Consider the following 1,153,433-nt stretch of genomic DNA (forward strand, 5'->3'; position numbering starts at 1 on the left):
CAGAAATTACCCAGGGAAAGGGCTCCGGTGCTCAGGCAGACCGGCCACATGCGTGGGGTCAGGCGAGGGGGAGGCTGGATGCTGGGCGGTGACAGGGCGGATGATCCATTTCCCAGGAGAATGGCAATGTGGCGATCTGGTTCAGCCCCTGCCAGGAAGCCCTTGTACCTTCCAACCTCGGCTTAAATACTTTCAGTGATGTGATGGGGAGCTGGGGTGGGGGAGTGGGCAGGGGTCTCACCATTTCAGTTCAGTTCAGTTCAGTCGCTCAGTCGTGTATGACTCTTTGCAACCCTGTGAACCGCAGCACACCAGGCCTCCCTGTCCATCACGAACTCCCAGAACTTACCCAAACTCAGATCAATTGAGTCAGTGATGCCATCCAGCCATCTCATCCTACGTCATCCCCTTCTCCTCCTGCCCTCAATCTTTCCCAGCATCAGGGTCTTTTCAAATGAGTCACCTCTTCACATCAGGTGGTCAAAGTTTTGGAGTTTCAGCGTCAACATCAGTCCTTTCAAAGAACACCCAGGACTGATCTCCTTTAGGATGGACTGGTTGGATCTCCTTGCAGTCCAAGGGACTCTCAAGAGTCTCCAGCAGACCCAAAATAAAAAAAAATTGTTGTCGTTTTTATTTTTTTTCTAATCAAATCAAGTCTCCTTCCTTGAAACTTCTACCCATTACCCCAGTGGTTCTCACCTTGGCTGACATTTAGGCTTACATATGGAGCTTCGAAAAAGTCCTGACACCCTGGGGTAATGTGTGTGTGTGTGCGCATGCATGCTAAGTCGCTCTGTCGCGACCGATTCTTTGCAACCCCATGGACTGTAGCTCGCCAGGCTTCCTCTGTCCATGGATTCTCCAGGCAAGAATACTGGAGTGGGTTGTCATGCCCTCCTCCAGGGGATCTTCCTGACCCAGGGATTGAACCCTCCTCTCTTACGTCTCCTGCATTGGCAGGTGGGTTTTTTACCACTAGCGCCACCTGGGAAGTGCCAACCCAAGCGTTAGTATTGTCTAAAGCTCCTGGGATTGTCCCAACTGGGGAGCCAGGTTTGAAAAAAACCTCTGCTTTTGGTTTAGTTCTTGCATTAGTCGGCTAGGGCTTTAATAAAATACCACAGATTCGGTGGCTTGAACGACAGAAGTTAATTTTCTCACAAGTCTAGAGACTGGAAGTCCAAGATCAAGATGTCAGCAGGTCTGATTTCTCCTGAGGCCTCTCTCCGTGCCTTGTAGATGGCTGCCTTCTCCCTGTGTTCTCACATGGGCTCTCCTCACGCTGTGTGCACCCCAAGGTCTGTCTGCCTCTTCTTACCAGTCAGGTCGGATGAGGGCCCCACCCTTATGATCTCATTTAACCTTAATGACCTCCATAAAGGCCAAAGGCAATCGCATTAGGGATTGGGCCTTCATATATGCAGGGGCATGGTGGGGGAAGACACAATTCTGTCTGTTAACAGTTCTGCTCACTGACTAGAACTGGCTGATTGAGAGCTCCTTAGAAGGAAATGGCAACCCACTCCAGTGTTCTTGCCTGGAGAATCCCAGGGATGGCGGAGCCTAGTGGGCTGCCGTCTATGGGGTCGCACAGATTCGGACACGACTGAAGCGACTTGGCGGCGGCAGCCGCAATGCCAGAGCACCCACATATGCCATGGGGTGTCAGGTTGTGAAGGTGGCCAGTTGGATTCTGGGGCCATTGGAGGCCCTGCCTCTAGCCCTGTGCAGCTATCCAAGCATCCTTTGAAAATAGCAGGGCCAGATGCCACGCCCAGCAGTCTCAGGAAGCCCCAAATCAGCAAACAAAATGAGTCATGTCTGGCCCTCGATTATTTGGGCAGGAACACCTGCTAGGCAGATAGTTGCAGAGTACCCCACGGCTACCGGGGCAGCCCAGGTGCTTAAGGAGACAAAGCACCGGATAGAGAGACAGGCGTCAGGGGCCACACGGGTGGGCTCCAGGGGGTGGCTTCCACCCGCTCCCTTCACATAAATCAGGTGACATATTATGACAAATGAAGTCCTGGCAAAGAAGTGGATTCTACAAATTAGGGCTCAATCATTCTTTTGAAAGACTGACGTGTAGGTGTCTAGAACAGTACCTGGCACTTAGTAAGCCTCAATAAATGTTGAATGAACCAATTAATACCTGAAAATATTTGACTGAATTTGAAATCCATTAGAAATATTACAAGAGACTTCAATGTTAAAAGTTAATTACACTTAATTACAACTCTTGAAACTGCTGAACAATTGGAGGAGTATTTCTTCCTCCTTTCGTCTCATGTTATGAAAAATGGTTTTCATTGTTGTGATTTTCATGAATCGGAATAGCTTATCATTAAACAGTCTTGATCAGAATTGTGTGTAGCTGGGCTTCCCTGGTGGCTCAGTGGTAAACAAACCACCTGCCAATGCAAGTGATTCCTGCCCACTGTAGGATCTTCTCGATCCTTGGGTAGAGAAGATTCCCTTCTCCAGGGAATGGCAACCTATTCCAGCATTCTTGCCTGAGAAATCCCAAAGACAGAGGAGCCTGGAGGGCTACCATCCAAGGGGTTGCAAAGAGTCAGACACAAGTTAACAACTGAGTGCTCACTCACACTCACACACACACACACACACACACACACACACACACTTCAAGTTTAAAATCTGACATTAAAAAGCAAAGCCTTGTTCATTGAAGCAATGTTGCTCATTGTTTCCAAGCAATGTTCCAAAACAAGTTCCTCATTAACTTTAAGAAATTTCATTTAAGGGACTTCCCTGGGGGTGCAGTGGATAAGAATCCACCTGCCAATACAGGGGACATGGGTTCAATCCCTGGCCCAGGAAGATTTCATGTGCTGGGGAGCAACTAAGCCCATGTAGCACAACTATTGAGTCCACGCACCTAGAGCCTATGCTCTGAACAGGAGCAGCCACCACGATGAGAAGCCCTAGTACCACAACAAAGATGAGCCCCTGTCTGCGGCAACTAGACAAAGCCCAGGCAAAGCAACAAAGGCCCAGCACAGTCAAAAATAAATAATTTTTTTCAAAAAACGAAATTTTATTTGAGGTATTTCTTAAATGCATTTGACATATCATCCCTAATACTTTGTATTTTATTTTTTCTTGTCAAAGTAGTATCTAAAGAAAATACAGTGAAAAATATATAATGAAAATTATATGAATGAAAATATAATGAAAAATTTCACCAAGCCTCATATGTTGTTGTTTAGTTGCTGTCATGTCTGACTCTTTTGCAACCTTATGGACTGTAGCCTGCCAGGCTCCTCTGTCCATGGGATTCTCCAGGCAAGAATACTGGAGTGGGTTGCCATTCCCTTCTCCACGGTATAGTCCCAACCAGAGATCGAACCCAGGTCTCTTGCGTTGCAGGCAGATTCTTGACCGCCTGAGCCACACAGACATATATAAATCCTCTTTAGTTTATATCTTACAAATATTGTCACTTTTTATACGTGTTATAATATGAAAAAAGTTAGGAAGCACTGCCTTCTACTTCTCTCAGTAAATGGCACAGTATTGAAATTATTAAGTCTAAATTAGGGTGCTACTCTGTTCTTTTTTCATGTTCTCAATCAGATCCTTCAGTCAGTGCAGTTGTGACCACTTTCAAAATCATCTTCTCTGTCCACTTCTTTCCTTCTCCAATGCTTCTACTTGGATTAAGCCACCACCATCTCTTACCTGACTACTGCAAAAAATTCCTATCTGGGATTCCATTTCCTATGTTCCTTGCCCTTCTTCAATTCCTTCCTCACATGGCAGCCAGTGTATCCTGTTGAAAGTTCAATTAGATCCTGTTATGTCTCCCCAACTCTTTACACACTTCAAGTCTTCCAGTGGCCCTTTAAGTAAAATCTAGACTCCCTCCTACGGCCTACAGGGCCCTAATAATATGGTTTCACCTTCCTCTCCAGCCTCACCTCTCCTGCCTTCCCACCCTCACATGCTCTGGCCTATTTCCTTAAAAAAGAATTCTAGGGCAAAGGTCAAGGTCAAGTGGAGATACCAGGCAAACAATTAGAGAATCTAGAGTTTAGGGAACATGTGAACTGGAACTATAACCTGGGATTCCAGTAGAAAGTCAAGACTAGGGGAGATGACCAAGGAAGAGTGCTTAGAAAGAGGAGGACCAAAGACTGGGCAGTAGAGAATTCTCAACATTTCAAGGTCAGGGAGATGGAAAGAAACCTGTGAAGGATTCCGGGAAGCAGCAGCCAGCAGTTGTAGGAGAAAAAAACAGGAGGTTTGGGACCCTTGGAACCACTCTGAGAAGTCTGGTAAAAATACACACTTTCAGAACTATCCACTGGACTTTTCAGTACAAAGATGAAGACCCAGCACTCCTAGTCTTGCTGTTATCAGAGAAACCTGGGAAACACTGGCCTGGAGCTTCACACAATCAGAAGAATCGCCTGCCTGGGGCCCTTTGTAAACACATACTCTGCAGGGACCTCACCCCCAAATACTCTGAAACTGAACCCCCAAGGGACTTAGAATTTGGTCGTTCATCTTCCAAACTAATTATTTCTTTCTGGGACTTGTTCTTAAAGAGTTTTGCTTTTGAACCAATGAGTCAGCAGTTCTCTCTTCACTGACTAAGGCTGAAATACCATTTCCATCATCTCTTCAAAAGGCATTTACTAAAACCATATGGAGTTGATTTGAGCACATGCTGGGGCCTCAGCAAAGAGTCTTGGCTTTGAACTAGAATTAAAACTACCTAACAAAAAAAAAGAAAGAAAGAAAAGAAAAGGGGGAATTCCCAAGTCTGGACACAATAGTCAAACTACAAGTTACAGCACTCCACCTAAACTTCTTAGCTAACTTAGCTCCCAAAACTCCGGGAGTCATCTTCTCTGAGTCTCAGGAACCACATTTTCCTTTCCCACGTGTTCTAATGGCGGCCATGTCAAGACGGCCCTTAGAGGGCCTCTGTTTCTGGGGTCCTCACAGCTGCCTCCCCCAACCCAACCTGCTCCATCAGGCCTTTTCTAGTTCTGTATTTAGAGCTCTTCCTAAATTTCCTTACTTTGAATGTTAAAACCTCTCCTGTCCATCGGATCAAAATGGGAAACTTTTTGCCCTCTTTGACAGAAATCATTCCTTGTCGGCCACCTGATGGGTACTTGGGGTTAATTAGAAAATCCCCATCAAGAGTTCAGAGGCCAATATCAGCTGTCAAAATCCCACATTCCCCTCTCGCCCCTCTTTCAAGTGCAAAACAACCTGTGTCTGAAGATGTGCGGGAGATAAAAGGGCACACACAGCAGCGCTGGGGGCTTTGACTCGGCCCCATTCATGGCCCCACCACCATGAATACTGCAAAATCTCAAATGAAAGTTTTAATCTCCCCACTGCATTCAGCCTAAAGAGAAAAGGGCTTCCTTTTAACAATTTCCCCCCTTAAACCTTTTGTGTTGCCATGCTCCTGAAAAAAAAGCGGAGATTTCACTCTGACCCGGCGAGGGCTTTACGCCAAAGAAAGCAACGCACCTCGAACCCTTTGTGCTGAAAGAAGGGCTGGCCTGCCCGAAGCCACCGGCGCGAAAGCGGCAACCCACGGTGGGGTGCGCGGGGGCAGAGGGTGCCCGCGTCTCTGCAGACTCCGGGCTCTGGCCTCAGGCCCCTGGGCCTAAAGGAATGAATGCGATGCGCCGCGGGCCCCACTGCTCCCATCAGTGCGGAGTCTGGTGTGGGGGTGCGACATGGGGCGGCTGACAGCCGCCAGGACAGTCACAGCCAGGACACCGTCTGAAACGCACCCGCTCCCGCAGACAAGGGGGCCCAATGTGGCCCTTCTCTTTTTCACACTGCACTCAAAAAGAGAAGGAGCTCCAAGTTCAACCCTCTCCAAGCGACCCTTCGGGGGAGAATCTCGGTCGGTGGTGTTCACAAGACCCCGGCTGACCGCTAGGAAGCTGATCTTTGGGCGCAGATCCGGGTCCTCTCCCAGAGCTGCGGCGCCCGCACTCTGCAAAACGCCTTTGCGCCCAGGGCGCTTCCCGCGCGCAGACCCGCGGCGTCCGAAGAGGACCTGGAGAAACGCAGAGGAGTGTTTCGATCTTTGCCTGCCTTCACCGTTACTCCCTTCGCACGTAATTAATGCTACCGAGGTGCTCGTGACAAGAAACCCAACTCTCAGCTCTTCTAGCATTGGAAAAAATGTCAATGAATATGACGTCCAATTCTTTTATCTCCTCCAAAGCGCTGCTCTAAATGTTTGAAATTAACACCTGATATTAATCTAAAATGTCGGGATTAAAAGCAAGAGGCTCTGTTTCTGAGCCCAGAGCGGTCTTACGAGCGCCTTAATTTGGTGTTGCTTGATTCTGACAGCCCAGTGAATGCCACTTCTTTCAAAAGAGTGTTTTCTGTCGAGCGGCCGGAATTCAAAAGGCCCAGCTCCCAGCTTCAGCGCAAACTGTGTGCAGGGCCGGCACGGAGCGGTTCTAAAGCAGCCCCTGCCGGTCGGTCCCTCCTTACATCTGTAAAATGATGAACGTGCCCCTTCCCTCAAGGGTTCTGCCTCCTCCTGTTTGACAGTTTGTTTCGCTAGCCTTTTCACCACTTTTGAACGTGATTTTTATTGAGGGTTATAGCCTGGTAGGTATGTTGTCACTGCCCAAGGCAAAATTGCTTTGATAGTTTTCTAAAAATCTGTTTGGAAAGGGTCTCCCCTTTCTCTCTCTGGCCAGTTCTTTTTGGCGTGTGTGACTTGGAATGGGTGTTGTCTTCTGGACAGCGGGGGCGATTTTCAAAAGATGTCTCAAATTCAGACGTTTAAAGAAACAGCGGTGAGAGGGCGGTAGCGTGGAGGTGAACAAAAGGCCAAATAGCATTTAAACTTATTACATTTATCTGTGCTGAATGACATGTATTTTCAAAATAAAAAGCACATATAAAGACTTTAAAATCCCTTCCTTTACATTTGCCACTTGCTGAATAAAAGCTTGTTGAAAACGTGCCTTTGATCATTTTTTAAGCTGTGAAATTCTGGCCAACCTCTTAAACCAAACACGCGCACACACATAACACACTTCCAAAATGAGAGCAGGAATAAATTGATAACGTTGATCAACTTTTCTGCATCTCCGCTCTAACTGCGAGCTCAACAATGAGCCCCAAATGGACACACAGGTTCTAATTAGAGTGTTTCTAAGTTCCTTTCCAGTTGTAATGATCCATAAATAATATTTCACAGTTTGTGGGTAGTTCAAGGGAAAGTACATCTTTTTTTAAAATCATAATTATCTAGATAATTAGACTAATGCAATAAAATTTAAGTATTGATTTTAACAGTAATAAATACATTTATGGAAAATTTTCATTTTATATAAAATCATACTTCAAATGCACAAATACTGCTACATTTAAAGGAATTCGAGTGCAAATTATTCTGTCAAATGAAAAAGACTTTTCTAATGAGAATAAACACCATCTTATTAATCTATTTATTATATTAATATATCTGATTTTTCTTAAACCGGATGTCTTAAAAAAAACAGAGTTTTCTTAATACAGAAGTATGGCCATATTCATGATATACTTAAATTAACAATTCTCCAGAAACAAATAGAGATGAAAGGTTTGTAAGGGCACTTAACATCTTTCTCATTAGGAAAATGACAGGAGATAAAAAACTTAGAGATCTGTTTGAGCAATGAAAAAAAAAAGCTATTCAGAGCAGATGAAACTGTTTTTAACTCTTCTACTAAATACACGTGTTCCAAATTTACATCTTTATGAAAAGAATATAAGATAATCCAACATAAATATTCTACATTTTAACTGAATTATAAGTAATGCATCTTTTACATAAGTTGATTTAATACGGCTCTTTAAGGAAAAGTCTTCATTTGATAAAATGTTGTTACTTTCTTCAGAAGTTTCAGGGAAGGTGAAATTGAAAAAAAGTTAATGCAATTACTAATGAATTTCAGTTAAGCCGAGGTAGAAGAGGAACAAAGTCATTGGATATGAGGATATCTGAGTTTTTAATCTTCTGAGGATATCTGAGTTTTTAATCTTCTAATGCTAAAATCTCCTTCAGAACTCAGTATTTGGAAAATTAGGGAGTTTTGCTACCAACTGGAATAACATTTTTCGCTTAAACATTTTCTTTGCTTCTCTTAAGGTTAAGGGACAACCTAGTTTAAACCACCTGTTGTGCTACGCACCTAGTCCAATTAGACAAGTCTTTTGCCTTTATGGCAATAACGACCCACATGAATCACTACTTTCAGACTAACCGAATCTGAAAACCCCGGTCAGAGTCGTCTTTTCATGCTCACAAAGTCAGCAGGCATCTTGCCTCTCATAAAGCTTAAAATCTATCAAGCACATGCAGAATAATTCACATCACTGCCCCTGGAAACCCTTTGAAGCAAATAAACAGAAAAGAAAAAGATTAAGATTTGATCTCAATTTAAACATGTTAACAGTAACGCTATATTATTCCAGATTTTACCCAGCTGTTTTGGATCTTTAGAGAATGTGAACAAGAGAGCAAACCTGTTTCAAGGATTAGAGAATATAAAGGTTCAAAAGGAGTCGAACCCTTTGCGGGACTATACATCTCCTGCCTTGGTTTCTTGCTTGGCAGAGTTTTAGAATTCAGTGCCATTGGGTTCTTTCTCACTTTTTTTCTCTGCAATCTGGCTTTCTTATGATTACTTCCCCAAACAGATCTCTTACTCTCTTTAAAACTATAAGCATTATAGATCACATAGGGTGAGCTCAAATCATTTGCCTCATAGGGCATTGGGTTTATATCTAAAGTCATTCGTAATCATCTATGTCAAATTCAGTGAGAGAGGACTTATTTAGTTTTACTCTTTTTTTTTTTTAAGGAAGACATGAGCAAGCCAGAAAGAGACTAAATATGACCACATTTAGAGTAAAGTTGCAACCATTTATCAAACAATCACTTCCTTTAAAAGAATGAATCTGCTAAGTTTTCCCAGAACTGTAGAAGAAAAAGACATTTTCACTGACAAGAAAGACAAATGTTTACTAGAAGCTGATTCTGCCAATTAAGTTCAAATGGAGAGCTAGAGAGAAATATTTAAGTGTAACAGCAGAAAAAGAAGTCTGAAAAAGAATGAATCAAAGGGAACTATTTGTATGTAGAATCAGTCATTGTAATTTTGCTGATCCAAAGGCAGTTTGTCATTACAATTGGGTTAACCAAGTTCCACCGAAGATGCTGCAGGAGCTATAGGGATGAAGTGTCTGGAAAGATACATTTCATTTGTCTTGGGGAGAGAGACAGAAGGGTTTGAGGGCAGACATATAGGAAAATATTCATCGAACAGTGCTATTACACAGGTAATCATCACGAGAACTCTTACTAGTCCCCATTTTTACAGATGAGTAAAGTGAGTTTAGAAAGTTTAAGTTTCTTGCATAGGGAAGACAGTAACTACCTGGTGGTCTGAATTCTGCTTCAAGCTTATTCTTTCTAAAATAGGTTGGTTCTCTACTCAAGGGCAGGAAGGCCCATTTTAAATGTTCATGGAAAGCAGTCAATATAGGATAGTAGGTATTAAGGCTTCTCTTTTTCCTATTATCTGTTCTTGCATCATTCATTTCAACAAGTTAATAAATATTCACTAAGCATCTTCTACTATCCACCACTCCCCAAAGATACTTGGTATAGGTTAAATGCCTCGCCTAAGGTTTCACAGAAACCTCATTAGGTGTCATTCCCTGATGCCTCTGCTATACACTTGCAAAGTAGGTGATCTGGCCAAAAGGAAAAAAGAATGCAGCATAAAGGTGATCTGACAAGCGGATATGTAACTCTGAACTCAGTGGGAAATATGGCATCTGGGGAAGATTCTAGAGTGGCAAAAATAGATCGTTGACCCAATAGGATGATAACAAGGAGATATCCAAGAAAATAGAACTATTTCCTACAAAGCAAAACAATAACATCAGTACTTCTCTATTAGATTGAGTGCAAAACCACAATAAATACAAAGGAATAAATAGCATTTATTATTCATGTAGGAACTTTAGAAAAATTATAAAATAGAAAATAAAAATCATCCATAGTTTTGCCACTCAGAAACAGTCACTACGTTCTCCTTTTCTTTTTTTTTTTTGTAATACACATTTATGTCTACATGTGTAGGCATATTTTTAATAGAATACATATCTTATACATAATTTTCATGCTGGCTTTTTGATTGCTTATTATATTAGATACATTTTCCCATGACTTTAAAAAGTCTTTGAAAACATTCTTTTTAACTTTACACGTCAAAATTTATTAAACCAATTCCCTATAGTAGGTACCTAATAATTCTACTCTTTGCTACTAGAGATAGCTCCACATTGTACAAGTATTTTGTATGTTTGTGAACATCTCTGATGATTTCATCAAGATTAAACAACACTTTTTGTGTTCTTTTTTACTGCCATTTTGTCTTCCAAAATGATTGTATTCATTTATCCTTCAAGATATTTTCACTGCTGGGAAAGAATATTTTTTAAAAAAATTTATACCAACTAAATGGAAAGAGGAAAGCATGATATTATTTGAAGTTCCTTCATTATTAACTTGAATATTTTAACATGCTTCTTGATATTTTTGTTGTTTATGGAGTATCTTTATGCCCTTTCCCTTTTTTGCTATTGGTATGCTTGACTTGTTGATTTTAAAGAGCTCTTTACATATTAAAAATATTGAGTAACTACATAATACTACATTTGGACCTGTTTTTCAAGGTCCCAGACCAATTTCTGCATCTTTCATTAAGCCCTTTCTGATTCCTTCAACCCTAACTCATAAAGTCTCCTGCTTCCAAAATCCTAATACAATATTCAGTACTGAATTAGACACTGTTTGCAGTCCTTTAGAGTTTCTCCTTTCATCCTCCATAATACCTTTCCAGAGAAGACTTCATGTCTTTTAACTACAAAGAACCAACTTGACATCTCTGAATTCTCAATGTCATTAATCATGACATAGTTGTAATTATCCTCATTTAGCAGGTGATGGAGCTGGGATTCAACCCAGATTTACCAACTGCTACATGGTTATCCTAAGTCCTCAATCAGGCTTTCTCACTCTATAGTGCTTCTTCCAGTTCTCATGTTAGCATGTTTACATTGAGATACTCTTATGTTAACATTTTTTCTTCATTTCTTTTAAATGTATAGGGCTTCCCTGGTGGCTCAGTGGTGAAGAATCTGCCTGCCAATCAGGAAGCATGGGTTCAATCCCTGGTCCAGGAAGATCCTACACACCTCGGAGCAGCTAATCCCTTGTGCTGCCATTATTGAGCCTGTACTCTAGAACCTGGGAACTGCAACAACTGAACCCATGTGCTTCAACTACTGAAGCCCATGCGTCCTTGCTCCGCAACAGGAGAAGCCACCGCAATGAGAAGCCTGCGGACTGCAACCACAGAGAAGTAACCACTTGCCACAACTAGAGAAAAACCTGTGTAGCAACGAAGGCCCAATACAGCCTAAAATATGTAAATAAGTAAAATTATAAAAAATAAAAATAAATGTATAAAACACAATTCAAAGAGCTCACAGAGAAGACTTAGTTGGTAAGAAACAGAACCAAGTCTGATATTTTAGATTTTTGGTATAGAAAAATGAATTCTTTTATTTCTTCTGGTCATAATTTCTTTAATAATTCTTTGCCTTTAGAGCGAAGAACATCAAATTTCCTCGAAACTTGAGTTTATGGGTTGTTTATGTATAAAGGATTCACATGAGTCACCCTCAAATCGCAGCAATGGTAACAAAAATGAAATCAAACAGCCTATGGCTTTCAATATTGCCTCCCTCCCAAATCTTGCTCCAGAAGTCAAATCCTTGCAAATCATTTGGATGCTCCAAATGAATAGCTTTATCTTTCTTTTTATTAGAGTGGGAATTTACCCAGTACTCACCCATAAAAAGCTTTTGTTTAAAAATCACTCTCTTTGAAATGGAGAGGACCCCCAGGGATGGTGAATCCAGTGGAGAAGAATCTGAAAAATAATTTCTTATTCAGGGTGGGTGTGTATGGATGTATCCACACACACACACACTTATGGACAGAGATAGAGAGATGCATACTTGTTTATCCACAACCTGTTACTTTTTGTACAACCCAATATGACTTAGCTAGAGGCTGGGGAGAGGATAAATAAGAAGTAAGAAAAGGTCATATGAGAAGGGGAAACTCACAGCTTCTCTCTGGAATTGGGCAGGTATGTGTTTTAGAAAGACCTTCAGGATTCTTCTGGAGAAAGGCCTGGTTTGAATAGATTAACATGGCTGGACTTCCAGCCTTCTAAAATGGTCTTTCATTTCCATGTGAATATTGGAAAATGCCCTTCTTGGAAGGGGGGCAGGGGGATCAGACCTCTTTGCCTCCATCTCTGCTAATTTACATGCTCCCCAATGGAGGTCATATCGATATGAGACCCAACCGCTGTCAGCTTTGCGGGTCTCTTAACCTGAGAACCTTGAAGCCCATTGAGAGCTATTCATACTTGGCAGATTGATTTCTTCAGTCATTTTGTCATAGTAACTGACAATTCACTGCCATCCAAGTGTATCTGGGAGCACAATGCCCACATAAATATTGTTGGCAATTCTCAGCATATCCCTTTGTGGAAATGGTGGGTTAATTTACTTCTGCCGCTCGACTTTCTATAGCTATGTGGCAGAAGATCATTTCCTCTGCAACCATACAGCCAACAGAACCAGTAGGGCCTGTTTCAGAGCAATGGAGAGCTCAGAACTCCTCATTAATGCAGAATGAAATGAATCAAAACTTCAAACACAGGTTAATCTGAGGGGGAGACAAGGGGTCCACAGGAACATAAAAACTTTGATGAGAATCAGGTGCAGCCCAACTCTTAAGCTATTCTAGAGAGGTTAGGGTGTGGAAATAATAGCTTATATGATCAGGAAAATGCCTCTACTTTAAAAAAAATAATCTTGTGAGGGACAAAGGACATTGAACCTAACTCACACCATCTAATCTGAAAGGTGTGTTCTGAGCTGTGCTGATTCTTGGAGCAGGTGGGGGACTTCCTGGGAGCAGTTCAGAAAGCTCTGGGTGACCTTAGTCTATAGAGGACTTTCTTATTGCTTCCCTAGTTGTTTATCCAATCATCCCCAAATGGTGAGGCAGCCACAGCTGTGGCATGATAGGAAGAAAAGGTAGTAGACATTCCTGGATTTGATACCTAGCTGCACTGTTTAGCCATGGTACCCTAAGTCCCTTCATCTTCCTGAAATCAGTTTCACTATCTGTGAAATGGGTTTGTAAAGGCACTGACTTTATGGAGTGGTCATAATGGTTAAATAAGATCATTCATTCATCAAGTAAGTCTTTTCTAAGTGCCTTCTCTGCAATAGGCACAGGATTTAGGACTGGGAAATGAAAATATTTGGAGGTGGAAGTCTCTTTGATTTTAGTGCATACAGTTAGAAAGGAAAATAAAATTGCTTCAACATAAGACTTGACGCTGAGTTGGCTTGAAAGCTTCAGGGAAGGCTTCTCAGAGAAGACAGCACTTGAGATTTGAAGAAGGAGAAGTTTGTCAGCAGAAGACAATGTGGGATGGGGAAGGCCAGAGGGGTAAGTGATAGCACTCTTGTTGCTGCTGGAGTGTGATGGGCAAGGAGCCTGCAGCAGAAGACAAGGCTGAGTGGGGAAAGGACTGAATCAGAAGGAGCTCTCTGTGTGCCCACTACAAAGGAGTTTAGATTTCAACCTGTCATCACCAGGAGCCTTTGAAACATGCCCGTTCCACCGAGCATTTGCTAGGTGCCCTGTGCTCAACCACTGTGCTGCTTCTTGTCTGGTTGGACTAATCAAAGCTGATGTTACTGTGGAGTTGACTTTCCACCGAGTTCCTAGTGATGCAGGATAGTGAGCCAAAGTTCGTGTACGGGTATGTGGGAGGGAGGAAGTAAACCTTTGGAAGAATTCTATTCACGCCTAGAAGTCAAGAGGCATGGATACACCTCCAATTGGTTTCTTTCTCTCTCTGAACCTTTCTGTCTCTTCGGTGTGCATGTGTAAGTAGCATCTGCCAAGCCTCAATGCAGAAGTTTTATGGCATGAGGAATGTCTAGCACCTTGCAAAATTAAGTACTATCTAAGGCTATATCTAAGACTGTAATTTTCACTGAAAGGACTGATGCTGAAGCTGAAGCTTCAATACCTTGGCCACCTGATGCAAAGAGCTGACTCATTGGGAAAGACCCTGATCCTGGGAAAGACTGAAGGCAGGAGGAGACAGGGATGACAGAGGATGAGATGGTTGGATGGCGTCACCAATTCACTGGACATGAGTTTGAGCAAACTCTGAGAGTTAGTGAAGCCTGGTGTGCTGCAGTCCATGGGGTCGCAAAGAGTCAGACACAACTGAGTGACTGAATAACAAGGCTATGATTTGCTGCAATTTTCTCCTTCCTCTAGCTGAAATGTGTGACTAGGACACTTGAGTATCTGAAGGAGCCTAAGCCCCAAGAGAAGGGAGCCCCAAGCCTCCCATGCCCACTTAAATAGGAGATGGGATTTCCCAGAAAGTTGGTACCACCCCCTACTTCTGAGGCCCATGTAAGGAGAGTCAGGACATTAAGAGCACTAGGAAGACGAATCCTAGAAATGCATATCCTAGGGCCTTACCAGTTACCAGCTGTGTGACCCTGGGGAAGTCACTGAACCCCTGTGAGCTTCCGCTCCCTCATCTCGAAAATGGGAACAAGTGATCATACCCACCCTGCTCACTGAATAGTGCAGCAGGGTCTGTGATGACACGTGCTCTGGTCATCTATGGCTGCATAACCATTACTCCAAAGCAGAGTGGCTTCAATCCATCACATTCACCTAGTTCACAAATCTGCTATCTCTGCTCCATTTGCTATCAGCTGGGGCGGCTCAGCAGCTGGGGCTGGAATCTCAGAGGGTTCATGCATGCACACATCTGAAGGTCGGTACTGACTCTTGATGACCTCAGGGCTTCCTCACAACATGGTGGCTGTAAGTGCCTGATTAGGCAGAACACCAAGCCAGAAGTCAGACACACACACACACACACACACACACACACACACACACACACCTGTCATTTTCCCTCAGTCACAGTAGTCCCAGTGGGACTATTCCCACTGGGATTCAAGAAGAGGGAACACAGACCCCTCACCTCTCCATAGGAATGACAGTGACCTTGTGAGACGATGATGTGGGATGGGACAGACATACTGGTAGGGCCATCTTTGGAAAATATAGTCTGCCACTTGATGTGGAAAAAAGAGCTTTATGAAGTATAATGCATCATATGAATGGTGTTGCTGAATGAATGGAGTTGGCTGAGCAAACTCTGAGAGACAGTGAAGGACAGGGAAGCCTGGTGTGCTGCAGTCCATGGGGTTGCAAAGAGCTGGACATGACTTAGCAAGTGAACAAGAACAACAACAAAAAACAAGGCTTTCCGCTTAAGTGCTATTTCTCACAGTTAAGTACTATTATTTTTAAAGTTTTTGTTCAGTATCTATTGATGTCTATTACATGTAGGCACCATGCAAGATGTTTTCAAGCCTAAGACCTCGTTTCACCCATATAACAAGTGTCAGAGATAGAATTATGATTCCTTTATAGAGTAAACTGAGGTTCAGGGCATTAAGTGATAGCTTCTATTCATTCACTCCATAAATATGTATTAAACATCTACCTTCTGTCAGACAATATGCTCAAAGGGGAGCAATAGTAAACTAACCAGCCCTGATCTCTGCCTCATCTGGTGGAGACAAAAAATAAAAGCCAGATAATCTTGAAAGAAATTGATTACTATTGTGACCAACACTGTAGTAGGAAGATCCCCTGTGGACGTCGGGGAAGCTTTCCTAGGGAAGAGACATTTTAAATGACACTTGAAGAAAGAGTAGGAATGAGATGGCGGTAGGGGTTACAGGAGAGCATTCCCAGCAGAGGGTGAAGCCCGTGCAAAGGCCCTGTGGCTGGAGCACAGACAGTGAGGAGCAGCTTGCTTTGAGATGCAGCTAGAGGGACTGACAAGCCAAAAAAAAAAAACAAGCAAAAAGCTTGCAGAGCTTTGCCCAATCGTAAGCCAGAAGCTGCAGAGTCAGGATTTAATTTAGGGCTTCTAAGCAACCCCTGAGGGTTATCTCAATCCAGGACAGTTGGCCTGGATTGTACTGCGCAGAGCGCTACCTTACTGCTGTATCCCACAGATCCTTATACAGGTGAGGGTAAGCCACACAGGTCTCCACTCAGGTGCCAGGCTCGTGGAGGGCTGCACGCTCTCCCTCTCTGATTAATCTCTGCATAGCACTGAAGCGTGGAGACTCCGCAGACACTGAGTGAGTACTTGTTACTCAGCTAATTATTCCCAGCCTGACTGTGAGTAGTACAAACACCCTCCTATCAGACCTCCACAAAGGCAGATACCCTGCCATGGACCTAAAAACAAAGAGGCTCCCTGGAATCTAGATGGCATTGTCGTGCATGAAAACAAGAAAGCAAGACCTTATCAAAGCCTCAATTTGCCCTTCTGTGAAATGGGGGACATTCAACCCAATTACTTCCTAGCCAATTTATTAAAAATCAATTCATTCAAAAATGAATCTAAAATAATCAGCTCAGTTATGCACCCTTTGCGGAAACAGTTTTGCTTGCTAGTTTTATAGAGGAACCAGTAAGGTGAGGTGGTTAGGACGGCAGGACCCTAGGAGAGAGAATCTGTGTGGGGATGTACAGTCAGAAAAGAATGTTTGCAGATAGAAAAATGTTTCTTACAGAATGCGCTTCTCAGCAGCTCTCTGGCCCTCTCATCCAGAGCCTAGAACCATTTCCAAGAGAGTTCTATTTAGGCTTATTGAAAGAAAACAGCCTGCTTTCTCTGTTGGCAGCTATTTAGGCTACCAGCAGCTTCCCTAGTATTCTTGCCTAGGAAATCCCATGGACAGAGGAGCCTGGTGGGCTAGAGTCTGCAGGGTCACCCAGAGTCAGACACAACTAAGCATGCATCCATGCCAGCTTGGAAGGAAAATACTTTTCTCTCTTTGGCAAAAGACACATTATGGGTCCTTCAACACTAGAAAAATAAATGTTTTTCTGGAGCTGGGCACTATGTAAAAAGTATTCTTGATTTGCATTGTCATTCACAACTACTGGGTCATTTTCTTACGGTGCCAACTAATAGAACAATTAAACCATGATCCCCTACATAAATCTCTTCTGACATGTTTATTCATAATAATAATTTTTTAAAAACTCAAATGACATGGTGAGAATTACTCACCAAAGCCCAGAAAAGCAAACCCACCTCCCAGAGCCACTCCAGCAAAAGGCTGAGAGTTTCACAGTAACTTACTCATTCTGCTGGCCGCAAAACCATCACTGTTTTCATCCCAAATAGCTATTACTGGGGAGCAATGCCTGGAATTCACTCATCAGAACTATAATATCCCTTCAACTTTCTCATCTGAGATAAAACTTTGAAAAATTCTTCCTAACTCAGAAATCATTAAAACAGCCACTGAGATAAGAGTAGGGTGGAAATAAGAAGGCAGCCAGGAAAAGAGATACTCTTTGGGGAAAATATCCTCACTGGTTTTCACTTTGGTGGTGATAGTTTGGTTGCTAAGTCGTGGCCCACTCTCGGGACCCCATGGACTGTAGCCTGCCAGGTTCTTCTGTCCATGGAATTCTCCAGGCAAAAATGCTGGAGTGGGATGTCCATTTCATCCTCCAGGGGATCTTTCCAAGCCAGGGATCAAACCCGCATCTCCTGCATTTCAGGCAGATTCTTTACTGCTAAGGCACCAGGGAAGCCCTGGTTTTCACTTTAGTGATTGTTTTATCGTGAAATGAACTCTAATAGCACACAGAGATGGTACTTTGGTCTCAGAAGCAATACAGTTCACACTATAGTCACCTCTCTTTTCTGGACATAAGTCTGAATTTCCTACCATTTTAAGTACCAAAGTAGGTTGTACTCAGTTGTCATAGGGAGCCAGGAAAGGTTTTTTTAAAAGGGGACTTGCCGAGTTCCACGCCCACAACGCAGGGGCCTCGGGTTCAATCCCTGGTCTTTTTTTAAAAAAGGTAACTTCATAAAAAAATCTGATGCACTGGTGAAGCTGCTGTTTAGAACTGAAAATACCCTGAGAATAGTATAATTATAGTCCCACTGTTGCCAGTCTAAAAATTTTCTTAATATTTTCAGACTAACCTGTGTAGCAGCTGTCTAACCAATCAGTCAACATACTGTTGACCAATCTTCTAACTGTGAATCATAAATCACATAGTTGGCAGCCCGGACAGGGTAAGAACATTGTGGAAAAGGTGGGGTGGGGTGCGGGGGCTCAATGAGGGCAAGAGTGAGGCAAGATGACCCTGGAGAGCCCTCCATTGTTGGTCCTGTGCAAAGGATCTAAGCATCGGTACCCTCCTGCCCCTGCTCTTTTGGAAACAACCTGTGATAGAGCCATTCCTTTGATCCTGTGCCTGCTCAGTCGCTCAGTCGTGTCCGACTCTGCGACCCCATGGACTGCAGCCCACCAGGTTCCTCTGTCCATGGGATTGCCCAGGCAAGAATACTGGACTGGGTGTCCATTTCCTCCTCCAGGGGATATTCCTGATCCGGAGATCGAACCCACATCTCCTGCATTGGCAGCCAGCTTCTTAACCACTGAGCCACTCAAGTCCATTCCTTTGATTGCATTCAAACAAACCTTCATCTGTTATAAATGAATGACTAGCTATTTAAAATGGAGGAAAAAACTTTTAGATGTCATAAATTTCTCTCTCATTATGCAGCATAATTAAACTATGGTAGATAAGTAAGGCCAAATACTTTCATATAATTCAGTCCAATTCTATTAAATGATTATAATCCAAGTACTAAAATCTCTAGATTTTCAGAGACTTCTATGGGAATAGGAAAAATTTTAGACTACTTGAGGTGTATTATTTTGGTTCAATTATATATTCATTAATCTGAAACTTGATATATTCTAAATAATAGTGAATGTTTACCTTTCATATGCTCTCCTTTTCTTCCTTTTTCTTTTCTTAACCCTGTTACTGTCTTAGTAATGCTTGTTACTCTCACTTGACATCCTAAGCTTGGGTGGAGCCAAAGTCTTTAACTTCAAAGAAAGTGTTTGGGGTTTTCTGGATCTGATTCAGAAGCTGAAGATAATAGCAAAGAAAACAGGAGTCTGGATTATAGAAGAAGGGCTTCCCAAACCTACTATTGGGCAAGTAATTCACAAGTGTTTCAAATAGCAGCTAAAAGAATTGGTGTTGGATTGAAGCGAGGGCACTAAGAGTATCTTATTTCCCTTCAAATTGTGTTTAAATTCTACATATGTTCAAACTGACTAACTCTCACCTACTATGACCCCAAATAAGAACAGTCCATTAATTCTAAATTTGTTCAATCAGCTATTTATTATCTACCATGTGCAAGGCAAATATTCGCAGGAGTGACTCTGTGAAATGGTTCCACCATTTTACATAAACTCAATAGCAGGTTAAAAAGTAAAAGGAAAAATTTTAAAGAGATTTTAGAGAAATAACCCTTTACATATCACAGCTATGATGAAGCTCAGCAGTTCAAGACACTGGAGATGGACAAATAAAAGCTGAAAATTTAAAAATGGTATGTTAATACTTCTATCCTAAATGAAATTTAGGAGGATTTGTAACCAAAACAACTCAGGAAATACTGAAAAAAAAATATGCTTTTACAGAAAGGTCTAGAAAATGCAAGCAATATTATTAATGAAAGAAAAATATAGGCCAATGTTAATGTTATTTCAGAGTGTTAACTCTTTAAAAATATAAAATGGATTGCCCTGGCAAATCTGATAGAATATGGAAAGATATAAATGTTATGCCCTGTGGCCTAATTTAAAATATTTTAAATATCCCTTGTATAATAGATCAAGGGCAAAGTTGAGGTATTATTTCTTTTTATCCCTGGACTCTGGAAGTTCTTGAAAATAAGAAGCATTTGGAAAAAATCTTGGATGAATTACTCAGTTTTTAAAAAGGTGAAGTACACAAACTGGGAGTTCAATTTTACTTGGTTATACTTATTATTCAATAAAGTCGTTATAAGAGTTAGGAATGAGGAAAATGCCTGTACCTTTTCAAGATGAAAATGTCTTCAGAACCATTTGATCTTAAGAGCTCATGTGATAAGAAGTATTTTGGATTTTTGATCAAATCTAGAGAATGTGGCTTTAACATTAAAGAGTATTGATCCCTCGTTTTCTGTTGGATACACAGTGTTCTTTCTAGAACATCTAATTTAAATAATTTAAGGTCTGATTATCCAGTTTGTGAATGATCAGAGTCCCTTTCCTGCCCTTACCTTCCCCTGAGGCTGTTTTTCCTGAATCTTTGTTCTAACCAGCCACCGCTTTTCTTCCAGATGGGCAGCGCATAGGGAATTCAACACTGTCAGCCTCTGGCCCTCCCTCTGACTACCCTTGCTTTCTCTCTCTCTCCCTCCCTCTCTTCCTTCCCTTCTACCAACTTCTGTACATTTTTATTAAACTTTGTATCAAAGTAGTACATGCACATCATTTAATTATTAAATAATACCATAAAGCTTAAAATAATAATCCTTAGCCTCTTCTTCCTACTTTCGAGATAGAACTATTTTCATATACTTTTAACCATATATTTGGAGGTATTTACTTCCAAATTTCTTTTTTTTTTTAATTGAAGGATAGTTGCTTTACAAGGCTGTGTTAGTTTCTGCCATACACCAACATGAACATATTTCTGAACGGTTCGCTTCTAGTTCCATTTGCTGACTTGTACGTTTTAAACATCAGCTATTGACTTTGCATAATGGACAGTGAAGGTTTACCCCTTATGCTGAATGCCTCCCACCACTCTGCCACAATAATTTTATCACTATTTTTGGTACAATCACCATTACGATATCCTTTACAAGTGTGCAGATATTGTGCATTGTTAAGCTAGTATTAGCCTATGGTTACATTGCCTTGTCTTTTTCCTGAAGCTAATAGCTTATTTTCCTTTACATAGCTCTCTGGGTAGTTATCATTAAGTTCTCCTACGACTCTTTTTCAGAATTTTAAAACACCCCTAAGTACTCCTCTCTTTACCATGTGCTCAAACGCATCAGCTGATCTTCAGTTCTGTGTCTTTCCTTGCACCCTTCCATCCTCCTGCTTCTCTCTGCACCCTCTAGTCTTGCTGCCCAAGATTTCCCTTTGCTTTCCTTCTGGGTTGGGTCTCTTATTTCCAGTATCCTATGTCTTCTTCTTTCTTAGTTCATCCTCTCTTTTGGCAAAGCATCACCTGCTAAAGCTTCTTGAGAAGGAATGGAAGTTTCCTCACTGCTAAGAATCTCACTTCTCATTTCTAAGGATCCTGCTCCCTTACAATCTCTTTTAAGGGAGGGGCCATGAGCTGCTTTTCTTTTAATCTCCTAGTCTGTACACCTCTACTCCCCTACCAGTTCTTGTTCATCACAGACCCTGAAATTATCTTAGTTATTTATCTGTTTACCAATATATATCTTTTCAACTTGCATGCCTTATCCACCAATGTATCCTCAGCATATTATAGTTGCCAGTCCCACCAAGATCACTGAATAAATAGACAAATGAATAAAAATGTGCAGAAAGAGCATGAGGTTTGAGCATCAGACAGCCTAGTACTCAAACACTGACTTTGTACTTCAGTTCTGAGACTTTGAAAAATTTACCTAACATTGCTGAGATTCCACTTTTTCATTTGTCAGATAAAAGTAACTATTCCTTATGTGTCAAATCACACATAAATGATAATGATATATTTAGGATTGAAATATCATGAGACCTATAACTTATTTTCAAATGGTTCTGCTTTCTTTCCCCAGAGGTATATGTGAATACACAGAACAGACGAGGCAATAGAGCAACAGTTAGTGAACCCAGGTGAAGGACACATAGGTGCTTACTGGATTTTTCTTTCAACTTTTCTCCAAGTGTGACTTTTTCCAAAATACACAGTTGAAGAGGGGAAAATGGCACAGCTACCGCCAAGGGTGTTTTTCAGAATTAAAGGAAATCTGATAATGAAGTACTTACCACTGTGCCTGGCAGTACTCTATGTGCAACAAATGTTAGCGTCCTTCATTCCCTGGAACTAATTCCAGTCTTAGACTGGAGAAAGATAAAGGAACTGAGCTCTGTGGACTATCAGCTTAACCTTCAGCCTGCCCTGCAGTGGGCTCCCTCTGACTTCATAGACCAGTTCTAGAAACTTCTCTTCTCAACTTTGCTCCTGGTGGTAAACTGAAAAATCCTTCCTCTCCAAGAGAGGAAAGAAAAAAAAAATGTATATATACACACACACACACATACACACACACACATACACACACACACACATCAAATCCTTGGAACTGATGAATGTTTTATTAATTTTTGGTAAAATGGTCTTTACAGAGTAATTAAGAACCTTGAGATTAGACATCCTAGATTACCCAGGTAGACCCAAATCCAAGGACAAGTATACTCATAAGAGACCCTCAGGGCTTCCCTGGTGGTCCAGTGGTTAAGAATCTGCCTTGTAATGTAGGAGACACTGGTTCAATCCCTGGTCCAGAAAGATCCCACATGCTGCAAGGCAGCTAAACCCATGCATCCCAACTAGTGAGCCTACGCCCTAGACTTTGAGAGTCAAAACTGTTGAGTCCACATGCCACTGCTACTGAAGCCAGCACATTAGCACCTGTTCTCTACAACAAAAGAAGCCACGGTAATGAGAAGCCCTCACGTAGCAGCTAGAGAGCAACCCCGGCTCACTGCAACGAGAGGAAGCCTATGTACACGAACAAAGACCCAGCACAGCCAAAAAGAGACAGAGACACAGAGGAGAACAGTCAGAAGAAGAGGAGGCAACATAAAGTCCAGGGCAGAGACTTGAGGGATGTGGCCACAAGCCAAGGAAGCAAGGAAAGCTGACGGCCACTGTGAGCTGAAAGAGGTAAAGAATGGACTATCCCTTTAAGAGTTTCTAGAGGAAGCTTAGTGCTCCAACACTGAGTTTGGATTTTCAGGCCCTGTAGCTGTGAGGGAATAAAGTTCTATGTTTTAAGCCACCAAGATTGTGGTAATTGGCTAGGGCAGCCCCAGGAAACAAATACACCTCCACCACACCAGGTTCTCAACATGCGTTTCTATTCAAGCAGCCTGGCTCTGTCTGAGTCAGCCAACAGCCATCACCCCACTTCTTCCCTGAATCCCCATGACCAGGGCCCTGCTCCCTGTCCTGATTCTTCTTTACATCTCTCCTACTTACCTGACCTTCTCTGCCAGCTGTTGGCTGCAAGATCTCTCTGATGCCAGCTACCTGCTTGTCCATTCTTTGTATGAGACTTGTCCTTCATACCTCTCAAGTCTCACTCTTGTGGTCTAGCTCCCTCGTCCCTGGGGTCTAATCATCTCTGCTCTAACTAGCCCAACTAAATACCATGTTCCAGACAGGACATCCTTAACATTCCAAAATAATGGGCATAATAATCTACAGTGGAAAAACAAAATCAGACCATGGTTGTTTTTGGGGGTGGGGAGGGAACCAACCGGGAATGGGTACAAGAGAACTTCTTAAGTATTACGGATATGGTTTATGTACTGATAGGAATCTGGTGTGCAAGGATATTTGCATTTGCCAGAAGTGATCAAACTGTAACTAAACATAAGATCTCCACATATCACCATATATAAATTATTTCTCAACCAAAAATAGTAAAAAATTAAAAAGCAAACCTGCTTATAATAAATTTAGAAGAAAAATGAAAGTCCTTCAGTCAGATCAGAGCTTCTCACCTCTGACACTATTGACATTTTGGGCCAGAAAGTGCTTTGAGGTGGGCCGTCCTGCACGTTGAATAGTAGCATCCTTGGCTACTATTCTTGCTACCAAACGCCAGCAGCATTCTCCTGGCACCTCCTACTCCCCAAATGTGTGACAACTAAGAACATCTCCAGACATTGCCAAATGTCCCCTGGAGGGAAAAATCAGCTCCTGGTCACAGGAGTGACCATACCTGTGTTATTTATATCATAAATACCTGAGTTATTTAATACATAGTGCTTATCCATGGCCAACCCGTGCACTGACTTGTATACACTATGACAAGCTTTGGAGAACCAACTGAGAGGGACTTGCCGAGGAATCTTTCTCTTAAAGGGAAAAAAATTAGGGACTTCCCTGGTGGTGCAGTGGATAAGAATCTGGGAAGATTTCACATGTCGAGGAGCAACTAAGTCCCTGCGCCACACACAACCACTGAGCCCAAGAGTTGCAAGTACTGAAGCCTGCATGCCCTCGAGCCTGTGCTTGGCAGCAAGAGAAGCCACTGCAATGAGAAGCCCACCCACCTCCATTAGAAGCCTGCAAGAGTAGCCCTCACTCATGGTAGCTAGAGAAAAACCTGTGCAAAGCAACGAAGACCCAGCACAGCCTTACATAAATAAATAAGTAAAAGGGAAAAAATAACTTGTTGCTAGGGATGTGGGCATGATCAGATGGTTCTCTGCTTTTCAGTTCTAGTTGTAAAAAGAAAAAGAAGCATAGAATTAGAATAGGCAGTAGTAATAGCACTAAATATTTTAGCAGTGGTTGTTGGGATAGAGATAATAATATCACCACCAATGACAAAATAAATACCAATGACAACTAATATTTATGTGTTATATGTTATATATTTTAAGTCCTTTAAAAATCCACTAATTTCTCTGTAACAATATTCCTTTGAGAAAGTTAGATATGATATCAGGGGACAAAGGTGAAGTGACTGCCCAAGGTCACGGTGAATTAAAAGAACAGCTGGAGCCACAACTTTGGTCTCACGGAGGCAGGATCCACATCAGAGAAAACTGTGTGCCTGGGAGGAAATAAGTAACCAATTAGTCCCTGAAGGGCTGGCTCTGCAGACCCAAATTAATCTATGTGAATAATGAATAATAAGTTTTCTTTGGAAACTACAGCCACTGAAGATTTTCCTCTTCGGTATGACGTCAGGGGGTGCTTCCCAAGTGGCACTAGTGATAAAGAACCCGTCTGCCAATGCAGGAGACATAAGAGATGCAAGTTCGATCCCTGAGTTGGGAAGACCGTCTGGAGGAGGGCATGTCAACTAGATAACACTCTGGGAAAAGCAAAACTATGGAGACAATAATAAGATCACTGGTTACCAGGGCTGGGTAGGGGAAAAAGATAACTTGGCAGAGCACAGGGGACTTTTAGGGCAGCGAAAATACTGTGTAAAACATTGCAACTATGGATATGTGTTATTGTATATTAGTCCAAACCCACAGAATGCACAATACCAGGGAGTGAACACTAAGTTAAACTATGGATTTGGATGATTATGATGTATCAATGTAGAGTTATTGTTGGCAAAAGGGTAACATTTTGGCAAGTGTTTTTGATAATGGGAGAGGTTATTGATATATACATACTTTTTTCTCACTTTTGTTGTAAAACTAAAACTGCTCTGGGAAAAAAAAGTCTTAAAAAAAAAGAAGAACTTTTGGAGGCTCACCCTTCTTAAGAGGAGATGAGGAAGTACAGATCCCAAAGAAGGGGCTCCTAAGCTGGCTGGCACCCACAAAGCAGCTGACTTGTCTCAGGACATCATTTCTCCTCTCTGCTGTACTAAGCTCTTGTTCCTAGATGTTTCTAAGTAACAAGAGAATTTTCTCATTGTTGCTCTGGACACAGTCAAGGGAAGGGGCAGTGAAAGTAACCTTCACTGAGCACCTACCACAGGCATTTCTTTTATAGCAAGAAGCTTTCATTATAAAATTTGGAATTAACCATGAAGTCAATTAGAAAATAGGATTTTGCCTGCTATTGTTTTAAAAGTATCTCCATCTGGAACTTATAGAAATAGAAGTATTTTGAGCCAACAGGGCAGCTTCATTTGAATGGCTTGGGGCTTTATTCAGCACAACAATGGAAGATGAGGGACTAAAGGTGGTAAGAATGGGTAAGAAGCACTAAAGATAATGTCTATGGGTCTACAAGAAGAAGGTTCTTTATTCTTGAGCAGAGGATGGAAGTAATCAAAGCTGGCTTTGCTAAGTAATGTCCATAGCAATGTTTAAAATTTCCATTATTGAAATGTCTGCAGGAAAAATAACTTTTGACATTGAAAATCTGAAACTCTGGAATCCTTAGCCCCCTTTGGTCCATTCTGTTTTTATAACACAGTTTCTTAAAAAGATAACACTGATCCCACTGATCATATGTATAGTGATCCCACTATACATAACAAACCAGGCAGTGCAAAGCAGGTCCTTCCTGAATCGACGGACTTAGTCAAAATAGGTTGCAAGCGGCTGAGTTCTGGCAATGAAACTGCTTTGTTTCTCTGTGGAATGGCAAATAGACCTGAGATTATCTTCCCAAACACCCATGAACAGAACCTATCTACATATTTTCTGAAGCAATGATCTTCTTACACCAGAATGTGAACCAAGGTGGACAATCCTCTTGGGGCAGATGGCCTGTTCCTCCTTTGAGCCTCATCCCATCACCTGAGCCAAGAGCTAAGTCCCCTAAAGCAAGTACCAGGACAGGGCCTTGGAAGTAGGTGATTTTTGGCTGGGAACAGCTAAACGTCTCGAGTGAACAGGCCCTGCCTCAGCTACCAACCCCTTCCATCCAGAAAGCAGCCCTGGGAGCCCCAGAGGGGGCTTTCTCTGCTGACTTCTCACACACCCTTCTTTCAAATGAATTTAAAGCTTTTCTTGTCCAAATCCCTACAGAAGAAGAAGGAAAAAAAAAAAAAGAGTAACCACTCTGTAGTTTTTCTACTATTATGCAAATAGATTAATCAGGCAATGTTCCTGTGAGAATTAATTTATGTTTGAATCCAATGAGGCCTGGATGCTTGCTAACTGAACACCCCCCTCCCCAACCATGGCCAAAGCCTCAGCTAGGTAGCACCTCATATTATTCCTTTGACGAGATGTGAACTGACACAAACACTATGGCTCCCTTTCAATCCGATTACCCCGTTACCCCACATCAATGCTACCCCAGCCATCAGATTCTGGCGTCTTTCCTTTCACCGGCCCCAGGAACAACAGACAACTCCTCCTGGATAAACAAGCATCCACGCTACCACCTCGTACCCCCGCTCTTAACCCATCATCCTCATTCAATGGACTCTATTCGACAAGGTATTCTATTTTGTTTGTAGGAATCAAGAACTGAAAAACAGTTCAAAATCAGGCCTGGCTGGGGCTGTTCATTCAAAGCTGCCCTTTCACACAATCAGTCGCTGAGAGCCCCTGCGAGCAACACCCCTGAGGTAGCCACCCTTTAAAGGACGCCCTTCCCTTGGGACGCTACCCGCCCCCCACCTCCGCTTCATCTCCCTCCCTGGCGTCTTCTGAACTCTTTTTAAAACACACAAGAAACAAATAGCAGCACAGGTTTCCCTAGGCTTGCGTGACCTGAAGCTCAGTCAAAATGAACCTAACACTTTAAAGCATACCTTTGTACTAAACTCATGTTGACAACCACTAAATTCTTTCCATTGCTTTGCATGGAAACTTGCAAAAAAAAAACCATTCATTTCTCTCCCTGCCCCCCAACCCCAAACTCTGTCCATTTAAAAAGCTTGGCTAAATAATCCACCAGGTGGGGGGAAAGCTTTTCTATGTGGGCAGCTAAGTTTCTGGAGCTCATACCTTGGAAATTAGATTAACAGGCAAAATGTGAATAGCAAGGACCACAACGCCTCCCCTCCATGCTTTCTACCATTTAGGGCACATAACCCAGAGCAAACTATCTTGAATGGTGACAGTAAAAAAAATATGGATTTGTGAACTGTTCTATGCTGAAAATGGAAATGAGAGAGAATGAAAACAAAGCCAGCTTTATTTTTTAGAAAGCAACACCAAGTGATTGTCACGCTTGGTTTTTTGAGAGAGGGGCAGAAGTTATACATGATTATAATTTTGCGCTGTCAGTATGTTCGTCAGCTTTGCAGTTAATCAGCTTCAATATTCCCTAATTCCTTTTAAACTTTCTAAATTAGAGGACAGTGACCCCACAGTAATTCTTGTCTTCCTGAATTGATGAAGGTAGGGCTAACTTCTGTAACCACCATCCCTCTATAAGCTCTGATTTTGAGAAATCCTTTAAGACATATTCTAACTAAACACATGTATCAAGAAGCTACTCACTTTGAGAAATAAGAGGAAGCAAAATAAGCAATAAGAACTGAAGCACGTGAGCATTCCCGTTTGCCTAATACCATTTATACTTTTTTCCAAAGCAACTTTCTTTCTATTTATGCCAAAGGAGAATATCTCTGTTTTCATATAAAATAGACTTCCATTTATTTTTTCCAGTTTTTTAAAAAAATATTTATGTATTTATTTGGCTGCTCCAGGTCTTAGTTGTAATATGTGGGATCTAGTTCTCTGACCAGGGATTGAACCCTGGCCCCCTGCATTGGGAGTACAGAGTCCTAGCCACTGGACTACCATGGAAGTCCCTCAAATAGATTTCCATTTAAAAGTTAAAAAGGCACTGAGGAAATGCATTAGATTTTGGTCATTGATTTTCACGAGAAGAGACACTGTCTTTCTTTTTCATCTGAACACTGGTGACTTTTCCAAATGTCTAAAATGCGCTGCTTAGGGTCTGCCAAGTACAGATCCAGCGGCTAATTCAGAAATGTTGCCTCATACCATGTTTTGACTCAAAAATAAATGCAACTGCTTTCTTCCCTTCTCTTGGTCTTACTGTTCACCATTCATTCAACAAAGAGTCCTTCCATATCTATTGGTTAGGAGAGGTAGTGCTTGGTTTTTTGAAAGAGGGGCAGAAGTAGGCTCTCAATAGCGTTCAGGGTGACAAGTGTGATTAAAATCCTCACCTGACATCCTTCCTATAACTACAATTTGGGGCCACAGGAATCTTCTCCTGCAAGCTCAGCTCTATTCAATCCTGCCTCTTAACAGGAAATATCTAGGAGACTTCATGCATGAGCTTCAGGAACTCAGTCTCCCCATCGCTGTTGCCTTCTGCATGTGATGAAGGTTTCCAGGCTACCTTAAGGGATCACTTGCCCCCTAAGTTCCCATATGGTTCCTCAGCCCCTTCCCAGATCACCTGCCTGCCCAGAATATAGAATATGCCTTCCTCTAACCTAGTGATCCTCAGCCATGGGGCCAATTTAACAGTGTCTGAGACATTTTTCTCTGTCTGGAAGGGAGGACTACACTACAGGTATCTAATGGGTAGAAGGTGAAAGCATGAGTCACTCAGTTATGTCCGACTCTTTGCGACCCCGTGAACTGTAGCCCACCAGGCTCCTCTGTCCATGGAATTCTCCAGGAAAGAATATTGGGTTAGGTTGCCATTCCTTTCTCCAGGGCATCTTCCCGACCCAGGGATTGAACTTGCATCTCCTGCATTGCAGGCAGCTTCTTTACCGTCTGAGCCACTCAGTTCAGTTTAGTTGCTCAGTTGTGTCCGACTCTTTGTGACCCCATGGACTGCAGCACACCAGGCTTCCCTGTCTATCAACTCCTGGAGCTTGCTCAAACTCATGTCCGTTGAGTCAGTGATGCCATCCAACCATCTCATCCTCTGTCATCCCCTTCTCCTCCTGCCTTCAGTAGTTCCCAGCATTAAGGTCTGAGCCACTAGAGGCTAGCAATTCTGCTAACCGTCTTACAATGTACCACACAGCCCACAATAAAAACTGAAGTTCAGAAATCTGGCTATAAGCAGCTCCCTCCCCAATCCCATAGACAGCATAGACAGACATACTTTGGATCAGACCACCCTGGTCCAAATCTGCCTCTGCCAGTAAATTAAATGGATGATATCCTGCAAGCTACTTTATATTTCTCAGCCTCAATGTCTTTGTCTGTAAAATGGACTTGTTATGAGGAGATAAGGAAATAATATGTATATAAATCATTAGCACAGTATTCACTAAATGGAAGGCATAATTTTTGTTGCAACTGTCTTATCATTCCTAGAAATGCACCCCAATATCCAATCCCCTGATTCCTGTTATTTAATGACAAACTTTTTTTCTGGGAGCGTTCTCCTGGTAGTTCTCAAACCACAGATGCTATATGGAACATGGGCCTACAACTTCTGCTGCTAGGCCCTGGAAAGCAATATTAATTAAGAGCAGAAAACTTTCCCAGGCTACTCAGAGATTATCTCATTTTATTATTATTATTGTTATTTTTTGGGCCGTACCCTGCAGCATGTGGGAACTTGGCTTGCTGACGAGGGACCAAACCTGTGCCCCTGCAGTGGAAGTGTGGAAGTGCAGAGTGTTAATCACTGGACCACCAGGGAAGTCCCCAGACATGATCTTAAAACCCTTCTCTACATAGTAGTTTAAATGCAACTATCAATCGGTGAGATTTGGCACATGTACTGTTTTGCCATCTTTCATTAATATGTTACCTCACCAACCAGAGGTTATCTCTTGCTAGAAATAGTAAGCTCCTTATCACTGGAAGTGTTTAAGTAAAGCTACCATGAAAGGGATTGTATTTTTAACATGTATGGCATTTTATGCATGTTTGAATTACCGTCTTAGCAGCCTGGGACCTGCACACCAGATCTGCAGCCCCTATGCCCTAAAAGCAAGGTACAAGGAAGATATTTTATTGGGTACAGTAGTCACAATAGGATAAATTTTCTGATAAACCCCAAGTCTTATAATAAATGCTTATTTCTTACTTACGGTACCGTCCAATATAAGATGGGTGGCACTCCTCCAAGCCATGACTCAGGGGTCTAGGTTCATTACATACTGTATCCCTGCCACTCCAACATATGGCCATCATGTCCCGATAGAAGGAAAAGTGAAAACGACTGTACAGGAGAGACTTCATATGCCAAGACTGGAAGTGATCAACATCGCTTCTGCCAACATTCCACTGCTAGATCAGAGTCCATGGCTCCATCTAACTGTGAGGAAAGCTAGGAAATGTGGTCTGTGTGCTTACAATGAGAAGAATGGGTATTGATGTCCACTGGCAGTATTGGTGGTGGTCAGTAAAAAATTTTAAAAGCAGGAGAAAGACTAGTAACTGGCAGCTAGGAGTACTCGTTCATGGGTCTAGCTTTCAGTAAGGCACATTTTAAACACTTTGCTTTATTTGACACATAGTAATAGACCCTATTGCCTACATAAAGCCACACCCCTTTTCCTTTGTCAATTAGTATTTTCTTTGTTCAGAAATCTAACACCCATGTATTTTCAAGAATCTAGGAAGGTGACCCTTGATCCATTTGATTTAAAAAAAAAAAAAAGGTATTTCCATTTTTCTTGCTATTGACTGGCTTAGATTTGAGCACCTGGCACTATTCTGACCAATGAGACCATGGTAGACATCCTCCAAGGTGGGTTCGGTGGAAAATTTTCTTTTTCCTGCTGATAAAAGGAGAGAGAAGATAATAAATGGACTCTCCTTCTGCAGGGTGTTGTCATCTGTATGTGACGTCTGGAACTGGGGCAGCCATTCGACATTGTGAGAGAGCCAGTGAAAGAGATCAGTCAACACACTGAAGATGGCAGAGCAGAGAAAAAGAACCTGGATTTTGGTGACATAAATGAGAAAATAAATTAACAGACTCTAGATCTGTTATACTTCTGAAATTCTTCTTTTATGAAATAATAACTTTTCTTTGTAGTTTACTCTACTTTGAGATGAGTCTTTTTGCTAACGCAGCCAAAATCATCCCAACTGATAGTGATATGTGCTAAGTACTTTATATTTACACTCTCCAAAGTGGAGCCAGTGGAGAACTAAAGTTCATCTATATCTATCTCCTTTTGTCAGAGCAGAGAGGAACTAAGAGCTCCCCTCAGTCTGGGTCCCTTGCCCTCACAAAGTTCACTTTTTTGAAATCTAACATCTACTTCTATGAATAAAGTAAGTGTTGGAGCTACTGCTTCTGTTTCTTGAGATGACAGTGAAGATGAGTTGATACATAAGCACTGCAAGAAATACCTGAGATTCTGTAGATGCTAAATAGGTGCTCATATCATCATTATTATTATCAAACATAAATACAAAGGATCATAAGAGACTACCACATGCCAATGTAGTGGTACACTACTACCACTACATGCCAATAAAATGGACAAGCTAAAGAAATTAACAAATTCTTAGGAAGGTGAAACCTTCAAAGACTGAATCAGAAAGAAACAGAAAATATGAACAGACCAATCACAAGCATGGAAATTGAAACCGTGATTAAAAATCTTTCCAGAAATCAAAGTCCAGGACCAGATGGCTTCACAGACGAATACTATCAAACATCTAGCAAAGAGTTATCACATACCCTTCTAAAACTGTTTCAGAAAATTGCAGAGAAAGAAACACTCCCAAGCTCACTTTATGAGGCCACAATTACCCTGATATCAAAACCAGATAAAGATATCACACAAAAAAGAAAATTACAGGCCAATATCTCTGATGAACATAGACACAAAAATCCTCAACAAAAATGCTAGCAAACCAAATCCAATAACACATTAAAAGGATCATACACCACTATCAAGTGGGATTTATCCCAGAGGTGCAAGAATTCTTCATTACACAAATATCAATCAATGCGATACACCATATTAACAAATTGATGAATAAAAAGCATATGACAATCTCAGTGGATACAGAAAAAGCTTTTGACATAATTCAATATCCATTTATGATAAAAAATACTCTCCAGAAAGTGGGCATAGAGGGAATGTGTACCTCAACATAATAAAGGCCATACATGACAAACCCAAAGCAAACATCATTCTCAAGGGTGAAAAATTGAAAGCATTTCCTCCAAGATCAGGAACAAGACAAGGATGTCCACTCCACTATTATTCAACATATAATGTTTTTGGAAGTCCTAACCATGGCAATCAGGGAATAAAAAGAAAGAAAAGGAATTCAAATTGGCAAAGAAGAAGTAAAACTGTCACTGTTTGCAGATGACATGATACTATACATAGAAAATCCTAAAGAATGCTACTAGAAAACTACTAGAGCTTATCAGTGAATTTGGTAAAGTTGCAGGATACAAAATTAATACACAGAAATCTCTTGCATTCCTATACACTAACAATAAAAGATCAGAAAGACATATAATGGAATTTAAAAAGATGGTAACGATAACCCTCTATGCAAAACAGAAAAAGAGACACAGATGTACAGAATAGACTTTTGGACTCTGTGGGAGAAGGCGAGGGTGGGATGTTATGAGAGAATAGCATTGAAACAAGTATACTATCAAGGGTGAAACAGATCACCAGCCCAGGTTGGATGCATGAGACAAGTGCTCAGGGCTGGTGCACTGGGAAGACCCAGAGGGATGGGATGGGGAGGGAGGCGGGAGGGGGGATTGGGATGGGGAACACATGTAAATCCATGGCTGATTCATGTCAATGTATGGCAAAAACCACTACAATATTGTAAAGTAATTAGCCTCCAACTAATAAAAATAAATGAAAAATAAATAAATAAAATTAAGGATAAAAAATAATTAAGGCTAGTTAAATACTGTGGAAGGACTTGATTATTTAAAAAAAAGATCAGAAAGAGAAATTAAGGGAACAATCTGATTTATCACCTCATCAAAAAGAATAAAATTCATAGTAATAAACCTACCTAAGAAGGCGAAAGGTCTGCACTCAGAAAACTATAAGATACTGAAAGAAATAAAAGGTGACACAAACAGATGGAGAGATATACCAAGTCCTTGGATCGGAATAATCAGTGTTATGAAAAACGACTGTATTACCCAAAGCAATCTACAGATTTAATGCAATCCCCAATTGCCAATGGCATTTTTCATAGAATTAGAACAAAATAATTTACAATTTGTATGAAAACTCAAAGGACCACGAATAGCCAGTGCAATCTTGAGAAAGGAAAATGGAGCTGGAGGAATCAGGCTCCCTGACTTCAGACTACATTACAAACTACAGTAATCAAAACAGTAAGGTACTGGCACAAAAAAAGAAATACAGGTCAGTGGAACAGGATAGATAGAAAGTCCAGAGATAAACTCACGCACCTATGGTCACCTAATCTATGCTGAAGGAGGCAAGAATATATAATGGAGAAAAGACAGTCTTTTCAATAACTGTTGCTGGAAAAACTGAACAGCTACATGTAAATGAATGAAATGAGAATACTCTCTAACATAATACACAAAAATAAACTTGAAATGGATTAAATACCTAAGTGTAAGACTGGATACTATAAAACTCTGAGAGGAAAATAGGCAGAACACTCTTTGACATAAGCTGCAGCAAGACCTTCTTCAACCAATCTCCTAGAATAATGAAAAAAAAAAAAAGCAAATGGGACCTAACTAAACTTAAAATTTTTGCACAACAAAGGAAACTATAAAGAAAACAAAAAGGTAAACTTTCAAATGGGAGAAAATATTTGCAAATGAAGCAACATATGTAAACAGCTCATGTAGCTCAATATTTAAAAAAAAAAAAACAATCAAAAAATGGGAGGAAAATCTAAATAGACATTTCTCCAAAGAAGACATACAGATGGCCAAGAGAAGCAAATGAAAAGATCTTCAGCATCACTAATTATTTGAGAAATGCAAGTCAAAAACACAATGAGGTGTCACCTTATCCTCGTCAGAATGGCCACCATCAAACAATCTATAAACAATAAATCCTGAAGAGTGTGTGGAGAAAAGGGAACCCTTCTACACTGTTGGTGGGATGTAAATTGGTGCAGCCCCTATGGAGAATAGTATGGAGGTTCCTTAAAAAACTAAAACTAGGGCTACCACATGATCCAGCAAGTGCACCTTTGGGCATATATCTGGAGGAAATCATAATTTAACAAGGTACATGCACTCCAAGGTTTATTGCAGCACTTATTTACAATAGCCAGGACATGGAAGCAATCTAAATGTCCATCAACAGAGAAATTGATAAAGAAGATGTCACAATATATGCCCTGGAATATTAGCCATAAAAAGGAATGAAATAATGCCATTTTCAGTAACACACGATGGACCTAGAGATTATCATACTGAGTGAAGTAAGTCAGAGAAAAACAAATATATGATATCATTTATATGTGAACTCTAATAAAACAAAAAGGGTACAGATGAACATATACAAAACAGAAATAGTTACAGATGTAGAAAACAAACATACGGTTACCAGGAGTAAGAGGCAGGGAGGGACAGATTGGAAGATTGGGACTAACATACACACACTACTGTATATAAAATAGATAACTAAAAAGGACCTACTGTACAGCACAGAGAACTCTACTCAATCCTCTGTAGTGGCCTGTATGTGAAAAGAATCTAAAAATGAGCGGACACATGTACATGCAGGGGCTTCCCCCGGTGGCTCAGCGGTAGAGAATCTGCCTGCAATGCAGGAGATGTGGTTTCGATCCCTGAGTCGGGAAGATCCCTTGGAAGAGGGCACAGCAACCCACTCCAGAATTCCTGCCTGGAGAATCCCAAGGACAGAGGAGCCTGGCGGGCTACAGTGCATAGGGTTGCAAAGAGTTGGACACGACTGAAGTGACTGAGCATGCACGCGTATGTAATCTGATTCACTTCGCTGTACAGCTGAAACTAACACAACACTGTACATCAACTATACTCTACTAAAATTGTTTAATTTTTATTCAAATTTTAACTTCACTTTTATTTTTATTTAAATTATTTGTGTATTTAGCTAATTTGAATTTAAATAGTCCCATGTGGCTAGTGGCTACTGAACTGGACAGTGCACTCTAGTTCTACACTCTGACTTTCTTTTCTGATAAGTTGGACATCTTTGCATTTTCTCTGAGCTTCCTGCTTTCTTTTAACTTCCTTTCCACCATAATTAACCAATTCGGATACCCATACCTGTGTCGACTTTCTGTCTCATGTCAGCAGATTTCATACCTAAGACATAAAGATTAGCTGACAGGCACCAGTTTTCAAAGCAATTTTTTGCTTTCTGAACAACAGAATTCCTCTTAGTGATGAGTTCATTAACATATATTTATATTAATACATACATATTTATGTATATATTAATAAATATATATATTTATATAACATAAATATTTATACTTCCCTAAGGTCTGGGTGGGGATGTGCCAGAGCATTCATTACTTACACTGCAAAAATTAAACATTTACTTTAATGCTGTGACATCAAGAGTTAGTGTATTTGTGTTCATCTGAGCTTGGTTCCTGTGCTGTGGACGTTGACTCTCTGTAAACATATTTAGTCAATTAAGCATATTAGCTAGTAATATCTAATAACGACCAACAATGCCAATAGAACTCATCAGCTAATCATTCAAATAAGCAAAGAGGACTGTCCTAGGAGTTATAGATGAAAATCAGACAGTCTTTGAGAAAACCTAGGAGCTTTCCCATCTGGTTACCATCCAGAGAACCAAACAACACAAAATGAAGAGCAAATAATAAGACTTTAGAAGAGGTTAGAAGAGAGATCAGTGAACTAACTACACTGAATTTCAAAGCAGGAAAGGTCCTTTGAAATGAGGCAGGAGAGTGCTCACAGAACTTGAAGATTTTATCACTCTACCTATATTCTCTGAATGCCTGCCACGTGCCAGGCATTAGAACATAGAGTCAAAGAACATGGTGCCTACCCTCAAGGAGTTCATGGTCTATAGGGGAAACAAACATGCAAATTATTCCAATTGGTACAGTTGCGAGCAAATAAAAATTCATATCCAGTTAAATTTGAATTTCTGATAAACAATTTTTAATGTAAGTGTATCCCACACAATATTTGGGGCATACTTGTACTAAAATAATATTTGTTTGAGATTCAAATGTAACTGTGCATCCAATTTTTCTGGCAACTCTAAATGGGGGTAATAAATGTAGTAATAAAGGTGTTAGGTGCTACAAGAAAATATCCAAGGGGCATGGACCTCAGAGTACATCAGAGGAGGATCACAAAGGACGTAAAGTTCAAGCCAAATCTTTCCCGACCAATAGAAGTCAGCCAGGTGATGAGAGTCTAGAAGGATGCTCAAGCCCAAAGGCACTGTGGTTTGAGAGAGTGGGACATACTTAGGTAAGTGCAAGTAGCTCAATGGTGGTGGTGACGGTTTAGTCACTAAGTTGTGTCCGACTCTTGTGACCCTATGGACAGTAGCCCACCAGGCTCCTCTGTCCATGGGATTCTCCAGGCAAGAGTACTGGACTGGGTTGCCATTTCCTTCTCCAGGGAATCTTCCCAACCCAGGAATCGAACCCAGGTCTCCTGCATTGCAGGCAGATTCTTTACCAACTGAGCTATGAGAGGGACAGAATAAGTAACGAGTAAAATTTCAATAACTGTCTGGGGAAGAGCCAAAGACAGAACCCAGAGTAATGCTACCATCTAAGGGCTTAGAGGAAGAAAAACGGAGCTCGTGAACAGAGTAAGAAGGAACAGTCTGAGGAGGAAAAGAGAAAATCAGGAAGTCAGAAGGGAGAGGCCCTCAGTGACAAATACTGAGGCCACACTGAATAGGAAAAGATCATTGACTGCCAACTGGGAGGGCATCAGTGACAGCAACAAATCCATCTCAGTGGAATGGAGTGGCAGCAGGTGAAGAAAGCTTGTAGGTGTGGCAAGAACAGGAGAAAGCAAGACTAGACATTGCTTTCAAAAAGTCTGGTTGTAAAAGAAGTACCATGCTTCAACCTGGACAAACAGCTCAAACTGGACCCTGAAATTTAGAGAGGGTCCCAATCTGGCTTCCCTCCAGCCCCATCCATGTCCACATGACCCAGGGGACAAGCTCACCCACAGCCTGCATGCTCCCTTTTAGGCTCTGGAATTCATTGTCCAAATGGAACCAAGCCTCTTTTCAATGCTGACACAAGTCTTTTCCTAGGTCTATCTTCCATGGATGATGTCACTAGTGTGCCTCTCTCTGAACCTGAGACCTGGACCACATGTCTTTGGAGAGGGGTGCGGGGGCTGTGGATATGTGGACCAGGGGTCCAGACTCTGGGATGAAGGGCCTTCATGATGTAGGATGGAGTCAGAGTGGGAAATGAAGTAGGGTGGGCCACAGGCTTCCATCTGTGGTTTTGTCTCAGGCCTCACAAAAGTTAGAGGAGGTTTGTAAGGAGATGTAATTAGAAATGGATATAAGGTGAAGGGAGGGTCCTTTTGAAAAAGCACAGTTTGAAAGAACCTGTGGTGAAGGGGATATTGAAACCACAGACAGAAAGGACAATGAAAAACAAGGTTCAGTCAGGAGTTCAGCAGCAAGTATTTTCAATGAAGGAACCACTTACAGAAGTGCAGATAGGGTTAAGGGAATAAGCAAGAGGTATTACTGCACCCAAAGCCTAGCAACAGTGTGAAGCCATTATATCCCTAGGTCTGAAAGGCCAGGAGGTTGACAAGACAATATTGCCAGGACTTGGTGAACTTGGGAGCTGCAGCTACAGTTACTCACAGAAATGCAACAAAAAGCCAGGAGAGTGGGAGGAAGAAATATCCCAACCTTTCCCTCTGTTCTTGAGTTGGTGCCATTGGCTCCCACTAACTGAAACCGTTGTGTTTCTGTCCTTTATTGTGTCCATCGCTGCATGAAATGTTCCCTTAGTATCTCTAATTTTCTTGAAGAAATCTCTAATCTTTCCCATTCTATGGTTTTCCTCTATCTCTTTGCACTGATCACTGAGGAAGGCTTTCTTATCTCTCCTTGCTATACTTTGGAATTCTGCATTCAGATGGGGATATCTTTCCTTTTCTCTTTTGCCTTTCATTTCTCTTCTTTTCTCAGCTATTTATAAGGCCTCCCCAGACAGCCATTTTGCCTTTTTGCATTTCTTTTTCTCGGGGATGGTTTTGATCACTGCCTCCTATACAATGTCATGAACCTCCGTCCATAGATCTTTAAGCACTCTATCAGATCTAATCCCTTGAAATGGTGTGGACCTAACAGAAGCAGACGACATTAAAAAGAGGTGGCAAGAATACACAGACGAACTATACAAAAAAGATCTTAATGACCCAGATAACCATGATGGTGTGATCACTCACCTAGAGCCAGACATCTTGGGTCTTAGGAAGGATCACCACGAACAAAGCTAGTGGAGGTGATGGAATTCCAGTTGAGCTATTTCAAATCCTAAAAGATGGTGCTGTTAAAGTGCTGCATTCAATATGCCAGCAAAAATGGAAAACTCAGTACTGGCCACAGGACTGGAAAAGGTCAGATTTCACTCCAATCCCAAAGAAGTGCAATGTCAAAGAATGTTCAAGCTACCACACAATGTACTCATTTCACAGGCTAGCAAAGTAATGCTCAAAATTCTCCAAAGATAGGCTTCAACAGTACATGAACTGACAACTTCCATATGTTCAAGCTGGATTTAGAAAAGGCAGAGGAAACAGAGATCAAATTGCCAACAACCATTGGATCATAGGAAAAGCAAGGGAATTCCAGAAAAACATCTACCTCTGCTTTATTGATTACGCTAAAGCCTTTGATTGTGTGGATCACAACAAACTGTGGAAAATTCTTACAGAGATGGGAATATCAGACCACCCTACCTGTCTCCTGAGAAACCTGTATGCAGGTCAAGAAGCAAAAGAACCAGACATGGAACAGTGGACTGATTCCAAATTGGGAAAGGAGTATGTCAAGGCTGTATATTGACACCCTGCTTATTTAACTAGTATACAGAGTACATGCTAAATGCCAGGTTGGATGAAGCACAAGCTGGAATCAAGATTGCCAAGAGGAATATCAATAATCTCAGATATGCAGATGATACCACCCTTACGGCAGAAAGCAAAGAGGAACTAAAGAGCCTCTTGATGAAGGTGAAAGAGGAGAGTGAAAAAGCTGACTTGAAACTCAACATTCAAAAAAAGAAAATCATGATATCCAGTCCCATCACTTCATGGCAAATAGATGGGGAAAACATGGAAACAGTGACAGATTTTATTTTGGGGGACTCCACAATCACTGGGGATGGTGACTGCAGCCATGAAATTAAAAGATGCTAGCTCCTTGGAAGAAAAGCAATGACAAACTTAGTGTATTAAAAAGCAGCGACATTACTTTGCCAACAAAGGTCCATCTGGTCAAAGCTATGGTTTTCCAGTAGTCATGTACGGATGTGAGAGTTGGCCCATAAAAAAAGACTGAGTGCGGAAGAATTGACTCTTTTGAGCTGTGGTGTTGGAGAAGACTCTTGAGAGTCCCTTAGACTGCAAGGAGATCAAACAAGTCAATCCTAAAGGAAATCCATCCTGAATATTCACTGGAAGGACTGATGCTGAAGCTGAAGCTCCAATACTGCAATACTTTGGCTACCTGATGCAAAGAGATGACTCATTAGAAAAGACCCTGAATCTGGGAAAGATGGAAGGCAAGAGGAGAAGGGGACAACAGAGGATGATATGGTTGGATGGCATCACTAACTCAATAGACATGAGTTTGAACAAGCTCTGGGAGTTGGTGATGCACAGGGAAGGCTGGTGTGCTGCAGTCCATGGGGTCCAAAGAGTCGGACACGACTGAGCGACTGAACGATAACAACTAAAACCAACCAGAAGAAACCAACCAGCAAGATACCTAGATGCATTTTGCTAGTCTCTTAGGGCAAAAGCAGAGGGAGAAGAAGTAGGAGGTAGATTTGGAAGGGCAAACAGATTAAATAACTAATATTTATTTGTTAAATAACTAATTCCAAGGAGGCAGGAGATGCGAACAGAATTAAGAGTAAACTACGGGGAAGGAAAAGGAAGGCATTTCTGTCTGATGACCATCTTCTTCTCTCTGCAATTGGAGGGGAAAGTTGATCATGGAGGAGGGTGAGCGGGCTAGAGAATGTTCTGATTTTCCTCCTGCAGGTGGCAGCTGCCAGTTAGGCCCTTGTGCAGTATATGTAATACGTAAAGTAAGACTATTTTCCTCCATCCCTTCCCCATGTAAGAGGAATGTCACATTCTTTCACGCCTCCCTCCAACTTCCCTACACTGATCAAGCAGAACTGCAGAGCAAGCAAAAATCTTGGGGGGGCTTTTCCTTCTCCCTTTCCTGCAGTAACCTTGAAACCCACCTCAGCCTCAGGCAAGTAAACCTCCAGCAATGTAAGAGCCCCACACACTACAAAATACTTCCCTCTCAAGTATTGACTCATGGCTCCAAACAGCTTCTGTATCTGATAGTTCCCTCCTCTGACCAAATCAAGACTCCCTATTCGTCAGAAGAAAAATAATTTTTAAAATTAACTTTCACATTATAAAGAACTAGTAGTCTTACCTCTAATCCTGCCATGGACATCTAGATTTAAAAAAAAAAAAAGAACTCTTTTCCCAAAAGGGAAATCTCTAAATTTCAAAGATGAGTTGAAGAGTTTGCAATGTTTAGCCAAGGATGTTCCCTCCCCTCTCCCTGCCCCCACCTTCTGTAACCAGCTGACCTTAGATCTATACTTGAGAACACAGCTTCTGATTTTTTAAGATGAAGAGAGAAAAAAGAAAGGAGAAGGTGAAGCAAGATTCTGGTTTAGGAAAGAGAATCTCAATCCATAGGCAAAAATCTTTGTCCCTTGTGGGTTCTTAAATGTTGGACAAGACTAAGGTTTAATATTAAGACAACAAGCTCCCCAGAGGGAGAGAGAGCTTAAAAGATTGGTGTAAACCAAGCAGCGTCTATTTCTCACAGCCATTCCACACAAACAAGAACAGTCTTCTCAGAGTCCTCTGTTCTCCAAATGCGTGTGCTGGTGGAGGGCAATCCCGTTCACTTCTCTGGGATCTGCCACCCACCCAACTAAACCGCCAGCTCCTTCGGGGCCACTTCCAAGACCCCCCACCACCACAACCCCCCCCCCCCCGCCAACCCCCAGCACAAACCCAGCCTCCCCAAGAGGCACCTGCTCCCCATCCGTGAGTCCTTGGGCCTGGAAGGCAAAATAGAATATTTTTCATGTTCTCTCTCTTCTCTGCCCCACCATTGACAAAAGTGGCCCTTTCAGATCCAGAGAAGGAGCCTGTATGGTTTTCCACCTGGTGCGCCTTTCAGCCAACTTCACCTTCGTCCCAGCCTCTTTATCCGGAAAGATTCTGGGACAGGAAATCAATAGTTCAGTTTGAGATAAGGAGAAGGGGAGGGGGAGCTAGGGTGGAGCCTGTGAGGAAATGGTTCATGGAGAGAGGGGCGCAAGGAGTAATTAGAGAGGCTGAAATATGCGGTGCCCAAGACCCGGGGAGCCGAGCCAGCGAGGGTCACCTCCTGGTTTACACCTGGCGTCAGGGGCGCATCTCTGCGAAATCAGGACAGGAGAGAAGTGTGTGCTGGGAGCGATTCAGAGTGGGGTCCTGGGTGGGGTGCGAGGGTCCATTAGCCTGAGGGCTCTTAGCGGATCTCCAGACCAGAGACCCAAGGAGCAGAAGCTGCTGCCCTGAAGAGTCGATCTGCCTGAAGCCTCTAGCTCTCTCCCTCCCCTCCGCCTCACCCCCAGTGCGCGGAAATGCAGTCTATGCAGTCTCCCGGGTCCTCCTGAGGAGCTGAGGCCCGCAGTGGGGTGACAAAGAGCAGAGAGTTTTTAAACCTTAGAAGATCAGACATGAAAGGGACCTTGGAAAGCTTTCTAAGGCAATCACTGGTTTCCCACACAGGGACATCTAGGCCCGAGAGACAAGGACTTTCACCCAAGACACGCAGTAAAGTGAAACGGATCCAAATGGAAGTTAAAAGGATATTTAACCCCGCAGTCTGCCGAGAGCCAGTTAATCAAGGAAAGGCAAAAGCAATTTACTTTTAATGGGGGTGCAGGGAGGGGACATCAGCTTTGAAAAGAAGCATTATAAAATTAATTTCCGAGACAAGGAGGCTGCAGTAATGGAGAGAAAAAGCACTCAAGGCTCAGCTCACCAAAATTTCATTTTCATTATCCTGAATGGGCCCAGATCGCCTCTGTCAACATTTCATGGTGCTAATATCGCTTGGCTGCAGGGCCCAAGTAGAGAGTCAAACTCCCGCCAAGCCGGGCCTGAGCAAAGCTCTGTTCTAAAGAGATCCCCTTTCTTCGGGTTTGAAAAAAAAAAAAAAAAGAAAACACACACACACAAAAAAAACCCACAAAAAAACACAACACACAGTTAACCACCTGTCAGGGCTGAGGATACAATGAGGCTCTTGGAAAAAGAGCTTTTCATGCATGCGTAATATATTTGTTCAGCTATTCACTTAATGAAGCTGATAAATGTGATGCAAGACAATAGTCAAGTTAATCTATTTAGTAAAATGTTTTTGAGACTTTCAGGCTACGTTAAGGAGGGGAGCATTCGGCGACATTTTCATTTAAATGCGCTCATCTCCCCTCTTAGGCTGCACAAGGGGGTTCAGGCAATCTAAGTGAATATAATTTCTTATAAATGTGTCTTTAATGGGTTTAATTCACCCTTGCCAGCTGTTTTGGGGGCTATTTTGTAAGAGCAAAACAAACGTTTCGGGCTTGGAAAGCTAGTTAAAATTAGTTTCGGTCAGCGAGGCCAAGCTATATTTCCTGCAAACCATCTGCTTGATTGGCACAATAGAAGGATTTTCAAGGAAAACGGGGGAGAGTGAGTGTGAAAGGAATGAAGAGTGGGGGGAGACGCTAGAAAGGGCTGGGGCGGCCGGTAGCTCCTTGTGGCCTATTCTGAAGGTGAACCCCTTAGAGGTGTCTTAATAGAGCGACTCGCCTAAAGAGCTGGGGCGGCAGGAAAGCTCTTTCAGGCCGAGCCTCGCTGCCCTTCTCGTTTGCCTCGCCCGTCAGCTCCTTCTTTTGCACCGGGGGCCTAGAAGCCAGGGGCGGGTGCTGATTCCGATTCCGCCGCCGCCCACCAGCCTGCCAACTTGCAAGGCGCTCTTGGTTGGTAGCTCAGGTCGGGAGCTCCACAGCCTAGGGCTTTGAACTCTGGCAAAAAGTGTGAACTTGGGGTCCCAGTCTTCGCGAAGCCACGTTCGTTATCTTTTCGGAGGGCAAGGAATCTCAAGCCACTCTTTACTTTGCAGACCCTTCACCTCCCCACGGGTGGCCTGTGCTTACCCGGGCTGGCGCGCGGTGGGACCCACTTTGGTGAGGGCGCGCAGTGGCCAGAGCTCGGAGCATGGGGTAGGGACCCGCCCTCTCTCCATGGCCCCTGGGGGTAGGGGTGGGGTGGAAACCTCAGACGGGTTCCAGGAGTCCTTCCTGCCTTCCCAGGGAGGCCCCGACACCTTTGACCCGGAGGCCCCGGGAGCCCCGGCTACCTCTACCGAGGCCTCCCCCGGCGAGCAGTGCGCCCGCGGCACAGACGAGGGCCTTCACCCCAATCCGAGCCTCCGATTCTCTCTTTGCCCCAGAAAGAGAAACAGAGAGAAAGCCCGGTTCTGGGAGAGAGGATGCAAATGACTTCTCTGAAATAAACTCGAAGATAACGACATTACAATGAATGGCAGGACGCACAAAACCCATGGGCTTAGGTCAAACGGCATTAGTCACAGGTCTTAGCCGCAGCCGCCACGCCGCACCGCGCAGCCCCTTAGGCTATGGTGGAGTTTGAAAAGACGCGTTCAAGGAGATCACTTCAAGTAAGATCCTTTCGTCTGATTTCTTGCTTCCTTGGGATTTACTTTGCCTTTTCACGGCCGACAGTCCTCACCCCCGCCCTCACTTTTCCTCTTTGGTGCCTTAGGAATGCTTTAGGAAGCTATGGAGATGGAGGCTGAGAACACGTGGATCGCAGCAAGGGGTTGACCCACCTTCCAAAAAGTGTCAGGCCCCCCTTTTTAGAAGAAGAGACGTTAGCAGTAGTCAGTCTAGTGTGAGGCAGAATGGTCAGTGAGAGTGTGCGTGCGTGTGTGTGTAAGGGTGGGGATCAAGGAGCAGGTCCATGGGCAAGATAATTGTAAAAACTACACCAGGGAAATATTAATACTCCAGATGGAGAAGAAGTTTAGAGAAGGGGGGAGGTTAGGAAGGCCCTAGACTGGCTTAGAGTCCTTACTGTCCCTCAGAACAAAATCCTACAAAAGTAGACTGTCTTCCAGTAGGCTGCAGTCAGAAGCTCTAGCCATGAGTCCTCTTGCTTGACTAGAAACCCAACACAGGGGTATGGAAGGAAGAAGGGAAGGAATGCAGGAGAAGAGGAGGAAAGGACTAGAATGAAGAAGAGAAGAAAAAGAAGAGAGGTGGGAGGGAATGCACAAACCAGAGCTGGTCTTCCTGCTTCCAAAAAGCAGTTGGTGGGAGGGGTGACATGGAATGAAAACTTTGTGACAATGTTAGAGCATAGGTGTTCAAATACTTTAAAACTTTTTCTCCCCTATTTTATGGCAAAATTTCTAAAAGAAGAACATTTAAAGTTTTTCAAATATCTCTCTCTTTCAATTCCAGGGGATTCCAGTTAACTTCGGAAGTGCATTTTCCATGTTTAAGTAGCCATTTATTTAAAAGATGCTCTTTCCTGAGTGGTTTTCTACCTCCTGCTCCCCGGAATGTCTGCATAAACAGCCTTGGGCTCAGAAACTCCATACTTATGTCCTCTTGGAGCATTAATTCAGCTCCAGAGCCCAACCCTAAATAACTTTTTAATTTGAATCAAGGGAGAGCTTTAGCAGGCTCTATTTCTGGTTTAATGTGATATAAATCACAGATGCACTTTTATTGAATGGTTAAAGCAGCGACATGGAGATCATCAACACAAAACGCCCTGAACAAAACCATCGAGAGAAATAAAGCTGGTTAATAAGATTTTTGAGAAAGCTTTGTGTTAAAAAGCAAAAAGGAAAACCAGCTGAAGGTGACAGTTAGTTCATGGTTAATAGGATCAGGGCGGCCTGGCAGGGCTGCACACTTCTCTTCGGGGAGGTTCAGCGCACTAAAGAAATGAATGGGACATTTAACACATCTGTTATCTAGCCGAGGAACGGAATTGAGGCTCAGCACCACCCCAGCCCCAACCCCGAGGAAAGCCAAGTACGGTCTACAGGAAGATTCTGAGTTGAGGTACCAAATGAAGTAAGAATCCTCTTTCCTGGTGTGGACCAACATTTTTGGGGACCTCGCCCTTCGCGCTGTTTTCACGCATTTGTACACTGCAGTTGTTAAGAAGCAGCAAAACTATGCCCGGGGAAGTGCTGGCAATGGTTAGGACCCTCTCAGGACATATTCCAACCTTCTGCTGCTGTGGTTTTAAAAGTCCAGGCTGTGAGTTTCAAGGGAAACTGCCAAGGGCTCCTAGAGGTTGGAAAAGAGCCAGCGGAGCACCCAGAGTCTTCAGGTCTCCTGGCACAAGGCAGCTTCCAGCAGAGGTAAGCCCTGGGAAATGGAACCCTGCCACCTTGCTCCTTTTCGAGGCTCCCCTCTGATCCCCCCCTGGGTTAGCTGAGGTTCATTCCTCTGCGCCACTTCTAAAGACAGGTCACTGAAAATTCTTTTCTAAGTTTGCAGGGGTTTGCAGAAGAATCATATTACTGTTCAGGTATCACCAACTCTCTCAAACTCAATTAGTTTCCCAACATGAAATAAATCAAGACCTCCTAGGGATGCCCATTCAATAGCTCCAAAGCATCGATTTCAAGTTTCCCTGGGATTTTAGAACAGCACTCCCCTACCCCACATTTATTTAACCCACCCCTCACAGCTGCTTTATGCCTCAGCTAGGGTAATGTTATAGGGAGGGCAGAGACCGAAGAAGGAGTATATTTTTATGTTCATTAACTTGGAATTTTCCATTGCCCTCCCCACAAGGGGGGAGGATTATTTTACTGATTGCCTGGAGATGAGTTTCTATGAATATTTATTGATTTATTTTCCAGGCTCAGCAGGGGAGCTGCAAATAAATTTAGTGTGTTCTCTAAATAATTCCTTTTCTATAAGGCAAGATGTCATCTGAAACTTCTAAATAGGCATTTAATTAGCCCGGGTGTTGCTCCAGAACAAAAACTCCTGGCGAGAGCTTTGGGGGCGCACTGTATTGCAAAGAGGCGGTCGATACGCAGAATTGATGCGCGCCAGCCTTTGTTGCCGGCCCATTGTGCGGGCCATGCTTATGAAGACTAATCCAATCATAAATTGCACCCCTGCGCCAATCAGATCGCCCAGAGCCTCCGGCGAATGAAGCTCGAGTGGAGAACTTTGTTGAACTTCATTGTCAGAGCTGTCACTTTTCAAAGCGCTTTAACGGGCGGGCCACTATAAAACCATCACCTCGACGGGAGGACTACGGAGGACTCGAAGACGCCCAAGTAGGATCGTTCCTTAAAGACGTTTGCTAAGCCCAAGAGAGAGGACACCACGGGGGTGGGAGGGGCGGGAAGTCAGGCATTTACCTCCTGGCCACTGGAAGAAGTTTTTCGGCCCGCCCTGCGCCTAAAATGATGTTCCCTGGCCTCCTCGCGCCCCCCGCCGGGTACCCCAGCCTCTTGCGCCCCACGCCCACCTTAACGCTGCCCCAGTCCCTGCAGTCGGCATTTTCCGGTCACTCGAGCTTCCTGGTGGAGGATCTGATCCGCATCAGCCGACCCCCCGCCTACCTGCCCCGAGGCAGCGTGCCTACCCCCAGCATGTCGCCCCCTAGGCCGGGGGCCCCTGCGGCTCTCACAGACACCGGGGCCTCGGACCTGGGCTCCCCGGGCCCGGGCAGCCGGCGGGGCGGCTCACCGCAGACCGCCGTCTCCCCTGCCAGCGAGCCCACGTTTCTGAAGTTTGGAGTGAACGCCATCCTTTCCTCGGCGCCCAGAACGGGTAAGTGAAAGCAAAACGCTGAGGGCTGTTCTGGGTGCGGAGTCTTGTCCTCAGTTTCCCTTATGCGGCGGGTACCCACGCACACAGCAGCGCACACACTTAACTCAACATCCCCGAGGACCCAGGTCAAGCAATGTGACACGGAGGTCCAGACTGTTCTCAGAAAGAAAAGCCTCCAGGTTTGCCCCACCCTCAGCATGAATGTGAACACCTGCAGTTTGAGCGCGCACAGTACCCTGGAGCAGGGAAATCGAGCGCACACCCCTGGGCGTCTGCGTTTCTGCCATCCAGCTTCTGGGAGCCCATTTCTTAAACCCAAGACAACATATTTACTAGCTTAACAAGTATTATGGGTCTGCAATTGTTTTCTCCCCCGCTCCAGTTCTATCCATCTTGTTCGCGCCTAGGATGACATTGGACCGGGGGTGGGGTGGGGGGTTGGGAAGCGACTGTGAGGACGATGGGGAGAGTTCCACAGATGAGACAGTGTTTTACTCTGTCATTGAGGACGATGCCTTTGAAACCAGCCTAAGGTGTAATCATGCCATGTATTCACTGTCCTGTACAATAATCAGGTGACCTAATCAAATTCCCTTGCTGTCTCCCTCCTTCTGTTCCTCCTTCCCTCACTCCCAGAAACGTCTCCCACCTTGCTCCAGAGTGTCCCTCCCAAGACCTTTGCTTTTCCCTACTTTGAGGGCTCTTTCCAGCCTTTCATCAGATCGTCTTATTTCCCAGGTAAGTCTCGTCCCCCTTCCTTTCAGGAGGCTGGATGTCCCCCCAGCCCCAGCCCGTCGCTCCCTGCCCCGAAGCCGTATTTCTCCGTCCACCCCACGGGGTTACGCTCTGGTTCAGAGGTTGCGGGACGTACAACATTCACGAATCCGTCGCGCCAATTTGATGCCCTATTTAGCACAAGCAGTGACTGCTTGACACTTTGCACCAATTCCCTGCTCTACAAATTAGCAGGAATTGTCATGGTCCCAATTTGAGGCGGTTCCCTTCCCGGCGCGGAGCTGTTGGCATCCCTTCACGCCGCCGTTTTCCCACAGAGTCAGTGCACTTGGCCACGATTCCCCACAAAGGTTTCAGCACCATGACCAATTGGTCAGCTCCTCCGGGCAGCCACACACAGACCAGCCCTCGCCCCTCCGAGCCGCCGAGAGACACCTACCAGCCGGGGCTAATTTCTCTTTAAAACTCATTCAGGGCTTCGGGCTTTTCACAAGACCACATGGGGTGCCCTCTTGTGTGGGATGCCTGGGGTCGCCCAGGGGGAGGGGGACTAGATCCTCCCACACCCCCAACCCTCTATTTCCAGTCCGACTTCCCAAATTACACCCTTCCCCCACCGCCAAACCGTTTTAAAGACCGTAGAACTTGTAAAATTAGAAGTCGGAGGGAGGTCCATAATTGGGTCCCGGTTTAAAGGAGAAACACCTTAAGCAGGTTCCACGAAGTTTTCATCCTGCAATCCCAGTGGTGACTCAAAACTCTACAGCTGGTCAAGAGTGAGGAGACGGGAACTCTTCTAAAGGGAAGGGAGACTGGGTATGGTCGGTGGGGGGGTGAGTAAAACCTCCACAGCTCTTCCCAATATCAGCGAAAGAAACATGCAATTGATTTTTGAAAGGGGGAGAGAGAATTCACCAACCGCCCCCCCACACACCATTCATGCTGTTGCTGCTAATGGAATTTGCTCCCTTTCTCCCCCAGCTCAATGCTCTAACAAAAACAACCCGAGCCTTATAAATAGCTTTTCATGTCCATTTAATGAAAATAATTCGGGGAAGAGAAGCCTCTGCCATCAGTATTCTCCCAATGGCCTTGGCCTGCAGTTGTGTTTAGTTTGAAAGTGTAAATCTCTTTTGTCCCAGTAATATATGGCTTTCGCTGCTTGTCCTCAGTCTTTTTCTGTTAGTTCATTACTACACAATTACCATTCACGCTTCATTAGAGTCTCTGTTTCTTTTGGGGTTTTTTTTTTTTTTCCCTCCCTTAAAGCGAAACTCTCCCCCACCCCACCCCCGCCTTTTATCATGCCAATACCCATTGGGAAGCGGTCAATGTGCTAATTAGCTGCCACTTTTCATGTATGCGGGCCGAATTCTTTACGTTTTGCGGGTGAGGGGAGGAAAGATTAATATAAAAAAGATGAATACTGATTGGATTTTTCCAAAAATAAAAAAATCCAAAGAGGATTTTCTCCTCTCTAACAAATCAGTAAAGCACCTCATTTTCATCTAAAGAATGCAAAAGCCAGCAATGAGCTAAAAGCTTAGGGGGGAAACCCAAGGGGCCTCGGCTGGCTATTTTATTTTTACTTTTGTAATTTATTTTTTTCTCCTGCTATATTAGTTGATGCACGCAGGTTTGTTTCCCTGAGACCGCTGAATGGAAAAACGAAACAGGCTATTGTGGGGGCTGTTTTCTGTGTTTCCGTGGTTTTACCTAATCCGGGTTTGCACGGTTGAAAGGGAAAGTTATTTGGGCGGAAAGCGCCTTTCATTCTCGCAGGTTTGTAGGTTCCGTAGTCTATTCTCCAGCGGGAGAAAAAGGAGAGCTTTAAAGAGACGAAGGATCAGAGAGGAAAACCAAAGGAAGCCGCATGGAGGGGCGGACAGGGCGCTCACTCACTCACCTCGCACTCCTGGCCTCCGCAGCGTCCTCCAGCGTCGTGCCCATCCCGGGAACCTTCTCCTGGCCACTGGCCGCCCGCGGCAAGCCTCGCAGGGGCATGCTGCGTCGAGCCGTGTTCTCCGACGTGCAGCGCAAGGCGCTGGAGAAGATGTTCCAGAAGCAGAAGTATATCAGCAAGCCGGACCGCAAGAAGCTGGCGGCCAAGTTGGGCTTGAAAGACTCACAGGTGAGGGCGGTCTCCCCGTAGCCCCTCCCGCCAGGCATGGTCCAAATGGGAGGGTTCTCGGAAACCGTTTAGGCCCCAGTGTACAGATGCGGTCAGAACTAGAGAGGATGGAAGGGGCAAGAGCCGGCTTTGCGAAGGCTCCTCGCGATAGGTAGCCACTCTCCCTGCCCCGTCTCTGCCGGGCTCAGCGTCGACCCCACCCCCGCCCACCTCGGCCAGGTACCCTAAGACCCGGCGAGAGATGCGTGAAGTGGGTGGCGGGGATGGGGGTGGGGGAGGGGGTGAAGGGCAAGTGCCACGTGGCGTCCCAACTCACTTCAAGGGGTGGGGAGCGGGCAGACGGTGGCGAGGGCTCCGCGCTAACCTCCGCTCTCCCCTGGGCTCACCCCTTTCGCCCCAGGTGAAAATCTGGTTCCAGAACCGACGCATGAAGTGGCGGAACTCTAAGGAACGCGAGCTCCTGTCCAGCGGGGGCTGCCGCGAGCAGACCCTTCCCACCAAACTCAACCCGCACCCGGACCTCAGCGACGTGGGCCAGAAGGGTCCCGGGGACGATGACGACGAGGAGGACGAGGGCCCGGGCAGCCCCCGCCCCCGCCTGGGCTATCACGCGTCCCCCGCCGACCCTCGGCACCTGCGGGACCCGCGGCTGGAAGCACCGCTGCCCCCCTCTCCCGCGCGCTCGGGCAGCCCCGACAAAGCTTCGGACTTCTCCGACTCCGAGGACGAGGAGGAGGGCGAGGAGGAGATCACGGTGTCTTAGAAGGCCCCGCGCCCCCCGGGGTACTGATTACGAGTGCTTTGAAATTGAAGAGGTGGGATCCGGTGCGTGTTCACTCGGCCCGCTCCCTGCTGCAGAAGTCACCTTGTCCGAGGGCACCCTGGCCCCTTCCGTTGCCCCAAACGACATTTCTTTCCCCTACACCCCTCCCCCAGCAGCCCTCTCCGCACAAGTTAAATTTAGGTCTTGGTCCCAGCCTTGACTCTTCCACGAGGGGTTCTGTCTATCGTGTTTTATTGCAAGCTATTTTAAACACCGTAGGGGTGCTGCGGTTCATGAGGTCGCAAAGAGTCGGACCCGACTGAGCGACTGAACTGAACTGAGGGGTGTTCACCGCTACAGCCCGCCGTTAAGCTGTGTGCCAGGCGCTACTGGCTTCAGCAGCAACAACCTTGTAAGAGAGCCTGTATTGAAGTAGGAAACCGAGACAGGTTATCTCACAATATCAGGCCTGTAACTTCAAGACCCCTGAATTCCCAGACCCCTCTACACTCCATCTTAGGTAGCAAACACGCCCTAGCCAACTCCAAACTCTGGTGGCCCCGTCTTCTATAGCAATGCCCTTAGAAAGCTCAAGAATTAAAAAAAAAAAAAAAAAAATCCACAAACCTGTGCCTTCTGGTCTAAGGTACCGTATAAACACTGAATCTTTTCTACCAGTCCTATTCCCATTGCTCTCTGGGCAAAGAAGTGAGATCTCTAAACGGGAGGAAGAGTAAGGCTCTATTTCTGTCTGTGTGTTTTAAAGTCTTTCCTTTACTATTTCAGCATCTATGGTATATGCACCAAGCATTCTCCCTTATGCCCTTTTATTATGACTGGGGATGTTTCACTGAGCATTGGGCATGAGGTGAACAGATAGAGACCCACAAGCCTCTTTGATTTTTTTTTCCATGGAACTTTGCTGTCTTTGCACAGCCTTTATGAACTGTACACTATTTTGTACACATGTATGGATATTTTATACCAAGGTTATTATGAATGATATAAAGAACTGACTAGATTTCCTCTTTTTTTTTTACAATGGTTTTTAAACTTTAAAAAGGTAGCTGTTTAATTGCATAACTTATGAAGAAATTACTTATTTTGTATTTTTACTGTGTACAAATTTTTATATATGTATATATGTATTAAAAATGCCAAATAAAAAGTAGAATGGACACAATGATCAAGCAATATCCCTAACTCACAGACTGTTAAAGCTATTCCGGTCTGAGGAATGGAGCTATTCTGGTCCAAGGGCCGCTGGAATTTACAGAAGATATGCTCATATTCCAGAGGGAGAGGCACATGTCTAAAGCACCCAACTAGTTAGAGGTCAAGCTAGGACTAGAATCCATTTTTGACTCTCAGGCCAGTGCCTTTTCTGCTTCCCTGTACCATTGTTGTTGTGTTAGTTGGTCAGTTACCAACTCTTTGCTTCCCCATGGATTGTAACCCACCAGGCTCCTCTATCCATGGGATTTTCCAGGCCAGAATACTGGAATAGGTAGCCATTTCCTTCTCCAGGGGATCGTCCTGAAGGATCGAACCTGGCCCTCCTGCAGTGCAGGCAGATTCTTTACCATCTGAGCCACCAGGGAAACCCTACTACAAAATAGCCAAATTCACTATGGTTACAGGTAAAACAGCTCCAGTGGAGTGACACCAACAAGTTGAGTCTGGAGTGATCCTTATTCCCTACTCTGAGGACTGAACTGATAGACTAACATAAATCAATGAAAGTCAATCTAAGTGGTTCAAGTTTGCAATGGTTTTTCTTTCCCTCCTTGAAGGCATATTTTCCTAGTCCCCAGGAAAGCTAGAAGCTGGTTTTGATTTTTGTGTAGGAACTGATTTTATTAGCAATATCATCTACAGGCAGCACTGGGGAACCTGATACAGGTTCTGGGGCTCCCCAGTGAAACTAAGTTCTTTAAAGATGGACTGTCAGCAACAATGATTTATTTAACCAGCAACCAATGAAGAGCATCAGGGTAGAACTCTGGTAAAGACTCTGTGCCCTTGGAGAGCCTGATCTCTGCCACATGGGTCACACAGACACACAGTTAGTTATTATGCTAACACATAATCAGACAAAAGTGAAGTGTTGAAGCTGAAACTCCAATACTTTGGCCACTTGATGTGAAGAACTGACTCATTTGGAAAGACCCTGATGCTGGGAAAGATTGAAGGTGGGAGGAGAAAGAGATGACAGAGGATGAGGTGGTTGGATGGCATCACTGACTCAATGGACATGAGTTTGAGTAAACTCCAGGAGTTGGTGATGGACAGGGAGGTCTGCTGTGCTGTAGTCCATGGGGTCACAAAGAGTCAGACACGACTGAGTAACTGAAATGAACTGAGCTGATACTCCGACAGCCTGGAAAGAAGTTGTCAAGCTTAAATTTCAGTAGTTTGTGTTATATTTGAATATATTTTATTCTCAACTCTCTTTAAAAAAAAAAAAAAGCCCTCCATGCTAAGGTTCGGATATCCTCCCCTGCTGGGCCCGTGCCTGACACTGGGGATCCCTTCAGTGCCATGGGAATTTGGAGCAAAACCAGTCTTAACTATCATAATTATCTTACTTCAAGAAATATCCCACATTTCCCCCTCAACACATATGAAAATGTTAGCATGGTGTCCTGCATACAGTAGGCATGCAATTTTTCAGACCAGAAACCCTTTCTGCTCTGAATAATTCAGGCTATTTTCTCCTTTTCTCTGCTGTTGCCCAGAGGGATATCCAGAGATGGAATCTTGACCAGAAATGGCCCACCTTATCCCTCTCTGCCAGTTCAAGTCTACAGTTATTACTTACAGTCAAGAACTATTTTCCAGCATGGGGATGGATTCATGTCTACATCAAAGTATTCTAGTGGCACACCCATGTGCATACCAGCATTATGTTTAATATCCAAGAGGTATTCACGTTCACATCACTCCCCTTATTCACAACAGCTGCTGCAACCCAAATAACTATCAATGGATAAATAGAGAAAAAGTGGTATACACACACAATGGAATATTATTCCACTTAAAAAAGAAAAGGAATCCTGTCACATGCTATCATGTCAACATGAATAAATTTTAAGAACATTATGCCAAGTGAAATAAGCTAGTAGTAAAAAGGCAAATATCATATGATCATACTTATATGAGATATCGAATATAGCCACATGCATAAAAACAAAAAGTAAAATTACAGTTGAAGAGCCGGGGTCATAGGGAAATAGGGAGTTGTTCAATGGGTACAGAATTTCAGTATTATTTCAGTCTTGGAAAAATAACTCACATGTTCGAAGATTTAACATTCCATTAATGGTCAAAATTATGGCAGGCAAGTGAAAAAACTTGAGGTAAGAAATATGTGTGTGTGCATGTGTGTGAGGTGGCTTGCAGGATCTCAGTTTCCTCTCCAGCAACCGAACTGGTGCCAGGACAATGAAAGCCCAGAGTCTTAACCACTAGGCTACCAGGGAAGTCCCTGAGGTAAGCAATATTATCATAAGGCCACGTAAAATTCAAACTAAAAAGTATTCTGTGATGTAAATAAAGTTTTTTTCTATGTTAATAAAAGTTAACTTTTGGGGTAAGCAAGCAGCCCGAGATGACCTCTAAAAATGATGTGCTATTCACTTGACCCAGAAAGCCCCACAAAATCAAGCAAATCAAGAGGTTCAAATCCTTGTGTTCACTTTAATGGCACTCATGAAACCACCCAGGTCTTAAGGGTATGCGTGTCTGAAAAGTCATCAAGTATCTGAAGGATGTCACCCTACAGAAGTGACGTGTACCATTCCACTCTTGGTAGCTTGGAGTTGCTAGGTGTGCACAAGTCAAACAGTGGGGCTGGACACAGGGTCTGTGGCCCAGACAGAGTGCTGAATAGTATTTTACTGCACCTGCTCAAAAATGCAGAGTAAAGCTGAACTGAAGGGCTTAGATGTAGATTCTCTGCTCACTGAGCCCATCCAAGTGAACAGAGCCCCCCAAATGCCGGCTCACGGTGGGATTAACCTGTCCCTGAGCTCTCCCTGCCACATCGAAACGATCCTAATGGAAAAAGAACAGACCGTTCCTAAACCAGAAAAGGAGGCTGCACAGAAGACAAAGATGTTCCAGAAGAAACAGAAGAAAAAAAAACTTACAGTCCAGGAATAATGTCGCAAAAAATAAATGCAAATGAAATTTTAAAATAAAATAAAAGTTAAGAAAATCCAGAAAAGGAAAAGAAAAACTACTCTGGAGATTTTTTTTTTTTTTTAATGTATGCTATTCCTCTCCATGCACAAAGTTTTACTTCCTGAGGATTTACAAATGGCACATTTCGGTTCTAAGTTAACTCCTTTAGCAGAACTTCACAAGGGTGAATAGCAGGCTCACCTTGCATGCTATTTCCTAGAGTTATGCATAGTCCCTAACACATATTAGGTGTTTGATATGTGTTGAGTAAATAAATAAATTAAAAGGAGGGACGGAGGCCCTCTAGAGTCTAAACCATATGTCTGAAAGCTCTAATCTTTCAAATGAGTTGAGGGGCTACTTAGGCCAATAATAAAGTAAAAGAAAAACACTAAATTAACTGGTCAGATGTGTTTTTAAAAACCAAACCATTACTTCAGTCAAAAAGACTAAAATAGTTATAAACTGAAGAATAGTAAATACTGAAAGGAAAATTTTTGTTTTGTTTTGTTTTGAGCACCTGCAACCGGCATGCATTCTGCTAGGGGCCTTACACATTAGTGCTTCTCAAACTCTAAGGAGCATAAGATCACCTTGGGATCTCATTAAAATACAGATCATGATTCAGAGTATTTAGCATTGCTAACCCTTGTTAGGGGCTTACCTGACAGCTCAGTTGGTAAAGAATCTGCCTGCCTTGAAGAAAAGCCCAGTTTGATTCCTGGGTTGGGAATCCCTTCCTGCAGAAGGGACAGGCTACCCACTCCAGCATTCCTGGGCTTCCTTGGTGGCTCAGCTGGTAAAGAATCTGCCCATAATACGGGAGACTTGGGTTCGATCCCTGGGTTGGGAAGAGCCCCTGAAGAAGGCTACCCACTCCAGTATTCTGGCCTGGAAAATTCCAAGGACTGTATAGCCCATGGGGTCGCAAAGAGTCAGATACGACTGAGCAACTTTCACTCACCCTTGTTAGTCCCCAGATCACACTTCAGCCAAGATTTACAAGAAGTTTCATCCTCACAGTAACCCGTCTAAGGTAGAAATTGTTACCCCACATTACAGATGGACAAACTGAGGCCAGGAGTTTTGGTAATTTCCCCCTGCTTATCTCAGACAGAATCCAAATTCAGGTGCCTCTACCCTAATACACCATCCTGCTTCCTTGACTAAACTGGAAAAACCCATTTAACCAAACTCCAACCAACAGGTAGACGTAATAGAGTTTTAGGCTTTTTAATATTCTGAAGTTATAAGAAAAAAATTAACAGCTATTTAAAAACTTTTCTTATCCACCTGAATCTCTCTCATCACTAGCCCTGCTCCCTGGGGCCTGAACCAGTAATCCTCAAACTGCAGTGCCTCATGCATCCCTCTACACTGTTAAAAATTGTTGAGCATCTAACAGATTTTTGTTTGTTTCTGTGTGTTTTATCTATTAATACTTCTGGTGTAAGAAATTTTAAGACTGAGAAAAAATTTAAATGCTTATTGTGCATACTGTGTTAAGTCACTTAAGTTGTGATCAACTCTGCGACCCCATGGACTGTAGCCCACCAGGCTCCTCTGCCCATGGGATTCTCCAGGTAAGAATACTGGCGTGTGTTGCTGGGCCTTTCTCCAGGGGATCTTAGAGTAACAAATGGAAGTAATAAATGCTTATTACTTAGTTTTAAAACAATGTTGTTACATATTCATATAAACACCATATTTTACAAAAGGTCAATATTGATATATACAAAACAAAAAAGTTGGAAGAGTGGCACTTTACATTTCTGCAAAACTCTTTAATGATTGGCTTAATAGGAGACAGCTCAATTCTCTTATCTATTTCTACAATCTGTTGCAATAGGAAGAAAACTTGACTTCATACAAATACCCAGTTGGAAAAGGAGAAGTATTGGATCAACCTTATGTGATTGTGGCTCTTTAATACAATAACAGCAAAACTGGACAAGTGGTATTTTTTAAAGGTTAGTAGCAATTTGAAACCCAAATTCCTTTTGGGATTTCCCTGGTGGTACAGTGGATACAAATCTGCCTGCAGGGGACATGGGTTTGATCCCTGGTCCACGAAGATCCCACGTGCTGTGGGGCAACTTAAGCCCTTCTGCCACAACTACTGAGCCTGCGCTCCACAACAAGAAAAGCCGAGATGAGAGGCCCGCGCACTGCAACTAGAGAGTAGCCCCTCTCCCAGCAGCTGGAGAAAGCCTGTGCACAGCAATGAAGACCCAGCACAGCCAAAAATAAAAAATCTTTTAAAAAATGGAGTCCTGGGGACTTCCCTGGTGGTCCAGTGGCTAGGACTCCATGCTCTCAAAGCAGGGGGCCCAAGTTCGATCCCTGGTCAGAGAACTAGATCCCACATGCCACAACTAAGACCCAGTACAGCCAAATAAATAAAAATAAATATTTTTTTAAAGATGGAGTCTGATGAAACGTGGCTAGTTCAATTGCACAAGTGCTCTTCCTTGAATAACCATCACATTTTGGGATGCAGCAGAAATGCTTCATGCACACTTCCCCTGTCATCATACAAGGCACTAAAAGGATTATAAGCATTGGAATTTGATAACATTAATAATTTTTCCTGTCCCACCAAGCACATTCTTAAGTGAAACTAGCTGTGTTTGGGCAAAAGTCAGCAGAAAAAGCAATGACCACTGGTGTAGTTTAGCACCCCTGCCTCAATTTGTGCCAAGGTGCCAGCAGTTGTACCAACAACCAACTTTGCACTATCACTAAAAACGTCAAGGTGGTAGTTGAATAAAACCTAAGATTCAAAAAGGTATTCAACACTTTAAATATTTCAGCAACATTTATGTCTGTTGTCAAGCATTTCCAAATATTATTTGATGATTATCTGCTTTGACTACCAAGTAAATACAGAATAGGATGTCTGGGCTTCTGTGCAGATCTGTCCATTTTCAAAACGAAAGTACAGTTTTGCAGACGATTCATTAACTCCGTCTTTGATGAGTTACTCTATCATTGGAAAGTGGCACCATCATGATTTCTTTCACTGACTGTTCATCCAGCAGGTGTTCCGCATTGTTAGCTTACAGGGTTTTCATCTCTCAGCTGCAGAGTGTGATTCCTTAGCTAATGCAAGACCCTGACTTACTCAGTGAGTTACTTCAGTGGCCTTTCCACTTCTAGTCTGAAAATCTGTAACAAACTTTTTAACTTTTTAAACAGTGTCTTTTGTTTTTGTTTTAAAAATGCAATTCAGTTCTTTTCTTTACATTCTGAATGATTGATCTCAGAATGATGTACAATTTAACTGGAACCATAATACTATTCCCAAATGATCTGTTGTATAAGAAAGGTAAAATATTACAAAATTAACTTTTACCATATTTTCTTTCTTTTTTTAACTGTTTCATCCAATTTTCATTTTTGTTTTTGTGGGGGATGGGAGTAGTATATTCCTGCCTTCCTGGAACTCTGATATGTCATTTTTATCTGTTTTAGCATCTTTAGAAGTAGACAGTGCAGCTATGGATTGAGAAAGTGACTCTTTTAGTCTCCATTTCAAAAGTCAACAATTCACCCTTAAACATAAGAAAAATATATTGCGCATTTTCTTTTCTTTTAAAATAAAATATAAAATTATAAAACAGTAGTAGTTTTTGGCAAAATCTTACAGTGTGGAACATTTTCCAAAAATTTAAAAATATTATTGCTAAACAAGACAACCACCTGTATTTCTTATGTTTCTGTACAGATGCAAGGAAAATATGGGAATTTCAAGATAGCAATTTACTGGATGATAATAAGGTTACAGATGTCATAGCAGGTATAACTGAAGACAGCTGTAAAAACACAACAGCTGAGAAAGTACTGAGAAAAAACTAAGTTAATCACTATAAATGTACATAAATCTAGATTCATCACCTTAGAAAATTCTAAGAAACATAAGACTTCACGGGAAGAAGACACTATGGCACATGCAGCCTCTATTGTACAGGAAATCCCACTGTATAGCTATGGGAGGATCTTGGGGACTTCCAAGGGACCCCCATCACACTTTGAGAGTCCATCCTTTAAACATACAAAGTGTTTTACTAGAGGAGAGATGGAAGGAAGCTACTCGGTGGGGTCAAAAAGTTAGTTTGGGCTTTTCCATATGATCTTACAGAAAAACCCGAATGAAATTTTTGGCCAACCTAATATTTGGCCAAGCTCAAACCACCCCGACTTAAAAACTTAGCTGCAACCCCACCCTGTGCCTTCCACAGGTCCTCGGTTTGCTCACTCCTCTGTCAATTTTTCCCTTCCCTCCAGGAATCCTTCTCTATCCAACTTCAGCCCATCTTTCTCACTAGTACCTTCCTATCAGCATAGATGCGTGACCTTCCCCGAAATATGCCCTGAAAAATCTCGTTCCTCTTCCATTCCCTTCTAGCTACTGCTGGATGTCTCTCAGCCCCTCAAGCTGGAGAAGCCTCATCCTTGGGCTTGTCACCCTCTGTATTTCTCTTAATGTAGATGTTTCTCAAGGTTTTCTCCTTAGTCCTTGACGAGTTACTCCAGTGATCTACCCCCTCTCTCTGGTTTGATGGTGCTCCTGAGAGTCAATTCCTAGGCAGGCTGATAAGAAGTCCGGGGTTCCCCAGGAGGAGATAGGGGTCTGGAGTTCTCAAGGAGGAGAAAAGCACCTTTTTTTCTTCATTACTTTGTCTTAGTCAATATAAGAATGTATCTCACTTGAGGACATGTTTCTCCTTAATAAGAAACTTCTGACTACTCCTGTCATCTTAAAATGTAAATTGTGAAAGTGGGTCTAGCAAGATCTTTACAACCTTGAGACCTTCTTTTGATTTATGTAAAACCAGTTAAAACGTAAACAGCTCCCTTGCTAAGACTAGCGAATGGGGGCACTCTCCATCCCCCTTCTGAAGTCTATGTCAGAAGCTTCCTCTGTCCCTTTTTCACTTTAATAAAACTCTGCTACATAAAAGCTCCTGTGTGATCAAGCCTGGTCCCTGGTCCCGAAGCTAAATCTTCTTCTTTGGAGATCACGAATCTGACATCTTTCACCGTAAGCTATCACACCCCAACCTGGCACTCAGATATCTCTCTCCTCAGCTCAGAGTCAGCAGTCTTTGGATACCTACCCTCAGGTATCCTAAGAACCTGTTAAATGCCACCATGCCCAGGGCCACGGGCATATCTTCTAGTTGTAATACTCCATTCAAACAAAGCAAAAACAAAACAACCCCCTGCAAAAGAACAATTAAAAAAACTTCACCAAAGTCTTACCCCTAACTCCAAGAATGCCTTCATTTGTCTTGCTCAAAAATTAGAGACACGTGCCATTCCTGATCTCTTCCTCTCATCCATTCCATACAAAGGATCAACCTCTAAGGTCTGTCCTGGTATGTAAGTCCTTAAGAGATTTTCTACTGTTCCTTCCATTCTCACTGCCTCTGTCTTAAAGAAAAGCTATTATTATTGTTGCTGTTACTGTTGATTATTTCAGAAGATCATCCTCTGTGCTAGATGTGGTGATCAGCATTTTATGTACATTATTTCCTTCAATCCACCATGACTATTTTAAATCCTATTTTACAGATGAGGGAACAGACTCATAGATCTTCCTGGTTTTTTCCCAGCATTGAGAGCATGTGAGAATGTTCTGTGGAGAAATTTGCCCCAAGTCTTGAAGGATGGTATGATTTTTATGGCGTAGGAAGAGGAAACCATATGGGGGAAGAATGTGGCTGAGTGTGTTTGTGGTCAGTGACGTTAAGGTGTTTTTATTCAGTGGCAATGAACTGAAACAAGCCGTCCCTAAGTAAAACATTTCCAAAATGCCTTGCTCCCTTCCTTTAAATATAAAAGAATAACTGTAATAGCTACTGAGTCCTAGTATGCAGGGCACATTGCTAAAACTTTCATTTACTTTGCAACTAACATTTACTAAAACCCTCCATGGAAGCATCAATACCTGCATGCAATAGAACAAGAAACTGAGTGTGCATAACTGTCACCTGATTACTGAGATGGCAGAGATTCCAGCACAATCTCTTTCCACTAAGGGCAGAGGCACCATAGAACGCAAGTCTCCGCTCCTTCTCCTCACTCCACTACCAATCGCAGCCTCTACATAGGGTCCTTCGGGTAGATATTCATGCTTTCTTTTAAAAAGTGTCTTTAGCTGGAGACCCACAGTCTGAATTTGGAAAGATGATATTGAATAACTATAAAAAGGTTTTTCTATTATCTTCCAATTAAAAAAAAATAAATTTTTAAAAAAAGATTTTTATGGGACTTACCTGGCTGTCCAGTGGTTAAGACTCCACACTCCCAATGCAGGGGGCACAGGTTCGATCCCTGGTTGGGGAACTAAGATCCCTGCATGCTGTATGGTGTGGCTTAAAAAACAAAAAAGAAATGGTTTTCCTGGCAAAGACCTGTAAGCCTGCAAACTTATGCTCTCAAAAAAAAAAAAAATGGTTTCCCTGTTGTTACATTTGTGTTTGTCTTTTTTTAAATGACTTTAATGTTGATGCAAAAACAATCCCAACCAGGGGAAAGATGGGGAGGAGGGATAAACTGGGAGTTTGGAATTGACATAAACTCATGCTTAGTCACTCAGTTGTGTCCCGCTCTCTGCTCTCTGTGACCCCATGGGCTGCAGCCCACCAGGCTCCTCTGTCCATGGGACTCTCCAGGCAAGAATACTGGAGTGGGTTGCCATGCCCTCCTCCAGGGGATCTTCCCAATACAGGGATCAAACCCAGGTCTCCTGAATTGCAGGCAGACTCTTTACCATCTGACTTACCTGGGAAGCCCGTACTACTATATTTATATATACACATACTACTATATTTAAAATATATAATCAACAAGGACCTACTGTATAGCACAGGAAACTCAATATTCTCTAATAACCTAAATGGGAAAACAATTTGAAAAAGAATAGACATATGTATAAATATAACTAAATCACTTTGCTAAACACCTGAAACTAACACATTGTAAATTAACTATACTTTCATATAAAATAAAAATTTTAGAAAACATTTAAACAACAAACAAGCAAAACAATTCCAATCAAACGTGATCCCAGGACAGAAAAAGGACAGCAGGTAAAAACTAAGACAATCTGAATAGAGTATTGATTTTAGTTGATAATAGTAATAATATACCAATATTGATTTTTAACTGTGACAAATGTACCACAGTAAGATGTTAACATTAGGGAAGATAAGTAATGATACAAGAACTCTTTGTACTATTCTTGCAACTTTGTAGAAATCTAAAATTATCCACCAATAAAGTATTTCTTGAAAAAAATCCAAATGTGTTTGTATAGATGTTTTGTGAGGGAGACAACAGGACCACATTCTTTACAGTTTAAACAGCAGAAGTACCATTAGAGTAAGGTGATTATTAAAAGGAAAAGCGAAGTTTCAATTCTTTCTTTGGTAATCCACACAACAAAAGTGTGTACCCCACCCCCCTGCCCAAACCCAGTGAGGCTGATGATTCTATTATTTAACCCACTCATCCCTACTCCCCCTTTCAAGCCCCCCACCATCAGAGTAATGCCTCCTGGAATTCTTTTTGGCACAAACATCTTGTTTTAGGACCATGTTTAGACTGTGATTAAAAGAGGATTATTTACACCACCGAGGCATCCAGTGCAAAGGAGCAGGCCACCTCCTGCACTTTTCTTAACTTTTCTGTAAATACCACACCCCAGCAATCACCAGCAAACTAAGCAAAGCAGATCAAGGGGCAAGGGAGGGAAGGTTTTATTGTTCTTAGCAAAAAACTTTCATTTCAGCTAGCAGCTGCCACTAAACTCCCCATTCTTAATTCAAAAGGACTCATTTACTGGAACTGGTGGTGTAAGTAGCGCTAAAGTTTGTATGCCAAGAAAACCCTCCATTTACAGCTGTATAATGGGAGGAAATGACCAGGAATCAACAGTTATTATTAACAAGGCCTTGGACAGACCAGTTTACAGAGGCCTAGTTTACATACAGGTATTTGAGAAAGTAGGTTCTCGCATGTTTCCTTCACCTCCACAGCAAATTAACCCTTCACATCTGTTCACAGTTTAAAAATTTGACCTTACCTCATCCCATTTGATTTTCACTTCAATCCTATGAGATAATCAGGGCAGGTTTCATTTTCCACATGTTCCCCATAGGCTCAGAAAGTTGATTGATTTCCCCAAGGTGGCACAGCCTGTAAGCAGTAAGGATGGTACTTGAACCAAAGTCTCTTAACTCTAAATCGGGGTTCTTTCATTTCACAGGTTCTTTCATTTGACAGGTATTTACTGAGTTCCTTCTGTGTGTCTGGATCTCTGGTAGCTCCTGAGGATGGAGTGATACTTGAAACAAGCATGGTCCTTGGTTCTGGAACCAGCAGGAGAGGAAGAGACTGACCAAGTCACTGAACAGAGGTAGATATAATTACAAATTGTAATGAGGGTTATAAGGGAAATAGAGTGCAAAGCCAGCTAAGGGAAAGCCTCTTTAAGGAGGTGACATTTTAGCAAGCACCAGTGGGGCACATATTGTGGGAAGGATGCTCCAGATGACCTATGACAGAGACAGCAAAGGGCTTGACGATGGAGAAAGGAATCAAGAGACATGCAGTAGTGAAAAAGAAATGGAGTCAGAGGATGGGCAGAGTGACTCCCTCTCAGCTTTGTAGGCTTGTTAAACGGCTTCAATTTCATGCTACATAAGGCAGGAAAGTACTGAAGCGTTTTTAACACAGACTGACATGGCTTGACTTATGTTTTTTAAAAAATCATACTGAGCACTAGGTGAAAAATGGATCGAAGAATAAGTTGGTTCTACCTCTAGGCAAGAGTGGAAGCAGAATGATAAGTTGGCAAAACTTAGAAATTATGGTGGGGGAATTCCCTGGAGGTCTAGTGGTGAAACCTTGAAGCTTTCACTGCCGAGGTTGTGGGTTCAATCCCTGGTCAGGGAACTAAGATCTAGCAAGCCTCAGGGCCCAAAGCAATGACAACAGCCAAACAATGACAACAACAAAAAAATTTAGCCCTGCCTACTCATTAAAAATAGGAAAGAAGGAAACTGTGGTGCTGGAGAAGACTCTTGAGAGGCCCTTGGACTGCAAAGAGATCAAACCAGTCAATCCTAAAGGAAATCAACCCTGAATATTCATTGGAAGGACTGATACTGAAGCTGAAGCTCCAATACTCTGATACTTTGGCCACCTGACGGGAAAAGACAACTCGCTGGAAAAGACCCTGATGTTGGAAAAGATTAAAGGCAGGAGGAGAAGGGGATGACAGAGGATGAGATGGGTGGATGGTATCACTGACTTAATAGACATGCGTTTGAGCCAACTCTGAGAGACAGTGAAGGCCAGGGAAGCCTAGCGTGCTGCAGCCCATGGGGTCACAAAGAGTTGGACAGGACTTAGTGACTGAACAACAACAATGGTGACTTGGACTAGGGGGGTGACAGAGAGGATGAGGGCCACAAGGATCCACAAATTGTAGGAATGAATGAAGCATGGAAGGTGATGAGGACGAAGGAGTGAACTGTATTGTTTAGTGAAAAAAAACAGCCACAGACTCATACATACATATATGGGAAAGAAATATACAGGTGTTAATAAAGAATCCAAAAGGATATCTAACTTGAGTTAGATCAATTTTGGATGTGAGAAAAATCCCAAATAACAAAGATTTCACTGCCTCTTGTACAATGTTGTGAACCTCCGACTATAGTTTTTCAGGCACTCTGCCTACCAGATCTAATCCCTTAAAACTATTCGTCAACAATATTCATATTCCTCTCCTGTATACAAGTTCTATGGAGTTGGAACAGCATCTCAGGCCTTCTTGGTCTTCCCATCTCCCTTAGTGGGCAGCTCCCACTTTAGGGTCTGTGATATAATGACTTATAATAAGAAATATATATTTGTTCTTTGTCCCCCTTTCTGACACAGAGTACCTAAAACCCCCACAATTTCCTAAGTGGTAGGACAGTGTCTTGTTATCTATAACAAACACCTTTCAACCACATCCGAGTTTATGTTAATAAGGTGACTTCTGGAAAATACATAAGAATGGGACCACAGGAACCAACCATGGCAATTGAAAGGTAGGAGCTTTCAGTCCCACTCCCACCTTTGGGGGGAGAGGGGCTGGAGATTGAGTTCAACTACCAATAGCCAATGATTTAATCAATCAACTTACATAACAAAGCCTGCATAAAAGCCCAAAAGGAAGGGGTTCGGAAAGTTTCTAGGTTGGCAAACACATGGTGGTGCTGGAAGAGTGACTCAGAGAAAGCCTAGGAGATCCACATCCCTTTTTACATACCTTCGTCTGTGTATCTCTTCCATTTGGCTGTTCTTGAATTGTATTCTTTTATAGCTAGTCAATAATCTAGTAAGTGGGGCTTCCCAAGTGGTGCAGTAGTAAAGAATCGGCCTGCCTATGCATGAGACTCAGGTTTGATCCCTGGGTCAGGAAGATCTCCTGGAGTAGGAAATGGCAATCTGTTTCAGTCTTCTTGCCTGGAAAATTCCATGGACAGAGGAGCCTGAAGGGCTATAGTCCATGGGGTCACAGAGAGTCAGACACAAAAGAGCACACACACACTCTAATAAGCAAACTGGTTTCCTAAATTCTGTGAGCCACTCTAGCAAATCAATGGAAATCAAAGAGGGCAAGATGGGGACCTCTGATTTACAGCTGCTTGGTCAGAAACACAGCTGAAGACCTGCACTTGCAACTGGCACCTGAAAGCTTGTGGGCCTGAGACTTGCTCCTGGCCGCTGACATATCTCCATGTGAATAGCATCAGCACTGAATTGAATTGGAGGACTCTCAGCTGGCATCACAGAGTTACTTGGTGTGGGAAAACACGCCCCCATATTGGAGGGTCCCAGGCAAAGAACTGATGGTTTTGAACTGTAGTGCTGGAGAAGACTCTTGAGAGTTCCTTGGACTTCAAGGAGATCAAACCAGTCCATCCTAAAGGAAACCAGTCCTGAATACTCATTGGAAGTACTGATGCTGCAGCTGAAGTTCCAATACTTCGACCACCTGATGAGAAAAGTCAGCTCATTAGAAAAGGCCCTGATGCTAGGTAAGATTGAAGGCAGGCGGAGAAGGGGAACAACAGAGGAGGAGATGGCTGGATGGCATCACCAACTCCATGGACATGAGTTTGAGCAAGCTCCAGGAGATGGTGAAGGACAGGGAAGCCTGGTGTGCTGCAGTCCATGGGGTCGCAAAGAGTAGGCCATGACGGACAGAACAAGGCGGCTGTTCTGGCAACCAAACTGCAGAAAGGAGCGAACAGGAGAATGGTAGGTCTTTTTCTTTGAGGGAGTATCTCTGCAGTTGCACACACCAATTCCGCTTCTCCATCTCAAGCCAGAACTCAGCCACACAGCTGCAGACAGCTGAGGGAGGGAAACGTTACCTAGCAAGGGCTTGCTGCCTAACACGCACAGAAGCCAAAACCATGACATTCGCTTCTGAGAAGAGAAAAAGCTTGATTAGGAGGTCGACTGACAAGGAGACAGGAGGTTGGATCAAAGCTGTCTGCCCTATCCAGGGTTAGGTGAATTTCAAACTTGGAAGCTGATTGGCTAGTCTGGAATCAGTCCACCTATGGTAACAGAACTACTTGTGCTGCTTCGAAGCGGGACTTTTTTTTATATTGGAAGGACTTCTTGCTTCCTAAAGAACTCGGGTGGCAACATTTCTATTCTTTGAGTTCCCTAGACAGAAGATTCTTGGTTCTGGAATCATCCTGGAGACGTGGGGGGGGGGGGGTGGGGCCGGGTTCCCATCTTGCACATGCGCAGTGCTAGCGCCAAAGTGACTCCAGGTCTGATTAATCAACAACCTATTTTTAAGGAAGCAAAACCAGTTTAAGCTGGTCAATGCTTTATGTTTCCTAATCTAACTTCTGAGCAGTTCGATTACAGAAGATAAAGGGGAGAATGGATGGGGGAGGGAGCAACTCACATGCTCTGCACCCCTCCCCCCCAATAATCCACGTGCCTCTGTAGGGAAGAAAAAAGTGAAAGTGCAGCCGTGTCTGACTCTGCGACCCCATGGATTGTACAACCCATGGATTTCTCCAGGCCAGGATACTGGAGTGGGTAGCTTTTCCCTTCTCCAGGGAACCTTCTCAACCCAGGGATCGAACCCAGGTCTCCCACATTGCAGGTGGATTCTTTACCAGCTGCGCCACAAGGAAAGCCTGTAGGGAAGCAGGTGATGGGTAATAAAAAGGGATGTGTTATGTTCCTCTTTTGGTTATGCCTGGCTTCATTTCTCTACTTTGGAAACATATTTGTGTTTTTTTTTTTTTTTAACCAAAGAGGGGTTGCAGAAGGAAGAGTGCTGGGACTGGGTAGAACAGAAGGCACCTGCAAAGGAGATGGGAAGGCGGCAGCCCTCTTGGCAGGAGGAGAACCAGGAGAAGTAGGTTGTCCTAGAGGCAAAGATGTATGGGGATGCCAGTTCTCCCAAAACTTCTCAAAGAGCAGTAAAGATGAAAATAGAAACTACTTGACTAGACAGACATCATCAGAGACCCTGAGAAGACTGGGTCAAGTCAAGCGATGGTGATATAAGCCAGATGGAGGTGAATTAAAGAAGAAATGCCCCTGAAACAGAGACAATACACAAAACCTCGCTGTGTGATACGGAAGGCATTTCATTCAATGGAGAGACAGTATGTACTTTGATGAAGGGTGTTGGGACAACTGTGTCCAAAATTCTGTGTACCCTTTTGATCCTGAGCTCACATCTTATGCAAAAAGTGACATGAATTGAAAACCCAAAACTTAAATGTGAAGTACAAAAATTTTAGATACTTAGAAAAATATCTTTTTGTAGATGCACATAGATTTAGTAGAAGTTTAAGAACACAGCCAGAATACAAGCTCAATTCCTGCCTCCAAAGAAGGTGAAAGGGAAATGGGAGCTGGGTTGAGGAAGTGTAGGGAACATGTTTTTAAATCGGAAGGACACATAACAGTGTTCAGTTCAGTTCAGTCACTCAGTCGTGCCTGACTCTTTGCGACCCCATGAATCGCAGCACGCCAGGCCTCCCTGTCCATCACCAACTCCCGGAGGTTACTCAAACTCATGTCCATTGAGTTGGTGATGCCATCCAACCGTCTCATCCTCTGTCATCCCCTTCTCCTCCTGCCTTCAGTCTTTCCCAGCATCAGGGTCTTCTCCAATGAGTTGGCTCTTTGCATCAGGTTGCCAAAGTATTGGAGTCTCTACGTCATGATATTATGTATGTAGAACTGTTCCTAACCTTTGTTTCCCCAGATTCCTCCCGATGGTCTCTTCATGCCTGCTTGGCAACAGAAGGAGGCCTGAGGCTGAACACTACACCTCTGAGTGGCAGCACTCTTAACCTTTGGCTATCTCCATGGATCTAGGGATGTTTGTTTTATTAAATTATGTTATGATGCATCACCATCATTGTTTTTTTTTTGACACTCAATGATCTCAAACTCAGCCAACAGGAATCCCTTTAAGCCTCTGTGACCCTCAGATATGTCTCCAGTAGCTCTTGAACGCCTCCATGCTTTCTGGGACAACCAGCTTCCAAGCTCACCTTGTAATTTTTCTTCCCCATACCTGGAATTAGCCACTGCTCCAAGAAGCTCAGGATTATTTTTTAAAATGGGAAATGGTATTTAGATAGCAAGACCTGGTGGCTTAATGTGTTGATTTGTACTGTAATATCATTGCTTCTAATTCCTCCTTACCTTCTAAATCAACATTGCCCTTTCAGGAGAGAGAGACAGAGACAGAGAGACAGAGAAATCATATTGATAATCTACAGCAGCACAGCATATTTTTAATCTCTCTTCTCTCACAATATGTGAGAATGATTGTTACCCCACACAATATATTTGCTTTAACCTACATGCATTACTCACAAAACAGTATTGGAATGACAATATCAGTATCACAACCATCAGCACGCCTACAAGTCAATTCAAGATTATATTATATTCCACTAAATTATACAAATTTCTATTATCAGTCTGATGCACTGTTAGGACTTCTTGCTTCTGCTGGTCATCATTTGTAAGCTGTTTTTCCATCCTTGCTGATGTAACTTTATCTCCCGAGCACACCTATTGAGTTTACCTTCTGACTTTCTTGCACCTGGCTTCCTTCTATCTCACTTCCTCCCCGTTTCCTTCTCATTTTTCTGCCTGACATGGAGTCCTTTAAACATCTTCATTTCCTATCTTTCTTTATTCTCTGTTCCTATCACCTTTACTGATAGGAGCCAAGTTCTGTGCCTGGTCCTACAACTCCATGGTGTCCAGCAAATCTTCAGCTCACCGTCTGTGGAGGAGATGCAGGTAACCGGCCACTGCAGTGGAGTGAGAGGACCACGTGGGGCGGGAGCAGAGGATGCCAGGAACACAGGGAGCTTCTCACCCCGCTGTGCCCATCACGGGCTTGTGGGTGGCACTCCTTAGCTGATTGTCCTGTTGGGATGAAGAGACAATGTCTCTTAACATTAAGTGAATAATATTTACTATTAACTTATTAAGTATTAACTTGATAATACTTATCATTAGCACTGGGTTAATAAACTCATGGCATGGGGTCATGGTGAGGATGAAATGGGATAGTGCCTATTATATGCATAGCACAGTGCCTGGCATGGGAAAGGGTTGAGTATCACGGTTGTGTGATGCTCTCCACAAAAACTCACACTATGGAGGTTCAAGGTAAGGAGGAATTAGACTGGCACAGAGTTTCCACCCTCCCTGGAACTTTCCCACATCCATACTGATGTGGGCATCTGTCTGACTTTGCCCATGAGGCATCATCCCCTTCTCTTGGTTAGAGCACTTCTATTTGCCTTTGCCAAGCCACTTTTCCCCCTGTCTTGGTCGGCATGGCTGGTTAACCCCCACACCCAGCTCAGTGAGTGGACACAGGACTCAGGCTCATGAACCGAAACCAGGGCCCACTACATCATCAGCAAGGCCCAGTGCAACATGAAAGGGCAGGGCCCTTTGTTCAAAATTTAGGAAGAATTTCAAGATGACAGCTGCGTTCAAACAGCCTGCACCTCACTGTGGACCCAGGACTTGCTCAGTCAGCTCCCAACAGGAGCAGGAGGAAGGATTCTAACCCACAGACACCTGCCAAGCTCTTCCACCTTCCTGGTACCTGAGGGGGTCTAGGGCCCACTCACATCTGGACACAGAGCAAAGACATGCCGAGGGAGCAATGAAAGAGGTCAGCAGTTGAAGAGCTCTCAAGGGCGTGGTCCCTTTCTTACGTATCTGACCATACTGAGCCCAAAGATGGAAATGTTTCTATAAAGGTCACACAGCAAGTACCTGGCAGTGTCTGAACTGGAACTCAGGTTTCCTAGAGTTAGGGAACTGTTAGCTGAAATTGCCCACCCTGGCCAGGCATGATAATAACACCTCGCATGAGTTGTCTCACAACAGGAGGTCCAGATAAAGAACACACTAGCTGGAGAATTCTGGAGGGGCCAAAAGGAGGGAGGAGACTCCAGCCCATAATATGTCCTCCCAACCTCCTAGAAACCCTCATGCTGGAATCCAGGGCGACTGAGAGATGCGTACGCCACCAAAAAGGACCTGAGTCAGACCAAATATGGCACAGACAAGATGAATGGCCAGAGACAACCCAGAAAGCCAACCCCATCACTGTGAATCATAAGACAGCGAGCTGCATGGCAGAGCAGTTCTTCTCGGCTCCTTCATCCCTGCTCTCCACCCTAGCGTCCCTTCCCAGTAAAGTCTTTTGCTTTGTCAGTATGAGTATCTCCTGGGACAATTCATTTCTAAGTGTTAGACAAGCGCACTCTTATACGTGTATGGCTGAGTCCCTTCGCTGTTCATCTGAAATTATCACAACACTGTTAATCAGCTATGGTGGTGGTTTAGTTGCTCAGTTGTGTCCGACTCTTGTGACCCCATGGACTGTAGCCGCCAGGCTCCTCTGTCCATAGGATTTTCCAGGCAAGAATACTGGGTTGCCATTTCCTTCTCCAGGGATCTTCCTGACCCGGGGATTGAACCCTGGTCTCCTGCACTGCAGGCAGACTCTTTACCAACTGACCTACTAGGGGAGAACTAATCGGCTGTAATCTGATACAAAATAAAAAGTTTAAATTAAAAAAAAAAAAAAGAGCTTTCTCGGGCCTTGGAAGGGGTCCCCTCTCTGGTGACACTAGGAGCACTGCCATAACAGGTGAAAGTGAAAGTCGCTCAGTCATGTCTGCCTCTTTGTGACCCCATGGACTAGACAGTCCATGAAATTCTCCAGGCCAGAATACTGGAGTGGGTAGCCTATCCCTTCTCCAGAGGATCTTCCCAACCCAGGGATTGAACCCAGATCTCCCGCATTGCAGGCAGATTCTTTAGCAGCTGAGCCACAAGGGAAGCCCAAGAATACTGGAGTGGGTGGCCTATCCCTTCTCCAGCCGATCTTCCTGAACCAGGAATCGAACCGGGGTCTCCTGCATTGCAAGCAGATTCTTTACCAATTGAGCTATCATAAACTACATTCATCATCACTAGGCAGAAGGTCAAAATAAATTCCAGCCTGCCAAGATCTTGGTAACCTTTTCAGAACAGCTATGACGATAGCAGCTAACATTTGAGTGCTTACAACAGTGCCACACACTTCCGGGAGCCTCACAGATCTCAGCTCATTCAACCCTTGCAGTAACCCTAAGAAGCAGGTTCCATTACTGTCATTCCCATGTCACAGGTGGGGAAACTGAGGCACTGAACTATTAAATGACTGGCCCAAGGTCACACACCTCTGATGTAAGTGTCAGAACTGGAGTTTAGACCCAGGTAGGCCAATGCGGGGCAGAGGGTCTTGGCCAGCACTCCACACCAGAGTATTTGGCGGTGTTGCCCCGCTGTGGGCAAGCAACCCCCAGCAGAGAAGCAGCTCCCGTGGGTTTAGTGTTCGCGGCCACCGGGCGCTGCGCTCGGCGGCTTACAGGACTCGTCACGGCGGGGGGACCTCCCTCAGGCCTCTGCCAGGCCTCCTCCCAGTGTCTACTTACAGAAACCTGGATTCCTCGGGCTCCGTGGATTATCTCATTTAGCTGGGCGTCCAGAGAGACAGGGGCCTCCTGCCACGGAGGAGTCAGCGGCTGGACCACAGGACCCGGTTCCATCTCGGCTCTGCTCCCTCCACACCACTTCTTCCACGGGGGTCCACAAGATGAGGGCAGCAGGTTGGGGGGTCACCTTTCAGACATGACGACAGTCAGAGGAAGAGGAAGCTCTTCTTCCCCGAGGATCTCAAGCTCTCTCATAAGTGACCCCTTCCCCAAAGACTTTCCCACAAACTGCGTCGTAGGTTCATTTCTGCCCCACGCCCTAGGAAATGGACCGGCGTCTTTACATTGGACCATGACGCCACCGTGGGATGGGAGTCAGGTTCCTTGGATCACATGACCTTGTGGGGGGCAGGGTAGATGCTTGCACAGTATCAGGGTGTAGTTAGGAAGGGGAGGAAGATGGATGCTGAGACAGGACACAGCATCTACAGGTGGGTATTTCATAGCCATTTTACAGATGAGCAGACTGAGGCTTGGGGAGTGACGACTTCCTCAGCGTTACAGCTTACAAACGGGACAGCTGGGATTTAAACCTCTTCTGTCCAACTCCAGAGCTCGTGTGCCTGCCTTCTTCCCTAGTTGCCCAGGAAAGGAAGCCAGGACACCTGGGTCTTGTTCCGGTGGCACCATGAGCTCAGGATTTGTCCTAGGGCAGTTTCCCTCCCCTCTCTGAGCTGCAGTTCCTCCTCCGAGTGCAACAGCGCCTTCCGGGCCTAACATGCGGGACCAGGGTGGACAGGGCCTAACATGCGGGACCGGAGTGGACAGCAAGGAGGTTCTGGATGTGAGCGTTTCAGCAGCTGCGGGGGGAGGGTGCCTTGTGGGTAGGAGAGGTGCTAAGCTCTGGAATCCGACTGGCCGTGAGTTCAGATCCTTATTAGTGAGACTTTGCACAAGTCCCTTAAAACATTCTATAGAGTGGGGATGATGATACCAAGTCACACAATTGTTAGGCCACAGGAATCCATGAAGGCAAATTACTTGGCTTAATAAGGTGTCTAACACAATAATTTCTTTTCTCATTCTCTTTATAGGGAATGCAGCTTCATCCTCCAAGCATAGGGTACAGGGAAAATACTACACTCAGTTTTCTGAGGATAATATCCAGTGGGTTTTGTTTTGTTTTGTTTTTTTAATGACAGAGGGAGAGGGAGGGAAGGAGGAGGAAGAGAAAATTTTGCTGCCGTGCAACTAAGGCCACACGCTGTAACTACTAAGCCTGGATGCCACAACTAGAGTTCGTGAGCCACGCAAAAGATCCACCCAACACAAACAAAGATCCTATGTGCTGGAGCGAAGGCCTAACACAGCCAAATAAATAAATGAATAATTTTTTAAGAATAAGAAAATTTTGCCGAGAAGGCAACGCCATTCCAATGGCAAATTGGCATTGCTTGGGCTTTGCTGCCCCCTCGTGATCATTATGAGTAGAAAGTGAAAGTGATAGTCACTTTTTGTCAGACTTTTTGTGACCCCACAGACTGTAGCCTGCCAGGTTCCTCTGTCCATGGGATTCTCCAGGCAGGAATATGAGAGTGGGTTGCCATTCCCTTCTCCAGGAGATCTTCCCAACCCAGGGATCGAACCCAGGTCTCCTGCACTGCAGGCAGATGCTTTACCTTCTGAGCCACCGGGGAAGCCCTCTGAGTAGAAAAGCCTGCCCCTAACTGCCTCCTGGAATGGCAGGAACTGGGAGAGGCCTTGCCGTCCACACACTGTGATTCCCCACGCAGTAAAGGGAGGCCACGTGGTTCCTGGGCTAGGGGTACTCAGGAAACACTGAGCTAGTCCATTAAATAGATGGGAAAACTATGGCCTTGAGAATAGGTGGTCCTTATCCGAGGGAGGCACCAGGATAGGAGCCAGGAATTCAGGGCTCTGGACAGCAATGCTCTTTCCACTGTGCCCTGTCTGAAGCAATCTTGCCAAGTAAGCTCCAAAGACCTCCCAGAACTCATCTGCCAACCAGGGCTGGGATCCCTCCACTGCTGTGTCAGGGGGTGCCCTCCAGCCTGTGCTTGCTCCCACGGTGATGGGGCACTTACTGTCTTAAAAAGCAGCCTGGTCCCTACTCCTGGCCTTCAGGACATTTCCCCTTGTCTGGGCTCCAGACAGGCCTCTCTGCCTCCTCCCTTACTGGATCTGGTTCTGCCATCTGACGGCAGATGAGATGAGGCATGAGGCGCTCCATTCCCTGGCACACTGCAGAGATGTCAGGGCCAGGGGAGCTGGAGCTAGGAGGATGAGGAAGACGGCATAAGTTCTTTGCAGCATCCGGCAACCCCGGATGCATCTCCTCCCTGAATCCCACAGGACAAGTGTGGTTAGTCTCACATTACCTCCAAGGGTGTTGAGGTGGAGGGAACTGGCGTTACCTTGTGCAAACTCACACATGGGTTAGTGTCAAGGTGGACACAGCAGATGTGCTTGAGTTCTGGATTTGGGAACTTCAGTCTGCTCATGACCAGGAGCACCATTCTCCGCTGCCCCGCGGCACTCATTGGGTGCCGTGGCCAGGTGGGCACCTGGGGTAGCGTCTACTTTGTACAAACTTACTGTGAAGTATAACTCTCACAGGAAAAAGTGCCCAAAGATGCATAATTCCATGATCTAGTTCAAAAGCAGCTGCTTATAAAATCACCACCCAAGTCACCAGAAAAGGATGCCGCCAGCAACCCAGAGCCTCTTACCTTTCCTGACTGCTGTCCCCATCCTTCTTGCTTTTCTTTGTATTGGGTTGGCCAAAAAGACGTTATGAAAAACCGGGACAAACTTTTTGGCTGACCCAGTAGTGTTACGAACCTACACGTGTGCCCACGCCTGACGGCAGTGTGAGCTTATGTAACTGGAATCACACTGAGCATCATTTTGTTCTGACTGCTCTCACTCACCATTCACTCAGCACCCACCCACAAATATTTTCACAGCTGGAGGACACCGACATCACAATTTTGTCAGCTGATGTGGGAGCTGTTTTCAGGCCTTCTTGTACTGACCACGATAACTGCTCTGAACATTTCTGTATATATTTCTTGGTTCATATATGTATCCACCCCTTCATGGATCTCTGCCTTGTCGTGGCGAAGGGGCTTGAATAACTCAATGAAGCCATGAGCCATACTGTTCAGGGTCACCCAAGACAGACAGGTCATAACGGCGAGTTCTGACAAAACGTGATCCACTGGAGGCGGAAATGGCAAACCACTCCAGTATACTTGCCGTGAGAACCTCATGAACTGTATAAAAAAAGGTCAAAAAGATATGACACCAGAAGATGAGTCCCCCAGGTCTGAAGGTGTCCAGTATGCTACCTAGTTAATATTAAGGGAAATCAATCCTAAATATTCATTGGAAGGACTGATGCTAATGCTTGAAGCTCCAGTATTTTGGTCACCTGATGAGAACAGCCGACTCATTGGAAAAGTCTCTGATGCTGGGAATGGTTGAAGGCGGAAGGAGAAGAGGGCGTCAGAGGATGAGATGGCTGGATGGCATCACCATGTCCATGATGCAATGGATGTGAACTTGGGGCAGACTCTGGGAGATGGTGAGGGACAGTGAGGCCTGGTGTGCAAAGAGTCGGACACGACTGGGTGACTGAACAATAACAACATCTGTATTCATGTATTTCTGTTGGGTATCTAAGTGTGCTTCTTTCTGAGAGTTTCCGTAACTCAGTCTCTCAAACTGGGTGGCTGTAAACCACAGAAAGCTATTCTTTCTCAGTTCTGGAGGCTGTACGTCTGAAACTGGGTGTTGGCAGGGCTGTGCTCCCTCTAAGATTCTGAGTGGAATCCTCTCCTGCCTCTTCCCAGCTTCTGGTGGAAGCAGGCAGCAGCCATCCCAGTGTTCCTTGGTTTGCAGCTGCACAACTCCTGTCTCTGTCTCCATCTTCACGTGGCCCTCTTCCCTCATGTCCTTCTGTTATCTTCGTATAAGGACAGTAGGCACAGTGCACTAAGGGTCACCCTACTGCAGCAGAACTTCTTCTTCATTAATTACACTCGCAAAGACCCTGTTTCTAAATCAGGTCACATTCTGAGGTACTTGGTGTTAGGATTTCAACATTTTTTTGTTGTTTATAGCACAACATATATTTCAAGTGGACAAAAAATTAGTATCAGTTACGACCGAACAACAACAACAGTATCTTAAGCTGCCTTTGATTGGGAGGTCCCTTTCCTTTACTTTGAGGTCTATATGCCGTATCTAGAAAATTTACTACTGTGGATAATGGAGACTGCTTAAATTGAATGGAGGTAGGGGAGGCCTATGGTTTTTCTTTTTGATTAACTGCTGTAATACTGTCCTTCAGGGCGGCTGAAGAGGTTTCATATTTTTAGACATCATTAGGGGCCGGAGCTCTTGAAGGACAACTCTGATGCTATATGAATTCTGCCACTTTCCTAGCACTGATATGGCTCTTGGGTCCACCACTCCATTGGAATTATTAACTCCATTCAGATTAAATTTTGTTACAGATCTTACAAGGGGCTTCTTCTGGAAATCTAGGTCCACGTTCTATCTTAAGGCTGTATATTTGGTTCTCATAAATTGTCCGAGCCCATGGTGGCTGCCATCTTGTGTCGCTGTTGCTCAAGATCAACATGCGATTTTAGGGAACATAATTCAATCCTTAATTACAACTCAGAGCGCAGTTGCTGGTTGTCTTATCAGATCCCAAGAAAGGACTTCAGTGTAGATTGTTAATCTGTAAGAGAAGCACTTTTGAGGCAGGGGAAGCGTCTGGGGCACAGAATTTAGGCTGGATTCATTCTAGTGGTCTCACCAGCACACCAGCAAGGTGATAAGAGAGAAATCCAATAAATCATTCCTTGACTGCAGCTGTGGGCAACCGGGATCAATCAACCCCATTTGGGGAGCCTCTAAAGAGCTCTATGGTGCTTCCCCGGTGGCTCAGAAGGTAGAGAATCTGCCTGCAGTGAGGGAGATCTGGGTTCGATCCCTGGGTTGGGAAGATCCCCTGGAGAAGGGAAAAGCTACCCACTCCAGTATTCTTGCCTGAGAATTCCATGGATGAGGAACCTGATGGGCTACAGTCCATGGGGTCGCAAAGAATCAGACATGACTGAGTGGCTGACACTTTCACTTTTCCCAGAGCTCTGTAGAACGTGCCTCCCACTCGTCCCACAGAGGGATGGGAAACTGTATCTTAGTGGTTGCAGATTGTCTCCAAGAGCATAAATCCCCTGTGGGCTGCTCTGTTCTTGAGTGGACACGCTTCTGTGGCACCAGAGAAAGGTCTCAGATGCAGAGCCTTGCAGTGGGATGCTGTTGGTATCAGTTGTCCACTGCAGACTCAGGTCAGCCCAGGGCTGTGGATCAAGGCATCGACAGTGTCTGCTCCAGCGCATGCCTTGTGATGCTTCTCCAGAGAAGACATGCAGATGGCCCACAGGCACATGAAAAGATGCATAACATCTCTAATTATCAGAGAAATGCAAATCAAAACTACAGCGAGGTCTCCATAAATTAGGTCCTTTGGTCTGAGATGTTATTCACTATTCCATGCAGTAAAGCAAGGATGTGCTGGGTTTATTTGGGGAAGGTCTATTCTGTTTCCTTGAATGATCAGTGAGTTCTTGCACCAATACCACACTGACTTCATGATCTTTGAAAGTCTTGTTCTCTGGTAGAGAACTCTCTTTCTTCTTGGTCTTCTTCCTCATTGGCTATGCTTCATCTTTTGCATTTCAGTAAACATTATAAAACTATCTTGTCAATTCCATAAAAATTATGTTGAGTTTTTGAGCAGCTTGCATCAGCTCTATGGACCATTTTGGTCTATAGACATCTCCATACCATTGAGCCATCTAATCCATACATATCACATTGTTGTTGTTCAGTCACTCAGTTGTGTCCGACTCTTTGCGACCCAGTGGACTGCAGCACGCCAGGCTTGCCTGTCCTTCACCATCTCCTGGAGCTTGCTCAAACTCATATCCATCAAGTGAGTGATGCCATCCAACCATCTCATCCTCTGTCGTCCCCTTCTCCCGCCCTCAATCTTTCCCAGCATCAGGGTCTTTTCCAATGAGTTGGCTCTTCTTTTCTCAGCTATTTGTAAGGCCTCCTCCAACAACCATTTTGCCTTTCTGCATTTCTTTTCTTGGGAATGGTTTTGACCACTGCCTCCTGAACAATGTCATGAACCTCTGTCCATAGTTCTTCAGACACTCTATCAGATCTAAGCCCTTGAATCTGTTTGTCACTTCCACTGTATAATCATAAGGGATTTGATTTAGGTCATTCCTGAATGGCCTAGTGGTTTTCCTTACTTTCTTCAATTTAAGTTCATAATCTGAGCCACAGTCAGTTCCTGGTCTTGTTTTTGCTAATTGTTTAGCGCTTGTCCATCGTTGACTGCAAAGAGTATAATCAATCTGATTTCAGTATTGACCATCCAGTGATGTCTATGTGTAGAGTCGTCTCTTTTAGCTTCTTCAGCATTAGTAGTTGGGGCACAGACTTGGATTACTGTGTTATTGAATGGTTTGCCTTGGAAACAAACTGAGATCTTTCTGTTGTTTTTGAGATTGCACCTAAGTACTGCATTTCAGACTCTTTTGTCCTAGGTAATTGATATTTTTGATGCTCTTAAATTGGTATTTTAAAGATTTTTATTTTTAAATTTTAGGTGCATATAGATATTAAATAAATTTACACTGACTTTGTATCCAGCAATTTTTTTCAGCTTATTACTTCCAATCGTTTATCTGTGAATTCTTTTGGGTGACCTAAGTACCAAATGCTCTCTCTGAGTAAAATCAGCCCAGGTTCTTGCTTTCCAATCTTCAGGATTTACTTCTTTTGCTTCTCTGCACTCACTGGGGTTTCTATGATGTTACGTGGTGAAAGGAGTCATCTTTATCTGTCTCCTAATCTGAAAGGGAACACAGTCAACATTTTACCATTAAATATAATGCCTTCTAAAGTTTTTGCTTTAAATATTTCTTATAAATATTTGAGATATGTCAATTGCAGCCTTGTGAGAAACTCTGAGCCAGAGGACCCAGCCCCACCAACCTGATCCATGCAAACTGAGAGATGTGCATTGTTTTAAGCTGCTAAATATGGGGGTAATTTGTTACATACTAGCAATAGATAACTCACACAGAAGGATGTATAATTTTCCCCGCAAAGTCCAACCTAAGGTGATTGTAGCATTGTGTGGCAGAAAAAGCATGGGTTTTAGAATCAGATAAACAGGGTTCCAGTTCTTCTACAGAGTAAGTTACTTATCATCACTCAGCCTGTTTTCTCCCTGGAAATGAGATAACCATCCACCTTCCACCTCTTAGAGATGCTGTGATTACACGGGAGGAAGTGACATCTCAGTGCAAGGTCTGGCACACAGGATAAGTACTTCAATGCCTAGCTCCCGTCCCACCCATTTGACAAAGTCATCTAGCCCACTGTGGCTTTTAAATATGCTCATTATATTTCCTGGATAACATCAGAGTATATTGTGTAGCCAGGGGGTGCATTTGTGTGTTTATTTTACATTTTTAATTGGAGTGCAGTTGCTTTACAATGTCGTGTTAGTTTCTGCTGCAGAGTAAAGTGAGTTATATGTATGCCTGTATCCCTTCTTTTTGAGTCTGCCTTCTCATTGAGGTCAACGAAGCACGGGGTAGAGTTCCCTGTGCTATGCGGCAGGTTCTCATCAGTCATCTGTATACTCTATAAACGGTAGTGTGTGTACATGTCAGTCCCAACCTCCCAGTTCATCCCATCCTCCCTTCACCTCTTGGTATCCATAAGCTTGTTCTCGACATTTGTGTCTTTACCTTTGCTTTTCAGGTAAGTTCGTCCTTACCATTTTTTCTAGATTCCACATGTAAGTGATATTATATGATATTTGTTTTTCTCTTTCTGACTTACCTCACTCTGTATGACAGGTTTATCCACCTCTCTGCAAATGGTGCGATTTCATTCCTTTTTTTATGGCTGAATATATATCCCATTTTATATATGCAGGGGTAGAATATCTGACATAGAAAACCTTGGAAATTTAGGCTATCTGGTTGCCACACCATCGTACCAGCTCCCCTTCATTTTGACAGCTATTACAAACTGCCTACTCTCAACATGTAAACTGTTTATTCCTCCCACCCCCGGTTGGGCCACTGCTGCGGGTTACAGTGAGTTGGACATTTCACATCACCAGCAGTTGAACCCACTGGGTAGATTCCATTTCCCAATGACCCCACATGCCTCACTTCAAGTCAAGCCTTTACAATTCTTGTTGCTGGTAGAAGTGAAGGCTAAGATGTGATAACATCTCCCACTGCCTGTGCTCTGCGATGGGTATCACCTGCAGTGTGGAATGGCCCCTAAGATGAGAAGCAGGATTTGGGGTTGGAATAGGGGGCTGAAACTCCAACTCTCTCACTTCTTAGCTTACAGGACCCTCGGCAAGTTGTTTTCTCGGAGCCATTTATCTTTTTTTTTTTCTTCACTTATAAAATGGGAGTAAGACTATTTTACCTCTTCTAGGTCATTTTGCAGATTATATTGGAGCATTTGGGAAAAGCATCTGGCAATGCTTAAAAAAAAAAAAATCTTTCCTGGGGTTTCCCTGGTAGCTCAGTGGTAAAGAATCTGCCTGCCAGTGTGAGAGACACAGGTTCGATCCCTGGTCGGGGAAGATCCCACATGCCGCAGAGCAAATAAGCCCATGCGCCACAACTCCTGAGCCTGTATTCGACAGCCTGTGCTCCACCACGAGAGAGGCCACCAGTGAGAAGCCTGCACGGTGCAACAAAAAGCAGCCCCCGCTCACCACAACCAGAGAGAAGCCCACGCAGCAACAAAGGCCCAGCCACGAATAATACATGAATAAAGTTATTAAAAAGAAATCTCTCCCGTGCCCAGGGGTCAACTGGGGGGAGGGTGGGGCAGCTGGATACTGATAGAGCTCGCCTCAAAGTGTAGTGTAGGACCTGAGCATGAGCATCACCCAGGAGCTTGTTAGAAACGGAGAATCACAGGCCCCACCCTGGACCTGCTGAATCGGGATCTGCATCTCCACAAGGTCCTCAGTGACTCAGGGCTTGCAAGGAACCTGAAGTCCTGCATTGTTAATAAGCTCCAGGCAAGCAATAACCGAGGTGAGGAATTGAGAAGAGGCAGGACGCTGATGACACAGCAGCAAAGACGGGTTTGCAGATTTGGGGAGCTCCTCCTGTGTTTGCTGCATCCAAAGAAGGATGACTTCTCCCTGGCATGAAAGTGAACTCTGATGAGAATGTTATCGAGCACAGAAAAGTCAAACCACTCATCTGAATAAATAAGCATCAATTTTATTGGATCATGAATAATTTAAGACTGGTACAATCATCAGCTTTATTCTCTATGACGTGGGGCATGATCTCCAGCAGATCATCGGCAAATCCAAAAACCTCATGATAAATGAAAATTAAATAGGGAGGGAGGGAGGGCGGGAGGAAGGAAACATACCGTACACAAAATACTCAATTCCTAGTTTTCTCTTTAAAAATGGCTAGAAAAAATTCATCAAAATGCAGCACTTTAATCAATTATTTACAATTTCTATGTTACAATGAAAAAATGTACATCTTATAGAACATATTTCATAAACTGCTCCACTGGAAACAACTAGATCAAAACAGCAAACCTTTCATGTCATATCCACAAAGTTGGATTATTTTTTTTCTTTTGAAGGAGATTCGCCACGATCAAATCTGAATACACAGAATTTTGAAGTTTAAGCATTAACAATAAAATAAAAACTGTCCCCAAGATTACAACAAAGATCTAGGTAAGTCTCGTTCCGTGTCCCACCCCTGTCCCACCCACCTCCTTAAATTAAAAGGAATTCCCATCTCATTTATGGCCTGTAAAATTCTTGGCAGGTTGGGAAGAAAACTTTTGGCTTCCATCGGTAACTCAACACAAATGTTGCATAGAATTTCATACATTTTTTCAAAATTAGCCTAACTGTAGAAAAAGGCAAAAATGGAAGCATTTCGGACAGAGCCCTAAATGAGCACAAAGTCACTTTGTCAAAGGTGAGTGACACAAAAGGAAAACGGGACCAAAGTAGGAAATGTGCATATCAGACAACCCTGCTTCCCGAAATGTTGGGAAAGACGCCAAGTTATGAATCATGCAAGGCTCCGCTCCTGGCCACCACCATTCGCTTGCCAGGCAGCACCAGGGACGGAGGTCTCGGCGCTGGGCCTGGACCCGGTGGGAGGGAAGTCTGTGGGGTCAGGGAAGAAAGAAAGAGTGAAGAGGGAGTCGTCAAAAGAAATGTGTCAGAGGATATTGGCAGGTGTCTACTCACAAGGTGACTGGGAAAACTGCCCACGAGGAGGAGTAGTCCATTGCGCCTCCTCCCAAATTCACAGTATGAGCGTATAAGGTCATCGCCGGGAGACAAGACTGAGGAGGACTGCTCTTCAGGTTTACACAGAAGGCTCAGGGTGGCGGCCCCGAGGTCACAGGCTAAAATACAGGCTTTGAACGTCTGATGAAAAACAAAACAGAGGAAGACACACTCACGCACCCAGATGACTCAGGAAGGCTCAGCAGAACACAGTCTGCTAAGGTTTTTTTTAAATTAGGATGAAAGGAAACAGCACGTCGAGAGGTTTGCCATTCACCTGTTAGTGGGATACAGTCCACTTTTCATTTTAAAGAGGAAGTAAATGGTGTCATCCAATGTCACGTGAGTGGTTTCAGGTCAAGCTCTTGTGGGAAGAAGAGAACAGATATTGAGAGAGGGATGTTTGGAAACAGAAATGTTAAAAAAAAATGGAGTAAAAACCCTGATCATTAACAGAGATACCCCCTTCCCCAGGGGTCTGATAAAAATAAAACAGAAACAAATGACTCAGAAAGATTGACCGCACTCTGTAGAGAAAATACCAGTACGTTGAAGACACGTACCAGCAGAGCATGACTCGGCAACATCACGTAACATTGCAGAACTTTTGCCTTTTCCTGCACGAGACGAGATTGCCGTCTAGTCAGGGTGTTAGCTGATAAGAACCTAAAAACACAAGGATTTTTTTTTTCCTCCTTTTTCATTTTCCATAGTCACGCATCCACATGCAAGAGTCTTTCAGATGAGAGAAGTCACATTAACTGAGTTCTCCGAGTGAGTCGATGACTTGTTAGCCCTGTTTGCTTGGACGTGGAAAACACAAAAACAGACCCCAGACAGGCACGACACTCAACAATGATCACGGTGAATACAAAACCAGTAAGGCATCGCTTTGGGAAGGTCAGCACCGAAGAGGTCAGGCAAGACTCATCACCGGAGGCTGCGGCTTCTGGAAGGGGGCGGCCACCCCCGCCTGTGGACTTGTGTGATGTCCCGTTGGTACTGGGGAAAGGGCAAGTGTTTTGTGAGGTGACCTCCCACCCCGGCCCTGAGGCTGGGGGCTGGCACGCTGGAGGTGTCGACATGCGTCCTGTAGCCTCGGGGACGAGGAGGAAAGGCAAGGTCCCGCTCACCCACGCGCTGAGGATGGGGTGCTGGCCCCACCTTCAAGGGCGCAGCGACCGCAGCCCCGGCAGGAGGCGGCGAGTGTGCAGAACTGTGAAGATGGACAACTGAAAACCAAAACTCAGCAGGACCAAACCAAAAGCTAACTCCTGCGGTTCTCACATTCACCAAAGGATGGATTCTGACCACAAGGGGGAGGAGAGGGAAAAAAAAAAAAAACCTTCAAAATCAAGAGTCAGAAAGGAAGAAGTTGACCTCATTTTCAAAGGAGGTGATGGGTTCGCCAAGGTAGACCAGTTCTCACTGTACACAGTGTTAGCAGGAACAAGACCGACGCGTTTCCGTAGGAGAAGGACTCGGACACATGCAGCTGGGCCTTTACAGCCGCGTCCACTCGGCCGCGCACTCTCGCTGGAGGATGAACCAGAGGCTGATGGGTCTGAGAGGTGGGGGTGAACTGGGACAGGCAGGATACCTCTCGGGTAAGGAGAGCACCATTTTGAAAACAAACAGAAGAGAAAGCACGATTTGTTGTTCCTAAGGTCTCCCTATGACGTGGCTCTGCAGTTTGCTGAGGGCGTCCAGAGCAAGGATCCCGGCGGGCACCAGGTCTCTCTGGGGCCGGCGGGGTGGAAGGGCGTCGGCAGGGTGGAACGGCAGGCATTGGTGGGGTAGGGTGGGCAGGGTGGACCGGGCTGCAGGGTCTGCTCAGGAAAAGCCCTGCTGTCTGCATTTCCAACTCTGCCCCGGTCTCTTCCGTCTCCGGGCAGCTCAGGGCAAGGAGGCTGCTTGGTCTCAGAGCTTCAAGTGGGTATGTTGTTGCTGTTTTTTTACCCTCTCGTTTCAACGGTGATGGTCCTTTCCCGAGAAGTACCTTTCCGTGTCTTAGGGAGGTCACGGCAACAAGGCAGAACCGTAATGAAAACGGTAGATAGTGCAGTTTTCGCTGTGAAGGACGCGGGCCCCAGGCAGCCGGCCCGGGGCGCCCGCACCCAGGTCAAGGCTGGAGGGTGAGGAGGGGCGTGGGGCTCCCCGCAGCGCTCACACAGCGGCCGGGGGCTGGCTCAGGAGGGCGTCTTCGGGGGGCGCGGGGGAGGCCGGTGCAGGACAAGGAGGATGGGGGCGTTTGGACAGGGAGGAGGGCGGGCTCCGGGTCCCGGCCCCCGTCACAGAGTGGACTCCAGGGATGAGTCCAGGATGTCATCCTGGTGGCTGGTGCTATTGGAGTCGCTGTCATAGCTCTGGGGGCTGGAGTAGTTGGCGGCCTCCTGCAGCCTCATGAGCATGTTCATCTGGGGAAAGAGCGAGGGGCGTGAGCGGGCTCCCGGTCTGCGCAGAGCCGCCCACCTCCGGACTCTCTGAAGCTCAGGCCCCCCTCTCTAGACTCACCTTGGGGCTGTGGCCCACCGTGGAGATGGTGGACGCGAGCATGGACTCTGGGGCCAGACTTCCAGGGTTCAAATCTCAGCTCCACCACCCCCAGCTGAATGACTGGGGCACGTGACTTAACCCCTACACCTCAATTTCTTCACTGGTCACATGTGAATAATTATACCTACTCTATCACCTTAGGCTGTGGATGAAGAGACACATAGGACAGAAAATACAAAGTCTTCTATATTTATTTTCACACTTGGGAAGAGCACCTCACCCCAGTGTATCCCTCAGCCTGGGTGAGATGCCAGCCAAGTGCCCTAGCTTCTGGAATGTGAACAGCGGCACCTCTGACCTCTAGGCCCATGGCTCCCCTCCAGTGAGCATCCAGCCCATCTGCACCCCTGGCTCTGGCCAGAGGGCTCCCTAGAGTAACCTGCGCTTCCAGCTCCCATCAAGGCTCCCATGGGGAGGGGGGACAGCACTAGCTACAAGCGGAGCCTCAGAGCACACAGGTAACCTTTGGGAAATTATTTAATAGGTCTCATCCATCAGTTCCTTATTTATAGACTGGAGAGAATAGCAGTGCCCATCCCATAGAGCTGAAGGAAGGAACAAATGATAGGATGTATGCTAAACCCTTAGAATAGGGTCCAGCACACAGTAACTGTGCAATAAATGTGATACATCTGCTATCACCATCATTATCACCTGTCTTAAGAGTTCAAAGGCAGTGTTCTTGTATCTCCCCTGGTCCACAGTCTGTTAGTCATCTGTGTTGAAGTGGAAATGGGGAACTGAAAGTGACTCTTATTTACAACTATAAATTGTGTGTGTATATCTTTTGATCTAGCAAAATTAGGAAGATAGCATCTCTCTGAGCTATCATCAGATTTTCATGCAGCCAGGCATGAAACCTGGCTGCCCACTGGCCAGCCGCCCCTCAGGACGCCTAGTAGAGTACGCCTGGGTGAGCCAACCACAGAAGCACCACGGGCTGGTGTCCATCTGCATGGTCACAACCACAAAGGGGTGGGGCAGAAACATGAAGGAAACTCCTTCACAGCCAGGATTATTCATTCACTCATCAAACATCCCCTGTGTACCAACAGTTTATGGTCTGGAGTGAACACAACACAGTCCTGTCCTCCTGGAGTCCTTGGTCTCAGGAGGGCAAGAGGTCAGTAAACAAGAGGGCTATTTATAGCTGAGATCTGTGGCCCTGGGCAGAGAGAACAGGACTTGGGCGAAGCACCAAGTAGCTAACTTAATGTGTAGGGGTGGCTGGGCTGGCACAGATGACCTCTGGGGGCCAGAGGTTGCCAGGAGAATTCTATGTAACTATTCCAAGAACCCTGGGTCTTACCAAAATGCTTTCTGTGTTTAGTGACACAAATATTTCTGGTTAAGAAAAGACAGTCCAGGAATGAGCTGACCATTCTGTCCTCTAGATACCCCAAATTCCATTTTTATGAAACTCAGAGTCTATCAGCTTGAACCCACAGAAATAGTTCTATGACTTTCGCTTTTAATAATGGTTCCCCGGTGGCTCAGCAGTAAAGAATCTGCCTGAAGTGCAGGATACTTGCAGCAGATGCGGGTTTGATCCCTGGGTTGGAAAGATCTCTTGGAGAAGGAAATAGCAACCCACTCCAGTATTCTTGCCTGGAAAATCCCAAGGATAGAGGAGCCTGGTGGGCGACATCCATGGGGTCTCTTTGAGTGACTAATACAACAACAACATTAGCAATGGTTTTTTTATAGGCTGACCCTTTCCTCTGGAAAATTACTGCTGTAAACACTGCAAATCAAGCTGGTAGTAACACAAGCCCTAAATACATTTAAAATAAAGTTCCTCTTTAAAAATTCTCAATAGGACCGCAGCTGCATTCCGCCAGTCAGGAGTGGCAAACAACCAACCCTAGGGCACTTATTATGATGATTATTTTTTTATCTAGCAAATCAGTTAGTCACTAGAGAGAGCACAGCAAGTCAGCTGTCTTTTAATTCTGCTGCCATCTCTTATGAACGTGTTTGTTCGTTAGGTAGCGCAAGCCATGGTCTTTGCCGTGTTTTTCCTCTTGCCTAAGCTGCTAAGAGAGCTCAGGGCTAAATTTATAGCATGACTATGGTCACTTAACCATGCAAGGTTCTGGTATCTGTGCTTCCACCTTCTTTTATAGGCCTTCTGATGCATTCGGTCTAATTTCACAGTATGCCTACGCATGGGTCTTACATTGGCAGAGAGTACTAGAATTGTAGGGTTACAGCCTCTGGCCCAGGTTCTTCTTAAAGGGCCTTTATTGCTTTAGCATCTGTGGAATAAAGATGCTCAGGCAGCGTTAAGGACTTAACTCATCTCACTGGCCTGGGGACCCACACTCAGGCCCCCCGGCCTTGCTTCCACGAGCTCCTCCTGTCCTCAGACCTCCCTCTGCCTGAGCCCTGGACACTGGCTTGAACTTCTGCCCTTAGCATGCTCTGCTTCAGCTCAGTCACTAGTGGGAGGGGGTAATGGGACAGGACCAGACATGGTAACGGTGAGCTCAGAGCAGAGGGCAGAGAGTGGTATAGACGTTTAGGGGGTATAGACATTTAGGAGGAAAAACCAAATTCTTAACCTTTTACCTGAAAACTGTCACAGGGGTTAAAGGCACTAGTGAAAAACCAAAAACAAGGAAGAAAATATTGGCCGAAATGTCCCAAACCTTGGGATGGGTCTAAACTTGCTAAGCAAGACCAGGGCTTGGTCACCTCCAAATTTCCAGCATCCTATATCACACTCAATACACAGTAAGTGCTCAGTGAATGGCAAGCTGCTCTGGAAGCAGAGAACTCACCAGCGGGTCTCCTTCAGCATCACTGGGGGGCATCTGCTTGCTGGTTGAGCCCTCCCGAGGCATGGAGTAGCCGTCGAAACCAACATCCTCGGGCCGGAGCTGCAGGAGAGGGGGCCACTCGTGCTGCTGTGGGCTGGCTGCCCAAGGATAGGTGTCCATCACCCACTTGGCGGGATCCTCCCAGGGGGCCCGCCTTCCATATAGCTGGAAACAGACAAAGGAAGAACAGTCAGGAGGTGGGCTGAGACCCCTCTGCAGTCCTGGTTTTGCAGCTTTCTGAAAAACTCTCCAAACCCGGCATTAGGCTTCCCTTGATGGAGTAATTCCACTTGCAGAATTCTATCCTAAGGAAATTATCCAAGGCGCTAAGACTAAAGGCGGTGTGACCCAGAGAGTAAGAACACTGGAGGCACCTCTCCCCTCTGCCACCGACTCACTGTGTCACCCTAAACTCTGAGCCTTGTGGATCCTACGTGAAAAATAGGCATCTGATTTGAAGCGTTTGCCAATTTCCATGGTATAAATACTCTCACTGTGGCCAGTCATTTATCAATGTGATGTCACTGAACGTGGAGCTGGAAAGAGGTGCTATCATCCCATTGAGGAGCCACCCCCCCTTGCCATGGCACACAGCTGGGGGTGCTGGGCATCAGGACCAGAAGTGGAGGCCACAATGGCCCTGGCTCAATAAAACCCCATTTCCTGAAGGGAGTCTAACTCTCAGGGGTCCTCTGAAGAGGTACTGGTCACTTTCAGGACAGGACATTGTTAAAGGGGTTCCATGTGAGTCCTGGGACTGCAACCGTTTCTCCGCCCTCATGTATTTCTCAGAACTGTCCACAACTGATTTCCTCTTAAAAAAGAATTAACACAACATTGTGTAAGACTAGTGCCATGCCTCCAAGCTCCTTTTCTTAAGTCAGAAATACCTAATAATACAATGCCTTCAGTGACTTCTCTGGCAATTACAAGCAATGTAGACACTGTTTAAAAAAACGAAAACCTAGGCTGCACCACTTTCCAAGGCTCGGCTCGGCACATCACACACACAGGCCCTCTCTGTAGCCTTCCTCTTCAAGGCCACCCCCTCCATCACGCCTTACAGCTCACTGCGCACCAGGGATTGCGAGAAACACTTGACAAATATCTTGTTTTACCACCACGTGACTCCGAGAGAACGCATCACTACCCGAGCAGGCTCCAGAAGGAGAGGAGGCAGAACTGGAACCCGAGTCTGCCCAAGCGTGTGAACCACTGGAACCTAAGCAGACATGGCAAAGTTGTGCTCAGAGCCAGGACAAGATGTGCCCGCCCAGGACAGTGCCCCCTCTGTGGCTCTGGAAGGGCACCCCCTCTGTAGCGGACCATGGGGTACAAAGACCAAAGCCCTCTGGACCACAATGGCTGCAGGGGGCTCGGGAGCGGAATTACACGTGGACCGCAGCCTGTCTGTCTGTCCTTCCGAGACTCTTACAGTTGAGGCAGGGGGGAGTATGGGCAGAGAGGGCTGACAGTACAGTAGAGCTGAGCTTTGACCGCTAAAACCCTGTCTTTCCCAGGTCACAGGCTAACTCAGCTGGAAGGAACTGGGGTGACCCATCCCAGCTCCTTCATCTACCGGGTGGAAAACTTCTTGGGACTTAAAGAGAAGACCCAGTTGTAAAAGGTTTAAGAGCAGAGCTGGATTTGAAGCTAGGACCCCAGCATCCTTGTCTGAGCCTTTCCTTTCTCCACTCCTCCTGATGAACTCCACTATGAACCACTTGGCGGTATCAACAAAACTCATGTGGCTCAGCCAAAACCAGCGCTGGGGGATGCAGGCCGGGTGTCCGCCCGACGAGGACACGTCACCTGGGCTGGATCCGCTGTCCCTCTGGCCGTGTCACCACTGCTAAGCCACCTCTGATCTCTCCGGGAAGCGCCCACCCTGCCCACGCTGCAGACAGGCCCCCCCACCTCTCTTCATCCACAGCCGCCTCCTCCTCCACTCCAGACACACAGCCTCCTATGAGCTCGTGGCTCTCAGACACCAGGGCCCCTCCCGTCTAGCGCACTCCAGCCCTGTCTACTGTGAAATCGTTCTTAACCTGGGGCGGTGGTGACTCCGAGGCCGGAGAATTCAGTCTGGCATTCGAAAGGCGATTCACAGTCTGTGCGGGAAGGGCTCACATGAAGGAGCATGTGCGCACACATATGGGTCAGGGAGGAGGGAAACGCAAGCCGTGGGGATTTCCAGAACTGAAGAAGTCTTGGCAGATTAGAAATATTCCTGCAACTTTCGGCTTCTCCCTTCAAGGACTTTCCCTACAGAACTCAGCTGACTTTCCCATGCCAGATTTCACATGTGGGAGGTTGAAGCAAACGTCTTTTCTGACAGCTCCTGCTTCTGTCTCCATCCTCCAGCCTGAAGAGGAGACGCTGAGAACTGCAGAATAACAGAGGCTAGAACCCACGCTCAGCAAGTTCATAGAGTCTGGCCCTGTGGCTTTTAAATTTTTGCTCTGCTCCTCTGACCCTACAACTCGGTAGTTTGAGGAACTTCGTGGTTCTGGACAGCCAGGCTGAAAAAACTCTCCTGGTCCACACTTTTCAGGTTACAGTTGAGAAATTTGAGGTATAGAGGAGGGAGGTCTACCCAGGGTCTCAGAGCAGGTTGGGTCATCTAATCAACAACCACAACCCTCCCCTCTTCCAACAGGGGGACAGAGGTCTTTTGAATGACTTTGCAGGCTTTAGACACTTCGGCAAGTGTTTACATCGACAGCTCTAAAAGGGAATAGGGCTGGGGGCTAAGTCATAAGACAAAAATATTCTAGGAGCATCTCACGTCATTTGCAAGAATAAGGAATATTTTTACAAGTCTCCCTACTTGCTGCTAGACATGTTCAAGTCCAAGTGGTGAATGGCTGGGTAAGTACCGTGGCAAGCAAAGGATGTATCGCAAAGCTCCTTGGTCCCACTGCAGAGCCCTGAGGCAGCTCTGGGAAATAGCAGACAGCTGTACAGACAGACAGACAGACAGACAGGACAGTCACTTTCCCCAAGGCAGCGAGGAGCTTGGCATGACTACTGGGTTAGGAATAGAGATCCAAAACACTGGAAACTGAAACCTCAGCCACTGACTCTGATTTATGACTCTGTGGCTGCACATGTTTATCACACATGAGGGCCTCAAGGTACAGATGCTGCAGGAACCTCCAAGCAACTGCACGCATGCATGCATGTGCACACACACACACGTGCACACAAACAATTTGACTGGGAAAAAGAATTAGGAGTCAAAACCTGCAATGATATCTAGTATCCACCAGGGGGCAATGCTATATCTCCCCTGGGCGAGGTTGTGCCCAGTGAGGGGCTGACTGGAAGCCCACGGTGAGACCTGATTGCAGCGGGGGCTCCGTGCGATCTACCACCAGGGGCAGTCCTGCCTAAACCCAATCTGGGGACTCCACCCCTTCTCAGCATATGACCCCGGCCAAGGGCTAGCCTGCTTTGAACCAAGGTGCCCTCACCTCGTGGCTACTCACTCACCTCGCAGGGTCACGGAGGAGTAAATGGCCCACCGGTGCCCAGCACACAATAAGCATGGGACTCAAGGTAACAAGCAGAGTGAGGAGTTCTGAATTTTTTTAAAACAGGAGAATCTTTTTGTCAACTGAAATCTTACGTAGAACTTTCATGCTATGAAATATAATACTTGGTTCCCTGAGCCACCTGAAGCATCTAAGGTATAGGGCAGGGGTCTTAGAACAGCCTGGAAAATCTTGGAAGTAACTGAGAAATTAGCTATGGGTTATGATGCTTGCTCATCCACACCCCAGCAAGTGAACTGGGGAAGGGTCAAAAACTCCCGTGAGCCTTGGTTTCCTGTCTATGAGGTGCACACTGGGTGTGAAAACTAAATGGGATCATGTCTGTCGGGTCCCTGGCACAGTGACTGGCAGGCAGCGGCCACTCAATAAATGTCGGCAAACTTTCCTTCAAAACTAGAGACACAAAGAATGTCCCAAGGTTCCTCATGAATCTGCAGGTTCTGTGGGGTCTCCTGGACTAAAGAACGGCATGTGGTCACAGGTTTGGGGCAGGAGGGCTCACTTTTGAGCAACGTGGTATAACGCTCACTCTGGCTGCCTGCCCTGGTTGTGCTCATGTTCCTGCAAGACTGTCCTTCAAACGACCTCAACAGCACAAGGAGCGGATGACTTCCCTCGCCTCACAGAGAATCAGTGGGTCTCCTGAGGTGGCGGCATGTTTCTGCTCCTTGTCCTAAATGGGCCCTTTCATAGCCATCCCGCAGCCCTTTCACCTGCAGACTCTTTGATCATTGTAGGAAGGAAAACTACTGCCCCTATAACCAACTCATCAGCAACCTCTCCAGGATAGGCAGGGAAGATCTCACTGTGCTTTTATAGCTGTGCCCACAAGGCCTTCTTTGAAGCTGAGGTCCAAAGGCGTTAGCACCATCCAGCCTTGGTGAGGACCAACGAGGGGCCTCTAACTTAGAGCTCAGGCCGGAGCACAGACCGAGCTTCTGCCTCCTCATTAGCGCCTCTTGCGGCAGGAAACCTTTATTCAACAGCTCCCATGAGTTTTTCCAAGCACACTCTAGGTCCTGCACCAGAGAATATATTTGGGCAAAGAAGCAAAGGGGAGAAGTGGTGAGTCACAATAGAAGGAAACTGCTTCTTCCTCTGGGGCAGCTCCTTCCGCTTCTTTCCAGCAGTGTGAGTTTCCCAGAGGTGCCTGCCTACTACAGTCCCTGGAAGCCCCTGATGGGAACTTAGAGAGGCTTCTGGAATGACAAAGACTCCAAGATTCCAGCAGGGGCAGGGAATACTTCCACTGGCCCCCAAAAACAGGAGTGATGGGGTGGCTGTTTGGGTTTGTGGTCCTAACAAATCCATTTGAGTAAAGAATACATGATAGTTATTTAACACAGGCCAGTGAATTTATCTACCTAGAGAGATTCCACTGCACAGATCTGAAATCTTACTTTTTTTTCCCCATAAAATCCACTTTCAACAAAATAGAAATGCTGCCATCAATGGGAAAAATAGCTGAAGGGAAAAGAAACTTCTAGTGGTGAAGTAAATAAGTCTAGTCAATAATATGGTAATAACTCTGTCTGGTGACAGATGGTAGTGAAATTTACCATGGTGTAATTTCATAATGCATAAAAACATCAAATCACTATATTGTATACTTGAAATGAATATGACAATTACAATTAAAAAAAAAATAAAAAATGCTGCCACTGATTAATGATCTTCAAACACTGGAAACTGATTTGGGACTGGTTAAGGGACTGCCCAATTTCTTGCTACCCTCTGCCTTAACAATCACTTGTGGCTTGAATTTGAAGCATACATGCTCCAGGCCAATGAAATACCAGTGACCAGAGGCACACCATCTTCTTTTTCGAGCTCTGGTTGTCCTGAGTGTCTCTGAAGAGACCATCAGTGCTGTTACATGTTACAGGGATACAAAGCAAATGACATTTTGCCAGGCTCAGCTACATATACACAAATGACAAACCCCACTAAAGTGTGCGGTCACCCACACGGATGCAGGTGTGCAAGCCTTATGTGCCCCATCACACGCGTACACATGGGTGTGCACACAGCACCATCCCCTGAAATGGGCCCTTTAACTGCAGCACGTGTCTCCCACTGCCCAGTACCAAGCAAACACAGCCCTGAGGAACCTGGCAAAGCTGGTTTCTGGATTATTCAGCCATGTACGACGCCTGCTAACTTCTCAGAGTGGTCCTAAAAACTGACAACCTCCTCAGGCTACCTCCAGACTCAACAATACAACTACTGCAAGCTCCGATTTACCACTAAGCCCCCTAGCATTAACCCCTGGGCTGACTGAGAAGTGCAGGGTCTGGGTTTCCCAGCTCCAACCGGGCAGGAGGGATGGACAGTCAGGTGGGCACCAGGGTCATCTATCTATGAGGGGTCCTGGTGTCGGGCAGAGAACACCAAATCCTAGATTCTTAAAGTTTCACTTCCTGACCTTGGGGCAAGTCACTTATTCACTATGAGTCAAAATTCTCTCTTAAGAAATGGAGATTTAAAAAAAAAAAACTTTGCCCAAGCCCCAGGATAAATGCTGAGCCTGAACCAAATAGCAGATATGAGACTACTTAAGCAAATTGTGAAGTGCGCCATATTTCATTTCTTGTGCACTCATGACGCTGAGCACTCGCTGGCCATGATGTCGCTGAACCCTGGCAACACTCTTTGTGGCGGGGTCTGATCGCTGTGTCTTCCGTGGATGAGGGCACTGTGGCACAGAGAGTTTTGCTTAGGGTCACACAGAGCAAACAGTGGCAGAGGCAGGATTTGCAGCCCAGTGCATCCTATACTGTGCTAGAGGATGGCCTCGCAGGTGAGGAGCCGCCACCTCACATCGGTCAGTTTCTGGGGCGGGGGGAGATAAAGACAAGAGTGCTGGTCACGAGAACAGTCCCTGGAACTGAGGAGGTCAGCGGGCAGTGTGGTCTCACCTGGAGTCCTTCTCTGACGGCTTCCAGGAGGTAGGGGATGATTGAGTAGTTCCACAGGTCGGTGAACCACACCCTGGAACCATCCACGTCAATGGGACACGACAGGAAGAGCCGGGGGCCTGGGGACCATAGGGAACATCAGCAAATTAAAATGCAGAGGGAGCAGGAGAAGCCAGCCCATGATCCCCTCACAGGAGGGACCCTGCATTTTCTGAGTGACAGCAGAAATGCCAGCTGCCATGTGGTGGGCACCTGGGCTCTCTAACCCTACCCTGGGATCTTGTTCCTGGTGGGAATCACCCCAAGGGAAGGGGAGACTTTCTGGAGAAATACAGTCATTGTGGTATTGTCTAACCTTTGAAGATGGAAGCACGGTAGATGTCCATGAGAATAGGAGTGATTAAGGAAGTGATGGCATACTCACATCTGATTATTTCACCGAGTAATTATTTTGCAGAGCAACAAAGAATACTCATGAGACAATGTGAAATGGAAAACAAAAAGAACACATTGTATGTACACTATGATTGCAACTACATAAAACATGTATGGACAAGGACAGAAAAAATAAGCTCAAATTACAAGGATTATGTCAGGATGGTGGGATGACCGGTGATTTTTTTTTTCTTTTCTCTGAAGCCTAAGCTTCAGGAATGTTAATAACATTATTCATAAAGCAAAGCCAATCCTACGGGGTGGTTTCCATCTGGGGGAGCCCCAGGGTGGGGGCCCCTCACCTAGCCTAGAAGTTTACACCAGCCTGGAGCTGGACACTTCTCTCTGCCGCTCATCAGTGCAGAGAGTTGGGCGAGAGGGAAGGGTGGAGACAGTCCCAGGATGTGGGTGACTGACAGTCTGGGGTCTGTCTAGGCTGCGGCTATCCTATGGCCCCTTCTCTATCTGTGTGGCTGGGGTGCAGTGGCCAGCGGCCAGGGCCCAGGGCCAGCCATCTGAGGAGGCCAGGGCTCCAAGAGCAGCAGTTCCAGCCCCAGCCTGCCCGCCTGCCCTCCCCCTACCTATGGTGACGTCCGAGGAGCTGTGCGCCTCCAGGAAGCGGTTGAGGTGATGCCAGACCTTGGGAATCCAGTCGATGATTTTCACCAGCTCCATGTTCCGCATCCGCCCACTGATCTCCGTCTCCATGAGCTTCCGCCGCAGGAAGCGGCCTAGGAAACCCTTCACGGGCTCCGTGTGGTTGGCGCAAAGCACCCACCTGGAAGGAGTCACAGATTTTCCACGACAAAGCCCGTGGTCAACTTCATGAATCAAAGCTCATTAGAGCTGGAAGGTGAGTATGCTAATACTGAAAGCGGACACTTCTGAACACTGCACATATACATTTTTATTTATTTTTAGTTTACTTTTTAATTGAAGGATAATTGCCTTACAGAATTCTCTTGTTTTCTGCCAACAAAACATGGGTCAGCCATAGGTATATACCCATGTCCCCTCCCTCCTATCTCCCACCCCATCCCACCCCTTGAGGTTGTCACAGAGCCCTAGTTTGAGTTCCCTTAATCATACAGAAAATTCCCACTGGCTCTCTAGTTTACATATGGTAATGTTAAGTTTCCATGTTACTCTCTTCATACCTCTCACCCTCTCTGCAGCATGTGGGATCTTAGTTCCCCAACCAGGGACTGAACCCATGTCCCTTGCATTGAAAGTACAAAATCTTAAGCCCTGGACCATCAGAGAAGTCCCCGCTGTATGTATAGTAACTCATGATTCCTCACAGCAACCCCGCGCTATGGATATGATGACTACCCATTTTACAGATAGAAATTCCGAGGCACAGATGGAAAAATCTCACTTGTCCAAGATCAAACAGCTAGTCAACAATCTTAGAAGAGCTAAGATTAGAACCAAGACAGTCCAACTCCAGAGGCGAAGCTCTGACCACTTAGCTGACTGCCTTGGGTGCTGTGCCAGGCCCAGGGCTGGGCTGTGGGGCTGTGATGAACAACAGAGACACAGTCCCTGTTCCCCAGGAGCTCACAGTCTAGCGGAGGAGGGAGATAAAAGGAAGGAGACCTGACGAAACCTGAGGAATCAGGGAAGGCTCCTCAGAGGAGGGGACGTCTGAGCTGAGACCAGAGGGGCCGAATGGAGCTGCTCCACGAAGCAAGGGGGAAGCGGAAGGAGGAGCAGGCGTGGGGTGGTGGTGGGGTGGGTGGAGTGCACGCTGCAGCATTGGCAGGGGTGTGAACAACAGCGTGGGGTGTCTGGGAAAACTGCCAGAGGTTCATGGTAACCAGAGTTTAGACTTGACCTGCCAACCCAAAGGGGCTTGGCTTTCATTCTGGGGAACCATTCAAGGACTTCTTGCATTAGGGTTTAGGGTCAGGTTTGAATTCTAGAATGTTCACTCTGGCTGTCACTGATACAGGGGATGGCCTGCAGGCGGCCCAAGGTCCAGGCAGGCATCCTGGTTAGAAAATGACTAAAACAGTGTGCTGGGAGACGGTGTAGCAGTGACGGGGGAAGGAGAAGGGTGGGGCGGGAGGAGGTAGAGAATGACCTTGAGGGACATTCAAGAGAAAGTATGGACGAGACCAGGGAGTCCTGGATGCAGAGATGAGCCATGATCTTAGTGACCTGAAGGAGTTTGTATTTCTTGGAAAATTACAATTCAGATCTACTTTCAACAGAGATGCCAGCAGAGTGGCCATGAAAATGATCTGGGGGAAGGAATCTCATCCTGAGGGATAGCTCTTCAACCTTACCTAAGGGTCCAGGCAGGAGAGGAGCATACGGAGCCAGCTAGGTGTCAGAGCATAACAGACCTCCCACCCTATAGCAGTGGGGGAGCTCAGGACGGGGCTGGGGCAAAGGGTTCCCAGCGACTGAAGCTTGAAGGCCAGAGACCCCGCCCAGTGGAGACACTCTAAGGAGCTCTCACTGCTCTGCGTCACTTGGGACAGAGAGATGAGCCACTGGTGATGTGCAGTCCGCCTGCCTACAGCCCCTGATCAGAGCTGCCTCCCAGGTACCACTGGGTACCGCTATCCCAGGCCATAGCATCCAAGAGACCCGGGCTCTGCCACTGACTGGCTGTGTGACGTCAACAAGTCACCTAATCTCCCCATTTGTAAACTGAGAAGGATAAATTTAATGACTTGAGGCTTTTGTGAGAGTCCAGTGAACTAAGCTGGGAAAAATGAGCATCCTTCCAGGCATGTAACAGGTACTCAAAAAGGGGCACCTTACCTGAAGTTGTGATGAAGCTGCAGGTTGGGAGTAGAAGAGGTAGCCTGGTTCATCGTGCCAATTATGTAAGGGCTATGGGGGAAATGAAGGATGACAAAGCTGGAGAAGAGGGTCCCAGTGCACCTAAGCACATGGCTACTGGCTGCTGTCTGCCCCTCCCACAAGCCCCGCCCCACGCCACGCGCATGCGCTGCTCTCCTGGGGCCGAGAGGTCCAGAGCCGCCCTTACCATCTGTGGTCCTTGCAGTTGAGCAGCCCGTTGAAGACCTCGCCCAGGGAGCTGACGTGATGCAGATTGTCCAGGATGATGACGAGAGGCATGTCCACGGCATTGTTCTCGCTGGCGCACTGGTCAGCGAGGTTGGACAGGTACTGGCGCAATTCCTGTGGAGGCCAGGGGAGTGAGGGGGAAGGAGCTTGTGAACGCCCCCCGGAAGATGCTCGTGCTCCGGGCGTCACCTGGGCCGGTGCCGGCAGAGGGGCCCTTCCTGAGGCCACTCGGGGATCACGTGCTGATCGCTGAAGTGCTACAAGGCTTCAGTCTGGGTGCAGAGGAATGCAGGCTGGGGAAGTCTCAGCTCTGCCTTCTGGAATTCTCCAGGCAACAGGAAACCCAGCCAAGGGCAGGCACTGTGAGGGTGTCCAGGCAAGGTTCTGTACATGATCTATCACTCTCTGGAAGTGCTGCCCCTTTCTTGATATTTCCTACTATTCCAGCCTCCCACGAAGCTCCTGAGGGCAGGTGCCTCATACTTTTTTGTACATTCACAGCATTGCCTGAGAGGTGCTTACAGGGAAGCCCTTGATGAATCAACATGGCAAAGGATGCCTCCCTGCCATGACCTGCTGATTAGTGTTGGGGCAGACAGACAATGAACAGGTGCAGGGGAGGCCATCTCTGTGCACAGGCGGTCTTGAAAGGTCTGGGTAAAAGGGTATGCTTTGGTCTTCACTGTGAAGAATGTGCAGGGCAGTGTCTGGAGCTGGGAGTAGAACACCCCAGCTCAGCTGGGGCAAGGGGCACATCAGAAAAGGAAGAAAAAGAAGAACGTGCGATGGGGAAAGGCCGAAACAGTGAGCTAAGGACCAGCCACTGAAACCAGAACCACTATCTGGTGGTATTAGTGTCATGGTGACGGTGGGCGTGACCTAGCGCCAGGCATGGTTCGGGGGTCTCACACATACAAACTCCTGTGGGTGGGTGCTGTGACCATCTCCGTGTTACAGATGGGAAGCTGAGGCATGCCTCAGTCAAGTGACCCGCCTGAGACCGCACAGACGGTGGGGAGCAGGGCTGGGCCTCCCTTTTAAGTCAAAATGTGGCTTTTAGCAATAGAAGAAGCCCAGCTTTTAAAGTTACTAGCTATTTTCCCTTCTTTTAGCTCCTGAGGCTCGGAGCCCTCCCTCTCTTATTCAGGCTTACCAGGTACAGCTGGGGGCCGGCCGAGGGGAGGGAGAGTGGGCGCTGAAATCAAGCCTGGCTTTGACAGCCCCCGCCATGTGCCTGGGATCCTCTCTCGCTGGTCCCAGGAGAGAGTGCCTTCCCTGAGCTTATTCTCAGAGGGTCTAGGTTCAGGGGCCTCTGACCACTTCCCTTAGCCCTGCCCTTGTAGCCACGTTACTTTGGGAACTTGAGAATGGCATAGAGTCCCAGCCCCACACAACCTACTGAAACAGATCATCTGGGAATGAGGTCTGGGCCTTGCATCTTCAAGGATGCGAAGTGATTCTTAAGGTGGAAGAGTCACTTCGAATTCACCTTTGATCCCCCAGCCCCTTTGCACAGAGGCAGTCAGTGAAATACCCAGCAACAACCACTGCACAGATAATAAACAGGGTTGAGAAGACACCTCATAACCCAGGCTGGGACTAAGACAGACTGTCCAAGCATTTCCACTGCTCCCCAAGAGGCAGAATCAAGCCTGTCTGCTGACTCAGGTTTAAGACATTGACTTGAGCTGCTCAGTACCAAATGAGTAGCCTTACATACGTGGCCATCGGCCTCAAGCCTCAGTTTCCTCCTCTATAAAATGGGATCATGACAACTACTTCCTTGAAGGTCTGGCTGTGGGGAGACCCCTTACAGGGGCCTGTAAATGACAGCTGTTGTTCATATTGTTATTGTTGCTCCACAAAAAGAGGTTTCATTTTGGAAAAACAAGAGAATCTAGTAGGCATATGATGAATTCTTGGTAAACTGAAATGGAAGCATCTGGGTTAAAGAACTTAAAGAACTACCAGCATTGAGCATCATGCCCAACTCATAGCAGGGAAGTAAGAAACAAACCATTGGATTGGGCAAAAAATTCATTCAGGTTTTTCCGTAAAACCTGAAATGTATGGAAAACCATAAATTCATACAGAAAACCCAAATGAATTTTTTGGCCAACCCAATATATCGACTTACACATGGAACTCCTTGCTGGTGAGTCTGGGGTCAGAGCCTTCCTTTCTGCTAGATCCATTCTGACCTCGTTCCCCAGGCTTTTACCACCAGCAAAGGTGAGCACTGTAGGAAACGCTGCTTTGCCATCAGGGTGGTGGTGGCCTCAGCAGTTCTGAAAGGGCTGAGCATCAGCCTCGGAACGACCTCCTCACCTTGCTGGACTTGTGGTCCACGTTGAAGGTGGCGATGACCCCGTCGGTCAGCTCCCGCCCCTCCCGGAGCACCAAGTACTCTGACAGCCGGTTGGCCAGGTAGGTTTTCCCGGTGCCGCTGGGCCCCGAGAGGATGATCCGCCGGTGCTCCACCAGCAGGGACACGTAGCGCTGCAGGATGGGCTTGGGGATCAGGGACTCGAACACCAGCGAGTCCAGGCTGTTTTCCGCGAGCCCTGTGTTTGAGAGAGGCAGGAAGTGTTCACAGCCGCAGAGAGGGTGGCTCTCTGTGCCTGCCAAAACCCCAGGCTATCCCTTCCCTGGGCAGCCCCCTCATCGGGGACCCCAGGCCACCCAGGGACACGGCAGGCTTCTTGCTCACCAGCAGCCTATGCTCTGGTCCCTGGCTGGGCTGCTGGTTCCAGACTCAAGTTTGCCTTTCATATCTGGACCTTTGGTCCTCATCTGTCCTCTGCAGAATTCCTAAGACTCTGGGCTTGGACTGTTTGTCGGGATTTACCATTAGCGGCGGTGCTCGCTCGGATCTATTGTGAATCTCCCGTGTCTAGCTGGACCCTTGGGCTGCCTCTTCACCCTGTTTCCCCTGCATGCCAGATGCCTCAGCTGCCTACACTGAGGTACACCATGAAGGTATCAACACTTTTATTATTAAAATGAGGAAAAAGGCAAGCTGGGACCACTTGATTTGGGGATGTAAATACTGGCAGACCTGCTCTGAGCCTCTCCCACAAGAGGAAATACATCTGTCCCCCTCCTCTCTTGGAACAACCACCACCCAGGGTTGTTGGCTTTCTAAGAGCTGTTTTCTTGATATTATTCTCAAGAGAGGATCCAGACAAGGTTACTTGTCCAGAACCTCAGGTAATTCTATTAAAAAAGCACCTCAACTTTCAATGGCTGACTCAAAGATCTCTCTTGGTAAATGTCGCATTGAACTTGAAAATATGTGGGTTATTTTCAAATATCTTTTGATACTGATCTCTAACATAATTCTATAGGGATAAGAGAACAGACTCTGTGTGATTTCAATTCCTTTAGACCATGAAATTTTTGCACCTTGTTTTATTATGTCCCTAGATATGTTCCATTGTTTCCTGGTTTATAGTCTATAGGAAATATCAGAATTTATATCCTGCTGTTGTGTGAAAACTGTATAAATCTTAATTATGTTGAATTGGTTCATGGTGCTTTTCAAGTCTACTATAGCCTTCTACTTTTCTGCCTATCCATTCTATTAATTTTTGAGAGTTTGATATTGAAACTCCAACTAAAAATCTCAATTTATCTGATTAAAAAATAATCGCAATATATAATAGAACTATATGTAACTTTGTTCTGTATTTTCCAAGTCTCCTGTAAATGTGTTATCATACTTTCATAATTAAGTTTTTTCAAAGTACCTCAAGAAACCAGTATATATAGGCAAAAAATAAGTTGAAAAGAACTTATTCTGTTTTATAATAGCATTTTCCATCTACATAATTAATTCACTACAAACAGACCCCCATAATGCAATTATATGCTTGTTTCCAATCCTCCTCAACCAAGGACAGCAGCTAAATGCAGTGACTATTCTAGAAATGGCTTCCCTGGTGGCCCAGTGGTAAAGAATCCATCTGCAATGCAGGAAACACAAGAGATGTGGGTTTGATCCCTGGACTGGGAAGATCCCCTGGAGAAGGAAATGGCAACCCACTCCAGTATTCCTTTTTAACTCTAGTATTCTTGCCTGGGGACATCCCATGGATAGAGGAGCCCTACAGTCCATGGGGTCTCAAAAAGAGTTGGACACAACTTAGCGATAAAACAAAAAACAAATCACCCTGATGAAGGATCCCAAATGACATTTGGGTACAGGTCTAAAACCTTCCTAAAACTGGTTTCAGTAAAGCCTACATTGGCTCAAAGCTTGATGCAAAGTATAGGGGAAGGGGTGGGGTCTCCTGTCTAAACTTAACAACAAACACAGGGCAGGGATTAAAACATACTGAAACCCCTCTCTCTGCTCTTCAGTGCTGTTTCAGCCTCTTGCCATAAACTCCACAGGAGTGAGTCCTTTGCAGACGAACTCACTTCAGAGCACATATAGCCACAGCCCCTGCCCCAGTACCACCGAAGTGAATCATCTGCAGCTCACGGGTCTCTCTCCGCTCAAATCCTTCGGTGGTTTTTACTGCCATGAAGGCCTAAGTGTCAAGCACTACAGGGAAACTGATGAGTCAGGTATCACTTATAAACAAACCCGAGCTGACCCCTGGAGATGCTGAAACAAGCTCATGTGCTGACAGCAGCGCTAGCTGCAACTCTATGGTGGGGTGGCCGGTTTGGGAGGCAGATAATCCTGCCACTGTTTCTACAGAGGTTTGGTCTGATCTACGTAACAGGTCACTCCTTTTACCGGTCAGCGTTTGCAGTGTTCACCTGCTCGCCGGCGTGGACGAAAGGCAATTTAAGGTCATGGCGTATCAGGCCTTCCTTAAAGGGTTCTCGGGGTGGACAGCTGTTGTTAGGGTGTGCCTGGCAGCCCTGCCTCCTCTCCTTGCAGTGGGGCTCTTCCTTCTTGAGGGGAGTTCATTCCAGCTGTCCAAGCAGGGCTGACCAGCACCTGCATCTACTGAAGGTGGCGGTGTGTGGCCAGGCTGAGCCAAGGCCTCTCCCTGTTGCCTGTGACTGATCTGGTGATGTGATAAGTATTTGATTCACAGTGGGCCAGAATCCCAGGTAGTGCTAGGAGTAAGGAATCTGCCTGCCAATGCAGGAGACGTTAAGAGACGCAGTTTCAATTACCGGGTTGGGAAGATCCCCTGGAGGAGGGCATGCCTATCCAACTACAGTATTCTTGCCTGGAGAATCCCGTGGATAGAGGAGCCTGGTGGGTTACAGTTCATGGGATTGCAAAGAGTTGGACATGACTAAGTGACTTAGCATGCACACACGGGCCAGAATCACCCCTAAGAATTTCCTGTTATACTTGTCCTCTTTTAAAAGCTTCCTAAGCTTAGAAGGATGAGTCGGGCCATTGATCAGCCATGTGCAGAAAGCTCAATAAATAAGCAAAGCTGAGGTAAGGCTGGTCCTGACGGCATTGCTAGAGCTCCTGGTTCCAGGTGTGCTTGAAGTCCATGCCTGGATTTTCCAAGTACCTGAGCCTGTGTGTTTCCTTTTGGCTAAAGCTAGTTTTGAGTAGGTTTTTGTCACCTACAGTCCAAGGCCACAATTGCGGAATGAATGCTAACAAATAAGGCTATGTATGTGGCTCAAACAGGAACATGCTCCTTGTCACCAGAGAAGCAAGACCTTCCTTCCTGCTGATGAAGAACGCTGGGTGCTTTCGGAAAACCTCTCAACCAGGAAACAAAGTTTGCATCAAACAGCCCCCAAACTATTGTCAAGATCAATGCCTTATGGGGAAGATAGAAGATGCTGTGAAAGTTGAGCTTAGAACAGTGTTTAGCAATCTCTTCTTTAGGTGGTTCATAAAATATAGGAAAAAGGGGTTTTGCAGTCATATCCATTTGTTTAAGATTGGATCACTCAGCCTTTTAACAGTTTAAGAGTCAGGACATTAAAGTGTTACGTGGTAGTCGCTCAGTCGTGTCCAGCTCTTTATGATCCCATGGACTGTAGCATACCAGGCTCTTCTGTCCATGGAATTTTCCAGGCAAGAATACTGGAGTGGGTATCCATTTCCTTCTCCGGGGATCTTCCCAAGCCAGGGATAGAACCTGGGTCTCCTCCATTGCAGGCAGATTCTGTACTGTCTGAGGCACCAGGGAAGCCCCAGGACATTGAAGGACAGAGGTTTTAGAGAACCTATATGCTCCTGTTCCCCACCCCCAAACTCAGATGGGAATAATTATTTGGCCGTGACATTCCCCCGCCCCCCCTCCCCCCACCAACCAAATACTCTGTGAGTCTAAAGTTCCAGAGAATACACTTTGGCCTGAGGTGTAGCCAGCCTCTCTGGGTGATGACGCAATCGGAGGCTTGAGCAGCATCTTGCGTGGGCAGGAGCTTCAGAGTTTCTTCAGGCTATTCTGAGTGACTCCTCCCTGGCCCACAGTGCACCGTGGTCTCCCATCTGTAGAATGGGACCGCGTTCAAGGCTCGCCAGCAAGAGTAACTCATAGGTATCAGCGGAGCCCCATTTCAACATTAAGATTCCATTATGTCAGAGTCATAAGGCTAATGGGACCTCTTGTTATGTAATTTCAGCAATAAACTAAAATTGTTTGTTTCCAATGGTGGTTGAAAATGCTGAAGACTGTTGCTTAGGTAAGTGTAACTGTGGTGGCAGGGGGAAAAAAATACAACCCACATTCACACACACAAATGAAATCCTGGCCACGGGTTCCTATGCCAAGTCACAGAACACAAAGTGCAATTCTGGAAGCTCCCCCCTGCAAGGGGCCGGATTACCTTTGACCGCCACGGAGATGGTCGTGTTCTCCCCCACCAGGTAGCCGCAGGGAAGCAGCTCGGGGGTCTCAGAGGTGTTGCTGCGCGTGACGTCCCCGATGCTGTAGCCAAGGACACTGTCTGAATTCAGCCCCAGCTGACTCACCGGATCGATGTGAATGATGTATTCCTGGGAAAAATCAAATAAAGACCCCGTCAAAGATGTGGGGAAAAAATCTGTGCAAGACTCACGTTTTCATTGGGTGATTTATGATCATCTTCCCCTCTTCCCCAGCTGATGCCTGAGTTGAAACTGACTTGTGGGATGGGGGGCAGAAGAGCTGACTTTCAATGGAGGGGGCAGTGTCCTCCCATCACAGGCCCCTTAAAGCACAGATTTATGTGGTTAGGGATGGGAGGGTGCGAAGCCCTAACAAGACGGTGAACGTGTAGTCTGGATAAAGCAAGCAGGGAAGTTATGGTGCTTATCCTCTAAGTTCAGCTGAAGTTTTAAAGACACGAGGGCCTGTGAATGGTGCTGGAAAATGCATGAACATGTACATGAAATTCATGAAAATTCTGATAAGAAGTCTCTCCACCAGCCCCTTCTTTTGGCTCAGGTTAAGGGCCATACTAAATGACAAAGGGAACAAAACTCCGGGCTGCTAAAAAAAAAAAAAAAAAACCAGCTCTAGTTTTACATAAACAAACGTGTGTTTAATTTGAAAGTGTTCCAAATTAGATGAGTGACTGAGAGGTTTTAGGTCAATGACCTTGGAACAAAGTCCACGGGCTCTGTGGAAGCCAAACAACTGAGATGGAATCCTGATAACAAGCTGCTGCCTTTAATGGTCTCACTTCTCTTGTGTGACACCTTCCTGGCTCTTTTCAGCCTGATCTGTGGTCATTCTAATTCAAGGATGTCCCAAGTGCCCACAAACAAAGACAAGGTTCCAGCCGGGGCAGCAGGTTTGGTCTGCCCTAAGCCATTTCCACCTTTTACCCCGTCTCACTTCTGCAGACTGGTAGGCCAAGATGGAAAGCAAGCTTGGGTCCAAGGACAGAATTTTCTCTGTGTGAAGCCACTTCAGTCTAGATGCTGGGAAACTAGAGTGTACTAGGTTAAAAGTCAGATTTTGAAATCAGACCAACAACTAGACCAATATGGTCTCTGACACACGAAAAATGTGGGCTATTATTAGTACTTGAGGATGTGATGAATGAACACTTCTGGTCACTGACCTAGTTTAGGGCAATAGACCAAAAAATGTACCAAAAGCGTCTTTCAAATCACCAACACATCAAGGTTCACTTAGATGCTCATTAGTTATTTCTGCTGTGGCAAACACCCACTCCAATGATGTGATTAGAATGAACGGAAAAGTAACTGTGCCAACATCCTTGACATGAGCCATGGGTCAGAAGTCAATGTCACACATAGCACAAACCACAGACTCTGAAATGTTGGCAGAGGATACTGGGCAAGGTGGATTAGATCCCCTCACCAAAATGAAGGGTGGAAATGTGGTGTCTTGGCCCGGCCCCAGAACACACGGTGTAAGACAAACCCAACAGAACATTCTAAGGTGAAGACAGAATGTGAACATTAGCAGTTCACTTTGAGAGGCTCGTGTAATGGGTCAAGGCTGGGGAAACGCCCCTCTCTGGCTGGCCAACCACTGCAAAGGGCAGACGAGAAGAGTTGGTCTTGTCACCAGCCTGTACTTACCATCCTCCTTCTGTTCCCTTGACAACCAGGTGATAAGTCCCAGCAATGGAAAGATGTGGGAGAGGGGACACAGCCCAAGAAATGACCAGGCTCAGGAAACAAACCACCCTTTCCCTTCCCGAGGCCCAGGCCCCCGCTTGGATGGCTGTCTCCACGAACCACTTACTTTGAAGAGCCGTCTAACCACCCCATCAAGCACGTCCCACTTCGTCTTGCCACTAACTCCAATGCAGCCGATGAGGAAGAGGTGTGGTCTGGAATCCTAAGGGTGAGATGTCCACAGGTGAAAAAACAGGTGGATCCTTGCTGACTCAGGTTAGCAGAGGACTCGGATTGTCTTAGAACGCCACCAGTGGCTTGAGAGGGGCTCACAAGTCCTATTTACTTTAACACCAGATATAACTTGGACTAAATGCAACTGTCTTAAACACTTTCCTCCTCTATCGCAACCCATGGGTCAGGAAGAGAGGGTCTCCCCTCTAGAATCTAGACCCTTTTACTGAAGGTGTACCTCATATGGGTGCAGATCACATATCCCCTGTGGGGAATGCTCTCCTCTCCCCTTTCTGCCATCTCTCCCTTTCCCTTTGCTTGTGAACTCACCTCTTCCAGGAAGCCTTCAACGATTAACCCACCAGGTTCAGCACTCACACTGCTTCAAGAGTTCTGTACAGAACTTATATGATGATATATTTTTTATTTATTCTGAGGTATTTGTCTTCTTTGTCTATCAAGTTTGTCTCCTTGTTAGATCTTAAATTCCTTTGGGATTTTTTTTTTCTTCTATTTTTTAATGATATTGATGTCTTTTCTTCTAATTAAAATTATAAACATGCTCAATTCTGAAAACCAGTAAGACTCAGAGGTTCACACAAAAAAATTATGTTTTTCTACTTCTTTTGCCTCTCTGCCCACAGAGCTCTGTATAGTAGTGGCTAACTGATCACACTACTAAAGGAAACATTCCATTCTGTTTGGTTTTAAAATATCTGACATGCTGATAAGAAAATATAGTTAGGAGGGTAGAGAGCAGTGGGAAGAGCTGGGGGTATATTTGCCAGCTGAGTAACATCAGCAGAGAAGAAAGCACCTGTCTTGCAGTGAGATGATTTGGCCCCACCACTTGCCTTACAGCTTTAGGTAAGTGATGCTGGGGTCCTGGGTTTCTCAACTGTAAAATGGAGATGATAAAATCTGGGCAGCCAACCTCATCTGGATGTTGTGGTGATCCAGAACAACACCATTTTGGAAAGGGACAAAGTTTTATAAAGTGCTATATCTGTTTATGTTGATGATCATTAGAATAAAAGGCATTCACAGGTATTGTAAGTTATAAGAATGACTTCCCCCTTGGTAATCTATCACTCTACCAGCCGAGCTCTGAAAATGGAGCTATTTATTGGATCTTTCTAAACTAGATGATGCTCAGACCCCTATAGCAGCTCCCCTCTTCAGTAAGACTAGATGGCTAGCCACACATGGAATCCTCTGGCAGAGAAGTCTGGCTAGACATGCTGTGTTCTGATGGCCACTTTGGGCTCCCAAGATCTCAGAGCCTTTAATAGCATGTTGGCTAAAATACTCAGAAATAAGAAGCAAGCAAAAACTTCAAGGCATTTACATTAGAGGCTCATGAGGCCTCTTACTTGTGTGAGAGGTGGTCATTCTCAGCATCATTTGGATTTAATCAATAACTAAAAATCAACTTTGATTGTCAACCCCTGCCCCCCACCCTAAAACAGTCTGATGAGGATATGACCTCTGGACCCTGGAAGAGAACATAAAACTCAGATGGCCGAGCTTCAGCAAATCAGGATGCCCTGCCATCTTCACTGCTAGCACCTGTGTGCTCCTGGGCTTGGCCACCTCTCTCCCAGTGTCTACGTGGTCAGCAACCTCTGATGATTGGATAAAACTGGTGCTCTTGGTCAGCTGAATTTGGTCAGCTTATTTCTGTACCTTCCGTGATAAATGTGCTTAGCTGCCTTTGAAGAGTTTTGGGAACATATTAAATTCGGAAAAGCCATTTCTGACTGATGTTAATGTTTAGGTAGATACTTGAGAGTGGGGCAACCTGGACCAATTTTAAGGACTCTTTATAGATTTTTCCAAACACAAGAGACAGGGAAGGGCCGTTTGCTCACGTTTGTGGTATCAAAATGCTGCTGGGGATTTAGGGTTAGTTAGGGGAAGTGTCAGTACTATTTCTGAGTCACCCCAGGCTCCGAGATGATGGGCGTGATGATGGAATCACTACGCTAGGCAGTTCTACCTGGGGAAGGGGCAGGCTGCGCAGGGTGAGGGATCCAACTAACCTCCTTCCACTTCATTTCCTCCTGAAAGCTGACAACTATCTTAACATGCCTGCCTCCTTCCTTCCGAGCCGAGCATTCACCAGCGTCATCCAGCAACATGTCTGCGAATGGAAAACATCGACAGCCTTAGGCACATGGGACAGCAAAGCCGGCCTCCCGACACCCCCGCTGCTGGTCGGCACAGCAGCAGGACAGACCAGGTGTCGCGTGCAGGGGCAGGGGGATGGGGTGGGGACAGGGGAGGGGCAGAATGGAGAATGCAACCACAGAAACCAACAGCAGGCCAACCAAGGAGCCAGCGGGCTGACGATGTACCCTGCCAAATGGAAGTGCGAGGGAGACTCAACCAGAACGATAGCAAGAGCAGCCTCATGGATAAGAAATCAAAAGCGTCAGCCTCAGTAGGCTTACAAAGAAAACCTAGATGGTGCTCGCTAATTATCCAGCCAGCCTGGAATCCAGCCCCAAGGTAGGAAGGTCATAAACCAAGCCATCATCCCAAGTGGGACCGGTTGCCATGAGGGGGTGGTAGGCAGCATACAGCTTGCAGGTCAGCCTCTTAAAATGGATCAAACAGAACTCAGCATGGTGGGCGAGGGGATCCAAGCTCATGGCTTGGAGATCTCAGGGCGTTGGAGCAAAGCATGACAGCAGTCTAACGGCTGGGCTCATGTTGGTAGCAGACGCACACCCACATACACACCCACACACAGACACACACCCTAGGCGCACACACGCCTCTGCTTCTCCATGTGATCTGCTGATCTGCTCATCTCGGGGCTCCTGCTTAGAGACCAGAGGGCCAACTGCTGGCCCTGTGACACCACTCACCCAGGCTGCTGGACTCGGCGAGGTTCAGGCTGTGCTGGGAGAGCCCCAGGGACTGCCTGGGGGAGGCAGACAGGGACACCTGGGAGGGTGCCCGGCTGCAGCCACTGCCTTGAGACTCTGACTTCAGCCGGTCATTCTCAGCCTTCAGCTTCTCTATTTCACTCTGTGAAGGGGAAGGCAGAAACTCACTTACTGGGCGGATATGCTGTGACCAAGCCTTTTCTGGAGGAGGAATTTGAAAGTTCTCTGCAGGGATCAACTGTGCATCCCGGCCGAGGCAGAGGAAGTTACACCCTCAGCGACACTGTTCAACGTGGTTCCTCTGCTGTACACAGAAGGCCTCTGTGGCAGGGAAAGGTTTGAGAGCTGGCCTTCTTTGACAAAGACCTCAGAATTATTTCCCAGAGTATGGGTGGTAGGTGGAAGAATTCGTATCTAAGAAGTCTGAAAACCTCTGGCTTTCTCAACCCAGGCCTTTACTGCAGGACTTGACTTCTCGGAGCCTTTGATGAGCTGGTACACATTATCAATCTGAGAGGTGCAGACAGTGTGCAGCATCTCTCAAACAAATCTGATCAAAGAGCTTTCTTTTCACAGAGCCTCTCGTGGAATGAGTGTTCCATGGAACCTCCCTTTGGGAAACACTGCTCTTCAGTTGAGGTCCGATTTGGTAGAACCCGCAGTGGGTCTTTTACCCTGTATTTGTGAAGGACCTACTGTGTGTTAAGCACTGGTGCTCACACATCCAGAGGAGGGGATGCAAAAGAGACGGCTCAGAAGACCCAGATGCCTTCAGTCTGCATCAGAAGGTGAGAGGAGCCGGGGACAGAACGACTCTACAGGGACTCAGAAGGGGGCACCGCACTAATACTCCCAGCTGCAGGACTCGAAAGGGCTTGGCGGAGGAAGAGGTGTCAGGCTGAGCCTTGGGCGAAGGGGCCAACCCTGAAGTGCAGAAGGCTGTCTGGCGGGGGCAGGAGCGTGGCGGGAACAGCTCCTCCCCTGCAGCCTGGGGCTCCGTGGCGTCCCCCGCTCTCACCTGCATCCTGTTCATGGCCTCCCGCAGCTGGTCCAGCTGGTGGGCAGAGCTGAGGGCTTCCAGGCGGATGTCGGTCAGCTTCATCTCCTTGTCTCTCAGCTCGTTTCGGAGCTGCATGACCGTCTCGGCTTCGCTGTCCATGCACTCCGAAATGCTAGGGAAAGAGGAGTGTTGCTGACCAAGGCAGCTCTGAGTGCAGCTCCTCTGAGTTGCCCCCGACCACTACTCCATCATCAGGTTTGTTCAGGAGTAATCGTGTATAAAAGGGGCGTCCCTGGTGGCTCAGACGGCAAAGGACCCCGTATATCCAACTCCCTGGTGCTTCCCGGAAGTGGAAGTGCAAGTTGCTCAGTTGTGTCCGACTCTCTGCAACCCCATGGTCTACACAGTCCATGCAATTCTCCAGGCCAGAATACTGGAGTGGGTACCCTTTTCCTCCTCCAGGGGATCTTCCCAACCCAGGGATTGAACCCAGGTCTCCAGCATTGCAGGTGGATTCTTTACCAGCTAAGCCACAAGGGAAGCCCAAGAATACTGGAGTGGGTGGGCTATCCTTTCTCCAGCAGATCTCCAGAGGATACCCTTTGTGACGTATACACAGCTGGGTCCCTAAAATGACACTATATAGCCCTTGATATCAAAACCTACTCAGAGAAACAAGGTCAACTGTCTGTTTTAAAGATTAGATACTCCAGGTGCAGACAGCTGAGGGTGATTTTTATTTGCCAAAAAGGGGAAAAAAACCAACAGATACAGGTGGGCGATATTAGTCTGTCTCTGGTCATGTTCTAAAGCCCATGCCTTTAAAGGTGTTCAGAGAGAGAAACATTCACTCATTCCCCCACCCCACACTGCTTAATAAGCCCATGGCAAGGAAGAAAAACATCTCAGGTCGTTAGCAGAGAGGACAGTATGACATGAAAACCAAAATTTTATCTGAAAATTTGATATGAAACACCGTGGTGAGTCATCCTACCCCGGCTAGACACCAGATCAGGAGACCGTGGGACCCTGTGAGTCCCTCTGTTTTAAGAGAGGTCCTTCCAGGCTGGGTTCTTTATTGGATTACTGAGGTCTGTCCTTCTGCTACCTGGCAAATCAGCACAAACTGGAAGATCATAAGAGTAGTGATGAACTGCAATGTTAGAAAAGACAGTTCAATTCAGAAAAGGTTCTGTTGATTTCAATGATAGGAGCTGAGGTGCGGGGTGATCCAGAAGAGAAAGTTTGGACATTTCTTGGACCGAAAACAAAAAGAAAGAAAGAAAAAAAGAAGCCCAAGTTCAAAAGTCATAAAGCTGAAGCTGATTATCTCTGAATGACATGGTGAGCATGTGGTCTGCAGAAATAATCATGTAAGCCCTCTCTCTAGGACCCAAGCACTGGATGTGGGGTCAAACCAAACCTGACCTGTGAAATTGGGAGAGGGAGTGGACATGTTAATTGCCAAAGGAGACCCATGATCACTGTTAAAAGAGATGCAATTGTATCTGGGGGACAGAAAGGACTAGAAGAAAAATTTAACACCTGAACGGGCAAATCTTTTTGTGGTTGTTTTCTTGACCTGCACCCTGAACTGTTTTGAGAGATATGAAACCACCTCCTATTTTAAAAAGTTGTCAGCAGCCAATAAAACTTCACTTCAAAATCTTCTGAGACCTCCAACAGACCCTTGAAAATCTCCTAAAAATTCCCGTTTCATATCTGTGAGAAACAGATTTGGGGCCAACAGATTTAGCACTAAGACAGATTTGGGTTAGAAATACAGTAATGTCTTTAGAAACCATAACCTCCCTCCGCCCACTGCCACCCTCTCCCAACTCTCTGTGACTGTGGTTTGTAGGGTTTAACTATATACGCACATATATATAATATACATATATTTTTTTCTGGTTTGGGAAGTTTTCAAGGGGAACTTGGAAAAACTGCTTCATTCTTGAGAGAGGACTATGGTTTCCTGGTTTAAATGGAGTGTAAAGTCTGAACAAAATTCCACTGTGACACTCTGGTCTTAGCCAAACCCTGTCTCATCCAAACTCGAAGATTCCAGGTCACTGCAAAGAACAATCGGCTTTGGTTCACACTGTCTATCTGTTACATGGCAAGGCATTTTGCTCCAGTCTCCTTCATATGATCTGTGCTTTTCCCCAGAAAGCTTTCTCAGCAAAGAGAGACAACATTTCCTTGGCACCCGCTTTGTGGAATTTATCACATGCATTACTCTGTGAAACTTGACCAAACAATGACTTTACAAAGGGAAGCAAACTAAAAGGAAGAAAGTCTGTTCCGAGTAACCCTACCAAGAGTTCAAGGACCACCCCCCCATGAGCCCCCACTACACCGCCCCCAAATCGGTCACTTCTCAGAAACACAGCATGGCAAGACTGCCCAGGAGGGGTGTCCTACAACTCAGAGATGATGCTGAAAACGAGCCCCAACTAAGAGTCAGTCCCTGTGCCTACTGCCCACGCCAGACTTTTCCCTGGGTTCCTGCCTGCCCTGGACTTCTGCTGTGTCATCGATAATCACTCCCTACATGACTGCTGACTCCTCTAGGACCAGGGTTCTCATCTGTTGCATCTGATCACACTGACCCCCACATATCAGCTACTGAATGCATGAACCACTGCACTGGGCATCTGCAGTGTACTATTTAATGTACTACGTATACTTCAACTTCAGAAAGAGGTGCTACAGGTATCTCTGTTTTAAGAAGAGGGAGGCTGAGGCATAAAGAAACTGACATGCCTATTAATGATGTCAGAAGCACAAAGAAACCTGGTGGGTCTGCTTAACCCCAGGTCCACGCTCCAGAACTATATCCTGCAGGCACTCAACATATACTCATCCCCTCCGTGAACTGCTTACTAAAGCAACCTGATATTAATTTTTCTTACTCTGCCCCTAACATTTAATGCCAGCATATTCCTGCTGTCTTGCCCAGGAAGCAGGGCTGGGGGTGTACCTAATTTTACACACCCCAAGTGTGGGAAACGCTGCCTTCCCACATGGCCATTCCTTCCACCCACGTCGTAGGAACTTCTCCAAGCTCCGAACCTCTGCCTTTGGTATCTTCTTTGAACGCCCTCTCATGTCTAGATCCGCACATTCTTACAAACCCTTCACGGCTGGAAAGAACCATTTGCTCTCTGCCCATCCTTTGGAAAACCAGACCCAAAGCAAACATCTCCAGTGTGTGCGGATGCTGAGGAATGTCAGGAAAGGGCTACCGAGCCAAGAGTGGGCCCCGCCCGGTCCCTCTGGGAAAAGTGGTTTGGGTTTGGAGGGAGCGCTCTGGCTCTGGGCTCCGGGAGCCCTACAGGCTGAACGCATCGCCACCACCCTCGTCCCGACGTGCCCGGCCGCATGGCAGCTCTGGCCCAGTTACTCCTCCCACCTCCAAAGGGACTCTTCTCTCTGCCCCTGGGTTTCCACTCACCTCCCTGACTGCTCTACTTTCCCTTCCGAGCATCAAATATCAGAGAGTCCCAGAACTCAGTCCTTGTGCCTCTGCCTCTCCCCCATGTCTATCCAGTCCCTTAGAGGATCCCTCCAGTTTCCCAGCTTTTGAACCACCTTTGAGCTCATGGTACCCAAATCTCGACCTCCAGGAACTCCAGGCTGGCTGGCCTCTCCACAGGGATGTCTCCTGGGCATCTCAATCCTCACATGGTCAAACCACAGCTCCTGGTCCCCTCCTGGCCCAGTGTGTGTCTCCACCCATCCCAGAAACAACACCTCCACACCCCCAAGTCCTCAAGTTGCCAATCTAGGAATATTCAATATTTCTTCTTCTCTTCCCTCCACACGCCCCATCACCAGGTGCTATGAGCTTTCCTTTTGTAATATATCCTAAATCCACCCAGGATTCACCATTAGCATCAATTACTCATTCCACCTAATAACCGAATGCTCCCCAAACCAAAAGGGCCCCTAACTACACGGAGCTTGACCTGAAGCCTGGAGAATTGGGGCAAAGAAGAAATAACCAAGGAGATGCTCCATAACAGGTGGTGATATCTGCAATGGTGAAAAAATAAAACATGGAAGGGGACTGTTGGGAGTGCTGGCTGGTGGTGGATGTGGTTTCATGCAAGGTGCCTAGGCCAGGCCTTGCTGATAGGGTACGAATGAGGAGCTTATGCCAGGCAGAGGGCACAGACAGGGCAAAGGCCCCGGGACAGTGACTGTGAGTGGCGAGTCCAAAGAACAGGAAACAGGCCAGAGCTCCTGGGGGTGGCGGGGGCTGGGGCGTGAGGGGACCATTTGTCAGCCTCTGCTGCGGTCGCCCTCCTCAGACTCCACTTGTGAGGCACTAATTCAGACGATCTCACGTTCCTGCTGAGAACTCTCCAAGGCCTACCCATCACACGGCAAATCAGATGCAAACTCACTTCAGCTTGAAAGTCTCACGTGTTCTAGACTGGTGCTGCCTCTTCCCACCACTTTCCACATGCCCATGATGCGGCAGCCACGCTGGCCACACCCAGCTTTCTCAGACACACCAGGCCTGGTTCCAGGTCCCCCCAGGAAAGCTGCCCTGCTCGCTGGGATGTGGAGTCAGCCTCGTGTTCACTGAGGTCCCCCATCCCCACCCTACGGGGCACACTTATTTCCCTTCTCCCCTCCCAGGTCATAAGCCCTGCTCAGTGGTCAGTGGGAAGAGGGAGGCCCAGTCCATCACGGCCGCCCGCAGGATTCCCACTCTGTCCCCTCCCTGCCTGCTGGCTGGACACACAGAGGACATAGGACAGGCGGAGCCTGGGTGTTGGCATCACCGTGGCAGGCCGCCTGCTCACGAGGGATGTCTGTAGGTCTGGGGGGAAGCAGCGATCAACAGCCACGGGTGAAGCCTCTGAGCTTTGGGACTGAGTCTGTCAAAGCGTTACCAACGAGAACTAACCAGGGATCGCTCCTGGCACACAGATCTTGGCTGAAACATCACCTCCTCAGAGGGGCCTTTCTGGGCAACCCAGTCTGCAGCTGCTGTCAAGGTACTCTGCATCCCAACACACTGTTTCAGTTCCCACCATGAACCCTTAGCACTTCTAATTTATCCAACTTTATGTGTTTAACAACCATCTCTCCCCGACATATGGGGTCTACAACGGAGTGGGGACTTGACTCTTATACACTGTTGTCGCTGGAGCCAAGAATGGCGCCTGGCACAGAGTAGACCCCAGGAGTGAAATCAGCTCCATTGTGTCATGTCCCCACGGGCTCTAGTCCCCAGGGGTGGGAATCGGGTTAACATCCTCTTTGATGTCTCCAGAACCATCTCGAACAGTGTCCTGCTCACACAGGCTGACAAATGAGAAGCCTGTATCAATCCATAAAGAACAGATGAGGGGTCTCCTATTCTTCTGGTCAGGAAACAACTGGACTGGGATGCTCTGGGATGACGGCAGGTGAGCCACGGGCAGCTGTCCCTTTATTTACCTCCCAAGCACCCTGCAGGTCAGACGGGACTCGTGCTCCAGAGAACTGGTTTAACCCCCACGCCAGCCCCCAGGGTGCTGAGCAGAAGCCTCAGTCAGCCATTAGCGCTCCTCTCCCTCCCGCTATCCGGGCTTACACCTTCGCCCAGAACGGATGTGCCCATTCTTGCCGTTCTTTCCAGGGCACCCCCCACAAGAGAAGAGGAGCCGCTGATTTATGTAAAATGGAGACCGTGCTTCACTGGAGGGTGGGTTCATAAATAAAAGTCAGGGCCCTAAACTCTGCCTCCTCACTCCCACTGCCTGTCTTCTGTGTGGTCTGAGCAGGCAATGGGCTAATCCTGGCTCACCCTCTCACCTGCATTCCCTGCACCCGTCTGGTGAGCTGGACTTGGGATGCTGGTGCAGGCTGCTGTGTTCTGTGGGCGGGCGGGCTGGCCGAGTGGGCTTGGGGGTGGCCCCACAGCCCTGGCCTCCTGAGACAGGAAGGAGGAGGCCCTGCATGCACGGGATCTGACCGGCCCCCCAACGAGAATCCAGTGATGTAGATGGAACTCATCCCACTTTCACCAGTGAGGGAACTGAGGTGTCCACCACCCCACTCCCCTGTCCAACCCTAACTGCTGGCTGATCTGACCCCAGACGCAGTGGTCCTCTTCTCCCAGGCGCTGTCTCATCTCATGGGAACTGCCCTTGCAGCCCACTGAAGCTCTGGTTCTTCTTCCACTTCTTGTCTGGTGATACTAAAGGCTCTGATGGAACTTAGTCCTTTGGGGCAGGGGCAATCTCTCTCACTCACTGCTGCAGGGAGTCAGCTGAACTGCCTTCTGAGCAGATACCCGGGTTTCCACCTGTCTGTCCCAAGCCATTCCTGACCAAGTTTCTTGCCTCCAGAGTCTGGGTCTCGTGTTTTGAGATGGGGCACAGGACTGTCTCCCTGCGCGCTGATGGAACAATGGCCAGTGGGTGCTTGGTGGAAACCATGGGCGCTTAGCTGGGCAAGAGCAGATGACTCTTCCTTTCTGTATAACTCGGTGTCAAGGGGAACGGCACCTAAGCCAAGGCCAAGTGAGCAATTGCCTGTCTCACTCAACCACCTATGTTCCCAAAGAGCTCTGTTCAAACTGACTCACTCACAATCAACAGCGAGAGTTCAGGGTGTTGAATCATGCTATGAAATATAGAACACTTTGGTAAAGAGAATGGTCACTGAATCACTCTATTTTTTAAACTTCTAGCTTTTGAGTGCTGATCTTAGAGAAAGAGTCAACACTAAATTTTGACTCAAGAAGAAAACGTTAATCTCTCTCAGCCCTGCCGCCCAAATGAACCAGAATTTCACCCCAAACTGTCAACACTTATACCATCATCTCCCCGACAGAGCATACTGGCTGCAGTTTTTCACATCTACCTATTTGTTCAATGCTTAGGACAGGATAAGGAGATAACCACTGTCTCAATTTGAGAAAGAAAGGGAAACAGAGGTTAAGCCACTTGCCCAAGACCAGCCAGCTAATTATCCACACCGATGCCAGCAGAACAAAAAACTTTACAGTCCTGAAACATGGACAGAACACGCAGAGTCCCAGGAACGCAAGACACAAAGGACCCCAAGGAGCAGACAGCGTAACAGGACTCCTAGCCATTCCTGTTAGAGAGAGCTCTCAGGGGCCAAAGATGACCAAAGCGACCCCAGCAGACAGACTTACAGAGAATTGGAGTGAGAGTTTCGCAGCAGGGGAGTGGAGCCCGTGGATCCGTTGTGCGGTAGCTTCGGTGAGGAAGGCAGAGAAGAATCCGTCATCTCCTCAATGTCTGAATGGGAGGATGCCGACTTGGGGGACTTCTTCTTCCCGAAGGCTTGCTTGAAGGAGCTGCGTAACTGAATACACAAGACTGTCAGGCTGGCAGAGGCCGGGCCCACCCCTCAGGCCTCAGCAAACAGACATGCAGAAGAGCGTATTACTTCTCCCGAGCTCTCCTCCCGGCCATGGAAAAGGTCCCCCACAGCTCTCTTGCATCAGTGCATTAAGGGAAGAAGAGTTATCTGGTGTTGACAGCTCAGGGGACTGGTCCTGTGGGTGACATTCCATGCCTACTCTTGGGTCAAGACTCGATGCCAACAGCAAGACAGAGCCTGGCTCAGCAGATGATGTGGGGAGGAGGGGGTGACACAGCAACAAAGCGGGGTGCTCAGACACGGTGACGGATGCGGGTGAGGTTAGTCATATCAATGGATGGGTTAGCTTGGTATCTGATATTCACGTGGGTCTTGCTTACCTCATTGACCTGCCAGAGAAAACGCAAGCAAAAATGGGGAAGGGGGAGGAAAAAAGACACATTTTTAACAGAGAAAGCCAGAGACAGGGAAAGCTTCGGACTTTTCAGACATGGCATGGCTCATAATAAACACCATACAGAGAGGAAGTGTCTGGTAGGACCAGGGATCTTTCAAAGCTTAAGAGCTATCTTCTCCAATTATGGAAGGAGAGGAAGAGTGTGTCTGGAGGTACCTACAATCTAAGCTCTACAGGCTGCTTTGTTTGGCTGAAATGACTGCCCCATCTTCCTACACTCCTCATTCTTTCCTGCCTCTAATCAGTCATCTGTAAGTCTTTTTAAGCGTGATTTCTTTTCTCAGCAAGGGTTGCTTCATTGCTGCACCAGTCCTAACAGGGCTGCATAGCTCTCTGACATATGTACTTAGGAGCTCCTACTGTCCTTCTGAACACATAATAAAAGCAGAAAATTAGCCATGTTGCTCCTTGCTCCAAAAAAAAATGATATTTTAAAGAAATGTATTAACCATATTGGGAAAAAGGAACTGGTTTATCACAAATTCCCCAAACCATGAAATGGATCTGAAAATTCTGAGAACATAAAAAAATTAAAAGTATGATGTTTTCTCTGAAAGCCATGATAAGCACATACTTTTGTATGACCAAAAAATACAGCTTCATCTTTAAAACATTCTTTTAGAAAGTAAATTTCTTCTTCTAAAGTTTTTTTTTTTTTTCCTTCTGAAAACACATTCTGGGAGTTTCCGCAAGCACTGTGAAATTCAGAAAACAGGCCATTCAGAAATAATGAGAATTTTCTCCTATCAAAGTTTCACCCATAACAAACTGCACATCCAGCTTGTGGTCAAGTCTGGATCCCATTTCTCTCCCATTTCCTACTTCCAGTCATATTTCCAGAGAGTAGTCAGAGAAACAGAAGGATCTGTACACATCAACCTAAATCCTTGCTCAACCTCTGCTAAGATGCCAGGTAAAGGAGGAGCTTACACAGATCAGACGACACTGACCTTTGGGATTAACTGAGGATGCTAATTGTCCATCCTCCCCAGTGGCGCTGATAACCAAAAGCTGTCTTAAAAATGTTTTATTTCCTTAATTAAGGAAAAAGGACAGTCACATTTTTTCATAGAAAATAATTCTCTCATCATTTTGATAATCAAATCAGACCATATTTAGCAACAGCATATTAGAAACAAAATATGAGTTCATTTTACTTAAGACATAGCAAATGAGTCGACTAAAAGTCATCAGTAACGTAAGGAAAGATTTAATCAGAAAGATGAGAGAATTACCCGGAACTGGCCTTTCCGCTTGCCTCCAATGCAAGTCATCGATAATCAAAATGACTAATCCTCAACTCCTCCATCACTGGACCTCGCCACCCATCCAAGATAACACAAAATGAATGAGAAGTGTATGGAATGAATGCGGACACTGAAGCTACTATGAACACATGATGTTGCAAGCATTGACAAATGGGGCTGTGTGAGTCCTGGCCAAGTTCAGATCAACCCGGGGTGTCCCTGTACTAAAGCTCGGAGCAGTGAATGTCATTCAGAACTCCACAGCCGGTCAGCAGGACTGAAAATTGAGTGGGGAGAGGACAGTGGCATTTTCCATGAAGAATGGGAAAAATTGTTCAAGAGGCCATTGTACAGAAAGTCGAGTAGCTGGAGGGAATTAGGAAACATGGAGAAACACTATGGGAGACTGCCTCTATTAAATTTGCTGTTTTGAGTTATGACCTCTACCCCACTCCCAATTCAGAACCACTCACTAATCGCTGACAACCACTTCATGAAACTTTTACTTTCAGCAAAGGGTCAAAGATATTTTAAAGACAAGGGTGGGTGATTTAATGCTCTCAAGGGAATCATGTAAATAAGTAGATAAGGACTATGGTTAACGATGGGATGGCCAGTGCTACACACTCCAAAAAATACTTTGGAACTAAGGGAAAAAAACCACTTAATAGTAACCCTGGTCTAGTATCTGGAACTTTGTGGCCAGCCTATGATGAGGAAGAAATGACGCACATGGAAGACGCGTGCTTTACATAAAGTCTCGTGAGACAGTAAAACTACAAGGAGGTGGTTATTTCATAAATCCTAGTGCTTGGCTGAGCACAATACTGACTTTAGCAGAAACCTGTCCACAAGCCCCTTCACTGGATTGACCCCCAAGGGTCTACGTTGTGAAGTTAAGAGCTTCATATCCGGGGCACATTGTTTCCGAGATCAACCCTGTTATTCAGCACAAGAGTCTTTGGAGGCACACTCACCCAGTTCTTCCGCTTCTTCTTCTTTGAGTCGGTCTCTATGTTGCTGCCCACGCTGGAATGGCTGGTGGCACTGTTGATGCTCGAGACGCTGTCGGACGAGTGCTGCCTGCGGATGCGGAGGTCTGCGGCCTGGGAGGTTCCGTTCCCTGGAGACCCAAGATCCAAGACGTCAGCAGCTGCTGACTTTGCCCCTTCCTCTGCCCCAGGATTTACACCCACATTCGCACAGCCAAGGACTAGTAGCTATCTCCCATTAGACCTCACCTGCTGGTCCCGGATGCTGCCTTTAAGGTCCTTGAGTAGGTGGGGGCCATGCCCTCTTTGATTAATTAAAGGAGAACTCTTCTCATTGTGCCCAACAGAAGTCAGGGGAGGCTCAGGGAGAACTCCCCCACACCTGCTCTCTTGAGCTTTAGACACGACAATGTGTCCCCGAGTTGCGGCAATAGTCAATTGTGTTGTGAGCGCCCCTCCTTGCCTCTCTCTGCTCCTGGGGCACCAGCTTTTTCATGCCCTTGGATGGACATGCTGTGCCCACATCCTTTCACCGCCTGACAGCTACTATTCTTTCTTCCTGGGATGCTCTTCTCCCTCTGTTCTGCCTGGCCAGCTCTTATCAATCCTTCTCACGTCACCCCTAGCCTCACTTTTCCAGGAGGCTTGCCATCTGAGCTGACAGTGGTACCAGAAATAACACCGCCCCCAAAAGCAGTGAGACCAAAATAAACCTTGCAGACCATGTTCCCTATAAGCACAAGACACCAACAGCCCTGTCTTTAGAGCACTGGTTTCAGGGGCAGACGTGGGTTCTCGTCCCATTTCTGTTATATTCAGTGACCTAAGGATGCGAACATCGGCTGTAAAACTCAATATTCCCCTCAGTGCAATGTGGAGGGAGGAAGAGCATTGCCCCCATAAGCATGTTGTCTACAGAAAACGGGTTAATGAAATCATTCAAACACTGAGCATAGTGCTTAGAACACAGTGAATGTTCTGTAAGTGTCAGTTCTATCACCTATCAGTACTCTTCATTTCATTTTTGATGTAACTCCTCATGCCCACAGTTTTCCCCACTATCCCAAGCAACATACGTAAGGACAAAGCAATTCCTTCCAAAATGTTTCCCGGGACAAACGAGGGATGAACCCATTTCAGGCGGCCCCACATCAGTAGGCACAGTACCAAAGAATAGCAAGGAGAAATAAGAAAGCTTTCTTAAGTGAACAATGCAAAGAAATAGAGGAAAACAGTAGGATGGGAAAGACTAGAGATCTCTTCAAGAAAATTAGAGATACCAAGGGAACATTTATGCAAAGATGGGCACAATAAAGGACAGCAATGACATGGACCTAACAGAAGCAGGAGATATTAAGAACAGGTAGCAAGACTATACAGAACTACACAAAAAAGATCTTCATGACCCAGATAACCATGATGGTGTGATCACTCACATAGAGCCAGACATTCTGGAATGCAAAGTCAAGTGGGCCATAGGAAGCATCACTACAAGCAAAGCAAGCGGACGTGATGAAATTCCAGCTGAGTTATTGCAAATTCTAAAAGATGATGATGTGAAAGTGCAGCACTCAATATGCCAGAAAATTTGGAAAACTCAGCAGTGGCCACAGGACTAGAAAAGGTCAGTTTTCATTCCAATCCCAAAGAAAGGCGATGCCAAAGAATACTCAAACTATCGCACAATTGAGCTCATTTCACATGCTAGCAAAGTAATGCTCAAAATCCTTCAAGCTAGGCTTCAACAGTATGTGAACCAAGAACTTCCAGATGTACAAGCTGGATTTAGGAAAGGCAGAGGAATCAGAGATCAAATTGCCAACATCCGCTGGATCATAGAAAAAGCAAGAGAATTCCAGAAAAACATCTACTTTTGCTTCATTGACTATGCTAAAGTCTTTGACTGTGTAGATCACAACAAACTGCAGAAAACTGTTAAACAGATGAGAATACCAGACCACCTTACCTGCCTCCTGAGAAATCTGTATGCAGATCAAGAAGCAACAGTTAGAATAGGACATGGAACAACAGACCGATTCAAAATTGGGAAAGCAGTATGTGAAGGCTGTATATTGTCACCCTGCTTATTTAACTTATGTGCAGAATACATCATGCAAAATGCCGGGCTAGATGAAGCACAAGCTGGAATTAAGATTGCTAGGAGAAATATCAATAATCTCAGATATGCAGATGACACCACTCTTATGGCAGAAAGTGAAGAGGAACTGAAGAGCCTCTTGATGAAAGTGAAAGAAGAGAGTGAAAAAGCTGACTTAAAACTCAACATAAAAAAACGAAGACCATGGCATCTGGTCCCATCATGTCATGGCAAATAGATGGGAAAACAATGGAAACAGTGACAGACTTTATTTTCTTGATCTCCAAAATCACTGCAGACGGTGACTGCAGTCAAGAAATTAAAAGACACTTGCTCATTGGAAGAAAAGCAATGACAAACCTAGACAGTGTATTAAAAAGCAGAGCCATTACTTTGCTGACAAAGGTCCATATAATCAAAGTTATGGTTTTTCCAGTAGTCATGTATAGATGTGAGAGCTGGACAATAAAAAAAGGTTGAGTGCCAAAGAACTAATGACTGTGGTGCTAGAGAAGACTCTTGAGATTCCCTTGGACAGCAAGGAGATCAAACCAGTCAATCCTAAAGAGAATTAGTCCTGAATATTCATTGGAAGGACTGATGCTGAAGCTCTAATCCTTTGGCCACCTGATGCAAAGAGCCAAGTCATTAGAAAAGACCCTGATGCTGGGGAAGACTGAAGGCAGGAGGAGAAGGGGACAACAGAGGATGAGATGGTTGGATGGCATCACTGACTCAATGGACTGGAGTTTGAGTAAACTCCGGGAGATGGTAAATAAAGGACAGGGAAACCTGGCGTGCTGCAGTCCATGGGGTCGCAAAGAGTCGGACAGGACTGAGCAACTGAACAACAACATGTCAGTCTGTAAATATCAAAGCATTAGTGAAACTGAGGCTGTGAAATACTCTGATACTTGGTCAATAGAGACACATCCTCTTCCACTTTGAGATACATCAGAGAAGAGGACAAGCCAGAACAGCTCTCTTCCTAGAAGCCGTAATTAACTGGATGAAGTGTCTTCTAAGACCTGTCCAACTGACACAGACTCCTGCCCTCTGGAAGGGCGGTTGCATCATACACTGTCAGGGGAGGGCTCCTAAGGGCAGGCGGGTCGCCAGACTGAAAGCTGCGTCTCTTGCTTACCTTTGCAGTTGAGCTCCGGGGTGTTAATTACTCCATTAATGGCAGCCTGGGCAGCTGCGTTCTGTTTCTTCAGCAACTCAATGGTTTTTCTTAACTCATTCAGTTCTGAATCCTGAGAAGCAGAAAAAAAGACCGGTCATCCCCAAGTCGTTCTGTACTGAGTTCCACTGAAGTCAACTTAGCATCGGCTTAGAGGAGAGGAGAGAATGAAGGAGCCACAGGAAACCTTTGTCACAAACATTAGCCTGGATCAGCTTTCAACAGGCGTTTGTGAGCACAGGAAAGCCAAGAGGACTAAGATCTGTCGCCAGTGCAGTTACCACCACTCACTCCAAGTCATATTTTCACTCAATAAATTCTGTTCCTTCAGATTCAATTCCAATAGTCCAATAAGCACACTACAATCTATACAATTTCCTGGAATAAAACTGGATCATGTATTTAGGTTTCTTAATTCTAAGCAGGGAGGGAAGAAGTTCCTGTTTTACCTTCTGCTCAGCCGTCATGGTTAAGCTCTGGAGCCTGATGGTCATGTTTCCAAGACTCTGCTCAAAGGCTGCCACGAGGTGAGCCTAGAGGGGAAAGACACATTTCCCTGCAGTTACATTATCTTGCAAGGTTTGCTGTTGCTGTTTAGTTGCTAGGTCGTGTCCAGCTCTTTGCGACCCCATGGACTATAGCCTGTCAGGCTACTCTGTCTTTGGGCTTTTTCCAGGCAAGAATACTGGAGCAAGTTGCCATTTCCTCCTCCAAGTGGTCTTCCTGACCCAGGGATCAAACCCATGTCTCCTGTTTGGCAGGCTGATTCTTTACCACTGAGCCAGCTGGGAAACCCACCTTGCAAGGCAGGTGTGCCTAAAGGGTGCTGGGTCTTAAAGAGAGAAATCTTAATGGTGGCCACGTGGGTGAGCCCCTGTCGACTTCTTTAGCCTCTTGAGCCCCCACTCCCCATCACTCTCTGGGATCTGGTTACTCTAGTCTTTCATGTTCTCCAATGTCCCGTGCTTCTTCCCACCTCGGGGCCTTTCTCGTATTTTCCCCTCTGCCCGGAATGCCCTTTCCCTTGCTGCCTTCCCAGCTGATTTTTACACATACTTCTCGAGAGAGAGCTCAGCACATGTCTTCATGAGACCCGCAGACTGGGCTACTTCCCTCTGATTCACTCACACAAGCAACTGGTCTGCTGTGTACTTTGTGGGATCACAGTCAACGCGCGCGCGCGCTCACACACACACACTTGTGATCACTAATTTACGCCAGTCTCTGCTACACTGCAGGATACCTTTCGTTCCCCAGGCACCAGGCTCGCAGTAGAGGCTCATGTTGGGCATGTTTACAGAATGGACGAACAAAGTGGTTGGCAGATGTTGCCTGTTATAATCCTGGTTAATAAAAAGCCACCAAAAGGCCCATCTGCTACCACCTCAGAGAACGTTCCCCCTGGAGTGAGAACCTTCCCTGGGGCTCCCCTGCACTTTTATATATCTCTGTAGAAGACAGCATCAGACACGCCATTATCCTATATTACAAAGACAGCTTTAAAAATGCTGCCAATTATAGTTGAAATATGCATCCAATTTTCAGAGATGTTAGAAACACGAAAAAAAATGTGTATCTTAGAATTAAGAGATGTGATGTTTCCTTGTCTGCCCCTTTCTCTGCAACCCTCTTTAAGGGTAAGATGCAACTCTGTGTCCCAACACTAAACCTTCTTCCACAGAGCAGTAGGTGAGAGGGCAGTGAGTTGACTGAGGATCCTGATAATATTGTTAAAACCAAGGATAAAGAATGGCTAAGTCATCTAACCCTGCAGGCCTCAGTTTCTTCATCTATAAAATGGGAGCCGTATCTATGTTCCTCCCAGGGTGATTCTGAGCACGGAGTGAAACCATGTGGTTGAAAATGATCTGTAAGCTGTTAAGGAATTGCAAAACGCAGGCATGACTAGAGACTGCAGGGAACAAAGGGGTTTGGGAACAGATATTCTGAGAACACAGGTGTAGAGAGATGAAGAAAAAGTTCAAAGAGTGGGGTGGGTAGATATACAGAAGGTCACAGGAGGAACCAGAAGGACTGGAAGGTACCTGAGTCTTGGGAGAAGTGAGACCTGATGGTTCTGGAAAATTCTCGAGACAAACATGATAGATGCATAGAGTGAAGAAGAAAAGGGTGGGAGAGGAGTCATTACCCTGGGCAATAAGGAGGGTCAGGTCAGCAGACATTTCTGATTAGGGAGGAGAAATTTGAGGGGTGAGTGGGAGGCCTCTGTTACTGGACTTCATGAAACAGGGAAACTCTAGGATCAACTGTTGAGCCTCTTTCCCACTGGCCGTAGGAGCTGGCAGGGGACAGGGGCACTTGTGATACAAATGTTAAATGGGCTGGCCAGCTTCTTTCTGATTGCATGCCCTCTCTTATGAAAAACTGAGAAAATGCCTTTGCATTTTAAAATAAAGTGATATGCTTTAGTCTGCCCTGGAGAATGTGGCAGGACAAAAGCCAACCAAATTGGAGACAGTCACATAGTAAATGAAACCAGGGCATGGAGGTGAACAAGCTGACTGCTACCCTGGCACTTCAAAGGAATGACAAGATCAAATTTAAATGACTGAATTTCCATTTATTTCTATTCCTCATTTGATTGCTACCCAAGATTCTATTTGTGGGCATGAAAACTTTCTATTCATTTAAAAACAAAAGCAAAACCCTGACCCCACAAAGACTCCTTATCAAGAGAATGTTTTTGCAAACTCAAGAAGAAACCACATGTGCTCCAAAGAACCAGAGGATCGCATTTTGCTGGTGACCAAAAGGACTGAGTCATGATCTCAGTTATGAAAATACGGGCCAAGAGGCTGGTTCAGAGTCGCACAACAGCCTTCTCAGCAAGCAGCATTCTCACATTCCCAGGGAAAACAAACACAAGTGGTATAAAAACACCCAGAGAAGGTGGCTTTGAGTAGTTTGTCTAGAAAAAACAAACATGGCTTGGCCTGCAAGAAAGATGGCAGACAGTAAAACACGTTAGCACTGCCGGTGGTGCGTGGCAAGACTAAATATTTACTTTAAAACAATATGGGATTCAGTGGCTTTTATGAAGAGCAAAACAGATTCGTGAAATAACAGTAATGTGAGGGATCTCACTCTTACTCTTCTGGACCAGAGAGGAGAGTTCCAAATGGCCCAATGCAAGGTCCCTTGGGGGTAGCATGAGGTCATTGGAGGAATTAATCAAGTTCACTGATAAATAAATGACTATTTTTCAATTAGTAAGGGGCAGTCATTGGTAGCTATAGTTCTTAATAAGGGCAGTGGTTCCAAATCACCTGCTGTCAAACCTCATGTGTTTCAAGGAGACCCCTGGCTCACTGGTTCTGGACAAAGGCATGCATCTAATTAATGAGATGAAGACTCTAAACCTCAAATTTCAGCTCTAACATCAATTTCTGATTTTCTTTTTTTTTTTTTTTTTAATTTATTTATTTATTTGGCTTCACCAGGTCTTAGTTGCAGCATGCAAGATCTAGTTTGGTTTCCTGACCGGGGGTTGAACCTGGGCCACCTGCATTGGGAACATGAAGGCTTAGCCACTGGACCACCAGGGAAGTTCCAAATTTCTGATCTTTTAGGATACCGTAATAGAGAAAAAAGTTAAGAAAATAAAGAAGGATTAAAAACACACACAGTAGCCTAGTATACTAGGGTTTTGGGGGAAAAAAAAAAGCAGATTTCCAGAAACGTAAGAGAGCGCAGGAGAATGAATAGTTCAGAGCAGTTAGCAATTACTGAACCTATAATTAAGGTCAAGCACTCTGCTAGGTACTTCATGTGCAGACTTTGAAATGAAATGGAAAGTTTCCTCGAGTAGACTCAGGCTCAAACTGGGAATTACATGGGCAAAAGCTCCAGATATTTACTAATTATGGTCCTGGTCCAAGGAAGACAAGCTTTTTGCTTTTCATTTTAACAGCATTCTGGGGTCACGCAGGTGGCTTTCTGACGGGCTCACACTCACGATCTATGGTCCCAGGCTGGCTGTGCACTCCCAAGCAGGAAGCGCTGCCTCTGAGGCATCTCAGCACCTTCCAAAACCTCAGGCTCTGCCTCTGAGCCGCAGCCCTCAGACTCACGGCCCTGCGGCAGGGTACCTTTACCGACTGGTCTGATGTGGTAGGAGATCTCTGCCTCCACTCTGACCCCGCAAATCCTGTAACCACACCACAGTTAGGAAGTTAACTTAACCACCTAACAGATGCATGTGCTCATGATGTGGCCTGACCCTTGCTTTTCTTCGGTGCTGCCCTCATTCCCACTTCCTTCTCCCTTCCACCCCAGCCCTCCTCCCCCACATCCACGCCATAGATTCTAATCACACTGAGCTTCTTACAGGTTCCAAATGTGGCAACATCTTCACCTTGGGCTTTTGCACAAATTACTCTCTTCGGTTAGAATGCTGTCGTTCCCACATCCTCCCCTACCTAGCAATCACAAGATGTAACCTCCTCCAGGAAGCCTTTCCTGACTTCTCCCAGCCCCATCAAAACTGATCTAGGCGTTCCTCTTAGGTATTCCCACAACCATCCCCCTTTATTGCTATCATAACAGCTATCATGTCATAGCAGAACTGTTTTGTCTCTCTGCTGTACCGCAGAAAGAACACTAAGATGACAGTGATTATGTTTGCTTTGCTGTTGAACCCACAGTGCCCAGGGCATAGTTGGCACTTAAACAGTTGCTGAATTGAATGCCGGTTGGCAGTGCCTCCTGAACACGTAATTGTGTATATTATATAATAATTACAGAGCAGTCAGCCATTTATTGTGGAGTCTTAGATTTTCTTCTTCTTCTTTTTTTTTTCTTTTAAGATGAAAATTTCCAGAAAGAGAAAGGAAAATAAATTGTTCTGAGCACTTAATCTATTCCAGGTACTGATCACATGACGCCCCTGAGAGCTAAGTGTTATCATCTCCCAGCGCACTGAGGAGCACGCTCAGAAGCGAAAGACTCTCTCCAAAGCACAGAGCCAGTAAGTGTCAGAGCTGACGCTCACACCCTCGATACCAAAGCCCGTGTCTCTTTGGTTACACCACTCTGCCTCTGTAATGCTCAGAGGCAGTGACGGCTACTGCTCTGGGTCTATACTCACATTCGCTGTCAGCTGGGTGGTCAAAGCAGAAACTTTTTCTTGGGAGGCATCCAGTTCCCGCCGCAGTTTGCGAATCTAAAGATGACAAGGGACAGACTTACTTGCTTTGGCAGTCCACTCCCAGGATGAGCTGGGAGAAAGAACTGACCATGGTGAAAGACAAAAATCCAACAAGCAAAGTGTTCCTTACCTCTGACTGGCATTTTTCCTCTGGCTGTAAAGAAAAACACAGAAGAAATTAGACCACTTGAGGAACAACTGGAGGGCCATGTTTGGACACTTGCTGCAGTCTTAAAGATTTATTAGTTTCTTTTCTGATGGACTTCTCTATTAAATAAACCGGTTCAATTCATGTGACCAATCAGAAAGGCCAAATATAAATAATGTATTCTTTTGAGAAATTAGGAAGAATCAGGAAATACTCTAGCTATGTTGGCTGTGAGGAGCCCCCTGCTCCCACGTGGAGATGACGACAGGGAGAAGGGGTTATGAGAAAAGGAGAAGCCAGGGGAAGAGTTGTCAGATTTAGCAAATTAAAAAAGAAAGAGAAAAAGAACAGGGCACCCAGTTAGATTTTATTTTTCTTTTAGTTTAAGTATGTTCCATGCAACAGTGAGAACACACTTATACTAAAAAATTATTTGTTGTCTATCTGAATTTCAAATTTAATTGGGCATCCTATATTTATGGCAACCCACTCCAGTATTCTTGCCTGGAGAATCCCATGGCTGGAGGAGCCTGGTAGGCTACAGTCCATGGGGTTGCAAAGAGTCGGACACGACTGAGCGACTTCACTCACTCACTTATATTTAATCTGGCAATCCTACCTGGGAGGCAGGGAGGACAGCTCATAGGTTAATTCTGCCCCATTTTATCCCTCCCTCTCATCTCCCTAGGGCACTGAAGCAGAAACAGCAGCAGAGCAGGAAGGTTACAGAAGTGAAGGGGACTGGGAGGCCCCATCAGCCAGCCTGGTGACTCCCCAGCTTATAAGAAGGAAGATGGCCTGCTGTTCCATCTGGAGGCCCTTGTTACCTGTGACCCTGGGGAGTAAGGATGAAGCCTGTAGACTCTCTTACTGGAAAAACCTTCCATCTGGGGCCCTGGGTCTGTGGTGACACAGCAATCGACCAGCCAGAGACTACAAACTACTTATCTCTTCCCATAGGGGGAGCCCACATGGGCTGGGGGGAACCTATTGCAGGGGGAACCATCCTTTCTCTCTTCTGGAGTTCCTGTAGGGGCCCATATAAGAAGAAACCCACAACCTCCAACATACACTTTCTTGGAAATGTTGGAAGTGTTCAATGGCCTTCTCTCCACACCAAACCATTTCTATCTCCTTGGGGTGGAGCAGCCAGGTAGGTGAGTGAAGATCAGTAAAGATTCTATTTTGTCCTGACTCCTCTATGTGTGTCCTAATCCAGTTTCACTAGTGGCAAACCCATTACTTTGAAAGATCAGCATCTGACTCTGGTGTCTCCTCCTCTCAGTTAGAACGCAGAGGGGTCCTGCAGTTCCCAATACCCGTCAGCTTGGACAAGAGGGTAACCGGTCTGACGGCCCCTCACACCTTGCTTTCCACTTGTGACCTTGCCCCAGAAGGCCCTCTCTCCAGGCTGATTCCTAACAGCAGAAACTAATTTTTAGGTACACTGTGACCAAGTTAGTTAATCCTTGCAGTAATTCCACAAAGTAGGGTGGTATTCCTTTTGAGTTTCAGAGAGGTTAGGTATCTTGCCTAAAGTCACACAGCTGAACAATTTCCTTATCTAAGACATGCTTTCAGAAGGTTGGGAGATGTCCTCACTGCTTACTCTTCCCTCTCTGATACTACTCAGCCATTCCTCTTTATCTGTCCATCTGCCTGTCCATCAATTCATCCCCACCACCACTACCTATCAAATATTTCTTGATTTCCAACTACGTGTCAAGCACCGTTTTAGTAATCTGGGATACAGCTATGAACATGACCAAGACCCTCACATCTCTTGTTGTTTACATTCTGGTAATAATAAGGAGCATTTTATTAAACACTTACTATATGGCAAAGGCAGTTCCAAGCACTTGACATTTATTATTCACTGAATCCTCATAACAACCCTTTGAGAAGGTACTAATATAATTTGCCCATGGTGACAGCTGATAAGTGGTAGAACTGGGATTGGATCCAAGGTAGTCTGGCTCCAGAGCCTATGATCTTAACCAGCACATACTCCTGGCTCTTTGACTGCAGTGACATTCTCCTGGAGGCCTTCCAGAAATAAGTCCCTGGCTTCTGAGTCTGATCCAAAGGAGAAAAGTGAATGGTGATAACGTCACAGCTATCTAACATTTGGGAGGCGAGTGGGAGGTCTGTTAGCAGGCTGAACCATCCACAGAGGACTAGCCCTACTTCTAAGCACTTCTATCAGCAGGACTAATGCTCTTTACTCAGGCTGCTACCACTGTCTGTCCCTGGGCCCACCTGTCTCCGGGGCTTCTCAACAGCAGCCTGGAGAAATCGTGCGTTTTGTATCTTGCCCCCAGCTGCTGCCGCACTTCTGCACATCTGGGAACTCTGAGTGAAGCTCTGGGTCTCGGAGCTTCCACTGGGCCGTTCCCCTGGGAACTCAGCTGCTGCTCCCTACTGACCAAGAAAGCAAGTCTGATGCCAGATGTGCCCTCCGCAATTTTTTTCTATTCCGAGAGCTGGCCATGACCTCTCCACGGCATTTGTTTAGCGTCAGGCTGTCTTTTCTTTCCTTTATAATTAAAATTACAGGCAAATTTCAGCCAAAATGAACATTCTTGAGTATCTAAGAATTACAGAGATTTCGAGGGGAGGGGGGAGAAAGCATATTATCACCCAATAAGAGCCTTTAAAACACTGGGGTATTAAACAGACCCTTTGGTCTGAGTTAGTGGCAACATAAGAGACTCCAAAGACTTCTTTCTAGACAACAAATACGAACTTGTTTATCTTAACATTTGCAAAGGCGCCTAAGCATCTGTTTCAGAATTTCATCATCACCAAGGAGTTAATAATAGATAAAGGACCACACACCACTGTTTGGTGGTAGCAGTCTGGTCAGACTTGACGTTTTCCTTGGAATGAGCATCCCACTCCATTAATGAAAACATTCAAAGGTTAGACTATTTTTTTTTAAAGTCTGCAAAAGCAACTTATATTCTCAGAGAAGGCTAATGTAAAGGACAGTACATGGGAACCCTTGACTCACTGACCTCAGACCACCTGGCCTCGCTCCCTGAGGCCAAGGGTAATATGTAGAATAAGGAGGTAATTTGTCCAAAGTCATACAATAAGGGAAAAAACTAGGAGTAGGTTTCAGGTCTCTTGCTATCCAGATAAACATGGAATTTAAAAGTATTAGTATTATTAGGTCTTTGGTAATTTGTGAATTTACATCAACTCAGAAAGGACAATTTCAAATTTCATGAAAACACCAGCTTCAAGTCCACACACCAGAACAAGAGCTACCGAAGGAGAGCCTGTGGCTGCAAGAACTCCCAGGGGTTGGCATGAATGGCACAAAGGGGAAGCAGCCGGGAACTGCACGTGATAGCTTCCTGCCATTGAAGTATTACAGGTGAAGAGCTCCTGTCCTTTCCCTCTGAGGCTGGCTGATGCAGGCCAGCCCCCCAATTGCTGCTTTTCTGAGTGAAAAACGTGTGGACAGGAAACCCTGGGAACTGCCTGAGAAAATTTGAGGCTTGGGCACTGAAATGTCTGCTGCGGCAACACCATACCAACCCTACGGAACTTGAGTCCCACGTCCCCACCCCGTGCCTTCCATGACTCTGGATTCTGCTTTCCGCAGCAGGATCCTCTCCCCACCTAAACCATGTCCTCAAGGCTCAGCCCAGAGCCCGGCATGTACTGGGTACCAGTAAATACCATGGAGGAAGTGACTCTAGGTCTGCAAGTATCCCCTCTGGGACCCACGTCACAGAGCTTCATTCTACAGGGGGGGACTCGGAGGCCTCAACTGCTGACAGCTAGAAGGCCATTCTTGTGCTTTCCTGGGTAAACGCTTGAATGACTCCTTCCCAAAGTCACTATATATAAAGCCTTTAGGATGACAGCCCAGACTCTGATAACACTTCAGACAAGTTGACATAGCAGAGGCAAGAGGTTATTTTGGAGCTGGAGGGACAAGGTGGTAGGAACAGAAGAGAATGTTTCTAGGTCCTTCAGCTCAGACCACGTCAAGAACCACTGAAGTCTGCTCGGTATACGCCCAAGAAGGAACAGTCAGGCCCTAGGCTCTTTAACTTGATTCTGGGATGGCCTTTAACTTACAAGGGGCTATCTACAGTTTGTCCCACGACATGGCCCAGATACCTGGCATTACCAAAAACTGAGTTATTAAAACATCTGTCCTTCATGGAATGAAGGGCTAAAGAACCCCCAGTTTCCAATTAATCAAGTGTTTTTTTCCTTATATGCATTCCCGAATGAAAGTTTTTAAGATAAATAATTATTCACATAGCTATAGAAAGCATCCCAAACAAATCCAGTACTATACTTGGTTACATGTGGCTTTTTTTCAGTAGCCCTCTCACAGCTGACAGCTTTCATTTACGAGAGCTTCCTCTGTGCTGTGTGCATTCTATTCACTGCTTTACCCGCAGCTTCTTATTTCGCTCAAACCTGTTATTTGAACACTATGTGCCAGGCCCAGTTCTAGGCACTAGGAATAAAACCAGAAAAAAGTCCTTGTTCTCCAGGAATTTATGTTGCAATGAATAGAAATCTTCATAAATTTAATTCTCAGTACAACTCCACAAAGTAGGGACTTCTATTCTTTCTACTTTACAGACAAAGAAACAGGGAGATACAAAGTTGAAAAAGCCATCTTGGCACTTCCTTGGTAGTCCAATAGTTAAAGAATCTGCTTTCCAACGCAGGAGAAGTGGGTTCGATCCCTGGCTGGGGAACTGGGATCTCACGTGCCACGGAGCAACTATGACTGTGTGCCACAACTAGAGAGTCCATGTGCCAAACGAAAGATCCTCAATGATGCATGCCATAACTGAGACCCCACACAGTCAAATAAGTGAGTTAATATTTTTATTAATTAAAGAAAGAAAAAAACAGTAAAAGGCATCTCATACATTCTAACCAGTTACTACCCAAAGCACAATGCCACTTTCACAAAAGTCAGCTCCTGATTTATTGGTTGGTACATTATAATCAATAGCTGTTTGTAAATTTCAAATTGTGTTCCCTAACTAATTGATCCCCTTATGATGGAAATACTTTCTCTAGGAGACATGCTTATATTTTATTTTTGACACACATAGCCATACAACATTGATTTATACTCACCGTAGAATAAATTGATGACGTGCTGGAAACCAAGGAGAGTGAGGATCCATGAACTATGAAAAAAAGAAAAAGAAAAGGTCACTTGTATAGCTGGCTACTAGGCAGCCCAAAAGGGGAAGGGAAGGAGAAACTCGGCATCAGAGGACACTACCAGGCTTGGAGCTACCACCTCACCGTGACCCAACCTCGCCTGGTTCGGTGATAGGTCAAAGTCAAGTAAGGAATCATTTTCTATGGGAGTCATTTTTCTGTTGCCACATTTTATTTCCTACAAACTTCTAAACACTTCCCCCCTCCGACTACCAAAATAATACATAATTAATAAGTCAAATGTTTCAAGTACAGAGAAGTGTTAAGAAGCACATTCACGGCCATCAATTGTGTGACTCATAGTTCTATTACCCAGAGGCAAGTGCTACCTGCTTCGTTCCAGCAGATTTTATTCCTTTCTTTTTTCTTATGTGTCCCTTAAAGTTAAATTCGTGTTGCAAATGTATTTTATATTTTGCTAGCATCTGTCCTTTGTAGATGCAAAAAATGATGAGCTGATTATTCTGAACACAAGAGGCTGGCTGTTGGCTACAGTACATTCATTCAAGATGACCATGTAGCAGAACATTGGTTAGAAAATATATCCACTGAAACTGAGGTTCTTCGTCTGATTTTTGTCATGTTTACACAGTGTCCTCTCCCCTGGCTGTGACTGGACTTTGGGACTTAGAACCATCCTGTACTTTCCTCCCTCACCTCCCCAAGCCATGGAGATGTTTTATTATCTGTCTTCGTGTCATTTTAAGCCACGGTCTTTGTCAGGACTAGGTACTCTGGCTGACTTCTCTTCTTGGAAACCAGATTCTTTAACGACCTTTTCCTAGTAATCTCTCAAAAACACTGCTTGAAAGATAGAAATATGCCTGTGGAGACCTCACAGATCTTTTGATAGGTCACAGCCTCCCTGACCAGGAGTAAGATGGCCCTACCCTTTCCACCACACCGCATGCTCACCTGTGATCTGAGAGTGGGAAGCTGGGGAGGAATACATGTGCACCAAACGGCTTTCACTTACCACCCAAGGAGTGAACTCGACTCAGATCAGTGGTCAGCAGAAGCTACCTGCCCACAGATGTCCCACCCACGACTGCGCCAACCTCCCCGGTGCCTCCACACCGTATTCCCAATAAACGTCCCGAACCCCAGCCTTCCCTCAGGCGCTCCTTTCACACTCTGAATCCCGCTCTCACGCATGACCTGTGAAGTTCTTTGCCATCTGAGAGTCTCTCCTGGTGCAGCTCCCTTGGTTTAGGATGTTTCCCATCCCTGCCCGTTCAGATCTCCAGTGGGATCAGCTCAAATGTCATCTTCTCCAGGAACCTGACCTCATTTCCCACATGGCCACCAGAGCAGCTTCCTCTCTCCTCTGTCCACACAGATCCTGGGCTTGCACTCCTGGTCCTCTCCTCTCAGAAGCTGCCAGCTGCCCTGAGGCTGTCGCTGCACTGTCACTTATATCCACCCTCCTCAGCAATGCCTGGGGTTCTAGATCTTTCCCTCTATTCTTCCTCCACCCATCACTCACCTGGCCTGTGCCCATAAAAAATCAACTGAAGGTGTTAATGGCCAATAATGGCTTTCAGTGTTAATATGTCCACACATAAAAATAAGTGTCTCATGCCCTAACCTAGTTGTCTAACAATCTCAAGGGTTAGTAAGTTACTTTGGCCCCACGACACAGACACTAGGGGGGAAATTACACTGGGGGCCAAGTTGGAGGAAGAGATGTAAGTAGCATGGAGCCGCCGCTCTATCACGCTGCCCTGCCAGACGCCGGCTCTGGAGGCCTGCACAGGGCTTCTGTGTGGACTTTGGCTGGTGAAAATGGGAAGCCTGTCTCTTATTTCTCTACCTCATACACATGGATTCACTGACACTGCCTTCAGCAACATCTCAGGGCAAGCCTGGGGCCGCACGCAGAGAGAGGCACATCTGGCAGGCTTCGGGTGGAGGTAATTATTTTTCTCTGTAATTAACTCCTCTTACTCATAACTAGCAACAGCAAGGCTGTGGTCCAAAGGAAGAGTCCTTGCTTTCCAGATCAACCCCGAGCTGAATGTGGCTGCCTGAACCACTGCAGCTGGCCCTCCTTCAAGTACGCTGAGCCAAGGCAGAGCCTGGGTCATGCGGCTGGGATGCTTCTGGACAACAAAACGCACACAAGACTTGCACAGCCCAGAGCAGCAGGAGCATGCCCTTCAGCTTCTTCCCTATCCTTCCCCAAATTTGAAGGTACAAGGAACCAGAGAATACCTAGGCCACCTCTGACTCTCTGACACCCAGAGAGGTTAAGTGACCTGCATAAGGTCCTATAGCATTCAGGAACAGGATCTGCAGACCAGAAATCTGGAGATGGCTTTGCCCTTGAGTGATCTCACTTACTGAGATTTACTTACTGGTTTCTGAGGTTTACTTTTGTTTGTTTTTGGTAAAGCCTTCTGGTATATTTAGAATGGTTTCCTAAAGCCTTCATTCAATCTACACAGGCACAAGCTGGGACCAAGCAAGCATACAGTGTGTGTTTGAGAAGAATGTGACTTCACCCCAACCTAAAGCACAGATAGGGGTGAAATCACATGATGGAATGACAACTGGGCATAGTCTAGCCAACAAAGCAAACAAGTGCCTCTGCTGGAACACTGGGGCATCATATATATATATATATATATGTATATATATGTGTGTGTGTGTGTGTGTATATATATATTATATATTATATATAATGTACATATTCAGCTTCATACTAATCAAAGCACTTTCTCACTTATACTACTGTTTGCAGTGATCCTCAACATCACAGAGAATGTGTAGGCAACATTCCCAGTAGGGCAGCAATTTCCACCCCTAACAAACACAGGAGTAAATGAAGGCCCAGAGGGGTTAACGGATGTGGTCAGGCACACACAGGTGGCTGGGAGTGGAGAGAGAAGGTGAATCTGGGCGTCGCACTCTAGATCCCCCTCTGCTACTGGGGGCTGTGGAAGGAGTCAGGGAGGTGAGATGTGGTTCTCGTGGCTACTGGGCCACCCTCTCAACCAGCTAAGAAAACGTAACTGAAGATGGAGACCACACTGATGAAGGTTCATGTAAGAGAGCCCAGCTATGGCCAAGGAAACGTGTAAAGTAGGACTGAGCAGAGAAAACAGAGGGCTGAGAGTTCAGGAGTTCAGGACCTAGCAGTCCTGGCTGCAAAAAGTCCCCAAGTCACTTCTTCTGTTCAATTTTGCCATAAACAAAATGGGGTTGAAATGGCCCACGGGGAGAAGGATAAAACAAAACATACAACTGTTACAACAGCTACTGCTGATTGAGTACTTACTATAAACCCCTTTCAAAGTCATTCTACTAAATGCCTTCCAGGATTTATCTCACCTAATCTTCATGCCAGTCCTTTGAAGTAGGTACAATTATTTTCCACATTTTAGTGAACAGGAAATAGGCTGACCAAGGCAAGGCCCTTACCCAAAGTCACCATGCTAACAGTGGAGGTACCAGGACTTGAATCCAAGTGTAACTCGGGGGGGGGGGGGGGAAGCACCCGGGAGCTGCAACACAGGATTTATTTACTAATAAGCAGCTTTGTTTCTGCGGGCTCCAGATAAACTGGTTTAGACTGCACCATTTCTTAGGGACGATTGGTAAAGTCCTGGATTTTTTACTCCAAAGACATTCATTTGAAAAATGCCTCAAGCATCTCTCTAAAGTACCCTATTAAAGCCGACTTGAAGATCACATAATGTGCCTGATGGAAATTAATTTACCTGAAATAACTTTGAAAGGTTGCACCTGGGCCATGCTTGTACTCATCTACATATTTATAACTTTTATTTCCTTCAAAAGGCAAAGTGCTAATTAAATCCCACAAAAACCTCACACAAGGACTTGGGCTAATTCTTCCTAAATTTCTATTAGTATTTGCTTTCTGGCATATGATAGACCTAACTGCCTCTTATGAGGAGGTTCTATTTGGCCCAAACATGAGATATGAATTTTTTTCCCAGCTGTTTCTGCAACACCAGGAGTTTATATATTCAAGAGCAGGGGGGTGGGGGGGGGGAAGTCTTCAGCCAGTGGAATTAAAAACACCTAAGTGCACAAGCCCTATTTCGCTTTTGTAATGTAACAGCTTTGGAAGAAATAAAACAATCTAATACCAAATTTCCCAAAAGATGAAGACGTAACATGTTTCTTAGTACTGATACATCGACAACAGCCCCTACTCCTTCTCCCTGAATTTGATTTTACCTCTGCAGTGAGTTCCACATCACCATGAATCATCAGGGTTTACAAAAGTCTAGACACTGCTTGTGGGCAAGTCCTTTTTATCAATGTCACTTTAACATCCCAGATAGCCCACAGTTGTGCTGCCTGACAGCTTGATTCCAGATGGAATAAATAAAAGCCATCTGATGATGATACTGTAATGGTCCTGGACCTTTATGAGGCGAAGTGTGCTTGTTTGGACAAGCTGCAGGATGGAACACCGTTCACTCAGGTACACCCAGGACAGAGCAGATGAACGGGGTGCACTACAGACTCAAGTCATCATCAGGAGGGCGGGGAAATGCTTGGTGGCCACGCTCCGCTTGCCCACTGAGCAGAAAAAAGTTCAAGACAAACGACCTACTCCTTCACCTTAGGATCAACATGCCCTCCTCTATTACTGCTCTGAGTGGTTAAAACACTGATTTCTAGCCCTTAAATCCAGCAAAACATTCTCAGTAACTCAGGCTCCACCCCTCTTTAATCCACCATCCCAGTGGGTTCCCATATATGGATTTACAGACTAGTGTCTGCTCCCTGGATGCCACTGGATGCAAATGATACAATCAGAGTGGAGAGAATGAAGGAAGATTAACCACAGGGCAACTGCTCTGTAACTAAACTAAAACTTTTGTTAAAAAGAACACTGGGCAGAGCAGAAACCAACAGCCTGCATTTCTCCCCCTGTGGACTTACTTAGGGATTTCCTCAACCATCACAACTTCATTTGTTCTACCAGGAGGACACTGGGCACATTTTCCCTGTCTCACAGGGACTAGGAACAGAGGGACGTGCCTATGACTCCCCTCTGCACACCTATTCTATTCTGTCACTAGCAAAGAAGGTACAGCTAGGGCTAGGGCTCTCAGCCTCGTTTGCCCCAAGAGTCTTCCCTCCTCTGGCTGGGGATTTCCAGCTGCCAGGACATCAATGCTGAAGCTGAGTGTTCAGGCTACGACAGGTACTAGCATTATTGGATTAACATTTATATATATTATCTCATATATATTTAATTCTCATAATTTTAATTCTGATTTAATTTCAGGACTCAGGTACTCCTATTCTTATCAGTGAAAATACAAAGGCAATAGAGAGGTGAAGTTAACTTGTCCAAGATCATATACCTAAGAAGTAGTGGAGCTGGAATTCAAACCCCAGCAGTATGACCCCATATCCTTAACCATGTTCATCACTGGTAAGACACCAATGATAAAACACCAGTATATTATCAACTTCATCTTTGCTTTGGGGGAAGGGGGTGGAGGGATGTGCCTGACATTTTGACTGCTGGCTCCCCTAACTCACACTTTGCCTAAAGGAAGAAGAAATGAATCGAGGCAGGAAGATGGCCGATGAAGGTGCCCACAGTAGTTTTCTCCCCCAAATTCTGATTAAAACAAACAAAACATAAAAATCCTACCCCAAATATTCCCAATTAGCAAGCAAAGAAGGAAAAGGGCAAAACTGAATGCAAAAAACTTAAAAAAAAAAAAACAAAAAAACTGGTGCTTGAGAAAAAAGATAGAAGATTCTGGAGCAACATGGAGAAGCATGGCGGCCTACAGACCCCCAAAATGATCCCAGTGCAGCGGCACAGAAAAGTGAACTTTCTCATAACTGGTGTTGCCAAGATGGTGCACCAGCAGCTGAGCCTTACAGTGGAACTCAGCCAACTCCAGGGCTCACCAGTGTTTTGTCAGCAGCCTCTTCCCTCAAGACCTGCAAGGTTAACTGAGAGTCAGACCCTACTGTTGAGAGCTCCCCAGCGCAAGCCGGTGACTTGGAATCTCAGGCAGGTGGGCTCTTGCCTTGATGATGCGATCTCAGTCTAGAGGAACGCTAACCACTCTGCATGCTGGGAGAGAGGGTGAATCTCCTGGCTCGCTTACCTTCCTCAAACCCATCCCGGAATGAGCCTGAGCGGCTCATGGTTCTGCTCTTCTCGTCCAGGGACATGGAACTGTTGCGGAAGCGGGTGTCGGTGTACGGGTCATACTGCCCGTCGGCATTGGAGAGGCTGTGGGTTCTCAGCATGGTCGGGTTGGACAAGCTCATCTGGGTGACGGTGGTGGGACTCGCTGCAAGGAAAGAAGTCAGTCAAAAGGTTGGAGGCTCACGGCCCTGAAGGGGACAGAGAGGAGGCTGCGGACGATCGGCCATCTCCAGGCCTGTCAACTCCTCTCCCTTTGTTTTCTCAAAGGTAGTCACATCTGCATTTGAGAAACACACTTAGAGCTAAAAATAAGGGAGGAAAGGTGGGTCAGTGCCAAAGCGAGGCTCCGGGCCCCAGCTTTCCCACTTGGCACGTTCAGACAAGCTAGTATCACCTTCCAGGCATGAGCTAATTACTCTCTGGGCTCATCTGGGACAATTCTCTCTAAAGCCAAAAGCCCAAAATAGTTCAGCCGGGCTTTTGATCAGATGGGAAGCATTTGTGCATGACAAAAAACTCTTGCCTCAAAGAGTTACAGCTGAGGAAGCACAACAGGAACACAGGTCTCACTGTCTCTGATGGGGAGATTTCAGTGGTGCCTGCAAAGCTTCAGCACAAAGGGGGCGCGTGTACTTCAGCCGAAACTGGCTTTCTTATTAAACTCCTGTCCACTTCAGTAATGTAAAATAGTTCAGAAGTGCAGCCGGTTCATTAAAAATGAAGAGTTAAGCCTTCCTTGATTAGAAGTCCTTTAAGACCAAGTTTCTTATTCACAATAATCAGAAAAGGCTGCCTCCCTGAAGAATGCGATGAGGCTGGAAAAAATGCTTCCCTCTGTATCCATCTTGGAAGGCTCAGCTCTCATCCCGCCACCTCCATGTAACCTTCCCCAGTCATTCAAGCTAGGACTAGTCTTGCCTTTCTCTGTGTATAATACTTGCTATTGGATCACATTCAGTTTTTACACGATTTCACATAAAGCTTTGAACTATTCTCGTTTACCTGTTGATTAGTCTGTGTGGGGGTCTGTCTCTCTAAAAAAGCACCCATTGACATGCCAGCAGGGACTATGTTACAAATTCTTTTCCTTTCCTCATTGTGCCAGTCAAAGCCTTATGTCACTGGTAGGCACTTCCAAGAATACTCATTCAATCAAAACTTGATCTTTATTTCTGGTTTAATAAAGCAAAGAGGATGACCAAATGTGGGATATGTTGTAGAACGTACTTCTTCAGAGATCTTAGAATACATGCTTCTCATTCTACGGATAGTTTGCCCTACCTACATCAACCATGTAGAGAAAATTACCGGTAGAGAACCGAGAAACCTTTCTCTTTCCTTTCGCTATCAATAGCCTGTAATCAAACTTCACTGCTGAGGGCAGATCAGATACTGAGAACTACATGACCACATGTCTCTTTCAAAATGCAAGATAACTTCCGCCCCAAGGTGCCGATCAACATCGTTAAATGCCAAGTGGCTACTCACCCAGCTGAGAAAAGTTAAATCTTGTTCCAGAAGGAGAAGTTACACTGGACCCAGAGGAGAAAGGAGAGTTGGCGGCGGTGTCCTGCAGGCCTCCTGCAGAGTGGGACCGTAACCATTCTTTTGCGTCTTCTTGCGTGCGGAGCTGGGAGGTGGGGGTATACCTGGACAGACAGAAATCGGGCTGGGATTAACTAGGAACAACGCTTATGAGAATGAGCGCCCCGGAGCGGATAATAAACATATAAAAAGAAAATATATATCCAAACATAAAGGAAGAAAGTCTGATGTTTGAAAAATCAGGTTGCTACACATTCTGCAACTCACAAATGTTCTCAAAACCTTTTTGGCTACTTGGCTGTCTTTGGGGAAAACTGCAATTCCTTTCAGTTTAAAGGGAACTACATGAAGGGAACGAGATTGGTAAATGCTCAAAGAGCCGGCTCTGGGCGTATCTGTAACATGTTGATTCATGACGGTGTCATTTCAAAGCCCCCACCTTGACAGGACTGAGGCAATGAAACAAGCTGTTGTCAGAACTCTGAGGAAGTTTTAATTAGATAGCTCCTGGCATCTGCATTCTGAAGTGCAAATAAGCAGCCGTGAATCACAGAGTATCAGAAACCAGACACGTAACAGAAGGTGTGAGGAGACCAAGGCTGACAGCAGTGGCTGTAGCCTGGCAGAAACCAGTCTTCAGAGGGGACCCCAAATCACTGGGTCTCACACGAGGCCCACCTCCTCGTCAATTCTGAAACGTATCTGGTAATGATTTACTGAATGTCTCCAACACACCAGGTGCCTTCACAGACTTTATCTCGCTGAAGCCTCAGACTCTCCCAGCAATGCAGGTGCTGTCACTCCCATTTTACCGAAGTTTCAATCCATACGCATCTGATCCCCAAATCCATGCTCTCCTCATCATGCCCACAGGCAGCATCTCAAATTTCTAAAGTGCCCAAGTGACCAGAGTACTTTGGACTTATAAACAGATTCTGGTGGGGTGACTACCAGATATGTGTGTGTACAGAGCAGGTGAGCCAGAAAGAGAACCACAGTGAGAATTCGGAATATAGACATGGTTCTTCCTTAATGTTTTTACTAGAATTGGACTTTCCAGGTCCCATTAATTGGCTGAGGATACCATGTCACATATCTCCATTCTGAATTAAAAAAACAAACAAACAAAAAAACACAATTTTTAAAAGCTAGAGTTACATAGTTTTCATAGGATAGATCTGCTCCAGAAATATACACAGGATTATGAAATGCTAATATTCAGAAGTGAGCTTCTACATGAAGCAACAGTGGGGCATCAAGGTCAAACTCACTGAAGAGCGGGTATGATTTAAACACTGGCCTGAGTGCCAACAAGCAGCTCTCACAGGCATGATGAAAACTGTTAAACACAACAGGCCTTGCCAACTCCCCTCTCGAAGGCCACAAGGCTGAACTTCCTCCCTCGGGAGGTCTGCTGGGGGTTTTTCAATACTTCTTAGATTCTTAGATTTGGCTGCACTCGGAGCTCCTGTTGAAAGGAAGCATTGATACCTACCTTCCATTACCGGTCAAAATGCTCTCAGCCTTAAGAGCTGCTGGCTATTAACTACCGACATACACGACAGCAACGAAACATTTCATTCCAACTTCCATGTTTTGCGAAAGCTCTTAATGCTTAGTGCAGGGTGAAGCGGATGCTACAAAGGACGAGGTGTTTAGAGAGCGAGAGAAATGATAGCTGCAACCACATGACATTAAGATCACAGGACAGGCGGTAGGACTGAAGTTCTTCTGGGTGGCAAAGTGAGGTGAATGGTGTGAGCAATGGTGACTTATAGCATCTTGTTACACCAGGACCAGAGTCAAAAATGAGCCATCACTTATAGTGAATGAGACGACACTCCCTCTAGGAAAGAAAGTTTTTTCTTTCTTTACGTTAAAAAAAAAAAAAAATGATCGCCTCGTATCTTGTGGGGCATTGAAAACCGACCTGATTTTAGATTAGAATATTCAGACAAGTGCAAAGCACCTGTCCTTAGCAACTTTATATGGGCCAAAAAGTAAAAAATCCTCAGACTGGGGGTGGGGAGGAGGGGAATATTTCTCTTCTTTGCTCATGTCCTGGCTGACAAATCAACATGCTACAAGTCATATCCTTTCTCTCGGAAGACAGCCGTGGATGGAATGGTCATGGCGAAGTGATCAGCAATTAAACCCACTGGCCCCAGAAGTAGCCATAACTGCTCTCCGGGTTTGCTCAGGGATCGCTGTCATGAGATGGTTTGACCACAGTAAGCCTTAAAGAGCACAGCCCCTGCTCAAGCAAAAGAAGCCGACAAATGGAGCGATGAGAACAAGAGGGTTGCGAGGAGAGCCGTCGTCCACAGGGTCCTGCCACGTGGGCCCAAGCAGGGACCCCCAGCCCACCCGCACCCTGATCAGCCATGAGCAAGTCACACAGCCAAGCCCCAGAGCCACAGCAGATGGCACGGATGCAAGGAGGAAACACAGATACCTGAGTCCTTTTTTAGGCAAAGTGTTCCTATCAAGGTGCGGGTCACTGTAGGAAAGTTAAAACAAACATGAGAACCTCAGGGAAGCACAAGGAGAGCAGGCAACGTGAGGTGGGAAAGGCTTGGGGGGCCTAGAGATCCGCAGGAAGAGACTCACTTCACCGGGGAGAAGTCCATTGCATGCAACACAGCCACAGCGACGGGGACAAAGGAAACCGAGGCCTGTGCTCACTCCTGGGCGCCTCCAACCCCAGCATCGGGGGGCCCGAGCCACTCGGCCCCAACTGCTCCTTCCTCTTCCCCGGGTTCAGAGCTGTACCCAGGGGCTGCCCCCACCTTGAAGCAGCGCCCAGGCCTGCCCCGGCCCGTCGCCCATCGGTACCGCCTGTGCTCAGGGCTCCCTGCACCCGTAAGCACTCTGGCCCACCCCCAGATGCCTCCGGTGATGACTTCAAGTGAAAGAAGGGACTTGTTGGACGGTTTCAAGAGGCCAGCAGTCTGCATATTTGGAATTCATCTGTAACAAGTGGATTCCGGATCCCTCTCAGCTTTCGAGGCCCTCATTGCGTGGAGCTAGAAGCTGAGCCTTGGGCAGAGCTGGGGCATGTTACAACTTGCTGGCTGACAAAGTCACAGCATTCAGATTTCCAAAGACGGAGGTTTAAAGGCTTGGTCTGTAAGTCCGACCAAAGCAAAGTTTTTGCTGTTGACACGGTGAAGAGGGTTTTCGCTAATTTTTATCCCCCCTAGCATGAAACAACATCTGCTTATTATGTTTGGCCAAGCCACAGCTCCCCCCCACAAATTCAAGGTCAATAATCCATCTCTGAGGCCCACCCACAGGGCAGCTGGGGGCCAATAACACTCCCCATGTTCTTCTTATCTTTACAGAAAATGGGGATCCAGAACACAATGGCCTGCGAGACACAAACTGCGGCAGAAGCCTTGGAGAGGGCAAAGAGCCAGCTGCGTGGGGAGTGGGGGTGGCGGGGAGACAGAGGTGAGGGCCAAGCTGCGTGGTGGGTGGTAGGTCACGTCTGGGCCTGGAGCGGGAAGGGAGGGAGGCGAAAGGGCGGGAAGCTAGGGAGCAAGGAGCATGCCACGGGGGAAGCTGACATGCCAGTGAGAGCTTCTGCCGCCCCTTTTCAGGTGGCAGGTTTGAGCTTCCTCCCCAAGCTGGGAGGGGAGGGCGGGCCCAGCGCACCTCTCCCGGAGCTGTGTGGACAGCGGAACCGACCCTCACGGGCATGTCTCGGGTTGGGGTGGGGGTCACAGAGTACAACGGGGCCACGAACACAAGCGGAAGCCGCAGGCCAACAGCCTCACACAGAACATCCGGCTCGACACAGGGTGGGGCAGAGGACGCTAGAGGCTCGGTGGGGCCCCCGGCCTAGGGTGTCATTACCTGTCCTGTTTCCGGGGCAGAGTACTTCTGCAGAACTTAGGGCTAGCGGCGGGGGAAGAGAGAGGGCTAGAAGGCCAGGCAGGTGGAAAACAAGAGAAGGAGCATTAGATGGGAAGGAAGGGCGCAGGGCGTCACACACAATGACTAGAACATTTTGCTCATTCCCAGGGCTGATACTGGCTTTCTTCCCCACGTGGAGAAGGCAGACATGTTATCACGGCTACAGTGAGATTCGAAGCTCCGAGGAAGACTCCGGGTGCGTGATCTCCTATCACTCCGCCCCGCAGCCCCTTCGGTAGGAGGGTGTTTGCCACGTCGACTCAGCTACTTAAGGAGTACCCCACCACGCACTCCGGGGATGCAGCCGCCACCAACTCGGCCCGCACCATTACAAGGGCAGGGAAAGAAGCAGGTGATGAACAAACAGGATAAAAAGGAAGGACCTCGCAGGTGGAATGCTGTTTTAAAACGGAAGCATGAAATCTGCCCCCAGGAGACTTGCAGCAACTCCACGCGCTGAGAGTAACCACAGTGAGAAAGATAACAGGAAGCAGAGCCGGCTTACTCCAACCCAACCTGGCTTTCCCCCGGAGAGACAGCAGTGATCCGACAGACAGAGATCACCCAGCAGAGGTAAACACCACCTGGGCTTCCCAACATAATGTCTGGACTCTCGGAGGGGCGTCTTTCGGGGAGATAAAGGCAGCCAAACGCACAGCACCAACCTTTCCGACAGTGTGGTCTTCACACTGTTGGTTCTGACAAAGGGGGTGAGGGCGTCGTCCTTGGAGGCAGCGATGAGGCCCGTGGAGGAGTTGTGACTCAGCGCCCCTCCGCTGCCCAGGGAGATGTCAATGGACTCGCAGCTGGTGTGGAGGCTGCTGACCGACTGGAAGCCCAGGCCGTCCTTGCTCACAGCCGAGGAGCTGCTGGCATTCGTGCCCCAGGTGAGGCTGTTGGAGGGGCCCGAGTGGGCAGAGCTGGGGCTGGAGGCCAGCGGGGACTGGGTGCTGTCCACGTTCTTACTGTAGAGAGGGCTGCTGCTCCCGCTGCTCAGGACGCCGCTGCCCGAAGGGGACTCTAAGTTACCCTGCTGGCTCAGGGTGGCATGAGGATTGGAGATGACCACCGAGTTTTTCATGTTTTCAGCTGTGGCGATGGGCACTTGCTTGGTAGGCTTCCCACCAAAGAGTCTGCGAAGAGACAAAGGGTTGTGTGGGTTGAACACCCAAGGCCAGGGGGCGCTGGGCTGTCAGAGGAGGCTGGGGCACGGAGCCAGTGAGAGTCCCTGCGGAAGGAGGCGGGGTCCTTCCCAGGGCTTGAGGCAGTCCCCCTGGGAAAGGTACAACGGGCCAGGTGCTGGCGGAGCAAAGGCTCCACCTTCAAGTTCTAGGCTGCCGCTGAGATCCTGGATCTGAGCAAAAGGGAGACAGGCAGTAATCTTCTACCGGCCTATCCTTCGCTACTTCAAGATCTTGCTTCTCTTTCTTTACATAGAGTAACTAGAAACTGCCCCTGTCCAGGAAACATCTAGAGGGGAAAAGAGTTGTCTTAATCACCTTTGTATCTGTGACCCCAGGCACAGAGCAGGCCCTCGTTTATGACAGTTCAGCTCCGAAGGATTTGGTTTCTCTGATCTCTGAGCAAACATGCAGCATCAGGAACAGGAGTCTAGATGTGGAGGCGACCTGGTCAACGTATCCTCCAGATTAATTCTCGCATGAAAGCCTGGCCTGAAGGAGGTGTCTTTTAGGGCCAGAGAGCGAGTGTTGCCCAGTGATATGTACAAACCCTTCAGGGTTCACAAGATGTGAAGACACGCCAGGTATGAATGGTGTCTCTGTGACAGACACACAGAAACGCCCTTGCACGTCATCTCCCCCACTGCTCACGACCAAAAGAGTACCGCCAAGGACAGAGGGAATGGCACAAATACTCCCCTCTTCCGTTGGCAGAGAGTTCTCTGGTAGGATGGAGAAACTACCTTAAAAGTCAAAGGACAGTCTGTGCTCTTATAACAATGGCTTTATTCCATCCACTAAAACTCTTATGAAACAGGTATCTCAGAAAAGAAATGATACCCACTACATATTACGATGATAGGTTGCCTTTCACCCAGCTAGTCAAAAGTCATGTAAATTTGACCTTCTATCTTCTCTAATGGAGAAGAAAATGGCAACCCACTCCATTGTTCTTGCCTGGAGAATCCCCTGGACAGAGGAGGCTGGCAGGCTACAGTCCATGGGGTTGCAAGAGTTAGACACAATTTAGTGACTAAACCACCACTACCATCCTCTCTAAACGGTCCTTGTTATTGTTTAGTTGCAAAGTCGTGTCCAACTCTTTTGCGACCCCATGGACTGTAGCCCACCACACTTCTTTGCCCCTGTATCTCCCAGGTTAGAATACTGGAGTGGGTTGCCATTTCCTTCTTCAGGGAATCTTCCCACCTCAGGGATTGAACCTGCGTCTCCTGCTTGGCAGGCAGATTTTTACCACTAAGCCACATGGGAAGCCTAAACAGCCCTTACAAATCTCAATTACTATAGAAATAAATAAACATAATCAACCCTCACTACGATGTCTGGTGACAGAAGAACGCTTTCTGCCTGGTGACAGAGAAAGAGCTATTCTGTTGCAGAACCTTGGCTTTGGAGTGCTTATATACCTGCAGTGACAGGGGCCTCACTACTCTACTCTAAAGGCTAACTGGCTTCACTGCCAAGCACGTCCAGTTGTTACAAAACCAAACTCGAATCCACCTTTTCCTGATTTGTACGCATTGCTCCTAATCCTACTATATGTAACTACACAGAAAAAGTTCAGTTTTTTTTCTGCTAGTCCTTCACACCATTTGAAGAGAGCTATCACACTTCACCTAAGACTCCTCTCCTTCACATTAGTGCACAATGAGAGAATTCAGAACACCTTAATAATTTAGGAAAAATGTAATTGCTAGGAATGGGCTGAAAGGTGCTCAGTTCAGAGCCTAAGAAGCTGCATGCATTTTCAAGTATTCTATTACACTAGCCTCAGGGTCTAGTAAAATGCCTTTGTAGCTACTAAAGGAAATCTATAATACCAAAGAGCGAATATTACATATTATACTTGAGGCAAGAAGCAGAGAAAATTTCCATTTACAAGGCAACCTGTTAAAACAACAAAGAACAGCCCAAAAGGACCTTCCCCTGAAAAAATAATCATTACTGAAATTCTAATAATCAAGTCTAGACAAAGAACAGTGAACTGCTTCATTATACCTTTCATGTGGAATGCTTCTTCTGAAAGGCTTTGCAAACATTCCTATCCATTCCCAAATATGTACATGTGCACATAAGTTTTGTTTTTCCACTGCTAAATTTTCTATCCTCGGGACTTACTCTTTCCTGAAAAGGTAGGATGAACTGTGCCCTATGAGGCAGCAGTTTTAAAGATGGTCCACTGTATATTATAATGAGGCAAAAAGTTGTATACACTGAAAGGAAATTCTATTTTTCAGAAATGCTTCTGCTTTAAGAATTGTTTTTTTCTTTTCTATAAAGGAAGCTAACATTTCAGAGACTAATTTGGAATCACGCACGCAGTATAAAAAAACGTGTGGGGGGGGGATACTGGATTATTTGGGGAAAAGATCAGGCCAAGATCACTATCTGGCATAATGATGAGGAATCTGAGTTACAGCTTTAAAAAAAAAACAAAACCTATTTCCCTTGAGCCCCTCATCTAGATCTAAGGGTATATTAGGAACTCATCGTCAATGGTGACTAATTTTTACTGGGTACTTACTATGGGCTATATATGGCTACATAGATTAATGGTCACATAGATTAATGGTCGCAGGTGGGTATCATCATCCCCATTTTACAGATGAAGAAATGGAGGCAGAAGTATTAAGAGAGGTTACATGGTGGCTACATAAGATGGACCTAGGATTCAAACGCAGGATGATTGATTTCAGAGGCTTGTGTTTTTCACACCAACATGGGAAAATACTCAGCTGACTGCAGAACTGCTGGCAGCATTCGACCAGCTTTACTCGAGGACTGAAGCGGAGAAAACCAGAGATGCTTTCAGCTAAGAAACAGGAAATTTATGAATCCAGGATGCCATTCCACATCACATATTCCAGTTCCACTCAATGCAGTTTACCCACTTACCTGCGGAGCGTGGGAGAGGCCACATCAGGGTACTTGGCCCCTGGCTGGAGAGTGGCCTGAGCTGCGCCAGACACAGGCTGGGGTGCCGGGTTCACCTTCACCGAGTTACAGGAAGCCACGCTCTCGTTGTCGGAAGAGATGCCTTTCTCCTTATCAGTCTGGTTCACCAGACCTGGCAGGGAGCTGCCCAGGGCTGTTTTGGAAGGCTCCCTCAGCTTGGGCACCGGCAGACCTGCTGACTTGCTGCTGATGTTGGAATCTATGCTGCTGGTACTAGACCTGTTCCCGGCCCCGTTTCGGCTGGTGGACTTACTGGGCCTTGGCAGACTCCGGTACTGTAAGTTCGTCCGGGAGCTGAGAGACAGATACCCATCGTCCTGATTCTGAGCCCCATCCATGCTTGTCTTCCGACCGGTGGACCGACCGACAAGCGCGGATGACTTTGGGATTTTGCCCAGTGTGGCCGACCTGCTGGTGACAGTGGCCCCGCTGGCTGTGATCATGGCCAGACCAGCGGCAGAGCCACTCTGTTTCTTGAACCCAAAGCTGTTGGTGTTGGCGGTGGGTGTTCTGGAGCTGCTGGGGAGGGGCTTCTTGGATTCATCACCACTGCTGCGGCCAGCATCTGATGGGGAGCGCTTCACCTGGGCAGCTTTGGGTGACAGCCTTCCTTTCTCGGACACTTTTGCATCGTCTGTTTTTCCTATGACAGAAATCAGCAAAGTTAGCCTGCAAATTAAGAAGCCAACTCAGTCAACTCAGGCTATTTAAAATTCTCCCCTACTCCAAAGAACTACTTTACTTTCTCCTGGGGGGAAGCAGTCCCCATGGGAGACAGAGGAGAGAGCTTTTTATAAAGATAATCTCATCTATGACTGTCACCATGGGTCTTCAGGAGATGTCAGTGATTTTCCTCATTTGCAAAGCAGTCTACATTTACCCAGAATAGAGCAAAGCCAGCCAATCACTGACACGTCTGGGAAGGAGACCTTGTCTTTTACTGACCATTCTCCCTCTATCCATTAAAAACGTGTCCCTAACATTTTCAGTGGGTATCCTACCTTCCTGCAAAAACTCTGCCCTTGTTTATACATATCCTTAAATCACGGGCAATACTGACTCAGCATATCAACAGCTCATAACCATGTGCCCTTGAATAGTCTTCACTGGGTATGTTAACTCAGAGCCTGCCCATGCTTCAATCAATTGAACACATCTCAGCAGCTCAACCATCTTCAACTTTAAGAGGCTCTCATGTTCACAAATTTCCACTTGGAAAAAGGCAAAGATATGAATCTTTCTGAAAGCTGGCTAAGAGCAGAGTCCAAACCCCAAGAAGTAATACCTGAGCATTTACAGGGACTTGAAAACATCAAGCCCTGCTAGCGTGACTGCTTTTCCGTGATAAGTGTGCACGCGAGACAGTGCGCGCCTCTGACTCACCAGTTCCGGGGGTCTTGAGTGTGCCTGCCGGGGCAGTCGGCTTCGTCCTTGGCATGGTGATGCCGACCTGAGCCGTCATACCTCGCCGCCAGGAGCCTGTCTGTGAAATGACGGGGTTCTTCTTGCCTGACGTGCTTTTGTCGGACTCATCAGACACGTCAGACGGATTCCGCCTCCACTTCGACCCTGGCTCCATCTTTATGCCGCTGTCTGAGCCCCCGTCTGACTTCTTGACATCCTCGCTGGACCACAGGGAACTCCTCTCCACCTGTGAGTGTTTCTCGGCGTCAGTCTGTGAAGGAGACCCTCTGAATCAGTCTTTATCAAACCCCAGGCTAGGGAGCCCCTCACTCTGGAGCAAAAAGGCCCATGCCCTGGACAAGTTAGGGGAAAAAATAACATGCCCACTTTAAAATATTTAAGCCTTTGTACCTGTTTATCTTGTTAGGAAGCCTGATTTGTTGGGTCCAAGGAAAGTGAAGAATATGAAAATGTCCAAGAAGGGAGTGAGGGAGGAGAGGAAAAGGAGGCAGAGGAAAAAGAGGGAAAGATCGCCATGCAGGAGAACCAGGTGACAGGGCTGTGGCAAGAATTCAGCCCCTCAGCTCTGCTCCTTGGCGACATGCCTCCTCTCACTCCGGCAGCCCGAGCTCTCTGCAGCTCCCAGCCCCGCAGCCCAGGTCTCCTTTGTTCTGCCGGCTCCTGAGCACCACAGTCTATCACATGGCGAGTCTAACACACAGAGAGTCTAACACAGACAGCGAGGAGAGACTGAGGCCGCTAGCTCCCCTCAAATCAGGGACTGAGAGGCTGAGAAGTCACGTCCCCGGGTGCTAAAAGGCAGAGGGTGCCTGCTCCCAGCCCAGCTCCGTCCATCTGCCACGGCTTGCTCCTCTTGTGGGATTCTGTGCGGACAGGGGATATAATTAGCCAGCTTTCTTTGGAAGAGGCCTGACCTCCTGGCCATGGAGCCCAGGAGGGGACAGAAGTGTGATGTTAATGATTTGCTGCAGTTAAAAGGCATAACTTGCTAACCAGAAAGAAAGCTCTGGGGGCCTGCCTCGGGGTTGGGACCAGCCCGAGCAGATTTCAGCAGGGAGAAAAGCAGGGCACCGACCAGGGTAGGGAGCGGAGGTCAGCAACACTGGGGGTGGCTCCCCTGAGAAACAAGTCCCGTACGTGCCATACTTCACGACCAAGAGTGGGCAACGTCTGCAAGGCAGGAAATCTAAATGACCCCCTGGCCAGAATCTGGCCTGATGCCTGTCACTCGAGATGGGTACTGATCCTTCAGGGAATACACTGGCTGAACGGGAACAAAGCTCCATACAGACAAGCAGCCCAAGTTCAATCACCTCTCTGCCATCACTACAGCCTCCCACCTCTCTCCCATCACTACAGCCTCCCTCCTCTCTCCCTCTGCCATCTCCCGGGTACCTCCGGTTACTCGACCATTCTTCAAACGTGCTGAAGTTCTCGCTAGGCACGAGGCACAGAGAGAGGAGGATAGACACATTCCTGGGCTGTGAGAAGCTCATCATTCAGCTGTGGCAAGGGACACAGACAGAGGTGTGCCCACAGCCGATGAGCTCGATCAAGGCTCGATGATTAAATGAGCGAAATCAGTGAACACACGCTTCTCAAGCTATCGCACGCTTTAACAAAATGACCTCATCTAATCCCGACCTCCACCTGGTCAAGGAGGGTAAGCAGGTAAGTATTATAGGACTGTCTTCATCTTCATCAGTTTTACAGAGGAGCAGAAACTCATGGGACTTGCTCCATGTCCCAAGCACCCCAGCCTGTGGTCCTTCCTCTCAAGCTTCCAGGGTATTCATTCGACCAGAATTTCCTCCATACCCATGGTTTGCCAGGCACTGTGGTGGGTCTGAGGGTCTGTGAGTAAGATTGGATCTCATCCCTTCTGAAGCTTATGATCCAGTGAAAGAGGCAGGGCTTGGAAATATACGATAAATAAATGGAAAAGGACAAAGAGTCTGAGAGAGAATTACAAGGACTGATGTAATTTAGATGATGATGATGGGGATAGGGAATGGTAGTTTGGTAGGGCCTTTTTGAAGATGTATCCTAAAGAATGAACAGAAACTTACTGAGAAAAGAGTTTAAGGGAAGGGCTTGCCAGGTAGGGGGAAGAGTACATGCAAAGGTCCTGAGGCAGAAAATATCTTGGCTTTGGAAACATTCACTCAACAAATATTTACTTGATACCACTATGTATCAAGCAAGTTTTTAGGTACCAGAAATACTATACTTAATGAGAACAAAGTACAAATCATTAACCTCCTGGAGCTTATGTTCAAATACATTCTAACACATTCTTTTATACACTAAGAGGTACTAAAAACTTAGCACAAACTACATCCTGGGGGTACTGTATTAATTATTCTTTTAATTCCTATACCTTATTTTCCCTGATCAAATTATAGTGATGCTAATAGCAGTAGCAATAACAATTAAAATTTATCACACATTTACTGTGTGCTAGCACTGGGCTAAAGTGCTTTACATGTATCATTTAATCTTCACCAAAAAAAACCTGTGAGGAAGTTTCAGTTCATGAGAAAGCTGAGGCACAGAGTGGAAAAGAAGACTGCCCAAGACCACACAGTGCAAGGATTCTGGGGAGCCTGCGTGCAGAGCCCATATTTTAGCCACCAAGCTATGCTGCCTTCACAAAGGATAAGCCCAAGGACAAGAGGATGCTGCATGGTCAGGGCACCTAACACAATACCTACTCTCAGAAACTTTTCTTTCCATCCTGGTTGGTCAGTGGTTCCCCAAGTCCAATTTTCGAGCAGCTCCCGCCTCTGGGTGGGACCCCCAGAATTCTGATTCCCTATCAATGGCAGAGAGAGTGCACACATGCCCAGTCTGACTACAGCTTGAATACCCCACTGGAAGGAACAATCATCCAACCATCACAGCCCCAAGAACACGGTCCAGGGTGGAAGCTATCCCAGCTGCTCTTCTGCACTGCAGCATGTGCCCCGGGACACTATGCTGGCTTTGAGTTCACATCCCCTCCTGAGCTCTGGGCCAGATCACATGGTGGCACCAGGAGGGATAAAAAGATGAAGAAGGGCCAGCCTCTCTGTTCCAGAGCTTAACACAGGAGGGCCAGCAAGACGGCCACGTGGAGATGCACTCTCCCTTTGCCAACTGTTCTCTTCTCCAATGGTACCTCCTTTCTGTAGATTTCCCTACTGCCCCTACCTGCAAGTCCATTTACTCATTCAATAGTCAAGAGGGAAGCGGAGAGACAGCCACATTCAAGGAGGAAGAGGGCCTGGAAGATGGGAGAGTTCTTCCCTCGAGAGCCTGGGCTCCTCAGGGACTGTGGAGAGGGGGCCAGTCTTCCGAGTGAGAGAGTGGAACCCAGGCACTGGGGAGTGAGCTACGGCCGTGGGGTGGGATGTGGGGGGGAAACAGGGCCTTGGGCTCTGACAGACTTGTTCAAGGACTAGGTACTGCCCATCCTGTGCCGTGTGTGACCCTGGAGGAAGTGGCCAAACTTCTCTGAGATTGCAACCTTGTGCATGAAACAGGGATGGTAGTCAGACAGGCGCCTCAGAGAGCTGACAGTGGCTGGCACAAGGTCAACGTGGAGGACCAAGCGTAGCTTTCCATCACCAAGTGTCCCGCCTCTGAAAATCTCCAGCACTTTAACATTTAACCTATTTTTGTCTTGCATGAAGGTAAATAGGGAATTTGTCTTTCTATTATTAAGTCTGTCTCTAAAAAAGCATGTTCAGATAAAGTATGTCTGTATCTCTCTCACACTCAACCTTCAAGATAAGTCTTAATTACTGTGATTTTTATGGACGAGGAGGCAGAGGCTTGGAGAGGTTGAGCTCATCCAAGGATGTCACAGAGCTGGGAGCTCAACCCTGACTTCAAGCCCATGTTTTTTTCCCTGTCACGACAAGCAGCCTCCCCAACTTTCCTGGAGAAAGTCGAGCAAGAGGCGGTCAGAGCTCAGGCCAGGGGATTCTCTGCCTGGCATGCTGAGGAGCAGGGAGCAGAGGTCAGGGCTGGGTGTCCCCATCGTGTGGGGACGTGTGGGTCCCCGTCAAGGACCGCCCCAGTGCTCCTGAGCACCCTGGAGGAAACACAGACAAAGGGGACTTCCATCCCCAAGGATCGCCCCTCCGGTACCCGGCTCCTCTCTCACACAGCTAAACGAGGCTGCTGCTCAGGCTTCCAGGCGATAGCTTCCCTGTTCCTGAGATGCTGGCTGGTCCTCAGAGGCTTTTCATACATGAAAACCTAGGCAGGCCAACCTGTCCTCAACCTGCTTTCCCGACACATCGGACCACTTCTCCCTGCCTCTGTGTGTCTTGCCAGGGACGGTCTGTGCTGCCGTCTGTCCAGGGAAACCAGTGTGTGACGGGAACCTGAATGAGCCCTGGGAGGATGGTAGCGCACACCTTCCCACTGCCTGACGCTGCCTGGAGAGGAGCAGTGGTCCTCAGCTGTCCTGAGAGTGGTGCAGGGGAGGAGGAGAGAAGGAGGCAATCTATGGGGATCACATCCTCAGGGATGCGCCCTGGACAGGAACAAAGGACTACCAAATAAACCAGCTCAATAGGAATTGTAGTAACTGTGGGTGCAAGTCTACATTTTATTCTGGTATCTACTTAGTTTTATTCAAACATTTTAAACTCAGGTTGTTTTACAGCAAAAATAAATAAATAAATAAACCAGTCCAATGAATAGTAAACACCTTACAAGCCCTTGACGTTAACTTTCTGCTCTTGATCAAAAGATATGCTTGTGTCGTATTCTTGAAGCTTTTCTGACATAACCTTTGCTAGATGAAAGCAAAGAGCTGGTCAGAGAGGAGGGGGCCTTGGCATTAACCAAATTCAAATGCATCGTTTGTAAACCCCAGATGTTTGCTCTGTGTTAGTGTGGAAAATAGATTCTAATTCCAGCTCTGTGGGAAGGGAACAAAGACAAGGAGACTGTTCTGACAGTGTTTTGTTGGCTCAGTGAACATCTCAGGAGCAAGCTTCTTCCTGCTTTGCAAGTGAGCAAATCTACTTTACAAATCTTTTTCTCTCTCCTCTCTGTCTCTGTCTGTCTTTCCTTCTCTCTCAGTTCCACAGCTCAGTATCTAAGGACAGTCTAGAAGCTTGATTGTGATTACCTTGAAACTAGAAGGAGTCTCAAAAAAATCATTTAGTGTCCACAAAGGAAGGAAAAGGGTAGGTATTATAACATTTGGCAAGTGGTAGGAACACAGTCTAGCTTGGTGTCTCTAATCTGTATCTAGCAACTAATTAAACACTCATCACTTGGGTGGTATGGCTAGGTTTTATTAATCAACTTTTAAAAATTGAGGTATACCATTCATACACTAAATGTACAATCTTAAGTATGTAACTTGAAGAAATTTTATGAAACTAACATATTTACATAAGGACCACTCAGATTTAGACATGGAACATTTCAGCACTGCCTCCCCAAACCTTTATGCTTCCTTTTATTTAGGCACCTTTTTTTTCCCCCCCTTAACAACCACTATAAGCCTCCCTCATTCACCAACAATAATTAGAAACTCAGGCTAAAAATGAAAACTCAAGAAGCCATAGGCAATCCCAGAAGCAACACCTCACAGATTTCATCAGGCGGTCTATGTTTACATTTCTGTGGGACAGAATTACTCCCACACTCTGACACATCCTTTATTTAGCCCTGTCCTCAAAGAAAAAGATACCTTTGAAAGCAGAGAGACTCTGAAAGAGGCTCCTATCTGTCCAGAGGGAGAAACAGCAGAGAAAGGAAGTGGATATGAAAGGAAGGGAGCGAAAGAAGGGGGACGTGCCAGCCCTGCCCTCACAAGGCCCCTCGGGGAGACTCTGTCCCCGCCGGACCTTCACAGGGGTTTGCCTGAGGCCGCAGCCCCCACGGGTGGGAGGGACTCGTCATGAAAAGGATTCCAGCCCCTGCATTCCCGTGTCACCACGGCCGGTCAGTCCCAACGCGAGCGAGCAGGCGTGAGGATGGTAACTTCGCTTGTCCACTGGTAAAATGGGCTTATTAGAACCAACCCCTCTGACCGCGAAGGGATGCTGTGAACGCAAACAAACACACCCACGCAAAACTGCTCTGGAAGCACTGCCTCTGCAGGGATGAAGCCTCAGTGACGTGGCACAGTTAGGTAGGGTGCAGCTGGCCGACACACTGGGGCATGGGCGCCCTGTCCAAAGTGCGTGAGTGTGGGGCAGGGGAGATACTTGCTGGTTGTGGAGAATGCAGATTCTTCAAGAGAAACCAGAAGCTCACTTCTTATGTGACATAATGAACTTATAAGAACTTGAGAGATACTGTGGGCCAAATAAAACACACTGGCAGGATAGGACCCACAGATCAACAGTTCCCAACCTCTGGTTGGTTGGGTCTTCTGGGGCCAGGGCTGTAACCCTGCTCCCACCCCCGTGGTTCTTGAGGCCCATGCCTGTGCTGTGGACATACATTCCATGCTAAGAATGGCCAATGTAGCCCAATATTCCTGTTGTTGCTGTTGTTTTCTAAACAGATGATAGAACTGAGGTCCAGGAAGGAAAGGTGATTTTTGCCAAGGCCACGACCATGAGAGCAGCGAGTGCCCCCCTCTCCTATTCCGAGTACCCCGTTGCCCAACCCCATCTCCCTGCAGGGAGAAGACACAGTCAGGAGACAAGAGAACAGGCAGTGAGCAGGAGGCTGGGCCTCATCTCACAGAGCTGGGGACTCTGCCCACCCTAAATGGCTCCCTTGGCCCAGAAGCCCAAGGCTCTCCACTGGCGGGGGCCTTGGGAGGTGCCTGGGAGGATGCCCGTTCCTTACCTGCACATCCAGGTTCTTGCGCGAGGAGGCAGGCGTGTTAGCATAGGAGCTGATGGAGGAGCTGGTGTTGATGTCATCCGTGCTGAGGTTGTCTATGGTGTCACTGATCCCGCTGCTGACGGAGCTGCTGTCATCCCAGCTGCCAAGACAAACACACCCTGAGCACGTCACGCTGCACCAGCTCAGCCTGACGACACAGACAGACGAGTACCATCCCCGAAGGCTCCTGGTGCACAAAGCCCCAGACAAAGCACCTTTGCCTCTAACGTGACTCATCTTCAAGGGGGAAATCCAACTGTTTCCGTCTGGCAGCTGGGGAAGTGGTTGATAGGTGTCTTCCCCTAGAAGGCGGTGCTTTCCTGAGCAGAGCTGACTAAACACATACACACTACCTACCCCATCCTCGACATCACCTGGGGAGCTTTCAAAAGCCAAGGGCTACCTCCAGAGACAGAGGAGGAGCAGGGGGCTTGGGACTGGAGCAGAAAGTGGGCAGAGAATAAATCATCCGGAATGTCCTCCCTGCGACTCGGAGAGGGAAGAGCTGCTGTAGGAATTCTCTGGACCCCACTCCTGGCACAGAAAGCCAAGAGAAGGGAAGTGCAAAAATCAGCAGAACCCACCAACTCTACTGGCAGTTCTAATAACTGGAGAAGGGAATGGCAATCCACTCCAGTATTCTTGCCTGAAGAATCCCATGGGCAGAGAAGCCTGGCGGGCTATAGTCCGTGGGGTTGCAAAGAGTCGGACATGACTGAGCAGCTAACACAACACACACAACTCTAATAATATCTCAAGATGCATCAAAAATTTCTTCCTTCATTTCTCAATCCTCAAATCCATCAAGACCCTCATCCCCCACCACTCAAGTCAAATCTCCAAGCAATGGTTCTTCTTTTTTCCTTCTACCATCTCCTGCTTCCCAACGCCAAGACATTCGGGCTGCCCCGGCCCCCCTGCCTCTCTTGCAGAGTCTCTCCCAGTGTTCACGGCTCTCCCCGCCCCTGCGCCCTGAGGTTCTGGCTGCTTCTGCCCTGCCTGGGGACTGCCAACAGGCCAGCTGGGCTCCGGGCTCCTCTTCTGGTCCCCAACCATCTAGTCTCCCCACAGCAGCCAGAACGGTCTCTGGGAAACCCAAGTCAGATCTATTGCGCTGCTGCTTCAAATCTCTCGGGGCTTCTCAGGCAGGACTCCTTACTCTGGGCCTCAAGACCCTGTGATCCAGCCCCTCCTCCAGTCAATCCTGCATGTCTGCCCGGCTTTATCGCTCACCAGCTCTGGGTTTCCGCCTTCAAGGCTTTGCATTTACCGTACCTCTTCCTGGACACCCGTCCCCCCTCCTCATCTGAAAAGTCGCCTCCCCAGAAAGGCCTTCCCTGGTCCGCAGCGCCCCCTCCTCCCACCCTCTCCCGATCCCCGGCATCAAGCCTGGCTGCAGGGTGGTGGATACACAGCAGGTGCTCAATAAATACCTGCTGATTTAGACACACAGAGTGGGAAGCTGAGGAACCTATAAAGTAAGCTTCCAGCATAAACTGTGACGATCCTCTACTTGACAGAGAGGGAGTAAGTATTAACCATGTTTCCAGGGTACACGTAGAGAAATCAAGGCTGAGAAAGCTACAACACCTCACCCAAGGTCAGACAGCAAGACGGGCAGGACCTGAATCCAGCTGACCCGACTCCAGATGCACCCTCTTTCCGGTGATGACACACAGCTCTCTATTACGTCCATTTTCAGTGCACACGGGCATACGACACAGCCCGCTTCCCCAGGAGGAAGCCCAGGCTCGGCAGGCTGGTGGGTCACGGAGCAGGAGGGGCAGGGCCAATACCTACGTCTGGGGCTGTGTGATGACAGAGTGCTGACTTCACCACATTTCTCCACCACTCAGCCCTCCACAGGGAGCCATCCCTCACCAAAAGGCCCGCACAGTGGCACTCTGACGCCCCAGAATGCCAGTGTCAGAACAACTCCACTCCTGCGTATACATCCAGAAAAACAAACATAGTACTTTGAAAAGATACATGCATCGCAATAAGGCTGCATTATTTATAACTGTCAAGATATGGAAGCAACCTAAGTGTCCACCAACAGATCAATGGATAAAGAAGATGTGGTGTATATATATGTATATATATATACATACACACACACACACACAAGGGAATATTACTCAGCAATAAAAAAGAATGAAAATTTGCAATTTGCAACAACATGGATGGGCTTGGAGGGCATTATGTTTAGTGAAATAAGTCAGACAGAGAAAGACAAATATATAATATCTCTTACATGTGGAATCTAACAAAATACAGTAAAGTGTTGAATGTAACAAAACAGGAACAGACTCACAGATCAAATCAGTGGTCAACAGTGAGGAGAGTGAGTAGGAGAAGGCACACGATGGGGGTGGGGGATTAAGAGGTACAAACTATGGATAAAATACATAAACTACAAGGATATATTGTACAGCATAGGGAATACAGCCAACATTGTATAATAACTATAAATGGAGTATAATCTTTAAAAACTGTGGCATACATTATATATATATACGCATATATACACACATATACAAACAAAGAGAAATGCCCCTGTCTGAGATTTAGAAAGTCAGGAGCACCCCAAACCACCACTGCCAAGTAATGAAAAGGAAGTTCTAGTTTGTTCCACCAGCTCATAGGATGCCTGTCTGAGCTCTGCTGATCAGGCAGGAAGACGAAGCTTAGTGGAAACCTGTTTTCATCACCTTTCCCTTCAGCCCACCAATTTGGCTTCCAAAGCCCACCTGGAGGGTCCCACACAAGCGCAGGGGAAGCATGTGAAGGTGGTTCTCAAGCGGGGAGGATAAAGGGAGGCAGTGTGAGGGCTCAGGAGGAGGCTTACTAAGGATGAATTCACACGGAACTGCAGTTCCAGGTCTTAACCAACTTCCTGCCTGTGATTCCACTGGCTTGGCCCAGCCTCCATCCGGTTCCAAATCCTCCTTTAAGGCCTTCTCCAAATATTCTGGCCCACCCTGACAATCCCCTCCTCTGAATTCACAGTCTTCTGCATTTGGGTTCGTTCTGTACACCCTTGCAGTTTTCCAGTCGTTCTCTCTGTGATGGCCTGTCCTACTTTCCAAGCACCTGCAGGGACCTGCCTGGTGATAGTAAGCAGTGCATCTCGTGTGCCAGGCATCATGCCAGGTGCTTCCGATATGTCGTTTCTACCTCCGCTCTGCACATCACACCTGCAAGGGACCCGTTCTCCTCCCCAGTTGACAGGTGAAGGGATCAAGGCTGAAAGAAGGAGTATCCTGCCCAGTGCCCCGCTTCAGTCCACGTTGGAATTGGGTTTAAGGCAGAACTGCCTAATTTCAGAACATGTGCTCCCTCTGGCCTGCATCACCTGGCCATTCCTTGAGCACTGGCCACATGCCCACTCTTCTGTACCTGCACGTACTCTCAGCCACGCTCCTATTCCCTCACAGGTGGCTCTGCTTGCTAATGAGGACACAGGCTTTGAGAGTGCCGTCCAGGGCTCTCAGCAAATGCAGGGCAGGGCTGGCCGGGAAACTCTCCCTGACCCCGCTGCCCACCCTCCCCACCACCACCTCCAGGGTGGTGGTACAACAGCAATGCCAGCCTCCCCAGCCCCCATCTCCAGGCACACAGAGTGTGTTTACTGAGCAAGTTCTGATGCAAAGGCAGCCCCAGCCGTGGAGTCTGAGCCCAGTTCCCTCCCGCCCTGTCCTCTGACATGTCACACAACCTCTGTGCCTCAGTTGCTTTACGGGTGACACGTGGATGTGGATGACACGACCTAGGCTGCCAATCGTGTAAGGCTCTGCTGGGAAAAGGGTGACATCACAGATGGAAAAAGACTCCGACCACTCTCATGATGAGAAGAAAATCCCGAGTCTTTAATTGCATCTGCTCTCCGGGGTTAGCCATTTAATGTATCTGAAAGCTCCTATAATCCAAGGATGAAGAAAGAAGACGTGCAGAAGAGGAGCGTGGCTGGAGAGGAGGAAGGAGGGAAGTTAGTAACAGACGCCCACGAATCCAAGCTCCAGATTCTCTTGCTTTGAAATTGTACCCGCTCTTCCTCTGCGCCCTCCGAACACTGAGATACTGCTGCAGAGGGACACGCGGTACTTCTCACACACATGATTCTTCCCACATCTGTGCACAGAGCATCATGGGGCCACCCTGAGTTGACAGGGGTCCTAGCAACTGAGTCAGCCCAGAAGGGGCAAATCAAGGATCTACCCCACAGAAAAGTGGGAGTGGGGAGACCGAGGAGGAGGATGAAGGAACAATGACACAAGAGAAGTCTATGCTGAGCATGAGCTGCCTTGGGGTCCCCAGCGCTGTCTGTGCACCGGAAACAACAGCTGTCCCCGAGCTCAGAAAACTAGCCATGTCTTCCTCACTTCTGGCTCTTTGGGGACACAGGTGAATCTCTCTAGATATAAAATCATTTAGCTCTAACTTGTCCCTTCCCTAAAATTCAGGATATTCTAAATGGTCCTGGGCCACCAAGATCACTCCTTGGTTAGGGAGTTCCAAGAAGCATCCTAAGGAAAACTAGTCCCATAAGATGCTCTGTGATAACAACGTGGTCCCAGCAAGAGAATGTATGGTATGCTAGCCCCCTCTCAGAGATTCAAGTTGCCCATGAACTTCTTCTAAAGTGCTGGCATGATCTCTTTAACATTGCCTAAAAGAGCACTCCCCACATGGGAGATGTTGAGAATAACACACACTCTGGAAGAAAAGCAAAAGAAGCCTAAAGCTGCCACTGGGCCCTTCATCCTTGGCTGCCTAAGAAGGCAGCTAGCAGGGAGGGAGGGAAGCAGAAGCAAGAGCAATGACATCACATGAGCTCCTGCATCCAGCCAGATCAGAAGTCAGAAGCCACCTCTGGGAGACCGAACAGTGAGATCTAATAAATTTCTTTCTTTTACTCAAAACTAGCTTGCTTATGCTTTTGTCACTTGGTACACTGGTGCTAACTAATGGGGGATTGCAATTTGTTTGTAAAATGACTCCAGACATGTGGCTGAGAGTCAGATGGGAAAAATGTGGAAAGCATGCAGAATTCATTCAGGCAGTAAGAACATTAGTTGAATCCAATCAAGTGGCAAAGGAAATTAGGTACAACGTGGGACGGGGTATAAGCCTGTTGACCCAAGTCAGGTGATAAATGTTGAAAGAGGTTACAAAACCTGATTATGACTGAAATTTGAAAGAAACTCAGAGGATTTGGGTTTGCAGTGTGGTGACACAAAATTTCAGTGAACAGGCTCAAGAGACAGAAAGAACTACAGTGCACTCAGCCATGACCCCAGAACAATCATTTTGGAATATGGTTTGGCCATTCCTGCACCCTGCTCTTGAATCTGATTGTGAAAAACCACATGATGGTTTTGAGCCCACTAACAGGATGAACTTCCTCCCCTCAGTGGGGAGTAAAGTGATTTTAAATCCTTGGAATGGTTTTAAAAGATGAAGGGAAATAATGAAATAAATCCTGATATTAATGCTTAATTTTATAGAGTAAAAGCTTGGTCATCATTGGGATAATCTACATAATTTATACTATTTTTAAAAATATATGGCATGTTACACAATCTAAAAATGTCTTGTGCTTCAAATCTAAATGAGTACTGACTTTTCATTTGAAATTTTTAAGATGAAAGATTTAAGAATTGGATTCAGACTGTAAAAAGAATTGAAGTGTTTTGGATAAACTGAAGTTACAAATGTCATAAGTTATTTGATTTGCAAAGGCTGTTTAAGTGCTTAGAAAGATTTTGCTTGTTAGGCTACTAAAGTCTATCTAATCCAACATTTGAAGAACTTGAGGAAGCCAGGTATGTTAAGTTTACAAATGTGATCTAAAATATTTCAGGAAATTTATCCAGATTCGCAAATAGTACTAATTAGTCAAATACAATTTGTTAAGTTTGAATTAATAAAGCACTAATCAAAATAATAGGTAGAAACATTCTTACTTTATGCAAAATATTTGACTTACAGATAAGATTTGTAAGAAAACAGGTTTAAAGTTAAAGCTTCAATAAATTGAATAGTAAAACCTAATTAATTCTAAGACACTCTTTTTGGGTACAAAAGTGTTCCTCAGACACTGAGAAAAATATTAAAGCAGATTTCAGTTTGTGAGTGAATGAATGATTTTTATATGAATGACCAGAAGAATAAATGAACACAAGACAGATCTATTCTCTTTACCAGTTTTTCCTATTCCACTTCACCTTCACTCTACATTGTAAGGCTGACAAGACTATTCCAAAACTGCTCCAAAAGTGTTGGTGGAAACAGCACTGTGTTCAGCAGTCTTGGGAAACAGGCAGAAGAACCCGAGGGCCTCCTCCCCTCCAGGTTCTATAACAGGAAACTAAAAGGGGCATAGGGCCCACAGCTTGGCTGGTTTCCCTGTCTTTTTTTTTTCTTTTTGAAACAGCATATGATGTTTAAGCCCTATAAATTCTTTTGCTGGGATATTTAGAGAAATGGCAAGAAGATGCTTCTGCTGACTTCTCAGAACCATCAACAAAAAGCATAATTTCCTACCCAGACCACAGCCACATCCTTTTTTCTCTAGTCAATGAAAAGTCCTCCACTGGTGGTCATATCATGGCACAACTGCAGGTATAAGTGATCAGACTGGAAAATGACCTTCACCTATTTTTGCCAACGGGTGGGTGGAAAGAATTCCATCAAACATTTGCTATTTTCCTTCGAGACTCCTAAACTCCAGTGCTTTTGAATCCTGAGCCAGGGACCTTGAATTCATTTTGTTCATCTCACCCTGTCAGCCAGCACCCTCTACGTGCCAGGCACCATGCAAGGTATCAGGGATACAATGATGACTAAGTGGCCCCTACCCTTGATCACAAAGCCGGGAGACATGGCAGACAAGAAGGCAGAGCTCAGACACAGAGGAAAACGTAAAACAGGAAGGTAGGCAAAGGACACCAAGTGGAAACTGCACTGGTTTCTGACATTTCTGCAGATTTCAACAGCCCCTCAAACCACCAGCCAAGTGCCAGCATAAGGCACCAGTCGGCAGCGTCCCACAGCCCAGGCCCACCAATGCTCTTTGCTGAGCTGCTCTCTCCTTAAGGCTTGCAAACGGCAAAGGCAAGGAGGCAGCAGGGCCAGGCCCTGGCCCCAGCCCTCCCCAGAACTGCCTCCTAGAAGGCTTCTCTAATTCTCTGTCTCCAGTGAGGGAGCTGGACACAGCCATCCCAGAGGCTGCTTTCTAACCAGCATCCTGGGGGGTTAAGCTCAGAGAAAAGCTAGCAGAAGCTAAGGGCACTGAAGGTCCGCACTGATGAGAGCATCTCCTTCCGTTCAGTAAAAGATGCCAAAGAGGTCACTACGCTTTCTAGATTCTGGGTTTCCTCACTGCTGATTTCATCCCTTAGTGATTCTTTCTGAAGCCCACACTGAGTCTTTTCAATATAGGTGTCAATATCTTACACACAGGAGATTACTTAGCGCTGAGTTGAAACTGCCCTCTTCAGACAGAGCTGAGCTTTCCTATTTGACACCACCCCCACCTGGGCCTTTGTACAGAGATAGGCTACCTGAGTTTGAGCAAGCTCCGGGAGATGGTGAAGCACAGGGAAGTCTGGTGTACTGCAGTCCATGGGGTCGCAAAGAGTGGACACGACTGAGCGACTGAACAACAAGGCTACCTGACTGACCCCATAATACAGAGGGCATTACAACCCAATCCACAAGAGAGGCTCTGCATGACCACACTATTTATCCACAAAGGAACAAGATGCAATCTTACCTAATGGATAAAGCCACCAGTGGCAGTGTTTACCAAATGCCAGGCACTGTACTAGGCATGGTATGTATGCGTCACCTACTGACTCATCAGAGGGAGGATACACACAGGTCAGCTTCGAAATCTCTGCCTGCTAACCAGCCTCATCTTAAAAGAACCTCCACTGACTGACTGCAAGCAAGCATAATATCAAAGAGACCCTGTGTCGGCCAAGACACAGCATTTTAACCAGAGTCAAGGCTCTCGAAAGGGACCAGAAAATCTATTCAAAAATGGAAAGGTCCATAAAACAAGGAGATCCAGTTTCAGAATCTTACAAGAGATGCTGACATCACTGTGTCAGGAATTCAAATGCCACTCAGAGGGCTTAAAGCACAATTTTAACAGCCCAAACACAAGCTATCAGCTATGAAAAACGCAGGTGAAAGAATCGTAAATTATTCCAGCCTCTCACACTCCCTGTTTTCCTCACTGTTGTGGGGAGTTAGCATTCCATAGTACCTGCTTTCACCAGACTCCCCTGAGAAATCATCTCTAATCTGGACAAATTTTCAATATTGAGCTCTTCTGGGGAGTCTCTAGATACATCAGGAATCTGTAATGGTTCTGAATTAATGTGGTATTGTATTTACAACTTCATCTCAACAGCAGGAATCTGCAATGTTTCTGAATTCATGTGATACTGTATTTACAACTTCATCTTCCATGAAGTAAAAAGGCAAAACCGAACTCCAAGGTTAGAAGGATGATTAAACAGATTTTTCCACTAGGATTTACACGCCCAGGCATGAGGAATCCTGGCTTTCAGCAAAAGACTCTGACTCTGAGAAGAGGAGTTACTGAAGGATCTGGAGAGTCATTAGACTTTCCAAATGGACTCCCTGTGAGATAATGTTGTTTATGCAAGGGAAAGACATGCTTAAATGATGTTGTTTAAAAAAAAAATCAGCTTGTAGAGAAATATTCATTCCCTGCTCACCAATAAACCACAACAGGTTAGAAGAGATGAAGTACTGTAATTCTGGTCCTCAAAAGCAGCCTTCACTAAGCAAGGGATCTTAATCACCCTCCACCCAGACCCCCCACCCAAAGACTGGGTCTAGTCCAGAAGGCCCTAACCATTCTCAGGAACTGTCTTGGCCAGCCCCCACCCTCCTGTCTGCCCCTCTCCTGGTGACTAAACTCGCACTGTAGAGCCACCCAGGGCTGGGTCGCGGCCTTACCTGCTCACTTTTCCAGTTCTGCTCCAGAATCACGGCATAGCCCATTTCCAGGGCCCTGTGCTCCCTGCCAGACAGCTGCATTCACTTGCAAAAGCCCAGACTGGTGGAACTAGTTTTCTGGCTATTGTTCAAGGCAATTGTTCCTGTGAAACCCCAGGGCCCAGCGGAATGAGATCCTTTGGTGTGGATGAGTGAGCAAGTCCAACCAGGGCTTAGCAGTAACCCCCGGGGAAGGGAAAGGGTTTGGCTACCTTCATTTCCCACCAGACAGGTATGTTAACTATTTCCTCCCCAGGAGCTTTTCTCAGGAGCATCACCTCCTCTAAACGCTGCTGGAGCCCATTAAGAAAATCCACCTTCAAAGAATGCAACAGGACTCCTGCAAACTCCTTTTGTTGCCTATCTGAGAATGATAAGAGCCAACTTTAATTGAAGTTTAAAGCTGTGCCAGACCCCATGCTAATTATATGACCTGCATTCTTTCATTTAATCTGCCCAACTCTGTGATAAAAATAATAACTAGTATTGAGGGCTTACCTATATTTTCTCCTGGGTACCGTGAGATCGAGACTAATTCTATACCCATTCGAGAGATGAGACAACTGACCCTTGGAAAGAAAGGCCCAAAGGTCATACAACTTGGAACTGTTGAAGCTAGGATTCACATACAGATCCAAGAATGTGCAACCATCTTGTTTATCTATTCAACTGACACATTTTCATGAACACTTGTCATGTGTATTAGAAGGGCGTTCAAGTTTCCTACATGAAAAATAAATAAATAAATAAGAGAGGTACTTGAAAAAAGCTATGAGCAAGCAAGTCATCCTTCTAGGTTTTCCCCCTGCGATCAGCCTACACAGTTTGCTGTTGCGGTACAAAATAACTCAGAACCTGAGTTCGAATGAAAACCCAGGACAGAGTTAGATACTAATCCAAATAAATTAAGTTTCATCCAGCAGTGGGCCAGGGTATCATAAACCTCTGAAGCTCTAGATGGAAGCAGCACATGCTCTGAAGGAAAAAAAAAAAAAAAGCAAAATATTGGGCTGGCCAAGAAGTTTGGGTTGTTCTGTAAGATGCTTTGGAAAAATCCAAATGAACTTTTTGGTCCATCTAACAGATCTCAGTTTGAACCCTGGCCCTGCCATTTACTTTGTCAGTATCTTCATCTCCAGAAGACCCAGACTTCCTCCTCTATGACCTGGTGCTGATCAACACCCATGCCCCTGAAGCCTTTCGTGGGGACCAAACCAGAACTCCAGGCACAGAGGAGATAACCAGCTCCCGTCAGCTGCAGGGCGGGATCCAGGGACTTTGCAAAGACTGCAGGAAGGAGAGGCAGGCCCACAGAATGAAAAAGATGATGAAGTTCTAGTGCAAGAGCTCGCTGCCATAAATGGGCAGGGTCCCGGGGGAGAAGCAGCTTCTACAGACGGTGCCAGGTGCAAGGCCAGTCATTTGAGGTGCAGAGAGGGAAATAGGAGCCCCATAAAGAAGGCTCCGAGGGGATTTAGCAGCACTCAGAATGTCAGGGGTTGAGTTTCACCCCACGGCACCTTTGTCCCATTTTGGTAACTCATTCCTTCAACAAGTAGGTGGTCCCCTGAGTAAGCGTGAAATTCCTCCTTTGGCTCCAGGGGCTGATTGAGCTACCAAGCCCAGAGCTCTGGTCCGGATGCCCTCTACCCTCATTGTTAGCATAGGCACCAGCATGTCTGCTGGCCTCAGCTGCACAAAGGCCTCTCTCCTACAAGGCTCCACCAGAGAAAGCTGCTGAAACTCGGTCCACAGCCGCCTGGCTTTTGCCAAAGATTGCAGCAAAGTCATTCTGCTGTTCTGTTTACCAGGAGCTAAGAGTACCCTAAACATCAACAGAATTCAGTGTATCATATACAGCTCAGCCTATCATATAGCTCATGAAAATACTGGCGAACCCAAGCTGAAAGGCTTTAACAGTGGGCTCCAGGGATTTTGCTAAAGCACTTTACATTCATTATCCCACACATTACTATTAGACTATAAGGCACAAACTATTAATGTTCCCTTTTACAGATGTGGAAACTGAGGCTTACAGAGGCTATGGTGACCTGCCCACGGTGCCAGAGATAATAAATTGAGCTGCATTTGAAGCTAGATCTGCACAGTTATAAAACCCAAGCTCTCATTCAACATAAGAGCAGAGGCAAAGAGATGCCAAGAAATTACAGTCAAATAAGAACTCAGAACTCCCAACAGCTATGCAAAAAGCCCAGGACACCTTTTTAAAAAGAAAAATTTATTTTGTCTTGGAGTATAGCTGATGAATAAAGTTGTTTCAAGTGAACTCAGCCATACATATGTATGTATTCATTCTCCCTCCAAACTGCCCTCCCCAAACCGAGGACACCTTTTAATGGAATCAAGGTATTCTCCATGTAATTGCAGAAAAGCTGGGGTGGGGAGGAAATCCCACACAGGGCGCTGACTGGTTGCCCTAGGTCTACAGTGGAGGAAGATGTGGGGGTCTCAACACTTCCATTAACACCATCCACCCACCCACACATACTCCCAGTCACCTCCCAATACGTCTTAAGAGTCTGGAAACCTGAATGCCCAGAACAGAACAACACTTGCCTCACTCAGGGCAGCTTGTCAGGGGCCTGCCCTTCAGCTACCCCTTCTAGGCCAATGGGATGGGAAGGGAAGGAAGCCCAGGTCAGGAAACAAACATTCTGAATCAGCTCTGGGACCCGAAAACAGTTCCACCCCAGGCACACGTGTGAGCTACTACCTCCAAGCCTGGGTCAGCCTTAACACGCCGGGGTGAGGACTCTGGGACTCCAGCAGCCCCAGGCGAACTTCAAGGCTACTGACCTTCCCGCGTTTGACTTTCACTTGGGCTTCCACCTCCTCCCTCAACCACATACAAATCCAATGGGCAACAAATCCAGTCACAGATTCATCTAGAGTCCAAAAGCCTCAAAGAGATTAGCGAACTCTCAGGTAGGTCTTGCTGCCGAAGTGCAGTTCTTTTTAATGCCACCTCTCTCCCGAAATGAGCCGAATCTGAGAGGCCCAGGCAGGCCATGCCTGCAAGGATCATGTGTACTTTGGCGACTCCTCCACAATAAAAAGTGCCCTTCATCCAGCTGAACCCACATTTAAACTTACAGATAAAACCATCCTGAGCCATCTGCCAAGCCCAACAAGGAAGGCGGAGTGGTGGCCAGTCCCAGCTTTGCCTAGTGTCTGTGTGACCTTGAGTGCATTCCTTAGCCTCTCCTGGCTCCCACTGCCTCACCTCAAATTAAAAATAATATTGTCAGCTTTGCAAGAAAAATTAAACGAGACAATGTCTGTTAGATGCCTGGCCAGTAGTAGGTGGCAATGAACATTGTTTCCTCTCCCCCTTGTCCGGCTTAAAAATAGAAATGTTCCTCTTTGGGCAGCTTTAGAGCAGTCCTAACAAGCAAGAAAAGGGCTCCTACTTAAATCTATGTCATCTCTCCTGGAGCCTAGTTTCCAGAAAAAAAAAAAACCAGTAATTTGCAGTATTAGTAAACACAACCACAAGTTCACCCAGCTTCTTAGATTCCAAACAAAACCAACTGCAAGTCGTTTTAATCAGAGCCCTCTGCACCACTAGCAGTCCTTGCCCAGGGACCAACGCTGCCTCTCCCTAGTTCTCACCCCCTCCCCACCCCACCCCAGGCCCAAAGGTCTCCCCCTAAAAGCTGAAATAAGGACCTAAGAGAGCCAGTGTTTTGGTCTCAGCAGCCTCATTTGATAAAATGGTCTGGAATATACTCACATGACCCAAACGTCCAGGTGAACCAAGGACATTTGCTCCAGCTGCCTTTGGGACTATTAAGGTTAAAATAAAAAGGGATGGGGGTGAGAAGGAAAAGGATGATGAGTTTCCAGACCTGTGACCACCCCCGCCAACGACGTAGCCCGCGGCAATTTTGGCAGCTGTACCGCTGGCTGCTCTGCGGGGCTCTTCGGTTCCACCTAGGGCTGCTCGAGCGCCACACCCTGCCCCAGGCCCTAGAAGGTTCAGAATATCCTCCTACCTTGTCAGGTTCCTAGGCCAGAGCATTCTACATTGTGATCCTTGGAGAAGGCAGACAAAGAAGCTGAATGAATCTCACGATGGCAATTCCGTCAGCCAGCCAACCAGCCAGCCAGCCAGCCAGCCAGGCAGCCGAGCCAGCCCACACCGGGCCAGGGAATCCCAGGCACCAGCAATCGGCTACTTAAAGTACCAGCTACAAGGGGATCTCCATTCCCCTGCCCAGGAAAGAAACCGGATCCACCGACAAACTTAACCCCTAAAGTGCCGAAGGAGCGAGAGGTCAGGCCAGAGTGCTGGTATCAAGTCAGCTGTGAAAAGTTTCAGCAAAGCAAAAGCTAACACCAAACTTGGAAACTGTTACCGTAAAGCACCTAGTGGAAGAGCCCTCATAAGGTCCCAAGGGAGCCAGGAACAGTTGGTCAAGCTGAATGAAATCTAGATGTGAAAGGATAATCTAAACACCCGTGGACTGTGCTAAAATGTTGGGGACAGTCTCTCCGCCAATGCTGCGGCTGTTAACGATGACACAGAAATCGCTGACAGTAACATTTCTTAACTAATTCCACCCACAACTGAAGGCGGAGCATCTGATAGAAATGATTAGCCTACAGAGATAACTGCTGAACCTGGGAAGGAAGAGACCTATTTGTACAGTTAATAATGACGCAGATTATTTCTGGTGATGTCAATTTTGAGGCAGTGCCAACAAAAATATGCATTAGTTTCTTGGTTTTTGTTTTTTTAAAGGAAGCTTGGTGTATGCATGGCTACTTTAAACATTATGGTATACAAGCTGGGAGGGGAGGTGGGATGGGAGAGTGTCCCAGTTCTGGGATAGGAAGGGGTTGCACCGACTAATCCCTATTAAAACCTGTAATCAAGGAATTCAGGAGAAACTATGTAAACAGATGCTGAGAACAGTGAACAACTGTTTTACTAGTGAAAATTCAAAAGCAAAATAATGTCAGAGCCACAAGCCTTTATTTTAAAATGAAGGAGGACTAAGATACTCTCCGAAAGCCCTATTCCTTCTCCAAATGTCCTACCAGTTGGCTCCCGGCAGCTTTCAAAGGCTTTCCCAGAGAAAGACTCTCCCCCTGGCCTAGGCTGCCTCTCCAATCAGAGTTTAGGGTTGGGGGGTGTGGGGTGTGTGTGTGTGTGTGTGTGTGTGTGTGTGTCTGGGTAGTGGGGGGAGGGTAGGCGAGGAAGCAGTAACTGGCCCAGAGCAAGGTCTCAGGGTGGTCAACGTTTGCTCAGCAAATAAAAGCCTTTCAAAGGGGGAATGAAGAGCCACCCCAGCCTCCAAAGGGGGACAATAAAAGGTCAGCTCAGATAGGAAGTGAGGGTCTAGTGGGACTTCCCAGGTGAAAGAAAAAGCAAGTGTGTCCAGGATCCGAGATTGTAATCTTGAAGGAGTCTCAACCAAAGTTAATCATCCACCTCTCGTCCCTTAGGGCCCTCCCCCAGCTGAAAACCTGTGGCCAGAGCCAGCCTCTGCAGTGGTGAGTGGAAGGCTGAGGCTGTGATGGGGAGGGGTGAGTTCAGGGGAGGGCGGTGTAGCCCAGATTTACTGAGACAAAGTCAGGATGGACCCAAACTCTGGCTGACAAAGATGCTTTAAACCATCCCTCTTACCTTCGACACTGTCTCTGAAACTGAATTTATCTTTACAACATGACTTATTTGAGAATCTGGCTGACCTCTGGGTTACTTTAGGTGGAATGAAACATACATATATGGAGACATACATACAGAAAGACACATAAACATACACACACACAAATTTCCACTGTTTGCTGCAGTTGTTCTTTGTTATAAGCTAATATAATATGTAAACATCCACATTAATTGCCAAGGTAACTAAGGGATTTTTTTTTTTTCATTTAACTGATACTACCAAGCCCCTGCTATGCAAATCAACAAAATAGACAAAATATTCCTTACTCTAATGGAACTTACTGTTCAGTGATAGAACTATAGAATAAATGAGACAAAATGTAAATTATGGAGTATGTTATAGTGATCAGTGCTAAGGAGAAAAAGTAATGTAGGAAAGAGGCTGTGATTTGTCAAGGAGGGTGTCTGAAATTTTACACAGGGTAGCTAGGGAATGTCTCCTGAACGGATGAGTCCTGCAGATCTGAAAGAAGTGGGGCAGCTGGTTAGGTGACTATCTGGAGGTAAGAGCCTTCCAAGAGAGGGAAAGGTCAGTGCAAAGGTCCTGAGACAGGATACAACTTACACATTCAAGAACCACGTGTGGCTGGAGCAGAGTGAGCAGTGAAGCAAAGGAAACCAAGGCGGTCAGGTCAGAGGGCTAAAGGGAGGGGGAGAAGGGTCCCGAGGAGAGCCTGGCAAGTCGCTGCAAGCATCGTGGCTTTTCCTCTGAGAAAGGATGCACGGGCAGGGAAATAAAGGAACTTCCTCTCATGTACAAGTTTCTGTAAATCTCCAGCACTAAATATATAATCTCAATTATGCACAGCTTTCTCAAGGGCAACTTTATTACTCGAGACAAGGCAGTTTAAAAGGGTCTCGGTCCCCTCCCTGCTATTAAAAGATCCCATCTTTAATACGAAATGCTCTAAATTCTCTGCATCTGTAGGGTAAGGTTTAGGTAGGGCTTTCCCATGCTCTGAAAGGCAACACACACTATAGCTAAGAGTTCCAGCAACAGGAGGAGATAAGAAAGGAAGGCAGGTCAGCCAACCCTGTGGGAGCAGATGCCCTTTGGCTCTTTTCAAAGAGCCAGTCTTCCCCTGTCATTTCTGACCCTGGTTGCCAAACAGGCCAGATTCCAAAGACCTTCTAGGACACATAACATTTTTCTCCACAGAAACAATGTTATCAATGATGTCAAGGTTCTCAGGTTAACTTACAGAGCTGTTTTTTAAACCAAAATGCAGCTGATCAACTCTACCCAGGTATCAAAGAGCAGAATAAAACTGCATTCTTAAAAGACAGCAGGTAATTACAGAAAACATAAAACCACTGAAACAAATCTAAAAAAGATGTCCACTTATTTCATGAATACTTTTATTAAAATAATACTAACGAGTCTATTTTGTTCCTTCTTCAACATCATCAGTTTTTGCCCTTTTTACTGGCTCTTCCCCACTAACTGGCCAAGGAAATATATCACCTATTTCATCAAATAAAACAGAATTTTCTTTAACCCCATGTCCATATTCTCCTCCATGACTATGTCACAGCAGAACATGTCAAAGAAGTTGTCCACATTCCAGCTTCTACGGTCCACGGTCTCCTCAACCTGCCAGGCAGACTGGTGTTCCCATCACCCCACCGAAACCGCTTTTGTTTCTCCCAAGAACACCCATGGTTTAATTTTTGCCAGTGATCCTTCTGCTACCTAAGTGTTCAGCAGCATGTAGGCAGGTTGGCAGCTTCCTCCTGCTGGAATGGGTCTCTTCCCACGTTTCCAGGCCGTCATCAGCACCTGCTTTCTTCCTCCCTCACTGGTTGTGCCTCCCTGTCCTTCTGCTCAGGTTCTCCCTCTCCAGAACCCTCGGGCTCTGTCTCTTGTCCCCTGCTCTTTCCTGTCCAGTCTTTCCCTAAGTGATCTCATCCACAGCTTCAAAGACAAGGCACAGGAAACGCTGAAGTTTGCTTCTCTATCCTGACCCCCTTGGGTGCACGCAACACATCTCAAATCTAATGCATCTCAGACAAAACGATTGTTTCCAACTTCTCATTTGTGTGCATTCCACTCCCGAATTCCATTCCATTCCATTTGGAGTCCTCCCCTTCCCAGTCATCTATTAATCAGTATTTCCTTCATGCCTCCTATAAAGTCCCCAGCAAGTTCTTTTGCCTATACCTCTCCAGTACACCTTGAACCTGATCACTCTTCAGCATCTACAGTAAGATAAGCTTGGTCCAAGCACCACTGCCTCTCTCCTTCAACAACCACCTCCCTGATGGCGTGGCCTTCCCTCTTGCTCTGCTAGGATCCCTCACCCACACGGCAGTGACAAGGATCTCACTCAAGGAGACATCGGGTCAGGTTGCCTTTCTGCCTAAAACCCTCCAGCAGCTTCCCGGGGAACTTAGAATAAAATCCAAATTCATTAGGATAAAATCCGAATTCGTTCCCTCGGCCGAAAGGGATCTGACTCCTCCCTACTCCCCCTGCCACTCTGGGCGTCTCCTTCATTAAATTCAAGTACAGGGGCCACAGGGGCCTCGGCACACACTAGGTCTCTTTCTATTTCATAGGCCCTGCGCTGAGCTCCACTTGCCTGTGATGCTCTCCGTCCACGTCTCCTCATGTTCGCCTCTGCCTCCTGGTTCAGGTCATGGATGGAATGTCACCTCCTCAGGGGTTCCCTCTAGACTCTGGCCCAGTTACTTTCCACCCCATAACACTTCATGGTACTTAACCAGTCAGCGCACTGTTTGTTTATTTTCAAAGGAAAAAAAAAAACCCAGTAAGCTCCTTGAGTGTAAAAGTCTCCTGCTTTTGTTCTAAGAGATCTCCTCCCAGGGCCATGGGCACTGATCTTTAAGCTAGGACAAGATGTTACCCATTAGTAACAGGTGATCCTGGGGCCGTATTGGTGAAGATGTTGTCATTGTGTCTTGACTCCTCCATTCCCCCGTTCTTTGCTGGGGCTCAGAACCTATCGGATAAGTGAAAAATCTCCGTTTCCTGCTGAGGGTTTCATGCAGAATCTCTGGCTTATCCTCTGCATTTACAGACAGTGGGTCCTGCCCTTCTTTTCCAGGGAGGAGGTAATACTGTTCTTCAATCTTACTATAAAGACAGAATGAGCCACATTTCCGCGTGGCTGGATGTTTTATCTTGAGGGGCTGCAATTTCTGTTACCTTCAATTGGCTGATTCTTGGGGTTTGTCTGGAGCTCACACTTGTGGGTCCTCACACGTGAGAGCACACACACACTCCTCTGTCTTTAAACAAAAGGCTTCATTCACCAGGAAGAGTACCTACTCTGTTATCTGTGTTTACCTCCCTCCCATTCTGAATCTGAAACTACAGGCTTGTTAACAAAACCTTGGACAGGGGAGGCTAGAGAACATGACCCCAGGTGCCAGATCTTTGGCCTAAAATCATAAACCTAGACTTTTCATCCTACATCCAACATCAGAGATGCCTTTTCTAACAGGGTGCCAATAGACAACAAACCAACTCCCAAATGGGAGCATTTCCAACAAAACACACATGAGGTCAAAGCTATTTTCAATGATAAACAACAATTCAGACTTATACACTTTACTGTCTATACATCTCAATTCTCACAACTGGGTGGACACATTCATTATTATCTTTATGTCATAGAAAAACAAACTGGAACTCAGATAACCTAGTTGTCTTGCTCACAGTCAAAAAACTATAAGGGACCCACAGCCTCAGAGGACAAATCCTGCCCATTTTCCATGACCCCACGTGCTCAGAGCAGCAAACATTTCCAGGTCACTGTGCCAACAGATGCCACTACGACATTCAGTGGGTCAGGGACACTGTTAACAGGTTACCTAGAGTCCTTTAGCTGCTTCTAATATTGTTGGACTTGGCCCAATTTAGACTTTTACCAAATGCTATGACATCATGGTTTCTACAAGGAAGGTCATTCTGGATGCTATGGGAAAAGTGATATGGTAAAATAAACAGGGTATAGGAAAAGAGAGTCACTGGAGGCACTTCCTTTAAATAGAGTGGTCAGAAAAGGCATCTCTGGAAGTGATATTTAAGCTATTCTCCTTAAAATATTGGCTGGGTGCTGACCTTTATGTATCAGGCATTGTGCTGGGGAAACAGCAGTATGCAAAAGAGAAATGGTCTCACTCTCTCCTTCACGGAGGTAATAGTGCGGTGTTTGTGGGGATTTCAGACACTCAAATAAAAAAAACAAATGCATTTAATTGCAAGCTATGATCCATGACATGAAAGAAAAGTATAGCAAGCTGTGGAGCACATCAGAGGTGAAAAGCGATTACTGCTTATAAAGTCAGAATAAATGTGTGCCTAGGCTGCCTGTACAGGAATGCTGTGCAATGCTGAAAGTTGACAATTTGGTGCAACATTTTAAATTTGTGCCTATTTATAGCTTTCCACATAATAAAATCTAGATCATCCCATAAAACCCCATGCCAAACACCCTAGGCTAATAATAACAGCCAGAAAGATTCCTGCCATTGTCCCCACAGCCAATAAGGAGTAACAGCAGACTGGAAGGTTAGTGGGTCTGGTGTTTGGGGAATAATTCAGAGTTAGGCCTTCCTGCATCTGTGGTCATGGTAATAAATCTGGTTACTTAAAAGAAAAAAAAAAAAAAAGCCAAGAAGCAAATCCACTTGGCAATTTGGTCTTTTAAAAAACAAACATTAAAGGATATTGAAGACAATACCATTGGCCATAAGGGGTTGGATGCATAGGGGAAACCCCAAGAGCTCAAATATTTATTTTTCAGCTGGAGTACTACCTATCTCTATGAAGATGGATGGGTAACAAACAAAATATTTCAAAGCCACTCTGGCCTTTTTTTAACACGTGGCTCCAGCTGCAAGGACATCCTTGAGTGTTTCCGGTATAGGGTGAGATAATGAATCGGGGACGGGGAAAGAAGCTGGAAAGGGAACATGTAGGGGCTAATCACGGGCAGCCTTGAGCGGCTGGGATTTAAGCCAGCGATCGGTTGGGAGACTCTATAGCCTTATGTTACTCCACACACCCAAGGCGCTCCCTCTGGCCCCAGGTCACTCAGCTCTCAGGCTGGAGGGGTCCCTCAGAGCAGCAGCGCAAACACTCACCAAGGCGGAGTGCAGCTCATTCGCTGCCTGATGGTGGCCTTCAGACTGCTGGCCCGTTCAGTGAGCTGATCGCCACCCCAGACGTTCTCTAAGACCCCTCTAAGCATGCAAGTCTACACCCCTCGACCTCCTGCTGAAATCGCTTTGCAAGAGAAAATTCATTCGCCTTGTGGCTTTGCGCTCCCTCTGTGTCCTGCTGGGGACAGCCCCTGAATGGACCGCAGACTCTCTAGGTGTCAGGTGTTGTCCTCAATGCTGTAAATATCTCAGCCCAGAGAACCTCACAACCTTGAGTTTCTTGTAAGGAAAGCTGCCCTGGCCCTTAGTTTGGTGTTTCATTGTTTCCCTTCTGAGTTTATAGGGAGTATAAAATAGGTTCACAATCTCTGAACCACAATCTTGTCTAAGTCAGAGGGAAAAAAAAGTTTGGCCAAGAGCCCAACCTCATTCTAGGTATTTGCCTAGTAGAGAGGGTAGCTAAAAAGTTAGAGTGGTTAAGAATTACATTCTTTCCACTTGACCATCAGTCTCTCAGAGGAAAACTGTTTTGAGTGAAGGAAGAGAAATAAAACAGTTACTGGCACATAGTAAGTGTTTACAAATTTTGCTACAGGTACTGAAAACCAACTATGTGCCACAGATGTGCACTCTTGATATCAATACTCAAAATAGTCTAGTAAGATAGATTTTTTATTTATTATTATCCCCAATTCACAGATGGTCTACAACTCTGCAACGTGAGATAAGCTATGGAAGGTCACAAAGCTAATCAGTGCTAAAGAACGGCTTGGCCAGATTCCTAAGTCAGTATGTTCTTGGGATTTCTTTTTAAACTCTCATTTCTATTGAATTCTTATAATGGCAGTTAGGTGCTAAATTCTCCACTCTTATCTTATTTTTCTGACATTCCCTATTCAGTAGGTATCATCCCCTATGTACCAGGAATTATTATCCCTAATATACATAAGGATGTTGAGAAGCAGTGGGGTAGTAACTTGCCCAAGGGCATACTGCTGCTAAGACCCTATTAAGCAGAGGCCGTGATTGAAACCACCCTGGTCACCTCTGAATTTTGGCCTTGAGCCTGGTACTTGGCACACTGGGGACAATTTTCTTCATCACCAATAGCCACTTCGCCCGTTGAATATTAAGTACACTGAAAACAACCTATACCGATGGGCCCTGTATTTTCTCCCCTTCCTCTTTTCCTTCCTATAGGAGTAGTTGGCTCCAAGGGTAGGTAGCATCATCATAAGAGATCCCAGTTCTGTACTTTTCTTGAAGTTTAGAGAGAAAAACAAAAACTCTCATTCAATTCAGAGCACAGTGCAGACTGACACTAAATCTGTAGGTTCAGCTGCACGCAGCTAGCTGCACCCAGACAGAAACTCCATTCTTCAGCCAACCTTTTCCCAAATACGGTACCAGGAACAATGGGATGTGGGGACAAAAAGTGTGTGAATGGTTCAGGGCAGCCCCATCACCAGTAGCCAGAACATACTTAAGATTATGTTCTTCTAACAATGCCCAAGAGTGTCATCTGCATGCACAAATGTCAGAATTATAAGGAAAATATAGAATACAGTCTTTATTTGCAGCTTACAGTAGCATGCAAACATTTAGCTCCAAGAATGGCCTCTGCATTGTTCTTTGTGATGACAAAAGGAGTGGGACACCCTGAAAAACCCTCAGTGGGGAACGAGTTCATCTAATTATGGCTCCACAATAGAATGGAAAGCTGTCAAAAATGATGCCAATGGATCCTGATATAAAAAGATATTTACACGGTAGTGTCAAGCTACAAAAGTGAAGTCGCTCAGTTGTGTCCGACTCTTTGCGACCCCATGGACTGTAGCCCACCAGGCTCCCCTGTCCATGGGATTCTCCAGGCAAGAATACTGGAGTGGGTTGCCATTTCCTTCTCCAGGGAATCTTCCCGACCCAGGGATCGAACCCAGGTCTCCCGCATTGCAGGCGGGCGCTTTAACCTCTGACCCACCAGGGAAGCCCCAAGCTACATAAGTAGATGATAAAACTCTCTTCATTTTTTAGTTGTTATATAGTACAGCAGTTAAAATTAAGAACTAGAGTTATAACCCCCAGCCACTTCTAGCTCCCTGACTTTGGACATATTGCTTAAGCAACATAGAGTGGACATTTAGCTTAAGCAACATAACTCCTACTCCTAGAGTTACTGTAAAAATTAAGTGAATCAATATAAGTAAAGAGTATAGAATGGTGCCTGGCTCACAGCAAGTGCTCAAGAAAATTCAGTCTTTTTTCCCCCCAAAATAAGGTGAATAAGGGCTTCCCTGATGGCTGAGATGGTAAAGAATCCACCTGCAATAAGGGAGACGTGGGTTCCATTCCTAGGTTGGGAAGATCCCCTGGAGGCCGGCATGGCGACCCACTCCAGTATTCTTGCCTGAAGAATTCCATGGATAGAGGGGCCTGGTGGGCTACAGTCCATGGGATCATAACGAGTCAGACATACAGTGACTAAGCACAGCACAGCACAAGATGAGTAAGCTGCTTACAAGTGCAGAAAAAAAGTCTCGAAGTCATCAAGGTGCTGGGGCTGCCTCTCACTGGGTCATATGTTATGATGACATTTCGCCTCCCCCCCTACTGTTTGCTTGTCTGTATTTTCTATTTTTCCATAATAAAACATGTTTATTTTTTCTTTAGTAAGGAAGAAAGTCACATTTAATTAAAAAAAAAATCCTGATCTTTAATGAGAAACAGAAACCTCACCCAAATGTGTTTTTTAAAAAAGCTGTAGGTCAGGCCAGGTAATTACAAAACCTGGAGTCTGGAGAAACCGCATGGTGTTTCCTGGTCTTTTCTAGTTCAGTGCTTTAATAACAAGAAAGAATTTGCACCCCAGCACCTTGGTCCTGAATTCGCACAGGCAGAGCTGGGGAGAGGAAGAGACCAGAGAGACAGGAAAGCCTGGTTTCATTCTTAGCAATCCACTTAGTTTAAAACATCAGGAAGTTGAGAGGATTAAAGGTATTACAGTCACTATTCATAAAGGTGTTTTGTTAGAACCTCCAAATAGCAATCTGGTGAAATAAGCCTTGCACAGCCTTAAATGAAAGCCTGTTACAGGACTTAAAGATTCCTAGAAAAGGCAAAAGAGCCCCAGGTATTAATTTACCTAAAGAGCAGCTACCTGGAAGATACTGTAATGTATCGTATGCAGCCAATGTTATAACATAGGTTACTAGTCACAGACCAGGAAGTTTGAGTCCAGATCACTCCGTGGAGAACTGCAATTAGCAGTAATGAGAGGTATGTCTGTGTTCTGATAAGAGCCACGGCTGCACACATATTACAGACTTGGGTCCCTTCCTACAAAGTCCAAGGGCATTCAAGGCCGCTGCAGGGCCTTCCCTGGTGGTCCAGTGGTTAAGAATCTGCCTGCCAATGATAAGCCTGTGAGCCACAATTACTGAAGTCCTGACGTCCTACAGCCTGTGCTCCCCAACAAGAGAAGCCACGGCAATGAGAAGCCCGCGTACCACGAGAGAGGAGTCCCTGCTCGCCGCAACTAGAGAAAAGCCCTCGAGGCAGCCAAGACCCAGCACAGCCCAAAATAGATAAATAAAGCTGCTGGAATCCAAAATGTGCATACACACACACACACCAACCAACCAACCAACCAACCAAAAATGGTTCTGGAATCCAAAATGTGTGTACACACACACACACTCCCCCCTCAACCAACCAAAATTGGTGCTGGAATCCAAAATGTGTGTACACACACACACACCCACCCCAACCAACCAACCAACCAAAAATGGTGTTGGAATCCAAAGTGCGCATGTACACACACCCCAACCAAAAAAGTACCTAGTACACGTATCCCACAAACACATCTAGGATGGGAAGGTCATGGCAAACTCTGGGGGATAAGAGCCTATTACTGAGCCCTGTTAGCACGGCGGGCCCTGTGCTGTTCAAGTCAATCAACGTTAAGTTTCCTTGGGTCCAGTCTTACACATGGGGCAGAGTCTCGTGAGGCTCTAAATCAAACATCTGGGACACAAATTCCATTTTTTCTCCACAATTTGTTTCTTATGAGATCACAGAAGATGTCTCAAGAGAGGCAGACTTTATAAGAAGGGGAAGAAGGGGTCTAGGTGAGAAGTCTTAGAGCAGAAAAGAGGTGGGGTTTGGAGACGGGCAGCCCTGGGAGTGATTCCTGGCTCCATGAACAAGCTGAGCTGGGTGAGTTACACTTGTCTACCTGTGTGGGCAGTCTCTCATTTGGGCAATGAGGGTATGATGGTAAGTCAGGCCTGGCCCTCAAGATGCTTGGAGTGCACGTGAGGTGACAAGGTAGCAGACACTTATAATATGCTATGTTTAGTGCTCTGATATGGCAGAGTTCCAGGATACTATGGAAGCAAATAGGAGAGTCAGCTAATCTGGCCTTGGGAGTTGGGGTGGTTAAGGAAGGCTTCCTGCAGGAGGTGACACTTAATGCGAGCCTTGAAGGATAAGAACCAAGCTGTGGGTGTGGGACAGAGACGGAAGGAACAGCCTTTGCAAAGCAAGAAAGGATCGTTTTCAGAGAATGGCAACCAGTTCAATGTGGGTGCAGAAGGGAGCGGTGAAGGGGCAGTAAATAACAGGAGCTGAGGCTCACAGTAAGCCCAGTAACAGAGTTTGAACTTTACCCTGACAGGGACTGGGAAGCTCAGACACCTTCACTGCTTCTGGAAAAGCTCTGGGAAGCAGGGATTCAGATATACCAATGGAAAGTTACCCAGCTCTGATTCCCAGTTCAGAAATCTCCTTCAGTGACTGGCATTTTATATAATTTTTTTTAAAAGCTCAGCATTTAAAGATTATTATGTCCAGCCCATGAGAACTCCAAGTCACACCAGGATCTCACAGCTCATCTGTTTTAAGTTCTGGAGAATTTTGTTCAGACTGCGCTGAGTTCAACAAGCACTCACCTCCATGCAATTCATCTGCAATCACCAATCTTACACAGGGTTGGCTATCTGATTAAATGAGGTCACCCTAGAAGTTCAGATCTGAAATGAAACTTAGGTGCCATGTGGCTCAGTTCTCTCACTTTAGGGGTGAGTACAGGCAGAGAGGAAGTAACTTGCCCGGGCTCACAAAGTTTAGTGACAGATCCAAGGTGAGGCCTCAGATCTCCAGCCCCCAACCCACATTCTGCTTTACTCCTCCCCAGCCTATAGCTCTCTTCTTACCAGGGATTCCCAATTCCCATCCCACAGTTAGGGAGGTCTCACAGACACCTGTGCAGCCAAGCAGGGCCATGAAATCTCATTTGCCAGCAAATGTTGCAGGAAGGAGCAGGAAAGATGGCTGAACAGGATGGAAGCGATAAGAAGGGAAGCTAGTTAGAGTGATCTTATCCATTAAAAAAAAAACAGCAACACCACAGCAGTCGAGGAAAAGTATCAATTCTATTTACTCAAAGCACTTTAAGGTAATGAAAAGAGCTTCCAGCATTACTGTATTTCAAAACATTTATCAGATGCCAGGGAAATTAAGCAAGTGCAGACACACACAGCTCTGTGCAAATGGTTTATCTAGAAAATAACCAGGGGAAAAAAAGATCTGAGGAACTTCAATTTTCAACTGCCAAGGAGATCAAAGACACAAGCAGCAGAAAAAGAAATACACAAATCTAAATTTAGTCATCTCCACAGCGCTGAACCTCTTTTCCAGAGTGTGCTGGCCGCCCCGTGGACATGGTGTAGTGTGAATGATTTTCATCTGAGCCTCTGTCTTTGCCTGAGCAGAGTCCAATGGGCAGTACCGAAGGTGCTGATCTGCAAGCATGCTTTGCTTGTGTCCCTGAAATCTCTGCTGGCTGTCAAGGGGTCAGGGAAAGCTCTGGAAGGTTTTATACCTCAAGAAATAGCTGAAGAAAGGACAATAAAGGTGAGAGACAAATGGAGACAGACACACAAACTTTAGTAAAATGAAAATTCACTATGAGAGAAACCGGACATTTTAATACACATTTAAATAAGGAGGCCTACCTAGTAATGCAAAAGCAGATTAAATGAGTGAAGCTTAAAGTACACAAAGATTTCTGAAACACCTGGGTTCTGTTCTCCTGCCTCTGGGCTTCACTCGTAGCTCAGGTGGCAAAGAATCTGCCTGCAATGCAGGAGACCTGGGTTTGATCCCTGGGTCTGGAAGGTTCCCTGGAGAAGGAAATGGCAACCCACTCCAGCATTCTTGCCTGGAGAATCCCATGGACAGAGGAGCCTGGCGGGCTACAGTCCATGGGGTCGCAAGAGTTGGACACGACTTAGCACCACCACCTTCTGCCTCCACGAAACAGGGCTCCAGCACTGACACATTCTCATAAGACCAGAGCAAGGAGTAAAGCAGAATGATGCTCTTCTCCCATTCTGTGGACAGAAAACATTTTGACAAATTCTCAGTAGCACCACAAAGCCAAGCTCCAAAGTGCAGGGCTGGGTGGAGTAGGCAGTTACCCTAATGCTGGCTCATCGGGCAGACGACCCCGGCAGAGGCCCCACAGAGGAGGCGGCTCTGCCTCCTGGTACAGCGCTCCTGCTGCAGCCTATGATCCACAGGCTCACATGGATCAATGGAGATAAATACTGAACCTGACTTAGGAGAACTGATTTCTTCAAGGACTGGCTTTTGTCCTCCAGCCAACCTGTCAAACCTATCTTTTCCTGGTGACCATGAATACCATGAATACACTCTGCTGCCTAAATTTAGACTTTGAGAGCCTTTTCTAACCTGTCATTCACTCCAGAGACGGGCAGATCTGCTTCTTCAGTGATAATAACACTGCCAGCCCCATCGGCGTTCGAGAGATGTGGCTAGGTCCCAGGGGAGCTCAAGGGTTCCTGCACTCTTGCCCTGTGAGTGAGCGAAGGCACTTCACTCGCGTCTGACTTTTTGTGACCCCATGAATTATAGCCTGCCGGCCAGGCTCCTCTGTCCATGGGATTCTCCAGGCAAGAATCCTGGAGCCGGTTGCCACTTCTTCCTCCAGGGGCTCTTCCTGACCTGAACCCTTCTCTCCGGCATCTACCTGCATTGGCAGGGGGGTTCTTTACCACTAGTGCCACCTGAGCTCACGGGCCCCTGCACCCTTGCCCTACACCTCCAGGAAAATTCCCTTCACAAACGCTGTGCATGTGGACAACAAGCCTCATTCTAAAGATCTCTAGGAAAGGCAGGGCCACCATTTTCCTTAATAATCTCATTCTTCTGTATCCTACAAAGTCCTTGCTAGTGCTTTCTCAAAAAAAAAGAAGAAAAATGGTCAGTGGAGACCAGGGTTCCAGTCTCAGCTCCATCTCCAACTACATGCAGATTATTTAGCATCTTTGTACCTTAGTTTCCTCCTCTGCAAAATAAGCATACCTCAAGCATACCTCATTGAGGATTAAGTGAGATTTCAGTAAAGCACCTGGCTCATAGTAAGTACTACATAAATGTTAGCTGCTGCTATTACCGCTACTAATATTACTACTGCTATTATTTCTGCTGCTGCTACTATAACATGATTAACCCAGCTCCTCCAGCTGTCTGACCTCACCTAAGTTCACCTCTCTCCACCTCATTTAAGTTTCCTGACGTGAAAGTAAAGATCACACTGACTTTGTGGGAAGGAGTTTGGCAGGATGAAATAAGCTGAGACCTGGAGCCTTTAGCCTGCTACCAGGCACATAGGAAATGCTCAGAAATGTCAGTTCCCTTTGCTGTGTTCCTCTCTGAACTGAACAGCTCTCAATCCAGACAGGACTCACTTCCCCCTGCTCTGCTTTTGTAACACAAAAGCATCTATGGTGGGATATTTTACATCACAGAAATTGGCAAACTCTACAATTCAGGATTTGGTTTCTTGTTTTGTTTATTGGTTTGTCTTCAGAAGTGATGGAGAAAATGTTAATAAAGTAAATTAAATTAAAAAAAATAAGCAGAGCCACTTGGCATTGAAATTATTCACAGACATGGATGGGGCTTCTAGAGTGTGACATTTACCTACCAGGACCTGGTTGTTAAAGTGTTAAGACAGACACAGAAGGTCTTTACAGTCAGAGGCTCACAGTCTAGCGAACATACAACAGAAGGTACGTTCTTTTCTGCCCTGCCTTGGAGCTGATCCTTCTGAATAAATGCTCTCCATTATTGGGGTTCTCACCAGTGGATCTCACACCAATTCCATTAAGAAGGGCCTCTAATTATCTGTAGTAAGTTACTCTAAGTCATTTGGTTAGTCAGTAAGTGGCTGAGCAGGGGTTGGGCTATGCTGACCAAATTATTTGGGTAACAGGCTATTCCTCTGCTCTTAACCACTGCATTTTGCCTCAGGTTTGAGGTCTTGAATCCAAAGAAGCATGAGAGAAAAAGAGAGGCGAGTGAGGAACTCTGACTCCCCAAAGCCCATAAGATGGCACCTGGAATAAGAGTGGGGCCAATGCAAGTTTGGGGAGGCGGGAGCTAGAGCTTATAGCCTGTAAAGCAGTGCAGTGGATTTAGATGCCATCTTCTTTCAGCACCACTTCAAGTTACACTCAGGCCCTGGGTCAGGGAAAGGGAATTTATGAGACTAGTAATAGTAAGACTGTGCCTCCCATGGAAGGAGGTTCTGAGAGAATTAACTGTAACCTGATCAGAGCATCAACACTGCCAGCCCTCAAGCACATCACTTCATGTTCCATTAGTTCATTGGCAGCAGGGAGGGTCCCGGCTGCTCTGGCCGGAGCCCTGCTTAGTGAGCCGCATGGGAGAGGAGACCCCAGGACGTTACGTGCCCATTTCACAGAAGGGAAAGCAGAGCACAAAGGGGAAGTGGTTTACCCTGGAAACACGGGCCCTCTGAAGGACACAGAAGCCTGGTGGGCTCACCCTCTGACACCGCAGGAACAGATTAAGCTTTTCGAGGTGCTGTCGGGGAGAAAGTAGGGTCGGCATAGTAACCACTGCTTCTGGGAACCCAGTTGAGATCCTGGAGCGCCAGCAGGCGGCTCGCCCCTGGGGTGCAGAGCCCACACCCTTTGAGAACACACTTTCAGGGCTTCTGGGATTTGCCGGCAGGTGAGGCTGGAGGCTCACCCAGACTGGATGCAATTCTAGATGTCTTCTTTTCAAATATCTTTTAACTCCACACAAGTTCTCTATGGGCTCAGTACCCACTAGATACTATTAGCATTATTGTTATTAACAATATAACAAAACCAGAAGCTAAAAACGCCAAATCCCAGGAATGGAATGGTAGTTTTACTCATTGAAGAATGGGAACAGTGGATCCTAAAAGCCAAGATGACTGGTGACAAGGGGACTTGTCGAGAGGGCTTCATTCTCACCCCCAGCTCTCAAGAGGTTTCATGCCTACAGCCCTGGTCTGGCCCTTCTAAACCACTAGGATGCGTGTACACAGGTGGTTGGGCATGAACCCCCAACTTTTCCCACCAGGAAGGCCCAGTAGCCTCCTTCCTGGAGAGGCAAAAGGCAGAGACAGGTACAGGTGTGATTCTTTTACCTGCTGGACTCAAGTGGTAACCTAGAGATGGTAAGCAGTGGTTACAGATAGGAGAGGCAATTTCCCACACCTGGCCCTTTGAGTCCCTTGACCCCCTCCGAAGAGTGGCTGGGGGCAGTGTGTGTGGTCATTTGAGATAATGGAGAGGGCTTGTGCATGCAGGTCAGATGACCTGGGACTAGTCCTGCTTGCTGTGTGAATCCAGACAAATGATCTAGTCTCTCTGAGTCAGCTGTATCATCGAACTCGAAGGTGGTAGTGATAGTTTCCCCCTCAAGATGGGTATGCAGATGAATATAACCTAAGACCTCATTTGAATCCAGCCCCACAGGTTATCAGCTCTATTTCCCCACCTGCAATACGCACTTACCACCAGGCTGCGATGCACACTAATGCATCTACCACACAGAGGGGAGGGAGGCACTTGTTATTCTCCATTCTCCGTGACCTCTGAACCCCACCACTCCCTTGCCCCACCTCCCTCTTGGTGGCAAGTGAAGTTCTGGGTCTGTTCTCTGGGTACCTGCCCCAGGGCTCGTTGCTTAGGGCAGAAAGCATTTCTGCAGCCTCCTTTCCTCCAGTTGGTGGGACAACAGCTGTTGTTCCCCCCTGCCCCCACTCCGGTCCTGGGTTTACAGCCCATTTATGGCTGGACAGCCTGGTCACTGGGTGTTTGTGTAGTGTTTAATCATTAGGAGGTGGTCAGTTCTAACACGGTGAGCCCCAGGGCATCTGCAGATAAGTCAGCTATTGCCTCAGTCTATCAGCGTCTGTTTTCAGAAGGCTCCTCTCAAAGGGCACAGAGATGACCTCTGGTGCAGCCTGGAGCTGGGGGAGGTGACTTCTTAAGGGCCCAGGGGGACATGGCTACTAGAGGCGAGGTTTTCTGTACCGAAGTAAAGCACTGGCCAGCCTGGAAAACACACAGTCAGCCTGCAGAGACGAGACGTGACTTCCTTTCCCTGCATCCCATTTCCCTCCCTGCCAAATCTAGACAGCTCTTTATCCTCCTCACCACTCAGATATCCCACTTGTTTTCCAAGATCCACCTAAATGTCCCCTTCTCCAGGAATCCTGCTCTAGCGCTCTCCTTCTGACATCTGAATCAGAAAGGGTCAACAATTCCCTGCTTGCATCGTCCTTTCATGAGCTGGTCTTTGAGATAATGGAGAAGGCTTTGGTATTTTTAAAGAAGGCACCACTCCAGACCCCTGGGTACCCACAGGGTCAGCCCAGCACCCCAGAAGCTCCCTGGTGAGTGCTCCACTGGATGGAAGGGGCCATGCCTGAGTCATCTCAATCAGACTGGCACCTGATCTTCGGTGAAGACCTACTCTGCGCCACCCATGCTGCTAAGGGCTGAACCAGCACCGGGGAACAAGAGAAACGACCATGTCCACGGTGAAAAGCCGAGGTCTTCTGCTGGGAAGACGGAACTCATCTGATTAAAAGTCCAATGAATGTTGACTGAGCACCTACTGCATGCCAGACACTGTATTATCAGGTCCAAGAAACTCAGCAATAACCAAGATAATCCCTGCTTTTCAAGTTCAGTACATTAAAAAAAAAAAAAAAGCCAAGATTTTGTCAGAAGTTAAAGAATTGTACAGGGCCCTTTGGGAGCTCTTTGGAAGGAAACTTACTAAGTCTGAGGTGCCAAGTAAGGAAACATTGGAACTGAATGCTGGAAGACATGTACGTGTTAGCATGGCAAAGCGGGGTCAGAGAGGGCATTCTCAGCAGAGGGCATTCTCAGCAGAGGGCATCCCATGGCCAAAGGCACACAGACCTGGAACATCGTGGAGTGCACGGGCGGCTCTGAAGGGCTTGGGGCTGTGGGTTACAAGGCTGGCGTGGCAGCTGGGGCGGAGGCTGGATGAACCACTCCAGGTGCTTCACAGCAGGTAAGTGGGGCAAATGATCAGATCTGCCTTTGGGCAGATCACTGAGGCCGTGCTGGGGCTGATGTGTGCAGTAACAGCACAGTGGCAATGAGAGTTGAGGGACAGTGCCAGGAAATAGAGCACGGGAGACCATGCCATGAAGCGGATGGGTGGGGGCTGTGAAGAAAGGGGCCCAGCTCTCTGGCTCCAGTGGAGCTCAGATCTGAAGTCTAGGATTGACATGGGGGAGGGAGGTGCTAGGGACTGAGTGGCTGGTCATTAGCATGATAAGCATAGCTTGTGGACAGAGGCCCTGGGCTCCAGCTCCAGACTTCCTGCAGGGACATTCAAGGCCAGCGCCTGCATTAGCTCCACCAGCTTGCTGGCTTTGCCCTCTAGCCTTTTATTCCAGATCATTAAGAGCACAGCCCTCTGGGAGGCTATCTCAGGGCCTTTGTTTAAAGTGAGAAGCAAGGGCATTTAATTGCCACAGCTCGACACCCTGCCTTACTCCCTGGTCCCCTCCGCTCCATGCGCCCTGCCTGCTCTGGACCCCAGGCCCTCCCACCCACGGCACCGAGGGCCCACAGCTTGTCTTGAAACATAATCAGTGTGTGTTCTAAGGCCCTCCTCAAATTATGGCTCTGATCTTTACTTCTAAAAGCAGAGCCGGAATTATAGCTTGGCTTAGAGAGACATTTAAATCCCCAGGGTCATAAACCCTTTCAAGTTCTGTTTCAAGACCTTTGCTGAGGATTTGAACAGGTTTGCACCTCTGATGTTGTTCTACCATGGTGAGTCTGCCAGTTTCAAGAGTGATACCTCTTGTCAGGACGTGCTGACTACTTCAGCTTGTGCCAATTTCCCATGGTAGGGCTCAGGCCTTAAATGATATCTTCTGCTTTTCCTCCTGCCAGAGTAGGAGGAAAAGGATAGGAGAAGCAGGGAGACAGGAGCGGAGTGAGACTGCCCCAAAGCAGAATCACAAAGAGAAGGATATTCTGTAGCAGGGAGGTGATGGGGGCAGGTGGTCACGGTGCTGGGAGTGGGCCGGCAGGACCCACACTTACATCCTGGATTCGCAGTTTTGGCACTTCAACATCCTGTGTCTCTCCTTCCTCGTGTGTGCGTTTGGCACTCTAATCCTTTACAAACCGGCTGCTGTTCATGGAGGGGGTTTAACTGAGCTCAGGCACTGTGCTAACATTACCTCTGCACAACAACTCGATGAAGTGGGCTCATATTTTTATTCTACGGACGAGAGCACAGGGGCTCAGGATGGTTAACTGATCTCTGTCATGTGGCTGGGAGGTGGCAAAGCTGAGTCTAAACATGTCAGGGGGTCATAGGTTTTAAATCTTTTTCCAAGAAACATAGTAGGCTGGGTCAAACCATTCAGTCTCCCACCAGAGAAGCTCCTGGACACTAACAAACCCAAATTTGAGTCCAGTTTAGGGCCGTGGTTAACTGAAGACTGGACAAGGCTGTGTGGGATGGATCACTATAAGCCACAGTACCAGAACTGATTTGTGTCAGCAGTTAAGAGCTGTTTACTGCTACCGATGCCTCAGTCTGATTGATCAGTGCCTGCTCTGGTCAGTTGGTGCCTGCATCTCACTGGTTTTAAGTATTTTGCATATTGGCCCTGCATCACAGAGCCAGTCAGTCAGTCATTCACAAACATATATAATGAGCACCCTTCTGAGTTAGGCACTGTGCTAGGTAGGAGATTCACTTGCCGACAGAACTAACCTAGTTTCTGTTTTCCTGATACATACAGCCTAGTAGGAAGACACAGCAGACAAATAAAGAAAAATTAACACAAATGCCATAAAGGGATGTGAAATAAACTGGATGCTGCAAAAGACACTAACAGCTGAGACCTTCTTAAGAGAGTGGTGAGGAATCATCTCTGAGAGGAGGGTGAACTATTTGAGTTTAGACCTGAAGGATAAGAATGAGCCAGTATAAAAGGCGGGGGAAGGTGAGAAGCATATTCCATGCAGAAGGAATTGCATATGCAAAGGTTCTGAAAGGAGATACTTGGCAAGTTCCAGGGCTTGAGTAGGGAAGAGAAAAATGGAATGAGGCCAGAGAGAGGGCAGGGGCTGGGCTTCCCTGTGGTTCAACAGGTGAAGAATCTGCCTGCCATGCAGAAGACTCAGGAGATGCGGGTTTGATCTCTGGGCAGGAAGATCCGCTGCAGGAGAAAATGGCAACCCACTACAGTATTCTTGCCTGAAAAGTCCCATGGATAGGAGCCTGGCAGGCTACAGTCCAAAGGGTTGCAAAGAGTTGGACACAACTGAGCATGCATGCAATGAAACAACAACAGAACATGCCTTACTCTGGAGGCCATGGTAAGAAGTCTGGATTCCATTCTATGTGCAGGGGAAATCCACTGAGGTAGTTATAGGCAAGGGGTAGTGGGATCCGTGTTATGAAGATCACAATGGCTGCTGGGTGGAGAAAGCACTACCTGAAGGTCATGGAGGAGACAGCGAATCCAGTCAGGAGGCCAGAGTGGGCATTCAAAGAGAAACCATGGCAGCCTGGACCCATGTGATAGCAGAGGAGACGGCAAGAAGCAGAGCAATTTGAGAGACCACTTGAAGGGACCATGCCCAAGACTCACCCATAAACTAGATGAGAAAGAGTGGAACCTAAAGATTCAGTAAGTCTTAATAATCATTCTTAGGATAGTATTAATTAATTAATTAATTAATTACACAGCAAACATCTACTACTGTATATGCCAGGCCTCTGCAGAGTCTGGGAATGCTAAGTAGAGCCAGACAGCATTCCGGTTCCTCCCTTTAGTTTAGCGGGGGATATCATACCCGTGTGCACTCAGTCACTCAGCTGTGATTGACTTTATGGGACCCTGTGGACTGTGGCCCACCAGGCTCCTCTGTCCATGGAATTTTTTCCAGCAAGAATACTGGAGTGGGTTGTCATTTCCTCCTCCAGGGGATCTTTCCAATCCAGGGATCAAACATCTTTCCAATACAATGTCTCCTGTGTCTCCTATATTGCACCGAGACACCGGGAAAACACAGACAATTCCCAAAGCATGTTAAATGCTACCAGAGAGCAAAACACAGGTTACCAGCAGATGCTGGATGGAGGAGAGGTCCCCGGAGGACCCTGTCTGGGGTTAGAGAAGGAGAGGAGGGGGCAAGGAGGCTTCCTGGGAAAGGCAGGTATGGGGCCAATCCTGGAGCATGAGTGGCGATTATGCAGGTAAGGGAAGCCAGGAGGTCATTCCCGAAAATTCCAAGACCCAGCTGAATCCATGACTCCTCAGCACCGGCACACCCTCCTCCTTTAGGGACGGGCAGCACAGTACCCCAGGGAGAAGATGGGGTTGGAGTCTCAGCTCTTCTGCCACTCACTGCCCATGTGCCCCTGGGCAAGTCACTTAGATCCACTGACCCAGGACTCATCTGTGAAACGGGGCACACTCCCCACTGGGTCCTCTGGGAGGTGAAAGCATTTAAGGGGAGAATCCCTAGAGGTGTAGCTGTTGTTGACAATGAGGCTCAGAGGCCAGAGCCACAGACGGCAAACTACCCAGAGCCCTAGGGAGGAGCTGTGACAGCCTCCCAGGGGACGTCCATCCCTGGTGTCCCCAGAGCCCTCGTGAGCTGCACCCACACCAAAAATCGAGAAACAATCATCTCTTCCTGCAGGAGCTCCTACAGAACAAAGAGGAGGGTACCTGGAGATCCACTCACGTTCGCCCGCATGGTACTTGGGCTGACAGGACACCCAGTAGGATTCACCCTCTGGAGCCACCTGTGTACATGTACAGGACGACACCCCAGAGTCCCGCCCAAGACCAGATGCCCTGCGGGTCTCCTGCTCATTTCCTCTAGGGCTTAAGCCACTGCACCCTCGTTGAGGGACCCATGGCTCGGGTCCTGGAAGCCCACAGAGGCAGCCAGGGAGGATTTTTTTTTTTTAAGCCTCATTTTGCCACCCAAGTGTTTGTGAGTCCCTCTCCCCAAATCTCAGGGTGAAAGCTTAAACGGAGAGGCGGCGACAGAAATCCTCGAGTCAGGGGCCCTGAACCCACCGAGCCATGCAACCACCTCATTTCCCTCAGTCCCCATTTAATCTCCGCCACACAATCTTGCAACGTCCCTCAAAACTTCAGAGTCCCTCTTCAGATCTCATTTCAGGCAATTTTACAGGACTGAGCACCACGGATTAATGAGGGAGATAAATCAAAGTGTGCAGAGGATGAGGGAAAGTAACAGGGCTGAAGCTGGAGCAGACAAAGCCGGCCTCCTCTTCCTGGCGTCCTGGGACAAAAGCCACGGGGGCTGGGGCAGAGGCCACTCCCGGAGGAGACAGACCCTGCGGGCCACCAGGTGTGACCAGCAGGACTAAGGCAGCTCTGAAACCTCTGCTGGAAGCTCTGGAACCAAAGAAGTCAGATGTCCTTAGGAGGAAAATATTACTCCCATAGCTTCAGGCATCCCTAAACTCTGCTGAGGGAAGGGCTAGAGTTTCCTGGGCAGCAGGAGAGTTTGGCTAGGGCCACACCCTCAGGCTTTCTTATGCCTGAGCCTCCAGGTGGAGAAAACCAGACTGAAAAGAGGACTGTCTCAAAGGTCCCCAGGCTGTCACCTAGACAAGCACCCTCGTCCAGTGTAAGGTCCTAAGGAGACGATCACCCCTCACTCATGGAGCTTCCAGTGAGGGTCACCTTCTGGAAGGATGGCATCGAGCCTTTGAATAAGCAGGGAGGCAAGATCGATGATGGAAAGCAAAGGCTTCCGAATTCAAACTCTACCCTTGCCCCTTGCAATGTGGCTTTGGGAAGGAATGTCACCTTTAAGAGCCCATCTCCTTATCTGTCTTGGTCCAAATCCATTCCGAGTTTTGCTCTCCAGGACGCTGGTAGACCATACAAAACTGCCAACTGCATGAAAAATCACAGTGCAGGAAGTCCCCCCGCCCCTCCAGTGGCTCATCCCCAAGGCAGCCCTCTCCCCTCTAGACAGGCAGAGCCCCCTGCTAGTGCTGATTTAGGGAACAATGTCCTTCCAAGTCTAATTAAGTCCCGAGTCAAAACATCCACCAAGATAAATACAATTCATGGCTTATCAGTCACTTGGAATTTTATCTCGATGAAAACAAGAGGACGGTCCCATGAACTTCAGCTCCTAATATAGTTTTGGTGAAGCTCCAAGATAGAGCAAAACCCATTATCACATATAATGAATGGATTTTCTCTGAAGTGTCAGGAAGGTACAGGCTCCCACCACTTCTGGTCACAGCTCTGTCTGCCCTGCCTTCCCCTTTTGCAAGATGTCATTTGGCCCTTCCCCCTGTGCCTGCCATCAGTAACACTGCTACCCGGCTCCCTTGCGAAGTGCCTCTCGGCTTAGCCTTGAAGCACAGTGAGGATGGACCCTGAGGCTTTCTCTCCTCTGGAGGAGGTCTGCTACACGCAGAAAGAGGGGTCTACACACACCAGGGGCCAGGGGCGAGCACTGCACTCTTAACTCGAAATGCCATCACACAACAACAGCTGTCAGCGAGACCATCAGAGCCCAAAGGTTGGTGGGGTCCCGGCCCTGCGTGGATGATCACAGTCCTGAGCCATTCTGTACTCTGCCCTTCAAGTGACAAACAAGAACACCAAGCCTGGGAGCTCAAGGACTTTAAACATCAGTAGGTCAGACCACATGGATGAAGGAACAGGGGTGCAGGGAGGGGAAGCATCTTACTCAAGATGCTCAGTGATGGCAGAGGAGATCCAGGACAAGTACTCGTGATTCCCAGTGCACTCCGTCCCTTCCTGCATGGACTGCAGTCATTTTCACCTAAGAGCTAATGTGCGCTTTCATTGCTGACTCGTTCATGCTCTCCAAACTCTCGCCGAGGCAGCTTTGTTCCCCAGATCCTGGAGGACAGAATGGTCACTGGACCTCTAACAATCTCCCCAGGCCTCGATTTTCTCACTGGCAAAGTGAGAGGGCTGCAGTGGGGACCTTTTCACGCCACCTTGCACGGTAAGCTTCTCTTCCAAGAGGAAGTGCTGGGAAAATACATTAGAATGCAAAGTAACCTAGAACAGAAACTCTGGGCTGGCACCGTGTCCAGCATGACCAGCCTAAAGGCTACACTTAACCAGGACTCCTTCTACACCAGGCTTATTTCATCAGCTCTTATATTTCAGTAACAGAAATCACAGCTAGGCTGCTCTTCAAACATGACAAAGATATTAAAGGAAACAAAAGGAAAATCCCAAATAGATAAAGAAATAAGCAGACCTATTTTGACACTTGGGTAGTATTTCTAAAGGATCTCTCAAATCATCACTGACAGAAAAAGAAACCTCTTGTAGTTTATTACAGTAAAAACAGTTCCCATCATAGGATGACATTTAGCCCCCAGGGCTACCCCAGTCCTTCCAGGTCCCATAAATCTCTTTGGCACTTAGCATGTGGCTTATTGAGGCTCTGCTCTCCTCAATTTGACTGCAAGCTTCTTGAGGGCAGGGAGCAGAGATGATGGTCTGACTTCCCTTTGGATCCCCAGGGCCTAGTGCATGGGAGATGCTCCACCAATATTAAACAACCATCAGCATTTTCTATAAACTGTCATATATCAAGACACAGTCCAAATACTTTGCTGAAATACAACTGACCCATAGCATTGCTTAACATTCATCAGTCAATTCAGTCAATGTGTTCCTCATCTATGTGCTCACGCTCTCCTATCTGGTTGATAGTCAAGGCCATCAACCAGACTAGGCAGCATGGTGCCTAGCATCTGATAGGTATGTGGTAAATATGTGATAAACTGCAAGATTCAGAGCTGGTTACATAATGGTGGGGTGGGGGTGGCATTAGGCTCAGACTGCCACTTACATGTAATAAAACAGTGATGGTCACTAAGCCGTTCTCCATGTATTTGCTATTCTCTCAGGTCCCCAGCAAAAATGTATTTCTCTTGATCTCTGAATTTAACTGTAGCCCTGTGACTTCCTTTGACCAAAGACAAATGAGTGGAAGTTACAGAGGCCATTCCCAGGTAGGAGCTTTTAAGAGACAGCATGTCTTCTCTTTGCCATGGGGACTGTCAGTCCTCTAAACAGTCGTCTCTCTGGCACTCTGGGTCCTAGGGTAAGAATGATGTACATTACAGTCTCCCACTGACATGCAATGGCCAGATACTGAGGGTAGGTTGGGGAGTTGCTTGTTACACGGCACAATCTAGCTTATACTGACTGATGTAAAGACTTGTCTAGGTACTCGGATGGAAACATATTATTTCCTGTTTCAGAGCACAGGTGTAGTCAGATTCTGACCTGGGGTGGGGGACCTACGCCTCGGGTTGCTGGGGGAGGAAGCACAGAAAAAGGTGCTCTGTTTGGACTTTTTTCTTTGACCTTTCTGGCTTTCATATTGCTAGATATCATCTCATCCATATTTAGAGGAACTATCAAGTCTCCAAATTACCTTTAAGCAACTATTGGAAAGGAACCACTTTTGGAAATAGTACTTTGGGGAAGCAACTGTCCTTTCCATCCCCCAACACATACACACTCCACTGTGCTTCTCCTATGGTGTAACCTGGAACAAAGCTATGAAGTTGAGCAAGATTAGGGAGTGAAAGTTTCTTGCGGGGCCACTATACAGCTTTTTTTTTTTTTTTTTGTTAAGTGAAAACACGGCATACCTGAGAAATGACACTCCACAGACACCGATGAATTCTTTCTCTTCTCTTTACAACCCCCTGGGAGAATTCCTTTGTAGCTTAAGGTGCAGATGGCTTGCTTCCTGTCAGCACTAGCCCCCTGTTCAGCACACGTGGCCTCTACCCACCCATTCCACAAGCAGACACTCTCACTTAAAAAGGAAGTCAGTGGTACCAGCAGAAAGAGGCACTGGGGAAAGGCCAGTGCAGTAATTATTACCCTGTGACCACGGAAATACAGGTTTGCCTCTAAGCCTCCTTTAAGAGATTTCAATCACTCTCTCCTAGTTTCTGTTCTCTAGCTACTCACAGGCAGGAGAAAGGCGAAAGGGAGAGAAGGCAAACACAATGGAGATCACTGATGCTGGGCCCTGTGCTAGAGGCATCTTCTTTTACAAGGAAACTGAGTATAACCCTGGAATGCAAGACGAGGAAAATGCTGGGGGCACTAGTGGATACAATAGGCAGTTATAAGGCAGTGAGAAGGAGCAGGCCAGCAGAATGAGAGAGGAGAGAGGGGAAGGGCTGGGGTGACAGAACCATGGAGAAGGACACAGAGAGATCAACTGACTGTGCCGAGCAAGACAAGATGAAGCCTCAATAGTACAGGAACAGTCGGAAAGGTGGTGGTGGAACAAGGCAAAGTTCATTTCACTTAGGCTGGTAGGAAACTCCGTGGTGAATTACCACGAAAATATGCAACCATGTAGGACCTTATGTACATCTGTATTCTCAATTTTCTCCCTTTTCTACATGTCATACTCTCACCTATACTCCCCTGCCCCATCCTAATGCTTCATTATTTTAATTTACGATTGTTCTTTCACTATACATCATTACTCTAAGCTGTTATAGAAAAAAGAGGGCTTAACTACTAATTAATTAAATATACAGGAAAGAGAACGGCAGAGGGGTAGAGCCCAGATTGCCCTGAATGGCTTGCAGGACTGGGGAATAATCAGTATATTTATCTTTGTCTGGTACTTTATAAAGGTCTCTTCCCACCTTCACCTCAGGCCCTCCTTACAACAGTCTTGTGACGCACATACCACAGGGGTCCCCAACTCACTTGGCACCAGGGACCAATTTCGTGGAAGACAACTTTTCCATGGATTGGGGGTGAGGGGGGATGGTTTAAGCGCATTACATTTATTGTGACTTTATTTCTAATATAATGCTGCCATTGATCTGACAGGAGGTACCAGTCCGTGGTCTGGAGGTTGGGGACCCCTGCATATGAACACTGTTCTCATTTTAGAGACAAAACCATGAAACTCAGAGGTACTGTCTGGCCCCTTGGTCCCTCCACAGCAAACTCCACAGCTGCCTTTAGAAACAGCAATGAGCTGGTTTATAGCTGCTGCTGCTGCTAAGTCGCTTCAGTCGTGTCCAACTCTGTGCGACCCCATAGACGGCAGCCCACCAGGCTCCTCCGTCCCTGGGATTCTCCAGGCAAGAACATTGGAGTGGGTTGCCATTTCCTTCTCCAATCTGGTTTATAGCAGCACGACCCAAAAGAATTCTCTGCAGTGATGAAACTGCTGCCTATCTACTGAAGAGTGTCTGCGTTCTCCAACAGGGTAGCCCTGAACCATGTGGGACCTGGGAGCACTTGAAATGTGGCTCTTGTGACCAAGCAATTGACTTCTAATTTGGATTATTTTATGCTGCGTGGCCACACCCTCCTCAGGGCTTGAGAGCCCAGCTGGGCAGTGGGGCTGAGCAGGTCTTGAGTCTCTCACTCCCACCACTTGGATGTGGGGAAATAGCCAGAGATGGCATGAAATGTGATTAGATAAAATAAGGCGAAACTCTGCCCCTTTGCCTGACTTGGTGACAATGGGAAGATTAGGAAATGACAGCTCACAAAAGACACAGACAGTAGAGAGTGAGGGGAAGGGAGGGAACATTTCAGGGGAGCCCTCCTTAAACCACGGCTCCAGCCACACACCCCTGCAGACCCCCAAACTCTGGGTAGACAAACTCCAGCCATGCCTCAGGGACTACAGTGGTAAGTCAGGAGCAGGGAGAATTTTTCGAGTGACTGCAGATTCTCTGTAGATTCCGGGGGCCCTGATTCCTCGGATCGCTCAGGGGAAGGGTGAGCCTGGCCTGGAATCATGAAATCGTGGACTCTGACAAACGGCACAAGTCGGCAGCAGGTCAGAATCCATAAACAGGCATCCTTCCTCCAAACCTGCAAGGAGCCCAAGGGGTAAACTGGTCCAGCACTGTATAAGAGCAAGCCTTCTCAAATGGAGAGGCAGACGTAGAGGACGGACTTGTGGACACAGTGGGGGAAGGAGAGGGTGGGATGAACTGACAGAGTAGCATTGACAAATACACAGTACCGTGCGTAAAATAGCTAGCTAGTAGGAAGCTGTTTAATGCAGGGAGCTAGCCTGGTGTTCTGTGACCACATACAGTGGTGGGATGGAAAGATGCATGGGAGGTTCAAGAAGGATGGGATACACACACACACACACACACACACACACACACACAGTTAGAACTGATTTGAGTTGTTTCATGGCAGAAACCCAAGAGAACACACTGGTCATAGCAAGCACCCTCTTCCAACAACACAGGAGAAGACTCTACACATGGACATCATCAGACGGTCAATACAGAAATCAGATTGATTATATTCTTTGCAGCCAAAGATGGAGACGCTCTATATAGTCAGCAAAAACAAGACTGGGAACTGACTGTGGCTCAGATCATAAACTCCTTATTGCCAAATTCAGACTTAAATTGAAGAAAGTAGGGAAAACCACTAGACCATTCATGCATGACCTAAATCAAATCCCTTATGATTATACAGTGGAAGTGACAAATAGATTCAAGGGATTAGATCTGATAGACAAAGTGCCTGAAGAACTATGGACAGAGGTTTGTGACATTGTACAGGAGGCAAGGGGTCAAGACCATCCCCAAGAAAAAGAAATGCAAAAAGGCTAAATGGTTGTCTGAGGAGGCCTTACAAATAACTGAGAAAAGAAGAGAAGCTAAAGGCAAAGGAGAAAAGGAAAGATATGCCCATTTGAATGTAGAGTTCCAAAGAATAGAAAAGAGAGATAAGAAAACCTTCTCAGGGATCAATGCAAAGAAATAGAGGAAAACAAAAGAATGAGAAAGACTAGAGATTCAAGAAAATTAGAGATACCAAGGGAACATTTCATGCAAAGATGAGCACAATAAAGGACAGAAATGGTATGGACCTAACAGGAGCAGAAGATATTAAGAAGAGGTGGCAAGAATACAAAGAAAATCTATATAAAAAAGGTTTTCATGACCCAGATAACCACGATGGTGTGACCACTCACCTAGAGCCAGACATCCTGGAATACGAATTCAAGTGGGCCATAGGAAGCATCACTACAATCAAAGCTAGTGGAGGTGATGGAACGAATTCCAGTTGAGCTATTTCAAATCCTAAAAGATGATGCTGTGAAAGTGCTACACTCAATATCCCAGCAAATTTGGAAACCTCAGCAGTGGCCACAGGACTGGAAAAGGTCAGTTTTCATTCCAATCCCAAAGAAAGGCAATGCCAAAGCGTATTCAAACTACCGCACAACTGCACTCATCTCACACGCTAGTTAAAATAACGCTCAAAATCCTCCAAGCCAGGTTTCAACAGTACATGAACCATGAACTTGCAGACATTCAAGTTGAATTTAGAAAAGGCAGAGGAACCAGAGATCAAATTGCCAACATCCGCTGGATCATCGAAAGAGCAACAGAGTTCCAGAAAAACATCTACTTCTGCTTTATTGACTATGTCAGAGGCTTTGACTGTGTGGATCACAACAAACTGTGGAAAATTCTGAGAGATGGAAACACTAGAACATCTTACCTGCCTCCTGATAAGTCTGTATGCAGGTCAAGAAGCAACAGTTAGAACTGGACATGGAACAACAGACTGGTTGCAAATAAGAAAAGGAGTACATCAAGGCTGTATATTGTCACCCTGCTTATTTAACTTATATGCAGAGTACATCATGAGAAACGCTGGGCTGGAAGAAGCACAAGCTGGAATTAAGATTGCTGGGAGAAATATCAATAACCTCAGATATGCAGATGACACACCACCCTTATGGCAGAATGTGAAGAAGAATTAAAAAGCTTTTTGATGAAAGTGAAAGAGGAGAGTGAAAAAGTTGGCTTAAAGCTCAACATTCAGAAAACTCAGATTGTGACATCCGGTCCCATCACTTCATGGCAAACAGATGGGGAAACAGTGGAAACAGTGGCAGACTATTTTTCTGGGCTCCAAAATCACTGCAGATGGTGACTGCAGCCATGAAATTAAAAGATGCTTGCTCCTTGGAAGAAAAGCTATGAGCAACCTAGATAGCATATTAAAAAGCAGAGACATTACTTTGCCAACAAAGATCCATCTAGTCAACGCTATGGTTTTTCCAGTAGTCATGTATGGATGTGAGAGTTGGACTATAAAGAAAGCTGAGCACCAAAGAACTGATGCTTTTGAATTGTTCTGTTGGAAAAGACTCTTGAGAGTCCCTTGGGTTTTAAGGAGATTAAACCAGTCCATTCTCAAGAAATCAGTCCTGAATATTCACTGGAAGGACTGATGCTAAAGATAAAGCTCCAATACTTTGGCCACCTGATGTGAAGAACTGACTCATTTGAAAAGACCCTGATGCTGGGAAAGATTGAAGACGAGAGGAGGGGACAACATCACCAACTTGATGGACATGAGCTTGAGTAAGCTCCGGGAGTTGGTGATGGACAGGGAAGTCTGGTGTGCTGCAGTCCTTGGGGTCACAAAGAGTCAGACACGACTGAGTGACTGAACTGATGGCAGAAACCAGCAAGACATTTTAAAGCAACTATCCTCCAATCAATAACGAAAGGGCCTTCTCCTTGAGGCCTGAGATCATGACAGGATAAAGGATGAGGGTCAGCCCATCTGCAGCGTCCCTGGGATGCTGGGATGCAGGGAGAGGAGGCAAGAAACATCCCCTCTTCCCTCTAATGCAAACTGTTGTCCATTGTCCCTGAAGGCTGGGGTTCGCCTTTCCAGCCATCTGGGCACTGCTTAGATTTTTAGTAAGCAGGGGGACTCATTCAATAAGATGACACCAAGAACAGCTGGAATCCATGCACAGAGGGCTCCCTGAGCAAGCAGATGACTGGGCCAGTCGGCAGGCGGCTAGAGCCTCTGGCAGTGGATGGGTCTGCTGGGCCTGGAACTCAGTCCCAGCTCGGACACCAGCCAGTTAGGTGTGCATAGAACCTGCAGTGAGTTTACGGACACTCTCACAGACTCAAGTCTATGAAACTAGGATAACTCCTTTCAAAGGGTCAAGGTTAAAAATTAATGACCAAATGTTTGTAAGGTGCTGGACACAGTTCCTGGCATACAGCACTCCGTCAGGAAATGGCGACTATACCTGTTTTTATTACTTTCTAATAAAAGTTTGTATTTATTTTCCATTGTTGCTGTAACAAATTATAATAAACTCGGGGGGTTAAAATAATACTATCTGTACTATCTTACAGTTTTTCATCTGAATTGAGTGCCAAGGAATGACTCACAGTGTCAGCAGAGTTAAGGTCATTTCTGGAGGCTTCAGGGAACATCTGCTCCTTTGCCTTCTCTGTATAGAGGCCACCCGACCTGAGTTCTTTGATTGTGGTCCCTTCCCTAATCTTCAAAGCTAATCAGGGCGGATGGTGTCCCTCTCACATCTCATCAGTCTGCCTTTCGCTCCTGCCTCTTCCACTTTTAACGATCTGTGATTACAGTGGCCGACCTGGATAACCCAAGGCAGTCCATCTAAACGTCAGCTGATAAGCAACCTTACTGGGCTTCCCAGATGGCTCAGGGGTAAAGAATCCACCTGCAACATAAGACACAAGAGTTCGATCTCTGGGTCGGGAAGATCCCCTGGAGGAGGAATTGGCAACTCACTGTCGTATTCTTGCCTGGAGAATCCTATGGACAGAGGAGCCTGGCGGGCTACAGTCCATGGGCTCACACAGAGTCGGACATGACTGAGCATGCACGAAGCAAACTTATTCCCTTGGCCACAAGTCATAAAATATTCACAAGTGCTGGGATTAGGTCATAGATGTCTCTGAGTGGGCTGTTTTTCTCCCTATCCCAGACTTGAAAGGGAAGACAATGGGAGAAGTTCCTCCCTGTGTTCCCTCCAGTCTGCCCATCCCAGCAGGGGCGATGCCTAAGAAAGAGCTCATCTCACATGATGAGGGTGCCTACCAATTCCAGCTGCTGGTTGGGGAGCTCTGTCCCGGATTCAGCTCCTCTAAGTCGGGCCTGAATCTGCGAATGCATTGCTGGGTGCCAGAAGGCCAAACTGTCCCACACAAATCACAAAGCGAAGCAGTGTCCTGAGCTGGAAGATCTTGCGACACTCCCGGTGAGGGAGGAATGCCTGGCTTGGCAGGCTGGTCAGGTACCAGGTTGCATAGTTACATCCTCACACTGCAGGACTCCCTGTTCAAGCTGAAGCTGGGATAGCTCTGAGCACTGAGGCCTGGGTCCCAAATGCAGACAGTCAAGTTGTACAATGACTGAAGCCCAACTGAAAAGCCATCTCCGTAAGTAAACTGTACAGAATTTGGAGGGCAAAGAAAATCTTGTAATTTAACAAGGGGAAAAAAAAAAAAAAACAGTTTCTCCTTTATGTTTGGTGATGTTAGAGGGCAATTTTCATTTTTGTTCAAGTCTCAGGCTGATGTTTTACCATGTGGCATTAGTTTGTTTTTTTTCTATTTTTCTTATTACCTAAATCGTAGCTCAGTCAGTCAAGAATCCACCTGCAATGCAGGAGACCTGGGTTCAACTCCTGGGTCAGGAAGATTCACAGGAGAAGAAAATGACAACCCACTCTAATATTCTAGCCTGGAAAATCCCATGGACAGACAAACCTGGCAGGCTACAGTCCGTGGGGTCACAAGAGTCGGACATGACTTAGCGACAAAACCAAATTAACAAAAGCAATTGGTGTTTTAAGGGCTGAGAACAAAGTTATCAAGTAACTGAGAAGTCTTGCTTGGGATCCATATGCACATGCCTGGCTTCTGTCCTCCACGTGCTCTCAGGACAGGTACGTGACCTTGGGAGGAGCATCTAACTGCCTCAACCCACTGCACACTACAGCACCACGCGTGCGGGAAAGGGTCACGGCATGCTTTCAAGGGACAGAGAAAGGGACCCGAGAGTGGAAACCTTCCCAGAGCTGAGCTTTAATCTTTGAAAGCACTCAGTCTTCCGACGGGGTCCCAGGAGACAGCAGTGCCTGCAAGCGGCCGGAGCTCCACAAACCCTGTGGCTGTGAGCTCAGCCCCTGGGCCTTGCTTGCTGTATCCCTTCCTCCTCCCAGCCTGCTAGACCTCCATGTCACAGGTCTCTTTACGTGTCTGTCATCTGGGGCCAAGAGCTTGTAATAAGCCACCTCCGCTTGCCCCTTTTGATCCTTCCTTCAGAGCCGGCGGGCCCTAGTTTGCTGAAAGTCGCCCCGATGACTATCAGGTAAAAACAAGAGCCCATGGGTGGCAATCCTAAAGAGTGACAGGAGATCAAGGGCAGGCCTGGCATCCTGAATTCACGATCGTCATTTATTATTTCTCAGGAGCCAGCTGGTGACACACGAGACTCACCAGCAGACATGGGCTGTCTCCCAGGCTCCGAAGGTGCACATTCCTATCAGTTACTTTCAATAGCCCTGAAGATAGCCCAGCCACATCCTGCCACCAACAGCCTCAGCCTGCCGGTGGAGTGGGTGGGTGCTCCCCTGGGAGCGCTGTCCTCTAGGGATGAAGGGCCAAGGTCAGCGATGTTTTCCCGCTTGCACAGTGAGCTGATCTGCCCTTGGGCTGGCCATCCCTTTGCTGAGGTCTCATCAGAAATCATCTCTCAGTTTGTTTCCTATTTCTTTTGTAGAACTCATGTAATTTACTGCTTGTGTGTGAATCCGTAAGGACTGAGCTTTTTATTAAAAAAAAAAAAAACGTTCATGGAAGTATTTTAGCTCTTTTTTCAGGTTAGAAGGGAAGACTTCTGGAAAGGTTCTTTGCATTTTTTTTTCACTTGTCTAAATTACTTAAACAACTTATTTCTAGTTACAGGGATAGGAAAAGGATTACCTAGCCTGCAGCCATGTACATAGTACTTTTTATTTTTTAATATATCTGCACACCATCTGTGATATTATTCCTCGATATTTCGCATTAAATTGTTCCAAGTCTACACTATCCTGACCCTAAGAAATGTGTGTAAAATTATGAGTTTGAGAGATGCTAGATGCAAGAGTATTTTTTTTTAATTAAAATATAACTGTTAAAAAGAAGTATTTCCCTGTCTACCATCTAAAATTATTTCTGTACCAATAATGTTAGCCTTGCACTTTGTGGAACACTCATTTTGAACATAGTTTTGGGAAGATTTACAAGAACAGGGCCTCCCAGGTGACGCTAATGGTAAAGAACCCATCTGACAAGAGACCTAAGAGACTTGGGTTAGATCCCTGGGTTGGAAGATCTCCTGGAGGAGGGCATGGCAACCCACTCCACTATCTTGCCTGGAGAATCCCATGGATAGAGGAGCCTGGCAGGCTATAGTTCATAGAGTCACAAGGAGTTGGACATTACTGAAGCAACTTAGTATGCACGCTTACATGAAGAACTTGAAAGAAACCAATCTACTACTCTTTCAACTGAGCCAAAGATAAAGCATTATTATGGCCTGTTCACACTAACTTTGAAAAAAGTAATTTAACATATCCAAATATGGGAGCTTCCCTGGTGGTCCAGGGGTTAAGAATCTGCCTGCCAAGGCAGGGGACACAGACTCGATCTCTGGTCCAGGAAGATCCCACATGCTGCAGACCAACTAAGCCCGTGCGCCACCGCCACTGAAGCCCACAAGCTCTAGAGCCTCGTGCTCTGCAAGAAGGGAAGCCGCCGCAATGAGAAGCCCACGCATCTCAACTACAGAATAGTCCCCACTCATTGCAATTAGAGAAAACCCGGGTGCGGCAATGAAGACCCAGCACAGCCAAAAATAAATAAATAAAAATAATAAATAAATGACAGCATAGTATTAAAAAAAAAAAGAGTAATACAGAATATCTCACTGCCTACAGGTCCAAACTTACATAAAATAGAAAATGTATGAGCATTATCAAATCTTTTTTTTTAAGCCACCTGAATTCTTTCTTTAAAAGTTGGCTCATTATCCATTTAGTCTTAAATGATCACACCTGAGCAATTCCAGTTTGGGGAAAACCAGAAGACACTGTTGTCTGTTTTGTTAAATGTGGAGACTGAGCTGGAACAACAAAACAAATGCCACCCATCTTTCCAGCCCAAACCCAAATCTCCCACCTCCAAAAGCAAAAGCAAGCTCAGCTGTGATCTATAATCATTCCATTAACCCTGCATTGAAGCATTAAATTAAACTGCCTAGTGCAGACACTGCTTTTGCTACAAGGGGAAATGTACCTTGTAAGGCCATCACTTTATGCTAATAGATTTACTGAGCAATTCCATGTTTACAAGAGAATACCAATAAATAACATAATTTAATAAGCTGTGAACACGCCAATGGGGGTGTTACAACAACTGATTTTTCTTTTGCTGATATTTACTCTAAAGATTTTGGTCATAGAGAGTTTTAGCCTTAGAGTTGTTCTCAAACGGTTTATCTTACTAAAGAATTTTTAAACCAATACTTTAAATAAAATCACAGGAAAAAAGCTGACTTGAATTGGCACCTCAGTGGTAAGTCTTTAGTCATCTCTGGTATAAATCACTACCTTGGATGCTGAGAGGACTCTGAGAAGGACACAGTTGAGTTGGTGGCTGAGTCTAGGCCTTGGGCAGGTGCCAAGTTCCTGACAGTTAATTCAGCACTCTTCACACCAGCCCAAGCCTCCAAGCCTTTCCCAAGAGAAGGTGAAGATTCCTTTTCAGCAAATTCCATTTCCGGGGGAAACTTCAGGGTCTGTCTCTTTAATAATGCTGCCCTATTTCTCTGAAGCCAGGGAACTACAGAAGTCATCTCACTCTCTGTTAGAAACTATGTCCTGTTAAGAGAAATGCAAGAAGCTGGTTTGGTGCAACAAATATTTGGCCTTCTGACACATGAGACCTCGCCTCCAAAAAGAACAGAGAGATTTCAAACTGCTCACATTGAAATTCCATGTTTTGTCTCATCAACCCAGATGTGGCAAGAGGTCAAGTATGCCAGAAAAAATTCTTCAACAATCAGATCATTAAAGGGTACTGAAATCCAGAAATACAGCACATCAGAGCTGGAAGGGATATTGGAAACCATACAGCCCAAACCCCTTCCTTAACAGATAGTTCATGGTCACAGAATCGGCTTGTGTCAAAGACTAGAAACTTGTAGGCCAAATATTCTTCTTTATTATAGAGTTTTCTGGAGCTCTTCTTTGTCTCCGAAGCAATGAAGACTGGTCAAGCCCAATCATGACAACTACTCAGCATGCAGTGTAAAAACTACATGGTTAAGCCCTGTCTCTTGTCACCAGCAACAGAGACTTATGGGGAAGCCTGCTCAGCCACGGCCAGGGGAGCTCTCTTCTGCACAGAACTTCTGTGCATCACCAGGGACTCTGCTCCTTCCAAGATGCAATACCTAGAAAGCTGGCTAATGGAGGAAGCAGAGCAGATCCCCAGGGCTTGCTGAACTGATGAAGATGCAGTAGCAACAGTAAAACAACAACAAAAACCTTCCCAGCCCGAACTCCCTGGGTTCTTGCTATGAGAACCACCAACCGCCACCCAGAAGCAGAATGCAAGAGCTGGTCAGGCCCCTCTTCCACCTGCTGAACCAGCTCCTAACCTCAGGCCTGGCTTCAAGGCCTCCCAGCCTCTGGTGGGTTAAAGCAGCATACACTGGCTCTCACTGGGACTGCCCTCATTTCTCAGGCCCCACTGGAGTCACCTCCACATCTGGGCCACCCCAAGTGGAGCAGGCTTACCTGTCAGCGTCTCCGAGGCCCAGGGAGGTGTTTCTTTGCAGGGTCTCCCGCACCACAGCCATCCCATCAGGAAGCCGGTTCAGGCGGCGGGTGTAGAGGCCAAGTCCACCATCGGTCATGTACCTTTGAAAGGAGAAAGGGATGATGCAAATATCTGGTTAAGGACAAGTCATGGACCATCTTGCCGTTCATATCGAGAAGCCCTGTGCATGGCCATCCTGTGCCCTAAGATGGAAGGAACCAAGGCTTTCCGGAGGTTCTGTCACTGATCACAGCCTAGAGGTAACTCAGCTGATTCAACCCAAAGGATCACCAGCTTGCTAGCAAAAATAAAACTCAGATTAATTAACCCAAACTCACAGGGATCTATGGAGCAGAAGGGAACTAGTGAAAAAATTAACTGTCAGATGCATTCATGACATTTTTTTTAATGTCAGCAATTATACAAGCAGGTGTTTCACCTAAGTACTGTGAAGGGAACTGACAAGTCACTGGCAAATCGTAGGGGAAAATATTACAGAACAGCGCAGGGGAAAAAGTAGGCAAGATTTTAAGAAGGATGGTAAGAAAAAATGGAGGATACAAGAGCCAGCTTTGTCATCATGGGCAAGTCCTGGATTTTTTCATCTAAACTCTGTGAATATCACATTCTTCCTGCATCATCAGATGGGCATGGGAATTAGAGAGATAAGGAGTATCAAAGTGCTCTATAATTTGTATAAGATCACATAAACAAAAAGATAGTGATTATCTTAAAGTATGTGCAATGGTAAATTTCACCTTTGATACTGATGTCTTAGGGGGTGTCCCAAGCTCTCTGAATAACAGTAATGTTACTTCTCTAAACTTCAAGTTGATGCCACAGAGTTATCTTCCTATGAAATCAGTGTTGTCATAGGAAGGGAAGACCCCTGAGACTTTCTGTATAGATAGCTGACTATCCACCAATCAGATCAGCTCCTGAAAGACTGGCTACCAGTAGCAAGTAGTTTGGCTTCCCAGGTGGTTCAGTGGTAAAGAATCTGCGTGCAGGAGATGAAAGTGACATGGGTTCGATCCCTGGGTCAGGAAGATCCACTGGAGGAGGAAATGGCAACCCGTTCCTCCCAGGAGGAAATGAGAAATCCCATGGACAGAGGAGCCTGGCGGGCTACCGCACATGACTGAGAGGTTAAGCATGCATGCATGATGAAGTACTTCAGGTCCAAAGCAGCTTTACTTCACCCACTCTGGTTACTCCAAGACACCCCTTAGAGGAGACTGCTTGTGCCATCATCCCCGTCTCCAGAGGAGAATGCAAAGCAGAACTTTAGCAGAGCCAGAAATCAAGCTCAGAGCCCTTTAATTCCCCCATGGGCCCCATCAGACTTGCAACGCATCTGCAAATGCAAGCGATTTACTTTTCAAGTCCAGTAACAGGGCATGAGAAGACCAATGAATGAGTAATTATTTTGCTGCAACAGTCAGCTGAGCTGTTAGTACATCATGGAATGTTTCACTGCCTTTGGTATCTTGGCTTTAGAATATATGGGGTAGATCCTGAGGGTTCTCAATACTTGAGATTCTTCTATGTCTAGCTTAGGAACTTCTTGGAATCTATTCTTAGAAAAATGGACTTAAAGGATGCTGTGGAAGTTTTCCGGAACCAGTAGGGTCACAGAAGAAAGTTCTCACGGGAGCTGTCTTGGGTGAGGAGCTTCTGCTTTGGGTCGGAAGAACTCTCCCTCAGGGCAGCTTCCAGGATACCACATCTGAGCTGACTTCTCTGGTGGCCCCTTTCACCCCCTATTTGTGACATTAATGATCACAAAGCCAACATAATGGAATATCTGTTGAAGTCAGCCAAACCAATTGTTTGTGGTTTAATTGTACACTTTAAAATGATGAATTTTAGGGACTTGTGGTGGTCTAGTGGATAAGAATCCACTTGCCAATGCAAGGGACCCGGGTTTGACCCCTGCTCTGGGAAGATCTCCTTGCGGAGGCACAACTACTGAGCCTGCACTCTACAGCCCAAGCTCTGTGACAAAAGAAGCCACCACAATAAATAGCAGCCTGCACACCACAAATAGAGAGCCATTCTCCCTCTCCGCAACTAGAGAAAACCCATGCGCAGCAACAAAGACCCAGTGCAGCCAAGAATAAATAAATAAAAATTTTAAAAATTAAAGAAAATAAAAAGAATTTTATGGTATTTGACTTAGGCCTCAATAAAGAAGAAAGAAGAAAAACCAAAAAATTCCAGCCATCATTCAGTTCAGTTCAGTTCAGTCGCTCAGTCGTGTCCGACTCTTTTCAACCTTATGAATCGCAGCACACCAGGCCTCCCTGTCCATCACCAACTCCCGGAGTTTACTCAAACTCATGACCATCGAGTCAGTGATGCCATCCAGCCATCTCATCCTCTGTCGTCCTCTTCTCCTCCTGCCTCCAATCCCTCCCAGCATCAGGGTCTTTTCCAATGAGTCAACTCTTCACATGAGGTGACCAAAATATTGGAGTTCAGCCATCATAGCTATAGTTAAAGAATTATTTGTGTAATGGAGAGAGCAATGGCATTCCACTCCAGTACTCTTGCCTGGAAAATCCCATGGATGGAGGAGCCTGGTGGCTGCAGTCCATGGGGTCGCTAAGAGTCGGACACGACTAAGCGACTTTACTTTCACTTTTCACTTTCATGCAATGGACAAGGAAATGGCAACCCACTCCAGTGTTCTTGCCTGGAGAATCCCGGGGACCAGGGAGCCTGGTGGGCTGCCGTCTGTGGGTATGCACAGAGTCAGACACGACTGAAGTGACTTAGCAGCAGCAGTAATGACTTTAAAATTTTTTATTCATTTATTGTTGACTGTGCTGGGTCTTTGCTACTGCAAGGGTTTTTCTCTAGCTGTGGCGTGAAGGCTTCTTATTGCGGTGGCTTCTCTCGTTGCAGAGCACAGGCTCTGGGACTCAGGCTTCAGTAGTTGTGGTATAAGGGCTTAGTTGCTCCACAGAATGTGAGATCTCCCACGGTCAGAGATTGAACATGTATCTCCTGCATTGGCAGGTGGATTCTTTCCCATTGAGCCACCAGGAAAACCCCGTGTATGACTTTTTGATTCTTGGTTCCCCATACTAGATAGCAAGCTCTTTGAGAAGGGACTATTTTATTTTGTTCAAATCTATATTCCACATCTTAACACATCCTAAGCGCTTAACAAGTATTGTTTTTGTTGAATGAAATCCAAAGACACGGTCATAGGGTGAAGTTTAGCAAGAACATTTTGGGAGGAAACCAGTTACAGGTTTTTCTTCCTCTGAAACGTAAGAAAATTTGACATCTAAGTCATATGGCAATTAAACTGTCTACCTGCTAGTCAGGGGCTTCCCATGTAGCACTAGTGGTAAAGAATCTGCCTGCCAGTGTAGGAGGTGTGGGTTCGATCCCTGGGTCGGGAAGATCCCTGGGTCAGGAAGATCCCCTGGAGGAGAAAGTGGCAACCACTCCAGTTTTCTTGCCTGGAAAATCCCGTGGATAAAAGAGTCTGATGGGCTCAAGTCCATGGTGCCACAAAGGTTCAGACATGACTGAGCACCTGCCAGTCAACCCATCTGTCCGTCTGTCCATCCATCAACCCACTCACCCAATAGATACAGCCACCCAGGATCCAGTGGCGAGCTCCATGTGTGCATCCTACAATTAGCATAAGGAGGAAAAAAAGGACCTACACCAAAACGCAGTAACTCTGCCAGAGGCTAGACTTTCTAGATCAAATGTCCTTTCAAGGAGATTTCCATGGAAGCTGTTCAAAACACAATCTGCTGTACCATTAAGCAAGGCGGTTAATTTCGATTTTAGCAAAGCCCACTCAGCCATAGAGATAAACAAAAATTTTTCAACTGGGAAGATCTTGTCAAAGGACAAACAAACTAATTAAAGCATTCATTTCCCTGCTGGATTTTTTTTTTTACTGCTGGTGAAACAACACACGCGGTTGGGCAATTACACGTACCTGGGCATGTAGATGGAGTCCCACACATATACAGCCCTGGCTTTCTGTGAAGGCCAAGAGCAGAGGTTGGTCAGCTTCCAGAGCTGGAATGCTGAGATGTGCTGCAGCCTGGTATTGCCAGGTGCAAGGTGTCAAAAACTGACCATTGATGAAGGTGGGGGGCCTTGGAGAGATGTGACTGTGTGACTGGATAGTCTGACTTAGCTTGTCAGTTGCTACTGGGAATTCTGATTTTGTTTAGGCAGAGAGATGGGGTGGTGGTGGAGGAGTGAAGGATACATCAGGATCCTCTGCCTTCTCAAATGGACCAAAGACTGAAAGCCAGAGCTGAATGCTACCAGCGTGATACGATCCAGTTTCCTTACAAATCTATTCCATTCATTTTATGCATGTATGTATGTGTGTGTGTGTGTGAGAGAGAGAGGCGGGGGGAGGGAGGAATCAGGAGGAAGTGGTTAAGGAAAAGAGAGCGTTTACCTCTTCCTCCATAGGTTTGTAAAAATGTATGAAATCATAATTTTTAAAATAATATTCAAAATAAATTCTGTGTCCTCTCACTGCAAGATAGTACAGCACTGAATATGGCTGTCAGTTGAACTAGTCTCACACTCAAGAACTTAAATTTCTTATTTCTATAATTATTATTCCACCAAATATAGTATAAAAAGCCCTGACTATATCTTTAAATAACTCTTCTGGTCACAATGAAAAATACACATACTTTGGTTCAACCCAAATTTCGTAGGAATTGGCTACTGAATACATTAATATAAACGTCCATCAGTTCAGTTTAAGGAAGCATAATTTAGAGACGAAGCAGTCACTGGTGTGTTGCACTAGCCCGTGAGCAGAAGGGTGAAAACGTTTGTGGTCCTGAAGGCTCAGGAGGCTGGGTGGGATGGCTGGGTCCCATCTTGCGAGCTTTATCAGAAACTTGCTTTGGGTGGAGATGCAACGAGTTGCCTGAGGTCACAAGGAAAGTAACCAGCTGATCTAGGGACCAAATCCCTGAGCACCAGGGCCGCACTTTCCTTCTCCTTGGAGAAATAAATCATTAGTGCTGGAGCCTAATGAGGTGCTGGTAACATCCTAATGTTTGCTTGCTGGGGTCCTGGCTAAGCCACCAAGCACCTGCACAATTTCAACACTATCCTCCACCTTCTGTTGCTTCCCCAGAGGCCCCTGGATGGACAGCAGGAGCCTCTGTTAAAGAGCCAGGGTGTCTGTGGGTGTTTTTCTTGCTTTTCAAGGCTGGGGAGGCTCATGAGCATCTGAATTAGGAGCATGGCTGTGTCATCAGTGAGTCCTGGGTTCAGTCTTCCCAGCCTCACCCTAGCTGACGGCCCTTGTGTGCATCGTTGTTAGCAAGTACTAAGGGTTACTGATGCTGGCCAGATGCTGTGCTAAGTGCCTCACAGAAATCCTGACATCTTCAAAAGAGCCTTATCAAGTGTTACTTTTATCTCTATTTTTTAGAGGAAGACAATGAAACAGGTCAAGATCACTGCGCAGGTAGATGGGTTCAAATTCTAGCTTTGTCACTTTTGGGGGCGGGTAATTTCTCCAGGTTTCCGCTTCCTTATCTGCAGGATAGTTGAAACTACTGATTAATCTCATAGGGCCATGGTGGGTTGACTGAGACATTATAATGCCGAGGGTCTGCCACCTCAGGAGCCCTTTAGGAGATCAACCCTGAATATTCATTGGAAGGACTGATGCTGAAGCTAAAGCTCGGATACTTTGACCACCTGATGCAAAGAACCAACTCACTGGAAAAGACCCTGATGCTGGGAAAGAGGGAAGGCGGGGGAGAAGGGGGCGACAATGGATGAGATGGTTGGATGGCATCACCGACTCAACGGACATGAGTTTGAGCAAACTGCAGGAGATGGTGGACAGGGAAGCCTGGTGTGCTGCAGTTCACGGGGTTGCAAAGAGTCGGACACGACTTAGTGATTGAACAACAACTGTTACTATAAGAAGCAGTGATGGCCTGTGTCACTCAGTACTGACACTGCAGTCCCTCCTCCCCTTCCAGTTCCACAAATATTGTGTACCAGGCTCTATGCCAGGCTGGGATTAGAGAGACCTCATTCCTGCCCTGCCCTGGTGAAGCTCAACATTGACAAGGCTCTCAGACATGTAAGTAGGCAGCTCTCCTACCACATGATAACTGGTAGGAGACAGATGTACGGTACAGATAGATGCATGACAGGCTCTGCACACACAGGAGACGGAGGTCACAGAGGGATGCGATTTAAGTTGGCCTTTGAAGGGTGCACAGGAGTTTGCCAGTCAAAGGAGGAGGATCCACCTAGGCACATAGATGACATGTACAAAAGCTAAGAGGAAAGTAAGAGGATGGGAAGTAGTTCACTGCTGCCAGAACAGCAGGAACAAAGACAGGAGATGGGCTGCAAGGGGACGGGGGCCCAGTCAGGAAGGGCTTGGGGGCTAGGAGGGGCTGAGACCTTTGTCTGGAAGCTGGGTCAGCTATGAAGGTGGTAAGCCCAGGAATAACAGGCTCTGGCTTTCGTTTGAAAGAGAACACTGACTTTTCGATACCCCCACCATTCAACACTCTCTTTTTGGTGAGCAATGTCTCACTGATATTTCCTCCTGTAGATTTTCCATAACATACTACTGGTCTGGATCCCATCCGAGGCACCCCAGACCTTCGGGGAATGATCAGACTTGCAGAGTAGACCTCACCATCCCTCCAACTAAAGGAGACCTGTGAAGGCAACAGGCCTAGGACAAGGAGCTTTCTCAACAGGATAGGTGCATCCTGAGTAACTGACGGGAGCTATGGAAAAGCTCTGGAATCTCATAGGACCTGTCAGAACAAACACGCTAGATTCTGAGTCCAGCGCTGTCGACAGATCTCGTCTCCTTGAAATGTGTGTGGTGAGGCACCAATGTCGAACAAGTGAAATTGGCATGAGTCACCTTCAGAAGGGGGACAGAGGACCTCTTGTTCCCAAATTTCCCAACATAGACCATAAGGAACATAAAAAGGCTCTCGATAATCGCAAAGCAAATCACCTTTTGTCAAGAATTGGGGGAGGTAAGAGAAGGGAAGGGAAAGCAATTTGTACTTGACAGAGTCCAGTGTATTCCTATTAGAGCACAACATAAAAAAATGAAAAACTCTCAGATGCAAAAAATGAAAGCAATACAAACAGAAAAAAAAAATCAAGCCTAAGTGATTACTTTTCTTCAAAGACATGGCAGCATGTCTGTGTTTTTTGGACACACTTTTGGTTTAAATGTGAACATAGCAAAGAAAAATGGAATAAAATAATTGCATACATAGAAGCTATTCCCTGCCAACATCAATATAAATATATGAACATACATATCAACACATACTTTGTCGTATAAGGTTAAAGAAAATGATGTGGGCTGCTGAAAAGTCCTTGCATTTGAGTTTCAGCAGCAGCCAAGTCCTCAAACAACAAATGCTTTCACAGTGCTCTTCACTCCATGACAATAGGCCTGACATTTATATTTGAAGTTTATTAGGATGTAAATTGAGTTTCTAGACAAACCTGTAAAAGGATCCCTTTAGTTCAGAGCCTCTTAGAAGTGCGATGAATAAACTCCACTCTGGGTCATAGAAGGACACAAGTGAGTCTAACAAAGCTGCCCGAATCCTTTTGAAGAAAGTCGATCTTAGTGACAGAAAACAATCTGCTACGTTTAGCTTAAGTGGAGAAGACACATTTGAAATGCAAAAATATGGTTGGGGGAAAAAACCAGATTTTTAAAATTTTTCAGTATTCTTTTTGGGAGACTTACAAGAGTTGAGTTTTCCTCTCTAGCAAAATAAGAAGAAGAAGAAGACTGAAGCACTAAAATTTAAGCACTTAAGATTTTACTATGGGAACCACTTTGCCCTCAGTTTTTAGGCATAAAAGCTGAGACAAATACCACACATTTCATTTACCAAGCCACCCCCTGCTGCCTCCACCTTCAATGACAAGAAACATATATCACAGAGCAATTCTCAGATCTTACCCACTACACAGCTTTAACACAAAAACCAAATAAAGGTGAATCCTAATCAAAGAACATGGTGCTGCTCCTTCTCTATCCTGTGTGTGTCTGTGTGTGTGAGTGAGTGTTAGTTGCTCAGCTGTATCTGACTCTTTGCGACCCCATAGACTGTAGCCCTCTAGGCTTCTCTGTTCATGGAATTCTCCAGGCAAGAATACTGGAGTGGGTTGCCATTCCCTTCTCCAGGGGATCTTCCTGACCCAGGTGTCGAAACCAGGTCTCTGGCATTGCAGGCAGATCCTTTACCATCTGAACCACCAGGGAAGCCCTCTCATGGATCATCCCAAACTGACATGCAATGAAACAAAACCCACGGCAGCCTCTGGAGAAAAAGTCTAAGGTTCGAGTGTCTTTCTTGGTTAGGTCTCCCTGCAATAACATGACTTGACGCATAAATAATCCAGATTGGCAACACGAATAATCAAGAAATATTTCTATGGTGTTCATGTGTTTTGGGAGAGTCCTCCAACAATCCCGCCGGCAGAGGGAGAGGAGGAGGTGCGGACCCACAGGACCAGTTTCCTACCCGTCTGCCCAGTGCAGGGATGGGGCACCGCCTCCCGCTGTGCTCTAGGAAGGCCCCTTCTCCAGGAAATCCCCAAGCTGGTATCTTGCACTTTTAAGGAGGATATGAGACTTAAGTTTTCCTCTCTAGCAGAATCTGCCATTATTTCGCTCACTCCTAGAACACCCACCTTGGCTCAGAGCACAGAACAGGGCCATGGCAGATAGATGTCACTTTCACTGCAGGCAAGTTCCTTCAACGGCCAGGAGCCGCCGACCTGGAGCATCCACAGCTCCAGGGGCACCCGCACCTTCCACGGCTCATCTGCATCTCACTCCATTTTACCGAGTCAGTCCTGGCTGTGAAGGGAGCCAGAAGTCTGGGCTCAATTCTCTGACCCTGGTGCAGCAGGAAAGCGAGTCTGTGACAGAAGTGAGGAGGTCTGAAGCCTACGCTGGCTACTTCGTCACCAGAGCATACCTCTCTGGGGAGCGCTGCAAAGATGTTGCTAAGCTAGTCAGGCAAGAGCTCAACCCTGGCAGGTAATGGGGACAGAGGTAAGAGCTGGGAAAAGGCAGGCCTGAGAGGAGGAGGAGTCAGAAGGCCCCAGGGGGCCCTGTTAAATGTCAGTGGGGAAAGTGATGTCACAGACTTTATTTCCAAAAGCTAGCTGCTGCTGCAAAGCTGCTTGGAGAGAGAAAAAGGCATGCTGTCGGGGTCATGCCACAAACATCAACACCTGCCTCACCCTCTACCTACCACTGAACCAGTAGCTTCAGCATCACTTGGCAACTTACTAGAAGTATGGTACCCTAGTCCTACTGAATCAGATTCTGCAGTTCAACAAGGACTCTAGGAGGTTCTAATGTGCATGAAAGAATGGAAAGCCACGACCTCAGGCAGTGGTCTCCCTAGTGGGGGGCATAACGTGACCCACAGTGATGAAAACTAAAATGCTCCTGTTTTATTTCTTATCATGTCACTTGTAAATCCTGGGTGTAGGCAGGTATTACAGTATACACAGTATTTCAGTGAGAAAGCACATATATGTTTAAAAAACAAATACAATGTCTAACAGAGGAACAAGCTCTTTTTTGACACAACCAAAAATAGCCTAGAAATCATTATCTAAAGCAGAAATTTCTAAATCTTCTTGAGTTGTGGATTCCTTAGAGAAACCGGTGAAAGCCATGGAGGTCGACCTCGCATATGGACAAAATGAGTATCCAGTTCTAGTTAGTTCACAGTCCACCACCCTCACCTAACCCAACCTGGCCCCGTGTTAGTGGCCCCTCTATGGAGTTAGGGCAGAAGTGGATCCTAGCTGGGTCTGTCCCTTCAACATATATAGTTTACAAATAGCAAAATATTTGCTGTAAATGGACGCAGCAGTGGCACATGGCATTGCTATAACTCACAAGTCACCTTGAATTTTAGCATACGGACTCGAGTTTATCACTGCTGTGGGTTTGGGCTTGCCCCCACCAAACTTCCAGCAGAGGAGAGACTGAGCAAGTGGTAAAGTTCCTGCGTGGTGATGAAACACGCTCTTATGGTTCTCGCATCTTCTGCAAAATGCAACATGGATTTTCACAAGCTTAATGAAATTCCATCTAGCGTTGACTGCCAGAGAATTTTGGTTTAACTTGACTAAGGATCTATACACATATTTTTAAGAACCTGTAATTGTACTAATAAAATATACAATCACACAGAAAGCCCAGGATTGCAACAATTAACCCTTATTTATCATTCCTATTGAAATAAATTTTTGTTGTTTAGTCGTTAAGTCGTGTCTGACTCTTTGAAACCCCATGAACTGTAGCCCACCAGGCTCCTCTGTCCATGGGATTTCCCAGGCAAGAATACTGGAGTGGGTTGCCATTTCCTTCTCCAGGGGATCTTTCTGACCCAGGGATCAAACCCGAGTCTCTTGCACTGGCAGACGGATTCTTTACAACTGAGCCACTAGGGAAGCCCACTGAAATAAACACACACACATAAATTTTTCATTACAACCTGTAACTATGCTTGTTTAAAATGGGCGTTGGCAGGGCACCCTTCTGAAGAAAGGCTGCACGCTTTGGAAATTTGACAGTCCCCATGTCTGGAATTTGGTCTGGCCAGAATTCTCTTTATTGTGGTTCAACTGTCAGTGTGGGATTGCAGCAAGTATTTCTAGCACGAGCAGGAAGCTTTTTGTCCACCTATTGAAAGATGAAACACATTCTAGCACACAGGAGACAGCTCTCTAGACAAAGCCCCTTTAAGCTCTTTCTTGGAATGAAACAGATGGTGAAAGGAGATTGACTGATATCCAGGAATTCTCAAACCTGAGAATATACCCAAATCATCTGGGGAACCTGAGAAAAATGCAGACTTCAAGGCCCCAGCTTCACAGATGCAGAATGCCATTAGTGGGGCCCAAACCCTGCATTTTTAAATAGACCTTTTATTTTAAGAGCATTTTGAGGTTTACAGAGAAATTTCAGAGGAAAATACAGAGTTATTAAACTCCTTCCCCCCTACTACCAGTTTCCCCTAACATCTTTTTTTCCCCTAACATCTTGTATCAATGTGGTACATTTATTAAAACTGATAAACTAATACTGACACATTACTATTTGATACTAATAATTATTTTGATACTAACAACTAACATTACCATCCATCATATCGATGTATTATTAACCAAAGTCCATAGTTTACATTACATTGTGCTCTAAGGGTTCTGACAAACGCATAATGATATGTATCCACTGTCACAGTCTCATACACATAATGTTTTATTGCTTTAAAGATGTCCTGTCTCCCCCATTCATCCCTTCCCTCAAACCTGTATTTTTAACAGACGTGTAAGTCAATTTCTCTCCCTCTCCCCATCCCTCCTTCTCTCCCTTCCTTCCTTCCTTCCACACTTCCTTTCTTTATCTGTTAAATAATTTTCTTGTAGTCAGGATCAAGCTTTCAGAAATGCGGCCTTAAATCTGGAACCCTGGTGAGCTAGACTGACCTCAGCTTCCCTAAGAGTTCAAGAGTCACCAAAATGTGGCTATAGTGTAACAGTGACTTAAATCTCTAATCCTCACAGTAACTAGTCTTGGCCTTGTATATTATGGGAGCAATGTGCGTAGCAAGAGTACCTGATTCCTGATTCCTAATGGCCTCTCCACCTCAGATTGATGCCTGATAAGTTTTTAGAACTTTACGGCCCTTCTAAAGTATCACTTGGTTGTGGACTTTCAGGCCTAAGTCCAACTGTGGAAGCCCAGACTGGGAAGGGACAGGAGAGAACATAGCGTACCAGGGCCATCTGTGGAAGGCTTAGCAGGGGCATCATAACTAGATGCCCTTACCCTGAAACAGCCTTCTGCTTGGTCAAGAGAACCTGTCTGTCCTCCTAGGCACTTCTCATGCACTGGGACATGCTTGCCAATCTTCTGGATGCTGCTACACTTTATCACACCCGTGATTTCTGACATGACTCCCGACCCTACGACGCAATTTCACTTGTCGCTTTAAGTTGGTAGAATCTGTGCCAGCATTCAGGATTGTGTGTTTCCTTTCCAAGATGACGAGAGCTCCCGACAGTGGGAATCAGACATCCAGAGTCTCTTTCCCTTTTGGTTCCTGCTAGACACCCCTTGGTAATAATCAGAGTCACGAGCAAACTGGGGAGAAGCCAGTTGGCACCTGTCTTACCTAGACTCCACCTGAAAGAAATGCCCAGCAGTACTGAGGACAGGCAGGGGTTTGCCTGGTGGCTCAGACAGTAAAGAATCTGCCTGCAATGCGGGGGACCTGGGTTTGATCCCTGGATTGGGAAGATCCCCTGGAGAAGGGAACAGTTACCCACTCTAGTATTCTGGCCTGGGGAATTCCAAGGACTCTATAGTCCATGGAGTCACAAAGAGTCGGACACAACTGAGCGACTTTCACTTTCACTGATACTAGAAGGACCAAGGTGACTAATGTAATTGGGAGGCAAGCTCTTCTGCAGTCTGAGGCATAAAGCAGGCCTTGGGATATCACCCAGCCTCAGCAAAGATTTCTGCAAACAGCTGGGGGGATGCAGGAAGCACCATACTAGAGCCATATGCAGGCTGCTATCCTAGAGATGGTCCCGCTTTTGAGCTGGTGTCATTTGTTTAATAAATATTTATGCAGCCCCTGCTGAGAGGCTGGTGCTGGCCTGGGTGCTGGGGATACAAGAATCAGACCCACTCCTTGGCCCTGAGGGGCTCAGTGTTTGGGTGGGGGAAACAGACCTGTGAATGTATGCATGGGCTTCAGCAAGAACCAGACCAGGGGGCGGGGCCAGAAAAGGCTTCTCAGAGGAAGGAACCCTCAAGTGGCAACTTGAGAGATGAGAAGGTATCTGCCAGGAAGCCTTGGGTTGGGGCAAGTAAATCAGTTCACACAGACCTACATGTGCCAACACAAAGGATCTAAAATGTCTAGGGGGTTCTTCCTTGACGGTCCAGTGGTTAAGGATCTGCCTTCCAATGCAGGGGACACAGGTTCCATCCCTGGTTGGGGAATTAAGAGGCCACATGTGGTGGGGCAACTGAACCCCATGTGCCACAACTAGAGAGAAGTCCATGCACCACAACGGAAGAGGACCGATGCATGTCGCAAGTAAGATGCGACACTGCCAAAAATAAACAAATATTTTTAAAAAGTAAGTAAAATGTACAGTGATTCACTGTGCGGTCTTAGATGATAAATTTCTACCAGGTAACATTTTCACTAAGAAACTCATTATTCTGGGCACTCACTCTAAATGGAATTCAATAAATATATTTCCAACCACAAAGAAATATGCACATAGGCCTCTGGCCTTCAAACACAGGGATTAAGCCAAAAGTGAGTGTCCACAAGGATACTCGAATTACCTGCCACTAAATCCGGCAAACTCAGTAGACACAACAGCTGACAACACAGGGTGTCTGACCCTGCGCACTTTTCCATTTGCCCACGAACACCGGTCACCTTCAGAAACAAGACACAGGCAGCCTGGAACGGCGGTTCTCCACGGGAGTGGGCCCACAGCGGGGGAGGGCCAGGACTTTGAAAACGCATATCTGATGTTATAAATCTACCATTTTAAACAAACAACTAAAAAGGCCCAAGGTTTTTATAAGGTGTTCTATAAAGTTTGACAGAATTTTGGTTCATGTGGAACTACTAAAGAGACATTAATTCTCTAAAGACACACCTATTCTTATTCTCACACCCTCTCCTCCCAATTCAGAGTGTGATGCCTTTACATTAATGGATATTCGATTTTTTTTTTTTTTTTATTAAACATCCGAAAAACACCGAGTTAAAGTTTTGTGAGGAGGGGAACTAGTCATTTTCCTTCTGGAGAGTTCAGACTGAACTATGTAGGCACCAGCCCTCCATGTTAAGTGAGGTTATCTTAAGATGCGTTGCACAGTTCCAGCAGTAGCCCCGGACACATTTCACGTGGAGGGAACCAGCCCGTGCCCTGGGCCATGGCAGGCAGACCTCATGGCTACCTCTTGGGGCGTCACCCCGTCCCCCCAAAAAGCTGCACTGCATAATCCTTTCCTTGGGTAGATCACTTAAACAGGCCATGCTGAAATTCTCAAAAACCTTAAAAACACAAGAAAACCCTAAAGTGAAAAGGCTTCATGTACAAACCAAGGGCCACTGGACATACGCAGATAATACCCGAGTCCCTGAGCCGGAGAAAAATGTCCTTGGCTACCAAAGTTCGTAAAAGTCCCTCCTGCTCCAAAATGTGCCCATGGGGTCCAACATGGTACAAACTCCAAAAACCAAATGATGTGCTCCTCAATGACGAAAACACCATGCTTGAGTTGCCATATGATTCAGCAATCCTACTCCTGGGCATTTATCTGGAGAAAACCATAATTCAAAAAGATACGTGCACCCCTATGTTCATTACAGCACTATTTACAACAGCCAAGACGTGGAAGCAACCTAAACGTCCGTCAATAGAGGAATGGATAAAGAGGCCATGGCACATACACGCGATGGGATACTGCTCAGCCGTAAAAGAGAATGAAATAAAGCCATTCACAGCAACACAGGTGAAACTAGAGATGATCATACCAAGCGAAGTAAGGCAGAAAGAGAAAGACAAATACCATGTGATAACATCTGTATGTGTCATTTAAAATATGACATGTTAAACTTATCTACAGAAACAGACTCATGGGCACAGAGAACAGACTTCTGGTTGCCAAGGACCAGGGACACGGGGGAAGGATGGCTAGGTAGTTTGGGGACAGTAGGTGCAAACTATTACATGCAGAATGGATAAACAACAGGGCCCTACTCTACAGCACAGGGAACTGGATTCAATATCGTGATAGACCATAATGGAGAAGAATTTAAAAAAACCCCTGTGTTCATCTCTACACTGACATGCAGTGGTCTCATTTCACCATACTCTGCCTTCTCTATCATCTTAGAGTTGAAATATCAGATGTTTTTTAAAAAATCATCTTCCCCACCTCCCACTTAGGATACCAACCTGAAAAGGTTGTACCTCTAAAACTTTAAATGCAACCAGGCATTAAGAAGAAAACCAGTGATAACCCTATATGCAAAACAGAAAAAGAGACTCAGATGTATAGAACAGACTTGTGGACTCTGGGAGAAGGCGAGGGTGGGATGTTTCAAGAGAACAGCATTGAAACATGTATATTATCTAGGGTGAAACAGATCACCAGCCCAGGTTGGGTGCATGAGACAAGTGCTCGGGCCTGGTGCATTGGGAAGACCCAGAGGGATCGGGTGGAGAGGGAGGTGGGAGGGGGGACCGGGATGGGGAATACATGTAAATCCATGGCTAATTCATTTCAATGTATGACAAAAACTACTGTAATGGTGTAAAGTAATTAGCCTCCAACTAATAAAAATAAATGGAAAAAAAAAAAAGAAGAAGAAAACCAGTAATACACAGTCTTACAAAAGGACGGAATATTAGATCAGGAGTTGAGGGGAGGTCCCCAAGATTACTTGGTTTGAGCATTTCTCAGATGAGGAACTGACACTCAAAGCTTATGTGATTTACTCAAGGAAACACACCTAGGAAGTAGCCACTGCTGTGTCTTCGTTTTAATACATTTTTGTGCTCAATAAATCATGTTCAGCAAATCTTTTATGATAAAACTGATGTCGGGTTCCCTTATTTTCCATTTTGTTATAACTGTTTCATCTATTTATCTCCTTGTGTTCCAGTCTCTCAACAAGTTCAATAAATGCAGGACCAGTACTATTATAATTATGATTATCATATTTATTGTTTTTGAACTTGTATTTTTGCTTCACTGCCCGCAGTCCCTAGATTGTGATTAGAACTCTTGAGATAGGTACCTAACAAATGTTCTTGGTGGACTAAATGAAAGAATAAGTAATAACCCAGATTTAAGTTGTTTTAATATAAATATGTGTCTTAAGGATTTAGAGAATACAAAAGAAGTGAGACATCCCTGCACCTACTTAGAATATAGAAAAGTTAAATATATTCACAGACTATGTTAGCTAAGGGCTTCAAGGAAGACTTCTAGGACGCTGGGGGCTCCCCATGCAGGGAAAGCTAGTAAGAAAAGGCTTGGAAGGAGGGGTCACAGGTCCCATTCAAGGGACAGCATGGCATGAACGGAGTCCCCCATGTAGGGAACAAAGTCAGCGCCACTCTCAGTGACTCCTGAACCTGAGCTGAAGGCAGTCGTGTTGTCCCGAGGCTGAATTCCCATTGTCTGGGGTTTTCCTAAAAAGGAGTAAAACGTGAAACCAGCAGAGCAGGGACTTCAGCTGGAAAGGCAAAAACTACCCCTCGAATTCAACACGTATGGATCTGGACGGTGCCACAGGCGCGTCTGCACGGAGGACAGGCGCGCCTCTTCCCCCAGCGAGGCCGCCGCTGGAGCGCAGGCGCTCACTTGGGCAGGAGATGCCCAGGAGCCCAGCATCCAGGCAAATGGGCCAGCCTGGGGCCAGACAGAGCGGAGGGTGGTGTGAGGAGCGAGGGGCGGGGCAGCCCTGGGCAGCTGGATGCCCCGGTGGGAAGGGCGGGCTGAGAGGGAGCCGGAACCGGGCAGGGACCTCCGGAGCAGAAATCAAGCAAAAGCTGGTTGTCTACAGGATACTCGAATTACCTTCTATCACGGCTGCAGGAGCTGCAGTCACAACAGCTGCACAGACAAAGGAACGGGATCCCTGACTTTCTCCAGCTTCCACTTGTTCAAAGGTTTCTACTTTCATAAGAATGAGAGATGGATTGGCTGAAATAGTCATTCAAACAGAGCAGGGGCAAAGCAAAGACCCCCAACCTTGCATCATTAGAGCGAGCTTACTCCAGACTGTAACCTTTTCACACTTTAAAAACCTACTGATTTCATTACACAACTGATAGTGTGACTCTCAGGAACATCTGGGCAGGTGTGCAGTCACTGAGCTGACAGTGATTCTCTAGAGCCCCTCCGAAAGCCGCCAGTCCAGAACCTGCAGCTAGGGAAGGAGGCGGTCTGATTTTTGCGCTTATCTGAAGGGGGCTTGGGTGAGACCATTTTCAGAAGGAATAGCTTTGGTGCCCGGCTACCACCCGCAGGCTGGTGCGATCTGCAGAAACCTGGCTTGTCAAAGAGACCTTCTTCTGAGCCCAACACCCAGCTCTGCTCCATCCTTATTAGAACCTCAGTGATTTCCATGGGAACCGAACACCCTGAATCTTACACTGGGAAGAATTTTTACAGGTCCCTTCTCTCAGCTTCTCATCTCATGCAAGAATTCCTTCTGCAATGTGTGGAAACAGGTTTCCAGATTCTGCTTGATTACTCTCCCGAATAGGAGGCTTACATTCTTACAATGAGCCCAGCCCACTTTGGACAGCTTTGATTTTCAGCATGTTTTTTAATGGTCACCTTCGTGTTTAGGAAATAAAAAAATGGAAGTCTAACCTACAGTTTCAGTTTGGTCCTTTTAAACCTACTGCTCTTCTAAGCATTTTCCCTATCAAGCAGATCTAGCTTCTATGAACATTTCTATGACATTCAAACCCTTTTCCTTGCTCGTCACCCTTCGCTAAACCAACCCTTGCCTGATTCTGAACCTCTCCAAACCTGGCACCAGGAACAAAACAGACATTGTCTAGCCAGCAGATACTCTGTCACCTCCCACATTATTAACCTACTAATCCACTTGAAGGTAGGATTTATATCTTTATAAAGATAAATCTTTATAACCTAAAACCCAGCAGGTGGCAACACCAAGTCCTCAAGCTTCCTGAAACTGGCTGCATCCCTTAGTAGCTGGATGACTTCGGACAAGTGGCCTCTTTTATCCACAGTTTCCATGTGTATAAAATGGGGATAACAGTGTTATCGGCCTCCTAGGATTTCTCTAAGAATTCAATGATATAATACCTGAAAAGCACCTGCCACATTAAAAGTACTCCACAAACACTGGGTGCCGTTATTATCAGCACCAGCGGTACCACTATTATAGTTACCCTCTTTCTCTCTCCCTTCATTCCAAGCACATCATCAAGCATATACAGCAGGTCTGGCAGAAGATGTTCAAAACGTAGGTATAAAAAGACACAATCCCTCAGCTCACAGATATCCTAATCCAGGGGACAGTCAGTCACACAAAGAGACAAAGCAAAAGGAACTGAGATGAGCCATCTGGAGGCATTACCAGCTGCCTGGGACCCACCGGAGGGAAGCCGACGTCTGCTGGTGCTGTCAGGGAAGGCTTCCCAGCTTCAGCAGATTCTTAAAGGACTGCAGCAGGTGGGTGGGAATGGAGCAGGGAGGGATTTATGCAGAGAGAGAGAGCAACCACCTGCAAAAGGCAGAGAGGTCTGAGAGCGCGGTACGTCCATCAAGGAAAACGTCAGTGGCCCAGAGTGGCGGGACCAGAAAGCCAGTGGGAGAGGAATGGGCATTCGGGGATGGTGGAGAGGACAAGATACGGGGCTGGGCAAGCAGATCCCTCATGAGTTCCCCAGTGAAAAGAAGGGCTTCCTTTGTGCCAAGCACTGTGCTGGGCACAGGAGATACGTGGTCAGTGAGACAGACAAGCTCTGTCTCCACAAAACTTACCCTCCAGTTGAGGACCAAGGAGGGCCTTGTGTCTCAGCGTGCTGGACAAGGCGCAGGGTAGGACAGGGCAGATGTACTTTCCAAAGATGACTCCACAACATCGCCATCCGGAATGGTCTTCTCCAAGGTGCCCTGTCCCCTGAGAGGTGGGATCGATGCTCCCTCTAGTGAATCTGGAGACCTGTGACTGCTTTGACCAACACGGTTGGGTGAAAGTGACACTCTGTGACTTCCAAGGTAGAGGAGAAAAAAGGCCACCTTTGCTTTGCTCATGGTAGCACTTGTCCTTGGACTTGGAGGCTTCCAGATTCTAAGGAAGCCAAGCCACAGAGAGAGGGACAGGCGTCCTCACCTTTAAGTCGTCCCAGCCTAAGTGTCAGACGTGTGAGTGAACAAGCTTTGGAAAGGCATGGACCCCCACTATTAAGCCAGCTCCAGCCCTGGAGGCCTCCCCAATGAGACTCCAAATGTGGGGAGCACAGACAGGCCATCTCGGCTGCAACCTTGTCCCAATCCTGAGACAGAGAGCTGTGAGCATCATCAAACACTGCTTTCAAGCTGCCAGATTTTGGAGTCATTTATTTTACAGCCACAGAAACTCAAGAGTTTACCTGCCAGGCAAGGTAGAGCCACTGAGAAAAGATAAGCAGGTGATCATGTAGTCAGATTAATACACTAGAGTTTTCTCACCAAACAGTAGGATGGACTTGTTGGATGAGCACTGGGACCAGAGGTGAAGCAAGCAAGAAAGGGGCAAATGCAATCATCTGGGGGAGAAACATGAGCAGAAAGACGGGAAGAAACCATGGTAAGAGACAGTGAAGAGAGAGAATCCATTGACTCTGGTGACCAGCCTTCCAGGAACAATGGAGCTGAAGTCTGAGATTCTTTCTGATTTTCTGGCTGTGGAAGAGAAATGGATATAGAAACACAGGAGGAGAAGGTTTAGGGGGAGAAGAGAGGTTAGATTTTTAATATGTTTACACAGATTACAGGGTTCTCGGTAAACACCCTGAGACACGGTGGGTGCCCTTCTGCTTTGCAGTCAGGTGTCTGCGTTGGAGTCCCGGCTCCCTAACTCACCAACTCTGTGACCTTGGGCAAGATACTGATGCCCTGTGAGTCCTGCATCCCCGCTGGGAGGAGCAGACGACCACATAGACGACAGTGAGGCTCACAAGAGACAAGGTGTATAAGGCACTGCGCACCATGCCAGGCATTTAGAAATGCTCTCTAAACAGTAATACGGGGTAGCTGCTATTTTTATCACCATGGTCCTTATTGTTAGCGGTTCTGCATACTTGGTCAGAAGCTTTGTGCGCAGGAGGCCTGGCTGCAGGGAATTAAATGAAAGCCGTTCCCAGGAAACCTCACACACACCTCTGGAAAAGGGTTTATTCAACCATAAAGCCTGTGTCCACCTCTAAAATAGCTCCGCCAGCCTGCCAAGGCGGGAGGGAAGCCCGGCTGTTAGCCGTCTTCAATCTCTCTGTCTCCCTCCCTCTCTTCCAACTCAACGGTTGAGTGGTTTTAATTAACAACTCCCACAGCGTAAGGCAAAAGTCACTCGATTAATAAAGCTCTAACGCGCTGTGCACGATTCTGGGGTCTCCGGGTGGCGCTGGGCTTGTAATTGTGTGTTTTGTTTGGGTTTGCAGTGGGTGGGAGGTACACGACTACAATTTCCTCAGAGAAGTTCACGTATCACATGGACAAAGGCTGGAAATTGCTGCAGACTAAAATGCCCACTTTGATGAGACTTCATGGCCTGAAGCCACATTGCAGTGAGGTGCTTCAAGAAATCACCACGCATGAGGGGCTCAAACTCTGAACCTTCCTGACTCTGACCACCTCATTGGTTTTTGTTTCCAAAACACACACATCAGTTTTGCCCCCACTCACTGTCTGCCGGCCAGCACCTGGAGAATGTTGATACAAGTGTTTCTAATGCTATAGCAAAACCTGAGCCATTTAATTGAAATGAAATGCAAAATAATGCTTTTGAGGCAAACAAAAGTATCCGTTTTGCCCCCACCTCAGCCAGTCTCTTTGGTCCTCCCACAAGCATTGGCCAAGTGAAAGTCTGTATGCAACTCAATCCCCCAAGCCTTACCCTTGGAACATATCACCCTCCATCTGTTTATATGGTTTTAATGCTCCCTAATATGGCACAGGGGAAACCAAGGGTTTGCAATGTTCACAGATGCCCACTCCTTTTTGGTCTTGCCTTCCATATAATTAGAGCTATAGCAGGAAGCCATACTATAGAGTTCTGGAGCATAGGCTCCGAATTCAGCCTGGTTAAACACTTGATCCCATCACTTACGTACCTGGGAAGAACACATCTGACTTCATATTGGATCTGTTTCTTTTGCTTCCTGTTCTATTACTTTTGCTACAAGTGGAGAATGTTGTCTATAGCCTGAAGTAGACAGGATAGTTCTCAAGGCTCTGACCTTTAAAGGTCACTTTTCCATTCATATAGAGAAAAACAGCTGTAGAATAACATGTGTCTTCTTGAGGATTAAAGGAACATAGTATCTGACTGACAGTGGGCTGCTGCAACAGCTAGGGATTCGGACCTTAAGAAGTCTGCAACAACCAATCACAGGCCCTCTCTTTCTGTGTAAACAAAGCCTGAATTCTGATTTGGATAAGAGGGTTCTTTGGGACACTAGTCCACTGTCTTCTCCATCTGCTGGCTTTCTAAAGAAAGCTGCCATTCCTTTACCCAACAACTCATCCCTCAATTTATCCGGCTGCTGTGCAGAGTGGTACGAGTGTGGACTGAATAACATTACCAGCTGTGTGACCTAGTCAAGTAACTTAACTTCTCTGAGCTTGGCGTCCTCAATCATCAATCTCAAAAAACTGATGGAAAGGACAAGTGAGATAACGCGGGTAACGAGCTCCACTGGGTGGCCAGCCCATGAGCGAGACCCCAAAGCAGCTTAGCTGTTGTGAATTCCAGGACTACTGCTGCAGGACAGGCAAAGAGACACACGCTAGCAGGCACTGTTAGTTGACTTCTATGTGGCCTTTTCGCATCTCAGCAGAGCCAACACCACATTTATTCTGTCCCACGTTTCTAACAACTTGAACTGACTTTACCCTTTAAACTTCATTGTTCAAGTATGTGAGATTTCTCATTTCAAAGCAGATGCCTGGTCAATGACCAAGTACAAAGTTCTGGGAACTGGGACACAGACTCCAATGATGCAGCAGAGAGAAACACAGACCCCCGTCTCCAGTTTGTTACAAGATCACAAGGTGAATATGGGCTTGATTTATAGCTGGAAGATCCTGGAGACAGACGTGGGCCTCTCCTTAGATGCTGAATCTTATTTTACTCTGGAGTCTCAAAAAAACATCAGCCCTCCAGAGGTGCCCATGTCAGGATTAAGAGGAAAGATCAAAACCTCTACTTCTCGGGGAGATTTCTTATCAGGACCTGGGAATTCTGGAGGGGGCGGGATGATTTTCCAAGACATGCACAGACTCGTGATTTGTGGTCATATCCCAGGTAGGATGTATTAGCCTCGAGCCCTCACAGATGTTTCTACAAGCTGTGTTTCTCTTTGTCTCTAGACCACAGGTAAGCTGCCTCCTGACCCAGATGACTCATTCCTACTGATCACACCACACAGCCCGCTGGCAGACTGTAATGGTTATTTTATGGGTCAACTTGGTTAGGCTGTGATACGTAGACACCTGGGGAAATATTAGCCTAGATACTGCTGTGAAGCTGCTTTTTAGAGGGGATCAACATTTAAACTAGTAAATTTTGAACAGAGCAGATTATGCTCCAAAATATGGGTGGGCTTCATCTAATCCGTTGAAAGTCAAGAGAGAATAAAAGACAGATGTTCCCAGGGAAGAGGAAATTCCACCTCTAGGCTGTCTTTGGGCTTGAGATACAACACCATTTTTTCCTCTGACGAACCCTAATACACAGACAGACTCTCACCCACTTAGCAGATATCTGGTTATTGTGCTCAAGAATAAGAAATGGTATTACCTCATCTTAATTAATGTTCTAAGTAGGATAAAAGAGCAGGAAAGCAAATAGAGGCAATGATTCCAAAACCCCAAAAGGAACAACCATTCCACATGTGCCAAACACTTTCGAAACACTATCTCCTTTCTGTCTTTTTGTACACTGAAGAAGCAGGCTATCACTGAATAAGTGGGAAACAGGCTTAGAAAAGGAAGCCAATTTGCCAAGTTCATACAGCTGGCAAGCACGGAATATGAAAGTCAGATTTTCTGACCACGAATCTAAAGTTTCTTACATTCAACCATGTCTCCAGAGCAGCATGGTGAGAGGATCATGCGTTCCCAACAAAACTTTAATTTCTTATCTTGATCTCAGTTCAGGCACATATGGTCTATTTTAGGGCCAAAATACTCCCAACCTCATCCAAATGGTTCTTTTCATCTTTACCTCAACTCGAACTTGGTGTCCTCCAACCTTGCCATCATAAATCTCGTAGAGCCACTCTGTAGCTGCTGGCCCTTGAAAAATAGCTGGAAAGGGTGCTTTCAGTGCTCTATAAGCTGAAGACAAAGATAAATAAGACTGGGTTTTCTAGATGAGAGCCATGCAAAGACCTAACAGGAAAAACAAAGGACCTTCAGGTCTACCTGTGACATAGATCTCTCCACTCAAGGTACACTTGCAGATCTCCCTGGTGGTCCATTGTTCAAGAATCTGCCTGCCAATGCAGGGGACACGGGTTCGATCCCTAGTCTGGAAAGATTCCACATACACAGGGCAACTCAGCCCATGCGCCACAACTCCCGAGCCCGCCCTCTGGAGCCCATAAGCCGCAACTCCCGAGCCCACGTGCTGCAACTACTGAAGCCGGCTCACTGTAGAGCCTATGCTCCCCAACAAGGAAAGCCCCCACAATGAGAAGCCCGTGCATCACAACTGGAGAGGAGGCCCTGCTCGCCGCACCTGGAGAAAGTCCGCACACAGCAGCGACGACCCAGCACGGCCAAAAATAAGCAAACGAGTGAACAGTTTTTTTTTTTAAAAAAGGAACCTTTGCAAAATACTGAGTAGAGAAAGGGGAGCCTGCAGACTCTACCCGAGAGGGCAGTGCTGAAGAAAGCAGAAAATACTCCACCAGAACAAACAGGGGAACCCAGGTCACAGTGAAATGCCGGCACTCAAAGGGAAAGAAGAGAAGGGCAGCCATCGTTTGCAAATCTCGTTCATGGGCTTAGAATCAAGGAAGTTAACGATAAGCCTCTTGGCTCTTCATTTTCCTTATTATGAAAACATCCTATAAAGTTCAAGGGTTATATATAACACTGGGCACACAGAAGATGTGTGATATACATTAGCCCCTACTCCATCATCCGTCGAGAGCTGCAGAGCTGGCATATGTTTTTCCTGCATGTGTAAGCATCCTTTGGTAACTGTGAGCTCATAGTCCCCACTTTATCCTGACAAGGACCTATATTGGTCAAAAGTGAGATCACCAAAGAAGGAGTACCAAATGGTTAGCCTGAGAACTGATCCTGTCAGTCAGACACCCCAGAGCAAAGCCTGGGATGGAGGAGACCCTTGTTAAAAATTTGTTGACTTGAAATAATTAAAATGCAATCTCCTTGCCACCCAGATTAATGGAGACTTTCTCTTGCTTGGATACATGGGGCTGATGTGAATAAGGCCAAAGTGGCTGCGATGATGATGCTCACCGATGAAGAGCCCTGTGAAGGGCAGGAAGTCTGTTCCAACAGAAGGATAGAAGGGAATGGGATATAGTGTGTACTGTTACCCCGCATCAGGCTCTGAACTGGGTATTATACGTGCATCCTATCCCATTTAATTTGGGCAACACCATCACTATTATGAGAAGGATGTGGAAGGGTCTAGCAGCACTGCACATGTCACCTCATTCAATCGGTCACTGCAACTCCAGGTGTTAATATTCTCATCTGTAGATGAGGGAAACCCGCTCCCCAGAGAAGAAAGTGAAACAGAAGAGGTCCCTTCGGGGCCTGCCCTATTGTCAGACCCCCCACATCTTGCCTCCCAATGTGAACATTTACCACCATCTGTCTTGGGTTAGATTTAACTATTGAGCACAGGTCAGCCTCCCCTCCTCCTTCCCCAGGGCAGGAATTGGAAGGCTGTGGGAGTGGGGTTTTCCTAAAGCCCAGGGAACTACATTCCACAGGCTGCCACATACTCTGTTGAAACATTCAGCCGGCCCTGTTCCGGGGGTGGCCTGGAGGCCTGAGACAGTCTAAGGGCAGTGAGCGGTGCCAAGAGGGCAACTGGCAAAGGATGGACAGACATCAGCTATTTCAGACGGTGCAGCGCAGGCCACAGCCTGGGAGCTGGCCTTGACTTGCTGGCGCCTCCATGTCCCTAGGTCAGGCGGAGTTTTAGGAGAGAGTCTCTCTGACCCCATGTACCCATTCCCGGGACCTCGGCCTTCCCAGAGCTGCATCACCCCTCCCTGGACTCTGAGAGCTCCTGGCCTGAGCCCACTCCCACCCGTGCTGAATCTCCAGCCAACCCATCCGCAAACAAGGCACCATTCTTACAGAACTACGCTCCGCACCCATATGTCTTCATGCCTTTTTTCTTGACCTCAGTCTGCCTGGCCGCTTGCTTATCCTTCAAGGCTCAGCTCACAGGTCCTGAAGGGGCTGAGCTGATGCTGGTGTGAACACAGGCAGTGCTGAGCGCTCTGTCCATGCAGCCGGCAGACTCTGGGCCAAGTTCACGGGCATGAACTCACTGAAGCCACACAAGAGCTCCGAGACGGGCCCGGGAGCGTGCTCCGGGGCACCGAGCCCGGAGCAGAGCAGCCAGGCTAATCCTCGTGCCATGGCCCCCAGCTCACAGCACACCTTCGTCTGCACTCACTGTCCTCTTGGAAGGCACTGCGGCTTCCCTTCTCTGGATCTCCCCACCCTGACACTGACCTGTCACCTGCCTGTTCTATGAGCATCCTCAGGGATGCTCTGCGTCTCATTCATTTCCCTTGGCCTTCCTATCTTTGGCATGGTCTCCGGTACACAACAAACTCCATAAAGACTTTTTAAATGGAATTTTACTGCCTTTTGCCTGGAGCCTCCCCAGAAGGCAGGCCCCAGGAAGGGTTTCCAGGTCTGGGGGAGCCCGTGTGTGGGAGGATGTGGGATGGGTGGTGGGCGGCCCCTTCAGAAGGTTTTTCCTCTCCCCAAAGCACCCACTTTCGTTCACTTCTCCCCTTCCTTCCCTGCAGGATTCTGTGGTTGGGGGTGGGAGTGGGAAGGGATCATATCTCAAAGCAAGCTAGGAATTTCCCAAGCAGTCAGGGTCCAGTTTCCTGAGAAGACAAGGCACCCCTCTCACCCCCTTTCCCCCCCTCCTTCTCCATAAATTACTAAGCCAACATTTGCTCTTGAGTAACGGTCTGAGCTGCCCATGTCAAAGTTGGACCACACTTCATTTCTCCGCAGGGCTGTTCTCCGGGAAATCTTTTTTGCATTCTGTTCTCTGCCTGCTAAATCTATCGTCACTGACACCAACAGTGGCGCAAGCAGGCTTGGGAAGCTGGAGAATTTCTCTACTTTCACCATGTCCTGAGCTCAATTGTTCTTTCTCCTCTGATTAAACTGCCTGCTCAGCTGCCTACAAGGGCTGAGTGATTGCCCACACTCAGTAAATCAAGCAAGTCTGCAGTGTGGGGAAGAAGACGTGCTCAAAAGCGATGCTGCCCCAGCCACTGGGGACAGACAACTCATCTTGGTAGCCAGAGCTATCAATCCGCAGCACCACCGTGTCAGATGACATCACAGCCAGGTGAGGAAAGCTGGCATTTGCTCAGCGACACTTTGGGAAATGAATCTTGCCCGCTGCATGACCCCCTGTGCTCGCTCACTCTGCCCAGGGAAACAGGGGTCACGGGGTTTGCCTATGATGTTTAACACCAAGGAAAGAATCAGAAGGGGCCAAGTATTTCTGGTTTCTGTGAATTCATACACTACTAAGACTTGTACAAATCACCAAGGGAAGTGAGGAAACACAAGGGAAGCAGGGAGGAATAGACAGGCTGAAAGACTGGGGACCGGGCCCAGTTCCACCAACACACTGGGCTACCCCGGGCCCATGGCTTCACACCAAAAAGCACCATTGCTTTTTTTTTTTTTTCTTTTTGACATCACATGACTTGCAAAATCTCAGTTCCTTAACCAGGGAGTGAACCTGTGCCCTCCCCACTGAAAGTAAAGAGTCCTAACCACTGGCCCACCAGGGAACTCCCTGGATTTTCGGCGTGGGAGGATGTGTAAAAGGAATGCAGGGCATTAGGGACAAGTGGTTTGCCCAAGGCCCTACAGATCTGTCTAGAGAACAGTCTCCACCTTTCCATGGCAGTTCAGCCTCCCGAATATCACTGAGACCTGCCCAGTAGCCGACGGGAGACCTGGAATTCCCAAGCCTTCCAGGAACCCCAAAACCAAGATCACTTCAGAGGGATCAACTTGGAGAAACAAGAGCCCACCTTTTTCAAGTCTCAGAGGTACCTGCCACATCCGGAGAGACCCTATCGTGACTCGGTGCCTTTCAGGACAGCCTCACCTAAAACTGTTTATCTTGGCTGCAGCATGCATTTTGGCCAAAAGGAGTATTTTGGCTTCTTTTCCTATCAGTTTGCCAGGAACAACAGCCTGTCAAGGTGACTTCAGGTCTGGCCTGGAAAGACCAAGAGAAACATTTTGAAGAGAAGAAAAAGCCCAGCTGTATCCTATGCTAACTTGATGAGAAATGCTTCCCTCATTTGTCCCATGATGGTCTCGGAAGGAAGGAAGAGAGGTACAGGGCACCTTCGCTCCCACCCCCACGGCGTATGGCCTTGGCACTTTCTTTCCCTTGCACGGTCGATGTCCAGCTCGCTGGGATTGAGGGTGGCACAGGTTTGGAATAAACAGAGCCATGGAAAGGAAGACCACGTGGCCAGGGTGTCACTTCAAGGGGCTTCAACCTGAGGCACATCTTCTTTCAGAGGCCTGTGACTGCTCTTGTTATACTGAAGGTCTGCTGTAGCCTTTAGTCAGTGAGTATCGATTGGTCACTTACTATGGAACAGGCACTGTGCTAGCCAGTGAAGACAGGGGAGCCCCTAAGACAGACTGGACTTCGACCTTAAGAGCTGGTAACAGGCATGGGCTCTGTCTGTTCCTCATAATCAATGTACCGAAACATCTGAAAAGATGTTCCGTATGGATGACTGGTTTAATTTTATACACACATTATATATTTGTAATAATTCTGGTGCAATGCTGTCAGTGCTATTACAGGTATGTAAAAGACTATCAGAACCCAGAACAAAGAACCACTGGCTCTGCTTGGATAGAATCAGGGAAGGCTTCCTGGAGGAGGTGACCTGGCAAGCAATGATGGGAAAGGCAATACAGGGTATTGTACATGAGAAGGATGCATGGAAGTATAAAACACCCTGCTGTGGTTAAATGTCTGCGTTTCCCCCCACACCTGAAATGATATGATGAAGCCCTAGTCACCAATGTGATGGTATTAGGAGGTGAGGCCTCTGGAAGTTAAATGGGTTTGAAGAGGTCATGAGGATGGGGCCCCAAAAATGGGATTAATGCCCTCAGAAGAAGAGGAAGACACTCCAGACCTGCTTCTCTCTGCTTTGGGAGGACCACAGCAAGTCAGCAAGGGGTGCTCACCAGAACATGACCATGTGGTACCTTGATCATGAACTTCCAGCCTCCAGAACTATGAGAAGTAGATGTCTGTTATTGAAGTCACTCAACCTGTGGTATTTTGTCCTTGCAGCTGGAGGGAAGACATGCCATGACACTTCTATGGAGGTATGGAATTCAGTGAGGATGGGTTCCTCAGCTTCAGAGGGGTGAAGTCTCCCAGCAAGCATGTGCGGCATCTGTTGATGGAGTAACTCCTGACACCTCACAGGGAAGACTGCCATCATCGAAAAGCCGATGCTGAAGACCTGCTTGTCACAGCCCTGTGTTCTCTCCTGCACTAGACTTCTGGCCAGGCCACATTCAAAGATGAGCCAACCACCACAATCCCCACTTTCTCAGTCTTGAATAACACCAACTCTGAGTCCTACACCAATAAAATGATTCTCTGAGTTAGAAGCAATCAAATCCACAGCATCACACCCTGTATGCACCACTAGATGGAGCTATGCATGGCACCAAAAAGAAATACCAGAGGCTAAACTGATTTTCTCTTAAATATTCTGTAAATAGAATGACTGCCTTTCACAGCTGGTGGTGGCAAGTTATATAAGCCCAGGGTCCTGTGATGGTAGGCATGAAGGACAGACCATTCACAAAATATTTGTTACATTCCTACTTGTGCTAGAATCTGAGACAAATAATGGGTACCATCTGCCTTCTGGGAGCTCTGTGTTTGCTGGAGGACATTGTACGTGATGTTTCTTGAGTATCCCGGACTCTCCCAGGTGATCCTCAAGGTCTATGTCTAATTCTCAAATGAAAACTTGTTCTGAGTTCATTTGGCAGAAGTGAAAGCCACTCAGTCATGTCCGACTCTTTGTGACCCCATGGACTATACAGTCCATGGACTTCTCCAGACCAGATTACTGGAGTGGGTAGCCCTTCTCTTCTCCAGGGGATATTCCCAAACCAGTGTTTTAACCCAGGTCTCCTGTATTCTCCAGGCCAGAATACTGGATTCTGTATTCCAGATTCTAGAATACAGGACTTCCAAATCTTCTAGGCCAGAATACTGGAGTGGGTAGCCTTTCCCTTCTCCAGGGGATCGTCTCAACCCAGGTCTCCCACGTTGCAGGTGGATTCTTTACCAGCTGAGCCACAAGAGAAGGCCAAGAATATTGGAGTGGGTAGCCTATCCCTTCTCTGGGGCAACTTTCTGACCCAGGAATCGAACCAGGGTCTCCTGACTTGCAGGCAGATTCTTTACCAGTTGAGCTATGAGGGAAGCCGTCATTTGGCAGAGGCAAGATTAAATCTCAAATCTGCCTGCCTCTTAAGACCACACTCTTTGCTCAACAGAGTCTCCTTCAAACACTTCCTGTGCCAAGCAAAAGGTTCACACACCAGCTCGGGTGTGGATTGAGGGCACCAGAAATGAGACAGAGCTAACTCTGACTGAGGGAATCTAGGAGGGCATCACAGAGGTTTTTTTTTTAATGTTAGATAAGCCTCAGGGGAAAGAAGTAACAGGGAGACAGAGGCAGGTCTTATGGCACAACGCGTTGCGAATGCAGGAAATGACCCTGGGTAACAGATGGCACAAATCAAGGGCGCCGAGGAGGGACATGGCCAGGGCGGAGGCTGGGAGGGTGGCTGAGGGAGAGGCCATAAGCAGCCTCCCTGTGAAGAAGCTGACATTTGTTCCCACAGGCAATGGGAAGCCATCAAAGGCTCTCAGAGAAATTTCTGATGCTAAATTTAAATGGTCTCCCCCACCTTCCCCCCGCCTAGGAAGGGAAGTATATTCGTAATATGGAACATTATTGCAACAACTCAGTGCCTCCTTTGAAAAGAAAAAAAAAAAATCTTTCCAAACATATGGACTCTAAGTCTGTCCCTTTTAATGTCACTCTATACCATATGGTGCTCTGAAGTTTTGGAAGATGAGCACACGGATCGACTTCACAGATCAAATCTTAGTAAGCGACATCTACGTCTGCTACTTTAACTCCTTTTCCACTAGCTACAGCTGAAATCCAATTTATCAGTCTAATAAAATGAAGTGGTGAGGTCAGGCGATTTCTTGTAAAGTACTCAGACATGCTTGGCACATGCTAAGTGCGATAGAAGGGTTTAATAAGTACACACACAGAGACCAAAGGCGTGTGCCATTAGCTCCTAAGCTAAACTCCATGGAAATCAAGTAACGCCAGTCCCACCTTCAGGAGAACCTAATGGTACATGAGGCGCACATGCGTTCATATCCAGGAGCAACAGGAGCTGGAGACATCACGAAACAGCTATTCGACCAAGCTGAGGTCCAGCATCATTTTAAAAATAAAGGCCATGGGTTTTCCGAAACTAGAATTTACTTCCACATCAGTCTTACTAAACAAGCTTGCTGTAAACTTTTACAAGAACTTTTCTCAAAGAGGCTCCACACTGATTTAAACAATCCTCATACATCAAGGGGAGAAGGCAATGGCAACCCACTCCAGTCCTCTTGCCTGGAAAATCCCATTTTCGGAGCAGCCTGCTAGACTGCAGTCCATGGGGTCGCTAAGGGTCGGACACGACTGAGCGACTTCACTTTAATTTTTCACTTTCATGCATTGGAGAAGGGAATGGCAACCCACCCCAGTGTTCTTGCCTGGAGAATCCCAGGGACGGGGAGCCTGGTGGGCTGCCGTCCATGGGGTCGCACAGGGTTGGACACGACTGAAGCGACTTAGCAGCAGCAGCAGCAGCATGCATCAAGGCTGCTTCCACCAAGTCAAACAAACATCTCGATGAAAACTGTAATCATTTCATTGTTCCCAAGTGCTGGGATCTTTGAGGTTGATAAGACATCTGAACATTGCCTGAAACTGCGTGTCTTCATCAGATGTCTGCCATTAATTAGATAAAACCTCAAAGAGAAATCTAACTGTAGAAGGTTAAAAACCAAATTAATTGTAGTGCTTCAAGGCTTCGGGAAGTTAAATAACATGCTTAAATGTCACAGAGCACAGTAGTGGCGGGGCGGGATTCAACCTTATCTGATATTTGTCTGTTTTCTTCCACTACTCCAATGCCGCAGCAATATGACTTACGGGGCAGATTCTGAAGCACAGACTAAAGGACCAGTCCTTCAATATCTACAACCTTGTCGTGTTTATAAAAGGAAAAAGAACTGAGCGCAAAGGACGTTAAATGGTGTGCCCTGAACTCTGCATATAAAGGCAAGCCGGTGACTGAACCTCAAAGCAGAAACTGACATGCACTTCCAGAGAGTGGAGTTGTGCTTAACCAGTGCTCCAGAATGTCACAACCAGGAGGAGTGTTAGATGCCATCTGGGCTGCCTGTCTTCACTGTGCAGGTAAGTTTCTACATTGAAAGTAACTGGGGGGGCGGGGGGGAGGGAGTTGGAAACAGACCAGAGTGTTCCAATTTCAATAATTGGGTGGTTTGCTTACATTTTCCACGCTTTTATCTACACGTGCTCTAAGTGCTATCTCACTTGCTAAAAATGTAAGCTTCCCAAAGCAGGAAGTGAAATGTAAACATTTGTGCTTTTTAGCAGGGGTAAGGGCTCTGGTTTGAATAGCTAAAGAGACTAGAAATGTCTCACTGTAACATCACTAAGGTTCAGTTTAGGGTGTTTCAATGTCGCCACCTTGTGGAAACTGTTGGTAGTACATGAAAATAAACACCTTCATTTATTAAAAGACTGACCTGGCAAGAGAATAAATGTTTCTTACAAAATAAGAAAATCTCAAAATAATCCGAAAATGTTTGGTTGTATATCACAGTGGGAAGTGATAAAGATAACCTTGACACCATGCTGAATACCAATGGTCTTCTAAATAATAACATTTAAAATAAGTATTAAATAAATTTAATTATTAAATTTAATTATTAAATTTAATTATAAATCATTTTAATAAAAATTTAATTATAAATTATTAAAATAATTTAAAAGATTACATTATATGCAATTTTAGTAATACGCATATGTTACTGTTTTCACTGGCTTCCTAGGTGGCGTTAGTGGTAAAGAACTCACCTGCCAACACACGAGACAAAACAGACATGGGTCAATCCCTGGGTTGGGAAGATCCCCCTGGAGGAGGGCCTGGCAACACACTCTAGTATTCTTGTCTGAAAAATCCCATGGACAGAGGAGCCTGGAGGGCTACAGTCCATAGCATTGAGGTTGGACACAACTGAAGTGACGTAGCATGCATACACGCACTGTTTTCATGTTCATGGAAAACTAGAGACACAAAGTGATGCTCTAAGTTAATGGAATCACTTGATTTACCAGACCACTAACTTTCCCAGCCATGAGGGCAGCAGAAAGTTGTTACACTATGAGGGTTTGGTGGCTCCCGTCTTCCAAGATTTCACCATGGGATGGTTCTAAAAGTAACAGGCAGAAGGCCAAAGTACCTCTATCTCTAAGATTTAAATAAAAGAACACCTCTGGACAGACAGGTAGAGCTAAGGAAATCAATTTTGAAATAAACTCAAGAAGCTGTGCTATTTTAACGCAGCAATGAAATCCTGGAGATGATGGGTGGGGACACTGGTTAAGGCGCTGCGTTCAGGCACTAGCCCTGAGCCCTGCCTCTTAACTACTCAACTTGGGCAAGTGATTTAACCTTCCTGAGCTTCAGTTTACTCCTCCATAAGATTGGGATTTATGATATTACCTACTTCAAAGGATTGCTGTGAGGGAAGAAGATAACATATATAAAGCACCTAGCACAACGCTTGGCACATAGTGGGAGAGTGAGCTATTATTAAGAAAATACTGTCTCACCCATGGGGCTCTTGATCACTATGTTCAGGAAAATGAATGGCATGATCATCATGCCTGATTTTTATTATCTGTAATGTTACCTATTAGAATGTTAGAGGAGGAAAAGATCTTGAAGGACTTCTGGGCAAGCCAGGTTAACAGATGAAGGGATCACAGGCAAGTGGGGTAAACGGATGCTTCTTAAGCTTCCACGGGGATCTGTAAGCGGGTCAAATGCAGGAAGCCAAGCCTCGGGCCACACAGGGTCACGGCCCGGCTCAGACATCATCGCATCGCTCCCCTTATCTTCACATGTTACAGAGAGGTTGGGCTTGCTTCTTCATCCATGCAGCCGCATGTTCACCAGTTCAGCAAAGTTTATACACTCCTACATGTACAAGGCACTGGGGATTCAGTGGTGGGCAAGCCGGATTGTCCTGCTGCATCACGGCACTTACCTCTGTAAGCAGGAGCAGGTGGACAGACAATAAAATACAAACCTATCCTCAGAATAATCACATGAACGAAGGAGCCTGGTGGGCTACACCCCATGGGTCGCAAAGAATCAGAAACGAATGAGTGAGTAACACATACCCAGGATAATTTTTAACACTGATAAGCTTCCAAATGAGTATAAACACAGTGATGGAGAATAGGCCTGGGACAGGTCACATACAGGACTTCAAGTTGAAGGGTCAAGGAAGACCCAGAGAAACAGTGCAAAGACCCTGAGGCAGGGAAGACTTGATGAGCCAGAACACAAAAACCAGCTGCAGCAGCAGCAGGAGAATGGAGAACAAGCAGCTCTAGGGGGCAGGTCAGGGCCAGATACGCCAGGCTCAGGGGTCCGGATTCTACCCATAAGGTTTGGTAAAGGGCTGACACAGTACGGTTCGCTGTCAAGTGTCACTCTGGCTGCCGGTGGAGCCTGGCTGGGACTGCCCAGCGAGTTACCGCCAGGCCTGGACTGCAGCCCAGGTCTGTGTCTCTCGGCCCAGAAGGCTCACCTCCACAGCACATGGCCTTCGACACAGGACATTGCTCTCCCCCAGAGAACATTGGGCTTTCCTGGGGGCTCAGACGGTAAGGAATCTGCCTGCAGTGCAGGAGACCTGGGTTCGATCCCTGCATCAGAAAGATCCCCTGGAGAAGGAAATGGCAACCCACTCCAGTACTCTTGCCTGGAGAATTCCACAGACAGAGGAGCCTGGCGGGTTACAGTCCATGGGGTCACAAAGAGTCAGACACGACAGAGTGATGAACACCTCACTCCAGAGAACGTCAGGACGTCCCCCAGAAGAGAAGGCAGGGGCCGTGCCCCTGCTCCCGGAGAAGAGCAGCGGCCCAGGTACTCACCCGCTGGTGATGTCGTCCGCCCGCATGTTCTTGCTCAGCACGTCCCCGTCGCTCATGTAGCCAGGCGCGTCCATGCTGATGGCCTCCAGGTCCATCTCGTCCCCCGCCTTGTCTGAGACATCCACGTGGCAGACGCTGCTGCCCCTGGAGGCCAGCTGCCTCCGCAGGGGGGCAGAGTACACGTAGCGGCCTGACTCGGTGTTGATGAAGCGGCTGGCGTTGGCTCGGGGAGGGTACCCGTTGCCCATCGAGGGGGCGTCTCCCGCCTGCAGCCGGGGGCTGGACTGGCCGAGCCTCCAGGCCAGGGGAGTGGGCCTGCCCGTCAAGCTGAGGATACTGCGCCCGCTGATCTCCGTGGTGACGTTGGTGTCAAACGTGGTTTCCAACGTGCTAGAGACAGAAAACCGGCCTTGCGTTAGACCCCGACGGGCCCAGTGGTCTTTGCAGTTTACATCCTCTTTAATTTCTTTTTTAGAACTATGAAATACTTCCCATATACAAAACAGGATCACAAAATAAGGTACCAACATACCACCTAGTGCAGTTCTGCTGTTACAAATGAAAAGATGAAGCTGCATGTCCAAGTGACATTGTGAAAAGCCCAGTGGAGACTTTTCCCCTAAGACATGGTACAAGATACCCATGACCAGTTAGTTCAGTTTTTAATATTCACTTTCGTTTACTTATTTGCCGGTGCCGAGTCTCAGCCGCAGCACGTGGGATCTTTAGTTGCACCATGAGGAATCTAGTTTCCTGACCAGGGATCGAACCTGAGCCCCCTGCATTGGCAGCATGGAGTCTTAGCCACTGAACCACCAGGGCAGACCCCCAGTTACTTTAAAGAAATGATCTTAACTCGTCTTCTTTGTAAGCCAGGAAGGGAAGTAGACAACGCTGGACTGGTAACGATGGGACATAGCGCCTGCCTGCCTGTCCTTGGATGCTGCCTTTCATCTCTTCCTTCCTAAAGGCAGGTGGCACCCATCCTCCCTCGGGCTCCTAAGACATTTCACATCCTCAGCTCTCTCCAGACCAAGCAGGTGAGGAGAGTCCTGACTTTCTCACTCCGTAACATGCATTTCCTCCACACATTTGCTTCTCCCCCATTTTGTACAAAATGACAATTAAACTTTGGGAGCAAAAGACCAGAAATGAAAGATGAATGCCTGGGCTGGTGACACATGAAACTAGCTGGGTCTGAATCTGCCAGGGGACTGAACTCATCCCAGGTCTTGCCACACCATCAAGATGAGAAACACGGGGGTCTCTTAACAACTTATTGACCAGAGAGGTATTAATACATCTTTTGTTACCCAAATGTTATTGACGGGAGTATTTCGATATTCACTGATAGAGCAAATCGCTGGCTACAGGTGCTAGTTTCTGGAAAAATCCCCCAGTCAATAATGTGTTAACTAAGCAGAGAGAGTGAGAGTCTTTCAGGCAGAAGAAAGCATGGAGGCTTTCCCTCCTCTCATGATCACCATCTTAGCCTGAGCCAAGAAATCCACCAAACTGCTGGAACCGACATTAAGTCTGCTTCAGTGATGATGGTGGAAAGAGGGAGGTGACTTATCTCATCACTGAGAGGCAGTCCAGCACCTGGCTCCGCACCAGCACCATCCCACCCCAGGGTACTAACCTTTGGAAGGAAACAATTAGGTGCCTCAACTGCTTTTGTTTCCCTCTGATCTGGGAAGCAACCTGCCTGACTTTTCTCATATTGGGAACCCCCAAGGTTTAGGTGGGCTTCCCAGGTGGCGCTAGTGGTAAAGAACATGCCTGCCAATGCAGGAGACATAGAGACATGGATTTGATCCCTGGTCAGGAAGATCTCCTGGAGGAAGGAAGGGCAACCCACTCCAGTATTCTTTCCATGGACAGCGGAGCCTGGTGGGCTACAGTCCGTGGGGTAGCAAAGAGTCGGACAAGACAGAAACAACTTCACATGCACGCAAGGTTTAGGCCCTGGTCTCCTTTAAGAACCCATGGTGCTCAACCCTGTTCTGCCAAAGTTGCAGGCAGAGGGGGAGCCCGGCAATCTCCTGTTGTGTTCATTTATCAAAAAAACTGAAACCGGAGAAGTAAAGGAGAGCTCCCTGACCTGGGAGCTCACAGGGGTAACCACGCCTTTACCTTGATCATCAAGTCCAAACACAAAGTGTAAAACCTGGTTCTGCCCAAATCATGAAGGATGCCCAGGGCTGCATCCTCTTCACCTTCTCGCTCAACAATGAAAAGAAGCTGATAAATGTTTCCAATGTAATCCTAGAGTTCATCCAACAAAACCGTGGTTTAAACATGATCCTCCGTTTTTATAAATATTTCTGTACGTGTTTTATACACGTGCATGACTAACAACGTTACAGAGTGCTGGGGATCAGAAGAGAGGGCAGGAATGTGAGTTATTCATTTTATCACACAGGTCAAGTACAGTTCACCTGCTCATTTTAACAGCCCAATATCATTTTGGAAAATGCAAGCAAAGGGAAATTTCAATGCAGCAGGTCTGCCACATCCTCTGTGGAATGGATTGAGCAACGTTCTGCTTTGGGAAGGAATCTGTCTCTATGGATTTTTGCTCCTGACACTTCTGCATGCCGTCTGGTATGCTCGGTGAATTTCAGCACATTGGCAATCAGGTTATTTATTCCATTATTAACTAAATCATGAACATGGCTAGGGTGGGGACACATCATGGCAGGAGCAGCCATGTGATAATCAAGTTACCAGCTGGTTCAGCAAAGTGATTCATGCCCAGGTACCTGTGTGTAACCTGAGTTCCCCGTAAACTGGACATGGTCTCCTCCAAATTCTGCCGCAGATCAGCAATGTTCTTCACCGTCCGCAGTCGCCGAGCCTCGGGATCCTCCCCTGGAGAGACAAAGGCGAAGACTGTTTAAGTTCTCAGGTAGATGGGGAGATTCAAGGGAACAGCAATCATGTCCATGACCATAACCATGTTGCCTGCTTGGGAGCTGGCTCATCACACATCCTCAAGAAGGATTTGAGAATGAATGAATGGATGGATGGAGGAATACCCAAAGAAAGGTGTTACACCTAAATAGAGAAGTCTGTCTTCTCCCTGCAGGTCCCTCCAGCAATAGGTGAGGTCTAGCTTGTGAGACAGAGAGTCTGAGACAGTAAACACATTTCCACACTGTCCCTCATAAAGACACGCACATGTTAGGTCTGAGTCCTGCCCAGGAATCATTTCCCAACCATCCAGAAGTGGGAAAGGCCTTTTGCTTTCTCCTCCATAGATAGGTGCTGCTGCCTACTGACCCCACATTATTTTACTTATTTATGTATTTTTGGCTGTGCTGGGTCTTCACTGTGGCTCGGGCTTTCTCTAGGTGTGGTGAGCGGGGGTTATTCTTCGTTGTGCTGGGCAGGCTTCTCACTGCTGTGACTCCTCTTATTGTGGAGCACAGGCTTCAGGAGCTGTGGATCCTGGGCTTCGTTGCTCCGAGGCAGGTGGGATCTGCCTCTGGGAAGGGATCAAACCCGTGTCTCCTGAACTCCAGGCAGATTCTTTAGCACTGAGCCCCTGGGAAGCCCTGATGGCTCAATGGTAGTGGCTAAAAGATCTGCACCTGCTGACCATCAGCATTTCTACAGAGAGAGGTTTGCCTTCCTGGTACGAAAGCTGCTCCTCTCCTCCCTGGCTGAGTGGTCACGAGGAAGGTGCTGACCCTCTCTGCCCTTCAGATGCCACGGTCCTGATCGAAGACAGCGACATGCCCGTCTCAATGGACTGTCGTAGGACTCAATGACGATCCCTAAGTGCAGCACCCGCCAAAAGCACCCAATCATGCCAGCTGGTGCTGCAGAGTGGGGAACGTTCGAGAAGAGTCAGGCCTCTCTGGGGGACAAGGCACTTCCATTCCTGGGCGACATTTCCCACTAAATACCTGGTCTGGAGAGGTGAAGCTGGCACAAACACCCCTGGAGAAAGAGGCCATATACAAGCTGGGAAGCCACACCCCCTCTCAGAGAAGCCTCGCTCGGGGGGTGTCTGACCATTCTGTCTTGTTTGGGCTTATTGGGGGAGAGGAAAAGCTGAATAACTACAATAGTGATGAGAGGAGCCACACATCCTTCCCTCATAGTAGTTTCAGGAGCGCTGCGAAGACCACCATCATGGGTCTTTTAAAGCTGATGACTATTTCAAGTACTGAGCAATATTTCTAAATTAAGCTCCATACAGAACACAGTACACATGGGCAACAGCAAGTGGGATTTACAGCAGACACCAAGTCGAACTTCCAGCAAGTGTCACTAACAGGGCAACAGGCAGCTAAGAAAAGGCGTAGAATTAACTTTCCTCCTGACACAGATGACCACTTCTTAGGTTATTCTCAGCACGGTGGTGCTGGAGGCTGGATTCAATGATTGATTCTACGGAAGAAATTTGCTATAGCAAACTCTCTGGCCTTGAAAACGTCAGTGTTTTCAATTTTCTCCCCACTCCTAACCAAGAGAAATTTGAAAGGCATTTTTCCCTTATCTGAAAAGTAGTCAGACCTGCATTTCCCACCCAGTTCTTTAAAGTACATACGAACGTCCATGTTTTTAAACGAAAGCAGTGATGAATGTCTGCTTTACCTTCCCCTAATGGCTTTGGAGGAACGTAATTGCATCTATCCACAGGGCCATCAATTAAATATCTTTTACTGCCAGTTTGGCCACATTTTATCTGTGTAAAGGCTGCCAAAAAAAGGTACTGATCCTTTGGATGGCTCCAGGCCCTGCAGGGAACATTTATTATGAAGCTAAGTCTAGGCACCAGTTTTCAAATTACCTTCATTAATTAACTTAATCATGCAAAACGGTGTAATAACTATATTTACAGCATACCTTGTTCTATTGTGCTCTGATATTGTGATCTCTACAGACTGAAGGTTTGTGGCAAGCCTGCTTCGACCAAGTGCGTCGGCTCTATTTTTCCAATGGCACTCACTCATTTCTGTCTCTGTGTCACACTTCGGTAATTCTGCCAATATTTCCACCCCTCCACCAGCAAAAAGACTATGACTCACCGAAGGTTCAGACAATGGTTGGCATTTTTTAGCAATGAAGTATTTTTCAATTAGGTACGTTGTTCAAAAAAGTACGTTGTTTTTTTTTAGACATAATGTTACTGCATACTTAATAGACTACCATATAGTGTAAACATAGTTTTTCATGTTCTGTTGTTTAGTTGCTCAGTCGTGTCTGACTCTTTTGTGACCCTGTGGACTGTGACCAGCCAGGCAGTTCTGTCCATGGGATTTCCCAGGCAAGAATACTAGAGTGGGTAGCCATTTCCTTCTCCAGGTCATCATGCCTGGGATTGAACCTCCATCTCCTGCATTGGCAGGTGGGTTCTTAACCCTCTGAGCTACCAGAGAAGTACACTGGGAAACCAAAAAAAATCTGAGTGACTTGCCTTCTTGCAGTCTTTATTTCACTGCAGTGGTCTAGAACCAAACTGGCAATGTCTCTGAGGCAGGTCTGTATATGTCCACGTCTCTAATGACATCTTAATGACACATTTGCCTGTGTTAAGTCTCCTAAGACAAAGGTCTTTGACACAGAGTGAACTCACCTTTATTCTTGGTAACCCCCACACAAATCTAGATATGCTCCAGAAATATTTATTGCCCCCAAAATGTTTGGTCAGCGTAGGGTGAAAGAGAAAGGATAGATTTTTCACTCCAACAGATAAAAGTTTGCACGGTGGCATTGCCACTTATTAGCCACTTGATCTTGGACAAATCACTTATCCTCTCTGAATGTCATCTGTAAAATGGGGATAAAAGCCATTCCCTTAGGTTAGAAGGATCAGATGAGATGACACATGATATCCCTAAGCAATTGATCAAATAGTCCCATAAACGTCCATCCCTAAATACACCCATTTGTTGTCATTTCAAGGAATCAGCTGTAGATAAGCTGGATTCAACCTTATACATACAAGCTACTATGTAGTGTCCCCATAATTATTATTCACCGTACAGTCACACACATGATGCAACCACACACCTGAGTTGCACTGATTAAATGTAGGGCTCATTGAATCTGAATGCCCTGTTTCCCCTGAGGAGTCCCACTGGGAAGTGTTTGCTCCCCTCGAAGATTCAAGGGCAATGTAGAAGCACAGACCAGTAATCCACCTGCCTTGCTCAGATGATGATATTCTAAACTGCCCATTCTCCATGCTGGAAGATGGGCTTAGGAGTATAAGATCTCCGTCCCAACTCACTGTCTGAACAAAATAAACACACAGCGTGCCCCAGGGGAAACGACTGGGCCCCTGAAGCCCATATACTATGAACTATTCCATGTTTACCTGTGACTCTCCTCACCTGCCCAGGGCAGCCCTCCCGCAAGCCAGGCGCTGATGGACAGAACCCCACGTTCTGATCACACCGCTATGATGGACAGAACACCACGTTCTGATCACACCGCTATGATGGACAGAACACCACGTTCTGATCACACCGCTATGATGGACAGATCATCACGTTCTGATCACACCGCTATGATGGACAGAACACCACGTTCTGATCACACCGCTATGATGGACAGAACACCACGTTCTGATCACACCGCTATGATGGACAGAACACCACGTTCTGATCACACCGCTATGATGGACAGAACACCACGTTCTGATCACACCGCTATGATGGACAGAACTCCACGTTCTGATCACACCGCTATGATGGACAGAACACCACGTTCTGATCACACAGAGCAGACTCGAGGATGGCAGGGTGTTAATATGAGGAGCACGGATGGAACTGGGAGTTTTTACTTGGAAGAGGGAAGCTAGGGGACAGCCTGCTGCAGGAAAGGAATGCAAACTGTCCATGAGCTTCAGAGGCTGGATTATGTCCAGTGATTTAGAAATGGAAGGATAAAAGACTCCATTAGCAGTTAAAACCAAATAGGTATACAAGGGCTGCCTCATGAAGGAATAGCTTTTCCATCACAAGAAGTATTCCAGCAGAGACTGAAAGACAACTCATCAGTGAGTGACAGAAGGGATTCACGGACTGGATAATAAGTGGATGTGGTTCCTTCCGACGCTACAATCTGAGGTGCACGTCTCACCTGTAACTGTGTGTGAATGACAGAGCACCATGGGACAATCCACCTACTTGCATAAGTAAGGAGAAAGAACTAAGCAATTGATCGAAGAGTCTCGTAAGTGGCAACTCCCAGACACACACATTTGTTGTCATTTCAAGGGATCAGCTGTAGATAAGCTGGATTCAACCTCATACACACACGGTACTGTGCAATGTCTGCATAAGACTTCACACACAACACAGCCACACGTGTGGGTTTCACTGCTTAAATGTAAAGAAAAGTCATCTTGATTCAGAAAGTTTCCTTAGCGACTAAAACCCTTCAACTTCACACTGAAGAGTGCTTGATTAGCCAAGACTGACTGCACAGTTCTGGTCCCCAAACCCACTGACAGCATCTCAGGGTTTCTGAGCTCTCACTTGGTTACTGTCCTGATGCTCAGGAGACATGGGGAGAAAAAGAAAAAGGACTGAAAAGATCACAGGCTGCCATCCGTCCCTCTGAAATTTAAGTGTTATATGGAATGGTCTCCGGTTGCCGCTTTCACTTCTCAGATGTAAATTTCACCGAGCCCCTGGGTCTGACATGAATCCATACTCCTCCACAAGACATACATCTGACCCATGCCAGCTGCTGAATCACTGGCCTGGCTCTTTTGATGTGTGCACATATGAACATGATCTGGAATGTGTGTGGAGACCCTGAGGAGTGATTAACCTCCATACCCTTCTCCTGAGAGCTGACCCTTTTCCCGCACCATCCAGGTTCTCACATGCAAGGGAGCTAAAACCTGAGAGAGAAGGAAACGTAAAATCAATCCCAAATGTGGGGCCCCAAACCACTGCAAGATGGATCACTTACAAATGGCTGGAAACTTCTCTGTCTCCTCAACGTGCCCAGCCAGCAGAGCCAGAGGGAAAGAGCTAAACCTCTCAGATCCTCTGAAATGAACACTCAGAGTTAATGATCAAATGAGTGGACGAGTCGATCATATGGGCTGCATACCAACTCCACTGCTGTGCTGTGGCTATTAAAATGGTGGGGTCACGGATACTTAGTCTAATAAATGGATTTCAAACACGGAGTCAGTTTTTAACCCAACCCGGAAGTGGTATGATATGCAAAGAATAACACAGCCACTGCTAAATATGTGGCTTACCACTCACTTCCCTGATTAGAAGTTGCTGGAACCCAGGGCACAGAGCTGGGAACAGGGATAAGGCACGGAGAAAGTGGTGGCCCAGAACGCACTGTGGCAGGAATTCAATTCTGATGCTACTTCTATTTCTTTAAGTGAACACTGTGATGGTATAACACCAATAAACATTTGTGGAATTAACTGTATGACAATTGCAGATTTTATGTTTTTATATGATATTTCATCCTTTAATCATTATTCCTGTCTAGTGAAAGTGTTAGTCGCTCACTTGTGTCTGACACTTTGCGACCCTATGGACTGTAGCCCGCCAGGCTCCTCTGTTCATGGGATTCTCCAAGCAAGAATACTGGAGTGGGTTGCCATTCCCTTCTCCAGGGGATCTTCCCGAACTGGGGATCAAACCCCGGTCTCGCACACTGCAGGCAGATTCCTTAAAACTGTCCGAGTGATCAGGGAAGCCGCTCCTTGTCTAGGTTACATTTAAATAAAATTTAGACTTTTGTTTTTGGTAAAATAAATATGCTGAAATCTTCTTTCCAGCTGTCTGAGGATGCTCAGAACAATTTTCAATCAGTGATTCTAGAAAGGAAATTTGAAAAAAGCCAATACGTTTTAGAGTTCTAACTCTTTTTGGAAAGCAACTCTATCTGAAGAGTGAACAAGGAGATTCTAAGTGAAGTGTCCCGAGCCCAGAGCCCCTGCATGAGTGGGGTGGAGTATGGCTTAAAGCAGAACTCACCAACAGGTAAAAGACTTTTTATAGTCCTGGAAAGAGGGAACAGACCGTGAGAGAGAAGAGGGAAAAAAGAGAAGGAAGCAGGAAGACGGAAATCAGTTTGGCTCATCAATCAAAGCAACAGCGAAGCAACTTCACGTCCAGCTGGGTTCGGCCCTTCCAGCGGTGGTTGCTTGGGAGGCCTCACCTCCCAGAGACAGGGGAGTTCCAGGGCTCCGTACTCACCAGTGAGTTCCTCCAGGGCGGGCTGTCCACTCTTGGTGTAGTGGCTGGGCTCCACGGTCACACCCCCTGAGCTGGATTCGGCAGTAACATTCCCTTCGGTGTCTGTCTGGGACCTTCACACACAAAGCAGAGCAGACGCACTTGTCACGAGTGGTAACTACCCCATCTGGAGCACCGCGCTCCAATCACAGCCCCCACGAGCCCCTCCTTAGGTGAGAAGCTTTAGAACAGAGCAGACCAGCAGACAGACACTAAATAATTCACCAGGGCATGTGGAGCAATGTCCCAGAAACAGAGAGAGCCACCGAAGTGTAAAAGATGAAATATTCATCACCCAAATGGAGGGTCTGCAATCCTTCACTGGGGAACGCGTCTCTGTGTCCCCTTTGGGAGCTAGATCTAGCCAGCAAGTACCCGGTGGTTTGGATCATTTAACCTGTGCCAAAGAGCCACTTCTAAGTAACCGGTGATGCCAGCAAGTCAAGCATGAAGATGATTCCATTGGCAGCCCCCGTGTGCCAACCCCTCCCCAGATCCTCCTTACGCGGCTGTCTCTGGAGAGGTGACTGTACAGCCGGCCAGGAGTGGGTGCCAAGCAGGTGTGTTTGCCCTCCAGGTCTGATTCAGAGCTCAGATCTCCTGAGATGAAAGGTCTCACTGATCATTATTTCAACACTTGACTGAAATCTGTATTTCCCCAAACCTTCTCCATGCCCTTATTTGTCAAGCAAATCGAGACAATCAAGCAATGTGCTCTAGCCACAATTACCTCTGCTTATTCAGGCGTGCCAGGCAAATATAATTACATTCGCAGACATAACCCTGGGTGTAATGTTATTAATTCATCGGCATCCTTAGCTAATTCAACCAGATTTCACTCTCTATGAAGAAAGTGTTTGCCAAGAATGTGAACTGCCTAAAGACTGTGGGGGATGTACCGATAACCCCCACAACCATCCATCTCTACTCCCCCCACCTTTGCCTTCCTATTGATGCCATCAGTTCCCCATTCCCATCATCTCTGAATTTAAAGGATTTCCATGCTATCTGTGTTCCTCTCTTTCCTTTGACCAGAATCCAAGCTTGCGCCATCTCTGCCCAGGCTGGTGAACAGGTATATGGCCTCCAGCCATAGAGCTTACAAATGACAGCCAGGTACAGAAACCAGCCCACGGATTGATTCTTACTGGTCTGCCTAGTATCTTTTAAAGCTTTTGAATTCATGTCCACATTTAAAACTAGAGAGAAGTCACCAAAAAAAATCTGGATTTCTGTCTGTTTCTCAGTAAAAACAAGTCTGGAAGGACGGAGCTCACGTTCTTGCAGGGCGCCACCTGCTGGTGAAATGTGGTGGCGGTCCCCTCTGGGGAGGCGTGAGGTTCCCTTTCCCGGAGTCCCAGTCACCCCGAATACTTCGGTGGTATCACCTTTGCGGGCCCAAGCAGGCACCTGAACTGTGATCTCTGTTTCAGACTGTTTCCAGGTCTTGTCCACTCCCCATCCTATTCTCCACTGACCTCAGTGACTCTGATGTGACCTTTCATGTTTTGATTAAAGGCCTCTAATGGTTTTCCGTTGTGTGCAGAATAAGATCTAAAGTCCTTATTGTGACAGAAGATGCCTGCATCACAGGATTCTTCCTCCCTCATTTCCAGCCTGGCCCTCCTGCCTTTACACACGGCCCAGCCCTGTGCTCCACCCACACGTGGCTTCTCTCCAGTCCTAGTTCGTACCCAGCCCTTCACAATTTTGTCTTTGTAGTCACTGTGCCCTTTGACTGAAGGCTCTTTTTCTCTTTCTTCCTTAGTCTCCTCCTGATCTGCCTTGGAGGCACCGTCCCAGTGTCATCTTGGTTTGGAGGCTTTCTCCAATTCTTGGCCAGCGGAGGTGAATGGCTCCACCTCTTGTGCGTTTCTGTTCTCCTGATGTCTACTTATTACAATAAGATCTAATTAACAAACCTTTCCTCCACTAGATTAAGAGCTCTCTGAAGGCTAAGACTGGCTCTTTTGATGTGTGCAGTTAAGAACACTTCCAATTCACATGCTAAGCAGGCACTCAGGTAGGGTGTGCTGAATGGATAAATGAGTTTTTAAGTCTAGAAGGATTCTGGGTGGGAGAAGGAGCATTGGGCTTGGAGGTCTGAACATTGAGCTGGCTGGAGTCTGCAGCCACGCACATCTCAGTAAATCAATGCACCTTGTAAGCAGCGGGGGCCCTTATGTGGACACAGGGTTACAACAGCGACCTCCCCTGGCTGCTACGAAAACCACAGGCGAGACCACACAAACGCACTCAGCGAAGTATAAAGCAACAGGGGTGTCCAGCGTGCCTTCTGAATTGGTAACGATCGTTCATTCCCAGTGATTTTTAAAAAAAGATTTATTTTCCTTTTTCTCTTGGTAACATCACTAACATGAGAGGTTCCAGGGGGAGCACTATTAAGTAACAGTGAGCCATAAACTTGAGAGAACCTAGAGCGTAAATGGAGTCTAAACCACTTTCTAAAATCCTCTGGTCTAGCCCTGTCTCCTCAACTTACAGGTGAGGCTCAGCACAAGGCAGTGATTTACAGTCAAGACTATTTCATGGCTAAGCACTTGGTCCCTCGAGGTAGAGAGACTTGGCTATAAACAGGAGCTCTTCTGACCACCAGCTCTTTGATGTAGAGCAAGTTATTTAATTATTCTAGGCCTCAGTTTGCTCATCGGAAGAATGGGGATAAAAGAGGTAGCTTATGGAGTTGTGAGAACCCAATGATCTGAGTTTCTGCACACACGTGGTGGACACTCAGCAGTGGTGTCTGCAGCCAGGTCCCAAGGCCACACAGGGACGCATGAGCGAAGAAAAGACCGAGTCAGCCAACCTGACTCCTATCCCAGGGCTCTTCTCTCTGGCCTCCTCCCGGGTTCACCCAGAGGAAAGGCACCTCAGAGGAGGAACAAGGACATCACACGGGGTGAACACAAACACTAGAGCGCAGTTCAACACACGGGATGCTTTCTCCCTCCCATCTGTTGGACTTTAGCTCTTTACCATTAAGAGTTTTTCCTGTCATAGAAAAATCTCATAGAAATATTTAAAAAAAAAAAAAAACAGAGGTTAAAAGTTTTAGAATCTTTCAAGTGATTACAGCCCGGAAAAAAAAAAGGAGAGAGTGGAATTGACCATGATCAGATTGTCACATACGTAATAAAAATGCAAATCAAGAATCTGGAAACAGCCTGACCTCAAGACTATCCATGTGAGCACAATGATAAAAATTTCACAGCAAGCAATTCAGTTGTCTCCACGGTTCAGAAAACAGTTGTATTAAAAGTTGAACATGGAGATCAGTGCTGAATCATTATCTAAGCCTTGGCACCCTTCTCAGGACTGTTAGCTGAGCTGATGACTTAATTTAATACAAAGATGACCACCTCCCATTTAAAAAGGTCTGGTGTGACCCTCCCTGAAGGAGAGAGTGAACAAGGAATAGGAAAGAGCTTCTCCTCAGAAGCCTGACTTTCTTTCCCTCACCGGCTGGATGCTGTGGGCTTGACTCTGAAATCAATCGCTTGAACCAGTCTTCCTATCAACTCTTGGCAGGAATGGTAACAGAACTAGGACTCACTTCCGGCAGACAGAGAGGAAACATCTAATTTCCTGGGGAACCACGTAGACTGAGGAAGCGGAAAGTATGGGCAGGAGCCTGTGCATACGACCAGGTATGTAAACACACGTGTGAATACATGCATATGTATGTACGCATATGGCATACAATGCATATGGCATACATACAATGTATGTATGAACACACACATTTCATGTATGAATGTGGTCCTGTGTCCTTACTTACGTGTGACTGTCCGTGTGCACTCACACCCGTGGATGCATGCTTATGTCTGAACATGTATATACTTAGGGTAGAGGCTGCAGGGTAAGTGCCTGGGCTGTGATACTGAACCATCGGTCCCCCTGGTGCTATGGACGGGTCTTAGTTATCACTCAGCTGTGCAGAGTGGCCCGTTGCCCGGCAGGTCTCGAGCACAGGATCAAGCCGAGCACTGTGAACAGGGCTCTGGGACCCCCCCAAGAGCAGGGCTGAGTGGCTTCCATCTGCCCAGACAGGACTCATCGCAAGAACCAAGCATCATACAAAGCCAATGACTCCCATCCTGTACAGGTGTGGGGTGTAACCAGAGGCTCTCACAGGCCACAACCACCCAGAGCAACAGCAGCTGGCTCCCTGTGGTCCCCGGGATGTGCCATCAGCGACAGGCAGAGGGACTGATGGTGGAAACACTCAGGCTTGTCACTCCAAATACAACCCAGGTTCTTTGGTTTTTCTAGAACTAGTCCTTCCTTATGGCTACCCTTCTCCCTCATCCTGTTCTCCCCTCTGAAAAATCCCAGCACATAGCAGAGACTGAAAAAATATTTGAGTTCCCTGGTTGCCTAGTGGTTAGAATTCCGGGCTTTCACTGCTGTGGCCTGGATTTAATCCCCAGTGGGGGAACCTGCAAATCCTCACAGTGTGGCCAAAAAATAAAAATAAAAGAAAATGTTTTAGAAGAAAAGAAAAAATACGTGCAATGGGGTAACAAACCGTGAGGATCTGGAAGTTCAAGATAAACTTCTCTGTGAGAAGTCTCAGTTGCTCAGCAAGGTGGTTTTGTGTTTCATTGTTTAAAGTACATTCAGGATGCTTTAGGACTGACCTCGGAGCCTGTCGAGGGAAACCAAACCACCTTCCTAGCTACTGTTGAGGCTGCTTCTGCCAAGCCCCTGGGTCCCCGTGTGCCAGGGCCATGCCTCTGCATCTTAAGATCACTCACATTGTCCTTCCACTCTTTAGCTTCCTAACCTACCCCTACGATCCGGCAGCGCTGAATTAACTGTCCCTCAAGCACACCGCCAGCATCTCCATTAGGAGCTGAGCACATGGCCCCTGAGCTGTCTGCCTCGGTGCTCCCGGGGGCAGTCCCAACCCCTGCCCCCGAAGACCCCTTGCCAGCGCTGGGCAGGACCGGGAGGCGGGCAGCCGCTCCTACCTGAACAGGAAAGGCGCCACGGTGGCCGTGTTGGGGTGGCTGTATTGCTGCTGGGGCTGAGGTAGCTGAACACTGACAGTATTGCTTCCTGTGGTCTGCGTGCTCCCCACGGACGCACTGACCGTCTGGCTGCTGATGCTGTGGTTCAGGCCGGCCCCTCCGGGGCCTTTTCCTTCCGAGGACGCCAGGCTGGAGGAGGAGCTGGAGTGCCTGCCGTCCAGCGGGGGCTTCTGCTGGGGGAGCCCCGAGCTCGGCTTCCCACCCCGGGCCCGCTCCCCGTCCTTGGAAGGCGTGGGGGCACTTGGGGATTTCCCGGGCACGCTCTTCATCCCTGGTTTTGGTATCCCGCTGTGGGAAGGGGCCGGGGCCTCCTTCTTGGCACTGTTGAGCTTCCCCCCTTTGGGGATGAAGCTGGCGATCTTGGAGGACTTTTTGGGCATCTCGGTCACGGTGGCCCCATTGGGGTCTTCTCTCGGGCCCTCTTTGAGGTCCGGCCTCTCCGTCACCGAGGTTCTCTTGGTGAGGTCCTTGCTTTTTTCCTTCTCCTTCTCGCGCTGTTGTTTCTCCTTTTCCTTCTCGCTGCCTTTCGGGGAGCTCTTCTTGTTGGTCAGCGCCCGGCTGAAAGTCCTCTGGGCGATGCCCTTGAGGGCGATCTTGGGGCTGTTGGACGGGGGGCCGGCCACGGACAGCGGGCGGCCGCCCGCCTCCATCTCTTCGCTCTCCTCGAAGCTGGGCAGGATCTCCAGCCGCTCGCAGCTTGTGTCCCGCGACCCCGGGCCCTCGCCCGCCTTGGAAGCCCCCTTGCTGTTGAAAAGTTTTAGTTTCTCCAGCATGGACCTCTGATTGTTGGGGGCCGGCTTCAGGGCTTCAGGGGCGGGCCGGGGGGGCTCGGGCGTGGGCGGCTTGGCGGAGAGCGCTGCGGCCGCGGCGCTGTGCTTCACGCTGACCGACTTGCTGCGCCAGGGCTTGGAGGCCGAGCCAGGCTGGGGGATGGCCGAGGAAGCGCCGCAGCTAGCAGGGCCACAGCCGCCGCCTCCCTCCAAAGCAGCGGGTGCATCTTCGCTCATTGCAGGGTGGGAGGATGCCGGGCTCGCCAAAGGCTCTGCGGAGATGGGAAAGAGAGGGAGACCTGAGTTTCATGCATGGACCTGCACTCGTCACGAGGGGGCATCGACCACGGCTCCACGGCCAATCGCTCCAACGCGGATGCCACGCAGCTCCACTACCTGTGTCTCAATTTAAATTCCACCTTGACTTTCTCCTACTCTCCATCAGGCGCTGTTCACATCCTCCCCCACACCGCCACCCCACCCCCGCACATTTTGGCATATGCTATGTGAATGCACACCGACCTTAACATCCACACGCACGTGGCACAATTAGGCACACACTTCACCGGAAAACAAACAAAAATCCACACCACCAGCTGTGATTATGCGGGAATGATACAAGAAATATCTCCTGTCTTGAATGATTCAACCCATAACCTGGTTTTCCAACTAAAGGGAAACAATGGAGGATTATCCAACTTTAAGGAAACAATGTACTAGAGACATGAACACAGAACAGATTCAAAAAAAAAAATCCAGAAAAAAGAGAAACTAAGGATAACCTTGACAGACGTAATTACCCACAGAAATTGCTAAATCCCATCAAAGCATATACGTTTTCCCTATGTTGGTACTCTTACGAACGTGATGCAGGCTGGAGTTTTAAAAAAGGCTTTGGAGCTTAAGAGTATGAGCTGAGCACGAGGCTTCACCGTCAGCAGGAAAACACGCAGGTTATCTGAAAGTCAAGGCTTCCCCCTTGGCACGCAGGGTGTAGTTCCCCAGCCAGCCCCTCTTCTCAGAAAAGCCTCAAAATATTTCCAAATTAGAACTGGAATTATTCTGAGACGGACGGGTTCCAAACTGGCCCTCTGCTAGGCACTGAGGCAGCCCAGATTGATGACCCAAACGCCAGAGCTCTCTTGCTCAGGCGGCAGGCAGAGCCACACAGTGCCATCCTCCACGTAGGGGCAGCTGTCAGAGGGAAGGGGGCCGGGACACGGCTGTGAGCCCATCCCCGCGCCCACCCACGACCACGCCCGCCCAGCGCAGACGGGGTGCAGCACCTCGGCCCCAAAGAGCCTGTGCCCCCCCCCCAACAAAGTCACAGGGACATGACTTACCCGGCTGCAGTCACTTTCTCCCGCAACGATTCCCTAGGAAAACTTCTCCAACCCGAGAGGCTGTCCTTCCGATTGTCACAAGTGTTTTCGGTTAAACTGCTCATGTTTCTAATTAACTTTTGTCATCCGCAACTGCTCCAGTGGCCAGAAGCCTGGCGGGATTAACGGCTGCTTCTTCTGCCTTTTTTTTTTTTTTCCCTTTTTAAATACCTACGTTCCACTGCCTCTGAGCAGCAGAGTAAACTGTATATAAGAGCGGCTTTTTATGATTTAAAAGTCAACGGCCGCCAAACCCGAGCGAAGGCAGCCCCTTGTGGGACACGAGCCGGGAGCACTCCCGGCAGATGAACTGGCCTCTCTTCCCTCTCAGCTGCTCCGGGGGGGTGTGGGGTGGGGGGGTGCGGGGGGAAGCCGCGGCTCCGGGGTGATCCAACGCAGACCTCCCAATGTTTTAAAACACATACATCTTCCTGACTTCCCGGGGATTTGGGTTTAGGAGCGGGGGCTGCTGTATGATCCTCCCTTACAAAACGCACGGCGCATTGCTGGATCTTTTCCTGGGGAGAGCTGGGGACTGGCTGGGAAATGGGCTCACGGAACCCACCCACACTGCCCGCCCCTTGGAGGGTCTCCTCGGGCGGGACATGCTGCTCATGGAGGGCCTCCCGGGCGTCAGAAGGTATCCTGCTAGGCACGCTAAGAAGAGAGGCTCACTGCCCCCGTCTGACGAGTGGGGAGACTGAGGCTTGGAGAGAGCTAATGACTAACCCTCCAACACACCACTGGAGACGGTTCAGTGTGGGATTTGGACTCAGGTCTCCTGACACAGTGGTCTTCGGGACTGCATCCCAGCTAACTGCTGGGATAAAGAACACATTTAAACGACAGCCACTTAGATGACCAGAGGACTTCAGGGCATCTACCTCTTCTACCGCTTGAGTATACTCGCGATGTCCATGGTGGGGGACAAACCAGCCCAGCCACTGGAAGGAGGCAGCCTATGCCATGGAGGCCAGCTCCCTGGGGGGCAGCAGTGACCCTCCAATCGCGAGTTCCACTCTCTCAGGACCGCTGTCCTTCCCTTTACTTGGGCTCAGATCTGGGGCAGAAGTATTCATTCATTCGTACATTCAGTATATGTATTCATACATTCAGTATATTCATTCATATCAACATTCAAAGATGGGTCATCCCTGGTGGCCCAGTAGTTAAGAATCCCTCTGCCAATGCAGGGGACCCGGGCTCCCTCCGTGATCTGGGAACTAAGATTCCACATGCAGTGGGGGAACTGAACTCGAGCCACAGCTAGAGAGCCCTCCTGCTGCACTTCTGAAGCTCCCAGGCCCCAGGCCTCTGCTCCGCAAAATGAGAAGACACTGCAATGAGAAGCCCGCACACCGCAATTAGAGAGTATTCCCCATTTGCCACAACCAGAGACAGCCTGAGGACAGCAATGAAGAGCCCATGTGTCACAAAGAAGACCCAGGGCAGCCAAAAATAATTATTTTTTTAAATATATGCCACTCATTGTTCTAGGCACTGGGATACATCAGTGACACCACTGAGATCCCTGCCTTCATGGAGGTTACACTCTAGCAGGGAGGAACAGATAATAATATAATTAATGCATACATTTTATCTCTTGGTAGAAAAGAAGTCCTAAAGAAAAGGGGCTTTGAGTAGGGCGGGGCAGATTGCAACAATGTCCTTACAGGAGCTATAGCAAATCGGATCAGAGGTTTGCTCTTCTTTTCTAAAGAAGTTTCATAACTACTCCCTACTGAGCAGAAGCACATGCATCAGTGTGACTTCTCTACTCCCACACATTCCCTGGAACTCTTATAAAGCTCGCCTGAAATATTTGGACAAGAAATGCCCCTGCCTAGCATTTCTGTGTAATTTTAAATCTTAACATGCACAGCTAGCAATCAGTTGTTACTAACCAGTTAGGGACTGATCCAGAGTTAGCCAGACACCTGACTTGTCTAAGAGAAATATGTAGGCCAATCAAAGATGTGTGTTTCCTTCAGGAAAGTTGTCAGGTGCAAGAAGGGGCTCACATGCTGTACGCGTGACGGATACATAATCACTTCCCAGGCTGTCCCCAGATGGCTCCCAGAAACTCCTGTCTTTCAAACCCCAGCTCAAATGCCTTCATCCTTTGTCAAGCTCCCTGAGACCCTCGGGCTGAATGAACTACCCAGTTTGCATCTCATCACCTGGTATTTTTACCTATTCTGCTTCCCCAGGACACTGTCCAAACTTCCCTTTTTATAAAAGCATTTGGAGGGCCACCTCCTTACACCAGGCATTGGGAATATAGCCCCCGCCCTTTAGGAACTCACTGTTCAAAGAGCCAGCAGACCTCAAAACACAGCACAGAAGCAATGTCAAGGTTGTAGAGGGCAGTGCATGCTCCCAGGAGACCCAAGGATTGGGATCTCCTGATTCTCCCCAGAGAGTCTGGGAGAGTTTCATGGAGGAGGTGCTATGGGTTGGCTTGATCCACTGGTGTGTGAATCCCTCCAGAGCAGAGACCACCCCCTGCCCCCATTTATCCTTGTTTCCCTAAGCCTGCCAGAACATAAAGAAAACACTAAATGGTTTCTGAATTGTTGGTTGGTAGTTGTGACATTTGCAAGTCACATTTAAGGCAAGAGAGACTCAAAATTTGTGATCAGTCATTAGGGTTTTATTAAAACCTTTCAGTCCAAACTCAAGATTAGGACTCAGAGCTTCAGAATTTGCACCTGGCGTTTTGCCTGGGTTCCCCTTGTTGTAGGATCATGGGGACATTTCAAGGCTACTCATTAGAGCTGTAAGAGGTAGTCCGTGGGGATGATTCTGAATTTGGTTTCTAGAACAGAAGTTCCCTGAGCAGGGCTACCGGCTATCAGAGCACCATCAGACCATCAGTACTTTAGAATTATGTCATAGCCAGCTGCTGCTGCCGTTTAGCCGCTGAGTCGTGTCCGACTCTCTGTGACGCCACGGACAGCGGTATGCCAGACGGCCCTGTCCATCACCGTCTCTTCCCCTAAGCAGTGAAGGGGCTCCAGGTCATGAGTGGTCTTATGTACGTGAACTGGACACATTTCTGTCATTCCTGGGGTGTCACACCAGTGATCTCAGACCTTGGCTGAGGTCAAAAGCAGCCATTTCTAACAGCAGGCTTCTGTGATTCCTAGCAGGAGACCTGCCTTACCAGGCTTCTGACGGTGTGCGATAAATGCAGCAGAAGTCTGGGGAGGCAGGCAATGTGGCCAGTGTGATACCAGCTGAAAGTACCATCTGAGGTATACCACTCTGCCCCTCCGTCTCCCCATTTGTAAGAGGGTAAGCTTTTCTCTAGAGTCCTTTCAGCTCTGCTTCCATTCGAACCTCAGTGAGTCTCCCAGAGGCCTGAAGAGGCTGGACCCCAAGAACGCAGCTAAGTTCACTTGCTGAGATCCATGGTTACCGCGTGCTATGACACACAGCTGTTTCTTTAACTTCAGTCATTCCCCTTACCAGTAAATGCAGAAAATGGGCTGGGTCAAGGTACACTCAAACTTTTATTTACTTATTTTGGCCATGTGGCATGCAGGATCTTAGTTTCCTGACCAGGTATCAAACCCATGCCCCTGTGCGCTGGACCACTGGACCGCCAGGAAAGGCGCAAGGAATACTCAACCTTGGATGAGCTGCAAGTGAATTAAAGTCTGGTATTCCATGAAGACAAACGAAGGAGGGGGGGTAAGTCCTTTAAAATTAAGAACACTTCTCTCTGTAATAACTCTAGAGAGAGAAAGGAGGAAAGCACAAAAGAAATGCTCTGACTGCCAGTATTCTCCCAACAATGATATGTGGTCCACCGAAGGAGGCAAGATGAACACTTTTGATGTCACATGGATAAACATTTTTATATTTTAAAAGTTACCTATTTATCTGCTGCATATCATAAAAGACAAGCAGTTCACAAGTAAATCAACAGTTTCATGGGATGGTTCAGATGTAGATTTAATTTGAGTTGATTTAAGGAAAATATGAAACAAAAACACAAGTGGTTTACTGATTTGGCAAAACTCACACAGAAAGTTTGTGAAAGACTAAAGTTGGGGAAACACTGTTCCATTAAATCAGCAATACTTATTTTATGTGTAAAATATATAATAAGTATTTTTAAAATATTTATTTTCTTTTTTTTTCATTTATTTTTATTAGTTGGAGGCTAATTACTTTACATCATTACAGTAGTTTTTGTCATACATTGAAATGAATTAGCCATGGATTTACATGTATTCCCCATCCCAGTCCCCCCTCCCACCTCCCTCTCTACCCGATCCCTCTGGGTCTTCCCAGTGCACCAGGCCCGAGCACTTGTCTCATGCACCCAACCTGGGCTGGTGATCTGTTTCACCCTAGATAATATACATGTTTCAATGCTGTTAAAATATTTATTTTCTATTCAATCTATTCTTTTGATAAATGCAATCAATCAAAGAGAAATTAAATCAGAAGGCTCCCAAAAGGACTAGGTTCAAAATTAATCTGAAATGGCTACTTTTAGAGATTTATTTATTTATATGTATTTGTTTAGCATGACATTTCGCTGGGAATTGGTCAGATCTGGGAACATAATCAGGTCTTTGTTTAGCTAAAAGTAATTCTAAGGATAATGGTCTTAAGTTTCAGACTACTAAACATAATAAGAATAATACATTACATCATGCCCAATAAACATCTCAAATGTCTGTATGCAAAACTTTAAAAATTTCATGACTTATTATATGTAGTAGATGTTGGTAAATTCTGCCCTAGTTTGTGTTTTATTTTATTTTTTGCTATATCAGGTCTTAGTTGCAGCAGAACTCTTAGTTGTGGCATGTGGGATACAGTTCCCTGACCAGGGATCGAACCCAGGCCCCCTACATTAGGAGCATGAAGTCTTAGCCACTGGACCACCAGGGAAGTCCCCTAGTTTGTACTTGAGAATGCTGATCACAGGGCCCCCGAACAGAGTTTATGAACCACTGGAGAACCACGCCCCGTGGACTGATCTCAGCTTTAAAAGGCCAGCTCACCAGGCTCACCCACCACCAACTGACAAACCGCCGCAAAAAGAAAAAGTCTCATTTGAAATGCTGCAGAAACAGGAGGCCTTTGAAGAAGAGAAAAGGCTTTAAAAAAAAAAAAAAAGAGTTTAAGGAGAGCATTAATCCTCCTGTGGGGAAGGAAAAAGTTTGGTTTTTCTGGCAACCAGCCTTTAACCTTCCCTGACAGTAACCAAAATACTTTCTAAATGAAAATACTGTCCAAGGCAGATAAACAAGCATTTCTTCCTCTCTTCCTCCACGAGGACCAGCAGTGGTTCCTGGTCCCTTCCGTCCCCAGCTTCCTAGTTAGGGAGACGTTGGTGGTCTGGTTGGGGAACAGGCATCCAGGGAGCATGATCTAGACCAGCTGATTTTAGTTCCTGTCACCCTACTGTGATTTTTAAACCTGCCCAGAGGATGGGTCTAGCCTAAATCTTCAGGAAAAGGTCTGATCATTGGGCCTTTAATTTTGGGCCTATACATTGGGCCTATACAATTTCCTATAGTTTGTTAAGGGGGTCAATCTTGAGTATACAAATTTGTTGGGATAACTGAAACCAGTTTTGTTTTGTTTTGTTTTGTTTGTTTGTTTGCTAGTTTGTTGTAAGTGCATGGACTCTAGCCACATAGGCTGGAGATTATTTCCAGAGTTGCTATGGTTAGTTTCTCTACAACCACGTTAGCCACCAGACCACAGAGGGGCACATAAGTGGATCTCGCTCAATCCACTTAGTGGTTCTGCAGGATTTCTGCAGCCTGGCCTGAGAAGCCTTCTCAATACTGCTGTGATCAATGTCTAATATTAAAGGCATGGGCTCAAATATAGTTGCTCTCCAACTCCTCCCTGAAGAGGAGCCTTGGAGGTACAGAAAGATGGAGAAAGGGGTCAAGAGAATTGCCAACAAAAGTGGTCAGAAAGGGGAAAGGCATGGAGTAGAAGGATCTGGGCTCTGAATCCATATTTTCTAAGGATCATGTTGTGTCTATAATTCCATAGGCTCCCAACATCCAAGTTAGAATAAGAATGATGATTTATATAAACAAATATTTTCTTTAAAGTTGCTCTGTTAAGTTAGTCCCTAATAAAAGTCCCAATGATGTTTTTGTTAAAATAGAAAAATCCATACAAAAATTCATGTGGAATCTCAAGGGACTCTGAATAGACAAAGTAATTCTGAAAAAGAACAAAGTTGGAGGTCTCATACTTTCTGATTTCAAGCCTTTTTACAAAGCCATCAGTGTAATACTGACAAAGGCAGTCATACAGACCAAGGCACAAGAGACACCAAATATAAACCTTTGCATATATGGTCAAATAATTTTCAAGAATAGTCAATGGGGTAAAGATCATCTTTTCAACATATTTTCTGGGAAAACTAGATGTTCACATGCAAAAAAATGAAGCTAGATTCATACCTTATACCATATAAAAAATTAACCTAAGATGGATCAATGCCCTAAATGTATGAGTTAAAACAATAAAACTCTTACGGGAAAAACACAGGGCAAAAACTTCATGACATTAATTTTGGCAGTGATTTCTTGGATATGACACAAAAAGCATGAGCAAAGAAACAAGTAAGCTGAACTTCATCAAAGTTAAAAAAAACCTTTCTGCATTAAAGGACATAATCAACAGAATGCAAAAACAACCTTTGAGGGGTAATAACTGCAAAGCATACACCTGATATCCAGAATATATAGAGAACTCACATAACTCAACAACAGCATGATATAAAAATGGGTAAAGGACTTAAATAGACATTTCTCCAAAGAATATGTACAATTGCCCAATACACATACAGAAAGATGTTCAACATCACTAGTCATCAGGGAATACAAACCAAAACCACAATAGGATACCACTCCATACCAATTAAGATGGCTATTATTTTTTTAAAAAAGAAAACAAGTGTTTCTGAGGATGTTGAGAAATTGGAACTCTTGTGCATTACTGTGAGAATGGAAGATGGTGCAGCCATTGTGGAAAGCACAACAGCACTTCCTCAAAAAATTAAACATAGATCGTGTCCTACCAGTTCCACTCCTGAGAACATACCTGAACGAGGTGAAAGTAAGAACTTAAACAGATATGTGTACACCCAGGTTCAGAGCAACATTATTCACAATAGTCAAAAGGTAGAAGCAACCCAAATGTCTATCAATGTATAAACAATGAATACTGTTTGGATGAATGAATGAATAACCTACGTGTGAGATATATCTATGTCTGTTTCTCTATACACCCACACATATACACAATGGAGTATTAATTCAGCCTTCAAAAGGAAGGAAATTCTGACACCTGCAATAATAGGGATGTCCCCTCCATTAGGAAGCTTCCACAAGCCCCTTATCCTTATCCATCAGAGGGCAGACAGAATGGAAACCACAATTATAGAAAACTAACCAAACTGATCACATGGACCACAGCCTTATCTAACTCAATGAAACTATGAGCATGCTGTGTAGGGCCATCCAAGATGGACGGGTCATGGTGAAGAGTTCTGACAAAATGTGGTCCACTGGAGAAGGGAATGGCAAACCACTTCTGTATTCTTGCCTTGAGAACCTCATGAACAGTAATAAAAGGCAAAAAGATATGACACTGAAAGAGGAATTCCCCAGGTCAGTAGGTGCTCAATATGCTACTGGACTTTTCCAGTAGCTATAGAGAAATAGCTCCAGAAAGAAGGAAGAGATGGAGCCAAAGCAAAAACACCACCCAGCTGTGGATGTGACTGGTGATGGAAGTAAAGTCTGATGCTGTAAAGAGCAATACTGCATAGGAACCTGAAATGTTAGGCCCGTGAATCAAGGTAAATTGGAAGTGGTCAAACAGGAGATGACAAGAGTGAACATCGACATTTTAGGAATCAGTAAACGAAAATGGATTGGAATGAGTGGATTTAATTCAGATGACCATTATATCTGCTACTGTGGGCAAGAATCCCTTAGACGAAATGGAGTAGCCCTCATAGTCAACAGAAGAGTCCAAAATGCAGTACTTGGGTGCAATCTCATAAATGACAGAATGATCTTGGTTCGTTTCTAAGGCAAACCATTCAATATCAAAATAATCCAAGTCTATGCCCCGACCACTAGTGCTGAAGAAGTTGAAGCTGAATGGTTCTTTGAAGACCAACAAGAACTTCTAGAAGTAACACCAAAAAAAAAAAAAAAAAAAAAGATGTCCTTTTCATCATAGGGAAGTAGAATGCAAAAGCAGGAACTCAAGAGCTACCTGGAGCAAAGGTTAACAGACTTTTGTCAAGGAAACACACTGGTTATAGCAAACATCCTCTTCCAACAACACAAGAGAAGACTCTACACATAGACATCACCAGATGGTCAATACTGAAATCAGATTGATTATGTTCTTTGCAGCCGAAGATGGAGAAGCTCTACACAGTCAGCAAAAACAAGACCGGGAGCTGCCTGTGGCTCAGATCATGAACTCCTTATTGCCAAATTCAGACTTCAATTGAAGAAAGTAGGGAAAACCACTAGACCATTCAGGTATAACCTAAATCAAATCCCTTACGATTATACACTGGAAGTGACAAATAGATTCAAGGGATTAGATCTGATAGACAAGAGTGCCTGAAGAACCATGGATGGAGATTCGGGACGTTGTACAGGAGGCAGTGATCAAGACCATCCCCAAGAAAAAGAGATGCAAAAAGGCCAAATGGTTGTCTGAGAAAAGAAGAGAAGTGAAAGGCAAAGAAGAAAACGAAAGATGTATCCATCTGCAATGCAGAGTTCCAAAGAATAACAAGGAGAGACAAGAGAGCCTTCCTTAATGATCAGTGCAAAGAAATAGAGGAAAACAATAGAATGGGAAAGACTAAAGATCTCTTCAAGAAAATTAGAAATACCAAGGGAGTATTTCATGCAAAGATAGGCACAATAGAGGACAGAAATGGTATGGACCTAACAGAAGCAGAAGATATTAAGAAGAGGTGGTAAGAATACACAGAAAAACTATACAATAAATATATTAATGACCCAAATAAGCACGATGGTGTGACCACTCATGTAGAACCAGAACATCCTGGAGTGCAAATTCAAGTGGGCCTTAGGAAGCATCACTACAAACAAAGCTAGTGGAGGCGATGGAATTTCAGCTGAGCTATTTCGAATCCTAAAAGATGATGCTGTGAAAGTGCTGCACTCAATATGCCAGCAAATTTGGAAAACTGTGGTGTTGGAGAAGACTCTTGAGAATCCCTTGGATAGCAAGAAGATCAAACCAGGCAATCTTCCACCTGGGCTTCCCTTCCTCCACTCCAATCCCTTTAACTCCCTTCCGAATTCAGAAACATTCAGCCTCAGGGCGGAAGTAGAGAAAAGCAGAGACATTGTTTTGCCAACAAAGGTCTGTCTAGTCAAAGCTATGAATTTTCCAGTAGTCATGTATGGATGTGAGACAAAGACCATAAAGAAAGCTGAGCGCCGAAGAACTGATGCTTTTGAACTCTGTGTGGTGTTAGTGAAGACTCGAAAGTGCAAAGAGATCCAACCAGTCAATCCTAAAGGAATCCGTCCTGAATGTTCATTGGAAAGACTGATGCTGAAGCTGAAGCTCCGTAACTCTGGCCACCTCACTTGAATAACTGACTCAATGGAAAAGACCCTGATGTTGGGAAAGATTGAAGGCAGGAGAAGGGGACAACAGAAGATCGGATGGATGTTATCACCAACTCAATGGACGTGATTTTGAGCAAGCTTTGGGAGTTGGTGATGGACAGGGAAGCCTGGAGTGCGGCAGTCCATGGGTCATGCAAGGAGTCGGACACGACTGAGTGACTGAGCTGAACTAACCCAAACCTTGAAGACATTACACTAAGTGAAATAAGCAAGTCACAGAAGGCAAATATCATTTGATTCTACTTATAAGAGGCCCTTGAAAAGCTGAATTCATAGAGACAGTAAGTAGAAAGGTGTTTAGGGGCTAGGGAGAATGCAGAATTTTCACAATGAAAAAAAAAAAAAGAAGATGGTAATTGGGTGTAAGTAACAGAATTATGATCACCACAGACTAAACAGATGAGGGGTTGGCTCCGTTTACTTCCAGTGGTTTAGCACAAGGTCTGCACCCAATTTGTTGCTCAGTGGCTCAGACATGTCCAACTCTCTGTGATCCTGTGGACTGCAGCATGCCAGGCTTCCCAGTCCTAGCACACAATAAGAGCTCAATAAACATTTGTTAACGTTTCTTTGCCAGTTTGATGGTTAATGCATCACACGAAATTACATAATTTTGATTGCCTTACAAGTATTACTTTGTTCTACCTTGAAAAAATAACATCTACTTCAAAGGAAGAGTGATCCTTCTGAAGAAACAGTAGCAGGGAAGCAAATTACACCACCAGGCTTTTTCCTCCTTACACTGGCCATCACTGACTACTTGGTCAAGCTTCTGATTGCAGTACTTCCTTGCCCCCCCTTCACTGCCTCATATCCCTACCTAGACATATGCCCCCCAGTCTATTTCTTCTAGGAAACCTCCAGAAACCAGAAGCCATCTCTTTTCATCTAAAGATGCAGAAGGCTCTGCCAGGCCTTCTCTGGGGTCCTAAGCCTTGCTGCCCCATGTTGCAGTAAGTAGTCACAGTTGGCTTACAAGAAAAACTCATGTGCCAGGTCCCAGGAATGCGTGTTGGAAATTCATGCCTTGGCCCCTTTTATGACTGACCTGTTTCACTTAGCATAAGTGATACAGTGATGGGTGCCCAGACATTAATAAACAAACAATAATGATTACCCACACTGAATCCCTCCATATGGCTCCAAGTTAAAAATCAGGTATGCCTAGGTTGTCCCTCTTGGCTAATCCTGCCAGTTGTTCTCTTTACAGCTAAGGGGACTCAGAAGACTAGAATCCCTGGTGATGCTTTTCCTCCTATGAATGGTGAAAATTTTGCTATATGAGGTCACCAAAAAGATCATGTTCAAATACACCAGTACCTTATGAGGGTGTAGCCAAAAATAAATGTGTGCAAGGTAAAAATGCATTATCCTAGTGACCTGAAGCCAACTCTGTTCCCAGTTCACCTCTGGGACTCTCCCCCCAGAAGAAATAGAAGAGGCCCTTGACAGTTGGCACCATTACAGTTATGTTTTGTTTTAATGTATAACAAGGTAATTCTTCCTCTTCAGTGGCTTATTTTGGATAAAACCAAGTGAAACTATGTGTGTGCATGTGCACGTGTGTGCATGCCAAATCACTTCAGTTGTGTCTGACTCTTTGCAACCCTATGGACTGTAGCCCACCAGGCTTCTCTGTCCATGGGATGCTCCAGGCAAGAATACTGGAGTGGGTTGCCATTTCCTCTTCCAGGGGATCTTCCCAACCCAGGGATCGAAGTCGTGTCTCTCAAGTCTCCTGCCAGTGCAGGTTTTTTTTTTTTTTTTTTTTTTACCACTAGTGCCAAATGGGTAAAGAGGTCATTTGTTTCCCTAAATGGAGCTAAAAGGAGTCTTATTTTCTTATAAGAGAGTACCATTTTCCTACATAGTTATCACATTTTCTCCAGTTTCACAAGGCACATTTTCAAATCCTACTTACTGCCATAAAGAACTGGAAAACTAAACAAAAGTTAACTTGCTGGAAATACTAACATATAGCTGGGCTTATGGTTGACCTGGTAATAACACCTTAGAAAGAGAATAAACTCTTAAAATCTTTCTCTCCCTCCCATATACGCTTTACATCAAAAGATGTCTCAGGCATATTTGTAAATCCTCCCACTCCACTGGGTAAGGAGACAAATCATTTGACTGCTGACACTCAAAGGAAGAAATCTTTAAAAATAAAAAGCGGTCCTATTTTTTTATCTTTCATGTCTTAAAGCCATATCACCATCAAAACAACTCTTTTCCTTCTCTTGAACTTATTTGTTCAAAATCCCAAGCAATATGTTTCAGGAGAAAGCTTTTGTTTTAATTTGTCAAGCCATTTCTCTATCTTGTACCATATATGGCTATAAGAACGTACAAAACTGGCTGTAGAAAACCTTCTCCCTCGCTTTAAGGGTGTATGAAATTTCACAGAGACGATAAACACTTTATGGGGGCAAACCTCATTCTCGCAGGTCACTGGCCACAGCTAACAGCTCTTTGGCAGAACGCAGTGGTTGTATGCTATTATAAATACACCCCCCGCCCCTGCCCCCAAGATGGAGCTGGTTAAGGAATGTTACAGGCTCTCCTCGCCTAAGATGCTAGTCCAGTCTTCTTGGTTTTCCTTGGAGCAAGGGATGGGCTCTTTAAAAAAGGGGCCTCTAAACCAGTTTTAAACCAGAATGCTTTCTACTGGACAGTACAAACAGGCAGCAACAGAGACAGGGGCTCTTGGCTTGGGTTAAGTTTAGAAAACAGATGGCTAAAGAGTAATCAATGTTCTTGTCTCAGGGCTTCTCGGAGCCTTTAATATGCCCACTTGCCCTGGGGATATCCAAAATGATACGGGATAGTATGAATCCTATATGTATTTTTGTCATAGAACTGATCTTACGGGATAGCTTAAAGGAATAATAGCCTATCACAGGATGTAATCTGGTAAACTGCCCTAATGGAGGGGGGCAGAAAATAGGCACATAACCCAAATCAGACAAGACAGTAGTCCAACAGGTAACAGTAACTAACCAGGAGAGCTATGCAAAGAAGGGAGAAGAGGCACCTTCATACCCCCTGGGAAGCTATAATCTAGTAGATTGCCAAGTGTTCTCATGCGATCATGAGATTTGTGCAGTGACATGCATTTTTGAACACTAAATATCCTTAACAATGTACCTGTTCCTTTCACTTCAAAAGGATTAGGATAAGGCTCTGCACTAAAGTCAAAAGGCTACATGAAAACAGGAAGCAGCATCATGGCTGTGAAGGGGGACGTCAGAAAAGATTTCTATCCATAGGCTCACTATGGCTCAGTCCTGACACAGGGCAGCCACAAAAACTGATGTGATCTCGGCTTGTATTAACACAGAGACAGCATTCAGAGCAAAGGCGGTAAGGGTCTCACCCATCTGGGCACAGCTCAGACCAGAGCTAGAATAGGGAAAACTTTAGATTTGGGACCTGGGCAGGCTCCTTAGAGATCACTACCTTCAGTCACTCATTTCAACAAAAAGGAAGACATCCTTGGTCAGGTAATGACTTATCTGAGGTCTCCCAATCAGTAAACAGTACAGCTGGTATTGAACTCAGGACTCTGGGGCTTGTTAAATTAAGTAGCTTTGCTGTCCCTACCCCAAACCTCCCAGATCAGAATCTCTGAGGAGAGACCCTTCCAAACTGCTGAAGGCCTAATTAGTAGCTCCCCAAGGTGACGGTCATCCAGCTATTAAAGAATTCGTTTTACTACAACATGCTGGAATTTTTAACTTGCCCAGGATAAGGACTAGAATCTGAGGATGACCATGAACGATTTTCAGCAAGGAGTGGCCAAAATGATGGAGACGTTCAGCCTGGAGAACAGAGGATCCGGGAAAAGGCAGAAATGGGGAACACCTTACTAAAGGAGCTTCTTTTCTCTTTGATTTTCTGGCCCACTGACAGCAAACCATCAGAAAGGGTTACAGCAGCCCCAATCAGGGCAGGTCTGGGACTCAGGTCTGCTCTGTGGACAATGGAAGGTCAAGGACCCAGACAGCCTGGAAAGTGGGGGCCCTCGGGGCTCCATAGCCAAGGAGGGGGGCCGACGGGGGAGGGAGTGTTCCCCGAAACTGCGGAAAGGGGGAGTTGAGCCAACCTGCTTTTATACGTTCTCTGCTCCACTTCTACCAGACCAGCTCTCTTTACGTGTAAGATTTTATTTGACGAAAGGTTTCCATGGGGGAAAAAAACCTTTAACAACGTTAATAATCCTATATTAATAATAACAGCCAGCACCGACAGGGTCTGCACTTTACGCAGACACCATGCTAGAAAGCATTTTTATTGTATTGACTTTTTTCATTTACCTTGAAAATCCAATGAGATATAGGTAATAACAATCCCACTTTGCCAATGGAGAAATTGAGGCACAAGCTGTTCAGTGCCTCAAGATCAAACAGATTAGCGCCAGGCAATTTTATTTCAAAGTTCACACATTTTGGCTACACTCCCAGTCCACCTGCCTGAACATGAGATCCTAAACTGGACTCTCAAAGTACATGCTCCTTTTTGGGTATAAGACAGTGGTATTTTCATCAACTCTTCTGTCAACAGCTCTCAGAAATGCTACATGGAAATTCTCTGACCTTTAACTCCTTCCCAGAGGAAAGAGAGAATTTTTCTCTCTAGGAGGTTTTTTTTTTTTTTTTAAATTGGAATGTCAAACAGCTGGGCAATAACTTAAGTATGGCTTTTGTTCTTCAGAATTTAGGATGTTGGCAAAATATAATCTTTTTGCTGTTATTTTTTCTGCCAATCAAAATCAGCTGCCAACCAAAGGGCTAACTTATTGTATTTCTCCAGGGGAATCAATGCAGAAACTGAGAGCTGAATTGGACTATTATTCACTATCTATGATTGTATATGCCCCACGTGTAGGAACAGGAGGGGGGAAAAGGCAGTCATTTATCCTGATTCTGCCAAGTATGCAGACACGTGGTATCAGATAGATCAAATAATTCCGGGGCTCCATGGCTGTCACTGATCTACGCCCAGCTCTACCAGACTTCTGAGCCTTTGCACCTGACAGTTGCCTTCTTAATGGAAAAACAGATATTTTTTTCTTCTGGAAAAAAAAAAAGAAAAGAAAAAAGACATCCGTGGAGGCAGAAAATGTCCCTAAAGACTGCTCATCAGCTTTATTCACCCAAATCGGGAAGTGATTTCCTCCAGGTGTCTATTTAGTTCTATAAGCAGGTCTAACTGTGACAAGCTAGAGGTAGAGGCTTCAGTTTTTATAAGTGGAGCACTCATTTAGATAAATCTAGTAACGCTGCTGTCAAGTTGAGACATTTTTTCAGAACAAGAGAATCATGATGCGATGTGATGGAAAGAATGGCAAGGTAGTTGTTTTATTCTGCTCTGTGCTACTCAACAGCACCCTGAGAATCAAAACTTTGAGAGCCCACCCAATAATTTCATTTACCTAATTCATTTAACTAATGATTTCTTTGATTCACACACAAGCATCTTATGAAGCAGGTTTATTGCAGCTCAGAGATGTGAGCAACTTGCTAACATGGCTAGGAAGTGACCGAGCAAGAATCTGAACACTAAAGTTCATGCTCTTAACCCGTGCACTTCACTAAACAGAGATGGTGACCGAAGCTCTCATCCTTCACTATGAGGAGCAAAGGAGTAGTGATGGGAAAACATTTTGCAAAAATACCTATATACATATTCACTTTTATCCGCCTACTAATATTGGGCTTTCTTGAAGTTGGGGACAGATGTACCCAGTACTGGTGGAGTTACTGTCTTCCACAAGCAGAGCGGGACCAGGGGGCACCCTAAAAGCTCTCCCTGACCCAATTTCATAGGGGGAGGAAAAACTTCACTTCCTGGGCCCTGTGCATTCCAAAGCACCCAGGGATGGCAAGAATCTTCCCATGGCCCCATCCAGGCTGACTGCAGACTGCTGGCAACTCCTTCTGATCGCTCCGAACCAGGGCCCCGTGCAAGGCAGGCCTTGGCCTGTGTACGTCGTCCATCTCCCCAGGCTCGCTGGAGACAACCCAGTTAATACACAGCTCTCACTGTCTTCCGCGATGACTCAGACACTCCTGGCAACATGTTCTCTGTTTCTGTAAGACTCAAAAGGCTCTTCACGTGAATGACGGTGAAAGGATTCAAGAAGCTTCTTACCCGCGTGCAGAGCTATGATATATAATGTGGAAACCAGGCTTGCTCACGAACTGGCTTGGAGGTTTCAGCACACACTTACACATGCCAAAGCTTATTAAATGTTGTTCCAGGGGATCTTTGTCATCTTGAATAACGAATTCTGGAAGTACAGTAACCAGGGATGTGATTGAGGCTCAAAGTTATTTGGTGATGTTTCTACTTGGAATCCTAAAACAACCACAACATGTAGTATCTGTTCCTCCATCCATTCGATCCCATCCCATCCCATCCCTCTAACGTTTCTGACTCTTCTAGTCCAGGTCATTTCCCAGGTGCTAGAGATAAAACAAGGGACATAAAACCCATGCCTTTAAGGGGCTCTAAGTCTTCTGGGTGAACCAGACCATAAAGCAGAAGTAACAACAGGGTGTGAAGTCACTGTGACAGGGGAATGTTCGTAGAACGCTGGATGGCAGAGTGGGTTACTTCACTCAGTCTGGGAGCAAGAGGGAGTCCCGGAAGTCATTCAAACCATGTTTTGTCACCCTTGCACAGAACTTTAATTTCCCCCCGACATCCTTTAATTTTTTAAACTTATTTTTGGTTGTGCTGGGTCTTCAGTCCTTTACACGGGCTTTCTCTAGTTGCGGCTAGCAGGGGCTACTCTTTGCTGCAGTGCGTGGGCTTCTTATTGTGGTGGCTTCTCTTGTGGACCACAGGCTCAAGGCACATGGGCTTCGGTAGTTGTGGTGCATAGGCTTGGTTGTTTTGAGGCATGTGGAATCTTCCCAGACCAGGGATCAAACCCATATCCCCTGCACGGGCGGGCGGATTCTCATCCACTGTATCACCAGGGAAGGCCCTGCATGGAACTTGTAGAACTTAATTCTTTTACAAAGTATTAAAAGGAAATAAAGTGTCCAGGCACCCAAACCAAATGATTTAAATTAAAATATATAGATTCTTCACGTGATCAAGGTAAAATCTGGTCAGCCAAATGCACTCATGATACTAATTACAACCAGGAGTTCCGAGGGCATAGCCATTGCCTCCAGGCATAATGAAAAATGGGACATATAACTCAATCAGAATGTTATTCCTCTCTGCTCACCCATCATGCACGTACTGCCTTCATTCGGCGCACATACTGAATTTATTTCCACAGTGAAGGTTCCTTACAAGTCATTTCCCCATCCGAGCTGGAAAAAAAAGCAGACATGCAGACACCGTGCCCATTCTTCCCGAGATTTGGCTGAGAAGCCAAAACAAAGCTGATGGTCTCAAATAATCTCAAACCGATGACTGATCAAGTCCCTCCCAACTGTCAGTCCAGAAGCCACAAGTTCAAGGCAGATGGCTAAATTTCCTCTATCAAGAGACATGTAGCACAATAACAAAGATGTAAACAAGTGACAGAGACCCAAGTGCAAATTTACACACCCCATTAGGACTTAAGGGAGGAAATGAAGGCAGGAACAAACAACTAGCATTAGCTCCATCCAACTAGGACCAAGCTTGGCAATGAGTTTTTTCCCCTAAATTTTCTTTTTTTTTCCCCTAAATTTTCATAATGAGGAGAGTAATGTCAAGTCTATTTCACAGAACAACAAATGAGGCTCAGGGAGGTTAAGTCACTGGCCTGAAAACAGGCAAATGCGACGCTATAGCTGGCGGCCCCGCCCTCACTCTCTCTCTCTCTTTTTAAATAGTGTAATTAATTTATTTCATTTGCTTCGTTGGACTTTAGTTGCATCAGGTGAGATCTTTGATTGCAGTGCATGGACTCTCAAGTTGTGGTGCATGGGCTCAGTAGTTCTGGGGCAAGGACTTAGTCGCTCTGCTCCTTGTGGTATCTTAGTTCCCTGACCAGGAATCGAACCTACATCCCCTGCATTGCAAGGCAGATTCTTAACCACCAGACCACCAGGCAAGTCCCCCATCACTCACCTTTGAAAAATTAATAGACCTGGGTCCAAAGCTATGGAGTCAAGGGTGGGTGTGGGATAAACAGTGGGTAGCAGCATATTTCTGGAAGCTGCTGTCTGTTAGGGTAATGAGAACACCAGAATTTTTGTTAGAAGAGGAGACTGTATCTGTAGGGAGATTCCTTAACAAGCTACCTGGGCCAGAGGCTGAAGTCCTAAGGGAACCTGTATATGTTGCAGAAGATAAATAATTGCTTGGTTCCATCAAAAAGAGAAAAAGAGGGAAATGAAGTGGGTAGGACAAGCAAACTAAGGGACACATGATGTCAGCATGTCATTCCTCGTGACATTACCATAAACTGCCAGAAAAGCCTAAAAACTGGAAATGTTCACTGTGAGTAGGTATTTCTTGGAAACCAGCAAGGGAACAGGCTTCAGTGTTGAAGGTGGAGGTAAAACAGAGATAGCCTCCCCAGGAAGCAGCTGGTACAGTCCCCAGGAACTCACAGAAGTCCTCAGGTGGGTTTCAGGAGGTTCCATCAGCTCTCTTGAGAGCGGAAGGCCTCTACCTGTATCTGCGCTGGTCAGCTGGGACAGCTGACCCCTAGTTACCCCAGCATCGCCCACTTCGGCATCAAGCCACGCAGCTCTTCCTCCTGGTCTTGGTTTGCTCTGCTTTACTCACCCAGACTCCCACTTCGCTAACCCATGGCTCCCTGGGAGGGTCAGAGCTCAGATCATGCTCTTCTCAGCTCCCCATCCTTCACAGGTCGTAGCGCTTGGTACTGACCTGGCCTCATTGAGACTCACCTCAATCTAAGTACCTATCTCCCCTAGGACAGAGGGCAGCAAACCAGGGCCTGATGGCCAAATCTTTTATTTTTTTAATTAAAGTACAGTTGATTTACAATGCTATATTAGTTTCAGGTACAGCAAAGTGATTCCATTATATATATATATTCTTTGGCAAATTCTTTTCCATTATAGATTATTACAAGATACTGAAGAGCTTACCATGCTATACAATAGGTCCTCGTTGTTGATGCCTACAACTTTGTAAATAAAGCTTTACTGAAACACAGCCACGCTCAATCTTTTACATATTGTCTATGGCTGCTTCCTCACTACGACGACAGGACTAAGTATTTGCAACAGAAATCCCATGTCCTGTAAAGTCCCACATATTTACTATCTGGCCATTTAAGATATGGTTTGCTGACCTTGCCCTAGAATGTTAATTCCTCAAGGCCAGGGGCTCTGTTTCACTCATCTTTTTATCCCTAGTACCAGATACAGGATAAATGTTGCTTGATCAAGTGGTTGAAGGCATGCATAAGGATTAGATAAACATCATTAGGTTGTTACTGCAAAGATGCTAATTAGAAATGCTTTAAATAACTGAAGAGAGATATTCTAGCTAACTGTATTTACTAGTTAAGCCAGTTGACAGCAGAAACAGAGACGTTTATGTTTCAGTGCTTATTGATTTGGTTTTTTCTCAAAAGCATGTTATCCCATTTCTCTTCCTTAGGACTTGGGTCTAACTGAAAGCTCCACGTGACGCTTCAAGCTGTGCTTCTAAACATCAGTATCTATTACTGAAGAATCACAGATATAGCTTTAAATGTTATCTGGGAAGAGGATAACTTGCTTTCCAGTTAAATGCTGAAAGTTATTGCATTTTGGTACATATACCAAAAAATATCACTTTACTTCCTTATCATTTAATGCTTCATGATTTAGTCATTAAAACAGCTCAACAGGGACTTCCCTGGTGGTCCAGTGGCTAAGACTATGTGCCCCCAATGCAGGGGGCCCAGGTTCAATCCCTGATCAAGGAACTAGATCCCATATGCCACAACTAAAAAGATTTCATATATTGCAACTAAGACCTGGTGCAACAAATAAATATTTTAAAAAATCCAGCTCAATAATTTATTTAACATATATTGTATAAAAGGCACTATTCTAAGTAATTGATTTTTATTGTCTAATTTACCCCTCACAAAAACCTGAGGCAATAGATCCTGCTACATGCCTATTTTATAGATGAGAGAACTGAGGCTTGGAAAGATTACATAGCTGGTCCAACATCAAAGGAGAGGTACACATCTACTGGTTCCAGTGTCTGAGTTGTAAATAATTATTCTATAGTTGAGTCATGAATTCATTCATTTACTCTATGAACAAATATTTATCTAAAGTCTCTGGACACCAAGTTATATGATGGCAATGGACAGAAAAGAGAATGAGGCTGAGTCCCCACGTGCAAATGAAGGATGGACAAGATAACCATAAAGCATGATGACCACTGAACAATACAGTAGGAAGCTATAGTCTTAAAAACAAAACCAAACGTGGTCACTGATGGAAGACGATGGAGAATGCTGCGGGAACACAGAGGAGGGGAAGGCTTGTTTTCTTGTCTTAGGAAAGGCTTTCCAGAGGAAACAAAGTCTGAGCTGAAACCTAAAAGGTGAAATAGGTGGGGGTGGGGGGAAGAGTGAGAATGAGGAGGGCAGAAAGCAGCGCTGACAAAGGCTGCCTACTTGAGCAATAGAAGCCCCCGCATGAAACCGCTAACTATTCCACATGCAGAAGCTTCAAGTGAGGTGGCAGCCTAGCTCCCTCTAAACAATAAAACATAGGGGAGAAACGGTAATGTAGTATTCCAGATTTCACTTACAGGTCCCTCCCTTCTCAACACAAGTCATTTTCTTCTTTATGAAAATCAGATAACTTGTGATCTTGGACTCCCTCCCACTGCAAACTAAGTCCTCGATGGATTTCATGAAACCATAATGGCTGGTAGAAAGGCAATACTCAACACATGCACCAAATGAATGCCCTAAATTGGCACAGCAAAGCTGTGCACCCGCTTAGAGTTAAAATGAATTATTTTTATTTTTTAATAAAAGAAATGGCTTATTTAGAGATATACATTCCATAGACAGAATGCAGTCTGTCTTGAAAGGCAAGAAAAGCCCGGGGAGACACACACTTCACAGAATGTGGGCCATCTCAGAAGGCAAGAGGCCAAAATGAATTATTAACTGGAAGTGGTTAGCTCCCAGGCTTTGGAGATGGAGGAATGTGAAAAAAAACAGTAGGATTTTAACAGCTGGTACCAGAGGTCCTCTTAGAAGCTTTGTTTAGGAAATATGTTGGCTATGGGCCACCCTGAGTGGGGACAATGAGGCTCTGGGGTACGGTGTGGAAGGAGACAAGAAAACAGAGATGCACTCTCAGCACAGGAGAGGAGGAGGACAGCTGAATGAGATAGTAGGAAGTTAGAGCCTTAAAAATAAAACAAAACATGCTCACTGAAAATTCCCAGTGGCAGGGAAGCCAAAGGACTTTTTAAGAACAGGAACATCCAGTTTTCAATTTGAAGGTGTTTGTTTGTATTGCAACACCATAACCCCTCCATCCAACCAGTCCATCCTAAAGATCAGTCCTGGGTGTTCATTGGAGGGATTGATGTTGAAGCTGAAACTCCAATACTTTGGCCACCTGATGCAAAGAGCTGACTCACTGGAAAAGACCCTGATGCTGGGAAGGATTGGGGGCAGGAGGAGAAGGGGACAACAGAAGATGAGATGGCTGGATGGCATCACCAACTCGATGGACATGGGTTTGGGTAGACTCTGGGAGTTGGTGATGGTCAGGGAGGCCTGATGTGCTGCAGTTCATGGGGTCGCAGAGAGTCAGACACGACTGAGCGACTGAACTGAGTGACTGAACTGACTGAACCCCTCCATGGCCCTAAACTTTCGGAAAGAAAATCTAGACCCAAAGCCTTATGTCACTCTTGAAGACAAAATGAGTTGGGGGTGGTTCCAGTGCTGAGAGAGGGATACTGAACATAGGATGGGAAGATTCGTGATCTACAAGCTCTAGTATGTCAGCAAAACAGGAACTCAGGAGAAACACTACTGACTGACAGTAATGTAACGCCACCTTCATCCCAACAAAACGCAGTCAGCAAAACCTAACACTTCCAGAAAGATGTCGAAGGACTCTGGGTCTTCTCCCACCTGTGAGTTGGCAAATTAATTTCATCTGAATCTCTGTGGTAGGCTAGTGAATATCTAACAACTCTGGAAGACCAAAAAATTCTGATTTGCAGTGTGTGCTGGTCTCTGCGGTGTTAAATACTCCCATCGTGGCAGCTACCAAGCTACTGACATGACAGTCAACAGTCCTGCAAGAGTCCTAACAAAGTTGGCCCTCCTGCATGGGTACAAGGTGGCTCATCATCCAGGTTAAATGGCAGTTCCCATGGGTGAAGTCCTTGCTTTGGCTCTGATAAGAAAAAGTCTTATCCAGAGCATTATTAGCTTTGGGAGACTAGGCAATACCTACAGGAGGGTAAGGAAGGCCAAGGGTCAGAAAGGCACAGACGGAGCCATCATGTGATCAATGTCTATTCGAGCTGAAAGGCAGCGCTGAATCAACTGGGGTGATGCCCTTTTTGAAAGAGGAAGAACCTAAGGTCTAGTGTGCATGACTGATTACTGCTCAAGGTTACTCGTCAAGTTAGCTAGCTGACCTTGAACTGGAGCTAGGGTTGCCTGCCTCCCTCTCCTCTGTGCTTCAAAGTCCTCTTCTCAGGGAAAGGCAGGCATGAGTTGGGTTTGCAATGGGGCAGGGGCAAACACGGGCAGGTCTGGCTAAATTTTTACGTTTCATTAGCTTATTATCCTTTGGAGAACTTCTGACTCTCTAGATGAAGAGGAAGAGCTCTCCCAGGGACCTGGGTGAGTTTAAGAGATCCAGGAAGCAAAGACTCAACTAGGGTGGCCAGCAGCAAAGCTTGGAGCAGACAGAGTTCTCCAAGAATTTCCAAGGAGGTGGGTGGAAGCAGAGGGTGGACAGGAATTCCCAAATTCTATTCCCAATTGTGAAAGGATCCCTCCTCATTCCCATGATGGTCAGCAGGAAACAGGAAGGGTAGAAAAGGAGGTCCTTTTGTCTTCTTAATACATCGCCAATCACAAAAACATACAATGTACCAGACAATGTCACCCTCTTATTGAAAAGAAGATCAAATTAGGCATTGGCAATGTTTTTCAAATGATTTCTGACCTGGTTATGTTACAGAAAACAGGGCTGAGTGATTCAAACCTGCTGTCAATACAGAATGAAGGAGAGAAAAATGCCAGCTATTCCACAGCTGTCTGGGAGAATCCTGGAGGAGCTGCTTTCATGACAACTCTGATGCTCAGAAACAAGCCAATTTCCAGAGCAGGAGTTAAACCAAATAAACCTGAAGGATATCAGTTTAGGAGGAGGGTCTTAAAATAGCAGCCAGGAATGCATGGTTTCCCTTGGACAACTCAAATTACATGCCTTGTCCCTGTCTTAAATAAAACTATGCACTCAAAAGTGTCTGCTTCATCTAAGTTTCCCTCTGAGATGCCAATAAATTTTCAGCTCATGGAAGCCAGTCTGGAGGCAAACACGCTGGGTGAGCAAATGAACAAAATGATGGTCCTTGCAAAGGCAAGCAGGGTACAGAGAGAAGGAAGACACAACCTGGGTCCCCAGAAAACCATCCTAGGGTTAGGAAGAGACACAGCCACAGGGTCATGTTCCCAAGGGGGAGGATTTCCAGCTAAACTAATGGGATGGTGTTCATGAGGATGGGCATTTAAAGTGGACTCTCCAGAAAAGAAAACCTCCTACACTGTTGGTGGGAATGTCAACTGATGCAGTCACTATAGAAAATAGTATAGAGGTTCCTTAGAAAACTAAAAATACAAAAAAAAAAAACAAAAAACAAAAACAAAAACTAAAATACAGCTACCATATGATCCAGCAATTCCACTTCTGGCCAAATATCTGGGAAAGTTTTATCTGGAAAACTTATCTGGAAAAGTGTATCTGGAAAACTCTAACTTGAAAAGATACATACAACCCCCAACGTTCACTCACTATAACCAAGACATGGATGCAACCTAAGTATCAACAGATGAAGGGATAAAGAAGATGTGGTATATACACATAATGGAATATTACTGAGTCATAAAAAAGAATGAAATATTGTCACTGGCAGCACATACATGAACCTTGAGAATATCACACTAAGTAAAGTAAGTCATACAGAGAAAGACGAATATTATATGGTATCACTTATATGTAGAATCTAAAAAGTAATACAAATAAATTAATTTATAAGACAGAAACAGACTCACAGAAAACAAACTTATGGTTACCAAAGAGGAAATGTTGGGGGAGGGCTAAATCCAGAGTATGGGATTAACAGATACACGTTACCGTACATAAAATAAACAACAAGGTTCTACTGTAGAGCATAGAGAACTATATTAAATATCTTAGAGCAGGAAATGCAGGTTCGACCCCTGGGTTGAGAAGATCCCCTGGAGAAGGAAATGGCAATCCAGTCCAGTATGCTTGACTGGGAAATCCCATGGACAGGAGAGCCTGGTGAACTACAGCCCATGGGGTGCAGAGTTGGACACAACTTAGCGACTCAACAACAACACACACACATATGCATACATATAACTGAATCACTTTGTCATACACCTGAAACGAACACAATACTCTAAATCAACTATACTTCAATTAAAAATAAAATAAAATGAACTCTGCAAGACACAGTAATTTATTTAATGAGTATCTTCTGTGCCAGGTTATAGGAACACAAACATCAACAGTGACCAATTTGGGGTGGATAAAGATGCATTTTAAAATACTACATTTAAACACACTTTTTCTGTTTTACTTAACACTTTAGTAGCAGTATAGACACTGAAGTCCATATATGTTTAAGGGGAATATAAAGATCTGCTCCATGCTGTGGCATTTGAAAGCAGAATAGCCTTTTCCAAGAGATACAGAAATGCACGAGCATCACATTTTCGCAATCAAAGAGGCCAAAATGTCCTAGAATCCAGATATAAATTTTGCTCCTACTTTTTTTATCTCAAAAACACTGGCCCTAGCTCATCTTGCTTTTGACAGTTAACTCATCTTTGTTTCTCCTCAAACTTGGACATTTTTCTCAGAAATTAGAATGCAGGCACTAAAGAAGCTCTTTGGTTGAGATATCACTGAGTAGAAATTCACTGATGAAAACCTGCAACCCATCATCTCACCCATCAGGACCGCCACGATGGCTGCAGAAGCCATCACGCGTGTCCGCAGACCCTGAAACTCACTGGGATTTAGCTGGCTTGGGACTTCATCACCACCCAGCTCGGTCACATTCCTCATGTCCACACTTACTATCACTGGACCACAACATGCCTTCTCTTTCACTGAAAGCTCATCAGGTCAGCAAAACTCCTTGGGCGGCTCTGCGCCCACGCTGGGATTTCTTAGGCAACAATGTTATAAAAATTGATTTCTGTCCTGACTGGCCCAAGTAAGTATACTAGGTCACTAAAAGGATTTGAATACTAATTTCAGTGTGAGTGAGTGAGTGTGTGTTTGAGGAGGGGGGGATTCACCTCACCTCCCAGCAATTCTCTGACACCAGCTTGGTGTCCTACAATTTAACTCAATTCTAACACTATCCACCTGGAGTTAGTGATGGATTCCACAGGTTAAAGGTTCAACCCCACCAGACTTCTTCCCACTCCAAGCCGTCTACCAACCTCAAACTTCGGTCACAAGCCTGCATTTCTGACTGGCCGGCTAGACTGAAGGCTCCCACGACGTCCTCCTTGGATTTGACTAATTGGCTAGAGCAGCTCACAGAACTCAAGAGAAACATTTTACTTACAAGATCACCAGCTTATTATTTTTAAAGGATATAACAGCCAGGTGGAAGAGACACCTAGAGCAAGGAAGACACCAGGAAAAGACCAGGAGCTTCCATGACCTCCTTTCTCCTCATATCTCTATTGGGTCACCAGCCTGGAAGCTATCCAAACCCTGTTCTGTTGGGTTTTTATGGTGGCTTCATTACAGAGACATGATTGATTAAATCCTTGGCCACTGGTGCTTAAAATCAGTCTCCAGTCCCCTCCTCTCCCCTCCCCGGAGGCCAAGGAGTAGGACTGAAAGTTCCAACCCTTTAATCCAGTGATTGGCTCCACTGGTCACCAGCCTCCCAGCCTTAGTTATCTCATTAACATAACAAAAGTCACCTTCAACAGTCTCAGAACTTAGGAAATTCCAAGGGTTTTAGGAGCTCTGTGCCAGAAATAGGAATGAAGACCAAATAAATATTTCTTATTATAAATCACAGTATCATAGTCATTCACTGTCCACAGCCAGTTTGGAATTGTCCAAGAGTTCTCCAAGAGTAAGAAGACTGCCCAGAACACTAAACAGATTCAGAAACCTGGGTTCTGATCCCATTTCCACCACTACTGTTCTTTCAGCAAGGATTTCTTGAACACGAGGTAAGTTCCTTGCCTCCATAGAACATAAGAGTCTAGCACTGATCTGCTGGGTAGAATTAAGGTCACTGTGCCTGCTTCAGATAGAAACATACAGAAAGCTCTCAACTTCTGTTCCCTTGATTCTGTCATTCTCTCTCACCCACTCCACCCTCCCCACCTCTACAAGCTGTTCCCTCTGCCTAGGTGGAGAAGATTCTTGAGAGTCCCTTGGACAGCAAGATCAAACCAGTCAATCCTAAAGGAGATCGGTGCTGAATATTCATTGGAAGGACTGATGCTGAAGCTGAAGCTCCAATACTTTGGCCCCCTGATAAGAAGAGCCAACTCACTGGAAAAGACCCTGATGCTGGGAAGACTGAGGGCAGGAGGAGAAGAGGGCCGGCAGAAGATGAGATGGCTGGATGGCGTCACCAACTCAATGGACGTGAGTTTGAGCAGGCTCTGGGAGATGGTGAAGGACAGGGAAGCCTGGTGTGCTGCAGTCCATGGGTCTCAAAGAGTTGGACACAGCTTAGTGGCTAAACAACAACTGTCTAGAATGCTTTCTCCTATGTGGTTAATTTGCCACTCACCTGACATGTGCTATTTTTGGTCATAGCAGCAGCTATGTGTGTGCTAAGTGCTAAGTCGCTCAGTTGTGTCTGACTCTTTGCAACCCCATGGACTGTAGCCCGCCAGGCTCCTCTGTCCATGGGGATTCTCCAGGCAAGAATACTGGAGTGGGTTGCCATGTCCCCCTCCAGGGGATCTTCTCAACCCAAGGATCGAACCCAGGTCTTCTGCATTGCAGGCAGATTCTTTTACCATCTGAGTCAGTTTGCACAGTACCTGACACAAAAAGGGTCTCATTGACTGGTGAATTTAGTCAAAGCTAGATTATATGAGAGCATGGTGGTTAAAGGAAAAATACCAGCTTTGAAATCAAGCCGATCCTAGTTCAAATCTTCACTCTGGCCCTTACTAGCTGCATGACATAGGCAATTTATCCCACCACTCTGAGCCTCTGTGTCTGTATCTGTGAAATGGATCAGATACTGACACTCCCTGGTAGTGTTGTGAGAGACTGAAGGAAGCTATGCATGCAAAGTACCTAAAACACTTGCAGGCACGTAAGGAAACCTGAAAACCCAGCAGCTGCCCTGACTGTTATCTTCATGACAATCGTTAAGAGGTCCTTTTCTGTTCAGAGTCCACCGTCTCACCTACACTAAAAGCAGGCCCCGGAGTTATTTATAAGGCAGGCCTTTGTAACAGCTGCTTGCTGACACACAGGTAAGGCTTTCTGACAGCAATGAGGAGGAGGGGGAGGAGGATAACAATTACTTCCTCTCCTGTCTCTGATTTTCGACATTTTGACAGGCCTGTTTTACAAAAGCCCACACGAGAGGTGGGAGAAGAAAAAGACCAGTACAAGCCTACTCCTGAAGAAACGGACTTCCCAGAGACGCCCCAGGCTCCCCTAACCACAGACCACGGAAAGCTGCAGGGCATTTCACAACCAGGAATCTCTCCTTGCCCCCGGGGAATCTGTGCACTCGCCAAGGATACAGATACTAGTTCCTGTGTATTAGATCAAATGACAACTCAAAGTTACCATTGGCTTTTATCTGGATCAAAGGCAAAAAGATAAATATCTCAGCCATGACTTAAAATTCCTACTCTGGCACCAAAAGCTTTCTACATTGTGGTTCCAGAGAGAGGAGACAGAGCAGGGTGTTCTGTGACCCACCTCAAAGCTCGGCTCACTGTCTGGGGCTCTCCTGGAACTGGGGGAGCTTCTGGAATTGGGTTCCTAGAAGATGGGGGCTCATTCTCTGTCCCAGGCATCAGCCCCTCTGACCTGGATTAAAGTTAAACAGATATAGGGAAAAGAGGACTGGGAAATCCCTTCTGCTTTACCCTGGTAGCAAAGGCAATACCCTCATTTTATTGAGGCAAGCTGAGGCCCAGGAAGGGGAAGGTACTTAACCACAACCAGCGAACAGGAGCGGAGCTGTGGTCAGAAAATCTACTCCAATGTGGACGAGAAAGGATGCCATTTTTAAAAAAAGCCACTTTGGGAGCTTAGTCGCTCAGTTGTGTTCAACTCTGCGACCCCAGGGACTGTAGCCCACCAGGCTCCTCTGTCCATGGGATTCTCCAGGCAAGAATACTGGAGTGGGTTGCCATGCCCTTGTCCAGGGGATCGTCCCAATCCAGGGATCGGACCCAAGTCTCCCACATTGCAGGTGGATTCTTTACCATCTGAGCCACCAGGGAAGCCCATGAAAACTGGAGTGGGTAGCCTACCCCTTAGAGAGATATAATTCATGATCTTTATATTCACCCACTAAAAGCGTGTGAGTCACTAGTTTTTGGTATACTTATGAAGTCGTGCAACTAATCTTGAAACATTTTATTAAGCAAAAAGGAGCTCTGAATCTATGAATGGTCCCTCCCCACGCCCCCCTGTTGGCCTCCACCCTGACCCCTAAGCCCTGGCAGCCTCAAAGCACTTTCTGTCACTATAGATCTGCCTACCCTGGACATTTCACATAGCTGGACTCATACGATGGTCTTCTGAGGCTAGGAAGCCATTCTCTCACGACGCACTTTAGCAGCAGACCCTCTGGTGGCTCCGTGAGCTAGTACCCAGAGAGGTGCTGTCCAGTAGTGTAGCTGCTAACCACATGTGGCCATCCAAATGATTAACAGTGGATATACCAAAACTTCAGTTCCTCAATTCTCACTAGCCACAGTTCAAGTGCTTAATAGCCCCCTGTAGCTAGTGGCTATCACATTAGACAGCACAGATGTGAAATGCCACCATCACTGCAGAGAGTTCTGTTGGACAGTGCTAACTCCAAGGACAGCCAGGTATTTGCTCCTTAACCCACTGTCTCCGAAATGCTTGTTTCTTCAAGCGTTGAAAAGTTATCTTTGCAGATGGACAGTGAAGGTGAGAAAGAGGTAAGGGAGGCGGGGTGGCGGTGGTGGGGTGCCGGGCAGGGGGAGGAACATGAGGAGGAGCTGGGAAGGGAGGGGGGGAGAGAGTGGGGTGCCAGGAAGAGCCAACCTCCTCCCCACACCTTCCCCCACCACCTCCGTGTTATGCTGGGTGCCCAGGGAGCTCCCCCCGGCCAGGACCCAGACCTGAAAAGCTTTCTGTTTAGTGAAGTTCATCCAAAAGGCAGACATGCCAAAGCCTTTGGAAGCGCTTCAAGGAATCCAGCTTCTACCTCAGCCGTTTGATGATTTCTGAAGCGTTTCATGCCAGGGGCTGAACTGACGGAGTCCTTAATGAGACTGAACAGTCCTCATCAATTTCCGGCCAGCAGCGGCTACTTCGGTTGCCAAGACGCGACCACTAAGGCTGATGGACACCCCAAGGCGAGAGCCATGGAGCCTTGGTATGCCCGGACAGAAGGCAGCCCAGGCTCTGAGCTCCACGCCTCTCCTCGGGTTGACACTAGTTCAGCTATAATGTCTTTCTTCTTCTCCAAAGATGTCTCAGTCACTGGCTCCCAGGAGCAGGGCAGCAGGTTATTTCAAACTGCGGTTTTAGATGCATTAAGATGATCAGATGGCCCAGAATAAAGAATGATGGACAAACAAAAGGAAAAACAGAATCACCTTCAGAAAGAAATCCTTTAACTGATCCAAGGGTCCTTGTTCCAAAACACTGTGCAAAAATCATCCATCATGACCTTTAAAGTTGTTTTAGAGGAGTATTATTAAGTTGGCTAATGTCCTTTTGCTTAAAACTCTGCTGAAAGATGTATCTTCTTTCTCCTTCTTTAGTAGTCAGTTTATTAAAAAAAAAAGAAACAGGCAACCTAACGAATGGTTCTTCCAATATGCCTGCTTGTCTAAATCAATAATTTTGTCTTGAATTGCCCCTCCTTCAATGAGTGGCAGTGGGGGGATTTAAAGAATCAGTAGGCTACATTTCTAAGATACCAGGAGCAAAAGAGAACCAGGTGAATATTCACCAAGCTATGACAAGAGTTCATTTGCTAACAAGCTGTTCTTTCAGGGAAGGGCACTGTGTGTTTCTTGGTCCCTTGGTTTTTAAAAACATCCTTCACCATGGAGATGTGGCTAAGCAGGAAGAGGTGGTTCTACGGAGGGGGCTTTAGATTTCTGATCCTAAGCAACAGACCAGGTGTGAAGAACCGGCTCTCTGGAGTTCTCAGTTCAGACGCTGCCATCACGCTGCCGCTTGTAGTCATTTGTGACTTTCACAATTTCACACGTTCAGTAAACATTACATCCATAATTCAGGGTGTTTTTCCCACCTATGTTTCAGCTCTAGTAATCCTCTCAATAATTTTGCAGCTGGTGCCATTCTCCCTTCCATCTTAGAGCTGAGGAATTTGAAGTTCAGAGACGTTGAAGAAGACATCAAAGTGACACAGCCGTCAGGAGGATTTGCTAGGGCCAGACTCCCAGTGTCTCGCATCCCAGGCTGACATTTAGACCATCTTCCTTACATGGCAACTCGTGCCGGTTGGTATGGAAAGGGAAAGCAGAGGAGCAAGAGGATCTGAAAATCAGGGGTCCCAGAGGCCTGAGAACAGGCGTAGGCTGTTACTCCACAGGGAGCTCCTGCTTCGGGCAAAGGGGTCTCATAAAGTAAGGCAACTTTCATCCTTGCAGTGAATGGCTTGTGTCTGCTGGTCAGAGAGAATTTCCATGGGACTGAATAACCAAGGGTGCTTCAGCCACTCTCCCCACTGAGTTCGCAGAACTGCGTGCTCCCAGCTTACATTTAATGAACTCACCATATCCTCATTGTCATGTGCTTGCAGTATAAATATACTATCAAATCAATCCAATCAATATCAATACAGATAAATATATACATATACTGGGTTCAACTTCAATAGTGCGGGAGACTGACTGCAAAGACAGCCTTAGGTCTCCACTCCTTTCTGGATCTTGTATGTTTTGCAATATGATTTCAGAGCATTTCCCTCCTTCGTGCACCTGGGTAGACTGGGTGACCTGCTTTGGCCAACAGTGTGAAGCAGAAGAGAACTGAGGTTGTTTTTCAGAGCTTAGGCATCAAAGGGCCTTGCACACGTCAACCCTATCTCAGAACTTGCCCACCATCATGGAACAACCAGGACAGCCTGCTGAAGGAGGATGAGAGACCAGCAGAAAAAGTTGGTTTGGCTCAGTTGAGACCAGTTCAGACCAGCCAGCACCCCACACACCACCCAGGTGACCTAAGATGCAGGAGCAAGCCCCACCAGGATTACCAGAGCCTAATACACCTCAGCAGAGCTGACCCATCTACCTATAGGCTTGCAAGCAATAATAGCTATTATTTGAAACCAGAACTTTTAGGGCCAGAGGAGATAGGAGTCCAACCAGTCAGAACCTGCTTCACCAACCTGATCAAGGCTAAAGTCCAGAAAAAGGTTCACTCTCACAAGGTTTAGATCCCACAAGTATTTGAAGATGCTTGGGGAAATGACCACTATTTCTAATGGGAGGGTTTTGAGACCAAAATTGCTCAGAACTTGGCTAAAAGAGCAAAAGCTTGGAGTCAGGCAATCCGAGTTAGAATCCTTACCCAAGCACCTCAGTCCTACGTGGAAAAGTCACTCTGCCCCCAAGGGTAGTCACTTGAGACCAGATGAATTTCGTATGAAGCAAAGTAATCCTGGCTGGCTAAGGAGGTTTATTACCAAAGGGCCAGAGCCTCATTTGTGCATGAACAGGAAGACAAGATGAGTCTCAGGGGCACAGAACTCAGGGCTCAGGTTCTTCCCAGAAGGTAGACTCTCCCCCTGGCTTTCCCTAATGAACGCTGCCCCCTATAGCACGTACGTGAAATAGGTTTTAAAAACCAATTCTGCAGGGACACCTTCTATCTGGCTCTTCTCAGCAGAGGGCAAGGAAATGGAAATGAGTTCAGTGTTAAGTGGCTAAAACCAGGCACCCGTAACTTCTCCCTTGGTGGTCACAGCTATTTCCGTCTGGCAGGGATCCTTGTCTGTGGCCTCTCTGATGGCCTCAGAACATGAGTTTGGCCAACTTATCTGAAGTTAAGGGAGAAATCTTCCCCAAGTATGTGAATAGAGTAAAGGAAGTCATCGCAAATCACATACAGGCTGTTATCCGCATGAAATGCAACTTTTGCTCAGTAATGTACCCTAAAGGGTAAGCAGCATGAAGAATAAAGCACATGGTTGGAATGAATGGAGACCTTCAACAGAACCAATCCAAAGGTGGGGCTTTGATAAACCCCAACAAACTGTGGGGGAGCATGTGTCACTACCAGGCCCCTCCAGGACCTACTAAAATCACACCAACTTTACCCTTTGCCTGAGATCATCAAATCCTCTCTTTGCAAGGGATCTTAGGGAGGATCTGTTCCAATCTACCTGCTAATGTAAGGAACCCTCCTTAGGAACCTTAGCAAGTGATGACTTAGCCTCCAGGTCTGTTCCCCTGAAGTCAGGGAACTCCCTACACCCCAGACAGCCTTTTCAACTGTGAGAAGACAAGAGCGAAAAACTCTTTTCTTTTTTAAAATGAAGCCAAAGTTTGCCTCCTTGTCATTTTTTAGTTCTGCCCTCTGTGGTTGCGTGTGTGTCTATGTGTTACTTTCTCAGTCGTGTCTGACTCTGTGACCCCGTGGACTGTAATTTGCCAGGCTCCTCTGTCCATGGGATTTCCCAGGCAAGCATACTGCAGTGGGTTCCATTTCCTTCTCCAGGGGATCCTCCTGACCCAGGGATCGAACACCGGTCTCCTACATTGTAGGCAGATTCTTCAGCGGCTAAGCCACCAGGGAAGCCTGGGCCTCTGTGACTAGAGGGAGAAAAAAAGCGGGCCAGGATATAGACCTTCATTTCTAAAAGGAAACCGGTCTCTCTCCATAAACCGGTCCATCTCCACGAGACTGTTCCCTAAAACATCTTTGTTCCTAACCACTGAGTGGGCGAATGGATGTTCTGAGCAAAGCCGACCTCTGCAAACGTCTCTCTGGGTCTCACACTCCGATGAGGTTCTACCTAATCCAGAGACTTGGGTTTATTCTTCCTACACTCTTCCTCATAGCTCTTCTCTTCTTCTCAAGAGCCAGTATCACACGGTGTGATGAGGTCACCTGTGCTGTGTGTAACAGCTGTCTCTTCCACCAGCGTGTCGGTTCCATGAGGGCAAGCATCATTGTCTACTTTTTTTCACTTTCAAATTTTGTTACTAGTGTGATGCCCAAGACAGAGGAGGCACCTGAACACATGCTGAATAGATGGAAGAGTTTCAAGTACACAAACACGCAGCCAAATAAGAAGGGGGAGACTATTACTCCATACTGTACAGTCTGGTTGGAATTCCCTACCTCTTAAAACTGGAGCCAAATCTAGCGTAACTTTTCTTGCAGCAAAAAGCAGCAAGTACCTTCAAAGACCCTTACCCTTAGGGCGAATCCTGATTCTTGAGTCCACTAGATGCTGGCCCGAGGAAGGGAGAGCGCGCACATCCTTGTGCAGACCAACTTCAGTGCTGTTCTGCTGTCAGTTCCGACCCTTGGAGAGGAAGCTTTCCCCCCTTACCACATGAACCTGATCACGCCCATCATGTGCGTTTTCTTCAGCCCACACGCATTCTACAAAACTGTGAGAACAACTTGTCTGGAAGAAAATGTTGAGACAGTCTAGAGTCACCCTCCTCCTAGACTGCCCTGAGAATGCCAGGCTGCAAACCAACCCTCCACTCGAACACGATGCAAAACCTGGGCAGTAGGGGGCAGCAGAGACTCACTGTCCTGGCCTACTCTGAGCCAAAGGACTTTTTTTTGGTATCCTTGCTTTATTCAAGGTGAGTTAAGGGTCCCTGATTCCCTACTCCTTTTCATCTTTCATAAAAATGCTCTGATTCTTCCATTTTGCAAAAGGCGGAGGGAGCCTCAGGTGCAGAGAGGCCTTCTTGACCTTTGCTCTTATGAAGGAAGTAGGCCAGGCCGCTGATGGAAATCTTGAATAAGAGATTTTGCTGGTAAGATCTCTCGAATTTCCACCAAGTCTGGGGAGCCTTGCCAATCCCATGAATCAACACAGCTACCATCGTTGATGGCAGGAGCTCCTGGGACACTAAGAATGTAAATTGTGCCCACAATGCCTTGGCATAAGCCACTGTGCAGCATAACCATTTATCTCCATGGGTGCACCCGCTGACGGCCCATGCATCTCTTCACCACAGCAGAGATGGACTGTGACCATTATGCTGGAGACAAATGTTCTCAATTATCCTCAGTTGACACCCTCATCGGAAGACGGTTCTCTGACATGTGATGGAATCCTAACGAAATGCACAGACTCGGAAGAAGACGGCAAGCTGCTGCTAAGAAACAGGCATTTTATTTGTCAGGTTCATTTAGGCCTGAGGATGCCACGTCCTCAGCACAGAGGCAGTCACATGTGTTTACAAGGAACTCCTCACGCAGTTGGTGCCGCTACACGAGCTGTCAAGCCTTTTGTTTTTAATATGTATTTATTTGGCTGTGCCAGCGTTAGTTATGGCACACGGGATCTTTTTAGTTGCGGCATGTGGGATCTAGTTCTCTGACTAGGGATGGAACCTGGGCCCTCTGCATTGGAAGCACGGAGTCTTAGCCATCGGACCACCAAGGGAGACCCAAGCTGTCAAAGTTTTACTGGTCAGGAACAGTCCCTGTTCTAACCAGCATTCTCTTCTTATACTTCACATTGTGAATACGGTCCCCATATGCTCTTAGAAAAGTTAATCTCATTTATCCCTACTCATATTTATCTTATCATGTTAATAAACACTGTCAAATACCTAACTTTGTGAAGGAAAATATTAAAAAAAAAAAAAGAACGTTAAATGAACAACTAAACTAAGTCCTGGCTGCAGATGACACCTGGATAAAAATGACTAGGGGAGCCCCCAGAAACATAAATACTTTCCCTTACCAATGATCCTTGAAATTAAATTGAATTCGTGTATGTGTGACACTTTCCATACAGCAGATGGAAGCAAAAGAAATACTGAAATTCATCACCCAAAGATCAGATGAACATCCACTAGTCATTTTCGGTTCCTGACACAAGACTAATCAAATAGATCTTTCATATTCCTAAATGTTCTTTTCTTTTTCTCAACTCATTCATTCTGTTACAAAAATCCAGGTTTACTGTATTTGCGAGGAAGGATATATAGCAGAACCATGAGCTCACGCATGGCTTTGAAACACATCCATATTTAGAGGAAAACAAACATGGTTACATCCCTCTTATTCTTCTCCCTGCAAAAACGATGGCTCTAGTATGAAAGGTTATTAGTCTGACCCTTCAGAGGGACTGATGTGTCTCCTCCTCTGAAGGCTCTTCTGAATTACACTGTAGATCAAGAAAATGGCTCCTGAAGGTGGCCAGACAGAGTGCTTTCACGTTCAGGTCTGACTTTAGTTTCATGCTAGAGGTTAAGGACAGAAGCAAGGATGGAGCGTGCGAAGGAAGGAGCACCCCAAAGGCATCTCTCCAGGGGGCCCTGCTGGCACTCACCCTTCCTCTCGAAAGGAAAGTGCTCTTATACTCATCAAGTAACACCAAACTCTCCAAGTGCAGGCAGAGAAAGAGCCAGCAGATGATTCTCCACTCAGAGCGCGGGTGAGCCAGCGGCTCCCTGTGACCGTCTCCTTGCACTGTTCCCTCTACGACTGTATCTAGACTCCACAGGTGCAATTCTCCTTTTTATATTTCCAACCGAAGTATGGGATCCAGATCCATCTCCTTATTTTCCATGAGCTCAACTGAAACAAGGTAGCATTGAGTGATTTCTTTTTTCCTTAAATGAAGAACTTCGTGAGAGATTAGTGAGGCAATAGCAAGAAATCAAAAGATCCCAAGATCCTGTGCAAGTGGGTAAGTCTACTGAGCACAAGTTGCTGACTCTTGAGACTAAGTGTAAATATGTGTGTACAATAAAAAGCATGTATGTGTCAATATAAATGGTTCCCTACGAACTGGGCTCCTGCTATATGCCAGGTGCTAGTTTGGGCATCTTCCCGTGTTCATCTCTATTACCTATTAACAACACACGACAAAGTAGTTGCTGAGAATTGCAGGGCAGTTAGAAGGTAGCTTGCTCTTTAATTGCCCTAAGAAAGGGGACCATGAATTCCTTCTAGGGGAGAGGTTCTCAAACTTCAGTGATGTAAGAAGGAAAAGGGTGTAAAATCCAGACTTTCAGACTCTAACTCAGAAATCTGAACTAGAAGGACTAGGTTTGTAAAGCTTCAGGATTTCTCTCATAAGCAATGACCTCAAGGGATGCTGATGTTGGAGGCCCACTCACTCATCAGACCTTGAGAAATGATGGAGTCTTGAATTCATGGTCCCACCAGACCGTGGGACATGAGCTGTTCACCTCAGACTTAACAGAGAAACCACGTGGGACTTGGTCCCTCTTCCATCTCACGGGGGCAATCTGCATACATATGTTGGAGTGTAAAAAATGTCACAGCGGAGGCACTATTTTGGAGAGAGGTACCATGTGCTTTAGGACTTTTCATCTCTTCAATTAGACAAGGTCAATAATTTGTTTAGAACAAGAGGGAACCAGGGTGTGAAATGCAAACTAGAAAAATGAAGCCCGCCTTTACCGTAGGAGCCATAACCTCCACCTTCTGACCTGTGAAAGGGTACCATTAACAGCAAACCAATGGACCACACAACACTGAGAAAGATCAGAAGGCATTAGCTGTTTCAAAGCCACGTAAACGACAGCCACGATGTCAATAAACTCCAGCTATTAGGAAACAAGTCATACCCTGCACAGAAATGTCTTCAACCAACAGAGGAGACAAGGACAGAAAACTTGAACCGAACTCTACAAAAAGGCAGGAAACAAATGCTTTATACCTGACATTCTCCCATCACCAGGGCTGGGGCAGCCTGTTGCTGCTTGCACGGATGAACACATCGATTCTCTGCCAAGTGAGGTGACCTGATGTTGGGAAAGGATTAACAAAACCTTTCCCTTTCTGCATGAGAATCTGACCTTGGCTTGACCTTCTATCTCTGGTCCCCTGGAAACTTGATAAAGATAGAATGTCAGCTATGTTACTAAGCAACACTGCTCATGATAAAAATGAGCCTGGATAGTTACACCACAACTGGACCGACAACAGCTGTAAATGAAGAATAAATACCTGTTGGACACCACCGTCATTTTGGACTTCTCTGAGTGCTATGACTACCGATCGGGCCCAAGTCTTGCCGGAACCCTAGAAGTCAGGCACGTGGAGCTGTCACGGGAAAGACTGGCTTCTGTGAGTAATGAGCTCCATGCAGCTTTTAAGCTAGAGGGATTCCTACACCTGCCCCATCTGGGTCTTATTGCTTCACACCTGAGCTGTCACCCGAGGTGGGACGGGGCAGTGATGGGCCCTGGATGCTGTGTGGACCACTCCCATGGAACAGAAATGCCCACACTGCCCTGCTAACAACCTTCCTGACAGTCCCTGGTGGAGTGGAAGGGTGCCAGGTGTGGCCTGTGACAGTCCCAGCAAGACCCTGAGCACATGCCCCGGTGAGCATTAGCCTTGCCCAAAGCCACACTCCTGGGAGGTGACAGAGCCAGAACTCAAAGTCAGTTGGCTGCCTTCAAGGGAAACACTTTCTGTTTAATTGCAGGGCCCAAAACTCTTCTCCTGAGATAACTGTACTCTGGCCCAAGAGTCTGGTGCAGCTAGTGCAAGGCCCTGCCGGACGTGATTTTCTCTTCCAGTGCCACGTGAGGGCCCTAGATTTGGAAGCATCTATTTCATCCTGCCTGCCCACTTTAACAGCTGAGTCACTGAACTCCACAGCTAGATGGTCTCCCAGCTCTTTTCAGGAAACTGCCCTCAGCAGGAAGCCCCTTTTCTTGTCACTTTAGCAAAGCGACATTGTAACTAATTTTTCAACCAAGCACCCCCATGACCTACTCATCTCTGGCCCAAACACATTTTTCAGATCTATTGATGATAGATAATACCCTGCCTAACTTGTCCGCGGTTTCTCTTGATCAAAGTAGAAATGAAGAATAAGTAATTAACAGAGGCGCAGATCTCTGCCCCAGCTTCCCCTTCAGTAACCTTCAGAAATAACTGTGTGACCAAGATAACATCTAGAGGAAGATCACAAGGAGTGGACAAGGCTGCATACAAGTCTGCACGTGGGGGGATGGTGAGGACTCTGACCCCCATCTCAATGATTCACCCAGGTTACTTCCTGTTTCCCTCTAAAAGCTTTCAAGGCTGAGCAGAATCTTGAGAGGTGGGTTTTGGGGGACCGGTGAGTCCACCATCTCCCCAGATTGCTGGCATTCTGGTTAAAGGTACCTTTCTTTTCTATCAACATCTGTGAGAACTGATTTTTGTAAAGCAGCGAGCAGTGGGACCTGACTCATTAGGTAACATGAGAGACTTCTTTAAACACAATGATACCCTGGTTCAAACCTTTGAGATGGCTCAGACAATGATGGCTTCAGGCTGAAGGGTCATGGTGATGTCACATGTGATTCCCAAACTGAGGTGACTATCACCCATGAGTACAGACAGGTACCCAAGCTCTCCCCTTGCCTGGGGTGACAGCTCTGGAATGGCAGGGGTCCCCTGATGATCCCTACCCCAACACTGAAATGATCTTGCAGAAGTTTCCCTCTGCAGGACCTTCACAAAACGTGAGGCTGCTAATACCTAAGCCCACACAGGTCCTCCCGACCAGAAGGGTGGATGCGTCCTTCCTTTCCAAACTCCCCTTCCTTTGCTCTCAGCAAAAATCTTCAGATGGAAATCAGGACAAATGATATTGCCTCTCTGACGTCTTCCTCAGCCTTCATCTTTACGACTCTGAGCACATCCCTATTATACCACAAGGAACTGTAGTGTTGGAGAAGGCTCTTGAGAGTCCCTTGGACTGCAAGGAGATCAAACCAGTCAATTCTAAAGGAAATCAACACTAAATATTCACTGGAAGGACTGATGCTGAAGCTGAAGCTCCAATACTTTGACCACCTGATGCGAAGAGTTGACTCACTGGAAAAGACCCTGATGCTAGGAAAGATTGAGGGCAGGGGGAGAAGGGGACGACAGAGGATGAGATGGTTGGATGGCATCACTGACTCTATGGACGTGACTTTGAGCAAGCTCCAGGAGATAGTGATGCACAGACAAGCCTGGTGTGCTGCAATTCATGCAGTTCAAGAGTCAGACATGACTTAGTGACTGAACAACAGTAAGCACTACCCCTCCCCCAAGCTGTCCAGCAGCCAGTCCTCACTGTCACAACCTCCAGCCCAAAGTTGAGCACAAATAGTGATGAACAAAGGCGACATGAAACATGGGCACCCCAGCCATACGCTCTTTTGCATGACCTGGACCACTGAATCAGCTTCATCTAAACTGTAATTTTAGGTCAGTATCTTGATTAACAGCAGAACATGGGCAACTTTTTCGTGCTTCCCTCTCCCATTCACTAAGCCTGATAAAGAGCTTGCCTTGCAAACCACAAAGTTGACAAGTTTATCAGTTCAGTTCAGTCACTCAGTTGTGTTTCTTTGCGACTCCATGGACTGCAGCACACCAAGCCTCCCTGTCCATCACCAACTCCCGGAGCTTGCTCAAACTAATGTCCATGGAGTCAGTGATGCCATCCGAAGACCCTAATGCTGGGAGAGATTGAAGGTGGGAGGAGATGGGGACGACAGAGAATGAGATGGTTGGATGGCATCACTGGACATGAGTTTGAGTAAACTCTGGGAGTTCGTGATGGACAGGGAGGCCTGGCATGCCACAGTCCATGGGGTTGCAATGAGTCAGACATGACTGAGCGACTGAACTGAACTGATTCTGGGCCATTTTAGTTCACTGATTCCTAAAATGTCAGTGTTCACTCTTGGCATCTCCTGTTTGACCACTTCCAATTTACTTTGAATCATGGACCTAACATGCCAGGTTCCTACTCAATATTATTCTTTATAGCATCGGACTTCAATTCCATCACCAGTCACATCCACAACTAGACGTTGTTTTCACTTTGGCTCCATCCTTTCATTCTTTCTGGAGTTATTTCTCCACTCTTCTCCAGTAGCATATTGGGTACCTACCGAACTGGGGAGTTCCTCGTTCAGTGTCCTATCTTTTTGCCTTTTCATACTGTTCATGGAGTTCTCAAGGCAAGAATACTGAAGTGGTTTGTCATTCCCTTCTCCAGTGGACTGCGTTTTGTCAGAACACTCCACCACGACCCCTCCGTCTTAGGTGGCCGTAAACGGCATTGCTCATAGTTTCACTGAGTTAGACAAGGCTGTGGTCCATGTGATCAGTTTGATTAGTCTTCTGTGATTGTGGTTTTCATTCTGTCTGCCCTCTGATGGATAAGGATAAGAGGCTTATGGAAGCTTCCTGCTGGGAGAGACTGACTGTGGGGGAATCTGGGTCTTGTTCTGAAGGGCGGGGCCATGCTCGGTAAATCTTTAATACAATTTTCTATTGATGGGCAGGGCTGTGTTCCCTCCCTGTTGTTTGACCTGAGGCCAAACTATTGCGGAGGTAATGAAGAAAATGGCGACCTCCTTCAAAAGGTCCCATGCACGCACTGCCTCACTCAATGCCCCCGACCCTGCAACAGGCCACTGCCGACCCACGCCTCCGCCAGACACTTTAGACACTCACAAGCAAGTCTGGATCAGTCTCTTGTGGGGCCACTGCTCCTTTCTCCTTGATTCTGGTGGACACAAGGATTTGTTTGTGCCCTCCAAGAGTCTTTCCCCCGTCCTGTGTTCTGGGGCTCTATGGTGGGGTTAATGGTGACCTCCTCCGAGAGGGCTGATGCCACACCCAGGTCTGCTGCACCCAGAGCCCCTGGCCCTGAGACAGGCCACTGCTGACCCCTACCTCCGCAGGAGACACTCAAACACTCAAAGGCAGGTCTGGCTCAGTCTCTGTGGGGTCTCCTGATGCACACAAGGTTTTGTTTGAGTCCTCTGAGGATCTCTGGTGGGTATGGGGTTTGATTCTAAATGTGATTTCTCCCCTCCTACCATCTTGCTGGGGCTTCTCCTTTGCCCTCGGACACGGGGTATCTTTTTTTGGTGGGAACTAACATTATCCTGCCAATGGTTGTTCAGCAGCAAATTTTGGAATTCTTGCAGGAGATGAGCGCATGTCCTTGTACTCCACCACGCAGATTCTAAATCAATGGCTCCAATGTTATTCAGACATGACATTGTGCTAAACGCTGTTGAAATCCAATCTCCAGCCCTGTCTGGCTCTCCTTGTCTGCCCAGGACAGGCAGAAGTGAACAAGGAAGAAGAAAGTGACACAGATAATGAAGACCTGTGAAAGGAACCCACTGGAAAGCGCTGATGGAGCCAAACAGCCAGTTAAAATCAAAGAATTCATTCATGCTTCACAGTGACTCAGTGACAGAGAACTTTAGGCCCACTTTACAGAAGGGAAAGCTGAGGCCTGGAGAAGTGTCTGAGTGCCAGGCAGGAGTGAGCTTGATCTCAAACCCAGGTGCTTTGGCACTATGCCACAATCACCAGTTGTGACTCTCAGCAAAGTACCAAAATTAGTTTTTAGCAAACGATCTTGTTATATATTTCAGCATCTTAAAATAATTTGCTTCATTTCTAAGACAAAATATTTTTTTTCCCAAGAGAATGAAAATAAAAGTGTCAAATGTGGAGAGAAACTAATCCTCTCACACTCTGTTGCTGGGAATTATAAATAGGGATAACCTTTTAGGAGCAAAATTTGGCACTGTTAAAACAAATGTAAAACATGCACATACCCTTCAATAAGCAATTTCACTGAAACAGTTGTATACATGCAAAAAAGACACATGAGGACATTAACCTCAAAACTATTTATAACATCAAAAAATTAGAAGCAATCTAAATGAAAGTGACTGAAAATATTAAAGTAAGTTCATACAATGGAATACCATGCAACAAATTTATGAAGAAAGAAAACGAATGATCCATTTAAAAATGTCTGTCCATGATTTGTTGATTTATAAGACTTGACATGTCCTATATAAAGCATTTCAAATAGTTCCTGGCAAAGAGTAAACATTAGGAAAAATTTATCAAAATGTTACAGTATATACATTTAACTATGATTTAAAATAAGGAAATACAGAAAACTTAAAAAAAAAATGTAATAGTATATGCATGAAAAAAATTTTTAGTCATTCAGTTCTGTCCAACATTTTTGTGACCCCCATGGACTGTAGCCCACCAGGCTCCTCTGTCTGTGGGATTTTCCAGGCAAGGGTACTGGAGCGGGCTGCCATCTCCTTGACCCAGGGATTGAATCCATGTCTCTTGCATCGCCTACACTGTCGGGGGGATCCTTTATCACTGAGCCACTGGGGAAGCCAAATAGAGGAATATGAATTAAATGGTAAACAGTAGCTTTGTTTGGGAAGTGGGATTACATAGGGATTTTTTTTTCTTTTAATAAATTTGTGTTGCCTGAATATTTTAACATAATTATTTTTGTATTGAAAATAAATATATGCTTTCCATAAAATGAAGAAAACATTATTCAGAAAAGACATTCTCCATATGCATAGAATTTAGTCTAAGCATTCCAAATTTATATGATGGACTAAATATTTTAGAAATGTATTAAATTTCTGGCAGTGTTACCCATTCAGAGGATGTAAGTGAGGGAATGGAAGGAAAAGAAAACAGATCATGCCACAAATGTTGGGGGTGGGGGAGGGAAAAATAACAGCTATTTCATCTCCCCTCAAAATCTGAAATTCTGACCTGGAGCCCTAGAGTCGCTCAGAGCCAAAAGAGGAAGTAAAGGACCACCCTAAGTCCCAGCCATCCCTTGACAGATGTTTCACAGACAATGCTGCAGACACATTCTGCAGGGTCCTCCTGACACATTCAGGCCAGGCAAGGCTCGGCCTGGTTGTTGCCTGCAGGAGTGTAAATCCAAAGGTAGACCTAAACCGTGAGAGTGATAATGATGCGACAGACAACTAGCAGGTTTTCTAAAGCCTAAGGCTCTGCAAACTTTCTTCCAAAGCTGCAAAATCTGAAACCTAAATCTCTAGGAAAACGAATAGGATATGTTGCTGTACAGAAAATTTCTGGGTTTTGTGTATCAACTATGTTCGTGGCCACTCTAAGGGACAAAGTAACGAACTGTGTGAGTCCTGAGTTTTTTTCCCTAACTCAGAAGTACTACCTGCTAGTTTTCCTCTATTTTACATCTCAGTTGATTGCTCAATATAATCAGAACTAAATTCAGTGATGATGACAAAAGGGGAGTTTGTATTTTTGGACAAGATTTTAAGAGGAATGCTTTAGCACAAAGTATAGAGTGCTCTGGGGTTTTTGAAAAGTTGCTCATTACAATTTCCTTTTATTCCTCTTAATCCTTTTTTAAAACTGGGACTAAATGTTGAAATATTTTTGTCATTTATTGACAGAATAATGAACTTACTGATATGATTAGAGCAAACTCTAGGAGTGGAATTCCTAGGTGAGTGGGTCACATAGAAAAGCAGACTTGCTTCATCTGAGCGTGAGAAGTCAGAGCACAGTGCTGTCCAGGTCTGACTGACCCACAAGAAAACTTCATGGAAGGAGAGGTAATGAGATTCCATCCCGGACTTGACCTCACTGGAAAGCAGTCCACACCTCAGCTACAGCTCCAACCACACTGAACGGCAATTTATCTGCTCATGAGAGTTTCTCTCTCCAAGCTTTCTCCAGGTGAAGAATGATATCTTATGCACCTAAGTACCTGCTGTGTCTTACACATGGCCAGGTGGCTGAGTTATTTCTGTTCCCTGACCACAAACTATATTTTGCATGTAAGTTGCCAACTTCAGTCTGCTAGGTCAGATTCAAGGGAGAATACAGGGACCACGAAGAAAGGAGGAGGAAATAATGACAGTCTCTGAAGGTAAAATTCCATAATCCTTTGCCTCAGGACAGTGGAAAAGTAATAAAAAGTACCCAGGCCTGTGCCAACCTTGCTCTCCCTTAGCTCCTCGGGGCAGGAGAAGGCTAATAAATGTACCTGGTGTGCACCTGACCCTCCAGCAGTAATTTTTTATCACTGCAAATCCTTACAGGATTGTGAGTATGTTATAGCTTCCAGAACATTCTCAGGCGTATTCCCTCACTTGACGCTCCTCACAGACATTCCAGGGGACAGGACCAAGCCAGAGTTCAATTCTAGTGGCTAGACACAGACATGAACTCCAGCACTCAACTACCTGCCAGGGAAAGTTACTAATCTCATTTAGCTTCATTTTTTTTATCAGTAAAACCGAGTTAATATTTACCTCATGGAATGTTTGTGAAGATCAAGTAACATCGCGAAAATCAAAGTCCCTGGCAAATATTAGGTGCTGCACAAGTAAGTATGACTTTCCTTCCTTTGACGCTGAAGTCTTTCCCTGGACGACGCTTCTGTCAGAATCCACAGCCACTGTCCTGCAGAAGGCCTCCCGCTGTCTGCTCGCTTGGGGCACACACGGCAACCCCCGCCCAGGACAGAAGCAGACTGGCGGCTGCCCCAGGGTCAGAGGGGACCCCCGGCTGGGCTGCCGGAGTGACCCTGCATCGTGTGGGCCCTGGGATACAGGTCTGGCCACCAACCCTGCACCCTCCCGCGTGTGTTCCCTCCACGGCGAACCTTGGCCTTATTTTCTCCATCTTTTGGACACTGGCCTCATATCCATCCTTTAAACTTTTTTTATGTCTCTGCTCCCCAAAGAATTATGGAACAAGGGCAGGCCTGTCTAGCAGGATGATCTTCTCCTTTCTCCCCACCTCCTTCAACTTGCATGCCTTTAACCAACTCTCAACGAGCAAGGCTTAGAGCATTTCCTTTCTACTTTCAGGAAAAGCACAGTATTAACTGTGATTCTGGAACCAAAGTACCTGAGTTCAGTTCCAACTCCACCTCTCACTGTCTGCTGTGGCCCCAGCAAGTATGTAACCTCTCTTTCCCTTGGTTCCATCCTTTGTAAGTGGGCATAAAAATACAACTTGGGGGAATTCAATGAGGCAAACAGTAGGAGCTCAACAAAATCAGTTCTCTTCTATCTTATGTATGTGTATAAATGTATCTGGAAGGTTATGCACAGAATAGTTTATACTGGTATCCTTCAGGGAACATATAGACGAGAACTTTTATTTGCTATAAACTTGTACCATTTTACAAGCATATATTGTTTTTGTAATTTATTTTTTTTTGTTTGTTTGTTTATTGTTTTTGTAATTTAAACAGACTTTTAACAAGAATATACTTGGGTATGGTAAAGAAAAGGAAAGGAAGAGGGGGAAGGGAGGTGGAAAAAGAAAAGAGAAATGGTTTGCCTGAGGCAAAAGTGGAGGACTGGATCAGAGTCTAGCTGGTTGAGACCTTCTGACGATAGCTTTAGGGCCCTGTGCAGAGTTCCCCTTGCCTTGTTGGCGAGACTTCAGCCATGTATATACCTCAGCCCTATGTAGATTTCCTTCATGTTTCCTCCAGTATTCCAGGTGGGGGTGAGTGTAGGAGGAAGCCCAGGGTCTACTGGACCAAGTTATGGTGGGCTGGAGGGGTGAGTGCAGGGTTTCTGATCTCATTCATGGTGGAAGGGCTGCCAGTCTCCAGAAATACTTTAGGGAGCAGGAGGTAGCTCTCCTGGTTCCCAGGGGAAGAGGGGGCACTCAGGACAAGGCCTGGAATGATCCCACCCTACTAGGCAGAAGTGCTTCCTTCCCAGGCCCCTTTGTCTGGGAGGAATAAAGGAGGGCTCTGGCTGTTACTGGAGAAGGCAATGGCACCCCACTCCAGTACTCTTGCCTGGAAAATCCCATGGACGGAGGAGCCTGGTGGGCTGCAGTCCATGGGGTCGCTAAGAGTTGGGCACGACTGAGTAACTTCACTTTCACTTTTCACTTTCATGCAATGGACAAGGAAATGGCAACCCACTCCAGTGTTCTTGCCTAGAGAATCCCAGGGACGGGGGAGCCTGGTGGGCTGCCGTCTATGGGGTCACATAAATCGGACACGACTGAATGACTTAGCAGCAGCAGCAGCTGCTGCCTATTACTAAAGAATCTTCAAAGCTGTCTCAATTTCCCCATTTCTCCAATGTCTCATGAGACAGAGACTGTAGCAAGCAAAGGTCTGTCTTATTAACTTCTATGCAAGAGTCCCCATGGGGCTATTTATCTTTTTCCCATTACCTAAAACTTCAGTAGTATGCATGGTCAAAATAAAAAAAAAAACCATATCCTTTTTTGGTAAGAGTTATATTATCAGAATGCCAAGAGGAATGCTGCCTACTCCTTATGTGTAGCCAAGACATTCATTTACCCAACCTACATTTCTGACTTTTTTAAAGGGTGAGAATCCTCTTGTTTCTAATTGCCCTCACATCACTTCTTATGGGTAAAAATCTATCAGCTCACAAAGCTTCATTTCTAGAAAATCATCTACTCTATAGAGCATATTCTATGAAAATTTATTTTCAAATTGCACACTCTTATATTGCTTCTATGTGTCTTCTGGGCCCTACCCAGACAAACATAGCTATTCCTGCTGGAAACTGTGAAAACGTAGTATTTTCCCCACCTTATTAATACCTCTGCTAACAAAGTTCCTGCCAACCGAGCATGTTCATCTGAGCAATTCCCCTCACTCTATTTGCAATCCCACACTTACCCCAAGGAACTGGATCTGCTATAAAGATGTCAGAAAGGACCCCCAAGAAAGTGGCTTACCTTTCTCGTGGCTGCTTGGTGGCAGGGGTGGGGAAGTGACCGGTTTAGACTTGTCATAGTTGTTAAAGCTCTGGCTCCGTCGGTTGTTAGCAGTGGCTGACCCTCCGCGTGTCTTGGCCTCGCTGCCTGCAGCGGATACCCTTGCGGTAGGACCTGGAAGTCTAAAATGCAAAAGCAGCGAGTAATGGCTTCAGTCTCGGGAAAACCGCGGAATCTCAGAAGAAGGAACTGCGGCCATGCAAGGGGTAAAAGAAACCATTCAAGACATCGGATCTGTGGTGGCTTGCTAGTCCAAGGACTCGGTGCAGCCATCACAAACATCTAGGCTATAACAACCCCAGTCCAAAGGCAAAGTATGAGCTGTTTTCCTTTGAGCACAGAAAGAGAAATATATGACTGTGTTTGCTGACTAGAAATACGAAGCTGAGGAGTTCGCTGGTGGCCCAGTGGTCAGGATTCTGGGCTTTCAATGCCGTGCCCCAAGTTCAATCCCTAGTCAGGGAACTAAGATCCCACAAGCCACCCAGGGTGATCATTAATAATAACAAAACAAAGCTCATCTTCCTTTTTCTCCTGGATGAGTAATTTTCATTTTCAAGAGGACCAAACCATGTCCTCTCAAATTCTATTAAGAGTGGAACATAAAGCCCCTGTTAAGACACTAAATTGTTGCACCTTATGTGTGCATCTCTTCTGATAGGTATTGAAAATGGTGTGTTTTTTTTTGCCATAATCTAGGGATGTAAGTATCAAGAAAGACGTAACATGATGGACATAAAGGGAACTGCTACTTCAGAACCTAACACACCCGCAATGAAAACTTATGGCCTGGATGGAAACATCTGTTCAGACATACATTTTCCTTCAACACCTGATAGCCGCATAGACATTACCCTGAGATTGAAGCCCAGCTTCTCTTAAGTAGATAGATAAAATCATATATTCCTTCTGTAAAATGAGCGGGAATCTGTTAGCCTAAAGACAAACACACACTTTCCCTTTAAATAAAACACTTCATTTTTGGGGTGGTTTGGGAAATAAAATCAGCAGACTAATCTTTAGTAATGTGTCTAAAGATATTATGGCCCATTCCCCAAAGAGTTAAGGCTAAGACTCCCCAAACCAGAATTTTTGTTCAGGGACTACTAGGCAGACTGTTTCCAATCATTAGAGTTGAAAGATGAATTAATGATGAAATATTTAGTAATATCTTTCAGCTAAAACCCACTTAGCAGTGTTTAAAAGCCACTGGAACCACAGCCGACCAGCATTAGATCTAGTGATAAGTCTGAGTTTTCAACTCATAAAGCTTTCATACTTTTCTTTCCACACAAATCTGTAAGCACCAAAGAAGTCTGCAGTCTGGAAGCATTTTAGATAGAAGCAGGCAAACACTTTAAACTTATTCTTGTTGGCTAAGCAAGAAAGATGGTTGTAGAGTAAACAGGGAGCACGAGCTGGTGTGAGAGGACTGTAAAATTCATACAGTCGAGAAAAAGCTGGCCCAGCTCCTCAACAGGGAGCTAGGAGAGAAGGAAGGGGGTGAGCTTTTCCCCCCAAAAAGTGGCAGAGGGAAGGCCTCACTTCTCACTACACTAGGAGGATTTACCCCTCTGTTAAGTTACCCATCTTGTTTGGAGAAGACAGTCACCCCATGAAGACAGGCACAGAGTGGGGTGCAAAACCAGCAATATCAGTGCCTGTGTTTGGGGAGCAGAAGTGGCCACTTTAACCGATCAGAAGAGGTCCAGCAAAGGGATCTTGGTACCTCCAGGTTCTGATTCCAGTGCAAACAGCATCCTGTAAAGCCTCTAAGATGGACAGTGTTATCTGAGGACTCACAGCCAGCGGTGGAGCTGCTGCAGGTGCTGATGTGGGGCTCCTCCAGGCTGGACTCGGCAGGAGTTTTTATGCCCACAGATAGGCCTGGAAAAGGATGATGGACTTGTTCCAAGATGATGTCATAGCAACAGTTTTAAGTGGTTCAGGGTAACACAGGCCACAGCATTCTACTCCAGTGTGGAATTGGCAAAGAACAGCGAAGCAAAAAGCATCGAGGAGGGAAAAGATGTGTTCCTTTCAGAGTTGCCAGAGAGGCCTCCCTGCTCTAACCTGGGATTGGACCACAGATTTTTCAGGGAAGCACAGGGCCTTTATGGAGGCAAGAAATCAGTAATGGATGGGATGGCCACATCTCGGAATGAAGTGGGCAACCTGGTCCTCTGTGAAGCAGTGTATATAGTGGATAAAATGAGCTTTTCCCTTTCAAATATAGATATGATATTGGGCCAGTGTTATAATCTGAGATTCATGTTCTTTATTTGTCACTTTTGAATAAGAGTAAAGTACCCCCATAGGATAACTGTAAACTTGAAATGGGACATAATGTCCAGCAAGTACTCAATGCAGGTTGGTTCCCCTTCTCCTCCTCTCTGCTGAGCATAGATTCCTAAAGGAATTGGACACAGTCATAAAGAAAACATGCTATGGTATAAAAAAAGACTCGAACAAATAAAGAAGGAAATAGATCTAAGTTAAAGAAGCAGAAGAGAGCTGGACAAAAATCAACACACAAAGAGTTGGAGATCAACATTTCCAAAGAGGCATGACAGGCTTTGGCAAATAGGATTCATCATTTCCCCAAGGAACAATGAAGAAGAACAACTCCTTCATTCAAGTATTTGTGACAAAGACCTTACACCTGGGGTACCTCTGAGCCATCTGTGAGCTCCACTTTCCAGACTGAGACATCCTCAGTCTTGGATTAACTGAGACAGCTCTGGTTTCCCAAGGTGCGGTTACCATCATCTCTTCCTTGAGTCAGAACCTAGAGGTGCTACACAGACACATCCTTTAAAGGCTGCAGGTTGTGCCAAGTTTTCTGAGACCTGGAAGAGGAGGTCTAGAAGGCCTTGAGGGCAGCTGACATGGCAAATAAAGATGGGTAGCACATACCAAGCCATCAAAAGCCATCATCAAGCTCAAGCCAGCTCACATCACTCTCTACCTCACCACCATCACACCCTAGTAAGAACAGCACCATGGGAAAACTGGATGGATACCAAGTAACTTCTTCCGAGTGTCAGAAGGAATCCCTGTGAATACAGTGCTTTAAAACTTGGGTTCTGTTGTGAATGGGGTGGGACAGCTGCTTGCTCCAAAGCAAGCACCTTCATGCCTCTGAAACTTTCAGCAGAGTCTGCCCCACAAAAAAAGGCCATGAGTGAATGTGTGTTGGAAGGAAAAGAGCTTCATTTGGGTCCACCCAGGAGGGAACCGAAACATCCCTTGGGGTGAGTCAATCCACAAACTGAATTCATTCAGACTGAATTGAAAGCGCAGGATTTCAAAGCCAAAGGTGCCCATGAGATCCTAAGATACCTGAGCCATCTGCATGAGGGCACTGGACTTCACAAACTGAAGAAGGGCTACGCTATGTCTATGTTCCTGAGTCCTTCCTTACCCCAATTCATATGTTGAAATCATAATGCCCAATGTGATGGTATTAGGGAGTTGATGAGGTCGTTAGGCAGAGCCTCATGAATGAGATTAATGCCCTTATAAATGAGGACTCAGAGAGCTAGTACACCTCTTCCACCATGCGAGGACGTAGCAAGAAGTCAGCGGCCCACAACCTGAAGAGGGCCTGTACCAGCATCCAACCAGGCTGGCACCTTGGGCTGGCACCTTGGGCTTCCAGTCTCTAGAACTGTGAGCAATAAGTTTATGCTGCTTATAAGTCACCCAATCTGTGGTGCTTTATTATGGCAGCCCCAAAAGACCATCACAGGGTTCTAGCTCAGTCTTATTTAGATCTTAAGTGGCTGAAAGACTCTAGCTGACATCTAAATTACATATGTATTGATAAAAGAATATGAAAGGTCAGAAGTAATTCTGAGAAGGAAAATAATGGCCTTGGAAGTTGATGGATGGTCAGGGAAGATTCCAAATAAAAGCGACCCCAGAGAAAGAATCAGTGTCTGAAATGTGAGTAGGGGGCAAGAAGATAAGGGGCAGAGGGCTCATGCAGAGGGGGGCTTATACAAAAGCACCGAGGAAAGAAAAGGCTGGTGTGTGCTGGGGATTGGGGGGAAGCGTGGGAGGAAACGAAGCTGGAAAAGCAGGTGGGGCCAGCCTCAGTGTCACACCATGAACCTTGGACTTGGTCCGGTCCTCCAGCAAGGCAACAGTCACCCTAGAGGCTGAGCGCAAAGCTAGAGCTGGAAAGCAGAGTAGCTTCCAGTGTCCAATGATACAGGCCGCCGGCCAACCTTTTGAAGCTGATCCTTGTTAACATCCTTGCGCATCAGGAGCACTTCTCTCCTGGCCTGGGAGCAGCTGCTGTCTGTCCACTCAGCATCCTTCCAAAGCAGAGCTGGGTCTTACTCATGGAGAACAGCGGCAGGCACCAGAACAGATGCTGCCCCGCAGTGCCCGACTCAGAACAAGCAGAGAGACTGCGGCAAGTGAAGCTCAGATCATCCACACCCTGCCTCATCCAGAGTGCCGGAAGGTCCCAATAGCTCCTTTGCAAGAGGGACTCTGCATCCTGTGACCATTCCGGGTCCAGACAATAGTTACAAAATGAGAGGACACAAATAGGTTCTTTGAAACACTCATGTTGTTTTTCGAAAAAATGATATTTGAGGGAAGAGGTGTAACAAAGAAGCAGAAGGAAAACCCTGCTGCTCTGGGAGCCCGTGGTCAATTTCTCCAACACGTATGTGCACAGCTGAGCGGGCAGGGTGGTAAGACTGTCATTCCTGGCACGTAACCTGCGTGTGAGCTCTGGCTCCACTTGCTGCACGTGCTAATGAGAAGAAAGTGGTTCTCCCAAAAACCACTTCAATGGCCAGGAGCAGAAGATGCCCCACCTGCCCCCAGCTCCCCCGGGAAAGATGGCAGCTTGTGTGCCCATGCTAAAGACCTCGGAGGGCAGAGGTCATAATCGGAGATGCTTTTTGCCAGACAAGATGATTAAATGCTAAGTCTCTCAACTCCACAGCATCTGCTTTTCAGCAGCTGGGTGGAGAGGACTGAACTACTAGCCATGCTGATTCCTCCCCACCAGATGGTCGTGTAGAGATCAACTCTGTGGGATACCCCAGAGCTGGACCAGATCAGCTGAAACCACCAACAGTACCCTAATCAGCTAGTTATGGTGCACTGATTACATGCCAGGTAGCAAAGGACTGGAAATGACTTTATTTATTCCATACAGCACTGTGAGTGAACAGCACTAGGGTTTACCAACAAGGAAATACCAACTCATGGAGATTAACTAATTGGCCCAGGTAACATAGTAAGTGATGAACACAGGGTTTGCTAGGTTTGACTGCAAAGCTGCACTCTTAGTCACCAGGCTTCAGTGCCTCCCACAGATAGAAGAAGCCTAAATACCTGAGGCTCACCAGGGATCCCAAGATCTCTTACCAACACAACACAGTGGTCAGAGGTGGAAATTCATGGAAATTCTTCATCCCTGTACCAGTTCCCTCCATCAGTTCCTTCCCTGTATACTCAAGGTGAGGCTCCCCTCTCTGCTCAACACCCCTGGTGCCTGTCTAGGTGTCTGGCTCTGGCAGGTATTTGCACCTGAAAAGAGACTTATTTCCAGAGCTCTGGAAGAGGTGTCCAACTCACCCAGAGTGGTAGGCAGGGCTGTTTTCTTTTGGCAACCAAGCTTTACTGCAACCCCTGGTGGTGCCTGATCAACTAAAATCTTTATTAAGATTGGGCTCAAGGCTAGTGGTGGGAAAGTGGGGGTGAGGGGAAGGCAAGGAGTGTCAGGCAAATAATAAAAGAAGATCCCTTTGGTCAAGCAGGAGATGACAAGAGTGAACATCGACATTTGAGGAATCAGTGAACTAAAATGGACTGGAATGGGTGAATTTAATTCAGATGATCATCATTTATCACCCACTCAATGGACATGAGTTTGAGCAAACTCCAGGAGCTAGTGAAAGACAGGGAAGCCTGGTGTGCTGCAGTCCATGGGGTTGCAAAGTGTCAGACACAATTGAGTGCCTGAACAACAACAATCCCTTTATCAGGCTCATCAGAAACAAAATGCATCCAAAAGGAAATCTAGGTGAGGGACTGGGCTTGCCTGGTGGCTCAGAGGTAAAGAATGGCCTGCCATGCAGGAGATGCAGGAGACGAGGGTTTGATTCCTGGGTTAGGAAGATCCCCTGGAGGAGGAAATGTCAATCCATTCCAGTGTTCTTGCTGGGAAAATCCCACGCTTAGAGGAGCCTGGCAGGCTATAGTCCATAGGGTCACAAAGAGTCAGACAGGACTGAGCGACTGACCATGAGCACCAGGACTCTGATAGAAAGCCAGACCTTGGCTTTGGGTCAATCTGGAAGTCCTGTGCCCAGCACGCCTTAAGGGCAGGGCAGACAAGCCCATTATTCAGCTCTTCCTCTCTTCCCACCCCTCCCTGCAACTCCACCTCCTTCCATCACGTCATCCGGGACTGATAAGACATCGTTCAGGGGATGCGCATGTGCTTTCAATTAGATTCTTTCCCAGCTAGCTCCCGTCTTCTCTCTCTCAGAGCTAAGCACACCGTGGGAACAAGCACTAGATTTCAGGTTTCCTCCACGCCTCCCACCCGCTTCCTTTCCTGTGAATGGACTTTGCACGATACACACACACACTGGGATCCCAGTTCACTGCGTGTGGGGGGTAGCGGTGGGCATCTACCTGACTTGGGCCTCATGCTTTTGGGGAAAGCAGTCACTCTGTAGCACACGGCTAAGACTGCATGTTTGTGTTCCCTTCTCCCCAGATGCATACATTGTCATGCCAGTGTGACGGATCTGGGTAGGGGTCTTTGGGAGGTAATGAGGTCATGAAGGTCACAGGGGAATAACAGTTAGCCAAGATGGCGATGGTCAGGCTTTCTCGCCCCACATCCTGTAAACAATGACTTGGCATGGTTATGTAACAGCTAAGACCATTTATAGCAATGCGCACAAGTATCGTGACATACTCACTTGGCCACGTGCCACCTTTGCTCGTATACCTATATAAACACCACCTGACACAGCCCGTGCATCTGCTGTGACAGTCACAGCAGAATGGAGCGTGCCTGCAGTTCCTACGGCTCCTCTCATTTTCTTTCAGCTTCCCCACTCACGCCTTGCCTACCCTAGGTTCAGCAATCAGCAAGACAAAGGTGGAGCGGCCTCAGAAGAGACAGGAGAGCTTGCTTATTCTCTGCTCTCTGCCATGTGAGGACAGAGAAAAAACACAACCCTCTGGAAAGCAGGAGGTGGGCTCTCACCAACCCGATGGTGTTGGCACCCTGGTCCTGGATTTGCCAGCCTCCAGAGCTATGAGCAATGAACCTGTGTTGAATCACCCAGTCTACAGTGATGTGTCTTAATAGCATGCGCAGACTAAGACACACGGCTCTGAGAGGCAGTGATGACGGCAGGTCCCCCAGTACCAAGTCTGGCTAACAGGTTGACTTGTTCTACAGAAAAGCAGCTGCCCTGTGGCTTCTCCCCACAGCCAGGTGGATCCGAGTTGGGCCTCCCCATGTGTAAGCTTTTTAGAAAAGTTAACTACTAGAAAAGGCACTCAGCCAGAGCCTAAGAGAGTAGGGGGCAGCAAGCAGACCTTCTGCAGCCATGGGCGACCTGAATACGGAGAGATACACAGTCTGGGCATCCCTTTAGCTTGAAGTCAGATTCAATGAAAAAAAACACTAGCTGAACATAATGAGGACGAGATTCCATCCCTGTCAGGATGCTACAAGGATATCATGAGGCAAAAGGCCAGGAGGAATGGTTGAAACCTAAGATTTTAAAAACCAGCATCAACAACCACATGCCTGTGTGCTGTGCTAAGTCGCGTACCAGAATTCACGGAGGAGGAGGTGGAGAGGAGAGGTATAACGTGGTGGTTACAGTGAGGGTTCTGGGGTTAGATCACCTGGGCTCAAGTCCTGGTTTTTCTGCTTTCTGTGTGACTTTGATAACTTACCGAACTTCCTAAATTTTAGTTTCCTCATCTGTAAAATGGGGATAACAACATGACCTACCACAAGAAGACTGACTTGAAGATTAAGATAATGTATTCACACTGGCGCCTAATACACATTCAATAAATGTTTGCTGTTGATACCTTTAACACACAGTAGGTACAAGGATATAACTGGCTTTTCCCGTATCTTGGCATGGGTCCTCACAGGATGTGGTAGATGCCAAGCTGAGTCAAGAGAATTAACTAGTGAGCAGGCCTAGTTTTTATTTTCAGGGACCTGAGGTGATCCATCCATGTACACGAGAGCATCCAGAAATAAAAATGAGACATAGCTGCCTTGTTGCTTTGTCTCCTCCGAACAATTAGATTCATGCTTCAGGTCTTTAACACTCAGGAGAAAACCAATCCCACGTTAGTCATTTTAGGATAGCACCAATAACAAAAAGCATAACACACATAAACAAGATGCAGGTGAGGTGGGATCAGGGCCAGGATAGAGCAGGGCGTCAAACTCATCATAAAATTACTATAGAAAACCATCTAAAAACTCACCTCTCTAAATCAGAATGGACTTTGATGTTCAAGCAATCAAAGGCAAAAAACTCAATGAGATGCAGAAACATTAAGTACAACTAAACCTCACAATCATCACACACACACACACACACACACACACACACCCCACACACACCCCTTCCATCCCAGGGCCACTCTCGTCTCTAACACTCAACACTTGGTCATCAGCCAAAGCATGTTTGGTTTTCCCAAACTGCAAACATGTCAGGGGGCGGAGGACCAAAAGGAAGTGCAGCCAGGACAGAGGGGACGAGGGGCTGGGTTGAAACCATGCTTTGCGGGACGTGGACGAGGTCTAACCTAGAGATCTTTTTCTGACCCAGAGTGAAGCGGATGATTTTGCTTTGTGATGAGTCCTTGGAAGATGCACTGCATGACAGGAAAGAAAAAAGTGGAAGAGATGAGTGAGAGGAGAGAAGACACGTTAGGAGTCCTGAGACACAGCAAAAGCCCCCGGGTTTCCCTCTGCCCGATTTTTCTACAACATGCAGCCTTTTTCTTAGGTCTAATTTGATAAAATTCCAACATAAGGAAACTGCTGTGCAAGATTATCTAAGAACTTTTGTGATTTCCTTTTTCATAACTCCAAATCTCTTTTTTGCCACCAGTCACTACACTGTCTTCCTCCACAATGAGTCCCTGAAGCCAGGGGTCTCTGAAAAGTAAACTTTGTACCTTTCTCAAGTATTCAGATCTTTATCTATTCCACATGCTTATTCTGCTGGAATGCTCTTTGGAGGAATGTCCTGAATATCCCATTAAGTTGACCCTAAATAAGGGTGGCATGCGTGCTCAGTCATGCCTGACTCTCTGCGACCATGTGGACTGCAGCCCATCAATCCCCTCTGTCCATGGAATTTTCCAGGCAAGAATAGTGGAGTGGTTGCCATTTCCTTTCTCCAGGGAAGCTTCCTGACCCAGGGATCCAACCCACATCTCTTGTGTCTCCTGCATTGGCAGGCAGATTCTTTACCAGCTGAGCCACCCAGGAAGCCCAAATAAGGGTGGAGATGTTTTCAAGTTTTGCTGGTCTTGGGAATGTTTGCTCTCCCTAGTATCAGCAATAACCATTTCAAATCTTCTGAACTTGCTATGTTCTGGGCTTTGAACCATAAACCTATGAATATGAAGAATCATGAATGGATTTAATAAATGGTTCAACTTATTTACTGCCTTATGAAAGAGAGAAATATTTATCTTTCTTGCATCCATACCACTGATAACATGTTCATAAAAGGATCTGAGGTGAGAAATACAATGTTGGTGTCACAAAACCCAGGATGTGAAGGAAGACAGAAGAGAATGAATTTTTTTAAAAGCAATTCTTTGTATTTTTTTTCTAAAAAGCTAAATATTGATATGATGTAAAGGAGACACAGATAGAGAGGAACTTCACGAGGTGAAAGGTGGATTGACTTCTCAGCCATCATGTAAATTAATGAGAAAAGCTGATGAGAAGAAAAAAGTGAGTCTCCATTTAGTCACCATGGAGGAATTGCTTTCTCCTTCATGCCAGTATCTCAATTTTCCTTGCTCAGCTTCCACATCTCTTTTTTTTTTTTAATTAACAAACATTATGGAAAAGTTGTCAAGTTTTAGCATTTGCTATCTTGAGAGGCATGGTGTTTAGGCATGTTTGTGCCCAGTGGAGCTCTAAGGAAGGATCAATATAAACCTGGTATTTGGGGGTTATATCAACATTTGACGTTAATGATCAAGGGTCTGAACCATTACCCTTGGGATCTGGGAGATCAGAATTTGGGGAGAGAAATACAATGGAACTAAGCCAGAGAAGTGACTTTACTGTTTTTAAATTTACAGCCAGTGCATGAGTATGGAGTATCACATCTCTAGACTTTGAGAACAAGATTATCCTCCAGAAGGAAAACTAGAAAGCATCAGTAAGTATGTCATGGATAAAACCAATCATCGGCTAAAGTAACCCAATACAGGCCAAATAAAGGGTGAAGGAGGCCAAACAAAGGGTGAAGGAGGACACAGAACAATTCCAGAGCCCGACTTGTATCATCACCACATTGTAGGGTCGGGGGGCATGATGTCAGGAACCACTCCGGAAAAAATGGACATCAAAAACCTGGCTTAAGTGAGTGTGGCTGGTCTTTAGGTAAAGCATCTACTTTTCACTCTTGTGGTTTTTTGACCACACCACACGGCATGCGGGATGCTTCTTCCCTAACTAGGAGTGGAACCCGTGTGCCCTGCAGTGGAAGTGCGAAGTCTCAACTACTGCGCCGCCAGGGAAGTCCCCCTAGGTAAAGCATTTACTAACAGTAGGATGCTTTTTCTTATTGGGAGATGGGTTTCCTGACTTGGACATCTGATTCTTTTGAGAAGACAAAAGCTTACTGTGGCGATGGATGCCTCAGGCTATCAAAGCTCAATGACACAAGCCCAGAGATTTTCAACACATGTTCCTTGGAACCCTACACAATGAGACATTCTTATAAGAAGAGTTTCGTGGCTCAGTTTGAGAAGGCTTTCTACACCTTCTTCTAAAGATTCCCAGGGTACACATGTCCTTCCCCACTACTCCCCCCAGGTTCCTTATCTCAATAAATGCCACCATGTGCCTAACCACTCAAGTCAGAAATCAAAGACTTATCTGTGATTCCTCCCTCCCTCACCCCAGACAGTCAATCTACCTATAGTTCTGCTGGCTCATCCTCCAAAATACCCTGAACTGGTCCATGTCCATACTTGCTCTACCACCTTGATCGAAGCCACTGTCACCTAGAGCAGGGATTCCCCAGCCTCTGAGATCTAATGCCTGATGGTCCGAGGTGGAGCTGATATAATAGTAATAGAAATAAAGTGTGCAACAAATGTAGTGTGCTTGAGTCATCCTGAAACCACCACCACCCTACCCTGGTCCATGGAAAAATTGTCTTCCACGAAACTGGTCCCTGGTACCAAGAAGGTTGCAGACCCCTGACCTAGAGAATGACAAAGCCTCTTAGCTGGGGTCTTTCCTTCTATTCTTGACCCTTCCACAGTCTTATTTTCTAGAGAGAAACAAAAGTGATTTTAAAATAACAACTGTAAATTAACTCTCCTTCCTGCTCAAGACTGTCCAATGGCTTGTTACCTTTAGAATGAAATACCAACTCCTCAGCCTATATAGCTGTCACTGTGACCTTGCTTCAGGGCTATGGGACTACACAGCTCCAGGGGTGACCGTTACACTGCCTTTCATGTCAATGGTGGCGGCTCTCTTTGCTTATAAGGCTGCTTTTCACTTCACACTCCCCTTTGCCCACAGAGCTCCAGCCACATTAGCCTTCTCTCGGCTCCTCCAACCTGCCAAGCTTAGTCCTACCACAGGGCCTTTGTACCAGCTGCTCCCCCTCCCTGATCTATTCCACACCTGCATGGCTAGCCCCCTGTCATTCCTATTTCTACTTCAGTGTCAAGTCCTCAGAGAAACCTATTAACCCAACTTAAATTATGAACCCAATCCCTCTGAATCCCATTATTTGATTGTACTACCACTTCTGATATTTCTCTTCCCATTTTTGCCTGCCTCCTTCAGTAGGATGTAGGGAGCAGGCACCAAATTTTCCCCCATAGAACCCTTCCCCTGCAAGTTGCTATCCAGGGAATAAGCACTCTGCAGCACGCAGTGTGGGAAATGATGCCCAGGTCATGTTATCATCCTGACCCCACTAAGGATCACAGAATGACTTCCACCCAGGGGGCCCTTCAGGGCAGAGGTGCTGAGGCTGGCTGCCTGGCTGTCCAGTCCTCATTGCTAGTCCAGGCATCCCTACTAGCCCATAGATTTTCACAATGAAAATTGGATATAATTAGATAATTAATTAGGGGTTCTGATTTACATCACATCTGTCACTGCTGGTTTTAACACGATCACAACTGGGAAACAGCACTTCTCCTGGGGAAAAGCAGCTGTGACCATTAACCATCTCGAGGGCAGCTGCTTTGCTTCAACCACTTTGTACTTCGCCCAACTACAAATGACTCCCAAGGGTATGACGGTGTGTGAGAAAACCTATGATTATTAGTGCTGGTGCTTTGGGGGACTGGAAAGCAAAAGCCATCACTCTGTAGCACATATTCAATGAAATCAAGCAATCAACTTGAGTGGTGGCGTTTAGGTTTGATAGCTCAAGTTTTATGTCTTAAAAAAAAAATGTTTTCTCCAAAACTTTACTATGAGTCAAAAACTTTCTAGTTCCTAATCCCCTCCTCTATTTTTTTCCCCTCATTAAGTGTTTTATGAGGTGATTTTTTGCGGTGTTGTTTAGGAATGCAGCTATCAGCATGTGAACACAGTAGACGGTAACTGTTCTGGCATTCTGCTGGTATACCATTGGTTGCAAGTTTCTCTGGAAACACCAACAAAAACTCAGTCCTGATCCAAACAGCGGAGGGTCATAGCTGACACTGCTCCTTGGTCTCCAAGGTCAACAAAACCCAGGCACATTGACTGGGAACGGCTCCCCATCAGGAGATGCTGGCCCACTCAGAGAAGGGGGCTGCCTCTCGTCCTGCTAAAAATCACATGCTATCTTTCTTCTGGGTTCTTGGGATTTCTCTTCTGGCAAAGCAGAGGTATCTGTTGGAGAGCTTCTGCCTCCACTAAGCGAAACTGCTTTGTACGTATAACACTGAACACCCAGCCTGTAGGCTGACACGCAGAAGAAGTTTGAAGTCTATTTTAGGGGCTGTTTATTGCCTATGAGCATGTGTGTGTTAACAGGCCAGAGTTTAAGGAGGGAGCAGCTGGCGACTCTGATCTCTAATAGCCCTCATCTCCGCCAGGCACATCCATTTCAAGGTCATGCTGATTCCCCACGAACTACTGGTAGTTCTCAGCCCTGCAGAAGCGCAAACCCGAACCACGTGGGGTGCAGGCTAGAACGGGGTCAGTGTGACAGAAGACCTTGAGAAAAGCCGAATTATCAGTTGATGAGGAGCACCCACCTGGACTGCATCTCGGCTTGTGCTTTTGACGGCTGATGTGGCGCCGGCTGGTGAGGCTGGCACGGGGCTTGGGGGGTGGCTGGCACCTGTTGCTGAGGAGGGCCAGCCTGGCACTGGGAGGGGGCCCCTGCCGCCTGAGACCCGGCAGGCGGCAGTGGCGAGGGGAGGTGTGGCTTCTGGGGCGGCGGCGGCTGCTGCTGCTGCTGCTGCTTGTACCGGGAGAGGCTGAAGAAGAGGCCTAGGATGGCCTTGAGGTTTCCATTCCTGATCTCTGCAAGACAACGGGGAGATTCTGGTTAGAGGAGGAAGCCCTTCTGGGGAGCCCTGTCTCACACCCTTTTAGGAGGCGGTTTCAGCCCTCGCATGAGTTTTAATTCCTCTAGGATAGGACAGATTTCCTGAACACTTAATTGGTATCACACTCAATTAAAATCCGGCCTAAACCACAGAGAAATTAGCCAGTTTCTCCCCACTGGGATTAGAGTGGGTACTCGAGGCAAGTTGCAACTGGGATGTCTGGCGAGCGCCAGGAGGAAGTTCTCAGTAAGGACACAACCGAAAAAGACAGAATCCCGAGCAAGACTGTGCTTGTCCAGGATGCAGAGGAAGGGATCTAGGGATGGAGGCACCAGGGGAGACTCACTGGTGTCTACACAGCACCCCCAAATCCCTGTTCCATGCTTCAAGCCACCCAGAGCGTGCCAAGTAGCTGCCAGCCCACTCCAAAATCCTCACCTAGCTTTGCCCAATCATTCTGCCCTCAGATACATGGCTGTCTCCTGTTCATCAAATAAATAACTTGAGTTTGGTGGGTGTGGGGATAAGCTATGGGGCTTGCTTCCACAAATAACTCACATTAAAAACATTTTTCCCCCTACATTAAAAAAAAAAATGTGTGCAGAGTAGGGCTAATAAAATATTTATTCCCAGGCAGGAGCTATGGATGCAATGGTGTATCTCCTTGGGCAATCCTTCCTTTTCTACAGTTCTTTTAACACCAGATGCTGACGGCCAGGGTCTAAACTGACCCTGAGGGTAAAACACTATGGGACCCAGCATGTGGGACAGAGAAGGGGGAACCTGGGGGCTCCCTCTGCTTCACTTCCACCCTTCAGTTCAGTTGTGTCTGACTTTTTGCAACCCCATGGACTGCAGCATGCCAGGCTTCCCTGTCCATCACCAACTCCCAGAGCTTGCTCAAACTCATGTTCATGGAGTCAGTGAAGCCACCCAACCATCTCTTCCTCTGTTGTCCCCTTCTCCTCTTGCCTTCAATCTTTGCAGCATCAGAGTCTTTTCAAATGAGTCAGTTCTTTGCATGAGGTGGCCAAAGTATTGGCCACCTCAGCTTCAGCATCAGTCCTTCCACATTCAGTCCTTTCTGAATATTCAGGACTGATTTCCTTTAGGATGGACTGGTTGGATCTCCTTGCTGTCCAAGGGACTCTCAAGAGTCTTCTCCAACACCACAGTCCAAAAGCATCAATTCTTCAGTGCTCAGCTTTCTTTATGGTCCAACTCTCACATCCATACATGCATGACTACTGGAAAAACCATACAGACCTTTGTCGGCAAAGTAATGTGTCTGCTTTTCTCTATTTCCACCCTTAGGCTGAAGGTTTCTGAAGTGGGAAGGGAGTTAAAGAGAGTGGGCTGGAGGAAGGGAAGCCCCCACCCCGGTGCGGGTAAGACACATCTTCAGGTTACCCCAAGCTTGGCAAGAGGACGCTGATAAAGGAACTGTTTCCTCCAATGACCAGATGAAGGGCAGAGGCATGAATGGGGTTCTCTTGAGAAGCAAGCCCTATCCCCTGTTAGCCTGCCAGTGCCCTGGGGTGTGATTGCTGACTAGGTCAGGCTGAGTTACTTCCTGTTGGAGAGCTCCTCTCTCCAGGCTCTTGAAGAAACTGACAATACAGACTACTAGAATCCAACTTTCACTCTGCTTTGGGAGCTAGCCTGTGCTGATTGTGGGAGAAAACCATCAGGAGCGTGGCTTTTGGAAAAGCCAGGCTTGAATTCCAGTCTGTCTTCTACCACTTGTTGGCTTGTGCAAGTCACTGAGTCTCCCTGGGCCCCACCGGACTTGTGGACACAGTGGGGTATGGAGAGGGTGGGATGAACTGAGAAAGTAGCATTGACATGTATACATACTACCATGTGTAAAACAGAGAGCCAGTGGGAAGCTTCTGTATAACGCTGGGAGCTCAGCTCCAGCTCTGTGATGACCCAGCGGGGTGGGATAGGGGTGCGGTGGGAGGGAGGCCCAACAGGGAGGGGATATATGTATACTTTTAGCTGATTCATGTTGTTGTACACCAGAAACTAACACAGCATTGCAAAGCAGTTATCCTCCAATTGAAATTTTTAAAAATAATAAAATGGTTGCTTATAATCAGCATATAACAATATAACACATCCCTTTTGTTTTTAAAAAATTATGGTTTTTGACTATGTGACATCTTACCATATGGCATTTTTGAGAGGGAGAGGGAGACATTCTTAATTACATTAGGACAACAGGTGTAAGCCAGGCTCACCTGGACAAGTCAAGATGCTTATAAACCACTGTGTGCAATGCAGGGAGCATAGAGAATCCCCCAAACGTGGGAAAATCCCCCCGCCCCTGTTTCTTGGGTAAGCTCAGCTTTAACCCTTCACCCCTGCTTCCTTCTTCATCCTAAGGAAACCAAAGCAGGACACATCCATGGTCTGTTCTGCTGCTGCTTCTAAATATTTTGACAAGGACACCAATGTCATAGGATATGAGTCCTGGATGGGACGATTCAGTCTATAGACTGAATTTTTCTAAGATGCAACCTCTGAGTCTCCGTGTTCTTCTTGAAAATGGGCATTTTCCTCGTGGGAAGGTGGAGGGTAAAGTGATGTTCCCCCTGGTTAACTCAGCTGAACAATGACAGGGGGCAAAGCCAGAATCAAGGGCTGGCAGGCAGGGCAGGACCTGTTATGGAACTCGGGAAAACAACTTCCTCTCAAAATAGAATTCCCTGGATGATGAAAATAGAGCTATAATCATGCTAGATGAAATCTATGTAAGATTTCAGTGTCTTTTATAGAGCTACTACTAATTAGCATATACCAAGTGAAGCTTTTCACATACATGATCTCAATCAGTCACCCAACATGGTATAACTTGGCTTACTTACATCCCCATCACATGTCATGAATTTAAAAGCACGCAAGATAGTGTTTTCCACATTAAGTTAGCTCATGGACACAGAAATATTCTTTATTCTCCTTCTATAATAGAGTGTTCTTTTATTATGGAATGTGTCAAACATCCCATAATACATTTTTAAAAAAACCACGCAAGAAAAACAGGAGAAACTAAGAATTCCAGAGCAAAGCCAGAGGATCGGGGGTTGCTCCTGCAAACAGTAGGTACGTCCACGTTGGCTCCCTCACATCTACCTGCCCAGCCCAGGGCAGAGGAGCGGAGCCGCTTTGTCATCATCTCTCCCTGTGACGTTCAGTCATTTATTGCTCAGAACTGTTCTATTCTTCCTCAAAACCTCTTTTTATTTGTGAAAGGGCCCAGCGCTCCCATGAATACACTGTTTCTTAGGAAGAAGCACATTTACTTGATGGATCACTGATTGTTAGAGTCGCAAAGACCGGGGTTTGCATTTCTCAAGTCCATCCTTTGAAGACTTCAAAGTTTTTCCAAGAGTTAACCTCTCTGAGCCTCAGTTTTCTTCTTTAAAATGGGCATATGTGTGCCACACCTTCCCCATAGGGATGCTATGGAGATTAACAGGATTAAAAGAGAAAAGAAAAGCCATGCAGCCTGTCTCTGTACTTCCTTGTTTGGTTCAGAAAATAAAGTTGTACTTGCCGCCTTTGGAGAACTCAGCACAGGCTCTTCACCTACAAGAAGCCTAAGGAGCTGTCCCTCTTTCCTGCCCATCCCCTCCAGACAGCCACAGGCCCAAGAAGAAAACCAACCATGATCATCTCATTTTAGAGAAAACTCAGTAGGCATCTCTTTTTAAAAAAAGAAATCAGCTCTATTGAGGCATAATTTACAACCGCAAAATCAAGTGTATAATGATCTTTAGTAAATTTAGTAAATTCTAGTTTTAGACTATTTCCATCCCCCTGAAAAGCGCTCATCTGTAATCAAGTCCCAAACCCATCCCCTCAGGCAAATTCTAATCTTATTTTCATTGATTGGCCTATTCTGGGCCAATTTCCTGTAAGTGGAATCATGTGACCTGTAGTCTTTTGCATCTGGCTTCTTCCATGGAAGAATGCAGGAGACCTGGGTTCAATCCCTGGGTCGGGAAGATCCCCTGGAGAAGGGAATGGCAATGCACTCCAGTATTCTTGCCTGGAGAATTCCATGGACAGAGGAGACTGGTGGGCTACAGTCCATAGGGTCGAAAAGAGTTGGACATGACTAAGCAACTACACTTTCATTCTTCCATGGAGCATGTTTTTAAGGTTCATCTGGGTGAGATTATCATTAGTTCGTTTCTTTATATTGGGAGGAATTCTCCCATTATATGGATAGACCACATGTTATCCCTTTCAGAACACAGGACTCAACCATAGTGAATGCTTTGTTTGGAGTTAAGAGGCACACAGTTCATGCCATGGGTGGTCTTTAACAGACAGCATCCAAAATAGCTAGAACTGTGTTCTTATTTCCAAATGGCATTTGTCTGTGTGCCACAAGGCCTGGTAAGCTGGCTACCCAGGCTCTCTAAAAACAAAATCCACCAGCCCACAAAAATGTCCCCCCATGACATTTCCTGAGGCTTTGCAAAAAGAGCATCCTTTTATTTCTGATCAACTCTCCTCACACTCTTGATCTTTAGAAAGGAAAAAAAAAAAAAGTAGAACTAGAGAGAGATGGGCTTCCCTGGTGGCTTAGATGGTAAAGAATCTGCCTGCAATGTGGGAGACCTGGGTTCAATCCCTCGGTAAAGAAGATCTCCTGGAGAAGGGAAAGGCGACCCACTCCAGGATTCTTGCCTACAGAGAGAGAGAGAGAGAGAGAGAGAGAGAGAGAGAGAAATGGCTTGTCTAAGGAGACATGAGCTAGCAGGGCGTCGAAACCAGCACAAAAGCCCTGTTCTGTTTTCTCTCCTATGGCCACCTGCACATAAACTGAAGGATAAACTATACAGACCATAGTCTAATTCCCACTAGAATTCAGTATTGCCTTGACTCACTCTCCTTGGGTTCTGACTGATCTCTACTGCCACTCACTGCTCCTAATCTGCATAGATGCTGCAGGGCATGTTGGGCAAGATGGGAGAATAATACAGTTATTTTCTTTCAACATTATTTAAAAGAAACCTCAAGTCTGATTTACTAAGGCACAAGCATTGGAATAATCTAATAATCTAATACAAAGAAAGCTGCTTCGTAGGGAAGGGATTGGGAGCCAGAGGGAAGGCTGCCTAGACTGCAGACTCAGGATTCCTATTCAGTCCCCCTAAGCCACGGTGTAAGGTACACTTACAAATGAGCTGTGGATCCTAGCTGCGCCATCTACGTAATCCCACTGCGGCAGCTCTTCTGCTCATCAAGCCCATCAGTGCCCACAGGGGAAGTGGATGAGGAGGTGGGAGTAGAGCCCACCGCGCCCCCTGCTGGCAAGGGACAGAAACGGTCCCGCTCACCGCAGGACTCCAGAGACGCCGAGCAGGACAATGGAGACAGTCCGCCTGCTGCTTTTACCCTAACGGTGCAGAAAGACCTCCTGTTTCCCGGCTCAGGATCAGAGGAGGAGAGCTCAGCAGCAGGTCTCTGGCTATCAGGGCCACAAACCCAGGTTTGAACTAATCAAGTCAGCAACCTGGGATTTGCACTGCCTGGAGAAGATTCCTTTCAGGGGGGATCTTCTTGACCCAGGGATTGATTTCATGCCAAACGCCTATACTCCTTGTCAGAGGCACCTAGAAGCATCACCCTGCCTGCAACCTGTAAGACTGATAAAAAGCAAGTCTTCTGTGCCCATCACATTACTATGCCCTAACTTCTATCTAAAATTCCCTCCACCTTCCCTTTCCAATTGGTGAAAGCCTAGTCATCTTGTAAAAGCCCAGGGAAGCATCACTGTCTCTGTGAAGCCCCCTGACGGCCCCAGGTAGAGCTGACTGTTACCTTTCTTTGGGTACCACTGACTGGATCCTGTGCATCCCACCGGCACAGCTCTCTTATTAATTGGAGCTGAAGCTAGTTTTGTATGACTGACATGACTCTCCGCGTACCCTGGTGCCTAGAACTGCACCTGGTATACAGCACATGCCCAGCAAATGTGTGCTGAATAAGAAAAGCCTTCCCCTCCCAACCTCTGCTTCCCCATCACGGGAGAACGGGCTTAGGGCCAGGCAGCGCAAATGCCAGGTGTTCTCAAAACTCCCAGGTATAATCTCAAAGAGAGATATGGAAACGTGAAATACATGCGTAACAAATAGTTCAGATTTTTAATGGAATCTGATTGCCCAGATGAATAGTTTAAATTGTATTCCCACAAGGAAAGTGGTACCTTTCCTTCCCACAAGGAAAGAGTACCTACCTCTCAATCACTTGCTATTATCAGATCTTTAAATTTTTAATCATCCAATACATGAAAGTAGGTGTACCAGGTTACTCTAGTAGTTTTCAGAATGTTAGTGAGGTGAAGCACTTCTTCCTATGTTTAATGGCCATTTGCATTTCCTCTTCAGAGAATAACTTGTTGTATTGATATAACTACTTTTCTATTGAGTTTTTAGGATCTCTTATGAACTCTGAAGATAAACTTTGTTTTTAATCAGTGAACAATTGTTTTTCTTAAAAAAAAAAAAAAAGAGAGATTAGATTTGTGGTTACCAAAGGTGGGGGTGGGGGAATTGGATGAAGGCAGTCAATAAAGTACCAACTTCCAGTTTTAAGATAAATACGAACTAGGCATGTAATGTATAACATGATAAGATAAGTGCTCACTTCGGCAGCACATATACTAAAATTGGAACGATACAGAGAAGATTAGCATGGCCCCTGCGTAAGAATGACACGCAAATTCGTGAAGCGTTCCATATTTTTTTTGTAAGGGTTTCTAGATGAAGAGAGTGAGAAAAAAGGACTTTCTTTTGGAGGAGCTACTTGATGTAAATAAACCAATGCAATAAAAAAAACATGATAAGATAATTAACAGTGCTGTATGTTATATATGAAAGTTGATAAGAGAATAAATCCAAAGAGTTCTCATTGCAACAGGAAAAAAAAAAAAAAAAAAACACTCCCAGGAATAGAGGCCTCCCTCCCAGGGACAGGTTTACAGATGGTGGTGACAGAAGTGTGGTAGGAAAGAGGCTGAAGGGATCTAGACAGTCACCCAGGGCAGGGTGAGACTCAAGCTCACAGGCCTCTGGCCAGTCTCCAGGAGCAAGTGGATGGGTCCAACCTCTGGGAACACCGAGGAGGTGGGAGAAGCCGCAAACGAGCAGCGTCTCTGCAGGGCTCACCTTGGCCTGCAGCCCTGGCTCACAGGCATTGGCAGTCTTGCTCTGGAACAAAGGTTCCCTGTGGCTCTCTCACAGGCAGGTCAGGGCAGGGCCTGAGCTGCTGAAATGCTTCAAGGACAGGTGCATACACCCTCCTGGGTTCCAAACCTGCTTAAGTCACTGGGAAAGGGTGGCGATGTGCCTGTGGGGCTTTCCAACCACTGATTTTTTTTTTTTTCATCAGAGGAGGAACCTTGGGGTGCACAATCATCTTCAAAAGCAAAACAGAAAGCATTAATATGACATTATTCTTTAAACACTATAATGATTTTCTAGTAGTTATGCAAGTGGTTGGAAGTGTGCATAGTGGTAAGGAGTAGAAAACACAACGTCTTTAAATCTACAGCTGTGAGTAGCTCGATCAAAGCTTAACTGCGGGCCTCCCTTTTGTTACATGTAACAATCACTTTGGGCCTCAGTTTCCTCATCTGTAAGATGGGGTAATATAAATACTGACCTCAGAAGGTTCCTGGGGGATCAAATAAGGTAAAAATTGTGTACAGCTCTCAGCCCAGTGATGGCCCATGGTGAGTTCTCAATATGATTTCCTTTCCTATAACTGAACAGTATGTCCAACGAAGATATTCCCTATAACCCTGAAATTGTGACTAAGACTCATTTGAGGATAAAATGCTCTCGGTACTCTTGATTTGTAAGTTCAAGGAACTGACAAAACTTGGGGCCAGCCACCCACTCCCCCCACCCCCACAAGCCTGTACTAGTCCAGAATCAGTCTTACCATCAAAGACCAGTATCACCCACTTCGACCCACCCAACCCCAAGTCAGGAGAAGATCCAGATGAGAGAATGGCACTGGGGTGAGCAAGGGTGGTCATGACTGATGATCTGAGAGACAGGATATCCCCTCCCCTTACCCAAGGAGCAAGGAGGTGGGGTCCATGTGCTTCTTCAAGTCAAGGGAGTGGAGGCCCCAAGAGAATTACTCCAAGTGGTGGGGCTGGTACCCTAGGGCCCCGTGGGGACCCCTGCTTAGAAGAGACTTGGCAGAGCTGCCTGTGGGCCTCCTATGCTGGAACAGCTCAACAGAGACCGTATGCTGGGGACATCCAGGTGCCAGCAGGTCTGTTCCACTACTACAGGCAGAGGACAGAGCCCACACATTTCTGCTGCTCTATGGTGGGTAATGCAGGGATCATGAGGCTGAGGTCTACGGCCTTACTGGGGCCACCTTAGTGTAGGGACAGAGAGAAGGAGTCCTAATCAGGGGGATGGGAGGTGAATGCTACCAGCGGAAAAACTGGTCAAATCTCCCAGCAGACCATCAAGACCACCAGACCCTGGAAGCAGCGTGGGAGTGAGTGCCCAGTCAGCAGGGCACACAGAGACCCCCACCCAGGGGCAGTGGCAATGACAGTCATCTGAGAGAAGGACAGCAACTTCATCCCTGGCAGAACTCTGCTTCTCTGCTCTGGCCCTGATCCTGGCCGCTCAGGCACGGGGACGAGGGATGGGGAAGGAAGGTATCGTGCCCCACCCCACTTCAGTCTTCCAAAGCCACCTGCTCTGGGGAGGACACCAGGAAAAGGCTTTGAGTTTGAGATTGAAGTTTAAAAATGAACAAGACTGAGTCTTAAATACTGACACAAATCTATCCTTAAATTTATGACATAAAGCCTTAAAAGCATGTGCATGCACGCGTGCCTGCTCAGCTGTGTCTGAATCTTTCAAGACTCCATGAACTGAGGCTCACCAGGCTCCTCTGTCCATGGAGTTTTCCATGCAGGAAATGGAGGGGGTTGCCATTTCCTCCTCCAGGGGATCTTCCCGACCCAGGGATGGAACCCATGTCTCTTGCATCTCCCAATAACTGTGCAAGACTGAAGAGAAATAGGTTCTGGCCCAGATATTAAATGAGCCTCGACCCAGCAGGAAAGATGGGGGTTAGCAAAGCACAGCTGGGGGCAGTTCCTGAAAAACTCACTTCATGGTTTTACCCCAGTGACTGATTCTCAACCCACTGGTTCTAGTTCTTCTCTGCTCAGAGACTCACAGAGGCCGCATCCCACCACTGGCTGGGGGCCGGGGCTGGTCCCTCTGCAGGATGTGCCTTTGGGAGCTGCCCAGCATCTTCTGAGACAGTGTCCACTAGAACAAAGGTTCTACATCTGTTTTGGCTTCTTTCACCTGTACATGGCATGCTTGCATTTTATCCACCTGCTGTTCCCAAAGACACCATGAATGTGAGGTCTGAAATCACCTGGGTTCAACACCTTGCCCTGCCACTCACTCACTAGAGGCTTCACAACTTCATTAAGGCAAAGTTTCCTCGTCTGTAAACTTGGTCTACTGTAAATTCCAACACCTGTTGTGAGCGCTGGGGCTGATGTGGATAAAAGCTTTCAAAGCACGTGCGTGCTGCTCAGTCGTATCTGACTCTTTTGCGATCCCATGGACTGTAGCTCACCAGGTTCCTCTGTCTGTGGAATCTTCCAAGCAAGAATACTGGAGTGGATTGCCATTTCCCCTCTAGGGGATCTTTCTGACTCAGGGATCGGACCCAGGTCTCTTGCATCTCCTGCGTTGGCAGGTGGATTCCACTAAGCCACCTGGGTGCAGTTGGTACTTATTCATTCAACAAACACTTGTTGAGTAGACTGTCTATGCCTTAAGGTATAGAGAAGATGGGGCAGGTGGGGGCGGGGGAGAGACAGGGCAGGCAGAAGGCAGGACAATGTGTAGATGGATGGCAGGTGGCTAGGGTCCCCTTCAGACCATATGAGATGAAGCTGGCCTGTGGTCTACATCCCCTGGAGCTCCTTCTGCTGCACATAACTTGATGCTCCGCTGTGAGGGCACACGCCCAGGATCTAATCACACCCAGGAACTAGAACGAAAGTGTGCCCACCACCTACACCAGCACTCTCTTCCAGGAAGAAATGATGTGCTCCTTGGAACAGAAATTTGCATCTGCCTACGTCTCCATGGAAATACCACCAACAACCCCCCACACCCCAGCAAGGTGCATGCCACATGCCATTCAGCCCAGGTCTCATCCCTGGTGGAGAAGGGCCCACCAAGGGCCCACAGCCCAGACCAAGCAATCCTCTGTGGACCCTTCTCTCTGAGCTGAGATGAAGGCTGATCACCAGGAGCTCGCTCAGAGACTTCTGGAAGCAGTGTGACCATACCTGACCCAGGACAGCCCCAGCCTATTAGAGGTCCCACTTGGGGAATTGCGATCAGAGACACAAGGCACCAATAGTGGTCGCCCACCTCCAAAACCGAGAGAGACTACAGTCCAGAAACCCAGCCAGGACAACCAAGCTTTCGCCACGCAGCAGGGCAAAGGTAAGGAACAGGGCCCAAAAGGTTCATATTTGCAAACTTACCTGCTCCACGGGCTGCGTTGTTCCTCAGCGCTCCCCGCCTCCCCACCCTAACCCCTAGAGTGGACGCTAACAGGCAACTTTGCAAAACACAAGCATGCTAGGGTGGTGTCATCTGAAGCCCACACGGCTCTACCTGTTCTGGGAAAACTGGAGGCAGGTGCAGCCTAATGAGTTTGGGAGGATGCCGGGGCCTGTGGCAGCCTTGGAGCTGGCAGCTGCTTATATTTACAAACAGGAGAGAGAGAGACGGCGAGTTTCCACAGTGAGACGTTGCCTGAGGAGGCTAAGAATTCAGACCAGCCATCTCCAGACCAACACTTAATTGAACAGCAAACCACCAGCAAACACTAATGTGTTAATTAGCCACCAAATTGGAGTTAATTAAAAACTAATCAGGATGTCAGAATGGAGAGTCTCATTAATAAATCACGTGCTTTTTTTTTTTTGGAGCTAGGAAAAGTGCTGCTTCTTCTAACAAAAGTAAGAGATAAGGATTAGGCATTTTTCCCTGGGAACTTGTACGATTTAAATATGTTCTGTGGTTAAGTGTTCTCTCTCCCACAGATAAGGCCTGGCTTGATAATTGACTGACTCGCCGGTCATGTGAATCAAATCGGCATTGTGTGATGAAACCCTTCTCAGAGAGAACCAGCTCCGTCTTTACTGCTCCCTCTGTGCCAGGCAGACAAGGCTGGCATGGTTGGATCGGCACTCTTGGAGTGATTCTTCAGGTTGTCAAGAAAACTGGCATCCTCAAGTGTAGACAACCATTGAGCAGTCTCAAAACCAGAAAGAAACAAGACTGGAAGGGTCTACCAGGACCCACTGGCTTTACTCTATAAATGTCATCAGTAAGTAACAGCTGGGCATTTCAAACAGTGAAAGCTCAACTTGAAGACAAGCGCTCACTCACCTTCTGCAGAGAGTCCCTGGATGTTTATTCCCTTAGCTGCCAGGAAATTCAAGCAGGCATCTATGTTTTCAATCTAGGAGGAAAAAAACACAATATACTCTCAATAAATGTTTAGCCTTCTCCAGAGCCATCTCTTATTGGGAACAAGAGGCTATGTCAGAGAGAGGGTTCATTGTGCATTTGCTAAGTTTCTCGAAGAGGAAAAAAATGACTCGAAAATGCCAAATGGACGGATGGATGGATGCAGGTCAGGACTCTCCTTTGTCTGTACTTGCACAGGAAAACGTTACCTAATATCCTAACCACACACAGTGCCAAGAGTCGAGGCCTTGGATTGCTCACGGCTGCCACAAATAACCAGGGTGAAATGGGAACTCTCGTGTTGATCACTGTCAGCAGTGCTATCCTGAACACTTGAGCAGCTGCCAGAAACATGGAGGTGGGGATGAGGTCAGGAGACCCACACCCCCCCCCCCACCAGCAGCAGCTGGGAGAGGTTTCCAGCCCCCGAGGAGGCAAGCGGTCAAATATAAAAAGAGTGAATGGGAATTTCAGCAGGAATCTGGGTAGTGTTGACTCACGAAATTCTCAGGATGGCAGGCATCGCAGAGGACCGAGGAGAGCTGCCAACTCACCCAACCTCTCTGTCGTTTGTGTCTTCTGTAGCAAGAAGGGACCCGACCCCACCAGAGCCTGAGAGGCCTTCCAGCCTTTCCAGGGTGGATGCTACGGCCAAGGGAAGCTCACGTTCCCCACCCCCCACGGCAGGAAAGAGCAATTAGGTCATTCCCAAAGGTCTAATTTGACTTCAGTTGTCAGGGTTAATTACTTTTAGGTCTACAGGAAAATGTTCAGGCTTGATTCATGTCAATGGTAACCATAAATAAAACAAATTGCTTTGGACTTGACAGAGGGAACTTTGGACTTCACAGAGTTTGCATTTCACGTCTTCCTTACCTCTACAACCCACCAGCCCCCGCCCGACTTCCCAGGCTCCAGCCACATGCTTATGAGTTCAAACCAGTATTTGACCCCAGGGGTTTGTTCTGAACCCATAAATGACTGTCTATCACACTGTGCTTGTGACCATTCTCCTCTCCTCCCCCAAGCAACATCCTGATGGCTCCGTCATAGCCACAGAGTAAAGTGTCTCCATTTTACGAGCCCTCATTTGAGTACAGTCTGGCTCCAATGCAGTCGTCTTCAAGTTCATGTCCACCCTCCCCTGATGTCTGGCATTCTCTGTTCTCAGTCTTCGCAGTTTCTAAACATGTTAAGTTAAGCTTGGGGACACCTGAATAAAACTGCATCCACTGAAAAAGAATCTGCTCCATCCTCACATTTTTCTTTTTTTAAGCTCAGGTTCCCATCTCTTTCCCAGCTTCCAGGGTCTTCATCTGGGAGGCACTCTTTCATCTCTAGGAAAAGGGGTAGAATGCAATTTCCCACAAATAAAATAAATGCTGATGCTATGGGTTTTGCCTGCCACCATGGCAGAAAGTGGTATCTTACAAAGCAGGAGGAAAAATGAGATGGCTTTAAGCACTCCTTTCTTCTCCCCAGTGCAGAGTGACCGACAGTGACAACCAGGTGCTACCATCTAGGAGGGAAGTGGGGGGAGGAAAGGGGTGACCAGAGAAGGAAGAGAATGGCTGGGAGGATCCTGTGCAAAGTGTTTTAGAGCAGCCAGCTTCTGTGTAGAAGTGAAATAAAAATCCTGTCTCTAAATGTGACTGCACTCTATTACAAAAGCGTGCTTTTGAGAATTCATGCTATTGTACACAGTGATAACAGGCCAAAACCACTCAAATCACGGTAAAATTACAAAATTCTCCTGCTACTACTTGTCTCTTCCTATAATCCTATCCACTTTTTTTTTGGGGGGGGTATGTGTTTATTTTTTAATTTTTAAATTAATTTTATTGAGGGATAGTCGATTTACAAAGTTGTGTTAATCTGTAAAGTGATTCAGTTATATATACATTCTTTTCCATATCCTTTTCCTTATAGTTTATCAGAGGACACTGAATACAGTTCCCTGTGCTATACAGGACCCAAACCTACTTCTTTTAATATCTCGTGGTGCACAGCTCCAAAGGGAGGCTTTGGCAATTATGTCCCTGTGGAAAATGAGAAGCAGAAAAAAGCTGACAGCCCCTGAACCTGATAATGAAAAATCAAAAATAGTATGCTTGTTATTTACCCTGGGAGGTGTCACGTGGGTGGGCTGAGATTGGGTAGGTTTAAGTGTTTTTCACCAATACTGTGGCAGTGTGACAGTGAACACATAAAAAAGGACGCCTACCAACATAGTCAGGAAAAGCTCTGCTCTCCTACAACGTGGCAATTCTACAGAACTTCCCTTCCAAGGAGCACATTTATGGAGCATTTGATGTATGTGCCATCATTTAAAGTCCATGGTAATTTCTTCTTGCAAGGCTAGCCTTGGTACATTTCAATTGATCCACGGGTTTTCTTTTTAAATGTTAAGTTCTGTTAGTGTGTGAAGTCGCTCAGTCGTGTCCAACTCTCTGCGACCCCCAGCCTCCTCTGTCCATGGGATTCTCCAGGCAAGAATACTGGAGTGGGTTGCCATTTCCTTCTCCAGGGGATCATCCCAACCCAGGGATCGAACCTGGGTCTCCCGCATTGCAGGCAGACGCGTTATCCTCTGAGCCTCCAGGGAAGTCCTAAATTCTGTTAAGGGGAGGAATAATATACATGGGTTACCTAGAATACTTCATCTCTCATTGATTTTTTTTTACAGAGTCCTAGCACTCTGTCAATGAATTTCATAATTTTGATCAGTAGTTCTTTGCTGAGTGAAGGAGATGAAGAAAGGAGGGTTTTGTGCACCCCCCCTCCGGGGTGGGGGGGGGCATCTGGCCACATCTGCTCACATTCGGGGTTGTCACAACCCTGAAGGGAACTGACATCTAGTTTTCAGAGGCTACATTTGCTACTAACACAGATCCCTCCGAATAAGGAATTATCCAACGCCACATGTCAGCAGTGCCAAGGATGAGAAATCTGAGATGATTCTTTTAATCACTCATTCAATCAAGGTAATTATGTGATGTCTGCTCTGTGCCAGGTACTATGCTCCATCCTTTTGCGAGAGTTGGTCCAGAGCTCTCCTCCCAGTCCAGGAGTCCACACTTACACAATCCTCCTCTTTAGGGTCCACACACACCCCGACTCCCCTCCGTTTCCAGGAGAATCAGAGCATCTAATAAACAAGGGAAACATTAGGATCTTCCTCCATTAGGTGAAGAGAGGAGGCCCCAGGGCACCAGGAATGCTTTCTCCTAAAGAGGAGATGAAACAGGAACACTATCCAGATGGCTGAGCTGCACTCCCAGAAAACGTAAAACCTAAAAATAAGAACTTGGTTCATCATTTAAAAGACGATTCATAAGCCCGTCAAGCGCCCTGAATTTTTTTCTCCCTCTACCATGAATTCTCTGCTCACAGGAGGAGTTCAAAACACATTCCTCAAGTTTCAAATCCATTCTTTAATGATGTTCCATTAAGGTTAAAACTCATGCCTGACAAGGCGGCAGAGACCCATACTCTTTTCATCTCTACCCCAGGAAGGGCATGGGGCTGGGGAGCAAGGTCAGATGTGGATTCCAACCTCCCGCTTCACTTGGAATGAGATCAGAAGGGGAGACTGTTTCTTTGATCCAGGCTCTCTAGTGATTCAAAATCACCTTACAGTTTTCTTATAAACACTGTTCAGGTAAATAATCCAGCCTCCTATATGACTGAGGCTGCACACTCCCCCACAGCATCCCCGGAGGGGACTGGCCAGTGGCAGCCCCTGGGGTTCCCATCACAGCACAATGAGGTGCCTGCCCATCTTTAAAGAGCCTCGTGGCTCATATGGGATCCAGACATCTAGTGTGGGATGCGGGTCCTGCTAAAGTTGAGAGGCAGAGCGAAGGAAAAGACTCTTCACCAGCAAAATATGTAAATAGAACCGAAGTTGTTCATTAACACATAGCGGCCAATATAAACTGCTTTCCAAAATTAGCTGAAAAAAATATCTGTGCAAAGTCTGACATTCCAGTGTTGCTGAAGGGGTGGGGAGGGGCCCTGGGTGAGAAGGCTGCTATGGCTGTAGACATGGAAATGGGTCCAAGAGCTCTGGGATCAAGCTCCTGGAATTTGCAATGCTAGCTGGGGTGGAGACGGGAAGCTGAGAAATGGGACCACAACACCAGAGGCCTTGGGAGGAGAAAGGAGCTGGATGAGAGGGCAGAGTAAGGGGACACAGTGAGACCAGGATGCATTTCCCAGGGTTTCCTTTTGCTTTGGGGCCATATGTGGCCTCCACCCTGTGTGGTCCATGAACATCCAAGAGAGAAAGGCTGGCAATTTTAAGCCTTTCCCCCCCACTCTCCGCCAGGATCTCCATCCCATAGTTGAATAGCTTCTCAACAGTCTCTAAACATTAGACCTGCAGGGCAACTTCCATGGACCAAGTACGATGTAGCCTAGCTCTCCCACATGCAGAAATACATCTACATCCAGGCCAGGCAGAGAGCAAGGAAAATCAAAACAAATGGCAAACAACTGGAAAGAGAAGGGAGGGGGCTTGGAGGCAAATGGAAAACTTTACATTTCAGTCATGGTTAAGGCCGGACTGGGTCTCATGATAACTTAAAATATGCAAACCTCAGAAGCACTGCTGTATATCTCCTCTGTAGCTTAGAGACTGATCAAATACCATCTGTTGTGGCAGTTGTCATGGTAGCATTTTACTCTGAATACCAGCATAGCTGACTGCAAAGTGTATGAAACTGATTAATCCAGATGAAGAGCCCAGGGGAAGGTAGGGTTCCAAGCAGACCAAGTGAATGCGGTGCTAGTTTTGATGAGTTTAGTTCCTCACTAAGCCCCTTGGAGGTCTCCATCTCAAGAAGATGAAATTGACAAGGAAGGCAAACAGATGCTGCTTTAGAGTCAGGCTTGGTCATAGTCATGAAAGAAAAACCAAACATGAAAAGCCTAGAGCTTAGGTAGTGGGACACCTGGACCTCAGGCAAGGCTGAGCAAGAACCTGTAAGTTCCACGGACTTAAAAAGCACAGTGTAGCTGCTTCTTGAGTCTCTTAGCACAAACAACTTCCTTCCAGAAGTATGTGTGATCCTCCACCTGATACTGCTACTTGTCAACAAAAACAATTATCATTCACCCATCTATTTATCCATTTCTTCGCCCATATCTAAGCCCCTTCAGGGTGTTAGGCAGTGTGCTGGTACTGGGTATACAGTGGTGAATTAAAGAGACATAATTCCTGACCTTGTAGAACCTAGAGTCTAATGCAGGGGAACTGGCATTAAACAAACAGATCACCGATAGCATTTGTCATGTGCTAAAGGACTTGATCAAGCCTGGAAGGATGGGGGGGTCAGGTGAGAATTCAAGGAAGAGACAAAAAGTTGATCCACAGAAATTAGGCCTTTGTCTGATCTCTTCACTGATGTAACCCCAAGCACCCAGAAGAGCATAGGGTGCATTGTACGTACTCAAGAATGTTGAAGGGAAATCTGAGCTGAGACGTAAGAGTGAGCCAGGCACCGAGATGGGGACGAGAAGAACACGCCGATCACAGGGGACCTAAAGGCGGACAGTCTTGATGCAGGACGCAGCCTCGCACACTCTGGGACCCAAAAGAGAGTCAAAATGGCTAGAGGCCAGGACGCAATGGAGAAGAGCAGAGAGAGCAGACCCAGAGCAAAAGCAGAGCACTGGGCCACACTCAGGAGCAGAAGCGGAAACGGAGAGGAGGCAAGGGTCCTTCTTGTTCGTAGGAAGGCCTGGCACTCCATTACCATGGCAACAGCAGCCAGGCCAAGCCCTTTGGGGCTGGTCTGAAAGCCTCAGGATGGATGAGCTGTGCTATGTCAGGGATGGATCGAGCAATGCCTTCAAGGTGGGGTTCCAGTGACATCTGGGCTGGGCACGGAGATGGGGAGGGGTGGAAGGGCAGGGCCGCGCCTGTGGTCACACTTACTGGGAAGGTCTGTTTCCTATCTACCAGGCCTCCATGCTCTCCTGACACTCCTTCCCCTTGCCAGTTTCCAAAAACAAAAATAGAAGGAAAAAAATAAAAGAAATCCAACCAGGAAACCAGACCCAAAAGTACTCTGGGGGACTGCCCTCCTGAATGCCTGTCTCACCAGTGTCGCCTTTTGGATCTGCATTCCTGGGGACCACGACCTGATGCGTGATTGCCCAGTTTCACAGTTTTCTCCACTATGTCAGTGTTCAACAGCCTCAAATGGTCACGTGGTCATGGGCCACAGTGCGGTCCTGGGGGTGCACACCACCATAGGATGCAGTAGCAGGGCCTGGACAAAGCAGTCCTGATTTTAGAAGGGAACCCCAGAAAGAAGGAAGGTATGTTCGGGGTTCATATTCTCCCAGGTGGAGAAACATTCAGGAGTATCTCCCTTGTAAGCCCCACAAACTGCTACGTGTTTGGCAGACACGTAAGGCCATCTTTGGCTACAGTGCTCCATACCATCTGTCTCAACTCTGGCCATTCAAGCGTCAAAGCTTTCAGAAATTCATCTTCAGCTCTCTTGGTGGCTTTGAAAGAGAAAGCTTCAGAATGAGGGACTCAGGGGCTGGATGGGGCTTGAGTGTTTCTGTCAGACTGTTTCTGTGCTTCTTTAATGCCTTGCCCAGTTCCTTCCTTAAATTTGGCAATGGTATCCTCCTTATCTTTTAAGATATTTATAACTTGGGCTTTCTAAGATGTTGTCAAGAATTCATTTTTAACAAAATTTTATAGGAGCCTCTCTGCTGTTATAGCAAATGGGTAAGTCCATATGGATACGAAAAAAAAAAACTCTCTCGAGAAGAGAAGAAAATTGAAAACAAGAATCTCGAATCCCTCCAGTAGCTATCTTTTTCCACTTTGCTTCCAACTGCGAAGAATTGTTTCATTGCCCAATTATTTTCTGACTTCTCGATTTTTCCCTTGAAACAGAGAGACCTGGGAGGGGCACCATGGCTAAGTTCTCCAAGTCAGTCCTCATTCTGGGGGCCCCAGATCAGACGGTTAGAGTTGAGCTCTTCTGTGTATCTGCTTCCAGACTCAGTGGTCCTCCTGAAGGCGAAAGTGCCCCAGGGGGTCAGTATCCTGGGAGAGGCCCAGAGGATGCCTCTGTGTGTGTTCCTTCAGGACGGCATTCTGCACATTTCTTCTGCTACAATGTCAGAGTAACGATCCCTAACCTCCTAGCACTCCCAAAAGGGATTATTCCAAGTGGAGGTCTCTGTCAAGAGCTGACATAGATGCTAAAAGGAGACGGATGAGGGCTTAAGGAGTGATATTTACAGGATAAAACACAGGCTTTGTTGCTGTTGTTCAGTCGCCAAGTCACGTCCGACTCTTTGTGACCCCATGGACTACAGCACACCAGGCTTCCCTGTCCATCACCAACTCCCAGAATTAGCTCAAACTCATGTCCACTGAGTCAGTGATGCCACCCAACCTTCTCATCCTCTGTCGTCCCCTTCTCCTCCTGCCCTCAATCTTTCTCAGCATCAGGGTTTTTCCCAATGAGTCAGCTCTGCACATCAGGTAGCCAAAGTATTGGAACTTCAGCTTTATCATCAGTCCTTCCAATGAATATTCAGGGTTGATTTCCTTTAGGATTGACTGGTTTGATCTCCATGCTGTCCAAGGGACTCTCAAGTCTTCTCCAGCTCCACAATTCAAAAGTATCAATTCAGCGCTCAGCCTTCTTTATGGACCAACTCTTATATCCATACATGATCACTGGAAAAACCATAGCTTTGACAATAGGGATTTTGTCAGCAAAGTGATGTCTCTGCTTTTAATATGTTATCTAGGTTTATCATAGCTTTTCTTCCAAGGAGCAAGCATCTTTTAATTACATGGCTCCAGTCACCATTCGCAATGATTTTCAAGCCCAAGAAAATAAAATATGCACTGTTTACACTTTTTCCCCATCTATTTGCCAGGAAGAGATGGGACTGGATGTCATGATCTAAGTTTATTACATGTTGAGTTTTAAGCCAGCTTTTTCACTCTCCTCTTTCACCTTCATCAAGAGGCTCTTTAATTCCTCTTCAGTTTCTGCCACAGAGTGGTATCACAAGCTTTGGGGTCAGACAAATCTGGGTTCAAATCCTGATTCTGCCATTTACTGAATTACGATCGCCAGCAATTTAACCTCAATGACCCGATCTGTAAAATGGGCGTTACACCAATCACACAGGGCGGCGGTGGTGATTATAAGCGAGGATGTGTGTATGTGGTACCCAGCAGGTGCCCAGTAACTGGCAGTTTCTGTCAGTGTGTTGTCACTTCTGATACCAATGTCCCTTGGCAATAGCACTCAGGCCATACACGCCCAGTGCTGTGTCTGGAGTCTCTGGGAAACAGAGAGAATCAGACAAGCTTAACTGGTCTGCCTTCCATTCCTCCTCCTGGGTTTTCCTCTCTATCACCTGATGCGTAACTGTCTTTTAACAAAGATGCTGATAAACTACCTCACGCCAAGACAGAAGGGCCTGCTACTGTCCCCCACCTATCCCCTCTCCTGGAGGGACTTGCATTCCATCACAATTATTAGGAGACAGGATCTATTGATACAGATTTTGAACTCTACACTAGATTCGAGTTCCCTGAGAAAGTATTCATAAAAACCGAAGAAAACTGTTAACTGCGTCAGGTCTCAAAGTCATTATCTGTAGCACAGGAATGCTGATATTGATAACTATCTCGTAGCAGTACTGTTGAGTCCATGGACTGACATAAGTCAAGGGTCTGGTACCTTCCACAGTGTTCATGGGGTTCTCAAGGCAAGAATACTGAAGTGGTTTGCCATTCCCTTCTCCAGTGGACTACATTTGTCAGAACCCTCCACTATGACCTGTTCGTCTTGGGTGGCCCTACACGGCATGGCTCATAGTTTCATTGAGTTAGACAAGGCTGTGGTCCATGTGATCAGTTTGATTAGTTTTCTGTGATTGTGGTTTTCATTCTGTCTGATGTTGAAGCTGAAACTCCAATACTTTGGCCACCTGATGGGAAGAACTGACTCTCTGGAAAAGACCCTGATGCTGGAAAATTGAAGGCAGGAGAAGGGGACGACAGAGGATGAGATAGTTGGATGGCATCATTGACTCAGTGGACATGAGCTTGAGCAAGCTCGAAGCCTGACGGGCTGCAGTCCATGGGGTCGCAAAGAGTCAGACATGACTGAGCGATTGAACTGAAATGACCTTACACAGACTTTTAAAAATGCTGTTTATACAATCCTATAATGGCAGAGTACTAGACACTCAAGTCATCTTCCGAAAGTGAAAGATCATTTGGGGTTGTGAGACGTTCTGAGATCTGCTAAATTATATGACAGTGTGGCCTCTCTATGAATGGGCTCCTTGAAGCAAAAATTCACTTTGATCCTGTTGGAATCAGTGCTTTCTATCCAAAAAGTTCTCAGGTCAAAGTCTCCTCTGTTAAGTTACGTGGAAAGTCCTAAGCCTTACACAAGTAGTTTGTGAAGAAGAATCACATTTTTTTTTTTTTTGCATAAAAATTTGAATTTACCTACAGAGAAGGATACAGACTTAGATTCCAACTTCTAGACCCCATGGCTTCCTCTCAAATGAATGGGGAAGAGCAGTACTTGTTGGCAAATTTCACCCAGGGACAAACTGGAAACTGGCAGCCTCATTCATTCCTGGAAAAGTGATGATTGAGTATTTACTCTCTCCCAGGCCCTGCTCCAGGAAAAGGGCAAAACAGAGGTGATGAGACAGTGTGGTCCTTCCTTTCTGGAAAAGACAGCTTCCCGAGCAAGAGCAGACTTTAAGCAAATATCACACCCATTAAACAAAGGTGATACAGGCTAATTTAGACCTATTAGCTCACCTGCTCAAAAGTCTGTCACTGAACCCCTGGGCTTTTTCTAGACAGTCTGGGATTGTTTTGTATTTTTGTCATGCATGTGTGTGTATGTGTGTGTGTGCACCCAGTCGTGTCTGACTCTTTGTGACCCCATGGATATAGCCCACCAGGCTCCTCTGTCCATGGAATTTTCCAGGCAAGAATACTGGAGAGGGTTGCCACTGCCTTCTCCGATTTTTGTCATACTCCCATGTTTAAATTCATAAGACACCACAAAGTCTTCAAGAGGCAGCAGACCGTAAATGCAAAACAAAGCAAAACAGTAGAACCTTGATATACCCCAAGAGTGCAGTAAATCCTCAGGTATGGAGATACCGCTAGAATCTATCATATCACCCACAAAGCCAACACATACAAAAGAACAGAGTCATGGGATAATTAATTTGTAGATGAAGGCCAGCGTGGTGACCAGTTGCCTCACACTAACCTGAAAAACTCAGTTTTGTGGCTCAGCCAACTTGCCAGCGTCCATTGTTTATGGTCCTTGTGGGTTGTTCATGAGTATCTGACCCATGGACTGGGCCTCCTCAGTGGCTCAGTGGTAAAGAGGACGGTGCAGGAGATGCAGAGACACAGGTTCAATCCTTGGGTCAGGAAGATCCCTGGGAGGAGGAAATAGCAACCCACTCCGGTAACCTTGCCCAGAAAAATCCCATGGATAGAGGAGGCTGGTGGGCTACAGTCCATGGGGTTGCAAAAGAGCCAGACACAGCTAAACAACAAAGCTGAACCATGGATTCCTGCCCCACAAGTCCAAGGCTAGCATGACATATTAATAACTGAGTGCAAGATGTATCCTGGTAGCACAGATAACCAGGGAAGCAAAGCCAAGCAGATACATTTAAATGCTTTAATACCCAATTCAGAATCCTGCAAGACTTTGCACTCTCAATGTGCTGAAGACTGGAAGGAAGGGAAGCCAACTGCTCTGTCATCCTCTCCTTGTTTCAATACATATCACCTGTAGTGTTAATTTCTGCAGAAGATGTAATTTAAAAATCGCCATTAAGAAAAACAAGAAATGGCATATTTGGGGATTTCCTTGCAATTCAGTGGTTAGGACTCTGTGCTTTCACTGTGAGGGTCTGGGTTCAATCCCTGGTTGGGGAATAAGATTCTACCAGCCGTGAGGTGTGGCCAAAAAAAAAATCACCATTGTGCCCACTCCAATTTCAGATGCTGCTAGGCATAATACTATTATCACATGCCAGGCATAATACTAGGACCTTTCACATACATTACACTCAAATCCATTTTTTTATTCACAGGCTGTTATGGCTTCCTAGTGAACATTAATAAAGAATTTGGGAGATTTTGCAAGTAGTACACCAAGAAACTAGATCTGGTCAATAGTTTCAAGTTTCAAAATCTGTGATCAAGGCAAAGAGCTACTTGTCAACCAATCAAAAAGTATATGAGATTAAAAGTCATTAAGAATATAATCAAGAATTAAAGTAACTCAACTCTGTTTACTGTCACTGCCAGAATGTCTGAGGTGTGGGCAAAGTCACTGAAAGAGGAGAACAAATGAGAGGAGGGAGGTTTCTATTACAGGATATCCTCAAGTTTCTCATGGCCACAAGACTGCTAGTGCATCTAGAGATAGTGACCATCCTTAACTTGTCATATATGTTAATCTGTTACTATTTCCATCCTTGTCAAGTATTTAACTCAACCAGATAAAACTGCCATCTTTGTAGGTAGAAAATGGTTAAATACTGGCTATTTCATATGGTTCTCTCTGTTATCAACATGTTAGCAAGATGATTCCCCCTAAAAGCTAAAATTATATTGCCAGGTGATCATGAAAATTCAGTGCTTTATCAGTGCTTTGTCAGTGGCTACTGACAAAGAATCTATAAATTCTGAGACTCAGAATCAAATCTCTGCAAGTGTCTCTCCAAGGAGTTTCACAAGACTGATGATGATACATCTTGATTTATATATACACAAAGTCAGAAAAAATACAGCATCCATAAGCTAACCCCTTAAAGGCCCTTTGCTCTGGTTCTAAGAATTTTTTCTGCACTCTCCCCTTAGAGAAGCAGATTGGGGCCAGGGTAAGACTTTCATTTCAAGTTGATTCATCTCAGAACTTCCCATAGAAGGTGAGCACTAGTCACCCTTCACAATAGTGAAGGGAAGCCCAGATCACAGGTCCTCTCCTCTCGCCTTCCTGTTCCTTCAGGGGGAAGTGTGAGAAAGAAGAAGTTCTGGTCAGGTTCTGCCCTCCTGTTCAACTCTACATGACTGTTCCCACGTTCACACCAATGTGGGAATCTACTAGGCAGGAAAAGCCAACTCATGCCATGGGGTCATCACTGGCATCGTGACGGCATTGGTACTAAGAGATGGGAGTCAAGGAGTTCTCAGGTCCAGAGGTAAAATCTGAGGAACCACAGGTTTCGCAGAGGTTTGTGGCTCCCTTTGAGCAAAGTACTTAATTTCCCCAAGCCTCAGTCTTCCTTTTAGTAACATGGAGATAATTATCCCTTTCTTGAAAGCCTTATAGACTCCTCCCAAGAAACTAATATTTATACTCTTAGAAAACATGAAACACTGGACTAGATTCTTCTCCATACATTATTATTTCAACTAATTTTCACCACTAGATAAGGTAGGTATTATCATCACTTTTCATATGGGGAAATGTAGGCATTGTGTGTTTAAATGCCTTCCTAAAATCACAGTTATTAAATGGCAGGGTTGGAATGTGAACACTTACTCGATGTTCTGTAAGCTATGAAGCCTATTCACATGGGCATTAACAACCAAACAGCAGGAGTTCAGTATCACTGCGGAAGAAGAATAATCACCCAGTTTTGTCACTCATTTGCTTGGAGAAAGATAGGCAAATAATTAATCCATCCAAACTAAGCCCAATTTTTACATCAGAAGACTTCACAGAGGAGGGAGTGACTTCTCCAACATCCTTTTGGACAGGTTTTGTGGACGATATTGATGTTCTTTTATAGTGTTTTGAAATCTTCTAGGGCAGGAATTATTTAAATCAATATAAAGTTAACAGGCATTATTTTGATGTCAAAATGCTCCCCAATCAGGGATTTTTTAAACCACCATATGCCAGAGTTTAGATCTCCTAAGAAAGTTCAGGAATTATAACTTATGAGAACATAACAGTTGGAGGGAAAAAAAAAAACCAAAAACCTCAAATGTGTGCAAGAAGCAGGTAGGCAAAAACTAAGGTAAAAAGCCTGGGTCTAAGACAATAGGGAATAGTGGGGAGTAAGGCTAATGCAGCTTGTTGCTGTTGTTCGTCACTAAGTTGTGTCCAGCTCTTTGTGACCCCACATATCGTAGCATGCCAGGCTTCCCTGTCCTTCACTATCTCCCAGAGTTTGCTCAAACTCACGTTCACTGAGTTGGTGATGCTATCTAACCATCTCATCCTTTGCCTCCCTCTTCTCCTTCTGCCTTCACTCTTTTCCAGCATCAGGGTCTTTTTCAATGCTTTGGCTCTTCAAATCAAGTGGCCAAAGTATTAGAGCTCCAGCTTCAGCATCAATCCTTCCAATGAATACTCAGGACTGATTTCCTTTCAGATTGACTGGTTTGATCTCCTCGCAGTCTACATATACCTAAAGGAGGCAGCTGCTATCCAGTTTTAGTCAAGTTTTACCTGTGGAGTATCAGTCCAGGACTGCCAATTTTTTTCCCCTAAGAAAAGTTGGAAGATCACTGCTTGTGAAGTATATTGATTTTTATCTAACTGTTGGCAGCCATTTCATTTTTCTTATAAAAGGGCTTCTGGAACCTGAACTCAGCTTGCTGGCCACTGTTCTCTACTCTTTGCTCAAGTGAGCACATTGGCAATCTTCTACTGACCAGTTCCCAACGCAGGCACCACAGGCTAACTATGCCTTACCAAAGGGCCAACAGGAATTTCTCACTAAGTTCTGGTTCATAGAAAAATAAACAAACAAAATACAAAGATGAATACAGGAAAAACACCCCTTTGGGGCTAGGCTTAAATATAAGAATAGCCCATGAAGACATGCACAGGGAGATGGATCTAAGCATGAAGCCAGATGGCTTTTATATAAAGCATAGTCCACACGGTTATAAATCACCATCCAATTTCTCTTTCAGCTCAGGATGATCTGAAGCTCGCCTCTCCCCACCTTCTCCTTCTCACATTTGCTAAGCTCTTTAACCGTATTGAGCACCACATGTTGACACTTAAAATGCCTCAGTTTCAAAGTAGGTGTAATGGGAATTTCTTCAGTTAATATTCTCTGAGCATCCAGCAGATGCCAGGTTATGGTATGGGCAGATGACAGGGACCTCGCCCTCAAAGAAGTTAATGCCAGGCAGTTAAGGACAACGTGCTACAGGATTATCACCTGGGTTTGCAACGAAGGAAACCGAGGGTCACAGAGCTTAGGTGAGCTGGAAAGTAGAGAAGACAACTTGCAAACTCCAAGACCACAGCCGCGAGTACAGTTCAGACCCTACCGACTTAGAATTTACCATTGTTCTCAGACAGGAGGATGTCTAATGCATCCTCATCGTTCCAAAAGTAAACTGATTGGTTCATTCAAAATATTTAGTTAGACCTTGCTGTGGTGATCATTTCACAATATACACAAATGCTGAATCATTATGTTTGTACACCTGATATGAATGTGACGTTACATGTCATTTATATCTCAATCAAAAATACACAGTGTTTGCTATACTTAAAATGGATAACCAACAAAGACCTATTGTACAGCCCATGGAACTCTGCTCAATGTTATGTGGCAGCGTGGATGGGAGGGGAGTTTGTGGGAGAATGAATACATGTATACCTATGGCTGAGTTCCTTTGCTGTTCACTTGAAACCATCAAAACACTGTTAATTGGTTATACCCCAGTACAAAATGTTTTTGGTGTTAAAAAATAATATAAAAAAATTTAAGACAGAAAAAAAATACATAGTGTTCCTAAAAAAATTAGTTAAAATTAACCTTTAAATAGATTAACTTTTAAATTTTTAAAGAACTTTGCAAACCGATAGATGTTGAAATGCATGTTTGCAGTCATATCCCCAAAGAGAACTTTTTTACATCACCCAGGAGCTTGGCTTGTTACAAATGCAAATTATCCAGCTCCTTCCCAGACCTACTGCATCGGAAACTCTAGGGATGGGGCCCAGCACTGTTTCAACAAGTCCTCCAGATGATCCCCCTGTTCACTAAAGTTGGAGCAGCAGGGTACAAGAGGCTTTGCCAAACCTCCAATCGTGATGTCGTTTCCACACACCTTTATAACAAAGTTAAAATTAAAAACTGAGAAAGAAAAGACTGGATTTGAAAATTTGGGGGCTTAGGATGACTCAAGTTTCTTGATAGCATTTAAAAGCTCATAGTATATTTCACATATTAAAACTTGACAGATACCATCATCCCACTCTCTGGAAAGCTCCCAGAGATCTGGACCACTTATTGTTTAGCTCACTCATCTGACAAACATTATCTGAGCACTTTCAATATACCTAGCTGCAAATATGGAACTTTTCACTGAACTAAAAGATTAAAAAAAAAAAAAAAAACACAAAACACCACGCCATATGTACTACAAAGCTTTGATGGGATTACCTAGCTTATAAAATATGTCTCTCATAAACTGTGCTTAAATGTCATATTGACTACAAGACAAAGGCACATTAGCTGAGGAGCATAGTACCTACTCAGCATCAGGAATACCGTGTATCCACTTCTAAATATTAGATTAAATGGCACTTGCCATTCTCGTGACAGCTCAGTATCTGAGGTGGCCTACAACATGGTCACAGTGCTGGAGACTAAATGTGGGCCTTCACCTTCCCACACTTTCCTGCAATGACCTGTAGTAAGAGTTCAGTTCAGTTCAGTCGCTCAGTCATGTCCGACTCTTTGCAACCCCATGAATTGCAGCACGCCAGGCCTCCCTGTCCATCACCAACTCCCAGAGTTTACCCAATCCCATGTCCATTGTGTTGGTGATGCCATCCAGACATCTCATCCTCTGTCATCCCCTTCTCCTCCTGCTCCCAATCCCTCCCAGCATCAGGGTCTTTTCCAATGAGTCAACTCTTCGCATGAGGTGGCCAAAGGATTGGAGTTTCAGCTTCAGCATCAGTCCTTCCAATGAACACCCAGGACTGATCTCCTTTAGGATGGACTTGTTGGATCTCCTTGCAGTCTAAGGGACTCTCAAGAGTCTTCTCCAACACCACACTTCAAAAGCACCAATTCTTTGGCGCTCAGCTTTCTTCACAATCCAACTTTCATATCCACACATGACCACTGGAAAAACCATAGCCTTGACTATACGGATCTTTGTTGGCAAAGTAATGTCTCTGCTTTTTAATATGCTGTCTAGGTTGGTCATAACTTTCCTTCCAAGGAGTAAGCGTCTTTTAATTTCATGGCTGCAATCACCATCTTCAATGATTTTGGAGCCCCCAAAAATAAAGTCTGACACTGTTTCCCCATCTATTTCCCATGAAGTGATGGGACCAGATGCCATGATCTTAGTTTTCTGAATGTTGAGCTTTAAACCAACTTTTTCACTCTCCTCTTTCACTTTCATCAAGAGGCTTTTTAGTTCATCTTCACTTTCTGCTGTAAGGGTGGTGTCATCTGCATACCTCAGGTTATTGATATTTCTCCCGGCAATCTTGATTCCAGCTTGTGCTTCTTCCAGCCCAGCATTTCTCATGATGCACTCTGCATATAAGTTAAATAAGCAGGGTGACAATATACAGCCTTGAAACTCTTTTTCCTATTTGGAACAAGTCTGTTGCTCCATGTCCAGTTCTCACTGTTGCTTCCTGACATACATGCAGGTTTCTCAAGAGGCAGGTCAGGAAGTCTGCTATCCCCATCACTTTCAGAATTTTCCAGTGTGTTGTGATCCACACAGTCAAAGGCTTTGGCATAGTCAATAAAGCAGAAATAGATGTTTTTCTGGAACTCTCTTACTTTTGCAATGAACCAGAGGATGTTGGCAATTTGATCTCTGGTTCCTCTGCATTTTCTAAAACCAGCTTGAACATCTGTGGTAAGTGCACAGATGTGCAAATCTCCATTCTGAAGTGATCCATGAAGGGAAGCAACTTCCAGTCAACTCAGAAAACAAGGGGCTCACCGTGGTAAAATGAGCCTCTGCTATAAACCTAAATAGCTTCCTGATACAGTCAGTGACTGTGTTTCAATCCCATAGTGTACTGTTTCTTCTGCTTTAACAAACGGCCACATACTTCATAACTTAAAACAACATACATTTATTACCTTACAATTCTGGAAGGTCAGAAGTCCAGAATCAGTTTTGGTGGCTAAAATCAAGGAGTCAGCAGGGCTGTGTTTATGCTGGAGGTTCTAGGGGAGAATCCATCTTTGTCTTTTTTAGCTTTTGGAGGCCACCTGCATTCCTTGGCTCATGGCCCATTCTTCCATCTTCAAAGTCCACACAACAGGATCTTCCAACATCATTCTCTCTCATTCATTCTCTCCCTCTGCCCTTCCCCCTGCCTCTCATTTTTCCTTCCTCTCCTCCTCTCTCTCCTCTGACCCTGCTTCTATGTTTCATGGTCACATCTTCTCCCTCTCACCTTCCTGCCTCCTGTCTTAGAAGGACCCCTGTGATCACATTGGGCCTGCTCATTTAATCCAGGATAATCCTCCTATTTCCAAATCCCTAATTTAATCACCTCTGCAAAGTCCCCTTTATCATTTAAAAGAACATATTCACAGGTTCCAAGGATTAGAATGTAGACATCTTTGGGGGTCCATTGTTCAGCCTACCACACCAGTCCCTACTTTTTGAATTGGAAAAACCTTTTTAAAGCACAAGTCAATAGTTGGGAAAGATGGAACTTGTAAACAGGGAAAGGAATGACAGTCTCATGTGCTCTCTTCATGAACCAGGATGATGCCAGGTGCTTTTATTAGCACCTCTCACTCATCTCTGACCACCCTAGAGGCAGCATCCATAATTATCTACCTTTTACAGATGAGGAAAAAGATTCAGGTTTTCAGCAACTTGCCCAGCACACCTGCCCAGTATGTGAGACCCAGGTCTTTCTGATTCTGGGGTCCAGGCTTATTCTTCAGCATCCCAAATCTTCTTCTCTGATGGAATGCCTCATCCCAAAACTCTGCCCTTCCTTACACAAGGAGATAGCATCACAAATCTAACTTTTGAACCTCCACATCAGGTTTTTTTTTTCGTCTTCAATCTATTTCCTTATATGCAGACTAGTATAAGACTTAAGGGAATAAAGTCAGGCTTCCAGGGTTCAAGCCTTAGCTTGTCACTTATTAGCTATGTGATCTAAGGTAAGTTACTAAACCCCTTTCTGCCTTAGTTTCCTCATCTGTGAAATGGAAATAATAAAGGTATCTGCTCTCAGAGAGTTTTATGAAGATAAAAAAAAATCATTTATAATGAAAATAAAATGTCTAGAACATTGTTCCCCTTTTGTGTATAAGGATTTGCTATTAATATAATAGCTTCCCTGGTGGCTCAGATGGTAAAGAATCTGAAGATTCTTTACAGAATGCAGAAGACCAGGTTCTATCCCTGGGTCAGGAAGATCTCTTGGAGGAGGAAACCTGGAGTGGCAGATTTCCACTTGGAGTGGCAACCCACTCCAGTATTCTTGCCTGGAGAATCCCATGGACAGAGGAGCCTGGTAGGCTACAGTCCATTGTGTTGCAAAGAGTAGGACAGGACTGAGCGAGTAACAATACAATAATATAAAACCCTGAGAGAATCAGGGACAAAGGCTGAAATCCTAGGCTCTACAGAATGAGGGGGAATGGACAAAAGTTTCTTTAACATGACTCACATTTGGCCCCTGGCACAGCACAGTAAATGGCATCATAGTCTAAGTTCTCCATACCCTTTAGTGGAAGGAACAAGATATGTTCTTCACTCCATAGGGTTGTTATGAGAATAAAGTGAACTAACATATGTAAAGCACTTAGAACAGTGATTACCTTCATTTTTATTATCAACGTTAATCATCTCTGGTAGTTTTAAGGATGCCTAAAAACTCTTACCTCAAGCAACATAAAATAACTCAGTAAATGAAAAATTAGCTACAAGGTCCTATTTGGATCTTCTGAATAAACTAAGGGAGAAAAGATTAAGAGAAGGAAAGACACTTCTAGAATAGTGCTAAATATCCATTTCTTAAACCACATGAAGAACTTCCAAGAGAACACTCAAATCACTAGTCAACAGCAGATAATGATAGGAGAATAACAGTGTATTATAATCCTCTAACCCCAAGGACACATCCAGGCCAGCTCCTTCTTTGGTCTTTCCATCTGTCCATCCATCCATCCATTTATTAAATACCTAATATATGCTAGTATTTTAAGTGATAGATGCTTAGATCCTCAGGTGAAAGACATAGCATCTCCTTTAAGAAGACAATTCAACGATAACCACAAAGAGCAAGTTATGACACATGCAGGCACAGGACATCCGGGGACACAAGAGGCAGAAGACACCTAATGATCTCAATTACTTAACAGCTGACCTGAATATTAAAGGTCACATTACCCAGGTGGGACAGTCATCAGGTCTCCCGGGCAGACTGGGCATCTTGCATCAAAGTGGAAGGCATGAGAGTACAGGGCCTCTGTGGGGCACTCCAAGTTCCAGTGTGGCTAAGGATACAGTCTGAGTGGCCAAGTGGCAGGAGACAGCAGTAACTAGATCGTGAAGGCCCTTCTTTGTGTAGTCAAGAGGATGCAAAGGTCAGTGGGGAGCTAATGATGGTTTTGAACAGAGAAGTGACCAAAGAGGTAAGAGACAGACGTGGAGATGGCCGTCATCTTTGAAAGAGAATGCTGGCCATGACACAGATACTGGCTGTGCCATTTGAAAAGGAAGCAGTGGGTGCTTCCTGCCCATCTTTGCCCTGGATTCTCCAACCCTCCACTTTAAGTTCTAGAGGACCTGTGGACTTTTCTTTATTCCTTCTTGGTTCTGTAATGTGTGTGGCCTTAGGGTCATGTAAAAATAGGTCCAAGGGCCCAGGAACGAGGCAACTCAGCTGCCCAAGCATCTCAGACACTCCCCAGGCATGTGGCTGGCTTTCTGACAGCTGTTGGGAAGGCTCAAGGTCACTGGGGCTGGAAACCTGATCTCGCTGCAGACAGTCTTGCCTTGGCCCAGGAAGCTCCATGGAGAACGCAGCTGGAGCTACCTGGCGCCAGGGCTCTCCCTGGGCGGCTCAAGAGACGGCCTTTCGCTGGGGGCCACATGCCCCCTTTTCCAGCTCTTGAGTTCCATCAACAGGTCAACTCAGGACTTCTCCAGAAATACTCTCCTGCCTTCTCGCTAACTCCCGGCTAAATCCAGCTGGTTCTAAAGTGTCCACCAATGAGAACAAGGAGAACAGGGACTGGGAGTTGGAGACTATTACATCCCTTCTCTGTCCTCTGTTGCAGAAATGACCATCATAGGCTCTAAAAACAGACAGCCTTGGGTTTGAACTCCTACTCTGCCTCCTAGGTGAGTGATCTGAGGCAAAAAATTAACCTTTTAAAGTTTGATCTCGATGTACAAAACATAAACAATAATTGCCTCTAATCATAAAGCTGTTATTATTGCCCACATTTCCTGGGGGAGGACGAGCAGTGCTGAGAGGCCAAGTGGATGGCCCAGGGCCACACTGTTTAACCAACCCTTCACCCAAAGCAGGCCATTCTTAAAACATCTATTTCTTTAAAAATAATGATGCTCAGATGCTTCCTCGTGTCTGACTCTTTGCAACCCCATGGACCATAGACCGCCAGGTTCCTCTGTCCATGGAATTTTACAGGCAAAAATACTGAGGTGTCTTGAAAAAACATCACCTTATTAAGAGCTAACATTGGCTGCATGCTTCCTCTGTGCCCAACAGCACATGGGCACATCATACAGATCGTCTCATGCACATCTTAAAACCACCCTGTTAGAGAGATGGGTCCCCGAAAAACCACCCTGTTAGAGAGACTTGTCCGCTGGGAGCCTGAGGACCATGTCCTAGGCCAGGAGCAGCTGGCCTCTGGGATCCATGCTTTTGGCCCAGATGGATGCCTTGTAACCTCCACAAGTCAGAGGTGAACATGGTCTAGTTAATGATTTCTTTTCCTGGAGGAGATTTAGGAGGCCCAGAGGATGGGCTAGACCTAACCAGAGCTGGAACCTGGTAGGGGGCCCTAGGCTTCATCACACTGGGTATTTTCAGGAGCTGGTCTTCTGAAAGAGGGCTTCAGGGACAAACGTGACAGTGGGGAAGGGGAGGGAAAAGGCAGGTCAAAGGGAGATCTATGATGGTCCTGCCCTGAGCTGCCTAATTCCATGTAAAGCAGTCATTCAGTTTTTTATTACTTTTACACATGGGGTACCACATGTCATTTTATTTTGGGGGGAATGGGAGGGGTTCTGCTCAAGGAACAGAAGTTTGAAAGCCAATATGCTATCCTTCTGTAAATAAATTCGTTGCTCAATCGTGTCCGACTCTGTGTGACTCCATGGACTGCAGTCCCCCAAGCTCCTCTGTCCATGGAATTCTCCAGTCAAGAAAACTGGAGTGAGTTAGGGGCAAATTCCTCTTGTTTGGGGAACTTAGGTGCTGACTTTTGTCCATAGGGGCCTGAAAGGACAGGGTGAGGAGCAGACCTGTGCCCTAAGCAGCAGGGTCATCAAATGTGGGGTCTGTGGAGCCCCAGAGGCCTTCATGATCCTCGAGTGGCTCACGCTGTATGCAAAATCCCAGGGTGTGAGTGATCCAGGAAGGGCAGGGCCAGTTGATCTCCGATTTCCTAAAGGGTTTCTGTCCCCCTGTTCATGAATGACTAACAGCATCATCATGACTGAAGAAACACCCTTGACTGAGTGCTGACCAGGCGCGCAGGTGAGGTCGCCCACCACAGAGAGCTGCTGGGAGGGTATCTGTGAAGCGCTTAGGAGCCTGGCGCACTGCAAACACTCTCATGGGCCTTAGAGTTTATTTCCACTGTTATTACTGTCATCTGTTATTATCACTTTCACGGCCTCATTAGTCCTCACAAAAACTTTATGAGGTCTGTATTATTATCAAGCCCACTTTAAAGAGCAGGAAATAGAGGCTTCAAATAACTAGCTCAAGGCCACAGACAGCAGAGAAGGAATCGGAAGGTGGCCTATCTGGTTCCCAAGCCCAGGCAGGCCCTAGGTCTAGAAGGGCTGAGGGAAGAGGGCAGGACTCCCCGAGGGCCCAGGAGGAGGTGAGCGCGCAAGGCAGGACTGGGAGGCCCCAGATGACCCCAGGCCAGAGACAAAGGGGAAAATAGGCTGGGGCTTTCCGCAGCTTTGCTAACTTTGCACCTCTCTGAATCAACAACACAAAGCCAAACTACTTAAAATAATAATGATGAAAACAGAAAGTCACCCCCTGTGGCGTCCTCTCCTGGGCTCCAAAGTGAGGCAGAGTCTTGGAGTAGACTGGGTTCAAGGCGCGAGGCTCTGGCAGACCCAGCGCCAGCTGGCTGCGCTCCAAGCAATGTTTCTCCTTCCAAACACACACAGAACTCCGCTCAGCACACCACTTGAAAGCCAAAAAGATGCCCCAAGGGTTGCCATGGCAATGCTAAACAGACAAAACATTTCAACCAGCTCTGACGCACAGACACAAACCTATTTAAGGGCCAAATGGATGGATTGAGGGGTGGGGTGGTGGGGGGGAGTGTTGTTTCTACAGCTCTATCTCCGAGGATTTGGCCCCCAAAGCATCTAGGTCAGACTGAAAGAGAGCAAAGGACTCCTTCAACACAAGCTGAGGCTGGGCTCGCTCAGGAAAGGGAAGCCACCATCATGCTCCCTGCATCTCGCTTGCAGACGCAGCCCTATTTTAAGAGGGCTATGACAGTGACAGGAGATACCGACGGCCCTGGCTCTGCCTGTCTCTGAGGACAGCCCTCTGCTCCCAGGACCAGGGTCTCTACAAAGAAGTGGGAAGTGAAATGCTTTCCTGTGAGTGTGAAAGTTCTTAAAGCGCTACACGGATGCATGTGAGTGCTGATATTAACCACCATTCCCCACACCCCACGGTTGAACTTCCATCCACAGGGGTTGATTACCATGGGTATTTTCCTTTAGAAAACTTCACTCCAGGTCAGATGGAGCTATTCCCTGAAACACTGCCACCTGGGGAGTGACGATGACTACAGAAGATTTGGTCCAGGCCTGAAAAGACCTCCATGTCTATGGGTTTGTCTTAGTTTGGGCTCTTCCTGGCCCCATCCGTCACCTCAGACACAACAGGACAAAGGGCTGACCTTGATAAAAGCCCAGAAGAGTCTCACCAGACAGAGCTGATGGCACGTGGTAGCATCCCTGAGCAAATGCTGCAAAACCTGCCTCTGCAGGGCCCATGACACCCTCGGGTGAACAGCCAGAAAAAGGAACCCTCTTCCACTCCCTATTCCCCATGGTGAACCCTCTCACCTTTCAAGACTCACCCCTGGGCAGTCATTCCTAAAGCTCCCCTTGTCCTGGGGTGGAACGGTCCCCCCATGTGCCATGCATAGATGTTTACGGGAACAGCTGCACTATTCTAGTGTTCAAATTGTTCTCTGGTCTCCTGCCCACTCATCACTGAGCTCCCTGAGGGCAGGGATCCCATCTCCTTCACCTGGGTACTCAGGAGGCCTAGCCCAGTGCCTGGCATTGGTGGGCACTTTGTGAGCCTCGGCTGACTGATGGGCTAAAAGCACGCAGTGTCACACCCACAATGTTTATGCACCAAGGGCCCCTGGCATTCTCTAGACCATAGGCCACAGCTGTGCGCTTTCACTTCCACATTCTCTGGGGAGACAGCAGAACTTGAAGCCGAGCCTGGAGGGCAGGAGTTCAAGAGTGGAGCGCCGGGTAGCCTGGTGGGGTCAGAAGGAAGGGAATATGGAGAAGAGGAGGAGGCGGCCCACCTGCAAAATCGAAGCTCTCGTGCCGGCCCATCGATTAGTTAATAATTAGCCCCTTGAAAACTGAAGGAGATGGCAACCCACTCCAGTATTCTTGCCTGGAAAATCCCATGGACAGAGGAGCCTGGTAGGCTACAGTCCATGTGGTTGCAAAGAGTCAGACATGACTGATCGACTTCACTTTCACTTTGAAAACTGAAATAGCACCCATTCCCCCTGCTCTGAAGCAAACCTGTTTCTGTCTCCGTTATTTAAGGCCCCTGAAGGCGCTCTGCTCTCTTAGAGTGGGAGAACATTAGCTCCACGAAGTCACAGCTACCTTCCCGGCAGGTACGCTCCCCAAACCTCCCCTCACCGTGTCATCTTCCTTTTGTCAACACGAGGCTCTCCATATGCAGTGCTTTCTAGTCTCCTCCAAATAGGCAACACCTAGCCAACAACAAATCTTTATCACCGACTGCCCTAACTGGGAGCTTGGCCTTCTAGGAATCTAGAAATGGTGGCGCATCCACTCTGCTATATCCCCCAGTGATGCTTCCCACGAGCAGGATGCACGCGCCCACACGGGTGTACACACAGTGTCCTACCGGCAGGAACAATACCCATGCTTGTGTGTAAGCAGCGCGGGCCGTGTGCCCGAGGCAAGTGCTGCCTGCACGATCCGTCACTGTCTGTGATGTAGGTGAAAGGACAGGGTCCCCGTAGCCCTTATCCTCATCTTCCTCACTTCCCACAAGACGGAGGGACTGTGGCAGCGGTACTGACGGTTCCCTGGACTCGCATCCTGTCTGCTGAACTATCCTCTGCCATTCACCACCAGACTTGGTCTACTGCCCCGCCTCTAAGTGGGAACTAATTATCATAGACAATTTTAGAATTTCATATTCCAGTGTTCTAAAAAACAAAAAACAAAACCGACAGTCCATGAAAAAAAAAAATCCCAAGACTTCCATAGCTGAAAGAGTTATGGAGAAACCACAAAACTGTTGGTGCCATGTGGCATTGATACATATTTACTAAGTTGGCACAGAAGAATCCGAGGTGGCGGGCATTACCTCTTAAGTTTCAAAGTAGACTTTAACAACAAACATCTCAAATAGAAGGGACAGAATATACAGATGTACCAAACACAAGAAAAGGTTCACTACTGTTCACCTGTCAGGTCTACATCTGCATTTTAATGGACTGGAACAAAGGCATCCATTTCTATCCCAGAAGGAAATACTACATCTCTTTCATGTAATGCAATGACTGCATATGTAAAATGCCTGCACTAAAATTAAGTCTTCTATCTTCCAAATTTTCTCAATTATTAATACACCAGACAGCTGCAGTAGCTCTAGCAAAAATAGCAGCCAAGCTTTCCCACAAGACAAAACAGCCATGAGATGTCTGCACGGGGACTTTCCTACGTGAGGACTGGCTGCTCTCTGGGCCAAACAAGAAGAAAACAGTCTCCAGTGGAACAACAGAAAAAGAGAAACTTGTTTTAGAATTTAACATGAAAAATGACAGCCCTTCCCTCCACCCCCGCCAGGGACAATCACTCCTCTTTATAACAAGAAACTCTGTGTGTGTGAGGAAAAAAAAAAAGGGTGACTGGAAAGGCTATCGGTCCACTCATTGGGATAACAATTCAGAAAATTAAACAGTAAACCCAAGGAATGCCAATCACTTCAGTGTATTCTGGAATGAAACTATCCAATCGTGCCCACTCAACGGGAGCAGGGTGAGGTTAGAAAAACAAATTATGTCTTTTTTTGTTTGTTTTTAAGATTCCTGGAAGCAAATTAAGATCCAGGAAAAAAAAAAAGCTGTCCTTCAGTTGCCACCTTCATATTTTAAACAAGTATCACAGTGTCATCTTCAAAGGCTTTTGTGAATACAGTTTTTTTTTTTTTTTTTTTTGTGGAAATATATTTGAAAAGCACTGCAAAGGGAAAAACTTGAGTACTCAGAGTATCACCATTCAACAGTCTCTGAACTCAACAGTGATCATGAATTTTAAGTCAAAGATTTATGTGTAGAACATGAAACAAGAATAAAATAGATTTCAAAAGATTTTTTAAAGCTATACTATCAGAGCGTAAGCATATCACACCAGAGGGAATGTCACTTGTCATGGTCACGTTGTTCTTGGTCTGGATGCGATCAAACATTTCACATTGCCTGTCACAGTTCTGATTTCACATCATTCTAACCTTTAAAGGCAATCAGAACACACGCCCCAGTTTCTGGGTCGTATGATACCATCACTCCGTCTGTGCCCCAGCACCACACACTAACAGAAATGGTTGTAGGTCCTTGAGGAAAAAGCAAAGAGTCCTAGTGGCCCAAGTTCTAAACAAGGATATGTTTGCACCAGTTCTGCATAACTTGTTTCTAAGAGCAAGGACCATATTTCATTTTCCTTGTCTCACGACCTACGTAAAAATCACAGTTATTTTTCAGTAAACGCCAACAAATGTCAAAGAGGCAAACCATGGCTATTTGGAAATGGCTGTTAGTTTATTAATATAATCCCCCAGAGTAAAGCTCATGGTGTGAAAGTCTTCAAGACAGGCACTATCATTTAGAGGCGGGGCTTACTAAGCTAACACAGACACTCACTGCTCACGTATCACTTACCATTTGCGATCTGTTCTTTGGACAGCCATTGATGTCTTCGATCTTCTCATTTGCTGAAAAAAAAAAAACCACGGGTCAGAAAAACAAATAATCATCACAGACACCGCAAGCAGTGATGTTCAGGACCCTTGAGGCCAAGCAAATCCTAAGGCCCATTCTGGGGTTTGTCCAACCAGCATAGGCATGTGGAATACTGAGACGCTGCGAGCAATCTTCAGGACTTAACTCATCGAGCTGCTGCCCCCCAGGGACAGCTGGGGCGAGGTCGCCGTCATCTAAGGCAGAGACAACTGCACTGGCGACAGTCGTGGAGCGATGGGGCAGGGTGGAAATGTCTGCACCCTGGGAAATGGGCTGAGCTGTGACTGTGCTCTAGGCTCTGAAAAGGCGACCACAACTTCCCCACAAAAGATGGGGTGCTGCACAGTGAGATCCATGTAGCCACAGTGCAGTTCCTGGGGACAAAATCCACAGATGGTAGCATCTCACTCCATTTTTAGCCAGAAATATTAAGGTTGCTTTTGCCTGTCCTGATACTATTCCCAAAGTGGATCTTATTCCCATTGGGATCCTATTCCCAATGGAAAAACAAGAGAGTGAGACTTTAAAAATGACACACCCGTGCCATTTAGTGAGTCCAGATTAAATCTGGAACATACTCTATTGAAGTCAAAAGAGCGCCGACCTACTTAGAGAAGTGATAGAAAGAGACTGAACCGCATAAGCTGGAAATCAAATAAAAACAAGGAAGAAAGGCCCAGCTGCCCATGGTGAATGTATTTCATCCTCAGTCTAAAGGAACCCTTGTAAGATATAGCCTAGGGCAGCTGAGTTTGCAACTTCCGTGCTACAAGAAAAGCAGTAGGTATAGTGGCTTGGAGGCAAAGATACCCCAGTTTGAAGCCCAGCTCTACACTTCTGAGCTGTGTGATCTTAGCCATGTAACACAACCTCTCTGTTGCATTGTCTCACCTATAAAATTGAGTTGGCTCATCTGCAAAATTGAGCTAATACTACGTACTTTACAGGAGGAGCTGTGAAAAGATTATATGATGCCAGTAAAAGGCTTAGTGCAGTACCTAGCACACAGTGAGAGTTCTATGCATGGTTGTTGTCTAGTTGCTCAGTTGTGTCTGACTCTTTGCGACCCCATGGACTGTTGCCCACCAGGCTCCTCTTTGTCCATGGCATTTCTCAGGCAAGAATACTGGAGTGGGTTGCCATTTCCTTCTCCAGGGCATCTTTCCAACCCAGGGATCGAACCCAGGTCTCCTGCATTGAGAGTTGAATTCTTTACCTCTGAGCCACCTGGGAAGCCCTCTTTGTGTGGTAGCAATCATTAATCCAATTATACATATTCTTTATCATCTATGTAAAAATATATAAAATAAAATTTTCCTTTTTGATCTCTCCGAGTTTAACCCAGAAACCTAGCTAGGACTTCACAGTAAAGGACTACAGATTCGCCTTCTCTGAAGACTTTTTAAGATTTCTTCCCAATCCCACATCCCCTTACATGTCACCACTCTCGAAAGATAAGGCCGACTAGGTCTCTCTGGTCTCCCAGCACCTTGGAAACTGCCTCTGTATTGCTTTTAGCCACCTAATGTGTAACTCCTTTTCTAGCCTCCCCCAGCTAGGCAGACAGGTAGATTTTGTTTTTCACACTTGTATCCTTACAGCTCAGTAAGTGCTTACAAAATTATATATATATCACATCTGATTTTAATGACTGTAACATCTAAAACTTCCATGAAAAGACATAAAAAAAAGACTCTGAAAAGGATAACAGAAACAGTTTCCCATGACACTAAGGTTTTAGAACACCTGTACTTAAATATAGTTCACTGTTACCTCCATTGGGTTTATTTTTTCCTCCAGCATTTCTACCTTGAGAGAGAAGTGAAAAATAAGAAAGCAAGCTAGTGGCAGGACATTATTTAAAAATCTAACTACCAGAGACAGGCTGGTTAGTATACACTCAGCCTCATCTACCCCTTCTTTAGAATTTGCTCAGAGTAATAGACATTCAGGCCTATGACCCATCTGGGAAGACTTCGATCTTCCAAGAGCCACCTGAGTTTTCTCAACTCTCAAGAACACTGGGATAGGCATTTTAGGAAGCTTTTTCTACCTGCTTTTCCCTACTCCCCAAAGAGGTGCCATAAAGCCTTTAAAAAGCACATAAAAGATGCCCAATGAATGGAATGACTCACAGGTATTTGTTATTCAGTTCACCAGAAAATACAATTAGCCAGAAGGTATCACCAGCATGTAAGTCCCACAAAACCAAGAACTTTCATCTGCTTTGTTTTCTACTATAACCCCAGAGCCTAATGCAATGCCTGACACATAGTAGCCACTCAACATGTATTTGTTGAGGGGAACTAAGGACTGTTCTTAATATTTCAATGAATCAAAGTTTTACTGCCTATTCTGAGGCAGCTGCCCTTTCACTTGTGTATATATAAATGTATGTCCTGAAGGTGGAAAAAAAAAGAAAGATCCTTGACACCTGGCACTCCTTCATACATTGGAAATTATGGCAGGCTAGCACTCTGACCTTAGATTTTGATATACAATACTGGAAGAATAAATATGGCTTTTGAGAAACAAGGCCACTCCCGGTATCTTCCAATTGGATACTTGTGATGGTCAAGGTCCTAAGTCATTGGGTTCCAATCAATACCCAGCTCACTGATGCTCATTAAAGTGAAGTATGGATAGCTGTAATCCTGAGAAGTCATTTTAAAGATCATTTATATACCTTCTGGATAAATGAAACCAAGGGATTGAGTCTAATTATCCCTGTAGTTCCTTTTCATGGTCTGTCACTTAAACCACAGTCAGGTATTCATCAAGTTCACTGGGCTCCTATCAGGCTAAAGCTGCCCTTTTATAATATTCAAAATAAATCAGTGGGGTGGAGCCTATTTATAACCCCCTAAAGAAGACATGGGAAGAGATCAAATGACTCAACCCAAACTCAAAACAAATGTTTAATAAAAATGCAAAAAAGTTTGGACCTCCTAGTTACCAATTTCATGTAATATAAATACTTCTCCTTTAACTTAAATTCTCAAGAATTTCTGTGAAAGTGAAAGTGTGGAAGTTGCTCAGTCAAGTCCGAATCTTTTCGACCCCGTGGACTATACAGTCCGTGGAAGTCTCCAGGACAGAATACTAGAGTGGGTAGCTCTTCCCCTCCCCAAGGGATCGTCCCAACCCAGGGATGGAACCCAGCTCTCTGCAGGTAGATTCTTTATCAGCTGAGCAACCAGAGATGCCCATCAAGAATTTCTGTGGTTGTCATAAATACTTAAAGCAATAACAGAAGCTCTCATTCTGCTGGTAAGAAGAGCTTGGTCTTCAGAGCTGAACTTACTAACTTGGGGTACGAGGTCTTTGGCTACAGCCCCAAAATAGAAAACCAAAGAAGCAAAGGCATGTCCCATAAAGTCCTCATTAAAATCATTAAAACTGGCATCCTGAAGTGCCAGTGGTATTCATTCCAGCAAACTCTAACGTGCGGACCTATCTGCACGCAAGGTGACAAGTTAGTCATTGGAAAGCATCAATGCACTTTAAGAAGTATTGAATCAAGCTTGTCACTTCTCAACAGGCCTCCTGGGAAGAGTTCAGAGCATTTCAAAAGCCCAAGCATCTATGCTTGGCACCTATGTATGTGCGGTACAGTTGGCCATCCTGCCAATGTCCAGAAAGAGAAACTGCCTGCCCTCACTGAAAGGCATACGACTTACCCAAGGTCATGCCATGGTAGCAGGTCGTCAAAGGAAAATAGAGTCCCACGGGTTGTGTGAATTTCCTGGTTGTGCTCAGAGGCAGCCCAAACAGTGGGAGAGAATGAGCTGCTATCAGCCCTCGTCACCCCCAGTGGGAATCTCTTCCTCTCGGTCTTGGCTTCCTCCTCCTCTCCAAGCCTCTCGTTTGCCCTGTTTCCCGCCCCTCTCTCTCCTCTGTCCTCTCTGCCTCCCGCCCCCTCTCTTCTTTGCTCACTCCAAGCCCTTCTGGCATCCTCCCTGAGTGACAGCAACGTAAGCAGAGGGAGGGAGGCCTGTCTCTCCCTCTTGATTCACGCTGTTGATCCTGGCCTCGTAAACCTTTCTAATAACTCACGGACATGGCACCGTTGATGGGCTGGCAGGCAACTGCTGGCTTTGGGCAGCTCAGGACTCAAGAAGATAATCATACTAATAAGAGGCTGAACACAGACTCTCAAGCCTCAGTTACCAGAGCAAGGGCACCAAGAGGCGGCAGAACAAGGTTCATGTTCTGCCCACTGGGCAGACGGCAGTGATGCAAGAGCGTGGGCCCCAAGTTATCCCACTATCTGGGAAGACTGTGGATGGATAAACAGAAGGCTAGAGCCTAGGACCTATCTGGGCTCGAAGAAGACTTAGTGAGGAGTAGCATCTATGAAGAGCATTTAGGGTTTTCCTTCACATAAAACATCTTAGCTTTCAAAGGATTCCAACTCTCCATCATTAGAACTAGCCGCGAAGATGGTTAGATTCCCCAACCTGAAAATCAAGTCTTCAACCACTGGCTTTGTTCCTGGGTTAGCCCTGTACCTTGCCTTATTTGCCTTGTTGTCTCTGGCTCTCTACCCTTCAGCATCTCTGCACACTATTCCCTCTACCAGGAAAGCCCTCCCTGACCACTTCACCTAGCTAACTCCCAGTCTGAGGTCTCGGTTTACAGATAAATTCCTTGAGGAAATGTTCCTTGATTCCCTCCTTGCTAACCCAGCGTCTCCTTTCCCAGTCATGGGTCAGGCCTCACAGCACATGAGCCCTTTATCATTATGCACAATCTTCCTCCCTCCCAGATCTAGGAAGTGGTTGTGACTTAAAAGGACAATCTCTCTACCTGCAAGTTTTGATGGACCTTCATTTAGATGAGTTTTTTCCAACTGTTTTAAAATAACTTCGAACTTTCAGAAAAGTTACAGGAACAGTACAGAGAATTTCCACACATCATCCATTCTCATCTTCTCCCTTCCTTTCTCACACCCTCTTTCTATCGGTAGACATTATTTTTCCTGAATTATTTTAGTGTAGGCTCAGTTGTGTCTGACTCCTTTGCAACCCTGTGGGCTGGAGCTCACCAGGCTCCTCTGTCCATGGAATTTTCCAGGCAAGAAATCTGGAGTGGGTTGCCATTTCCTATTCTAGGAGATCTTCCCAGGGACCAAACCCGCATCCATTGTGTCTCCTGCATCAGCAGGCATTCTTTAACATCTAAGTCATCTGGGAAGCCCTGGCAGCTCAGATAGTAAAGAATCTGCCTGCAGTGCAAAAGACCCCGGTTTGATCCCTGGGTTGATCCCCTGGAGAAGGGATCTTCTCCAAGATCCCCTGGAGAAGGGAATGACTACCCAGTCCAGTTTTCTTGCCTGGAGAATTCCATCGACAGAGGAGCTTGGCGGGCTACATTGGAGGTCATTTTTCAGTGGCAATTTCCCCTGGAGCCTGGGGCCATAGGGAGGGCCCCACACTCACGGGGAAAGGCAGAACAACATCCACACATCTGTCCCATCCCCTTTGCTCCGTAGGAGAGCTCTCGTCCAAGGGGTTGCAGAGAGTCGCACACAACCAAAGTGACTGACACACACACCTGGGAAGCCCTAGTGTAGGCTCCATGGGTCATATCACTTCTTTTTGGTGTGTACTTCCAAAGGACAAGGATATTATTTCGTGGTACAATGTTAAATTTCAGAAAATCCAACATTGCTTTAATTCCAATATTCCAACTTAGTCATTTGACTCAAAAATGTCCTTTATAGTGTTTTATTCCCCTGAATGGGATCCAGTCCAGCATCATGAAGCGCATTGAGCTGTCAGGTCTCTTTAGTGTCCTTTCTTCTTAAACAATTTCCCAGCCATATTTTTTTGTCTTTCACAGCACTGACATTTTGGAACAATTCAGGTGTTTGGTTTTTTTTTTCAATAGAATGTCCCATAATTTGCGTTTATCTGAGAGTCCTCGTGATGAGTTTCAGGCTTTCCAACCCCTGAGTGCAATACAACATGAAGTGATGTTGCATTCTTTTCAAGGTACCCTATCAGGAAGCACATGACATCCAGCTGCTTCTCATAGTTTGATCACCTGGTCATGACACCTGATTCTCCCATGTGGTAACTATGTTTCCCTTTGCAATGAACACACCATCAGTGAAGAGCCACTTTGAGACTATGTACATAGCTGCTCTCCATCCAACCTTCTCCCCTAGATTTCAGCATCCATTGATGATTCTTGCCTTAACTAATGTTCACCATCACAGCTGCAACTCCTTCTGCATTCATCAGTCAGCAGTCTCCTGTTCAGCTGAGTCCTCTCTTCTCTTCCATTGATATATCATCTATTTATTTATCTATCAGCATATAGATTTGTATACTCCTATTTTATTCCATGGGTATAATTCACAATGGTCCTCAGTTATATTGATGTTCCAGTTGTCTCAGATCAGATTGCTCCTTATAGCCCTGAAGTGTAGAACTAGTACTTGCAGGGAGATACTACCATCAAGGGGCAGATTTTGACTTCATGAAAGAAGAGCTTTTAAAAGATTCTAACTCTCCATCATGAGAACTAGCTGTGGAGGTAGTTAGTTGCCCATCCTAAGAAGCATTTAATAGAGTCTGCTGACTACTTTTCCTAGAAGCAATTCATACATCAGGTTGAGGCTTTTATTTTTTTTCCATTTATTTTTATTAGTTGGAGGCTAATTACTTTACATCATTGCAGTGGTTTTTGTCATACATTGAAATGAATTAGCCATGGATTTACATGTATTCCCCATCCCGGTCCCCGCTCCCACCTCCCTCTCCACCCGATCCCTTTGGGTCTTCCCAGTGCGTCAGGCCTGAGCACTTATCTCATGCATCCAACCTGGGCTGGTGATCTGTTTCACCCTAAATAATATACATGTTTTGATGCTGTTCTCTCGAAACATCCCACCCTTGCCTTCTCCCACAGAGTCCAAAAGTCTGTTCTGTACATCTGTGTCTCTTTTTCTGTTTTGCATATAGGGTTATCATTACCATCTTTCTAAATTCCATATATATGTGTTAGTATACTGTAATGGTCTTTATCTTAGGTTGAGGCTTTTAAAAGGTCCTTTCCAAACCTTAGAGTTGCAGCGCCATCCTGGAAAGGAGGAGGGTGACATACAGTTGAGAGGAATACTCAGGAGAATACTACACGCTGAGAAGGGGAGACATTCAGGCCACCTGTAGGAAACAATCCAACGCAGGCTTAGGGAAGCGACGGCTGCAGTGAGCAACACTCTCATTCCTAAACTAATCAACTCAACTTGTGAATATCGCCGCACACCAGACACCACGTTCAGTGCTGTGAACCCAGAAAGGAAGATGACTCAGAGCCAGACCTATGGAGGGCCAGGCCCAAGACAGCAGTCAGTGGGATGACAGAGGAGGGTCCCCTCCAGCTCTATCTGGCAGGGAGCTAGGAAGGGGATCAGAGGGAAACTGACTTTTCAAGAATGAGTAGGAGGTCTCCAGCCAAAGAGCAATGTAACCACTGGACTTCTGTTTGGCACAAGATGGAGTCTCGAGGAATCCAATTCTGGGAATTGGTGGTACTAACCTGAGCCTTTGAAATCACAGACTAGTAGCTCAGGCTCAGAGAGGTCACTGTCTTGGGAGTTCATCTCATCAGAATAGATTAAGGGAAGCATCCTCCTGAGCAATGATAAAAACTGTGCTAGCTTATATTTCCATAGCACTATGCTTAGTAAGTTTACATATTCACCAACTCTGGGACCCAACAGACATAACTAATCTATCATGACACACTCTGACATTGATTCTAAGGCCTCTTCATCTTTCTACACATATCCTTCGAGGCAGTATTACCAAGTACTACCAAGCATTATCCAGAAACACTCCAGAGTATCCAAGCTCATTTCACATCTGATGCCTACTGTACACTTCACAAGATTGCCACAAGATCAGACAAAGCAGGCATGAAAGTGAAAGTCGCTCAGTCATGTCTGACTCTTTGCAACCTCATGGACTATACAGTCCATGGAATTCTCCATGCCAGAATACTGGAGTGGGTAGCCTTTCCCTTCTCCAGGGGGATCTTTCCAACCCAGGGATCGAACCCAGGTCTCCCACAATGCAGGCAGATTCTTTACCAGCTGAGCCACAAAGGAAGCCCAAGAATACTGGAGCAGGTAGCCTATCCCTTCTCCAGTGGATCTTCCTGACCCAGGAATCGAACTGGGGTCTCCTGCATTGCAGGAAGATTCTTTACCAACTGAGCTACCAGGGAAGCCCCAAAGCAAGTATGGCGTGCCTATTTTATTTCACTTGTTTTAATTGCTTTTTTTAAATCATTTTCCCCCTTTGGCTGCACCATGATCTTAGTTCCCCCACCAAGGATTGCACCCATGCTCCCTGCAGTGGAATCACAGAGCCCTAAGCACTGGACCACAAGGGAATTCCGTGTGCCCATTTTAAAGACAGGGAAACAGATAGCAGAGTCCATGTTCAGAGACGCATGTCTCAAAGAACTGAGAGCATCTTCTAGGAGATGGGGGTGGCCTCAACAGTCTGAGCAAGCTTGACCCCCCCTACCCAGTCAACTCCAGATGAGAACTCCACCCTGGCCAGCACCTTGACTCTGGCCTTGCAGTCACCCAGCTAAGCTGTGTGTGCACCCCGATGCACAGAAATTGTGAGGTAGTGAAGAGACTTTCTTTTACGTCATTACATTTGTGACAGTCTGTTATACAGCAACAGCAAACTAACACAGGAAAGAGAGAAAAAGAAGGACCAATGGAAGCTGGTCTTCAGCCAATCTTAGGACAGCAAGGAAGCATCTTTCTCTCTAAATGGCACTCTGAAAGTTACACCTTAGGCCAACTTGTCTGTATTTTTAGGTACGATCTCCACAGACGTGAGCAGAGCTACAACTAGACACAGCTGCCTCTCATACTTGAAGGATAAGCAACTTTTCCATAACAACACGCCTGAGGGGCTGGGGCTTCTGTCCTTTTTCCTTCTTTCTTCTCCCTTGGCATGAGTTGGCTGCTGAGGCTGCCAGCGACAACAATCAGCCTAATGCCATCTAATTGACCTCCCGCCTCCACGGTTGGCTCCAAGTTCTCAGGCAGGACCACTGGGGTGCTTCCCCGAAGACCCAAGGCAAAGCTGTGCACAGCCTCTGCCCACGTGCCTGCCCAGAATAACTCCTCTTCTCCTCCAGCACACGGCCAAGGCATTAAAAATCCCGCTGCCCCAGTACCCTGCCCCAGTATTAAAACCAGAACCAGCCCTCTGCAGAGACTGAGCCTTTGATTTCTCAGACCCAATTCAAGTTCGCAAGGAAGAACCAGCCTCATATTGCCTTTTCTTTTTTTGGACATCTTTCCAGAATAATCCACAAAAAAGCACATCATCGGGGTGGGGGCAATGAGAGAGCCAGAAAGATGACAGGAGGGAAGAAGGGGGACAGAGAGCCCCTCCATAAACCACAAGCATTTCCCCCCAGCCATGGCCAGTCTTTCTTCCTGGAGAAATCAAGAGATTGCCCTGTAGGTGATCTTATCAGGTAAAACGAGCTGGTACCCAGCCTCCTCCGGCACAAAAGAGTCAAATAAACTGTCAGCACACAGGACACAAACACTGCCTTTTTAGATGATGTCAGGGTTCCATCCCCACTCGCCAGACTCGACCCCTGGTGGACTGGTCTCCACGGTAACTCATCCACCCATCCCCCTCCACCCCACCCCCCTGAGGTCAAATCTGCTCTTACCTACAACCTGGATAATCTGGGCCAGGAGGACGCCGTCTGTCACATCTTGCTGGAGATCCTTAATGAGACGCTTGTGGCCCGATTTGGCTAGATAGTGATTGGCCCAGTCCGTGTAGATCTGCAAGAAAGCACATGGGCAACTTTAGGAACCCCGTCAGATCTCATCTCAGCGTTCCGAGCAGCTGCGGGGCCAGCATAGGAGCCACAGTCCCGCCGGCGAGCTGTCTGGGGCCAGCCCTCCCCATTAACATGCAGTGCATTATGCCCGTGGGGCATTCAGCTGGCCATAGCCGGGCTTTCACCTATTGAGAGATCTGCCGTCAAAGGCTCAGGAGAAAGCTAAAGAAAGCCTCAAAACATGCAGAGGTCTGAATGGGACAGGGGACACGGAACTAAACAGTCTGCACCAGACGGCTGTGAGAGGCTGAGGCTCTAAATGCAGGCGCGGTCTCCCCCGCCCCACCGCCTGACCCGGCCCCGGCCCATCTTTTTCTCTTTATTGAGAAAACGGATGGGGAGGTTACCACCCATCAGGCAATCTTTTCATGGGCCATTTCAGGGAAAGGAGTTCTCAGGAGCTTGGGTCCCTTGTAAGGGAGCCAAGTACCAAAACACAGAGCCCTTCAATTACTCTTGTGTGAGTGGAGTTATTAATGGCCTCACAATCATCTCAAATTTAATCAGCTTAATTTAAAAGCCCAGCATCATTTTCACTGTTGGGATTCTGTGAACAGCAACAACAACAACAAAAATAAAAACCCCAGCAAATTCCAACACATTTAAGCAGAGCGTTGGTGAGCATAGCACCTGAAAGGCACAGGCTGGGCTGCCATGGGATCAGGAAAGCAGACCCTTCTGGGGGACACACAGACCTGCCCCCCCAAGTCACAGAGCCACGGACACAAAGAGTATTTTCTTCCAACAGGCTGACAAACCAGCAAGACTCTCGCCTGAAAACTGTCTCCCACAATGACACAAGCTGAAAACAAAATTGAAAACCTTCTCATCAGTTCTGTGTGCTAAGTTTCCTATGAGGACTTATGAATTTGTTGGGGAACATAAAGGTTCTATCAGAACCTTTTTTTCCCCCCCAGGAGGGATATGAACATATGGCTGCTCAGAAAGAGAAGTGGCCCATCTCGGCTGGGCCATGTCAGTGGCTGCAGCTCATGTACTAACCCACAGGAGGTTTCCACCGAAACGATGAAGCCCATCACCATAGCTCCATCAGCCAGCCTGCTCTGAGATCTTGTGTGACTCACAGCAGAAACCCCACCCCTGCCCCAGCCCTCCCTCCATCCTCTTCTTCCCCACACCTTGCGCATCAGAGGAGTCTCACACCATGGGGTTCTGCCCTTCAAAACTCCCAAAATGTGGGTTCAAGGGCCAGGGCCTGGACTTGCAAAGCAGGGCCCTTCCAGGGAGGGGCACCTCTGACCACTCCAACAGGGACCAGTGAAGGCCCCATCTCAAGAGTGGACAAGGCGGACGTGCCCTTTTCTACTTCATCAAGAGCTGAGAACAGAAAACTCCTGTCCATTACTTTCTTCCCTCAAGACTCCCAAGTTGTCAGATCAAAAATTTTAGTAGAGCAAGATCATGTTTCAATTTCACAAGCCCTGAGAAATCTAAGGAAGTGGAGCCCCATCTTGGTCTCCACAATGGCCAGCCTGAAAGGTCAATGATCACTGGATGAAACTGTTAAGAGGGAGAGAGGGAAGGGGAACAACATTTAAAAGAAAAGAAAGACCAGGATTCAAGTCCCACCTCTGGAGGCTCCCCAGGGTGGGGGTTTGGGGTTGTTTTGTTCAATGATGTAGCCCAAGGACCTACAACAGCACATGGCACCTTAGAACTTCCCGATGCGCAGGTGTGGAGGAGTGGGCGTCTGACCTCAGCTGAGCACCTTAACTCTCTGAGCCGAGGTTTTCCTATCTGCAACATGCGATCAATACTGTGTACTTGTCAGTTCTTATGAGTGACACAACATATTTTTTTTTTAAATAGTGGCTTATACAGAGTAGGAGCTGAGTAACAACTAACACAGACCCTAAGACATGCCCCACACTAGTATAAACACTTAACACATATTCACTCACTGCATCCTCATTCTGTGCGGTAGATGCTAGTGCTGTGTCCATGCTTCAGAAGAGAAATCTGAAGGGCAGGGAGGTAAAGGGACTTGTCCAAGGTCACCGGGAAGTGGCAGAGCCCAGAACTTGAATCCAGGCTGACTGGCTCTAGAATCCCTTAGATGCGCTCAACACGGCTTCTCTGAATGAGTATGAATTATTCAAATCACTCACCCCCTCCATGACACCCTCCTACCGAGGAGACTCATTCCTCGATCCAGTTATGTTCACACTGAAAGAATTGTTTACAAGAGAAAAAAGCTCCAAATCGGCCCTTTGCTGTCATTTGACTTTCCTGGGCTTCAGTTTATCCAGCTGTAAATGAGCACAGCCAGGCCTACTTCAGAAGGTGGTTGTGAAGAACTCAGTGAAGCGCCATCTGGAAGGCCCTGGCCTGACCCACATGGGGCTCGGGAAGCAGAGGCAGTGGGTGGTCACGAGGAGGGCTTTGGCATGAGCAGGCAGCTTTATTATTTTTTATTATTATTATTTTTTCATTTTTTTTCCCATTTATTTTTATTAGTTGGAGGCTAATTACTTTACAACATTGCAGTGGTTTTTGTCATACATTGAAATGAATCAGCCATGGATTTACATGTATTCCCCATCCCAGTCCCCCCTCCTACCTCCCTCTACACCCGATCCCTCTGGGTCTTCCCAGTGCACCAGGCCCGAGCACTTGTCTCATGCATCCAACCTGGGCTGGTGATCTGTTTCACCCTGGATAATATACATGTTTCGATGCTGTTCTCTTGAAACATCCCACCCTCGCCTTCTCCCAGAGTCCACAAGTCTGTTCTGTACATCTGTGTCTCTTTTTCTGTTTTGCATATAGGGTTATCGTTACCATCTTTCTAAATTCCATATATATGTGTTAGTATACTGTAATGGTCTTTATCTTTCTGGCTTACTTCGCTCTGTATAATGGGCTCCAGTTTCATCCATCTCATTAGAACTGATTCAAATGAATTCCTTTTAATGGCTGAGTAATATTCCATGGTGTATATGTACCACAGCTTCCTCATCCATTCGTCTGCTGATGGGCATCTAGATTGCTTCCATGTCCTGGCTATTATAAACAGTGCTGCAATGAACATTGGGGTACATGTGTCTCTTTCAGATCTGGTTTCCTCGGTGTGTATGCCCAGAAGAGGGATTGCTGGGTCATATGGCAGTTCTATTTCCAGCTTTAAAAATATGGAACGCTTCACGAATTTGCATGTCATCCTTGCGCAGGGGCCATGCTAATCTTCTCTGTATCGTTCCAATTTTAGTATATGTGCTGCCGAAGCGAGCACGAGCAGGCAGCTTTAAACATTAGCTGCCAGGATGCCTAGTACACCTGTGACCTTTGGCCTGGGTGTGCTCACGAGGGAAATAATAATACCTACCCATCATCAGGTGATTATGAGGGTGAAACAAGTTCATATACTTAAAGAACACAGAATCTGAGACTTGCTAAGTGTCCAGTAAATAAAAGGAATAATGAGAAAGGTGACTCCCAGCATTATAAAATGGGCCAGAAGAAAACCAGCCAAAGCCTCTACCTGGAACCTCCAGGACACAAATGACTCAAGGACACACTCCCCTTCTCTTTTGTCACAAGGTACAATTTCAACAGTCTGGAGCACTCCCTCTGCAATCACAAACCAGGGTAGATGGGAAAAGACAAGCAGGCCAGAAACCGGCCAGGCTGGAATGGAGAGCAAGGCATCCACCCCCAAGCAGGAAACACACCCCCAGGGATGTCTCAAGCCCTGGAGGGATCCGACCAGCTGAGGGTCTGCGGGACCAAGCTGCTGCTGCTAAGTCACTTCAGTCGTGTCCGACTCTGTGCGACCCAGCAGACTGCAGCCCACCAGGCTCCTCCGTCCCTGGGATTCTCCAGGCACGAACACTGAGGTGGGTTGCCAGAAACCAAGAGAACATCCCAAAGCTTAAAGCTGTCTGCCCCACAACCGCCAGCTGAGGTGAGAATAGGCCATGGGCAAGAACACCGCTGAGTGGGAAGCAACTCAGGTTCCTCTGCTTATTCCCTTCTTAGGTGATAAAGGGTATTTTAAAATAGACATACTCTGTCTAAAGCCAGCCCTCCATGTGTCAGCGCATATCAGCAGGAAACCAAGGTTAAGCAAGCTTCTTTCATCAAGTCCAGGGGTACCTACACACACAGTGTGGAGTCCTGGTGAGGCCACACAGGTATCTGGTATACCAGGGAGAACTTAATTTTACAGTGGTCAGCAATGGCTCTGCCAGAGAGGTGACCCTCTCTACTCGAAGCTGTGTAAAACAAGAGCTCTTCTTTTCCCAATTTGAATCTACCTACACACCACTGCCAACTTCACGTTCCAACAGCACACCTCTAATCCTGTCACCTGCTCCAAAAATCATCAATGGCTCCCCACTGAACTACAGACAGACTTTTCATACTGCGACTCAGGGCAAGTCTTCACACCTACCCACTCTTCCCCAGCTGGTGTCCGACCTTGCAGGGGAGGTGGTGCTTGTGAAAGTTAAGAGCATGGGCTTGGGCACTGGCCAAGTCAAGCTGGCCCTTGGCAAGTGAATTTATATTCACCTCTCTGTACCTCAGTTTTATCCTCCATAAAATGGGGATCACACCAAATATACAATAAGGCCAGGGACTGGCCAACTGTAAACAGGCCAAACCCAATGGGCCACCTGCTTCTGTAAACAAAACTCTATGGGAACCCAGCCACATCCATTTGCCATCTGTAGCTGCTTTCATACCACAATGGCACAGCTGAATAATTGTGATACAGACTTTTGGCCCACAAATCCTCAAATATTTACTGTCCGGTTCTTTAGAGAAAAAAGTAGCCAGTCTGTGTCATAGGCACTGAATGATTAATATGCCCACACTGAACAAATGCTCAGGAATAATTATGATTATTATTACCGCAGGGAAACTGGACCTCACACTTTCCCCACCTCTGAATTCCTGCTACCCCACCCACCTAAGGGCCTCCACTGGGACCACCCAGCAGAACTCCATTCCTAGGCTGGTCCTCCATGAAGTTCACTCTTGATTTCCCGATTGCATCCAAAGCTGCATATGAAGCAGGGAACCTATACGCTGGCACCATCACCTCACCCCCACTCGCAGGTTGGGGGCAAAGATGGTGTCCTGCCCATCTCTGGGCCCAGACGTGCCTCTCAAGAAGGGGGCACAGCAGGGGCTTGGTAAGTGGTTGTGGAGTTGAGCTGAACAGACAGCAAAAGGGCAAATCCTTGAGAAACTGATTACATTGGTGACTTAATATGAGCTCTCAGCAAATACTCAAACCACGATCTCAAGTCTCTTTACTGATTGAAAAGAGGAAGGAATAGAGAAAATAAATCACTCCATAGTGCAAGCTCACTAATCAGGACCCAAACAAGAATCATTAATTTATCTGGAGTTTCCCCTCCCTAGCTCTCAACTTTCTGAATAAATGAGTCACAGGAAAATGCCTAGATTTATCTTAAGAAATACAGTTTTCATGGGTCATGCTAAGCACTGACACAGGTCAGGGCCCTCCCCCTCAATTACTGTTTCAGTAGCCCATGCAATAACTACCATTCTTCCTAGAAGTACCTTTGGAAAATAAACTCACAACATCCTTAGTCATTAAGGACTTCATCAGGTTCAGAAACTCAACAAAAAATGGAACAGAGTGTGTTCGAAATCTTAAGCAAGGGCTATGGCATGCAGGGCATCCTCTCTGAGCCTCAGGCATCCAGAATCAACTTCTCCAGAACCTTTCCTTCCCCAGGATTCTAGAGACTTAGAACTGCTGCTGCTCCAGGCAGGCTCCCTGGAGCCCACCGATCCCTGATGGGTGGACGTTCAGTAGAAATGGGCAAGGCAAAGAACCGCACAGTTCTGGGAAAGAGTAAAATCATCATCGCCACACCCAACTCCAAATGATCACATCATCCCAGAGTAAAAATTCTAGAGGAACAGGCTCTAGAATCATCTCCCACTAGTATCCGCAGGAGTCTTTCCCGCTCTGACTCATCTCACTGAGTTCATCACTCTCCCCACCAGCTCCGGCAGGAGACCCCATCGGTGCTACAGAAGCACGTGGTAAAGGAAAGGAGTTCTGTCAAAGCTCGAAAAGAAAAAAGGGGAAGGAAGACAATGACAGCTGAGAGCGAATTCGTTTTGATTCACTTTATGAGTCTTGACAGGGTTTCAAGGAGTGTGTCATTTATTTGCTTACAGCTCCACCTCATTTCGTATCAAACAGGCTGAAATCAAAGAGGGAAAGTCTTGACAGATCAAGTGAAGTAAAGAACCCGATTATCAGTTGCAACAAGAAAACTGATAATAATTGCACTGTTGTTAAACCAATGGGGAAGGTGCCAAGTTTATACTGCAATTAGCTCTCCAGTGAAGGGGGATGGGTAGCATTAGAAGGAAGAAACCTCCCCAAATTCTATAAAATAACTGCACCTAAAGTCATTGCCCTAACAACTCTTAAGTCCAGACCAACATGCTGGGTTGCCTGATGGATCCAAAAGGCAGCAGACAGAATTAGCACAGCAGTCACAAGAAGAAAAGGGTGCAAATGAATCTCTTAGCAGGAAATGCCAGAGTGGAGATTCAAGATACATTAGTCATTTATTAATAGCATCTGAGGTGGTTTCCAGCCAATCAGTTGTAAAGAGAACCTATTGTCTGGCCTCCATTCAAGGGCTCACTGTAGACTTCAGGGATATCTTCAACATCATATCGTTTCCATGACTGTGCAGTGTGTGGTTAAAACAGCTTAGTTCTGATTGTCCCGAAGTACAAAAATGACATTGCAACAATAGTACAGTGTCCACCCAGCACCTGAATACACAAAGAACGATTATTCAATTAGTCACAGTATTCAGAAAATCAAAATACACCATTTGTTATTAAGGGCAAAGCTAGTTAACACATTCACTTCTGCATCCCTAGCATCTAGCAAGAAGTCTGGTACCTACCCCACAGGTGTGGTGTGCTCACATGTCCACAGATCATTTCAACCGCCTGGGGTGAAGTTAGGGGCCTGAAGTTGTTAGATGGTAGCTTTTTCCCATGTTCCCGCTCTCCCCACCAGAGTCTAAGATATCCTCTCTCAAGGTAGACTCTGCCTTGATTAAAATCACTGCCTTGAAATAAACATTCAGATGGGCAAATGATGCCCTATACGCTGGAAAAAGACAGGGAGCCCAGAGTAGCCAATCTTTGGCTCAAGGCCACAGAGTACGGGCAGGGCTGAGCCCAAACACTGGGGCTGCTCCCTGTTTTCTCAAAGGAAGAATCCAGCTCTGCTTGGCGACCTTGATTCTTACTACCTACTCACCCCGGAGGGCAGTGACTCCTCCATCCACATCTTTGCCATCCAGCCAGGTGGCCCACGGTGAGTCAGGGGGCCCGCACTTACATGGTGGTGATATGCAGGTTTGCCTTACAGACACAATGAGAGCATGTATGTCAGTGGTTAACACAGCATCTGGAGCACAACACTGAATAAACAGTTGTTACTCATGTTCAAGTGGAGAAGGGAATGGCTACCCACTCCAATATTCTTGACTGGCGAATCCCATGGAGAGAGGAGCCTGATGGGCTATGGTCCATGGGGCCGCAAAGAGTCGGACACGACTGAAGCAACTTAGCACGCGCACGCACACACACACACACACACACACACACACACACATTCATATTCAAATTAATGTAAGTTTCACGGGAATATGTCATTCTAGATTACTGAAAGCTTCCTCTTTTGAAAGCCACCATTTTTAACTATGTCACTGGAACTCTTTCCCAAGATTATCATGATTCATGCTTTTTAAATTAACCCAATTCCATGTTTTCTTGATGACCCATGGATATCACTATGAATAGCATTTTGATGCATTCAAGGATGCCCATAAGGCTGCAGAGTTACTGGACTGCCTTAAGACCCCAGAGTCCTTTAAAATTGGGTGCAGAGTAGAAGAAGTGCCATTCAAGTCAGGGCCTTGATGGGACTTTTCCTCTGAGGAGAACACATCTAAGTGTGCAGACTTTCGTGGTACCCCTCTGATGCTCTGAGGGTCATAAGGGAAAGCCTCTTGGCCCTTAGCTGGTCTCTAGACAGTGAGGCTGCTAGAAAGCTGAGATCCTGGAGCACCAAGATGTGACCAGGGTCTGTATCTCCAACCCGAGCATGTGCCGAATGGTACTGCCAGTCCCCATGCTCAATATACATTTTGGAACCTGATTCACAGGAACTTGTTTATACCAAAGAGTACATATCCCTGTCTGGACCCAGAAGACAGCAGCAGGCAGAGAGAGGAGCCCACTGCTGGTTTTCCCCCTTTCTAACTGGCAATAACCTCTGGCCACTGCTGAGTTTTCCAAATGTGCTCACATACTGAGTGCAACACTTTAACAGCACCATTTTCTTAAGGATTTTAAATGGCTCCTCTGGAATTGTCACCTCCATTAGCTTTGTTCATCGTGATGCATGCTCCCTAAGGCCCACGTGACTTCACACTCCAGGATGTCTGTCTGGCTCTAGGTGAGTGATCATACCATAGTGGTTATCCGGCTCTTGATGACCTTTCTTGTATAGTTCTTCTGTGTATTCTTGCCACTGCTTCTTCATCTCTTCTGCTTCTTAGGTCCTTACTGTTTCTGTCCTTTATCGTGCCCATCCTTGCATGAGATGTTCCCTTGATATCTTCAATTTTCTTAAAGAGATTTCTAACCTACTTGTCTGCACAACCACCAAAGATGCCCCCTGACACCAGCCCACAGGTATACTCTTGTTCCAAAGGGATACACCCACGTGTCAACACACACACACACACATGTCAACACACACACAGCAAGTTAGTAGAGGAGGGGCAGGGCTTATCACTAATTTGAATTTCCATCCCCTCCCCTCCCCCATCTCCACAACACCTTTCTTTCTACTTTACCCCTAAATGATATCAAGTCAAGATAATAAGGTGCTCAGAGCCACGTGCATGCCACAGTACATTGAGCAAACACTGCCGGAGCAGCTGCCTATACTAGATCTCGTTCTTGTATAGGATGCTAACTACCATCAGCCAAATTCTATAGTGAGTTCATAAAAGAGAGCACCTTTTAGAGTCAGACTGCTTATGTTTCAGACATGCCTCAACCACTTCCTGCAAGAGTTATTACGGGCAAGTTCTTTAAACTGTAGCTGGGCCTCCATTTCCTCATCTGTAAAATGGATCAACCTCCTATTCAGGTTCTTGTGAGACTGCAAAGAGGTCATCTAATAATGCCCAGTGCATAGCAAGGGCACACAGCATGTTGGTGCCACTCAGTAATACCATGGGGACGATGCCATGCGCTGTGAGCACTTGCCCGACCAACAGTGGATTCCTTTAGTTCCCAACTCACTGTGAGGCAGGTATCATCTCCCCCATTTTACAGATGAGGAAACAGAGGCTAAGAGGGGAAATGACTTTCCCAATTTCACACACAAGAATGCAGCCTTTGAAAGCAGAGACTCTGGCTCCTAAAGAGGCCACACAGCTCCTCAGAGGCCCACGCAGGAACTGCTGGCCAGAAGGGAGAGTGTCACGGCTGTGTGGGAAAAGCAGGCAGAGAAAGCAAGGCTCATTGCACAACAGCCACCTCAGTGTCCCTGGCTCCTGCCCCTGGGAACAGAGCTGGCTGCTTGTCACTCATGCCTCATGGACCCAAGAGGAGGGGCTGACACTTTCCCACGTCACCAAAGCACAAAGCCAACATCATAGTAGTGTCACTATCACAAAAATAAAAAGGCCAATACAACAGGGGTTACCAGCGCTGGGCTGTATCCAGATGGGAGTAAAGTCGCCCGGTTCCTCCAGCCTGAAGTGAGCCAGGGCTGCGGGGGAAGGGCCCACAGCCACACAATAGTGGCATTGTCTTGTGGGAACACCAACCAGTCACAGGTGGGAGTGCACAACAACTCCGGAGGTTTTGAAACTGTGCCTCTAGAAAAATACACCAGGCTGGCAAATGTGTTGGGAGGCACTGGCGAGATCTTGAGGAGGAGCACACAGGTGTCTGCTCACCCCACACCTTAGGCTGAGTCACCTCTGATGCCTGGGATGCCCCTGGCTTGCTTGCGCCCTGTCCTCCTGGGATGGGCTCTGCTCTACACCGCTCTGGACAGGACACACAGTCCTTTCCCGTTCATTTCCTGGCTGATCGCCACCACCTGCGCACAAGGGGAGCCGGGCTGCTGTGGAGAACCTGCTGAGTGCCAGGCGTTGTGCACCTGTCATCTACAAAGTCTTCCCACCCCGGAGAGACAGCGGCAGGAGAACAGAAATTCTCATCTTGTTTTATTCACTGAACGTTCCCAAAACATCCAATATGGTGCCTGGCACACAGTAGGGACTCACTAAATACCTGTGGACTAAATGAATCATCCCCATTTTACAGGCTGGAAAACAGAGGCTCTAAAAGGTTAAGAAACGTACACAGGGTCACAGAGCTAATTAAAGGCGATGCTCCATTTGACCCAGGCCTCCTGGTCCTACGGCTACCAGCTCTCACCTCAAGTGTGACCCAGATCTCCCAAGGGCCTCCTGGCAAGTCAAACAAGGCCACGTAAGGATGAAGACCTATCACCAGAGGCTTCAGAATAAAACCCCCTCTGTACTTCCCCTCACCCACTCCAAACTTAGAAGATCTGAGTAACTTCTGACCAGGGTGTCTAGCATCTTCAAGAAAGTCAAATGTCAGAGCCCACTTGAAACTTCGAGTATTTTCTCTCCCTTCCTGTGTTCATTAGTTACTGACTGATGAGAGATACTTCAAGTGCTTCCCCTACATCTGTGATGGGAACCAGGCCCCTCCAGGCAGGCCTGGCAGGTGGGGAGGAGGAGACGGCAGGGGGAGCTGCTGAGCACACTCTTGGAGAGTGAATGTTCCCAAACTCAGCAAGAGCTTTTGAGAGCTGGCTGGCAGGGTGGCCACACCTGAGGGGCTGGCGAGAACCTGGGTAACGATACAGGCCTCCCTCCAGCCTGGTCATGAAATGACCTTCTAAATATCAGCCTCCTTCCGGTCCTCCAAGCCCGCACAGTCCCCCTCACCTGCGGTTAAGGGGATACCGATCATCCTTTCTTGGTCACCCTCTGTCCTGCCAGAATGCCTCAGTTTGGCTTCCTAAGCACAGGCTCCCCAGGATTTTTGCTCCACTGGGTCCAGTTACCTTGGAGTCCTAGGTAACTTTTGGCAGGTTGCTTAACCTCTCTGAGTCTCTGTTACCTTTTCACAGGATTGCTGAGTGCATAAAGTGAAATGTTGGATCTAAGGGACCTCACGTATTTGGACAATATGCCAACGCTTTGTGACTTGAGCAAACCACTTTCTGAGCCTCAGTTTCTACACCTGTAATATGGGATGATTATCTAGGGTGAGGACTGTTGTGAGAACTAAATGAAAATGTTTATAAAGGGCTTAGCACAGTGCCTGGCACATAGATGGAACCTTTAAATGTGAGCTTCCTTTCCTGCCTTGTCTCCATGCCCCCTGCCCATATATCCCTCTGGTGTGCCACTCATACATGGGCTCTGCCATGTTAACCTTCAGTCCCCGCTCGTGGGTTTTCTGGACCGGTGTGTCCTTCCATATCCCTCCGTTTAGCAGGATCCTCTTTTCTAGAAACCAGCCCTGACTGCCGGGCTTCTCTCCTTCCTCTAAACTCCGAGTGTACCAACAATTAAATATACCTGTGTACCAGCTCCCAGTCCTTGTGCCTCTGCCCACACCATCCTCTCCCCAGCAGTGCCATCTCTTCCCCACCACCTGGCAAATGCTTATTTGGGCTCTTACGAGCCCGGTCAAGTGTCAATCCCTGTAAAGCCATTCCCAACTCACTGTCTCACTCCCATCAGGAAATTCTTTGTTCCCTCTTCTCTGGCTCCAAAAGCACTCTGCACATGTCTTCATCATGGCTACTATAACCATTCACATGTCCAACAGGGTCTTCTCCAGGGGTAGAGAACAAGTTCTCTACACCTCTGAAACTCTAGCACAATGCCTGACTCATTACAGGACCTCAATAAAGAAGTACTTATGGATTTACTGCAGGGTCAGTGGGTGGATGGATGGACGAGAAATGGAGGGGTGGACTGGTGAATGCTCAGATGGACAGGTGGATGAATATAGGGGATGAATGAATGAATTTGTTCTCCTTCACTGCCTATAACATAAAGCCCCTTAAGTCAGAGATGATTCATGTATCTTTCAGACCAGTCTTAGCACAAAGTATAGAATGGGCACTGGTAAGCAATACTTCCCTCTGAGAACTTCCAGCAACATAGTAGCAGGACCCACTTGACCATGGATATTAAAGTGCTATTTAAAAAGAGACACACACACACAATATGTTAGAGCAGGCTTGCACTAGCTCAGGAGAGATGACTGGTTAAACTTTCAGGAAATCTGTGAGTTGATTGTTAATTAGCCATTAGTGAAAAAGGAACTATCAGAAAGAGAAATTTGAGAAAACAATCCCATTTACAATTGTATCAAAAATAAGATACCAAAGGCTGAGTTTTCACCTTTGGGCCACACCGTTTTCTGGTTGTCCAACTTTGCATTACCAGATTAGCCTGAAATTTATTCAAAACATTTTCTGAAAAGATGAATAGGAAATGATGCGACATTCCTGATCTCCATCAGTAGATATTCCTGATCCCACTACCGTGCTGTCTTATGAGGTGATTCTGAATCCCAAGAGACCAATTAATTCATCCATAATCACAACTACAGAATTTCAGTGACAGAAGAACCTCCAGTGATCTAACTCTAAATTTACAGTTGAAGAAAGTGAGGATAATTTAAGTTAAATCCCTTTTATGTTATCCCCAAACTTAAATATACGGCCCTGTATGGACTTAAAAATATACAGTCAAATCAGCCATAAGATCACAATAAAATATACATGAAGCAAATAAAAATGTACTTTGTATGATAAAGCTGAACTTAGAAAATGAAACATCCTGAAAAAAGAAAATATCTCATCTAAAATTGTTTAATTTAAAATTATTTGTCTAATTTTACTGAGATTTAATTTACATAAAATGATATGCATATATTTAAACTCTACAATTTGATGAGTTCTGACCTATACAGACCCATGAAACCATCACTACAGTCAAGATAACAAATATTTCCAACAACCCCAAGAATCTCCTTGCAACCCTTTGTAATCCATCCCTCACTCCACCACTGGCGCGAGGTTAACACAGATCCGCTGTATGTCATCACAGATTCACTCAGGCTTTCTGACCTGTATGTAGTATTTTTATATACTTTAAAATTAAATTATATAAACTTACAATTAAATTTTTAAAGGTGGTCAGACTCAAAACTCATCACTTTCCATTTATCTTTCTATATTTCACTATTTTTTATGCTTAAGGTGATTTACATCTATTATACCCAGATGAGGGAAACGGTATTACGCACATCTCTTGCTGGGAAATATTGAGAGCAGGAGGAGAAAGGGGCGACAGAGGATGAGATGATTGGATTGCATCACTGATTCAATGGACATGAGTTTGAGCAAACTCTGGGAGATAATGAAGGACAGGAGCCCGGTGTGCTGCAGTCCATGGTCACAAAGAGGTGGACATGATTGAGCCACTGAAAAACAACTTGCCAACTCAATTCAGAGACGCTATGTTTGGCAGACTGAGGTCAGTCTCGGTAGGAGGACTGACCTTGGAAAGCAGAGAGTGCTACCAGTGAATGCACTGTTGACCACCACGAGGCACACACAGGCAGGGGGGGCTATTCATTATTTTCCCCTCTCCCCTTCACCCCACACAAAGGAGGAGGGTTTTTTGTTACGTAAAATAATGGGTATGAGTGTGCAAATTTAGGTGAGTGCTAAAAAGTTTAGCATCAGAAAGAAAGAATTCAGGGAGAGAGAGAGAGAAGAGGTCTGCAGCTGGACAGACTGGGAAGCAGGGAAGCTGCGTGGGCAGGAGGAGGGGAGAAGCCCTGGGAAGGAGATCAAGGGGGCATCTGACAAAGCTGTACATGATCTAAACTCTCCCCTTTGAAACCTTCAATAAAATCTATATTCTTACCAGTGCTTTCTAGGGCAAGTGGAATCCCTCTTAGGAAGGCGTAGAGGTCCAAGTCCTGTGTCTCAGTGGGTGACAGGACAGGAGAGAGCCACAATTAGGTTACTTGCATTCAAGAGTGATGAGCTTTATCCACAGGGCCAAATGGGTGGGTGGCCAGCTCTCCGAATCCCTATGCAGCACGGAACAGGGTGTTCATGGAAAAGCACTCACTCCAGGAATGCTGGCTGACAGGCCCTCTTGGCTGCCTCATCCTCTCCTGCACAATAGTCTCTTGGATGCTGGCTTTGGTCTCCCAAATATTTATGGTCCACAAGCTGCCCCGCCTCTTCCTCCTCCCCACACTGACTTCACCACCCACCAAGGTGTCCCAACTGGCTCAGCTCACAAAGCTCCTGGTACCCAGGCACTGGGCCCTGGCGAAGCCTGACCCTGGCGATCAAAACTCACCTGACTAGTGTTCCATTCCATTTCACCAGGCTTCCAAGGTCCCGGGTATGCAACTCTGCCAGGGATGGCCTGGTGAATCACTGTTCCTAGCTAACATTTACCTTCCCAATGGAGTCATCAATGCTTTACTGTCAGGATATGGATACAGGGAAAGGCAATCACACTGGCAAGTTTGGGAGAGAGATTTTCTTTAAATGTTAAAAAGATCTTTCAGGGCCAATCAGATCACTGCAGGTGAGCGGCTTACATAAACAACACATTGTTCGTTAAAATTCACAACCCTCAGGACAAACTGTGTGCATTCTTGGTAATTATTTAAGGATGCTCTTTTACCCAGGAAACCTGAGCAGGGGATGACAGTTGAAGGATTTCCCCTAGGTCAGATTTCTTGAGATTCAAGAGCCAAAGCACACTGATTGATCAGGGAAAAGCAGATCCAGAAAAGACCCCCATGCATGGGGGTGGGGGCAGGCCCCTTTCTTGCATCAGGGGCTGTGACTGAAGGAGGGGACAAAGGAAGGTGGTGGGGTTCTCCTCTGGTTCCACCGAGAGAAAGGGGGCAGGGGGATAGCTGAGCGGCCCTGGAGAATCAATGGGGTGCCACGTCTCCGTGCTCTCCCTCACTTCCAAGCAGGTTTATGGTTGGCAGAGGAGAAAGACAACATCCACGAATTTTTTTAATTTTCTGTTAGTGACAAGGAGAAAATGATGTGCTGTGGTTACGAGGATGAGGCCAGATCTGAGAGCAAATCCTGGCTGCACCTCTGAACATATCCAAATCTAGGCAAGTTACTTAAACGCAAGCTAGGTTTCTTCATCAATAAAATGGAGACAGTGGTACCAAGTGCATGTGTGTGCATGCTTAGTCACTCAGTCACGTCCGACTTTTTGTGTCCCTATGGACTGTAGTCTGCCAGGCTCCTCTGTCAGTGGGAATTCTCCAGGCAAGAATACTGGAGTGGGTTGCCATGCCCTCCTCCAGGGGATCTTCCCAACCCAGAGATCGAACCCAGGTCTCCCGAGCTTATATTAAAAATTGATGAGAAAAAATGTGCACACCTCCCCACTCCCCCACCCCGAGCCCATACACACAGGTATCCAAGGAGGGATGACAATGCTTCTCAAAGAAGGTCTAGGTGCTCACAGGGGAACCTTAGAAGGTCTGGCATTCTCAAAAACTATCAGAGAGCGGCATCCCATTGGGCAGAGAGGCACTAGGCCTGGCAAAGACAGCACGGTGCCACTTGTGGGAAAGTTGCGTGACAAAGGCTTTAAAAATCTCTGGAGGCAGGCAGTTCCCAGCAGTGGCTGGCATTGCTCTGGCCCAGGACACGCTGCCCTGCGCAGTCTCAATTTAGTAGGCGTCTCCTTCCTTTCTGAGCAACCCCATGGCCAAGAGACTTGGCCACAGTGGAAGTGGTCGTTGTGCCTCGGGCTCCTCTCCAGCCCAGATGTCAGAGCTCGAAGGCCTGGGGAATCTTGGGGTTTCTGTGTTTTGGATTTCTACAATAGGCTTTCACTAGGAAGACTACCAGATACCAAGCTGGCCCCCAGGAAAGAAGGGGCCAACCTGGCCCAGAACACAAAAGAATGATCTGCACAAAGATACTATTTATCCTACAAAGTCCTAAAAGAAAGTCCCAGTTGATTCATCTCAAGAAGAAGAATAAAGTCTTAATTACAGCTCAGTCACTGCCTCCCACCTGCGGTGCTTACAGTTTAGAAAGCTCTTCTGGAGAGACAATCTAACCTGAGCCACCCCACATTTCTGGGGAAAAGGGGAGACAGCCACATTGCTTCTCCCCACTTCACAGATGAGGAACAGGAGAGCTGAGCCGATCAAAGTGGAGCACCAGCACGGCGGCCCAGGTGTTCTCACTCAGCCCAGCCATCGAGCTGTAGCTCGACAAGAACCACCACCAGGCCAGGTCATCAGCTGGCTGGGATGGCAGGAAGTTCTAGGATGGAAGGGGAGGGAATCCTGTTCCTAAGAAAATCAGGATTCGAATTCTGTGTCTGTCTTGCCAGACTCAGCAGGAGATGGAAATCCCCATGCAACACGTGAGAAGGGTTCACTGATGCTCAGAACCACATACCACAGCTTCCTCCTACGGAAATGTCTATTTTTAACATCCTACCTCAAAGGAAATCTCTTCCCTGGGGCAGTAAGCCTAGGTCCTGGAACTGAAAAGTCACAATAAAAATAATAACCCAAAGACACTCCCATCAATCACTTTTGGCCTGGGTGTGGTTAGACCTCTAAAGCAAAAGACACAATGGTGTCCAATGTACCAGCAGGGCTCAGCCTCTAATGAGCCAACACGCCCAGAGGAAGGAGGCCACAGGAGCTAAAAAAATACCTGGAGCTAAAAAAATACCATAGAGCAGCTCATACAGAAAATGGCCTCAAAGTTGCATCAGAAGATAGCTTCATGCAGGGAGATTTTTTTCCTCCATCGTTCATGCCAACTTCATTCATACCCTTCCACGTAAAGGAAGGTACAGACTACCTGCTGACCTAAGCAAACATGTTGGGGACTTAAACATGTTACAATCAGGCATTCTAAGGTCAGTTACACAGAGTAATCATTAAATAAATAAGGAAAACACACTCTTTCCCAGAAAATAAGTCACTATACCTTATAACATAAGGTTGCCTAGAAAGCTGGGTCGGGGGAGAGGACAATAAACTGCACCATTGTTTGCAGGGTAAAGGAAACACAGCAAAGTGGCCAGTCTGATTATCTACCCAGAGAACCCCTCGGCCACAAGCATCAGGGGTGGCCATCAGCCCAATGGTCACACTAATGGTCTAAGGGTGAAGGAGGCAGAAAGGAAAAGAAGTACATTTTGCCTTTTTGCTCTGTGTTGCAAGTTCCCAAATGGAGTCCCCATGGTCAGCAGAAAGTCACAGAAAGCAAGTGCCATCCGGCTTGAAAGAGCCTGTCCAGGTTGCCCGACCAGGGCTGGCGGAGGTCAGCGGTTTCCTGCCTGAGCTGCTCCCACGCTCACAGAACGAGTGATCGCTTCCCAGACGGATCCTTTCTCCAGGAAAGCTCCTGAGTACTCCCGTGTACCTCCTCAGCCACTTAACAGAGGTGAATCTCACTCCCGGTTTGCACCTGCTGAGGCCCACCAGTGAGAAAACAGACCTAGACCAGCCACACCTGTTAGCATCTTCGACCTCCCCCTGCCGCCCCCGCCAACCCCAGCTCCGGGACAGTTGCCTTTGGTTTAGGCAATTGTATCTTTTTCAGGCCTTCAACAACTTCTAGACAGATTCTTCCCTACCTGCTCTAAAAACAGACCACTGGAAGCACAGGGGGACAAATAGACACAGGAAGCAAAAGGGGACAACAAGGTAGCAGTTAGCTCAGCAAAGCTGCAGATGAAAGCTCTCCTGGTCCCAACTGGCACAGAAAATAAACTAGAACTGTCTCTAAACACAAGCCCAGATCCAAACAGACTTCATCACCTCTCACCAGGGCCCCTGCCAGTGGCCCCTCCTAATGCTTACCACTTTATAATGGTCGCAGGACTCCCGACTCTGGCCCCGGGCAGGAACCCACAAGCTGATGCTTATAGGCATGGCTCGACCCACAGCCCGCAGTCCCTGCAGTCCAGGGCCTGCGCCTGCCCAGGGTGTCTAGTTCAAAGCACTGCGGAGGCACGTGAAGCCTCGAAGGTTAATTTTAGCTGAAGTCACGCTCCTGCTGTGGTCAGATTTTCTTACACAGGCCACCTCCTGAATAGCGGCCACTTGTGTTACCCCAACGCTCTGGACGGCCCGCTGGCCCTCAGCCCCATCCTGCGGCCATTCTCCCCCCTCCAGTTCCCCCACCGCATGCACTTTGCCCTCCAAAGTTATCAGAATGTGCTTCTATTTTCATGACACACTCAAGGGAAAGAGATCACAGTTCCTTTTGCAGGCCCAGACACACGAACCTGGGGACTCGCTCCCCTCTCACTCAGGCCTGGCAAAGGCGGAGGGTTGAAAAGTTCACTTGACCTGGGGAGCACAAGGGAAGAAGCCTGATGTTTCAGCTTTTGCAGAGGGGTTTTGAAAACCTTTATCTAAACCATTAGTTGCATGGTACCCTCAGGTGTATTGTCTTCTTGCTGACATTGTTTTTGTCAAAGGAGGCACAACTGTGCCTGCCTTTCCATCTCTTCTAAAAGGCTGATGGACCGAAATCTGTATGTTTCTACCCAGAGGTCTTGCTCCTGCAAAGGAAAAGTGTGAGCCTTCATTCAACTTTGCAGAGGTTTTGAAAAGGCTACTGGGCACGTGCAGAGCCCCCGATTCCAGATTTCAATAAGCAGAGGCTTCAGGTGGAAGGCCCCTAGAAGTTTTTCAGGCACGGCTCACTTCCTGCTAAGTTCAGCAATTGAGACCTGGGAGCTCACCAAACCTTCTGTGCTCAGATTGCCTGCTAGACTCAATCCTGATCTGCTCTTCAGATCACCTGTTTTCAATGGGGACAGGACCGTAAAAAGGCTACGGAAAAATAAGCAAATCTAGAGTGGCCTACCAGTCTCCCACCTGACCCCACAGACTACAACTTTGCAGCAAAATTTTGGTGTGCAGTGTCTGAGGCAGACATTAAGGCCATGCCCAGAAACTGCTCTGTGTAGGACGCAATGCAATGTCTCCCTGCCTGAGGGGCTGTTACACTCCCATGGTGTCCTATGCCCCCCTTTCCAAAGACTCACTATGCTTGTATTGGATAATTACTTCATTCATTCAAGTACTTACTGAGCACATACTCTGCAGAGGTACCCCTCTAGGTTGGGAGGAGGCAGCAGTAAGAATGCTCTATGGGGCTTTATTCTACCGAGGACAAGAACTGGGAGAGACACACGACAATAAACTAATCAGCAGGTTAATATCAGAGAACAATGCTATAAGGAATGCTATAAAGAAAACACAGCGATGGGAAGTCCCTGAGAGTCCAGTGGGCAGGACTTTGTGCTTCCACTGCTAGGGGCATGGGTTCAAATCTCTGGTCTGAGAACTAAGATCCAGCAAGCCTCAAGGCGCAGCCAAAAAAATAAAATGCAATAGAGACTGAATGGTGACAGATGGAGTGACGTGACGGCCGGGAACTCAGGAATGGCCTCTCTAAGGAACTGACGTTGAAATAAAGACCTAACGGCAAAACGGCAGTGATCCTGCAAAGACTCAGGGCAGCAGTTGTCCCAGACCAGCAGTATCAGCATCACCTGGGAACCTGTCAGAAATGCAGCTTCTCAGGGCCCACTCCAGGCCGCCTGAGTCAGAGATGCTGAGGTTGGGCCCCAGCAGTCTGGACTTGAACAAGCTCTCCAGGTGATTCTCATGCAACTGCGGTTTGGGACCCACTGATCTAGAGGATGAGCATTACCAGGTGGAGAACTCCAAAGACAGAAATCAGTGGTTTTGCCCCTGGCTGGAATCCCCAGCCACCAGCCCAGTGCCTAGCGCATAGTAGGAATTCACTATTTTTGACTTCTTGCTGAGTTTTAAGCCCCAGCACCCTGGATCACCCCCATCCCCAAATAACAGAAAGATATAAATCACAAAAGTGTTAAATTCCTAAAACTTCAGCGAAAGCACTTAAAAAGAAATAGAGGAAGTCATTTAGAATTCCAGGTGGCCAGTGGGAAGCTTTCCGTAATGCCTGAAATGCCAGCTGCTAAGATCAACTCTTTCCAATTTAATAAACCTTGGCATCACAAAGTTGGCAATTAGATTTCCTGTAAAAGGCTAAATGCGGCGGCCTTCTGCTTCCTGGATTCTAAATTTCAGCAAGAAAGGCATTAGTGTGTGGCAGCTGGGATAATCATTTAATTGATCTTTTCCACCCATGGAAGTCTCCCTTCCCTGCGTCAACCCACTGAATTGTAAATCAATGTCACCTTCATTGTAAGCATGAAAAGGCAGGAAAAAACACCCCCTCCCCAAACCAAATAGGAGTCAATTTCCTAATGGAGAACTGGTGAGGCTCTAAATGGGTGCTGCCTTCCCCCCACTCTGGCCTCCTCCTGGGCCACACACACAGCTGCATGCAGGCCAATGGGAGCTCCAGAGACACGCAAAGCAGGAGCGAGGCACTTCCTACGGCAGGGATTCCTCGACAGAAAGGGCGTGGTTCCGATTCAGTCAGACCCAGTTCAAGTCTCCAAACTGAGCTATATTTCTAAAGCACCTAGAAAGGCATTTGGCATGTAGGAAGCGTTCAATAAATCACTTCTTTTTCTCCTCCCTCCCCAATCATGCTGTATGTAATTTTATTCATTCAACAAATATTTATCAAAGACCCCCTAGAGTACTCTTGACTGGAGAAACCCATGGACAGAGGAATCTAACAGGCTACACTCTATAGGGTCGGAAAGAGTTGGACGTGACTCAAGTGACTTAATGCGTCACTTTATATATACTATATATATATATATAATGTGTTATATATATACACACACACACTTACTGGGGATAGAGTGACGAGCAAAACAGACACTGGAGCTTCTTGTCTTGAAGGAGTGACAGGCATTAATCAAATAAAGATGTCAACTAAAAATAAAGAAAAAGATTCAGAGGGTACTTGTGGCAAATGCTATAAAGATGAGTATGTGGCACATGAGCCTATAATGGAAAAATCTGACCTGCCTAGAGTTTATTAAAATACAGATGCCTGGCTCAGCCATTAGAAAATATATTTCATTCAGTTCTAATGAGGTGGATGAAACTGGAGCCTATTATACAGAGTGAAGTAAGTCAGAAAGAAAAACACCAATATAGTATATTAACACATATATATGGAATTTAGAAAGATGGTAATGATGACCCTGTATGCGAGACAGCAAAAGAGACACAGATGTAAAGAAGTCTTTTGGACTCTGTGGGAGAAGGCGAGGGTGGGATGATTTGAGAGAACAGCACTGAAACATGTATATTATCTTATGTGAAAGAGATTGCCAGCCCAGGTTCGATGCGTGAGACAGGGTGCTCAGGGCTGGGATGACCCTGAGGGATGGGATGGGGAGGGAGGCAGGAGGGGGATTCAGGATGGGGACACATGTACACCCATGGCTGATTTATGTCAATGTATGGCAAAACCACTACAGTGCTGTAAAGTAATTAGCCTACAATTAAAAATAAATAAATTAATTTAAATTAAAAAAATACAACTGCATACTTGCCTATGTATCAATAATATGTTGTTATAAACTAATGTTTATCTTAACTTAGATATACTATCTATAGACACATGGGTTAGTAGGCACACATTTATTTCCTTCTTTCTAAAGGATCTAAAACCAAAGATATCCCAATAGCAACAAGCACATACAGTGTCCATATCTTGGTTTCTAATACCTTTTACCTACAATATAATGAGCCAGGGTTCCTTGGAGAAATGGCTGATTATCTTGGAATGCGACAGAAAATATTCAAGATAGGCCTGGAGGATATTATAGTGCCAGAAAGGAAGGATAGGCCCCTGCACCAGAAACACATGGATGGGGTTTGTCACCAGGACTCAGAAGCTAAAAGAAAGCACCTAACAGCCAATGCTGGAACAACTGACCAACAAGAGTAAGGGAGTAGTGGATTAAAACACAAAGTAATAAATATCCACGAGTCCACATGCGTGTGTCCATGGAATTTTCCAGGCAAGAATACTGGAGTGGGTAGCCACTCCCTTCTCCAGGGGATCTTCTAGACCCAGGGATTGAACTCAGGTCCCTCACACTGCAGGCAGATTCTTTACCATCTGAGGCACCAGGGAAGCCTGAGAAATAAAAGACTGGATAAATAAATAAATGGATGGAGAGAAGAGAAAAATCTCCCCTGCAAAGAGAATTACAAATAATTTGTCAATATTCTGTTCTCAAGGGGGTGCAGCATGAACTGCCACTCCTTTTCAGTGTGGGCTGCACAAGGAGAACAATATGGAAAGGGTGGGGAAGAGTATCTTTTTGGAAAACCTGACAAAGACCAATCCAGAAGGGTGATCAAGGTCAATATCTGCACCCGTGAGTCCTGTGGACAGTAGGTACCCTGACTCAGGGTGGTGACGGCGGCACTTGACCTCTGTGGTCTTTCTCCCCAAAACCCACAGTCTGGGTCTCCTCATGAGAAAAGCATCAGAATGATCTCAACTGGGAGGGGCCCCTTTACAAAGTATTTCACAAGTACGCCTCAAAACTGTCAGGGTCACCCAAAACAAGGAAAGTTTGAGAAAGTGTCACAGCCAAGAAAAGCCTAAGGAGACATGGCAACTAAGTGTAATAAGGTGTTCTGGATGCAGTCCTGAAACAGATAAAGGACATCAAATTAAAAAAAAAAAAGAAAAAATTTTGGGAAATCTGAATAAAATACAGACTTTAGTTAGTGATAGTGTTTTATTGCGGCAAACATACCATAGTGATATACTGTTAACAGCAGGAGAAACTGGGTGTGGAGTATATGGCAAGGTGCCGTACTATCTTCCCAGCTTTTCTGAAAATTAAAATCTACTTTAAAAGTTTATATAAGAAGATAAAACACAAGGCTCCACAACTGACTATAATATGCAGCCAGGTTTGAAAACTGAACTTTGAAACACCCATGGATAGACTATGGATTTAGCCATGTCAAGGGCAGAATGCGTTGCCTAAAGTTAAACCTGCGGTTTCTTCCCTCCTAGCTCAGTCGGTAAAGAATCTGCCTGCAGTGCAGGAGACCTGGGCTTGATCCCTGGATCAGGAAGATCCCCTGGAGAAGGAAATGGCAACCCACTCCAGTATTCTTGCCTGGAGAATCCCATGGACAAAGGAGCCTAACAGGCTACTTAGCGACTAAACCACAAAGTTACACTTAGAATCACAAAATTTCAGGAACATAATTATACACACTCACACACTATACATATATAGATGTATGCCATGTATATAAAGTCTATACTCTCCTTATCATATACAAGAAACTTCCTGCAAGGGTGAATTTCCTAGAATGCTCATTAGTAACTCTTAAGGATAAAAGGACTTAACAAAAAAAGGGGGGCCATTCGAAACTCCAGGTTTTGCTTTGATCCTTTCAAAAGGGCCATGAAAGAACTATTTGTGCCCAAAGAATGTGTTAGGAATCTCCCAGTTAACAACCCTGGGCCCCAACTCAAAAGATCCCATTTGTTCTTAAAAAAAGATTCTGCATTTGATTCTTTCTCACCTTTAAAAGGAGGAATCAAAATGCCTGAGGTTCTCTCAACTTTACCAGATCAAAATATGATGTGAGACATTGTAATAAACAACGTAAATTAGAATACACCATATCCTAAGATCTTCAGTAAGTAAAAAACGTCTTCAAAGTGCATTTAATTCACAGTGGCCCATGATTTGAGATTTTTAAGAGGGTGAGGGGAACCATCCTTCCTATGATTGGAAACACAAGCCAGCTTTCACCAGCAGTAGGTGGCAGCATTTCTGTTCTTCTGGACTACATTCTACATAATTGTACCAACTAACAGACAATTACAAGACAAAGGTTTTTCAAGGTCCTACTGCATATCCCATGTTTTCCATTAAAGGATAAACTCTTTCTACAAATCACTTCTGCCAGAGATAACAAAATCACATCTCTCTCTTTCTCTAAAAAAACAAAAGAAAAAAAAATAAAGTGACAAATTAATTTCCCCCAACATAATACAACTAATTCAATCATGTTGTGCTGGCCATCTGCTTCACAGATGCAAATCTAACTGCATTTTCTACTGCCTGATAACTTGCTTAATTCTGTTAGCTCCGGTGACCCTGTTTTTGTGAGCAGTTCTTAATGGGACCATCCCTGGAAGCTTCTAGACAAGGAATTGGCTGAGCCAGAGAAGTGCTTCTCCAAGAAGCAGCAGTGACAGAGCCCCCCTCCAGCTGGCTGCCCATCAGTAAATGAAGCTTTAAACAGGGCAGCCAAGATGGACAGAGCATCAGCGGCACTAAGCTGGAGAACGGGTACCAGGGAGCACTTCCTGTATGTCAGGCACCAAGACCTTGACAGGCATTTGTCATTTAATCCTCACAATCTGAAAGAGCAACTCACGAGGCACCTGCCATTTGGAGAGGCTAACACACTTATTCAAGGTCTCAAAACAGAGCCTGTGAGATCTGATAGCCCATTCCACAGGCTACTGTGCAGGTCGCTCAGCATGACAAGGGGCTTCCCCGGTGGCTCAAATGGTAAAGTGTCTGCCAATTCGGGAGACCTGGGTTTGATCCCTGGGTTGGGAAGATCCTCTGGAGAAGGAAATGGCAACACGCTCCAGTACGCTTGCCTGGAAAAGCCCATGGACGAAGGAGCCTGGTAGGCTACAGTCCATGGGCTCGCAAAGAGTTGGACACGACCGAGCGATTTCACTTCACTTCAGCATGACAAAGTGGTCTGCCTCTAAGCCAGAGGCACCAAAGGAAGCCTGGGGCAAACTGCAAGACTTTCCCTGATCCATTGGATGGAGAATATAAAGAGATGAAAAAGCAGACAAACAGGATCTAGATGAGGAGGCTATAACTTCAGAACTCTGTGTTATAAGCATATGCTGTACACGCTACTCAAATCTGGGTCGGGGGTACTTCAGTGGGGTTCCTGGGGAGCCTGAGCTGAACGTTCCTGCGGTTCAGGATGCTGTGGTCTGAGATCCAGCTCTTGCCCTGAGAATCCAGAGGGAGTCAGGGTATGCCTGACGGTTTCAGTGATGGAGTCAGGAGATGGTTACAGGCTGATATTAGCCTGCAGCCCCCACTGCTAGGAGCTTCCCTGGTAGCTCAGATGGTAAAGGATCTGCCTGGAATGCAGGAGACCTTGGTTCAATCCCTGGGTCAGGAAGATCCCCTGGAGAAGGGAATGGCTATCCACTCCAGTATTCTTGCCTAGAGAATTCCACAGAGAGTCCATGGGGTTGCAAAGCGTAGAACATGACTGGGCAATTAACACTTATCATGTTCACCCACTACTGGGACAAGAGATTTGGTGTTTTCTTGGAGGAAGCACACAGAAGGGTTCATCTGGGGTCCTACGAAATGGCCCTTGAAGTGCTCCCCAAAAGAAAGACACAGCTTTCAAGAGCAGGAAGCGAGCTCAGAAAGGACCAAAGGACCCATGGAGTAAGGACCTTTCTTCTCTAGCTCCCGAGGGGTGGAGGGGGGTGGACTGCTTTCACTCTTCCTCTAAAAGGGCCTGAATTCAAGTTCAGGCTTTGATTAACATTGGGATAAAGAAGTTGTGGTACATACACACAATGGAATATTACTCAGCCATAAAAAGGAACACATTTGAGTCAGTTCCAATGAGGTAAATGAACCCAGAGCCTGCTATACAGCATGAAGTAAGTCAGAAAAGAAGAACAAATATGGTACATTAATGTATATACACGGAATCTAGAAAGATGGTACTGATGAACCTATTTGCAGGGTAGCAATGGAGATGCAGACAGAGAACAGGCTTGTGGACACAAAGGCGGGGAGTGAATGGTGGATGAATGGAGGGAACAGCATGGAAACATACATATTATCATGTGTAAAGTAGACAGACAGTGAGAATTTGCTGTATGATGCAGGGAGTTCAAACCGAGTGGTCTATGACAACCTAGAGAGGTGGGATGGGGAGGGAGGGAGGCCCAAGAGGAAGGGGACACATGTATACTTATGACTGATTCAAGTTGATGTATGAGAAACAAACACAATATTGTAAATCAATTATCCTCCAGTTAAAAATAAATACATTAAAACATATTAGATGGGGTATTCTAATTTCTCATTTGAGACTATCTCTGCAAATTATTTGACCACAGGACTGTCTGTAAAAATGAACAGAATGGTCACGGGCTATGACAGCCTTCATCCCATGGAAGGGAAAAAAAAAAAAGAAACTCACAGGCTTTGTCCACAATCCACACATGATATTTATCCAATATGCTGGTTACATGAGTGGTGCAGAGTCCCCTGGGGAGTTTTTAAAAAGACCCAGATGCCCATGTCCCACCTCCAAAGAGTGATTCAGTAGGTTTGAATGATCCAAACACCTGCCTTTCTTTTCAAAGTTCTCTTGAGAGTTCTGATGTCCTGGCAGGACTGAGAACTATCAGATCATGCTTTACGTACAGATTACCTCTGAAAGGAAGATAGAATAGCATTTCATCAACACCCAAGTTACTTCTTAATATTTAGAAAATCTGTATTATTCAGTGAGTAGGGCAACATGGTTATTAAGTATGTCCCACAAAAGAAGGTTTCTAACACTGCTTTTTCTCATCTCAAAATATTAGCAAGTGGTAGCATAAAAAACAATATGAGGGAGGTAGGGGAGGGAAGGACTGGGAGCCTGGGGTTACTGACTTCTATTTTTAAAAATATATTGTCATATATAACATATGCAGAAAAGCAATCAAAGCAAGTTTTAAGCTCTGGAACACATTTTTACAAGATGAAGATGCTTTAGGGCTATCCCCAGAATAAGAATCACAACAGATGATGGGTCCCTGAAGCTCCTTCCTTTTCCCCTCTGTTACTAACCACCCTCACCCCTTATCCTAACTTCTGTGTGCTTGATCGCTCAGTGGTGTCCAACTCTTTGTTATCCCATGGACTGCAGCCCACCAGGCTCCTCAGTCCATGGGATTTCTGAGGCAACAATACTGGATTGGGTTGCCATTTCCTCTTCCAGGGGATCTTGCCGACCTAGGGATTGAACCCAAGTCTCCTGTATCTCCTGTATTGCAGATTTTTTACCCACTGAGGCATCCTAAATTCTAACCCCACAGATAAACAACTACACTTTTCTTTGATAAAGCCTGAATGGCTTCTTCAAGGACAGAATGCCCTCTGCTAACTAAGTTTAGCTAATTAAGTTTGTTCCAAATGATGCAAATAGAATTCATTGTTGCCAGAAAAAGGAAAAGATATGAAAATATTATAATCAATTCTCCATCCTCTTCCCAGAAATGAATCTTCACTTTAAAGATCAGAGAACAGAGATACAAAGATGTTATTTGCTTAAGGTCCAGCAGTTAACAAGAAGCAAGGCTGAAACTCAACTTAGGTCTTCCACTTTCAAAGACCAGGTCAGTCAGTCAGTCAGTTCAGTCGCTCAGTTGTGTCTGACTCTTTGCGACCCCATGAACCGTAGCACACCAGGCCTCCCCATCCATCACAAACTCCCGGAGTTTACACAAACTCATGCCCATCGAGTCGGTGATGCCATCCAGCCATCTCATCCTCTGTTGTCCCCTTCTCCTCCTGCCCCCAATCCCTCCCAGCATCAGGGTCTTTTCCAATGAGTCAACTCTTCGCATGAGGAAGCCAAAATATTGGAGTTTCAGCTTCAGCATCAGTCCTTCCAATGAACACCCAGGACTGATCTCCTTTAGGATGGACTGGTTGGATTTCCTAGCAGTCCAAGGGACACTCAAGAGTCTTCTCCAACACCACACTTCAAAAGCATCAATTTTTCAGCGCTCAGCTTTCTTCACAGTCCAACTGTCACATCCATACATGACCACTGGAAAAACCATAGCCTTGACTAGACGGACCTTTGTTGGCAAAGTAATGCCTCTGCTTTTTAATATGCTATCTAGGCCAGGTACTTAACCACTATACCTTCCTCCTTCTAAGAGTCGCCATTAATATGTTATAGCAATCAAGATGTTCTTCTCCCCTGGTCCCAGGCTTGATCATGTTTCAATGTTAAGAGTAAAGATGTACAGGTACTTGGGATGAAAAAGATGTGATGACACCAGAAGTGACTGGTGCGGGACCATTTCCTCCACAGCACTTCAATGTCACGGCCACGAAGAAAGAGTTATCACAAACCATGTAATATCCCTTTGATGGAGAAACAGAATTCAGGAAAGGAATCTTTTCCAATGAGAAGTCCACTGGAGAATTCAGCCATCTACAGAACACACTAGGTTATAAAGCCAGAAGGAATCTCGCCTGACATTTTAGGGCCTTGTTTATTTTCATCTAAGGGTGTGGGAAAGAAACTCCATGAAGATGGAACGCTGTGACTACCCAGGCAAATTCAGCATGAACAGGCTTTTAAAATTCGCATGTTCAATCAAATACTTAACTCCAAGCGACTGAACTATCAGGGGACAAAATAAATAAATAAAACCCCCTGGAGTGACACTCCCAGTTCAGAAATCAGACATGCATGGCTTCATGGAAATTATCCAGGCTTTGAAGCCAGGCAGAAGTCGGTTTGAATTCTGGCTCTGTCACTTACCAACTGACCTGGTGGCTCTGGGCAAGCAATTTACCTTGAGACACTCAGGGTTCTCTTCTGTGAAATGGAGGTGCAAACACCCCAGTTTAGAAGGCTGCTGGGGAATGAGAGATCCCCTGGGGAAAGTCACACCCACCAGAACACAGAACTCCCTCAACATTCCGCAGCTCCTCTTTCTGAAGAATCTAGCTAAACACAGTTAGATGTTTCAGATAAATGCACAGAGACAACCAGATAAGGAAAGGCGGTTCCCGGCACATGAAATTTTAATGTCAGCGACAGTTCAGGTTTGGGTCTAGTCAATAGGAACCATAAATAGCTGTCACCTAATGGCCATGTCCTCTTGAAAATGGGTTATTCGTCTGAGTCCGTCTCCCAGAGGACAGCTGCAAATACCATCAATACTGGCACCAAGCAACAGCCTTATTTATAGCCAAGGGACAGATTCCAAAGATAGAAGAGGTCATGGAGGCTGAAACCCCTTCTCCGAACTCCCAAATTCCTAGAGGACTGAGAGGTGAGGCTGGAGCGCAGGTCTTACAGGAACGTCTGAACACAGTGGCAAATTATCCATAAGAGTGAGAAAAACCGAAAAGGAAGGAGAGGTTTGGAAAGAAAGTAGCAGCCATAAGAGGAGGAATCGTGGGTGATGCTACGTAAGTCTGGAGCTGTTAAATCAGACACGACCCTTCATGAGACTTGCCCCCACCCCATCTCTCAGCCAACACCTAACTGTTAAAAAGTGGAAGCCCTCTTGAAATCTATCAGCATGTTCACGGAGGGCCAGAAAGTCTGCCCTTGACCACACCTGCCATTGAAAACCCTCTCTAGTGCCTACAGAGTCAACTCTCAAAGTCTGAATTTGACTTTTAAGAACTGTTACTTAAACCTCTGCTCCTGATTTTCCAGGCTTCCCCCTTGACTTTAGCCCAGTGCCACCACTGGCAATTTCGTATAGAGAACCACCTCTTTCCAGCCTCTGGGTCCTTGGTCCTGCAGCAGGAATGCACAGGCTTCACACATTGGAATCCTGTGCATTTCTCAAACAGTTGGTTCAAATACCACTCATTCCCCTAAAAATTTTCCCTAGGCTTTCCATCTAGGTTCTTAAGGGTCTTAACTCCTATTTTACATTTGAAGGTCTCTGAGGGCAGGAGTTATGGTTTTTATCTCCATATTTCCTTGCATGCTGAGTGCCAATAAGTTTTTGTTGTATAGATGAGTGGATGGATGAAAGGACAGAAGGAAGAATGGAACTGAACTGATGGATGAAGAACATGAACAGGAGGGAACATGATGGCCATTTGTCCACAATGTCATTTGTCATTCAGTCATTTGCCAAGAAATGGATGTCCTGATTAACACAATATTCTGATTAAGGAAGTGCTTCCCTTCCTGAATACTGTTCACAGATTTGACCACTGATAACTGACTACCTCAGTTCAGTTCAGACACTCAGTCATGTCCAACTCTTTACGACCTCATTGACTGAAGCATGCCAGACCTCCCTGTCCATCACTAACTCCTGGAGTTTACTCAAACTCATATCCATTGAGTCAGTGATGCCATCAAACCATCTCATCCTCTGTCGTCCCCTTCTCCTCCCGCCCTCAATCCTTCCCAGCATCAGGGTCTTTTCCAATGAGTCAGTTCTTCGCATCAGGTGGCCAAAGTATTGGAGTTTCAGCTTCAGCATCAGTCCTTCCAATAAATATTCAGGACTGATTTCCTTTAGCATGGACTGGTTGGATCTCCTTGCAGTCCAAGGGACTCTCAAGAGTCTTCTCCAACACCATAGTTCAAAAGCATCAATTGATTACCTCAAGATGGGCATAAAATTTACCTTGCATTTCAAATGGAATAAACAAGACTGTCATTTTTTGATGACTCATGAAACACCTGGATATCTTGCAAGACTCAGGCTTAGGAATCTCAGTGGCCACTGCACTGAGATGTGAGAGAGACGGTTTGCACAGCACTGATAAAAAAAGAATCCTAGACAATTAGACATAAGTTGGCTGAAACCGTAATTAAAAATAAGTGTTTTTTCGACAATCCCTTCTTCACTAGAGTCTTACAAAGCTAGGATGACCATTACAAACTTTCTACCAGATGACCCTACAAAGCTGCAGAGAGGTGAAGAAATCCACCCACCCACATCACCCCGAAGTGCATGTCTGGCTCCTCCCCTCAGACCCGACCAGCAGACCTGAACTCAGAACATCAACAGTGAAAGTCATGAAGCACCTGGCCACAGATGACATTAAAACATCTCACCCTTGTCTCGCACTTCATCCCACCGTCCCCTCCTCCAAGTTCTCCTGACCTTTGCCAAATGTTCCTAGACGAGGCCCATGCTTGTTTGACCATTTCCCAATTCCACCAGCCACAGATGGGGAGAGGCAGAGGAAACACATGCCAAACCAGTCGGGCTGCTATTATTTTTAACTTGGCTCCCTGGTGCCTGCAGGCAGAAGAACCGGTTCTGCTGTACACACTTTCTCCTTTGCCAAAGCCAGGAGAAGCACTCTGGGCTTCCTGGGCCTGTGGTCCTCCGCTACTAGGGTGTTCCCAAGTAGTCATCGGGAAGCTTTCGCTCACATCGGGCACTTTCCCGAGCCAGGGCGCTCTGTGTGTGTGCTCAGCTGTGTCCGACTTTCTGTGACCCCATGGACCGCGTCCACCAGGTTCCTGGGTCCATGGGATCTTCCTGGCAAGGATACTGGAGTGGGTTGCCATTTCCTCCTCCAGGGGATCTTCCTGACCCAGGGATCGAACCTGCGTCTCTTGACTCTCCTGCATTGGCAGGCGGGTTCTTTATCATGCGCCATCTGGGAAGCCAAGGCACTCTGCTTCCTCCCAACTAACTATAGGCAGCACCTCAGTGAGTTCTCACCGCATCTTCTGAGGCAGGGATGAATACCCCTGGTGCACAGAAGGACACAGACACTAAGGGGTGAGTCACTCACCTGAGCTAACAGGATTTGAATCCACATCCATCCTCATCAGAAAGCTATGCTTCCTCTGTTTCTCACTGCCAAGTGCTCCCTTGTCCTCTGCCCCCATCCCAAACTGAGCTGCTGGGGCGACCTCTACAACTAGGGAGGGGCATGAAAGGGTGAGCTAATGCTCACCAGAGGACACGGGCCCCTGCTTGGTTCTCGAGGCAAAGATAAGGCACTTGGTGTAGTCAGCGGTTCCATCCGAGTTCAACAGATATACTCACAATTCCACTGCAGAGCTGTGATAGATGCCCACCTGGGAGCTGGCTGGTGCCAAGAACCAACAGAAGGGAATGTACTGCAGAAATATTAACCTTGGCAGTCTCCTGCCACAGTAAACCGCTGGCTGAGCTTTAATGAAATCGTGCACCAGAGCAGAAACATCTGTATTGCTGGTTAAAATAAACCCTAGTCTGGAATGCACAACTGTCTTTGTACAAGGACACGACAGACCTGGAGAGAAGTGGAAAAGATGCCATTCGCTGTGATCAAAATGACTGTTTAGAACCAAGAGAGGACAGGCCTGCTCACCTCTGTCTGTGTTCCCCAGTCAGGCTTACTAACTTCTATCAGATGAAGACATGTACTAAACTTGTGCAACCCAGGCCTTCCCAGCAGGCTTATTAGTGTGGGAGTGCAAAAGTCCTGCAACAGTCCACCAACCCTCTCTTGTCCCCACAAAAGCACTCCCCTGGATCAACACACACTGGGCTGGCACAGTGAGGCCTAACTGCTTTGTTAAGTATCCCGAATAAATCATTCATTCAAACTGCTTTGTTAAGTATCCCGAATAAATCATTCAAACCAAAATTAAAGCATGGACATAGCCTTAATTTAAAAGATATAATAATAAGAAATCAGTCTACAGATCACGGGGGTCAGGGGAGGCCTCAGCAATGCCATCAAGTTGCTGTAAACGTGGGAAGTGTGACATCTTCCACGCTAGGTGGCCTTTCTCAAAACACAAACAGCACAGGGCCTCCCGGAACTGGAAGTAGAATCAGGTAATCGTAGGGTTGGAAGCCCTCTTGCCTGATCTCCCTCTGCCTTGATACAAAAATCCCCTAATCAAGTCACTGCCAAGTTTCCCCAAACTCTCAATTCCTAAGGAGGCTATTTGACACTGCCTTAGACAGCTCTTCCTTTTGTCAAATTCAATTTTGGTTTTGCTTGCTGGGGGAGAAGCCCAGAGATGAATCCTTCCAGCCCTTCAAAGAAAGAAGGTGGCATAATAAGTCTTCTGTGAGTCTACATATAATGAAAGTGTTTCAACTTCCCCTCAACAGTCTGTAGAACAAGGCTGCAGTCCCTCCCCACTTGGCTGTTCTCCAGACACAGGGTGAAAATGGATAAAGATGACGGTGATTATTAAAAAAAAAAGCAATTATCTTAACTCTCATCTACTCAGCCCTACTATGTGACATAACACCCTACAGTGTGCTTTACAGGCACTTAGACTGAAATCCTCACAGTGGCAACAGTTTGGGACTATTACTCTGTCCATTTTGAAGAAACTGAAACTCAACAGGTGATGCAACTTGCCCAAGGCCATACAGTTAAGTAAGGAATGGAGTCAAGATTCAAATTCGGACAGACTCGCTGCCCTCCGTCCTCATGTCCAAAGAGGGCGCCAGCCCGGCCACATCCTTCCAGCGGTCCATGATGTGGGCTACTGATGCCATACTGCCATGAGTGGAGCCTGAAGCCAGTTTTCTCTACTGGGAAAGACAGAGATTCTGAGCAGCCACAGGAGCACCCTGCCTGGGGAGAGGGAAGCCATAAGGGGGAAGAGGAACAGGAAAGCGCGAGGCGGTGAAGACAACCTGTTTACCATTTAACAATCTGGAGGGATGCTTGGAGGAGGCTCAGCAAAGGGAGAGGGTGGGAGCAAGAGCCGTCTCCCCACAGCAGGGGGTGGCTGGCAGGAAAGCTGCTTGCTGGGAGACCCAACAGGTGCAGGGAGCGAAGGGCCAGTGTGCTGTCCAGGGTCGGGGGCAAGCTCCCTCATCACAGCCGCCTCTGTGTCCGCCTTTCTCTACCCTCCACCCTGGATGGGACCCTGCTGTTGCCAAACTGGTTGGACTAAGTCACAGACAGCAAAGATGACTCGTCTGGCTGCCGTATCGCTGATCAAAGCCGACTCATTTCAAAGGCGAACTGTCAGCAACTTGGGAGACTGCAATCGGACAAGGAAAAATAAACTGGAAGCTTACTTCAGTGGTTAAAACTCAAAGCCTCCCTAAAAAAACAAAGTTCTTTCTGGTGCTTCTGAAATTCTCAGACCTAAGAACTCCATGAAGAAATGTACTGGACACTAACTAAAGAATACTTTGGGTTCTGAAGTAAGATCCCAGTGTTCATCTGGCCTCAAGCTTTGTCCAGGATGGGGGAATATTTTGCAGCTGCGAGCTTACAGAAATAACCCAAGACTAGAGTTCAGGCTGGGATCCCAGGTGTTTGGAGATTCCAACTCTGCTTCCACACAGCCTTACGTTTTAATCACAGTACAATGGAAGCACAAAGAAGTTCCAAAGAAAATACATACACATATACACCTACCTATGCATGCACATACACACAAACCTACACTAAGGTTAAGATTGGGCTTCCCTGATGGTTCAGTGGTAAAACTGAATTTTGAAACACCCATGGATAGACTATGGATTTAGCCATGTCAAGGGCAGAATGCCTTGCCTAAAGTTAAACCTGGGGCTTCTTCCCTCATAGCTCAGTCATTAAAGAATCTGCCTGCCAATGCAGGAGACATGGGTTTGATCCCTGGGTCAGGAAGATCCCCTGGAGCATCATATAGATCCTCCATATGATGGAGGAAATGGGGACATTCCTTGCTTCTCAAACCTTGGAGATTTAAGAATAGCGAAGATCCCCAAGATGTGTCTAGGAGGGGGCAGCAAGCTGGAGCTCTCTCTCCTTTTGTGAGGCTGTGGGCCATCCACTAAGTTCCGGGACATCCAGAGGACCCCGCAAAACCCCAGTGGGCTTATCCAAAGTGGGCCCGGCTCCACTGTCTGTACAGAACCTCCAATGAGCACAACACACTCAATTCTGGCCGAGAGGAACTTGGGTTCGGCTGTGGGGAGGACGGAGGAGCAGCATGGTGAAGGCGAGGGTGCTGGGGTGGGGACACTCTAAAACCATCAGCTGTGTCACTTCTGCATCAATCAAAGTGTGTCAATTCAGTACAAGATGTGCTCCGAAAAGCCGCCAAGTCTTCTATCCAAGTCTGAGGCCCTGGGCAGAAACCCAGGGGCGAGCAGTTCGAACAATTTCTCCATCAAGTTACTTTCCTGAAAAGACGCGTGTTCCAGCCTTCTCTTGACTGCTCCGTCCACACACTTGAGTCCACATGAAGTCAAGTCTCTCAGGGCTCGGGGGCCTTCATCAATATACGTGGAACACGGCAAGAAGGAGACAAAGAAAGGGTCTGAAAGGCACCCACAACCTGCTCTCTTCCTGCTACCGGCGTGTCTGGGACTGTGCTCCCTTCACAGTTTTCAGATGCTCTGCAGGAGGAAAAAGCAAACGCTGGGCATCCTGGCAAAGGCAAGAGACGGACCTGCTGAAAACTCCAGGGGATCCCCAGTTCCCCGTGTCCCTCACACCAGTTCAGATGTCCGGGCAGCTGCAGCGCGCCACCTAGCTTGGCTGGTCTTCAGAGACTGGGCAAGGCAACTGATGCCAAATCATAAGCTGCTGCCCACACTGGGACCCCTTGTAGGATTTGCTCTACTCACCTGGGATTGCTGCTGCTTAGCTGTTTTGGTGACAGGGACAGAACGCGGGGTGTTTGCAGAATGGATTCAGTGAAGATACGTAACCCAGAGGGCTCTCTCTTTACTCTCCCCCTCACCACTAAGTCCTATAAAAATGGTTTCCTCTGGTTTACCCAAATAGGGGGGCCAAGCATTCCCGAGGTTCTTGAAGGTGTAACAGTAGGCTCTCTGAGAGTTCACAAGAGCATAAGAATGCTTCCAATCAACCAAGAGAAATACGATAAGACTGTCCCATTTGCCACAGGGTGGGCCTTCAATAACTGCTCAAGTTGATCCATGTCATTTCCCTTCCAAGACGTTCAATCTCACCCCATGGCCCGAACAGGAAGTCCCAGCTCTTGTGTGACCTTGGCCAAGTCTTTCAGGGGCCCAAGCCTGTGCTCACCTCTCCAGTCTGGAGGAGATGAGCGAGTGCTGGAGGGGTTAAAAGACCACCACCAAGGGTAGTCCCAGGACTTCAGGTCCATGGACTTGGGGATTTCACTTCCAAGAGCCCGTAGTCAAATGGGAGGCAGTCAGGGGTACTGGAAAAGATATAGGCTTTGAAGTCAGTGAAACCTAAACTTGAAAATCCACTTCCACCATTCAGTCGGTAACCTCAGGCAAGTCGCTTAATATATCTGAATCTCAGTTTGTCTTCTATATGCGCAATGGGCATCATGTGAAAGGAGCTTCAGGATAACGTTTAAAGCACCCAACACAGTGCTTGGACAGAGTGAGTTCTGGACCCCAAAGCTCCTTGCAAGAAGCCCCCTTCACTTTATAGTTACCCCTACACATGCACGAACCACCCTCTGCCCACATCTCTCTCAAACCATTTTCCCACAGCAGAGGAGACTGGCAATGAGATTTCAAACCAGATTTATGAAAACTCATAACTAGAAGATTAAAATTCCAAATGTCATCTGGATAAGATGGGCCAGATGCTTGGAGAATTGCAAAAGCCTCGAGCTTCCCTGCACTGGCAGAGAAGTGGGAGTTGCAGAGGGGCTCGTGTCAGAGGGTTTCGCTGACTGAGGAGCAGTGTACTCCATCTATGAGGGCGAAGCAGGGACGCGTCTTGAGGACTGGGTGGGGGCACTGCAGCTGTGAGATGAGCTCAAACTCCAGCACGTGGAGCTCGGGGAGGGCTTTTATTCACCAGGAGGCAACCGTGACCAGGCTTGGCTCACTGGCGCTTCTCCTGGGTAGGGTCTGGAATGTGTGTCTGTCTACCCTGAGGCTGTTGGGGACCAGAGGGAGGGGGTCAGACCAGGGCCACTAGGACAGAAAACCCTAGAAGGCTAAGTCATTAGGACCAGGTATACACCATGACCACAGCTGGTTAGCACCACCTCCCACCATTTCCAGAAAGTAGAAAAGGGAAGGTGAGCCCTACTTTCCAGAACCCCTGCCATATATACACTAACCACGCACATGGCTTCACTGAGTCCTTCTGACCGCCGGATGAGGGGCTGCACTGTATCCCTACTCTGTAGAGGAGGCCGGTGCTCAGGGGAGCTGAAGGGGCCCAAAGTCCCATAACTCCCAAACAGAGGAGCAGAGCAAGAATTTAAACCAAGTATTTCTGAACTGAAAATACATCCACTGTCCAAGCACTGGCTCCTTTCAACTAGAACCGTCACACCTCATGGCCCATTTCCACAGAGGCTGGCCCACTCCCATTGACTACCATGATCACAGAAGCTCAGGTAGGAAGTTAAGTCATTAATGTAATTGTCAGAGCATTAAAAAAAAAAGTACAAGAGAAAAGAGAACAGCTCGTATTGGAATGTTGGTCCTGGATCATTGTCTAAGATCAGAACTATCAGTGAGTAAAGGGAAAATGCTCTTTAGAAGGAATCTGCTTCACCAACCAAAATGAAAACCTACTATCACCTAGGGTGCAGGAGCGGCTAGGTAAAGAATTCACCCTCTTTGCAAAACTAGTGATGGAGAAGGGAAAAACCTGGAGGAACAAAAGCTCATCTACTGCCGCCTCTGGCCTTTTCTCACGCGGATCAAGCCCACATTCTTCCGCTAGATCCGTGGGGCAACCCCACCACATCCGGCTCCCTCCCAAACTGCCTGTTAGTGACCACACTTATCATTTAAGATCAAGTCCAGAGTCCGAAGCCTGGCATTCCTGGCTCATGATAACCTGGCCACAGTCTCTGCTTCAGCCTCCCTTCCCTCCAGAGAGAGGCAGTGTGGCCTAGTCACCAGGCACACGGGTCTCAGAGTCAGTCTCACGTGTTAACACCAGGGCTCAGCTGTCTAATGGATGTACAATGTCTAATGGTGAGTTATGAAGGATCTCTGAGGCTAACGGGAGAAAAATAACAAAGGAAAAACAGAAATACTCCATGTAAAATGTATCCAGTGTAATGCATGGAACCTAGGGCCCAGTCAAGAAAGAAAGATACTGTAGATTTTTAAGCCTTCATGCCAGGACATAGGTTGGGAGCATTGCACTGCCCCACCTCTGACCTTCCTTGATCTAGAACCTCTCTACCACACCCGCCTACACACCCTGACCAGAATTCTGCAAGGTCCAGGTCAGGTCAATACCGGACTCTCTTACTTATGAACTTGCTGGTATTGCTTGTCACTATGTTACTGGGATTTGCGCACTTACCCTGGTTAGTTACTTGCCTTACCCTTCCATGGTTATGTTGCTTACTGGCATTCATTTCTGCTCCTGCTACATTCTCTTCCACCTCCACACTGCAGAGTTTGAAGGCGTCACCCAGACTCCCTTGCAGCTGGGGTTCTGGGTGTGATTTAAGTTCTGCCCAATGATTTGTACCTGCATGAGGTCTGGAAGGCAGGCGTGAGGCAGAGGGGGCTGGCAGGCAAATTATAACAAATGGGAGTGATTGCAGAGTCAGACTCCAGGTTTCCGTGTCTGGTCGTCAGTTTTATGGGAGTCAGAGGTAGGAGGGTGGAGTATAACAGCTCTAGAATATAACAAGCACTTTAAGTCACAGTTGTGATGGTTTGGTCTTGACGAGCCCAGTTGCACCCTCCTAACTCCTGTCCTTCCTAACAATTTTGTATGTTACCAATTCCCTATATTAAATCTCTTCCTGCTTGAGTTACCTAGTATGGTTCCTAGTTTCTGAACTGATGCCAACTTATTAAGTCCCCAATTCACTCTTCAGCTTCCCAAGCTCAGTAATTATCACATGATCTAAATGTAGTTTAATGCTTAGCTCTGGTTGTAGGAGCTACTCACTACACGAGTCTAGAGATCCGAATTTATTTTCATCCCTGTAGCCGACTCAGCCTAAGTAGGCACCTTCCCACAGTACCTCTCAAAGCCTCCATCGTGTGGAACTGACAGACAAGAGTGTATATTACCCAACAGTGCCCACAGCCAAGAAGGGCTCCAACTATCTACAAAATCATATGCTGGGAAAAAGAAATAACCGCCAACATTAATCCCAAAGCAAATCTGGATGACAAAAGCAGACCTGTCCCTCAGACAAATTTTCACATTTATGAGGTGGTAAACTCAGCACTAAGAGATTAAAGTCTTCTGACCATTCTGTGAGCTTTAATAGTTCCTCCTTCTTTCCCTGGTCTGTCTTCCTTTCTCTCTGGTCAATAAGAGATTTGCTTTATAACTCTGTATTTCACAAGCACGGTAGATGAACCCCTGGGGGTAAGTTTTGTAAAATTTTAGACTGCACACTGGTGAATCTCTTATTTTAAGCCATGTACCTATTTTTCTGATTACTTTCTATTACACCAATGTTTCTGCTTTTGCACTTGTATATGGAATATAAACAAATTGCTTTAAATTAAGTAGTCACCATGAAGGAAGATGGTAAGTAAATAAGAAAGACAAGTGGTAGACAAATATGGCAAAACTATAAAGATGGCATCAGAATGACTAAGCCTGGGCGACATTGACTTAAATCCAATCTTACAAATAAATTTTCTGGGGAATTTCAAATGATCTTATCAGGATAATATGAGATGACTCTGAGAATGTTCATAATTCATTTTACATAACATTCTGTCCCACTTCTCAGGGTTTTGGAAATAATCTGGTCTTCCAGGAAGACTGTCTGATGGCATCAGGAATGTCAACAGTCTTTTGCAGACTGTGGTCCTGGGCAGATTATTCAAGCCTGTTTACCTCACTCCTGTGCCTGGGAAGGGAAGACACTGAAGGGGCCTCTTCACTCCACAGGGTGCTGAGGAAGACAGAAAGATGCAGCTACGCCTACTAAATGAAATCATTAATTTCAATGATTGTTTTTAGTTGAACTGATTTATCTAAATACAATTTTCAATACATATAATCCTACGGTTGGAGGAGAAAGGTTTGCAATAAATAATTCTAGGAAATGAACGTTAATGGAGGGAAAGGCTAGTATCTGGATATACCCTTTTGAAAAATACTTGTTTATTTTGGGACCTTGTGAATATTCATGAACATAAATGACCCTGAAGCTAGAATGAACAGTCTACCTCCCCTCCTTTGCAGCCAGTGTAAAGAGGGAGATAAGGGTTCCAAAGCAATACTCAGGGTCACAGGCTTCTCCTCTTCTGACAGGATGGCCCTCTTCCTGAAACTGGAGCAGGTGTGGCCACAAGGGGTCAAACGCCCTCAGTGGGATACAAACACACCAGTTCTCCTCTGAGAAGCTGGCTTCTAAAAAAAGTCAAGAAACAATGTGTTGGCATACAGTTGGTGACAAATAAAAGCAACGCTTGGCTGGGGCTGACTCCCTCAGCCATAGAGCTATGGCTGAAAGCTAAGGTAACCCCAGGATGCAGATTCACTATTAAGACAGGGAAAGGAGGTGGGTGATTTTCTCCCTAGCCATCCCACAGAAATGCTACTGGCACTTAAAGAGTTCCCCAAAACCCACTGTAAGAGGACGTAGGCGTAAAGGTTGAGAATAAGGCCAAGGAAGTAATGCACCACTAATTGGGCAGGGTAAGTCCAAATTCCTTGTGGACCTACCATGGTCATTTTTAGCAGAGATGTCACATAGACCATCCTAGAACACATCTGATAAGGGAAAAAGTTTTCTGGGAAAATGTTTGTGATAGTCACTGTAACTAACACATTGGCCCATGACAGTTTAGGGGGACTGAGATCATATTCACTGCATAAGGCAGTGAGGTTGGGTTCTTGGGCAGCTACAGCTTGTCCACAAGACTAGGACCTCAGAGGGGACATGAGAAATGCAATGTAAGACTCCACATGCAAAGTAACCCTTGTAACAATAGAACATAGGGCTTCCCAGGTGGTTCAGTGGTAAAGAATCTGCCTGCCAAAACAGGAGATGCAAGAGACGTGGGTTCGATCCCTGGATCGGAAAGATCCCCTGGAGGAGGGCATGGCCACCCACTCCAGTATTCTTGCCTGGAGAAACCCATGGACACAGGAGCCTGGCGGGCTACGGTTCATACGGTCGCAAACAGTTGGACACAACTGAGCAACTGAGCGTGCACACACATCAGCAGTACATTTGATGTGGGATCCTAACGATGGCTGGGGGAAGAGGAACGCTGGCTGGCTCAGGTGAGGTGAAAAGGAAGCCTCCTTACAATTCCACGTACAGATGTTCCTTTTCAGAGGACCCTGAGAAGTACCTTGCACATTCGTTTGGCCATTTGTTCATTTAACAAATATTAATTGGCTTCCACCTTTGAGCCAGATATTGTGCAAGGTATCAGAAACTCAGCAGAAAACCAGACAGATATGTCCCTGAACTCATGAAACTTACCTATAAATTGGGTGAGATGGAAGATAAGTTAATACATTAATAAAGAAGATAATGTCAGTGCATGTGGTGTGTTACAAGGGAAGGAAAGAGAGTGACAGGGGTAGTGATTGCAGGGGGCACCACTATGACGGAGTGTGGTACAGAGCATGGCAGACTTCCGAGAATAAAAGGAGAAGCAAGCATCATGTGAAGAGCCAGGTAGGAATATTCTAGGTAAGGGAACAGTAATGGAAATAAAAACAAACAAATGGATCTAATTAAACTTAAAAGCTTTTGCACAGCAAAGGAAACTATAAACAAGATAAAAAGACAATCCTCAGAATGGGAGAAAATAATAGCAAATGAAACAACTGACAAAGGATTAATTTTCAAAATATACAAGCAGCTCAAGCAGCTCATGCAGTTTTGTGCATACCAGAAAAACAAACAACCCAATCAAGTGGGCAAAAGACCTAAGGAGACATTTCTCCAAAGAAGACATACAAATGACTAATAAACACATGAAAAGATGCTCAACATGGCTTATTATTAGAGAAATGCAAATCAAAAGTTTATAGAGATATCACCTCACACCAGTCAGAATGGCTATCATCAAGAAATCCACAAACAATAAATGCTGGAGAGGTTGTGGAGAAAAGCGAACCCTTTTGCACTGCTGGTGGGAATGTAAATTGGAACAATCACTATGGAAGACAGTATGGAGATTCTTCAAAAAACTGGGAGTAGAACCACCATATGACCCAGCGGTCCCACTCCTAGGCATATACCCTGAGGAAAACAAAATTGAAAAAGGCACATGTACCCCACTGTTCACTGCAGCACTATTTACAATAGCTAGGACAAGGAGGTAACCCAGATGTCCATCATGAGATGAATGAATAAAGAAACCACAGTATATATATACAATGGAATACCGCTCAGCCATAAAAAGAAACACATTTGAGTCAGTTCTAATGAGGTGGATGAACCTAGAGCCAATTATACAGAGTGAAGTAAGTCAGAAAGAGAAAAACAAATGTCGTATATTAACACATATACATGGAATCTAGGAAGATGGTCCTGATGAACCTATTTACAGGGCTACAGTGGAGACAGAGACATAGAGAACAGACGTATGGACATGGGCGGGGGGGAGGAAGGAGGTGTGGGACGAATGGAGAGAGTAACATGGAAGCATATACACTATCATACGAAATATAGAAGGCCAATGGGAATTTGCTGCATGGCTCAGGGAACCCAAACCAGGGCTCTGTAACAACCGATAGGGGTGGGAGGATGGTGGGAGGGAGGGGACATATGTATACCTATGGCTGATTCATGTTGATATGTGGCAGAAACCAACACAATACAGTAAAGCAATTACCCTTCAATTAAAAGTAAGTACATTTTTTAAAAATTTAAAAAATAATTTTGGAAAAATAAATAAGGGGGGAAAGGCATTGTAATGAATACTTTTAATATTCCAGAAGGTAAAATCATGGAAACAGTGCTCTATAAATCTTGTCTCTATGGAAAAAATAAAAGAATATTCTGGGCAAGGGAACAGCCCAAGACAAAGGTCCAGAGGTGGGAAAGAGCTGGAAATTATGAGAAGAACAGCAAATTATCCCTAGTGCCTGCTCTCAAATAGAAAAGGGTAACGTGGGGTGATTTCAGGAAGCAGGCAGGGGCGAATGACACAGGACCCCACAAGTCACAATGGTAGGGGGAGGGGATTTTATTCAACACTCAACCGGCAGCCATAGGAAAGTTTAAACAGGGAGCAAAAGGATACAAGTTTTCAAAAGGTCACTCTGGCCCTCGAGAGAGGAATGGATAGAGAGGTGGGGTCAGGACTGGAAGCAGGGAGTCTAGTTACCTGACTGATGGAACAGTCCAGGTTCAAGAAGCTTAGGCCAGGGGACGGGAGCAGAGACTGAAGGAAGTGCAGAAAAGTAACTGAAAAAGATTCGGCAGACTTCGGCACCAAATCAAAGCTTCCTGGATGGATAAATGATGACTTGGCTGAAGTTTTACCTGATTTGATTGGCTTTTCTAAAATTGTCCGTCATACACCCGGGGCACCAGTTCTAGAAAAGTCGGAGATGGGCAGCAAGCCTCTTCAAACTGAACAACAGTCAATTGCTGTTAGATAAAGGAGGCATCAACACAAGCTCAGGGCAGCATTTCCATCCGGAGTAAAGAAAAAAAACGGCTCATTCGAAACTGTGCTATCAGGAGCTCCCTATCTGTCTTCCACTGCCTCCTACATGCCCCCACGATCGGAGCCAATTCTCACTCTGCAGTTTCAAAGTTAAGAGCCCGAAGCCTCCCTGGAACGAACTGTAACTTCCAAGGAAGAATGTGGTTTAGCATTATGCTTCAGTAAACCCAGAAGGCAGGTGGAGATAAGAGAATTAAGGGTACCTATTAAGGGAGCCGGAAGTCCCAAAGTCCTGAAGAAAGAGCCTGCACCCGGCCAGATGCTGAGTTCCATCACTGCTGACAACTTTGCAGAGAAGACCTTTGCCTCCAGGCTTCCTCACAGAGCAGCTAAGGGGTGGCAGTAGGGAGGAAGAGATTTTTCTTTCATCCCTCTGGAAGCCTAATGTGCCTGCCAGTCAGAACGTGGGTCACCAGCAGTCCTAGAGGATGGTGCTTCTTCCCAAGGAGTGCTCGCCCTGGACTGGACACAGTTCAGTCCTCGCAGCTGGGCTGGACCATGCTTTCCACTACTTAGACTCAAATCCCTCTTGATAGTAAGGGCTTTGACTTCCAGAAAACCTTATGAGGGAAAGTGCAGAGGCTAAGGGATCCATGAATATCACTGGCACAGGAGTTCCCAAAGTCAGTGACCTGGACTTATCGTTACGGAAACAAGCAACAAGTATGATTCTCCTTTCAGTTTTTGAACTTAATCACCTCCCACTATCTGGTGGCTCAGACGGTAAAGAATCCACCTGCAATGCGGGTGAACTGGGCTCGTCCCCTGGGTTGGGAAGATCCCCTGGAGGAGGGCATGGCAACCCACTCCAGTATTCTTGCCGGGAGAACACCCCCCCCCCCATGGACAGAGGAGCCTGGCAGGCTACAGTCCATGGGGTCGCACAGAGTCTGACGGGACTGAACGACTAAGCACAAAGCACTACCAATCAGGGGTACAGATGAGTGGTGCGTGCGAAGAACAAGTACTCGGGCAGGCCCAGAGTGGTCGCTCCCTCCTGGGGGCCCAGCAGTGGGACTGCACAGAGTTGGCAGAAGAAGGGGAACATCTGCCAGGCATCTCTTGGGTGCCTGGCTCCTCTCCTCACATTGGCGCACCACACAGCCCTGCTAGAAATCCTCTTCAATGGGGAGGCACGATCACCTCTGTAAGAGATGGGAGTCAACGAGGCCGGCGGTCATGTAATCAGTGGGCAGGAGGGCTGAAGTCGGAATGAGGCAATCCCAAGTCCCATGTGCTTTCCATCCCTACCAGCCGGCACCCTCAGCTCAGCCACACTCTCCCAGGGTGACTGAGCGCCTGCCCCTCGGAGGGCTGCAGCCCGGGCTTCCATCCCAAGCACGCAGCTTGTCCCTGACCCTTACCTACCTTAGGGAAGGCGATCAGTCCCAGACGTTCTCACCTGTGAACTTCTCGAGGCAAGAGCTCAAAGCGCCCTAACTCTCCTACTGAGGGTATTCACCCCCACCCGTGGGACAGGGTCGCTCTCCTCGGCAGATTAAGATGTGTCTTAGAACAGCTCTCAGGCTCTTCCTGCCCAGCCCCAGGCTTGCAGATCGCTCCCCGCGGGCTCTGCACCTGGGCGGGAAGGGGAACTTGGCGGGCTGGGAGCACTCCCAGGCTACAGCAGATTGGTGCATGCCGCAGGGCCTGGGCTGGGCAGGAGGGCAAGGGGAGGAGTCCTGGACTCCTCTGCTCTGCCCGCTTGTCACTTGGCAGCTGGCGAGGTGGTAATCGTTAACCTGGGAGAGTGCTCCATCTTCCTCTGGTGTCCTTGGTGTGAGTGATGTCACCACCCACCCCGCAGGACTCACCTGCAGCCGGGGCCTGGCACAGTCCCCAGCAGTGACTGGTTAAGGGTACAGACTTTTCAAGCCAGCTTGATTTGGATTCAATAGTGTGGCTCCTTCTGTCACTAACTATGTGGCTCAGGGTAAGTTATCCTCTGAGACTTAGTTTCTTAGGCATAAATGGGGGTAAGCATAGCACTTATGCTATAGGGCTATTGTGCAGAAAAAATGAGATAATGTGTGCAAACAGGGCTTGCCACCCAGCAAGTACTCAATAGATGCTTAATAAAAAACAAAAGCAATGTTCTTTTAAAGTAAGTCACCGCAACTGCAGTTCTTCCCTGGAAGGGGCAGCAGACTCAACCTTGAGGGTCCTGCCTTCTGGAAATGGAAAGAGAAAGGAACAACTTAAGCATCAACCTGGTGGTAGATGCTGGGTCTGACTGCCTCCCAAACACAACATTCTCAAATCTTCGGAAGCAGTAAAAGAGCTGGCCATTCACTCAGCACCTACTTACAGGCAGGTGCCTCAAATGCATGTCTTCTGATCTATTCAACAATCCTTCGAGGACAGAATTATTCCCATAGAGGAGGAAGCTGAGGCTCAGAGATGTCAAACAACTCACCCAGAATCACCCTGCCGGGGAGGAGAAGCTGGAATCACATAACAACAAAAACTAGAGCAACATTTTCATAGTCCTTCTGCTGTTCCAGGTGTTATTCTGAGATCTTTACACATATTGACTGATGTAATCCTCAATACACCCCAGGTACTACGACTATCCCCACTTCACAGATGAGAATAACTGAGGCCCAGACAGGTTAAACAAGGTCATACAGTGGACAGCTGGGCTGGAACAAGAGCCAAGGTGGGTTGGCTCCAGAGGGTTTACTTTAACCATTGCTTTATCTCTCAAAAAGAAAAAAGAAAAAAAAAAAAAAACCTCCTTGCTCTGCCTACAGCACTACCCTGCCTCTAAAAAAATGAAATCTCATGAGTCCTGAGGACACTTTTTAAAGCAGAGACAACTGTGTTGGAATCAAAAAAACACAATGGCCTGGAGCTTGGAGATGTTAGGGTGTAACTGGAAGCAAATCACTTTCCTTCTATGGATGTCAGCTGGCCCAAGTATAAAAGGATTGGAGTGGACTAGTAGTTTGTATCGAAATCTCACAGCTCTAACAGTATGTGGTTCTCTGAAATGGGCCTTCCTCCTTCCTGGGGAAGACCATGAAGTCCACAGAGCTGGGAGCTGAGCTTGCCGACAGGCCCTTCTCAGGGCAGCCAAGGCACATCTAACGGAAGGAGACGGCATGAGGCCGGAGCACAAGAACCGCCCACGAGCGAGCATCTGAGTCTGGGAGATCCTGGGCAATTTACCAGGCCCTTGGTTTTTCCCCTTTGGCAAAGACAGGGAAATAACTCGCCTTCGAGGGTTGCTTTGAGGTCATAAAAATGGTCATAAAGCATTTTCCCAGATTCAAAGTCCGGGTTTGCAAAATGCTCTTGAACTCAGCCATGAGAAGAGTCATCAGAGAAGTCGGGACTTTGCAGGATTCCCAGAAAGCAGTCTGAGAATGTCAAGAATCTTCATTACTTCTCCATGCTCCTTACAGCTGAGTCTGGTCCAGAAAGAGGAGGAAAAAAAACCCAATACTAAATCAAAGCAACTCAGAAGATATTCAAAACAGTACTATGCTGTTTAGTATAATTATATGCTATCCAGTTCTTCAAAGTCTTCATCTCTCCCACCGGACAGTAAATTCTTAAAGGCTACGAAATTTGTCTCTCTCTCTAATCATAACCTGTAGATTTGCTGAACATTCCCAAGACGAGACCCAAATTCACTTCCCTGTACACTGACCTTCCTAATTCTTTTTTTTCAAGTGACCTGACTGAACTCAAGTCAACAAACATGTTCTGAACGCTACTACGGGCCAGGCAGCATGTCATTTGTATTACATTCCAACTACTTCGAAAAACTACATAACAATAATCACTGAAAATAGCATCAGTGTCTCAAGGCTGGATTTGGGGGTAGGGGAGTAATCAAATCATCCCTATGTGAGGAGATCAAAGAATGGTTTTGGAATTTCAACTATTCGGTTAAAGTCTGCTTATTTTATTCATTAGATATTCATATAATATGTATTATATAAATTCTTACTACAGAAGATTGAGTCATTCATCCATTCAACAATTATTCCTGGGGCAGCTGCTCTTTGTTAGGCAATGTGCTAACAGTCCTGAGAGGTTCAAAGAAGAAAACTGGTATATTACTTATTTTATTGGAAGTCTAATTCCAGAGGTCCGCGGCTACCAATTTTAAACTAGAGTAATGGTGTCTCTCTTCCTCAAGGATGATAAGATTAATTCATTCATTCAGTCAACTCATATTGAGCATCTATCTTGTGCCTGGTACTAGAGATAGGCTAAGAAGCAGTCAAGCATGATTCTTGCCTTCATGGAGGCCAGCCATCTAATTAAGGAGGCAGCCAATTACTAACTGCAATAGATGTGACGGAGGAAAAACAACAAGGGACTGAGATTTTGAAGGGAATACCTGCATAAGATAGATAGATCAGGGAAGGTCAGGTCTCCATTTAGGTTGAGTCCTGAATGATGAGAAAGAGTCAGTCGTGTAGAAAGTGGGGAGAAGAGCATTCCAGGTCAAGGGAACCATAGGTGAACCACCCCTGCCCCCACCCTCAGGTGGGAAAGACGTGGTGAGTTCAAGGCAGGATGGTGCAGGAGCCCGGTGAGCAGTCAAATGAGGGAGAGACAAGAGATGGGGAGGTAGGCAGAGCGCTCAGGGCAGGCGCCTCTAAGCCAAGGTGATACATTTGGATTCTATTCTTTGTGCAAAGGGAAGGCACTGAAGTGTACTTGAAGCAAGAGAAGGAAGTTGCTTTTGGTACCACTCTGATGCTGTATGGAAAATGGGCTGTAAGTAGGCAATGGTGATACTTCGGATACTAGTTAGGAGACCACTGCAGTTCTCTGCATGAAAGATGATGGTGCCACATGAGAAAATGAGAAGTGGTTAGATTTTAGATCTGTTGGCAAGCTTCAAGCAGCAGTACTTGCTCTTGGGATGAAGGCGTGCAAGAGAGGAGGACAACAGGATGACTCCTCAGTGGCTGGAGCCTCTGGTAAATGGAGGACCATTTACTGCAATCAGTAAATTTGGTGATTCTCAATCAATGGTGATTTTGCTTCCTAGAGCACATCTGGAAATTTATGGAGACATTTTTGACTGTCATGACTTGGTCAGGGGGAGGGGTCCGCTACTAAATATTCTAGCATAGGTAGAAGCCAGGAATGCTGCTATAAATTAAAGTTAAATAATTGTCTAGCCCCAAATGTCTATAGTGCCAAGGATAAGGAAGGCCAACTTTCAGAAGTGAGGAGTGAGGAGAGGAGACAGTGTGAGGGGTTACTTAATGCCACATCTGGGACATATTAAATTGGAAATACTCATGTTAAATTGTCCTTGGAACCACACTGCTTAGAAATGAAGAAAGTAAAAAGCAGGACTGGCAAGTAGGCAATCCTTGGAGGAGGAGAGAACGTGAGTCCTCTCTCTCTGGTCTCCAAAAACCCAGTGGTCCTACTCACAATCCTCTCTGCTGCTAAATTATGAAAGAAATTTCATAAAATAAAAACCAAACAGTCTCAGAAGTACAGATCAGTAGTTTGGGGCCGACATGCATGCACTTCTGTGTTTAAAATTGATACCCAACGAGAACCTACTGTATGGTACAGGAAACTCTGCTCAATATAATTTGGAAAAGAATTTTTTAAAACTGGGAGTCTCTTAAGACTTGCCACTCACCCTGTTTGCACTCACCTTCCTTTCTTCCGCCCCCAGTTCTGCCTATTCTGCAAGCTCAGTGCCAAGACCTAGGTTTCCAAGGTTTCCCTGCAGTACCCATCCTTGCTGTGTCTGAGTTCAGGGGGGTCTGACTTCTCTGGCACCTGCTGGGTCCTGCACCTCTCTACGTATGCCATCCTGCCACTATCCACGTATCTCAAGATTTCTCACATCCCTTGGAGGAAAGGATTCTACCCATCTTCCAGATAGAGAAACTGAGGCTCAGACAAGTAACCTCTGGACCAAGTTGATGGTGATGGGGACAGGCCGCCAAGTGTGTGGTACCTGGTACCTGTATCAAAGCACCAGACAGGCTGCCTCCCTCTCATCTCCTAGAGCACTTAGTCTACAGCCTCAGGATGATGACGGAGTCCTGTTTCAGACCACAGCTCTCCTGTGAGTGGCTGGCACACAGCTCGTGCCTGAGCCTTTGTAGAAGCACGTTAGCCCTGTGTGAGCCTGGCCTTTCCAGGTGGTCACCTGAGAGCTTGACAGCAGGGAAGCATGTTGGGGAGGAACAGAAATGCTCCCCTTTTCTCTTTTCCCCAAGATCCCACCAGATCCCCCAAAGAAGGGAGCACCAGTAGTATTTCTGGCTGCCAGCTGACCTGGCAGAGACTGGCGCTCTTCGGGGTCCCAGGTTACTGGTGGGTGGAGGGTGAGGAACTGTGTTTAAAGGCAGGAGTTTAGTCCATGCAGTCTCTTTTACTTTTGGGGTACAGGCACCTCTGGCCCATTTTCTCTGCTCAATGTCTCCACCTGGGAGTCCAGTTAAATCAACTCTGTGGCCAGTTCACAGAAGACAAGGCAGGAAGCCTTCCACTGGTCTCAGGTCTATGTCATGATCTCTACAATTTATCAGAAATCTTGGATTTGGGGACTTAAATGGGGCATGCCAGGGACTTCCCTGGTGCTCCAGCGGTTAAGACTCTGTGCTACCATCGCAGGGCAGCAATGGTTTAATCCCTGGTCAAGGAACGAAGACCCCACATGCTACACAGCCTGACCAAAAAATAAATAAAAATAAATTTTTAAAAAGTGGAGGCATACCAGAAAGTGCTTACCCAGGTCAGTGAAGACTACACATCTTTGTCCAGGTTAATAAAGGTCACCTGTCTTTGTCCCTAGGGAGGGAAGATGAGGGAGGGCACAGCCTTGATTTATGTTGCACTCACATCCATCCCCCTTGCATATTTTGGGCCACAGTTTATGTAAGAATTCAATAAAAATTCAAAAAATGACACAAATAACTCCAATATGGCACAACCAAGCCAATCCATCACATCCCATTCCCCTCCCTCTCTGACCTGCTCCCCTTCCTGAGATCCTGATTTCACTCGGTGACAGTACAACAGCCTGGCTTTCCCAGGATAAAAGCCTCAGAAGTCTTTAAACTCCCCTTCTTCTGACAACCAGCTGGCCAGCCCTGTCAGTCTTGCTCCGGAATAATGCTCCCACCCAAAGAATGCCTTTCCCCGGCCACTACTTGAGCTTTCACTCACTCTACTGAGAGCTCATCAAAGCATAAACCCTGGGACCAGTGGGAATGCAAACTAGTATAGCCACTATGGAGAACAGTATGGAGATTCCTTAAAAAAAAACTGGAAATAGAACTGCCATATGACCCAGCAATCCCACTTCTGGGCATACACACTGAGGAAACCAGATCTGAAAGAGACACGTGCACCCCAGTGTTCATTGCAGCACTGTTTATAATAGCCAGGACATGGAAGCAACCTAGATGCCCATCAGCAGACGAATGGATGAGGAAGCTGTGGTACATATACACCATGGAATATTACTCAGCCATCAAAAATAATTCATTTGAATCAGTTCTAATGAGATGGATGAAACTGGAGCCCATTATACAGAGCGAAGTAAGCCAGAAAGATAAAGACCATTACAGTATACTAACACATATATATGGACTTTAGAAAGATGATAACGATAACCCTATGTGCAAAACAGAAAAAGAGACACAGATGTACAGAACAGGCTTTGGGACTCTGTGGGAGAAGGCGAGGGTGGGATGTTCAGAGAGAACAGCATTGAAACAAGTATACTATCAAGGGTGAAACAGATCACCAGCCCAGGTTGGATGCATGAGACAAGTGCTCAGGGCTGGTGCACTGGGAAGACCCAGAGGGATGGGATGGGGAGGGAGGCGGGAGGGGGGATTGGGATGGGGAACACATGTAAATCCATGGCTGATTCATGTCAATATATGGCAAAAAAACCACTACAATATTGTAAAGTAATTGAAAAGAAAAAAACCCTGGGACCAAAGCCATGATGTCACCATCATCTTTGTCTTCACCAGAAGAGAGCGTGGCCCCTGGGACAGAGAGCATGTTCACGACCTGGAGCAAGTGTAAGACCACGGTTCCAGCTGACAGTCCTGGGCCAGGGAAATTCAGAGGGCCAAGAGGCACGACTGCAGCTTGTCTTCTTGCACAGGTGACACCAAGGAGCAGAATCAAAAGGGCCTCTTCTGAACCTACAGCCCCTCTACTCCCAGAGCCAAACTACACTCCACAGACAGTACAAGGTGAATGAACTCCACTTCAAAGAGCTGAGCCCCAGAACCACCAACTCCCAGCCAGGACACACAGTAAAACCATGAGATAACTGAACCTCAGGATGACTTGAATTCCCATTTAAAGAGCCTGGTGATTTGCTCCAGGCTTCAGTCCAGAACTCTATCCTCCAACAAGGTAGGTAAAGGTCTCATCTTTTGTGCACGTGTATAAGGAAGAGGATGGAGGGGAAGGAAGGAGATGGGGAAAGGACCACCTGCCGGGGAGGCCAAGCCAGAGCCCCATATCCACACCCCTCCATTTTCCAGGCCCAATACGCTTGGGGAGCCACTGGGAGCCATGACATCAGAAACCTCCTGGAATAATGGCCACTCTCTTGGTCCTCCTAAGCAGCTGCTGCTGCGTCGCTTCAGTCGTGTCCGATTCTGTGCGACCCCACAGACGGCAGCCCACCAGGCTCCACCGTCCCTGGGATTCTCCAGGCAGGAACACTGGAGTGGGTTGCCATTTCCTTCTCCAATGCATGAAAGTGAAAAGTGAAAGTGAAGTCGCTCAGTCATGTCTGACTCTTCGCGACCCCATGGACTGCAGCCCACCAGGCTCCTCCATCCATGGGATTTTCCAGGCAAGAGTACTGGAGTGGGGTGCCATTGCCTTCTCTGCCTAAGCAGCTACAGCACCCCAAAACATTCAGCCCACAGTGAACCTGGAGGGGACCTCAAGTGGCAGGAAACGGAACTGCAGCCAGGACCCAGACCCACTGGGAACCACCAGAGAAAACCCAGGAACCCCCACCAGCTGCGGCTCGGATCCCCTCCAGTTATTTCACTAACCTGACAGCACACACACTACATTTCATGTGATTCAACACTGCTTTACGGGGGTAGGGAAGGACTGGGAGTTTGGGATTAGAAGATGCAAACTATTACATATAGAACGGATAAAAACACGGTCCTACTATATAACACAGGGAACTACATTCAACAGCTTAGAAACCATAATGAAAAAGGATATGAAAAAGAATGTATATACGTATAAGTGAATCACTCTGCTGTACAGAAGAAATCCACTATAAAACAGAATTTTTAAACTAAAAAAGCAAACCATTGCATTATGATTAAAAAGAAAAAACAAAACCTGAAGACTTCACAGTTGCCCCATTCATTGAACAGGGATGTGTGCCAGCTGCCATGCCGGTTGTGGGGAAGGCAAAGATGCTGAAGCCTCAACTGCAGGCATCCTGCAAGCCTCTGCAGAGTCCAGGCAAGCCAAAAGCAAGGTGGGGACATGAGAAAGGGATTCTTTATCCACAGTGTCTTCATCCACAGTGGCTGCTCTGGAGACATAATCAATAATGCTTAGCAGGTGAAACATCTTGGAACTGCACCATACACAACCTCGAAACCTCAATTTTCTCCTCAAAAAAGTCTGTAGCTGTATATCAATCTGTACATTCTTACAATATAGAACACTTCCAGGAGCTAAGTGAAAGGATAATGCACCAAACTTCCCAGGTGATGCCATGGTAAAGAACCAGCCTGCCAATGCAGGACATGCAAGAGCTATGGGTTCGGTCCCTGGATCAGTAGGATCCCCTGGAGTAGGAAATGGCAACCTGCTCCAGTATTCTTTCCTGGAGAATCCCATGGACAGAGGCACCTGGCGGGCTACAGTCACTGGGGTCGCAAAGAGTTGGATACAACTGACACACACACACACACACACACACACACACACACACACACACCAACCTCCAGATTCCTAGCATTATCTGATTATATACATGCTTTCTCTTTTTTGACTAATTTGCTATCTGAGAACTCTTCTCCTCTTTACCTTGCATAAAGAAGATATGCCGCCAACTGTCTCTGAGTGAGAAGCAACTTAAGGAGGAGAGAGGGCAGAGGGCACGCACCATGGATGCAGGAAATACAAAGTAACACAAACCTAGCTGTCCCCACATCGTCATGCGTCAGAAATCCGTGTATTCAAATATGGGCCTCTTGAAACCAAACCCTAGTTCAATCTGGAATAGTCCCCTCACTAGAGAGGCAGTGGGACAACTTCCGAAGACTGAACACTACCGTGTCTACAGCCCCTCACTTTTCCCCCTACGGCAGCCAGACACCACTTTGTGGAGAGCACATTTACTACTGCAGTTAGAACCTGAAAAAACAGCCAATCAATGCAATAAACCCAGTTCACTTCATTTCAAAACATGAACTCATTGTTATCTCAGGAAATATCACCTTACTCTTTAGATTAAATGTTAGCCCAAGTCTAGGAGGCATTCAACAGTGAGAAAGTAATATACTTTAGTTGGCTTCTCCAGGCTCAAGTTTCACCAAAACAAGTTTCATACAGAGATTCGCCAAGTACCGGGTAATGGGATATGGCAGGGTTACGTCATCTGCAGCCCATTTCCAAAGAAACATGGCTTTTCCAGGTGGAATTCTAAGTGCTCTCTCTTCTCTTTATAATCTTTGTTGCACCAGTTTGCATGATGAGTATTAGCAGATGCATTAAAACTGGTGATAAGCTATGAGGCCTTGGAGCAGTTCGTTTCATCTGCCTGGGTCCCTGCATCTGCCTTTGTGAGGTGGATGGTTGGGGGTTACTAGTCAGGGGGCCCTTTCCTGAGCTAACATCCCAAGATAGTCAGTCCTGGACTCCACTGTCCAGCTCTTCTTGTGGTTGCCTTGGCACAACATCCCCCAGCCAGCCTTCGAATCCAGCACCCGAACACCGTGTGAGTCTTCCATTCTCTGAGCAGGGACTGAGACAATTACCTGGCAGATTGACTCAGTTCATCTCCCAAGTCCACTGCTCAGCCAAATAGTCAATGCTGACATTCATCTGCCTTACATGTCCTCAACTGCTTCCCAGGCACAGGTAGAGATATGAAAGAGAACCATCTGGGCCCTCGATCTGGTAATGATCACGGTAATGAATTGTTATTGACTGCTTCTGAGGTTTCAGGTCCTGCACTGAATACTTTACTTGCATCATCTCATTTAATTCTCACAAAACCCCTCTTGGGTATACATAACATAGGAGGGAACTGAGATGCAAAGAGATTAAATGATTTGGCCAAGATCTCAGAGCTAGAAGGTGGCAGAACCCAGGATTTAAACTAGGCCTGCCTGACATGATACTGTGTTTCAGCCAACCTTGATACTTGGAATAGACAAGTATACACAGGAAAGCGTCTCACTTTGCCTAGGACAGGACTTGATTTACACCTGTATCCCCATACAATTCTTCACAGTACCCTTTTTACTTTCAGAAATGTCTAAGCTTGGATGATAAATTATCCAGTCACCTACTTACAATGCCTATTACAATGAGGGGTGATAATAATGATAATTGTTATTATTACACAACCACATCACATGTGCGCTAAACCACTGCATAACCACTCTAAAGAGAGAAACCTCTCCCAGCCTCCCTATCCTTCTGCTTACTTTGCTGTATTTTTCTCCATAGCATTCATCAACATAAAAAAGTATATTTTGCTTATCATCTCCATGACAATATAAGCTCCACACAAGCAAAATAGCTTTTTGTTTACTAGTATATCTCCCAGTTTGTAGTAGATGTTTCATAAATACCTGTTGAGTAAAGAAACACGTTATTGTCATTGGAACAAAAGCAAACATTTCTCAAGCAATTACTAAGTGCTTTGTTCTGCTCAAAACCTGGTGTGTGTGTGTGTGTGTGTGTGTGTGTGTGTGTGTGCTGTCAAGTCCGACTCTCTGCGACTTCATGGACTGTAGCCCACCAGGCTCCTCTGTCCATGGAATTATCCAAGCAGGAATACTGGAGCGGGTTGCCATTTCCTACTTCAGGGTACCTTCCCGACCCAGGGACTGAACCTGCATCTCTTGAGTTCTGCACTGGCAGGCAGATTCTTTACCACTAGTGCCCCCTGGGAAGTCCCTTGCTCAAAAAAATCAAACCCCTCAAGTTTGGAACAGTTACCTTCATCACTTTATGGAGAAGAAATGGAGCCTCAGAGAGATGAAGTAATAGTCGCCAAGGACACATAGACCGTTGGTGGCAGAGCTGGGAGGGAAGTGATGCTGACCACCTACACCCCAAATGCCACTCTAAGTCTGGGAGCAGAGACAGCACTCACACACACACAGCACAAGGCCTCAGGGCAGTGTGCAGTCAAAGGAAGGTTAGCACTACTGCCTGTCAGAGATCCCAGAGGGAGTGTGGTCAGGCAGGGCTTCTTAGAAGAAAGGAGACTTGATTTGAGCTTTGGAAGACAATAGAATATGGACAGATGGAAGAAGCATTTAGTCCCAGGGAGCAGTGAAAACAGAAAATCACAGGGCTGACCATGCTGATTAGAACAAACAGCTTCTATCTGGAGGCCCTGTAGAGCAAGATTTAAAACACGGCCATCACCTAGAGGGCCTTGAATGCCATGAAGGAGTAAGTAAGCATTCACTAGTAAGCAGGATTCTATATACAAGAGCTTTCCTACCAGGAATGATGCAGTGGGCAGCCTGGATTCCTGAAACTTCACAACAGTAACAAGGCCAGAGAAGTTGGCAGGAGCTTCAACTGTGAACCAGGACACCCCCTGGACCCTCTGCAGATACACATCCAGGGCACAAATGTGAGCTGGTAAATCTCTGATTAAAGCACCTTCCTCCCCATAGATTTGTTTGTGTTTTGGGTCCTAACATATTCCTATGAGCATGCATCCCTTCTCTGCCATGACAAAGATAACGCATAGTGCTTGTCCCACTCCACAGGGTTCTGAATGGATGCAATTAGTGTCCGTGGTGGCAAGGACCATCCTCTCCTATCCTCCCAGCCATCCCATACATCTCCATAATACCTTCTTATGACACTGTTTAAACAATATCTATCTACTCATTCTATCCCCTCTTTTCACAGCCTCTCCACCTCCTTGGCTGCTGCTTTATAACGTGAGCCAACACATCTGCAACATCTGGATCAAAATGAACAGCCCTTGGGAACAGCCACTGTGTCACTTCGCCAGTAGCCCTAGGCTCAGAGCTAGATGGATGATGGCAACCTGGTCCACATATCCTGGACAGCCTAGACACCCTGAAGAAAAGCTTAGCCACATGCTTTCTGGGTGACTGACGTTTATAACAGAAGCCAGAAACAAAACATATACATTGTTGTTCAGTCACTAGGTCGTGTCCAACTCTTTTCGACCCCATGGACTGCAGCACGCCAGGCTTCCCTGTCTGTCACCAACTCCCGGAGCTGGCTCAAGCTCATGCCTATCAAGTCGGCGATGCCACCCAACCATCTCATCCTCTGTCGTCCCCTTCTCCCCTTGTCCTCAATTTTTCTCAGCACCAGTGTCTTTTCCAATGAGTGAGCTCTTTGCATCATATATCTTCTACACACACACACACACGCGCGCGAAGAACCTTGCATCATATATCTTCTACACACACACACACACACACACACATATACACACACATGCAAAGAACTTACTCATTGGAAAAGACCCTGATGCTGGGAAAGACTGAGGGCAGAAGGAAAAGGGGACGACAGAGGATGAGATGGTTGGATGGCATCACTGACTTGATGGGCATGAGTATGGGTAAACTCCGGGAGTTGGTGATGGACAGGGAGGCCTGGTGTGCTGCAGACCATGGGGGAGCAAAGAGTCGGACATGACTGAGTGACTGAACTGAACTGATGTGTATTTTTTTGCTGGCTCCACACAAAAATAATTGCAGAAGTAATGTGAGCACTGTGGGGTCACCAGAGGGACCAATTATAAATCTCAACAACCATATCAACACAAAAATGAAGGAAAATGTGTACCTTAAAAAGTTACCATAAGGAGAAAAAAAAGTTACCCTAAGGAAGTCACTTAACTAATTTCAAGTGTTTTTTTCCCTCTTCTCCTGATATTCATTTCTTTATTTTCCCAGTAATTAGAGTCAAAACCCTCCTTATATGCACTGGTTTCAATTCTGAAAAGCATATCAAGGTTATGATGACTCATTACTCACAGCAGAAATACACATGAAAATGTTCCTGGTTTCTCCAGGAAAGGATAGAATTTCTTGTTCTAGAGATTTTTGAAATTAGCAGAAAATGGACATGATGATTTCAGTACCTGGGAAATGGTAAAATCTATGCCAGTTACAATTAGTGGAAAGCAGGAAAAAGTTCTAAAAGTTTCTGAGAGCTGAAATTGCTGGTATTTTCCAGCAGAAGAGAGGAATACCTTCAGATTAGTGGTCAACCAGCTCTATCCAGGAAAGAAGCAAAAGTTATCACTACAAGATCAGTCCACACACAGAAAGATGAATAAGCGCTGAAGGATCATTGCGTTTTAAACACAGAACCTGGCTGCTCAGAGGCTCTGCATCCTTGCCTTTGGGAGGGAGCAGTGTAACTGCAGAAAAGCAGACGGGGCCCTTTAACCCACTGACCTCTTTTAATCTGCTTGTTAGCCTGGCTGTGGGCAGGGCCAGGGGGCCTGTGATCAATGCCTCTCTGGGGAAAGGTCAGAGGTCAGAGGCACAGTCCCTCATCATCATTATTCTCAATTATTCTTCATTCAGAGCCACTTTCTCCCCACTTTTGAGGGAAGGCCCTGTAAGCATTTTCCAGGACACTGGAGGGTGATGACCCAACCCAGCCCTGCACACTGTTTCCTTTCCTCCCTGCCTCATTCACTGCATCTCCCTGACAAAAGAGGTTAATAGTAGGTAGAAACTCACAGAGAGACCCCGCAGGAAGAAACCCCAGCAGTGAGCCCAGGTCTGTACACAGCACACTCACACATACCCAGCTCAGCAGAAGGCCTCGCTGCTCCCCAGGACCCACTCACAGTCTTATGGCAGAGCAGTTCAAGGCAAGGCCTTTGGCATCAGATAAGACAGAGGTTCTATGAGTTACTAACCTTGGAATCTTTATTTTTCAATTAATTTATTTTAATTGGAGGCTAGTTACTTTACAATATTGTGGTGGTTTTGCCATACATTGACATGAATCAGCCATGGGTGTAACTAACCTTGGAATCTTCGGCAAGTCACTTACCCCACCGAACTTTAATTTCCTCATCTCAACAATGGGGATAACAGTTTCTCTTGCACAGTACTATGGCAAGGATGAAATGGAATAAAGCTCAAAGTAAAGGATCAATCCATGTTAGCTATTATTATGCTGAATGTTAATTAATTCTATGATTATTTTAGCAGTGCAATTTTCTGTATTTCCTTGATAAATATAAATAATGGTCATTGCACAAAAACTAAAACATAAGGAAAAGTATAGACCAAAAAGAAATCCTTGATAATCTACCCCCAGAACTGGGCACTGGTAACAAGTGTGACTATTTTTGTTCAGTGTTTCCTCTGTGCAAAGAGACACACACACACGCTACGGGATCATCTTGGGATTGCAGAAACAACTGCTTGTCAACTCATCAGGCCCTGAGTTCAAAATCTGACATACACTTATTTCTAATTCTCATGGTAACTCTGTGAGGCACTGTGATACCCAGTTCAGTTCAGTTCAATCGCTTAGTCGTGTCTGACTCTTTGAGACCCCATGGACTGCAGCATGCCAGGCCTCCCTGTCCATCAGCAACTCCCGGAGTTTACTCAAACTCATGTCCACTGAGTCGGTGAAGCCATCCAGCCATCTCATCCTCTGTCATCCCCTTCTCCTCCCAACTTCAACCTTGCCCAGCATCCGATGAGTCAGCTCTTCGCATCAGGTGGCCAAAGTATTGGCGTTTCAGCTTCAGCATCAGTCCTTCCAATAAATATTCAGGACTGATTTCCTTTAGCATGGACTGGTTGGATCTCCTCGCAGTCCAAGGAACTCTCAAGAGTCTTCTCCAACACCACAGTTCAAAAGCATCAATTCTTCGGCGCTCAGCTTTCTTTATAGTCCAGCTCTCACATCCACAAACGACTACTGGAAAAACCATAGCTTTTACTAGACAGACCTTTGTTGGCAAATGTGACACCCATTTACAGATGTGCACAGCAAGGCTACAGAGGCTGCAACCAGGTCCCAAGGCCAGCAGTTCCTGAAGAGCTGTGGCCGGGGACCGCTCCAGCTGGAGCGCCCACCTCTCTGCCTGAGGACAGGCAGCGAGGCTGCTCCCCACCTCCTTGTGCTTTTCCTCTCCTCATTCTTTGATGCAGCCACTTCTCAGAGGACACAAGCTGCTCCAAAAGTGGCATCATTTTCTTCTCCCTGCCCTGCCCAAGTTGAAAGAATCTCAAAGAAAGAAAGTGGGGTGGGGGGTGTCGGTGGGCAACGATAAGGATGTCAGAACCACCCACATCATGCTCTAGGCCTGTGCTTACCCCTCCCAGGGGGTGCTTCAGGCCTGAGCAGTCACCTCCTCTCACTTTCATCAAAGGCTTCGTGACCCTGTCAGATGGGATTTGGACAGAGAAGACTCTACCAGCTACTGGCTTCTACCTGAGGTGGGCAGGTGCCTTTCTGACATCCCCCTGCAGAGATAATACATAAAGATGCAGGTTTTGCCTCTAATTACTCTTAGCCTTATTTTCATCCAATTAACCTTAAAACAGAACATGAAGCAAAACCTTTGGTTCCACTACTCAATCAGAACAGTGAGCTTGCAAGCTAAGGGTTAACTGACTTCATGTTTACTGAACTGCACCAGTGATAAAAGTTAAGGCACCCACCTCTGGCCCCAGGCCCCATTCTGGGACGGTTATTCACACACAATTGACTTCTTAGAGTTCCTTCCTACAGAGGACCACTAATGACTCAAAGGTTTAAACAAAAAAAAAAAAAAAAAAAAAAAAAAGGTTTGTTTTCTTCAAGCTCATTAGGAGAAAAAAAAACCATTCACCCAACAACACAATGGAGAACGGAACATTTACCTTTGAAGAAAATAACAATAACAACAACCATTGTTCCCATTTTTAGACACCCAAATATCAGACTTGGGGCTTCCCTGGTAGCTCAGCTGGTAAAGAATCCGCAGGCAATGCAGGAGACCCCGGTTGATTCCTGGGTTGAGAAGACCCCCTGGATCCCCTGGAGAAGGGACAGGCTACCCACTCCAGTATTCTTTGACTTCCTCGGTGACTCAGATGGTAAAGAATCTGCCTGCAATGTGGGAGACCTGGGTTCAACCCCTGGGTTGGGAAGATCCCCTGGAGGAGGGCATGGCCATCCACTCCAGTATTCTTGCCTGGAGAATCCCCGTGGACAGAGGAGCCTGGTGGACTATAGTCCATGGGGTCGCAAAGAGTCAGACACAACTGACAAAGCACACAGCACATATCAGACCTTGGTGCCAGATCCTGTTTCTGTATTCTCACTTCATCTGTTCACAGCCTGGGGAAAGGGCTATAAAACTCTTTTACAGAAGAAGAAAACTGATTCTGAGATTAGTAAGTGATAAGGCTAGAATTCGAACCAAGAATCACCTAAGAGCAAAGTCTTTTCCAAGGAGCACAGCCTCCCACCGTGAAAGGACTCTCTGCACAGTGTCAACACATAACAAACAGTTAAATCAATCAGCAAATGATGAAACAGGAAACAAACTACCGAGGTGTCAGTTAATCACGTGGCCATGGTTTTGAGGATTCTGCAGAAAGCTGAGGCCCATCCTTGAGGGTAGCAGAGGCTCTCTGAATGTCAAGGTGCAGTCCGTGGCTCCTCCTGCCTGGGACAGTAGCTGTTGCCTCACCCAGTTCGAGCTCCTCCAGCCCCTCCCCCACCTGGCACAGGGGTACTTGGGTTGGACCACAGCTACCTTGGGTGGTCCTCACAGTTCATTTGAAAAGTGAGCCTCAGATCTGAAGACCCAAGACAGACCCAATAAAGGATGACCTTTGACCCACGTGGGGGAACACTCCCTCCACAAGCTAAAAAGGGGCAGCTGTTTTGGAGCTGTGAGGACATGCCAGCCCTTACCGTAGCCACCTGCTACCAAAGCTGTAGAAACCATCCCCTGCCATGCGCCACATTTTCCCTGCCTGGAAAATAACTTCTTTCTTTATTGAGAACTTTTAGGTCTGGTTGTCTGTCACTACCCAGCCCAGACCAGGACCCAAACTTCCTGCGCTGGATCTTAGAGCAGCATCTCAGGTGTAACTTGGAGGGGAAATGTGTGAAACTCTGGGCTCGCCCACAGCAGTCTGGCTGGAGAAAGATTCCAGGCAAGGATTAGGGAGCTGGAGTCCTGACACAGTGCAGTGAAGGTGCATAATGTCCGCTCATGTTACAGCACATTAAACGAAGTTGTAAAATAGTAGCTGAAAGTGAGACAGGCCAAACATAACACAAGAAGTATGAAAAGCAAGGTGCCGTTTTTCCAACAAATAAGTTCATTATACGAAGAACGAGCTTAGGTTGACTGAGCGTCTTAGTATCCAACGCAGCCGCTGTGAATTTTTTTTTGGGGGGGGGAGGTAGCATCTTTAAAGAGTTCACCCCCAAAAGTATTAATTCCAGTTTATTAATAATACCTATTCCCTACTGAGCCCTTAGTTTCGGTCAGAAACCTACAAATATGATTTCTTATGCTGGCAGTCCGCTCAACAAGGTGAAAACTTGCCACAATTTAGTGAGGAGGAAACTAACATTCAAAGGGGTAACTGACCTGGCCTCAGTACTGGCTGACTTCCATGGGGAATTAAGGTCCCCGCCAGCTGAAACCATTAGATAAAGAAGTCACAAAAGCAAAACCTAAAGAAGAGCCTCCCGATCACTTTTTATCCTTGTTATGGAGAAACCATTCAGGCTTCCTAGAGCAGAGAGGAAAAAACGCCGCTCTCTGCAGTCGTCCCCAGAGTGATGGGCGGTTATTTTTGAAATCGGAGGAGGGAAAAAGTACCTGCAGCCTAGATGGTTCTCACAAGCTTGAAAGAAAACGAAGGCATTGTGAGAGGCGGGAGAAGAGGTCGCGGTGCATATTCAAGCTGGGCTCAACGTTTATTTGTCCAAACAATCCAACCCTCAATAGAAACCAACACTCTAGCACCCCAAACTATTAAAACACAATGAGGGCGGGGTGGAGAGAGGGGGACAAGCCACGCTGAGCCGGGACCCGCCTTGAGAGCACGGACCTACGCGCAGGAGACAATCCCCGGCTTGGGCAACCCTAGAGAGCCCCAGAATTCCTGGATGGAAGGGTCTGGGAGATAATGCAGCCCATCCCACCCGCCTTCAATCGCTCACACATACGTATGCACATCGACTTTCCTGGTTTAAAAGGAAACACCACCTGAAATCAAAACAGTAAGGGAAATACCAAGAACAGGACGCACTTCAGGGGCTTTCCATCGTGGGAGACAGCCCTGATGGGGATGGGAGGGGTGGGGGTGGGGGAGACTGGTGGGGAATAAAAAGCAGAGCAGTGCCCTGGAAGTGAAGGTTGCAAGCCACCCTTACCAGCTTCATGGTGGTGTTATTCTGGTCCCAGCGCCACAGCATCACGCTCATCTTACTTCAAGGCAAGGAGGGAAGGAAAAGAGGAAAAAGAAAAAAAAAAAAAAAAAAAAAAACAGAGGGGGAGGGGGCCGAAGCACCTGCCCACGCGCCCGGCAGGTTGGGCCGCCCTGTCCGGAGTCGTTCTCTCCGTCCCCGGCCCCTCCGGGCATCCCCGGAGCCCGGGGCCGCCACCGCGCGCTGGGACCCTCCCCGGGAGCCCGGCGCCCGCGCTGCCCGGCTCTCGGGCCTCCCTCGCTCGCTACCCGCCTCCGCCAAATCAAACAGCTCCCCCTGCGTCCGAGCGCCCGCGCCTCGCAGCGCGGGGGCCGCTGGGGCCGCGGCGGAGGGGGGTCGGGGCCGGCGGGCTCTCCGCCTCCTTGCCGGCCCGCGGGCTGCCCTGCGCGGCCCCCGGCGCTTCTACGGGCCGGACCCCCGCCGCGGAAGCGGCGGGAGAGGGGAAGGGGGCTCCGGAGAGGGGAAGGGGCAGAGGTGGTTGCGGAGGGGAGGTTCTTCAGTCTCTCCCGGAGGGTGTGGGTGGGCGGGGCAGCCAGGCAGCACTTGGGAAGGTCCGAAGGGGCGCGGGGGCGGGAACCCAGGGGCTACCCGAGCGCCGTCGGTGGCTGCCCGGTCCTCGCGGGTCCCGAGCCCCGACACCACCCGCGCCCCTCTCCACGTGCGCTCAGCTCCGTCTGCATTTTGTTTCTGCACCGAACTTACTCAAGTTGTCCGACAGTGGCCACTCTGGGGCCGCCGCCCCCCAAGAGCAACTGGAGGTGGATATACCATCGCTACCTTCTCCGCTCCCTGTCACCCCCCTCCACGCCCACCACACACACACACGCTTCCCAGGAGCAACTGGAGGTGCATATACCATTGCTACCCTCCCCGCCCCCTGACAGCCCCCCACTACACACACACACACACTCCCCACCCCAGCCCACACGCCGCTCCGCCAGCACCATTTATTTCCTGCTACGTGAAGGACGCGGTGTGTTTTCAAACTCACCTGGCTGCTGCTGCCAGAGAAAGGACGTCCGTGGAGGGGGCGGGGGCAGACGAGGACAGGCGGCCGAGGAGAAAGCGGTGTGGCCTTTGTTTCCCCTCCTGCCTCCTCCACCTGCCGCAGCCTGCGGACCGGTCCCCTCCACGCTGTGCCTTCCTCTGAGAGTTTGTGTGGCTGGCATCTCTTCACTTTCCTGCTCAACCCTTGGCTTGGGTCCCTTAATCTAGCACTGACTCTTCAAGACTCCCTCGCAATTTTCAGTACCCTGCAAAGGCTCAGGAATCCTTCTGCTCGCCATGGCAAGGTGGCACGCGCCATCCAGACCTCAGGGCTGTATCTGATTCAGGCTGCACTGACATCTTGGGATGGAAATTCTGGTTCTGTCCTGCTGATAGAGAACTCATGCAATTGCTTGATTATGCATTCATTTCAGGACGTCAAAACCGTTCCCAATGAGGGGCGGTGATAAAATCGGTACTGGTCTTCTCAAACTGATCTTTAAAACATGCAATTAGATCAAAATGCTGCCTTACCTCACTACATTTTTCAGGATTTGCTTTCCCTTCAGAGTTGAAAAATCCTAACTGTTTCTGTGAATTGCAGCTTCGTTTCCCAGCCTCTCCCCCTGACTTCTACACTCCAACAACACTGGCCTTCTTTCTTTTTCTCACACATGTGGAAATCCTTCTCACCTCAGAACCTTTGCACCTGATCGTTCCTCTCCTGAGTCCCGGTTTCCCCTAGACCTATCCATGGTCTTATTTTCACATCGCCTTCTCAAAGGGACTTTTGACTTTTCAGGTAGCGACCTTCTCCTTCCCACACTCTCCTACCCCAGGACTGTCATCTTTCCTTCCTCGGTCTACTCACTTTGTGAGTTTAACCCACCTGTATTCTTGTCTGTTTTCTGCCTCGTCCCATTAGATTAGAAACTCCACAAAAGCAGAGACCTTGCCTGTTTTGTTTCCCCAAAGTGCCTGGAACTGTGTTTGGTGCAGAGTGGGAGCTGAAGGAAATGAAAACTGTTGACAACTGACCTTTTCTAAGTTCATGCAACTTCCTCTGCAATGAGGACTGAGCCAGACCCCGGCAGCACAGCCCATGTCCCACATCCTGCTGGAGGCCCTGACCTAGATTGAATGTCTGCAAGGGACCCTTCAATGTATATCTCCACATATATTTCTGGACAGTGAAACACAGACAATCATCTTTGCTCCTCCAGGGAAGGGGCACATCCTAGGGAAACATAGAAAGGGGAGAGCAGGTGGCATTTAAAAAGCATATTCCACATTAAAATATGCTTATGTGTTTGGAAAAATTCTAAAATAACTTTTTTTCCTGAAAACAAATCTGGACAAAAGCTTATTGACCAAGAGAGCAAAACACAAGCTCTCTATTGCAGCTGCTTTAAGCTGGAGTTTCTTGGAGTCCAGAGACCTTCTGGTTGTAAGAAAATATGAGACTGGGTGTTTGTATGTTTTCTGGGGAAGCATCTACCGGTTTATCACATTCTCTAGGATACTTAGAGCATTAAAAAACCATGTGTCTCCAGGAAGCCACTGAATGAGCATTTGGTCCCCAGCCAAAATCTGACTGGTCAAAGATGGAAAACACCACTCACGGTGCAGGGAGGAACTGGTAGGGGTGCCTTTTGAGAGGGCACCTGCCCCAGCTTTAATTAAAGAGAACAAATCCCATGGCCTTGGCTTTTAGATCTCACACCCATCAGACCACAGGTATGCTAGCTTCTTTAGCAAACACTCCTTAATCACCTACCATGATTCACTTGCCCAGCTCTGTGCTGGGTATTGGGAATCAACAGGGGGTGTGTGTGTACACACCCCTACCATGCACATATACATTCTACTGGAAGATGGACACATATATTACTAGTTGCAGTGCAATGTAACAAGTGCTTCAAAAGAGGGCTGTACACGGCTGTATATGGCTGGGCCAGAAAGAAAAAAGTTATGAGCAAGACTGGAAGAAATTCAGGGAGGTGACACTGACCTCCATCTGGAAGGATGAAGGCAGGCTGGAAAGAGAGGAGGCATGCATCCCAAGAAGATAGAATAGCACGTTTCAAGGGCACAAAGGACTGAAAAAGCATGGTAGGTTCTGTGTGGTCAGAATGTGAAGATGCAGTGGCAGGAAGTGGGGCGATGTGTCAGGCTGGAGCAGGCTAGGTCCTTATGAAGGGGACTCTGTGTTTAATTCTTATGAACTGGGAGAGTGATTTGACCAAGTTCCCGTTTTAGGTGGACCTCTATTGAATAGCAGGATGGCTTTGACAAGCTAGAGGCTGGAGGGAGGGAGACCAATTGGAAGGTTATTGAAATCACAGAGGGGAGACAGAATAAGGACCTGAATGAGGAGTGGTGTGTGGAAAAGGAGACTGACGTCACAGCGATCCACAGATGGCCTAAGTGACTGCAAGGGGCAATGGCTGTGCGTTCACCAGGTGTCAGGACCCTGCAGATTTTCAGAGACAGACACGGTGCCTTAAGCCTCCTATCCCTTAGAGAGCTGTTTCTCATTCACCAGGTGCCTCTCCCAGAACTTCTTCTTCTTCCTCCCATTTCTGTGTTCTCCCACCAAAGCCCTTGATATGAATTCAGAGAAAGAGATCAGCCTGTCTGCGTGTGAATCACGTAAGACTAAGCTGGTGGGAGCAAGGCTTGTGAGGGTCTGCCCTGAAGTGGGGTCTGCTTCCTCCCAGCTGTTGGCCTCTTTTTTCAGGCTCTGGCCTTCTGACCTCTCCCCTGGGCCTGACAATTCAGCATTGACCCTCACAGGAGGTGACACTCTCAGCTTAGCCCAGCGCCTTGAGGGTGGCCTCTCTTCCACTCTCACAGTAGCCATGAGGCAGGACTCCAGGTCCCAGTGTCGGGCAACCCGTGGTGGTGCTGAAGCCCGAGAGGCTGAGCTCTGCCCTTTGCCAACAGTGTCCTGTGTTCTAGATCTTTCCATCCCCAGCATCCAAGAGATCCATCTCATACCATCCAGCACTGGCTCATTCCCACATCTGTCTTCCCTCCTCTCTACTCAGAATTGCAGCCCAAGCTTCGGTGGACACATAATACATATCTCATGAATGAAAGTGGGGGCGTCCATCTTGCTCCTCAAGGCAGAATGAGGAGGAAAGAAGAATCCAGAAAGCACAGTTTGAGGTTTAGAGTCTCAGAGACCGGCTTCTCCGTGAACTTTCTTTTCCTCGCCCAAACCTGATGATCTCTCAAGCTCCTTCTCACTCCTAACTCCTGCAAGTCCAGCTCCTGTCTGATAAACCAATTTGTGTCCAGCTGTTAATGGCTTAATGCGTTTCCCAGATAACGGATTTCAGTTTAACAGGGGTCTTCCACTCTTCCAGCCAAAGCAGTGACTAATGGGGTAAAGTTCAGACGCCGTGGAGGCTGGCCCGGGGAGCGGCAGACAACACGGGCTCTCTAGACGGGCCTGAATGTGGGCTGGTGCCTTTCCACCCACACATAAGGCGGACAGTGGGGAGGTGCCAGCTTTTATGTGGTTGGCCCAAGGCTGACAAAGTTTCAACCAGAAGCAGTGTGCACCACAGAGTGAGGGATAAGCTTGTTAGCTAGACATGGGGAGTCCACTGTTCCTCCCCACCCCACCCCCACCAATAACCGACATCAAATAGCAAAGGACCACAGAAAAGCTTAGCATCACCTGTCAAATGAAAATTGTAGCCATATTAGCAGCTATTTATTAAGCATGGCACAGATCAACTTCCACTTACTTATTCATCACAGCCCTGCTAAGAAAGGTCAGAGAGGGAGAGTGATTGACTCTATTCAACCAACTCAGACACCCCCAGACAGGTCAGTCTGCCTGACCCCCTATCTCTGCAATGTCTGTGTTATTGTCAAACTACATACAGGAAATGAAAGCCCAGAAATGCCATCCCTGGGATAATGAAGAGGACTTGTGAGCAGAAATTTTTGCCAGGGGCTCTCAGGCTTATTTGAAGACTGTACCACTCTGGGAAGGGCCCTATGATCTTGGCTATGGGGAAAGAAGGTGTATAAAAATTAAAATAAAAGGTTTGAGGAAGTACTCAGCTGGCAGGCTTTCCAGACTTGAGCACCCAATTTTAGAAAAGCACTAATCCTTCCTGAAGAAACAAATTCTTGCTGAAAGTCAGGGACAAGGAAGGTCTGAGCACGGGAGGTCCGGTCTCCCCTCTGCCAGCCTGAGTAACCTGAAGGTCAGCCTGGGAACACGGGGGTCTGCAGGGGGTCTTGCAGAAATGATTGGAGGCTTCGAGAGTAAGCCACATGACTTTCAAGGGGGCAGACACCTTGTCACAGTGACAATCTACAAATGAATGAATGAATACACCCCAGAAAGGGCTGGGCTGGCTGGGCTAGCAAAGGACTTCTCTCCACTCTCGCCTCTGCCCTTTTTTCTTAAGATAGAGAATTATGTAAAGGTATCTCCCAGCATACAAAGTGCCACTGCCTGTCATGTGTTCCATGAACAGGGTTTAATTGGTTGCTTCCTGGCACACCATTTTCTTTCTTTCTTCCGGCCACAGGAGTCAGGTGGTGATAGATGATTTCTGGGTGGAACAGGGTCCCCAGTCACTCCTGCCAACGTCCCGGTGGTCTGTCCATCCTCACCGCCACACCCTTGGCTGGGCTGTTCCCTCAGGTTGCAAGTGCTTGTCCCTCCATTTTCTGCTGGATGATATCCTGAAAGAATGTTGTCCTTTCAGGACCCTGAGCAAGACTAATGCAGTGGGTGAACTTCTCTGAAATCCCTGCCCCATCAGAACATACCCTCCTCTGTGGCCCCCAGTAGTCTATTTCTATCTTCTTGACAGCCTTTATAAAATAGCCCATCCTCTTTCGGAGTTAGGGTTGGTACATTTTATTTGCTGGTATGGATATTAGTATTGATATTAATATTGTTACCACTAGATCATAAATTGCATAGAAACCCATGCTCTATTTTATTCATCTTTGTACAGGCAGAATAGTGCTTGGCTTATCATTGGTATAATGAAACACAATTGACAAATTCAGAATGTCAGGGCTATAGGGGGCAGAAAGATCATCCAGCTCCCCTTCCCCCTGTCTTCCAGAAGAATCCCTGTATATAACTCCTTCCACTAGAATATGCAAAATGTGTGAAAAATAAGCCCAATCAAATTGGGAGGCCGGAAGCACCAGAGACAGCATCTTGGGCAGACCCTTGGGAAGAAATCAGAAGTCCACTGTTACTCAGACTAAAGAGTCACATGTTTGCTGAGACTCTGGATATCTGATATTTCCTTTTAAAGGTTACTAGAAGGAGAGCTTTTTAAATTCTGCCTTATATTTCTCTATAGTCAACCTAAACCCTGCCGGACATGTAAGGGGCATGGGGTAAAAAATCAGGGTGAACAAATAAGGAAGTAAAGGCCAACTTCAAAGCTCTAGGGCAAGAGGTTTTTGACTTCTACAGGGCAGCCGAACTGGTCCCAGACAGCAGAGGACACCTCTCTGAAGAGTGAGCTTGCTTATCCCTCGTATCCGAGGTTGCCAGGTGCCCCTGGTATTTATTTGCTCTACTCAACACCCGAGGCCTGGGGGCTCCTCCTCCAGCCCCTTCCCCTCCCACCGCCTCAATGAAGCTGATAAAGGGTAGAAACTGCACAATCTTCGGGTGACCTCTGACCCCCTTTTGAAGGGCCTCCACCCAGCCCATCCTCCCTCTAACTCCCACCCTCTGAAGAGCACCGTCTCCAGCTCTGACCCAAAGGAGGTGTCAGGGCGTGGGGACCCAAAGATGTTTTGGGAAGTGACTTAAAGACTTCTTTGGGGCTTATGTAGCCTACTCAGTTGGGCTAGGGGTTCACATAAGGTGAAATAAATGACTTGAGCAAAAAAAAAAAAAAATTTTTTTTTTAAAATTCTGCCACAAAACTGCGGGCACAGAAATATGGATAGCTATTGTCAAAGCACTTAAGAAAGTTCAGTGACTTCTAATTTTTGTCCTCTGTTCTGGTTTTGCATCTAAGTGATTCAGAGAAACAGTTTGGAACAAATCTGCCCTCAGACTCACTGGGGTGTGCTGGGTCGCCGGGTTTTGCTTTGTTTGGTTTTCGGTGGTTGTGGTTTGGTGGGGGAGAGGGTGGTGTGGTTTTGTTTATTTTATTTTCCCTGTGGGATCAGCCCTTTCAATCTGGGCCAGTGCTGGTCACTGGGGATTAAGGTTAGCAATTTAAGAGGCAGTATCTTTCCCAAGGGGCCGTGGTCTACACTTCCTGGGGACTGTTGAGGAACCGAGCGCCTCGCTAATAACTCTGCTCTTGGGAGTGCAACTGATTTTCACGGAAAAGTTACATGATGGAACGATTAAAGGGACACAAATATCCTACAAGTGGGCTAAAAATTATTCCCCAGTGGGGTTTTTTTTTTCCCCTCTTGGAACAAAAACGGTAGGTAAATTGATTCAACTCTTATTAGGCATCCTGATCTCACAGGAGATGGCCACACACACACAGCCGTGTACACTATCCACCAACAGGGCTCCTCCCTCCCCCACCCCCATCCCCAGGAAAGGGTGACCATGATGAAGGCCCTTGAGGACAGGATCGGAGCTGGCACTCTGGATCCAGTACACAGGGTCTGAGATGAGGAAACACAGGAGGAAACAGATGTCTGAGATGCACCAGCTGAGACAGTGTGTGTACACAATCACCCTCTCGTCCAACGTCAACAGAGGACAGCCCGGGAAATCCCAGAACGAGGGCGCTATTGTTTAGCAGAGGAAAACTCTCAGCACCACTAACAACTCCCTTCTGGCTTCTGTATGGGCCCATGAAATTACTCCGGTCATAATTACTGCTGCTGTTGATCAAAGGGCCTCGGCAGTTGCGGCCATTTCTCAGATCCTAGACTAAGAGTAGAGAGGTACTTTCAAGCCAGCTCCCTTTCACAGCTTTGTCTCTGGTCTTGCCCCAGTCAAATGTGAACATCGAGAACACGAGGTGACCTGGTATTATGTTTATCAAAGCACTTTCTCACCAGTTACCAAGGGAACGATTTTTAGAACGATTTATGAACTATGTTGGATGGCTGGCATGATTTTCCAAGGGGACACTGAGACAAAAAGGGGTTAAGTCAACTGTCCAAAGTTACACAGCTGTTTAATGAGAGGGCCAAGCTAGGACTTAGATCTTATTGGCTGCTATCCAAATCCACTCTCATGGGTTCTCAAGACAAGTGGACTTTACGTAATAAGAGTACTATTAACAAAAGCAATAGCAGTAATAATAATTGATGCTTTCACCAGTGAATTTCTATGTGTCAGGTACCATTCTGAGAACTCTGCACTCTAAAAACTCATGTGAAACCTTATGAAATAGATTTGAAAATTACAGAGGGGGAGTCAGGATAGAAAAGTGAAATAACTCACCCAAGGTCACAGAACCGGCAACAGACATCTCTTGGAATTAAACTCTGTTAAGATGCAGAATCTACACTCTTAACCTGTGCTGTCCCATCTCTCTTTGTGGCAACATCATAATATAATGTGAGCCTAACATGAAAAAATACTATAAATGTGGTCCCTAAAGGGTTTTGATAAAATAGGTACCATTCCCATTTAGTGGGGTTTTGTTTTGGTTTTTGGCTTATTTTCACTTGGTTTTTATGATTGTTGTTACTACAAATAAAATTCCATCAAATGCACCAAATTCTTTCTCAGATCATGCAATGGTAGGTCATTTTTCAATAGCTCTGTGACCTGGGGCAAGTTATAAATCTCTCTGTCTCCTCTTCTATAAAATGGGTATGATTTTATTTACCTCTCAGAGTTGTTTTGAAAATCAGGTGGGATACTATGTATGAAGGCACCCAGAAGCAATAAATTCCTAGAACTAGTTTCCCAAAATTGATAGTAAGCAAAGTTTACTTTGTTCAATAATTTGCACATGTCTCTTAACTGCAGGACTCCTAGGAGGCTTAAATATGCTAGTGAGCATCCTGGAGCTCAAGTAGGAATCCAGAAATGGAGCACTTCCCAAAGTTGACTATAGAACTCTTTGGAGGAAGCATTTCTCCAGCTATAATTCCAAGTAACACACTTCACGATTTGTCTCCCACAGAGTGGAATCTGGCATGTGTTTCCTCAGAGGATCCCTTTCTTCAGCAACATTCAGAACAGCTCCAGGCCATCTGAAGTCACCCCTAGATTCTCTCACTTTGAGATTTTGCAGCAAGAGGCTTAAGTCTGCACTTCAATTATTATAACTATCAGTTATATCTTTATAACAGGATATGAGTTACAAGTAAGAGGGGCTCTGGGACTCTAACAGAAAAGAGTCAAGAGACCTTAGATGATCCCATTCTAATTCTTATGTCCTACATGAAAGCTGGCTCCTCCTGCAGAATCACCCCAAGGACTAGTCACTCAGAATGTGTGGCTGGCCCCTGACATAAAACCAAGATTTGAAGGCTGGCCCCACTGCTGATGAATCCCCATCCTTCTAGGACGCACAGAGTATATGGGGGAAGCATAACATGGGACGAGCCCAACACATGGGGTGCAGTTGGAGGAGAATGCATGCCTTTCTCTGCTCTGACACCACTATCCCATGAAGGTGGAGATGGGGTGTCTAAAATCCCCACTTGCCTACTTGGCATGTCCCCAACACTGTCTAAGCTAATCACCATCTTCCATCCTCACAATAACTCTTTGAAAGTGGTACCATCAACATTTTACAGAGCTAGTAACAGAAGCACAGTGATGTTGGGTAAATTGCCAATCATCATATAGCTCATAAATAGTGTAACTGGGATTCCAACATGGGTTTGCCTGAATCCATAGCCTTGGACCTAAGGTTTCAGGCCTTCTAGGTTGTCCAGAGCAGTGATCCTCAAAGAGTGACTTTCAGACAAGCATCATCATCAATGCCTGGATACTTTTTAGATATGCCAATTTCTGGGTACCATGCCAGGTCTACTGAACGAGAAACTCTGGTTGTTGCTGTGGTTTAGTTACTCAGTCATGTCTGACACTTTGCAACCCCATGGACTGCAGCACACCAGGCTCCCCTGTCCTTCATCATCTCCTGGAGCTTGCTCAAATTCATGTCCATTAAGTCGGTGATGCCATCCAACCATCTCATCCTCTGTCATCCCCTTCTCCTCCTGCCTTCAATCTTTCCCGGCATCAGGGTCTTTTCCAATGACTCGAATCTTTGCATCAGGCGGCCAAAGTATTAGAGCTTCAGCTTCAGCATCAGTCCTTCCAATGACAGCAATCTGTGTTTTTTACAAGCCCTGAAGTTCATTCTGAGGCCCACTAATGATTGAGAACCATTGCTCCAGGGGCAAGTACTTTGTACCAGGTGATGGCATCATATTACCTGAGAAAGGTAATACAGCCAGCCAGAATGATTCACTATCTAGTAGTGTCACCCAGCAACAAGCAGGGTGCATTAGGTCAGGGCTGAGGGGTTAGTAGTTATTGTGGGGAGGAAAATAGTGAGCTTGGTGGTCCTGGGGCACTAAGGCCAAGATAGAATGGGGAGGGAGAGCTGAGGTCCAGCTTGAGGGCAGGAAAAGGCCAGGGCAGCCAGACCTGTGAATATGCCACCACTCCCATCCCATTCCATCCCATTTCCCACCTTCCCTCTTCTCACAACCACAGACTCTCAGGGCAGTGCAGTCCTCAAGGATTCTGGAGTTCTCATCCTACCAGAGCCTCTGCTTGAACTGCCTGTAGTGATGGAGTGCTCACTGCCCGCAGGGTGGTTCTTCTCCCTTCTGGAAGCATCTGCCTGTTACATTATGCTTGCCTTCTATGAGGTTCCTGCGTGTTTCCTTATACTAGTCCCTGCCTCTCCTTCCTCAACTCCACAGGGGCCATTCCAAACTCACCTGCCTCCAGGCAGCCCCTTCAAATGTTTGACAAGCCCAGGCTTCCTGGGTCCTCTCTGGTCTAGGACTAAGGCCACGGCTCTTTCAAGAATTCCTCTTATACCTGTTTTCATGTCCTTTCACCACCCTGGGCCACCTGAAAAGGCTTGCACCCGGAAGCTCTTATCTGCCACTTCCTGTTGGCTGAACTCACCAACCTCCACCACACGGAGTAATACCAGGCTCTCTGAGCAAAGAGCCCTGCCCCACAGTGGCGCCTTCCCGTGCTGTGGTGTCCTGCAATGGGGCTGCCCAGTCCCCTTCCTGATGGAGGGCCCGAGGGGAGGGAGTGCTGACTGCTTTTCCTTCTCTTCTTCCTGCTGAGAACATGGAAAACGACAGCCCTGCCCTTCAGAGATTGCCTCCATTCTGCTTTCTCAAGGAAATGTTTTTCCGAGACTCACTCCATGTGCGAGGAGGGAGGCTCACCAGTGAGAAAGTTCTGCCCCACTCACCTGCCCCTTGCCTCCCATAACCTGGAGGAGCTCATGTTTCCTGCACCTCTCCACTGTCCCAAGACTGGGGGGATATAGCAGCCTGTTGGAACCCTCGGCTGTCGGAGTTGGTAGACATCAGGCTATGTCAAGGCCCCACAGCCTCTCTGCAGTTAGCAGGGATTGAACCCTTCTGCAGAGATGAGATAGTGGTGAATTGGTCTTCTCTGGACAGACTGTGGTTATCTTCTCCTAGGAAGCCAAGGCAGAGGCTGGACCGGCAGCCTGGAGATCGGGGCTCAAGGCCCCCGTAGTCCCAGGGCATCCTCCAGAAACAAACTGCTTAAATTCAGACTTTGGTCCACCCTGGCTAGCTGTGTGACCTGGGGCAAGTTATTTAACTTCTTGTGAGGCCTATGATCTCATCTGCTCATGGGGACATATATATGGAGCGCCCTCTTTCAAGGTTGCTGTTGAAGACCACATGTGACACGCATATGAACACTGGGCATGGTGCCTGGCACATGGTCAGTGCTCACTGGATGTTTCTTGTTTCTATTGGTATTAATATTTCACACAACTTGATTAGGGATCAAGTTACACATAACTAGAGCCTTTTTAACTTTGCGAAGACTTTCTTAATTCCTTGGTGATCCTAATAACTCAATGAGATGACGATGTCAAGACTTACCGCTACCACTGTACAAGTGAAAACACCAAAGGCCAGAAGAGTCAGGTAACTAGTCCAAAGTCACACAGCAGACCAGTCATCAGATCCCAAACTATCTGACCTGCTTCCAGCTCCTGAGGCATGGCTGTGATGGACAGTCTGATTTGTAATACCATTGCAATTTCCCCCATGTTCTACACCTGTCTTATTTTCTAAAATCAAGAGCTAGACTCTTGATCTTGGACATAAAATTCTATAATCTCGACAATAAACAGGCTCCCCTGTCCTATACTCCCCAGTTTCTATCCTAAGGGGCATCCAAGGAAGAGATTCCTATATCTTTTCACTTCCCGACTTGGCTCCTGGGGCAGGGGTGGGTTTGAGTGGTGATTGAGTCCGTTTACAGCCAATCCCACTGCTTGATCCAAGGCTCGCTGTCTGACCCTGAGCCAGAGCTTGAGGATGTTGGCACCAAGTTGCCTGGGGGTCCTCCACAGGACCACTTATGCAGCATCCCATCCACCCCCCGGGTGGAAGGGGCCCAGCCTCTCTTCTGCAATGACATCTGGACTGGAACAAGGCCTGGAACAAGGCCAGGTAGGGGTGGAGGTGGGAGAAGGGTATCCCTGCCTGCTCTAGATGTACCCCTCTCACTTGCCAATCCCAAGGGACCCCTTGGAGGAGGTTTTGGGGTGTTTGTGCCTAGGGCTGGGAGTCACTATGTTCTATTCAGTGGCTCCAGAAATACTAGATCTTTCCACCATGTCCCATCTGGGCCTGATAAGCACCATCTCTTCAATGTCTCTGCTAACTGGATCGAAGGCTGGCTTAGCTGTATATTCCAGGGAGGGACAGTTTATCTCAGTGCTCTTCCTGTGGCTCCAAGAGATGCTTCTCTCCATCCTCAAGAGACATCAGGAATCGGCTCCACTGAGCACTTATCAGCCACGGATGCTCCAGTGACATCAGCTTCCTGAGAGCTGGACAGTTCCCCTCACTTCAGAGCCCGGCTTCGCTCCCCTCCTCCCACTGCTCCTCCCCTGTTCACACTTGGATTCACGTTCAGACCCCACGGCACAGAGAGCTGGCTTCTCACAGTCCTCGCTGTCACCCAGAGCACAGCGTGGTGTCTTCACCTGACCTGTCTTCACTAGCCAAAGCCCACAGGGCTGAGTGGTTATAAAGAAGGGCCGCCTTGCTGTGCATGAAGGATATTACAGGGGCTGAAAACTATCTGGCAACAGAACTTTTTTTTTTACATTTATTAACTTATCCAGCAAATAATTTTTGAATGACCACTAAGCACCAGGTTCTTTTCTGGGTGTTGGCAAGAGAGTGCGGAGCAAGACAGACAGCCTGTCATCGAGGTGCTGACATTCTGCAGGGGCAGAACTGACAAAGGGGTGAATGTATAGGACGTGATACAAAAAATGGGTCCAGCCGGTTGAGGGGCAGAGTGCCTGCGGGGGAGGGGCAAGTGCCAAGGAGACACCTGCCGGCAGGGACTTGAACAAAGGAAGGAAGTGAGCCATGAAGTGACTTGAGGAAACGGGGCTGGAGCGTGCCCGGCCCCTAGCAGAAGGTGGTGGTTGTGCTCACAGACAGCCTGCAGGCCACTGAGGCTACAGCACAGTGAGCAAGGCAGAGGTGAGAGGTGGGTGAGATTCAATTACACACACAAACACACACACACACATTCTTTCCCAGATTCTTTTCCATTATACATTAATACAAGATATTGAATATAGTTTCCTATGCTATACAGTGGGTCCTTGTTTATCTATTTTATGTATAGTAGTGTTCATCTGTTAACCCCAAGTACCTAATTCATTACCCTCCCTCACCTTTCTCTTTGGTAACCGTAACTGAAGATGTGGTATACATATACAATGGAATACAACTCAGTCATTAAAGAAAAAAAAAATGAAATAGTGCCATTTGCAGCAACATGCGTGGGCCTAGACAGTATCATAGTAAGCAAAGTAAGTCAGACAAAGGCAAATATCATATGATATCACTTATATGTGGAATCTGAAAAAAAAATAAAAGGCCTAAAGGAACTCATTTACAAAACAGAAATAGGCTCACAGACATAGGAAACCGTTACAACATTTGTAAAGAGTTAGGAGGAGGAGGAGACAGATGGAGAGAGAAACAGACAGAAAGATGAAGGCAAGGAAGAAGGAGGTGATTTTGTGACAGAGCCTATGTGGCCCACAAAGCCTAAACCAGCTTCTGTCTGGAGCTTTGCAGAAGTTTCATTATCCCCTCAGACTGAGATCTGAAGGCCACTAAGCGGTTTGGGCTTCATTTCCAGTACTATGGGGAGTCACCGGGCAGGGGGTGCCGGGGGCCCTGCACAAGCAAATGGGACACCCTGAGGTCTGCTTGTCAGCGCTTCCTCCAGCCCCACCGCAGGAAAACCCAAAAAAGGGCTCTGGGCGCTGCCACCACACCCACCCGGAGTGAGGACGGTGGCTGTGTCTGCGATGCTCCTGGGGGCTGTGGTGAGGGTTCGGCCTGGGGGGAGTTTTTGTTTTATTCTTATTGGAGTAGAGCTGATTTACAGCGTTGAGCTATTTTCACGTGTATAGTAAAGTGAATCTGATATACATATAAGTATATCCACGCTTCCTCAGATTCTTCTCCCAGGTAGGTCATTACGGAGTATTGACTAGAGTTCCCTGTGCTACCCAGCAGGTTCCTATTAGTTGCCTATTTTGTGTATAGTAGTGTGTATATGTCAACACCAATTTCCCAATTTATCCCTCCCCACCTTACTTCCTGGGGCCTGGAGAAGGAATAGGCTACCCACTGCTGTATTCATGGCCTTCCCTGGTGGTTCAGATGGTAAAGAATCCACCTGCAATGCAGGAGACCTGGGTTCAATTCCTGGGTTGGGAAGATCCCCTGGAGGAAGGCATGGCAACCCACTCCAGTTTTCTTGCCTGGAGTGTCTTCATGGACAGAGGAGCCTGTCAGGCTGTAGTCCATGGCCTCACAAGGAATTGGACACAACTGAAGCGACTCAGCACATCACAGCACCTTACTCTCTGGTAAGTGTAAGTTATTTTCTACATCTGCAACTCTCTTTCCACTTTGCAGATAAGTTCATTTTTAGATTTCACATATAAGCAATATCATGTGATATTTGTCTTTCTCTGTCTGACTTACCCCACTCAGTACGGCAATCTCTAGGTTCATCCATGTTGCTGCAAATGGCATTATTTCATTCTTTTTTACGGCTGAGTAATATTCCATTGTGCATATGTACCACATCTTCCTTATCTACTTCTCTGTGGATGGACATTCAGGTTGCTTGCATGTCCTAGCTATTGTAAATAGTGCTGCAAAGAACATTGGGATGCCCGTATCTTTTTGAATTAAGGTTTTCTCCCAGGGTATGCCCAGGAGTGGGATCACTGTATCATATGGTAGCTTTATTTTTCATTTTTAAAGGAATCTCCATACTGTTCTCCATAATGTCTTATATCAATTTACATTCCCAGCAACAGTGTAGGAGAAGGGTTCAGTTTGGAAACATAATTTGTGTCATCAATTGAATATGAGATGTAAGGGAAAGAGAGGCATGAAGGATGACTCAGGCTTTTAGCTTGAGCAACTGGACAAATGTTGGTTTCATTTACTGACATACAGAAGGAAAGCAGTTGGTAAGACAGGTGTGAGAAATCCAAAGTTCAGGTTTGGCTATGATCAGTTTAAGATGATGATCAGAAATCAAAGTGGAGATACATATAAACACTGTCTAGTTGCCAAGTCATGTCTGACTCTTTGAGACCCCATGGACTGTAGCCCGCCGGGCTCCTATGTCCATGGGATTCTCCAGGTAGGAATATTGGAGCAGGTTGCCATTTCCTTCTCCAGGGCATCTTCCCTACCCAGGGATCAAACTTGAGTCTCCTGCATTGACAGGCAGATTCTTTACCACTGAGCCACTGGGGAAGCCATACATGGACAAAATATATACAATGTCATTTTCTTATACCAAGATAATAAATGCTATGTATGACTTCTTTAAATTTACATAGTGCTACAGCATATTAATACCCTGCGAACTTCAAAAAACCAAATACATTTACAGTAGTATTGTTGATCACCAAAATGAAGGGGAAGGAGACTTTACAACTGCTAAGAATGTGCAAGCGTCCTATGAAGGCAATATTGATCCAGATGATCATTTAGTATCTGCCATCTCAAATGCCTCAGTTCTGGAATGCCTGTTGTGACAAATGTCACATAAAATGTAAAAAATGATGATGTTACCAATGTAGTTGGAAAAAAGAATATACTAAAGACTTTTGTGTGAAATAAGATAGTCACGCACATAACAATCTACAAGGAAAGTGTTCTCCATTTGTCTCTCATTGATGAAAAAAGTCAAAGTGAAAAGTGAAGTTCCTCAGTCGTGTCTGACTCTTTGCGACCCCATGGACTGTAGCCCACCAGGCTCCTCTGTCCATGAAATTCTCCAGGCCAGAATACTGGTGTGGGTTGTCATACCCTCTTCCAGGGGATCTTTCCAACCCAGGAATTGAACCCAGGTCTTACTGAATTGTAGGCAGACTCTCTACCATGTGAGCCACCAGGAAATCCCTAATTGACTGAGAAAACGGAGCCTTAAAGAGTTAAACAGTTTCTTTGGAGTTAGTTGTACATGGAGTTCAGCGGTGGTAGAGCTGGGACACAAAGTCAGGAGTCCAAGTTCCTCACCCCACATCCACTAAACTGAACACAGCCGTGACTGCTCAGGAGGGCGCTCTTCCTTTTCTGGTGTTTGTGTCTGGGCATTTTCATTCGGATGACAGCAAGGACAAACTGAGTTCCTGATTTGATTCTCTAGTCCAGATCTAATAAAATATTCTTGTTTTCTACCTCTCAACTTATTAAAATTGAAAATGTATATTTTTTCATTATAATACTTTTTCTTATACTTTTTAACTGATGAAAATGATACATGCTTATTAATTAAAATTGAAAATACAGAAAAATAAAGAAGGAGAAAAAATAAGAAGAGTGCCCAACATTTAAATATACTCATGATTGAATATTCTGGAGCTTTTTAAAGGCTGCATACACATTATCTGCTAACTTCTGGGGTTCAGAAATGTGGGCTCAGAAAGTAAAAAGGGCCTGAGAAGAGTCAACAAAGTAGATGGTAAAGGCTCCAGGTAATAAATGATAAAAAAAAAGACTGACATTTTTTAATACAACACAAAGATGTGTGTCAAGAATTATGCGAAGTGCTTGCGGTGCACGACCTTGGCTAATTCTCACACCATTTTACAGCAGAGGAAACTGAGGTTTCCATCCCTCTTAAGCAGCAGAACTGAGACTTTAACCCAGAGCAGATGCTCTTCAGTCTTATGTTATTCTATTCTAGAGAACAGTGATGATCCACCATGAGGTGAGCGGGTGCTCAGTAAATAGTTCTTAAACAAATAAATCAAAACCAAGGAATCTGATAAATTCAGAATGAAACTAAAGGAGAGGAAGATAGCGTGAGTGGGGGCAACCCAGGATAGACTGATTCATGCATTTAGTAAATATTTCCTGAGCATCTGTTAAGTGCTAGGCGCTGAGTCAGACACCAGGGACCAGCAGTGAAGGTAACAGACCAAAACCTGAGCTCAAGGTGCTCACTCTTCTGTGACTGGATCACTGTGGGTGGTTAGATCTGGGAGCCACTCAGCATGGCTTGCCCTCAGGTCCTAGAGGTCTACTTTGTTTCACTCTGATACAGAGTCACCTTGCATCAACCAACTTCTAAAAAGTAAAGAACTACAGGAATGGAAAAATCTAATTATGGAGCATTTCTATTTTATTCTGGGGAAGGAAATGGCAGCCCACTCTAGTATTCTTGCCTGGAAAATCCCATGGACAGAGGAGCCTATTAGGCTACAGTCCATGGGGTTGCAAAGAGTCGGACATGACTGAGCGACTTCACTTTCACTTTCTATTTTATTCTTCAGACTAAACACTGCCTAAGTTGTCCTTCATTGTCATGTCTCATTAGCTCTATTTCTGCTCAATTTCCAATCAGATCCACTAACTGGAATTTTTAACCTGAGGCTATGGCCCTCCTTGGTCTACATGGATGGGAGAATGTCATATGAATATACATTTTGCAGAGGAAGAAGGGGCCCAAAGGGGAGGTCCACTGCTTTTGTCAGATTTTCAAAAGGGTGTGTAACCTCAAAAGTGTCGAAATCCATGGCTCTAATCTTTTTCCACTTCAGTGATACTTCCCATGCTCTGTGAATGTTGACTCTCTTTTCCTATAACAGTCTCTCACAGAGCTGAGACTGAGTGGCATGTGGGCTTTGCTTTCAGGAACTCTGTAAGTACAGCACTGGTATTTTTCCAGGCAAGGCAAAAAAAACGGAGCTTAATTCATTCACTTCCACATTGACACACGGGGGAATGTTCCAATTCCTCAGCCGCTGAGAAAGGCAATGTCCCCCACCAGGCTTCACACAACCCTCTTTCACTTGATTATTATTGGAGTCTCACCCCTGGCCCTGACTCCACACCGTGGGTCTACACCGTTTCCCTGAGTACACACAGTCTTAGACTCCTTCCAGCCAAAGAAAATAACACTGTTCTGATAGTCGAAGGCAAGAACAGACTTCCTAAGCAGGTTGTGCATCTGCCAGAATTCCTGCTCACTATGCTGATTCTTCAACTCCAGATATCAATCACCATCTCTATAGGGTAGAGAAAGGGAACAGAAAATATAGTCTCCTGTTATTTCGTTCTGTTGAACGCAAGTAGCACATTCAAGCAGAACATTTCAGATTCAAGGTCTTTGTGAGCATCCATCCCTTTATCACTTCAACGAATACATCTGAAGTGCCCACTGTGCTCCAGACACTTCCTAAGTGTGGAGGACACAGCAATGAACAAGGCAGGCATGGTTCCTGCCCTTCTGGAGCTCCTGGACTAGTATAAGCAAGAGACATCACAAGTAAATACAAGTGTGCTGAGAGGTATTAAAAAAAAAATGTGAAGTGCTAGTGGGACCAGGAAACTAAAAGAGCCTATGTAGTATCACAGTGTGGAAGAATGAAGAAGCTATCCCTGCTAAAAGACCAGCTATGCTGAAAGACCTGAAAAGTTGCTGAGGCCAAGATGCATGGAAGGAGAACACATCAGGAACCACTGAGGCTTGTGCAAAGGCCGTGAGGTCAGAACTAGTAGAGCATAATGGTGGAAATGGATGAGAGACTGTGCAGCCAGAGCGTGGAAAGTGAAGCCTGGCTAGAAACAAGTCTAGGGGAAGAAATAGGGGAGCTGCATAGATGGGCTCTGTAGATCATTATAGGAGAGCAAGAGACGTCATGAACAAGTACCAAGGAGGGGTGTGTGTGTGTGTGTGTGTGTGTGTGTGACACATGATCAGATTTGAAGTTTTAAAATATTCTGAACATGGTGTGTGGACTAGATCTGGGCAAGATTGCATGTGAGGAATATGCTTTAGGAGTTTCTTCAGTAGCTGTGGGGAGGCAGGATGGTGGTTTGGATGAGGGTGAAGGTCACAGACATGAAGAGAAGTAGATTTACCTAAGAGAAAACAGGGAGCATGAACCAACAGAACTTGACGGTAGGTTAAATGTGGAGGTGGGAAGGACTGCAGGATTAGTCCTCTGACCAGTCATTTCTGCTTGTCCCCAAAGTAGTTCTAGATACTCCTGGATACTCCAGTTGGGGTTATAGTATGCCAGGTATAAGGCTGAAACAAGCCACTAATTCAGGATGCTCCAGGGATGCTGGCAATTGTTAAGTTCATTGAACAAGCCAAGCCTGTCCATGTTTGGAGCCTTTGTGTTGGGGATTCTACTGCCTGAAGCAGGCTCCTGGCTCTTCATCACATTAGTGCTTCAATTCTAAAGCTGCCTCCCCAGACTAGTCTGCACTGAACCACTCTTGAACACATCACCCTTTCTAGTTTCTTCACAGAATTGATCACTCTCTTACTAATAAACATATTAACACATGTGTTTACTTGTGTTCTGTCTGTATCTTCCCACAAAACAAAAAGCAGAGACATCACTTTGGTAACAAAGGTCCATCTAGTCAAAGCTATGGGTTTTCCAGTAGTCATCTATAGATGTGAGAGATGGACCATATAGAAGGCTGAGCACTGAAGAACTGACGCTTTTGAACTGTGGTGTTGGAGAAGACTCTTGAGAGTGGCTTGGACAGCAAGGAGATCAAACCAGTCAATCCTAAAGGAAATTAACAATGAACATTCACTGGAAGGAATGATGCTGAAGCTGACGCTCCAATACTTTGGCCAGCTGATTTGAAGAGCTGACTCATTGGGAAAGACCCTGATGCTGGGAAAGACTGAGGGCAGGAGGAGAAGCGGGTGACAGAGGATGGGATGGTTGGATGGCATCACCGACTCAATGGACATGAGTTTGAGTAAACTCTGGGAGATAGTGAAGGACAGGGAAGCACTGTGTGCTGCAGTTCATGGGGTCACAGTCGGACACAACTGAGCAACTGAAAAACAACAACAAAGACCAAAGCCACCCCCCACCTGGGTGATCTTTGACGTCACACTGGCTCTGACTGTGGGCCATGGCCCAGAAGAGCAGCCCCTGTGGGCAGATTCTGCACAAGGTCCTTCAGACTTCACTCTGGCCTCCTGAACACAGGACTCAGGTGAGCAGCGGGTTTCCAAGAAACAGAACTCTCCTGGGGATTTCCTTTGATTTCTTTTCCAAAGCAGAAGAACCACCAGCATTGGTACCTTTCCAAACTCCACACCTCAAGGCACAAACCAAACTCAATAGGGTCCTGGGACAGAAATACTCACACCCATGACTGGGAGAGCACATGGCAAATACGGCTCATGCTGCTGATTCGTGGCTTTTCTCCCCTGGTTTTCCCTATAGATCTCAGGGCCAAAGTCAACTGCATTTGTGCTTCATAACTGGTTCTTTTTAACCTGAGATATTAGACAGGATTTGGTCCTCTCAGCTAAATTCTATCTGGCAAAGGGCTCTCAATTCTTCTCACTGTTTGAATTTTATTTTGAAAAGATGCTGTTTTCATAACAGCAAGATGGGGACTGCATTCTGCGGAGGAGAAAGAAAAGGCATGGCAAGCCTCAGCCCAGCCCCTGCAGAGCCCATCAAAGGAAGGAGCTGCTGCTAAGTCATCAGTGGATGGTCAGTTATCAGAGCCTGTGTGTCAAAGGCTGTTGTGCATGGATCTTCTGATCCTACAGTCTCTCTGAAACCAGGAGGGAAATGACTAAGAACAGACGTCCCTGTCAATTTTAGTATATGTGCTGCCAAAGCGAGCACCAGACATCCCTGTCAAATGATGATTTCAAATGAAACCATAGCACGAAACTGGTGAGGTAAGAGAAACCATCCCCTTACCATAAAGAATCGGCCTGCAATGCCGGAGACCTGGGTTTGATCCCTGGGTTGGGAAGATCCCCTGGAGAAAGGAAAAGCTACCCACTCCAGTCTTCTGGCCTGGAGAATTCCATGGACTGTATAGTCCATGGGGTTGCAAAGAGTTGGACACGGCTGAGCGACTTTCACTACCGTACAATACACCGTACTGTGCTGCCGCAGGACTGAGTTGCGACAGGACGAAGGACAGGCTCTAGTACAGCTGGGCTAGGCTGGACACCTCTTTCTTCAGCCTGTCTCTCTATGGAGCCATGTCAAGGCTCACACACTGGCATCAAGTGTTGGGGTTGCTCTTTTCTTTTCTTTTTTAGTGTGGACCATTTTTAAAGTATTTAATCTGTTACAATATTGCTTCTGTTTTATGTTTTTGGTTTTTTGGGCGTGGATCATGTGGAATCTTAGCTCCCCAACCAGGAATCAAACCAGCACCCCACCATGCATTGAACCCCTTGCACTGGAAGGCGAAGTATTAACCACTGGACTGCCAGGGAAATCCCTGGGGCTACACTTGAAAGGAAAAAGACTGACCTCTGTTCCAAACTTCTGATTCATATGCCGGAACTCTTGCTTCATGGGCACTACTTCTCTTAGAAATGGCCTTTCAGGAAGTAGAGGCAAATGATAAGACAACAACCTTTTGGAGGGAATTAATCAAAATCAACTGTGGGGGATGCTATGCAGGGCTGAGCTCGAGACAATCACATTTGCAGACCATCTTGCCATCGCTGGGCATTTTCCTATGCTGTGGCTCCCTAAATCATCCCCATCTAGTACATCTGCCCCCACCCCAATGGTTAACAGCAGCAGCCATTCACTGAATACTCATTATGAGAAGGGCACTTTATATATGGCACTTTATTCAGTCCACATGGGCTGTGTCCATTATTATCCGTATTTTACAAGTTAGGAAACTGAGACATTATATCACTTTGCCCCAGAACATACAGTCAGTAAGTACCAGGTGTGGGAACCAACCCCTTATCTCATACCAGCAGCCCCGCTCTGCTCTGATGCTAGCCTCTCTTCAATCAAAGGGTCTATTTTACTCTGTTTACTAAATCAGAGAAGGTGTATTTGTTTTTTAAATTTTTCCCCTAGAAAGACTCACCAGCAATTTTTTATTACACTAAATAAAGAACACCTGAGCCTTAGTCTTTTCTTCTAAATGAGTGTGTTGAACGAGATTGTATCTTTGGGGCCCAAAGTTCTACGATTTCATTCTGATCAATCACACAAAGCATCTGCTTCGTCTCAAGAGGGGAAAAAAAAAAATCTCATTAGGTTCTTTAGAACACCCACCAGCAACTCTCTGTAGATAGTGCATGTGAGATAAGTCGTTTCAGTCATGTCCAACTCTTTGTGACCCCATGGACTGTAGCCTGCCAGGCTCCTCTGTCCATGGGATTCTGGGTTCCTAGAAAGTCTGTAGTAAATGAAGACACACAGTCTCCTGGGGCCTGCGTGAAGGTGACCAAAGGAAGCTGCTCTGCCTTCCTGGGGTGATCTGGGCTCCCACATACCCACCCACCGAGGAGGCTTCCCACCAGCCCGCCCTGCCCTGGCTAGGTCTGGCCACCATCCCTCATTGGACACATGACCAATGACATGGCAGTACAATCGCGCTCAGAATCAGCTTCAGCAGGAAGGGGCCCCTGCTCCACGCTGCCTCTTACAGCAGTCACCTGGCTTTCCACCTTGTCCACCGTCTCCTGTTCTGACCCCCATCACCCTTGCTCTTACTCCTGAGTTCCTGTCTCCACTCCTTCGAGCTCCATCCCCTCTGTTCCCTACAGACCTCTGCTGTTCCCCCCTGGAAAGCTCCTCCCCTGTGCAGTTCACACAGCTGCCTCTTTCTAACCTTCGGGTCTCATGCCTCCCCAGACGGCTGATCACTCTGCCACTTAACCATGTTTATCTTCTTCATCGCCCTCACCATGATTTGAAATTGTTTTGTCTATGTATTTCATCCCCTGTCTCCCTGGCACAAAAATATAAATTCTATGAAGGCAGGAGTCTCCCCCTTTTGTTCACTGTTGCTCAAACAGAAGGTACGCAATAACTGGAGTGAATAAAATCTTTCATCTCAAATTTCCTCATCTCTAAAGGGAAGGTGATAATATTTGTATCACAGGGCTGTTGTGAGAATCAGACGCAGTGTATTTTCAGGTTTTGTCTAAGAATCGGTCCCAATACCCAGTTTTTAAATCATTATGATTCACTGAGAGAAGAAGCATACACTTGGGGTGAAATCTACAGGCTACTAAGCCTGAATTTGGCCTTTACAACTAGCTATTTGACTTTCAGCAAATTACTTAACTTCTCTAAGCCAAAGTTTCCTCATCTGTGCATCAAACATTAGGGCCACTGTGCATCAAATATTAGACTTCGCTGGTAGCTCAGACAATAAAGAATCTGCCTGCAATGCAGGCAACCAGGGTTCGATCCCTGGGTTGGGAAGATCCCCTGGGGAAGGGAATGGCTACCCACTCCAGTATTCTTGCCTGGAGAATTTCATAGACAGAAGAGCCTGGAGGGCTATAGTCCATGGGGATTAAATCCTACAATCCATGAAAAGTATTTAGGACAATGTCTAGCAGGAACAATACCCTCAATAAAAGTAAGCTATTCTTACGTACAGATAGGCATGTGTGCATGCTAAGTTGCTTCTGCTGTGTCCCACTCTTTGTGACCCTATGGACCATAACCTACCAGGCTCCTCTGTCCATGGGATTCTCTAGACAAGAATACTGCAGTGGGTATGCCCTTCTCCAGGGGATCTTCCTGACCCAGGAATTGAGCCTGCATCTTTTACATCTCCTTCATTGGCAGGCAAGTTCTTTAGTACAACCTGGGAAGCCACAGAGGGCTACACATTTCTCATTATGCCCTCTCCTTATATGCCATACAGCCTTTAGCACTAACATGAATTCTCTCAGCTCCTGCTTCTGAAACCCTGTGAGGACTAGGAATTATCCACTTTATTTCTTAGCTGCAAAAAACAGATGCTCAGAGAGGTCAAGGAGTTTGCCTGAAATCCCACAGCTAGCCAGAAGCAGGGGAAAGCCTCTGAATCAGGAATTCAAACTCTCTTGTGGTCACCACACTATGTTTGCACCCTCACCCCACCTACAGCCCCAGAAGCTGAAGACATCGTGCTGGGCGCAACCTGGAGAAGCCCTGCCGCGCTGCTTGAGCTCCTGTTCCAAATAAACAGAAGCCCTAGGCTCTTGCACACCCGCTGAGGCCAAGTGTGTCTCTCCCAGGCCCGTACCCTCCCAGGCCAGTTGAGGGCTTGGCAAAGCCACAGAGGCAGATGGAGCCTGTGGCTTCGCTCACTAGAGCAGGCCCGAAGTTCCAGTGCTCGCTCAGCTTCAAAGTAACTTTAAAATAGCCCAGCACTGGCTGGGGGTGGGTCAGAGCAGGCACTGGATGGGTCACTCAGGGCTTTGCCATCTATTTGCGGCTGGCATGTGAGTTCACTGGGTGGCAGGGTCTTGCCCAAGGATCAGCCTGGCTGATCAGACTCTCTGGGGGACGGCGGATGGGGGGCAGGGAGCAGTTGCCTGTTCTGACTCGGTCCCTGGCTCCTGTTCTTGGAGAGGTTTGCAGAGGTGGCCTGACCAGGCCCTGGCAGCTCTTCCTGCACTGGGGACAATTCAGGAAAGGGACTTTGGACACAAGTCCAGGGAACTCAAGGGGCTGAAGAAAGAGAGCCATACTGCACTCCCTGGAAAGACACTGCTGCCCCGTTCAGTCTCTTCAGCATCCAGTGGGAGCAAATTTGTTGTGACTAATGCATTAGGCTTTGGCCAGTTTCATGGGGCACAGCAAGGCAAAGTTTCCAAAAGCACAAAGTCTCCGAAAGGAAATAAAGGAATAAATTTCGGAAACACCCACCTGCGGAGGGCAGCCCACCCCATTTAAACTCGTTAACAAAGCAACCAGGTGCAGGCAGCTGTGAAGACAATTACTCAGAACCAGTCAGATGTGAAGTAGGCAGGGGGCAACCGTATTCAGGGGTGCAAATTTGCTTGGATCCTGTCATCCTCCTCAAAAGCCCTTCATGATTGTTCCTTGCTCACAGACCAAACGCCCTACCATTACCTTCCGGGAATTTCATGAACTGGTCCTGCACTGGGCTGAATGGTGTCTGACCAAAGCTTCATGTCCTCCTGGAACCTCAGAACGTGACCTTACTTGGAAATAGGGTCTTTGCAGATGTAGTTAGTACTGGATTAGATGGTGGTGGTTTAGTCACTTGCTTGCAACCCCATGGACTGTAGCCCCACAGGCTCCTCTGTCCAGAGGATTTCTCAGGCAAGAATACTGGTGTGGATAGCCATTTCCTTCTCCAGGGGATCCTCCTGACCCAGGGATTGAACCCAGATCTCCTGCATTGCAGGCAGGTTCTTTTCCAACTCAGCCACCAGGGAAGCCCCACCAGGGAAGTACTGGATTAGGGTGGGCCTTAAATCCAGTGATGGGTGTCCTTATCACGAGATCATGAAGACACAGAGACACCCATGGAGAAGAGCACCATGTGAAAGCAAAGACAAAGGTTGGGATGATGAGTCTACAAGGCAAAGAAGGCCCCGAATTGCCAGCAACCACCGGAAGCTGGAAGACAGGTAAAGCAGATTGTCCCTCAGACCTGCCAGAAGGAGCCAACCCTGCTGAGATCTTGATTTCTGACTTCCAGCTTCCGGAACTGGGACAGAAGCAATTTGTGGCATCTCAAGCCACCCTGCTGTGGGATGTTTTTTATAGCAGTTCTAGGAAACTAATACAGGTCCCTAGGTACATGTTTAGTCCTTCTCCCATCAAAGTCGTCCTCCTCACATACAGGAGATTGTTATACATTTTTCTTTAAATACCAGGATTCAGGTCTCACCTCTGCCATTTTGCCTGCTATTGTGACTTTGGGCAAAGCAATACACTTCTCTTATTTTCAGTTGTCTAATCTATAAAACCAAGATAACAGAAGGGCTGTCATGGGAGTTGGAATGAGAAAACAGACATATAAGAGGAAGGATACTGTATAGACACCAGAACTTCTCTTGGGGAAGGTATTACATTTGCTTGGAAAATAAAGCAGGAGGGTGGATCTCAAGGGCTTGGGTCAAGAAATTGGGGGTGGGGGTGGGGAGGGCTGTTGATTAACATGAGGGATTTGTAGCCTGTAGGCTGGGTGGTAAGAACTGACTGATAAAGGCAGAGGAATGTAAAGGGGGAAGAAGAATTCAAGAGATAAAAAGGACCAGCAACAGTGGGGGAAGGAGGGAGCAACCCTTCCTCTCCCTTCTATATCATGGTCTGGATAAGGAGGGCTTCTGGAGCAAACAGAAACGTCTACTGGGTATTTTCAGTTGTTTGTGACATTGGAAGGACTGATGCTGAAGCTGAAGCTCCAATACTTTGGTCACCTGATACGAAGAACTGACTCACTGGAAGAGACCCTGATGCTGGGAAAGATTGAAGGTAGGAGGAGAAGTGGACGACAGAGGATGAGATGGTTGAACAGCATCACTGACTCGATGGAGTGAGCATGAGTTTGAGAAGTTCTGGGAGTTGGTGATGGACAGGGAAGCCTGGTGTGCTGCAGTCCATGGGATCGCAAAGAGTTGGACACAACTGAGCGACTGAACTGAATACAAGATAAACTCATTCCCCCACCTCCCTGACAAAATACCCAGTAAAGACTAGTACGGGGTACCAACATTGTCATGCTCGTGGAGTTTTTTTCTGTTTGAACTTGGAGAGGTACCAAGTAGGAAGGCTCGGCTGTCACAGGGGAAAAATGAAGGAAGCCCACATTGACACATAAGCTAGAGACCCAGGGGGCATCTAGCTCACCCACACATGCAAGCGGCAGGCACTTTATGAACATTACACGTGAATGTCTGCTTCAGCCTCAGTCCTCACCTTCCTGACCACGCCTTACTAATCCTGTCTGAACCTGGAATGACTTCTGTTCCTTTATCACTTCCTCACCCACTCAAATCCTCCCCATTCTTCAAGGATGCCTTCCCATGAAACCTTGACTCACCTTCCCAGCTGGAAAGGGACCATCTCTCTCCTTCCATCTTTGAGCAGCCTGTGTTCCCACATAACAGGTACTGTATTCTTTCTGGAGTTAATCAATGAAGAATGAGACAAAAAGTCATGCAGAGGCAGATAAGGGAAGGTGAACTCGGGCCAAAGAGAAGGGAGTGGGGGAGGGGAAGAAATTGGGAGGAAGGGGCCCTGAAGATCTCAGACGGCCAACTTCATTCACGGTCACTGTACCTGGGCTAGGCGAGAGGGACAGAGCCGAAAGGTGCTATCACAGGCCGAGCCTTTTGTAAAGCTGAAATTCAAGCGTGTCCCCTGATTCTGGAGTGTCATTCTGACGCCCAGTGAAAACAACAGCTCTGGTGGTTTCTTGGAAGCTCTCGATAGCCACATGGACACGAATTACCAAAACCTCCATCTGCTGAGTTTTCTCCCTGCCCTTACCCAAAGCAAATAAACATATCCACCGTTGCCTGCAATGGGCATTAACCACAAAGGTGAAGCACTCTAATCCACCCCCAAAGGGCTCAGTAAAGGAGCTCACAATGGCCTGGAACAAGGAAATCATTCCATTTACCTATTCAGCCTTCCCACCTTCCCACCCTGGCCCTTGGCACCTGTTCTGAAGCCCAGGCTACCAAACCACGGGAAGGTGGAGGCACAGGAATGAAAAATACATTCTTGCTGTTCTCAAGGAGGTCCCCGTGCAAGGGGAGACAAACCAGCAGGCAAGTGCAGGGCAGTGTGAGTACCGGAGTGACAGCCCTAGGGTATGACTACCTCAACCCAGGGGATTACTCACTCAGCTGAGCCTTGAGGGATGACGAAGAATAATGATATTTCTCAAAGTCCACGACTCAGTCCCATCACAAACGCACACACTGGCTGTTACGCTCATTGTCATTTCAGAAACATTAAAATGTGAGGAAATGCCTGACTTGGAGGAGAAAAAAAAAAACCTATGACAAGCAGGTGGGAAAGCCCGAGGGGAAAGCTGGCCAAGGGCTATCAAAGCAGAAGCAACAGAACACGCAAAGGCCCAGAGGCTGCCATGTAGGTACCATTCTAGCGAGTAAGGGGTCTCAGTGAGGCGGCTGCCATAGCAGACCACCAAAGACTGGGCAGCTTAAACGGCATTTATTCCTCATAGTTCTGGAGGCTGGGGGCCAGCAGGGAGGGGTTCATGGTGAGGGCGCTCCTGGTCCACGTGGAGCTGTCTTCTCACATGGGGAAGGGGCGGGAGCAGGCAGGGTCCTGGTTCCTTCATCTCCTTTTTAAGGACACTGATGCTATCATAGAGGGTTTACCCTTGTGACCTCATCTAATCAAAATAAGCTCCCCAAAGCCCCCTCTCCTAATCCCTAACCTAGAGGATTAGGGAATCAACATATGAATTTGGAAGGGCTGGGGGTGGGGGCTGCTGAGAACAACATAAACATTCAGACCGCAGCATTCAGTTGTAGTAACTGAAGTTAATAACCATGAGAATATTCCCTGTTGGTCTAAGACATACCAAGGAGAAATTCTATCACGTCTGTGATAATCTAGAGTTGGAGACAAAATAGAACCGTCCAAATGTTATTAATGTACCTGCATATACTAAATACTCTCCAGCTAATAAAGGTGACTGTGCATAGGAACATTTAGTCATATGGAGAGATGTCCATGACGTATTAAGTTGAGATGTCCATGACGTACTAAGTTTCTTAAAATGCAGGTCAGAAAATACATAGATGCTAATTACTAGGGGGAAAAAAAGACTGAAAGGAAACTGACCAAAATATTCAGTTATTGTCTCAGGGGTGAAGTAATTTTTTAACTATCCATTTACTCTGTACTCATGTGTTCTAAATTTTCTGCAATAGACTTGTAAAATATTTGAAATCAGAAAGGAAGGGGTGTGTGTGTGTGTGTGTGTGTGACAGAGAGAGAGAGAAAATGTGTTTACTGCCAGGCATGACCCAGGAAAAGTAGGAGACAGTTTCAGTGTGACCCTTGGGTCAGAATGAGTGAACAGGCCCCCAGCTCAGGATCCCTGGAGCTGCTCCATCGCTGGCTGTTACCTGAATCTCGTATTTATTTCTGTAAAGGTCACACTCAATCAGCCCCAATCATCCTCTTAAAGAGTTAAAGGACACAGCCACACACTCACCTTCTAAGATGGGAATGTAATCAGTTCTTGAGGTCAAAGGTTCCTTCTTAAAATGTTTGATTAATTATTTGTTAGCAAATCAGCATTGACAAATGTGGCTCTTGGCCTGTTTGAGGGGGAAAGGTGGGAAAATGAAAGAAACAGACCTCCAGGGTGGAGAGAGGATGGTGATAGTGGTAGACAGCGAAGATCCCATGAAATCACAGAGGCGCGGAGAAGCCCTTCACCTCTCCCAGTGAATCTGAGCTAGCAGTTGACTGCCTGAGGCCGCCCTAAGAACGGTGGCAGCAGGATGGATTCATCATTAAGTCCTCCGCCTGACCCCTCCTCAGTCTGCACTCCAGAGCCAGGATGGTGAACAGGACACATCTTCCTGGACCCAGGAGAGAAGAACAAAAGGCTCATGCTTGTGTGCTATGAAGACAGGCTGTGATGAGAAGCATGAACATAAACTAAAGGAAGTGAACAGAGACTGCTGAGGTGCTTTTTTGATGAGCTTCTTAGGGAAGAGCACAGACAAGAAGGAAGGGAGGGAGCAGGCTCTGTGCTGATCTGTGGAAAAGCATTAAAGGAGGTGGGAATGGTAATGACAAAGGCCCTGAGTCAGGAACGAGTTTGGAAAAACCCCAAGAAGACAAGGAAGCCAAGGTGGCTGGAGCTAGTGAATCTGGGCAATGCTCCCAGGACCGCCAGATCCAGCCAATTAGACACGCACCTCTGCATGGGGGCACCTCACACCCCGCTGCCGTCCTGTGGACCAGACACAGGAGGTGTCTCCCTCCACCTCTGCCCAAGAGGAACAAGTCTGAAAACCGGGACCTGTTAACCATACGGGGTAATGGTTGAGTTGCTGTCACAGCCTCGCTATGTAAAGCTGCTTAGCTTTTATGAAGCCCAGGGGTGCACTGGTACAGAGGATTTCCTGGGGGAAAGGGCGCAGGGGATGGAGAAAAGCCCTAGTTTGTAGCATTCACCCATTTCTGAGGTGTATGTACTGCCATTTCAGTTAGCAGCATGGAATCACTGAACACGGAATTGAGAAGAGACACCACATTCGGCTCTCAAGAGCCAGTGCCTGCCAGGTCCAGCATACCATCGCCTCAGTCCCTCCATCTGTAAAATGGATTTCATCTCACAGAGTACTTGCTGAGAATTAGATGAGGTATATGTTAAAAGCAGGGACTTTCAGGTGGCTCAGTGGTAAAGAATCCACCTGCCAATGCAGGAAACACAGGAGAGGCGGGTTCGATCCCCGGGATGGGAAGATCCCCTGGAGAAGGAAATGGCAACCCACTCCAGTATTCTTGCCTGGAAAATCCCATGGTCAGAGGAGGCTGGTGGGCTATAGTCCATAGGGTTGCAAAGGGTCAGACATGACTGAGCACACACACACGCACACACACACACACACACACACACACAACATACATGTTTAAAGCACTTACCATAATGCATGGCACATAGTTAATACTCTATAAATGAGAAGTACAATTTGTACTCAGTGAGGATATTGATTCTGGCCCAGCACTTGTACGTAGAAATTATTCCTGAAGGTAAAAAAGGCCAAGAAGAAGACTGGGACCCTCTTCTTGTCTATGCCTCTGTGTGGCTTTGGGCAACTGGCTTTCCCTCTCTGGGCTTCCAGTCATTCTACCTAAAGCAAGGGATAGAGCTCTTGTTAAAGTCCCTTCCAGACTGGACATTTTGCAGCTTCCTACTTTGGGGACTATTCAGAAAACAGCACTGAAAGAATGAGTGACTGAAGGCTACCAAGGCGGCATGGGGAAGTTTGCTAGGTTCTCATCAGTATTGCAAGCTACTGGGACAGAGGTAGCAAGTGTGTGCAGAGCCTGGGATAGCAAGTTCTTTCCTGGGAAAGACTAAAGAATTGTTCAAAAGGCCAATGGAAGTGAGAGAAAAATATATGAAAGAAAAAAACAGAAACCCCCAACAATGAGACCTACAACCATGCTGAGAGAAAAGGAACATTTGTATAAGTAAGGTCGGGGTTGATGGGCTTTCAGAAAACATCTTTAATAAACATGTTGAAAGGGAGGCTATTTCTGCCAGACCTTGTCTGTAAAGAGAGAAGAGAATTCAGAAAGGAGCTGTTGAGGAAACACTTGGGTGAGATGAGCGAATCAGAAGTGAAGAGGGAAAAAGAAAGGTGAGAACAGGGATTTCCCTGGTGGCCCAGTGGTTAAGACTTCACACTCCCAACGCAAGGGGTGCCGATTCGACCCCTGGTCAGGGAACTAGATCCCGCGTGCCGCAACTGAGAGCCCGCAGACTGCAATGAAGACCTCTGAGGCGTCAATGAAGACCCCAAGTGTTGAAACTAACGCTGCTGCTGCTGCTAAGTTGCTTCAGTTGTGTCCGACTCTGTGCGACCCCATAGAGGGCAGCCCACCAGGCTCCCGTCCCTGGGATTCTCCAGGCAAGAACACTGGAGTGGGTTGCCATTTCCTTCTCCAATGCAGGAAAGTGAAAAGTGAAAGTAAAGTTGCTCAGTCGTGTCCGACTCTTCGCGACCCCACGGACTGCAGCCCACCAGGCTCCTCTGTCCATGGGGTTTTCCAGGCAAGAGGACTGGAGTGGGGTGCCATTGCCTAGGCACAGCCAAATAAATTAAAAAAGGAAGGTGAGAATGAAACATGCTTTAAGATGATCCCCACCAGGCACAAGGAAGGCAGAAAGAACAAGAGGTTAGCTACAGACATCAGCAGTGCCAAACTTCATCACCTTGAAGACAGAGTCTGCAAAGCGGAGTTCTTTGGGCCTCCAATGTCCTCATTAGAATCCCTTTGAAGTACATCAGACTGTAATTTTCAAGAGTCAAGAACAAAGCTGCATCTAGCCTTTGGCTCGCATGGCCCAGCAGAAGGAACAAAGTCTCTGACATGGCTCCCCCAAAGCCACAGACATGAGGCAGGCCTCCCCGCAGATGACAAGCCGCCCTGAAATATTTTGTGGACTTTGCACTTTTCTTCGTCAAAGTCTCTGGACTCGCCTGCATTTCTTCTCTGGGGGACAAATGAATATCAAGTCTGAATGCTGTGATCCCAGAAATTGCTTTCCACTGGCTATTATGGTTTGGAACTCAATTTCCCTCACAAACGAATAGTTTTCTCAAGCAGCCCCAAGAACTTGCCGCTCTTCTAAATCGTGACAAGTAGGTAACTTAACTGAATTTCCATCTCAGTAATCCCTGTTCTAACATTTTGGGGTCAGGTATTGTTCCCCTAAGAAGCTTAATTCTGATGCCTTGACATTCAGGGAATTGAAAGGGGGAAGTTGCAGAATGTACTCCATTCTGATTGGAGCCAAACTCTTGACAGGTGAGCTTAATTACTGGCTGCCTCCCGGCCCTCATCAACCAGCTTAGGACAGAAAGAATAAAGTTGTAATAAAACGTAATGACAGTTTAGTCAAACCAGGAACTCAGTGGCGGCAGCCAGTGACTGGAGTGGAGAAGTAGATGTTTAAAGAGGCTAGGATGAGCCCCCACCCCACCTCACCTCCCGGTTTCATCATTTTAATGATGACACAATGAATTTCAGGCCTGTGGAGTCAGGAACTATAAATGCTGCATTAACTGTGTCCATAAATGATTATCAACTGTAGCCTTTAAGCTTATTAAAAATAAATTGAGAAATGAATCAATCATTGTCAAACACTCAGGGAGATGCTGCTAAAAATAAAAGTCCATTTGAAATTCTAAGAGCATCTTACAGAGGATGCCTAAACAATCTGTCGGTGAAACTTAAAAGAGTAAAAGAAGACCTCGGAAGAGTCCAGGCATGACAGTCTGAGAGTCAGAATCTCTGGGTTCCGATCCTGTCTTTGGCCAGGTACCAGCCTTGTAGTATGCTCAATCTTTCCCCCATCTCTGCCTGTCAGTATCCTCGATAGCAATGACCCACATCTTTGTCTTTTCAGCACCATGATCTGTGTTGGGAGCCCAGCTGAGATGCCCTGTTCTCCTCTAAGCCTGCTTCTCCTTGGTCTGCAGTTCTCTACAGTAGTGGTGCTCAGCCCACCAGGGAGTTTTAAAGCCCCCATCCACGAGTGCTTCCCATGATCCCTGAAGCATTTCGCCCACATCGTTACACTGAATACGCACAACAATGTTCGCTCACTGAACAGGTGTTTATCCAGCACTTACTCTGTACCAGGCACCATGCCAGGTGCTTGGGATAAGACGGACAACAGGGCAGGCACAGCTCTTGTCTTCAAGGAACTCGTGATACAAGTGATATTATACCCAGTTTCCAGGTGAGGAGACTGAGGCTCGGAAAAGGCTGAACAGTGGGAAGCAGCAGAGGTGCGATTTAGCCCCAGCCCATGCTGTTTCACTCCCACTGTCCAGACTCCTTGGAGATGGGTTCCAGGTTTTTAGTACCCGCCTCCCTGTCTTTCTCGGAGTTGCTCAATAACCAAGGCTAGCTTAGCTGAACTCCACAACGCCCGGTGACCTACTCTGTAAAATGCACAGAAACAGATCTGCATCGCCAGCTCTTGGGGAGGATGTGAATACCCTGGGGCACACATGGGCATCTGGAAGGGCCTCTGAGCAAGCTGGAGCCAAATGTAACTTGGAGGCCACACCCTCCACAGGAAATTCAATCTCCCTGGCTCCACCACTGCACTGGTCAGCCCTGCTCCAGGCCTCAGTGCACATCGGAGCCTTCCCACAAAGCCTCCAGAAGGTCTCATTACATGCCCAGCACATCCCGCAAATGCTGCGCTCAGTAGCCCACGTGCTCGGGTTTCCTGGGGCTGTGTGCGAGCTCCCTGCCGCCCGGTCGGGGGACCCTGGGGGCAGCGGGCAGGGACCCTGGCAGGCCGGCTGAGTCCTCCAGGCCCTCCCGGGTCTCCACCTGGGCAGGGAGTTCTTGGTTTCCAGATGGGATCACTGTCAGGAGGGAAAGCCACACCAGCTATTTCCTGGAAGGGAAATTACTGCTGAGGCGACGCATTAAGTGAACAGCCTACCCCAACTCTACTTGAGTTTTAGTTTTAAAAAAAACCAACCAAGCAAACAAAAAAAACCCAAACAACTTGAAACCAGATCAATACGACTGCCTGGAGAGAGTCAGCACTTCAGACACTGGATGATCGGACCAGAACAGCCAGCCCGTGTCCCAGGTCCTGTCCACTCCCGGCTTTCTAGTGAGCTGGCCTGACTCAGCCCTTTCTGACTGGCATCCTGCGTGAGAAGGGCACAGTGTGATAGAAGGTGGTAAATCTGAGCCCTTCATCTGTGCTGCGTGACTTCAAATTACTGACTCCACCTCTCTTGAGTCTCAAGTTTCACATCTATACACTGGGTATAATTATTCCTACCCCAAAGTATCACTGACAGGTAAAATAATATGAGTGAGGACATAATAAGTATTCAATAAAAGGTCGACGATAATGATGATAATCATCACCGCTTTTTTAAGAGGGACATAATGAAAGTCTAGCTTTATGAAGCTTAGTCCTGTGGCTCTTCTCAGGTCTGGAGAATGTTCTAGAAGGTAGGTAAGACTGACTGACGCTGTGCACGGGGCAATAAGAGGGGAGGAAGAGCAGGGTTCCTAAAAGAGAAATGGAGGGGACGTGTGGCAAAGAGGTTAGATGAGTGACAAGAATGCGGAAATCAGACAAAATTTAAATTAAACGTTTCTAATTTTGCCATCCGCGGCTCCTATTAAATCTGCCTTCTCTTGAGCAATCCTCCTTCCATGCTTTTCCAGCATTCTCCTACTTAACGACAGTAAACACACTCCATAAATTTAAAAAAAATATATAGTGGAGAGGTAATTAATGCTGAGCCATCTAATTCCGAATTTCTAATCATGTTCTACTTACATTAAAATGAGATTCTAGGCACATACGACAATCAATTTTACCCTAGCTAAAACACACACACACACACACACTCACAAACTAAAGTCAGTTATTTACGGAGAGATTTGAGAAGCACTTGGCTTCCATATGTCACCCAAATATGTGGAGCTCCGTTGGCGCGCCTGACAGGCTATGGCAGTGATTGCCTTGCCTTCTGGAAAGTCGCGCTCTTGACTATGTTCAGAGAAGTAAAGCGGATCGTGAGATCTGGGTTGAAGCTGGGCAGCAGAGCTGGCCCTACAGGAGTGTGTGGAGGGGGCCAAGACTGCAGCCGACTCTACAATTCTATTTCCTACAGGCCATATGTTTTAGACAAGTCATTTCTCTTCTCTCTGGGTCAATGTCTTTATTTCTTCATCTGTAAAATGGGCATAATATTTTAGGATGACCATGTTGGTGAAAACACTCTTGGAAACTGCAAATTTCCACTGTTCTTAGTGTTTGCCCAAAAGTACCCCAGTGCTTTATGTGACGGTCAGCTATATTCAGATGACCTGAATTTCATACCTTTCCAGTGTCAAAAGCCAGGGTCAGGGAGAATGACAACAGGAGGGAGGCAGGTGTGTGGAGGCCTCACTTACCAACTAACCCATTAGGCATAGTGCTTAGGACCATGGAGATATTTTATTTTATTTTATTTTATTGCAATCATTAGAAAAAAATGCATACAATTTTTCCTGAATTATACTTGTTTTATACCAGCAAGGTCATAAAATCCAGTTTTTTAATATCTCTTTTTGATGGAAGAAGGGTCCACACAGGCAAGACTGCCGAGAGCCCCTTCGAGTCATAACACAGCCCCAACAAAGTTGCTAACACATGCAAATGGGCTTCCTTTCTGACCTTTTCCAGAGCCCAGACTTGTTCCTCTGGGCCTGATGTCTGTTCCCAGACATCAGAATCTTCCAGAGACCCTGCCCAGGTCAAGGAATGACTGGGAATTCCTGACACCATGGCTGGACAGAAAAGAGTCCTGAGTGGGGGCAGGGAGGAGAGTTCCTGGCTGCCTCTGGAATTATGCCTTCTAAGCTGCTGTCCAACCTGATCCCAGGACTCATTCTCCAGGTGGAGATACTTTCTACTCCCACTATTGGTGGGAGTATAACCTGGCACAAACTTTCCGGAGAGCCATCTGGCAACACAAATTTAGCAAGAATCTAAACAGTTTGTACTCTGACCCAGCAATTCTGCTTTCAGGAATCCATCTTACAGGTCTTCCTGTGCAACTGTGCAAAGATAAAGGTATAATGAGCACACTGTTTAAGATGGTTTGTTGTTGTTTTTAAAAAAGAACAAGCCGAAATGTTCACCAGGAGGGCCATAGCCAATCAACTGGGTAGCATCAATAGCCATTGAATAGCCTGCAATAAAGCAGTAAAAGAGAGAGCATTTGATCTCTGTGTCAAGAGAGGGAAACGAGAGAAAGAGCCCTCTGGGGGGGGTGTGTATATGGGGAGACTCCAACGGGGGGAAGACAAGCAAGTTCAGAAGCACCGACGTCTCTTTGCTGCTGCAACCTCATGACCACTGCCTCGCCTTCTTACAGAACCCTCTGCAGTTTATAAAGCCTTTCTTCAGAGCCTCATGATGGTTTTGAGTAGATGAAGGGTTTTCACTACATCTTAGATAAGACATAGACTCACAGAAGTTCAGTCATTTGTCTGAAATCCCAATGAGGGGAGTGCAACTTGAACCAGGCCATAGGACTCCTCTCACCGCGCTATTTCTCCGAAACTTCACCTGTTTCCCTCTCTGGATCTCAGTTCTGCCCCCTGTATCATGAGCACGTTGAAGCGGACCTTCACCGCACGCTAGGAGCTCTTGCCTATACGGTATTGCTGAAGTCTCAACACCTGCATTAACGCAAACTACCACCAGAGGGCAACAGCAGCCACGGCTTCCCAGGCCCTGGTGGGGAACTTGAGCTCCTGGGCTGCCCGTGGGGGAACTGGTCTGGATCAGAGCAGGGGTGTGGCCTGCCCGTGGTGAATTGGTCTGGATCAGGGTACGGGTGCCTCTCGATTCTCTGCTGTCTGGACACCAAGACTGAAGTATCATTACTCCCACTATCTAGAGACAGACAGGGCTGACACCAGGCCAGGCCCCAGTGGAGGGGAACCAGCTCCAGAAACCTTCCTGGCACCCGTGCCCCAGGATACAGGCATTGGGCAGAAGAAGAACGCATCCACTGTTAGCCGCCAGGTCCTACCTGGAGTACCCCAGGCGGAGGGCAGCACAGAGGCCGTGAGTCCACGCTGCAAAGCACATGCACACCCTTGCCAGTCCTGGACCTAGGCGGTGACCACATGTGAAATTAATTCTGTCTTCAAAGCAGCTGTTTATTGGGTAACCAACTATGTGCCAGACCCCGTGTTAAATGCCTTGTACTTACCTCCTTCAATTCTCACAACAAGCCAGGAGGGCAGGAGCTATTATCACCTGTGTTTTACGGATGAGGGAAATGAGGCCAGAGGAGGTGAAGTAACTTGCCTAGAATTACCAGAGGCAGGCAGTGGTAATCCAGAATCTTCCCTAAGCCCATGTAACTCCCCAGCTCATGTTCTTCCAAAAGGGTTTGGCTGGAGTATAAGGGCCTTGGGAGGGCTAAGTAGGAGAAGACAAACTGTTAGGGGAGGCTGAGGCCATTCAGCTTTTCTGGGAGCTCAGCTGGTAAAGGATCCACCTGCAATGCAGGAGACTCCGATTCGATTCCTGGGTCGGGAAGATCTGCTAGAGAAGGGATAGGCCACCCACTCCAGTATTCTTAGGCTTCCCTGGAGGCTCAGATGGGAAAGCCTGCAGTGCGGGAGAAGTGGGTTCAATCCCTCAGTTGGGAATATCCCCTGGAGAAGGGCATGGCTACCCACTCCAGTATTTTTGCCAGGAAGATCCCATGGACCCAGGAGCTTGGTGGTCTAAAGTCCATGGGGTCTGAGGCCATTCTGGAAAGGGTCCTGACTCCAGTGTTTGAAAATGGTGCCATTATGGATCTAAATCACTGTCTTCGCTTCTTGCCATGTTGTCACATCCCTGCTGGCTGCTACCAGGAGCAGCACGGGGCAAAGGTCGGGGAGTCGGCTCTGAAGTCAGACACCTGGGTTTCCTAGATAACCTTGAAGGTGACCCTGAGGCCTTTGCATCAGTTTCCTGCTCTGCAAACATGATTCTAATGATAGAAACAGCATCTCCCTCACTGGCTTATTGTGAGCATCAAAGGAGCTGATATATATATATAATGTGCTTTTAGCCCACCCTGGATATATAGTAGGTACTCAATTAATGTTTATTAATATTACTGACGGAGCTACCAAAGCAAGGATTGCTGTGGTTCCGTTCTCCTGGCCTTTCTTCTGCATCTCCCGAACATCAGTACGTCTCCTTCCCTGAGTCTCCTGTGTTTTCCGACCTCCACGCCTCTGCTTGTGATGCACATGGATCACCACATACCCTATTTCTTTTGACAAAATACCCCCCAAATGTCAAGGGCCACCAACAGTTAGTACAGTTTGCCTGGAATGGATCTGTAAATAAGTTTTATTGCTCCTCAGTGCTGTTGGGCAGTCGTCCCGCCCAGCACTTCCCGCAGCACTTTGTTCATAGCGGGGTGCCCCCGAAGGGCACGGCACAAATGCCCCCCACCATGGACTGAATGCCCACCCACCCGGGCGTGCCTGCTGGGGGCACTGATAAGTGTGGGAGTCTTCCTTTTCCTCTGCAAGGACTGGACAGAGCATTGCCCTCCCCGTGGTCCTCCTCAGATACCTCGTCAAACCTAAATTCCCGCAAGCTGAATTTCGAGCTGAAAACCCAAGGCCTTGAGAGATCCTCAGTCCAGCTTGGCCAAGTCTGGAGCTGCCAGCCCTTCTTTCCTATAAGAGGGGAAAAGAGGGCATCCCCCCTCCCCGCAGGACTCTGTCGATCCTTCTGACTCTAACACTCAAGCAAAACATTTAGTTGAGAAGAGTAAACTCACATTACTAAAGGGGCCATGCAGCTGGCTGGGTGTGAGACAGCTGGGAGTGGTGGGGACCGTGGTAAACTGGGAACGCTACCTGTAGTTATTCCAAAAAGTTTTGCCAAACAAGCAAAGGTATCCCCAGACCTAATACAGCCTAAGGGCCATCAGCTTGCAAACTTGACCTTAAATATTTGCCGTCGATCCTCAAAACAGATGGATTCAGGGTCCTCAGTATGACCTCTGATGTAATTCTTAAGGTGGGCAGACCAGAGTTTGAATTCCTACTCTGGCATTTCTGATCTGTGACCTTGAACACTCTACCCTCTCTTTACCCATTTTTTCAACATTGACATGGGAATAAAGTGAGACTCTGTCTCACGGGGTTGCTATGATTAAATGAGAACACATACATGAACAGACTAACATAGAACCTGATACATGTAAACTATTTTTAAAACATTTTCAATCTATGTTTGGCTGTGCTAGGTCTTTGTTGCTGCGCATGGGCTTTCTCTAGTTGCAGCAAGCAGGGGCTACTCTCTAGTTTTGGCGCTTGGCTTCTCATTGCAGGGGCTTCTCTCGGCCCAGCAGTCGTGCACGGGCTGAGCTGCCCTGTGGCACGTGGGATCTTCCCTGACCAGGGATTGAACCAGTGTCCCCTGCATTGGCGGGTGGATTCTAAACCACTAGACCACCAGGGAAGTCCAGTATATGTAAATGATTTTAAATGTTACTGACCAAGAGGGAGAGGGGACGATCTGTTTATGTTTCTAATTACATTGTACCTTGTGGTATAAGCTGTGTGTTCTCTCCAGCTACTGAGCTACTGTCTCTTCGCCAGTGGGTACAATGTGTGGCCCAGGGGACAGAACCTAACTTCTTGTGCTCCAAGGATGGCTCTGGGCTCTAGAATAGAGCCCTGCATTGCTAGAGGCAGGCAAACAGCACAGCAGCAGAAGTTTCCCATTGCAGTCGTTAAGACACCTTCAGAGAACTGCTGTCTCTGCCCATGCACCAAAACCCATGTGACCTCCTCTCTGGGGAGAGGCTGAGATGTTCCCTCTCAATGGCCAGGAACTGTCCTCCCTGGTCTCTCCTTACCAACAAGCCCCATCTGCCAATGGTAGCCGCCACACCAGGGGTCAGGCTATCTGGTTTAGGTGTCTATGTTGGCTGTAAACACTGCTTCCTCCTTGAGAACTCAGCCCCAAGTTCCTCACTAGGAAAAGCCACCACCCACTGATCACAGTCTCTCTACTTTCTCCAGAACCAAGCAGATGGAGCTGTCTTTTCATCTCCTGGATACGCCTCTCCCACATCTGTCACCCATATTTAAGATCTACAACTCCAAAACTGGAAATCCAGCCCGGACAAGGCTGACAGGCTCCAGACAGAGCCTCAGCACACACATATCTAGGGCCCCTGCTTTGCCTGGCCCGGTCACATGACGGGGAAAACATAACCAGCATCTAAACTCATATTTTAGTCCCTTTTATCCCCCTCGGAATTTCTGTATTATATGTCCTCACCTTCTCAAAAGGCAGAAGACATCAGAGAGAAGTTTACCTTTCCTCGTGGCTCAAGGAGCATCACAACCATCATTAATTTCTCTAAGGGCTGAGAAAACAGTGGATTTTTCAGTCCCCTCTTCCTGTGCGATTTTACTGCCAGCTGCTGAATGGACGGTCAGAGCGTCCACTTACCCCAGACCTCCTACGCACTTGCTTTGGATCTACTTAAGTCCAAGAAGTCGGATAATAACTAGTAAGAGCCGCCATTCAGTCAGCACTCTATGTGGGTCAGATTTCCTCCTAAGGGCTTTCCCTCTGTGCATGATTTCACTGAACCTTCTTAAGCACTCTGGGAGTCAGGAACTCTTATCCCCATTTTTCAGAAGAACAAACTAAGCTGGGAGTTGAAGTGTCTCGTACAGAGGCACAGAGATAGGAAGGAGCAAGGGAGGCTCTTGAGTCCAGCCTTTTTGACCCCAAAGTCTATGATCACGATATTCCACCTTGCACCATATTACTGTGCTTTGGAACTATCTCCTAGACAGATGGTCCTTCACCTCCTTCCTCGTTCCCTGCCCTCCTCCTTGTAATGATGTGATTCATGCCTGTCTTCCTCACCAGGCTGTAAGATCCAGGAAAGCATGGATTCTGCCCTCCTTGTTCACCTTACTCTGGTCTTCCCTTCCCCACCCTACTGAACACTCTAACTGGCACATAGATGTTTAATAAACAGACCCCCTTCTTTCTGTCTTTCCCCCGTAATTTCTTATCTCTGTGCTCAATATTGTCTTTTAAAGTAGGCTTTTGAGTGTCTTCCTAGAAATTGTCACAGACTCCGTCCAGGGCCTGACACCAGCCAGTGTACCCTAACTAACACCTGGAATCGTGGGGTTCCCTGGTCCCAGTTCTCCTTTCAGGGAGCCCTCTGAACTTCTACCCACTCGCAGAGATGACCAGATGTCCCAAAGAGCTCCAGCAGTTACCCCGATGATAGCTTGGGCTCCATAGCTGGGCCCCAATTCGAGGAAAGCAAGAGCGTGTGTCTTTCTATCTGGGGCTGAAGTTCTTTCATGGAATTATGTGAGGTTGGTCTGTCCAGATGGTGTTGGCACGTTGGCTTCTGGCAAGACATTTTCTTTATATATTAGACAAGAGCCCCTTAAAAAATATTTGTCAGGCCCTCTAAAGCCTAGGAGAGGCTTTGCCTAAGCTATCTCTAAAGGAAGGCTCCACCAGTGTTTTTATTGATGAAATCTGACTAAAGTGAACACCAAGGGTAGCTGTGATCAACAGCCAGATCAGTAGAGTTGGGGGAGAAGATGTCACTGAATCTGGGCTTTGGAGGTGGCAGGTGTGAGTTTGAATCTGGCTCTGCCAGTTTGCTGGCTGAGCGACCCGGGGCAAGTTCCCTTCTTCTTTCTCGTGAGTGTAAGCAATTCGGATAGCAGCTTTGTGAGTTTATGTAAAGGTCCCCAAATCTTCCAAAATTACAGTTGACCCTTAAACAAGGCAGAGTTGGGGCACTGACCCTCCACAGAGTGGGAAATCCTAGCGTAACTTGTAGTTGCCCCTTTGTACATGCAGTTCCTCTGTATCTGGGAATTCAACCACCCATGGATCGTGAAGTATTGCAGTATTTATCAGTACTATTGAAAAACATCTGCATGTAAGTAGACCCATACAGTTCAAGGGTCAAAAGCGCACTTGCATTTTGTGCCTAAATCCACGTGGCTGGGGAAGGCAGGCTGGCAAACTGACAGTGAGTGCAGACCCCTAGTCCAAATTCTGGTTCTGCCACTAATTAGTTCTCTGATCAAGACAAATATACAGAGTAACTCCCAGGTATCCCTTCTGTGAAATGGATATACCAACAATTGTAATTACTGTGTAAGTGTATTATAAGCAGACATGAGAAATCTTATGTATAAAAATCACTTAGCCCATGGTAGGCATTCAACAAATGACGGTTATTGAATTTGAAACCAACCTCCGAATCAATCAGTATGTTTGCTTAGCACAAACCTAGCACAGATGCTAGGTGCCCCAGGGCGTTCCTGAGAAGGACTAGAATATTCCCTGGGTGTTTAATGCTGACAGGAGTTCTCACTGAAGCTCAGATCACATTCTATTTAACACACTGGGAAAGACTCTGCTCTTGTCTCTTTATTTTCTGCTTCAGCAAATCTCCGGGGCCTGGGACAGCCAAGAAGGTCCTCAGAATTGCGCCCAGCAGCCCTGAAACCCAACAAGAGGTGGCCTAGAAGGCAGACTGACAGTGAGTAGCTCTAGTTTTCCTAAGAGGAAGCTATTTTTAATCTTAGCAGCAGTGGAAACTGCATATATTAACATAATCTCAACCTCACCAACGACTTCTAGTTTTTCATTAAAAAAAAAAAGTGTTTCATGATCAAAAGCCATGCCCAGTATGTTTGGGGCTGGTTGATACAGAGAGGCTGCGACAGGGACACTGCTGCATCTAAGGGACAGTGTGTTTTGAACTGTCACCACCTCCTAGGGACCTCTCTCTGCCCCTTGAACTGCTTTGAGCCAAAAACTCTTTGGAAAGGTGCTCCGTTTCTGATGGCGGATGCTGGCAGCCAGACAGGTGCTGGCAGGTCAGGCTGATGCAGGCCCCAAATTGGGCAGATGGCGGCAGATGGCACCCAGGTGGGCAGCGCCCAGCCCTCAAGCTCCCTCCTCCCCACAGTGTCAGCCTCCCAACCTCAGTTTGTTCTTCCCATCCCTGCAGCTTATTTTTACCATGCGGGGGGAAAAAAAAGAAAAGTGATGCTATTTCTCTGCATTTTACCCTGAAACAAGTCACACCAGCTCGCTCAAAAAACCACCCAACAGATGGCTCTGGTCCCCTGCGCTCGGAGAAATAGCAAAACCTCCCGGGCTGCCGGGAGGTGATTAAAATCTCATGCATAGTGTAGAGGAAAAGGCTTCAGACTCCTTTGTTCAGAAGGCACCGAAGTGAGGCGTTCGAGTCCTGCCTCTGACTTTGGATGTATGAGTCCTGGCCCAAGCACCTGACCTTGGCTTGCTGTGCCTCCGTCTCCTCCTATGCAAACAATGGCTAACAACAGTGTTTTGTGACTAGCTGTGAGGATTAAATTAATCAGCCCAATGCCTGGCACACTCTAGGTGGTCTGTAAGTATTGGCTGGAACTATCATTGCTGTTTAGTTGCTTAGTCGTGTCTGACTCTTTGCGACCCCTGTAGCCCACCAGGCTCCTCTATCCGTGGGGATTCTTCAGGCAAGAATCCTGGACTGGGTTGCCATTTCCTCCTCCAGGAGACTTTCTCGACTCAGGGATCAAACTCACATCTCCCACTTGGAAGGCAGATTCTTCACCACTAAGCCACCAGGGAAGCCCCTAGAACTATTATTATCTTGGATGGAAACCTCTGCAGGGCTGGAAAGGAAGTCTGTTTAGGATGCAAGGGGACAGGGCTGCTCCCAGAGCAACACTCACCCCCAAACCACCCATGTGTTTGGCCGGGGGGGCCAGGGAGAGTGGGCAGGAGCCCAGACTGAGCTCCCTGACATCAGGGGCACTGAGCTGCCAGCTTAGCCGGCTTAGTCGCAGCACCCATGAAGAAGTCTTCAGTCTCCTGGAGAGGTTCAGGGTGGGGCTGGGACGACAACTGCAGCTTATATTTAGTGAGCACTTACTATGTGCCGGGTCCTGGGATAAACATGTTACAGGCCTTCTCTGATTTAATCCCTCATCAATGTTACTAGGAAGATACTATTATTATCTACATGTTACAAATGAGGAAAGTAAGGTCACACAGAAGGGAGCATGAGGTCAGGACCCAACTCTGGCCCACTTAATGGGAAGTTCCATGCTCACCATGACTACATACCGCCGAGATGGGGCTGGAGGGCCGAGGGCGGTCTCCCGCACTCCCAGCCAGAGAGAAGGCTCGCGGGCCTGGCCCAGGCCTCCACGGCAGACCTGGAGAGCATGTGGTTTGTTCCTGTCCTGCCGTGCCCTCCTCCAGGGCATCCTCCCCACCCAGGGATCGAACCCAGGTCTCCTGCATTGCAGGTGGATTCTTTACCGTCTGATCCACCAGGGAAGCCCTGTGGGTTCCAGGCACAGTCAGAGACTCCAGCCCTCTCACTGTACATTTTTTGGGGGTGGGGGGATATGTGAGCCCATCCTGGCCCTGCCTAGCCCACAGGGATTTCCTCACTTCCCCACCTCCATCAGCCAAGCTTCCGAAGATCTGTTAAAATGCCATCGTGAGACTTAGAGGGAGGGATACTTCACTCACCTGGAAGAAATGCTTGAGCATGAATTGCTTTGCATCAGACTGGGTGTGAGTGGGAAGGAAGGGCAAAGGGTTCAAGAAGAAGGGGCCCAGGAAGTCACGTTTTGAGGCAGCATGCTGCCCTCATGGAAGGAAATCGCTGGCACAAGACTCCACCCCCAGTGCCCTTGTCTTATGCCGTCGTCCCTGCCCTGAAGCCGCTGACATCATCCACGCTGAGACCTCCGTGTCTGGCATTGGTGTATTATATTCTGCCTCTCAATACTGCATTTACGTTTTATCTCATGCACTTAGGCTACCTTGCCTCAGCTGGCTGGGTGGTCGCCTCACCCATAACTACCCACCGGGGAACTGGCTCCTATTAAGAAGTGAAGCTTCCGTCGGAGTCATTACACAGCCTCCCCTCCTTCGTTCATTCCTCGAGATGGGGTGCCAAGTCCTGAGCTTCTGTTTCCTCTGGTGACTCTTAGATCTACTCGTTCCTTTCCAGCCCTGTTCCAGGCCTTTACTGCCTCTCTGTGCCAGCTTCCTCATCTGTAAAATGGGGCTAATAATAGTGCCTTCCCTGTAAGTCCACTGCAATCTTTTAACAAGTTAATACAGGTAAAATTCTTGGAATAGCATCTAGCACACAGTAAGCACGCAATAAATATGAACAATGTACACTATCACCAGTGCCATCATCAACAGTAGTCCCAAGACTGCTGACAATCCCGAGTCAGGCCTCTAGTCTCCATCTTTTTCATCTTGGTGTCCTGAGATGAACCCCCTTAGACACTATTTTCGGCCTGCCCTCCCTTACGGAGAATCCCAGTACGGCTCCCCATTCTCTGGGACTGAGACCAAATGTCCCTGACTGGCCTCCAAGGCCCTCATTCCCCAGACTGCCTTGAACACCACCTTCCCATATAAATATCTGGTCTAAGCAGGTCTCTTCACTGTCATCCGACAGGCACAGCAGTCATGATCGTTGCTGCCTCCAGACCTTGCACAGGCTTTTCCGGCCTTTGGAAAACTCTCCTTCCTCCTCCCTCCATGTATCCAAATTCCTTTACTCCTTTAAGGAAAGAGGGGGAGATCAGAAACCAGCGCTTGTCCTACCTCCCTTAGAAGCCTGGTCCCTCTCTCCTGAGGCTGGGCCCTGAACGGCACTGAGTGGCTTAATGTCCACTGGGAGCTAGGAGGAGCACCCCAGGTCCTCCGCCGGCACCCCCAAGATGCCACACGCAGACCCGTGTGTGGGTACGAGACAGCCAGTCATGGGCTCCAGAGCCAAACACTCCTGAGCTCTAAAGCTGGTGCTACCATTTACCAGTCACTTGACCTAGATCAAATCAGCTAGCCTCTCCAGCTCATTCTGCTCATCTGCAAAATGGGTCTAAGGCCTGACCCTGGAGGGTAGTCGGGGGACCTAACCCAGTGTAGGCCAGAAGCACACGCCAGTGCTATGCACACAGCAAGCTCTCCCCTCTGCTCAACAACCATGGGCTATGGGTCATCATTCTCTTAGGAACCAGAGTACCACCTACAGAAGCAATGCCATCCGTCTGCTCCCACGGGAGGGTGACGCAGTAGGTGGAGAGGCCTCTCCTGTGACAGCCCACCCCCACTCGCTCCCCAGAAGTGCCCCCTCTTTTCAAAGCTGCTTTTGTGTTCAAGACAATAAAAGCAGCGTCCCTGCCAACAGCATAATTGTGCGGGTATCGGCTGACAAAAGGTTTAAGAGGGTAATAAAAACGCCCACGTCTCAGACTTCGAGCCCGGCAAAGGAAGAATGGATGTCGTGAGGCACATAAACCCTCAGATTCCTAGAGGATGCTCTTTCTCTCCGCCTGGCAGGAGGCTGGGCAGGGCAGAGCCCAGCACAGGTGGGCATGCCAAGATCTTAGGGAGACAGCCAGGTGTCTGGACCAGACCACAGTGGGCAAGGAGGGCCTGAAGCCAGAGAGAAGGCTAGTCCCCAGAGGGGCGTCCGGATGAGAGCTAGAAGCAGAGGCCCCTGAAGACCAGGTGACCAAAAAGGCCTCAGGAGAAGGTGGGGTGTAGTCTCACAGCCTGTCTTCCGGCCACGCTTCTTTAGGCTGGTTACCTAACCTCCCTGACCATCATTCCTCCACCTAACAATACCACCTCACAAGGTTGTCTCCATACTCAGACAAGAGCCTGTAGGAGCTGCTCGCTTCTGGGTCCTTGCTGTGTGCCAGGCTCCACGCTAAGTGCTTTATGTGACTGGTCTCTTTCCATCCTCTCCATCATGCCCGTGAGGCTCCATCTGACAGAGGAGGCTAAGCGCAGGGAGGCTGAGTACTTCCGTGCGGTCACAGTGGGGACAAGGCTCGAACCCAGGCCTGTTTGAATCCTCAGCTCCTGCTCTTAATCATTATGCTTTGCAAACTGTAAAATACCATATAAACATCTGGGGTCACTGCTATCCCTCTGGGACAGAAGGAGAATCAGCTAAAAGACTGACAATAACAATGCCAGATAGAGATCCAGCATGCTGAGGGGCTAAGGACAGAGAGGCATGGAGCAGGCAGGGGCCAAGCATTCCTGGCCCCTCTTTAATTCCCCTCTCCTTCCACTCCTACACTCCATACCCCAACACACACACACAGAGACTCGGTCTAGAACCCCGCATTGGCAGTACACGTTCACATTCACCATTTTACTTGTAATCTCACACCAGTCCCAGAGGCAACATATGTTGTTCCCACTTGACAGATGAGGAAAACTGAGGCTCGGCGAGGTTCAGTGACTTATCCAGGGCCACATAGTTAGTCAGTCATGCAATATGACCCAGGATTTCCAACTCCAAGGCCCCTGGTCGTGCAGGTGTGGGTGAGATGCCCTCCTGAGGTCGAGAGCCTATCTGTGCCTCCCTCCACCACCCTCAGTGTTCATGGCTTGCTGAATCACGGTTGCTCTTTTGTTCACTGCACACTTCCCCTTCTAGCCTATAAGCTCCTTTGAGGGCAGAGACCACATCTGGCTTGTTCGCCATTGAGCCTCCAGGGTTCAGCCCAATGTGACAGGGAGGTGCTCAGTAAATAGACCCCACTCAAAACGCACCCCAAAGCTTCCCTTTCCACTGCGGGATTTGAGGGAGAAAGATGCAGCTCGTGGAAGCAGGGGTGAGGAAGAGAACTGGGCAGTGGCCGCCTTTCAGTAAAGCACCTACTATGTGCAGCCTCCAGCACCCCAGGTGTGGGAGCAGGAGGTGGAGTGTGTGTTGAGGGCCTCTCCTCCACGTGGCCCCCTCAGTAGCACAGAGGGAAATACAGCCAAGCCCTGGTACCCCCACACATGTGCCCATCATGGCTCCCTGAGATAGGATTGTCAGACTTAACAACTGAAAGCAGAGGACACACTGTTAAATGTGAATTTCAGATAAACAACCAATAATTTTCCAGTTTGAGTGTGTCCCATGACACAACAAATGGACCCAAATCTTGGTTCCATCTTTATCGATTATTTTTTTTCCATTTATTTTTATTAGTTGGAGGCTAATTATTTTAATATTTGTTAGGTACTTAAAATGGGTTTCCCTGATGGCTCAGATGGTAAAGAATCTGCCTGCAGTGCGGGAGACCGGGGTTCGAACCCTGGGTGGGGAAGATCCCCTGGGGGAGGGGATGGCAACCCACTCCAGTATTCTTGTCCAAAAAATCCTCATGGACAGAGCAGCCTGCTGGTCTACCATCCATGAGGTTGCAAAGAGTTGGACATGACGGAGCAACTGAGCACACACATACACTTAAACATAATTTTTAAATTATTCATATTTATCTGAAAGTCAAATAGGACTGGGTGCCTTGTGTTTTACCTAAGTCACTCCACCTAAGTTGTTCGAGGGGGCTTATTTCTCCAAACGATCTGAGAATGATGACCGTGAGGACCAAGGGGATTCTGGAAAGGCCCCCCTTAGTCCCCAGTGTGGAGGGAGCAGGGCCCAGCCCCGGGCACAGACGGAGGCTGAAAGCTGGCCTGTGGTGGCTGGGAGCCGGGTTCCCAGTCCTCCGGGCACGGGGAGGGGCGTGGGGCCCGCCCCGGCTGCTCCCCGTTAAGCGGAGCTGGCATTTCAGAGAGCGTCAGAGGCGCTGGCTCCCTGCCCTGGAAGCCAGCATCTGGCCTTCGAGCCAGCACCGCTTGCCCGGTCCCAGCCCTCTCACCTCAGCGGACCCAGACCGGGGGCCCCAGCCGGCCGTTGTCATCCTGCCTGCGCCTCAATGGGGCCATTCAGGCGCTCAGCAGAGGCCCCTCGGGAGGGCGCTCCCCCTCCCCGACCGGGGTGCCCTTGGCCGCAGCCTTCGCCTGTGTGGGTGGGTGTGGGGGGGTGTGGCATCTGGCTGTGGCGAAAGCAGCTGGCAGCCAGGGGCAACGTTACTGAAGACTGGATTGTTGGCGGAGGGCACAGAAATGTCCCACACGTCACGGGACCCCGGGGCGCCCCGCCCTCACCGTGTCCCCGGCCCCCGGCCGGGGCAGCGGGGCTTCCAAGGGGCCCACACCTGAGGGCAGAGGTACGCAGGCCTCCCCTCCATTCGCTGAGGCTCTCGGGGCGATTAACTGGAAGCAGACAGAGCGAGTCCCAGCCGCGGCTTTGCCCGGTCCCAGCTATGTGGGATTAGGCAAGTTGCTTTATCTCTCTGAGCCTTTCTCCATCTCTAAAACAGGACTCCTGGTGTCTGCCTCCAAGGTGGAGACTAAAGGAGGCAAAACGTGAGCAGGAAGCACAGAACCCGGCACATAGTCGGGGGTTCCCCTCCACCCCTTCTTATTTCTAGCTCTTTCTAATCCACTGGTGACGCAGGAAATGTGATCTTTGGTGACACAAAGACACAAAGGCCACTCCTGGGAGCTATCTAGGTTCAGGCTTTAACGAGGGGACACCAGGCCCCTTGGAGGTCTGGGATGCTTACTAAGGCCCCTCTCTGCTCACACCGATGCTGAAACACAGCTCCTCCCCTCAGCGCAGTGCTCCTTGCGCCACCCCACCCTGGGGTCCCGAGGATCTCATGCCTACTTTACCTTCCGGGTTTCCCTATCCCAGACTGCTCCTGAGCCCTGATTTCTGAATGAGCCAATAGAGGGACAGATGCTGAACTCTATGGGCACTGCCAGGCAACCTACAGGCAGCCAGCCTGGGCCTTAAGCAGAGGGCGAAGGGACACATACCCTGGGTTCACGGTCCTTCACCAGGAGCCCTGGTGAATGCTTTCCAGGGGCTGACATCCGGTGTGATGCCCACCCTCCACAGCAACTTCAGCCCCTGGCTGTAAGAACAGGCGCCAGGACTCCCCTTCCACCAGAGCCCATCCCCCTGCGCTCAGCACACCAAATCCTGAAGTCGTTGCCGTTTTCTCTGCATCTTGCATGCATACATTCAAACCTAGCTCCTCTCACCTTATCTGGGCTCCCATCCTTGCCTGCTCCAACTCACCCAGCTCCCTCCTTCTCTTTAATCATCCAAGTTGATATTTCCCTCTGGAGCAGCCTTTGTCAGAGAGTGGCGGCTGTGGGCCATCTTCTGCAAGTTCACTTAATCATACTTGCCCAAAATATAAATTCTTGGGCCTCACCCAGATCTGCAAAATCAGCGTCTCTGAGGCCAAGGCCCAGGATTCTGCATATTTAACAAGGACCTGGGTCGTAAGGATGCACAGTGAAGTTTAAGAACCACTGTCATGGAGGGAGAGAGGCACACTTGGCACCTCTCTCTGGTCCCACAGGACCCTTCTTAGCACACTCCCGTTTCCTGTTAATAAGTGTCTGAAAGAATGAATTAATTGGTTTCCTTATTGCCAAGCTACATTGATATAATTGAGCTCTGCCATCTCATTTCCCAATTGCATTCTCCTTGGACTTCCTTGAGAGGTTTCTATCCATATATGAGAGTACAGCAGAAAATACACACACAGACACACGCACGCACGCATGCACCTGAGACCAACATTTACGGAGAACTCATATGCCAGGCATCGGCCGCATGCTTCCTGCACCGGAACGTTCAGGGCAGCTCTGTGAGGCTGAGACGTTCATGCCTCTAGAGCAGACGAGGAAGAACGGACAAGCGCATCAGCCATTCGCCTTACCTGGAGTCTACAGCTCCGGTCTGTGTGGTCAGGACCACTTTCTCTTACCTACTTCATGGTCCTGACTTCTCTGAACGCTGGTCTCAAATCCAAGAGTTCCCATCCCAGACCATGCATCGGAATCCCCTGTAGAGCCCTAAGAAATATAGGTGCAGAAGCCTCACCCCAGGCCTGTGTCTTGAAGGGAGATGTCTGGACATGTGTTCTGTTTTTGACAGCTCTGCGTGGTCCTGGCAAAGAATGACTGGCCATGTGCCCAGGTCACGTGGCTTGTTCAAGGAGGGTCTAGAGAGAAAACTCAAGCTTCTTGACTCCAAGAACAGTGCTCTTGCAGCCTCCTCCCACTGTTCACATGCTATGGTGTGGCCAGTGGTTGGAATGGATTTTCTCCAGCCCCTCTAGGAACATCTGGACACACACACATACACGCACACACACATGCCCATGTATGCTTGCGCATGCACACATCCCCATACACATACACACACACCCACAAACATCTCAGCATCAGACTCATCACCTTTCAGTCACAGGACAGATTCTCTGTTCCATCAGGGCTCAGTGTGGACTTGAGGGGGTGGGGGATGTCCCTCCTCCAAGCGACTTGGATGGGGTTAAATGAGTCAAGTCTAGGGGAGCTGGGGAAGGAACAGAAAGCCCCCCTTGACGTCCTCCAGCGCCCCCTCCCTCCTGTGGACTCTGGAGCAAGCCCACCAAGTCCTCTTCCTATACATGCAGTGGCCCCTGCCCTACTGGGCCAGGAGCGTGCGCAGGGATGGCTGGTTTCTATGGTACCAGTGACCGTGTAAGCAGCTTTTAAGTAGCTCTGATTTACACAGAAAGAACTAAAAAAAAAAAAACCTCCCACCTCTAAAAGCATTAGACAATAATTTCACCAAACAGCCTGATTCAGGGGCTCAATTAATCTGCTCCGCTCTTATCAATGGGCTTTCTGCAAATCAGGACCCAACCACAGCATGACTGAAAGAAACGCCTCAGCAGGGAGACAGATTACATTTGCACGCCACCTGCCCATTGACAGGGCTTCTCTAAGCGGGGATAGAGAGCCCAGCATGACCACCAGAGCCAGCCCCGCCCCTTGGTACTCCAGGGCACCCTCCTTCACAACATGCTGGCATCATGCAAGGCAATTTCCCACTGCAATTCAAGGAGAACTAGAAGGCGACTTCCAAACAGCAAAGGATCCTGGGAGCTGGGCTCTATTCAGACTGAGGGAGGGGCCGTCCTTCATTTCCTGAAGGGGCTAGAGCGGACTCCCCAGCCGATGGTGAGAAGGGCTTTGATGGAACTGCCTCCAGTTGCTGGCAGATGCTATCTCGACCAGCCCAGAGCTCACTGCAAAGAGGACAGCTGAGGTCCTCTAATCTCCAATGCCCAGGTCAAAAACAGGACTTCCCTTCCTTCTGCAGCTACCAGACAGATGCCAGCCTTCCATCACGCTGACCAAGCATTAGCCGCAAAGCCCAGTGAATAAGGGCTTCCCTGGTGGCTCAGATGGTAAAGAATCCACCTGCAATGCAGGACACCCAGGTTCAATCCCTGGGTCAGGAAGATCCCCTGGAGAAGGGAATGGCTACCCACGCCAGTATTCTTGCCTGGAGAATTCCATAAGACACAGCAATGTAAGATATGCATCAGCTGCAGACTCTAGAAGTCTTTTTCCTGATACCCTCTTCCAGGGGATGTCCTGTCCATCCCTCCCACCCCTAATCGGAGGGGTTAGTAGAGGCAACAGGGTCCATGCCTCCACACAGAAGAGGAAAGTGAGTATTTACAGGAAGGAGGTTTCTCTTCAGCACTTCTGATGAGGTGAGGGCATAATTGCTTTTCTGCTCCTTAAACTTTAATTTGCCTATGAAATACCTTGAGTTCTGGTTCATATGCAAATTATGATTCAGAAGGTCTGAGGCTAAGCCCAGGGTTCTGCGTTTCTACCAAGCCTCTAGGAGATGCTATTATAGCTAGAGGTCATAGTTTTTATTAACAAGGGTTAAAGTACAGAAAGGAGCCAGAACAAAGACAGGAAAGAAGGAAGGAGGGAGGGAGAGGGGAAGAAGGGGTGGAGGAGAGGAGAAGAGAAAGAAGCAAAACAGAAGACAAAACGGAAGCAGTGTATGTTGGCAAATCCAATTCTCAGCTCTATCTCCTACTGTGGATTCAGCCCTAAACTTGGACCAAGGAAGAGTCTGTTCATAGGGTAAGATTTCCAACCTGATCAAAAATATGACCTTTGCCCAGCCAACCTAACTCACCTACATCTTGGGGTTAAGACAATAATCTTTGTGCTAAGATACTCATTCATCCTTTGCAGTAACAGTCCCTACAAAAGATGCAAAACTGTCAAAGGGAGAACATTTTAACCCATTCCTATCTTAAGAGACACACTAGATATCTTAGTAGCATCTAGAGAAACAGGTGTAAGTAAGAATCTTGGATTTGGAGTCAGACCTAGATGCTAGTCCCAGCTCTGCCTGAAATTTTGCACAAGTCCCTATTGTTTATTTACTAAATATTTAGTAATCACCTACTAAGTGCTGGACATTGTTCTAGGTGTGGGGGAGATAGCTGTGAACAAAAGAGGTGAAGCCTTAGTTCTCAAGGAGCTGAAAGTCTAATAGAGGAAGACACAAGATAGTAAATACATAGCTTGTCTATGGTAGACTGCTCTGGTTCTGCAGAAAAATAAAGCAGAGCAAGAAGATATAAAAGGACGATTGTTGTTTTATATAGGATGGTCAGAAAAAGTCCCTTTGATAAAAGGGCATCTGAGCAGAGGAAGGAAGGAGTTACGTCAATATCTGGGGAAGACATTCCAGACAGCAGGTGCAAGGGCCCTGAGGCTCGGTTTCATTATCTATAAAATAAAGAGGTAAGGCAACAGGGTCTTTGTGACATAGTTCTGAGGTTCCAGAGTCTTCCACTCAGGAGCAGGAGGGGCTTTGGAGGTGGGGGGAAATGACCTGTGCTATGCAGATGGGCCAGGGTGGTGAAACCTCCAGGCCACCTTGACAGCCTCCTCCTTTTTTACAGTCTTTCCAACCCTGTTTCTAGGAGCAAATCACCTAGTTGTTTTTAAGAAACAAAAATAATCTGTCCTGTTAAGGGAGAGATATTTTAAAACCACTGAATGGATTTTTTCCTTCCCAGCTTTTATTTTTTATTGATACATCTCCTCTTCTTCCAGTTCTAAAATAAGCACCCTGTCTGCCCATGTACTAATCCAAAGGCAACACAGTGCAGCTGGCGTGGGCCTGGGGAGAGCCAGGCGGAGGTCGTTTGGAAGGCACCAGACCCAGAGAAAAGACACCAAGACAGCCTGGCCAGCTTGGCCTCACCCATGGCCTGCTTCCTCCAACTTCAGGTGACGAGACGTTCTTAAAAACAGCAATGGAATGTGGTGAGAGCTGGCATTTGCAAATGACAAATTTCTGACCGAATTCCAGTTCTCTGGAATGGAAAACCAGCAGCTTCCTGTTACAAAATGTACCAACAGTTCATGCCTAATACATGGGTGTGGGCAATGCATATACTTCAAATCTAAATTTGGCTAAAAATGTAACAAAGCCGGCATATTTTTAGTCAGGTAAACATTTCTAGGGACTAGGTCAAATTTATACTGGTTTCTGTTCTGCAATGCAGAGAAGAAATGATTCCAAATGAGTGAGAAGCAGGGACCCAAGGGAAAAGCCACACAGATGCCCCAGGCAATTGGAAGTCACTGATTCCTAGTGACCATCTCCAGTTTGTGAGAGCTTCCCAGGACAAAATAGTTTGTCCTTTCCCACTAGAGGTGTGTGTGTGCTAGCTAAGTCACTTCAGTCATGTCCTACTCTTTGTGACCCCATGGACTGTAGCCCGCCAGGCTCCTCTGTCCATGGGATTCTCCAGGCAAGAATACTGGAGTGGGGTTGCCATGCCCTCCTCCAGGGCATTTTCCCAACCCAGGGATTGAACCCAGGTCTCCTGCATTGCAAGCATTCTCTTCGCCTACTGAGCCACCAAGGAAACCAGTCCTTTTAAAGAACAAAGCCCCAGGCTACTTTAGGAAGGCAAGTCTTAGCTGGGTTTTACTACCTCTCACGCTAAAGAGCCTTAAACAAGTTGTTTTCCACCTCTGTGTTCTCATGTCTCCTCCCCACCCTCAACTAGAGTTAGGAGAGGCACAGAGAAAGGACCACGCCACGGGAGAGGATGCAGGCTCAGCTAGCATTGCTGAGTTTCAGGCCTATTTCCTCCACTTGGAGGCAGGTGACCTTGGGCAAGTTGCTTATGCTCTACCTGCCCTGGTTCACCTGTAAAATGGAGATAATAACCAAAGTGCCTACCTCAGAGCTTATTGCTTTTATAATAATTAAATGGGAAAATCCATACAGAGTGCTTAGAAGAATGACCAGCACATAGCAAGAACTCAGTAAGTAACAGTAGATCTTATCTACCCCACACCAGACAGTTCTACACACAGTATTGCTTTGATATGCATGGCACCCTGAAATGCTATACTTTCCCTTGGGCAACTGAGGCTTACTGGGACTGACTTGTCCAAGTTGCAGTTCAACAACTATTTACTGAGGACTTACAGTATCCCGGGCCCTACACCAGCACTAGGGAAGTTAGATGCTTGGTAAATAAATGGGGAGGTAGGATCTTAACCTGAGTCTCTCTGACTTTCAGCCTAGGGGAGATGCTTTCAGTCTAAGATGCTGGGCAGAAAAAGCACGGATGTGAAAGTAGAGAGTTTCAAAGCTGACTCCACGTGGTCTGTTACGTTACTGACCTTCTCTGAGCCTCAAACATGAAACGGATGAAATGCCACCAGCCTTATCTCATTGTGGTGAGGCTTCAATGGGATGATGTATGGAGAGTGTCTGGCCCATGGGAGGTGTTGAATGGTGGTCTGCTGCCACATTCATACCATCCCCAAAGAAGTCCTAGTTTTGTGATCCACTGAGCCAAATGCAAATGCTTTCAAATATGAAAGAATGAAGAGTGTTCTCCTGTGGTTGCCGAGGGGGATGGAGCTGGGAGAAAAATGGACTGGGAGTTTGTGATTAGCAGAGCAAACTATTACATATAGAGTGGATAAACAAGATCCAACAAGCACAAGGAACTGTATTCAATAAATATATATTTATATATATATGGCAATAAACCATAACAGAAAAGAATATGAAAAAGAAGATATATATATAACTGAATCACTTTGCTGGACAGCAGAAATTAGCACAAGATTGTAAATCAGCTATACTTCAATAAAGTAATTTTTTAGAAAAAGAATACTTATCTTAACTACTCAGTGGATGGAGAAGGAAAGAACATAGCTTAGGGCTGGTTCCAATTCTTTAAGCCATCAGGCCCTTCAGAGCAGAACATCTGATTGCCATGAGTGAGGTGGGGAGGACACTGGGCCAGGAGACAGGGGCCCTGGATCCCAGGTTTCTGCTCTGCCTTCAGAGCTGGGTGACCATGGGCAACTCACACCCCTCTCTAGGCTGTTTCACCACTGGCAATGAAGCTGTGGGAATAGACGGCCTCTAAGGTCCGCACTGGCTCAGACATCCCAAATATCTAGTCCACAGAGGCACAGATCACTTAGCTGACATCCCGAGTGAGCCTGATTCTTATAAATCTGGTTTCGTCGCCTAAATGGTATTTTTCCCTCCAGGGTTTCCTCTGTCCAGAGATAGTTAACAAGCAAAGTTCACACACTGGAAGGTCTGACAGTTCAGGGATGCTTTGTGGCCCACATACTTTGACGTCAACATGCGTCACTCCCAGGTCTGAAAATAATCAAAGCAAATCAGCATGCAATGGGAACTGTCTGCAGAACTGCCACAGGAGGACAGGAAAGAGGTCCTGCCAGCTGTCAGGCATATGGACCTGCTGGGTCGAGCAGCACGGGGGTGACCTGGGGGACAGCAGGCAGTGAGAGGAGACTGTGCCCAGACCGCAGCAAGATGCAAGCCAAAGCCAGTGGAGCTCCTCACTTGGTAAAGGCAGAACCTCTAGCAACAGGCTGGGACAGGCACAGAGGCCCCGACCAGAAGGAGACAGCAGGGAGGCCAAGGCCAGGGAAACGGGGAGCACGCTCCAAGGAGCAGAGGGCTTGGGGATTTGATTATTTTTTTTAAAGCAGCACCCCAGTATGGGACTCAGGCCTCTTCCAGTTACTGGCAGGAGAAGACAGGGGTTAAGAGCACAGATTTTGGATGCAGAAACACCAGGTAGGAATCCTGCTACTGTTCACACCAGCTGTGTGACCTGAAAAAGTTCCATGACCCCTCTCAGGCATCTCCCCACTGACTCCTCGCTTTCTTCCTTCCTGATAAATTAGGCTCAGAAAGTGAGTGTGAAAATTAAGTGAGATTATGTGTGGAAACGGCACATAAGTGGTTGCTGTCACCCTTATTCCTAGAAGGCTGGTCCTATCCTCTTTTCTTAACCAACTAAAATCCTCTAGAACACTTCTCAGTCCCCCTTTCAAAGTTGTTGGTGGGGTGGGGGGAGATCTGCCAAAGTCCTCCAGAGCCCACAGGGTCCTCTCCGCACAAACCTTCCAGTCTACTGTACCCCCATGATCACATCCAGACAGACCTTCCAGTGGAGCAACCAGTGTGGATGCTGTAGACATCCTCACGTAAAGGAAACTTGTGTAATGGAATCTGCTCTTCCTGCTACCCAGCCAGGTAAGTTTTCCCAAGACCTGGTGTTGGAGAGCTTGGACACTGGCTTCACCCTCTGTCTCCTATGCTTCGCCACCCACCGCCAAGTGCTCATTTCAGCTCCTAGACCGACAGACAGTTCTCCAGGAGCCATATGGCTGAGCCACATCCTCGTGAACACAGCTGGGGCTCAACAGCCACCCAGCCCTGTTTTTCAGTTCTTCCTTTAATCTCCCCCCCTCCCTTCCTTCTTTCCTTCTGGAATACGAACCAAGAACTTACTACGTGTTGATGTGGTCCTGCTGATGTAGTACCGGCAGAGATCATGAGAGTCACACCCCCGACCTCACGGATGTTGCGGTCTGGCTAAATAAGCAATTATAGTTCAAGTTACAGGAGCTCAGAGCAGGCTATGGGAGCACACAGGAGACAGACTGCCTTCAGACCACGGAGGTGGCAAAGGGCTTCCTGGAGGAGGTGACACTAACCCTGAACTTGAATGGGTAACGGATGAGAAGGGTTGAGCCAGGCAAAGGAATTCTAAGCAGTGAGGAGAGAAAGCGGGTTAAAGCCAAGGAAGGACCTTGCTTCTGTTCAGACTCCTTGCCTTCTCCATGCCTCGATGAGTAAAATTCAACCTCGTGTTTTCATATTTTAAAAAATTTCTTCATTAAAAAAAATCTCTTTTGTACTTTCAACCTTGGAAACGTCTTAGATTTTTATAAGAGATTATCAAATAAACTTGGATCTTATGATTTCCATAAAATTTCCGCAACCATTCTCATAAAAAAGAGGAATTAAGCCAAGATTCTCACGCTATCACCAGAATGGAGATAAGAAGTCCAGATCCCAGAGAAACAAACTTGGCCAGGCTCTATATTGTGAATGCACACACACACACACACACACACACACACACACACTCTTACTTCACACACTCCTACCTCATATATGTTCTCATGGATATACCACAGATGTCAAGGGGATTGCTAATGTATACTCTTTTGCCAAGGCTTTCTTTTTGTTTCCCAACATTTTATTTTGAAAATTTTCAAACAAAAGTTGAAAGAGTTGCACATGTATCTAGATTCACCAGTTTTAAACATTTTACAACATTTGCTTTCTCCTTCTATCTGCACATATACTCACCTTTTTTTTTTTTTTTTTATGTCCTGAACCCATTTGGGAGTTAGTTGCTGACAACCAGATACCTCACCTCTAAATACAGCATGTATCTTCCAAGAAAATGGACATTTTCTTACACGATTTCCAAACCATTAGCAACAATGGAGTAATCATGCTCAGTTGCTCAGTTGTGTCCAACTCTTTGTGACCCCATAGACTGTAGCCCATCAGGCTCTTCTGTCCATGGAACTGTCCAGTCAAGAATACTGGAGTGAGTTGCCATTTCCTCCTCCAGGGGATCTTCCCAACCCAGGGATCAAACTCACGTTTCCCACATTGTAGGTGGATTCTTTACCACGGAGCCACCAGGGAAGCCCCAGTGTAGTAATACTATCTAATATACAATCTGCATTCAAGTGTCTCCCATTGTCTCCAAAATGACCTTTCTAGCATTTATGGCTTTGCTTGTCAAGGGTCTCTGATTGGATTTGGTTGTCATGTCTTTTTAATCTCCTTTTCTAGAATAGTTCTCCACCTACCTTTTAATATTCTTCCTGTTTGTTTTTCATGACACTGTCAGTTTGGAAGATCCCAGGCTCATTGTCCTAAAGAATGATCCATAATCTGAATTTATCTGATTGCTTCTGCAGGCCAACAATTTATTAAATACCCCATTTTTACTTCTTCTGTCCAGAATCAGCCCTGCCAGTTACACAGTGATTATACTTTACTGGACCTCGGGGCATGAGAGCACTTGGAATTTTACAACCCCCAGAGAGGTTAACTGATATGATGAAGCAGCTAATATTTATTTAATATTGAATGAATATTTTCAATATTTCTAAACTCTGGGGCAGAGGGGAGGAGCCAGATATCATATATACCACGTCAAAGGAAATTTTATAGCAGTTTACTTTGATTCCATATTAACAACGCCTTTTCAGGTTTTTTTGTTTTTTTTTTAAGTGCTTTCACACTTGCTATCTCAGAGCCTTGACTTTGAGGTCAAACAGTTAAGGGTTCAAATTCTGGTCTACCACTTAACCAGCTATGCTACTTGGAAAAGTAGTTTAACCTCTCTCACCCTTGGTTTCCTTGAAGGGTAATAATGGTGGAAGATGATGAGGCCAGTGTCTCTTGCATAATAATCACCTCTATTAAGAATCACAAAAACTCTTCAAAGAAAAAGAGTAGAGCAACTACCATTCTACCCATTTTATAGATGAGGCAACTAAGGCTCAAAAGAAAACGTAACTTACCGAAGGGCATGCAGCAAAGTATCCGAAGAACCAGAGTTGCTGATTCCCAGAGCTGTCATTTCTGTTCTCCTGGGGAAGTAGCTTCTATCTAACGGGGTGTTGTGAGGATTAAATGAAATGATGCATGTCCAGCACCATGCGCTGTCAGTGTCAGTTCCCATTATTATAATCATGCTCTTGTGAGTATTTGATTTGGTTCCAAGGCTCCAAAAGAACCTCCCCATTATCTTGACCCAGCCCCCACACCTACAAACCAAAATTCACTGAAGGTACTGAAGTTTCACTTGGAGAGAGAAAATATTCTGAAGCTGTGGGGCCATTGTTTGCAAAACACAAGAGAGGGTCTGTTTTCCTTGGGAAATGGAGCACCAAGTCATGAATCATTCTTTAGGTTCTGTGTGGGCGACTTGGGGTTCCTGCAAAAACTTTTAGCTGTCACTCACTTGTGTGGAGTGAAGCACAAAAGCCTGACCCAGTTTTGTTCCCAAAATCACATGAGCCATTCTGCCCAAGACATTCCAGGAACACATTGTCCATCTCTTTGAACAATGTGACCAAGAGACAGAGTCACCATTGAAAGTGGCCCTGTGGCTATTAGTAAAACACCATTGGGCAGCCGGCCATGCCTTGGGGCACGTTAATGACCAACCTGATCACAAGCTTTAGCTCCCACCACAATCACGCCAGCCCTAAGGGAAGAGGGCTTTCCTTCTGCCTTCAGAACAAGGAGAAGCCATTCTGAAGCCAAGTCAATGGGACTGTTCCATTCTTGGTCCCAGGCAGCGCAATCAGATTGGCCAGTTCCATTCAACCGCCTTGATAGTGCCAGTTCAGATTGGGTGTTCAAAGGAGGCTTCCCATAAGTTTGGTTTGCAGCAGATCCCTCAGCTTGGTTAGTGCTATAGAAATGGCACATTTGGAACCAAAATGTGAAGATTTCACTTCACAGCTCTGGACATGACTCATTTAGAGGACACTGTTCTTAACTTACTCTTGCTCTCCATTCATCTAATCAAAGCTCTGCTATGCTCTCTGCTTTCACAGTGCAAGCCAACTGTTCTCCATATAATTAACCATGCACTTGAGAGGTAGAGGTAGGGTAGAAAGAACACGAGCTTGGAATGAGGCAGATCTGATTTCCAAACTTGGCTCTGACCTTGGGTAATAAAAATAGGCAATATCACATATTCTTTGCTTATTACATACCAGGCTCTGTGTCAGCAACCTCCCAGGATTATCTCATTGGATCCTTACGGACAACGTATAAGAATCATGATTTCTGCTTTATAGATAAAGACACTTACATTTAGAGATGTTAACTTGCCCAAAGCCTAGATTTGAACCCAGGTCTGTCTCTCAATTAAGCCTAACTGACCATTTTAAAACTGCCTCCAAGGGACTTCTCTGGTGTTCCAGTGGCTAAGACGCCATGCTCCCAATGCAGGGGGCACAAGTTCAATCCCCAGTCAGGAAACTATATCCCACGTGCCACAATTAAGAGTCTGCATGCCATAACTAAAGATCTCACATGCCACAACTAAGTCCTGGAGCAGCCAAATATTAATAAAGCAATAAATGTGAACAAAAACTGCCTCCAAGTGGTAACTTGCCTTGGCTTCATCATCTATGAAATTCATGGGCCACTTTACATTTTACCCAGTTTCTTGTGCCTCAAACTAAATTTTATATACATATATATATATATATATATATATATATATAAATCCCTGCAGCGTACTACCTGGCTTATAGCAGATGCCCCATACCTGTTCCCTTCCTTGCTGCTGAGACTGATTTTAAGAATCTGTGACATTTGGACCCAAATGTCCAAAATCTCACTAGGTGTTTCAGCTTTTGCAGACTGGCTTCAAGAGCTTCACTAGGCCTAATTAAAACACCTCTCTCAAGGCTACATTCTTACATCTTATAAATGAATAAAAGGGACACCAAGACTTGGTTCTTCCATCTCGGTCACCAAGGAAGGGAGTACGAGAAGTGGGGAGCAAATCAAGCTATTTTGAAAGCTGGAAATTGGGCTGTAATTCCTCCAGTCTGGCCTTTGATGTGTGTGTGCTTACATGTGCTTATTACTTTAAGCTGTTCCATGTGTATATATTTGTATATGTGTGTGTATTTGTGTATATACACATATCCAGAAGTTGATGTATTTATACACACATATATATACACACGTAATGATACTCTATATGAGCCACCAGTCCCACCCTTAAAGTGTTTTCAGAAAATTAACCCATGAAATAAGCAATAATACGTGAACTATAAACATTCTTGCATGTTGGCAGATAACCATACTACACATTCTCCTCCAAGAACTGAGGAAGAGAAGAAAGGGAATAACACAATAGCAGAAAAATGCACTAATCAAATCCATAATCAACTTTGATGATGGAGCAAGGATTCTAATCAAAACACAATGGGGCAAAGTTGCAACAGGTTGCAAGCTTGAAGCTGCATTCTCTTCCCAGGGGGCCTCGTCTGTGCTTTTTTTTAAAAAAAAAAAAAACACATCTAAAACACCCACAGAGGATTTCCATCACTTCTAATTACTTTTTTAAAGAAGTGAGCTGCAAGTTGAACACCAGGCTCCTAAAAACAGGAAATATCAAAGTATTACATAAATATATATATATATATTTTTTTTTTTTATTCTCTCTGCAACTGCTTCTTAAAAATAGGCTAAGCTCTCCTCAAATAGCTCATGAGCATTCCTTATCTGAAGGTCGGTCGGACAGGGTTTCTTAACTAACACAGAGCAGGTCTCTAGAACAATTCTTTGCACATGGTCATAATTCATACGCCATGTTAACAGAGCAGATGCTATAAATGTTCATTCCTGGGGGGAGGCCCAGGTATCCCAGCACCAGGAGGGGGGCCTGGGAGGGATATGCGGCTGCAGAACAGTTCCTCTCTCTGGAGGTCAAGCCCCAGCTATAGGTTTGCAGGAGAGATTCAAGGTGAGGGGCTTGGCGAGCTGACAGTGGCGCTGCACCTAAAAGCTAGTTGCTGGCTACATCAGGTCTTTTCACACTTGATGGAGATGGAGAACAGGCTTGGGGGAGAATGGGCCATCACTGGCTGAAATAAGTTGCTGCCTAATACAAGCCATGAGAACTGTCTCCTTTCCCCATATCACACCATGTCGGAGATTCTGAACCTTAAGCTAATAATAATAATCACTGTCATTTCCCAAGGGTCTGCTATGAGCCAGCTCTTTTATGGACACCATCTCTCCATAACTACCCTCATGCTCAGGATTGCTATCGACCAGGAAGACAACAGGCAATTCCAATTTTTCAACTGCGAGAAGCCTTTGTTCTTTGCTCATGCTCACCTTTCGAAAGGAAGATACTAAATACGAAGTCATCACCTGCTGTGTGAAGTTGTGGCTTCCCTGTGGCTACACCCACTCCTGCTCTGCACCACTGCATGCCCTGCCCCTCCCCCTTCCCCACACGTTCATCTCACCCCCTCTCCTCCCCACCCAGCTATGCCTGCCCATCTCTGGAACCCACCATCTCCAGCCCCCTCTGTGAGGCTCTCTGGACTTCTCCAGCCATAGTGGCCTTTTCCTTCCTTCCAGCCCTAAATAGCCCTCCCAGCCCTTTATGTGTTGTGCCCTGATGTCTTCAGTGCATCAGTTATGCCTCCCACCTAGATTGTAAGGCCTCCAAGGCCCAGACCATGTCTAATGTACCCTGTACCTCCACCAGAACATGAAAGAGGGAGGCAGCTATGAAGACGGGGAAGACCACCACCCTGCAAGCCAGACCACCCGGAGCTGGACTCCCTGCTTGCCACCCTGGAGCAGGATGACCTGGAGAGAGTCACTCAACCTTGCCGAGTCCTGTTTACTCATCCAGTTCAGTGGCTAGAGCAATGGTCTCATAAGTCAGGGCCCGTGAGTAACAGGAAAGTCCCTATGATCTTCTCTCTATAGCATGCTGGTTAAGAACAGGGAGACCAGAACCAGGCTGTCCAAGTTCTAATTCTACTCCTGCTATTCATGGGGTCACTAACCCAGTCTTTGCCTCAGTTTCCCAAGTGTAAAATGAGAATAGTAACACATATCTCATTGGATTGTTGTAAGAATCAAATGAGGTCTTTTAGAATAATTCCTGGCACATCGGAAGTGCTATGTGATGACTTGCCATTATTACTGTCATTGAAGAAGATGTTATATGAAATTATTGTCACAGGAAGTCATATCTGCTTTCAGTGTTACTGTGAGGATGAAACGAGATCATACAAGACAGTCTGGCACGTCAGGCACTTCCCTCATCTTTCCACCGTGCCTGGCACTGCATTAGGTATGTGACAGATGTTCTGTGAACCCTTGTGAACTGAATGATACCTTCTCAAGGGTTTGACAGAGTAAGTTACGCCTTTTCTCACTGAGAGGCTATTAGATCTATGTTCAACAATACCCCATCTCTTGGTTTAGCAATATAAACGGCTCATTTTATTCAGTGTTTCCTATTTGCCAGACACTGGGCTTTACATATCTTACTTATATATGTATATAAATATGTATCTATGATGTATGTTTATGTATATATACAGACAGGTGTATATGACACTTTACAAATGTTATTTTTCTTAAGCCTCTCACAATTTGAGTGGTTGTTAAATGCCCATTGTTACAGATGGGAACACTGAGGCCCAGAGAGGTTAATGGACTAGGTCACCAGCTTGTACATGGTGGAGGCAGGACACCTGGGCTATCCACCTAACTTTAAAGCCTGTTCTACTGACCACTGCACAGCCCAGCCTAGTAAAAGCCCCTGAGTAAAAAAGGGAGTCAAATGCCCCAAGATATAATTTGCCACTTAACTCTCATCCCCAGAGCATCTTCTAGTGACAAATATCAGGTTTTGAATCTGGGACTACCAAGCCTGACCCTGTCCTCAAGCTGCATGGACAGGCTTTCCTGGATGGTACACGTGCACGGTGTCAGGCCCAGAGGGAGAAGACTTGTCCAAAGAGGAAAACCCCTTTTGCCAATGATTCTCTGATGCCAGGGCGAGGCCATGAGAACAAGGCTCTGCACCTGCCACAAAGAAGAACTGCCAGGAAGCCTGGCCATGAATGTAGGGGGGAAAAAAAAAGGCAGGCTGTCAAAACCAGGTAGCCCACTGGAAAGTCCATCCAGACCCCCATCCTGGTCAGTACACAGGGCCCTCTTGAGGGCAAGGGAGGCGGGGTGGGGGCAGACAAGGGACTGTGGGCCGAGGGTGGGGGAGAGAAGGAAAGCCTTGAGGGAACCGGACCACACAAGCCCCTCTGGCAGCAGCTGAAGATCATTTTTCCAGGAAAGAGGGTGATGAATCACCTTTTTGGAGCCTGCCCATCGAAAGCCCTCCAACCCTGTGTGTTAAGTGAAAGGTCAAATGGACAGCGGTAGGACAGCTGCCTGGTCGCAATGATCACAGAGTCCACTTTGCCCTCGTTCCTCGGGCCCTCCTCATCAGGCTGGAGGGTGTGTGTCACATCCCGGGTCACGGCTCTGGCCTCCTGCCTTCACTCCATCGCACCCCACCACACCCCATCAGCCCCCAGTTCAAGGATGGAGGGGACACCCTCACAAGAGCACACCCCCCTGGCTCACTCCTGTTTCAGAGACCACTGAACAAATCCTGTGATGAATGGCAGAAAAAGAGCTCAGAGCACAGAACCCTATAGCAGAGACAGGCCCAGGAGCATAGGGGGGAAATCTTGCCTTCCTCCCACACGCCATCACTCAAACCTGTCAGCTTCCAAAAATGTTTAGCAAGTGCAGCAGCAAGGGGCACGCTTATCAGCCTGGTGTGGGAACGTAATCTGCTTTGAGGGCCTTCTCCAGCCCAGAGTTCCAAAAGTCTGCTTACAATTAGCTTCCAGCTTCAGTTCCTCCATCAGAAAGGCTAGGAATGTGTTGAGTTCTAGCCTCTGATCAGAGAAAGCTCTGGGAGAAGGTGGAGACAGGGTCAGCAGAGATTAAGTGCCAAAAAGGTCAGCTGGTCTGTTGCCACTTCCCTGACACCAGCCCCATACTACCTCCCCCGCTGGCTTTCCGCCTCTCCTGACTGGGACAGTCACATCCGTCAGGTCGGCCTGTCCCCAAAAGTCCCTGCTGACTAACTGCCAAGAAAATACAGCATGCCCGTGCTCCCTCCTACCAGGAGAAGGGGGGCGGGGGGGAAGGAGCAGCGAGGGCAGGAAGCCAGGAGAACCGGATTGGCCTTTGCTGATTTCCTTAAAAGAGATGGCATGGCTAGGGCCTGTCACCCAGCCGAAAGGGGTGATGCGAGCTCGCTCTGGAAAGGTAGAAGTCATCAGTTCTTTTCAAGCCACCCCCACACCCGCATCCCCGTCACCCGGGCTACCGGCACCGGGATCTACTACCCAGGAAGGAGGGGCTTAGCTTCGGGCCGCCATTCCGAGGCAGCCACCCCCGCCCCATCGCTACAGCCAGCCGAGACGCTAGGAGTCTCCAGTTGCCTGCCTCCGCCGGCGCACCGGGCACTACTACTGCAGTCTCAGCACCGTGCCTGGCATGCTGTCAGCCCAAAGGATGGGGCAGGCCCGGGTATCTCCAAGCCCAGGGGAGCAGGTACACTGCCACCCCTAGCCCTCTCTTCCTGGATCTTGCAGCCAGGCCAGAGGGGCGTGGAGCCCAACGAGGTCTTGGACAATTCCTTGGCACGGACAGAATCCCTGCAGAACCGACAGACACACAGTCGCTGCAGCAAACACTGTCTTCTTGGGGCCAAGCCCTTCGACATGCAGAACCTGACATTTCCAGTGTGGCACATGGTTTGTTGAGGACACCCTGATCGTGCCCCACCCCACCGCGCCCCCAGAAGGAAGCCGCAGGCAGCCCGCAGCCCGATCTCGCAGAGCTCCTTAAGGCAAACCTCGGTCAGCCGGGCCACACCCACTGGCCAGCCCACTCTCCGAGCGCAACCCCCAATCTGCTGGCCTAAGTGGAACGGTCCCCTTCTCAGCCCACAGGGTAGCACTTTCCCCTCTCCAGCCGTGTCAACCTCCACCCTCAAAAAAGTATTCACCCTTCCCATCAGAACAGTGCCCCCGGCACACAGCACCTCTCACCTGGGTATCGAACCCGTTTTCCACCGAGCCGCTCATCCGCAGCGGGAGCCCCTCCCCCGCCGGTTCCTGCAGCCCCTGCGATTTCAGGGGGATCTGGCTAGGGTAGGCGGTCTTGCTCACCTCCACCTTGCTTCCCAACTTGAGATAGCAAGGCTGGGGGCCCGCCCGGGCTGGGGGCACGTGCAGGATGGGCGCGGCGCTGTGCACGGGTTTGGGCAGTCCCGACTTCATTTTGGAGGCCACCAGGATGGCCGGCATCTTCTCCCGGGGCTTCGGCTTTCCCAGCACGTCCCTGGAAGCGGCGGCGGAGGCGACCGCTAAAGGCAGCGCGGGCAGCAGAGCAGGCGCCGGGCTTTCGGCCCGAGAGGCGCCCACCACCAGCCGAGGGAAAGAAAAAAAAAAAAAAAAAAAAAATCCCCGGGTCGGGGATCTCGGAGCAATCCGGCGAGCTGGCCTTCGCGGTGCGGGAACCGAGCGGAGGACTGATCGCGCTGCGCTCAGCGGGTCCCACCTGGACGGATGCTGCTGCCGGGTCTCACGCCCCTCCTGGGTGGCCTGTTCAAGGGTTCTGGGTGCTCGGGAGCTGTTGCCTCTTGCGATTCTCCTCCTGGGACCCCGAGGCTTGGACGCCCATATTAACTTGTCATTGCATCTCCGAAGTGAGGAGGCCCCGCTCGAAGAGGGGTGGCGGGGACCCACGCCTCCCGCTCCGGGGAGGCTGCGGGTGTGAGCCGGCGAGCTAAGGGGCTAGCAACAGCGAAGGGGAGGGAAGGAGCGATACGAGGAAGAGAGGGAGGGCGCAAGCAGCCCAAGACGTCTTCAGCGAGAGGCAGCTGTCGCTCTGGTCGCAAGCACCGCAGTGTCTCCCCGCGACGCAGAGGCGCGACGAGAGCCCCCGAAAGGTCTCTTTAGGTGTGACAGTCAGTCACCGCTACCAGAAGCCCCCCGGGGCAGAGAGCACTTCGGCGCCTGAGGGTCTGCACATGCTCCGTGCGCTATAGCGCAGCAAGGCTGTGGCCGCGGGGCGCGGGCACCCGGACGCGCGGCTGGCGGGCTGGGCTGGGCAGGGCAGGGCAAGGCAGCGCTCGAGAGCGGCAGCCGCGCTTCCCGGGAAGGCTGCGCTGGCTGCGGGGCTCCGCGCAGGGGAGGACAGGCTGCGACCCGCGCGGCTGCGGCGCGCGCTGACAGCCCGGGCCGCCTCAACGCGCCGATTGGTCGGCGGCGGGCCAATCGGCGGCCGCGGCTCTCCCTGCAAAGGGGGCGTGGCCTCAACTCCCCTGGCCGCCGCCGAAACTCTGGGGCCGCGCTTGGCCGCAAGTACAAAGCGGGCTGGTGGCCGCTCTGCAGCGCGGCTCTGGCCGCGCGCTCCCCCGCGGGCCCACACCCCCCGCGTCCTGAAATCCTTTTGAAAAATGCAGTTTCGAACGCAAGCGCCCGCCTCGGGGCCCCGCGGGGAAGGCTCCGGGGAAGTTTGTTTCCTTTTTTAAATTGTTCTGGTCACCTTAACGGTCTGAGGCTTCCGGAGTCGCGCCTGCAGCCCCGCGGCCCCCCATCTGGTCTGGGCAGGGCGGTTCCTTAGGCTCCCGCGTGAAGGACGCGCCAGCCATTTCTTCTCTTTTCTGCCAGCTCCTCCAGGCGGGCCGGGGGGCCTCCGAATGGCTTCCTCTCCAGCTTTCAAAGGCTGCACATTTCACTTAACTATGTGAAGTATTTATAGGCAAATACAATACCCCCGCGAAGCCTGCCGACCTCAGACGGTTCCTCCTCGCAACCTACCACATACTGTAATTAGAGTGGCCGGAGGAAGCCCGGAGAAGCTCCAGGGCCCCGGCCGGGCTCGGGGTAAAATCTTGCTGCGTTTCGGATAGGAGCCCGTCCCTGTCTGCGCCTCAGACGCACTGACCCTACAGGTTCCTCGACTTCAATTCGCTCGAGGATTTCTCTCCTGTCCTAGGTGCTCTGTGGGTTCTTCGCAGAGAGCTGGAAGAGATGGCACAGGCAGGCCAGACCCCTCGCGACTCGTAGATGAGGGACCCCCCCGCCCCCCGCCTCCATAGAACTTCCTGGATTTAAATCGGGGAGGTTTTTTGACTTAGATACATCCTTACAAAGCTTCGGTTCTTACTGGGAGTGAGGAGGGGGGGGCTGACGAGGGGGGTTGCTATTGTTTGGATAAATGAGATAGTTCATTACAGTCTTGTAGCACGGGTACTTTGGCAATGTGAAAGACCGGTAGAAGTTAGGTATTATTATCCCTATTATTAAATTACTGCTACTCGCATCCCCCACGCCACCCTCCAGTCATCTCTACGTAAAGTTGTTTCACTTCTCTGTCTCTGAGATACAGGTTTTTCACAGTATGCCCACCTTGTAGCCTAATTTTCAATGTTGATAGCATTGATTTGTTGTTATCCTGATAGGAGGAAACTTCAAAGTTTTAAGATAGTCTCTTAAAACAGGATGAAGAAATAAGAAGGTGCCTCTTAACCCTGGCCTGCTCCCTCTCCCATCTTATCTCCATCCATTCTATGCAGCAACTTTCTTCTCTAATTAGGCTGAACTGCACACAGTCTTGTATGCAATTCCAGGTATTCCTCCCTCTAAATTACATGTAGTCTGCCGTGTCACTTACTTAGCACTCAGCCCTTTTCTATCTGATGCTATCTTGTTGTTTATTGTTTCATGTTTATTTTCTTCTTAAAGAGAAGGCCTCTTGAAGTCAGGAATGTGTTTTTAACCTGCATTAGATTCTCTCAGCATTGAGTACAATGCTGTGGACAGAATAGCTACCCAGATTGTTATCAGATAGATGAGTGCATGATGCCAGTGGCAATTAACCAGAGGGAGAGCCTTTAGATCCAGGTACATAAAGTCACAGAGATGCTATGCTCTGTTAAAACTTGGAGCCTCTCCTATCCAGAATTCTGGTTCTGCCAGATGTAGCAAGAGTTATGGAAATATATTGCAGTCTTTGACTTTAAAGATTATGGAGATATTCCAAAGTATTTCCATGGCCTTAATGTAGTTTTTCTCAAAATGTGGTCCCCAGATCACCACCAGCAGCATCAACACCTGGAAGCTTGTTTGATAAGCCCCACCCCAGATCTGATAAACCAAAAGTCCTGAAGTTGGGGCCCAAGGATCTAGGTTTACCAAGTGTTTAACCAAGTGATTCTGGTGAATGCATCAGGCATTCAGTGCTCTTTCAGGGCTGCTTAAACTTTAATATATTGTTGTTGTTCAGTCACTAAGTTGAGTCAAACTCTTTGTGATCCCATGGACTGCAGCTTGTCAGGCTTCCCTGTCCTTCACCATCTTCCAGACTTTGCTCAAACTCATGTCCATTGAGTCAGTGATGCCATCCAACAATCTCATCATCTGTCGTCCCCTTCTCCTCTTGCCTTCAGCGTTTCCCAGCATCAGGGTCTTTTCCAGTGAGTTGGCTCTTCACATCAGGTGGCCAAAGTATTGGAGTTTCAGTTTTAGCATCAGTCCTTCTAGTGAATATTCAGGGTTGATTTCCTTCAGTATTGACTGGTTTGATCTCCCTGCAGTCCAAGGAACACTCAAGAGTCTTCTCCAGCACCACAATTTGAAAGCATCAATTTTTCAGCATTCAGCCTTCTTTATGGTCCAGCTCCCACATCCATATGACTACTGGAAAACCCATAGCTTTGACTATAGGACCTTTGTTGGCAAAGTGATATCTCTGCTTAATATATGTAATATACCTTAATATACATAAGAATTACTGGAGATCTTGCTAAAATACAGATTCCATTCAGTAGGTCTGGAATGGGACTGAGATTCTGTTTTCAGAATAAGCTCCCATGTGACACCCATGCTGGTGATCTGGAGCTCACACTTTGTGTAGTAAACTAAATCATAGGTAGCAAAATGGGTTCATCTCAAGGGTCATCTCTAGCTAACTGACTTTCTGTCACCCTGTGCTGAATGGAATTCCAAAGGTGAATATATCTAGTTAAGTTGGAAACAGCAGTGTGATCAATTAATAATGTCTGTCATGGGTACAGAAATGGATGGGCATAGTGACGTATATACCATGTATTTGCCATCTTGGATTTCCCATTTAAATCATATTTGCACCAAGGTCATTTTTTTTGGATTCTGAGACCCTCAAGTATGTACTAATCTGAAAAACAGTGCATTCTTTTTTTAAAAGTATCTTTTCCAAATACTCTAGGAGTTGGTAAATATATGACCATACACCTTAACTTGTGTGATTTATTTAACTTAAGGTCCAATGACTTCTCATCTTTCTTGATGGAAAACAAGTGAATCTTTTAGTCTATTTCCAAATTCTTTCCCAGCCTCCACATCCCTTTAATAATTTTATTTGCTCTTTCCTGGAACAGTTTTCATCTCCCTTTATATTTTTCCTGTCTTCCCCTCATTTTCTTTCTTTACAGCAAAATAATTTTGTCATTATAGCAAGACATGGGAGGAAAAGCTCTTTTTTCCCTGAGGCAAAAGAGATAATTGCAAGATTCCGCCTTAAAAAAGATCATCACAAATTATAAAAATGTCCTATAAAGTTACTCCTTCCACATAGATGCTGTGTTAACATGAATGAAGTCATTTGAAATCAATAAGTTTGGCAAGCACTGGTAGCTAAAGGAGTCACTGGTTTAGGATGCAGTACACTGCTTTGGAAAGAACACACTATCCAAGTTTCTTTTTATTGCTATTTTAAAAAAATTATATATATCATGGATAGCCCACTATTTTAAATCCCAACCTTGACAACCCTTCTCTTTTTCTTCTGTCAGCCTCTCAACTTTCAAAACCGCCCAATTTGAAACATATTGCCAAAGCTCCCAGGACCACTGAATCAGAATCTGAAGAGTTTGGCACCTCTCTGGCTGTAAGAACTATCCTTAGGTCAGGATGTGCCAGCTACACTGGTGATTAGTTAAGTGTAAATTGGTCTTTAGGGCTGATCTGCAGATGATCAACCCCATCAACCCACCCTTTATCTGCGTTAAAGACCCCTGGCTACGCTTACCTCCCAAGAAGACAGTCCTAAGAGAGACTGAAACATCTAAACCGCAGCCTACCACAAAAAAAAAAAAAAAAAAAAAAAGCAGGGACCTGGGGAAAGAATCAACAGGCTCTTGGAGACCCCTACTATAAATTATGAAGGGATATATTGCAAGTCTCCAGAATAATATAAAAAGCAAAGCATTCTTGGGTTTATTGGGGAGTAAAAAAAAAGTTAGAAAGGCTTAGTCTCAAATATGTACTTTCCCTTAGTTTTCTATGACATGGGTTGGCAACTTACAATAGTATCTCTTGCTGGCCCAAAATGCTTATCTTTTGGTTATGGCTGAATTGAGAGCTCACCCATCTCAGACTGCAGGAAAACTGGGGTAAAAACCTTAGAAGAGCTGTTTAGAAAGTCTGCTGTCCACTCCCTGAACTTGCTTCTAATCTACCTTCTTCCATAGATGGATGTGTGCAGATCTGTATGCCCAGCAGTGATCCCTGGGTTGTATTTTGAGACTGTGGGTTTTCCCACTTGCAGGGCTGGTATGTAAGGAGTATGTGTGAATGTGTGCATGTTTACAAGGGTTTGAGACAATTGTTGTTGTTTTAGTCGCTAAGTTGTGTCCAAGTCTTTTGTGACCTCATGAACTATAATCCACCAGGCTCCTCTGTCCATGGGATTTCTCAGGCAAGAATACTAGAGTGGGTTGCCATTTCCTTCTCCAGGGGATCTTCCCAAACCAGGGATTGAACCTGCATCTCCTGCATTGGCAGGCACATTCTTTACCACTGAGACACCTGGGAAGCCCAAAGCAATAGCCCTGATTAAATGTCAAACAAATATTTAGTAAACTATTGGTTTGTTGGCTATGGGCTTCCCTGGTGGCTCAGCTGGTAAACAATCCACCTGCAATGCAGGAGACCTGGGTTCGATCCCTGGGTTGGGAAGATCCCCTGGAGAAGGGATAGGCTACCCATTCCAGTATTCTGGCCTGGAGAATTCCATGGACTGTATAGTCCATGGGGTCGCAAAGAGTCAGACACAACTGAGCAACGTGTACTTTCACTTATCGGCTATGGTATGCCTCAATCATTAACTCAATGAATAAATTGTTGAGAGACATCAATGAATAAATTGTTGCGAGGCAACAATAAATTGTTGAGAGATATGCCAGGGCCTGGGCATTATGGTAGGGAACAAATAAAACTTAAGTGCTCAGCCCCTACTCTCAAGATTCAAAGGATGATGCAACCACTGTTTCTAGCCTGAGGGTTGCCCTTTTCAACAGCTGAAAAATTGAGAGAACAGGGCAAGCAAACAGGGAAATAAATGACAAATAGTAGATTTTACACTCCAGTAAAAGCCTAAGAATCACTGAGGGTTAATGGAACAGAACCCTAATCACACACCCCTAACAGACCTAGAATTCTGAATCTGTGTATTTGTCTTGTAAGCAGGAACTCAGATGACTTTGAATCTGTGGGTTCTCACACTTGACTTTGCAGCCTTGGCTGTCCATGAGAGTCACCTGAAGAACTGAAAAAAAAAACAGGGTTGCCCAGGCCCCACCCTGGACGGATAAAATCAGACTCTGGGGATGGGGCCCAAGCATTTTTCTGTTAGTAAAGCTCCTGGGTGGTGTTTCCCAGGTGACTCAATGGGTAAAGAACCTGCCTGCAATGCAGGAGATGCAGGAGATGTGGGTTTGATCTCTGGGTCAGGAAGATCCCCTGGAGGAAGGTATGGTAACCCACTCCAGTATTCTTGCCTGGAGAATCCCAAGGACAGAGGAGCCCCAATTCATGGAGCTGCAAAGAGTTGGACATGACTGAAGCGACAATAGGCACGCACACACACAGCTCCTGGCTACAGGCAAATGGAAAAGTGCCACTGCAAGAAATGCTACAAAGACTGCTCCCTCAACATTTTACAGTGGGGGGTGACTGAGGCAAAAACCTGGACAGTTTCAATCAATGTGAACGGCCAATCTGGAAAAACCCAGGCCTTCTGTTACTTTCTGTGCCAGGTCTATTTTTTGAGAGAGACACACACAGCCAGTCTAGCTGCTGGTGCAGCCCCAGAGCAACCGGGTAATTGCCCAAATGCTGCCTGAGAGTCAGCCATGCAGACGGCATCAAGAAGCCTGACCGCTGGTCAGTGCGGACCCCCAGGCAAGGAGTGAGGATGCTCTGGCCGCTTCCTCCACCGCATATCCTCTTTCGGTTACTATTTCTCCTGTGAGCCTTCCTGCCTCCCTCTGCCTCTGCCCCAGTCTCAGAGCCTGGTGAGCATCTGCTACAGAGGAGCTCCTGGCTCCGGGAGAGGTGGGTGGTGCTGCCCAGGGTTCAGGGCCCTCAGAGGAGAGCTTGGAGCACGGTTAACTCTTTACAGTCTATGCTCAGAAAAAGGTATGCTGGCATGAAAAAAATCTCAACAGTGGATACCAAAAAAACAATCATGTAGCCCTTCAGTATGTATTTTGTCATTCTTTCTCCTTTATTTAAAATGTATATGTCATGGGGATATTTATCTTATTATCTACATACATGTTTGGCTACTATTTACATACATGTTTGACTTCCCTGGTGTCTCAGACGGTAAAGCATCTGCCTACAATGCAGGACACCCGGGTTCAATCCCTGGGTTGGAAAGAAGGAAATGGCAACCCACTCCAGTATTCTTGCCTGGAAAATCACATGGACAAAGGAGCCTGGTAGGCTACAGTTCATGGGGTCACAAAGAATTGGACTTCACTTTGGCTACCATTAAAATTTGCTAATGTATTTGTGTGTTTACAATGTATAGATATATATGTTTATTAAAAGAGAAGGAAGGCATCACATCACACTACTAATAGTAGTTATTTTTTGAGGAGCAAGTTAGGGGACTAGTCATTTCTTATTTTTCTATCACTGTTTTAAAGGGTTGGAATTATAATTGATTTTAACTTACTTTTCCATGGGAATTTTCCTGCATTTTTTCAAATAAACATCTTTACTTGTTTGAATCTTTTATTTATTCAAGGAACGCTCATTATCCTCTACAGAGAACCAAAGTGAAGTGAAAGTCGTTCAGTTGTGTCTGACTCTTTGCGACCCCATGGTCTACGCAGTCCATGGAATTCTCCAGGTCAGAATACTGGACTGGGTAGCCTTTCCCGTCTCTAGAGGATCTTCCCAACCCAGGAATGAAACCCAGATCTCCCACATTGCAGGCAGATTTTTTACCAGTTGAGCCCCAAGGGAAGCCCAAGAATACCGGAGTGGGTAGCCTATCCTTCTCCAGCAAATCTTCCCAACCCAGGAATCAAACTGGGGTCTCCTGCACTGAAGGCGGATTCTTTACCAACTGAGCTATAAGGAGCCAAGCCTTGTGCCAAATAGGGAAGTTAGTTGGCTTACATCCACCTCTGCCCTCTGCTTTTTCAGGTAAAGGAGTTGAATCATCTCCCAAACAGATAGAAACTTTGTTAGGTCTCAAAGAGAGATTAAAATCCAATTTTAATTCAAATCTAGTTCAATTAAATCCAGTTTAGATATATATATATATATATATGTATATATATATAAATATATAAGATCTATATACAGTTGGCCATCTGCATCCATGGGTTCTGCATCCACAGATACAACCAACAGCAGATGGAAAAAAAAAAAAAAAATCCAGAAAGTTCCAAAAAAGCAGAACTTGAATTTACCATGCCCTAGCAACTATTTACATAGTATTTACATAGCATTTACATTGTATTAGGTATTGTAAGTAACCCAGAGATGACTTACTTAGGAGGGTGTGTGTAGGTTATATGCAAATACTACGCCATTTTATATAAGGGTTTTGAACATCCTGAAGATTTTGGAATCCAAGAGCATCCTGGAACTAACCCCCTGCATTTGCTGAGGGATGAGTGTCTATATAAAGTCACTGACAAGCAGGGTTCCCTCCTTCTAAGACAGCCAGGAACAGTTACTCCAGACACCCTCCCTGTTTTCCTTTTCTTCCAGGGAAGCAGCTCCTAATAGAATCCTCCTCTGCAGAAATGCCAAGACCACCCCTGAGCAGAAGGACTAGGAAATCCATCCTTTTCTGACTGACCTACCAAACTGTCTCTATAAGCCATGATGCTAGCCTGAAGACAGTCCTGATCTCGCAGAAGGAGAGAAGATGGAGAGGAAAGTAGGTCCCAGTATGCTTGAAATGAACCCTGCTGGGCACATGTAAAAAGGAATTCTCGTTCACACTATCCCTTGGCTGAGCTCAAAGCTGGTCTCAAAACTGTCAACAAAGCAGAGACACCCGTGAGGATCTTTTGCGCCCTGAGATCATTGGAAGCCACTAAACATAAACAGCTGTGTTGATTTCCACTCGCTCTCCCAACCCAAGGCAAATAAAACCTCAGAGCTTGAAGGGTGGAAAAGAACAAAATATACAAGGATTTTATTATTGTTGTTATTTGGCTTAGAAAGATGGTTTTACAAACAATGGGGCAAGACACCATTCAGTCTTTAAAAAAAAAAATTGGCGTCTTTCTTGAAGATCCACATTGTGCAAGAATTTTAGACATGCACTGATATATTTATCAAAATTTTTTCCTCAAGGCAGTCTGGACATGCATCAAATATGAATCTAACACACTCAGACTCCCTAAGGCTGGAAAGCAGACTGTCAAGCATATCACCCTGGCTTCCTTGTTTCCACAAAGACTGTCTTCAAATTTGGGGATGGCAAATGAATTCCTACTCACAGTCATTTGCTTCTTAAGGTTTTATCCTTCCCAAGGTAGAAGGAAAGACCCTGAAGAGCTGAGTTTGGAGAATGGAAAATCCAGTCTTCCAAGGCACCTGGGGTCTTCGTGGGTGACTTCCTCCTGAATTATCAAACACAGGTTTCTAGAATCTCCTCCCATGACCATTTTAGCTCTTTCTTTGACTTTGGTCCTTTATTCTTGACTTTCAATCCTGTCTGGTACCCACAAACCCATTTTCTTCTGCTTTCCCTAGAGCAGAAGCTTGGGCTATTTATCACTGCTATTTTTTTTCTTCTTTTTTTTTTTTTTTGCCCACACCACGTGGCTTGTGGGATCTTGGTTCCCCACCCAGAGACTGAAACCCCACCCAGAGACTGAAACCACACCCTTGGCAGTGAAGGTCCTAGTGAAAAGTCCTAGCCTCTGGACAGCTAAGGAATTCCCCCCTTATCACTGCTTCTTGTTTCCAGGTTCTTCTCTGAGTGACGAGAAGAATCGAAAAGACTGGGGTGGAGTCAGGCAAACCCATATGTGAATGTTGATTTCACTTCCTATTGACTGATCAAGGGTCCCGTCATCTCTGGGCCTCAGTTTGTTCATCAGGAAAATGGGAATGATGCTAACTAGCTCACTGGGTTGTTGCAAAGATGTGGGATAATGGGAGCAGAGGGCCTGGTGCAGGTCTAGAATCTTGTAGGTGCTCTCTTCATTCATTCATTTACTTAAATCATAGTTCAGTGCCACTGAATGCCAGACAGCATGCTAATCACTAGTAATAGGGTGGGATGTTTCAAGAGAATAGCATCGAAACATGTATATTATCTAGGGTGAAACAGATCACCACCCCAGGTTGGATGCATGAGACAAGTGCTCAGGCCTGGCGCACTGGGAAGACCCAGAGGGATCGGGTGGAGAGGGAGGTGGGAGGGGGGATCGGGATGGGGAATACATGTAAATCCATGGCTGATTCATGTCAATGCATGACAAAAACCACTACAATACAAAAAAAAATGTTAATAAGAACCAAGGTTTTTTTGGTCATAGAACTTACAATGTAATCAGGAAAATGGACAATAGTTACACAATCACATGGATGTATAATCACCAAGTGAGGCAAGTGCTATGTTAGCAGGAAAGAACCTAGACTGTCGAGGCCGTCATGGCTCCTGGAGAAGTGATGTGGGTGTGATGCTGGGGTGAGGTCTGAAAGGCAAAAAGGCAGGGTTGGGGCTTTCCTTCCTGCCTGCCAGTGTGCAGGTGGCAGGGTTGGGCAGTGAGCAAAGACCTGGGTGCCCCCAACGCATACTCCTCCCTCTTACCCATAAGGTAAGAGATGATGTCAAGGTTTCGGTTGCTCTCCTAGAAGTCCTTCAGTGAAGTGAAAAGAGCCCCACAGATGATCTGGCCTCGTCACCGCACCTCTCTGAGTCTCAGTTGTTTCACCGATGAGAGTTGGACCATAAAGAAGGCTGAGTGCCAAAGAATGGATGCTTTCTAATTTTGGTGCTGGAAAAGACTCTTGAGAGTCCTCTGGACTGCAAGAGTATCAAACCAATCCATCCTAAAGGAAATAAGTCCTGAATATTCATTGGAAAGATTGATGCTGAAGTTGAAACTCCAATACTTTGGCCACCTGATGTGAAGAACTGACTCATTTGAAAAGACCCTGATGCTGGGAAAGATTGAAGGCAGGAGGAGAAGGGGATGACAGAGGATGAGATGGTCGGATGGCATCACTGACTCAATGGACACAGGTTTGAATAAACTCTGGGAGCTGGTGATGGACAGGGAGGCCTGGCATGCTGTAGACCATGGGGTCGCAGAGAGTCAGACATGACTGAGCGACTGAACTGAACTGAGCTGAAGTGGGAGACAATAAAGGACAGGGGAGCCTGGAGTGCTACAGCACATGGGGTCAGAAAGAGTCAGACCTGACTCAGTGACTAAACAACAACAATATGCCATCTATGACAGGAGGTAACACCTACCTCCTGGGCCTCTGGAGCAAGATTAAGAAGAGAGGCAATAGAGGTGGGTACAGTGGTTGAAAAGAGGATAACTTTGGAATTAGACTGCATGTGTTTGACCACATGGTTTGAGCTCTGCCACTTACCAACCATGTAACCTTTGATGAGTTATTTAACCACTTAATGCCTCAGCTTTCTCATCTGTAAAATGGGGTTTATAACAGTACCTCCCTCCTATAGTTGCTTGCTAGAAGGATTAAATGAATTGATATGTGTAAAGCACTCATCAGTGATCATGGTCACTGCCACCACCATTACGATGATGGTTTTTCCTGGTATACAGTAAGTTTAAGCCACAGTTCTTTCCCACCTACCTTGGAGTCACCACATGACACCTTGTGGTTGTATCTGAGTATGTGGACATCTCCATTGATAAGACACCAAGTGAAGACCCAGAACCTGAGGCTAGGGTTCAATAGGGACCCTGACCTCTCCGAGAGAGGTTCATGGACACCATCCACAGTCACTGGGAGAGGGATCTGTATCCCCAGATCTGGGGCACACAGAATGGGCCAGGCAGGGAAAAGAAGCTAGAGAGAGGCCATGGAACCTGTCTGCAAACATCTGCCTTGCAGTTCTGCAGACCAGGAGAAGCACAGGCAGGTCTAGCGCGTCTCACTGCAGCCCCAGCTCACATCTGCCCCCTCCCCACCTGGCCTCCTGCCAAACTCCTTTAGTTGAGAGGTACACAATCAGGCTATGGGCACATGTGTTCTATCCAGGACATCCATTCAGGGCACTGCGCCATTCTTCTGCCATGGGGTGTCAAATGTGGGTGTCCCCGCCATGGCTGCTTTCCTCCCCAATGCCTGGGGTGCCGAGGCCATCCTCTCCACGAAGATGCCTCTTTGGGAGAGGCAGGTTTTGCTTTCAACAACCACCTCTTCATCCTGGTATCTCTCTGACTTCCCAATCCACAATTCAGATCAACACATAGTATCAGCCCAGGGCACCTCGGTAATCCAGGTGCAGAAAGCCACTGAGATGGGAACAGGGTTTGGGGTGGGAATGAAACAGTTATGCCAGAGTAGTCCTCTCATTTAATGTCTTCAAATAATGCAACATTTCTCCCTTTTTACAGATGAAGAAACTAAGGTGCAATAGTAATTTTTCAAGGTCACACGAGAAGCAGTAGAGGTGGGATTCAAATCTTTATTGTCTGATCCCAAATGCCACCTTTTCCATGACACCCTATTTGACAAGAGGCACCTGGGACTGAGTCCCTGACTCTGTTGCCTGAAGGCTGGGCTAATCACTGCTGCTCAGAAAGGTGGCTCACAGCTTCCTGCAGCGGGCGACTGAAAGCGGGCTGCAGAGAACCGGGCAGAACGAGGGCACATCTGTCTGAGCAACAGGGCAGGGGGCTAAGCCAGAGTGTATGGGGCTCAGGTATAAAAAGAGGTTCTGGACAACCGGAACTCTTCTGTGTGCTCCTCTCCTTGTCCCTGTCCTTATCCTTGACACACACACAGACACACACACATGCACACACAAACACACACAGACATACACAAACACACAGACACACACACACACACACACACAAAGGCACACAGACATACATACACACACAGATACACACACACACACGCAGTCCTCAGGCAGCGTGCATCTGGCAGAAAGGCATGCCAGCCGAGGTGTTGAAATCCATGGAGAGTCATGGTTTGGCACCTGTGGAGTGCTTTTCAGCACTTTGGAATGACAGCTTATTTGTCCACACAACCCTTCCAGAAAGGTTGTATCTGTGCCATCATGGAGGGAGAAAGAGCAAAGGCTAGGAGTGGCCGAGGCCAAGCCTGAGTTGAACTTCTCACCCCTGCTCGGTGAGGCCTCTCAAAGGTATCCCCTGCTCCCGGTTCTGCTGTTCAGATTCCAGGTGACCCTGGAAAAGCCAGGGATCCCTTTCAGGCCTCCGTTTTCTCAGCTGCAAAATAAGGGGCTCTCATTCTGGGCTCTCAAGACCCACAGGGGCTTAGGATATGGTCACGGCAGTTAACCAGGCATAATAAGAGCTGTCATTTGCTCAGAGCCTTAGGCACTATTACCAGGGGTGTTATGCATGATAGCTCCAATTTTTAAAACACACTTGCAAGGTAGAAATGGCGACCCCATTTTACAGATGGGAAAACTGATCTTCACAGTGGTTAAGAGACTTGCCCCCAAATCACGCAGTTAAACACCAGAGCTGGGATTCAAACCCAGGCTCACGTGTGTAAATGTTACCACCTACTGCTTCTGAGGGGCTAGGCAGCCTCTGTCCTGGCCTTCATCAAGGGCAGGGGCGTGGGCTTCTGGTTCTTCCGTGGCTGCCCCACTGCACTCACCCCTGTGCTCCGATGAGCTGGCATCGGGCAACTGCGTGGGAAGGCCACGGTGGGCACCGGCGCTGGGGAGGTCATGCGGCTTCCAGGGAAGGAAGGCACGGAGCCAGCTGCTCTGGGGCTGACCTGTGAGGTCCAGATAACATGTCGAAGCAAGAGTTCAGTGGGGAGAAGGAGCGGGAGGCCCTTCTCACATTCCTCCCCACTCAGCACGGAGCTGCTGTCAGAGTTGATTGTCATCACCCAGCGCCTGCACCTCCGCGCTCCCTTCCAAAACACTGACCTACTTTCCGTTGTGTAGAAATGTACCCCACGCCCCCTAGCTAATGGCTTCTTGCTCTCACTGGTATAGGTGGTAGCTCTTCCGCTCATCCGCTGGATAAAATCCTGTCTTCTAGCCTGGGCGCCCGAGGCCCTTCCTGCCCTGCCCTCACCCACCTCTCCAGCTTCCCCTCGCTAGTTTCTCTTTCGCCACTTGCCCCCGCCACCCAGGCCTGCCAGTCCCTCTCACGCTTCCACGTATGAAGAGGCAGGACGACTCAGTGGTGAGCGCAGCTCTCCGGAGGCGGAGCGCCTGGGGTCCTATGCCATTTCCGAGACGCTAAATATCCCTGGGCAAGCGACTCCCCCAACTGTGCCTCGGTTTCCACATCTTCCAAGATGACGACAGTAGCAGTATTTTGGAAGATTATTGTAAGGATTGAGAAAACACACGCATAAAGTAGTTTTTTTTCTTTTTTTTTAAAAAGCTCCCAGGGCTTCCCTGGTGGCTCAGTCAGTGGTAAAGAATCCGCCTGCCAACGCAGGAGACAAGAGTTTGATTCCTGGTCTGGGGAGATCCCACCTGCCTCAGGGCAATTAAGCCCATGCACCAGATTACTGAGTCTGCACTCTAGAGTCTGGGAACCTCAATCACTGAGCCCATGTGCAGCAGCTACTGAAACTGGGGTGCTCTGGAGCCTGTGCTCCTCAACAGAGAGTAGACCCTGCTCTTCACAACTAGAGAAAAGCCCATGCAGCATCGAAGACCCATCACAGCCAAAAATAAATAATTTTTTTTTTCCAGAAAAAAGTTTCTGGATGAGTCCACCATGCTGCCAGAGTTAGGGAATCTCTGGTATCAGACTCCAATCTCCAACAGAGTAGAGAAGGATATCTTACTGTGTGTACTTCACGGCCCTGGTGCTTAAGTAGCACAGTGTCTGGCACAAAGCTGGCCTTCTGGGAATCAATTTTGAATGAATGGATGATTCTGTTTATTTGGAAGATTAAAGGGCAAATGATCCTTTCCCCAAAGCCAGGCGTGCAATCACTCCAGAAAGCTGATTTCAACCTGAAACCAGTAAACCCATGCTCCTGGGCATCGAGATGTCCTGCTGCTTGGGAACTCAGCTGTTGAGATGCTGAGCTCAAATGAACCCCGTCTCAGTAAATAAAGTCAATATTTAAAACGGACTCCTGGACAAACGAGGAAGAACAGACTCAAGGAGATCCAAACAACAGACAAAAGGGAAAAAAGACTTTCAACAGGAGACAGATTTTCGGGTACTTAAGTGTTTGGATGTTTACTCTAGGTTTCTTGGTTTTTTGTCAGACTTCCAAGTTTCAGGGCCCATGCCAGCTTCAGACTCAAAATGGACAAATGCGCTTTCTGAATCCTCACACCTAATTCCAGATGGAAACACTAGGAAGTGACTCTGACCAGCTCTACTGCTGGGAGAGAAGTTATTCTTAGCACAATGGTGTGGGTGGCAAGCCAGGGTTTTTTTTTTTTTTTTTTTTTTTCCTTATGTGATGGATGTTCAATTAGGCTGCTGAAAACTAGGACAGCATTTCTATGTATGGGGGAGAAGGTTGGAGTGGGGCAGGGCCCAGCATCTCAGTGTCTTGTACTGTTTTGCTTTTTTTCTTGCAATGTGCCATCCAAGAGGGTTCATCTGAGGAGCTATCAGCATATGGAGTATAATGGAATTCAATGGAAAGGGCCAGGTGCTAGCTCGGCATTTGTCAAGATCAATGGAGGAAAAAAAGCAGGCCATTTGTGTTCTTGGACAGCACTCAGACAGTAACCCAGAAGGGACAAAACCTTTCAAATAAAGGACACATTTCTCTGGCTTGTACCCTGCACCCAAGCAAGACCAGGGCAGCTGGACTGAATTAAAATGCACACAATGACCCAAAGTTAAGACAGGTAATGGGACAGGAAGCAGTGCCAGCAAAACCAAGGAAAAAAGGCTGGGACCAAACATGTCTTAGATGCCCACTCCATGCGAGGCACTGCCTGATAACATCTTATTTATTCTTTGCAGGGTAGAATATTGCCATTTCCTGTTTATAGATGACAACATGGAGGTAGGAAGTAAAAAAACCACTCCAGTTAGTAAGGGGATGAACAGGGGTTATGAACTCCAATCCAGCCTCCAGACTGTGTCCTCCCACTTCTGGGCTGGAAAGCTCTGACTCAGCTTCCTGGGGGAAGGCCACTGTGGGCAAGTGACCACACCTGGCTGGGGGAGGGTGGGCGGAGGCAACAGCTGGAGGGGATGCCCTCACCAGGTGCTCTGGTGCCCATGCGTCCCTTGGTCTGACTCAGCTTGGAGTGAACTCTTGATTACAGCAGCAATCTCCTTCTTGGGCAGTGACCTTGGACAGCACTTTGCCATCAGCCATGGCCGTGGAGAGCTGCAGGTCACCCCTGCCTGTACCAGGGCACCCGTGAGTGGGAGGACAGCCTCTAGGGCCTCTGGAAGGAGACCTGAGAGCGGATCTCACAGAGCCCCTTTGCCCACCTAGAAAGGCACATGGGAGAGCTAATGTGATGAAAAGGCCAGCTCCCTACTTAAAGGACTTCGACGGGCTATGGCTGTCGGACAGTGGGGTGAGCCCCCCGTGTGCTACCCCTGCTATCCAAATCCATCCCAATGAGGCAAGTAGATTCTGAAATCTCCGTCTAAGGGAAGGACAAGCCACGTGCCACCAGCTTGATCCCAGTGACCCAGGACATTGGAACTGCCCCTGAGAGGATGACAGTGGCCAATTCAGGACAACAGAGTTCTGGTTCTACCTCTTCATTGGCCAGAGCTGAGTTACTTTTATCCTTCTAAACCTCAACGGCTTCACATGTGAAAGGGCAATAAAATGAACTCCCACCTCCAGAGGACTCTGAAGGTGTTCTGCCCGGAGGCCAGGGGCCCCTTACTGTCTCTGTGGCCCTCCCCTCCCTCAGATTCCAGGTGCTTTGCCTCTTTGGGCGGTGCCTGTGACCTTGCTCACAGGCTGCTAGAGGGTTATTGGAGCCCCTTGACCTAGGTGTGCAAGAGAGTCCAGTGAGTCTGAGCATGGGCTCCTGGGGCACCCATTACCAGTGACGGCCTGTGGGCACACACAAGCCCAGCTCTCTTGTCTTGAGATGGGAGAAACTGATGGTTAACTGAAGCTCCGCAGCTCGAGCTGAGACCTTGCCCCAAAGACATATCCTCACTTGGCTTCATCCCTATCCATGTCCTGCTTTTTTCCTGGGAGTACTTTTTAAAGTAAATCACAAATCCTCATCTTAGAGTCTGCCTCTGGAGAAGACACCATGCTTTGGGGTTACTGTGAAGATGAAATGACATCATTGCTGAAAAGTGCTTAGTTCAATGCCTGGCACAGAAGCAGGAATCAATAACTAGTAGCTATTGTTCATTTTCAGATGGAACCCGATGAAATCACCAATAATGACTATTTTTTACTCCCAAATGGTAACTTCATATGGATCGATCTAATGATAATTAATGATAGATCCAGTCTCCTAACATTCTCTCACTAGCTACAATGACAAAATTTTTCTAATTGTCTTTTCTCCCTGTTCTGTCCCCGTCCTAGAATAGGACTGGCCTCGAACGTCTCCTCAGTTGCTGGCTTTTGGGCTCTCCGGGGCTAGGTACAAATACACTTGTTATTTCACCAGAAGCCCATGTGAATTGGGACCCCACCTAAAACAGGAGGAAGGGCAGGGGTGGTGCTGGGAGAGAGCAATCAATATTTGTCAAGTGGAAAAAGACCAGATCATAAATAGGAAAAATGTTTTCAACTTTTCCCAAGGGCAATGTTTTGTACACATATTTTTATTTTATTTTCCTGAAAAGATGACTTTGGTGGCCTCTTAAAGCAGGCTGTTGTGAACCAACTCTTTGAAGGGCTATGGTGTATTTATGGCACATTTCAGCTTCAAACACAGAACAAATGACTCCTGTGTTCATGTCAGCGTGGCACATCTGACTGACAGAGACATAAAAAGTACAGGGAAAATTGTTGTTTATATTTCCTCTAGCTATCACTGCTCCAACCTGATGACAATGGGGAAAGTTTATGGTACAAATAACCCATCTGCTATCTCACCCCAAACACAGCCTCCCCTCCCGTCACGAGGGGACCCTATGGCGGTTGAGCATCACACACAGTCATGGCTTCAATCACAGAGGAAACCAAGAGCCAGGCAGAGATAGGCTGGTGACAGATAAACGACAGAGAAAATGAACCTGAAAATATTGGAGCAGGCGGGACTCAAATGATCTGCTTAACTGGCAAATCTCAGCCATAAGTAACCAGGGAGCTGTTGAGCTTGGAGAGAAGGTATCAGTCAGGTCCCCAGACAGCAGCGGCCCTGGGCAGGGAAGAAAACCTGTCCTGAGTGGGGGTCAGCCCACTGCTGGGGAGTCTTAGCTGCCCAGTGGCCTCAGCGTGGGGCCCGTCAAGTGCACTCCAGCACCGAGAATACTTCCTTACCAAGCTTATATGTCATTTGCTCATTCCTTGTTCATCCCTGTCCTTCTTCCCCTCACCTCAACACAGGCACACACGTGGATTCAAGTTCCAAAAGAGTGGGGATTTCTTTCTGATGTATCCCCAGAACCTAGAACAATGGCAGGTACTCAATGTGTATTTGTCGATTGAATGAATGAAATAAAATGGCCTACATGGTCAAGATGCAGAAATGCCTGTGGAGGCAATAATACAGCCAACGATTAGATAAAATCAGATTTTGCTCATTAGACTCCACTTTCTGAGGAAGAGGAAAAGTCAATTCAGGTTTAGAAGGCTTTGCAACCATAAGGAATGAAACAAGGAACAGTTTCTGCTTTACTGAAAAACTCCATTCATCAGAACATCCCTCTGTAGATGTTTTGTCTGTAAAGCACAGCATATTTAGATGTTCCCAGATATTCATATGTTTAGAATTAGATAGCACCAAACTATGAGCTTTCTCAGACAAAAGCAAGAAAATTCAAACATTTGGTCGAGGAGCCAAATGCCCCAGCTTCTCAGACATGGGTTTCCAGGGGGGTACGTGTGAACAGAAGGGCCTGGTGAGTCACCTGCAAGTCACAGATTGGGGAAGATGCTTGTAGCTTTCCTTCTGGCTCAGACAAGACCCGAGACCGCCCCCAGTGAGGCCCCGGGCCGGTGTGGGGATTCCTCCCAGCCAGTGTGTGAGCATGGTCAGAGCTGTCTGATGATCCATTGATGTCTCTTTGGCAGGAGGAGAACCGCACCCGAAGTCACAAAGGGCCCACAGATGTCACGCTGGCGCTCTGCCATGGAATCACGGCCTGTGTCTCTCACCGTCATGGTTGGCCCCACAGAAAAACCTTCCAACCACCAGGCCAGACAGTGGCAGGGCCTGAGCTGTATGCAAAGTATTCTCAGTTGGGCTCTTCTAATTGAGAACACGGCACACAGACTCTCAAGCATTTAGTTGTATATTCTGACACCACTGTGCCAGTCACACAGGTCTTTGCGTCCAGATAAACCCAGGGTTACCCACAGATGAAGGAGGGAAGGTGAGTTTTGGCCTTCCTTACTTGGCTTCCCAGGTGACTCAGTAGGTAAAGAATTCACCTGCCAATGCAGGAGATGCAGGCAGACACGAGTTCGATCCCCAGATTGGGAAGATCCTCTGGAGGAAGGCATGGCAACCCACTCCAGTATTCTTGCTTGCAGAATTCCATGGACAGAGGAGTTTGGTGGGCTATAGTCTACAGGGCTGCAAAGAGTCGGACACGAGTGAAGCATCTGACCACGCATGCATGCACTTTGACCCTATGCAGGGCTTTCCAGGTGGCACTAGTGGTAAAGAACCCTCCTGCCAATGCAGGAGACATAGGCATGGGTTTAATTCCTTTAATTTGGGACGATCCCCTGGAGGAGGGCTTGGAAACCCACTCCAGTATTCTTGCCTGGAGAATCCCATGGACAGAGGTGCCTGATGGGCTACAGTCCATGGGGTTGCAAAGAGTTGGACACCACTGAAGCAACCTAGCATGCATAGGCTACTGTATTCACAGGAAGCTGGGCTGGTGGGTCCCTGGACTGCTATTCTTCAAGGCTTAGGGCTGTCCTCACCCACGAAAAAGGTAAAAGAGTGGGCTAGGTGGGCCTGCCAAAGTGGCAAAAGCCAGAGGAAGATCTAAGAAGAAGGTCACTGTCAGCTGGTGCAAAGGGCTGGATCCACAGAGGGATTACTTATAACTGCCCTGTAGATAATAGCTACACGTGGCAACTTCATGCTTAAAATACAGCAAATTTGAATGGAGATGTGCTCTAAGGGTAAAACACACCCTGAGTTTTGAAGATTTTGTATGAAAAATTGTAAACTATCTCATTAATAATGTTTATACTGATTATATGTTGAAATGAGAATATTTTGGATATACTGGGTGAAATATATGTATGAAAATGAGTGACATCTGTTTCTTTTTTAATGTTGCTACTAGAGAATTAAGAATGACATATGCAGCTCATATGATATTTCTATTGTACCGCGCTGGCCTAGAGCCCTGTTAGGCCAAGTCTGATCACAATTAGCAGCATCACCTGGGAGCTTTCAGAAATGCAGATTCGTAGGTCCACCCAGACCTGCATTTTGAACAAGATTCCCAGGAGAAGCATTTGCATGTTAAATCTGAGAAGCCCTGGCCTAGGCCATTCTGTAGGAATGGACAGAGAAGCCATGGCTTCTCCATGGGTGAAGGTCAGCTTTGATGATGGAACAGACCCCAAGAAAGAAAATTCTTGTCTGTGCAGTGTTGTGACAGGAGCCCTAGTTTCCAGGTCATGGGATCTGGCTCCTATGTCCGATGCTGCCTAGAAACGGCTGTGTGACCTTGGTTAGGTCACCGCCCCTCTCTGGGGCCTGTTCCTCAAATGGCAAATGAAGAACTTGGAATAGAGCCCATCCAGGAACTTTCCCTCATACTGGCTGGTGTCACTGGAATCTGCTTCTTTCACAAAGGTTCCAAGACAAACCCCAGGGAAAATTTCTTTTTTGTAACTTAAAAAAAAATATTTTTATTTGGAGGGTAACTGCTTTACAATGTTGTGTTGATTTCTGACCTACGACAACATGAATCAGCTATATGTATACATACATCCACTCCCTCTTGAGCCTCCCTCCTACCCTCCTCAGTCATCACAGAGCACCAGGTTGAGTAACTTCCTACTTGCTGGCTACTTTACATACAGTAATATATGTTTCAGCATTATTCTCCTCCTCCCACTGTGTCCACAAGTCTGTTTTGTAATGTCCATGTCTCTATTCCTGCCTTGCAAGTAGGTTCATCAGTGTCATTTTTCTAGATCCGAGGGAAAGTTTGGCTTTCTCTTTGGCTTTTGCATCCGTTCCACTCAAAACAGTCACATACGGTGTTTTCGTATGTTAAAGTATATTCTCTTTTGAGTCTGAGAAATTTAGTTAATTTTTATTACAGTATGCTGCTGCTGCTGCTGCTGCTAAGTCACTTCAGTTGTGCCCGACTCTGTGCGACCCCATAGACGGCAGCCCACCAGGCTCCCCCGTCCCTGGGATTCTCTAGGCAAGAACACTGGAGTGGGTTGCCATTTCCTTCTCCAATGCATCAAAGTGAGAAGTGAAAGTGAAGTCTCTCAGTCGTGTCCAACTCTTAGCGACCCCATGGACTGCAGCCTACTAGGCTCCTCCGTCCCTGGGATTCACAGGCAAGAACACTGGAGTGGGTTGCCATTTCCTTCTCCAATGCATCAAAGTGAGAAGTGAAAGTGAAGTCTCTCAGTCGTGTCCGACTCTTAGCGACCCCTTGGACTGCAGCCTACCAGGCTCCTCCATCCATGGGATTTTCTAGGCAAGAGTACTGGAGTGGGGTGCCATTGCTTTTGCCATTGTTACAGTATAGTATTGAGCAATTACTCTGTGCTGGGACTGATTCTAAATACTTTACATGTGTTGTCTCACTTAACTCTTGCTATGATCCCACAAAGTAGGTCTCACTATAACTTTATATGTAAACATATCAATTAAAGCACAGAAAAGTTAATTAAACTGCTCAAGATCAAACACCTGGTAAGTGGTCAAGTCTGGATTTCATTCCAGGTAAGCCCAAGTTTTTATCCTTAACCAAAACAATAAATTCCTTCTGGGGCTGCTCTGAAACTCTTACACATTTTTTTCAGCCCCCAATCTGCCAGGATGCCTCTTTTCAACTTGCCACATTTGCTTTTGGCTTCCAGGGTTCAGAATTTTCCCCTGACACTGCTGAAACCCAAACCCCAGAGACTGCACCCTTGTTAGTTGCCCCCTTGGCCTCCCAGCCCATAACAGAGGATTAAGGGGAACAAGACACAGCTGCCAGGGTGCCATATTCTTGCACCATGCAAGGAGCAAGCATTCAGCACAGGGGTGTTGACCCTGACTCAGGATTCCCTGGCTTTGGCCACAAAGTCATTGACTGGCCAGAAGAGGAAAGGCCCAGAGAGGTAGCCTAAGACTGTTAGGTGGCAGAAATAGGGAGGAAAAAGGAAAGTGTTACAACTGATACAAGTGAATCAAGTCAACCTGCAATGCCAAACTTCAGGTTCTTCTGCAGCCTTTGCCTGTTTCCCATGTGATGGTCCATATCATGCATTGGCAACCACGACAATCTTTTTCTTTGAACTCAGCACCCACATGACAGACGTCTCCTGGGAAAGACTTTCTGTCCGGTTGCCACACTGACATCGATACCCAATACCCACACATTCTGACAAGGCTAGTTAAAATGGATGGGGCGGGCTGATTAATTTGTCCCCAAGGAAATAATTAGAAAAGGGTTAATGCTAAAACCAGCCCTTTCCTTTTTAAAGATCCCTCTCTTCTCTCGTGAATACATTTTTTTATGAGTAGTAAAAATAATTACTCATTAGATAATCATAGCAAGGCCACCGTAGCCAGACATGAAAAGGCAGTTTCGTTGGCCGATTGTGAATGCAGTCTGGGACAGGCTTGTCCAGCCTGGCTGATGTCTCCCACCCAGCACATCCCTTCTTGCACCAACCCTCAGCCTCTAGTGTTGTCACAGCCTTCACCCTGAGCCCTACTCCCAGCTCTTGCTTCTACCTGGCACACCTCTTCCTAAACTTCTCTCCTATTCCTGGTTCCAGGCTTCTTGCCTCATTTCCTGATGATGGCTTTGTCCTCACCCCTTGGAACTGACACAGCACCTTGACTTTGGCATGCCACCCTCTCAGACTAGAATTTACATTGTTCAGGTAGATGATTCCTCTTTGGCTGCTCCAGAAACTGGCTGAGGCTGGCTCAGCCTGCTCTCCTCGACTCTGACCTGGCATCGTCACATGATCTGTGTCCACAGCAGGTTTGCTTTGACTGGGGTTGGGGTGGGCAGGGACCAAGAGTGGATCATTGGAAAGACCACATCGGGATTCTCCTAACAGATTCCCAGAGTCTCTGGGAACACCTTACGGGGACATACAAGGCTTCCCCTCTGCTGAGTTACTCCCAGCCAGGGACTGAGCCTCCAGGCCTCCTCCTGTAATCTTGCTGGGTTTGCATAGCTAGAATGACTATATGATTTTTCATCTAAGTTGGGCTCCTTTGGCAGTGGAAATTGATGCTATTAATAATCATGCCTGGACAAACAGGCATAAGCTGGGACTATCCCAGGCTAACTGGGGGACTTTATAAAGTACACTTACTCAGAGCCAAACTTCCTTCTCAGTGATACAGCCTGGTGATAACTATCTCCCTATATTGTACACACCATACCAATGCCTCTTTTGGTGAGTATCACTGAGACTTGTCCACAAAAAGTAAGCCTAATGGCTGATGTATTTACCAGGTGACTGATGCACTCTACAATGGAACCACCTAAACCTTCCTGACAGCAGCTCTTTTCTTTGAAGTCTTGGAAAGGTAGATACATTTTGGCATTCTATTTAATAATATATCCTCATTTTGTCTTTTGAAAAATACCTATAGATTCTATTCTAAAAATTGAAAGTGAAATTGATGCCCAGGAGGACGCTAGCTGCGGGTTTACCCTGTGGCTTTGTGTGGCCCCTAGTTCTGCAGTGTCATCTGAGAAGCGCAACAGCCTCACACCTGGTGTGGGGAGGAGGGTGGCCACAAAACCACTTAAACTCACCATGGCCAAAGTGTTTGTGGGGATGAATGAGAATTCTACAGATCAAGGTCTAGATCAGTGTCTGTGCTGGCCTAAGCACTTGACCTTCCCCTGTACTGAGCCTTCTGATCCTCTTTTGTTGCTGTTCAGTCGCCAAGTTGTGTCTGACTCTTCACGACCCATTGGACTACAACACGCCAGGCTTCCCTGTCCCTCACCATCTCCCCAAGTTTGCCCAAGTTCATGTCCATTGAGTCGGTGATGCCATCCAACCATCTCATCCTCTGCCTCCCTCTTCTCCTTCTGCCTTCAAGCTGTTCCTCTACATATGACAAATATAAGGCCAATAACCTCCCCCATGCAAGGGTCTTGGGGGCTTCATGATCACATAGCTCAAAGTCCTAGGTGGGATATTTTTTTCCCCTTACGTAGAGATGCTTAAGCTTGACAACAGACCACCTCTACAGGAGACCCTCCTCAAATGTGGGGTGTTTATGTGGGTCCCACCCCCCCTTTCATCCCATTCCATGGTTTCTGCAGAAACCAGGAGGCAGTTCCCCAAGCAGTCACATCTGGAGTGCTAAAGTCCCCAGCAGTCTCATCTGAATGGAGGCTGAGGGGAAGCCTGGGGCACAGAGGCTCTGGGTCAAATCTCCTAGATTCTGCTGACTGTGACTTCCTCAGCGAGACCTGATCAAACCCTGCAGCGAGGGCAAGGCTCTCCTCTTTGTGATCTCACAGTCTTCCCATCATCCCTCCCATCTAGCAAGGTCCTACCCACTTACACAGCACGTGCACACACACACACACACACACACACACACACAAAAGTCTGGTCCAGGAACATCAAGTCACTCCTTTTTCTCTGGAACCTGCAGCCACTTGTCATGTCTGAGGATTTAGTACATCTTGTGTTGAATTCCTTCCTCCCCTCCTCTACCTCCTTCCAGCAGACTTACAATTTCCCTAGAGATGAAAGGATAATTTAAAAATTAACTTATTTTCCCAGTCTTTCTCTATAACTCCAGGAAATATCCTCAGATCAAAACACACAGGTCCTGGAAGGTAATGATTAGGAGGGGGCTTGATGGGGACTCTGGTTGCTGATAATGTGTGTCTTGACCTGGGTGGTGATTACCTGGGTGTGTTCATTTTGAGATGATTCATTCGCCTCTATATGTATAATGCGTGCTCTCTTCTGAATGCGTGTGCTACTTCACTGAAAGTTTAAATTTGAAAACAAGCATATGGTGAGAGGGAAGCTTTTAACTGGAGACCTGCTGTCTGGACAAGAAATCTCTCCAGCTCTTTTTTCTGGTTCTCACCTATTAATACAGTTGCTATTGGGCTGCTGGAGCTGCCACAGTTTCAAAGATGTGAGGCTGAAGGCCAGCACTGTCTCCCTGTTTCCAGGAAGAAACCTGTATTGAGATCATAGTAGTCTTTAATTTCATGCTGCCCCGTCTAAGATTCTGGGCAGACTCACCCTCCTGGAATATAGTGAGGAGGTCCTTAGATGAGAGGTAAGGTGGTTGTGAGCTCACAGTCTGAGACGTACCAAACTATGGTGATGACAAGAGGTGGGTTATGCAAAGGAGAAGCAGAGGACCTAAGCATTTGGAGGCAGACAGATAAACCTGTGTTGAAACTCTGACTCTGCCACTTGGGAGCCATGTAACCTTGGGAAAATGATATGAACTCGCTAATCTTCAATTTCTGCATCTGTAAAATGGGGCTAATGACAGTGTTGATTGCTGTAGGAATTACCTGTACTGCATATAAAGGGTTTTGCCCAGGGCCTGCAAAAATATAAGCACCCATTAATGACTATATGCTATAATCCAGTCCAACCGCCTCACTTTATGTGAGAAGAGTAAGACCTAGGGAAGGGAGGACCTTGTCGAAGGTCACAGAGCCAGGATGTGACAACGACAAGGACTGTCAGTCTGGTGCCTCCTGAAGGGCACAGGTGACACGGCTGGGGACAACCTGGGGAACAAAGAGGGCCCTGCCTTCCTGCAGCTCACAGTCTGGGAGACAGTGGGTGGAGAGACACCAAACGATGGTGATGACGAGCGTGAGATGGTTATACAAAGGCAAGCAGGGGACCTAGCAGAAATGACGAGCCTGGAAAGAGCCTATGGCGAGGCGCTGGGGTGAGGTGGGCACGTCACAGGGAACAGAACAATAAAGGGCCGGTGTAGTCAAAGCACAAGAAGCCACGGGAGTACGTAAGACCTCCTCAACCATGCTGGGAACTGGATTTTATCCTAAGGGATGTGAGAAGCCACCACAGGGTTCCAAGCTGGGAAGTTGACATAATGAGATTTGCTCTTTGGAAAGGAGCTCTGAGAGTGAGCCCAGGTCCAAAGACACCAACGGGTACAGGGTGGGATCCTGTAGCCTCATACAATTCCCATGGCCAGAGCAGCGGGGCCCCTTAGGGGCCGGGGCATCTTCACTGGACAGATGGGGAAACCGAAGACCAGAGAGGGACAGTGACTTGCCAAGGGTCACACAGCAACTTAGAGGCAGAGATAGGTCTGCTTCCCCTGTCTCCAGGCCCAGTCCCTGCTGCACTCACAGTCATCTGACTTGCATGGAAGTCTCACTCATTTACACAAAAGTCTTTTAACCCCAAACAGATCAATGGGCTCTTAAGTAGGTCAGAGCATGTATTAGGTCTAGAGACACAAAACACATCTTCGCAAAATGTAGGCGTTTAAGTGCATGGCCTTTTATGGGGGCCCTGGATCTGCTCCCCAGTCACTCAATTATTCCTCCCTCTTCTTCATTTACAGTATCTTGGGGCCCAACCTCAGCCTGGCTGCATCTGCAGACCTGTTCAAGTAGAGACTGGGAAGGAGTGTGGCCATGGGCATGATTCCAGCCTGGAGCCAGCTTCCTCACCCCTATCTATGGCTGCGTCTGGACATTCCCAAGAATTCTTCCTCAGCTGGTCTCCCCAGATGGATGATATCATGGGCCTTTGAAATAAGAGGAAAACTCCTGCCAGGCGGGAAATTAAGGTGATTCAAAGTCAGACGGCAGAGCTTCCAAACAGAGAGGGCAGGACAAGTCATCCAAACACACCAAGCTGAGAAGTTGGCTGGCCCTTCAGGGATGAAGGTGTTGGGGTTGCTGTGGAAGCAGGGTCCAGGGTGGACTTCACAGCTGGGCTTCCTCTGAGGGTCCAGACTGGGGTCAGCATTTGGGCCTTGCCCCCTTCTCCTTTGCAAACCCGATTTGACAACAGGAAGAATCTTTGGCTTTCTCTGAGAAATGAATTTCCAGGTCCTGGCCTTGCTTGAATCTGCACTTACGGAGTGAAGGAATTAGGATCGGAAATTAATACCCAGTGACCACCTGCCACATACCAGGCACTGTACTGGGGGACCATGGGGTATAAAGGCCCAGTGTGCGGCAAGGTGTCAACCAGTGGCTTTTTAGGCCACAAGGGACAAGACCAGCCTGGGAGTGTAGGGAGGCCTCTTTCCTTGAAGGGAAGGGATATTCCCATAGCTGATCACACTGGAGGTGCAGGAGATTCGATGAGGCTCTGGACTGGCTGAGGGATGAAGGAGAGGTGTCCTTCACCATGGAAAACTGCCTCAGACCTGCTGTATGGAGAGGCCATGAGGGGCCTGGGGGTCAGTGGGCTGTCCTCAGCTCCATGGACACCATCCAGGAGCCAGAGAGCACCTCGCCACCGCTGTTTACCATGGTGGAAGCAGCAGCAGCTCAAGGAAACAGCAAGTTTTGGTGATAATCAACATTTATGTGATGCTCAAGGGGGCATGACTGAGTATCTGCCTCTCCTCCGAGAAGTGGGAGCAACCTAGACTGCCCTTGAGTTGAGGCAAGCACTTCCTCTTTGCCCCTGGGCTCTCAGAGAATAGCCAGCGGGGATGATAGCTGAGCCAGCCAAGTGGTTAATGACCTCACACAGGGCAAGAATAACCCAGACTGTGAAGGACTTCCTTGGGAGTCCAGCGGTTGAGACTCTGGTCTTCCACTGCAGGGGGAGTGAACTAAATTCACTAGTCAGGGAACGAAGATCCAGCATGCTGTACTGCATGGCCAAAAAATTAACAAAAAATTACCCAGCCTGTGGTGTGGAGACAAAAGCGTACCATGGGATGGAAGGACCCCTGAGATTCCCTCTGGAGCACATGTAAAGCAATACACTGGAGAACCCCTCAGAAATAGTGGGGGAGGGGGGCACTGCCCTAAGGGCTAATGTCCAATAAAGTAACTCATACCACAGTGGTTGACATCAAAGGAAATGTAACTCTATCTTGAACTGAGTGTAGGGACATACAGATTATCTATTACCTCACTTTTTTTCTTCACTGCAGTAACCCTTTAAGGGAAACAGAGCTAATTCTTATCCCCACTTTATAGACGAAGAAACTAACATTCTGAGTGATCTCCAGCTTTTAGATTTCACAAATGAGCAAGTTGAAAAACACCGGAGGAGCACACATGGCTCGCTCACTTTTATTTAGTATTCCTTAATTAGGAAATTTAAAACCTTCAAATTGCTATTGTTTTTCAGATAAAAGGATCTGGTCAACAATGAAGCAGATAAGCTAATGAGTGTAAAGGCTGATCTTTTAAACTTAATAGAGTTATAGTGTTGAAGATTTAATTGAATATCCTTCTCACCTCCTTGAAGACCTGTGAGAGGTGGCCCTGTACTTGTGGTGATTTGTGGAGTCGAGTTGGGATTCCCAGGGACTGAGTGACTCACCTAGCCAAAAAGAGGCAGAACTGGCTGTGCTCCCCTGTGTTCAGGGCAGAGGAGACCTACAGATGCTCTCTGGGGTGCTCCAGGGCCTTGTCTGACTGTCCTGCCCACTGGCCTCTTGGATGAGCTCAACCACTGGGCTGAGAAATCAACAAGTAACGCCAGTGTGGAGGAGTTTGCTGAGCTCAGCACTGCGTGGCTTCCTCTGCACCAAGCAGGGCACCTAACAATCCAGACCTTGCCAGGACACAAGCAGCTAAAGAAGAAGGCAGCCCACGTCTCTGATATGGTCAGGCCATACAAGATGCTGGTTCTCTTGCTGTCCGTATATCCCCTGCTCCGCCAGCCCCAGGCTTCACCGACACCCAACTCATATGACTGACCTTCCCTCCTCATCATGGAACCTAATCAGTAAATGCCTACATACTTGCCCCCAGGCCCCAGCTAGTGACTGTTCTAATCCTTAGATCACAACATCTCCAGTTTGATAGCTTATCAAAAGGGCAACAAGGGGCGTGCTTCTCTACGGTTTCCCTGGTAACTGACAGCCAATCTGATGTCAGTTCCCCCTATAACTGGTAACTCCTCCATCCACCCTCCCCACTGGAAGTGAAGACAACTGCCACGTCCTGCTAGCCATCTGCCTCAAACAGTGAGGTGTTGCTCCAGGACCTTGCTTCAGACATGTAAGGTCCCCCATCCATCAAACCATTGCTGTCTCTGTCCCTGACTCTGGGCTTCTGCTTCCATCTTGATGCTGGGCAAGTACAGGGCTTGCAAGCCTCTGGGGTGAAGCCCAATATCTCTCTTTTCTCTTTTAGGAAAACACATTTTTGAACCTTCATCCCCCAGCTGTTGCCATGAGGCTTTCTGCTTCCTGGACACCCTGCACCAAACCATTCTCTCTCCCTAGCTGTCCTCGGTCAATGGGCTTAGATGGATCTCAGAACAAGACCACCTATGGTTCCCCCAAATCCAGGGCATTCTTGCCTCAGAGAATCACAAAATATTAACGCTGCAATGAACTTAAAGGATAATTTAATCCAATTCCTCCCATTTTGTGTATAAAAGGCAAAGAAAGCAGCTACTAAAATCCAAGTCTTCTAACTTTTAGCCGGGGCCAGGGTGGCAAAATTTACAAACCACAGAGGAACTTAGGTTGGAGTCTAGTCCTCCCTCATCCTAATTGGGAGACCATGGGTGAACCTGCACTTCTCTGAACTTCAATGTTTTCAACTGAAAACATGCAAAATACATACCAGTCTCCAAGGATCCCTCAGGGATTAACTAGGCCATGTTGTCCATTCTGTGCCCAGCCCATAGTTCCTTTTGGGCTGCTTACTTACTTCTTTAAGGCTCAGTGGTTCCATCTGTTAAGTGGGGATAATAATTGGATTACAGGAGCTAATGCCTATATGTAAAAGGTTTAGCCCAGTGCCTAGCACATCAACAAGCAGTACATGGAAGCAATTGTTACTAGCATATTAGCATTATCAGCCCCTTCTCTGTCTTCCTCTCCTCCCCCTTCTCAATTCAGATAAAGGAAAGGAGTACGTGTCAATGGGCTCTGTCCCTGCCTGAGGCTCTGGCGGTGGTCTGCAGCCCTGGAGCCCCGAGGGGTGAAGTCCACACCATGGCTCATCCCTTCCTGAGAAGCTCGGTTGGGGTTTCATGGCCAACCCAGCTGTCCCAGTAATCTGGAAATCTATTTAATCCCCTCCTCAGTTTATTCTATCAGGTGCTGTGCTGTGCTTAGTCACCCAGTCATGTCAGACTCTTTGCGACCCCATGGACTGTAGCCCACCAGGCAAGAATATTGGAGTGGGTGGCCATGCTCTCCCCCAGGGGATCTTCCCAGCCCAGGGATCGAACCCAGGTCTCCTGCACTGCAGGTGGATTCTCCACCCTCTGAACCACAGGGAAGCTCCTTCAGGTGGAGCTGTCCTAAATCGTCTGTGAATGCACCATGCAGCCTCCTGAAGCTGGCTGTCACCTGACCCTTTCCAGACCCGCAGGAATTCCACCTTTATGTGTAGATTCCTCAGGTGGCTTCCTGACCATTTGGCTAGAGGAAGTGCTCAGTGGGCATCCATACGAGTCTCTGGACACTAGACATGCGCTGTTGTGGATAGAATTCCTGGACCTCAAACCCTGACTTGCCAGGGGCTGCCCAGGTCCTCAGAGTCACAGACCATCATCAGTGCAAAGGATGGTCTTCCCAAGATGGGAATCCATCGCTAGACTCCATCAGTCTGGTCTTCTGTTCTGGAGGATTTAGGCAGACCAGTGGGGCATTATTGTCAAAGAATCAGGTCAATGAGCTTCAAAAAGACCAAAGTCAGCCTGCTGCCAACCCAGCCAGCCATTTCACGGAGAGTGTTGGAACCACCCCAGACTTTGAGACGGAGAGAACTGAGTTCAAACGTTAACTTTGCCACTAACTAGTGGTCCTACTCAAAAAGCCTTAATTTCCTCATCTGGAAAATGAGGACTATCAACCCTATCTTTAATGAACACTGTGAAAATTAAACTGGAAGTTGATGACTGCTTAGTTTAGTGCATGGAACACTGCCATTATTTAATGATGACCCCATTAAAAGCATAGAACAACCAGGCCAGGGACATCCCTGAGAGACTCTAGCTGCTGTGCATGACACAGTCCCCTGAAAGTAGGTCATTTGAATTCAGATCCTGACTCGGCCTCTCTCTCTACTAAGCTAGTTAACCTTTCTGTGCCTCAGTTTCTCTATCTGTGAATGGAGATAATAATAGAACCTACCTCAATGAGCTTATGATGGCTAAGTTTCTGAATTACTTAGAACAGTGCCTGGCACATAGTAAATGCTCAATAAATGCTGGCTACCCATAAAACTAAATGATTTCTCATCAGCCTAAAATGAACTCCTCAAATGTGAATTTTAGGAAGCTCATGATCGCTCTGCCTTTCTGAAATGACAGGTGGGCAGAAGGCATGAGACCCACAGCTTTCTCCTGCATCAGTTCCTTCCCAAGCGAAGGAACTCCACTTTCTGATAACAATTGCCACTCCTAGGATGCCTGCCATGTGCCAGCTGCTTTATAGATTTACCCCCGATCCTTATGCTAGCCCTCTAAAATAGGCATTATTATCCCCATTCTGTGGCTCTTCAGGTGCTGCTAGTGGTAAAGAACCCGCCTACCAGTACAGGAAACACAAGAGACACAGGTTTGATCCCTGGGTCGGGAAGATCCCCTGGAGGAGGGCATGGCAACCCACTCCAGTATTCTTGCCTGGAGAATCCCATGGACAGAGGAGCCTGGTGGGGTACAGTCCATGGGGTGAAAAAGAGTCGGACACGACTGAGACGATTCGCCACTCGCGTGTGCATCCCCATTTCACAGATAAGGAAGTTGAGGTTTAGAGAGGTGAGGTAGCTTACTCAGGGAGCCCAGTGGGCAGGGACAGAAGCAGGACTGAACACCAGTCTGTCTGGCTCCACAGCCACAGCTGCCTTGCTTACCTCAGCAGAGTGGGGCTCTGGGTCTCTTTTGTGGGTGTGGGTGTGCCGACCAGCTCCTCAGCATCATTCAGCTCCACTGGGCTGGCTGAGGCAGTTGATATTTAAAAAACTGGAGGGTAGGGAGAAAAGAAAAAAAAAACAACTCTAAAAACAATAAACGGTGATTCAGACTGAGTCTTAACTCAGGCGGTTACGGGAAACTGGCGGGAAGCAACAGCCTTAGTCACTGAGGAATGGCTGAGCCCCTGACTCATGGGCAGCAGGTCACGCTGCTCGGGACAGAAGCCAGCACTGCGTCCAGTGCCAGAAAGGCAGGAAAGGGCTCTGGCCAGGGGGCCTAGAGGGGGTGGGGGGGATGGTCGTGGTGCGTAGAGCAGGAGATGAAAGGAATGATGACCTGGAGTAAGAGATGCTTTGTAAGGGAGGGACCAGACTTGCCCTGGCTTCTGGAACAACATCTGAACTCCCAAGTCTGATGTTCCTGCCCCTGTCCATAGCCTCCCCCATCTTTCTCAGCCTGACTTCTTTCTATTCTCACTCAGACACTGCAGACTCCAGTCAAATGGGATGATCCACCATCCCTCGGATGCCCTCTTGTTCCCTTTAGTGCCTGGAATGTTCTTGCCTCTTGCTCCCTTCCAGCTCTTGGGTCCACTGTTTACCTCGTCTTCACTGGGCCTCCTCTCCTGCCTTCAGCTCTAAATTCAGGCCTTGGTTCCTCAAATATTTGGAGAGCATATAGTATACTAAATTCCATGGTAATTGCTGGAAATAAAAAGATGGGTTAGGTGCAGTCTCCGTTTTCTGGAAGCCCACGTCTTGTATCCCTTTCATTGAGGAACCAGATGTATACACATAAATGGAGAGTAATCTCCACAAAAGAAGAGTTCTGATATGGGTAAACCCACTCTGGGAAGCAGGGGAGGCTTCCTGGAGGAGGGGATGTTTGAGTTGAATCTTGCAATGTAGAAATTAGGAGATGGTGGGTTGGAAAGCGTATAAAATAATCTGTCTCCTAAACTCTCAAAAATAAAAATTCAGGCAAGTAATAGAAGTTTTTTGAAAAAAAAAAAAAAAAAAAAAAAGGCAGGGGGTGGGGGGATGGAGGAAAAAGCCCAGAGAAGCAAAATAACAGTCTCTTTAAATCCCGTCAAAATTTTGGAGTAATTCCTGCCAGCTTTCCCTCTGTGTATTTCTATGTGTGTAGACATACACATTAAAAAAAAGTACTGAAAGATATTAATCTGTTCTGTGGTCTGCTTTTCACATTTAGCAACATGGAATCTTTTCATGTCAGTATATACCAGTCAACATAATATAGAGGTCATGACTTATCTGCCCCCGAGAGAGGCTCTGTTTGGCTCGTGTTCAGATTCTGCACTTGCACACCTAGCACTGTGGACTATGGGAGCTTTTTCTCCCCAAGGCCACCTTTCCTTGTCTTAAATATGAGTGAGATCTGCTCCTCTGTTTACTTCGCATGCCTGGCTGGTCCAGGCTCTGGCATCGGAGCCCCTGATACTGAACATTCGTGTGGTTATGTCATATTCTAGACCATGAAGCACCCTGAATTCCCTGGCATCTTATCCGCACTTCTCTTCTGACACTGCCAATTTCTAACACAGACAGTCATTAACCGTGTAGCTGCCTTCTCGCCTCAGGGGTGGGCTCCTCAGATACAGGCTCCACACCTGGCATTTCTCTCTCTCCTCCTCTCTCCTTCGGATTCACAGAACCCAGCACAGCTCCACGGTGACTGTTGCTCAAAAAGTGGTCACGAAGCATTTGACAAAGGGACGGAGGAGAAAAACACAGGGTCACAGCTTGCCCTCTCCTAATTCAAGTGAGATGCCCTCCCCCTCCTCCCAACCCAGATCCTGTGGCAGGCGGAGGACAGGGGCCCCAGAGTAAGCCTTCCCTTGGTTCACACCTGGTTCCACTGCTTAGCAGGCTCTGCAAGTTCCTAAATCTCTCCAGCTTTCAACTTCTCTTGTGCAAAGTGATCACACTAACTGTACCTCTCTCTCCAGGATGCTATGAGGTTCAATCCTACACAAAAAGACCTTCTAAGAGACCCTGTCGCACCATCACAACTGGTAGCTACTGCTTTTTCCTCTTACCATCCAATCATCTTATACCCTTAACTCCCCTCTGAAGGAGGCATTCCTCTTTGTCAGTTCTCCCTCTCCTTGCGGGGCACAGTCTCGCCTTGGAGAGAGGGGTCTCAGGCTGGCACCTGATCTGACAGTGGGGGTGGAGTCTGTTCTCAAAGGAGGAGGATACTGGGAGTATGGCCAGCAGTTTCCAGGCCTTTGGAAAACCCCAGTGAATTAGGCAAGGGGTGGGCAAACTTTATCTGTAAAGGGCCGGATAGGAAATATTTTACTTTATTTACTTTTTAACACATGAGACTGTTATTCATTAACTCTTTCTTTAATTAAAACATTTTTATTGGAGTATAGTTGATTTATAATGTTGTGTTAGCTTCACGCGTATAGCAAAATGAATCAGTTACACACATACATATACATATATCCATTCCTCCTCAGATTCTTCTCCTATATAGGCCATCACAGAGTACAGAGAGGAACTATTTCAGGCTTTGCAGACCATGTGGTCTCTGCCGTCACTACCCAACGTGCTAGTAGCACAGAAGCAAGTGGTGGACAATGTAGGAATGAACAGTCATGGCTACGTGCCAATAAAACTTTATTTACAAAAACAGGTGGCAAGCCAGACTTGGCCCAAGGGCCAGGCTTGCCGGACCCTTGGGTAGACCAGTTACACCCTCATGGAGTCAGGGCCTGTGGGTTTTCTCTGCTCTGTACTCCTGGGAAGCTCCTTTCTTGCCCTGAAAGCTCAGAGTCCTCATCTATCTATTGAGGAGATTAAGACAGATCATGTTTAAGAGCCATTCTGTCTCTAAAGTGCAATGCCTCTGTCCTTGGTAAACTGTGTGACACTGGGCACCTCTGTTCTCTCCGGGTCAGCTCTCTCCTCTGTAAAGCAAAGGAGCTCCATTGACCATCAGGTCCGGACCACGTGCCCAGGGGGAGACTTTGGGTTAGGCAGGCCCTGAGTTTGCTACAGAGTAAGTCATGTACTAGTGGCTCAGTGGTAAGAATGTGCCTGCCAATGCAGGAGATGCGGGTTTGATCCCTAGGTTGGGAAGATTCCCTGGAGAAGGAAATGACTACGCACTCCAATATTCTTGCTTGGAAAAATCCCATGGACAGAGGAACCTGGCGAGCTACAGTCCACGGGGTTGCAAAGGAGTTGGACACAACGGAGCGACTAAACAAGTCACAGACACTCAGTACCCAGAGCACCCTCAGATGCTGTCCCATACCCCTCGCTGCCCTCCTCCCCACTGCCTGGGACCCCTGTGATCTGTCCCCGAGGGCCTGGTCGATGTTCAGCCCCACACTGCAATGCAGCCAGGTTGCTCTGATCCGAATGGCCTGCTGGGAACTCCTTCCATAGCTGGAGTGGCGCAGTTCACGTCTGACTACGCCACCCAGAGCAGCTTCTCTGCAGAGCGCCAGTAGCAGGGCCAGCTGGGTGTGGCGTCACCATGGACTAGACCAGACCACGGCGTGCCTTGGAGGCCAGTAGGGTCACAGAGTTCCCTGCTCTATGAGGCCGATCTTAGAGCCTCTTCGTAGCTGGAAGCCTTCGTTCTGCCCTTCAGACGTACCATGTCCTCTCCTGGCGTGCTTCCTAGGCACACACACATGCATACACACGCACAAACACACACACACACAATCACCCTGTGTCTTTACGTCCTAGGAAATGTCTTAAAGATCTAAGGAGAGTCAGGAAGCTCTCCAGACCCAACCAAATGCTGCTTTTATCCCCATAAAAAAGAAAACCAGCTGCTCCAGCCTGACCCATAACAAGCAGGCCTTAGAAGATGAATTGAGTCAGCAGTGGGGAACCACGGCACCCTTGTGACCTGACCGCTGAGACAGGACAGGACCAGGCTCAGTTCATCAGGAGTTGAGGTGCCAGTGGCAATGACATGACCATCAGCCTAGGCAATTCTCCCTAGCAGATACCTCCACCCCACAGAGCGCGTGACTTCCCATCTTCCCTGGGGTATTGGGATAACAAAGGCTGTGTCCTAGCACCATTGTACAGCTGGGGAAGGCCGGAAAGCAAGCTGCAGGAAACTGGTTGCTATGGTTTCCTTGAGCGTAATGCCATAGAAATTGCTTTCTAAAAAAAAATAAGGTTTCTGTTTTTTTTTTTCTTCCCTCAGGGAGACATAGGGGGGAAACATTTATTTCAATGTTTACTATAATCCAGGCATTGAACTAGGTTCTAAGTCCTCATAGTAAACCACTGGGTTTGGTGGTAACATCTCCATTTTGCAAATGAAAATATGGAAGCACAGAGCAGCTAGGACACCTGCCCAAAGACACCCAGACAGGCGGCAGGGCAGCTTGGAACCCAAGATTGTCAAACTCTAGGGCTTGCTTCCTTTTCAATGTACACACCGGGGTGTGGGAGATTATACAATCCAGATTGTTCTTATCACTGAGGCTCTGGAGCGGGGGTGGGAGAGAGGAGCAAGGGGACAGGGAAGGAGCTAAATCAGAAATGAGAGAGTGGATGGAACTTCCCTGGCAGTCCAGCGGTTAAGATTCTGTACTTTCACCACAGGAGGAGCAGGTTCGATGCCTGGTTGGGGAACTAATATTTCACCTGGTGCCTCTAGTGAAAGTGAAAGTGAAGCCGCTCAGTCGTGTCCGACTCTTTGCGACCCCGTGGACTGTAGCCTACCAGGCTCCTCCGTCCTTGGGCTTCTCCAGGCAAGAATACTGGAGTGGGTTACCATTTCCTTCTCCAGGGGACCTTCCCAACCCAGGGATTGAATCCGGGTCTCCTGCATTGCGGGCGGACGCTGTTAGCCTCTGAGCCACCAGGGAAGCCTGGTGCCGGAGCAGCCAAAAATTAAAAAGAAAGGAGGGAGCTGAGGCATGAGGTCCCCGGTAGCTTCCGATGTGCAAGCGCGTACCAGGCTCTCCAGGCTCTTAGGGGGAGTGGGAGGGTCACAGGATTTGGCAGGGAAGGGCCTGAGTTTAAGGTCCACTGTCCCTACTCTCAGTTTGAGCCTCAGTTCCCACATCTGTAAAAATGGGCATAATAAGCTTACCTGCCTCATAGGGTTTTTATAAAGATTAAGTAAAATACTCCATGTCACATGTGTGACACAGAGTAAGCATGCACTAAACGTACGCATTCTGGCTATTGCTGTCATCATTAATTATGCTATTTGTGAAAAGAAACCTATCAGTTATGAATTGCTGTGCAAATATCAACTAACTTAAGGGGAACTTGGGGCTAACCTAATGGAGGGACCCTGGAAATGGCTGTGCATGGGGCAACCCACCACCACCGCCCCCCCCCCCCCCACCAAGCCACATGACGATACACAGAGGCCCTGATTTACCAGGGGAGGGGAGACTTCCCACCGCGCATCCCTCAGGGAGAACACCGATGCACGCGTTGGTCCCACATGCCTTAGTTCTTACTGAGCACCCCGTGTAGGCCATGCCTTGTGCCAAGAGGAATACAGAAATATGACATGGTCTCTGCTCTCCAGAACCTCTCAGACTGTGAAGAAGAGACAGGGGCCAACACACTGGATGTTCACTCAGAGTGTCGCCTCCTCTAGGGGGGCATGTACAATGAGTGTGCAGGGGAAGATCCCTACAGGAGAGAGAGAGAGAGAGAGAGAGAGAGTGTGTGTGTATGTGTGTGTGTGTGTGTTTGTGTGTGAGATGGTGGGCAGGGAAGACTTCTCCATGAAAGGGGGCATTTAAATTAAGCCTTAAAAGGTACATAGAATTTTGTCAAGGGAGACATGCAAGACAGGCTTCCCAGGTGATACAGTGGTGAAGAATTCACCTGCAATGCAGGAGATGTGGGTTCGATCCCTGGGTCTGGAAGATCCCTTGGAGAAGGAAATGGCAACCCACTCCAATATTCTTACCTGGGAAATCCCATGGACAGAGAAGCCTGGGGGGCTATAAAATCCATGGGGTTGCAAAGGAGTCAGACATGACTTAGCAACTAAACAATAACAACGTGGGAGATGGCAGAGGTAGAGAAGGAAACACTAGCTACAAAGACCTCAGGGAATCTGGGGAACATACGATTAGAGTTTCAAGTGCATAAGCACAGTCTGGAGCTGGCGGGGGGGGTGGTGGTGGTGGAGGAGTGGGTAGGATGAGAGAAGAAGTGGAAAAGAGGGCTGGGGTCAGGCCGCGCAGGGTCTTCCATATTATGCTAAGGATGATGGAGGTTTCCTGTAGTTAAGACAAGAAAAGGAAGCTGCTGTGTGTGTGAGGGATGTGACTAGAGGTCTACAGAGGCCCTGGGAGAGTTAGGCCAGTAGCCCCGAGGCTAGAGGGCGAGCCACCCTTTATTTTGAGTTCTTATTCTGTGCCAGGATCCCTGCTCATCCCTTTTCATGAATTCCCTACTTTAATCCTCACTCAAACTTCACAGGGTGGTCCCACAATGGCCCCATTTTGCAGATGAGGAAACTGAGGTTTGGCCAAGTTCGATACCAGATTCAAGCCAAAGCAGGCTGGCTCTTTCCCCTTCCAGTGGCCGCTGCATCTCACTGTGACCAGGTGGCACGTTTCAAAGAGGCCAGGAGGGAAGCTGTGAAGTCGGGCACTGGGCCTGAGTGTGAAGGCAGAGGGTAGAAAGCCTGCCACGCCAAGCAGAGAAGTGAAGGAATAGCCAGAAAGTCCAAGACTCAGGGAAACCTGCTTTCTGGGTGACCTCACCCACAGAAACTTATAGCTGTCACCACACGGCCATTGAGGTTCCTTTTTGGGACTGTCTCCTTTTTCTTGAAGGATGTAAGCCTGGCCCAGGATAACAATCCTGGGAGAACAAACTCCCCCTTCTGACGCTGGGAGAAGGGAGCAGAGGAATTCAACCCGCAGGGCTGGTTGCTGGTAACCTTCCATTGAGAAAAACTGCTGTCTGGGAGCTGCCGCCATTCCTGCCTGTCAAGGGTGGCACGCACAAGGGCTGTCTTCCCAGAAAGGAAGACGGACACATGTGTGCCTTCTGAGAGTTCGCGCTCACAGCCCTCTGGGGCAAAAATCCCTCCAGAGTGGAAAGGAAAAGACTTGGGACATGGTGGTCGTCAGGCCAGTCTCCAAAGGTCCCCTAGGTAGCTTGGGGAAGAAGGGACTGCAAGCATTTGTGATCAGAGGGAACAGAGAAGGTGAGTGGGGCCAGCGGGAGAGAGGAAGAGCTTGATGCTCAGCCAAGAGCTCCTTCCACTTCCCGGGCCAGAGGCACTTGGCCGCTCGGCCCAGGCCTGACGAGGACCAGAGCCGCTCTCCAAGCGCCCCTCAGTTGCTCTCACTTAATTAGCTCCATGGCCATAAAAGGCTGGCTCAGCTCGGAGGAGGTGCCTGGCCCCAAGAAGCAGCAAACGGAGTGTCATAAAAACACAGCCCGAGAAGGGGAAAGGGCAGGGCAGGGCGGGAAATTCAAATCATAATGGATGTGTTGTTTCTAACAGCCCCGGCCCATCCTGTCCTGGAAGGAGGCCGGGTCCCAGCCCCTGAGTCCTGCTGTGCCCGGGCCTAGCCCATCACAGAAGGAAGCGAACAGGTCCTGGGAGGACAAAGCGCTTTGGTGCATGTGTGTGGTTTCATCAGAGCAAAAGATAAAATGCATGGTGGCTTCCCTGGTGGTCCAGTGGCTAAGACTCTGTGCTCCCAATGCAGGACGCCTGGGTCCAATCCCTGGTCAGGGACCTAGATCCCACATGCCACAACTTAAAAAAAAAATCCCACATACCGCAACTAGGACCCAGCTCAGTCTAATTAATTATTTAGTTAATTTTTAAAAAAGATAATGTAGGAAAACTTTTAATCCTTCCTTTAAAACCAATTCTGGGATTTCTTTATAACTTGACTATTGTGTCACATAGTGTCCCCTTCTCCCTCCAATTAAGACTCCATATGAGAAACTTCTTATAGGACTTAGTGTGAAGGAGCCTATTGTCAGAGAAGTTGGGTTAAGAGGGTGGTGGGAGAAGAGGTTTAGAATCAAATTCCTCTGGATTTAAATACTAGCTGTGTGACCTTAAGGAAATCAGTTAACCTCTCTGGTTAAATGAGGATTTTTATTGGCTAAATGAGGATTGTTGTTGAATGAGGATTATTGTTAAATGAGAATAGTAATAATATTTACTCCTGAGAATTGTTAGAAGAATTAAAATTCTGTGTATAAGGCATAGGGCACAGTGCCTGCTACATAGTAGATGCTCAATAAATACAATTGTGCATAAATATGATTATAAAACACAATGTAGCTCCTCTAACTTCTTGGTCCTGTAAGTGGAGATAATGTTTATCATCGGAGGGCTGCCATGTGAGAATACCTTCAAAGATAATGGTGCTCTTTTAGTATCAGTCCCTTTCTCATTCTCTCCCTGGCCTCTGCTTATGCCTCAGCCTCTGAGAGGTTCAGAACCAGATCCAATGTCTAATCCAGCTCTTGGGTACAGTTGGTTCTGACTTCTCTTTCTAGCAACCCTCTTTTAAGCATGTTTCTTGCCATCTGTCTCAAGAAAGACCGGGAGCCAGTAAATAAACAGACTCACACAACAAGTCTACATTTTGTGCCTCAGGAACTCTGCCCTGTGTCTCTGCCTGACTCTCTAAGACACAAATCCTCTTTGTCTGGAAGGTGCCATAAACTGCCGGCTGGAAGCTGCATGGTCCCTGGTCCTTGAACGACTCAGAGATGAAGGGCACTCTGCCTCCCTGCCGGCCGGTCCAGAGCCCGAGCTGGTCTAGGTGGGATGTGTACGCTCTCAGCTTCTGTCAGGATTCTTCCCCACACCCTCCGTCTGCCGCTCAGTCTGTGCCAATCACCCTCAGCACACCCCTAACGCCCTCCGTGTCCTGGGGCCGCACAGGGAACGTGCTCTTGCCGGTCACCTTCACGGGGCATTTGCCAAGGGCTCACTGAATCCCAAAGGCCCCTCCAAGAGGCAGGTCCCATCATTCTGCCTCTTTTACGGGGAGAGAGTTAACACTTGGAGAAACAGAATAACTTCATCGAGGTCAGGTAGACACAGAGGCAGGAATACAACCCGCGTCAAGGGAAATGTATCAAAGGACATTGTGACCAGCGCCCATTCCCTAGTGGGCCCGTCTCACTGCTGAGGGTTGGATTCAGGCTCTGTGCCTTTACGAGAATTAAATAAACATGGAGAAGAAATTAAGCAACCACACAAATCTCAAAGATTTCTTGAGTGCTGACTCAGGATCTGGCACTGGCCGGGGGACCGTGATGGGAGCTGCTCAAGCCCTGCACTTGTACTCTCTGCAGGGGACTGTGCTAAGTACCCTCCACCTGGAGCGCCCAGAACACCCAGTGCTGGCTCATCCTGCCTGCTCTTACTCTGCTGTCCCCTCTGCCTAGATCGCACCCCTCCCCTCTTCCATCTAATTCCTGGATGCTCAGGCTCAGATCAGACACCATTCTCAGGAAATCGACATTCCCACAGGTCTCTTGGGGGCCCCCGTCACCTCATTGTAATGGCCTGTTTGTGAATGTCTCCCCCGCCAGTCAGGACATGCCCTGCGGACGTGGATGCGTTTTGTACATCTTTGTCCTTCCCACACCTAGAATCCCACCAAGCACACAGCACAGGTGCCTCAGGCTTCTGTTTACCTAAATCAGGAGTTGGCAAGCTAAGGCCATGGGCCAAATCCAGCCTTTGGCCTAGTCTTGAATGGTCCCTGAGATGAAATGCTGTTTACATTTTTCAAGGGTTGTAAACAACACAAAAGCAGAAATATGCAACAGAGACCACACCGTGGGTCTACAAAGCCTAAAGTATTTATTCCCTGGGGATTATGCAGAAAAAGTGTGCCAACCCTTGTTCTAAGTGTTGCAAGGAAGCCTTGAGGGGCAGGTGGTGTGGGGCAGCTAGTGGGATGAGAGGGGTTCAGGCTGACCCCAAGAAGCTTATCTGGCTGCAGGAGAAGACAGGAGCCACAGGTACAGGGAAAGAGTAAATAACGCCAGATGCTGTTGGAACAGGGGATGCTCCAGACAGATTTCATGGTGGCAGCTGAGTTCAAAGGGTGAGGAGGATTTCCATAGTCACTATAAATAGGAGGCATTCCCAGCTGAAGGATCGCACACAAAAGTTCAATGAAATGAGAGGCCCCATAAAAAGAAGACAATACCGGAGAAACCACACCGTCCATCATGGAGGGGTGACTGTGAGCACACGCACATGTGCGCTAAAGCCTATTCATTAAACGTAATGAGTTTTTAAAGGACATACGGGTTGTTGGGGAGACGAGAAAGAGGCCAAACAGTCCGACTGAGACAAACTGTGAGAACTGGATCAAAGAAACATAGCAAACAGCACTAACTGATCACCACGCTCTTTCATGAGAGGCTTGGATGTAGCTTCAATTGCCTCTCCACCTAGAATCCAGCCCCACTCACTCTGCCCATTTGGAGTTGAAGTACATGTAATCAACTTGTCATTTTGGACTCGATGGAGTCCCCAAACTCCTGGTATAACAGGAGCTTTAAGGAGAGGGGCCAGGAGGGCTGGTTTAGACAGGTGGGCAGCATTGGAGTGGGGGTGGGACTGGAAGGATGCACTGGGCCTCTCCATTAACTGCCTTGACATTCCAAGGCAGCCAGATGAACCAGATTGTGGCTGGGAAGTGCTTAGGCCACGTTGCCGGAGAAGACAGGGTGTCATTATTTATCCACACAAAGTGCTCCGCGGTTGTTATTTCTTTATTAATAATTTCCTGTGGGCTCAGAGGTGCCCGCAGCCACGGCATCACCTCATCAGCCTCTCCCGCCCACTCTGAGACTCAGCTGCAGCTTCAAAGCCTGGGTTTTTCTTTGCATGTGGAGGGACCAGGCAATTAGCACATGCCTCCTGCCTCCTCTGCCCAGTGAGTCAGAGACATGCTTGGTCAGCAGTCCCTTTCTGCCAGCCTGGCCCCTGAGGATTCCAGACACCCTGGGTGAGGAGCTGCAGAGAAGCTGAGCCTTCTCCTTGGAACCAGGAAGGGGAAAGCACAGGTCCCCCCACTTTCAGAGCTCCCCGAGCAGAGGCAGGCACCTGGGCAGGAGCTCACGGTGTGTGGAGACCCAGCAGAGACACTGGGCATGCAGCAGGGACAAGGAGAGGCCTGGGCCCTTCTCCTGGACCTCACAGGGAACCCAGCAAGGCTGAGACCGCTAGGGAGTTAGGGTTAGGCGAGGGGGCAGCATACCCAGACTTCCAGGTTGAGAATCGCTAGGGGAGCTGGGGGCTAAGCAGAAATCTAATGGGTCAGGGGCAGCCACTGGAGGGGAGTGTGGAGGTGTGGGTAGACAGCGTTCCAGGCAGAGTGATAGCAGAGGCCAGAGATGTGAGCATATTGAGGGGACTGAGGTTTAGAAAGGCTGGGACAGAGTGCAAGGTGGGCATGATGAGATCCGGTCTTGGATCTTTGTGGGCAGCAGCCAGATCACATGGGAGTTTGTCCCAAGTTGAAAGCAGGAGGACTTCTTCCCAGAGCATCAGTGGGCATGATATGCTGGGGAGAGGCACGATTAGATTAGCATTTTAGAGAAACTTGCAATCTGGATGCCAAGTGGGAGTCCCTTTCTGACCCACTAGGCATCACCCAGGACTAGGCAGGAAAGAGTCCCACCCACCGTGGGCCATCTTGGGCAAGCTGGGTCCCCCTGTGGGAACCTGGCCTCAAAAGGCAGTTGAATGACCTAGGGTTTTCTAAGAGCAAAGGGAATGGGACACATAGGACCCTCTGGCCAAGCTCACACCATGCAGCTAGGTACCTCTGGCTCAAAGCCCCTTGCTCACAAGTACTCACATCATAGGCAGGTGTGTCCAGTGGAGGAAGGCGAGAAAGGCTGTGAACAGCAGGGCCCCCCACTCCCGGCACTGAGTAGGTGATCTAAAGAGTTAGCACTTGCATTAGTGCATACCGTGCATCAGGCATTGTGCTTTGCATATACTAACTCATCCCGTCATCCCTAGGCTCTATGAGAGAAGTGTTATTGTTACCTACATTTTACAGATGCCCACAGAGAGGCCCAGAGAGGGTAAGTAACTTGCCTGAGGCAGCACAGCAAGTAAATAGTAGAGCCACGTAAAATGAATGTGTGAGGTGAGGAAGAAGAGAACAGAAAGGCTATCTGGGGCTTAGGGGGAAGAAAGTGAGACGAGATGCAGCTGAAGAGACCAAGGTGATGGTAGTGAATGTAGGCATTTTGTAGCTGTCTTGTGCAATTAAATGACCTTTCGCACAGAAAGGCGCAGTGCGGCTTCTGACATCGAGGAGCTCGATAAACCTTAGCTGCCGGGTGTACCCTCTGTGCTGCGGCTGTATCGGCCAGAGCTCTCATCTCTTTTAATTGCCATGTGGTCGGTCACTTGCCCGTCCCTCCATTTGTCCATCTATCCATCTGCTTATCCTTCATTTTCCTGGTACTCGAAGAGGATGGACAATAGATAAAGACTCAAGGTCTTCTAATCGTCTCCCATAGGCCTGCAAGGTGGAGGGGATCATTTCTTAAGAATGAAATGGGACATTATTCTCAGTTTTGAGTGTTCTGTCTCAACAGAAGCCTACTTGATACCCAGGAAGAGACAGCCAGGGAGTTGGCAGTCTCACCTCTGACTCCATGAACAGATGACTTGATGGGAAAGCACTTGAATTCTGGGCAGCCACAGCTTGGGCACAGGGCAAGGTAGCTCAGTGTCTCCTTCCTCAACTGAGCTTGGAAACAGGGGTATGTGAAGGGCCTGAAATAAGAAGGGACAGAGAGGGAGTATCCCACCTGGATTGAGATGATTCAAAACCAGTGTTAATAAAAATAATTGGGAAAACAACAACAAAAAGACCAGTGTTAAACTGTAAACACACTTCACACCACTGGGCTATAGAAAGAACCAAGGTTACTTTTCAAGGTCATTGATGGAAGTAGCATTTCAGGAAGTGCAAATCTTGTTTATATGCGATTTCTTTAATGTTATCTTTTATACATTCCCAAACAGTTCCCTTCCTGTTCTGCCTGCTCAGATTCTCTGCCTTCTCTGTCCTTCCTCCTCCCTGGAGGGGTCCCCTTGGACCCGGGAGGACAGATGAAGGAGAGACATTCAGTGGGCACAGGGGATCCGGCATGGGACCTCCCCCAGCTCCTGGTACCCAGGTCTGGGAACTATAACCCAACAAATGAGCTGTCTCCTCAACTTCACTCTCTCTTCCCACCTCCTGGTGCCCCTAGAACTCACCCCTGGGGGAATCTGGGAGACTTTGGCTAAGACAGGCTCCAAGGGAACTGAGAGTTATAAAGTCAATGGATGGGCGTGTGGAAACTGTAAGCAAGCAAGCACCTTAAGATGCATGACTGTGGATTTTGAGTCATTTTCATGGTGTTTGACAAACACAAACAAAGGACTTGAGCTATGTTGGAATCCCTTTTGGTTTCTGCACTGTGTTCTTTTAGCTATGACATGGCTCTGGATCTAAAGCCCGTAGGTCACTGCTTGTTCATTATATGCTCATGACAAAGAAACCTATAAAACACACATTGATCCTTGCACAATGAGTTCTCTAGTGTCTCAGAGACTAGGCATTGACTTGTCTCGTCCAATCACTTATTCACTGATTCACTCAAGAAGCTGTTAACAAGCACCTAGCATGTTCTAGGACCTGTTCTGGGCACAGGATACCCAGAATGGTTCCTCCTCCAGCCTCACAGCCCCAGACCTGGGTCCTACCACCCACCAATCAAGCTGTCTTCTCATCTTCATTCTTTTGCCCCGACCTCCTGGTGTCCCTCAAAGCTCACCAGTGGGTATTGGCCATCTTGACTGGTACCCTCAGGCCTGAAGAAGTTGCCAGTCATCCCCCTGTGCCTCAAGTCAGATGCCACATTGAAATCATTTGTGCACACTTTGGTCCTCCCTGCCTGACTGTGAACATCACAAGGTCAAAGGCCATGCCTTACTGAGATTTAAATCCCCAGAGCCCAGCACAGTGTCTGGCACAGAGCAGGCATCAGTGGGTAACTGTGGAATTTTGAAAATATCTGTTGGTTCTCATTCTATCAGCCAGCAAAGTGGAGCAGGCACATCCTACATGCAAGGCATTGACTCTGAGGCCCAGCTGGTGAACATGGCAGACACAGTCACTGTGTGTGACAGCCAGCGGCTTCTTGGGACCCCAACGACAGGAGCAGACAGCAGAAGGGGTGAGCCCAGTCTAGGAGTGGGGACGTTGGGGTGGAGAGACAGGCTGGGGAAGGCTTTCTAGAGGAAAGTGACATTTAAATCAAGTATGAACTAACTACAACAAGCAGTTTTCAGCGCTGGTTACATATAAAAACAATCTGGAGAATGATATAAAATTACTGGTGAAATGCCTCACCCCCAGAAATTCTGATGTGTTTGACTTGGGGTGAGGCCTGAACAGTCTCTGTTTTTATTTTAACTTCCTAAAATGATTCTAGGGCTTCCCAGGTAGTGCTAGTGGCTAAAAAAAAAAAAAAAAAAAAAAACCTGCCTGCCAAAGCAGGAGACATAAGAAATGCAAGTCCGATTCCTGGGTCAGGAAGACCTCCTGGAGGAGAGCATGACAACCCACTCCAGTGTTATTGCCTGGAGAATCCCAAGGACAGAGGAGCCTGGTGGGCTACAGTCCATAGGGTCGCACAGAGTCAGCCACGACTGAGTGACTAACACACACGCAAAATGATTCTAGTGTGAGAGGCCAGGGTGGAGTCTCATCAAGCTGGGTGAAGGCAGAGGTGGAGGTCGAGGGGTGGGGTTGGTAAGAATATTCCTCACTAGCATGTGTAAAAGTTCTGAACTGGAAAAGAGCCTGGTATAGCCTAGGAACTAAAAGAAATACAGTAAGGCAGAGGGGAAGACAGGGAGAGAGGGCATCATCGCAGAGCCAGCCGTCAGTGCCCACTGAGTCCAGATCAGGATGTCACAAGCTCTAGAAGCTGCCTGGGAGCCTACCTACTCGATTCCAGGGGAAAAGCGAACATCCAGGGCTACCCATGTGCGAGGTCATCACCCATGTGCGAGGTCATTACCTCAAATCTCCCTTGATGATAGCCATACTGAGTGGTGTTATTCCCTGCTGCGGACAGGCTGCTGGAGGAGGAGCTGTGAAAACACCTAGACAGGTAAGGACTATGCTGGCACCTGGAGCTCCCACTGGTTTCTGCACAGGCTTGTTGCGGTCTTTTATACCACCCCAGATACTGAAGCTAAAGTCAAACGAGAAAAGGAAAGCTGTACCATCTGAATGCAGAGTTCCAAAGAATAGCAGAGAGAGATAAGAAAGCCTTCCTCAGTGATCAATGCAAAGAAATAGAGGAAAACAATAGAATGGGAAAGACTAGAGATCTTGTCAAGAAAATTAGAGATACCAAGGGAACATTTCATGCAAAGATGGGCACAATAAAGGACAGAAATGGTATGGATCTAAAAGAAGCAGAAAATATTAAGAAAAGGTTGCAAGAATACACAGAAGAACTATACAAAGGAGATCTTCATGACGCAGGTAACCACGATGGTGTGATCACTCACCTAGAGCCAGACATCCTGGAACGCAAAGTCAAGTGGGCCTTAGGAAGCATCAGTACGAACAAAGCAAGTAGAGGTGATGGAATTCCAGTTGAGCTATTTCAAATCCTGAAAGATGATGCTGTGAAAGTGCTGCACTCAATATGCCAGCAAATTTGGAAAACTCAGCAGTGGCCACAGGACTGGAAAAGGTCAGTTTTCATTCCAAGCCCTAAGAAAGGCAATGGCAAAGAGTGTTCAAACTAATACACAATTGCACACATTTCACACACTAGCAAAGTAATGCTTAAAATTCTCCAAGCCAGGCTTCAACAGTACGAGAACCATGAACTTCCAGATGTTCAAGCTGGATTTAGAAAAGGCAGACGAACCATAGATCAAATTGACAACATCTGTTGGATCATAGAAAAAGCAAGAGAGTTCCAGAAAAACATCTACTACTTTATTAACTATGCCAAAGCCTCTGACTGTATGGATCACAACAAACTGTGGAAAATTCTTCAAGAGACAGGAACACCAGACCACCTGACCTGCCTCCTGAGAAATCTGTATGCAGGTCAAGAAGCAACAGTTAGAACCAGACATGGAACAACTAACTGGTTCCAAATCGAGACAGGAGTACATCAAGGCTGTATATTGTCACTGTGCTTATTTAACTTCTATGCAGAGTACATCATGCAAAATGACAGGCTGGATGAAACACAAGCTGGAATCAAGATTGCTGGGAGAAATATCAATAACCTCAGATATGCAGATGACACCACCCTTAGGGATGAAAGCAAAGAGGAACTGAGGAGCCTCTTGATGAAAGTGAAAGATGAGAGTGAAATGCTGGTTTTAACTCAACATTCAAAAAATGAAGATCATGCCATCTGGTCCCATCACTTTGTGGCAAATAGATGGGGAAACAATGGAAACAGTGATAGACTTTATTTTCTTGGGCTCCAAAATCACTGCAGATGGTGACTGTAGCCATGAAATTAAAAGATGTTTGCTCCTTGGAAGAAAAGCTATGACCAACCTAGATAACATATTAAAAAGCAGAGATATTACTTTGCCAACAAAGATCCATCTAGTTAAAGCTATGGTTTTTCCAGTAGTCATGTATGGATGTGAGAGTTGGACCATAAAGAAAGCTGAGCACCAAAGAATTTATGCTTTTGAACTGTGGTGTTGGAGAAGAATTCTGAGAGTCCCTTGGACTGCAAAGAGATCAAATCAGTCAATCCTAAAGGAAATCAGTTCTGAATATTCATTGGAAGGACTGATGCTGGAGCTGAAACTCCAATACTTTGGCCACCTGATGCAAAGAACTGACTCCTTGGAAAAGACCCTGATGCTGGAAACAATTGGAGATGGGAGGAGAAGGGGGTGACAGAGGATGAGATGGTTGGAGGACATCACCAACTTGATGGACATGAATTTGAGCAAGCTCTGGGAAATGGTGATGGACAGGGAAGTCTGGTGTGCTGCAATCCATGGGGTTGCAAAGAGTCAGATATGACTGAGTGAACTGAACTGAACTGAGATATTGATTTAGGGAATCTGGCTTCCATTATACATGTTGGGTGCCACCCCAGATTAACTGAATCGGAATCCTTGGCTAGTGAAGGGGAAAAACCCAGGAGAAATGCTAGAAGTCGATTAATATAAAGGAAACAGCATGTGAATTTTTTTAACGTCAGAGAAAACTAGGTTCAAATTCTGGCCCTGAAACTTTGTTACTTGAATTAACACAGATATTTAACCTCTTGGAAGCTCAGTGGTATATTTGCAGAAGGAGATTTATAATATCTCCCTGGTAGGCATGTGGGGGATTTGAGATTAGCAACGTATTTGGGGGAGGGAAGTCTGACTGACTGTGACATAAGATTGTGATGATGATGGTGTGGTAGTGATGGTAATGATGATGCTATTTTTTTCTTTGAAGTTACACTGTGAGTCACAATTCTAGAATGAAATAATCAAAGTATGATTGTAATTGATCACACATACCATATTCACATTTTAGACTTTGGTTGATTAAAAAAAGTTCTTTATAAGAAGATTGCTAAGAACACTCTCCCAAATGTTTCATTATTAAATTGATTCTATAATGCTTTTCTGCTCTTCCAAGAAAAGATGATAAACACTTTGAATGATGTGAAGTTTGAGATATGTTAGTCCTCAAATCTGTATCCTATGAGTCAGAGATGAGCAGATCATAAGAGCAATGATGATGTGTGTTTCAGAGCTCTTAAGGGTTTTACACATATTGATTTTAATATAAGCAACAACCTTCTCAGGTAAATATTAATATCTCCATTTTGCAGAAGAGCCAGATACTTAGAGAAAAAAAGCCATAAGTCTCTTCCTTGAGCTTCCCGAATGGAGCTGCCATGCAATGAGAGGCTTATAAGCTGCAGGAAGCCATGCGCAGGGGTGTCAGGCAAGCACTGCCCCGCACCCAACAATGCCCCACCTGCTTCTCAGCTTCAGGAATAGCATCAGCTACAAAGGCCTGAAAGGAGTGCAGGGTAACAGTGAGCTGGGGAGGAAAAGAGGACCCTGACTAGTCATCAGCAGCCCAGAGAGTCCAGGAGCCACAGGGTAGAAACTGCTGTCCCTGGCGTGGGCACAAGTATGCACACCTCTTGACTTCTCAGTTTTGTCAAGTGGTCATTTTTGCTCTCTTAACATGGTGATGGTCTCAGCAATGGCTTTCTCTCTGCTCAGCCTCCCAGGCCTGGGGCTTCTCTCCCCTGAGTCCTTACCCTCAGGAAATACAGCATAGGTGATAAGCTCCTTGGCTTTCAAGTTGCATAACACCTAAGTCTGAATTCCAATTCTTCTACTCAATAGCTGTGTGACTTAAGCAAATTATTTAATTTTTCTGAGTTTAGATTTCTCTTCTGTGAAGAGGAGAGAGTCCTCACAAACTGCTCTGAGAATTGAACATGAGAACAGATATAAATATGTCTTATACATTGCAAGCACATAGTAGGTGCTCAATAAATGTTCATCTGATCCCTCTTCTTCCTTGGGCAGGTGGCGTTCAACAGTCTCCTCCTTGGCAAGAGCCTCCTGGCATCTTGAAGCCCTCAGGATGTAACTGCTGGTTTAGATTCAACCAGGCTGAGCCTTGAGATTTGAGTGATATCTTGCTCTCCATTTCTGAAATTCAGAGCTCTACCACCCACCCCTTCTCAGAGTTTGCCAGAAGCTCTAAGGATGGCGGCCTCACTTCCCTATTCTAGGAGACTCATTTCTCTGGTCAGCCTTGTAACTATCCTTTGGACTGGTGGGAAGGAATGCTTCTCTAAGCAGCTGTAAATGAATCTTGGACTCATGGCCTCTCCATTAACAGCCTGCAGCCCAGCCATGGTCTGAGATATGCAACAAGACTACCAAAGACTCAGGGAAAGCAATGAGGAAACAGACAGGGCCAAGAAACTGACAAATCTGGTTTGTCTACAGTTTGGGATCCCCAGTAGCTGCCTCTATGCTCAGCTGTGGGACCAACATCCTTGTGACAAAGGATTAATTTTCTCCTCTCACTCAAAAGAGCCTTCAACAGAGAGTCTAGGCTAAAAGAATGAGGCCCAGAGAAGGAGTCAAGGGCTGGTGGAGGGCCCGCCTTTCAGGCCTGGTCTCCTTCAATGATGGGGATCAGGCTCTGCCTCTTCCCGTAAAGGATGGTCTGGTCCCCTTCCCATGCTGTCAAGGCCTTACCCCGTGGAAGGGAAGGAAGGTTTCATTCCCTGCAACAGCCTGGCTCAGTCAGCAGCGGCTTTCTGCAACTCTGGGCTGTCTCTGGGCTCTGCGGGAAGGACTGCTGTCGTTAATTAGTGCCTGCCATGGGAGCGGGAGGGGCAGCCACATGCCGCACACTTGTCCTCTCTGTCCAAGAGCAGAAAACCTGCACAGTCTGCGTCCACACGCCTAACATCAGCGGTGTGTGGATGTTATTATATGAGAGGCTTTTTGCTTTTCTGAGAACCTCGATGGAATCTGAGAAAACGTTAGGAGCCAAGGGCTAAGGAGACTCGAACTGTTCTTTGTAACAGAAGCAGAAAGTATTGGAGTTTCTACACTTATCCGGAAGGAAAGAGAGGAAGATAAGAAATGAGAGTGGGAAGGAGAGAGAATATGTTACCAGGATCGGGGACTGTTGGGGGTGGGGGTTGCAGGGTAGGGTGCTGGATGAAGCAGACACGGAAAAATCCAAACCAGTCAGGGGTCGTGGGGGAAGGCAGGAGAGCCCAGGAGCTGTTTGGGTGATGGCTCTGAAGTCAGACTGCCCGAGTTCACTTCCTCAGCTCTGCTACTTCCCAGCTACATAACCTCAAACACATCTCTAAGCCTGAGTTTAATCTACACACTGGACATAACAATAGTGCCTAATTCCAAGCATTGTAGGGCCAATCAAATCAGATCATGCACATAAAGTGCTTAGTACATTGCCTACCATAGAATAAGCACGCAGAAAACATCAGCTTTTGTTGTTTTTGTTTCTTGCCCCCAAACAGTATCTAATATTCGACATGAAAAGTTACAAGCATTTCTGAAATACATACCCCACTCTTTGTCTCGCCAGCAAATCGTTGGTATACTTTACTCACATACACATCGCTTTGTGTGAAAAAGATTGGGCTTCTAACCCAGAAAACGTGGTGCAGAGTCAACAGGGACAGGGTGGGAAAAGGACCATTAAACTAAGAGCTGAGAGAGGGGGAACTTAAGGGGACTGAGCAGATGGGTCTCTTACTGGGAACCCACTGGGACTTGACTGAAATTGGGGAGAGCCTTGGACCTCTACAGGGCACAGAGTGAGGGGCTCAAGCTAAGTATAAATGGTCCCCTGAGTCAGGAGGAGGGCCCTAGCTGGCATCAGGTCACATGCACACAAAATCAGGCAGCAGTGTGGCAAGGGGAAGTTACACCAGGCTGGGGAATGAAGGCAAAAGGCATGGTCCACCCATCACTGGACCTGGGGCCTGAGTGTCTCAGGCATGGGTGAGACTGGTGGGTGCTCCCATGGGCAGTTCTGTGCTCCTACCTGAATCCTGGAGCTAACGGGCACAGCTTCACCATAGGACAATGCCTGAATGGAAAGAAGCCTCCAGGGCAGGCCTGACCGGTGCCACTGGGGTGCTGACTCTGCAGGGCCACACAACTGTCCTTCCAGCTGCCTGGCACATGGTGGTTGGCAGGGATGGGAGGACAGTCAGGGCCATGAGACCCACTTGGACTTTGAAAGGTTGGAAGGTGGGTAGAAGGAACAATTGCCATTCTCTCCCTGAGGACACAGTGAGCAGGTCATACATTGAATCAGTCTCACCAACCAGTGTTGATCTGATGATTCCACAGCCTGGCTCCCTGTCTCAGCACTCTATAGACAGTGAGGCCTCCTTGGGCATTCTGCTGCTTTACTCTGAAACCCAGATGGACTCCGATCACAGCAAGCAGTCTTCTGGTGTGGGATCAGCTGGCAAGTTTAATATTATTCTTAACTGCTTTGGACAATGACCTTCTGGTCTTTGATGGTGGGAAAACTAGAAATCTAACATTCATTCAATCATTTTTCTCCCCTATTGTCTCTGCAATGAACCTGTTTTAAAACACACACACAGCAGAGAATCCTTCTCTTTGGAACTTTATTTTTTCTTAAGGTAAAAGATGCTGTAAACTATAATCCAGGCCAGAGAGGGCACATACGTGGCTGCCGAACCCCTACTTCCCATTCCCACACCCATGGCAGACATTGCTAATCGAACACAGCACTCCTCTACTGCATTCCAGGCAGCCTCTGGCAAGTGATTGGGGTTGGCACATAAGTTAAACGTGATCCTTCCCAATCCTCCCTCACCTGAAATTCAGGAGACCTGGGTTCTAATCTGACCTTGACCGTTAATTCACTGAGTGCTTTAGTCCCCTTATCCATTATAGGAGACAAATATTTTATATCCTACGTAACCACAGATTCTCATGTGAATGAAGTAACACAATTAACAATGAAATCCATTGAGTATTAAATGTCAAACCGCTCAACATTTTCACACTTGTTCTCTTATTTAGAATTATAATAACTGTCCACACTGGGCATAATGTCCTCACTTCTCCAATAAGGACACTGTGCCATGCTACATCTAAGAAACTCATTCCAAGCCACACAACTAGTAAAGAGACAAAGCCAAGATTGTAATCCAGGCCTCTCTGGCCATTGAACTCCTATTCTTACCTACACACCTGAGTTTCAAAAGCCCTCTGACAAGTTAACAACACCGTAAAAAACAGAAGATACCCATGTATCTCACTATACAGTATTTTTGACTTTGAATCATTTCAACACACCCAATAGCAATCCAAAAAAAATGGAAGCAACCCAAGCATACATTGGATGAATGGGTAAGCAAAATGGGCTATGTCCGTACAATGGGACGTTATTCCATCTCAAAAAGGAATGAAATTCTGACACATGCTATGACATAGATGAACCTTGAATACATTGTGATAAGTGAAATAAGACAGACACAAAAAGAAAAACGCTATGATTACATTTCTATGACATAGCTGGTGGTGGTGGCAGTTTAGCTGCTAAGTTGTGTCTGACTCTTGCGACCCCCATGGATTGTAGCCTGCCAGGCTCCTCTGTCCACGCAATTCTCCAGGCAAGAATACCGAGAGTGGTCAAAATCATAGAAACAGAAAGTAGAATGGTGGTTGCCAGAGGTTGGGGGTTACAGGTAGGGGGTAGAAAGTTTATTGTTTAATGGGTAGAGGGTGTCAGTTTGAGAACATGAAAAAGTCCTGGAGGGGGTTGGTGATGATGGTTACACAACAATGTGAATATACTTAACGCCACTGAACTGTACTCTTAAAAATGGATAAGATGGTAAATTTCAGGTTATGTATCAGTTCAGTTCAGTCGCTCAGTTGTGTCCGACTCTTTGCAACCCCATGAACCTCAGCACGCCAGGCCTCCCTGTCCATCACCAACTCCCGGAGTCCACTCAAACTCATGTCCATTGAGTCAGTGATGCCATCCAACCATCTCATCCTCTGTTGTCCCCTTCTCCTCCTGTCCTCAATCTTTCCCAACATCAGGGTCTTTTCAAATGAGTCAGCTCTCTGCATCAGGGGCCAAAGTATTGGAGTTTCAGCTTCAACATCAGTCCTTTCAATGAACATTCAGGACTGATCTCCTTTAGGATGGACTGGTTGGATCTCCTTGCAGTCCAAGGGACTCTCAAGAGTCTTCTCCAACACTACAGTTCAAAAGCATCAATTTTTCGGTGCTCAGCTTTCTTTATAGCCCAGCTCTCACATCCATACATGACCACTGTTATGTATGTACAGGTTATGTATATTTCACCACAATTTTAAAAAGTGACACTGCCCCAAAGCTCTGTTTCCCCTCAGTTAGTGTTTTCACAGATAAAGGCTATTATTGCTACTACCATACTATTATAATTGGGCTTCCCAGGTGGCACTAGTGGTAAAGAACCAGATGCAGGTTTGATCCCTGAGTCAGGAAGATTCCCGAGAGGAGGGCAACAGCAACCCACTTCAGTCTTCTTGCCTGGAAAATCTCATGGACAGAGAGGGTGCTGGGCTATGGTCCACAGGGTCACAAAGAGTCAGACGTGACTGAAGCGACTTAGCATGGCACAGCACGATTATAATTAGAAGGGGCTAATTATTCTCCATTCTCTAGCAGGGCTACACCATCACACATCAGAATCTCAGAGTGGCAGAAACAACTCTGGTTATGTGTTAGAAATATATCCAACGTTGCAGTTTTACATTTAGAAACCAGAGTTACCTATTACTTTTGGGATACACCTTGTTTAAATCTTCCAGACTGGGCGGACATGGAGTCCGAGAGTTGAGAAACTCTGAGTCAGGTATGAAACTGGGAGTGGTTGGCCACCTCTGGCTTCTGTTAGAATCTGCTGGCCGCCTCCCCCACCCCAGTGCCCTGTACCCCTCCAGTCTCTCCCAACTCGGTCTAGTCCTGCTGTTCTTCCTTTTTTTCTTCTGGCCCCCACCTCTTGCTGTCCCCTGGATGTGACTTTCAGGAGCCAGTGAATCATTGTGTCCAGGCTGGGAGGAGGTGACTGATAGTGGTGACTCATCCCAAGCCACGCCAGAAAAGGGATCAGACAAGCGCAGGTGATGGGCTCCGGGATGGAGGCCCCGCCCACACACCAGGGCGGTCCAGCCCCGCTGGGCAGCCCCTGGCACACCATGGCCTGGTGAGGTCAGCCTGAAGCCAGCCTGTTGCCCCCTGTTCAGCAGTGCTGTTTGTCTGGCCTTTGCTGTGCTATCTAACCCGATATTATCTGAGAGCACTGTGTTTACTTCGAACAGCTTCGCCTGCCACATTCATGCTGGGGAAGGGAACATAAGCAGAGAAAGAAGGGATGCCCGTGGTCCTCCTCTTTAGAATGTTTTCTTTCCAAACAAGAGCTGCTTGCCTTGAAAGGCTCAGTTTCTTAATGGCAGGCAGATAAATGATCAACAGAATGATCAGCAGAGTAATCACTGCTTTTTTGGCAAGGCTAACTAAATCAGATGTTACACCAAGCACCTGACACAGAATAATAACTCATTGAAATCTTGCAAGACCTCTGCGGATTATGAGTTCCATTTTATTGATTGGGAAACTGAGGCCCTCAGTGACTGAGTCACTTGTAAAGGGTAACATTGCTAACAAGGGCTAGGGTCACAATGTGAACTCGTAAAATCTGCTTTGGGTTCTCATCTTTAACGTGTCAAGGAAACTGAGGTCCAGACAAGGGAACTCTCCTTGATTCCACCCTCTCTCTTGCTTTGCAACCCATATCAGTCCATCAGCTTCTACCTCCTAAATACATCTCAAATGTGTTCCCGTATAGTTTAGGCCACCGGCTTCTCTTGTCCGAGTTCCTGTAATTTCTTCTTAAGAGATCTCCCTGCTTCTATTCTGACCATACTTCTCCCGGCCCCATGGCCACACGTGAGCCAAAGTCATCTTTCATTGTCAGAAATCAGAGCAGGTCACCCCTCCCATCCCACCCCAAACACACACACCATCTGGCCATATCTTATGCTTCCTTTGCCCACTACCCACTCCACCTGACCTGGCCTCCAACATTTGCCACGCTCTTCCCAGTATTTCACCTTCACACACACACACTCCTCCTATTACCTGGGTCTTGCTGTCTCCTTGTCATCCCAGAGGTCTTTGGTGTAAATGTCAACTCTTGACAACCACTTTCCCTGACTCCTTGTACAACCAGATTCTCCTCTGTTTTCTCCACAGTATCACAACTTAAAAATGTACACTTCCACCTCTTTATTTTTATCCATCTTCCCCACTGGACTCTAAGTGTCACAAGATCAAGGACACATCTATTGAAGTCACTGATGTATTTCCAGAGCCTGATGTTATGACAACACAGCACACTTGAACTGCTAAGTATCCATTTGCAGAATGTTTTTTGCTGATTTCCATCTTCCCCAGGACCAGTGCAGAGATGGACCTGGTTTCCTGACTCCACAGCCTTCCTCTGGCCCCAGTGGAGCGTTCTTGATTCTAAATGTCAGTTCAAGTCTAATCAGTGGTGCACTGGTACCTTGGCTCTCCAGGAAAAAATAATCCCTGATTTATAGCCCTTGCTGATTTCCACGGTGTGAAGACTCCTACTGTAACTGATTTCAAGCAATTACTGTGACATCTGAGACTGCAGACTTGGGAAGAAATGCATGCAGTTAGCTTTTATGAACCAGGAAGAGCCTGCTCCAGCACACTGCTAGGCTCATCCAGGCCCAGAGTCCCTTTTATCCTTGGTAAGCGGGTTTGAGGAGTTTGACTTCCATGCTCAAAGTGTATGCCACAAAGTCCCCTCTCTGCCAGCCCCATTTTTGATTAGGTGGCATGGACGGGGTGCCATGGCTGGTGGTTCAAAGTTCAGACAGTAGGGTCTGTAATCCAGCTCCTTGCATTTAAGCTATGTGACACTTAATAAATAGCACAGCTTTCTAAGGTTCACTTTCTTCCTCTGTAAAGTGGAGATAATAATGGTCCCTATATCATTGTCGGGCTGATTACATGAGTTTCTATGTGTTAGGTGCTCACTATAGAACAGTGATTAAAAAAGTCTGAACTCTGAAGTCAGACAGCTTGGGTTCAAATCTCAGTTCTGCCACTTATTGGCTGTGTGACCTTAGGCAAGTTACTTAACCTCTCTCTGCTTCAGTTTCTTAAGATATAAAATGGAATAATTATAGTACTTGCCTCATAGAGTCGTGAAAACTAATTAGGCAGTGAACACAGAATCATAGCATAGAATAAAAACTATTATTATTTGGCATTAAATGATAGTAGTAAATATAAAAATCCTTAGCACAGTGTCTGGTACACAGTAAGTGCTTGATGAAAGCAACTTTCTTATTAATAATACCTGATCCTGGGCTGTGTTCCCCAGTCCAAGTCTCCACCTGTGTCCCAGATGTAATATTTGGGTTTCTATCACCCCATGCCTCTGTCCCTGATGTGTTCACAAAGCTGCTCCCATCTGTCCCTGCAGGGTCCTCTTTGGCAAGGTCTCATCACTCCAACTTGTTATCACACCTCTCAGGACACCCAGCCCTTCTTCAAAACTCCCTGTCCCACTTTCTGCTTGTACAGGGCTCCGGAGCCCCAGGACAGCCAACAAGCCTTGCTTGGGGGCTGAGGGACATTAGCACAGGCTTCTAGTCAAGGCCCCCCTGTCTGGTCTACCCTGCCTGCTTTCACTGACCCACATATTGCTGGCTGCATCAGGATATAGGGTGGCATGATTTCAGGGAGCCTAAGGATGATGGGAAATGGGCAGGAACTCAGATGTAGACATATTTCCCTGGTTTTCAGAACCCATTTGAAGATCAGCCTTGGGCATGCCAAAAAAACAAAAGAACATGGATGTGGAAAATTGATTGGAGTTCAGATTCTCAGCTACAAACCTATCCTCTCTGAACCGCAGCTTTTTTTTCTTTTTTTTTTTTTGGTGTATTAGATGCACAAAGTACATCTGTGTGGTTGCATTGAGAAAGAAAAAGACAAAAACCACATATAGGTACCCACCACAAATTGGATGCTCAAAAAGAGATGACCGTGATGGTAGCTTTCCTAGTCTACCCTAGACTCTCCTGCTTTTTCCAACTTGAAATATTAGAGGGCCAGCATGAGCCCTTGGTCTTAATCTTCTCTCAGTTCAGTTCAGTTCAGTTGCTCAGTTGTGTCTGACTCTCTGCCAACCCACGGACTGCAGCATGCCAGGCCTCCTTGTCCATTACCAACCCCCAGAGTTTACTCAATCTCATGTCCATTGAATTGGTGATGCTATCCAACCATCTCATCCTCTGTCATCCCCTTCTCCTCCCGCCTTCAGTCTTTCCCAGCATCAGGGTCTTTTCAAATGAGTCAGTTCTTCGCATCAGGTGGCCAAAGCATTGGAGTTTCAGCTTCAGCATCCACCCTTCCTAGTCATACTCAATCGAAGTTCCCATGAATTAAATGGCCAGATTTATATCCCCAACCCAGATCTCTCCCTGCAACTCTGAATCTGTAGAGCTAACTCCCTGTATTACCTGGATGTCTAGAAGGCAACTCACTGTATCACAGTCAAGACAGAACTCCCCTGCAGGCCTCCCCCTCCCTAGAATTTTTCATCTGGGTAAACAGCTTCTTCATGGAACCAGCTGTTCAAGATGAAAGTTCAGGTGAGAGCCTAGAGGCTTTGCCTCTCACATCCCACATCCCAAGTATTAGTAAACACTGTCAGTTCTCCCATTAAACTATATCCTGAATCCCATCATATCTTCAATTCTCCACTGTCACCCCCGGTCAGGTGACCATCATTTCTGTCTTGAGAGCAGTGCTGCTCCTAAGAATCACTTGAGCCTGCGGATTCTGAGTATGTGGGGCAAGCCCTGGGGGTCTGCATTTCTAGCATGTTCCCAGGTGATGCACATGTTGCCAGTTCTTCTGCTGCTCTTGCCCACCTTCTCCTCAGTAGCTAGAGGAATCCTACAAAACGAAAATCAGATCAAATCACTCCCCTACTCTACCAACCATTGCCCCCACCCCCAACAACTTCCCTTCCAACAGGGAGTTAAATCCAAAATGTCAACCCGACCCGCAAATCTCAGCACAACCTGGCTCAGGGCTCCTTCCCCAAGCTCAATTGCTAGCATCTCTCAGGCGCTCACTGCATTTCTCCAGGATGGCCTTCTCTCTGTCCCTCAAACACACCACACGCACAGGCTGCCTCCCCTCTCAGAGGCTTTGCATTTCCTGGTCCCTCTGCCCCAAGAATTCTCAGCTGGTGAGTCCAGTTACAGCAGGAAGCTCCATGACAACAAGTGAGATGGATTCCCTCGTGAGATGGGCCCTTGCCACCGAGGATGGGCCTGGGGCTCCTCCTGCAGACAGTGCCCCCCGCCCCCCGCCCCCGGCAATGGAGGTCTCTGAGCGCTGTCACTCACTGCTCTGCATTTTGTCATTTCTGTTAGCTGTTCGGGGGGAAACTCGGCTTGAAGCTGTGACGTGAGCTAACCATAGTCCCACGAGGCCACTGGACATGGCACAGGAAGGTCTTCTAAAGCAAATGCCCAGCAAATGGTCCCCTGCCCCTCATTGAACATCTGTCTCCCTGGAAACCAAGAGAACAGCTGGACAATCTTCCTCCTCCAATCAGGGCCCCAGAGGTGTGCCAGGCTGCTGTTTTGATCCTTTCAGTCACCCCTAAAGCTCTAGCCTGACAGGTCATCCAGGTGGAAGGTGGAAAGCAGAAGTTCAAGTCCCAGCTCTGCCAACCAGGATCCTGTAACCAAGGGCAAGTTATGTCAGCTCTCCAAGCCTGGCGTTCCTTGTCTGTAAAATGCTTGCAGCAGCGGTTCGCTACCTCACATGGTTATAAATGTATTCATAGGGACAATGTGTTCAGAATGGGACCTGGCACACAGCAAGCGCCCAATAAATGTTAGTTATTATTGTCATGCCTCACTATCTCTGGTATCTTCCAGTAACACGGCAACCGCAGTGGCAGAGTTAGATGGAAAGAGGGTGAGGTTTTGATGCCAGGCACATCTGCGTTTGAATCTCAGCTCTCTGTCTGCATGTCTTTGAATGAGTGGCTTCACCTCAGTTTTCTCATCTGCACAATGAGGATATTAATAGTAACCTTGTGGGTACATGAGGAGGATTCATGAGTACACAAATGGAAAATGCCTGGCACTTAGCTGGGGCCTGATGAAGGTTAGTTCCCTCCCTCCTGTCCTCCTTTAGCTTCCTCCAAAGCTTGTTCTGCATTCACAGTCTTTTTTTTTCCCTCTTTACTGTCACACTGAATAAATGAATATATTAAGTTAGTTCGAGCAGATACTTTATAAGTATCCAGGCTGGTACATTTCCCAGGTTTCGTCGCCATCCATCACGAAACATTAACAAGAACTCTTAAAGAAACAGCGCATCAGCGAGACAGTGGCGCTTCTCCGTGGCTCTGTGGTTCTTGTGCCAAATGTCACATGTTATTAAGGCTGAGGGCAGGAGAGGCGGAGACGTAGGGGGAGCCTTAAGTGGAGCCCGGAAAAAGCATGGTGATTGAGAAGCTGACTGTGCAGAGGTAGGGTTCAATGCTGGGCAACCTTCTGCCTTCCTTGGAGGTTTGTAAATTAAAAAAAAAAAAAATGCTTTATAGTCTCAAAAAAGGTGGAAAATGCCCAAATAATCATCAACAGGGAGCTAAAGAAATTATAGTCCATGCAAAGTATAGAGTACTTTGCATCCATTAAAAGGAAAGAAGTGAATTTATATGCGCTGCCATGGAAAGCTGCCAAGTGAAAAAGCGGGGGAGAAAGCTATGTACGGGATGGTTCCATTTATGTGAAAAAAGCTCTGTAGTCGTATATGGACATATATGCATGTAAATGCATGAACTGTTCACAGTGGTTACCTCCAGGCAGGGGGAAGGGCATTCAGGGCAAGCAGGGAGGTTGAAATCATGCTTTCATAGAAGTATCACATATATTTCTATGTTATTGATTGTTTCACATGTGCATTACCTGGGAGGTTAAAGGAGAAAAACGGGGGGAAAAAGAAAGGAGGGGGAAAACAAATATTTCTCTGTCCGCACACCCAAGCTCATCCAATCAAGAATGCTCAGGGTCTGGAGGAAGCTTTGCTTTATCACTCCATATTACCATGGATTCAGAGATTTGTCCAGACATTTACACCTCAATGCCAATCAATGACATGCTTCTTTGCACATCTGCAGAAGGGTTGGGATTGGGGCTTCTTTGACCAAGCACCCTGCCAGTACTCACACTGCGGCTCAGCTGTGCTTCCTTCAGGCCAGAAGGGCCCTGGGAGGAAGCTGGTCCTGAGGGTGCTGGTGGTAAGCCAAGATCACGCCAAGCACTCCCTCCCAGAGCATCCGGGTACAGACCCTGGATGAAGGTTCCTATCAGCTGGGATCACAGAGGGCACAAATGACATTTTTTTCCCCAATAGGCTTCATTTAATTCGTTAACATCCTAGATCCATCTTTGTCAGGTCACTCCTTTCTCCAGGATACTCTCTGCTCCAACATTTCAATGCAATACATGCTATACAATACAAAGTTCTTATGCCTGCATGCAGGGTCCTCCAGGGTCTGTCCTAACTAGATATCCAACCTTCTAGATGAGAAGGGAAGCATATCCTATTAAGCTTTGTGACTCCTCTTGCCAGAAATGGTTTTTAGAAACAGATGCCATCTGTCAAGGCTGCCATCTGCCCTGCCTTGGCTAAGAAGGCCAAAGGGGATGACCAGCTGGTCTACCTGCCTCGTTTTTTACACTTGGATCAAAGATAGGCTCTTTAGTGAAGCAGGGTTGGTGATAATAATTCAAGTGATAAAGCAAGCTCCCATGCACTGAGCTTCTGCCTCAGGCCACACGGTGCTAAGGGCTTCCCAGTGGCTCGGTGGTAAAGAATCCACCTGCCAATTCAGGAGTCACAGGCTCGATCCTTGGGTCAGGAATGAAGAATCCCTGAAGAAGGAAAGGGCAACCCGCTCCAGTTTTCTTATCTGGGAGATCCCATGGACAGAGGAGCCTGGCAGACTACCATCCACGGGGTTGCAAAAGACAACGACTTTTGGTGGACACGACTGAGCCACTAAATAAAAAAAAACAACACGGAGCTAAGAGCGTCACATATTTCCTCTCTCGTTTCTCACAGTGAAATTTCAAAGTATCACGTGCTATCTTTACAGATGAGGAAACTGAGGCCCAACGAGCATTCCGTGCAGGGGCTTCCCGACCTCTAGGCAGTCCTGCCTTCCCAAGGCACCCTCTTCGGCCGGAGCTCACAGAGGTGTGGGCGCCTCTGCGGCCATGGCAGCCTGCTGGGGTGTGCTGTGAGTGTGGCCTCTGCGCGTGCCGTGTTCTGTGCCCTGCTGCACATCACCGGCTCCAGGTATCGCCGTCTCTCTGCCCCACGGGAAGTGCACTGGGGCTCTGTTCCCCGATGGGGCCTGGCAGGTTGAAAATGCTTCAGTCAAGCTCTTACTTAATCTCTGTGCTCTTAGAGGACCCTTGAGAAAAGACATCCTCCCTGGGGACGAGCTGTGAAGAATGCCTTCCAGGGAAAGGCTCTTCAAGCGCGTCAAGAGGGTCTCACAGCAAACCTCGTGGTTCTGTACTGTGGATTGGGTGGGGTTTTTTTTTCCCCCCTCAGGGGCTCTCTTGAGCTAAGACTCGGATGATGGGGTTCAGGTTTAGTCTTGGCCATCAGAACCACATGACCCTGGCCTCTTTAGGCCTAGTTTACTCACAACAAACTTACACAGAGTGCACCCATTTAAACTGTTCAATGAGTCTTTATAAATGTGGCACTCCTTGATGGTGTGGTAACCATCACCACAATCAAGATACAATTTGTCCCGGTTTTCTCCATGGGGGACACATTCCAAAACCCTGAAACCACAGCTAGTACTGAGTCCTGTATTTACTATGTTTTTTTTTTTTATACATACATACCGATGATAATGTTTAACTTAAAAATTAGGCACTTAAGAGATTAATATTTTTCTTATACAGACATACCTATGATAATGTTTAACTTAAAAATTAGGCACTTAAGAGATTAATACCAATATCTGATAAAATAAAATAATTATAACAACACACTGTAATAAAAGTTAGGCTTCCCAGGTGGTGCTAGTGGTAAAGAACCTGCCTGCCAACGCAGGAGACATAAGAGACATGGGTTTGATCCATGGGTCAGAAGAGTCCCCTGGAGGAGGGCATGGCAACTCACTCCAGTATTCTTGCCTGGAGAATCCCATGGACAGAGGAGCCTGGCGAGCTACAGTCCATGGGGCCACAAAGGGTCAGACGTGACTGAAGTGACTTAGCATGCAAACATGCATGTACTATAGCAGAAGTCATGTAAGTGAAGTCTTTCTCTCTCAAAATATCTTACTGTACCATAATCATCCTTACTATTCTCGTGATGAAGGGGGATGATAAAATGTTTACACGATGAGGCAAAGTGAGATGAATGAGGTAGACATTGTGACATAACGTTAGGCTATGACCCTCTGATGGTGTGTAAGAAGGAAGATCACGTGCTTAGTATGATCCTGGATCCTCAAGCCATGACCATGTTGTCAGCTGGACATCGAAGCCGATCATGTCAGTGGTTGTGGATCCCAGCCAGGACAGAGTGGGATGGCGTGAGACTTCATCACACTACTGAGAATGGCACACAATTTAAAACTTATGATGTGTTTGTTTCTGGAATCTTCCGTTTAACATTTTCAGACTGTGCATAACTGAACCTGTGGAAAATGAAACTGTGGATAAGGTGGGGGATGACTGTACAGACCATTCCATCCCTCCAAAAGCTCCACTTCCTGCTTTCAATCACTAGAGATTAGATCTGTCTTTTTCTGGCATCTTATACAGCTGGAATCATTCTGTATGTGGTCTCTTTTGCTTGGCTTCTATCACTCAGCATGTTTTTGAGACTCATTCATGTTGGTGCATGGACCAGTAGTAGTTCATTCCTCTTAATTGGTGGGATTATCATATGAATCTAATACAGTTTGCATAGCCATTATTTGTTGAATATTTGGATAGTTTCCAGTTTGGGGCTGTTATGAATAAAGCTGCTGTGAATATAAGTAAACAAGCCTTCGTGTAACTCCACAGTTTCATTTCTCTTGGTTAAATACCAAGGCATGGAAGTTCCAGGTCATGTGGGTGTGTTGGTTTCCTAGGGTCACCATGCAAAGTGCAACAAACTGGGTGGCTCAAAACAACAAAAACTTACAGTCTCTTAGTACTGCAGGTTGGAAGTCTGAAATCAAGGTATTGGCAGGGCCACGCCCCCTCAGACGCCTCTAGGCAGCGATTCTTTTTGCCTTATCCAGGGTCTGGCAGCTCTAGCCTCGGTCCTTGACTTACAGCAGTCTAACTCCAATCTCTGCCTCCATTTTCACACAGCCCTCTTCCCTCTGTGTCTGTGTCTTCATGGAGGGTTCTCTTCTTCGTGTCTGGGTTTAGATTTTCCCCCTCTCACATGGATATCAGTCATGTTGGAGTAGGGCCCACCCTAAAGACCTCATCTTCATTTGACCACATCTGCCAATAAGGTCACATGCACAGATACCCGGATTTAGGACTTCAACATCTCTTTCTGATGAGGATACAATTCGACCCATAACATATGGTAAGTAGGTGTTCAGTTTTATAAGAACCACTAAACTGTTTTCTAAAGTAGTGGCATCACTTTACATTCTCAACAACAATATAGGAAATTTCCAAGTTGCTTCAGATCCTTGCCAGCACTTGGTATTTGTCATACTCCTGTGTTTGTACATGCTAACGGGTGTGTAGAGGTCCCTTGTTATGGTTTTATTTTGCGTTTCCCTGACTGTCAGTGATGCCAAGTGTCTTTTCTGTGTGTACCTGCCATCCTCACATCTTATTTGGGCAAGTGTTGTTCAAATATTTTGTCCAGTTTTTAATTGAATTGTTTACTTCTTATTGAGTTATAAGTGGCCTTTATAATATATTCTTTCCAAACCATGTGAAAACCTGGAGTGATAGTCTCATTTCTCAAGTCCCTTAGATCTCCTTGGTTTGCTATCAAACTGAATGGTCAAACTGATGGGAATGTTTAACACACTGTCCAGATATAAATACTGAATTGTATGATGTCCTTTAACATAGCACTCTTACTCTAGAGAATTTATCCTGAGGAGATATACAATTTCATGACGAGAATATGCTTCCTAACACAGTTTATATTTGAGAAAAGCTGGAATTAATCTAAATGCCCCCAAACAGGAGATATTGTAATTCTAAGTGATAGAATACTATAGATACACTAAAACAGATGCTATACACATTAACATGGAAAGATGCTTATAATGTTGATGAAAAAAGCCAGTAATATAATATCATGTGTAATATTATCCTTCCAAAAGTATTCACAAAAGGCATAGAAAAGTATCAGGTGGAAAGTACACCAAAATATTAACAGTAATTGTTTCTAGGTGGTGGCGTGCTCAGTCGCTCATTTGTATCCAACTCTGCAGCTCCATGGACAATAGCCTGCCAGGTTCCTCTGTCCATGGAATTTTCCAGGCAAGAATACTGGAGTCAGGTGTCATTTCCTCCTCCAAGGGGATCTTCCCAACCCAGGGATCAAACCTGCATCTCTCATGTCTCCTGCATTGGCAGGTGGGTTAAAATTTGGGTAATTTTAATTTGCTCTTGACTTATCCATAGGCTCTCGTTTCTCTACCCTTAGTCAATAATTATATAAGGGTTGAATTATGTTACTTCCAGGGCATGATTTTCAAAAGACAAACATTTAATATTAGCTTTGTTATCCTGAAGGCTGGCTACAGCAGAGTAGAAAGAAAACACCCTTGTGATTTTGGGGGGACTGGTGCTGCCTAACATACCTTAGCTCCATCAGCAGTGATAGTGGGACGAAACCAACATTCAGCCAGGCAAAGAGCCACCATGGGGCTGGGCTACCCAGACCCAGGACCCTGACCCCTCCTCTGGATTATCAGACCCACCCTAGAACCTGACACAGCTGAGGCCTATCACGTAGTGGGATGCAGGTAACTGTTTAAAAGCTGGGTCTCCAGGAGAACTAAAACCAGCCCTGATTTGGCATGTTTGCCAATTTCTGTGGTGTAAATACCACCCCCATGGCTGATTGCTAGCTACTGATGTGACATCATTGGGTGTAGTATTGGGAAGAGCTGAGCACAGCAAGCCATTCCATAGTATTTTCAATAGTATTTCCGTGACCCTGAAACAGTAGACGTAAATAACTTTAAGAGCACAGAAGCAGTAAAGGTATTAAGAAGTGATGAGTTTTGAGTATTTATTACCTTCATTTATAATACAATGCATTTCATTGTCAGGTTATATAGTTTGATTTTAATAATGACTATTTTTTAACAAGAAGCTCACAAAATTGCTGAGAATTAATACCTGGCTCTCGTGCAAGGTACTAGCCAACTCCAGCATATCACTGCCAATTAGGGTGCCTGGCCTGGTGCAGAGAGGCCCTGACTCATGCATACACAAGGAAACTATTAAACCGAGCCTTTCAGTGTTCTCATTTTCCTATGAGTCTAGTACTACCTAATTCACAGCAGTGGGAAGGAGTGATGCAAAAGTCCTAGCACTGTGTCTGGCACACAACAGGTGCTGAATGACCAAAGATTCTCTAACGCTGGTACTGTCAAGAGAACAAGCCAGGGGCACTGCTCCCCTCTACCCTCTGCCAATCCACTTAGTTCCCACCTCTTCTCTCCCCCTTCATTTCCAGGAAAGGGTGGGTCAGGAGATCTGACTCTCTGCATTCATTCCACATCCATCAGTGACCAGCACTCATCACCTAAGTGTGACTAGCCACAGAGACGGCAAAGGGTGGGTGGGGTTACAGGCTCGAGAGCTGGGACAAATGAATGCAAATGATAGCACTGCTCCTTGTTTGCTGCAGAAGCTTCACAAGTCATTTAGTTTTCCTGAGCCTCGGTTTCCTCATCTGTAGAAGGGGGCCAAGCATCCTGGCCCGCAGTCATGATGACGATGGGGGTTGGTGCTGGCACTGCTGTTGGTGGAGGCAGACACCCATCCTCGCATATGCTGGTTTTGTACTGCAGCTCGGCTTGTGAATTTCTGGGTTTGGGGGTATAGGAGGACAGGGAGAGTTTTACCCCTAGGTCTGACCAGAGGCCTGTTCTGCACTCTTCTGTGGTGACATCAGCAATGCCAGCCTCTCCATGCCTTCTGGGAGCCCGTCAGCCTGTGAGATCTGCAACAGTGGGCAGACGCACGCTTGTGCAAGCCTGAGTGTGCTCAGCCTTATCCGCACGGGGACTGTGGTTTTCTGTATGCTGAGGCCTGCTCTCCAAGGGAAATGGGCCTGGCCATTCCTGACTACAGACCCAAGGATAGCAAGCTGGAGCAGCTCAAAGCCAGACACCCAGAGAGGAACTGCCATCTCTTACGTGACCTTTGCTTGGTGCAGGAAGGCCTGGCATTTCACAGCATACCTGCCTCCTGCCTGCAGCAGACTCTTCAGGAATTCTGGAGGCTAACTATTGACGGCCAGGGGTAGTGTCCTCTCGCAGTGCTTGAAGGGATGTGGACAGTGCTGTAAGTTAAACCTGTGTTCAAGGCCTGGTTCTGCCACATTCAAGCTGTGTGATTTTGTGTAAGTTACTTAACCTCTCTGGGCCACATCATCCATACCTATAAATTTGGGAAATACTGACCTCAAAGTGTTGTTGATAGGATTAAGAATTTTATAGTTAAAGCATTTAGCATAGTAGCTGGAGCATAACTGCTATTTGAAAATTGTCTGATTCTCTCTAAATAAGCATCTCTTGGCATCTGTCTCTGGCCAGCACCACCAATCCTAACATGCACTCTAACGTATCCCACCCTGGGCAAGCTCCCCAGGCCCTACACCCTAACTCTTCTGAGCCCACCCTCCCTTCAGCCCCCTGACCTCCAGCAGTTTGTGGCACGTGGCACATACCACCATGGGACTTCAGCTCAGACATGGTGATAAATCCACTTCACTGCCTGCTACCGGCAGCTGCCCAACGCTTGTCTGCACAAAAGACAAAACGCAGGAGGAAGCAGGCTTGCCAGCCTCCTCTGCCCCATTTCAAACAATCCTGATGTGTCGATTAGAATATTTATATCACAAGGAACAGCTCCCACCCCATACCTCCATTTTTTTCCCTAGCTGGCTTCCCTCTGCAGCCCCTCGAGGTCAGTAATGACAGACAATTGGAACGCAAACCACGTCCATGTAAAGTCACACTCAGAGATGCTGGCTGTGCATTTTCTGACATTTGCTCGGGAGGCCATTAGCATTTCTGCTGATGGGGCCGAAGCCCCCAGCCCTGGCCTCTCGCTCAACCCCACTTGCAAAGCCAGGGGATAATCTGCAAGGTGGGCATGGCTCCAGAGAAAAACTCTGTGTCAGGCGCTGTCATCGATCCTGGATGACACTGCTGCCTCTGGCAGTCCGTTTGACTTGAAAGGACATCATGGCCATGTCAGAAGGTGCCCTGGTTCTCTGCTTCAGCCGTGGGCTAGTTTTGGACTTGGTCTGAATTTCTACCCTGTCATTTACCAGCTGGGTAACTTTGGATGAGTCCCATAACTTCTCTGGGCTTCAGTTTTCTCCACCATAGAATACTAGTCATCTTTTCACCCGATCAAAGAGACGTGGTGATAATGAAATGAGACATGCCTTTGAACTATAGTCAGTGCCTAGCACACAGTGAAGGCTCAGAACATCTTAGCTTCCTTTTCTGTTCATCCCTCCCCAGTCCGTTGACATCCCTTGTCTAACTCTACCTGTCGTTGCTTCCCAGACTAGAGATGGTCATTATCGGCATTCTTATCACCCCAAACTGCGCCTCCCAGTGCCTTGGCAGATGTTACTACTAATCTATCCCTACTACGGCAGGCAGAATTACACCCTCAAAGATCCACAGCTCTGAAACCTGTGAATGTGTGATGTGCTGTGGCTAAAGCGACTTTGCAGATGTGATTATTAATGATCCTGAGCTGGGGAGATGATGCTGGGCGATCTGGGTGGGCCCGATGGAATCACGCACGTCCTTGTAAGACAGAGACAGGAGAGTCAGGCTCAGAGAGCTGGTGTGAGGAAGACCTGACCAACTTTGATGATGAAGGAAGGGGCCACACACCAAGGAATATGGCTGCTGCCAGAATCTGAAAAGAGCGAAGCAATGGATGCTCTTCTAGAGCCTCTAGAAGGGATACAGCCCTCCTGACACCTGGATTTTACCCCAGGGAGACGTGTGTTGGGCATCTGACCTCCAGAATTGTAAAAGGATAAACATGTGCCATTTTAAGCCACCGAATGTTTATAATTTGTTACATCAGCAATAGAAAACTAATACACTCATCATCTTTCCCCCAGAAGAATCTACTTGGCCTGAGAATTCTTTTCAATATAGCGCTCCAGGCAGCCACCACTGAGAAATACCAGATGCGACCTTCTGTCAAGGCCCCCCTGGGCCACACAGAATGCCAAAACCTGTTCATCACCCAGGGCTCTGATTACAGCCCGCCCTGACCTGATGGCCCATCTGTCCTGATGTGGGACCTTCCCGGGTCCCAGCTCTGCTACTGATTTCCCCTTTTTCTGGAAACCTAACAAGCTGAGGTCCACACCCCAGCCAGCTCTGGATTTAATGGCCCTAGGAAACAGACTTCTCCTTCCCAAAGCTTTATTCTCCCAACTCTGGCAAGGGTCTGGCTTCCGCAGCTGTCCCGTGACCCACGGCTGGCAGATCCTCTGAGGAAAGGAACCCACATGAAGGGCTGGATCAGAAAGGATGAGAGACCACAGTCTGCCTCCCAGTTCCCACTTCCCCCAGCCTCAGTACAAAGGCCCTTACCACGAGGGGTTATAGGAGATGCATACATTCATATCCACCAGTCTGTGGCCACCAGAGGAACCAAGGCTTCTTGTAGCAACACCCAGCACCAAGGACTGCTTCCTATGGGGGAACAAAGAGTTCCAAATAGAGCTGCTTCTCCTCCATTTCTGATTGCGGAGGAGCTGTAGACAAGGACAGGCTCCCAGGGGATGGCTCCGAAGGGGCGGACAAAGTGACTCATTGTTCAAAGTGCCCTGACATCAAACACCTTCTAGGCGGCATCCACTTCTGGAGTTCACCCCATGCAAATGTAACCACACAGGCAGCCTTCTGCTTGCGCACATGCCAACCCCTCTGGGATGCCAACCCCTCTGGGACAGCCTGACCCACAGAATGCCATGTGCACATGTGTGTGTCAGTCCATGGACATATGCGTGCACACACATATACCCAAGCATCAGGATGCTCACCTCTGTGATGGGAAAGCACTCAGGCGGGCATCACAGCGCACAGACACAGGGGACGGCTTACCAACCCAAGACAGGTAGACACATACATGTTTAACTACATGGAAGCAGTTAAATAGGCTACTTGGTGGCTCAGACTGTAAAGAATCTGCCCACAGTGTGGGAGAGCCAGGCTCGATCCCTGGGAGAGGAAGATCCCCTGGAGAAGGGAGTGGAAACCCACTGCAGGATTCTTGCCTGGAAAGTTCTGTGGACAGAGGAGCCTGGCCGGCTAGAGTCCATGGGGTCCCAAAGAGCCGGACATGACTGAGAGACTAACGCTAAATACCAACTTCATGGTAAACACATGTCCAGACCTAATATGTGTACTGAGAAGCCCTGCCACCTCCACCCTGGGGCAAACATATATTAGTAATGGCATCTCTGATCAATACCTCAAAACTGCAGTAATTCCCGCCCCGCCACCGACCCCCCCCCCCCACCACCGCCCATACCAAGGGGACAGCCGTGCAGAACCCAACCTGGCACACCATCTCCGAATGCCTTGGTGAAAACAAGGAAAGCCAAGTAAACAGACGCGAAGGCCTTTGATATTTCTGTTTCTGCCACAGGACCGCCACCTGACTCAGGAGCCGACTGCTGCAAGCTGCCCACTCTCGCAGCAGGCGGCCTCTGTGAACACAGGGCTGGAGCATGCTGAGAGCATGGTAATCATTTCCCAGGGGTCATGGGTGCTCATATTTACAGGAGTATGTCTCTCTCTCTCTCTCACACACACACACGTACCCCTGACTGTTTGCAGCTGCCTTTTCTTTTTAAATCTCTCCTATAATACACTTTGCAATCCAGCCCCCCTCCTGCTTGGCTGGGCTAAACTATTTCGGGAATTGGCACAGATGCTGAGAGCAAAGATATTATTCCGAGATGCTCAACAGAGATCAAAGCTGCTTAATCAAAGCCGTCGACTCCGTGCACAGCGCCTTAGTGCATCCAGAGCCCAGGTGGAGAGGAAGAAGTCAAAGCAGATAATTGAGGAGACAGCGAAAACCCAGCGGTGGAACTCCAGGTCTGACAAGAATGGAGGTATCGGGATCAGGGAGGGACTCCCGAGGTCATTCAAGTCCCAAATTGGTCTCACTTTTCACCTCCAGATGGAAGTCACTCAAGCCAGCCCCAGAAAGGTGAAAATCAGCCTGCTTAAAAAGCACTCCAGGGAGGAAGACTTCTTAACACTCCTATCGAATAATTCTCATACTTAGGAGAGGACTTTCCGGTGCAGGTCTGATGAAACACTCTAGAGCTTACTCAGACTGTGGCCCCCTCCCTAGAGTGTTACAAGGAGGGGCTGAACTGTGCAGGCAAGGGGCAGAGGGGCAAGTCTGGAGGGGCCAGCCCCTCGGGGGAATGTGGAGATGAGGGAGACCCAGTGGGATTCCTCATGGCTTACATCCTTCACCTAAAGTGAGACCTTTACCTAAAGTAAGTCGAGAGGACCCTTCTCCCTGCCACCCCATCCATCCCCCAACAAACATAAAGTGGTTACTGATTCAGTCATTAATTCAGCCAAGGTTTGTTAGTACCTGAAATTCACCAAGCACTGTTCCAGTTGGGAATATATGTCACAAAAACAGGGAGCTTGCCCCCAGGGAGCTTGCGTTTGAGATGGACGTGGAAAGAAGGGATGAGGGAGATACATCAGGAAAGGAGAGACAGGAAATAAAAATTAGACTTCAGATTGTTATAACTGCCAGGAAAGAAATAGACAAAGTGCCATGAAAGAGAAGTGAGCAGAGGCGGTGAGGATGGAAGGCTATATTCATTTAGAGTGAACACAGAAGCCTCTATGAAGTAACATTTGAGCCCAAACCTGGAGGATGAGTAGGAAGCAGCCAGGGAAAGAGCAGAGAAACCCGCATTTTAAACATGTTATTTCAGACATGGTCAGAAGGTGAGAGCCTGCTGCATTCGTGGGAGGCTAATGAGGCTGCAGCCCGGTAAGCAAAAGGGAGGGCAGGACAAGCTGAGATGGACCGGCGGTCTTAGGCCAGCTCAGGAAGGGTCTTGTGGGTCACGGTAAGTAGTTAGCCCTTCTTCCAAGAGTCTTAACTCACTGACTGCTGTGTAAGACAGGTTAAAATGGGACAAGACTAAATGCAGGGAGACTTGCTAAGTGGCTCCTAGAGCTCCTAGAGTGGTCTGGGCAGAAGGTAACTAGGGAAGTGGTGGTGGAGGTGGAGAGTAATAGATGGATTGGAGATCGGATTGTAGGTAGAAGAGATGGCCCTGCTGATAACTTGAATGTAGACGGTAAGGAGCCTGGAGAATTCTGTCATCTGGCAATATGATAAAGAATTACCTAGAGTCAAACATCCCAGGGTTGGGAGAGACCTTCAAAATCACTTCTCATCCAGAGTTCCCATTAGCTCCCTGCCCCCACCGGGAGGTCATCAGCCCCTGCTTCCAGACGATGGTATCAGCGAGCACAGGATCCAGCCTGCCCATGGCCTGAGAGACAGCAACAATCCCTGGAGAGCTCTCTTTTGGGTGGTGCTGAACACTGCCTCTCCAAAGCACTCAACTCTGGTCCTGGCTATCTTCCTCCCTTAGGGTCATGAGGCATGGCAAGTCCCCCTCCATGGCGGGGGTGGGGGACTTTAGAGAACTGTGGGCAGTGCTAAGGGTGTCCTGCGTGATCTTTTTTCCAGGCCAAACACTCCTGCTGTCTACAGTTGCTCAGGGCCACCCGGAGTGACATCATTGCCACAGTGTCCCTTCATAAGGTCAGCACCTGGGTGTGGATCCTGGACTGTAACACATCCAGGTTCAGAGAATCCCCGAGGGACCAGATGTCAAGATGCCATCTTTCCTGAGCCCTGTGTTTGTACTGCTTAGCTTACAACCCAGCCACCTGGCCCAGAAAACTGGACTGGACAAAACTTGACTCTGTCCCTTCAGTCTTACCTTTTCCCTTGCAGAACGATCTTTCTATCCTAAAAATATTCTCTTAGGCCTAGGGAATGGGTGACTCTATCCAGAGCTGTGCTTCCCAAAGCAGGCTCTGAAATGATGATCCCATCAGATACTGCATGGGAAGAGGAATCTTCAGGTGAAGAAGTGTGGAATGCTGTGTATAATAATGTAAAGTATTATGTGTGTGTGTGTGTATATATACAAATATATGTATATATGAAACATATATGTATACACTATATTAAAATAATATACTATAATCTTCTCTTGGAGTTTCATGATATGCATGAGCAGGCTCTGTCTGAGAAGTCCTAGAGAAAAGATATCCATTCAGTTTGGTTGACTAGGACATTACCTAAACTTATTGACCAAAGCAATCTTTATTCCCGGAACATCTACTATTAATAGCTCTGCTTTAGGGAATGCCATTCCAGATGACTGAGTTATGAGATGGAATTTGTTATCTGTCTAACTTAAGCCCCCAAGTCCCACTTTGCCCTGAACCATTTAGATGTTTTAAAGCCCAAATGGTGTTTTTGAATTCAATTACCTGCTTAATGGATTCTGTTTTTCTTATTGGCACTTACAGACCTGGCTTCATCTACATACACACATGGGTTTTGGCAAGTGAGCAGGAGGCCGTTAGTCACTTTCCTTCTTCCTCCGCCGCCCTGCTGAACTCAGACAAGCCATCCCTTGGCTGCCAACCAGGTCTGAATGGAATTGAATGTTTACACCCTGTTGCTGGTTCCTAGGAGGTGATCCCAAAGGTTGAGTCTTTTCTCTACGTTTTCCCCATGGCCCACTCCTGATCCTGATCACATACAAGGCCAGTAGGTGGGGGGTCACCTAGCTTCACTGGCACAGGTGGAGGAAGGTGACCCTGGGCCTCCTGACACACACCCAGGGAATCACTTTCGCCCAAACCTTCATTTCCCACGCTGTCAAAGGAAGCAGGAGAGCGTTAAGGCCTCTGTTGCCAGTGGTGGGTTTGTTTGAGCCACCTCCACGTCACCGGGCCTGTGGCAGTTTCCCAGAGAATTAACCTAAAAATATAGCAACGGAAAGTGTGCTCCCCATGCACAACCTTATTAAAAACTGGAAAAACCTCTCGAAATAAATACTTCCTTTGTTGATGAAACATCTAGAAATATTTTGCCATTCTGCATAGGCTGCCAATCCTAAAGTGCAATTGTTGGAGGATTAAAAATAGGAACGGCGGTGGCGGTGTAAGGGCTCCAGGTTCCTCGCTGTGCCCTACGGAGGCTGTGCCCTACGGAGGCTGTGCCCTACGTGTGTGGCTGCTCACAGAGGGATGAAGTGTTTCACAGGTGCTCCTGTGACCAACCCCTCTTCAAAGTACTGAGTCTGCTTCATCCTCTGCTTCATACAACAGACGTGAGGGAGAGCTGTGTCAAGGGGGCCTCAAGCAAAAACCTATTGTTTGCACAAACATTTCAGGCATAGTGTACCATCCTGATTGGGGAATGGTAGGAACCCTCTGGAAATCCAGCAGACAAGGGCCAACCTCGTGAACAGAACTTGCTAAGGATGGCAGTCTCAGACTGTTATGTTAACGCTTTTCTATACAAAGGTCAGTACTGTATTTCCAGATGAGTAAGTTGAGGCTCAAGAGATGCACCCAACCACTTGTGTTTGTTTGGGCAAATTAGAAATCATGCTGGGCCTCAGTGTCCTCATGGGAAAAAAGTAGGATTAATAACAGAAACTATCTTATGTTTTTGTGAGGACAGATAAGCCTACACATAAAATGTTTGGAATGGTGCCTGATACATAGCAAAGACTCAATAATATTGGATCGTATAATATGCATTAGTATTGTATTATTGATCTAAACTACATGGCTAGTCATTGGCAAATTGAGCCTTTGAATTCTGGCCTTTCTCCACCATATTTGTTTTTCTATACCACATTATTGCTTCTGCCCAGTTCTGCTTTCTCAAGCTCAAAGCTTGCTGTTTTGGTTCATGTGGTAGAAAGCATGGCTATGAAGGGCCCGTTGTTTTGCTTATTACTGTTCAGACCCTGCGAGAGAAACAGATTCCCTTCTTCCAGTCCCAGCACCAAACTTCCCACCAACAGGAATGATTGTTCCAGCCTTTGACAAGTGCTCATCCTGGGATCAATCACATGGGCCCGAGGGGGAGGGGCCAGATAGAAATCTAGTAGGTTCTACTGAAATCATATGGATTTGTGAAAGGGATTCCTAGAAAAAGAGGCTTCAGGCGGACAATCCTATAAGTGTCTGTTACAAGTGCACCTCCCCCAGTTATTCTAAGGATCCAATAAGACAACATATACAGAATGCTTGTGTAAGTGTTCAGTAAATTACAGAAATAATGACTTAGTCAGAAATCTGTATCTGATTGAAAAGCCAGTTTACTAGTCTAACCTAAGAAGTCACCAGAAACCAAGAGGAGAAAACCGTCACTACCTATGAAGGACCTGAAAACATTTTGCATGTGTTAGCACCGGCAGGAAATGTTGAGGAGGGTAGGTGTCAGGGGTTTGCGAGCACAGAGGCAAACTGGGGCTGAAGAGAGAGTTCAGAGCCTCAATGTAGAGGCAAGGCCAGCAGTCAGGGAACACAGAGACTAGTGGTCAGGCCAGGAAGAAGTTGGTGGTCCTTCAAACGGCGGGAGACCACACCACAACTCTTGAATGGAGCAGAAAAAGAAACCCAAAGGTACTTTCATTAGCTCTGTCGTGGAAGTCTTAACTTGGAACTGATGTGCTGCATCTGGGAGAGCATCTGGCCCCATTAAACATTTTCAGCTTCTGGCACTAAAGCTCCCTTTAGGAGGAAACTCACTGCCACATTTCACAAGGTGTGGGTCTATATACCAAGTATATCTGGACCAACTAGATTGTGTATACTAACCTGCAAGGTGTGTGGTAGCCGAAGTTCCAGTATCCTTCAGAGTAAGTGAAAGAAGACTTAAAGATCATAGAACTCACTACCTAAGATTCCAAGCAAAGAATTGCCTGCAGAGCCTTGAATCTCTTCTCTTTCACAGTGTAAGGCAAGCTGGCAGCCCCCTGGGCCCAAGACCATGTGGCCAGTAGGGTCCTTTCCTGGACACCCTGAGTTATATGTGGGGCCATCGGGAAGACGGGGAACATAGAGCCACATACCCAAGGCCCCTTTCCAAGGGTAAGGAAATCTCCATTTTCCCATGAATACTTAGGGACATCCTTGCTTCTCTAAGGAGGACAAATGTGTGGAGAAGTGGACATCAAGAAAAGAGTGCAAAGCAGAAACGCATAGATATTTGGAGAATACCACCACCATTTCTAATTTCTCTGAAAACTAGCAATTGCACTGACCAAATCTATTGACCAGGTCCCTAATGGATGAGATTCAGGCTTGTGGAAACACAGAGCTCAAATAAGCTGCTTTGTATTGACTGTAATTTCATGAGCATGAGGTTCAATTAGCTATTGCACTAGACATGAACCCAAAAGCTATTTGAAGCTTTGCTGCAAAGCAGACTCCAATCCATGACCCAGACTGCCTCTCAGGACAACACTGCTCTCTCTCCCACCCCATCGCCACTGCTCACCCATCCTTAGGGAAGATGGCCTGGGTTACTAGAATGCTTTTCTGACTGGTTCGACTGCCTCCAGTCTCTCTCCCTGCAGTCTATCCTCCACCCTGCAGCTGGAGTCGTTCATCTAAAAAAGCAAATCTGATGATGGCAGTTCCCCATTTAAACATTTCTGATGATGTTGCACAACTTTGAGGATAAAAATCAAAACTCCTGAGCTTGTCTATATCACCCACACATTTTGGTCTTGTCTGTAGTACAGCCACGTCTCACCACTCCCTGTAGCTCAGCTTTTGTTCCAACTTTCTTTAACCCCTAGAAATTCTTCATGCAGGATGACGGAGGTACTACTATGTACTCACCAAAAGTAATTTCATTTCCCCCCTGGGCTCATGGCTACAAGTGGCTGATTCTAAGGCTATAAAGGATGGCAGAATCAGAAATGGATAGTGTTTGCATCCCTGAATCACTGCATGAAAGAGAGCCGTCTAGAACCATCTGACCAGGAATACCAGTGCTGGACCATTGCATAAGCAAGAAACATTCTTTCCTTGTATGAAATCACTGAAATTTTGAAAATTCTTTGTAGCACTTCATGAACTCTAACAAATGGGCATGTTCTCTTAGCCAATAGGCTTGTGTGTGCGTACTCTCTCTCCCTGTAATAATTCTCCCTGAAAATTTCCCTTAATTTTCTGCCTAGAAAACCTCTAATTATCCTCCAGTACTCTGACACCACCTCTTCTGGGAGGACTACCTTAGTTCTCCAAGCTGAGTGAGGACTCATCTCTGAAGTGTCCTAGAATTCAGGGCTTTGCTTCTGCTGCTGTATCCAGCCTGTGGAATTTCTTTCTCTCTTCACTTGTTCAACTCTTCCAGCTAGTAGACCCTGGGCAGGGACTGTGTCTTATTCCTGGGGTGTAGGATAGGGCCTTTCTCAGAGGAAAAGTTGAGTGAAGGTTGTTTTTTGTTTTTTAATAAATGGATGAATCAATGGAGTGAGTTAACACATAGATTTGTGGATGATCACATATAGATTTGTGACCATAACCTGTATGTTTACATAATGCTGCCTTCCTCACATGTGTGCTGAGAACAATGTGGGACAACGTGGGCAGCAGCCCAGGTCATAGGAAAACCTACAAGGCAAGATTTCTGGACAGTGCTCGATACAGAAGCCCAAGCTTTGGGTTCTCGGTTGTGCTGTAGACACAGGTGAGGGAGCAGGGAAAGTTAGGAAACCTGGTGAGGAAGGAAAAAGGAATAAACTTTTATGAAGCATCTACTATGTGCTGGGCAATTTAAATATATTATGGCAGTGAGTCTATCTTGACAACCACGCTCTAAGTTTGCTGTTATCATCCACATTTGGCTCAGAGAAGTCAAGGGACTTGTCCGAGGGCACACAGCTGCAAGCAACAGGGCGGGAATCCAAACCAGACCTCAGGGGGATAAAGGCCGAAGCCAGACACGCCTGGTTGCTCCATGACGCCTCAGGCGTGGACCCTGCACATCGGCCCTGGCCCGAACAGAGCACTCAGAACGCTTCCCCTGGCAGATCTCTTGAACACGGACCTCAGCAGAGAGGGAAGGAACAGTCTGCTTTTCCCTGGCCCCGGCTCTGTCAGGCAGGCCTGATTTGCGCAGCTGCCCCAGACAGTGCGGAAACAAAGCAGCGGGCTGTTGGGTCAGGTTCCCCTGATTTCTCAGATGAGGGAGCCAGGCTGGAGCCAGCACATTTCTCAACTCCCAGGCAACCGCTGACCAGGCCTCCCGGGCTCCATCTTCACTGGCAGCTGTGAGCGGCACAGACGCTTGGCGGGCTGAGCACCCCCCAGCCCTGCTGGCAGGTGAGGGCCTGGGGTCCTGGATGCCAGGGACCGCCCCCACTGTCTGGGGAGACAGAGACAGACCCAGGAGTACAGCCAGGAGCCCCGGGCCCTGGTCAGAGCCTTCACTTGCCTCAGCAACCTGGCAGCTGAGCAGAGGGCCCTGAACTGCTGGCAGGGAGATCAGGAAGGCAAAGTCCTTCTGGGATGTGACGAGCAGGCGAGGTGTGTGGGGAGAGGCTGGGAGGAGCTGGGGGTACAGAATGAGCTAGCTCAGGGGCCAGCATCTCAGGAGGGGCCTCTGCCAGGCATGGTGATGAGCAGATATAGTGACCGCTTCTGCCCACAAGGAGCTCAGAGCTTAGAGCAGGAGGTGGACACGGGGCACACACTCCAGTGTCAAAGGCAGGCAGCTTCTTCGGGCTATGCAGTTTACTAGCTGTGTGGCCTTGGACAAGTGACAACATCTCTGGGCCTCAGTTTTCTCATCTGCAAAGTGGGGCTAATAATATCCACTTAATGGGTTTGGATGAGAAGGATATGGGTTATACTTAGCAAAGTGCCTTGCTCATAGAAATGGTGCTTGCTAAACAGCACGTGGACCTTTGCCCTACCACTTACATGGAGTGTGTGGAAGTCAGGGACCTGGGCTTGTATTTCTTTACAGTACTCCTTGTTTCTAGCCTAACACTGCCCATTCTAAGTAAGAAAGAGGTCAAATGCATATCCTAATGGAATAGAAAAAACTGCCATCAATAATAGCTTCAGGATGTAGTCTCTCCCTACTGGGCTTCCTCCAAGGAATCAGCCTCTCTGACTGACCAAGATGAAAACCACAAAAACAGGCAACAGCAGGCGGGGAGAGGTTGGCTAGTCTGATAATCTCACAATAATGAGTCTGGATAATCTAAACCTGATAAAAGCTCCTCAGATAATCAACGACAGACTGCAATGATGAAAATAACTCCTATCTAGATGGCACTTTTCAGTTTGCAAAGCTCTACCACAAACATTCTTTCATCCAGGGGAACCCAATAAATACGTGTTGAAGGATAGAAGCTTGCAATAGCCTCATGATACAAGGTATTAGGGTCTTGATTTAACTGATAAGGAAGCCAAAGCTTAGAGAGGTAAATTAAATTGCGAGAAAATGATGGCTCCTGTTTGATGGCAAACCTAGTATCTTTCACACCACACCATGTCTCTGCCTAAAAAGAGATGGTAAATGGAGGGTATGCCATCACGGACAACCCCACCTCTGAGCCAGACAAGAGATCCAGCCAACACAGTTGTTCTTAGTGAGCTGGTCTTGGAGATGGGTCTTTAAAGAAACATGCAAAAGCTATTCCCTGCACCCCTACCCTGCCCGCCAGCAGGCATGTTCCCTGGTGGGTGGGAACCGTGAAAAGATGATAAGGGGGTAATTGGCACAGCTGGAAGGCAAGCAAACAATGAAGCTGGTGAAAGATTGGCCCGAGTCTCTCTTGCTGATGGAGGGCGTGTAAAATATAGAAATAAAAATTACACAACTGAACTGTCTCCTGGGAAGATGATGGCTAATTAGATGTCTCACAGCACACTGATTCCTCAGCACAGAGCAGTCTGCACCTCCAGCTTGCCTTCCCCAGCGACAAGCTAGGCGTGATGCCCAGGGACATAGCTGTCTCCTGGGACACTGGCCGTCACCAAAGCCACCGTTCAGAGGCCACTGTTCAGATACCACCTCCTATGCTAGGGCTTTGCATTCACCACTTGTTGAATACAAGTATCTTGTTAAAACCCTGAGAGTTTAGTGCTGGGAGGGTCCTTATTTGCTGTCTGAGGAAGTAGAGGTAAGAAGGGGTGTTATATGAACACCCTAGTCTTACTAGGGAGCTGAATGATGGGTGGTGACTCCAAAAACTAAAGGAAAGCTAGACCTAAACCCAGAGAGAAAGAACTGGTTTTGCTTTCTCCTTACAAGGGCACTTTCTGGGGTGAAATAGACAAGAAATCCTGTCTCCTGGAAGCTGGAAAAGCCCTCAGAAAGCATCTAGGCCAGTGTTTTACAAACTCTTTCTTTTGTAAACAATAGGACCCTTTGTTTAAATGCAATCTTGAGAGAAAGCTTAGCAGATAACAAAGAGCCAGGAGGAGTTGCACTCCCAGGAGTGAGAGTCCGCCCACCAGCCTCTGTCCTCTTCTCTTCCCACCCTGCTCCTAACCACGGCAGCTTCCTGGAATCCTGGCGTTCCGTGGAATCCAGTTTGAAAACCACCCTTCTCGGTCAACTCCTCGCACACGAAAAATGAGAGATCTGGAGAAACTAAATGATCTATTCAGTGTCAAAAAGCCAGGGAGTGGTAGATGCAGAACCAGAAATCAGGCTTTCTGCTGTTCAGGCCAAGGATTTTTGGCTGGGCCACGCAGGATTTTTTTTTTTTTTCTGCTCTAAACTACTATGCAGATAGATATAGATGATATAAATATTAATGATATGTAGATGCAGAGAGCTAAAGATAAAGATATGTAATTTACTGAGCATTCTTTGCACTAAGCTGCGTGGGTATATTTGAGACCCAAAGTTGGGAAAACATGGGCCCTAATTCCCAAAGAGTTGGGGAGACTGACAGGGGCGCCAGGATCGCCCCACAAACCAGAGTGCAGAGAGAAGGCAGAGAGGCAGGGAAGTGCAGGGTGTGATTCACTGAACACACAGGGCCTTCCAAAACTGAGACCAGTCCAGGCTCTCCTCTGCCCCGCTTCCTACCAGGAGCTTTCCATCCTCCCCTCCCCACCCCACCTCCCACCCTTCCCATTCTGGGGTCTCTTCGGGGGCTCAGTTTCCGCCTTTCCAACAACTGTCCTGATGATGGGAGGGGGAAGTGGGGGGTAGAGGAGGAAAATGGAAATTAATTCCTCACGGCTGGGTGTATGTGTTTGTGTGTATATGAGTGTGATATTCACTTAAGAAAAAAAATGACATTAACATCAAACACAGAAGCTACTCTGCCTTTTAGGAGAGAGGCACAACTAACTCAGAGGAGCTTTTCCTGACATAGCTTTATTACTAGCATTGTTAGCAGTAGCAGTTGTTGTGGTTGTTGTCTAGGAAAATGTCTTAATGGGCCTCTTTGGTTGCTGGCCCGAGAGGGGAAGGAGAAACAATAGAGGACTAAATGACTGTCTAAAGGGACGTTTGGGCTTAGATCCCCGAGAACTGCAGAGGTCTGATGAGTGCAGGCCGGGGGGCTGAGCGGGGGGGAAAGGACGCAGAGCGATGAGAAAGAGGCGTGTGCCAAGGCAATGAAAACAGAACCCGAAACAGGCAGGGAGGGTACTCTGTGGAGACAGAGAATTGTCACTTGGTTTCTGGGTAAAAAGACCTGTTTTCTGCCCACTCTTATTTTCCGCAAAAGCCTGGTGGCCATGAGATCCCATAGCAGTGACTTTTGCGGATGAAGAGGGGCGCTGGAAGGAGAGTCCTAGCCTCAGGTGCTTGGGGTAATGCCAGGAAGATGGATGCACCGTGGAGGGAGCAGCTGATGCTGGCAATGCTGGGGAGAGGGTGCTGGTCAATGGCAGGATAGGGCTTGAGCTGTTGTATTTGGAGAGTATAGTAATGGATGCTGCCAGAAGGCCAAACGTCTAGGCGACTTTGGTGTACATGGTTGTGTGTGGAATTACATATGTGTGCATGTTTATAGTATGCACAGTCACCTGTGTATTCATGGGTATCAACAGCTATACGATTGTGCAGGTAACAGGGTGTGCATTTTTGAGTATGAGTGCGTACTCGGTCGCTAAGTCGTGTCTGACTCTTTGCGAGTCCGTGGACTGTAGCCCATCAGGTTCCTCCGTCCCAAGAATACTGGAGTGGGTTGCCGTTTCTTACTCCAGAGGATCTTCCTGACCCAGGGATCAAACCCATGTCTTTTGTGTCTCCTACATCAGCAGGTGGATTCTTTACCACCGAGCCACCTGGGAAGCCATGAGTATGGGTAAATGATGGAGATGATTAAGTTATTATATCCTGTGTATTATGCCAGTGAGTGCACATGGGCCGGAACTTCAGCACCTGTGGGTTACATGTGGACAAATGAATCGAAATGAGCATGTGGCCATGTGGATGTGGGCCTGTGAACACATATCTGAGGTTGCCTGTCAGTGTATCACTGTGTGTGTGCAGGGCTGTGGGGTTATTTGTGAATGTGTGGGACTGTATACTCTGCAAAGGTGTGCACAGATGTACCAGGGGCCCCACGCAGGCCTGGCCGCCCCTGTGATGTGTCTTCCTCCCCCACGAGGCCCAGCAGGGCCAGCGAGGTTCGGGGCAGCACAGGAGGGGGAGTGGATGTTCCCGGCATGCTCGCCCCAAAGCCCTGTTCCTTGCCCAGGAACATTCCCGATTTCCCATTCCTGGGAAGGAACATAATGTCCACTGGCGCCTCTCCCGCCTGACGAGTCCAACTCCCCGGCTGCCTCAGGCTGCAAGGCACTTCCTGACCAGGACAGCAAGCATCCAGGGAGCCAAAACCCCCGGGGCAGAGTGGGAGGGAGATGCACCAGCTCCAAGGGTGTCAGCAACAGGAGACCCTCCCCAGGCATGATGAAAGGAACCCTCGTTCATTTCCATGGCGTTTGCCCTGTGCCAGCCCCATGCAGAGCTTTTCACAAGAGTAAACTCATTTCCACCTCCCCGTGGCCTCCGTAGCCACAAGTTACTGTTATCTCATTTGCAGAAGAGGAAAGAGGCTCGGGTTAAGGGACCTGTCTCAGATGGCACATGCAGTGGGGGGATGGGAACCTCGGTTCCCGGGCTCCAGAGCATAAGTTGTCACCCTGCAGGCAGGACAAGCCGTCCATCTGGCCATCATCCTCAGGGCACAGACAGAAGACTGAGGGGAGACTCCTCCTCACCCCAGGAGGAGCCCCTCTCTCTCTCTCAGGCTTCCTTCTGCTCCCAGTTACCCTCTTGAAAGCCCTGGAAACAGGTGGGCTGTCACTATGGCAAAGGACCTTGGAGACAATTATGATTAACCCTCCACTTGGGCAAAGGCCTTGCATAAAAGTCCAGGGTACCCTGTCGTCTGCACAAGTTGCCTCCTTTCTCTGGTTCTGACGAGGTCAGAACTGCACCTCCTATGGCCTGTGACCAGGGAACTTCACCACAGAAAACTTTCCACTCCCATGGCCAGCATGGACCCCAAGCTGACAGAGCCCTGGCCCAGCACACACATGAGTCTTTTGGTCCTTAGCTGATCCTACACACTTCAGCCAGTCTCGCTTTCTTCACACACCCCTTTTGCATGTGAGGACCTACTATGTGCCAGACCTTGTGCTGAGTCCTTTCAGGTCTTATACAGCATGCATTCTACTGACTGATGTCAGTCTCGTTTCGCAAATAAGGAAACTGAGGATCAGAGAGGTTAAGTTACTTTCCAAAGGGCACACAGCTCATAAAAACTGAAACCAGAATTTGAATTTGGACTCGATTCCAAAGCCAATGTGTTTAATAATTAAGTTATGACCCTGACAATACTCCTGTGAGTAAGTAATATTTAGCCTTGGATCAGAGACAGGGCACAGATCTGTTAAGTAACTTACCCCAGAATACATAGTGAGTAAGGAGCAGAGGTGAATATGAACTCAGGTCTGTGAGAAGCATCACTGTGCTTCTGTGCATGAATACCTTAGACCACATGATAAGAATGTGGTCATGTGTGTCTGGGTATGTGTGTTGGTACTGGCAGATCTCTCTATCCTTTCCCAACCCCTTAGTTTTAGCTAAGATAGGTGTCTTTCCTCCTGTATCCCAGAGAGGACTTCTTCCTCACACCACTCATCTCTGTCTCTCTCCCACTCCTAACTCGACCCTTCTCAGATTTCTCATCATCCTCAGGGTCACCCAGGTACCTACCCTCAGATCCTTGTTCTCCCCAGCTTGACTCAGGAGTTCTCGGCTACACTGCCTAGAATAGTGTCCAAGCATCATGCAGGGAATGAAGCAACCTGTTACCCCCATGGCCAGCCTGCTAATAGCTGATGTGCCTGGGATGGGATCTCCGCTCATGAACCTGCTCTTGTTGGGAAGGCAGGTACATGCTTTCTGCAGAAAGTCCATCCTCCCCCTCCTCCAGTTGCCTTAAATGCCCTTGAACACTGACTAATGTGAAATATGAAGGTTTAAGCCAGCGAAAAGAAAACATTTGGGAAGCTAAGCCCTCCTCTCTGCCCCTCAACTGGGTCATAAAATAAAAGGCTTTGTTCCTAGAAATTCATGATTGCATTGCTATTCCCGTCATTAAGCTGTTATCCAGAAGATTCCACAGAGACAAGACTGAAAAGGGGCAGAGAACCTGTGTGGTTGTCTCCACAGATTTTATGGTTTAGGCTCCTGAAAAAGCCTGCAGTGTAACGTTATTATACTTACTTCACAGGTGAGGAAACTGAGGCATAAGTTCAGTAACTGTTCCTGCCTCGATAGTATACGATCAGCGTATGACAGAACCACGACACCAAAGCCTCATGCTCTTTCTATACAGGCTTCCTCAGTGCCTCCGCAGTAAAGATTCTGCCTGCAACGCAGGAGACACAAGTTCGATCCCTGGGTAGGAAAGATCTAATGGAGAAGGAAATGGCAACCCACTCCAGTATTGGGAGTGTCCATGGGAAATTCCATGGACAGAGGAGCCTGGCGGGCTACAGCACATACGGTCACAAAAGAGTCAGACACGACTTAGCTCTTTCTATATGCCCGTGCTAATCCAGCTTCAATTCAGCATGAAAATTTATTCTTTTGAGGACTGAAAAAAAAAAAAAGGAAAGGAAAACAAGAACAATAAGAAACCTGTCTCCACGAGGCTGGGGTTGGCCGAGAGCCGGCTCAGTCCTCAGGCCAAAGGAACTGTCCTGAGCCCGGCGCTGCCCAAGCAGGAACACCCAGCACCGTGGATCCCAGACGTGGCCCTGGCACATGTCTCCCACCCCCACCCCATTATCCAGAGCCCTGGAGGGGCCCTGGGGTCCGGCCCGCCGCCTGGGTGCTCCACCAGGAGTCTCCGCTGCCCGCCCGCCTGCCTTCCAGACTAAACACTCCCGTGCCCAGCTCTCCCTGCTCGGCCGGGCCAAAGTATCCTAGCAGAGTCTCAACAACACGAGTGAAGGATGGTTTACTCGTGTCTCTGGACACCCTGGGGAGAGAGGCAGGCATGTACACAGCCTCACAAACACACACGTGCAGGGGAAGTGAGCCTCTGGACGCTGCCTGGGGGAGGCAGAGCAGCCCAGAGATCCACAAACACCACACACACACACACACACACACACACACCCCAAAGGGCAGAAATGGTTCTCTTTGCATACTGGTAGATGGAGGTGGGCTCACACTAAAATGCACACACATAAACAGCCAGATGCACGGGCTCTGAGCTTCTGAACACCAAGGACACATGGGCCCAACTGTGGACACACACACAGGGTGCAGGGCTGTATTTTGGAAAATAAAAAGGGGGGAAGCCTGCCAATGTTTCCACTGCACGCTGCTTGTAAAAATTCTGTAGCCTGGGGAGACGCCCCCCGAGCCGTGGAGCTGTGTGTGGGCTGTCAGATAAAGTGGGGAGTGTAAAAGCAAACAGCTCAGAGAACATGCTGGCGGAGAGGCCAGCGTTCTGCTGACGGGGCTGGGCTGGGGCTGGCAGAGGACAGGGTCCCCCAACAGCTGGTACGGAGGTAGCTGGAGCCTCCAGCTGAAGGGCCTATGGGTTTAGTTTCCTGAAAGGCAAAACAGAAAACCAAGCCTACTCTAATGGTCGCTTTGCCAAGATGCAGTGGAATAATATTCAAAGCACATCGCCTGGCACATCTCAGGGACTCAGTACATGAAAACTGTTGTAATTAGGCTTATGGGTAATAGTTATGTGAATCATTCCATTGCCACTTTCAATGCTGCCCCTTTTAGAGCTGATTCATTATAGCACTGTTTATCTCAGAAAATTTTAATATAATACAGTATTATAGATAGATGCTATATTGTATAAAATATATATATATTATAATATATATATAAATATTGCATTTGTCATAACAGTAAGTGCAAAAACAACAGCCATCATTTACTGAATAGTCATGCAGTGCCCCACATTGTCCTAAGTGCTTTACCTGTGTCATCTTATTTGACTTTCATGACAGCCCTATGAGGATGTACTATGATTGTATCCATTTTACAGATGAGGAAATAGAGGCAGGGAGGACTTAAACAGTGGACTCAAACTCCACTTAGTGGAGTTTGAATATGAGTGCAAATCCATTTAAATGCTGAAAAACTCAGGGTATATGTGTGTGTGTATGTGAGCTTGTTGTATATATACATTTACTGTCGAGGGAAGTCAGCCAGAATAGTCAAGTGGGCACTAGCAGCCCCAGCGTCTCAGATGATGACTACGAATTGCCCATTCAGAGCTTGCCTCAGTTGAGAGCGCACAGCCATCTGGCGCCTCGACCACAGTCTGTCTCTCCTCTGGGCAGTATTTTGAGGATGAAGGAATGGAACGGTAGGTAGCCTAATATCATGTTGGATATTACCAATGAAAATTTTATAGTGGCCAGAAGGGTCTTTAAGGAGAAGTTTCAGAAAACAGAGGGCACATAGGGATTGGGAGAAGTCCTGACCACAGTCCTCACTCTGGCCTGATGGGCTTGAGCATCCGCTATATAGAAGGTGCTGGGGGAGGTTCCAGATGGAGACTCTGAGGAGAACAGCGAAGGCACGGCGACACAGCATGCACCCCCAATCAGCGTGACCTCTGCCACCCGGCCATGGAGCTGTGTGCCCCTAGACACCGGCATCCAGACATGCACCCACCAAGCTGACAAATATAGTCAAAGTCGCTCAGTTATGTCCAACTCTTTGCAACCCCTTAGACTGTATAGTCCATAGAATTCTCCAGGCCAGAATACTAGAGTGGGTAGCCTTTCCCTTCTCCAGGGAATCTTCCCAACCGAGGGATCCAACCCAGGTGAGCTGCATGCAGGTGGATTCTTTACCAGCTGAGCCACAAGGAAAGTCCAAGAATAACGGAGTGGGTAGTGTTTCCCTTCTCTGGTGGATCTTCCTGATCCAGCAATCGAACCAGGGTCTCCTGCGTTCCAGGCAGATTCTTTACCAACTGAGCTATCAGGAAGCTGACAAGAGAGTGTGTTTACAAGAGAGCAAGCCCTATTGTAAACTAGAAATTTTGGGTGATCACGTTGTATCAGTGCAGGCATCGTAACAAATGCACCACCTGTGCCGGATGCTGGTCACACGAGAGGTTGTGAGGTTGGAGGTGGGGGACATGGGGGTATATGAGAACTCTGTGCTGTGCCATTATTTTGGTGTCAACAGAAAAATGCTCAAAAGATACACTCATTAGAGAGAGAGATCTGTGCGAGCCAAAAGAAAGACACAAACCACTCCAAATCAGAGGGTTTCATCTGTGCTTGGAGCAGCCAAGGGGTTTCTGGAAGGTGCCTTATGGGCCACCAGGTGCGGGGGCTGGAGCAGAGAGGAACAGAGCCAACAGACCAGCAGGATTTGCCTCCTGCTACATCCCCATCTATCCTGCCAGAGCTGCCCTACTTCCACCACTTTATGAACTGGGGTGCTGCCTAAACTCTGGTTGAAGAAGGTTGTGCTGCTGGTCGTGTTTTAAAGACATCTGTTTCAGGGGCTCAAGCACAGGTGAGACCACAGTCCTTCCTCTTATCTGTACAAGCCTGCAGTTTGCAAAGTCCTTTCACAAAACGGGTCCCAAAGACAGGCAGTTCACCTTCAGGTCCTAGTTCGAGGTGGGGGATGTAGAAAGTGCTCAGTAATCTATTGCGTGAATGAATGAGTATTATCGCTAACCTAAGAGGTGAGCAAGGCAATTCTGGTTTTACCCATCTTACATTACTTCCATTGAGGTGCTTACAGTGGGTCAGGTACTATGTTTGTTGCTGCAAATGAATTAACTAATTCGATCCTCATTAAAAATCTTGGAGGTAAGTGATACGCTTATTGATGAAAATTGGGGCACCAAGAAGTTTGCTAACTTGCTGAAGGTCACACAGTTAGTAAACAGCAGAGATTCCAGCTCTGGCAGTTTGGCTCTTATTCACCATGAAAATTTGTTTCAGACTCAGAGAAACCTGGGCTGGGAGAGTTGTAGTGACCTCTCCAAGTCCTGGGGAGGCTCAGATCCCAAGCACAGCTCAGCTGCCCTTCCACCTCATTAAGGCTTTATTACTGGGCAGACTTCTGGGCAGGGCATGGGATGGCTGGTTCCCCATCACCTAGCAAACAACAGGACACTCCCAGCCTGGAGGCCAGTGGCAGAATTGCCTGAGAGATCCACCCATATCCAGGGCCTGTCTGATGTAGAGGTGGAGGCAGGAAAGAAAACAAGAAGGCATACTCGGAACAATAATTTTTAAAGCAAGATTAAAAAACATGATCTCTCTTCCTAAAGCCTCCCATTCCATCCACATCCTCAGCACCAAACACTTGGTGGACCCTAGACACTTGTAGAACTTTGACAGCTGGGTCCCTCTGATCCAGGAGGGGGTTGGCCTGATTCTGGATGGAGACAAGATGGTGCGTGATGTCCAGGCACATAGGCAGGTAGGTTCAGGTTCTTTCCACCGCTGTCATCCATCTACCTACCCATTCAACATCCATTCATCATCCATCCATCCATTTATCCATCTATCCACTATCTATCATCCAACCATCATTCATCCATCTATCTATCCATCCATCCATCTGCTGAGACTACAAAGAATAAGTGCCCACATTCAGCTCTTCTTAAGCTGATTGACCCCTGGGCTTCCTCCCAACGACTGAAGGTCACTGTGTGAGAACTGGGTGTGGGCAGGCTGTGACAAAGCTCTCCAAGCAATGAGACATTTTCCCTGTGAGAGGTTATTTATGTTATGTGCATATCATAAAGCAAAAGGAGACTTCTAAAACTTTGAAGGGAATTCATTTTATAGAAAGCTCAGAGTCACAGTGGTAGCCCACATCCAGGTAGCATATGTGAGCCTGTGGGCCTCATTGCCCTGGATATAATCTGATTTCCCCTCTCTATTTACTACTTTACTCTGACTTCCTTGACTACCTATAGGTTATCATCTTACATTAGCTTATATATTTTAAGCTTCCTCAGATCCTTTTTGGAATAAAGTTGAATCATGAAGGCCATTTATACATAAAAAGCCAAACTCCGTTTACCTCATGCATAATTTAAACCTACCAGCGAATAGCAGCTAACTCCACTGAGTTCTTCCCACACATCCTCCAGCAGTCCTGCAGGCCAGGAACTGATGAACCCCCATTTTACAGGGCACTGTAGCTGGGGTCTCCCCTTGAGATGCCCCAAATCAGGTCTGACAGTTGCTTCTTAAAGGGCCAAATTACAACTTATCGGAAAAGTCCCTGATGCTGGGGAAAGATCGAGGGCAAAAGGAGAAGAAGGTGTTGGAGGAAGAGACGGCTGGATGGCACCACCAACGCAATGAACATGAACTTGGGCATATTCTGGGAGATGGTGAGGGACAGGGAGTCCTGGCGTGCTGCAGTTCATGGGGTCGCAGAGTCGGGCACGACTGGGCGACTGAACAACAACAAAAAACTTGAGTTTAAATCTTTGCACTAGAGCCCCTGTGGACAGCCTGAGTGGTGCCTTCTCCCTTCCTCTCAGCTTTTGAGGGTAGTGGGAATAGGATCTTTGAGGACACAGAGGCTCACAAGGCTAAGAATCAATTGTTCAAGGGATCTTAGACACAATGGTAAAGATCCCCATTAGATGGATAAGTGGATGCATGGATGATGGATGGATGATGAATGGATGTTGAATGGGTAGAAGTCTGGGTGAGGCTTGCAAGGCTCAGGCCTTCTGCTAAGCCCTCAGGGGTATCCAGAAGGGAAGACACAGTCCCTGCTCTCAAAGAGCTCAGTGTCCACCAAGGGAGACTGATCTGCAAACCACTAGCCACAGCAGCAGGAGGAATGAAGCATCTGTGGCTCCATCTTGCCCTTAGGTCTTTTTGTTCATGTTGTTCCCTCCACCTGTAACACCTTTTCTCCCCTCCAGTCTCTCTTCACATATCTCTCCTCTCCACCCCACTTCCCACTCCTTCTCCTCCCATACTCTCTTTCTCCAAGTCTTCCTTGTCTTTCTGCATACCTAGTCTTGATATATCTTGCATTTTTCCCCTCCCCTCCTTTCCTTTCTGTCAACTTTTACCTTCAACTTTTGTACCAGTTTTTATACTTGGAATTTCTTCCTTTTCTTTTATAGTAATGTAAATGACTAAAAACATGTCTGTGGTTACTAATGAATAAATCTCATGTGTTATCTGCTTTTACAAAGGCCTATGCTACTGCGGTAAGCAGACTCATAGCCCTCTAGAGGCCCTGGAATCTGTGAATACGTTCCTTTATACAACAAAAGTAATTTGGTAGATGTGATTAAAATAAGGATCTTAAAACAGGGAGATTAGTCCAGATTGCCCAGGTGGACCCAATGTAATCATAAACGGCCCTTAAAGACAGAAGAGAGGCCGAAGAGGGGGAGAAGGAAGTGGGACGGTGAAAACAGAGGTCAGAGTGATGGGATTGATGGCCAGTTGGGGGCCACCAGATGGGGAGTGCGGGAACCCTCTGAAAACTGGGTAGGAATTCCCTGGCAGTCCAGTGGTTAGGACTCTGTGTGTTCAGTGCCAAGCGGCTGGATTCAGTCCCTGGTCAGGGAACTATGTATGATCCAACAGACTGAGAGGCAAAGAAAGAAAGAAACTGGAAAAGACAAGGAAAAAGTCTCCCCTGTAGCCTCCAGAAACCCTGCTGACATCTTGGATTTTAGACTGACCTCCAGAAGATAATAAATTTGTGTTGTTTTAAGCCACAGAGTTAGTGGTAATTTGTTACAGGAGCAATTGGAAACTGACACAGCTTGCTTTATAAGAGAGAGATGGAAACTCTTGTTTCTCACAAGAGAGTTCTTACTGCTTAGTGTCAGGATAGCCAGGTTTTGTGAGAGTGAGTGTGTGTGTGAGAGAGAGAGAGAGAGACAGAGAGAGATTGGAATTGCCCATATGCATATGGTATCTTTCCTCCCCCAGATCATGGTTGACACAGGACAAGTTTCCCTAGAAGAAATGGATGCTCTCATCTCAATTGGACCTTTGTGTGGTGGAGTCTAGCTCACATGCCTCATGGACTTGGCCTGCACACCCCTTCCTCTGGAAAAGCATCAAGAGCATCATTGTGTTCGTGCACCAGTAAGCACTGCAAGGCAGTTGGCTTTGCTCTTCTCAGGCTGTCTCCCCACAGTGACACCTGCTGGTCTTCAGGGGGCAGCCCGGGCACTGGGCACAACGGGCCAGAAGGGCGGTGGAGGTGGGAGCAGAAGCCCAAGGAGAGGCAGCGTCGCCCTGGCATTTTACTGTTTAGAAATGCACTTCTGCTTTTACAGTTAACACACAAGTTCTCCTAGAAGGACTGACGCCATGTCTTTGACAAATGGAGCTCTGAAAAGTCTTTAAATGGCCCATTTGCGCTGCTGGGATGTAGTAGAACACGGTGATGCAGAAAACTGCACCTTTGCATACTGGCTCCTACTGGCTGTGGTCCCTGGGATTGGTACTGTTCTTTTCTTCATCGGCAAAATGGGAGAACACAGTGGTTCTGGATACACAAGGGGATAATGCATTTATGGGCACTGCACAATCTCTGGAGAAAGGTACCTCTCAGAGCGGGATGTGAGAGCTCTGGCACTTAGGCTCCTGATAAGCACAAAGAATGAACATGAAAGATCATAAAGAAATCAGACTGGGGTTCTGTGGTCAATTATCTCATTAGAGGAAACTCTGCTCAGTTTTCCAAAGGCACGAATTATTTTTTTATCCTTGGCTCCCTTTAGGCACGAAGCTTCCCTTCCGCGCGGTGATTAAGAAGCTGGTAATCTGCACTCCCATCTCACTTCCTGCTCGGTGGACGTGCTTTCTTTCTCATCCCTCAATTGTGAACTCAGCCCAGCCATACCCATTCATTAGGGGCTCCGAGGCTGATAAGGGAAAGAGCTGAGCTGTGAGGGAGAGGTACCTGTTTACTTGCACGTTTGGGGCCAGGAGTACCGTCCACGGAAGCTGGCTGTCTAGGGTCAAGTACAGCCAAATAGGCTGAAACGCAGAGCCAGTGAACTTCCAGCTGCGACCTCATGTGACGGCTGCCCTCACGCTGCTTAGAAGGGCAGAGCCCCACACCTAGTCGAGCAGGAAGTTTAAACAAAACAGCTTGACCCTGCTCTGGGCCGAGAGGGCTCCCAGTGCCAAGGGCAGACAAGGGGGAGATCTGGGAAAGAAGTCAGGATCTGGTGGGGGGTGAGTGCCTTTGACTGCAAGGAGATCCAATCAGCCTATCCTAAAGGAGATCAGTCCTGAGTGTTCATTGGAAGGACTGATGTTGAAGCTGAAACTCCAATACTTTGGCCACCTGATGCGAAGAGCTGACTCATTGGAAAAGACCCTGATGCTGGGAAAGACTGAAGGCAGGAGGAGAAGGGGATGACAGAGGATGAGGTGGTTGGGTGGCATCACCAACTCAATGGAGATGAGTTTAAGCAAGCTCTGGGAGTTGGTGATGGACAGGAAAGCCTGGCGTGCTGCAGTTCATGGGGTCCCAAAGAGTCAGACACGGCTGGGCGACTGAACTGAGCTGGGCGGGGCGGGGTGGGTGTCACAACCACCCCTGGGGGGTCTATCTGAGCAGAAGCTGAAGGGCCCACTGTGCAGCTCGGGGTCACCTCCTGAGTAGCGGGGGTCATTCTCCTCCTGAGAGACAGAACTATGGGCAAGACCCCACTCCGGGCCAGGAAGCCAACCGTGGGCACGCACGGGTCCCACCAGCCGGAGCAGTGTACCTCCGAGGTCGGTGCATGCATTCTGAACCAGCTGGGGGTCTTGCTAAAATGCATCATCTGATCAGTGGATCTGGAGTGAGGCCTAAGAGTCACCTCCTCAGGTGGTGAAGGCCGTCCTGTCCACCCACCTTTGGGTGGGCAGTTAGTCTGAGAAAGTGTAAAAATAAACGATGACTTCAAGACAAGAACAGAGCCTTGCCCGAGACCTCCCATGGTGTTCGGGACGCCTCCTCTCTCGGCAAAAGGGATCTGATGCGCTCTGGCTTCCTTGTGGCCTCTCTTCTTGGAGGATAAAGAGGGGCCTGGGGCAGGGCTTGGGGTTTGGATTTGACTGACGGCCAGAGCCTGAGCGGAGCAGCCCCCGGAGCCCAGACGCAAGGCTGGGGCAGAGCAGAACCTTGGCCGAGGCAGCTGGCGCGGTGGTGCTGAGGTGGGGTCGCTGAGGTGGGGTCACCGAGGAGCACTGGACACAGAGCCTTCGTTGGGAACCCAGGGCAGGGTGACCTGTCTGAGCCTCAGTTTCCTCGTCTGTGAGTGTGATAACATTTAGGCTTCAGGATTAGGGTGGGGATTAAATAAAGCAACGAGTGTGAAAGTAATCAGAGTATTACCTGGCCCATAATAGCATCCAGGATCCTAGACATTTGGAAATAAAAAGTGAATAAGCAGGCTTAGCCTGTGCAGGGTCTTGATGGCCAAACAAAGGAGCTTGACTGTGCTGACAAGAAGCTGGTCACAAATTATCCCCAACGCTTTAATCAAGAGAGCCCCCCCCACCCCCCACCACCACCCCAGATCTCTGCTGAACTTCCTGTAAGTACTTAAATGGAACTCAAACAGATAAAATTATAGAATTTAAAATCAGTCCTGAATGCAGGCCTCTCACTCATTCCCACTTAACCTTTTGCTTCGGTGTGAATGGGTGTGATTCCCCAGGCCTGCAGACTTCCTGAAATCACCGGCCAGCTCTCTCTTGGAACAGACTCCAAGATGAGCAGAAGGCTGCTGGGGGGCAGGGGCGGGGGATCACAGCGCAGAGGAACAGGGCAGCCTGGGGAGGCTACACTGCCTGGGCCCTGGGCCTTGAATCCCAAAGGCCTTCCAAATCTGTAATCTGATAAAGCTAAGAAAAGAAATGACCCATTTTGCAGGGTCCTTGCTAGAGGCCCTTAGAGAGAGTCAGCCTCTGACATAAATGCTTTCCAGGCAGACAAATGAAGCAAAGGATGCAGCCGGCAGCCGCTATCAGGAAGGGGCTGCGAGACGGGCCATCTGCCCCTCCCCTCCTTCCTGCCCCCACGTGCCCATGCTCACTCACCCTGTTCCACAGGCCTTCTCAGCTATGCAGAGCTTAGGCCACTCTTCATTATTATTATTTTTCTTTTTTAAAAAATAATATTTAGAAATGGTTTGGGGCCCAGAAACTTAAACATTTCCACCGAGTTTTTTTTTTTTCCTGCAGTGTATTTTTTGAAGCAGATAGAAACATAAAGTCAGCATTTCACAAACAGGATAAGAAGAAATGGTAAATACACTTAAAATCAGCATAGAGGACTGCCCCTTTACCCTCCTGGCAAGAGGATCTTAGAGTGAGCTGGACTGGAGGATTAAGAGTTTCTCCCAAAGGCCAAAAGATGCAGATGAGTGTGGGAGCTGAGGGGAGGCTGGGCAGAGGCAAGTCAGTATCTCCTCTGGGTGCTTTTTTCCTAAATAAATATCCTTTGTCCACCCCCTCCCCCTTTGACCTCTCAAAAAACTGGTGGGAGGCCTGTGGAGCTGTCAGGAACATGCCTGGACTTAATCCCAGCTCAGCAACTCACTAACTGGGGACCTTGGGTGAGTTAATTAACTTGTCAGTACTTCACCATCTTCACCTGTAAGTGGGGTGGTTATAGTGCCCATTTCATGGGGTGGCTGTGAGTTTCAAAGGAACCAATAACTCTGAGGGGTTTAGAACAGCACTTGGCACAAAGCAAGATTCAATAGCTTAGTATTTCCTAAACCACCACCAACTAGTATGTCCCCAACCTCTCAACCCCTCCCTAGTCCTTGGGAAAATGACAGCCCCACCCCGCCAGTTGCTCAAGCCTAAACTTGGAGTCATTTTTAAAAAATTCCTCTTCCTCTCTTATTCTCTACAGGCAATCCATCTGAAAGTTGCATCAACTCTACAATTAAAATATATTCAGGGACTTTCCTGGTGATCTAGTGGTTAAGAATCCACCTGCCGATATAGGGGACATGGGTTTGATCCCTGGTTCCGGAAGATCCCATATGCCACGGGGCAACTGAGTCCATGCGCCACAAGTACCAAGCCCACCCTCTGGAGCCTGCGAGCTGCAGCTACTGAAGCCTGCGCTCTGCCGCAAGAGAAGCCTCACAGTGAAAAGCCCGTGCACTGCCATGAACCGCAGCCCCTGCTTGCGGCAACTAGAGAAAGCCCCCACGCAGCAAGGAAGACCCAGTCCAGCCAAAAATAAATAAATAAAAATTTTAAAACCCATTAAAATACATTCAGAATCCGGTTGCTTCTCACTACCCCGCCCTAACAACTCGTTTCAAGCCAATGTCATCCTTCATCCTTACCATCACAGTACCCATCCACTACACCCTCCCCTGCCCCTAATCACCCCTCCACACACGTCTAGAGCAGTCTATTTAAAAAAAAAAAACACAAAACATTTAAGTCCACCAATGATGTTTCTCTGCTTAAAATCCTCCAAAGTCTCTCCATCTTACTCAGAGTAAAAGCCAGGTTTTCCCCAGAGCCTCCAAGGTCCCGTGTGATCTGACCCCACTTCCTCTCTGACGCTCTCACTGACGGCTTCTCCCTTCTCACTCTCCTCCAGCTACACTCTCTTCCTTGCCGTTCCGTGAACCTGCCAAGAATGTTCCTGCCGCAGGACATTTGCACTTTCCATTCCCTCTGCCTAGGACACGGTTTCCTCAGAAACCTGATGGCTCCCTCCATCACTTCCTTCAAGCTTTGCTCAAACATCACCTCACCAGAGAGGTCGTCCTTGAATCTCCTGTATAGGAAACTTCCATCGCTCACTATACCCATTTCTACTTTATTTTCCTTTGCAGCTTTTATCACTAGTTAATTGGAGAAGGGCATGGCAACCCACTCCAGTATTCTTGCCTGGAGAATGGCTACAGTCAGATACAACTGAAGCGACTTAGCACGCACGCACGCAATTTGATAAATCTTTGTTTCTTTCTTTTCCCCCCTCCTGTCCTTCCTTTAGTTTTAAGACCCAATAGAGCAGCAGCAGCTTAGCTCTTTTTCTCCATTGCTATTCTCCAAGTCTCGTAAAACAAAGCATATAGTAGGTGCTTTGTCGCTATTTATGGAATGACTACCTCCCTCCTTCCTTCCTTTCCTGCCTCTAAGACAGCTCCAGGCGGTGGCCAGGATGATCTGCCCACCACACATTTTATGATGCTCCTTCACTGCTCAAGAACCATCCGTGGCCCCCTCTTTGCGACAGGGCAAAGCTCCTATGACGCTCAGAAAGCCTTGTGTGGTCTGGTCCCACCTAACCTCAGGCCCTTATGCTGCCATCAGCAAGCCCTGCAGCTGTAATGTCATGGTTCCCTGAGCAATGATCCTTAGCTCATGCTGTTCCCCAGCTTGGGACACCCTCCTTTCCCTTCTCTGTCAGACTCTCACTGTGAGGGCTTGAATGGTGGCCCCAGATGACACATTCATTCAGAGTCTGTGAATATGACTTTTATTTAGAAAAAGGGTCTTTGCAGTTGTAACTGACTTAAGGACCTCACACTGAGAGGCTCACGGATTAGGTTGAGCCCTAAATCCAGTGACAAGTGTCCTCACAAGCAAAGAAGGGAGAAGACCCAGAGGAGACGGCCACGTGAAGGTGGAGACAAAGGCTGGAGTGATGCTGCCACAAGCCCAGGGATGCCGAGGGCCACCAGAAGCCAGAAGACACAAAACCAGAGGTCTCCCCAGAGCCTTTGGAGGGGGCACAACCCTGACAACACTTTGACTTTGGACTTCCAGCCTCTGAAATGGTGAGAGAATAAATTGCTGTTGTTTTAAGCCATCAAGTTTATGGTGATTTGTAATAGCAGCCACAAAAAAGTAACACAGTCCCCTTCAAAACCTTTGCAGAGATGCAGTCCTCTGCTGCCAGCACTGCGGCAGGGTGGGGGGCTGAGGTGGCATTTTTGTAAAGATGCCGCTGCATCCCTGGCCAAAGTCGAACAGAGCCGGGATGGGCTGGTAAGTGCCACAGGTACTGGGAAGTATATAGTGAGGACAAGGGACGAGGGCGGGGTGTCATATAGGCTCAGGGTTGAGTCATGTTGGGTCGTGTTGGGAGAGGAAGCTGCATAAAGAGGGGCAGGGCAGGGGTCCTGATGATGACCCTGCTCCCAGGGACGGTCGTGCTCTTTGCTTCCAAAAGGTTCCTTGTATTCCTCTAATATTCAGCCTCCCTCCCCTTTGTCTTGACCTGGTTTTTCTTAGAGAAGGTGGCTTCTCCTTGCAACTCAATCAACCCTAAACTCAGAGCTCAGCTCAGCTCCTCTAAGGGCCTCCCTGATTGCAGCACATGGAGAGAGATGATCTTAGTCTCTGGGCACTCTCAGCTCTGTGTCCCCACCAAGATTCACTGTCATCATTAGGGATGTTTGCATGCTATTCTCCCCTGAGACTGAGCTCCTCCAGCCATGAACCAAGCTCATCATCCTCTGTGTCTGGATTTCCCAATTAATTACCCACTGAGGTATGGTGTCTGGGACCACAGTGTTTAAGTAGCTGAATAAAGGATGGAGGCCCCTCGGCTCTGCCCACAGGAGCTTCCAGGCAGATTTGGGGGCCCTCTCTCGCACATACCGCAGGGACTGAGATGAGGCAGATATTGGGGTCGAGGTAGGAGTAAGCAGAAAGCAGCTCTGAGCCGGGGGCTGGTCAGGGAGGGCTGCTGGGAAAAGCCAGGGGAAGCAGAAAGTGGTGAGGTCGTGTGTGGGTGACAGTCACGGCTGCAGCAGGCAGAAGGCAGGTGGAGCAGGGAGCACTTTTGAGCTGGGCTTGTGGGTGCGCGATGGAGATAAGGCTGGACTCAAGTGGAAGTTCCAAGGAGGGAACTCTGATGGGAAGTGTCAGTGGGGCCTGTCGTGGACCCGTGGGTCACTTACCCACTTAATTGACATCTACCCAGGCACTGTGCCTAGTGCCAGCTTGACAGCAACAATGGAGAGCAGAATTCAAAGGCTAGACTGGAGCTCTCAAGAGAACAACACTGTATCTGCTGTTACAAGGACTAGGAAATAGTCATAACCAAAGAATTTGTGAAGCATTTTACAGTTTCCAAAGTGCTTTCTCATGAATTAATGATTACAAAGTCCTGTGGTACAGTAGGAAAAGGGTGGTTGTGGCTGCAAAAAGCCTGACTTAAGGTTTTGCATCCCCCATGTAGCTCATGATAACCCCTCGACTCTGACATCCTCATCTGTTGAACGATGACTGTCTAGTGTTCACTGAATCCCTTCTGGAGGGCAGCTACTTTATAGAGCTTTTATATGTATTAACTATTTTAGTCTTGAAAACAACCCTATCAAATAGGTATTACTGTTACTCCCATTTTGCAGATGTGGAAACTGAGGCTCCACAAGGCTGAGTCATTCATTCACACAACTTCTCAGTAGAATAGATGAGATTTGAACCCAGTTATTCCCGCTCCAGAGCCCGTGTTTTCAGCCACAATGCTATACTGTAGACAATGACAGCGGCCCTGCCTCCAAGGTTTTGGCAAACCATTAAGATTAATATACATGACACTGGTTAGAGGTGAATATTACCCATGGTTATTGTTTGGTCCAACGCTCATGATGTTTGAGCATTTGGTTGCTTTAGTGGATGCTGTTGGCACCCTGGCATCACCAACGGCGAGCCTAGGGTTCACCCGCAGAGAGAGACAGTGCCCCTCTGCACAGGGCCATTCCCTCTCTGAGAGATCCCTGGCCACCAAACACGGCAGGCCAGAGCTGCTGGGTGCTCACACCCCAGGAGCACCTCTCAACCAACAAGGCCTGTGAGTTGGTATATAAATATCCCATCAGTGGGCCAATTCTGAGGTGTCCCTCAGAGGGTCCCCAACAGGACTGAGCCCCCGATTCCGACAACAGTTACCCACCCACAAGGCCCCTTTTATTGACCTCCTCCTCTCTCTCCCTTACCCACCCCCACTCTCACAATGCTGCTTGGAATCACTTCCCGAACAATCTATGTGCATTGCAATCCTTCCCTCAGGGTCAGTCTAGGAGGATCCAGACTCGGACAGGGGTGCAAGTCAGTTGGGGGAGAGAAGAAAAGAGCTATACCCATGAGGCTTGAGATTTTTCTGGACACATGTAGCTAGGTGAAAAGCTGGGGAAGGGAGAGGCTTCCAAGCAAGCCCTTGCATGGAAGAGACAAAGGGCCGGGAAGTGGGGAAACGCACCAGGTCCCCCTTATGTGGGCTCTCAAATAGGACAGCCCCTGAACCCACATTTCACCTGACTCTCCAGAAAGACCAGCCTTCAGGGGACTTTTGGCCAGAACCCCCATGCCTCTGGAGTAGATTCCAGGGGCATTCCTTGAAGCTCTGGGATGTGAGCACAGAATAAACACAAATAAGCTCCCTTTGTCTAAATAAACTGAGGCACAGTTTTACGAAGCCGTTTTCTTTTCCTCCTCACCCTCCCACACTCCTCTCCTTCCAAGGCCACGTTTGTTTGCTTACTTACTTAATCCCACACCCTCTGCACCTTCAAAGGGCCCCTTTGTGTCTGGGATGGAGTGGAGCATTTCTGCCTCCTAGACCCGATTTTCCAAATGAACACCACACACAGACGAGCCCAGATGATTGACAGTGTGACAGCATCGTGTTTGGGGCCGACGGATGAAATGAACAGGAGGCAAGAGGGAAAACATGAGAAAGGATGAATTTTCAGTGGCTTCCTCCAGCCAAACAGTTTGCAATTTCATTGGAAAGGATCCTCATGGGGAAAGAGACCAAAGAACTTGGGAGGAAAAAAGCAAATTACAGTCTCAGCAGTGTGGCTTTTTGCCTTGACAAGTTGGTCATGAAGGAAGAGGGACAGGATGCCTGGGACAGGGCTGACAGCTGGCCAGCATTGTGGGAAAGAGGGCTTGGTCACCTCGAAATGCGGGTGGCCCGAGTCACAGCCCTTGGGGGCCAGGTCCCAAAGATTCCCCACCCACTTCCTTCACCCCTGAAGCTGCAGGAGCAGTGAGAGGAGAGGGCGTCTGGCCAGAGCCCCCCGTGAGGGTCCACAGGGGGAGAAGCTTTAAGAGAACACACTTGGAATGGAGAACAATCCAAGAATTTTTGTTAAAAAAAAAAAGAAAGAAAGAAAAGAAAGCTAACCATGAAAGAACATACTATTCAGAGCTGATTAAAGAAAAATCAGCCAGCATATTTGTCTTGTGAGGCACCCAGTTTGCTAAGGGTTCAAGTTCTTCCAATAAGAGGCAGGATTACCTAGCTGTCTAAAGCTTGGCCGTGGAGCCAAATTGCCTGGGAAGGAATCCCCAGCTACACCACAGATGGGGTGGGTGAGCTCAGCAAATCATGTAACCTTTCTGAGCCTCAGTTTCCCCATCTGCAAGTCAGGGCTGATGATAAGAACTGTACTTTCTTGAGGGAGTTGTCTGTGAGGATGACCATGAGTACATATGTCTAAAGCACCTAACGAAGTGTCTGCCAGACAGTTAAGCACCCAACGCATGTTAGCTCTAATTACTACATGACTTCCAAAGACAATAGCTTCTCAGCACTACAATATTCTCACAGGTGCAAGAGAAGAAAAGTTGAAAAGGCCAGGCAGCATGAAAGCAGGTTCATAGCAGACAAGAATGCCCTGAAGCTAGGAGACGGGAACAAAGTCACGGATGGCCTTACCTGAGCGCATCCCACATGGAGCGCAGACGGCTGGTCGCTGAGCATGCCTCCCGTGCTGGGGAAGCCGGGGGTCCCCGCATGCCCCAGTTCTCCTCCGTGTGGCAGGAAGGCCCCCTTAGACTGTGGATCAGAGGCGTGGCCGAGACCAGGGCTCTGTCCTCACGGGGGAAACGGCACACCCTCTCCTCGCCAGGGAAAGTAACTCAGCCGTCCGGCTGTGCCTGTCGCTGCCATGGCTCCTGGGCAGGGCTGCCTGCCCATTCACCACCCCTCCCGCCGGCCCAGGGCAGCGGAGGGGCAGGTCACAGGCACGGTTCACAGTGTGGTCTGTCTGGGCAGAGGGCGGCATGCCTCCGACCCACTTGCCTTGAGAGCAGAGGCATCTTCATCATCCACTCGGGATCAAGGCCCTGGGCCTTTCTCAGCAGAGCCTCTTTGGCGGGGGACAACTGCCCACTGCCCCGCCTCTGCGCATCTCGGGCAGACACACACACCCCAGCTCAACCCACGGTGCAAACATTCCACATGCACCCCCAGAACCCCAGCGTTTCCATTTAGACTCCTCCAGTTTGGCAATCAAGCCAGAACGAGGGCAAAGACAAAACAGCCACTATCATTGTTCCTCAAGTAACAAGCAACTAATTGAAACTTACTGTTATTATAAACCTATACTGCGGGCAGCAATTAAACTGCAGCTAATGAGGATTTCAGCACCAGGCTCTCCTGCCACCACACAGCGATTCCCCCTTGCCCGGGCAGAGGGGTCTGACATTGGAGGAAATAAACGGTTTCTTCATAGCCCTTCACAAGACAGCAGTCATGCTGGAGATTTCTTCCCCGGGGGAAGTCAGTGTGGCCGGGCAGCAGGGTGAGACAAGGCACGAGTGAGAAGCTCACGAGCGCAGGGAGGTTTCTAGATCAGCTGTCATCCCCCCGGGGATGGTGACATCATGCCTGTGGGAAATGGCTGCAGGATGCTATCAAGTCAGTGGGAAAACAGCTGAATTGACTCTTTTATAAGTAGATTTATTGAGACGCTGCGATCGCACCAGGAGCTGTCAGAGATTCATCTACACACATTATTTCATTTACTCCTCCTAACTGCCTGAGGAAGGAAGGGGGTGCCTTTAGGAACTGATGAGGGCAGCTGGGCTCCCAGAGGTGAAGACACCTGAGGGAACCCACCTGGCCGTCACTCAGAGTGAAGCCAGGGCTGGAAACCAGGAGGAAGGGGGACTTTGGGTGACGTTCCTGCAGGCAGCCCGGTGATGTGTAAAGCAGGTGTGGACTCCGGGGACAGCTGCTAACTGCCTGGTGAGCTTATCAAGTTACCAAAACATCCCATGCCTCAGTTTCTGCATCTGTGGAGTGGGAATGATCATGCCTATCTAGTGAGTCTGCTATAAATAAGACCACATACTTCACACGCTGCATATAAAGTGTGCAGCGTGGTGCTCAGTGAAGGATAAGTGCCTGCTAAATGCCAGTTATTGTCAAAGATGCTATTGAGACGTTCTCGATGCAGCACAGAGGGTCGGAAGAAATTCATTGTCGGAAGACGCCTGAGATTTTGCAATAGTGGAAGCCGTGGAAGTCTCCGCAGAGTGTCTGTCTGCCTGTGTCCCCTGGGAAGGGGGGCAAACCAACCCAGAGGGCTGGCTCTGCTCTGAGGCCACTGCCCTGGTGTCCAGGGCAGCGGGAAGCTGGCCAAGCTCCCAGACAGCCTGTCTCGGGCCTGGAGCACAGAGCCGTTGCCTCACCAGCTTGTAATGAGCTGCGTCTCCATCCTGATTAGGGGAACAATCCTCACTCAGAAAGACTCAGGGGAAGGAAGTGACAGCGTCGTGGGGACAGGGCATAACCTCATCTCCGAAGGAGGGGCTGGCTTCTGGGGAGCTGGTGACTTGGAGGTCACAGCCCAAGAGGGTGCCCATCCCCCTGGAGGAGGCTAAGCAGACCCCCCTGGGGCAAGTCTGGGTCAGAGCAGGAGACAGGCTGGGCCAGCCCCAGCCTCTGTCTGTAAGCCTGGGAGGCAGCTGCTCATGGGCTCTGGTTTGCCAAGAAGGGCAAGCAAGGAAACCAACATTCTCTGGGCACCTTCTGGGCACCAGGCTAGGTGCCAGCTGTATGACATCATCACTATCATCAACATTGTCCTATTAAATCAAATGTTAGGGCACCATTTTCTTTTTTCCAAAACTGTGGATTGCAGCCCGTTCCTGGGTAATGAAAACAGCTTAGTGGGTGACAAATAGCATTTTTAAAATAACGTGATAAAAAATACAGAGAATTTCAGTGTGCATTGCACAGAGCAAGGATTGGTATTGTGGAAGTTTCATTTCTTAATGTGTCTGTGAGTGTTTGGGAGCTGGATTGTAATGGGGAAGGAAACGGTGCTCATTTCTTAAAGTAGTTGTAGGGATTGAATGGGTTAATGTTTTAAGTGCTTAATGCACTGTAACAGAGGCTGCCAGCACCCACCCAAGTCCCCTTGGAGAGAGTTCAGGCTCTCCATACGTGCCTTCCTGAATCTCTCTCTCTTTCTCTTTCTGGTTGTAGGAATATGCTTAGTTCAAGCGCAAGGCAGGTAAAAAAGCAGGGCAGAGTTATTGCCCCAGGAGCGACCCTCAGCCTAGGAGGACTGGGAGATGGTGGGTAAGCACTGCAGCCTCCTCATTGCTCAGTGCGATTCTGGGGTGTGTCCGCCACCATCTCTCTGAGCCCCAGATGCTCACAGAGCAGCTCCCTTCCTGTCTCCCTTCCTCTCTCTCTCTGCTTCCTGGAATCCACTCCCAAGTAAACTTCTTACACCTATATCCTTGTCTTGGTGCCTCATTTGTGAACAGTTAACTCACTGGAAAAGACCCTGATGCTGGGAAAGATTGAAGGCAGAAGGAGAAGACAGCAACAGAGGATGAGATGGTTGGATGGCATCACCGATTCAATGGACACAAACGTGGGCAAGCTCTGGGAGATGGTGAGGGACAGGGAGGCCTGGTATACTGCAGTTCATGTGGTCTCAAAGAGTCAGACATGACTTGGGGACTGAACAACAACAACGTAAGACAAGCAGATGCGGGCATGAAGAAGTGCTTCATGTATGAATCATGTTCCCTTAGAGACAGGATCTGTGCAAATGCTTTGTCTCAATCTGTACATGCATCATCTCAATCTTTACCCCATCCCTATAAGGGAGGAACTATGATTGTCTTCACTTTCCAGGTAGAGAAATTTGAGGCTTAGAAAAGCTAAGTGCCTTGTTCAAGGTCACATAGATAGAAAAGAGAGCACTCCATTCTGAACCAAGGCCTTGCTTCACCCTCTGCTCTCTATGTAACCCACACAACCACCCTGCCAGTTAACTACTGTTGTTATTCCCAATTTATAGATGTGGAGATGGCAAAGAGCTCAATTCCAACACTACTCACTGTCTTGCTGGGACCAGCACCTGGCATTGTGGCTCCTGGCTCTCTGCTTCCAATGACATCAGGCTGCTTCCCAGTGCCCTGGAAAAGGCAGGCATGGGAGAAACCCCTTCCCTTAGAAAAACATCTGCATGAAGCTGGCAGCTGTTCATCAAACCTATGGCACAGGAGAGATGTAAGATGTGGATGAAAGGACGGGACGACTCTAGCAGGTTTACTGGGATTCCCAGACAGACCTCTGTTCTATGGCTGTGCCCCAGCTTCTCAGCCTGTTAAACGAGGCAGATACGTGCATGCGTGCGAAGTCGCTTCAGCCGTGCCCGACTCTGTGCCATGCTATGGACTGCAGCCCGCCAGGCTCTTCTGTCCATACGGACTCTCCAGGCAAGAATACTGGAGTGGGTCACTGTGCCCTCCTCCAGGGGATCTTCCCAACCTGGGGATTGAACTCGCATCTCTTACATCCAGCTGTATTGGTTCTTTAGCGCCACCGTAGCTCAGCTGGTAAAGAATCCACCTGCAATTCAGGAGACCTGGGTTCAGTCCCTGGGTCGGGAAGATCCCCTGGAGAAGGAAATGGCACCCCACTCCAGTATTCTTGCCTGGGAAATCCCATGCCTACAGCCCACGGGGTCGCAAGAGTCAGACATGACTTAGTGACAAAACCACCATGGCTCACTGCTGGCTTCAACTTTTACCTTCCCATCCTTATCTCCAGCAGTCTCACCATTTCTACCAAAGTCTTGTGAGTTGCATCTGACCACGGTCTGAGCTCCATCTGCATAGCTCATGGTGATTATTCACTGCCCATCCACTGCTTGCCAGGCAGGGTGCTGACCTCAGAGCGTCAGCTTCCTCATCCAGTACCTTGGGATCACCTTAGCATCTTTCTCATGGATTGTTTTGCAGATTAACTGAGCTAACTGTGCAAAGCATATATCTGACCAAGGACTCATAGCTAGCATAAAGAACTCTTAAAACTCCACAATAAAACACCAGACAATCCAATTAGAAAATGAACAAGTGATGTGAAGAGCCATTTTACCAAAGATGATATACAGGTGGTGAATAGGCATGTGAAAAGATGCTCTGCATCACTAACTGCTGGGGAAATGCAAGTAAGATCATGGTGAGATGTCACAACATACTTATCAGAAGAGTTAAAATTAAAAATAGCAACTACACAAATGCTGACAAAGATGTGGAGAAGCTGAACCATTCTTACATTGCTGGTGGGAAGTAAATATGGTACAGTTACTCTAGGAAACAGCTGACTTTTCTTAAAAATATTAAACATACGCTTACGATGTAACCCAACAATTATACTCCTGGGCATTTGTCTCAGAGAAGTGAAGATTTAGATTTGCATAAAAATCTATAAGTAAATGCTTGTAGCAGCTTTATTTGTAATAACTCCAAACTAGAAACAACCCAGAGGTCCTTTGATGGCTAAACCATGGTACATCCACACCATGGAATATTACTCAGCAACAATAAATGAATGAACTATTGGCACATAAAACAACTTGGATGGATTATGCTGAGTGAAAAAGGTTAAACTTGCAAGGTCACACACTGTGTCATTCCAATCAAATAACATTGTTGAAATGACAAAAGCATGCAGATGGAAAGGACACTAATAACCAGGAGTCAAGCACAGTAGAAGGGAGGAGGGTTGCTGGTACTACAAAGAAATAGCATAAAGGAGATTTTTGTGGACATAGATCCATGTCTTGATTGTGGTGGTGGTCACACAAATCTACAAAAGGAGACACAGAACTGTACTCGCACACCATCATGCCAATGTCAGTTTCCTGTTTTTGATACTGTACTTTAATCATGTAACATTTAACCATATACTATTATCATGTAAGATTTGGAGAAAGCTGGGTAAAAAGTACAAAGGATCTCTCCACACAATTTTGCAATTTCCTTCAAATCTATAATTATTTTTAAAATTAAAAAAAGAATGAATAATTTCAAATGAATTTGTAAAGAGTTTAAAGATCAGTGCCTAGGTGAGCACTTAATCAATATTAGCTCTCACTATTATTTCATTTTTATTGTTACTTCATCTTATTTAACATTCACAATAAGCTTATGAAAAAAGGGTTTTTAGCCTCCATTTTACAGATTGGAATACTAAGACTCAGACACAGACACATTAGATAACTTGCCTAAATTTACATATTCATAAAGACCTAGGGATTAAAATTCAAATCCAAGGACTTCTCACATATATGCAAGTACACAGTAAAATAAAAATCTTTTGCCCTCACTGAGTTTATAAGATAGTAACAGAAGTAAGAGATATGAGACAAACCCAAGCAGAACACCATACATGCTGTATAAATTCTATGGAAGGATGGGAGAATGAAAAGGTAAAAATTCCAACTAGCGAGATTTAGGAAGGCTTCCTAGAAGAGGTGGCATTTGCAATTGTTTTAAAGAACGAGTAGGAACTCAGTAGATATAGAAGGGGTAGAGGTGCAGGAAAGGGCATTCCAGGTAGAGAGAACTTCACGCTAAGGCATGAGAGAGCTTGGAGAACAGTGACAAAGCCAAGGTGTCTGAAGCAGCTATTGTGTGACAGAGGCAGATGCCAAAGGAAGAGAAGCAGAGGGCAGTGGGTGAGAAAGGCCTGGGGAATGGACTTGTTCTGCCAGCTGTTGCTCATCCTGGCTTGCAAATTGGAGTGTGCTCTGGAAGCCACAAAGCCAACATCTAAAGTGTATGCACTCTGAAAACAGGGCATGACAAGGCATCAGCCTTCTATTTATGCTGAAAAAGCTGGGAAGAGCTCTGCAGTGGGTTCTCAGGTCCCAGGAAACAAGATCTTCCATTTCAGGACTTCCATGTGATATGTTCCAGGGTCCTCCCAAGACCAGCCCTAGCAGATCCTGAAGGCAAACCCCTGTCCGTTATAGGCTTTGGACTTTTATCTTTCAACAGTAAAGCCATGAGCCCTATCATAACGGTCCAGTTCAGATCAGTTCAGTCGTTCAGTCGTGTCCGACTCTTTGCGACCCCATGAATCGCAGCACGCCAGCCTCCCTGTCCATCACCAACTCCCGGAGTCTACCCAAACCCATGTCCATCGAGTCAGTGATGCCATCCAGCCATCTCATCCTCTGTCATCCCCTTCTCCTTCTGCCCCCAATCCCTCCCAGCATCAGGGTCTTTTCCAATGAGTCAACTCTTCACATGAGGTGGCCAAAGTATTGGAGTTTCGGCTTCATCATCAGTGCTTCCAATGAACACCCAGGACTGATCTCCCTTAGGATGGACTGGTTGGATCTCCTTGCACTCCAAGGGACTCTCAAGAGTCTTCTCCAACACCACAGTTCAAAAGCATCAATTTTTTGGTGCTCAGCTTTCTTCACAGTCCAACTCTCACATCCATACATGACCACTGGAAAAACAATAGCCTTGATTAGATGGACTTTTGTTGGCAAAGTAATGTCTCTGCTCTTTAATATGCTATCTAGGTTGGTCATAACTTTCCTTCCAAGGAGTAAGCGTCTTTTAATTTCATGGCTGCAGTCACCATCTGCAGTGATTTTGGAGCCCCCCAAAAATAAAGTCTGACACTGTTTCCACTGTTTCCCCATCTATTTGCCATAAAATGATGGGACCAGATGCCATGATCTTAGTTTTCTGAATGTTGAGCTTTAAGCCAACTTTTTTACTCTCCTCTTTCACTTTCATCAAGAGGCTTCATCTTCACTTTCTGCCATAACGGTACTTAGTAATTTTCCCACCCCATCAATAACCTCCGTGTAATCAGGATCCAGGTCTTTCTGGGTCATTGTTGAATGTAGCTTGGAGTCAGCCACGTAAAGCTTGCATATTCAATTCCATTCAGTCAATCCAATATCTATTTATTGCATGCATGCATGCTCAGTCGCTCAGTTGTGTCTGACTCTGCGACCCCAGGGACTGCAGCCTGCCTAGCTCCTCTGTCCATGGGATTCTCCAGGCAAGAATACTGGAGTGGGTTACTATTTCCTCCTCCAGAGGATCTTCCCGACTCAGGGATCAAACCCAAGTCTCTTGCATCTCTCGTCCTGGCAGGAGGATTCTTTACCACTGTGCCACCTGGAAGGCACCATCTGTTGGGTGCCAGCTAAAAATAGACCCTGTGCTAGGACTGGAGGTGAAAGAACAAGATGCAGTCCTACAGTGAAGAAGAGCCAAGGCTAGGGCGCCAAACACAGGGCAATGGTAGTGCCAACCATCCACAGACAAAGGGATGAGAAACTACCCTGGACTGTGACTGGTGGAGATGGTCACATCCGCACGACTTATCTTTTAAAAAATGTGTTCCTAAAGCTACTGTGGAAAACAATATGAAGATTCCTCAAAAATTAAAAATAGAACTGCCATTCTATATTTAATTTTACTTCCACCCCCAGGTATATATCCAAAGAAAATGAAAACACTAACTTGAAAAGATTCATGCACTTCAGTGTTCATAGCAGCATTATTTACAATAGGAAAGATATGGAAACAAACTAAGTGTCCCTCAACAGATAAACGGATAAAGAAGGTGTGGTGAAATACATACAGTGAAATACTACTCAGCCATGGAAAAGAATGAAACCTTGCAATTTGCAACAAACGGACTTGGCAGGTATTATGCTAAGTGAAATAAATCAGGCAGAAGAAGACAAATACTGTATGATGTCACTTATCTGAAAAATACAACAAACTAGTGACTATAACAAAAAAGAAACAGATTCACAGATGTAAAGAACAGTGATTATCAGTGGGGAGAGAGAAAGGGGAAGGGGAAAAGACAGGAGTAGGATATTAAAAGGTACAAACTACCATGCACAAAATAAATAATATACAAGAATATATTGTGCAACATGAGGAGTATAGCCAGTATTTTATAACTATAAATGGAGTATAACCTTTCAAAACTATGCATCACTACATTGTACACCTGAATCTTACATAATCTGATAAATCAACTATACCTCAATAAAAATTGTGGAGGTGAAAAAAAACCTGTCTTAGTGAGAAGGGCACTGTGGGTCATATCGTCCAGAATTTGTTAATGGGGCTAAATTGAGACACAGTAAATTTATTGCAATAGTGCTAATGAGACTGCTCATATTTTGGCTAAGTTCACGAGTGAAAACTACCACAACTGTAACACGAAAAATGTGTTGAGGAATAATATGTTTCAGATTGTTCGCCAATATAGCAAGGTACTTAATACAGTTCAACTTCTAGAGCCCTAAAGTAAATTATTTGAAAAACTAGATCCCATAGATTCTAGGTGGGATACTTTTTGAAGCATGTCATCAGTATATCCTTATTCAAGTGGAGATAAAAGAAACTCAACTAAGAAAATTGCTACGAGGCTGACTGACAGAACAACTGTGGGTGAAGTGTGGGATCTCTTAAAAAGGCCTGTCTTGAGGATAAGCTTTGACTCAAGTTTTGGGGGAACTATGGTGACTTTGATGGGCTCTGGAATGAATTACAACATACGAAATTCCTTAACTAAGAAGGTACTGGCTTAAAAAAACGAGGAGGTAGTACTCGGTTGTCTGTGGATCTTTGCAGTCAGGATTTTTGCTCAAATAACTTCCTCTCCTCTCTTGTCCACTTTGGTTTGCCTTTCCCAGACTGTCCCTGAGTCCTGGTTCAGCTGATGCTTTTGGAAATGGTTTTGTGCTGTAAAGGATAGCTATTCCAGATGTATATTCAGATTTTGGAAGGAATACTTAGATTAAAAAGAGCAGCCAAGACACCTCAGCAATCTTCTGAGACAATTGCTTTCAACCTGAGTTTTTGGAGCCTGAGAGTTCTGTAGATGTGTCCTGGGTGGGGTGGGAGACAGCCCTGTGGATGGAGGGATGCTGAGGGCCTGGGCTCAGGGTCTCCACCTGCATCAACCAGAAGAGCTCAAAGAAACCTTTCCTACACATTCAAGTTTCAATTCTGTTGGAAAAAAATACTGTTTAGGGTTTAAAGCCCACAAAGCTAGTCCGTCATCATCATCACCATCTCATCATATTTTGCAATAGTGATTTTGAGTGTTTTGCATTTGCCAGACACTGTTAAAAGCACTTTATGTGCATTATCTCATTTAATACTCATAGCACCTTTGAAAGGTAGGCACCATTATCATCTCCTTAACATAGGAGAAAACTTGGGCCCAGAGCTTAAGTAATTTGCCAGAGCATGCACACAGCAAGTGATGGAGCCCGGCTTTGAATGCATACAGCTGCCCCCTGGGCCTGAACAATTTTTCCACCATGAGGTACAGATGATGTGAGGTCCAAGGAGAGGCAGGGACTGGCCCTAGACCCCACGGTGGGCTCAGGGCAGACCATTCCCTCTCAGGCCCTTCTTCCTCCTGATGGCACTCCTTCCCTCCTCCCTCTCCAGCTTGCGGTATACTTCCTAGAACAAACTCACAAGCAGCTTTAAATAGACCATCCCTTGGTTACCAGGCATCTGTGCTCTCATGAAGGGAGCCTCTGAAGGAGATGGAGCTGTGATGAGAGATCTGCTTTGGAGCCCCTCTTTTGAAAGTGCCTGGGGTGCTCTCCTGGCCGGTAGCCTCAGTTCCCACCCTCTGCTCTAGATGCAGTTGAGGACCTGTAGCCCAGGCCCCTCACTGTCTGTCTGTCCCGTCTCACCTCCATCTTCTCCGCTGCATACCCTCTTGCTAATGCGGATATGCATACATCTTGTTCCTTTGTCTATGCTGCTCCCTCTGCCAGGAATACCCTTCCTGCCCTGTTGGCCTGGCCTTCTCCCCCTCATGTGTGTCCTCTCAAGGGTCCTGACCTCCCCCTGCCTAGGGCAGAATCACCGACTCTCTCCCAGGGCCCTCCCTGTCACAGCACACAGCCCTGCGCTAGCACCATCGACTGACTCCACTGCTTTGAAGACAGGCAGGTCTCCCATTTTCCCTTGATTAAAATCAGGGTTGTTCTTACAACCCATGCTTTGCAGTCGGAGGATTTCTTGCCTCCTGGAACACTGTTACTGAATGGACAGTGTTTTGCAAGCCATGTCATCTTAGGATCCTGGAGACCCAGGACTTCTGGCTCCCTCTGGACTGAGCTCAGTCCTGGATGGGAGGCCATGACCCAGGAGTCTCAGGACCCCCGGGTGCCAACACAGGGAGGCACAGAGAAGAGACCAGGAGGTGGCGGTCATGGTGTTCACAGACCGGAAGGCACCCTTGGCGCCCAGGTCATCATGGGAGGCCTGTGGGTCTGTAGGTGTCAAGGCATCCTCGAGACCGGAGACCCTCCTGCCATTTTTACCCACACTCCAAGTTCACGCAGCCACTTCATGACATAAGCCCTGGAGAGAGGCAGGGGTGAGAGCCTCAGACTTCACTTCCCTCTGTTAGCTTTCAGGAGCTGCCATGGCAAAGTACTAGCACTCACTGGTGGCTGAAGCAACAGAAGTCTGAGTGCTTAGTTGGTAAGTCATGTCGGACTCTTTGTGACCCCGTGGACTGTAGCCCGCCAGGCTCCTCTGTCCATGGGGATTCTCCAGGCAAAAATACTGGAGTGGGTTGCCATGCCCTCTTCCAGGGGATCTTCCTGACCCAGGGATCGAACCCAGGTCTCCTGCATTGCAGGTGGATTCTTTACTATCTGAGTCCCCATGGAAGCCTAACAGAAGTTTATTTTCTCACAACTTTAGAAGCTAGAAGTCCAAGATCGAGGTGTCAGCGGGGTTCGTTTACTCTGAGGCCTCTTCCCTCGGCCTGTAGATGACCATCTTTTCCATGCCCTCACCTGATCTTCCCTCTGTGTCTGTGTCTATGTCCTAATATATTTTTATAGCGATTCGAGTCATATCAGATTAGGGTCCACTTTAATTTTAATTTAATGACCTCTTTAAAGACCTTCCCTCCAGAAACAGTCACATTGTGAAGTACTGGTTGTTAGGACCCAGGCATAGGAATTAGGGCGGAACATAATTTGGCCCCTAACACCCCACTGAGGCTGACCAAGCTCAGAAAGAGTCACGTCAAGTCTCAGACTCCCCATCCCACCCCCATGCCATGATCTGCTTCTACTTTCCTCTCTCAGAAGTAGCCTTGGTAACTGACAGTCCCCTGCCCTTAGCTATGTCAATTTCCAAGAGAATTTTCCAGCGCACCCTCTTCTGATTGTCCTTATCTAGTTAGTCCCTGGCTCCAATCACCCCCCGATCTAGGCTGTCCAGCCTACATCTTCCATGGCAGGGGCTTTCCACATCTTCTTTCTATTTAAAATATAGGAATCTGTATTTTATAGATTGAAATCTGTATTTTATAGGTTTATATCATCTCTCAAGATCATGGGAATTGCTTACCCATTTCCTTCCCCTTGCCAATGGAGCACCTTCTCAATCCCAGCACATTCTCTCTCAGAAGCCAATACTCGATAGCCACAGTTAAGTGGGTGGGCTTGTAAGTTGGGTCACTTTTATAGCTGGGAGCCTAGATGCCCACAGGGGAGCTTCTAATCAGAAATCCTGTAGATGCTTAGGTTTAACATCCATACAGTAGATTATTTGGGATGACCCTAAATTTGGATAACTTTTACTCTCTTCAACAAAAGCAATTTGTAAATTGGATAAGTAACTACAAGTGTCTGGATTCTTTGAGGGGGCACATTTGATCAACTCTTGGAGTCTGGCCCAACAGGTGTACTTTCCAGGTGGCATGAAACAGTTGGCCGGGAAACTGGTCTTTTTACTAGGAGATTCAAACCAGGGACAAAGGGAATAGAGCTGAGAGAATATTCATAGATTCATCCATTCACTCTTTGCTCCAGAATTTACTGGGCATCTACTACATACTGGGTATTGCTCTAAGAGCTAGGGATTCAGACAAAGGTAGTGATATTGTCAACCAGGTGCTAGACCCAATGGCACTCGAGCTGTATTTAATTCTTTATGGAATTATTTGCCCCTAAAATTCATCTTCTTCCTTCCATGGTATACAGTTATCCATGGGAAGGGACTTCCCATGGAGCAACTGCATTGCTCACAGCCCCCTTTATATCTAGGTGTGGCCACGTGACCTCATTGATGAAACATAAGAGGTGATGAGAGTCATTTCCAGACTGAGGCTTTTATGAGGCTGGTGAGTCTTTTCCAGATGTTTTTCCACCTTCCACTGGCTAGAGGCAATGGTGAAGCCATAGGATGAAGGAGCCTGAGTTCCTGAATCACTGGATAGAGGAAAAGTCACTCATTGACCAGAAACGTCAGCCTTGAACTATCATGTGAACAAGAAATATATTTCTATTGTGTCGAGCCTTTATATATTTTGGGTCTTTTTGTTATAGAAGGTTACATTACCCTAACTAACACAATTTTTGAGTGAAGTCAGTCTTATAGCCACACTGGTCCAGACACATCTTTGTAGCTCTGTTGCCTACCTTCAAAACACTCTTGGATGCAGAGACCCAAAGAAAATGTTTATCACCCAGAAATCAGCCTTTCCTCTAAGACTTTAACACAGATTATGAGAGTTTTCTATGAGAAGAACTTTAAAACTCCGGTAAAACAAGCTTTCAAAATTTGAGAGAAAACTATAAAGCTTCCCTGAAAAATTCCCAAGCACCATATTCCTTCACCTGGGAAATCAATCTGGGCACAGGACAATTTTTTAAGCAGCCAGAAACCCTTGGCCTGGGTTCTCATCACCTGACCTGTGGCTCAGTGAGGGAGCAGGCAGAAGACCACCTGGCAAAGAGAAATTCAGAAGTCACGGGAGCCCAGCCCCGCTGTGGGGTCAACAGCGTGAGTCAGAGTGCTACAGAAATAGAGAAATCCCATTCATAAATTTTTCCTCACCCCAGCTTAAGAGCTTTCAGAGTCATAAAGTCGACATAAAGCCAGAAGACCTACAATTGTCCAATTAGAGGTTTTATCCAGGAAAACACACATTTTCAAAGTCACTGGTTGGTCTAACGTGCCAGGAGTATAGCTGAGCTGGTTTGGCGTGCTGTGCCTCTGGGTATTATGAAACTTTCCACTTCAGTGAAACAGGACAGAAGACTTCTCAGAGCCTTTTACCCCCAAGGCGTGGTCCACAAGGGGCCTAGAGATACCCAAAACTACTCCTTCCTGTGACAACTCAGACAAAACTAGTCTCTACCTAAACCGACTCATCTGGGAAGGGAGTATAAACTAAGTGTTTACTATCTGTTATTCTTGAGTGTTCCAACAGATAGCACACATAACTGCATCCAACCTTTGTTTCTCACCTACAAGGAAGGGTCTATTTTCCTCCAGCTTCCAGATGAGGAAAGTGAGGCTTGGAGAGGTCAATGTACCAAGCTCAAGATAAAATGGCTCAGTGAAGGGCAAGGCCAATGTCAGAACCCAGGTTCAGTGATTCTTAAATAGGTCAGCCTCTGCATCCTGTTACCACTCGGGACCCCAGGGCCCTCACTCCGACTCCATCCAACCACATAAGCTGCTTTGGGAAGGACGTACAGATGGAGGCCAGGGGAGGGTCATTATCAGGGGAGGCTCAGGTGAAAAGCAAGACCAATAAGGGGAACAAATCCTGAAGAGAGCCCTCAATATTTACGAGACTCTATGCTAACGCTTTGCTTGGGTTACCATGCTAAATCCTCATAGCAGTCCTGCAGAGTAAGGATTACTGTACCCATTCCACAGCTGAAGCCACTGAGGCTTGAAGAGCTCCAGTATATACTTGCCCAAGGCCACGTGGTTAGAAAGTGGTGGTGAGTGTGCCCGAGCAGAGTCCCTGCTCAGAAGGCTTATCCCAGATCTGACCTTACCCCTCAATGTGTTACATGACTTTTACTCTTGGGAGAGATTTATTTTTTTGTCAAGTTCACTTCCATCTGTACACATTTAATTGATAACTTTTCTCATAGCCCTGGATGTTGAGCCTGCCACGGGCACATCTACTTTTAGGCCACTTACTAGCTGAGTAACCTTGAGAATGTCCCTAAACATCTCACAGGGGACACAGTTTCCACTCACATGGAACTTAACCACCTAGACCAGCTGTTGATGAACTTTTTCCAGTGAAGAGCCAGAGGGGAAAATATATTAGGCTTTGGGGTCCATGCTGTCCCCACATGGCAACCTCTCAATTCTGCCAATGCAATGTGAAAGCAGCTGAAGCTATGGATGGACGCAAAGGACCAGAGTTGGCCCACAGGCCTAAGCGTGCTGACCCCCGAAAGAGATGGTCAAAATACTCCACAAGTAAGTGTTAAGCTCTCATTGGGTATGAGCTATAAAGAAGAGGGATCACCCTTCTCTGAGAGTTTATTCCTCCCAGGAACCAGTCTCAAGGGGGTTGGCAGCTTGGATGAAGCTGTTCTGAGTCAGGCAGGGCTGGGACCAGAGTCCAGGTCTCCCGCTGTCCCCTTGGGGCTCCCCCCTGGCACACGCTGCCTCCCTGGCCATCAGGGAATCTCCTCCAGGAACAGAGGCTGGTCCTGCCGCCCTGTTGGAGGCTCGGGGTCAGCGGGCAGCACTCAGAGAGAAACTCAGGGCTCCTGCAGACGCCTGGCTTAACCTCTGATGGGGGCCAGGAAGCTTCCACCAGCAAACCGCTGGCTCATTTCTCCCCAGCAGAGCCTGGCTCTCTCACAGCACCTTCTGGAAAGCCGTCACAGCAGCTGCAGCAGCACGCGTGGCGTTAATTTATTAAAATCCCGGCTTGTAAAAGCCGAGCTTGCCGGCAGAGCCGTTGGAGGCAGAGGCCCGCTGCTGCTATTTTCTCCTCTCGCAGCCACAAAAGGAAATGTTGGCGAGGTCTTGGGAGAAGGGGTGGCGGGCTGGGGAGGGGACGCTGCTGGATTTAATAGCAGGAATACAAGTCATTTGTCTTATTGTAAAAGAGATGTGTGTTTGGACGCAGAAAATGCTCTGGATCCTTTCTTTCCTCCCCTCGCAGGCACGAAAAAAAGCCGGGAGCAAAGCAAAAACGCTGCTGATTTCTTGAGGCTATTTTGGGCGCCCGTCTCTGATTGTCTGCTTCCGAGGCCCCTCGGCACACGCCGCCGCCTTCTCAAAGCACAAGTTGAACAAATTGAAACAGGGACGGAATGAGCATCTTGCTGCTAATGGCACCGCCTGTCCTCAGAGCGGAAAGCGGTCCCCACAGGCCAGGCCTGGCCCGAGTCGCTGGATTCTTCCCTGGCTCCCCAGTGCCCACCTACCGCCCCACACCTCCTGCTCCCGCCGTGCGCTCACTGGCGCCTGAGCTAGGCTGCCCACCCCGTGCCAGGAAGCTATTTACCAAAGGAAATAACTCCGATAAAGGGCTAAAATTAGCCGGCAATGATGGAAAACATTTTGTCGAGCGATCTGTTGACAAGAGAGGAAATAGAGCTGTGAAAAAGATAGGGGGGTGAAGGACACGGAGGGACAAGGGGTGGACTGTGACGAGAAGGGGGACCCAGAAATAGCTGGGGCAGAGCTTAGCGGCCCAGAGGTCCAGACGGCCACACGGAGGGCAAGGCCCAAATGACCAGTCTTCTCTCTCCGTCAGTGGCCCCCGTCCCGCGCTATGGCACCTGGCCTCAAGGCCCTGAAGGAGGGTACCCTGACAAGTTCTTTTGGAGGATGGATATCTGAGGATGGGTATCAGACCTGCTTCCCTGGTGGCTCAGAGGGTAAAGAATCTGCCTGCAATGCTGGAGACCCGAGTTCAATCCCTGGGTCGGGAAGATTCCCTGGAGAAGGAAATGGCAACCCACTCCAGTATTCTTGCCTGGAGAATTCCATGGACAGAGGAGCCTGGTGAGTTACAGCCCATGGGCTCGCTAAAAGTCGGACACTACTGAGCAACTCATACACACACACATCAGACGTACAGGCCCATGAAGGGAGCAGAGTGCAGGGCAGAGGTGAGCCAGAATTTGTGTTTTGGAGTTCAAGTCCCAGTTACCACCAGTGACCTTGGACAAGCCACTTAACACCTCTCAGCCTCGTGTGATATCCTCAGGAGACAAATAAGTATAGTGTTTGGCCCATATCACAGGGTTGTGGTAATAACACATGCATACTATTTACCAAAGCAGCATGATTCAGGACATTCTGCCTTCTACAAACATGGGTGGAGGGCATCCTGTGTGCCAGGCTCTGTCCTGGGAACTAGGGGAGACCTTGATGAGTTAGACAAAGCCTTCCTCTAAGAAACTTTAATTCTATAGAGAATGTGCTCCTTAGAAATATAGAACCAGCACTGCTCGCCCTTAAGCAGCTGAACTGAAGGGCCCTAGAGACATTTATCCCACCTGACTGAGTGCCTAATACAGGCTATGTGCTGGGGAGGGAATGACTTGGGCTCAGTCTGCCTTTTTGAAACACACAGCCTGGTGGGGGAAAAAAAGGCAGGTAAACAGGTGTCTGTCACCCAGCATTGAAAGGAACATAACAGAGTTAGGTTTAAGAGGGAACCATGAATACCCTGGAAATAGCAGGGAGGGCCTCACGAAGGAGGTGACAGAGGTGGGTCTTGAAGGATGTGTAGGAGTTGACCATGCAGAATGAGGAGAGGAAGGCATTCCCACAAGAAAGAAGAATCTGCATGATATTTGTGAGGAAAATGTTCATAGTTGGATATGGCCGGTATGCAAGACACAAAGGCAGGTGACACCCAACCCAACTGGTATGGCAGCGACCGAACAGTGAAGCTGCTCTAGCCACGGCTGGAGAACAGAGTTCCAGAACTCTTCTGTGATCTGTGCCCTTCCTATTAGTTTCTGGACTGTTGAGAAGTCAAAGGCAGAAGTGGTAGGGGCTAGATGGTTGAGGATGTTGGGCAGGGGGCAGAGAGAGGACTCAGGGAAATGCCTAGTGACCCACTAGTTTAGAGGGATGGTTATACCAGTGTGAGCAGCTAAATGTCTGCTCCCAAATGGAGGATGGAGTCATGGGGCATCCCAACGTGCAGAGATCTGGGACCCAGATCAATCTGCCAAAACCCCTTCAGTTTTAATGTGTTTGCATATGGATCTCCCATCGAAGCTTCATCTGGGGGAAGTATTTCGATGTTAAAAAGATGACTCAAGCAACATAGGCTCTGCTCTTTGATGAGCAGACATTTGAATTTTTCCCTCCTCAGCTTTGCATTTTCTACTACACTGTGGAAAGATATATCTGCAGTTTCTGAAAGTCATCCTTCCTTTTCATTCTCATGACTGATACTCTGAAGGCCTTTCCCTCCTCTGAGTCTTGCGGAGACCAGAAAAGCTTCCTGGAAACAGGGATGGGCCTGCTCCTGTGAGCGGTCCTAGTGGCTCACCCAGGGCTGAGCCCATCAGACGTCTTGATAAGGATACAATGCTAGCATCCAGTGGGTGGCCAGTGGCCATCTCTGCTTGACCGTCTCCAAGGGCAACACAAATGCTTCTTTCTGAGGTCTCAGGTAAGGCCACAGAAATCACATGATAATATGGAAGGAACATGCACTTGGAGAGTAAGACAGACCAAGTTCAATCCCAAGGTCACCCACTGCATCCTAGCTCTGTGCCCTTGGTTATATGATTCAAATAAAAGTGGAAATGAGAACAATATCCATTTGATGGGGTCATCATCAAGATAAATGTTTTATCACATAAGCTTGCTTCTTGCATTATCAATACAACGACTGTCTCAATAAATTTAGTCCTTTCCCTCTCCTCTCTTTCTTTGAGGCTTCCAGGCACTAGAGTACGCAAGTCTTTACAAGCTAAATATATAAAGTTAATCATAGTCACACATTTGCATAAATTAATAAGCAGTAATTATATATTATAGCACTTTCTGAATAATATCCCAAAATAACTATCTCTATACACCAAAATGTTAAGATTGTTTTTTTCCCAGTAGTGGAATTATGGGTGATTTGTATTTTCTCCCCAGATTTGCTACAATTATTATGCATTATCTTCTAAATAGGGAGGGGAAAAAAAAGCAAAAGTGAGTAAGAAGAAAGCTGTCCTCTGATACCCTGTGATAGGAAGTCTCTTCGCTGGCCTTGGATTCTGCTGACAGTCTCTGTGACTCCAAGGACCTGGTGAGTCATCAAAAGATTGAAGTAGCCTGACAGTAGAAGATTTTGCAGCAGAATGTGGCAAGGCTGCCCAGGCTCAGGCTCAGTGGGCCTGATCCTTTTCCTCCTTCCTCTGGGAGGCTGGATCAGAAAGGTGTGTGCTAACTGGAGGAGGGGAGTGTATAGATGGAGGGGAACCCACCCCACAAATGACTGTGTGCACTGGGCACTGACGAAGGCCTGGGTTGAGGGTTCACTCCATGTGAGATGTGAGATCGTGGGCCAGCTGGACCACCTCAGACTCGACTGGACACCCCTCATTAGACTCTGCACCCCGATCTGCTCAGCCCTCTGTGATACAATGGTCTCTTCGTGGCCTGTCCCCTGCACCAGGCCAGGAGCAACTTAGAGCAAGGAACACAGCGCCCTATAACTGTTCCCCTTGGCCTCTCATGGAGCTTGGTACAGAGTGGACCTTCCATAAACATCTGCTGAATGGATGAATGAATGAATGAATGAATGACGTGCAAGCTTTCGCTAGGCCCTGGAGCTGCAGCTGTCTATCCCCTCTACCCTCAAGGAGCTCATACTCTGCTGGAATTCAGTCTCCCCCAACAGAATGTACACTATGTACACAAGGACTTGAAAGGCTTAAGAGAAACTAGGAGAATGAGGAAGGAGAAGAGGATTCCCCCAGGGCCTTGGATAAAAGGCAGAATTTGTGCAGAGCCTGGAAGAAGGAATTAAACTTCCCCCATGGGGCCAGGAAGTAAGGCAGCTAAGACAGGAGTTGGGCAGGGGAACACACAGAGTTGGGGAGACAGAGGAAGGTGGGGGCCAAGCGTGGAGCACCTCCCATGCAAGAGGAGCAGGTCTGGGTGGCATTCTGTCTGGGGAGCCCAGACAGGTTGAGCAGGAGGCTGATGGGGTCTGACCTGCCTCTCCCTAGACTGGCAGGACCAGGCATCTTCACCTGTGCAAGATGCCAGCCTACCCCAGCATTCTTTCACCTGCCCATCAGGAGAGCTCAGAGTAGGACCAGTTTGGAATCTGCCCAATCTAGTCTTCAGCAAACAAGCCCTCTAATTTAAACCAGCATCTGTGAGAAGGGCTGCTTTGGCATGGGTCCTGAGGAACACGGGTATGATTAACCTCTGCCAGTTGCAGAAAATTAATTGCAGAAAGGATATCCTGGGAGCCCCCAGGATCTTAAGGGCAGCCAACTTTTGAAGAGGAAGCCTGCCTGCCTGCCTTGCCTGGGCTGGAGGAGCAGAGCTGTGGCTTCATTTGGGGGGCCCACTGCTCCCACCAAAGAGTGTGTGGGCACTAGTTAAGGCCCATCTCACCCCAGGGCCTTTGTATGTGCTGTTCCTGCAGCCTATCACTCCTTCTCCCAGTGTTGAACACAGTTGGTCTCTCCTGATATTTCAAGTCTTGGTTCAGATACTGCTTCCTGCCTGATACTTTTCCTGGCTCCCCATTTAACATAACATTACTACTTTCCTCCATCACCTCCCATTATGTGATCCTATTTTCTGCTTTCACAGGGCTTCTCTTCTCTTTCTGATATATATTTACTTTCTTCCTCCCTTCCTGACTCCAGCCAGACTTAAGTTTCAAGAGAGCAGGCATCTTGTCCTGCTCACAGCTCTAGTTACCATGTCTTCCACAGCACCTCACCTTTTGGAACCACCCCATATGATCTTCTTGAAAGCCCTCACTCTTAGCTTTAAGAGTCTCACCTTCAGGTACTTAATAAAAATGAATTGGATATAGCAAGTTCTCACCAGCTATCTACTTTACACATGGTAGCATATATATGGGGCTTCCCAGGTGGGCTAGTGGTAAAGAATCTGCCTGCCAATGCAAGAGACACAAGAGATGCAGGTCTGATCCCTGGGTCAGGAAGATCCCCTGGAGGAGGAAATGGCAACCCACTTCAGTATTCTTGACTGGAGAATCCCATGGACAGAGGAGCCTGGCGGGCTACAGTCTGTGGGGTTGCAAAGAGTCAGACACAACTGAATGGCTGAGCACCAGACTATGTATATATCTGTGCTACTTTCTCCGTTCATCCCACTCTTTCCTTCCCCAACTGTGTCCACAAGTCCATTCTCTGTATCTGTCTCCATTCCTTCCCTCCAACTAGGTTCATCAATACCATTTTTCTAGATTCCATATATATGTGTTAATATATGATATTTGTTTTCTCTTTCTGACTTCATTCTGTGTAACTGGTTCTGTTGTAACAGGTAACTGCACTAGAACTTACTGAAATTTGTTCTTTTTTATCCCTGAGTAATTGTCCAAGAAAAGGAAGAGATGGGGCAAGGAGCTTCTAACACAATAGTTCCCAAATGAAACACAGCCCCAAGCCCGACTTCTCTAGGAAGGTGGCTCATGAATCACCAGCCTATGGAAAACCTCCAGGGCAGGGCCAGGGGTCTTCTATCCCAAGGGACAAGAGATGCCTAGCACTTGGGGCTGAAGGAAGGGAAAGGACGAACCTCTATCCAGCCACTTCTGTGTGCCAGACCATGTCTACTGAAAGAAACCTCTCATTTTATAGATAAGTGGGCGGTAGTTCATAATGAATAAATATAAAAGAACATTTATTTTGTACCTGGGGTCAGCATGTCACATATAGCCTTATGTATCATCCCCACAAATTTTGGAGGCAGGCATTGATTACTGCTACGATTTTATCAGCAGGGAGATTCAGGGTGTTTGGGGAACTCTCAAGCCAGTGGCAGAGCCAGGCTTTAAGAACCCAGGTCTAACTGGGTTCTAACTCCTGTCTGATATAACACCCTTCACACGCATGATGGGTGGTCTTGGCCCTTGGCACCCCAGCCTCCTGGGGACCGAGGTGGGGGGAGCCCCGCACCAGGCCATGGCTCTGGGCAAACTTCTCAGACAACGTCTACTAGCACATCCGCTGGCAGCTCTGGAGCCCTTAATTAGCTCGCCACCTCTGAGCGTGGAAAGCTGCTTGGGCCGCCTGACTCAGCACACATGCCAAGAGCCGCCTACACGGGCAGGCAGGTGAGGAGGGATGGGCCTTCTGGCCTTGCAAAGCAGCCAGCTCAGAAACCACCCAGTGAGGCCCCCTCCACAGGCTGGGGTGCGGGGGAGAGCAGAGGTTTCACGGGCTGTCTGGGAAGGGAGGGTCTGGTCCTTAGGCCCTGTCACACCCATAAACCATGCGACCTATGAGTCTCTTCATCTCTTTGAGCCCTAACTCTCCCATTCATAAAGCTGTCATAGAGAAGAAATGACATATGCCAAGCACTACCCAAGGCTGTCTCAGAGAGGGCACTCTCTACAGAGCACAGATCCCCTGTTGATGAATTCTACATTCAGAACCAGCCTGCAAATTCTCCTTCCCACCTGTATACTCACACATGCGACACACACTGGTGAGGTCATGCACTGTGCATGCCCACAGCCCTGGAGAAAAGACAGTGAAGAGAATGGTGCAAATCTCTGACCTCAAAGCCTTTACCTTCTAGCTGGGGGCTGGGGAAGGAGAGGGGATGATCAACAAATACACGAATGAGATATCTCAGATAAGGTGCTAAGAAGGAAAAAGCAAAGCTGAGAGGGTAGATAGGAAGTGTAGGGAGATAGGGTCGCTGGAATTCTGGAGAGGGTGGTCAGAGACAGGCTCACTGAATATCTGACTTCTAAGCAAAAATTGAAGGAACTGGCGAAGGGGGCCAATGTTCCAGGCAGAGCAAACAGTTCTCAAATGCCGAGGCAGAGCCTTCACTAGATTTCAAAGACAAAGCTTTTCCCAAACAGGAAATCAACGAGAAAATTAGATTTTATAAGAATGCAGTTTGTGGCCAGTTTTTCAAAGGGGGAATGATGTGGTCCACTCTTGGTTTGATGGTTTGTAGTTTCTGGGAAGTTGTCCTTGGCAAGCATCAGCATGTTAATATAGGTTTCCCTAGGTGATGATACTAATTAACATTAGCAGGAAGAATTACAATCACTGTCATTTATGAAGCCCTTGCCATGTGCCAGGCACAGCTCTGGAAATTTTGATATGCACTGTTACTATTCCCATTTTACAGATGAGGAAACTGAGGCACAGAGAAAGCATGCCTTTAACCAAACTTGCCTGACTTTTAAGTGGAGGAGCTGAGGTTCAAATGCAGGCAGCCTGGCTCTGGCATCTATGCTTTGACCACCATGCTAATGATCTCAAAACACACAAGTGGTTGTTGCTATTAGCAAGAAGAGATTGCCCTGGGCCATTCAAGCTTTCTCACTCAATACCGCGAGCCACACTGCTCCCCCTGGATGAACGGTGCAGAGCTGCCCATTTAATCTTTTGACACGACTCAATTCAAAGATGCAAAATCTTAAAGAAAAAGCACTTTGCACAGCAAAGGGATGATTCGAAATTCCAGTCTCTTTTGCAAGTCTGAATAAGCTCTGGGAGTCGGTGGGGCACAGAGAAGACTGGCGTGCTGCAGTCCATGGGGTGGCAAAGCGTCGGACACGACTGAGCGCCTGAACTGCACTGACTGCAGAGGAGAGTGGCTGAGCGAGGAGTGAAGCAAGCGGCACCACTTCCCCAAGTCTCAGTTTCTCTGTCTGCGAAATAAGAAGGGACGGAAGGCCCTAGACTCTCTCCCAGCCCATGATCATAAGGCTCAGAGACACAGACCCTGACCTGGCCCTGACCCAAGCCATAGAGCACACTTGGGAGCTCACAGCGGACACACAAAGGGCAGCAGCCTAGGGGAGCTGGCCGTGCTGCCGGGCAGGGGGAGGAGCTGCCACAGCCCCCAGGCCCACGGCCTGGACCGAAGGGACATCCGCTCCGCTGACGGCCTCGTGGGTGTCAGCAAACACGCGCCTCAACTGACTGCCTCGTGAAGGCCAGCGCCGTCCCGTGGTCTCCCCCAGGAAGCAGGGATGGGTCTCTGCCCGCCAGGGTATTTGCCTTAGGGTGACCCTGAGGCACTGAGGGCTCAGAGGGTCGGGAAAGGACAAATCTGTGGCTAGTCCCCACTTTGTCCCTGCCCCCCATCTCTGCTCTTCCTGTCTTGTAGCTTCACATCACTCAGTCTTTGCAGAAAGCTGATTTCTGGCTGGGGAGGGAAGGGGACATATTAGTGATAAGGGATGATAAGGGCACCATTTACAGACTGCCTTCTCTGAGCTATGTTTTTCTTTAATAGAGGTAAAATCACCCAGGTCTCCCACATCGCAGGCAGATTCTTCACCAGCTGAGCTACCAGGGAAGCCCATGAATACTGGAGTGGGGAGCCTGTCCCTTCTCAGCGAATCTTCCCGACCCAGGAATCCAACTGGGGTCTCTTGCATTGCAGGCGGATTCTTCACCAGCTGAGCTACCAGGGAAGCCCAAAATTCATATAACAGAAAATTAATCATTTTAAAGTGTACAGTTCCGTGACAGTACATTCTCAGTGCTGTTCAACCATCACTTCTATATAGTTCCAAATAGTTTCATGACTCTAAAAGCAAATCTGATACCCATTAAGGAGTCACTCCCATTCTCCTTTCCCCTATCCCTTAAAACCACTAATCTGCCTCCTGTCTCTCATTCTGCATATTCCATATAAATGGCATCATACAATATATGATCTTTTGTATCTGGCTTCTTTCACTTAGCATGTGTACAAGGTTGATTCAGGTAGCATTTATCAGGACCCCACTCCTCTTTATGGCTTAATAATATTCCTTTAATGAATACAATACATTTGGTTTTTATCCATTCATCTATAGATGGACACTGGGCTGTTCCCACACCTTTTGATTATTGTAACTAGTGCTGTTATGAACATCCATGCACAAACTTTTTTTTTGGAATGCTTGTTTTCAGTTTTTTGAGGTATACACCCAGCCGTGAAATTGCTGGATAAGATGGTAATTCTATGATTAACTTTTTCAGGACCTGTCAAACTGTTTTCCACAGCACTGCACAATTTTCAGTTCCTACCAGCACGGTATGAGGGTCCCAATTTATAACCTCACCAACGCTTGTTTTTCATTTTTAAAATATAGCCATCCTAGTATGTATGAATTGTATCTCATTGTGGTTTTGATTTCCATTTCCCTAACGATTAGTGATCCTGAGCATCTATTAATATGTTTGGTGACTGTTTGTATATCTTCTCTGGAAAAGTGTCTAGTCAAGTGTTTTGCCTACTTTTTAGTTGGATTATTTATCTTCTTACTGTTGAGCTCTTTATGCATTCTCTTGAATTTCTTTATATATTTTTGCATACTTGACTCTTGTCAAATATAAATAAGATTTGCAAACAATTTCTTCCATTCAATAGGGTTGTTATTTAACTGCAAAAGTGTTACTTTTGATGAAGTCCAGTTTATCTATTTTTTCTTTTTTTGCTTGTGCTTTTAGTCTCAAATTTAACAATCCTTTGCCAAATCCAAGGTCATGACAATTTACCTCTACGTTTTATCTTAAGAGGCTTGTGTGAAGTGTTTTTTCTTTTACATTTAATCTCCCTGACACTCTCTGAGGTAGATACCATCATCATAAACACCTCATCTTAGAAATGACAAAACTGAGGGTCGGGATGTATAGGTCACCAATCCAAGGACACACAGCCAGGGCAGGGAAGAGGCAAGGTTTGAACCTATGTATTCAACCTTGGAGTCCAAGATCCACATCATTCAGACTCTCCACGTCTACTCTCCTGCTGTCCTTATTCCACCATCTTCAACAATGTAGATATTTCACAAACTAAATGCTAAGAGGGAAGGAACAAAGGGATGCAGATTTCCACCTGATAGCTCAAGGAGTAATTCCACAGGCTGGGAGGAAGACCCAGGTGAAAACCAGCCACCAGGTCAAATCCAAGGGAAAACTCACCTGTACATCTCCAAGTCTGTCTTTGAGTAGATCTTGTGAATTTTGGATTTTCCTTTCTTATAAAGCAGCAGTTTCAGGGTAGTGAGACAAGCTCTTTGAGCCGTAGATCTCCTAATTCCCCTTCCCAGGCTGGTTGTTGTTCAGTCACTAAGCCGAGTCTGACTTTTTTCGATCCCATAGACTGCAGCACACCAGGCTCCCTTGTCCTTCTCTATCTCCCAGAGTTTGCTCAGATTCATGTCCATTGAGTCAGTGATGCTGTCTAACCATCTCATCCTCTGCTGTCCTCTTCTCCTCCTGCCTTCAATCTTTCCCAGCATCAGGTTATTTTCCAATGAGCCAGCTCTTCACATCAGGTGGCCAAAGTATTGGAGCTTCAGCTTCAGCACCAGTCCTTCTAATGAATATTCAGAGTTGATTTCCTTTAGTATTGACTGGTTTGATCTCCTTGCAGTCCAGGGGACTCTCAAGAGCCTTCTTCCAACACCACAATTCCAAAGCATCAATTCTTCAATGCTCAGCCTTCTTTATGGTCCCAGGGTGATTAGGGATAACTCTTTGTCCCCAGGAAGCTAGCATTCCTGGCCATCAGCTCCTGACCACCCAGTCCATTCTCCAGAAAAGAGGAGAGAGCTAGCCCTGTGGATCCTCAGGGCCCAACTCCGGGCCTTCAAGTTCACAACACACACTCATTTACTGAGGCCTATGGTGAGCCAAGCGGCTTTCCTGGTGGCTCAGATGGTAAAGAACATGCCTGTATGTGGGAGACCTGGGTTCGATTCCTGGGTCTAGAAGATCCCCTGGAGAAGGGAATGGCAACCCACTCCAGTATTCCTGCCTGGAGAATCCCTAGGACAGAGGAGCCTGGTGGGCTACAGTCCACAGGGTCACAAAGAGTCAGACACGACTGAGCGGCTGACACACACACACAGTTAGAGTGAGCCAAGCTCTGTGCTGTGGGGGCCACAGAAATCAGCGCTTCACTGGCTCTCAGGCCAGCGGAGAAGGGAGAGAGCAGCGGCTGCCCCGGTGCAACACGGAACGGACCACAGGACAGAAGGAGATGGATATCCAGAATAAGATCGAGAATATCCATTTATTCGCTAAAAAAATTCGTATGGATTTTTCCTATGTGCCCATCATTCTTTTAGATCCTGAGGATAAAGCAGTGAACAGACAAGGAGATTTCATCCTAGTCGGTAAGAGAGACAACAGACAAGGCATCCTAGAAGTGGTTTATTTGGCTTGGCAAGGGATCAGATGAGGCAGCATTTGAGCTGGGCCCTGCAAAATGGGTGAGATGCTAATAATGTGGAGGGGGAAAGTCTGAGGTGTCTTTCCCAACAGCACCAAGCAATTCTCCAGTTTTCAGAGGCCACTGCCTGTCCTACAAATTTAACTCAATCCTGACACTGTCCACGTGGAGATGGCATCAGAACCCACAGGTTGAGGGCTCAGTCCCACAAGACTGCCCCCACTTCGGTCCAGTTTGTCACCAGTGCTTCTGACCAGCTGGCTATAAATCAGAGACCCCCATGACTCCCTCCTCAGGTTCAATTAGTTTGCCTAGTGGCTCACAGAACCCAGAGAAACACTTAACTTATGTTTGCCAGTTCATCATAAAGGCTATCAAGGCTATCATAAAGGACACAAATGAACAGTCAGATGAAGAGGCACTTAGGATGAAGACCAGAAGGGTCCCAAGCATTGGAAAACTTCTATCCTCATGGAATGGGGGTACACCCCTCCCCACACACATCTACCATGTGGATTCATTCACCAATTTAGAAGCCCGTTGAATCTTCCTGTTAAGCGTTTTTTACAGAGCTTCATCTGCAGCCCCCTTCTTCCCCTCCTCAGAGGTTGCTGGGGGGCTGAAAGTTCCAACCCTCTAGGTCTTCCTGGTGACCAGTCCATGCTGAAGCTGTCTCCATTCCCCACTCTAAGTCATCACCTCAGCATAAACTCACGTGTGGTCAAAAGGATCCCCTATGAGGAATAAAAGATTTCAATCAATCAGAAAATTCCAAGGACTCTAGGAACACTGCACCAGGAATCAGAGACCAAGACCCAATATATTTCTTATACCACAGAAGGGAGAGCATTCCAGACTAAAAGAAACACACAAGCAAGGGCAGAGAACTATGACAACTCCTTGGCATCTTGCAGGTACATTTGCTTGCTTGTTTGTTTATTAGTAAAAAATAATTTTCTTTGATTATTTTACTCATAAATTTAAAAAATACACACACACACGCAAACCCACCCATAATTCCATCACCCAGAGAAAATCATTAATGTCATGACCATGGAGAAGCTGAAATCACTTTTCTTCTCTGAACTGCAGAGCCCAAGGATGTCTCACTCAGCATCCGGAAAGCCTGTGTTACATGGACCAGAGGCTTGCTTTCCCCAGAGCCTCCTGTCAAGACGAAGGCGCATGGGGACCCAAGGCAGTGTATCTGAAATGAAAGTTAATGACTTTGGCTCAGCTCCATTCTGCTAATCAGATCCACTTAGATTGGAATTAAAGCCAGAGCTCCCCCTTTGCATTCCCAGGGTGCGGCTGGGGGTGGGGAGGCTACCTCGGGAAGACGCCACATGTCAAAGCACAGACTTGGGCCCTGAGACCTGGCTCTGCCCGACGGACCCCTAACCTGGGGCACGTGCTCATCTTCCCTGCTCCTCTGACCTCTCATCAGCTGGTGCAGGAAGCAGGGACCAGGCCTATCTGGGAGGTGTTTTTGTAAGAAGTAAATGAGAGCAAGTATGTGAAGTGCTTAGCAAGATTTAACCTGCAGTTGGGGTTCAATGGGCTTCCCTTGTGGCTCAGCTGGTAAAGAATCCGCCTGCAATGTGGGAGACCTGGGTTTGATCCCTGGGTTGGGAAGATGTCCTGGAGAAGGAAAAGGCTACCCCCTCCAGTAATCTGGCCTGGAGAATTCCATGGACTGTATGGTCCATGGGGTCGCAAAGACTCAGGCACAAATGAGTGAATTTCACTTCACTTCACTTCACTAGGGTTCAATAAAAGAACCTATCATGCCTCGGAATTCTGGGTCAAGTTGCCACTTTAAAGACCCAGCCACCCAGGATTCACAAATGCCATGGGGTCGGATGCACCTGCTCTATCCAACTCTACCTGCCCCGATTCCTCTGAGTACTCCCACCCCCACCACCTTCCCATCCACTCCACTCCTCATCTGGCCCCTGTCTGGAGGGTCACTTCAGGGTCTTGGCAATGCAGAGGCTCCCCAGGATCAGGGTCCTGGCCTGATCTGAGACCCCTGAGCCCCAAAGACAGAGCCAGTGGCCTCCTGGACTTCAGAGAAGCGGTGCCCCAAGGAAGGCAGTGGCCGAGACAAGAGCTGGGCCTGAGGAGGGCATGTGAGCTCAGGACCTTAAGGGCCTCACTCAGGCTTTCATCCACTCCACGTTTATTGAGCACCTACTATAAGTTAGGCGCTTTCTCAGCGGCTGGGGTGGCAGCCGTGCAGAGGTGCGCAGACCTCATGGCTGGGGAACGCAGAAAATGAACTCCAAAGTTAGACCACAGCGTGGGCAGTGTTAGATGGGGGGTGTGGGGAGCCCCCAACCGAGCACTGGGGGAGAAGGAGGAGACCAAGGATAGGAGACCCCTTGGGAGAGGGGACCTTTCAGCCGAGCATGACTGCGAGTAGGTTCCCTGAGGACATGTTATTTTATTTTATTTTTTTGGAGAGAGAGAGAAAGGCTAACTAAAGTGAAAAAAGAGCCCTGGGCAACAGGAACAGTCGTGCAAAGCTCTAAAGACCAGGAAGAATACGTACATGGAAGGGATCAGAGCAAAACAGCCAGAGTGAGGTGCCTGAGACATGGGCAGGTGACACAGGCAGGCCTGCTTCGTGAAGGCTCTTCCAGTTACAGAGCAGCAATGAGCCCGCAACCAGTGAGGCAGGAGCCAGAACTTACTAGTGTATGACCTTGGGCACGTTATTCAACCTCTCTGAGAGCTGCTAGTAGAAAGATAGAGAAGGGAAGGAAATAAATCTGCATGATGACTTTGGAAAACCATACATCTCGGTTCCAAACTGCACAGAAAGCCCCAGCCTTGCTCTCTGGTGGTGGGGTGGGGGAGGGTGGGGGTCAGGTCTTTCCCCAGGACCACCACCGTTTGGGACCCCGCCTGCCACCTCCCTCCATCGCCCTGGCCCCAGCCCCGCCAGCAGGTCCCAGCCCACCCCAGCAGGTCCCTGCCCTCCCCAGCAGATCACCAGCCCCCCGCCTTTCTTCCTTTGACTGAGAGACAGCAACAGTCAAAAGTGAAAAAAACCAGTTGTGCTTCGCCATCCTGTTCCCGGCAATGACCCAATGTTCAAGAGAGGAGAAAAAGAAGGATCTATGAAGCTGTCGACAGGGACGTTCTGGACTACCATGAAGACAGAAATATTTACTTTGCAGGGATAAATATTACAGAAACAACCTTCCGTTGTCCAGTCTCTGGTCCGATGTAGAGTTCCCTCGCTAGGATGGTGTTCTCACTGCCTGGAGCAAAGACAGTAGCAAAAAGTGTGGACCCCAAATAAAACAGATAAAGGCACCTCTATGATACTTGTGAAATTTGCTCTCAGAGATGAGTGTGAAAATGCATGGATCTGAGCTGGACCTACCTGAGTTTGCTCCCAGAACCTTTCTGTGCTACTTGGGTGACCAGGGACCCAGTTACCTTGCTTCTCTTCCTTGGATCCTAGACTAGATGGAGTTTATATTTTCACCATGTGACTGTACAGATGACAGGAACCCAGGATAATGTCTGGGTGCTCAGTGTGTGTAGATTCTCTTTCTCCTGCTCTTCTTCCTGCCCGCCACATGAACTTCCTATAAGACCAGCAGCTCGGAAATACCTCAACCCCAGGCAGTACCCAGACTTGGCCATTTGCCACAAGTTGCCTGGGCTCCCTGTCTTCCAGGCCCAGAGGTGGCTGCCCTAGTGATAGGAAGAATCTCATGACTGAGCCAAATGGTGTTCACTGAATCATGTTTGCAGATAAACCCGAGGCTTCTGGCAGAATTCAGCCATGGTGCTCTCTTGATTCAGAGGGATCTCTGCAGGACCAGAGTCCATTCTCCTTCCTGTAACAACTGTAAATGAAAACGACCACCGTGGTGAGCCCTTAGATGGGGATGCAGCCTGGTGTCCACATATTTCTGGAAGCAGCATTCATGGACCACCCACCCCAGAATTCACCGTGATTTGGAGCAAATCCAGCGCTTCAGAAGAAGAAACATGAAGCCCCAAGTTCTTTTCCTCCAGCTGCCGTTAGACATCTGGCCACAGCTGGCATTTCGTCGGTGGCTGGAGAGTCAGCCGGGAGGAAAACGGAAACATCTTCACGTTGGTGTCATGTACATCGCACTACAGCACCTCTGAAAAGCACATCTCATCAAGTCTGCACAAAGGCATGCGTGTTTGCACACAGACGTGGTTTATTTTAATGGTGGTGTCAAAGCAGCGAGTGGACTGAGGCAGTCATTTTACTGGCATTAATTTCTGTGATAAAATGGAGGGTTGTCAATTTCTCAATGCAGTGAAAATAAATCAAATGTGAGCCCTTGCCAGATAGCTGTGAAGGCAATGTGCAGGGGAATGGGCTTCTCCGGCAAAGAGATGTTCTGACTCATATGCTTCTAGGAGCAGGGTTAAGCAAGGAATTGGTATTTTCAAGGCTAGGAATTTCAAGCAAATCTAACATTGGGAATATGATCAATCCACTACTGTAGTTCTTAACAAAGTACTCTGGGATTAAGAGGGAAGAGAGAACTTTGGGGACAAATGGAAATTTTAATAATTTGAAAGACTGAGAAAATATGAGAGTAGTCCACAGGTTTTGAGGGCCAAGGGTGGGCTTTAGGGTTAGACACTGAGATTTCCAGATGTGGCTGCTATAGGATTGAGTATGTGTGATACCACGGCCATCAAACCTGGCAATGTTCTAGGGCCTCAGTGGGTGGCCCGTGGCGCTGTTCTCTTTGCTCACTAGCTGTGTGACTCTAGGGAAGTCACCTGACTTCTCTGAGCCTCAATTTCACCTCTGTAGAATGCGCCTGAGCTACAGTTCAGACCAGGTGCTCAAGCAGTGGCCCTAGGCTTCCTCAGCCCTCAGCTCACAGAGGATGGCAGCCTGGGAACGGACTCTTGGGTCAGGATCAGAGGGCAGGTCCGAGCACCTCACCCCGACCCCGAGGGGAGGAAAGCTGGCCGAGTGAGCCTCCTCACACAGCTCTGCTCCTTCAGATGGAAAAGCCGCAGGAGGCTCAGGTCCCGCCGGCCAAGAGTCTCCTAGAAAGGCACCACCGGCAGCCTTCTGCTGAAGGCCTGCCAGGGCCAGGCCGGGTGGCGAAAATAAAACCAAGGGCTAACCAGGCACTTTCTGAGGCCTCGGGCATCAAGCCAGCTCGGGGCCTCGGTTTTCCAGCAACAAGAGGAAAAGCAGCACTCTGTCCTGTGAACATTCCCAGACAGTCCTCTCCACAGTGGGAGGAAGATTCGAGAACAAACGCGGATCCCAAGCCGCAGCCGGCTCCCAGCAGAGCGCTCCCCCCAGCCTCGCGGAGCCCCGCGGACTGCGCTCTGAAATGTGTGTATGTCTCCCCCTGCAGGTGGCCGCTGTCCCTGCAGCCGCCGGACCCGGCACAGTGGGTGGGCCCGCCTTTCTGCAGCAGCGCATCCCCCATTGGGCTTCCCTGCTGGTTCAGATGGCAAAGCGTCTGCCTGCAATGCTGGAGACCAGGTTCGATCCCTGGGTCGGAGATATCCCCTGGAGAAGGAAATGGCAACCCACTCCAGTACTTTTGCCTTGAGAATCCCATGGATGGAGGAGCCTGGTGGCCTACAGGCCATGGGGTTGCAAAGAGTTGGACACGACTGAGTGACTTCACTTTCTTTCTTTCTTTCTTTACATCCCCGCTGGGAGGTGGGGGCGAGGCGGGTTAGAGCCTGGACCTCTCAGGGCAGGGCCCCTCGAGCACTCACGTGGCCTCCAATGTTGTTGTTACTCAGTAGTGTCCCACTCTTTGGGACCCCATGGACTGTAGCCCACCTAGCTCCTCTGTTCATGGGATTCTTCAGGTAAGAATACTGGAGTGGGTTGCCATTTCCTTCTCCAGGAGATCTTCTAGAACTAGGGATCGAACCCGGGTCTCCTGCATTGCAGGCGGATTCTTTACCATCTGAGCCACCAGGGAAGCCTAGACAAGGGGGCTAATGGTGTGATTAGAACGGGCTGGACGGAGCCGGAGGAGGGAACTAATTGGGCTGATCTTCGGATGGAAGAGGGTCCAGTGGGCTTCTGGCCTGGCTGGGAAGGGGCGGGGCTTCTGGCCTGGCTGGGAAGGGGCGGGGCTTCTACATAGAGCCCCGCCCCGTGAAGGAGGAGCCCGCCGGCCCCGCCCACAGTCTCCGTGGGCTCCTGCCAGCCGAACTGGACCGCACCCCAGGGTGTCATCTACTCCCCAGACTTACCGGATGAATACGGGCTAAGGGGACAGCTGAAAACAGACACTGTCTCTAAAGAACGGTATCAGAGTAGCTGCTAATATGCAGCAGCAGATGCCAAGCACTTTGGGGCCTTCCCAGGGGCTCCTGGTGGCTTAGATGGTAAAGAATCTGCTTGCAATGCAGGAGACCCACGTTGGATCCCTGAGTGGGAAGATCCCCTGTAGAAGGGAGTGGCAACCCACTCCGGTCTTTTTGCCTGGAGAATTCCCTGACAGAGGAGCCGCTCCGGCGGGTTATAGTCCATGGGGGTCCCAAAGAGTTACACATGACTGAGCAACTGAGCGCGCCCACGTGCGCTCACACACACACACACACACTCACACACACACACACACACACACTCACACACACACACATGCACTTTACCTCTCTCTCAGTAACCCTGTGAGGGAGTTGTTGTTATTGTTTTTATCATTATTATTATTGGTCTCCCTGTGTTACAGATGAGAAATCCAATGCTCAGGCATGCTGAGATCATATATTTGGTAACTGGCAGAGCTGGAGTTCGAACCCAGGGAAGCCTGACTCCAAGGCTTGTGTTCCATTGTTGTGATGGTTCTCCAATGTCAGGGTGCATGCACATTACCTAGAATGAATGTCAAAAGGCAGGTTCTAGGGCCTGGCTCCCATAGATCTGGATTCACTGGGCCTTGTGCAAGACCCAGGAATCTGCATTTTAACAACTACAGTTGGTGAATTCTGAGTAGCTGTTCCATGGATCCTACTTCAAGATACACTGCAGGACACTAGGCTGCATCCCCATCTAAGGGCTCAAATATCAACCAAAGTGGTCATTTTAGTTTCTGGTTATCACAGTCAGGAAATGATCTGTAAAGATCCCTCAGTGTCAAAGAGGACAGTGACAAAACTCCACCATCAGCCTCTAAGTTATTTGTAAAAGCTACCCAGACTGTGATGTACAATCTACCCAGAGTCCTGGAGCTGAGCTCGGCACTACACCAGGAGAGCTGCCTGTGATGGGGGAGCCCGGGGAAGTGATAGAAAGATGGGTGAACCCTGCCTGACAGTTGGGTGCTCTTGGAAAAGTCACTTCTTCTCCTGGTCTTGGTTTATCCATCTAAGCAAGGGAAAGATTTGAGATGTTCTCTCAGTTTTTAAAATTCTATGTGCTTATACTCCAGACCTTTATATTTCTTTTGGCTCCCTTCCAGTTCTCAAAGAGATCAGTTATCAGTCCAATGTCTCTGATGGGTCCAGATGTTTAGTTAATTAGGGCTTTGCTGTTAATACCTTCCCCCGGCTAGGTAAGACATCTTTGCAGGTCCTACTCCAAGTTTTAAGGGTGATGCTGCTTCATGACTCAGGGCAAACTCACAGGATTAGACAGATGGCCAGAGAACAGATGGAAGGTCAGTGATTCCTTGACATCCCATCATCCCACCACCAGTGTGTATGGTCGGCTCTTAGTGACAACTTGATTATGAAGCAGCTCTGTCTTGCTGGCTCTGAATACAGCAGATCAATAGATGGAGAGAGGAACAACCCGAGCTCTAAGCCCAGAACCCCTGCTGTGTTGCTGGGTGAATCCCCAACAGCCCTGGGCCTCCTTTCCCCTCTTTGTAAATGAGGCATCAGATTTTGCTTCACACAGTCCCCTCCTTCCCGGATTCTGATTTATTAGATCAGTCAGCTCTGCGCAGTCCTAATCTCTAGCCAAACATTAGAGTTCTATCCTGCTGCTGATTTAGTGCCCAAACCCCACCCAAGCTCCAGGGCCACCAAAACTTGAAATTGAAAAAGAAGCAATAATTCAGTAAGGGTTGAAGATGTTACATGAAAACCCAACCCACATCTCAAAGAAGGTGGCTATTAGAAAGGCTTTGTCCTACCCTTGGGGATACTTTGGTTCCCAGATGTCCCAAAGGCTTATGGGGAGCTTGAGTCAGGCAGGGATCAGTACCAAGCCTGACGGAGCCAAACTTACTGGCTGTGTGATCTTAACAGAGTCACCAACCTTCTCTGAGACCCAAGGGAGTCCACAGAAGGTTCAGGGCAGAGGTCTCACTTACAGGACCCAGTGCCCAAAAGGATAAGAAGCAGAAACCTTATGAAGGGCTTTAGTTACCCACAGACTATGGAATTTGGGGTTCATGGCAATTTAACTGAGATCTTGGAGAGTCCCCCAACATATACGTAAATTAAACAGGTTGATGAAGATGATTAAGTAACTTACAGGGACCTGGTAATAGTTTTTGTTGTTCAGTCGCTATGTTGTGTCTGACTCTTTGCGAGCCCATGGACTGTAGCCTCCCAGACTCCTCTGTCCATGGAATTTTCCAGGCAAGAATACTGAAGTGGGTTGCCATTTATTCCTCCAGGGGATCTTCCTGACACAGGGATCAAACTCGCATCTTCTGAGTTTCCTGCATTGCAGGCGGATTCTTCACCGCTGAGCCACTGAGGAAGCCCTAAATAGTGGACTGTCATTTCCTCCTCCAGGGAATCTTCCCAATCCAGGAATCAAACTTGTGCCTCCTGCATCTCCCGCATTGCAGGCAGATTCTTTACCTGTAAGCCCCTGGGCTTGCCTCGTGGCTCAGATGGTAAAGTATCTGCCTGCAATGCGGGAGACCCAACTTCAATCCCTGGGTTAGGAAGATCCCCTGGAGAAGAGAATGGCTGGCTACCCACTCCAGTATTCTTGCCTGGAGAAGTACACGGCCAGAGGAGGCTGGCAGGCTACAGTCCATGGGGTTGCAAAGAGTCAGTCACGACTGAGCGACTAATATTTTCACTAGTAATAGTAGGTGCTCATAAAGTGTTCCTGATTTTACCTCTCCCCCGCACTGAAGGGCAGAAACTCATTCAAGGTATTGAGCTCACAAAAGTGAAGGGCAGCCTCAAATGGCCTTTGCTGCCAGCCTTGGATTTCAGAACCTCACATAGATGCAGTGCTAAAGTCTAGGTCCAGACAATTTTCTGGTTTTCCCTAAATAACAGGTGAGTCCCATCACCGTCCTCCTTCCCTGGCCTCTGACTGCCCCATCACTGACTGCCTCTCATCAAAGTTTGGCCCGGATAGGACTAGTGACACCCAGCGGTGTGTCTCACTGACCGCTGACCATGCTGAGTTGTCACCGGGATAGAATTTGTCACAGTTTTGGTGAAAATCAACACTTAAAAGGAAAACACACACACACACACACACACACACACACACACACACACACTTGCTGTCTTTGATCACTTCAGAAATTCCTCCTAAGTGTAGAGAACCAAGCAGAATCGAAGGCTAAATTTCAGAAGTGGAAGCGATAGTTGATGAGATCATCATTTGCCAGGTACCTTCAGCAGAACACTGAACTTTGTAGAAAACAGGGGTCTGTAGTCAGAGAGGTTTGGAGATGCTACCCACCTATGGGGCTCCGCTGGTGGCTCAGATGGTAAAGAATCTGCCTGCAATGCAGGAGACCCGGGTTTGATCCCTGGGTCAGGAAGACCCCCTGGGGAAGAGAATGGCCACCCACTCCAGTATCTTGCCTGGAGAATCTCATGGACAGAGGAGCCTGGCGGGCTACAGCCCATGGGGTCGCAAGAGTCGGACACAACTTAGCAACTAAACCACCACCACCATCCTTCCCTTAGAAATTCACCGTGCAGATGGCATTTAAAAGGCACTGAGCAGTCCTGCAGAAAGAGACCTACTTAATTTTGTTTAAGCTAATTTTCCAAACTTATTTAACTTTGGACCCTCCCTTCAATGCACTATTTTTTTTTAAAAAACCTATTAACATAACATTTATTCTATCCACTCTATATTTTTTCCGTACTCTTTTTTCTGGCTCCTGAAGGTATCTAAGTTTGCAACCCATTCTTCAATACAGATAAGGGGACTTACCCAAGGCCATAGAGTAAACTATTCTTAATAATAATATAAATTGGTATTTGTCTAGCAATTTATAGGCTTCTGTACACTCCTGTTCTTTCACAGTATCTTGTTTTATCCTCAGAATATAGTAACAGCTGATGATGTTGTTGAGGGCATATTCATGATCTCCATGGAGTTTCACAGCAAGACCTCCGTATTACATATTTATCCTTCACATTGTGATGCTCAAGATGCTGAGGCTCAGAGAACTTGATTCCTGAGCCTGAGATCACACAGCTGCCAAAGAGCAGGGCCAACATCTGAACCCAGAAAGTTTAACCCTGAAGCCCACATTCCCCGTCTCCCCCAGCCCAAGGAGAGGTTGTTTTCCTGCAGCAGGAAGCAGATGTCTGCATAGCTGGTAATCTGGGACTCTCAGGGTATTCTAAAGCTTGTGATTAGATATCCGACGACTCAGGAAGCACATCCTTCTTCTTTCGGGGGGAGGGGGAGGAGGGGGTGGAGAATCACCAAAGGAGGCCAAACCATCAAAAAAAACAGGGGCTATTTTACCACTGATTCTGAGCAAAGCAATAAAAAACAGCTTCAACAAAGAGCTAATTAGGAAGTCATAACTTGGAAAACCACCAAATGCAATCTTGATGAGGATGAAATTTAATAAAAGCACAGCTTCTGGTCCCTGCAGCTAGAGCTGATCAGACACGTGAGGGGAATGGCTAACAGAGAGGTAACTGAAGCGCTGGAGACTCCAGGTAGAGCAGGCGGTGTTGGAGAGCTGTCTGTCTGTCTGCCCTCCGAAGGACTGAAGGACTCCCAGCACGGCATGCTCTGTTGAGAGGGGGCTCTGGAGACTCACCAGAGGGGACAGCCCAAACACCAGACTGGCCCTCGGAAAGGGAGAGGGCCAGAGACCTCAAAAGAAAGCAGCTTCCTGCCCTCAGATTCATCTTTCATAGACAAAGGTTCTTGGAAATTTCCTTAGTGAATAGACAAGAATGGCTTGTAACTAACACTCATGGGAACTTATGTTCCCCAAACACTTGGAAATCACTACTGTGCCCTCCTTGCCTCCTCTCAGCCACCCTTAGCCGCCCCAGTTCACCACTAGTGTCAGAGGAGGCAAACATGAGTCTGGATTCCACCAGCAAGAGACAAATTCTGAAAGAACTGATGTTCAAATTAACATCTCAAGATAATTCATGCTCCCATAATGCTTCATAGGTGATAAGATAGTTTCTGGGGTGTTTCTTTACTTCATCTGCAAAATAATTCTACGCAGGAGTTGTCTTTATTATATCCACTGGACATCACATGAAGAAAGAAAGGCTCAGAGAGGTTAAGTGACTTGACCAAGAACACACAGCTTGTAATGATGATGCGATGAGTGAAAGTGCTTTGGATTCAGAAAGACTTGGTTTTAAATTCCAGCTCTAACCTTAACAGCTGTGTGATCTTAGGACAGTATCTGTAGTGTCTCAGCCTTGGTCTGCTCAGAAACCCTCTGTAAACGGTAACTCCTATCAGCTGAGTTCTGTTCTAAGTACCCATGATGGATTGTCAGCAAAGAGGGCCACCAATAACTCCTATCGCTGGACTGCATCATTACTCCCGTCAAGAAGTAGAGATTCTTTCTCTTCCTTTGCTCCTTGAAGCTGGGCTGGCCTTGTATCTTGCTTTGACTTCTAGAATGTGATAGAAGAAATGCTGTGCCAGCTCCTAGTCTAGGCCTTAAGAGACTGGGAGATTTTATACTTATTCTCTTGGAGTCCTGAGTCATCACGTAAAAACATCCTAACTACTTGCTGGAAAAGGAGGTCCAGTCGGCCCTCAGCTGAGCCGCCGTACATTTGAGGACAACTCCTTGGGTCAACCAGCTTCATCTGAACTATGCCAGCCAATATCCAATGGAGAAGAAAAGCCTTCCTCATGGAGCAGTGCTTTAATTGCAGAATCATGAGCAAAAGAAAGAGTTTTCATTTTGGGGTGGTATGCTTTGCAGCCGTAGATAACTGAAACCGTACATAATTTGTATTAATTCATTTAGTCTTTTTATCAGCCCCATGGAGAAACTGAGGCACAGAAAGCTTAAACTTGCCCAAAGTTACACAGCCAATAAATGACAGAGCTGGTTTCAAATACAAGCAAGCCGACCCCAGAGTCTGCATTTGTAAGCACCTCATGATACTGTCCCTTTGTAAAAGGACGCATCTCTCAGAGTCATTGGAGGGACTGTCCCTCCCCAGCGCAGTTCCACAGGGGCCACCAGCCCTCCAAAAGCAAACTCCCATAGACCCGCTCACTTGACAGTAAACCAGACCCAGAGCCCCGTGCGAGCCTGACTCAATGCTGCCCTCCAGTGGCCACGACTGCCCAAGCAGTCTCTTATTCACTAGTGACACATCTCCAGGCTGCAGGAAGCAATCTGGGGATCTGGGTCTGTCTTTCCAACAGGGATACCACCCCCCCCACGCGTCCCAGCTGGAACTGCAGTCCCTGCTGTTCTGTATGGGTCTCAATTCAGCCAGCCCTGGCGATGTTCACTGCTCAGGGGAAAGCCTCCCACCTGAAACTCAAGCTGAAGTGCCTCCAGACCCCACAGGAGAACCGAGAGAGCATCTTGGGAACTCTGTTTTCTTATTCTGGGGCCAGGGTACCATCAATTTCCCAAGAATCGCACAGACAGCATTAAATAGAGGCAACTGTACTTCAGCAAGAAAAATGTTGAGATTGCTTCACAGTAGCTACAATAAATCAAACATCCAAACACAACATTCAAATTACTCATCATTAGACTGGAACTGATGCTGAAGCTGAAACTCAAATACTTTGACCACCTGATGCAAAGAACTGACTCATTGGAAAAGACCCTGATGCTGGGAACCATGCGATGGTTGGATGGCATCATTGACTCGATGGGCATGAATTTGAGCAAACTCTGGGAGACAATGAAGGACAGACAATGAAAGAGACAATGGAGGACTGGCGCGCTGCAGTCCATGGGGTTGCAAAGAGTCTGATACAACTGAGTGACTGAACTGAACTGAGGCTGAAACAAGTGAAGACTGGGCTCTTGGAAAGACAGACCTGGATTTGAATCCTGGCTCCATCATTTACTGGCTGTGTGACCTTGGAAAAGTCTCTTAACCTCTCTCAGCTTCAATGTTTTCATCTGCAAAATGGTTACACTAACAGCATCTCTCTCACAGAATTAACCTGAGAATTCAGTGATATAATGTTTGAGAATTCAAGTAATCAAAGAAACTTGAATCGTATTTACTTTGTCTATTTGCTTAATTAATTTTAAAGTCCCCTGCTTATTTTACATTGCGGAAGTAATGCATGTCTATTACACAAAATTTGGAAAGAAAGAGAAAGGGAAGGAGGGGGAGGGGGAGGGAGGGGGAGAGGGAGTGAGGGAAGGAGGAAAGAAAGAAAAAGGGGGAGACTTTAATGCAGGGTTTTAAAATCAGGGTCCATGAACCCCTAGAGGACCTGTAAGTATTTCATAGGTTGTTTGAACTTGAATGCGAAAAATAACACACTGATTTCACGAAGTTTTAACTAAAATTCTACATTTTGATCCATTATAAATACAGGCAACAAATCACAGAAATCTTAGTTGTAGTACAAGCAACTTTGTCACTGACACAAATCTCAAACATTGTTGTATCATGTTTTAGTTTTTGTAGATATTTTGAATACTGTTTGTGTTTATCACCCTTTCATAGGTAAAGTAATTTGATCTCCTGCTAGGTAATTCTTGTTATTTAAGGTATTTTTAAAAGCATACACACTACTACACTGCAAATTTGTTTTGATACCCATATTTCAATACCATTGGTTTCCTTTGAAGTTCTATGTTTTATATTTCATGCATTAATAGCATGCTGAGAAGGGGGTCCACAGGCTCACCAAACAGCCAAAAAAGGATTTTTATTGTACAAAAAGGGTTAAGATCCACCTGCTGTGGCGCCTCTGCCCAAGCCCGTGAACAGTTCCTGATTCCTTGCCCCCAGCCCCGTCCTAACTGTCTATGTATCTCCTATTGTTGTGATCAGGTTGTATAATACAATTTTGTAGTCTTCATCGTTAACTAACCATAAACATATTCTCATGCTATTTCCTACACACATCATTTTTAAGGGTGGCAGAATAGTGCATTTGGTTGACACACCATAATTCACTGTTCCCCTATGGTTTGCCATTTAGAAATGGTTTGAATCTATCACTTTTATAAGTGACATCGGGATGGGCATCTTCCTGCATAAAGGATCCTCCATATTTTAGATTATTTCCTTAGGTGGGATTCCCAGCAGTGGCAGAGTGAACATTTGCAAGCCTCTAACCCCCTCCCTGATTCCTGGAGACCTGAATGGACTGACATTCAGGATAAAGAAAGAGAGAAGGCTCTGAAAGGGAGGCAGAGGAGCCAGAAAGATGAACGGGAGGATGTGGCCACCACGGGCAGCTGTGCAGTCTGTATCCTGCTCAAGGGTACCCAACCCGGGTGATAAGTGTGGGCCATCCCTGCTACGAAGTCCATCTCTGCTACAGAGCAATGCACTCTGATTGGGGCTGGCAGCCCATAGGAAGGCACCTTCTCCCAAAGGCTTCATGGGGACAGAAGCAGGCCCGCTGAGGAACCCACCACTGCCCCCTGGCGGCTGCATCTCCTTGAGGTTAAAAGTGAAAGTCGCTCAGTCCTGTCTGAGTCTTAGTGACCCCAAAGATCCTCTGTCCATGGAATTCTCCAGGCCAGAATACTGGAGTGCGTACCCATTCCCTTCTCCAGGGGATCTTCCCAACCCAGGAATTGAACCAGGGTCTCCCGCATTGCAGGTGGATTCTTTAGTGTCTGAGCCACAGGGAAGCCCAAGAATACTGGAGTGGGTATCCAATCCCTTCTTCAGGGGATCTTCCCAACCCAGGAATCGAACCAGGGTCTCCTGCATTGCAGGTGGATTCTTTACCAGCTGAGCTACCAGGGAAGCCCCTGGAGGTTTCCAGGACATAAAAACCATGCCATTAGAGAAAGCTAGAAAGGAGGGACCACATTTTCAACCTGGAGTTCCTAGACCTCTAGGATCTGGGAATATAAAAAGAAAAACGAGGTCATAAAGTGTTTTTCTCCCAAAACATATAAAAATTAACACATTCCCTCAATAAGGCCTCAAATGTACATATTGAAGGTCATCACTGTTGACTGTTCCCTGGTAGCACAGAGTTATCATAGTGGCTGCTGGGGTGTACCCCACCCCCTCCAGATTCTGCTCCAGGACAGAGGCCCTCCATCATGGGCTCTGGGAGCATCAGCTGCTCTGTTCACAGCTCAGTCCCTCCCCAGGAACCATGCTGGCAGCCAAAGGCAGCTGCCTCACCCACAGTGGTGGCCCCTGACGGACGGATGTGGGGATACTTCAGGCCTGGCACCCCCCCTCCCCCAATCAAGACAATTCTGCGGCTCATTCCAGCTCCAGCGCTGCCCAGAGAGGGGCTGAGGCCTTTGTTGTGAATGCAAAGAGGTCCAACCTCTCCATCTGCCCGCTCCAGTCTCCTTCCCTTCCTCCCTCGCAGAAGGCTTTCCAGGGCACCCCCAAACTCCTTCAGGTCTATCTCACCTTAGAATCCATTTCTCGGGAACCCAATCTGAGACAGTTACATATCTTTGTTTCAGAGAAGAAAGAAATCATTACAATATACTTCAGTGGATTAAAATTTTTTTAGAACATGGTATCCGTGAGGCAGGAAATCATTTTTAAAAAGATCTTTGGGACATCTACTCCCGATCCTCACCTAGCCCCCTCATTTGATGGATGGAAAACAACCCCAGAGGACAAGTCACTTGAAACTCACACTGCTCGTAAACGTCAGAGCTGGAATTCAAAGCCGTACTAATAGTGTCTCCAGTCCTCAATACACCCTCTCACTAGCTCTGGGCTCAAGGTAACCCATTATCTAGACAAAAGTTTATTCCATGAGTGGGGAGAAGCAGGGCCCTGAAGCTCAGTGTCCCCCCAAAGAGTTAGGCATCTCCCCTGCCCTCGCTCTCACACCCAGAGAGAAATCCTAACCCATGTGGGGATCCTAGTGTGGGCCCTGCCAACACACAGTCAATCCTGGCTCTGCTGCTTGCTAGCTGTGTGTCTCCAGGACAGGTTATTTACTTCTCTGAGCTATACCTTCCTCATCTGTAAATGTAAAATTCTAATAATTTCTCAGAGTTGTTTTCTGACAAAGAGAAAAGCCTCAATGTATTAATTGATTTCATAGCCCTTCCAGGTCCTTGTGCTTAGTCGCTCAGTCACGTCTGACTCTTTGCGACCCCATGGACTGCAGTCCACCAGGCTCCTCTGTCCGTGGGGATTCTCCGGGCAAGGACACGGGAGTGGGTTGCCACTCCCTTCTCCAGGTCCTTCAGTTCAGTTCAGATCCTTAGAAGGCTCTAATTGAGCCTCAATTCCCTCCTTTTCTCTGCATTATCTCCTGGGCCTAGTGCATAGCATTTCCCCAGAGAGAACTCTTATTTCTCAGGATGAAAATAAGTCAAATGCCCTTTTCCCTTCTGTCACTCCCAGAGGCAAGAACCCAGCCGCTCTCTGAACCCCGCGCAGCCTGAGAACCCACGTGGCCCGAGCCGTGACTTCGCTCCGACTGGCCAGCAGGGGGCAGCACCACTCTGCCAAAAGCCCCGGCGGATTTGCCACCCACGCGGCCTCCGCGGTCTGACTGTTTCACCGGCTCCCAGAGACCTTGGTCCAGCCTCCGAACCTCTCTTTCCCTGGAGCCAGGCGGCTGTGGCACGTGTCTCCAGGAACAGAATGGCCAGACCTTTAGGTCTGCAGCAGCCAGAGCTGGATTCAATTTGCCATGCCAAAGCATGCTTGAATGGGCTCTTCTGTTAAATACATCCATTTGTTACAAACAATACCGGCTGGAGGTGGAGATTCAAACCAGACCAAGGCCACCAGCAGCCTCAGCTCACCGTTTCCTAGTCATTTGACAGTCTGGTGGCCAGTGTCTTCGCTCAGTCACCCTGGGGGCGGGGGGAGGAGAAGGAGAGAGGAGAGACAGGCGTTGTGTGCGCTCGCGCGTGTGTGTGTGTGCGCGCGCGCGCGTGTGTGTGCACGTGTGCATATGCGCACACACACTTTGTCTGCATCTGTGTGCAATGATGCTCCTGAGCCCTGGGTGGAGGCACAGGAGAGAGATGGATGAAACAGGGTGATACCCCACACTTTCTTCCTCTTCTCACAGGAAACCTGAACAAACCCTGGGCCCTCACGCCCGCCCCTGGGAGCACAGAGTCCCGCTCAAGTCAGTGACAGTAACAAAGTTGGGGGGTGGGAAGGTATGTTGATTTCCTGTATCTTGGATTCTGGAGACAGAGCAAAGGTTTTCGGGTCTTTGTAGAAAGCAGCTCTGGCTGAAGGACCTCCAGGCTTGGAGCCAGAACCATGCCCTGGAAGAGAGAGCCGCTCCCAACAATCTGTCCACGCAGGGCTCTGCCAGGCGACAGGGACAGACCCCCTCACCAGGTGACTTGTCCTGTGCGAACGTGTCCACAGGGCACCCCACACTCCATGCTGAGGGCAGAGACAGGGCTCTGAAAGCTGCCTTCTCCTTCATCCCACTGAAGCAGTGGACAAGGAGAAGGATTTCTGCTTACACGTTAGTCTCACTGTCTTGCGTGGGTCTCTCTCGCTCCCCACCCCCCCGCCCCCGTCTCTCTCTCTCTCTCTCTCTCTCTCTCTCTCACACACACACACACACACACACACACACACACACACACACACACTGCAATGTCAATACTATTGCTCAAGGAGTAAGCAAATTCTTCCATGGAGAGCACTGCTGCCCAGGAAACAGCTCCTCAGAGAAAGCTGCTTTAGGCAGAAAATCCTCGCAGCATGCAGGCCAATGACTGTGATTCAGCTCTTTCAGACTACAGCGCTGAAATACTTTTTTTTTTTTTCACTTTCTCTCCAAAATGCCCATCATATCTGCAAGACCGAATAATTTACAGTTCTGCTTGTCCTTCAGGTCACCATGGTTCCACTTAAGGTTGTTCCACGGCCTTGGGACAAACGGAGCCTCGTTCTTTCGTTCTTTGACCCAGATGGGATCTGGCTGGGGAGGTTCCGCCTGCTGGGGGCTGAGGTGGGGAAGCCGGGGTGCAGTTGCTCTTGAGCTCGGCAGCCCAGGGCCCAGCAGGATGCCCCAGCCATGACGGTGCTGCCCTGGGCTCCTGGGAATTGACCCAGAGAAGCAGAGGAGGGGCAGAGAGGGGGCTGAATACCCAGTGACTGGAAACCGGGAATTCCCTGCAGACGCGTGGCGCACGCCTCCCCTCTCCCGGCTCCGTCTGCCTGCAGATTCCCAGTCACCCCAGCGATGGCTCCTCCAGCCCCAAGCCTGGCAAAGAGAAAAGCATGGGTGACAAGTGCTTCCCCCCAACCCTCCGAACTGCCCCCTGCCCCCCATGGGCTCCCAAACTGATTAATCTCGCTGCCCCCTCCAGGGGCCGGGGCCACCCCAGGCTCAGCAGCACTTCATCAATAATTCACAGCCTCCCCTCTGCTCCTCAGACAAAGAGAAGGGGAGAGTGCCGGCCTTAGAAGCCCTGGAACCCAGGGGAGAGGAGGGGAGAGGTGGGGGAAGGAGGGAGGAGGGGGAAGGGGAGGGAGCGAGGGCCTCGCGGGCCAGGGAGGGGAGCAGGGAAAAGGCCGGGTGAGTAAAGGAAGCAGGATGAATCTGATCTGGAATAGCCATTCTAGAAGTCACGCAGCCTTCACGCGTGAAATGCACTATTCCGACAGAACTGAGAAACGGGGTTTCTTTTCCACTGCTATTTTACCCCAGAAATGAGAGGAAGCAGGACTCGGCTGGGCTTTCACAGACTATTTCTTCACAGTTTCTTATTCTGTTTTGACAAGACATCTGCTTAAGCTACTATTCTGAACCTCTGCAGTGTGGAGCCTCCGTCAGCTTTGCCAATTTCAATGTTCTGCAACAGAACGGGGAAGCTGACAGCAGCACCCGGCAGGTGGGCGGGGGGGAGGGGCAGGAGGGGGCGGGGGAGGGTTGGAGAGGAGCAGTTGGTGGGGTCACCACTCAACTAGGAGGACACACCAGGCCCCTCCGATAAGTCGCGTGACCTCCCTGAGGCTCAGCCTGGCCTCCAACCCCTTCCTCAGTGAAAACACATGACCCCTGCCCTGGTGGGTATTTGCAGTCAGAGCAAAGGTTTGGGGGGCTTTCTAGAAAGCAGCTCTGGCTGATCCCAAGGACACTTGATCCCAATGAACACATCAAACTCTGCTGACCTGCATGCATTCCTGTATAAGTTGCAGAAAGAAAGCGACAGCAGTGAACTGGTATCCGTCCCCAAGAGCAGCCGTAGGCACAGTTGGGAAGGGGTGGGCTTGGCTGGTGTCAATCAGGCAAATATTTACCAAGCACGTGTTCCATGCCAGGCTCTGAAGCTGCAGCAGTGAGCACACAGACCCAGCCCCTGCCCTCAGGAGGCTCACAGTCTCCACCAGCTCACACACACCTGCCCTCCGGCAAGCCACCCGACCCCCATGGGTCTCAGTTTCCTCATCTGTGAAACAGAAGTCCTGAATCCCCAAGTCACGGGATTGTTGGGAGGATTTAGGGACGCTTTAGGTATGAGGGTGCTAGCACAGGGCCTGCATTCAGTAAGTGCTTAATAAATGTGCATCTCCTTTTTCTTTCCTCATCAGCAGACAGGGGCATCGAGGGGACCTGGAAGGAAACTGGGAGTTTCTCAGCCAGGGATCTTCTTTATCAAACAAGCATCGGGAAATGGCTTGGTTCTCTCCCTTCAGATATTGTCCTGTCAGATTTCCCTTCCACATCCTTAGGTAATATCTCTAGCAGGTCCCAGAGCTGGCTGCCTCTGGGTACTGGAACAATCACATTTTCAGGTAATCAAAAGTCCGATGCAATCTAAATCAAAACTTGCGTCTCTTTGCCGACTCCACAATGTCCGCTCTCCCCGGCTGCCGTGTGGGCGGCAGGGCCGCAGACCAGCGGAGGCGGGGAGCGGGGTCTGCTAGTTCTCTGTCCTTGCCCCATCTCCTCTCCACCTGTTCTCCTGTTTCTGGCCCCTCCAGAGCTGGGGGAGGAGGATGAAAGCCGCAGGGGAAGGAGAGATGCTGACGTGACTGTTATCGTCATCTGGCGATGATGCCCTTGGTGGGCAGATGACCAACTGCTCAGGGGGACAGTTTGGGCCCTTGGGCGATGCCTCCTGGGGCTTCCACACTGTGTCACTCATGACTTGGCGGGGACCGAGTGGGGACCTCTCCCTCCTCCTCAGAGCCTGACCCCCGGCACAGCACTCCCACGTAATCTGCTGCTGGAGCTCCTCTTCCCAGTAGCAATCCTCCTGAGTGGGGGCCTTTCAAAATGGCTCAGCCTGGTCCCAGTTTGCTGTCACCTGCCACACTGCTGGTAGAAAGGTCCTGTTCTCTTAGGATTTACCCTCCTTGCTCTGCCATCAGGGGCATCTCTTCCAACCACGGTCTCTCTTCACCAGGTGAGCCCCCACACTCTTAGAGACGCTTGTCTTTCAATCCCAAGAGACAGCACAAGGTGGAGAAGGGGGCATGCCTGTCCTGTGAGTTTCCACGAGGACTAGCAAGCAGCAAAGAATTGATGCTTTTGAACTGTGGTGTTGGAGAAGACTCTTGAGAGTCCCTTGGACTGCAAGGAGATCCAACCAGTTCATCCTAAAGGAAATCAGTCCTGAATATTCACTGAAGGACTGATGCTGGAGCTAAAGCTCCAATACTTTGGCCACCTGATGCGAAGAGGTGACTCATTGGAAAAGACCCTGATGCTGGGAAAGATTGAAGGCAGAGGAGAAGGGGATGACAGAGGATGAAATGATTGGAGGGCATCACCAACTCGATGGACATGAGTTTGAGCTAGCTTTGGGAGTTGGTGATGGATGGACAGGGAAGCTTGGCATGCTGTAGTCCATGGGGTTACCAAGAGTTGGACACAATTGAGCGACTGAACTGAACCGAACTGAGCAAGCATCCAGCTGAGAATAAGATCCCAGCGTCTCTTCTCGAAGGCAGCCTTGATCTAAGTGATTCCAGAAGCATCTCCCTTCCAACCCACCCCTAGGCTTCCTTTATTCACTCTGGAAGTAGGAGCCCTGGGGCTGGTCTTGGTCACCTCTTAGCCAGTTCAATGAGGATGACCCAGCCCTTATCTTCAGAAAGTGTGGAGACCCAGTCTCAGCTTAGGAGCCTGACCAAGCTCACATCTACTGCCTGTGAGCCCACCAAGTTGCAGACACTGAAATGTTACTATCCAGACTATAAATGCTTTACTTTAATTAGCAGGTAATCAGAGCCCAGAAACATCTCCAGAAACCAGCCCATTACTTGTAGTGAAAGTGAGTTCTCAGACTGTTTATTATCATCATCATTATCATCACCATCACACAACTATCATTAGCATTACTGTGACTACTCAAAACAAGGAAGGGCAAGACTTGCAAAGGAGAGTATGTGGTGGGATCCTCCATCTCCCCCAACCTCTTAGTCCCCACTTTTTTTTTTTAGTAAATGGTCCCAAGGAAAGGGAAGATGAAAGGCAAATGTGAGAGGCCAAAAGAAGTGGAGAAAACTGTAGCTGGAAGCCAGTAGCTTCCTCTTAACACCCAATAACTGGTGTGCAGAGCAGGAACGCAGGATTCCCTGGTGGCTCAGATGGTTAAAAAAAAATCTGCAGGCAATGCAGGAGACATGGGTTCAGTCAGGAAGAACCTTGGGTCTGGAAGATCCTCTGGGGAAGGGAATGGCAACTCACTCCAGTATTCTTGCCTGAAGAAGTCCATGGACAGAAGAGCCCGGTGGGCTGCAGTCCACGGGGTCACAAAGACTGAGTGACTAACCCTAGAGCTTTGGAGAGGGACATGGCAACCCACCCCAGTATTCTTGCCCACAAAATTCCATGGACAGAAGACTTTGGCCGGCTATAGTCCATGGGGTTGCAAAGAGTCAGCCATGACTGAGCGACCGAGCACCTCAGAGCAAGAGTGCACTTTACGGACCTGTGAGCAAGGAAGGCCTGGAAGAAGCAGTGATGAAAGGATAGCTTCCAGGGTCTGCAAGTAGAAAAACCAGAAAGAAGCTATTTTCATGTCAGCAGTTTTGTGTTTCATGGTAAAGTACGGCTTTGATTTGGCATTCCATTTGGTGGGGGTGGGTGAGAGGAACTCAGGTGTTTCCAGCATCTTTCAAGCCCTCTGTCTGTAGGGCTTGACTTCTGGGCTAGGCTCTGCAGACAGCCTTGACCTTAATTAACAACTGCTCTCCGACCCAGGGAGCCGGCCTCCTAAGTTACCGCAAGGTCATTAACCTCCAGGCAGCGGCAGTGCCCGCGTGCGGGGCTGGGGAGGCCGCTGTTGGAAGTGGGTGTGCAGGGACCCCTGTGTCAATGTCGGGGGCTGAGTTCCTAGAATCCAGGTGTTGACTACGGCCTAAACTTCAACTGATTTTCTCCCAAGAGAAGTCACTCAGTTGTGTCCGACTCTTTGCAACCCCATGGACTGTAGCCCACCAGACTCCTCCAGCCATGGGGTTTTCCAGGCAAGAGTACTGGAGTGGGGTGCCATTTCTTCCTCCCAGATTTCATCTAAAAAATGAGTCACTGGTTATATAGCTGGGATGCCTTCTGCACCTGGGGGTTAGAAAGTGCTATGTCTTAGGGATGTAGCTTCCTATTGCAAGGAAAAAAGTGGAGAAAAGAAGTCTAAAATGATCACACTTTAGAGAGAGTTAAAAAAAGAGAGAATTAGCTCAAAACCTGGGAAATAAAATCATCTTTGTGACAATTCCCAAGGCAATTTAAATGAGAGAACCACCTCCAAGAGGGCCTCTCTGGAGTTTGGACCACTGAGGGTGGTTACCATGGCAACCGCCCCCTCCTTCTGTATATAACCCCTCCCCCTATTCTCCATGAAGTCACCCCACTGCGCAGGTGGCTTTGGAGAGCCTGGGTTTCTGAGAAGAGACAGTCCAGTCGTCTCCATTGCCCAGCTGCCAGGCTGTTTTCCTACCTGTCCCCAGTCGCTCAATCTTTTCCACCCAGGCCCCCAGCATGACCACCATGGGGCTTCCATTAGTCACAGTGGCCAGACCCCAGGGGTCTGTCAGTCGAGTCCTTGGCACAGCCTTGGTTACATGACAGCCAGGGTGAGGAGAGGAGGACATCTCTGCGGTGGGGGTTCACCCTCCCGTCATCTGCTCTTCAGAAACCAGTCAGGCCTCATGAGAGACTCCCAATCAAGATGGAACAGGGGTGAGATTCTTTTTCATGAAAACATCTACTTGCTTTCGCTGCCTGCTTGAACAGAATTTGGTGTGGCTTGCTGGGGAATGAGTCTCGTTGGTTTTAAAACAGAACCCCTTGGAATTGCAAGGTTCCTGGGAAGCACCCAATGGAAACTTCCTTTGGGGGGGGAAGGAGACCCCAACCCCACTTGGAGACCCTCTGCCCTCGCATTATAACTGCTTTATATACTAAAACTGCTTCACATTTTACTTGAAGACAAACAACAGGAAGTTCCTCTACTAAAAAAGGTGGAAGCAATGAGATCATTTCCCCAAATGTTTAGTACCCTCAGGAAAATAAAAAGGCACCACTGCCTACTTCTCTGACCTTTCACATCATGCTAAATTGTCTGATGAGCAACTGACTCCCAGCAGCTCAATGCCAGCCTCCCAGGGAGTGAGGCTCCTGGTGGGAGCTCCGCTTCAAAGCAGGTATCCCCCAGCCAGGACCATCTTCCTTTGACCATCCACATGCTGGTGATTCAGAGGTCCCCTGGAAAGGAACTCTCCCTGGAGGCCACATCCAGCACCAGCCTCAGTCTTTAAACCAAACAGCCTCCAAGGGAGAGAGATGGAGGTGAGCACACATGGAGTGAATAATCCAGCTGGCCACCACACCCAGACCAAGCTCCCTGGAGGCAGTGTTGAGACACACATCTGCCCACTTATGAAAGCTCGGCGCCAGTCAGGTCTGGGTAGCAGCTTAGCCCGCCTTAGTCGCTCAGGCATGTCCAGCTCGTTGCGACCCTGTGGACTGTAGCTCGCTGGGCTCCTCTGTCCATGGGATTCTCTGGGCAAGAATACTGGAGTGGGCTGCCATGCCCTCCTCCAGGGGATCTTCCTGATCCAGAGATCGAACCTGCATTTCCTGCATCTCCTGCATTGTGGGTGGTGGTCTCCTGGGAGCTCCCAATAATAAGTACCCACCTTGGTGAGGGGGTCTCTGGCCTGCACACAAGAAAGGATGAGTAGATGGATGAGGACCACAAAGCTCAGAGCAGCTTCTGGGAGGGGAGAGGGTCTCTGAACATGAAAATGGCTCTGAATTGGCTTTACTGCCTCCTGGGCTGAAAGCAGGATGGGAAGGGAGCACCCAACATCAGGCATACACTTGACCATGGGTCTGCCGGGCACTCTGCACATGGGGACCTGAGCCATCCTTACACTGTTTGCAGTGAGGAAGGTCTTAGGATTCCCATTTGCATTCCTTTGCTTTAAGTGGCAAGGATTTAGGCTGAGGGAGAGCTGGGAGATTTACCTGTGGTCTTACCGCTAGCAGAGGGCAGAGCCAGGCTCACTCCAGCTCAGCCTGGCTCCCAAGCCAGAGCCCATTCTGCTGCACCCCCTAATCCCTCCCTCTGCCCAAGCTTTCTTCTCACTGCCCCCAGGAGGATAAGACAGCCAGGTGAGCCACCAGAGGGGTGAGGAACTAGGAAGAAGTTGCACAGTAAACCCCACTGTCTCCCCAAAGTGGATTTCCTCCCCACCTCCAAGCCACCAATGTAGATCAGTGTCCCAGAGTGAAACACAGCCCACCTAGCCCCTGCCTGGCTTCAATTTCTCATCATGGAGTGTGGACTCCAGGGAGACCGAACCCAGCTCAGGTCTTGATGGCTGCTGAGATCATGGGGTTACCGACTCTGACTCACTAGAGCCTGGGAACCAGCAAGTCTTGAGGATGAGAGATGTGACCTTGGTCTTGACAGTGACCTCTGTCTCTGTCATTGCCCCTGAAACCTGTGGCTGGCTCAGAGTGTGGATCTCATTCTGCTCATATTGGAGACTAGTGGTAGAAAGAACTCAAGAGTTGGAGAGTCTGGGACCAAGTCCATCTCCTTCTCACACCCCTTAAGTCACCTGGTTTAGATGGCAGCCAGCTCTGCCCACATCACTGCTTCCTTGAAGAAGTACTAATCGATGCATTCACTTGTTCATTTGGCAAATGTTTATTGAACACTTACTACATGCCAGATACAATAATAAGTCATTAAGCAATAAAGTATAATCCATTGTAACACTTGATAGATTATGCTCCACGAGCCTGGAAATGCAAAAGGAAGCGGAGGTGATGAGTAGCATTTGGTGTTGCTGAGAGGTCGACTTCAGAGTTGGCCAAGTGAGAGAAGAGAGGACAGGGAGTAGAAAGAGAAATAACGCTTGAAAATCCGCTCGGAGCATCTCTGTCACCCTGGACAGCTCTAGAGCAGGGAGCCAGGTATTCTCACAGCCTCTTTATAGACAAGGGAAGTCAGGCTCAGCTCAGTTAGCTGAGTTGTACAAGATCACACTGTCAAAAATGGCAAGACAGCTGACTCCACAGTCCCTGGATTTTAAGTCCTCCACCAGACTGAACCTTTCTCAAAGGGGGAGTACAAATTGGAGAGACTGTATCAGTTGGATTAGGTGGGGTTTGCTGTGAGGATAAAGGCAAAGGACCAGATGGAGGGCTGTGCAAGTAAACTTTATAAACACAATGACATTTCACTGAAGGCAGCAGTGAATGCTGATACGCTGGCCAGCAACACATCATCAACAGCTCAAGCCATGGTCTCCGTGTGTCAGAGATACATTTAGAAAGCACTTCCCAGAGGAAGCTCCTGCTTTCAAAAGAGACAGACCAACAAACATATAAGGTAGTCATTCACAGCTCTGGTCAGAGACAGGGAAACTGAGCCCCTCAGAGTGTATTCAATCTGCTTAAAATCACACAAAGAGAAAATGGCAGAGCAGGGATTTGGACCCATGTCTTTCTGACTTTAAAATTTGCATTGCTTTCCATGACCCTATTCTTGAGGTGACCGAGGACGGATGAAGGAAGTCTTAGAACCTCAGAATTTGGAAGAGAACATGAGCTTTCTCTAATTGTGGGCTCTCAAACTTACGTGATTAGACTCATGCTTGACCAGCTACACGGAAACTTTATTGGAGCTACTGAGAAGGACAGAGACAGATTCACCCATCAGAGGGGCAAGCCCTCTAGGAGCAGAGGCAGGACTAGAGGTGAGTAGGAGACCAAGTAGAGCTCTGGATCTGAGTCAGGTTGGTCTCCTAACTCTGCCAGTTCTAGCTGGGATAAACTCCCAAGTTTTCTGAATCTCAGTTTTTCCACCTGTAGAATGGTAGCATTCTGACTTTGCATGGACTGTGCACTTTGGGTCAAAAAGGCCTCGATTAGAGTCACAGCTTTGCTGGTGATCTTGGCTAAATCCCTTGGGTCCTTATCTCTAAAACAGGCATCCTAAGAACCCCTTCTCATCTTGCTACAATGAAATGAGATGGAACCCTCAGCAGAGAGCCTGGCTCCTGATAAACGTTTCATAAACAACAACTGCTCTTCCTCAAGGCTAAGTGCTCAGGGCTTAAGAGCTTGGGCGCTGGAGTGACCCTTCCAGAACTCATCAGCTCCAGCACTTACTGCCTGTGGGATGCTGAATAAGTTCCTACCCTCTGTGGCTTGTTTCACTCATTCTGCAAAATGGGAGTAATAAGATTATCGACCTTAGAGGGTTATGATGAAGATTAAATAAGACATGCTTATCAATTGCCTAGCCTAGCCTGGCGGGTGGTGATCATTCCTTAAAGGCTACCCATTGTTACCTCCCTATGGGGTGAAACTTACTAAGAGTTGGCCAACGGCACATAGGTCTACACCTACCAGAGTGAGGGAGGGAGCTCCCAGTCTGCGGCAGTGCTCAGGCTAAAGGACCATCTGTCCAGGGTGGGTGGAAGGGATTCCCACATGAGGTCAGGGGTAGGCCCTGCTGACCCATAAGACCGACGTGTCCTGTCACTCTGACGCTGCGACTCTGTTTGAGTTAATAGAGAAGACACTGATCCACCAGGCCAGCAAATCAGAAGTGGAGAAATTACTTCCCGGCTTAGTTTTTAAAAATCAAAGCCCCTTTCCAGCCAAAGGTAATTACAGACTGATCCACAGTAAGGCAGAAGCATATTTCAATTGAAAAATGGCATCTTCTTAGCCGTTGCCATATGGAGCCAGGACACCAGGTGGCCCAGGGCTGAGACCAATCTCAGGGTCCAATTGGAACTAAATAAAATGACCCCCTGGAGGAAATGGCTCCAGTGAGGCCCACAAATCCCTATGACATGTCATTTTGGCTTGTCCCACGTCAGCCTGGGCCTTATGCTCTGCCTGACGCCTGAGGCTCTGTCCTTCGGCTCCGGTGGGACAGAGAGATCAGGGGCTCAGCTGTGAGTACACCCCGAGAGTGGAGGAGGAGCCCCCAGCACAGTGGAGGAGTCCTGGCCTCAGCCGGCTGCTGTAGAGAACCCCGGGGACAGGCAGTCCCCAAAGATGGACACGCAGCTTTACCTATACTAAAAACCTTGCCCTCCTGAGTTTCAGCTCCATCCCAGGGCAGTATAGTCTCATACAGCCTATGTATCTCTCCTTCTCTGGATTCTGGAATGATCTATTTCTCCTGCCATGGGAAAGCAGGTCACATTTTCTGTTTAAAAGGTGGAATAGTAGACGCTGGATGATGGATTTCTGTGGTGCTTCCAGGACCCTGCCAATGCAGGAGACACGGGCTCAATTCCAGGGTCAGGAAGATCACCCAGAAGGAAATAGCAACCCACTCCAGTATTCTCACCTGAAAAATCCCATGGACACAGGAGCCAGTCCACAGGATCGCAAAGAGTCAGATACAATTGTGTGACTCAGCATGCACGCATGCAAGGACTGACTGCACACCACAGGGAACTCTACTCAACACTGTAATGGCCTATATGGGAAAGAATCTAAAGTAGCTACATTTAGAATCTAAAGTAGCATCTAAAGTAGCTGTATCTATAACTGATTCAAGCTGCTGCACACTTGAAACTAACAAATGTTGTAAATCAGCTATATCCCAATAAAAATTAAAATAAGAGAAAGAGAGAGAAAAAAATTTGACTATGATTCCCTTGTCAGCCCCTGAAATCCAAAGCGGCAGTTGACAGCTCTTCCTCTACTGCTAGCTCAAGGGGCTCTGGGTGAAAGAGCCAGTCGTATTTCTAACTTCCTCTAGCTGGCTCCTCCCCCCATCATTATCATGTGGGCTCAGTTGCTCAGCTGTGTCCCACTCTTTGTGACCCCATGGACGGTAGCCCACCAGACTCCTCAGTCCATGGGATTTTCCAGGCAAGAATACTGGGGTGGGGTGCCATTTCCTCCTCCAGGGGACCTTCCTGATGTAGGCATCAAGCTCATGTCTCTTGCATATCCTGCGTTGACAGGTGGATTCTCTATCACTGTGCCATCAGGGAACCCCCCTTCCCCTATCTTTATAATATAGTTTAGCATTTAGCAAAGTGTAATCTGCCTTGTGCAAAAAAGGACAACCACTTGGGAAATATTGAATTAAACAAGCAAGCAAGTTCACTTCCTATAGGACACACCAGAATTGGTGATAAACTAAAGTGCCTTGGGATTCTCCAAGAAAGGGACTGGGGTGCAGTGAGCAGAAATACTGTAGAGCCTTTCCCAGGCTTTATTTCAGAGGATCCTGAAGCAGGCACATTTTGGGAAATGCTGGATTCCCAAACACTGGTTTGGGAAACCAAACCCCGAGCTCCAAAGCCTGATAGAGCCTGTGGGATTGAATCCAGGTTCTGCAATTTACTAGATGTCTGACTTCCTTGAGGCACTTTTTGCTTTAATTAATGGGAATGATTATATTTATCCTGCAGTATTGCCATGAAGATTCATAGTTAAATGTACCAATGTGTCTAAAGCACTTGCAGCCTAGGGAAATAATAAATGCTCAATAAATACAATTCTTATTTCTGATACTGTTATGATTTCATTGTGAAGAATGAACTAGACAAGGGTCCTTGGGCCTGTCTTTAGAAGGAGGAAGGAGAGAAGCCGGGAAGGCCTCTGGAAGCAGTCTGGCTGGGGCCATTGGGAGATGCCCCAGGGATGGGTTGTCTCTGAAGGTGGGGAATGGCAGCCTCTGAGGGAGAAGGGGACAACAGAGGATGAGATGGTGGATGGCATCACTGACTTGATGGACATGAGTTTGAGCAAGTTCCAGGAGTTGGTGATGGACAGGGGAGCGTGTTGTGCTGCAGTCCATGGGGTTGCAAAGAGTTAGACAGGACTGAAGTGAAAGTGAACTGAGGGAGAAGAGGCAGGCTGAGTCCTCTGGCTCGGCAACCTAACAAAGAACGGGCTTTGGGGGCTCAGCCGGACCCTTCCTGGATAGTGTCTGGGAACAGCCAATCGTGTTTACCCCCTCAGTTGCTGGGAACAATTGTCCCTCTCAGACAGCCTATTGTCTCTGGCAAAGCAGGCACATAACTCCCATTGGCGCTGATGGGATTATGTGTTCCTATCGGGAGGGAAACAGAGCCCAGGCTTGGATAAGGGATGGGGGAGCCATGGGTCCCCATCGGCGACCTATCTCAGGGCAGCCATTCGTCTGATTATCAGCTGGACACAGTGAGGCCTCTTTCAAGAGAACTATTCAACCCTGAGCATTTGTAGCCTGGCTGCCTCTTGATAACTTTTCAGGGAGTAGACTGCATCAGATTTGGGATGCGATGAAAAGGCTTCAAAATGCCCATGACATTAGATCTTGAATCAAAATGGCAGCTGATAATGGCTTTCCAAATGGCTGTGTTGTCTCAGTCATCTTCAATCTTCTTGTTCCCATCCCCACAAAAGAAGGTCGAAAAGACACGGGCTCCTTGTTAAACTGATCATCTAAAAGTTGTCATCATGCATGCACAATATTTATTCTATGTTAATAAGAAGCACAAAATAACACACATTTCATAAGATTAAATAAAATTAGGATTAAGTACAATTTGAATAAAACCCCTTGGTGTGACTTAAAAATAATGAATGGAATAAAGCACATCAAATCAGAAAGAGATCACGTATAAATTTTATCCATGGGTTTTTACCAATATAGCTTGAAAAAAAATGTTGTTTAGTCACTAAGTCATGTCTGACTCTTTTGCAACTCCATGGGCTCTAAGCTCCTCTGTCCATGGCATTTCCCAGGCAAGAATACTGGATGGGGTTGCCATTTCCTTCCCCAGGGGATCTTTCCAACCCAGGGACTGGACCTACGCCTCCTGCATTGGCAGACGTATTCTTTACTACTGAGCCACCTGGAAAATCCCTTGGAAAAAAACGGTAGTCCTGAAAAATATCCTAAGCACCTTGAGAAGATTAATATCATCAACCTATGCAGCTTTGTCGGTTTTGGATTCAGAGCATCCCAACACAAGCCCTGTGCTTCGCTTAGTCACTCAGTCATGTTGGACTCTTTGCAACCCCATGGGCTGTAGCCTACTAGGCTCCCCTGTCCATGGGGATTCTCCAGGAAGGAATACTGAAGTGGGTTGCCATGCCCTCCTCCAGGGGATCTTCCCAACCCAGGGATCGAAACCAGGTCTCCCATACTGCAAGCAGATTCTCTGCCATCTGAGCCACCAGGGAAGCCCTGTGCCAACCTTTGTCTGTAACAGAAATATGCACAATTTGGGAAAAGATAGGGTGCCCTGTGTTTAAGGTACCTTAGTTATTAAAGGTGGCTTAGTCACTTCGTCATTTATGTACCGTAGTACCTCAGTCATTTAATCATTAAAGGTGGCTTACTTCAAATTAATATTTCAATTTATCCCTTTGACATTTGGATGGTTTAAAATCCCAGGGCAAATCATCCTAGTAAGATCTGATATAAGGGAGAGGTCTCCTTCTCATTAAATGGAAGAAGAGCCTTTGAACTTTCATTGGGTAGATCTTTTGGGGCAGATCAATACTGGAAAGTTGTTGGAAAACAAGTTGAGTGTCTAAAAATTGATTCCTTTCAAACTGTTCATGCATACATACCCCTGGGAAAATCTTCACGTACTCCTACTTTAAATACCATTGCTCTAAGTGGTTTAATGAGATTCAGTTCACAGAATTTGGAGAAATCCATGACTTTGCAGAGTAAAAGCTGCCTGGGCATCACAGAGCTATTTAGAGATTGCAGGGAGGGGAAGCAATGAAAAATGACACCGGGTTCTTGCACTACAATTTTTACTCACATACTTAGCGAACAGTAACTAACCACCTACTCCATCCTAGGCACTATTCTAGATATTAGGAATTTTGCGTCAAATGAGACAAAGCTCCTGATCTAGTGGCCCTTATGACCAACCTAGACAGCATATTAAAAAGCAGAGACATTACTTTGCCAACAAAGGTCCTTCTAGTCAAAGCTATGGTTTTTCCAGTAGTCATGTATGGACGTGAGAGTTGGACTATAAAGAAAGCTGAGCGCTGAAGAATTGATGTTTTTGAACTATGCTGTTGGAGAAGACTCTTGAGAGTCCCTTGGACTGCAAAGAGATCCAACCAGTCCATCCTAAAGGAAATCAGTTTTGAATATTCATTGGAAGGACTGATGCTAAAGCTGAAACTCCAATACCTTTGCTACCTTATGTAAAGAACTGACTCATTGGAAAAGACCCTGATGCTGGGAAAGATTGCAGGCGGGGGAGAAGGGGATGACAGAGGATGAGATGGTTGGATGGCATCACCAACTCTATGGACATGAGTTTGAGTAAGCTCAGGGAGCTGGTGATGGACAGGGAGGCCTGGTGTGCTGCAGTCAATGGGGTTGCACAGAGTTGGACATGACTGAATGACTGAACTGAACTGAATTTCTAGTAAAAAGAAAATTTTGAAGATAAATAATGTCAATGTCTGGGTTGTTATACTTCACTACAGTTTTGAAAGATATTACCACGGGGGAAACTGGATGAGGAGCACAAAGGATCCCCCTGTATTATATCTTATGTAAATCTATAATTACTCTTAAATAAAAGTGGTGGTGAAGAATTCACCCGCCAATGCAGGAGACATGGGTTTGATCCCCTATCTGGGAAGATGCCTTGGAGCAACTAGGCCTGTGTACCACAACTATTGAGCCCTGTACTCTAGAACCACGAAGGAGCCACAACTACTGAACACATGCGATGCACCACTGAAGCCCTCACGCCCTAGAGGCTGTGCTCCACAACAAGAGAAGGCACCACAATGAGAAGCCCAAGCACCACAACTGGAGAGTGGCTCCTGATCACCGCAACCAGAGAAAAGCCTGCATAGCAACGAAGAACCCACACAGGCAAAAAAATAAGTAAGTTTTTTTTTTTTTTTTTTAAGAAACACAACATTGTAAAGCACCTACACTCCAGTAAAATAAATAAAAGGGTTAATTTCAAAAAGATACGTAGATAAGTAAAATACAAACTTACATAGAGCATGGCATGAAAGCACAAAAGATGAGTTATAACTTGAAAACAAAACAGAGGGATGTACAAGAATATGAGCAGAGAGCTTCCAAATTTGATTGGTCAGGGGAGGCCTCTCGGAAGAGATCATGCTGCAGCTAGCTAAATGATGATGACAGCCTTCTGGGCCAGGCCGCTCTAGAGATGTCACAGCTTGGCCAGGTTATTGGACCTCATCATAGTCCTTCCAGTGTCAATGATATTTAAAGATATGGGAACAAAAAGCAAACTGAGAGATTCTACTGGTCTGAGCTGCTTTCCATGTGGCATTTGCTCATCACACCTAGAGCACAGGTGTTGCAGAAGATTCAGTGAGGCAAGGGACCCAGGGCTGGGTTCTGGCCCTCCTGCTCTCTGCAGCCTGATTACCAGGGCACACTGCTCATTCCTCTAGAACTCAGGTGCTGTCCCTACAAAATGTAATCTCTAGACCAAATCCTCCATATATATTTCACCTATCTATCTTCACAACAACCTACAAGGCAGGTTCACCTCATGGATATAGAAATTGAAGCTTAGGAAGATTAAATAACTCAGATCACACAGAAAGTGGCAGAGCCAGGACTTGAACCCAGGTCTGCTTGACTTGAAAAGACACTTGGACTAGATCTGATATACCTGTGAGCTTATGTCCAGAACTAGGAAAAGTCACTCTGGAAATGGACAGTAAGGTGATCACATCCGGAAAGCATTAAGAGCAGGAGGAAAAGACAAAGCCCACTTGGCTGTTGACCAAAGACCAACAAAGAGTTGGACACAACTTAGCAACTGATCAACAACAACAAAAACATGCTAATGGGTAGGATGTGATACGCCATTGCTGTTTTGATTTGTATTTCTCTGATGATTATTGATGTTGTTCCTCTGGATTTCTTCAACACAAATGAGAAGTTACTAGACTCAAAGAGACCCCTTTTGTAATCTCCTTCCCACTATGGACTATAAGGTTAAAGCCATTGACTCCTAAACAAGTTGAATTTTTGAAAGGCAATTAATGTCTCTATCTTATATTTGCTGTTGTTGTTCAGTCACTCAATCCTGTCCGACTGTTTACAACCCCATGGACTGCAACACACCAGGCTTCCCTGTCCATCACCAACTTTCAGAGTCTGCTCAAACTCATGTCCATTGAATCAGTGATGCCATCCAACCTTCTCATCCTCTGTTGTCCCCTTCTCCTCCTGCTGTCAATCTTTCCCAGCATCAGGGTCTTTTCCAATGAGTTGGCTCTTCGCATCAGGTGGCCAAAGTACTGGAGCTTCAGATTCAGCATCAGTCCTTCCAATGAATATTCAGGGTTGATTGCCTTGAGGATTGACTATTATATATTTTAAATTTTACTATTCTATATTAATCAAAGTCATATATTATTGCCAGTCCAAACCCTTGCTCTCCAGAAAATAACTAGTTTGCACGCTGGCCAATTATAATTCTTGCCGAAAGCAAAGATGCTTGTGTCCAAGTTCATGTCCCTAAAGTCTGACTAGGATGAAGCAGAAGATACACACTGGGTTTTAGGGAATGCTAATAATGGCTCCCAATCTCCATTATTATCTTCCTGAAGCCCAAGAACATCAACCTGAGAATATGGAACCTCAGCTCCTAGAACTCCAGTTCAGGGTCAAGGCTAGGGACTATAACTGGATTCTGCTACTAATTGGGTAAAAGACTTGGGACAAGTCACTTAACGTCTCTGTATCTATTTATGAGTAGCATTGACCTTGGAAAGTTCATGAGGATTAGTAGATGATGCTAAGCAAATATCAAATTCCATTATGTTTCCCAAATTTAATGGATATTGTCATGTCCTGGGAATCTTGTAAAAGTGCAGATTCTGATTTGTATATGTGAACTGAGGCCTAAGATTCTGCATTTATAACTTAAACCCGAGTGAGCTGATGCCACTGATCCCTGGACCCTAGTTTGAATAGCAAGGGCTTAACGCACCCTCCAGAGGGGGCCTCAGACAAAAAGGCAGTGGGCCTCAAGCTGGTATGCCTTGGTTGTAATCCAGATAGTGCAATCAGCAGAGAGAGGTTTTTGAAATTGAACAGACCTTTACCTGAATACCAGCTGGGTCTCTTTCTAGCGGGTGGATGGACAGAAGCTGGTTAACTTCACTGAGTTGGTTTTTTCTTCCAGAGATGGGAGATCAAACTGCCTACACCTCATTAGTGGGCTTGGAATATTAACAGGTACCAGGCACATAAAGCATCTCACATAGAATTTAGCACATAATAACTGCCCAATAAACGTTGGTCCCTATTGACTCCCTAAGCTTTACTGACCTGAATTTGTGGCTATAATCAAGTTACTTAATCTTTCTGAGCCTGGGGTGAAGTCTGTGGGCCAACCCATCAGCTTTTCCAATTCTGTTTTCCCAATTATGGTTCCGGGTATTAATACACGTGTGACCACTGCCCCAGGCTTGTCTACCAAATTCCAGGGGCTTCCTCCAAAGGCCTGCCCCTAAGGGGTCCCGTAATCTTGACCTCAGAAGACGCGTATGTTGTGTGCTTGCTAGGATCTCAGGCAAGAAGAAGATGGATCCCTGTGTTACTGGAAATTAACTGAGAATGCTAATTCTCAACCCCCCATATCAGGCCTGGTTGGCCCCACGTCACCCAAAATGTCAACAGAGAGAGGAATCTGACTCAGGAATCATGAGATTCTGTGATCAAAGGAGGTAGATGAAACTGTTAATATATAATTTATTAATAAGGGATAAAGAGAATACTAATTAGGGCAGAGCTCGTAAGAAGGCAAATTCCCAAAGTAAAACTTTAGAGGATGCTCAAATGATTATGATCTTAATTAAAAGTATATCACCCGATACAAATGGCACGGCCTCCTCCTCACCCCGAGAGCTGTCTGAAGTGCAGAGTTGGCTGCATCTTCCAGGGGCGCTGTGAGCTGCTGAGTGAACCCGGTCAGGCTGAGCCGCACTGCCCACCCCCCCACCCCCCCGGCCCACCTGACTGTCAGTCTTGGCGGCTCCTCCTCCAGCCCCTGCGCCCTTGCTTGGAGGAGCAAAGTATGGCCATGTTTCCCACCACAGCACACGCCCCAGATCCTGGGACCCGTGCCCCCTGACTCCCTTTTCATTCTAGCAGCCTCTGAACTGTCCTCCTGATTCCTTTTCATCTGCTTTTTCCAAGGCCACCGCCAAGCCGCCCTCTACACCACTGCCCCAATGATCTTGCTAAAATGCTAATCTATCACATCCCTCATTTGTCTCAAAAACCTCCAACAGCTCCTTGTTCACCACACCAACAGGAATAGTGATGCTTCACGGAGTACTTACTATGTGCCAAGCATTGTGCTAAGCCTGCAATCATGTTCACAACAACCCAAAGAGATGATGTCTCATCGCACGGGACTCAAGGCCTCTCAGTGTTGGCCTCTACTCCGTCACCATCATCTCCTGCTGCTTCAGATGGAGCCCTGGTGCTCCTGCAGCACAAAGCTTTGTGCCATGCTCCTTCCCCATCCACTGGGCTCACACCTGATCCCCTAGATGTTCATGCCTCTAGAGATGCTGTGCACTCCACCTTTCCTCCAACCACCCACCAGAGTTCTTTCCTCACCTGCTTCCTTTCTCTGCTCCCCTACTTCCCAATCCTCACCTCCTCAGCTGGTCTCCCTCATGAGGTACCGAGTTCCCAGGAGTCAGGGACCATGCTATTTACCTTGGCATCCTCAGCCCCAGCACAGCAACTGGCACAACTGTTCACCAAAGTCACTCAACCAACCATTAGCCACGCACCAAAGCTGGCACTGCAGATACAGCAGGGAACACGGGTTCACAAAGAGCTGGACATGAATGAGCACACACACACATTCCTGGGCTTGGGAGGCTGACACTAGCGTTAATGGGTAGCAGCCTCAGATGCTGCTAAACACCCTGCAAGATATAGACAGTTCCCTATCATGGACATTCATCTGGTCAAAATGCCAATACTGCTGAAGTTATGAAACCCTGGTCTACACTATAATCCTATTGAAAGGTTGATAGCAATTGACTGGTCAGCTCCATGATTAGGCCTTGGCCAAGAGCCAACTCTGTCCCATCACTCAAACCCACTCAAATCCACATTTTCCCTCCTACTTTCTGCTCAGGAAACTTTCTCCTGATACCAGAGAAGGCTGGGCAGCTTTTGCCAGCCCCCTCCCCAGTCACAGGAGGCCCATTCAGCACCAGTTTTTGTGAAACTTGAATACTCATCCTTGACTTGCAAAAATGTGGTCCGAGAGAAAACTGGACGCCAGGTCCCCAGGGTTGGGTATGAGTCACCTCTACACTCGACATCAGTTGCCCCTCTTTCTGGCTCTTTCTAGATCTTTCCAGGAGCCATTCCATTTCCATGAGCACATGAGAGCTACTGAGACAAATCACATTTCCTGTTAATGGGGGGCAACACCCTGAATGAACCTTGTCATATTATGCAGGGGGGTGGCCCTTGGTCTCTGGTGATGATGCCACTAAGAACCACACATCAGTCCCAGCAGGAAGAGTCAGGGGGTTTGGTGGAATCCAGTGCCCGTAGCCTTAAACACCCTGCTTTGCAGTCTGGCTCCACCACTGTGAATGGCCTGTCCCCTTTTTGGTCTCAGTTGCCTCATTTGGGAATGGAGATAAAATGGGAATAATAGTACCCACATGGTTGCTTATATTGATTAATGATTACATAAATCACCCTGTAGATGTTCAAAGTACTGCAGTCAGTATCATTATCATAATGCCCGAGTTAGAAGAGGGCTTAAAGATTACCGTATTGATACTCTTAATTTTATAGATGCAGAAACTGTGGCCCAGAGAAAGAAGAGGTTGGTTTGTTTTCTGGCTCTTGAAGGGAGTAGCTGTTTAGTTGCTCCGTCATGTCCGACTCTTGGCAACCCCATGGATTGCAGGACACCAGGTTTCCCTGTCCATCACCATCTCCTGGAGTTTACTCAAACTCATGTCCATTGAGTCGGTGATGCCATCCAACCATCTTGTCCTCTGTCATCCCCTTCTCCTCCTGCCTTCAATCTTTCCCAGCATCAGGCTCTTTTCTAATGAGTCAGTTTCTCACATCAGGTGGCCAAAATATTGGAGGTTCAGCTTTAGCGTCAGTCCCTCCAATTAACATTCAGGATTGATTTACTTTAGGATGGACTGGTTGGATATCCTTGCAGTCCAAGGGACTCTCAAGACTATTCTCCAGCACCACAGTTTGAAAGCATCAATTCTTTGGTGCTCAGCCTTCTTTATGGTCCAACTCTCACAGCCATACATGACCACTGGAAAAACCATAGCTTTGACTATACAGACCTTTGTTGGCAAAGTGATGTAACAGACATTACATGCACATATTACTGATGAAGAAACTGAGTTCAGATTTGAACTCAGATGAGCCCAAAGGTTTGGCCCTTTTGAACAACACCATGTAGCAGGGCCAGGTGATGTGCTTGCAATGCCAGCCAGCCACCCCTGAATTCTGAATCCTCAGACTGAAGCCCCACAGGGAGGCACCATCATGACATCTGCCTCTGAAAAAGAACGTTAACTTCCTGACATTGCTTTTGTCTGGAACTGGGTGGTGAGCGTCCCTGCTTTGCTATTCAAGAGTTCAGTCCTTATATTGCTCTTTCTTCTCTCTCTCCTCTTATCACTGCCATGGTGATCACCTTTCACCACCTTCACCAACATCTATACAGCAGCAGCTCCCAAACTGACTACATCCCATTTTTTTTTTCTTTTTTCTTTTTTTCATTTATTTTTATTAGTTGGATGTCCATTAATTTTAAAACACACATTTTAATATCTCTGAAGGTGGGACACACTAATAGGACGCACTAATTAGGACACATAATAAACTAAGATAGCACTCTTTCTTAGTAGTACATAAAAAAAAAATGATGGTCTTGCAGTCAATGACATCTTCTATTTGATGAAATATGATACATTTTTAGCACAGAACACCCCTTCAGTTTCATGCTCATAAATCACAATGGCTTTTCAACATCTCTCCTTGGATGGGGAATAAACATCTCAAACACAAATAATAAAATTGAATTCCTGACCTTCCCATATTCTCCCTCTCAGCAACTGGTAATTCCATCTCTCCAGCTGTTCAGGCGGAAATCTTGGCGTCACCCTTGACTCCTTGATTTCTTTCCCAATCTACATCCAATCTATCAACCAGTTTTGCTGATTGGCCTCAAAGGGAATGAAAACATCCCCTGCTGATCCACTACCACCATCCTGATCCAAGCCATCCTTGTATTTTACCTGGATTATTGCCATCACTTCTTAACTGGTCCCCTGCTGCTCTGCTCACCTACAGTCTCCACTCAGAGGGGGCCAGGGTCCAAACAGACCCTCTTGTCTTTAATAACTTATAGCCAAAAAAACACATATTTCTTTCTTTCTATGTTTATGGTCTGTTTCCTCCACCAGAATGTGAGCCCCATGAAGGCAAGGGCTTTGTCTCCCCTATTTAGTGCTAATCCCTACCTTCTAAAACAGTGCCAGGCATAGAAAAGGTGCCCCATAAGTACTTGTTGAATGAATTGTGTCCAGCAGGATGATGCTTTCAAAGGAGCACTGAAGTCAGGCAAAGTGTAGTCGCTTAGTCGTGTCTGACTCTTTGCAACCCCAGGGACTGTGTAGCCCACCAGGCTCCTCTGCCCATGGAACTCTCTAGGAAAGAATACTGGAGTGGATTGCCATTCCCTTCTCCAAGGGGATCTTCCCTACCTAGGGATTGAACCTGGGTCTCCCACATTGCAGGCAGATTCTTTACTGTCTGAGCTACGGTAACTTCAGGTTAGGCAAAGCTGGGTCCAAATTGTGAATCCATTGCTTCATGGCTATGGGACCTGGGAGGTCCATTTAAACTCTCTGAGCCTATTTCTCATCAGCATAATGGCAAAGATATAATAACAACCCACCTTTCAGAGTTGTATATGCATGTGTGCTAAGTTGCTTCAGTTATGTCCCATTCTGTGCGACCACATCGACTAGAGCCCTCCAGGCTCCTCTGTCCATGGGATTCTCCAGGCAAGAGTACTGGAGTGGGTAACCATTCCCTTCTCCAGGGGATCTTCCCAACCCAGGGACTGAACCTTCGTCTCTTATGTCTGCTGCATTGGCAGGCATGTTCTTTACCACTAGCACCACCTGGGAAGCCCTTCAGAGTTGTGAGGATTAACTGAGTTGATGTGCAGAAAGGTTCTGCACGGCGCCTGACCCATAGCAGAGCTGAGTGGCTGCCATTTATTACTATTGTCACTCCAACCTCTGGATTTGGCCATGGAGCTCTGGGCTTGTCTCCAAACCACGGCGCGTTTTAGTGAATGGGAGGTGCGCTCGGGGCAGAAGCACAGAGGCGTGTGTGCTGGGGGCGGGACAGACCTGGATGCAAGTCCTGGCGACATCATATGTCAGCAGTGGACCTCAGGCAAGCCACCTAACCCCTCTGAGCTCTAGTGTTCTCATGCGTGAAGACGAGGTAATGACCACATCTATTTCACACAATCGTTATGAGCATTTCTGATGCACGCACACAGCACATGGGAAATTCAAAGCACATTTGCTCAGGTTAACTTGACATATTAATCATATAACTAGCTTCTCCCCCGGATGCAGAGCTCACTCCCTGGCTCCTGACATCCGGGGAGCTGCGCTGAGCTTCGCCCCGGCCTGCCTTCCTGAAGCTACACACAGTGGAGGGAGCCCGCAACCACTTTCCTGAAGCTGCCGGGACCTCCTGAGAAGCAATTACACAGCTCCCACCCCCACGCAGAGTGAGCCCTGCACCTGCCTCCTGGCCAGGCACTGGGATGTTAACGTCAGGCCCTGGTCCTGCCCGGGACCTCCCCTGCCATTTCCAGGGGGTGCCGGTGAGGGGATTTGAGAGCCTCCTGCTGCCACCAGCGAGCGTGATTTATGGGGACTGCTGATTTCTGCTGGGGAAGGGCAATGGGGAGCCTTTGAAGTTTCAGTTCTAAATATTCCCCATGACCTTCCAGCAATCTCCATGCCTTCAGCAAAGGAGGCAAATGGTAGAAAGCAGACTTAGTTTTCTCCTTTAAAGAATCATTGCTGTTCCATTTTATTTTCCTAACTCCATTAGTTCAGAAGTCAGAACAATCATTCATAATAAGACACCTCGGATCATGTCACCTGATCACTAAGAGATCTGAAGAGGTTGCATGTAGTGTGAGGAGCCTAGGACAATGGGTGGCTGTGTCCCACTCCCACACCCCAACCCAGGATCCCACACCACTGCCCTGAGGAGCCCTCTGTACCTTTGTGTGGAATCTCCAGTGGTGAGTAAGGCAGCAAAGGTTCCTGCAGCCTTGGGGCTTACATTCTAGAAGGGTGAGATGACCACAAAGGAGGACGCAAAGATAGAAGCTGAGTAATTTCCATTTAAGATTAGATTACGGAAGAAAAAGAAAAGGTGACATGTTAGAGAATTACTGACGGGGTCCAAGGGATGGGGTTATGAGGCATGTCTTTGCTGCCACTTTAGATGGGGTGATCTGGGAGGACCTCTTTGAGGAGGTGACATTTTCCATATCCTTCACTCAAGTATATAATCCCTTGAAGTCAGAGAGCAATGTGTACCCCTAAAAATACCTAGTGTCCAGCAAGAACGAGGCCACCAGGCACGAGTGTTAGTAAAAGCAGTGAGATGTAGCTGTTTGCACATATGAGCCTTTCTTTACCTTGTGACTGACTCAGTAACCTGAGCTCTCGCTTTCCGAGCTCTAATCCAAGGAACAGGCTACAGTGGGGTTTCCATGGGACGCCAGGGAAATGAGAAACGTAAGGACAATATTGGTAGTTTTCACATAAAAATCTAATGTATTTAGTTTAAGGGGCTACCATTTATTCCAAGGGCTTCCCTGATAGCTCAGGTGGTAAAAAAATCCACTTGCAATGCGGGAGACCTGGGTTCAATCCTTAGGTTGGGAAGATCCCCTGAAGAAGGGAAAGGCTACCCACTCCAGTATTCTGGCCTAGACAATTCTATACTATACAGTCCATGGGGTCACAAAGACTCAGACACGACTAGTGACTTTCACCCACTCACATTTATTCCAAGATTAGTTTTCTTCTTATTTTGTATGTGTGTGTATGCTAAAATGTCCTTTCCTTCATGAAATGATGGTCGAGGAGATGTTTGTTTTTTAGGTTTCTGTTGTCTTCAATATCTTTACCCTGAAAATAGCTTTCTGATCATTCTTAAAACATAGTTTTGGTCTGTAAGCTCCAAAGACCTGGGAACCACTGTTTTCATAGTCTTTCTTCTTGGCAGCCTAAAGGTTCGAGGCAACAGGCTTAGTTGTAGGAGGGAGATGGCAGGTTCCACCCCAGTGCCTCTGTGCACTGGCCAGATTCCCTGGCTTGGGGAGGGGGTGGTGGGATGATGAGGTTTCAGTTGTCCAGAAGTCAGTGCATGTGAGAAATACAGTCATCCATGGTCTCAGATGGGTGAGGGGGGTGGGGGGAAAGATGTGATCTTGGGCAGTTTACTCAGCAGGGCTCCCCAAAACTGAAAAATACTCATTATTGTTGCAGACTGCCAGAGAGCTAGGATGCAAGGACCAGAATGTCATGAGAAGTGGCTATCAGGGCTGATACAAAAGGTCTTCCTGAAACCACCTTCTTTTGGTGGCTGCGGAGTCGGGGGGGGGGGGGTGGGCATGGTTGGTTTTTCATTCCCCTTTGAACCCTCTGGCCCTCTCCAGGATTAGAAGATGTAATCAGGGTGAGGGAGAGGCACTGGGTCTATGTTTCTGTAATGCAAAATTTTTCCTCTTCACGCTTGCTGCCCTATCACAGAGCCGAGAGGTGGTTTGCTGTAACAGGGCTCCTGGGGAACTTCCCTCCTCCACCTCTCAGGTCCCCACCATGCGTTAAGAGAAACAACTGCAGCCTGATTCCCAGGACTGCGGGAGGGAGGAGGGAGTTCTCTCCGTGTCACTTGGCTGCTCTGTCTGCATCCTCAGCCCCTCAGGGGGACTCGGGGAGCCTGTGAGATTCCCCGCGGCAGGGGTTCGGCGGGAGCCGGGCTCCGCCAATCAGGAGGGGCCTCTCCGGATGGCGAATCAGGAGCCTGGGAAAGAGTTCACTGGAGCCAAGACTCTCAGTCAGACAAAGAGACATCAGATACTTTACACGGTGCAGAGAGAAACCGAGATGCAGATGTTCACCGTCAGTGTCAAAGAAATTCAGGAAGGGAGCTTGAATCTGGAAAGAGCTGCAGCGGGGACGGAGGGCGATCGCTTCGAGCCTAGAGAACATGGTTTCAGTGCGCCGGAGAGTTTGACCTAAAGCCCCTGGTCCTTGGAGGCCCCTCAGGCTAGTGCCTGACAGAGGCCTGAGAAAGTTAACGCGGTGGGAGTGTGGCTGCCAGCAGGGAGAGAGGAGAGAGACTGTTGCATGTAGAAAAAGCCCATCGCTCCCTCCCGAGCAGAGGCTAAGGGGACCTGAAACTCAGGGACTTCGAGAGGGGCAGTGGCCATGGGGGACAAGTGGGGACGAAGAAGAGTGTGTGGGTCTTATTCCCAGGCTTTGCGGGTACAGTGATGGCCTTTTCCAGATGAGGACCCCTCTGAAGAGAGCGGGTGCAGAATGATGGACTTCAGCAGAAAGGAAGCTTCAGGCTTCCTATGGGGCCACCCAGCCAGTGGTGACCTCAGGCTTGATTGCAATCAGCAGGTGAGCCAGACACCTTCACCCCCTCCCCCCTGCCCATGACTTCCCCCCAACCCCCATAATGACTGGGTCTCTAAGAAAGTGTGAAAGAGGCCTGCGGCCTAATGGGCTTTCAGTGCCTGCCCCCCACCGAGTGCAGGCTGGCTGTGAGGGTATTTACGAAGACCTTTCCATTCCTACTGTCTCTTCTCCTTGTTCTTGCCCAGCCCTGCAGCTGCTCTCGGTAATCCGAGGGCAAAGGAAGAAGAGAGAAAGAAAAGCACAGTTCTACCCACTGTCCAAGACAAGGCCAGCCCGGAAGCTGGCCCTGGAAGGGAACGTGGAGGAGATTTACCTCTAAATCAAAGGCAGGGTTGGACTTGACACACGCGACTGAGCGTTCTCATGGAACCAAGACTGTGCTCGGTGACTTCAGGTGACAAGATATATTGCCAACAAAAGACTCATCAGAACTTTCTGAGTTTTCATTTGGGGGCAGGAGAAAAATTTCAATGAGAAACAAAAATGAAATCACTCTGTTCATCCCAAGACTTGTGCTTGAGGAAAGGACGCAGGAAACCAGGACCCAGGAGGAGTGATCCACCTGTGCGGCAGAGGCGGCAGAAGCCACGCCAGTGTCCAGGGGTGGCCGTGGCCATGCTGCTAGTGGGAGGTGGCGGGACAAGCTGGCGTGGTGGGGTGGGGGCGGTATGGTGTCCTCAGCCGCCGGGCGCTGAGGCTCAGCTTTGGCAGGTTCCAGGTGGGTCCTGGCCACCCTCCGGCCTGTTGCTAAGTCTTGGCCTCCAGCCTTCTCACGCACTTTAACCACTGTGTACCAGGTAATGTGCTGTGCTTCAAAGATGATCGTTCTTCTAATTCTGACATTATCCTTAAGAGGATTATTGTACCCATTTTGCAGATGAGGAAAAGCTGTTCTCCCAAGGTCTCTTAGACAACAGGTGACAGAGACAGCTGTGACTTCACATGCTCTTTGAGCTGCCTCAAATGCTCTCCATGAATTCATTTCCTCATTGCAATGGAAAGTGCTTTCTGTTTCTTGGAATCAGGAACCCTGACTAATGTGTCCTCTTTTCCCTGGTCCTTTAAACCAGTAGGCAAAGCCAGCCTCAAGTCCTGCCCCAGCATCCCTGGCATCTTCCTTGCTTGTTTCCACCTAGAGACTCAGAATCTCATCTTTCTTCGGGTTGGAACATTTGGCCAAATGACTCGCCCCGGATCCCGACTCACGCCCTTCTGGTCTCAGTGACCATGTTACACAATGGTTGTGAGAAAGAGCATGTGAGGTCACACCTATCTCTGTCACATGTTGTCTAAGAGACCTTGGGAGAACAGCTTTTTCTCACCTGCAAAATGGGTACAATAATCCTCTTAAGAACAATGTCAGAATTACACAGATGTATAGAACAGACTTTTGGACTCTGTGGGAGAAGGCGACGGTGGGATGTTTCAAGAGAACAGCATCGAAACATGTATATTATCTAGGGTGAAACAGATCACCAGCCCAGGTTGGATGAATGAGACAAGTGCTCGGGCCTGGTGCACTGGGAAGACCCAGAGGGATCGGGTGGAGAGGGAGGTGGGAGGGGGGATCGGGATGGGGAATACATGTAACTCCATGGCTGATTCTTGTCAATGTATGACAAAAACCACTACAATATTGTGAAGGAATTAGCCTGCAACTAATAAAAAAATAAAAATAAATAAATAAATAAAGCTTATGCCAAAAAATTTTTAAAAAAAAGGAAAAAATAAAAGAACAATGTCAGAATTAGAAGAATGATCATATTGGCAGCACAGAGCACATTTTACGGGGGTACACAGTAGTTACTCAATGCATGTCAGCTAGCATTGGTGGAGTGGTAGGGAAATAGTAATATTATTACTAGTTCGTAGTAGCTGTGGAGGCTGGACTCTCAAGTGAAAGAGGAATATCAACTCCCGTTTTGTTTTAACCATTGGCTTTAGGCTCTCTTTGTTACACAAAGTAAGAAAGACTTATTTTAAGCCCTCATGGAGCATGTTAAATGAATATTCTGAATGTTTAAATACCAGAAGAGTTACATTTATACTAAGGTAAGAATTATGTGCAAAATATATGCCCATCCATGCAAAATTTGGAAGGGTAAAGGACTATACAAGGTGAGGGGTTTAGAGGAGAGATAGTTTTCCCATTGACGTTTCCTCTTGTTATCTTTATATTCCAATAAAAAGTTGTCTCACAAGAGGAAAATAAGAAAATGTCCCTGAGATTGAATACATTTTGATGGTGTTTTTGTGTCAGAAGAGGGGCATGTATGCCTGAATCCTCCTTTAGCTGCATGTCCTCTGAGAATTAAAAAAGACAACAAAGACAGAAAGGACAGGTCAGCCTCAGTGAGACACTCTCTCTGCACAGAGCTGAGAAGTGAGGCTCCTCCCAGCCAGCATGTCGCAACGCCCACCTGAGTGCCCCCAGCAGGAGGCAGGGAACATTGTCGGGTGGGACCAGTCCACAGGGGCACTGAGACCTGGGCCTTCACTCTGAGACATTCACCCCAGGGTATCCGATCTCCTGCCTCCCCTGGTGACCAGCTGCCATGTAGCCTGAAGCCTGGCTTTCTGAACAAAAGCTCCTCCTCACAGCACCCTTAGACAAATGTTAGTCAAACATCTGGGACTTCATGCCAGTGAAACCTCCTAACACAGGGAGGGGAGGAAGGTTGTCTTCAGGGGTCTTGTCCATGGGGTAAGAAGGTGCAGGCTTTTATACGGTGCATGTTTCTCCCACCAGTATTAGTGGGAAGTAGACTCCCGATTCCATGCCCCCATGTTTCAGAGAAAGGCCCACATCACAAAGGTCTCCCACTACAGGACTCCTCAACCTCAGCTAACATTCTTCTCCAGCGTGGCTCATTGTCAACACCTCTCAAAACAAGATGCATGGTTTCCGCATGACTAACAACAGATCACAGGCCTCCCTTGCTCAGCCTGCACCCTCTCTTCTGTTTCACTCGGGCTGACTGTTGACAGGCCGTGAAGGAAGCATATTCCATTTCTGCTAGAGTGGTTTGGGGTTGGTATACTTGGCAGAGCCTGAATGCTTCTGATGATCTGAGACACGCTGTAGGGAAGAGATTCCACCTAGAAGATGAGCTCACTGTGTGTCCTCAGACAAATCACTGAACCCCTCTGGACGCCAGTGTCGCTGTCAGGGATAGAGGTTTGGACAGGAAGATCCTTTCTAGCTCTGATGCAACTCTAGTTCTGAGAAATTCACCCTGGTTTAGGATGCTGCTCTCTGGCTTGAATCTAGGACCCAGACAGCCATTTGAATGTCAATTTGATGTTTCTTGTTTTGGAGAAATGACTATCATTCCCAGGGTAGTAACCAATGAGCCGATTCAAACCAAGGATAACAGGAAGAAAAAGAAAATGTCTCTCCAAACTTTCTTAAATATAAGTATGTTTACATAATTCTGGTTTTACACAAGCTAAACACTAAACTCTGCATGTCTGTTAGCTGAGGCCAACAGGCCTGGACACTGCAATTCTAAATAAAAATCATAGAACATGCAGAAGCCTTTAATGCATTAACAGGAAGGGGTATCATCTCCTGGAGAAGTTGCTAGAGTTCAAGGGGCTTAAGAAAATTTGGGGGTGGTGTGCTGGGGCTTCCCAATATGAAATTCAGATCTTTAAGTAAAAAATTCCAGGATTAGAATGGAGGCTGGACATTTTCCCTGACCTTTCCAAGCACTGGTTTCCAAGGCCTAGCCCTTTTAGGCCCAGCCCCCACCATGCCGGAGCTGACATCAGCTCACCCACAGCCGGCAGCGCTGGGAGCTCTGACTTGCTGGATCAATGAAAACATCAACCTTGCCAGACGTGTCTGCTCCACTCCAAGCCTGCCATGGAGCCAGGGGTTCAGGCTCACTGCCGGACCATCTGTCATTAGGCGCTGCTGTTAATTGCTCTGCTAATGAACAAGGTTTGGATTGGAGGCACAGAATGCATATGCAGATTTAGACACAGTTCCCAGATACTGGGTCCTGTCTCCTAATACCCTGGCAGTCTCCAGGATGCAGAGGTTGAGGTGGCCAAGTCACATCACGGGTCACACCCAGTGCATAACCCAGTGGCAGGTTCTCCAAGCTGCAAGTGTTGTTGGGAATTTTTCAAACAGGCGCTCCTTCATCTATTCATCCATCTCTCCATTCAGCCATCACTGGCTTTGTGGTGGACACTGTGCCAAATGTCAAGACTATATAGGGTTGACAGTGACTCAGTCCCTGCTGTCAGGGAATGACAGTCTAGCGGGGAGATAGACAGCTGGACAAAAACAGCAAACACATCGTGGCAAGAGCTGGGACAGAGGTCAGCCTGGGGGCTGGGGGAACACAGAGGAGGGCTCGCAGTATCAAGGAAGACTTCCTGGAGGAGGAGAGAATCAGTTCAGTTCAGTTCAGTCACTCAGTTGTGTCTGACTTTGCAACCCCAGGGACTGCAGCACGCCAGGCCTCCCTGTCCATGAGTTTACTCAAACTCATGTCCATTGAGTCAGTGATGCCATCCAACCATCTCATCCTCTGTCGTCCCCTTCTCCTCCTGCCCTCAATCTTTCCCAGTATCAGGGTCTTTTCCAATGAGTCTGCTCTTTGCATCAGGTGGCCAAAGTATTGGAGTTTCAGCTTCAACATCAGTCCTTCCAATGAACACTCAGGACTGATCTCCTTTAGGATAGGCTGGTTGGATCTCTTTGCACTCCAAGGGACTCTCAAGAGTCTTCTCCAACACCACAGTTCAAAAGCATCAATTCTTTGGTGCTCAGTTTTCTTTACAGTCCAACTCTCACATCCATACATGACCACTGGAAAAACCATAGCCATGACTAGACAGACCTTTGTTGGCAAAGTAATGTCTCTGCTTTTTAATATGCTGTCTAGGTTGGTCATAACTTTCCTTTCAAGGAGCAAGCATCTTTTAATTTCATGGCTGCAGTCACCATCTGCAGTAATTTTGGAGCCCAATAAAATAAAGGCTGCCACTGTTTCCACTGTTTACCTGAGTCAAATTGTAAAGAAGGAGCAGAAATAATCCATGAAAAAAATGCAGGAGGGCATTGCAGACAGAGGGACTGCACACAGAGGTAAAAGAGAACAGAGATGTCTGAAGAAGCACGGGGAGCTGGGGAGAGCCCAAGTGTGTGAAGGAGGAGGGGAAGGCAGTGAGGGGACAGAGTGAGACTGCCAGAGAGGGAGACGTGGGCAGATGGAGAGTAGCCCCGAAGCAGGATTACTCTGCGAACTTTGACTAGGCTTTTGCACTGTACAAGGAATAGAACTAAGTCAGTGCGGGGCCCTGCCCTCAAGGGACATGAGCCAGGGACATAGGAAGTGGCTCAAAGTGGTTTGGAAGAAGAAGAAATGGCAGCTGACTGAGTTAGAGAAGATCTTGCTGTCGAGGAAGCCAGAGCTGGGCCTGCCTCCAGTTTCAGGCAGAACCTGGTCAGGTGAGTCAGCATTAGGGGCCAGCACTTTGCACAACTGACTCATTGAATCGATGAGGCCACGCTATCCTCCCATTCTCCAGGTGAGGAGACCGAGACCCAGGGAGCTTAAATAGTTTGGTGGCTGGCAAGTGGTGTGGCCGGGATTCCGACCTCTGGTGTGCTTGACTCTGGACCCTATCCATGCCACTTCCCAAGGTCTTCCTGGAAGAAGGAACAACATGAGCCAGCATGCGGGGAGAGAAAAGGAAGGCACATGGGGGACCAGTCAGGAGGAGAGAGCTGTGTGAAGGAGGAGACTGGGGCCTCGGGTATATGGGTGATGGTTTCCCAGAGCAGCCCAGGATTGAGCTTTGGAGTCTCAATGACGCACACTCTCTTGGCCTCAGTTTCCTAACTGGAAAAAGGGGACCTCACATCTACCTCCTGCGGTTGTCATCGGAATTCAGTGAGATAGTGCAACTGCTTGTGATATAGCCTCCAGCCTTGCGCGTCCTCAAACATGAATGATTGTTTTAATCAATGGTCATTATTACTCTCAATAACAATGTTAGTAAGAGCCTGGAAGTAGGCTGCGGTCAGTACACGGGGATCTTTGAGCACTAGCTCGGAAAGCGCTTTTGATCTTGTCGACATTGAGGTTTTAAGTGCAGCTGACATGATGACTTAGAGCCTTGCCTCCTCTTCTACGGGATAAAACAGCAGCTCCCCTCTTCAGAAGTTTCCTGATTTTTTTCCTACATAGGAAAACTGCATCACAGTGAAGAAAGGCCCTTTCGACAACTGCAAATGCTGGTCTTGAAATACCAGTGGGGCTCGAGTGACTGTCTGAAGTGGACGCACATCACAAGGAGCCTTAGAAGGGGCTTGTGGGCTCCTGCTGGGGCCGGGGGGCTCAGACACTCCCGGCTGGTGAGAAAGGGAAGAAGCGTGGAGGCACCACCACTGGCCCCTTACTGCCAACCATGCAAGCCTTTGGAAGGTGTGAGGCATCCCTTCAGCCATTTATCACCAAATCAGGAGCCTCTGGAGGCCACACTCCTGTCTCCATAGAAACAGGGCCCTCTCTGGACCACTCCTCTGTTAAAAAGGATGCGGTGGTGGGCCCCCTCCTCCAGTGATGGGCGTGGTGATGGTTGAGGGCTGGAGGTCTCTGTGGCTTCACTTCCAGCCTGCCCCCTCCGTCTCATTGTTCTGGAGGAGGCTCTGTGAGGCTTCCAAGCTGCACAGCTGCCCCCGAGGAAGGAGAGAGGGATCTGGCATCTCCCCGAGCACCTGCACACCCCGGAGCAACTCTACTCCTCACGACCTGTCCGTGAAGCAGACCTCACCTTCACTCTACAAACAGAGAAATGTGACCCAAAGAGGGCAGATGACCAGTCCAAGCCACACAGTAAGTGGCCGGTCAGGCTGGATCCAACTCCCCCACCCCCACCTTAGTCTGATCTGCAAAACCCTGGTTTTAATCTGCATTCTGCCTCTCAGAGCAGAGGGTGGGAGAGATGAGAGTTGGCTAAGCTCTTCAGAAAAGGGACTAAGTGACCCTGGCCAAAGGAAAAGTAGGATCCAGCTCACCCCTGGCCCCAAGTCAGGCAGAGGGTCAGTCCTGGGTTTGCATCTTCCCTAGTGACCTTGGGCAAGTTTCTTAGGCTCCCTGATTCCTACCTCCTCATCTGGAGAACAGATCAGGGCAGGAGGGACCTACCTGCAGGATGGATGTAAAGATCAGGATGTCAAGATCACCCAATATGACATTTAAGCCATGGCCGTCTGTAAATGCTCACTGATGGCAGTGCTGACTCACACAGACAGGATGCGTGCATGTGTGCTAAGTCGCTTCAGTCCTGTCTGACTCTGTGACCCTATGGACCACAGCCTGCCAGGTTCCTCTGTCCATTGGGTTCTCCAGACAAGAATACTGGAATGGGTTGCCATGCCCTCCTCCAGGGGATCTTCCAACCCAGAGATTGAACCTGAATCTCTTATGTCTCCTGCATTGGCAGGAGACCACTAGTGCCACCTGAGAAGCCCAACAGATAGGATGGGGGCTCCTCAAGTATCCCCACTAACACGTAAGATAAACTAAGAACAGAACTGTGAGCTGCACAGGGTGGGACTCTTCTGACAACTCCCTGACAACTGTTCTCAGAAGTGATTCTTTACTGCTAAGCACTTCTGTACAATAACTAATTTCATCTTCCTCATAGCCCAGAGGGGTGAGTATTATCCTCCCATGTTACAGGTGAGGATGCTGAGGCTCAGAGACTCAATAACCTGTCACCAGGTCAGCCAACTCCTCCTTGTTAGGCTCCAGAGCACTGTTCTTCAGAGCTCTGCTCCCTGCTGCTCTGGTTCACTGCCCCTCCCCACAGCTGCCCAGGACCTGGACACTGGCCTCTGGGTCCCAGAAGGTTCCAGAAGGAAGTCTTGTCTCTAACTTCAGCCCTCATGTTGTCTTCCCAGGTCAGCCAGCAGCTGCACATGACTCAACCACTCCTTTTAGCCCAGTGGCCACCACTGATCACCCCATATGACTGATCCAAGCTGAGGACTTTGTTAGGACATGGGGAGAAGCAGGATTCAGTTGGAGTCGTAGGTCCCAGGCCCATCACTTCTCCCTGCCTCATGACTAAGTGGGTGCAGGACCCAGACTCAGGTTTGCGGGATCCAAATGCACCGGTGCCCAGGCACTTGGACCCCTTGAAGGGATTTCTTGGCTGGCTTCCCTTTCCCTTCCATCAAAGCAATGCCGCAGCTACAATGAGGGCCGGGGGAGGCGTAAAATCCCCATTTGCCACAATTAGCAGATGAGTAATGAAGTGGCCATGGCGGCCGGCAGCAGGCTCAGCTCTCTTGAGGCCACACCTCCCGTGCGTGTGGACAGAGATTGGAGGGCGCCTGGTACCCAGAATACCTGGAGACACCCCGCTGGCTTCTCCTGCTCCTCCTTCCTGAAATCCAGACTGTCTTTGATGTTACTGAGAAGCTCATGTTCTCTGCAAGAGGCCTGTGCTTAGCATCTCCAAAAGCAGGGAGAAGCAAGGGAGAGGGGCCTCCAGGGAGCAGAAAGGTGGAAGGAGAGGTGACAGGAAAAAAAAAAAAAAATCAATGTCTGCAGGACCCCTGGGCAGAAAGGAATTATTTTGGAAAGAAAAGCAAGACAGTGTGTCTGGAGTACAGAGTGAGGTGTGTGGACTGGGAAAGGGCTGGACAGAGCAGGCAGAGACCATATCAGGGGGTTCCCATAAGTGATGGGGAAGATTTTGCCAAAGGGTCAGCATCTCATGGCTTCTACCCTTCTGCACCATCAAGTCCTTTGATGCCTTCCTAGATTTCAGCAGCATCTTGTCCTCATTCATAGATGGTCACACTTGCCTGAAAACGGGCTGATGCCGGCTTCCAGGCAACAGACTGGTAAAATGCCCAGGCATGTTTGTTTATGGGCCCATCACTTGGGAGAGGATTAGACGCAGTCATATCCTTCCTGTGGTCCCTGAGATTAGGGGCTGCCTGAGTGTGGAGGAACCCTAACTCTTTTAGCCCCCCTTCCAGAAACCCACTGCCTCCTCAGATCCAGCCAAGAAAGGACTTCAGGGCCCTCAGGCCAAAGAGAAGAGTTGAAAAAAGTCTCAGCCACGGAGAAAGTGCTATTCCCTCAAGATGCTTCTGCCTGGCTCAGTTCATCAAATCTGCTTTATGGAGCACAAAACGAAAACACAACCCTCATTAGCACGTTTGTGCTGCAGCTGAACTATCCAAAGTGCATCCTGCTTCTGCATCCCCAGAGAAAGCCCGGCCAGTGTGTGTGGGAATCATCACTTGTCTTGTGCTTGTGCAGTTTTCCTCATTGCCTCTGAGGAGCTATTTGCTACAGGATAATCTCCTCCAGGTCTGATCCTCAGCAAACTCCCATGGCCTGGCTATGCTGCGCTGTGCTGTGTTTAGTCGCTCAGTCGTGTCTGACTCTTTGCTCAGTCTGGTTAAATGAGTTGGGAGGGATGACATGGGGCATGGATGTGCTAGGCTGGCTCACAGATAAGACAGGTGTAGCTAGGGAACATGGACGTGTTAGTCATTCAGTCAGGTCCAACTCTTTGTGACCTCATGGACTGCAGGCAGCCAGGCTCCTCTGTCCATGGCATTCTCCAGACAAGAATACTGGAGTGGGTTGCCATTTCCTTCTCCAGGGGATCTTCCCAACCCCAGACAGGGAAAGCCTTTCTGAATGCCAGACCAGGAAGGGGGTCATTCTTGCATTTCTTTCTTCGTTCAGCAGTTACTTATGGACTGCCCACTCTCTGTTAAGAGAGACGGCAGGGTATAATGGGGATTAGTGAGGATTCAAGAACTACATGATTAGGGTTCAAATGCTGGGTCTACCATCAGCAATACTAAAATTACTTTTACCCACTGATCCTAATTGGTTTTGTCACCTGTGAAGGATGCTGGGCTACCAGAGCGGTGGACACAGAACCATGGTTGCGAACCACTCTTTTAGCTTTCCTCTCTAGCTGTTTGGTGTACCAACGGAATAAGTGGTCAAGAGCCTCATCCACCTCTGCGGGCTTGGCCTGGAATCCTGGGATGATTCCCAGTCCTCCAGTGCTCAGTCACCTCCTTCTTGTGGGGTTAAAGGTAATTCAACTGCTTATTGGCAGGCATGACACAGGTGATTTTGGAGTAAATAATACTGATCTAAGTGCCAGGCATTGATGGGTGACTTGTGGGCACTGTTTTACTTGCTGCCCTCAGAAATTCTGCAAGCAGGTTATTCCCATTTAAAAGATGGAGACACTGAGCCTTGAAGAGATCTGGTGATGTGCCCAAGGACATGTGAGTGCTCAGGGCCAGAACCAGAAAGCCCTGAATCAGAGCAGATTCCACAGAAGAGCCCTGGGCCAGGGCACACTCCCACTTGGTTCACACTTAGTTCAGTGCTAGGGTGGCGGTGACATGCAGCTCTGTGGTGACCACACAACATCCATGGGCAGCAGAGAAAGGGGAGTGTGGGGGCCAGAGGCAGAGAATTATTAGCCGTGAGTCCTTCTATCATTTTCTCACCAATCCCAATTTATTGTCTTCTGCAAAAACCCACTGGAACTTTTACCTTTCAAACAGATAACTTCACCCATCACTGCATCCCTCTCCTTTATACACTGGAATTTCTAGCATTTACCCATGAACTCTACTGTTAACAGATATACTTGGGGCATGATGAGGGGTGACCTGGGTCTGCTTTCCATCCTCTCTGAGCCTAATGTTCTTACCTGAGTGGAAATATGCCAGGTCAGCAGGTGGCCATTGAGTTTTTTCTCGGTCCCCATTTGTCCTGCCCTCTTCCTCCAGAAGTCGCTGGCAAACAGTCAGAGGGACCAAAATGGGGTCAGCCAAGACTTCAAGTGGACTCCATCACCTCCTCTGCTCCCCCTGCCCCACAACATCAGCCAAGGGGAAACAAAACAGTACTCAGATGTGCTTGATTTGCTTTTCACACTGGGATGAGCTGTGGTGGAGCAGGATTAACCCAGGTGTGCAAATTAGCAAAACCTACAGGCTGAAAAGAAAACAGCCACAAAAGAGTCCCCAACTTTCATGAACTCTTTCATCCACAACCAAGAACAGCTTGTTTGGTTTTCTGCCCAAGGTGTTACTGACAAGGATAGCAATTTCTGGACTCTGGGGAGTTGTTAACAAAGGCAGAAGTTTGTTTGGCATCATGCGGTTCAAACTGTGACACCATATCACTGGCTAAGGAGAAAGGAGAAGGCATTCTGCCTTTTTCTCTGCAGCAAAAAGAAGAAAGGTCCCCAGCAATGTGATGGCAGCCACTCTGAGTTCTGCAGCTCCCTTAGAGATCTCATACAACCTATATGATCTCAGTCTTTAAACCCATGGACTGGACACACATGGGTAACATCCTACTTTATATCTACAGCCAGGACATCGTCACTGAGTTCCATGTTCATATATCCAACTGCCGACTTGACATCTCCACCTGCATGTCTAAGAGAAATCTCCAGATTCATGTTTTAAAAACAAACTCTACTCTTCTTTTCCAAATTTGCCCCATGGGAAGCTTTCTGTCTCAGTCAAGGGCAAGACTATCCATCTAGTTGCTCAGGCTGAAACCCTTGGAGTCATTCTTGATGCCTTTCTTCCCCCCTCATGCCTCCAATTGATCAGCGAATCCTGCTGGCTCTACCTTCCAAACACACCCCAGTCTGACCATTCCTGGCCACTCCCTTGCCTCCAGCATCACTCTCTGAATTCTGTGATAGTCCCCTAACACACAGTGTTATTTGTATCAAGGAGGAACTAGAAATTAACATCCAACAATATAAGCTTTATAGAATAATTTTTAAGATTTCCATATTCTGGATGATCAAATGGCTATTTAAGACAATGCTGAAGAACAATCAACAGTTGCCTGGGAAAATTGTACTGGAAATTGCAGATACAAAGAAAGAATACATATAAACTGGAAAGTGTTAGTCACTCAGTCATGTCCAACTCTGAGACCCCATGGTCTGTAGCCCACCAGGCTCCCCTGTCCATGGAATTCTCCAGGCAAGAATACTCAAGAGAGTTGCCATTTCCTCCTCCAGGGGATCTTTCCGACCCAGAGAGCAAACCCAAGTCTCCTGCATTCCAGGCAGATTCTTTACCAACAGAGTCACCAGGGGAGCCCATTAACTGGAAAGTTATATTAAAAAATGTTGTCTGGGTTCCAAAGTTATAGGACTTTTGAGTTCCTTTTTCTGTTTGTTTATATTTTCAATTTTTAAAAAAATGAAGTTTCATTATTAGTAAAATATGCTACTTAAAAAAAGATAAAATGATGGGGGAAAAGACAGAATATAAAAGCAGAGACAGTGTGTGGTTGATGAAGAGGAGGGGGAAGCTACAGACTTCCTCTCTGCCAGAGAACATGCGAGCGCTTGTCCTGTGAGCCCTCATTTCCCAGATGAAGAGAGGCCCAGAGATGCATGGTGAGTTGCTGCAATAATAACGCCTGGTTCATGTATTCCGAGGTGCCAGACACAGTACAACATGGTTTACAAAGAAGATAATATTCATTCTTCACACTAGCTGTCTCAGGCTAGGCATCCCCCTGTCCTACTCCACCCCATTCTGCAGCTGAGGAAACTGAGGCTTATGGGAGTCATAGAACTTGCCAGAATAATAAGGCTGGTCAGCTTCGAAGCTGATGTTCAAACCCCAAAGTCCACACTGTTAACTATTGTTTTATTTTGTTTTGTTTTTACTTTAAAAGCCATAAATTAACGCAGGAGTGGAGAACCAAGGTTTCTAAAACTCCTCAGCCAGCTTGTCCTATTTGAAAATGGAAGGTGACAAGCAGAATGAAACAGCTCAGAGGCCCCTCCAGATACTTCTCAGCTCAGCGCACATCCTGGGCCTGCCTGGGCCAGGCCACTTCCTCTGGTAGGACTCAAGAGTCCAAATGTCCCCTCATAAAGAAAGCAGCTGCTGTGGGCAGGCTTTAAGAGAGCCAGGGCCTGCCACCAAGGGAAGACCAACCAGCCTGGGAGGTGGGAGATTCTCCCCACCCAGGGCAGCCTGGCCTCCTACCCAGAATCCTCTCCTGTGTGGTCCCCTGTCAGGCAGTAAAGCATCACTGATTTAGAAGCATCTCCTAGGGCATCTCCGGTGGCTCAGATGGTAAAGAATCTGCCTGCCAATGCAGGAGATGCAGGTTCGATCCCTGGGTCAGGAAGATCCCCTGGAGAAGGGGATGGCTACCCACTCCAGTATTCTTGCCTGGAGAATCCCATGGACAGAGGGGCCTGGCAGGCTACAGTCCATGAGGTAGCAAAAAGTCAGACAGGACTGAGCAGACTAACACTTCCACTTTCCTAGGGTGAAATGTCAAACACCCTGGGGTAAAAGGCCGGTGGACTGAGCTCTCTGAGCGAGGAGAAAGTGAACTCTAGTCCCATCGGCTGCTTCCAGACTGTGGGTGAAGGAACATGTGGCCTCCTGAGGGGTTCCCACGGCCTGAGGGTAGAAATGGGCTACGGAGTTGACAGATTCATCTAAAATGTCTGTAAAAATAACGTCAGAAGGACAGCAATGTTACAGTGCTGTTGAAAGATCTGAGGAGAGTGTAAGTGAAACGCTGGGAGAACTGAATTGTTCTAGTTCTGAGGACAACAGTCCCAACTCCCAGCCTGCAATTGGGCAACTGAAGACTTTCCAGCGATAGGCACCCTACATGACAAACACAACATGGACAGGAGCAGAGTGATGCCAAGGTGTCTTGAGACAGAATGGCTCTCAGGCATTTGGGCCTGGATGCTAACTTTAGTGCAGGTACTAGCATTTTTAAAGGAAAAAATATAGGTCAGGCTGAAACGGTGGGGCAGGGCAGAAGTTGGTGTACCAGTATTCTAGGGCTGTTATAACCAAACACCACACACAGGGTGGTTTAAGACAGCAGATGTTTATTGTCTCACAGTTCTGGAGGCTGGAAATCCAAAATCAAGGTTTCAGCACTCCCTCTGGGACTCTGGGAAGCCTTCTTCCTTGCCTCTTCCCAGCCTCTGGTGGTGGCCAGCAATCCTTGGCATTCCTTGGCTTGCAGCCACATCCCTCCAGACTCTGCCTCCTTCATCACATGGAGTCCTCTTCCCTGGGTGTGCCCCTCTCTCCTTATAAGGACACAAGTCATATGGAATGAAGGGCCCATTCTATTCCAGTGAGACCTCATCCTAACTAAATACATCTGCCACGACCCTATTTCCAAATAAGGCTGCGTTCTGAGATACTGGGAGTTAGGACTTTGATGTATCTTTTGGGGGGATGCCTTTAACCCATAACAGTTGGCCACAAGAGAAGCAAAAATGAGAGCATTAGAGAGTGGGGAGGGTGCATATAATGTGCCAAGAATCACTGCACTGGCTTGGGGGCGCAGCTGCATCTGTATTCATCACTGGGCCCGGTGCTGGACCCTGGTTCAGGCACATGGGTCCACACCCCCATGGAGATTCCCTATGACTTCTGTTCAACAACAGGCATACAGCAGCCACCTAGGGTGGGACTGGAGTGGACATCCAGCAGACCTTCCCTTGGGGACACTGGCCCCCACTGAAGTATTCCACACAAACAGCCAGTACAATGATCAGAATCACTAAACATTCCATTTGCTCCCTGACACCAATAGGTCTCAACTGTTTTGTGTGTGTGTGAAGAATAACACCCCTTCAGATACAAAAACTGTGGATGACACACCAGAAGGGATGCAAAGATGTGAAACACCAAGTCAGCACTAACAGCACATTCACTGCTACAAGTAGAATTAAGTCTCACCTTCTCTATAAAATTGCTGGGTTATCACACGGGGCCTGTAGAAGCATCCTTGGAGCTCACAAGGGGCCAGCCACCCCTCCACACCATCCACACCATCCCCAATCTCAGCTTGAGTCACTGTATAAGTAGAGATAATTATTGCCCTTTCTGTGGTCCCCTATGTTCCAAGCAAAGTTCTCCCATCTTTCAAGTCAATCTAAGAATTAACTTCCTACTTCTTATCCACAGCAGGTTATATTCCCCTTTTTTGTAGCATCACCCAAACCGGCGTAAACAGTCCCTATAATCTGTTATTGCAAAAACGAGCCTAACTTGCTGATCAGATCTCAATCTGGTACGTGTCTGGGAAGGAAGGGATGTGTGAGGGGCATCAGGACTGGGGCAAGCTGCTGGGAAAACATCTCCAGGATTGATGAGGAGGAAGGGGACCAAGGGATTTCCAACCTTCTTTTCTCCAAGGCTTAAAACATAATAGCGGTTTCTGCCTAACTCTGAGTTCTCTAGAAAGGCAAACTAGCCACTTCACCCCTTGCTAATGAACTGCACTTTCACTCTTAAGAACCTAAAATACAGTGTGAATGCATGACTGTTCCCTTGGAAGTTTTGGCTTCCCTTGGGGGATAGGACTCGTTCTTTTTCCTTCTTCCCTCTTCCCTCTATACAGCTACTTGGCTTGGCACCTCCATACCACTTCCTACAGCCTGCTACCTTCCCCAGACCAATCTCCCAGAGAACCCATCCCAGCCTCGGTCTCTAAGCCCCAGCCTCCGAGCTCAGTGGCTGCCCCAGAAAGGAAGCTGCCAGCTCTGGGTTTCATTTACAGCTAATGAAAGAGGCCATTTTCTCCAGAGACAAAGTCAGAGGCATCTTCAGACTGCCATGCACCCTCTCCCTGTGGCCTCCAGCTCTCAGCTTTGACCAGACACCCTGTCCTCTTCCGACCCCTCGGGAAGGCCACCAAAGGGTCCCAACAGAACCTACCAAGGAGAGAGTCCCCAGCGAACAGGGCGGTTTCCTGATGGGAAGGGAAACAATGTATCTATTTCCCTTGGAGTCTATCCAGGTAGAGCAATGTCAAAGACTGGGCTGGGGTACAAAAGGCATTAGGCAGGGACCCCAGAGGACAGCGTGCAGAATTCTGGCCATCAGACTCCAGAACATGTTGTTACTGGCTATAGCCATTCCTATTGGCAAATGCAGCTTTTGGACAGGATAATGTTTTTCAGTCTGGGCTCAATGTGCCAAGTGTCCTGGGTCAGAGGGAAAGGCTGGTGTCCATGCCAAATGGCAGGGCATGAGGCTGGGAGAGACTGCAGAGCTCGCCAGGGCCCCAGCGGTGGCCCAGGCCTAGCAGAGTCATCACGAGCGCACCGAGGCTGGGTGACGAGGGCAGTGTTCTCCGTGTCTGGCCCTTCCCTCCAGCCTCACCTCCCAGGCGTGGATAGAAGAGTGATGGAGACCAGCAGAGAGACAGCGATTGTTCACTGAGAAGTCAACAGCATCTGCTTCCAGAGGCTTTATGGGCCAGAAAGCCTTCATGAGAAAGCTCCCACTTCCAGTCCTGGCATGTCTATGCATCCTGCCCCCACCCTCCCTGTTCCATGCCTCCAGACACCTTTCCTGCCTTTTTTTTTTTTTTTAATATTAGCAGATCTATTGATGGCTTATTCTCATATAATTCATCTATTTAAAGTATTCAGGGGCTTCCCTGGTGGCTCAGATAGTAAAGAATCTGCCTGCCAATGCAGGAGACCCAGGTTTGATCCCTGGGTCAGGAAGATTCCCCTGGAGGAGGAAATGGCAGCCCACTGCAATAGTCTTGCTTGTAGAATTCCATGGACAGAGGAGCCTGGTGGGCTATAGTCCCTGGGGTTGCAAAGAGTTGGATAGGACTGAGTGACTAACACTTTCACTGTCAAAGTATAGAATCCAGTGGTTTTTTTAGTATATTCAGAGTTGTGTAACCATCAGCACAATCAATTTCCACCCTTTCCCCCCCAACTAACCCATATCCACTTCTGTGAGGATGCAGTGCCTGGACCACCTCCCAGTCATATCACCCTCTGCTTAACCCTCGCTTTATCAGCTCCCCTGGAAGCTCTGGGAGCATTTGTATATTTCAGAAGAGAACACGAATTTTAAAAAGGAGAAATAATACAGCATTATCCAGAAATCTGACCTGCGATATAGAAAATGATCTAGAAGAACCTCAGAAATAGTAAGATTTCTGTCAAGGAAATTTATGAGGAACAGGAACTATTAACCACTCCACCAGCTGACTGATCTGATTTTTTAAAAAGAGCTGAAACATCTCAAAAAGATTGTTTATCTCTAAAACATCCATCTATTAGTAATCACTGCCCTTTCTTTTCCCTCTTCCCCAAACCTAAGCAAACATGAATCTATTATTCTGGACATTGCATATAAATGGGATCATACCATACTTACCTCTTACGCCCCACTGGAGCCCAGTTTAAGCCTCCTGGGACTTGTGTGTCTGCTGGGGACCATGGCACCTGGCTGGGTTACCTGTGCTGATGGATAAGGCAGCAGGTCCAAAACATTCACCGACTCCTGCATTCATGCCTTTTCTCGGTGAGTCTCTGTGATTCCCAGGTGGCGCTAGTGGTAAAGGACCCGCCTGCCAGTGTCGGAGATGCAAGAGATATGGGTTCGATCCCTGGGTTGGAAAAATTCACCTGAAGAAGGGCATGGCAACCCACTCCAATATTTTTGCCTGGATAATCCCACAGACAGAGGAGCCTGGCGGGATATGGTCCATAGGGTCGCACACAGTTGGACACGAATGAAGCAACTTAGCACTCAAGCATGTGTGCCAAGCCTTCTGGCTGTTCTCTACAACGACAACCATGGGCTGAAAAGACCCACAGATGTGGAGGCAGGAAATATGGGTACAAAGACAGACTTTGCCATTTACCAGCTCTGGGACCCTGAAAGACCACTTAAACCTCCTGGATCCAGTTTTCAGCCACAAATCAAGAATAATAAATAAATCTACTTCCCAGCCTTGTTGTGAGGGTCACACAAGACGGGGCATGTGAACACACACAGCATATATCATAAAGCCAGATGAAAATAAACACAGCATTTTCCCATCTCCGTCCTGAGTTTGTAAACAAAAGCAAAGAGCTGGTCTTCTCTATATCCTCCCCTCCCACCTCCATTCCTCTGTGTTCTTTTCTTTCTGTCCCTATGACACAACTGCCAGGGATAACTCAAGACATGCTGCCCCAAGAAGCCAGGAAAAGAACTGACCACTTGCCAGGGCTCCTGGGTGAGAACTAAAATGATCAGTCCTGGCTGGGCAGGCTGCAACACACACAGTGCATGGGTGATGACCAAGAGCCTGGACTTCGGCTTGGGACAGTCCTAGCCTTTAGAACTGCCTTGGTCGTGTCACCTCTGGCAGCCCAACTAACCTCCTCTCCCCTGTTTCCTCACCTGTACAACTCAAAATAAAAATAGTTACAACCTCATGAGTTGTGTGCTAGGAATATCTGAGACACAGGCTTAGCACAGAGCTGGGCTAGTGGTCAAGGTAAATTGCAGCCATAGCCATCAGTCTTATCCTGGTTGTAACTATTATTTCTGTTATCAGAGATGGGGATACGGTATTGGTGAAAAGTACAGGCTCCCACATGGATTGAAGTATATTCATAGAGTTATAAAACTGTCACCACAGTCAATGTTCACCACCCACTCCCCAAAGAGCCCACATCCACTTCTGTGAAGACCAGTGCCTGGACCTCCTCCTGGTCACGTTGCCCTCAGCTTAACCATCGCTTTATCTATTGTTGTAGTTGCTCTGGGAACATTCATGTATTTCAGAAGAGAACATGGGTTTAAAGACAGAAGATGCTACAGCATCGTGGTTTGATGGTTTGGTTTGAGTTTGGCCGTTTGAGGCCAGGCTCCAACCTCTCTCTGTGCCTCAGTTTCCACAAGGGAACATAGATACGAAAATAGTACCAGACTCAGTGCAACTGTGAGGGTCAATGAGTTCATACACATAGTGTGTTTAAAATAATGCCTGACACAGAGAGCTAGGGAAGGATTTATTACATTACTTCCTGAGATGGTTTCCCTAATTCTCTCACAGATCAGCAATAGCTCCTGCGTGTTTTCCTCTCACTTTTTCTCTGCAAACCTTGAGTCCCTGTTTCCTGTCTTAAAAGTCCTTCTGATAGTTTTTCAAATTGTAAAATAGCTTCTGGTTTCTATTCCCATTTAACCATCTGTTTATACCCACAAAAGTCTAAGAACTAAAACCACTAGATAGTTCCTCCTGGAAAAATGCTAATGCCCAGAGGAAGAACTCCCCCAGGAATGAGGAAAAGCACCCCCAGACCTTGGAGGTGGGTCCCTGCTTACAAGATTCAGCTCATACACTTCTTTCTGGCTGGCTGTTCGAGGCAAGATTAAAGCAATTCCAGCAAATGTCAGAAGCTCAAATGCCCGGCCCCCAGGATAAAAATCTATTTCTCCCTTAGAGTTCTAGGGGCAACGAATCTGTGGCTTGAAGAGGCAAACAGTGATTAAATCCAAAAAACTAGCAAAAAGAAGGTGGGGCAACCAATTATCTTCCCATCTTGCCTTTGCTGATGACATTTTCATTTATTTCAGCTCAGCAAGGAAAAGCTGGGAAAAGCATCCTGTGATCCTGGATTGAATAACTATCCCAACTATCGAGCTGAGAATACAAGCCTGATGCAGTCAAAGCTTAAATATATTTGTATCTAATCCCCTTATAATCCTTCCTATGGAAGAGTGTAAAAGCTGAACAAGATCGACCGGCATTCCCAGGGTGCGAGGACAGACACTTCTGCCCAAACTCTGCGATGTAATTAGCCAAGGCCGGGTGCTCCTTTGAGAGTTTGAAGCCCGGCACTCATGCTAATGACTGTGTCCCAGTCCCAGAGGATTTTGTGTATTGCACACACATGCACACACACTGGTGAACAAGAGAGGACTGAACCTCAGTCAGAGAAGGACCACGTTGAAAGGGATCTTCAGGGTTGTCCAGCCACCTGTCCCACCCTCATTCTATAGAACTGGGGTCCACAACAAGGGTCAACTTGCCCTAATTAACACTGTCCTCTTTTTTGTTTCCTCACTGGTAAAGTGCAAATCATTTTGCCTACTGGGCAGGGGTTCTGAGGACTAAACGAGAGACATAGGCCCTGAAATGTGGTAGAAGATTAGTAATTTTACTTCTTCCCTTTCTTCTCATGTTGCCCTGATGTGTAATGGTGTTTCATTTGCTTTTCCCTGAACACTTAGTGGGACCACAATCGATCAAGGAATATCAAGGAAGCTGGGAAAGCCATGATGCTCTCACCTTGCAAGACACAAGCTTCCCACTAAGTGGGTAGGGGGGTGGCAGGGAGCACTTTTGGAGGCTTTATTCCTTCATCTGTTTATTGAACAAATTCAGTTAGCCATTATTCCGAGCATTTGGGGATACAGTGGTGAGTAAAACAGTTATTGAAAGAGACATATCTTAAACAAACCATTACACTGCTAATTATTTGATTAAAATTCTAATAAGTGATACAAAAGGCAGACAGGCAGCTGGAGGAGTGTATAATATGGGGACTTAACAGAGCCTTGGGTAGTGGGGAGTGGAGCAGTCAACTCAGAAGACTTCCCTGAAGACCTGAAGGAAGGCTTCCTTGAGGAATGTTTATGCTCACACATGGAAAGTGAAAGTGAGAGTCACTTAGTCGTGGCTGACTCTTTGCGACCCCATGAACTATACAGTCCATGGAATTCTCCAGGCCAGAAAACTGGAGTGAGTAGTCTTTCCCTTCTCCAGGGAATCTCCAGGGTATCTTCCCAACGCAGAGATCAAACCCAGGTCTCTTGCATTGCAGGCGTATTGTTTACCAGCTGAGACACAAGGGAATGTTCCAGATACTGAGTTAAGTATTCCACATAGTTTATTTTGAATGTTCTCATAAGTTTAGTATAATGATCCCCCATTTTCTAAATGAGGAAACTGAGGCTCAGAGGAATTAAGTGACACAGCTCTTAAGTGACAGAGAAGATTCAAACTCAGGCTCCAAAAGCAGTCCCCCTCTCTACATTTCTCTCCCAAATTAGCCACTTCTCATCAAAGTGCTGTAAAATCCTGTTAATTACAACTAATGAGAACTAGGTCCTATCCACTACCTGTTCATTGATTTGCAGATTTTTAATATCATTCTTTGCCCCAGGAGAACTCTCCAGGGAACCATCATTACCACACAATTCTTTGGGGAAATGAAACAACAGCTGGCCCTGCCAATCACCATGGCAACACTCCTGTAAGTACATGGAATCGTGTCAACAGAAAAAATTTATATATACATATATGTTCTATAATTGCCCTAAATCGCTATGTTACACGTTGACTTGCCGATGACACCGTCGGGGCTCGGGTAGAGGTGTTTTCAATCAGCTTCAGGATCCCTGCCCCTCCTTTGATATTTCCAATCACCCCGTCAAGCTGTGTACAGGCAGGGAGAAAGGTTGCTAGGGAGAAGGGAACACTGCCAAGCTCTGGCCCACAGCAGCCCTGGCTTCACTGGCAGTAAGTGTGGGGACATGACGGGTGTCATGGGCATGCGACTGGAATAGCCGCAAAGGGCCCTGCACTCAGAAATGGCCCACGCCTGGTTTAATGCTCTTGCTGACACCACCTTGAAATACTCAATCACCTTTGAACCAGGCGTCTCACGTGTCCATTTTGCAACAGCCGCACAAATTGTGCAGCAGGTCCTGTGTGAGAAGCAAGGGATGGAAAGGCATTCTATGTTTTTCCTTCCTAGACAGCATTTTCTCCCTTTTTATGCCTCCTTCCCACATCTGCCCATCCATTCAGTGCTCTAGTTCGAGTTGTCATCAAAACTCAATAGTCTTCCTTCAGAGAATGCAGCCATGCCAATGTAACCCAAACTGAGTCACTCATAACCCTACAAATAATAATTGCTCTGTGTATATTGTCTGCTATGTGCCAGTACCACACTCAACTGGGTAACTAAAATTATTTCTGATCTGGAAGGTGGGTAGGTACTAGCACCTCATCTCACAATTGAGAATACTAAGGCTCAGAGAGATTCAGTGACTTTCCCAAGGTCACACAGTACTTGAGACACAAATCTTGCAACTCTTGCCAAAGGTTCTTCTCAAAGGCTAATGCTGGGCTTGACTTGGGCCCTGGTGCTTCTGCCATTACTAGTCCCAGGAGTGCAGGCCCCTCCCATCCACATGCCCAGAGTTTTGGGCTCTTCTGATCTATTCCAGACTTGGATGAGACACCTTCCAGCCTGGTGTGGGAACGGATATCCTGGGAGGCTGCCAACAGGACATGAGCATACAACCGTGAAGTGAGGACCAGCTGGCTCCCCGCTGGGCACACTGACCAGTGGGAAATCGGGGTTGAGAGGAAGCTGGGCACAGACATCTCCTCTTCCCCTCCCTCCATGGATTACTTCTGCCATTTGCAATCAAGGGAAGCCCACCTAGAATGGTATATTCCCACTGAAGGGAACTAGAATGCAGCAGTGGGAAGAGGCTGAATTTGAGAGCCTGATAGACTTGAGTTTGAACCTGGAACTCCATCACTTTCTAGCTCTGGACCATGAGGAGTAATTGAACCTCACTTTCCTCAGCTAAGAAATCAGGGGAATAATGCCACATTTCAAGGAAAATATAAGGATCTAATGAGGTAAAACAAGCTGAGCACTGACCCCCATCTCCCCACCTCCCACCCCATATCTGCTCAAAATGCTCATTCCTTTTCCCTTGTCTCCATGTTGGTGGCAGGGACTGGACTATCTGTGGAGGCAGATTTTGCTTCAGCCCCCAGGCCCTGTTGGGTTTGGTCAGAAAGCACCATTAGTCACTCTGAATTGTCCTCATCCTGGGCACTTTGGACTGAGAAACCAATACCTAGAGACCTACCCCAAAAATAAAGATTCATAAATTCTCATCCCTGAAGCAGAACTCATACATAACATAGCTCCAATTTTCATACAGACTGCTTTGAAAATCTTTAAGAAGTGGTTATTCAGTTTGGACTGAATACCTCTAGTAACAGGGAATTCACTCCCTCACAAAGGGAGCATGTTTCATTTTTACATAGCTCTGACCTGAACAAAATACTTCAGTTTGCTTCTCCAATCAGGCTGGGAATCTTTGACAGATGGGAAGCCCCAGATTTCTACCACACAGTATGATCAAAGCCTTCAAAGCTCCTGGATGTATGTCACCATTGTGCACCTAGAAGAGATCTTAGAAAAAGATAGGATGTAACTCACTTTAACAGGTACCATATTTACATAGTACTTTGTATTCACACATCATGGTCATAAGAACAGGATCACTAAGGAGATTAAAGATCACAAATCCTCTGGCAAAGCTTCCATCCAGAGGTGAAGTCTATGACCCAATCTGGGAAGGCTCTATGTCTTCTCTGACCAATAGAATATGGCAGAAGTGATACAGTGCCACTCTGCAGAGTCAGGCTCTATGAAGCTGGAAGGTCCATTCCCTATCATCTGGAACACTGTCTCAGAGGACACTGGACATCAAACCCTGCGACCACCGTGCTGATGCAGCCACAAGTAGATGCTCCAGTTTACAGAGCCAGTTGAGCCCAGCCTTCAAGTCATCCATCCTGCTAAAGCACCATACATGTGAGTGAACCTATCTTGTACCTGCCCAGCCAGCTCATCACTGATTGAATTCTGTGATTGGCCTTAGTTAAAGCCACATGGAGCAGAAGACTTGCTCGGCAGAGACCTATCTGAAACCTTGACCCACAAGATTTAAGTTATAATAAAATGGTTGTTATTTTAAGTTACTAAATTTTTTAAATTAATTTATTTTTTATTGAGGGATTTAAGTTACTAAATTTTGAGGTGATTTGTTATGCAATAAGATATAACTGGAACAATCATCACCTCATCCAACAGATGAAGAAACAGGACCTGAGCGACGTAAATGAATTGTTCAGACAATGGGGCACCAACAAGTTGGGCTGGAACCCAAGACTTCTCAATCTCGGTCCTATTTTCTACCTCATCTTGATGAAATTATGAATGCATATAATCATCAGCAGCTATGAGCACTCATCACTCATTTTAATTTTAGCTCAAGTAACATCATGATGGAGAGTTCTGACAAAACGTGGTCCACTGGAGAAGCGAATGGCAAACCACTTCAGCATTTTTGCCATGAGAACCCCATGAACAGTATGAAAAGGCAAAAAGATAGGACACGGAAAGATGAACTCCCCAGGTCGGTAGGTGCCCAATGTGCTACTGGAGAAGAGTGGAGAAATAACTCCAGAAAGAATGAAGAGACGGAGCCAAAGCAAAAACACCCAGCTGTGGATGTGACTGTGATAGATGCAAGGTCCGATGGTGTAAAGAGCAATATTGCATAGGAACCTGGAATGTTAGGTCCGTGAATCCAGGTAAATTGGAAGTGGTCAAACAGGAGGTGGCAAGAGTGAATGCCGATATTTTAGGAATCAGTGAACTAAAATGGACTGGAATGGGTGAATTTAACTCAGATGACCATTATATCTACTACTGTGGGCAAGAATCCCTTAGAAGAAATGGAGTAGCCATCATGGTCAACAAAAGAGTCTGAAATGCAGTACTTGAATACAATCTCAAAAATGACAGAATGATCTCTGCTCGTTTCCAAGGCAAACCATTCAATATCACAGTAATCTAAGTCTATGCCCCAACCACTAATGCTGAAGAAGTTGAAGTTGAATGGTTCTATAAAGACCTACAAGACATTCTAGAACTAACATCCAAAAAAGATGTCCTTTTCATTATAGGGGACTGGAATGCAAAAGCAGAAAGTCAAGAAACACCTGGAGTAACAGGCAAATTTGGCCTTGGAGTACGGAATGAAGCAGGGCAAAGGCTAATAGAGTTTTGCTAAGAGAACGCACTGGTCATAGCAAACACCCTCTTCCAACAACACAAGAGAAGACTCTACACATGGACATCACCAGATGGTCAACACCGAAATCAGATTAATTACATTCTTTGTAGCCAAAGATGGAGAAGCTCTATACAGTCGGCAAAAACAAGACCGGGAGCTGACTGTGGCTCAGATCATGAACTCCTTACTGCCAAATTCAGACTTAAATTGAAGAAAATAATGGAAACCACTAGACCATTCAGGTGAGACCTGAATCAAATCCCTTATGATTATACAGTAGAAGTGACAAAGAGATTCCAGGGATTAGATCTGATAGACAGAGTGCCTGAAGAACTACGGACGGAGGTTCGTGACATTGTACAGGGGGCAGGGATCAAGACCATTCCCAAGGAAAAAAAATGCAAAAAGGCAAAATGGTCTGAGGAGGCCTTATAAATAGCTGAGAAAAGAAGAGAAGCAAAAGGCAAAGGAGAAAAGGAAAGATATAGCCATTTAAATCAGAGTTCCAAAGAATAGCAGGAGATATAAGAAAGTCTTCCTCAGTGATCAATGTAAAGAAATAGAGGAAAACAAAAGAATGGGAAAGACTGGAGTTCTCTTCAAGAAAATAAGAGATACCAAGGGAATATTTCATACAAAGATGGGCACAAAAAAGGACAGAAACAGTATGGACCTAACAGAAGCAGAAGATATTAAGCAGAGGTGGCAAGAATACACAAAAGAACTATACAAAAGAGGTCTTCATGACCAAGATAACCATGATGGTGTGATCACTCACCTAGAACCAGACATCCTGGAATGCAAAGTCAAGAGGGCCTTAAGAAGCCCAAAACAAAGCTAGTGGAGGTGGTGGAATTCCTATTGAGCTATTTCAAATCCTAAAAGATGATGCTGTGAAAGTGCTACACTCTATATGCCAGCAAATTTGGAAAACTCAGTAGTGGCCACAGGACTGGAAAAGGTCAGTTTTCATTCCAACCCCAAAGAAGGACAATGCCAAAGAATGTTCAAACTACCGCACAATTGTACTCATCTCACATGCTAGCAAAGTAATGTTCAAAATTCTCTAAGCCAGGCTTCTACAGTATGTGAACTGTGAACTTCCAGATGTTCAAGCTGGATTTAGAAAAGGCAGAGGAACCACAGATCAAATTGCCAACATCCGTTGGATCATCAAAAAAGCAAGAGAACTCCAGAAAAACATCTACTTCTGCTTTATTGACTATGCCAAAGCCTTTGACTGTGTGGATCAGAGCAAAGTGCGAAAAATTCTTAAAGAGATGGAATACCAGACCACCTTACCTGCCTCTTGAGAAATCTGTATGCAGGTCAAGAAGCAACAGTTATAACTGGACATGGAACAACAGAGTAGTTCCAAATTGGGAAAGGGGTATGTCAAAGCTATATATTGTCGCTGTGCTTATATAATTTATATCCAGAGTACATCGTGTGAAATGCCAGGCTAGATGAAGCATAAGCTGGAATCAAGATTGCCGGGAGAAATATCATTGACCTCAGATACGCAGATGACATCACCCTTATGGCAGAAAGTGATGAGGAACTGAAGAACCCCTTGATGAAAGTCAAAGAGAAGAGTGAAAAGGCTGGCTTGAAACTCAACATTCAAAAAATGAAGATCATGGCATCTGGTCCCATCACTTCATGGCAAATAGATGGGGAAACAATGGAGCAATGACAGATTTTATCTTTTTGGGCTCCAAAATCACGGTAGATGGTGACTTCAGCCATGAAATTAAAAGACACTTGCTCCCTGGAAGAAAAGTTATGACCAACCTAGACAGCATATTAAAAAGCAGAGACATTACTTGACCTACAAAAGTCCATCTAGTCAAAGCTATGGTTTTTCCAGTAGTCATGTATGGATGTGAGAGTTGGAATACAAAGAAAGCTGAGTTCCAAAGAATTGATGCTTTTGAACTGTGGTGTTGGAGAAGACTCGAGAGAGTCCTTTGGACTGCAAGGAGATCCAACCAGTCCATCCTAAAGGAAATCAATCCTGAGTATTCACTGGAAGGACTGATGCTGAAGCTGAAGCTCCAATACTTTGGCCACCTGATGCAAAGAACTGACTCATTGGAAAAGACCCTGATGCTGGGAAAGATTAAAGGCAGGAGGAGAAGAGGACGACAGAGGATGAGGTGGTTGGATGGCATCACTGACTCAACGGACATGAGTTTGTGTAAACTCCAGGAGTTGGTGATGGACAGGGAGGCCTGTTGTGCCTCAGTCCATGGGGTCGCAAAGAGTCGGACATAACTGAGCGACTGAATGACATTACTGCACTTCCAAAGCCTGATGTCAGTGACATTCTAAGTGCTTTATCCCCATTTCCAAGTTTAAACCACAAAACAACCCTATGCGGTAAGTGCTATTATAATCTCTAATTTGTAGATATGAAAACTGAGGCATAGAGTGACTGGGTAACTTGCCAAATGTCATATAGCTAGAGAGGAGCAGAGCAGGGATTTGAGCCCAGATATTTTGGCTCCTGAGACCATGTACTTAAGTACTGAGGCATACTGTTATTCAAAAAAGTCAGAATATCTTAAATCTCTTAAACTCAGAGATGATCTGAACTCATGGCCATTATGTGTGGCTCAGTGCCACATTAGCTCCCACCATGAGTTCTTAATTTTGAAAGATCTCCAGAGACTTGAGACCCACCCATGGTTCACTTGCAAGACAGAGCAAAGCTATAAAGTACATAAATGCTTGATATCCAATTGGGTGAAGGGAAGCATCTTGGCGTCTGCCTGAAACCCTGACAGAGAAGTCAGGCCACCCAACGAACGCCACAATTAATTTCCCAGCGCGCACCATTGCCTGTGGGGAGAGGAGGCACCGGCTCATTTCTTATTCATGAAGTCACACTGCCAAGCTTCATTTGCATGAAGTAATTTCTGCTGCTGCTGTCCCACCATAAAATAAATCCATTTCTCCTACAAGATCTGGTCCCTTTACACCAAGAGAGATGAGTAAGCAATATATGCAGAAGGAACACACCCTTTGGACCATTTTAATCAGAAACATGTCTGTAGCTAACACTAAGCGATTTTATAGGAATATAAAATATCTCGAACTCCAAGTACTCAAAGACAACCCTGTCTCAAGATCTGTTTTGGGGAGTGCTTACCATTTTTTTTTCCCACTTGACCAAATGTTGAGATTTTAGAGCCAGTGGAATTGTGGAACTATAGCTACTGCACCATTGTCGAGAGATGGGTTGGCCAGTAGCCTGCCAAATCCTCATGAAATGAGGTACTGGAAATGTAGATAACCCTTTGCGTGGCAGGCAAAACAGTGGTCCTGCAAAGATGTTCACATTCTATTTGCTGCAGCTTGTGAATACGCTACTTCACATGCAGAAGGGACTCTGTGAATGTGATTAAGGTGAAGGACCTTAACATGTGAGAGTCCTGGATTTCCAGGTGAGCCCAATCTAACTGTGTGAATCCTTCAAAGTGGAGGAAATTTCCCAACTGTAGTCAGTCAGAGACACATGACTACTAATGAATGACCAGAGAGATGCAATGTTGCTGGCCTGAAAGATGGAGACACAGGGCCCCAAATCAAGGAACACGGGCAGCATCCAAAAACTGGAGAGACTAGGAAGCAGATTAGCCTCTAGACCCTCCAGGAAAACACATAGCCCTCTTGACACCTTGATTTTGAGACTCCTAGACTTCTAACCTATAGAACTGTAAAACCATACATTTGTGAGGTTTTAAGCCACTAGTTCAGTTCATTTCAGTCATTCAGTCATATCCAACTCTTTGCAGCTCCATGGACTGTAGCACGCCAGGCTTCGCTGTCCATCACCAATTCCCGGAGCTTATTCAAACTCATGCCCATGGAGTCGGGGATGTCATCCAACCATCTCATCCTTTGTCATCCCCTTCTGCTCCTGTCTTCAATCTTTCCCAGCATCAGAGTCTTTAACCACTAAGTTTGTATTAATTTGTTACAGCAGTCACAGAAAGTGAATACGCCATCTATCAAGAATTCTCTCTACCACTTGCTAGCTGTGTGACCCTGCCTGAGTCACCTCACCCATCAGGAACAGTGTTACTGAGAGTATCAGAGTAATTTAGAGAAAACATCTGGAAGTTTTTTTAAGTATTAAAGTGATGTGGAGGTAACATTTTACTATTATTAATATTATTATTTCAGCTGACTGTACTTCATCTAGGAGAGACAGTTCAATAGAGGTAGCTGAGACTTTCCATTTCATAGTGCTTCAAATCATTTAAGCAATAATCATTTAATGGTAGTTACCCTCCAAACAAATATTTTCCCAGAGGTGATAAAAAGGAAAAAAAAAAAAAGACAAGTATGTCATCATTTCTCCTGGCCATTTTTTAAGATCCATCCCAGATATTAACTGGGGAGGGATGTATCACTATAGACATTATAACCACAATGATGCTATGTAATAATGTACCTTAACTGTCCATTGCTGAAAACAATAAGCATTCATTTCACTCAGGTGTCTGTGGGTCTATGATTTAGGCTGGGCTTGGCTGGGCAGTGCTGGCAGTAGCCCGGCTCACTCTCATGATGGGTAGATGATTGTTGGGTGACCCAACTCTTCTCCACATTTCTCTCACCCTCTACCAAGCTAGCCTGAGCATCTTCTCATGGCAATGGAATAGAAGCAAGATCATGAGTGGGGTTATCTTTTCAAGTCTCTGCATGTGTCACATCTAACGTCCAAAACATGGCATGGGTCCAGCCTTATAAGCAAGTAAGTAGTTTTTTGGGTGTTGCTCAGTTGTGTCTGACTCTTTGTGACCTGATAGACTGCAGCCCACAAGCCTCCTCTATCCATGGAATTTTCCAGGCGAGAATAACTGGAGCGGGTTGCCATTTCCTACTCCAAGGGATCTTCCTGATCCTTGGGTCAGGTCAGATCCCTCGTCTCTTGCGTCTCCTGCACTGACAGGCGGATTACCACTGAGCCACCAAGGAAGTCCCTGAGTGGTTCTTTAGTAAAAGAAAATACAAAGACTTGTGGCAAAGGACATGGATACAGTGTGTGTGTGTCTCTGTGTGTGTGTGTGAAGAATTGAGGTCATCAATACAGTTAATCTACCACAGAGAAGAAAAGCAGAGAAAATGGTGTCACCTTTGTTTGCGATTTATGTCAACATGATACATATATTTTCTCATTTAATTATTATTTTAAACAATGGATCTGGATTTAACATGCTTTTCTCAGAATGATAATTTAAATTTTTTTTATTATTGGAGTGTAGCTGATTTACAATGTTGTGTTAGTTTCAGATATACAGCAAAGTGATTCAGTTACGCTGTGCTGCGCTTAGTCGCCCAGTCAAGTCCGATTCTTTGTGACCCCATGGACTGTAGCCTGCCAGGCTCTTCGGTCCATAGGGATTCTCCAGACCAGAATATTGAAGCAGGTTGCCATACCCTCCTCCAGGGGATCTTCCCAGCCCAGGGATTGAACCCAGGTCTCCTGCTCTGCAGGTGGATTCTTTACCATCTGAGGCACCAGGAAAGCCTAAGATTACTGGAGTGGGTAGCCTATCCCTTCTCCAGGGGATCTTCCCAACCCAAGGATCAAGCCGGTTTCTCTTGCATTGCAGGCAGATTCTTTATCAGCTATCAGCTATGAGCTATCAGGGAAGCCCAATTCAGTCATACGTACATACATATATGTGTATATGTATATTCTTTTTTAGATTCTTTTCCCTTATAGGATATTCAAAATATTAAGTATAGTTCTCTGTGATATAAAGTAGGTTTGTGTTGGTTATCTATTTTACATAAAGAAGTGTGTATATGCAGAGAAGGAAATGGCAACCCATTCCAGTATTCTTGCCTGGAGAATCCTAGGGATGGGGGAGCCTGGTGGGCTGCCGTCTATGGGGTTGCACAGAGTCAGACACGACTGAAGCGACTTAGCAGCAGCAGCAGCAGTGTGTATATGGGGCTTCCCAAGTGATGACTACCTACTGTAAGCCAGTAACTCATCTAGGGGACATGGAAATAAACATAACCTATCTTATGCATTGTAATAGAAATGTAATAGAATGTAATAGAATGTTACATTGTAATAGAATGTTTAAAACGACTGTTTGGGGGGCAAAGGGACAGTGTATGATATGCTTCCACAAGTTTAGGCCCAGGCCAATAACTGGGGATAAAATGTAAACAGCATGTTATCTCATTTACTCCACACAGTAGCCCTGAAAGGTAGGCACTATGCTCTTCCCTATTCAGTAGATGGAGACATCAAGGCTGAGAAGGTGAAGCTGTGTACATGCCCAAGTTTAGGATACTGAGCTACAGCTCATCCCAAGCCCAGGTTCATTCTGCTCCACTCTGGAAATCACTCCTTCGTTGACTCAACAGCTATTTCAGGGGGGCAGCACAGCTCCTTAGAAATGACTCATGACACTTCTCCTGCCCAGCATCTATCAGACCTCACCAACTGCAAAGAGAATCCATACCCTCTCCCACCTTCACCCCAGTGTGGGGTCATCATGGTTGAGAGATCCTAACTAGCTCCTTAAAAAAAAAAAACAAAAACAACAAAAAAAAAACAGCAACAACAAAAACCCTCCAGGAAAAACAATTCATCATCATTACTGTAACCTCTGGTTCGCTTCAATCTCAGGTTCCTGGCCTTTTATTTATGGTGCTTTCAAAGTGGTTCCACATCATTAGTTGCTCGCTGTTGAGGCCAATTAGATGAGGTTAGCACTCTTGGAGAAATCGCCCTACCCAGGTGGTGAGTGCAGCCTTGTCTGCCTAGGGGGCTGGCTCTGCCCGCTGAGAAATAAAACAACCCAGAGGTGGTCTGAGCAGGTTGGCTGGGCTATATGGCTCACATAAAATGGATGGACTATAGACAGATGTTAACTGTGGATTCATTTCAACAAAACAGAAATGAACATGATGAGAGATTCAACTAATGGTTTAATCATAGTACCTTGCTACTAAGTCAAGAAAAACCTTGGGGGAAAGCTTTTTTAATGACAGAGCTGTCAACCTACTGTATGAAATCTGGATGAGCAAAGCTTTGTACATCTGCATGCAACGTGACACTCAAGAGCATATGCTGAGCCTGGATTATGAGCTACTTGAGATCAAGGACCCTAGCTTTCCATCTTCAGAACAAGGCAGACAGCAGTAGCTCAACCAATATTTGGGTGAATGAATGTGTGGATGAGTGAACAGATGGACAGAAGGATGCATGGACAGGCAGAATGATACATGAATGAATGTAACTGGATAAAATGAAGATGAACAGGGAAGAGTAAATGTCTATGGAACAAATGAATGGATTTGTGATTTTCTTGATTAAAGTTTCACACTGTTTATAAAAGTGGGTAGGAACAGGGAGAAAACATTTATTCAGTACTTCCTATATGTCAACATGATACATATATTTTCTTATTTAATTCTTTTTTTAAAACAATGAATCTGGATTTAATGTGCCTTTTTGCAGAGTTATAACTAAAATTTTTTATTACTGAACTGTAGCTGATTTACAATGTTATGTTAGATTCAGGTATATAGCAAAGTGATTCAGTTATACGTACATACATGTATGTGTATCTATATATTCTTTTTCAGATCCTTTTCCCTTATAGGCTATATAAAATATTAAATATAGTTCCCTGTGATATAAGGTATGTCCTTATTGTTTATCTATTTTACATAAAGTAGTGTGTATATGGGGCTTCCCAGGTGGCTCAGTGATAAAGAATCCGCCTGCCAATGCAGGAGACACGAGTTTGATCACTGGGTCAGGAAGATCACCCTGGAGAAGGGAATGGCAATTTACTCCAGTATTCTTGCCTGGGAAATCCCATGGACAGAGAAACCTGGCGGGCTACAGTCCCTGGGGTCGCAGAGAATCAGACACGACTTAGTTACTAAACAACAACAAAATGTATATATGTAATCCCAAATTCCTAATTTATGCACCTCCTTTTCCCTTTTCTCACTTCTAATTGTACCTCTCTGGAGTTGCTTTAATCATCCCGTTTGTAGAAAGGGATGCTGAGGCTCAGAGAGGTTACGTAAGGGAACTGGTCTGCCTACTTCCTAAAGCCTGTGGCCTCCCCACCAGGAGTCAGGAGAACTTTCAGGGACCTGGTTTAATAGCTGAGGAAACTGAGGCAGGGAGAAGCATGTGATATGACCACAGCCATCGGCAGGTTGTGTGTAAAAAAGAACTGGGCAGCTACTAAGATCTGCTGTCCTTGTCTCTAGAGGGGCCACATGGGGGCTGGGGACAGCCTGGAGACACTGGAGTCACCAGGGTGGTGTATACAGAGCTGGGGGCTGGGCTCTGGAGCCTGGCTGCCCGTGTTTGAATCCTGGCTCCATCACTCCCCAAGCGCGTATTCTTGGGCCAGTTAGTTAACTTCCTGGGAGCTCCAATTCCTTATCTGTAAAATTAAGACAATGACAAAATGACTTCAGGGTGACCATGAGCACTAACTGAGCTCTCTGACAGGCTCTCGCTCAGAATAAGCCAGTTGTGGACATTAGTGACCGTTCCCTGAATCAGCTGCTCTAAGATCCTTTTTGTTGCTCGCTGCTTCAAATCCAGCAACCCCCAACTCAGCATGGTGCTTGAGCAGAAAGGGCCTCATGGAGGCCTTTTTGCCGGTTGATGTTTGGGAGCAAGAGCCGGGCTAACAGAGACATTCTGAAAGGGGACTGCATTTTCTCTCTGCAGTTTTCAGGTCACAAGTTCAGGTGGTGAGCTCACCTTTTGGTTAGCAAAATTCACTCATTCCCACCCAATGATGAATGACATAAACACTCAGAGCCTCAGGGACTTGGGCCAGGAGCTGCAGCTACTCATCTAACCATGGAAAGTGAAGTCATGCAGTCGTGTCCAGCTCTTTGCAACCCCATAGACTGTAGCCTACCATAGACTATAGCCTACAGGTTTCTCCGTCCGTGTGATTTTCCAGGCAAGAGTACCAGAGTAGGTTGCCATTTCCTTCTCCAGGGGATCTTCCCAACCCAGGGATTGAACCCGGGTCTCCCACATTGCAGGCAGACGCTTTACCCACTGAGCCACCAGGGAAGCCCAACCATGGAAAAGGAAGGACAAAATTTAAAATTAGGAAGGGAACCTGGGTGAATCTGGGGCTATGAAAGGCCAAGGAATAGCAAACAGACCATCCAGGAAGACTCCCACATTCTAAAGGGTATTTTTTCCAGTATGTTCTGATATCTTCAATCTTTGTCATGAAGTGCAAGCCTGGACAGAGTGTAAACAACTCTCCATTATTAAGCATCCTATATCCATCAACTATGTTTTATTTCACAAATACCTATATAGCACTTAGGATATGCCAGACACAGTGCTAAGCACTTTATAAAAATTCATTCATTCAATCATCATCACCATCCTACAAGGTAAAGGCTATTATTATTGCCATTTTACAGAAGCAGACAGGCACAGAAAGGTGAAGAAACTTGCTCAAAGTCAAGAAGCCAACATCTGGTAAACCCAGGATTCAACACCTTCACTGCTACACTTTGGAGTGAGTACCAGCTGGAATGGATGGTGTTCATCTTTACCCCTAAGAGCACCCAGGATGGTGGCTGTTATTACTCTTCATGTTGCAGTGAGCAATGAGAGGCACAGGAAGATAAGTAATATGTTAAAGCACAGCCAGTGAAATTCTGAGTTAATTAACCCCAGGCCTGGAATGAATGCAAAGCCTGGGATACCCTCCTTTGAGGAGATGACCTGATCTTAAAAATAGTTCAGCAGACTTTTTAAAAAAAGTAATCACATCACAAATTTTCTGAAATAACACTAATTTCATGTCATTTTAAAAACAGATTTTCATTAGTGGCCTGTTATGGTAGCCTGTCTCCAAGATGGCCCGAGACACAAGAGACGACTCTACACAAGGACATCACCAGATGGTCATACCGAAATCAGATTGATTACATTCTTTGCAGCCAAAGATGGAGAAGCTCTATACAGTCAGCAAAAACAAGACTGGGTCCTGACTGTGGTTCAGATCATGAACTTCTTATTGCCAAATTCAGACTTAAGTTGAAGAAAGTAGGGAAGACCACTAAACCAGTTAGATATGACCTAAATCAAATCCCTTACAATTATGCAGTGGAAGTGAGAACTTGATTCAAGGGATTACATCTGATAGTCAGAGTGCCTGAAGAACTATGGACGGAGGTTTGTGACATTGTACAGGAGGCAGGGATCAAGACCATCCCCAAGAAAAAGAAATGCAAAAAGGCCAAATGGTTGCCTGAGGAGGCCTTACAAATAGCTGAGAAAAGAAGAGAAGAGAAAGGCAAAGGAGAAAAGGAAAGATATACCAATTGCAAGGAGAGATAAGAAAGCTTTCCTCAGTGATCAATGCAAAGAAATAGAGGAAAACAATAGGATGGGAAAGACTAGAGATCTCTTTAAGAAAATTAGAGATACCAAGGCAATATTTCATGCAAAGATGGGCACAATAAAGGACAGAAATGGTATGGACCTAACAGAAGCAGAAGATATTAAGAAGAGGTGGCAAGAATACACAGAACTATACAGAAAAGACCTTCATGACCCAGATAATCACGATGGTGTGATCACTCACCTAGAGCCAGACATCCTGGAATGCAAAGTCAAGTGGGCCTTAGGAAGCATCACTATGAACAAAGCTAGAGGAGGTGATGGAATTCCAGTTGAGCTATTTCAAATCCTAAAAGATGATGCTGTGAAAGTGCTACACTCTATATGCCAGCAAATTTGGAAAACTCAGCAGTGGCCATGGGACTGGAAAAAGTCAGTTTTCATTTCAACCCCAAAGAAAGGCTATACCAAAGAATGTTCAAACTACCACACAATTGTACTCATCTCACATGCTAGCAAAGTAATGCTCAAAATTCCCTAAGTCAGGCTTCAACAGTACGTGAACCATGAACTTTCAGATGTTCAAGCTGGATTTAGAAAAGGCAGAGGAACCACAGATCAAATTACCAACATCTGTTGGATCATAGAAAAAGCAAGAGAACTCCAGAAAAATATCTACTTCTGCTTTATTGACTATGCCAAAGCCTTTGACTATGTGGATCAGAGCAAACCTGTGGAAAAGTCTTAAAGAGATGGGAATAGCAGACCACCTGACCTTCCTCTTGAAAAATCTGTATACGGGTCAGGAAGCAACAGTTGGAACTGGACATGGAACAACAGACTGGTTCCAAATAGGGAAAGGAGTACATCAGGGCTGTATATTGTTACCCTGCTTATTTAACTTAAATGGAGAGTACATCATGAGAAATGCTGGGCTGGAGGAAGCACAAGCTGGAATCAAGATTGCCAGGAGAAATATCAATAACCTAAGATATGCAGATGACACTTACCTTTATGGCAGAAAGAGAAGAACTAAAGAGCCTCTTGGTGAAAGTGAAAAGAAGAGAGTGAAAAAGTTGACTTAAAACTCAACATTCAAAAAACTAAGATCATAGCATCTGGTTCCATCACTTCATGGCAAATAGATGGGGAAACAGTGGAAACAGTGACAGACTTTATCTTTTTGGGCTCCAAAATCACTGCAGATGGTGATTGCAGCCATGAAATTAAAAGACACTTGCTCCTTGGAAGAAAAGTTATGACCAACCTAGACAGCATATTAAAAAGCAGAGACATTACTTTACCAACCAAGGTCCTTCTAGTCAAAGCTATGGTTTTTCCAGTAGTCATGTATGGACGTGAGAGTTGGACTATAAAGAAAGCTGAGTGCCAAAGAACTGATGCTTTTGAACTGTGGTGTTGAAGAAGACTCTTGAGAGTCCCTCGGACTGCAAGGAGATCCAACCAGTCCATCCTAGGGAAATCAGTTCTGAATATTCTTTGGAAGGACTGATGCTAAAGCTGAAACTCCAAAACTTTGGCCACCTGATGTGAAGAACTGATTTATTGGAAAAGACCCTGATGCTGGGAAAGATTGAAGGCAGGAGAAGAAGGGGACGACAGAGGATGAGATGGTTGGATGGCATCACGGACTCAATGGACATGAGTTTGAGTAAACTCTGGGAGTTGCTTATGGACAGGGAGGCCTGGCGTGCTGCAGTCCATGGAGTCGCGAAGAGTCGGACACGACTGAGCACCTGAACTGAACTGAACTGAAGATGGCCCAGGCAATCCTTGCCCTGTAACTGTGCCCTTGCAAAGCCCTCTCCCACCCTGTACCAGACCGACATGTGTGACAGATTGGATGCTGCAGATCTAACAACGTGTGGCTTCCGAGGCTAGATGACAAAACGCACTGGGGCTTCTGCCTTGCTCTTCCTCCAGTTACTTGCTTTAGAGGAAGTATCTGCTGCGTTGTAAGGATACTCAAGCAGCCCTTTGGATAGGCAAACCTACGAGAAACTGAAGCCCCTCCCACCATGAGCACTAATCTGTCAGGGATCTGAGTGGATGTCTTAGAAGTGAATCCTCCAGCCCCCTTGGAGCCTTCAGATGAACACCGTCCTGCCTGACATCTGCACCGCAATCTTCTGAGAGACCTGGAGCCAGACCCACCCAGCCAAGCTGCTTCCAGATGCCTGACTCCCAGAAACTCTGAGATGATAAATGTTTATTGTTTCAGTCCACTAAATTTGGGGGTAGTTCATTACACCAGAGAAAACAAATTACGTATCTAAACATGAACATTTTTTAACCCTTTGAAGGTAATTTTTTTTAAATCAGAAAAGTCCTGAGAATGTGTCTCAATAGTCTATTTGGAAAATAACAATCACACTATGACTCTGATTCTCACCTGCTTCCATAGCCCTCAGGCTTTCTATAGCCCTAGTTTGTGTAGAATTTCCTTCTTTTCAGACTTTCTATTCTTAGAAACATTTTCTTTTGGGGTCTCAGCTGTATTCACTGTGTTAGATGACCAGTTTGGGACAATGTGATCTCTAAATCCAGCCACATAGCTGCATCCTCCTTTCTGAGTCCTCTGTCCTCTCTCCTGTCCTCTGCGACCCTCCCTTACCTATGCTAAAACATCACTTAATCAGAGAAGCCCCGGGAGCAACATCTGCCACTCCCCCCGAGTCCAGCACTGCCATCCTCCTTCCCAGGTTAATTTTTTTTCTCTATAAGTCTTATTGCATCACACACACACAGACACACACACACACACACACCCTTAGATTCCTTAAGGAATCTGCCTGCCAGTGTAGGAGATGTAGGTTTGATCTCTGGATCAGGAAGATCCCCTGGAGAAGGAAATGGCAACCCACTCCAGTACTCTTGCCTGAGAAATCCCATGAGCAGAAGAGCCTGGCAGACTACCATGGAATCTCAGAAGAGTTGGACACAACTTAATGACTGAACAACAACAACTAAATACATATATATGGTTGTTTATTGTCTTCCCTCCCATCCATGCATTTAGGTTTTATGAGAGCAAAGATACAGTTCCTAGAACACAACTCGCCCCTCAGTGGATGTTTGCTGAGTGAATAAATGAGAGCTTTTTCATGTTCAAGTGCTCCTATATGTTCCGCAGTCTAGAAATGTTACTCAGCATATTTCACAGGCTGTATGTTACCAGTCAGTGTCACCTCCTCCGGGCAGTCTTCCTTTTCCCAGTCTTAACCGTGATTCCTTCTGGGCTCTCACAGCTGGAGAAACAGCATCTGGTGGTGGCCTGTTGAAAGCCTGTCATTCCCATTCGAGCCTGTGCATCTGGACCCTGCCTCAACTTCTGGGTGCTCTAACCAAGAGCCTGGTGCTCAAGTGAATGAAAGAAACAGCCAAGGTGAGATAAGGAAAGAACAGATGCATAGGAAACAGCTTTCCCAAGGGCACTTAACTGTCACAGGCTGATCAGACAGTTGAGTTCCCGCTGTGACCTGAGGGGCTGACCCCTCCCAACTGTCCAGCCACAGAGTTACCCCCCAGTCCCCTGGAGACTGGCCCTAGCAGGCCTGCCTGCCAGGCGGCCCCTTATCTGCCCCCAGGACTCTCCCTTGAGGGACAGAGATGAGGTCCAGCAGGGGCAGAAGGAGGAATGGGTGTGGCAGTCTTGGTCAGGGGCCCCAACATCATTACAGCCCAGAGGTCAGCTGGGGTCTGCAGAAGGCTCACCAGGAGTCGGGAGAGGAGGGCTGGCAAGAGGGTAGTGGGGACCCAAAGGCCAGCTGAACTCATCCTCCAAAGACACAGCCGTATGGGCTCTCAGGCTCTGCCTGGTAGCCCTGCTTCTACAGGACGGAGCGGGCAAGTCGTGCTAGGCAAGCGCTCAGGATTCTGGAGCATCCAGTGGTTTTCAATCAGGTGGTATACATCAGAATTACCCACAAAGCATTTTGCAGGGATTCAGGAATCTTGGGGTGGGGTTCTGGTACCTGTGTGATTAAGCTCCACAGGTGAGTCTGATGTATGATGTGAGTCGAGAACTTTAGAGCACAAGCTTTGCAACCAGACACATCCAGGCTCAAGCCCTAGCTCAGCAACTAAAGATCTGTGTGGCAATAACTCTCTGAGCCTTACCCTCATCATCTGTAAAATGGGGGCAACTCTACAGGGAGGCTTGAGGATTAAATGACATATAGACATTGCTTAGCAATGACTTATGCATTTATTAAGTGTGCAGTAAGCACTAGTAAATGGGTGGCTCAAAGAAGAAAAGTTGGGGGCCTAGGAAGAATAAGAATCTATGGGCTTTGGGGATTCCCTGACTGTCCAGTGGTTAGGACTGACTCAAGGTTTTCACTGCCATGGCCTGGTTCAACCCCTGGTGGAGGAACTAAGATTCTGTAAGCCACATGAACCAGCCAGAAAAAAAGACCCTGTGGACCAAACTGTTGTCACCTATGAACCAAGAACCCAAGAGAACCCTGATCTGAGTCCCAGGACAAATAAATGAGTAACTATTAGTAACAGGAAGCCCCAAGCCAGGGGATGCCCCTGCCCACAGTAGCCTGACTGGGCTCCTCTGCCACCCTCATCCCACCTCTCCCACCTGCCTTGTCTCCTCTTCCAAGGAGGACGGCCCCTTCTCCAGGAGAGTCAAAGGCCGGGTTTCCACACCACAGCCCCTGGGCCAGCTGCTCATCTGTGAGGGGCAGTGTCCCCAAGGCCACCACTCTGTGGAGCTCAGCCTGGTCTGCAGGGGCCAGGCCAGCTTCTGTCTGCACCACAGCCATGGGCCCTGCCAGAGGAGAGATAAACCAATCTCTTGCTAAGAGGATTTGTGAAACAGCACATTAACTAAGCATATGCAGCTTCTAGGCTGATGTCTTGCTTTCTTTACTGCCTTCTTCTTTTCTTTCCTTTTGAGGCAAAATAATTTCTCTTCCTCTAGAGGACAGAGAATTGAATTCTACTCTCTGGCTGGCATTTTTTCAACATCAGGATCTTTACTCTGGTCAGAGAAGATGCTGGAAGGGAATGCTCAGGAAGAATGGTGGTGAATATAGCCATTCTCTCAGACAGATTTAAAAGGAGACTTGTCACTTCAACCCCTCCTGCCACCTGCCCCACCCTGAAGGATCCATCTTGCCAGAGAGGGCTGAGTCAGCCAGCTGGGGGATTCCTGTTCACAAGCTCCCTATAGAGCCAGCCCCTTCAAGACTTGGGATCATTCAGACAAACCTAGCTTTCTTCTAATAGGTAAATAGCAAGTCATATTTAATTCTAAATTAGGATACTATTTCATGTGCATTGCATTCATGCAGACATTACAGAGAGGCTTAAAAGAAGAAAATAAAATCACTAAAACCCACATCTGAGAGAGAAGCGCTGCCAATGCGTTTTTTCCTTCTGACTTCTCTACAGATACACACACACAGAGAACCACACTGTACAAATGTGTGTGTGCCACGTGCTCTCCAATTTCCACTGAAATATCTTTTGATTATCTCTGTCATGACAGTACTAGTGATGATGGCACAGATACTTTTCATTCCAAGACAGTGTCCCGTTGGAGGAGAAGGAAAATGGGGAGAGGAAACTCAGAAGGGAGAGGAGGTGGGGAGGAGAAGAGGAGTATTGCTAGATCTCACCCAGGGATTACCCTGAGCTGGGCTCTGTGCTAAGGGCTTTACACACCTTGTTTTATTCTATCCTGATGAAAACATCACAGACCTGTGCACTATTTTCCTTTATTTTTTTCTTCTTTTTTAGGCCTGTGCTATTATTAGCAGCCTACTTTTATAGATGATGAAACTACAGTTCGGAGGGATAAAGGAAAAGTGGTTCTGGTCAGTAAGGGGCCAAGGTGAGGCTTAAATCCAGTCTCTCCAACTCCAGACTCCACATCCTAAACTTTTAACCACTTTTCTATCATGCAACCATGTTACATCTAATCTCTCACCCAAACAGAGTTTTATTCTTATAGAAAGATCTTTTTAATTTATCTTTTGGCCATGTCAGGTGGCATATGGGATCTTAGCTCCCAACCAAGGATTGAACCCAAGTCCCCTGCGTTGGAAGCATGGAGTCTTAACCACTGGACTGCTAGGGGAGTCCCATAGAGGGACCTTATGGAGATATGTGAGCTGATCAGGCTCCTTTCAGTTTATCCTCTTCCTTCCCTCAGGTATGACTTTTATTTTCATAGTCCATGATGACTGAGAGCTACAGCCATCATATCAAAATTCCATGCAGCCAGATGGAGGAAGTAACAAAGAAGGATGTGGCTCCTCTTTGTCTGCTGATATAGAACTTAGTAAACTTAGCAAAATATCCACATTTAGCTACAAGGGAAGCTGGGAAGTATAGTGTTTAGCAGCATCCGTACACACCTAGCTTAATATTGGAGTTTTGGGACAATGGAAGAAAAAAAATGTATGTTCCAGTCCTCCTGTAGATCTAGGCAGTAGGAAAGCATTGGGCCTGAAGATCAGGCAAAATTTGGGCAAGGAAAAGCTATCTCCATAAAAACATTATAATCATGATAGTTAGCATTTATCCAGTACAGAGTATGCCCCAACACTGCAAGCTAGTGCTCATATGTCCTCTCTGATCTCACAGGAGAGAGCTGAAAATCAAGCCTAGATGCTTCTCTCTTACATACCGAGTACCTACTTTGTGCATTTCACTCTGATGTCAGACATCCAGGCCTCTGCTTTGCCTCACAAGATGACCTCCTGCAAGGAAGGAACTGTGACCCCCATTTCACTGATGAAGAATTGAATGTAGCAAAGTGATACAAGTTGTTCACGTCAGCCATAAACAGTGAAGCTAGAACTAAGCACTACTCCATCTGAAACAGCTTCCCTTATAGCTCAGTTGGTAAAGAATCCGCCTGCAATGCAGGAGATGCAGGTTCAATTCCTGGGTCGGGAAGATCTGCTGGAAAAGGAATAGGCTACCCACTCCAGTATTCTTGGGTTTCCCTGGTGGCTCAGCTGGTAAAGAATCTGCCTGTAATGTGGGAGACCTGGGTTTGATCCCTGGGTCAAGAAGATCCCCTGGAGAAGGGAAAGGCTACCCACTCCAGTATTCTGACCTGGAGAATTCCATGGACTATATAGTCCATGGGGTCACAAAGAGTCGGACACAACTGAGTGACTTTCACTTTCTGTCTGAAACCAAAATCTCTGTCTTCTCCCTGTGATAATGCAGAGTGCCCCTTTCCTCAAGGAAGCATAGTGTTAGAAGTGAGAGCAGAGAGAAAAATGTACCGCAATGTCAGACTATAGAAGCCCCTTCCTCCCCCGCTCCCCGCCTCTGTAGGGGCTTAAGACACCACTGTGGAGTCCAGAGTTGAGGTGCATGTGGGGCTTCAGTGCAGGTGTGGTCTCTGGGAAAGGGATGAGGGCCTTGGGCCTTCACAGTCCCAGGGACCCTCCTTTGGCTGAGACAGTCTCACTACCTCTCCTGATGGGGTGAGAGAGCCTCCTGGACACTGCCTGCCCTGTCCAGGGAGAAGCAGACCCTTGGAGAACAATAGAGATGCTGTGTCTGGGACAGTACTGACTATACAACAGGCTCCTGAGAGCAGACAGCCCAGTGTCCTCCAATAGACTAGCCTGTCCAAGTGACTCAAAGTATCCCAGTGGAGAAAACTGTCTGCTTTTCTTCAAAGACAGGAGGACAGGCAGGGCCACCCTGCAGACTGGAAGCTCTATTGGTTGGCATCTGAAACACTGCACCAAGAATTTGGCCCCATGCCTTGCACATTTGTTGTTGTTCAGTCGCTAAGTTGTATTCAACTCTTTCGCGACCCGGTGACTTCAGCCCGCCAGGCTCCTCTGTCCGTGGAATTTCCCAGGTAAGAATACTGGAGTGGGTTGCCATTTCCTCCTCCAGGGGATCTTCTGGATTCAGGGACTGAACCCACATCTCCTGCACTGGCAGGCAGATTCTATGCCTCTGCACCACAGGGGAAGCCCCTGCCTTGCACATAGACACACTCAATAAATGGCAGCTTGGTACATGTCAGTAATGATACAATGATAAATGTCTGTTTACTAGAGTTATTTTTAGGTGCCACTATTAAGAACAAACTAGCTGCTAAGCACAGTATGTTCTGTTCACTGTCTAATTTAATTCTTATAACCACACTGTGGGGTGTTATGACCCCCCAGTTGCCAGTTCAGAGGTGAAGAAACTGGTCTTATGAAAAAAAGCACTGAAGGCGCATAGCTGGGAAGGGACAGGCCTGGGATGTGAACCCAAGGCCATCTGACTCCAGCATCCTCACCCTCCCCTAATCTTCCTTCACCACCTGTACATCAGCAAGATCCAAAATGGCCTGCCTGAGATAGTCTCAAGGGGAATACACTCTATGCACAGCCATTCCCTGCCTGGTTAACACCTACAGATTAAATCCATGAAAGGGTTGACGAATCCTCACATGTATGGAAATGTGACTGGTCTAGTAAACGTGGGGACAGCATCACTATTTACAGGAGCTTTTGTCACTTTGTCACTTCGTGGGCTTCCCTGGTGGCTCAGTGGGTAAAGAATCTGCCTGCAGTGCAGGAGACCTGGGTTCGACCTGTGTGTTGGGAAGATTCCCCAGGAGAGGGGAATATACCCACTCCAGTATTCTGGCCTAGAGAATGCCATGGACTGTATAGAATGTAATGCAAGTTAAAGGATAAGAGTGAATGTTAAAAAAAAAAAAAGAATGAATGTATTCAGCTTGATTCCCAGGTGCCATATTTAAATATTCACAGGTGACTTCTGGAGACCATGTGTCCCCCAAGGAGTGACTGCAACTGTTGAATTAACAGAGGCAGAGAGGATGTTTGGGTGTAGATGGGCCTTTCAATGTCTCCCAAATCAAGCCCTGTATGCTGGGAACTTCCTGGTAGTCTGGTCCCAGGCAGAAAGGCAGGGTAAAGATGAAAGAAGTGACCCTTCCCTTCCTTTTCTCCACTCTACCACCTCCTACTTGGACTTGAAACCCAGAGGAAATCTCAAGTTATAGGGTTCTGGGATGAAAAGTCACAGTTAGGAAGAGCCTTGGATAATATCATTTGGCCTCAAGACCCTCCAGAAATCCACACATGCCCTTTGTGTGTGGGAAGATCAGCACTTAAGCTGGGCAAGTGGCTTGCCTAAGGTCACACAGTGAGTTTATAGCCTGCTGAGGAGCTGGTGACTCCAGACTCCCAGGTCTGTGCTTTGTCCTTGGCACCTTGTTCATTTCCACACCTTGTTGATTTCCAGAGGGCAGGTCCAAGGGAGGTGCCTGTGGTTTCAGGGCAGGACCAAGGGGCAACAGAGTCTGCAGACTGAGCCGCCAGTGAGCAGGAAGGACTGAAGACATCTCCAGAAACTGGGATTTCTCCTGGCCTTGGGGAAAAAGCTGTTCCATCACCTTATATGGAAGTCCTCCCTAGCTCTGTCTGGCTGAGTGCCTGTTGGGCCAGGGGTGAGGGCAGGCAGATGAAAGTCCCATGCCAGCTGCCAGAGACTCAACACTGGGAGGTTTCTCTTGCACCTGCTGGCCCATCCATCAGCCCCTTTCTTGCCTGATTCTAGTAGCCAGTGCCAGTGAGGCTGAAAAGGTTGTGGGCTGGCGGGCTGGCAGCCCAGGGGTTGGCAGGCTGATAACAGAAGGGTTGGGGTCAGAGTGAACAAAGCCTAGAGCCATCTTCCTCTGGGAAAGAAAGAAAACCAGACCTTCCCTAGGAAGGTCCAACCCTGGGAACAGGGAACAATCATAGCCCAGTCTAGGATTACAGACCTCAGGGGCCAGGTGAAGGCCTCTCAGAGTCAACAGCTAAAGAGTCCCTTTATCTAGACAAAAACACCCCACACAGTTAGCTGAACTGCTCATCTGGGGCAGGATTTACCTCGCAACTGTTACAATTTCTGAGAAAGAGATACTTACTAACAGCCAGGCTTTGCAATAATGGAACCAGAAGCAATCTCCCTGTCATTGGAGGGTGTGTGAGAAGTGGTTGAATCAGTAACTGAGGATGCTACAGAGAGGACCAACCCCCAGGCACCTTCAACCTCCCAAAGCAAAAGGCAGCACAGTGCAAAGAGAGCCAGCCTTTAATTAGCATATTCATTCTCTGAGGGCCTGGGGAGCCTCTGTGTGTGTGTGTGTGTGTGTGTGTGTGTGTGTGTGTGTGAGAACAGTCACAAATTCAAGGGCATAAAGAAGAGAGAAACCTGCATTGCCAGACTCAAGAGACAGAAGACATAATACCTTATAGCAACACGGCACTTGAAGCCCATCTCACCACAATCTGTGACACCCCAGGGTGGGCAGGACCCTGAGGATGAACCCTTCTGAATTAAACATTTAGGCTTTAGAATCACAAGACTATGGTTCGAATTCTGACTCTGCCACTTCCTGGGCAAATTACTTTGCCTCTCTGTCCTTCCATCTTTCCTCCTGAAAACCAAGTAGCCTCACAGTTCCACTGACTTACCTACAACTAGGGCTTGTAGGATCTGATCAGAGCAAAGGGCAGGCTAGAGGGCTTGCACAATGCCTGCCGCCTAGGAAGCTAGGCCCCATAAGTGAAAGCTGGCATTTGTGAGCGTGCAGGAGCATGGGGCTGGACATTGGCACACAGCGACAAGAGACAAGGGGTGGACAAGAGACATTAGCTGCTGTGCCAGCCCCAGCCCTCCCCAAAAAGCTCCCCCCACCACACACAGGTATGCATGTGTATGTGACTGCAGAGTCTCTATAACTCCCCAGAGGAACAGCACTCAGGGCAAGGCTGAAAGTTATCCCACCTGCCTTCAAGAGAACCTCATTTACCCCTGCGATAAGCAGCGCTAAGCTGTGCTGAGAATTGCTAAGGTGGTCCTGACACGGATTCTCCTCCACGTCCCTGCCCACCCGGCCAGCTCAGGCTGACTTCTTAGCCTTTCAGGACCTCACTGGACCCATGCCGACTGCTTTGACTTGCAAAAGCTGCTGGGAGGACAGTACCTGAGCAGTCAGAGAGGTTCCCGCCAACTCCACTGAGACCTGACTGTCCGGTCATCAGCGTCAACAGGCCACCTCCACTGACAGTCAGTTTATACTATCCTCGAGCATCGATTGGGCCATGTCCTCACTCAAAGAAAACTGCCCTCTTTTCATTTGATAATTACCCCGGGGTCCAAGGGAAATTCATCTTGGTGTGGATTCTGGAGCGGAGGTCTTCCTCTTTCCAGTGACTACCTAGGTGCCCTTTAGTTTTACCATCTGTAAAATGGGAATAAAAATGGCACCACTTTTTGGGGTTGCTGCAAAATGTGATTAGATTACAGTAAACATAATGTTCTGGGCATAGTGCTTGCACATAGCACTTTCTCAATAAATGGATAATATATTTAAAATCTGTTGCTGTTGTTCAGTCGCTAAGTCATATTCAACTTTTTGTGACCCCATGGACTGTACCACGCCAGGCTCCTCTGTCCTCCACTATCTCCTGGTGTTTGCTCAAACTCACGTCCATTGAGTCAATATTGCCATCCAACCATCTCATCCTCAGTCGCCCCTTCTCCTCCTGCCCTCAATCTTTCCCAGCATCAGAGTCTTTTCCAATAAGTTTTTCGCATAAGGTGGCTAAAGTATTGGAGTTTCAGCTTCATCATCAGTCCTTTCAAAAAAGATATTGAGGGTTGATTTCCTTCAGGATTGACTAGTTTGATCTTGCTGTCCAAGGGACTCTCAAGAGTCTTCTCCAACACCACAATTCAAAACCATCAATTCTTCAGCCCTCTGCCTTCTTTATGGTCCAGCTCTCACATCTGTACGTGACTACTGGAAAAACCATGGCTTTGACTATCTGGACCTTTGTCAGCAAAGTGATGTCTCTGCTTTTAGGTTTGTCATAGCCTTTTTTCCAAGAAGCAAGCATCTTTTAATTTCTTGGCTGCAGTCACCATTCACAGTGATTTTGGAGCCCAAGAAGTAAAGTCTGTCATTGTTTCTACCTTTTCCCCTTCTATTTGCCATGAAATGATGGAGATGCCATGATCTTATTTTTTTTAATGTTGAGTTTTAAGCCAGCTTTTTGACTCCCCTCTTTCACGCTCATCAAGAGGCTCCTTAGTTCCTCTTTACTTTCTGTCATTAGAGCAGTATCATCTGCATATCTTAGGCTGTTATTTCTCCAAGCAATCTTGATTCCAGCTTGTGAGTCATCCAGCCGGGCATTTCACATGATGTACTCTGCATATAAATTAAATAAGCTGGGTGACAACATACAGCTTTGTTGTACTCCTTTCCCAATTTTAAACCAGTCCATCGTTTCATGTCTGATTCTAAGTGTTGCTTCTTGACCTGCATACAGGTTTCTCAGGAGACAATTATAAGGTAGTCCAGTACTCCCATCTCTTAAAGAATTTTCCACTTTGTTGTGATCCACCCAGTCAAAGGCTTTAGCATAGTCAATAGGCAGACGTTTTTCTGTAATTCCTTTGTTTTCTCCATGATCCATCAAATGTTGGCAAATGTAATTTGTAATTTCCTTTCTCTTCATTTTTCTTTATGAAAAGCATTAAGAATTTCTCACCTCAGCCAGACCTCCTGTTTATTTGCCTAGATGCTGTCTTTGACAGTTAATGCTAAGGGCAACCTGTGAGTGATAGTATGGAAACCAGCTGTCATTGATCATTTACTATTAAAAGTAAGTGGTGAGGGATAGATCCCTTCTTGCTCTTCCCCATCTTTGTGGGCCATCCCTGAGACACACTGTAGATATTCAATGGCCTTTTAAAGCACGTTGGTCTACCTACTATGTCAATACAGTCTACCAAAAGGCGTGTCTCAAGACACCATCATTGTATAATGGAAGTTTAACAGTCATAAGAGTAGACTTGAGGTATTGACCATTTACTACACATTTACTATTAAGAGCTGAGCTTGCACTAAATACTTTATAGGGATTATTTCAATCTTCCAAACAATCTCACAGGCATGGCTATTACTATTGTCCCAATTTTACAGAGGGGTAAAGCAGAAATTTCAAGGGGTCATCTGTCCAAGATCACATAATTAGTAAGTGAAAGAGCCAGGATTTGATCACAAGTCTTTCTGCCTCCAGAACCCCATCTCTTAAACATTGCTCGGGTAGGTATCAGGACATGGTTACAAGACAAAAGTGAGGCTTAAGAGCTTTACAGAGCATGGATATGGATGTCTCCAGTTGGGGGTCTCACTGAATGACACAGCCTATGTGTCTGAGACAGCTCTTCCAAAACCTTGTTCCCTCCCACAGAGCCCTGGGACTAGTCTCCAAGCCACAGTTCATAGGCCCAGCCACGAGGCGAGGCCCTTATCTGGCCAACCGGAGGCTACCTTTGTCCTTGTCCATCCAGCACAGATGCCAAAAGCTGGAGATTCTCTGGGGGCCCCTTGGGGAGTACTTAAGGGTATGGCACTCTTGGGGATGCTGGTGCTCTGATACTGTAGTGGACCAAGAATTGCAAGTGGCCCTAAGAACCAACCCTATAAACTATCCCGCAGTCACTGGCCCACACTGCAGGAGCCGGAGATTCCCATACAGAGGCCTCCAGACTTCCTCCAAAGGCTGACTGCTCAGCCCCCCAGACCATCAGCTGCTCTGCCTCTTGTCCAGGCTCCATCTGCAGAGGGCACGATGGGCCAGTGAGCAGCCCCAAAGAAAGTCCAGAGAAGGAAAGCATGAACAGGAAAAGACAGAAAGACAAAACTCCCAGCAGCAGCTGCTCGGGGAGGCTGGATTCTCACCTCTAATCTACTCCTGCAGATTATGCATCATGCAGTCAGTGTGGGAGAAATACCACGATTTACATGACAAGGACCAAAGGAGAGAATTATGGCAAATCAATTCTGCATGAGGAGATAAAGCCCCATATTTAATGTATGCGGTGAAAGGTAGAAATTCAATTCTCATAACGTCAGATGAAGCTGATTAAAACTGACATTCATTATTAGTATGATGATTTTTCCCTCTCTTCTTGGACTTGAACAAACAGGCCCCATAAAGACGGGGTTGTAGAACACCATCGTGAATGGGCAAGTGAATGAAGAAAGGGCGGCTCTGGCCATTGCCACGGATGATCCCTCCGGAGAAGGAGCTACGGGAACAGCACCAATTACTCTCGCTGAGGCTGGCAAAGAGCAGACAGTATAGCATGGCCTTGGGAAGTGCTGGCTGAGCCCTATGCAAGCCGCATGGCCAGCAGTGAGTCACTCTTCCCTCTCTGAGCTCATCTTCTTTTTGGCCAAATGAGAGACATCAGACTCTGGCAGTGCTCCCCAAAGCTCACCTAAGGATATCTTATGAAAGGGGGTCTTGTAACCAAATATGTGAGGCTGTCCCACAGACCAGATCCTTCTCTAGGCCCTTCACAATGCACATTAGTAAAGCGAAGGCTCGAAAGAGTTGTGCAGCAAAGAAACCCCTGTTGAATTTTGTTTAATCCTGGATTTTCTTAGATCAGGGTTGGCAAACTTTTTCTGTACAGGGTCAGACAGTAAATATTTTAGGTTTGCAGATCGTACAGTTACTGATACAACCACTCAACTCTATAACTGTAGAGTGAGACCAGCCCTAGACAAAAGGCAAACAAAAAGGTGTACTCCCATAAGACTTTATTTAGAAACACAGCTGTGAGCCATAGTAGGTCAATCTTTGCCCTAGATCTTGAACTACTGCAGCCCCCAACCTTCTTTTCTATGCAAAACTTACTAACAGGTCAAAAAGTGAAACGGGTAGAAGGTTAGGTCTAAATCCCAGTTCCGTTGGGCAGTAATTTTGAATCCTTGGGTAAATGAACTCTGTTACAGCTCCTGGCACATAGATGGATGGGTGAGTGGGTGAGGTATTCAACATGACAATTTACTGTAAGAATATCCATAAAGCACTTGCCACAGCAACTGTCACATAAATGCTCAATAACCATGTTGTTGAGGATCATTATTATTACTATTATTATTATTAATAAGCAGTGGAGTGTTCCTTGAAACACCTTCAAGAAACAGTCTCTGAAAAGCCCCTTGGGTGCCTGCATTCTGTTAGGTAAGGAGTGGGGAGACCAGCTACCAGCATGTCACCAGAGCCGTGGCGGCAAAGCCCTCTCGTGGAGTTTCCAGACTCTCATCATTAATTTCCCATCAGAGTTCATCCTCCCTGACCTCTCTGTCAGAGAAGTTTCTTTAGCTTCCTTTCAGCTCAGTTAATTATACCCGACACAGTGACCAGGCCACCAAATGAACTGCGGCTCAACTCACGGCCACCCTCCAGACTCAGCCCCACGCAGCTGGCTCAGGCAACTTGGTGAGAGCGGCCACCCCACCTCCATAGGCCCTGTCCAGATGGCCAACGTCACAGGAGACCTCGGGGAGCTGGGAGCTATGCTCAAAGTGTGTGCCCATCTAATGTAACAAAAAACAGTTCCTCGGATGTCTGGCAAAGCCTCATTTTTAATGATCTCATTATTGGAGGGGGGGCTTGTTTCTAAAGCAGACATTGCATGTGTATCAGAATTTTTGAGCTGACAAGCAAAGGAGCCTTGCCTTGGGACAGAGGAGGAGAGATGCCGGCTAGGGGTAATGGTAACCAGGAGGAAAAGGAGATGGGAATGACCAGCCACGTGTGTGTGCATGTTTGCATATGTGTGTGCATGCATGAGTGAACATGTGTGTGCGTGCACAGCATACAGGCTAGGGCAGCAGGCAAGACCTTGGTTTTTTTCTTGTTTGGTCCAAGCTTAGGTTGAGTCCTGTCTTCTTCTTGTACTATGTTTATACTTGCAGAAGCAAGTGCTAACCCTGACACATGGTAGGTCCTCAATATATTATCACTGACTGATCAATTGAAACATTTGATAAATTAACAAACCTAGAAGCACATTAAAAAGCAGAGACATCACTTTGCTGACAAAGGTTCATACAGTCAAAACCATGGTTTTTCCAGTAGTCATGGATGGACGTGAGAGTTGGACCATAAGGAAGGCTAAGCGCCGAAGAATCGGTGCTTTCAAACCGTGGTGCTGGAGAAGACTCTTGAGAGTCTGTTGAACAGCAAGGAGATCAAACCAGTCAATCCCAAAGGAAGTCAATCCTGAATATTCATTGGAAAGACTGATGCTGAAGCTGAAACTCCAGTACTTTGGCCACCTGATGCAAAGAGCCAACTCACGGGAAAAGACTTTGACGCTGAGAAAGATGGAAGGGCAGGAGGAGAAGGGAGAACAGAGGATGAGATGTTTGGATAGCAGCACTGACTCAATGGACATGAGTTTGAGCAAACTCCAGGAGATAGAGGAGGACAGGGAAGACTGGCATACTACAGTCCATGGGGTTGCAAAGAGTCAGACAAGACTTAGCAATTGAACGACATCAAGTATTCCCTTTCCTTTTTCTTCTGCTCTGGTCTGTTAGGCCCTCATTGTGTTCCCCCTTGGTGAACTTCAAGCTGGCTGCTCTGATGTTGTCTCTTGGAAACCCTACTTTCTTCTCCCACCCCCTCACACCGGAAGCCCTCCATCAGGGATCCCTGCAGGCCTCTGGCCCTGGACCTGCCTGTCCAACCACACCCAGTGACCCAGGCTTCCCTTTCTTTGCTGACACGGAGTTTGTGGTTTCCTCTGTCCTTCTCTGCTGTGGTCCCTCTCTGAACCCTCTTCCCTCACGCCTCAGGGGGAGCTCGTGCGCTGTGCCCTGACTCTCTCCCCTACACCCACACTTTCTCTAATTGACCCGGATCATTTTCTACCTGATAAAACTCTTTTAAATAGACATCCTTTATTATCCTCGTAAGGGCTCTTTGAAGGCTTTAGAACATCCTTCCAGGAAAAGTTGTTACTTGGAGCAATAAATGCTGAATTTGTCATGATAGCTATGCATTAGCCTTTGTACTGGATGGTGTTTGCATTTGGCAGAGCGCCATCACAGGGGAATCAGGGCTGTGCTGGAGGCCACCCAGAAATGTAGACTCCAAGGCTCAAACTTTAAATCCTGGCTCCCCTCCTCCTGGCTGAGAAACTTCAGGCAAGGCCCTCCACCTCTCTGAGCTTCTGTTTCCACATTTGTAAAATTAGTTGGTCTTGACCCCAGCCTTATCTAACTCAGGGAGAGGCCATGGGAATGAAATGAGATGAAGAATTAAAAAAGAAGCCCTGTAAACCTTCAGGCATCATAATAACAGTAATTTCCTGCAGCCTGTTCTGTGCCAAGCTCTGCTGGGAATCCTCATGAAGGCTGTGAGTTTCCTCGCATGGTCCCCAGTTTAAGATGAGAAAAAGTGAGGCTCAGAGAGAAGTGATATAACCAAGGCCACCCAATCCATTCAGTCCCAGTTTCCATCCAACTATGGAGTTTCCACTCTGCCACACAGTGGGCATTGGATTATTTATGACTCTAAGGGAGGAACCGACATCTCAGGGGGCAGCAACCCTACTCAATAAATCCTTCTTGATTAACCGTTTGAATGCATACGATATAATAAATAATGCAAATAAATCGATGCAGCTCCCTGCCCTCTAGGAGTTTTTGGTGTAATGCAAGCAGCAAACATTGCAGGAGACAGAGAACAGCAGTCTGACATAAAAGGGCCATAAACATGACAGGTTTTACAGGGTTTAGCAATCTTTTCTTAGCAAGGCCCTCACCAGTGTTCCTCTGCAAACACCGATGGAGGGCTGAATGGCTGGTTCACCCTGACAAGTGCTTTCATATTCTTATCCCAAAAGATCATTTTGCCTGACTCAAGACTGGCTAGACTTATCTTCCTGTGGCCCAGTTTGGGGGCAAAGGACCCCCAGGGAACATGATATGATGGGGGGCGGGGAGTGATCATTCCTTAACTTCAAACCTCCCTGGATGCCCCGTGCTTGGCAAGGAGGGGCAAACTGGAGGAAGGACAGAAGGAAGGTCCACAATTGTGCCTGCTGGTACTGTGCAGGATGCCCTGACCCAGGGTGAGGATGGGGTGGGCCACACTCCAGCTCTGGGTCTTCCTCCTGGCTGGGAACGTGGGTGTCATACTTCATTTCGCCAAATCCAGGCCAGACAACACCAGTGCCCCAAGATGCTCCATAAAAATCACTTCCCTGGTAAATCCATTTGAGAAGCAGATGCACGTCAGTTCATCAAGGGCCCTGGAAAGGCCTGCGTATGAGGGTCGACTCGACTGTGTCTAAAGGTGCCTTCCAGTGAACCCTATTCATGTCCCGTGGAGCTAATGTCATCCGAAACACAGTTGGAGAGATAACATCCTTTCTTTTCACATATAAGGACACTGGGGGCAAAAGTGGGGCCAGATGGGATGGCTGCCTAGGATCAGTCGGTCAAGCACCAAGGCCAATATCTGGGCCTAGAAGTTTCAGCAATAGCCCAGTAATTAGAAACAAAAGTACTCATAGGAGAAAAGCAGCCCAGCTCTAAGGAAGCAAACAAAAAAGTCTCTGGATGATTTAGCTCACATCTTCTTATATTTTAATATGTCATGAGTTTGGGCAATTGTTTTACCTATTAGATAAATAATAGCACAAGAGTTGGGGCTTCCCTGATAGCTCAGTTGGTAAAGAATCTGCCTGCAATGCAGGAGACCCGGATTTAATTCCTGGGTTGGAAAGATCCACTGGAGAAGGGAAAAAGCTACCCACTCCAGTATTCTGGCCTGGAGAACTAGCCCACAGGGTCACAAAGAGTCAGAAAGGACTGAGAGACTTTCACTTTCATTTGACTCCATCAAAAGTATATCTCAGACAGTAAAAGCGTCTGCCTGCAATGCGGGAGACCCAGGTTCAATCCCTGGGTTGGGAAGATCCCCTGGAGAAGGAAGATGGCAACCCACTCCAGAGTATATATAGCACAAGTGTGATATATATATATACACACACACACACACACACACACACACACACACATATACACACACACTTGGAGAAGGGAATGGCAACCCACTCCAGTGTTCGTGCCTAGGAAATCCCAAGCACAGAGGAGCCTGGAAGGCTGCAGTCCATGAGTTGCAAGAGTCAGACATGACTTGCAACTAAATAGTAACAGATATACTCTTTTTTTCCCCCAATTATTTTTATTAGTTGGAGGCTAATTACAATATCATAGTGGTTTTTGCCATACATTGACATGAATCAGTTATGGATTTACATGTGTTCCCCATCCTGAACCTCCTTCCCACCTCCCTCCCCATCCCATCCCTCTGGGTCATCCCAGTGCACCAGCCCCGAGCACTTGTCTCATGCATCCAACCTGGACTGGCAGTCAACAGATATACTCTTAATGGCAACTGACATTCAGTCTCAGGGTTGGGGAGTGAAAGGGAACGGTGTGGACTGGGGCTAACAGAGCGCTCTGACTAGAGGGGCCGCCACTCCTCAGCCCCTGTGATTTCTATGAATGTACAGGTCAAATGGTATCAGCTCTTTTGATTTCTAAAGAGAAGCAGGATGGATTTAAATATTTCTAAAAATATATTTTTGCAGGCTGAATTTTGTCAGTGGGTCCCTGGTCTGTGTGCGCTAGACCCTTCTCCTTCGTCCACGTCTGCTCCTCTCCTCAGACGGCCGAACATAAGCGCTGTCCAGCAATCAAGGGCAGTACCAGGCGGGTCAGCAGGAGGCAGAGGTTTCCCTTGGCCAGTCTGCTCTGCTCTGAGGGACTCCCCGCAGAGATGAATTAGAACAACAGTGCTCTGCAAACAGCCGTTTTCAACATAAATATTGCCAGGTTTGGGCTAGATATCAGCCCAGCCTGTAATCCAAACAAAATAGACCATTGTCCTGTGATTATTTTTCCTTTGGACAAAAGCCTCTGAACACTTGGTTTCCCATTTTTTAACCTCTGTATTTATGGGCCATGTTAATTTAATTCAGCAGCTCCGCCTTCCAACGCGGTTCAAAAGCTGCCAGGGATTTGCATTTCATGATCTCAAAGCCTTTCTGGTCTGCTGGGGCTGCCCTGAAAGGGAGGCTTTGTCCTCTTCATCCTGAGAAAGAAGAGGACAGAAAAGCCACCCAAACGCTTTGACATAATGCAAAACATCCTCGGCAGCTACACACATGGCTGCTCATCTCCCAGAAACAGAGACAGCCTCAGAACACTTGGAAAGTTCTGGAACAGTCTGTCTTGGCCCTCACAGCTGTGGGCTGTGACCAGGGAATGAAGCCCTACCCCTTCCCAGGGGCTTGACCCAGGCCCACCTAAAGGTGATTGGAAGTGCTGGCTGCTGGCCGATCAGGCTGGGCCAGTTGTTCACTGGACTAGCTTGAGCCCTGACCAGGCTGCCAGGCTGTCTTCTCTAGAAGCAGGGGCTGGGGGGAGGGCTTCCCTGAAGTCCACCCACCACTTTTTTCACAGTGTGCCCAGCATGCGGCTAACCGCTTCGGAAGATATCCCTCAGTTCAACCTCGCAACAGATGGGATGGGATCTGTGACTGTCATATCACAGATGGGGAAACCGAGGCCTACAGAGACAGAGTGAACTGCCCGAGGGCTCAAAGTCTCTTGAAAGGAAAAATAAAGGATTCTCTTTGGAAAGCAAAGTTGACTTTTTTTCATTTGGCCTCAGAAGACGACTTTGATTTTGATTTCCATGACTGAAAATGGATTTTCATTTTTCTTTTTTAATGTAAATTTCTAACAGAACAAATCATCCATGAATGTATTCCAATATGTTCTTTTTACAAAATGTTACAGGTAAGGCTTCAAGCTTCAAGACCATTCTGCTCCAGTCCTCACCCCTTCCCGATACCCATATCCCAAGTCTCTCATACCCTCACCCAAAGGTAGCCCCTGAAAGCAGCTTCCACATCAACCTTCTGCTATTTTTCTGAACACTTACATACTATTTTAATGGCTATGCATCACTTACATACTATTTTAACAGCTATGCATGTTTGTAGTATTTGCCCCTTTTTACTAAAATGGTAATCATATTGTCTATATCTTTCTACAAGTTCCTTTTTGCAGTCAATAAGCTCTTGGAGAATATGGAATACAGCCAATCTAGAACTTTCACAGTCTTCTTGCCATGCTCCATGGTTCGGACACACCACAGTTCACTTAGCTGTTCAGTGTTTGCACTCTCACACTCTGCAGGGCCAGAGCAGCCCGAACCTGCTTCCTGGGGCACAACTATGATTATCTTTTCAGAGCCGATGTGAAAAATGGGATTGCAGTAGGCAACATGTACTATTTGTTCCCGACATCCTCTTATTTCTTCTGTGATAAAGAATGCAGATTTCTCAGTTTAGGTTCCCTGAATCCATCTCTGGCGTAGAGTGTGCAGACAGAGGTTTACTGGGGAGAGATCTCAGGAGGGCCACCTATAAGCGAGTGAGGAAGGCACACTGGGCCTGCAGTGTTCTTCCAACCAGGCCCCAATGGGCCCCTAGAGGACCTCTGGAGCTGGAATGCCCCTTCAGAGCTGTCCCAAATTGATCAAGGGGGCTGGGACTTTTTCTGCCTGCATAAGCCAGGTACTGGCAAAAATGGCCTCCTTCTGGAAGAGGGTGTGATCCTAGGCAAGGTGGCTCCCTGTAGCTCTGGGCAGTGGCAGAGAGAGCCACAATGGTGTGCTCAGTCACCAATATTCCCAGAGCCAGGGATGGGATGTCAGCCCTGAAGAGGGATCTCGGTCATGTAGCAGGGTATCCGCTGCACCCACTTCTGGAAGAGGGACTCCCTCTCCCAGGCTCCCCCCCAGCTAAGTGCACGTGATGAGCTTCTGACCAATGGGACCTGCATTAACATGAGTAACTTCTAAGTTCAGCCATAGAGGGATCATCTCAGACTCCTGCAGGATAGAATAACTAACTTCAGTGGTATTTAGATCAATTGTATTTGAAGTTTCTCTGAAAAACAGCTGAACAAATATACTGACTAGTGTACCACATGATTGGACATGCATTTTCAAATAAATTTATTGGCCAGGGTGCTACCAGGCCTCTTCCCCCTTACCCACATCTGTGTGAATTTATCCTGCTACCTCAGAATATGAACATTTCATTTCATGAAAATGACTGTACTGAGCCATCTAACCTGGGCCCATTTCTGACCTATTTGTAAGGGTTCTAGCAATGGGTAAGGATGCTGTCAGATGCATGGAACAAAGCAAGCCTAACTTGGCAGGAAACAGACCCAAACAGATCCCCCCACCAAGCTATATTGGGCTTCCCCGGTGGCTCAGTGGTAAAGAATCCCCCTGCAATGCAGGAGATGCAGGAGACACGGATTCAATTCCTGGATCAGGAAGATCCTTTGGAGGAGGGCATGGCAACCCACTTCGGTATTCTTGCCTGGAGAATCCCATGGGCAGAGAAGCCTGGCAGGCTGGAGTCCATAGGGTCACAAAGAGTCAGACACGACGGAAGTGACTGAGCGTGCATGAATGGAAGCCATGTTCGCTCCAGCTCCTGGCTTCAGCTGGCTGGCACCTCAAAGAACAACTGGGACCAACGAAGCTGTGTGAGTCTAAGCCAGAACTCTAAACTCAGAAACCTTGGCTCCAATCCCAACTTGGCTGCTTTCTTGGGAGCCCCGGGAAGATTCCTATGGGTCCTCTGTCTTCTCATCTGGAAAAGCTGCTGGCCTGTGGCACAGAGGGGGCTCTTCACCCAGAGCTGGAACAGCCTCCAGTTAATCATGGTGCTTCTGTGGGTCACACAGCTGAACTGTTGAGGGACCCCACCTAGGAGGGCAGGCAGCATCAGGCTTGGCTGCCGTTGCTGAGTAAATGATGGTTTTATTATCAAAACTTCGGGCAGAGTATCATCTTCTCAGCAGGCACCATTGAGTTTATTTACATCACAGCCTGAATCAACCAGGAGACAAGGGCCGCGGAGAAACAGTTCCAGGGAGGAAGGCAGTAACACTTCCTGAGGGCCTAGGATGAGCCAGGCGCTTACAAACATCACCCGATTTGATCTTCCCGACAACCTGCAAGCCCTTAGTCTAGCTACTGATAAGGAAATCGGGACCCAAACTGATGAGTCACATCATCAGTTTGTGATGATGAGATGAATACAATTGCTTGGGCTGACCAAGTGAGGCTTCAGACTAGCCCTGTGTGGCACCAGGATTCAATAATAATAGCATTACTGCATGCATGCTAAGCCGCTTCAGTTGTATCTGACTATCTATGACCCCATGGACCAAAGCTCACCAGGCTCCTCTATCCATGGGATTCTCTAGGCAAGAATACTGGAGTGGGTTGCCATTCCCTTCTCCGAGGAATCTTCCTGATTGAGGGATGCAGCCAGAGTCTCCTGTGGCTCCTGTATTGTAGGCAGATTCTTTACCACTGAGCCACCAAGTAATAGCATTACTACTAATAATATTAATAACTCATTTCCATGTCATATCTATATTGAGACATTGTTCTCAGCATTTTGCAAAAATCCACTACTGAATTCTCAGAATGACTCTGTAGGGTAAATCTTCTAATTATCCCCAATTTACAGATGAGGAAACTAAGACACAGAGTGGTTAAATAATTGGCCAAAGTCACACAGCAAGTAAAAGTTGGAGCTGGGATTTGAAGGAATAGCCTTGTTTTGGAATCCATGTGCTTCTCCACATGTCCTCTGGGTTCACTGCCCTGTACTTGTCCTGACACAGTCAGCTTGCTACAGAATAATGGAGTTCAAAGGGATTATGGAGAACATAGTCTAATCTCCCCATTCTACAGATGGGCAAACTGAGACCCAGAGACAACATGATACTTGACCAATAACACACAGACGAGAGCAACAATGCTTGGAGCAGAACCAAGAGGGAAGAAATGAGCAGAAACTCATCACTAAGTTTAAAGCAAGCTACTTTTCACCCTGAGCCTCTTTTTTTTTTTTATTTCAACAGATCTGTGGTTCTCAGCAAGCTGGTGGCTCTAGGTGTGGTGAAGGCCCCAGCAGGACAGGGGATGTGAGGGCAGCTGCTGTGGGAAGAGGAACCGAGTGAAGCTGGGCAGTGGCAGGGAAGGCTCTAGGGGCTCTGGAAGCCAGGTGGGTGGCCAGGCAGCCACAGTCAAGCACCACAGAGAGTGGAATTCTACCAGACTGATTGGGCTAAGCAATGCCCTCTTCATGTTTACTAGCTAGAAATTGAAAGCGAATACCAAATGAAGAGGGCGATGGTGAGGTAATCACCACTGAGAAGTCATAGAGGGTCATGGTTAGAACGAGGGCTCCTGGGTCTGCTCCATCATTGGCTCTCGGTGTGACTACAGACAATTGCTTAATTTCTCTACCCCTCGGGTCTTGCCCTGATAAAACCATGATGGGCAGCATGTCTCATCTACTGGCAAGAACTAAATCCACAGACAGTCCGAAAGGGCATAACACACATCAGGCACAGAATAAGCACTCAAGAAACAGTTGTTGCTCTTGCTTCTTGTTGCTACTGTGACTAGCTGGGCACCGACCCTGTGCGCTGGTTCAGGGCATTATAATCATTTTTTCTCACTCACCCACCGGCTGTGGTGGGTATATTATATCCAATTCACAGATGAGCAAATGGAGACTTGGAAGGATTAAGTAATTTGCACCAGGGAAGCAACTGACTTCTTAATGTGAGCGATTTACATGGAGCCCTATCTCTCTCCGTGTGCAGTGTTCAGAATGGTACTGATAAATGAGGACATAGCCAAGGGTGCTGGGAAAGTCACCAGAAAAGGGAGGTGGGGGAGAGACACAGAAGGCAAACTTCAATGCAAATGCAAATGACCTTCATTAAAATGAGAGAATTTGGAGGGGTCTGATTTTCTCCTTTAGCCCCACCATTCTCCACACTTCACTGCCCGCTCTGGTTCAGAGGCTGACTGTAGACCCCCTTGCCCTCCAGGCCAACATGAGGCCCTGCCTGACACGAGAAGGGATAAAGGAGAAAGAGGGGTTGGGGGAGGGGCTAATTCCCCAGCTCCCTCCCTGCCAAACTGTCTCATTCTTCACCTTGAGGCCAAGGCTGCTGTCGGGGAGCCCCTTGCCCAAGGCTATAGCTTTCTCCCCTCAGCCCTCAAGCCTGGGGCTTGGCACAGCTCCTGCTTTTCCTATCGGTTCCCTTAACCCCGCCCATGCACTTGTAAATAGTCCCTTGATTGAGCTGTCTCCAACCACCACTTTTTGGTGAAACCCCTACCAGAACCCTCATCTGGGTTATAGGGTTCCAGGGAGCTTATGGTTCAGAAATGTCACTTGAGTCATTCTGATTCTCCTGGAGGCTGTCTAGGGAACACTCCCGACACCTTTCGCGAGTTCTCAGGGTAGTCAACAGCTCCCCGAAGCCCTGTGGCTCAGCCAGCACTGATTCACTAGTTCTTCAGGGTTTTCCAAACTCCTTCAGCCCCAGAGAGACGGGGAGTCTTTGCAGAAACAAACTCCCACAAGTCAGTGTAAGGGCTGCCTGGCAAGGTCTGGGTTGACTCCCTAGCCAAGGGCAAGTTCAGTGCCAGTGATCTCCAGGACTGGCAAGCCCTCCTCTCGTGGTGTTAATAAAGAGGCAGAGATGACAGAAGAGACACAAGGGTAGCCTTATTTTGCATTCTTGCCTCCTTTCAAGAAGACAGAGACACAAAGGGAGAGCCTCTCTTGGGGCTTTAGTACAGCTGGCCAGAGTTGCCTGGCTGGAAAAAGTCAATACAACAAGGGGAAAAAAAAGACTGAAAGAAGTGCAGAAAGAAAATACAGAAATAGGTAGAAACTGCAGTACAGCCAGAAACAAATGAAGCCAGATCAAGGATATAACTTTTGGATTTTGTTCTTCTTCCCTTCCGACCTTGCTCTTTCCAACTCCTGCCAGATTTGCCAAGGAAAAGCCTGCCGGGATCCTGTAAACAGGTAAGAGTGTACCTGATGAGGTGCTGCTAGAGGCTGTGATGGAATGCTAGAGATGAGGAACACAGCAACTAACAGCACAGACTATATGGGGAGATGGCTCTGGTAGACCAGATGGCTTAATTGCAGGGTTGGCAGAACTGGGCTCTAGGAAAGGTAGTTCTTTTCTGCTTGGTCTGGCAGAGAATACATGATCCTCTGGTGACCAGAGGCCAATCTTTTAAGGCCCTTGCTATCCTCTGCCCCATCCCACAGAACTGATGGCAAAGGCCAAAGGTCATAGTCTAAAGAGATGACCTTCCCACCACTTCTGCTTCACCCTGGTGGCCTGCCACAGCTTATTCTTGATTCATGGGCATTCTTGGAGCCAGAAGTGGAGCCAGGGGAGCAGCCACCATCTTTGGGGGGCACTGAGTTCCCTGGAAAGGGTGGGGATTTGCGTGTCACGCTGTCTGGGGTTTGCTTCCAACTCTGCGGCTTGGGCAAAATGCCTACAAGTTTTTGAATACTTTCCATCCACCAGGTATGATGCCAGGAGCACTGTATGAAATTCCCTCATTTAATCCTCATGAGAATTCATATGACATTCCCACGAGTTAAGTTGGGTTGTCCCTATTATACAGGTCCAAGGTTTCAGACACAGCATGCAGGAACTCAAACATCAGATCTTCATTTTCAAAATCTCTGCACTCAACAGTTATGTCATCTGTATTTCATATAGCCTCTTGGCACTTCTATTTCCTCTTCCAAAAAATAGGGTACAAGCAGCTACCTCGGAATGAAAGGACCTAGAAACATCTCCATAAAAATAGCTTCCAGTTTTTGAGATTTACCACAGATTTACCATCCACCTTCAGACAGCCCGTCCCAGGGACAGGACACTGATCCCAGCAACAAGAAGTCATTCTGATTCACCCGCATATCTGAGAATCCACAGATCCACATGAGAAAAAAGATATTTCCTGATGCTTCTTTTGACAACATTGGATGTCAGGTCTCTCCTTTTAACTTACTCTCTGTTTTATGCTGTTTCTCAAGGAAAATCTGTCCATCCAGGGTGTAAGGGAACAAGCTTCTGACCACCAAAGGAAACGTAAATTGGTATAAAAATTCCTGGAAATTCAAGCCAGCCATGAGCATCACAAGTAGTTTTTTTGTCTTGTTTAAGTTCGTAGCTCTTACCCATTTTTAGAGCTGGATCAGAGATCCATTTCTGATCAGAAATTCCAGGTAAGATTTATGTTCAAAGATGCTTATTATTTTAATTTATTGTAGTATAAATAATTATAGTATTTATTATTTTGAATAAAACTGAAAATAGCCTAAATGTCCAACGATAGATAATGGATTAGATATGGTATATTTACACAGTGTTATGCCTTGTTGGTTAGGTAAGTTATGGTTCTTCTAAAAAACATTATCCCTGAGCTATTAAAAAGGTTAATCTGAAAAGAACATCTTATCATGGGAGCATGTGAATACAATCTAAAAATCAAGTCACAAAAGTATACATACAACATGATCCCAACTTAGATGCAGATAGAAGGGGAGAAAGGGAGAGAAGGAAGGAGAGAGGAGATGAGGGGAGGGAAGCGGGAAGGGAGGAAAGTAGGAGGGGAGGGAGGGAGGGGGAGGTATGGATCATGGGAGATAGGAAGAGAGAGAGACATTCTCAAATTTACAGGAGATATATCTAAAATATGCTTTTCTTCTTGGTAACAAGTCCAGAAATAATTATTTTTTCCTTGTAACTTTGTATTTTCCAAGTTCCCTACAGTGATTACAACTTTGTATTTTCCAAGTTCCCTACAGTGATTACAACTTGGTATTTTCCAAGTTCCCTACAGTGATTACCGGTAAGAGTTTTATAAGGAAGCAGGGTGGAGGCCATCTCTGCCCAGTGAAGTGTCCTGAACATCTCCCTTTCCCCTCCCTGCCTAACTGCCAGCCTCTGCTGGGCTCCACCCATGGCTCATTCAGGCCTTCTGTGCAGCTCACTCCCGAGCCACGTGGAGCTGAGAATAAGCAAGCGTCAGTGCATTCAAGAGTCAAAGAGTGGGCATGGTGAATGGACAATTTTCCGGTGCATCTCTCTGTACCACAAAAGCAATTCACTGTCTGGGACTAGTTCCAAGAAACGCTCATCTGCTCTGAGCAGCAGCTGGCTCCAGCACCTGCACACCTCTTACCTTGTTCCCAGACCTTCGGACATAAAAGTGAAGAGGGATGGCAGGCAAGCCCATTCACCCCCAAACTGGAAATGATCCCTCTTGCCAAGGGTGTCGCCGCCAGTCTCATCTCAGGGACGGGCCCAACAGGGGCATTTGGTGGAGGAAACAAGGAGCTGCGGGCAGGTGCAAATGGGTTTTCCACAGTGAGGTCACAGGAGGAGAAATCCCACCGATACAGACAAAATGATAAGTCTGACCTGTTACTTTGGCCCATCACCCAGTGCAGCCACGAGGCTTTTACAAATGCTGTCTGTCTTCCCATCTGGCATGGTGCTATAAAAATTTAAATGAAATACCAAACACACACAGCACCAAATTACTATCATCATCACTCTCTCATGGAAACAAGAAATTCTGCTAACTGAACTCTCTCTTGTAAACTGCATTTTAATGAAGCTCACATTTATGTGTATTTCTAGACCCCTGTGTCTCCCCAGAAAGCATCATACATTATTGGGACCAGTTGGTGCTTTACCATCAGAACTTTAACTGTTTAATTTCCTCTCTACTGATTACCTTCGGGGTTCACCTCTTGGGAAAAGACTATTTCTAATCCTAAAATATTAGAAAAAGTAAAGGAATTTGGTTACCTGGGTTCTAACTGCAGCTCCCCCACTAATGAGCTGAACCTCAATTTCCCCAACTGTAAAATGTCTACCATATGTTTGAGGATCAAGTGAGACATAAAGTGTAAACTATAGTGACTCCTCAAATAAATGTGATTAATGTTATATCATCTTCCATTCTTAGGGTTCAGCTGTAAACTTTCACAAAAGCCCTAAATGGAGAATCTTTTCTCCAGTTCCCCTCTCCACAACCTTCCAACACACATAATGCCCAGCATTTCATTCTTAATCTTTCATCATGAATCTGAAATTTTAGAGGCTTTTTTGGCAAGCTAGTTAATTGAATTTGATTTATTTAACAGCAGTTAAAATAATTAAAATCTTCTGGAGAAATAACGATCATTTAATACCAGAGAAAGCACCTTTATTTTTTAAAAAATGAAGACTTTTGATTCTACTCTACCTATAAATACAGACTAATCTTGATATACTTGTGGCTACCACAGCAGGGCAGTCCTCCCTCCAGCAGGGGGCTCCCTTTTTTCTTGGATAATCAGGAGCACACCTTCCCACACATGGTTGATAAAATTGCAGGAGAAGATACACACCCTCAGCATCCTCTTACCCTCAGCCAACTGGACAGTGCTGTTCTACAGATAGTTTCCCAGGCTCACCAAGTTTCATTCCAAGTTAAATAGTTTCATTTCAAGTTAACCTGTCAAAATCAACACTATTTCAAACTAAAGCAATAGGACTGTTCCATGGGAGCCTCATCATAGAACTACTGTTCCAGGCTAGCTCATGAAAGGGCCCAACTCCAAGATATTCTTTAAAAATAGTACTAGTATCAGCCTAGTGCCGTAAAACCAAAATTACTTTAGTTTCATTAAGGGCCAAACAGGGTTTTTGTGGACTGGCCAAGAAAGTTATCCCCAAATTAAATACTCCCTGGAATGCACATTTGGAGTTTGACACAAGAAACTTCAAAGCCAACTGCAGGGACACAGCACATGCTGCAGTGATCTGCCAACAAAGCCTAACTTTTTTGCACCAAATAGCTTGCTTCTGATCACAGCAGCAAATTTGGATACAGCACATTAGCAGTGTATATCCCTCTGATGGATGAGAACAGACAGAGTCTGGCAATTTGCTGATCAAACTCCTTACAAACCAAATCTCCCAAGTGATTGCTGTTTACACAAGAAATATTACAGATGGAAGGACATTTAGATAGTACAACTCCAATGTCTCCATCCTGCAAGTGAGAAAACTGAGGCCCGGAAAGGGGAAGGGTCTTGCTCAAGGTCACCCAGGCATGAGCCAAATCTGAATGCCAGACCCTTTCTTAGAGATGTGCTGCCTCTGCCTCTGTGGATCCCTAGATCCACTTTCACCTCCTTTCTACTCCCTCAATTCTAACGCTGAAAGTTCCGCAGCCAAAATTCAAAGCCAATCACCCCCGAAAACAGGACCTTAAATATTTTTGCCGGGCCCCCAATCCCCTCACAATAGCAACAGGGCTCAGGTTCAGTGAGAAGGACATACTGTTAAAGCAGGGATGGCATTTTTTTCCAACAAACAATCCCATTAGAGTGTAGCCTGTAGTCAGCTCATGATGGAAACGGGCGCTCTGGGCAGTTTTGGCCCAGCACTGATCAGGCTCTGTGCTGGGTCCTCAGGGGCCTGGATTACTACCGTATGAAACAGAGAAATGCTTCCATTAGCCCTTACATCTTTCCACTGAATTCAGGGGTTTTCATACCAAGGAGAGACATTGCTTGCCTGTCGGCTTCTTTTCTCCAGGTTAATCTGCATCAGTTCAGCTTTCTCTCCGCTCAGGCAGTGCCGCCTGCCTGCTCCCAGGGGCACAGTGACGGTCCCCTGACTTCAGCACGGCCAGAAAGGCCGCTCCTTACTGCTGCAGTCTCAATACAGCCTTTGCCTACACCCAGTCCTCCTTACAGTTTCCCAAATGCCCCCATTGCTCCCTCTTACCTCCAGAACACACAGGAGGAGATGGAGAGAAAGATGGAGATGCAGATGGGGGTAGGGAGGGATGGAGAGAGAGAAAGAGATGGAGATGGAGAGAGAGAGAGGGAGAGAGAGAGAGATGGAGATGTGGATGGGGGTAGGGAAGGAGGTGAAGAGAGAGATGGAGATGGAGAGAGAGAAAAAGAGAGGCCTGCCTATTTGCTCGTCTATCTGTCTTGTATGTCTGCATGTATACGTGCTATTCCCCCATCTCCCTGATCACCAACTCTCCTTTACATCTAAGTAACTCCATACCTGTCCTTCCAGACTCAGCTCCTTCTGGAAGCCTTATACAACATACTCTCTCAGGGAATGAAGCAACCCTCACACAGAATCTGAGGATCTCTATTTTCCCCTATCATGGCATTTACCACATACCACTGTAATTGTCCATTTCTAAGTCCCAGCCACTAAACTAAGGAAAGCAGAGAAGTCAGTGGTTTACAGTCACTCCATCTGCTGGGCCACACTGCCTGAACTGCCATGTGGAGAGGCAAGTTAAAGTGCATATTGAGCTCAGTATGAAATGATACAAAACAGTCAAGTAGCCATGTCTGCCAAGGGCATGAGATTAGAGAGTGGGGACAGGTAGTTCAGTTGAGCAATAGAGTGTGAGCTGCCTAAAGGCAGGGCCAGTGTGTGTGTATGCTTAGTCATTCAGTTGTGTCCAGCTCTTGGCAACCCCACCATGGGATTCTCCAGGCAAGAATACTGGAGTGGGTAGCCATTCTCTTCTCCAGGGGATCTTCCCCACCCAGGTTGAGCCTGGGCTTCCAGCATTGCAGATGGATTCTTTACTGTCTTTGTAGCTTTGGTAAGCATAGCACAGTGCCTGAAATAAAGTAGGTACTCAATTAATATTTGTGCATGAATGAACAAGGAGTATTCTATCTGCTATTTACTGAGGGCTCCTTTGGTACCAAGTGTCATGCTAGTTGTTTTAGATATGTTATTTAATATTCAGAAAGTGCCTATGAGGTTATAGGTATTTCTAGTCCTGTACAAAAGATGTCAAATCAAGACATGGCTCAGACGGTAAAGAATCTGCCTGCAATGCAGGAGGCCTGGTTTCGATTCCTGGGTTGGAAGACCCCCTAGAGAAGGGAATGGAAACCCACTCCTGTATTCTTGCCTGGAAAATCCTATGGACAGAGGAGCCTGGAAGTCTACAGTCCTTGAGGTTGCAAAAGAGTCAGACACAACTAAGCAACTTCCACTTTCACAAAAGATGTCAAATCAAGACGTGAATTAAGCAGGTAGATGACTCAGGATCACACAGTAATAGACCCAGGATTTGGGTCTGTCTAATCCCAGAGCTATTGCTCTTTCCACTTAGCCACATGTAGAAGAAATAAAAACATCCTCTGAATACTACACTCAATGTCCCAGGCTAGGAAGTTCTATATGTGAGTCACTATTAGGGTTCTTCAGGAATCAGAGTTGATACAGAGAAAACTCCTGGGCAAAGAGGCTTTTCATCAGTGTGGGATCTTCATGAGACCAAGCCACACACTTGTCAAGACTCCAATTAAGACCCAGGTGTGGAATTGTTGAGAGAAGGAGGTGAGGCAGGCTTGTAAAGACTGATGAAGGCTAAGGATGCTGTCCAACTTCTCACCAAGTCTGTATTTCTCTTTCCTTCCGGGGACTAAGCACCCATCTAAGTAATAAGGGGGTTGGGCTTGCCAGTGTCAATGTTTCTTCTATCTCAGGCAATTTATATAGGCAGTGGAGAAAAAAAATAGTAACAAACACAAAATATATGGAGAGATGCCAGAGTCACTTGTTGAAATGGATTAGTTCCAAAACTAAACTGAGTATAACATGGTTTATAGTTTTGGGGTCAAACAGATTGAGTCTGTATCCTAGCTCTTAATCATACCAGCTGGGAGGTGTATTGCTTTCTCTCTGAATCTCAGTCTCTTCACCTATGAGATGGGGTCATTTGGTCAGTGGTTTTCAAGCGTGGTTTGGAACAGCAGCATCACTGCACCTGGGAGCTTGTGAGCAAACTTTCAGGCCTGACTCAGACCTACTGAACCAGAAACTCTGGGGACAAGGGCTGGCACTCTGTGCTTCAACACGCCTTCCAGGAGACTCTGATGCAGTAAAGCTTGGGAACCACAGAGTTAGGCCAGTGAATTTCCAGCTTTTTTCTCCACCGCCCAATGTAGGAAATTTACTTTTCATTACAACCTAGTACTCACACATATTATGTTGGTAACTAGACATAGTTTCATGAAACATTCTTCCTCTGTCTTCTTGCAATGCTCTCTGACATTTAATATGCCATGCCATTCCATTCCACTCCAGTTCACATAATTCTATCCTGCATCAATCCACTTCAAACCATTCCATTCCACTCCATTCCATCCCATCCCACCCCACGCCATTCCATCCCACTTCATTTCATCCCATTCTATTCCATTCCATCTCATTCCAGTCTCCACCGTTCCCTTTTTTAAATGCTGTTTTCAACTCATCAAATTGATTTCATGACCAAGTAATGTATCACAAGCTACGGTTTTGAAAGAAACAGTGACGTAAGCAGTCCCTTCCAGATTGGGCTGATCAGAAGACAAGCTTATAAAACACCTATCACACTGCCTAAGGCATACTGGGTTTTCAAATTAATGGTAGCTTTCATCATCATCATCAACTCACTATGCAGCAGGCAGAAACTTATTAAGTATTTTAGTGAAATGAAACTCACGTTAATGTTTCAAACCACATAAAACGCACAAGTCCCAAACCTCTTTTTTTGAATGTGCTTATGCATAAATCCAAGTTCATCTTTCCCTAGGAAATCCCTGGGAAAGTTATAATTACTCTGATTCTTGGCAATAAAATAATCATAGTGCTAGAAAATCCCCATGGAGGTGTGCTGGCAACAGACAAGTGAGAGGGGAGGCGGGGTCAGAGACGATCATTCTGTGAGGGCTGAGAAGGGAGTCTCTATGGTGCACTGAGCTCTGATGGGTAAATTTCAACTTTCCCGTGGCATTTACTCAACACTGTCGTTGCCAACAAAACAGATCTCCGCTAAGGGGACCAGATGGCCGCAAAGGAGCCAAATGGGAAGGTGCTGGTTACAAATTACAACCACAGCACCTGAACTCTGCAGACGGAAGCTGCTGCAGTGCTAATCGCCCTCTCCTGGAAAATCAGAACTGCATTTAATGCTAAGGACCTGAAACGATGAATCCCATCAGAAGTATGCTGTAAGTCTCAACTCCCTTTACTGCATGCGGAAGGAAATGAGAAGTATAAAACCCCACCCACCAAGCGAGGGGGAACCTCTCTCCCAGGATTGCTAGGTGAGATTCACCTATCTAGAAAGTTCATCAACCCTCACAACCAGGACTTTTTAGTTATGATTTCTAATACGTACTCTTTGGAGGTTACTCAGTATGTGCCAGCAGGTGACATGCTGAACTTCATCTGTTGGGTCAAGTAGGATTGTAAATGAAAATTTTCAGAAGAGAACAGAAGCTCAGAGAGACTATCCAAGGTCATAGAGCTGTTAAACAGGGAGGTTAGATTTGACCCAGGTCTCTGCCTTCCAGGCCTTCCCTTGTGGCTCAGACGGTAATCTGCCTGCAATGCAGGAGAACTGGGTTCGATCCCTGGGTCAGGAAGATCCCCTGGAGAAGGGAATGACTGCCCACTCTAGTATTCTTACCTGGAGAATCCCATGGACAGAGGAGCGAGGCAGGCTACAGTACACGGGGTTGCAAAGAATCATATACGACTAAGCAACTTACTCTTTCACTGTTCACTTTCTGGCTTCCAAGCCCACATTCTTTATCAGTCAGAGCCTACTTCTTCAAACTCAGCTGAATTGGGTCCCCAGAGAGAGGGAGAAGAGGAAGGAAGAAGAAAAGAAACCAGGATTTCTTGTGTACTAACGGTGTGAAGTGCCCAATTGGCTAGGTGTGTTACAGAAATTTTCTAAGTCACAATCTTTCAGATCAAGATTATTATCCCCTTTTCTAGATGAGAAAACTGAAGTAAAGAAAGGTGAAGTATATGGGGGTATAGCTCAGGGGTAGAGCATTTGATTGCAGAAAGGTGAAGTATCTTGCCCAGGGTCACACCATTGAAAATGGAAGAGCCAGATTTTTTCTCTCCAAGTCCAAACTTCTTGTTTCTTCACAACTGCATGCTGACTAGAATCTTGGAAGGGCTTCTCTCCACTTCAGACCACTTCTAAGTTACTGCGGCAGTAGTCATTATGAAACAGGCTAGAGCCCTGTCTTGCTCTAAAACATTCTATGGCTCCCAAGTACCTAAAGAATAAAGTCTCAGCCTGACTTCAGGATCTCCTTAGTTCAGATCCAAGTAGTCTGTCCAGTGTCTATTCGCAATACTGCTTTTCAAACACAAAGAGACCTCCCACATCTCCCTGGCCCAGTCTATCCTCCATATCAGCACCAACACATTCTTCCTAAACTATTGTTTGATTACACCACCCCTTGGCTTGAGCACAGCTCTAAGGAGACATCTGTTACATCACTGCCATCACTTGCCCTTCTGGTAACAGACATGATTATCCTCCTTGGGGTGAGCCTGGGACCACGCCTGGACAATCGGAGCACCGCACCCCTCAGACTACCAGGATTACTTTGGTGAGGGCAAGTAACCTGGGCCAGGACAATCAATCCATTCCAAGCTAATCTCAGGATCTTGGCTCAGGCAAAAGCGTTCACTGTTTAGGGGGAACTGAACTGGAAGGACATTGGTAGTCGGCGTGCCACCAGAGGGGAGAATGCAGGGTAGAGAGGAGAGAGGCAAAAAACTCTTAATGACATGATGTATCATTTCTGGATCAAGCCTGGCCTGAAACTTCTTCATCTGCAGACTATTCTGTGACATAAGCTAATACATTTCTTCTAATGCCTAAGCAAGTTTGGGTTGGGCTTTCTTACCACTTGAACCTGGCAGTCTCCTTATGATTGGAAACTTTAATTGATGTAGCACTTTCCTGTGTTCGGCATGAGATTCAGTCTCCTAAGGGACCTTGAAGCCCTGAGCAGTCAGGACCTCAGACTCCATTTCCAAGCTCATCTCCTACCACTTCCCCTCCCCTCCGCCCACCTGTGTCATCACCTATGCTCACACACTCAAGCCTTCCTGCCACGGTCCATGCTGCTCTCTGCCTAAGTTACTCGACCCTAGTCACAAAGCTAGTTGATGCTAGATCAGACTGGAATTCCCACTCACCCACCTCATATATATAGGTCAAGATTTGTATGCAAATCTGTATGCAGGTCAAGAAGCGACAGTTATAATGGATATGGAACAATGGACTGGTTCCAAGTTGGAAAAGGAGTACGTCAAGGCTGTATATTGTCACCCTGCCTATTTAACTTATATGCAGAATACATCATGCAAAATGCCGGGCTGGATGGAGCACAAGCTGAAATCAAGATTGCTGGGAGAAATATCAATAACCTCAGATATGCAGATGACACCACCCTTATGGCAGAAAGCGAAGAAGAGCTAAAGAGCCTCTTGATGAAAGTGAAAGGAGAGAGTGAAAAAGTTGGCTTAAAGCTCAACATTCAAAAAACTAAGATCATGGCATCCAGTCCCATCACTTCATGGCAAATAGATGGGGAAACAATGGAAACAGTGACAGACTTTCCTTTTGGGGGCTCCAAAATCACTGCAGATGGTGAAATTAAATGCTGCCATGAAATTAAAAGACACTTGCTCCTTGGAAGAAAAGCTATGACCAACCTAGACAGCATATTAAAAAGCAGAGATATTACTTTGCCAACAAAGTTCTGTCTAGTCAAAGCTATGGTTTTTCCAGTAGTCATATATGGATGTGAGAGTTGGACCATAAAGAAAACTGAGCACTGAAGAATTGATGCTTTTGAACTGTGGTGTTGGAGAAGACTCTTGAGAGTCCCTTGGACAGCAAGGAGACCAAACCAGTCAATCCTAAAGGAAATCAACCCTGAATATTCATTGGAAGGACTGATGCTGAAGCTGAAGCTGAAGCTCTAATACTTTGGCCACCTGATGTGAAGAACTGACTCATTGGAAAACACCCTGATGCTGGGAAAGACTGAAGGAAGGAGGAGAAGGGGACAACAGAGGATGAGATGGTTGGATGGATGTATCACTGACTTGATGGACATGAGTTTGAGCAAGCTCCAGGAGTTGGTGATGGACAGGGAAGCCTGGCGTGCTGCAGTCCATAGGGTTGCAAAGAGTCAGACATGACTGAGTGACTGAACTGAATTGAACTCACCCATCTCAAGGTTTAAATGCATAACTACCATGGGAGATGGCCTCTCAAAGGTGGGAGGCATATCTGGAAGGTGGGATGATGGAGCAAGGAGTACCACATGCCAGGAGAGCCCTCTGGACTCTATTCTTTATTTACTATGTATAGAAAACTGTTAAAACACAGGGCCTAGGAACCAAACTTCTTGGCTTCAAATCTTGACTCTGCCTCTCACTAGCTGCAGCACTTGGACCCCTCTATATTTTGGCTTCTTGATCTAGCCCATGGTGGTGATAGTAGATCCTACCTTGAAGGATCAAATAAGCTAACAAAGGATTTTAAAAGTTAACAAAGATATGGCACTCAGAAAGTGCTTGACCCATGGTAGGTCAATGGAAAGCTTAGCTAGCTACTATCACTGTTAATCTGCAAGGGACAAGGAGCCATGGAATGTTTCTGGGCAGGTTTCAGGGACATGAGTGGGGCCTTTATCGTATTTCACACAAATGTGTGCCTTAGCGACAGAAAGGCCTTGACGAATCCTGTGCACTCGTGGAGGGTCCCCCCATCAAACGCTTCATCTCCCTTCACACCAGACACCTGTGGGAAGGGGCCCTGGGGGCAGCCACAGCGGGCTGTTCACCCTGGCCTCCATCCCCCTTACCTCCCAGCACAGGCCCTGCCTGCTCCCAGCTGAACGTGCCTGTCACTGGGCTGACCTCTGGTCCACAACAAGGCGTGAGCCACTAACTGAATGGCAGCTATGGGCACCAGGCCCAATGTCCACCTTGGGGCCTCTTTCACCCACAAAGCTGCCGCCTCCCAGATGCTCTCAGCTGGCTGGGTTGGCAGACTGGGTGAGAGCAGGATGCCTGGCACACGGGAGCCAAGCCTGTCCCCAAACCACCCAGGAGAAAAGGGACCAGACGGAGGCGGTGGGACCAGAGAAGAGCCTGGAAGGGAGACCCCCTCCTCCTTCCGTCTCCGACTCCCAGCTTGTGCTCCTGCGGACCATTCTGTGCCCCCACACCCAGCTCTTCTCTTCAATGCTCTATAATTACTTCATGGGGGGTGGGAGTTTGCAAGTGGCTGTTAGATCCTTCAGGGCAGGGGCTTGTCCCACACACCCCGGTTCTCCCCTCTGACCGGTGCAGACCTGCCCCCCAACTTGTTATAAAATCTGCCTGCTTTCTCCTGCTTTGCCAGTTGCACCTCAGGCCAGCAGCCCCCGCAGACAGGACCAGCCCTCCTGCTCCCCCTCTCTCCAGCCCCCTGCCATTCCTCCTTCCTGCGGCAGCCTGAGTGACCTTTTAGAAATGCAAATCAGAGGGTGTCACTTCCTGCTTAAATCTCGCAAACAGCCTCCCATCCTAATTAAAAGGAAACCTAAACTCCTTACCACAGCCAACAAGGCCCTCCATGCCCTGGCTCTGTCCACCCACCCCTTCCTCTTCCCAGCGATGCCTGCCATCAGACCATCGTTTTCTTCCCTCGACCTGGCACCCTGGTCCGTTCATTTTCACACAACTGGTTTCTTCTTGCCTCCAAGTCAATGTCCTAGAGCCGCATTTCCGACCACCCAATCTGATTAGCCTACTCACCCGCCCTCCCTTTTCTACTGCATCATTTTATTTCAGTTTCTCCACAGCATTTACCAGTGCTCCCTAAAAGGCATTAGTAGTGGTAGTGTTTTCTTTCTCCCCTGATTTAAATATTGTTTATACTTTTCCTCCCCTATTAGAATATACACTCCATGACAGTGGAGATGCTGTCTGATCCATGTCCCCCTCTGTCCCCAGAGCCTTGAACAGAGTCTGGTACATAGTAGAAGCTTAATAACTATGTTTGAATAAACTTTTGACCTAAAAAGTCACCTGATCCCTCTCCTACCTAGACTGCATTTTACAGAAGACCTGAGTGCTGGGGAGGTGACAAGGGCACATCAGAGGGTGGGACTGTGGGGACTTTTCATCTGAAGGGCTTTGAGTTTGTCTCCGATTCACCTCACCTCGCCCATCACCCTGCACAATGGTAGAGGTCACTTGTAAACAGAGTCCAGTCCTGGGAAGGGACATTTAAGCCATCCTCAGAAGACTGCTCCAAGGGCAAAGCCTGGGATGGAGTGGGGAGTTAGCTCTGAAGTCAGATAGACCTAGGTTCAAGTCACATCTCTGACACATCTGCTTGGGAGGTTGTGCAAGCTGTTTCTTTTCTCGTCAAACCTCAGCGATCTCACCCACTTAGTAGTTACTTTGTAGGGTTATTCCACACACTGGGCTGTGCATGCGAGCTCATAGCTCAGTCCTGTCTGACTCTTTGAGACCCCATGGACTATAGCCTGCCAGGCTCCTCTGTGTATGGAATTTTCCAGGCAAGAATACTGGAGCTGGTTCCCATTTCCTACTCCAGGGGAGCTTCCCAACCCAGCATCTCCCGAACCTGCCTCTCCTGTGTCTCCTGCATTGGCAGGCGGATTCTTTACCACTGGGCCACCTGGGGAGCCCTTTCCACACACTAGATGTTACTAATACTTATTAATAATCATTATTTCTATCTCAGAGGGGTGTTTGAGGATTCAATGAAATAGTGCTTGTCAATCTACCATGGCACCTGGCATATCACAGGCGCTTGTAGCTGACCATGACTTGCAGGTCACATTAGGAGAACCTGGGATATCACGGGTATTTTTAAATACACGTTCCTGTACTTTCCTTTTTTCTACCTGAAAAGCAAAGCCTTCTGATGATGCTTCTCAGAGCTGGGTCCTCACCTGGTTGGGAGGAACTAGTGGGAGCAATCCGGGAGGCTTGGAGGACACCACCGCACCGCCAAGGTGCCCAGGCCCTGAATAGCAGGAGCAGCCTGTGCTGCCTGCTTGGCCTCCTCCCCTCCCCCTCGGCAGGGCTGGCCCTGCCATGAATATGCATAGTCAGGACTCAGCCTGGCAGAGGAGGACGTCTCTGCCTTCTCTAGGTCAGACACCATGGCAACCCGGCAGGCCCCAAAATATCAAGCCTTTTGATGCCTTGGGTTCTCATGCATTGCTCACAGTTGGCAACCATTCTCAGGGGACTGCTTCACAGGCACAGACAAGACTCTGGAATCCTACTGGTGATTTTTCTTAAATAGCACAAAGGTAAAACGGCAAGGGGTGGGGGGGTGAATGTCGTCCCAGAGGCTTGAGTTCTGATTCCAGCCCCAATGATTCCTAGAAAGACAACTTACTTACCTCTTATAATGTTTCGTCTGCCATACAGTGGGAATAATAACAGTTTCCATTCATAGAGAAGCTATGATTACATTCAATTATTCATTCAACAAATAATCCTTGAAGCCCCACGTGGCAGGCGTCGTGCCTGGCACTAGTTCCTGCCTTTAGAAATCATATCAGAGAGCAAGAGACATACCAACGATTATGCATGATTCACTGAATTTCACATGTGGCAAATGCTTTGGATGGAGTCTACAGGGTGCTTTGAGAACAGATAACAGTCTGAAATGTGATCATTCTTTCAGTAAATATTTACTGAACATCTACTATCACCTCTTGTAGTTCTAGGTGCTAAGGATGTGGTAAACAGCTTCCCAACTGGGCTTCCATCTTCCATTATTGACCCCCTCCCCATCCATCACTTCTTCACAGAGCAGCCAGGAATATTTCAAAATGAAAAATCAATCATCCCACCCAAGTGCTGAAAATCCTTTGTGTGTTTGCTTAGCTGCTCAGTCGTGTCCGACTCTTTGCGACCCCACGGACTGTAGCTGGCCAGATTCCTCTGTCCATGGGGATTCTCCGGGCCAGAATACTGGAGTGGGTAGCCTTTCCCTTCTCCAGGGGATCTTCCCAAGCCAGGGATCGAACCCAGGTCTCTCGTGTTGCAGGCGGATTCTTTACCACCTGAGCCACAAGAGAAGCCCAAGAGTACTGGAGTGGGTAGCCGATCCCTTCTCCAGGGGATCTTCCCGACCCAGGAATCAAACTGAGGTCTCCTGCACTGCAGGTGGATTCTTTTCCAGCTGAGTTACCTGGGAAGCCTGATAAAATTCTTTAGTGATTTCAATTGCACTTAAAATCTAAACTGGCTATTGCACCTTCCCAGGCCCTACCGAGCTCCACAGCTCATCTCAGACAACCCCGGCCCCCTGCACACTACGCTCAAGTCCAGTGGTTCTCTGATTCTAATATAGATCAGAAACATCTGGAAACCTTGCTGGGCCCCTCACCCCAAGGTCTGTGACTCTGTAGATCTGGAGAGGGGGAGAGGGGGGCTGAGAATGTGCATTGCTAACTTGCTCTCAGGTTACGCTGGGATCCACTAGACATCCACTCTGAGAACTACTCCAGCCACTTGGCCTTTGTGTTGTTCCCTGAAGATGCCAAGGTTTGTCCCACCTCAAGACCTTTGCATATGCCTATCCCTCTGTCAAGAACACCCCAACTCTCCTCCCGGTTGGTGCTGAGGAATGGAGTATTTCTTGCCATATCCTCAGACAAGGGTGTCATCAGTGATTCTGGCCCTCCAAACGTGAATTTCTGAGCCCGGAGGGTGCCCAGGAAAAACAATACCTGCAATTGGGCAGCCATCCTTGAGCAGTGAGGATCTGGGGGAAGAGGGATGTGAAGAACGGTGGATACTGGCCCCAGACAGCTGAGATGCTTATGAAAGGAATGATTTCAGTAAGCACAGGCTCTTGCATCTTTCCATACACAAAAAGCAAGCTAAATCCCTTAACGGGAGATACCTGGTTTTCCTTAATTAACAATAATCTTTTGATGTTCAGACTACCTGCCCTTTGTGGCAAACTTCTACCTAGCCTGACTCCTTCACCCCTACCTACCCTCCCATGCTCCTACCCTTGCCACCCACCACCCCACCCCTACCCCCTTCGAAGCAGTTCTCTCTTACTTGAGATGGTGTCTCCCAGGCTTGAAGTCCTAAAAATTCCCACCAAATAAAACATACCACTCAACTTTTATGTTATGACTGTTTTTTAAGTCAACAGCTCCTTCCCATATTAACAGCAGCTTCCTCAGAAATGTTATTCTCGTGTATCTGCTTCCTTTGCTGTTTTAATTCGTGACAGCAGTCCCGGTCTTTTCCTATCTCTATGCCCACCCTTTCTCCTGTAAGCTGCAGGAGTGAAAGTGCATGTGAAAGGCTGGCCATTTTGTCTACCAGCTCAGCAGTGCTGGCCAAGGATGAGCTGTCAGTAAGCACATTTGCGCTGAATAAAGGACAGGCTCCCTGCCTCAGGGATGTCCAGCCTAGGCTAGTCCTTGCAAAGCTCTAAGCACAAGGCTTAGCACACAATAAATGACAATTATCACTGACAACCTCCCACCCTCAGGGTAACACGCCTGAAGGAGACGTCCATCCGCCTTAAACAGGAGCCAGAGAGAGAGGCCGTGTCCTTAAAGTTCCCTGAGACTGACATTCTTGGCCTGCATGCACTGAGGCAGCTGTTCACAGCTGGTGTTGGCCCCCACCCTAGGAATCCAGGTGGACTGCGTTCCCTCTGCAGACGCCCGCCCACTCCAGTGTCTTTGAGTCGACCCCCGCAGAGCTGATGCTTCATCTTGTGGAGATGGAGCCTTCATCCAGCTTCTCCAGTCCCCCTACCTCCTGGGTTCTGCAGTCTGACCCTAGTCCTCAGCCCCCTTCGTACTCTGAAGTGGCATCACCTCCAAGGCAAAGAGCGCTGACTTTAAGCCCCATTGTTGTATTGGAGCTAGCATCTCTCTGAAAAGAATTCTGTGTCCAAGGCAGCAGCAGAGAATGGAGTCCAAAACCGCCTATGAAGGCTATTCAGAGGCACAAACGGATGGGCAATTAATAACCAAAAATGATCATAATGGCCTCTCCCCACATAAAGGGGTTCACTTAAGGCACAATAGTGACAGTGAGGCAGATGGATGGCTCCAGAAGGGCTCTCTCCTCCCTTTTCTAAAGGGCTGACTCTGGCCTTGAGCAGGAGACCAAACCTTAAAGGAGTCATTTAAAAGGATAAAGGTTTATCCGTGAAGGATTTAGATTCAAGGCTGGAAGGATTTCAGGAGGAGAACCGCAGGGGTCCTATGGATTGGGTCCGCTGACCCCAGGACAGGTCAGATGCTCCATTCGCCATGGCAGTACCGGAGCAGCAGAACTAGGACGGGCTGATGGCCCCATGGGGTCCCAGCCAAAGACAGGACAGTCACTCGGGGAGCCCCTCTAGGCAATCTGAGGAGAGTCAAGACAGCTTTCGAATGACTGCCAAGTGTCTTCAAAGCAAGTCAGCATGGCTGACGGTGCAAGGGGAATGGGGATCCGCTTCTGGTTCTTTAGAAGAGACAAGGCTTGGCAGTCCCACAGGAAGCTGGAGTTATCCTCCCCCCCACCCCACCCCACCACTGCCCTCCTCAGTGATGCTCTGGGGGAGGTGGAGGGGGCAGATGCCTGGGGTCAGATTGAAGAGCGAGGTGCCTTCTGAGCTGAGCCCCCGCGGTCAGCAGACAGAATGGTCATGTTGATGAGCCTGGTTGGTGGAATCAGCATGACGGAGCTCCCAGACCACTCGGACAGGACACAGACTTCCTCAGAGACGACATGCACTACAGGCTGACCCAGGCCACCCACGGGAGGATGTCTGCCTTGGGGAGAGACCCACCTACCAAAAAGTGTTAGCATGGACAGGGACCTTCCACACACGTTTCTATCACCTGGTTTAAGAATAAAGGTCAGTTTCCTCTAATGATGTAAATCTCACCCAGCTTTGTTAGGCTCTGGACCATAGCCTTCCTGAAGGACCTGTGCTCCTTCTCAGGGTCTTTCAGTTCAAGAGGCTTACTCCATCATCAGCCCTCACACCTGTTGTCCCAAATTTTCCTTTGCCTTTATCTGCAATCAACCAGTCTTCGCATGCTTATTTTGAACCCTGTGAAGTGTCAAGCACAGAGCTAAGCACTGGAAGCAAAACAGATATAGTGCTGGCTGTTAAAAAAAAAAAGTCTAGAGAATTCACAGCAGTGAACAGTTAAACGTGGGCAATAAACTGTCACAGTTAGGACCCCAGTCTCTGGAGTCAGACTGCCTACCTGGAGTCAAACCCCAGCTCTGGCGCTTATCAGCCCTGTGATTTCGAATGTGTGTGATATTGATCAAATGACTTAACTTCTCTGTGCCTCCGTTTCAACATCTATAAAATGGAGACAATAAGGGCCTTTACCATAGAGTAGTTTTTGAGGATTAACACATGTAAAAAGATTTTACATATATCAGCCACTATTTATCTCACCGCATTCTCTTTGTTGGCTATCCTATTGTCATGGTGAAAGTGGAAATACAGGACCTTGAAAGAAAGAAAGCATTTCTTCTCCAGACGGTGGGGGAAGGGTGTGGGGTGGGGTGGGTGGGAGTCTGGGACCAAGAAAGGAACCTGCCCAAAGGAGAAGAGGCGACATTTGGGGATGATAGGAAAGGCATGGGCGTTTCATGATGGTCATTCTCCCAGCCTGCTCTTTCTTTCATATCTCAGTGTCCAGCCAAGTACCTGGAGCACCCGAGGCGCTCAGTGACTATTTAGAGGATATCTGTGAGTTTTCAAAAAGGATTTCCCTAAATTTTCCTGCAATGTTCAGTTCAGTTCAGTCTCTCAGTCATGTCAGACTCTTTGCGACCCCATGGACTGCAGCACGCCAGGCCTCCCTGTCCATCACCAACTCTCAAGAGTTTATTCAAACTCATGTTCTTTGAGTCGGTGATGCCATCCAACCATCTCATCCTCTGTCATTGCCTTCTCCTCCCACCTTCAATCTTTCCCAGCATCAGGGTATTTTCCAATGAGTCAGTTCTTCACATCAAGTGGCCAAAGTACTGGAGTTTCAGCTTCAGCATCAGTCCTTTTAATGAATATTCAGGGTTGATTTCCTTTAGGACGGACTGGTTGGATCTCCTTGCAGTCCAAGGGACTCTCAAGAGCCTTCTCCAACACGACAGTTCAAAAGCATCAATTCTTCAGCCCTCAGCCTGCAATGTAAGACTGAAATTTTTAAGGGTTACCTACTTAAATGAAAATAAGAGATGGGAAATGAAGATAACGGAATTGCTGTTCTTTCTCTCTCCTGCTTGCTCACATACACACTTACACTTCAATTTTTAATCTAATAGACTGACCACATCCCAGGGTGATATGCACTGTGGAGTGAGGATGGGACAGCAGACACCGCAGTGACGGGCACACTGCCTTGCTCAGCCCTCCTCACCAGCCCGTCTCGATTGGATCCAGGCCTCACCCTCCACCTGGCCTGCAAGGTCCTGCTGATCTGGTCCCTGCCTGCCCTTCTTCCCCTGCAGGCCCCAGCCAGCCTCTTGCACCTCCAAATCCCTGACTCTACCCCAGGCCTTCCTGCCTCAGGGATTGTGAACCAGCTGAGCGGGGTTCCCTCCTCCAGGACTCTCTCCCGCTCCCTTCCTTCCTTCTAGGAGACTCCAGCTCATCCTTCAGTCTCATAGCAGGGAAGCCTTTTGGATCCCCAGCACAGCCTCGCAGCGCCCTGCTCTCCTAGCATCCTGCAATTGCCTTTGCAGCCCTCGGGTCACCTTCGAGTAGTTCAGTATTTGCACAAGGGGCTGTTTTCTCTCTCTCCCTCTAGACTGGGAGCTCCACTGCTGTATGCTTAGAGCGCAGCCCAGAGCTGACTACCAGCAGGTCCTCAAAAAATACTTTTAGGAAGGAAGGAAGGGAAGAAGAGACAGGGAGGGGAAAGGAGAGAACACATATCATTTGGGGAGAGGTGCAGATGGACACTGAGTCCACCAGAAGGGGATACGCTTCCCTTTCTGTGGGGTGATGGGGTCAGCATGGATGCTGCTTAGGAGAGAAGACTGGATCTCTAGTTATATCTGTGAGTCATAGATGAAGAGACTTGGGGAGGGGGAGGGAAATGAGGGAAGGCAGAAGCAACACAGGTGGCAGCCTGGGGACTCAGATCCAGAACAAGAGGGAGAGAGGGCTGCAGATGTGATTAAGGGGCAGACAGAACCTTTGTCCAAACAGCTTCTTCCATGTTCCAGGGTAGAGTTCATTTGGGGGAGCTGGACACTCTATCCCTGTATATTCTAGGAGGGCAGCTGGAGAAGTCCCTACTGTGTGGTTATTAACTAACCGGCTACTCCTTATCAGAAGCCTCCAAGTTATCCTATCCTCTCAGACCATTGTTTGTTTCATCGGTTAAATCGTGTCTGACTCTTTGCAACCCCATGGACTGTAGCCCACCAGGTTCCTCTGTCCATGGGATTTTTCAGGCACGAATACTGGAGTGGGTTGCCATGCCCTCCTCCAGGGGATCTTCCTGACCCAGGGATCAAACCTGCGTCTCCTGCACTGGCAGGTGGATTCTTTACCTCTGAGCCACCAGGGAAGCCCTCTCAGGCCGTCAGCCCATCATACCTTATTCAGAAATTGCCACAGACCTCTGCTCACCCAGCAGGCCCAAACCATCACACATCAGCTGGCACCCAGGGGGTCCCATGGCCTAGCCTGGGAAGCGTCAGACATACTCAGCACAGGCCTATCACACATCCGACCCTGGAGAAGAATCCATGCCACTTGCTGGAAACTGTACAGAACCATGTCCCTGCCTCACACCAAAGCCATTCAGCCAATCCAGACACGTGGTTTGTTGTGAATGACAAAGTTATAGACAGGGTACCACATTGATTCAAACTTCAGGAAACAAGACATTCACTCAAAAGTCAAAACAAGAATACAAATGTGCCAGTTTCGAATATTTTTATTAACAGGGCATTTTTGTTGTTGTTGTTGGCTGGGAAACAGCAAAGGTTCCAAATCATGTGCTACTTTGAATAAGGCATTAATGGATTAAGAAAGTTTGTTGCTTTTTTTTTTTTTTTTTTTGCCATTTATGCTACAGGACCTAACAAATGACCTCAGGGATTAGAACTAGTGATTTGCCCAGGCTGTCTCTGCCTTGAGAATGATGGACCAAATCATTTTCTTACCACCAAATGGTTTTCCTCCAGTGCTCCGTGACTCAGAGAAACTGGTCTTTAGACACTGATAAAGGGGACAATGAAAGGGAAGGAAATTAGGTGACAGTGCAGCTCTGAATGCTGCTGATTACAACTGACCCTCTGTCATCAAGGAGTCGGATCATCCTAGGCTGTGCAGGGAAATTAGTTCAACGTGCCTCAGAAGGGGATCTTTAAAGACCCATATATACCACACTGCCACTCACCCCTGCAGCTCCAGTGTAGTAAATGGACTTCTAAATTCCCCAGCCAGATCTCACTATTGTCACAGAAGGTCTTCTCCCCCTTTCCAAACACTCAGGCAGTTACTTTTTCTTTTATGGAGAGTCACCTGATGAATTGAAGATGATAGAATTTGCAGGTCAGCCTCTCTCCTGTCATGCATTCCCCTGAAAGAGCAAATAAGGTACCTCACTGCCCTCTGCTCTGGATATCTGCTTAGTTCTCATCATGACAGGATGAAGCCACAAATCTTGAGGGCAGGCTGTGAGAGAAGATTCCGAAAGGAAGAGGGCTCACTGGAGCCCACAACTGTTTTCTTAGCACAACCACGAACTTGTTCTGGAGCGGACCCTGGGCCAGGCACTGGGGACATAGAAAGCACCGCCAGGGCCCAGCCCTGCCCTCCAGGGTCACACAAGCTGGCAGGGGAGGCAGACGGAAAAACAGACTGCAAAAATAAGGGATCTACAGAAGCACCGGCTCCGTGCCCCTAATCCCGACCACTCCTCACCCCTCCAGGGTCTGCCTTACTTCTGCCTTCGCTTTCAGTCAAGGGCAAGCAGAGTCAGCCCTGGGAGGTGGCGGTCCCTGCCTGGAGAGGTAGAGACAGAGTCAGCAGGGGATCTTTCGGGAGCTCGCAGCCCTGCCTAGGGGGCTGGTGACCACACATTCTGCCTGAGACTGTTACTTCTCCACTCCTGCACTTCAAACCAGGCCTCCACATTCCTCAGAACCTCTTTTGGAGAGCGTTTCAAGAGCCCCCTCCTCCACTTACACCACTGTGGACAAAGCTGTGTGTATCCTTCCTCAGCAGACAGCCCACCTTGCTGGGCAAGCTCCCCAAACTGAAGGCAAAGTCTGGATGGCTCAGCAGATCCAGGAGCTGGGGCTGAGAAGGAGCGGGTGGGGAGAAGTAAAAATAATCGCTCAATTTCAGGCTTGCTCCAGGCTAAGTGAATTTAATAATCCATAGATCATGTTATACAAATTGCATTTCACAGTTTGAAAAAAAATAACCCCACACTGTATACAATCCTGGGTGGTTTATTTTACAAATAAATAACCATGCTCTAAACAGCTCTATTTCCTTAGCCATCACTCGCAGAGAGCAGACTGACTCTCTGATTCCCCTTGCTCCCTCCTCCACAGATCGTAATTTCATTGCCAGAGAGGCTGTATTTACACAGCTAATCACTATGTGAACAAAATAGAAAACAGATGGTATCTACTGAGGGCTTACTATGTGCTAGGTAATAGGCAGCATGCAAATGATAATATTAACATTATTAAATAATAACATACATGATTGCATTTAACACTTATAGTATGAAGTGAGGATTGTTGTCTCATTCAGTAGATGAAGAAACAGGATCAGAGAGGTTAGGCAACTTATTCGAGTTCACGTAACTAATAGTCATAGCTCAGCGTACAGGAAAAAATGCCTAACAAAATGTCCCACAAAACTAAATATCCAAATATTGTATGGCCTCCCCAAGGAGAACCATGTATTCAATCCCAGTGTAAAATGGACTTGGGACTGGGGAGGGATCCAGAAATCCCAGGGGATGTCCTGGTCCTGGGTGCCCTCCTCCCTGGGGAGGAGGGAGACAGTTGCCACCTGAAGATATTGCTTTATATTCCAATCCATGCAATGAGACAGCCAGGACTGCTGGGGGCGCTGAAGTAGCACCCAGGCCATACTGACTGCCTTTAACTATTTTTCTTTTTTTTTAACCCCTTCCGATTGGCAAGAGATGTGAGAGCTGGACTATAAAGAAAGCTGAGCACCAAAGAATTGATGCTTTTGAACTGTGGTGTTGGAGAAGACTCTTGAGAGCCTCCTGGACTGCAAGGAGATCTAACCAGTCCATCCTAAAGGAAATCAGTCCTGAATATTCACTGGGAGGACAGATGCTGAAGCTGAAACTCTAATACTTTGGCCACCTGATGTAAAGAACTGACTCATTTGAAAAGACCCTGATGATGGGAAAGATTGAAGGCAGGAGGAGAAGGGGATGACAGAGGATGAGATGGTTGGATGGCATCACCAACTCGATGGACATGAGTTTGAGCAAGCCCTGGGAGTTGGTGATGGACAGGGAAGCCTGGCGTGCTGCAGTCCATGGGGTCACAAAGAGTCGGACATGACTGAGCAACTGAACAGAACTGAACTGAACTGATTGGCAACAGCTCAGGGTGCCAGGGTGTTGGGTCACAAGAGAGAAAGAAGTTAGGATCATCCAGATTCACACATTCTGATGGTACTTCGGTCTCTCTTCAAGAATCCAGCAGAAGGACCAGTTCATGGAAGCTCGAGGATAAGGAATCACCCTTCCTGGGATGTTGTTACAAATCAAGTTCCTAGTTGATTTCAGAAATCAACCTTCTGTGACTTAGTCTAATATATGAAAGCAAGTGTGGTCCCTTCGGCCAGGAGGAAGCTTATATGCAAAGTTGGAGGTGCTTCATATTTCATCTAACAATTCATAGGTTATGACTTCATAGCTCATAGTGCCAGAAGAATTATTAATAATTATAAGAACAGCTAACTAAATGCTAGACCTGACATAGTGCTGCAAATACATCCTCTCGGCTCATTTCCGCAAAACTTCTGTGAGGTAGGAATGACTACCTCCTCTTCACTGGTCAGAAAGCAGAGGTGAAGCACTTTCGTCCTGAGATCTTACCTGGGAGGTGAGAGAGCTGGGCTTTGAACCTACTCTATCAAACTCCACAGCCCAGACTTTGCACCCCTTGCCCTACACAACCTGCTCAAATTTGAGTGGAAGTGCTTTGAAAAGCAAGGTACAGATGTCCATGGTTATTTACATCTGCATGACAATCTGATGGAGAATCTATGAGTTAAATCTTGCAGAGAACCATCCTGCTCAATTTCAGGAAAGCCACGAGTAAGCTAGAAAGAGACAGCCAGTGCTTTATTTCCAACGAATTTGGAAAAAGCTTCAGGTTAGGGCTAGAAGGTAGATGACCCTCCTTACCACAGGCCTGCTGGCCAACAGTGGGTGTCAGTATCCCAGATGACATGAGTGGGTGCAAAACTTTCTAGGTTCTGGGGAGGAAAACACATGGGACCCCCTTCAGGACCATTTCAGGTTCCACGACCTCACTGGCTCATGCCAGGTTACCTATTGTTTCCCTCTCCTTGGAGAGAACTTGACTCACATGCGCCTGCAGGACTCTTCCAGCACTTGAGGGCCTGGGCTGACACTGACTCTCCATCGCACCCAGGATGGTGCACCCAGATATCAACATCTGTTCCACACAGCTGTCCACACAGACGCAGGCCTGGGAGTCTCCGGCCCTTCGGTGAGTAGATGTGGACGGACAGAATTCAAGGGGCACAGCCCTTGTGATGGCCCGATTTTCTCTCTGGCTCCCACCCAGAAGAGCTGAGCTGTTCGTTCGACAGTTCAGTGGTTCGCATTAATGATGACTCTAGCAGGCAGGCAGGCGGCACTCTGTCTGAGATGGCAGTCCTTACTCTTGTTATCAAATCCCCTAAAGCGATCACTAACCCCCCGCTATCACCTGGCAGGCTGCGAGCAGCTCATTAAAAGGGAGAAAACTCCCTCCTGATGGTCCCCAAACTCCATTCCCTGGAGAGTTGCCCAGTGAAGCCAATAAACCCCAAGTTGTGTCAACTTTCATTTAAACCCAAACAATCCCTGGGTGCTGACTGTGCTGGTTGGGCCTTGGTTAACGACACAGAACACAGTAGAAGAAGTGAGAGGAAGGGAAGAAGGGATGCAAAAATAGCATTTATATTGCTCCTCCCCATCTTTGGAAAAGAATGGAGGATGCTAGGAGCTCACAGCTTTGATGGAGGAGAGTGGGGAGGAGAAGAGGAGGAAGAAAGGAGTTCGAAACCAGGAGGACCAAGATCCTGTGCTCACGATGCACCTTTACTTGGCTCCCTCTCCATTAACTTAGGCTGGGAGCAGATGATATAGAGCAAGATATTCAAGGTGCCATTTTCCTTGAGTTGCTTCCTGAAGAAATTTTACAGAAATGAGATTGAGTGAATTAAGAGCTGGAAGACGTCTTGAGGGCACCTACTGCTAAGGCACAGGGACCTGGGACTTTATGCCACAAAAACATTGCTGACACACACACCCGAGAGATGGGATATGCCGCAGAGATTTGGGACCAGTGACTGAGTCTCTGGGCCTCAGTTTTCTGTAACATCACCTACCTTGTATACTACCAAAAAGAGAACATGGGTTAGTTGTTCTATTGAAAGACTCCGGTTTGGTACCTGGCACATGTGGCTTTCTTCTATCTCCCTTTCCCTATCTTTTTTTTTTTTTTTAAGCATCAGAGACAATAAAGTGACCTGCCAAAACCCACAAAGTCAGCTAGTGGTAAAGGCAGGGCAAGGATCTGTCTACTGACCTTTTCCCAGTTATGTCCTGGCATTCTGCTGAACTAGCCTTGATGAATAAACATGGTTCCAGAGACAGTAGGGTCAGCACCCAGTGAAGGTTCAGGCCCCCACTCTACAATTGACTATGTGATTCTGGACAAGTTCCCTGAGTCCTGTGTATCAGCTTCCTCATCTTTAAAATGGAATTTGTAGCAGCTTCACAGGTTTGTGGTGAGGTTTCAACAAGTTCGCAGGCGTCCAGGGTCCAGCCTCATGCTTGATGTGTCCCACGTGCTCAGCATCCTTTGCCATCCCCTGCCCCTTCTTACTGCATCTTCCACAGTGCCAGGGCAGTGCCCTGTCCACACTATGCTCTCTGAAGCTGCTCGCTGGCCAGTAGGACTGAAGCCAACTTCCAGGGAAATGTAGCCTGCCCTGCTACATCGATTGTGAGATGGGCAAAGTCTATCTTCATCACTGCATCACCTCATCGACCCACTGCTCAGCTGCCGCTCTCAAGCCTGCACACCCTGTTCTGAGAATCTTCCATGCCCGCTTCAACCCCATAGCTACACCACAGTTTCACGTCCTATTCAGCCTGTGCCCAATTCTTCACCGATATGACGATGAGCTGATGATGATGAAGATGATGGGGGCAGTGGTAGTTAACTTTTCTTGAGCTCATTCTGTACCAGACACTGCCCTTCTCTTTACATAGGTTTCTTGATCCCATTCTTGTAATTCCCATGTGACCCATTTTTTGGTTAAGTAGTTCAACAACAGAAGTCACAAGCTAGTAAGGTGATGGAGCTGGAATTCATATCCTTCTAATTCCAGAGTCCACATGCTGAACCCTTTGAAAAGCCTTAACTTAAAAAAGGTCTTACTCTGAATAATAAGTTACAGCCACAAGGGTAACAACGATGTGACAATTAAGGTAATACCAGCTGCAATGACAGTTTGAATCTAAAAGTTTGGCGGCTCAACACGAAAAGAATTGATCTCATATTTGTACAACATTCAGTGGTGGAGTGAAGGGATGAACTGGTGGCCAGGGGACCTTTGCCCTGCAACCAGCCAGGGCTCTGGGCTGATGGATACCCTGCTGTCTTCGGCACACCATTACATTGCGGTGAGAAGATTTTATAAGCCAGGCTGGGATGAAGCTTTAAATCATTTCTACCCACATTCCATTGGCCAGAACTCAGTCACATGACTTTCCCCAGTTACCAGTTAGGCTGAGGAGGGAAGCCCACGGCTGGGCAGTAACTCTTTATTGTGGAAGGGGTGCAGTCATCTTTGGTGACAGCCAGCCATTCCTGTCATAAATAATAATAGCAGCAATAATAAGAAAGATAATAATAAAAAGAGTTACCCTTAATTGAGCACTTGATGTGCATATGCACCAGGCTCTGTGCTAAGTACTTGATATATATCATACGTACTTCTCACACTCCGAAAGATGAATATTATTATCTCTATTTTACAGAGAAGAAAATTGGCATTTTAGGGGAGGAAGGGTTTCAAGACTCACACAGCTGGTGAGCGGCCTATCAAACGACAAACCAGATGTCTCGGTCTGGGTCCTCTAGACAGCAGAGCTTCAGCGGGAATTCAAGTGCAGACACTCTTAGATGAAGCCCAAGTACTTAGCAAGTGCTTGTGCAAGTACTTACACCAAGTACTTAGCACAGAGCCTGGTGCATATGGCAGTGAGAGGGAGGAAAAGAGGGAAAAGAGGCCAGGAAAGGGGAAGAGGGATGAGAAGCGACGCCTCACGGGGCGGGGAGGCCACTGTTTCACCACAAGCTGCTATAACACAGCAGATGATCAGCAGGTGTGTTTGCCTAGCATGTGGGACCTTTCTCCAAAAAACCTGTAAGGACAAGGCCTCAGAGCGGTCCCTGGCAGGGAGGAAGAAGAGGGGAATGGGCTGATCTCCCCCAGGTTTATTCCTTCCTGTTGGTCCAGGTCTACAGAAGGTTGGCTCCCTACACTTGTAGGTGGTATGGTTTGGCCCCTGGTGGGCCCTGGGGAGGCCAGAGACAACACGCTGCCTCCCACCCATGTCTCACAGTGAGGGACAATGCAGCAAAGGCAAGGGCCAGCGCAGAGGGCATGCAGGCCACGCCGGCCCAGCCCCTCAGCTTGGACGGTCCAAGTGTGGGCGACAGCAAGACAAGGAGGCAGGAGTGCCTTCAGCAAGAAGGAGGTGCTCCGAGTAACCCAAGAAATGCCTGAGGCTCCTGGCTCAGCACCAGAGCCCACACTCTTTCCACCACCTTACCCAGCTCCCTTCAAAGCAGATGCAGACTCTGGGAGTTTCAGGTCCTTGGATGGGGGGAGAAAGGGAGACTTCTTCAGGCAGAAGTGACTCTCAGATCTCGCCCCGTAAGGGACCACCTTTCTCCCCACACTGGAAGGAGCAGCTGAAATCAAAACACTGGGAACCCAGGACAGTCCGCCCATGCAGCAGCTCCTTTGGGCAAGAAAAGGGGCCACACACCTGATGATGGTGGCTGAGAGGGTGAGGGTGACACCTCTGAGCTCACTGCCACACCCGTTTTAGAAACTGAGGCCCACTTTTAGCAATTTCACAGCACTGGGAGGGAGTTCCCTCTAGGTTCACGCAGCCAGTGGGTGACTGGGTGGGACCAGAGTTCTGAGCCTTTTCAATCATGCCACCCTCTCCCAACATCTCTGCAGGCTTTTGCAGCCCACGCTTATTGCTTCTCGGCCTTTTGGCTAAGATCAAGTGTAGACCACCCTTAACCCTAATTCTGGCCAGCTCTCCAATGCCTGAACTCCCCCAGCAAGAGGAGAAAAACTCTCCCCACGGTTGAAAAATGCACTTCTTTTCTAGCCATGCCTACCACAGGTGCAGGGTCATTTCTATAGGGAAAGTCCTCTTGTAGGATGAATCATTTCACCTTTGGTTGTGAGGGATTCCAAACCCACAGACATCATTATCCTTGTTTATCACCTTACCTGATCCCAAGAAGTCAGCAGCTTGCCCACCCTGCCCACAAAAACCAGATAGGAGTGGGGGGCTCTGCTTGCAGGCTCTGAATGGAGGGCCTACCGCCCACCCAGCTGCCTTTCCTCAACCCATTAGCATTCCAGAGAGGGTCTCTGGGGAGGCAGGGAGGAGGGGGCGCACAGATGGGACCGTGTGCAGGCCTCCCCAAGGCCCTCCCCTGGCGTTCCATCAGTTTTAGCCAAGATAGTCCCTATTTCTGAAACTGAAGATTCCTTGCAAGGAGTAGAGTCAAGCCCAAACCAGTGTTTCCAAGCTGCCCCACTCCCTCTGCCAAGCCATGAGGAGGAGGATTAAGAAAATGACGGGGCATCAGGGCGGCTACAATTAGGCCGGCACATCGCTGTCTCCACAAATGGCATGAGCAATGTGATTTAACAGCTCATTATTAATGGGAGAAATGAGATAAAGACCAGGTTCTGTGTCCAAGGGGAGATCCTAGACCAAATTGAATACACGTGCTAATGCTCACTTTCAGCCCAACCCTGACAGAAGGGTGAATTCCACTCCTGCCCAACTTCAGCACCCCCAGCCCCTGGCCATCCCCCATTAAACCGAGGGAGAAAATGGGCTCTGATAAAAGCATATTATCTGCCGTGACCCACATCCTCTCCCCGAGAAGGACAGTAAGGGAAGTGTCATGTCTGCTGTTTCACAGAATTGCTTAAAAAATAAATAACGAGTAATATCAGCTGTAATGCAGGATAAAGGGGTGAGTTGTATCAGAATACTGTGGAGATGAAACAAGGAGTTTCATGTTCTGTGGCTTTCTGTATACAGAGCATTACCAGCTGTTTGGAGGCTGTGTGTGTTGTGTGTGTGAGCACGTGAGTGAGTGTCTCCCAGGGTCCCTTCCGGCTCCCTTCCAATCCATTCTTGTCTTAGCAGCTCATGTGATTGACCATGTCTCCCCACTAGTTTTAAAACCTTTCAATGGCTGGGAAAAAAAAAAAAAAAGACTACAATGGTGTACTCTTATACCAAAGACCAAAATCTTTCAAGTGACTGTGAGACTTCATGTGAGAAGCCCCTGCTTGGGCCCCAGCCCCACCTTCAACCACAAGCCCGGTGAGTTGCCGGGGTCCAGCCACACTGGCCTCTTATCATGTCCTTGAGCACCCTCTGCTCCTCCCTGCCTTGGGACCTTTGCACCTGCTATTCCCTCTGTCTGAGCCCTTCTTCTCATCTCCTTTTGCCCCTTCAGTACCTAGTACAAGCAGTCATTTCATTATTTTTTCTAAACTATTTTTTCTTTTTATTTGACATTTGCCATGACTCCTTCTTTCTTTTTGTAAAGACTGATTGCTCAAGTGCTTTAACAATTCTGCCTCAACTGGTTTAATGGAATATTTGCTATCAGTTCACTGGCTCACCCATATTAAAATATAGAAAGATCATGATTTTGTACCTAATCATCATTAAAACTAAGTATTTTTCCAGATGCACAAACAGGCACATGAAAAGATGCTCAACATCACTGATTCTTAGAGGAATGCAAATCAAAACTACAGTGAGGCACTATCTCACACCCAGTCAGAATGGCTATCATTATAAAGACTGAAATGCTGAAGAGGGTGTGGAGAAAAGGGAACCCTCCTGCACTGTGGGAATGTAAACTGGTACAGCCACTACAGAAAACAGTATGGAGTTTCCTTTATAAAATGAAAATAGAGTTGCCATATGATACAGCAATCCCACTCCTGGGCATATATCTGGACAAAACTCCAATTCAAAAAGACACATGTAGGGACTTCCCTGGTGGCCCAGGGGTAAGAATCCACCTTGCAATGCAGGGGAAGCGGGTTCAATCCCCAGTCAGAGAACAAAGATCCCATAGGCCACAGGATCACTAAGCCCGCACATCACAACTAGAGAGAAACCCCTATGTTGCGATGAAAACACCCCGCATGCTGCAAGACCCAAGACCTGACACAGCAAAAAATAAATATTTTTAAAAGACAAGATAAAAATTATTTTTAAAAGGATACATGCACTCCTATGTTTGCAGAAGCACTATTCACAATAGCCAAGACATGGGAACAGCCTAAATGTCCACTGGCAGATGAATGGATAAAGAAGATGTGGTACATATATATAATGCAATACTACTCAGCCATAAAAAAAAATGAAATAATACCATTTTCAGCAACATGAGATTATCATATGAAGTTAAGTCAGAAAGAAAAAGACAAATACCGTACAATATCACTTATGTGAGGAATCTAAAATCTGACACAAGTGAACCTATCTACGCAATAGAAACAGACTCAAGGACACAGAGAACAGATTTGTGGTTGTCAGGAGGGAAGGATGAGGGGTTAGTAGATGCAAACTATTACGTACAGAATGGATAAACAACCATGTCCTACTGTATAGCACAGGGAGCTGTATTCAATATCCCGTGATAAACCATAATGGAGAAGAACACAAAAAAGAATACATATATATATATACATATGTATTGATAAAACAATCACTTTGCTGTATAGTAGAAATTAACACAACATTGTAAGTCAACTATATTTCAATTAAAGAAACCTAGTGTTTTTTCCCAAAGCAATATATTTTGACCTAGAGATTCAAATTTTTTTCTTTTCCTTTTCAGTGTAAGCAGTTTCTCTGTTGTGAGAATTTTGACTATGACTTCCCTCAAATTGTTGCAGTTTCTTCTCTGCAAAACACTTGTAGCTTTGAGCTGAGCTCTATTTTCTATCCTCGACATCAAGTGTGTTCTTTTGAATCACTTCAATCTTTATTCTTTTCCACTTCAGGTTTTCTCTCCATTGGACTACCAGTTCACCTTCTCCTTTAGAGGAACCATTTTTTATTCCTGTTGCCCCTTCTTTACATGTCTCAAATGTGCTTATATGCTTTTCTTAAATTAATTAATTATAAATTACACCAGAACACAGATTCCAAAGTATTTTCTATTAAAGACAGAGTTCTCCACAAAAACAAAACAAAAGAACACCAGACACTATAGAGTTTAGGATAAGCAGATACCTTTGTTTCGTTTTAAGCATCACTAAAATGGAAAAAACACAGCCATATCTAAGAACACTTTCCTTGGCCCCTTTATGTACTCTTACATCCCCCTGTATATCTTCTTTGTACTGTGTGTCACCATTTTAATTACATAATTATTTGTGTGGTTAGTTATTTAATGCCTGTCTTCCTCATTCTATTGCAAGCTCCATGACAGAAAGGTCAAGTTGCATTTTTTCTGATTCCAAGAACACTATGTAGGAGGGCTGGCCTGCAGTGCAATAGAACAGAGGTATTTCCAGACATGTATGCAGCACAGACTAAAGAAAATAAGCTGAAAGCTATTGAGTAGGGAGGGTTAAACCACTTCTTCATCCGTTCACTCAGTCTGATGCCAGGAGATGCCTTGGCTGGGCAAACAGGGTCTGGTAGTTAACAAGATAGGTGTGGACCATACACAAGGCACAGTTCACGTGACCTGTCCACTCTGGAGTCATTCTCGAGCCTTTCACCTCCCAAGTGATGTACTGCTCCTTTCTTTCGGACTGGTACCCATCTCTCAGCCTCTCCCTTGCTTGACCGCCCCAGGTATCTTCTGCAGTGACTGCACCCTGAGGGCCAGGCCAATTTTTGCTGACTGTGCCTACCCAGTGCTTGAGACAGTGCCTCACACCCTCCTGGTGCCTAACACATGGACAACGAAAGAAGGCAAGAATGAACAGTGGAGCCACACAATCAAGACCATGAGCTGACCCCTTTCCCTCCCCATTCTCCAGTCCCCCTGGGATCCCCACTCTCTGTTCCAGCTGCGCTGACCCCAGCACTTTGGACAACACTGAGTGTGCACTTGCACAGGCTGCATCTCTTACATGGAAAGTTTTCCCTTTGTCTGACTCACTGTCTTGCAGTTCTTAGTGTAAGCACCACTTCCCCCAGAATGCCTTCCCTGTCCTGACCATCACCACCTTCACCCTGTGTTCAGTTCAGTTCAGTTCAGTCGCTCAGTCGTGTCTGACTCTTTGCGACCCCACGGACTGCAGCATGCCAGGCTTCTCTGTCCATCACCAGCTCCTGGAGCTTGCTCAGACTCATGTCCATCAAGTAATGCCATCCAACCATCTCATCCTCTGTCGTCCCCTTCTCCTCCTGCCTTCAATCTTTTCCAGCATCAGGGTCTTTTCAAATGAGTCAGTACTTCGCATCAGGTGGCCAAAGAAAGTACTGGAGTTTCAGCTTCAGCATCAGTCCTTCAATGAATATTCAGGACTGATTTCCTTTAGGATTGACTGGTTGGATCTCCTAGCTGTCCAAGGGACTCTCAAGAACCTTCTCCAACACTACAGTTCAAAAGCATCAATTCTTCGGCACTCAGCTTTCTTTATAGTCCAACTCTCACGTCCATACATGACCACTGGAAAAACCATAGCTTTGATGACCTAACCCTAACCTTCACCCTCACCAGGTGCTAAACCCAGACTTGGTAGGGATTCCTGCCGTGGCTCCTCATAGCTCCCAGGACTCCCCCAGTTAATTATCTCTGTTCCCTCCTAGACAGTAGCTTCATCTATCTTGTATACAAGCCCCTTTCCTGGCACATAGCAGACTTAGAATGAATTTTTTCAAGCAAGTGATTGTAAAAATACTTGGGTAGAAATTGCATATGAAGGCAGAATACTTCTTATTTCTTGCCTTGAATTATGTAACTTCAAATACATGGGCATTTTACTGAAGCTCTGAGCAAAAAGGTAAATTACTTTTTTTAAGTTCACATTTGGAATTAATTTTTAAACCAATTTGCTTGTTATTCTCAATATTCTACATCATTCTTGACTACACCTGCAGGCCGGGGTAATGAGGAATGATGTTCAGAATGAATCAAAGATTAAATCATGTTCACCACATGTAAGAAAAATAGATTCTGACATTGTCTAAGGATTTTTAACAAGGGTTGGGACAAAAGAGAATTTCTAATTAACCCTCAGTTACCTAGGAAATTATACCCATCACAGAATTCATTCACAAGAATACACTTCTTGATCATGTAGTGTGTGAATGATTAAGGGCCAGAGACGTGAATGAGCACATGTAGGGGGCAGAAAGCAAACATGGCGCCATGTTGGGCGTGTTACATTGATTACCCACTTAAACCTCACAACCTCTCTGTGAGGTCAATATTATCACTGTCTCTTTTATAGCTGGGAAAACAGACTTGGAGAAATTGTGCAATTTTCCTAGGAGCACATAGTTGATAAGGGCTAGAGACGGGTTTGAGTTTAGGTCTGCTTGAATGTAGACCTGTGCTTCCTTTAGCTTCCTGATTTCTACACATCATGACTGAGATGACGTGGGGAGACTGGTAATAATATCCACAATACTAACACAGCATGGAGGGTACAAGCAAACAGACAATTCCATTCAATTCAATTTAGTCACTTAGTCATGTCTGACTCTTTGCAACCCCATGAACCACAGCACGCCAGGCCTCCCTGTCCATCACCAACTCCCGGAGTCCACCTAAACCCATGTCCATTGAGTCGGTGATGCCATCCAACAGTCTCATCCTCTGTTGTCCCCTTCTCCTCCTGCCCTCAATCTTTCCCAGCATTAGGGTCTTTTTAAATGAGTCAGCTCTTCGCATCAGGTGGCCAAAGTATTGGAGTTTCAGCTTCAATATCAGTTCTTCCAGTGAACACCCAGGACTGATCTCCTTTAGGATGGACTGGTTGGATCTTCTTGCAGTCCAAGGGACTCTCAAGGGTCTTCTCCAACATCACAGTTCAAAAGCATCAATTCCTCTGTGCCCAGCTTTCTTTATAGTCCAACTCTCACATCCATACATGACCACTGGAAAAACCATAGCTTTGACTACACAGACCTTTGTTGACAAAGTAATGTCTCTGCTTTTTAATATGCTATCTATGTTGGTCATAACTTTGCTTCCAAGGAGTAAGTGTCTTTTAATTTCATGGCTGCAATCACCATCTGCAGCAATTTTGGAGCCCCAAAAAATAAAGTCAGCCACTGTTTCCACTATTTCCCCATCTATTTGCCATGAAGTGATGGGACCGGATGCCATGATCTTAGTTTTCTGAATCTTGAGCTTTAAGCCAACTTTTTCACTCTCCTTTTTCACTTTCATCAAGAGGCTCTTTAGTTCTTCACTTTCCGCCTTAAGGGTGGTGTCATACAGACAAAGGAGATTCAAACTCTTATTTACCACACACTATATCTCAGACATGTTACTGAACCTTTGGAAATCTCAGCTTCATTGGTAAACTGGGGTGACAAATAGTACCTACCTCATAGGGCTTCTGTAAGGATCAATGAGATAATCCATGTTGGGTGGGGGACAAGATGCACTAAGGTACAATAATATCACAGAGAAGGATTCTTTTAGCCCTTTTGATCAAATGGTTATAAGACAAGGGATGGGGCAGTGATGAACCAGAAACCAAGTAAAGCAGGAAGTCACATAGGCTCACTTTATATAAATGCAAGTCTTCTAGGGGCCCAGCACCAATAACTTCTTATTCTTTTAAAAAATCATTTCAGAATCACTAAATCACCAGTGCTTACATTGGCACTGACAAAAAACGATACTGTGTGGGAAAACATCCACACAATGACTCAATGACTCAAAAAGTGATTCAGAAATCTCAAGCTCTAATTAGAGACATTTTAGCAATATCTTACTCAATTTATTTTGCTGGAGTCTTTTTTATGCATGCACAAGTGATATGATAGAAAGTCATGCCTAATTAAGTATAAGAGAACTCTTCTGATAAGTAGAAAAATTCTAAGTGATGAGAATGCATTATGTCATAGTTTAATTGGCAGTCATATTTTTCCTGAGTGGTACATAAAATCACAGTGAATTTTATAACGAATGGCATTTGAGATTTGATGAAACACCATAACTCACAAATAGACATTTGGTATATGATCCATTTGTGAGTTTTAACTGTCTAAAGAAGGAATTTACTCTAAAGTATAAAGGGCTGTTCTCCTTTATGTCCCCAATATTTATGTCTCCAATATTTCCCAGAGTTAATTTTGCTGGAAAATGAGATTGCAAAGGGGAGAGAAGGGAAGGATGGAAAAGAGAGACAGGAGACAGAGTGTAGGGTGAGGTTAAAGCAAAAATTGTATCATTTACAGTTTATACACAGGGCCAATCCTGATAACAGTAAATATTTAGAAGGATGATTCAAGATACTGTGAAATCTTCAGCCATCAGGAAAAGGTATTATATTTACCACATATGTTTGGAAAACAAAGTAGATTTTGAGACAAATTTGCAAGGATTGAAAACAAGATTTTTCTACTTAGCGTCAAGTAACTAGAACTTATGAAACTTAGATATCCCGGTTAAATGAGAGTTGGGTGATGGTAATAGCTTCATCTCATAAGTGTTTATCATCTTCTCTGTAACAAATCCCATGCTCTGCAATACCATTGCTGCCCCTTTTATACTCTCACCAACCTAATTACACTATCAACAGATTGGTACCATCAAGATTGAGGAGAGCTGGGGATCAATATCACAAGTGAAGACAGATTTGGGAAAAGTGAAGAACCTTCTCAACTTTTCTGAGAAGAACCTTGGCAAAAATCTCCCACAGCTTTTCACTTCTTTCCTGTGCTTCTTTTGACTATGAAAGTAGAACTCAAATGGTGACTGATATACCCATGTCAGTGAACATCTTTTTTAAGCTGGATGGCTCATCTATAACAAACCTGTCTAGAGTAGTTTGATCATCCAAGGTAGGAAAATACCTCAAGAACTGTTCAAATGGTACTGGGCTTCTAAAGGAGCTAAAGAATAAATATGCTACAAACCTGGGGGTATGCTACTGTGGATCCATTCGTGGGAACTTCATGTCAAGTCCAGGAAGGCTCACTCAGTTCTGAATTCCATGCTTCTGATGGAACTCAGCTTCCTTCTTCTGGAACTCAGCTTCCTTCTTCTGGAGGCTGTGCTACAAAACTCCTCACTTCCCTTGTTTCTCTCTAATCTCTTAATTTCTTCTTTTTCTAATTATCAGTAATAAAACATTGGCCATTTTGACATACTAATTCTTCTCTGAAAAATGTCTCATTTCTCCATCACTAAGTGGCACAGAGATGACCCTAACATACGTCCTCTCTCCGGAACCAAGACACCTCACTGTCTTCAATGTCCATATCACCAACAGCCACTGGTCACCTTCTATGCATAAAATCAGATGCCTGGCGCCAAAGTCATGGACAGATTTGAAGTATTCAGCTCTTGAGACATGGAAAGTCATCCATGTAGAGAGAGCAGAGGCTGCTTTGAAGACTATCCATGTTATCCTCTCTTCTTTGGCATATTTCTTAGTTCTCTGTCATCCAAGGGAAGCCATGTGATCAGTTTAGTTTACCCAAAGGGGTGTGAGCAAGGTGACCAAGACCTGGAAAGGCCTGGCATCTAAACCTCCTGTGTAACATTTCATGCTCTCTCTTCTTTTGTCTCTTGGCCAGATGCTAAAAGATCTCCTGGACTGCTGTAGGGAGGATGGTCCATAATGTCAACAGTTGTTATAGGGCATGGAGGCCCTGGGTGATGTATGATGGGAGAGCCCAGAGATGAAAGAAACTGGGTCCTTGAATGTTTTTGTGGAGCAGAGTCCCATGCTAACCCATCTGAAACCATGGCATGAGTGAGAAACATCCTTTTGACTGTATTCAGTTCAGTTAAGCCCTTGAAATTTTAAGCTTTACTTGTTATAGCAGCTAGCATTACTTACTTTAACACATATTTCTGAAAACTCTTTTCTAATGCAGATTTTATTTGTGCATGGGATAGCTTAAATGATTCAATTGGACCTGAGATTTCTTGAAAAGCAATGATCTGCCTTCAAGTCAGAGGGAAATGCAACTTGTCAAGGACGCTCACAACATCAAGGAGCTAATATAAAGGTCCCAATTAGATTCAGGGGCCTAATTGGGCAGTCCCGGTGGAGCAAACACTCTTCGATAAACAAGTATGTTACCAGCTCGCAAAACGCATGCTCCATACCACTGCCTTTCAGTTGAGCAGATGGGGGTTTTGACATAAATTGTGCTGGCATTTGCTGCTCTGAAAATAGATTTGTTTTTGCCCACTTCCAAAATCAGTTTTAAAAAGCAACAAACAGTCAGCAAGTTCCAATCCCTCCCTTGAGGCGGGTCAGCAGGACCAGACCTCTGTTTACTACTGAAAAGTGCAGAAATGAAGGCTCCAAGCGTGGTGGGCTTGCAGGGCTCTTGGCCCTTCCCTTGTCGCTGCCTTATCAATGCAGAAAACTTCAGGGTTACTTATAATCTCTAATCTTTCTAGAAGCATATATTCATTTGATAATAAGAAAAGTATTTTTAGATTATAAAAGAAGAACTAAAAGAGGTTCAGCATTATTTAGGCCAACATTTCTGAAATAAACTCTCAAGGTATAGAAGCTGCCTTGAGTTCTTAGAACTGCACATAGTGATTTCTGGACCATTCCAGATGGAGCAGCCGACCTCTGCTTACTTGCCCTCTTTGATGGGGAGCTCACCACTTGATGAAGTAGCACAGTCTAGTGTTGAAGAGCACTGTAATTAGAGAACTGAAATGGCCTCCACAAAAATTCCATTCTTTAGTCCCGCTGTTGTTGTTACTCAGATACTCAGCTGTATCCAACTCTTTGTGACGCTATGAACTGCAGCACACCAGGTTTCCCTGTCCTTCACCATCTCCCAGAGTTTGCTCAAACTCATGTCCATTGAGTTGATGATACCATCCAACCATCTCATCCTCTGTCTTGTATCTGACCTTTAAAGGTACCACCCTCCCACCATAAATACAATCCCATCTCTACGTATGGACCCTTCAGGCATTTGAACACAGAACTGAAGGCTGAACATTGGTCTTCTTGTAATTTCTGTCCCAAAGTCCTCTCTTCACCAAATAGCATAATTTCTAGGGCCCTTCCTCAGAACATACTCCAGTTCATCAACGTCCTGTGAAAACTCAAGTGCCAGGAGCTGGTTACATGTCTAACAAATACAGAGGGGAATGGGGTTACCATTCAGTGTGTTTAGGACGTTAATGTTTCCAGTGATTTGAGCTCTTTGGATTGCATCTGAGGCCAGCAAGGCTCTCCTCAGCTCCAGAAAGCTTTACTGGTAAGATTAACATGGGGATAAGGAAGCAAGAACTTGGGTCTCATGGAACTCCTGAAATGGATGGATTAGCACCACAGGGTAGTTCAGGGTCCAAAGCAGTGCTAACAGCAGGGATGCCCCAGCAGCCTCTCAGGGTCCCTGGCTCCACCTCTGCTGCTCCGATCCCACCCACCGGGCCCTCGCCCCCCATTCCTCCCGTCTTTCTAGCGTCTGCTCACTCCTGGCTGATACCTCCTGGTGTCCATCATGCCTCTGGCTTCTCCTGCCTGCCTCCACTGTGAGTGTGTGGTCCGTGGTCTTTTCCCAAAATATTCTCTATGACTTACATTCAACCCTGCCACAGGGAGAGAACTTGATATTTCCACTTAATCACCATCCACCCAATCATGCCAAGTTTTAGCAGCAGGTCATCCTGTCAGCCTCTGGCCAGCCTACATATGAGTTCAAATACTCTCCTCTGATCCATCAACAAAAATGAGAGGGGTGGCCCACAGGATATGACAGGGGCAATTTCTGCAGAAAGAATTCTGTGAGGGTCTTTAGTAAGATGGCCCTGTGCTGGCTTGCCTTATTTTAAGCCACATGCACAACTCTAGGCTTGTCAATACTTTATTTTTTTTTAATGTGAACCACTTTTAAAGTCTTTATTGAATTTGTTACAATATTGTTTCTATTTTATGTTTTGGTTTTTTGACCAAGAAGCATGGGAGATCTTAGCTCCCCAACTAGGGATCGAATCCCCACCCTCTGCACTGGAAGGCCAAGTCCCAACTACTGGACCACCAGGGAATCCCAGGCTGTCAACACGTTTGACAGTCACATTATACTTAAGCCTCCTGCTTACTGAAAAACCCCAAAGTTGGGCTTTCACCAGCTGCTGCTAAGCCTCTCCTCTTCCCCAAATAACTGTACGCACAAATCTTCACCTTTTACATTCATCTTGGTAGATTTCACTTAAGGTCCAAGCCTGCAAGTTGTCTCTTAATCCAAATGCATTCTTCTGACACAAACCTTTACAATCTCTGCTCTGTAGTCCTGATCAGAACCATAAAGAGAAGCAGCAGAATGAGAGGGTTAAAGTCAGCACCCAAACCCAGCCCCGCTTTGGCCAGACAAATTGTTTTTAATGCCATAAAATTTCAAGTAAGAGTTGGTTGAAACAACGGTTTCTGAAACAAAAATAAAATTTGAAAACCAGAGGCTAGGCCTTTCGTGGGCTCCCAGACTCAGTGGATGGTCTCATTGTTCACTGCATGGAGATTCAGGGCTTGCACAATCCTCCAGGCCTCCTACTGGGGCAAGCAGAAGCCGATGGGTACACTCCATCTCCCCACTGCGGGTCCCATAGTCATTAAATGTGGCAAAGAGCCAGGACATGACTGCTGACCTCTCAGCTCCAGGGAGCAGCAGCCTGCTACACTGCTTCCCACTTCGGGCTTTAAACAGCATTCACTCAGTACAGCTGCAAGGGACGAGCTGTTTATCCCCGGCACTGAGAGTCCACCATGGGCAGAGGGACAGCGGGTGAAACTGGCTGCTGTCAGCTGCCAGGCATGAAATGAGATGCCCCTCCACGGGCACGTCTACGTTACCTTTAAAACGAAAATAGGGCATCTGCGCCTTGTAAAGACTTAGGAGGCTATGGAAAGGGCTTTTTGTATTGTACCCAAACCTTGGCTGAAGCCTTGAATGAAAGTTAACACGTAACAACAGGTGGCGCTAGTAGTAAAGAACCCACCTGCCAATGCAGGAGACATAGGAGATGCAAGTTCGATCCCTGGGTTGGGGAGATCTCCTGGAGGAGGACACGGCAACCCGCTCCAGTATTCTCACCTGGAGAATCCCACAGACAGAGGAGCCTGGCGGGCTGCAGTCCATGGAGTCTCAAAAGAGTCAGACATGACTGAAGTGATTGAGCATGCATGCACACCACGGGTGTTGTGGAGGGTGGCTTGACACATCCCAGCAACACTTCTTGGAAGATGGCAAAGCTAGTTCTGAGACCCCCTTCTCCATTCAGGTTGTGTCAGAGGAAGCTGAGACTTCTCTGAGGAGCAGGTCCTCCTAAGGACATCCGTGGAGGAGCAAGAGGGAAGAGATTTACACCCTCATCCCTCACTGGCTGAGTGAGGGGGCCCCAGAAGAAATGTCCAGAGACTGAGGATCCATTCAGGAGGCTTCTCACTCCTTAATTGTGCTCAGTTCCTAAAACTTTCAGAAAAAAAAAAAAAAAAAAAAACTCCCTGGTATGCCTGGAGTAGACAGAAGTGAGAAAGTTCTTGGGAACTCAGCGTGCCTCCAGGAGTGAGAAGTGTATGTGAAATGAACAGGGCGGCCCAGGCACCGGGGCTGCCATGATAGCAGGGCAAGGGGATGGAGATCAGCAGTGGGGTTGGCTGCTCACTGGCCTTCCTGCTGGCAAGAGGGCACTGTACCCACGGGACAGAGAACCCTGGAGAACTGAGCTTGGACTGTCTCAACGGCCTGAAGAAGGCTGTGAGAGAGGGGACGGGAGGAGGGGAGCAGAACCAAGGAGACCCGCTGGGTGAGGGGCACAGTCCACGCTAGGGGACGGGGCAGTGCAGAGGACCCAGCAGAGGCTCCATGGCAGAGCCAGCTTCGAGGAACTGCTCTGACTCGGGTCACTGGATCGCTGAGCAAGAAATGCAAAGAGCGTCAGCTGCCTGAGAAAGCCCCTGCCCCATGCTTCCTGCCCAGCCCAACCCTCAGCATCCAGAATGGGGGAAGTAAAGGTCGGGGTGGGGGCAGCTGGAACGTGGAACAGGAGACTGAAGGGCAGAGGGTGGTCTTCCTCTCACTGTTGCTCCCTGAGGGCCAGACCAGGTGGACCTGACGGGAGGGATAAAGTTTTCCCCTCAAGGGCAGCTGACGGTTTTCCATTTAAATTGGACTCAATGTTCAAATAACTCGAGATGAGACCTCTTTCGTCCGCCCCTCCCTCCTCCTTCCTCTTCCCCTCACCCCTTCCTCCTCTTCTTTCTTCATGACTGAAAAGGTGGGAACTATGAACGTCAGCAAGTGACAGAGAAGCGAAGGGACCTACTGAGTCCAGGCCACTAGAGAGATTGGCTGGGGACTCTCAGAACTTAGTCTTCCTAAGCCTTGGATTCCTCATCTGTAACATGGCGATAACAAGGCTCACCTTCCAGTCTTTAAGATTGAGATTGAAGTGTTTATGTCAATGTATGAAGCATCTAGCACTTGGGAGTGCCCAGCCAATGTCTGCCATCGCTGACAGGGGTCCTTCCCTATAATCTCTGAGCCAGCAGACTTCTAGAACAGCAGAGCTGAGAGGCTGTGGAAAGCCATGGTCTAATATCCTCAAGTTACTCATGACTAAACTGAGGTTCAAAGAAGCTTGAGTCAAGCTGTCTGGAGTTACCCAGTGGGTTCAGAGTAGAGTCAAAATCCAGACCCAAATCTCCTGACCCCAAAGCCAGTCTTCTTTCTACCATGCCCCTGGGCATTTCCACAATAGTTCAGTGAAGGTCCGCAGATTGGTTGATTGAAATGTCTTGATTGGCCTGGTGCCCTTAGCAGTGCCTAGAACTGCCAGATGAATGGGTATGTGAATACAAAGTTTCATTCACCCAGCAAACCTTCCCCAGGCATCAACCCTGTCCCCAGAACTGTGAGTGGAGCTCGATATGGATCTGGAGACCATCCCCTCTGTACTCACTGAGCTCCCAACCTAACAAGGGAGGCAGAAGACTGTGAATATACCTTGGAGATTCCAGAAAGGCGGCAGAGAGGTTCATGAGCTTGTGCAGTGGATGGAAAATGATGGAGGTCCACCCAGGATTCTCCCCTGTCCCCATCTCCCAGGCCACCTGTCTTTTACGGTTCAACTTTGACCTCCCCAGCTCTGTCGTCAGGCTGGCAGAAAGTCCTCTCTGATCTTGCTTTGGCTTCTAAGGACCTTACTACACTGCACACAAGTCAAGGTTCCAGGCAAGAGCTTTTTTGACATGGATGAAGAAAAGATCACTGGAGAAAGCATTTGCCAACAATCAGCTCTGCTTGTTTCATAATTTAACATTCTGGCCAATCAACCCTTCTCTTCCCACTCTGATTCTCTGCCTATAGGTGTTTACAACAGGAAGGTAACTCCGAGTGAACACGCGGAGAGGTGCCTGTAAGGCACAGGGCTTCCTTGAAGATAGAAAAGTGAATAGAGCTCAAGGTTTAGTTCCTGGCCAGGGTATTAAACTTCACATTCAAGTAGCACCATTCCCCCGGTGATCCCAAAGCACTCAGAAGGAATGACATGAACTGCATTTTTTTAAACATCAGGTAATCCAAATCTGAATTCAGAGTCCGTGTAAGTACTACTGGGGATAAGCACTTAATGTCTTTGGGCACAAAACCAATTAAATACAGCCAAGGCAGTACTGCGGCTCGAATGTGTCAACGAAAGAATTCTCAGTGACGGCTAATCGGATCAGCCCAGATCTGCAGCTGGCAAAACCTTCAAAGGCTCTGAAAGCTCAGTACCGAAGGACTGGTCAGGGGACAACTGCTTCCAGGCCCTGGCAGACAGAGGGCAAAGGCTTCAGGACAACCTGGGGAAGGATGGGAACGAAACTACAAGGATGAAGATGTATTCTAGAAACAGCAGACCTCTAGCTGCCCAATTATGTAATGTTTTTACACAGGAAGACGGTCAGGTCTTAAACCAGAGATTGTAAACCAAGGGTCAGCAGATCAAATCTAGCCCATGCAGTGCTTTGTTAGGCCAATACAATGTGCATGCCTGTTGTTTGTTTTAGTTGCCAATATTAAATACCGGAATATTTAACAAAAAACCCTGACTTCTGGGTTTTATTAAAACTTGGAATATCTGAAAGATTTAAATACAAATAAGGAAACTATTATAATAGAAGAAGAAGTCACTGGAGAGTTCTTTTATAAAGAACGCTTTTCCACTTTGGACCCAGAATCCAGAAGTTATAAAGGAAATAACTGATAAATTTGAGTATATCAAAATCAAAAACACAATAAACTAAGTCAGACAGACAAACAACAAACTGAAGGTAGAAACTGCAACTCGTATTACACGGGTATTATAATCACTCTGATATACAGAGACTTCAAGAAATCAATAAGTAAAAGATCAACAACCCAACAAGAAACAAGCAAATGACATAAACTGACAGTTCACAGACAGTGAAATACAAGTGGCTTGTATTTCTAAATATAGAAAAGATGTTCAACTCTACTCATATATTTTTTTTTAAACCAAGCTAAATTATACCCAGATGCCATTTTTCACATCCTGGAATGGCAAATATCCAAGACTATGATTATAGCCACCATTGGCAGCACTGAGGAAGATTGCAACTCCTCTTCCAGAAAATTAAACAACAACAACTATTTTCCACTGCAGGCCAGAAACCATCTGACTTTTAATCACGTGTCCCATTGACTAGATGCCCTTGGGAGTTTCGTACCTGGATCCTGAAGATGGAAACAAGAAGTTTGTCTGGATACTATTTAGCATTTAACTTGAACATGCTGCTCTTCGATAATTAGGCAAAGGTTCTGGTGAAAAACAGAAGGGTTTCCTCAGTAATTTTGAGCTTCACGTGCTCTTCTATTTCTTTTATTACGAGAGAGAAAGGAGAAGCAGCAGCAGGAGGGAAGGTGAAAGTCTAGCACCGTTGCAAGCTCACTGTGCATTATTAATACACACTCACTGTGCACTACACACCTATCATCTCATTTCTTCCCCACAACAGCCCAAGAGCATAGCAATCTTCTTTTTGTAGAGAAGGAAACAGGGTAGCCACGGGACCTGACCTTCTTTGACAGATGTGTGCAGGGAGGGGCTGAACAAAGGAGCCACAGCGACGGTTCAAGTGGAGGAGAAGCTAAGTTTGACGTGGGTCATTTTGGTTGAATGAGTGAAAGGAACCCCAGAAGCTACGGGTGCCCTGGTCAGCTGCTGAGCCGTGGCAGGGGGGCCATGCCAGGGCTTTCATTAGTGTTTTGCTTTAATCCTCCTCTTCAGTGAGAGAGGTGCCAAGACCAGTCTTACAGGCTGCTCTGGGTAAAGAAAAGAGCAGTGGTGAACCCCGGAAATGCCATCGCTTCCTCTGATTAGTGAGAAAGCACACCACTGACCTTTGCACTGCATAAATCATCAGGTTCCTGGACAATGTGGTGGGGGTGGGGAGGGTCAGACAGGACCTCAAGAGGGGCACGAATTTCCAGCTAGTAGAGCAGCTGGGGGAGGGGTCAATCAATTCACTAGAAAACAAACAATGACAAGACTTTGTGCTCTGCTCACTGAGATCTCTCCTTCCCTACACACCTCACCTAATCTGGCCCCCCACCCTTGCCTCTCAGAGCAGTTCTCTCAGGGTTACTTGAGATGCTGCCCCTGGGCTTGAGGTCCTAAAACTTCCTGCCAAATAAAACATAACTCTCAACAACAACAAAAAGAAAAAGACTCTGCACCCTGAGACAGTGGAGACGTTCTCACTGGTTACAGCCTGTAGTACTTGATTTCCCTCTCCCCGTAGCCAGAATCATATGCCTCTCTTGGCAAGTTCAGCATGAGAGACACTAGGATTCTTGCTGACCTGTCCTTCCCCGTTAATGGAACTACTTGTGGGTAGATGTTGTTATCCTTGGCAAAGGGATATCTTTGGAAACCAGGGATTAGAGTGAAAAGGCCAATATTTTTTCTGTAACCAAGGCGCATCCCTGATTTATTTCTTCACAGAGTCCTTCGTGGAGTATCAGGTTGTGATGGCAAAAATTCCCAGAGAAGAGTGATGAGGAAGAAAGCCATTCAAGGCCTGGGAAAGCTGAGTTCCCTTGGAGCCTGCCAGCAGCACCTCTCCATCCCAGAAACCTCCCTTGGGAGCCATCGGAGTCCTTCTTTGGGGAAGACACAACTCCATATATCTAGAGCTGTGATGCAAATGGATTTTGTGGGATGCTCTGAACACTGATTAAAACCACTGAGAAAGGGAGAGGGTGGGCAGGAAGCTGTCAAACTTTGCAAAAAACCACATTCCCAGAACATTTCCAAACCATTCTCAGAGTCTCTCTAAACCCAAACTTGAGTTTCCTTTCACCATTACTCAGAATCACTGAGCTAGAGTTGTCAAAATTGTCCTTTTCTCTGAAATAGTGCAACTTCAGTTAATCAAACTTTCTTATATCAGAGCCCCAATAACATAAAAGCTGTATAGTTCCCTCTGTCATTAAAACAAAAAGGCAAAAGATAAGAAAACAATCTCACTCCAGGGCTTTGGACAATAACGTTTAGTAGATATCTTGGCTTGACCTGAAGAATAAAGAGTCATAAGAAGTGATGTTCAGAATTACAGACTTGGGGGTCCTTTAATATCCTCAATCATCAAAAAAAAAAAAAAAAAAAATTTGATATGAGCCTTATACTCTGTCTAGTAGAGTATCAAAAGAACTCAGAACAAGGGTTGAAACCAAAAGGGTTTTCTGGCTAAGCCTGCATCCCTATCCCTAAGTTTAGCACTTAATGGAAGTGGCACTGTAACTTCCCATTGCAGGGGGCAGATTCCTTGACCATTATTCTGAGACATAATAGATCAGAATTACATAAAATGCACAGAACACTAAACCACAGGAGATCCAGTTCAAGCCAAGACTGTAACCAGCTGGGATTCGTCCTTCTAATTGTCTGACTCTGAGCTTCCTTATCTGAAAGATAAGTCGGTTGAATTAGCACAGGCTGACCTTACCGGGAGGAAAAAGAGACCAGCAGGGCACAGAGGACCCACCCAGTTGGAAGAAGGAAAATGTACTCTAGCAGAAGGGGAGAGCGCAGAGAAAGGCACATCAGTGGTAAAGCACGCTGTTCTTTCCCTTGGATCTGGGGACCCTATTCCTGCCCTTCTATATGGGTTGGCTGGTCCCTTCTCCAAAAATGGCTTTTCCTTTCTTTTGCATGTGTCTAAATTCTATGCAACCTTAAAGGTCCAGTTCAAAAGTCATCTCCATAATCTTTCTATTACAAATAAGCTCTTCACTGGACTATTACAGCACTAGTTTGCACCTCTGTGATGACACTTATCACTTTGTCTTATACTAAAACAGTCCATACCCAGAGTGTCCCTGCTTCCCATCAACTGGTCCCTGATACCCACAGTGTCACCAGCTTCCCTGTGGCTCAGATGGTAAAGAGTCTGCCTGCAGTGCAGGAGACCCAGGGTCCATCCCTGGGTGGGGAAGATCCCCTGGAGAAGGACCTGGCAACCCACTCCAGTATCCTTGCCTGAAAAATCCTATGGACAGAGGAGCCTGACTGGCTAGAGTCCACGGGGTGGCAAAGAGTCACATATGTTGAGTGACTTCACTTTCACTTTCATAGTATCCCAGACAGACTGAATACATATTTGTATACTTGATAATGCCTAGGAGAATACTTTCTGCACAGTAGGTGTTCAAATTACTGTGGGATGAATGAATGGAATCCCATAATATCTGAACAAAACTGCTCTAGTTAACCTAAATACTTTAAATATTTTTGTCTTGCAATTCTTGCTTAGATCTTATTTAAAAACTGGAATAATCCCATTTCAAATTCTAATTTAGTTATGGATCGATCCCACCATGGAGCACTTCTTAAAGAACCTTTAATTTCTGACAGTCAAATGTTCGATGAGCACCACACCTAGAGCTCTTCTCATCGCTGCTCTCAAATACACATCTGTGACAACATTTCAGCCCAAGCCTGCTGGGAAAATTTAATTTCTCTCTTACAGCCTCACCTCCCAAGAACAAGAAAATAATACTTACAGAACCAGTAATCTTTGCTCAACACAAATAAAGGGGAAAACAATACCCATGGCTCCTTAAAGCTGTATATTAGCCACACTGCAGAAAGTATCTCATTGATATTAATGTGCTTACAGAATATTACACAAAAATTAATTAAAAATTGAATAAGACCAGAGCTCAACATTCTGCATGTATAATTTCCCTGCCAAAGCAGCTCATACAATGAATAGCTAAAATTTTAAGAGCATTAGTTTATCGCATTGCAACATAAAACTCCATGTCAGATCACCCTTTTCACAGGAAATGGGGGCTCTCTGGCTTTCTGAGTCCACAATTAACATGTCGACTTTGCGGAGGAGAATTAGATCCTGGGCATGATGCTATTTTATGATTCTCAGCTTGAGCTTCAGCCCCCAGGACATGCCCAGTTATTTCAGAACTACAAATGGCCCATCCATGGAGAATCCTACCAGAAGTTTCCTCGACCCCAAGTCCCTCTGCAGACTCAGGAGAAACTCAGAGGGAGGAAACCACGGCAGGTCAGGTCAAGATGACTCCTACCTCTCAGGTCCCAGTCACTTCTGCTCCCCTGACTCTGCTCCTTGCAGGTAGCCACCAGAAGTATTGGGTTGGCCAAAAAGTTCATTTGGGTTTTTCTGTAACATCTTTTCTTAACCCAAACTAGTTTTTTGGCCAACCCAATAGAGAGATAATGAACACTGGAGTCAGACAGACATCAGCAAGCAACTTCCACCTCTGAGCCACAGTTCTTCACTACCATATAGGTATTACTACATAATACCTACCTTACAGCATTCTGTCAAGAGCTACATGAGATAATGGAGAAGGCAATGGCATCCGACTCCAGTGCTCTTGCCTGGAAAATCCCAGGGATGGAGGAGCCTGGTAGGCTGCAGTCCATGAGGTCGCTAAGAGTCGGACACGACTGAGCGACTTCACTTTCACTTTTATGCGCTGGAGAAGGAAATGGCAACCCACTCCAGTGTTCTTGCCTGGAGAATTCCAGGGAAGGGGGAGCCTGGTGGGCTGCCGTCGATGGGGTAGCACAGAGTCGGACACGACTGAAGTGACTTAGCAGCAGCAGCAGCACACGAGATAATGTGAATGTTGCATGTGGTACAGAGCAGATGCTCAGTGAATACACCCTCCCCCATCCCCGCACTGAAGACAAAACCCCAAACTTCAATCCAGCAGCTCCCAGCTCCATTTATTTCATCATAAAGTATCCACAAACCTCTTGCCGGTTGAATCTACTGGACAAGTCTATCTCTTGAAGGAGAGATATTCCTCATTCAATTCTGTGTTCCCAGCACCTGTCATAGAGCCTGGCACACAGATCTCAGCTGGAAATGTATGTAGAAAAAATGACTGGAAGAATGGAAGAAAATCATCACTAGCTGTTGGGTGCCGGCCTCTAGCACTTCACACACATTGTGTTAAGTCACTTTCAGTTGTGTCTGACTCTTTGGGCTTTTCTGGTAGCTCAGCTGATAAAGAATCTGCCTGCCAATGCAGGAGACGCAAGAGATGTGGGTTCCATCCCTGGGTCAGGAAGACCCCCTGGAGGAGGGCATGGCAACCTATTCCAGTATTCTTGCCTGGAGAATCCCATGGACAGAGGAGCCTGGCAGGCTACAGTCCACAGGGTCACAAAGAGTTGGACACAACTGAGCACACATGCTCAGCGACCTGTATCTCTTAAATTTCCTGATTGACAGGTGAGTTCTTTACCACTAGTGCCACCTAGGAAGCCCTTACACACATTAGTTCATTGAATCTATACAACTCTTGAAGGTGGATACTGCCTCAGTTCTACAGTTAAGGATACAAACATTCCAAGAGATTTGGCATGGCAATCTTTCAGACATTACACAAACAATAGGTCAACCACATGAAATCACCTTCAAAAAATGCAAATGAGTATTTACTATATGTCAGGTACTGAGTTAAACACCCTACATGCATTAAAACTTCAGCATTACAATACGGCGAAACAAGAGAAACTACAGATATGGAAAGAGAGCCTCAGAAGGATTAAGCATCTTACCCACAGTTCTGAACCATTTTAGACTGACTGCAATGGCCATTTCAAACGGATCAACCTGATCTTAAAAGGGAAAGCCAGGGCTCCAACTCAGACCTTTCTGCCTCCAAGTCCCCGATGGGCTGCTGCTGTGCCTCCTGAATAAATGAGTGAGTGGCTGACAGGAGGGGAGAGGGAATGGGAAAAAGAGCAGGCAGAAGGAGACAGAGGCTCATGAGGAAGGGGACATATGTATACTTACAGCTGACTCACATTGTTGTATAGCATAAACCAGTACAACATTGTAAAGCAGTTATCCTCCAATTTAATAAGTTAGAAAAAAAATTACCAAAAAAAGAAACAAAGAAGAGAGGGAGAGAAGAAAGGAATGAGGAGGACAGACGTTCCTCAACATAACTGTCTGGGCAATTCCTACAAGGCCAGATCTTGCCTATTTAATCTTCTTCATAATTCCTGCTGTAGGGACCTGGCTGGTCTCCAAACCTGTAGTTCCCCACAGCCAGTGTGTAAGATGCCAAGGGGCCCGCCACTGCTTTGCGCTTCACCCCAGAAGGCCACATGGATGGTTTCCCGTTGGAGGCAGAACTGCGCTCTCCAGCACAGGCACATCTTAGGGTCCTGTGCGGGTGGCCACCCTCTGTTGGGGTTGGCCTCCCAGGGGCACTGCTTCCCAATACAGCGGCCCCTAGTTGCTCTCCATGCGGCTGGTCAGACCCAGCTCACTGAACCCCAGGCTCACTCGTGAAATCCCCCTCACATCAGGTGCTCCAGCCATGGGAAGTTGGGCCAGCCCAGCAGAGATCCGGGGAAACCACGCCACGCTCTTCTCCCAGCTGGCCCTGGGACACCAGAGCAAGGATTTGCAGAACCAGGATGAGGAGGGGTGGCTCCTGAGAGGAAAGAGAACAGGACCAAGAGCAAAGAGCCCTGGGTTCCAGGTCTGCATGTACCCCTTTATGTGAGTCCTCTCCTCTTTCTAGGAACCAACAACTAACCAACTTGAGCTTGGGACTGGATCACCTCTTTGTAAGAACCCTGTGATACAGGTATAAAGTTTTTCATTACAGCTAAGGAATCTGCATCTCAGAGGGGTTAAACGACCAGTACAGTGTCACACAGCAAGAAAAATGGGGAGCTGGGACATGATTCCACTTGGGATATGACTTTGAAGCCTATGTGCTCACCGTTGCCCTGTCAGGGGCCCTGCTCCTTCACTCTTGGTAATGAATGATGGTCATTATCTTAACCTCCCATGCTGGGGCAAATGTACCTCTTAAGAAAACCTGTCTCTTAAGGCACTGATGGGCTCTCAAGTGCTGTATCAACGTCAGGAGTGAAGATCACTACGTTATTCCTCCCTTCCCCGACCCCAGTCTCAGGTTTTAGGTCGCTCACTGTGACCCAAGGGAGCCAGATTAGTGTTGCCCAAACTTCCACTTCTATGATTTTTGCCATATCTTTATATCACATATACTAATACTTAATGTTTATCTTTAAATCAGTGACTTTTTTTTAACTCAACATCATTCTAAGCAATAATATCCATGAAATCGAGAGACCAATGCTTTGATTATATTATTTCTCAATACACAACAAAATACATTGAGAATTAAGTTACAAACTGTTCATCTAGGTGACACCTAGGAGCATCGCATCGGAGGCAAGATAGTCTTTGTTTGGGGGGCTCAGGGATCTCCAAGCTTGCATTCAGCTCTCGCTCTGTGAGTCTTTGCCCCATTCCCCAAGCATGGAGCTGTGTGTGTGTACTGGACCTGTGTCAATTGCAGCTGTGTGGTCTAGTCCTCCACGGCGGATGCCGGACTGGCAAGAGGCAGCTGTGTGATGCGAAACTGGACCACAGCCGTCAGGCAAAGGAGGTGGAAGTTGATCTCTGGGAACCCAAGCATGGTTTCCAGCTGGAGTGCCTGGGGTAGGAGACTGGTGAACCCGAAGAGATGGAGAGCAGGAAAGGGCAGAGTCCCACTGGGTAGCGAACCCTCCCACCAGCAGCCACACATCAAACCCAAGCCCTGCTCCCCATGGTGTGAGGCCAGGGAGAGCAGCTGGCCAAGGCCTTTAGGGCAACAGCATCCTTGGGGGTCTCTTCACGGTGCGGGGAGGTGGGGCAAGCATCCTGCCACATATAGTGGGGCTCACCCTTAGGTTTGTTTTGTTTTGCTTGTTAGCCTTTCACTGAAGCAAAACATAGTACAGAAAAATATACAAATCACAAATGCAGAGCTCAATAAATTGTCAGTAACTGAATACAGCTATGCACTCAGTACCCAGATAAAGAAATATACCATCAGCTTCATCCTAGAAGCCTTCTAATGCTCCCTTCTAGTTGGTATCTTGTCCCAAGGGTGGACACTATCCTAGTTCCTAATATCAGAGGTTGGTTTTACCTATCATGAGCTTTATATAAATGAAAACATACCTATGTCATCTTATGTCTGGCTTCTTTGGTTCAACATTATCCATGCAAGATTCATCCATATTATTATATATAGGTTCAGTTTATTCACTCTCATTGGTATATAACAGTCTGTTGTATGTATAAATATACTAAAATTTATTCATCTACTCCTAATGGGTATTTGGGTAGGGCTCGGTTTGGGGCTGTTATGAATAACAGCTATAAACATTCCAGCACATGACTTTTGTCTTCATTTCTCTTGGGTATATACCTAGAAAGGAAAGCGTTCAGTCATAGTGAATGTACATGTTTAAGTTGAGTGGATACTAACAGTTTTCTAGAGCAGTTACACGAATATCTACTCTCACCAGCAATGTGTGAGAGTTTTAGTTGCTTCCCATCCTTGCCAACCATTGATATTTTTAAAAATCCTTTTAACTTCAGCCATTCTGATGGTTTTATCCCAAAACCATATTTCGGTTTTGTCCAAACAGCACAGGAAACCCATAGGTGCTCGTTGTTTCTAAGAAGCAATGTGGTTTAGCAGATATTGCTTAGACCCTGACTCAGAAGACCTAGCTCTAACACTGGCTCTCCAGCAACTAACCTGATTCCATTAGGAAAGAATTGCTACTGGTCTTTACCAAACCCCTCCTGAAGCCCTCATTCATTCATCTGACTCTCAGGACGAACTGATAAAGGCAGGCAGGAAGGAATTATTCTCCAGAGCTTATACAAATTGCCAAGCAAGGACCAGGGACAAAATTCCAATTCCAGTCCAACATTCTTTCACTGAAGTTATACTGACTCCCCATTTATACTGTTTTATACTGACATATAATTTGCTCCCCATTTTTAAGAAGAAGGTATAGAACTGTATGATCTCCGATGTTTCTTACAGTTTAAATATGGCAGAAAATTCATTTCTGAGTATATGACTGATTTACTCCCTAAGAATTTAAACAAGTGGAAGAGACTTGCTCAGTTTTAAAAGGAAACTGAGCCAAGCTCAGCTGGTGACTCAAATGCCAAATGAAGCAGAATCTTTGTGAACACTCAGCTGTTGGAGATGACAGAGATTCAGCAAGACTAAAAGGGAACAGGGGTTACAGCTTGGCCATTGAAATGACAAAAATGTGCTCAACAGACACATTTTATTATTCAGGACTTCCTACACCTAAAGAACAGCCAACCATCCATTCATGCATGCATCCAACCAATAAGCCATTTATCTATCCATCCATTCAACCATCCTCCCATCCTTTTATTCACTGAGCATTTATTGAACACCTACTCTGTCAGTCCCCATACCAGCTTCTGGGGTTACAGAAACAAATCAGGAACAATCCCTGCTCTGAGGAAACTCTCCATCTAGGCAAATGTCTTATTCTATACACACCTCTCTATACTCTGAGTTACTAGAAGGCAAAGGCCTTATCTCAACTCTGTCATTCCCAAATCATCTATTGCTAAGCCCAGTATATAGTGTTGATAAGACACATTTGACAAATAAACTGTTAACCCCTGAGAATTCTGGAAAAGAATTTGGAGTATTTATTTCTATCATTCCTCATTTCTCCTCTTTGGACTAAGAATGAGACCAGGTCTTGGAGCTTCGCCTACCATGTTCCCTTCAGCATACTAACCAAAGTGCAAAGAGAAAAAGCAGGTGATTGTCGCACCAGCTTCCTTTCTCAGTCATGCTGATGGATGCAAACAGCTGGGCAACAAGTTCTGCCAAAGTTCCCGGGAGAATCTTATTCATGAGACCCTTCCATATCAGACACATCTCCCAAGTGTTCTAATTGGCTACTGATGGAATGCTACCGTGTTTATAATGAGGCTCATCTGCAGTGCTTTTTCTCTAAAGATAGCAGGAAACCTACATGTTTTATAAAAAGCAAATAATTGTCAGCATTTCAACAACAAAGATGAGCAGAAATAGTTCAGAGGAGGTGGGCGGCTTGCAGGCAGGAGCCATGAAAGACATGCAAGACACTTCAAACTCCAAAGCAGTGCCACTACTCCCCACCCCCAGTAATATTGATCCCCAAACCTCCAGGACTCAGCTCCAGCATTCAAGGCATGTGCCTGCCAGTAGATGTGTTCAGGTCCATAAATACTCTCTGAGCTCCTATTATGTGCATTCAGTGGCTGGGTGTTACCCTTACCTCCTCCCCCTCCCTTACCTCCCAACCACCATTAAGTACCAAGCTGTACAATCCCTCTAGCTCTGGAATCCATCCCCTGCTCTCACTCCTCATTGCCACCACCTGAGGCCAGCCCATCATCATCCCCCTACCTGGACTCCCACACCAGCCCTCCTAACTGGTCTCCCTCCCTCTACTCAGAACCTCCAGCCACATAACAGATGCAAATCCAATCACCTCGCCCTCCAAAGGCTTTCAATGATGCTTAGAGAAATGCTCCAAGCCTTTCTGTTGAACTGTAAGGCCCTCCATGATCTGGCTGCTTGCTACCTGCCTTTTCAGCCTCATCTCAGTCCCTTCTCGGACTTATTTTGTTCCAAATGCACAAGTCTTTCCCTAAAGATGCTCTTACTCTTCCCTAAAAGCAGACATTTACAGATGCTGGTCTCTTCTTGGAATATGCCTTTTCCCTGTGCTTTATCTCCTAGGTCACCCCACTTCATCCTAGAATAAGAGTTTCAGCTTCAGTCTTCAGTGAACACTTGTCTGAGCCCACAATGAGGAAAATCCCTCTGCTGTTAAGGCCCCAGCACCAGCACATTTCCTTTGGGGGATACTCGACCCATTCATGGGCTTCCCTGGTGCCTCAGCTGGTAAAGAATCTGCCTGGAATGGGGATAACTGGGTTTGATCCCTAGGTTGGGAAGATTGCCTGGAGAAGGAAAAGGCTATCCACTCCAGGATTCTATAGTCCATGGGGTCCCAAAGAGTCAGACATGACTGAGTGACTTTCACTTTCAACCCATTGATTCTCCTCTCCATGTCCAGCCTCCCTCCTAGACTGTAGACTCCCTTAGAGCAGGCATATTCAGACTTTCACTATTGAGGAACCTCAGTTCCTAACAGGCAGCTTCCCAAATAGAGACTCCTGATAAACATTGGCGGATGGAGAGATAGACTGACTGATTCATCACAAGCACTGAATTTCCTGTTAGAAGGTCAGAGAAGGTTTTAAAAGAGACACCTGGGTTTCTTTCCAAACTTTAGTCTGTTTGTCCTTGGGCAGGTGACTTCACATCTCTGAGCCTCAGGGTCTTCATCTTTACATTCATGATATAATACCTATCCATCCTGTCTCACTGATGTTGAACCAAAAAATGAAATAAGCATACCTAGCTGCCATTGTCAAAAATGTGTTGGTTGTAATGGCTCCTATTTTGATTAATAAAGATGTGTTTGAGCCTAGCTATAATGGTTTAAAATTCACAGTCCAAAACTGCAATTACTTCTGTACCAACCTAATAGAATTCATTATAGCTTCCCTGGTGGCTCAGATGGTAAAGAATCTGCCTGCAATGCAAGAGACCCAGGTTCGATGCCTGGGTCAGGAGGATCCCCTAGAGAAGAAAATGGCAGCCCACTCCCGTATTCTTGCCTGGAGAATCCAGAATTCTTGCCAAGGACAGAGGAGCCTGGTGGGCTATAGTCTACAGGGTCGCAAACACGACTGAGGACTAAGCATGCACGCATGCTCTAAATGTATTCCCATCTCTGGTCATCTTCTCATCCAAGTAGAAAGGAACTTACCCTCTCCCCATTCTTTATCCCTAAGTACATTCTCTGGGCACCTTGGGATTGAGCTAAGAGCCTCTTAATAAATAATAAATAGAACACAATGAGAAAGGGGAAAGCCAAAAGAGATTTATAAGAGACAGAAGAAAAACACGCTAGCCACACACACAAAACAGCTCCCAGTCCTCCATGTCTCTGGGGTCTTATAATGAAGGAGAAAAACCCTAAATACTTATGGGAAAGGGAAGGAAATGGTATTGATGGCATGTGGGTAGAAAATGCATTCTGAGTAGCAGAAAGTCCTTTAGATGTCCCATAAGCGGGTGGCTTTCAATTCCTTCACAGGTTCAAGTTAGATGACAGCCTGGTCCAGAAGAGAGTCCTCTTTCTATTAATGCAGTGGTTTTCAAAGTACAGACCCCAGAGCAACAGCAGCAGCAGCACCACCTGGGAGCTTACTAAAGTTCAGATTCTCAGACCTCAGTTCAGTTCAGTCGCTCAGTTGTGTCCGACTCTTTGTGACCCCATGGACTGCAGCATACCAGGCTTCCCTGTCCATCACCAACTCCCAGAGTTTACTCAAACTCAAGTCCATTGAGTCAGTGATGCCATCCAATCATCTCATCCTCTGTTGTCCCCTTCTCCTCCCTCCTTCAATCTTTCCCAGCATCAGGGTCTTTCAAATGAGTCAGTTCTTTGCATTAGGTGGCCAAAGTATTAGAGTTTCAGCTTCAGCATTAGTCCTTCCAATGAATATTCAGGGCTGATTTCCTTTAGGATGGACTGGTTGGATCTCCTTACTGTGTACCCTTACACAGTAGACCCTCGAGAGTCTTCTCCAACACAACAGTTTAAAAGCATCAATTCTTCGGTACTCAGTTTTTTTTATAGTCCAACTTTCACATCCGTACATGACTACTGGAAAAACCATAGCTTTGACTAGGCAGATCTTTGTTGGCAAAATAATGTCTCTGCTTTTTAATATGCTGTCTAGGTTGGTCATAACTTTTCTTCCAAGGAGCAAAGGTCTTTTAATTTCATGGCTGCAGTCACCATCTGCAGTGATTTTGGAACCCAAAAAAGTAAAGTCTGTCAGTGTTTCCACTGTTTCCCCATCTATTTGCCATGAAGTGATGGGACCAGATGCCGTGATCTTAGTTTTCTGAATGTTGAGTTTTAAGCCAGGTCTTTCGCTCTCCTCTTTCACTTTCAACCAGATGCTCTTTAGTTCCTCTTTGCTTTCTGCCATAAGGATGGTGTCATCTGCATATCTGAAGTTATTGATATTTCTCCCAGCAATCTTGATTCCAGCTTGTGCTTCATCCAGTCCAGCGTTTCTCATGATGTACTCTGCATATAAGTTAAATAAGCAGGGTGACAATATACAGCCTTGACATACTCCTTTCCCAATTTGGAACCAGTCTGTTGTTCCATGTCCAGTTCTAACTGTTGCTTCTTGACCTGCATATAGATTTCTCAGGAGGCAGGTCAGGCGATCTGGTATTCCCATCTCTTTAAGAATTTTCCAGTTTGTTGTGCACCACACAGTCAAAGGCTTTGGTGTAGTCAATAAAGCTGACTCAGCCTCAATGAATCATTTCTGTCGAGGGCCCGAGCAAGCCCTCCAGGAAATTCTGCTGACACCAAGGTTGAGCCCTACTGTGCTACTTGGGTAGATGAAGAATGGAGATAGGACAGCAACTGGAAGGTACAGAGATGTTGCCTCTGGCACCACCAACACAGGCTTCCGTGTATTTCAGACTGACCAAAGGAGGACCTGATGCCAAGTTGTTCTCTGCACACGTCCTTACGTCCCTTCACCACCAAAATAATTGATCCTGGAACTTAAGCAGAGCCTTGAGAATAGAGGCTTAAAAGCAAACAAATAATTATGCCTGCCTGACCTTCTTCCTCCCCCATTACCTCTGGAAACAGTGGCTACAGGGATATTTCTCTCGGTCCATATTCAATCTAGACAGTCTCACAATCAACAGGAGGGAAGACTGTGAGTGATGGATAAAAATGTGTTGACTTTTAGGTATTTGAGGGTTTATATTTGCCTCCACCTGCTAAGGAGAATTCTGTATTGCCTTTGGGTTTTCACTTCCCTCTCTTAAGGAGAAAATTTCACACTTGTTAGGAGAGGGACTAAGTCTATAGCCAAATGAAAGGAATAGAGAAGATATGGAGGGAAGAAAGGGACAGAAGACCCTTTCACATTATGTGTAGTGAGATTTGGGCTTAGGGGAAGAGAGATTGAGAGGAACTGAAGGGTGTAAGGAAACTGGAGAAGAGGGAAAAGGGAGTTTTACCAAGGAATGGTAGGTTAGCGTGAGCATCTTTGGTGTCTCCATGACATGGACTTTAGTTAGTTTTTTAATTTGAATGTAATCACTTTAAATTTTTCATTTTGATTGCTAGTCCTTGGATACACTAATGCTCCCAAGCTGGATCACGTGCTCCCGTCGCCTTCTCGGGGTTACATGTGTATGCTGACAATCACAGCACTTCAGCAGAGCTGCAGGGACAGTGTGCTGTGCATGACTCACTCAAGTCAGGTAGGGGAGGCTCCTCCATCAGGAGACATCTCCTCTGGGTCTGGGGAATGAGTGAAGGTCAGTTAGGTAACAAAGGGCACCTGGTCAAATGACAGAGGACCTGTATTTCTAAAGAACAATTTGATGCAAAAGACCAACAGCTCTCAGAAACAATTAGCACTATGAAAACTCTGGATGACAAGGAAGACAGGCTGGTCCCCTTTGGATGGGTGGTCACCTCAACAACGTAGGGGGAATTTATAACTGGCCAACAGGACATTTCTGGCTGCCTGGGACAATTATTAAATGGAGTCTGCCGGTGCCAAGGCATCTCAGCTCACCCTTGGCCATGCCTCCGAAGAACACTGATTCTTCTCTAGAAATCTGGCCTTCTACTCCCTCTGTCAGGGTCTTTGGAAAACCATAATGTTCCATCAGTGTTCGTCTCTATTTGGCATAGCAGAAGCAGCATCTCAGCTCTCATTTACTGAGAGATGGGCCAGGTTTAAAAGAGAACTGAGAGCTACATAATAATATATTGTCATTCCCACTTTACAGATAAGGAAACTGAGGCTCAGCTGGCATGTGGTAGAGCCGGCTTGAACCCAGGTCAGAAGGGCACCAAATCCTGTTCTCTTATCCAGATGCTCTCCTGACGCTCCACCCCAACCTCACCACACACTCTTCTCTGTCCCCTGTGCACCCTAACATTCCTAAGTAAAGGGTTTGGTTTTTGTTTTTTTCATTTAAATTCTTACCTCCCCAAGCACAGCATATACTAGTTGGCCAGCATAAACTAGGTGATCAGAAAATATCTGTTTAATGATTAATGAAAGGAAGGAGCCCTTCTTGTGTCAAGGAACCCTGACCCGAAGTGAAGTCTGCTCTCCTCATCCCATCTGAAGCATGATGTGGAGATTGGCACACGAAGCCCTGCCCACCCCCAAATCAGCCAGACTGCACGGCAATCCACCCATTACACCTTCACCATCTGCGTGCTCAGTCGTTTCAATCATGTCCGACTCTTTGTGACCCCATGGACCATAGCCCACCAGGCTCCTCTGTCCATGGGATTCTCCAGGCAAGAATACTGGAGTGGTTGCCATGCCCTTCTCCAGGGGATCTTCCTGACCCAGGGATCCAACCTACATCTCCTGTATCTCCTGCATTGCAGGCAGATTCTTTACCGCTGAGCCACGGGGGAAGCCCACACCTTCATTATTTATGTCTGAAAGTGTTTTTTTTTTTTTCTTTGAAATAAAAATATCCCTTTGGGGAGCTATCAGAAACATCAGCACAATGTAGTAGTCAGGAGGGCAGATGCTGGAGCCAAATTCTCTGAGTTTAAATACCAACTTGAAAGAGAAAGTCACTCAGTCGTGTCCGACTCTTTGCGACCATGGAGTTAGTCATGGAATTCTCCAGGCCAGAATACTGGAGTGGTTAGCCTATCCCTTCTCCAGGGGATCTTCCTGACCCAGGAATTGAACTGGGGTCTCCTGCATTGCAGGCAGATTCTTTACCAACTGAGCTATGGGGGAAGCCCCTCTTGGCTTAGGAAATCCCAGCTTAGCCACATTCTGTGTGGCCTTGGGCAAGTTACTTAACCTTTCCCTGCCTATGTCCTTATTAGTAAAATAGGATAATAAGATCTACTTAGAAGAGTTGTTATGGAGATTAAGTGAATCAGTGTGTATAAAGTGCTTAGAATAGTGCCTAGCACACTTCACATTACTTAAGTATGTGTTGAAAACATGAATCAGGCAGGGATTAGATGGCAACCAGCAGAGGGTCAGAATGAGGTTCCATGTGAGTGGATGAAGAGAAGGAAAGGGCCCCGATGTGGGGCAGGAGTTGTCTGAAACAAAATGTGTGTCGCCTTTATAATCCAGCCAAGGCTGCCCCCGACTGTTGTGTGGCTCTTGGGAAGGTCCCAGCTGTCAGGAAGGTCCCCCTTCTGTCTGCACCCCCTGGACCAGAGTTGGGTCAGGAGATGGGGGAACACCCCCCAGAGGATGCTGGGGCACACAGGTCTGTGGACACCCTGGACTCTCTCTGTGGAGTCCAGTCTCCTGCGCCCAGCAGCTCTAAGCAGCCTCCCAGAGAAACTCCTAGTCCCTGGTCTAGTGTTTTTGAGAAAACTAAGTTAAATAGCAAAGGTAAATCTTGGAGCATGAGCTCAGAAGCTCTGTAAAGATTTGCTGAATGAATAAATGATCACATAAAACTGAGTCCGAGACTCAAATGGCTCATGGCTTCCACCATTCCATTGAAAGGGGAGACCACAGCACCGGATCACTTCCCCTTTCAACCTTGCCAAGGTCCCTCTAGGCAGTCCAGGGCTATTTACCTAAGTGATGAGAAGACGGGGGAGTGTTCCAAGATCCCACCCACCACCCAAGAATGAAGCTGAGAGCTCAGCAGGCGACTGGGAGCAATTTGAAGTTTCAAAAGAAAATCAAGAGCTGGTAATGAAAGATCAGAAAACGCAATGCCTAAATTAGCCTCCATGCTTTGTTAAATCTGGAAGTCACATTTAGCTCAGGTGGTAAAGAATCTGCTTGCATTGCAGGAGACCTGGGTTCGATCCCTGGGTCAGGAAAATCCCCTGGAGAAAGGAATGGCAACCCATCCCAGTATTCTTGCCTGGAGAATCCCATGGATGGAGGAGCCTGGCAGGGTACAGTCCATAGGGTTGCAAAGAGCTGGACACAACCGAGCAACTAACACACACACAATGAAAGATCAGGAAAAGCAATGCCTAAATTTGTCTGCATGCTTTGTTAACTCTGGAAGTCACATTTAGTAAAAGACCACTGATTAAAGAGGGGATCCTTCTTTACTTCCTCTTTTTTAAACCCTCTAGCATCATTCAGCTTTTGCACTTGCGGAAAAAACCCCCCATCTCTCTAGCTTCCAGAGACCCCAGCCGACACGGGGCAGGCCAATGGTTTGCTCGCCAAGGGAAGCTGACGTTCCCAAAGGGGAAAAAAAGGCGTGTGATTTACATGGCTTAATATACTCATTAAAGGTTTAATTGGAGTCACTTTGCCACTGATCCTCCAACAGCCCCCTTTTCTCCCCTTTTAATTAACAGAGTAACCTTTAGCTTCACAACTCATAAAGAAAGCCAAGTATGAAAGCAGGGGCTCTATCCACTTCTCTTTCTTGATCCTACCAGGCAGCTTAAGACCCCAGTGGGACTCATGGGTTCGGGGGGCAGGGGGAGTGCCTGTCTTCAGTTTAAAGTGTTCATATCCTCCAAAAAAAAGGGGTTCCAGAGTCTAACTCAGCCAGGCCTAGGTTCAAATCCTAGCTCTGTCATTCACTAGCTGTGACCTTGGGCAAGATCACCTTTTAAACCTCAGTTCCCTTATCTGTAAAACAGGGATAATAATTAAACGGATAGTTCATGGAGTCATTGTGAGTTTCAAATGCCTGTAACATTTGTACTGAAAGTGCTGTGCCTGGCACGTGGTACCTGCCCAGTAAAAGTTTGCAGTTTGCTCTTATCATTAAAGTCATAGTTATGTAGTGTGATGAGTTTTGGGGTAGCAGGAATCTGACTACCAAGGACTTCACAAACACCGATAAAATGTCATTTTTGCCTGAAGGAGTCACCAAATAGTTTCTGGGAAATCACATACAATATTTCTAGCAAAATTTATTTGGGGTTGCTGCACACAATCATCCCATAAGTAATCAAGGTTCAGAATATTTTAGCTGCTTGCCAGAATCACAATTGGTAAGCTGTCTCTCTCCCAACCTCCCCCTTTTCTGCCCTTTTCCTGCCCGCTTGCAACACAAAATATAAATAATTAATGGTATCCAATTACCTAAGCCAAAAATAAATAAAGCTTCAAGGGTGTATTGGATTTTCACACAAATCCACCATTAGGAAGATGATGCATTCCACATGCAGGTGTCTGCATCCTGAAAGCCATTTGTGATGGGACCGCTCAGTGGGTACCAGGGTTAGTTAAAGCTCGCTTCATTATGGTGGCGTTGGGGCAGATGGGAACTGACGGCGCCAGGCCATTTTCATAGGGAAATGCGCACAGAGTCCCAGGTCAGCGCTGTGATAAATGGGCTTGCCGACAATTTGCAGGGAGCATGCATCTTGGGAGACTCCCGAGGTCATGAAATGTCTGCTGTTAAGCTACACAATTTTCTTTACTTATCAGTCCCAACCACATCGCAGACACATATTTGCACAATGAAACAAAGGAGGACACGCATTATTGGGCCCCAGCCGGAACGAGCGAGGCACTCAGCCAGCCAGTGCTGATTGGATAAAGCCTGGACATACTGCACGCCAAGCGTGGAAGGCAAGAGAGACTGGAGATTTTAAGTGGCGAGCTGGGAAAGGGAGCATGTGGGATGGCTGTGGGTGGGTGGGGTTCTCTAAGGAGCACAAGTTCCAAGTGCTAAAGTCATCTGTCACCACCACAGTCTTGGTGGCTAGCTCTGTCCTCCACACGGCAGCACAGGACTCTCCCCAGAATGCAGATCTGATGTTTACAAGCATCGCCTGGCTCCCCATTGTCCACAGGAGAAAGCCCAAACTCCCTAGCACACCTGCAAACCCTTCCACATTCTGCTCATACCTCAACTCCGACTCCGCTACCCTATTCCACATTCTTGCCCTCCTTCATTCATTCAGATGCCTGCAGGCCTTTGCACACACCATTTGCTATCTGGCAATACTCTTTTCTGCACTCCTTTAACTGGTTAACTCCTAGTCACCCTTCATATCTCAGATGAGATGGGCTTCCTCCAGGAAGTCTTCCCTGACCACCATTAAATTGGAATTTAGTGCTCCTCCCCAGCCTCTCACAGCACAGCCCTGTTAAATGGTATTGTTGATGCCTTGTTACTTGTCTCTAGACTATCAGCTCGGTGGTGGCAGAGTCTGTCTTGTGTGTGGTATTAATATTTCCAGTCCCCTGCACCATGCGTGGCTCAGAGTAGATACACAAAACTGTCTGTAAGATGAATGAGTAAGTAAGCAGAGAAACAACCTGCACACCGGCAGTAGGCAGCCATGCTAGGTAAGCCACAGGCTCGGTCAAGGTCAGGTCAGGACTCCATCTCCCCTACCGCCCCCATCCAAACAAGCCTCCACCTGGCACTGGGAAACAGTGATCAAATGAGTTAACAAGGTTGAAAACCATCTATGACATCAGAAACAAAATCCCTAGGAGGCAGTGGAAGTTACTCCCAGCTTGGAAGTTACTCCCAAACAGGGGAGCAGAGGAAGATATGGAATTTGGCATATGAAACATAAGTTTGGGGCTAGAGAGATGAGAGAGGGTACAGAGAATCAGGAGAATATTGGGAAAGAGGTGATTTCAATGAATTTCCCCAAATAGTCATGAGTCCATGCTGCTCCTTTTATAGGTATGTTTTACAGGCCAAGAACAAATCAGACTCTCTTGGCTATGGGGTGATTGGCTAGTGAGGTCCAGATCCTATACAAGGCAGTGGTGACAGTAAACATTTCAAGAGAAAACTAAGCTTGGTTAACTGCAAAAAAGAGAGAGAGAGAAGAAGAAGAACAAGGTTGGGTGAAGAGAAATAGATTCAAAGTCACAAAACTAAGATCATGGCTTCCGGTCTGATTACTTCATGGCAAACAGATGGGGAAATGATAGAGACAGTGACAGACTTTATTTTCATGGGCTCCAAAATCACTGCAGATGGTGATCACAACCATGAAATCAAAAGATGCTTGCTCGTTGGAAGAAAAGCTATGACCAACCTAGACAGCATATTAAAAAGCAGAGACATTACTTTGCCAACAAAGATCTGTCTAATCAAGGCTATGGTTTTTCCAGTTGTCATGTATGGATGTGAGAGTTAGACTATAAAGAAAGCTGAGCGCTGAATTGATGCTTTTGAACTGTGGTGTTGGAGAAGACTCTTGAGAGTCCCTTGGACTACAAGGAGATCCAACCAATCAATCCTAAAGTAAATCAGTCCTGAATATTTATTGGAAGGACTGATGCTGAAGCTCCAATACTTTGGCCACCTGATGCGAAGAACTGACTCATTGGAAAAGACCCTGATACTGGGAAAGATCGAAGGCAGGAGGAGAAGGGGATGACAGAGAATGAGATGGTTGGATGGCATCAGCAATGTGATGGACATGAGTTTGAGCAAGCTCTGGGAGCTGATGATGGACAGGGAAGCCTGGCGTGCTATAGTCCATGGGGTTGCAAAGAGTCAGACATGACTGAGTGACTGAACTGAACTGAACTGACATGAGCCCATCCTGAGGGAATGGCTAATTCTAGGGGCTACCTGGAGAGGTATCAGGAAGCATCTGAGCAGTCAGCCTGGAGAAGAGAGACCTGCAGCCCTGGTTCTGTCTGCTCTGTGACAAGTGGTCTGCTGCCTCTCTCTTTCCTGGTCCTCTTGCCAAAAACAATGCTTTCACCATTTTTGCCACAGAATCTTCCACCTGTTAGATAAGCCCCTCATTTAGCAGATGAGGAAACTGAGGATCAAAAAAATAGAGTCACCTGTCCCAGCTCACCAAGCTAGTGGGTGACCACACTCAGATTCAAATCGGATGAATCCAAATTGTGCCCTCCCCTAAGTCCAGCAGGCTAGGGGGCCCAACTTCCCTGAGCCACAAAGCAAGACCACAGGAGCCAAGCCAGCTTGGGCTGACAGCCAGAAGTTGGCAAAATGTGTTCCACCTCTGCTCACCCCGCCAGGCACCTTGTAGCTCTTTCCTGGGACTTGTTCCTCTGTACCCAGCACCAACTGCATACCCCACTCCATTCCCCAAGGCCATGCTTCTCCTTTATTCCAGTGGTCCTGCTGTGTTTATTGAGCGAGCAATCCATACCTGGGTAATTATGGCATCTCTCTGAGACAACCCTTTTGCATTTTTAAAAGGTTCTTTTTGGAGACCCAATGTCTTCACCCAAAAGCCAAATACAATAGAGAAAATGTCACTGTTCCCTGATGCACCTGCTCTCTGCTGGGCATGGGCAGATATTAATCAACAAGTACTGCTGATCCCGTGTTACAGATGAGGAGACTGCAGCCTGGAAAGATTTAATAATACATTCAGTGTTATAGGTAGGAAGTGGCAGTGTAAAGCTTCCAGCCCAGGGCTATGTCTCATATACAACTTTTCCCACTGTGTCAAGGGGTTTTCAAGCACCTGTGGGTATGTGGGGGGTGGGTGGGAAGAGCCGGGGGGATGCGGAATGGTTCGTGCGGAGGGAGAGGAGGACAAGCAAACACTTTTAATAGTCTTCTCATCATTTCTTCAAGGGTTTCCCAGGTGGCTCAGTGATAAAGAATCCACCGCTAATACAGGAGACATGGGATCAATCCTTGGGTCGGGAAGATCCCCTGGAGAAGGAAATGGCAATCCATTTCCGTATTCTTGCCTGGAAAATCCCATGGACAGAGGAGCCTGGCGGGCTACCGTCCATGGGGTCACAAAAGTCGGACACTACTTAGTGACTAAACAACACAAACACCACTCCTTCACACAGGGGGAACTCTGTGGAAAGGAGAGTAGAAACAACCGCTACTAAAGGGAAGGGATCCTTTAACAGCGAGGGAGATGGAGACCCAGGTGAGAAGGAAGAAGGGGAGGGAGTCAGTCCAGTGTCAGAATTTGGGTGAAAAACTATCAGCATCCTGGAAGGCACCTCCCAAACATCTGCTTACCTGTTTATTTGAGGGGACCTGGTGGTCTCAGACCAGCAGTGTTAAGCACACACGTCAGTGAGTATTTTTCTTCTTATTCATGAACATTCAGACATCAAGATTCTGGGCTCCTTCTAGGACAATAAATACCAATTCCTACCTTCCGGAGCCAAGGGACAAACTAGCAAGGATGGACAAGTCAGCTGCTGTTTGCCTCTGTCCTTGGTCCACCCTCCTTGTCCACTGCCCTGGGGAACCCGAGTTCCAGGTGGATGCTGTGGGGGGAAGGGGAGGCAGAAGCTCAGTGATGAGTTTTGAAGACCCAAGAGAGAGCAATTCCAAATTAAAACTTAAAAGAAGAAAGAAAAAAGTCATTTTACCCTCTGTTCTCTGATTCCTTGCTGAATAGGCGTGTGGGTTTAAAATTTAATCGTGAATTCGTTGGAAGGAAATAAATCATGGAGTAAATGTTTAAAGTGCAAAACTGCTGAGTTCTTGGGTTGTGATCACTCAATTTAGCATAAAAACTAAGAGTTAGTGTTTTCCGAGAGTGGAGGCAAAGACGCATTTTAAAATTCTTTTAAATGATAGATGCCATTAATTTTTTAAAAAATAATCTGATTTGCAATGCAGTGTAACAACATGAAAATGTCTCACTGTTCTAAACCTAGGCTTCAAGCTGCAGAAATTTTATCTGTACCCACAGAAAGCTGAAAGTTGCTTTCTCACTCTTGAGCCTCATGGGCTCAGACAACTGAATTCTGAACTTTCCTGCCCACAGTTCAATTCAGAGGGTAAGGTGGATTTCAAGTGAGGCGCTGGCAAGGCCCATGGAGAGAGGGGAACTTGCAGGCAGTGAAGGAGACAGATATGGGTGCAATCAGCTTGCCCAGTTCAGGCCTCCCTCCTCTTTCCCCAGGTCACCCCCTGAACTTGAACCCCACTTGACTCCCTTCTACTCCATTAAACTCTCAAGCTAGAGTTATCATTGTCAAAAACAATGTGACCACATCACTCTTGATTAAAACTTTTCCATGCTTCCCCAACAAGAAAGGCTCTCAGCAAGAAAGCTCAATCTCTTGGCAGAGTTTATGCTATGGCCCTGAGCAGTAAGGCCCCTCAACCTCTCTGTCTTCCTTCCTACCCACGCTCAAGGTCTCAAGGTCTCCATTTGCCTCCACAAGGCCCAGGGGCATCTGGCCATCTTTGCCTGATCTCCTCCCATTCTGCCCTTGCTCACTCCTCAAACTGGCCCCTTCACTCTATCTGCAACAGGTACAGCCTGCTCCTACCTCAGGGCCTTCGCACATGACTGCTTCACTACCTGGACTAATTGGTGTCTCCTTAGAGAGTCCCACGTTTCCTCCTTCACTTCCTTCAGGTTCTGTACAAATGTCACTTATCAAAGAGGCCTCCCCTGATCATCCCATCTCAAACAACATCCCTTCTCCTAACCACACACCCTATATGCCTGACTTTGCTTTGTTTCTCCCATAATGTTTCTAACCATCCAAAACATTATATCCACACCTGTTCATTCTGTGTCTTCTCATGCTAGAATTGAAGCCTCATGGCACCAGGGCCTTTGTCCAGTTTGTTCTTTGCACTATCCTCAGCACACAGAACAGTGCCTAGCACACACATTGTTGGGACTCAGTGGATACTGATAGAATGAATTAAATGGATGAATAGCATCCTGATGTTTGCCATTCCTGTTTGCCAAACATAGCTGCTGCGTCCACCTCTCTATCTTGGAACACGCTGTTCCATTCACACATGGAATGCCCTTCCTCCCATTTCTTTTTTAAAAAATATTTATTTATTTGACTGTGTCAGGTCTCAGTTGCCGCTCTCGATCTAGATCTCTTGTTTTGGAGTATGGATTCTCTAGTAGCAGCGCTTGGGTTTAATGCTCTTCCACATGTGGGATCTTAGTTCCCTGACCAGGGATCGAACCCAAGTTCCCTGCATTGCAAGGCACATTCTTAACCACAAGACCACCAGTGAAGTCCCCTTCCCATTAATACTATGACACTAACCCCTGCTTTTCTTTAATGCCCCTTCTCTGGGAAGGCCCTTGTCCCTGCCCCTTGGGCCCAAAATTGGTGAGCTCTATGGCCCATGCCAGCTCCTTCTGGTGCACCAATGTGGAACTGTGGACGAGTTTCTTTTGCTCTCCTAGGAGATGCTGCATTTCACCCCTCCTCATGGAAGAGGTATATTATTTTTTCTCAAGTACCAACTATATCTTAAGCACCCAGCAAGGCCCTGGAAAATAATCAATACTCTGTAAAGGTTTGCTTAAAATTAGCAAATAATTGATCATTATAGTTGATGTCTACTAAGCATTTACTATTTGCCTGTCACTGTCTAAGCTTTAGATTAACTCATCTTCTTGATATCAACCCTATTTGGTAGGAGCTAATATCACTCCATATGTCAGATAGGTAAACAGAGGCACAGAGAGGTTAGCTGTGCTTCTGCGCTTAATTGCTCAGTCAAGTCTGACTCTTTGTGACCTTATGGACTGTAGCCCACCAGGCTCCTCTGTCCATGGGATTCTCCAGGCAAGAATACTGGAGTGGGTGGCCATGCCCTCCTCCAGGGGATCTTCCCAACCCAGGGATCAAACCCAGGTCTCCTGCACTGCAGGTGGATTCTTTACCATCTGAGCCACAAGGGAAGCCCTAATGAATGACTACTGATGGCTTAATATGTGTCAGGAACCATTGTAGGTGCTGAGGATGAAGCATTATCTATTTACACCCAAACATACCAAAGATAAATAAGCAAACAGAGTCAAGATAGTTTCAAAGTCATATAAATTACATTATAAGCACAACAAAGGAGGGGAAAAAAAAACCAGACTGAGAAGAAAACATACAAAGAGCGATGAGAGCATAACGCAGGGGACTTTGATCTAGACACACAACAATGAAAACAAATACTTATGAAGTGCTCACTGTGTTTCAAGCACCAAGCTCTGAATAGATCAGTCTATTTAATATTCATAACAAGACTGTATAGTGGAAGCTACTGTTATCTTCACTTTAAACATGAGGACATTTTAGGCACAAAAAGAGAAATAACTTGCTCAAGGTCAAACCAATAGTAAGTAACAAAACTAGGGTATGAAGCAAGGCTCACTTGCTGCAGAGTCTACACTCCTTCGTGCCTCATTTATACCTTCTGCCACACGGAGAGGTGGTACTGGGATGAGGTATTAGGGGCTGTGTGACCGTAGGCAGGCCACCACCTCTTTGGGTTTCAATATTCCAGTGCGAAAAATAAGACTGCTGGACCAGATCAAAGCCTGACAGTCGTCTTCTGTCAGGGGTGAAGGACCCTCAGAAATCATGTGAAGAATTTGTGTACATGTAAATGTGACCATGTTTCTTTTCTTTCATTTTTACTTATAGTATTTATTTGGCTATGACAGGTCTCAGTTGTGGTATGTGGGATCCAGTTCCCCAGCCAGGGATTGAACCCAGGCCCCCTGCATTAGGAGGGTGGAGTCTTAGGCACTGGACCACCAGGCAAGTCCCGAGCATGTTTCTTAACTGTGGCACCATAGTTTAAATTTTCAGAATGATCTGTGGCCCCCTAAAAAAGTGCATTCAAGCATTCCTTCTAGAAGGTAGAGTTCCATGAAATATACCGAGAAACGTTAACTTCTGTACTTCTGTACTGTGTGTACATGCCCACTCTCAGAAGAACCCAAATGTCTACAATACTTTCTGTTCAGAAGATGAATTATGAATCCATCTTAAGCAGTTTTCTCTGTATCTTCCCCAATTGTCCCTGCTTCCTTTCATTTTCGACCCCTCCTCCTTCACCTGCATCCTTCTGTACATTAAAGACCCATGCAAGACTCTTCTCAGCCCTAATGTTATTAAGGTCAAATAAAGCTGAGCTGCATAGTTGTGATTTCATAAATGTATCCAGTAAATCTGACAATAAAACATTTTATTAGGTGAGAAATGCCATACATAAGTTATTTATTTGCCCATCAAAATGTGAATAAAACAACTTCATTGTACAAGGGTACCGTTTGATTCCATGGCTGTCAACTCATGGCTTACCAGAGTGGTCAGTGGGATTTGGTTTTGTCTTGTTATTTTATATTTAGATTTCTAAAAAATTAAATTCGGCCATTCAATGCCCAAGTCTTAAGTCACTTAACATTACAAGCACCTTTCAATAATGCATTAACATATAAAATATATTCTTAAAGACAAACAGGAAGAATTAATATTTTATGACCTACAACCCACAAATGTCTTTAGAAGCATTGATTGCTTCCTAAATCCATTAGGCTCTATTTTGGCCTCTGGTGCCTGGAGACAGTCTGCTCTGTGGTAGGAATTATTTTGGCAGCACAGTGACTGAGAGATGGCCAACATTTTGATGACCCTCAGCTTTTGACACTGACTTCTAAAGAAGGTCGAATAAGAACACATGGCTCTTGGCACACCCCTGCCTATTGTCAGATTATGTATTTGCTGGTCAAAGGAGAACTGTCCTTCTGTAATGAAATCTGAGCAACCAGGCATCAGGCTAATCCAAATAACCTGTCAAAAGGTCAGATTGGAGCTATTTTCCATCAAGGTGATAATAATGATTATAATAGTAGTGGCTATGGTTTATACAGTGGATGATGTATATCCTGTCTACCCTAGGGGCACCAATCAGACCATGGAAGAGGATGTAAAATGTCTGGAGGAAGGAGTTGCCATTGTCTAGTCGCTAAGTGCTGTCCAACTCTTTGCAACCCCATGGACTGCAGCCCATTACGCTCCTCTGGGATTTCCCAGGCAAGAGTACTGAAGTGGCTTACCATTTTCTTCTCCAGGGGATCTTCCTGACCTCAGAATCAAAATTCATGTCTCCTTCATTGCAGGTGGATTCTTTACCACTGAGTCACCAAGGAAGCCTCAGAGGGTGGGGTACCATCTTCTAATTCTCTCTCTCACACAACCACTATCTAAGCAAGTGATAGCCTCATCCCCCAGGGACCTGTGAGTTAGGGTCATATCCCCATTCTATATTTGGAGAAATGGACTTAGGCAGGTTACTGACTGACTACAGCCACACAGGTAGCCAGAGTGGATGCTGAGATTCAAACCTAGCTCACCTGACTTCAAATCCTGCACTACCTTGCACAACATACAAGCTGGCTGATGAGAGGGACCAAGGTGACTCCAAGAGATTGAAGGAAGATAGCAGCTAGAACAGATGGAAAAGCCAGAGTATTCCTTCCTGGTCACCCACGATAGGACCTTCCAAGCAAACAAAGCCCCCAGCAGAAGCTCCACCTGGATCAGTGACGAGGAGCTCTCCATGCCATTGATGAAACCAACTTGTCTCCCTCTCCCTTGTGATTCCTGATGACTCACAGTCACCAGATTCTCCAAAGCTCTTACTGAATTCAACCCTAGCTTCTAAGGTTTGTCTCTTGCAGAAGAGGTCTCCTGTAGAGAACTCACCACTCCATATCATGAATGTCTATTACTTCTCCAACAGCCTGCAGGCCTGGGAGTGCTTGGGAGACATGAACTTCTCCCGGATTTTCTCTAGCATAGCTGCTGCTGATTTAAATGAGTTCAACTTAACTGGATTTTCATTCAGCTCTCTCCCCTCTGGACAAGTCAGAACTCGACTCAGAGCTGCCACCCCCTCTCCAAGTTTCCCATCCACACTGTCCGTCTGGGCTCAGCCCAGCTCAAGCATCACCGTGAAGCGCTCCCTCTCCCCTCAGACTGTCCCACACCACATGCGCTCACAGATGCAGCTTTGTGTTTTCAATGGATTAAAGCCTTCCTGTGGGAGAGGTCTCTTCTTGGAGAGTTGGAGGCACATGTGCTGTGCTGTGCTGAGTCTGTCATTCGTGTCTGAGTCTTTGCAACCCCATGGACTATAGCCCACCAGGCTCCTCAGTCCAAGGGGATTCTCCAGGCAAGAATACTAGAGTGGGTTGCCATGCCCTCCTCCAGCAGATCTTCCCAACCCGGGAATTGAATCCAAGTCTCCTTCACTGCAGGCAGATTCTTTATCGTCTGAGCCACCTAGGAAGCCTTAGCATACTGGAGTGGATAGCCCATCCCTTCTCCAGGGCATCTTCCTGACCTAGGAATCAAACTGGGGTCTCCTGCATTGCAGGCAGATTCTTTACCAGCTGAGTTACCAAGGAAGTCCCTTGGAGGCGCATGCATATGCCCATATTATATACTATTTAACCTCCCTAAGCAGATCCACCTCTTCCTCATTAGAAGAAAGCAAATAAAGCCAACCAGTCCTAATTAAAGCCTATATCGAACAAGTGCATAGTGAATCCTCACAATGTCACTGCAGATAGGAAGAAATGATGCCCATGTTACAGATGAAAAAACTGACACTCAGAATTCTTCAGTAACTGGCCTACAGTTGGACAATTAATCAGGGGCAGATCTGGAAATTCAATCAAGTTCAGGTCTCCTGCTCCTTCTAAGACACCAGACTGCATCTTGATCTCAAGCAAAATGATGATCTCTTCCTTCCGACATTTTCTTTTGAAGCCACAGCAGTTCCGTTTCTAATAGCCAACAGCTGCTAAAGAAATGGTTCCATAATTACTCCCCAGAAATATCACCAGGTTTGTCTATGTATGCCAAGTTCAGACCTCCATTACAGACTTCAAACTGAAAGATGTCCAGATGTTCTTGCTTTGCAATTCAACATTTTAAAAAATCTCAGTCTTTCCTTCCATTCCTGTCCATCTTAACTACAGGACTTGTCTAAGGCTGTTTGCCAACTGAAATGTAGTCTTAATTCTTCCTGGCTGAAGACAAATGGATCCTTCTAGAAACCCACTTGGAACATATGATGGAACCAAGACTCTGAATCTCTGAGTCTGATGTGACATGGTCTTAAGGGACTGCTACTTCTGCAGGCAAAGCTCAAAGTAAGAGGCCTGAAAAGGATGGAAGAATTAGAGATTGGTACGAAACCATATTTTTCTAATGTTGATCACACTGGGACACCTCTCTTTTTCTCTTCTTACCACACCAGCTGTTCTTTCTTTCTCCTTCACCAATGCTCTTCATCTTCCTGACAGCTTAATGTTGGAGTAAGCACCCTAGAGATGAGTCCTCAGGTCTCTTTTCCATCCACACTTATTCCCAGAGTCATGACCTTAAACACCATCTATTCTCTGATGATTTCCAAATGTATATATCATAAACTAGACTTCTGTGAACCTCAGACTCATGTCCAACTGCCTATTCAACACTTCCACTTGGGGGTCTGATAAGCATCTCACTGTTAATATGTCCAACACCCAGTCTCCACATTTTCTTCTCCCCACACCTGCTTCTTCTGCTGCCTTCTCTGATTCATTAAATAGCAACTCCATTTTTCCACTGGCTCAAGCCAAAAACTTAAGGCTTCCTTAACTCTTCCTTTCCTCTCATAACCCAGAAGTAATTCATCAGCAAAAATTTTTTGTAGTATATTCGGTGTATCTAGAATCAATCCACTTCTCTCCACCTCCATGACTACAGCCACTGTGCAAGTTGCCTTCATTACCCACAGGGATTATTGCTGTCGCCTTCTACCTGCTCTTACCCCTCCTGTCCTCTCTCCTCTTCCAGCCATCCTCCACACAGAAGCCCCAAACAAGTGCATTCTTTAAAATGTAAGCCTGATGCTGTCTTTCCTCCTGCTCAAAACCCCCTGCTGGGTTTTACTTCCCACAATGGAAAAACCAAAGTCCTTATGACCACGTATGTGGCCCAAGCATCACTTTTCTCCCCTGATTCTTAGTTTCTTCGGCAACATCACTGCCATTCATCCTTAGAAATGCCAGACATATTCTCCTTGCAAGGTCTTTGCATTTGCTATTTTCTCTTCTTCAGATACCCTCCTACCTCATTCCCTAGCCTCAGGACTGCTGAAATGTGAACACGTTGTTGAGGTCCTCCCAGACCAGCTTGTGCAACATGCTATCAGCACCTTGTGGCCATATTTCCATTCCGTGTACTCAACTTCATTTTTGTTCACTACATTTATAACCATCTGACAGGCTCCATGTTTTACTCATTTGATGTTCATTATTTTGGTTATTCCCTCTCCTCACCAGAGTGTAAGTTCCAGCTGGACAAGACTTGTCTGATTTGCTCACCAGTGTATCCCCACTCTCCTAGGACAGTGCCAAGGAGAGATGCCACAGGTCGTTTCCCAATGAACAAATGGGAAAGAGGAAGATGCTCAGAGCCCCAGGAAACTAGCCAAGGATACCTCCAGTCCTAAGTAGACTTACGAGCTTTAGAAACGCCCAGCAGACCACACTCATGGTCCCATCTATCCTGTGCCTTCTCCCAGTGGTGAGTGGGAAGGACCTGGCACTTTCCCCAGAGGTTGTCTTTAAACAGTTGGATAGTTACCCTGAGGAGTCTCCAGTTTTATTACAGAGCCCTTATCCAAAGTTTTCTTTGCAAAGAGGTGAAATGCTGCAATGGTTGGTCTCTGGGGCATGCATGCCCCATAAGAGACAGTGCTGGAGGCCTGAAGGTTTAGTCCATGGCTTCTGGAGGGTGAAATGACCTCTTCTCCCTATTCCTCTGCCATCCCACCAATGGAAAGCCTAGCCACACCAGCACAACAAACAGCAAGTCAGCCTTGGGGACACCGGCTCTATGTGGCCACCACCTGTGTTTACTAGAGGGATGAAGGGGAAGAAAAACAAAGGCAGTGAGGCTAGGGTAGGGGTGGGGGAAGGTGGGTCTTTGGGATAGCTCCCTATCCTCCTGAATGCTGACTTGATCCGAATTCACAGCTGTCACTGGACTTACCCCAGTGATTTCCTTCATCACACCTTTTGGATAAAAGGCACAGCAGGAACAGCACCTTCCTGCCCCAACCACAGAATGAAGCTGCAATGCAGACTGACCTTCCACATGGGAAAACAAGAATCTGTCATCTGAGAGCATTCACCTGCTCCTCAGAACTGTTCACGGGATGGTCTAGGGAAATGGAAATGGCTTCCAAGGGTGTCTGTTGCATAAACGAAAAAGACGCTTCTCTATATTCTGGCCACTGAACCTAGGGTTTTCATGGGAGCCAGGAAGGGCAGAACCATATATGGGGTAAAGGGCTAGCTGACTTTGGAGTCAGTCATACCTGGCCCCAAGCTCAGCTCCACCATTAGCCCTGGACATTTTAACCTCTCTAAGCTTCCGTTTCCTCACCATAAATGGAATTGATCATAGTACTTGCAGTTTAGGGTCAGAGAAAGAAAGGGTCTGCCATCTTATCCCAGTGGCATACCAACCACATCAGTCTATTCCCCCTACTCCCAACTATCCTCACCCCACAGAGACTAAGGCTACTAAGGCTCCAAGGACAGGAGTCTTGGCACATCCTTCTGTGTCCCCCGCCCACATCCACTTCACCTGGCCCAGAGAAAGCCCATTAACAAGGATTTGCTGAACTGCATGGAATTAAAAAATATCTGGGCTGCGAGGTAAAACCAACTTCAGGGACTTGTAGAAAAAAGAAACCTTCTGTGTTACCACCCAGAGAAATTACCATTCTGGTAATGTCAGGGCTGAAATAAAGAGCTGCTGACTGTCTCTCCAGGTTGGAATCTGACTTCTGAAGGTGGCGCAGGGAGAGAGTTCTGATTTTTTTTCCTTGCAAAATTCATCACAGACAGTCAGCCTAAGACACAGGGGAAAACAGAACTGTGTTTTGACTTCTAATTTATCTTCTTAATATCCACTTCCCCACGCCCTGGACCAGGGCCAATGAGTCTCAAGGATCACATTTCACCAGCGACCTTCAATGTGTGATTCAACATCTCTTTTTGTAGTAATAAGATCTTTTAACCGAAAGTGACCATTTTATGAGGCTGAGACGTTATGAAAGAGCCAACAGGCAAACTGAAGCTGGGGTTGTTGAAGCCCAGGGAGAAATCAGTGTGTTCTGAAGCCAGCTTCCAGCTGTGACTTAAGCAACAATGACCTGGGGTTCAGGAAAAGTGTTTGCCAGAGCCTGAGGCTGTGTCCAAAAGCACTGTTCACACCCCAACGGTGATCCTGTCTGTGAGTGAAGGAGCGGTCCACATCCTTCTTTGCTGGTGGGAGTGGGGGTGTCAGAGGGGGCCTGAGGCAGGCTTCTGCACAGGATGGGGGATTTCCTGCAGCTGAGACTAGTAGGGCGCCTCTTAATCCCCAAACTGTGTATCTGGCCAGAATTAAGGGGCTGGGTAGAACTGTGTCAAAAGGGGACACTGGGTTTAGTAAGCCAGGGGAAGGACCCCCAAGAGGTTGAAGAATGGAGGCAGGGGTGTGAAGTTCAGGGATAGGAAAGCAGGAGAGGCAAGTGGAGCACAGAGGGGCCTCAGAGGAAGGACAAGCCAGCACAAAAGCAAGGCTAGTCTCACAGGGTCACCGTGATGGCAGAGGCTTGATGCGTGGGAAAGTCAGCGGTGTTTAAAGGGACAGAGACTGGCCGACAGAAGGGGAATCCAGCAGTGCTCTCTCCAGGCATGCCTCTTCAAGAGCCAGCCCTCTAGGCATCACGGAGCTTCTGGGACACCAGGGATGCAGTCAGCACCTCCGACACATCTCCCAGACCGAGGGTTCCAAGGAGAGTCAGGAATCGAGCAGGACTGACAGAGAGGATGTGGCCTGGGGACACACATCCCTCTACCACCACCAGCCCGATCACAGAGGCACATACATTGCCCTTCTCTTTTTCTCCCTCCCCAGCTCCCACTGCAGCCCAGCCTGAGTATCAGAGCTATTTGGGCCCATGCTTAGCATATTTAGTCCAGTCTTCCCATTTTACAGATGGGCAAACTGAGGCCCAGAATGCAAATAATATACCTTCCCCGGTCATACAGAGAGAGAGCAGCCAGGGTAAGACTAGATCCAAGGTCTCCTGACTTGCAGCCCACTGATCTTTATTTGGTGACATATAATTTGGAGTTAATTTTGATTCAATGTGCAATTTAATCTATTTTTTATTATAAAATCAATGCATGCTTGTTGTAACAAATTTAAATATACTTGCAAAAATATTCGTAAGACATAGAAATGATGAGCTCCCTCACCCACTCACAAACACACACACCAGAGGTAACCATTCTACATGTGAGAGGTCAGGAGTTTACAGCTCCCTTTCAGAACGCAGATATGAGGAGCTCCAACACACACAAGACACATACACCCCTCAAGAATGCAACCTTGTCTATAATAGCCCTGCCAAGGGATCAATAAGCCTTGACCCATGTACCTACAGGACCAAGGAAGTTCATTACCTCTGGAAGCATCCTGTCCACTTTTCCATAACGCTGGTGGTCAGAGAGCTCCTCCTTTAATTGAACAGAAACTTGTCTACCCATCGCCCTAGTTTAACCCTTTTGACAACCCGAAACATATCTGCTTCCTCTTTTATGGTGGCCTTCAAGTAATTAAAAGCAGAACCCACTGCGCTCTCAGGCTTCTCATCACCATGCCAACCGTCACTGGTTCAATGGTTCTGTCAGGATGCAGTCAAGATCACCTGCCACTCAGGAGCTTCACCAAGGCTCTGAGCCACAGAGGGCTAACAGGCGAAACATCCATTACTGCCTCACCCATCACATTCCCCGCAGGGCGAGGCAGCAGCCTCCAGTGAAGACGTGAGCCTCGCTGGATTTAAGAGAATCCAGTGCCCCTAAATCCCAGTGTAGGAGCCCAACCATTAACGAAGGAAGATTTGCTGGCATGACTTGAATTCTTTTGGAAACTGAAGATCCAGCTTTAATGAAAAGCTTCACTAGAGTTTAAGTAATAAGTGTCGCATCACACAGTACCCACTGCCACACTAGTGTTTGGATCCCACTCCGAGGCCATCCGTTCACCTAATGTTAGCCACACTCTCCTCGTTGATGAACCCCTGAGAAGGGAGGCGCTGGCATAGAGTGCAGCCTGAGAAGTGACACCCCGTGGCGCCTCCCACCAGGTGAGGGGTCCAGCAAGGGAGGAACACAGCTTCCTTCTGGAGACCCTCTGACTTGATGGATCTCACCATGTGGCCGCGAGTAAGCCCAGGACAGGAGCAGAAAAACAGCCATTGCACTTTCTGAATAAATGGTATCTCGTCATAGAAAATGCACTAAGAGGACACCCCCGTGGGCTGCAGTAACACAGTACACATCAACCTAAGACACACGCCACCGGAGCTGGGTCCTGGTCTCATACAGGCAACGTGCCCACTGTGGGGCCACTGCTGGCTTTGATCTCTGCCTCCACGCTTCCAAGGGTTCATGGGGTCGCCAAGAGTCAGACACGACTGAGCGACTTGCACTTTCACTTTCCTCGCTTCCTTGCTGTGGGATCTTGGGTAATAACCGCCTGTTCTGTCCAGTGCCCATCTAGCATGTATAACATAGTCAAATGTTAGCTAGCCATAATAGCAGGTGTTTAGCAAACACTCGTGGGAAAAAGGCACTCACTCTCCCTTACACCCTCTAAGCTGCTGAGACTGGCTATTCTTAATAACCAATATCACTTCCTAAGAATGTGTTAGGGACATGCCAGGCAGAGCTCTGGGCACCTTACATGCATCTCCTCAGCTAATCCTCACCGAACTCCAGGAGGGAGCACTTTTATCCATTGTGCAGTTGAGGACCGTCTCCATTCCTACCTGAGTACAACGCAAAACTCTCCCAACTACAAACTTCGTCAAGCTGGGATTTGGGAGCCAGGGCTGGCATGGGTGGGAAATGAGAGAGTTCTGTTACAGGAGCGCTCAGGGGTGTGGGGGCAGAGGAAAGGCAGGAATAGGACAGGACCAAAGAGGAGGGACAGGAAGAGGGACAGCATCGAGACCGGAGGCTGAAACAAACACCAGAGCAATCGGTATGCTGGGATTGCCTCCACACCACATCTAGGAACCCGCGGCGGGCTCAAGAGCATGGGGTGGGGGGGGCTGTCAGCTGGACTTTGGGGGCTCAGCCGTCTGCCCACTGAGTCACCAGCTGCTTCCTGCTCCTGCAACAATGGTGCTTCCTGAGCCAGGACCTGGGCAGACACACCCTTCTGTGAGGGAGAGGAGCTGAAGTCTTCACGCGGTCCATTGCACAAAGCACCGAGAATGCTGGGAGACGCGGCTCCTTTCCCGGCTGTGATCTGGCCGAAGGGAGGGGGAGCATCCTAGACAGTTTAGAGTGTAACTTCCAGAAGAGACCCAGGATGTGTCCTTCAACCTCCCACCACCCACCCCTGAGTAAAGCAAATCTTCAATTTCACTGCCTCCAAAAATGCTCAGGGTTCACAGTCCAAATGGAAAGAGAAATTCCTGATACAACAGTCTCTGTGAGTTTCACCCTTTCGTAAGTGAGATCTTACTTCAAAAACCCTAGGTTATAAATTCTTTTTAAAGCAGAATAATAAAATAGAGCAAAAACGGCCCTCAATGCAGTACATTTCAAGTTTAAAACAAGCAAATTACCACTGGGAAAGAAAAATAACCAAGTGTATAGGGGAGAACAAAGGGAAAAAATCCAAATTAAAAAGCCTGGAGGTAGCAGTCCAATTCTATTTCCTTCTTCCTCAGGTTTTTGTCTACAAAAGATACTTTTCATTCCAAGAAGGATTACATTTGAAATTGACAGCTGATGGGATTTTCATTGCAAAATTAAAACACATTTGTCAGATGTTTTTTCTTTAACTGTATTTTATTGACACACAGATAATTTCAGGCTACAGATACAGCTCATATTTTATAATCCCTGTAAACAGACAAAGGGATCCACACCTTCCCCTCTAAGTCAATGGAGCACAACAAATGGGGTGGGATGGAAGTGCTTTAAAGCTACAAACCAGCCTAAGTAGTCATCGGCTGAAGTGAAGAGCAGAGGCTTCCAAGACAAGCCAGCAGATGCTAGATCCCTCCCAAGGTCCAATGGGGACTGGACACAGTGGGGAAACATGACTGAAGGCCTGTCTGGCACCTTTATCCATGGCCTTCTGGACAACAACCCAAGAAAGAAGAAATTGATAGTCTCAGTGTCATTCCCACAGCAGGATGCACAGGGTATAAAGTAAAATAGTCTAGTGCCCACCTAATCAAATCCCAAGTCCCTTTTCAAGAAAAGAGGGACAGACCATCTGGGAAAGAAGGCAGGATGAGTTCAGGCTGCGGAGGGTAGATCACCCAATTCACAGATCTGTTCTCACTAATACCTGGCCTCACGTGTAGACGATGCTGAGCGACGTCAGGGCCATTTGCTAGCCTCTGGAGGAGCCACAGAGAGTCCTGAGAGGAAGAGTTCGAATCTCTGCTGTGGCAAAGATTGCCGCTGGGAATCTGAGCAAGTCATTTCACCTCTCGGAGCCTCCACAGATTTCACTGCAGACTGGAAATGTGACATGCTTCACAAGGATGTTGTCATTATACCTTTGTGCCAGGCACGGTGCCCGGCTTTCCTGCAAGATCACATTCAATTCTCACTACAGCTCTCATGTAGGAACTATGTGGTGGTTTTAAGCAGTGCTACAGATGGTTTTCCACTCCTCCCATCAAAAAGTAGACTCTAATTTCCCTCCTTTTATATGGGCCAGATGTCTAGACTCATATCTAATAGACAGAATGTAGTAGAAGTGATGCAGAATGAATTCTGAGGCTAGGTCCTTAAAGGCAATACATGCCTGGTCCTCTCCCTCTCGCTTCCTCTCCTCATCCCTCTCCTCCCATCCCCTTCCCTTAGGATGCTCACCCTTGCATTCAGCTATCATGTGGTGAGGAAGCCCAGGTCCCACGTGTAGCCCAGCTAGGCCCCTAGATGACCTACCAGCACCAACTACCACATATGTGAGTGACAGTGAGGGAACCTTCAGGCGACTCCAGCTTCAAGCCACCTTAGTTGATGCTGAATGGAGCAAAGAAAACTATCCCCACTGAACCTGCCCCAATCATAGATTTGTGAGCAAGATAAATGTAGCCATTTCTTTAAATCATTGTGTTGGGATGATTTGCTATGTAATAATAGATTCCTGGAACAAATTCTTATTATATCCATTTAACAGATGAAAGATTGAGGCTTGGAGAGATAAAGTGACTCGACTCACACAGCGAGCAATTGGCAGTCAGGACTTAAACCCAGCTGGCAAGGCTTATAGCCAAAACCACTATTCCATACTACCTTCCCAGCCTGATTCTCCATCATCAACCCAAAGGCTTAAACAGAGTCAGATTAATCTGCAATTGCCAGAAAACATGAATCCAGACTTTCTATTCCTTGAGCATTCTGGTCAAGAGTTAAACATATTCCCTCCTTTACCATGATTTGGTATCACGATTTTTTTGCCTCATTTAAATATTATCTTCTTGGGGATATAGACAGGGACATGGGAGGGAACCAAGATTTTATTAGCATCCTCTATGTGCACAGCACTGTGCTCACTATTTTTCTAAACAAAACAGAATAGACAAAAAAGGAAAGTTGTAGTTAGATTGAACTCCAGTGTCTGTTACGACACCATATAAAATCCCTCTTCCTCTCCAGTTCTTGCTCCTCACCCACTGGCCCACACCCCACTGATAAGTGTTAAAATCTCTATTACTTTCTTACTGTGATGCCATTAGCAACATCTAAATTCAAAATCATCCCCCACTGTTTCTGCTACTTAAACACACAGGACTCTTCAAGACAGACAGTAACAGTAACTATCTTCTTCACTGGAAGGTCCTCCTCAAATTCAAGGGGTCATTCTGTTTTTAATTGAAGTATAGTTGATTTACAATGTTGTGTAGGTTTATTGTATAGCAGAGTGATTTTATATATATATATATATATGTTATTACAAGATATTGAATATAGTTCTCTGTGCTATACAGTAGGGCCTTGTTGGTTTCCTGTTTTCTGTATAGTAGTGTGTATATGTTAAGAGAGAGGTAATGTGTATATGTTAAGAGAGAGGTTTAATCTAAAGAGATGGCTCATGAGATTATGGAGGCTGGCAAGTCAAGGGGTCATTCTTAAAGTCACAATAAGGTTTCAGATAACCTGATCACCTCCGAAATTCAGAGCATCAATATTCACTGAAGGTTTAACTTGAGGACGGTGAGAAAGTGCTGGGTGAGGACAATTCTGCCAAAGGTGTGTGGACAGAACAGGCAGGAACCAGGCTGAGGGCTCTGGGAATGGATGAGATGACAGCTGGGAAGGGACAGAGGTGAAAAGGCTGAAGAAGCGCTGACTAGGTGCTGAGAGCAAGGCAGGGAGACAAGCCAGAGTCAGCCTGGAAGGGATTCTCAAGGGTAAGGTACAGACACGGTGCCTCCTTGGAAGTCAGCTGTAATGAAGGCGTGGGGTTCAATCAGAATGTGAGGGGGGCTGAAAGCAGGCAGTGTGTGCAGTGAGTCCTACAGAACAAAGGCCTAGGGACACAGCGAGGCTGGTGAGATGCCAGCTCCACCACTTACATGGTCTGGGACACCCGTGGACACCTTTCTCAGCCTCTCCACCTCTCAGTGTCTGTATCCTCCACGGAGACTGGAGTAGCTTCCACATCTCAAGTAATGGGAAGTGATGAGGTTATCACTGTCTACATGGGATCAGTTAAGATATGACATGTTAAGGACGGTGCCTGGCTTGGAGTCACTACACAATAAATAGCAACCGCTCCTAAAACTCATCCCACTCACTGCCTGTTCAGGGCCTCTTGTACATTTGCCTACTTCTCCCCAGATCTTGCAGCTCCTTCTCAGCCTGTAGGGTCTGCTTGGAGATTTTCTCCCTAGATAGGCCTTTCCTCACCACTTCCCTCCCCACCCTTCACCCTACCTGACTTTCCTCATGGCTGGCAAGCAGGAGCTGCTGCTCATTTGTCCTCGGTGATGAGACAATCCATCAGCCCAGTCTCCCCGACCATTTTCTTTGATGCTTCCTTCCCCTCCTAACTGAGACTTTATGATTTATATTTTTGTTTTGCTTGTGTATTGCTTCTTGCCAGGGCTTTAACCAACTGGTTCGCCCTGCCAGCACACAGGAGGAACTCAATAGATGTTTGCAAAAGGATGGAATTCATATTGATTATGACTTTGTAGGCAGGAAGCAGGATTAGCCATTCAGGACAGATCTGAGAGCTACCCACCAAAGATCAAATGCTGGGGCAGGGAGATGATCAACTCATGTGTGGGGAGTCTTGAGAGACAGAAAATTATGGGACTTGGGCCATCCACCAGGAAAAGCCCCAGAGAGGGGTTGGGGGCAAGAGACAAGAGGGCCAGAGCAGGATCATCACAGCCTCAGCTCACCAGCACCTGCGCAGCTAGGCTCAGCAGAAAGGGAAGACCAGAGTGAGGAACACAGAATGGGCTCTGAGGGTCAGAGGTTATCGTTTAATGAGGCTCCACATATAATCTGTCTCACAAACTTACGAGCCTGTACAAACAATTGTTCCCCGGAATGTTTGCACAAACGGTGCAGATTATGAAACTCTGGCCAAAGGATAAAAACATCACATGTGGCCAAGGTCACAGAGCAGCCTGGATCGTTGAAAAGAGGGCAGGAATTCTACCTCTGACCCTAGGCCACACGTCTGTCTGGTCTGACCAGCTTGCAGTAGAGAGGTGATGTGAGAGTATCTCTGCTGGGAGCTTAGGCCTAAAGGGCGGGAGGCTCTCAAGGAAGCTCGAGTGTCTCAGGTCAAACTGTGTATGCCACAGAAGCACAGATGAGATGTTTGGAAAGAGCAGGCTTTGAAAACAGTAAAGCAATGAAGACTCAGAGTTTCATAAATGTCTTTAAAGTCACTCCTGTGTGCCAGGCACTGGCCAGTTCCCATTCATTCTGGCATTTAACCCCGCAACAGCTCTATGAGACGGCTGTCCTGGATCTTCATGGTCCAGATGAGGAACCTGAGACTCAGAGAGGAAAAAGGATCAGCTTAGCATCACAAATCTGGTGGGTGGGAGAACAAGATTCAAACCCAGGCACTTTGAGAGCATATTCTATACCCTCTCTGACAGGTTACAGTAGCCTCTAAAATGCAAGACACTTTGTAAAAGCGCATTGTGTTGCCAATATGCAGCTTAACATATGCAGGTAGTGGTGAGAGTGTTTATTGCCCAGCTCCACTAGACTACAGGTCCTGTCTTCATACCTTTTATCTCTCTGCGGTCTAGAACCCTACCTTATGCCTAGGAGCCATTGATCCAGCGTAGGTGGAGTTGACTACCTGGTGGATTGATTGTGACCAAGCAGCAGGCCATGTCACTGCTCACCCTCTTCTTGTTCACAGATGAACAAGTTTATGACATTTGCTTCCACCAATTGAGGAAGCAGGCCGGTGGGTTCCTTGGCAAGCAAACCAGAATCTCAGGGCAAAAAAAGTGAGTCTGGCTCTCGTGGAAATTTGAGGGCAGAACAGAAAGAGCACAGCTTGGTATTAAAAAGGACCTGAGTTCAAATCCAGCTTCCCAGCCAGCGCTGTGCCCTTAAATCAGGTACCTATCCTTTCTGAAACATGGTTTCCTCATCTGTCAGTGGGGACAGTGCCACCCACCTCTGGAGTTGTTATCGGAATATACACAATCACAATAAGTATTCAGTGAACTATGAATGTGACGGCAATGACAGAATCATAAGAATTCATAGGTTCCCTTTTGCCCAGTGTGTCCACACTACTAACATCTATTTCATAATAAGTCACAAGAAAGCAGATGTTCATCAAACCCACCCACATCCACCCCACCACCCACTCCCCCGACCTCCTCCCAGCAGCAAAACCCCCATCCATCTATAGTTCAATTTCCATGCAGATGACATTACAGGAAGTTTAGAAAAACAGATTCTCAGATGGAATATATATTACACGGGTGTTTTTAATACCTAGCAATTAAATCTTCAGAACGAGACAGAGAATCAGCAGGCAAATGTCTCCACTGAGGCTCAACCTCGAAGAAGCCAGACTCAGGTCCTGGGCTGTAAAGCTGGTTTTTCTAGGATGGGGAGCAGTGAAAGAAAGGGGTCCTCTCGCACAGTCTGGCAGAGGTAAGTGATGTGCTTGCGAGGAGAGTCACACGTGTCCCATTAGCCTGAGAAACTCCAACAGGCAACATACAACCCAATGTTTTCTAAAGTACCCTAAAACATACAGAGATTTACACGTTAATTTTGAAAATCCTTAACCCCTTTTCCTTCCATTCCAAACCTGGAAGATATTTTGGCTTGGAGTTTTCAAGGTTTCACCTCCCAGAAAGCAGGTGATGCTCTTCATCATTGTCATTTATTTCTTATTTCTATCATGTGCATTCGTGTCACCTGAGGACCTTGTGGAAATGCAGATTCCAATTCAGTCAGTACGGGAAGGGGCCTGGGATTCTCCATTTCTAACAAGCTCCCAGCCCAGGCCATGGATGCTAATCACACACTTGGCATGGAGAGGCACACAAGGACCCTAGTGGGTGCCTGCCGCCTGCCCAGGGTCCATCAAAGGGAGACAAATGTCAGCAAGTTCTTCCTCTCCACTGAGCTTTTTTCCCCTAAGAATGGAGCTCTTAAATGAGGCTTGAATATTAAAGAAGTCTATTTAAATCAAATTACAGCAAAGAGCAGAATTTAAAGCAAATGAATGACTTCTCTGCAGTTACTGTGAACCGGTTTCATCCATCTCATGGCATTAGAAAACCTCCTGTCTCCTACTCACAGTCTCTGGGACTATCTGGGGCCAGACCCCCAGTGTCCACCCCTTCCCTGGACAGTCAGAGCCCCCTGCTTTCCACGACCTCACAGCCTCACTCAGCACCCACCCACTACCCAACCCCTCCCTGTCACTTCACGAGGGGAAGAAAATACTGCTCTGTTCCATGTGGTTGGCAAAAGTAGAAAAGATGATATGCCCTGGAGGGAAAGCTCTGTGGGGCTTGGAAGCTTCTCTCCGCATCCCAGCTCCCAGTCCACACTCTGGCCTTGGCCACAGGCCGTTCCTAAAACACTACACGCTACTCAGTCCCCAGGCCTTTCTCCTCGCAACGCCCCCCACCCTGACAACCTCCCTTTCTTCACGTGCTCAGGGGCTCTCATCCTTAAATCTCATCTCTGGAAAGCTCTGGGCCACTGAGCCAGCACTCCCCATGGCGGCTGCTCCTCCTTCAGCCACCTCGTCCCAGGGCACCTGGCTGACCTGGATAGCAAGTGCTTAAAGCACATCCAAAGGGACAAGGAAGATTTTAAACTAGAAACACATATAGATGATCTGGCCTCTTGCTCCCCAGAAAGGACCTGCCAACGTGAGGGTGTGTTCTATGTGTGTTGTGTGTGCATGCATGCCCTCACCTAGTAAATGAGAGAATGAGAAAGTGAAATCATTGAAAAAAAATGTGCAATGGGACAAAAAAGGATATTTGGAGGATGAAGCATGAATTTCTGGTCCTGAATTATGTGTAACCACCTGTGTGGCCTCGGGAACTCACTCCCATCACGCCTCACACCTCTTTGCCTACACTTCACCCCAAAGAAGGGCCTGCTGTCTTCCCATGGGGTGGACAGCTTCCGTTCACCTTCCTTCTCTCTCTTTCTTTCCTACTTTTACTCCCAGTCCTTCTCATATCTGATTCTTTTCCAGGACATCATTTCTCAACACCATGCCCCTGCCTATCACTTTTTTTACTCTCTACCTGCTGCCCCTTTGAGTCATGGAGATAATATGTGTGCATGTCTGCTAAGTTGCTTCAATTGTATCTGATTATTTGTGACCCCATGGACTGTCGCCCACCAGGCTCCTCTGTCCATGGAATTCTCCAGACAAGAATAATGGAGTAGATTGCCATTTCCTCCTCCAGGGGATCTTTCAGACCCAGGGATCTAACCCGCATCTCCTTCACTGGCAGGCGGGTTCTTTACCAACAGCACCACTTGGGAAGCTCTCTAACCCCAAACTAGAAAACTAATGCACTAAAGGTTTGCCAAGTCACATTTCCTCTCTACCAAACCGAGGTCAAAGCTCCAAACTTTCCTGATGTTCTATTACAGCACACTGAACGGTGCTGGAAAATGCTGAAAGTTATTCTAAGAGCCACCATCTCGATCTTGAACTTGACAATCCAGGCTCCCCACTGCCTTATGTTAACGCTGAGACCCTCCTCAAACACGTCTTGTGTCTCCACTGAGAGCCAGAATCGACAAGCATTCACTGAGCACCTATCACATGCCAAGATTTTTTTTTCACATGATCCATTAAATCAATAATATGAGATAGGAATGATTATAGCCATTTCACCAAGGAGAAAACAGAGGTTCAGAAAATTAAACTCTGGGGACTTTCCCAAAATGACACAGATGAGACATCATGGGGCCATAGTCCAAACAGTGCCCTAACTTCAAAGCCAGAACTCTTCTCATTATAAAAGAGAATCAGTTTCTCACATTGGAACTGCTCCTTCTGTGTTACTGCACTGTGCCTGGTTAAATGCTTGGCACAAAATAAATATTTGTTGAATTGATTTAACTTTTGCCTTTGGGCAAGTAAATAAAGCCACAGCAACCTACGGCTGAAGACTGTATTAACTTAAGATAATTTTCTTACACTGAGAGATCAAAATGCAGCTATATTTAAAAAGAGATAGAGGGGAATACGTTTCAACAAATGCAACAAGATCATTGTTAATACCATCTATTCCCATGCATTTCTTTTCAAAGAACCAGCATGGAGAGGCAAAAGGTAAAAAGAGAAAAATTATCTTTTTCTTGTTTAAGCTGGAGCCTCAAGACTCTTATTTTTGGTGCAAAAACATGTTTTTTAGCTTTCACACTTACTTTGAAATTGGTCGAAGATAACACGTGTGTCTGAGAATGAAGAAGAGATGGTAAATAACACTAACTACATGGTGACTGACTCAACAAAGCTTCATTTCAGAAACTGTCTACATTCCCCTTGAAGGCATGAACTTTGTTTTACCCATCATGACATAATTACATAATGGTTGGATTAGTGCACAAAGAAATATATTTATCCAGAAACGATTTAATCACATAACTCAACTCATTTTGAACAGAATTTAAACTGACCCCATAATAGCAATAAACTGAGAACCTAGTTGTCCCACACCTTTACCAACTTCGGGAGTCATCAGACTTTTTTATTTTAGCCATTCTAATAGGTATGAAATGGTATTTCATTGTAGCTTTAAATTGCATGTTCCTTATGACTAATGATGTGGAACTCCTTTTTATGGGCTTATTAGCCATTCCTAGATCTTCTTTTGTGAAGTTCTTGTTCAAATCTTTTGCCCATTTTTTATTGAGCTGTCTTTTTAATTGTCCACTCATAAAAAGTCTTTATATATTCTGGGTGGGAGTCCTTTATCAGGTATATGCATTGTAAATACTTTCTTCCAGTCTGTGGCTGACTTATTCTTGCAAAAGCATGCTTATTTTAATAAACCTGAAGCGAACTCACTCACACTCATTAGGTCCCTGGCTCCAGGGAGAAGAAAGCCTGTGGTGGGTGTACCAGCCCAGAGAAGGCTGCTCCAGCGAGGGCTATCGTGCCAGATGCCTTGTTATATTAAGGCTGGGAGTTGTTAGCGTTCATCTTGTGGTCCTCAGTCTGTTCAGAGATGCTCTTGTGTGCTGGGCACCTGGATAGTGTCATGGGACACCGAGTCCTGCGAAAGACAAGATTCTCCTCGGCAGCAGTGCTTTTGCAGGGAAGGGAGGAGAGGAGACGCCCGTGAGCTCACGTATCCACATAAATAATACCCTCAATAATAAACATCCAACAACCAGCATCCACCTAAACCATGAATGACAGCAACACAACTTTATACGAGATATTCCCACAGACACCCTGTGTCAGCTCACATTTGTCTTTGTCCCTCACACTGTCCAAGTCAACATCCACACAGGGTGATGAGAGATGTTCAGTGTCACAGCTAATGCAGGCAAAGCTCCCAAAAAGAGTTTCTATAGCTTGTTGTTTTTTTTTCCCTTTTTAACTAAGTAATTCCTATTTAAGATAGAAAATTTAGAAAACACAGATAAGCAAGGGAAAGAAGAAATTCACAAACCCCCACTTACCAGAGATAAACATTTTAATATTTCAGGGTATATCCTTTTACTCTTTATCTTCTGTATATATATATTCTTGTATTTTTATTTTTTAAAATGATCTCATGGAATACATACTGTTTTACACCCTGCTGTTTCTACCATTTTGCTGTAAATATTTTTTCATGTCATTGCATGGCTTCTCTTTCTTGTAACTTTATATCAGAATATTGCCAATTAACTGGAGAAGGAAATGGCAACCCACTCCAGTATTCTTGCCTTGAGAATCCCATGGACAGAAGAGCTTGGCAGGCTACAGTCCCTGGGGTCGAAAGAGTCGGACACAACTGAGCGACTAAACTGCTGCCACCGACTGCCAATTAACAATGTTGTGATGGTGTCAGGTGAACTTCAGAGTGACTCAGGCATACATATCCATGTATCCATTCTCCCCCCAACTCCCCTCCCATCCAGGCCACCAGATAACATTAAGCAGAGTTCCCTGTGCTGTACAGTAGGTCCTGGTTGGTTATCTTGCATGACCTTCTATTACGTCTGTTTAATGGTTGGATGGTTCTCAGTTGAACAGAGGCACCAGGGTTTATTTAACCAATTTCCTATTGTTGAAAGGACTGATCATTGGAAGGACTGATGCTGAAGCTGAAGCTCCAATACTTTGGCCACCTGATGTGAAGAGCTAACTCATTGGAAAAGATCCTGATTCTGGGAAAGACTGAAGGCAAAAGGAGAAGGGCTGGCAGAAGATGAGATGGTTAGATAGCATCACTGACTCAATGGACATGAATTTGAGCAAACTTCGGGAGATAGTGAAGGACAGGGAGGCCTGGCATGCTGCAGTACATGGGGTCACAAAGAGTCGGACACAACTGAGCAACTGAACAACAACAAATTGTTGAAAATTTAGCTTGTTTCCAATTTTTCACTCAAGTGCAATATTAGGGTAAACATTTTAATAACTACATCTTTGAGCATCCAAGATTATTTTCTTAAAATAAGTTCCTGGAAAAAGAATTGCTGGTTTAAGAGCCATGTGAGCATTTTAGGTTTTGACACAGCAGACAACGGCCATCTCACTGAAAGGAAAAACCTTGAACATTTATTGAGGCAAGTATGAAGCAGGCGCTGTGCTAGGGGCTTTAGCTGCATCACCTTCAACTCCTTGCAACAACCCAGCACGGGCCATGCCTGGAATGAATAGAGGAGACCTCTGCAGCTCTGTGAGGTTGAGGTTTGAGGCTACGAAGTGAGGAGCTGGTCTCACCCTAAGGCCTGTGCTATTTCCAGACTCTGTTCTCCTGGCCTCTGTTTACTGTGACAGAGAAGTAGACTCGGACACCTCAAAGGGTTTTTTTTTTTAAATCACTGTATTTTGGGGGGTAGAGGGAGCTCCAATCATAATAACATCAATATCTAAGTGACTTAACCCAAGAAAGATGATTTCTTGCTTGCATCACAGTCCAGTGTGGGGGCAGGGACTGTGGGCTTTGCTCCAGGCAGTCACGCAGGTCCCCAGGCTCCTTCCTTCAGTGACCCTCCTTTAAGTCCTCTGGGATCACAAATGGAAGGGTTATTTTGGAGGAGGCACCAGGACAAGCTTGCAAGCGGCATTCATCCCTTCTGTTCATATTCCATTGGCTAGAATTCCCTGATGTGGCCAGACTTCACCACAAAGGAAGCAGGAACTTGTAGCGAGGCTGTGAGCCCAGAAGGAAGAGCGCATAGGTACCATCCTGCAGTCTTTGTTACTGGGTTGAAGGCGACTAGGTTTTCCTAACCCTCAGCTAGCTAGAAAAAGCCATGAATCCCTCACTTAGCCTAGGGTACAAGTTCAGTGCAGGTATCTCAGAGACAGACATCCTGTGTTCAATCCCAATTCTGCCCTCACAAGCTGTGTACCTTTGTAAGGAGTCAGAGTAACAGTAGCTAACAGTTTTCAGGTCTCTCTCTATACTAGGGGGTATTGTAAATGGTTATATCCTTAAACTTTGGAGTCAAACTAGCTATGTTCAAGTTTTCGCTCTGTGGAGAAAGACAAATATCATGATATCCCTTATATGTAGACTCTTTAAAAATGATACGAAGGAACTTATTTTCCAGATAGAAATAGATTCACAGACATAGAAAACAAATTTATGGTTACCAAAGGGGAAAGTGGGGGAGGGGGCAATTAGAAGTTTAGGATTAGCATATACACACGACTGTATATAAAATAGGTAATCAACAAGGACCTACTGTGTAACACAGGGAACTCCACTCAATATCTTATAATAATCTATAATGGAAAAGAATCTAAAAATGAATATGTGTGTGTGTGTGTGTGTGTGTTTAACTGAATCGCCAGGCTGTACACCTGAAATGAAACCAACTATATGTCAATAAAATTTTTTTTAAGTTTTGGGTCTGTCATTTACTAGCTGTGTGGCCTTGGACATGCTCTTAACCTCACTGTGTTCCAGGTCCTCATCAGTAAAATGAGGCAAATACTGGAGCCCGTGTCCTGTACCCTCCACAGTGGTAAGGATTGAACGTGTTGTACTTATTAAAGCACTTAGCACAATGCCTGGCACAGACCAAACCTGATCTAAATTTTAGCTTATTGTCGGGATGGTGTGCGGGCATTGCACTAAGTGCTTTGAAGTTATTGAACTCCTTTGGGCCACAGTTTCCTCCCCCGTAAAGTGGAGAGAGAATCACTTGCCACAGGGCTGTTGAGGTGACGAAGGGAAATTAGTTATGGAAAGCACAGCGAGCATCTGGCCAGAATGAGCAGCTCCATGGGCGGCAGGCATTGCAAGTCGCCCCCACGGGCTCTAATTCATCAAGGTCAGCACAATTGCTGCCCCCTGGGCTGATGTCAAAGGTCACCAGCGACAATCCCAGGCTTTCATTCAGGATGGGCCAAGAGGGAGAGAATTCTATAACCAGAGCCGTCGCCTGCGCTCACGTCCAGTCCTATTGTACACAGGGAACATGGTGTCGCAAGCACATTATTCCACTCCGAGGATGCCGTGCCCTGGCCCCCTCGGGCTCTATTCAGCTTAGATTAAAAAGGCACTGCCTTTCCCAGCTGCCTTTCTGAAATATTCATCCTGCCGACAGATTCCAGGGCACAGGGCACCCTCCCTTGGAAGCTCAGGGGACTTGCTGGCAGCAAGCCCACGAGGGGCCCAGGTAGTGGCGAGCCCACGGAGCAGCCTGTGAACTGGTCCTGGTCACAACCCAGCAGGCTGGCCGAGAACACACTGCTCACACCTGCCTGGCCTCCACCTTCACAGCTCCCCTCTGCCCTCAGAAGCCCAGCAGGGCCTCCCTGAAAGAAACCTCCTAAGCTCTGTGTCCCGGTCACCCACCTGGATGTGCCACCTCTCTCTCCTTGGCCCACCCCCATTTGGGTAGGCATCTTAATCAAGAATATTTCTTTGGAGATCAGATTTATGGTTACAAGAGTTGGGGGTGGCAGGTAGGTTGGAGGAAAGTGGTTAAAAGGTACCAACTTCCAGTTAGAAGATAAATAAGTACTAGGGATGTATTGTACAATGATGACTAAAGTCAACACCACTGTGTGTATCTACGAAAGTTGTTAGAGAGTAAATATGAAAGTGGATAGAGTCATCATAAGAAAAAATAAGAAAGAAAAAATTCTCCCTTTTTTTGCTTTCTCTGTTTTTTGTATCTATATGAGATGATGGATGCTAACTAAACATATTGTGGTCATTCTTTCATTATGTATGTAAGTCAAACCATTCACCTATATGTCTTAAATTTATACAGAGATATATGTCAATAAAAATGGAGGTAGAAAAAGAAAATGCTCAGCCTTCTTCACCATAAAACCTAAATAAAAAGGAATATCTCTTTATCACCCAAGAGCCAAATGATCAATTGACCAATGAGCCTGCATTTGCCCAGCTATTGCATTTGGTTCACTTCTGCCTCTCCCACCCCGAGCTCCCAGGACACCAACTTGTTCTTCAGAGCGCCACCTGCCTCACCCTCAGCCCACAGCCCCTCCTCGTTTGCAGTCTCCTTTTCCCTGGGCAGGAACTTTAGTGACCATGAACCACCACACTCCCCTTCTTCACCCCCAGAAAGTCAGGATTCTCCCCCGCCCATCTTTCATGAACCGCTGTACATGTTTTTCAACAAGACACAGGCACACAAGTTTTGAAAGGTCATCAACACTGGGGCTATATCTTATCATCTACCTTTAATTCATTCAGTCACTTAAACATTTAAATCATTAAATAAATCTGTAAATAAAACATTTCACAAATGCCTGTGTTCAGTCACTGTATAGGTGCTAGGGATAAAAAGTCTAATAGGTCATATTCGTGTCTTCACAAATCTCCCAGTCCAGTGAGGGAGAGAGACAAAGAAACATACTGAATGGACAGAGTGAGGACTGGGACAAGCGGCTAGGCACAGGGGAGAAAAGCTCCCCCAACCTGGGGGTAACAGAGGCTTAACATGTGAGAAGAGCTACTTAAACCAAGGGGAGCCAGGGCAACCTGGCAGGCGACTGAGACAGTAGAGGTGCAGGCAAAGAGGCAAGAAACAGCAGGGAAGATGGAGCAAAATCTATAAAAATATTGAATCGCTATGTTGTACACCTGAAACTAATATGATATTGTAAATCAACTTTACTTCAATTTTTTTAAAAAGAAACAGCAGGGAACCATCATAACTCATTTAGAACCAATAGAGCTTATTTCTCAAGACAGGGGTGGGAGCCGGGGCTGCAGAAGAATGAGTGGGCCTTGGTCATGGTTACAGGGTGGTCAGCTCAGCCCAGTTGGCCCTGACTTCCCCGTTTTAGCGCTGAAAGTCCCACATCCCAGGAAGCCCACTCAGTCCTGGGCCAAGCCAGGCAGTTGGTCACCCTAGTCAAGGAACTCTTCGGTGGGCTGAGGAGCTTAGACATTTTGCAAAGGTGACAAGGAGTCTACAGAAGATCATAAGCATGCAAGTGACATGATCAGATCTGTCTTTATAATTGATTCAGAAAATCCACTCCAGCCACTTCTGCCATCCAAACAGTGCACGCTCCTCCGTGAAGATCTCCACGGCACATCAGTCATTCATAATGCTCGGCGTGCACTGACCACCTATGCTTTGCCATGACACTGAAGCCTCTGCCACTCCCTCCTGGCCGGCTGTCACGGAGGACGTCACGGTAGATCGCTGGAGATGGGCGCGCCTTCCTCCCACACCCCCATACACTTCATGGTTACCTATTCAGAGGCACTCCACTTCCTGGGCGGCCCGTGAAATCACAGACCATGGAAATTCCAGAGACGGTTCAAGCATGCCAGGATTTTCCCAGAGCTGTAGATTTTCTAGCTAGTGCCTTATGAACTTTTAGAGCCACGGGGATGATATATCTAATGCAAGGGAGCAAGAGCACCCTCAGGAAATACAATATGGAGAGACTCCCACGGCAACAAGCTTGATGGAGATCAACATCACTGCACTGTTTTCAAACTTCATTAAGGCCAACTAGATTGCTGCCAGACAGAGAGAAGATGTGCTCCATTATTTATTACTTTTGTTTGTTTGCATAAAAAGGTCCCACTTACATGGTTAATTGCAAGTAACACAACACGCAGGGGGTGAGGAGGAACAGACCCATGGAAAGCTTGGTGGGAAAGCCTGGAAGGGAAAAACCATCATGACAGTGTTTATCCTGTCTGTAACTGTATGGAGCACAAGATATTAATTATATAGCTTTATTACATACGTCTGTAATTACAGGCACCCTAGCTATCCAAAATATTAACTAAATCTGCTTTTCAAAATGGTCTGTTGGTGACTTGGAGGAGCTGGTTCAGTTCCTGGCGCTGGTGGAAGCAGGAGGTGCCTCTTGGGAGGACATGGAGGGCTGGAGAGCGCAGGGCTGCCGTGATGGAGTTCTGCATACAGACAGCTAAGCAGTAAGAAGGAAGGCGTGTGGGGGTGGGTGTGGGGCAGGGGGGAGTCTCGAAGGAGTACCGGGCAAAGCAGGCAGTTTGAAGTGAAAACAGAGAAAAGAAAAAAAGCCTCGCAGAAGCCTATGTGGGGCTCCGGTCAGCTCTCCAGAGCCAAGGCAGGATTGAAGCGATGCTGAAAGAGCAGGCTCAGGGCAGAGGCGGCAGCCTTGCCCAGCAGGTATTGGGGGCCTGAGGCCATCGCCACCCTCTCATGCCCTCCCGTCTCTGTCCTTTGCACTACAGCAGCCATCTGGGAGTCTGATTCAGGACATAACAGGGGAATGAAGAGAAGACAGACATTTTCTGGTGAATCAAGTGTGAAGTATGGGCGTGACTTCTTTCTTCCAACCCTCACTTGGAGTTTTCTCGTCTGCTGTCAAGGCTTCGCTGCGTCCCATTCCACCTACCCACCCCTTCCTCTCCGGCAACAGACCCTGGCGCTCTCACTGTCTTACCAGATCTCCCTCCAGCCCCCTGGGCTTCTCCACCCAGTCACTAGGACTTCACTGTCCCTGCTCCCCACTCGTACTCCATTTAGCCTTTCTGACCGTGAACCAGACTACAAGTTCTCAGACATTCGCACCGCCAGCTACAAGCAGACCTCACTTGCCCACCAGGCATCCCCCAGAGGCCTTGCCCCCCCCTCCTTCAAGACTCAGCCTCAGCAACAGCATCTCCAGGAAATATCTCTGCCTCGACCCTGTATCACACTGAGGAAGAAGTTGAACAGAGGCTGAGAAATTTGTCCAAGATCACATAGTGGATGAGGGGTGATGCTGGAACTCAGGCCCAGACACACCGATCCTGGGATGGGGGTGCCAGGAAAATCCACAAAGCCCCAAGTAGCTCAGAGGCTGGTCAGGATGCTGATCAGAAGACAGAACCCCCTTAGCAGCATCTGGGAGGTGTGTTTTGATCATCTATCCCTTCAGAGCAGAAAAACACAATCAAAGGTGTCATCAAACCTATCCTGGAGGTTTTGACGGAGACGAAGTTGGCTTATTGTATAAAAGACACTGTCTCCTCCTCGGTAAGTGACTCCCTGCCCTACCCCCACCCAGCTCCCCATCTGCCATTTCAAAAGCCAATGGGAAAGAGATGCTTTTATTACAACCAGCCCTATCATAGCCAATAGCTAGGCGGTGCTCTTTATTAAAGGTGCACGCTGATTCCGAGTGGCGTCTATCAGTGATTCAGTGCGTGCACGCGGCGCCACCACCCTGCGCCTGCCAGAGAACTGATAAGGTGCCTCTCATTGGGTTCTGACAAGCAGCAGCCCGGGAGGATGCACCAGGGCCCCCACCGAGCCAGAGGCGTGTTGCCAAGGAATCAACTCTGGGGGGAGAAACAAAGAAGACAGAAACAATATCCCAAAGCGATGAAGGTGAGACGTGAAAATGAAGCAGGTCTCTACCCAAAATGCCCAGCCTCCATTCTCAGATGGCCTGAAAGAGTCCACTGCAACTTGGAAGTGGAAAGACAAATGACATGTGTAGAGGGGCTGGGGCGGTGACAGCCCCAGCAGAGGGGGAGAAGTGTGTTTGCCACACGCATCACTTCACTGCACATGGAGCTTGTCTCATGCACACGTTCTCTGAAACCCTTCTCTTCTCTCCCCGGAGATGAGCTGTTTGTTCAGGGCCCAGACAGCTCCGCCTTGTCAAATGCTGTCTCCTCTGATCCTCCACCTGCCTCCTCCAAGCCTCACCATCTTAATCTATTCAAAAGGCTGTTACCCAAATGAACCTTCACACACTTCATATCACTCCTTTCCTTAGGCTGTTACACCCCGACTCCCGGCTCCTTTAACTTACTTACACCCGAGAAAATGTCTCTTCCATTTTCCCAAAGAACTGAAATGAAATTCAAATCCTGGAAGTCTTGGGGGAAACGGTAGAATCATTACCCTAGGAAGAGGAGACCTGGCTTGTTCTTCCCAATAAGTCTTTTAACCCCCCAGGGCCTAGAGAGTCTTTTCTGTAGAATGGGCCTGAAAGTAGTTTTTTTCTGAATACCCAAGTCAATTTTGGAAGACCTATGAGCCAACTCAAAGACCTATGATCAAGCCAAGTCCACCGCCTTCCACCATTCTTTGACATACGCGTCGTGCCAGGCACAGGGCTTGTGGTCTGGGAACATAGAGAGGCCAGGTCACAGTCCCTCCCTCAAGGAATGCATGGCCAATACAAACACCCAAATGCAAGGAGTGGGGAGTTATAGCCCAGGGCTCTGTGTTTGATGAGAAGGGTCCTTACATCTGTCTGGAAACAGGAAGAAGAGACAGGAGGAGCTGAAGTTAATGGATGGACAATATGAGCAAAAGCTTTCCAGGCAGAAGGCAGAGCTAGTACAAAGGCCTGGGGCTACAGGAGGCTTGCAATACGCGCTTCCATGCTTCCTGCAACATTCTCATCTGCCCTGTTCTTGTGCTTGCTTGGAGCCATACAATCAGCACTTCTAAGCTTTTTTCAGATGCAATCCCTTTGTATCACTGATGAGAAAGCAAGACCTGTAAAAAAGAGAGTTTTCTCAGGTTCCAGACCAGATCTTCTGGTTCTCCTCTGGGGCACTTTCCCCATCCTCTGTGTTCCCAGCCTTCTCCAGACCCCTTATCACTCAAAGTCCCCAAAATGGGAATGCTCTTCCTTCTTGAACTAGCTCCACCCCACTGCTTTCCTGACAACTGAGCCCAAGTAAGAGTGATATAAGTGGTGAGCAGCATAGTGGAAGCTGGTAGCACTCAGGGAAACAAGTGATTGTTAATACACACGCCTATCAAAATTCAGCTTTAGCATCACTCCCTCCAGGAAGCTTTCCCTGACCCCTGCCCCAGGCCAAGGTGTTCCTCCTGTGTTTTTCCAGAGCCTTGGTGCTAATGCTCGAGCAACTGCCACACCAATGTAATTATATGTTTACTGTCTTCCCTACCAAACTGGGAGTTCCAGACAGTATCTGGTATATAATAGGTTCTCAATGAATAGTTATGGATGGATATGGATATGGATGGATGGATGAATGGCTGGATGGTTAGATGGATAAATAGATAATTGAATGAATGAATAAATCTGTTTCTTTGAGAGGCAGTGTGCGATTGTTGAAGGACTTGAAATAGAAATAGAAAGACTTGAGTTCAAGTCCAGCTCTGCCACTCATTAGCAGTGTGACCTTGGATGAGTCTCTCATTCCCACAGAACCTCAGTTCTCGCTACTGTAGTAGGGAAATCTAAATGTACCCAGGTCAAGGCTGTCAGGAGATTTAAATGTCCATCAACCTGAAGATATTCTGTCAACTACCCAATGTTGTGAGTATGTTACCTCTGTTTACAATTAGGATGCTTGGACAGCAAGCAAAAGAAAATCCATTTGATCTTAGCTTAAACAACAAAGGAATGTATTGACCCATCAGAAATGCACCAATAAGAAATTTTTGAGAAGGAAATAATTGTAGAAGTAGAGAACATGATTTTTCTAAATACAAGATTTTTCTTAAAGTAATCTCCACAAACTTGCCTTTCTCCCTTGGCCTGTCTTTAAACCAGCAAGCTCTTGGCTGTCACATCTTATCTGAAAGAGAATTGATAAAGGCTACTTGTAAGAAAAAAGTCCACAGTTATATTATAGTCATTCATTTAAGCAACAGGTTAAAACTATAGAACAAGAAGCTTAATCTTCTTGCCTCATTTTTCCTGAAATCCCCTTCAGTCAACCTACCAAGATATTTCTAGTGATATTTGTGTTTTTAATAAAACTGAATCTTTTGAGGAAAGGCTAATAAAATGGTTATAAACACACACACTCCCAGAGTCACCACCAGAAGATAAGACATAAAGAGCTATAGCAATGCCAAGGGATAATAACATGAGATTCTTCTATTGAGACCTTCCAGGGTAGTTTAGTGTTTTCTGAGGTAGACAATGGGACCTGAACACCTGAACAGGTGAAAGCACAAGTCTTGGCTGTAATTCTGCAGAAAAGTCCAGGCCCACCCAAGCCACAGCATTCACACACAACCAACTCTACTCCTGAATAGCTCCAGTTGATGGGCAGTTCTAATATCTAACTTAATAGGAAGGAGTGGCTGGGAGAACAGTAAATTCAGACTGATATAGAGCAAAAGCTGAACTTGCTTAGAAGGAGGTAGATACTGAAATGAGGAGGAGGTAGATATTAAAACTCAAGCACTAGGAAACAAAGAAGTCCAGGAAGAATTCTGCTGGAATAGGAGTGAAGAGAGCACCAAGGCCTTGCCCCGCTTTCTCCATGAGCAGTCTCTCGCTGCCTGATCTGCGCCCAGCCCTCCCCTGGGATGAAGTCAGATACACTGGATTTTGAGTGACTGCAGTGGGGAAGCAGAGCTCCTGCAGACGTGTCCCGCCATAACCGCACGGAAGACAGAGTCTACCCAGAGGTATGGAATAACAGCTCCTCCCTTGAGAGGACCGTGGAGAGAACAACTGGCTGCCACAAACCAAGAAGCTGGGCAAAAGAGTCTCTATGGAGTAGCTCCAGGTGGCCAGGATTGGGCTAGGATTTGGAAGCAACCTAGAAGAAGAGCAAACTGTCATTGTCCAGGAGGAAATTTCAGTATGGCTAGAGAGGAGGACATCAGGGTCCTAGTCCTGACCTCGAGGCAGAGCAAGCCAGGCAGGCCGCCTCCAACCTACCGGAAGGGACAGATAACAATCAAAGTCAGTCTTTGTGTGTCTAAAGGCATGCCAATCAAGGCGGTTGGAGCACAGTTCTGATAAAAAGACAGGGTCAGGCATCTGATCCACAGAGAAGAAAAAGCCTTGCAGGGGAATTGGATGATACGATGAGTACCAAACTGCTGGGTGGGATGAGCACCAAACTGCTGGGTGGGCCAAACAGTCGGGGAACAAGGTGGGAGGAGGGTTATGCCTCCTGAATGTCCAGATTCTGAACTGTGCTGGATTCATAATACTTTCAGAGTTAAGGCTTCTCAAAATCAAAAAGAGAAAATATTTTTTTCAAAAAGTACAGAGATGATCTAGCTCAATGGCTTCTGGTTAGATTCTCTTGGTCTTCCTTCCTCTTTCTCAGATGAAGGAATGGCTATGTAAAATCCACCACACGACTGCAATGTAAAGGCTCAAAACAACTGACTTCAGATAAAGCACGAGTGACAGTCTCTCCCAACCGTGAGTCCCTGGAGAACGCACTGTGGTACCCTGAGGCCAGCAGTAGACAGCGGCTCACCCATCATCCTGCACCAAACACCACGAAGCACCCTTTAGTGAGGATAGTGATAAGGGGTTCTTTGAAACAGACAATTATTTTAATCTTTGAAGAAAAATTCTCCTTGGATGCACTGAGTATTTTGATCTTCACACAGTCATCTACTGGAACTGACAGGGAGCTATGGTGCCAAGTTACTGTTAAACATAATAAATAACAAGACAGCAAGGTTAGGTGCAAAGTCAGAAAAGCATGTGTTTGGGGGTGGAGGGGAGCAGACTAGTCATACATGTGGTGAATTGTGGTCATAATACATGTTCGGAATTGCTGTGAAATGCACATACTGAGTTTTATTATCTAAGAAACTCAGAAAACTCTATCCTTGTTATAAGTTTTATAAATTTCTGTCAAAATGAATGCATTTCTTTCATGTAAGTGATCTTGATTAAAGTTATCACACCTTTTCTGAAGGGAAAAATGGCCTGTGATATGGGGCATTTTAGCCTCTACTTCCTCCCCTAAAAAACGGGAGAAATCATACCTACCATTAAAAGTATTCTTCCATTCAGCATTCACTGGGCTCCAGCCACTTGCAGTCACAACTTTGATGCTAGAGCTACATCAATGAACATGAAAGCACATCTGCCACTGGACGCGATGTGGATTTTAAAACTCAGGAGAAGGGACAAACAAAAAACAAAAACGTAACTAAATCTGCGATGTCATTTCAGTCAGGGTAAGTGCTGTGACCAAAAGAGCAGGATAAGGGCAGGGAGAGCAGGAGGTGGGGCTGGTTTAGATGATGCGGTCAGAGGAAGAGCCCTGATGAACAGTGAAGCCGCCAAGTGAATTTCAGGGGAACCCTTTTCCAGGCAGAGGGAGCAGTAGGTGCAAATACTCTGAGGTGAGAATACGCTAACAGGTTCAGGGAATAGCATGAAGCTCACTGAGGCTAAAGAGGAAATAAAAGGAAGGGGCAGAGAGGCGGCCTTCCTGGGAGACGGCCAAGCAGGCTGCATGAGTCTGGAGCGCTGGTGCACAGTTGGACCTAAAGACAGAAACATGAGAGTCAGCAGCATAGAGATGGCAAGTAAACCAAAAGCCTGGATAAGACCCCCTGCAAAGCCCTAGAGAAGAGAAAAAAGGACAAAGGACTGAGCCCAGGCACCTGACATTCAGAAAAGCCAGCAGATTGAAAAGACAAAATCATTTATATAGGAGAAAAAGCAAGAGAGCATAAGCCTTGCAAGGAGAGAAGGATCTGTTTTGTAGTAATGATACATGGTAATATGTATAAAAGTCTCAGCATAAAGTCCATCAGGGCTGGCTCTCAAAAATGTTGTTTGCTTCCCCTTGGTTTCAGAGAGAATTAAGCACTGCAGGGTTTCAAATAAGGAAGAAATCAGTGTGGCCTGGAAAAAGGAACACTATTCCCCATCCCTATAAAAAAGAACACAATAAGGCTGGTTAAGGTCAAAATGAATTTTTCCTAGAAACCCCCACAGCCCAAATGGCCAAATGCTGTGAAATGATTAGAATCCAAGGCTGATGAGGCCAGAAGGCCCTGAAATCTGGCTTCTGCAGCCATTTCTCAGTATCACTTATTACCCAAACGTCTCACACCTGATCTCTGCCATCCCACACAAGTTGGGGCTGAATGCTGAAGCAGGGCTCATCCTGCTTCCATTTGGAACCAGTATTTTCTATGTACTTCAAGCACGACGGTGTGGTGACTCCATGTTGGAGGTCCCACAGCTCCCTTCTGTGGCAGTCCCCAGACATCTGGAGGAAGCAGCTCTGTCGTTTCCCCGAGCCAGCTAGAAGAGAGGTCTTGCTGACAGCCGTTTAATACCCGGGCCACACTCCATCCAAATCAAATACAAACCCAGCTGTCATGTAACTCATAACAAATGTGGACCCTCCAGTGGTGATCTGAAGGGATGAAGCAACAGAGAAAGCTTCCAGACCTCAATGGATAAAGGGACTTCATGGAAAGAACCGGAATAATCCCCTGTTCAGCCCTTTTCCACTAGTAAAGAACATGCACATTTATTATCTCACAAGACCCTGTAGCATAAACAAGGATGTCAGCCCTCTTTTGGTTGAAAAGCATCACTGACTCAATGGACATGAGTTTGAGCAAACTCCGGGAGATAGTGAAGGACAGGGAAGCCGGACATGCTGCAGTTCATGGGGTCATAAAAAGTTGGACACGACTCAGTGATTGAACAACAACAATCCTCTTTTACCAATACGGAAACTGAGGCACACAAGAAGTGACTGGCCAAAGAATGCACAGTGTATTTAGTGGCAGAGTTAGAATTGTATTCAGGTTTCTCAAGTGTTGCCAACAGCATTAATAGGAGGATTAAATGAGATGCAGAAATGGGTGTGGATAGGATTCTGAGACATCAGGCCTCACAAAGTAGAATTAAGACAGTCAAATTTCAAATCTTTCATTTAAATTCTGATATCCATCACTACTTCCCTATAGCTCAGATGAGAAAGAATCTGCCTGCAATGCAAGAGACCCGGGTTCAATCCCTGGGTCAGGAAGATCCCGTGGAGAAGGAAATGGCAACCACTCCAGTATTCTTGCCTGGAGAATCCCATGGACAAAGGAGCCTGGCGGGCTACAGCCCATGGGGTCACAAAGAGTCGGACATGACTGAGTGACTAACACACACACACACATCCAACACTAGATAAGTTACTATTAACCGCCCTATCCTTCAATTACCTCACCTAATGATACCAACCTTCTAGGATCATGGTAAATTACACTCAGTCAGAAGGTGGGAGAACACAAGTCGATCACAAAGCAGGCTGACATCAGATGGCGAGGATTTGAGTGCTGGCTCCCCTAAAAGTTACTTCTCCTCTCAACACTGCATTGCGCCATTGGTCAGATAGAGATAATGAACAGTACCTTCCTCTCAGGATTTTTCTGAAGATTACGTGAAATGCAAGTGGAAGTTTCAGTACAGAACAGTACAGAATAGCACATGATAGATGTTTAATAAAACTTGGCTTATGCAGCTGCTTTCATCTTTCTGCAATTCTTTCCCATTGATGGCAAGACTTATAGAGGTTAACCTTCCACTTGAGATGCCCAAGTTTTTCCGTCTGTAAAATGGGGGCATGAAATAGATGGTCTCAAGGAACCTCTACCTCTGACGTTCTATGAGGCTACTGGAGTCTCAAGGAGAGGCCTCGTCCCGGAGAATCATGGAAATCTTCCCAAAACTCAGAGTTGGAGAGCCCAGCGGTCTGCTGTCACAGAGCCTGGAAGCCGCATCGCTGGCGCAGGTCCCCTTAACATTAACTGTAGGCAAACCTGGCCTTTGAAGCAACTCCAAGTGCTGTATCTGTCCGTGGTGGGGAGCCAGAAGCACGAGCGCCATGCTCTCCCCTGCAGTTACCCAAGTCCATCCTCTGACTGAGCACACACCCGGGCCATTTCAGGACACAAAGAAAGTTGCAGAAAGACAGGACTTCTGGATGCTTTACTCCTCCCTCCCGCCTAAATAAATATTCTACTCCATGATGTAATTACTCTCCTCTCAGTCCAAAATATTTAGCCGAAACATTTTAGGATTGTGCGAACACCTGCCACAAAGCTCGGTCATATGAGGCCTTTTACTGCTCAGAGTCTCCCAATATCAGGTGACACAACCTCTCCTGCACACAAACTGATACATCTGGGTAATTAGAATCAGACTCTGCTACAGAGTTTGAGAAAAACATGCTGAGCAAAATGTTACAAGGCATTTTCCCTTCTTCCCCCACCTCCCAATACCAGCTCAGTGCAAAGGTTTGTCCAATAAGAAGACTTAACCATCTCCTCATTAGCCATTCTTTCACCCATTCAGGCCAAATTGGTATTTGATGCAACAGGGAAATGTGTTGAGTACATTACTAATCAGACTCAGCAAAGGAAAGGTCGTGGGGGTGACTGGTACAATTACAGGATGTGGGCAACAGGCCAATGAGAGTGTGCAGGGGAGGAGCAGAAATCAATGGCTATGAAATTATGGAGGCTTATGAATAGTTGGAGGCAACTGAAAGGCTGACATTCTGCCCAAACCAGACACGTGCAAGGCTTCCATCTCAACTGTCTTCAACTGTTATAAGAGGAAGACTTCTTGGTCCCGAGGCAGCCAGTACAGAGAACTGAATCCAGAAGCCTGCAACTAGGTCTTAGGAACAAGAGTCACTTGGTGTGGAAGATTCAGTTGGAAATGTATCAGATGGCTTAGAGCTCGAGCAAGAAAAGAGATGTCAAGGTGCCCACCAAAGGAAACTAGGCTTGTTATCTTTTGATTTCCTTATGCAATTGCTCAATATTCTCAACAGCCTCAGGAGGACGTGTTTCCAAGAGACTTTTCCAGATAGAGTGTGCTGGGGTACAGAAATGGCACCCAAACTGCCTTAACTGGACATTGATTCTCATTGTGCATTTAATTCTACAAAAAACTAGTAATAAACCATCCAGGAGGTCTCCCTACAGTGCACAGCTCAAAGAAAATCTCTAAGGAGGTCATGGAAGTTTGCAAAGGATGATGAACCAGAAATGAAGCACACAGCATTAAAACCCTCAATCCCTATCAACAGGCATGGCTAAGGATTTCTTTTTAAAGGAATCCCATCAAGCTCTAACTTCAGAGAGGACTATCCATCTAGTTTATCAAACACAGAGTAGATCAGGCAGTGATGAAGTTGTGGTCATTCTATTAAGTTTTTTAGATTACTAATCTGAATCACCAATGAAAGCTTTCATTAAGTTGCACCCTAGGAATTGATTTGCAATGGGTTGTTCCCATGTGCTATGCAAACTTGCTGTACAAAATCAGTCATCCTAGACTCCCTAAAGAGTAGACATGACATCCGGGCATCTGTTAAGTTTGCTCAAAAACATATGCGAGCCTTTTTTTAAAGAACCATAATTACATCCTGCTGAAACCTCCAAGGACCCGGGTAACTGCCTTTGTATTACAACATCCATTTCCCACTTAGGCAGGCTCGGCTCTGCTATTTAGATGTGCATTACAATCTGCCTGCTCCTCCAGCACGCTCTCTCAGCTACAGGCTGCAAATGGTCAAGTTGTCACATGTTCAAAGGAGACTAAACTTGGAGGAAGGAAGTGCTGTCAGGTGGTGGGTGTACACATCCTTTATTAAAATACAACCAGGAATTTGGAGCTGAAAGGGACCTTAGCATTAATCCATGCCAAGTCTCTCATTTTCAGATGGTACCGCAGAAGACCAGAGAGGGAAGTCACTTGTCCGATGTCACACAGCTCAAATCTGAAACAGTATACGGTACAGTGATGAAAAGCTTAGACTCTGGGGTCAGACAGATGACAAATACCAGGCTCTCGGACACGACTGAGCGACTGAACTGAACTGAACTGAGCTCACTTATTTACTCTGTGACATTTAGGAAAGCACTTAACTTCCCTAGTCTTTGGATCCTTTATAAAATGGAAACTATAAAAGTATCTGGGATATACCCAAGGAACATTAGCTGTTAGCTATTTTCATTTTCCCAAACATGACCTCATTTAATCCTCACAACAAGCATATGAGAGAGAAAGAGCTGAGATTACAGCCTCTTCATACAGGTGAGAAGAAAAAGACTCAAATGGTGAAATGACTCTTCCGACTGTCACACACATGCCCTGTCCACTTCCTGATAATCATGGGGGTGCTTGGTCCCAGTCAATGTCCCCTGGGTTTCTTGACTTCACCCAGAGATGAACAGGGAGGTCAGAAAGAAGTTTGCTTGTTTGTGTCTGCATGAGAGCAAACATCAGTGCGGCCACCACTGAGGATTTCAGATCCTGCAGGGACTCCGGGTCTAGCGGGCTGTTCCCTGCCCTGGGGAAGAAAAGAGAGCAGATGTATCTCCAAACCTGCTACTGGATGATGTTGGGGACGTGTGTATAAATGGGGGAGGGGGCGTATGACCTCAGGAGTCTATTGCATATTTTAAAGCTGACATCAGAGTACTTGTCAATGCTCCATCAGCCTGCCCTCCTGACCCCTAAATCTGGCCTTTGGGAGAAATCTAATTGACTGCTCTGAGTGACACTGAAGCCGGGTGAGTGATAAAGTCATATACAGTCACTTTCTGACTATATGCCTAATGGAAGGAGGAAGGCATTGAATGAATGCGTGAGCGAATGAATGAATGCACGCCAGGGTTATTTACACTAAGCTCTGGAGGGCAATATAGTGATGTCTCCATTAATACATCTTCTGGGAACTCACTCTCTGTGAAGATGTCAGCCAAGGACAGAGTCACAAGAAAGCTGCAGGGGCTGTCTGAAACAAAGACCCCAAATAACAGCTTCTCTAGTCCTCACTTTGGGAGAGTTTCTGGTCCTTGCGACCCGCAAGGATGGACATACAGCTCAGGTAATGGGTGGCTGCACTCTGGGCCACTGGGAAGCAGAGCCTCCCAGAGGAGTCTCCACCTGCAAAAGGCCTGGAGCTCTGCCATCTTGTTAACAGAGCCAGTGGAAACCTTTCTGGAAATTCTACAGCCATGAGCACCTCCTCATCTCCTTGCTATCTATTCATTTACCCATTCATTCACTGCATGAAGAGGTCATCTCGGAGCACCTACAAGGTGCCTGACATGACAGCAGAAATAAAAGAATAAGTGAGACTTGACCTACATCTTTGAAAAGCTCGTTGTCAAGTGGGGAAGAGAGATAGGACATCATACCCCACAATGGAGTATGAGAAACCCACCACAGAGGTCTGCTCCAGGGGCTCTGAAAGCACAGAGGAGGGGTCCCCATACCAGCCAGGAGGTGGGGCTGAGGGAAAACTCAGAGGAGGAGACTTCTGACCTGAGTCTTCAAGGAAGACAAACAGCTCGGCACAGTCAACGCAGCCACTGTTCTTGGCAGAGGAAAGAGTGCGTGCCAATGCTCAGAGGCTACGAAAAGACCAGGAAGTGCTATTACAACCTCAACTGAGGACCGGGGCCTGGTTCTACCTCTCTGGGTCCGACAACTCTGGGCCTCAGTCTCCTTGTCTGAACCATGATGGCTCTGGATTTAAAGACTCAGGTAGCAAAGGGAGAATCGACCCAGATATTTAAAAATCTGCTCTATCTAGATGGGGCCCCATCCACACAAAAAGTGAAGAGCTGACCCGAGTCATCACTGGAGTGTTCTAGCAGCAACTACAGGGCAGCTATGAGAATCTAGCTAGCTGTCTAACATTTGAGAGTGGTGGGATGGGAAGGAAGGTAGCAGAGAGCAGCCACGCATCAAGTTCTCACTACATACCAGGCAGTCAACGTTCTCTTTTCCCAAGAGGGAAAATATTCCCTAAGAGCGTTATCCTTCCCATTGTACAGACAAGGAGCCGACAGTCAGAGAGGAGAAACAATTTTCCTATGATCCCGTCGTAAGGGCTGGATCCAAGATTTCCTCTGGAAGCTGATTGCAGACCCACTTCTTCCCAGGACATCCCTCTGCTTCCCATCCACCACTGGCAGCTCTAGCAGGCCCAGCCCAGAGACTTGGAGCCTTCTCTCAACCCAAACACCTGTATCCTTGCCCATCTAGGGGCTCCTGGCTCCCCTCCTCAGCAAACAGGCCTTGCAGGGAAAGTTGCAGAAACGGGACGTGCCCAGAGGACTGAGCAGGAAGCACAGCCCTGGCTCCCTCCCTCCGTGCACACGGAGCTTCAGATGGGCTCGGGGCTCAGAGGAGGGTGGGGAGGGTACCCTGGGCGCAGCTGCTGCCTCCCCACCAGGCCAGCTCAGGCTCCGAGGAGCCACCCTGACGTCATGCCCACTGGTAACCTGACCCCTGATGGCTGCCCCCTCCTGCCCCCGCCTGGCTCATCCTGCCAGCTCAGAGGAGAGGTCGCCCCCCTGGGGAAGGGGCCAGGTGGGGTTCTTTTTAGCGGCTGCTGAAATGAGAGATAATTTTGGCTATTGACATCTCCCACAGGACTTCCCATTCTCAGAGCTCCTCCTAATTCTCCCTTTCTGGCCATTTCTAGAGTCAGACCAGCTTTCACTTCACACTAAAAGAGCAAGCGTGGCTCTCCCCTGGGGCTTCCGTTCCTCACCGTATTAGTTGGCCAAGAGCAGGAGTCGTTAAAGGACAAGGTTTGACTGAGGGAGTTTCACTTTAGGCAAATAAACAGTTATGAAAAAACCCTTTATTTAATCACTGACACACACTCTATAAAATGGGTCTAAGGACCAGCCAAGCATTGAGGTTACTTAAATGTAATTCTAATAAAGCAGACAGAGGAGAAAGCATGAACCCTCCTTAAATCCCCTGGGTATTTATGGAGCGCTTCTATGACTTTACCACCACGATCCACTCTGGAGGATACAAAACAAACTTGAAACTCAGTCTCCAGCCTCTAGCATCTTACACTCTAATTAGGAACACAGCACCATTGTTGCCGCCAGCACTGTTCTCTGACAGTATTTACAGAATAGTTACCATCTACTTGGAGAAGGAAATGGAAACCCACTCCAGTATTCTTGCCTGGAGAATTCCATGGACAGAGGAGCCTGGTGGGCTACAGTCCATGGGGTCGCAAAGAGCCAGACAGGACTGAGTGCCTAACACTTTCTATCATCTACTAAGTACCTCCTAAGTACTTGTATTATCTCATTTCATCCTCATAAGATGACCAGGATAGAGCAGCTACTGTTTTTCCCTTTGAACAATAAAGGGAACAGGGGCACAGAGAGGGGAAGGGATTTTCTGAAAGTCACAGAGCTGGGAGCTTCATCCTTCAACTCCACAGCTCATGCTCTTCACTCATATGAGATTCAATGAAATAATATACCAGGTAGGAAACAGAGAGAGAAAGAGTTTAAAAGAATCAGAGAAGGAAGAAGAGAGAAGAGATAGGGAAGGTTTCAACTGGATAGGAAAGGGAGAATCCGTCTTGAGGAGTGGTCCAGGATGGCCGGTTGGAGGAAAGGGGAGAATAAGGTGAAGATGGACAGACACTGCCAGTTTCTGGGAGGACAGCTAGTCCTGCCTGAGATGGCTCAGACACAAGCCATCGTCTCCTCATCCTCTCATCCAACGTACATGCAACTTTGGCTCTCAACACACCTGCAAAAGTACAACAGATAGGATCATTATTTCTAGCTCATCCTTGTCCAAAGAGGGAGAGGTGCCCTCAGAATGAAGCTCAGCTGCCCTTAACGATAACATTTGGCCCAGAGATCTTGCTAAGGAAGGTAGAAAATAACAAAAGTCAAAACATCATGTGGGAAAACCAAGCTTTGCATAGTGAACAAATTCACAAACAGTAACAAGCAATCACCATTTTCTAAAGTTCTCTAAAGAAAGGAACTCTGCAAAGACATCTGTAATGCTAACCACCATTATTTTATATGATGGGAAACAGGTCCTTGACTCCTGCACCTTGCAAAACAAGATGCTTGTGTACAAATGCTGTTGTTGCTGCTGCTGCTACCGTGGTGTCTGTCTGCTCCAGGCCACTGTGCCCCCTGCCTTCCAGTCCCACATTCCAACATGTGCTGCCTGCCCACTGCCTGCAGGATCTCTGGGGCTCTGGACCGACACTGTAGGGGACACAGAGATGCCACAACAGGTTAACGGGAGCTGAAGACTCATCCCACATAACTAGAGTCAAAGCTGGAAGATGGACAGACAGGGTGACATTGGCTGCTTTCCAATAACCAGCCGAGGAGTCTGACCACGTGTCTGAGAAATAAGTGGGTGGGCATCCCTCTGTCAGGAAGTGAGTCTTCCTTTCATGGGGAGGCAGTAATGACAGAGTAGATAAGAGGACCAACTCTGGCTTCTGTGATACTGTGACATATTAACAAACACATATTTAGTCTTCATCTCCAGTTCTGGCACAGAGCTTCTAAAATCCTTGGAATTTCCTGAGTGATAGGGGTGAGAGGAGAGCCTGGTGTTCTGTTTTTCCGGAGTCTATGCTAATAAGATGACTCTCAATAGGGGCTTCAGGATGGGGGCTGATTGCCAGAGGGACCAACCGTGATTAGAGGATTGGAACTTTCAGCCCCACTACCCACATCCTCTGACCTCCAGGGCGGAGAGAGGGGTCGGAAATTGAGTTAATCACCAATGGCCAAAGATCTAATCAATCATGCCCACATAATGGATCTTCCGCTAAAAACTCTTAAATGAAGGGGTACAGGGAGATTCAGAGTTGGCAAACACATTGAGGTGCCAGAGGAGTGGCATGCCCAGAGGGCAAAGAAGCTCCACGTCCCCTTCCACATGCCATGCCATATGGACCTCTTCCATTTGGTTGCTGTAGCCTTTATAATAAACCAGTAATAGTAAATTCTTTTCTTACGTTCCATTCTAGCAAACCCCAAGGAGCAGGTAGTGGGAACCTGCGATGGCTGGTCAGAAGTACATGTGGTCTAGACCTGCACTTGGCATCTGAATGGGGAGCAGGTTTATGGGACTGAGTCCTTAACTTGTGCGATCTGACACTCTCTCCAGGTAGATAGTGTCAGAAGCTAATTGAATTGCATTGTAGGACACCCAGCTGCTGTTGAAAAATTGGTCTATGTGGAAAACACATACAAACACACAGAATACACACATTTTGTGTTCAGAAGTGTTCTGTAAAATTCATAGCAGTAGACCTTCAGAGATACCTGGATTTGAATTTCAGTTTCATAACATTTTAGGCTGGGAACTTTGGGGAAACTGCTCAACCTAAGCTTTTTCGTCTATAAAATGTAGCTAATACCAACATCAGACTATTGTAAAGATTATAGGATGATGTCCAGTATACAGAACATGCTCAAACAATAATTAATCATCAAATGAGTGAATGAATGAATAATATCTAATACTTAACACAGCACTTAATATGTCAAGGCACTTATCTGTGTTACTCACTTGTCTAATGTTCAATGTTTAATGTTCTAGAAGGTAGATATTACTACTATTATTCCCGTTTTATAGATGAGGAAACCAAGGCACAGAGAAGATAACTTAAGCTGTTGAAGGTCACACATCAAGGAAGTGGCAGATTACAGTTTTAAAACCAGGTTTGACTACTGAGCCCAGGTTCTATCTACTATATTGCTTTGTAGAGGGCTTGGAATGTGGTAAATATTCAATAATTAGTCAGTGCTATTGCTGTTGCCATATTCTTACTGATGTACAGAGAAGTGTTTCCAAACTGAGGCCTGTATATCCACATGGCATATTTTATATATATCAATTAAAATTTTTTAAAGCTTTATACCCATGATTTTATTTTAATGAGTAATCAGAAAGAAAAATAAGTAGCACATCAAATCTGGAAATTCATTGATAATATTCCTGTGATAAGGTTAATCTTTTTAAGTGAGTCAATTTTAAAACAGATATGGAGCAATAATAATAATATAGCAGAAATCAAGTCAGTGGTATATCAGAGTCTGATAATGGTACCTGATGAAAAAGGGCATAGGCTTTGGAGTCATGCAGAGTTGGCTTCAAGACTGAGGGAATACTGTTTCCAGCTATTAGAACCATGGGAAAGCTACTAACTTCTCTGAGCCTTTATTTCCCTATCTGTAAAGTGGGAACAACAGTGCTGCCTAAGATGACAAGCCACTAAAATACCGGCACCACCAGATCCTAGCAATCACTTCTCTACCCTCCAGGACACCTCCATGTCAGGCATCTACACTGCCCTCACTAAGTCTTTCCCCATTACCTCCACTTCATCCCGCTTAAACTCACTGAGATCTAGGATCTCCAGGCACCATTCTGGAGGCCCCGGGATTCTCCTCTCAACCTTTCTCCAGCAGGCAAATCCCTTCTGCCTCAATTGTGTTGATAATAAGATTTGGGGACTCCATAGGAATCTGTATAGGAAGATACTCCAGGGACATGGGCAGAAATTAGATTTTTTTTCAATTATTGTAGGAAAGGGCTTCATGTTGTTCTAGTAATGCAAACTGCTTATTTGCCGTTTCCCTCCTCACAGTCCTGCCCGGGCCCTGCCAGTGATTGATGGCCACGAGAGAAGAGCACACACGCATCCAGGGCTCCTGTTTCCAAGCGCCCTCGATTTCAATCGGCACAGCGAGCTGGCTCTCTGGGCTTGGTGCAACGGCCCCTGGATGATAGAAGGCTGCCAGGGACAAAGATGCTTTACAGCTGGGAACTCTGCCAGCCTTCCAACCAGAAGATCCCCTCCTACAGCCACTCCATCGCCAAATACTAGCAAAGGGCCAGACCAAGGAGTCGGAGAACTTCGTACAAATCCAGCAGGAAGGAGCTGAGGCCCAGGGAAGGACAGGACTCTCCCAGTCACAGCTGCCACGCCTGGCGATGAACTGGGGTTGTCACCCAAGACCTCTCCACGGTGTGACTTTTCCTCACCCTTCTGTAGATAAGGAACAGTGGTCCCAAAGTAGACCCACTAACACCTCAGTAACAAAGCGCAGTTTTTCATGGCTTAACGTGAGCTCAGAGACAGGTAAAGGAAAGCTCACTTTTGATCAGCACCAATTCAGTACACCAGGTACTGTTCTAAGTACTTGACATACATTATCTCTCTTAATAGAACTCTACAAGGTGTAAACGACCAGTACTCACATTTCATAGATGAGGAAGGGAAGCTCAGAGACATTAAGAAGCTTCTCTCAGATGCAGACATAGCAGACTTGTACACAGTGTGGGAAGGAGAGGGTGGGACGAACCGAAAGAGTAGCCCTGAGACATATACGTCACCGCGTGTGAAACAGAGAGCCGGTGGGAAGCTGCGGTGTAGCAGAGAGCTCAAGGCGGTGCTCTGTGACATCCCAGAGGGGTGGGATGGGGTGGGGAGGGGAGGGGGAGAGAGGATCAGGAGGGAGGGGACGTGTGTACACTTAGGGCTGATTCGTGTTGTCCTATGGCAGACACCACACAATGTTGCAAAGCAATTGTCCTCCAATTAAAAACAAACTTAAGAAACAAAAAAGAAGCTTCTCCCATTTCCAGTCAATGGCTGCATCATTTATCTCCGCTGCAGAACATTCCATGGGCCCCGACAGGACACTCTCTTTCCTTGACTCCTCGTCCTTGCCCTCATCATTTCTCCCATTGTGCTACAACACATACGGGCACATTTTGCACTGATTTATTCAGCACATCCCCTTTTGGGTACATCTCAGCTGCTGTCTCGCCTTTAAATAACCAGCTCGTATAGATATCAATGAAGGAAACTTCCAGGTTACCCGTCACCAAGGACCCATGGAAACTCAAAGGAAAAAGGAACATCTCTGCCAGGGCAGGTAGGAAATAATAGATTCACAATTTAAAAAAAACAAAAACAAAAACAAAAAACTGGGTCTTCACAGCTAAGAAACCCCACATACACAAAGATGTGCAAGTGCAGGATATGCGGCTCTAAGCAGTCCTCCCAGGCATTCTTTCTCCCATCACAAAATCAAAGATGATTAAACCCTCCTTTCTATTTTTTTTTGAACTTTTTATTTTATTTTTTAATATAAATTTCTTTATTTTAATTGGAGCCTAATTACTTTATAATATTGTATTGGTTTTGCCATACATTGACATGAATCCTCCATGGGTGTACATGTATTCCCCATCCTGAATCCCCCTCCCACCTCCCTCCCCATCATATCCCTCTGGGTCATCCCAGTGCACCAGCCCCAAGCACCCTGTATCATGCATCAAACCTGGACTGGCGATCCATTTCACATATGATAATATACATGTCTCAATGTCATTCTCCCAAACCATCCCACCCTAGCCCTCTCCCACAGAGTCCAAAAGACTGTTCAATACATCTGTGTCTCTTTTGCTGTCTTGCGTACAGGGTTATCATTACCATCTTTCTAAATTCCACATATATGCATTAGTATACTGTATTGGTATTTTTCTTTCTGGCTTACTTCACTCTGTAGAATAGGCTCCAGTTTCATCCACCTCATTAGAACTGATTCAAATGAATTCTTTTTAATGGCTGAGTAATACTCCATTGTGTATATGTACCACAGCTTTCTTATCCATTCATCTGCTGACGGACATCTAAGTTGCTTCCATGTCCTGGCTATTATAAACAGTGCTGCGATGAACATTGGGGTACACGTGTCTCTTTCAATTCTCGTTTCCTTGGTGTGTATGCCCAGCAGTGGGATTGCTGGGTCATATTAAACCCTCCTTTCTAAGATGCTACTGCTCGATGCCACCTAGAGTGTAGCTCAGAGAGTCAGAGGACAGACCTGATTCTCTCTTTCAACCCTCAACCCATTCAGAATGTTAACTCTCATTCATCCATTCAACAAATATGCACTGATCATCGACTACATGCCAAACAATGTGAGGTTAGGAATCTTAAAATTAACAAGAAACCAAGAGATTAGTGAAGAGATTTTCAGCTATTGATTGGAAGTTAACACAAGGAGATATACAAGATGCAACAACAATAACTGTTTGTTCTTTTCAGAACATGCCATTTTCCCATGAAGATTTGCCCATGTCATTGAGGACTTTTGCTTGTTGCCTTTTTTAATGATAGCAGTGGAAAAGGAGAGAAATATATTTCAAACAGAACCATGCAGTCTGGGGGAGCCTCTCATATATGATCCACTTTTCGAAGGGAGGGGTTGTTGCTGAAGAAACCTAACTCAACTATGTAAGAAGCTAGCAAAAAGCCTGGATTGTGAGTATAAAGAAAGGTACCCTGTTCCCAGGTGTCCAGATTGGTACCTCTGTGACAGCTTCACAAGAGATGAAGGACATAAGATCTTGCTAGTTGTAATCAAAGTTCTGACTCCTGTCCTTCACATCCCTCTGTGATTCTCAGAGGTCCAAGAAGCACAGATGCAGGAAACAGACAAGGCTTTAAGTAACCTTGTCTGTATTTATTCAGCTTAGCCAAGAGAGAAATCCCCACATACACCCAAGTGGATTTCTTGACCTTCTTTGCTGACACATACAGTTACACAACTCTGGCTCCTTCCCCAAATGACCTCCCATTCCCACATCAGGAACCACCCTGATCTGGCTCCATCAGCCACAGCCCCAATTCCAACCCTTGCTTTATCTTTCTCAAGAAAACTGGGAATACAGATGCAAGATTTCAGATGTTCCCACTTCCCAGAAAAGGCTGCATTATTTGAAAAAAAAAAAAAAAAAAAAACCCACTCCTGCTCTGCCAACCGCATCTCTTCTCTTTTCTCTCCCCAACCCCCACATCCCTTTCTAATTATCCCAAAGAGAAGGAAGATTAAAAATTAATGCCCTGAGGATAAGAGTCAGAAATGTCAGTATTTTGATTCAAACTGCAGACATGGAGGAATCTGATCTAAGCTTTAGAAGCAAAGTAAATCTCATCTAGGACAAGATTTGGAAAGCATTGATTAATTGGAATACACCTCCAGGTAACCAGATTTTTTTCCTTGGTACTGCAGTTTTAGGGAATGCTACAAAGTGTAATAAATGAAATTCATAAAACATATTCAAGCAAAAATGCAACTTGTGGTAGGCAGGGGGATGTTGGAATTACACAAAAGGTTTAGCCTCATCTACTATATAACAGGGGCTTCCCAAGTGGCACTCACGGTAAAGAATTCACCTGCCAAAGCAGGAGACATAAGAGACATGGGTTCGATCCCTGGGTCAGGAAGATTCCCTGAAGAAGGAAATGCACCCCACTCTAGTATTCTTGCCTGGAGAATCCCACGGACAGAGGAGCCTGGTGGGCTACAGTTCATGGGGTCGCAAAAAGTTGGACAGGACTCAGCATCTGAGTAACAGCAGCTACACTATAGAGCCCTGTAAATTGTCAATTAACGTGCAGAATGATGAGGTCAACAAAGTTCCTAGAAGATTGCTACATGAAGGAAGAATTGACTGTTTTCATTGACTGTGCTTCTAAGGCATAAAAACAGACTTTCTTTGAGGAAGACTTGCAGTAACAAAGTTTAAATTAGAAATAATCATATATGACCTTCAGTTAACCAGAAAAGGAAACTCACATGAACTAGCAGCAGTCACCCAACCCCCTACCATTTTATTCCCCAAGTATACTTCTTGGAGAATTTTGCCAAGCCAGGGAAGGGAAACATAAGGTAAGAATTATAATAGATACCATGTAATACTTAACTGTGTACTAACTACTGGATTAAATACTTCAAGTATATATATCTCATAATCCTCACCAAAGGTTTTATTATTCATCCTAATTTTCTAGATGAAGAAGTAGAGGCCAGAAAGGATAAATAAATTATCCAAAGTAATAAGGTTCCAAAGTTGTGTTCTTAACAGACACCAAATAGCTTAGATGACACTGACACTCTTTCCCTCCAGTATACAACCACACTCTACATAGTTCAAGACAGGAATGATGGAACAGGGCAGACCAAGGGGAAAAGTTAAAGTCTAAAGAGATCAGGTAAGTAAAAGGCTTTAACAAACATGCCAACCCTACACTGGAAGCCAGCTGGAGAGTTGGCACTGCTTACTACTTATTAAATTCCAGCCCTCTTTTGTGCTGAGGACACAGTAATTTGGTTCCTGGAAGCGAGTTGGGACAGAGTTGGAAGGCCAATGTCAATTCATTCAATTAGTGCAGAGCTATCCTTGTGCAGTTTATGTGTACCTTTCAAACAAATGGGGAGAGGCCACCTCTGAGGTGCCCAAGTTATTGGTCAACTCCTACCTGCTTCCCAGGTGACACTAGTGGTAAAGACTCCACCTGCCAATGCAGGAGACTCAAGAGATTGGGTTCGATCTCTGAGTCAGGAAGATCCCCTGGAGTAGGAAATGGCAACCCATCCCAGTATTCTTGCCAGGAAAATTCCATGGACCCAGGAGCCTGGCGGGCAACAGTCCATGGGACCTCAGAGAGTTGGACACAACTGAGCTACTAGCACCTTTAGGACCAAAAATAACATTTTCAGTATCTTTAAAGTAGGGTCCCTAACAGGCCATTTTTCTCCCCCACTGAAAATTAAGTTAAAATAACAAAGTATCAATATTTATTTCTGCTGATTGAGGAAGGCAGCTTTATTCCCCGGAAAGTGATCCTAACTGGCGGATAAAGAGAATAGGGATCTTCACTGCCATCTAGTTATTGACAAGGTGTGTGACACGCGGCAGGTCACTTTTCCTGTCCATGCCTCACTTACTTCATCCACCAAATGGAGACAGTGTCTGCTTTGCTATGACCAGTGCAAAAGATCATGGTGCACCCTGGGTACATCAGTCAGGAGTGAACGTGCCCCTGGACTATCGGACCGCATACTAATAGGTACCGGGGAGGTTCTGAACCTCGGAGACTCCTGGGACTCATGCCACCTGGCACGTGAGTCAGCCATATCCAGTGGCTGGCCAGTTTCTGCTCCTCAGATTCTATTTCTTGTATCTGCTCATTTCTGCTTTCTTTGTCATAGCCCTGCAACAGAAGCTTATCATGAATGCCTAGACCACTACGGATGTCCTCTCTCTGGTCTCTTTGATTCCAGGCTCTGTTGCCTGCATTACTGCTCTCACCCCTTCCTAGCCACCCTGGTTTATTCCAGAATCTTCCCCAGAACCACATTCTGGGCATCCCCTCATTCTGACACCCCCAGCGGTTTCTCAGGGCCTACAGGACAACATCTCAACCGTCCACCTGGCAAGTCTAGTTTCTCTGTCCTCATCCTTTTCATCCATGGATTTCCTCATTCAACAAATATTTGCTGAAGACGTGCCAGGCATCAGGCACTGCGTTGGATGCTGGGGAACTAAGTAGCATCTTCCCTCAGGGAGCTTACAGTCCGGGCTGTTTAAAGTAAAATGCCTTCAGCCAACTCTCTCTCTTTCTGTGGGCTAGTGTCTGCTAGGGCTGCCACAGCAGAATACCATGGACTGGGTGGCTTAAACAACAGAAATTCGTTTTCTCACAGTTCTGGAGGCTTGAAGTCCACAATCCAGGTGTCAGCAGGTATGCATTCTCCTGAGGCTTCCCTCCCCTTCTCACTCCATCCTCAAGCGGCGATCCTCTGTACACACACACCCTTGGTGGCCCTTCCTATTCTCATAAGTCATATCAGCTTAGCGTCCCATCCTCATGACCTCATTTAACCTTAATTATCGCCTTGAAGGGCCTATCTCTGAACACAGTCACATTCTGAGATCTGCTTCAACATACGAATTTGGGGCAGGAGACAATTCAGTCCCCGCTGTGAGCTGCTTCCTCAGCCCTCCCCCAGCGTGCTTCTCACTCAGCCTCTCACAGGCGGAGCTCAAGCTCCTCCTCCTCCAGGCAGGCACTCTCTACCCACCTTCCCACCCCTGACAACCTCTCCAAACCGACAGATGCTTATCTGATGTCACTGTTCCTGCTGGTTAAACTGACTGACTCCTTCAAGACAACGGAAGTACCAAGGGACAGTCTCTAAGCTCATCATTATGACCCCAGAGCCTCACACTGTGGCAGGCCAGCATACAGTAGGGGCTTAATAAATAAATGTGGGAAGAATGAAAGCATAAATGAGACTGATCCTATGCTGTCTGATCTTCTCCACACTGAAATGAAAACAGGGCATTGCCCTGGCCCCTTTGCTGGCCTCTCTCCCCCTACAACTGAACAGAAGCTCTAAACTTACTGAATAGAGTTGCATTCGGCTACAGTCTCTTTCCATCCCTCCATGACATGTGCAGTGTGCTGTGCTAAGTCCTCAGTGTCCATCCCCCGAGCATTTGGTTCACACCCCCTCCATTCATGCCTGGCAGACAGGCGGGCCATGCAGGCAGAGAGCTGTCAGAAGGCTGATCAACTTGTAACTGCTGCCACCGCGGGCTGCAAAGAGCCGGCAGCAGCACACGGGCCCAGGCCACGGAGCAAGCACCTCAGCTCATCTGGAAAGAGCTCGGGGAGCTGGGGCTAGAGCTGCACCTTTGACGTGTGAGCAGAGCGCTCACTGTCCAGAGCGCTGACTGCACCGTCAGCCTCTCAGAGCTCAGATCACTAGGAGGAGAGTTTCTCTACAGCGGCTCAGCCTCACCCTGGCCAGGGGAGGTGATGACATGGAGCTCTGATTTGAAGAATGATGTGGACATAAGACCTAGATGATCAAACAGCTGTGAGGTGCCACACAGGCCAACCCTGCTATGCAGTATGCATGACCCACACGTGTGCTGTGTGCTTCGTGTATGTACAGGTATACAACTAAGTAAATAGTTAGAAGAACTATTTTTAATGTAAATTCCAGTTTAAAAATTTTAGAGATCTAATCCTAATGGTGAGGTGAAGCTACAGTGAAATGCAGGAGTCTAGCAGACAAAATATGGAGAAAGCAATGGCACCCACTCCAGTACTCTTGCCTGGAAAATCCCATGGACGGAGCAGCCTGGTGGGCTGCAGTCCATGGGGTGGCGAAGAGTCAGACATGACTGAGCGACTTCACTTTCACTTTTCACTTTTATGCATTGGAGAAGGAAATGGCAACCCACTCCAGTGTTCCTGCCTGGAGAATCCCAGGGATGGGGTCACACAGAGTTGGACACAACTGAAGTGACTTTGCAGCAGCAGACAAAATAAGTTGCGGAAACTTGGAGAAATCATAGCCTTTGCATCTGTGCAAGGGGTTAGTAATACCTACAACAAAAGCATGGGTAAGATCTAAATGGGACCAAATGAGTGCCTAGGACATTCTCTGGCACATAGCAGTTGTTCTACATGTTAGTTATTTTCCCTATCTTCAGCTATTTCTTAATCGTTCTGAAAGAATCACTAAATCTAAATCATGTGTACTTGAGAAAATTATCTTATAATATGTGTCTTGATTCCTTCTTTGCCTGAAAAGAAGTTAACAGCTGCTCTGCTTCCACTGGTGCAAACCAAGTAAGACAGCACTTTGCCCTGAGAAGCATTAGAAGGTATCATTGCCTCAACTCGCTTTGTCCAAAGGGCTACAAGCCCTCTCCAGCCGCTGACATACCAAAAACTTGGCAACATCTTAGGTTTATACCTCTCTGTCTAGTGACTAGTCTAGTCACTAACCCAAATTTTCCTCCTCTTTCCTTCAAAATATCCCTACTTTCTATTCCACTCACCAGACCCAATCTAGCCTCCCTAATCAAATGCATTCAATCATTGCAGAGAATTCCTAACCATCTCCTTGAATCCTGCTTCTCCCTCTTCTCTCTCTAAGCGTGGACAACATATTAAACCCGTCCTTTTGGAAGGTCACATTCAGCTTCAGGACCACAGGGAAAGAGAAATCTCAGAGCATCAAGTAATATTTATTCATTCATTCAGCCAGTATACACTGGTGCCTATTGTGTGCCAGGGGATGAAGAGATGGACAAAATTAGTTCCTTCTTCAATGAGCCAATAATCTAGTACAGGGTGTGATATATGGAAAAAACATCTGGGCCATGAGGAGAATGCCATGAACTTCTGTCCCATCTGCACTTGAATAAGGTATTATTGATAGAAACAGGAGGGGGATGTACTCTTCATGGAGGACAGATGAGGGGTCTCAAGGCAGACAGGTGGACACATGAATAAGCAAAGGCTCAGAGATGGGGGAAACGTGAGGGTTGTTCATGAAACAAAAAAGAGAGTTTGGTAGAGAATATCTGGGTAAAAGAGACAGAGATTATAATCATCACAGCAATTCTCATTTGCTGATTATTTACCATGTTCCAGGAACAGTGCTAAGCATCTTACAAGCTATGAATAGAAACCACTGGGAGGAAAAAAAAAAAAAAAAAAAAACAGTTCAGGGACATTGCAGAACTTTTCAGGGTTGAAGCTGAGGTCTACAAGACTCCTACAAGATTTGAGCTTTGAGCCATTATACCCTAGAAGTTGGGCACAGTGTAAAGTGCCAGAGGCTGGGGAGGGTGAGGATCCAGCAGAAAACGTTAAAGTTGGTCAGTTGTGTCTGACTCTTTGCAAACCTATGGAGTGTAGCCTGCCAGGCTCCTCTGTCCATGGGATTCTCCAGGCAAGAATACTGGAGTGGATAGCCATTCCCTTACTCCAGGGGATCTTCCTTCCCGACCCACGGATTGAACCTGGATTTCCTGCATTGCAGGCAATTCTTTACCATCTGTGCCAACAGAGAAGCCCGAGGACACAGCAGGAAATCTCTAAATAGAATGACAACACTTCAGGAAGACTCCAAAGAACAGGAATCTGGCCAGGAGTGGAGGAAGCATGGAGACAAGAGAGCCATCCACATAGGCTATGCCAAGCAAGAATTCCTAGACCTGAGATGAGGGTGGAGGCAGTGAGACCAGACAGAAGAGACAGTGGCCAGATATACCATGCCACAGGAGCCACCCTGCAGAGGACAGGATGAAAAAGTAATGGACTTAGGGAATGCATGGCGGGGTAAGGTCAAATGACGCTGAGGTGATGAGGAAGTCAGGGATGCCAGGAATAAAAAGGAGAGGAGAGGCTGCTGGGACAAGTATGAAAATATCTACCCCTTTGTCGGTCAGCATTTGGCAATCCAGAACAGTTCAGCCAACCTCGGAAATTTTAATTACACAAAACTCAAATTTACCCTCTCCAAAGTCATTTCAAAACACTGTCTCCAGGTGTCTTTCATGCTGAGAAGCTGACAGCCAGGAGAATATTCAAACCAAACCAATCTCTGTCACCACTCAGTCATCAAGTATCTTGAAAACCCCTGAACAATTCTTATTTTACAGTGTTCACCCTCTGTGGGAAAGCTCCGTCTGTGAAGGACAAACTTCTAAGGAAGAGTAGAGAAAAGAAATCAATCAAACAGTCATTCCCTTGACTGATCAATAGGTGTCTGTCAGGGAAATTTTACTTCTCCCATCTGTGCTAGTTAAGTGGGTCCTTACAGCACTGAACAATACTTATACCTCGCTGAATTTCTCTTCGTGGCAATTTGCAGCCCATGCCTCTCTGGATTTTTCCTGACTTCAGCACAGAATTTGAATTAGGCAAGATGCTAGGGATGCACGGGAAGCTACTGTCCATAAGTGGTGCCAAGATAAGTCGCCCAAAGGGGAGTTCTGAACGGCAGCCCTCCCTGCTGCAGGGTATGAGTGGGCATGTTCGCATCTGAAGTCTGCCATCTGATCTTCCCACAGCCAGCTGCTGCTCATCACTGGGCTCTCCACTTCCCCAAGGGGGACCTCCCTTCTACCAGCTACAGTGCACTCCCGCAGGGGCAAGGAAGGGTCTATATCCTGCTCTGTGTGGGGGCTGCCCAGGTGTACTAAAGATTTTTTTAAAAATCGAGTTATGAATTTAAGAAGCATGCACTTTACTGAATGTAAGTTACACCTCAATTAAAAGGAAATTAAAAAATAATTACAAGTGTGAAATACACCCTTCCAGAGCCCATGACACTACCCAGTCCTATTTATTTTCTTTAGCACATAGACCATTGTCTGCAAATAGATAGCTATTGAGAGAGGCACTGTCTGACACTGTAACCAATTAGTCATGTGTCTATTGAAGCTTAAATTAGTTTAAACTAAATGAAAACCTTTTTTTTTTTTTTTGGCTGAGCCATGCAGCAGGCAAGATTTTAGTTCCCCAACCACGGATCGAACCCATGCCTCCTGTAGTAGAAGCACAGAGTCCCAACCACTGAACTGCCAAGGAATTCTCAACTTAAACCAAATGAGATTTAAAATGAAGGTCCTCAGTCATACTAGCCACATTTCAAGTGCTCCATGGACAGATATCATTGGTGGCTACTGACACGTACAGTTCATGAATGGAACATTTCAACCATCACAGAAAGTTGTGCTGGGCTAGAATGTAAGTTTCAGGAAGAAAGCCATCATGTCTTTCTAGTTGACTCCTAGCTCCAAGAACAGAGCTAGGCACATGGAAGGTACTTCATAAATACTCGCTGAATAGATGAACAAAGGAATTTTGTAATACCAAAAAAATCATGGAGCAAAAACCCAAACCTGGAAACATCCTAATGGTACACACAAGGGATTAGTTAAATAAACGTTGGCACATTCTATTGTGGAACTCTCTCTAGTCATTAAAAGGTGTGAGGTAGATGTGTATGTAATGACGCAGACAGACATCCACACCATTTCATTTTTTAAGTGAAAAAAATTAGGTTCTTAAAAATATGTACAGTGTGACTTCCTTTTATTAAGAAACACAAACCAAGAGTAGTCAGGAATGCTATACATCATACTGTTAATAGCAGTTACTGCTGAATAGAATTAGAGAAAAGAAGAATTTACACTCCGAATTCTTCTGTAATGTTTGAATGTGTAATGAGTGTTTTACCAGAGTTGTTTTTTTATTTTAAGATTTAAAACAAAATCACATGCAGCCCTTTAAGACCAAAAAGAAAGCAAGAAATACCACATTGCAAACTGTCCCAAGAATATACAAAACATTTCTTAAATAATTACCAAGTGCCAAACTCCTTACCAGCTTTGCTTCAGTCAATCTTAACAATGTCCCTATAGTTAAATACTATTATCCTCTGTAGAAAATGTAAACTAATAATCAGAGAGCTCAAGCAGCTTTCTCAGAGTCACCCAGCTAACGCACAGCACAACTGGAATCTGAACCCCGCTCTCTGGTTCTACAGCGCATGGCACACTCGCAGAAAGCACAAGCGAACCCCTCACCCCCCAAAAAAAAGCCTAATCCTAGAGGAGCCCACAGCCCGGAGCTCTATCCCTATGGAAACCAGAAGAGGGCCAAGTTACAGCAAGGAGCATGAACCCTACTGAACCTTAAAGAAAACGGCTTTTGCTCCTCAGGACAGTAGGAAACACAGCAAAACGACACTGGCCAGTCTCCCGCTGCCTTGCCTCCTCAGCCCTCCACAACTGTCCTTCCCTGAATCACACACACACACACACACACACACACACTCTCTGACAGCAATGCCACAAGGATCTATCTCGTGCACATGAACGTGTGATAACGTAAGCAAGCTGGTGGGGACCTCCCAGCTCCCCAACAGATGCCTCGATTGTGCCTGTGCTGGACTTTCAGCCAATCCCCCCTGAAGAGAGGTTCCCAGTTCACCCGAGATATCTGAGCCAAAACACAGGAGAGCCCCTTTTCAGCTCCGTGGACAAGACATTCTGGGCTGCGTGCCCGGAAGCTTGTTTAGCTTCACACTTGACACAAATGGTGTGTGTGTTTACCCACAAACACACACGTGCACACACCAACAGAAGCTGTTGCGGTGGCGGTATTTCTAGAAGAATTACCCAAATCTGTACTCGAGCAATATGGAACTATATCGCAGTGCCTATCAGAGGACGCAATCTAATTCCGCCTCAGCCAAGTTCCAACCACTGCCCGGAAAATTCAGTAGGAGATGAAATGTAATACTCTATTAAGCCTTATTTTGCCAGCACAAGTGAGAGCTCACTCAAGCATAGACAGTCATTAAAATGGATCTTACATATATCATTATAAATTTAATAATCGCCATGACGGCTAGAGTTCAAGTTAAAATGAATGTCAGCTGAGCATGACCAATTGATGTTACCCCAGCTGCTGCGGAGCCTCACTTGGGGTTGCAGTCTGCTTCCAAAGGCTCCACAGTACATGTGGACCCGACGCAGGGACAGATGGGAAATGCAGACAACACACCTAGCCAAGGAGAGGCTGTCATAATTGCACATTAACTCGGTGTACCAGCCCAATTAAAATTTTCTACAGTGTCAGAGGTCCCAAATGTTCCTCTGCTGAAGTGTCTGGATATCAACCTGGCTCACACTTAGTAAAACGCAGTTAATCCCAGGACCTGTTCACAACAGTTACTGGGTTTCCTCGCATCTCTCAGAAAGCTCCCACAGAAACAGGAGCAGAGAGGTCTCGTAGGCAGGTTATTCACTGAGTAAATCAAAGGCCACAAAACAAATTTCATTTATCTAGGTGCCTAAGACAGTAGGCACTCTTTCTGCTTTATGGTGAGTGCAGCTTCAGGAATGGAAACTTTTCTTTTTTTTCAGGGGTAGCATCACTATCAGTGTTTTAAAAATATAGTTTGTTTCCATTTATCTTTACTTTTTTAAGGTCAGGGCAAAGCCACATACTAAATCCTTTTCAAACACATGCACAGCCATTGAAAATTATAGGGAAGAATTTTAAGGCTAGTTTTCACCTCCACGGGTATTTCACACAAGAGAGGATTTTTTTTTAGACTCATGAAGAGAAGGGATGCTCCACCCCACATGGAGAGAATAGCAGAAGGTTTTCTTCAACCATCCACAACATTTCAAAGGAAATATCAGAAATTATTTTCAGGTTAGCACAGACTCTGGCTCTGCTCGAGCTGTATTTAACCCTGGCCACCCCCTGGTCCTACCAATTCCCCTGGGAGTGAGGAAGCACAGCTTCGACTTTCTTCCTGAACAACCAGCCACTCAATGCTACTCTCGAAGGCTTTTGAAGACAAGTTGAACTTTAACTGGTAGACACAAGTCCTGGGTGAACTGCGGCTTTCAGGCTGATGACAGCAAATGACCTACACTCAATGGGCCTTTTTAAATGACTTTGACATTCTCACAGATGGGGCCAAAGGGCGGAGTAGAATATGTTTTTGATCCATAAACACAAGAACGAGCAGACCTCATGGCGAATAACTCACATGAAACCACCACTGCCAAGAGTACCATTTCCAAATGGTGCTAACAGTGTATGAATCCCAAAGGGGGCTTCAGTACAAAATAAGCTCACATTTGACTTAGAGGACACCAACACTGTTCGTTAACTCCCTGGGCTAAGGCTTATGCATCTTTGTCTTTCTGATTTTTGCCCTTTCTCTCTCCCCTTGCCCACCAACGAGCCAAAACTTCAAGTTCAGCACTAGGACCTGGCAAGTCAAGAGCCACCATCCTGCATCCTCAACCAGAGAAAGACAAACCGGCAAAATCAAGGACACGACAACAATGAGGACGATCACCTGGGTGACCTGAATCCTGCTTAGCAATTCCGGCGCCATGAGCCAAGCAACAAAATTCTCGCTTACCCTCTTTTGATCTTCCAGTCCGTGGGTAACCAGTTTTCTCTTCTGCTGCTGGCTGGACTCAGAAGCCGATTCCATTTCCCAGGAATAAAATCCCCTCTCTTCTTCAGCAGTGCTTCCAAATCCACAGTGGAATAAAAGCACCCAGGCAAAAGTGATGCATGCAGGCGGCCAGACACGGTTCCTGCCAGCCGAGGAAATCCACACGACCTTCTCAAAGGTCTCCCCGGCTTCTTAAAACCCACTCGGGGACCTTTCTTGCCATCGCTGCCTTAGCAAGGAGGGCGGCTGCTCCGGCATAGTGAGAGCTGGGACTTGAGACTTTTACTTCAGTTCCAGTGCTGGCTTCCTGAGTGCCCAGAGGACAGATCTGGGCAGAGACGAGTCCATATCCTGGGGCACGTGCCACATCACTGCCCCAGAAATCCTTTCCCTCACTGTCTCCTTGGCACCGATAATTTATATGTCAATAACAATGTAAATGGGCATTTAATCCACTGAGCTGATAGCACCCACATCCCTCTCCGGCAGCCCCCGACTCCCATAAATCACCACAAAGCTGCTCGCAAAGCCTCCCCTCACAGTTCCTGCGAGTGCTCATCATCGAGGCTGCTCCCTTCCCGGGCTGTTCATCTTCCTCCGTGGAGTAAGACCCATACCTGAGGAGAAAAGATTCAACGGTCAGAATCGCCTTGTGCAGAGGAGGACAAGTGTGAGCTTCCTTGCCCACCATCTGAAGTCCACACCCAGCAGCCAGCAGTGATCTTCCTCTGAGCCTCGCCATCCTCCGAGCACATCCCTGGACGAGCACCTGGGGGCTGCCTGGGTTCCCCACTCCCACTGGGAAAAGACACACAGAAGACCCTGTTCTCCAAACATGCACACCGGAGACAGAAATGAATTCTTTCTCCAACCTATGTGGGGTGCATCGTCATCGTAGGAATAAAGCACCCAGATATGATAAGACAGGGAAGCAATGGTCTGTGAAGCAAAAAGGCATCAACATTTCTCCCCTAATTACAGCTGCGGAGGCAGCGTGTGGCAGGCGAGACAACGGGGTCCACTGGGGAACTGAAAAGAGCAGTCTAGATCATCCGAAGGCGGCAAGGCGACTGTGCCCCAGAGCCGCGCTCCCTGCCTCGGAACCTGCAGGCAGAGAAGGCACCCAGTCACCTCCAGGCTGACGTCACAGAGCTCAGAGGGACAGGGAGGGAGGGAGGAGAGGAGGGACCTCCGCACCAAGGAAAGCATTTTGCATGGGATGCTCCTTCCATGAACATCTAAGGGGAGGGAACATATTGGAGAATCCCCACGAAGAAGCACCAATAAATAACTATGAATGCCTTTTCCCATAGCACCAGCAGCACCAGGAAAGAAATTTAAAAAGCAGGGGGGGGAAGTTCTTACCAAAAGGCACTCATCTCTTGCCAGCATTTCTAATCAACACACTAGCCAGTCTACAATTCAGGCTGCGCCAGCCTCCGGGAGAACTGTGGCCAGATCCGGCCGCAGCGGGCATCAGACAGAAGCCCTCAGACCCTCCCTTGCAGCTGTCCTGACCGGTGGCTACTTTGGAATGAGGCCAAAGCCACCCTCTGTCACAAAAGGCTTCCGCATGGCTCAGCACCAAAGCAGGTTAAAAGGCAAATGAGACACTCAGACGTGGAGGGCTTTCATGGAGGAAGAGGACAGCTTCTCCTGGAAGAGAAGCTACAGAAAGGTTGAAGGCTTGTCCTATACCACCTGAAACACTCAGCAAGAGCAGATTTCTCCAAGTGAATGCCCAGGTCAAACATGTTCTGAATTTGGCAAGAATCCATTCATGAGAGCTTAATGTATCCAAAAGACAAGCATCTCATACACCCACGGGTGTCAGAACTAAGAAGCCCTCTGCTGGCCTAGGAAATAGCTGAGCTTCCAGAGAAAGCCCTCTGGTTGCCCACCACCATCTCCACAACCCCTTCAAGGGATCCCTGGCAGAGGTGAAACCTTTCAGATTCTATTCTTTTTAGCTCCAGATCACAATGCAAAAACTCTTGCAAATGGGCTCCAAGTATCATTACCCTTTTCTGAACCTAAACTGAGACCTCAAACTAGAGGACTCAGCCAGATCTAGGTTTGAATCTCAACTTTGAAACTTCATTCACTGTGTGACTCTGAGCAAGGAACTTAAGCTCTCTGGGTCTCAGTGTTCTCATCTGTAAAGTGGGGATAACGACAGAACACGGGAGTGGGAAGGTCAGAATCCCCTATTGACAGGGTAGGTGATGGAAAGCTGAAGTGTGCTGAGTGCTTGCTCTATGTCAGGAGCCCTCTTCTGCTTTACATATTCATTCATAAAACAAATCTCTGTGTCAATTATCTTGCTCCAAGGTCCTTGGCTTCCCTGGTGGCTCAGCTGGTAAGGAATCTGCCTGCAATGTGGGAGACCTGGGTTCAATCCCTGGGTTGGGAAGATCCCCTGGAGAAGGGAAAGGCTACCCACTCCAGTATTCTGGCCTGGAGAATTCCATGGACTGCATAGCCCATGGGGTCACAAAGAGTCGGACACGACTGAGCAACTTTCACTTTCAGCCTTGGGTTAGAGATGAGACAACTGCTGGGGAGAAGGGAAGTAACCTGCCGAAAGTCATATAGCTAGAAAGTAGTGGGGCTGGGAAGTGAACCCATGTCTGAGTGCAAAATCCTTGCTCACAGCCGCGCCTCTCTGGCAGGATTGCTGTTAGCTGGCTTTTCACAAGCGGCCTGAGTCCAGAGGTCACACTTCTCACTGCTTCTGGCTCTCTTCATGAATAATAATAAAAGAAAAATAGGCCCCGCCCAAAGGGTCTCCTACTTGGACAGGCCTTCTCCAGGGGGGCCGCGCATCCTCAGCCCTTGTTTCTGAGAACAGCTCTGGGCTGTTCTCCCGGGTGAGACCCTGTCACATCCCATCATGCCAGCCGGTGCACACGCCCCAAGTGCACACGGGCACAGACGTCCTCGCCACAGAAAAACCTCCCTGTCGGTGGGGAGTGGGAGGATGTTCAATACCTCCTGTGAGCCTTTTTTTTTTCCTCCTGGGAGTTGGTCTCCACCAGTTCTGGGGCTGTCACTGTCCTTGTGTTAGAGCCAGGGTAGGGAGGGGATACCCGAGAAAGGGGAGAAGCGAGGATGCTGCTCTCGGCTGGCTGCCACGTCCAATCAGTCTCCTGATGGGGGAAGACTTCGTGAGAGCAAACCCTGATGTACAAGCTCTGATTTCTTACTGCCCAGAGAAATCTCAGGAAGTTTTCAAACATACTTGAATTAAAAAAAGAGAGAGAGAGAGTGAGCTGAAAGGCAGGACTAGCGGGCCATTTCACCGGATGGTTGAGAAGTCGATATGTTTGCTGGATTGATCCCTAAATGCAGCAGCATGGCAGCAGCTTCTCCTCTCTGTTCCCTAAGTCAGCCAGGTGAAGTGCAAGGGAAAGGGAAGGAAGAAAACTGGACCACAAGAGGGATCGGGGAGCATCGTACGCAAGCTCAGCTCCTCGTTGAAGTCCAGAAGACAAGACCAGCCATCCTGAAGACATCCCAAACACACTGACAGGGCTTCCTCCTGCTTAGTCAAACACAGTCTCTGAAAGCCTTCAACGTCCCACTCCACATATACCCAATCCCCTCTGCCTTCTGGGTAACCCCCAGGAGAAAGTTTTCTAAAGACTGGTTTGGAGGCACAACCCAAGACTTGGGGAGCCAAGCCAGGGTCTAGCCTCCGATGCAGAGGCATCCTTTCAAAAAACCCAGGGAGGTGTCACTCACCAGGAAATGCCAATTTGGAATGCCAGGTGCCAGGCAAGCCACAGGCCAATCCCTCCCACATACAACACACTCCTTCCTTCTGCCTGGGTGCTGGCATTGTGGACCCATTTCATACGTTTTGGTAAAGCATCCTTCTTATCCTCCGAAGTTTTCAAAATTGGGCATAGCCCCTTTGGCTTTCTCTTCACCCCTTCCCTCTCCCCAGTTGCTCCTGCCCCCAGATGGCTCCAAGATTGGGGAAACTGGTTTTAAACCTGGATTAAAGGTTAGTGGGGTGAGAAAGGGCAGCCTGACCTATTTCATCTTCTAACTGGAGTTAGGCTTCTGAAACAAGGGTGCATTGCCTCTGGAATGGTCTAATTAACACTCACCACCAACACAGCATTTTTAATTAGTCTTTGATGCCAATAGGGGAAACGGAGGAGCTTCTTGGCGATCAAAACTTTCATTAATCAATCAATAAATAAGAAAGAGAGCCAAGGAGGCATGGTGGTTTCCGGGCTGGTTTTTTTTTTAATTATTATTATTATTTGGGGGTGCCTTTTTTTTTTTTAATGCAACCAAAGGGAGCCCGGCCAAGTCGGCCACTTTGCTAAGCTGTTGAGGAGGGCTGACCCAGCCGCCAACCCCGGAGCCTTTATTTGCGCACGACTAGGGAGTGGAGCATGCTCCCGCCTCTTCCCTGAAGAAAAGAAAGGATCGCACACAAAAATAAGTCACTAGGGCCCCAGCTGGGCGGCGTGGGCTGCTGCTGCCACCACCACCAGGGTTCCTTTGCCGGCAAGAAAGGAGCCGGCTCAGCGGAGCGCACACCCGGGAGGCGCCTTGGCTCCCAGCGCTGGGGCGCCCCCTCCCCGCCCGCTGCCCACGCCCTCGCCCTCGCCGCCGGCTGCTACCCCGAGCGTGGGAGAGAGCGCCAGGGAAACCGGAGGCCTGGCCTCCTCTACCGGGCTTCGATCCACCTACACACACACACACACACACACACACACACACACGGATATGGACAGACACAGAAAAGAGACTCAGACATAGTCTAACACAGGCATAGCAGACACTCGCAGAGGTCCAGACATACACGCAGACTCACACACACATACACACACCTACCGAAGCTCAGATCACACACACAAGGGTGCACACCCACCCAGAGAGGGACACGCGCAGACAGGTACTAGACATGCAGAGGCAGAGGGGTCTATAAAACAGAGGCACAGACAGAAAACACGCACACACACGCAAGATACACAGACAGGCACACAGAGGAAAGAGACACACACAAAACCCGAAAATACATGGAGATGATGACAGAGGGATCCACACACAGCGATACTCAGACAGAAGCACCCGGAGAGGGCGTTCAAAGACACCCACGCCGAGAGCACACACAGAGCGGCCCAGACGTGAGGATACACCCAGAGATCCAATCACGCCAAGGGGGGAACCACGCACAGAAACACACACAGAGAAGACATCAGGAACACAAGAACACGCACAAGATACACCCAGCCTCAGGCACGCACACCCAGAGGGACACACACCCACTCCGCATGGGGGCGTAGGCAGCGTAGCCGGAGGCAGGGGAAAGTGCTCCTGGAGCTCGCTCGCAGAACCGCCTCGGACGGAGCACCTCGCCGTGCGCCCCAGCCAGCATCTGCCGGGTAAGACTTTGCCAGCACATCTCTGAACAAGGGACCGCCGGCCGTCTGCGTCCGCCGGCCGGGTCTCCGTGCTGCAACCACGGGTCCAAGAAGGCCTGGGTCCTCCGACAGGGTCCCGGAGTGGAGGTGTGGCCCCCACGCCGCTCCGCGCGGGGCCAGCCCTCTCGCTGCCGGCAGTCCCCGCCCTTCCCGGCCCCCGGAGCCTAGCACAGAGCATCCCCAAGTCCTCTCCTTCCCGCTCGTCCCGTTGCGCGGCAAACTTTCGCCCGGCAGGTCCAGGCGCGGGCAGCCTGGTCCAGCCCGGCCCCCGAGGGATGGCGCGGGGAGCTCCTACCTGCGCCCACGCGGCTTGGTAGAGCCGCCGCCTCCAGCCGGTCTCTCACCGCGCTCCGGCCCGCGCTTCTCAGTCGCGGCCGCTGCCGCTGCAGCCGCTCCTTGCCCTCCCGTTACCCGGGAAACCGCCTCCCTCCCTCCCGCCAACCAACCAGCACCGTTCACATGGCGCCTCTAGGCCAATGGGTGATCTCGGAATTCCGGTCCTCTTCCAGGGTCCGGAGCCCCTTCCCAGGCTAAGGGACCAGAGCCAGAGGCAGGGCTCTCATTAGAGCTGCTGCTACTAAAAGGTGGGGTCCCCGCGGCCAGAGACAGTCATCTGGTTTCTCCGCGGGGACCATTCTTCTGTGGGACATAGTACCTGGCACTTTTAGAAACAGTCACAAGACTGGAGAACTTGCAGTCTGAAAATGCCCAGGGCACCTACTTCATTCAGCCTTCCACTAAAACCAGAATTCCTTCAGACAGGGAGCTGTCCAGCCTTGAGCACCTCTCTGGATGGAGCGCTCGCCTTCTCCCAAGGCAATGCTTAATGCCTTCTTCCTTTTGGAGCTGTAACTAGGAGCAAGTTCTTTCCAACACAGAACTGATCCTGCCCCCTGACCAAGACCCGGGTCTGCTCTCTTGGACCTGCAGGAAAAGAAGGTTTCCCGGCTACCTAACAGGCCTTCAGAAACTAGACCACACATCCTGTTCCCCAGGTGACCCTTCTTCAGGAGGCTCTCCATTCATCTTTTCGTCTTTTCCCAGAGCCATTTTGAAATAAGAGAGGCTCATGCTCATCCCTGCCCCTCCACCCCTCTTTCAGGTGTCAGTCTGGGATACAATGCCCAAGTGGGAGGAATCTCAGCATCCTAGCACTATTTGCAAAACGGACCTGAAGTGGAGAAAATGAACATTTTCTCATCTCTTAAACCCAGGTCAGTTCCCCAAATATGGAGTAAGAGGAGAGATAGGCATGTCCAGAAAGCAGACTAGGGTGGTCACCTCCATCTCTGAAAACCTCTTATTTCCTATTTAATCCTCCAATCAAAACTTACTCCTTCATATGGGCATCCAAGATGAGAAGGCAAGGAGTCCTGCTGGTTCTGGCAGGAGAGTGGCCTGGCCCTTCCAAAGCATGGATGCCCCAGGCTGCGGGCCTGTCCACAGTCACAAGCAGGTTTTGCTGCACCACCTCTGGTGAGGACCATGTGGGCCCAGCATTCTCAGGGTGCTGTAGACTCAGAGCTCAGTGCACATGCTGAAGCAGAAGGTAAGTCCTGCTGCTGGGTCCCTGTTCGAGGTCTGGGAGGAGATTCCGGCTCAGGAACAGGGTGGCACTCCCCAGGTGTGGTGGTAAGAAGAGGGCGGAAGCCTCCTATTGAGAGCAGAGTGCCCAGCTGCAAGATGACAGGGGTGAGGCAGTTGCAGCTGAGATGGAATGGCACCTAGGGCTCCTGGTCCCTCCAACAGAGACACACATTACATGCCTGGATCCTTCCCCAGCGGGGTCCATTGAGAATGGTCACAAGACAGAACTGAAAAATGAACACTGTGCCACTTTCTTAGCCAGTTCCTGTGGGTTTCTCTGAGGTCATACAAGGAATACGACCAGCAGGGGAATGATAGGAAAGTAACACTGTATACCCAGTTGTAGGGAGTATGATGGTCAGAAGAACACACAGGTCTGAGCCAGACAGCTGGGGCTGGAATCTTCTCTCTGCTATTTATCAGCTATACATTCTTATCTCTGAATCTCCATTTCCTCAACTATAAAACAGAAAAGTTATTATTCCTCCTGACAGAGAAGTTCTGAGGATCAGGTGTGATCATAGGTGAGTATATGCTTTGTAAGCAAGAGTGTACCTTGCAGAAGAGAAGGGCTTTTACAATAAACCCAGTTTTCCCATGTGATGTTTAATTTTATGTGTCAGCTTGGCTAGACTATGGTACCCAATTTTTGGTCAGATACCACTCTAGATGTTGCTACAAAATGATTATTAACATTTAAACCAGAAGACTTTGAACAAAACAGGTCACCTTCTCTACTATGGATGGGCCTCATCCACATTCATTTAATCAAAGACCTTAAAAGAAAAGACTGAGGTCCCCCTAAGGAAAAAGGAACTCTGCCTCCAGATTAGCTCTGGACTCACAACTGCAACATCAACTCTTCCCTGGCTCTCCAGCCTGCCATCCTGCCCTCCAGATTTTGAATTGGAAAGACCCCTGCAAATACATGAGCCAATTCCTTCAAACAAATCCATATCTATCAGAAAGGAGAAGAGAAAGAACTATATAATGCAGACAGATACATAAATATACACATATCCTGTTGGCCCTGTTTCTCTGGAGAACTGTGACTAATACAGCCCCTCCCTAGAATGATGAGAGTTTGCCAGGCAAATCCAAAGAGAGCAAACAACCAAGTAGCCGGATTTGTAGCCTGATCATAAGCCAACAAGTTGTTGATGTGTTTCCCCAAGTCTGGGTCAAGTAGGCTTTGACTTATTTTCACAGATGGTTTTGATCCACCAGTCTACACAGCAGCCTTTCACCTACTAGAGGTGGACATCTGGGGGAACATTTTTCTAAACTAGCTCCCTTTCTCTCCTGCCACCATGCCTGCTACCCAGTCCCCACCTGCATACTAGGATCCAAGAGGATAGAGTTGGTTTTAGGGAGATTCTGTCTGACCAACCTCCCTCTCTCTCTTACACAGATGCACACACACACACACATGCTGGAATCCCAAATGAGAGTTGCAGCAAATGCCTTAACAATTTCCACCAATTGCAAGACCATTTTTGCCTTTATTAAGAATACACAAAGTTTAAAAAATTACATCTAGTCACCCATTTAGGGTCCTAACCCCAAATCTGCCCCATCACCTGAGGAGGGGGTTACTTCTATTTCACCAATGCAGAAAAATAGGAACCGCAGTATAACCGGGTCTCCCAGGGACTAGAACTGCAAGCCTAGGGACCCAGCTGCTCCCGGGACACCTTCAGGAAGGGGCTGCCTCTTCTTTTATCTCCCTTTTTGCTCACTCACCTTCCTGGTGGCCTAACACGGCTGCCAGTCCCAGTGTCTCTATCGGGATCTCTCAGTGCAATACCCTCTGGGACTTTGTTCAAATTCTCATGACAGAATCTCACTGGCCACTGACCTTTGGGTCAGATCAGAAGTCAATCAGCTGTAGCGAATGCAAAAGAAATCTTTCAATCATTGGACAATGTCAGACATTTGTAGCACACAGTGAGAGGAGGACATGCCGAGGTACTTACTTAACTCAGTTTCTGAGTCCTAATGCTGACCTCCTGCACCCCTATTTGCTTGTCTTCAAGAGTGCCCACATTGCCCTCTCTGGCAAGAGCTATGGAACCCCTGGACAAATGACTTATGAGGCTCTTTTGGAAATTAAAATAGGCTCTATTTTTCTATAAATTGAGTGATACCTTTCATCCAGTTTCAAGAAGACTCTGGTCTTAGGCATCTAGTAAGCAGGCAGGCCTGGTAGATTCATTGCAGACAGTCTTAACATGTGTGACATCAGACAGAGGTGGCATCTTAGGTCTTATGTCTTTCGTTGTCTGTGAACTGAACGCAGGGCCACTTGGCCACCAAAGTGGTAAAGAAGTTGGAAAATGTCCCTTTCCACCTTATCTTTTTGGATTGGTGAACTTTCATTATCTTTGGGGACCCAGTTCTAAGAATTTTCCCCTAAAGCCCTGGTCAGAATTGGTTGTTCTCTTTTTGGGCATCTTATAGCACTTTGTACTCTTCTCTTTTCTAGCGTCTTCCACACTGCACCATAATCATTCCTTTTCACATTTTTCTCCCTAACTAGTCATTCGTGCATTCATCCTTTACTCAATCCTGCAACAGATTTTATTGCCAATAAAGATTCTGAGATAAAGCAGTGAACAAAGTAGGAAAAGTCCTTGCTCTTATGGTGAGAGAGGAAGAAGATGGAAAAGAAAGAAACATTTAGTCAAGGTTATATGGTGAAAGAGGAAGAAGATGGAAAAGAAAGAAACATTTAGTCAAGGTTACTTGAGAAAATCATTAGGCCTCTATGGGGAATAAAAATAGGATGGTGTAACAGAGAAAGACTAGGTGGGTAGCAGTAGGTAACTTCTTTGAGAAGAAATTTAAACTGAGATCTGAGTTATAAGAATGATACAGCCACACAAGGATCAGGAGGAAGAACATTCCAGACAGAGGCAGCTCCTAGTGCAAAGGCCATGAGGCAGATGGCAAAGTAACCAGCATGGCGCGTTCATGGGGCAAAGAGAAGGTTAGGGTGACTAGAGCAGAGTGTTCACAGCCGTCCAGGGAAAAAACAGGCCTCGGGAGGTAGCAGGAACAGGGAAGCATCCACCCCTCTTTTCTGTACCTCTGCATGATACCAGCTTGACCCTCAGCCACCATATTCCCCTTTTTCTGAGTGAAAGTGAAAGGCTGAAGTGAAGGTTTAGTCGCTCAGTTGTATCTGACTCTTTGTGACCCCATGGATTGTAGCCCACCAGGCTCCTCCCATGGGATTTTCCAGGCAAGAGTACTGGAGTGGGCTGCCATTTCCTTCTCCAGAGGATCCTCCCGACCTGGGGATTGAACCTGGGTCTCCCACATTGTAGGCAGACACTTTACCATCTGAGCCACCAGGGAAGTCCCTTTTTCTGAGACTTAGCTCAATTTGTCTCTTCCAACATAGCAAACTAATCTCACTCTATGCTCCTTCACCTCGTCCTTTCCCTCCATACATACCCCTTAAGTTTAGGGTATATTATACCTGTATGATTATGTTTTCTAACTCCTTCATTCACTGAGTTGATAAGTTTTATTGAATGACCACATATACCAAGAACTGATATGCTTGTGCAGTATGAACTCATTGATTAGGACACACGAAGAGTCAGATCTCTGAGAAGTCAAAAGATGACGCAAATGTTTGTGATAAAGGAAACCTATATCACTAGTCCTCATTCAAAGCCTCTCTGCTCTTGGTTTACTCACATTTTTAATGGGACTGGTTATTCCATTCCCAGGCTCACAGCAAATCAGAGGAAGGCATTGATCCCTACAGCTGGCAAACTGACAACTCTAAGAAGTAAGAGAAGACCATCTGTCAGCAAGAGAAGAAACCATTAAGTCTATGAAAACCAAAGCAAAAGGTCTGGGCAATCTGGGACCATTTAGTGAACGGACAATCAATCTCAAACATCTCATCCATTCATTAAATTACATGGATCCCTCATAATGCTGACTCTGGATCCAACAAAGGTCCAATAAGGCAAGGAAGATCTTAGTATGCTAGAAAGCTTTTCATACAGATTGGCTAAACAGAATTTAATGGACAAACCCAGGGCTCCTAGGAAAGTTCAGCTGTCAAAAATGACTCGAGTTCTGGACAGCCAGTATTTGACACTGATTGAACTATTAATTACAATTTATTGAGCAACTCTAAGATGTGCCACTTGCTTTAAATACTTGACTTCATTCAAACCCCACAGCATCGCTAAAAGTTAGGACTGCTAGCATCCCTGCTTTTTGAAGGAGAAAAGAAGAGAAAACAGGCTCAGGGGGTTTAGTGGCAGATATTTTACAACCCAAATCAAAAGATGAAAGACAGAATAAGCAATGTTTCTTTCTTCTGTTTTTTTTTATTCCTCTTAATATTTAATATAAATCTGGGGATACAGTAAGCTCTCAGAGTAAGGGCTCAGGGCTCACTCATCCAAGAAATTTATCCCAGGAATTGTACCAGCAACCAGATATACAGTGAAGAACAGGCCAGGCGCAGACCCTGTCCTCAGAGCAGTGCAGCGTGAAGATCTGATGAGTCTATTCCGCTGTTTTGAAAACAATCAATTTGCTGTGATTCTATTAAAATATGACTCTTGTTCTGGACTTTTTGGAAGCAGCTGAAGTTTCACTCTTGAAAAAAAGAAGTGCCAGATTGTAGTAAAGTCTAAAATTCATGTTTGAAGAAAATTTATGACCCCCACCTCTACTGAGCCCATTCCTGGGGCAGCCCACGGTCCTCATTTTATGTTGTCCCTTCTGCAACTTCAAAGAGTCACTTATTGGAAGCCACTTCATCCTCCTCATCACAGAATGGTCATTGTGGGGGTGGTAGGGAGGGGAGAGAGGGATGGGCTCTGACCTTCTGGTTCTCCCTCCTGCCCCTGCCAGGTTCTCCTCAGACTCTTCCTTCATCATCCTTCACTCACCACCACCACGACTGAGCAGCTCAAGCAGACGGAAGGAGTCTGTTTTCCCGACAGAGTGGGCTGAGACAATGCCCTATTGTCTGAAATAGACATTAGCTGGGAGGGAGTTTATTGTCAGCCAGCAAGGGGGTGGAAGCAGGGGGTGGACTGGCTCTGGCTCCCCAGCCCCCGGTGGCTGGCACTTCTGCAAACATAGGAGGATGCTATAAAAACTGGCCTGCCGTGAAACACCCACGTGAGCAGCATGAGCACGTCAGTTGGATGGTGGAGCAATCAAACGTAGAGAAGGGGGCTCAGAGTGGAACATCCTAGGGAGGTTGGAATGGGTAACAAGATTCAAGCTAGAAGTTGATCTTAGTAGTTTTGGTTTTCAAGGTATCTTAAGAAAGTGGGGGCATATACATACTAGAAATGGAGTTGAAACTAAAAATTTAAAACAAACCCAGTGAATATTTATTGAGTATCTATGTTCCATGAATGTAAGAATGAGATTCTTTGGAAGCCAAGAGCCAAGGAGCATTAGAGGAAGAAGGGGTCTGGGGGATTTAGGAAGGAAAACTGTGTCCTGGAGAAGTAAGATGAATGGCAAGCCAGTGGTGTGGAAGTGGTGGTCTCAGGCGCCATGCATACATGCACACTCAGTCACTTAAGTCGTGTCCGATTCTTTGGAACCCCATGGATCGCATGGGGCTCTTTGAACCAGGCTCCTCTGTCCATGCGGATTCTCCAGGCAAGCATACTGGAGTGGATTGCCATGCCCTCCTCCAGGGGATCTTCCCAACCCAGGGATCGAACTCAAGTCCCTGGTGTCTCCTCCATTGCAGGTGAATTCTTTACCTCTGAGCCACAGAGGATGACCCTCAGGCACCATGCTTCCTTCCAAAACCCAAAGGGAATACCAGGGAGGAATTTCAAGCTGGAAAAGGGGGAGTGATGTAGTCAGGTGAGCTGTTTAGAGAAATGTCTCTGGTGACCAGCGTGAAGAATGGACTAAACCAGGGAAGACTGTAGCAGAGAGATAGGAGGCAGCTGAAGCTCAGGAAGCGAGAGAGGGTGAGGATACGGACTCAGGCAATGGCAGATGTTTAGCTGTGTCGCCAAGACAGTGTGGGGAATCCCAGGCCCCACTGCATTCAAGTCTAGAGCAACTCTACTGTCTAAAAGAGAATGGGTGTGTCCTCCTAGATTCTGAGTAAAAGTTTCAGTTATCCCATAACTGAATAGTGTTTGTTTCATGGGTGTGTGACACTCCATTGACATTTTGTTTTGCTGGGTTCTTCAAAGGGAAGACTCTTGGCTTTGATGATGAAGCCACCCACCCTAGCTTCCTGTGTGTGGATCACGACCTTTCCTGGGAGGGCAGGTGTGGGGCCCCTGGCTTGGCTACTTTGCATAGCACACTGGGAACATTTGCATTTCCAAAGTCTTGTTTCTCCATAGAAAGGGAGCCCCATTAGATTATTTTTTTTTTTTTTTGTCCTGTGGCATCAGATGAAAGTGGCCCGGAAATCAATGCAAATTCCTTTCATCCTGCAATGTGTCCAGTGGTCTAACTACTCAAAGTCCAACAGGCTGAGCAAGGATATAAAGAAGAACCCCACTTCAGTTCTTTTGGATGGATCCCTGGCTGCCTCCTAACTAGTGCTCACACACACACACATGCACACAGGCACACGCACAGCAAGCCCTCAGGGTCCACCCCGAAGGGCTTCCTAAGGTACCTCTGAAGTCTGGTGATGTCACCACACTGTGCCACTGTCTTCTCCCCCGGGGCTGAGTGAGCGAAGCCTACGTAGTCCAAATCCTCAAAGAAAATTTTTAAAACTCTCTTCTTTCTGGGTCAGTAGGTTAGCTTTGTGTTTAAAAAAAAAAAAAAACAAAGATGAACCCTTCATGAAGAAATCTATCAGTGTGAGTGCTGCTGCCATGAATCTCTTTGCCTTCCTTTACCTGCAGAAATCTCCCCTGGAGATGGGATGCTTGGCTCCATGTGAGTTGTAAGCAGGTTCAGGCAAAAGCACCTGGAGTTTCAGAGTCTAAATCCGGAGACTTCAGCTCTCTTTCTGATTAACTTTTGTTCTGAAAATAATTTTTAAATGTTTAGGTCCAACTCTGTGTGCATGCAAGCTCAGTTGCTAACTCCTGTTTGACTCTTTGTGACCCCATGGACAGGTTCCTCTGTCCACGGGATTTTCCAGGTAAGAATACTGGAGTGGGTTGCTACTTCATCCTCCAGGGGACCTTCCGGACCCAGGGGTGGAACCCGCATCTCCTGAATTGGAAGGTGTATTCTTTATCACTGAACCATGTGTCCCAGGTCCAACTCCAACAGACTTATTAAGTATGTTGTGATCGAGGATGGGATGAGTTTATGATTTTTAAATGGGAGAACTGTTGTGGTTGCCATCAGACTGAAAAAAAGACTTATTAAAGTAATAGTAAATGCTACTGATGAGGGCACGGAGAAACAAATTCCACAGTTCGTTGAGAACATAATCCATGTTAGGCATTGCTGTAGGCTAGAGTCGTAGTATAATAAATGGACAAAATCCTTGCCTCATGAAATGTACATTCTAGTGTCATTCATTGTGCTGAAATAATGCGTGCCTCTCGGAAGGCAGAATGCATCAAAAACCTTAAAAATATGTGTACATGCCCTTCGGAACAATCATGCACTTACATATATGTAAGACAATAAAGTTGTTTGGGAAAGTAAAAAACTTAGGAAAAAAACCTAAACATATTACATTAAGTTACTAGTCAAATTAATTATAGTCCACTTTTACAACTGAATACCATACTACTATTAAAATAATGTAAAAGAACATTTATTGATTTGGGGAAAATGTTAATGATATTCTGCTACACACAAAAAAATTACAAAACTTTTAGGTAGACTATGATTCTATTTGTATAAAATAGATGGAAAAAATTAACTGAAAGGTTATCATTGATTTAACAACATTTACTGAGCACGTCCCTGGTGACTCAGGCAATAAAGTATCCGCCTGCAATGCAGGAGACCTGGGTTCGATCCCTGGGTTGGGAAGATCCCCTGGAGAAGGGAATGGCAACCCACTCCAGTATTCTTGCTTGGAGAATCCCCAGGGACAGAGGAGCCTGGCAGACTACAACCCATGGGGTCACAAAGAGTCAGACATGACTGAGCAACTCAGCATGCATGCACTGAGCACTTACTATGTGCCTGGGCCCTGGAGTTAAACAGAAAGAATAAGATCAGCCAGGTCCTTTCCCCTGTGGGATCTGTGGTGGTTATTTTTGAGTGGTAGACTTTGGGGTAACTTTAATTTTTGACATTTGTTGTCTCCATGCCTTCTAAACTGATGAGATATTCCTTTTAAAAATTACTTTAAAATTAAACATAATTTAAAAAATCAACATTGGAGAGATCATTCGTAGGTTGGGGTTGGAACATGGACCTTGTAAATTAAAGCCCACCTCTTAGGTCCTTCCTCGTTCTGTGGGAGTGACCCAGGATGACCGAGAGCAGCACAACCAGAGGCCAAGAGGCAAAGAGGTGCAGTGAGACCAGGCCCAGCACTGAAAGGAAGATGCCCCCTCTCCAGCCAGGATCTCGGGTGAAGCAGAGGCAAAGCCAAGACCGGAGGGAGGGGGAGGAAGCACAAAATGAGGCCAAGGAGTAGAAGGACCATCTTTTGTCATGAAAAGGGCTAAAGCACATCAAACCCCTCTTTCTTCTGGCTCTAAGGTACATCAGAGAGTCAGCAGGGGATAAAGGCACAGGGTCAGGTGGGCAGATTCTGCCAGCTTCTTAAAATACATCCACCTTGAATCAGTAGTAAGATATAAATGTAAATCGCTCAATCATGTCCAACTCCTTGTGATCCCATGGACTGCAGCCTGCCAGGCTCCTCTGTCGATAGAATTCTCCAGGCAAGAAGACTGGAGTGGGTTGTCATTTCTGTCTCCAAGTAAGACATCCAAATACCATCCAAATACCCAATAAGGGAATGATTAAGCCGGTTAAGGTTCTTTTAATACTTAGCCATTCCAGTTGATCTATTTCAAATCCTAAAAGATGATTCTGTTAAAGTGCTGCACTCAATATGCCAGCAAATTTGGAAAACTCAGCAGTGGCCACAGGACTGGAAAAGGTCAGTTTTCATTCCAATCCCAAAGAAAGGCAATGCCAAAGAATAATCAAACTACCGCTCAACTGCATTCATCTGATATGCTAGCAAAGTAATGTTCAAAATTCTTCAAGCCAGGCTTCAACAGTACGTAAAGCATGAACTTCCAGATGTTCAAGATGGATTTAGAAAAGGCAGAGGAACCAGAGATAAAATTGCTAACATCTGCTGGATCATTAAAAAAGCAAAAGAATTTCAGAAAAACATCTACTTGTGCTTTACTGATTACTCCAAAGACTTTGACTGTGTAGATCACAACAAACTGTGGAAAATTCTTCAAGAGATGGGAATACCAGACCACCTGACCTGCCTCCTGAGAAATCTGTATGCAGGTCAAGAAGCAACAGTTAGAACTGGACACAGAACAGACTGGTTCCAAATAGGAAAAGGAGTACATCAAAGCTGTACATTGTCACCCTGCTTATTTAACTTATATGCAGGGTACATCATGAGAAATGCTGGGATGGATGAAGCACAAGCTGGAATCAAAATTGCCGGGAGAAATATCAATGATCCCAGATACGCAGATGACACCACCCTTATGGCAGAAAGCAAAGAACTAAAGAGCCTTTTGATGAAAGTGAAAGAGAGTGGAAAAGTTGGCTTAAAACTCAACATTCAAAAAACTAAGATTATGGCAACTGGTCCCATCGCTTCATGGCAAATAGATGGGGAAACAATGGAAACAGTGACAGACTTTATTTTGGGGGGCTCCAAAATGTAACCAGATGGTGACTGCAGCCATGAAATTAAAAGACACTTGCTCCTTGGAAGGAAAGTTATGACCAACCTAGACAGCATATTAAAAAGCAGAGACATTACTTTGCCAACAAAGATCCGTCTAGTCAAAGCTATGGTTTTTCCAGTAGGCATGTATGGATATGAGAGTTGGACTATAAAGAAAGCTGAGCACTGAAGAACTGATGCTTTTGAAGTGTGGTGTTGGAGAAGACTCTTGAGAGTCCCTTGGACTGCAAAGAGATCAAACCAGTCAATCCTAAAGGAAATCAGTCCTGAATACTCATTGGATGGACTGATGTTAATGCTGAAACTCCAATACTTTGGCCACCTGATGCCAAGAACGGACTCATTGGAAAAGACCCTGATGTTGGGAAAGATTTCAGGCAGAGAAGAAGAAGAAGGAAGAGGATGAGATGGTTGGATGGCATCACTGACTCAATGGACATGAGTTTGAGCAAGCTCTGGGCGTTGGTGAAGGACAGGGAAGCCTGGTGTGCTGCAGTCCATGGGGTTGCAAAGAGTCGGACACTACTGAGCGACTGAACTGATACAAATATGGCCAGATAGCAATTTGAGATATTAGCTAAAGTTTTATTCCTTTTTCATAATTCTTGGAAATGTTAGGGAAGAATGTTAGGTACTGGTGCATACTCGGAGAAGGAAGTATCATGGTCTTACCTATACCATCCTTCCCCTCATTTCATCCCCAAGGTCAAGTCTTGGGAGGAGTGGAAATAATTGTTTTAAATAGGGTTGCAGAATTTTTGTTTTGTGTGGAGGAGGGATGTTTAACTATAATCTCAATTTCTTTACTAGAGTTAGGACTATGCTATTTAATTATCTATTTATTCTTGAGTAAGCTTCGGTGTTGTTGTTCAGTCTTTCAGTCCTGTCTGACTCTTTGCAACCCCATGGACTGCAGCATGCCAGATTTCCCTGTCCTTCACCATCTCCTGAAATTTGCTCAGACTCATGTCCATCGAGTCGATGATGCCATCCAACTGTCTCATCTATCGTCCCCTTCTCCTGCCTTCAATCTCTCCCAACATCAGGGTCTTTTCCAGTGAGTCAGCTTTTCACATCTGCTGGCAAAAGTGTTGAAGCTTCAGCTTCAGCATCAGTCCTTCCAATGAATATTCAGCACTGACTTCTTTTAGGGTCTTCTGTGACACCACAGTTCAAGCTTTGGTAGCTTGATCTTTTAAAAATTTGTCTATTTCTTTTAAGTTTTTGTATAGTTGACATAAAGTTGTCTACAATAATTCCTTATTATCCTTCTAGTACCAATAACAACTTGTAATGATGTCAAAGTAAATAAATAAAATATGGTTACAGGAATTTGAGAAGTGAAGAGATCCACACTTTGCTTCCTTAGGGAGAATCAGGATGATTGTTCCCAGCCAGCCCCACCCCAGCATGATCTCCTGCCATGGAACAGGAACGGTGGCAGGACAGTGCTAGACAGAACAAGACTGTAGTGACCCCTTGTGTAGCCACAAACACGATGAACTTTCCAAAGTTTGCCATAACCTCCAAGGGGGGTGTCCAAGTGTTGAGAGGGGTCCAATGGATCTGACAACATATCTCAGGGATGGAGAGGACAGAAAGTAAAAAGTCTGTTCAACAGTGACCAGAGGCTGCATCTGGCCTTGGATATCTTGGAGGAGGGTGGCATGAATGATGCTAGCCACCAAAGTGCAAGAGGGACTTGGTTCTTCCTCAGTGGATGCCAACGTAAGCCAGATGATGTCAGGCCTAGTCACGTTTATTCTCAGATCCACTCCCCACCCTAAGAGAACCCCATCTCTGCTCTCTGCCGCAGGCAAGTACATTTCCCAGTCTCCTTTGCCAACTGGTTTGGCCAATGAGAGGCACTGGGGGAAGGCTGAAGTAAGGAGCAGGAGAGAAGCCGGGCTAGTTCATCCTCTCTCAGTTCGCCCGCCCCAGGTGAAGCACAGGTTCCTTTGGTGGCCATCTCCTTTGATTCTAGCTTCTGCCAAATGGCTGCTCCTAGGCAGCCCTATAGCTCCATCCAGGAAGACTTTGCCATGGTTCTAGCTAGAAGGTTCTGGCTCCTGGGCTTTGTAACACTGCCATCTCACTCACGTCCCCCAACCCTAACAGTGATAATCGCTTCCTGGCAGCGCATCACTGTTCCCTGTTTGGTCTCTAATTCCTTCCATAACTGATGCGCCAAATTTCCTGTCTTACATTTGGCTTCTGTTTTCCTAACTGGACTTTCACTGATCTGGAACAGAAGCCTCCCTCACTCCCAACAGAAGTCTTGATGCTATGTGAGACCCTTGGGAATTTATCACAATCCCAGGGGAAAGGAGGGAGGTTGGACATCCTGAATTAGCCAAATTTACCCCAAAAAAGTGTTAGGAAAACTTGGGATGATTGACTAAATTAGGTAGAATTTTTTTGGGGGGGTCTGTTTCTTCATTGTAGCCATCAGCTATAAAGGTAGTTCAAAATGAAGTTTAAGCTACAGAAAAATAAAATGATTGTCTTTCCAGATTTGAATACATAGCTTGTGAAATTCCTACTCACTATATTAAGTATGAACATGAAATGAATGTATGCCATCATCATAACTAAGTAAAATTTGTGTACATGTAGATAAAGACAAGGAGAGGAATAGGAAAAAAAATTCCTTATAATAAAATAGAGAGAATATATGACTTTATAAACATCTTCAAAGGGAACTCTTAGGGGTCACCTGGGAGCCTTGCTAAATCAAACATCTCCTCCACCCCAGGGTCACCATCTGTGTAAAATGGTAAAGATTCTTCCTCTGGAGCAGTACCAAGTGAATGGGGACATTTTCACTATATGGAAAATTGACAGAACCCAAGGTGTAAAGTTAAAAATACAGGCAAGCAGCAGAGAATAGCAGAGGTGCTAAGATACAAGCATGAGAAGCAAGCGTTGGAATCTTCCTGAAGCCACATCATAATTAAACTAGGTCGGATGGAAGGCTTTGATTACACCAGGCTGAGTAGGGGTGCGGGGTCAAAGCATCTAGAGAATACGAGGGCAGTTTGTCCAATTTGGGGATTGTCTCCCCTCTGAGCTTAGAGACACAGTTCTGCTCTCCCACAAACTGGTCCATGGTATCCTCTTGAAAGATATGATCCTGGGCAAGAGGAGCTGAACCACACTCCATGTCTTCATACCCACAGGGATGGAAGAATGTTCTCTACAGAAAATTTTGAAACAGAGACACTTAAAAAGTAATATGACCCAGCATAGCGATCCCAAGCATGGACTTGGAGCCTGGCAGACCCAGACTGAGGCCAGCTAACCACATACGAGATATGTGACCCCCAATGTGGCCCTTAACCTCTCTGAGCCTCAGTCTCTCCATCTGTATATAGAGATGGTAATAATAGACCTAGCCTCAAGGATATGGGGGAGTAGGAGCTAAAATAAGGCTGATAAAATGCTTAGGACACTATTGCTTGATGAATCTTAGCTGCTATAATTATTTTTCAAATCAGAATCCTTAAGCTTAATTTTTTCAAATAAAGGTGTCAAATGAACCACAGACAGTGTACTAGTCACAATGGAAGAATGTGAGATGAACACACTCCTGTGAAATGTTTCTGATGGTCACTGTTGGCTGGCAAGGTGAGAAAGAGGGATGAAAGAACCATAAAACCCAATCAGAAGAACCGAAGACCCAACGGAGGATCATTTACTGAAACACTGTGGGAAACCTGGCATGTTCCAGGTTACAAAATGTTTTGAATAACAGATATCCCTAAGTGTTCACTCAGAAGCCCTCATCTATTAATAAGCAACTCTGTCCTCTAGAGTTGAGCCGAAAAGGACTTCCAGGTCACTCAGAGCAAAGAGTCTGGGTCCTTGCCATGCCACCAAAGTCAGGTAAACACCCCTTCCAATTCAACATGGCCCCATGGCTCACTCACCCAGGGCGACATCCTGGACACAGGCAGACAGGATTTAGATGAGCAAAGAGAATGGGCCACTGGATAATTGGATTTTTTTTTAAAGTATTGGTGATTTATAATATTGTGTTAGTTTCAGATGTATACCAAACTGATTTAGTTATATACATGGTTTTTCCAGCAGTAATGTACAGATATGAGTTGGCCCGTAAAGAAGGCTGAGAGCCAAAGAATTGATGCTTTCTAACTATGGTGTTAAAGAAAACTTTTGAGATTCCCTTGGACTGCAAGGAGATCAAACCAGTCAATCCTAAAGGAAATCAACCTTGAATATTCATTGGTATTCATTGGAAGGACTGATGCTGAAGCTGAAACTCCAATACTTCGGCCACCTGATGTGAAGAACTGACTCATTGGAAAAGACCCCGATGCTGGAAAAGATTGAAGGCAGGAGGCAAAAGGGACGACAAAGGATGAGATGGTTGGATGGCATCACCGATTCAATGGACATGAGTTTGAGTAAACTCCAGGAGATGGTGAAGGACAGGGAAGCCTGGCATGCTGCAATCCACAGAGTTGGACACAGCTAAGTGACTGAACGACAACAAAACACATATTAGTTTCTCAGATTCTTTTCCATTATAGGTTACTACAAGATATTGAATATAGTTCCCTGTGCTATACAGTAAATCCTTATTGCTTGCCTATTTCATGTATAGTAGTTTGTATCTGTTAATCTGGGTAACTGGTTTCTTTAAACCACACAGCCAATCTCAGGAAATTTAATACCAGACCTAAGTCTAATGTTTCCCAAAGCTGTAATTCCTAACATTTTGAGAACACAGATATTCCTGAAAGTTTGATGAATACATTGGGCCCTGACCAGCAAAATGCACCAGTCCAGGCATGTACACTATTTTATATTATTTCAGGGTATTTATAAAGTTGCGCGAACTTCCTAAGGGCCAGAAATAAACAGACCTACAGTTGTGGCATGACTTTTTAATCCTTGAATAGGAAAATTCAAATGATATCTACTTAGGAAAAATGATCATGTAAACACATACACACACCACACACACACACAATACTTCCTTTCTATAGCAAAGACAAGCAGCTCCCCTTACCAGTGTTTTTGTGTGACCCTTACAAATCTCACAGACTCATGTGGTAAAGCCCAATTTCCACTCACACCAAAATCCAATCACTCCCTCATGTCATGGACTTCCTTTCAAGTGTTTACCATTGTGTGACATCCCCAAGGCACACCCCAGTTTTCCCTCCTAACCAGCTGGGCAGTCAAAGCAAGCCTCATTGCAAAACTGTCAAGACAAAGGCAAGAGGTTACATAATTCCAATTAGCAGAAGCCCCACCGACTCTAAACAGCTCCTTACCACTTCATCATCTTTCCCCTCCAAGGAAATAATCATAATTGCCACCAACATTCTGGACACAAAAGCTGACAAAATAAACATGGTGCTCACCCGGCAGACCCCAGGATTAAAATGTAATCTCAAAATAAAGTCTAATAACTTTCCCCCTTTTGAACACACTTGGAATAAAATTAGCATATAAATCAAAGCTTAATTAGGACATTGCAACAATGAACAGCACCGGCTGGTATTAAGGGTTTCAGACCCAATATGATGCATCAAATAAACACCGTAATTAGAGAACAAAATCAGGGCGGTCTCCTGGTAATCAATCACCCAGCTAGGTTCAAGCCTTCCAACTTGAGGGTCGCCTCTGTTTTCCGTCTTGTGAATCTTCCAGCCTGTCTCTCCCAAGAGACTTCATGCATCTTTCAGGCTGGTCCCTGGCACATATCTCCAGCCCTTGGCACTCAACGAGGAGTCCTGGCACTGAGCAAGGATGGAAGGGATTTGCAGGTTGGTCAGAACAATAGCCTGTGGGGTTCAGAATGAAGCACAGATTCATTATTTGAGCTGTACTGGGTCCTTTAGTTGCTGTTTTATCCAATCCAGAAAAATAACTGTCTGAGGCAGAAAGCCAGGCATCCTTAAGATGTGTCTCTTCTATTGTCACCACGCTTCAGCCACACCAGCTCCCTTGCTGGTTCACGTATACATACTCTGAACAAATGCCTGCCCCGAGACCTTTGCACAAGCTGTTTCCTCTCCTTTGAATGCTCTTCTCTCACTTCATCAGAGAGGTCCTCCTCACCCCTCTTATCTAAAATAGCACCTCCTATCACTTTTTTTGGGCTTCCCAGGTGGTGCTAGTGGTAAAGAACCCCTGCCAACGCAGGAGAAGTGATCCCTGGGTTAGGAAATTCCCCTGGAGGAGGGCAGGGCACCCCACCCCAGAATTCTCTGGGTATTCTTGCCCGAAGAGTTCCATGGACAGAGGAACCTGGCAGGCTACAGTCCATAGGGTCACAAAGAGTCAGACATGCATGCCTCACTCTTTTACTCTCTGCTGGAAGTTTAAGGGTCCATTGAAAAGTATCCTCCTACTCCACATTAGCTCTAATCAAACAGCAAAATAAGAAAAGAAAAGAAAAGGGCAGATGGGAAAACAAAATGCTACCATTATCTTCAGTAGAACTGATATTGGAATATGAGGCTTATATCTGTGGGCAAGTGGGCCTCTGGGAACTGACCTGTAGATGAGGAAGACAGACCCTGGCTTTGCAGGGCCAGACAGCAGGGGCCCCTAAAAGGTAAGGCTGTAGGAAAGAGCAGGCCGGCACTCACAGAGAGCAGGCTTATGCCCAGCAGAAAGGAAGGCAGATGAGTAGGACTTCACACTCCCCACTCTTCATCCCCAAATCACCAAAGGTGAATCAGCACCCCATCCCTAGAGGAGTTTTCTGCAAGGGTGGGTCCTCCCCTGACGTGGGGGCGGGGGCAGGAGGAAGGAAGATGTGGCTTCCACCCCGTCCCCACCTTAGTTATCTTCAGAGTTCTCATCACCACCTGATGCATTACATCAGTATTTGCTGATCTGCTGTCTTCCCACACTAAATGTAAACTTCAGGAGGATAGCACTTTGCTTGTTTACTGCTTCATCCTGAATCCCCAGGGCCTAGAATTGTGCCTGGTTACAGCAGGCTTTCACTCAGTAGTTGTGGAGTCAATAATGGGGCAGAGGGACTTTTTAACTCACATCTTCAAAGTAATACTGTATTCTTACACTGCGCTGTGCCTGGGCTGTGGTCATCTCTAATCCTTCCCAGACTTTGGGAAGTCTTAGTATAATTACTGATGATCTCCTTGAATATGAAGCTGATTTCTTACATGACACAGCTTTCTTGACCTCTAATCCACCTAGATTAAACACCATACCTTCTGTGTCCTGCTCACCGCTCTGTCCACTGCACCAAGCATGCTTTCTGGCACAATAAATGGTGGAATCGCCTCCTCTTCCACCAGCAGGAGGAAAAGAGGGAGGAAGCGAGGATGGAAAGATGATTCTTCTTTATTTCCAAACCCTGTTCCCCAGGGCTGGTCCTTTCACCTAAAGATGTGACCCAGCCTTCAGCATTCTAAGAGAAAAGACATTATCATCTTCACCTAACAGTTGAGGCCACAGGCCCAGAGAAGTTAACCAACCAGGTCACACAAGCAAGGTCACAGGGAGTGGGGGTGAAAGGCACTCGGACCCAAACCCTCTGACTCCAAGGACAGTACTTATCGTATGATACCTTCTCTCTTTAAAAAAAAAAATTTTTTTTTTTCTTTATTTGGCTGTGTTCAGTCTTAGTTGTGGCAGGCAGGGTCTTCCCTGGGTCATGTGGGATCTCGCGTTTCGGTGCACAGGCTCAGGAGTTGTAGAGGTTTAGTGGCCCTGTGGCATGTGGGATCTTAGTTCCCTGACCAGGGACTGAACCCGTGTCCCCTGCATTGGCAGGTGGATTCTTAACCACTGGACCACCAGGGAAGCCCTGACACCTGCTCCTTTAGGACCGCAGGTCATAACCACCCAGGCCAAGGCCCCGTTGGTCTGGGGAAGCTGTGACAAGGACATCACCGTAAGCCCTCTTCCCTTCAGGGCCCAATGAGAGAGGGGTCCACCCAGCCTGCAGCTGGGCTGGGGTTTCTAGCCCCTCAAGGCTGGGCTATCTGTCGAGATCATGTGATGGCCCAGGTGGAGGCCACCTCCAGCTTACCTGCCTCCCCATCCTATTCCTTTTCCAAGTGTCTGCCGAGCCCCGCAGGGAAAAGGCGATCACTTCCCAAAGTTCCATGTCCTGAGCATCTGGGACCCAACCCGGTTCTGGCTCTGGTAGGGGTGGGAGGACCCAGATGAAAATGTCACAGAGTATGCCCAAAGGGACCCAGCCTGGAGTAGGAGGCGTGTAGATAAACAGTTATGGTGTGACTCTTCTGCGTTAGACTCACCTACTGATGGTGATCTCCCAAGCTTGGGTATCCACCAGGGACCAGATATGAGCCACCCTCCTCACATCCATCAGCTCATTTCACCCGCAAGAACTCTCTGAAGCAGCTACGATTACAAGCAGTCCCATTTCACAGATGAAGAAACTGAGGCTAAGAAAGGTGCATTAAGGTCCAAATCTAAGCTCTAACTCTAAAACTGGAGAGCTTAAACTCTCCTGTCCTCTCCTGGGTTTGTTTTCTCCCCAGGCTGCCTCTCCCCATGCTGACCAAGAACAAAGAAGAATAAGCAGGAGTGCAGCTATGCAGCAGCCCCCGTACCCCCAACCCAGACGTCCCACGGTGGGTCACTTGCCACCATGCGTTCTCATTTCTCCATACCTCACTCACACCATTCTCTCTGCATACCTTTCCCCATACTGCAAAATCCTGCTCAAACGTCCAGGCCCTGTACAAATATCACAGCCTCTGTGACCACTCTCCCAGAGCCAAATTCCATCATCCTGTCTCTCCTGTCACTTAGAGAACAGACCTCAATTTCAGTGGTTCTCAAAATGTAGACCTGAGACCAACAAGGTCAGCTGCACCTAGGTCTTGTTAGAAAAACCAGGTGTTTTGGGTTTGGGTTTTTTGGTGTGTTTTTTTTTTTTTTTTTTTTGGTCTTTTAAAAAATTGTGATAAAATATATGTAACAAAATTTACCATTCTAACCTTTTTTAAGTGTAGAGTTTAGTGGCATTATGTACATTAATGTTGTGCAGCCATCACTATCATCGATCTCTGGGATTTTTTCATCATCTGAAACTGAAGTTTTGTCCCACTAATCAGTAACTTCCTCGGGAATTTTTTGGCAGTCCAGTGGTTAGGATTCAGTGCTTCCACTGCTGTGGGCCTGGGTTTGATCCCTTGTCAGGGAACTAAGATCTCACAAGTCTTGTGGTATGGCCAAAAAAGTGTTTTGTTGTTTTGTTTTGTTTGATGTGGGGTCTTTGAGGCTATTTTTGATACATGAATGGGAATGTAATGTTTTTCTTTTACAAAAATGTTGTTGAGAGCATTTCCCTAAGAAATGCCAGCTCTTTTTTTTTTGTTTTTTTTTTTTTTTTTTTTTTTTTAGAAATGCCAGCTCTTGAACCACAACCCAGAACTACTGGAACAGAAACTCCGGGGGTGGGGCCAGCATCTGTGTGAGCAAATCCTGCCACTCAGGCCGGAGCACTTTTATTCTGACATATTTTATTAGAGCCACTTGAATGTGTTTGAAGAAAATCACTGGCTGGGAGGACCTGCCAGGCCAGGACTAGACACTGTTCAAAGTCTGTGCCATGGGAGGTGCTCTGTTTACTTTGAAAAGGCTTCCCTTCCCAACAACCTTGTGGCTTAGAGGCATCAACAACGGCAAGGAGGGTGGAAGGATGGTCAGAGGGAAACTGGGTCTCCCTTCTTTCTGAGTCCCCTCCCCACGGGCCCGTAGAGGAGGCTTCATCATCTTCACCTAACAGAAGAGGCCAGACTGAAGGTGGATGCTCCCTCTAACATTGCACCTGCTTGGTGGAGAAAAGTTCCATGTATTTTCATTTATTCTTTTCACGACAAGTTATTGGCAGTCTATCAGAGGCCAGACACTGCTAAACATGGGGGACACGAGGTGAGTGAAGTAATGACTCAACCCCTAGCCTCAAGGAGCTTACAGTCTAATGGGGTAGACACACAGTCGTCAAACAACTATAGCTAACTTCATAATCAAATAACTGTAGCCGACTTTATCATAATAAATAATACTAAGTATAAGTTATCTATAATAATAACTATAGTTGTCAAATAACTATAACTGACTCATTAGAAAAGACCCTGTTGCTGGGAAAGATTGAAGGCAGGAGGAGAAGGGGATGACAGAGAATGAGATGGTTGGATGGCACCACCAACTCAATGGACTTGAGTTTGAACGTGCTCCAGGAGTTGGTGATAGGCAGGGAAGCCTGGTGTGGCGCAGTCCATGAGGTTACAAAGTGTTGGACATGACTGAGCAACTGAACGGAACTTTAAGTGCCATGAACATCTATTGGGAAGTTAAATGCTCGAAACTACCCTAAAAGCAGGTACTACTGTGATCATCCTCTTCCTTTGGGTGAGGAAGCAGATGTATAAAGGTGAAAATACTTTGCACAGGTTCCTACAGCTTGCAGATGGCAGAGCTGATATCTAAGTTCAGCAAAAATTCATCCCTGCTCTTAATCACAACACAATACTATCTTAAAATAATTACAAAAAAATACTATGACTCGCAGAGGTAGAAAATAAATTATGGTTACCAAACAGGAAAGGAGGAAGGGATAAATTAGCAGCCTGGGATTAGCAGACACCAACCGCTATACATCAAATAGATAAGCAAGGACCTACTGAATACCACAGGGAACTATATTCAACATCTTGTAATAATCTATAATGGAAAATAATCTTAAAAAGAATATATATACACACAAACACATACATATATATATATAACTGAATCACTTTGTTGGATATGTGAAACTAGTACAACATTGCAAATCTACTATGCTTCCATAAAAATAAGTAATACTCTAACATATGATAATCACTCTGAAAAATAGCACACAAGAGTGCATGACAGCAGAAACTGATAAAGTTATGAGGGGAAAAGGGCCAGTCAGAGAACTTCCTGGAGGAAGAGGCATCTGAACTGGGGTTTGAAGGTTAAGTAGGAGTTAAAGAGACTGATCAGTGAGGGGAGGGTGGGGGTACAGGTGGGGCCTTTGCATGCAGAGGAAGGGCTCCTGCATGGCCCTGGGGGTGGGAGTGGCAGAGGGTGAAGCTAGAGGATGGAGTGGAGGTCAGAAGTGTGGGCAGCAGCACCAGCTCAGTCAGGTACCTGATGCCATGCCAGCAGCCCTTCTCCTTGGTCCAGTCCAGGGACTTACACTTTTCTGAAGAAACATGTCAAACTAAGAGTTCCACATAGAAGGATGGTCTATTATGTGTGAAAATGTGGTTAAAGTCCAAAAAATCTCACATTCCCACATTCAGTCCTTCGTAGATATTGACCAAGTGCCTGTCATGGGCCAGGTGGGTTACAGGTGTTGGGATACAGCTCCATCTTCCTGGAGCACCTCCAAATCCTGCCCAGGGAGAGAGGACTCTCTGGGGACCGATACCTGCCTTACTCCATCAGCACTGTGTTCAGAGCTCTGTCGACTGGTCTAGTTTGCGTTTTAATGACTAATCAATGGCACTTTTCCATAATCACAACTAGACCTCCTGGTCACCAAAAGGCACAGTTCTTACAATTTCAACAGCCATTTACAGAGCACAGGACTTGAAGCATTCCTTAAGAAGCTCACATAAGATAAATCACTGTGGCTGCTCATAAAGCGAACTTTGTTAATAGAAGCTAGGGTAATGAAATGAATGTCTACAGACCTGTAATTCATTCTGCATAACATTTACACACTGCACTCTGCTGCAATCTTGTTAAATGACTTTAGTCAGCAAAGTTCAGCCCAAAAACCAGGTGGCGAATGAACACAGATTGGTTCAAAAAGGCCTTCAGAGAGCGTTTTCCAAATCTGGTAGATTTTTTCCAAAGAAGATATACGAATAGCCAACAGGTACATGGAAAGGTGCTAAATATCACAAATCGTTAAGGAAATGCAAATCAAAACCGCAATGAGATATCATCTCATGCTTGTTAGAAGGGCTATTATCAAAAAGACAAGAAGTAACAAATGCTGCCGTAAATGTGGAGAAAAGGGAACCCTTGTGCACCGTTGGTGGGAATATAAATCTGCACAACCACTGTGGAAAACAGTATGGACTTTCCTCAAAAAATTAAAAACAGAACTACCAGATGATCCAACAATCCCACTTCCGGGTATTTATCTGAAGGAAATGCAAACACAGTGCCAAGGAGAATCCCCATGTTCATAGCAGCACCAGTCACAAAAGCCGAAACAGGAAACCTAAAGGTCCATCAACAGATGAGTGGATAAAGAAAATGTCATATATGCGCATGGGTGTGTACGTACATACGTAAATACACATGCACACACACTGAAACAATGGAATACTATGCAGTAATTAAAAAAAGGAAATCCTGCCATTTGTGATACGGATGAACTTGTAGAATATTATGCTAAGTGAAGTTAGATAAAGAAAGATAAATACTGTACAAACACTTATTTGTGGAATCTTAAAAAACTCTAAAAAAAACTAAAACTCTAAAAATCTAAACCTAAAAAAAACTATGATCTAGAAAAAGAGATCAGACTAGGCACAGAGTGGGGGGATGAGGAGCTGAATGAAGGTGGTCAAAAGGCACAAACTCCCCGTTATAGGATAAATAAGTATTGGAGATGTGATGTATCACATGATGACTAGTTAGCGCGGCTATATGGTATATTTGAAAGCTGTTAAGAGAGTAAATACTAGGAGTTCTCATCCAAAAAAATAAAGCCTTTTTTTCTTGTTTTTGTAGCTATCTGAGATAATGAGTATTAACTAAACTTATTGTTTAGTTAGTAGTCATTTCACAATATATGTAAGTCAAATTATTATTTGTACACCTTAAACTTATACATGCTGTATGTCAATAATGTATCAATAACACTGGGGGAAACCTGCTTGCATTGCCTTTTTCCTATAGGATGAAGCAAGTGGTATCACTGTGCAGATTCCCCTGAAACTGTGATATCTTGATGTCTCATCACACATAGGACAAAAAACAAACCGCTTTACTTCATCTGTAGGGCCCTACATTTCTCGGCCATCTCCTACTTGTGATGCTACCACCTTCCTCTCACTCAAGTCTCCCAACCTATCTTGCTGCAACTTGGGTGAACCAAACGCATCCCCACCTCTGGGCCTTTCTCCTTGCTCTTCCTCTGCCTGAACTGCTGTTCCCTCAGTCTCCCTTGGGTTGCTCCTAGACTTCATTAATGTCACAACTCAAATATCACATCCAGAGAAGCCTTCACGGTCCCCTTAGGGCTCCCCACCTTCAGAACTTAGAACTTTCTGAAATTATCTTGCTTTTAAACTTATTTACTTGTTTTTTCTTTAGTCTATCCCCCTACTGAAATAAAAGGACCATTTAGAACAGGGACCTTGTCTTATCAGCAGTAGAGACTTTTTTTAAACTTTTTATTTTATACTGGCGTTTCCCTAGTGGCTCAGCGGGTAAGGAATCTCCCTGCAGTTCAGGAAATACAGGAGACTGAGTTCGATCCCTGGTTCAGGAAGATCCCCTGGAGAAGGAAATGGCAACCCACTCCAGCATTCTTGCCTGGAAAATCTCACGGACAAAGGAACTTGGTAGAGTGGGTAGAGTCCAAAGTGTCGCAGAGTCAGACACAGCTGAGCATTTAAATATGAGAGAGGGTCACACCTTGCCCTCTTAATCCCAAATACAAAATGATAGCTGATCAACAATGTTGTGATAATTTCAGGTGGACAGAAGTGATTCAGCCATGCATATATATATGTATCCATTTGTCCCCAAACTCCCGTTCCATCTAGGCTGCCACATAACACTAAGCAGAATTCCCTGCGCTATGTAGTAGGACCCTGTTGATTATCCATTTTAAATACAGCAGTGTGTGCATGTTCATCCCAAACTCCTTAACTATTCCTTCCCCCCGACAACCATAAGTTTGTTTTCTAAGTCTGTGAGTCTGTTTCTGTTTGGTAAGTAAATTCGCTTTTATCTTTTCTTTTTAGAGTCTGCATATAAGGGATATCATATGGTATTTCTCTTTCTCTGACTTATTTCACTCAGTATGACAATCTCTAGGTCCATACATGTTGCTGCAAATGGCATTATTTCTTTCTCAAGGCTGGGTGATATTCCATTGTATATGTGTGCATCTGTATCCACTCCCCTGTGGATGGACATTTCAGTTGTTCTCATGTCTTGGCTATAGTTAATAGTGTTGTGATGAACACAGGGGTTCATGCATTCTCATATTTCTTTCTTATGCCTTCACATAAGAATAATAATTTATATTAGAGTGTCTGTCTTTTCTCCTCTAACTCATATTCTAGCATTTAATGTTGCAGATGAGAAAGCCAATAATGTATGACACTTTCTTCTTTATAGTTGGTTTACTTTTCCTGTTTAAAAGGTTGTAGGATACTCCTCTTGGTTAGAATTCTAAAATTTCAGATGAATATAGGGCTGTGCCTTGATGAAACTGATACTTTTAATCTGGATTCATATATTTCTTCTACTAGGAGAACTTTTTTAATGTTTCCTTGATTATTGTTTCTTCTTCATTCACTCTGTTCTGTACTTCAGTATTATTTTGTGAAACCTGGAGCTGATAGACCTGATAGCTCTATTTTATACATATTTTTATCATCTATCCTCATAATTTCCATGTCTTATCTTTGTGTTCTGCATTCTGGAAAGTTCCTCTAAGTTATCTTCCAATTCACCACTCCCACTTTCAGCCAGAGTCCATTCTACTAGTCACTGTTGATTTTTCTTTTCCTTATTTCTTTTATTTTTTCATTAGAACTCTTTTCTAAGAGCTGTCTGATTTTCTCTATTTTTGGTCAGTCTTCTCTTATTTACTCAATATCTTTTAAATACCTCTAAAAATCATCTTTAAAAAAAATCTAAAAATGCTTCTGAGACTTTAGACATATGATTTTTTTTCTTTTGTTTCTTACATTAATTCTGTTTCAGTGTGAAATATTTGCTCTAGGTCCTTAGCCTGATCCCCTTCTTTGAGCTTTCCTTCTGATGTGCTCTTGTCTTTCCCTGATTCTAAATGAAGACCCATGCTGGTTGGGACTAGTGGCTGACATGGGTTTTCTAATTCCTCTCCAAAGCCCGGTGTGTTGAGTCAGAAGGGATGGGCCTGGAAGGTGGGACTCTCTTTGGGTTCACAAGCTAAGTGCCGGTCGGCGGACAGATAGCCCCCTCCAGGCCCATGAATGGCATCAGCGACCCCCACCGAAACCCCACTGAAACAAGAGAATTCCTACCGTGTGTGCTCAGCTTCTCTGGGCAAGGCTGGCACAAACCTCCAGATCCTTCCACTTGACCCCTCTTTCTGCACAATGACCTTTGCTTCCCACACCTAATGATTACCCTGAATGTCACAGGTGCCCCCACACCCATCCTTGGTGATGGTGGGCCAGTCAACACAGAACACGCCATCTGACTCCACTTGATAGACTTGAGAGGGACCATGGAGGTCACAGGGAGATGCATGGCCTTCTGGCCTGGACAACTGAGAATGTCCCCCAGCAGAAGGTGAGTCTTTGAAGAGCAGAGATGGGCTCTTACATTCCTCCTGTGTCTGGTACCTGGCTCTGAACCAGGGTGTGACAATCACTTGATAAATGACATCGAGTGGAGGACTTGCACTTCCAAGTCTTTTGTTCCAATTTTGCTGCTTTTCAGTGTGTCCTTTCCACCTTTGCTGTTATTACCTTGCCCAGACCCAATCATCTCTAGTTCAGATGTCAAGGCTCAGTTCAAATACCACCTCAAAGGAAAACTTCTCTGCCCCTTCCCCCTTCCCCCGGGCCTCCACAGCTTTGATTAGGACTCCTCCTGTGCTCTGCACACGTGTGCATGATTATCTCAGGCTTGTGGTGAGCTCTAAACAAAGGTGCAAGTGACAAAAGGGCAAATGGATGAATCTGTGCTAAGCTGTGAGCCCAAGGCAGGGATCACATCTCGGTCAAGCCCACATCACTGATGAGAGTGGCACTTGGCACAGAACAGCCAAGTATGATGGAACTGAACTGAATAATGGTAGCTCAGACAGTAAAGAATCTGCCTGCAAGGCAGGAGACCTGGGTTCAATCCCTGGGTTGGGAAGATCCCCTGGGGGACAGCATGGCAATCCACTCCAGTATTCTTGCCTGGAGAAGCCCGTGGACAGAGGATCCTGGTGGGCTATAGTCCATGGGGTCACAGAGTTGGACACAACTGAGTGATTAAGCACAGCACACACAGAACTGAATAATACACAGGTTATTACTATCTCCAAATTAGGATATTTCCAAATGGTTCTCAGACTCTGGGCAATCAGAACCCCTAACTCTGGTGGAATCTCAGGTACCATAATCCCTCTGGGAGTCAGGAAGGGAATGAAGGGAAGTTCATTATTGAGCAGTGTAATATATGCCAGGTACTATACCAGATGGTCTTACCATCTTGAAACACGTGTTTCAAGATCTATTTTAAAAATAAAATACTTCTTATTTATTAAGTATTTACCTATTATCAAACTATATTTTGAGTATTTTACATATGAAAACATATTTTTATCAGCACTATGAGATAGCTACTAACATAGCCTTACTTTTCCATTAGAGTAACTCAAACCAAAAGGTGATTAACTTGCTTAAAATGACACAGCCAGTAATTGAAACAGCTGGAATTTGAACCCAGGCAATCTCCTTCTAGGATCAGGCCAGGCTTCTGCTCTCTAAGGTGTGACAGCCCACTCATTTAGTGTTCACACCAGCGTCGATAGGTACTGCTCTCCCACTGTATAAATCAGGGGACAGAGCTCACACATCCAACCACCATTTAGAGGGTAGGCACCAGCGCAGGGTAGGATGCCAGGTCTGTTTGACTTCTAAACTCACGTGTCTCCATCCCCAATTTCCCCGAAATGGGTAAGCATCACACCATAATCCCCACATGCTTTCCATGACATGATGCTAGGAAAGTTAGGGCATCAATGACATCCCAGCATCTTTGGAAGTCCTAAGCAGATGGGGTCCTGGGCACATAAACCCTCTGAAGTTGAAGACTTGGCTCTTCAAGAAGACATTCAAATGAACTTCATTTATTAAGGGCTGGCTACAGCCCCAAGATGCTATTTACATTTGGCATCTCTTAATTCTCTCCACAGTCCAGGAGTCAGCCAGTACCTACATTTTATAGAAGAAATTAGGGCTTGGACAAAAGAAGTTCCTGCGCAAGGTCACTCAGCCAGAGAGTGGAAGAACTGGATTTAGATCCCAGGTGTAAGTGTTGGGCTTCCTGGGTGGCCCAGCAGTAAAGAATCCATCTGCGATGCAGGAGTTGCAGTAGATACAATTTCGATCCCTGGGTCAGGAAGGTCCCCTGGAGGAGGGCATGGCAACCCATTCCAGTATTCTTGCCTGGAGAATTCCATGGACAGAGGAGTCTGGCAGGCTACAGTCCGTGGGGTTGCAAACAGTCTGACACGACTGAAGCAACTTAGCATGTACACAGGCATAAATGTTAGTCACTCAGTCGTGTATGACCCTTTGCAATGACTATAGCCTGCCAGGCTCCTCGGCTCATGGAATTCTCTAGGTAAGAATACTGGAGTGGGTAGCTGTTCCCTTTCCCAGGGTATCTTTCTGACCCAGGGTTCGAACCCGGGTCTCCTGCGTTCTTTACCATCTGAACCACCAGGGAAGCCCACTCCCAGGTATGTCAAATGCCAAAGTGCAGAATCCTGACCAGGAAGTCTGGCCTTAAATTCACCTGTGCCCTAAAGACATTTCCCTCGAGATCTGGCTCACAACTTCTAAGTCTATGAAAAAGATGGTGGAAGAACTGGGAGGTGGTTCAGTTTGGTTCAGAGAGCAATGAGAAGAGTATCCCAGGCAAGGAGCAGGGAATGATGGAGGTTGGGAGAAGGCACAGAATTCATGGGAGAGGGGGTTTGAGGCGGAAGGTGTACATGCAGGGTCTTCCCAGGGCCATCTGCCTGAGAGAGGTGGGCAAGGGAGATGGGACTCAAGAGAGCCTTGTTCTGAGGTCCTGAATACACAGCTAGAAGGTCTGGTCTTGGGTGCAAGGAAGGACAGCACCCCTGGCCACAGGTCCCATCTTTGTCCTTGATGGAGAAGGGGACCTCCAAGGTCTTGGGCTTAAAGTCAGAAGCCCATCTGTTGTCCAAGCTTCCACCCCAGCCAGAGTTAACGCCACATAGCCCAGCATCTGTTCAAAGGATCCACCATGGTGACCACAGTGGAGGCCCCGCTGGGGGGGCCTGAGCTGGACTTCACCTCCTTCTCTGCTGGGATCACACAAAGTCACAGCGAGCAGTGTGGTCTCGAGCCAAGTCAGCTGTGCCCCTAGGACTCAGAAAAACCATTCAGTTATGCCTCTCATGAAGGAAGGCCACTTAGTGGAAACTCACCTCCCTGGGGGCTGTGGGTTGCAGGAAAAGACTGCAAGAAACCTTCCCTCTGAGGGTGGAAGGAAGTCTCCCCCATGGCTCCCACCCGTGACCACACATGTGCATCCCCTGGAGAGCTTGGAAACTATCCTGACACTGGTTTCCCCATGGCTAGGTGCATCCAGCATGCAGCCAGGGCTGAGAATACAATGCAAACATGGAATCAAAAGCTACATGGCTCAAAGGCCAAAAGAGCCCCCCAAAAAAGCTGTCCATGGTGAAGGCCACAATCATGTGCAGTGCCCAAGAAGAAGTTTCATTCCAACTTGACGAGAGTTCCAAAAAGGTTTCTTGCAAGCCTGGTCCTGAAGGCAAGGATCTTTCAAAGCCGACATGGAGGGATGGGCAGTCCAGACCGAGGGGCCAGCCAGAGCACAGGTCCAAAGTTGGGAGACTTCATGGGGAATCAAGTCCCTGTGCTCCTCTTGGGTCACATCTCACCAAATAAGCTCAAAAATACTTTTTATATTGAACCCGGCACCAATCTTCAGTGTTTCCCACTTCGGCACTTAATTCTTTGCTCTTGGAAAGGACTGCTCTGGAATAAGTGGAGATGAAAGAGAATGGGGGTGGTAGATTTCTGAGTCATTTTTAAAATATTTTCACATCCATCTTTCTTATTTGCTCCCGGGAAACCCTTGAGAGGTGTAACCAGCATCTTATGGAGGACACGAACACAGGTGAGGTTCCAAGCTGGAGGCCACATGGGCGGCTACCGTGAGAACAGCTGTTCATTCGGCTTACCCCGGGGTACCTTCCCTTGGGAAACAGAGCCCAGTCAGCTGCTCACTCAGAAGTCTGAAGGGAGGTGCCGCTGTGCTATGCCCGATTAAAGAGGGCAGAGACAGGAATCCTCCACAAGACACCAGACCTTCACATCTGCTCATTCAACCAGGAACAAGGAACCAAGAAGCCACACCACAAAGCAGAACCTAGCCCTGTCATCGCTTGATAAATGGAGAATCCCTTGAACCTGTGTAATCCTTCAATGTCCAAATCCACAGCAATAATCAACACATGCTTATGTGTTCATACGGAAATTATTAACCAGCCATATAAAATGATGGTTTTGAAAAATATTAGACATTGAAAAATGCCCCCTCTACAATGTTAAATAAAATCAGATCTGAGTTCATGGCATTTTGAATAAAGTCACTTATTCTACAAAAGTGCCAGGCACTGTTCCAGGCACTAAGAAACTAGCAGTGAACAAAATATGAAAGTCCCTCCTCGTGGCGAGCTCCTTTTCTGGAGGGGGAGATTGACAATAATCACATAAATAAGGCGAAGACACAGGGTGTCAGATGGTAGTAAGCACAGTCAAGAGAAATGATTCAAGAAAGGAGGAAAGATGGGAGAGACTTGTTTTCTTCTTTAGATTTTAATGCATTTTCTAAAAAACAAATATTTACTATATTTGTGATCAGCAAAGAAGAAAAAAAAATAGTTAAAAAAAAGCAGCAACCGAAAAAGTGGTTGAATTAAGAACTGAAGTTGGCTCACAACGTGGACCTCGGTTGGGATTCAGCCACATGGCTCTGCTGGCTGACGGAAGGGCAGGTATCCTACTTCTGGGAAGGGGAGACTCACTGGCAGGCATGTGGCATGGTTAAATCAACGACTTCCATAATGAGCTTTGAAAGTTCCACACAACTTTCTGCAATCATTCTCCCTGTCCTTTCCTGAGGCTGTGCTTTGCCATGATTCTGGTCTACATTTAGCAGATGCATGACTTAAGTCACTGAGTGTAGAATAAATGGATACACAGGATGAAGGATACAAGAGAGCAAATAAGAGCCTCCAATAGGGCAGAGGTTATAAGGGGCCTAAGAGATGGCTGGCTGGAGGCTGAGTGCTTTCTTGGGCCTGCCTGCAAGCTGGCACTCTGCTCCCCCAACTCACCCAGCTGGAGGGTTCCCCTGAGTAGACTCCATGAGAACACAATCTCCATACCACTATTCATCAATTCAGTTCAGTCGCTCAGTCGTGTCCGACTCTTTGAGACCCCATGAATTGCAGCACGCCAGGCCTCCCTGTCCATCACCAACTCCCGAAGTCCACTCAAACTCATGTCCATCGAGTCAGTGATGCCATCCAACCATCTCATCCTCTGTCGTCCCCTTCTCCTCCTGCCCCAAATCCATCCCAGCATCAGGGTCTTTTCCAATGAGTCAACTCTTCGCATGAGGTGGTCAAAGTATTGGAGTTTCAGCTTTAGCATCAGTCCTTCCAATGAACACCCAGGACTGATCCCCTTTAGGATGGACTGGTTGGATCTCCTTGCAGTCCAAGGGACTCTCAAGAGTCTTCTCCAACACCACAATTGAAAAGCATCAATTTTTCGGTGCTCAGCTTTCTTCACAGTCCAACTGTCACATCCATACATGACCACTGGAAAAACCATAGACTTGACTAAATGGACCTTTGTTGGCAAAGTAATGTCTCTGCTTTTTAATATGCTATCTAGGTTGGTCATACCTTTCCTTCCAAGGAGTAAGCGTCTTTTAATTTCATGGCTGCAATCACCATCTGCAGTGATTTTGGAGCCCAAAAAAATAAAGTCAGCCACTGTTTCACCATCTATTTCTCATGAAGCGATGGGACCAGATGCCATGATCTTAGTTTTCTGAATATTGAGCTTTAAGCCAACTTTTTCACTCTCCTCTTTCACTTTCATCAAAAGGCTTTTTATTTCCTCTTCACTTTCTGCCATAAGGGTGGTGTCATCTGCACATCTAGCGGTCCAGCTCCTCACCCTGGCCCTGCCTGGGATGGCACATGAACCCATGAGCCAGTGAATTGGCTAACTATGGTGGAGCATTCACAGCCATCAAGAAAGAGAAAGTTGTACCAAGAAGGCCCTTTGCCTTCTCTTAGGACCACAGAACTTCCCCAGGACATCTAATGCCAGATACACTGTCTACCTCTTTTCCAGGAAGGGCGCCGTAACATGGAGGCCTGGGCAGACAAGAGTCCAAATTTTAGTTCAGCCTCTCCTCAGTCATGTGATCCTGGGCAAGTTACTTAACCACTCTGGGCCCCTGGGTTCCTCATCTGTAAGGAGGGGTTTGCCTACCTCAAGCTGTCTTTGATAGAATGAAAAGAATACACAGTCACGGGGGCCTGGCCCTCTATAGGGGCTTCCCCGGCGACTCAGACAATAAAGAATCTGCCTGCAATGCAGGAGACTCAGGTTCGATCCCTGGGTTGGGAAGATCTACAAGGAGTGGGTAAATGGTAACTTGCTCTTTCTCATTGTTTCTCTTCCTTCCTAGTCTCAGAGCAGCTCGGCATCCAACAACAGCTTTTCTCTACCTGAACCCCAGAAAGCCCCCTACCTTCTGGCCTTTCACACTCTGCTCTTGAAGCACACCACTTGTGTGCACAGCGTGTCTTACCAAACAGTGTGAGTCGGAACTCGCACTTAGCCAGGGAGCGGAAGAAGACTGGGGGAGTTGACCTGGTTCTGGGGCTGCCCAAGCCAGGTGGGCTTTCTCTGCTCTCTGCTGCCCCCTTTCGGCTTAGAGCCCAAACAGCCACTCGCCAGCTTGGTCCATAGGGCTACACCTTCCACCGGGTGATGATAGAAAGGCTACTCCTGGTAGTTAAAAAACAAAACAAAATTAATCAACAAAAATCTCTGGAGACTTATAGACATGAGCTCCAGAGTCAGTCCTGCCTGCCATGCTTGGCTGCTTTGGGATGCTAACAGCTCAGGTAACCCTGCAATCTGAGGCTTTGAAATGAAGGGGAAACCAGGCCATGCTTTACCTATTTAGAGGGTCTTCAATACATTTATCAGAGATGCTGAATTTCAACATGGTCTGCAAGAAACTAGCAGGAGTGTTGCCTTTCCCTCTCTCTATTCTAGGACCGATGTCAAGCATTATCATCCAATCATTTCATTTCTTCCTACCTGAGAACAGAGAGCCTCAGCATCCTTCTTAACACAGCTGCATACCAGGCAGACAGTCCCAGTCATTGATCAGAGTTGGTGCACAAGATGAAGCTTGTTTTACCTCTTGGGGGTTGGAGCTCAAGAGCTGGGCCCTGCAGCCAGGAAGACGTCGACCAAAACTTCCTGCTCTGTGCCTGCTTCTGCGTCAGCTTTCTCCAGTCGGTCTGGGTACATAATAGTTGCGATAATGCAGCACTGGGCTTCTGTTCTTGAAATATATTAGCTATTTTATTAGGAAATTTACTAAAGATAAAGTATCAGTAGGTTAAGATTTATAAGCATCACTGAGCCTTGGAATGGCAAGTAAGTGAGCATGTGGATATTAACTGATGTATCTCCCCCAGGATTTCTGGTCACTCCCTTGAAGCAGCAAAACGGGACCACAAGATACCTGTTGCCTCCTGGTTGGGTGATGACAGCAGGCCAAAGATGAACCATAGGGCCAGAACCACAGTGTTCAACGTCTCAAAGCCTTCAAGGCTCTTAAGTTACAAGATCTGGGCTTTTGAATGTCAGATGTCTGAGTCCTACAGAAGTCAGGTTGTAAAGTTTATGCTGTAAATGACAGATCCGGAAGAAAATGTGACCAGTCCGAGGCACTCCTTACCACTCTGCAGGCGGGATCATTCCACACACCATTGTGAGAACAGAGAAGGAAGGCAGGGAACGCAGATGAGGGGAGATCTCTGAGAAGGGGGTCTGTGCCCTGTCTACCCACCCCGATCCATGACCCAGGCCAGGCCCCAGGGGCAAGACAGGTCAGGCGTCTGAAAGCAGAGACCCTGGGGCTCACTTCAGGGTAAGCTGGGTTTTTCCCTCCCAGACCCTGCACAGAAGGGAGAGTCAGTAGAAATGGTTACAAGAAATATAACCTGTGTTCCTCCACACCAGAGAGGCAGAAACCTAAAGTCAGGGAAATTTTATTCCATCTGGAGTTTCTCTTCTCCTCTATGCTTTTCATTTGTTTTGTTTTACTGTGTTTTGTAGGAGGGCCTCAAGACATGGGGGAAAGAAGTGGCTGGTCTCAATCACCACCAATCCCACTGTTCCCACCGGGATGTCCCCAGGCCCTGACGGTCTCTGGCTGTCTGTTCACAAGAATGCCTGCTCCAGGGGCCTTGGCCCAAGACCTACCAGGTCTCCCTGCCTAGACCCACGTTCCACTGTTCGTGCTCTGTGTGAACTTGTGAGGCCCCCAAGAGGCTGTCTCTGACCACTTCCACTTAATACCTACTCACAGGCAGTGTAAATCTAGGCAAATTACATAAATTATATAACCTGTCCATGTCTTAATTTCCCCAACTGTAAAATGGGGGAAATAATAACATGCACCCCATGGGGCTGCTGGGATGAATTAGCTCATGTTGAATGTCTAGAACACTATAAATGGGTTTTTTCACATTATTATTTGCTACTACTAGTAAAGTAGTGAATGGCAGACGTCTCCATATACAAACACCAAATATGTAGTATTTGCCACAGGCATTCGGATATGCCTTCCCGGGTGGGAGAGAAAGGGTGAGGTTACAGCTAGGGCTTTGGGAATAGCGCATCACATAAGACTGGCAAGTGCTGATACTTCAAAGCAGATCCAACAGAACAGCCCTGGTGGCACCTCTGTGCCAGGCATGGTCCCTGTGGCTGCTGAATGCTAAAGAACCTGAGGTCTGTGTGTGAAAGGGCAGGTGGCCAAGGCAGCAAGTGGTGGGGGAGAAGAAAATGGGAGGGACCTCCAGAGCCTCAGGACACTGGCTCTCTAATCAACCAATGTTAAAACCTTTCACTCTTTTCACAACCAGTATGGCCTTACCAAGACAATTGCTTCTTGGATGGAAAGCTATGACATAGCTTAGACAGTGTATTAAAAGGCAAAGACACAGCTCAAATGCCAGATGCCCTGGCCATGGGCTGGGCAAGCATCTCTCCACCATAGAGGGAAGACACTTGACTAGTTTCACTCATCCACCCTTCCTGTCTCCAGTCCAGCAGATCAGCACAAGACCACCCCCTAAGCTCTCAACTGCTCTCACCCAATAAGCCAGCTGCAACTAACAAGAATACTTTTCAGGTGCTCAAAAGACCTGTATCTGTGGTACCCAGGGAAGAAAAAAAATATTCCTTCTTGTTTGTCTCTTAAAATGTACTTTTCGAAGCCAAAAAGAAGGAGGAAAAGGAGAAAAAGCAAGGCACAGAGTAAAACCATTTGTACTGGTCAAACATGCAGAACTACACATCCAATGGAAAGGAGGAAATTGAAAATTAACTTTGGTTCCCTGGTTTGTGTCCTTCCTGCCTGCAACTTGCTAAGAAGAATTTCCACTTGCACCGGGCTGTGTCCGCTCATGGTGACATCTGTCAACCTAGGAGTTTAATTGTTGATAATAGCATTCCCCTCTTATTCAGGCACCACACAAATAGCATAAATATGATTTAACCACCCTTGCCAGAAATCACAAATTTGCGTCGTGCATGCTGAACACTAAGGCTGATTAGCGCAAAATTTAATTTTCGTTAATATCAGCCCAAGACAAGTAGAGCATGAAATTAACCTGATGTGTTAATATTGTGCTTCACAGTTCCAACTGCATCCTGTAGACGCTCTCACTGGAGACAGGTGCCGCTCTGCGTGGGGAAGAACTCTAGCAATCACTGCTGTCTGGGAGGTAGAATGAGCTGGCCCAGGAGGTGGGGCTCCCTGCAGCTGCAGGAGTTCAAGAAGGCACTGGATGATAACTCAGTGAGGCGTTGATGGCAAGTGGATATGATCGTGGGAATTAAGGCCTATTCGCCTCTGTGCGTGGGTGCGTGTTCAGTCGCTCAGTTGTGTCAGACTCTTTGCGATCCCATGGCTCCTCTGTCCATAGCATTTTCTAGGCAAGGATACTAGAGTCGGTTGCCATTTCCTCCTCCAGGGGATCTTCCTGACCCGGGGATCAAACTCATGTCTCTTGTACCTCCTGCACTGGCAGGTGGATTCTTGACCACTGAGCCATCAAGGAAGCCCATATTCTTGTCTGTGGTCCTCTCCAATCCTCAGGTTCTGGGGATTTTAAATCTTAAGAAGACTTCCACAAGTCCGATGTTATTATCTAAGACAGGGGTTGGAAAACTATAGTCTGTGGGCTAAATTCAGTGCATTGCCTTTTTTGCACAGCCCATGAGCTAAGAATAATTTTTACATTTTAAACAGAAGAATAATATGTTATGATGTAAAAACCGGAAGTGTCCATAAAGTTTGAAAGGCCCCCAACCAGGCTGTTTGTTTTGTAATGTTTATAGCTGCTTTGGCGCTATGACAGCAGAACTCAGTAGTTGCAACGGAGACCATACGAACTGAAAAGCGCTAAATGTTTACAGCCTGGCGCATTACTAGCAAAGGCTGCCAACCCTTGATCTGAGACACTAGTAATTTTCAAATGGGCTCTTTGGAGAAGTGACAAAGACATCAAGAAGTGGGACTCTTAGCAAATTTCAATTATACAATTCAGTGTTACCAACTATAATCGCCACATATCAACACATTAGATCCTCAGATCTAACTCATCTTATAGCTGAAAGTTTGTACCCTTTTATTTCTCCCACCATCTAACCCCTGGCAACCGGTTTTCTATTCTCTGTTTCTATGAGTTTGATTTTTTTTTATTAAGATTCCACATATAAGTGATATGTCACACGGTATTTGTCTTTCTCTGTCTGGCTTATTTCACTTTAGCCAATTCATCTTTTTATCCTTCATGTACTAGGTCAAAATTTGTATTACATGACCCCACCTTCCAGTCTGGCCAATGGTGCTCAAATACAACCATTTGACCATAAGTAAGGTAAACTATAGACCAACTACCAACTGATATCACTTTGCATGAAACAAATGAACTGGACCAATCAGATGTCCTTGCTTAGAAATTAAAGCAACAAAAGAAAAAAGAATAACATAGTCTCCAAAGGGAGCAAATAATGAAAAGTGGGAATGGCTATGGTAAGTCAAAACAAGCCAAAGATATGAGAAATTATAAGAAGCAGAAGTGATAGATAATACAGGGCCAGGGTTGGTGTGGGGGCAGTGGGGAAGCCAACTGAAACCATGACAGAAAGAAGCAGGTATTATGAGAATAGCATGAACCAGGGCTCAGAGCCGAAGGCCGTGTTCTGAGATCACGAGCATAGCCTTGGATCCAGAACCACCCTCTAAGACCCCAGCTCCACAAAGCCTTGGGATAGAGCCTATTCTTGAATCTTCATGATACTCTATCTCCCTTTTCTCATAAGTACCCTTAGCATAAACCCTTCTTCACCTTAGTTAAACTAACCTAAGTGGACCCCTTCTTCTCGCAAACAAAACCATGAAACTGTCATGCCTAGTAAGTAATATTAGTGGTGGGCTGGTAAATGATTAACAATAGACTCTCTGGGGATAAAAAGCCCCAACTTGAAGTGCTTGCCAATACATGTGGTGTAAAATACTCCTATCATGGCCATTTTTAAGCTACCAACGTGACATCACCGAACAGAGATGGGAAGATCCGTGAACCATTATATAGTATTTTCACTACACATATACAATCAATGTAAATAACCTAAAGAACTTAGATAGCAGTAAAATAATTAGTTCATTATGTATGCTCAATGTGAGTACAATTGAGTATTTGTTATCTTTGTTTCTAACATAATTTATTTAGCTGTAAATAAAGAAAGTCGATCCTAAAGGAAATCAGCCCAGAATATTCGTTAGATGGACTGATGCTGCAGCTGCAGCTCCAATATTTTGGCCATCTGATGAAAAGAACTGACTCATTGAAAAAGACCCTGATGCTGGGAAAGACTGAAGGCAGGAGAAGGGGATAACAGAGGATGAGATGGTTGGATGGCATCACTGACTCGATGGACATGGATTTGAGTAAACTCCGGGAGTTTGTGATGGACAGGGAGGCCTGGCGTGCTGCAATTCATGGGGTCTCAAAGAGTTGGACACGACTGTGCGACTGAACTGAACTGAACTGAAAACTCCTGAAAACTGACCAAAGAAGTCAGCTCCAGCACACCACTGAAGTAGATGCTCACTAAATGCTTGCCTTCTGTGTTAAATGCATTATGAACAGGCTCCTCCCTGTGTGGGGTCAGCTGCCTGGCTCCTAAGCCAGGGCATATCCAAATACAAGCAAAACAAATCATGTGATGAAAGTCTTGTACTGATTTTCCACTGTAGATTTCCACTGGTGATATTCTAAACCATGGAAATAGACATGTCATGGCTATATTTACCCAGACAAAAGTGTCTCAGCTTTTCGGTTTGGGAGTCTGGTTTGTTTTGGTCTAACAACAGGTCCAAGCAAGCATGTAGTATGTTAAGCAGAGGAACTTTTTACTCACCGAGGTGGTTACTGGGTCAAAAATCCAGCAAATATCCAAACCCCTTCCATATGCCTACCACTGTACTGGGTGCCATGATCATATAAACATGGGAAGAGCTTTACTTTCCGCCCTTCAAGGGCTCTCAACAGCAATGATGCTGATGATGAGAGCTGACATTTATTAAGTGCTCTCTGTATAAAAATTTCTTTTTTAAGTGCTTTTTGTAGATAAGTCCAGCTAATCCTCACAACAACCCTATGCAGCAGGTACTATCATCTTCCCAATCTTAAAGATAAGAAAGATGAGGCATGGAGAGCGTAAGTAGGAGCTTAAGGTTAAAATATGAACCCAGGTATTCAACCCAGAGACCATGCTGCCAACCGCTGGGCCACCTCACCTCAGGACAGTAAGATACAAGTGTTGTGTAAGTAAATAAGCGAGACGTTGGGAGGCTGTGTATATAAATACATTAGGATCAGAGAAGGAAGAGAAAGATCACGAAGAGCATGAGAACACTTTTAGGGTGATGGCTACGTGCCCCATCTTGAGTGTATATTGATGATATCACCAGTATAGATTATATGTCTATATGTCAAAACTTTTCAAATTGTACATTTTCAGCATATACAGTACATTGTATGTCAGTTATATAGCTCAACAGTGCTGCTTCTTAAACTGAAAAAAAGAAAAGTTACATACTATATGATTCCATTTATATGACATTCTGAAAAAGGCAAAAGAGAGGCAAAGAGAAAAAGATCAACAGTTGCCAGGGGCTGGGATAGGGGCAAGGAGTGAGGACAAAGGAGCATGAGGGGATTTGGAGGGGGGAGGGCACCTGTGGTCTTTCTCCCCGAAACCCAGAACCCTAGTCTCACCAGGAGAAAAACGTCAGACAAACCCAACCTGGGGAACATTCTATTAAATACCAGTACTCCTCAAAACTGTCAAGGTCATCAAAACAAAGGAGGGGCAAGACTGAGAAATTGTCCCAGACCAGAGGAGACTAAAGAGGCACAACAACGAAATACAATATGATATCCTGAGTGGGATTCTGCAACAGAAAAAGTGGAAAAACTAGTAAAATCTGCAAAAAGACTGAAGTTTCATTAGCAACAGTGATGTACCATTGCCAATACCTTAGTTTTGATGAAAGTAGCACAGTGATGTAAGATGTTACCAAGGGGGAAAATGAGGAGAAGAGGAGATGACAACTGTTTGTACTATCTTTGCAACTTTTCTGTAACACTGAATCATTTCAAAATAAAGTTTGGGTTGTTTTTTTTTTATCTTAGTGGAGGCCCTAGGTGCTTTTGTTCCTCCTATTGAATCTTCTCCTAAGAAGTAAAGAGTATATTTCATTTTTTAGCCAAGACTTAATTTCCAAGCCAAGGGCAAGAACTTCCCCACTTTGACTCACAACACTCTACACTGGGCAGCCTGGAGGGGCAAGTCATCCAGCCCTTCCCCGACTAGAGCCTCTTCCCCATCAGCAGCACCAGCAGCACCCTGAACTCAATGAAGGCATCCTGGACACGGATGGACCCGGACAGCTAAGGGGCAGAGGGGGCCGGCAGCCTCGGCCACTGCTCTCTTGAAGCCCCACTGGTTCGATGGGCTCTGGGCAGGAGGACCACTGCTGGGCAGGAGGGTGGGGAGGGGTGCCCCCTCTGAGGCCTGGGTATTTCCAGGGCTCCCTGCAACAAAGTGTGCATGCATGCATGTGTGTGCATATGCAAGAATGAGAGACAGACAGGGAGACAGGGAGACAAGCTGAACTGAGCACTGAGGAGGGGGTTAGGGTGAGTGACCTGAAACAGGCTCCAGGAAAGAATCTCTCAGCAGGGGCTCAGCGAGTCCTTTTGGAAACCAACGAAGCAGGAAAGTGGTGTTGACCAAGCTATTGTGCAGACCGTTTTCACTGTGTGTAAATAAATGGAATGCTAACCCATTCTCCCAGGGACTAATGGTCTCCGGTTTCCCTGCGGGCCCCACCCCCAGCCTCTGTCAGCACCCATGACCCCTCTCCACACTCCTTCCTCTAGCAGACTTTCCTTTCCTCCTCCTTCTCCTCTCGGCCTGGTTTCAGGGATTATTCTACTTCCCCAATGCAGCCACTCACACTGAAGCCTTAGCCCTCCCCCGCCACCCCCACTGTGGGGAGGGGGGACGACCCTGCCCACAGTCACAGGCAGGGCCCAGGTGGCCCTCCCCCAGCCCCCGAGGTGCTTCTGCAGAGTCTGCACAGGGCATCCGGGTAAAGACCAGAATCCCAGCATCCTTCATCCAGAGAGACGCTGACACCTCCGTTCGTCAAATGACTTCAGAGAAAGTGGGGTTGTATGCAGTGTTGGACAGGGTCGGACAGGGTCTGGTCGGAAAGCAGAACCCACATCAGTAATTTTAGCAGAGACAATGTAGTATAATTGTTCACAATATAGTGTGGGAATCAACTCACTATATATATATATATATATATATATATATATATAAAATACTACATTGTATACCTTGTGTGTGCTGTGTGTTCAGTCATATCTGACTCTCTGCGACCCCCTGGACTGTAGTTCCCCTGGCTCCTCTGTCCATGGAATTTTCCAGGCAAGAATACTGGAGTGGGATGCCATTTACTTTTCCAGGGGATCTTCCTGACTCAGGGATTGAACCTGCATCTCTTGCATCCCCTGCATTGGCAAGCGGATTCTTTACCACTGTGCCACCTGGGAAGTCCCTTGTACCTTAGCCTTAAACAGTCTTATATATGTTTTGTGTACCAAGAACTAGAGAACTAAAAATATGTAGAGGTTCCTGCAAGCAGGAAGCAGCTATTGCACCATGGGTGGAGGAAGGAATGAAGGGAAGAGTTTGGGGCTGCTAGGACCTAGAAACACTGAGGAGACCCCTACAGAGATGGAACCCAGGCCTCCAAGGAAGGCATGACAAAGAGCCAGGGCTGGGATCTCCAAGAAGGGTCAAAGAGGTTAGTTTTAAGAGTGAGAAAAAAAAGGAAAACCAGAGTCAGCTGCCACATTGAAATAAGCTGCCACTGCCTAGGTAAGTCGGGTGATGCTGGCAGAAAGTGAACATTGCTCAGTTGTGTCCGACTCTTTGCAACCCCATGGGCTATTCAGTCCATGGAGTTCTCTAGGCCAGAACACTGAAGTGGGTAGCCTTTCAGAAATTGAAATCAAATAGGCAGAAGTACATCCTCTTTCCCTGCTCTAGCCTTCCAGTCTCCATCTAGCACTCCCTACTGGCGAAGACTAAAATGCAGCCCGCTGGCAAAGGAGATAGAACTTTGCAGACCCAGCCCCAAACCCAGCATCACAAAGCAAGTAGGTGTGAATCTGAGACCCAATAGCCTCACAATAGAAACATACATAGAAATATGAACTTATAATTTACCAAATGATTATCCATAGATAGACTGTGTGATTGTACACACATGTGTGAGTGTATGGATGAAATAAGCATCTCTGAATATATGTCATATTTGATAGAGGCTCCTCATTTCTAATAGCTATATCTAATATTTACTAGGAGGTTGCCAGGTATGAGGCAAGTACTAAGCTCTCCACGTTAGTGATCTAATCTAGCACTCATAAAAACACGAGTGTAGATGCCAAAAGAATTTTAATTTTAAAGATGTGGAAATTAAGGTTTAGAGATGTTAAGTAGCTTGCTTATGATGTTCAGAAAGTAGTGGATCTAAGACCATAAAGTTCATGTGTAGTCTTTGCATCATGTGCGTGCAGGCTAAGTCGCTTCAGTCGTGTCCGACTCTGTGACTCCATGGACTATAGCCTGCCATGCTCCTCTCTCCAAGGGATTCTCCAAGCAAGAGTACTGGAGTGGATTACCATGCCCTCCTCCTGGCAATCTTCCCAACCCAGAGATCGAACCCACATCTCCTGCATCTTCTGCATTGCAATTCTTTACCGCTGAGCCACCGGAGAAGTCCAGTCTTTGCATCACCTCTTATCTACTGGACACCATAACTAAAAAGTCTTCCATATTCTCTCCTTCCACTAATATTGTCAAGATCTCATCCAGCAAAAGGGCTAACAGATCCTCAAATGCTCTCTGGTCAGATGCACTGTACAATTCCAACCCCATGGTATATAAAAACACAGTAATAATTCATGCATAGTATTAAAGCACATACACACAACCACAAAACCAAAAGCAGAAAAGAGTGCCCACATTCCAGTGTAATATTGTAATATTATATTATTAATAATTAATATTACATATTCTGTATTGATGTGATATTAATATGCAGATAGTAAAGGTATGATGTAGAAATACATGGACTGACATGGAGAGATAATAATAGCTAACATTTAATGAGATGTTCTCATGCACCGGGCACTGTAGTATGAGCTTTTCTGTATTAACATATTTAATTCTCACAACTCTGTGCAGTAGATTCCATCATTATTCTGTTCGTTTTAAAGATGAGGAAATTGAGGCACCAGAGAGGTTATTTTAACTTGTCCAAGGTCATGTTACTAATGGCCTTCCCTTGTGGCTCAGCTGGCAAAGAATCTGCCTGCAATGTGGGAGACCTGGGTTCAATCCCTGGGTTGGGAAGATCCCCTGGAGAAGAGAAAGGCTACCCTCTCCAGTATTCTGGCCTGGAGAATTCCATGGACTGTATAGTCCCTGGGGTCGCAAAGAGTCAGACACGACTGAGTGACGTTCACTTTCACTTTCAAGTAATTGATAAGTCAGTATTGGAAACAAGGTAGCCAGGGTGCAGAGCACGTAATGTTGACACCACACTATTCTGACTCTTAACAAGGTGTAAAAATCTTCATTACACAGCATTCATTATAAAGAAATCAGGTTACAGGTTAGTGTGTATAGTATTTTGCCACATATTTATGTTTTAGACCATAAGGGAAAATCTGGAAGTGTTTATAATAAAATATTAACACTAGTTATCTCAGGGCAGTAGTTTGATATTTTGCTTTCTTATTTTTAAATAACTGTATGTTATGTTTTTTCTACAATAAACATGTTCATTTCTAAAAGTATTTTAAGAATTTTTTAAAGAAATGAGGGTCATTTCAGGGGAAATTATCTGACAATTTGAAAATCTTTCTAATATTCTGAGTGGTTAAGAAAAAGAAATTTGTGTTCCCAATAGACAGGTACGACAGAAAAGGGATTCAAAAGCATCTACTTCATCCTGGCAAGGTGATAAAATGCTCCCTGACAATCATCCAAGAGTCAAGTCCCAAGCATTGTTTTAAGAGGGTTCCCTTCTCCACTGCACTGTAAGGAGGGTTTGCAAATTTACAGAATGTAAGCGTGGTTATGCCTCTTTGAAACTCATGCCGCCTAGATTCTAATCAAGATGACTTGGTCCCTCTGAATGCCTGACATTTGCACGCTGGTAGCATTGTTGTGGTAGCTGCGATGTTATCCCTTTGCATCAAGAGTATTCTTTCCAATTTCCCCAAGCCATGTGTTGCCTTGGAAACATCATGATTCTTATAGAGATCTAAGCAAAGGGAAATAATAAAAATAATAAAATCTTACAGTTGAAGTCTATCTTTCATGCCACCGAGGCGCGTTGCTAAACCTTTCCTCTAGATAAAAAGGCAGACAGGCAGAGTGGCGGCTCATACCATGCGTCACCCTGATAATTAACAATTAGAAAAAACACACCGATGGCTGCTCTCCAGATAATTCAGGTCAAAGTAGTTTTCCACCTGAATTAAGTGGATTGCCAAGGCCAACAATTTCATGAACAGGAAGATTTAGTCCCATCTCTAAAGACACTGGCATGAAAGAGGCCCCTGAGCTGGGAAGCAACAAAGCCTCTTGCCATCGCGGCATCAATTCACGTGAGAGGCAGGTCTGACGTAATCCCAGGAACCTTCCCTTTGGAGCAGCAGTTAGCGATCTTCTCTGTCAAGGGCCAGACAGCAAAAGTGGTTCAGCTTTGCAGGCCATGTGATCTTTGTCTCAACTGCTCAACGACCGCTGTGAGGTAAAAAGCAGCCATAGGTAATAAGGGAAAGAATGAGCATGGCTGTGTTCCAATAAAACTTTATTTCTAAAAACAGGTGGTAGGGGCTTCCCTGGCAGCTCAATGGGAAAGAATCTACCTGCCAATTCAGGAGACACGGATTTGATTCCTGATCCGGGAGGACCCCACGTGCCGCGGGGCAGCTGAGTCCCTGCGCCACAGCTACCGAGCCTATGCTCTAGAGCCCAGGGGCCCCAACTACTGAGCCCGCATGCTGCACCTGCTGAAGCCTGTGTGCCCTAGAGCCTATGCGTCTCAGCACGAGAGGCCACTGCAATGAGAAGCTTGTGCACTGCAGTGAGAGAGTGACCCCTGCCAGACACAACTAGAGAAAAGCTCTTGCAGCAACCAAGACCCAGTACAGCCAAAAACAAATAAGGAAATAAAAGCAGGTGGTGGGCGAGGTTTGACCCATGGGCCATAGTTCGCAGACCCTTGCTCTAAAGTGTAGCCTGAGAATCCTCAAGTGCCTCTGAAAGAGTCAAGGATCTCCTCCACTCAGGAGAACTGGAAAGTTGGCCAAGTTGTTCTCAAACTCACTTCTTATTAATAGACATGGGTTTCGTTCCTTCAGTGAGTCAGGCTGTGGCTGAAACCTTGTGAATCAGAAGTAGAAAAGCAAATCAAGTCATTTGACAGAGGAGGACATCCTAAGCCAGGAAACAAAAAACAAACTTCCTGGTAATGATGAGTGACATAAAGATGACAAATACAGGTAATGCTTTCCTTGGTGGAAGAGGGGAAGAGGAGGTCAGGGAAGGCCGCTGAGGCAGGTGCTTCTGAGCTCACACTGGAATGAAGAGAAGCAGCTGTAAATGCATTGACCTGGGCAAAAAGCAGGCTAGCAGGTGGAGACGAGGCAAACACAAAGTCCAGTGGCAGGAACAGGCCTCATGGGTTTGAGGAACAGAAAGGCCTGTCCAGTTGGAACATAATGAACAGGGGAGAGTATGGTCTGAGATGAGGCTGAAGACGTGGTCCAGGGTGGAGGCCCTTCTGAACCACACGGCCTCACCCTGACCTCACCTTCTGCCACCATCCAGCAGTCCTGACTCTTACTGTAACCTTACCTGGGCACTCCCAGGCCCTGGACCTTCCTCAGCTCCCCTGATTCCATCAGGTATGGCTAGTCCTGGAGGTATTCTAAAGGTAAATGGAACAGGTCTCCCTTCGAAGGGGAGGAAAAAAAAAAGCTTTTCACTGGAGCCAACAGAAAACAGATTAAAGTAAATTCAGGCAACTAAGAGATTTTAGGCACCTGATCAGTTTTCTTAGCATCCCTCTTTCTTAAAATCAGTGCTCAGACCAAGAAGAATAAGAAGTGACTAGCTGGATACTTCAAGGCTATGTTCAAAAGGAAAAAGAACTCCTTAACTTCTTTAGGTCTGTCAAGGACAATAATCTTCAAACTAGAAAACATAGAATAAACATGTTTAGAAAGACACTGAAACACAAAACAACGAGAACTAGCAAGACAGTCTTAAGTTATTTTGGATGGATGAGCCAAGCCCACACCAATAAATCCAGGGTGGGAGGCATCTGAGACTAGTGTGATAACTGGAATCTGTGAGACCAAGAGAGGAGCCAGAAAAGGTAATGGTGCTCTTTTCAGAAAAGCTAAAGAGGCATATTCCAAAATCCACAACCCATGATCTGAATATCAGTCCCTAGAAAAATCCTATCAGGAATAAGCAAATAATAACATTTCATGAGCAAGAGGGAAATGGTGAGCATGACAACCAGCATGGGTTGCTAGGAACAAATCTCACAGGGTGACCCTCATTTCTTTCTTTGATAGGATGCTTACATTCAACAAATATTTATTACACAACAACTAAATTCTCATACCAGGACAATGGCAGTAAACAAGACAGACACAGTGTATGTGTACTTGTGTGGAGGTCTTTGGGAATATGCCACCAGCTAGCCCCTTAATCCTATTCTGTTCAACATCACTAAATAGGATGAAGATATGAAAGGCATGACTATAAACGTATGCATCACACAATGGAGTCTAAAATGGGCTGAAGCCAATGAAAAGAAACTGAATATGAATATGTGTTGAACACTGCACAACTCTACCACCACAGGTTGTAGAGTTCTAGTTAAAAGTTGTTAATGGATAACAGACATATCTCCTTTCCCTCTCAAGCAAAGAGAATGAGGAACAGAACCATCATTGAATGAGAGATTTCAGCAAATTTTAAGAAGAAAAACTTTTGAAAGAGTTGATGAATGCTGTGGCAGGGCAGAGAAAGGCACATATTAAAATGCTTGCAGTGACTTCCCTGGTGGTCCAGTGGTTAAGACTTCGCCTTTCAATGCAGCAGGTACAGGTTAAATACCTGGTCAGGAAACTAAGATCCTACATTCTTCATGGCCAAAAAGCCAAAAACATAAAACAGAAGCAATATTATAGCAAATTCAATAAAAAGTTTTAAAATAGCCCACATCAAAAAAATCTTTAAAAAAATAAAACCTTAAGAAATAAAATGTTTGCAGAGGAAGCGAAGGCAAAAAGATTTCCAGTTTGCCTTCCAGAACCTTGGAGATGCCCAAGACTTGACCCAAACTGCCAAGAAGAAGGGCAGGGGCAGTACAGAGCTGCAGGCCATCTGTATCGGAATACTGGGATCCCTAGTCTTTCTTTCCACCAGATACACAGAACACCAGATGGCTCGAGAAGTAAAGAACCTGTCTGCCAATGGAAGAGATACAGGAGATGCAGGTTCAATCCCTGGGTCAGGAAGATGCCCTGGAGAAGGAAATGGAAACCCACTCCAGTAATTTTGCCTGGGAAATCCCATGGACAGAGGAGCCTGGCGGGCTACAGTCCATAGGGTCACAAAGAGTCGGACACCACTGAAGTGACTTAGCACGCATGCAGCATGCAGAACACCAGCAACCAGATAAGCACACAGCCCTCACTCATCACCACCCTTCCCTGGGGAGGATATCTATCAGGAGATTCTTCTCTCAATAATCTGAACAGTCCCAAAGAAAAGAATGTCACATCCTGATATTTGGCTTTTCCCCAAGTGCCACCTCCTACCCCATCACAGGAGTGAAATTTACCAAATGACAAACCCCTATATCCATACTCATACACAGAGCCCCCCATCAGCTTTTTAATCCTATTATTAGATAGGAATGGGCCACCCTACCAGGATCTCTGATGAGAATTATCAATGTGAAGAGAGGCCAAATTCAATCAACAGAAAAAAGGAAACATCAATATAACCCAGGAAGTAAAGATTCAGTTAAAAAAAATAAAAGTACAACTAGTCAGTTCCCTGAAAAAAAGAAAAACTGATACTTCATACAAAAAAATAAGAAATTACAGAAAAGAAGTAATCATAAGATTTTGAAATTAAAAACATAATAGTATACATAAATAAGTGATAGTCTACATAAATAAATGAGAGTTGGAAGAAAAAATTAAAGAATCTTATATGAGGTAGAAAAAAGGAAAGGGACTGAAAATGTAGAGACAGAATATAAGATCCAACATACGAAGCAGGAGGCCCAAAATTCACCTGCTGAGGAATCCAGAAAAAGACAACAGAGGAAAAAGAGAGGGAAGACATATGAATGAATGAATGAGTCTCCAGGTTGAAGGACCCATTGTGCGCCCAGTGGAATGAGTGACAAAAGTTCTCATTAAGTCTTCATGTGCTGAAATTCTGAACCCTAAGGATAAAGAGAAAACCCAAAATGTGTCAGAAAGAAAAAGAGATTACTTAGAAAATTTCAGCAGCGGACTGACAAAGGACTTCTCAAGAATATAGTATACTACGACAGTGCTTCTCAAAATATGGGGTGAAGGACTTTATTTCAATCTGTCATTGACTGCCACTTTTATAAAATTGAGTAGAAAAGAACTAGTAGGAAAAAAGAATTCAAAAAAGACATACAAATTAAAATCCACCAACACTTATTATCAGCTTTGATAAATATATAAAGATACAGTCAAATCAGTATAAATGTTTTAGAATGCTTACTCTCAATTTCTGCATTCATTTCATCCCAAATGAATGACAAATAATTTTCAGAATGACACTGGTACACAGACCCCACTTTAAGCAGCAAAGCAGTAGAAGAAATGCATTTAAGATTTGAGGTGTCAGCCCAGAAGTGAGCCCCAAGCTATCAATCGTGATGAGAGCAGAATAATGGAATATTGAGGTTTGCAAAAGTGAAGACAATTTATCTTCCTGACTCCTTTACCCAGGAAGTACTAAGAGATGTTTGAGCAAAATTAAACGAGTAAATCAGAAAAGTTTAAGTCAAGTCCAATCAAGAGGAATGAAACGATGGAATCCCCGTCTCTCCATTTCAACCTGGAACTCTGATGGGAGAGATCCCCTTGTGACACACTCCTCCGTCTTTGAACAGGTATCTCCTGCAGCCTCTCACATTTAAACCCACAGGTGTATCCCTACAACAGAGGTGACATATATATGCAATCGTCAGAAAAACTGCCACACCCAGGCAAAGAAAGTGCCACAAAAAAGGAAAGACTTGGCTTCTCCCACTGGGCCTCTCCTATCTGCATGAGACCACTTAGGGGTTCCAGTGGGCCCCAGCCCTCCCGCTATAATCCTGGCTTCCCTTTGAGGTTGTCAGAGGACATCTGCAGAAAGGGAATGAGGTTTCCAGCTTGGAGCCTGCTCCCCTCTAATGTCTGCTGAGGCCTGTTTCACTCTTTCCTTTCCACTCTCGGAGAACAATGAAAAACCTAAAATATTTGCATTCCGTTCAAGCATCCCTGCTGCTAAAATCATTTTCTTGTGTGCTTTTTGAGCAAGAAGGGGGGGACCAAATTAATTGCTTGGCAACAAAAATCTAATTAATCAAAAACTGTTCCTAGTCACTCAGAGCCTCTGGAGCCCATGGAAACAGCAGCCAAAAGAGACAGGAACATTAAGCCTGGTAGTCAAAACAAGCAGGTACTTCTTAAGACATCAGTTTTTATGAATGTGCCAGTGGCTGGAGGGGTAGCATAAGAATATGAGCAGGAGATTTGGGGGAGTCTGAGCTGTGCTCTGAGTCCCAGCTCTGCTATTTCCCGCTACATAACCATAAGCAAGGTACTTTGTCCCTTCGGTCCTCAGTTTTCCCATCTGTAAAATGAGGATGATAATCATCTCATAAGGTCAGTGAGTGGTTGGTTGACATGATGTCTGTAAAACCTTTATTGTGTTTGTCATTTGGAAAATACCAAGTGTGGGTGATGGTTTACTAGCACCAAGCACTACTGCTACTCTATGCGATATAAGTTTTCAGAAAACAGTTTTTTCAGATTTTTCAAAAGCTGTTTTTAAATAGTTTCAACTAAATGTGCTCCGTTTTCGGAAATACATACTAAAGAATGAGCTGTTTGAAAACAATTATCTGTTAGAATGTTCACCATGCTGTTAGTTCTAACAGAAAAAAGGAACCTGTATAAATTCCTAAATTTATTTTACGAATTGGTAAAATAAACTATGGTACACCAATAAAATGACTAATCACTCTTCCAAGTGGATATCAAAGGAAAATGTTTATTGATGAAAATATGGGGATGGGGTGGCAAGGTGTAGGAAGTCAGTTACCAGTTTACAAAGTATAGGCTGTGTCTATTTTGTTTAAAATACTTTCTACTTTTGTGTGTGTATGTATATATAAATATTTTTTATGTATATATGCACACATATATAAATATTTCTGGAATTATGATCAGAAATTTTTTGAGAATTTATTTTCTCCTTTTGACTCTCTGTATTTCAAATTTTCACCTTAAAAGGTGAGGACCTCCCTGGTGGCGCAGTGGATAAGAATCTGCCTGCCAGTGCAGGGGACATGGGTTTGATCCCTTGTCGGGGAGATTCCAGAGGCCGTCGAGCAGCTAAGCCTGTGCGCCACAGCTACTGAGCCAGAGCTCTAGGGTCCGCATGCAGTAGCCGCTGAGCCTGCAGACTGCAACTCCTGAAACCCGTGCCTCCTAGAGCCCGTGCTCCACGGCAAGGGAAGCCGCCACGATGAGAAGCCCGTGCTCTACAGTGAGGAGTAGCCCCCACTCACTGCAACTAGAGAAAGCCCACACACAGCAACAAAGACCCAGTGCAACCAAAAATAAATAGATAAAAATTAAAAGGTGAAATCTGGCTTCTTTGGGGAAAACCCCAGCTGCTTGTCCTACATGACAGCACATGGCTGTGGCTGAGAGGGGGCCTGCACACTTTGGAAAGAGGCAGGCACCTGAGTTCTCCAGTCCCTACCAAGCATGCTGCACCCATGGATGGTATCTGGCCGCTGAATTATCTGAGTTTTCAACCTCTACCTTCAGAATGCTATAGCCAGCAAAGAAGACTCGGTCAGAAGGGAGCCTGGAGAACCCCCAAATATTCCATAAGCAACTGCCTTCTCTACTTGTGTTGGACTCCAGTCCTGATGCTAGTGTCTGCATTGGCAAAGAGAGGGAACTTCCTCTCTCGCTGACATCCACCCACTTAATTATCCTAGTTCTGAAAGGCCCAGTGATCAGTCAACTGCTGCAAAGTTAAGATTTGGGCCAAGAATTTTCTCCATCCTTCACCTCAACGGGCAGCTAGAAGCTCTGACTCAAAAGGGTAACCACAGAATTTTATACAGCTCTGAGTAGTTTGCAAAAGAAAGTGAAAGTCACTCAGTTGTGTCTGACTTTTTGCAACCCCCATGGATCCATGGAATTTTCCAGGTCAGAATACTGGAGTGGGTAGCCATTCCCTTCTCCAGGGGATCTTCCCAACCCAGGGATCGAACCCAGGTCTCCCGCAGTGCAGGCAGATTCTTTACCATCTGAGCCACCAGGGAAGCCCCAGTTTGCAAAACTCTCTTCTATCCAGGGTCTCCTCGATCTTCACAAGAGCCCTTGGTGGGGAGAAAGGTCATGCTATTTCCCCATCTTACAGATGAAGAAAGTGAGATGAGGCTGAGAGGTGAAGATCTTAACCCAGGTCTCTTGATACTTAATGCCACGCTCTTCCTAGTGAGGTAGGCAGACAGGCCAAACTTCCCTCCGCAGCATCACTCACAGGAAGCACACCATACCACAAGACAAAAACAGAGGTGTGATTTTTCACAGAATTTAGGATCTGTCTGGGGAGTACTGCGCTACAAACAAAACCAGACTTGCATTGTGGTCAAGATAGGAAGAAAGGAGGGGCCTGGAAGGAGAGAGGGAGGAAGCAAAGGAAGACAGACGAGCAAGAAAAAGCACACCTGGGCAAAAGATCATACTCAAGTCTTACCCACACTGTCCCTATATCTATTCAAGCCTAAACTAGTCCCATGACAAACCTCAAGACCATGGTTTCAGGGTCCCCCGTCACCTCCATGCACAGTCCACAGAAAGTTCAACGGGGGAAAAACAAAAAAACAAACGCCTTTGAGCCTAGCCAGGCAAAACAGAAGGGTGATACTCTCCTAAGAGTCAAAGGTTCTGATGAAGTTTGTGTTTTGAGCTTTCTTCCAGAGGCTCCCACAAGGCATGAGCAGGTGCCCATAATGAAATGGCATCCTGGTGAATCTCTGGTTGAAGAAACAAACCTTGAAGCAAAACAACTCTGAAATGGAAACTTTCAGCTGCAGAGGTAAAAGAGAAAGCAGTAAACAGGAAATGAGAAGAATAATAACAAAACCCCTCAAAACAGCTTGACTTGGATATTTTGGACTTATTCATTTAACTCAACAAACACCTACCCTGTGTGTCTACATGGGCCTCGTCTATGAGGGTTACAGAGATTAAGATAAGGTCAGTCCTGGCGAGGTCAGCATTGCAAGGATGTGTTCCTTCCAGTTCCTTCATGTGGCTAATTATATTTTTTAACATTTCCTTTCCAAACCTTGCCAGTCTTCCATCAAAAAGTGGAGTCTATTTCTTCTCCCTTTGGGTCCAGATGGGCCTTTGTGACAGCCTTGACAAGTAGAATCCTGCAGAACCGACACCGCCCATTCTTGGGGGTAGGTCATAAAAACGGCTGTGACTTTATCCTGGTTCTCCATCTCTTTTCTGGACCCTCACTCATGGGTTGGGGGAGGCGATGCCACCACATTGTGACGAAACCCAAACTAGTCCATGGAGACAGAGGTCATGGTGAGGCCCACATGGAGGGGAACTGAGGCCCCCAGCCTCAAGCCAGCCTCAGTTGGCAGAGGTGGGAATGAACGCCTTCCAATGAGCACAACCCCAGCCTGCAAGTCTTCCAGCTGAGGTTCTGGTCACCATGGAGCAGAAATAAGCCATCCCTGAGATGTCCTCTTTGAATTTATATGTGAGTCCAGTAAATGGTTGTATTATGCCACTATGACAAACCTAGACAGCATATTAAAAAGCAGAGATGCTACTTTGCCAACAAAGGTCTGTCTAGTCAAAGCTATGATTTTTCCAGTAGTCATGTATGGATGTGAGAGTTGGACCATGAGGAAAGCTGAGCACTGAAGAACTGATGCTTTTGAACTGTGGTGTTGAAGAAGACTCTTGAGAGTCCCTTGGACTGCAAGGAGATCAAATCAGTCAATCCTAAAGGAAATCAACCCTGAATATTCATTAGAAGGACTGATGCTAAAGCTGAAGCTCCAATTTTTGGCCACCTGATGCAAAGAACTGACTCATTGGAAAAGACCCTGATGCTGGGAAAGATTGAAGGCAGAAGGGGACAACAGAGAATGAGACGGTTGGATGGCATCACTGACTCTATGGACGAGTTTAAGCAAGCTCCAGGAGTTGGTGATAGACAGGGAAGCCTGGCACGCTGCAGTCCATGGGTCGCAGAGTCAGATATGACTGAGCAATTGAACTGAACTGATTATGCCACTGTGTTTTGGAGAAGTCTGTTACACAGTCATAATAACTGGAATACCTTAGTCTCCTGAACAGAATTTGTGTTTTTAAAGTCAGGCAGACCTGTTTTTAAATCCCCACCCTGCCTGTTCCCAGTTGTGAGAAGCTGCCAGTTACTTAATCAGTCTCACTTTTCCTCTCTGTAGAATGGAAATAACATCTACCTCACATGGATGCTTTGAGGCATAAATGCCACCATGTGTATATAAAGCAACTATTCCAGTACCATGGGAAAAAGGGAAATTGCTGTGAACAGACTGGGCGTAGGGGTCACTATGGGGGCATGATGGAGGAGGAAATGGCTACCCACTCCAGCATTCTTGCCTGGAGAATCCCAAGGACAGGGGAGCACAGAGAGTCGCAGAGTCAGACACAACTGCGTGACTCAGCAGCAGCAGCAAGATGGGGCTAAAGATGTCTGAGGAGCATTCTCGAAAGAGATGAGATGTGCATGGCCCTGAACAGTTGGGACCATAGGAGAAAATGCGAGGCTTCCATGTGGACCCAGAGAGTGACCTCTCCTGAGCACTTCCAGTGTGAGCCAGGTCTGGATGGGCCTGCCTGGGTGCCTGCCCCACATCCCTGCAGCCCCTGATCCAGTGGCTATCTGACAGTCATCCAGAGTTTCAGCTTCTCTCTGGAAACAATTCTGGCCTAAGCCAGGGGAAGAGCAATTTAGATGCCCCACTTGCCGCCTACTCTGTCCGGCCTCCCTAGTAGACAGCTAATAAAGGCAGATGCTGAGAATCCTGAAAAATCCCTGGCAACTGCGTAGGGCTTCCCCACATCCCTTCCCTCCCGCTTGCTCCTGCCCTGAGTTTTGTCCCGTTTCTATCTCGGTACCTGCTCTTCACATTTGTAGAAGGATCTTGGTTTCCCCAGCTTGAACTAAAATGCTCTCTGAGGACTCTGGTTCCTTCCCATTTCCTGGTTCTTTCTGCTCAACTCCCACTCAACACATGCCTAACCACACTAATAAAGAGTAGCTATCATTGGTGGACTTTCCAAGCCAGGCCCTTCCTCACATTATCCCATGGAAACCTCCAACAATCCTCTGAGGTTGGTACCATTGGTCCCATTTAAGATGAAATACATGCCACTTGGAGAAATCAAATCACTAGTCCAAGAGCACAAACCCACTTTACCAACAAACTAGTAGTCAAGGCTCTGGGACCCCTAAGGTCTGCATGTTCTTCACCTTGACACCATTCTTGGTCTTTGGGGCATGCACACACCCACCTCACAGCCTGCTGTTGCATCAGGTCCTTCCCCACTGCCTCCCTCAGCCTTCTAGCCTGGAGCCCTTCCCTGAGATTCTGCAGGCAGCTGTCTGGACACAGATCTCTCCACTGCTGCCTGGTCCCCACCCAGCAGGCAGGACACCCCTCTCCCCAATGGCCAGGTTACCTGGGATGAGGCAGGTCCTGGAAGTGGATCGACTAAAGGTGATGGGAAGGAGATGGGTTGGGATAAGGGAACAGAGGACGTAAAGGCAGTTTCCTGAGGGTGCCTTCCCAGCCCTGGCCTTCCCTGGGAAGTCACTATGGGGCTCCCATAGTCAGGCCAACCCATGGGTGAGGCTCCAGCCAAGAAACTCTCAGAACCAGGTTTCCTGGAGTGGAGAAGGACAGTCTGCCTGTCTCTCCAGACAGTCCTTCTCATTTATTGCCACCAACTACCAAAGCAGTTGTCAAGCTGTTTATTGGAAACTGTCCCCCTCATCCAACTAAGCTGAAAGGAAATTACCTCCAACCATCAACAATCTGGGTCAACTTGACACAGTCAACACAGTAGGTGCTCAGAAATTATTTGATCAGATGCACGGATGAACACACTAAACTGTAAGCTTCAGGAGGACAGACCCCAAGTCCACTTTGCCCACCACTGTACTCACAGTTGGAGGACAGGGATTATTATAATCCAGGAGTGAGCACCTAGGTCTCAGGGGTGGCAGAAGGAAGGGGCAGATGAAAAAGACCCGAGAAGGAAAAAAATGGATGGACCAGATGACAGATTTGGTATGGAAGGTGGAGGGAGGAGAAAGAGGCCAAGCTGTTCCTGAGTTCAGAGCCTGGGACACCGGAAGGTGCAGGAGGCTCTGGCCCAGCAGGTAGCAGAGGGCAGGAGATGCTGACCAGAGGCGCACGGGCCCAGCGCGAGAGCTCAGCACATGGTTGTGGTAGGAGGGCAGGGAAGGCATGCTGAGCCTGAGAGACCAGAAGGATGGCCACAGGAAATTGTCCAGCAGGTAGCTGGCGAGACAGAAGCCATCCTGCAGTGAGTCATCTGCAGCAGTGATCACTGAGGCTGGGGGAGGCAAGAGGCGGGGAGGAAGTCACCCGGGAGGAGGTGGGACACCAAGGAGCAAGCTTCCTGGCCAGGAGAGCACCACATTCAGCTAAGGGAAGGACCTCCCCTGTGAGCGCCTGGTCTGGCATGATGCACCTGAGGGCAGTCAACCCGCCCCAGGGGTGTAGGGTTTCCTACTAAATCTACAGGGACACCAAGACCGCAGGACCGAGACCAGGGAGGAGAGGGAGGGGAGCTGGGAAGCCAGTCAAACCATAAAAGCCAAAATCCGGATCAAAACACGTGAAGCCAGGAGTCTGGGAAGGGAAGGACAGAGCACCAGCTCGAGAAGGAGAGGGCAGCAAGGGAAGAGCTGGCTAATCGTCCAGGACAGAGGGGCTCACAACACACGGTCAGGCATGTGGGCTCCACAGGAAGAGCCCGGACCTGGGAGATAAACCAGAGGGAGGGGGATGCAGATTTCAGCGCAGCAGCAAATATTTTTTCATATCCAAAGATGTGACAGAGTTGGGAATCACACAGGGCTGGGACCAGCAGGAGTCACAGCTGCCACCCCAGAGCTAAGGTCCATGACAGCAAGTACTTCATCTGCTCTGTTCACCTCCCCACCCTAGGGACTGACACACGGTAGATACTCAACATATACATTTGAATGAATGAACAAGGTATACTCCAAGCTCCGTGTCCTCCCAGCACTGCACTGTCGAATGCATACTCATTAAATGGATGGATGAATGAATGATCTGAATGTCCCTCGGTGAACACTCAACACTATCACTATTAAAAATAAATTTAATACACTGAGTGGCTTAGAGGGTACCATGAACAATTAAGATTTTTCAGTTCTAATTGCCCATAAATCCTGTTTCCCAATCATGTGTCCATGAGGCCAACTTGAAGATGCTTAAATAACCTGGGATCTCTCCGGAAGATACATGGCAAGAGGGTCCGTTGCTGGTAGAGAAAGGGACAGAAGGCCGACCTTGATCCTCTTGCCAGTTCAGGGGAGGGGCTCAGGAGAGTTTAAATTTGCATAATTATTTCCTCTTCACTGAACTCCACTCACAGCTAGGGCTGATTTCCTGGAGATGCTTTTCGCAGTGACAAGTATATTGTCAACAAGATCAGATCCATCCACCAGGCCCACTGATTGGCAGGCCTATTAAATCACAAAGAACGCCCCAAATGAGCAACTTTGGGGACCTGCAGGAGGAGGCTGGTAAGAACATGTTCTCCCCATCCCCACCCCGGCTGTTAATTATGAAGGGGAGCCTCAATAAATTATATTGAAAACAGATGATCGACTCGAGCTGTGTTTACTAAAGAAATAACCAATGGCATGATGCCAGCATGGATGAATCTCGCTGTAATCAGTGTATTTATTTTGCCTAAAAAATGCCTGTCTAGGCTTCTTTTTAAGCCTGATAAACTCATTATGCTAAGTTCCAGCCTCCATAGAACTAAGGCTTTTCTACATGTTAATTCATTTTAGCAAATAATTATCCTGTTTGAAGGAATGCATGTCTCTATCATTGGATAATTGGGAGGGTTATTCCATGTGATTAATAGGAATCATAAACAAATATTGAGACTATAATAAAGAGGGTCGGTGGGGACGCAGGAAAGATTCTCCCGTAATCCACCCCTTCTTTCCTTCTCCTTTCAGAGTTAGGGACTCCATACTTGGAATAGGAGAAATTGCCTCTCTTTTCTGCCCAAGACCCAATTCTGATACATAGAACACCTCTTTGGAGCTTTGAAACGTGTGTGTGTGTTTGCATGTGCATGTGTGTGCGCATGCATGCGTGCAGGTGTGTTCGTGTTTGTGCGTGCACATATGCGTGCATGTGCATGTGTGTTTGCGTGTGTGCATGTGTGTTTGTGTGTGGGGGTGCGTGTGCACATGTGCATGCGTGTTTGTGTACACATGCATGTGTGCACGTGAGTGTGCATGCATGTTTGTGTGTGTGCACGTGCATGTGCACATTGCGCGTGTGTGTTTGTGTGTGTGTGTGTGTTGGTAAAAGGAGAGAAAGGGAGAAGTTGAGAGGAACTGGAGAGACAGAGAAAGACGGGGGCAAGAATTTGAAGGATGGGTTCTTCCAGGCCAGAGGGTCCCACCTGAGTCCCAGCCTGTCTCTTTCAAGTCGACCAGTGACGTTTTTGCAAATCCTCAGCAAAATGAGATCTATCAAAACAATGCAGTGGCTTTCCCACAAAGCCAAAACATGCCCCAGTTTTTAAAAATTCTAAGATCATCTTTCACACAATTGGAGTGTTCAAAACATCCTTTTGTGAAATAATGAGCATTGGTCATATTGTTCCCCCTCTCTGTACCTAGAAAATGAACAACTGGCCAACTCTAACATTTTGGGGCACTTTTCATTTAGAAATTGACCAGTCTGTGAAACCCCAAAGTCCTAGCACCTCTGCTTTACATCAGAGCTCTTCAACCTAGAGACCTCCAAATCTGATTTTTCTCGGCTATTTCCTTGTTTATTAAGTAATGAAACTGATTAACCTATATATTAATCCAGAAATTCAAAAATAGCACTTGAGCACTGCTCTGTGCTATTCTTAGCACTGATGATAAAGGAGAGGGTGTGTTTTAATAAATAATTGATCAATTTCGTGGAAGGAGTGCTAGCCCTATAAATATGGAGGTTTGCTGTATCTGACTAATGCAGTGACTACAGTGCCTGGTTCAGTGAAGTGAATGAACTGAAGGAAGGAATGGTTATGAGGTAATAGGTACAAAGGCCCCTGATATATTTCAATATTGTTGTTGTCATTGATTTCCGCCAGGAAATGAAATTCCGGCCCCACCAGGGCCCGATGGGAAGCCCTGTAGTGCCTACAGGAAGCCATGTGAGCCGAAACCCCACTATCACTTCAGACATGTGGTCATCGGGGGCACCCTGGCTTCCCGTGCCTGCAGCCCCCAAACCCCTGCTCCCTGACCCCAGCTCTCTCACGCCTGACCTTTCTCAGCCCTGCCCGCCCTCACCCGCTCTGGTCTCCGGGTCCGCTATCCAAGCTCAGGTTCTTTCTCCACTGTCCCCACCCACTAGAATCTTCTTCCGGGACCAGGAGGCACTGGTGTGGGCAAAGAATGTGGGGGTTGGGGCTGCCTCTTGCCACGCATGCCGCCTCGCTCCCAGGAGCCCAGTGAACCCAGTGAAGTACAAGTCCTGAGGCCTGGCAGGCACCAGCGAGCTAGGCCAGGGACCACTGGTCCTCTTAGAAGCTGAAAGTTACCTGCCTTGAAGCTGCAGGGGAGTAAAAGCTTCCAGATGCATCCTTTCACTCAGCAAACAAATTTAATTTGTTCCTGATATACACCAGTCTTGGTGCGAGGCACTGGGCGTATAGCAATGAACAAAGGAGCGAAATAGCTGCCCCCATGATGCTTGATTTCTGACAGACAAACACATAAATGATACACTGCCAGGGAGTGAGCAGTGTTATGAAGACAAAGCAGGGCAGAGAGGAAGGTGGCAGAGAGGGCCTCTCTGGGGAGGTAACATTGGAGCAGAAAGGCATTCCAGGCAGAGAGGACAGCAGGCGCAAAGGCCCTGAGGCCCACGCACAATGGAATGTTTTAGAAATGACAATAGGAAGACCCAGCTGGCTGCAGATTGGCAAGAGCAGGGAAGATGGGCCACCAGTTCATGTGGCCCTGGGGACAACTGTGAGGGCTGTGGATTTATTCTGAGTATTTAGGGAATCAATAAGAAATTTTCTGATAAATCAAAAGCAAGGGAAGGCGGGAGCTGAAGACTGGCCTGATCAACAACCACACAGTCATAAAAGAGGCAGCCTGTCTTCAGAGAATTCCTTCCAGGCTTTCCTTTTTCCTGTATCCCCCAGCCCCACCTGACACCCTTCTCACCCACCCTGGTAAGGTCTCTTGTGGCCTCTCATTCCCATTGCTCATGTGGTCACTGACTCATTAGCAAGCAATGCTAGAAGTAGGGGGATGGCCATCACCTGCCAAGCACCAAGCCACATCTGAGGCTGGGTGCTCAGATAAACATAATCAAAAGAAAGCCTGGTTTAGTAGAGATAGTACCAGACGCAGGATCACAGGAGCTGGTTCTAGTTCAGCTTTGCCATTTAATAGCTGTGTGACCTTGCACAGGTTACTTAATCTCTCTGGGTTAAAGACTTAATTAAAGACTTAATCTCTGTCTTTACCTTTCTTAAAATTAATTTTTAACGGAGCATAGTTGATTTACAATGTTGTGTTCATTTCTGCTGTATAGCAAAGTGAATCGGTTATACATATAGATGCTCTTTTTTAGATTCTCTTCCTATATAGGTCACTACAGAGTATTGAATAGAATTCCCTGTGGGTCTTTGTCTTTAAATGGCAACTGTAACCACTGCTCTGCTCACCTAATGTGGGGTGAGGATCCCATGTGACAATGTTTCAGGTAAACTATAGAGCAATGTATGCATGTCGGCTCCTCATTATGATCATTCAACCCTGAGCCTGCCTATAGGATCTCGCCCTGGCAGCTAAGTGCCTTCATATACACCATCCTTCCTGACTCCCCTGGGTCCTGGGTCCCAGGACTGCATCAGCCCCATTCTCTCCTCCAAACTCCCCAGACCTCATTGTATCCCAGCTTCTAGGAAATAGTGACCTTTGAGATCCCACAGGTCACAGGGAACATCTATGACATGTTAGGGCATTGCTGAGTGTCTCACACACGCAGTGGTGTGCTAGGACCTCCTCCAGATACTCACCTCAACAACCTCATCCACAGCCTCACCCACACACTCCCCGCCCCACACATACACAGGTACAGAGTCAAGAAAGTCCTTGATCACACCCCTATCCTCTGCTTAGCTGATCCATGCAGTGGGGATGATGGAGAATCATTTCCTTTTCTCATCAAACATTTGCTTAGAGGCTTCTCTGAGCTCAGCCAGGTTCCATGCTAGGCCCCCAGGCTCTGTCGGTGAAGCCTGCAGGCCTGGCGCTGGCCTACGGGGCACTTACTCCAGTGTGCTGGCCTTATAGCTGTGGTCAGCTTATCAGCACCCACAAATCTCAACTGTTTCCATCCAAGGGGTCAGGGTTGGCTAGCGCTCCTCTGAGGAAATGTCTGGGTCTCCTCTCTTGAAGACCACGTTTGCTGTTCTATGGAGCGGACCATGGGACAAATCGCCTTTCTCCATAGAAATGCCCACCCCTGCCGCCCGGCAGCAGACAGCAAGCCAGGCGGCCAGGGATTCCGTCCTGGCTGTGCCATGCCAGATTGGTTCGTAACCCTGGACACATGCCTTCCGCCCTCTGGGTCTCAGGCCCCCAGTCTATCACAGGATGGGCAGCAGGAGCCAAGCTTTCCTAAACCTTCAGCTCTCTCTGAACCATCCTCATGACTTGTGCCCGTTCACCCCTTCCACCTTCAGCTCCCTTAATTTTATCTGACAGTTACATATACAGTGCTTAGTATGAGCTGGAAAATGTTCTAGGTGCTTTATAAGTATTCACTCATGTAACCATCTCAACACCCTTATAAAACGGCTCCTATTTTGCAGATAAGGAAGCTGCTCCACAGTGAAGTCTCCACCCATCACTCATCAGACAGTAAGGGTGGATCTAGGAATCCCATCCAAGAAATCTGGCTTCAGAGTTCACTTTCTTAACTATTACGGTTTGCTACTCCTCTGAATATTTTTTTAAAACCAATTCACTTTTATGTCAACTTCTTTTTTAAAGACGAGTTCTCATGGCTCTCAATTGAAAAGCTATATGACTTGCCATAAGCAGAAGAGACATTAAAATGCATGATTACTATGCTTAAAATGCAACATTTCCTACAATGAGGTATCACCTCACAGCAGTCAGAATGGCCATCTTTAAAAAGTCTACAAATGGACTTCCCTGGTGGCCCAGTGGTTAAGATTCCCACTGCAGGGGATGTGGGTTCAATCCCTGGTTGGGGAACTAGCCAGGACTAACTGTCACATGCTGTGTCGTGCAGCCAAAAATGAAGATCTACAAATAATAAATGCTGGAGAGGGTGTGGAGAAAAGGAAATCCTCCTACACTGTTGGTATGAATGGGAATTGGTGCAGGCTCTACAGAGAACAGTATGTAGATTCCTTAAGAAACTAAAAATAGACAGAGGTGGAGACAGACAGAGGGAGACAGACCGACTGACAGAGAGACAGCAAACGGGAGGCAGACACGGGACAGAGGATGGCATCCGATCCGAGACAGACACAGTGGCACAGTCCCTGACCCACCTCAGAGAGAGGCCCGTCGGAAGAAGCAGCTTCCCCAAGGGAGGGGGCGTCAGCCTTGGGCCCGGGGGCCCCAGCTGGACGCGGTGCCCTGGGGCTGGCAGAGCCCCGTGGGGTCCCCAAGACCGTCTTGGCAGCCGAGGTCTCAAAGGTCCCCTTCGGCTTGGCTACCTAAGGCAAGAACCCAGCCCCCGCCCAAAGGCCAGAGGGCAAGCACACTTACTGAAGGGTTACTATGCGAAAAGCAAACTGAATACAAGACAAAAAATGTTTACCAGTCTAATAAAAAGAAACAGCTGAAATAAAAAAAAAAAAAAAAAAAAAGAAAGAAACTAAAAATAAAGGTGCCACATGATTCAGAAATCCCATTCCTGGGCATACACCCAGAAAAAACCTCTAACTTAAAAAGATACATGCACCCCAATGTTCATTGCAGCATTATTTACAACAGCCAAGACATGGAAGCAACCCAAATGACCATCAAAGATGAATGGATAAAGAATGTGGTGCATGTATTATATACACACCTATATATACATGTACAATGGAGTATTACTCAACCACAGGAAAGAAGGAAATAATGCCATTTGTAGCAACATGGATGAACCTAGAAATTACCATACTAAGTGAAATAAGTCAAACAGAGAAAGACAAATACCATATGATACCACTTATACAGCATATGGTATCTAAATACGATACAAATGAACTTACAAAACAAAAACAGACTCACACAGAAAACAAACGTATGGTTATCAAAGGGGAAAAGGGAGGCGAGGGAGGGAGGGAGCGGTGAAGGAGGAATTAGGGATCAGCAGATGCAAGCTACTGTAACATGTAAGATGTAAAGCTATAAAATAAAAAGGACCTATTGTATAGCACAGAGAACTATATTCAGTATGTTGTAATAAACGTCAATGGAAAAGAATGTGAAAACAAATGTATATATGTATATACAAACATAAAGGTTTCCCAGCAGGAGCCACAGGAGACGTGGCTTTGATCCCTGGGTCAGGAAGATCGCCTGGAGGAGAGCACCGCAACCCACTTCAGTCTTCTTGCCTGGAGAGTCCCATGGACAGAAGAGCCAAGCAGTCCATAGCGTCACAAAGAGATATGACTGAAGTGCCTGAGCATGCATGCACACATACACATGTATATAAAAGTATCATTGAATCACTTTGCTATAAACCAGAAACTAACACAACATTGTAAATTAATGATACTTCAATTTTTAAAAACTCAGTATTTCTCCATGTGACTTCCAAGATCATCTCTCACACCACCAGGGGACACTCAGTCACACCTAGGAGGGGACGTGCTAATGGCCTTTCCAGCCCCATTACACTGGGATCTCTGTCAGTTCGAGGCACTGCATGCTTCCCCAGGAGGAGGGCTTGGAGATAGCCTTTCCTCTCCAGCGCTCCTCTCCCACGTTCCGGATTCCACTCAGTGGCACACAGTCTGAGGACTTCCAGGGAATTCGGAGCTTTGATGACTCATCCGCCTCCTCCCCCCGTGGGTAAAGCTCCCACTCAGGGTTTGCTGATGTCCCAGCCCTCGGCTCCTTTTGCACTCTGCTTTCTCAAAAGACAAACCGCTGGAGATGTGCCCAAGCTCCTGCCAGAGTAATGGACAATTTGCAATTGTCTCTGGTCCATAGGGGCCCTTCAGGGAATGCCAGTCCCAAGTGCAGGTGCTGGGGTAGGCGAGAGTGGGTGCTGGCATTGCTATCCTGCCAGAAAGGAGTTTTTAGGATAATGGGAGTAAACCACACCTCTGCGGCTGCATCACACTGCAGACCGGGTGTTTCCCCCACCACACATCCCCCTGCCCTGCACCAGGCCCTTCATTATAAAACCAAGTATTGTCTTGTATTGACAATGGAAGGAAGGACAGGTGGGGAATGGATGGCATGGCAAGGAAATGGTCCCCTACTGAACAGTTTTCTTGGAGTACAGATTCACGCAGGGATGATGTAATTGCGTGGGTAACCAAATTCTGCAAATGCCAGTAAGCAGGGAGCTGGCAGCTTGTGGTGCCCCCTTGAGCCTCGATCACAGAACGTGGCTGAATCACGGAGGTGAGAGAAGCTGACCTGAGACTCCCAAATAAAGTTTGAACCCTGCCTTTAACCCCTTGGACCAGTGAGTGTGTGACCTTGGGCACAGTCGTTTATTCTCTTTCAGCCTCTGTTTCTTCATCTCCTGGCTTGCCCAGCACCAAGGGCCATTGTCAGGGCCAAATGAGATGGCAGCTATGAATGTGCCCCAGAAGCAATGACGCTTCCTGTGGAAGTGGGAGTTTGAGATGACGAGGTGTTAACGATCATCACCTGGTGATGCCTGGTAACGCGGCAAGGGTGGTTGGTCTCAGCTTCACCCTCTGAAAGTGAAGACATGGCCCTGCCACCTCAGTGTCTGTAATGATTTGTCAAAAGGGACATCATTTGACCTATAAGATAACCAGACTTCTCAGGAGGGCAGGCAGTGACATGAATTCTTGACATAAGCAGAATTGAATATACTTTGAAATGCCTTATTTTGTTCTGGAATGAAAGAGATGTTTGAGTCCCATTATAACTTCCCATGATTTTATCAAGTGAAATTTGACTTGCCAGGGATGGTGGGGACACAGTTGTCATTCAGTCGCTCAGTCGTGTCTGACTCTTTGCGCCAACCCCATGGACTGCAGCACACCAGGCTTCCCCGTCCTTCACTATCTCCCAGAGTTTGCTCAAAGTCATGTCCATTGAATCCATGATGCCATCCAACCATCTCATCCTCTATCCCCCCTTCTCCTCCTGCCCTCAATCTTTCCCAGCAGGGGACAGAGAGACAACTTTAAATCAAATTTCAATAGATGGCAGATATGTAGGTTAAGTTAAGCTTCCAAGCCAGAGGACTGTTTGCCCTGGTTTGGGTTTAGGATCTGTTACATTTGGGGTTTCCTAGGCTTTTGTGATGGTGTTTGAGCAAGTGACACTTGTCATGCTACACTTTTCTAGTGTTTGCAGTCAGCACCATTTGATAGATGACATTCAGATTTGACTATGACTACTAAGAAAATAAGCTGCAGAGACATTCACCCAGACACAGGGCAAGCACTCACCCACTGCTTCATTCATTCACTCACCCATTCATTGATTCACAAACATTTATTAAACTCCCACTGTGCCAGCATTCTCTCTAATGCTAGGAAAGTGAAAATAAGACTTAGTATCTGATGTCATGGTCAGGTGAGAAACGAGCCTGTAGTGAAATATACTACAACCTAGCATGTCAGGAGCGATGGTCAAGGCCTATGCACGAAGCAGGACAAAGAACTGAAGCAGCGGTGCAGTCCAGGAAGTCTTCATGGAGGAGGGGGCCCCTAGTCTGTATCATGAAAAATAAGTTGAGGTTCACCAGTTAAATGACACTAACTCCATCCTGATTCTCGTTTACCAGTGTGTTTACTTCTGCACAAGTGCATGTGTGTGTATGCACCAGTGTACACAGAGTTCTAGCATATCCACACAGTGAGGTGGGGGGACCTGGTCTCACTGCTACATCCCCGAGAACCTAGAACGATGAATGGCACATATTTGTCAAATGAATTATAGGACTATTGCTGTCAAAGAGCATGGCTTGTTCAAAGTGCTCACTTAGAGAAATTAAGTTAAAAAGGACAAAGAAGTGGTGTCCACTGACGCTGGAAGAGAAATCCTGTGAGCTGGCTCAGGAATGGGCAGCTGCTCAATCCACTGGGCAGGAGGCTTGCCAAGGAGGAAGTTTTCTGACAATGAACAGGGAGACATAGCTGATGCTTTTAAGTGGCCATATTATTTGGAAGGGTTCAGATCCTCCACTCCATCCTACCCCACCACACACAATTTTTGCACTAAATTTGCCTGGAAATCAGCAGAGCAGAGCAGGCTGGCACCAACCATAAGGGCAAAGGCATTAACCAGACTGAGAAAAACACCGCAGAAAAAGGACGGGTGGGCACCACCCATAAACCTTCCTCCCCTGACAAGCCAAGGCCCCCTGGACGGGCTAAGGTGACAGCTACAGGGCCTAGAAGGCCATTCTTACAGAGCCGCCACTTGGAAGGCAGTGATAGGAGCAAATAACGCTCATTTCCAATTCCACGGGCTTAGGCTGAAGGATCTCGAGACAATCGAAGAGGCATGACTTGGAAGTGAAATGAAAAGTGTACACCTTAACACCGCATTTATCACTTATTCCTGAGCCAGAGAGGTAATCGGGGCCTTGGGTCTGCAAGTATCAAATGGCAAAGTAACGTCTGACCTTGCCAAAGCGTACAGACTATGTCACGAGAATGTGTCAGCCACAGTGAGCTCGGTTTGTGAAGGATCAGAGCGGGAGCAAAGGAGGGAAGTTAATTCTCCAAGGGGAGAGAGGCTGGTGCAGGCAGCACACGCTGCAGCCGGTCGCCCAGGTGGCTGCAAATAAAAAGATGGGACCTGCCTAAGTGTTCAAAGTGTAGAACAACTCCCAAGGAAGATGCATTTATCACAGCTTCAGAACAGACTTCAGAGAGAGGTATGCACACGAGGGAAGAGAGAAGTGCATTGATTCTGCTCACAAAGGCAGGCAGAGGAGCCTCCAGCCAGAAAACAAACCTGTGCAAAGAGAGTGGCGGAAAGCCACTTATTGGGCAGAAACGAAGAGAGAGGTGACACTCAGAAGAGGTAAAGCTTTAAGCGATGGGGTTGTCAAGGGGAACGTGTAGATTTAACAGGTTGTGAAGGTGCACCCATTAAATGAATTAGGTCCCCTAAACCACACCTCTTCCTTTGAAGTGGTCACTGACTTCTAGCTGGCAGGGCCAGACAGTCCTGCAAACCAAACCCATCCCTCATCCTCCACAAGAGACACGGTGATGTGGCAGGATGAAAGGGAAAGTGTCAGTTGTTCAGTCATGCCTGACTCTTGGCGACCCGACCCCATGGACTGTAGCCCACCAGGCTCCTCTGTCCATGGGATTTTCCAGGCAAGAATACTGGAGTGGGTTGCCATGCCCTTCTCCAGGGGAACTTCCTGACCCAGGACTTGAACCTGGGTTCCTGCATTGCAGGCAGATTCTCTACCATCTGAGTCACCAGGGAAGACTCATAGTAGGATAAGCTGGGAGTCAAAAGTGCTTCCTCTCACTAGCTACTAGTCCCCGCAGCCTCTAAGTGGCAGGATCTTAATCAGGGATACAGGAAAAGTGAGGTCGATAGAACATGACTGTAGGGAAGCTTCCATCAGAGATGTGAAACTGCATCAGAAAGGCTGGGCGTTTGCCTATATTTTTAACAGGAGAGGGCACTCAGGTTGAGTTCAGTTCAGTTCAGTTGCTCAGTCATGTCTGACTCTTTGCGACCCCATGAATCACAGTATGCTAGGCCTTCCTGTCCATCACCAACTCCCGGAGTTTACTCAAACCCATGTCCATCGAGTCAGCAATGCCATCCAACCATCTCATCCTCTGTCGTCCCCTTCTCCTCCTGCCCCCAATCCAACCCAGCATCAGGGTCTTGTCAAATGAGTCAGCTCTTCACATGAGGTGGCCAAAGTATTGAAGTTTCAGTTTCAGCATCAGTCCTTCCAATGAATATTCAGGACTGATTTCCTTTAGGATGGACTGGTTGGATCTCCTTGCAGTCCAAGGGACTCTCAAGAGTCTTCTCCAACACCACAGTTCAAAAGCATCAATTCTTTGGCGCTCAGCTTTCTTTATAGTCCAACTCTCACATCCATACATGACCACTGGAAAAACCATAGCTTTGACTAGATGGACCTTTGTTGGCAAAGTAATGTCTCTGCTTTTTAATATGCTAAATTGGTCATAACTTTCCTTCCAAGGAGTAAGTGTCTTTTAATTTCATGGCTGCAGTCACCATCTGCAGTGATTTTCGCGCCCAGAAAAATGTGGAGAAGTGAAGTGATTTTAGCCCAAGAAATCAGCAAAAGGGAAACAAAAGCAGAATTCCCAACCCTTCCCTCAGTGCACATCTTGTCTCCTCAGCAAGTTTCTCTGGGACAAGGATTATGTGCTCTCCATGGTCCAGGGCATTTAACAACAAAGACAACATGTATGGAGCTGTTAAATGGGGTTAGGCTTTGCTCTAAGGGATCTTCCTGCACTAACTCATTTATCTACCTGTGAAATCTATCAGGTAAAGTATTATTATCTCCATTATTACAGGTGCGGCAGCCAAGGTCCAGGTTAAGAAACCGGCCCGTATCACTCAGCCAGGAGGTTAGTGATATTTCTCTACTGATACATTTTAATCAACGCTCTGCTCTAGGTACCTAAACAAAAGCACTAGGGTCACCCAGAGCTGCCTGCGCCACCCCCAAGAAGCCTGGCATAAGGCTTGTACACACCAAGGATGCAATCGACTGTGGATTCCCTTAACCTGAAGAAAATCCTGTGATTAAAAAAAATTAACCACCTTCAGCCCTGTCCCAGCTTCCTGCTCTTGGGATGACCTAAAACACTTCCCTCCTTCCCCTTCTCTCACAAAGGACTCAGGGAAATTTGTTCTAAAATGCGATGGACAGTCACAAAGAGACATTAACAAGCCAGGAGAAATCTTCACCCTCGCCAGGAGTCGAAAAACACAAATTAGAATTAGACAGTCTTTTCACCTGTCAAATTAGAAAAGATTTTTTCTAAATGATAAAATCAAATGCTGGCAGGCGTGCAGTAAAACAGACATCTTTACCTCGTGCTGGTAACAGGCTGCATTGACTGTACTTCTCTGGAAAACAGTTTGGCCTTGTTCAGTCAATTCTTGCTATTCCCCATAGTTACATCTTATAAAGTCACCACGAACACTGAATTTTAGTGAATGCTGAACCACAGCTCCTAGAGGGAATACAGGGTTAGGTGACTGTGTGCCTCTGGCCATGACACTTTTGTCAACCAATCAATACTTAACATATTTTACGTGTGTCTTTGTTTAAAGGTATCTCTTTCAATATTGGGCTTCCCAGGTGACTTAGACAGCAAAGAATTCGCCTGCCAGTGCGGGAGTTCTGGGTTCGATCCCTGGGCCAGGAAGATCCCCTGGAGAAGGAAATGGCTATCCACTTCAGTATTCTTGCCTAGAGAATTCCATGGACAGAGATTTTAGAGGTCTACAGTTCACGGGGTTGCAAGGAGTTGGACACGACTGAGTGACTAACATTTTGACTTCACTTTCATTCAATGTACTGGATATTGTTGACTTGTTAGTACTGAATTCACAGCAGCAGTATAAGGCAGGCCTAAGTGAAGCTTACCAAACACAAGTATTTTCTGTGTAAAGCACATCACAGCTTTCTTGTGCTTCCAAGCACTAGAGAGCACAGCAGGCGGGGGACACTTTGAGTAGCAAAATCACCAACAGAAAACCCCCAAAACGCATGGCCCTGAGCAGGCCACTTGAAGGATACTTCTTTATAAGGGAATGAGAAGGCAGGACATCTCAGCTGGAAGTAAGTCTGATGGAGACTCAAATTTTTCAGTAAATAACTGTAAAGCCCAGCAAGCACTGACCTGGAGGTTACCAACAAATTTTAGCAGGAGGTGAATTTGCAAATCCACTTAAAATGAGGAGCCATGGTGTCTATTAAGAACCTAAAAAGCACAGGAACCTTGAAAAAGACACGTGACACAAAGCCAGACTTGATTTCGCAAGTACCTTCTGAACGGATCCCATTTCAGCTAAAAAAGATCCACCTGACTCTGAGTCAGGGCTTGCCTGGTGAGAACCACTGGGCGTTTCAGGCTGAGAATGGCAGTAAGGAGAGTTAAAGGCCCCCCACTTGGATTTGGGGATGGGGAACATCAGCACGCCAGGCACAGGCTCCTCTGCCCCCTCATAGACTCCAGGCTCTGTCTTCTGGGGAAACTTCCCAACATGCCCTCCTCAAGTCTGTGCCAAACCCTTGGCTCTTGGGACGGCCTGGGGTCCAAGGCCCCCTCTCCCCGACTTGTCTCTGTCCCACTGGCCTCCCTTCTGTTTCCTTGAATGCACCAGGCAGGGTATGATCCCACCTCAAGGCCTTGGCACTTGCTGTCCACCCCACCTAGAACTCCTTCCCCCAACAATCAATGGCTCTCTCCATCACCTCTTTCCTGTCTGCTCAGCGAGGCTTTCTCTGCCTGTCCTCACCCATCTCTCGACTCTCTCCTCTGCTTCATTTTTCTTTACCCATTATCATCTGACTTATCATTCACTTTACTTGTTCATTTACTGCTATCTTTCCCAACAGAAGCTAAAAGAAGAGGATTTTTATCTTTTTTTTTAATCCCCCATTCCTAAAAGAAGGCCTAACCCATGCTAGGCACTCAATATTTGTTGATCAAATGAATGAAACAAATTAGTGTCAGATACTAGTAGTAATCTAGTAGTATAGCAACAGGAGTGAACATCTTGGTACTACTCACTGTACTGCGTGCTTTATACTTGTTTCTTCACTGACGCCTCAAGCTTTAACAGATGTGCACTATTAAGCCCATTTTATTGGTGAAGGCACCAAGGCACTGGGAGATAATACACTTGAATTAACATCAACCAGTTAGTAAGCAACTGAGCTGCAATAAAGCCCAGATTTTTCTCATCCTATAGCTTCTACACCAATGCTTTTCAAACTGTGATGAAGGACCACCACTAGGGTGTTTCTTTCTCAGTCCATCCCAGACTGATAATAGAAAAATAAAATGAAAAAAAGTTATAAGATACCGTCGGCACTTGGATGTCGCCGCAGTGTCAGAGTTTTCGAACGTTTTCAGAGTTTGTACATATCTCACCAGACTGGTGGAAACAGTGCCATCCAGATGGTACTGAGCAGGTCTGCCCTCACAGCTAAAGAATCAAACAGTCCTGAGTTTCCAGGGGGCCTGGGGAGCGGGGCTGAGGTTCCATGAGAAAAGTTCATAATCATTTTCTCACACAGAGAACATGAAGATTTCACACATCAACCTTCCTTCATTCAACCCCTTATAGTTCTGTGAGGTGGGAAGTAGGTTTTCTCATCCTCAATATTCAGGTAAGAAAACCTGCTTGTCCCTCAGCCCAGAAGGCCCCTTCCCTGGACTGACTCCTCATCAGCCCCGAGGGGTGCGGGTGGGGGATCTCTGCTCAGCATCACCTTCTCAGGATGCCCCCCCCAACCCCCGCATCCAAATAGCACCTCTGACCCTCTCTGTTCCGCATCCTATTTATTTCTAGAACAGTACTCGTCGCTATCAGAAAGTGTCTTTTTTCCTCTGTGCTTTACCTGTTTAATTTCCCTCTTCCTTCTTTATAAAACAAACTCCAGGAGGGCAGAAACCTCCTTGGTTCATTGTCTCTGCCTAGGACCTGGCAGAGTTAGGCTCCCTGAAAGAAGTGTTGAAGGAACGCGTGAAAAAAAAAACAAAAACACAACAGAAACAGTGTGGTTAACGAGCTTACCTAAGGTCAAAATCAAGTAAGTGTAGGAACTGGAAAGCAAATCCATTCAGTCGTCAGTGCAACAGTCGTCAGTGTCTGCGCTTCTTTCCCAGGGTCGGCCACGTGGCCGGTCGCTGGGGTGGGTAAGAGCAAGGTCCCTGTCCTACGGAGGCTCACAGAGCTCAGTTTCCAAACCCAGGGGTCCTCCTCCCTGCCTGTCTGGCCCCTCTAGTTTATTTCACCTGTAGCTTTCTGCACACACTTTGTCACAATTGTGTTACATGTAGCAGGGAATGTTTTACACCTGTGTTTGCCAGCTAAAACACAATTACATCTGAATTGGAAATAAACAGTAATTCTTTAGGATGGTCAGGAGGTACTTATTCTAAGAAATTACTGTTTATCTGAAATTCAAATTTGACTGGAAGTTCTGGGGTTGTCCTTCTTTTCTTCCTCTAAGCCTGGTAACACTACCCATTTTACAGATGAGGAAACTGAGGCTCAGTGAGAACAAGTGGCTTGCCCCAAGGGTACACAGCCAGTGGGAGAACCAGCACTAGAATTATGCCGCCCCAGTTACCTGTGTCCGCATCCACTCAAAGACCCTGACCTTCTGTTGCTGTTGTCCAGTCACTCAGCCATGCCCAACTCTTTGTGACCCCACGGACTGCAGCATGCCAGGCCTCCCTGTCCTTCACCATCCCCCGGAGTTTGCTCAAACCCATGTCCACTGAGTCGGTGATGCCACGCGCTTCTGGGTCTGAGCCAGTTCCCGGAAGGCTGTCTAAAGCCGCATACTGTGAGGATCATCTTGCAGTTGAAATGTCTCCTTGGCCTCCAGCAAGTTTCTGTGTCTGTATGTAAGCATTTTAACTGAATCTTTTTTTGATTATGAAAATACAGGCCTGCAATATATTCCTACAATGGAATACTGCACACCAATGAAGAAGAACAGACTTCTGCTACACAGAACAACAGAAAAGACTCATGAGTCTTTACTGTATTTACATACATCAACTTAAATAATATTGAACAAAAGTCAGACACAAAAGAAGACAGCCTGTATGATTCCAATTATATGACATGCAAAATACTCAAAACTAACCCATGCTGATAGAAGAGTGGTTCCCAGCAGGGCAGGGGGTCTCTGGGGAGTGATCCAAGGGAAACGTGAGGGGCTTAGGTAATGTTTATCTTGATCTGAGTGGAGGTTATGTATATAAACACACAAATCCAAACTGCTTACAATTTACATATCTTCCTTTTGTAGGTTGTACTTCAATGAAAAACTAAATATAAATAAACAAGAAAATTAATACATGCCCATTGTAAAAAATGAATAAAGGACAAACCAATATGAAACAAAACCAAACCATCGGGATTCCCACCACTGGGAGATGTTACCACTAACATCTTAGAATGTATCCCTCCAGATCTTTTCCCAATAGCATTAATGTTTCATTAGCGTTTCCTAAGAAAGGAATTTGGGACCTAGAACCAATCATGGGAGGTGCTCATTTATTTTGGAGTCTGAATTTCTTGGACATTCTTCACTTACCCACAAAGCCCTGACACAAGTAGATTTAATCTGACTATTTTAGAAGAGCATGGAACAATTAACGGCAAATAAATGGAATTAAAATCAAATTGAATACAGCCTTTCAGGGACATGACTTAGAATTTGATTTTAAATACACTAATGAATATAAAATGAAAGCTTAGCGGTGGAAGCCTAAAGGGCTCTAAGCCTCCTGTGACCCAGGGTGCCACCTACTGCTCACAATCTGCAATAACACCCCACTACCCCATTATCCAAATACATGGCTTTCTACTTAAAAGCCTCAAAATGACACCTCCTTTTCTTGTATGAGTTTATATATCTCTCTTAAGAGCTTTCTAGATACCTTTGCTTCACTAGTGACTTGCGAAGGTCCTAGAATATCATAGTGTAATAAATATTTATTGTATGAATGAATGAAGGGATGGATAGATGGATGATCAAACAGATGGATACTCTTATGGGTCATTGTGAAATGAGAAAATAATTTCTGCTCTCCTCAGCTCACAGGAATTTTATTCTGTCTTTTAAAAAAAATGATGATTTGATACACATAATGAAATGCTTACCACAGTCAAGCTAACTAACACATCATCTCAGTTACCTTTGTGATGAAAGCACCGGAATTCTATTCTCTTAGCATATTTCCAGTATTCAACACAAAACTCTTAGAATAGGTTTCATGCCACACATTAGATCTCTATACCAACTCACCCCACATAACAACAACATTGTACCCTTTGATCAATGTCTTCTGATTTCCCCCACCTCCCACCCCCAGTAAGTACCGTTCTACTGTCTTTTCCTACATATTCAACTGTTTCAGAATCCATGTATAAGAGCCTGCAGTTTTTTTTCTCTTCTCATAGGCTTTTTTGGGAGAGCGAACAAGACGATGCTTAGAGAAGACCAGATGAATGTGAGGGATTATCAAGACGACCCAATGCCAGCGGGTGGAGGAGTCCAGCGCTGACCAGAGTGAGCTGTGAGCTTGCAGAGACAGATGCTTCATGAGAAACAGGAAACGCAAAGAAATGGGAAATGCCTTGAACCAGACACTCAACAGGCACCTGCCAGGTGTTAGCTCTTCCCTTTCCCTCCTCCTCTGTACAACTCAGCTCACAAATCCTTGAGCAGGACATGAGGAGCTAAGGATGGAGATTTGTTCTTTCCTGGGCTCACTCAGAGGGGAGGCAATGTTCTAGGTTTGTCTGCTGTCAGTTTTTGAAACAGGGCAGGGTCACTGTGCTCACAGTCTGAGCTGGCCTGTCAAAGCCCCACATCAGGAAAAGTGGTTTCTGAGCCATCACTGTCAGGCTGCCGGGTGGCGAGGTGCCCATCTGAGCGTGTCCACTCTTGACAGCCAATGCTTGACAAGCATCACGCCAGCCTTGCTTTTACATGCCACCCAGCAGGGGCTCTGCAAAAAAAAAAAAAAAAAAAGTGACCTGGTGCAGTTGAAAGAATACAGACAAGGGGTCAGAAGGCTGGGTTCAGTCAGCTACTTGCCAGGTGACCTTGAGCAAGTTAGCTTGCCCTTACTGGTATATAAGCTGTCTTTAGGACAGTGAGCAGGATAATGCCTGGAAAAACAGTATAAACTAAAGTACTGGACCCGGTTAAGGTGTGGCTATTAATGAAACCACAGATGAGCATCATGCCTGGGTGACCTGTATGAGCTCAAACAGCTGGGAGCCTCAGCTGCACTGATCTGGACCTGGCTTCTTCTAGTGGAATCCAATCCTGTTTCAGCAGCTGCATCACAATTATGGCTCGCCAATACCTACCCCCATTGGCTTTTTTAATATGGATTGCACCCCTTTGAGTATCAACTACTCCCTATTTGGGCAACTGTGTTTTCAAACTAAGTGTAGACTTCGTGTTACAGTTTGTGCTTAGTTGCTCAGCTGTGTCTGACTCTTTCGACCCTACGCATTGTAGCCAACCAGACCTCTCTATCTGTGGGATTCTCGAGACAAGGATACTGGAGCAGGTAGCCATTCGCTTCTCCAGGGGATCTTCCCAACCCAGGGATCGAACCTCAGTCTCCTGCATTGCAAGCTGACTTTTTACCATCTGAGCTACCAGGGAAGCCTACACTTACACCAGGAAAATTTAATCTTATTGCTCTCATCTGTCTATATTAATACTACCTTGGCCATCTTTCTCCCTGCTGACTTGGTGAGAATCATACATTTCAACAGTGTACAATCCATGCTTTTGTTCATTCAGTATACATTTCCTGAGCAGCTACTATTCCCTAAACACTGTTAGGAACCAGGAGATTCAGTGCGTATATCTGATGGAGGGTAGCCACAGTAGAGGCTCAGAGAGCAGGGCATGCTATTGTTCAGCAGCATGGGAAGGCCACTAACCACTCGCCTCTTCTTTTTGAACAAACCACTCGACTGTATTTTCCAGCCCTGACAATTTCTAATGCTTCTGCATTAACGACCACATCTTTCTCCCTAGGCAGATAAAGAGATGAAGTCTACTGTGAAAGGCTTCTTGTGGTTTCTTCTGCCTTCCAAGCAAAGAAACTGCAGGTTGGCAACAGCTAGCTTGCTTTTATTCATCTAACCTCATCACCCCACCCTCATCCCCTTGCCAGTACACACATCCATTCTGCAAATACCCAGACAGTTACTACGATGGACCAGCTCTGCTGGGCATTGCAGCGTTCTCCGAAATCCTGAGTTCAAAATCACACTGGGGAGCAGGTGCCTTCTCCAGGTGGGCAGATCCCCTTCCCTAGACCTTTCATCCCAGCCAAGATCAAGCTCAGAGTTTCTGCTTCTTCATACCCTGGTTTGGTACTTCCAGGCACTGTGTAAAGGTACCAAGTGAGGGAGGGAAGGAAGGAAGGGAGTTAAGGCACACCTTGTACTGTTGGTCTCTTCATTAGCAAAGCACTTTTGTGAGTAGAACTTGGACACAGAAAGAAATCCAGACTTGAGTCCCAGATCTGTGACCAAGAAACCTTGTGACATTCGTGATGGCCTGTAAAACAAGCAGAGTAGCCCAGATCTTTCAGTCCCTCCCCCAACTCTAATATTCTGATTCTTTCTATGCTAATTATGAATTCATAGGTAAACCCTCCACTCTCTTCTAAAATCTAGCTTTATAGAGGAATAAAAAAATTTTCACAAAGGCAGAAGAAAGGGAAGAGCTTCGCCAGTCTCCCTTCCAATGAAGCATCTGCTGGCAAGAAGGAGCCTGAAGAAGCTAAAAAACAAATGCTAAGAGCTATAACTTCAGAATATAAAAAATTCTTCCTTCCCTCTAATCTGATTTCTTTTAGGCTCAGCCTAATCTTGCCCAGATTCGGGCTCCATGCTGTCAAGACCAGCTTGAATTATTCATGGAGTTTCCACATTGACATGGTTTGGGAGATGTTCTTTGCAGACATATTCATCCTTTCATGTCTGCAGGAACTCTTAATAACAAGCTGTTTGGATAGGCGAGTCCCTTCACTTTCACGGGCCTCCATTTCTTCACCTGTAAACAAAGGACGCAGCTCCTCCCAGAATATCTTTGGTTCTGTGATGGCAGGTGCCTTAGCCAGGAATTCTACACACAGCTGACAACCAGCAGCAAACCATGGAGACAGGGAAAAAAAAAAAAAGGATGCCATCCGACAATTAAATGCAAAAGGAATTATGCAATTAGCAAAGGACGTTGATCACAGAACATGGGAGTCTAATTGCAGCACATGCAAATGTCTGCTAAATTAGATAAATATGGGTTTGCAGTCACTCCGGTGCACCGATTGAGTTATAAAGTTACGGAAAATATAAAAGTTAATTATGAGATGGGAGCGATAAACATAGGGTATATGTAGTAGGCTGATTAGGATTATTAACCAAGTAATCATCTCATAGCAAAAGTGGAGTGCTACAGGAGTCCCCAGGCCCATTATCAGACTAGAGTGCACCAAAGTTACCATGTGTCACAGGACATGGAAAACACACTTCATTTTTACATAGCACCAGTCACCTGAGTGAGCCCGGCACTCGGGGCTTGTTCCATTGGCCAATATGCCCTGATGCACGTTGCCAAGGTGGGCCAGGCTTCCTGCTCTGGCTCCTAAAGGTTCTCAGACTCACCTGCACCTGCTGCAAGTCATAAACCTATAAGCTCATCAAGTAGCTCTTACAAGAATGTATCTATCAGCTGGCTGAGACATTTCAGGGATGGGGCAAAGAGTCCTGGAAAGGCAGCTACAGTGAAAGTCTAGGCTCTAGAGGCAGACTGCGTGGCTTTGAATCCTGCGTCCACCACTAATTCTCTGATAAGTTGGCTCACTTTGCTGTGCCCTGGCTTCCTCATCTCTGCCAGGGGGACAATAACATCACCTATCTCTTGAGGTAATTGCAAGGATTAGAGGAGTTATGACCAATAACAGAACACTGGCTGGCACATAGCACACACTCAATAAGTACCTTGTTTCTTACTCTCTGGTTTCCCCTACTCAGTAGATCATTCATTCAACCAAGTAAGGATCCGGTGGGCAAAAGTGAAGTTGAAAGCCGCTCAGTCGTGTCTGACTCTTTGCGACCCCATGGACTATACATACAGTCCATGGATTTCTCCAGGTCAGAATTCTGGACTGGGTAGCCTTTCCCTTCTCCAGGGGATCTTCCTAACCCAGGGATCGAATCCAGGTCTCCCACACTGCAGGCAGATTCTTTACCAGCTGAGCCACAAGTGAAGCCCAAGGATACTGGAGTGGGTAGCCTATCCCTTCTCCAGGGCATCTTCCCATCCCAGGAATAGAACCAAGGTCTCCTGTGAGACACTATGCTAATGAGAATGATCATGAGGGTGGGATGGGGGGACATACACACACTGTTTCCACCCTCACATTGGGAATAGAGAGGAAACGGCACACAGATAACAGCAATGAAGCCACAGGCAGGTACAGCTGCTTTAAGTGTTATGAAAACGCTCAAGGGCACATCATTTCTGCAAGGTGACTGGGGAAAGTTTCATTGAAGACAGGCCACTTTCGGGTGGGCCATGGTGAGATTTTAACTGATGACAGGCTGGGTGGAAAGATGCATGACATTCAAGGCAAAGAATATGTTCGTGAGCAAAGATGTCAAGGTCAGAACATCAAGTCATGGCAGGAAGTGATGGATAAGACTGGCAAGGAGTTTTAAGGTCTATCGTGGCAGCGGAAGGGTGGGGAGGTCTTAATGTCAAGGCCTGAGTATCAACTTTGTCCTGTGAGCCACAAAGAATCCTTGGGATGTTTTAGATAAAACATTTTAGGACAAAGCAGCGTTAAAGGAAGATGAACCTGGCGGGGTAAGCCAAAAGGATGGAAAAACAGAAAGAATAGTGATAATGGGAGCTGACAGGCTACTGCAATAGTCCAATGTGAAGTAATGATACAAATGAAAAGAAATGCAAGCGAAGGACAAACTGACAGGACTCAGTGAACAAGAGGACATGCAGCCCACGGATAGAGAGGAGGAGATAACAGAAGGTTTTGAACTTGGGGAGCGTGGACAGAAAAGGAGGCTTGCTAGTCAAGCCAAGATTGATTTCTAGTCCCCCAGCATATTAACCAAGCAGAGCTCCACCAGTAGGAGGGAGCGTAGGGAAGTTCTGAATGCAGGTTTGAGAGGCCACATTAGAGGGTCCCTGCTCAGCTGCTTGCTAGCTGTGTTACCCTCAGCTGGGCTTCACCTCCTAGAGCTTGCCTCGTTTGCAAAATAGGGATTAAAAACAACCTCCCTCTGAGGGATGTGGTGGAGATTAAATGAGATAATGTGATGATAATGTAAAACACCTGGAAAGTGTCTGCCCCCTTGGGGACCTCTCATTACATGCTGAAAAAAAAAGGAGACCAATGTCTCAAACTAGCCAAGACAAAAATAAAAGGTCCTACATAACCCTGAAATTCTCCTCAACGTAGCTTGTTCACGTTTTGACAATTCAGAAGCTCTTTCTGGAAAGGTACCGTCACTGTGCAGGAGTCTCACGTATCCCTCCACGGACACATGGTGGGCACGGGTCAGAGTAAAGATAAACTAGCTCACTATACTGATTCTGAGCCTGAAGAAGGGAGGGCAGTGAGCACCAATCACAGATCCTGCTGATGCACTCAGACCCTGACTTTGGGTAAATTTCTTCCCTGAGAAATTTTCCATCAAGGACCTCACCATTTCCTTCTCTTGCCCCTCAGGCAAAGCCAGCTTTGACATGTTTCTCCTGATTTCCTAGGACAAAGTTTGTGGAGGTGATCCAGGGCTGCTGACCTATCCACTGGGGTGTGTGGACTTCAGAAGCCTGCTAACAAGCTGCAGGCACATGCCTGGGCTGGGGGTTGATGGTGGGAGACAGGCATGTCTGAAATGCTTGAGTTACTCTTCAAGTGCAGAAGAACAAACACCAAGGGGACCAATAAACCATCCCAGCTCTTGGAGCACTATTATTCATGCAAAAAAAAATTCAGCATGCAAAACACCAAACTGGTCCTAGCAAATGGGCCACTGGCTTTTGGAAATTCCAGACCTGAACCTTGGCCTGATCCATTTCATCACTGTGGAGCACTGCTCACAGCTGACGTCTTCCTGCAGGCTAACCTACCCTCCAGTCAAACTGCAGTTCTCTGAGACAATTTTTAAGGGTCCAGAAAGACAAAAAGACAGCAAGCTGTGCAGTGAGGGACTGACCCCAGTCTATCAGCCTTCAGAGCCTGCACTTTTTCCAGTTCCCAAAGGACGCTCAACATTAGCATAAAATTATACAACGTTGGGAGATGTAGGTAAATAAGTCCGCTCTCTCCATATCAGAGGTTACACTCTATCCAAAACTACAGTTCAGAGGAGTTGAGTGACTTGCTTAAGATCACACCATGCATGGGAGCTCCTACTCCAGAAATCAAAAAGCTCACAAGAGATTTGCTCATATTAAGACCATTTCCTTGCAATCAAATCACAATTCATGTTTCCAAGTATTTTTTACATATGTTGCTTTGCTTGGTCTCTCACGATCAGTGAAATTTAGGCCACAAACATTACCAGCCCCTTTCAGAGAAGGAATCTGAGGCTTAGAGAGGTTCAGGGGTCTACACTAGGGCACAGAGCAGAAGGAGCCACAGCCAAGGCTAGGGCCCAGTCCTTGTATTCTAATCCATTTGGCAAACTCTATGCCCAGGCCTAGGATAAGAGCCTTTAAAATGTTTGTGTGCTGGGAGCAGACAGACAGGAAAACAAAGAGCAGGAGACCCAATGTGTACTAGCAGAGCCAATAAACTAGGCAGTAAACCTTCAATGATGATGTATTTACTGATTCTAATCAGAGATAAGAGTGTGTTATCTTTGAGTATTTTTCCTCTTCCAAGTATCTTTCTCAAGCATTTCTATAAATTAAGTCCTTAAAAAAGGCCTCAAGTTCTAGGGCTTCCAACAACACTGGACGTGTGCCCCCGACACTGAGCACGGAACCTTCTTCAGGGGCAGCGGAAGAACAGGGTGGAAAGATGCAGACTCTGCTGGTAAAAAGAAACAATTTCCTGGCCAAACCATCTGGTTACTGGGAATCTCTTCCCCCAGAGTGATTAAAATCAGGAAAAAACAAGATGAAAAATGAAAAACTGAAAAATTTAAAAAAAAAATGAACATTGTTCTGCCTGGATTTGTTTGGGTTATAATAACATGTAATAATAACTGTTCAACAACTCAGATATGCAAATGATACCACTCTAATGGCAGAAAACAAAGAAAACTAAAGAGCCTCTTGATGAAGGTGAAAGAGGGGAGTGAAAAAGCTGACTTAAAACTCAACATTCAAAAAACTAAGATCAAGACATCTGGTCCTATCACTTCACGGCAAATAGATCTGGGAAAAAGTGGAAACAACGGCAGATTTTATTTTCTTGAGCTCGAAAATCACTATTGACAGTGACTGCAGCCACAAAATTAAAAGACTCTTGCTCCTTCGAAGAAAAGCTATGACCAACCTAGACAGCAGAGACATCACTTTGCCCACCAAGGTCCAGTATAATCAAAGCTATGGTTTTTCCAGTAGTCATGTATGGATGTGAGAGTTGGACCATAAAGAAGGCTGAGCACCAAAGAATTGACTCTTTTGAATTCTGGTGTTGGAGAAGACTCTTTAGAGTCCCTTGGACTGCAAGGAGATCAAGCCAGTTAATCCTAAAGGAAATCAGTCCTGAATAATCATTGGAAGGACTGATGCTGAAGCTGAAGCTCCATATTTTGGCCACCTGACATGAAGAGCCAACTCACTAGAAAAGACCCTGATGCTGGGAAAGATTAAAGGCAGGAGGAGAAGGGGACGACAGAGGATGAGATGGTTGGATGGCATCACCTACTCGATGGATATGAGTTTGAGCAAACTCCAGGAGATAGTAAAGGACAGGAAAGCCTGGTGTGCTGCAGTTCGCAAATGTTGGGTATGACTTAGTGACTGAACAACAACAACAATAATAACTATATTGAGTACTTACTGTAAAATGCTAAACATTGTGCTGAGCTCTTTAAGTAAGTACTCGATAACAGTTATCACCTCACCTAATCCTCACAACAACCCTTCAAGGTGGGTATTTTGATCCCCATTTTAGTGAGGAGGGAAAAGTGAGTTTCAGAGAGGTTAAATAATTTGCTTAAGGTCATACAGTCAATTTCACTCCAAAGTCCTAACTTGTATCCACATTGTATCCTCTCTCAAGGAAGATGACTGACTAGAAGATGCCTCTCCATTCTCCAAACCCCGAGTTTCACTAAGAAGTGGCCACGGATGGTATGTTATAGATAGGAAATAATTATCACAATGATGGTGGCTCAGCTGGTAAAGAACCTGCCCGCCAATGCAAGAGACACAAGAGATGCAGGTTTGATCCTTGGGTCAGGAAGATCCCCCTGGAGAAGGAAATGATAACCCACTCCAGTATTCTTGCCTGGAAAATCCCATGGACAGAGGATCCTAGCAGGCTACAGTCCACGGGGTCATAAAAGGTCGGACATGACTGAGCACACACACACATACATACACATATCACAATGATACCAAGATAACCAGCGTCTAAAAACTCTGATTACCAAATACCTTTCCCTTTTTTAATAAAAAGTTATGTCATTTCATATTATTCAAATTAACTTTAAAACAATTGTACATTTTTATTCCAAAGACTGAATTTGAAACAAAGCTTAGCTCTATTATTTATTGAAAGAGTTAAACTTTAAAGCTTAGTTCTATTTATAAATGCATATGTAGAACTACTTATTTTGTGGGCACATTCATATGCAATTACTCCAGCCAATTTCCATACTGAAAAATATTGTGAGATTTTATTGAGCATTTGCAATTAAAGCTGAGAAGACAGCTATGCACTAAGTATTTTGTCAACAAAATTAATTATGTACATTCTATCCAATCTCTGTACTATATGATGAAGCAGTGGTAGTGAGCCATTAAACCATAATATGTTGGGGTACTGGGGTATATTAGGTCAAGTAAGAGCCTAAAAACCATGACTTGAGGGGAATTCACAAGTGCCAGTGAGTTAGAAGAAATGTGTAAGGGGAAGAAGTAGGTTGTTAGAGGGCTTGGTGACTGCCTGTAACAGTGCAGGAGATGCCCCCAGCCCAACTTGGCCTGTCTTCCTGGCTCCCATCTCCAAGACTTGGCAAACAAGAGCAAGCCAAGATTTAACTAACCCACTTAAACTTGACCTCAGTGACCATTCCAGGAGAAATCGGGCTGCCTCCAGAAACTCTGGAACAGCAGGCTGAAAGCCTCAGAAAAGCAGACAAGCTGTCCAGGTGAAGTCTGTGTCCCTGGAAAAGACAGAGAGAGAAAGAGAAAGGACGGTGTTAAGTGAAAGGTTCGTTTTGTTGCTGTGATCCGAGGGCAAGCACTGGGTCCTAGAGCAGGTGCTCAGCATGGCCCCCTAGGCTCAGAGCAAGAGACCTATACACGTGAGCTGAAAGAAAGAAAAATCAGAACTTGGGTTCCTAAGGAAGAAAAATACCTACAGAAAACTTAAAAAAAAAAAAAAGTACTATAGAGGTAGGACACAGAAAAAGAGACATTTGGTAACTGAGGGGTGACAGGGAAGTCTCACATTTACAGGAAAAAAAAAGAAAAAAAAAAGGTGATAGTAGTAATAATAAGAGCAGCTAACACTTTGTGCCAAACACTGTTTTACTACTTGACTATAAATTCCAGTAGGACAAGGACTTTGCCTCTTTCACTCACCTATATACACCAAGTACCTACGTCAGGGCTTGGAGCCATAATAGGCATTCAGGATACTTTGCTTTAGTGAATGAACAGATAAAACAGAAGTCATGCGGAGGGAGGGGAGGTGGAAATAGCATTTAGCTAAAAGTAAAAAAATAATAAGAAGAATTAAAGGATGATGATTATGAGTTCATTTTTTTCTAACATTATTGAGCACCAAGTTAAGTGCCAGGTATTGAACTTGACCCTGAAGATAGAGATTAAGACAAGGTATATTCTGGGCTTGGTGAGATGGCGCTTATTCAATCAACCAACACTTATGAAGTCTCTGCTCTGGGCCAGGCATCCAGCTGAGCACTGGGGGGACAGAGATGTAAGGAAGGTCCTCTCCCTGCCATTCGGGAGCTCACAGTGGTGTGGGCGGGGTGTGTGTAACAGAGACGCACACACAGGGTTATGGTCAGGATGGGGTGTGAGGAGCCTACCTAAAAGGGGCCAGCACAGCTACCCTTCCCTACCAGACCGCAAGCGAAGGGTAGCCACTGCTCATCAGGGAGGTTATGGGATTCTTCCATTGACTGGCACTTTTTCATGTAATAATTCCTGCCCCTACTCCCAGGAATCAGCATATATTTCCAATAGTCTGGAACCTGGAAAATGGGCTCTTCCAATCCCGAAGAAGTGCTAAACATAAAGACCCTCAGCTTTACGACTATTTTAAGATCAGATGATACAGTAAGGGGGCTTCCCCGGTGGCTCAGCAGTAGAGAATCCGCCTGCTAATGCAGGAGACATGGGCTCAATTCCCAGGTGGGGAAGATCCCTTGGAGGAGAAAATGGCAACCTACCCCAATATCCTTGCTGGAGAATCCCATGGACAGAGCAGCCTGGCGGGCTACAGTTCATAGGGTCACACAGAGTCAGACAGGACTGAAGAGACCACGCACGCACGCACATGATGCAGTAAGGCAATGAGGACAGAACTCGGACTCCAGTTCTATAAAAATGGCCCTTGGTATTTTGTGTTGTTATTCCCAAAGCATTGTAAAAATTTAGGTGCAATAATGGCTCAATAAATGGCAGCAACTGTTGCTGCAGCAGCTGAATCTAGAATTGCAAATACCCTTCCAGGGCTCAAAGTTGAGTGGAGTTCCACGCAGGAAGTCACAGGAGAGTTGGAACCAACCTCACACACAGCCCCGCCAGCTCTGATCAATTCTGGCTCCACCCCGTGGTCAGCATAAGTCAGCTCCAAGCTCTCCCGCCCTCTCCTGCATCCCTTGCTAAATCAACCCTCCTTAAACTCTGCCCAAAGTGAACGCAGCACCCTTCATTTTCAGGAAGAGCAACCAACTAGTTAAAAAGCCCAGGGAGGGCTGAGATTTGCTTGGGAGCAGCTGCCATCCAACCCAGCACATGGGGATTTGTGCAACTGAAAAGCTGTAGACAGCTGTTTTGCAGAGCCTGTGCCACCATGTGCTGCAGAAAAGCACAAGCCCGAACTGCCCCCCACTGGGTCAGGAAGTAGAGCTGGTGACCCCACTGGGTCAGGAAGTAGAGCTGGTGATAGAAGCACGTGGGAGTGGAGGCAGTGAGAGAGCAAGGAGGAAGTCCTAGGATCCCACTGGCTAGAGCAACCTTTTTCTTAGCCCCTGCCTGCCCCAGTGAACAGGGAAGAGCTTGTTCTTTTCACACTCTCTGTGTGAGGCTCTGGTGATAATGAAAAGGGGTATGATTCCAAATCCCCAATGTTACTTTTGAATCTAGACACGTCAGGTGATCCCCAGCTTTCCCCCTTACTGCAGATCTCTTTTTTACATCGTTTAATGCTGAATGTGTTACATAACATCTCACCCTCCAAGTTATACTAGCATAATGGTGGCAGCAGAAAATCGAAAGTCAGGCCTTGTTCAGCGAGACACAGATTACACAACATGGTAAACAAAAGACCAGAAACAAATGCACAAATAGTCCCTTGGACTACATAACTGGAAAACACAACTGATGGTAACACAAAAAAAAAACATTTCAAATCTGTCCCTTCAACCTTTCTTCATGGTTGTGCAGTAAACATCAGTTTTCAACAGTCTTGTATCTTTCCTTTCCATTCAGGCTGAATTTCAAATCAGACACATGATACAGTGTTGAGTAAAATTGTTTCAGCTTGGTTTCTTTTTTCATTCCCTTTCAACCCATAAAGGAGTTACTAAAACTTTAAAACTACATCTTTTTCCTCTTAACAGGGTCACTTTCCATCCTAGTCGGCTTCCCTGATGGCTCAGTTGATAAAGAATCCTCCTGCAATACAGAAGACCCTAGTTCGATTCCTGGGTTGGGAAGATCCCCTGGAGAAGGGATAGGCTACCCACACCCGTATTCTTGGGCTTCCCTTGTGACTCAGCTGGTAAAGAATCTGCCTGCAATGCGGGAGGCCTGGGTTTGATCCCTGGATTGGGAAGGTCCCCTGGAGAAGGGAAAGGCTACCCACTCCAGAATTCTGGCCTGGAGAATTCCATGGACTGTATAGTCAATGGGTCTCAAAGAGTTGGACACGACTGAGCGACTTTCACTTTTCTCACTTTCTATCCTAGTCGGTGAGCTGGGTTGCATTTGGCATACTTCAGTAAGACAACTGTCATTCAAACAAGGATTACAGACCCCATTTTTTCTATATTTTGTTATGTTAGAGGAAGGGTTATGTGGTTACAAGAGTGGTCTAAGCTGTCACCAGCATTGCTTTTTTAGGAGCTTTCTGAGGCATTGGAATGGGATATATGAAGTGGGGGCAGATAGACCTGGATTATAATCCTGACTCTATAGCTAACTTGGCCATCACTTAAACCTTTTGGTGCCTCAGTTTTCTTCTCTATAAAATGAGGCACAACTATCCTGTGAAGCAAGTAAGGACCAACCCAAGCACAGTGGAGAACATGGCTTTCAGTGGAAAGCTCTTAAGAGTTAAAGAGACTTGGCTTCAAATCCCAGACCAGCCAGCCCTTAAGAGTTAAAGAGACTTGGCTTCAAATCCCAGACCAGCCACTTACCTTAAGACTGGGGTTTGTTAGTTAAAAATGCTCTACTTTGGGGTTGGTAGAGGCAAACTATTACATATAGAATGGATAAGCAACAGGTCCTACTGGATAGCATAGGGAACTATATTCAATATCCTGGGGTAAACCACAATGGAAAAAGAATATAAGGAAGAATGTATGTACGTGGACAACTGAGTCACTTTGCTGCAGAGCAGAAATTAACACAGCATTGTAAATCAACTAAACTTCAATCAAAAAATTAAAATTTTTTTTAAAAAAGAGGTATTTCACTTTCCAGATGGTAACCCACAGTTAACAACTATGCTGAGTACTGAATGTGATGCCATCTGTGCAGCCTAGTGAGAGGTGGCTGCTCCAAGCATTATTTGTGGCATTCAGACACCTGGGAGAAGGAATGCCCCTGCAGTCACAGACATGAGCACGGCAGTCACCGGTTCTGAGCACAGTGGCATCAGACTGTCGCTTTTAAAAGGATTCCCAGCTTGAATTAATAAAAAAATTAAGGTAGGTTGGGCAAAGGGGGACACCACGCACTGCTATAAACGCTGGTGAGGAAAGGGGAAGAATCTGTGAAACAAAGGCTAACTCAGAAGCGCCAACTGCCCACCTTTTGTTGATGTATATAAAAACAGACCTTGCTCCAGAAAAGATGCACGGGGCTCAGTAAGAAACACTTGCTCTGTGCAGTCTAGGGCGGGGCCCTGCCCGGTGACCGCACTTTATTTTAAATTTGAGGGCTCTAGGTGACCGCTGGTTTCTGCACGGCACAGATCCTAAGGCCGGTTTTCAGGTGGCGGCGCGCTCTTGAGCGACACTCGCCTGAAGCCGGGTAGCAGAGAGCAAGAACCGAGCCAGCGCGACGCTAACTCTTCGGGGCAGCCACCCTGCGCGCCCTGAGGTTGCGTTCCGCGAAGAGAAAGAGCCACCGTTCGCCACCGGGACTCCCCCGGCCCTACAGCCTGCAGCTACAGCGCGGCGACCTTGGCCTCAGTACCAGAGTATCCCCGCCCTTATATCGCGACCCGGAATATAAAGCTATCTGGCGCTGCAAGTCATTGACACACATGAAGACGAGACGGGACAAGGGGATCGCGGCCCCGGGCTTTGCTGGAGCTTAAAAGATGCGAGATTACAAAAGAGGGGGAAGAGCTCAAACCAAACTGTCGATAGATGGGCCCCTTGATCTGGGCGCTATTGGGCAATACGTGCGGTCCCGCAACTCCGGCACAGGTCCCCAGAAAAGGGAAGCGCTAGAAAGCCGAGTAGAGCCAAGCAAGACAACGCGGGTGCAAACAATCCAGGCGCTCCCAAGGGCAGCGCTGCCGCGCGGCGTCTCAGTCTCCCCATCTGCAAAGCAGAGCTTTGGACTAGAGTGTCTCCCAAAGCTCCTATTAATCTAGAAGTCAACAATATTCCATGCTGGAGCTGCCCGAGGCTTGGAAACCGGAAAAAGAGAGGAAAGCGAGGGAAGACGACAGGGAGGAGGGAAAGGAGGAGCCGGTGGGAGACCAGGAGAGGGAAGACAGGGGACGCCCGGAACAGGCTTGGCGGGTTTTCAACCTTACTCCTCCTCCTCCTCCTACACCTGAGTTCTCCCGTTTGGGCCAAGACCCCGCGCCCATCAAATGGGAGCACCAGTTAGCCAAGCTTCTCCCTCCACGCCCCAGTTTCTTAGAAGCCATGGGCAAATGGTGGGCAGCACAATAATGCATGCCATGGATGGAAGGGGAAATGGTCCTGGCTGGGGTCTCCAGCACAGGTGAGCGGACCTGGGACTGGGCAGGCCGTGGGACGGACCCAGGATGGGGATTGTGGAGCGTCCGCGTCCCAACCCGCGTGTCCTCGGCTGACTAAACTTAATTTCCCAACTTTGAGCAAGGGGAGGGAGTGTTCCCCCCCCCCAAAAAAAAAAAGTTTCTGAACTTTTCCCCCAACTCTGCCGTGGAGGCGGCACCGGAGGGCGGTGCCTGCACCCTGATTCGCCGCCGGCTCCGGTCTGGAGACTCGGATTGGCGCGCGTGGTCCGGGGCCGGGAAGAGCGGGCGTGGGGGGAGGGGAGCGGCCCTCCCCGCCCGCGGGATCGGCTCGCGCCGGGAGCGGGTTAATTTCAAATCGGGGGCTTGACTGCTCCTGGACGGTCACGTCCACTCTGCCCGCCCGCCGGCCCGCCAGTCCCGGTCCCGGCGTTTCCCTCGGGCACCCACCTCAGCGCGGCGTTTAAGGACCGACTGACGGCCCGACACGCGGGCTCCCAGGCCTGAGCGGGGAAGGGGTGCAGAGGCGTCCCCGCTCAGCCCCCATCGGCTCCAAGTGTGAGGTGAACTGACAGGTCAGCGGGGCGCAGAGGGGCGCGGCGCCGAGCCAGACTGGCACCGGGAGAGGGATCGGGAAGGCTGCGGCAGCGGCGGCCGTTTCCCGCCTCTCGCTCCGCCGGGGGCCGTGGAGGGAGGAGCCGAGATCCCGCGCAGAGGGGAGGGGGCGAGCGAGGGGGAGGGGCGGGGACGCCTTGGTTCCGGGCGCGGGTTTGCCCGCGCTCAAGCCCCGCGCAGCTCAAGGGGCGGTGCCGACCACGGGATGACTTTCCGCGCCAAATTTTTAAATCGAAGGCGGAAGGTCCAGACCCGCCCCTGGCGCCGCCAGCCAATCGCAGGCCTGCAGCCGGCGCTCTGATTGGTTGGGAATCGTTGCCCTAGAAACCGCGAAGATGCTGTCCGGGAACTGCCTGACTGGCGGCGCGCGTACTGGGCCCAGGGGGGAGGGGAGTTGGCCTGGAGCTAGGGGAAGCGCGCCGGGCGCGGGAGCCGGTGGCGACTGTACCTGGTTGCCTTGCTGAGCAAATGCAGCCTTCCATGGTAGGGTCCAGGACTGTGGCGTGAACTGGCCACCTGAATAGCAAGTACATTTTTTAAGTCGCATCTTTACGGAAGTCTTAAAAAAGTTTTAATCGGAAGGCCCTCTTTAAATGCCCAGGAGCTTAAGGGCTGAATTTGGAAGTTACCTATCAAGCTTTTCCCCCAAGACTTTGTTGCTGATCCCATGCACGTGTGTGTCAAAGGAGAAATTCAAGCATCTAGATGTAGACTTTTATCCAGATACTTGGGGTTGTAGCTCCTTAGCCGGAACCTGGGCTCATGCGCTCGAGTCCGGAACTCTGATCTGTGAACAGGTGGGTGCTTGCGCTCGCTGGAGTCCATCCGGTGGGGTCCGGAGAATGCATTGCCCTCTCTTAAGGTGGACAAGGGCTGTCACTGGAATTTCTGTGGGTTGCTTGAAGTCTTACAGACGGCAGATCGGCTTGCTGAAGTAATTTACGGGCGTTTGATGGGCGTCCTCTGCCCTGTGGGGCTATCTCCGGTCGGGAATAAAATGTTAAGTGTAGTTTGTCAGTTTTCTTTACCTTAGCCTTTGTTTCAGCAGACTGTGGCGTCCCGTCAAGGTATTTTCAACAGATCTGCATTTTTCTTTAACTTTTTCTATTTTCTTTTTTTCTTTAAGGATATTAAACTTATTAACTGGACTACCTGAACTACTTGAACCATCAGGATAAAGAACTCCAGATTTTTCATTTTTAAAGAAACTAAATGTATGAGAAATTTACAGAATGGAGAACGAAAAGGTACTTTTTTAGCTTCAGTATTCATCCTTGTAGTTTTAAATGCAACATTATCCCGATTTTACTGAATAATCTTTCAGTATCCAACATCTTACTAATGCTACATTCTTTTTTGGTTAACCCCTATAAAAACCTAGAAGGAAGGGAAACTTAATTTTTGAAGAGGGAAAAAGTTACCCAAGATTAATCTTTCTAGTTTTTAGTGATTTGGTGGAAGTTTCAAAGAGATAAGTAAAGAGAAAAGATATTTTTAAGAATTATAAAATTTGTTAGCTGCTTTATGATATTTCTGAGAATTCTTAAACTATAAGAATTCAGAAAGGACATTTGACATTAGATCTCTTGTTAAGATAATTTTCTACCAAATTTCCAGTTTCTTTTAACTATAGGGGCCACTTTCACTGGGGATATCATGATTGATGTCTAAATACTGATAGGGTTAAAAAATGAAATATGCAAATTTCCTAAAAATTTTAGACGTAAACAAATAAGAGAACTGCTGTTGCTTCTGACGGTCAGAGGCAAAGGACAGCAGCCCTGAGAAACATCCCATTCTTGGATCAGAACCTCTCAAGTGTACCATCTCGGTGCACTTACCTGCCATCCCAAGCATTTTCTTTAAAATAGATACAGATGGTGAGAATGTGTGAAGTCGCCAGTGGCCAAAAGTAGAAGAAACATAGTCTCCTTTAGTCTTTAAGGTATATGGAGAAGGCAATGGCAACCCACTCAAGTACTCTTGCCTGGAAAATCCCATGGATGGAGGAGCCTGGTAGGCTGCAGTCCATGGGGTCACCAAGAGTCAGACACAACTGAAGTGACTTAGCAGCAGCAGCAGCAGTCTTAGGTATGAACTGCTGTTAATTTACCCTCTTACGTCTCAATGGCAGCCCAGCCTCTGCCAGGAACCAGCTTTGTGGTCTTGGGTTAACTAATTTTACTTCTCTGGGCTCCATTTTCTCCATCTGTAAAGTGAAAAGGGTAAATATTCAAAGAGCAGAATTTTCTGCTTGTAGCCACTCTGGATTTTGCTCCCTAGTGGATTTTGCCAACAAGTCTGACCACATGCTAGCCCTCACCCTGTTTCCTTGGCTCTCTGACTTTTTTTCATCAGTGGTATTTTACTGAGTACCCACTGCTTGCAACTGTTGTACTAGGTGTATACTTAAGTGAGTGGCATATGGTTTCTGCCATGGAGACATTTACTTATTACAGTGTCATGAGTCAAGTCACTCCAAGGAGTTTGGGGTCACTTAAAATTATCAGTCCTATTAAGGGGAGTTAAGTAAAAGGTATATGGGAACTCTCTGGAGGATCTTTGCAACTCTAAATCTAAAATTATTTCAAAATAAAAATTTTAAAATTGTAAGTCTTAAAGATTTCTTTTTAAATTCTTGGAACATAAGATGAAAATTTTAAATCCATGCATTGTTGTAGAATTAAAAATGGGGGATTTAGCTGTTATGGACAAATGTGAAAGTGATCATTGGAATATAGTCACTAATTTAATCATCTCTTTCAACCTCACTGAGCATGTTTCCTAAGTACTATTTCTATTTATACAATTCTTAGAGTCAAAAGCTATCTGATAAATCTTTTTTTATACTAGATTTAATAATTGACTTGTTTTGAACCAGGAAAATCTCTTTTTCGAGCCACATAAAAGGGGACTGATGAAAACACCTCTGAAAGAATCCACGGCAGCAAATATAGTGTTGGCAGAGATCCAGCCTGACTTTGGCCCTTTAACCACACCCACCAAGCCCCAGGAGATCTCCCAGGGGGAGCCGTGGACACCAACAGCCAACCTCAAAATGCTCATCAGTGCCGTGAGCCCTGAGATCCGCAACAGGGATCAGAAAAGGGGTTTGTTTGACAACAAAAACGGATTACCTGAGGTCAAAGATTGTTTACATGTAAGTTGGTTTGCAGAGGACTGGGTGGAAACTGAGGGATTTGGGGAGCTAGGAAGGGGGGTGGCTGTTGAGGAGGCAACTGGCAATATAAAGCTCTATCCCAGTCGGAGCACTGGAAAGGTTTGGACCCCATCAAATACAGCTCTGGGAAATCTGAATCTGTCACTTATTTATGAGCTTCTTCCCTTTCAGATCCTTCAAGCAGTTTATCCTGACTTCTCCCCACTTACCTTCCCAATTTTGCAGCCACTGAAGCAAACTATATATATATATGTTTGTGTGTTAGTCATTGAGCACTAATGCCTCCAAAAAATCTTTCTCAATAAGACATTATTTACATCTTTCTTTGTAGGAACACTTCTCTGGAGATGAATATGAGAAATCCCAACCCAGTCGAAAAGAGAAAAGTTTAGGATTGTTGTGTCATAAGTTTTTAGCTCGATACCCTAACTATCCCAACCCTGCTGTGAATAATGACATCTGTCTTGACGAAGTAGCCGAAGAACTTAGTAAGTATGCAAAGAGCTCGCTGAAATGGTCAGTCATTAAAGGCACCTCACAGACTGAGTCCTTCAGACCCATGCTCCTTCTAGCCAGTGTTTGTAATGACACAAGGCCACACGGAAATTATACATTTGTCAAACCCTATTAATTTCAGAATAATAATAATGTAGTTCCCAGTCACATTTAAGTCTTAAAACAGTAGAAAATCACAATGGAGATTGCTCTGACTGCACTGTGAAAGCTCTGAAGCTTTAAAGTAAGGCAACATTGTGTTATGACTTATTTCACAAAAAGCTACAACTCTGAACTTGCATCTTGTTTCTCATTGAGGAGCCAGGCTGCCAAATGCTTTCTTCACAGTTGACATGAGGATCAGCCTCTGGGCATGGGAGCCAGGCTTTAGCCCTCTCTGCTATTCAGCACTTTCTGAATGTTTTGTTAGCCAAAAGTTACTGTATCCCCCCTGCCCTCTTTTCCTCCTCTCTTCATGGACTCAAATCTAGTTAGAGCTAAAAAAGGAATCCGTGGCAAATGTGGGATACCTTTGGAGGCATGAAAATACTATGACCTGGATCTGTAAAGAGATATACAGGATATTTTAGTATATAGCTATCACCCCATGAAGAAAGTTTTGCCTTTCAAATACATGTTTATATGTATCAACTTTAAGAAATACCATTTAGATTCCTCTCTTCACATACACTTCATTATAGCTATGGAGGGTGTACCATTTAATTTAGCAGGTATCTATGGATTACCTACTATGGCAGGCAATGTCGTAGCAGCTGGGATAACATCAGTGGACAGAAAGAACAAAGTTCCTGCTCCTGTGGAACCTGCTTTCCAGTGGAGACAATAGACAATATGCAAAGGACATAATAAGTGGGTAATTAGGATGTAAGAAGGTAATGTGTGCTAAAGAAAAGCAAATGCAGACCAGGGTAGATGGAAATCCAGAGTGCTCAGAGCGTGCTCCATAACTTTAAACTTCATTTTAAATTAAGTAGTTGGGTCAGGCCTTGTTAGGAGGGTGACATCTGAGCAAGGACTCAAGAATAGAAGTGGGGAGCCATGAGGACATCTGGGAGAGGGATTCCAGCTGGAAGGAACAGCCTAGCACACAAAGGCCCTCTGGCAAGTTTCAGGAACCAAGGAATCGCAGCACCTCGTACCAATCATGTGACAGCCATGTTTGTGTGTGTGTGTTGGGAACTAATATAAGAAATGGAGTGTAGAGGGTGGAATTTAGAGCTCTAAAGACTTGATTTTGCCACTTACTAGCTCTGTGCTCTTAGCTGCTCTGTGAGCAGCTTAGCCAGCCTCATCATTAAAGCATGGATAATAAGTTTCAAAATGGCAACCCACTCCGGTGTTCTTGCCTGGGAAATCCCATGGACAGAGGAGCCTGGTGGGCTACAGTCCATGGGGTCACAAAGAGTTGGACACCACCTAGCAACTAAGTACCTTTCACACTCAGGATGGATTTTCTAGCTCCAAGTCACCCTTTGAGGAACTGCGTCATTTTGTACTGCTCTGTGTAAAAGTAAAGACTATTGTTAAAGAAATTAAAAAGCATGGATAATAATCACTTACCTCACAAGTTAGGGTAAAATCTTCCTAAACCTGTATGATGCATCAAAGACCCTCAATAAGCATCACCTTTCTAATTTATATTAACTGTTTGTACCCTTTGAGAACAGGGACATGCCTTTCTCATCTTCATACTCTTTAGCATGTGCTGTGCTCAGACACTCAGTTGTGTTTGACTCTTTTTGACCCCGTGGACTGTAGCCCACCAGGCTCCTCGGTCCATGGGAATTCTCCAGGCAAGAATACTGGAGTGGGTTGCCACGCTTTCCTCCAGGGGATCTTCCCAACCCAGAGATCGAACTCAGGTCTCCCACATTGCAGGCAGATTCTTTACCATCTGAGCCACTAAAGTTATTTAATCCAGAACCTACGGACTAAGAATCCCTGGGGAAAACAAAGGTATTCGATTCTATCCATGTTACAATATCTGATTCTAGTAAGATGCCATTGCTTGTTCTCCGCAGATGTTGAGCGCCGACGCATTTATGATATTGTCAACGTCCTAGAGAGTCTACACATGGTGAGCCGGCTCGCCAAAAACAGGTACACTTGGCACGGGCGACACAACCTCAACCAGACCCTTGGGACTTTGAAAAGCGTCGGGGAGGAGAACAAGTACGCCGAGCAGATTATGATGATCAAAAAGAAAGAATATGAACAAGAGTTTGACTTTAGTAAGAGTTACAGTATAGAGGATCCCATCATCAAATCAAACAGTGGCCAAAATGGACACCCAGACATGTGTTTTGTCGAACTCCCTGGAGTGGAATTTCGGGCAGGTGAGAGAGCTGGTATTGAAAGGCTCAGGTGGCAGGGATCCTCTTGGAGCTCTAGAGACCAGGTTCCGTAAGGAACCCAGCGCAAAGCTACTGCTGCTTTTCCTATGAAAATGCTGCATATCAACCGTGGCATCGGGTTGCGGTATTTTTAGCTTTGTTACTTTAGAAAGCACTTGTCCCTTCATGAATTTTAATTCTCTAATCCTCTTCCTTTTCCAAAGCCTCTGTAAACAGCCGCAAAGACAAGTCTTTAAGAGTGATGAGCCAAAAATTTGTGATGCTGTTTTTGGTGTCAACGCCTCAGATAGTAAGCTTGGAAATTGCTGCCAAGATTTTAATTGGGGAGGACCATGTGGAAGATTTGGATAAAAGCAAGTTTAAAAGTAAGTGGCCCAACTGCCGTGGACTTTTGGACCTACCCTTAAATTACTTTCAAATACATGGGCTATGTAAACAGATCATCTCTAGTTAGGCTTTTATATCTTCACTTCTCCCAAGAATTCATGAAGATACTGCTTGAGCTAGCTTGTAGGAATCAAAGATATGTATATCGCTACTCTTACCTGACACTTTGATTTATCTACCTCACTTGATACTGTAACACTGCCTCCATTTTACAGCGTCTGAAGTCTAAATAAGCAGTAAAGTGGGACTGGAATCCAAGTCTCTGTTCTCTCCACTGACTCTCATATTTGAGGGTGTAAATAACTTCTAACACTGTCTCCAGAAGTGACCCGCAGCACAGTGGATTGGACATTTTGAAAGAGTGGTTTTACGGTGTCCCCGCTCTGCACTTACTACCTTAGACAGTTTGCATCCATAGTGACTTGGCTGGCCCAGGCAATCCAGCCTGTCTAGCATGGTAGGCAAGGCTTGCTCTCTGCCTGCAACCAGAGCCTGACACTCTGTCCTGTGTGCGGACGACCGCCATCAGGAGCGATCCCAAGGGCTTGCTCCTGAGAGTCTGCCCCATCGTTAAGCAAGGAGTTACCTAACAGTAACTGCTCTTCTTTTCACATGCAGAAATGTTTATTTAAATATTGGATTTTCTTTCACAGCTACTGATTATTTCCAATTCTTAAATAAAACTACTTGATTTCACTATGAAAAAAAAAAGCATGATTTTAGCCAGAATATCTGCTCTCTGTTGGGAAGAAATCATAGATTGGAGTCTTAAAACAGCTCTGCCCTTGCCTCTAGAAAAGACTTTGCAGGACCTGCCCCACACATACACGCAGAGGAGCAGAGAGAAGGTGTAGAAGGCATTAGCTGACCTCCGAGCAGGGCATCAGGCTGGCCTGGACATGGATCACTCGGGGGACCGGCTGACTGGTGACCCCGAGGCATAGCAGAGGCTGAGGGGATGCCTGGGAGGTGTCATGCAGACCCCTTCCCATCCCTGTGAAGCTGTACTGGTCCCATGAAAGTATTGAGACACCTCCAGTTGGATGGTGTCTCCATAAAGACAAAATGAGTAGAGATTAAGGCAGTAAGGCTAGCATTTGGCTTAGGAGATTTATCATTTCAGAAAACACATCCCAATCCTACCGATGGGCTGCCTGCTTTCTCTGAGTCACCAGTTTTCAGCTCTTTATTTCACTGGTTAGTCACAGCCTTGGAAACTATTCCAGGAACTACACATGTGTAATTTGCTGAATCCCTAGGGAATTCAAAACCTTGCAAGGCTGTGAAGGCGGGGCTCAATCTGCAGCTTTGTACTATAAGCTAAAGTAAAGGCAGACTTCTGTAGCAGAGCTTTTCATGATATATAAGACTTATAGAATTAGCAAATCTATGCTTTGCGTATATATATATATGGACAGTATAAATGTTTATAAATTTTGATAGGTATAAAAATTTTCCATGCTTGTGAAATACATTTATTTTCACAAATTATCACAAGCAGGAAAATAATATATTTATCATTGATTATTTCTATTTGTTCCTAAAATTCTGAATCCTCATTAGGAGATGCCCAGCAGTGGTAACTTTTTATTAGAAAATCTGTAACATGTTTCCCAATAGGGTGATCTCATTGAGTCATTTTTCCTTTTTCAACATGTGCTTTTGTTTCAAAATCCAGTATCAGCAGTAATTGAGTCTCAATATTTAAAACTTTTTTTGTTTTAATTAAAGCAGTATCGCTATAATAACTCAAGAAAAGTCACATTTTTCTCTGACACTGATGGTTAGGATAGCTCTTTGTACACCGTACACGTGAAGCCCTTAGGAAGCAAAGTCCTCTGATCTTTCATTATTCCATTAAGTGATATATATACTTTTTTCCCCCAGCAAAAATTAGGAGGTTGTATGATATAGCTAATGTTCTGAGTAGCCTGGATCTTATCAAGAAAGTTCATGTTACAGAGGAAAGAGGCCGAAAACCAGCTTTTAAATGGACAGGCCCAGAAATCAGTCCAAAGCCCAGTGGTATGTATTTATTTCCTTTTATTCATTGCTTCATTACTTTGAATTAATGCACATTTGGAAATATACTTCCTTTCTCTTCCTACCCTTACTCCCACATGGGAAGAGCATGTATAAGTGACTGAATAGACAAAGATGAGCAGCAATATGGACAGTCTGGCCCTTGGTTCCGTCAGCAACTCAAAGTCCATAACCATCACACCCCTGTGTAGGAGGCAAAATCTGTGTGTAAAAGCATCTGACAAAGTTGAAACAGAGCCTCTGCATGTGGCGAATATGAAATGGATTCACTCCAGAATGAATATTCTGTCTCCATCTCAGCTCTGGGATTCTTACCTTTTGTGTTCTACCAAGACCCACACACAGAAGTTCTGGAAAATGGCAAGAACACAGACCATGGAAGCAGAGGGGAAGCTTAGGTTCCAGTCCCAAGTCTGTCACTTATTCCAGCTGTGTGGCCTTGGGCAGGGGACTTCTCTAAGACTGCTTCCTCACCCCTAGTAGAAAGAACGACGCACCTTTGCGAGGTTATTATGGTTTTGGATATAACCTTAATGAGAGGTCCTTCAGTACAGGGGTTTGGAGGGCAGGCTCTGGGCTAGACTGATCAAGTTCATATCCCAGGCCCACGTTCTTCTAGCTGAGAGACCCCGAACCAGTTAGTTAATGTCTGAAACGTCTCTGAAATGAGGGTGCATTTCCTGAGAAGTACCTGCCTGAGTTGTGGACAGTATCTTAGTCTGTTCAGGGTGCCACAACAGAGTACCATCGACTCGGTGGCTGATAAAGAATATATTTACTTCTCATAGTTCTGGAGGCTTGGAAGTCCAAGATCAAGTTGCTGGCAGACTTGGTGTCTGGTGAGGACCTGCTTTCTAGACTTTTCTAGTCTTTTCTTAGTAACCTCACATAGTGGAAGAAGACTAGAGAGCTCTGTGGAGTCCCTTTTATAAGAGCACTAATCCTATTCAAGAGGGTTCCACCCTCATGAACATCTCCCAAAGGCCCCACCTCCCAGTACCATCACATTGGACATCAGGTTTCAACATGTGAATTTGGGGAGAGGGGATGGGGCGGGGGATGCGAACATTCAGTCCATAGCAGGCAGGGTCACCCTATTTCATCAGATGAAGTCTCCACTGATTCTGAGATACCCGATGTTTTATATTTCAATAAGAAATAAAAACCACTAACAGCCACCCTGAGAGCGCACCACTGGTTGTAAGATGACAAACTCTTTCAGAGATGTTAAAGTGAATTATTATCTCAGAATTCATTCAGAATAAGATGAACAAGGTTTTTTAGGTAAAGCCCTTGAAATGGTATCTGGCACATAGTAGGCACATAACTGTTGCCACTTTAATCTGAAATCATTTTAGAACCATTCCCAGGTGGCTCAGTGGTAAAGAACCCATTTGCCAATGCAGGAGACACAGGAGATGCCAGTTCGATCCCTGAGTCAGGAAGATCCCCTGGAGGAGGAAATGGCAAGTATTCTTGCCTGGAGAATCCCTATGAACAGAGGAACCTGGCGGGCTACAGTCCATAGGGTCGCACAGAGTTGGACATAACTGAGCAAGCGCACACTCACTGAACTCATACCCCAGAAAGAGGCTGAACCACTCATGTCTTAACACATTGCCCTTTCCTGTTTCAGGTCTCAGCCCAGTCCTTCCTTTTACTGCCTCTGATTTGGAAGCAAGGCGGTCTTCAAAAGAGAACTGTGCCAAAAACCTCTTTTCCACACGTGGGAAACCAAACTTCACTCGACACCCATCTCTCATCAAACTGGTAAAAAGCATAGAGAGTGATCGGAGAAAGATAAATTCTGCTCCCAGTAGCCCTATCAAAACCCACAAAGGTATGTTTGCTATCATGTTAGAGCTCTGCTTGAAAGAATCCCTCTCCATCTGACTTTTAGCTTCCTTGATTCCTCGGGACTTGCTAGAGAATTGTTTGTTTCCATAGTCTCAAACACACTTGAAGCCCAACTTACATATGAATTAAAGGATAAAATGTGAATTGTGGGGTTTATCATTTAATTACTGTGTGATTTGGGGGAGGAGGGCAGTGCAATTTTTCTGTTCCTTTGACCTCAGTGATGTTTCATTTGTGTAAAGATTCATTCTTTTGCTTTGACCAACTCCCTACCCCACCTTCTTTTTATTTTACCAGCTGAGAGCTCTCAGAATTCTGCACCTTTCCCGAGTAAAATGGCTCAGCTCGCAGCTATCTGCAAAATGCAGTTAGAAGAGCAATCAAGGTAGGTGGGCAACGCTCTTCAGTAACAGGATGCATTACTTTACACTGCATCATTAGGATTACTTATTTCATGTAAGAATAGGCAATAACCTTGGAAACTGGTGAGAGAATCATCTCTAACTCATAATATGGAATCATGACAGAAACTATCTGCTAGTTTCATAAAAGCGTAGCTTCAATCTGGGGCAATCTAAAATGGTAGAACGTTTTAGAGAACATGTGTTTCCATTGTCTCATGTTTTCAATCTCATCTTTTAGTGAACCCAGAAAGAAAGTGAAGGTACAGCTGGTAGGATCTGGCTGCAAACCTGTGGCCTCTCTGGACACTCCAGCAAATGCCGAGCTAGAGATGACGGCACCATCCCTCATCCAGCCCCTGGGAGTGGTCCCCCTCCTCCCCAGCCCGTTGTCACCAGCAGTGCCCGTGATCCTACCTCAGGCCCCGTCAGGCCCATCGTATGCCATCTACTTGCAGCCTGCCCAGGCCCAAACTCTAACGCCACCCCCAGGCCTGAGCCCCACGGTCTGCCCCACCACCTCTTCTAACGCTGTGAGGTCAAAAGACTCCGCTGATGCCACTGGTGAGAATGCAGACAGTGACTCCCCAAAGTCCAGTGCATCCACCAGGCCTGGACGTTTGCTGCCCGGGCTGGAGAGACAAGGTGCAAAGAACCGAGAGAGGGAGCCAGCTGGAGAAAAAGGCTCAAAGAGGGCGAGTGTGCTCGAGGACAGTGGTTCCAAAAAGAAATTTAAAGAAGACCCAAAAGCACCTGAGAATGTCTCCACAGTAAGTACAGCCTTGAACTGTGCAAAGCTTTAGGTACTCCCCAGTTGATTAGGAGGGACTCTGCTGGCTTGTGAAATTTACCAGAGCAAAGAGCAGTCTCCCAGAAAACAGGGTAACAGTTCCTTAGCGTCCCATAATCCAAACAAGGCCTCAGACAGCTAATCCCCTGACTGGGATGGCGGCAGGGGCATTTTTAACCTTTGGAGGAAGGGATTATCTGCTCTCTTTTTAAAGCACCGTGGGTGGTTGTCCTTAAGTCCATTTCTCTGTCCCACACTGGAATGCAAACACCTGCCATGAAAGTCTTAAATAATTTACAAGCAGACGTGACCCCAAATGAATGGAAGGACGCATAGGGTTCCTCTAACTCCTGCTTTCTGAGTCATTACTTGATATTTGTTTGACGTCATGTAAGTGGCATCTGTGGCCTAGCAGAGAAATGGCTCCCCCCTGTTTTTACTTCCTTCGTCAAATTTAAACCAAAATTTCCATGTTGTGCAAAAAGAAAAATCAGACTTAGCTTGACAAGGTTTAGATGTATTTGATGCATTGGTATCTAGATGTTTTGATGTTCTAGACAGTTTTTTCCTGGATGGTGTTTAATTCGGGAAGGAAAGAACATGTATTGGCTGCCTACCCACATGCTAGATGGCAGAAGTGTTAAGCACTTTTGCATATGTTATCTCATTTTCCACTCTCGGAACAATTGTATATGAAAGACAGCATCACCAGATAAACAAACATCACTAAACATGGAAGCAGAAGTTAATCTCTCATTTTATCCCTGCTGCTAACTCAGGTTACTTTACTTCTCTACATCTTCTTTTCCCACATCTATAAAGAATTTGTTCTGCCAGTTTTTCCTGATTGTCTACTGGGTATGAAGCACTGGCGCTCTGGATCAAATCAGCACCTGCCTTTGGGGATGATTGCTTTTGAGAACTTGCCCCAGGGCTATATTACAGTTTTTGTGAGGTTAAGTGAATTTATGACGTGATGATATACATAAAAGGGTTTGTGATCCTTTCAAGGCACTATAGAAGCTGAAGGGTATTATCTGTAACTGTTGTTAAGGAGGCTTTAGAGTCTGCCAGATCTTCCCTGAGGATGGCCTCCTAGTAACCATTCAAAACATCCATTATCTTAGCATAGTATCATTTTGCATTTAATACACATGCTAGGGGGAAAATCACAAGGCTTCAGCTTGATTTGATTTTCTGGGAGGTCCATAATCTCTTTGGGGCAATGGGTATGATTTAATAATGGTCTCCTGTTGCTCACTTAGTTATTCAGGATTAGGGTTTTCACTGGATAGATTCCTCACACCCACTTCTCTTTTTTTCATCTCTGACTTCATTTTGACCATTTCTTTTTAGCATGGACTGAGCAGAACAAAGTAAGCGAGAGATTCACGTGTTAATTCTTTCAACAAACATTTACTGAGAATCTACACTTCTAGGGGTGGAGAGAAGAGAGTGTACAAACAAACACAAGCATATCAGGTAGTGAATAATAAGAAATATGGTGAAAACAAAAGAGGATAGTGTCCTAAGAAGAGGGGTAGGAGTGTTCATATAGTCTGGGTGAGAAAACATACAAGTGGCAATATGTCAAATGATTTTCATCCTGCTACTTTAATAGTTCTAATTTTTAAAAAGGAATTGGCATTATAGATGAAACAATTTTGCGATGAATATAGTTTATAGGAAAAGGAAAAGTAATTATTATTAGAGTTTTGCTGGAGATTTGAAGAGAGTTAAACCACAAAACATTGTACTATAAGATGCCAAAGAGCAGCTGTTGGTAAAACATCTAAATCTACCCCTTGAAAATTCTCTATTCCTGCAGCCTTCAAGGAACCTGCTAGTAAAGATATTGAACAGAACCAAGCATCTAAGAAACAAAATTGAAAGTTTGTGGTACCCCTTAGCACTGGGGATTCTGACCGCACCTATTAACAGCTAGATCAAAGCATAGGCCGTTGTTTTGACAGCAGTGAGAAGAAAGATCTGCAGGGAGATGATAGGTGGGCCTCTGGTTTACAAGAGCTGCTTTTCGCTTTTACCAGTCCTGTTCCTGCTAAGACCAACCAGACTTTGCAGGTGGCTCAGCCACCCATGTAGGCTCTGTTGGAAAAGTACCGTGATGAGCAGGCGTGCTGCAGACCCACACAGCCCAACACTCTGGCCATTTCTGTGTGGAATGTAACTTTATTCCCTAAAGCTTTTTCTGCATGATATTTGGACATATAATATGAATTAATCAGTTCTCTCATCTATCATTTTTGAAACCTGGTATCCTGCCCTTTCATTTGTATATTATAAAAGTGTTTGCTTGGTATCATTGGAACCTAAAGTACTAGGGGGAAAAAGGTCTATAGTTGTATAATTCCTTTATTCCAAATCAGAAGTCAGCAAACTTTTCTGTGCAGATTGTGTGGTTTAGTCACTAAGTCATGTCCGATTCTTTGCGACCCCATGGACTGTAGTCTGCCAGGCTCCTCTGTCCATGGAATTCTCCAGACAAGAATACTGTAGTAGGTTGCCATTTCCATCTCCAGGTGATCTTCCTGACCCAGGGATTGAACCCACATCTCCTGCATTGCAGGCAGTCTCTTGTATTTCAGGTGGATTCTCTACCAACTGAGCCACAAGGGAAGCTTTCTGTAAAGGGCCAGAGAGTAAATGCTTTTGGCTCTGTGGGCCATATGGTTTCTGTTACACCTATTCAACTCTGCCATAGTAAAAAATTTTTTTAAAGTAGGAATGCATCTGCAGACAATATGTAAATGAATGGGCATGCCTATATTCCAGTACAAGTTTATTTGCAAAAACAGCCAAGAGGCTATATTTGGGCCTGTGGTTTGACATTCCCTTTCTCTAAATCAACATTTCTTAAAAGATTTTTTTCCTTAAATACCAATATTACCAAACATTTAGTTGCTGACTAGCCTTGGAAATGTTACATGATGAACACTCTCTTGGAGATTCACATTGTATGCCATCATGAAAGTCCCTTAGAAATTATGTCATAAAGATTCCATTTTCCTTTGTTGAATTCAGCATTTCCCCAAACATAATTTAACTATGATTCAAGTAGTACCTGCTTGCATCCCATAGAAAGAACTAGAGTCCCTCAGAAGAGTCTCTGGGAAATACCATCCCACATAATTCAAGGACAATCACATAATAACACAGCAGTGCCACTACGGTATCCGGCTGCATTCAGCTTGTTCTGACAGCACCACATCATACCAAGAATTCTGGAAACAGACTTAGGATGTTGAGGGTGGTGGGGAGTGCTAGGTAAATCTTGCCCTTAAGCAGACTCAGTGCTAACTTTAGGACACTTCCTAAGACCCCAGATGGCATTTAAGAAACATGTGGTTACTCAGGACAACTGTTGGGATGGGAAGGAGGGATACTGTCTTCAAAGAGCCATAGAGCTGGCCTGCCGTGGCCCATACCACTGGAGGCTTTGGTCTGATGAGACAAACCACCACCAAGGGATATTAGTCCCAGAAGAGGCACGTGGTCATTTTTCTTCCTGTTGTTTTTGTTCAGTCACTTACTTGTGTCCGACTCTTTGCAACCCCATGGACTGGCAGCACGCCAGGATTCTCTGTCCTTCACCATCTCCCAGAGCTTGCTCAAACTCATGTCCATCGAGTTGGTGATGCCATCCAACCATCTCGTACTCTGTTGTCCCCTTCTCCTCCTGCCTTCAACCTTTCCTAGTATCAGGGTCTTTTCTAATGAGTCCGTTCTTTGCATCAGGTGGCCAAAGTATCGGAGCTTCAGCTTCAGCATCAGTCCTTCTAATGAATATTCAGGATTGATTTCATTTAAGATTGACTTGCTTGTCTCACCACAAAGAAGGCTGAGTGCCTTCTTTGGGAGAAGGAAAGGATGGGAGAGTGAAGTGATTAAAGGCCTGCCTTCCTTGCAAACCCAGGAAGACTGCTCAAGGGACTCTCAAGAGTCTGCCCCAATACCAAAAGTTCAAAAGCATCAATTCTTTGGTGCTCAGCCTTCTTTATGGTCCAGCTCTCACATCTATACATGACTACTGGGAAAACCATAACTTTGACTAGGCAGACCTTTGTCTGCAAAGTGATGTCTCTGCTTTTTAATATGCTGTCTAGGTTTGTCATAGCTTTTCTTCCAAGGGGCAAGCGTCTTTTAATTTCATGGCTGCAATCACCATCTACAGTGATTATGAAGCCAAAAAAAATAAAGTCTGTCACTTTTTCCATTGTTTCCTTCTGTATTCATGTGTAAAATAAACACTTCCTCTTTGTTTTCTAGACCTTGTTCCCATCAGGATACCTAATCCCTCTCACCCAGTGCTCAACCCTGGGGGCAGAGTCCATTCTGTCTAGTAATGAAAACTCAGGTACACTTTCCCCAAATCACAGGATCTACAGCTCCCCGATTGCAGGTGAGTGTACTTAAAAACATCTTTCAAACACAGTCATTCTCAAGCTCACTTGAGCCTTATATACTTCTTGGACAAATGCCTGTGCTTTTAAGATATTCTCCTGCCTTTTCTTTCCAGGTGTTATTCCAGTGACATCATCTGAACTCACTGCTGTTAATTTTCCCTCTTTTCATGTAACACCTTTGAAGCTAATGGTCTCACCAACTTCCATGGCAGCCGTCCCTGTTGGGAACAGCCCGGCTCTCTCTTCGAGCCACCCAGTTCCCATCCAGAACCCGAGCTCAGCCATTGTAAACTTCACCCTGCAGCACTTGGGCCTCATCTCCCCCGGGGTGCAGGTGTCTGCCAGCCCCGCACCCGGAACTGCTGCCGTGTCGCCAAGAATAGAGGCTGTTAGTGTCACACCCGAACATGCAGGCGCTCAGCAAGGAAGGGCCACCAAGTATGACGCATCCATCCTGAGCCAGAGCCAAACAAACGGACAATCAGCTGCAGGGACAGGGGCGCAACAGGTGAGAGTACGTCCATTCGTTGATGACTTTTTTCTCTTTCAGTTCTTAGGTCCCAAATATCAGTATCATGGGAGACTCACTTTTGCTTTCGGACAAGGGAAGGATGGGAGAAGGAAATGCTTAAAGGCCTGCCTTCCTTGTAAATCCAGCAAGAGTGCTCAAGGAGTCCAGATTATGGGGTTATCATGAGCTTTTTTTCCCCCTTAACAAAAATAGTTGAGAGTGTGAAACTCAGGCAGACTCACAGATTTCGGAGCATTCGAGGTTCCCATCATGTGACGCATCCTTCCAGTCCACTTTGCTGAGTTTGCCGGGACATGTACCTGTCTGTCTGGGTCTGACTTTTCCCCATTCTTCTTTCCAATCAGCCTGTTCCTGTGACACCCAAAGGGCCCCAGCCAGTGGCCGAAAGCTTCTTCCGTACTCCAGGTGGACCAACAAAGCCAGCAGGCTCCACCTGCATGGATTTTGATGGTGCTAATCACACCTCTGTGGGAACTCTCTTCATCCCACAGCGAAAACTGGAAGTCTCAACGGAGGATGTCCATTAATTGACATATTTGGCTTTGTTTAATCTTCTGAAGAGTTGTTTAACAGAGAAGATGGCCTCAGACTGATTTGGAGAACACGTTCTCTGAAAATACTGTAAATACGTTGAGGGTTTACTTATTTGCAAAACCGACACTTATTTTCATACTTAAATATATATATATCCACACAGACATATAAATATATATTTGTATTAAGCTAAGTTCAGCCATCAGTCCTACAAAATAAAATGTTGAACTAAGGTATATTAACTTCTGGGGGAAGGGGTTTGTTTTTTTCAGCTGTGCCTATCCTATTATGCCAAGTAACTGTGTTACTTCCCTTTGGGTGAACCTGTGACAGGCCTAACACAGCGCTCTCTTCAACTTTGCACAAGGAAAACGCTGTGATGTATAATTATTTTTAAATGGGAGGACTGTAGCTATATTTTTTTGTAATTTCTTTCCGCTGTTGTTGCAGTATGTCTTTTTGTAAAGTTCGCAACAATCCTTAATCAAGTCTATGGAAAAATTATTTATAAAATGTATTTTTAATCATAAGTTGTTCAAATTAAAACTTTTCTAAAATGTATTTAACATCTTCATTGGGCCTGTTGGAAGAAAGTCTTGGTATGGAGCATGCATCCTGGTTCCCCTTAGATATGCCAAGCTTATCACCTATGTTCTTCCCCTCTTTTGATCCTGCATGTGGCTCCACTTTTACAGAAGTGAGAATGGCCTCAGAGAAGCCGCTGCTTGGCCAAGGACAACCAGCTTAGTCCTGTGTGCTTTCCACCACACCCTGGGAGGTTGGAAATGAGAGGTGGGAGCTGGGGTGCTCCCTGCCCTACCCTGGCATGGCCAGCATCCACCCCCGGCCTCCCAGTGTCAACAGAAGAGGGGCTGCAGCTACAGTCCTCCTTCCAAATGGCCCAGCTCCAGGGATGGGCAAATAGGATTCTGATTTCGAATCCTGTACACACAAGGAATTCCTGCATCAAACCCTCCATGAGCTTCAAGAGAAGGAATGAACTACAATGTGTTCAGCATGCATTTTCTTGATCCTCTGGTTATGTGATAAATTGTACCTTAAGAATTGACACGTGCCTTCTCTGGTTGGGGTTCTTAAAGGATCATCATAATATCTATTTCCTGCATGTTTTCTAAGTGCCAGGCATCACCCTACACATTCTAAAGGCATTACCTCTACAAACTAGTATGACAAGGTCACTGAGGCTACCAGAGATTCAAGCAGCAAGTCCAGGGTCACACTGCGAGTTTATGCAAGGACTTAACCCATGTCTTTATCCATTTATTACCCATCTGCCTCCAGATGTGTGCCCAGCAGCTCTAGGAGAACCAGGCACATCATTTCAGGGTAATCTGAATGTTTATAAACTCACTCCTTTCAAATACATTTTGTTTGAACAACCAAGTACAGCTAAGAGGGCAGCTTTTCTTTCATTTTTTAAAATTTTTATTGGAGTATAGTTGACCTCCAATGTTGTGTTAGTTTCAGGTGTATAGCAAAGTGTATCAGTTATACATACGCATTGTTGTTCAGTCGCTAAGTCATGTCCAACTCTTTCATTCCTTCCAATGAATATTCAGCCATGACACCTTGACTACAGCCTTATAAGAAAACCCATCTAAGCCATTTGCAGACTCCTGACCCACAGAAACTAAGAGATAATAAATTCACAGTTTGAAGACACTAAGTTTGCAGTGATATTGTCATGCAGCAGTAGATAACCAACACAGCTACATAACCCACTGGTCTTCATAAATGTCTTTTTCCAGTTCATCATATTATTGTTCACTGGTTTTATAGGCATTCATGGAAACAAACATCACTGGGACACAGAAGCCCCAAAGGGTTTCATGGGAAAATCACTCTCCATTTTTAAAGCTGGAAGCAACTTTAAAGATGCCAGATAGTAGAGTGGACAAAGTTACCTGCCCAGCATGAAATTTCTTCCTCAAACTGCCTCCTGAATTTCCTCTTAAGGAATTACTAGGTGGACCCCAGCGGACTGTAACTGGGGTTCCCAACACGTATCCAGTAAGAGCAGGCTTGTCATCCAATCTAAACCAATCTCCCTGGAATCTGATATTCATTTCATTCTTGCAGTAGCATTCTTACTACTCTGTCCCCACCACAAGACTGTTGCTGGGGTTCCTGCTTCCCAGCCTCTGGAAAAGCCATGACACCTGCCGGAGTTCAAGCTTGATTTTCAGTCATCTGCTGATGCTGCACATCTTAGCTATCCTTCCAAGAAATGTCCTTTGCTGCAAGCTGCTGATCACACCTGTGACTGACAAACAAAGGACCCTCAGCAGATCACAGAGTGAAACTCAGAGCCAAGGTTTCCCAGTTCCCGAACCCTGTTCCCTGGGCCTGGTGAAATCCAGCCAAAGGCTGAATAGAAGAGACCTTAAGAAATGCTTGGGCTTCCCTGGTGGCTCAGATGGTAAAGAATCTGCCTGCAATGCGTGAAACCCAGGTTCAATCCCTGAGGTGGGAAGATCCCCTGGAGAAGCTAATGACAACCCACTTCAGGATTCCTGCCTGGAGAATTCCATGGACAGAGGAGCCTGGCAGGCAACAGTCCATAGGGGCGCAAAGAGGTGGACACAACTGAGCAACTACACTTTCACTTTAAGAAATGCTTATCTCACCAGAAAACGTAAGCAACTCACATATGCTCAAATGAATGCAACATGCTGTTCAAAATACCTAGAAGCGTAGTGATAGTATGAAGAAGAGATGCAAGTAACCCAGGGAATTAGAGCAACAGAATTTGCTGCAGAAAAAAAAAAAAAATTATTTAAACCCAGCTTTAAAACAAGTTTTCCTCAGTCTTGTCCTTTTCAAGCGATTAGTGTTTCTGCAGATAAAGGATAAAGAGATTTTCAGAATTTAAGCAGATAAGCTGCCTGAGCAATCCTATTAATTATACAGAAGAGTATGGGTTGACTGTAGATTCTTTACTGTATTTACCACTGACTGGTAGTTTTTAAATCTTGAGAACCTAAAATAAGAGATAAGCTGGAAAGAAAATTATCATTATTCTAGGTTGAAAAAAAAAAGTATCAACCTTTTAATCAACTTATAGAGAGTGATTTTATCTCAAAGTTCTATTGAGGGCATTCAGGTCAATTACTTGCTCAGTTGGATCAGTAACTAAATTAGATTTATTGTGATTGTCAACAATTTGTAGAAAAGTAGGTAGGGAATATATTATCAGTGTCCTTCAACAGTCAGGTAATTAACTACATTTCTGAGAGATTTCAAGAGAATCTTCCATATTCCATGAGTTAAGTTCAGAGTCCAATCTGTCCTGCATAATCTGATTTCTATTATAAAAGCATTATTCTAGTTCAATCTCAGGTTTCATTCCCCTGCAAAAAAAGCATTTATTCAATTTTTACCATATGCTCAGCATTGTTATGGTAAAACAATGCCAATTATCCTACTTTTGATAATAAAATATCCTCTGTGACTCTTCTAAAAGTTTATCCTTCATAAATTTTTCATTTTAGTTACTACTAATTAAAGTCTTTCTAAAATGATAATATAGCTTTCCAGATTCCTAAACAGAGTACTGTGAATATAACTAAAACTTTTCTTCATGTTTCAGAGGTTCATGAGCATTATTTTATTAAATTCAAATTCAACAAACAATTTTGGGCATCTATAATACAGTAATGTCCCCAAGGGCTATCAAATATATAGGTCTGTATCCTCCTAAAATTAATGGCTACAGAATAATTATGCTTTTCAAGTTCTGTTCTTCTGCTTTTCTTTCTCCAACTTTGATATCAGCTTCAACTTGCCTCTTTCTTCTAACTTCATGATTAATGAATCTCTCTCCTAACCTAGGAAAATGGAAGGATTCCAGGAGAGCTGATGTCACCCCACTCACCTTTATAAACCAAGTCAATACAGAGGGATGGATAAAGATGTGGCACATATATACAATGGAATATTACTCAGCCATCAAAAAGAATGAAATAAGGCCATTTGCAGCAACATGGATGAACTGAGTGTCATACTGAGCGATGTAAGTCAGACAGAGACGGAGAAATATCATATGACATCCCTTATATGTGGAATCTAAAAAGAAATGAGATTCGAAAACTTACCCCAGACCCGCCAGTGTGAGAGTTTCCTGGTGTTTGGAAACTTCCTCTATGACCCAGCAATCCCACTTCTGGACATACACACCGAGGAAACCAGATCTGAAAGAGACACATGCACCCCAATGTTCATCGCAGCACTGTTTATAATAGCCAGGACATGGAAGCAACCTAGATGCCCATCAGCAGACGAATGGATAAGGAAGCCGTGGTACATATACACCATGGAATATTACTCAGCTGTTAAAAAGAATTCATTTGAATCAGTTCTAATGAGATGGATGAAACTGGAGCCCATTATACACAGTGAAGTAAGACAGAAAGATAAAGACCATTACAGTATACTAACACATATATATGGAATTTAGAAAGATGGTAATGATAACCCTATATGCAAAACAGAAAAAGAGACACAGATGTACAGAACAGACTTTTGGACTCTGTGGGAGAAGGCAAGGGTGGGATGTTTCGAGAGAACAGCATCGAAACATGTATATTATTTAGGGTGAAACAGATCACCAGCCCAGGTTGGATGCATGAGACAAGTGCTTGGGCCTGGTGCACTGGGAAGACACAGAGGGATCGGGTAGAGAGGGAGGTGGGAGGGGGGATCGGGATGGGGAATACATGTAAATCCATGGCTGATTCATGTCAATGTATGACAAAAACCACTACAATATTGTAAAGTAATTAGCCTCCAACTAATAAAGATAAATGATGAAAAAAAAAATAAAAAGAAATGATACAAACTAATTTACAAAACAGAAAGAGATTCACGGACTTAGAAAATGAACTTATGGTTGCCAGGGGGAAGGGATAGTTAGGGAGTTTGGAATGGTCATGTACACACTACTATATTTAAAACGGATAACCAACAAGCACCTATTACATAGCACATGGAACTCAGCTCAATGTTATGAGGCAGTCTGGATGGGAGGGGAGTTTGGGGCAGAATGGACACATGTACATGTATGGCTGAGTCCCTTTGTTGGTCACCTGAAACTATCACAACATTGTTAACTGGCTATACCCCAATACAAAATAAAAAGTTCAAAAATAAATAAACCAAGTCAATAGATTCCTAACTACTGACAGAGCACTCTATTTCTCTCCTGTGGGGTCAAGTCCATGAGCTTCATCAGATGTTTCTCTTGCCAAATAGTGGTCCTTTCACTGTCGATACAAATCCAAAATTGTTGATACTAGGAATCTGGGACATGATGGAGTGCCAGGAATGCTGAATATAAATTATATACCTAGATTCATGATCAAAATCCAATACTTAGACAATAAGAGCATTCCTACATGGAGATATTCTGAGAAATAGTACATGTCTTAGATGTACTAGGAGAAAGGGTGGAACTAGATAAATAAAAGGAATCATTTTTATTAGAGCATCTACTAGTATACCTACTCCAAATCAGTATTATGGTCTGATTACGACTGGCCCCATTTACGAATGAGAAAGCAAATATGTAGCTTTTCAGAAAGTATAGCTCCAATCCCACAGTAAGTGTGCAAAGCCAGCACGCACGTGCAGATCAGCCTGGCGACAAAGCTATTCTGATGCCAGAATATCCCACGTCCCAGAGCTCCGTCACACTAAAGCTGTCACACGTTTTCAGACTGTGGTGAAACAGGCTGATTCCAGATTGTTCATGACAAATGAGAACAGAGCCAGGAACATTACTCTCAAAGCATGACAGCTATTTCTATTTTAGGCTCCCTACCTATAGTGATTAATGCGGTATCAAGTTGCTTAAGCCAAAACACCATTTCACAAAAACCCCTTCATGTAATGGCTGTGCTTTTGAGTTCACCAAAAGAGGAGTGCTTGGCTCCTTGGACTGACAGGTTGGTGCTAGCCCTGATTCTCCATTTCACCCTTTCAAACCTTCACTCTCCCAGCTCCTCCTACAATGGTGCAAGGTCTAATTCCTGTAAAAAAAAAAAAAAAATATATATATATATATATATATATATATATACACACATATATATATACCCCTTATCGAGGTTCTGCTTCTCTGATTTAACCCTGACTATAAAACACTATGGAGCACATTTAAAAGGAAATGGGGTCGGGGGAGCTCCAGAGGTGAACAAGGACTTCCTAGTTGTGGGTCATTTTGGTTGCCAAGATTTTCATAACTGCAAATCCAGGAGCTAAAGCATTTTTAGGTCAACGTGTCCTTTACAAATGCACTGCATGTAACTTAGTCACTGCGCACCCACTGCAGCATCTGACCCGGCTCAGTTACGATGCCATGAGACTTTGCATCCGAAATCTCACCTGCCTCAGCTCAGTCAGACAGAAAATATGCGGCTTGGGAGCCAACGGCTGGCTTCTGGCCCCAGCTCTGACCCCCTAATTAAGACACATCACTGTGCAGGCTTGGTTTCCTCTTGTATCATTAGAGGTATAAGCCCAAGGAAATGATTTCTGAGGTCCCTTAGAAATAAATTTTGAAAGCATGTTATGAAAAGCAAATTTAAGGTCCCTAGCGATTCCTAGCACATAGCAGAAACTGCACTCAACCAAAAGAAGTTTGTCAAATATATGGGAAAGGGATAATCCTAGAGAGAAAAGGAGCCACTTAATGAAACCACTAATCCTCAGACCTGAAAATACATAGTCTCCCCTCCTGGCTAACACCACATAAAGCAGATTGAGAATTTGTCACTGCTGTTATTACAAGAAGCTCTCATTTCCAATGAAACTCATCTTATAGGTTGAAACTCTGTTCGTTTCCCTGTTGGTATTACTATTTGATTTTGCCTATCAGTTCTATGTATTTTTGGTCTGCTCTGTGGCATTATTTGAGATGACCTATGTGATCCAGAGCAACAGTTACATATTTGAAGGAAATAGATAGACAGGCACCTTCCTTAACAAGCAGCTTTCTGAATGGAATAGTCTCAACATAGAGCCTGAGGATCTCAGGGTTGAAAAGAACCTTAGAAATCATTTCATCCAGGGCTTCTCACACTTTCAGCTCGGATCTTAAGTCTGAGTGCCCCACCCCCAAAACTGGTGCCAAGTTGGCTATATCAGAAACTGAGAAGCATCTTCTACAAATTCTTAGATTCCCATATTCAAGAGATGAGTCTGGGATTTTTTTTTTTTTCATTTTTATTGAAGTTAGTTTCTACTATACAGCAAAGTGAATCAGCTATACGTTTGCATATAGTCCCTCCTTTTTGGATTTCCTTTCCATTTAGGTCACCACAGAGCACAGTACAGTCCCCTGTGCGGAACAGTAGGTTCTCATAAGTTATCAGTTTTATACATAGTAGCAATAGTATCAATCCCAATCTTCCATTTCCCCCTTGGTACCCATTCATTTGTTCTCTATGTCTGTGTCTCTGGAATTTTCTTTTTCTTAAGCTTGCCAGCTAATCAAAGTTGTTGCTAGGTTTGAGAATAACTCTCTGCAAGAACCATCATTCGGCATTTAAATTGTCATTACAGAACTTCTGGTGCTGATCAAGACAGAGCGAGCCCATTATAGCCTCTCTCTCCCATTGATTATAACTAAAACCTCCAGAGAGAACACAATAGCAACTAGCTGAGGACTCTGAAAAATGAACAGTAGCAAGTAGATTGAGAAGGGAAGTCAAAATCTGAAGAGCAACTGGTATGGCAGTGAGATGACTTGGTTTTTCTTTCCTGTATCTCTTGGCTTTGATCCAAGGATGGGCTAAGTCCTGCAACTGTTCACCAAGTATAGACTGCAACAAAAAATCAAAAAGGAACCCCCTTTTCTAACCGGAGGATCAGGAAAGTGGGCTTGTCAAGCAAAGAAGATGGGAGAGAATCCCTTTTTCTTTTTCTTTCCCTCCCAGACCTCAATGCCAGCCAAAGTCCTAAAGCTTCACTGTCGTGATGGTGGCCGCAGAGGTGTGGGCACCTAAAACTCAACCAGCCATCTCTCGGTTTACACAAAATTGGGAAAGGAAGTCCCAACGGTCTGAAGAGTGTGGGAGGATCCCTGTTATCTTTCTCTCTTCTTTCTCTTCCTGTTGCCTAGGAAGCACCACAGGTGCTCAGAAAGTGCATGGGCTAAAATTCTGGGAGAAACAGTGGGTTTCCAGCCAGAAGACTGCCAAAACGGACCTTGGGAGCCAGAGAGAGTCAGGGAAAGCCCGAGGATGAGAAAGTTGGAGAAGGAAATCCATTAGTTTCTGAACACGGACTATTATCAGTCTAGACTCACTCCTGGGTTACACACTGCGCAACACAGACCTGAAGAATAATGGAGAAGGTTTCGGAAACTCAATTATGATATAAGTCACTGCCCAAGGAACAGACAAACACCTGAATGGTGCATGCACTGGGCAGACAAAGCACAGCAGAAGCTTTGAGAACTGAACTGACATTGGAACCACCCCTCTCAGAAGGCAAGACACAGCTTGGGGTACGAGCCTAGCCAGGTACATTGCCTACTGAAATAAACAAACAAAATTAATGATCTCCAGAGGATTTTAATACAACCCAGAGTCTCACAACCTAATATTCAAAATTCCAGAATACAGTTCAAAATTACTCGACTCACAAAAAATGCAACAAAGAAAAGAGAAAATCTGCACAATTCTCAAAGGAAAAGAGCATCATCAGATGCCAAACCCAAGACAATCCAGGTGCTGGAATTATAAAGATTTTAAAGTGATGACTATAATCATGATCCTTGAATTTGGACACTCTTGAAATGAATGGAAATATAGCTGTTTTCACCAGAAAAAAAAAGAAATTATAAAGAAGAACAAAGTGGAAATTTTAGACCCTTAAAATACAGCTTCTGAAACAGAAAATTCACTGGATGAGCTCAATAACACAAGTGAAAACTAACATTCTCCAGAGATTTTAGAGGTACCCAGAATCAACAGAGAGATCAGAAATAGACCCATACAAATATGGCCAATTAACTCAATACAATTTTTTTTATAAAAGTGCAAAAAAGTTTTAATGGAGAAAGAATAGCCATTTCAGCAAGTAGTGATGGAACAGTTAGACATCCATACCCACAAGAGTCAACCTCAACATACACCCTATGCCATATACAAAAATAAACTCATTATGGATAATATGCCCAAATATAATGTATAAACCTATCAAACATCTTGAAGGAAACATTGGAGAAAATCTTTTTATTTTGAGTCAGGAAAAGTTCTTAAATACAACCTCCAAAACATCCATAAGTAACAAAAGACATTATTATTAACCTGGACTCCATCAAAATGAAAAATATGGAGTCATAAAAGGCTTTTAAGATGAAGAAAAAAGAAAAAAGTCTTTCCCCCATGGCTCAGCAGTAAAGAATTCACCTGCAATGCAGGAGACGAGGGTTTGATCCATGGGTTAGGAAGATCCCCTGGAGGAGGAAATGGCAACCCACTTTAGTATTCTTGCCTGGAGAGTCCCATGGACAGAGAAGCTACAGTCTATGGCGTCACAAAGAGCTGGACACGATTGAGCAAATGAGCACACACACACATTCATAAAAGGCTTTAAAAATGTTTTTAAAATGAAAAGAACATCACAGACTGGGCAAAAATATTTGAAAATCACATAACTGATAAAGAACTTGTATCCAGTATATATGAAGAACTCTCAAAACTCAACAACAAGAAAATAATCCAGTTTTTTAAGTAGGCAAAAGATTTGAACGGTTTACCAAAGAAAATATATGGATGGCACATGAAAAGATTTTCAACATCATTATTCACTGAGGAAATGCAAATTAAAACCACTTATTAGAATAACTGATTAAAATACCATTATTAGAATGACTAAAATTTTAAAATCAAGAAACTGATCATACCAAATACTGGTAAGGATATAGAATATGGAGTTCTCACTTATTGCTGATGGGAATGCAAAATCATACAGATTTTGGGAAACAATTGGGCAGTTTCTTATAAAATTAAATATGGACTTACTTTATGACCAGAAATTCTCCTTGGTTTATTTACTTCAAAAAATGAAAAGTTATGTTCACATAAAAACCTATATGCTGCTAATGTTTGTAGTATTAGTAGTTTATTCATTCTAAACTGGAAACAACCCAAATATTCTTGAAATTTATCCTAATTGGTGTTCTCTGAGATTCCTAGATCCATGGTTTGGTGTCTGGCATTAATTTTGGGAAATTCTCAGTTATTATTGCTTCAAATATATTTTTTCTGTTCCTTTCTCTCTTCTGGTACACTATACCTTTTGTAGTTATCCCACAGTTCTTGGATATTCTGTTCCAGCTTTTTTCCATCTTTTTCCTCTTTGCTTTAGTTTTGGAAATTTCTGTTAGCATGTTCTTATGCTCACTTATTCTTTCCTCAGTTGTGTCCAGTCTAGTAATGAGCCCATTAAAGGCATTCTTCATTTCTATTTTGGTATTTTTGATTTCTAGCATTTCTTCTTGATTCTTTCTTGGGATTTCCATCTCTGGATTTCCACCTATCTGTTCTTGCATGTTGTCTGCTTTTATCATTACAACTTTTAGCATATTAATCATGTGTGCTCAGTCACTTTAGTCACGCCCTAATGTTTGCATCCCTATGGACTGCCCCACCAGGCTTCTCTGTCCATGGAGTTCTCCAGGCAGTAATACTGGAGTGGGTTGTCATGATCTCCTCCACGGGCGATCTTCCCAACCCAGGGGTTGAACCTGCATCTCCTGTATTGCAGGCAGATTCTTTCTCGCTGAGCCACTGAGCCATAGTTGTTTTAAATACCTGGACTGACAGTTCTAACATTCTTGCCATGTCTAAGTTTGGCTCTGTCTCCTCAAACTCTGTTTGTTGCCTGTTGACATACTTTGTAATTTTTGTTGAAAGCAGGATATGACGTACTGCGTAAAAGAAACCCAGTAATCATTCTCATGAAGGTCACTACTTGTAGGTTTCTGTTCCAATAAATTGTGCTTCTCTGTATCCACCTATCTCTCTCTTCAATTTCAGGGGCAGTAGTCTTTCCTGTAATCTCAATTCTCTGATGAATATAAGAAAAGTTGTTGATTTTCATTTTGTTCAGCTTTTAAATTGTTGTTAGGATGGAGACATGACTTCCAAGTTCCTTACATGCCATACTAGAAACAAGAAGTCACTTAGATATTCTTCAACTGGTGAATGGAGGGACAATGTGGTATATCTGTACAATGGAATACTACTCAGCAATAAAAGGGAACAAACCCTGGATGAGTCAACAATATGGATGAATCTCAAACATACTATGCTGAGTGAAAGAAACATGTTCCAAAAGGATGGATAGTATATACATTCATTTACATGGCATTCTAAGAGAGTCCCAGGCTTCCCTGATAGCTCAGTTGGTAAAGAATCCAACTGTAATACAGGAGACCCTGGTTCAATCCTTGGGTTGGGAAGATCCCTTGGAGAAGAGAAAGGCTACCCACTCCAGTATTCTGGCCTGGAGAATTCCATGGACTGTCTTGTCCATGGGGTCTCAAAGAATTGGACACAATTGAGCAGCTTCCACTTTCACTTTCTTTCCACTTTAACCGGGGAAGTAAAAACCTTACCGTAGAGAACAGGTCAGTGGTTGCCAGTGCTAAGGGATGGGTGTTGATTTGACTACAATGGGGAAGTACAAAATAATTTTGGAGGATAATGATGATTCTGTATCTTGATTGTTGTGGTAGTTGTAGGAGTCCATGCATTTGCCAGAATTCATAAAACAATACAATGAAAAGTTCACACATTTTAAAGAATTTTTTTAATTGCCATTACAGCAGCCCATCTAGATTGTTTCCAAACTCTGCCTGAAGGTTGCCTATGATGAGGAATTTACTTTTTTCAGAGACCACTGATCATATTATTAAAGAAGTTCCCCATAAATGTGCTGTGAATGGATTACAGGTTGTCAAGATATTAAACATCTCAGCCCTCAGGCAGGCAGGAGTCATTGAACCACTCTTTTCTACAATAAGCTGTAAAAATTATTTCATTTTCTATAATTGCCATGAAGTTAAAAAGGATGCACTGTTAAAAGGATTTTTCATACATTAAAACAATATCAGCCTATCTATAATGTCTATTCTTATTGGTTCTAATTTTTTCTTGAAACAAATGTATTGTTTCCTTATATATATTGAAGCTCATCAGGTATTTGAAGATTTTCTATAGGTTTTCCTGCTCCCACCATCACCAGTTCTCTGGTTCCTTGGGATGTTCCTCACATGGCACATTCTGAGATTCTTTATTACCTCCTGGAACATGATTTTTGTTTTCAGTATTCCTTCCCAATCTCCAGAACATGGTATTCAATTTTCAGCTAGCGTAGGATCTATAAGGAAAACATTTTTTATTGAAGTTGGTCCCCTGCTATCTACCTTCCCATATCCATCAGAAAATGAAAACTGCAATCTTTCTTTGCAGACTGAAAATACTACAGTGTCTCATGATGTTCGAGTTTTGTGGTTTAACTGTACTGGCTCTGTGGCCTCTACGAGTTCTTGGAGCACTTTCAAATTCTAGCATTTTGGAGACAACTCACTAGAAGGAATTCATAGACTCAAAATATCACCAAGCAAGTAAACAATAACTACAACACAACCACCCGCACCATATCTCAGCATCTATAAAAGTACCCACATCTATAAAAAGATCCACAGTTGTCACACCATATACTTGGCCACCCTCCACCACCGTGGCATTCTGTAACTAGAGCTCCTTACTGCTCTGACCCCTTTCTTCCAAATACTCATGGGGCAAAGCTCTCCTCTCGTCCAGGAAACAGGAGACCTTTCTTGGGTTCCAGCTAATCCTCTTAGGAAACTGTTCCTCACTCACATCAACTCACCATCTACTTAACCCACATTCCAGCTGACAGACATTGCCATAATATTATATATACGTAGTCAGAAATAAATTTTATCTACTGTGGGTTTTGGGGACATTAATTTAAATCCCTTGGTCTATGACCTCAGATATAGCAAAAATGGGTTTAAGAAATTAACTCACACACCTATGGATACCAGATTATTTTTGACAAGGGGGCAAGAATATACAATGGGATAAAGACAGTCTCTTCAATAAGTGATGCTGGGAGAACTGGACAACTAAGCATAAAAGAATGAAATTAGAACACTTCCTAACACCATACACAAAGATAAGCTCAAAATGGATTACAGACCTAAATGTAAGACCAGAAACTTTAAAATCCTTAGAAGAAATCATAAGCAGAACACTGTAAGACATAAATCATAGCAAGATCCTTTATGACCCACCTCCTAGAATAACGGAAATAAAAACAACAATAAACAGTTCAGTCAGTTGCTCAGTCTTGTCTCACTCTTTGCACCCCCCTGGACTGCAGCACCCCCAGCTTCCCTGTCCATCACCAACTCCCGGAGTTTACTCAAACTCATGTCCTTTGAGTAGGTGATGCCCCACCTCCTAGAATAATGGAAATAAAAACAAAAATAAACAAGTGGAACCTAATTGAACTTAAAAGCTTTTGCACAGCAAAGGAAACTATAAACAAGGTAAAAAGATAACTCTCAGAATGGGAGAAAATAATACCAAATAAAACAACTGACAAAGGATTAATTTCCAAAATATACAAGCAGCTCATACAACTCATTACCAGAAAAATAAACAACCCAATCAAAAAGTCGGCAAGAGACCTAAATAGATATTTCTCCAAAGAAGACATATAGATGGCTAACAAATACATGAAAAGATGCTCAACATCACTCATTATTAGAGAAATACAAGTCAAAACTACAATGAGCTATCACCTCACACTGATCAGAATGGCCATCATAAAAACATCCACAAACAACAAGTGCTGGAGAAGGTATGGAAAAAAAGGGAACCCTCTTGCACTGCTGGTGAAAATGTAAATTGCTATAGTCACTATGGAAGACAGTATGGATATTCCTTAAAAAATAGGAATAAAACCACCATATGACCCAGCAATACCACTTCTAGGGATATATTCTGAGGAAGCCAAAACTGAAAAAGACACAGGTACTCCAATGTTCATTGCAGCATTATTTACAATAGCTGGGACATGGAAGCAATCTAGCTGTCCATCGACAGATGAGTGGATAAAGAAGCTGTGGTACATATATACAATGGAATATTGCTCAGCCATAACAAGGAACACATTTGAATCAGTTCTAATGAGGTGGATGAACCTAGAGCCTATTATACAGAGTGGAGTAAGTCAGAAAGAGAAAAACAAATATCACATATTAACACACATATATGGAATCTAGAAAGATGGTACTGATAAACCTATTCTCAGGGCAGCAATGGAGATGCAAACATAGAGAACAGACTTATGGACAAGGGCGGGAGAGAGGACTGAGAGGGTGAGATGACTGGAGAGAATAGGATGGAAGCATACACACTAACGTATGTAAAAGAGATAGTCAATAGAAATTTGCTATATGATTCAGGAAACTCAAACCAGGGCTCTGATGTTGAAGCTGAAGCTCCAATACTTTGGCCACCTGATGCGAAGAGCTGACTCATTTGAAAAGACCCTGATGCTGGGAAAGATTGAGGGCAGGTGGAGAAGGGGACAACAGAGGATGAGATGGCTGGATAGCATCACTGACTCAATGGACATGAGTTTGGATGGACCCCGGGAGTTGGTAATGGACAGGGAGGCCTGGCATGCAGCAGTCCATGGAGTCGCAAAGAGTTGGACACAACTGAGCGACTAAACTGAACTGAACTGAAACCAGGGCTCTGTAATAACCTAGATATGTGAGAAAGTGTAGGAGGTGGGAGAGAGGGGACATAAATACATTTATTGCTAATTCATGTTAATGTCTGACAGAAATCAAACCAATATTACAAAGCAATCATCAATTAAAAATAAATAAATACAATCTTCTAGAAAAAGAAATTGGCTTGAAGTCTCCCAACCCCAAGTCATCCCCTCAATGGATCTTTGAAACACACCCTGCAAGTTATAACTCAAAGCTGATGACAGATGATTTCCCCAACTTCTATTTATAACTCTTAAATCAAGGAAATACAAATAAAAATTGTCTATTTCTATAGGTTAGAAAGAAATTTCTGGATAAAAAGGATTTCTGCTAAACAATTTAAAAGTAGAATTTTGCTTGAAAGGATCTATTAAAAATGAGACTGGATCCACAGAAATGGGTTCTAGTCTTACCTCTGCCATGAACTGAGCTGTGTGCCCTTTGGCAAGTCAGTCCCCCTTTTGGATTTCTTTATTTACAAAATGTTCATGCTGGGAATTCATGCAGTGAAAACAGAATAAGGATACAAGTCACAGATGGAAGAAAGCATTTGCAAAAGACATATCTGATAAAGGACTGTTATCCAAAATACACAAAAAACTCTTAAAACTTAACAGTAAGAAAATGAACAACCCAAATAAAAGATGGGCAAAAGCCCTGAACAGACACCTCACCATAAAGACATGCAGATGGCAAACAAATAGATGAACAGATGCTCAATATCATATGTCATTAGGGAACTGAAAATCAATACAATACACCTTTTAGAATGGCCAAAATCCAGAAAACTGACAACAGCAAATGCTGACAAGGATATAGACCAACAAGAACTCTCATTAATTGCTGGTGGGAATGCAAAATAATACAGCCATTTTGGAAGATGGTTTGGCAGTTTCTTATAAAATTAAACGTATTTTTACCATATGCTTCAGCAATTGCACTCCTTGGTATGTACCCAAAAGAACTGAAGACATTAAAAACCTGCACATGGATGTTTATAGCAGTTTTATTCATAACTGCCAAAACTTAGAAGCACTCAAGATGTCCTTCAATGGAAGGATGGCTAATAAACTGTGGTACATCCAGACAATGGAATAAAACTAAACATTGGAAAAAAAAAAGCTATCAATCCACGAAAAGACATGAAGGAAGCTTAAATGCATATTATGAAGTAAAAGAATCCAATCAGAAAAGGCTACATACTATGTGATTCCAACCACATAACATTCCAGAAAAGGCATAACTATGGAGGCAATAAAAAGTTCCAGAGGTTAGTGAGTGAAAGAGATTGAATAGACACAGCAGATAGAATTTATAGGACATCGAAACTATTCTGTATGAAATACGACTGTGGGAACATGTCCTTACATATTTGTCAAAACGCATAGATTATAAAACACCAAGAGTGAACCCTAATGAAGAACTATGGAATTAGGATGATAATGAAGTGCAGTGCAGGTCCATTGATTCAGTCAAATGCACCACTTCTATGCAAGACACATATCAGAAGAGGCTGTGCATGTATATGAAAATTCTCTGTACCTTCCACACAACATTACCATGAACCTAAAATTCCTCTAAGAAATAAAGCCTAATTTTAAAAAATAGCAATTCAGAATACTAGAAGACTTTCAAGTTTCCTATACACAAAAGGAAATTGTTAGGTGCTGTGACATCACTTCACTCAACACCTTGAGGATTTCCAATTCTCTTTGCCCCTGTGACATACTGTAGACTGCCTTCCCCAAAGACTTGAGTTTAAAACCCCACCTCCAAGCATCTTCTCCTTCTCCTCCAAACCATCTTCGTGTATCACTCGACTCCTTTATTCTCTCCTCCATCTTTTTGAACTCATCAGATCAACTAATCTTTCTGAGGTCTTTTTCTTGGCCTTATGCATGGCCTTTCAACTTTAAAGGACAAAAGCCCTAACATTTTGTCAGTTAGAAGTTTTCTTGTTAGTTAATTTTGCTTTTTTTTTTTTTTTACGCTATATCAAGAACTCTTGCTTCATAAAATATTTGGTACTATCTCTAATACCTACATTTTATGTAATAGGGCCACAGTAGGAGAAAGGTGTTTCTATGACAATATAGAATGCCTGCTCTTTTTCCTAAGGGACCATTACGCACGAAAGGAAATAAAGACTTACTTTCCCTAACTAGAAAATAAGAATGTTCACATTTTAGCACTAGAAGACACCTTAAAGTCATTTCATCCAGCACGAACTTTTGGCTGTGCTGTGCAACTTTCAGGATCCTAGAGCCCCGACTAGGGATTGAACACTCGCCCTCGATAGTGAAAGCATGGAGACCCAACCACTGAATTGCCAGGGAATTCCCAGCATGAGCATTTTGTAAGTAAGGAAATCCGAAAGGGAGACTGACTTGCCAAAGGGCACACAGCTCAGTTCATGGCAGAGGTAAGACTAGAAACCCATTTCTGTCCATTCCAGCCTGGTGCAATTTCTACTTCAGGCTGTATGGAGTGGTTACATGCTTAAATAAGGAACTTCTTCTTGCTGATTTTGTGCTGTCTCCTTTGCCGTTTATCCAAGATATGGAAGGAATTTAGCCCTTTCAAGACTTCTCAAAACCACTCAGTTAGATGAATAAATTCAACCAAAAATTTTCAAATGCCTGCAGGTGCCAACACAGAGGACACAAAGATAAATATGATGCTCTCTGTTCCCCTAAGGAGTTCACCATCTCATGAGCCAAAATGACATATGACAAACCAGCCAAAATTCCTTGAAGGAGGCATGTGAAAGGAGTGTTTGGGGACCAGCACACAGAGTGGCATATCCCATCTGGAAAGGGGCAGATGAGGAGGCCTGCACTGAAGAGGTGGCATTTGAGCTGCTCATGGAAGGCCAAGGAAGATTCCACCCGAGGGGGTAGGTAAGGAGGGGAGGACATTCCAGGCAGAGGATGGAGTGTGAGCAAAGCAGAGAGGCACGATAGAGGCCTGGCTATTTTTGGAGAATAGTGATTAGCTTGGAGAGGCTGGAAGATAGGATAAAGGAAAGTAGGGTGGTGGGAGAAAAGGTTGGAATGTTAATCTGCGGCTAGAAGAAGAAACGAAATGCTATGTCAAAGTTTTTAATATGACTGCAAACTAATGGGGTGTTAATGGGGGCAGGGGTCTTTAAGTTGGAAGCTGCCATCCTCAGATCTGTGTTTCCAAAGACAGACATTCTTGTAGCAGCGTGAGAGAGGGAAGAGAGGTGGGGGAAACTGAGCAGGAAGCTTCCAAAAAAAATCTAGGCAAGACCTCTGAGCTAAGGCAGTAAGAGAAGCAGGGATAAAAAGAAAGACTGGATTCAAAAGCATTTCTATAGTTGATACAAGGGCTTCACTGCTGGCTCAGTGGTAAAGAATCTGTCTACAGTGCTAGAGATGCAGGTTTGATCCCTGGGTCGGGAAGATCCCCTGGAGAAGGAAATGGTAACCCACTCCAGTATTCTTGCCTGGAGAATTCCATGGACAGAGGAGCCTGGGTGGGTTACAGTCCATAGGGTTGCAAAAGTGTCGGACATGACTTAGCGACACAACAGCAACAACAAATTGTTGATATATGTGACCAGTGATAGATGCCACTCAAGCCATAGCAATCACTCCTAAAATGATCCCACTGACCCTCTTCGGAACCTCCATGTGTTAATCTGCATCTGTCAATATGCTGGCCCTGTGAGACCCACCTAAGGGTTTGCACTGCTTCGGGCTCCTCCTAGAGGCTTTACCCTGGCTGAACAGTGAATACAAAAACAGCCTCTACTGAACCCCGGGGACCATTGATGCAAATTAAGCCCTGCTAATCTCTCAGGGCAAGGTGAAGTTGAGTTGGTGCTTTGACGGCAGGGTTGCTCCGACCTGCAGGGTCCTGCCCCTGCACCGTCCTCTCTCCCAACTACACAGAGCGATCAGATCGGCTGAAACTTCCCTCAGGGCATTGGCTCTGAGGCAGAGAACCTGGAGCAGGTTCTCACTTTACCATTTACCGGCTATACGACCTCACCTCTCAAATCAGGTTCTTCATCTGTTTAAAAAAATAAATAAATAAAAGGGAGTAATAGGGACTTCCCTGGTGATCCAGTGGTTAAGAGTCTTCACTCCCAATGCAGGGGCCCAGGTTCAATCCCTGGTCACGGAACTAGATTCCACATGATGCAACTAAGACTTTGCATGCCGCCACAGAGATCAAAAATCCTGCATGCTGCAACTAAGACACAGCACAAATAATAAATAAAAATAAATATTTTTAAAAAGAGAAAAGGGAATAATAACACCTATCTACACCCTCCCATTGCTTGAGAAACAGAGAGAAAGGGACAGAGAGAGGAGAATCACATCTGAGAGAGAATCAAACGCTTGATGATGCCTTTAAAATAAAGGCATTATGTAAGGAACCCTGTCATCACTACAGTCAGCAGGGATATATGGTCATAAGAACAAAGAGGCCAGTAAAAAAAAAAAAATCTCAATGATGCAAGTACATCAATTATTTGTTTCTCCAAGTCTCACTTCATTGCAGTGAGGATGACTATATATATATATATATATATATGTCTTGGGAAAAAGGAACCATTTTGGTGCTCTTGTTGCTTTCCCCATTTCTCTGCCTTTCACGAAAGAACCACATGGCCAGGGGCAACCTTTGAATGGTAGTTTTAAATTAACTCTCTCTTGGAAACAAGAGCCAATGACAAATGTCAGACCACTGGTGCAGGAGAAATAGTGAAAAGCCCTATTTCCTCTAAGAACGCGGCTGACTTTGAATATATTACAGTCCAATTATGCTTCTTTTCAGAGTGGTTTGGAGGAGTGGATGGAAGCTAAGATTCCCAGGCCTGTAAGTTCTCCCACTGCACATTTTCTCTGTGTCTGACATGGTTTAAAACAGTGGTTTCTAAAGTGGAAGGGAGGCCAGCATCCTAGAGAGCATGTGAAATACTAGAGCATGAGAAAAAGAATTAGAACATTTACTTTTATGTTTTTTAGTGCATGGTATGGAGTGTGTTTTATAGTATATATGACAGTAATATGTTGGGGCTTCCCCGGTGGCTCAGAAGGTAAACAATCTGCCTGCAAGGTAAGAGACTTGGGTTTGATCCCTGGATCAGGAAGACCAGGAATGGCCACCCACTCCAGCATTCTTGCCTGATGAATTCCATGAACAGAGGAGCCTGGTGGGCCAAAGTCCATGGGGTCTGAAAGAGTAGGACGTTCCTGACTGATTAACACTTTTTCGTGGAGTGTATTTTATATTGTATATTATAGTAATACATCTATAATTTATATATATGTGTGTGTGTAAGCATATAAACAAAAATGTTTACTGAGGGGTCAATGATTCAATGAATCTGGGAACCAATGTTGTAGAAGGGATTTGAAATTCTATCTGGGTTTGAATTTCCTGTCTCCGTAGAGATCTGTGTTTCCCCGTGACTTCTCAATTTTTGGTTATCCTAGGTGAACAGAAGGGAGGCAACAGTGATTCTAGTCCTGATATTGCTACTGACTCACTGTTGACTCTGCTGTATAGCCTTGAGGGATTTATCTAACTTTCAAGAGCTGTATTTATTTCATTCCTCACTCATGGGTATAGTAATGGGTACAGAAATATCTTCTTTACAAAGTCATTGAGAGAATTAAATAAAATACAGCTTATTCTGATCTGGGTATAAAGACAGTGTTTTCAGGCGTGTATTTAAAATCATTGTCCCATCTCACCCTCTTGCCTGATCTTATGTGTGTTCTATGTTTCACAAGTGACTCATTTGTGACTATTCTGGGGGAACAATGGGGCGGGAACAGTGGGTTCTGATCCTAGTATTACTATTTACTCACTGTTGAGTCAACACTCAGCTAGCATTGATTAGACAACCTGCCATGTGTCCAACATATGCTTAGTATTATCTAGTCCTTGTAGAATCCAAAAGGCATTTGCTTCATTTTTCAGAAGAAGAAACTCTAGAGCAGTGCTAGTTAATAGCACTTCCGCAATGATGGAAACACGCTACAGCTGCACTGTCCAAGGTGTAGGCAGGAGCCACATGTGGGCAGTAAGCACTTGGACTATGGCTACTGTGACTGAGGAACTGAATTTTTCATTTTGTTTCATTTTAAATAATTTCAATTCAGCTGCAGGTGACTATTGGCTACTGTATTGGACAATACAACTCTGGAGACTTCTGAGCTAGCATTCAGGTATAGGCAAAATTGACCCTGTTATGGGCTGAATTGTTCCTCCCAAATTTCTGTCGAAGACCTAAGCCCCAGAACCTCAGAATGAGACTGTATTTGAAGATAAGGCCTTTAAAATAAAATGAGGTCCTATGACTGGGCCCTAAATCCAACATGACTGGTATCCTTTTAAAAAGAGAAGATTAGAACATAGACACACAAGGGGGAAGACCATCTGCAAACAGGTGAGAAAGATGGCCATCAACAAGCCAAGCAGAAAGGCCTCAGAAGAAACCAGCCCTACTGACACCTTGATCTTGGACTTCTAGCTCCAGAATTGTGAGAAAATTAATTTCTGTTGTTTAAGCCACCCAGTGTATGTCTGTTACAGCAGTTCTAGCAAACTAATACAGAGACCTTTTCAATTATGTGTAAAACCCAAAATACTGTCATGGGTTAACTCTGGGAAAGAGAGTAGGATTGTGGGAGGGCACGTTCTTGGCTTTTGTCCCACAAACACAGTTTGTGGGATCTTAGTTCCTGGACCAGAGATAGAATCTGTGCCCCCTGCAGTGGAAGCACAGGGTTTGAACCACTGGAACACCAGAGAAGTCCTGGGAGGCACTTTTACGATTTATCCCAAGTACATCTTTACCATTTAGTCTTTCACAATAAAAATACATTCCTGTGTTACTCGTGTCCTTAGAAGACATTTTTATTTTAAGATCAGAAACATTAGAGTCAAACCCAGATCTTCTGGCTCCAGAAATTACTCTGCTGTACACATTGCATTTCCCCTTGAGTAAACTAAATCTCTTCTTTAGGCCTTAATATTTGGACTGATAAAATGAAAGTTGTGGGCTACATTTGTGACTTTCAAATTTTGTCTCAAAGAGATATTTTAGAAGCTACTTTAGAGGTTCAGAGAAAGGCTATGTAAGTAGATCACCTATGTTTTTCAAGCAGTGAAGTTCCTATTTTATTTGATTTATATATTTATGTCCCAGTGAGGCTTCTCTGATAGCTTAGTTGGTAAAACAAAATCTGCCTGCAGTACAGGAGACCCAGGTTCGATCCCTGGGTCGGGAAGATCCCCTGGAGGAGGAATAGGCTAGCCACTCCAGTATTCTTGGGCTTCGCTTGTGGCTCAGCTGGTAAAGAATCTGCCTGCAATGTGGGAGACCTGGGTTCAATCCCTGGGTTAGGAAGATCCCCTGGAGGAGGGAAAGGCTACCCAGTCCAGTATCCTGGCCTAGAGAATTCCCTGATCTATACAGTCTATGGGGTTGCAAAGAGTCAGATACGATTGAGCAACTTTCACTCACTCACTTGCTATATTTGTGACCCATTTAACACTGTTTATAGAAAATAGTATTACAATTCTAAAAAAGACACACCAAAGTCTGGAAGCTGCTTCCCCTAGATGACTTCCAAGTTCCTTCTAACTTGAACATCCTAGAGTACCTACCATTTCAATAACAAACACATTTTTGTATGAAAACACAGACTAGGGAAATCTCATATTGGGTTTTGCTATATTCATATTTGTGAAATTATTGCAAGCTTCTTTACAGTGAAGTATTCCATCAGTTAACCAATGGTTTTGGGTCATGTGATTAACAGGCTAATATGACTGATTTGGAGGGCTGGATTTCACACAACTCTTGGTTGGGTATTACCTACACCTAATCTCAACACCCAGATCAACACTAGTGGAAAGTACCTTTCCTTAAGAAACAGATAAGTTGAATTTTGATCTAGGACCTGCCAAGTCCTAGATACACAGAAGAACTGTACAAAAAAAGATCTTCATGGCCCAGATAATTACGATGGGGTGATCACTCACCTAGAGCCAGACATCCTGGAATGTGAGGTCAAGTGGGCCTTAGAAAGCATCACTATGAACAAAGCTAGTGGAGGTGATGGAATTCCAGCTGAGCTATTTCAAATCCTAAAAGATGATGCATGAAAGTGCTGCACTCAATACGCCAGCAAATTTGGAAAACTCAGCAGTGGCCACAGGACTGGAAAAGGTCAGTTTTCATTCCAATCCCAAAGAATGCCAAAGAATGCCAAAACTACTGCACAACTATACTCATCTCACACGCTAATAAAGTAATGCTCAAAATTCTCCAAGCCAGGCTTCAACAATATGTGAACTGTGAACTTCCAGATGTTCAAGCTGGTTTTAGAAAAGGCAGAGGAACCAGAGATCTAATTGCCAACATCCGCTGGATCATTGAAAAAGCAAGAGAGTTCCAGAAAAACATCTCCCTCTGCTTTATTGACCATGCCAAAGCCTTTGACTGTGTAGATCACAGTAAACTGTGGAAAATTCTGAAAGAGATGGGAATACCAGACCTGCCTCTTAAGAAATCTGTAATGCAGGTCAGGAAGCAACAGTTAGAACTGGACATGGAACAACAGACTGGTTCCAGATTGAGAAAGAAGCATGTCAAGGCTGTATATTGTCACCCTGCTTATTTAACTTATAAACAGAGTACATCAGGAGAAATGCTGGGCTGGAAGAAGCACAAAATGGAATCAAGATTGCCAGGAGAAATATTAATAACCTCAGATATGCAAATGACACCACTCTTACGGCAGAAAGTGAAGAAGAACTGAAGAACCTCTTGAAGAAAGTGAAAGAGGAGAGTGAAAAAGTTGGCTTAAAGCTTACCATTCAGAAAACTAAGATCATGGCATCCGGTCCCATCACTTTATAGCAAATAGATGGGGAAACAGTGGAAACAGTGGCAGACTTTATTTTTTTGGGCTCCAAAATCACTGCAAATGGTGACTGCAGCCACGAAATTAAAAGACGCTTACTCCTTGGAAGAAAAGTTATGACAAACCTAGACAGCATAATAAAGAAGCAGAGACATTACTTTGCCAACAAAGGTTCATCTAGTCAAGGCTATGGTTTTTCCAATAGTCATGTATGGATGTGAAAGTTGGACTATAAAGAAAGCTGAGCACCGAAGAATTGATGCTTTTGAATTGTGGTGTTGTAGAAGACTCTTGAGAGTCCCTTGGACTACAAGGAGATCCAATCAGTCCATCCTAAAGGAAATCAGTCCTGAATATTCATTGGAAGGACTGATGCTGAAGTTGAAACTCCAATACTTTGGCCACTTGATGGGAAGAGCTGACTCATTTGAAAAGACCCTGATGCTGGGAAAGATTGAAGGCGGGAGGAGAAGGGAACAATAAAGGATGAGATGGTTGGATGGCATCACCAACTCAATGGACATGAGTTTGAGTAAACTCTGGGAGTTGGTGATGGACAGGGAAGCCTGGCATGCTGCAGTCCATGGGGTCGCAAATAGTCGGACACAACTGAGCTGAACTCAAGTCCTAGATCTGGCTTTGACCTCATGGTCTGGTCTTGAACAAGTTAGGCACCTGTTTCTTTAGCCATAACATAAAGCCTTGGTCTACTGGGACTTCCTTGGTGGTCAAATTGGCTAACACTCTGTGCTCCCAATGCAGGGGGCCCAGGTTCAATCCCTGGACAAGGAACTAGATCCCATATGCTGCAACTAAGACCTGGTACAGCCAAATAAATAAATGTGTATATATATATATATATATATATATATATATGAAATTTATAAAAAAGAAAGCAATTTGTCTATTAAACCTCTGAACTTCTTGTCAGCTATCAAATTCTATAATTCATTAAGTCCTTGATGCTTGATCAAAACACATTTGCACTTCAGGCAGCGAGAAATTAGACCTCAAAAAAAAATGTGGGTTTACAGAGATTTGTCAAGACTTACTTTAAGTAGGATGTACAGCAATATTAAATTCTTAAATCAAAAAAGATAACAAAAACTGAAAACTTTGGAAAGAGAACTTTTCCTCATAGTATAGCGAGCCATGAAGTGACAGGACTTTAATGATTAGCTGACCTTATTTTCCAAAGCTGCTTTGAAGAGATTATCTAAGTATCATTCCAGACACCCATCACTCTTATTTTTAGCTCTGAGTTTCCTTCGCAAGAACAGTGACCTGTGTCTTAGAGTTCCAGAGGGCGCCCAGATATGGTTCATGATTCATGTGCAGGTACTTTGCATTGATTTCCAGGAAGGTCAGGGGAGTGGGAGCCTGGAAAAATGACTTTAGGTATAATATCCTTCCTTGGTTTTGTTCCTGTTCCCCCCACTTGATCAGAAATGCACACTCCACAAATTGATCCCTGGCGATTGGCAAATACAACAAAACCCAGGCGATACAGTTCTCCAAGGGCCTCGCAGCTGGTGTGGGGGGAGCGACACTCAGGGCTTTGGTCACAAGCTATTTTCAGCCTCTGATAGCAGTTGTGTTACTCATGTCTCATTCACCCCCTCCCCTCAGCCTCCCTCCCCTTCCCTGAACCGCGGGCCAAGGCTGGTGACGGCCCCCCCGTATTTAAAGAGGACGTGAGCCCCCTTATGCAGCTGAGCCGACAGAGATCACAGACAGGTGAGTGGAGCGAAGGGCATCAGGCCTGGAGGTGGGCTGGCCTGGGGGCCCGCTGGGACTAGGAGGGGTCCCATAGAGTAAGGGTGTGTTTCATAGAGTAAGTGTGTATTTCTTTCAAGTGCCACCAGCCACTCTGGTTCTGTGTGAGGAGGCTCAAGTTTTGCTTGACTCTGGGGTAGACCCAGTTGTCTAGAATACTCCTAAAAGGGTGATTAGCATTTGAGGGTGCGAGGAAATCTCACAGAGAATGAGTCTGGGATCATTTTTGGTCTAAAACTATTTTGATGGAATAATGTTTCTTATTGTCTTAGTCAAAAGACGTGCATTCTAGTCCTAGGATCACGTAAAGAATGACGTGTGACTTTGAGAAAGTTCCTGCCCTCAGGGTCTTGGTCCCCCCTGCCAGGATCAATATAGATGTGCTGACATTTGCCTAAACTGTGAAGCACTGCACAAGATGGTTACAATAGACATGGTACAGCAGAAGCCACCTTTCCAATGCTTAAAATACAAAGATTTGTTCTTTTTCAAAAGGTGTGAGTGAGCGACTCAAATTTCTACAGTTCACCTTATCCTGTCTTGTACTTCAGTAAAACTCAAAGAGTCATTGATTTTAAAACTGATTTTATATCCCAAGGATGTTCAGCAACAGGCTTGCTCTTAATCATTTGAAACTAATCAAAACAATCCCCCCCCCACCAAAAGACATGGCTGTGTTGAAAATCCATTAAAATTTCTGTTTCCTGCGAAGATAATTCCCAGCTGGGGCTTGAGCGGTGATTCCCATTGTTTCCTCTAGATTTCAGTACAGGATTTTGCTGTTGCTGTTGTTGTTACATCCCCGTGAATGACAGGCATGAGTGTGGCTGAGAATGAGAAACGAGTGAAAATGCTGCCCAAGGATCAGAGCCTCTAATTCCTGTTCCCTTCACTGAGCCAAGGTGATGGTGAACAGGTCTGAGGATCCCTGACTCTGCAGTACAATTTACAATTCATTGCCATCGATGAGCTTGTACTGACTGTCTCCTGAATGCAAGGAAGGGTGGGCATCAATACAAAAAGGGCAAGAAAATGGGGAAAACCTGTGTCCTCAGCTTATAATATTTTGGGGACTGAACTGCCACGCTGGGTACATTCAATTCATCGCAATGTATGTAAAACTTCTTTATGACCCAGAAAATGTCAGAGATTCTTCTGGCTTGACTTCGGTTCCATTCTGAACAACTCAGTCCTTAAAGCGAGCTCTGCCTGTTGGTAGGAGTACAGGTGACCGCCAGCCTCAGCACCCTCTCAAACGGGCAGACAGCTGCTCCGCAGCCCCCCACACAAGCCATCCACTGGAGATGGAGGAGGTAGGGGGTTGGGGGGGAGAGAAAGAGAAGGAAAGAGTGAGCAGGATCTTTCAACAGACAAATTGCTACTGTCCTCTTGGAAAAAGTGGAGACAGACTCTTGGGAGAATACAAATTCAGAAATCCTGGGGGACTTCCTTGGTGGTCCAGGGGTTAAGAATCCACTTTCCAATGCAGGGAATGTGGGTTTGAGCCCTGGTTGGGCTTCCCTGATCTCTCGGTTGGTAAAGAATCTGCCTGCAATGCTAAAGACCCTGCTTTAATTCCTGGGTGGGCAAGATCCCCTGGAGAAGGGATAGGCTACCCACTCCAGTATTCTTGGGCTTCCCTTGTGGCTTAGCTGGTAAAGAACATGTCTGCCATGCGGGAGACCTGGGTTTGATCCCTGGGTGGGCAAGATCCCCTGGAGAAGGGATAAGCTACCCACTCCAGTATTCTGGCCTGGAGAATCCCATGGACTTTAGAGTCTATGGGGTCACAAAGAGTCAGACACGACTGAGCAACTTTCACTTTCTTTCACTGGGGATCTAAGATCCCACATGCCATAGGGCAACTAAGACTTTGTACCAGCCTGCACACTGCAAAGAAGACCCAGTGCAGCTAAAAAAAAAAAAAAAGTTCATGCTTAATAAAAAAGAAAGAAAGAAATTCTGGGAACTTGAAAAAGGAAATAGAAACAAATGAAGAGCCTCAGCCATAGAGGCAGTTCAAGCTTTGAATGTCACTTCTCTGAGTTTCTATTTCTGAACAGTAAAAATTAAAGTTAGGACACGTATCCCAAGGGCATTTGTTAGAAACAAATGGAATAAAGTATGAGAGACTAGTCTGTAAGCTTAGTAAAACTGGACAAATAGTCAAGGCCTCAGAGAAAAGGCACAAGGCCAAACCCCATGGACTGCAAGAGGATTTCCTGCTAAGTACAAGTGTGTTAGTTGCTCAGTTGTGTCTGACTCTTTGTGACCTCATGGACTGTAGCCTGCCAGGCTTCTCTGTCCACGGAATTCCCCAGGAAAGAAAACTGGAGTGGGTTGCCATTCCCTTCTACAGGGGATCTTCTCGTCCCAGAAATCGAGCCCGGGTCTCGGGCATGTGCAGGCAGATTCTTTATCATCTGAGCCACGGCAAGCGTGATGATAGAGCTCAGAGCAAATAATAAGCTGACCAAGAGTTAGATGATTAACCTGTTTTACAAGAGGAAGGACATAGACAAGGAATATAATACACAGGAAGCAGAACTCCTGAGGCAGGCAGACTTCCAATTAGAAGTGTGCCGCTCAGATTCTCGGGAGTACTATATCCAAGAGCAGAACTTCACAGCCAAAGAGAAATGGGATGCCTTCAACTGTGAAGAATCACAGTTATTCATCGCAATGAAGGAAAGCAGGAGAAGAGACAATCATTGTCTAATTATTGGGGCCAAAAAAGACAGAAGCTTCTCTGAGCCTGGCCAAGGACCTGATCATGGGAAAGGGGGCGGATCATGAATTGTTGGTTGTTTACTGCCCTGTGAACAAAGTTAGCCTATTTAACTGTCACCAAAAATCCTGCAAGACATCATTCTTCAGAGGAAGTAACGAAAGTTCAAAGAAGCAAAATAACCACACAGGGGGCACACGTCTAGGAAGTGGCTGAATCAGCATGCAAACTAGAGTGCAACATGGCCTTTGAAAACAAATTATAAGGTCAAGAGAGAACCAAGTGAGTTTCTGTGAGTAACAGTCAGCCACATCTCGGAGACGATTTCAGAAAGACAGAATATGACCCATGCACTACAGCCTTAGTTTGAGGGGCAGGTGTGTCTACTCTGTCTGAATTTTAAAAGAGCTGGGTTTATTTTTGTACTGGGATTAAGTGACCTATGCTCCCTGGGCTTTGAGAAAAGGCCTCTGGAAGGGGGACTTCATGTATTTCTTCAGAAGCTTAGCAGGAAGCTGCTGACCTTGAATGTCCTACCCAGAGGGAGCCCCGGTACCCCTGGGCCACAGGGACGCTGTTTGGGTTCACTGCTTCCCTTCCAAGTCCAGAGCACCAGCAAGGTCAGCGGGTATTAGGCACCAGAACTGCCAAAGTGAGGAAGTGGGTGACCCGGGGCACAGGCTCAGGACCCTGCCAATGTGCTGTCCCTGGTGCCAGGCATCCTGACCCCCATCCCCCTGCCCCCTAAGGAGGCTTCATCTGTTCTTGGGTACAGCACACTCTGAAGGCTGAAAAACAGAGTGCGTTCACAGTCTGAACAAAAGAGCCATGGAGAAGGAGTGGGAAAGATTTATTTAAGAAAATGGATTTTAGGGACTTTCCTGGTGGCCCAGTGGCTAAGACTCTGTGCTCCCAATGCAGGGGGCCCAGGTTCAACTCCTGATTGAGGAAGTAGATCCCACATGCCATAACTAAAGATCTTATATGCTGCAACAAAGATCAAAGATCTGGCTCAGCCTAATAAATACATTTTTAAAAAAGAAAAGAAAATGGATTTTAAAACTGGAGATTAAAAACACTAACAGTAATAATGAAAGCAACTAAAATTATTAAACACCTGCTATGTGTAAGTATTTATATATAGTATCTTCGATATTACTGCTGTCTTATTTAACCAAAAACAACCTTCTAAGAAAAGCCTTCTCATCCTCTCTTTATGTACATGATGACACTGAGCTCAAAGATTTTGAGTAATTTGCCCACAGTTGAATAGATAGTGTTTCTTGAAACCTGGTTTGGTTCTTTCCAAAGCCCTTGCTTTCCCACATTATCTGTTTTACCTGGATGAAGAAACTAAAGGGGCCGTATTTAAGAGCAAGCACCTCTGGGCAGCTTCTCTGCCAGGTGAGGCTCCAGTCACCACAGATCCCTAAATCTGTATCAGGGCTTGAAGTACCCTTGAAAGGGCTTCACTACATTGTAGCCACTTGGCCATCCATCCCAAGCTAAGTCAAGAGGCAGAAAGAACTCTCCAGTCCTAAAGGAGCTCTTTCCATGTGTGAGGAGCACTGACTCTAAGAAAGTCCCTTTATTTTACTGAATTGAATTCCGCCGCCCCGTTACTCCCACCCGTGAGTACCGTCTCTGCCCACGGAGAGATGACAGGTCAGTAAGACCCCAGTTCCTGCCGCCTGTGAAGTTTGGTTAGAGTTGCCAACCCTGGACTCCTCTCCAGGGATGTGGGACACAGAACCAGCTTAACTGGGGCTTGCACTGTGGTTCTGCTGCTTTAGCAGACTTTAGCAGACTTCAGCTTTAGCTTTCTGTGCCTCGGTTTTCTCATCTACAAAATGCGAATAGCAACATTTGCTCTACAAGGCTGTTGAATTAAAAGTAGCATATATAAAGCAACTGACACTCAGTAAGCAATAAATAGTAGCTAAGGTTAACAGAAGAACACAGCTTTGGAGTTAGAACCACCTAAGCTCCACCCTAGCCATGGGACACAAACTAGCCAAGTATGGCCAGAACCACTAGCCACCTGAGCAGAGTAATTTCCCTAAGATTCCTTGTTTCTGTCTCTAAAGTGAACGTTGTAAGCACCTACCTTGAAGTGTGGCTGTAAAGATTAAATGAGATTTGCCACAGGGTCTGGTCCAATGGCCAGGCTCCAGACAATTTGACTCAATAACAACATGTCTATATTAGTACTGATTATCACTTAGATTCCAGATATGTGTTTCTATGTTCCAAAATCTTTGCTTCAGTCAGTGTAGACAATTTAACTCACTATGTGGAATCAGGCCTCTAACCGAACAACCAACACTGAGATGAAAACAGCATTGTCACTGGCGGTGTCTGCTCAAAGCCCATGGCCTAAGGATTCCCTCCCTGGTTCCTTAATGGACCCCTAATAAAGAAAAAGCAGAATCACTGAGCACCCATGTTATCTACCTCACCCACTTTTGCCCTAAGGTATCACCTTTCAGCTCTATAGTTGGTAGTTTAAAAAGAAAAAGCAAGTATTGAATTAGGAAGAATGTGCCCAAAATACACAGTACAGTAATATTTTTTAAAATTAAGACAGATGTGTGACAACTGAGAGTTATTGCAGGACTCATCAGCTTTTAGATTTTATAATACTCTGCAATTTCATTCGCTCAAACAACTACCATCCTCCCCCAAACAGTGAAATAGATGAGACTCTTATGCCTATTTTAGAGAGAGAGATTGAAGTTCAGAGAGCCTGCATGGTTTTCCCAGACCACACAGCTTCGAAAAGGCCAGGCAGAACTAGAACTTTGGCCTCCTACATCTCGTTTACTGTCTTCTCCAGTCCCCACAATAGCGTATTCCCAGTATAATCTCTTCCACAGCATTATTCATTAATAAATCCACCCAGGAAAAAAAAAAAAAGAAATCCACCCAGGTAGCTCTCACTGGGAACTGGGTTTTCAGCAGTCTGGAGTCCACCCTCTCCCTAGTTGACATGGCAGGGTCTGGCATTCTCTTTCATCCTCCTAAATCCCAGACTGCCCCCTGTTTTAATCCTGACTCACAGACAAGACCATCTCTGGGCCTGGCCCAGGGAGTAGTGCCAGGTGATGTGATGGAGACTCTGATCCAGGTGACAAATGGGGCTGAGTGATGGGCAAGCCTATATTTGGTGTTCCACCTTCAATGACCCTTGCCTGTGCCAGGCAACGCTGATAAACAAGTGGCCCATCCCTTGTACCTTGCCAGAGTAAACTTGCACTGCAGGCCTGGCTTGGGGAATGTTGACACAGGAATTCCAAAGCCACACAAGAGGCTGAGAAGGTTAGGTATGTAAGCCAAGACCTAAAGGTTCTTTCAAATCATAGGGACTTAATTAGCAGATGGGTGCTATTTGAATAACCTGAAATAAAGTGAGTTAACAATGACTTACCATTGAACAGCTTCTCAATGCTGCTTTAAATTCCATCATCTTTCCATGACCTTCACAAGGATCCCGTGAGGAAAGTGCAGGACATAACCTTGTCATTTTTCAACCACTTTCAAGGCCGCAAGGTCAGGATTAAAACCTGTGTCTTCCCATTCAGGCTGCTTTACAACACACTCTGCCTTTTGGCCTTTGAGCATCCAAAGAAGAAATCAGAGACGTCTCTTGCGTTAAGCCCCCAAAGCTATGCTTCCATCTTTAGAAGTGGAACAGAGCACCTGTTTAATTGAATGCTTATGGATTTCTATTTTGTGTCCTGATGTCTTGATAAATGTATGTCAGATATTTATGATCACTTAAAAACAACCTGTGCAGGCTCCATTACCTTGTGAATAGCTATTATCTGTAATCTTATACTCACTTTGAAAAGTACCATGTGTAGACAACTGCTGAATACACATGCACAATCCCCCTAAGAGGCATCTCTGTCTCCCATTAATTTGCAAGACATGCCAATGAAATCTCCATTGAAGATGTGAAATGAGAAATTTGACCTGGGGTTGTTTTCACTGAAAATTTTCATATCATTAATTTCACAAGTCACATTTCTAGATATGTGTTACATTTCTTCTCTATTTTATATTATGTTGAAACTCAGGATCAAAATGAACATGAGCAAAATTACATGATTCTACCCTTTTCCAAAAATGTATCATCTTTAGTCAGAGAAGGATGGATCTTCGAAAAAGAAGTTGGCTAAAATATTACCCCCAAATGTCTACTTTTTATGCTTCATCTTGTGTGTATATGAAGTGACAATATTAAAAATCTAATCTGCCCCTGAATGTAAATATAAACAATTTGAGCTCTCTTAGGGTGTTTTAAGATCACCAAGCCTTATTATGTGCTCTTTTCTGTGCTTGAAATGCCCTTTTTCCTTTTCTCTGTCCTGTAAACTCTTATCCACCTTCCAATCCCCATTTAGACGTGATGTTTTCTGTGATCCTCTAACAACTCACTGCTTTCTTCCCCAATCTAAATGTAGGTGAGTGGGTAAGTCATTTCCTCCTCTAAATTTGCATAGCACATCCCCAAAGACTCTTCTCTGGTACAGAGTATTCTGGTTCTTGCCTATCTTCCTAGATATCTTCCTAGAATGTAGGCTTCTCAAGGCTAGGGGATGGGACACAAAGTATCCATCTTTATAAGCTTTCTCCTCCTCGATTCTCTCACCAAGAAATTAGAGCAGTGTCTGACACATGACAGAAGGTGAAAGGTAAAACTGAAGTCGCTCAGTCATGTCCAGCTCTTGGCAACCCCATGGACTATATAGCCCTTGGAATTCTCCAGGCCAGAATAATGGAGTGGGTAGCCTTTCCCTTCTCCAAGGGATCATCCCAACCCAGAGATCAAACCCAGGTCTCCTGCATTGCGGGCGGATTCTTTAGCAGCTGAGCCACAAGGGAAGCCCAAGAATACTCGAGAGAGTAGCCTATCCCTTCTCCAGGGGATCTTCCCGACCCAGGAATTGAACCGGGTCTCCTGCATTGCAGGTGGATTCTTTACCAACTGAGTTATTAGGGAAGCCCAATACATGATACATGATAGGTGGCCCTAAATGCATGGTGATTAAATGAATGAACGAACGAATGAATGAATGCAGACTTGACCCCAAGCCCTTCAATTAAAAATCCATTACTCTTGCCACTATATTAAACAACCTGAACTATAGAAACAGCACGAAAGGTTTCCTTTTTAAAAAAACATTTTGGGGAATTTCCTGGAGGAGTGGTTAGGGGGCTTCCCAGGTGGCTGAGTGGGTAAAGAATCCACCTGCAATGCAGGAGACAAAGGAGATGTGGGTTCAGTCCCCAGGTTGGGAAGATCCCTTGGAGGAGGACAAGGCAACCCACCCCAGTATTCTTGCCTGGAGGATCCCACGGAGAGAGGAGCCTGGCAGGGCTACCAGTCCATGGGGTCACAAAGAGTCAGGCACGACTAAAGCAACTGAACATGCATGCATGCCAGTGGTTAGGACTTGGCGCTTTCATTGCTAAGGGCTCAGGGTTCAATCCTTGGTTGGGGAACTCAGATCCCACAAACCTCATGGTGTGGTTATATTTTCTAAGATTTTACTGGATAAAAAGAAGAGCCTGTTTCTCTGAGAGGAAGGGTAGGATGTTTCTAGCTAACCTAACCTGTTTTTGGAAGCAAGGAAAGCTCCTTGTAAAGCATTTAGATGGAGAGTTTCCCTTTTGTCCTAGTATTGGGTTCCATGATCTGTTTGCTGTTTACCTTCTGTTTCTTAGCAAAACCTGTTTCTGTTATGAGGCTGGAAGACACAATCCATACCAGGTGACCCAGAAGGCTTAGTGTTAATCGCCAACTATTATAAGAAGGTGACTGGCTTCCTGGAAGGAAAGGAGAAAGTCGAAGCAGCCACTTGGAATGGTCTGATAGCGCTTGGTGCCAATGACAAGATGACACACCAGGCTTCTTATAAACCAAAGGATCCCAGAGAAAACTCAGCCCCCTGGGACTGACAGGATTTCAGAGATTTCACTGAGCATTGATAGCTTATTTTAGTGCTTCTCTGGGGAAATGGAAAACTGGATTCATTCTTAGACACAGACACAGAAGGAAAGAGGAAAAAAAATTCCTGATGCCTCTCCTAGCCTGGTATCTCTTAAACACAGTTCTCTAATGAGGGGACAAGGGTGGCCTGGGGCTGGCTGCCAGCAGCTCCTGGCAACAGAAGGTGCTTAAAGGATGTGGGCAGACTCACAGGAACATCACCTGGCTCCTGGAATCACACTGTCCCTGAGAGCAGTGATAAGTACCTTCCTGCACATCCTCTAAACAACTCTGTGAAGCAGCAAAGAAGGACTCTCTTCATAGCACAGGTGGGAAAACAGATGTAAAGAGACACTATGAAGTTCATTTCCATGCACACAGCAAGTTGCTGGTAGCCCTAAAGGCAAGAGGTAGGTTTCCACACCGCTGATCTAGTGTGGTGCCAACATAGCTCATTGCCTGGGCAACGAGAGTTCTTAAAAAGGAATTAATGGGTAGATGAAATGAATCTGAAGAGAGTTTTAAAATATTACATATGTATATATATTTTTATCAGGGCTTCCCAGGTGGCACTAGTGGTAAAGAACCTGCCTACCAGTGCAGGAGACCTAAGAGATGTGGGTTCAATCCCCGGGTGGGGAAGATCCCCTGGAGGAGGACATGGCAACCCACTCCAGTCTTCTTGGCTGAAGAACCCTGTGGACAGAGAAGCCTGGCAGGCTACAGTCCATGGGGTCGCACAGAGTCGGATACGACTGAAGTGACTCAGCACACACGCGAGATTGGCAAACGCTTTGCTAACCAAAGGATGGTTCACTCCTAGCAGCATCAGCCCATCCTGGAGTCTGAGACGTGCAGAACTTCCTCCCCTCCTCGATCAACCAAAGCAGAGTCTGCATCTTAGCAAGATCCAAGGGGACTCAAGAAACACTTAGCTAGAAAAGCATATCATTGTCATAGGTTATTTTCACTTCTGAAGGAACAGTTAGAAACACCTACATGGAAGAAAACAACAATACTGAATATTTGCATACAATTTCAGATACACAAAACCAGTTTATCCATTCTTTCTGAGAACCCTGTGAGGTACACAGGAGCCGTGACTATCAATTTTTAACAAAAGAGGAAACTGAGACCCACAGTAGCAAAGTGACTGGCTCAGACCTTGCTCTGAGTGTCTGAGCTTATCCGTCGACTTACACACAGTAACCATTTGCTGAATGAATGAATGAACCACCAACAAACTGGGGCTTGACCCTGGTCTGCAGACCATTACATTACCAAGGGTTGGTTCATTTTTTTTTTTTAATTGAAGTATGGTTGATTTACAATGTTGTGTTACTTTCTTCTGCACAGCAAAATGAATCCATTATAAATATATCCACTCTTTTTAAGATTCTTTTCCCATACAGGTCATTAGAGTATTGAGTAGTGTTCCCTGTGTTATACAGTAGGTCCTTAGTAGCTATCTATTTTATATACAGTACTGTGTATATGTTGACCATGATTGGTTCACTCTGGAGGCCACCTAAATTGAGGGTATTTGCTTTATATCCTGCTAGACTTGACCTTGATCAGAGTGTCTTCAAGATGCCTAACTGGGGTGGAGGAGCGAAATGCGGAGCCTGTGAGAAGACTGTCTACCACGCAGAGGAAATCCAGTGCAACGGGAGGAGTTTCCACAAGACCTGTTTCCACTGCAGTGAGTTGGATGTGAACACCATGATAGTCCCTGAGCGTACCAAGGGCACGCCAAAGCTCACCCTTAGCCATAGATACTGTGATCAGCTGTTCTCAGCAGATGGCCCCAGGACCCACGCCATCAGCATCCTCTGGGGCCTTGTTAGGACTCCCACGCTGGGGCACTGCCTAAAGAAGGGATGGTGCTCTCCTGAGCACCCACTCTCCCACCACATTCCCCCTCTCCCACCACGTGCCCGGCTCAGAGGCAGTTTCCCTGCAGCTCAGAATCAGAACAAGCTCCCAGTGGTGAAAACCTTGACCCCGTGGCGACATTTACAAAGTGTGACTTGGCAGAGAAAGGAAGCCATCGCTTATCTGCAGCCAGGGTGGACTTGGCTCAATGGGTTGTTCCCACAGGCCAGCGGTCGCTGAAGCCAGCTGCAATGGGCCTTTCCTAAGAAAAAGCCGGTGTCAGGCGAGGGGACAGCAGGGGCCGATTCTGGAAGGGTCAGAAAGGGAAGAGTTTGGGGCACCATCAACTTGACAAGGGGAATCTTTACTGTCCCCTGCTGGACACAGTTTCACAAATGTCAAAACTAGGGGGATATTTAAGACCCTGTGGTCCACCGGGGAGTCAGGCTCTGCCCAACTCATGTGACTCTGGACAAGTCATTTCTCATCTCTAAGCCTGGGTCACAGGCATCTGCAACAGAGCCAGGAGCAGAGTCTGTACCTTCAGACTCCCAGTCTAGCCTCCTTAACCCGACTGCCTTCTAGTCTCCTAGCAGCTTATTCCTATTTTAGGAGAGCAGTTCTGTTTTGGGCACTTACCTTCTTTGCTTCCCTCCAGTAGGTCTGGCTTAAGGGTTAGTCTTACTGGACATTTGGCAGACGCTCTCCCTGCCTAGTGCTCCGTCCACCCTCATGTCTTACCCAGCAGCCGCAAGGCATCACGCTGCCTCAAAGTGTTTCAAACAGAACTGCAAGGGTCGGGTTCCATCTGTTAGGGCATGGAGACCCTTCATCCTCCAGTAACAGTAATGTTTTATCTGCTGCAGAAGTTTCCATTATCCTGTTTCCAGGATACCTCCCACAACAAACATAATTCTCACCGAGGAACAGGGGAAAATGCTGCTGTGAGTGATTGGATTGGCGAATTTACCAACGCTTTAGGTTTTAATGATGGGTAATTAATTTTAAGTCATCATACATCCATCAGATTCACCATTATCACCACAATTATCCAGAAGTTGTTGCTCAAAAGGATTTATTCCATAACCCTCTGACCTCTGTCCAAAAATAGCGAGTGCTCTTTTAAAAGAGTAGGGGTAAGAAATACTGGAAAGAACATTGGAATTGGAGTAAAAATGACTAGGGTTTGAGTTTGAACCCTGCCATGTACTATAACTGTGTGACCATGGAAGTCATTTCACCATGGTGAGCCTCAATTTCCCCATTTATAAAACAGAGATGGTTATACCTGCCACACTAGTTGTTATAAGAAGAAAGTTGGGGTTCTTCGCCTGAAGTCCAGTTCTCTAGACCTTTATTTTCCTTTCATCAACTTGGATATCTGAGTGGGAGCAGTCAATGATAGCAATGCTTTCCATGGTGAGGGGTGTCTCGTCTTTCCCAGGAAGCAGGAAGATGCCCTGTTTAATGGACCATGTAGAAAGGATGTGAGCATTTACATCCCTTTCAACCCTTGGATATTCTCCTTAGAACTCGCGGGAGGGATGGGGGTCTGAGCAGGTTTCAGCAGTGGTGGACAGAAGGATTCTGGAGCAGAGCATGCTTTTCTATAGTTCCATCACAAGGCTGATCTGTCCACAGGTCACCCTGTAATTGCTGGAAATAGGGGCAGAATACCTTCGTTTGTCCCTTGGCCAGTGTTCTCCAAACTTCTAGACAAATCTTAATCCTCCCTACTAGTGCTGTCCAAAAAAAATATAATGCAAGTCACATAAAGAAAATTTTTCCAGTAACTCTGTTTTTAAAAACATTAAAAGAAACAGGTGAAAATTTTAAACATTCAACCCAACATATAAAAAATAATAAATTCAACGTGTCACCAATACACACATTATTACCTCATGTGGTGGGCAAGTGGCTACGGTATTACACAGCACAGCTCTGCTGTGCCTGGGTGTGAAAGTTGGTCAGAAGTCAGGGAGTGGCTACAGAATTGTTTAGGACAAGACAGGGCCCAGGAAGTCCCGGAGTGATGGTAATGCGCACTGGAGTAGGGTCAAAGGGATCTGAGGCTGGCTCTGCGATTCACGGCTGTATAATCACGGACAAGTCACTGATATTCATGCATGCATCAATTCACTCACTCACTCATTCATTCAACAAATGTTTACAGAGGACTAACTTTGGACTAGGCTCTGTGCTGTGTTCTGGGGATATTAACACAGTTTTCCCCTCAAAGAACTCAGTCTATAACATCAATAAATATTCAACAAGTTGTTCTGGAGATTAGGAATGACAGTGACAAGAAGGGCAGAGATAGGTATATACTTAATACGCTGAAATATAAGGCACTTCCCCCCCAAATTATTCCTCACAAAAACGGTTCACCTTGGCTTCAAAGCCTTATAAAGTCTCTCATGCTACAGGATGGTCTCTCAGTTTATTTAAACTTTTTTAATCAGAAAATTTAACACACATAATATTGACATGATTGTTTAATGAATTCCCATATGCCTGTTTCTCCAGCCACATAAACACCGACCTCTGGCCAACCCCACCTCTTCTACCTTATCTTCTCTCTCTCTTGTATTCAATTACTTACTTTTTGAAAAAAAATAAATTAACATTTGAGAAAGGCATATTAGCTTGAAACAATGTCATTAAATGTTGGATTGCTTATAGAGGTCACTTAATGGAACTGGTTTTCTAAAATGGAGGCAAACAAATTGAATGCACACATATTATTATTCCTAGAAATATGACCTCACTATTATAACCACTGCATATCACCATAAACAGTCTTTAAGGCTCATCATTACAATGTGATACAGCAAGGTATTAAGCTGTGGAAGCCTACCTACTTTTAAAGCTGCCCTAATATTATTGTTATTAGGTACTTCTCGTTGAGACACAGATTTCAAGGTGACAGCCTCCTGCTCAAGGAGACAGGGTTGCCTCTCAGATACAGACAGACGTGGGGATGAGCTGTTCTGGGGAGCTGGGTCAGCTGCCTCAGGAAGACACTTGAGAAGGGAGATGTTGAAGTTGAAGATGCAGAGAAATAATTTGGATGCAATTTGTTTCCTGAATTTGTGTTAGATTAGAAAAAAGGTAATGTCTCCAAAGCAACATATTTTTTATTTATATTATTAAATATTATAAGTGGGTATTTGACACCTTCATTTACATCCTTAAACATTTATTTATTCAAGTTGGCAAAAAATTTTTTCTATCAATTGAAAATTTTAATTAATAGATTTTCTATGAAACTTCTTTTTGGAAAAAGTCTTACGTACTATGTATAATCTATGTAATAACTATACTAATGTCTAGTATCACCCACACTTTACATTAGGTGATATACAGTGACTTGAGTCAATGGAAGCCTAAGAGCAGGTCTACCCTTTCATTACTTCCCCTGCTTCCAGAACTGGATCAATTGTAGTCTCAGCAGTAATTATCTCCCTGAATAATCACAGTGCTCTTCAAAGTCCATTTTAAATAGAGAAACTGCTCAATGCTGATTCTGATGTGATTAAAAAAAAAATAAGTTCCTCCCCTGCCTCACCCCCTGCCTACCCCCACACACATACACTCACACTTTCTGAAGTCATTTGGGGTGAGACACTTGGAAATGCAGGTTGTCCACGCTCAAGGACAGCTATTCTTAGCTGGTCTGAGACCACACACTGGGTTCCAGTCCTGGCTGCCACCTCTTTCCAGCTGGGCACCGCTGAAAACACTACTTCCCTTCTCTGTGCCCCCATTTCCTCATCTGTGAAACAGGACTGTCTCGGAAATCTGTCTCAGGACAGATGCACAGGTCAGGAATCAAAGTTGTGTGCTTGGCTTGGGGGGCCCCTTGTGCTGGGCCCCTTGGTCCTTGGCAAGGGGGCCCTTGCACTAGTTGTGCAGGGAAGGAGGGAAGACCCGCAGCCCTAACTCCCTGACCCTCCCATCCCCGGCAGTGGCCTGCAGGAAGGCGCTGGACAGCACCACAGTGGCAGCTCACGAGTCAGAGATCTACTGTAAGGTCTGCTACGGGCGCAGGTATGGCCCCAAAGGGATCGGGTACGGACAAGGCGCTGGCTGCCTCAGCACGGACACAGGCGAACACCTGGGCCTCCAGTTCCAACAGTGAGTTACTGCCCCGCTTCTCCCTGCCAGGAAAGCCCCAGCTCTCAGGGTAGTTCATTCTGTTCCCATGGCAACGTCTCCTGGAGATGGGAGAATGAACCCCATTGTTGACTTGCCAACAACACGAATACTCAGTCTGACCAAGTTCTAACAATGTGTCATCTCTCCGAAGACTCTCTTTAAATTATCTGCCTTTCTAAAGGGCAATTACTTTTACACCATGGCTCTTGGTTTGCATGTCAAGAGAAAACCCAGAATGTACAGATGTCCTATTGTTTGACCTTTGCAAAACTACATGGAGTCTCTTTCCTTCCCCTTTGAGCATTTCTGTGTAAATTACATACAGACGGCAGGGACGCAATGGCCCTTCTCTGTGTGTGTGTCACTGGAAGATCTCTCCCCTGGGGTTGTAAGATGACTAATGTCTGCATTGTAGGGGGGAGTGGGTCCGGAGGGATGGACTGTGCTGAGTAAACAATCAATTTTGACTGTTCTGCGGGTCTCCTGGCTGCCCTGTCTGTTACCAGGACAGTGTTGAGGTTTCCCTAGCATTATCCTAGGGAAGCAGGGATTTCACACTGTGCCACCTCCACCTACCAGTCTGTTCTACTTGATGATTGCGCTGACCTTCAGCCCAAAACTGAGTATATAGACTGACAGTCACTGGCCTGCAGCTGCTGTCTGGCCAGCTGGTACCCGGGCTCAGCTCTGCAGTGGGACTGGCAGAAAGGCCCAACCCAGTGGAGGCAGTGTCCCCCAGAGAGCAATGAGAGCATCTGAAGAGTCATCTGGTGCCTTTCAAAGAGCACAGCCCATGGTAGAGCCTGTAAAAATGCAGGGATGTGTGATTTGTCATTTGAATTTTTCTCATCACTCAACTCCAACTAGAGATGCTATTTAAAAAAGAAAGATGCTACCAGCTGCAATCTCTGCGTCACATTACCCAAAGCTCACTGTTCTATGCTAGGGCTTTTCTGGGGTGCTACACAGACAGAGAGAGAGTTTGGAGACCTGGCTTTCATCCCAGCTCCACCAGTTATGAGCTGCTGACACCTTGGGCAGTTACCCCTCTGGCCCTGACTCTCCAGCTACTCCTACCTACTTTAGAGGGTTATGATGAGACTCAAATGATAAATGTACAAGGAAACACCAAAAGATAAGGAAACGCAGGGTTATTACTGTGCCTCTATCTTAGACATGGCTCTCAAGAGGGCAGGTGACCTTTGGATGCAGGGTGACAATCTGAATTGTGACAAGGCATGCATCAGCTCATTGGACTATGGTTTGTTTAGTATCAACTGTCAAGATGCCATTTTGCCTTGTAATATTTTTACTCATTTTGGAAAGCAGACCTGTGGGTTTCCAGATGGTACAGATAACCCTAAATGTGCAATCAGGATAATAACACAACAACAGCAATAATACAAGCTACATACATGGAACACTTGCTAAGTGCTTTACAACAGAAAGGAAAGACGTAAATGAATTCCTGCTAACATTCATTAGCCCTTACAGCATGCCAGGCAGGTGCTGCTCTAAGTGCTCTAGTTACCTGGCCTCACTTAACCTTCTCAACAGTGAGAAGGTTACGCGGGGTAGGCACTGTAACTATTCCCACTCTCAGATGAGGAGTCTAAGGCACAGGGAAGATTGGTGACTTGCTCAAGGTCACACAGCTGGTACTATTTGCCAAGGGAAGTCTCTAGGTTTCATTCATTTGTCTATTTCGACCAGGTCCCCAAAGCAGGCACGTTCAGCCACCACCAGCAGCAACCCTTCCAAGTTCGCGAAGTTTGGAGAATCAGAGAAGTGCCCTCGATGCGGAAAGTCAGTCTACGCTGCTGAGAAGGTGATGGGAGGTGGTAAGGTAAGGACTTCCACAGGGGCCAGATGGGGACGTGTCCACCTCTACCCCTTGGGTTGGGAGGAATGAGAGAAGGAGGCAGACCTTCCTTAGGTCCCAGGAGCCACTCATCCTCACCTGCCTTCCTGGACTGTGACGGTCACCCTGCAGTACCCTAGGAAACCGGAACTACTGGAATTTGATGCAATGTGCATTAACTCACTAGAGGGAACGCACCTAGCTAGGAGCTCTGGACATACAAAGATACATAAGCTCCCTTGTCTTCAGTGTCCACAATCCTTCCAGAAAGTGTCAGTTCTGGAAGCTGAGGCCACTGCATAACTCAGCCTGTGCACCACACTGCACACAGCCACCACCCCACAGCATCTAGAAGTATCCTCACTCAAAAACGCTGTGGCAAAAGGGAAGAGTCCTCGACCTCTGAGACAGTAATGCACACCTGTCCACAAGCTCCAGTTTCAGTCCTGAAGCCAGGGATTCACCCAAGGATTTGAGCCTGAAGACAGACAAAGATCCTGTTTATACTAAACAGGGGGAGGAAGGCCAGAGAGTGTCTTACTCCAAATATAGGGACTGTCTCCACCCCAGGATGGGCCATTTAAATACAGGTGAGGACCCTGGGCTGTGCATGGAGGACATGCAGATACCCAGAAGGCAGGCAATCTTCTGGATCATCTTAAGCCACACAACTTTCTTCCATCAGAAATACAAGGAGAGTACCAAAAAGACTACAAATAACAAATGCTAGAGGGGGTGAGGCGAGAAGGGAACCCTCCCAAACCCTGTTGGTGGGAATGTAAATTGGTACAGCCACTAAGGGAAACAGTAGGGAAGTTCCTTAAAACACTAAAAATAGAGTTATCATATGACCCTACAATCCCACTCCTGGGCATATGTCAGAAAAGATGAAAACTCTTAATTTGAAAAGATACATCCGCCCCAAAGTTTATTGCAGCACTATTTATAAGAGCTAAGACACAGAAGCAACATAAATGTCTACTGACACAGGAATGGATAACAAATGTACACACACACACAATGGAATATTACTCAGACATCTAATGAAATGATGCCATTTGCAGTAACATGGATAGACCCAGAGATTATCATACTAAGTCAGAAAGAGACAGGCAAGTATCACACGATATCACTTACATGTGGAATCTAAAACAATGTTACAAACGAACTTATTTACAAAACAGAAATAGACTCACAGACACAGAAAACCAACTTCTGGTTACCAAAGGGGAAGGGTGGGGAGGGATAAATTAGGAGTTTGTGGTTAACAGACACGCACTACTATAAATAAAATAGATAAATAACAAGGACCTACCTGTATAAACAAGGGAACTATATTCCATATCTCATAACTTATAATGGAAAAGAATCTGAAAAAGAATACACACACATACATACATGTATCACTTCGCTGCATACCTGAAACCAACACTGTAAATCAACTTGCTTCAGTAAAACAAAGAGATACAGAGAGTTTAAAATGAGCCTGAATTCCCTAGATGATGGCCCGTTTCTTCACCTTTCTTTCTTTTTTCATTTTATATTCAACATGTTACCCACTGCCTCAAGTCCAAGTTCCCCTCTCTCCAGTTTATTTCTTGATCTTCTAGAAAGAGGAATCCTTCTTCTATTTAGTCTGTTCTGAAGGGATATGTATGGAAATCACTTTGATAAATCCAGCTTCGGGGGTCCTAAGAATCGCTGGTCAAGCCATTTTCCTCAAACCCCTGGAAAAATGATTCTGGGAGCCAATTAGGTGGGTCAGTGATTAGGACAAGGGCACTCCTTTATATGCTGTTGGTCAGGGGACTTAACAAGGAAGCAAATGTTCTGCCTGCCCTATTAAATATCCAACTGCCCTGCTCTCCTGTGCCCCACAGCCTTGGCACAAGACCTGTTTTCGCTGCGCCATCTGTGGGAAGAGTCTAGAGTCCACAAACGTCACTGACAAAGATGGGGAACTTTACTGCAAAGGTGAGTGGTTCCAGAGACTCTCCTGAGATGTTTTCCCAGGGAGGGTCTTTGGGAGGGGAAGCTATGTCCCTGCTGAGAGGCCTGTGCCTGCCTAGAGGCATAGCTTCTCAGCCTGACCCAGGTTTGGGCTCCCAGGATGCAGGGCAAAGCCAGCCACCGAAGGGAAAGTGACCTCCTGCTTGACCCACTTCCAGCCCCCACCATAGCAGCACGTGGGGGGACCTGATACTTAATAGATGCTCAGGGAAGTTCAGGGCAGCTGGGCACCTGGCGGGAGGGAGGCCAAGGAGGCAGCAGAGTCCTGACTGGCCTTGGAAGGGGCCTCAGGTCTGGGCAAAAACGTCACAGTCCCTTCCCGAAACCTGAATGCTCTGTGTACGTGACTGGCAGATAGGGGTGAGGGGAGGTTGGGGAGGATGAACTCCGTTTGGCCTCTGATGAATTTATCAAGACACACCTGTCTCCTCCCTCCCTCCTTCCTTCCTGACATGTCCGGTTCTGAAGTTGCACGTCACTTAGTGATCACACAGAACTGACAAGCTGGTTTGCCTTCTGGTCCTCACAGGTCTGCCCCAAACTGCCTCCATCATCCCTCTGTCTTGCAGAGAGGAAGAGAGGCTTAGCTCCTTCCTGACACCGAGAAGATGCTTTAGGGATGGTTTAGAAGATGCTAAAGGGATGCTTTAGGGCCATGGCAGTGTGTCTGATCCTCAGAGCCTCTCCTAGCCCTATTCTGTTTCTCTGCAGGGTCCTCCCACCCTTTCCGCTCACTGATGGTGTCTTAGGATCTCCAAAAGTGTGTGTTAGTGCCGGGGAGGAGTGAGAGGGAGGATATTACTAACCAAGACTGCAGGTGGCCCAGTTTCTCCCAGGCTGGGACCGGGTGGAAGCTGACGCAGTATCTGACAGGGACTGCCTGCTCCCAGTAGGAGAGGATACAGAGGGTCCTCAGCATTCACGGGCCAGAAGACTCTAGGCTGCTGCAGCAGCTGGGAGATCAACCTGCAGAGAAGTATTAATAACTGCATTCCTGAGTGCTGCAAGCTCTAGTAGAGGATGCCACACAATGCAGGGCATGGAAGGGGGAAAGTGATTCAGAAAAGTTTTCTTAGAAGAGAAGCTTCCTCTGGCTTTGGGAGGGGGTGTCCCAGGAACAGGGATCAGTGAGTGCCAAGGCACTGAAGCTGGGACGTCGTGGCTCATTTTAAGCACTGCGAGTAGCTGTGTGTATCTGGAGGGCAGGGAGGGAGGCAGGAGGCAGGAAGGGATGGGGCTGGGCAAGCAACTGGCAGCCAGATTATGGTGACTCAGAGAAACGTCTCTGAACACACTTAGGAGAGTGCAAAGAAGCCTAAACAGTTTTATAGGCAGATATAAAATACAGTTCAATTTAAAAGGTAACTTATAAACACATTTATCAAAAGGATACCTGAAAAAAAGAAAGGATGCTTGACCCAGTAAAATAACTGTGCTCAGACGGAGGGAACTGAAATAATGGTGCTGACCAACCCATCCTCTCCCCTGATCTCTTCTCTCTCGTTCACAGTGTGCTATGCCAAAAACTTTGGCCCTACAGGTATTGGGTTTGGGGGCCTCACACACCAAGTGGAAAAGAAAGATTGAAAAGAGCACCGTGTCTCAGGTCTCTCATCAGCCTAAAGCATTTCACAAGTAATCCTGCCCAGATGGAAACCCCTCCCCAGCCTCCTCTCATTGGGAGCTGAACAGTATCTCTCCTCAGAAGTGACCACAGTCTTTACCCGAAGTTAGAAGAGCTCTTTGGAAGAAAATTATTAACAGTCAAGTCCAAAACAAAATGCTTTATTACTTACAATACATGGGGTGGGAGAGACCAGAAATAAAATTTAAGTGACACCTTGTATGTCTCTGGATCTTTTCTTTCGAATAGGGGGACATTAAAAAAAAAAAGAAGTTTTTTAACAAGTTGTGCAGAGCACGTAATGGATTTTGGTGTCAGCTGAGGTGAGGAGGGGGAGGAGGCAACAGGCAGAGGGAAGCAGTCTTCTAGAATCTGTCGGCTAAGCTTCTTTCTATTTAGCACAAATGGAGAAGAAAGCAGGGGGTCTCCGAGGAAACACAACATGGCAGCAAATTCTAAAAGGAATATCAAACTAATCAAACTGCTGAAGACCTCATCCTTTTCTTCTTACCAAGGGCTTTGCAATATTACACATTTCGTGAAGACTCAGACATGGCAACAAAATGTGAACTCTGCTTCTGTGGTAAACACAACATGAGCATGATTTTCTTTCATTCCGGGGCAATTCCCTAAGGTTTAGCAATTTTCTTAAAACTTCTCTGTCAAACTGCCAGCCTCACAAATGAAAGCCAGCCTCACAAATGAAAATGCAGCTGAGGTCTGCCTCCTCAGCAAGACCTCAGCAGCTCAAGAGGGTGTGTTTTCTCACCTCTGCTTCTAACAATCACAGCATTTCTCCCACTACCATGCAATTCTCAATTCTTTGCAGCAAATGAAAATCTATTGACAAAAATTATGAAACACGAAACTAAGCTGTGGGGCTTTCTGTGCTCCAAGACCCAAGGAGATGTTTTTAAAATGAGCATTTGTCCGGGGCTGCATACTTGCTGTCACAGACAAGGCCCCGCACCGACTTCATTCAGGTCAGTTCAGTCGCTCAGTCGTGTCCGACTCTCTGCGACCCCATGGACTGCAGCATGTCCATCACCAACTCCCAGAGCTTCCTCAAACTCATGTCCATCGAGTCGGTGATGCCATCCAACCATCTCATCCTCTGTCGTCTCTTTCTTCTCCTGCCTTCAATCTTTCCCAGCATTAGGGTCTTTTCAAATGAGTCAGTTCTTCGCATCAGGTGGCCAAAGTATTGGAGTTTCAGCTTCAGCATCAGTCCTTCCAGTAAATATTCAGGACTGATTTCTTTTAGGATTGCCTGGTTGGATCTCCTTGCAGTCCAAGGGACTCTCAAGAATCTTCTCCAACACCACGGTTCAAAAGCATCAATTCTTCGGCACTCAGCTTTCTTTATAGTCCAACTCTCACATCCATACATGACTACTGGAAAAACCGTAGCTTTGACTAGACGGATCTTTGTTGGCAAAGTAATGTCTCTGCTTCTTTATTATGCTATCTAGGCTGGTCATAGCTTTTCTTTCAAGGAGCAGGCATCTTTTAATTTCACGACTGAAGTCACCATCTGCAGTGATTTTGGAGTCCAAAAAATAAAGTCTCTCACTATTTCCATTGGTTCCCCATCATGAAGTGATGGGACTGGGTGCCATGATCTTAAGTTTTTTGAATGTTGAGTTTTAAGCCAGCTTTTCATAATACTGACTTCATTATTTACCTATTTACCTATTTTCTGATGTTCAAAATGCAAATACATTTAACCATTTTGTTTGATTGGCATAAAAAGAATGGTTCAGGAAAAAAAGAAAAACAGCTGGCCAGGGTTGTGTCCCATTACACTTTCAAACAAGTAATATACAAGTATGCTTCAGTCACCCAGAGATTCTTGCTGGGGTGATTCAACCACTGAGTTCCTCTCAAATAGCCTGAGGATAAAAATATTGTACATTCCAAATTCTCTGGGAAGGAAGCCCAGGACAGTGTATTTTTGATTTGTAAACTTTTTTCCAGAGCTCAATCAGAGTTCCTATCATTGTCAATCAAACAATAATGCCAGTAATGAACTGAATTAATTAAACCAAGTTCTCTTTACTCTGAAGTGACTTTAAAAGCTGTACACTACCTTGGCCCTTCACTAGGAGGTTCCCCATACCAGGGACTTCCAGGTTTGCTGAGGGGTGACACACATATGAAATGATGACCAGACAATGGATGCAACCTTCTCCTCCACTGCAGTGTAGCTACCAGCATCACTATCCATCCACCCGGGACACTGAGAGCTAAAAATTTCGGTCATCCTTAGCTCTGCCCTGAGACATCCTTCCTTGCCTCATTCCCCAAGCCTCCCTGGTTCTACTTCAAAATGTCCCTAGAATATACCCCCTCTATCCCCATTCTTTGATATGTGTATCAGTTGGCTGGGGCTACAGTAGCAAAGTGCCATGGAATAGATGGCTTAAACCGCAGAAATTGTTTTTCACAGTTCCAGAGCCTAGAAGTCTGAGATTAATGTGTCAGGCGGAGTTGCTGTCTTCTGAAGTGTCTCTCCCTGGCTTGTAGATGGCTGTCTTCTCCCTGTGTCTTCACATGGTCTTCCCTTTGTGTGTGTGTGTTTTGTAATTATCATAACTACCTCTTCTTATAAGGACACAAGTCATTTCGAATTAGGGACCACCTGAATGATCTCATTTAAACTTATTTCTGTAGAGATCCCAACTCCAAATACATCACATTCTGAGATACTGAGGGTTAGAACCTGAACACAGAATTCAGGGGGAAGGGTGGGGAGCACAGTTGTGTTTGTAACAGTATGTCATAGGAAGGACACAAACTGCCTTGGACTTAACTCATTCAACTTAGCTTTAGACCATCTCTTCCATGTGAGCCCAGCTACACTCAAAGATGCAAAGCTTTCTGAATACACCAATTCCCCCACCTCATCATGCTTTTGCAAATGTTATTCTGGAATGCCAACAACATGGAACCCGCTCCCAACTCCTTAGCCTGCTGAACTCCTAGAAATCAAGCTACAGATCCAATGCCAATTAATCCACCTCTGTGTTCCCACGGCCAGTATATAGTGAACATAGCATTTGTCTCACTGCATTGAATTTTTAAACTTTGATCTGCCTCCTTGTTAGAATGTAACACACTTGCATTCACAGTGCTTAAAAAATAGCAGGCATTTAATAAACATGTGTGGAGTGAGTGATGCGTGAGAGATTGTAGGCTGAACTAAAAGTAAATTCTGCTAAAATTTAGAAGAAGGTATTATTATACATGGGAGCAAAGGAGTTTGGAAATGAAAAAAAAAAAAAAAGCAAGAACTTCATTGTGGTTAGGCAGGGTTTGTGTTTCTCCTCTGCTTCCTGGGCAGAATTTCCCAGGCTCCCGGTCAGCAACCAGGACATATGACAGAGTTGGCCAATGGAGGCCCAGCCCCCAAGACCCCCAGGGAAGTCTCCACTCTCCCTTCGCACATCTGTGGATACAGAAAGTCTGGTGGACACTGAGGCCCTAGGAAATGGTGGCGCCATTAGCTGGGAAGCAGCGTGGGTCCCAGCATAGAACACCTGCTAGTTCTAAATACTGTGACAAGAGGGAGACACAAACCTGATGTTGTGTGAGGCCGCTGAGATTTGGGGATATTTATTTTGGTGTTAACTCCCTTGACTAATATGTATCTAAAATACCGGATGTGCTGTATCCAAGACATTCACTGTCAGTGTCCATCTCATCCATTTAAGTCACAGGGAGCATCATTAGGATTTTGCCTAACATTTGTGAAAATGATTCAGATGTGTCATCTCCAATGTGACTATACGGGCATTTGGGAAAAGAAATGAAGTTACGGGAAGATAGCATAAGAGTCACATGATTGGGCTTGCTTTGGTGTTAAAACCAAACAAAAACAAACCCTTGCTATTCACCCACCGCCTTCTCCTCTTTTTCAGAGCCAAATCGCTAAGACTAAGACTCATTTATTCCTTAGCATCTCGGTATTTGGTTTCCAATACCCCGTCAGCACTGATCACAAACTCTGGTCTTGCCTCAATTGTTCTTCTCCGCCTTGCCTTAGCTCCTGACGACTGACTGCTCTTTCTTTGAAGGTAGTTCCCCGCCTTGGATGCTATGACTGTCTCCTGATTACCCTCCTATCCAACCTCCTCTCAGCCCATCCTTCTTCTCCAGCTCCCTAGATCCATATTCCCTAAGGTCATGGTCCTGCCCTTCTCCTCTCTCGTTTCTTTTTGTTTTCACTGGTTTTCATCTTTGCTCCATTTTTAGAACCGACCTTCCCATTTTGGGAGGGCAACTCTCTTTTTATTTTCCTCTCATTTTTCTACCTCTCCTGTGACAATCTCACTCATCTGCACAGGTGACTCACATGCATGCCCTGGCCTAGTTCCAGCTGTATTTTACTTCTTCCAGTGGATAGTTTGTAAGTACCTCAAACAGACCCAACTACCAAACTCACCCCCCAGTCTCTCCAAACTGTTTTCCTTACTTCTCAAAATTGCACCCCCCATCCCCCACCCCCCACCCCCCCACTCACTGGATCCAACACTGCAAAGCCATCTTTGGCTCCTCCTCTTCTACCCACATTTAATCAGTAATGGAGCTGGCCAGATCGCTCCTGCTCCTTTATTATTTGTTGCCTAGACCACAATTAAAAGTTTCTCTCAAAATTTTTATCTGTCCGGGTCCAGTCAGAAAAACAAACCACACTATTTTTTTAAAAAAGAGAGAAAATAATAGCAGAAATTGCCTAACGGGTGCTAAAACATTTGAAAAATTAACAAGGCACACACTGACTTAACACAGAGATACAGGACACAGCTCCACTACCCCTGAGGCTGGGAAACAAAGAGAAGAGATGGTGGTACCCTCATCTACACGCCTCAAGGCAGCTCTCCCAGGGGCTTGGAGTCAGATCTCCGAGGAGAGCGCTCGGTCTGCAGACGGTTGTTGCTTCCAAGGGGCACCACGGAGCTCAAGTTAGACACTGCCTCCAGCTGTCATCACTGGGGTGAAGGGCCATTGTTTGAACAACACTGAGGGGAACAGCTGGTGAGCAGAATGAAGTCAGTCCCTTCTCCCCTCCTCCTTCCAGCCTACTGGCAGAACTTAACACAAAGTCGGCTGGCAAAGAGATGATCATTTTCAGAGTCCTAACATGGATGCACAATGTAGAGGAGAGAGGTAGACTGGGCACATTTCCCTACCAATAGCTTCTCTCCTTACAAGGATTTCTGAATAGCCAGCATTGATTGAGCCCTTACTATGTGTCAATGACAATTCTAAGCATTTTATATGATCAACTCCGCTAATCCTCATCATAACACTTGGAGGTGTTCATAATAACACTTGGAGGTATGCACTGTACTATAACTAATCAGAATACAACAAGGAAACTGAGGCACTAGGAACACATGTGCCCAAAGAGGCGAAAGTAACTTACAACTGACATACTCAGGATACAAAACCCAGGGTGCCCAGTATAAAACAGATGCCCAAGCTTTTTTGTAACTTTCACACCCATGTATACCTGAGGGAGATGCCAAAATAGAATAATGGATGTAAGATTCCTTAAGCAAATGATTCTCAAACTGTAGCACGTCTACGTGAGAATCGCCTGGGGACCCTGACAAAAATTCAGATTTCAGGACACTCTCTCAGAGACTGACTTAAAAGGTCTGAGATGAGAAATCTGAATTTTCAACACACTATCCCTGGACACCAACCCTTCCTCCCACCCCAGCCCCTTATTCTGATGTGAACACAGTCTGTGGACCACCATTTGAGAACACGAACTTGGCAGGGGTTGGTGAGTGAAGCAGAGAGGATATAACTTGAAAAAGTCCACCTGCCCCCAAACTGAAAATCGGTCTTCAAACACAACTCGGATGATATCATGTTCTGCTCAAAATCCCTTCAATTCCATTCAACAGATTCATTCAAATACTTATTGAATATCTACTACATGCTAGACGGCATTCTAGGTGCTTAGGACACATCAGTGAACAGAACAAAGAGCCCTCATGGACCGTATATTCTAATGGGGTGGAGAGGGAGGCAGTATGCAGTAGATACAATGAATAAATAACACGGTATGTCTGAAGGCGGTAAGTGCTAGGGGGAAAAATGTAGTGTGGGGCAAAGAGGAGGAAAGGGGCAAGAAAAGGATGTTATAACTTTCAAAACGTGGATGAAGGCAGGCCTCATTGAGAAGTGGACATTTCAAAGAAAGCTGGGAGGAAAGGCGCTGTGGATTTCTGGGGTTACAGCAGTCTCGGCAGAGAGAACAGGCGGGGAAAGGCCTGAGGCAGAAGTGTGCAGGGGGTGTGGGATGATCAAGGGGGAAGCAGGGCAAGCGGCCAGCCAGATCCTGCAGGCCAGTCAGGGCTTCGCCTCTTCCCCTGGTGACATGAGACACTGGAGGACTCCTGAGACCAGGAGTGCTGTGATTCGATCTGCCTTGTACAGGGATTGCTCCACTGCTTCTAACTGGGTGAGGGTGGAAAACAGGAGAGCGAGTAAGAGGGCTGTAAGTAATGCAGGCAAGAAGTGATGTAACTCGGGGACCACAAGTCACTTCTGGATATATTCTGAAGATACAGCCAGTAGGATTTCTCAAAGGAATGAATATGCAGTATTATGGGAAAAAGTGATCAAGAAAAAATTCTGAAGTTTTTGCCTCAGTAATGGAAAGGATTAAATTTCTGATCAACAGGTACAAAGAACACTGAGGGTAAGAAATCAGCTTGTTTACTTTCTATTCACTTATTTTAAAATATATTCTATGTTTTATTTTTATCTATTTTTAAAAATCTATGTTGTGCAGGTGGAGCTAGGATAGAAATCAGAAGTTCAGTTTCAAATTGGACAAGTAAATTTTAATATGTCTACTATTAGAATGTTGAAGTGGATACGTCAGGTACACAGTCTGGAGTTTGAGAAGGAAGTCTGAACTGGAGTTAATAACCTGGGGTGTATGTCACCACAAAATCAGATGAGATTATCAAGGAGGAGGAAGTGAGTTTAGATAAAGAGCAAGGAGATCAAGGACTTGCCTCTGGGACATTCCAGCATGAAATGGTAGGGGTGGAAAAACAGCAAGGAGATGTTAGGCTCTCAAGAGCAACCAGTGAGATGAGGAGGAAACTCAGGACTGCTTGCTTCTGGAGGCTGGGTGAGGAACTATCAGATGCTGCTGTAGGTTCTGTACAATGGACTTGGAGCTAACGCTGAATTAACACGGAGTACTTGACAAGAGCAGCTTCCATGAAGTACTGGAGGTCAAAGCCTGACTGCAGATGGGTTAGGAGGAAGATGGGAGAGAGAACATGGAGATACTGACAAGGTTTTCAAGAACTTATTACTGACATGAGTAAAGAAATAACTCCGTGGGACTTCCCTAGTGGTCCAGTGTCTAAAACTCCAAGCTCCCAAAGCCGGGGGCCCGTGTTCCATACCTAGTCAGGGAACTAGATCCCTGATGCTGCAACTAAACATCCTGCATGTCACAACTAAGACCTGTGCAGACAAATGTGTGTATGTGTGTGTGTGTGTGTGTGTGTTGTATAAAGAAATAGCTCCTTATTGCTCACTTTAATCTTATAACTCCTTAAATTAACATTCAAGACCCCTGGTGATCTACTAATAGCTCCCGTACACCTTTCCAACTTATTAACCAAGCTCCCCATTTCCAGTACTCTATGAGCCCAGGGTGTCATCATTCTGACTAGAGAGTTTTCTGTTGTCTTTACTCAAAGTTCTCTCCATGAAAATGCCTTTCAATTCCAACTATCTACTTTCAAACTCAGTATCACAGAAGACTGATACTTTCTAATGCCCTGTCATTCATAAACACTTCCCTGATCACACCACTGAGGCTCTCCCCAACCTCTAAACTCTAACAATATTTTATTTGTATCCCTCTTATGTCTTTTAGTCATTTCTACATTATACTATAGTTTCATTTATCTTAGCTTCCCCTCTAGACTGTAAATGCCAAGATTAGTATGCCCAACTAAATGTTTTCTGGCCTACAATACCTAACATGGTGCTCCATAAATATTTGTGGGGTAATTTTAATTTAATTTAATTTTTTGTGGGGTAATTTTAAAATGAATGAAATGTGCTTTCCATGTTACATATCAATTAGATGTGCTAGACTACAGTAGCTCTGGGAATCTGAATTATAAACAAGTGAGCTCCAGGTCCTGTCCTATCCCTGTGGTTCTGATCTAAATGGTCTATGGATCACAATTTGAGAATATTTACTTGGCAGGAGTTGATAGGAAAGGAATGGAGAGAGGATATAGCCTGAAAAACGTTCTGCCTCTCAAATGAGAATCAGCCTTCAAGCACAATTCTGGTCACATCATTTCTTGCTTTAAAACCACACATTTAACAAGTTCACTCAAATATTTACTGAACACATACGTGTCAGGCAGTATTGTAGGAGGCCGGCACTCTAGAGTGGGGAGCCCGGTTAGTATCCATGTGACCTTGGAGAACATGCAAACTTCTTTAGGCTTTACTTTCCTTATCTCAAAGGCTCTGTAGAAAAAAATGAGAACAGACCGTTGAGGAACTGAAAGATCTATGTGGTTAGAGGACAAAGTGTGGTCCAAAGTAAGATGGTAAACAAAATAAGGCTCTATCATGCAAGGTTATCTTGAGAAGGAAATGGCAGCCCACTCCATATTCTTGCCTGGGAAATCCCACAGAAGGAGGAGACTGGTGGGCTACAGTCCATGGGGTTGCAAAGCTGTTGGACATCACTTAGCGACTAAACAACAACAACAACGGTACAGGGTCAGCAGGACATGATGGGAATTTTGGCTTTTACCCCCAGAGCAACAGGAAGCCAAGGAAGGGTTTTCAGCAGGTAGGTGTCATGTCCAGGGATGTATATATATCTGTGTGTGTGTGTGTGTATATGTGTGTGTGTGTGTACACATATATGTATATAAATAATACCAAGAGTTAAAGTGAACTAGCATTTCCTCCAGAAGGGGGAAATTAGCATTTATAATCACATCCATCTAATATTTTGAAGGTACTAAGTAAAATTAGTCTAATTAGTCTAATTAGTCTAAAATTCTAATTAGTCTTTAATACTTCCCAAGTTCAATTTTCTAAGTATAACAGAAGACAGAATAAAAAATTGCTTATTTGTATTAACAATGATCTCACCTCATTCCTGGAACTGGGAATGTTTCTTCAGTCCTAAATACACCTTTTCTTAATTTAAGATTCAAGAAGTGTCAAGTTTCAGAAACTAAGTCTCAGCTACAAAAAAAACTGTTTTATTACATGTGAAAGCAAAACAGGTACATCTATTTAAATATTTTTTTTACATATTTATAGACAAAACGAAGACAAATAATTTATCAAAAATTACAAGTTTAAAGAATAGTACTACTTTGAAACAGCCAATAAAGTATCTGAAAATACCACACTTTCTCCATAATTGGTGAATATTATCGCCAAAAAAAAAAAGAAGGAACTTGCATTTTCTCGTGAAAAATATAAAAGTTCTTTTTAGACGTTGGCTAAGATTGTTCAGGAGCACTCCGTCTTACTAAACCTGAAAAAGTGTATATGCTTTCTTGAGAACTTCTGTTTTTACCAAATGGCTTTAAAAGCCACCTGCGCTTTCCTTTGGGCTTAGGTGAACTCTAAATCTTCATTTCACTTGCAGACCACAGAGCATCGACATAAGTACAAACATATCAAAGTGAGAGTTACGGGCTGCTTTTCTTCATACTGAGCGAAGAACTTTCTCTTTAGCCGGGTGAAAGACCATGGTATACTGTGAAGTCCAGTCTACTGCACAGGGCTTGACCAAGCCAAAGCAGCCGCACTGGAAGAAATCTGCGAGGTTCTGTGTGAACCCAAGGCTGCCAAGAAAGGAACAGAACATGTCTTACTACATTTCCTGTTAGCACTCGATAAACATTCATTCAAACCTTAAATGTGCACTGAGAATTTACAATACACATCCTTCTAAGATCCCAAAGAAATCCAGAGGTGAATCAGACAGTTCCTTGAATCTGTGGCCCTTAAAACTGAAGCCTGGCTCCATTTCTGAATGTGAATCCCTATTTTGAGATTCCTGGCAGCTTAAGTTCATTTTGGATCCTCACTCACTGGAAGGGTCACCACCACTATTAAGTTTTTGTTTTTTCATTCCCACTGCTCTAATTCAGACCTGGACTATCTCAAAGGCCAAACAGGCCAGAAAACAACAAAAACAACAACAACACACACACACACACACAATCAATAAGATGGGATTCTTCTAAGGAACTCTCTAAATGTTTCTGTCTCAACTCCCCTTCTAATTCATCTTACATACTGGAGACTGGGCCTCCAAAAACATGATACATAATAGCTCCTCACCTCCCAATCAAAGCCCTTTAAAGACATTTCTCTGCCCAGAGGCTCAAATCCAAATTCCTCATCTTTGTACTCACAGCCCTACACAATAAAGCCCCAAGACTGCTCGGGTTTCGACGCTTCCAAACATGCATTTTGTGATAGCTACCCTGGCTTTACCTTCCCCGTGATCACAACCGCATGGGCCATTCTATTACCCTGGAACCCACATTTCCCTAAGCTTGTATCAGGTAACACCCTCATCGTCTTAAGTTCTACCAATTCTCAAGGCCCAGGTCGCCTTTGGAGCTGTCCTGACTGAATATATCTTCAGCATCTTTATCTTCCTCCATTAAATTCCTGAATGCTACTATCTGTTCCAGTTAGCACGAATATTCACTTTTATGCATGTGCCCCATCTTACAAGAGAACACATCTGTGAATGAGGATGGCTGCTGGTGAGGGAGCCATCAGGAAGAGTTCCAAGGCTGCTGAGCAGGCAGCTTCCCAGGCAGAGTGCTGTCCACGTGGAGTTGATGGGGTAAAAGCAGGAAGGCATGTTGGAGATTGACAGGGCCCAGCTGAGGAGCTGGCTATGAGTAAAAGTAACTTAGGGAGGACAAATAAGACAGATCTTTGGGTTGAGCAGCATTTGGAAGCCAGATTCAAAGTGGCTCCAAGGCTTTACCATTAGTTCCTCCAGGGATGCTGCCATTACTTGTCATGCTCCAGCTCGTTCACCTCTGGCCCTTTATTCAGACTCTTCTCCAGGGCTTAGAATGCCCTTCCTTCCTTGTCTCCAACCCCATGTCTTTCAAGGCTCAGCTTAAAATTCCACCTCTATCACAAAGAGGTCCATACTTCGGTGGACTAAATATTTATTCCTCCGGTTACATCCCTGAGAAAGGGACTTATTATCACTGCCAGTCTCAACAATCAACACAAGCTTAACACCACTCTCTACTCTCCATCACTTTGGTCCCCTCTTCCCAATTAAGTCAATTTCTCTCCTCTAAACACACATCACAGTCATATTACAGGCTCTGATTTCCCTGTCTAACAGCCTAACAGTTTCATCTTGTACCATAAGTGTGCTTTAAAATAGACTGCTCATGAGATATGCAGTAAGCGTTCAAATCCCTGGAGGGCCCTGGGTCACCTCTGCAGTGCTCCCAGCCTCCAGATCCCGATATATGTGACAAGGAGATAAGCTTCAAAGCCTGATCGTTCACATCATAAGAGGATGGCCTTCCTACAGACACCCTCATTTTCCACGGAGGACGAGTTCCATACAGCTGGTCCTCTGGGGAGAACATATCCCAAACCTGAAAAAGTAGCTTTTCTTTGACACGGGTGGGCTCATTAAACCATAGAGCTAAAAGAATTACTGGTGATAGAAAGTCAGGTTGAAAACCCTGGCAAAGCTTGCAATCTAACGCTTTCGGCAGAGAGCCTTGTGGCTGGCTTTCTCAGCCACGTGCTCACTTATCTCACACTGACTTCATGCCAGCAATATGCAACCTTGTGACCATGTGGCTTGACTGAAAAGATCCCCCGGCTTGGCAAAACTTCAAAGTCACTTACTGTTTGTGCCCGGTCCAGGAGACTAAATCCCAAATTCTTACCACCTTGGGGCTCATGACCCTACCACTCATCTGCTGTCACTGAGGCTTCCAAGAAAGAAGAGGCTCGACTCCACCAGAAAGCCACGGCAGCAGGGCGGCGGGTGGTGATGGCGAGGCCTGCACCTTCCACAGGCCCGGCAGGAGGTGCACTTGAAGCCACAAGTAAGTAGGCTTCACTTACTTGTACGGGGTCCTCCTGAGGGGCAGTGTCTGTTTCATGTGCTTGCTCTGCTTCAGCAGGCTGGTTCTCTCATAGGAGGTCAGGCCCAGAAACGCAATCTGAAAAAGAATAGTGGAAGGTATGCAAAAAAAAAAAAAAACAAACCCACGCCACCACAGAGGCTCATCACTCTTGGCAGAACATCAACAGCACACTGATAAACAATCAGCTCTTCGCCAAAGACAACATCACCAAGCCTTCTAACCAAGGATCATGATAAGGGCAAGAACTTGACAGCTCGAAACCAGACTCACCTATGTCAATCTAGTAGCTGGGCATTTGTTTTTTTGTTTTTTTTTTTTTGGATTGTCTGCTTTTTATTAACCTTCAAGAAAGCAGAGGGCATTGACTGATAGTCGTGAAATGATTGCTTTAGCAATTCAGGCCGTGGTTTATGGCCATGTTTATAGATTCTCAACACATTCAGCATTCAAATTTCAGATGAATCAAACAACATAATATCAGTATGAATGCAATTATCTCAACCTCTATATGCTTCTTAGTATCTCTTTGAAAAGGGTCAAATAAAGTTAATCTGAAATGAAGGACATTTTAAAATTGTCCTTTATAAGGACAGCCATAAATTTGGGGAAGGGTAAGAATTAAAGAAACTTTAAAAATTCTCGAAGCATTAAAACCAATATTATTCACTGAGATATCTCATCCAATCCTCAAAACAACTCAAACATCAAGTTCCTTATCTGTAAAACACAGATTATCACAGCACCCACTTCAGCTTGTCTAAGGACTTGCGATAATATGTTTAAAATGATCTAGTGCAGAGGTTGATAGAAGTGAAGCAACTGGTCCAAGGCCACACAGCTTAGAAAATGACAGATGGACACCTCAGTCAGCCTGAGAGTGCTTTGGAATACTTAAAACATATATAATACTTAATACATATATAATACTTAAAACATATATAAATAATCATTTGCATTAATAATACCTAATATTTATATATGCTTTACATATTCCAAAGCACCTTCCCATCAGTGGGCTCACAAACATTTGAGATGGAGACTATGCCGAAGTTGTGTGTCCATTTTATGGATGAGAAAGCTAAGCCTAAGAGATGTTGAGTGCCTTGCTTATGGCTGGGCTTCCCTGGTGGCTCAGATGTTAAAGAATCTGCCTGTAATGCAGGAGACCCAGGTTCAGTCTCTGGGTTGGGAAGAGCCCCTGGAGGAAGGCATGGCAACCCACTCCAGTATTCTTGCCTGGAAAATCCCATGGACAGAGGAGCCTGGTGGGCTGAAGTCCATGGGGTCACAAAGAATCAGACACGACTAAGTGACCAACACATTTAATCAGAGGTGGAGTTAGAGGCAGAACCTAGGATTTGAGACATCAGTTCTAATTTTCTTTCTCCTTTCCTGGACTCTTAGAACAAACTTATAAATGATTATGGCTTCCCAGGTGGTGTGAGTGGTAAAGAATCCACCTGCCAATGCAGGAGACACAAGAGACAAGGGTTTGATCCCTTTCAGGAAGATCCCCTGGAGGAGAAAATGACAACCCACTCCAGTATTCTTGCCTGGAAAATTCCATGAACAGAGGAACCTGGTGGGCTACAGCCCATGGGGCCACAAAGAGTTGGACATGACTGAGCACACACACATTATAAATATTATCAATAATCATTGATGCTAATATTCATTCTTTCTTGAAATTATTTTTTGGCCACACCACATGGCATAAGGGATCTTAGTTCCCATACCAGGGATCAAACCCACACCCCATGTAGTGGAAGCAAGGAGTCTTAACCACTGGACCAACAGGGAAGTCCTGCTAATATCCATTCCTATTGTCCGAGTCTATAGATGGCGGATAGGAGATTAGGACAAATATTCAGAAACCTCAATTCAGTCAGTATGATAAGCTTAATTCCTTTCTTCAGCATTTCCCCCCTTTTCTTCTTTTACTTATTATTATTGCAGAATTGGTTACTTCCTCATAAAAATGGAATACATTTTACTTTTGTTGAGTAATGCTCCAATTATCTGACGTCTGGCAGTAATTGGCTCAGACTGATCATGGCTGTCCATTCCATGAGGGAGGCCATAGCAACAATGGGAATTAGGTTACGCTCTTAAAGGCAGGCACGCAGCAGGGAAGGAACAGAAGCTTCACAGAAAGCTGAAGGCGGTGGCTACTGCCCTGGAGCGTGACCTTTCTAACGGTCATGACCTTCTCTGCAAGTGTAATTACCATGTTCTTCGGTTAGCGACGCATCTTTCATTTCTTCCCCACTTCCATGCCCTTAAGTACCACATAATAATAAGGATAACAAACAGGGCTAGGAAAAGGGAGAGAACATAATCATCTCACGTCTGCCCAATGCTTTACAGTTTATAACATGCTTTTACACACCATATAGTTTAATTATAGGATGGAAAAAGCCCTTGAATGGAATTGTCAGAAGACCTAAGGTACCAGTTCTGATTTTTGCCATTCAGTGGGTGACCTTGGGCAGTTCAGTTCACCTCCCTGACCTCTATCTATTAAAGAGGTCAGCTTAGATAACTCTTATGACTATACTAACACCTTATTACTCTAACCTTTAAACCATTCTGTTAGAGTTGACAGCAATTACTATCCCCCCCATTTTACAGGAAATTGCAATTCAGGGGTCAAATGACATGCCCAGACCCACAGCGTAAATGACAGAGGTAGAACTCATATCTAAGTCTTCTGATTTGAAATTTAAGTCCTTCTGCCTCACTACGTGTTATTGGATATGCATTATAAGAAAATAAATACCTGAAAAAGTTGATTTATTAATAAAAACATTGACCATGAGAAATGAAAACTTGCTAACATGAAGATATACATGACCCAAGGGGAACAGGTCACAGTCTGATTGAGGTAGGTCCACAGTCCATCTTCTTTGAAAGTTGTGGTACAATGATTTGACCAATCTGTGAATTCACAAAAGAGGGGTCCATTATTTAAAAAGGTAACAAGCTAGTGGTCATTCTTCAAGAAGAAAAAAATCGCTGCAGTTCTATTTAGGGAGAAGAGAAAGTAACACATAATGGCACAGATCAGAACTCAACGTAAAAATTTTTATCTTCCAAATAAATGTCAGCTTAACAAAGATTTTTTTTTAAATGGTATTGTTAAGGCTATGACAATACTGCATTGGCAATTAGCAGTGAAGGAATAAAAGCCAAAACCTTTATAAAACCATCACTAAAATCAGCATATTCAACATAAAATAGACTGGCCAGAAGTTATTCATGGACTTGATAACTGAGAATGATTATATATTCAATAAATACTTTTCTGAGAAAATTTTCTATCTTATCCGTGTTACAGCAAGACAAGGGTCTGTTACAGAATTGAACATAAATTCTTATTAAGGGCTCAGCTCAACAGGCCATTGTTGAGGACACAAAAAGTCCTATAAGCACCTGGGTATCACTGTAACACAACCTAGAGCGTGTAGTTACTGACTGTATCTGTGCTTTGGGACCATAATTAATCCCACAGGGGGAGAAAAGCCAGGTGAGAGAACTCACGAGTCAGCAACTCAGTTTCTCTCCAGGAACATCTATTCATATGTCAATCAAAAGTGAGGTCTTCATGATACTGACCCCCTAACCCAGGAAGCCAAGAGCATTAGTAGGGAGAACACAGGCAGGAATAGGCAGAAAAAAAGGAACAGATCTTCCAGGTAGTGAAAGTGAAAGTCACTCAGTCATGTCCGACTCTGCGACCCCATGGACTGTAGCCTGCCAGGCTCCTCTGTCCATGGGATTCTCCACGCAAAAATACTGGAATGAGTAGCTGTTCCCTTCTCCAGGGGATCTTCCCAACCCAGGGATCAAACCCAGGTCTCCCACATTGCAGGCAATTCTTTACTGAGCCACCAGGGAAGCCCAGTGTAAAAACCAGTGACTTCAAACAGTGATCACGAGCATTCACAAAGGACAAGGAAATAAGAATTGTGTAGATGTGCACCCTGAGGTTTTATAAATGCCTCTGATAATTTGAGAAGTAGTTTCAGACATTTTCCCAAAGCAGCACTTAAGAGCTCCTGGGACAGAAACAAATGAGTCCATGACTTAACTATCAACTGTCTGACCATTTTAGTCCTGAAAAAAAAAAAAAAAAAATTTTTTTTTCCTGAGTCTCATTTGATTTCCAATAGTCTTTCATGAATACATGCCAGAAGCATTCTAAGGCAATCATCACAGAGCAACAATCAAGGTAAAAAAAACTTTAAGGCAAATTACACTTTCTTTAAAGCTGCTCATTAGGACAGCAAAGATACATTCCACATACTTACCTGATAGAACAACAAAAAAATACGCATATAATTTCCAACAGCAGGCTTAGGAAACAGCTGCTGAGTGGGAAAGAGTATCTATTCTCTTTCTGCTTATGAATGTCTACTGCTCCCTTCTGGGAATTTTTTGATAACACAGCATGACTCCGAACAGGAATTTTCACAGGACTGATTTCAGATTTATTGAAGATATGGCTGCAAATAGCCACATACATTATGTTATGCAGTACAACACTTTAATGTGTTTTTTATCAGGTGGCCACTGGCTAATAACAGGAAACTCGTATTGCTCCAGATCAATCATTTTCATCTTTAAATAGCTCTGACAGTTATGGTGTTCTTTCTAACAATGATCTAAAAATCTTTGTCCCTGTAGCTCATAGGATGTTGACGCTTTGAGCGACTATACTGTCCACCCTGAAAACAGACCTCACAAAAGGAAAATGTATGGAGACTGCTCAAAACCAGAGTAGCTAGAACTGGATCCCACAAGGAGGAAGGTACACAGTAATGTTCTAGCACCAGGAGTGTTAATGATAAAGAAGGTGGGATGACAATGAGACCTTGTTAGAAAAAATGGAGTGAAAGTTCACTTTTGCTGTCTGTGAAATAATGATAAATGGACACAATGCTCTCATCCAGTATAAAGAAATACTGTGACCGTCACAAAATAGCAAAACAATAAATTAAAGTAACAAAACACGTTCAGCTAGTCTACACAGTTGTTAGGGAATGTAAGGTGGGATTGTTTCTAAGAAACAAAAGCTGTAATACAAAAACTGGTTTGGAGCCAGAGAATAAAGACAAAGAGGAGGGAAGAACCAAATGAATGTAATACGGAAGCAACTTGGAAAGAATGAATGTGATGGAAAATTACTTCTGTCCTTATCAATACAGTCTTATGCTGGACACAGCCACCGCACAAAGGGGACTATTTTTAGTGACAAGAGAGAGTGCAGAGAGACAAGAGTGGCGTAAAATCTGGCTCTTCTCCCTGAGGATCAAGTCCAAGGGACAAGCTGGTCCAGGGGCCCAGCCTCAAAAGGTTTTCCAGGAATATGCTTTATTTTCAGGCCCTTAAAAGGGCAGCTCTTTCAACATAAAGAAGCTTTAAAAAAAAAATCTTTAATTTCTTATACCACAGGACATAATAATCTATGCAGTTTTATACTTTCAATGCTCAGGATTACTGATGGTCTTTGACAAGATCTGAGATCAGGGATCACAACCTTCTGACTCAGCTCCATTTGAGATGGTGGCGGTCATGCTAAGCTCCAAAAGCATCCCCTAGTGATCAGAGACACCAAAGGTATCTGGTAGAAACAGGACTGTCAAGGTAACTGAGGTCTTCTCCATGCCTATGGCAGGGCTAAAAACAGATCATTTCATGAATATCAATTAACAATCTCTAAACAAAACAAAAGGGACTCTTGAGAGTCCTTTGGACTGCAAGGAGATCAAACCAGTCCATCCTAAAGGAAATCAACCCTGAATATTCATTAGAAGGACTGAAGCTGAAGCTGAAGCTCCAATACTTTGGCCACATGATATGAGAAGAACTGACTCATTGAAAAAGACCCTGATGCTGGGAAAGACTGAAGGCAGAAGGATAAAGGGGTTGCAGAGGATCAGATCATTAGGTAACATCACTGACTCAATAGACATGAGTTTGAGCAAACTCCGGGAGATAGTGAAGGACAGGGAAGCCAGGTGTGCCGCAATTCATGGGGTCGCAAACAACTGACACAGCTGAGCGACTGAACAACAACAGAACACACCTTGTAATACTGGATGTTTCTGGAAGGAGATCTGAGAGGCTGCGGACAATATGCTGAAAAATCACCTTCCAAAAACTAAACAAAATTTAACCTAGAGAAAGCCAGCTGGTGAGTGGGGTGGGGAGAGTAAGGAGTGGAGAACATGGGATTCTAAAGAGGAAAAGAAAAAATGTAGGAATAAATTTTCCACATCTGCTAGAATCATTCCACATTTTAGCTCAAGCAACAGACTTGTATCCTATCGGCAAAATCCAAGACTTGAGCATGAATATAATGGGAGTATGGATGGAAACAGATTAGCAGTAAAGCCTCTGCCTCTAGAACCAAATGCTCCTAAAACCTTCAGAATAAACAAACAGTTAAACCAATAAAATCAAAATAAACTATAAGCTCTGTAAGTTTTTCCAGTTAGGTAGCCTATTCTTAGGTCTGAAAAGGATAGTCATGCAATTCTTAAGAGCTAATCAGAACCCTTCTTGCTTCAATTTAAACCCTGTTCTTATTCAATCACCTTGGAACAACTGGACGTCACTCCCTATATGAGCCCCCCCCACCCCCACCAGCCACCGATGACCCCCTACATGGCTACTGAAAAGTTGTTTTCCTTTCTCGGGGAAGCAGAATAAGTGATCTGTTATTTTTTTCCAAGTTATTATTTCCAACCTTTCAATCACTGTCACTGTTTTCCCATCAGTTCTAAGTCCTGACTTGATATTTATAAAATGGCACGAGCTTTCAGAGTCCTGTGGCTTAAGTACTATGACCACCTCCAACTCGCTCCCTCAGCCTCTCTACCACCAACTTTCCCCCCTATTTTATTTACTCATCACTTCCCCTTGCTTTGTACTTGAGCGACTGATTTTTACTCATCTCACTGAGGGATAAATCTGCACTTAAATGATTCTATTTTTGACCACTTCTCAAACTTATCAAGGTCACTTCAGAGTTCAATCTCTTCCAAACTACTGACAACTAAGCTCTCCTAGCATTTCTTACAGCCTCCCAATGCTGAGAGAGTCTTAAGGGCATTCGTTTCACTTTTATTAGGGTATGGTTTATAGTCATCCAGCCACAATGTGATATAAAAGAGCTTACAAGAAACAGTGTATTGAGTGTGGGTGTGTAAGTCTGCTATAAGAAAAATGTATACTTACAGATGAAAGATTCATATATAATCCAGTCACACACGATGGAAAGGAAAAATAAGAAGAATATGTAATAGTGATGGTTGCCAAAACCTACATCAAAAAAAAAAAACAACATATTTAACACTTTCTTACAATGATTTTCCAGAACAAGGTCTTATTAACACTTTCCTATCAAAAGCTTTCACTAAAGTAAAAAAGAACTAAGCTGTTGTTTTGCTTTTAAATGCCATTAAACCCAAACCAAACAGTTTTAATATGTCCTGTTCCAATGTCCACATCAACTGAACTAATATTTATTCATTACTTACTAAAAGAAGACACTTTTTCTGGACAGAACAAAGCTTCCTAAGTAAATCCTATACAGCCCCGGGATGGCCTCTACAGTGCTGGAGGCAGGTGAGTGGGCAGGACTCGGGGCAAATCATACCCTGTCTCTTCCTTCCTTCCATGTAATGAGTTTACACAAGTACGACTCCTGGACATCAAGGGCTGACTCAATCAGGGGAACCCAGAAAACCAACAGGGGCAACAGATACCTTGCAGGGAACTGGACAGAGCAGAAGAGGGGCAACCTGTGACGCCTGAGAAAGGTCTCCAGAGGCAAGGGAAGGGGGAGGCTGCCAGGTATCCCAGCCCCACTGTTGCATGTGCTGCCCCTCCCCATGCTGGAAAAGGCAGCATTTGGGCAGCTGATGACAACAAAGCTCCTTAGCCACCATCATGTTCCCAGCTTCTCAAAGCCCAGCAGAAGGAACAACACCCACTGGAATCAGGAGACCCTGATTTACAAATGACAAGTTGTGTGACTATAGGTAGGTCATTTAACTTCTGATTCAGTGTTCTCATAACATGAGGAAAATATCTCTTCTGTCTACTTCATAAGCCTGTGGCAACCAAAGAGGATGATATAAATGAAAAAACTACACAAACGTGGTGTGATAAAAATCTGTGGGCTTATACTATTGTTTTCCCACTGCCATTCAAAGTTGCCTGTCATTAATGCCATTCATCTCATCTCTATGGTGGGATGGGGTCCGCAAAGGCTGGCAACACAGCGATGACCTCTTCACCTGTTCTGTAGACACAAAAGCTCACAGAAGTGTTAAGTCACTCCGTCATGTCCGACTCTCTGTGACCCCATGGACTGTACCCCGCCAGGCTCTGCCCATGGGATTCTCCAGGTAAGAATACTGGAGTAGGTTGCCATTTCCTTCTCCAGGGGTTCTCCCTGACAGTAGAGAACATCAAAATGCACCACGGAAAGGTGTCTTTTGTTCATCAAGATTCTACAAGCACAGCTTCCCCTTGAAAACTCAGGAGACTGAAGTTCCTCATAATAAAGCCCTGCCTTTTACTGTGATGGCTCAGAGGAAACCCAGGGCTGCAGATCAGGACAATGAATACTCCCAGGGAAGGCAGGCCCCAGAACTCTGCCATCTTTGGCTCTGGTGCCTACCTGAGCCTGGGAGGCAAGGAGAAAAGGTGAATCAAAGGGATAAGATACAAATTATGGAAAGAACATGCTACCTGGAGTGGAAAACTGATACTACCAAAGTGAACTCAAGCAAATAATTTGACCTTTAGTATTTTTTCCAACTCTAAAATGAAGATAGTAATACCAACCTCTCATGATCAAATAGGATACTATCTATAAAGGTGCTTTATAAATTATTATCAACCTCAACAATCAGTGTTCCGAAAGTATTAGACCACAGAGCTGATCCTCTGACAAGCAAGAGCTACAGATGCTTAGATCCTCTAATGCTTCCTGCTTTTTCTGAATCACACGCATTAATGAAAAGAGAGCTGAACTTCAGATGGAAACCTGACACTCACCTATGCACCGTCCGGTCCACAGGCAGTGTTGGTCGTAGCGAGCCACACAGGAGTTGCACACGTGGCAATGCAGTGACCTTAAGGGCTTCCTCATCTAAGGCGACAATTACGAGAGCGAAAAGCAGGTATCAGAATCCCAAAGCGGTAACAAACCAAAAGCAAAATCTTCTTTCTAGATTATAAAGACACACTGGCACAAATAATCTTATATTGATCATCAATTCACTTAGGCTCTGGAAGGCCTTGTTACTCTTACTCCCAGGTGTCTACTTTAATTAGGCCATCACTACGGGGGATTCGAAGTCCAGAGCCTTCTGACACTGACAAAGGGGAAATGAGGCAGCACCACACAGGATGAGTATCGGACTAAGAAAAAGCGAACATGAGTTACATTTCTGGCTCTGTCAGTAATTTGGGGAAAGTTACTTCTTCCTTTAGGCCATGAATCCTCAGTTGCTAAATCAAAGGTTTCAGTAGGTGGTTTCTAGGGTCACCATGATCCTGAGACTCCAAGTTAGTTCTAACATATGCTTCATGGCAGGAAAAAGCAAACCAAACACATAAAGAGATTTAACCATAGGCAACTTCAAGGGATTATAAAAATCATTCTCTTATATGTTCAAGGCAGAAAATTGTTCTGACAGCAATGCGAAATTTATAAAAACCAATTTTATACCTGGTAAAAAGAAAGGTGTATAAATACACCAGGAAGATGTGAAAAATGCTTACATGGGCATTGTAACAAAGAATTTGCTTTTACTATGGGAAAAGAATTATAGAGGAAAAGACTCACTCACAAGACAGGATGTACAAAATGTTCTGAAGTCCAGACAGCCGGTCTCTGCAAGGGTGATGATACTCTGAAAGACATTAAGTTTGACCTTACGTTTGCTTTTTACTGGGGGAATGGATGATGCATGGTTATATACCATTCTCACAGTTCTCTCTCCAAACTGCAATAGCTAGAAAAGCAATTTAGAAGACCTGCCACCACATCATTCTGTGCCTGAAATATGTGACTTTTCAAGGCTGCATTTTCAACCACAGTCAGTAAATTAGAATGCATAAAAACTGCACCTCCTCCCCGTATCCCATGAATGGCAATGATCTCTCAGTTATAATATGCTAGAGAAAAATAAACACACACATTATACACTCATAAAAAAGGAACAAAAACCACCTATACATCAGAATTGATGGTTATAAGTGTCAAAGGCAGTCTTTCAGGAATACTGGCTTTAGGTAACAAAGAAGACAACAGTCTCCTCAACTTCTAACACTCACGAGTAATGGGAGACATACCATGACTCCTGACAATTTCAGCCTGAGGACAAGAAAGGGCATCTCCTCAGCCAATAAGAAGAAGGACTCCCCTTGGCCCCATCCTAGATACTCTCCATATATTTAATAGGGGAATTTAAGTTGTATGATCATTACCTAAGTATTATTATAAAGAAGTAGGAGCTCATATCTACTGACAGAAATTATATCTGAAAAAGTCTTGGTGGTATATTACTGTAATGGAAAATAAAAACATTTTTTAAACTTTCATATAAATAAATGACAGTGAAGAAATCTGTTTGCTGATTTAATTATTCCACATTTACGCTGCATCTTTTATTTGCCAGGCTTCCCTGGTGGCTCAGATGGTAAACAATTCAGCTGTAATGAGGAGACTCGGGTTCGATCCCTGGGTTGGGAAGATCCCCTGGGGAAGGGAATGGTAATTCACTTCAGTAATCTTGCCTGGAGAATCCCATGGGCAGAGAAGCCTGGTGGCGACAGTCCATGGGGTCACAAAGAGTTAGTCACGACTGAAGTGACTAACACAGTGATTAGTTGCAAGGCACTAGAGATGCAGTCACAGTAAAAACCGACATAGTTTACATGCCCTTCTGTAAAACAAATCAGTAACGTTACAGAGAAAACTCACCATTTTCTTTTCTTCTTCTGAAGCCTTAGTGAACCCTGGGTCAGTTGCCCAAGTCTTGTAGAAAAAATAGAGGAAGGCTACTATGCTGATAATGAAAAGGAAATACAAAGGGGTGCCCGCGACATGTGAAAGCTGAGTTAAGGAACATATCAGACTTCCAGGAAGAACAGCCTGTGATGTAGACACATTTCATCACTGGTGCTCAGGAGTCTCTTTACTCTGCACTCTACCCTTACCTTTCCTACACACACATACCACTACGTAGACTAACCCTAAAACCTGGTCCCATCCTATGTTCTACTCCTATACAGATTTGCTCATAGTTGGCTAATAATTATCTCTTCTCATTAGTTGAAACTCATAAGAGGAATAGTTGCGGTATATGAAGAACCTCCTAAATACTGAAAAACCTTCCAGATCCAAACAAATTAATATCTAATGGTGTAATTGTGGCTCTGTTGTGTGCATCTAAAATGGTATTTTCTGAGCATCTAATAAATTTTAACAAAACTATTCAAAGAAACAAATCACTGAATTCAGAGCTTCTAATTAAAAATATTCCCCTATATATTAATGCTAGCAAACATTTCTTACACCGAAGTTAAATAATGTAATTCTTCTCCTAGCAGTATTAGGCTGAGTTAATTCAGAAACAAACAAATTGCTCTCCTTGCAAAGTGGTTACAAATTAGATGCTATTTGGAAAGGCAGATACTATGGATAAGTTAAGATAAAGTGTTTCAAAGATAGACATTACCCACTTTCAAGTGCTTTTAAAGTGGTTCAAATCCTTTGTATCAAAAAGGAAAATTTTGCTCCAGGGAAGGACAAATGAATGTGCAATAATGAACCAATAAACCAGCAGTAAACCAGCTCTCCTTGTCCAATTAAACTCATCATATTGACACAGTAACTGTATCTGCCTTTCGAGGTATTGCCAAGCTGCCTGGTGCTAAACTTCAGCGTGGAAAAACGTAGCCATAGAACTCTAAACTCTTGCTTCTCAAAGTGGGTCTGTGGACCCATAGCAATGGCTTTACCTGGGAGCTTATTAGAAGGCTTGAGCTCCAGACCTCACCCCAGACCTGCAGACGCAGACTCTGGAGTTTACCAAGATCCCTAGGGGATGCACACGCACATTATAGTTTGAAAAGCACTGCTCTTACCCACAAAAAACAAGCACAACCACATCTGGTTCTGGTAGGCAGGAATGGATCTTGTTGGTTTAGCTTATTAGTTTATCTGCAGATGGGCCTGGCTTTATGAAAAAGACAGGATCCAAAAAATTTTTAAAAAAAAGCTGTGTGAAATTGAATTCCCCTAAAATCCTGATCAACATACATGACACAGTCTCAAAAACCTCCAACTGAATCACAAGATAATCTCACGTACTGAGTGGAACAAATCTGGGGCTCCTGTTCTGAATAATCTCTAAAACAAATCCTGCAGAAATCGATGGATTATCTCCTTCCAAATAAAAGGATCCCTTCACTGTTCCCTCACATGAAAGCCAAGCATTCCTTGTTCCCACGCCCTTGCTTTGTATGGTTCACTGTTCTCAAGTGTTCCCCACTTTCCCCATCTACTTCTAAAATCATACTTTTAGGATGTCCAAGTCCTAACTGCCTTCAAGACCTAACTTATAGCCTTCCTTTCACTTGAGGTCTTTCCCTGTGGAAAAGGATGCTCTCCCTTCCCTGAACCCAGGAATGTTAATTCTATGGCACTCAGCCCTGGATTATAGTTATCTGTAGACAATTTAGCCCCCCTAGTTAGCTTGTGTCCCTTTTGCAGCTAAAACACTTCTCAACATTGATCTGAGAGCTACCGTTTTACAACCTGGATTAACTGGCTTTCGTTCTGTAGCTCCCTTACGTCTACACTGTAGATCCACACTATAGTTGCCCCATAGGCAGACGCTACAGGAGCTGCTTCCAACATTTTTGGTGAGTGCTCATTCTGTACAATGCACTGGCTTCCAAATGGCAGACTTTCAGGCACTTGAAATTGGAAGGCAGAGCTTACACCTCCAGGCTAAGCAGCAATATCACTGCTCGTACAACACACTTTCCTGCATATGGTCCTCTGTTTGCCACTGTATCTTTTCAAAAGAACAGAATTTGAAACAGAGCAAACACATCTCAGGTGTGTTCTGACCAGTGCAGTAGACAGTGAGATGCTGATGTCTTTTGCTTGGACACTCACATCCTCCTAATACTACTAGACAATATGCTGGTTTCCTCAAAAGCTGCATCACTACACATACCAGGCTTCTAGTCAAAGCTCCTGGTTCTTCTTCATTTGCTCTGAAGCTGTGTCATTCTCACCACGATGTATACTTGTATCACGCTGATTCTCTGAAACTCAGTATTAGAACTTCACATTTATCCCTCTTAAACTTAACTCAGCTATAGCTGGAATCCAAAACGTCATGTTCAGTGGTTCACCATCTCTTTGCTAAATCTTAATCTTACTTCCAAACTTATCAGTAAGGCTTTCTCTCCCTCTCTCAAATCTGCCTCATAAAAGCCACATATCACTTGCTGTACACAAAAAGGCACTAAAAGAAAGTGTTCCTCTCAAGAGCTAACCTAGAACTGCTCTTAAAATTCCAACATAAAACCTTCCACACAGATTTTGTTCATAAGAGTAATTGATAATAATAATAGGTATTATTTACAGAATGGGGACTATGGGCAGCATTTTATAGACATCCTAACATAGCAATATTTGCAGCCACTTGATGAACTTGATACTGTTTTCCCTAATTTACAGGAAAACTGATATTCAGTGAAATTATTTGCCCAATAGTACCGTGGCTCAGCAGGTAAAGAATCCGCCTGCAATGTGGGAGGCCTGGGTTCGATCCCTGGGTTGGGAAAATCCCCTGGAGAAGGGAATGGCAACACATTCCAGTATCCTGGCCTGGAGAATTCCATGGACAGAGGAGCCTGGTGGACTACAGTCTATGGGGTCCTAAAGAGTCGGACACAACTGAACAACTTTCACTTCACTTCACATAATAACTAGTAAGAAAAAAAAAAAAAAGCCAGAACTCCAATTCACTCTGCCTGATTCCAAAGACCACACTCCTTCCACAATGTTCCCAGGCTCTCTTCCCGTGATGGGCAAAGCGGCTGTGGGAGTGGAGGCCCCATGCAACGCAGACATGGCAACACGACTAGTCTACACCCTCAGGATGGGTCTTTCCAGGGAAGCACCTCGGTGCACACCCAAGGCAGTTCAGATAGCATTTAGCATTCAGCTTGGAAAACACTGACCTGATGGCGCCACCTACTGACTGACCTGGCCCCACCAGCAGCAGCCTGAGCGTATTAGAACAACTGGCTTCATGCTGTACATGTCAGTAAAACACCTTCCTGTCAACTCCAACATCCTTTAAGACTCTGTCCCAGCTATGGAAATTGAATCAGTCCTTCTCATGCTGTGACATCTTCACAAATACTGAACAGCAGTAAACTCAGCTGAATACTAACTAACTACCTCTGTAATTGAGGTTTTCAAACTATGGTGGAGTAACATTTTTGTTAATACTGACACTGCAAATTGGAAATAATTCAATGTAAAAACTACCACACTTTTTTGGTGCAAAATCTGAAAGAGCGTGAGTTACCCACATTTTAAAAAGGCATCAAGAAACACAATTTTTAAACTATGTTTACTCCACTGCATATGAATTGGTAAATAAAAATATCAGCCAGCCCTTTTTGTACTATGTCAATTACCAAAGCATTTACGAGCCTTGGGACTTCTATAAGTGATAAAGTATTTTTGTATCACATAATGACATCACCCAAGCCTTTATTAAGCAGTGGTCATAAGGCCAGTGCTTAAAAAGCTGCCCTCAAATCAATAACTCAGATGAAAGTTAATGCAATAAAATCTTTTGAAAAGTCAAAATGACCCCCATGGTATACTGTGTCATTTATTTAAAGGAATCCGAAAAGTACTAGAGATAATGCTCAGAAATAAAGAGCATCATTAAAGTAAAACCATGCTATAATGAAGGGTGATAAATGCACTCAGAACTCATATACCTCTCTCACTTTACATTTATTCCAATGAAAAAAATGAGTGAACGCATCTCTCTTATAAGCAGTACTCTTTCTTTTCAAGTGTATCACTCCCAGAAAGAGAAATAACAGAGAGTTAAAGAAATATGCTTAAAGGTACATGTCTATCTACCACATCCCTTCTTCTTCTGGCCTGTAAGGAAAGCAAGGCTTTTAATGGCTTCCTAGGGCCCTTTGAGGAAGAGAAAGGAGCCTGGAAAGAGGTGGGAAAATACATCCTTCCTAATGGGAGCTATAAATAGCTATAAACTAAGAAGTAACCCTTATCCTCACTTTCAGGTGACTGGATTTGGCCTGGGCCCTGCTCCTCAAGTGATAAACCAACCCCTTGGATGAGTTGTCGCTTTTTTAAACTACAAGTTGCCATCCACTAGTAGGTCATGAAAGATTTAAGTGGCCTATGACTTGCATTTTCAAAAAAGAAAACAGAATAAAAAACAAAAATGTTAGAGTAAAGCACATATTAGGATGTGCTTTTGTCTCACATATATTTTGGGTGGTAATGCAAATTTTACTGTGCACTGAAAATCACTGCCTTGGACAAAAACACTGCACTGACCACTGCTGAGGAGGACACATTTCCTTCAGTATTCCACCCATACAGGTAATATTGGTACCCAGATTTATTAATCGACTATAACTGCTGACCAAGTTAAAAGAACCATCTGACCTTAAAGAGAAGCTCAAGGCATGTGGGAGAAGGCAACGGTGGGATGTTTCGAGAGAACAGCATCGAAATATGTATATTATCTAGGGTGAAACATCACAAGCCCTGGATGCATGAGACAAGTGCTCGGGCCTGGTGCACTGGGAAGACTCAGAGGAATCGGGTGGAGAGGGAGGTGGGAGGGGGGATAGGGATGGGGAATACATGTAACTCCATGGCTGATTCATGTCAATGTATGACAAAAACCACTACAATATTGTAAAGTAATTAGCCTCCAACTAATAAAAATAAATGAAAAAAAAAAAAAGACAGAACCTCAAGGCAATACAGTAATTTTTATGGATCTAAATAATTCATAATTCATTCAGTTTTAATGTTAAACTGTTTCCTTCCTATGTGTAATTAATATTAAACACCTTCTGTTTCCATAGTGTACCCTGAGATCATGTCCAGAATTCAGCAGATTTCCAACATTAAACACCTTCAATCAGGACCATTAAATTAATATAAATTTGATTTACATTCCCTGGATCTCATCTAGTATCTAAACTTTAGTCATTTTTAAAAGTTAAATGAGATATGCATTTAAACGTAAATTTGAAGGATATCAGGAAAGAATAAGATGAACCAAGTCATAAACATCCAAAAAATGGAACTCAGCAGAAAGACTGTGGGTAAGTATACAAGGCTCTTGTACCCGAGCAAGAACCTAAAAGAAAAAAAGTGTAAACATAAGGTATTAGTGAAAGTAGGTGTGAATCATATTCATTTCAGTTCTAAATTCCCTTAAATAATAATAACAGTGAAAATAAAGAAGACCTCAGATAACAACAGCTTTCACTAAGTGCTGTGTGCCACTTTCCATGTGATAAGAGCTACGTACCATCATCGCTTCATTTTACATGTGAGAAAACTGAAACACTGGGACTCTCAAAAAGTGAATGTTTTAGTTCCTGTAACTAACTCACACATTATTTCACCCCCAATAACACTATATTTTCAATTAATCTTTTTTATTTCTATTGAAACACATATTTGTATTTTTGGCATGTTGTATTTTCAAATACATGTTATATTTTCAAAATGCAAAAATTTAAATCCCTGGAGAGTCATCTTCACATTTAACAAGCTAAATGCGAAGCTAGCAGCGTATTTTTGAAACACACAGAGGCACACAACCTTGAGCATTTCTATCCTACAATCAGCTTGTGAAGCAGACACATTAACATACAGGTTAACAGTGGCACTAGTCATCAAGCCCCAACCATCTTGCTTGGACCACAAGCAAAATGGAAGTCCACATAAAACTTACTCAAATGTTTACTATTATAGTTTCAAAAGAAGAAAAAATCTTTTACATTAAATATTCAATACAGTAAATCTAGACATGAATATAGTTTACCTAGATCTATTTTAAAATTTATATCATAAAACAACAATGATTGAACACACATATTAAAGGGTTTTTAAAAAGCTATCAAGATCCTAAGCACAACTATGATAAAATAACACTTAGCAACAAGTAAAGATCCCACACCTCAGGCCCCCAATACGCTGCCAGAATAGGCCAGCTGGAGCCCACATAACCTTCGTGGCATGGCTTGTCTGCAGCAAAATTTGTTTGACCTAATTAAGTGGTGCAGCGAACTATCTTATTTGTAACAGCCTGCTACTATGACCTGTCTACTTCTGACAGGTATCACATAGCAGCCTGGATCAACAAACAACCTCCTGTGGAGCCTAGTAATAGTGGAAGTTTATAGCTGCTTACTCCGTGAAATTGGGACTCTAAAGAATGGAAGAAATAAAAGTAGAATGGACAAAGCTGCCATATGCATTTGCCTCCCATTTGAACAGTGTCCATATGCTAACTAAGCATAGCATATGAAGCCCTCTACTCACAAAGTTTCCATATAAATATTTTATAACATGAGTTTCTATTAAAACAAAATCTCAAATGCCCCTATCCTAGGTGAGTAGACATTGCCAGCCTTTGCTTTCTCTCTGGAAAAAAGAAAAAAAGTGATTGCAATTTGGCTTAAAATTTATTTGAAAACCAAGTCAATCCAATTAATGGAAAATGAATGAATATCTCTAACTTACAAATTTTCTGCACAGCAGGCAATTTCAGGCATTTTACTGTTTTTCAGAAATTTGAACTTTTAAATTCATTTCCAGCCTACTGTCGTGCTCTTGAATGACTAAGTGGTAAAATGCCGCTAATGCTTTCTTTTTTAAATAACAAAAGCAACTCATGCTTATTCCACAAAATGCTGGTAAGCAGACAAAGGACATAGGAACACTCATAATCACACCCTGAACTTTCTTTTAGATTCTCTCTTATAGATCATCATCGTTAACGTTTTCCTTTCCTTCAGTGACTGAAAACGGTCGACAGGGAGACAAGTGTCCCGCTTGTGTGGGCCTTACATTCCAGGAAACAGTAATTAAGTGCCATGAAGAAAATACAGGGGAGGATACAGCAGAGCCAGTCAGACACGGCTTGGCTAAGGAGGGGACACTGGGAACTGAGGTCCATGAGACGTCTCCCGCTACGTAACAACACGGCACAGAACAGAGCCCTTCAGAAAGACACAGGAGCAAGAGCCAAGGCCCCAGGTGGGCACGAGCTCGATGTGTTCTAGAAACAGAAAGAAGGCTGGAGGGCAGTGAAAGTAAGAGAGAATGCAGAGGGGGAGGGGTGATGACATAGCACCTCACAGGCAAGGAGTCTGGACATCATTCTGAGAACAAGCAGCCACGGGAGGGCTTTATGCAGGGAGAGAAGACAGAAACTGGTTTTTTTTTAAAGCCCACCCTTGATTGCTGAGTGAGGAGGAGCTACAGTGGGGTAGGAGCTGGAGCCAGGAGGTCAGTGAGGAGGCCTGGCCTAAGGAGCCAGCTGAGGAGAGGCCAGCTGGGGCAGGGCAGGGAGGACCTGGGAGGGCACTGGGTGTGGGGGGTGAGGAGCAGGGAAGAACAGTGGGGGGCAGTAATCCGAGGAAGGGGCCCATTATTCTTGTGAGGAACTGGATGCCACTCTACTGGGAAAGGGAGATGAAAAGAAGCGCTGGCTACTGATTACTGAGTACTGGGCATCAGTCATGGTTTTAACCATTTGTATTAACCACAAGGCAGGCATTGTCATAAACATCACCCTCATCTTAGAGATGAAGAAATCGAGGCACAGAGAGGTAAACCAACTTGCTCAAAGTCAGACTGTCATGTGGTAAAGCATGACTTGAACCCAGGCAATCTGACTCTTAACTAGCGACTACATATATACATATATATAAAATGCATGAATATTTTATTAAAAATAGAACTATATCACAGTTACTATTTTATAACTTCTTATGATTTACTTAGGTTGCTTCTTACCTAAAAAACATTAAGAACTAAAAACAACTAGCTTAAAATGAATTTAGATTTAGAATAGAAAAAAACAATTTCCGAAAAATGGGCAAAAATGCTTCAAGAGGCAAAATAGTTACAAAAATCTTTCCATTATTCATTAACAATTCAAAAAGTGACCTTGGCAAAAAAAGTGAGCTAGTATATTTATTTTCTGCCAATTGTCAATGCAATTAAATTACTGGATTGACCGATTTGCTATCAGTCAAATCATATACCACCAAAGCCCTGCCCTCCCACCTTGAGGATCATTCTATGTGATAAGTAACATTGATAGCTCAATAAAAATCTATGGCTCCAGCTAGTAACAGTAAAAAAAGAGTACTCAAATTGGAAATGCAATAACCAGCTTTGCAAAGACTAATACACACCTTGGAAACAAAGACGTCAGAAAAAACAATATTATTAAAAGAAATCCTTTTAAAAGCCAAGAATCTGAATCGAAGTCCAATATGTATCCAACAGCCCACATGGTAATCACAGAAAGTAGCAGCAGCAGGAAGACCTATTAAGAGATTCAGAATTTTAGAACTTAATGGATTTTACCTCCTAAGCACTTAATAATAGTTCAAAAGAAAAACTATTTCCTAAATATATAGTAAGTTAATACAACAGCACAAAACAGTTTTTCTTCAAAATTGCTGATAGATAAATCTGAACTTTAAGAAATTACAAATCTTCAAAGCAAACTTTTAAAACCTTGCATTAATAAAATGTTGCTTAAACATGTTTAGTTTTGCTGTCTTCCACTCCAAGAAATGTTGATCTTCTAGAAATGTGTTAATGATAGCTGACATTTAAAGAAATAATTTTCAAACAGTATTGTATGTCAGAAGGCATAAAGCTGGACAAAAAGACCACACAAAAATCAATATACCCAAGATTCAATGAAGAAAGTACAAAAGTTCCAATCTAGGCATTACATGGTGCCATGACCTAATAAAGAAGGTCAGAAGGAACAAGTTTGCAGAAAAGATGACTTTCATTTAGGGCATGTGGAATTGTAGACATCTAGGAGACAGCCAGGAGTCAGTCAGAAAAGCAGATCTGCCATACAGGACAAAACTTAGTGTTTAATCAGTACACTGACTGGAAAGACAGGAATGAAAAGCATCCTGAGGACTGTGTGCAGGTGAATAGGGCAGAAGCTTGGCCAACAGAAACATTCAAGGGGAAAAAAAGCTAAGTCCTAAAAGGTAAACAAGGAAGTATGACCAGTATGACCAGAAAGGCAGGATGAGGACCGGAAGAAATGTTCCAGACAAGCCAGGGAAGGGAGTTTCAAGAAGAGAGTAGTTCTCAGTGTCCTATGTCAAATGGAGGTCAAAGTCTGAAACACATCATCAGGATGCTAATAATATGAGTTTATTCCACAAAGTTAAAAGAAGGAAGCAACACTGTGGCTGTCTGTATTAAAGCCGGACACCACATCTGTGCAATGCAGTCCCTTAACTGCAGTATGCATGACCTTTATATTCTGCTCTATCTTCTTCAATCTTTACTCCTTTAAACCATGTTCTGAGGATGGATAATTTCAAATGATAAGAAGCCTTTAATATGCTTCCAATTCTAATTTGCATGATAACACATAATGAGCAAGTCTAGGGCTTTTTTTTTTAAGGTAAACTTAGAATCTACATGCAATATAATCTCAGAACAGAAATAACAATTAAATGTGAATCTCACAATTTTAATCAGAGATATAACACTCACGGATGAGCCACACTATTTCCTTGTTCAACAAATATTCCAGTGTACATCATATGCTAGGCACTGTTCTAGGCACCTGGGAACACATCAGTGAATTTAAAGTCCTTCTCTCATGAAGCCTAAATTCTAGTAGGGGAAGACAGACAAACATACTAAGTGAATTTTTTAGTATATAGAAAGCTGGATGGAAGCTTTTTAAAGTTTTTGGCTTTTATTCTGGGAGAAAGGGGGAGACATCACAGTATTCTGAGCAGATGAATGATAGGATCTGGCTTACATTGTAAAATTCATCTGATTGCTCTATGGAGAAGAGACCAGAGGTGAGTGGAGGCAGAAAAATGTCAGAGAGCTGCAGGAATTCATATAAAAAATAATGGTGGCTGGACCAAAACATCATGGTAAAGTGGTGAGAAGGGTCAGATGCTGGATATACACTGAGGGCTGAACTAGCCAACGTGTTTTTCCGATGGACTGGTTATGCGATATGACAAAGAGGCAAAGGAACTGGAGAGTAAGTTGCCACCTGCTGAGATGGGGCCGCTCTAGACTGAATAGTTGGGGGCAGTGGGGAGGAGAGATCAGGAGCTCAGTTTTGGATGTTATACTGATGATGCCTTTTGGATGGTGAATGGATAAATCAAGTAGGTAACTGGATAGGTCTGAATTAGAGATACATTTTGGAGTTGTCAATATATAGACAGCATTTAAAACCATGGAAGCACATGAAACCACCAAGGGAATGACTAGACAGAAAAGAGGTCCAAGGACAAGACCCTGGGACACTCTACTAATAAAGCAGGGAAGGGAGCAGAGGAGATGGCAAAGGAGACTACGGAGTAACTGTTATTTCTTTTTTTCTCCCTTCCCATACTTAAATGCAAAATTGGTGTAGTATTTGTGGGGATCCTCTGCATAGAAATCTCATGCCTGTTAATCTAGAATCTGAAGGAATTCTATACATTCTGAAGACAACACTATCATATGTGAAGACATTAAACAATAAAATCAATTCAATATCCATTTTAACAATCTTAATTACATTCTCTCTTTTTTTTATTAGTTGGAGGCTAATTACTTTACAGTATTGTAGTGGGTTTTGTCATACATTGAAATGAATCAGCCATGGAGTTACATGTATTCCCCATTCCGATCCCCCCTCCCACCTCCCTCTCTACCTGTTAATTACATTCTCTATTACAACTTAGATTTTGCTGACATAAGCGCAAGCTGACCATTCTAATTTTTTCTATCATTCCATTCACTTTTTCGTTGTTGTTGTTCACTTTTAACTTTAGAAGACCACCACTCAGAAGAACTGCCAAGTTAAAAAAAAGAATAAAGGTTCGGTTTCATCTCTCAAAATTGTGAATGCTTTTGATTTTATGAAGTGACATTAAATGCCTGAAGCTTGCAACACTGTAATTTTTTAAGTTTAACTCTTCCTGATTCTAAGAAAACTGTTTTGGATGTTATTATTTCCCCTTTGAAAAAAATTTTAAGAGGAACAAGTTCTTTAAGAATAACTCCTATAAAATTCCTTGCAACAAGGATTTTTCCTTTTGCTTCTCTAAGAATCTAAACCATTTGTGTTTCAATTCACTCATGAAATAAACATGGAAATATGCTATGGTATTCACAAGGTAACATGGAGCTGTAGAGCCATCTAGCTGAGAACCAACAATAAATTGCCAGTAAAAGTGCCAAATTTCCAACTTTGGGTTATGGGATATATGGGGAAGATACAAGCTGCAGATACAATGCAGCAGTAGGCCAAGTCCTTGGTTTTCCCTGATGCCTTCAAACACGAAAACAAATGGACAAAACAGTTCTTTCAGCCCACAGGATAGGCCCTGTATGAAAATACCTCGCATTTCTGCAGCCATCTCCAAAGTCTGAAATTTTTGTTGGCTCGAGTTTTGGCCTCCGTTTTTAGCATGTGAATAATGAGCCGATTTTTGCTTTGCAGGGCCATGTCAAGAGGGGTTTCTCCCTAAAAAAGAAAGAAAAAGTTCAATTTTATTTTTAATACAGCATAAGTGCTAAATTTTTTTAATATTTATTTATTTGGCTGAGCCACATCTTGGTTGTGGCACATGCGATCTTTAGTTGCACAGGCAGGATCTTTTATAGCTGTGGTATGCGAACACTTAGTTGGGGTATGTGGGGCCTAGTTCCCTGACCAGGGGTTGAACCCAGGTTCCCTGCATTAGGAGCGTGGAATCTTAGCCACTGAGCCACCAGGGAAGTCCCAATGCTAAACAAGTTTTACAAACTCATGAGAATCATAGATTCAATGTATTTATTCCAAGGGTAGCCAACTATTATTGTTTATATGTATCGTGTGGTAACTGAAGACGTAATAAGCTAAGAGAGATAAACACCTGGCCATACCTTAACATTTCGGACATCCAGGCTAGAACCAGCCTCCAAGAGCTTATCAACAGCATTAACATTTCCTGCTGCAACCGCCCAGTGAAGTGGAGTGTTTTGATGTATCTTATCAACTATATTGAGAGAAGGATTAAACTTTAAAAGAAATCCAGTTGGTTCTGGCCTGTCTCAAAACAATAAAACACCAAGGATCACTTATTAGAATGAGTTGAAGGGTAAATGTAAATAATGAACCTGTTTGATAATATATCAATGAACCAATCAGTAAGTATTCTGAAAACTGCAGAACTTCTCTGTGCAGAATTCTACTCTAGGTGCTAATACTGGTGAGGCCCAAGTTGCTGCCCCAAGAGAAATCTATTAATTGTCTGCTATATAATGTAATTTTAACAACAATACAATGGAATAATTGCTCTTGTTTTTCAAATTTTTATTTTCATGGTGCTGTTCTAATGATTAACTTTTTTTTTTTTTTTTACTTCGGCCAACATTAAATGCTATGTTATTTATCCACTTAAAAAATTAAACATACAACATCATATTTGAGGAGACAAACCAAAAGCTAACTTCACATTCTCCCTCCAACCACTTATTACATAAAGTGGTATAAAAAATGCCCTAAATCATTTATCAAAGAAAGTTATGGACTTCAAAGCATAATTCAATTATTTTTTTACTTCATCTTCAATACTTTTACTTCCTTCATGACTACTCAAGAGATTCCCTTAATAAAACAATAATCTATTTTACTCATTCTATTCAAGATTTTAAAACATTATATATGACCTCAGAGTTACTAGCAAAGATGACACAATGCTTTTTGACAAAATTCTACCCCAAATTCGAGCCCTACCAGTCTATGAACTAAAAGGAAATAGCACCAGAACTAACTCAGTTCCTAGGAGTGACATCCTAAGTAAAAGCAGACTCAGAAACTAAGTACAACATTGGAAACAAAACTGATAAAGGACAAAGTGTAGCTTGTATTTGAACAGAAGGATAACAGAAGTTGGACAATATGGTGACCAGTAATCACAAGTAGTAATGACAAAACACACAAAAACTTAAATATCTAAGTAACTGATATGAACATATAAACATGCTATTTTCATAATTGCAATTTTCAATTACAATTAATATTTTCAGAGTAGTCAACAATGTTAGAGAACCCTCAAATTTATTGTATTTATTTGTATTATTTGAAATGCATATTTATCATCTAGATTTCAAATTATGGGAGCATTTAAACCTGTAGCCATTCTTGAGAAACATGAACTAAGAAATGCAAATTCTGTTAATTAAGTATACGCTCTGGAATCTCCAGGTGTTCTGTAAGGAAATTTTTTTCTATTGGTAGCTTTCAAACTTTTCCCCAAAGCTATCAGAAAAGAGAAAATTTATTTCAAAGCTGCTTTTCTAACTACAACTACATTAAAAGTGCATGTCACAGACACAAGATGGAAAATCTTACTTTCTTCAGAATGCTGTGTCACCTCACATAGAATAAGATACTTAAATTGATGGAATCAAGAGTCAGAATAAGGCAATTCAATTAAACTTACTTACCCAAGTACTTTGTTAGCTGATAACATGAGAGGTGTCTGCCCGTTTACATCTATTGTATTCACACTCTGTTAAAAAAGAAGAGTTGATCAGCCTAACTGTAAACACAGTCAATTTTCTGTTTCCTCTCTTAGTAGAAGTATCTCTTTAATACATTCAACACCACCAGTGTGTCTACAAGGGTTCAGATATTATTTGAATAAAATAATGTTCTGTTTCACATCCATAGGGTAAAAATCCACTGATTCCTGCAAAATATTTTTTAAAGGGAAAAATCTGAATATATGATTTTAAATGTTGTATGTTGTGAGTGGAAGATGACAAAGGGACAGAAAAATGTTGATAATCACCATCAAATATGAGACAGTAGAGACCTTAGAAGTTATCTGGTTTAGACTTTAACTGACACATTAATTCAAACTATCACCTCTTGGACAAAGTCATCCAGTCTCTACTTAAACACTTTCAGTAAGAGTGAACTCTACCTTCTGAGGCAAGAATACAAAATAAATTGTATTTTTGAATTTACTATGTTTCAAAGAGTAAAACATGAAAAATTCTATTTTTGAGAATACAGGAAATAAAAGGGAAATCATAGCTCCAAGAAGATACAGTCCACTTAAAAAAATGGGTCCAGAGTTGAGGTATACACCCCAACCCCCCAAAACAGTCAGTGACTGAATATTCTTACAGGCCTTGGAGGAAGAAGCCCAAAGTGAAGTAGAAAAGATGATTCTTCATACAGCTTTCCAAAATAAGAGCCAAGAGGTTATAATTATTCTACTTGAATTGCTAAGTCTAACAGAAAGTGCTTATTTAAAGAGAATACAGTCATCCCAACAGCATTTGTGCAAACATGTTTCCATGCCTGCTACAGACGAAACTACTGATATATAAACTAGTTGTTACCAGAAAGCATATCCCAGGAAAGCAGAACTGACAGTGAAACTCCCACTGCCAACAACCCATAATTTAACCAGTGCCATAAATGAATGTCTCTTAAGGCAAGTCATTTTTCATGGGATTACTTCAGGGAACAATAAGAAACATACATTCAAACTGGTCTCCATTTGGACTCAAATAATGAAAGCAAATGATGGGTTAATTTAGTGATTTGACTACCATTTCCACATTCAACCAAAAGAAAAATACAGGCTTTAAAGTCATGTTTTTTAAAAACTCTGCAAATTACCGGGATCACAAGAAAAACTATTATAAGCTGACAAGTTTCAGAAACAACTATTATATGTTACTGAGCTAAATGACCTATCCTTTTTGCTCCAGTGAAGCTGGAAAAGCAGTATTCAACAGCTAGACTTACTGAGGCTAGTATTTGAACATTCAGGTATCTGTAAAAATGATTTTTATACCTTAAAAATGAGGACTATTACTAATAATCCTCTCTGAGTCCTTTCAGATTTACAACAGCTAGAATACAAAATATGTCTCAAAACATACCTGTCCTTTAGAGATGAGATATGCTATAATGGGCATGTGCTGAAATAACACAGCCAGGTGGATGCCGCAGAATCCCTCTCCATCAATGAGAGCGGGGTCTGCACCATACTGCAGTAATAATATGACCATAGGCAAATGCCCTTGTCTGGAAAAAGAGAGAACAAAAATTATACTGTACTCTATAGTGCAAAAGAGAAAAATTCAGGGAGAAACTAATATTTCTAAGACATGAGGGACTGTGGTTATATATAGAGAGTATTTCTTAACAGTGTACAGATTTTTAAAACACTGGAGCTTCTCCAAATATCTTTTACGTAGACATTCCAAACTTAGAACTATCTGGACAGTCCTTGAGTGCAGGTAATAAGCTTATTAATACTAACCTCCCAATCTACCTTAAATCTTATGTGTAAGACTACTACCAGGTATAAATAATTTTACATAACTAACAATAAAAATGGAAATTAAAAATCACTTGGACTTTGCCATTGTTATTTTAAAAACAAAAATAATCATGAAACAAGGTTATGTTGAATGTAGGGTAACAATTCCCAGACCACAGGTGATAATACTGTTCTTAGGAACTACATATTTCTCTTTGAATACAGCTCATTTCTATGTAAAGCACTGCAGCTTACGGGGATGAGCTAACCCCAGATTCTTCAAAATTCTTGACTCCAGAGAAAAGACTGAACTCCTTGCCTTAAATGAACAATTATCCACTTCACTTTCAGGTTCGTTTCAGTTCCACCCATCAGAGAGAATGGAGTTAAATTGAAAGATGAAGAAGTTGCTATGTATCCAAATAGACACTTAACTAACTCCAGCTTCAGATGCCAGCACATACCAGGGAAAAGAATTGATGGAGTTTACACTCACTAAACTACCACATTTGTCCGTGTGATCAAATATTAAAAATATTTACTTTAATTATAAAATATAATACATACAATTTAGTTTGGGCCCTCAATTAAACACAAAAACATCATCTACACAAACTCTTTAAAATGTTTTTTTTTTTTAATGAAGCGGTAAAAACAAGAGAGTCTTTCAAGTGGTCTGTAACTGCAATTCTAGTATGAACTACTAGCCATATATAGTTATTTAAATGCAAATTAGCTAAAATTAACTAAAATTAAAAACTCAATTCCTTAGTGGCATTAGCCACACTTTACATTTCACATGTGGCTAGTGGCGCTACCTTACGGGACAGCACAAACATTTCCATCTTCACAGAAAATTCTGTGGCAAAGTGCTGGTCTATAACGTTCAGAACATACGTAAATCAGTTTTGATTCTGAATAGCAATTTCAGTATTTAAAGAAACCTTTACCTGATGGCCCAATGAAGAGGAGTTGAATTTAAATCTCCACCCAACTGATCTACCACAGCGCCTTTTGAAATATAAAACCTGTTAAGAGCAGACATAAATGAAAATAAGATTTAAAACTTAAAATTCATACTAAGAAATAAAACATCCATTTTTCTTAGTAATAAATGTATTTGAAAACAGAAATTATAATAATGCCCCTCTCTAAAACACTCAGATCTGCAGAAGTCTGAAAGACTCACATAACAGCATCAAACAGATCCCTGGTGAAATATTCTCATCATGTAAGTAATTACTCCTGCTGTCATGAGTATCCCTTTACAACTATACACTAAACACATAATAACTACTCTCTGCTGATTCTAACCACAAAACTCCTGAAATGGTTTATATTTCAGTTCAGTTCAGTTGCTCAGTCGTGTCCGACTCTTTGCAACCCCATGAATCGCAGCATGCCAGGCCTCCCTGTCCATCACCAACTCCCGGAGTTTACTCAAACTCATGTCCATCGAGTCGGTGATGCCATCCAGCCATCTCATCCTCTGTCGTCCCCTTCTCCTCCTGCCCCCAATCCCTCCCAGCATCAGGGTCTTTTCCAATGAGTCAACTCTTCGCATGAGGTGGCCAAAGTACTGGAGTTTCAGCTTCAGCATCAGTCCTTCCAGTGAACACCCAGGACTGATCTCCTTTAGGATGGACTGGTTGGAAGGTTTCTATTACAGATGATCTATTTAACTTGCAAGAAGAAAGGTGTAACTATGTCACAACTAACAGCTTAAAGTTAGAATTACTATGTGGAGATAATGATGCTAAAAGCAGCTAGCAAAAAAATAACTCAAAATTTTTCCAGAAAAGTTAAGACATTTTGAGTATTTCACTCTATTTTGGAGGAACAGATGGGATACATTGTATAAAGTTAAACTATAAGGTAAAGAGACTTATTTTCTTCTGTGGCTTACAGGAATTAGTCTCATTATTTCAAAGTTGTGCTTCACATATATTATGTAAAGGCTGTGAGTATATCTCGTTATTCTAACCTTCAGTATATTTTTACTTTCTTAAACCACAGGATTTTAAATGTGTATAATACAAAACATATACACATTCATGTACACATATACATTTTACATGCTAAAGATTTAAAAACAAACAAAACACAGTAGTGCTTTATGTACGGAAATAATTTTATACAATCCAATACATGCCTAATCTAAAATGCATTCCATATTTAATTTTGCTATTAACTTAAATTATTCCCCTACCCATCCATTCCTCCTGGCATTATTACAATATAACAATTTCAGTGATTCTTTTAAACTTGGTGAAACTATCTGTTCTATTGTGAAAAATGTGTTGTTATTGTTCAGTCACTCAATCATGTCCTACTCTGTGTGACCCCATGGACTGCAGCACGCCAGGCTTCCTTGTCCTTCATCATCTACTGGAACTTGCTCAAACTCATGTTCACTGAATCGGTGATACCATCCAACCATCTCGTCCTCTGTCATCCCCTTCTCCTGCTTTCAATCTTTCCCAGCATCAGGGTCTTTTCCACTGAGACAGTTCTTCACATCAGGTGGCCAAAGTACTGGGTTTCAGCTTCAGCACCAGTCCTTCCAATGAATATTCAGGGTTGATTTCCTTAAGAATTGACTGCTTTGATCTCCTTGCCATCCAAGGGACTCTCCAAGTCTTCTCCAGCACCACAGTTCAAAAGCATCAGTTGTTCGGTGCTCAGCCTTCTTTATGATCCAACTCTCACATCCATACATGACTACTGCAAAAAACATAGCTTGGACTATACGGACCTTTGTCGGCAAAGTAATGTCTCTACTTTTTAATACACTGTCTAGGTTTGTCATAGCTTTTTTTCCAAGGAGCAAGTGTCTTTTAAAACTTTCAAGGTTGCAGTCACCATCCGCAGTGATTCTGGAGTCCAAGAAAATAAAGTCTGTCACTGTTTCCATTGTTTCCCCATCTATTTGCCATGAAGTGATGGGAACAGATGCTACGATCTTAATTTTTTGAATGTTAAGTTTTAAGTCAGCTTTTTCACTCTCCTCTTTCACCTTCATCAAGAGACTCTTTAGTTCCTCTTTGCTTTCTGCCGTAAGGGTGGTATCATCTGCATATCTGAGGTTATTGATATTTCTATCAGCAATGTTGACTCCAGCTTGTGCTTCATCCAGCCCAGCATTTTGCATGATGTACCCTGCATATAAGTTAAATAAGCAGAATGACAATATACAGCTTTGATGTACTCCTTTCCCAGTTTTGAATCAGCCCGTTGTTCCATGTCCAAAAATGTTCAAATTCATTGCCTGAACTGTGGCTTCATTTTTAATATTTATTTCTGGGCCAACGAGAGTCCTGGTCCAGATGATCTCTGAGGTCCTTTTCAATACTATGATAACCACTGTGCATGACACAAAGTTCAAGCATTCATTTATAATAAAGGATTAGAGGTGGCTCAACATACGTACTTGCACTTGAAAAGAGAAAAGACAAATGAAGGAAAGGTTTAGAATTATAAAACACACATTTAATTAACACACACATATCCCATCTTACTTTACAAGATCCAGCCTGTTATTAATGGCAGCCCAGTGAAGAAGAGACACATTTTCTTTGTCTGGTTGCCTGACATCATATCCTGCTTCTACCAACTCTTTACATCGCTCAAAAATGCCGTATCTGCAACAAGATGGAAAATAAAAAGCGTAACTGATACCATTAACATAATTTCAGCTATCAAAATGTCTTTTTCTTTTACCATCTTATCTGGTGTGTCTTTCAGGCAACACAGAAATATAACAATTAGCAAAGATATTCATAAAGTGGATGGGATGTAAACCCAAACAACAGAAGTAAACCTGGCTAGTAGCTGATCAGATAGATGAATCTATTTGGACTTGAACCTGATTTTCTGAAATAAACTTTCAACATTCACAGTTTTCCTCTTTCAATAAGTTTCACTGGATCTTCCACTAGGTACCAGGAATGCACGGTGCTGATTCTGGACAATAATCTTATCCCCAAATCAAACAAACCCAAGCAATGATCTCACAATAAGGGAGCGAGACTAAAAGCAAACTGGAACAGGATAAATTCAACAAGAAAACATGGACATGGTGTAGGTACAGAAAAGGAAGGAATGATTAGCTCTTCCTGAAGTAGATGGAACATGATGTACAAGCTATAAAGGGAAGACATTTCAGGCAGAGGTAACAGCATGTACGAAAACCAGAGATACGAAACTACACAGATGTTTGGAGAAATAATAAGCAATTTAGCACTGCAGAAGCATAAAGCATAAGAAAGGCAATGGCAGGAGATGAGGCTAGGAGAGGCAGGCAAAGCCTGCATGATCTTTCTCTGCCATGCTGTGAAATTTAGTCTTTACGGCTTAAGGGGAAGCCAACGCAGGTTTTAAAGAAGAAAGCACTCAGGCTTTGGGCTGTAAGAAAGATCACATTAGTACAATATGGAAGCTAACCTGAGGTGAAGACTGAGAGACCAGTTTAGAGGCTCTTGTATTACAGACAGGTGATCAGCAAAGGGAGCCTCGGGGAAAAGAATGGAACAATTGAAGGGATACTTGAGAGAGCTATTTAACTATCAGAATGAAAAGGAGGAGAGAAATATCTCTTTTTAATGCTAAAATAATTTTCAAAATCATTCATTAGCTCAATTTCTTTTCAACAGAAACTATTAAGTCCTACTAGACCATTTAGTTTCTTTGAAACTTACTTTTATTTAGAGGGACCTAAATGTTTTACTGTGCCTTCAAGGGTCAAAATCAAAACAAATGGCAGAATGTCTGTTTTCCATACTATTAAATTAAATAACTTCCACCTCATCAAAATGTGTACATGCCTGTCTTTATGGCATTTTTTAAAAGATAGCTACCCATCTGACAATGCGAAGTGAAGATATTAGAGAAAATGAGTTGTTGATAATTATACATATATATATTTACGTTCCATCTTTTAAATATCAACTTTAACATTTTATTGGAAAAGAAATACACCCCTGTGATGACCTAGAGGGGTGGGATGGGAAGAGGAAGGAGGTTCAGGACAGAAGGGATATATATATATATATATATATATATATATATATATGTAAAATTATGACTGATTCGTGTTGCTGTATAGCAGAAGCCAACACAAAATTGTAAACCAATTTTCCACCAATTAAAAAAAATGTAATTAATAAAAAATAATTGGGAATCAAAAAAAGAGAGATACTCCCTTTACATGAGAAACATAAAGAGTACAAATTATTTAAGGGTATGGTTTAGAAAATACAAAAATACCTATCCTAACTAGTTCTTTTTCACTCTTCCCAAACACTACCTAAATATCTTCTCACAACCACTTAAGAAAGTCCAAGACCTGAAGAAAATTTTAGGAAAGATATATGAGTTTTTATTGAGATTCCCTATGATATAGCCTAATTTTTCACACTTATTGTAACAGAGCTTTACTGAAAGCAGTGAAACATTTAAATGTTTCCATTTTAATTAAAGCAAATATCTATTTACCTTAAGAACACTGTCATCTACATATAAATATAACAATACAAACATTCTCAAATAATATTCAACTAAAGTAGTGGTTCCCAGGGCCTCCAGAATTCATGTAAATTAGTAATTAGAATATTCAAATAATTGTCGATTACTTTTTAACAAACATAAGCAATATATCAGTCTGTATTAAAGCCAAACAGGTTAACTAATCATCAAACATCTTCACTTTTGACAGAAACTATATCAAGTTTGTGAAGTAACATTGGTTTCTTTAATGCAGATTAGAAGCTCTGACAGGCAGGCCTATATTTGATTACTAATAAAGTGACCTACTAATTAACATAATCTGACAGGCAAAATATTTCAAAACATATTCAATGGCAAGAGATGTGGTAGATGTTAACAATCAGTGAGATCCATGAGGGTGAAAATGTTGGAAATGATTTAAGGCAAATACTCACAGGTGGAAATCTTTAGGAGAAACTTGAAACATTATTTCATTTTCAGTGAAAGCAAAACAACCAACTATGTTTCAAGTGGTCAGAAACTATAGTTTCAAGTGGTCAGAAAACCTGTTTCTATTTTACTGACTTTCTTCTAGTGCACCCAACAAAATAGCTACATAGAAAGTAATCAATAAATGTTTAAAATACCCATAAATGTATTAATCTCATCTTCATATTTAGGTTGTAGTATATTTTAAAAGCCTAAGATGTGTATTTCAAACTCTGAGTCTAGCATGAGTGTCATTTAAAACCATCTGCTCACTCAATGAACATTTATTGAGCACCTAATAGAAGACAGAAACTGTGCAAAAGCGCTGGGGTTACAAAGATGGAAAAGACATGCTTTTGCTCAGAAGTTCACAATCTAATGGAAGAGACCATTAATAAAAAACTAAGGGGCACTGTATCAAATGCTCTGATGCTGGTATGACAAACACACTATCACTGGAGTATGAAGGGAGGGAGGTGTACACGGGAGTGCCATGAACTGCACATAGGAACTGAGGATAAAGCAAAGCATTAGGCAGACTTACTGAGTAGCTTTTACAATGTCACAGTTACTAGAATCCTCTATAAGAGGAAGAGCTTCTCTCGCCTTGGCAAGTTCTTTGTTTTCATGCGCACAGACTCCATGTCGACCAAATCCTGGAGGGTAGGGGCCATGGCTGTGATTCCTGCACTGAAGAGTAAGAGTAATTTGACAAGGCACAGAAGAGAATCACTGTCACATTCAACTACATCATAAAGCATTTGGTACTATCGACAGTATCTATCAGTTAAATGATTTGTTTTTCATTCTTAGAGGTATAGCCTACAGAAGATTTTCCTTTTAATTCTAATACACTAGGATTAGATGCTTCATATTAGAAAATTCCAAATTAGGTATTAGGTTGGTGCAAAAGTAATTGTGGTTTTGCACTGTTGAACTCTGCCTTTCAACACTGGAATACATTCTCAAATAAATGTGGTTATGTTATACATCACTTTAATGCATACTTCTCACTTGGTTTTGTTGCTAATGACTTATTACCTGATGTTTATATTTATCTTAGACTATGAAATGATGTTAGACAAAAAGTAAATTCCAGTTATTTTTTAATTCAAGTTCAAAATGGATCATAAAGCAGCAGAGACAACTCGCAACATCAACAGCACACTTGGCTCAGAAACTGCTAACAAACAGTACGTGCAGTGGTGCTTCAGGAAGCTTTGCAAAGGAGATGAGAGCCTTGAAGATGAAGAGTGCAGTGGACAGCTGTTGAAAGTTGACAACGACCAACGGAGAGCCATCATCAAGCTACTCCTCTTACAACTACAGAAGGTGCTGAAGAACTCAACATCGACCAGTCTATGGTCATTCAGCATTTGAAGCAAACTGGAAAGCTGAAAAAGCTCAATAAGTGGGTGTTTCATGAGCTGACTGCAAATCAAAAAAATCATTTCGAAGTGTCATCTTCTCTTATTCTACACAACAACAACAAACCATTTTTGATTGTGATTGTGATATGAGACAAAAAGCAGATTCCATACAACCCCGGGTGACAATCAGCTCAGTGGCTGGACTGAGAAAAAGCTCCAAAGCACTTCCCAAAGCCAAATGTGCATCAAAATAAAAGGTCATGGTCAGTCTGGTGGTCTGCTGCCAGTCTGATCCACTACAGCATTCTGAACCCCTGTGAAACCATTACATCGGAGAAGTACGCTCAGCAAATTGATGAGATGAGCAGGAAACTGCAACCCCTGCATCTGGCATTGGTCAACACGAAGGGCCCAATTCTTCTCCATGACAATGCCCGACCACACGTTGCACAAGCAACACTTCAAAAGTTGAACTAAGTGGGCTACAAAGTTTTGCCTCATCCACCATATTCACCTGAAGTGAAAGTGTTAGTTGCTCAGTTGTGTCTGACTCTTTGCAACTCCACAGACTCTAGCCCACCAGCCTCCTCTGTCCATGGAATTCTCCAGGCAAGAATACTGGAGTGGGTAGCTAGTCTCTTCTCCAGGGGATCTTCCCAACCCAGGGATTGAACCTGGGTCTCCTGCATTGCAGGTGGATTCTTTACCATCTGAGCCACCAGGGAAGCCCTCATAGTCACCTGACCTTTCACCAAATGACTATCACTTCTTCAAGCATCTTGACAACTTTTTGCAGGGAAAACCCTTCCAAAACCAGCAGGATACAGAAAATGTTTTTCAAGAGTTTGTTGAAATGCAAAGCACAGATTTTTACACTACAGGAATAAACAAACTTATTCTTGTTGGCAAAAACATGCTGACTATAATGGTTCATATTTTGACTAATAAAGATGTGCTTGAACCTAGTTATGATATAACAACATTCATGGTCTGAAACTGCAATAACATTTGCACCAACCAAATATTTCTGTCATAAAACAAAGGCCATCTGCAAAAGACACCAAAGTATTCTGTTACTTGTAATAGGTGGAGGGTCATGGTTCTTGACAGCAGGAAGGTCACCAGGCGTCTGCTTCAGGAAGTCAAGGTGAATACACCCTAAGGCTACATCCCAATGTATAAATGAAATCCCAGAAGAGGAAGAGGAAATACTTTTAAATATTTGACTAAACAGCCAAAAATCTTCCAAATTTGGTGAAAATTATAAACCCATGACTCCTACAAGCTCAACAAACCAAAGCAGCACCAAGCTCATAATATTACACCAAGGCATATAATAATCAAACAACTCAAAATCAATGATAAAGATAGCAGTCCAAGGAAAAAGACACATCATGTTCAAAAAAAACAAAGGTAAGAATGAACTCAGAAGTCTTATCAGTAAGTACTAGCCAGAAGACAAAAGCAAGACAGTTTTAAAAATCTAAAGGAAAAAACAACCTGCAAACACTAACAAAAATATTCTTGAAAAATAGGAATGAAAGAAACACTTTTTTCAAACAAATCAAAGCTAAGAAAACTGCCAACAGACACTATCTTACAAGAAATAAAAAAGGATGTTCTTTAGGCTAAAGGAAAATAATACCAGACAGAAATCTGAATCAACACAAAGAAATAAAGAGTGACAGAACTACATGGGTAAATACGTATAATTACGTGGGTCAACATAACAGACTTTTCACATTTTTAAATTTCTTGATGACAATAAACAGAAGTATACTGTTACAGGAGATTCTTAAAATAGTATTTGCAGATAAACAGTGGTAAGTAAACCCAAGAGCAACTTCTAAATAAATAAAGTCATACAATAAGCCAATAGCAGAAATAAAATAAAATACTTAAAACATACTCAGTATCTTTCAAACTGCAGGAAAAGTAGAGGGAAAATGAACAAAGAACAGAGAAGGAATAAAACATATAAGGTAATACATTTATACTAAACTATGTTTATAATCACATTAAATACTCATGATCTAAAGAAAACCAAATGAAAGACAGTTTGTTAGACTGGATTTTTAAAAAAGCAAACACCAAGAAAACTACATGTCCTCTACATGAAACTCACATTAAATACAAAAACATACATAGTTGTTAAAAATGAAGGATAGAAAGAGATATGCCATGCAAAAACAAAATAAGCATAAGGAATTCAATGGTTCTATTAATATAAGACAAAGTAGACATCAGCACAAGAAATATTACCAGAGATAAAGAGGAACATTTCAAAATATTAAAATATTAAAAAGTAAATATTAAATATTAAAAAATAAAAAATAATAAATTAAAATTAAAAATAATTTTAAAAAATCAAGAAGATATAACAATCTTAAACACATGTGCACCCAAAAGGAACTTCAAAATTCATGAGGCAAAAAAGAAAAACAGGAAAATTCATTATTAGAGTTGAGTATTTTAGTACTTCTTTCAGCTACTAGAAAAGGAGAGAAATCAGAAACAGATGCATGTGTTTGTGCTCAGTCGCTCAGTTGTGTCCAACTCTTTGGGACCCCATGGACTGTAGCCCACCAGGCTCCTCTGTCCATGGGATTCTCCAGGTTAGAATACTGGAGTGGGTTGCCATTTCCTACTCCAGGGGATCTTCCCAACCCAGAGATCAAACTCGCGTTGACCCTGTCTTCTGCACTGGCAGGCAAATTCTTTACCACTGTACCACCAAGAATACTTAACACTACCCACCAATTGGATCCAACTGACATTTTCATAAAATCCCACCCAACAACAGAATAGATATGTGTTAAGTACACATGGATTATTCATCAAGACAGATAATATACTGGGCCATAAAACAAGTCTCAATAAACTTATATGGGTTGAATTCATACAGAGTATGTTCTCTGGCCACAGCTGGAATTAAATTAAAAATCAATAATGAAAGGATATGTAGAATATTTGGAAACTAAACAACACAGTTGTAAATACAGTGAATTTTTAGCTTTAAATCCTTATAATGGGAAAAAGACTCTTGAGAGTCCCTTGGACTGCAAGATCAAACCAGTCCATCCTAAAGGAAATCAGTCTTGAATATTCATTGGAAAGACTGATGCTGAAGCTGAAACTCCAATACTTTGGCCACCTGATGCAAGGAACCAACTCATTGGAAAAGACCCTGATGCTGGGAAAGATTGAAGGCGGAAGGAGAAGGGGACAATAGAGGATGAGATGGTTGGATGGCATCACCGACTCAATGAACGTGAGTTTGAGTAAGCTCCAGGAGTTGGTGATGGACAGGGAGGCTGGTGTGCTGCAGTCCATGGGGTCACAGAGAGTCAAACACGACTGAGTAACTAAGCTGAACTGAATGGGAAAAAAAAGAAGAAACCAAAATAAATGACCTAAGCTTTTGCCTTAAGAATCTAGAGAAGGAAAGTAAACCCAAAGTAGAATGAATGAAACAATAAAGATAGGGAAATCCATGAAATATAAAAAAGAAAAAAAATGCAGAATCACTGAAACCAAAAGCTGTTCTTGGGACTTCCCTGGTAGTGCAGTAGATGGGAATCTGCCCATGGTTCCATCCCTGGTCGAGAGATTATATGGGCCATAGCGCAGCTGGGCCTGTGTGACACAACTACTGAGCCCACGAGCCACAGCTACTGAAGCCCACATGCCTTGAGCCTGTGTTTCACAACAAGAGAAGCCACTGTAATGAGAAGCCCACGTATCGCAACGAAGAGTAGCCCCTGATTGCTGAAATTCAGAAGCCTGCCAAAGCAATGAAGACCTAGGGCAACCAAAATAAATAAATAAAAATTACTAAAAAAAAAAAAAAAGAAAAACATAGTGTAAAGTTTTTCTTTAAAAAGCTGGTTCTTTGGAAATAATAAATCAATAAAATTGATAAACCTCCAGACTGATCAAAAATAAAGATGTCAATGACATATAGCAGGTTTAAAAAGAGGACACTGTTATAAGATTCTGCAAACACTAAAAGGGTAATAAGGGACTTCTGTGATCATGTTTATGCCATTAAATTCAATGACCTATATGAAATGCAAAAAATTTTCTCAGAACACACAAGTTATCAAAATGGAGTTAAAAAGAAATGAGTAGCACTCTATCTATTAAAGAAATTGAGTTCATAATTTTAAAACTTCCTAGTAGGGACTTCCTCGTAGTCCAGTGGCTAAGACTCTGTGCTCCCAAAGCAGGGGGCCCAGGTTTGATCCCTAGTCAGGGAACTAGACTCCACACGCCACACCAAAGGGTTCACATTCCATAGTGAAGACCTGGCGTGGCCAAGTAAATAAATAAAAGTATTAAACAAACAAAAACTTCCCATCAAACAAAAACAAAACAACTCCAGGCCCACGTAACTTTTAACCAGCAAACATTAGGAAAACAGTCAGGGAAGAAATGATACCAACTCCTTCAGAATACAGAGGGATTGCTTCCTAGCTCATTTTAGGAGGCAGCATGATCCCAAAAATAAAACCAACAGACATTCACAGTAACAAAAACTACAGACTTAAACCCTTCATGAATACACATGTAAAGATCCTAATGAAATGTCAGCAAAATTGTATTCATTGATTCAAATATAAAAAGGATAATATACATTATAACCAAGCTTAAACATTTCAAAAGGAATCAGTATAATCCATCATCTTCACAAAATAAAGATACTCAATTCAGCAGAACAAAAGCCTTTGATATAATGCAACACCCATGCATGACAAACACTCTTCCCACACTAGGGAAAGAAGGGGATTTCCTCAACCTGATAAAGACCATTTATAAGAAATCTACAGGGCTTCCCTGGCAGCTCAATAGTAAAGAACCCACATGTCAATGCAGGAGACACGGGTATGACCCCTGGTCTGGGAAGATCCCACATGCTGCCAGCAGCTAGGCCCATGCACCACAGCTACTGCGCCTGTGCTCTCGAGTCCAGGAACCACAGCTACTGCGCCCATGCAGCCCGACTACTGAAGCCTAAAAGCAACGAGAAGTCACCGTAATAAGCCCGCACGCTGCAACAGAGAGCTGTTCCCTGCCCTCCACAACTAGAGAAAGGCCCGCACGCGGCAACAAAGACCCTGAAGAGCCAAAAATAAATGAATCATTTAAAAAAAATCTACAGCTACCACACACTTAACAGTAAAAGACTGAATGCTTTAAGTGTAAAGACTGAGACGAAACAAGAATGCCCACCATCACCACTTGTCATCAACAGTGTAATGAAGTCCTGGACAGAGCAAGAGCAAAGGAAAGAAAAAGTGCATACAGGTTAGAAAAGAAGCAAATCCACATTTGTCTGCAGGCAACATGATCATACACACAGAAAACCCGAAGGGATTTTTTTTTTTAATTTACAATAGCATATACAATATAAAATACTTAAAAAGATTTTCTACTGTATCCAGCATGTTTAGTTGCATTTAAGGGAGAGGTTCACACCAAATATCTAGCAAATCATTCCTGGAAATCCAAACTGGCTTTTTATTTTATAATCTCATCTATGGTAAAGATACCATAAAGTTGTTATCAGACTTTTATCCATCTTATTCACCAGACCTGTCTCTGAACAACTTCTCATTGTTTAAAGTGAAATCGCTCAGTCGTGTCTGACTCTTTGCGACCCCATGGACTGTATAGCCCACCAGGCTCCTCCATCCATGGGATTTTCCAGGCAAGAGTACTGGAGTGGGTTGCCATTTCCTTCTCTTTGCGACCCCATGGACTATAGCCTACCACGCTCCTCTGTCCATGGGATTTTCCAGGCGAGAGTACTGGTGTGGGCTGCCATTTCCTTCTCCAGAGGATCTTCCCGACCCAGGAATCGAACCTGGGTCTCCCACATTGTAGGCAGACGCCTTACCGTCTGAGCCACCAGGGAAGTCCATGTCCCCTTGAGCCCCTTTTTTTGGGGGGTGGGGGTGGGCAAGAATACCGGAGTGGGTTGCCATTCCCTTCGCCAGGAGATCTTCCTGAGCCAGGGATCGAACCCAGGTCTCCCACACTGTAGATAGAACGCTTTACTGCCTGAGCTACCAGGGAAGTCTCATTGTTTAAAAACAACTCTGAAAGGATGAATACACATCAGGAATAGAAAACTGAAGATACGTGAAATGTGCTTACATCAATTCTCCAGGAGTTCCAAAAAAGATTAAAGAAATGATAGATTTACTGAAAGAAGTTCATAATCCCTCAACAGGTTACTCATAAGCGATCAGTACTTCTGTTCTAAGTTATCTTACAGTTAAAGTGACCTCTTGGTGTATAGTTCTGTGGATTTTAACACATGCAGAGTCTTGTAATCATTACCAAAATCAGGATCCAGAACAGGTCCAGCGCCTCAAGAGACACCCTTGGGATATTCCTTTTAAGCCACATCTCTAGCTCAACTACCTCAGCTCCTGGCAACCATGGATATATTCTTCATTACTTATTTTTTTCTTCCCCAGACTGTCAAACAATGGAAAAATGCAGAATATAATCTTCTAAGACTGGCTTCTTGCACTCAGCATAATGCTGAGACTCATCCAAGTTACTGTATGTTATTAATAGTTCCTTTCCTGCTATATAGTATTCCATTACATGAATGTATCACAGTTTATCCATTTAAACAACCCACCTGGGTTGTTTCCAGCTTCTGGCAATTATAAATGGAGCTTCTATAAACATACATTTTATGTGAACATATGTTTTGCTTCTCTAACAGTGAAATTTACTTGACCATCTGGTAAGTAGACGTTAAATTTATAAGGAATTGCCAAATCGTTTTCCGGAGTGGCTGGACCACTTTGCATTGCCATTAGCAATTACGAGAGTTCCACTTGCTCTGCATCCTCTGGCACTGATACTCTCTCGTCAGTATAATAAATGTGTAGTAGTGTTTCATCAGGGCCTCAGACTGAATACCCCTAATGGCTAACGGGGGCTGAGTGTCATTTCATGTGCTATTTGCTATCTGTATATCTTCTTTGGTGAACTGCCTTTTTACTCATTTTTTTAATTGGGCTATTTTCTCACTGCTAAGTTTTGAGAGTTCCTTACATTACACATGCTAGACATAAGTGAGTCCTTTGTCAGATATGTGATTTGTAAAGATATTCTACCCATCTGTAGCTTATCTTCCCATTTCTTAAGTCTCTTTCATATAGCAAACATTTTTAACTCAATGAAGTATAATATAGCAATTTTTTTTTTCTTTCATGGATCACGCTTCTGCTGTCACTTCTAACCACCACTGCCTTGGGACCACAACTCCTCTGCTCAGAGAGGAAATTCTCCTCCCTCGGGGTTTCAGGTGCTTGTGCTGCCAGGAGACCACTTTCCTGCTCCTCGAACCTGAACTGGAGGACTTCTCCACGAGCACTCCTGTCTGCAGGGATGCTCACTGCCAGGGTTCACGTCCCGGGGTGGGGGGAGGAGGAGAGGAGGGGACTCAGATGGGAGAAAGGCAAACTAGCTCCTGGTTCAGTGGTTTTTCAAATTCTGGTCTTTCCCCCTGCTCTGCCTGCTACAATTTTCTTCTGCGAATCCTTAAAGAGCATTCTATTCTATCCAGTCCATTCAAGGGGACAGACATTGGAGTGTTCTTTGCTCCTTGGCCAGAGCTAGAATCACAAATGTTTTTTGAATACACAAGTTCTGACTTCTCTGGTAAATTCAACCTCACTGCATGACACTCTTATTTACATGCACACACTCACACAGATAAAAATAAACATATATGTAGTGAGATTAAACTATCCAAAGGACCTCTTCACCATATCACAGTAATTATAACTACCTTCAAAGCAAAGAAGACAAGGGATCAAGGAAAGAGTTAAACTCTACTCAGAATTTCTTCAGTCTCAATAAACAGCAGATGTAGATAACAGAGAAATCAGTCTTTTTTATATAAAACTTAAAATTTTTTAAATCAAAGTAATTCACACTCATTTTAAAGCTCCAGCAATTACAGACCTGAACACTTTAGCTGATATTCTGTACTCTTTGCCTCCCAATCTTGTACCAGTAGAGATACTATTATTAACAGTTTGGTATATATCCTTCCTCACTATCTGTATATACTTTAATATATATAACATCATAGAGTTTACACAGGTTTTTATGATTTTCTTCTTATATTTAACAAAACATCTTCAAACATGGGATTTGATTATATAATTATTCATCAACTTGCCTGTCTCACCTAACAATATATAATGTACAGTCCTGGGGTCAGCTAAACAATAGTTGTTTATTTGTTTACAATAAATAAAAAACTGTTTACAGTTGTTAGTGTAATGGAATAATGGAATAATATTCCATTGTAAAGATCTAGCATAATTAGACATTAGACATGCAAGCTGATTTTAGTATTCACTCTCTAAAGAACCCTATAATTAACATTGTATACATTCTCTAACATTGATTCACCAATGCAGGACTGCTGGGTCAAAAAAATATATATGTATTTTGAACATAAACAGATATTGACCAATTATCTTCCCTAATTCACATTCCCAGCAGCAAGTATAAGTGTTCTTTTTCCCAAAACCTCCCCATAACTGAGTATTATCTATCTTTTTACAATCTTTCCAATCTGATGGCTAAAAAACATGGCATCTTGCTTTGCATTTCACGGGCCCCTAGTTGTTTATTGTCTCATATTTTCTCTTTGTGGGTTGCCTTTTCATAGTCTGTTTTTCTAGTGGATTATGTATCTTTTTTCCATTTATACATTAAGAAGATTAAGCGTTTCTTTATATACAGATTTTTCATCACAAATAACTGTTGTATATTACATAGATAAAAATGTATTACTTCTCATTATGCCTCAGGGCTTTAAGGACATCAGTTTCATTTTTCATGCAGAAAGTTGAGGAGGATTACACATTTCAATATAAAGAACATTTATTTATTATGAACAGTTTATTCAGCAATTAATTACTGTGTTTTATGACATGCAAAGCATTATACTAGAACACAAGACATCAGTGCATATCCTCTAGGAGCTTAAGTCTAACGGGGCAGCTAAGTCAGAGACAAAGAGATACTTCAAGTGATAACTGAAGCAGTATGTGATGGAATGGCAAAAATTGGTGACCACGAGTAGACAACAGGAGGTACCTTATGTTCATGTCGTTTTTGCCTAAATCCAAATCAGAGTAAAAGCTAAAGGTGATTACATAAACTCAAAGCCTGGTTTCAAAGCCAACAGTCTCCAAAGCGAGGCAAGTGCACCCCAGGCCAAGCACTCAGTAACCCATTCAGGAACAGAAGAAAATGTTACAGTTGCTATTATAATGACTTCTGTATGTTTTAGAAAGGGGGGAGGGAAAGCCACAAAGTTTATAAATTTGTCTTCTTTAATCTTTATGAGTTTTTAGTCCTGGAGGACTCATGCGATCTGTATATCAAGCAGGTCACTCCTCATGGTCTGTTTGCAAGGTAACTTGGGGGCAGTGTCAAGGTCCACACCCAGAGGGGTTACAATGGGACCTTCACCATATTGCGGTATTCATCAGGCTAAGTAATTCTCAAGGTATATTACCTAATTTTAACTACTAACTAATTTTAAAACTATCCTTCCCAAAATAAGCAAGAGGCTTACACTGATTACTCCAAAGAAACGATGAACTGAAATAATAACAGTAGTATTGATACAAGGTCAAGCAAACAAGAAGACGGCAGAGCTGACACTTGTCGTAACGGGTGCTCTTCACTGGCCACAAGTGCAACAGAGACGGTCTGATCTGATCTAACAGAAGGCCAGCCTCCCTCCAAACAAATGTTCAAATTATCAAAAAGGCTGATCTGAAGCAGACTTATATTTAGTATTTTTAACTCAAAACCTTACCATGAGCATATACTGAGCTATTCACTTACGAGTACAATTTAGAAACACACTGTCAAATCCGGTAATAACATGATAATATGGATTTGGAGACTGGCTCCTTCTCCCAGGCCCCAGGTACATCAGAGGGAGCTGAACTTTTTACATCCCAGCTCACCACATGCCCCAGGATCGTCCCTGTTAACACGTTATCAGGGGCCAACAAGGGACAGCAAACTGTGGTCAGTAGCATCTGGATGATCTTGACTGTGCAGCTGGAGGCCTCAGCTTCCAGCCAGCATGCAGTGCACGTGCCTCTCATCATTCTCTTAATCTCACAATACAGGTCATCTTACAACAATGAAAACTTTAATTCCTGCTTTTCACATTGCAGGTGGTTTACTCTAGGGGTGCAAGCCCAAAACTGCTTTACTGATAGGACTGCATGATCAAAAAGCTTAGAGGACACAGCTGTAAGCTATGTTCTTTGCTCTAGATATCACTCACTCTCAAAATTCTGCCGTAAGAGCTACAGGTGAGAAAGGAAATGACCTGCTTTGGGGGGAGGTTAACTTCAGGACAGTCACATAAAATGTTTACAGAAAACAACCATGTAGTCCCAACACAAAGGTTAAAGCAAAGTTTGTCGCGATCTTACATCCTTCTTAGAAATTACTTGCTGGTTTTTTTTTTAAGTTTTCTCTAGTTGTTTCCTTTTTACCATGTTGAAAGGTAATCTCCGTGAGAACAAGGTCCAAGTCTCAGAATTCAGGTTGGCTGTATGATGGTAGCTAATCATCTACCTGATTTTGGGCTTCAGTTTCTACATTTGTAAAATGATAGAACATCAATGTAGCTATAAAGTTATTTCCAAATCCATGTTTACGGTTCTAAGAAGAGCTGTGACAGTAGTTATTACTGATATGTATACTGGAAAAGGCATCACCGCATAAGCAAACACGTTTTGTGGCAGTGGAAGCCTAACTGATATATGGCTGCCTACAATATTAGGGTAATAGAATAGATCGAGCAATAGACACCAGCAAACTCATAAGAGTTTTTATTAATCATTCACTCAGGGAAATGTAAAGAACACCTACTATATACCAGTCAGGGTACTAGGTACTTAGGGATAAAGGATGAATAAGACAAAATTCTTGCTACAATCCATTCATTCATTCATCCACCAGGTGTTTCTTGAATGCCTACTGTGTGTCAGTCACTGTTCAAGAAACACCTTGATATGGCCCTGAACACAACAGACACAGTTCAAAATAAGAAAAAGAAAAGGAGGGGCAGGGATATAAAAAAAAAAAAAGACTTGTAGCTAGCTGAATACTCTCCTCCACAAGGAGCAGAAAAAGCAGAACAAGATATTATAAAATTCTATAAGACAGCTATGAATACATCTGTGGTGACTGTTATAACAAAGTCCCCAAGTTCTTTGATACTTCTCCATCAAGAGGAAAGAATCTACATGCTTCCCTCTCAAATCTGAGCTCTCTGACTACTTCAATAATAAAGTACCACAGAAGTGACACTCAGCCAGCGATGCTCGGCAGGCTCAGGCCTCAGAAACCAGCAGCTTCCTCTTCCTGTCTCTCGAAACATTCACTCTTGGAACCCAGCTGCCATGCTCTCCAGAGGCCCAGGCCACGTGCAGGTGTCCCTGCTCAAAATCATCATGACGTGTGACTGAGGGTACCACCAAATGACACCAGCCTGAGTCATCCCAGGGGACAAGTCTTTCCAGCAGAGGCTCCAGACGTGGTGGAACAGAAACAAACCATCCCTGCTTTACCCTGGCCAAAATCCTGACTGCTATGATTTGGGATGATTTGTTACACAGTAGTAGATGACTGGAACACAGTTAAGATATAAGAGGTATTTTTCACGTGGAGATACCTTGAATCCAATTACTTTTTCTATATAGTATATAAGTACCATTAAAGTTAATTAACTAAATAGAAAACCATATTTAAACTCTCATGAGGCTCAAAATCCTGACGATTATCAAATAAAACAAAGAAAGAGAGATCAGACAGATAGCCATTAATATTTCTCATGGCATTAACAAATACTCTGTATTAACAGAGTTAAGTATCCAAGTTTATTCACTGGGCAATTATTTACAGAGTATGTTAATGACATTAAATGCTGAGAAGAAACATAAAGGAAGGAAGGAGGTTAGGGAATGTTGCTGATAGTGGTTATGATGGGGAGGGCCTGCCAACATTGCCGTGACATTTGTGTCAAGACCTTACAAAAGTGGAGGGAGTAAGCCATGTGAACATATGAGAAAAGAGTTTTCTAGATAGAGCAAATAGTAAGTACAAAGGCCTTGGGGCCAGTGTGGCTTTGGTTGATTGAGCAAGAAAGCAGTATTAATAAAAAATGAGGTCAGAGAGGAAACTGGGGGCCAGAGAGTAAAGGCAAATTCTGGTTAAAATAAAAAACCTTTCAGCTGGAATCAGAGGAACCAAATTCAATCAGAGCAGGAATGTTCTTGTCTGTTTCATTCACCAATTAATCTCCAGCACCTGTAACAATGCTTAACCCCTGGTAGAAGGAATGAGGTCTTGGCTCTGTCACTTAGCAGCTATTTGACTTTTAACAAATGACAACTCTTTTTTTTTTTTTTTTTTTTTTGCCTCACCACAAAGCCTGCAGGATCCTCAGTTCCCCAATCAGGGAATGAACCTGAGCCATGGCAGTGAAAGCACTAAGTCCTAACCACTGAACCACCAGGGAAATTCCATGACTCCCAACTTTTTGAGCCTCAATTCTAATCTTTAAAACTGTAGTAACAATCCCTCCCAATCTCACAGAGTCACAATGAGGATTAAGAATACAGAAGTATTTTGCAAACTGTAGAGCATCGTATACAGGTAAGATCTTTACATTATTATTGAAAAAGTTAATAGCAATTATTATTAACAACAACAATGATCTCTACCCTGTCCCATTTAATCTCAACCTCTGAATCATGCTCTCCCTCCATGTGGCAGGGAATTCAAGCAGGGCAATCTTTCCTGAAGCACCAGGTAATGAAGTTTAAGCACTTAAGGGCTTCTGTAAATGAGTGGTAGTAATTAAGATATGATAATTACTCCTACTAACTTTTCCTTGAAACTCTAAGGGGGAAGAAAACAAACAAGACAGTTTCCATGTGAAGGTTCTACACTCTTTTGTAATATCTGGTCTGCTTGCAAACCTTTTTTATTCTATCAAAATGCAACAACATTTGACAATTTCCCTCCTGTTTTGTTCCTCACTTAATCTTACATCAGCTTGGTGAAAGAATGGAGGGAAAGGGGGAGCATGAGGAACATTCTCAAGATGGCAAAGATGTTTTTTAGAGAGGCCAACTAAGCCAATCATTTCAAACTGCTTGAATCCCACTTGGGGACAAAAAAATCTACTACCCAATTCACTCCAGCTGGAGACAGCTTCAGTTTTCTCATCTGTAAATGGGGATTCTATTACCTTAAGAATGCTTCAATTCTGTAACTAAATAATGCACACAAAAGCATTTGGTGTACATATATGCTAAGAACTCACTAGACCCTGGCTGAACCTGAGTATTTTTCATATATTCAACAAATACTAAGTAAACATCTATAATATGCTCAGGACCACAAACAAAAAGGACAAAAATCTAGTTCTCCTGGAGCTAACATGTACCTCCTGTCACTCCATTGGCACCTCCTGTTTTCTGAAACTACATTTGGCTTCCAGCACGACCTCCGCCACACACAGAGTCCTTTGGGATTTTGCAGATAGCTATCACGCACCTCCCTCTCCACCCCGCTTTCTCCGGCCTAAACAAACGGCCTCAGATACTCCAAAGAGTAAGCAAGGATATGGAAACAGGGAGCTACAACAGGGCTGGGTGGGGCGAAGGCAGGTTCCCAGGCGCCTGGGCAGAAAAAGAAATGAATCAAACCTCCCAGACTTCAGGCCAAGGTCAAGAAGGGCTGGTCCAACTCAGGTGTGTCACCTGACACCTCTCCCCGGAACGGCTTCCCTCCCCTCCCAGGCCCACAGTGGTCCCGGCCCTAAGGTGGATGAGGGAGAGCCGATATGGCACTCATCCCTATGTCTTCGCCTTTTCTTCCCGGTCGCCTCGGAGAGAATTCCCTGCATCATTCTCGGCGTTTCCAGGCTTCCCCCTCCCTGGACCCTGCCCCTCCGCTCCCTGAGGCCCCTCTGAGAGCTACCTCACACCCAAGCTCTCCGTCTCTTCACCGCCTCAGCTACCCGCCGGGCCCCGGAGACGCTTGCGCCCAACCGCACTCACCTGCGAGCCCAGTCCCGGCCCCTCCATCTCCCCAGTGGCGGCGGCGACTCGACAAAGTGGCGGCGGCGGCCCGCTGGCCAGCCCGCCTCGAGCCTTCTCTACTCCCACTTCCTCCTGTGACTCCGCCTCCACGGCGTCCTTGGCTCGAGGGCTGCGCCGTCAATCGGCCTCGAAAAAGCCAATCCCTGCCCTCCTCTCGGCTGGGGGCGGGACTCTCACGCTGCCAGGGAGGCTAGTGGAGAACTGCGAGTCGGAGGCCACGCCCACGCCCCGCCCACTCCCCGCCCACGCCGGGTGCTAAGAGCCGCTGGCCAAGGCTGTGCACTGCTTGCCCAGGTAGGTGTCCACCTGTCCGCACGCCTCATCCTGCCGCTAGTACACGTCCAGGATCTGGCTGTTATTCCAACGTCAAGCACCATCTGCCGAGTGCAAATCGGGACTTGGCTGTTTAATAGTTAAATGGCCTTGTGAAATCGTCTATTAACTTTACCTCAATTTCCACATCTGTGAAATGGAGAAGACGAGGGTACCTATTTCACAGAATTGTCATAAGGATTAAACGAAATAACGCATGTAAAGCCCCTTAGCCAATGTTTGACATAAGTAGGAACCAATAAATGTTAACTATTAAAACATTTGCCACTCTCTGTTCCTGTGATCTTGGGCAAGTCTCTTTCACCTCTGGGGCTGTTTCCTCAGCAAAAGAAAAAAATATATGAGTTCCACCGCTCAGGTGGATTGGGAAGAGCCCCCATCCGCGCTGCCCATGCCCTTTTGTGAACTCCATTGAAGTAGCTGACACCTAACCTCTATTCAGCCTGAAGGACAGATATGAAGCTAGGTGAAGACTTAGCTTCTGCCCTTGGGAGTCCACTGGGGCAATGGGGCTCTCCTACCTCAGCCTCCAGAAGACACTAGGGCTTCTTCTAGCCCAGCACTTAATACAGTCTTTGCAATTATTCCTTAATGTATCTGTTCTGTTGCCAAACCAAACCTTTGGAAGTTAAATGGGAAAAGGGTTGAAAGAATTATGTCTTCTCTATTCTACTAAAATGGTTCTAAACCATAAAATAAATGTCTAGAAAGTAAACAAAGAGCCAGTTTTTCCTGTGATAAATATTGTAATACAGTATAATTGTAAAGCTTTACTGTTATTATTATTATTATTATAGTGCCACTACCTATTGGGAACATCCAGTCCTGAGAAGGCAATGGCACCCCACTCCAGTACTCTTGCCTGGAAAATCCCATGGATGGAGGAGTTTGGTAGGCTGCAGTCCATGGGGTCGCTACCAGTCGTACACGACTGAGCAACTTCACTTTCACTTTTCACTTTCATTCATTGGAGGAGGAAATGGCAACCCACTCCAGTATTCTTGCCTGGAGAATCCCAGCGACAGGGGAGCCTGGTGGGCTGCTGTCTATGGGGTCACACAGAGTTGGACACGACTGAAGTGATTTAGCAGCAGTAGTTCCGAGTTGCCCCAAAAGCCCAAGGTCTTCGAGGCTGGGGCCTTATCGTATCCACCTGTGAACTCCTGGTGCCTGACACAGCACTGGGACATGGAAAGCTTGGTACAACTTTACTGAGTGGATGGGTGGATGGATAGGTGTGTCATCAACTTCTTTGATACAAGTAAGGATAAATTAAGTGGCAAATAGAAGTGCAAGCAACTTTCCTTGAGACAAGTCAGTGGAGCAAGCAATCAATCTGAACACCCTAGGATGAGACATTGGGCAAGGTTTCACAGAGGAGAGAGCCTTTGGTCATGGTCATTTTGCTTAACAAGAGCTCTGTTTATTGATCACTTGCTATGTTTCCAGAAGGAGAAACTGTGGTTCAGACTGATTCCATAAACCCCAAATCACTCAGCTGGTAAGTGGTGGAGAAAGGATTCTAACCCATGTCTCTTACCGCAAAGTGATTTGGCAGAAGTGATTTGGTTGTTTCACTTTCAAGTCTGCTCTTTTTTTTTTTTAAATGCCTCTACTGAGCTACATCAGATTGGGATGGGTATATCTGCAGCTAATGGCTGAAGGAAATGCCATCCTTACTGGTCATCTTTGAAAATGCCTCTGGCTTAGCATGTTGACATAGCACTGGAGAATACCCTAATGGTAGGGGGCATGTTCCTGGAGCAGACCGCCTGGGCCTAAATCCCCACTGAGTTGTCATATGATCTTGGGCAAGTTGCTCAATCTCTTTGTGTTTCAGTTTCCTAATCTGTAAAATATAAAAATGGTAAAATGATAGGACTTACTTCACAGGGCTGTTGGGAGAATTTAATGAGCCATTGTACGTAAAGTGCGTAGAGGAGTGCATAGGCCCTGTATGTGGGTTAGCTGCTGTTGTCATTGTTATCGTCCTCCTCAGCAGTGGGTGGTGGAGAGAGTACCAAATCGACCAGCCGAGGTGTCCATATAAAGGGCTGAGGACACACTCAGCAGACCTGGCTTCTAGTCCAAACTTTGCCATTATTTACTGTCTATATTAGTTGGCTTAGAGCTGCCATAACAAAGTACCACAGGCTGACTGGTTTAAACAGCAGAAATTTATGTTTCTCACAATTCTAGAGGCAAGAGTCCAAGATTACGGTGTCAGTGGGGTTGTTTCTTCTAAGGTCACTCTCCTTAGATTCAGATGGCTATCTTCTTCCCGTGTCTTCACACTCCCTCTGTGTGTGTTATCTGCACTCTATCTCCTCTTCTTATAAGGACACTAGTCATAATGGATTAGGGCCCTAAAATGACCTCATTTGAACTTCTCTCTTTAAAGACTCTACTTCCAAATTCAGTCACATTATACGGTACTAGAAGTTAAGACTCCAACATATGAATTGGGGGGAAGAGCAAAATGCAGCCCATAACACTGTGTTCAGTTCAGTTCAGTTCAGTTCAGTTCTTTTCAGTTCAGTCGCTCAGTCATGTCCGATTCTTTGTGATCCCATGGACTGCAGCACGCCAGGCCTCCCTGTCCGTTATCACTCCAAGAGCTTGCTCAAACTCATGTTCATTGAGTCGGTCATGCCATCCAATCATCTCATCCTCTATCGTCCCCTTCTCCTTCTGCCTTCAATTTTTCCCAGCATCAGGGTCTTTTCCAATGAGTCAGTTCTTCACATCAGATGGCCAAAGTATTGGAGTTTCACTTCAGCATCAGTCCTTACAATGAATACTCAGGACTGATCTCCTTTATGATGGACTGGTTTGATCTCCTTGCAGTCCAAGGGACTCTCAAGAGTCTTCTCCAACACCACAGTTCAAAAGCATCAATTCTTCCGGGCTCAGCTTTCTCTTTAGTCCAACTCTCACATCCATACCCAAATACTGGAAAAACTACAGATTTGACTAGATGGATCTTTGTTGGCAAAGTAATGTCTCTGCTTTTATACTATGCTATCTAGGTTGGTCATAGCTTTTCTTCCAAGGAGCAAGTGTCTTTTAATTTCATGGCTACAGTCACCATCTACAATGATTTTGGAGCCCCCCAAAATAAAGTCTGTCACTGATTCCATTGTTTTCCCATGTATTTGCCATGATTGATGGGACTGGATGATGCTGAGTTTTCCAAATTTGCTGGCAAATTGAGTGCAATACTTTCACAGCATCATCTTTTAGGATTTGAAATAGCTCAACTGGAATTCCATCACCTCCACTAGCTTTGTTCATAGTGATGCTTCCTAAGGCCCACTTGATATCACATTCCAAGATGCCTGGCTCTATGTGAGTGATCACACCATCCTGGTTATCTGTGTTGTGAAGATCTTTTTTGTATAGTTCTTCTGTGTATTCTTGCCACCTCTTCTTAATATCTTCTGCTTCTGTTAGGTCCACACCATTTCTGTCCTTTATTGTGCCCATCCTTGCATGAAATATTCCCTTGGTATCACTAATTTTCTTGAAGAGATCTCTAGTCTTTCCCATTCTGTTGTTTTCCTCTATTTCTTTGCATTGATCCCTGAGGAAGGCTTTCTTATCTCTCCTTGCTGTTCTTTGGAGCTCTGCATTCAAATGGGTATATGTTTCCTTTTCTTCTTTGCCTTTAGCTTCCCTTCTTTTCTCAGCTATTTGTAAGGCCTCCTCAGACAACCATTTTGCCTTTTGGTATTTCTTCTTCTTGAGGATGATCTTGGCCACTGCCTCCTTCCTATACAATGTCAGAACCTCTGTCCATAGTTCTTCAGGCACTCTATCAGATCTAATCCCTTGAATCTATTTGTCACTTCCACTGTATAATTGTAAGGGATTTTATTTAGGTCATACCTGAATGGTCTAGTGGTTTTCCCTACTTTCCTCAATTTAAGTCTGAATTTGGCAATAAGGAGTTCATGATCTGAGCCACAGTCAGCTCCCAGTCTTGTTTTTGCTGACGTATAGAGCCTCTCCATCTTTGGCTGCAAACAATATGTTGTGAAAGTAGCTCAGTTGTGTCCAACTCTTTGTGACCACATGGACTCTACAGTCCATGGAATTCTCCAGGCCAGAATAATGGAGTGGGTAATCCTTTCCCATCTCCAGAGGGTCTAATCAAAGAATATAATCAATCTGATTTCAGTATTGGCCATCTGGTGATGTCCATGTGTAGAGTCATCTCTTGTGTTGTTGGAAGAGGGTGTTTGCTATGACCAGTGCATTCTCTTGGCAAAACTCTGTTAGCCTTTACCCTGTTTCATTTTGTACTCCAAGGCCAAATTTGCCTGTTACTCCAGGCATCTCTTGACTTCCTACTTTTGCATTCCAGTCCCCTATGATGAAAAGGACATCTTTTGGGGGTGTTAGTTTTAGAAGGTCTTGTAGGTCTTCACAGAATCATTCAACTTTAGTTTCTTCAGCATTACTGGTTGGGGCATAGGCTTGGATTACTGTGATACTGAATGGTTTGCCTTGGAAATGAACAGAGATCATTCTGTCATTTTTGAGATTGCATCCAAGTACTGCATTTCGGACTCTTTTGTTGACTATGATGGTTACTCCATTTCTTCTAAGGGATTCTTGCCCTCAGTAGTAGATATAATGGTCATCTGAGTTAAATTCGCCCATTCCAGTCCATTTTAGTTCGGTGATTCCTAAAATGTCGATGTTCACTGTTGCCATCTCCTGTATGACCACTTCCAATTTACCTTGATTCATGGACCTAACATTCCAGGTTCTTATGCAATATTGTTCTTTACAGCATCAGACTTTACTTCCATCACCAGTCACATCCACAACTGGGCGCTGTTTTCACTTTGGCTCCATCTCTTCATTCTTTCTGGTGTCATTTCTCCGCTCTTCTCCGGTAGCATACTGGGCACCCACCGATCTGGGGAATTCAGCTTTCAGTGTCATATCTTTTTGCCTTTTCATACTGTTCATGGGGTTCTTAAAGCAAGAATACTGAAGTGGTTTTCCAGTGCCTTCTCCAGTGGACCACATTTTGTCAGAACTCTCCACCATGACCTGTCTGTCTTGGGTGACCCTACATAGCATGGCTCATAGTTTCATTGAATTAGACAAGGCAAGTTCTCCTTCAAGAACTCCAAAATTACAACTCGCTGTTGAACAACCATTGACAGGAGAATGTTGGATCCCACCAAAAAAAGATACCCCATGTCCAAGGGCAAAGGAGAAGCCCCAGCAAGATGGTAGGAGGGGCAAAATCACATTTAGAATCAAACACCATACCCACCAGAGATGCTCAGAGGACTCAAACAAAACCTTGTTTGTACCAGGAGACTCCACAGAGATTGAACCAGACCTGCCTTTGAGGGTTTGAGTGTCTCCTGCGGAGGTAAGGGTCAGCAGTGGCCTGCCACAGGGGCAGGGGCTCTGGGTGCAGCAGACTGGGTGTGGCATAAACCCACTTGGAGGAGGTCACCATTAACCCCACCACAAAGCCACCAAGCAGACGATGCACAAACTACAGAACAATTATACCAAACAAATTCTCACATTGTTAAGAAAGTTCTAGGACCACAACAGATTTCCCAACCTGGGGATCTGGCAAAGGGATGGAGAACCCTCAGGGAATTTGACTTTGGAGGCCAGTGGGATTTGATTACAGAACCTGCACAGGACTGGGGAAACAGAGTTTTGGAGGGCACAAACAAAACCTTGTGTGCCCCAGGACCCAGGAGAAAGGTGCAGTGACCCCACAAGAGACTGACACAGACTTGCCTGTGAGTGTCCAGGAATCTCCTGCAGAGGCATGGGTCAGTGGTGGCCTGCCTCAGGGTCGGAAGAACTGAGTGCGGCAGTGCGTGCACAGGACTTTTTGAAGGAGGTCGCCATTACCTTCATTACCTCCACCATAGCTGGTCTCCAGTCAAACAGGAAAGGAACACAGCCCTGCCCATCAATAGAAAATTGGATTAAAGATTAACTGAGCATGGCCCCACCCATCAGAATAAGACCCAGTTTCCCCCACAGTCAGTCTCTCCCATCAGGAAGCTTCCATAAGCCTCTTATCCTTATCAGTCAGAGGGCAGATGGAATAGCACTGTGTGACCCTGGGCAAATCCCTCTCCCTCTCTGTGACAGTTTCCTCATCTGTAAAATGGGTCTGAGAGCAACAGTGGGAACATTAACCCTAATTTTGACAGTCCCCCCACCTCAAGGTTTTGATCAGGTGATGTCTATAGCTGAGACTAAGCTCTACCTCTCCAACCCCCATAACATGTTTTTAAAATCTCTTTCATTTTAAAAATATACTCCTTTAAGTATATGGTAGACTTTCCTTATGGGACCTTCTGGGCCAGATACTTTCTCTCTTTTTTTGGGTGTGTTGGTTTTTTGTTGCAGCATACCAGATCTTCATTGCAGAAGGCAACGGCTTCTCTCTAGTTTCAGCCTGTGGGCTTAGTTGCCCCAGGGCATGTGGAATTTTAGTTCCCCAACCAGGGATCAAATCAGTGTCCCCTGCATTGGAAGGTGGATTCTTAACCACTGGACCACCAGAGAGGTCCCTTTAATCTCTTTTAGATGACACTCCTTCTCTCATTCTGCAAATATATACTGGGTCCCCACTACAGACCAGCAAATTTGGAAAACTCAACAGTGGCCACAGGACTGGAAAAGGTAAGTTTTCATTCCAATCCCAAAGAAGGGCAATGCTAAAGAATGGTCAAACTACTGTACAATTGCACCCATTTCACATACTAGCAAGGTAATGCTCAAAATCCTTCAAGCTAGGCTTTAATAGTACACGAACTGAGAACTTCCAGATGTATAAGCTAGATTTAGAAAAGGCAGAGGAACCAGAGATCAAATTGCCACCATTAGTTGGATCATAGAAAAAGCAAGGGAATTCCAGAAAAACAACTGCTTTATTGACTACACTAAAGCCTTTGACCCTGTGGATGACAACAAACTGCAGAAAATTCATAAAGAAATAGGAATACCAGACCACTTTACTTACCTCCTGAGAAACCTGTATGCAGGTCAAGGAGCAACAGTTAGAACCAGACATGCAACAACAAACTGGTTCAAAACTGGGAAAGGAGTGCGTCAAGACTGTATGTTGTCACCCTTCTTATTTAACTTATATGCAGAGTACGTCATGGGAAATGCTGGGCTGGATGAAGCACAAGCAGGAATCAAGATTGACAGGAGAATTATCAACAACCTCAGATATGCAGATGACACCACCCTCATGGCAGAAAGTGAAGGGGAACTAAAGAGCATCATGATGAAAGTGAAAGAGGAGAGTGTAAATGCTGACTTAAAATTCAACATTCAAAAAACTAAGATCATGGCATCTGGTACTATCACTTCATGGCAAATAGATAGGGAAACAATGGAAACAGTGACAGACTTTATTTTCTTGGGCTCCAAAATCACTGCAGACAGTAATTACAGTTATGAAATTATAAGACACTTGCTCCTTGGACGAAAAGCTATGACCAACCTAGACAGTGTATTAAAAGCAGAGACATCACTTTGCTGACAAAGGTCCATCTAGTCAAAACTAAGATCTTTCCAATAGTATTGTATGGACATGAGAGTTGGACTATAAAGAAAGCTGAGCACCAAAGAATTGATGCTTTTGAACTGTGGTGTTGGAGAAGACTCTTGAGAGTCCCTTGGACTGCAAGGAGATCCAACCAGTCCATCCTAAAGGAAATCAGTCCTGAATACTCATTGGAAGGACTGATTCTGAAGCAGAAACTCCAATACTTTAGCCATCTGATGCAAAGAACTGACTCAGTGGAAAAGACCCTGATGCTGGGAAAGATTGAAGGAAGAAGGAGAAGGGGTGACATTTGGAAGGTGAGGATGAGATGTTTGAATGGCATCACCAACTCAGTGGACATGAGTTTGAGCAAATTCAGGGAGATGGTGAAGGACAGGGAAGCCTGGCATGCAGCAGTCCATGGGATTGCAGAGTCAAACACGACTAAGCGACTGAACAACTACAGACTAGGCACCATTTAGCACTGGGGATTCAGTATGGAGCAAGACCAAAATGTGTCCCCTGGCTTCCTGGGGTTTTACTGTCTAGAAGCAAGAGACAGGCTTTAACCAAATGGATTCACAAACACTGCCCTCTTAGAGTCAGCCTTGCAGTCCTTGGGTAGACTCTCTACTTGGCCATGGGCTTCTGGCACACATTGTGTGGCACACCTAGCACATGCCAGATTTGGCACATGCTAAAGCCTAAAAAAGAAGTGCTGTCCAAACAAATGAACTGATGAATGACTACAGCTCAAGTGATGGTTTTCAAAAGGAAATAAAAAGTTGTTCAACTTCATAAATCACTCTAAGAAGTGCTGACTGCACAATGCTTAACAATTCTTAGCTTTGAAAAAAATTTCCACATTATGGTTTGCTAATCCTCACTGTCACACTACAGGCAGCAACTGACTTCATTCTGACTCAACTTTTGTACCTGGCCTCCTCGTTTCTTCCATAGCCCTGTGAAGGACAGGGGCAATTTTTTTGAAACAGGGGCTCATTGTAGTCATTTCAATGTTGGCACCAAAGTGACCCTTTGCAATGTCAATAACAACAGGGGGAAAAAAAAAACAACAGAAAAACCCACACGTTTGTTAGCACAGAGATTCCCAGAGACACCAGTTAGGAATCCCCAGTGCTCTCTGGTACTGAGGCCAGCAGGGCTGGGGTTAGGAGGAGTATTTGCTAGGAACACTTCAGGCAACAAATGTTTATTGAGTTCCTAATGTGTGCCAGAGACAGGCTAAAATACATGAGTATAGTGGTGAATAGTACAATCGCTGCCCCTCTGGAGTTCAAGTATTTTGGAGAGGTCAAGTACTGATAGAGACAACTAAATCAGTTTTTTTAAAAAAAGAAGAAGGGCGGGAGGAGAGGCAGCGGTCAGGCTACTTAGCTTCACGAAGGCTCTCGGCTCAGGCCTCAGGCACCCGGCTCTCGCCCGCCCCGCCGCCATGATGCCCAAGAGGAAGGTCAGCTCCGCCGAGGGGGCGGCGAAAGAGGAGCCCAAAAGGAGATCGGCGAGGTTGTCAGCTAAACCGGCTCCTGCAAAAGTGGAAACGAAGCCAAAAAAGGCGGCGGGAAAGGATAAATCTTCAGACAAAAAAGTGCAAACAAAAGGGAAAAGAGGAGCAAAGGGAAAACAGGCGGAAGTGGCCAACCGAGAGACTAAAGAAGACTTGCCTGCAGAAATTGGGGAGACTAAAAACGAGGAGAGCCCAGCCTCTGAGGAAGCTAAGAGAAAGAAGCCAAGTCTGATTAATAACCACAGGCTCAGTCCTGTCAGTGGTCCCTGTTTCCCTTCTTGTACAATCCAGAGGAATATTTTTATCAACTATTTTGTAAATGCAAGTTTTTTAGTAGCTCTAGAAACATTTTTTAAAAGGAGGGAATCCCACCTCATCCCATTTTTTAAGTGTAAATGCTTTTTTTTAAGAGGTGAAATCATTTGCTGGTTGTTTATTTTTTGGTTCAACCAGAAAATAGTGGGATATTGGATATGGGAGGCTTTGATTGTCTTGGGTGTCAGCTTAACATTCCATAGATGGGGGGTAGCTTTTATATCCTATAATACAAAAGCATACTAAATGGCAGTTTGGAGTCAGTTGTGCATTTAATGTCCTGAACACTTTAAATTACTTCTCTTCCCATATTGTTTTGGTAGAATTATTTCCTACAGCAAACCACTTTTTGATCTTGGCTCGCCTGGTCAGAATTTTGTGCACTATACTATAACATCTTTGGTCGTGGTAGTCCAGTTTTCCGAGTAACTTGGTTAATGTGCTGTGAACAATTGACAGTTTGGGTATGTAGTGTTTATGATATTAAATTGTGAATCAGTGGGACTTATGATGTAACAACATATCAATATTTGAAGATATTGGTACTTGATATCCTGTTAAGGAAAGTTTGCTCCAAATTTTAAGCTGGAAAGTCACTGGAATAACTGTTAAGAATCACAACTACATGATATTTTAGATTTCTGGTATGTATGTGAAGAATTGTGTACAAATTGAAATGTCTGTGTAGTGATCCTCAAAACAACCAATAAAATCTCAGTTATAAAAGAAAAAAAAAAAAGAAGAAGAAGTAAAATGCTACGTGCTAACAAGGAAAAGTACCAAGAATATAACCTGGGGACTTGCTTTAGCTTGGGCGGGGGTGGGGGGTGGGGATAGGGTAGGGTAGAGGGTGGTTTTCATAATTCATAAACTAGCTCAAAGGACTTTTCTAACTTCCTCTGTTTATAAATGGGGAGACTCGGGTTTGGGAGGGAAGTGACTTGCGCAAGATCACCCTGCAAGCTACTGATGGATTAAGGCAACTCTTCTGACCCATCACGGCTATCTCACCAGCCATCGGCAGTTTCAGCTTTCTAAATACCACCAATCTCACAGATTTTCAGGACTGGGGGTTGAGGGACAGGACTGGGATTGCTTAGAAGTCTTGCTCAATTACGTGTCTTCTATCTGTGAAAAAGCTTCACAGTTAAAAAGTGAAAGTGATTCTTTCACTTCCTTTTATGTACTATTTATCAAGATCTGGTGATGAGGTACTCTAAAAACCTCAGTTAATATGATCCGGGTTAGGAGGACATGGTACACATCTTATATTTTACTTGCTAGATTAACCAGATTCATATGGGTGTGCCGGGGGGGGGCGGGTGCCGGGGAGGAGTAGAGAGAGGAAGAGAAAGAAGGTGAAGCAGGAAGTATATTTTGCAGGTTGCCGTTTTGAGTCTTAGTCACCTGATTGCCGTCTCACATTCAAATACCTGCTCCTAAGGAAAATGTTCTGGTTGTATCCAAATCATGACAGCAACACTCAGGATTAGGTAATACATCTACCTTGACTCTAGTGTAGCAAGAACCTCTTCTCTACCTTCTATATCCATCCATCAGAGCTCTGTATTTGTTGGTTTATATATCCATCTCCCCTAGTCTCTGTGCTCCTAGAATACACTTAAACATCACTTCCTGAGGAAAGCCAGTTGACCCCAGGGGCATCAGGCTAGAGCTTTATGGAAGAGACCTTACCACTCTCATCCGCAAAATGGGACTGGTAATAAAACCTATGCCACAGAGTGGTTATAGGGATTAAATGAACAAATGTATGTAATGTGCATATTATAAGTGCTGTATAAATGTTGGATGTTACTAGGTACAGGAAGCTGAGAAAGCCTGAGATCGTAGGGAAAACTCAGGAACTTAGGGAAAACCTAAACAATGATCATGACCCAACTCTGGAATATTCCTGACTTTACAGCAAATACGATCAAGGTTTCCCCAGCCAGTATTTACTCCTTGTTTCAAAAAGGACATGGGTTGTGATATTTGATAGAATTTCACTTCCCTGTTCTGCACACTAAACTATTTATGTTAGTGAGAAAAGCTACATTTCCCTCAGCTGTACCTTCCCTAGAGGACAAGACACTAGTTAAATCTGCTGTTAGCTGCTGCCTGTCGGCTCTGATTATAGTGACAGAGTGGTGTCCATGGTAACTGGCTAAGCTGGCTTGCTCCAGTGCAAGTTGTTCAAGAATACAGAAGAAGGGACCGTAAGAGGCTGCATTGGTTGTCATCTCAGTTTCTAAATGAAAAAATTCCACACTGTGCTTTGATTGGATGGTAAATCCAGACAAAATCTGGATTTCCTAAGCAGGAGGGACTGAGTTCATTCCCAAGGCCACTGAGTTTCTGATGAATCTGACCAGTAGAGATAGTTGGCTAGGGCAGCAGTGGGTGACATGGTAGAAGAGACAGAACACCAAATAAAATGAGGGACAGAACCCCTGCCACTCCCTGGAATCTTCTGTGGCTCCCTACTGCCTGCTGCAAAGTCTTGTGGGACTAGAGTTAAGCACTGAGATACTCTCAAAACCTAAAGTAACCATGGTCACTATTTTCTGTCTCATGTTTGTGCCTCTGGACATTGGTCCTCTTCTCTCTGTAGAGCAGGGCCCTCTGCTTTCTTGTGGTTCCTGCTTCCCCACTACTTCCGCTTGCATGTGACATTGACTCCAGCCCTGACTCTCTAAGAGTTTACAGTCCCAGCACCCACTACCTGCTTATCATCGTCTCTGTGCCTCTTCCTTCAGAATTTTGAAAAACAGAATCGATTTGGTTGTTCTTATTCAGGGCTTAGATGGCTCTGGGTTGCTTGTCTACTCTGACCAGTTGGTGGTGATGGAGTAGCTTGTTTTTGCCATGATCAAGAAGGGATTTAGCAAGGACTGTATGTGGGGACAATTCACAGAGGAGGGGACATATACCACCTGAAATTCCATGAATTAGAGATGCCTTTGTCCCTACAAGTAAACAGATTCAGCAGGATGTACTGGTTTCCTAGGGCTGCCATAACAAAACACCAGCCTGGGTGACTTAATTCTAGTTGTTGTTCAGTTGCCCAGTCGTGTCTGACTCTTTGCGATGCCAGGGGCTGCAGCACACCAGGCTTCCCTGCCCTTCACCATCTCCCGGAGTTTGCTCAGATTCATGTCCACTGAGTCAGTGATGCCATCCAACCATCTCATCCTCTGTCTGATTTAATTCTAGAGGCAAGTCTTAAATCAGGACTGGTCCTAATTTAGGACTTTGAGGAAGTCCTAAATCAAGGTATACGCAGGGCCATGCTCTCCCTGAGCATTCTAGGTGGATTCTTTCCTGACTCCTCCTAGCTTCTGGTGGTTGCTGGCAATTCTTATTCCTTGGTTTGTGAGCACATAAATCTCTGCCTCTCCATGGCATTCTCTCCCTGTGTCTCTCTGTGTGTCCAAACATCCCTCCTCTTATAAAGACATTGAATTAGGTTTTACCCTGATTCTATGAGCTCATCTTAACTTGATTGTATCTACAAAGACCCCATTTCCAAATAAAGTCACATTCACAGGTGCCAGGAGTTCAGACTTCAACATACCTTACAGGGGGACATATTCAACCCACAGCAGAGGGGAAATAAAGAGAATTCATCTAATCCCCGTGCCTCTGTCTGAGAAAACAGCAGTTTGGGTTTGGGAACAGGCAGACATGAGCTGGAGGAAATGCTGAGATCGGGGGCACTTCTTGGAGGGAGAGGCCAGGGAGGTGGGATGATGAGGAACTTTGGACAACCTGGAGGCAGTGAAGGGAACTGGGTTCCTGGGTGGTGGGGAAACAAATGCATCAGGAAATGGGAGAAGACAAGATTTACTTGTTTTAAGTAGTCCAGAACCGAGGGTCACAGAAATCTGGAGGCAACTCCCCATAACACCTGGGATAACATCTCTTAAATAACAGGCACTCGGGGGATTTCAGTGAGAGAGGAGGTGAGGGATGGGAGGAGCAAGATGGCATGTGCCGCAAAGTCTCCCAGCACACCGCCTCCCACCCCGGGGCTGGGGGGACTGTCCTTGCCGGCACCCCACAGCTTTACAGCTCGGCGCTTCCCTTACCGTATTGTAACGGCCCGTGCCTCCAGTCTGCGATTTCTCTGAGCGAAGGGGCCGTGTCCTTTCTGCTCACTGCGGCAACCTCGGAGCCAGCACAGAACATACAACACGCAGGCGCGCAGTTCCGCTTGATGATTCCACGCAGGAGCCCCAGCCTAAGGCCGGGGCCGACAAGGCTAAGGAGGAACCGAGGAGAAGAGGCGATACGTCGGAGGTTAACCCGGGGCATCACGGTTCCTAATTTCAGCTAGTCACATGACTCGTGTCCACATTCCACAGGTGTCCTGCCTCCCTCAGGACGGGTTTAGGAGCGCAGCATCCCGGGTCGCCCTTGCTGTGGAGAGCAGTGGTGGAGCCCGTGGCACAGGCCCGACAGCTGTCTCAGGCCGTGGAGGCCGCACATAACTCAAGCAGGAACTGCCCGCAGGGCTGGGATTCCCCCAGGGTGGGGCTCATTCAGATAGGAGAATCGAGACCTGTGACTGGATCCCGGGCACCAGAGGCCAGGCCTCCAGCTGTGGTCAGCCCCACAGAGGGTCTGAGGCAAGAGCCCCATCGCTCCCTGTTTCAGCTTCCTCCTCCACCAGCGCTGCCGGGCAGCCTTGACGGGGACATGTGGGAGTGTGAGGAGCTGGATGAAGAGGCGAGAGGTACAGCTTTCAAGTCTTTACTCGGCCAATTACCAGCTGAATTGCCTCTGACGAGACATGGAAGCTCGGTAGGTTTTAGTTTGTCTGCGTGTGCTAAGTCACTTGAGTCATGTCTGACTCTGTGCGACCGCATGGACTGTAACCCGCCGGGCTCCTCTGTCCATGGGGATTCTCCAGGCAAGAACACTGGAGTGGGTTGCCATGCCCTCCTCCAGGGGATCTTGCCAACCCAGGGATTGAACCCGTGTCTCTCACGTCTCCTTCATTGGCAGGCGGGCTCTTTACCACAAGCACCACCTGTGCTGGCAGGCAGGGATTTCACCAGCTATACTTCCACTGGGCTTCTCAGAGCCATACTGAGAAAGGAATTTTTTTTTTAAGGACTTTGCAGCTACTAAAATAAATTACCCAGTCTCAAAAACAGGAAGCCCACCTGTTTTGTTTATGGGATTAAATATTGCACTTGCTTAGGATAGAGTTCGGTGGTGCTGGATAGTAATGAAAAGTGTGTGATGTGATAGCTACGTGATTAAACCTACATGATTAGCTCATGTGGGACTCCTCCAGGCTTTCCGTAAATAAAGACAACAGTGATTTGAGGTTACTCTAGGCCAGAGACGATTTGGCTTAACTAAAGGGCTGCTGAAATCCTGCTCAGTCCAGTCTGTTCTGGTCCCAAGGCAACCTGAACCTGGTTTCCCTGGGGTAACTCAGGTAGGGCCCAAGAAACCAGATCAACGCACTCTAAACACAGCTTTTTTCTTACCCAGCCAAGGGTAAAGCAGCCCATTTCCTAATTTCACTTAATAAATACCAGTTGTAGATTAACTTGACTCAGCACGTGCCTAACGGAGGCTGAAGATGAGGCCCATGCTGGGCTCTGACAAGGCAGCGGTGTGTGTCCCGGGAAGCAGTGTGGTCACTAAGAAGGAGCAGAGGACAAGGACTAAGGATTTTACTACACAAGAACTCAGCGCCTCAGGCTCCTCTGAAAGGGCATGGAGGTGGGATGGGATTAAATACCGTCAGCCCAACGAAGCACCCAGAACCCATCCAGGATGTCCAGCCTGGGGGAAATCTTCACTGAGGCTCTTTTGACAGTGATTTTCCTGATAGCTCCATGTCTTCTACATCTTCCTGTAGCAGGTGTTTTCTCCTGAGTGTGACATGAGTAGAATATTAAAAGAAAAAAGTGGCACAGTGACTCACAATTTATTATTTGCACTGCAATTATCTATGACAGTCATCTTCTGAAATCTCAGATATTAACATCCCAAACCTGTTCCAAGTCACATTTCATAACCTCCCCAACATACATCCATTCATGAATAGGATTTCATTATTAAGAATTTCATTTCTCATAATGGATGTTTTTTTCTAATTTAGGCTCCATGGGCTATGTGCTGAGATGCCATGATTTATTGCCTCCAGTTTGCTGACCTTGGATATTCAGCCTGCCTGTGTGCTAATTTCATGGAAGGCCGAATTTTTGCTTCTTTACCAGACTCTTCCTGAAGGAGGAAAATCCCTAACACCTTCAAAACAATCAAAAAACACCCTTAAAATACAGAGGCAAAACTTTTTCTTAGAATGAAAGGCTCACACTTGTTCACAAAGCTGTTATCCCAACCATGGGCTATTGAAGATAAACTGCAGAAAATGTCAGACAAATAATTGTTCCAATAGAAAATGGAGCAGACTGATTAACTTTTAATTCGTATCCGTGTAAAGTAAATATCCTTATACAGTAAACATCTAAGCATGACCCTTATAGACATTAGATTCTGCTTTAAACATGTCTAATCATAGCAGAGGTCTTTTCTATTGATAATGAGATTTATATGGAAATATATATTATTTTCTGCACACTACATGTGCACTTTATTTTCCAGAACTCAGAAAAATTTCAAAGAGAGGGAAAATTGTACTACTTTGAGTGTACAAAGTTCATAGCAGCATTATTTACAAAAGGCAAACTATGGAGGAACCTAAGTGCTCATGAGTGGATTAGTAGATAAAGAAAATGTAGGGTACACACACACACAATGGAATATTACTCAGCTATAAAAAAAAAAGAATGAAATTTTACCATTTGCAACATCATAGATAGACCCTGGAGGGTATTATGCTTAGTGAAATAAGTCAAGGACAAATATGGTATGATATCACTTACGTGTGGAATCTAAAAACTAAAACTAGTGAATATAACAAAAAGAAACAGACTTATAGATAGAAAACAAACCACTGGTCTCCAGCAGGGAGAGAGTAGGGGAGGAGCAGGAGAAGGGCAGGGAATTAAGAGGTACAAACTCCTATGTACCAAAGGAGTAAGTTGCAGGGGTATATTACACATCACAGGGAATATAGCCAATGTTTTATTATGATTATAAACAGAGTATAACCTTTAAAAATGGTGACTCACTGTTGCATACCTGAAACATATAGCATTGCATATCAACTATACCTCAATAAAAATATATAACTGAGTATATCCATTTTCTCTGGCTGCTATAACAATATGCCACAGAACTGGTGGCTTTGAAAAACAGAAATATATTCTCTCACGGTTCTGGAGGCCAGAAATCTGAAGTCAGCGCCACCGGGCCAAAATCAAGGTGTTGGCAGGGCTGCACAACCTCTAAAGGCCCTAAGGAAGAATCCATTCCTTATCACTTTCAACTTCTTGTCAGCATTCCCTGGCTTGTGGAAACATCTAAAACTCTCTTTGCCTTATCTTCACCTTCTCCTCTGTGAAATCTCTCTCTGGCCCATTCTTATGAATATACACATGATTGCATTTAGGGCCCACTTGGATAATCCAGAATGCTCTCCCTACCTCAAGATCCTTAATCACATTCATGAAGGACACCCAACACACATTTTTTGTTTTGTTTTGTTTTGTTTTTTTTGCTATATAAGGTAACAGATTTCAGGGATTAGGACATGGATATCTTTTGGAAGACCATTTTTAGTCTACCACATTGAGCATTTACTCTGTACCATTTCCTACCTGTATGTATATACCTGTACCTCCTTCCACAAGCCCTCTATGAGGAACATGTAGTGGGAAAAACCCCCAGTTAGGAATTAGGAAATCTAAGACCTTTAGGTCATACCTGAATGGTCTAGTGGTTTTCCCTACTTTCTTCAATTTAAGTCTGAACTTGGCAATAAGGAGTTCATGATCTGAGCCACAGTCCACTCCCGGTCTTATTTTGCTGACTGTATAGAGCTTCTCCATCTTTGGCTGCAAAGAATATAATCAAGTTGACCATCTGGTGATGTCCATGTGTAGAGTCTTCTCTTGTGTTGTTGGAAGAGGGTGTTTGCTATGACCAGTACGTTCTCTTGGCAAAACTCTGCTAGCCTTTGCCTTGCTTCATTCCGTACTCCAAGGCCAAATTTGCCTGTTACCGCAAGTGTTTCTTGACTTCCTACTTTTGCATTCCAGTCCCCTATAATGAAAAGGACATCCATCTTGGATGTTAGTTCTAAAAGGTCTTGTAGGTCTTCATAGAACCATTCAACTTTAGTTTCTTCAGCATTACTGGTTGGGGCATAGGCTTGGATTACCATGATACTGAATGGTTTGCCTTGGAAACAAACAGAGATCATTCTGTTGTTTTTAAGATTGCATCCAAGTACTGCATTTCAGACTCTTTTGTTGGCCATGATGGCCACATCATTTCTTCTAAGGGATTCCTGACCACAGTAGTAGGTATAATGGTCATCTGAGTTAAATTCACCCATTCCAGTCCATTTTAGTTTGCTGATTCCTAGAATGTTGACCTTCACTCTTGCTATCTCCTGTTTGACCACTTCCAATTTGCCTTGGTTGATTCATGGACCTAACATTCCAGGTTCCTATGCAATATTTCTCTTTACAGCATCGGACCTTGCTTCTATCACCAGTCACATTCACAGCTGGGTATTGTTTTTGCTTTGGCTCCATCCCTTCATTCTTTCTGGAGTTATTTCTCCACTGATCTCTAGTAGCATATTGGGCACCTACCAACCTGGAGAGTTCCTCTTTCAGTAGCCTATCATTTTGCCTTTTCATACTGTTCAAATCCCTTATGATTATACAGTGGAAGTGAGAAATAGATTTAAGGGACTAGATCTGATAGAGTGCCTGATGAGCTATGGATGGAGGTTCATGACATTGTACAGGAGACAGGGATTAAGACTATCCCCAAGGAAAAGAAATGCAAAAAAGCAAAATGGCTCTCTGACAAAGCCTTACAAATAGCTGTGAAAAGAAGAGAAGCTAAAAGCAAAGGAGAGAAGGAAAGATATTCCCATCTGAATGCAGAGTTCCAAAGAATAGCAAGGAGAGATAAGAAAGCCTTCCTCAGGGATCAATGCAAAGAAATAGAGGAAAACAACAGAATGGGAAAGACTAGAGATCTCTTCAAGAAAATTAGAGATACCAAGGGAAAATTTCATGCAAAGATGGGTTCGATAAAGGACAGAAATAGTATGGATCTAACAGAAGCAGAAGACATTAAGAAGAGGTGGCAAGAATACACAGAAGAACTGTAAAAAAAGATCTTCACGACCCAGATAATCATGATGGTATGATTACTCACCTAGAACCAGACATCCTGGAATGTGAAGTCAAGTGGGCCTTAGAAAGCATCACTACGAACAAAGCTAGTGGAGGTGATGGAATTCCAGTTGAGCTATTTCAAATCCTGAAAGATGATGCTGTGAAAGTACTGCACTCAATATGCCAGCAAATTTGGAAAACTCAGCAATGGCCACAGGACTGGAAAAGGTCAGTTTTCATTCCAATCCCACATAAAGGCAATCCCAAAGAATGCTCAAACTACCACACAATTGCACTCATCTCACACGCTAGTAAAGTAATGCTCAAAATTCTCCAAGCCAGGCTTCAGCAATATGTGAACCGTGAACTTCCAGATGTTCAAGCTGGTTTTAGAAAAGGCAGAGGAACCAGAGATCTAATTGCCAACATCCGCTGGATCATCAAAAAAGCAAGAGAGTTCCAAGAAAACATATATTTCTGCTTTATTGGCAAGGCCAAAGCCTTTGACTGTGTGGATCACAATAAACTGGAAAATTCTTCAAGCGATGGGAATACCAGACCACCTGACCTGCCTCTTGAGAAACCTATATGCAGGTCAGGAAGCAACAGGTAGAACTGGACATGGAACAACAGACTGGTTCCAAATAGGAAAAGGAGTACGTCAAGGCTGTATATTGTCACCCTGCTTATTTAACTTATATGCAGAGTACACCATGAGAAATGCTGGGCTGGAAGAAGCCCAAGTTGGAATCAAGATTGCCAGGAGAAATACCAATAACCTCAGAAATATCAATAACCTCAGATGACACCACCCTTATGGTAGAAAGTGAAGAGGAACTAAAGAGACTCTTGATGAAAGTGAAAGAAGAGAGTGAACAAGTTGGCTTAAAGTTCAACATTCAGAAAACTAAGATCATGGCATCTGCTCCCATCACTTCACGGGAAATAGATGTGGAAACAGTGGAACCTGTAGATGACTTTAGTTTTTGGGGCTCCAAAATCACTGCAGATGGTGATTGCAGCCATGAAATTAAAAGACGCTTACTCCTTGGAAGGAAAGTTATGACCAACCTAGATAGTGTATTAAAAAGCAGAGACATTACTTTGCCAACAAAGGTCCATCTAGTCATGGCTATGGTTTTTCCAGTGGTCATGTATGGATGTGAGAGTTGACTATGAAGAAAGCTGAGGGCTGAAGAATTGATGCTTTTGAACTGTGGTGTTGGAGAAGATTCTTGAGAGTCCCTTGGACTGCAAGAGATCCAACCAGTCCATCCGAAAGGAGATCAGTCCTGGGTGTTCATTGGAGGGACTGATGCTGAAGCTGAAACTCCAATACTTTGGCCACCTCATGCGAAGAGTTGACTCATTGGAAAAGACCCTGATGCTGGGAGGGATTGGGGGCAGGAGGAGAAGGGGATGACAGAGGGTGAAATGGCTGGATGGCATCACCGATTCGATGGACATGAATTTGAGTAATCTCCGGGAGTTGGTAATGGACAGGGAGGCCTGGTGTGCTGGGATTCATGGGGTCGCAAAGAGTCGGACATGACTGAGTGACTGAACTGAACTGAAGACCTTTAACCCACCAGCATAGGTGCCTGCCTCCTCATCTGTGTCCAGGGCAGATATTGCTAATCAGAGAGTCAATTCCTAGGCAAGTTGATAAGTCCAGAGTCCCTGAGGAGGAGAAAGGGGTCTGGGGCTCTCAAGGAGGAGATAGGGGTCTGGAATTCTTAAGGAGGAGCAAAGGACAAATATATATAATTTTTTCTCTACATTCCTTAGTCTTAGTCTCATGAAATGTTTTTTTTTTTTTCTTTAAGCCTAGAACTGATGATTACACAACAAACAATTCAGTTTAAACTCTGTACTAAGGATTATGTAACAACAATGTATCCTGCTTGAGGACAGTTTCTCCTTACTGAAAATCTTCTGGCTAATCCTGTTATCTTAAAATGTAAATTATGGGAGTGGATCTAGTAAGATCTTTACAACCTTGAGACATTCTTTTGATTTATTGTAATAACCAATTTAAAAATATATAACTCCCTTGCTAACACTAGGGGGGACGCTCCATCCCCCTTCTGATGTCTGTGTCAGAAGCTTTCTCCCTTTTTATATTTTAATAAAACTCTGCTATACAAAAGCTCTTGAGTGATCAAGCCTGGTCCCTGGTCCCAAAGTTAAATCTTCTTCTTCAGAGATTAGGAATCCCACACTGTTCACGGAAAGCTATCACTAATTGATCACAGCGTTAGTTTTCAGTGAACGCCTAGATCTCCCCTCAGAACCCTCAATGCAGCGTCCAGGAAGTCAAGGTGAATTGAAGCCTACTTGTCACCCCTATGTTGAGTCCTCAATTTCCTCTTCAGTAAAATGGGAATACTTTCTGCACATCTTCCTCCTGAGGACCGTGTAAGGATTAAATGACATAATGGATGGGAAAGCACTAATGAACACTTAATGCAGGTCACTAAAGAAGATATGTCCTCAACAGGAACTCATGGGAAGACTGTTGAAGAGACCCCTACCTAAAAAGCTATGCAGAGGGCTCTTAAAGCGAGGAGATGGTGAAACTTAAGCTCAGGGTAATGAGCATAGGTCTGCAACATAGATCATTCTTCTCTTTATTTCATCCAGTAACATAACAAGCAAACACAGCCTACACATTAGTAAGGATAACTTTAAAAATAACATTATGAAGCATGTAAAATTTGCTCTACTGTTTGCTTGGCTCACAAGAGCCATCTGGTACATGTCAGTCTGAAGTCAGGACTATGTGCTCACCAGGTATGCGGGCACTACCGACTCAGTTCCAATTACAACCCTTCAAGGACTAATGAAAATGCATCCCTCCAGGAAGTCTTCCCCGATGTAACAGGAAGCGCTCCTTGCCAACTCCATCTGCAACTCTGTCACGCTGCATTTGCATTTCAAGGTTCCCGTATACAGGGACAGGGACGACTCATCCTTGTCTCCACAGATGCTTCTTGGGTTTTGCCAAAAAGACTTTAAGTGAATATTTTAAATCCCTCTGCAAGATTTCAAAGTATCTCCTGTTTTTTCCCACTTGAGGAACCAGAAGACCATCCCTCAGGATTTCAGTGACCTCTCTGAGTAACAGCTCCATCCGGGTTGCCTTTACTGGGATATGGCTTTAGGCTTGGCTCTGCTACAGACCAACTGTGTGATTCTGACATGCTCTGAGACTCAACTTGCTCCTCTATAAAATGGGAAGAGAGTTGAACACTGTCCTCCCCGCCTCTCCTGGTTGTTGGAAATGACTAACAACACAGGCTTGGTTACCACATAAACGGGTTTAGATCTCAGCTCATTCACACTCTAGCTGTGTGATTGTGGCAAAGCTGCTAAATTTGCTGAGATGGTTTTTTCACCTGTAAAATGGGAATGCCTACCTTCTGGGACTGTCAGTAGGGATAATACACGTACAACTGTTAGCACAGTACCTGACATCTAATATATGCTCCCAACCTGTGAGTGGGAGTTGTTATTTTAAAGGAACTGCTTTAGTTGAAAGAAGTGGGATTGTCAAATGAGATGCACTACGCAGGACAGAGACAGAGAAGACCAGACGGGGAGTCCAAGAGCAGGCAGGTTCAGGAAGGGCGATCTTGCAGTCTGCGGTTCAAGATTAGGCAGGTTGTGTTGAAATAAACCTAACGGTAATCATTGACACACAGGATGAAATTGTCCTAAGCCTTTGTATCCCTCTTCCTGTTCCCCTCACCCCCACTTCAGTCTCCAGCTGTTTCTGGACCTAACTTCACAGGAATCAAGATTATGGTCAATGTGGTTATCAAATTCAAGGCGAAGACCCTAACCATGGTAGCAAGCAAGGACTTGCTCTTAGAAGCTAAACAAATCCCAGGTTGTAAGCATGGAAGTCCGAGGTCATCTCCTTCCTTGCACTAAGGCAGCAATTCCCTGGTGAGAGTGAGGCTGCAACCTGTCCAGCCATATGTAAGGCAAGGCAGATTGAGATAAATGCTCTAATCGAGGATAATGCTATTGTATAGATGAAGAAACTGAGGCTCAGAGAGGTTAAATGACTTGCCTAAAGGTCTCACAACCTGTAAGTGACAGAGATATCCATCAGAACCACGTCCTTGGGGAGGTCTCATCCGTGGCGCTCTCTGATACACGATGCTGTCCTGAGATTCCATGAAATGAAGTGGTAGTCCCACACACCACTTCCTCCCCTCCTTGAGCATTTTCTGTCTCTGATGAATTCACCACTTTGGTACCACTGTTCAGCCCACTGGGCATCTCTATGGAGAAGCCTCATCTCACATCTGTCAAACCTTTTCCTCCTGAGAGTCCTCATTGCTCACCGAGAGACTGGGTGAAGAGGGGAGCAGCGACGGGGCCAATAGGAAAATCTGGGGGTGATATAACTGGAGGTATGTATGTTGGTATACATTTTCTGGAGTGTTGGTAGCAATGTGTATCAAAATCTTAATAATATGGATATGCTTTGATGCAGCAGTCTCACTCCTAGAAATTTATCCTGAGGGAATAATCAAATGAGCATATAAAAATACAAACAAGTGCAAAAGAAAAAGGAAAAAGGAAACAAAATCTAAAAGTCCTAAGTAAGGGGTTGGGTAAAGATGCATATCCATACAATGGAGTACCATGCAATCACCCAAAGTGACGTCAGACTATATTTATTACCATCTAAATAAACAACGTGGTAAACAAACAAACAAAAAAATGGGCCATATGGACAGTATTATTTCAAATTTTGTAAACATATTATATTAATGTGTATTGTGTGTTTTTGTGTATTTCCTTACAGTGTCAACTCTCCTAATTGATATCCAACCATCTAGCTGACTCATCAGTTGAGTCAGTCCACCCCTTCTACCTGGAAAACCTCCAGGACTGATGCTCAGGCCCACTGACGGCTCTGGATGGAAGGCTGTGTGCCTTTGTGCCCACCCACTTGTGTTCCCACCAGACAGCTCATGTGTTTAGCAGGAGTCAGTTTTATAGTTCTCTAGCCTCTTTTTTCCAATTTACTTGTTAGTCTATTAATAGTTAAATGTTACATAAGTCAGAAAAATGAGTGAACACAGAGATACATATTTTAAAAATTAAGTTGAGAGCGTTGAAGAACGCAAGTGTTATTGTAGTGAGGTAGCTATAATGGGTTAGGGGAGGGGGATAATGTTCAAGGTTCCAAAGTCTGCTCTCAGAATACTTCCAAATATTTTTAACTTTTCTTTCTTCTTCAAAGAAGCCAGAACAAGAATTAGGAGGTAAAATATTTTGGTGTCTATATAAGAAAGACAAAGGTGAACTCCCTTTAGCAGAGTAACAGTAACATAAAAAGCTATTGTAAAACATTGATATATTTTAAGTGAAATAGAAAAGTTAAAGAATATACATCGTTTGTTATTGTTATTCTCTTATGTTCTTATTGAAGGATAACTGCTTTATAGAATTTTGTTGTTTTCTGTCAAACCTCAACATGAATCAGCCATAGGTAAACACATACCCCCTCCCTTTTGAGCCTCCCTCCCATCTCTCTCCCCTTCCACTCCTCTAGGTTGATACAGAACCCCTGCTTGAGTTTCCTGAGCCATACAGCAAATTCCTGTTGGCTATCTATTTTACACACGGCAATGTAAGTTTCCATGTTACTCTTTCCATACATCTCACCCTCTCCTCCCCTCTCCCCATGTCCATAAGTCTATTCTCTATATCTGTTTTTCCATTGCTGCCCTGTAAATAACTTCTTCAGTACCATTTTTCTAGATTCTTTATATGTGCATTAGAATACGATATTTATCTTTCTCTTTCTGACTCACTTCATTCTGTGTAATAGGTTCTAGGTTCATCCACCTCATCAGAACTGACTCAAATGAGTTCCTTTTTATGGCTGAGTAATATTCCATTGTGTATATGTACCACAACTTCTTTATCCATTCATCTGTTGATGGACATCTAGGTTGCTTCCATGTTCTAGCTACTGTAAATAGTGCTGCAACAAACAATGGGATATATGTGTCTTTTTCAATTTTGGTTTCCTCAGAATATATGCCTAGGAGTGGGATTGCTGGGTCATATGGTGGTTTTATTCCTAGTTTTTTAAGGAATCTCTATACCATCTTCCATAGTGGCTGTATCAATTTACATTCCCACCAACAGTGCAAGAGTGTTCCCTTTTCTTGACATCCTCTTCAGCATTTATTGTTTGTAGACTTTTGATGATGGCTATTCTGACTGGTGTGAAGTGATATCTCACTGTAGTTTTGATTTGCATTTCTCTAATAATGAACTATGTTGAGCATCTTTTCATGTGCTTGTTAGCCATCTGTATGTCTTCTTTGGAGCAACGTCTGTTTAGGTCTTTTCCCCACTTTCGAATTGGGTTGTTTGTTTTCTGGCATTGAGTTGTATGAACTGCTTGTATATTTTGGAACTTAATCCTTTGTCAGTTGTTTCATTTGCTATTATTTTCTCTCATTCTGAGGGTTATCTTTTCAGCTTGCTTACAATTTCCTTTGTTGTCCAAAAGCTTTTAAGTTTAATCAGGTCCCACTTGTTTACTTTTGTTTTTATTTTCATTACTCTAGGAGGTGGGTCATAGAGGATCTTGCTTTGATTTATGTCACTGAGTGTTCTGCCTAGGTTTTCCTCTAAGAGTTTTATAGTTTCTGGTGTTACATTTAGGTCTTTACCATTTTGAGTTTATCTTTGTGTGTGGTGTTAGGAAGTGTTCTAATTTCATTCTTTTACATGTTGCTATCCAGTTTTCCCAGCACCATTTACTAAAGAGGCGGTCTTTGCCCCATGGTATATTCTTGCCTCCTTTGTCAAAAATAAGGTAACCATAGGTGAATAGGTATATTTCTGGGCTTTCTATATTGTCCCATTAGTCTATATTTCTGCTTTTGTGCCAGTACCATACTGTCTTGATGACTGTAGCTTTGTAGTATAATCTGAAGCCAGGAAGGTTAATTCCTCCAGCTCCATTCTTCTTTCTCAAGACTTCTTTGGCTATTTGGGGTCTTTTGTGTTTCCATATGAATTGTGAAATTTTTTTTGTTCTAGTTCTGTGAAAAGTGCTATTGTTAATTTGATAGGGATCACACTGAATCTGTAGATTGCATTTGGTATTATAGTCATTTTCACAATATTTATTCTTCCTACCCAGGAACGTGGAATATCTCTCCATCTGTTTATGTAATCTTTGATTTCTTTCATCAGTGTCTTACAATCTTCTGTGTACAGTTCTTTTGTCTCCTTAGGTAAGTTTATTCCTAGATATTTAATTCTTATTGTTGCAATGGTGAATGGGATTGATTCCTTAATTTCTCTTTCTGATTTTTCATTGTTGGTATATAGAAATGCAAGTGATTTGAAACCAGTCTGTTGTTTCATGTCCATTTCTAATTGTTGCTTCCTGACCTGTATACAGATTTCTCAAGAGGAAGGTCAGGTGGTCTGGTATTCCCATCTCTTGAAGAATTTTCCACAGTTTGCTGTGATCCACACAGTAAAAGGATTTGGAGTAGTCAATAAAGCAGATGTTTTTCTGGAACTCTCTTGCTTTTTTGATGATCCAGTGGATGTTGGCGGTTTGATCTCTGGTTCCTCTGCCTTTTCTAAATCCAGCTCGAGCACCTGGAAGTCCATGGTTCATGTACTGTTGAAGCCTGGCTTGGAGAATTTTGAGCATTCCTTTACCAGCGTGTGAGATGAGTGCAAGTGTGCGGTACTTTGAGCATTCTTTGGATTGCCTTTCTTTGGGACTGGAATGAAAACTGACCTTTTCCAGTCCTGTGGCCACTGCTGAGTTTTCCAAATTTGCTGGCATATTGAGTGCAGCACTTTCACTGCATCATCTTTCACGATTTGAAATAGCTCAACTGGAATTCCATCACTTCCATTAGCTTTGTTCATAATGATGCTTCCTAAGGCCCACTTGACTTCGAATTCCAGGATGTCTGGCTCTAGGTGAGTGATTACACCACTGTGATTATCTGTGTCATGAAGATCTTTTTTGTATAGTTCTTCTGTGTATTCTTGCCACCTCTTCTTAATATCTTCTGCTTCTGTTAGGTCCATGCCATTTCTGGCCACAGTCTACAGAATCACAAAGAGTTGGACACTACCAAAGCGACCCTGCATGCATAGACGCAAGACTTTTTTGCCTGTGGCAGCTCTGCCCCAGTGAGAATTGATCATGCAGGCAGCGCAGCTGCTTGGGTTGCAGGGACCCCGGTGGTGCCAAGTGTCCAGGGACTGCTTCCGCTGCAGGAGTTATGGCCCTATCAGAGTCTTTTTTCGACCCTCTTGTAGTTGGCGATCAGAAAGCCATTTTGGCCAATCTTTCTCCATAGCTCCACCCGTTCAGGCACTTGGAGGGCTCCCTTGCCTGGGATCCTTCTCTGTTGCTAGGTGGGTCAGGTACATAGAGGGGCACCCATGGCTGGGGTTCTACTCTGTAATTCAGTGCATCAGGCACTTAAAGGGGCACCCTGGGTGGGGTCCTGCTCTGTAATTAAGTGCATCAGGCATTTGATGGACCAGCCTCTCTATTGTTCAGCTGCCAGTGCTGGCACGTAGGGGGAGAGAGGCTATGGTGATGGCTCCACCCCCTACACATGACTCATCAGTATCACCTTGCTTCAATTGCTGCCCTGCTTTCCTCCACAGGCATTTCCCATGACAATCTCCTTCCTCACACCACCTCGATCCATTACTCCACAGTCAACAGCAGCCCTTGCCCTGGGATTGCTCCACACTCCCTAAACTCCAACTCCCAGCCGCTGTGCCTTCCAGGGGACTTGCATCCCTGGCCAGGGTATGTATGGCTGCAGCAAGGACTGTCTGATTCTAATCCCATTAGGCTGCCATAGATCAGCTGTTTCACTCTCAGCCTTAAATGTTTCTCCTCTGACTCAGACAATTGCCCCGATATGGGGATCGGACCCCTGCTTCAGTTCCCCCACCTGCCAAAGGCAGATCCAGTCTTACTAACACTCCTATTTTCCCCCCTAGTTCCTTCCTTGTACGGAGCTTTGCCTGGGTCTATATATTCTTTTCCACTGGTCAGGTACTCTGGTCCAATCTCAGCTGGTGTTCTGCATGCACTTCTGTGTCTGAAGGTGTATTCCTGATGTATCCGTGGAGAGAGATGTACTCCACATCCACCAACTCCTCCATCATCTTGTTCTCCCTGTTATTGTTATCATTTCTTATTTCAACTCTTTTTTCCTTAATTCACTAAGCACAATCCCAATACGATCAGATAAAAAGCCTTCTGCTACAGAGGTCTAGAAAAAGGAAGAATATAGTGATAATATCAAGAAAGATACAGTGAGATTGCATGTGTGCTCAGTCATGTCCAACACTTTGCAACACTATGGACTGTAGCTCACCAGGCTCCTCTGTCTGTGGAATTTTCCAGGCAAGAATACTGCAGTGGGTTGCCATTTCCTACTCCAATAGTGAAATTATGGTTGATTTTTATCTCTTCTTTGTGCCTTTCTACACTTTTAAAAATAAGAATATCTATTGCATTATAATCAGGAAATACCACAAAGCTATCACCATCTTGGGAAAGGAAAACGGAAAGAGAAACTTCAGGATGAAGGAAACAACGTGCTGATGCTGGCAGGTGGCCCGGGAGACCCTTTCTGTCTCCCCTGATGACTGGAACTGTTTGAGTTATTTTGTTATAAATCCTAATGGTGTTGATGAGTTTACCGCCTTGGTTTCGCCCCATCCTGAGTGTCAGGTTGACATCAGCACTCAGACATCTCAACACACTTAATTATCAGGGAAAGGAAGTTTAAGGCTCAGGCAGGCAGGTCTCAGAAGGAGAAGTGGACCTTCCCAGATGATGCAAGTTGAGGGCTCCATGAATAAGCCAGATCAGGATGCAAATAGAGGGAAGCAATTCTGAGCAACTCGGGTTACTCTCATTCATATAGGTTACAGCAAGTTTGTAAAGGTCACACACCAGCAGATGCAGACTAGCATGAAGATGGGCAACGTCCTTGCATAAAAAAACCCCACAATCTTTATTTTTTAAATAAATACATTGTTCTCATAGAAACTGTAAAATAATTATTCATTTTGACTTACAGAACTATTTGTTGAAAACCAACTCCCAACTACAATAACAATTCTAAAATTATAATCAAGTGGTTCAAAGTCCTGCATAAAAAAATGGAAACAAAAATCTGTCCTTATTCCAACATCCTTCCACAATACACTCTTATTTCAGTGCTAGAAAGGCTGGGACAGTTGGTCAGAGAAAAGGCAAACCTGACAGTGTTGAAGTCCTGCCTTTGGCAATAGCATTATTAATTTTGCCAGGATGTCCTGGGGAGATGGAGTTTAACAACAGTTCAAAGGGCAAAGACTTAGAGCTCTTTGTGGAATGATTGTCAAGGGAGGTGGTCATGTATGAAAGCACAGGGGACTTCCTGGTGGTCCAGTGGATAAGAATCCCTTATCACAGTTTCTATCCCTGGTCTGGGAAGATATCACATGCCAGAGGGCAACTAAGTTCATGCACCACAACTATTGAGCCTAAACTCGGGGGTCCCTGCTCCGCAACAAGAGACGCCACCCCAAAGAGAAGCCTGCACACCACAACTAGAGAGTAGCTGCCTCTCACTGCGACTGGAGAAAAGCCTGTGTGCAGCACTGGAGACCCAGCGAAGCCTCCGTCCAAGGGATTTCTCAGGGCATGGGTATTGCCATGCCCTCCTCCAGGGTAAATAAATAAGTAAAGTAAAAACAAAGACTTTCTTTTTTTAAAAAAAAAGGAAGGAAGGAAAGCAAATGGGAGCCACTGTACTCAGTCTAGCTGGGACTGGTACAGGGACCCTGGGTTTAAGGAACAGAGTCAGGCTGGAGCCCAGGCGTGTGCGATGGAGCAAGGATGAGGAAGAGTCTATCTTCCCTTCCAGTCTGCCATCAGGAGCAAAGGCAGGCATCTCTCAGTGTGAGATTAGAGCCCCGAGAATTAACTTCACTCTAATGCTTAGCGATGGGCTTTGGGGTCAGCCAGACCTGAAGCACAAGCTGGCTCCACCACCTGCAAGTTCTCAAACACAGATATTTTTAAAACAGACTCAAAACAGAGGGTATGGATTTTAGCATTTAGCACAAGGAGGGCATTTGTGCTAAAATCTAATCAATAGTTTCCTCATTTTGCATAATTGATATGACCCAGCAAGGTGACATGTACAGCAAGTGCTGGGTTAAATGCATGAGGGGCACATTTCTTCCTTCTCTCTCTCTGTCTCTCTCACATATTTACACACATAAAGTCAGTGTAAACCACAAGACTCAAACGGAAGAAGCATCACTTTTTACATTTTTCTAAATTGACACAAATCCTGCTTGGCTTCCATCTGCCTGGTTGGCAAGGCCAGGAGGTACAATCTTGATCATTTCGAGGGCTGCTCCCCATCGACTGTGATGGTGCATAAATTTGGATCTTGCGTGATCCAGGAACTCAGAGAAGAGATGTAGGTCCTCAGGGAGCCCGCAGATGCTGATGGCGAGGCCAGCGTGTGTGTGATCCATTTTAAGGTGGTGACCCCTATGCCACCCCAGGCACACCTTGGGCCTTCACATGGTTCCAAGCTTTGTGCTTAGCCCCCAGGCAGCCCCACAGCCCTACTGCCCCTTTGGAAATCCTGCTACCTCCAGGGGAGTGGGCAGAAGTGGGTACAGGGGCCTCGCAATACCATCCTGAGGCTGAAATGGAGAGACCAATCCTCCCATAACCATCCGGGTCAGGGGAGCCCAGAAAATAACTGGATACCCAAGGCAATGGCACCCCACTCCAGTACTCTTGCCTGGAAAATCCCATGGATGGAGGAGCCTGGTAGGATGCAGTTCATGCGGTCGCTAAGAGTCAGACACGACTGAGCAATTTCACTTTCACTTTCCCTTTCATGCACTGGAGAAGGAAATGGCAACCCACTCCAGTGTTCTTGCCTGGAGAATCCCAGGGATGGGGGAGCCTGGTGGGCTGCCGTCTATGGGGTTGGACAGAGTCAGACATGACTGATGCGACTTAGCAGCAGCAGCAGCAGCAAGTGAACTTACTGAGAGGAGAAAGTTTCCTTTTTTCATTTCCTTTCTCCTCTGTGTTTTTTGAGTCCATAATTTAAGAAAAGTATGACACATTGATTAACTTCCCAATAACTCAATGTCTTTTAAATAAAGAACCCTATAGTAAATCCTCTAATAGAGTGAAAAAACACCCTCTAGAGATTTGATGAAAAATCACCTCCCAAAATAATTGCTTTGCAGGTAGTTTTCTTTTTTTTAAGTGACAAAACCAATAGCATAAATATATTATGGCCACATCGTACTTAAAAAACTCTAGAGGCAGCCTTGGCTTTGAATCCAATTCCATCTATTACCATTATGTGACCTTGGGCAATTTATTTAATCTTTCTGAGCTATATTGTAATTATCAGAAAGGCAGTTTACTTTAATTTTCAGGCATAGCGTGTGGTATACAGAAGACATCCTATAAATATACTGAATGAATGGACAAATTAAGGTCTCCTTAGTTCAGTTGCTCAGTCGTGTCCGACTCTTTGCAACCCCATGGACTGCAGCATGCCAGGCTTCCCTGTCCATCACCAACTACTGGAGCCTACTCAAACTCATGTCCATCGTGTCAGTGATGCCATCTAACCATCTCATCCTCTGTCATCCCCTTCTCCCCCCACCTTCAATCTTTCCCAGCATCAAGGTCTTTTCCAATGAGTCAGTTCTTTGATCATGTGGGCAAAGTATTGGAGTCTCAGATTCAGCATCAGTCCTTTCAATGAAATATTCAGGACTGATTTCATTTAGGATTGACTGGTTTGATCTCCTTGAAGTCCAAGGGACTCACAGGAGTCTTCTCCAACACCACAGTGCAATAGCATCAATTCTTCAGTGCTCAGCTTTCTTTATAGTACAACTCTCACATCCATACATGCCTAAAGGAAAAACCATAGCTTTGACTAGATGGACCTTTGTTGGCAAAGTAATGTCTCTGCTTTTTAATATGCTGTCTAGGTTGGTCATAGCTTTTCTTCCAAGGAGCAAGTGTCTTTTAATTTCATGGTTGCAGTCACTATCTGATTTTGGAGCCCCCAAAATAAAATCTGGCACTGTTTCCTCTGTTTCCCCATCTATTTGCCTTGAAGTTATAGGACCAGATGCTATGATCTCAGTTTTCTGAATGTTGAGTTTCAAGTCAGCTTTTTCACTCTCCTCTTTCACTTGCATCAAGAGCCTCTTTAGTTCTTCTTTGCTTTCTGCCATAAGAGTGATGTCATCTGAATATCTGAAGTTATTGATATTTCTCCTGGCAATCTTGATTCCAGCTTGTGCTTTATCCAGCCTGGCATTTTACATGATGTATTTTGCACAGAAGTTAAATAAGCAGGGTGATGACAATATACAGCCTTGATGTACTACTTTCTGATTTGGAACCAGGCTGTTGCTCCATGTCCAGTTCTAACTGTTGCTTCTTGACCTCCATACAGATTTCTCAGGAGGCAGGTCAGGTGATCTGGTATTCCAATCTCTTGAAGAATTTTCCACAGTTTGTTGTGATCCACAAATTCAAAGGCTTTGGCATAGTCAATAAAGCAAAAGTAGATGTTTTTCTGGAACTCTCTTGCTTTTTCTATGATCCAGCAGATGTTGGCAATTTGATCTTTGGTTCCTCTGCCTTTTCTAAAACCAGCTTGAACATCTGGAAGTTCATGGTTCATGTACTGTTGAAGCCTGACTTGGAGAATTTTGAGCATTACTATGCTAGCATGTGAGATGAGTGCAATTGTGCAATAGTTTGAGCATTCTTTGGCATTGAATTTCTTTGGAATTGGAGTGAAAACTGACCTTTTCCAGTCCTGTGGCCATTGTTGAGTTTTCCAGCTTTGGGGGCATATTGAGTGCAGCACTTTTACAGAATCATCTTTTAGGATTTGAAATAGCTCAACTGCAATTCCATCACCTCCACTAGCTTTGTTCATAGTGATGTTTTCTAAGGCCCACTTGACATCAAATTCCAGGAAGTCTGATCATCCTGGAAGTGATCACTCATCCTAGGTGAGTGATAACTCCATCATGGTTATCTCGGTCCTGAAGATCTTTTTTTGTCTAGTTCTTCTGTGTATTCTTCTTCTTTTTGTTTTTTTTTTTTTTCCTTTTTTTAACTGATTTTGCCATACATTGACATGAATCTGCCACAGGTGTACATGTGTTTCCCATCATGAACCCCCCTCCCACCTCCCTCCCCATCCCATCCCTCTGGGTCACCCCAGGGCACAAGCCCCGAGCACCCTGTATCATGCATCAAACCTGGACTGGTGATTCGATTCACATATGATAATATACATGTTTCAATGCCATTCTCCCAAACCATCCCACCCTCGCCCTCTCCCACAGAGTCCAAAGACTGTTCTATACATCTGTGTCTCTTTTGCTGTCTTGCATATAGGGTTATCGTTACCATCTTTCTAAATTCCATTTATATGTGTTAGTATACTGTATTGGTGTTTTTCTTTCTGGCTTACTTCAGTCTGTACAAGAGGCTCTAGTTTCATCCACCTCATTAGAACTGATTCAAATGTATTCTTTTTAAAGGCTGAGTAATATCTTTTTAAAGGCTGAGTAATATTCCGTTACATATATGTACCACAGCTTTCTTATCCATTCATCTGCTGGTGGACATCTAGGTTGCTTCCATGTCCTGGCTATTATAAACAGTGCTGCAATGAACATTGGGGTACACGTGTCTCTTTCAGTTCTGGTTTCCTCGGTGTGTATGCCCAGCAGCAGGATTGCTGGGTCATATGGCAGTTCTATTTCCAGTTTTTTAAGGAATCTCCACACTGTTCTCCATAGTGGCTGTACTAGTTTGCATTCCCACAAACAGTGTAAGAGGGTTCCCTTTTCGCCACACCTTCTCCAGCATTTATTGCTTGTAGACTTTTGGATAGCAGACATCCTGACTGGCGTGAAATGGTACCTCATTGTGGTTTTGATTTGCATTTCTCTGATGATGAGTGATGTTGAGCATCTTTTCATGTGTTTGTTATCCATTTGTATGTCTTCTTTGGAGAAATGTCTGTTTAGTTCTTGGGCTTATTTTTTGATTGGGTTGTTTATTTTTCTGGAATTGAGCTGCAGGAGTTGCTTGTATATTTTTGAGATTAATTTTTTTGTCAGTTGCTTTGTTTCCTATTATTTTCTCCCATTCTGAAGGCTATCTTTTCACCTTATTTATAGTTTCCTTTGTTGTGCAAAAGCTTTTAAGTTTAATTAGGTCATATTTGTTTATTTTTGCTTTTATTTCCAATATTCTAGGAGGTGGGTCGTAAAGGATCCTTTTGTGATTTATGTCGGAGAGGGTTTTGCCTATGTTTTCCTCTAGGAGTTTTATAGTTTCTGGTCTTAAGTTTAGATCTTTAATCCATTTTGAGTTTATTTTTGTGTATGGTGTTAGAAAGTGTTCTAGTTTCATTCTTTTACAAGTGGTTGACTAGTTTTCCCAGCACCACTTGTTAAAGAGATGGTCTTTTCTCCATTGCATATTCTTGCCTCCTTTGTCAAAGATAAGGTGACCACAGGTGCATGGATTTATCTCTGGGCTTTCTATTCTGTTCCATTGATCTATATTTCTGTCTTTGTGCCAGTACCATACTGTCTTGATGACTGTGGCTTTGTAGTACAGCCTGAAGTCAGGCAGGTTGATTCCTCCAGTTCCATTTTTCTTTCTCAAGATTGCTTTGGCTATTTGAGGTTTTTTTGTATTTCCATACAAATTGTGAAATTATTTGTTCTAGTTCTGTGAAAAATACTGTTGGTAGCTTGATAGAGATTGCATTGAATCTATAGATTGCTTTGGGTAGTATACTCATTTTCACTATATTGAATCTTCTGATCCATGAACACGGTATATTTCTACATCTATTTGTGTCCTCTTTAATTTCTTTCACCAGTGTTTTATAGTTTCTATATATAGGTCTTTTGTTTCTTTAGGTAGATATATCCCTAAGTATTTTATTCTTTTTGTTGCAATGATGAATGGAATTGTTTCCGTAACTTCTCTGTTTTCTCATTACTAGTGTATAGGAATGCAAGGGATTTCTGTGTGTTGATTTTATATCCTGCAACTTCACTATATTCATTGATTAGCTCTAGTAATTTCCTGGTGGAGTCTTTAGGGTTGTCTATGGAAAAGACCCTGATGCTGAGAGGGGTTGGGGCCAGGAGGAGAAGGGGATGACAGAGGATGAGATGGCTGGATGGCATCACTGACTCGATGGGCATGAGTTTGAGTCAACTCCAGGAGTTTGTGATGGACAGGGAGGCCTGGCATGCTGCAGTTCATGGGGTCACAAAGAGTCGGACACGACTGAATGACTGAACTGAACTGAACAGATGTAGAGGATCATGTCATCTACAGTGAGAGTTTTACTTCTTTTCCTATCTGGATTCCTTTTATTTCTTTTTCTGCTCTGACTGCTGTGGCCAAAACTTCTGAAACTACGTTGAACAGCAGTGGTGAGGGTGGGCACCCTTGTCTTGTTCCTGACTTTAGGGGAAATGCTTTCAATTTTTCACCATTGAGGATAATGTTTGCTGTGGGTTCGTGATATATAGCTTTTATTATGCTGAGGTATGTTCCTTCTATTCCTGCTTTCTGGAGGGTTTTTATCATAAATAGATGTTGAATTTTGTCAAAGGCTTTCTCTGCATCTATTGAGATAATCATATGGGTTTTATTTTTCAATTTGTTAATGTGGTGTATTACATTGATTGATTTGTGGATATTGAAGAATCCTTGCATCCCTGGGATAAAGCCCACTTGGTCATGATGTATGGTTTTTTTTTAATATGTTGTTGGATTATGTTTGCTAGAATTTTGTTAAGGATTTTTGCATCTATGTTCATCAGTGATATTGGCCTGTAGTTTTCTTTTTTTGTGGCATGTTTGTCAGGTTTTGGAATTAGGTTGATGGGTGGCCCCATAGAACGAGTTTGGAAGTTTACCTTCCTCTGCAATTTTCTGGAAAAGTTTGAGTAGGATAGGTGTTAGCTTTTCTCTAAATTTTTGGTAGAATTTAGCTGTGAAGCTGTCTGATCCTGGGCTTTTGTTTGATGGAAAATTTCTGATTATAGTTTCAATTTCCATGCTTGTGATGGGTCTGTTAAGATTTTCCATTTCTTCCTGGTTCAGTTTTGGAAAGTTGTACTTTTCTCAGAATTTGTTCATTTCTTCCAAGTTGCCCATTTTATTGGCATTTATTTGCTTATAGTAGTTTCTTATGATCCCTTGTATTTTGGTGTTGTCTGTTGTGATCGCTCCATTTTCATTTCTAATTTTATTGATTTGATTTTTCTCCCTTTGTTTCTTGATGAGTCTGGCTAATGGTTTGTCAATTTTATTTATCTTCTCAAAGAACCAGCTTTTGGCTTTATTGATTTTTGCTATCTTCTGTGTATTCTTGCCACCTCTTCTTAATATCTTCTACTTCTGTTAAGTCCATACCATTTCTGTCCTTTATTGTGCTCATCTTTGCATGAAATGTTCCCCTGGTATCTCTAATTTTCTTCAAGAGATCTCTAGTATTTCCCATTTTATTGTTTCCCTCTATTTCTTGGCATTGATCACTGAGGAAGGCTTTCTTATCTCTCCATGCTATTCTTTGGAACTCCGCATTCAAATAGGTATATCGTTCCTCTTCTCCTTTCCCTTTAACTTCTCTTCTTTTCTCAGCTATTTGTAAGGCCTCCTCAGACAGCCATTTTGCCTTTTTGCATTTCTTTTTCTTGGGGATGGTCTTTATTACTGCCTCCTGTTCAATGTCACAAACGTCTGTCTATAGTTCTTCAGGCACTCTGTCTATCAGATCTAGTCCCTTAAATCTATTTCTCACTTCCACTGTATAATCATAAGGGATTTGGTTTAGGTCATACCTGAATGGTCTAGTGATTTTCCCTACTTTCTTCAATTTAAGTCTGAATTTGGCAATAATGATCTGGCTCATGATCTGAGCCACGGTCAGCTCCCGGTCTTGTTTTTGCTGACTGTATAGAGCTTCTCCATCTTTGACTGCAAAGAATATAATCAATCTGATTTCAGTATTGACCATCTGGTGATGTCCATGTGTAGAGTCTTCTCTTGTGTTGCTGCAAGAGGATGTTAGCTATGACCAGTGCGTTCTCTTGGCAAAACTCTGTTTGCCTTTGACCTGCTTCATTTTGTACTCCAAGGCCAAATTTGCCTGTTACTCAGGTAGCTCTTGACTTCCAACTTTTGCATTCCAGTCCACTATAATGAAGAGGACATCTTTTTTGGGTGTTAGTTCTAGAAAGTCTTCATAGAACCATTCAACTTCAGCTCCTTCAGCATTACTGGTTGGGGCATAGACTTGGATTACTGTGATACTGAATGATTTGCCTTGGAAACGAACAGAGATCATTCTGTCATTTTTGATATTGCATCCAAGTACTGCATTTTGGACTCTTTTGTTGACTGTGATGGCTACTCCATTTCTTCTAAGGGATTCTTTCCCACAGTAGTAGATACTATGGTCATCTGAGTTAAATTCACCCACTGCAGTCCATTTCCATTCACTGATTCCTAAAATGTCAATGTTCACTCTTGCCATCTCCTGTTTGACCACTTCCAATTTAACTTGATTCACGGGCCTAACATTCCTATGCAATATTGCTCCTTACAGCATCAGACTTTACTTCCATCACCAGTCACATCCACAGGCTGGGTGTTGTTTTTGCTTTGGCTCCATCTCTTCATTCTTTCTGGAGTTATTGCTCAACTCTTCTCCAATAGCATGTTGTGGGAGTTCATCTTTCAATGTCATACCTTCTTGCCTTTTCATACTGTTCATGGGGTTCTCAAGGGAAGAATACTGAAGTGGTTTGCCTTCTCCAGTGGACCACGTTTTCTCAGAACTCTCCGCCATGACCTGTGTGTCTTGGGTGGCCCTACGCAGCATGGCTCATAGTTTCAGCGAGCTAGACAAGGCTCATGTGATCAGTTTGGTTAGTTTTCTGTGATCGTGGTTTTCATTCTGTCTGCCCTCTGATGGATAAGGATAAGGGGCTATGGAAGCTTCCTGATGGGAGAGACTGACTGAGGGGGAAACTAGGTTTTGTTCTGATGAATGGGGTTGTGTTCCCTCCCTGTTGCTTGACCTGAGGCTTATGGTGGAGGTAATGAAGATAATGGCGACCTCCTTCAAAAGGACACCTAGCACAAGTTAGATGTTTAATAAGTATGAGGCTCCTTTGCCTCCTTTTTTCCAGTCCACTTTTTAACTTCTAATTTTGAAATAATTTAGAGCCACAGGGAGATGCAAAAATAATGCAGAAATGTCCCACATACTGGTCATCTAGCCACCTGCAGCTGTGACATTTTATATACCTACAGTGCATTACTGATTGACCAGCACAACAGTCTGACCAGTGTCTGCATGCACTCACTCTTTTTCTAAAACTTGTATATGTATTTATCTGTATAATCACTGCCACATCAAGACACAGTACTGCTCAGAACCACAAAGCAGCTTACAGTGCTGCCATTTTATAATCAAACCCCCCTCCCCTTCCCAAGCCCCCATAAGCATTTCTCTCTTCTCCATCTCCCCTTTGTCAATTTGAGGATGTTTTATAAATGAAATAATACAGTATTTAACCTTTCAAGACTGCCATTTTTTCACTCAACATAATAGCCTCATGATACATCTCAGTTGTTGCATTTATCAATAATAATTCACTCCTTTTTCTTGCTGGGTAGTGTTCCATGAGATGGATGTACTGCAGTTTGTTTGATCTTCACATATTGAAGGACAGTTGAGTTGTTTCCCAGTTTGGAGCTACAAATAGAGCTTCTCTGAACTCTTGCATCTAGGACACTTTATGTGAGCATGTGCCATGATCATTTTTATGTGAGCATGTTTTCATTTCTCTAAAATAAGTGCCCAAGATTGTGATTCATGAATTAAACAGCAAATATATGTTTAATGCTTTAAGAAATTCCTAAGCAGATTTCCAGAATGGCTGTTATCATTTCACATGCTCACCAAAAGCAGATGTAAGACCCAGTTTAAACTCTCTGCTTCCTTGCCAGCATTTGTTTCATCAGCATTTTTTATCTTAGTCATTCTAATAGGTGTGTAGTGGTATCTCATTGTGATACCCTAATAGCTAGCAATGGTGAACAACTTTCCATGTGTTTATTTGTCATCTGCGTATCTTTAGTAAAGTGTCCAAGTTCTTCGCTCAGTTTCTCATTGCATTATTTGTCTTACTGTTGAGTATAGACTTCTTTATTTTGAAAAGAAGCCTTTTGTCAAGTAGTTTGAAAATGTCTTCTCCCAACTGGTACTTATTATTTTATCTTTTTCACTGAGTCACCCACAGAGCAAAAGTTTTCCATTTTAATGAAGTCTAAATAGTTTAGTCTTTCCTTTCATAGATTGTGCTTTTGGTGCCATGTCTAAGAATTCTTGTCCTAATTTTAGATCACAAAGCTTTTCTCCTACATTTTCCTCTAAACATTTTATGGTTTTACATTTTACACTTAGCTCCATGGTCCATTTTTAGTTTATTTTTTTATAAGGTGTGAGGTGTAGATCAAGGTGGATGTTGTTGGCTATCAATGTCCTGGTTTGTTTCTGCCAAGTGACATAACAGCACCGAGTTCTATAGGAGCCATGGAAGTAAGATACTATCCAGGGGGGCAGGCTGTCTAAACAGTCCCTCCAGAAAATTAATCACCCTCCCCTGGTTACCAAGAATGAGTTTGAAGCTATGGAAACAAACATTTCACCACTGAGACTTCCTTCTGCAATCATATTATGCAACCCAATACTGGTCATGTAGGATCTCTGAGGAGTCTCCTGTTGCCCCTTGCACCATCACTTAGAGTGAATTTCTGTTTGAAACAGGAATTGAATGTTGAAAATTTCTGTGAACATAATAACATACCACTTAAGGATAGGAGAGGGTGTGTTTTATGGAAAGGTGGTCCCAGAGGTGGAAAGGGCCCAATGCAAGAATCCCTTCTACAGCCTCTTTGCAAAGAAGGACAATGTTTCATTCAACCAATATATTCTGAGTAGGAACTAGGTCTCTGATACAAAACAGACAAAAACAGACATGGTCTCTGCCCTCTGCTGGGGGAGGGGGTGGAGTATACACACGCACAGGCACACGCACACACACACATACATGTGCACTCACACATGCACTACCACATGCCAAAAGCTGAGGATCCAACAGGATGCTCAGGGAATACATGGCAGGCACGTCTAACCCAGACTTTGGAAGCCAAGCAGTGCTTCCTGGAAGACGTGACACTGAACCTGAGACCCTAGTAGATGAGTTGCAGAAAGCCAGGTGGCATGGAGTGGGTGAGGTAGGAACAGTAATAAGAAAGAAAACGCTTCCAGGTGAGGGAGAACAGCATGTGCAAACGCCTAGAGGTGGAAGTGAGTGTGGTGAGGCAGGGATCTAATCATCCAAAACTTCTGGTGCTTAAGGGAAAAAATAAGGGATGAGGCTACCAAGATCAGACCAAGAGGGGCCTTGAAATTTCAGCCATTTCTTAAGGACACCAGGAATCCCCTGCAGGGTTCTGGGTAGGAGCCTCGAGGTTTGCACCTGCATTTTAGAAATCTCACTCTGGCAACACAGAGGCAGGTTGGTGGGAACCTAAGCAGCTGGCTAGGGCACTAGTTACGAGACTGTTGCAAGAGCTGTGGGAACCAGAATGGGGAATGCGGAGATGGGCTGATACATTTACACCAGGGTAGGTGCTGAGGCTTATGGAGAGAAGATGAGGTGTTTTGTTTGTTTTTTTTTTCCATTAATTTAATTGGAGGATACTTGCTTTACAATACTGTGTTGGTTTCTGCCATGCATCAACACGAATCAGCCATAGGTATTCACATGTCCCCTCCCTCTTGGCCCTCCCCCTCACCTGCCACCCCATCCCACCCCTCTAGATTGTCACAGAGCACCAGGTTGAGCTCCCTGTGTCAAACAGAAAATTCCCACTATCTATTTTACATAGGGAGGTGTCTATCTTTCCATGCTACTCTGCATGCATCCCACCCTCATGATGAGGTTTGAAAGATCGCTTCGAGAAATGGAGAGATAAGTGTTGCAGAGAAACAGAGGTGAGTTGAGGGGTCAGCTGAGCTTGGAGCCTTTGCTTGGACACTCCTGCTGAGGAGGAGCCCGCTTGTTCCTTCCCCGTTGTGATCTTTCCTTGATTGACAGTCCTGCCTGAGCAGAAGCCTGCTCCCCTGTAACTTCCCTGCCCTGGTCCAACTTCGGCCCTAAGGAACCGCACTGGATGGCTCCACCTCTGCTGGTCTCAGTAACCTTTTGACCATTTTAAAGACACAGGTCACATTCTCTTAAGCTTTTTCTTCAATTTACTCCACCCTAGTTCCTACAACCACTTCCCTCTTGGCACGGGTTCCTCTTCCAGGTAGTCCCTCCACCACCCACCTTTAACTTATTTATTTTTTATTTTTAAGAAAATATTTTGGCTCTGCTTTGCAGCATGTGGGATCTTAGTTCCCCAACCAGGGATTGAACCCTGCAGAGGGAACTCAGAGTCTTAACTACTGGACCGCCAGAGAAGCCCCCTCCCACATTTAACCACACAATGCCTGAACTCTGGAGAGCATCTGATCAGCCAGAAGACAGTTAGCATCCCCTTCGGGAGCCTGACGGTCTACTCTGAGCATCTCCATACTCTTCTGTCCTGCCAGGAACCTGTCTCTCTTCCCTGAACATATGAGGCAACACCCACCAGTGGCATCTGGGGTGCCTTGGGCAACGGGGACAAGCCTAGGTCAGAGCCTCAGCTGGGGAAACAGGTTTGATGAGGCCCTCGCTGACTCGCCTCCAATCGCAAACAAGCTGTGTCTGGGAGCACATGACCCAGCTTCACCAGCAAATGGATCACCTGCCTTTTTGCCTCTGGTGAGAATCAAGCACCAGGGGCTATTCACTGGCCCATGATGGGTGTGTGACTTGGTGTGGAAAATAGAGGTGGGACTCTGGCTCCATCTTTAGAACCCGTGTAGCCTTATTGGAAGAGAGGATATAGAATGGGTGGTCAGAGGCAGGTCTTCACAGAAGAGTCAGGGCTACAGCTAGACCTTGAAGGGTGGGGGAATCTGGAGGTGAGAAGAGTAAGGCCATGTATTAGGAGGGCAAAGAAAGATGCGGAACTCCAGAGTACTAAAGGTGGACCCAGGGAAGGAAAAGAAGACTGTGGTCACAGCAGAGACTCTCTGCAGGCAAACATCGAGAGAAAATGCTCTAAAGGTAGGCTGGAGCCATATCGGGCTAGACTCTCCTCCAGGTAGGGAGGGGACCAAGGGCTCTTGAACCGAAGATGGAGATGATTAAAGTGGTGAGTGAGTGGGGAGTGGGTCTGGCAAAACTAATGATGAATCCTGAGCCCTGCTGTGGCCCAGGAGAACAGGACTCTAGGATGCCCAGGGAGGGAAAACCCTTTCAGGAGGTCATCCAGGGAACCGAGGGGAGCATCCGGCTGGCCTAGTTTTGGCTCCCTTTCGGGTGATTTTTCCAGAGGCCCTTCCTAGGGGGATGAGGACAGGAAGAACAGGAGACTGTTCAAAGCAGGGACTTGCTTGGGGCTGTGGCCCAAGGAAGGAAAGTGGTTTAGTAGGAAAAGCAGCACTGGGAGTCTGTAGTCCAGAGCTAGTCTCTCTTTATTCTCTTAGTGCCCTTGGCCACTCCCCTTCTTCTCTGCGAGTTAGTTTTCCTTGGAAAAACAGGAGTTTTGAGATCGGTGACCCGTTTACTTCTATGTCCTCTGACTCAAGTTCTTTTCACAGTCATCCCAAGAGCGTTGGCACCAGCTCTGAGGTTTCTTGGGCAGTTCTGCCCTTGGTGTGATCACCATGCACAACAAGCAAAACAGGTCCCATCAGGCAAAGCAAATAAGTCCTCCCTGGCAATTCACACTCATGTCACTGCAGAGCTCATAGTGCTGGCATCAGCTCCAGCAGGAAAACCCACATGCTGGTCAGTGACATCCTGGGCCCTCCCACGTGGGGTGCGGCATCAGCACGACCAAATCATGTTTAGCAAAGGAAAGATCATGTCCGGCTGTGTTGCTGAAGACACTGATGAAAGTCAGTACTGCCCTGGGGGACTGACTTCCTGACTGATTTCCAAGTTCTGAGTTCAGAACTAGGTTTGCCCTTTGTTGACAAATCTCCACCAGGATTAAAGGGAACTGGATGTTATCTTTGTCATCAAACACATCATGACAAATTATTCATTTGTTAATTCATCCAAAAAAAATGCATTGAGCAACTGCCTTACTTATTAAATGTACGTGTGTGAATGGATGGATGGATCATGAGACTGAGGCTCTGGTTCACTGATCAGCTGGGCATATGAGGTAGGATTTTCTCTCTTACAAGTGACAGAAACTTAAATCTAACAGCTTAAGAGAGATAGAGAAAAAAAGAAGTACATTGATTTCTGTATCTGAAAACTTATCAAGAGTTTGCAAAAGTCCCTCTTTATCTTGAAGTTCTGGTTTCTTCTGTGTTAGCTTCATCTTTCAACATGCAGTGACCAGGCTCATCCCCAGCAGCTCCAGGCTTACATTCTTCCAGCTTGGCAACTGCAAAGAGGAGAGTGCCTTATCCCCAGGAGTTCTAGAAGAAGTCCTTGCGGGGATTCTCACTGGCTCAGCAGGGGTCTGGTGCCCATCCCTGGACAGGTCCTGTGGCCAGGAGAGTCCAGCACTGAATCTGAGTTCTGGGCCACCCACAAAGTCTAGAGGTGATGTCAGCCCCGGAGAATCTCCAAAGACAGAGAGTGAGGACAGGGAGAAAGAGAACAGATCCCCAGCAGGCAAGTCCTCAAATGCCCTCTCACTGGGGAGCTCTGTGATTTCCCTGGTGGCTCAGACGGTAAAGCGTCTGCCTACAATGCGGGAGACCCGGGTTCGATCCTGGGTTGGGAAGATCCCCTAGAGAAGGGAATGGCTACCCACTCCAGTAATCTTGCCTGGAAAATCCCATGGGTGGAGGAGCCTGGTAGGATACAGTTCATGGGGTCGCAAAGAGTCAGATACGACTGAGCAACTTCACTTTTGGGGAGCGCTAAGGCAGTGCCTCTGCCTCTCAGAACCTCTCACCTTTCTCCCATCACCCCTAGCACACAGACTTCGCCCTCTTACAAGGTGGTGGGGGGGCAGTGATTCTTTTCACTGGTCACCTAATAGTAACCACCACGGCTCCTCTTCCCACTTGAAGCTTTCCCCAACATCCTGACCTCCAGACTCCTCCCTGTTTCTGACCTCGGCCGTATAACGTTCCTGTCATCCGACATGACAGCCAATCATTAGGTGTATCTGGAGCAGAAAGAGTACCTAGACCTTTGTCTGACTCAACAAGAAAGACTGCCCTGAATAAGACCCTTTCTTCCCACACAGGAAACTTGCAATCTAGGCAGTGACGAACCCTGCATTGTTCTCTGAACTGCCCTGTGTATAAGTCTAATCTCTGAAACAGAACTACCGGTTCCTTGTGGGCGAGGCCAGGCCTCATCCTTTCCCCCTGTCTCTGCATCCCTCCAAGCTGCATCATCTCCAGTGGACCAGTCTCGGGGCCTGGGAGCCCCCATCAGCAGAAGCGTTGGCAGCCTTACCCCATGGGTCCCAGCCTTCTTGCTAAAGGATGCACAAGCTCCCAGCAGGCAGGACAGCCCTCCTCTTTGTCACCTCGCACTGCAGGCCCTGCTTCCCACACACCTCCCCCTGGGCCCTTGGTCACCACACCATATGCACCGTCACCCCTAGCTTAACAGTGACTTACATCTTTCATTCTGAAGTCACTGGAACCGTGTGACCCTGGCTGTCCCTTGGATCCAACCATTTCCAAGCCAAAGAGAGGAAAGCTCCTTCTCTGTTCTCTATCAGATCATCTTGCAAGGCCAGAAATGGAGTGGCAGCTTCATGATCTATGCCTGCAGTCAACAGATATGTTCTAAGCATCCACCACTCGGAGCCCAGAACACGTACTGGGGAAAGTGGTGAATGGCAGTCCTGGCAGTCTGTCCTCCAGGAGCTCACACACCAGCAGGAAAGACCATTGGTCCCTCCCCCAACCCTGGGAGAGTTTTTCATGCTCCCTCGTGTTCCCTTCTATCCCGTCAATGGGATGGGGATAGACTTGGTACAAGTACCCAAGTGTCCTGGTTATGGGGCAGGGGAGTGGGGAGGAAAGGAACAGAGTGGCCTCATGATGCACTGCTCACAATGGTCATCTGTCATTTGTCAGTCAGGTCCCTGGACTTAGCCTATGGACCCAAACTCCTCTCTCCCTCTCCTATTGCCCAGGTGGATGTTGGGGCAGTCACTGGCCACATGCTGGGGCATCTTGGCTTTGGACTTGGCTGTTGTTTAAAGCATCCATCAGGACTTTGCTGGGAGGCTCCTGTGCCCTACTGCTTACTCCTGTGTGCCCAAGTCTGCAGTGGGTGCACTCAGAAACCTGTGTGTCCCTTCTATCTCTCACATCAGCACAGGCCTGATTGCTGGGGACCAGCTCAAAGGACAACTGGTGGACAAGTCTACACCGAAATGAAGCAGCCAAACTGAACTGAGCCAAACGGAATGATCTCTCCTAGGCACACAGGAACTGATTTTTTTTTTAATAAGGAATATTTCCTGATCCATCCGCTCTTCACTGAGCATCTCTGGAAATTCTGAAGATGGGACTTTCTCTAGCAAATTTCTGCTCTTGTCTCCTTTGAATTCAGAGACGAAATTAATCCTGGGATCCCAGTCCGCTTCTCTCTCCCCCATCTCTTCTTTCTGACATTAAAATCTGTCTCTGCCTTTCATATCCACAGAGGAGGGGGCGGGGCTCCACTAATGAATGTTTGAGAAGCCCTTTGAGATCATGGATGAAAGGCACCTTATAAAATACAATTAAAAATAATAGGGGTAATTACCAGCTGGCCTAGTCCCTGTGGGATAATTAGAGTTTTCCTTGGGCAGATTCTGAATTCACGCAGAAACTCACGGGTTCACAAGGCTAAACTGATCTGAGATTTCAGGGGCCATTGTTATGCTTCTTCTGTTCTAGGATCATAGACTAGAATTTTTCTGAAATCTGAGGCACATCGTAGCCGTCCAGGGCTGGAAAGTATCTTTGAGATGATCTGCCCAACCCCCTTGGTATGCAGATGAAGACAGGGAGGTCCAGGGTGGCAAGGTGACCACCTCAAAGTTGCACAGAGAGTATGAGCGCCACAGCCCAGGAGGTCCAGTCCCTATAGACCCCAATTAGGGGATTCCTGTCACCCTACTCCTAATCAATAAAGCACCTTTTCTCATCTCTGTATACTGATCACTTTCTATTGCACAGAGGAGCCATGGAATGAGTCAGAGAGAGCTGAGTATAAATCTTAGCTCTGACACATATGAAAGACAGTAGCTGGCAAGTAGGCCTCAGTTGCTTGATGTGAAAAATGGGAATAATGATGCCTGCTTCACAAAGGTGCTATAAGGAGCCAGTGAGCAATGCATACAGAAGTGCCTGGCATGGAGCATGTGCTCAGTCAATGCTGCTGGAAGACATGATCCAAGAATGAGCCTGGCAGTGCCAGGGTTTGACCGACAGTCCTTGCTTTATACTGGTATCTTCCGTCTGTATTTAATGAGCACCTCTTATGTGCTGAACACTATGCTAAGCTCTCCAGGATTTCTCTCATTCAATCATCATCATCATGCCCATGAGGTCAGCCATGAGGAATCGAGTTTCAGAGAGGTTAGCTAATTTGTCCAAGTCACACAGCTGAAGAGAAGGTGAGACTTGAACCCCGTGCTCCCAGTCACTATGAGACACAGCTTTCTCTTGTGAAAAGAGATGTGAACGTTGCTACAACCCCAGTGCAGGCTTTGCTGTGATAGAGGAAAGGAGTGATGGAGAGGGTGGGGACAGTCAGAGCCTAAGATGATGCACTGAAGCACTTTTACCTTCAAGGTTATGAGGGTTACACTCTTCTCCTTGTGTAAGATTATTTATTCTGAGAGGCTATACTGATGCAAGGCACATGGATCTGCTCCAAAAATGCAAGGTCAGTAGCTGTAGCTGAATCTCGAATCAAGAAATCTAGAATGGGGTCCTGGATCTGCTTCTTAGAATCCAAGTACCTTTGCTCAAGTCCCTTAAGCTCTCTGCCTTCAGGGCCCCGTGTTCCTGGTCTGGATAACAGAGATGACACTTCTCATTTTACCTTTTTACTGCAAAAGTGGTCTTTGGAGATTCAAATGGGAATGAACATGGAAGTACTTTGTCACTACGACTTTCTGTACAAATATAAATCACCACTGTTCCTACTGATAGTTTTGAAGATTTTCAGTGTGATAAAGGAAGTGGTTGGAAGTCCCAGGCTGGTGGTGGACTTCAGGAAGACTGACTTAGCACCCATGGCAGGCAGGGGACAATATATATCACCAGCCTTTGAAGGACGGTTCAGTGCATTCAGAGCTCTGAGCTCGTACTGTTTGGTTAGAAGAGGGCACTTTAGGGGAACAGCCCTTTGAAATTCAACTGTAAACATAATGGGTTCCATTTATTTCAGGTTTCAACTTTTTCCCAGCTGAGACCCAAGGTCAGAACCTGCTGTGTCACATTCTTTGCTTCTATATGTGGGGGAAAAAACAGCCCCTGTGAAAGGTCACTCACTGGGTGAGGCCGGCAAAGGAGGAAGAAGATGACCCAAGCGTCATTAATTACTCTGGGTGATTTCCTCATCAATCAAGACTTTCCCAAATACCTCCTAGAAACTAGAATAACCAGGACTGTGTTCTGAATTTCCCTGCTCTGGATGGATGGCTCAGAGTCACCCTCTCCAGGGATTTCCAGGGCTGACCGAGAGGATGACTGTGCCTCAGACTGTCAGAGATAAGGGAACACCCAGGTTGCCCTCTGTCAGTCTCCGGGCCTCTTGGAGGGAGAGCCATCTAATACCCCAGATATGGGACACTCACTCCCTCACGTTGTTAGACACCCTCTAAGCACCGTCTGCCTCCAGGTGCTTCTCACTGACTGCTCAAGGGTCTCCAGCACCACTGGTTTTGTGTCAATTCCAAGACACCCCTTCCCAAAACTAAATCCCCCATATTAGGGGGATGAAATGATATAAGAAAAAGGACATAGCTTTAGGCATCAAAGAGAAAGGCTTGATTTCCAAAACTCAAGAACAAAACCTGGATCAAAAACTCATCAGCTGTGTGACTTTGAGAAATTTAATTGACCTCTCTGGACCTCTATGCACTTACCTTTAAAACAGATAATAATCATCAGTACCTTTCTGGATTGTTGTAAAGATCCAAACTAACATAGAGAATGTGCTTGCACAGAGTAGGCATTCAATATCAGTAGTCTCTACATGGCAAGATTCAGTCATTTTAGAAACACGTATTGAGGGCTTCCTTTGGGTCAGTTGCCCTGCTGGGTGCTGCACATAGGAGAGCAGAAGAGAGGACTAGAAAGAGCAAGGGGGGACTTCCCTGGTGGTCAAGTGGCTAAGATGGCATTCTCAGTGCAGGGGGTTTGGGTTCAATCCCTAGTCAGGGAACTAGATCCCACATGCTCCAACTTAAAGATTCCATGTTTCCACAATGAACGATTTTGTGTGCTGTAACTAAGACCAGGTGCTGCCAAATAAATAAAGGAATAAAAATAAGTATTTAAAAAAGAGAGAGAAAGAGGGCTTTGGTATCAAAGATCTGGGTTCTAATCCAAATGTTTACCAACCTGGTGTTCCTGGACAGTGGGCAGGTTGAGCCTCCCTCATCTCACCTCTGCACCAGGATGGTGTGGGGGTTAAATGAGATGATGCACACCACGTGCTGAGCCCAGGGCCTCACTCAGCATGAATTCTGAGTAAGTGGGAGCCACACCGCAAGAGTTAGGGATGCTGAATATGTGAAGAAGTTAGCGCCAGGCCAAGTTCAGGCAGTTCAGTGGACATTTCATTATGCAGAATTTCAAGTAATCTTATTTAAGGCTATGGTTTCTCACCCTGGACTCCATGGGCTATTTCCTTTGTCCACTTACTTTCCCAGGGAAATAGACCCTTGAACGTAGAGGGGGAAAGTCCTGTCCCTTTAGATTCACTGTGTTGTCTTTAAGAGTAGAAGGGGGTCAAGGCTGGGGTGCAGGGCCAGATCCATCCAGCTACTGTTCAGAGTGGGGAAACCAAGGCAGAAGATCAATGGTATAGACGGGACATCAGGGAGGGGAGCGGAGTGGGGGTCCAAGGGGGCAGATGGAGAAAACTCAGTAGGCATAAGGGCTGCCTGGCCCTGCAGATACGGGGCAGGGACAGCTCTGGGACCTCTGAGTCCACCCCCAGGAGTCACACCCAGCTCAGGAACTGCTGAGGGCTGAGTCCATCCAACCAGGGTTTCTGTGGGCCTGAGAAAGGCAGCCGCTGACAGAGACATCACACTAATCATAGCCTTTCTTCATTTGAGCCACTGATCCAGGGAGAAGCTGGAGGGGAAAGAATAGTTTCATTTTCTCCCTATCCTGGAATATCCGTACAAAGTGCCTGACCTCCCTGTTTCAGGTAATAGCTTAGAGGAAAGTCATGCTTCTCAACCCAGTCTCCCAGGGTTATATACAAATGCAGATTCTGAGTCTGTGGGTCTGCGTGGAGCCTGAAATTCTGCACCTCTAATGAGTTCCCAGGTAATGCTGAGGCCTCCCTGAAACTCCCCGCCCACGATCCATGTCAAAATGTTAGAGAAAATATTTTAAAACATATCTTTAAATCAAGGAAGGGGAACCTAAGGCCAGGAGTGAAGCCAAACCCAAGTCTGAATGGAAGCTTGTGAAAAAACAGTCACATTCTCAGGGGGGCCCAGCACAACCTCGTGGCCTAGAACTGCCACACACAGAACTGTGCTGGGAAGACAGGAGGATGATACACAGCCTTCATTCTGTACCCATGCAGGCTGGGGAGTCACGCTGGAGACCCTTCCACATAAAGCCAGGATTCAGGAAGGGCTACCCTAAGGAACACAGGAGAGATAATAATTGCAGCAGCAACAAAATGAAACAAAAACTAGGAAAAGTGTCTGGGTCAGTCTTGATTTGGGGGAGCTGGAGAAAAAAAATTGTCTTCTGAGATTTGAGAGCTACAGGCTGCCCCTTGCTTGATGCAGGAGTCTGAAATGACAAGGCAGCCTGCCTTTAAGACCTCTCCAATGATCCTCTAAATTTCAAGTGGACCATGGTCTATTGTGTGTCCAGATGCCTGGAAACAGTCACAAGTCCTCCTGCAGGAAAGCATCTCGAGCCAAACCACACAGAGTTATCGTAGAAAACCACCTCCAAAAGGGCCTCACCATCCAAATCTCAGTGCATCCAAGGAGACAGACCACCATGAGCAAGAGACAGCGGGAACAGCGCACTGCAGAGTCCGGCCCACAAAGACTTCAGATATTGGGACAGAGACGAGTGAACAATTATGCTAAACGTGCTTAAAGAAATAAAAAGAAAATAAAAAGTGAGTAAAGAGTAAGGGACTATAAAAGTGACCAGGCAGTTTCTTTTTTTTAAAGTGCTACTAATGATGAACAAGTTTCCCCAGCTTCCTGTATTGAAGCCAACAACGCATTTTCCAATACAAAAACGTTTGAAACGTGTCCACCCCTCCCTGGCCATTAAATGCAGCATGCTCACACCTGTCCTGTGTCAGCAGCAAGGAATGTTATTGAAAATATTTTTCCAGAATCATCTCTCCACCTGGCCCATCCTGTCTTGGGTTACTCCTCCCAGCTCTGGGATTCTCCACCTTCCTTCCCCAGCTCCCAGTTCCTGTTTTGGGCCCTCCTCCTCATTTAAGTGACACATCCAGACATTCCTCGCATCCCTTCTCAGCTCCGCAGGAGCCCTTCTTTCATAGTGGGACCCTTTTTCCCAGGGAAGGGGTCTCAAACGTGACTGCGCTAGCAGCAGTTAATAATCCCGCCCCCTTCGACCATCATCACCTGCATACGTGTTTACAAAGCGCCTCTCGTTGTCTGCCAACGCACTGTCATTCTCATAGACAGAGTAGGCTCAGAGCCATCACAAAGTGGCTAGAAGCCAACAGAACCAGGATTCAAAACAGGGCTCACCCCCCGTGACCCTCCCTTGGCCCCCGCACACGTTCTACTACTCCGCGGCTGCTTCTAATGACAGCAATGATCAGTTACCAGGCAACACTCTCTGTTCCCTTGTTATGTCAAACCCTTCCCAGCCTTCATCGACCTGAACAGACATCTCCTTAGTCTTACCCAGTCAGTTAGGAAATCTCTGGGGAATGGCCAAATACATATTTATGATCAAGAAAATGTTAATTTATATCCCATCTGTCTGAAGATAATCTGTCTCTGGCTTCAGTCAATGGAGACATATGAACAAGTCACCCTAAGCAAGAGTCGGTGTAAGCTTAGCAGACAAGAAGAGGTGTGGGAGGGAGACAGGGTCCCATGCCACTTCCCTTCCCCGTCTCAAGGCAATATCTCAAAATCCCACAGGAAAGCTTTTTATTTATTTATTTATTTTTACTCTCAGAGACACGAAAGACCACGATACATGACAGTATGCATAAATGCGACAAATCCTAGGCAAACTGTGAAATTTGAGTTAAGGTTCTGTTAGTTTCACTCCTGGGAGAGTTTTCCAGCCAGAAACGGAAAAGGAAATTTACAGGCGCCCTCTTGTGGGAAGATCTAGCACTGCAGGGCCGCCCGCAGCCGCTGCCTTCATGAAGTGTACATTCCAGAGGAGGCAGGGGAGGCAAGGAACGAGCAGATAAATGGGCAAGCTCCTCTAAGAGAGTGAAAGTAAAGAACATAAAACAGGGTGAGGTGACACTGTCTGGGTGGAGGGGGTCTGGGTAGGGGTACAATGGGGGGTGGGACGGCTGAGCTAAGCCCATATGAAAAGAAGGTACTAACCACGCGGAGATCGGGGGCCAGTGTGCCTTGCACTGCACAGGTCTGCGGGCACGCCTGAGCACAGATCAACCAGAGTGCAGGTCATGCAGCGCAGACAGAACTCCAGGCGGTGAGAGTGAAGGAGCAGACACCTGTGTGCCCAGTCGCTCAGTCGTGTCCGGCTCTTTGCCACCCCCTGGACGGCAGACCGCCAGCTCTTCTATCCATGGGGGTTCTCCAGGCAAGAATACCGGAGTGGGCTGCCATTCCCTCCTCCAGGGGATCTTCCCAACGCAGGGATCGAACCTCGGTTTCCTGCATTGCAGGTGGGTTCTTTACCACCTGAGCCCCCAGGGAAGACACCTCTGGGAACACTCATATCGCGCGGGTGGGAAAACGAGGTCCCTCGTACACTTTCAGAACATGACGCTCACTCCCGCACCTGCCCGCATGGCAGGTCCTTCAGCAAATCCAGCCAGCGCTGACGCAGACCATCCACCTCCACTCCTACGGCAGGCTCCTAATGGATCTCCCTGCCTCCTGCAAGGCATTCTTCTCTCAGCAGAAAAGTAATCTTTTCAATGATAGGGTCTCCCTCTTGCTTAAGCTCTTCAATGACTGTGCGCTTAGCATAAACCCCACTCAGGCCATCCTTCTCCCTGTCTCAGCTGCAGCCATAGTAGAAGCTAACCTTTTCTGCCACCGGACCTTGGCCCCTACATCAGGAATGCTTTCCCCCTGCTTCTTACCGGTCTGGTTCCCTTTTATCCTCCAGGGTTCAGCTTAAACTTCCTAAAGAAGCCCCCAGGTTACTTCAGATCCCAGCAGCATATAGATTTCCTTCATGGTACCCACCACCCTGCATAACTATTTTATTTAGTCATTGTTTTCTTGCTCTTTTTCCAGGTGGGTTTGGACCTCCATGAGGGCAGAGACCATAACATTTTTATCTACCACTGGGTCTTCTGTGCCTCTGAGCTCCTGGCATTTAAGTGATGTTTGTGGAATGAACAAATGAGCCCCAGGAGATGGGAGCCCATGACGATCTTAGCAATAACCTAGCCCAGTACCTTTCAAATTTCATTTTTAGGACACAGAGCCTCCTTCCAAATGGAATCCTACACAGAGTCTCAGCGCTGAGACAGCAGACATGAGCCTTGCCCTTTAGGTTCTATGTTTGTACCACCAAGAGCCCGGAGTGATGCTGTGCGCTCTTGAGAAATCCCCCCAAGCGGCTGAGTTGTCCTCAACTGCCCCCCAGCCCCTCCATTTCTCTGGCTGCTTGCCTCTGTTTTATTTTTTTTCCTTGCCTCTGTTTTTTTTTTTTTTTTTTCCTTGCCTCTGTTTTGACCCTCAGAACAGAAGCAGGATGGGACATGGCATTCTGAATGGTCATAAGCAGTTTAGGAAGAGGTTAGAGTTAAATTTTATTTTGGAGGAAATTTACACAAGGAACATATTTGGGAATCTGATGATGCACCCCTGGGGTGTGTGTGAGTACTGTGGTTTTTACTTCAAAGACCAGCAAGTGATTGTGGGCTCAGGCAAATTGGGAGAATTCCCCCAGCAGCCCTGCATATGCAAAAGAGGGGTCACGGACCACCCCCTTCTGAAACCAGGCTGCACAGCCCAGTGGGCTCAAATGGAGCATGAGGCAGCATAGGCCCGGCTCGCAGGGTGGCTGGGGGTCCTGGGAAGGCGCCCAGGCATGTTAGATGCCTTTTATGCTCCGCTTCACATATTCTAGGCTCACCGTTTTACCCTGGGCATTGCTGAGGTGATCAGGGTTATAACAGCTGCACAGAATATCTTTTGCTTTCTGATGGTTCCTTGTTAGCTGTGTGATCTTGGGCAAGTTGCTTAACCTCTCTCTCTCACATTTATCATCTGGAAAAGGTGGGTGATAAAGGTATTCACTTCATATGGTGGCAGTGAAGATTAGGTGAGTTAAAACATGTGAAGTGCTTATACCAGTGTCTGATACAGAGTGAGGACTATCAAAACGAGAGACGTTGCTACTACTATTATTATTATTATGACTAATCCAACTGGGGCTGGGGCTCCTGGCTAGAGGAAGGAGATGGACCTCCTCACTCCAAGTCTGCTGAGCGGAGGCCTGACTTGCTATGGATGGAAGCTGACTGCGACCCTCGGGTGAGAGCGGGGCAGGGAGGACAAGAACTTCCATTTCTCAAAGGTGTAGAATCTCTGAAGATTCTAACATCTCAGGGAGAAGATATGCTTGCTATCTCCTCTTTAGAGGTGAGGCGATCAAGGCTTAGAGAGGCGGTGAGAGTTGCTGGAGGTCGCGTGGCCGGGAGCGGCTGAGCAGGGCTCCAGCCAGGCCCGCGAGCCTGGGCCCAGTCTCCACGGCCACCGTGGGAGGGTGCAGAGGCCAAAAGGGGAAGGACATGTGTGCCCCCCTGTGCGAGTAACCCCGAGGTCGTCTCTCAGAACGGATTTTAACCTTCAGCTGCAGCAGCTGCCCTGCCGCGTGCGTGTATATATGCCACCATGCACTGCGTACACCCTGGGACCCCCAGAGGTGCGTCCCCCTCCCAGCTACAGCTAACGAGTTCACACGCCGTGCAGGTCTTGCTTTCTACACTGCTATTTCAACTCTTGCCAGACATCGCCCCTCTTGGCATGATACTGGACAGGTCTCTGTAAAAAGTCTTTGCTCTCTCAGCAGCCAACCTTATAGTTTATTTTCTTTTTTCTGAGTTTCCGTTTTATTTTCTTTCTAATCAAGGTGTGAAAAAGTTCTAGGTTCAGTTGAAGTTCCTGGTGAAGAAAGACAACTGAGATTTTTTCTTCACTGATTAAAATCTGCATATTTGTATTTCAAATAATACAGCTAAAACTTGATTTAAAAATTCCTTTTTTTTTTCCTATTTTGGCTTAATGAGTATCACTTATTCAGTAGGAAATCTTTACACTACATGTTCCTCATGTTAAGAATAAATGTACATTAAATCACAGTTTTAAAAAAAAAAGGAAAAAGATGTAGCCCTATTGCTCCCTGATTGGGAGTGTCCAGAGAAGGTGGAGGGGGCCTCCCAGAGTCCCCCAACACAGGGGCTTGCCTGTTGGGGCTGAGAGGATGGTGGGTCCTGAACACGTCCCCTCTCCCACCCAAAGTACACCCGGGGGGGCTGGGCTCTGAGGGAGGTGGGAAAGGCGGAGGGTCTGTTGGAAAGAGCACTAGGCCAGGTGGGAGTCAGGAGCGGATTTCAAGCCTGGCTCCTTGTACCAACGCCAGCACCCAGAACAAGACCCTCAAAGTAACGGGTGCTCAATCCCGTATTTGTTGAACAAACGGATGAATGAACCCATGGCTGCAAGACATGGTCCCTGCTCTTGGGGGGTTTCCAGCCTGGAGGACAGACCCATGAATGTTACTGCAGAGTGGGGTGCACTCTCTCCAATCTAGGGGCAGTGCTCAGGAGCTGCAGGAGTCAGCCAAGGAAAGCACCCCGTGAACCGGGATATATTCCAAGAAGGGAGCTTGTTGGTCCTAAAGGTGATTTGGGGAGGCAGAGAAGAGGGCTGAGCGCAGAGTATTAGGAGGCCCGCAGGCCCAGAGTCTCAGAGGCAGCACCGGTTCAGCATTTGGAAGGCACACGAGGAGGAGGTCTGATGCTGCTCAGATCTCTGTATTTGGGAACGTACTCTGCTCCAGCAAGGCCCTGCCTGCCATTCTCCCAAAGGGCAGTTATCTAGAACTGGGCCCAGCCCCACAGCCCTGGTTTTCCCAACTCCAGCCCCATCCAAGGAGCTGGCCGAGGACAGAGAACTGTAGGTTCAGGGCCCACAGGACAGAGAACTGTAGGTTCAGGGCCCACAGGTGTCCTCCCCCCAGCAACCCTGCCCCTCAGGGAGCTGCAGGCTGACGCTGAGCCCAGGCTGGGCCTGCACCTTGCCCTCCTCCTCCTCCTCGGCCGGCTGTCCAAACTGTCATCACAGGGTTCACACACACCCTACCCACCCCGCCCTGGACAAATCCCACTGTGTACCTCTCCTGCCCTGCCCTGGCCAAGCAGTGGCAGAGCAAAGCCAGAGAAAACCAGACTGGCAGGCAGCCAGGCCTCAGCAGCAATGCGGGGAGGAGAGGGTGACCGGGGAGTCATTTGGGTTCCCTGGAGCTAGAAAGCCGTGGAAGGGAGCTGGTCTCTGCGGGGACCCAAGGGCCATGTGCCTCACCCACTGACCCTGTGAGGGCTAAGAGAACTTCATCAGCTCTAACAGTCCTTTTGGGGGATTCCCTGGTGGCTCAGATGGTAAAGAATCTGCCTGCAATGCAGGAGACCTGGGTTCAATCCCTGGGTAGGGAAGAACCCCTGGAGGAGGGCATGGCAACCCACTCCTGTATTCTTGCCAGAGAATCCCCGTGGACAGAGGAGCCCTGCAGTCTACAGTCCACGGGGTCGCAAAGAGTCGGACACAACTGAGCGACTAAGCCCAGCACAGTACAGAACAATGCTTTACATCTTTACAGCCCACGTTTACGTGAAGTATCAACTCTAACGGAGACGCAGCACCAGCGGTGGAAACACACTCCGCCTGAAGAGCCGGGCCTGGCCCACTGCTCCGCCCCAAGGACTCACAGCGGCAAATGGGATAATAAAGATGATGGGGACGAAGACGAGCACGTTCCTGACAATCCGAGGGCTTTTCTCCTGTGCTGAGCACCCACTTGTGTTTGAGGACCTTGCAACAAGCCTATTAGGGGACACAACCCTCTCACATGTGAGGAAACGGGGTCAGTGAGGTTAAGCAACTGAACTGGTAGCAAATTTAAGTCAGTAATCCTTAGATCCAGGATTTGAGACAGGGAATAACCATTCCAGAGGTTGATTTCATAGACACTGCCCTAAACTGGCAGGAATAGCTGTCCTCACTGCCATCCGTGAATAACCATCCCGAAGCAACAGGAGCCCCTTTGGCGTCCTATTTAATCTGACCTCTTTCCAGACTTCATGGACGTGAGCCCCCTGCTGGCCGGTCCCGGGTAACACGAGCCCCATAATAATCATCGACTGCCACCTAGTGGCGCCGTGAGGAATGTCACATTTCTTTTCTTTCACTTCATCAGATGCGATCCTTCAAAAACCAAAATGTTAAAAATTGCTTTTTGCTTCTCCTTGCTTCAACATCCCTAAGAATAACTGCAGACACATGTTATTCCGATTTTATGAATGATAAGATACAGACCCAGGGGAGTTAAGTAGCTTCTTGAGGATCACATGATGAGGATTATACAGAAGTAACGGGTCAGAATCATTTATTTAAAGTGTGACCTTGAGTAAGACATTTTATTATTTATTTTTGGCGGACACCAAAAAACCCCCTCTGCTACAATAACAATTTTTCTTGGCTTTATTTAATAAAAAGTTCCTCCTTTACCCATTAAGTTCCCATGCTAACTCTACTATATTTCAGTTTGGTATTTGAGTGAATCTTTCTGGGCTGTCTTTTGCAATCTACTAATAAATCTGTCTCTCTCTAGGTCCGTACCATATAGTCTTAACTGCTACAGCTTCATACTAAAGTGCAGGTCCCCTCTCCTCAAGCTTCTTTTTCAGAAATACATTACTTTGCCAACAAAGTTCAGTCTAGTCAAAGCTATGGTTTTTCCAGTAGTCATGTATGGACGTGAGAGTTGGACCATAAAGAAAGTTGAGCACCAAAGAATTGATGCTATTGAACTGTGGTGTTGGAGAAGACTCTTTGAGAGTTCCTTGGACTGCAAGGAGATCAAACCAGTCAATCTGAAAGGAAATCAGTCCTGAATATTCATTGGAAGGACTGATGCTGAAGTCGAAACTCCAATACTTTTGCCACTTGATGCGAAGAAGTGACTCATTGGAGAAGACCCTGATGGGAAAGATTGATGGCAGGAAGAGAAGGGGACGACAGAGGATGTGATGGTTGGATGGCATCACCGACTCGATGGACATGAGTTTGAGCAAGCTCTAGGAGTCAGTGATGGACAGGGAGGCCTGGCGTGCTGCAGTCCATGGGGTCACAAAGAGCTGGACACGACTGAGTGACTGAACTGAACACAACTGAGGACTTTACTCTGTGATGCTCACTCCTTATAAGCAGGGTCCATGATAATGCCCTGCACAAAGCAGCAATTCAGTAAATATCTGAGAATGAATTTATATGATGCTTGGAGGAAAAAGATATTCCAAATTAGGAAAACTAGACACTGATTGTCCCAGCTTTTTCATTTCTAGACTCCCCAGGCGATATTCCCTGACAGTAGATCTGAATGGCTGACGGCTGGAAGGACACGGGATGAAGGACCAGACATGAATGAAGGAGCCAACCAGACACTGGCTCTCCCCACTCAGATGATCTTGGCCACAGGGTTCCCTGACCACACAGCTGCTCAGGAGCCCTGGGACGCCTGTCTCCATGATCTGCTGACTTTCGGAGGAGCCTAACCCTTGAGTGAGCAAGAACAGATGGACGTGAAAGACAAAGGAGTGAGAAGAAAAGAATTCAGTAAGCCTTCTTTCTCCTCTACTCCAGTAGAAAGTCAGCTCAGAGCTGCCTTGAAGCAGGAGGCCCTTCCTGGAGCCCCTGACTCTGTAGGAGACGTCTGGTCCTCTGGCTGGGATAGCCCAGGAGATGGGCTCTTCACACCGGCTGCCTTACCTGGTGTTACCAAGAGTCTGAGAAGCTGTGTGATTCTCTATGCGAGGATCACAGCAGTTTCCTGAGGGAGTCCCAGGCCTCCTGCCCTCCTCAAGCTCTCCCCAGCTTGCCGAAGCCGCTTTCATTTGCTGAATCCTTGCAACTCTTTCTCCCTCCATCCAACCAGTTCAGACTAACCTTGATCCAGCATCCCAAGGCAGGGCCACCAGAGATCAAGGGTCATTCTGATTATGCACTCGTGGTCCTACATCCCTGGTCAAAAACAGCCAAGACTGGCGAAGCCCACCCTCCAAAAAGGTTTTTATAGAAAGGACCTTGCAACCCAGAAACTGTCCCCACCCCCAAGTCCAGCACATTCTGCTTCCACTTTCTTGGATGCCCCTGGGATTCTCTGTGTTCACAGCGGCCTGGCCCTCCACTCTTTCAATACACTGCTTCCCAAACAGTACAGGACTTGGAAACTGATCTAAGTCAACTCCAGGTACATTCTACTTCCCACAGGGCTGGGCTTCTTAACTGTTGGGTACATTTTATTATTTTTAATATATTTATTTATTTGGCTGCACCAGGTCTTAGTTGCAGCATGTGGGATCTAGTTCCCTGACCAGGGATCAAACCCTGGCCCCCTGTATCGGGAATGCAAGTATTAGCCACTGGACCACCAGGGAAGTCTCATGTTGGGTGCATTTTAAAGTGGAGTTTAGTCTGTTCAATATTCTTTGCCTTCATTTTGGTTTGCTCTTCCACTGTAAGATGTTTCTCACAGTGAAGCCTTTAAAGGTCTCTTCCCAGAGTCACTGTCCAACACTCATCTCTCCAACTTGTCTATTCAATCACTAATTCACTCATGCCTGTAGGCACAAATGTATGTACTTCTAGTAAAAAAAAATTGCTGAGCATTGAGTCAGGCACTAGCGCAGGCCCTGGGACTCAAAGATGTGTTCATTCTTCTCAAAGACCTCGTAGTACAACAGGAGAGAATCATGTCCCCAGATGCTTAAAGTACATTGCGATAAAAGCTTTGATATGGACATATTTGTGTGAGCAGAGGGCAGACCCAAATGAAATTCATTATGGGACATTACTGGTTCAAATAACTATTCCTGGAGTTGGCAAGAAAGGCTGGCTCCAGGAATAGTGGGATCCAGAGTCCAAATGACATCATCAGGATATTTCCCTTCTCCTGGTTTCATTGCATCTGCTTGGCTTTCAGTGGCTGGTAATAACTGCATGGCATGGAATGAGATCCAGGGAAGAGTCCCCGTCTTCCACAGTGTATATCCGTGCAAGTTCATGTACTAAAATCAGCTACACACACACACACACCCTTCCCCCAACACATACTCCCCAACAAAGTTGTCCTTTATAGGGAGTCTCCAAATGACACTGCCCTGCATTCTCAATTCTAATGGAAAGAATTCTAACATAAATAAACTCCGGGGCCATGGAGAGTGGCCTAGATTGCTGAGCATATCTCAGTTACGGAAAGGGGAGCCTCTGGGAACCACTAAGGCCCTAACGGATGCGAGTCATCCTGGGATGAAGCTTGGTCTCTCTGAGATACCCATCTGAGGCCTCCACTTTCTCTTGTACAAAACAAATCCAAGGAGAGAGGAGGGTACATGAAGAAACCTCCACAGGTACCAAAGATTTTCATTTTAGATTCATCACAGCTAGAAACCATCTCATTTTACAGATAAGGGATTAGGACAAAACAGATTCCACAATTAAAAGGATCAAACTAGAAATATATTACATGTTACAAAACAGCATAAATAGTTGGATACTTTGTGTGCATGAATCAAAGTATTCATGCAGTTGTTTCCATGTAGAGATCTGACTAGAGATTTGTATTTTCATCTATATTCTGTATATTCTCCTCTCTGTAGCCTGAGAGGATTTTCTGAAGCACAGAGCTGATCAAGTTACTTCCTCCTTTAAATTCTTTACGTCAACCCCCTTGGCTCTCAAAAGGAAACTCATATTTCCTATTATGGCTACTTTAAGCTCTGCATGATGCAGCAGGGCTAGAAAATAGAGTTTTTAGACAACCCAAAGTTGGGAAGTTTAACAAGGGTGCCCCATGAAAAACTGGGACCTCAAAAGACTAAACCTTAGTGTATTTCTCATTAGTAAGAAATAAAACCACCAAGAAATTGTTTGACCAAGCTTGGATCTAGGCAAACAGAAATTTTCTCTGGAGAACTTGTTGCCATAAAAAGGGCTGTGGTCCAAACTCATATAACCTGTGGTCTCGCTAAAGCTACAAATGACAGGTGAGGTTTCTGGGGACATCATGAGAGATGAGAGCCCTGCTGGGACGTTCCCCCAGTCCATCAGCAAGAGAAAACACAAGTTCTTTTCTGGAGGAACTCAACGATAATTCAGACCTGAAAGAATTCCCACAGATAAAGTACCAAAGGAAGTGAGCAGCAAACAGTCTAAAATCACAAATACACAAAGAAGCAAAGCTCATCACAAAGTGACAGAGAAAACAACAGACAGTAATATCAGGCATACACCGACTTCAGCATTGGAATTTTCAGACAGAGACTTTTAAGATTGCTGTGCTTAATAGGGTTAAAGACATAAAAGAGAATTGACAAGGTGAATCAGCATCAAGACCAAGCCAGAAACTGACCAAGCAAATGTCAAAACAAAGTCTCAAGCACATTATCTAGAAACTAATAACATAAAAATTGCATTTAAAATTCAGTGGATGAATTAAACAGACAATTAGACACAGAGGAAAAGAGACTAGAAACCTGGAAGATCCACCTGTAGAAATTATCAAGAAAGCTACCTAGGAGCCAGACAGACAGAAAACAAGGAAGAGATGTTAAGGGATGTGGAGACTAGAAAGAGAAACACTAACATATGTTGGATGAAACTTCCAGAGAGAGGTAATAATAAAAATGATTATAGGAGCTAGCAAGTATATAGTATTTACCATGTGTCCCTGTTCTAAACTATTGTGTAACTAACTCACTAATGTTCACAAGAAAACCTATAGGTAGGTAATAATGTCATCCCCACTTCACAGATGAGGAGTAATATCATCCCCACTTTACAGATGAGGAAATTGAAACACAGAGACGTTACAACATTTGTCCAAGTCTCATAGAGACGCCAAGTAGCTTGGCTCCAGAGTTTGTGGTCTCAACCACTATGCAACATATGAAGAAATAATAGCAGAAAACCACCCAGAAATGCTAAATGACAGTAATCTTAAAATCCTGGAAACATCATAAGCCCCAAATGTGATATAAGAAATAATAGCAGAAAACCACCCAGAAATGCTAAATGACAGTAATCTTAAAATCCTGGAAACATCATAAACCCCAAATGTGATATAAAGAGAAAGCCACTAGACACATTTTGATGACAGTGAACCACATCAGAGAAAAAAGCCCTTAGGAAGGAAACAGGCAGATCACTGAAAATGACTGGCAGCTTGACTGATGGCCAATCTCACAAGAACGACATTGGCGGCCAAAGAGTAGATTTCCAATGTGCTGGAGAAGAGTAACTGCCACCCTGTGATGCCAGCCTGAAAAAACCACCTCCAGAAAATGAGGGTGAAACAAATGACATTTGCAGACAGAAAAAAACTAGGGCATTAACCCCACAAAGACTCTCATGAAAGGAACTTCTGAAGAATGTATTTCAAGGAATGGAAGATAAGAGATGCAAAACTGGAAAGAAAGAGTCACTCAGTCATGTCCAACGCTTTGCATCCTCATGGTCTGTAGCCCGTCAAGCTATTCTGTCCATGGGACTTTCCAGGCAAGAATACTGGAGTGAGTAGCCATTCCATTCTACAGGGGATCTTCCCGATCCAGGGATCAAACTCGGGGCTCCTGCATTGCAGACAGATTCTTCACTGCTGAGCCAGCAGGGGTGAAATGAGAAGTTGAGCAAAAACACACTAGTTTTATGGGGATCCATTTGAACAAACACTCACTATTTAAAACTCTTATTAAATATTTAATGTCTTGGAGGGGAGGACTACTGGAGCACTGTTGATTGGGAGGAAGGGGCTAGAGCTAAAGCTGTTAAGGTCCTGGTGCTGTTCATGAGGAAAGACAGTTGCACAGTTCGTCCACTGCACCAGACAAAGAACAGGGCAAAGGAGGGAATGAGTGTTAAGACAGAACCTGCTGGTCAACCCTTGTGTCCAGGTGCAGGGCTGTGACTACAGAGACAGCACCCCAAAGGCTGCATTTAGAGTCTGCATAAGTATGTTAAGTAGCCACAGTAATTGCCTGAAAAATAGAGCATAAAACTTTCAGACAAATTAGAAAAAAAAAAAAATCTTCTGTAAAGCCAGTGACATTCTAGGCAGTACCAAACAACTTCATCTTCTGCTCCCATCTTTTGAGAAACATTTTTCAATGGGAAAGTTTAGAGACCTGCTCCTGCAAAGCTGGTGACTGTGATGACTGTTGGCCAGGCTCCCTGGGTTTCAGCCACACCTCTAGCCAGCATAGATTTGTAAAGTCTTATAAGCAGCTTCCCTTCGGGGGCCAAGCTTTGCCTGAGAGTGCCAAGCACACAGGAGTGCCACTTTCCTTACCCACTCTCGAACATTCAGTATCAAACTTTAGAATATTTGAAAATCTGAAGGTGAAGATATCCTGGCAGAGTTTCAGTAAACCTTCATCATCATGAGTATGACATTTTTTCTCATGCTTGATTAAGAAACATGGGTTTTGTAGGAACTGAGTTGGTTTTTTTCTTACTAGGCTGTTAAAATTCTCAGTGATGTGTCAGAAATATAGACATACACAATAGATAATTTTGTCCAAAATATGCATTATAAATTCTTTTCCCCAGTTCACTGTTTGACTTGCTTACTGTGGCCTTTTCCATGAAGAAAAATTATTTTTAATTTTCAATTTTTTAAAATTATTTTTATTAAATGTTTTTATTTATGATTTCTGAGTTTTGTATCATGTTTAGGAAAATCTTCCCCAATCCAAGGTTATAAAAGAATTTCCCCTGTGGTCGCCAAGGCGGAGGGGAGAAAGGAGAGGGATGGACTGGGAATCTGGGATTGATAGATACAAACCATTACAGTTAGAATGGATAAACAATAAGGTCCTAATGTACAGCATAGGGAACTATATTCAATACCTTGTTTAAAACCATAGTGGAAAAGAAAATAAAGAAACTGAGTCACTTTGTTGTACAGAAGAGATTGGCACAACATTGTAAATCAACTATAATTCAAATTTTTTTAAAGGATTACTATTCCTCCCCTACCAATCAGAGAATACCAGAGTATTTATAGTTAAAATAAAACTCTTTGAACACAGAAAAAAAAAAAAAAAGAATTTTCCCATGTTTTCTTCTGACTCTTTTTGCTTCTCTTATTTATATTTAAATACACAATCCATTTTAAAGTTAACTCAGGGAACTCAAACAGGGGCTCTGTATCAACCTAGAAGGGTGGGATGGGGAGGGTGAGGGGAGGGAGGCTCAAAAGGGAGAGGATATATGTATACCTACGGCTGATTCATGTTGAGGTTTGATAGAAGACAGCAAAATTCTTTAAAGCAATTATCCTTCAATTTAAAAAAAGTTAACAAGGTGTAAATATGAGCTATGATCCCTAAGGCATTTTACTCTAGATAGCTTCTCAGCTGCCCAATAACCTTTACTGATTTATTATTTTTATTATTTTATCTCTACCCGCTCCCATTTGAAATGGCCCCTTTATCATACACTGGATTCCACATGCATGTATGTTTGATTCCTGAGACTCTCAGTCCTGCTGCCTCAATCTCTGCCTGTTTTCATGTTAGCACCTCACTATATTCACTGAGGCTTTCGAGTATGTTCTAATATCTGGTAGGGCTGACCAGTCCTCATTTCTTTCTTTCTGTCTCCAGAAGTAGTTAAGGTTTCATTTTCTTTTTTTTTCCCCCTCACTTTTTTTCATACCTAGGAAAGCTACTGTTTTCTTTTCTTTTTTTTCCATTTATTTTTATTAGTTGGAGGCTAATTACTTTACATCATTACAGTAGTTTTTGTTATACATTGAAATGAATTAGCCATGGATTTACAGTCCCCCCTCCCACCTCCCTCTCCACCCGATCCCTCTGGGTCTTCCCAGTGCACCAGGCCCGAGCACTTGTCTCATGTACCCAACCTGGGCTGGTTATCTGTTTCACCCTAGATAATATACATGTTTCAATGCTGTTCTCTTGAAACATCCCACCCTTGCCTTCTCCCAGAGTCCACAAGTCTGTTCTATACATCTGAGTCTCTTTTTCTGTTTTGCATATAGGGTTATCATTACCATCTTTCTAAAGTCCATATATATGTGTTAGTATACTGTAATGGTCTTTATCTTTCTGGCTTACTTCGCTCTGTATAATGGGCTCCAGTTTCATCCATCTCTTTAGAACTGATTCAAATGAATTCTTTTTAATGGCTGAGTAATATTCCATGGTGTATATGTACCACAGCTTCTTCATCCATTCGTCTGCTGATGGGCATCTGGGTTGCTTCCATGTCCTGGCTATTATAAACAGTGCTGCGATGAACATTGGGGTGCACGTGTCTCTTTCAGATCTGGTTTCCTTGGTGTGTATGCCCAGAAGTGGGATTGCTGGGTCATATGGCAGTTCTATTTCCAGCTTTTTAAGAAATCTCCACACTGTTTTCCATAGTGGCTGTACTAGTTTGCATTCCCACCAACAGTGTAAGAGGGTTCCCTTTTCTCCACACCCTCTCCAGCATTGCTTGTAGACTTTTGGATAGCAGCCATCCTGACTGGCGTATAATGGTACCTCATTGTGGTTTTGATTTGCATTTCTCTGATAATGAGTGATGTTGAGCATCTTTTCATGTGTTTGTTAGCCATCTGTATGTCTTCCTTGGAGAAATGTCTGTTGAGTTCTTTGGCCCATTTTTTGATTGGGTCATTTATTTTTCTGGAGTTGAGCTGGAGGAGTTGCTTGTATATTTTTGAGATTAATCCTTTGTCTGTTGCTTCGTTTGCTATTATTTTCTCCCAATCTGAGGGCTGTCTTTTCACCTTGCTTATAGTTTCCTTTGTTGTGCAAAAGCTTTTAAGTTTCATTAGGTCCCATTTGTTTATTTTTGCTTTTATTTCTGAAATTCTGGGATGTGGGTCATAGAGGATCCTGCTGTGATTTATGTCAGAGAGTGTTTTGCCTATGTTCTCCTCTAGGAGTTTGATAGTTTCTGGTCTTACATTTAGATCTTTAATCCATTTTGAGTTTATTTTTGTGTATGGTGTTAGAAAGTGTTCTAGTTTCATTCTTTTACAAGTGGTTGACCAGTTTTCCCAGCACCACTTGTTAAAGAGGTTATCTTTTTTCCATTGTTTATCCTTGCCTCCTTTGTCGAAGGTAAGGTGACCATAGGTTCGTGGATTTATCTCTGGGCTTTCTATTCTGTTCCATTGATCTATATTTCTGTCTTTGTGCCAGTACCATACTGTCTTGATGACTGTGGCTTTGTAGTAGAGTCTGAAGTCAGGCAGATTGATTCCTCCAGTTCCATTCTTCTTTCTCAGGATTACTTTAGCTATTCGAGGTTTTTTGTATTTCCATACAAATTGTGAAATTATTTGTTCTAGTTCTGTGAAAAATACCGTTGGTAGTTTGATAGGGATTGCATTGAATCTATAGATTACTTTAGGTAGTATAGCCATTTTGACAATATTGATTCTTCCAATCCATGAACACGGTATATTTCTCCATCTGTTTGTGTCCTCTTTGATTTCTTTCATCAGTGTTTTATAGTTTTCTATGTATAGGTCTTTTGTTCCTTTAGGTAGATATACTCCTAAGTATTTTATCCTTTTTGTTGCAATGGTGAATGGTATTGTTTCCTTAATTTCTCTTTCCGTTTTCTCATTATTAGTGTATAGGAATGCAAGAGATTTCTGTGTGTTAATTTTATATCCTGCAACTTTACTGTATTCGTTGATTAGCTCTAGTAAGTTTCTGGTAGAGTCTTTAGGGTTTTCTATGTAGAGGATCATGTCATCTGCAAACAGAGAGAGTTTCACTTCTTTTCCTATCTGGATTCCTTTTACTTCTTTTTCTGCCCTGATTGCTGTGGCCAACACTTCCAAAACTATGTTGAATAGTAGTGGTGAGAGTGGGCACCCTTGTCTTATTCCTGATTTCAGGGGAAATGCTTTCAATTTTTCACCATTGAGGGTGATGCTTGCTGTGGGTTTGTCATATATAGCTTTTATTATGTTGAGGTATGTTCCTTCTATTCCTGCTTTCTGGAGAGTTTTAATCATAAATGGATGTTGAATTTTGTCAAAGGCTTTTTCTGCATCTATTGAGATAATCATATGGTTTTTATCTTTCAATTTGTTAATGTGGTGTATTACATTGATTGACTTGCGGATATTAAAGAATCCTTGCATTCCTGGGATAAAGTCCACTTGGTCATGATCTTCTCTAGACAGGAAACACTGTTTTCTGTAGAGTAATTTTGTCACCAGTCACCTTTCTGAGCGACCTGTCTTTGTGGTAGCATCTCAAAATGACTCTCTGGGGTTGTCCAGGTCTGCTATCACACCAAAACCCACATTCTGCCAATTTTCCAGCCTCAACATCCACTGGAACCATGCCTGTGAGGATCAGCCAGGACTTCCTATGTCAGTTCTTAGTCTTCATCTTGGTCAATCTCTTGGGTAGGATTGATGCTGTGGCTCACGCACATCTTCTAGAACAGCTTCCTGTTCTGTCTCTGGGATACTTTCCTAGTTTACTACTCCTTCAGTAGCTGCTTTTCACTACTGTGTTGGCCGAGTCCTCCTCTTCTTCTGGGTCTCTGGAGGTTGGAGGCCCCAGTATTGAGTCTCAAACCTCTTCCCCACGAACACTCACTCCCAAGGACGAGCTCCCCAGCTCCTCTGGAAAGTAAGAGGCACAGACTTTTGTGTCACCATCATCACATCTTCATGCCTGAAACGGTGCCCTGGCACAGCATATGCACACAACAGTTCTGGGTAAATGAATGAATGAGTGAATACACTTCTCTGGTTGCTTTAAATGCTTCATAGTTAAGTTTTCAAAGGACAAGTAACTCAATATGGTGGCAAGGATAGGCACATGAAAGGAAGTCATAGGAGCTAAGACTGAAAATACTGGTTGGGCTCTAGACAATCTAAAAAAATCTAGCTGGATTTCCTTGGTGGTGCAGTAGATAAGGATCTGCCTGCCAACCTGGGGACATGAGTTCGATCCCTGGTCCGGGAAGATCTTGCATGCCATGGAGCAACTAAGCCCACATGCCACAATTATTGAGCCTGGGATCTAGAGTCTGGGAGCTGCAACTCCTGGAGCCCACATGCCCTAGAGCCCGTGCTCTGCAACAAAAGAAACCACCACGATGAGAAGCCTCCACTCTGCAACTAGAGAGCAGCCCCTGCTCACCGCAACTAGACAAAAGCCTGCACAGCAACGAAGACCCAGCACAGCCAAAATTAAATAAACTATTTCTTGTAAATAAATAAACTATATAGAACTAAAAAGATAAGGAAACCTTTTTAAGTCTTTAATAAAAAGAAATACAATCTAGCTAACAAATACCATGACGCAGAGGGAGAAAGGTGCCACAGTGTACTGGTGGTATGCTAAATTCCTTATCTTTTATAAGGGAACTCAATATACCCTGTTGCTGATATTCATAAATCAAAAATATAAATGTAGGTTTTTTTTTTTTTACTCTAGAAAGCTATAATATTAACATCTAAAAGAATTAAGAATGGAAACTGGACCTTGGTTGCTACTGGGAAATGAGATTAGGAGAGATGTTACTTTTCATTTTTGCACCTTAGTCTATGGCCACACAATCCTAAAGGCGTCCAATTTAGTCATTTTATGCACCTTGGTATCATTTGAAATAAAATGAATGTGCATTCACTACTTCTGTGATTAAATTTTAAAAGATCAAGACAGTCAGGCCATGCAGGGCCTTGGATGCCAAGCAAACCGTTCTTTAGCTACAGAGGCTCATGTGACTTGGTGGGTCGGTGTCCTGCACAGGCTCACGGCAGGCAGCAAAAGGCTTTAGGACAGCCCTTCCTCACAGGGAGGGGGAGCAAAGAGGGTAGGATGGGTACGGAGGCAGAGATAAGTGACTGAAGTCAGGGCAAATAAAAAACCATCTCGTGAGCTTTCTTGTCTCTCTCATCTCCAGGACCTCTCATTTGCCAGTCCCCCTCCTGCAGGAAATCGCAGGGCCTTTCAGCATCTTGATAAGCCTCCCTGGGTCACCAGGCTGCTCTCCTGCTCCTGCAGGCAGCCACCCATCCGGAGGGTGGCAAAGCATCCTCCGCCGTTTGTCAATCCCAGGAAAGCTCTTTCGTTTCTACTCACCACCTCCAGCAAGAAGAATGGTGTCAAGGTAAGAGTCTGCTCAAGAACTCTCTCTGATCAAAGGCAGATTTGTCTTCTCTTGAGTCCGCACTCTCATGAGTTCATGTCGGGGTAGGGCAGGCAGGGGGCGCAGGCACTCGTCAGCAACAGGCAGGAGACAGGAAGCTCCCAATGGAAGCTTTGGTTGCTGGTAGCTTGGACTATGGGAGAGCCCAGCAGGGTCAAGCAGGTTCTTTCTGCTTCTGTTCCACTTCCCTATACACTCCTCTTCTCTTCAAATATTCAAATCTGCTTATGAAGACAAATATTTTGTGAATTCTAATTTATGGAGGGAGATGGTATGCGGGCATTGAAAAGCTAAATTGCTGTTGATAACCTCAGGTGTCACTGATTTGCTTGCTAGTCAATGTTATTTTATTTTGTTTGTTTTGTTTCTTGTATCCTTGTATCTGGCCTTGTCCCAGCAGAAAATACAGGACATAATCTAAGATGGTAATTTAGGAGAATTTGGCGCAGGTGGGCACAGCTAAGGGGAATCTCTAAAGGATGTTGGACTCCGACCCTCCCCCACCCCCAACCAAGACCAAGTCTTCATAGGGAACTGTTACTATTGCTGGGCCTGATGGGGAAAAGGAAGAAGTTATCAGAACCCAGGGGGCGCTCTGGCTGGAGCTGTGGTTGTCACTGTGGTTTTAGGCAAGGGCCATCAGACAGGGGCTATGTCCTCAAGTAGCATAACACGGCCAACTGCCAACTCACAGCCTGGAAGGGAGGCAGCCAGGGAGCTCAAAACCCCAATCACTCTCTTCTGCCTCCTCACCCTCCAGCCTCCTGTCAGCGTCACCCTATCACTGGAAACAAACGGGAGGCAGGGGGAGAGGGAGGCCATCAGCTGGGCACTGATGCATCTCCTCCCGGAACGCAGAGACGGGCACAGAGGAAGGAAGGGAGACGACGGCCAACGGTGAAACCCTCTCTCTTCCAAGGCCTCCTCACAGTCCTGGGACTGGGTCAGTTTCTCATTGTATTCCTTAACTAGTTTCTTTGACTGTTGGCTTGCACCTCTATCTATGTCACTTCTTTGGAATAATCTCTCACCATCATCAGAGATGGGCTTCCCAGGGGGCGCTATCAGTAAGGAATTCACCTGCCAATGCAGGAGACACGAGACACGGGTTTGATCCCTGGGTCAGGAAGGAGGGCACAGCAACCCACTCCAGGATTCTTGCCTGGAAAATTCCATGGACAGAGGAGCCTGGCAGGTTACAGTCCATGGGGTCACAAACAGTCAGACATGAGTAAGTGACTTAGCATGCACACATCATCAGAAATGCCTTGAGAATGTATTCATTGGGTTTTAATTTTGACATAAGGGTACCCAGGTACTTAAAAGTATTGAGTTGACCAAAACATTCATTCAGGTTTTCCATACCATCTTATGGGAAAACTTTTAATGAACCTTTTGGCCAACCCAATATTTTCAGTTTGCGATTTTGGTTTCTCTGGAGAAAAATCCATAATAAGAGTGACTTAAACTGTGTCCACCACACAGAGCTAGGCTCTGGGCACATATCAATGCATGGAGAAAAGCATCATCTGTCCTTATAAAGCTCACATATGGGGCCATTTCTAGCTCAAGAGGCCTCCTGACCCACTCGCACCTGTCATAGCAAGAGCTCTTCATGACCCTAAATCATGATCTCCTTACTTCCTAGGGGGTGCATTCCTCTTAGTCACAAAGATGGCCCCACAGCATGACCTCCTGGCCCTAGAAGGTTATCTCAGTCCCAGGCAGAAGGAATGCTGAGCTTAGAGTCCTTTGGTCACCCTCTCATAATTTGCCCATATTTTTCTCCTCCTGCCTCTCTGAGGACATGACATGGCCCGGGAGGCTGACTGGAGGTGACATTCTTATGTCATTAGAGGGTCATGTTGCAGTAGAGAGAGCCGAGGCAATAGAGTCAGAGAGTTGCTGTTGTTGTTCAATCGCTAAGTTGTGTCTGACTTTGCGACCCCATGGACTGCAGCACACCAGGGTTCCCTGCCCTTCACTATCTCCCTGAGTTTGCTCAAACTCATGCCCATTGGAGTTGGTGATTGCTATCTAACCAGCTCATCCTCTGCCACCCCTTTCTTCTTTTGCCTTCAACCTTTCCCAGCATCAGGGTCTTTCCAGTGAATCAGTTCTTCACATCAGGGGGCCAAAGTATTGGAGCTTCAGCTTCAGCATCAGTCCTTCCAATAAATATTCAGGGTTGATTTCCTTTAGGATTGACTGGTTTGATCTCCTGCTGTCCAAGAGGCTCTCAAGAGTTTTCTCCAACACCACAGTTCAAAAGCATCAATTTTTTGGCATCAATTCTTTATGGTCCAACTCTCACATCCATACGTGACTACTGGAAAGACCATAGATTTGAGTATATAGACCTCTGTCAGCAAACTGATGCCTCTGTTTCTTAATATGCTGACTAGGTTGGTCATAGCTTTTTTCCAAGAAGCAAATATCTTTTAGTTTCATGGCTGAAGTCACCATCTGCAGTGATTTTGGAGCCCAAGAAAAGAAAAATCTGTCACTGCTTCCACTTTTTCCCCTTCTGTTTGCCATGAAGTGATGGGGTCAGATGCTATTATCTTAGTTTGTTGAATGCTGAGTTTTAAGTCAGCTTTTTCACTCTCCTTTTTTACCCTCATCAAGAAGTTTTTTAGGTCCTCTTCACCTTCTGCCATTAGAGTGGTATCATTTGCATATCTGAGGTTGTTGATATTTCTCCTGACAGTCTTGATTCTGGCTTATGCTTCATCCAGCCCAGCATTTCACATGATGTACTTTGCTTAAGTTAAATAAGCAAGGTGACAATATTGTACTCCTTTCTCAATTTTAAACCAATCACCTGTTCCATGTCTGGTTCTAATTATTGCTTCTTGACCTGCACACAGGTTTCTCAGGAGGCAGGTAAGGTGGTCTGGTATTCCCATCTCTAACAATTTTCCACAGTTTGTTGTGATCCACACAGTCAAAGGCTTTCGTGTAGTCAATGAAGTAGAAATAGGTGTTTTTCTCAAATTCCCTTGCTTTCTTTATGATCCAGTGAATGTTGGTAATTTGGTCTCTTGTTCCTCTGTGTTTTCTAAACCTTGTACATCTGGAAGTTCTCAGTTATGTACTGTTGAAGCCTAGCTTGAAGGCTTTTGAGCATAACCTTACTAGCATGTGAAATGAGCACAATTGTACAGTAGTTTGAACACTCTTTGGCATTGCCCTTCTTTGGGATTGGAATCAAAACTGACATTTGTGGCCCCTGCTGAGTTTTCCAAATTTGCCGGCATATTGAGTGCAGCACTTTGAACAGCATCATCTTTTAGGATTTGAAATAGCTCAGCTGGAGTTCCATCACCTCCACTAGCTTTGTTCGTAGTGATGCTTCCCAAGCCCCACTTGACTTCACACTCCAGGACGTCTGGCTCTAGGTGAGTGACCACACCAGCATGGTTATCCGGGTCATTAAGGCCTTTTTTGCATAGTTCTTCTGTGTGTTCCTGCCATGTCTTCTGAGTCTCTCCTGCTTCTGTTAGGTCCTCACTGTTTCTGTCCTTTATCATGCCCATTCCAGCATGAAATTTCCCTTGATGACTCTAATTTTCTTGAAGAGATCTGCAATCTCTTCCATCCTATTGTTTTTCTCTGTTTCTTTGCATTTTTCATTTAAGAACGCCTCCTTATCTCTCCTTTCTATTCTCTGGAATTCTGCATTCAGTTGGGTGTATCTCTCCCTTTCTCTCTTGCCTTTCACTTCTCTCCTTTCCTCAGATACTTGCAAGGCCTTTTCAGACAACCATTTTGCCTTCTTGCATTTCTTTTTCTTTGAGATGGTTTTGGTCACTGCTTCCTGTACATTGTTACGAACCTCTGTCCACAGTTCTTCAGGCACTCAGTCTATCAGATCTGATCCCTTGAATCTATTCATCACCTCCACTGAATAATCATAAGGGATTTGATTTAGGTCATATCTGAATGGTCTAGTGGTTTGCTTTGCTTTCTTTAGTTTAAGCCTGAATTTTGCAATGAAGAGCTCATGATCTAAGCCATAGCTCCAGGTATTGTTTCTGAGTCACAGAGAAGTGGGTTTAAATATTCCAGGTCTCCAGGGCTGTGTGGACTGCAGTAAGCATCTAAATCTCTGTGACGGGGGGACAGTAACTCCCACCTGGCAGGGTGGCCGTGAGAATGGATGATCACACCGCAGGTGCTTTCACATCTTTGTGTTCCCAGGAACACCAGCGGAGGGTTTCTGAGCTTGGGTCCAACCACCGCAGCCTGGGAGACGGCATTCACATCCCTGAATCACACTGGCCAGGCCCATCCTCAAACTTCCAACGTGGTGACCGTGACCCTGTACCTGCTGACGGCCGCCATCGCCCTGGGGGGACTGGCGGGAAATGCGGCGGTGCTGTGGCTCCTGGGCTTCCACTCGCGCAGGAACGCCTTCACCGTCTACATCCTCAACCTGGCGGCAGCCGACTTCTTGTGCCTTTGCTGCCAAGTTATCGATTCCGTGGAGGCCCTCATCACCTGCTGCAGCCACAGTTCCAGCCCCGCCTTCCTCGCCACGGTGATGACCTTCGCCTACCTGGCAGGTCTGAGCTTGCTCAGCGCCATTAGCACCGAGCGCTGCATGTCCGTCCGGTGCCCCGTCTGGTACCGCTGCCACCGCCCCACACACTTATCAGCCATCGTGTGCGCCGTGCTCTGGGCCCTGGCCCTGCTGCTGAGCATCCTGGAAGGGAAGTACTGTGGCTTACTCTTAACGAGTTTCAGCCGTCTTTGGTGTCGGGTGTTCGATTTCATCGCTGCTGGGTGGCTGATGTTCTTATTTGGGCTCCTGGCGGGGTCCAGCCTGGCCCTGCTGCTCGGGATCCTCCGAAAGTCCCAGCGCACGCAGCTGACCAGGCTCTATGTGACCGTGGTGCTCACAGTGCTGGCCTTCCTGCTCTGCGGCCTGCCCTACGGCATCCTCTGGTTCCTCTTAATCTGGATTCAGGATGACCTGTTTGCCATCCCCTGTCACCACTGCCTGGTCGTCTTTGGTTTGTCCTGCGTCAACAGCTCCGTCAACCCCATCATTTACTTCTTCGTGGGCTCCTTCAGGCAAAGGCAGGCAAAGAAGCGAGGGCGGCGGACCCTCAAGGCGGTGCTGCAGCAGGCCTTGGAGGACATATCAGAACTGGGTGAAAGCGAAAGCTCGCTTCCTCGGGCAACCCTGGGGTCGGGAAGCAGTCTGGTGTCGGGAAGCGGTCTGGTGTCCTGATTCAGGGTCTCTGCCTTGGTCAGACACACCGTGGCTTTGAGCGACAACTTCCTCTCTATCACTTCGGGAGGATTTCTTAGGTTCTCTCACCTCTGGACCCACCCTGACTGTAAAACGGTTAAATAAACCATCTGGGTGCTGAGGATTAAGGGAGACAGTGCCTGTCGCACAAGCGCTGCATGTTGTCTTCAGGACTGTCTTACCCAGGGGTCTTCACCCCACCCCATGGGAGCTTCACCAACTCTGGGTTCCAGGACTATTTCCACTTATGAAGAATCCCACCTTCAGCAGAAGTTGAACGCAGTGCACGAAAGGTCTTAAGTTTCTTGGGTCACTGCACTTGCTAGGTATTAAACATGACATTTTTGACCAGTTTCTTACAATCTGTTACTTTCTTACAATCAGTTTTTATACAAGGAAAAGAATTCAATTTCCATCGAACCCCAAAGAGTAGTCTTTGATTTTGCCAGGCCTCAGAATGACTCCTAAACTGAATAAATGTTTATTGAACAAATGACTTAATGAATGAAAAAAAAAAAAGATGAATTTTGAAGTCTAGCCTGTGCTAAATCTCCATTTACCAGATTTGAGTCCCATCTGTAAGTCTATTTCTTTCACCATTTTCAACTTTTTCAAGCATGACGTTTTATAACCAGATAAATATTAATAAAGCATATCTGAGGTTTGTGATGGGTCATCTTCCTATGGTTTCCTTCTGCATACCCTCCAATAGAATCCGACATGCACGCCTTCTCACTCCTACTCCTTCATCGTTGCCCTGGAGCTCACTGATCCTTCATGCACATTTCCAACGTGTCTTACTAGACTCCGTTCTCTGAGAACAGGATCTGTGTCAGAATTACCTTCTATTTCAAAGAACTCACAGCACTGATTTTAGTAAGTTAGTTACACACAAAATATTTTTGTTACTTGTTCTATAAAAATAAAATATTAAGCTTAAATGTTGCATCTTTCAATAGTTTTTAACTGAAGTGTAATTAAGACAGAATGATTGCACAGATCATTAGTGGATACAGTTCAATGAGTTTTGGCAATAAATACACACCCATGTGATTGACATAGACACACTTCAATATATATAAAATAGATAACTAATAAGTACAGGAAACTACTCAATACTCTGCAATGATCTATATGGGAAAAGAATCTAAAAAAGAGGGGCTATACATGCATGCATAACTGATTCACTTTTCTGTACAGCAGAACCTAACACAATATTGTAAATGAACTATACTCTAATAAAAAAAATTTTTTAAATAAATAAATATGCACCCATGTAA

General features: G+C 46.0%; 7 protein-coding genes, 3 long non-coding RNA genes, 2 other non-coding genes and 2 pseudogenes across 22 annotated transcripts; 7 read left to right on the top strand and 7 right to left on the bottom strand.

The window, feature by feature from the left end:
• Nucleotides 1–24,733: 24,733 nt before the first annotated feature.
• Nucleotides 24,734–25,716, bottom strand: LOC139031733 (uncharacterized). The gene is made up of 2 exons (XR_011484205.1): nt 25,596–25,716; nt 24,734–24,935 (listed from the first exon to the last, which is right to left on the bottom strand). It is a non-coding gene; the product is annotated as an uncharacterized lncRNA (long non-coding RNA).
• A 21,719-nt stretch (nt 25,717–47,435) lies between these two features.
• DBX1 (developing brain homeobox 1) lies at nt 47,436–51,434 on the top strand. The gene is made up of 4 exons (XM_020910180.2): nt 47,436–47,805; nt 48,442–48,543; nt 50,469–50,671; nt 51,072–51,434. The coding sequence occupies exons 1-4, from the start codon at nt 47,436–47,438 to the stop codon at nt 51,432–51,434; spliced, it is 1,038 nt and encodes a 345-aa protein (XP_020765839.1).
• Nucleotides 51,435–77,046: 25,612 nt separating this feature from the next.
• On the bottom strand, nt 77,047–77,366 carry LOC110148248 (ubiquitin-conjugating enzyme E2 variant 1 pseudogene; annotated as a pseudogene).
• Nucleotides 77,367–82,063: 4,697 nt separating this feature from the next.
• NAV2 (neuron navigator 2) lies at nt 82,064–865,589 on the bottom strand. 9 transcript variants are annotated; one of them, XM_070457299.1, is made up of 40 exons: nt 865,502–865,589; nt 859,724–860,379; nt 368,449–368,566; nt 358,645–358,697; nt 332,110–332,182; nt 320,327–320,597; nt 315,665–315,733; nt 306,794–306,954; nt 257,700–258,801; nt 252,667–252,779; nt 246,232–246,340; nt 243,467–243,856; nt 208,990–209,112; nt 158,983–159,121; nt 152,131–152,422; nt 150,688–151,390; nt 147,256–147,723; nt 146,531–146,596; nt 145,128–145,172; nt 142,616–142,776; nt 141,084–141,272; nt 134,881–134,933; nt 129,739–129,762; nt 129,549–129,623; nt 124,891–124,974; nt 124,403–124,514; nt 121,146–121,291; nt 118,274–118,446; nt 111,127–111,280; nt 110,088–110,250; nt 109,257–109,357; nt 107,108–107,203; nt 105,234–105,402; nt 100,794–101,029; nt 98,425–98,579; nt 98,196–98,267; nt 96,002–96,198; nt 94,986–95,104; nt 88,472–88,675; nt 82,064–85,549 (listed from the first exon to the last, which is right to left on the bottom strand). In XM_070457299.1, the coding sequence occupies exons 2-40, from the start codon at nt 859,796–859,798 to the stop codon at nt 85,424–85,426; spliced, it is 7,179 nt and encodes a 2,392-aa protein (XP_070313400.1). In that variant the 5' UTR covers nt 859,799–860,379; nt 865,502–865,589; the 3' UTR covers nt 82,064–85,423. The 9 variants fall into 9 exon arrangements, 8 of the variants coding, with proteins under 8 accessions (XP_070313400.1, XP_070313396.1, XP_070313395.1 ...); XM_070457295.1 differs by lacking the exons at nt 859,724–860,379; nt 865,502–865,589 and adding an exon at nt 499,337–500,481 and having other exon boundaries at nt 152,131–152,398; XM_070457294.1 differs by lacking the exons at nt 859,724–860,379; nt 865,502–865,589 and adding an exon at nt 499,337–500,481.
• Nucleotides 327,279–327,385, top strand: LOC139031940 (U6 spliceosomal RNA). Its single transcript, XR_011484489.1, has one exon. It is a non-coding gene; the product is annotated as a U6 spliceosomal RNA (small nuclear RNA).
• LOC139031936 (U6 spliceosomal RNA) lies at nt 371,772–371,878 on the bottom strand. The gene has a single exon (XR_011484486.1). It is a non-coding gene; the product is annotated as a U6 spliceosomal RNA (small nuclear RNA).
• On the top strand, nt 862,915–865,678 carry LOC139031887 (putative uncharacterized protein ASB16-AS1). The gene is made up of 4 exons (XM_070457565.1): nt 862,915–862,929; nt 863,712–863,771; nt 864,274–864,456; nt 865,199–865,678. The coding sequence occupies exons 1-4, from the start codon at nt 862,915–862,917 to the stop codon at nt 865,676–865,678; spliced, it is 738 nt and encodes a 245-aa protein (XP_070313666.1).
• Nucleotides 865,679–938,367: 72,689 nt separating this feature from the next.
• LOC139031812 (uncharacterized) lies at nt 938,368–954,551 on the bottom strand. Its single transcript, XR_011484331.1, has 4 exons — nt 954,336–954,551; nt 948,553–948,672; nt 941,741–941,860; nt 938,368–940,280 (listed from the first exon to the last, which is right to left on the bottom strand). It is a non-coding gene; the product is annotated as an uncharacterized lncRNA (long non-coding RNA).
• On the top strand, nt 954,211–972,080 carry E2F8 (E2F transcription factor 8). 2 transcript variants are annotated; one of them, XM_020910140.2, is made up of 13 exons: nt 954,211–954,460; nt 955,627–955,747; nt 957,382–957,660; nt 958,013–958,169; nt 960,219–960,533; nt 960,755–960,916; nt 962,826–962,963; nt 964,618–964,821; nt 965,136–965,223; nt 965,481–966,009; nt 970,317–970,449; nt 970,567–970,961; nt 971,330–972,080. In XM_020910140.2, the coding sequence occupies exons 2-13, from the start codon at nt 955,733–955,735 to the stop codon at nt 971,510–971,512; spliced, it is 2,598 nt and encodes an 865-aa protein (XP_020765799.2). In that variant the 5' UTR covers nt 954,211–954,460; nt 955,627–955,732; the 3' UTR covers nt 971,513–972,080. The 2 variants fall into 2 exon arrangements, with proteins under 2 accessions (XP_020765799.2, XP_020765800.2); XM_020910141.2 differs by lacking the exon at nt 954,211–954,460 and adding an exon at nt 954,895–955,297.
• Nucleotides 972,081–996,918: 24,838 nt separating this feature from the next.
• CSRP3 (cysteine and glycine rich protein 3) lies at nt 996,919–1,017,534 on the top strand. Its single transcript, XM_020910142.2, has 6 exons — nt 996,919–997,022; nt 1,007,347–1,007,486; nt 1,011,628–1,011,796; nt 1,013,531–1,013,663; nt 1,015,559–1,015,652; nt 1,017,199–1,017,534. The coding sequence occupies exons 2-6, from the start codon at nt 1,007,375–1,007,377 to the stop codon at nt 1,017,273–1,017,275; spliced, it is 585 nt and encodes a 194-aa protein (XP_020765801.1). The 5' UTR covers nt 996,919–997,022; nt 1,007,347–1,007,374; the 3' UTR covers nt 1,017,276–1,017,534.
• A 9,046-nt stretch (nt 1,017,535–1,026,580) lies between these two features.
• ZDHHC13 (zinc finger DHHC-type palmitoyltransferase 13) lies at nt 1,026,581–1,077,785 on the bottom strand. The gene is made up of 17 exons (XM_020910143.2): nt 1,077,673–1,077,785; nt 1,062,700–1,062,845; nt 1,059,701–1,059,823; nt 1,057,133–1,057,210; nt 1,055,800–1,055,944; nt 1,054,345–1,054,409; nt 1,052,779–1,052,941; nt 1,052,252–1,052,377; nt 1,049,049–1,049,182; nt 1,045,872–1,045,972; nt 1,040,503–1,040,627; nt 1,039,367–1,039,429; nt 1,038,570–1,038,663; nt 1,036,740–1,036,823; nt 1,032,277–1,032,434; nt 1,029,475–1,029,572; nt 1,026,581–1,027,190 (listed from the first exon to the last, which is right to left on the bottom strand). The coding sequence occupies exons 1-17, from the start codon at nt 1,077,697–1,077,699 to the stop codon at nt 1,027,052–1,027,054; spliced, it is 1,869 nt and encodes a 622-aa protein (XP_020765802.2). The 5' UTR covers nt 1,077,700–1,077,785; the 3' UTR covers nt 1,026,581–1,027,051.
• Nucleotides 1,077,786–1,087,061: 9,276 nt separating this feature from the next.
• Nucleotides 1,087,062–1,087,697, top strand: LOC110148222 (non-histone chromosomal protein HMG-14 pseudogene; annotated as a pseudogene).
• Nucleotides 1,087,698–1,120,509: 32,812 nt separating this feature from the next.
• On the bottom strand, nt 1,120,510–1,129,011 carry LOC110151110 (uncharacterized). 2 transcript variants are annotated; one of them, XR_002317952.2, is made up of 4 exons: nt 1,128,849–1,129,011; nt 1,128,204–1,128,337; nt 1,122,652–1,122,802; nt 1,120,510–1,121,453 (listed from the first exon to the last, which is right to left on the bottom strand). It is a non-coding gene; the product is annotated as an uncharacterized lncRNA (long non-coding RNA). The 2 variants fall into 2 exon arrangements; XR_002317953.2 differs by lacking the exon at nt 1,122,652–1,122,802.
• Nucleotides 1,129,012–1,130,204: 1,193 nt separating this feature from the next.
• On the top strand, nt 1,130,205–1,152,132 carry LOC110151111 (mas-related G-protein coupled receptor member X2-like). The gene is made up of 5 exons (XM_070457566.1): nt 1,130,205–1,130,350; nt 1,132,236–1,132,326; nt 1,146,648–1,146,854; nt 1,147,654–1,147,790; nt 1,151,097–1,152,132. The coding sequence occupies exons 1-5, from the start codon at nt 1,130,205–1,130,207 to the stop codon at nt 1,152,130–1,152,132; spliced, it is 1,617 nt and encodes a 538-aa protein (XP_070313667.1).
• Nucleotides 1,152,133–1,153,433: the final 1,301 nt, after the last annotated feature.

Source organism: Odocoileus virginianus, chromosome 28, assembly GCF_023699985.2.
Source record: "Odocoileus virginianus isolate 20LAN1187 ecotype Illinois chromosome 28, Ovbor_1.2, whole genome shotgun sequence".
NCBI lineage: Eukaryota > Metazoa > Chordata > Mammalia > Artiodactyla > Cervidae > Odocoileus > Odocoileus virginianus.

What these genes read in the sequence shown, in the direction of transcription:
- ZDHHC13 (XM_020910143.2), bottom strand. Translation starts at nt 1,077,699, where the DNA reads ATGGAGGGGCCGGGACTGGGCTCGCAG. An exon ending in GGCCGGGACTGGGCTCGCAG is followed by an intron (nt 1,062,846 to 1,077,672) that starts GTGAGTGCGGTT and finishes CTTACTCTTCAG; the next exon opens with TGCAGGAATCACAGCCATGG. An exon ending in GTTCATCTTATTCTTTCCTG is followed by an intron (nt 1,040,628 to 1,045,871) that starts ATATCCTTCAAA and finishes CTCAGCTTTCAC; the next exon opens with ATGTCGCGGGCACCCCTTTG.
- LOC110151111 (XM_070457566.1), top strand. Translation starts at nt 1,130,205, where the DNA reads ATGACGCTCACTCCCGCACCTGCCCGCATGGCAGGTCCTTCAGCAAAT. An exon ending in ATTCTTCTCTCAGCAGAAAA is followed by an intron (nt 1,130,351 to 1,132,235) that starts GTAATCTTTTCA and finishes GTCGTCTCTCAG; the next exon opens with AACGGATTTTAACCTTCAGC. An exon ending in AAGGGAGACGACGGCCAACG is followed by an intron (nt 1,147,791 to 1,151,096) that starts GTGAAACCCTCT and finishes TTGTGTTCCCAG; the next exon opens with GAACACCAGCGGAGGGTTTC.
- DBX1 (XM_020910180.2), top strand. Translation starts at nt 47,436, where the DNA reads ATGATGTTCCCTGGCCTCCTCGCGCCCCCCGCCGGGTACCCCAGCCTC. An exon ending in TTCCTCGGCGCCCAGAACGG is followed by an intron (nt 47,806 to 48,441) that starts GTAAGTGAAAGC and finishes CCTCACTCCCAG; the next exon opens with AAACGTCTCCCACCTTGCTC. An exon ending in CAGATCGTCTTATTTCCCAG is followed by an intron (nt 48,544 to 50,468) that starts GTAAGTCTCGTC and finishes TGGCCTCCGCAG; the next exon opens with CGTCCTCCAGCGTCGTGCCC.
- LOC139031887 (XM_070457565.1), top strand. An exon ending in GTTTTAAACCTGGATTAAAG is followed by an intron (nt 863,772 to 864,273) that starts GTTAGTGGGGTG and finishes CACCACCACCAG; the next exon opens with GGTTCCTTTGCCGGCAAGAA. An exon ending in GGCCTGGCCTCCTCTACCGG is followed by an intron (nt 864,457 to 865,198) that starts GCTTCGATCCAC and finishes TCTCTGAACAAG; the next exon opens with GGACCGCCGGCCGTCTGCGT.
- NAV2 (XM_070457294.1), bottom strand. Translation starts at nt 499,594, where the DNA reads ATGCCGGCCATCCTGGTGGCCTCCAAAATGAAGTCGGGACTGCCCAAA. An exon ending in CAAAGAACAGATCGCAAATG is followed by an intron (nt 332,183 to 358,644) that starts GTAAGTGATACG and finishes TTTTCCTCCTAG; the next exon opens with ATTGAAAACATAGATGCCTG. An exon ending in AACTCTCACTCCAATTCTCT is followed by an intron (nt 111,281 to 118,273) that starts GTAAGTCTGTCT and finishes CTCTTTCCCTAG; the next exon opens with CATTTCGGAGTGCATGGACA.
- E2F8 (XM_020910140.2), top strand. An exon ending in TGGAGTGGAATTTCGGGCAG is followed by an intron (nt 960,534 to 960,754) that starts GTGAGAGAGCTG and finishes CCTTTTCCAAAG; the next exon opens with CCTCTGTAAACAGCCGCAAA. An exon ending in CACCTGAGAATGTCTCCACA is followed by an intron (nt 966,010 to 970,316) that starts GTAAGTACAGCC and finishes TTTGTTTTCTAG; the next exon opens with ACCTTGTTCCCATCAGGATA.
- CSRP3 (XM_020910142.2), top strand. Translation starts at nt 1,007,375, where the DNA reads ATGCCTAACTGGGGTGGAGGAGCGAAATGCGGAGCCTGTGAGAAGACT. An exon ending in CTGGGCCTCCAGTTCCAACA is followed by an intron (nt 1,011,797 to 1,013,530) that starts GTGAGTTACTGC and finishes TATTTCGACCAG; the next exon opens with GTCCCCAAAGCAGGCACGTT. An exon ending in TGGGGAACTTTACTGCAAAG is followed by an intron (nt 1,015,653 to 1,017,198) that starts GTGAGTGGTTCC and finishes TCTCGTTCACAG; the next exon opens with TGTGCTATGCCAAAAACTTT.